Source organism: Carcharodon carcharias, chromosome 4, assembly GCF_017639515.1.
Source record: "Carcharodon carcharias isolate sCarCar2 chromosome 4, sCarCar2.pri, whole genome shotgun sequence".
NCBI lineage: Eukaryota > Metazoa > Chordata > Chondrichthyes > Lamniformes > Lamnidae > Carcharodon > Carcharodon carcharias.
This window is the reverse complement of record NC_054470.1, coordinates 135652830-136599714: the sequence shown is the minus strand read 5'-3', so window position 1 is coordinate 136599714 and position 946885 is coordinate 135652830. Positions and strand designations below refer to the sequence as shown.

Sequence of the window (946885 nt, the reverse complement as noted above, 5' to 3'; positions counted from 1 at the left end):
ATGGCACAGCATCTACAGTTGGAAGTGAAACCTGACCCGAGTGAATCACAGCTAGAGGTAGTGAGACTTCAGTTACAAATGAAGACGCTTGAATTTGAACAAGCAAAGGAAATGAAAACCTTGAATTAGAAGCATTGGACAGAGAAATGGTTTTTAAAAGGGAACAGGTAAGGGGCAGGAGAGAGAAAGAAAACAGGAAAGGGAATTAGAAATTGTGAAGATAGAGGGAGAGAAAAGAGAAAAAGAGAGAGAATTCCAACACACAATGTTGGCAGTTAAAAAAGAGACTCCAGCAGGTGAGGAAGGACTTACTTCCAGAGTAGAACTCAGTGGGGAGATGTTTAAATTTGTACAAGCTCTTCCAAAGTTTGATGGAAAAGACATTGAGGTATTCTTTATTTCATCTGAGAAGCTAGCTAAACAGATGAAATGGCCACAGGAAAACTGGATGTTGTTATTACAATTGCTGGGTAGAGAGTATGAGATATATGCTTCGCTATCAGAAGAGATGTCAGTGAATTATGATGTGGTAAAAAAGGCTATTTTGAGTGCATATGAGTTGGTTCCTGAAACATACAGGCAGAAAATTTAGGAATATGAGAAAACAGCCTGGGTAAACTTATGTCGAGTTTGAAAGAGTAAAACAGAGTAATTTTGACCGGTGGATACGGGCATTAAAACGTATGCAGCACTTAGGAAAGTAATTCTTTCGGAAGAATTTAAAGATTCAATCCCTTCGATAGTGAGAACTTGTGGAGGAACAGAGGGTTGACGAACAGTAGAGATATCTGATGATTAGAAATTAGTTCATAGAGCTAAACCTTTTCTTCATCGCCCTTTCAAGTTGGAAAAGGATAAAAAGTGGGAAGCTGAAAGGAAGATAGGTAATCAGGGAAGAGAAGGAGTAGCTGGAAGTTCCCAGGAATTTTATTTTCTCAGAATAAAAAGGAAGGTGCTGAAGGTAGAAGTGACATTTGAAAATTGAGGTGTTTTCATTGTAATAAAGTGCGACACATGAAGTCAGTGTGTTGGAAATTGCAGGAAAAATTTGTGGAATTATTGGGATATAGAAAAGTTCTGGAAGTAAAAATACTATGGGTTCTGAGGTTGAGGCACAGGAGAGACCAGTGGTTTGTGTACAGGTAAAACAGGCAGAATCAGTGATAGGTGAAGAAATGGGAATGTGTTTACAGTTCACTTGAGAATTCTGAGGAGCAGGTTGCAGAAATGTTTAAAGACTTGGTGTGTGAAGGGCAAGTCTTTCCATGTGTTCAGGTTGGATTGGTAAAGATGTTAAAATTTTGAGACACAGGCTAGACAATCCATAACGTTGTGGGATAGTGATATTTGTTGTTCAAAGGGAGCATTGCAGGAGCAGGTGGGGTTCATGGAGATGCTAAATCTATTCCACTGTGGAAGTTAAATTTAAAGAGCAAATGGAGGACAGGTGAAGTTATAGTTGGAGTGGTGGAAAAAATCACCCATTGCAGGGGTTCAGTTTATTTTGGGTAATGATATAGCTGGATCGCAAATGTGGGTGATGCCCTATAGTAGTTGAGCAGCCTTATAGAAGTGTTTTCAACAGAGGTGTTACAGAAAGAGCATCCTGGATTGTTTCCTGATTGTTGTAATGAGATCAAAGGCTCATAGAGAAGAACAAGATTAACAAGAACGCCAGGCAGTTCAAAGGCAAGAAGAAGGTGTCAAAATCCAATTAGCTGGCGCTATGTTTGACAACATTGTTCAAGAGGAAAGAATGCAGGGCAGTTCAGCTGAAGTGTTTAACTCAAGGAGGTTAGTGGAGTTACAGAAAAATAATTTGCAATTAAAACAGTTAAATCAGAAAGCTTACTCAGAGATAGAAGCAAAATGTATTCCAGCACTACCTTAAGGGAGATATTTTAATGAGAAATTGGAGGTCGGATCATGTCTCAGCAAATGAAAGCTGGAGTGAGGTGCAGCAGATTGTTATCCCATCAGGATATAGGAATGAGATCCTGAAGATTGCTCATGAAAGCCCAATGGGGGAGCATTTAGGAATTAGAAAAACACAGGAAAAGATATAGAGGTATTTTTTTTTGGCCAGGATTGCATAGGGGCGTAGTCAAATTCTGTAGAACCTGTCATACATGTCAAGTAACAAGAAAATTGCAAGCAGTGATTAAGCCAGTGCCTTTAATCCCAATGCCAGTATTTGAAGAACCTTTTTACCAGGGTCATGATTGATTGTGAAGGACCCCTCCCTAAGACGAAATCAGTATATACTGACAATAATGGATGTGCCTACCAGGTTTCCTGAAGTGGTACCTTTTAAGAAATATTACAACTAAGAAGATTGTGGAGGAGTTAACTAAATTTTTTTACAAGAAATGGTTTACTTAAGGAAATACAATCAGATCAGGGGTTAAATTTCAAGTCCCAGCTGTTTAAGGAAGTAATGAACAGTTTGGGGATAAAACAGTTGAAGTCAACAGCTTATCCCATCCAGAGTCACAAGGAGCTTTGGAATGATGGCATCAAACTTTAAAGACTATGATGAGAGTATACTGTCAGGAGTATCCACAGGATTGAGATATGGGAATTCCATTTTTGTTATTTGCTATTAGAGATGCTCTAAATGCGTTGACTGGTTTCAGCCCTTTTGAATTAGTTTATGGTCATGAGGTAAAGGGACCACTGAAATTGAGTCAAAATTCAGAAACTATTCTCCTGGATTACGTATCAAATTTCAGGGAAATATTGAACAGAGCATGTGAGTTGGCTAGAGAACATTTAAAGACATCACAGCAAGTGATGAAAGTGAAGGCAGATAAGAAAGCTAAAACTCAGTTTTGTTTCTGGAGAGAAAGTACTAGTTTTGTTACCAGTACTTGGTGATTCATTAAGTGCATAATTTAGTGGGCCTTACAGGATTGAAAAGAAATTGAGTGAAGTAAATTGCTTAATAAATACTCCAGATAGAAGAAAGAAGCAGAGGATGTGTCATGTAAATATACTTAAAAAATACTTTGACAGAGAAGAGAACAAAAAGAGGTTTTATTGATGGTGGATAATGAGAAAGAGGTAGAAGTGCAGGACTCTGAAATTGATTTTCCTCTAATCAAATTGGAAAATGAGGGGGTGCTTGAAAATTTAAATTAAATATTGAGTTACCCTCCAAACAAGTGTCAAAGTGATTTGGAAAGCTGTTACATCACACAAACCTATTTGTGGAAATAAGTTGGGAAAAACATATTTAGCTGTATGTGATGTCTGGATACAGGTTTCAGCTTCAATAAGGCAACAACCTTGTAGATTAAATCTGGTAAAGTTATCACAAGTGTAAAAAGAAATTGATTTCATGCTTCAAAATGATATCGTTGAGCCTAGTTGCAGTAACTGGAGTTTGCCTATTGTACTGGTAACGAAACCGGATGGAACACAAAGACTATGTGGACTATTGAAAGGCGAATGCAGTTACAAAAGCAGATTCATATCCTATATCGTGGTTGGAAGATTACATTGAGAAAGTGGGAAAATCAAAATTTATCACCAAAGATTGACTTGCTAAAAGGATATTGGCAGGTACCATTGTCAGAGAGACCAAGGCTTTTGTAATGCCAAGTAGACTATATCAGTTTAAAGTCGTGCTATTTGGTATGAAGAATGCACCTGTGACATTTCAAAGACTGACAAACAAAGTAATTACAGATCTAAGCAATTGTGCTATTTATATTGATGATCTAATCGTTTTTAGTCAGACATGAGAGGAGCATTTACAGCATCTGGAAGAATTATTTACTCGTCTACAAGAAACTAATTTGGTGATGAACTTGGCTAAAAGTGAATTTGCAAAAGCGCAAGTTACATATCTAGGCCATCCCATTGGACATGGTAAGGTGACTCCAAGAGATGTGAAAGTAAGTCGAGGCCATCATGGATTTCCCAGTGCCTACAACAAAATGAGAAGTTTTGAGATTTCTGGGCGTGAGTGGGTTTTACCGGAAATTTGTACCAAATTTTAGCCCTGTGGTTGCTCCACTGACTGAACGATTAAAAGGAAACAAGAAGTTTCAATGGATACTGGAGTGTCAGATAGTTTGAAAACTGTATTAACTACGACACCAGTTTTGGCAGTACCTAATTATGTCAAGCAATTCAAATTGGCCATTGATTCAAGCAATGTATGTATTGGGGCTGTACTGTTACAAGAAGATGACACTGGAATTGAAAAACTGATGGGGTATTTTTCATGGGAGCTGAATGTACAACAGAAAAGATATTCAATGAGCGAGAAAAGACTTTGGGTTTGGTGCTAGCATTGCAGCATTTTGAAACTTACGTTGCAAACAATTCATCAGAAACAATTGTTTATATAGAGCATAATCCTTTGACATTTTTGGACAAATTTTGAGACAGAAGTGCAAGACTTTTCAGATGGAGTTTATTATTACAACCATTTAATCTATGGATTTATACATGTTGCTGGAAGAGAGCATCTGTTCACAGATGTGTTATCAAGAGTTTGAAGCTTAAAGGAGAGTTGGACTTTTTTTTTAAATCGGGACACTGAACGGGAGTGATTTCTGTTGATACAAAGGACTTGTGTATATATATTATGTTAATGTATGCATCTGGTAATGTAATAGGGTAATAAGTATAGGAGGAGTGTGAGATGGGTTATTACAAAATGAAGCCATCGTTTAGAAATATGACAGTTCGTTTTTCGACAGGAAAGGGGATATCAGGAAGAGATATTAACATATATAATGTTATTGGAAATTTTCAGTTTTCATAAAAATATTGTCAGAGTGAGCGAAATTTAATCAGCACAGTCAAAAACAGGGTGAAGGGATTGACTCATTCATTAGGCGGTACAATTCGTTAGCCAATAATTGTGAGTGTGGAACACTAAAAGACGACCTGATCAGAGATAGAATAGTTGTTGGCGTTTCAGGTGAGATTCTCTCTGACTTATTGTAATGTTGAGAAGATTTAAATTTAAGCAAAGCTTCTGACCAGATAGGCTGAAGAGCTGAGGTAAAATAAGGCTTTTGTCAGAGATGTGAGGGAAATTTTCCAAGAACAGCCCGATAAAGTCATTCAGTTTGTGGGTTGTAAAATCAAAAATATAGCAAGGTAACAACCAGGGAAACACCCTGAAAAGGTGCCAACCTCCATTTTCCAATGTCCCCACTATAGTGGGAAGAAAGTCCACAGACAGGAAGAATGCCCCTCCCAACTTGTGCAGTGCCTTGGGTGTGACAAGTTAGGCCATGTTAAAGTGGTCTGCCTTTCCAGCAAATCTGTATTTACAGGACAGAAGAAGAAATCTTTTAAAGGAATATCCATTCAAGAAATTTAAGACTTTGATAACCAGGAAAGCACCTTGGAGATATAAAGGAACATAGAAACCAGTATTGGAGTGCTGACATTGATGTAAATGGGCATCCTGCTGAATTCAAGCTGGGCACATGAGCTGGTGTCTGAGTTTAATGGCTGAATAGAGTGACACTACAACCATCCTCTATTGAACTCCAAGGTCCAGGGGGGAACAAGTTAAATATTCAAGGCCAGCTAGATATGGCACTAAAATAAAAGGATTGAGAAATTTCTGAAACATTGTACATTATTAAGAATCAAGAATACTCTTTATTGAGCAGAAAAGCCTGCATAGCTCTAAACCTGTTTATAAAAATTGGTGAAATCAATGCAAAAACACAAGATAATGAATTTAGGAGAGAATTCCCCAAACTTTTTAAAGGCTTAGGTAAGATGAGACCATGTATCACATTACGCTCAAGACAGATGCAAAACCCATTTGTCTATTTACGCTTCTGAAAAGGAGTGAGGTAGAAGCAATGCTGCAACAAGGGGTCATTTCACCAGTCACTGCACGAACCAAGTGCTGCTCTGGCATGGTATCACTCCCAAAGCCTAATGGCCTTATTTGAATCTGTATTGATCTAACCCATCTCAACAAGGCAATGGAAAGAGAAATGCATCCAATGGCATCAGTAGATGAGAACTTGGCCAAACTTGCAAAAAAGCACAATCTTCACCAAACTTGATGCCAATAGCAGACTCTGGCAGTTACCATGGGATCAGGAGTCAAACTCCTAACTACTTTCATTATGCCCTTTAGACAATACTGCTTTAGCCGTCAGCCATTTCATATCATAGCCTCTGAAATATTCCAAAGGGCAAGTCCGATATATTGCAGGGCATGGAAGGCATCACATGCCACATGGACGACATCTTGATCGATAGGTTGACGAAACAGGAACACAACAAACAGGTCAGGGAAGTCTTACTAATGCTGAAAGAGGCTGGCTTGATGCTCAATGACAAATGTGAGTTTTCTAGGCCCATGATAAAGTTCTTGGGGCACATTATACAAGCAACTGTGATCACCACAGACTCACAGAAAATGAAGGCAATACAGGAATCCCCACTAACTAGAAATATAACAGCTACAAAGGTTTATAGGCATGGTCAACCAACTAGGTAAATTCCTGCCTCACTTAGCCTAGATGAATGAATCCCTCAGTCATCTTTTACGACAGGAGCAGGCGTGGTTCTGGATTGAGCATCAGCAGCAGTCATTCGAAGAAATCAAAATGATGCTAACACCTTCAGAGGTCCTAGTTTATTATAACTCAACTCCCTACGATTGTGCCAGTTGATGCATCTGCAAAGGGACTGGGAACACTGCTATTCCAGGTTCAAAGTGATGGCAAATGATGACCTGTTTACTATGCTTCCAGGTCATTAACTTGAGACTAAACAACGCTGTGATGTTATCGAAAAGAAAGCCCTCACAGTGACTTGCTGATTATGTACTGAGCCTGCACTTTAAGATTGTGACTGATCATAAGACATAAGCAACCCTGTTGAACGCACAAGATATTGCAAAGATGCCACCCAGGATTCAGCAATTCCGACTAAGAGTCGTGATATGACGCTACTATGGAGTTCATACAGGATAAATTCTATACTACAGTCATTACACTGTCCAGGACACCCACCACTTACCCAGTACAAGAAGCTAAAACCTTCATAGCTGAAGTTGGAGATTTCACATACTTGATTACCAAATACTTGCCGGCATCCAACAGGAAATTGCACATATTTTGTGAGGCCCAAAGGCAAGATGAAGAGCGCATCTAGATCTGCATGTACTTCCTGGACAGATGGCCACAGTACATTTCAAGCAACCACATCTTGAAGAATTGTTTCAAACAACATCACCACTTCAACATCATAGATGAGCTCCTGGTATATGATGCAAGAATGGTGGTACCGCGAGCTCTCAGACAGGAAGTCCTCCATCAGATCCACCAAGGACCTCTTAGTAAAACCAAGTACCGACCAAGGCACAGCAGTCAGTATGGTGGTCAGGAATTTCACACTCTGTTGAAGAGATGGCCTTCAACTGCTTCACCTGCACCATTCTCAGACAGGAATAGAAAGAGCCACTTCTGCCCTCCTCCTTCCCACCAAGGCCTTGAGAACACCTTGGCATGGATTTGTTTGACTATCAAGGGAAAAAACTTCTTATAGTAGTGGACTATTATTCCCACTGGATAGACCGTAAGTCTTATAAGGCCTATCGAATCTGCTCCGCCTTTCAACGAGATCATGGCTGATCTGATAACTTCAACTCCACTTTCCTGTCTTTTCCCCATAACCCTTGATTCCCTTACTGGTTAAAAATCTGTCTATCTCAGCATTGAACATACTTAATAAGATCATTTAATAAGATCATGGCTGATCTAATAGTAACCTCAAATCTGCATACCACCTACCCCCGATAACCTATCACCCCCTTGCTTACCAAGAATCTATCCACCCCTGCCTTAAAAATAATCAAAAGCTCGACTTCCACCAAGTTTTCAGGAAAAGAGTTACAAAGACTCACAGCTCTCAGAGAAAAAAATTTGCCTCATCTCCATTTTAAATGGGTGATCCTTTATTTTTAAACAGTAATCCCTAGATCTAGATTCTCCCACAAGAGGAAACATCCCCTCCACATCCACCCTGTCAAGTCCCCTCAGGATCTTATATGTTTCAATCAAGTTGCTTCTTACTCTTCTAAACTCCAGCAGATACAAGCCTAGCCTGTCCAACCTTCCCTCTTACGACAACCCTCCCATTCCAGGTATTAGTCTGGTAAACCTTCTCTGAACTGCTTCCAACGCATTTACATCCTTCCTGAAATAAGGTGACAATACTGTACACAGTACGCCAGATGTGATCTCACCCGTGCTCTGTATAACTGAAGCATAACATTTCTACTTTTGTATTCAATTCCCCTCACAATAAATGATAACATTCTATTAGCTTTCCTAATTATTTGGTGTACCCACATACTAGCCTTTTGTGATTCATGCAGTAAGACACCCAGGTCTCTCTGCATCTATGAGCTCTGCAATCTCTCACCATTTAGATAATATGCCTCTTTTATTCTTTCTGCCAAAATGGACAATTTCACATTTTCCTACATTATACTCCATTTGCCAGATCTTTGTCCACTCTCTTAACCTACCTATATATTTCTGTGGAATCTTATGTCCTTTTCACAAATTACTTTCCTACCTATCTTTGTGTCATCAGCAAATTTGGCGGTCATCCCATCCATCCCTTCATCCAAGTCATTTATATAAATTGTAAACAGTTAAGGTCCCAGCACTGATCCCTGTGGCACACCACTTGTTACATTTGGCCAACCTGAAAAAGACCCATTTATGCCTACTCTCTGCTTCCAGTTGGCCAGCCAATCTTCTATCCATATCATATCTTGAGCTTTTATTTTCCACAATAACCTTTGATGTGGTACCTTGTCAAATGTCTTCTGGAAATCTACAGCACACCCACCAGTTTCCCTTTATCCACAGCACATGGTACTTCCTCAAAGAACTCCAATAAGTTGGTTAAACATAATTTCCCTTTCACAAAACATGTTGACTTTGCCTGATTACCTTAAACTTATCCAAATGCTTTGCTATAGCTTCTTTAATCATAGCTTCTAACATTTTCACTATTACAGATGTTAAGCTAAGTGGCCTGTAGTTTTCCTTTTTCTTTCTCCCTCCTTTTTGAATAATGGAGTTACATTTGCCAATCTAATGGAACCTTTCCTGAATCTAGGGAGTTTTGGAAAATTAAAAACAATGTATTAACTATCTCACTAGCCACTTTTGAGACCCTAGGACAAAGTCCATCAGGACCTGAGCACTTGTCAGCCTGCAGCTCCAACAATTTACTCAGTACCACTTCTCTGGTGATTGTAATTTGCTTGAGTTCCTCCCTCCCTTCCATTTCTTGACTTATAGCTGCTTCTGGGATGTCGCTTGTATCCTCTATAGCAAAGACCTGTTCAATTAATCTGCCATTTTCTTGTTTTCCATTATCAGTTCTGCATACTCACTTTCCACAGGACCAATGCTCACTTTGTTAACTCATTTCTTTTTAAAATATTTACAGAAAGTTGACTTTGAGCTCGCTCTGCTTAGTTATCACGCCACATAATTACACAATGGATTTTTCCCATGTGAGCTTCTGATGGGCTGCAGGCTAAAGACCCAACTTCCTTTCTTGCCCCTGCCATGAAGAGATACTAATGTGTATAATGTTATTGGTAATTATTTTTACTTGGACTTGTAGTAGGGTTTGTGCCTGTGTGTGGCTTAATTGGATTAAAGCCAGCTAGTCTGGGTGCTTTGATGTATAGTAATTTGAGATGTTAATTAGATAACCTAGGTAAGGCTAGAAGGTATAGAGTACATTTGCATTTGTTGAATAAACCATTCAAAAGCAGTGAGTAAAATATTGCACCTGGCTAGGAGACACCAAGCACAGTGTTTATATTATTAATAAAATTAGTGTTATGAAAGGGGTTTTATTGTTGGAAGAGGTGGCATTTAAAGACCTAGTGATACAATGAGAATTTATATTCAAAGGGAAGGCTAGGTATAAACAAAGGAGTTTTTTATGTGCAGGTCAGAGGCATGTAAGATCTAAGCAGCCTGTAAGCCCTACAACTGTGTCTGCAAAGGAACCAAATTGCAAGGACCTCATTTTGAATTCATAAGGTTAAATGTGCTTTGCCTGGTGTCTGTTTAAAGTTTATGGGTTATTATTGCCTTGGTGAAGATTTACTTGGGAGTGATTAATTTGGGAGTTTGTTTAAAAGTTATTATGGTAGTGATTTGTGGACATGTGTATGTGTTTAATTTCTTGTTAAATTTATAAATGTTTTATTTAGTTTATATAAAAAAAACCTCTTGAGGCTTGGTGGTTTCAGTTCTGAGTTCAAAGCTGCATCTCAAACATACCAATTGAAAATATAGATCGTAACAGTTGTTCAAGTTTCCCTCTGGGATTTAAACAACTCAGCCTTTACCAACTGCTGTGTCATAACACCCCAGACCCTGCTACCAAATATCATGGTGGAAGACCATGATCGAGCTAGGAAAAAGGAAGAAGTCTACTGAACGGGTCAAGCTCACACCTTGAGCCTTATGCCTCTGATTAAAGACTTTCCAATTCTTGGAAGGGGAGAGAGGGTATGGATCAGAGACCAGAACTATGCTGGTACGGTAACTGAGAAACTACAGCAACCGTGATCGTATCTGGTCAAGACACAGACAGGCATCATTCGAAGGACAGATCTGCCCTAATTTCAATGGACGGAAAACCATTAACAGAATGGGCGGAGTACCCTGAAACTCAAGAGAATGTCACACCTACAGAACCACAAATGTGGAAAAGCAGGAGTGACAAACCCCATGATCTGACCTCAGAGTAATAGGATTCCCATCTACCTCAGAAGGAGCTCTGCACTCATTCAGGAAGACTGGTGAAACCACCAAAGAGACTTCCCCCTTTAAGAGAAGAGATTTTTGAGGGAGGTGTAGGAGAATGTGTTTATAATAGTATGGGGATAAAGGCACAGGGGGAGATGTAGAATAAAGGATTAACTCTAATGATAGCGACTAAGCATGTCTAAGGAACTGTGTCACAGTGATGTCATTCACTGAGAGGAGTTGAATGTGAATCATCTTGGAGAGTAGCTCCAGCTATATCTTAGTCACATTTAATCTTTTTAAACAGTTAGCATGTAAATAAATGTTTTTGAACAATTGACCATTGGCTCTAGCAATATATCTTCTGGAGCAAGAAGGCAATGACTCCTGAGATAAACCCACAATAAGAATAATGCAATTTTGTGATTTTGCATGGGTTTTAATGCCAGGTCTCTCAGCAAGATACCATTATAGCACCACTTATGCAGAAGCAGGTAAAATTGGACAGCAATTTCTGGATTTCAGTGTTTAACTACCCATGTGCAGATTTGATGTTGTCATCTAATTTAGACGTTAATAACTGTGAATGCTTAGACCATCACTATTAACCTTAATGCAAGAGCTGGATCATTTGGCTTTCATGATTTTTTGAGCTTTCTATATCTTCAGTGCAATTCAGTGCTTGCAATTGGATTCTCATAACAGCTAAAAGTACTTTACAGCCAATTAATTGCATTTGAAGTTCAGTCATTTGTTTTTGTAGGCAAATATATCGGCTGTTTTGTGCACCGCAAGACTCCATAAACAGTAGTCAGATAAATGATCAATAAGTCTATTTTTTGACCATGACACCAGGAGAATAAACTGCTCCTGAAATTCTGCCATGGAATTTTTCATATCAACCTGAGCAGAGATGGGGCTTAATTTCGCATCTGATTCCATAAGACAACGCTGTGATGATGCAGTGCACTTTCCTTTTAGTCTTGCCAGATTAGATGGTCAAGTACCTGAATTGAGGAACTTAAAATTTCTGACTCAGGTGACAGTACTGGCACTTTGAAATTGCTGGTTTGATGTGTCTTCAAGCAATTTTGAAAAGGAAATTGATAATTGGTGAGGTCGTAAGCCTCTCTAACTCAAAGATAAACAGCCATGAAACTGTGAGCTAAACGTGGGAAATCAGGACTCAAATGAAAATCAGATGACTAAAATCTCTTGGTTCAAAGAAACACATTTGCTGGTCACCAACTGAGAAAACAAAGGATCAAAGTAAGATCCCTATCCTCAATTACACTGAACATGGGGAAAATACCTGATGCACAAATGTTGGCATTTTACCTCTGGCCTCTACCATATTTTTGGATACTATTCCTATTGAAGCTTTCCTCGGTGTTGTTCTAGTCTGCACTGTGAACTGGTGAGTGAGATTAAAAGGTTAATTTCCATCTAAAGTTTAGTTTTTTTTCTTTAGCAATTATGTTAAAATTACTACTTAAGTTAGAAGTTGTTTTATTCCAGCCTTAAAACAGGTATACAAGCTAAGAGCAGCAGCAGCTACTTAATTAGCTATCTATCTTGAACAGAATTTTCCAGAAGATTGAATTGATTGTTTTTCAGGGAGCATAAAGAGAGGCTTTCCTCAGTGCAGTGAGAGTGCTGCATTGGGTGCACAGTGTAAAGTGGGAGTTTGGTGAAGAGGGGTAGGATGGACTCCTTTCTTTTTCTACACTTTTCAGCCTCCAGTCATTGGCTCTTGCTTTGGTACAGGGAAAGAAGCTGATTGGTAAGTAACTGGTAAGTTATTCTACTTATTCTAATAGTATTAATTATTTTTAAAGTTAAGGTAATTGGTTAAGGTGTATTCTGTTCCTAAGGTTTAAAATTAATACAGATTCGTGGTAAGGTTAATAAAATTGTTAAAAGGAAAATAAATTAACAAATAATATAATTAAGCAATTAATTAAGACACATTAAATATGGCAGGACAGGTGATGTGTCAAGGCTGCTGCATATGGGAGCTCCTGGATGCCAGTGTGATCCAGGGCAAACATGTCTACAGCAGGTGTTTGCGGCTCGAGGAGCTTCGGTTCAGAGTCATTGAGCTGGAGGCTGAGCTGCAGACACTGCAACACATCAGGGAAGGGGAAAGTTACCAGGATGCTTTGTACCAGGAGGCAGTCACACTACATAGTATAGGGTCTTCTGATTTGGTCAGTGGTCTGGGACAGGAAAGCGTGACTGCGAGTGCGGTAGGTAAGGGGACCCAGAGGGCAGGAGTGCAGGACCCTTAGCCTTTGCAGTTGTCCAACAGGTTTGAAGCTCTTTCAGCTTGTCTGGATGGGAGTGAGTGCTGCAGGGTGGATGAGCAAACTGACCATGGCACCGTGGTACAGAAAGCCATTCAAGTTGGGGGGAAGCAAAAAGTAATATAGTGGTAGTAGGGGATAGTATTGTGAGTGGGATTGACACTTCTCTGCAGCAAATAGTGAGAGTCCAGACGATTGTGTTGCCTGCCCAATGCCTGTTCGGGATATCTGCTCAGGGCTGGGGAGGAACTTGCAGTGGGAGGGGGAGGATGAAATTGTCATGGTCTATGTGGGTACCAGTCCCATAGGTAGAACTAGGAAAGGGTTCTGCAAATAGAGTATGAGGAGCTAAGCACTAAATTAAGAAGCAGATACTCAAAGGTCGTAATCTCTGGGTTATTAACGAGCCAAGTGCAAATTGGCAAAGGGCAAATAAAATGAGAGAAATGAAGGCGTGGCTGAAAGACTGGTGTGGGAGAAGTGGGTTCTGGTTCATGGGGCAGTGGCACTACCAGTATTGGGGAAAGTGGGATCTGTATGTTGGGATGGTCTACACCTGGGGCTGGTGTTCTAGTGAGTCACATAACTAAAGAAATAGAGAGGGTTTTAAACTAATTAGTGGGGCAAGGGATCAAATTTGGGAAGATGTGGTAAACCAAAGGGTAGAGACAAGGCAAGAGAGAAAGGTATTAATAGGGGAAATGATAAACAGAATGTGACAGGAAGGGATAGAGAGTACAAATCTAAAATAGCAGTCAAGGCTTGAGGTTACAAAAATAATAAAAGAACAAAACTAAAGATTCTGTATCTGAATGCACATAGCATTCAAAGCAAAGCAGATGAACTGATAGTGCAAATAGAAGCAAACAAGTATTGTCTGATAGCTATTATAGAGACATGGTAGGATGACATAGATTGGGACCTGAATAGTGAAGTGTATGTGACTTTTAGGAAGGGCAGGAAGCTAGGAAAAAGTGGAGGGTATGCAGATAAATGATGGTATTAGTGCATTAGAGAGGGATGACCTTAATTCACAGGAAACCAGGATACAGAAGTAACGTGGGTCGAGATGAGAAATGACAAAGGCAAGAAGTTAATTGTGGGAGTGGTGTACAGGCCCCCTAATGGTAACTACATGGTAGGGCAGAATATAAAGGAAGAGATAATGGAAGCTTGTCAGAAAGGTACAGCGATAATCATGAGGGATTTTAATCTAAATATAGACTGGAAAAATCAGGTGGGCAAAGGTAGCCTAGAAGAGAAGTTCATAGAATGCTTTCAGGATACTTTCTTAGAGCAGCACATTCTGGAGCCAACCAGAGAACAGGCTATGCTAGACCTGGTATTGTGCACAAGGTAGGATTAATGGATAACCTCATAGTGAAGGCACCCCTGGATAGCAGCAATCATGATATGATTGAATTTTATATTCAGTTTGAGGGAGATAAGTTTGGGTCCAAAGCTAGTATTTGAAACTTGAGTAAATGCAATTATGAGGGCATGAAAGCACAACTAGCTAAAGTGAACTGAGAAATGAGGTTTAGGGATAGGTCAATAGAGATGCAAATGCAGATATTTAAAGAGATATTTCAGAATGTACAGAATAGATACATTCCAATGGGAAATAAAAATTCCAAGGGGAGGACACACCATCTATGCTTAACTAAAAAGCTGAAGTATCAAACTTAAAGAAAAAGCATATTAATGTGGAAGGACAGGTGGCAGGTCAGAAGATTTGACAAAACATAAAAAACAGCAAACAATGACAAAAAGATAAATAAGGAGGGAAATTGGATTACAAGAGAAACATAGCTAGAAATATAAAGATGGATAGTAAGAGTTTCTATAGATACTTAAATAAGAAAAGATTTAGCAAAGTGGGTATTGGTTCTATAGGAAGAGAGTCTGGGGAATTAATAATGGAAAATAAGTGCATCGGTCTTCTCTATACATGAAAGATAAAAGCAAAACAGATATCCCAAGGAAACTATGTTGATTCAAGGATGAGGCTCACCAGTATTAAAGTAAGCAAAATAGTCGTGACAAAGACTTTATGGGCGTGAACTTGCTCAGTGTGGTGATCAGCATTGGATTGCCACTCCATGTCCAATTACATATGTAATAATTAAAGTTTTGACCAATGTAGCTTCTGTAACTTTAAGAATAATCCTGTGTTGTAAGATCACACAATTTGTGTAAAGCAATAAGTTAGCAGCATGGAGAGCCTGGAGGGGAGAGTTCTTCTTTAGATTTAGAATTTAAAGCTCACATGTAGCTGCTGCTGCTGTCTTGTAAATAAAGTTCGATGTTTCTACCAAGAAAAGTTGCCTGGAATATCAACTGTATAACAAACTGGCAACGAGGATAAATCGGATCCGATGCTGCCCCTTGCCCAGCGATCGTGATATCTAAGATAATTCAGAAGAAAGGAAGATATACTCATCTGAGATGCCACAGCTTGATAGAATCAATCCCTTTGAACCTGCTACAGATGATTGATCTCAACATATAAAACGTCTTGCATTCTACTTTCAAGGCAACGGAATCACGGGGGAGGAAAAGAGGCAAATGATTCTCCTGAGTATCTGTGGGAGCAAAACCTACAGTTTAATTTGAAGCTTGACAGCCCCCAGTGTCCCAGATTTGAAGACTTTCAGTGAATTAGTAGACCTCATTAAGCAATATTTTCAACCCAAGCCCTCAGTCACAATGCAGAGGTTCAGGCTCAATTCACGGAATAGAACCCCGGGAGAGACCATTGTTACCTATGTGGCAAAATTAAAACAACTAACAGAATATTGTGATTTCGGTGAAACCCTGAATGATATGCTCAGGGATCGTTTGGCCTGTGGCGTGCAAGAGGATGCTATTTAGTGAAGATTGCTGGCTGAAATGTATCTTCATTTTAAGAAAGTGTTAGAAATAGCGCTTGCGATGGAAAGTGCTGTAAGGGATTCACAAGCTATTCAAGGTGTGCAAAATGGCGCTGTTTTCCTAGATGGGTGGGAACAGTTGCCCGTGGAACACTGGGACCTGGCTGCATAGCAGGGCAGTCCCCGCTAACCCAAAATTTAGAGGAAACAGCTTAGCAGCAAATTAGGAATCTAATTTTTATCGACATGGAAACAATCATGCTCCTAACAGTTGTCATTTTAAAGAGGGTGGAGTGTTATTTTTGACACAAAAGTGGGCACACATTAAAACAATCCAAAGCGAGATTAAAACAGGCTTTCAGGCAACAAACAAAGTCCAATGAAGTATATCGCGTGGAAGAGACAGAAACAACCAATTCTGACATTTATTTCTTGTTCAACTTGAAAGTTGTGAAGACAGAGTCAATTGCATCGCAAGTGAATAGTAAACCCTAAAAAACGGAAATAGACACTGGTGCTTCTACCACTGTAGTAGGAAAATGTGCTTTCAGATATTTAAATAAAGTTGCTCAACAATTAAATTTGGAACAAACACCTGCCAAGTTGAAAACGTACACAGGCGAAGAAATCCAGGTTAAAAAGTATCACCAGAGTACATGTTTATTATAGACACCAAACAGCACAACTACCAGTGATTGTGGTAGAAGGTGAAGAACCAAGCCAGCCTCTCAGCTGGTTGTGATTGGTTGAAAGGGATTAAGTTAAACTGGTCCGAAATCTTCCAGCTGCGAGCAAGAGTACTGCCAGAGCTGCCAAAAAAAAGACACCATTTTCAAGAATGAACTGGGAGAAATCCAAGGCCTACAGGTCAAGATTTATGTGGACCCAGAAGCAACTCCTCACTTCGTGAAAGCAACACAGGTGCCATACACCCTGAGAGAGAAAGTTGACGCTGAGTTGAACTGGCTAGAGAAGCTGGGTGTCAAAAATGTGGCTCAGTTAGAGTGGGCAGCACCCATAGTCCCTGTCCTAAAACCGGATCAGACCGTCGGGATTTGTGGGGACTAACAGTCAACAAAGCAGTCAAACTGGATAGTTACCCTATTCCTAAGATTGAAGGCCTCTATGCAAAACTAACAGGAGGGACAACATATACAAAGCTTGACATGAGGCACGCATATCAGCAACTGGAACTGGATGATGCTCCATGAATTTGTGACCATAAACACCCACAAAGGTTTATATCAATACACAAGCCTGCCCATTGGTGTTTCTTTGGCCTGTGCCATTTTTCAGAGGACAAAGGAGAACTTGCTACAAGGATTACCTCAAATTGCGGTCCACCTGGACGATGTACTAATAACTGGATTCACAGAAAATGAACACTTGAGTAATCAAGAAGAAGTCCTGAAACAATTTTTAGAAGCAGGAGTGCACCGAAAGAAGGAAAAATGCACTTTTCAGGCAAATTAAGTCAATTATCTGGGCCACCAGGTAGATGCCCAAGGGTTACACTCTGTTGAAGAGAAGGTTAAAGCTATCAGAGAGGCACTTGCAGCTAAGAACGTCTCTGAACTTAAAATCATCTTTAGGGATGGTAAATTATTATGGCCTATTTCTACCAAATTTGGCCTATTTCTACGAAATTTATCAATGGTCCTAGCCCCTCTACATTCACTGCTAAAGAAAAACCAGTGTTGGGTTTGGAAGTCAAGCCAAGAAGAAGCCTTCATGAAAGTAAAACAGCTCTTACTCTCTTCAAATTTGTTAGTGCTCTATGACCTGACAAAAGAATTGGTGCTAACCGGCGATGCATCCCCCTATGGAGTGGGAATCTCACAAGATGGACAATGGTACAGAGAGACCAATAGGCTACGTATCCAGGACACTTACCACAGCTGAAAAAGGATATTCTCAGCTTGAAAAGGAAGGCCTGTTGATTTATTTCTGGTGCAAAACATGTAGTTTCTGCTGCTGTCTTGTAAATAAAGTTCAATGTTTCCACCAAGAAAAGTTGCCTGGAAATCAACTCTACAGCAGTAGGAAAATAAGTTGTGAAGAGGACATAGGAGGCTACAAGTGGACATAGGCTAAGAGAGTGGGCAAAGATCTGGCAAATAGAGTTTTTTTTTAAAAATTCACTTACAGGAAGTGGGTGTCACTGGCTAACCCAGTCTATCCCTAATTGTGCTTGAGAAGATGGGATGAGCTGCCTTCTTGAACCCCTGCAGACCACGTGGCGTAGCACATGCAGCACCCACAGTGCTGTTAGGGAGGGAGCTCCAGGATTTTGACCCAGTTCTTGGTGCAGGAACGGCGATATATTTCCAAGTCAGATGGCGAGTGACTTGGAGGAGCAATTCCAGGTAGTGGTGTTCCCATGTGCCTGCTGATGTTGTCCTTCTAGATGGTAGCAGTCGTGCGTTTGGAAGGTGCTGCCTAAGGAGTATTAGTGAGTTTGTGCAGTGCATCTTGTAGATGGTACACACTGCTGCCATTTGTTCATTGGTGGTGGAGGGAGTGAATGTTTGTGGTGCCAACCTAGCAGGCTGCATTGTCCTGGGTGGTATCAAGCTTCTTGAGTGTTGTTGCAGCTGCACTCATCCAGGCAGGTGGAGAGTATTCCATTGCACTCCTGACTTGTGCCTTGTGGATGGTGGACTGGTTTTGGGAGTCAGGAGGTGAGTTACTCATCACAGGATTCCTAGCCTCTGACCTGCTGTTGTGGCAACAGTATTTATATGGCTAGTCCAGTTCAGTTTCTGGTGGATGGTAACCCCCAGGATATTGATAGTGGGGTTTTCAGTGATGGTAATGCCATTGAATGTCAAGGGGCGATAGTTAGATTCTCTTGTTGGAGATAGTCATTGCCTGGCACTTGACTGGCACGAATGATACTTGCCACTTGTCAGCCTAAGCCTGGATGTTGTCCATATTTTGTTGCATTTGTACATGGATTGCTTCAGTGTCTGAGGAGTCACGAATGGTGCTGAACATTGTGCAATCATCAGCAAACATCCCCACTTCTGAGCTTGTGATGGAAGGAAGGTCATTGATTAAGCAGCTGAAGATGGTTGAACTTATAATGTGGGAAAATGTGAAATTGTCCATTTTGGCAGGAAGAAAATAAAAGAAGCATATTATAAATGGTGAGAGATTGCAGAGCTCTGAGATTCAGAAGGACCTGGGTAGCCAAGTGCATGAATCACAAAAGGCTGGTATGCAGGTACAGCAAGTAATTAGGGAAGCTAATAGAATGTTTAATTTAATTGCGAGGGGAATTGAATATAGAAGTAGCGAGGTTATGCTTCAGTTGCACAGGACACTGGTGAGACCACATCTGGAGTACTGTGTATGGCATTGGTCTCTTATTTAAGGATGGATGAAAATACATTAGAAGAAGTTTAGAGAAAATTTACTGAACTATTACCAGAAATGGACGGGTTGTCTAATGAGGAAACATTGGGCAAGCTAGGCTTACATCTGCTGGAGTTTAGAAGAGTAAGAGGTGACTTGATTGAAACATATATGATCCTGAAGGGTCTTGACAGAATGGATGTGAAGAAAATGTTTCTTCTTGTGGAAGAATTTAGAACTAGGGGTCACTGTCTAAAAATAAGGGGTCGCCCATTTAAGACAGATGAGAAGAAATTTTTTCTTTCAGATGATAGTGAGTCTTTGGAACTCCCTCAAAAGGCTGTGGAAGCAGAGTCTGTGAACGTTTTCAAAGCCAATGTAGATAGATTCTTGAAAATCAAAGGGGTGAAATGTTATCAGGTTTGGTGGGATGTTACACTTAAGTCAGCAATGACCTTATTGAATGGTGGGGCAGGCTCAAGGGGTGATGTGAGCACCCTGGCAAGACCAGCATTTGTTGCCATTCCTAATTGTCCCTGAGAAGGTGTTGGTGAGCTGCCTTCTTGAACTGCTGCAGTCCATCTGGTGTAGGTACACCCACAGTTTTTTTACGGAGGGAATTCCGGATTTGGACCCAGCTGATATATTTTCAAGTCAGGATGATGGTGGTGCAGGTGATGGTCTTGTTATTCAAGGTAGTAGAGCTCGTGGGTTTGAAAGGCACTGTTGAAGAAGGCTTCACAAGCTGCTGCAGTGCATCTTGTCATTGGTACATGTAGCTGCTACAGTGTGCCAGTTGTGGAGGGAATGAATTTTAAGATGGTGGATGAGGTAACAATCCAGCAGATGCTGTCAGACCTGCTGAGCTTTTCCAGCAATTTTTGTTTTTGTTTCAGATTTCCAGCATCAGTATTTTGCTTTTATATTGTAATAATCAAGCAGCCTGCTTGGTCCTGGATGGTGTCAAGCTTCTTTTGTTGTTAGAGTTGCACTGATCCAAGCAGGTGGACAGTATTCCATCACACGCCTGACTTGTGCCTTGTAGATGGCGGAAAAGCTTTGAGAAGTCAGGAGATGAGTTACTCAACACAAAAGCTTCTGACCTGCTCTTGTAACTATAGTATTTATATGGCTGCTCCAGTTAAGTTTCTGATCGATAGTAACTCCCAGGATGTTGATTAACAGAATCACACAGTGCAGAAGTGCCCCTTCGGCCCATCGAGTCTACACCGACACATGAGAAACACCTGACGTACCTACCTAATCCCATTGACCAGCACTTGGCCCATAGCCTTGAATGTTATGACGTGCCAAGTGCTCATCCAGGTACTGTTTAAAGAATATGAGGCAACCCGCCTCCACCACCTTCCCAGGCAGTGCATTCCAGACCGTCACCACCCTCTGGGTAAAATTTTTCCTCACATCCCCTCCTAAACCTCCTGCCCCTCACCTTGAACTTGTGTCCCCTCATGACTGACCCTTCAACTAAGAGGAACAGCTGCTCCCTGTCCACGCCCCTCATAATCTTGTACACCTTGGTCAGGTTGCCCCTCAGTCTTCTCTGCTCCAACAAAAACAACGCAAGTCTATCCAACCTCCCTTCATAACTTAAATGTTTCATCCCAGGCAATATCCTGGTGAACCTCCTCTGCACCCCCTCCAGTGCAATTACATCCTTCCTATAAAGTGGCAACCAGAACTGCACACAGTACTCCAGCTGTGGCCTCACCAAAGTTCTATGCAACTCCAACACGACCTCCCTACTTTTGTAATCAATGCCTCGATTAATAAGGGCAAGTGTCCCAAATGCCTTTTTCACCACCCCACTAACATGCCTCTCCGCCTTCAGAGATCTATGGACACACACGCCAAGGTTCCTTTGTTCCTCAGAACTTCCTGGTGTTATGCCGTTCATTGAATAACTCCTTGTCAAATTACTCCTTCCAAAGTGTATCACCTCACACTTTTCAGGGTTAAATTCCATCTGCCACTTATCTGTCCTTTTGACCATCATGCCTATTTCTTCCTGTAGCCCAAGACACTCAACCTCACTGTTAACCACCTAGCCAATCTTTGTGTCATCCACAAACTTACTAATCCTACCCCCCACATAGTCATCCATGTCGTTCATATAAATGACGAATAATAGGGGACCCAGCACAAATCCCTGTGGTACGCCACTGGCTTCCAGTCACTAAAGCTGCCTTCTGTCATCACCATCTGTCTGCTACAACTAAACCAATTTTGAATCCACCTTATCAAATTACCCTGTATCCCATGTGCCTTTGCCTTCTTTATAAGTCTCACATGTGGGACCTTGTCAAAGGGTTTGCTGAAATCCATATAAACAACATGAACTGCACTACCATCATCTACACACCTGGTCACCTTCTCAAAAAATTCAATCAAATTTGTTAGGCATGACCTCCCTCTGACAAAGCCATGCTGACTATCCCTGATCAAATCTTGCCTCTCCAAGTGGAGATACATTCTCTCCTTTAGAATTTTCTCCATTAGTTTACCCACCACTGACTTGAGACTCAATGGCCTGTAGTTCCCTGGTTTAGCGCTACAACCCTTCTTAAATAGTGGAACCACATTACCTATTCTCCAGTCCTCTGGCACCTTCCCCAAGGTCAGTGAGGTTTTAAAAATTCTGATCAGAGCCCCTGCGATCTCATCCCTTGCCTCCCTCAGCAGACTGGGACACAAATCATCTGGACCTAGAGATTTGTCCATTTTTAAGCCTGCCAACACCTCCAGTACCTTGTCACTCCCTATATCAATTTGCTCAAGAACCGTGAAGTCCCTCTCCCCAAGTTCCATACTTTTATCCTCACTCTCTTGGTTGAAGTATTCATTCAACACTCTCCGCCGATGTCCTCTGGCTCCACCCATAGATTGCCTCCTTGGTCTTTAATGGACCTTACTTTTTTCCTTGTTATCTTCTTCCCATTGATATAGAATATCTTGGGATTTTCCCTACTTTTACCAGCCAGAGCTTTCTCATATTCCCTCTTTGCTCTCCTAATTGCTTTCTTAAGCTCCACCCTGCACTTTCTGTACTCCATTAATGCCTCAGTTGATTTGCTCCCCCCGTACCTGCTAAAAGTCTCTCTTTTCCTTCTCATCGTATCCTGAATATCTCTGGTCATCTATGGTTCTCTGGGCTTGTTACTCCTTCTTATCACCCTAGAAGGAACATGTTGAGCCTGTACCCACCCCCCAACAAATTCCTTTTTGAACGCCCCCCATTGCTCTTCTGTAGATTTCCCCACAAGTAGCTGTTCCCAGTCTACCTTAGCCAGATTCTGCCTTATTTTACTAAAATCCACTCTTCCCCAATCCAAAATTTTTTTTGCAACTTGTCTATTTCTTTGTCCATAACAGGCTTAAATTGTACCATGTTGTGGTCACTATCACTAAAATGCTCCCCCACCACCACCTCAGCCACCTGTCCGGCTTCATTCCCCAGAATTAGGTCCAGCACTGCGCCATCCCTTATTGGACCCTCTACATATTGACCTAAAAAGTTCACCTGTGCACTTTCAAGAAATCCACTCCATCCAAGTCCTTAACACTATGTCTATCCCAATTAATGTTGGGAAAGTTGAAATCACCTAATATAATTACCCTATTGTTATTGTTTTTACACACCTCTGCAAATTGTGCACAAATTTGCTCTCCAATTTCCTCCTGACTATCTGGGGGTCTATAATAAATGCCTAACAATGTGGTTGCCCCTTTTTCATTCCTAAGCTCTACCCAGAAAGCTTCATTCAATGCCCCCTCCAAGATATCATCTCCCCTTATTGCAGTAACTGACTGCTTAACTAATAATGCAATGCCTCTTCCTCTTTTACCCGCTCCCCTGTCTTGCCTGAAGATTCTATATCCCGGAATGTTGAGCTGCCAATCCTGCCCCTCCCTCAACCGCATCTCTGTGATGTCTATTATATCACAATTCCACGTGTCAATCCTTACCCTTAACTCATCCATTTTACCTGTAATACTCCTGGCATTAAAGTAGAGGCCATCCAGCCTTGCCTTACTCCCCTGAAACTTAATGCAGCTGTACTCCCTCTGACTTTATTGTTTTACTGTATTATGATGTGTCCCTATTCTACGAACATTGTGTCCCCTCCCCCTGCTGAATTAGTTTAAACTCCTCCCAACAGCACTAGCAAACATGCATGCAAGGATGTCCCACTCTGGTTCAGATGTAGACTGTCCCGCTTGTACAGGTCCCACCTTCCCCAGAAACGGTCCCAGTGACCCAGGAATCTAAAACCCTCCCTCCTGCACCAACTCTCAAGCCACGTATTCATCTCCTATTTCTGTGCTCCCTAGCATGTGGCACTGGGAGTAATCCAGAGATTACAACCCGAGAGGTCCTGCTTTTCAGTCTACTGCCTAACTCACTGAATTCTTGTTGCAAGACCTCATCCCTCTTTCTACCGATGTCATAGGTACCAACATGTACCATGACCTCTGCCTTATCACCCTTCAGGATGCTCTACAGCCATTCAGTGACATCCCGGACCCTGGCACCAGGGAGGCAACACACCATCCTGGAGTCAAGTTGATGGCCACAGTAGCACCTATCTGTTCCCCTGACTATAGAATCCCCTAATACAATTGCTTTTCCTCCCCTCCTGTACAGACAGGCTGCTTGTGGTGCCAGAAGCTTGGCTCTATCTGCACTCCCTGGAGGAACCAGCGCCCTCAGCAACCTCCAAAATGGAACACTGATTTGTGAGCAGGAACCCAGGTGACTCCTGAACTACCTGCCTGTTTCTCTTGGACTGCCTGGTGTTCACCAATTCCCTTCCTTCCTCAAGCCCCTTCAACTGCGGTGTTACCACCTCTCTAAACATGCTATCCACGATGCTCTCAGACTTGCGAATGCTCCACAGTCTCCCCAGCCACCATTCCAGCTCTGAAACCCGAGCTTCCAAGAGCTGCAGCTGGACACGTTTCCTGCACACGTGCTTGTTCCAGGCATTGGAAATGTTCCTGGCTTCCCACATAGAGCACGAGGAGCACACCTCGGCTTTGAGTTCTCCTGCCATGACCTATCCCGTTAAATTAAATCTTTTAAATCAATTACTCTAGGGCCCTTCTTTCCTGATCCTCGTTACTACAGAATATACAAACTAGAAACCACAAAAAGACCTTAAACTATAAGCGATTGTTGAGGATTCAACAATGGAAATGTCGTTGAAGGTCAGGGGGAGATGGTTAGATCCTCTCTTGTTGGAGATGGTCATTGCCTTGTGTGGCATTAATGTTACTTGCTAATTATCAATGCCTATCCTGAATGTTATCCAGATTTTGCTGCATGCGGACATGGAATGCTTGAGTGTCTGAGGAATTGCAATGGTGCTGAGCACAATGCAATCATCAACTAACATCCCCACTTCTGATGGAGGGAAGGTCATTGATGAAGCAGATGAAGATGTTTAAGCCTAGGACACCACCCTAAAGAATTCCTGCAGTAATGCCCTGGGATAAGGTCATTGGCCTCTCAATATTCACAATCAACTTCATTTGTGCAAAGTATGACGTCAACCACTGGAATGTTTTGTCTTTGATTCCCATTGATTTCAATTTTGTGATGGCTCTTTGATGCCACACTCAGCCTTGGTGTCAAGGGCAATCACTCACATCTTGGGAATTCAGCTCTTTTATCCATGTTTGGACCAATCGTGTCATGAGGTCTGGTGTGTCTCTGGCAGAACCCAACTTCAGCATCAGTGATCAGGATATTGCTGTATAATTGCCGCTTGATAGGGATGTCAATGACACTTTCCATCACTGCTGATGATTGAGAGCAAACTAACAGGGTGGTAAATAGGCAAGTTTGGTTTGTCCTGCTTTTTTGCAGGCAGGACTTGGCAATTTTCCATATTGTCAGGTAGATGCATGTGTTGTAGCTATACCGAAACTGCATGGCTAGGGGTGACTAGTTCTGGAGCACAAAACTTCAGTATGACCGCCAGGATGCTGTCAAAACCTTATTGCATCTAGTGTGTGATGCTGCGGACTGGCATCCACGGTGGTGGGAACCTCAGGATGAGGCCAAGATGGATCATCACCTGGCATTTCTGACTGAAAACGGTTACAAATTCTTCAGCTTTGTATTTTGCACTGACATGCTGGGCTCCCCCTTGATGATGGGGATATTTGTGGAGCCTGCTCCTCCTCCTTCAATTAGTTGTTTAATTGTCCACTACCTTTCACAACTTGACGTGGCAGTTCTGCAGAGCTTTGTTCTGATCCGTTGATTTTGGGATCGTTTAGCTGTCTCTATATCGTGCTACTTATGCTGTTTGGCATGCAAACAGTCATATGTTGTAGGTTCGCATCTCATTTTTAGATATGCCTGGTGTTGCTGGCATGGTCTCCTGCACTCCTCATTGAACCTGGAATAATTCCATGGCTTGATAGTTGTAATGATTTGATGGAGTGAACAGGTTTCAACAAGAAACAGATAAACTTTATTGCAGAGAGCTTTTCAGGTGCTACACGCTCGATCAGGCCTCTCGTCAGGAAGCCTCAACCCCCGGATTGCCCATGCTTAGGGCTCACTGGTCAAAGCCTTAACAGAACATCACATGACCCCTGATAGACAGCAGGAGGAGCTATGCCCTCAGTTACCACATTTCCTCCCCCTTTAGTTTTTTACAATCTCTATTAACAGGGAAACATTTGAACATCCAACAACATGTACATATATACAATTTCAGTTGATTAAATATCAAGTCTCTGAGGCGCTTTCCTTATGGCTAGAGCGGCGTAGCTCTACCACTTGAAGATCCTCAACAGAATCGACAGGATCTGGAACTGCAACACAAGACATATCATTGGAATAAAAACAAAAAAACTGCGGATGCTGGAAATCCAAAACGAAAACAGAATTACCTGGACAAACTCAGCAGGTCTGGCAGCATCGGCGGAGAAGAAAAGAGTTGACGTTTCGAGTCCTCATGACCCTTCGACAGAACTGTCGAAGGGTCATGAGGACTCGAAACGTCAACTCTTTTCTTCTCCGCCGATGCTGCCAGACCTGCTGAGTTTTTCCAGGTAATTCTGTTTACATATCATTGGAACGTGGCAGCTCAGGGTTTGAAAACTCTAAAGAGACATTGGGCATGTCTATTCTAGGTCAATCAGCCACCTCAGGAATTGACGGTTTGAAGTTAATTACAGGCAGAATTGTTGGTTGTTGGAATGCCTCTCTGGCATGAATATGATCTACATGCTTATGGACGATTCTATCTCCCACTTGTACTTCAAAAGATAATGGACCAGTCTCTGAGACAATGGTTCCAGGAGCCCAACAGAGTCCACTGCTGAAATTTCACATGAATACCGTGTCACCCACAGTGAACGTACGTGCTTTGTTGTGTATGTCGTGGTTAAAGTTTTGATTACTCTGATTACACTCTACCTTCCCCCATAAATTTGGAAATGCCAGGTGTAACCGTGTACGTAGCTGGCGTTTCATAAATAATTCAGATGGTGTTGAACCCGTAGTCAAATGTGGTGTTGTACGATAACGTAAAATAAAGCAGGAAAGTAGAGATTCCAAAGTGCCTTCCAGTAGCTTTTTCATACCTGTACTGCCCTTTCGGCTAGGCCATTCAATAAGGAATGGTAAGGGGCTGCTTTAATATGTCTGATTCCATTCAGATCCATAAATTTCTGAAACTCTGTGCTGGTAAAAGGGATGCCATTATCTGAAATGACAACTTCAGGTAGGCCATGTATGCTGAAACTGCTATGTAGCTTTTCTAACGTTGTGTTTGACATTGGCAACTTGACTTCATATACAGTATACTCATATGCAGATAATGTCAGAGCGCATCGTTGTTTACTTGCTGATTCTATTGGCGGGGTGGCCTTGTCCTCACTGAATAAAGCTATTAATGGTTTATGGTTCGACACAATAGTGAAATGGTGACCTTGTAGGTACTGGTGGAATTTCTTCACCCCAAATACCACCAATAGACCTACCTTTTCTAGCTGGGATTAGCCCTTCTCAGCTATGGAAAATGTTCTTCAGACATAGCCAATGGGCCTTTCAGACCCATTTTCCATTTTATGGGATAACACAGCTCCCAAAAGGAGAAGGACCCAGTCTTTTAGGCAGAGATTGGCGACAGAAGATCAAGCTCAACTGGTCTGAGATATTTCACCTAAAATCTAATGGAGTTCCAGAACTTCTAAAAAAAAAATACAATATGGTTTGTCAGGATGAACTAGGGAAGTTAAAAGGCATGCAGACCAAGATACATGTGGAGCCAGAGGCGACACCTCGCTTCTTTAAGACAAGACTTGTGCCTTATACATTGAAAGAAAAGGTTGATGAGGAGCTGTGCCAGTTAGAAAGGCTGGGCATTATCTAACCTGTTCAGCTCTTGGAATGGGCTGAACCCATAGTTCCGGCGGTTAGGCCCAACTGCACCAGCCATATCTGTGGAGACTATAAGTTGACAGTAAATAAGGCAGCCAAAGTGGACAAGTATTCTGTCCCAAGGATAGGTGACTTATATTCCAAACTGGCTGGAGGAAAGTCCTATACAAAATTGGACATGAGCCACACTTACCACCAACTAGAGCCTGTTAGCATATTGAGGGTGTGCGTAATCGTTAAGACACACAAGAATATCTATCAGTACACCCAAGCACCCTTCGGGGTCTCGTCAGTGTGTGCTATCTCCCAGAGAACGATGGAAAGCCTTTTACAAGGACTCCCACAAGTAATTGATTATTAAATATGTCCTCATCATCGGTAGAGGCATCATCTGTTAATACCAACTCTTCTGATAGATCGTAGTGTACCAGTAGACATAACGAATGCAACAATTCCTTTGCTTTCACAAAAGGCTTTTTCCTGTTGTGTCCTCCAAAGCCAATGGTGGTTTCTTTTTAGTAATGAATGTCTGGTAACAACACAGTTGATAGATTTGGTAAGAAGCGGCTATAGTAATTGATCATGCCCAGGAAGGACTTAAGTTCTGTTACATTGGATGACGATGGTGGGTCTTTTACTGCCTGAACTTAGTCCCATAGCATCCACCCTGTGGCTGAGATAAGTCACTTCTGGTGCCTAAAATGTGCATTTTTCCTTCTTTAACCATATGCCGGCTTCCATGAACCTTCCTTAGCACCTCTTCCAGGTCGGTCAAGTGTTCTGTCTCAGTTAACCTCGTGATGAGGACATATTTAATAATCAATTACTCATGGGAGTCCTTGTAAAAGGCTTTCCATTGTTCTCTGGGAGATAGCACACACTGATGAGACCCCGAAGGGTGCTTGGGTGTATTGATAGAGATTCTTGTGTGTCTTAACGATTACGCACACCCTCAATATGCTAACAGGCTCTAGTTGGTGGTAAGTGTGGCTCATATCCAATTTTGTATAGGACTTTGCTCCAGCCAGTTTGGCATATAAGTCACCTATCCTTGGGACAGAATACTTGTCCACTTAGGCTGCCTTATTTACTGTCAATTTATAGTCTCCACAGATATGGCTGGTGCAGTTGGGCCTAACCGCCGAAACTATGGGTTCAGCCCATTCCAAGAGTTGAACAGGTTAGATAATGCCCAGCCTTTCTAACTGGCACAGCTCCTCATCAACCTTTTCTTTCAATGTATAAGGCACAAGTCTTGTCTTAAAGAAGCGAGGTGTCGCCTGTGGCTCCACATGTATCTTGGTCTGCATGCCTTTTAACTTCCCTAGTTCATCCCGACAAACCATATTGTATTTTTTTTTTAGAAGTTCTGGAACTCCATTAGATTTTAGGTGAAATATCTCAGACCAGTTGAGCTTGATCTTCTGTCGCCAATCTCTGCCTAAAAGACTGGGTCCTTCTCCTTTTACAATTTTTACAGACAGCAGGGCTGTCTGTTGCTTGTATGAAACTGACACATTGGCGATGCCCTTTACCTGAATAGATACCCCTGGGTGTGTCCTTAATTTAGCAGTTGTTCGCTCCAAGTTTATTGGCTGTCTACCTTCATTAAGGTACCTGAAAGTGTGGTCTCCCACTACGTAGTTCAGGCACCCGTATCCACCTCCAATTAATGGTTTCTCATTAACTTGGATTGTCACAGTGATAGGTTTGGTTTTCATAGTTGTCATGTTATACAGTTAGTAAACATTGCTATCAGCAGCTTCAATCTCTGCTGTCTTCTTTAATTCGATCATGTTGGTTTGCTGTTTTGAAGGCTGCTTCAGCTTTGCCCGGCATTGCCTTACCACGTGACCTTTCTTATGGCAGTAATCACATTCTGCCTCCTTGAATTTACAGGTGCCTGCTCCGTGGTCATCGCCACATTTATAACAATCTTAAAGTCGCTGCAGAAGCAATTTCTACTAGGCTTTTTCACGTTCCTCACAATGGACATTGCATCTTGCTTCGATGCTGTGGGTCTGGTTTTTGCGCCATGGTCAGCGGTAGGTTCCTGCCCAACATGAAGTACGGCCCCATGTAGTATGTGTTGCAAAGCCTGAGAGTCTCTTGCAGCACTTTCCATGGCAAGGGAGATTTCTAGGGCATGCTTAAAGTCGATGTTGTCCTCGGCAAACAAATAGTGCTGTATGGCGTTGTCCTTAATTCCACAAACTAATCGGTCCAGCCGCATATCATTTAATGTGATCCCGAAGTCACAGTGTTCTGTTAACTGCTTAAGGTTCACTATATAGGTTGCGATGGACTCTCCCAGGGCCCTAACTCTGGAATTAAGTTTAAAACACTTCATTATTATGGATGGCTTTGGCTGAAAGTGTGTTTTCACAAGGTCCACTAATTCATTATAGGACTTAGAATTGTGCGCACTCAGGGTCGTCAGGCTGTGCATGAGGTTATATGTTTTACTGCCACATACACTCAAGAGGATGGATTTCTGCTTTTCTTTCGTGGTAATTTTGCTTGCTATGAAATAAAATCCGAGGCGCTCTACATACTGGCTCCAGTCTTTCATAGTTGCATCATATGGACTGATTCTGCCTAAGAGTGGCATGACTGGCAAGTAGTCTTTTTTAATTCGATGTACTCACAGTAACAGGGCAAGACACAGAGTCGGAGCTAATTTTACCCTAGTTGCCAATGTAATGATTCGATGGAGCGGATAGGCTTTAACAAGAATCAGCTAAGCTTTATCACAGAGAGCTTCTCAGGTGCTAAACGCTCAATCAGGACTCTTGTCAGGAAGTCTGCCCCCGCCCCTCCCCTGGATTGCCCATGCTTAGGGCTCACTGGTCAGAGCCTTAAAAGAACATCACATGACCCCTGATAGACAACAGGAGGGTAGAGTGAGGGATAAGGGATTACAGATTGTAGTTAAGTATGATTCTGCTGCTGTTGATAGCCCTAAGCCTCATGGATGTCCTGTTTTGAGCTGCTGGATCTACTAGGTAGATAATTTTAATATCTTTGTCATGTGGTCCTGACTGGTTATCATCCTACAATGCAGAGTATGTGGGCTAGAAATTCAGTGGACGGAAGATGGCATGGAGGCATTCATTTACATGGATGTAGCTTTCACTTACAAATGACTTTCATGAATGTAAATTAACTTACTGTTCAAAAATGTAATTCTATGTTTATCTGAACTAAAATTATTGGGCGAGAATTTCCGAGGAGTGCCAATCACAGTTGGATTACTACTCCAACCCTTTTTACTTGCCTTAGATGGGCGCTGCACATTTCTCACCTGACCTGCCAACCTGGACCTGGTGGGAAAAGTGCAGCATTATGGGTTCACGAGGCTTTTGGTGCAGAGCAGCAGCAACGGAGGAAGTGAAGCCATGCCACCTTTTTATGGCACTAGCTGCCATAAAGCAGGCAAGTTTAAAGGTCCCAGCCACTTTGGGAAGGCAGGGAGAAAGTAAGTGTGTAAGGTACATGGATAGGATGGGGTCAGTCGGATGTGGGTAGGATGGATCTGGGGGTTCAGGGGGTTAGTGGAGGGGGTTTGGGGGGCAGGGATGGTAGTCAGGAAGGGTTGTCAGGGGTGGGGGGTTGCTGGGATGGTTGGGAGGGTAGTCGAAGGGGTAGGGGAGCAGTTGAGGGAGGTCGGGAGGGTAGTCGGGGGTCCAGTGGGGTGTCAGGGCATGTCAATACTATAGTTACCCTGGAGTTAGATGTGATTTACATCGTTCTAACCTTTCCTGGGTAACTATTTCTGGTAAGAGAGTCAGAACCATCCAGTCTTCAATTTAAGTCGAATATCGGATGCTTCCCACTGCAGTGTAACTGCCCAACGGAAGTTTGAACTTCCTGGGCAATTGCCATGCAATCCTTGCATCAGAAGAAGCGCATCTTCTGGGGATCCTCCCATTTGAGCTCTCTCTTGTTTGTGTTCAAATGTTTTTCTTATTGTGAGGATACACATTTATCATCCTACCATTGGGTGAATGAACATGAGAGGAAGTTGTAGTGTTGTAGCAAGCAGCCTGAAAGGCCTGCAGCATATTAGCATATGAAAATGTGGAGATGGTGGCCCAGTGGTACTGTCACTGGGCCAGTAATCCAGAGAGTGGTGGGTTCAAATCCCACCATGGCAGCCACTGGAATTTAAATTCAATTAATAAAGCTAGAACATAAAGCTAGTCTCAGTAATGGTGACTATGAAATTATCATTGATTTGTGAAAACCTACCTGGTTCACTAATGCCCTTTAGCGAAGGGAATCTGCCATTCTTACCTGGTCTGGCATACATGTGACCACTGAACCACAGTAATGTGGTTGACTCTTAAATGGCCTAGCAAGCCAGGCAATTAAATTATGGATAGGCAACAAATGCTGGCCTTGCCAGTGATGCACACATTCTCATGGAATAAAAAAAATGGAAGTAATGCAGAGACCCATTGGTCCATCCAGCCTGTTCCACACAGCTATGATGCTTCAAGCATCTCATGCATGCAATCCACCCACCTATAAGCTTTATAATTTTCTGGAAGATCTAGGCTAATTTTGGGGGTGAGGGAATGGATGGCAACAGGAGAGAATTGAATAATTCTCTTAATTCCCTTTGGCAATCAAAACTAGCTCAGGTGATCATATGGACAGCTGAAAGACATAGTGACCATGTGATCATGGCAATCTGAGGGAAGGGTTTTCTGATTTGGGAACTATTTTTATGGCTGCTCACATTAGTTGCATATTACTTGTTGTAGAAGCTGTGAAGAATTAGGGCCCCTTTTTCAACAACAGCAATAAGCAAAAAGAGGAAAGGCCACTGCAGGTCATTGTTGTAGCATTTGCAGGACTGTGAAGAGTATTTTAGGAGTCTGTAGAAAGAATCAATGCCGTTAGCGGAGGACTAGAGGACATGGCGCAGAACCGAAACGTTTTCTAAGACTATAAAGTACAGGGAAATAGATGATGGGGTAAGGTCATCCCTCATTTATGTTGTGCACCATTACTAATGTAAAATCTTGGCTACAACCCATATGCGTTCTTTCATTTTACTTGCTTCCCATGCAACACTAATATGCACAACATCTTATATGTGTCAGAAAAAGCTGCAACAGGTCCGTCCCAGCAGGAGCTGCTAATATACTTCTCTGTTGATGCATCACTCCCTTTCCCATCCACAGTTTTCTTCTTCCAATATTTTCTTCCAACTGCCTCTCCCAGTTGCCGCTCCCTGTCCTTCCTCCAAGCACCTGCGTCTAGATAGCTTGCTCTTTCTCTTGCTCTGTGAGACAGATCTGCTCTTGATGTGAGAAAAAACTTTTTCACTCAGCATGTGGTTCAAGTTTGGAATGCAACGCCTGGAAGTGTGGTGGAGGCAGGTTCAATCGAGGCATTCAAGAGGCATTGGATGATTATTTGAACAGAAACAATGTGCAAGGGTATGGAGAAAAGGCAGGAGAATGGTATTAAGTCATAATGCTCATTTGGAGAGGTGGTGCAGACATGATGGGCTGAATGGCTGCCTTCTGCACCGTAACAATTCTGTCATTCTGCAAGTCCTCAAGTTGATCCGCTTATGCCCAATGCATGTTTCTTTCAATGTTGATGTGACAAATGCACTGAACCAAAATCATCTTAAAATTTTATTGTGGATTAAACTTCGGAATGTACCCTGCCTTTTAAAAACACCTTGTAGAAGCAACGTTTGAGCATGTCAATGATCTTTTCCCAGTGGACATACGTGCTTTGCATGCATAGTCAGCTGTGGCATTGACATAAAGCAGAGGGGTCATGAACCTATAAGTATTTTTCAGCACAAAACAGCAAGCCCTACATTCATTGGCTATCTATAAATTATAGTCATGGTAAACTGCTGTAAACTAAAATCATTGTGCTGTCTAGAAATCTGAGCTGCTGGATCCGTTTGATCATACACAAGCTATGCATTTATAGTTGGAACCGTATTGTTCATCTAGGGACTTTCCTGGATGCAGAAGCACAAAGAACCATTTGGGTGTCATCTGTAACCCTTGAACTTTTGGTAATCCTGCCATTCAGAATAATCCTAGGATTTAGACCTGAAGTTCCATGGTGTACTTGGGAAGTGGATTTAATTGTTAGCTCTTTCAAGCAAGGCATCAATAAACTGTTGAGAATAGAAATGTGCTGTTGACAATTCCCTGGAATGATCCTGCTTTTAAAATGTTCATAGTGGTGACCTTGCCTGCTACTGACTGCATTCTGTTTACCCTGGAATGTGGACTACAGGTCCTCTTGTAGCAAGTTCATTGGACTTGGGCTACTGCTGTGGCAAATCCAAGTCTGAAAATGCATCCCTCTTTAGTTCTGAAAAGTTCTGTAAGCTGGTAGATACATCCAACAAAAAAATGACATACTCTCTTCTGATGATCATGACCTCCCTGGATGCTACACCTCCCTTCTGCACCGTAATAATTCTGTCATTCTACAAGTCCTCAAGTTGCTCCGCTTATGCCCAATACATGTTCCTTTCAATGTTGATGTGACAAATGCACTGAACCAAAATCATCTTAAAATTTTATTGTGGATTAAACTTCGGAATGTACCCTGCCTTGTAAAAACACCTTGTAGAAGCAACGTTTGAGCATGTCAATGATCTTTTCCCAGTGGACATACGTGCTTTGCATACATAGTCAGCTGTGGCATTGACTATACTCATTTGTGGGATGTGGGCGTCACTGGCTATGTCAGCATTTATTTCCCATCTCTAATTGCCCTTGAGAAGTTGGTGGTGAGTTGCCTTCTTTAACCGCTGCAGCCCGTATGTTGTAGGAATACCCCCAGTGCTGTTAGGTAGGGAATTCCAGTGTTTTGACTCAGTGACAGTGAAGGAATGGCTATTGTCACCCTTTTCCTTCAAATTGTACGGATGCCCTCATTCTGCAAAAAAGAATGGTGGCTTTAACAACTCCACAGCTTTCAAAAAAATTAAACCTGAGTTCAGCAGCAACCTTCACAAGGTTTTAAGCATCAAGTCTAAAAAAAGAGATTAATGCCCTTCTCATCAATTTCACCTTGTCTGTTTCAACTAATCAGCCTTAGAAACACAGTATTTGTCACCTTGAACCCAGCTTTTATAAAGGAAGCCTGCATCTGACATGTGATCAATAAAAATGCAGTAAACTTGGCTGTAGTTATTTGTGCCCACTTAGAATGTAATTTAAATGCAAGGACCTCTGATATAATGGCCTGGCCCCACCATGCAACAACTGGAAGCATGCAATCAGGGAGTATTGGCATATTATCAAGATTTTGCCCAATTTTCTTTTGCTCAACACACTGAAATTTGCTGCACTTAGAATGCAAAGCAGAGAAAAATCGTCTCTAATGCACGAACATTCAGGGAGGAGTTGCTTTTATGGTAAATGGCTTTCTGTTCCTCTGGGATTTAATGTGAGCTTAAGAATGCATTTATAGAAAGATATAAATCCTTTTTGTTACTTATGAGTAAATCATTGGAGTTTGAACAAAGCCATATTCCTTCAGCACGCATTTTACATTCAAGCTTTCAATATTCAACATCTCGTCAAATGGGAGCTTAACTGGAGAGTTATCCACAGGCTGAACTACCTTGGCATTATAATAGAGAACAGGTGGAGAAGGGAAAGCAACAAGTTTTTTTCATGCAGTGTTTACAACATTTAACGTGGGAAAAAGCGTTTCAAAGAATCTTGAAGTATGAATACTAGGTTCATTATTGGCTGTCCTTGGATTTGAGGATGATGTGTGCTCAGTGTCGCAAGTTTCTGCCTTGGGTTTTCATGTGCCTGAAGAGGCTGATTCTTGTTCCACAGATATTTCGGCACATGGGGCAGGATATCCTACAAGGTAGTAAAATCTGGAGTGCAGGATTTGCTTCCCTTTTTTTCCCCTTCTTGGCTGCCGCTCTGCCTAGATGACTAGATTACATGTAGATCATCTGGGTTATGTGGAAAAGACACTGGTGGTTTTGCTTTTTGAAATAAATCTGATGGTGGTAATTTTGAAATGTTACAGCAAATTGCTCTATAGTAAGAAGCTAACAGAAGTAGCTAACAGAAAGTACAGAGGAAAATATATTTTATAAATAGGTTTGGGCAATAAATGCAGCACATCTCAATAGAACATTTTAAAATAAATAAGTTGGTAATGTAATGAGCAGCCAGATCTTTTTACTGTAAAAGAGTGGCCTGTGGTCAAATGAAAAAATGTTCTTTAAGTTTTTATTTTTAATGCCATATGTTTCTAGAATAACATTAACAAGACATTCATATTGGATATCATTTTGTGGGATAACATGAAAACAGTTGCAATATTTAAGTATGCAAGTTGGTTGTTAAAATTAAATCTGATTGTGTATTTTTCATCCATCAATAAACGCCTCCTTTCAGGACACAAGAACAAGATACTGCAAATGCTGGAAATCGGAAATAAAAACAGAAAATTCTGGAAATTTGGCTCTTAAAGAGGTGCCGACTTTAAGACTTTCTTAACAACATGCCCCAAAATTCACAAATCATCCCAATAACACATACAAATTAAGGCTTTTAATCAATCAGCTTATGTACAGTACAATTTGATAAGTTAAGCCTTATTAATTGCACAAATGTGCCAATGAGATGATGCCTATTGTAACTTGCTGGCTGATAACAGTCCTCTAAATCTGAAAATCTCCATTTGAAGTTGAGGAAGCAGAAATGCAAAAATTCAAATAATTCACTCAATAAGTTGTTGAACCTTGATAGTAGTAACAAGTAACAGTTAAGCCTACAGCCACCTCAATTCACAGTGTCGTGCCAAGAAACCATGAAGAAAAAAAATCCTTAAAAATTTGTTTCCCTTCTGTATTCTCTTGTTTAAATTCTGTTTTTAAAAGTGGATAAAGGCTAACTTATCAACTTCCTGGAATGTGACACACCTTGTATTGTACAAACGTTCCAAAGAACTAATAGACGAGACATCTGCATCAGTCAACTCTAGACAAAGACAGAGATATTATGACTTCTCATTTCTAACGTGCTAATGGTTCCACAATTATCTTCTCAAAATACAATGTGTTTTAACAAGGGTCCTTAGAGTACAGTGTTAGCTGAATGTCTTGACCTGAAACCACCCTGTCACATGACTGAGACTTGGGCTGTTTGAATTGCTTTAATTATACAGCTTTTGAATTCCACCTTTAATTGTGGTTTAACATCAGAAGAGAAAATCAGACTACAGGCTAGCAGCCAGCCTCTGACCTCCATCCCTCTCAAAGTTGAATCCTATATTTCGCTTACAGAATAAATTAATTCCTTGAATACAAGAATACTCACCTCAACTGAATTTCTAGGACAAAGACCAGGAATTCTGCCAGACAAAACCACCTGAAAGAACCTTGATTAGACATTGACTTGCTGGACTCTACCCACATGAATTAATGCCAACAGCTTTTTTAATTTTTTAAGTAACTTGCAATTTGTATCTTATTTCCCTTTCTTTCTCTGCCTTTCCACCATGTATGCTCATGAGTGTGAATGTGTGTCATGATCCATCACTTGGGTTTTGAATGTGTGAATAAATTCTAGTTTTGTCTCACCTTGAAGAATTTGCTGTTGAGTTATTTTTAAGATCGGACCTCAAACAAGGGTTTGAGAAACACACCACAGCCCATTTCAACAAAGGAAATGATACTAAGGGAAACAAATTAAATTGGAAATTAAAACTACTGTTGTCACACAGAAGAGGGGAATAGTAATAATAATTTAATTCACCTCACCCTTGTGTCAGTAGCAACAGTCTAGACAGCCCTACCAAGTACTCTGTGGTACACAAATTTGAACTTTTTATTCTTATCTTTACTGGATTGTTCCTCAGTTTGAGTTTATGATTCAGCATTCCAAATTATCCCTCCTTTTGTTTGACTATGTTGACATAGAGAAGTTATGGAATGTTTGATAGTAGAGCTATGGTTCAGATACAAAGGCCGGGATTTTCCATGCCTACTGACGCCGGGCATGTTCAGTGGCGTGAGCAGACAATATGGTGAGAAGGCCAAAAATCGGTTTCATGACGTCATGAAACCAGTTTGCAATTGTCCGCTCAACCTGTCTATGGCAGGTCGCATTTCCCACCATCAACCTCATTGTGATACATATGCATATCATTATAAGGCCAGCCCTCCAGACTCATCCTCCCCCCCTCCGTGCTGGATTGTCCACTCACATCGGTGGGAAAACACACCAATGTGATTCACAACAGCATTTTTAAGGTGTGCAAGTGGTGAGCTGCACTTCGCTTGGGACTTCGAGGTTTGTTTACCTACCTTGCTTCGGTCAGCACTCATAGTCATCAGCGCCAGGTTTCACAGACAGCACCACATCATTTTTAGGGGGGGCTCATGGGTAGGTCTCTGCCTACCAAATCAGCCATAGGTGGGCGGCTTTTCAACGGCTGCAGGGCTAGGGCTTGCTTGGGGAAGGGGGAGAAGTGGCCTCAGGCAGGGGAAGAGATTGCAGGTTGAGGGCAGTACTGGGGAAGGAGGGTATCCTAGGGTATGTATGGGGCACATATTGATCTGTGCATCTCAAGATGGTGAGGGCTGAGGAGGCAGTCTCCAGAGGAGATGAGGCCAGATGGACATATGAGAGTATGTGTGTGAGAATGAGTGGTGATGTGCCAAGAGCTGGCAGTGAGTGAGATGCCAGTGAGTGCACGATGGGCTTGAGTGTGTGAGTTTAGGGTAATGAAATGGTTGCCATACCCTGGCTACATAAATGAGATCATTCATCCTCTATCTACATTGGATGGCCAGCCTCTTCTGTGCAACATTGGCACTGATCACCACTGCCATAGCTTACCAAGCTGGAGTGGTAATATTGCTGCCCCTTCTGCGGCCAGAGTGGGGGGTAGAGGCCCTCCACAGCATACAAATGTGCTTGAGGGCTGCAGTCTTTTTGCCTTTCGGGGCTATGTCTTCTTTGCTGCAGTCCTGGGCTGGAAGCACTGAGAGCGGCTGTACTTTAAATGTAGCACCTGGCTTAATGAGGTGGCAAGATGAAGGCATGGCAGGCAAGTCAGAGCCTGCCTGCCATGGAAATGGCATGTATCCTGGGAATGCTTAATTAATGAGGCGGGTTTGGGACGATACGGCATGAAAAGCCACCATTGTGGCCGAAGCGTAAAACATTGTTTCTCCTGCCCGCTTCCGCACTTAGTGCAAATCTGGGTTGACTCCATTCAATGTGTATGATTTTCTTTTCTTCTCATTTAATATTTAGAAGATTTTTTACAGAAAAAATAAACTTTGAAAGGGAGAAATGCAGAACAGCTACTAAGGTACTAGATATAGACAAAGCTAACTTCAACGAGATAAGACAGGATATTTAAAAAATAATTTAAAGTGATACAAACCAGTTTATATCTAAACGAGCCCAAACAATTGAGGTGAGAGTGATTGCCCTTGACATCAAGGCCGCATTTGACAGAGTGTGACATGAAGGAACCCTAGCAAAACTGGAGTCTATGGCAATTGGGGAAAACTCTCCACTGGTTGGATTCGTACATAACACAAAGGAAAATGGTTGTGGTTGTTGGAGGTCAGCTCCAGGACATCATTGCAGGAGTTCCTCAGGGTGGTGTCCTCGGCCCAACTATCTTCAGTTGCTTCATCAATGACCGTCCCTCCATCATGAAGTCAGAAGTGGGGATTTTTGCTGATGGTTGCGCAATGTTCAGCAGCACTTGTGACTCCTCAGATACAGTCCATGTCCAAATGCAGCAAGACCTGGACAATATCCAGGCTTAGGCTGATAAGTGGCAAGTAACATACACGCCACACAAGTGTCAGGCAGTGACCATCTCCAACAAGAGAAAATCTAACCATTGCCCTTTGATGTTCAATGGCATTACCATCACTGAATCCCTGCTGTCAACATCCTGGGGGTTATCATTAACCAGAAACTGAACTGGGCTAACCATATAAATACTGTGGCTACAAGAGTAGATAAGAGGCTAGGAATCCTGAGACGAGTAGCTCACCTCCTGACTCCCGAAAGCCTGTCCAAGTGTGATGGAATACTCCCCACTTGTCTGGATGAGTGCAGCTCCCACAACACTCAAGAGGCTGGACAATGTCCAGGACAAAGCAGCCCGCTTGATTGGCACCACATCCACAAACATTCACTCCCTCCACCACTGACGCACAGTAGCAGCAGTGTGTACCGTCTACAAGATGGACTGCAGGAATTCACCAAGGCTCCTTAGGTAGCATATTCCAAACCCATAATCGCTACCATCTAGAAAGTCAAGGGAAGTAGGTAGATGGGAACACCACCACCTGGATGTTCTGCTCCAAGTCACTCACCATCCTGACTTGGAAATATATTGCCGTTCCTTCGCAGTCGCTGGGTCAAAATCCTGGAATTCTATGGGTGTACCTACAGACTGAAGCAGTTCAAGAAGGCAGCTCACCACCACCTTCTCAAGGGCAACTAGGGATGTTCAATAAATGAAGCCCACATCCCATGAGTGAATTTTAAAAAAACATGCTCTTTCTGCAAATTCATGGAGTATGAGGAATTAAGTGAATAAAGTGCAGGCACAAATTAAACTTAGAGTTACAATGTAATCATTACAAGGCATGGATTCAAGATGTTCAGAATTGGGAACTGAATAGACCAGGTTACAAGGTATGGTAGAAAGATAGGGTAACTGGTGGAGGAGGGGTGGGGGTAGCCTTAATTATCTGATAACCTTAACATATGATTAAAGATTAAATTAATTCAATGGTAGGAAAGGATATAACAAGAGGTAAGCAGGCAATGATGTCTTCTGGTTAAAATTTCCCCTAAGTGACAAGAGCTTTATTTGCCAGGAAAAAAAACTGCCGTGGGTGACAAAAGACATAAGAACATCATAGCCTGAATCTTGTGCTCGTCGGGTGCGCACGGTCGGCAGGCCCAAAAGTGGATGCAAAATGCGCTTCCAGCTGCAGTCGGTCCCTGGAATGCAATTTCATGCTGACTGTCCAATTAATGGGCAGCCAATGTGAAACGAGCACTGAGAAAGGCTCAGCGTGCTGGTGGTGGGGTGGGAAGAGGGCTGGTGTGAAGGAAAGTAAGGGTGTGGGTGAGCACTTTTAACAAGCTCCCTGAAGGCAGACAGCTGTTGCGGAGCTGTCTCGGGGAGCTGCAGACCTGTTCAAATTAATTGAGAAGAAAATAATGCAGCAAACTGCGTCTATGCAGCATATTCAAACACCTGACAGCGGAACTCAAAAAAACTTCAGACATTTTTTTTTGTTATATTTCACCCTGGACATTTCATTCCACACTGGATTAAGGTTGTAGCAAAAACATGAAGGCTGCCTGGTTGATTGACCCCTTGGCCAACCATAAAAGTAACTCTTTCGAGTACAAACCTGCTTCCATCTGTTCCTATTCAGATGAAGTTACATTGTTTCATAGTTTGTCATTGTGAGATTTGAACTCTTGATCTTACAAACCCAGTACCATAACCACTTGGCTATCTAGGCCAAGCCAACCATAAAAGTAGGTGGGCCATGTAAAATCACTTTCAATTGACTCCTTAATGGGCTTAATTGCCTGCATAATTGCCAGCAGGCAAGCGTCCGACTGCCACGTGCACCCACCGAGCGAAATATCACACAAGTGCGCGATTATATTGGGTCGCATACCCGACGTCTTCTCGCACAATTTCACGGGCTGTCAGCTCCGGCATGCACCTGCTCAAACGACGTAAAATTCTGGACCATAAAACTAAAAGAACAAGCATACAAAAATGCAAAAAATAACACACATCCTGGCAACAGGGAGAGGTACAAAAGTGACAAAAGATATAGTAAGAGCTACAAAAAAGGAACATGATAAGAAATTTACAAGGAAAATCAAAACCAATACAAAAGTTTTATTATTTTATTATGAAAAAGAGTGGTAGTAGCAATGTGTGCCCCTTGAAAACTGATAATGGTAATGTTGTAAATGAAAATAACGAAATGCCAGGCATGTTGAATAAATACTGTGCATTACTATTTATAGCAGAGGAAGATGAGAGCATACCTGATATCCCAAGGAAACTACATTGATACAAGGATGAGATTCACCAATATTAAAGTCAGCAAAATGATAGTGACAAAGAAAACAATGGCACTTGTTATGAATGTGAGACTTTATGGGCATGAACTTCCTCAGAGTGGCAATCAGCATTGGATTGCCACTCCTTGCCCAATTACATATGTAGTAATTATAGTTTTGATCAACGTTAGGACTGTAACCTTAAGAATAATCCTGTGTTGTAAGATCACCTGATCTGTGTAAACCAATAAGTTAGCAGTATGGGGAGCCTGGAGGGGAGACTATAAACGAATGGTCAGCAAAGCAGTCAAACTGGACAGGTACTCGATTCCCAAGATTGACGATTTCTATGCCAAATAGCAGGAGGGACAATGTATACAAAGCTTGATATGAGTCACGCATATCAGCAACTGGAACTGGATGATGACTCCCTAGAATCTGTGACCATAAACACCCACAAATGGTTATATCAATACACACGCCTGCCCTTCGGTCTTTCTTTGGCCTGTGCCATTTTTCAGAGGATAATGGAGAGCTTGCTACAAGGATTACCTCAAGTTGAGGTCTACCTGGACAATGTGCTAATAACTGGGTTCATGGAAAAGGAACATTTGGTTAATCTAGAGGAAGTCCTGAAATGATTTTTAGAAGCAAGAGTGCACCTAAAGAAGGAAAAATGCACCTTTCAGGCAAATGAAGTCATTTATTTGGGCCATTGGGTAGATGCCCAAGTGTTACACCCTGTTGAAGAGAAGGTTAAAGAAATCAGAGAGGCACTTGCACCTAAGAATGTCTCTAAACTGAAATAATTTTTAGGGATGGTAAGTTATTATGACCCATTTCTACAAATTTATCAATGGTCCTAGCCTCTCTTCATTCACTGTTAAAGAAAAATCAGCATTGGGTTTGGAAGTCACCCCAAGAAGAAGCCTTCATGAAAGTAAAACAGTTCTTGCACTCTTTGTTAGTGCACTATGACCAGACAAAGGAATTGGTGCTAACCTGTGATGCGTTCCCGTACAGAGTGGGAGCAGTACTGTCTCACAAGAAGGACGACAGTACAGAGGTACAGATAGGCTATGTATCCAGAACATTTACCACAGCTGAAAAAGGATATTCTCAGATCGAAAGGATAGTCTGTAGATTACTTTTGGTATAGAAAATTCCACCAATTCTGCATGGACAGCACTTCACGATAATATCGGACCACAAACCACTTTTGGGTCTGTTTAACAAGGAAAAGGCTATCCCTTCCATAGCTTTGGCACAAATTCAAAGATGGGCCCTAATTTTAGCGGTATATGAATAGACCTTTGTGCATAGACAATGCCGATGCCCTAAGCCACCTTCCTTTGCAAGAAAAGATTGACCATGTCCCAATTCCCAAAAGCTCGTATTCGTGATGAATTTCTTGGATTCCTCACCAAAATGTGCCAGGCAGATAAGAAACTGGACGAATAGTGATCCAGTCCTGTCTCAAGAGAGAGACCAAGTGTAACATGGATGGTCCCAGGAACCTGTCTCTGATGAATTGAAGCCATTCTTCAACTGAAGACATGAAATGGGCAGTCAAGGTGGCATTCTATTATGGGGTGCACAAGTAGTAGTTCTGTTACAAGGAAGGGAACCACTCTTAGTAGAGCTACGCAGTGCCCATCTAGGAATCTCATGAATGAAGACGATAGTGTGAAGTTATCTTTGGTGGCTGGGAGTGGATGGTGATATTGACAAGGTGGTAAAACACTGTGTGCAATGCCAACAGTCACAAAAGTTGCTGGTGACAGCCCCATTACACCGATGGGAGTGGCCTGGTCGACCCTGGGTGAGATTGTGCATAGATTACATCAGGTTTTTTTCTTGGAACCATGTTTCTACTGATTACAGATGTTCATTCCAAGTGGTTAGACGTTTATGAGGTTAAGTCGCCAACGTCAGGTGCTGCTATAGAAAAAGGATGCCAAAGCTTTGCCAGCCATGGATTGCCAGAAGTAATCGTCTCAGATTTACTGGTGCTGAATTTCAAAGATTTGTCAGCCTAAATGGTGTCAACCATGTGGAGACTGAACTGTATTATCTGCCAACTAACAGACTGGCAGAAAAAGCAGTACAGACTTTTAAGGTGGGAATGAAAAAGTTAACAGGTGTATTGTTGGAAACTAAGTGTGCTTGTTTCCTAGTTCACTACAGGACAACCTCCCCCACACTACGACAGGTGCAACACCTGCAGAATTACTGATGAGGCGCTGTTATTGAACAAGACTAAACCTGTTAGTTCCCAATTTGGAGGGGAAGGTAGAGAAAAGTCAAGGGAACCAAAAAGCGACTCATAATTTGCATAGTCATGAGCAACAATTTATTGTTGGAGAAGCAGTATATGTAAGGAATTTCGGTGGAGGAACTAAGTTGTTACCTGGTAAAGTAAGTTCTGTGACCTGACCATTGTCGTATGGAAGTGGAGGGCTAGATTACCCGTAAACACGTGGATCATTTAAGAAAAATGGAGATAGCCCAACAGAATAATGTTCCACCTCTAATCATTGCTGAACCTATGGTTCCTGTTGAAGTTGCTCAACTAAGGATAGACACGCCCAGTGTCTCTGTTGGAGTGGAAGATACTGAACTGCCTGTGCCTAATGAGGTACCTGATGTTAATGTGGCTCCAGAGAATGTGTTTCCGACAAAAGAATTGGAAGTTGTGGAGCTATGACATTCCACACAGATCAGGAAACCACCTGAAAGACTGAATTTGTAATTTCATGACCTGTGTAAAAATTGTAATGTCATGAGATAAATATCCTTGTAAATACAAAATGTACTGAAAAGTTAAAGTGGAAGGAATATAGTAATTATAGTTTTGATAAACATTAGGACTGTAGCTTTAAGAATAACCCTGTGTTGTAAGATTACTTGATTTGTATAAGCCAATGAGTTAGCAATGCAGGGAAATCTATAGGAGAGAGTTCTTCTTTAGTTATAGAATTTGGTGTGCACATGTAGCTGCTACTGTCTTATAAATAAAGTTCAATGTTTCCACCAAGAAAAGATGCCTGGAAAATCAACTCGATCACAAAGTACCTGAATTTTTTCCAACCCTGTCTTGCCCAATCTTCCGACGCAGGCGAGGTGAGATCCAAGCAGTACAGCACATCCTGGAGGTCCAGCATCGAAGTGAAAAGACCACGTCCATTTTTACGGCACTAGCTGCCATAAACCAGGTAGGCATAAAAGTCCATTGAAATTGACAGGCAAGGGAGAAGGTAAGTGTCTTAGGTAATGAATAGGATTTGGTACGATGCGAGGACATTGGAGATTACGGGATTGGGTCTGGGGTGGAAATTAGAGGGAATGCAGGTTGGGCCTGTGGGGGGATTGGAGGTCGGGGTGGGGGCAGGCTTGGCCGATTCCGGGGTAGGAAGGTTGGAGGTTGGGGGTGGGAAGAGTCAGGGTCAGGTCGGGCATGCGGGGAAAGGTTTTCTGGACCTCAGGGTAGGTTGGGCCTCGGATCAAGCCTGGATGGATATGGAAGGGAGTGAATGGCCTTGTGGAGTGGAGTGGTGTCAGGTCTTGGGTTGAGCCTAGGGTTGGATCAGGTCTGGGGTGTGGGGTATTGGATCTGGGGTCGGGTCAGGGGTTGGGGCTGGGGTTGGTGCATCAGACCTTGGAGTTTGGGCCTTGGGGGTTGTTTGGGCCTGGGGGGGGCAGGGGAGGGACTTCGGGCCTCGGGAGGAGAAATTGGGCCTCGGGGTGGTGTGGGGTTTTTGGGGGGAGGTATGGCCTTGGAGTGTGGGAGCGCTGGACCTCAGTGGGGGCGTTAGGATGTTGGCCCTCGAGTCATGTTCATCAGGCCAGGGGGTGCATGAGGGAGGGTGTTGGGCATCGGCGGGGGGAGGTCAGGCCTCATGGAGGGGGGTTGTCGGAGCTTGGGTTGGGGGAGATCTGGTTGGGGGAGATCAGGCCTCAGGACGAGGGGGCGCTGGGCCTCGGGTCAGTTCTGGTCAGGCCTGGGGTTGGGGGAGGAGTTCCTAGAGTGTGAAGGGAATCCCATAGGAGGGGTGGTGGGTGACGCCTGTGGGGTCGGGGTGGGAGGAGTGCCAGGGGTGGGGCAGTCAAGAGGTTGGGGGGAGACCCCTGGAAATCGGGGGTGGGGGGAGTCCTGTGGGGGTGGGGGAGTAGTTGGTGGGTGTGGGAGACCCTGGGGGCCAGGGCTGTGGGGGAAGTCCCCTCGGGGTTTGTTCTGGGTCTGTACAATACTTACCCAGAAGTTAGATGTGGGTATCTTTTTCTGGAGCACTATTGTTGTAACTCAGTTGGAACCATCTGAAGTTTATGATTCAAATCCCATTTTTGGATAGCTCCCAGTGCAGGGCAATTGTCCAGGGGAAGTTTACACTTCTGGACAACTGCTGTGCAAACTACCTGGGAACTTCTGAGAGAGGTTCCCCAGTGCATCTTTGCAGTACCCACACCCCCAACCCAAATTTGACGCTGGGGAGTCATATGTTATGGTCCTAAAAGATGGGTTTTTTTTTTAAATGTCTCTTTTAATTTAAGGAAAACAGAATATCCTGGATTGGGGGGATTGTGTGTTCATACTAATTCTCTCCAGAAATAAGCCCATGTGATCTGTAGCAAAAGCCTATCGAAAATCAAGTGTCAAGTTTTCACACCTTAACACAAAGGAGGAGCAGCTGTTTTTTCTGGACTAAGACACATGGACTGAGAAACACAGAGAGGAACACGGAAACAGCCAATGTTGTGCAAGGTGAAAGAAAATACTTTTTTGTGTTAACCATCAAGCAAGGTGCTGGTGGAAGCTTTTCTGTATTCAAAGAGACAGGACTTGTGGGGATGGAAGGAACAAGGATTCACCAGGGTGGGCCTTGCTGCTTGAAGTCAGGTTGGGGATATTCCGAATACTGTGTAGAGCCATGTCCAAAGGATACTGGAAGACTTGCCATGGCATGGTAGGGAGAAAGGAGCCTGCTGAAAAGCTGTGAGGAGCTTGGAACTGAAGCTTCATGGCTACATATCTGCTGGAGAGTGGTGTTAAATATTTCAGTTGTGATGATTAGTTAATGGGAATTAGTTTCTGTAGTTTGGTGTATTACATAACTGGTCTTATTGCCCACTACGGAATGTTTAGTCTTTGTTGATTTTAGTTCGTTTGTTGCAGTAAAAGTCTTAAAGCGTGGAATGTTGTCATATGGTTATTTCTGTCAGTTTCTAGGAAATGAATCTCTTTTTGTTAAAGTTATTGTTCTCTACAGGAATCTTAACAAATTGGGGACTCTTGCAGGATTCAAATTCAGAAGCTATAAAATGGACACATTGGAATTTTTCTAGAGATTAAACAAAAAAGATTGCACATTTATTTTTGCTGCATTCAGTGAAAAGTTAACATGGCCACTTCTACATTTCTGGAGAGAGAGGACTGCCTGCTAATGCCTTGCAACAGTTAGCAAAGGTTGATCTGAACATTGTAGCAGAGGAGTTAGGAGTAGACTTGAAAGGAGAAGCTAAAAAGGAAGAGACTGTTGAAGTATTGGCTTAGTACTTGAAACTTGAGGAGGAAAAGGATGATCCCAATAGCACTGCAATTGAGTTTGCTAGACTTCAATTACAAATGAAACAACTGGAATTGGAGCTAAGAAGGCAAACATTTGAAAAAGAAAGAGAAATTTTTAAAAATTGAGTTTAAATTCCAAAGAGGAAGAAAGAGAGAATGAGAAAAACTAGAACAAGAAAAGTTAGAAAGAGAAAAGGAGGAAAACCTTGAACTCCAGAAAGAAAGAGAAACAAGGAAATTTAAACTATAGACAGAGAAAAGCTTCTATTATACAAACAGGGACAATAGGAAAGCTTGAGAATGACTCAGATTTAAAAACAAAAAACTGCGGATGCTGGAAATCCAAAACAAAAACAGAAATACCTGGAAAAACTCAGCAGGTCTGGCATCATCGGCAGGGAAGAACAAAGTTGACATTTCGAGTCCTCATGACCTAACAGGGTCATGAGGACTCGAAATGTGACCTAACAGGGTCATGAGGACTCGAAACGTCAACTTTGCTCTTCTTCACCGATGCTGCCAGACCTGCTGAGTTTTTCCAGGTATTTCTGTTTTTGACTCAGATTTAAATCCTGCTTTTGATTTGGCAAGGAATATTAGCCTAGTACCTAAATTCAGTGAGGAAGAAGTTGAAATACATTTTATATCATTTGAGGAAATTGCTCGAAGCTGCAATGGCCAAAAGAAATTTGGACAATTCAATGTTAGTGCAAAGTGTTTTCATAGGGAAGGCTTTTGGAGATATGCTCATCTCTTTCAGGCATACAGTCTGGTGACTATGATGCAGTGAAAATTGCTATTCTTAATGTATATGAGTTTGCGAGAGGCTTACAGGCAGAAATTTAGAAATTGAAGGAAACAGAGTCAGACTTAATTGAATTTACTGGAGAAAGGGAAATTATATTTGGTAAGTGGTATTGGCCTACAAAAAGGTTAAACAAGACGTTGCAAACTTTAGAGAAGTGATGCTAATGGAAGAATCTAAAAATAGTCTCCTTTTAGGAATAAGGCCCCAATGGGAAGACCATAAATTTTCTAAGATAAGAGAAGCTGGAGTAATGGCAGACAACTTTGAATTAGTTCACCAGCATGTTAGTAGCAGGCCAAGGTTTGGGAACTCACAAAAACTGGAGAGATAAGAATTCGGACCAAAATGAGGAGCATGGCTCAGAGGAAGAAACAAATTCTCCTAGGAATGCAACAGACAGTCCAGAGGCCAAGTTTGATTCAAGGGTACTGACATGTTACATTTATCATAAAAAAGGACATGTATAGATGAATTCTGTAAGTTAAAAAGCAAAGTCAGCTTCTTTAAGATTGTGCAGTGCTCCTCCAGAAATTATCCAAGTGGATAAAGATGTTGACAAACTTATAGCTTCTCTTGTATTCACAACTAGAGTGGGACAGGGTGCAGGGAATTATGGAAGTTTTTTTTTCTTTAAAGGTGAAATATCTTCATTTTTGTTTGGTGAGGCAGTAAAGCAAGTGTTATTCTTAGAGATACCAGGTGGGTGAAGCCACTGATGTTGGCAACTGATACCTCCAGAAAATTCACCAAATAAAAATTTATTGTTGCAGAATATTGATGGGAATTGTTTACTCATTTATTTGTATAGAATTAATTTAAAATGTGGTTTAATTAACAGTACTGTAATTGTGGGGTTTGTGCTTAATTTGCTCATTGAATTTTTAATTAGGAAATGACTTGGCTGGGGATAAAGCATTTCCACATCCAGTGGTTCCAAAAAATCCATTGAGGCTGCTGAAATTGAAGTTGTGCAGGAAGAATTAAGTGATGGAAAAAAACAAATAGTTGCCTATAACCCTGCTGGGAAAATTATTGTTTCAATTAAAGATGCATCTAAAGAGTCAAACACTCAAACTGCTAATGTTAAAAGGACATTGGAGCATCAGACTGAAAAGAAAGAGCTAATGGCAGTTACAGATCAAGTAAAGTCATCTGAAATAAATATACAAGCATAACATGAAAGATGTGACAGATCAGATAGCAACAATATTCAAAGCTAATGGAGAAACAAAGAAAAGGAATGCTTGGAAGCAAGGTAGCACAGCTGCATCCAATACTGACACCATAGAGCTGTGAGGAAGAGTAGGTATTCTTGAATGTAAATTAAAACTTCAAAATAACGATGCGGTTGCTCTTGCTAGAATATAATTGAACAATGCTCAGATTGAATGGAAAGATGGGAAACAAAAATGAAAATAATTTGTGACCTGACTTAAAAATGAGTGTCAAACTTTTTGGCATATCATCAACATAACCTTAACAATGTTACTAAAGCAGATACAGTGCCACACAACAGACTTGTGAGCAAAATTCCAGCTCATGTAACAAAAGAGAATGTAGGCACTTGGATAAGAAATTGGCTGAGAGACAGGAAACAGAGAGTAGTGATAAATGGTTGTTTTTCAGATTGGAGGAAGATTTGAAGTGTAGTTCCCCAGGGCTAGGTGTTGGGACCCTTGCTCCCCCTGATATATATTAATGACCTAGACTGTGGCGTTCAGGGCATGATTTCAAAATTTGCAGATGATACAAAGGTTGGAAATGTTGTCAACTGTAATGAGGATAGTCATGAACTTCAAAAGGGCATACACATGTTGGTGGATTGAACAGACAAGTGGCAGAAAAGTGTGAGGTGAAATTAACAAGCAGCACCTCATATGTAGTAATCTCTGGATTACTCCTAGTGCCAGATGCAAGTGAGTACAGAAATAAAAGGATGAGGCAGATGAATGTGAGGCTGGGAAGATGGCTCAGGAGGAGGCTTTAGATTCCTGAGACACTGGGACTGGCACTGGGGGAGATGGCACCTGTACAAGCCAGACGGGTTGCACCTGAACAGAGCCAGAACTGAGTATGTGGTGGGATATTTTGCTAATGGTGTGGTTGGGAGGGCTGTAAACTAACTTGGCAGGGGTGTGGGAACCAGGAGAGAATATTAGAGAGGAACACCAGGGTGCAGAAAATACAGGGAGAGACAGATAGCACTAATATAGAGGGTGGAATTTTCTGTTTGTCAGTCGGGCGGGCCTGACCAACTTGGTGGCAGGTGGGTGGCCGATTGCCGTTGGAGAAATGGGCCGCGCCGCAATTTTCCGTGGGCGGGCCAATTAAGGCCCGCCCAGCAGGTAAGCGACTCCCGTGGAGAACGGGAAAATAGTCTCGGGGCGTGCAGCCTCAGACCGCTGGTTCCAATGGGCAACCTGCAGCCTGTATAAAGAATGGCCAGGCAGCCTGCTTGAGGCAGTGCACCATGGCCACTCATGGAGAGAGGGAGGGCTGATTGGACAGCAACATGAGCAGGAGGAGGGGGGCAGGCTGCAGGAGAGGCCAACAGGGGGCTATTGTGCCCCCCGATTTTCAGATGCATGCCTTGCTGTCCTCCTGCAAGAGGTGTCTATCCGTTGGCACAAGCTGTATCCGGTGGATGGGAGGAGGAGGGCCCCCCATGTCACCAGCCAGGCGTGGGAGGAGGTGGGTGACGCTGTCAGTGCCCATGATGATGTGCGGCGCACTGGCACCCAGTGCAGAAAAAGATTCAATGATTTGCTGCACTCTGGACGGGTGAGTACCATGTCGGCCTTGGCCATTTGACCCAGAAGGCAGCCTTAGCCTTTGAACCCCACCCACCATGTTTTGCTGTCATTACTGCATAGGGCATCTGGCGCATGTTGGCTGGGCAAAGGAGTACTGACCATGCTTACATCAGCCTTAGTGGTTGAGGTAAAGAAGGGTTCTCCCTGCAGCATAAGTTGGTGTTTGTGACATTTGAGTAGTCTGGGGGCAACCTGCAGGGGAGGCTGCACGACACATACTCAGAACTCCAACACGTCATATTGATGGTAATGAGATGGTGGAAGGGGAGTCTCAAGGTGTTTTGGCCAATTGGCATCTATTGGCATCAGTGCCACATCTAGTTGCTCCTCCTTGCCATGGGCGCTAAGTCCCGTGTGCTATTCAAAGTGACGCCGAATGTGTCCAAGGTGGCTGCTGGGGGAGGGGGTTGGGACCAGCCGTATTATCTTCAGGGGACTGATCACCAGTAGTGTGGACAGGAGCTGCTGGAGGCCTCAGGTGGGCCACTGTGGCTGGGGTGCACACGCAGAGTACATGAGCGAACAGCCCCAATAAATCCTCTTCTCTGTTTTGCAGGCAAAAAGTCACCACAATGTCATGGAGCGCCAGAGGACTGGAGGTGGGCGCGTCTTCCTCCAGCACCTCGCAACATTTGAAGAAGAGGCCATGGAGCTGGGCAGGAGGCAGGAGGCCAGGGCAGCTGGGGGTGGTGAGGCTGGGGTCCAGCAGCCATGTATTTGAGGTCAACAGTCCCATCCACTCTGCCCACCAAAAAACCACTGATGGTTGCTGGAATCGTTAATGCTGAAACAATGCTCATTCACAGACTGAGACATTCTGATGTGTGGCTCATACAGAAGGGACCCTCGTCCCCTTGAGGATTCACGTCTCCGCCACCTTCCAAAGCCACCCTATCCCATTTGTGACCACTATCACCAGGGTCTAACATGCCATTGGATCGCTGCTGTACAGCCAAAGACTTATTGCATCTTAGGGGGTTTGGGACCTCCAGCACCCTTTCAGCCAGTGAGCCCCACATTACTGTGTCCAGAAGGTCCTCAGCACCTCAGCTGTGAACCTCATGGCACTCAAAATGCCACCATGTTACTCATCCCTGCACCAAGGGGAAATGTTGCCTTCTGCACACCTGGTCTATGACCCTCCTAACGGAATGAAGGCCAATAATGTGACCTTTCAATCTCCTGTGATCCACAGCAAATGTTGCAACTGTTTGTGATGTTTCCTCAGCCCCGCAATTATCCAGGCCACAATGCATCCAGGTCAGGTCCCTCTGCACTCTCCCCCCTCCTATGGTACATAACATGCCATGTGGCATTCCTGAGGCCATCTGACCAGCCTGTCTGCATTTGTGTTTAATGGTTGGGACTCCTCTTGACTCTTTCCCACCTCACCAATGTTTGTCTCCTTAGGGCCTTGAAGGGTGAGAGACTCATGCTGGGGGGAAAGGAATGAAAGGTTGAACTGAATGTACGCTAACTGATGCAGCGTCCTTGTTGTTAATTTCAGCATCACCACCAGAGCAAGCCGCACCTTGACACTGCAGCCCCCCCTCCACACCTGAGGGCCAACATGTGCAACTTGCGGGACATCATTTCAGCCAGCCAGGCACCAGCGCAGACACACACAGCTCAGTGGGGACTTTACCGTCGGCTAGCATCCTGGGTCACAGTGGAGAGGGCACATCACAATCACTGGAGGAGATGATAGGGGCAGAGAGTGCCGATGGTGCCAGCAGCCGGAGGGCTGCAGAGGACGAGGCACATGCTGAGTCCGGCACTGATGGCATGCCTCTGGAGTTGTCCCCAGTGCAGCAGCTGCAGGACAGGCGGCAGGAAGTATGTTTGCATCTGGCAGGGTTGCTTGAGGGAATGGTTCAGTTGCTCTCTGCGACGGGGGAGTCCAGGCAAATTGAACATGAAGGTTTGACCCTCAGGGCAGAGCTTCAGGCTTCCTCCAATGAGAGATTGGCAACTCTCATAGAGAGGGGCTTCAATTTAATGGAACATTTTATGATTGGAATATGCTCTGACCTGCAAGCCCTCACAGCTGTACTGGCCACACGTGGTCATTCCCAATGTGGGAGATGTTGTGGGCACCAAGTGTCGGCACACAGTGCCCATGCAACTGCGGTGAGCAGTGAGGTCGAAAGGGACCTCACGCAGGTGCAGCAGCTGCCTGTCGTCACTGCAAGCTCCTCTCAGGGTTCTGGAACTGGCCACTCACTCCCAGGCGGGGCCAGCACAGGCTCCACGGCGCCAAGGTCATTGAGGCCAATAGGACAGCGGAGTCAACAGGCTGTCTCTCAAGCCACTCCGAGCGATGGGGTGGCATCTAGACATAGCACCCGAAAACGTAAACATAAGGCACCTTAGGCATCCCACGGGTATGTCACTGGTGATTTGGTGTTGCCCTTAGAATAGGGAGCAAATCTTTTCTTATTGCAATGGAGTGTTGTTTGCTTTTCTTTTGGACAGAATAAAGTCCACCTTTGTTACCATGGCTGAGGGTCTTTTGTTTGTGGTGCGTTTTTCTTCTTCACATATTTATCTTGAATGAGTGGACATTGATGTTTCTGTACTAAGCCCTTAGTTGCAGCTGAACTGGTGGAAGATGTGGCACCTAAGTGCCACATGTGGAAGTGCCAGGCAATGCTGTTCCTGCTGATCCATGTTTGTGGAGCTAGATGAACATTCTTTGGATTAAATTGTCTGGGTGTCCCTGATTCATTGGTGTAATGGCGGATCACCATTCTGCCCCTCATCATTGCCCTATGCTTCCTCATCCTCTGAGGCACTGCTGGATTCATCATGTCCAGCCTCATCCAGGGCGACAAGGTCTTCATCATCAACTGCATCCCCCCTTTCCAGCGCGAGATTGTGCAGGGCGCAGCATGCTACCACTATCAGAGAGACATGATCTGGGGGGTACTGGAGTGTGCCCTCTGAGCGGTCCAAGCAATGGAAGTGCGATGGCTCTCTCCACCTCAGCCCTTGTGGTGCCCTGGCTCCTATTGTACCGCTGCTCAGCTTCTGTTCTTGGACAGCGTACTGGTGTCATGAGCCACCTTCGCAGGGGATAGCCCTTGACACCCAGCAGCCAACCATCTATCCGAGCCGTAGCATCAAAGAGCCCCGGCACCTGGGAATGTCTAAGGATGTAGGCATCGTGGGAGCTGCCTGGGGACCTTGCACAGACTTGTAGAAGCAGCAACCTGTGATCACACACTATCTGCACGTTCGTGGTGTGGAAGCCCTTCCTGCTGACAAAGGCACCGAGCTCACCTGCTGGCGCCTTGATGGCCACATGTGTGCAGTCAATTGCACCCTGGACACGGGGGAAGCCAGCAATGGCCCTGAAGGCTCTGGTTCACTGTGCCTGACTTGCCTGGTCGCAGCAGAAGTGGATGAAGGTGGACACCCGTCTGAACAGAGCGTCTGTAACCTGCTTGACACAAGTGTGGACAGCTGATTGGGAGACACCGCAAATATCACCCACCGAGCCCTGGAAGGAACCAGAGTCATAGAAGCAGAGGGCAACTATGAGCTTCAGAGCCACTGGCATAGGGTGTCCACCCACACAGTTAGGCGAGATCTCAGGGCCAATCATCTGACAGATATAGTTGACTGTCTCCCTTGAGAGTCGGAGCCTCCTTCAGCACTGCACCTCAGTCATATTGAGGTAGCTGCTTCGCCGCATGTATACCCTGGCAGCAGGATGGTGGCATCCTCTGCGGCCCATTGAACCTTGGACAACCTCTTGGCCCTGTGCCCCTTGTGCCTATACCTGGCCTCCCAAAGGTGGCTCCCCTGGACGCTGATTGTCCAATCCTGGCCTCCTCCTTATTCTATCTCTCCCTTCCTCCTCAGGGGAGCTATCTCCAGTGGAGAGGTCAGAACCCATACCCCCAGGCTAAATGGAGGCTTCCAGAAAGCTGCAAGCCCGAGAAAGACTACTGTCTGCAGACTGGTTTCAAAGTACACAAGAAGATCTTGGAAATCGATGAGAACTGCTAACAATCACGCAGGCAACTTTTAAACACTTTCAGCAATTAAAACTTCGTGTAAAACATGAACAACCCCTCTGAGTCCACATACCCCAACATTGCATGAGTTTTCTTTAAAAACCTCCTACTCACCTGCCCGTTGGGCCCCTGCTCCGACCCAAAGTTTGCACAGGCTCCTCAAAATCCTGGACAATTGGCAAGTTAAGGGCCTTATCGAGGCTTTCAATTAATGGCGGGCGAACACCCTGCTGCTGAGCGCGCCCGCAGACCGAAATATCATGATGCCGCGCACTGACGTCGGCACACTTTTGTGACATCAGCATGCGACATTTTAAGCGCTGATGTGCGGGCTCCGCCACCCGCACGTCAGCCAGAAAATTCTGGCCAGAGAATAGTAAGTTAATGGGTGGAGTGGGAGTAAGGGAGAAAGTCATGGGGCAGAAATTTTAGCTCGGTGGGTGGGTGCACACCCAATCCGATTGGATGTGAAATCGCGCGAGATAATATCGGGTACAAGGTGTTCAGAAAAGATAGGAAATGAAGAAAAGGAGGAGGGGTGGTGGTATTGGTTAAGGAGAGCATTGCAGTGCTGGAGAAAGAGGATGTTCCAGAGGGTTCAAGGACAGAATCAATTTGGCCAGAACTAAGGAACAAAAAGGTTGCAATTACATATAGACCATCAGCTAGTGAGAAGAATGTAGAGGAACAAATCTCCAGAGAAATTACAGATAGATGCAAACATTATAGAGTAGTTATAATGGGGGACTTTAATTACCTGAATGTAGACTTGGCTAGTGGTAATATAAGGGTGGAGAGGGTTAAGTGTTCCTAGATTGTTTTCAGGAGAATTTTCTACACCAATATGTGTCCAGTCCAACATGAAAGGATGCACTGTTGGACCTGGTTCTTGGAAATGAGATGGACCAAGTAGATCTAGTGTCAGTGGGAGAACATTTAGGCAATATTGTATCATCAGGTTTAGGATGATGGTAGAAAAGGACAATAGACAATCCAGAGTAAGAATGCTTAACTGGGGGAAATCCAACTTCAAATGGGGCAAGAACAGAGCTGGACCAGATAGATTGGAATGAAAGGTTGGTGGGAAAATCTGTGGCAGAACGTTGGGTTACCTTCAAAAAAGAAATGGCTCAGGCACAGCCAAGGTATATTCCCTTAAAAGCGAAAGGTAGGGCAAACAGATCCAGAGCTCCCTGGATGAAAAGCGAGATGGAAATTAAAATAAAGAAGAAAAAATGTGCTTTTGACAAGTATCAGGTAGAAAATACAATTGAGAACCCAGTGGAATACAGAAGGTTCAAAGGGCAGATGAAAAAGCAAATAAGAGAAGCAAAGAGGGAATTTGAGATAAGACTGGCAGCCGACATAAAGGGTAATCCCAAAGTCTTCTTTTGTCACATAAATAGCAAAAGGATGGTAAAAAGGGGAGTAGGGCTGATTAGGGATCAAAAAGGAGATTTACACATGGAGGCAGGGAGCATGGCTGAGGCATTAAATGAATACTTTGCATCTGTCTTTATCAAGGAAGCAGATGCTACTGAGGCCACAGTGACACAGTAGGAAACTCTGGCACTAGTAGGGTTCAAAACTGATAAGGAGGAAGTATTGGCTAAGCTGTCAGTACTTAAAGTTGGCAAGGCACTGGGAACAGATGAGATGCATATTGAAGGAAGTGAGACTGGAAATTGCAGGGACACTGGCCATAATCTTTCAGTCTTCCCTGGACTCAGGGAGGTGCCAGAGGACTGGAGAATTGCAAACACTATGCCCTTGTTCAAAAAAGGTTGTAAGGATAATCTAGCAAATACAGGCTTGTCAGTATAACTTCAGTAGTGGGAGGAAGCTTCCTGAAACAATTATTCAGGATAGAATTAGCCGTCATGTGGAAAAATGTGGGTTGATTAGGAAGAGCCAGCAAGGATTTCTAAAGAGGAAATTGTGTTTAACTAACTTGCTGGAGTTTTTTGAAGAGGTAACAGAGAAGGTTGATGAGGCTAATGCTGTTGATGTGGTATACATGGACTTTCAAAAGGCATTTGACACAGTGCCACACAACAGACTTGTGGGAAAAGTTATAGTTCATGGAATAAAAGGGACAGTAGCAACATGGATACAAAATTGGCTGAGTAATAATAAACAGAGAGTAATGTTCAATGGATATTTTTCAGGCTGGAGGAAGGTTTGTAGTCGTGTTTCTCAATGGTTGTTTTTGTGACATCTTGGTGTGCAGGGGACAATTTCAAAGTTTACAAATGATAAGCAAATTGGAAGCATTATAAACTGTGAGGAGGACAGTGTAGAACTTCAAAAGGACATAGACAAGCTGGTGGAGTGGGCAGATAGGTGGCAGATGATGGAGTTGTGGAGAAGGGTGAGGTGATGCATTTTGGTAGGAAGAATATAAAGAGACAATATAAAATAAGGGGTGCAACTCTTAAGTGGTTGCAGGAGCAGAGGGATATTGGCGTATATGTGCAAAGATCATTGAAGGTGGCAGGACAGGTGGAGAGAGCAGTTAATAAAGCCCACAGTATCCTGGGCTTTATTACAAGGGGTATAGAGAACAAGAGCAAGGGGATTATGCTAAGCTTATGTTAGACCTCAGCTGGAACATTGTGTACAGCTCTGGGTGCCACACTATAAGAAGGATGTTAACACATTGGCAAGAGTTCCAAAGAGATTTACAAGAATGGTTTCAGGGATGAAAATCTTTAGTTATGAAAATAAATTGGAAAAGTTGGGACTTGTCACCTTGGGGAGGAGAAGGCTTAGGGGAGATTTGATAGATTTGTTCAAAATCTTAAGGGGGCTGGATAGAGTAGATAGGGAGAAACTGTTCCTGCTCATAAAAGGATCGAGAACAAGAAGGCACAGATTTAAAATGATTTCCAAAAGAAGCAAATGTGTTGTGAGAGGATTTTTTTCACACAACGAGTGGTTCAAGTCTGGAATGCACTGCCTGGAAGTATGGTGGAGGCAGGTTCATCTGAAACATTCAAGAGGGCATTAGATGATTATTTGAAACAATGTGTAAGGGTATAGGGAAAAGACAGGAGAAAGGCACTAAGTCATATGCTCAATTGGAGAGTTGATGCAGACATGATGGGCCAAATGACCCCCCCCCCACTCTGCGCTGTAACAATTATGTGATTCTGATTCTGTGATCTGTGCAAAAGATAAGGCTGAAGCATTTGCAACAATCTTCAGCCAGAAGTGCAGAGTGGGTGATCCATCTTGGCCATCTCTGGAGGTCCCCAGCATCACAGATGCCAGTCTTCAGCCAATTCAATTCACTCCACATGATATCAAGGAACGGCTGAATGCACTGGATACTGCAAAGGCTATGGACCTGGACAATATTCTGGCAATAATACTGAAGATTTGGGCTCCAGAACTAGCTGCGCCCCTAGCCAAATTGTTTCAGTACAGCTGCAACACTGGCGTCTATACCACAATGGGGAAAATTGCCTGTACACAAAAAGCAGGACAAATCAAACCCAGACAATGACTGGCCAATCAGTCTACTCTTGATCATCAGTAAACTGATGGAAGGGGACATCAACAATACTATCAAGCAGCACTGGTTTAGCAATAGCTCACTCTCTAACACTCAGTTCCTGACCTCATTACAGCCGTAGTTCAAACATGAACAAAAGAGTAGAACTCCCGAGGTGAGGTGAGAGTAACTGCCCTTGACATCAAGGCAGCATTTGACTGAGTGTGGCATCAAGGAGCCCTAGAAAAACTGGAGTCAATGCAAATCAGGGGGAAAATTCTCCGCTGGTTGGAGTCATACCTAGCTCAAAGAAAGGTGGTTGCAGTTGTTAGAGGTCAATAATCTCAGTTCCAGGATATCAGAGCAGGAGTTCCTCAGGGCCCTAGACCCAACCATCGTCAGTTGCTTCATCAATGACCTTCCTTCCATCATAAGTTCAGAAACGGGGATGTTCACGGATGATTGCACAATGTTCAGCACGATTCATGATTCCTCAGATACCGAAGCAGTCCATGTCCAAATGCAACAAGACCTTGACAAGATCCAGGCTTGAGTTGACAAGTGGCAAGCAATATTCGCACCACACAAGTGCCAGGCAATGACCATTTCTAACAAGAAAGAATTTAACCATTGCCCCTTGACATTCATTGGCATTAACATCACAGAACACCACTGTTAATATCCTGGTGATTATCATTGACCAGAAACTGAACTGGACTAGCCATATAAATACTGTGCTTACAAGAGCTGGCCAGAGGCTAGGAATCCTGCAGCGAGTAACTCACCTCCTGACACCCCAGAGCTTTTCCACCATCTACAAGGCACAAGCCAGGAGTGTGATGGAATACTTTCCACTTGTCTGGATAAGTGCAGCTCCAAGAACACTCAAGAAGTTGACACCATCCAGGACAAAGCAGCCTGCTTGATTTGCACCACATCCACAAACATGTTCCCTCAACCACCGACGAACTGTGTACCATCTACAAAATGCACTGCAGGAACTCACCAAGCCTCCTTAGACAGCACCTTCCAAACCTACAACCACTACCATATAGAACGACAAGGGCAGCCGATGGATGGGAACACCACCACCTGGAAGTTCCCCTCCAGCCCACTCACCATCCTGACTTGGAAATATATTACTGTTTCTTCACTGCTACTGGGTTAAAATTCTGGAACTCCCTCTCTAATAGCACTGTGGGTGTACCTACACAACATGGACTGCAGCAATTCAAGAAGGCAGTTCACCACCATCTTCTGAAGGACAATTAGGAATGGGCAATCAATGCTGGTCTAGCCAGCAACACCCCATGAATGAATAAAATAAAAGGAACAGATGGATCTCGGTGGATATGTACATATGTCACCGAAGATGATAGGGCATGTTGAGAGAGCAGTTAACAAAGCAAGTGGCATCTTTGGCTTTATTAATAGGGGTATTGAGTACAAAATATGTTGAATTTGCATAAGACACTAGTTAGGTCTTATGTAGAGTACTGTGTCCAGTCTGGGCACCATACTGGAGGAAGGATGTGAAGGCATTGGAGACAAATACAAAGGAGATTCACAAGAAGGCAGCAGTTCAAGTAGACAAGGTTGTAAAGAAGGCAAATGGAATGCTGTCCTTCATTATAAAAGTAAGGATATAATGTTGGAATTGTATAAAACACTGGTGAGGCCACAACTGGAGTATTGTGTGCAGTTCTGGTCACCACATTACAGGAAGATGTAATAGCTCTGGAGAGAGTGCAGAGGAGGTTTACAAGAATGTTGCCAGGGTTAGAAAAGTGTAGCTACGGGGAGAGATTGGATAGGTTAGGGTTATTTTCCTTAGAACAAAGAAGGCTCAGAGATGACTTGACTGAGGTGTACAAAATTATGAGGGGAATAGATAGAGTGGACAGGATAAAATTGTTTCCCTTGGTATAGAATTCTAGAACCGGGGACATAGATTCAAGATAAGCGGCAAAAGGTGTAGGGGGACATGAGGAAGAACTTTTTTACGCAGAGGGTAGTGGGTGTCTGAAATCCACTGCCCAAGTTGGTGGTAGAGGCAGAAAATCTAAACACTTCTAAAAAGAACCTGGATCTGCACCTTAAGTGCTGTAAGCTGCAGGGCTATGGGCCGGGTGCACGAAGGTGGGATTAGAAAGGGCATCGGGGTGTCCTCGGGTTGGCATGGACAAGATGGGCCAAATGGCCTCCTTCTGTGCTGTAACTTTTCTATGGTTCTATGGTTCTAAGAATGATTCCAGGGATAATACACTGTAGCTATGAGGATAGATTGGAGAGGTTGAGACTGTTTTCCTTGGAGAAAAGCAGGCTGAGAGGTGACTTGATAGAGGAATTCAAGATCCTAAAGAGTATGGACAGGGTTAATAGTGAGCAACTATTCCCATTCAAGAGAGTGTCAAGAACTAGAGGGCACAGATTCAAAATAATTGGCAAAAGGGGTGATAGTGATATGAGGAAATTTTTTTTACCCAGAGTATGGTTGGAACCTGGAACAAATTTCTTGAGAGGGTGGTGGAGATATGTTTAATCGAGGTATTCAAAAAGGAATTGGGTTGCTATCTGAAAAGAGAGAATGTGCAATGGTATCATGATACGGCAGGGGAGTGGGACTAGATAGAATGCCTAATCAGAGAGCCAGTACAGACTCAATGGGCTGCATGGCCTCCTTTTGCACTGGAATGGTTTTGATTTAAAGAGGATTTTGCATGACAGAAAAATGAATTGCTTGCACAAAAAGAGCAACAAAGGACTAAATCATAGAAACCAACTTAAAGATAGAAGTGATCCTGAATTTAAACTGGGTGAGGTGAATTCAATTGTTATGCTGGGCAATTTGGTTTTGTGGTTGTTGGTGACTTTCGTCACAGATCTGGACATTAAAAAACATGCAGCCATGGAAGAAAATGGAAATCAGGGCCTGAATTATACCCTTGGGGTGCGCCCGAAGTTGGCGCAGCCAGAAGCGGATGCAAAATCTGCTACAGGCCAAGATCACTCTGTGAACATGATCTTACTCTGGGTGGTCGAAGAATACCTGCCCCACATGAAACGCGACTGCTGCAAGAGTTTCCTGTGTGCTGGGGTGGGAACGTATTGGACGCAAGGTCCAATGGGGATCCAGCGGGGTTTTCAAAATAGAAGAGGCAGCTTCTTGAAGGCTGCCAGGAGAAGTGGGGGAGGCTGAGAGAGCTGTCTGGAATCTGCTCAAGAAGTATTCTGGTGTGCAGTCATGGCCTCAACACCTAGAAGTCATGGAAGGCGGGAGGACAACTTGGGTAGGCACTCTGCTTCCTGATCTCAAATTTATGCCTGGGGGTGCTGGTGGAGGAGGCCAGTGCCAGGCGGTACATTTTAATGCCCAGTGATGGCAAGAGAAGGCCGCCCCACCATCTGACCAAGAAGGCCTGGACAGAGGTCGCTGCCCATGCCAGTGGCACAATGTGGTGTGCCGCATATGACTTCAGTGCAACAAAATATTCAATGAGCTGTGCTGTGGACAGTAAGGGTAAGTGCAGAATGGCATGGAACTGTGCAGAGGATTTTAGTCGGGTGCCTGTTTCTCAGAATGTTCAGGGGTCTAAGAGTGTGTATGCCAAATGGCACTTAAGCCTGCACTGCCAAGTTTGGGATGTCAACACAACTGGCCTCAGTGCATTGCAGAGTGAGATGTGCCACAGTGATACAGCCCACCTAATACCCAGGTGGGAGGGCGGGTGCGAACCAGGAAAGGTCCTTCAGGGAGAGTAAGCAATAATGAGACTATTTTTCCTTTTCAGAAGAGGAGTCATAACACCATGGAATGCCGTAGAACAGGTGGAGGAGTGCCAAATCTGTACTTCCTCACTAAGCGCAAGAGTGATGCACTGGAACTTGAATGCCACTGGCCAGCTCGCACCTCCAGTTATGGTGAGGCAGTGGTCTTGGATGAAGGTAAGAGTGCAGGTGTCAGATGTATGTGCGGCGCGTGCTGGAAACATAATGAACTCCTCTCATCAGAACCTGAACCGTCGTAGCCAGGGAGCCCACTGAAGCTCCAATGCAGATGACACCATGTAGCAGCTCTCCACTGTCTCCTCAGCCCACTTGACATGCATAGTGTATATGATGATTGAATGTACTGATATTTTGCATTCCTCCCACAGGTGCACCATCTGCAGGAGCTGCCGGTGACCCTGAGGACCACACATTGAGCTCCAAGGAAGACAACACCCCTGCACCAGCATCACACTGTCCCTATGAGCTGGGTATCAGTGCAGATACTCACATGTCAATGGGCATTAGGCAGTCGGCTCCGCAGGTAATGCATATCTGTGGGGGCACATCACACTCACTTGAGGAGCTGGCAGATGCAGAGAGGTCCCAGGGAGCCGAAAGTGGGAGCACAACTGGAGACCAGGACCATGCAGCACCGGAGGCAGATGATGCACATCTGGAGTCATCCATTAGATGGCTGATGCTGGATGTCCAGCAGGATGCACGGGGAGAACTGATGGAGGTCCATGAGGGTCTGCATGCCATGGTCTCCGTCATGGATGAGTCCATGTGCAGCATCAGTTCTGCGTTGACCCTTAACATCAAGTGCACAGCCTCCTTCATTGAGAGAGTGGCAAATCTCATGGAGAAGCAGCTTCAGGAGCAGACTCAGGGGTTGCTGCAGTTGCACTTAGACCTGTAAGCCCTCACACAGGCAGTAACCTCGGGGGTCACTGCTAGTGTGAGAGATGGATGAGGCACCTAGTCTCCCTGTTAGGTCCCCGTCCATCAATGGTGAGCAGGGAGGCGCAAACGCTGGCAGATGAACTGCCTGTCATATCTATGGGCTTCTCTCAGGGTGCTCTGGATGAGGGCACCAGCTCCTCTACCCCCTGCCAGTGTCTGCTGCATCTGATTATGCCCCAACGACTGAGAAATGCCCAGCTATGGGGCTGGATGTACCTTCCCAGGCAGAACGTACTCCCAGAGGACGACTGCTAAGGTCATCAGGGCCACCAGGCCAACAGAGTCAGCAGGCTGCCTCTAATACCACTGTCAGTGATGGTGGGGGTGTGGGGGTGGCAGTGGGAGCACCAAGACACAGCATCTGCAAATGTAAGTTGAAGGCACTTTGAGCATAACATTATAGGAAGGATGTGATTGCACTAGAGAGAGTGCAGAGGAGATTTACCAGGATGTTGCCTGGGCTGGAGAGTTTTAGTTATGAGGAGAGATTGGATAGACTGGGGTTATTTTCCTTGGAGCAGAGAAGATTGAATGGGGACATGATTGAGGTGTATAAAACTATGAGGGGCATAGGTAGGCTAGAGGAAGGAACTTATCCCCTTGGTGGAGGGATCAATAACCAGGGGGCATAGATTTAAGGTAAGGCGCAGGAGGTTTAGAGGGGATGTGAGGAAGAATTTTTTCACCCAGAGGGTGGTGGGAATCTGGAACTCACTGCCTGAAAGGGTGGTAGAGGCAGAAAACCTTAGAACATTTAAGAAGTATTTGGATGTGCACTTGCGATGCCCTGGCATACTAGACTATGGCCCTAGTGCTGGAAAATGGGATTAGAATAGATAGGTACTTGTTTGACCAGTGCAGACTTGATGGGCCAAAGGGCCTTTCTCTGTGCTGTAGAGCTCAATGACGCTATGATTCTATAACAGGGGCCTGTGGAGCTGCCTCGCTTTCCTCAGATTCCAGTAGGTCCACCCTTGCCGGAACCAGGTTGTGCTTGGTGCAGCATGCGACAACTATGAGGGAGACACCCTCTGCAGGATAGTGCAATGCTCCCCCTGATTGGTCCAGGTATCTGAAGTGCATCACCAGCAGCCCAATGGCCCTCTCCACCATCGCCTTTGTGGAGGCATGACTCCTGTTGTATCTCTCCTTGGCCTCAGTTCTTCAGTGATGGAGTGGGGTCAGCAGCCACCTCTTCAAGGGATATCCCTTGTCACCCAGGAGCCATCCATCCACTTGGGAATGGAGCTGCAAACTGCCTTGGTACCTGTGAGTGCTGCAAGATGTAAGGATCGTGTGAGCTCCCAGGGTAACAGACACAAGCTTGGAGAATCTTTATCCTGTAGTCACCAATGATCTGAACATTTATTGAATGGACCACCTTGCTGTTGAAAAAAGCTACCGGCTCACCTGCTGGCACCATGTGAGTGCAATCTATTACACCCTGGATGCAGGGGATCACCGCCATCACAGCAAAGCCTCATGCTCTCCTCTTAAAGATTTGTCCCTAGGATGCTGCCCACGCTCACTGGCCTCCACTCCCTTCTGCCCCTCTCTTCCTCTTCAGAGGCGGTTTCACTGGCGGAATACACTATTCTCATTAGATGGGATGCAGAGGAGCAGTCCCTTGAAAATGAAGGAGCACTGTGCTGCAATACTCAGGGCAACCTTCCAGAGGACCTGAGATGCTGAAAGGCAGGCTTGACAATCAAACGAAATGCCAAGCAACTGCCAAGAAACTCTGGGAAAACTCTGTACTTGCACAGCAAAGGACTGGCAATGACAGAGAAAGTGCTGCTGCTCTGGGGGCCTTTTGACAACCATGGATGAGGAAATGATAAAAACGTAAAATCTGCCCACACGTTTTGCCTGTGCGAAGAGCTAAACATCATAAGGGCAATGTAAAATCACTGAGAACTGGCATTTTAATGGCCTTAATTGGCCCTTCAATTGTTGGCAGGCGCTGCTCCGACTCCTATGCGTGCCCACTGACCTCAACATTGCATACAAGCAAGATGACGTCGGGATGCATGCCCGTTGACTTTTCCCGTTATTTTATATGTGTTCGGGTCGGGCGCACGACTGACCTTGGAATGTAAAATTCTGGCCCAGGAGTTAAAACCTAAACAGAATTGTTCAGAATCTGTTTTCAGAAGTGAAAACCCTGATAACAATTTAGCATCTGACTTTAAAAAACAAAGGAAATTGCTGAATCCTGAAGGTAAAAAGTGCTATGCCAGGGGACTTCCCTTAGATTACAATTCACAGCTGCCAGTATTCAGTAGCTGGATGGCTTGCCACTTATCAGCAAAGTTGTACTTAGCAAAATCAACTGGACCATGCAAATTTTGAAATGTTTGGGCTTATCAGCGATACTATCCCAGGATCCAGACTGTGTACAATCCAATACAGACTTTAAAAAGCAACATGAAGAGCCCACACAGGCTGGACCAAAAATCTTAATTGTCATATTCAGGTTAAGCCTTTTAAAGTCATCAAGAGAAAATGTTTATTGGTGAAATGTGACAAAAGGGGAAAGAATGTTCAAAATCAACCTAATTTTGTCTGGTGATAAGGCCATGTGATCTGTAACCAGATCCTATAGAAGATCAAGTGACAGGTTTTCATATCTTGGTGCAAAAGAGGGGCAGTTGGTGTTTCGGACAAAGATACACAAACTGAGAGACTCAGAGTTGGAGACAGAAACAACTATTGCTGTGAAAGGCAGAGGGAAAAACTCTATGTTTGTGAAGGTCACCAAGCAGGATGCTGGTGTAAACAGGTCCTCTATTGGAAGAAATGGGATATGTGGAGATTTATGGAACAAGGAGTCACCAGTGTGGGCCATACTGCTGGAAGTCAGGGTCAGGGTTCTCAGAAGACTGGATAGAACGACATTCAAAGGACACTAGATGACTCACCCTGCTGCGTTAGGGAGAAGAGGGCTTGCTGAAAAGCCATGAGGAGATTGGAACTGAATCTTCATGGCTACATTTTAAAAAATTCATTCACAGGCTTAGCTGACTTGGTCAGTATTTATTGGCCATCCCTTGTTGCCCTTGAGATGGCAGTGGTGAGCTGCCTTCTTGAGCTGCTGCAGTCCATGTGGCGTAGATACACCCACAGTGCTGTTAGGAAGGGAGTTCCAGGATTTTGACCCTGCAACAGTGGAGCAACGGTGATATATTTCCAAGTCAGGATGGTGAGTGACTTGGATGGTAACTTTCAGGTGGTGGTGTTCCCATCTATCCGCTGCCCTCGTCCTTTTAGATGGTAGTATTTACGGTTTTGGAAGGCACTGTCTAAGGAGCCTTGGTGAATTCCTGCAGTTCATCTTGTAGATGGCACATACTGCTGCTGTGCATTGGTGGTAGATGGAGTGAATGTTTGTGGATGTGTTGCCAATCAAGTGGGCTGCTTTGTCCTGAACGGTGTCAAGCTTCATGAGTGTTGTGGGAGTTGCACTCATCAAAGCAAGTGGGGAGTATTCTATCACGTTCCTGACTTGTGCCTTGTAGATGGTTGACAGTCTTTGGGGAGTCAGGAGGTGAGTTATTCGTTGCAGGATTCCTAGTCTCTGCAGTATCTGCCGTGAGCGTGCTGTAAAGCATTTCAGTTGTGCAAGTTAGTTAATGGGGAAGTACCTTTTCTGTAGTTTGATGTACTAGTTGCCTGTTAAGTAATGTTTATTTTAAATTGATTTTCAGGGTTCGGGACATCTGCTCAGCCCAGTGCCAGGGTTCGGGATATCTGCTCAGGGCTGGAGAGGAACTTGCAGTGAGAGAGGGAGAATCCAGTTGTCGTGTTCCATATAGGTACGTATGACATAGGCAGGACAAGGAAAGAGGTTCTGCAAAGTCAGTATGAGGAGCTAGGTACCAAATCAAGAAGCAGAGCCTCAAAAGTAATAATCTCTGGATTATTACCTGAGCCACGTGCAAATTGGCATAGGACAAATAAGATTAGAGAGATGAATGCATAGTTCAAAGACTGGTGTGCGAGAAGTGGGCTCCAGTTCCTGGGGTACTGGCATCAGTAGTGGAGAAGTGGGAGATGTACCGTTGGGATGGTCTACACCTGAACTGCGCTGGGATATGTGTTCTCGCAAATCGCATAACTAGGGACATTAACTAAACAAGAGGGGTGAGGGATCAAGGGTTGGGTAGATGTAACAAATCAAGGGGTGGAGTCGAGACAGGAGTTAGTAATATGGGAATTAAGGGACAGAGAATGGCAGGAAGGGACAGAGAGAAAAAAAAAACTAAGAATACACCAACAGTCAAGACTAGATGTTACAATGATAACAAAAGGCAAAACTGAAGGCTCTGTATCTGAATGCGCTTAGCATTCATAACAAAGTAAATGAATTGATGGTCCTAAATATGGTTTGTTAGCAATTACAAAGGTGTGGCTTCAGGATGACAAGAATTGGGTGCTGAATATTGAGGGGCACATGACATTCAAGAAGAATAGGAAGCTAGATAAAGGTGGAGGGGTAGCACTGTTAATCAAAATGGCTATGGTGCAATAGTTAGAGGTGGCCTTGGTTCAGGAGATCAAGATGTAAAATCGGTTTGGGTGGAGATGAGGAATAGTAGGGAATAAAAGTCACTAGTGGGAGTGGTCTACAGGCCCCTAATAGTAACCACAACATAAGAAAAAAGTATACATGAAGAAATATTGGAGGCTTGCGATAAAGGGATGGCAATAATCATGGGGGATTTTAATCTACATAAAAACTGGAAAAACCAGAACGGCAGTAGTAGCCTGGATGAGTTCTTAGATGCTTTCGAGATTGGTTCCAGAACATGCTGCTCTCAGAAACTATCAGTCAGCAGGTTATATTAAACTTGGTATTACATAATATGAAAGGATTAATTAATGACCACAGAGTAAAGGCACTCCTAGGTAGCAGCGACCACAATATGATTGAATTTTACATCCAGTTTGAAAGAGAGAAGAGTGGGTTTAAGATTAAGATCTTAAATTTAGATAAGGGCAACTATGTGGGCTGAGCTATGAAAGCTGAGCTAGCTGAAGTGAACTGGGATACCAGGCTAGAGGTTAGATCAATAGAGAAGCAGTGGCAGACATTTAAGGGGATATTTCAGAATATTCAGAATAAGTATATTCCTACTATAAAGAAAAAATTCTGAGGGGAGGACCCACTATCCGTGGTTAACTAAAGAAGCTAAGGAGGGCATCAAACTTAAGGAAAAAGCATATAACTGCGCAAAGAGGAGTGGCGGGACAGATGATTGGTCAGAATATAAAGAACGGCAGAGAATGACTGAAAGGTTAATCAGGAGAAATAGAGTATGAGAAGAAGTTGGTAGAAATGTAAAAATGGATAGCAAGAGATTCTACAGGCATTTAAAAAGGAAAAGAGTAAGTAAGATCAGTGTTGGTCCTCTAGAGAGTGACAGTGAGGAGTTAATAGTGGATAATAAGAAAATGGCAGAAGAAATGAACCACCATTTGTTCACTATAGAACATTCAAGTAATAGTTGTAAATCAGGAGGTGAAAGGGAAAGAGAAACTTGGTGAAATTACAATCACTAGGGAAGCGGTACTGAGCAAACTGATGGAGCTGCAGGCTGACATTTCTCTGGGTCCTGATGGACTACATTCTGGGGTCCTAATGGAGGTGGCTAATGAGGTAGTAGTGTTAATTTTCCAAAATTCGTTAGATTCTGGAAAGGTTCCATCAGAATGGAAAATAACAAATCTAACCCCTGTATTCAAGAAGGGAATGAGGCAGAAAACAGGAAACTGTAGGTTATTTAGCTTGATGTCTGTCATGGGGAAGTGTTTAGAATTGGTCATTAAGGAGGTTATAGCCAGGCACTTAGAAAAGCTCAAGTTAATCGGGAAGAATCAGCATGGTTTTGTGAGAGGGAAATCATGTTTAACCAATTTATTAAAGGTTTTTGAAAGAATAACATGCGCTTGGATAAAGGGGAGCCTGAAGACATGCTGTTCTTGGATTTCCAGAAGCCATTTGATAAGGTGCTACATCAAAGGTTATTACAGCAAATAAAAGCTCATGGTAGGGGCTAACATGTTAACATGGATAGAAGATTGGCTGGCTGACAGAAAACAGAGGGCAGAATTTTCTGAGCCTGCTAGCAGCGGGCATGATAAGTGGCATGCGCAGAATATATGGCATGACCTGCTTCATGAAGGCAGGTCATGATTGTCCGCTCAGCCCGCCAACAGCGGGCCGTGTTTCCCTTCATCGGTCAATGGGGAGCTAATTGTAATGCATTAGCATATAATTAAAAAGCAATCCCACCAGGCTCTTGGAACCACGCCGTCTCGTCCGTCCACGTCGGTGGGAAAGAATGCCAACGTGTTTCACAACAGCACGGAAGTGATGTGCACTTGGTGGCCTTCACTTTGGGGGAACTGAGGTGAGTGAGCACCAGCGTTCTCCACAGCTCACCCATTGTTTACAGGCCGGGGGGTGGGGGCAACTGATGCATCGCCTTGAGGTGATTGTTGAAGGAGGGGGATGGTGTCTGGGGGCAAGTGATGGCCAGCCTCAGATGCAATTGCTGAGGGGGGGTGTCCGGGGCAAGTGCTGGCCAGCCTCGGAGGTGACTGCTGAGAGGGGGGGTGGGGGGTGGTTGGGGGGTGGTGGTGGTGGGAGGTTGGGGGGGGTAGTTGGTGGCTTCAAATGCTGCCCTGGTGTTGCATCCTGTTCACAGGCAATCGAGGTGGGAGGCAGCATAAGCGAAGAGAGTGGCCACGCTTTAGGGATACCTGTATAAACAGACCATGCCTCTGCAACTAAGACAAATCAGGCACAACCACTGTGATACGATTAGGATCAGGCTCCTAGCCTGCCCGGCCATGCAAGCAACACAGAGGCAAAAAAGAGGCCACCAAGCGTTCCATACCTTACCCCTGCCATCCACCCTGGCACAGACATCAAGTTCGCCATCACTTTATTGCACTGTGGAGCAGTTGGACCGCATATGTTGTACTATCTCCTCGCCAACACTGGCCATGTAGCAGTCACTGCTGGAGGCGCACACAGCCCCTTGCAATCTCAGGATCTTGTTTTGGACCAGTGTCCCCCATGTCGCAGGTTGACAGGGCAACCTTGCAGTGCACTCATCTCTGATCATCTAAGGGGTGACCAGCACTCTCCGGGAAGCATTTGCGGGCAGTCACACAGGGCCAGGAAAGGTGCTAAGTATATCCATGATAACCACATCTCTCTCTCTTTCATGCTGCAGGAGGACTACATCAGGATCATGGATCCTGGTGACCTAGCTGTATGCCTGATGGCCTACAGAGACAGTAGAAGATGGAGGAGAGAGCAACTGAGGCCCCTGGCCACACAAAGGCAGAAGCAGCAATCTCATGAAGAAGGGGCAGCAGGGGCTCCCGCGCATTCCGCCCAGGTATGACAGTGAGCCATGGCTGGTCAGCGCCTAGTGACATCCAGGGTCTATGGGCACCGCCTGCCATTCCTGCAGATGACAGAGAACCAGTGTTGCGATGACTGCATATGTTCAGGGACCTGGTGGCTCACATCTGCCACTTACTGCAGGACTTGGTGCCAAGGGGACATGGAGTGAGTCCACCGCCAGTGGCTGTGAAAGTGACTGCAGTGCTCAATTTCTATGCCAGTGGCTCCTTTCAGGGCTCCACAGGTGACCTTTGTGGGATTTCTCAATCTGCCACCCACAAATGCACCCATGAAGTCACGGATGCCATCTTCTCCATGGCACAACTTTGTGCATTTCATCCAGGGCCAGGACAGCCAGGATGCAAGGACCATTGGACTCGCCCTGATCTTGGGATTCCCACAGGTGCAAGGTGTGATTGACTGCACTCATGTGGCTAGGCCTCCATCGCTACATTCAGTGGACTTCATCAACCGCAAGGGCTTCCAATCGCTGAACGTGTAGCTGGTATGCAAGTACAAGAAACATATCCTATAGTTATGTGAAGGTTTGCAGAGAGTGTGCATGACACCTACATCCTGAGTTGCTTGCAGGTCCCTGCAGTCTTCCAGGGTCCACAGAGGCTGCAGGATTGGCTTACTTGGGGACAGGGGCTACCCGCAGAGGCTGTGGCTGATGACACCAGTGCGGCGGCCCCAGACTGCAGCAGATTAACGGTATAATAAGGCTCATGCTGCAGCTCGCAACTTGGTGGAGCAGACCATTGGGATGCTGAAGATACAGTTCTGGTGCCTGGACCAGTCTGGTGGAGCCCTACAATATAGTCCACAGAGGGTGTCATGCATCATTGTCGATTATTGTGCCCTTTACAACCTAGCGCTGCAACGGGGAGTGAGCTGGCTAAGGAGGAGATGGAGGAGCTGGAGGTCTCCTTTGATGAGGAGGACGCCAATGGGGATGAGGGTGAGGGGGTCCTCACTGGGACGATTATGTGGATGAGACTCTTGCACTGGCTAGCCAAGGCTGCCGTGCTCGGGAGGCCCTCGTAGCTGCCAGATTTGTGGAGGATGATGATGACATGCAGTGAGGTGTTCACAGTTGTGAATGTTTGACTCCAGTCCTGCTTATGGCAGTGCCAATACCCTCTGTGAGAATGCAGTAGAAGCCCTATTAATTGCTCGATCACAGGAGAATGATGACAACATGCAGTGAGGACACTCCACAGATCTTCATATAGCCTCTCATAATGCCTGATTCCTGTCTGGCCAAGGGCAGCTCGCTTACGCTCCATGATCAGGGCCATCTCAGAGGTGCAGCCATAAAACTTTAGAAGCATCTGATGTTGTGTCCGCCTTCAGCACCTCCGCCCTTCAGGAGCTGGTGCACAGCATCACTGGTCACAGATATTGGTGTGATGGGGGCCAGCCAGACCTTAAAGGTGCTGAGAGCACACAGGGAGAATGAATGAACTCTGTGGTGCCTGCCCACTACATTCTGGCAGCAATGACCAGCACTGCCAAGCTGCAGACATCAGTAATGTTTCCAGGGAGTGAGGTTGGACCATCACTGTGGTCTGAAGACTGCAAAGAGCACAGGAAAGAGGACCTGGGCTGAGACACCTGCCTTTTATCTTGTGCAGAAACTTTTCACATCTGCTCATCAGAACAAGGGGCCACAGGCAAGGTGACATTAGGAGTTTATTGACAATAGTGAACTGTATGTACAAGTGATCAACACCCGTGGCCAGGCTGTGCAACTACTTTTACCTAACATTCCTAACACTGCCGCTGCGTCTTGGTGCTCCCCGGGCATCCACAGCAGAGATGGGGGCAGCCTGCTGACTGTGACGCCCTGGCTGTGATGACTTTTGGAGGGGGGGGCATCCTGTGGAGGGCTGAGACTTGGTGCCCTGGCCTGCTTTCAGAGTCCTGCTATCTGGCAGTAGCACCCTCCTTGGCCTGTGAAGCTGGATCTGCGAAGGTCACAGGAAGATAGGTTTCGGATGGGCTAATCACTCCCAAAGTCACCTGGATGGATTGCCCCGGAACGTGCATCGGCTGACTCTCCTCCCTCTAAGGGCCTGAAGGCCCCTGGCTGACTCTGTGAGTGGAAGGGGTAGCTGGAGTGAGGTCGAGCTGCCCAGCACCCCTCTCGCATACACACTGTTGAAGGCCAACTATGGCATCGGTGATGGAGTTAATCCCATGCAGCAGTGCAGGAGTGATGTCTTGGACTAAGGTCTCCATGACGGCCGCCAGCCTCCCAATGTTGACCTCGGTGCATTGCAATGTCAGCGCTATCACCTCAGCCTGAAGACAGGAGGAATCTTCCATCGTGCCTTGCAATCTGAGGAGAGCAGTGGACATCCCTTCCTGATGTTCCCGAGTTTGCTTTTGCAGCTCCAGCAACTGTGACATGACCAAGTCCAGAGACTCATCATCTGACTTGGACTCAGCAACGTTCTGGCCTCCAGCAATCCTCCAAGTGCCGGGGACCTGGGAAGTCCCTGACCCTGCCTGCTGTGGATAGGACAGTGCGATGTGTTCACAAGATTGTAATCCTGAGGCTACTCTAAAGCTAGGTTCCACCGAGATGTGTGTCTCTGCACAGATGGAGGGTGTGGGTGAGCGCTGTGATGGGACTTCAGGGAGGGTGCCTTCAGGTTCCTCTTCAGAGGTTTCTTCAGAGCATGATTGGAGGCCCTGGGTCATAGACTCTATCAGTTCTTTGGCAGATGTGCCTGTGAAAGCAGGGGGAGATAATTAGTGCACGGCAGTGTCCTGTGAAAGATGACACATAACTCACAGCATGGTTGTCTGATGGATGTTGCACTGCTGGATCCTCACTTGGTAAAGCAGCGCCGACCTCACTGTCAGCACAGGACAGGTCCCAGTCACCGCCAGCCAGCTGGATGGCTCTGTTTTCAAATTCTGTTAGAACTTTGATTTCCGGCATCCCTCCACCTGTATGCGACCTTTCCCTCCTGTTGTGAGCCAGTCTGTCCGTAATGGATAGAGATGAGGAGAGTGTATCAGAACTCCTGCCAGGCCAGATGATAAGCCTGGCTTATGTGGGTGGTGAATGGTCCCACGGACGAGATGAGGACAATGACAGTGTGTGCGAAAAAGTGAATGGTGATGTCCTTTGCACTGGCAGTGAGTGAGGGTCCTGTGGATGTGTGATGGGTTTGTGAGCGTGAGTTGGGAGTGATGAAAAGAGTGACTTACCCTGGCGGAATGGAGGAGATCATTCATTCTTTTGTGGCACTGGGTGGCTGTCCTCCTCTGCAGAGTATTCATGCTTACCACCACTGCCACTGCCTCCCAAGTTGGGTTGATGACATTGCTACCCATCCTGCGACAAAGCGAGGGTAGAGCAAAGCCCGTCAGGCCTCCATGGCATCCAGTAGTCGCTCGAGGGACACGTCGTTGAAGCAGGGAGCTGCAGTCTTTTTGCCTTTGCAGGCCATGAGTGCTTTGCTGGTGGCTGCCTTTTAAAGATGGCGGCCGGCATGATGCAACAGCGGGATGATGCCAAGTGGGCAAATAACAGCCCGCCTGCCATAGAAATGGTGTGCTTCCCAGGAATGCATAAATAATGAGGTGGGCTCAGGAAGAGACGGCGTGAAAAACCTACCATTTTCGTCAGCGGGTAGGACTCCATTTTACCCTCCCACTATCGCACTTAGTGCAATTGTGGGAAAATTCAGCCATAAATGGGTGTTTTTCTGATTGTCAGGATGTGACAAGTGGAGTCCCGCAGGGGTCTGTGCTGGGGCCTCAACTTTTTACAATTTACATCAATGACTTAGATGAGGGGAGCGATGGCATGGTAGCTAAATTTGCAGGTGACACAAAGATAGGTAGGAAAGTTTGTTATGAAGAGGACATAAGGAGGTTGCAGACTAATATAGATAAGTTGAGTGAGTGGGTAAAGATCTGGCAAATGCAGTTCTATATGAGAATATATGAAGTTGTTCACTTTGGCAGGATGAATGAAAAAGCAGAGTATTACTTAAATGGAGAGCAGCTGCAAAATTCTGAGGTGCAGAGGGATCTAGGTGTTTTGGAACATGAGTCACAAAAAATTAGTGTGCAGGTGCAGCAAGCAATTAAGAAAGCTAATGGAATGCGATCCCTTATTATGAAAGGAATTGAACAAAAAAGTAAGGATGAAAGCAAAATACTGCTGATGCTGGAAATCTAGAATAAAAACATAAAATGCTGGAAAAACTCAACATGTCTGGCAGCATCTGTGGAGACAGAAACGGAGTTAAAGTTTTGAGTCTGCATGCCACTTCTTCAGAGCTATAGGGGAGAATTTTCCCCATGTCGGGTGGGCCATTCAGGAGCGGGTGCAGGTGGGCTAATTGAGGCCTGCCCAGAGTACTTCACAACTCCCGTGCATAGTGGGAGTGGGTGGGTGGCGGTGGGTGCGCTCAGCCCACCAGGTCCAATGATGACCCGGAAGCCATTATAAAGGAAGGCCCAGCAGTCTTGGAAAGGCTGCTTGCAATGGCTGGGCAAAGGGCTCTGCAGAGGGGCCATGTTGGCGACGCAAGTCTGGAGGGTAGGCCATCAGGACAGGCCAAGCTAGAGAGTAGGCCAACAGGGCAGTGTGCCCCTCGTTTTTCAGATGAATGCCTAGCTGCCCTCCTGGAGGAGGTGGCAGCACAGTGGGAGGTCCTTCTTCCAAAGGATGGGAGGTGGACGCCTCCCCAACTGACCAAACATGCATGGGGGGAGGTGGCCGAGTGTGTTAGCTCCCATGATGTGCTGCGGCCCACATGGCTCCAGTGCCGCAAAAGGTTCAATGATCTCCTGCGCTCAGGAAGGGTGAGCACCGTGTTGCCTCAAGTCGCTTAATGCACCATCACCCTTTCCCCCAAACCACACCACCCCCGCCCCCGTCTCCCAACACCCCAGCCAACTCTGAGTACAGTAATGTCATTGAATCCCTCACGGCATGGATCCCTCGCTGGGTGTGGCAGCAGAGATTGCCCATGCCCAGGTCACCCTGAGAGGGCCGAGCTATGATGTGTTCTGCATCTGCAGCATGTGTAACACTGATAGCCAGAGTATCGAATGGGGTTGAAAGTCAAGATTCTGCACCCTAGGCAGAGTGCTGGAACTGGGAAGCATGTCAAAGTCAGGGTGCTGATTTGCTGGGAGGGGAGCTTCCAGTTGGCGGGGCAACAGTCCATCTGCTGGTCTTTGCGCTCCACGTGCTTGTGCCTCCTTGCTTTGCAACATAACACCTTGTGGTGCCACATGTGAAGGATGCAGCATTTGGCCAATCGGGGGGTGGGGGGGGGTGGTCAGCTCTGGCTTGTTTGTGTGAGTGTGCAGCAGCTGTAGGGTGACGAAGAACTGGAGCCCTTCAACATCCCACTCTGGCTGGGTTGGCAGGGATGCGATGGGAATTCAGGTGCAGGTTGGACCAATCATGCTCCTCTCTCCTTTTCAGGAAAAGACTGCGCACAATGCGTCGGAATGAATGCAGACTGGCGGAGGGCAGGCCTGGTTGGCCATTCTTATGGCTTTCGAGCAGCAGGCCATGGACCTTGAAGGGCACCATGCTCCCAGGTCCATGGTGACGGTGAGGCTGGGGTGCCACGGGGAGGTATGTTTGGCGAGCACTCAGGTCACCATGTGTGTCACGGAAGCCATGGTGCTGCTGAATGCTCCGTGATTGAAGTTAGCAGCACAGTGGGAGGTCCTTCTTCCAAAGGATGGGAGGTGGACGCCTCCCCAACTGACCAAACATGCATGGGGGGAGGTGGCCGAGTGTGTTAGCTCCCATGATGTGCTGCGGCCCACATGGCTCCAGTGCCGCAAAAGGTTCAATGATCTCCTGCGCTCAGGAAGGGTGAGCACCGTGTTGCCTCAAGTCGCTTAATGCACCATCACCCTTTCCCCCAAACTACACCACCCCCGCCCCCGCGATTGATTATGGAAGGATGAGTGCAATATGATCTGGGGAAGCGGCATGCAAGTTGACATTGTCTGCACTGTAACTAATCAAATGTCCTTTTTCTTCCTTTCAGCATCACTGGAACAGAGCTGGGACGATGAGGCAGAGGGCCCACCTCTCACCCCTGAAACCCCAGAGCAAATGCACTCTCCAGCATCACACCATCTCAGCCAGGCAGGCACCAGCACAGATACTAGCACTTTGGTGGGAATTAAATCTTCGGTAGTGTCCCGGGGAACGGCAGTGAGGGAACTTCACACTCATTTGAGGTGCAGGCAGAGACAGAGAGTGCCCAGGGCACCAGCAGTCGGGGGGCTGCTGGGGTCCAGGTACTTGCTCGGTCGGAGGCTGATGATGTGACTCTGGAGTTGTCCATGAGGCAGCGGACACTGGAAGTGCAGCAGGGTATGCGGAATGATTTGGCATGAGGCTATGCGTGGCATGGTGCCCATGCTGGAGGAGTCTACGCGGAGCATCACCGGTGCAATGAGCCTCAAGGCTGAGAGCCATGCTCCCCCCATGGAGAGAGTGGCGATTCTCGTGGAAAGGCCCCTCCAGGAGAACAATCAGGGCCTCCTGGGGTTGCACTTGGACCTGCAAACCCTCAAAGCGACATTGGCCACAGCTGGTCAGTGCCAGTGTGGGAGACGGTCTGGGCACAAAGTATCCCAGCTTGGTGCCCATCCATCAACGGTGAGCTGGGACATCGAAAGTGACCTCATGTTGGCAGCTTGTCAGCTCTACGGGCTCCTCTCAGGGTGCTCCAGATGATGGCAGCAGCTCCTCTGCCCCTCTGCCAGTGACCGTGGCATCCAATGAGGCTACGGTGACTAGGGAGAAGCCACCTGTGGAGCTGGCCACTCCCTCCCAGGCGGGGCCATCAAATGCTCTACAGAGGATGTCCACCAAGGCCATGGAGGCCAACAGGACAGCACAGTGAGCAGGCTGTCTCAGATGCTAGTGCCAGCTAGGGGACAGCACCTAGATGTAGCACCCGTTAAGCATAAATTTAAGGCACCTTAGTCACACCATGGGTTTCTCACTGGTGCTTTTATATTGGCCTATAGCACTTAGTCAAAGACTCAGTGCGATGTCCATCACCATTTTTATTTTGCTTTATGAACTGACTTTGGTTTACTCAATAAATTTTGACATGTTGCCATGCCTCAGGGTGATGGGAAGCCATGATGTTATGAGTGAGTTGTTTGACATTGAGCTTTATTGATAAGGACCTTAGTTAATGTTATTATCCAGGCTGACTTAGCACTTAGGTATCAAGTGTGGAGCCTGCAGCCCTGGTGTGTGTTGAAGGTCCATCTGTGGTGGGCTAGCTGAAGATTCTTTGGATTAAAGCCTCCTGGGTGTCCCTGCCTCCCTGGAGTATGCCCAGGTCAGTGTCTACCCCCTCAGCATTCTTCTGTGCGTTCTCGTCCTCGGACTCACTGTTGAACTCATCGTATGCATCTGGAGCAATTGCGTCTACATCTTCCTTGTCCACTGCGTCACCCCTTTCCAGGGCCAGATTGTGGAGAGCGCAACATGCAACCACTATCAGCGACATGATCTGGGGGGTATTGCAGTGTGCCCCCTGAACAGTCCAGGCTTCGGAAGCGCATCTCGAGAAGATCATTGGTTCTCTCCACCACAGCCCTTGTGGAGGTGTGGCTCCTATTGTACTGCTGCTCAGCCTCTGTTCTTGGATGTGGAGAGGCGTCATGAGCCACCTTTTGAGGGGATTGTCACCCAGCAGCCATCCATCCAGCGGGCTGGAGAACTGAAGAGCCTCGGCACCTGAGAATGTCTGAGTATGTTTGCGTTGTGGGAGCTGCCTGGGTACCTTGCACAGATTTGCAGAATCTGCAGCTTGTCATCATATACTGTCTACATGTTCATGGAGTGGAAGCCCTTCCTGTTGACGAAGGCACTGGGCCCACCTGCTGGCATCTTGATGGCCACATGTGTACAGTCTATAGCACCCTGGATGCGGGGAAAGCCAGCAATGGCTGCAAAGCCTCTGGCTCACTCTGTCTGACTGGCATCGCCCCAGTGGTAGTGGATGAAAGTCAATGCACGCCTGAATAGAGCATCTGTCACCTGCTTGACACAAGTGTGGACAGCTGATTGGGAGACTCCACAGAGATCACCCACCGAGACCTGGAAAGAGCCAGAGGCGTAGAAGTTGAGGGCCGCTGTGACCTTTAGAACCATTGGCATGGGGTGCCCACCCACACAATTTGCGGAGATCTCAGGGCCTTTCATCTGACAGATGGAGGTGACTGTCTCCCTTGAGCGATCGAGCTTCCTTCGGCACTGGACTTCAGTCATATTGAGGTAGCTGCTTCGCCGCCTGTAAACCCTGGCAGCAGAATATTGGTGTCTCCTGTGGCCCCTTCCGCCTTGCACTTCCTGTTGGCCTTGCACCCCTTGCGCCTGCGCCTTTCCTCCACTGGAGGCTGAATGTGGACTCCTGGCCTCCTCCCCCTTCTGGCTCTCCCTTCCTACTCAGAGGGGGTGTCTCTTGTGGAGAGCACAATTCCCATTCCCAGGCTAAGGGAAGGCTTCCTGAAAGCTGCAGGGACCAGAAATGATTACTGCTGTAGTGTCCTGACCAAGGCTTTTACTCCAGTCCAAGCAGCTGGCATGAGTTTTGAAGTCTTCTTGCTCACTCAGGCATGTACAAATTACTTTCACACTTAAATCCCTCAAACATCACATTTGCAACCTCACTCATCCCTCTTATCCCGCTCGTGGATGAGGTTTAAACAAATGTCTCCTGCCCGTCTGTCTATTGCGCCCATATGATGTCCTGAAGATCACACAGGCTGTGAAAAATCGAGATCAATTGCTGCCTCAAGGGCCTTAACTGGCCCATTAATTGATGGTGGGCGCGCATCTGAACTTATAGCGCGCCTGCCTTCCCAATTATCACAATGGCGTGTGGTGATGTCGGGGTGCTCGCCTGATGTCACAATGTGTCATTTTATGTGTGGGCCTGCAGGGTCCATCCCTGCACGCCAATGGGAAAATTCTGGCCAAAGAGAAGTAGAAATGTGATGGATTTTAAATTGTGTGGGAGGGAGTCGAGCAGGTGGAGCAAGATAGGTGTAAGAGATTGACAAAAATGTTATGGACACAAGACGAAGGAAGTGTTAATGATAGTGGTAAAGACTAGAGAAGATGCTGATTGTGGCATAAAGATAAGAGCAGAATGTATAAATAGCAGAACAAGGGTCAGCGCTCTGTGAAAGCACAACATAGAAACCAGTGACAGTTGACCTTCTGGGGTTGGGGGGGGTGCTTGGTGTTTGGGAAAAAAGGATTTTAAAAAATGAATAAAATAAATAAAAATAAATAAATTAAAAATTAAAAATTAAATTTAAAAAACAACAAAAAAACAATTGGATTAAAAAAGGGGTAAAGATAAAGGAGAGATTTCATGGTGTGAAGTTGTTGAACTCAATATTCAGTCTGGAAGGCTGTAAAGTGCCTAATCGGAAGATGAGGTGCTGTTCCTCCAGTTTGCATTGAGCTTCACTGGAACATTGCAGCAGGCCAAGGACGGACATATGGGCATGAGAGCAGGGTGGAGTGTTGAAATGGCAAGCGACAGGAAGGTCTGGGTCATGCTTGCAGACTGAGTGAAGGTGTTCTGCAAAGCAGTCACCCAGTTTGTGTTTAGTCTCCCCAATGTAGAGGAGACTCCATTGGGAGCAACAAGTACCTTACACTAAATTGAAGAGGTGCAAGTGAAGTGCTGCTTCATCTGAAAGGAGTGTTTGGAGCCTTGTTGCTGAGGAGAAAGGAGGTAAAGGGGTAGGTGTTGCACCTTCTGTGATTGCATGGGAAGGTGTCACGGGAAGGGGGAGTGCAGTAATGGGTGATAGATGAGTAGACCGGGTGCCACGGAGGGAACAGTCCTTACGGAATATTGACGGGGGGCGGGGGGCTGACGAGGGGAAGATATGTTTGGTGATGGCATCATGCTAGAGTTGGCAAAAATAGCGGAGGACGATCCTTTGAATGTGAAGGTTAGAGGGGTGTATAGTGCAGACAAGAGGGACCCTATCATTGTTTTGGGAGGGAGCGGAAGGGGTGAGGGCAGAGGCACAGAAATGGGTCAGACACGATTGGGAGCCCTGTCAACCATAGTGGGGAGGATACCTCGGTCAAGGAAGACATGTCAGAAATATCATTTTGGAAGGTGACATCACCAGAACAGATGCAATGGAGGCGGACGAACTGAGAGAATGTGATGAAGTCCTTACAGGAAGCAGAGCGTGGGGAGCTGTAGTCAGGTAGCTGTGAGAGCCAATGGGCTTGGGCATTGATGAGACCACACCTTGAATACTGTGTGCAGTTTTGGTCTCCTTATTTAAGGAAGGATGGAGGCGGTTCAGAGGAAGTTTGCTTGATTGATACCTGGAATGAGCAGGTTGTCTTATGAGGAAATGTTGGGTAGACTGGGCTTGTTTTCACTGGGGTTTAGAAGAATGAGGGGTGATTTGATTGAAGTATATAAGATCCTGAACAGTCTTGACAAGGTGAACGTGGAAAGGTTGTTTCCTCTTGTGGGTAAGGTCAGAACTAGGGGGCACTGTTTTAAAATTAGGGGCTGCTTTTTTAGGACAGAGATGAAGAGAAATTTTTTCTCTCAGATGGTTGTGCGACTTTGGAACTCTGCCTCAGTAGACAGTGGAGGTGGGGTTATTGAATATTTTTAAGGCGGAGATAGATAGATTCTTGTTAGACAAGGGAAACAAAGGTTATTGGGGCTAGGTGGGAATGTGGAATTTGAAACACAAGCAGATCAGCCATAATCTTATTGAATGGCAAAGCAGGCTCCAGAGGTTGAATGGCCTATTCCTGTTCCTTTTTCTTATGTTCTTATTTATTTGTTACAGTGAAAGTCTTGAAACATGAATTTTTTCTGTATGATTCTTTCCATCAATTGCTGGGAAATTCATTTTTTTTTAAAGCTATTTATCTCTATGGGGATCCTAACAAGCCAAAGAGTGACGAAAACCTCCAGTACCAAATGGATTCCGTCCCAGGGTTTTAAAGGAAGTAGATGAGAAACTTGCTTATGCTCTAATGATAATCTTCCAAAGTTATCTTGATTCAGGAACTGTTCCTTTAGATTGGAAGATTGCACATGTCTTTCTACTATTTAAAAAGGTGAGAGAGCGAAACCAGGGAATTATAGACCAGTTAGCTGAATATCCATTGTTGGTAAATTACTACAGTCAATAATTAATAATTAATGTTAGAATGACTGAACACCTTGAAAATTTTCAGCTGACCAGAGAGAGCCAGTATGGATTTGTCTGAAAAACTTGGTTCAATTTTTTGAAGAGGTGACTGAAGTAGTGGACAGAGGAATGTCGATGAAAGTTATTTATGTGGACCTCCATAAGAGACTGTTAGCTAAAATTGAAGCCCATGGATGTGAAGACAAATTATTGACCTGTTTATAAAATTGGCCAAGTGGCAGGGGACAAACAGTAAGGATAATGGTCAGGTACTCTAATTGGCAGGAGATGACTGGTGGCACAGGGATCTGTGTTGGCTTTCAACTACTTAATGTATTTATAAAAACACAGATGATGGGATAGAAAACCACATATCTAGGTTTAACAATGACACAAGGATAGGAGTCCTTCTGAGCCGTGTAGATAGAAGCATAACATTGCAAAGATATTCAAAGATTAAGTGAATAGGCAAAACTGTGGTGAATGGATTTGAATGTAGGCTACAGTGAGGTTAACCACCTTGTACCTGAAATGGATAGAAGAAAGTGCTTTCTAAATGATGAAAAGCAAGGAACTGTGGAAGTCCAAAGAGATTTGGGAATAGATACCATAGATCATTAAAACATCATGGACAGATACAGAAAATAATTTAATAGATTGATGTAATGCTGGGCTTTAAATCTAGAGGACTAGATTACAAATGGTAGAACGCATGCAACAGCTATGTAAATCTCTAGTTAGTCCACAGCTCGAGCACTGTGTTTAGTTCTGGGGACCGCATCTTAGGAAGGATATATTGGCTTTACTTTTATAGACTTACTGGAAAATTATGCAGAGTGATTTCACAAACTAGTGTTGTTTTCCATGGAATTTAAAATGTTAAGGGTGATATGTTTTCAAGATATTACAAAGAGCTGACAGGTAGATAGAGGGAAGCTATTTCTACTAGTTCGGTAATACCAAACATAATATTTCCAAGTTCGTGGGTGATACAAAACTAGGTGGAAATGTGTGTTGTGAGGAAGACGTAAAGCAGCTATAGGGGGATTTGTACAGACTTATTAGGTAGGCAAGAACATGGTAGATGGAACATAATGTGGAAAAATGTGAGGTTATCCACTTTGGTAGAAGGAACAGATGTGCAAAGTATTTCCTAAATGGTAAGAGGTAAGAACGTGTAGGGACCTGGGTGTCCATGTCCAGAAGTCACTAAAAGCTAACATGCAGATGCAGCAGGTAATTAGGAAGGCTAATGAAATGCTAGCCTTTATCACAGGGGGATTTGAGTACAGGAGTAGTGAAGTCTTGCTTCAATTGTATAGAAGTTTAGTTAGACCGCACCTGGAGTACCATGTGCAGCTTTGGTTTCCTTACCTCATAAAGGATGTTATTGCCATACAGGGAGTACAATGAAGGTTCACCAGACTTATTCCGGGGAAGGCGGGACTGTCTTATGAAGAGAGATTGGGGAAACTGGGCCTGTATTCTCTAGAGTTTTGAAGAATGAGAGATGATCTAATTGAAACCTATAAAATACTTAAAAGAATAGTCAAGGTAAATGCAGGTAAGGTGTTTCCCCTGGTTTGGGAGTCTGGAACCAGGGGACACAATTTCAAAATAAGGGGGAAGCCACTTAGGACTGGGATGAGGAGAAGTTTCTTTACTCAGAAGGTTGTGAATCATTGGAATTCTCTAACTCAGAGGGTCGTGGAAGCTCGGTCATTGAGTATATTTAAGGTAGAGGTTGATAGATTTCTGATTAACAATAACATAAAGGGTTATGGGCATAGTGTGGGTAAAAGGCATTGAAGTGTTCGATCAACCATGATCGTATTGAATGGCGGAGCAGGCTCGATGGCTGAATGGCCTTCTCCTATTCCTATGTTCCAATAAGACTAGCAGGCTTAGCCTAAAAATAAGAGCCAAGCCATTTCAAAACGCTTCTATAATCAAAGGGTGATAAAAGTTTGAAAATCTCTTCCACAAGTGACATTTAACAGCTAGGTCAATTGTTGACTTGAAATCTGACATTGATAGATTTTTGTTAATGAGAGGTATTAAAAGATATGGAGTTAAGTCACAGGCCTGCTATGATCTCATTGAATGGTGGAATAGGCTCGAGAGGCTAAATTTCCCACTGATGTTCCTGTGTTCCAATGGCACTGTTCTGCAGTCTTTGGGATGAGAGAATTGGCAACCAGTGGCAACTCAGATATGAGTGATAATTTTGGTGACATAGTGGCCCAAACCTAGGAGTCTACTCATCTTGTCTTCAATGCCGTTCAGGAGGGCATGAAGGTCTAAATGAAAGAAGTTGGGTGTTCTTCCTGGGATTGATGCCAGGCCTTGTTGCCCCTGGGCACAGTTGGTGCTTGATTGGTCCAAAATTTCAGCAAGTTTACAAGTCATAAAAAAATGTTTAGGCATTTAAAGCCATCATTAAAGAATGACATGAAAGAGCTAAGTACTGCTATTCTCTGGTCTGTCTTTGCAGGTTACAAGGAAATTTCAGCTTACACACAGTGCTTGCACCAAATGCAATTCAAATATGCAGAGCTAGGAATCTCTTGTGTATATCTCTCCTGATGCCAAATGCTTGCACAATAGGTTTTAAATATGCAGTAGTGGTGTAGCTCAATGAAATGTAATTCCAGTCTGTGAAATCCATATTGCATCTACTTGCAACTATGAAAATGCTCAGAAGTATGATTAAGAAGTAGAAACCCTTTGGTGAAGTGCCACTTCTAGTGGTGCTATGCAGACTATGTGAATTCCCTGGGGTCACCGTAGCCTGAACCCAGGGAATCAATGTAAGCCTGTGTAGTGTCACTTCCATGAATGAATTTCTCACCAGTATTTCTCCTTTCAATCTTGTGTTGCATCTGGAGAAAGCATTTTGAGCCTATTCAAAACACAACTGGATACACATGGCCATGCTGATAGTGATGGGAACAATTTGATATTAAGTATTAAAAGTAATAATCAAGTGCATCAAACATTAAAACATATTGGCACAAGTTTGATCTGTCTTTCTACAACTTACTGGAATATGTGTTCATCCTTTACAATCGAAGATGGCTGTGACATCAGCTATGATTCATTGAATTAAGTTTCAGGTGCGACGTGTTTGAAGATTACTAATCAGACAATTTGAGCACGGAAATATCTGTTGCATGTTGGGAATGCAAGCATTGTTGATGCAAAAGAGGCTTGCAGCTCTGGACTTTCAAAGCTCATGTTTCCCATTGGCCAGCACAACTCTGTTCTGTTCATAGGAGGTGGCACTTTTGCTGATGAGGCTGCACAATCTATAGCGATCCTGTGTGATGTTCACCCATATCTCAAGGACATGGGTGTTTTTAAAGTGCTTTTTCTGGCCTCCATGTAAATGTTTCCCTTCAATTAGCTCATCTTGGAAGTTCTTTTTGGGTGAGCGCTCATCAGGAATTCTGGCAACATGTCCTGCCCGTTAGCAGAGTAGGCATGTCGATCAGGCAGACAATCTCAGTATTAGGAACCTTGCCTTGCCAGCTGAACTTGAGTAGTCTCTGCAAGCAGATCATGTAACACCTAACAAGCTAGGTTGCTTGCCTGGAGTAAGCTGTCCACATCTTACAAGCAGACAAGAAAGTGTGAAGGACAAGAGAGTGTGAAAGATAACCATTCTGTGTACATTCACTTTTGTTGAGGGACTAATTCCTCTTCACTTCAGGACAGCTTTTTGTATCTTGCTGGAATATACACTAACACATGACAACAGTAAGAGATTTACCTCATTGTGTAATATTTATTATTGGACAAATAGACACCTTTAACACCAATGAAGCCAAATTGTACTAACATGCACTATTCTGCTGCTGCAGAATTGGATAACTAAGTCCTGAAACTAAAACCAACTTGCTTGGATTAAGTTATACAAGTTAGGTAAATGATTTGCTGAAAAAGCTAGAAATTAAATCCTAGGCAAAGAATATTTTAGTCCGATGCTGTTCTAGATATATGTTCAAAACACATTTATTAGCCTTTCATATATTACACCGAAGGCATAATCATGGCCATGATTGAACTGTGAATTATAACAGCTTTCTATTTTATCCCAGACATAATGAAGTTTAAGATATGGTTTAGCTACTGTACAATTTAGTTTAATTAAACTATGCTTTAAAAACAAATCAACCAAGTGCTAGTAATAAAAACAATTTAGTGGATTGATTTTTAATGTAAGCTTCCTTGCAGTTCCATGCTTCTTTGATGATCTAGTTATGTCCAAGTCTATCAAAACAGAATAAAGCCTGAAGAAATTTGTTCATTTTAGCAGTTGACAGCAGCTCAGTGTGGATGTAATATGTTTTTAAGGAATATCAGAGTGCCATCACTAGAAGGGAAGTGTGCCATGTGATCCAGTTTCAGTTTCACTTTGGCCTGTAAGCAGAACACAGCAAACACAGCTCTGCTGCTGGTGTCTTCAAGTTTTCTGCTTTTGTATAAATGTTCTTATGTGCCTAGTCTTAATAAATGAACCCACAACATGTTTACCCAATCCCTAATGAGTGATTGATGCCTTTATATCATTATAGAAACATGACATTGACTTTATACCAATGAGGGTACCAATGGTATAAGTAGAACGAGGAAAGAGATTCTGCTGAGGGAATATGAGCAGCTAGGGGCTAAATTAAAAAGCAGAACCAAAAAGGTCATAATCTCTGGATTACTACCTGAGCCACAAGCTAATTGGCACAGGGTCAATAAGATTAAAGAGGTAAATGTGTGGCTCAAAGATTGGTGTGGGAGAAATGGGTTTGAATTCATGGGACATTGGCACCAGTACTGGGGAAAGAGGGAGCTATTCCATTTGGTGGGCTCCACTTCAATCATGCTGGGAGCAGTGTCCTGGTGAATCACATAACTAGGGTTGTAGATAGGGCTTTAAACTAAATAGTGGGGGGGTGGGGCAGTTCAGTTGCATGGAAATATAAAAAATCAAAGTTTAAGGAGAAGATAAGAGCGCAGGTTAGTGACGAGGCTGATTGTTACCAAAAAGTGAAAGGAAGGGACAGAGTGTGTGAATGCCATATTGCACCAAAGAATCATATAAGAGTAGGGAAAATTGACAATAGGGCAAACTTAAAGGCTTTGTACCAGAATGCGCGTAGCATTCGGAACAAAGCTAATGAGTTAACAGTGCAAATAGAGATAAATAGGTATGATTTGGTGGTGATTACTGAGATGTGATTACAGGAAGAACAGGTTTGGGTGTTGAATATCCAAGGGTACTCAGTGTTTCGGAAGGATAGGCAGGAAGGAAAAGAAGGTGGTGTAGCTTTGTTCGTAAAGGAAAAGATCAGTGCTATAGTGAGGAATGATATAGGCACTGGAGAGCAAGACGTATGGTAAGTCTGGCTAGGAATAAGAAATAACAAGGGAAAGAAGTCCCTGGTGGGAGTAATCTATAGGTCCCCAAATAGTAGTTCAGCAGTAGGGCACAGTATAAACCAGGAAATACTGGGAGCATGTAAAAAAGGCATGGCAATAATCATCGGTGATTTTAATTTGTATATAGACTAGACTAATCAAATTTGCCAGGGTAGCCTTGAGGTAGAATTCATAGAGTGTATTAGAGATTGTTTCTTGGAGCAATATGTTTTGGAACCAACCAGGGAGCAGGCTATTCTGGATTTGGTTTTGTGTAATGAGATGGGATTAATTAATGATCTCATAGTAAAGGATCCTCTAGGGAAGAGTGATCATAGCTTGCTAGAATTTCAAGTTCAGTTTGAGGGCGAGAAACTTGAGTCTCACACTAGTGTTCTGGAGTTAAACAAAGGTAACTACATAGGCATGAGGGCAGATTTGGCCCTAGTGGACTGGGCAGGAAGACTACAAGGCAGGACAGTTGATGAACAGTGGCTGATATTTAAGGAGATATTCAATTCCTCCCAAGTAAAATATATTCCAAAGAGGAAGAAAGATGGTGAGAGGGAGAAAAAACATCAATGGCTAAGCAAGGGAGTTAAAGATAACATAAAGGAACAAATGTAGGCATACCAAATTGCAAAGGTCAGTGGCAGGCTGGAAGATTTGGAAACTTTTAAAGATCAACAAAGGGTTAGTAAAAAAAAATAAAAAGAGCAAAGGTAAATTATGAAAGAAAAGTAGCACAAAATGTAAAAACTGATAGCAAAAGTTTCTACAAGTCTTTAAAAGGAAAGAGAATAGCTAAAGTGAACGTTGGTCCCTTGAAGGATAAGACTGGGGATTTAATAGTGGGGAACACAGAAATGGCAGAGACACTTAATCAATATTTTGCCTCAGTTTTCACAGTGGAGGACATTAGTACCATCCTAAAAGTAACAGGTAGTGCAGAGGGTATAGAGGAGGAGGAGATTAGAACAATCACCATCACTAGAGAAAAAGTACTGAACAAACTATTGGGATTAAAGGGTGACAAGTCCCCAGGACATACATCCCAGGGTCTTAAAGGAAGTGGCAGCGGAGATAGTGGATGCATTGACTATAATATTCCAAAATTCCCTGGATTCTGGAAAGGTTCCAGTGGTTTGGAAAAATGTTACTATAGCACCCTTATTCAAAAAGGGGAAGAGGCAGAAAGTAGGAAACTATAGACCTGTTAGCTTAACGTCTGTCGTTGGGAAATTGTTGGAATCCATTATTAAGGAAGTAGTTTGGAAAATAAAAAATGCAATCCATCAGAGTCAGTGTGGTTTTATGAAGAGTAAATCACGTTAGACTAATTTTCTAGAGTTCTTTGAAGATGTGACAATAAAAGTAGATAATGGGGATCCTGTAGATGTCATCTACCTGGACTTCCAGAAGGCCTTTGATAAGGTGCCACACAAAAGTTAATACACAAGATAAGATCACACAGAGTTAGGGGTAATATATTAGCTTGGTTAAAGGATTGGCTAACCAATAGAAAGCAGAGAGTTGGGATAAATGGGTCTTTTTCTGGGTGGCAAACTGTAACTAGTGGGGTGCCACAGGGTTCGGTCCTTGGGCCCCAACTATTTACAATCTATATTAATGACTCGGGGCAGAATTTTCCCTCCGTTGGAGGGGAAGTTTAGGAGTGGGCGCATGGAGGCGCACCTCTGATCGGCGCCCCCAATTGGGGGCACACCGCCATTTTATGTGGGTGGGCCAATTAAGGCCCACCCAGCATGACATCCGCAAGGAAGCACTATGTGCTCCCTGTGCAGGTGTGGGAGGGAATTCCCTGAGCTGGGAGTGCGCTCTTATGCACATGCACGCAAAAGAGTGCAGTCATCTCCCTGAAGCTAAGTGCTGCCTCAGGGAGAGCGGCTCCTGTGTCAAAAAAATTTTAAAAACAGAACAGGTAAATTCCCCTGACATGTCCCCTCACGTGACACTGTCACATGAGTTGGGACATGTCCATCACTTTCATTGACACTTTTATTAAAAATTTTAAAACCTACATGAAACCTCATCTCTCCCGTGGATGAGGTTTCATGCTTTATCTTATGCCCACCAGGGCACCTGGCCTGCCAGCCAACCTTAAGGTTGGACAGACATGTCCATTAATCACTTTAACTACTTTGTCATTGGTGTCAATTGGCTATTGACAGGTTGGCGGGTGCACAGCTGATTCTGCTGAGCCCCCGCTGACCTGAAAATTGAAATCAGGCAGGGTGACGTCAGGAGTTCCACCTGACAATATCCCGTGTCATTTTACACGTTGGAGAGCGAGCCCCGCCCCCTGCTCGCCGACCGGGAAATCCTGGCCTTGGATTCAGGGATAGAAGGTACGATAGCTAAATTTGCAGATGACACCAAAGTAGGGGGGAAAGTAAGTTGCAACGAAGAAATAAGAATGGGCCAAAATTTTGCAGATGGAGTTTAATGTGGTTAAGTTTGAAGTTATCCATTTTGCTCTGAAGAATAAAAAGGTGATTTATTATTTAAATGGAGAAAAACTTCAGAATGCTTCAGTGCAGAGGGATCTGGGAGGCCTCATGCATGAATTACTGAAAGCTAGTATGCAGATACAGCAGGTAATAAGGAAGGCAAATGGAATTTTAGCAATTATTGCTAAAGGAATAGAGCATAAAAATAGGGAAGTGTTGTTGCAACTGTATAAGGCATTGGTGAGACTGCACCTGGAGTACTATGCACAGTTTTGGTCCCCTTACTTGAGGAAAGATGTAGTTGCATTGAAGGCAGTTCAGAGGAGGTTCACTGGATTGATTCCAGAGATGTGGGGCTTGTTTTATGAGGAGAGATTGAGCAGTTTAGGCATATACTCACTAGAGTTTAGAAAGATGAGAGCAGGTCTAATTGAGGTGTATAAGATGCTAAAAGGGATAGATAAAGTAGACGTGGTGCAGATGTTTCCCTTTGTGGGGCATTCTAAAATGAGAGGCCATAGTTTTAGGCTAAGGGGTGGTGGATTTAAATCAAAGATGAGGAGGAATTACTTTTCTCAAAGGGTCGTGAATCTATGGAATTCACTACCTCAGATTGCAGTGGATGCCGAGACACTGAATAAATTTAAGGAGGAGATAGACAGATTTTTAATTAGTAACAGGTTGAAAGGTTATGGGGAGAGGGTGGGAAATTGGAGTTGAGGCCCAAATGAGATCAGTCATGATCGTTTTGAATGACGGGGCAGGCTCGAGGGGCTGAATTGCCTACTCCTGCTCTTAGTTCTTATGTTCTTATGTTCCTATTCTGTAATGCACAACATGTTAATTCTGTTTCTTAAATGTTGAAATTTTATGTGTTACAGAATTCTTAAGTTACATCATGGCCCAAATATTAACTTCCCACATATGCCTACTATAGAACATTCTGCATCCAAAAGCACCCAAAGATGTCAATTTTTCATGCTTTGCTTTTATTTTCAAAATCTGGGCATGTGCTGGACATATAAAGCAGCATGCACCCATTTCAGGGGGAGGAAATGTCCACGTGACTAAAGGCCCACTAACTTAGTGGGCGCGAGCTAAGGTTGGCAAGTTTTGGGATGGAGCTCTGAAAGAAACCCCAAGATGGAAAAACAAAATACAGCAGAAGCCGGAAGTGAAAATAAAGAAAGCTCAAAATACTGGCAGCATCTGTGGAGAGAGAAACAGATTTAACTTTTCAGGTCAGTAACCCTTCATCAAAACTGCAACCCAGAACTGTGTTCTGATAAAGGCTTACTGGCCTGAAATGTTTATCTCTTCTGTTTCTTTCTGTTCCTCCCTCCATGGATGCTGCCAGGTCTTCTAAGTATTAACAGAATTTTCTGTTTTTATTACCAAAGATCACAAATTTGATTGGCTTCCAGTGTGCAGCTGCATTGACTGTTCAGAACCTCAGCATCCTGTAGACTTTGAGCTGAATTTCCAGCGACATGTCGTTTTCATCACACGAACCAACTTCTTCCATTTTCATAACATTTGCCATAGCCTGTGCCTCAGCTCATCTGCTGCTGAAATTATCATCTATGCCTTTGTCACCTTCAGGTTTGAATACTTCTATGCTTTCCATTCTCTATGCTCTGTAAACTTAAACTCATTAAAAGATCTTCTGCCCAAATCTTATCCGCACACCAGGACCCTTCCCCCACCATCCCTGTGCTCCGACCTACAATTCCTCAACTTTTACATTTTTGTCTACATTTTGAAATCCCCCCATGATTTCACCCATCTCTGTCTCTGTCTTCTCTTCCATCCCTACAGCCCTCCAAGAACTTTTTAGTCCTCTGACTCTGGTCTTTGTGAATCCTCCATTTCCTTTATGCCAGCAGTGGCAAATGTGCCTTTAGCCATCTAAGCCTCTGGAATCTCCTTTCTAAAAGCTTCCACATCTCCATTTCCCTCTCCTCCTTTAAAACCCTCCTTATAACCCAGCCCTTTGCCCAAACCTTTAGTCACCTATCTGAAAATCTTTTTTTGGCTTGGCATCCATTTTTACATTACATTCCATGAAATGCATTTGAATATTTTTTCTACAGGCACTATATAAATGCATGCTGTTGTTGCATTTGTCTGCATGGAAGGTGACAATTCATGAGTAAGAATGACACTAAGTGAAGAAACAAGGCTCAATACTTCAATGATGATGCCATTGTGTGTTAGTCCAGAAAGTGGTGCTCAATTTCTGGAGTGGGACTCGAACCCACAACATTCTGACTCAGAGGCGAGACTGATACCTACTGAGCCATGGCTAACATAGACATTATGAGGGCAAAGAATTAAATTCACTCGACAATCAGCTGTCAAGCCTCTAGTCAAGTGAATCATAGTGCTCCTGATCTGAGCAGTGGGCCGGAGGGCCTCTTCTGCATTGTGATTCTGTGATTCTGTGAGTAACTTCTGACTCAGTCAGAAAAGTAAGAACCTACTTTGAGAGAGTTAGGTGTTGAGCTCCATGTCTTGTTTGCAGGATAAGAGTTGAACCTGAGGTGGAGCTCACTCTGCTACCTTTACCAGTTCTTTGCACTTTTATGATGTTTGTGAAACATGAATGAAATCAGGTTTGTAAACATTCCTATGAATAAATTGTAAAATCATTAGGGATGTTGTTGTTTGGCATGGTGTGCTTGAAAGTCAGTATCTGTGTTGGAACATGTTGCACAGGCATGATGGGCCGCATGGCTACTTTTGTGCTGTATCATTCCTATAAATAGGGTGGTCTTCAATGTAAAACGCTTTCTTTCTCTATACCCAAAATAATGTGCAAACAATATGTGAAATCCCCTGAGTTGCAGTAGACACTGGCCTTTTGAGCATTGCTTCCTTACTGTATTGTGCCCACAGAGTCTCTATGCTACAAGAAGCTGCTTTGCTATTTTCTCCAGGAGGTTTTAATACCAATTCTTCCCTTTGGAAAATCCCCTCAGGTCAGTATCATTTCTGATCCGGAATTGGGGGATGTGATGAGCTGGGGAAAGCAGCTGAGGCAAAAGGCCAGAAAGAATGCAGATGTGAGATTCTCTCCTCATTGATGCTTACATTGGGAATGTTGTCTAGTGGGGTGAGTGCTTATATTCTTGATCTCTCTCCCCATAATACAGGATATTTAATGACAAGAAAAGTCAATTGGATCATCCTAATACATCCATTTTTAAAAATCTGCAATAGTTATTTTAAAATTTTTCCATCATTTTTTTTAATCTCTCCTAATCAATCTGATGATCCATTCCAAATGATTACTCTTGGTGTGAGGAGTGATGTCCTGATATTAAGCTAACGTTTACTGGTCCCTTCTCCTCTTCTGCCCATCCAATTAATTTCAATTTTCTGGCTCTACTTTTCCAGGTCTTAACTGTTTTGTATAACTCGCTAAATCACTTGAGTTATGTTTTATCCAGGCTGAAGGGCATAAATTTCTCCCACCATTCCTTGTAACCTAGACCTTTTACAGTAGAGATTAGCATCCTGGCTCTTCTCTACACATGCCATGCCTTCCTTGTTCCTTAGCAAACAGGGCACAATTTTTACGAAGCTGTCCGACCAGAACATTGTGCATTTTATTCCAAAACCACCCTCCTCCCTGGCACTGAATAACCAACCCCAGCTTTACAACCGTCCGAGATCTCTGCACTCCTCCAGTTCTGGCCTCTTGAGCATTCCTGATTTTAATCACTCCAACTGGCGGGCTGCTCCTTCAACTGCCCAGGCTACCCTAAACCTCTCTGCCTCTCTACTTCTCTTTTCTCCCTTATGATGTTCCTTAAAGCCTACCTCTTTTTAGTCATCTGTCCTTATAGTATCTCCTTCTGTGGTTCGCTGCCAAAGTTTGGTTGATAACTTGCTATAGATCATCTGGGATAATTTTATGATGTTAAAGATGCTTTATAAATTCAGATGGTTATTATAGCTTTGGCTATCTATTTGTTTTTTTGTTAGTGGCTGCTCTGCACTGGCTGGGCATGTTTAAGATCAAAGTCAATAAGGCTCCTAGATCTCTCTTGGTTTCATGTTCAGCAATTTCAACACAATTTGTGGAGTACACTTGTTCCTTATTTTTTCTTTCTATGTTCAGTACTTTTTAAAATTCATTCATGGGATGTGGGCTTCACTGGCTGGGCCAGCCTTAATTGCCCATCCCTAATTGCCTTTGTTCAGAGGGCATTTTTTAAGAGTCAAAAACATTGCTGTGGGTCTGGAGTCACATGTGGGCCAGACCAAGTGAGGACAGCAGATTTCTTTCTCTAAAGGACATTAGTGAACCAGATGGGTTTTTATGATAATCAACAGTGGCTTCATGATCATCATTAGACTTTTAATTCCAGACGTTTATTGAAATCAAATTCCACCATCTTTTGTGGTGAGATTCAAACCTCGGTCCCCAGAGCATTACCCTGGGTTTGTAGATTACCTGTCCAGTGACAATACCACCACACCACCATCTCCCCACAGTAGTTACACATTATATGAGAAGTAACCTTAAGACAGCATTAAAGCAGGCTGCAGGTACATGGCATTTGTCCTGCCAGAAGGTATAAGTGCTACTTATCTGAAATTTAAAGAGACAGATACATTCTTTCCCTGTAGACTTTCAATATTGCAGGGTCTGATCCATAGTCTATGGAAGAGAAATCTTATACGCATCTACTTATCCTTGGTGAGAATGATGGGACAGGAGGGACAAGGTCTTCTCTTAGGTAGACCCTTGGGATTGAGGGTGACCTGCTTCCACACTAAAATTGAGTTCTCAGGTGACTAAAGAGTCCAATGCGTGAACTTCAGTCTCTGTCACAGGTGGGGCAAGCGGTGGTTGGAGAACTGGTGGATGGGGTGCCCGGGTTGCCACGTGCTCCTTTCACTGTCGACACTTGGCTTCAGCTAGCCCTTGGCGATGAGAATCGAGGTGTTCAGCACCTTCCTGGATGCTCTCTTTCCACTTTGGGCGATCTTGGGCCAGGGATTCCCTGATGTCGGTGAGGATGTTGCACTTTTTCAAGGATACTTTGACGATGTCCTTGAAGCTTTCCTCTGCCCTCCTGGGGCTCACTTGCTGTATCGAAGATCCAAGTACAGCGCTTGGTTCGGGAGTCTCATGTCAGGCATGTGAACGATGTGGTCCGCCCAGCTGAGCTGATCGAGCGTGGTCAATGCTTCAATGCTGGGGATGTTGGCCTGAGCGAGAACACTGATGTTGGTGTGCCTATCTGGCCAATGGATTTGCAGGATCTTGCAGAGGCAGGGCTGTTGGTACTTCTCCAGAGTTTTGCGGTGCCTGCTGTACAAAGCCCATGTCTCTGAGCCTTGTAGGAGGGCAGGTATCACTACTGCTTTGATGCTTGGTGCTGGGTTTGAGGTCCTGGTCTTCAAACACTCTCTTCCTCAGGAGGCCGAAGGCTGCGCTGGCACACTGAAGGCAGTGTTGAGCCTCATCAACAGTAGGCTCCCAAGGTATGGAAAGTGGCCCACATTGTCCAAGACCTTGTCATGGATTTTGATAACCAGGCTGCAGTGCATTGTGGAGTGGGCAGGTTGGTACAGGACCATTGTCTTATGGAAGTTTAGTGTAAGGCCTATGCTCTCGTACGCCTCAGTGAAGGTGTTGGTGATGGCTTAGAGATCAGCCTCAAAGTATACGCTGGCGCAAGCATCGTCAGCATATTGTAGTTCAGTGATAGAGAATGGGACGACCTTGGATCTGGCCTGCAGGCGATGGAGGTTGAAGACCTGTTTGTTCTGTAGTTTAGCTCCACTCCAACGGGGAATTTGCTGAGGGTGGGATGGAGCATTGCGGCAAGGAAGATCAAGAAGAGCGTCAGTGCGATGACACAGCCTTGCTTGACCCCGGTCTGAACGTGGTTTGATCTGTGGTGGATCCATTGGTTAGGACAGTTTGCATGTCATCGTGGAGCAGGTGGAGGATGGTGACAAACTTTTGGGGGCAGCTGAAACTGAGGACCTTGCTCCATAATCCTTCGCAGTTGACAGTGTTGGAGGCTTTTGTGAGGTCAGAGAAGGTCATGTACAAGGGTTGGTACTGTTCCCTGCATTTCTCTTGCAGTTGCTGTGTGGTGAAGATCATGTCCTCACAACCATTTTAGACAATAATGCGACAGGAGGGACAAGGTAGTCCCAAGATCAAATATATTCAGGTAAAGTTCCATGGTTCAGTAATTTTCCTTCTGGATCAGTATACTTGTATGCATCTAGTTGCCAACACTTACACGTGATGTAACGTGATATTCATATATTGTTTACTCTTTACGAGGTATTATTTCCCTTGTGCACGCACCAAGACAAAGCTCTTAGGATAGAATTAGCATGTAGAATTTTAACAACCTTCCCCTCAATGTCCTTGAACACATTAGCTCCATTAACCATCTATCTCATCTTTCTTCCAATCCCTCCAGTCCAGTTTCTGGGCTGTCTACAGTACAGATACGGCCCTCATCAAAGTTACCTGTCAGGCACAACAAACAGGGTGCTAGCTCTGTTCGTCGTCCTGGCTTTTGATGACTACTCCATTTATTTGGAACCTGAAGAAGAGCCATATGGGTTCAAAACTCTGTTTCTGTCACCACAGATGCTGCCAGTTCTGCTGAGTTTTTCCAGCACTTTCTGTTCTTAGTTCAGATCTCCATTATCTGCAGTATTTTGCTTTTATTTTACTGCTTTCAGATCCTGCTTCACTTTATCCATTGGAAAGGAGATGTAGTTCTTTCTCCTGGTGTAAAGAGGCCCAATCACCTCCCTCATGCATTGGTGTGCTGTGCAGGAAATGTGAACCATTTTATACTTATTGCATATGTTATACTTTTTACACCTTTTATACTTTGTGTGCTATGAATTTTTTTATATGCATTTGAATGAGCTCATGGTAGATGGTGAGCTAATTTTAGCTGTGTGCTCGGTCCATGTTGGTACCAATGACTTAGGTAGGAAGTGGGATGTGGTCCTGAAGACAGAATTTAGGGAGCTTGGTAGAAATTAGCAAGCAGGACCTCAAAAGTAGTCATCTTTGGATTACTCCTAGTATCATGTGCAAGTGAATACAGAAATAGGAGGATAAGACAGATGAATGTGTGGCGGCCAGGACTGAGTTGCTTGCAGGTTGTTTTGCTAGTGCTTTTGGAAGGTCCTTAAGCTAACTCAGAAGGGACGTGGGAACCAGGAGAGAATATTAGAGAGGAATACCGAAGTGCACAAAATATTGGGAGAGACAGGTAGCACTTGTATAGAGAATAGTAAGTTAATAGGTGGATTCAGAGTAAGGGAGAAAGTAATTAAGTGTAAATCTGGTCATACTGCATGTATGTGAATGCATGGAGTATAGTAAATAAGATTGGTGAGTTTCAGGGGATTTGCCATGTGGATTTATGATATTGTGACAATAACAGAGATCTGGCTCAAGGGAGGACAGGACTGAGTGTTAAATATTCCTGAGTGCAAGTGTTCAGGAAATATAGGGTAGGAAGAAAAGGAGGAGGGTTGGCTATATTGGTTAGGAAAAGCATTGCTCTCAGAGGATGTCCGAGTGGTTCAAGGACAGAATCAACTTGGCTAGAGCTAAGGAACAAAAAGGCTGCAATTACGTTGCTCATTGTAGTCTATAGGCCACCAACTAGTGGGAAGAAAGTAGAGAAACAAATCTGCAGGGAAATTACAGAGAGGTGCAAACATTATAAAGTATATAATGGGGGACTTTAATTACCCAAATATAGACTGGGATAGTGGTAGTGTAAAGGGCAGAAAGGGAAAAGCATTCCTAGAGTACATTCAGGAAAATATTCTACAGCAGTATGTGTCCAGTCCAATAAGAAAGGAGGCACTGTTAGACCTGGTTCTTAGAAATGAGGTGGGTCAAGTAGATCAAGTGTTAGTGGGGGAACGTTTAGGAGACAGTGATCATGGTATCATAATGTTTAGGATAATAGTGGAAAAGGACAATGGGCATTCCAGAGTAAGAATAATTAACTGGCGGAGAGCTGACTTCAATGGGGGAAGAACGGAGCTGGGCCGGATAGACTGGAACCAAAGGTTGGTGGGAAAAACTGTAGCTGAACTATGGGCTGCCTTCAAAGAAAACGACGTATATTCCCTGAAAAAGGAAAGGTAAGGCAAACAAATCCAGAGCTCCCTGGATGAAAAAGCAGATAGAAATTAAGATAAAGAAGAAAAAGTATGCTTATGACAGGTGTCAGGTAGATAATACAATTGAGAACTATGCTGAATACAGAAGTTTCAGAGGAGGGATGAAGCAAATAAGAGAGACTTTGAGAAAAGACTGGCAGCCAACATGAAGGAGAATCCCAAAGTCTTCTATAGGCACATAAGTAGCAAGAGGATTGTAAAAGGAGGATTTACACAGGGGGGATGAATTTTCTGGTTGGTGAGTGGGGGCGGGGCCCACTCTCCGATGCGTAAAATGATGCATGGTGACGTTGGGCGGGTGTCCTGACGTCACCGTGCGTTATTTAGATTTTCAGTTCGGCGGACGTGCAGCTGGGTCGGCTGTGCACCCGCTGAACTATCAGAGTCCTATTAAGGCTTGTTAAAAACTAATTAAAATAGTTAAATGAGCTGCCCATCCAACCTTAAGGTTGGCGGGCAGGCAAAGAGCCCAGGCGGCCTTCGCATTTTTCATGAAACCTCATCCACGGGCGGGATGAGGTTTCATGAAGTTTTTATAAATTAAATAAAGTTTCCATTAATGTTCCTTAACATGTCCCAGCTCATGTGACACTGTCACATGAGGGGCCATGTCTTATAATATTTTCTTTTCTGTATTTAGCTTTTAAAAACTTTAACTAATCTCCCTCAGGCACCTCCCTACCTCAGGGAGATTTCTGCACTCTTTCGTGTGCATGTGCAAAAGTGCGCAGGTCCTGACTCAGGGAAATCCCACCCCCCCACCCCCCACCGCCTGCACAGGGAGCGCTCAGCGCTTCTGGGTGTGCGTCACACTTGGCGGGCCTTAATTGACCCGCCCATGTAAAATGGCAGTGCGGACCTGATCGGGGGTGCTGATCAGGTTCGTGCCTGCTCCCACCTTCTCCCGCACAACCCCCTCAATAGGGGAAAAAATTCTACCCATGGAGGCAGGGGGCATGGCTGAGGTGTTAAATGAATACTTTGCATCTGTCTTTACCAAGGAAGCAGATGCTATCAAGGCCACAGTGACAGAGGAGAAAACTCTGTCACTAGGAGGGTTCAAAATTGATAAAGAGGAGGTACTTGATAAACTGTTGGTACTTTAAGTTGGCAAGGCACTGGGTCCAGATGAGATGCATCAAGGATATTGAAGGAAATGAATGTGGAAATTGCAGGGACACTGGCCACAATCTTCCAGACTTCCCTAGACTCAGGGGTGGTGCCAGAGGACTGGAGAATTGCAAACATTATGCTCTTGTTCAAAAATGATTGTAAGAATAAGCCCAGCGATTACAGTTTAACTTCAGTGGTGGAGAAACTTCTAGAAACAATTATTTGGGATATAATTTATTGTCACATGGAAAAATGTGGGTTGATTAGGAAGAGCCAGCTTGGATTTATTAAGGGAAAATCATGTTCAACTAACTTCTTGGAGTTTTTTGAAGAGGTAACAGAGAGGGTTGGTGAGGGTAATGCTGTTGATGTGTTGTGCATGGATTTAGAGTGCCACACAACAGACTTGTAAGAAACATTATACTCGTGGAATAAAATGGACAGTAACAATGTGGATACAAAATTAGCTGAGTAATAGGGAACAGTGAGTAATGATTAATAGATATTTTTTAGGCTGGAGGAAGGTTTGTAGTGGAGCTTGGGACTGTTCTCCTTAGAGAGGAGATGGCTAAGGGGAGATTTGATAAAGGTATTCAAAATCATGAGGGGGTTGGACAGATTTGATAGGGAGAAACTGTTCCCGCTCATAAAAGGGTCAAGAACAAGAGGCCACAGATTTAAAGTGATTTGCAAAAGGAGCAAATGTGATGCGAGAAAAAACTTTTTCACATAGCGAGTGGTTCGGATCTAGAAGTGTGGTAGAGGCTGGTTCAACTGAGGCATTCAGGAGGGCATTAGATGATCATTTAAATAGAAACAATATGCAGGTTTATGGGGAAAAGGCCGGAGAATGGCACTGAGTCATAATGCTCATCCAGAGAGCCAGTGCAGACACGATGAGCCGAATGGCTTCCTTCTACACCATAACAATTCTGTGATTCTGTGATTGTAACAAGGATTGATAGCATGAATAGAGAAAAGGAAGTGAAGGCTCTTTGTTGTGTTTGTGGGTTGGAGTAGCTTCAATAACTCCCAAAGACTGCTAGCTGCAAACACTCTAACTTCATTGTAACATACTTACAGTTATGAGATCACTCCGTTACACATGCTTCTTTCCATGCTGCTTTCTGCTAGACTCTCAGACCAAATGAGTATATGTCACTTCATTCTATGACATCACATATTTCTACAGTTAACCCTTTGTGGGACTTAATCTAGCATATTCCGTTTTGCTACATCTCCCCCAAGTCTCTGTTGAAAGTTTAACATTCACTGATGTTCCTGGAAACCAGTGCTTCAGTCTCCTAGTCATTCTGAACATTTCAGTGTTTTGAAGTCTTGTAAGAAATGTAACCTCTTTTGTTCTCTTAGGTAAATGTTGTTTTTCTTTCTCCATGTTCTCTTCTTGGTCGCTCTTCCCTCTCATGCTTTTGGTTTTTAAGGTCCTCACCTCTTACACTGATAAATATTGTAGTGCCTTCACTCCTCCACTGTACTTCATTCTCTTCTCATTTGCAGGGAAGAAGGCATTCTCATTCCCTTCAAGGCACTGTTGAACAGAACGCAAACTAGTAGATGGTTCAGGGTCACCTGCTGTGGTATCTTTTTTCATTTCTGATGATTGCGACCCCTCTGGTCACTGATTTTCATTCTGTTGTGCAATTTCAAGCAAAGATCTTTTGTTTCTCCTTCTTATGCCTTGCTCCATCTGGATGATGTACAATCTCCAGTGTGATGATTTCTCCAAATCTAGATTGATCTCTGATCCAAACCTATTGCCCCTGTCAAAGATTTAATAATGTTCATGCTCTGTAATAACTATCACATAATATTTCATCTGTTTACTTTGGTAAGTCGACGAGCATTCTCTGGATTTTTGTGACAAAATCTGGGGGAGGGGTCAACGTGACCAGTCGATACCACAAAATGGCGGCAATCAGCTGGTTTATGACCAGGACTCGACCCCAGTAAGACAGCACTTGACTACGCAGAACCAATCCCGACAACCTCCTCTGCAAGCGGCATGGGAAAGGCTCCACACAGATAGGATACAATTGACCAGATATGGGCCTGCCCTGAGGCACTCCTCTTCCAAAGCGAAGGGGCGCCGTCAGGGACCCGTTAACCTTAACTAGACACTCTGCGGCAGTGTACAGAAGTCAGATCCGGGTGATGAAATACATCCCGAACCCCAATGCTCACAGAGTTCTGAATAGATATTCGTGATCCGCCCTGTTGAATGCCTTCTCCTGATCAAGAGACAGGAAGGTGCTCGACAGTCCTCTGGGAAAAGCGGATAACGTCCCAGACCAGATGGATGTTGTCAAAGATGGCATGGGCTGGAACGGTGTAGGACTGGTCAGGGTGGAACATGTGGTTCAGCACGGTGTCAAGGCAAGAAGACATTACCCTGGCAAAAGTCTTGAAATCTGTGCTGAGGAGGGAGACTGGCCGCCAGTTCATAAGGTGGCAGAGATCCCCCTTCTTGGACAGCAGGGCAATCACAGGCCTGCACCACAAGAGGGACATCTCCTGGGTCGCGATACACTCCTCCATGACCCCCGCGTAGTCGTTCCCCAGGACACCCCAGAACGCCCTGAAGAACTCCACAGTCAGCCCATCCAGTCCCGGGGATTTGCCCCTGGAGAGGCTGTCAAGGTACCGGTCAGCTCCCCCAGACTTATAGGGGAGTCAAGCTTTCCGGCGCCCTCCGGGTTGACCTGCAACATGTCCTCCCACAAAACTCTACAAGCATCCTCGCTGGACAGATCCGTAAAAGTCTCAGGCAATGGCTCTGATGATCTCCGGATCCAAGAGAAGGGATCCGTCATCGGCCAGCAGCATAAGGAGCTGCTGACAGACTCCGTGCCTTTTTGTCAATGAGTAGAAGAATGGGGAGCCACGGTCCAGGTCCCGAAGGAACTGGATCCACGACCTCATGTATGCGCCACGGGACCCAATGAGCTGCAGGTCCTGCAGCGTGCCCTTCTTCTCTTCATACACCAACTGCAGGGTCGGGTCCACATCGGGCTGATGGAGATATGTCTCCAGGTTGAGCACCTCCTTCTCCAACTCCTCAACCCTGGATTTCCACCTCTTTGTTGACCCCCTTGTGTGTTCCTGACAGAAGGCACAGGCATGAGCCTCGCCCACGTCCCATTGCCCATGTCCCACTGTAGCCTCAAAGATGGGAAATCTCCCCGCTTCCTTCTCCAGCAACCCAGAAACAACAGAAAGTGTCCAGGAACCGCTTGCCCTCCAGCAGTAGGTTGTGCCAGTGCGTGGACCCCATCCGAGCACAGAACAGACTGTGTTCTGCCCACACCAGACGGTGATCTGTGCACGGCACCTGCCGCAAAGAAGCCAATGGAATGCAGGACACGAACGCCTTGGTAACATAAAGGCCATTGAGTCTGGACACTCCGGCTCCAGGTGAGATATAGGTGAAAACGGTGGAGTCAGGATGGAGATGTCGCCAGACGTCCACCTAGGGCAAGGACCTAACCATGTCCCTCAACTTACTCACACCAAGCGTGCAGTACTGGGCACCGTGACCTCAAGAGTACAGTTGAAATCCCACCCCCCCACACCCCCACCCGAGGATGATGCACTCGTCCGCGTCAATGGAGCCCAGATGAGTGGACATTTCCTCAAAGAAGCTCGCTTGCTGCTGCAAGCCCAGGGGAGCGTACACATTCACAAACTGAAGCGCCGTGCCCCCCAGGCGCACATTAAGGTGCAGCAACTCGCCTGGCACCAGCTCCTTGACCCCTAAGATCTCCAGCTGAAAATGTCGGGCCAACAAGATAGCCACCCCACCAGAATTGGAAACTAGGTGACTTATGTAGACACCCCATCACCATTCCAGGAGCCACGTAGCTTTGTCGCCCAGAATGGTATGGGTTTCCTGCAGGAAGCACACTGCATACTTCTTGTCCCTGAGGTCCAAGAAGTTCTGGAACATGTGCTGTGCGTCCCTGCTGCTGTGGATGTTGAGGCTGGCTATGGTAGTCTTCATTGTCAGAAGTATATGCTACCACCACCTAATGCAAATCTCCTTCAGGAGCCCAGCAAGAAATGTATGGACCCTCCTCTTAGCGTTCCAGTCCAGCCCAGGGGCTTTTAGGGTCTCGTGGGCGGACCAGAACACAAGTGGAAAAGAATACCACCATTTCAGGGCTGACCGCGATTACTCGCTAAAATATCCTGGAGTTCCAATAAAGGGATGAGGGGAGAATCGGTGGGGGGCACCATGGGATCCAACAATGACTCTAAGTGGTCCATGATACTCACCACCGAAACCCTGTCCTCCTCCAGGTCATCACTTCCAGCTTCAGACCTCTCCCTCATATTGAGTAAGGGAGCTGTTTTGGAGCTGCCAGTCAGCTCCACCTCCACCTCGATCCCACTCCCAGGCTCAAGGACAGAGGGGTCCTCTCTGGTCTCCTCTTAGGGATATGGGCCAAAGGGCAGTGGCAGCTCAGAGCCCTGTGCCCCCCGCATGGCACCAGGTCGCCCGGCTAGTCTGGAATAAGCTCCGGGCTTAGCACAAAGGCGCCTGGCACTAAAGGTTGGGAGGGAGCCAGGAAGACCTGCTCGCAACCACTGCCCGATGACCCAGTGGTCAGGGCCATGAAGGGACTGTGGCAGTCCCCTGGTGGGCCAGATGGCACTTCAGGTGTACAAGATGGGTCGGGGTGGGACACCACTGCAAGGGCGATACACTCACTGACCACCCAGGGGCCCTGCTCAGGGCACTGCAGCAAGGGCTCTCCCCAGAGGGCAGAGTGAGGACTTACAGGATGGAGATGCCACCACCACTTCACTGGAGGAGGGGACACATCTGACACATTGTGAGTCACGAGGTCTTCCCCCTCCGAGGGGTGGAGTCTTTTCTGTGGTAGGCTGGGGACTGGGGAGCCATCCATCTGCGGGGTCTCCGCCACCTCTTCCAGCCCCTCCAGACACTCCATCCTCTGGGGTTTGGGCAGGTCCACCCTTTTTAACAGGACCACTGGCTTGGGGTCATGTGCCCCACCATCGCCAGACCCTGGAACCCGCGCGGGGATGACTCCGGGCCCAGCACGTGGCCCTGAGGCTCACACGGGCCCGGGACCATGCGCGGATAAGTCAGGGTTGGATGATGATTTTATCCCTGAGCCGGTATTTTCAGGGGTCTGGGGATCAGGGTGAGTTTGGGGGGCTCTGGGGGACAGTCACCAGGTGGTGGGTCTTCCTCCGCGCCTTCTTGTGGCGCGGGGTCTCTCCTCCCACCTTGCCAGTGGCTACTGGAGGCATCTCCCCTTGCAGGGAGAAAGATGGAGTGGTGGCGGGGGTGGGGAGTGGCTGTGCCAGCCGTGGTTGCTTGGACGGTGCTGGCGGCCTTGGAGGTGGGGCAGTTCTTACGGACGTGCCCCACCACCTTGCAGGCATTGCACCGCACGCTATCCGCAGTCCAGCAGACCCTGTAGGTGGCCCCCTCATATTCCACATTAAAGCCCGCTCATGCACCCCTTCTGGGCCAGGCGGACAAAAATCTTAGCACTGGAAGGAGTACACGTGTTGGAGGGCCACATCCTTGAGGCCGAGCGGGATCAGTACAGCCCCTGCCTAACCTCCCCCAGTTGATGGAGGGCAGGACATTGGTTACAATGATCCTCTGGGCAGTGGCCTCCCAGGGGTCCACCACCAGAAACATCTCACCCACTGTGAACCCCTTTTCTAGGGCCAGATGCATCGTCCGCTCTGTCCTCAAGAAAATTACGGCTTTGCTAAACATTTTTGAGGTGGCAACTCCAGCTGAGGCGCCGACAACCCCAGTCATAGTCTTGGCGCATGCCTCAATCATCATTTCAGACTAGGTGTAACTCTTCACACCATGGGGCCTTGGTGAGGAGGCGGAAAGGTGACGGGGCCACAGAAGCATCTGCACCCGTGTAGATTTTCTTAGAGGGCCCTGCCACCGTTGACAGCACCGCCTCCACATTCGCCCGGGAAGGCCCGGCTACAGGCGACCCTGTTGCAGCCAAAGGAGTTGAGTCACACACACCCCGGGTTCCATATTCCACAATATCCCAACCCAGGTAGAGGGGGAAAGGATGGTGTAACCTCCCCCTCCGGGATGACAAAAAACAGAGGAGAGAAAGGAGAGGGATAAAGGACGGGGAGACACAGGAGGGAAAAGGTAAAGGGTGGCTGGGTGTCACTCAGCGGAGTGGAGTGTGGGCTGGGGCCTCGATGTTCTTCCTGTAGGGGGAAGGAGATGTCTTCACCAGGCACTGGTACTGCCTGGCACACAGGAGTCAGCCCTGTCCCTCTTCACCAGGCAGCACCAGCTACCTGGACTCAGACACAGTTGGAGTGAGGCGAGGGGGGAGTGGCAAGATCTTAAACAACACACATACACCCTCATCTCCCCCAAGTCTCTGCAGCAGTCTTCTCTCCTCCCCCTACAAAAAAGATACGGCTATCTTCAGCCCCCACCAAACTAAAATCCAGACACCCACCTCGGATGTTAAACCAAACATTCCTTGCATCCTGGCCTCCCTGTCCTGCAGCAACAGCAGCAGCACGTTCTTACTCTCACTCTCTCACTCTCTGGAACAGCCACAGGAAATCCCGCAGCAGCAAGAACAGCCACAGCTCAGCATTAACAAACTGCAGCTGAGAACTACCAGGAAACATCACCCAGTCATGGGTGTTAATCACTTGTACATACTATTCACTATTGTCAATGAACTCCTAAGAATGTCTCCCTGCCTGTGGCTCCTTGTTCTGATGAGCAGTGTTTTTGTCACTCAGATGTGAAACCTTTCTGCACAAGATAAAGGCAGGTGTCTCAGTCCAGGGCCTCTTCCCTGTGCTCTGTGCAGCCTTCAGGCCACACTGACAGTCTAGCCTCACAAACCCTGAAAACATAACTGATGCCTGCACCTTGGCCGTGCTGGTCATTGCTGCCAGAATGTAGTGGGCAGGGCAGGCACCACAGAGTTCTCTTATTCTCTCTGTTTGCTCTCAGTACCTTAAAGGTGGGGCTGGTCCCTATCACACCAGCATCTGTGACCAGTGATGCTGTGCACCAGCTCCTGAAGGGCTGAGGCGCTGAAGGTGGATACAGCATCAGATGTGCCTAAATTTTCATGGCTGCGTCTCTGATATGGCCCTGATATGGTCATGGAGCGCAAGCGAGCTGCCCTCAGCCAGACAGGAATCAGGCATTATCAGAGGCTATGTGAAGATCTATGGAGTGGTCTCACTGCATGTATTCATCATCCTCCTGCAATCGAGCGACTATTAGGGCCTCCACTGCACCTCCATGACAGGAGCATTCTCATGAAGGGCATTGGCACTGCCATAAGCCGGACTGGAGTCAAACGTTCACAACTGCGATGTGGGGACACCTCACTGCATGTCATCATCATCCTCCACAAATCTGGCAACTATGAGGGCCTCCCGAGTGCACCTGCCTCGTCTAACCAGTGTGAAAGCCTCAACCCCACCATTCTCACCACCAAGGACCCCCTCATCCTCATTCCCATCAGCACCCTCCTCATTGGAGGAGACCTTCATCTCCTCCATCTCCTCCTTATCCAGTTCCTCTTCCCATTGCAATGCCAGGTTGTAAAGGGTGCAGCAGACGACAACGATACGTGACACCGTCCGCGGACTGTATTGCAGGGCTCCACCAGACTGGTCCAGCCAACCACATCTTCAGCATCCTGATGTCTGCTCCATCAAGCTGCGAGTTGCTGCATGATCCTCATTAAAGCATCGCTCTGCTGCAGTCTGAGGCTGCCGCACGGGTGTCATCAGCCACGGCCTTTGCAGGTAGCCCTTGTCTCCAAAGAGCCAACCCTGCAGCCTCTGTGGACCCTGGAAGACTCCAGGGATCCGTGACTGACTGAGAATGTAGGCATCATGCACACTCCCTGGAAACCGTGCGCACACCTGCAGGTGCGTTTCTGGTGGTTGCAGACCAGCTGCACGTTCAATGAATAGAAGCCCTTGCAGTCGATGAAGTATACCTAGTGTAGCAATGGAGAGCTGAGCACGACATGAGTGCAGTCAATTGCATCCTGCACCTGTGGGAATCCCGAGATCTGGGAGAATCCAATGGCCCTTGCATCCTGGCTATCCCGGTCCCGGATGAAATGCACAAAGTTGTGTGCCTTGGAGAAGATGGCATCCATGAACTCATGGATGCATTTGTGGGTGGTGGATTGTGATATCCATAGAAGTCACCTGTGGAGCCCTGAAAGGAGCCACTGGCATAGAAATTGAGTGTCGCGGTCACTTTCACTGCCACTGGCAGTGGATGCCCTCCATGTCCCCTAAGCGCCAAGTCCTGCAGTAAGTGGCAGATGTGAGCAACCAGGTCCTTAGACATGTGCAGCCATCGACAGAAATGGCAGGCGGCATCTATAGACCCTGGGTGCCGACCAGCCACGGCTCGCTGTCGCTCCGGGGTAGTGTGTGCGGGAGCCCCTGCTGCCCCTTCTTCATGCGGTTGCTGCTCCTGCTTTGCATAGCCAGAGGCCTCAGTCACTGTCTCCTCTGTCTTCTATGGTCTCTATAGACCATCAGGCGTTTGGCTAGGTCACCAGGATCCATGATCCTGACGTGGTCTTCCTGCAGCATGAAAGAGAGAGAGATGTGGTTATCGTGGCTGTTCTGAGCACCTTTCCCAGCCCTGGTGTGACCACCCTTTAATGCTTCCCGGAGAGAGCTGGTCACCCCTTGGATGGCCAGAGATGAGTGCGATGCATTGCTGCTCTTTCAACCTGCGACATGGGGGACACTGGTCCAAACCAGGATATTGGGATTGCAAAGGGCTGTGTGCACCTCCAGCAGTGACTGCTACATGGCCAGCATTGGTGAAAAGATTGTACAACATGTGCAGTCCAACTGCCCCACAGTCCAATAAAATAGTGGCGGACTTGAAGTCTGTGCTGAGGGGTTGGGGTTGGGGGGGGCGGGGGTGAGATGTGAAAAGACAACAGGCCATCCTAGATTGGGTATTGTGTATTGAGAAAGGAATAATTGGCAATCTAGTTGTGCGAGGCCCCTTGAGGATGAGCGAACATAATATGATAGAATTCTTCATCAAGATGGAGAGTGACGTATTTGATTCTGAGACTAGGGTCCTGAATCTTAATAAAGGAAACTACGATGGTATGAGGTGCGAGTTGGCTATGATGGACTGGGAAACATTACTTAAAGGGATGACGGTGGATAGGCAATGGCAAACATTCAAAGAGCGCATGGGTGAACTGCAACAATTTTTTATTCCTGTCTGGCGCAAAAGTAAAACAGAAAAGGTGACCAAACCTTGACTTACAAGGGAAATTAGAGAAAGTATTAGATCCAAGAAAGAGGCAAACAAATTGGCCAGAAAGAACAACAGACCTGAGGATTGGGAGCAGTTTAGAATTCAGCATAGGAGGACCAAGGGGAATTGATTAAGAAGGGGAAAATAGAATACGAGAGTAAGTTTGCGGGGAACATTAAAACTGACTGTAAAAGTTTCTATAGGTATGTGAAGACAAAATGATTAGCGAAGGCAAATGTAGGTCCCTTACAGTCAGAAACAGGGGAATTTATAATGGGAACAAAGAAATGGCTGACCAAGCTGAATACATACTTTGGTTCTGCCTTCACAAAGGAAGACACAAATAACATACCAGAAATGTCGGGGAACATATAGACTCTGGAACAGTTCCTACAGATTGGGGAGTAGCTAATGTAACCCCACTATTTAAAAAGGGAGGTAGAGAGAAAACAGGGAATTATAGACCAGTCAGCCTGATGTCGGTAGTGAGGAAAATTCTGGAGTCCATTATAAAAGATTTAATAGCTGAGCACTTGAAAAATAGTGGCAGAATTGGACAGAGTCAGCATGGATTTACAAAAGGGAAATCATGCTTGACAAATCCACTGGAATTTTTTGAGTACATAGTAGAGTTAATGAGGGGGAGTCAGTGGGTGTAGTTTATTTGGACTTTCAGAAGGCTTTCGACAAAGTCCCACATAAGAGATTGGCATATAAAGTTAAAGTGCATGCGATTGGGGGTGGTGCATTGAGATGGATAGAAAACTGGTTGGCAGACAGGAAACAAAGAGTAGGAATGTTTTCCCAATGGCAGGCAGTGACTAGTGGGGTACCGCAGGGATTGGTGCTGGCAGGGATTGGTGCTGGGAGCCCAGCTATTCACAATATATAATAATGATTTAGGTGAGGGAACTAAATGTAATATCTCCAAATTTGCAGATGACACAAAGCTGGGTGGGAGGGTGAGCTGTGATGCAGAGATGCTTCAGTGTGATTTGAACAAGCTGAGTGAGTGGGCAAATGCATGGCAGATGCAGTAAAATGTGGATAAATGTGAGGTTATCCACTTTGGTAGCAAAAGCAGGAAGGCAGATTATTATCTGAATGGCTATAAATTGAGAAAGGGGAATGTGCAATGAGACCTGGGTGTCCTTGTACACCAGTTGCTGAAGGTAAGCATACAGGTGCAACAGGCGGTAAAGAAGGCAAATGGTACGTTGGCCTTCATAGCGAAAGGATTCAAGTACAAAAGCAGGGATCTCTTGCTGCAATTGGATGGCGGGACTGACATATGAGGACAGATTGAGTTGATTAGGATTATATTCGCTGGAGTTCAGAAGAATGAGGGGGGATCTCATAGAAACCTATAAAATTCTAACAGGACTAGACAGGGTAGATACAGGAATGATGTTCCCGATGGTGGGGGAGTCCAGAACCAGGGATCACAGTCTAAGGATATGGGGTAGACCATTTAGGACTCAGATGAGGAGAAATTTCTTCACCCAGAGAGTGGTGAGCCTGTGGAATTCGCTACCACAGAAATTAGTTGAGGCCAAAACATTGTATGTTTTCAAGAAGGAGTTAGATATAGCTCTTGGGGCGAAAGGGATCAAAAGATATGGGGAGAAAGCGGGAACAGGCTATTGAGTTGGATGATTAGCCATGATCATAGTGAAAGGCGGAGCAGGCTCGAAGGGCTGAATGGCTCCTAGTTTCTATGTTTCTATATGAGATAAGAAATGGGGCGCTTGGTGGCCCTTTGGTGTCTCTGCTTTGCTTACATGCGCAGGCAGGCAAGGAGCCCGACCCCAATCATATCACTGTGGTGTGCCTGATCTGTCTCAGTTGCAGAGGCATGGTCAGCTTATACAGGTGTCCCTAATGTGTGGCCACTTTGCTCATTTACCCTGCCCCCCACCTCGAATGCCTGTGCGCAGGATGCAGTGTCAAGGCAGAACTTGACCCTCCTCCCCCCTCCATCAACAATGGTCGCCTCTGACGTTGGCCAGCACTTGCACCCAGTCAGCCACACCACCCCCCAACGCCCTCAGCAGGCACCTCTGAGGCTGGCCAGCACTTGCCTCTGGACAACCCCCCGTGCTCCTCAGCAGTTGCCTCCGGGGCCAGGCATCACTTTCCCCCGTCCCTCAGCGCCCCTGAGGCCTGTAAACAATGGGTGAGCTGTGGAGAACGCTGCTGCTCACTCACATCAGTTCCCCCAAAGTGAAGGCCGCCAAGTGCACATCGCCTGCGTGCTGTTGTGAAACACGTCGGCGTGCTTTCCTGTCAATGTGGATGGACAATAGGGCAGCGTTCCAAGAGCCTGGTGGGATGGTCTTTTAATTATATGCTAAAGCATTACAATTAGCTTTCTGCCAACCAATAGCAGAAACTGCAACCCGCCGTTGGAGGGCTGAGTGGACAATCGTGACCTGCCTTCAAGCTGTCGTGAAGCAGGTTGCGCCGTATTTTCCGCACACGCCACCTATCATGCCCGCCACCAGCGGGTTGGGCAAGTTCAGCCCTGCGTGTGTGTGTGCGAGTCTGTGAATGGATTCGTCCCAGATTTGCACTAAGTGCAGTAGCAGGCGGATAAAGTGAAGTTTTACCTGTTGGCTGCAATGGTGGCTTTTCATGCCGTATTGTGCCAAACCCGCCACATTAATGATGCGTTCCTGGGAAACACGCCGTTTCCATGGTGGGTGGGCTCTCATATGCCCGCCAGCCATCACCCCGCTGCTTCATCACACCAGGCACCGTATTTGAAGTCCAGCTGTGCGCACACCTCTCAGTGCTTCCAGCCCACAACTGCTGTACTGAAGATAGAATGGCCCCGAAAGGCAAAAAGGCCCCCAGCTTTGGTGACACATCCCTCAAGCGCCTTTTGGATGCCGTGGAGGTCCGCCGTGATGTCCTGTACCCCCGCCCTGGCTGCAGGAGGGGCAGCAGCATCACCAATCCAGCATGGGAGGCGATAGTAGCCATGGTCAGCACCAATGCCCTGCAAAAGAGGACAACCACCCAGTGCCACTACAGTCTCATCCATTCCACCAGAGTAAGTCACTCTTCTCATCACTGTCAACTCACACACTCACAAAACCATCACACAGCCACAGAGATCTCACACTTCAAGGGGCATCACCATGAGCTCTCACAAATACCTTCGCATCTCCATCAGGCTCATATCCTCTGGAGCTCACACCGTCATCCTGTCCATGGCTTCACTCACCACACAAACATTCCACGCAGTGCCACGCGTCCTGCTCACACTCTCTCTATCTATTTCCGTGCAGGAGAAGTCTGCTCACATCAACAGGGAGAGGTCCCTGACCGGGGGTGGAGTGGCCCACATTAGGCCCCTCGTTCACTTTGAGGAGTGTGCCATTGTGCTCACGGGTGAGAACGTGGACACTGCCTTTAGCGAAGGTGGCGTCAGCGGAGAATATCCACCTGAGGATCCTGCAGCACACCATCCCACTCTCAACGCAACTGTGAGTGCTCTCTCTCCTGCTTTTGACTTTGCTGCCATGCACTAATTATCTCTACTTTGGTTCACAGGGAGCTCTGCCAAGCGAGTGACACTGTCAGCCAGCCAGACCCTCAGCTCCATCCACATCCTCACCTCCAGCCAAGAGGACACTCCTCCATTGAAGAGCTGGAAATAAGCAGCCTGGAAGACCCATCACAGTGTTTACCCACATCCTGCACCAGCACAGAGACACACACCTCGGTGGGACCCAGATCGAGAGCAGGCTCGAGTTTACAATCTGGTGGTGACTGCATGGATACGTGTCTGCAGCAGGAAAAGGCAGGTTCAGCCGAGCTCCCCAGCACTTGGAGGACTGCTGGAGAAGAGGCATTGGGGAGATCAGATGACCAGCATCTGGATTTGGCCTTCCAACACATCCTAGAGAGTCAGCAGAAGGTGTGGGAACATCATGCAGAGCTGTTGGAAGCCCTCAACAGAGTGGCACACGAGTCACAGGATTGTGTCCACCTGCTCTCTGATGAAGTGGTGCCCACATATATGTGTATGGAAGTCTCATGGGGAGGATGGCGGACATCCCTCCAGGTATTCCTTCCCTTCAATGAGTCAGGCCAGGGCCCTTAGGCACCCGAAGGGAGAAGGAGGGCAGCTGGACACCATTGAGTCTTTCGCTCAGGAATCTCAGTGGCTGTCCACTCCCTCTGAGTCCCCTTTGTCCCCTTTGTCTGAGCCCCTCAACCTCAACCTCTGTCACCGCAGAGGGAGCAGCCAGTCACAAGTGATTCTGGAGGGAAAAGTGTGTGTTTGGCAGGGTCTTTTGGAGCCTCATGCAAGCACTCTTCAACGCACATTGATCCTTCCTGTATCACACTCATTTCAATGTCCTGAGCATTTTCAAGGCTGCCTGCTGGGGTTCACTTTTAGTTGTCCACCTGAGCTGACCTGCACCTCCATCCACCCACTGATCACATCCCCATGCAGCGCCTGTTCTGGCCCACCATGACTCTCGTTTCACTTTTGATTTGGACAGCATGGTGCTAATTCAGTTTTACTTTCGCTCCCCCATCCTTTACCCTCCCCCAGTCACCCATTTCCTTCCCCCCATCACAGTTGACCCCCCCCCGGCATCACCTTTCATCTGCTCTCCGTGACCAGCCACAACCCTTTTCCTTAGGGGATGTCCTGGTAAACATGCATGTTCCCTTCCTTCCCAAAAATCCCACCCCCATCCACATTCACCTTCCTGACCTCGTCCTTCCCACCCCCAGGGTCTGTGTCTGCATCCGAGTCCCAACCAACCACCCTCACCACCTCTTCTACAGCCACCATCGAACCTTCACCCTCCCAATCTATGGCTTCACTCTGCCCTTGGCCATTCTCACCATTCCTTTATATCACGTCTACCCCACGTTCACTCCCCAGGAGGCTGTCATGGACCCATCAGATCCCTCCCTTGCACATTCACCTGGACAAGCCCCTCTCTGGACCCCTTCTCCCCGGAACCCATTCCTTCTCCGGACCTTTTCCCTCCCTGGCACTGCCTTCTCCCATATGGCCTCCTTCCCTCCCAGAACCCCCTTCCCCTCCCCCAGACACCTTCCCCCCCAGGAACCCCTAACCCCCGGAACCCCTTCACCCCACTCCTTAGTCCTTCCAATTGCCTGGACTCCCCTCCCACTGCTTAGTCCCTCCCCCTCCCTGACCCTTACTTCCCCCGCCACCCTTAGTCCTTACCCCCCCGTCTCCTTCTTCCAGCCTCACCTCTTCCTCCAGTGTCACTTCTTCCTCCAGCCTCACTCTTTCTGCCTTCCTGACTTCCTCAGACACGCTCATTTCTTCCTCCAGCTTTAAATCTTCCCCCTTCCTGGCTCCTTCCTCCACCCTTACTCCCTCCCCTCTCTGCACTCCTTCCTCCCCATGGACTTCCTCCCCTCTCCATACTCCTTCATCCCCTGGATTCCTTCTCCTCTCAGCACTCCTTCCCCCATCTGAATTCCTTCCCTTACCCCCAGCTCCCCAGTTGCCACCTTTGCCCCTGTTAGCCCCTCTTCTCCCTCTGCTCCCTCCTTCCCCAGCCTCACCCCCCGACACCTTCTTTTCCAGTTGATCCTAAACCTTCCTCTCCCATCCCCTCGATTATCATCTGTTGTGAGTATCAATGGTGACTTTCCAACTTCCGTGAGCAGCTTCGCAGGAGAGCCGTGCCCATGAGAATCCACCCAGAGTTCCATGGATGCTTGTCCAGTGTGCAGTTGCTGTCAGGCTCCAGCATCTTCGGCTTCTCAGATGTCTGCAATGTGAGCAAGGCCCTAGCGATAAGTCCCGCCTTCTGCACATCACAGTTGTCAAGACATGTTCTGCACCGGCATGTGTTCCCAATGTGGGTGGACGATCCAGCAGAGGGAATGAGTCCAGTGGGCTGGCTTTATAATGATGTGCTGATGTATTACAGTGAGGTTCCCGATGTCTGATGGTGGGCAACATGGTCTGCCATCGACGTGCTAAGTGGATAATCGCCAACTGGTTTCACGTCATGAAACCGATTTTTGGCCTTCTCACCATATTGTCCATTCATGACACTGAACATGCCTGATGCCAGCAGGCATGGACGATTCCACCCTGTGTGTGAGTCAGTAAGTGTGTGTGAGTCAGTGTGTGTGAGTGAGTCTGCGTACGAGTGAGTTTGTGTGTGTGAGTGAGTCTGTGAGAGTGAGGACCCCGAGACTGGGAGTGAGTCAGACACACAACCTGCCTTCCTCCTTCTTCCTTTCCAAAAACCTATCCACAAAGCAGGCTGGGACAGGAGGAAAACCCAGGTTGAAAGGAAACCCACTTCCAACCCCACTTTCATATGATTTCCGCTGAGGCCAGCATGGAGTTTGTATCACCAGAGGTGAATGCAAGATCAGTGTTAGTTAAAAGAAACTCTTTAGCTCAGGCCTAGTCCCTGTCCCTTTCCTGGTCACCAGGGCTTCGGGCCTAGTCTGCCTCTCTCTAGCTCTGCTTCTTAAGCAAAAAGACAAAAAAAGGTTTTACTGGTGAACCCTGCTGTTTGGCACTTTTTAATGGGCATTTTTGTAAATAGATCTTTTTTGAAATGATCAATTTATTGCCCTGACGTTGATTTTCTTTTTTGAACTTCATATTTAATGTTGTGTGAAACCTTATCTTAATGAAATTTGATCATCGGCCCCTTGAGTGAGAAAAAAATTGAAATGTGGCCCCACATGCAAAAAGGTTGGACAAGCCTGAAATAACAAAACTAATCGAAGCATGATAGGTTTGCATTGACTTAATCGGAACACGACAGGTACACCAGAACACAGGAAGAGGTCCTGGCTACAGAGGGTAAGAAGAACAAACTTGGAGAGGTTGAAGATACCCTAAGGAGAGACAAGAGAAAAGAAGTCACGAGCTGCATGTGCCACTACAGTCAGTGAGAAGCAAAAACCATCTGAACTAGAATACCGATTGCCTTCATTTGTTAAGTATAACTTTTGTTGCTTAATAAATTATCCGGATACCACTGCATTGGAATTTATTGTCTGATCTCCGAACCCCTTACAACTATGAGATGCTGTTGCTGTCACCAATTGCACCCAGCAATATATCTCTGTACTCATTTTTTAAAAATTACCATTTAATGTACACTTCCTTCTGCTTATTCTTCCTTCTAAAAGGTATCACAAAATATGTTCACATTAAATTTCACGTCTTGACATCTTTCTGCGCAGTTTACTAACCTATTTCCTTTAGAAATCATTTACAGGCATTTCCACAATTAACCATAATCCCTAATACTGTGTTGTCCTCAAATTTTGAGACCGTGGGATAGAATTTCTACAGAGATTTCCCAGGCTCCCACCAAAGCCTCTGTGAATTTACTTGAATGGTAATTTAAAGTGGTAGGGTTTCCACCAAAGTTACAGTGGAACATTAGGAAAGCCTCTGCTGAGATTATTGGTGTGTGTTTCGATACCCTAGTCCAGAATTCTTTTTTAAATATACATGTATATGTGCTTCTATTTGGCCCAACAGTTCAACATATTCTAAACTGCCATTTCAGTGCATTACTGAGGGAGTGTTGATATATTGGAGGTGCTACCTTTCAGATGAGATGTTAAATTATCTTTGCCATCTTTGCTCTCAGGTAGACATAAAACATCTCACAGCACTGTATGAAGAAGAGCAGCAGAGTTCTCCCAGTGTCCTGAACAACATTTATCCCTTAATCAACACCACCAAGACAGATTCTGTGGTGTTGATTAACCACAACACACCATCAGGCACGACACGGGCTCCCAAAGCCCCACAGTTAAGAGCAGGAAGTGTCTGTGCACTTCTGAATGGAAGTGCCCACCCTATTTGGTAAGGGTAAGCAAGAGGCCACCTTTACCCACACCTGAAGCAGGCTTTACTTACATCATTTCCAGATGCAGATAAGGGGGCTAACACCAGCTTCAGGTCCCTGATACAACGTTGTTTCATCCTGAAGCACCAGTACCTTTGAGAAAACCAACCCTAAATTAGTTTTAAAAAGCCCATACTTATAGATCACCACCACAAACACTGAAGTTTCTGGCCCTGGGGTCCTTGACCCAGAGGCCCTGCGTGCACTGCCTGCCCCCGTGCACCCCCCACCCTTCCAATCTCACCCAAAACCTTCCCACAGCCAGACCTCCAGGCCCCTGCTCCTGAAAACACGCTCTTAACACCCAACATAGCTCCCTGACCCTCAATTCCTCCCTCCCAAATACAATTGCTCCTCCATCGCCCTCAATATGACTCCAAGACACCAATCACTTGTCACAGACCCTGACCCATGAATCATCATTATGACCCAGTCAAGGAATAGAAATAATGTTTGTGCAACATTAAAATGGTCCAAATGCGTATCTATTACATTTGCACTAAATATTCACACTGACCATGCTGAATTAGATTTTTCTAACATTTAGAATATTTTATTTACATTAGAACATTTTCTAATGTAAGAACAGCATTGCAATTATAAATGTTTGAATAATTACAGATTTAGTTGTCAAACTGAATGGATACATTTTCAAGTGACAATGTACTTGTAGCACCTGCACAAATTGAATTTGTTCTCTGTTGCAGGTATAATGGCAATTCTTTTTGGTATACCTAAAGTAAGATAACCTACCTTGAACCTTCATTCTTCAAAAATATATCTTCCATGTACAGTTCATCAGTTTTTGTGGGGAAAGTATAAGGTTGGAAATGCCAGCAGGCGACATTCTTGATAGTATTATGTACCAATGTTATGTGCAATGGATGTACGGTATGTACTTCCATTTGTTTTACAGTGAAGCAGAGGCCTGTTGTTAGCATCATGTAAACCAATAATAGATAAAAAGAATGAGTCTCCCAAGTTCTAAGGGGGTGGTGCTGGCAAAGCAATCTGTTTTTTTGATGAAAATTATCTTAAGATCCCATAACATTACGTTTTCGCTCGTCCATATTTATCATTTATCATGCTACACTGGAATTTGGCCTAGTAAAACAAAAGACATAGGAAAAGGGAATAAACAGCTAACAAAGAAGATCTACCAGAGGTATAATCATTCTACAATTCCCAAATAACTTGGTTTAATGGAAATAAAGTGAATAGAATGCCAAAGCAAGAGATATTCTCTTGACAGAGCTAAATGATCCCACAACCGACAGATCAGGTCATAGCTCTGCAGCCCTGCCATATTCATTTGTGAAAAGTGGCGAAAAATTAAACAACTGACCAGAGGAGAAGGATCCAGAAACTCCCACCTTCAATGATGGCCGAGCCCAGCATGTGAGTCAAAAAGCAAGGCTGAAATATTTGCAAACATCATCAGATGGAAGTGCTGAGTGGATGATGATCTTGGCTTCCTCCTGAGGTCATCACAGAAACCAGTCTTCAGCCAATTTGATTCACCCCATGTAATACCAAGAAGTAACTGAGGGCATTGGATACAGCAAATATTATGCCCTAAGAACATTCCTCTGTAGTGTTGAAGGCTTGTGCTCCAGACCTAGCCACACCTCTAGCCAAGTTATTTCAGTATAGCTACAATATCAGCATCTACCTGACAAAATGGAAAATTGGCCAAGTATGTTATGTCCACAAATAGCATGACAAATCCAATCCAGTCCCATCAGTCTACTTTCAATCATCACAAAGCCTGTCCACAATCTTCAAGATACAAATCAGAAATATGGTGGAATACACTTCATTTGCTTGGACGAATGTAGCTTCAATATTACTCAAGAGATTCAATACCTTCCAGGACAAAGCAATCTGTTTGATTGGAACATCATCCGCCACCTTAAACATTCACTCCCTCCACAGCCAGTGCAAAGTGGATGCACCTTGTACAACTGCAATATGCACTGCAGGAATTTGCCGAGGTTTCTTTGACAGCACATCCCAAACCTCTGACCTCTATCACCTAGAAGAACAAAGGCAAGAGGCACATGCAAGTTCCCCTCCAAATTACACATCACCCTGACATTGAAATATGTCTTCTTAACGGTGGTAGGTCAGAATCCTGGAACCCACTACCTTCTCACTATTGTGGGAGTACCTTCACTGCACAGGCGGCAGGGATTCAAAAAGTTGGTTTACTATCACCTTTTGAAGGGCAGTTAGGGATGGCCAATATATTCTGGCCTTGCCAGCAACACCCACATCCCTTGAGTTAAGAAAAAAATATTAGGAGAAATTATGAAGTGAGCTTTGAAGGGTTCTTAAAGGATGAGGGGAATGTGGAAGGGTTTAGAGAAAAAATTTCAGGGCTTAGGTAAGTGATGGCATACCTACCAATGTGGGATGAAAGGAGGAAAAGATGCTCAAGGGAGCTAGAGTCATAGGAAAGAAAAGCTCGAGGTATGACTGGAGGTTTCACAGAAAGGACGGTGCAAGGCCACAGAGGGATTTAAACTAAAGGAGGGTATTAAACTTGAAATATTGGGGGGCTGGGAGCAAATGTATAACAATAAGGACAAGAGTGATGATGTTAAAAATGATAAAGGGATTTGCTAGGGTAAATATGGACTGCAGTTGATCAGGAAGGCAGTTCACCACCATCTTTTTAAGGGCAATTAGGGATGGCAATAAATGCTGGCCTAGCTAGCGATGCCCACATCCCATAAAAGAATAAAAAATGGAAAACCATTTCTTCTGTAGGGGAATACAGAACAAGTGGACATAATCTCAAAATTAGAGCCTGGTGCAATTAGGAGTGAAATCAGGAAGCATTTTTTTGAACAAAGTGAAAATTTGGAACTCTGTCCCCTAAAAGTTGGATGTTGAGTTATTTGAAATTTTCAGGATTAAGATTGGTAGAATTTTGTTAAGTAAAGGGATCAAGGCATACGGGGAAAGGCAAGAAATGGTTTGAGGTATACATCAGGCTTGAGTGGCTGAATGACCTATTCATGTTCCTATGTTTTTATAATGGACAAATGGGATTTGGTGTAAGATAAGATATAGGGCAAAATTTTCTGCCTGTTGGGCAGGCGGAGCATGAGCGTCTCCAGGCGGGCACAGACCCGATTGGCGCCCGTGATCAGGGCCGCTCCATCATTTTGCACAGGTGGACCAATTAAGGCCCGCCCAGCGCATTTCTGACTCCCGTGAACAGTGGGAGTGTGCGGGTGGCGGCAGGCATGCATAGACCACTGGATCCAATGGCGACCCGGCAGTCTGTTTAAAGGAAGGCCTGGCACCCTCCTGCAGGCTGCTCACAATGGCCACATCCAGGTTGTACTGCATGGGGTCGGCTGAGCAGGGCACACGGGAGGGAAGGGCAGAGGAGCAGGGCAGGCTGCAGGGTCTGCCACAGGAGCAGGGCAGGCTGCAGGGTAGGCCAGCAGGGGGCCCAATGTGCCCTTGCTTTTCTGATGACTGCCTTGCTGCCCTCCTCGAGGAGGTGGCAGTACGGCGGGAGGTGTTGGTCTCTCAGGATGGGAGGAGGAGGCCCCCTCGTATGACCAAACATGCCTGAGAGGAGGTGGCGGAGGTGGTGAGCTCCCGTGATGTGGTGCTCAGTGGATCCAGTGACGTTAGTGCTTCAACAATTTGTTGTGCTCTGAAAGGGTGAGTACCATGTTGGCATTGGGCATTTAACCCAGCAGGTAGCCTTAGCCTTTGATGGCACCACCCTCCAGTCTTACTGTTGTGACTGCATTGAATCATGTTGGGCATTTTCATGCACTGGGTGGGCAAGCAGATAGTGCCCATGCTTACATCAGCCTGAGTGGTTCATGAAGAGATGAGTTCTCCCCTGCTCTTAGTCACATGTGACTAGTCTGGGGGCAACTTGCAGGAGATGCAGCTAGGTGTATATTCAGAATTCTAACACATATCCTATTCACAGTGATGAGATTGTGGAAGGGGAGCCTCAAGGTCTTGTGGCCAAGAGCCATCTACTGCCCTCGACGCTGCATGTAGTTGCGCCTCCTTGCTATGGGAGCTAAGACCATGTGTTTCCTAAAGTGATGTACGCAGAATGTGTCCAAGGTTGCCGTTAGGGGCGGGTGGGGGGGGGGGAGGTGGGTTCGTTGGGAGCAGGCGTACTATCTTTGTGACTCATCAGCGTGGAGAGGAGGCACTGGAGGCCCGATATGGGCCACTGTGGTTGGGGTGCAGCGTGCGCATGCAGAGTCCATGGCAGTTAGTCGCAGTGAATTGTCTCCTGTTTTTCAGGAGAAGAATGCTCACAATGCATGTAAGCATTTGAGGACTTGAGGCGGCCAGGCCCAGCTCATGATTTTAAGCCATTTTGGACAGGAGGCCCTGGAGTTGAGAGGTGCCCAGGTCCACTGGTGTCAGTGAGGTTGGGGTGGAATGGCCAGTTATTTGAGGTCAACAGTGACATCCGTTCTATCCTTCCACCATCCATAGCACTGAAGATTGTTTGATTTGTCATTCTTGCAACATTGCTTAATTCACAGGCTGACTGTAATAGGTGTGGGTAACAGTCAAAAGTTCTTTGGCCCTTCAAGCACCTTCCAAAGTCACCTTATCCCATTTCCCACCACTATCCTCATGGCCTTGTATGCCATGGCATTGCAATTGCACATTCAAATACTTCTAACAATGTTAGGAGGGTTTCTGCATCCACCACCCTTTCAGGCACTGCATCCCTCATTCCCAACACACTCTGTGTGCAAAAGTTGTTCATCACACCACCTGTCAACCTCATGCCCCTTACCTTAAATAAATGCCACCTGGTTACTCACCCCTCTGCAAAGGGGAAAGGTTCCTTTCTGTCAACCCTATCTATGCCCCTCATAATGTTACAAATCTCAATAATGTCACCCCTCAATCTCCTCTGCTCCAGGGGAAATAACCCCAGTCTATGCTATGTCTCCTCATAAGTCAAACTCTCCAGCCCAGCCAGCATCCTGGTTAATGACCTCTGCACTCTCTCCACTCCAATCACATCCCTCCCGTGAAGGGTATATCACAACTGCACACAGAACTGTAGCTGTGCCCTAGGCAGCATTTTCAGCACTTGCAACATGGCCTCCTTGTTCCTATATTCTATTCCTCAGCTAATAAAGTCAAGTATGGCATTTGCCTTCTTAAACGCCTTAGGCACCTGTCCTGCTACCTTAACAGGCCTGTCAACATGCACAGCAAGGTCCCTCTGATCCTCCTTACTTTCCACGGTTCTACCATTCCTCGTGCATTCCTATACCTTGTTTCTCCTGCCAAAGTGCATCACCTCACAATTATCCATGTAACATTCCATTTGGCATTCCTTAGGCTATCTGACCAGCCCGTCTGTATCCACCAGTAATGTATAGGTATCCTCCTGACTATTTGCCACCCAGCCAATATTCGTGTCTATAGGTTCTGGAAGGTTGAGCACATAATGAGCCAGGGGGAAAGGGATGAAGTATGTCACTGTGTGCACGCTAACTGATCCACCGTCCTTGTTGTTAATTTCAGCATCATCAGAGCCTGTCTACCAGGAGGAATTCCAGATGCCCCCTCTCACACCTGAGGGCCCTCAACTGTCACCTGCGTCACACCATTTCTGCGAGGCAGGCACCAGCACAGATAGTAGCACCTTGGTGGGCATTGCAACATCAACTAGTGTCCCAGGGCACAGCGGAGAGGGCACTTCACAATCGCTGGAGGAGCTGGCAGAGAGAGAGTGCCGATGGCACATGTCGGTGCGTGATGATGTGCCTCTGGGGTCATCCGCAATGCAGCAGCTGTAGGAAATATGGCCAGGTGTGCGGGAGCATCTGGGAATGTTGAATGAGACTATGCTTTGCTTGGTGTCTGTGGTGGAGAAGTCCACGCGGAGCATCAGTGATGCAATGAGCCTCATGGCAGAGCATCATGCTTCCTCCATGGAGACAGTGGCGACTCTTGTGGAGAGGGGCTTCCAGGAGAACAAGCAGCTTCTCCTGGGGTTATGCTCAGATCTACAAGCCCCCACAGCACCAGTGACCACAGCTGGTCATTGCCAATGTGGGAGATGGTGTGGGCTTCAAGCTTCCCAGCTCGTTGCCCATCCATCGACGGTCAGCAGGGAAATCTGGGGCGACCTCACGTCTGCGGAACAGCTGCCTATCGTATCAGTGGGCTCCTCTCACAGTGTTCCGGATGAGGGCGAGAGCTGCTTCACCCCTCTCCCAGTGACCGCTTCATCGGGTGAGGCTGCGACGTCTGGGGAGATGCCAGCTGAGGACCTGGCTGACCAGGTGGGCCCAGCACAGGCTTCACGGGCCACAGGACAAGGTCATCGAGGCCAACAGGACAGCAGAGTCAGCAGGCTGTCTCAGAAGCTACTCCGAGCGTTGGGGGACACTAAGACGTAGCATCCACAAACGTAAGCATAAGGCACCTTAGGCACACCACGGGTTTCTCACTGATGCTTTGGCCCTAGATTTGGGGATTATTATTTGTTTATGGTTGGAAAATGCTTTGCTTTCTTTTTGAGTGACCTTATGATGGAGAAAATTAAAGCCAGATGTGTTACCATGGTGGAGGGTGGCTCCTTTGTTCTGCATTTGTATGTTTTACATACATGTCATGATATGTCCAAAGCCCTTAGTTGCAGCTGATGACCTGGCAGATGTAGCACTTAGGTGCTGAGAATGGAAGCGCCAGGCAAGGCTGGTCCTCCTGATCTATTTGTGTGAAGCTGGTTGAAGGTTCATTGGATTAAAGTCTGCCGGGTGTCCCTGCCTCCCTGGAGTAGTCCTGGGTCAGTGTTTAGCCTCTCATCATTCCTCTGTGCCTCCTCATCCTCAGAATCAGTGCTGGACTCATCGTGTGCAGCCACATCCACTGCGTCAACGTCTTCATTGTCCACTGCATCCCCCCTTTCCAGCGCAAGATTGTGGAGAGTGCAGCATGCAACCACTATCACCGAGACATGATCTGGGGGGTACGAGAATGTGCCCCCTGAGCGGTCCAGGCAGCGGAAGTGCATCTTGAGAAGACCGATGGCTCTCTCCACCACAGCCCTTTTGGAGGCGTGGTTCCTTTTGTAGCGCTGCTCAGTTTCGTTTTTGGATGGCGGAGAGGCGTTATGAGCCACCTTCTGAGGGGATAGCCCTTGTCACCCAGCAGCCATCCATCAAGCTCAGTCAGAGCACTGAAGAGCCCCAGCACCTGGGAGTGTCTGAGGATGTAGGCATTGTGGGAGCTGCCTGGGTAGAATCAGCATCCTGTGGTCACACACTATCTGCACGTTCATGGAGTGGAAGCCCTTACTGTTGACGACGGCACCGGGCTCACCTGCTGACGACTTGTTGGCCACATGTGTGCAGTCTATTGCACCCTGGATGTGGGGGAAGCCAGCAATGGCCACAAAGCCTCTGGCTCATTGTGTCTGGCTTGCATGGTCCTAGCAGAAGTGGATGAAGATCAATGCACGCCTGAACAGAGCATCTGTGATCTGTTTGACACAAGTGAGCACAGCTGATTGGGAGACACCGCAAAGATCACAAAGAGCCCTGGAAGGAGCCAGAGGCATAGAAATTGAGGGCAACTGCGACCTTCAGAGCCACCAGCATGGGGTGTCCACCCACAGTTAGGAGAGATCTCAGGGCCAATCATTTGACAGATGTGGTTGACTTGACATTCGGAGCCTCCTTCGGCACTGCACCTCAGACATATTGAGGTAGCTGTTTTGCTGATTGTAAACCCTGGCAGCAGGATAGTGGCATCTTCTGTGGCACCTTCCACCTTGGACTACTTCTTGGCCCTGCGCCCCTTGTGCACGCGCCTGTACTCCCAAAGGTGGCTCCCCTGGAGGCTGATTGTGCACTCCTGGCCTCTTCCTTCTTCTAGTCCTTCCTTCCTTCTTAGAGGAGCTGCTTCCAGTGGACATGTCAGAACCCATACCCAGGCTAAAGGGAGGCCTCTGGAAAGCTGCAGGCCCGATAAAGATTACTGACTGCAGAGTGCTGACCTGAAGGTTCAAAGTACACAGAAAGCTGCTGGAATTCGTTCTGAACTGTTACAGATCACACAGGCAAGTTCAAAAAACTTTCTGCAATAAATACTCACAGACCAGATTGACAAACCCACTCAGCCCTCTTATCCCGCCCATGGATGAGTTTGATTAAAATGTCTCTTACTCGCATGCCCATTGCGCCTGTGCGTCAACCCAAAGATCACACGGGTGCCTGAAAATCACCGTCGATTGACATTTTAAGGGCCTTAACTAGCCTGCTAATTAATGGCGGGAAGCAATCAAACTTCATCATGCGCCCACCCAGCGAAATATCACAATGGCACGCGGTGATGTCGGGACGCCTGCCTCATGTCACCGCGCATAATTTTATGCGCTGATGTGCAGGCCCCCCCCACCCCCGCACTTCAAGTAGAACATTCTGCCCTTGGAAAGAGATTTTCAGCTGGATTAAAATTTATGGAAGGCAGCAGGTAGGAGACTGGCCAGGAGAATGTTACCCACTTACCTGGGTTCCAAGGCCTTCATGCCGAGGTTTCTCCTCGGCATGGGCCTGTTGCAGTTCCAGCAGTGGCCACTGTTCCTGGTGGCACTGCTAAGACTAAAAAGCTGTCAGCCACCTGATCGGCTGGCAGATCTTGGAGGCTGGATCCTCATTCTGAAGGCAGGCAGGAAAGTGTCTGATTGGGATTCAATCCCATGAGGACTCCCAGAAATGACCCATTAAATCTGAAAGTGACGAAGATTTAGATGAGCATTTCAGTGGCAGATAGGCAATATTACAGAGGTGAAAATAGAAACTTTTTGTGAGAATATGATGTTGGGAGCTTAGCTCAGGATTGAATAATATGTTGAGGTTGGCAAACAGTCCTGTTCAAAGCAAAACATTGGCTGGAAGGGGGATGGTGTTAACAACATTGGTATGGACTTTGTCATGGGGGGGTTGAATAAGATGGCTTCAGTCTTCCCAATTTTTAGCCGCAGGAACTTATGGCTCATTCAAAACTTAAGTTGGGCAAGTAATCCGACAGACCAGAGATACTGAAGTTGTTGAGACAGGGAGACAGTGGAGAGATAGAACAAGGTGTCATCATTGTACCAGTGGAAGCATTACCCATGTCAGCAGATGATTCTTTCTATTTCATACTATAAATACAATACTAAGAAAAAGGAATTATCCACAACATGGTTTGTGTGAAATTAGAGGGGTGCTTAGTAATGTTCTCCCTAACTTTTAGTGTGTGTCCTGTTTGTTGCACTGTGTTATCTGTTTCAGATTACTGTGCAGCTTACTGCGTGCACTGGTGCTGCGGACTAACTGCAGTAGTTATTGGTCTTGGAGTTAACTGCTCTCAGCAGCAAGGCCCCCAACTTGTTCAGAGTGTAGGATTTCATCTGGCAATTGAGAGAAAATTTTACTTCTGTGTGATAATGAGATCAGGCAAGGAGTGTCCAATGATAGGATATCTGAAAAATGCTGTTTGCAGGTTCACTAATGGGGTTGTCTGATTGCGTTTGTTCTTTGTCGGAATTTTCTACATAACCTAGTGAGCAGGACAAATTGAGGAAACACATTTTCTTCAGGAAAACGATCCTCTAACTTCCAAGCTGATGTGTATGATAGTTGATCAGAAGAGCTTGGTTCATCAGGTAACTTCTAGGTCCAGAAAATTTCATGCAGCTGCAATAACCTTAATTTATATAATGCTTTTAATGTAACAAAATATCCGAAAGGCACATTGCAACTAAGGAAAGAGGGAGAAACGGATATTCATGGAGAATTGATAAAAATATTAACTTTGCAATAGCCAAATAAGTTTCTAATCCAGCATTTTGTTGAGATAAGATGAATAGGAGAAAATATGTACACTATTAATAGTACATCATTTTATTGCAGGAGTTCATCATTACAATAGGAACTGTAATGACTGTTTACAAGAAAACAAACATTAGAAATGGTCAAAATGTGTAATGCTGAAATATCTCTTTGGATGACTGGATGATTGCCACTGGACAGTTTGTAAGTATTTACCACCTCTGCTTTATACTATTTATAAAGATTCAGGCATTAGGCATATTCTGCAAAGCTTTAATATCATGAGAACATAATTTTAACAGTTTTAACATATGTTTTATACAATAATAAGCAGTATGCATTTTCAAATACAGAGTTCAATATTGTACAACATTTACAGATGCTACATTTCATTATAAAAATGAAAATAAATGAATGAAGAAAAGGAAATGGTACTCTGGCAGCCGATCCCTTTCTAATCTTCAGAAAGCAGATGCATTTCTCTGGTTGAGGGGTTTGGCTATCCTGAGTTGTTTTTCTTCTTAAAAGTCATCATTCCCTGACTAGATTCTTGATTCAACTCGTGAAAGTGCACCTGTTTAAACAAAAGTTTTGAGAAACCAAGTGATCAGATGATTCTATGCTAGCAGTGGTAAAAGCATAGGAAAGGACTAGGATGGTACAATGGAAAAAATCAGTGGTTTCTTAAAAGCTGCTTTAGTAGCCCAGCTGGGCTTGAAGACAATAGGGTAAAAGAAATGTTGTAAAGGAAAAAGCAGCACTGTAGAAACTTCTGCCAGTAAACAGTGCTGCCTTTGTATAACGTTGAGTCTGTGTGTATTCTTGAGAATTCAGAATAGAGGAAAATAAACAGAATCTGCTCAAAGCTTGTTGCCATATAAGGATTATATATAAGCATCCTGGCTGTGCTGGTGATTTTTATAGGATTCAAAATCACAGAACTGGGCTGTCCTCAGTGATTTCACCTTTATGCAAATTCTTTAATTAACCATTAGTTCATTCCAGTCCAAATTCCAATATGCACCTTGAAATTATACAAGCTTGGCCTAAATAGCCAAGTGGTCATGGTACTGGGTTTGTAACCCCAAGATCAAGAGTTCAAATCTCACGATGGCAAACTATGAAACAATGTAACTTCATCTGAAACAGATGGAAACGTGTTTGTACTCGAAAGAGTTACAAGTCAGCTATGATATAACAGAACATGCTTGAAATTATACAACCAAACTTGAAATAGCAAGCTCAGAAATAACTTCAGGATCAAAGATGAGAAATAATTTTCCTTCTCAATGTACCTAGGAAACTATCAGTTCCCAGGGCAGTGGATAGAAAATGAGAGTAGATATCCACAGCAGGTAAATGTTGTCAGGGCTTCTCCTAATCACTCAACTTAACTTTGACAGAATTGCTGCTGAAACCCTGGGAAAACAACATAAATGGAAATTTACCCCCATAATGTCAGGTCTCCATCACAACACCAACCTGGGAGTTCTGAGCTTTACCTGAAATCATGTAGCTGGGCCTAAATAGAAATGCATCCCAAAAAAAGTGGCAGCGGTGCTTGTGCCAGGACTCCACACACTGAGGGCAGCCAGAGAATTTTTCCCTAGCCCAGGATGTCAGGTCACTGGGCAATTAGTCAATAAATGCTAATGCTGGCCACTAATTTGAGTGTTAGGACACAGGTCTTGCACTAGGAGTGTGTCTGGGCCATGCCTGCTGGATGCCTAGTGGGGAACCTGAGAGGAAGGTCAGCTCTTAGACCAGCTCCTCATTAATTCTCCTTGCTGATAATTTTGCTTTGTTTAATACAGAGATTTGATGCTTTTAGCAGTTATCACCATAGCTAGCGGAAGGTGTTGATAACTTCTTGTCCATTTATATGGCTAATTAGTATCTACAGGAAAAGTACATCTATGGTGGCTATATGAGGAAAATCAGTTCCACTGCTCTATAACACTTATTCCCTATTTTGTCATCATCAAATTTAGCATACTTAATTATTTACAAATAAATACTGAACAGAAATGGAATTATGCAGTACATGACAACTGAAAGCTCATCTGCTGCTGAAACCCTCATCCATGCCCTTTTTACCTGTAGACTTCACTGGTCCAATGACTCTTGGCTGGCTTTTCACATTCTACTCCATGGGCACAATTTTGCCCTGGTTTGGTGGGCTCAGCAGGGGCGAGCGAGAGTGGCTGGGAAACCTATTGCCGCCCGCGATCAGACCGCGACTGTGATTTCATGCTGTTGGGCCAATTAAGGTACACCCAGCATGAAACATTTGTTGCAGCGCTGCCTGTGTGGGGGCTAGGGGGGTGGAGGTGCACACAGGCAAAGCTCCAAGGTATAAAAAAATCAAAAATAAAGCATTTAAAAATGTTAAAAAAAAACTGTCACATGAGCAGGGACATGTTATTAATGAAAACTTAAAATTTTAATTTTACTTTTAGTTGCTGTTGGAAACCTAATCCCGCCCATGGGCGAGGTTTCCTAAAAAGTGCAAAGGCCGCTAGGCCTTTTCGCCTGCCCGCCAACTGTAAGGTTGGATGGGCAGCGTAAACTTACATTTAATTGGTACTTTAATGGTCTTAGTAGGCCTGTTAATTGTTGGCGGGTGCACTGCTGATCCTTGCACATGCCTACCGACCGAAATATCATGGCGAGTGCGCGAAGATGTTGGGATGCTTGCTCAATGTCATCGCGCGTCATTTTACACTTGTTTGGGTTGGGCGTGCACCCACCTGACGGGGTAAAATTCTGGCCTATGTAAACTTGAGGTCATCCAAAACGCTGCTGTGTTCTAACTTGCACCAAGTCTTGTTCACCCATCACTCCATGCTTGCTGCCCTACATCGGCTCTCAGTTAATCAATGCCTCACTTTTAAAATACACATCCTTGTTTTCAAATCCGTCCATGCACTTGCCCATCTATATTTCTGTAATCTACTTCAGCTCCACAACCCTTCAAGATATCTGAGCATCCATGAATTTAATTTCTCCACCTTTGGCATTTGTTTCTCCTGCTGCCAAGGCCCTAAGCTCTGGAAATATCTCCCTAAATTGCTCATCCTCTCCACCTCTCTTTTCCTTTAGGACACTTCTTAAAATCTACCTCTTTGATTAAACTTTCAGTCATCTGATCTAATATTTCCCTAGGTGGCTCGGTGTCAAATTTTTCTTTTCTGTGAAATGCCTTGGGGTGTTTTATAAGATTAAAGCGCTATAAAAATGCAAGTTGTTATTGTTCCTTTAAAGCATTTCCAAAACCGAATGTTTGACAAAAAATGTCTTTCATCAGAAATGTAATCAAAAGGAACACGTGTTAAGGAATAGCTTCGTAGTTTACATCATGGTTCACTAAAGATGCAAGTTTGAAAGCTAGGGCTCCTATCACTCAGGTTAATTGCCTCGGCTTTGTCAGTTCTTAGCTGGTTCACACAGAGAAGGTGTGCTCCAGCAGGATGTGAGGAGGAAGCTAAAATGAGCAGGTTAGATTAGCCTGTAGAAATCACAATTTGAAAAGAACAAATTGTGATATGTCTTTGACAATGGTCACAGAAGAATCTGTGGTTTATATAATACTAAATAGCAAGAAGCAAAAACATGTAAATTAAGGTTTCTTGGATGCTCAATTGGTAAATGTGTTGCCTAACAAAATTGAACTAGACAGTTCAAAAAAAATTTGAATCTTAGTTGGTGCTGAGGTTAGTTGATTTCACAAAAGGTAGCTGGGATACTACAAGTAGTCCTAGTAGTCAAGTGAGGTTGTTGAGTGGCAACAATGTCAGGCTTGTCTGTGATACCCCACACGAGTGATTGGATGCCTCCCACTCACTGCTTAGGTTCAATATGTAGAATGCCCACTTAGACAAAGTACCAGAGGTGCCCCTTCACTCACACTATTGTATGAATTGCCAGCTTTAACAGAGGAGGGATTAATGGTTTGTAAAAAATGTGAAGACAAAATGGACTTCTACATAATGGTTTACATGGATTCCTGTGGCAATCTTGCGTTATTGAATTGTGCCATACCTTCTCATATTAGGGTCCGTTAGAAAAAATGTCAAGTTATGTACATGAAACTGGGAATCTCTTTGCATGTTGAATAAATTTAATTTTAATTAAACATCTGGTTCATAGTGAGTTTTACATAAATTACAAAGGAAATGAGTGGCGATGGAATCAATAAGGCATACGCATTTTACATGCTTTAATATTTGCATGTTTTCATATAAGATATCAAGATTCATCCAGAAACTCTAAAACAGGAAATATTTAATTCTGTGAAGGTTCATTCTAATGTATTCTAAAGCTTTTTATATAATAATCTCAAGCTTGAAATGTAGCCTTCACTATTACAAGTATAGCACAAAATAATACTTAAGAATAACACAAAAGTGTACGAATTCCATGAACACTTCAAAAGGAATAATATTCTAATTGCACTTTCCCAAGCGTGATAGAAAAGGTAGTGCCTATAAAATCTCTTAAAATTGGTTATTTGTGTTCATTTAACTTCAAACTACTTTTATTATTCCCAATTCCTTTGAGGGTACATGATGTGTCATTAGTGTCTTTTTAAGGCTTTTAAAATGAGCTAGACTTTTATTGCTGAATGTTCCTTTTTTGTGTTAATGACATTTTTTATTCTGATCCTTATGAAGTGAATATATGAATACAAAAGTAAAATGCAGTTACATTCATCATCCATGTTTTGTGTCATGGGTATTGCATTTGGGCCTTTTAATGCTTCCTGACTTTAGAGTTGAGTCAGAATTAAAATGTTAACCTGCAGGAGGCTCTACCTGTAGCATTCCACCTTTTATGATAAGCAGTATAAACCGCTGACAAAATTCTGCCCTGAATGGCAACAGAAGTGAATACAGGATGAGAATGAATATGAAAAAGATCATATTGAATGATTTTGAATTTTAACACTCCTATCAACAATCCTCAGATATCCAGATTTGTTGGAATTCTTCTGATTTTCTTTATGTTTCTTCAAAAAGTACTTTTTTGGTTTAATGCAGCAATATGAACAGCTACTACTAAACTGACTCTGGATGGCACATGGAAGGCAGATTTACATTCAAAAACTTAAATCAGAGTAATATGGTTGCTCAGAGCCCATGCCCCTACTCAGAGTGCGAGATCAGAGAATGGGTGAAAAATTGTAGTCAATCACATGAACTCAGATTGAAATGTTATCACTTTGGAACAAATCTATAATTTGACAAAAAGGAGTTTATTTTTGTGCTGTATCCCTGGGATAGTGCAGGAAATGTTTTTCACCATTCTCGTATGGTTCCACAGCTGTTAAAAATTGTTTGAAAGTGTTATGAGGTGCAAAACAGTGATTGCAGGGATCACTGGCTGAGAAATCATTCACTCCTAAATTAATCATAGGAGGATCAGATATGATGAACCCAAAATTTCCCAGTCAGTGCTCCTTGAGTGTAATGCTCCACGCCTGGAATGCTCAATCCCAGAGTTAATCCTATTACTTTTCCAATATCATTTCAATCTATAGAAAGATGTAACTGAAAATTAAAATTCCATTTTAGTGCAGTAAGTACACCTGGGGCAGAATTTTGCCCTTAGCGTTTGGGATTGGCAGGGTCGGTCGGGAAGCCAACTGTGATCGATAGTGCACCATGATTTCATGCTGGTGGGCAAATTAATGCCCACCCAGCGTGATAAGCGTGCGGCAGCCCTGAGTGGTGCCTGTGCGGGCAGGAGGAGGAGGGCGAGCAGGCCTAGTGCGAACTTCACGCATCCGCACGAAAGAGCGCTGAATAATCCCCCTGAGGCATGGAGCTGCCTCAGGGAGATGAAGATATTGAAAAAATTTATAAAGCATAGAAAAATGTAATGAAACATGTCCCCTCATGTGACTTTGTCACATGAGCAGGGACATGTTTTTAATTCAAAAATAAAGTTTTTATTTCATTTGTACTTGCATTTGGAAACCTCACCCCACCCGTGGATGAGGTTTCCAAAAAAATGCAAAGGCCGCTTGGCCTTTTTGCCTGCCTGCCAACTGTTGGTTAGGTTGAACAGGCAGTGAAAAATTACCGGCCGATGTCATCGCACGTCATTTCATGCTCGGTTGGGTCGGGCGCGTGCCCGCCCGCTGAGCTAAAAATTCTGGCCCTGGCAATTTTAAAGTCATAAGTGATGAGATTTCACCAGTCCTGCTTCCTTTAGTTATGTCACAATGGAAAGGATCATGCACTAGAAGTGGTTGCCTCTGCATTTGGAATTTAGTGAATTACATGTCACCTGTTACTTGAGACAGATTCAAAAGGCACTTACCACTTGCACATCTGAGTGAACTCTGGAGAGGAAGTCGAGCAGTTCATTATTATCAATAAGTAATGGATTGCGAAGTTTTTTTGTGAATTTGTGGATACCTGTGAAAATTGTGATGAAAGAATATCAGACATTTTGTTTTTCTCATTTTCCTGAGCTCAAATTACTGTTAACGTGATGAACTGTAATTAGTAGATGCAGCAATCTCGCTTCATGCCTGTGCAAATGAACATGGACCTCTACATAATGAAATCACCTTACATGGTTTCCTATGGCAATTTTGCATTACTGAATTGTGCCAAATCTTCTCATATTAGAATACAATAGCATATTTACACTTACATTTACAATTAAAACTTTTCTTAATTGAAACAGCGGCACCTGACAACAGGATAGTGTGCGTTATGTTAACGAATTCTGTATTTTGTTCTTCTTTCCGCTGAAAACCTATCAACACTGGAAAAACACGATGACAGGCCTGACGTAGGCCTGTAATCCAAATCTAAGCACACAACAAAATGTAATTTATCTGGGTGCAGCTACACCCACACTTAAGAAGCTTGACACCATCTAGGCTGCTTGATTGGTACCGCATCCACCATCTTAAACACTCATTCCTTCTACCACCAACGCACTGTGGCAGCAGTATGTATGACCTACAAGATGCACTGCAGCAACTCACCAAGGCTCCTTCGACAGCATCATCCAAACCCGAAACCTCTACTACCTAGAAGGACAAAGGCAGCAAATGCATGGGAACACTACCACCTGCAAGTTCTCTACGTTATTTCACCCAACAGGTCCATATTGATACTTATGCGCCACACACGCCTCCTCCCGCCCCCTTCAAATAACCCCATCAATTTAGGCATTGGAGCATAACACAGATCACCTCTCCACATTCTCTACAGGGCCTGGAGAATAATGTACGTCACCTGCCCACACTGTCTGGAATGTAAATTCCTTAGGGAATGTAAAAAAACACAGGTTACCGGACTGTATTGTGCTTAGGGATTGTAGAATAACACTTTTCACCTGCAAACATTATCACAAAATAATACAAAGCAGTAACAGCACAGGAAGAGGCTATTCAGCCCTACAGGGCCATACAGTATTTACGCTCCACACAAACCTCCTTTTACCCTTCTTCATCTAACTAACCCTTATAGATAAAAGTGCTGAAAATTATGAAATGATTGAACGGGTAGATAGAGATAGGGTGTTTCCAGTAATCAATATTAAGGGGCTACATATACAAGATTAAATGTGATAGAATTGGAAAAGAGGGCAGGCAAAACCTCATGACATGAAGAGTTGCGAGGCTGCAGAGTTAATTTCCAGGGTTAATAGTTGAGGTAGAAACAATGTCAACATTCAACATTAAATTGGATAGGTGGATGAAGGAAAAGGAAATAATGGTATATGGAAACATGAGTGGTAAATATGATTAGAAATTTTTGCTCAGTTGGAGGATAAATACCAACACAGATTGGTTAAAATGAACGGCCCGTTTCTGTGTTGTTATTTCTATTTATTTATCGGATGTTGGTTAAATAGTAACATAGTATTATTTTTGCCTGAAGATGACAACTGGTCTATTTAGCCTCCCATTAGGTTCCATACTGTAACTGTAGAAGACATGTATCCTAAATAGAAAATAGGAATTGATCCAATTTTTATCTCTAAAGCTGTCATAATATATCCATTGGTAATGTAACCTATATTTCTATCACCTTTTCTCTGAAAAATATTACTTAAATTTATTTTATTTTAACATTAATTAATGTGGTGTCTGCAGGTCATTGAATGTATACTTGGCCAAGGAACCTTCCTGGATTTAATTTCTCCTACCCTGAAAGTTATAAGGACATCTATTAAATCCCTGCTCATTCTCTTCCTCTCAAAAAAGGAATGTCACAGGTTGGACAGTCCTTCAACATAAACTAGCCTTTCTAGTTTCAGAATCAACCACACAACCTCCATCCTCTGGATATCAATAATGTTATACTGTTTCTCTAATATTAAGACCAAAACTAAACAAGTTACTTGACACCTCCTTTAACTTACAAGTCACACTGCTAGATAATCGTTTGCTTTCTTGATTGGTTCAAAGATATTTGTTTTACAGACCTTTCTTCCAAAATCCCTTCAGATATGTTACTGTTATTTTTTTTTATTCATTCACAGGATGTGGGCTTCGTTGGCTGGGCCAGCATTTATCGTCCATCCCTAGTTGCCCTTGCGAAGGTGGTGGTGAGCTGCCTTCTTAAACTGCTGCAGTCCATGTGATGTAGGTACACCCACAGTGCTGTTAGGGAGGGAGTTCCAGGATTTTGACTCAGCGATAGTGAAGGAAGGGCGATATATTTCCAAGTCAGGATGGTGAGTGGCTTGGAGGGGAACTTCCAGGTGGCAGTGTTCCCAATTATGCTTCCCTTGCCCGTCCAATTGGTAGTGGTCGGGGCTTTGGAAGGTGCTGTCGAAGGAGCCTTGGTAAATTCCTGCTGTGCATCTTGTAGATGGTACACACTGCTGCTACTGTGTGTTGGTGGTGGAGGGAGTGAATGTTTGTGGATTTGGTGACAATCAAGTGGGCTGCTTTGTCCTGGATGGTGTCAAGCTTCTTGAGTGTTGTATGAACTACACTCATCCAGCCAACTGGGGAATATTCCACCACACGCTTGACTTGTGCTTTGTAGGTGGGGGACAGGCTTTAAGGAGTCAGGAGGTGAGTTACTCATCGCATGATTCCTAGCCTCTGACCTGCTCTTGTAGCCACAGTATTTATATGGCCAGACCAGTTCAGATTTTGGCCAATGGTAACCCCCAGGATGTTGATAGTGGGGGATTCAGTGATGGTTATGCCATTGAACATCAAGGGGTGATGTTGGATTCCCTCTTGTTGGAGATGGTCATTACCTGGCACTTGCATACCTAAACTTCATGTTTATCTATGTTGAATTTCATCAATTACTTTATTCATCGACGTCATTGTCAAAATCCATGTGGATTATTGCATATATAGGGCTGAATAAAATGGGGGAAGGGTGAGGGGTGGGAGCAACAGGCGGCTTGACCCCTGCATCCCTGTACCCGGAAGCAAAATCGGCGTGGAGCTGACTCGCTCCAGGCTGGCCCGCCCCGCAGCCATAACGTGCTGTGGTACTTCCCCCTCTCACTGGGGAGGAAGCCCCTCCCTCTGGTGCTGCTGGCCAATCCAATTGACTGGCAGTTCCATCAGTCCCAGCAGCCTCAGTGGCTGCTGCCGGCATTGCAAGAAAAGGAGGATGAAGGCATGGATCCTCGAAGCTGGTAGGTCTGGGGTATTGGGCAGTGAGGGTTTTGGGAGGTGAGGGAGTGGGGTGGGGAGGGTTTGGGTGTTAGGTTGCAGGAGATTAGGAAGAAAGTGGGAAGATTGGAGGATCCCATCTTAGGTGGGCTGCCCCCACCCACCCCCCTCCAGCTAGCCACCGAGGGCTGTCCCTGAAGATTGAGCCATCCTTCCTTCTCTCCTTTTGATGAACGTAGCTAAAAAATAGGGCGGCCTATTCCTGCCTGACTGCCCACCCCAAACGTTTTATGGCATGGGCGGCGTATTATCAGTGTCAATTGGCTTGGTAACAAGCCTAATGCACCCATATTACCTATTTAAATATGGTGGGCGGACTGCTGACTTCGGTGCCTTCTTCCTCACCGTTCCCCCCCACTGTTTTATAAAGGTGACCTCAGAGCTGACTGGGAAGGTGGTGCATTGGTGCACCCACCCTATTTTACCCGCTCCCGCCTGCCAGAAACATGCCCGACAGAGGCACGTAAAATGTAGCCCATATTTGCAACTCTAGCATCTCCACCAAGTCATTTATAAACTTTGATATTTTGTTCCTCAGGTTGCTTTATTTGACTGACCTTCACAAAGCTCTTAATGACCCTAATTGGCTCATGGGGGCAGGCCAAGCACTGAACCTGCTTCCCTAAAATGGCACCAGAAACTGGAATATAGGCTAGCGATAACTTTCACAACATATATTTAGAACTCACGAGGATGTAGTTGGTATTATATTGTCATATTACTCTAAAATGATTTAGGAACGATATTGTCATCCATAGATATCCAGAGTGTCACATCATTCAGTACTGCACTAAAGCCAGTGCAACCAAAGCAACAATATATCGTTTCACCTCACATTTTTGTTATTCTTTCACAGGATGTGGATGTCACTGGCTAGGCCAGCATTCATTGCCCATCCCTAATTTCCCTTGAGAAGGTGGTGGTGAGCCATCCTCTTGAACCGCTGCAGTCCATGTGGTGTAGGTACACCCACAGTGCTGTTAGGAAGGGAGTTCCAGGATTTTGACCCAGCGATAGTGAAGGAATGATGATATAGTTCCAAATCTGGATAGTGTGTGGCTTGGAGGGGAACTTGCCATGCATCTTCTGCTCTTGTCCTTCCTGGTGTTGAGGTCGTGGGTTTGGAAGCTGCTGTCGAAAGAGACTTGATAAGTTGCTGCAGTGTAGCTTGTAGATGGTACGCACTGCTGCCACCGTAAATCGGTGGTTGAGGGAGTGAATATTTAAGTCGGTGGATGGGGTACCAATCAAGCAGGCTGCATTGTCCTGGATGGTGTTGAGTTTCTTGAGTGTTACTGGAGCTGCACTCATCCAGGCAAAAGGAGAGTATTCCATCATATTCCCTGACTTGTGCCTTGTAGATGGTGAACAGGTTTTGGTGAGTCAGGGGGTGAGTTACTCTCTAAAGAATTCCCAGCCTCTGACCTGCTCTTATAGCCACAATCCAGTTCAGTTTTTGGTCAATGGTAACCACCCAGGATGTTGATAGTAGGGGATTCAGAGATGGTAATACTATTTAATGTCAAGGGGAGATGGTTGGAAACTCTCTTGTTGAAGATTGTCATTTCCTGGCACTTATGTAGCACGAATGTTATTTGCCGGTTATCAGTCCTAGCATGAATTTTATCAAGGCCTTGCTGCATTTGTACATGGACTGCGTCAGTATCTGAGGAGTCACAAATGTTGCTCAACATTGTGCAACCATCAACAAATATCCCCGCTTCTGACCTTATGATGGAAGGAAAGTCATTGATGAAGCAGCTGAAGATGGTGAAATGTGAAAAATACACAAAAAAAATTTGACGAAAGCTCCAGTCTTTGTGTCTAACTGTGTGATTATTTTGAACTTCAAGCTCCCTAACTGTAAGCTTGGGAAACCATCAGCATACGTTTGCCTTCCAGATCCCTATTCAATGACTCCTGCTATAATGTGAACGGGTATGGATATCAGGTATGTTTACCCACATGGCTTCCCTCCACCAAATCTGATAATCTTTCAATCCCCACATGGGCTCACACGTGAAGAAAGGTTACCTGGTCAAGGCACCGGAGGGCGTTCAGCATTGTATTGTGCAGAACCATAAGCAATATTTCAAGCAAATACAAATTATCGAGCAACTATTTTTGTTATATAAACAACATTTTAATTGCCATTTCAGCCATAAATATCATGCAACAACCTTGGACACAATAGAAACAATGTTTCTTTTTGTTTAACTTGTAACATTTTAATAGTTAAACTTAATACATTGTATCACCTCTGAGAAAAAGCAACCCCTTTTGTGCATTAATCTTTTAGAAATAATTATATATTTTTTTTATTTTGGTGCAGAGTTGAAATAGCAGTTCTCTAAAGAGCAGTTTTGGGCTTTAGTAGGCCATCTGAAGATCAAACTAGCCGAGAAAGACAATGCTCTACAGAGGCCTGTTCTATATAGACAGCCCAATGCGGCTTGTAATTGAAAACTATCAACTATAAAAGCTATGCAATGAATCTACTTTAACCGTAGGGCACACAGGCACTCACAGACAGACTTCTCCTCACCCCACTTTGTGTGTCTCAGACTAACCCAGCTAATAGCTGTAATATCTCACCTACATTTGGCAACATTTTAGGAAACTGGAACAGCAAAGTTTTATTAAATTCTTCATTGATCTAAACCGTGGATGTTGCAAAATAAAGCAGATTTTACAACTGACTTCGAGAGGTTCTCTTTTGGGGCCCGAATAACGTTAAGAAGCCTTTCTGTTTTTTGCTAGCCTAGTTTATTTCAACTTAGTTCAATAGCTCCAACATGTTCTTTTCTACTAAATATAAAGGACTGAATTTTCGTAAAGACAGATGGATTTAGCCTTAGACAAAATGGCAGGGAAGCCAAGAATCTGGAAGTCCTGCCCTCAAATCTGGTACCTACCATTTTTGCTGGGGGAGAATGGGGTGGAGGGGGGGAGGGAATGGCTCATCCACAGTTCACGGAGACAGCTTCACATTTAAAAGTGCAGCTGCCTTCAAACGGAAGCAATTTTGGTCATCGAAATATCAGACTCGTGGACTCTAGACATTTGTAGAAAAGGTCTGAACCTACTGGCGTTCTTTGGAAGGGAAGGTACTCCTTTGGAGAGGTAAGGTATCCTTTGGGAGAGATAAGGTACTCACTCCTCTGGGTACCCTTAACCATTCCAAAAGTTACCTTACTTCTCCCAAAGGGTACCTTACCTCTTCCAAAGGAGCTTTGGGAGCTGTCAGGATAAACTGTCAGAAATGGATAAACTTGGTAGAACTGAGAAGCTGTTGTCATTTAAATCTCCTGCCCATTAAAATTTGAAAAGAAACAGCTAGACTGCAGTTGAAAAAAAAAGTGCTTCCAATTTCACTAGGAGTTTGTTGACATAAGGCTGAGTGCTATCATTACAGTTATTTCTGTTTGACTGCTTATACAACCTATCATTATCACAGTAAGAGGGCTGTAAGTTCAGTTTAAATCACAGCTCCAAGTTTTTAAAGAGATGAGTTGTCTTTGATGTGCGGCTACACATACAAATGTTTGTTTTATAAGGGATTAAGTATTTGAAGAAAGCGTTTGCTTTTACAAAGGAATAAGTACTTGTAGGAATTTAAATGTACTGAATGGGATTTTATAAATGCAAGTTTTTTTTAATATAGTGAAGCCTGTAATAGGTACTTAGAACTTCATTCTATTTTGGGTCTTAACTTCCGACTGGCTTTGGAGATCAGAAGGGTGGGGGTATCGGAGGTCAGGGTGGTGGAGGGGGTCGGAGGTCGGGGGTATAGGAGGTCGGGGGTTGGGAGGCTGGGAGGTCAGAGGGGTGGGGGTGTCAGAAGTCAAGGGGATGGAGGGTCAGAGGTTGGGGGGGGGGGGGGGGGGGGGGGGGGTGGGAGGACCAGAGGTTAGTGTATGGGGTTGGGGGGACCAGAAGTTGGGGGTGTGTTGGAGGTTGGTGGGGCTTAGGTCGGGCCCACAGGGGGCGAATCCTTGCGGGAGGTGGTTGGGGATGTGGGGGAAGCCCCATGGAGGTTGGTCTGGGTATTTAAAATAGTTAGAAGAGGTTTTAATTCTTCTAACTTTTTCTGGGTAACTATTGGTGTAACCCTGATGGAACCATCTGAAGCTTGCGATCAAAATCGCCTTTTCATATGGTTCCCAATGCAGCAAAGTTATCCAGAGGAAGTTTGCACTTCTGAGTAATTGCTGTGCAAACCCTTGGGAACTTCTGAGTGGGATTCCCCAGTGCATCTTTGGGGTACACCCCAATTCTGACACACGGGAGCTCGGAAGTTATGCCCCTTTATCTCAGCTTAGCTCCTGAGGTCAGTCCATTGCGGAAACTGGGTAAGTTGGCATGGAGGTTGTAAGGGCCAGTGGTAGTGGGTGGGGCTCATAGGTTGGCATGAGTTGACTGTTCAGTCAGTCACATTGTGGGGGGGGGGGGAGTGCTTGATACACACTCTGCACTGACCATCATTTCAGAGGCGAGTATTCTTGACACAGGAAGAAAGCCCTTGAACCCACATTCACTGATGAATCTTTGAGAGAAAGAGGATCTTTGGAGACTAATGCTGACACTTGTATTATGGTCACAGATAGTGCAGACAGGAGTTCATCAGGAAGGTGGAGACTGGATTTATTGCTGCCTGCATTACTGCTTACAAGCAGGAGAGAAAAAGTAGAAGATTGCGACAGAGATGCCTGGATTGCCAAAGGGAGAAGCAAGACCCTCGAGACCAAGGCCAGCAGGGTCTCCTCCATGCACAGAGGGTGAGGCTCACAGAGACGTCGTGCGGAGATGGCTCGCAAGACCCAGGGCATACAGAACTTGCATGTCTTATCTGCAGATGAGTGACAACCAATGTTGTCAATGGCTCCGCATGTCCTGGGATCTTCTGACTCACATTTGCCACATTCTCCACGAATTGGTGCCACCTGGACTGGGAGGGCATATATTGCCAGTGGCTCTGAATGTAAGGGCTGCTCTGAATTTCTACATCAGTGGCTCCTTTCAGGGCTCCACTGGGGCCCTCTGTGAGATCTCTCAAGCATCCATGCACGAATGCATTCGTGACGTTACAGACACCCATTTTGCCAAGGCCCACAAATATGTCAACTTCAACACAGATTAAGCAAGTCAGGATGCCAGAGCACTGGGCTTTGCTGAGATTTCTGGATTCCCATAAGTGCAGTGTTCTATCGACTGCACTCATGTTGCTATAAAAACTCCCTGGTTACAGGTACTGAAATACATCAAATGGAAAAGCTACCACTCGTTTAATGTTCAGCTGGTCTGTGACCATGAGAAACTGATCATGCAGACTCGCGCCAAATACCCAGGAAGCATCCACGACACCTACATCTAGAGTAGATCACAGATCCTGAATATCTTCGAGGGGCCACACAGGATCCAGGGTTGATTCCTTGGTGACAAAGGGTACCTGCAAAGTAAGTGGCTGATGATGCCTTGCAGCAGCCTCAGGCTCCTGCAGAAAGAAAGTACAATGAGGCCCATGGCACTATAGCTGAACATTGATGGAGCACACTATAGGGATCCTAAAGATGCATTTTTGATGCATGGACGGATCTGGTGGAGCCCTCCAGTACAGTCCCAGAGGATCTCATCGATCATTGTGGCTTGTTGCATTCTGCACAGCCTGGAGGTGTAAAGTGGGAGGGACTTTCCAGATGACGAGATGGAGGAGCTGCACATCTTCTCCGATGAGAAGGACATTGAAGGGGATGAGGCTAATGAGTTTGAGGAAGCTGAGGTTGTAGGGGAAGAGGCCATAGCACAGGCAAGCGTGAGGCCCTGATAACCACCAGCCTCCACCATGAGTTGTAGTGAGCACTCTCTTGGACAAGTGCCCTCCATTATGGGCCAGCATGAGCAGCAGAATTGATATTCCTCTCATTTCACCCATGCACTTCAATATGAGAGTAAATAGTTACACATTAGGCACACATGGTCCTGATCCTTTGAACGATGGTGAACCCTTGGCAAAATGTATGCTTTCTGAGATGAGGTGCTAACTGGAGATGGAGGTCCTAGCATCAGACCCCAGAAGCAGCTTCTTCCAGTGTCTGGCCAGCATCCCAGTTGCAACTGCAAGGGCAGGTGATAAGGATGGTGGCTGTCAACCTGCCAGTGTTGACCTTGGTGTGTTAGTGTGCCAGTGTTATCAGCTCAGACTGAAGGCAGATGGACTCCTCGATCATCCATTGTAATCTGAAGAATGTAGCTGACAACCCTTCCCCATGTTCCTGTGATTGTCGCTGCAGCTCCAGCAACTGATTTAGGACTGAGTCCTAAGGCTCATCATCTGGCTTTGACTCAGCAGAATCATGGCCTCCTGCAGCCCTCTGAGTGCCGGTGACCTCGGACGTCCCTTCCTGTACCTGCAATGAACCACATTGTGTCCTGTGTTCACCAGATCATGAGCCTGAGGCTGCCTGAGAATGAGGCCCCTCCGAAGTGTGTGTCTCTGTGCTGGTGGAGGGTGTGGGTGAGCGCTGTGACGGTTTTATGCTGTGGTGTCCTCTGGTTCCTCATTTGAAGTGTCACTGGAGCTGGAGCTGAGGCCCTGGCTCACAGATGCCTTTGGGAGCTTTCCAGAGGTGCCTATGTAAGAAGGAGAGATCATTTGTGCATGGCAGGTAACTCTAAAACGGGACAAAGCACTCCCAGTATGGTTGTTTGATGGATGAGCTGGTGCAGGATCCTTACTTGGGTATGTATTGCCCACCTCACCATCGACACAGGCACGGTTGATGGCCTCTCCAGCCAGCTGTATAGCACAGTTTTCAAACTCAGTGAGGACCTTGGAGTCGGGCACTCCACTCCTGGTCTGGGACCTCTCCCCCTTATTGTGTGTGAGCTTGTCCTGCATGAAGACATATGGAGAGAGTGAGCACAAGACGCATGCAAGGGCAGGTGATAAGGTTGCCTGCCATGTGTGGGTGCTGAGTGGAGCCGTGGACAGATGGAGGATACAAGATCCAGAGGAGATGAGGCCAAATGAAGAGGTGAGGGTATGTGTGTGAGTGTGAGTAGTGATGTCTATTCAGCTGGTAGTGACTGAGATGCCAGTGAATGTGTGATGGGTTTGTGAGAGTGTGAGTTTAGAGTGATGAGATGATTGACTCATGCTGGCAGAACGGATGAGATCATTCATCCTCTTCCTGCACTAGGCGGCTGACCTCTTCTGCATGGCATTGGCACTGACCACTACTGCCACCACCTCCCAAGCTGGATTGGCGAACTTGCTGGACCTCCTGTGGCATGAGCAGGGCTAGAGGACATTGCAGCAGTCCTGGCATTGGTGTCCATCTTCCGAGATTCTATAGACTCTAAAGCAGCTCCTACAGATTGGAGGGTAGCTAATGTAACCCCACTATTTAAAAAGGGAGGTAGAGAGAAAACAGGGAATTATAGACCAGTCAGCCTGATGTCGATAGTGGGGAAAATTCTAGAGTCTATTATTAAAGATTTAATAGCTGAGCACTGGAAAACACTGGCAGAATTGGACAGAGTCAGCATGGATTTATGAAAGGGAAATCATGCTTGACAAATCCACTGGAATTTTTCAAGGATGTAACTAGTAGAGATGTTGAGGAGGAGCCAGTGGATGTGGTTTATTTGAACTTTCAGAAGGCTTTCAACAAAGTCTCACATAAGAGATTAGCATGTAAAATTAAAGTGCATGGGATTGGGGGTAGTGTATTGAGATGGATGGAAAACTGGTTGGCAGACAGGAAACAAAGAGTAGGAATAAACAGGTCTCTTTCCGAATGGCAGGCCATGACTAGTGGAGTACTACAGGGATCGGTGCTGGGAACCCAGCTATTCGCAATCTATATTAATGATTTAGATGAGGGAACTAAATGTAATATCTCCAAATTTGCAGATGACACAAAGTTGGGTGGGAGGTGAGCTGTGAGGAGGATGCTGAGATGACTTCAGTGTGATTTGGACAAGCTGAGTGAGTGGGCAAATGCATGGCAGATGCAGTATAACATGGATAAATGTGAGGTTATCCATTTTAGTAGCAAAAACAGGAAGGCAGATTATTATCTGGATGGCTATAAATTGAGAGACGGGAATGTGCAACAAAACCTGTGTATCCTCGTACACCAATCGCTGAAGGTAAGCATGCAGGTGCAGCAGGCGGTAAAGAAGGCAAATGGTATGTTGGCCTTCATAGCCAGAGGCTTGGAATACAGGAACAGGGATGTCCTGCTGCAATTGTACAGGGCCTTGGTGAGACCACACCTGGAATATTGTGTGCAGTTTTGGTCTCCTTATCTGAGGAAGGATGTTCTTGCTATAGAGGGAGTGCAGCGAAGGTTTACCAGACTGATTCATGGGATGGCGGGACTGACATATGAGGAGAGATTGAGTTGGTTAGGATTATATTCACTGGAGTTTAGAAGAAAGAGGGGAGGGATCTCATAGAAACCTATAAAATTCTAACAGGACTACACAGGGTAGATGCAGGAAGGATGTTCCAGATGGTGGGGGGTCCAGAACCAGGGGTCACAGTCTGAGAATACAGGATAAACCATTGAGGCCTCAGATGGGGAGAAATTTCTTCACCCAGAGAGTGTTGAGCCAATGGAACTCGCTACCACAGAAATTAGTTGAGGCCAAAACATTGTATGTTTTGAAGAAGTTGGATATAGCTCTTGGGATAAAAGGGATCAAAGGATATGGGGAGAAAGCAGGGGCAGGCTATTGAGTTGGATGATCAGCCATGATCATGATGAATTGCGAGCAGGCTTGAAGGGCTGAACGGCCTACTTCTGCTCCCATTTTCTATGTTTCTATGTCTGACTGCATCCTACAGGTACTCCAAAGAACGCCACTGAATTTTGGAGCAGCATGCTTTTTCCCTTTGGGAGTCATGTCTTCTGTGGAGCAGTCCTGGGCTGCAGACATTGACAAAGCTGTGCACGGGTGCCATTTAAATGTAGTACCTGAACTGGGGAAGCAGTGAGCTGACAGTGGGGCAGGTGAATCAGAGGCTGCCTGCCAGCGACTCGGCATGTTTCACATGTGTGCATAATTATTGAGTTGGGGAGCAGATGATACGGAGCAAAAACCTGCCATTGCGGCCAGCAGGTAAAATGCTGTTTTTCACGCCCACTCCTGCACTTGATGTAATGGGGGGAAAATCCCACCCTATAAAGGGCTATGGGGATGAATGGGGGGGCCATGGGTTGGTATGATTTGGCACTAAGTTGGCATGCAAGGGTATGAGGGGCTATGGAAGATGGGTGGGGGTTGAGGGGGTGTGAGGGGTGAGGGCTGTTTTTGGTTTTACTGTTTTTTTCACAACCAGGTCAAGTCCTAGAGCACCGAGCAGACCTTTTAATCAGCCCACCTTGGCACTCAGAAGACCCTGTGGCCGCCTCCAAACTCTTGCCACGGGCAGCAGGCCCAACTCCAGTTAGCATCCATACTCTGAAACAAAAATCTAGCTGTCCGGGGCAGCTGCTCCCAAGTCGGGTTTGTGGGATCAGGAATTCTCCCGACTCTGCACTCCCAAATCAGGAGAAAAAATTTGGGCCTAACTTTGAATAAATATGGCTCACAACTTCATACTGTTATGGTCAGTATGCATTTGAAACATGAGATAGGGTTTTCTCCATGGGTTTCAGAACATCGCTGTCAGGTTCAAAAGTGGTGTAATAAGCCTGTATTATATGGGGAACAGTCACATGGTTGTTATTTTCCCTGAATTGGCCAACTAATGGCTAGAGGGCAGGATCACAGTGAAAGAGGAGGGCCTCCAGCTTGGAGGAAGCACCAAGATGCCTTTGAAGATGAGTGCGATAGAGGGCGCTCCAAGATCTCCAAAATTTTTCAAGTTAAATAAAAAAAGCCCTCAGCAGCTGGACCACGATTGTGAAGGGTGAACTCCTCTGCAGGGTGATCTGTGGCTGCAGCTGAAGACAGGAAGGCAGGCAGGGAGGGCATTATGCCTGCCTGGAATGTTGGCAACCAGTTTGTTGCTGGGAAGCTGCCTTCACGCAGTTAGTTATCTCATCCCACTTCCATGAAAATGGACTGGGGTTGGGATGGCACGCAGAAATAGGCATGGTGACCTCCGGTATTAATTTAAGTGCCCATGTGCCTCCATGTCCGCACTCATTGGGACCTAATAACCTTAGTCTATGAGGTTGCTAATTGAGCCTCCTCAGTCCTGACACTATAATGGGCTCAACGACTTGTTCTTCAGTCATTGGTTGGATATTTCACTGCAAGGAAGAAAAATAATTTAAAAGGGCTAGGACTACTGTTTTCTCTTAATCCATGGAAACATAACCCCAACTTGTCAAGCGATAAGAATAAAACTGATCTTATTAGTTCTGCAATGCCACTCAAGCTGCTGGCTCACTCTTACAGGACAGAACTTTTCGTGGAGGTGATGTCCTTGCCCACCGGTTGAACAGTAAATTCCCCGCGGAGGAAGGTAGGTGACAGATATGGCGTTCCCATCCATGCCACCTGATTTTATTTCCCCTGTCCCGCACCCCACACCCCCCAATTTCCTCATCTGTCAGCCCATTCCAGTGGGCCATAAAATTCCTGCCATTTTTGTTGTAACAGTTACGATGGGAAACGGCTATGAACAAGTGTAAACCTCCAAGAAATGGCAAAATTTCAACATTACAAGACAGTTCTTGTGGTCTTAAGCAAAAACTACAAGTGACAAAGCTGAGATAAAGGCAGGGTATATCCGCAAATACACTAGTGTTTGGAATTCTCTTCCTCAGTGAGCAATGGAGGCTGGGTCATTGAATATATTCAAGGCTGAGTTAGACAGATTTTTGATTGACAAGGGAGTCAAGGGTTATGGGGGCAGACAGGAAGGTGGGGTTAAGTCCAATATCAGATCAACCATGATTTTATTGAATGGTGGTGCAAGCTCAAGGGGCTGAATGGCCTACTCCTGCTCCTAGTTCTTATATAGGGCATTCAGGAGATGAAAATGAATAGTATTGATCATCACAAAGATGAACATTGCAAGATTGAACCAGGAGGTGGAAAAGAAATATAGATTACTACAAATTGTCCAGGAGATGGACAGGAGAACCATGAAATCATGAGGAATAGTGCCAGAAGGTGAAAAAAGACAGAACCGGAATCTAACTGGAATAGTAAAACAACTTTTTTTTAAAGAAAAAGAGAGATATACAGTGTTAATGATAGAGAAATATTAAAGGAATCTGAACAAATAGAGTTGTGAGTTGCAGAAAGAAGGAAGGAACACATGAGGCAAGGAATAAAAGAAAACAAAGAAATAGAAAATACTAAAATATAAAACAATGAAAATTCTGAGAAGTAGGGTACATGGATAAGTGGAGGACAAGGAAAATAGTACAGGAAATCAAATAAGAGAGAAAAATATCAGATGAAAGGGGAACAATAAAACTATATGCTTATAATATAAGCATTTTATTTATAAAAAGAGAGTTGACAATAGTTCAGCCATATTAGACCAAAGACACTACTCATCTTTGGCATTATTATTGACTGAACATTTCAATGGACTGGATTTTATGCTTCCCTGCTAGTGGGATGGAAGGCAATCCCACTGCCTACCCGCCTGCTCCTGACCTGTTTGAAATTTTAGGGGGGCAGGGAATGTGTTGGACAGCCTGCCTGTCCGTTAGTCTATTTAATAACCACTTAACGGCCTCATCCTGCCCAAGCAGTGTTTTACCTGCTGCAGGGGCAGCAGGTAAACACAGCAGCTTCAGCTGTGTGGGTTGGCGTTGGACAAGATGGGGAGCCTCCTTTGCGAGTCTCCTCGGCCCATCAGAGGTATCCCCTCCCCAAGGTCACACCTCCCCCTGGCCTCTCAAGCTAGGCCCCCATCCCCCTCTTAGCCCTTACCAGGGTCTGCCAGTCTGGCCTCGATGATACCTCAGGCTTACCTCTGAGTTTAGCCTTCTTGCCTCATTGGGAAGTTGTAGCCCCAGCAGCAGCCACCGCTCCCGAGTGGGGCTACAGAGCTGCTGGCCATCTGATTGGCTGGCAGCTCTCTAAGTCAACACTTCCTTTGAGATAGGAGTGGAAGTCTCATCTTAAAGCAATTAATGCTGTGCCCAGTGTTAAATTGATGCGGGGCAGCATCAAGATTGTGGGTGGGCTTGCCGCTGACTTTTTAGCCGGGAGTGTGGAAACCACGGCGCCCCATAAATCTAGCCCCATGAATCCAAAATCCTTCTCCCTGCAAAATGTAGGCTGTTGAATTCTGGGTTTCTTCTGTATCCTTTATATAAATTTCTTTGATAAAATAACCATTTTTAATCATTGGTTTGCAGGGACTGACTTGTGCAAATGCAGATTTCTTTGTCGCACGGGATTCCTGCTGCTCAGCTGGTTGTGAGTTTATCATATTGTTGATTTATCTTCACTTCGTCTGTTATAGTGGCTCCAGCTCCATAAGGATTGTTTGGAAAATCTTACATTTGCATTTGCAAATTCAATATATGACCAACAATATCAAAAGTCACATCGACAGAATCTTCATAGCACCTGTTTGTGCCAGTCATGGTGAGAATGATGCATAACTCTTCTGGCTATTCCTCCTTCCCAAAGATAAAAATTTTGCCTAATAGACTTTTGTAATGATAATGTTGTTTTAAATATAGTGGGCGGATTTGTCCGTGCCCGCTGGCATTGGGCATGTACGGTGGCGTGAGTGGGGAGGGAGTAAGTGCGGGGGAAGAAGTAAGGGTAGAGGAAGGAGTAAAGCTGGAGAAAGAAGTGACAGTGTCTGAAGGAGTTAGGAAGGGGGAAGGAGTACGGCTGGAGGAAAAAGTGAGGCTGGAGGAAGAGGTGAGGCTGGAGGAAGAAGTCTGGAGGGGGCAAGGACTAAGGGTGGTGGAAGAAGTAGGAGTGTCTGAGGGAGTCAGGAAGGGGGAAGGACTAAGCGGGGGTGAGTCCATGAGTTGGGAGGACGAAGTGAGGAGAAAAGGTCCTGGGGGGAAGGGGAAAGGGATCCAGAGGTGTGGGGGGGTGTCTAGTTGAACATGCAAGGGAGGGGTCTGATGGGTTCATGACTGGCTCCTGGGGAGCGAACTGAAGGTGGGTGTGGTATGAGGGAATGGTGAGAATGACCGAGCAGAGTGATGCGGTAGTGTGGAAGAGTGAGGGTTCGACGGTAGAGATAGAAGGGACGGCGAGGGTGGTTGGTGGGAACTCGGAGACAGACATGGACCCTGGGGGTGGGAAGGAGGAGGTCCAGGAGGTTAATGTGGATGGGGGTGGGAATTTTCCGAAGGGAGGGAATGTGCATGTTCACCAGGACATCCCAAAGGAAAAGGGTTGTGGCTGATAGGTCATGGAGGGGAGGTGAAAGATGATGCCAGCGGGGTCAACTGTGATGGAGGAAAGGAAATGGATGACTGGGGGCGGGTAAAGGATGGGGGAGTGAAAGTAAAACTGAATTAGCACCATGCTGTCCAAATCGAAAGTGAAACGAGAGTCGTGGTTGGTGCGAACATGAATAAGGATGTGATCAGTGGGTGGGCGGAGATGGTCAGCTCAGATGAACAGCTGAAAGCGAACCTCAGCAGGCTGCATTGAAAATGCTCAGGACGTTGAGATGAGTATGGTACGTGAAGGATTTGCATGTGTGGGAGAGTGCTTGCACGAAGCTTCAAAATGCCCTGTCCTACACACAATTCTCCCTCCAGAACCACTTGTTGGCCAGCTGCTCCATCTGCAGTGACAGAGGACGAGGTTGAGGGGGTCACAGACAAAGGCGGCTTGGAGGGAGAGGACAGCCTCTGAGATTCCTGAGTGGATGAACCAGGGGTGTCCAGAAGGCGCTCCTCTTCCCCCTGGGGGCCCCGGTCTGATTCGTTAAGGGGAAGGAGCACCTGGAGGGACCTGTTTCCCTCTTGCGCTGTCACTGCAGGAGCTCACCTATGGCTCCCACGATGGAGTGCAGGTCTGCACCCATCTCTGTGTTCTCCTGGACCAGGGTCTCCATGGCATCTACCATCCTCCCTATGGAGACTTCCATACTTGCGCCACTTCATCAGAGAGCAGACAGATGTACTCCTCCGACTTGCGTGCAACTCTGTTGAGGGCTTCCAACAGCTCTGCATGATGTTCCCATGCCTTCTGCTAACTCCCCAGGATGAGTTGGAAGGCCAAATCTAGAGGCTCATCGTCTGACTTGGGCCTCACAGATACCTGATCCCCAGCAGTCCTCTGAGTGTGATGAAATGGCAAGGTGATGGCATGGCAGGTGAATGAGAGCTTGCCTGCCATGGAAACAGTGTGTTTCCCAGGAATGCATAATGAATGCGGTGGGTTGGGACGATGTGGCATGAAAAGCTGCCATTGCGGCTGCCGGGTAAACATTGTTTTACCTGCCTGCTATTGGATTTAGTGCAAATCTGGGGCGATTCCGCCTAGTGTAAGACAAGTTCAGGCGCAACCTTCCTATACACCTTCATAGCTTTACTTGTCACTCGGTTTAAGCATAAATTTCTGTGGGAAAAAAACACTAATATTTCTGCTCCATTTGTAACTTCACTTGTAAATCTGACAGAAAATCTACTGCTCCATGTAAATCAGCTGAAATAATTCAGTTACTGAAATAGTGACATTGCAGAAAATACATCAGCTAGGTACACTTAGCTTTGGTCCTTTGCATCTATATTAACACACACAGTTACCAGATACTGAGCAACAGGTTTTTTTAAAAAAGTAATGACTCCAAATGCTGTTGTTTCTATGTGATAGCTTTTAATAGTTCCTTGGAAAGGAATTTCTGCATAGCTTCTGCATAATTCAGTTTACATACTGATCAAAGCTTGTTTAGTCTTGTTTCGTTCACACATTTCCAGCTTCATCTACCCCCTTATATGCAACTTTAATTTCCTACAGTAATTGTAACCAAGGCGGACACATGATAAGACAAGCCACACTTCAAATTAATCTGCCGTTAAAACATAGGGCAATTTAAATTTTCACATTACTGTAGGGGCCAGGCAGCTTGGTGCATAGAAGATGCTAAATATAACTACAGGCAAAATCTAAAACACAAATGATTAAGACTTATAGTAACAGTGATAAAATTTGATGAACTCAGAGGGAAAAAAAAAATCATGCCCTGCTAATTTTTCAATATACAAGTGTGGGTGCAGAATAATGTTTGAATAATTTATCAGCCTGCAGGATTAAGTTTTACAATTTTCTCTTGTTTCAAATAATTTTATCTTTGCAATGTATTAATAAAGCAAAAGTACAGAGAGTTATGCTGTGACTATTCAGTGATCCCTTCTTGCAAGTGTAGTACAGTAGTGTGGAAATTGGTTGAAGACAGAATCAGGATCAACCTTGGATATGAAGCTCTCCATGAACACATGGCTTACTGACATTAATTGTATGGGTTTGTACCTGGGTAGATTATCAGACAACACATATCACTTATCCCAAAATAGGGAGCACTCATTTAAAATAGTTTAATAGATTGGAGACAAATTTCCTCACAGTGGCTTGCATTGCTATTATGCCATTGGAAAAAAATATGCAGCAACCTGTGGCCACAAAAGGTACTTACATGAGGGGTTCATGCATCAGCTCATATGCATATCCTTTGGCGTAATGATTGATGTAAATGCAATGTGAACATTCATTATTAATAGATTGCAAGGAAGTTAAAGTACAGCCTTTAAAAGGCCCATTCCAGCTGAAACTGCAGCAACAGAATGGTGAACAACCTGGTAGAGAAGGAGTTGTGCTTGGCTCACTCACTTGACTTTCAGATAGTATGATTTTGCATGTTACTCAGAAAGTATAGAGCAGGAACCACTGGGGAAAGAAAAACAGCATGGCAGCATAGCATGGAGTCTAGGCTTGGATAGAAAAAAACACCCCAGAATTTTAAAGACTTGGACCTCCAAACACTACTACTGGAAATAGAGCTATAGGCAAAGACTACTGCGTCTGTGTGCCAGCAGACCTGCCAGCAATCTTACTGGTTCCCATTGCGGGAAGATGTATTTGCACTGAGTGCCAATTTATCCACTGTAAGACTAGTCCCACAAGATAATAACTAACCACATCAAGACAGGCAAGGTAGCACATTATCCCTTTTATTCCTTGCCAACTCTGGGTATCAGCATAAGCATGATCCTTTTAAAGGGGCATTTCAGAATGAACACTGGTTGTGATGAACTTGAACTCAGGATCTTGCATAATGGTTACCCAGTTCCCCTAACTGGAATTGTCTACATGCACAATCTTAAAACCTTTTTAGTTATACACCCAGATCTCTTACTTCACCTCTTCATGCCAGTAAACACATTGTCCCTAACTTTTTTAAAAATTTGTTCATGGGATGTGGGCATTGCTGACTAGGCCAGCATTTATTTCCCATCCCTAATTGCCCTTGAGAAGGTGGTGGTGAGCTGCCTTCTTGAACTGCTGCAATGCATGTGGTGTAGGTACACCCACAGTGCTGTTAGGAAGGGAGTTCCAGGATTTTGACCCAGAGACAGTGAAGGAATGCTATATAGTTCCAAGTCAGGATGGTGAGTGGTTTGGAGAGGAACTTCCAGGTGGTGGTGTTCCCATGTATCTGCTGCCCTTGTCCCTCTGGATGGTAGTGATTGTGGGTTTGGAAGGTACTGTCTAAGGAGCCTTGGTGAGTTCCTGCAGTGCATCTTATAGATGGTACTCACTGCTATTATTGTGCAACGGTGATGGAGGGAGTGAATGTTTATGGATATGGTGCCAATCAAGTGGGCTGCTTTGAGTGTTGTGAGAGCTGCACTCATCCAGGCAAGTGGAGGGTATTCCATCACTCTCCTGACTTGTGCCTTGTAGATGCTAGCATTTCCCTCTTATGCTCAATCTGTTTGTAGGAATAATTGATACACAATAGCCACCAGAGGCAGACCACCAGTAGAACAAACTCCACCCTAAACTCTCAACCTTTGAAGGGAAAGCCATGCAGCTCATTGGCCACATCCTACTTTTACTATAGGAGATGGCAAGACCAAGGATATTGTGACTAAGCATCTGCGTTGACAATCTAGCTTCCCGTGAAGCTCCACACAGGCACAAGCTTTTACTCCTTAAACTCAAAGTGATAATGCTTATTCATTTGTCTATCCTCCATTCTTGCAGCTTCACCACAACACCTGAGAGGAAGGCTTAAGAGAAGAAAATTAATCATGAGGAAGAGGAGCAAGTGTAGCACAGGCACAACCACCTCCTTCCCAGCCATGATGATTATGATGATGAGGAGGAAGACAATAAGGATAATGATGAAGAGAGATAATGGTGAACTGAAATCCACCCTTGGGCTCCTACAAAGGCCACATATCCAATGTTCCTCTGCACCAACTCCGTCCAACTCATCCCTTGATGCAGCTAGCAGCAGTGCCTAACAATTCCATGTCTAAGATACATTAGTGTGCACTGCGAGTGTAAAGCAGGAAACTCTGAGCTGTAGTTACTCTTCATTAGCATATATTTAAAAGAAGGCACTCAGGACTCAATGCGCTGATCTCTAAGTTAACAGGCTACGTGTCTGACATGGATGAGCAGAAGTTTCCTCCAGCTAATTACTGGGAAGACCTTGGCCACTTTCTTCAGTTCCAACTATAAACCCTCTTGCTTAGCCACCAACTCCATCCCTCCCCCTGGGAACTATCTGAAGTTGAACCAAATTGTCATATTTAACCCATAGTTGAGCTTCCGATCACATACCTGTGCCATCACTAAGACAGCCTCTATCCACCTTGGTAACATTGCCTGACTTCACTGTTGCCTCAGCACATCTGCTGCTGAAACTCTCATTCATGTCTTTGTTACTTCTACACTCGACTATTTCAATGCTCTCCTGACTGGCCGCCCACATTTTACCTTCTCCCAACCTGAGGTCATCCAAAACTTTTTTGCCTATGTCCTAATTCACACCAGGACCTGTCCACCCATCACCCCATGCTTACTGACCTACATTGGCTCCTAGTTAAACAACACCTCACTTTTAAAATTGTTGCTCTTGTTTTCAAGTCTGTTCATGATCTTGCCTCACTATCCCTATAATCTCCTCCAGCCCCACAACCTGCTGCCTACTATTCTCCTTTAATTCTGTCCTCTTGAGCATACCCAATTTTAACTGTTCCACCATTGGTGGCTGTGCCTTGAGCTGCCAAGGTATTACGGTTTGAAATTCCCTTCCTGAACCTCTCTGTCTCTCCACCTTGCTCTTTTCCTTTAAGATTCATGAACAAGCTCATGATTATCTATCCTAATATCTTTATGTGGTTTGACGTTAAATTGTATTTGATAACTTTGCTGTGAAGTGCCCTGGGATTATGTTAAGGAGCTATTGTTGTAGTGTTATAGTATTCATAAAGAACTGGGAACTATTTTTCTGTGAATATATATCCCAGGATGCCACATTTCACTGCTACACTGCAGTCATATCAGTCTACTAGTCATACGGAACAATGCAAGAATTACACTTGATGGAGCTCCAGCCTTTTGGGTCTAAAGTGTGATTATTTCTAACTTATGTGAACCAGAAGCAATAACATGGATGGAGATACAGGCTGGAGGTATGGGCCACCTATGGGTGAAGACTCCTGCCTGTCCTAAATACTACCTCCCATCCTCCTCTTTCTGGGGCCTCTGTGCCTGGCCCTGGTGAAACTGCTCTGCTGACTTTACTCTTGCGGCTCTTTTGCTGATGCTCTGCATGGGCCTCCTGTAGTACTAGCTGTGGTAACCGCTCCCGGTGGCACCATTAGTACCGTACAGCTGACAGCCTCTGACTGCCCAGCAGCTGTCGGGGACGGAATACCAACCCGTACTAGATGGCACAGCGATTTCATGTCCCCGGGGGAGCCGGCAGAGTTCCTGCTGCCAAGCAGGCATGTTATTCCATCGGGGTCCTGGAGATCAGGTTGGCAGGGATGCCAACAGTTTTTGTTTCAGTGGTCTAGACCCTCTCTGCCTGAAATAACTTCTGTTCATTAACTCTGTTTCTCTCTCCACCTGTTGAATAATTCCAGCATTTTCTGTTTTATTTCAGATTTCTAGCATCTGCAGTATTTTGCTTTTGTAAAATATTAACTTTCCCTTCTGTTAAATTGAGACTGTGTGATAACAGAAAAGTTCAATGAATTTATGAAGCTCAGTACAGTTGACTTTGATCTGTCAGGTTGGGCCAGTGGTATTTCCTTTGACTCAGAGAATTGTAGATTCAAGCACTTGAAACCCTATAAACTAGGCTGACAACGAGAGTATGATGCATTTCTTGAAGTTGCTGTCTTCTGGATGGGGACCCATTTACTAAGGTGTATTTAAATGATCCAATGCCATTTTTCAAAGTAGAGCAGAGAATTCTCCTAGCGCAGAATGTTTAGGTCGGTGTGCAGGAACATGCCTGAACCGATTGGATGTGAAATTGCGCTTGATGACATTGGACGAGCACCCCAACGTCATCCCGTGCTCATGCGATATTTCGGTCGGCGGGTGCACGTGAAGGTCGGAAGCACACACGCCGACAATTGAGAAAGCAATTAAAGTTGTTAAAGTTTCATCTGTCCCCGATTATTCGTGGTTCGTCCAACCTTACAGTTGGTGGATGGGCGAATCTGCCAGGCGTACTTTGCATTTTTGATGAAAGCTCATCCAAAGGCAGGATGACGTTTCCGTTAGTAAATTTAAAAAAATCTATTGGCAGAGTTTTCATCATTTGTATGTTCAGGTGACTGATTCTGATGCGTTATATTTTTTTCTGGATTTTAAAATTTTTATTTAATTGTTTTGAAGTCGTCAGCTCCCTGAGGCAGCTCTTGGCCTTCAGGGAGTTTTCATTCAGCGCTCCCCCGTACCTGCACTTAGGTCAGTGCCCAGCCTCCTCCTGCCCCCACCCTGACAATGCTGAGCTGTTAATTGGCCAGCCAGCATGGAATCACGGTCGGGGGGCAATCGCAGGCGGTGGTCCATTTCCTGGCTGCTCCCAGGCCTGTCGATTGTGCCCGCACACTGACCTAAAAATTCTGCCCCTAGTGATGTTTCATTTCATAGCTAACACTTGAAAACGGACAACTGATCATTTCAGTTGTTGTTTGAGGGGATCTTTCTGTGTGCAAAATTGCTTTTGAATGACAAGAATTCACTAGCAGTTCATGGCTATAAGGTAGTTTAAGATGCCCTGAGAATGTGAAAGGGGTTATATAAATGCAATTCTATTTCCTGCTTGATGCTTATTCCTTTTTATAGAAAATACAGTATATTTTTATTTTACTATTGATAGTATATACTGAGTATGGTTCAGGTACAGTTATACAGCAAAATAATAAGTATCAGATTCAAGCAAAATGTTAAGGTAATTGACATCAGGGTCTGTTGCTTCAACAATACTAGGAAACAAACTATACACTACATACACAAAACTGTATATTCAACTAAAAATTATACGGAAACTTTTGACAAACTATATTAAAAAAAGGCAATTTCCTAAGTGGGTTGGCAGTACAGAAGTTAATGTCTTTGTCGGTTATTTTTCCTTAGTTATTAGAGTAAGAACATATTAGTACCTTCCATTTCAACACCATTAAAAGGGCAAACATCCATATAATTGTGTCTGCGATTTCTAGACATGGAGAGTGTTTCACACTACAAGAGTAAGTCTCAGTTAATAAGCAGCTCCTTAACAATTAGCATCAAAAACTACTAACAGCAGAATTAATCCTTTGATGAAATGTGTATGATATAACGTGGAAAATCTGACTTACCCCAGACAAGAAGAATGTATCTTAGCGGAATAAAATAAAGGATTATAGTGCCGGCAGAGAGGACAAAAACAGCCATCCAACTCAGGAAAGGAACTGTCCAGTTGAAGGTACTTTAATAGAAATGAGAAATAATTGTTATTGAAAGCAATTGGTTACACAGAATAAGTGACTGCAGGTAAACATGAAATTACGAAACAATTTCATGAGAGTTAATGCCATTTGTAGTCCCTACTGGGGATGGAAGCAGAGGTTGGTGGACGGGTGTTTAAAATTGTGTCGCAGCCTATGTGGCAGTTTTCTGGCTCCTTCTCATCCCTGTACCATTTTTGCAGAGGTGGGATTAGGGACGGCAGGGCTACCTATCTGATTTAATGAGTCGATCAGGCTTAAGGGCCACAAGGACAATTGAAGGAGGAGGACTGGAATTTTCCAGTTGGACTCCAAGTTTCCGGAGGTGGTGGGAGCCAGTTTTCTTTTTCCAAAAATATGTTTTATTCATAACTTCTGTGAAAGTACATCCAAGAAAATTCAAATTGGACAGTAAGGAAAGTGCAAAAAAATTCAACTCTTATCCATATAGCATCTGAGGTGCCTCAATACAATTGCAATACACTTTTACTATATACATTCAATGTCAAGCATGCAGTCCTGTGGGTTCCAGTGTGTGGAGGGGCAGAAACTATGGGCATGCACGAAGGATCTGATGGGGAGGGCCTTTCTCACCACCAGCCAAGTTACATCTTGGTGCTTGTTTGAAAGTTCTGGTGATGAGGCATTCTGCCAAATTACTTTGACAGTCTGCTCAGGGAACCATCCAATAGGATTCACCATCTGCTTTTCCTGCAGGGCCTTGAGGATGTCACATGCAGACCACTGTCTGATGGATGTGTTCAAAGGTGTTTTTCTGCACAAACCTTTCCACTCCAGAGGCGGTAGGAGTCAGTTTAGTTACCCGAAGGCAGCCTCCCAGTGGCAGACTGGGGGGGCCAGGGCTCCATGCAGGTGTTAAGGCCCTTCCTACCTACCTAGTTGCAGCAGCAGCTGCAGGTTGCCCTGTAGCAGGCTCCCCCCAGCAGTTTTAGCCTGGCTACAAAGCCATTCTTTATTTCAACTTTAAATAAGTTGGAAAGAAGGCATTTCAAAATTGTCACTTACTTTCCACTGCATCCTGGGGCTGTTTTCAAGCTGACAGGCCTCTGATTGGTCCTCCAGCTTCAAGTCCGCCCACTGTCCTTAATTAGACGGCAAGCACCCTAACACCCCACACACCCCCTGGCCACTCTAGCTATTAATTTGCTCCTCATGGGAAAATTCAGTGACTATTTCCCCCACAATGCAGACTTCTGATCCCCATTTATGCCTGATGGCAGAGTTCAGAAGCCCATCGAGAAAATCCTGCCCCAATGTAGCCATCAGATGGTAGTTCTTTTGGGCATTCACACTTGGAGGTCTGTATTGCAATTTTCAGGCAAAATAGACATTTGTATTACTTACTGTAATCTTTCTTATTAATTAGTTAAAACATGTGTAAGAACATTGCCTACATTTTGCTGGTGTAGGGCATTGTTCGTTAAGCCAAGTTCGGGTATGATTAACAATTTAAAAAAAATTGCCCACAAAGTTTCTGGAAGTGTGAAACGATAACAGCGAGGGAAACAGAGCATTTGAGGCCCTGCTGAACAAGTGACAAACACTGTTATCACCATAATAAATGAGAATAAAGAATTGAGAAATAAACAGAGGAAAGACTGAGAAGGAGGGTAGATTAAAGTGGGTGAATTCAATGTCAAATCGGGTAGAGGGAGAGAATTAAAAGGAGGAAAGAAAGATTGGATTAAAAGAGAGAAAAAAAAGAGACAGGAAGGAAAAGTAAGATAAAGACCTGGATTTTCTGGCCCCACCTTGGATGGGACCCGGTGTGGGCGTGGTGGCGCCTCAGCAAGAAGTCTATTGACTTGCGGTGGGACTGGAAGATCCTGGCGGTGGGCGGGTGTGGAAAATTCTGCTGAAAGTATTTTTTAAGTTGGACATTTTTAAGTCTCCTAACACAATTCACAATCTGAAGGAATGAGACGCTGTGCAGAAAATAGTTTATATTCTGGGCCAGAGAGGTTGACTGGCAATCATTAATAACTATTATGTCTTAAAGAGTAATTATGTTGTTAATTACATACTTAACTCTCCATCAAGAACTTAATGGGCAATTAATGTGCAAATGCAGCAGCTTTATGGGCACAGTCTTTGGCTCGGAGAGCAGGGACAGTCCCCCTCGCCGACACGTAAAACGACGCGGGATGACATCGGGCATGCGTCCTGATATCACTGTGCGTCATTCAAATCTTCAGGTTGGCCGGCGCGCAGCGGAGTTGGCTGCACGCCTGCCAAACTGTCAAAGGCCTATTAAGGCCATTTAAAAACTAATTAAAATAATTAAATGAGCTGCCTGTCCAACCTTAAGGTTTGTGGGCAGGCAAAGAGCCCAGACGGCCTTCACATTTATCATGAAACCTCATCTATGGGCAGGATGGGGTTTCATGAAGATTTTTAAAGTTTAATAAAAATTTGTAATAAAATTCATTGACATCCCAGCTCATGTGACACTGTCATGTGAGGGGACATGTCTTAAAAATTTTTTTTTATATATTAAAATTTTCCAAAATCAAACTAATCTCCCACAGGCAGCTCCGTGCCTCAGGGAGATTTCTGCTGCCCCGACTCAGCCTACTCCCCCTGCCTACACAGGGAGCACACAGCGCTTCCGGGTGCACGTCACGCCGGGCGGGCCAACGTAAAATTATGGCACACAGCTGATGGTGAGTGGCGATCAGCTACGTGCCCGCCCATGCCCGTTCCCATCCAACTCCCTCAATAAGGAGAAAATTTTCCCCTATGAAAATCACTAGGGGCAGGGTTTTGCCCTTGGCGGGGATGCTTGGTGGGGGTGGTTGGGAAGCCGGCTGCCGCCTGCAATTGGCTCTGCACTGCGATTTCATGTTCAGCGCAGCCTGTGCGAGTGGGGAGAGGAGGGCGAGCGCAATCTTCGTGCATTGGCGCGAAAGAGCACTTCAACCTCCCTGAGGCATGGAGCTGCCTCAGGGAGGTGAAATGCTGTTTAAAAAAAATAAAGGAAATAAAATTGTCATAAAAATATCCCCTCATGTGACTCTGTCACATAAGCTGAGACATGTTTTTAAGTCAAAAATAAAATTGTTGTTTGGTGTTTATTTGCTTTAGGAAACCTCATTCTGCCCGTGGATGAGGTTTCCTAAAAAATGTAAAGGCCGCTTTGCCTTTTTGCCTGCCCATCAACCATTAGATTGGATGGGCAGTGCAAATTTGAATTTAATTAGCTTCTTAATGGTCTTAATAGGACTTATAATTGTTGTGGGCGTGCAGCGGACTCCGGCACATGCCCGCCAAACGAAATATTGCGAGACTGAGCAATAACTTCCGGACGCTTGCCTGATGTAATCGTGCGTCATTTTATACTCAGGCATGTCGGGCGCGTGCCCACACCAGGCGTAATATTCTGCCCTAGGAGGTTAAGGGGAAGATGCCATTTTTGTGAAGCTAACAGTGGAGCAATGCAAATTGGCCAGCAACTTGGGCAATTCACATTTCATGTGGTGTCTCTTCCTTGTCACGAATTGCTAGCTGATATGCACATTAATAACTGCTTGCTATTCAGACACCATTATGTTTTCAGCAAATTCTGTCCAATGTATTTTTGAAACTTGCATTGTCATCATTATCTGCTCTAACTATAATTGCATAGATCCATTTTCATTATCCATAACAGATATAATTACAATATTTTCCTCGTACAACATTCCAATCATCTAATTTGGTTATATCAGCAAAATTACAAAAAAAAACTTTACAGAAACGAAGTAAAACTTTTTTAGTAGACATAAAGGCCTGAATTTTTCCTGCGTCAGGTGGGCTCGGTGGGAATGGGCTGGAGCAGTCGGGAACCCGACCGACGCCCACGATTGGCTCTGCACTGCTATGTTACGTGGGCAGGCCAATTAAGACTCACCCGGTGTAATACTCAAGTAGTAGCAAGAGCTAACTGTGTGGGCGGGGGGAGGATGGAGAATTGGGTCCAGTGCTCTTTCGGGCGCGCTTCAATCCCCCTGAGGCACGGAGCTGCTTCAGGGTGATTGAAGCGCTTTTTAAAAAAATAAATAAAAAGAATAATAATTTAATGAAACATGCCCCCTCATGTGATTGTGTCACATAAGATGTGACATGTTTTTATTTGTGAAAGAAAGTTTTTAATTCCTTTGTAATAGCTTTAGGAAACCTCATCCCTCTCGTGAATGAGGTTTCCTAAAAAACATAAAGGCCACTTGGCCTTTTCATGTGCCCGCCAACCATTAGCTTGGACGGCCTGTGTTAAATTCATGTCAATTACCTTTTTAATGGCCTTAATCGACCTATCAATTATGGGCGGACGCGCCAAACGAAATATCGTGAGAAAGCACGACGACGTCGGGACACACCCAAATTCATCACATGTCATTTTGGGTGCCGGTGTGTCAGGCCTGCTCCCCACACGCCGGCTGTAAAATCCTGGCCAAAATTTTCAAAACTCTGACTACAGGGATTTATTAAATAGAAAATAAAACAGTTAAAACTGTTTTTCAAATTCTATAAACCTTTATTATAAGACTTTTTTTAGAACCGTTCTAGTAAGCTTTATGAATTATTTTTAATAAAATTGACAGCAAACTAATTTAGGTCATGTCCTGTTAACAATTACTGAATTATTATTGTATTGTTCTTTGTCTTTTTCCACATGTTTCTTGAAAAACATCCTCGACCTCTAAGGTAAAGGAAAGATTCCACTTTCTATTTCAAAGCCAGAAGCCATTTATAGGAAAGATGAATTACACAAGAGTAAGAACTGCAAGTCTTCATTGTAAAAGCTGGCATGTGGAAAGGCAACTAATGCCAGAACCTGATCATTCATCATCCTCAACTGGTGCTTCCGACCAAACATGTAGCATTCTGCACTTTGCTCAGAAAGAAATGTGAGGACCATCACAGAAACAGACAAATGGCGTGGCAGGACTCACTTTTTTACTCTTTCATAAAGGCAAGCCACTTCATCCAGGCCATTCTGGACAGCTACACCCACTTCCTGGAGAGCAGTCAATTTATCTATCAGGCCTTTCCTTTCAGTTTCCTGGCAGAAAAGAACACGATAAATCATGCACTTTATTGTATTAAGATGCAACAAATTTTACAATACACAGATTCTTGTGATTTTTTTATTATTTTAAGAAATAAATCTTGAAAATTAACAACATTTTTGATTGGATATCTTCTCATCAATTGTAGCAGAATGTTAGCTACCTCAGCAAAGCCAACTATCAGAGGAAAAAAGGTTTATTTCATAATGTCTCAAGAAAAAAATTAAATAAAAAAGGTTCAATTCGGAATCTTATGCCTTTAGTTATTTTACATTCAAACATTACTCGTTTCACAATTTTTTTGTGTGCTTATGAAGGTGAGGCACCAAACCTCGTCCTAAGCAATCGAGGTTTAGGTGTAGAATCTGAGGCATTGATAGCAAGCTTAGAACTGTGCAACACCCTCACCCTCTACACCTTCCCCCCTCCCCTACATGCTACACTCAACTTCATTGCCTCATGCATTTCTTGGGTATCTGGGGAATAGTACCCTTAAAATGTTACATTGATATGGTGCATTCTGGCTAATTTTAAAATATGTTTCTTTGATTGATAAGCTCTTAATCTAGAAAAGGAAAGATAAATGAAATTTTGCTTTATCCAAATATGGCACACTAACCAGATCTTAATTTTATCAAAACTACCTGTACACTCATGGTACCCCCTTCTAAGAGATATTTCCCCTCATCCACAGAGAGACCTTTCCCCTTCACAGAGGCACTACATTCTTTTTCCTCAAGCAATTCTAAAGTAGCCTGGAGAATATTTTATTGTTCATTGCTGGACAGTAAATCTCAGAACAGTGTTGCTTATTATACAAGAATGAATTTTTCCACCTCCTGTAAGAGTTGTTTTATAGTGACACTTGCTAACTTAGGCCTGAATTTTTGTAATGACAGTGAGTGTCTCTGGCTTGGCCAAAATGGCCACAAACCCCCAATTCCATAAGTCCTGCGCCCAAACACGGCACCCACCATTTTCCCTGGGTGGGGGGGGGGGTGTGGGGGGGTGGGGGGGAAAGTGGGGGTGCTGGTTGTAGTTTGCACATTCGTGGTTTACAGTAGCTGCACATGTTAAAGTGTAGCTGCCTTCTCACTAGTGGGATTTCTAAAACATGACTTGTGGGCTTTACACTTTTCAGGAGAAGGTCTGAAGATGCTGGAGTTATCTGGAGAGGTAGGATACCCTTTTGGATAGGTACAGGGACACCTTTGAGAGAGTTAAGGTGCCCTTTGGGAGAGATCAAGTGCCCTTTGGGATTGTTTAAATTAGACATGAATGTGCATACTAAGTGGAGAAACTCATTGGAACTGTCAAGCTGGCAAGGAAACTGTAAAGCTGTTGAGGCATTTAAATCTCCTGGCCTTTGATTGTTTAAATAAAAATAGTCTGCAGTTCAAAAAAGATTAGTGCTTGTTATTTCAATCTGTCTGTTGACATAAGCCTGAGGGATATTATTTTAGAATTTGTGCTGCATGACTGAATCTACAATCTATCATTATCACTATGGGGTGCCTGTCTGTTAACAGTTTGACCGACAGTTCCAAGTGGTTGTAAGCTCTTTGAAGTGGGACTATGAATACAAATGCTTATTTTTGTAAGGGATTAAGCACTTGAATGAATGCAAATGTAGTGAATGGGTTTTTAATTAATGAGTGTGTTGTTTTTAAATAGTGAAATCATAAATAAGCACTCAGAACTTTATTTTATTTCATCTCAGCATGGTTCATGATGTCTACCCATGGCAGATACTGGGTAGGTTGTCATGGAGCATTTTAGGGTAAAGGGGGTGGGTAGAGGACAATAAGTTGGCATAGCGGCTATAAAGGGCCATGGAGGGTGGATAGATGACACTGGTTGGCATGGGGGTATGATGGGCCATGGGGGGTATGAGGGGCCATGGGGGGTAGAGTGACACAGCTTGGCATGGAGGGTATGGTGGGCCATAGGGGTGAGTAGAGGGGCATAGAGTAGCATGAGTTGGCATGGATGGGGCATGGGGAGTGTGGGGATGTGAAAGGTGAAAGCTGGAGGGCTTTTTTTTTAACAGCATTGACAATGTCCTGAAGAACCAAGGGCCTTTTGCACATCCCGCCTCAGCATCTGGCAGCCCCTGTGGCTGCCTCTGAACTCTCTCCAGGGATGGTGGGCATGACTCCTGTTAACACCTGCCTCCCTTCTCCCCCCAAACCCCAAGGAATGAAAATCTGACTGTCCGGGGCACTTTCTCCCGAGTTAGGTTTATGGAGCCAGGAATTTTTCTGGCTCTGCTCTCTCGATTCAGGAGCAACAACTCAGGCCTTAGTGCCTGTGCATAGTTTGTATGCTATGGGCTCACATCAGCCAGGAATTGGGTTGAGTTCCCAAACTTTACAACTTATGACTTGTCCCTTTGGGGAGATGTTGTTCTTCGAAGAACAGTTGCTGTACCAATTTATTGAAGCACCATCACCCTGTACCATAGTAGATCATATCTTCATGATTGCTGAATAGTGAGCTCCCCAACTCAGCTATGCTTTCATCGGTAAATGCTAAAGAGGCCTGTTGCTTCCCTATGGAGGAAAAACTCTCAGGCAGATTTATTCTGAGGAACAAGGAAGCCACAAACAGTGGGAAGAACTTAAAAATGCAGATGTCTCAAAAATACAAAAAGAACAGCTGAAATTCACGATTGTAATGTTTGATTAATTTCATAGGATTTGTTATAAAGGGATTTGAAATGGTTCCTTGAATGTGAGGGTGAATTTTGTTCCCTGAAATGACCTTTAACTTTAGCAGCTATGATAACACCAGCAACAGCATGTCAGTACAAATCACTATTTGTGGTACAAAACACATTGAAACCTTCCAATGCAAAAACAGATTCATGCTACTACAATTGGAAGGAGAGTCTGAAATGTGACTTGCTTTATCAATGTGGTGTGTAACATCTGTTAAAATCTCCCTTTTGTTACTTATATGCAAAAGTGAATGAGGCAGAGTTCAATCACTAAAAGAGCTTGACAACTGGCTGTTAAATTCATTTTTGGTCTGTTGGTGTTGCAAACTCTTGCAAAGCTGTCATTTTTGCATAATTTCATTCCACTTAGCTCTGCAAAAAGCCAAAAACTGAGAAAAATTGCTGGTCCATTTGAATTATTATCCTCCCTACTCACACACAGTAAAACTTGGTACAGTCTTCAAACCTTTGTTTTTGTGGGTTTAATGTAGTAAAAAGCTAATAAAATTTCAAGATTCTTACCCCAGTGCCCTTACAAATTTTTTTTTCATGAAAAACAGGCTACTGTTTGAAAATGCAATTAAAATTGTGTTAAATTATGTAATCTAGAACATAAGAAAAGCCAAGGATAGGAAAAGGGTTCAAAGGGTTTAGTTCATCAAAGTCCTTCTCTTGTCCATTCTTCCATTACAGCTGCTATATGATGCCTTCAATGCTTTTGCTTCTACTTCACAGATTTTTCAAAACAAACATCATTACTTGAGCAAAGAATTTCTACCAATATCTGTTTTTAATTTATTTTTCATGAATGCATGCCCTCTGCACCTACTTTTCTGGTTTAATTTGAGGTTAATATCTTAGAAATTTGTTCAGGCCTGAAACAGTTAGCACACTAGGAGCACAGGTGAAGCTGGAGACTCAAGGCTTGCTTATGCTTCAGGTTTCATCAACATGTTTCCCAACAGCTGTGGGCACCTGCTGTGCCTTCCGAGGCGGCCCAAGTTGGTTTGACTGCTTCACTGGCAGTGGCCTTCAGGGAAGCTCTGGGGATTGGGAGAGCTTTGTGGTCCTCCTAGCTCCAGTGGAAGATAAGTATATATAATGTGCCACTTTGCTAATGGCCGCAGGAAAACCTGCATGAAGAATGCTTCTTCTCTCAGTACTGACTAAGGAAAGGGATAAGGAAGCAGGTATTAGTCCCCTCATTTTCATATGCATATCCATGGCCTCGAAGGACACCTGAATATGGCCTGGCCAAAATGGGATTGGAAGTATTTTAGATGGCCTTGGAGCATGGGATATAGCCCCACCATATTGTTCCTCCATTTCATGCTCAGAAAATAGGTGAAATAGTGTCCAATTTCCTGGCCCAATTTTTTATTTATCTTCATTTAATATTTTATATCCCTAAGGTCCACTCTCAACTGAATCAAACCAAAACTTCTAAGTGCAGATTATTCAATACTTCTTCCAGACTACTCTATTGTTCAAAACATAGATACCAACATTACATTAGCATGGATTTTGAGAGCTAAATTTTCCGATCAGTGTTACTTTAACGCTAATATTAATGTCTGTACCTTTAAACAAAAACCATTGGCCTGAAAATGACATTTTTTTCTATTAATTCCAGTTCCTGTTGAAGCCTCCTTCTGCTAATTCAATTTCATCCATTATATAATTGGGGCACATGCTTTTTGACCAAAGTGCATGACTTTATATTTTTCTTGACATGTTACAATGTGAACATTAATTGTTAACTGTGCCCCTACACCCCACATTAAACAATTGATCTAAGTCTTTTTGTAGATCTTTGCAATCCCTGCACCTGCTTTTGTCCATTTTGCCTTCAGTAAAATGGCAAGTTTTACTTTTGCTATTCAGATCCTTTACATTAAATAGGAGTACCAATTTGAATCTGACTTTCTTTCTTAAATTGATTGAAATTTGAGTTTTAAAAGGTTTTGTTGGGAGAGTTAAAACATGTATCTGTGTAATCCTAATGCCTAAGTCATTATAGTAAAAAGAAAGTTAAAAACAAGATGCATTGGTTAAAAAACAACATAGGGCTGAACTTTTTTCCCCCATGAAAAGGGAGAATTGCTTGATTAATTGCTTACTAATGAAATCACGGGAAAGAATAGCTTTAAAGATCTGATTTCAGAGAATTTAACCTTGTTAGTGATTGATTAACTCCACAGAAAAATAGTCAATCTCCTGTTTTCAATGAAGATGAATTTTACTCATATCTGCGACTAGTACACTTTAGGTCATGAATTGCTGATGAAATGATTTACTTTGCTGCAGCTATACATATTGGCAATTAATGAAATTACCAAAGTAATGTTGCATCAACTTAAAATGCAGATAAATAATGCAGCTTCTGTTAATGCTTTAAGAAGTAATATAATCCTTGTTCTTAGTAAGAAGAAAATTCATTTATAATACACATAGGCCAGGATTTCCTGTTGGCGAGCGGGGGGGCGGGGCCCTCTCGCCGACGCATAAAATGACGCGGGATGACGTCGGGCGGAACTCCCGATGTCACCCCACCCCATTTCAATTTTCAGGTAGGCGGGGTTCAGCAGAATCAGTTGTGCGCCCGCCAACCTGTCAATGGCCAATTGTGGCCATTGACAAAGTCATTAAAGTAATTAGTGGACCTGCCCGTCCAACCTTAAGGTGGCCGGGAAGGCCGGGAGCCCTGGCAGGCATTAGAAAAAGCATAAAACCTCATCAACAGGCGGGATGAGGTTTCATGCATGTTTTAAAAAATGTAATAAAAGTGATGGACATGTCCCAAACTCATGTGACAGTGTCACAGGAGGGAACATGTCAGGGATTTTTTATTTTCTATTTTTAAGATTTTTTATCGTGGATCCGATCTCCTTGAGGCAGCACATAGCCTCAGGGAGATGAGTGTGCGCTTTCATGCACATACGCGAAAGAGCACACTCTTGGCTCAGGGAATCCCCCCGCCTGCACAGGGAGTTCCTGGCGGACCTCACGCTAGGCAGGCCTTAACTGGCCCGCCCACGTAAAATGGCAGCGCATCCCTGATCGCGAGCGCCGATCAGAGGCGCGCCTCCACATGCCCACTCCTAAACTTCCTCCCCGATGGGGGGAAAATTGAGCCCATAGGGTAGAATCTTACTTATGGTGGGCAGGCTGGGCAGGAGCGGGCGGGGGCAGGCGCGGAGCCTATTGCCTACCACGATCGGCTGTGCACCGCCATTTTACGAAGGCAGGCCGATTAAGGCCCAAGTGTCACGTCCGCCAGGTAGCGCTACCTGTGTGGGTAGGGGGAGGAGGGACGATTAAGGCCTGCGCTCTTTTGCGCATGTGCGCAAAAGAGCGCAGCAATCTCCCTGAGACATGGAGCTGCTTCAGGGAGATTAAGTGGGTAATAAAAGTTTTTTAAAAATAAAGTAAAAAATTAGCTAAACATGTCCCCACATGACCTGGAACATGTTTGTGAAGTTGACAACATTTATTTACTAATTTTATAAAACCTTCAGGAAACTTCATCCCGCCTGTGGATGAGGATTCCTGCAAAAGATGAAGGCCGCTTGGGCTCTTCGCCTGCCCACCAACCTTAAAGTTGGATGGGCAGCGGTGTGAATAGGGTAAATGCCTTTCTTAATGGCCTTAATAGGCTGTTGACAGTTCGGCTGGCGTGCACCTGCTGAATGCAATATCGAAATGACGCGCGATGATGTTGGGACGTCATCTCGCATCATATTACGTGTTGACGTGGGAGGCCTGCCCCCGCACGCTGACGGCAATATTCTGCCCATAGATGCTGCTGTAATGATCTAAAAATTAAGTGTGAAAACTTTTCCTTTAATTCAAACATTGCCAGTAAATCTGCAAGCTATTCTTGTGGTCTTGCTCTCCTCTGGCACCAAGTGTAGAATATTGCAGAATAAGGCACTTTATCTGCTGGAATAAATATTAATGGGCAAACATTAGTCAGATCTGATGCTTATTTTCACTTACTATAATCTTTGTGGTGAATCTTTGAGAAAACGTTCAAACTGACAATATTCAAAGATAAATAGGAAACCACATTGTAGGAACCTGAGGCTGTTTCTTTTTACAAGTGTATTAGAAGTACAAGACAGGCCTGCATTCTTCTTACAAGTGCATCTGTTTTGAATTAGGCCTGTGTAAGGTTATTCAAAATTTCAGCAGAGCTCTGAAGAAATTTGTTGACATTTTCTGCACAAACCATAGACAAAATAGCACAGGAAAGAGGAGGCGGTCAGTGGGATCAGAGTTCGACTTTACTTAAACCAATTCCACATGCCCCACAAACCATTAGCTGTTTTCTATTTCCTGTGCTGAAGGCTGATAGAAAAAATAATCTAGACAGTGAAGAACCCTGGTTGTTTTTCTTCAGCAAACTGCTCTGTTAGCAAATAGAATTCACAAGGCAACTTTGAACAACTATGGCCCTCACTAATACAGCCTGAAACACAACTGGTGTTTCCTTTCGATTCTAAGATGGCTGGTGAAAGGAATTAATTTCAACACTTTCTGGCTATAATAGGAAGTTTCTGGAAATAATCATCAGCCTAATACAGAAGTGGGTATACTCGACAGCTGCTTAAATTACATTTCATTTCCATGATTGTGTTTTCTTTTACTAACAGGTTTTAGTCATCATTGCACCAAATATGGTTGTCATTCCAACTGTTTCAAATTAAGTATTAAAAAAACTATTAAGAAAACGTATATGTAGAGATTAGTAACCTGAGCAAATGGGTTAATGATTTAAAGAATATTGGGGCAAAATCAAATACCCCAAAAACAGGAGCGGGGATTGTGATGTATGGTTAACCCATGCCTGTTCACTCTGATGCAGAACATGTAAACTTTCTGCTGCCTGCTCATTTACTTGATTGTAAATTGCAGTCAGTGAAAAATGCACTGTTGAGTGGCTAAGCAGGGAAACAAAATCATGAGAGATTGGCATAAAGTCAAGCTAGTCTGTGATACTCTGTATGCGATGAGTCACTGGCAAAAGTGGCCTGCAGCCAAGGTGGGGAGAAGAGGAGTGCAGGTTTCAGTTTGTCAGAGGACAAGATTGCACACAAGTTCTGCTGCAGAAGACTCAGTGAAGGACTTCGATGGGGCAGCTTAAAGAAAAAAGCTGATAGGTGTGCACACAGGAATGCTTGGTGCATTGTCAGACTTGCCAAAAAGCTTGTGGTCACTGTCTGGAAGCATTGGGGAATCAGGCACCAATCTTGCACATGTCTTTGTGCGGTGCTTGGAGTCCCTCCCTTCCAGAGTGGAAGTGGTGGTCAATTCCATGAGAACAACTGCAGTCCCAATCATAATGTCTGAGCTTCCATTTTAGCACAAGCAGAAGTTACCATCATCTGAGTGCTGCAGTGGAAGCTCAGACTGGAGTTATGCAAGCTCAGCTTGCTGCCATGAACAATCCAAATGCTGCCATCATGGCAGCGATACCAATACTAAAAAGGGTTTGTGGGCTCTCACAGTAGTCCAATGATTTGACCTTCAGCAGATTACTAGCATTACTAGCACTCCCCTGGGGGAGTGGCAGTGGCTGCAGCGAACATGAACCTGTTGTACCCTTGCACGGATGATAGTATTTATTCTGTCATCAGTGTTATTCCCCCAGTGTCCTGTCAGCCAGATTGCCCACACAGAGGTGGAGCAGTCTGCAGCCAAGAGATGCATGAGGTCATCCTGCAAGGCCATCTGCAGTCACCCCCCACTGAAAATCAGCAGTTTTTCAGCAACCTTGTTGCAGTCACTGGGGTTAGCACTGTGTAGGCATACTCAGTTAGCCATATGGAAGACAGACACTGAAGAAATACACAATGCTGATTAGTTGAATTTTTTATGGTCTGTTTGATAAAGTTAGTTTGGAATGTTTGTTTTGTGGGGACTTTAATTTCAGAACTGTTTTCATGTAAATACTGTGATGAACCATAAAAGAGGGGTGATAAGGTGTGGGACTTCTGTTGAATGGGGAATTGGGATTGCTTTCTCTGGTACCGCAATTGGATAAGCTGATCATATGAACATACAAAAAAGAGCTCCATTGGTCTGATTGTAACCTCAAATCCATATTCCCACCTACCCCTAATAATCTTTCACCCCCTTGCTTATCAATAATCTATCTATCTTTGCCTTAAAAATATTCAAAGGCTCTGCTTCCACCATCTTTTGAGGAAGAGTTCCAAAGACTCACAACCCTCTGAGAGAAAAAAAATTCTCCTCATCTCTGTCCTACATGGGCAATCCCTTATTTTTAAACAGTGGCCCCTAGTTCTAGATTCTCCCACAAGAGGAAACATTCTCTCCACATCCACCCTGTCAAGACCACTCTATATATTTCAATCAAGTTGTCTCTTATTCTTCTAAACTCTAGCGAATACAAGTTTAGCCTGTCCAACCTTTCCTCAATAGACAATCTGCCCATTCCAGATATTAGTCTGGTAAACGTTCTCTGAACTGCTTCTCATGTATTTACATCCTTCCTTAAATAAGGAGATCAACACCATAGACAGTGCTCCAGATGTGGTCTCACCAATACACTGTATCAATGAAACATAACCTCCCTACTTTTGTATTCAATTCCCCTCGCAATAAACAATAAAATTCTATTCATTTTCTAATTAATTGCTGTACCTGCATGCTAGCCTTTTGTGATTCATGGGGTGGAATCTTCCCAGATTTGCACTAAGTGTGGTAGCGGGCATGAAAAAAGATGTTTTACCCATCAGCCGCAATGGCTGGTTTTTGCGCCATGTCATCTGCTTCCCACCTCATTAATTATGCAGCCACAGGAAACATGCTGTCTCACTGGCGGGCAGCCTCTGACTCGTCCGCCACACCGTTACCTCACTGTTACCTCACTTCTGGTGCCATATCTAATCAGCAGCCGTGCACACAGTTCTCAATGTTTGCAGCCCAGGACTGCTCCAATGAAGACATGGCCCTGAAAGCCAAGAAAAGTTCAACGACCTGTCACTGGAATGTCTTTTGGAGGCTCGTCATGATGTCCCCTACCACCCTTCTGGCCGTAGGAGGTCCAGCAATTTCATCACTCAGGCTTGGAAGGCAGTGGCAGTGGTGGTCAGTGCTAATTCAACACAGAAGAGGTTGACCATCCCATGTAGAAACAGAATGAATGATCTCAACTGTGCCGCCAGAATAAGGCAACCATCTCATCACTCTAAACTCTCAAACTCACAAGGCCACCACACATTCGCTGGCATCTCACTCACTGCCAGCTCAAGGGACATCACCACTCACTCAGTCTCACACACACCCTCACATCTCCATCTGGCCTTATTTCCTCTGGAGACTGCCTCCTCAGCTCTCACCACCTTGGGGCCACTTGCACAGATGAACATGTGCCCCATATGCACCCTGGGATACCCCACTTCCCCAGTGCAGCCTTTGCCCTGCAGCTTCTTTCCTTGTCTGAGGTTACTTCTCCCCCTTCCTCAAGGAAGCCCTGCAGCAGTTGAAGGGCCATCCCTACCTTACGGCTACACTGGTAGGTAGAGACCTGCCCATGAGCCCTCCTAAAAGTGAAGCCTGGTGCTGATGACCACAAGTGCTGCCCGAAGCAAATAAATCTTGAAGTCCATGCTCACCAGGTGCACGTCACTTATGTACAGTTGTGAAACACGTCAGCGTGCAATCACACCAATGTGCCCAGATGATCCAGCACGGGGGTAGGATTCTGGCGAGGAGGGCTTATAATGAATTGCTAAACTTGCTAAATTGAAATTAGGTTCCCAACGTGTGGTGGTGGGAAAAGTGGCCTACCATTGACAGGTGGAGTGGGTGATTGCAAACTGGTTTCATAACGGTGTAAAATGGATTTTTGGCCTTCTCGCTATATTGTCCACCCATACCCACCATGATGCCTGCCAGCAATGGGAGTGGAAAATTCCAGCATGCACTAGGACACCCAGATCCCTCTGCATCTCAGAGCTCTGCAATCCCTCACCATTTAGATAGTATGCTTCCTTTTTATTTTTCCTGCCAAAATGGACAATTTCATGCTTTCCCACGTTATACTCCATTTTCCAGATCTTTGCCCACTCATTTAACCTATCTATATCCCTTTGTAGCCTCCTCATGTCCTCTTTGCATGTTACTATCCTAACTATCTTTGTGTCATCAGCAAATTTAGCAATCATACCCTTAGTCCCTTCATCAGTCATTTATTTAAATTGTAAAACATTGAGGCCCCAGCACTGATCCCTGTGCACACCACTTGTTACATCTTGCCAAACAGAAAAAGACCCATTTATGCCTACCCTCTCTTGCCAGTTAGCTAGCCAATCTTCTATCCGTGCCAATATATTACCCCCTACACCATGAGCTTTTATTGTATGCAATAACCTTTGATGTTGCACCTTATTGAATGCCACCTGGAAATCTGAATACAGTACACCCCCTGGTTCCCCTTTATCCACAGCATTTGTTACTTCTTCAAAGAACTCTAATAGATTGGTTAAACATGACATAAAGGCTCTAAACATTGACGGTCACATCCGGGAGTCACTAGTTGGTGAAAGAAGGAAATGACAACACCTCCTGTAGACTGGTGTGCATTACCACAATGACCAGTGGCTGCAGTGGCTTGGCAACATGTACCAATCCAAAAAACAAAAATCCACAGCATCACATGAAAGCTTTACGTGCAAAATTTGTGGCAAATCCTGCCTCTCAAGGATTGGCCTTCACAGCCACCAGCAGAGGTGCACCAAATGAAGACACCCAACTGAAACAGATTGTTTATTGCATGTTTGTCATCTCTTGTTGATGGAAGGATATCAACTAGCAACTAACTTGAAAGTAGTTAATGATCCTCTTAAATACCACTGGTGGCTGGGGGACAGGGTGGACTCCTTTCTGCTGCTGAGCACACATTCAGCTATGCAAGATTAAGAAAAGGCATTAGCTGGAGCACCACTAGAGTCAAATTAGCATTACACACTAACTTAACACATGTTCTGCTTATTCCACACATTTCTTGTGTACACCCCTAGCACTGCCAACCTACCTCTCATGGGTGTTCCATTACTGATTAATTTACCTAATTTACCTTTATCAAAGCCCAGGACATGTGAAGTACATAACCAACATGTATTGCGTCAGATGTGGGTTTAGGAATCAAGATTTATTTTGTGTAGCTCACATAATGATTGCACATTTATTTCACTTACCTGGCAGTGCATTCACTTTATATGTTGTATGCACTTTATGGACTGGTAGCTTGGAATTTGTACAGTTATATTATGTACACTTTATTTAGTAGGGCCAGAATTTATTTGCCATGACAAGTATGAGAAGTTTAAATCTTTCAGCTTCCTCCGGCCCTTTAATTTTTCTGGAAAACAGTTCCCATGAAGAATGTTAGCATATTCTTTATTTTATTCTTAATTCTAATGCAAATAATATTCCATAAGTTGAATTTATTTGGAATCACAGCAAATATTTGGTCCAAACATATTAATCTTCAGAACAATGAAACCTTATTTCATAGCTGTCAGGGGAGCAAAATATAGATTGGCGCCAAGGAATCAGCCTGTGGTTGTAAAGTTACGTCAATGAATCTTTTGCACCAAGATTGTTAAGCTATGCAACACTGTACTAAACGGGTGTGAACATCATGGAACTCACTACTAATAATGGCATGTATGTGGGAATCAAGGCTTGTAATGAGGATTCAGTACATGTAAACAATATATTTAGAAATATGCTTACAATTTTTTTGTCATTGTATGTTTAATTTGCTGTTTATTTTGAAACAAATATTACTTTAAGGAACAGAGTGTGGGGACTGTAATAGGAGAGGAATTTTATTTTTGTTTTAACATGATTAAGGAATTTTTTCCAACAGATAAATTGTTTTGTCCATATCAAAAATATCATATGGGAACATTTATGTCACTGGTGTCATTATGTCATAATTCACTCTTATCCTGCTTAGACCCTCTCCCACAAACACCTTCCAGTACTTTCTCCAGCCAGAATGCGCCTCCCCTTTAAGAGGTGCAGTTTGGCTTTAAGTAGTGCTAGTTTTGCATAAACTTGGGCTCCTTGCTGAGTCATGCAGCCACACATAGCGTGTTTAGCAGTGGCTGCATGTTGCAACTGTGCAAATTAACAGGCAGCACAAAGTTGCCAGTAGGTTAATCTTACATTGTAATTCCTGTGTCCGTTTTCAGGGTTTGTAGTCAATGATAATGCACGAATGTGACACTTCAGGCATTGCATTCCCTGCTTTACATCCCTGCTTTACTGTAAGGGCCAATATCTTCACCTATTATGAGATGTGTGACAGCTTCTCTTATATATTGGCTCTGCCACCCTTAACTGACATTGAAAGCTCTCATGTGGGCTGTTACATCCCTGATCTTAGCAGTCTACCATTCTTCAGCAGGATGTGTTAATATTCTCACATGCAGTGTCACTGGTCTGCATGTCTATGTTTGTGGAATCTTATTAGGGTGCAATCCATGCTGCAAGTTTTTAACTGTAAGAGAATTTGTCAGGTGCAAATTCAACTATTAAGCTCAGAAGGTAATATTCCCCAGTCTAACAAACACTTCAGAATTCATATCAACTGCGTAAAGTAATTTAAATTCCCTACACATCTGGATCATCATTAATGCATAATGTAAAATATGTTTATTTTCTGTTAATCTACTGTCCCTCAAAATCAATAAAAGATTGTAATACTATCACACCACTAACATGACATTTCTACCTTCATGCATATGCCAACTTCATGAACTTTTTACCTTACAGCTTATAACATTACCAGAACTACCTCACTAAATTACTGCCTTGTAACTCACTGCCCGGCATTTATTATTCTATTGCCATTTATTACTGAACATGAACTGGAACATAAGCTGCATTAGCCACTCATTACTCAAAAGGAACTTTTTGTTTTGCAAAAACACACATAAAAGAGATGAAATATTGCTGTGGAGAACTGCTGAAGCAATTGCCCTCACCTTTGCCAATAAAATTAGTATTAATGTGCCAGAAACCTCAGTGCAATTTCAGAGAATGCCGCATATTAAGATTACCCACAGGCTTAATACTATACGAATCAGCGTTTTTAAGGTCACATTGTAATGTGCCCAAAAACATTCATCAATATGAAACACACACAATCTCTTGACAACTTTTAGGACAACCTAACCTTGCTCATTTATTCTTCACCACATCGTTAAAAGGACAGATGTTCTACATGTATTAAAAATAACACTAGCAATATACATTCTTAACAAATGCCATTCCTTTCACTTGTTCTATATGGATGGTGTAATGGCACCTTTCAAGCAATTAAATGTATTGTCTGTCAATCCTTTCACAAGGCAGCTGTGCAACAGCACGTCATTACAAAATACGCTAGCCATTAATGCTAATTTTATTGACAGAGGTGAGGAGACTTAGTTAAGTAAGCAGTAAGGAAGATTAATACAAAATAATTCACCTTATGTGAGATTTTAAAAGCCCACTTTTCCCCATTCTTCAAGCTATTTGACTGAATGAGATTGCATGCTATATATAATCACATACTTCATCTCACATTTAAAAGACTTGCAGTTTATCACAAGTCAGTTAAGAGTAAATTCACAAAATGGTGAAAGCAATCACTACTTGTTTAATCACTGCAAGAAGTGAATCTACACAGTCACCCAATTAGCTCACTTCCCAGTGTTGGGCAAGTTCATACATGTATTACCAAGCCATCCCATACCTCTTGAAAGGAAGATGCTATTTGCACTTCAGCACACAATCTGGAAATTCAACTTAAAGACAATGAAGATAGATTCACACCTTAATCAGTATCACCATTAACCATCTCACTTCAGTAATTGTTCAGTATTTTAAATCACAGTAATCTAAGTGATTCAGCTATTGCAAATACAAGTGAAATTGGAAAAAATTGTGATAGCAACTCAGGAAATGTTTGGCCTTTCTATATTATTCATACAAATGTTTGAGAGATGCAGGAATACTTTAGCAGTACATTTAAAGCAATACTAGTAAGCATATGTCAAAAGAAGTGAGTGCAGAAATCACAAAATACTTTCTTTCAGCTACTGTAGATGCAAACACTAAGGGCAGAATTTTTTGCCCGTCGGGCGGGCGGAGCGGGAGCGGGTGCGGACGCCATCGCTGCCCGCATCAGGTCCGTGCCACCATTTTATGCGGCCTGGCCAATTAAGGCCCACCCAGCGTGACTGCCATGACTGCCGGGTCCAATGGTGACCTGGTGGCCTGTTTTAAAAAGTTGCTGCAGCTTTTCAAAGGCTGTGAATCATGGCCAGTGGAAGGACTTCCCAGGGCGTTGCTGATCAGCAGGCCACGCAGGAGGGTAGGGCAGGGGGGCACGGTGCCCCCTCATTTTTTGGATGACTGCCTTGCTGCCCTCCTCAAGAAGGTGGCAACATGATGGGAGGACCTCGTACCCCAGGACGGGAGAAAGAGGCCCCTCCACATGACCAAGCGTGCCTGGGAGGAAGTGATGGAGGTGATGAGCTCCCATGACATGGTGCGGCGCATCTGGATCCAGTGTCACAAGCGCTTCAATGACCTGCTGTGCTCAGGAAGGGTGTGTACCATGTTGGCATTGGACACAACCCAGCAGGTAGGCTTTCCACCCTGGTGCCACCCCTCCCTGCCCCAAGTCTATGTGTAGTGACTGCATTGAATCATTGATGGCATGTGTCCTTCGCTGGGTGGGCCAGCAGATATTGCCCATGTCCAGATCACCCTGAGAGGGTGGTGATGAGATGGGTTCTGCCTCCACAGCATGTGGTACACTGAGACCCACATTACTGTTTTGGGGGCAACCTTGAGGAGCTGCACCTAGGCGCAGTGCTGGAACTCCAGGACATGTCAAAGTCAGGCCCTAGATTTGGAGATGCGCCATGGTCCACCAGTGTTGGTGAGGCTGGTGTGCCACGGGCCCAGTAGTGAGGTCACCATTGTTCTCCCAGCAGCCATGGCAGTGCTGAATGCTCAGTAATTGAAGTTTGCAACATGGCTTGACCATTGCTTATGGAAGGATGAGCGCATAATGATCCGGGGGACAGGGATGAACATTGACATTGTCTCCACGTTAGCTGATCCAATGTCCTTGATTTTCCTTTCAGCATCAGTGGAGCAGGGCTGGGAGAAGGAGCAGCAGAGGCCCCCTCTCACACCTGAGGGCCCTGAAGTCTCACCAGCGTCATATTATCTCTGCCAGGCAGGCACAGTGCATATACTAGCACCTCTTGGGAATTAGAACATCGGCTAGTATCCCGGGGCACAGCAGAAAGGGCACTTCACAGTTGCTGGAGAAGCTGGCAGAGACAGGAGAGTGCCCATGGCACCAGCAGTCGCAGGAGTACAGGGAACCAGGCACATGCTTAGTTGGTGCCTGACGATGTGCTTCTGGAGTCATCAGTGATGCAGCAAGCGCAGGAAATGCGGATGGGTGTGCAGGAGCATCTGGTGGAGATACATGAGGCTATGCTTGGCTTGGTGTCTGTGATGGAGGAGTGTACGCGGATTATCGCTGAAGCATTGTGCCTCATGGCCGAGCGCCATGCGTTCTCTATCCTCCATAAAGAGAGTGGCGATTCTCGTGGAGAGGCTCCTTCAAGGAGACCAATCAGGGCTTCCTGGGCATGCGCTCAGACCAACAAGCCCTCACATCAGCAGTGACCTCAGCTCGTCATTGCTAATGTGGGAGATGCTCTGGGCACAAGTTTCCAAGCTCGGTGCCCTCCATCCACGGTGAGCAGGGAGGTCCTAAGTGACCTCATGTCGGTGCAGCAGCTGCCTGTCATCTCTGCGGGCTCCGGATGAGGGCAGCTTTTCCTTCCCCCCTCTGCCAGAGACTGTTGTATCCTGTGTGCCAGCGACGACTGGGGAGATTCCAGCTGTGGAACTGGCAGCTCCCTCCCAAGCGGGGCCAGAGGATGACCGCCAAGGTCATCGGGGCCAACAGGACAACAGAGTCAGCAGGCTATCTCAGATGCCTCTCACAGAGAGGGGTCAGCACCAAGACGTAGTACCCGGAAACGTAAACATAAGGCACCTTAGGCACACTTTGGGTTTATCACTGGTGCTTTTGTGTTGGCCCGCAATGAGGTCTTTATGAATTGGTGTGATTTTGAACACCTTTGTCATTTTGTTTCCTAAAGTTTCTTTGGTTGTAATATTAAATCCAGACATGTCACCATGGCCGAGGGTCCCTCTTCTTCTGCAGGTGGATGGTTTCCAAAAATGTTATGAATGTTTTGTGGGACATTCAGCTTTATTAACAATGACCTTAATTAATGTTCCTAACCAGGCAGATTGTGCACTGAGGTATTGAGTATGGAGCCTACAGCCCAGGCTTGTCTTGGAGGTCCACCTGTGGTGTGCTTCCTGAAGGTTCATTGGATTAAAGCCTCCCGGGAGTGTGCCCGGGTCAGCATCTACCCCCTCAGCATTTCCCTGTGCATGCTCAGCCTCAGACTCACTGCTGGACTCATTGTTGCATCTGCAGCCACTGCGTCTATGTCTTCATCATCCACAGTGTCCCCACTTTCCAGCACAAGATTGTGGAGAGCACCCCATGCAACCACTATCAGGGACACACGATCTTCAGGTGCCCCCTGAGTGGTCCAGGCATTGGAAGCATATCTTGAGAAGGCCAATGGCTCTCTATACCACAGCCCTTGTGGAGGTGTGTCTCCTATTGTTCTTGGGTGGTGGAGAGGCGTCATGAGCCACCTTCTGAGGGGATAGCCCTTGTCACCCAGCGGCCAACCATCCAGCCGGGCTGGAGCACTGAAGAGCCCCGGCACCTGGGAGTGTCTGAGGATGTAGGCATTGGGGGAGCTGCCTGGGTACCTTGCACAGACTTGTAGAATCAGCTTCCTGTGATCACACACTATCTGCACGTTCATGGAGTGGAAGCCCTTCCTCTTGACGAAGGCACCGGGCTCACCTGCTGGCGCTTTGATGGCCACAGGTGTGCAGTCTATTGCTCCCTGGACATGGGGCAAACCAGCAATCGCTGCAAAGCCTCTGGCTTGCTGTGTCGGCTTGCCTGGTCCCAACGGAAGTATTTGCTCCCTCTCATACCATATGAAGCCTACCTACCACCACCATCTGCGAGTCTGCATGCACCCTTCATTGTCGGGCTCTAGCTCCTCCATCCCCAGACATCCCTCTGCCTGGCATCTATGCCCCCGCCAATCCTCCCTTGTCCATCATGTCTCTGTCAACGCCTCCTCCCCAACGTGCTCCCCACACTCCCCATGCTGGTAGAGTGCAGCCCTGCCTGGGAAATACAACATCCATTGTGAATGGCCCTGCTTGCGAAGCACAGCATCCACTGTGAGCAGCCCAGCCTGAGAACCGCAGAACCCACTGTGAGCAGCTCAGCCTGAGACCTGCAGCAGCCACACTGAGTAGCCCAGCCTGAGGCCCGCAGCACCCACTGTGAGCAGCTCAGTCTGAGAACCTCAGCACCCACAGTGAGCAGCTCAGCCTGAGTACCGTAGCACCCACTGTGAGCAGCCCAGCCTGAGGCCTGCAGCACCCACTGTGAGCAGCTCAGCCTGAGAACCGCAGCACCCACACTGAGCAGCCCAGCCTGAGACCCACAGCACCCACTGTGAGCAGCCCAGCCTGAGACCCACAGAACCCACTGTGAGCAGCCCAGCCTGAGACCCACAGAACCCACTGTGAGCAGCTCAGCCTGAGACCTGCAGCAGCCACACTGAGCAGCCCAGCTTGAGACCCACAGCACCCACTGTGAGCAGCTCAGCCTGAGAACCGCAGCACCCACTGTGAGCAGCCCAGCCTGAGAACCGCAGCACCCACTGTGAGCAGCCCAGCCTGAGAACCGCAGCACCCACTGTGAGCAGCCCAGCCTGAGAACCGCAGCACCCACTGTGAGCAGCTCAGCCTGAGACCTGTAGCACCCTCTGTGAGCAGCCCAGACTGAGACCTGCAGCACTCACAGTGAGCAGCCCAACCTTAGACCCAGAGCATTCATTGCGAACAGCCCAGCCTGAGACCCACAGCACCCTCTGTGAGCAGCCCAGCCTGAGACCCGCAGCACCCACTGTGAGCAGCTCAGCCTGAGACCTGTAGCACCCTCTGTGAGCAGCCCAGCCTGAGACCTGCAGCACCCACACTGAGCAGCCCAGCCTGAGACCCACAGCACCCACTGTGGCAGCCCAGCCTGAGACCTGTAGCACCCACTGTGAGCAGCCAAGCCTGAGACCCGCAGCATCCATTGCGAACTGCCCTGCCTGAGACCCGCACCAGTTTTGCCTGACGCAGCTGCTCTGGCATCAGTGACCACTTGGAGCAGCACTGTTACAGGTAGGCTTTGAATATTGCACTGACCTTGAAGTCACGAGTGAAAGGAGGGTTGGCAAGTGCATGCCACTTATATCCGGTTGTGATTCAGACCGGTCTAATTTCCCACTGGCGTGCCCCACAATTGGAGGGAGAACGTAATTCCTGTGATTTGCCTTTTTAATAAGTATTCATGACATGCTAATACATGCAAACGGCGTTCCCAACATGGATCAATCAGCGGGAAAGTCGAGCTGCCATTAAGCTGCCATGAGAGTGCCAAGGGGAAAATTCTGACTTCACTTCCAGCTGGTGGAAATCCGACTTTTGGCCTCCCTCTGAATTTTCCACTCAAGCCTGCCACAATTCCCACCGCTGAGCGCAACATGTAACCACTACCAGTGACACCCAATCTGGGGGGTATTGTAGTGTTCCCCCTGAACGGTCCAGGCATCGGAAGCACATCTTGAGACTTATGGTCCTCTCTATCTGCGCCCTTATTATACCACTGTTCTGCCTCTATTCTTGGGTGGCGGAGAGGTGTCATAAGCCACCTTTTCACTGGATAGTCCTTGTCACCCAGCAGCCATCCATCCAGTTGGGCTGCAGCACTGAATAGTCTTGGCACCTGTAAGTGTCTGAGGATGTAAGCATCTTGGGAGCTGCCAGGGTACCTTGCACAGTGTTGCAGAATCTGCATCTTGTGGTCACAAACTATCTGGACGTTCATTGAGTTGAATCCCTTCCTGTTGACAAAGGCACCTGGCTGACCTGCTGGCACCTTGATGGTTACATGTGTGCAGTCTATTGCATCCTGGATGTGGCGGGAGCCCCCCAATCGCTGCAAACCCTCTGGCTCGCTCAGCCTGGCTGGCCTCGTCCATACAGAAATGAATAAATGTCATTACCCACCTGAACAGAGTTTCTGTCACCAGCTTGATGCAACTGTGGACAGTGGATTGGAACACTCCACAAAGATCCCCCACTGAATCCTGAAAAGAACCAGAGGCCTAGAAGTTGAGGGCTGCTGTGACCTTCAGAGCCACTGGCCTGGGGTTTCCATGCATATGGTTGGAGATGATCTCAGACCCAATCATCTGACAAATTGAGGCCACACTCTCCCTGGAGAGGCTGAGGCTTCTTCGGCATGCACCTTGGACATGTTGAAGTAGCTGCATCGCTGCCTGTAAACCCTGGCGGCAGGGCAGTGGTGTCTTGTGTGGCCCCTTCCGCCTTGGACTTCCTGCTGGCCCTGCACCCCTTGTGCCTGCACCTACCCTCCCAAAAGTCACTCCCCTAGAAGCTGTATTGGGACCCCTGGTCTCCTCTTGCTTCTGCCCCTCTCTTTCGCCTCAGAGGAGGTGCCTCAAGTAATCCCCATTACCGGGATTACAGAAGGATGTCTGATAGCTGGAAGGATCCACGTGGTCAAAATTCTCTGGAGGCCTTGGAGACACCAATCAGTCCTGAAATGAAGACTAGAAATGCTGAGACTGAAGCTCAAAACAAAGATGTAGCTGTCAAGCTCAAATAAGCAACCAGTGGCAAACTATCTCCTGAATGCCTCTCTACTCACAACGGCAATGCTGCAGACCCTTCTTATCCTGTTCTTGAATGAGGTTTCATTAAAAGTGGGCTGCCCACCTGCCCATTTTGCCTGTGTGATGAGCACAAAATCGTGTAGGCCACATAAAATCAGGATTGGCTGCCTTTTTAATGGTCTTACGTTGCCCTTTAATTGTTGGCAGGCATGGCTCCGAAAGCCGTGCGTGCCCACAGGCCTGAAGATTGCTCGACTGCGGGATGCCATCAAGACGCTCGCCCAAAGTCATCTTGCGCTACTTCACGTCCATTCAGGTCAGGCGCGCAACCGCTCCCAAGACATAAAATTCTGACCTAAGTGTAGTGACGGGGGGGATAAGCAGCACATTTCCTGTTGGGCACCAGGGTAGATTATCATGCTCGATTTTACATTTGGAAGCTTATTAATTATGCATCGGAGAGCAGCTCTCTGAATCACATGGTGGGGTGGGCACTGATTCATCCAACCCACCGCCACCAAATGGGTGTGAAGATCCTGGTGCCACATAAATGTCACCCAAACATACACATTCACTCTCTGCAGTCCAGCTGTGTTCTCGAGTGACTCTGAGATGGCCCCCAGAGAAAGAAGGGTATAGCCCTGAGGTTCAGCCACAACTCCCTTGAGGCTCTAATATGAGGTGTCCGCCAGCACTGACCACATGGATCCTTCCCGGTATCAGATATCCTTCTGTAATCCTGGTAATGGGGATTACTTGAGGCACCTCCTCTGAGGCGGAAGAGAGGGACAGAAGCGAGAGGAGACCACGGGTCCCAATACTGGTCCACCAGCACATCCAAGGGATGGTTCCAGAAGGTTCACCAACCTCATCTTGGTGGCCTGAGAGGCAGTTGCAGAGGAGATCTGCACATCGGGCACCCGCAGTGAAATGCCCTGCAGTGCAGGAAGAGGATGAATGAACTCATTCGCTCCACCAGGGTGAGTCAACCTTCTGCGTACTCCAATCTCACTCTTTCGTGAACTCAACCTCAGAGGAGGATGCTGAGGGTGCATCTGATGAAGACCCATCACTGCAATCACCTGCACCATCCGCCAGCACAGAGATGCACACCCCGGTAGGTCACAGATTTAGATTAGGCTTGGGATCACATTCTGGAGAACACCTCACAGGTACATCTCTGCAAGTATGAGGCAGTGACAGCCCAGGTCTCTGGCACTCGGAGGACTGCTCGAAAACAGACACCCACTGAGCTTGAGTCAGATGAGCTTCTGGAAGCAGCTGACTCACACATGCTGGAGGTGCAACGACAGGCAGCAGAATGTTAGGCAGAGTTGCGAATGCAGTCAACAGGTTAGAATGAAGGATGGATGAGTCCATCCATGTTCTGTCTGATGTTGTGGCTCTGGCATGCGAGCACCTCAAGGTCACCATGGGAAGGTTGGTGGCCACCTCGGAAACCCTGATCCAGCAGGTTCTGCCAGATTTGTGCTCGGACCTGCACTCCATCACTCTAGCCCCAGGTGGGATCCATCAGTGGCTAGACAAGAGGGGGTCGGAGCACCTCAACATCACTCCAGGTGCCCCTTCTCCTCAAGGTGTCAGCCAGGGGCCCCCAGGCACCCGAAGGGAGGAGGACCAGCAGCTGGACACCCAAAGGCCATCCACCCAGGTGACTCCAAGAGCGCCCAGCCGATCCCAATCCCCTCTGCCTGTGAACCCATCTGCTCCATCTCAGCCTCACAGTAGGAGGTCCAAAGCAGGCTGGGGCCCTCCAGGCCTCGGGACAACAGAGGACACCTGCCAGGGTCATCACAGAAAACAGGGTGTAGCAGTCAGCCGGTTGCCTCCATCTCTGCTGCGGATGCCAGTTATGCACCTAGATGTACCGGTATGGTAAGAAAAATTAAGAAATTGTGAGATCATTATGGTGTCATAGGTGTTCGCTCACTGTACATAACATGCACCTTTGTTAAAATATTTCCTATTCACGTATGGTGCACATGCATCTATGTGCCCTCTTATTGTGGGGGTGACCCAAGCTCCCAGTCCGTGGCTGTCTCCCTTTGTGAGCCTCAGATTCATGTAATGTTTAACAGACTCATGTTAGTCACACGCCCCTTGTGTAACGTAAGGGAGATGTGTCAAGCTCTTTCCTGAAAGTGACTGCACATTGAGCTTTGAAGCTTTAAGTCTTGCAACACTTCATAGAGTTATGTGTGCTCATGTGCCTTGGAGGACTGAAAGTTATGTTGTTTCATCAGCACCAAGCTGCCTTCATTGTGAGTGTGAAAGCACAGGATCTGCACCCATTATGGTCTCAACAACCATGTGCAAATCTCTATGGCCGCACAAAGCATCTTCTTCAGGTCGTAATGGCTGCACAATGTGCAGCTGGCGTAGGGTTTGCGCTGCTGTGCTACCTTTCACTTCCCACAGCGGCTATATACAGCTTTGGCTGCTCACCATTCCAAACATTAGGGCCCCGTTATCCTTGAGGGTTGGAGGCCCAAGGCCGAACGCTGATCGTACTTGCGATGTCACTGCTTGTAAAGGCCTTTCCAATCACTGGCATGGTGCTAAGGGACAGGGGAAATGCACTCAGGTGCCCTTGCCAGGACCTTATTCCTCCTGGAACCTTGTGGCTATCAGTGTCACGGCAACACCTCTTGCGTCATGCTGCCATGAGGGCATCCTCATGTCAAAGCTGACCATCATTGCCCTCTTCAGGTTCCTGCCCTTCCAATTCTTTATCATCCGAGGAGTTTTCTGCTTCCTCCATGTCTCGCCCTCTGGCAAGTCATCTCACCTTTAAAGTGCCAGGCTGAGCAGGGTGCAACACACCACGAAGATGCTGGACACCCTCTCTGGAGAGTACTGCAGGGCCGCACTTGACCAGTCCAAACAACAGAAGCACATCTTCAGGATGTCAATCGTTTGTTCAATGATGAGACTTGCCACAGAGTGCGCCGTGTTGTATTTCCTGAGGCACTTTGAGGTGTCATGAGCCATCTCTTCAGTGGGTATGCCTTATCACCCAGCAGCCAACCCTGTAAGTGCTACAGCCCTTCAAATATCTGTGGCGCCTGGGAATGACTCAGAACGTAGGAGTCGTGAGAACTCCCAAGGTATCTGGCACAAATGTGCATGATGTGCCTCTGGTGATCACAGACCAGCTGAACCTTGATGAAGATCAGGGGCTGCTGATGGGGAGCTCGTAAAGCGACACATGTGCAATCGATCACACCCTGCATTCTAGGGAAGCCAGAGATCGCCGCAAATTCCAGAAATCTAGCAGCCTGGCTAGCTTCATCCATTGCGAGCCTTATATAATAAGCCTTATTGTAGAGGGCATCCATTATACATTTATGTGTTGAGGCCTGAGAGATGCTGCATGGATCCCCTGTAAATCTCTGGAACGAGCTGGTAGCAAAAAAATTAAGTGCGGCTCGTTGAGTGTGGCCCAGTCCATGCAGCGTCAGATCCTCTCACAGAATGTGCAGATATAAGCCATCACATCTCTTGACAAAAGTAGACATGGGTGGCACAGTCTCTGCTCATCTCCAAATAGGAGGTGTCTTCAGTAAACCCTTGGTTGTGTCAGTCATCTGGGGTGGGTCTGACCTCCTCAGCCTCTGGCTCTTCCTGGGGCTTCTCTGGACCATGCACCTCAGGCCGGGGCTCTTCTCCATGCCGTAGTGACAGTGCCAGGCCCTCTTTTCCTCCTTAATCAGAGCACTGCCATCAAGAAAGCAATATTGAGCACAGTCTCTATTCTGAAACCCTTCTTCTTCCTTTGGACAGATTGATCCAAGAGATGAATGTAACTTGGCCGACTATTGCAGACCTCCCACTCCCAGCCAGAAAGCCATAGGCATGCCCTTGTGCTGCATTTGTACTACCTGCCTTTCCCTGTTCCAGTCTTGTAGTTGAGGTTCACAGTTCATAGGTGCCTATAAACCACCCAACAATAGGACATCTCAATCCCATAAAGGATGGAAGAGGCTTCATAACTGCCATGTAAAGTTGAGCCTTAGTGAAGGCAATTAAATGCTGCTTAATTTGGATTAGAGATTATCCCTGCCTTGCATTTTTGGAATGACTGGATGCCTTAAGGCCCATGACCCATGTAAATTGGACAACGCACATAACAGGGTTTCATAGAACATCCTGCAGATATCGAGCAGCTATGCTCCCTTAATGATTGGCTGCCTCCTCCCTTCTCACGTTCCTCTGAGGTTTAAATGCACAATGAGACCATCTCTAATGTGACCCCAATGACTATAGCAGTCTTGAGTAAAAGCGCACCATTAGGTAGTAGTTCTAACTATAACTTCTCAATAAAGTGTTCATGAGTTCATTCAGCTGAGCCTTCATATCCATGTTGAGAATCTAAAAAGTATGAGGGTACCCCCTGAAAGGGCCCCGGAGTCCCGCTGTCGACTCCTCCCATGAGGATTTTGTTCCAGTTTCTATTTTAAACTCTGTCATGAATTTGGGGTTTGAAGATGGTGGTGTTGCACTTTTATACTTCCAGAGCAGCTTTGACCCTGCCTCGTCACTGTTCACATCCCCCCCGATCATCCTTGCACCGCACAATGTGCAGGTAGACCTCCCTCCGGTAATTCTCCAATCTCCCCCATTAAGCTGGAACCCAAAGTATTTGTTGTGGACATTCCTGCCCTCCTCCCTGAAGCTATCACTGTTAATGTCCCATGCCCCATGTGGACCTCTCCCCTCTCCATTTTGAGGCTGTGTGCATGGTCACATGCAGAGGCACCCTCCCCACCCCACCCCCCAACGAGAGCTCTGAGCTTTTTTTTTAATTCATCGATGGGATGTGGGCGTCACTAGCTATTTATTGCCTGTCTCCAATTGCCCTTGAGAAGGTGATGGTGAGCTGCCTTTTTGAAGCACTGCAGTCCATGTGGTGTAGGTACACACACAGTGCTGTTAGGGAGGGAATTCCAGGATTTTTACTCAGCGACAGTGAAGGAACAGTGACATATTTCTAAGTCAGGATGGTAAATGGCTTGGAGGGGAACTTCCAGGTGGTGGTGTTCCCATGTGTCTGCTGCCCTTGTCCTTCTATATGGTAGTGGTTGTGGGTTTGGAAGGTGCTGTTTAAGGAGACTTGGTGAGTTCTGAAGTGAGGTGTAGATGGCACATACTGCTGTGACTGTGAATCGGTGGTGGAGGGAGTAAATGTTTATGGTAGTGGTGCCAATCAAGCGGGCTGCTTTGTCCTGGATGATGTCAAGCTTTTTGTGTGTTGTTGGAGCTGCACTCATCGAGTACCCCTCCCACTTTATTATGTTTTTCCCATTTACAGGCTGCAGATGCCTCTCTTGACCATTACAATTCCATCAGCCACCCAGCACCAAGCCAGCCACTCTCAGGACCATTGTGTGTGAGGCACATGATGCTGTGCACAATGCCCATTGAGCAGACAGGCCTTGCCCCTTCCTGGACTGGGACCACACGTGCGTGCCGTGCATGGCCCTGTAGCATGGTGCAAAAGCCCCAGGACTGCCTTTAATCTCTCACTCTCACAATGTGGTCCACAGAACTGCAGGAAGGCCTTTAATCTCTCAATTTGATAATATGGTCCACAGGCCTGCCTTTCATCTCTCAATCCAACCTTTTGGCAGTCCTGGGACTATGACTGTCTGTGTCACTCAACCGTCCGGTTTCCTTCAGGACTGAACACACCACCTTTTCCCTCTCCCCATCCCCAAACCCCCTGTCATGAGTCTCTGTGTAACCCTTCCCACTTATTCAAGGCTCATCAACCCCCAGCTAGTCATAGGTCTGCGTGCAACCCCTTCCCTTTGCTACACTAACCCCCCTCCAACTATCCCTAGTCTTGAGGCTGTGTGCAACACCTCCCTCTCAAAACATATGAAGCCTACCTACCACCATTTTCCATGAGTCTGCATGCACCCCTTCCTTGTCGGGCTCTAGCTCCCACACCTCCAGACATCCCTCTGCCTGGCATCTATGCCCCGCCAACCCTCCCTTGTTCCATTCACCCTCATGTCTCTGTCAACCCCCCTCCCCAACGTGCTCCCCGCACTCCCCATGCTGGTAGAGTGCAGCGCTGCCTGGGAAAATACAACATCCATTGCGAACAGCCCTGCTTGCGAAGCACAGCATTCACTGTGAGCAGCTCAGCCTGAGACCCACAGCATTCATTGCAAACAGCCCTGCCTGAGACCCACAGCACCCACTGTGAGCAGCCCAGCTTGAGACCCGCAGCACCCACTGTGAGCAGCCCAGCTTGAGACCTGCAGCACCCACACTGAGCAGCCCAGCCTGAGACCCGGAGCATCCCTGTGAGCAGCCCAGCCTGAGACCTGGAGCACCCACACTGAGCAGCCCAGCCTGAGACCCGGAGCACCCACTGTGAGCAGCCCAGCCTGAGACCTGCAGCACCCACTGTGAGCAGCCCAGCCTGAGACCTGCAGCACCCACACTGAGCAGCCCAGCCTGAGACCCAGAGCATTCACTGCGAACAACCCAGCCTGGGACCTGCAGCACCCACTGTGAGCTGCCAAGCCTGAGACCCGCAGCATCCATTGCGAACAGCCCTGCCTGAAACCTGCATCAGTTTTGCCTGACACAGCTGCTTTGGCATCAGTGACCACTTGGAGCAGCATTGTTACAGGTAGGCTTTGAATATTGCACTGATGTCAAAGTCAAGAGTGAAAGGAGGGTTGGCAAGTGCATGCCACTTATATCCGGTTGTGATTCAAACCGCTCTAATTTCCCACTGGCGTGCCACACAACTGGAGGGAGAACGTAAATCCTGTGACTTGCCTTTTTAAAAAGTATTCATGACATGCTAATACATGCAAATTGCGTTCCCAACATGGATCAATCAGCAGGAAATTCGACCTGCCATTAAGCCGCCATGAGTGTGCTGAGTGGAAAATTCCGACTTCACTTCCAGCCGGTGGAAATCCGACTTTGGCCTCACTCTGAATTTTCCACTCGTGCCTGCCACAATTCCCACCGCTGGCGGGACTGGAAAATTCCAGCCTATGATTTTTAAAATATGTTTTGTTTTATTTAGTACCAAAGAGCTACAATTTCTTCAAATATGATTCAAAAATATAATTTATGTATTGTTGCCCAATTCAAGTGCTAAATGCTTCCCAAACTAACATGCTTTAAAAATCATGCAAAATACGTCCACAACATAAGCTGTAAAAAGGACATTAACTTTGGCACTCTGCTTTTCAACCAGTCAGATGTGCAATCTTAGCAGAACTTTTTCTGTGCTTTTTGGTACAATTGCTATTGATAGACAGTTTGTCTTTGGATTAAAAGTTGCATTGCAGCAGTGACTACACTTCAAAAATACTTCATTGGCTGAAATGTGCTTTGGGACGTCCTGTGGTCATTAAACACTATGGCCAGAATTTTCCCGTCGGCAATTTGGGGGCGGGGCCTCCTCGCCGATGGGAAAATGACGCGGGATGATGTCGGGAGGAACACCTGACGTCATCCCAGTCCCTTTAAATTTTTAGGAAGGCGGGCGGACAGCGAAATCAGCTGTCCGCCCGCTGACCTGTCAGTGGCCAATTAAGGCCATTGGGAGGCAAATTAAGATCATTAAAGACCTGCCCGTCCAACCTTAAGATTGGTGGGCAGGCCAGGAGCCCCAGCGGGCTCCTGATAATACATGAAACCTCATCCACTGGAGGGATGAGGTTTCATGTCCGTTTTTAAAAAGTGTTATAAAGTTTATGTTTTTATTAACGTCCCATCTCGTGTGACATTGTCACATGAGGGGGACATGTTAACAATATTTTTATTTTTCTATTTTTTAACTTTTGTGCACTGTCACTAATCTCGAGACAGCACTTTGTCTCAGGGAGCAGTGCACTCTTTTGCGCACATGCACGAAAGAGCGCACTTTGACAGCTGGGGATTCCTTCCCCACCCCCGCAAGGAAGTGCATAGCTCTCCCTGTTGGGCAGGCTGCTGGGAAGGCTTTAATTGGCCCGCCCACTGAAAATGGCGACGGGTCCCATTTCAGTGGCAGGGGTCAGCTGTCCGCCCGCTGCCGAGCCGATGGGCCTTCGCACCCACCAAGGGCAAAATTCTGCCCCATTTAATTGCAAATCTTTCTTTCTTATAACGTCGATACTGTTTCAGCTGGAATAAGTTCCAGTACTACCGTGGATTTCATGTTCTATTGGGTTAACCAGAAAGATTTTAGCCTGCTATGGCACAACTAAATCTCATGCCAGAGCTTTGTTTAGTAACCAGGGTGAGTGTGGTAGTGGGCGAGTGAAAAGATGTTTTATCCGCCGGCTGTGATGGTGGGTTTTCATGCCGTATTGTCCCAAACCCACTTTACTTATGCATTCCTGGTAAACATGCCGTTTCGATGGTGGGCAGGCTCCGATTTGCCTGCCACGCCGTCACCTTGCTGCTTCTTCATGCCAGGCACCACATTTAAAGTACAGCTACGCTCAGTGCTTCCAGCCCAGGACTGCAGCAAAGAAGAAATGGCCCCAAAAGGCAAGAAGGCTGCAGCCCTTAAGCGCCTACTGGATGCTTGGAAGGCCCGCTGTGATGTCCTCTACCCCCAGTCTGGCCACATGAAGGGCAGCTGCATTACCACTCTGGCTTGGTAGGCGATGGCAGTGGTGATCAGTGCCAATGTTGCACAGAAGAGGCTGGCCATCCAATGTAGATAGAAGGTAAATGATCTCATCCGTGCCAGGGTATGACAATCATCTCATCACTCTAAACTCACACACTTAGGCCCATCGCACATTCACTGGCATCTCACTCACTGTCAGCTCAAGGGACATCACCACCCATTCTCACAAACATACCCTCACATGTCCATCTGGCCTTATCTCCTCTGGAGACTGCCTCCTCAGCCGTCACCATCTTGAGTCCACTTGTACAGATCAAATGTGTCCCCATACACAGCCTGGGATACCCTCCTTTCCAGTACAGCTCTCGTCCTGCAGCCTCTTCCCTTGCCCGAGGCCACTTCTCCCTCTTCCCCTAGCAAGACCTTGCTCTGCAGCTATTGGAAAGCCACACCCACATATGGCTGATCTGATAGGTAGAGACCTACCTATGAGCTCCCCTAAATGTGATGTGGTGCTGTGAAACCCGGCGCTGATGACGAGTGCTGACCGAAGCAAGGTAGGCAGACAAACCTTGAAGTCCCGAGCGAAGTGCGGCCCGCCAAGTTCATGCCTTATATATGCTGTTCTGAAGCATGTCGGTGTGTTTTCTTGCTGACATGGGCAGATGACATAGCGGAGTGTGGGGTGGGGGAGGGGCCTTATAGTGTTATGGTGATGTATTACAATGAGGTTCCTGATGTCCGAAGGCGGGAAACCTGGCCCGCCATCAGCGGGCAGAGCAGACGATCGCAAACTGGTTTCACGACCTCGTAAAACCAATTTTTGGCCTTCTTGCCATATTGCCTGCTCATGTCACCAAATATGCTCGAAGCCTGTGGGCATAGAAAATCCCGGCCCATGACAGATGGGATGCATCTAAGGATACTGAGGGAAGTGGGACTGGAAATAGCAGAGGCATTGGTCATAATTTTCCAGTCTTCCTTAGACTCAGGGGTGGGGCCAGAGGACTGGGGAATTGCAAATGTTGCACCTTTGTTCAAAAAATGATGTGAAGATAGGCCCAGCAGCTACATGCCAGTCAGTCCTTAATGTGGGGAAACTTCTAGAAATGATAATCTGGGGCAAAATTAATTGTCACTTGGACAAATGTGGATTAATTAAGGAAAGCTGGCATGGATTTGTTAAGGACACACTGGCTTGACTAATTTGCTTGAGTTTTTGATGAGGTTGATTAGTGTAATGCTGTTGATGTGGTGTACACGGACTTCCAAAAAAGCATTTGGTACAGTGCCGCACAATAGACCTGTGGGCAAAGTTATAGCTCATGGGATAAAAGGGACAGGAGCAACATGGATATAAAATTGGAAAAATATGAAGGCTTTAGAGAAAAAGCAGAAAAGATTCATGGAATGGTCCCAGGGATGAAGAACTTCGGTTATGTAGATAAATTGGAGAAGTTGGGGCTGTTTTTCTTGGAGAAGAGAAGAATGAGAGAAGATTTGATAGAGATATTCAAAATCATGAGGGGTCTCCACGAGTAGATAGGGAAAAATAAAGTTCCCATTGGTGGAAGGATCAAGAACAGGAGGGTACAGATTTAAAGTAATTGGCAAAAGAAGCAATGGCGGCATGAGAAAAAACTTTCACTCAGCGAGTGGTTAGGATCTGGAATACACTACTGAGTGAGTGGTAGAGGCATGTCCGTTTGAGGCATTCAGAAGGGAATTGGATTGTTATCTGAAAAGAAAGAATGTACTGGGCTATGGGGAGAAGGCAGCTGCACTCGGTAAAACGCTCCTATGGAGAGCTGACACAGACATGACCTCTTACTATTCAGTAATTCTGTGATTTTTTTTTTGCTTGCCAATTTCCTCCCCACCCTCTGCTCTTGAAGCTTATTATTTACTACTTTTCTGGGATAAAGTTCATTGAGTGGCAATCATTTTCTGATACCTTGGCTAAGTGGTCACCATTCATCTGTGAACATTAATGGTGCATATATGCAGGCGAAAGAAAACATCTTGGCTGAGCCTGATCCTGTTCTCATTTGATATGCACATGAAAATGCTGTCCATAGAAATTTATTTATATTTCATTTCATCACGGAAATCTCATCCCGTTCGTGGATCAGATTTGATGAAAAATGCAAAGGCTGTTTGGCTGATTCGCCCGTCCACCAACCGTCAGGTTAGATGGGCTACATAAAATGGCAGGCAATTACACCGATAACGGACTTAATTACCTTCTTAATTGTCAGCAGGCATGCTTCTGACTTTTGTGTGCGCCCGCCGACCCAAATATCATGACGTTGGGATGCTTGCCTGACGTCATCTCGTGCAATTTTACCCCCGATCAGGTTGGGCACGTGCCCACCCAATCAGTGTAAAATTCAGCCCATGTACTTCAAATAAGGTTAGTTAGATAAGGAACAAGAGCAGGAAGCATGGACAATTCTCCCTTTCCGAACCAAGGGGAACCATGACCAAATGTACTTTTGCCCTGGAACAAGAAAAACTTGTATTTATATAGCAGCTTTCATGATCTCAGGATATCCCAAATTACAGCCAATTAAGTCCTTTTGAAGTGTTGCCGATGTTGTAATTCAGAAAATGGAGCAGGCCATTTGTGTACAGCAACATCTTACAAACAGTAATTGATACTGATCGGATAATTCATTTTAGTGATGTTGTGAGTGATAATTAATGGTGAGGACACCAGGGAGAACTCCCTGCTCTTCAATAATGTCATGGGATCTTTTACATTTACCTGAGAGAGCAATGGGACCATGGTTTAACATCTCATCCGAAAACAGCACCTCCAACAGCGTAGGACTCCCTCAGTGCTGCCCTGGCTGAAATAACTGAACATGGCCCAGGGACTGGACGCGTCGGCGAACTGATGGCTACCTCCAAGGTATCAGGATGCCAAGATGGTTTGCTGAAGAGCAATTAGAAACAGATAAACTTCTGTTTTTTTTTCCTGGCCTTGTGACAATTAGCCCAACTGTGTTGTTACCATCACTACAGTGAGATCATAGATGATATATCAACTTTGAGATTTTTTGAGTCTCTATGGCTCAGTATTGTACCTTGCAGTGAACTTATCAGTTAAGCCTAAACGTTCCATTTTTTAACATTATGATTAAATTTAGTTTCCTAAAATTGAAATTTCAAGCATAAAGTAACATTTATGCTGCACAAGTGCCAGCCAGAGACCATCTCCAACAAGAGAGAATCTAACCATCTCCCTTTGATAATCAATGGCATTAACATCATTGAATCCCCCACCTTCAATACCCTGGAGGTTACCATTGACCAGGAACCAAACTGGATCAACCATATAAATGCTGTGGCTACAAGAAGAGGTTGGGAATTCTGTGGCGAGTGACTCACCTCCTGATTCCCCAAACCCTGTCAATTATCTACAAGGCACAAGTCAGGAGTGTGATGGAGCTGGACTGGATGAGTGCAGCTCTAACAACACTGAAGTAGCTTGAAACCATTCAAAACAAAGAAGACCCACTGAATGGCACCCCATCCACCACATTAAATGTTAACTTCTCTCAGTGGCAGCAGCGTGCATCATCTACAAGATGCACTACAGTAACTCGTCAAGCCTTCTTCAACAGTACCTTCCAAACCCATGGCCTGTACCAGCTAGAAGAACAAGGGCAGCAGATCATTGAAACATCATCACCTGCAAGTTCTCTTGCAAGTCATACACCATCCTGAATTGGAACGAAATCACCGTTCCTTCACTGTAACTGGGTCAAACTCCTGGAACTCCCATTCTAATAGCACTGTGGGTGGATCTACAATACATGATCTGCAACAGCGCAACAATGTGGCTCACCATCACCTTTTCAAGGGCAATTAGGGATAGGCAACAAATGCTGGCTTTACAAGTGATGCTCAGATCCCATGAACAAATTTTTAAAAAAATTCACTGCATAGATTTTGGCCAGGATCTTGTGTTGCTACCAGCAGTGGGAAACAAGGCAGGCAGGCACACTTAATTCTGCAGGAGGTGAAATGTCAGCTTCCTGATGGCGGATGAAAGTAGGGAATTAAGTTTGTAGTGGATTGAAGGCAGATGGAGCTTCCTGTCGGGAAACAGCAGGAACCTATGTGTAATGCATTAGCATGTCATGCATACTCATTAAAATACCATTTCACCAGATTAAATGGTACCTTAGCAATTGATGCTGCAACAAATGATAAACACGTTCCTTTAGATTCACAACTGGTCAAAGATGGCATGCAACAGGCAAGGTAGTCTTTCTGCTGGATTTGGACAGAATGGGAGATGCTTTTCTTTCATGCAGAGCTTCGTTGGACCACGGGAGAGGAAGTACTGATGCATTGAAATGAAAACAGAAAATGTTGAAAAAGCTCAGCAGGCTCTGAAGAGTTGTCATATGGACTCAAAACATTAATTCTGTTTCTCTCTCCACTGATGCTGTCAGACTTGCTGAGTTTTTCCACCATTTTCTGTTGTTATTTCAGAGTTCCAGCATCTGCAGTATTTTGCTTTTATCATACTGATGCATTGAGCTTGGGTGGTGACAGCACAATGGAGATTGGGGCATGGCTGACCCAGGGAGGAAGGGTGGGTCATAGCTAACCTATGTGGGCTTGTGGGGGATACAGGGAGGAAGCTGGGCTAGACAGGGTAAGCCAATATCTACAGATGGGGGCGTCAGGCATGATTGTGGGGTGATCCAGGGTTATAGAGGGAAGGTCAATGGTGAGGTCCTAAGAGTCGAAGGTATCAGAGGACAGGTCAAGAGTGATGGAAGGAGATTCAATGATGATGGATGGCAGGTCAAGGGTAATGGGGAAAAAGACCAATGGTTACAGGGGGCAGTATAAGGGCGAATGAAATTTGAGCAAGGATGATGGTGGGTAGCTCAGGGGTCAATAATGGCAGGGCAAAGGTGGTGGAGTGAGGGTCGAGGCTGATAGAGGGAAGGTCAAGGTGACTGAGGGAGGAGCAGCAATTGAGTAGTTGAGGTTATCTTTGGGAGGGAGGGGGGAACATCAGAAGGTTCTAGCAGCAGCTGTTGTCTCAAGGTGTCCAGTCACAAAGCCAAACTGAAGCTGCTGGATTGCAGGGAATGAATGCCTGTCTGGGTGCCTTTTAAATATGGCCCCCAGATCTTCGACCCCATGTGGTAATGGCAGGATTGTTGACTTCCTGCCCACTGCTGCCACACAGTTGGCCAGGCATCTTGTCCATGAATACCTAATTGGCTGGCCACCTCTTGATTACACGTGGCCAATCATCCCGCTCATGAGTGGAAGTCCCATGCACTTCCAGTCCCACCGTCTGAGCACTCACACTACAAAAAAATTCCATCAGGGAATTCAAAGCTAACAACCACTGTTTACTGAACGATTTCCTCTCTCCAATCTTTGCCACTGGACATCTGGATACTCTGTATAGAAAATGTGTTTGTTTGGAGTCTGATCTTGAAGCCAGATTGCATTTGTAATGTGATATTTGGTAAACAGCATATCTTAACAATGAGTGTAAAGACAGAAATAGTGCCTATGGGATCTTGCCATTTTAAGTATGGCAGCAACAAAATTGACATAGTTTCAGCCAAATGTTTTGATAGTTCAGTATGGTGACAAAATTAAGATCAAGTGAAATAAACAACATTGAACAGCTTTTTGTTACAAGTGCATCTGTTTTCTGTAATAGAGCTGAACATTTCATCAATGAGCCAATGCATCTTAGAGAAAACTCATGATAAGCGGTAAGAGCAGTTAAACAGGTCATCGAGATCCAAAACAGGGAAAACAGCAGAATGCTGCAAATCTGTCCTTCCTGCAACCAGGCTTCAAGAAGAGGGAGAATGGATTCAAATTCATGAGCATATACAAATTTCCCAAGTAAAGGGCGATAACAATGTGTTGAAACTAGCCAACACCAGCAGTGCAAAATGGGCTTATCACGAATCGGCAGTCAATTTTTCACTGTCCCCGTTTTTATTTTTCATTGACTTGGAAAACATTACCAAGAATTTTAATTTTTAAAACCAAGTAAATGTGACAGTGAGAATCAGAAACAAGTCTCCAAAAAGGACGTGAATTATCATTCCGTGAACTTCAGTGGAAAAAAGATAAGGCCCAGCGAAACACTGGCTGCCAATTCACTCTCTGAAACCCTACATTGCAATAACACTAAAGCATGACCTTTTCATTAAATTCATGGCATACCTGCCTGTCACTGTACTCTGCAGATCCAGGTACCATCCTTAAAGTGTGTTCCAAAACGTGAATAGTCCATGGGCTGAATTTTCCTTGCAGGTGGGAAACAGAGGCAGGTCTGTTTTTGGCTCAGAAACCCACCTCCAGTGGGAAACTGATGTAAATGGGTGCTGAGCCCTTAAGAGATATGAAGATGTGTTTTCCGTCCACTTAGAGCCAGTGGGGTGGGAATGGAGATGGGTCAGATGAAGTATGGGACTCATTTAGACACCCCTAGGCAATCATCACTGACGCTGTTGGTTGTCCTAAGTGAGAAATTTGCTGATTATGCCAAAGCCTTCCACTACACAGTAAGAAAGCGAGAAATCACAAGTGAACTGAAAGCCTGGCACCCGTGGCAGTGAAGACCATTGATTCATTGACGTCAGCTGGGATCTAATGCCGGGGGCCGTGAGGGAGGAGAGGCAGGTTCTCTTCCCAGAGGGTGGAAGGATGAGGCACCCTCATTGTGCAGCAGGGGTGTTCAGTGTCTTCTGCCTCAGCATACAATTCTTTCTTCTCTCTTTCCTCCTGCACCTCCTCTAATGAGCTGCCTCCTTCCAGGGCCTCACCATCCACAAGGTCACAAGGTCCACCTGTCTGGAGGGCCATGTTATAGAGAGTGCAGCAGACCACCAAAATGATCAAGCCCTTGCAGGAGGGTATTGGAGGGAACCACCTGACCGGTCCAGGCACCAGAATCACATCTTCAGAAACCCAATGGCTTGCCTACTGGTTGTCCTGCTGAGCAGGTTGCATTGGTTGTATTGCCTCTGTGCTTCTGTTTGGGATTTTAAAAAGTTCATTCATGGGATGTGGGCATTACTGGCTGGGCCAGCATTTATTGCTCATCCCTAATTGTCCTTGAGAAGGTGGTGGTAAGCTGCCTTCTTGAACCGCTGCTGTCCATGAGGTGTAGGTACACCTACAGTGCTGTTAGAGAGGGAATTTCCGGATTTTGACTCAGCAACTGAAGGAACGGCAATATACTTCTGAGTCAGGATGCTGAGTGGGTTGGAGGGGAACTTCCAGGTGGTGGTGTTCACATGCACCTGCTGCCCTTGTCCTTCTAGATGGTAGTGGTCATGGGTTTGGAAGGTGCTGTTGAAGGAGCCTTGGTGAATTTCTGCAGTGTATCTTGTAGATGGTAGACATTGCTGCTACTGTGCGTCAGTGGTGGAGGGAGTGAATGTTTGTGGAGGGGGTGAATGATGGTGTCAAGTTTCTTGAGTGTTGTGGGAGATGCACTCACCCAGGAAAATGGAGAGTATTCCCTCACACTCCTGACTTATGCCTTGTAGATGGTGGAGTAACGAGGAGAGTTACTTGCCACAAGATTCCTAGCCTCTGACTTGTTCATGTGACCACAGTATTTTTTTGGCTAGTCCAGTTTAGTTTCTGGTCAACCCCCAGGATGTAGATAGTAGGGATTTCAGCGATGGTAATGCCATTGAATGTCGAGGAGCAATGGTTAGATTCTCTCTTGTTGGAGATGGTCATTGCCTGGCAATTATATGTTGCGAATGTTACTTGCCACTTGTCAACCCAAGCCTGGATATTGTCCAGGTCTTGCTGCAATTGGACATGGACTGCTTCAGTATCTAAGGGAGGTGGTGGCATAGTGTTATTGTTATTCAACTGGTAATCCAGAGCCCCAGGGTAACGCTCTGATAACCTGGGTTCTAATCCCACCATGGTAGATGGTAGAATTTGAATTCAGTAAATATCTGGAATTAAACCTAATGATGACCATGAAACCATTGTCAACTATCATTAAAATCCATCTGGTTCACTAATGTCCTCACCTGGTCTGGCCTACATGTGACTCCAGACCCACGGCAATGTTGATGACTCTTAAAAATACTCTCTGAGAAAGGGCAATTAGGGATTAGTTGAACCTCGCCTAGCCAGCGATGCCCACATCCTGCGAGCAAGTAAAAAAAAATGGTGCTGAACATTGTGCAATCTTCAGCGAACATCCCCACTTCTGACCTTATGACAGAAGGATGGTCAGTGAGGAAGCAGCTGATGACGGTTGGGCCTAGGTCACTACCCTGAGGAACTCCTGCAGTGATGTCTTGGAACTGAGATGGTTGACCTCCAACAACCACAATCATCTTCATTTGTCCTAGGTAAGACTCCAAATAGCAGAGAGTTTTCCCCTGATTCCCATTGACTCCAGTTTTGCTAGGGCGCCTTAATGCTACACCCAGCCAGATGCTGCTGATGTCACAGGCTGTCACTACGGGAGTTCAGCTCTTTTGTCCATGTTTGAACTATGGTTCTAATGAGGTCAGGAGCTGAGTGGCCCTGTCGGAACCCAAACTGAGCGTCAGTGTACAGGTTATTGCTAAGCAAGTGCCGCTTGATAGCATTGTTGATGACCCCTTCCCTCACTTTACTGATGATGGTTGGATTTGTCCTGCTTTTTGCGTATAGGACATACCTGGGCAAATTTCCACATTGCTGGGTAGATGCCAGTGTTGTAGCTGTGCTAGAATAGCTTGGCTAGGGGCGTGCCAAGTTTTGGAGCACAAGTCTTCAGTATTATTGCCGATTATTGTCAGGGCCCATAGCCTATGCAGTATCCAGAGCCTTCAGTCATTTCTTGGTATCACATGGAGTGAATTGACTTGGCTAAAGACTGGCATCTGTGATGCTGGGGAGGCCAAGATATCTCACGCACTGGGCACTTCTGGCTGAATGTTGTTGCAAATGCTGCTGCCTTATCTTTTGCATTAATGTGCTGGGCTACCTCATCATTGATGATGGGGATACTTGTGGGGCCTCCTCCTCCAGTGAGTTGTTTAATTGTCCACCACCATTCAGGACTGGATGTGGCAGGACTGCAGAGCTTAGATCTGACCTGTTGGTTGTGGAATTGCTTAGCTCTGTCCATCACTTGCTGCTTATGTTGTTTGGCACGCAAATAGTCCTGTGTTGTAGCTTCACTAGGTCAACACCTCACTTTTAGGTATGCCTAGTGCTGCTCCTGACATGCACTTCTGCATTCTTCATTGAATCAATGTTGATCCCCTGGCTTGGTGGTAATAGTAGAGTGGGGGATATGCCAGACCATGAGGTTACAGATTGTGATCAAGTACAATTCTGCTGCTGCTGATCCCCACAGTGCCTCATGGATGCCCAGTCTTGAGCTGCTAGATCTGTTCGAAATCTGTCCCATTTAGCACAATAGTAGTGCCACACAACACAATGGAGCGTATCCTCAATGTGAAGACAGGACTTCGTCTCCACAAAGACTGTGCAGTGGTCACTCTTACCGATACTGTCATGGACAGATGCATCTACAGCAGGCAGACTGGTGAGGATGAGGTCAAGTATGCTTTTCCCTCTTGTTGGTTCCCCCACCACTTGCCACAGACCCAGTCTAGCAGCTATGTCCTTTAGCTCTCGGCCAACTTGGTCAGTAGTGGTGCTACCGAGCCACTCTTGGTGATGAACATTTAAGTCTCTCACTCAGAATATATTCTGCACCCTTGCTACCTTCAGTGCTTCCTCCAAGTGGTGTTCAATGTGGAGAAGTACTGATTCATCAGCTAAGTTTGGGGCAGCGGTTGGCAGTATTCAGCAGGAGCTTTCCTTGTCCATGTTTGATCCGATACCATGAGGCTTCATGGGGGGACCGGAATTGATGTTGAGGAATCCCAGGGCAACTCCCTCCCACCATGCTGCCATATCTGCTGGGTCTGTCCTACCAGTGGGACAGGACATACCCAGGGATGGTGATGATGTTATCTGGGACCTTGACAGTAAGGTATGATTCTGTGAGTATGACTATATCAGGCTGCTGCTTGACTAGTCTATGAGGCAGCTCTCCCAATTTTGGCACTAGTCCCTAGATGTTAGTAAGGAGGACATTGCAGGGTTGACAGGGTTGATTTTGCCTTCGTTTCTGGTGCCAAGGTTGATGCCGGGTGGTCAGTCCAGTTCCATTTCTTTTAAGCTCTTTAGCAAATTGATACAACTGAGTGTCTTGCTTGGCCATTTCAGTGGGCATTTAAGGGTCAACCACATTGCTGTGGGTCTGGTAGGCCAGGCCAAGTAATGACAACAGATTTCCTTCCCTAAAGGGCATTAGTGAACCAGATGCGGTTTTGCAACAATGAGCAATGGTTTCATGATCAGACTTTTAATTCCAGGTTTTTACTTGAATTCAAATTTCACCATCTGTCGTGGTGGGATTCGAACCCAGGTCCCCAGAGTATTATCCTGGGTCTCTGGAATATTCATTCACCGCCTTCCCACAGAGGGGTTAGCAGCCATCTCTTCAAGGGGTACAAATCCATCCACACACTTTGGGGGTTGGAATGAAGACCTGAGGCAGCCTGGACTCATAAGAGATAAATAAATCATGGCAGCTACCAAGAAAGTAAGTGCTTAGAGGAAGCTCTTGCAGTGGTCGCAGACCAGTTAGATGTTGAGGGAGTAGAAATCCTTAAAGCCAGAAGTGGGCGGGTTGCAGGAGGATTGGGTTGGAATTTTGATTTTAAGACTTTAACCTCCTACCTGACCCAAACCCACCAAAATTTTGTGGTTAAATCTCTGCCCTTTTGAACTCACTTTTTGAAAATCTGAAAAGTAAAACCAGTGATCATGAAGCTGTCAAATTCTTGTCAACTGGTTCACTTACATCCTTTAGAAAAGAATATCTTCCATCCTTACCTGATCTGGCTGATATGTGATGCCAATCCTAAACCAACTGTCCTTGGAAGTGGCAGAGCAAGCCGCTCTGTAGTATCAAACTTATGATGTTGGAAACAATAATTGATACACTATTTTTTCAGGTAGAAGAAAACTATCAAAGCATTTGCAGAGTTACTGTGCACTGATATAAAGGTCAGCTCTGGAGGTAGTATAGGCCTAGAAATTTGAGGGCACCCAAACTTGGGTCCATATGGATCCAAGCCAGCGAAGCCCACATCCCATGAATGAATAAAAAAAAACTCTTGCTCCGAAATGAATAACTCCAAGAAATATATAACATTGGGCACCAGGTCTCGTCATCGAGCTGGTGAGCTGCAGGCACTTAATAGATCTTTCCCACTTGTAAGGCCTTGCTGAAACACTTTCAATGACCCCCCCATGCCCATACAACATATGTGAGTGCGGGTTTGCTTGGTTTTCTTCTGGCAGGTAGCGAGCTGTCTCTTTACACCTGCGATGAGAGGGTAGCTGAGCAACATGATGCAGATGAGGGCCTCTAACAGAGACTTCCAGACAGTTGGCCTACTGCCTTCTTGCCTGGGATTGAAATTCTCTTTCACATTTGATACTGAGTTGTTCAGTATTTATTGTGGGATTCCAACAGAATTTGCTCCAGGAAGTGGAATCCTTGCAGAAAACTCACAAGAGACTCATGACCTTCAACAAATAAAGAATGTGGTCAAAATACACAAATCCTACTTAAAATTATTTTCTCAATACAACAGCTGATTTCTTTCGTCTTTTTAAGAGTGATTGATTGCTCCAGTAAATTATCATAATACAATGGTGGAATGTTGTAAAATTATGTAGCATAGTTCAAAACATAGTACTTTCAGACTAACCATTTAATTTCATGTATTCATGTTCCTTTCCTCTTGCAGTAGGGAAACCAGTTCAAATCAACATGCTGTGTTTTCAACCAAAGTCATGCTGGAAGAAACCTAGGTTGCATATGCTTCTCAGCTGTGCCCTATAATTTCCGATCTCCAGGATGTTGTACTGGGAGGTAGCCCAAAGATGCACTAGGGAACACCACAGTCCACTGTTAAGGATTGCATAGGAATTACCTAGGATGTTCAAACTTGGAAACGTGGCATGTTGATCTGCTGCAAGACGCTGGGAACGATCCAAAACTCTGATTTAAACTGCAGACTTCGGATAGTTCTGACCATCTTACCAGAATAGTTACCCAGGAAAAGTTAGAAGAATTAAAACCAATTCCAACGCCTGGGTAACTATAGTATTTATCCCCCGTCGCTGATCCAGCACTGGACCCTCTGACTAAACACCATCACACCCCGATTAACTCCCCAACCCCCGACTAACTCCCACTGCCCTGACTGCCCCCCCACCCCTGACTACCTGCTTAACACACCCATCTAACCCCTCACCCCCCTGACTACCCTCCCAACCCCCCTAACTACTCTTCAACCTGACCTCCCGACTACCCTCAGCCCACAACTATCCCCAACCCCTGACTACTCCCACTGTCCATGTGACTACACTCCAAACCCCCTTGACCATCCTGCAGACACCTCGGCTACCTTACCAACCCCCTCGACTACCCTTCTGACCCCTTGACTGCCCTTCCAAAACCCTGACTACACACCATCCCCCGACTATCCTCCTGATGTCCTCCCACTGACCACTTGAACCCCCACACCAACCACCCAAACCCTCATCGACCACCTGAACTGCTCACCCACTGACCACCCGAATCCCCCACCAACTAACCGACCTGCTCCCTGACTCCGACCACCCGATCCACCCCCACCAATTTCCTGAACCCATCCCCCTATTCCCATTGAGCCATACAATATAGAAAACTTTAAAAAACAGTAAAGGAAATTCATATTAAAAAATGTTGCTCAAATGGTTTCATGTTTGTTTCGGAAACAGATATTAACAGAGCTTAAGACCCAACTCTTTTATCAAGTCGGGTTTCTAGACAAATGTCCAAGGGAAAATGAGATCTTTCCTGATGAAGGCCATGAAAAAACATTGCCCTGTTCACCCTTTGAATGGCATCTCCTGCCAGTAAATTGTGAAATGGCACCTCCTACCAGCAGATCATGGAAGAGGATATGCAGAACCACACTTTTGTGGAATGGAAGACTTTGGAAATTAAAATGAGCAAAATGAATAAAGTCATTTAGTGTGAAAATACTGTGCAGGAAATCTGTTTTGTGGTATCCAGCTCATTTTACTTTTAACAGATTCCTGAAATGTGTCAAGATTCAATTACATGCAACAACCTTTAACTACTCAAGGAAATGAAAATTATTATACCGGTAACAGATGGCAATTTTTCAGTACCTTTTAAAGGTCAAACCAGCCAGAATCTTTATACTGAACCAAACAGGATGAGCTAAGGACTCCGGGGTGGGGTGGGGAGCAAAATGGGAGATAAGGAGGTAAGATGTTAATTCCAATGAAAATCAACTGAGCAATTTACCAAAGGGACAAGACTGTCATTGTCAACTGGTGTCACGTCGTTACTGCTTCCTGTCACTGCATGCAGCACAGACATTACAGGAGCTTCCAAATACTTCCACTTCAGCAAGAACAGAAACCGAAAGAGTTTTCAATTAGGGACACCATGTTGTACTGGTGAATATCCAACTATGTAATTTTAATCCTGTGTTAACAATATGATTTGCTTTTTCCCATAACGTGATATGATTGCAAGATAATTATCCTGATGGACCAAAATGAGAAGAGTGCGTAATAAGTACTGTGGTTTTCCTACTGCATAAAATAGAATTAGCAGTACAATTCTGTTTTAGATGTAAACATAAAGCAATGCCTTTTATAGATGAAGGGTAATGTATTTGTAAAAATATAACAACTAAAAGGTTACTTTTGCATTTATTCATTTGTGCCCCATCTCTATATCAGTGATAGTAATGGTAATAACAAGCATTGGCTTATATCCAGCTGTCACCAAAATATTGTGTTATTTCCAGATTATCATGTTGTCAAAAATATCCCATGATAGCCATATTTCCATTGCTCATTTCCCACACTGAATCTAATTTACATCTTTAATTAAACTGGGCTCTACTGATTTAATCTTACAGCATTTGTTGAACAGCCTTTTATTTACACTGGCTACTTTTGTCATTTGACCATTTCCAAGGCAACAATTCTTAACTGGTACTGCCTAAGCCTGATTATCATTACTCTTAATTAAGCCATTTTACAAATGGAGCTGATCCTGGAAGCACTTCCGTGTTGTAGGTTTAAAATTTCTCCTTTTGGATTCAATGTTACATTTGTAAATACATTAAAACTGAAGCTATCTTGTCATTACATACTTCTATCTACTAATTTGATAAACTGCCTTTTAAAAGAATTTTCCAGGCAACAATAGCCCTTTGAATTTGATAATATAATAGGCATTAGTGTGAAAAGAAATCTTAACATTGGAATAAGCTTGATTTCAAATTTCAGTGGCACTATTCATTGTTTGGACTCAATATTTAATCAGCTTGTTCCATCTTTGCCATTATTAGCTGCACTGTCACCAATGTGAAGTCCCAACTGGGCTATATTTGTGAAACTTGCTAAATATTTGGACATATACAAGACACACTCTTTTAGAGGTCAGCCTGTAGAATTAGTTACAAGTCAGTTTTAAATGCTAAAAGAAAACATAACAACAGATGTTGGCAAAATAATGTGATTGTAATAACTACTATAGAAACTATTACCTAAATGCAATGAGATTTATGGTTAAAGTATATGAAAATTCTATTGTAAATGTAAGCAGAATGAAAGCTGTAATTGATTACTGGCTGATAAGAAAACTACTTTCAAAGAATCCCTGTAAAATTATTAGGGTTCAGTGCATAAAGAAATAACCTGATATTTTTTCAGCTTCACCTACTGTGGGGTTTGTTCAACAAAAGATGCATTAATTTTGCCAGAAAGATCCAAATATGTTTCTAATAAAATATTTATGTGCATTCCAAATAGGATATCCCAATCAAATAAAAAGTCCAGCTAGCCACATTTATTTGTAATTGTTATCAAATCACAATGTTCCAAAATTTAGCTGTTATTTGAATTTTCAAAGCATCATTGTTTTGGCCCTTGAGTTAGCCAAAAATAAATCTGCATCTATTTCCCATATTTGAAATGTACTTATCTCAGGTAAAGAAAATAGGATATCCTCCTGCCTTAAATCAACTTTGCTCTTGTTTCAAAAAGCATTAGCGTAATCCTGTAACACTCCATTTACTGACAACTATCATATTAAGTTATATCGAGGAGTCAGGGGAATATGTCAGCTTTGTGAGTTTATTTTTCCATGTGTTATCTGGAGATAAGTAAGGCTGTAATTCCATATTTCACTTTTTCTTTTATAGTTGTCTGTGGATATTGATCTGATTTGATGTTATATGTTTCTGCTCAAAGCCAACACATTTCTCTAATGTAATCCATTAAAAAGCAATATAATTGCCAGGTTTGAAATCTGAAGCCTCAGATTAAGAAATTCTGAGTACAAAGGTCAAATAAGTGAAAGGCTACCTCACAGACCCATCCTGCAGGCAGAGAAAGCCTGATGCGTAAGACGAACACATGCCAGCTGTACCAATCAGCAGCTGATCAATACAAACATTGCATTATCAGTCTTCTACAGCTGCTTATTAGTTCATTATTTCAGTGATACTGCTCCAAATGCTAAATATGACAAGGCTGGAAAATTTTAGTGCTGCCATGAGCATCTTTAAATCACCTGATCTTTATCCTCAGTTCTATAGGCATTTTTATGAGGCTTAATTTTCCAAAATGTAACACCAAGGACAATTTTCTTCATGAACAGAAGTTAATTTAAAAAAATGAGTTATTCCTATATCTTTTACATTCAATTAATGTCTTGTAATACTAGTAAAATACGTCACTAATTCTTTCTTGCAGAGCTTGTCCATCATGCATGTAAATCAGATATAATTGGTGTTTGTCCAGCTTTGAACAACTGCTGGTTTTATCAACAAAAAAGAATGTGGCACAGGCCTTTCTAGTTCTTTCAAAAGTCTGTATGAAAAAATCTTGCTCCTCACCTCATTTAGTCTACAGGTACACAAATCAGTAATGTGATGATAAAAAATATATAGAATAGCTGACATAGACAGTGCATAACATTGCTGTGATACAAGTGAGGACAACATAACCCAGGATGCCAATGCTCAAACAGTCTACAACCGCTTTGGTTGGTTTAGTTGAGATTTTGTTTTATTATCTTTAGGCTGGAAACTGATTCACTGGGTGATTTGGTCATTGAGATGACTTACATTGGTACTTAGTTCCTGTAATAAAAAGCCTGAAGGAGATACATATAAATGTCATCCAGCCTAAGGCTCTCACTGTGCCCTGATCGTAAAATTCAATGGAATAGCTTAGTAGATGCATTTTAACATTGAATGCAAATTTACAGAAGCAAGAATTTTAGACAGGAAATTAATAACGTATCCTCAGAATGACTATTCCATATTGTGATTCACTCCCCAATAAATATTATTTTCATTTCTAACTTGATGATTTGAAGTGCTATTATTCTTAAGGCTATGGACTAACTGCATTCACCTGTTTCAGTCTGACACTATATGCGTATGTAGCATTTTAATTTTATTTCAGCAGTGTAGCATCAGTGTTGTCAAAGTATTTACACTGACAGTAGTCTATTGCTGGCTGAGGACATTTAAGTTTACTTAGACTGTGGTATATTACTGTAGAACAAAGTATACTGAATGTAGCTCCGCTGAGCAGCAGAGCTTAATTGGGAGTGATTGCAATTTTTAAAGAAAATGATTTTTAAGTGGTATTCTTGACTCTTGGACCAGGATTTTCTGTGCCTGTTGCGTTGGGCATGTTTGGTGGTGTGAGCAGACCATACGGTGAGAAGGCCAAAAATTGGTTTCGCGACGTTGTGAAACCAGTTTGCAATCGTCTGCTCCGTCCGCTAATGGAGGGCTGTGTTTCCTGGCATCAGACGTTGGGAACCTCATTGTAATACATCAGCATATCATTATAAGGCCAGCCCATCGGAATCATCTAGGTCTGGGCCATCTGCCCATGTCGGCATGATTGCAAGCTGATGTGTTTCACAACAGCATATAAAAGGCCTGCACTCGGTGGGCTGCACTTTGAGGGGAACTCGGAGGTAAGTACACAGCAATATTGTGCAGCGCTCGTCCGAGTCGCCAGTTGGACTTCAAGATTGAGGCAACTTTAGTGGGGGTAAGGGGAGGGGAGACAAAGCCTGCCCTGCGGTTGAGGCAGCTTTGCGGGGTGGGGGTGGGGGGGGGGGGGGGGGGGGGGGGTGGCACAAAGGCTACCCTGCAGTTGAAGGCAGCGCACACCACATGCGGGGTGACGAGGTATGGGGGAGGGAAGCGGCCATAAATTAGGGAAACCTTGTATAAAGTGACCTTTCCTCTGCAGCTGAGACAGTTCAGGCGCAGCCACATTGATATGATTAGATAAAAACAAAAAACTGCAGATGCTGGAAATCCAAAACAAAAACAGAATTACCTGGAAAAACTCAGCAGGTCAGGCAGTATCGGCGGAGAAGAAAAGTGTTGACGTTTCGAGTCCTCATGACCCTTCAACAGAACTGAGTGAATCTAAGGAGACGGGTGGTTTAAGGTGGGGAAGGGGGGGTTGGGTGGGGGAAGAGAAGTGGGGTGGGGGGTGGTGTGGTAGTAGGGACACGCAAGCAGTGATAGGAGCAGATAATCAAAAGATGTCACAGACAAAAGAACACAGAGGTGTTGAAGTTGGTGATATTATCTAAATGAATGTGCTAATTAAGAATGGATGGTAGGGCACTCAAGGTACAGCTGTAGTGGGGGTGGGGTGGAAAGGCTAGCAGGGCATAAAAGATTTAAAAATAATGGAAATAGGTGGGAAAAGAAAAATCTATATAAATTATTGGAAAAAACAAAAGGAAGGGGGAAGAAACAGAAAGGGGGTGGTGATGGAGGAGGGAGTTCAAGATCTAAAGTTGTTGAATTAAATATTCAGTCCGGAAGGCTGTAAAGTGCCTGGAATCCAGTGAAGCCCAACGCAAACTGGAGGAACAGCACCTCATCTTCCGACTAGGCACTTTACAGCCTTCCGGACTGAATATTTAATTCAACAACTTTAGATCTTGAACTCCCTCCTCCATCACCACCCCCTTTCTGTTTCTTCCCCCTTCCTTTTGTTTTTTCCAATAATTTATATAGATTTTTCTTTTCCCACCTATTTCCATTATTTTTAAATCTTTTATGCCCTGCTAGCCTTTCCACCCCACCCTCACTAGAGCTGTACCTTGAGTGCCCTACCATCCATTCTTAATTAGCACATTCATTTAGATAATATCACCACCTTCAACGACTCTGTGTACTTTTGTTCTTTTGTCTGTGACATCTTTTGATTATCTGCTCCTATCACTGCTTGCTTGTCCCTATAACCAAACCACCTCTTCTCCCCCCACCCAACCCCCACCCACCTTAAACCAGCTTATATTTCACCCCTCTCCTTAGAATCACTCAGTTCTGTTGAAGGGTCATGAGGACTCGAAACGTCAACTCTTTTCTTCTCCGCTGATGCTGCCAGACCTGCTGAGTTTTTCCAGGTAATTCTGTTTTTGATATGATTGGAGTCGGGCCTCTAGCTTATCTGCCCACTCAAGCAATGCAAAGGCATCAAAAGTGCCACCAAATGCTCCAGAGCTTTTTATCCCTCGGGCACAGGCTGCAAACTAATGAGGTGACTGCAGAACAATTGGGACAACTGCGCATGTTATACAATCTCCTTGTTAAAGGCTGGCCATGGAGCAGTCACTGGTGGAGGCGCTCACAGCCCCTTGCAATGTCAGTATCCGGTTTGGACCAGTCTCCCTCATGGTTCAAGCTAACAGCACAGCTTTGCAGTGTGGGATAGAAGAACTCCTGTGTCTGAGCTGAGAGCACAGCATGCATTCCAATGGGCAAAGCTGTGCCAATCGGTCAGGTGGAGTGGGGTGGAAATGGGTGGGGTTTTGGGCAGCCATGCAGCGCACTAAACTCTGGCCATCTAAATGGTGGCCAGCACACTGCAGGATGCATTAGGGGGCCTTCAGACTTAACCAAGACAGGTTCTTAGCACACCCATGCTAACCCACGCATTTCACTTTTTCACCTGCAGGAGGAATATATCAGGATCATGGAGCCTGGTGACCTAGCTGTATGGCTCGTGGCTCTCATACAGAGAGCAAAGACAACAGAAAAGAGAGCCACTGAAATGCCTGGCAGTGCAGAGGGAGGAGCAGCACCCTCTGGAAGAAGGGGCGGCTAGGTCTCCCGCATGTGCCGCTGAAGAGCTACAGCTAGACCCAGGGTCTATAGATGCCGCCTTTCATTCTTGCAGATGACCGAGAACCAGTGTCACCGAAGACTGCACATGTCAAGGGAACTACTCGGTTACATCTGCCACCTGCTGCAGGATTTGGCTCGCTGTAGCTCTTCAGTGGCGCATGAGGGAGACCCAGCCGCCCCTTCTTCCAGAGGGTGCTGCTCCTCCCTCTGCACTGCCAGGCATTTCAGTGGCTCTCTTTTCTGTTGTCTTTGCTCTCTGTATGAGAGCCACGAGCCATACAGCTAGGTCACCAGGCTCCATGATCCTGATATATTCCCCCTGCAGGTGAAAAAGTGAGATGCGTGGGTTAGCATGGGTGTGCTAAGAACCTGTCTTGGTTAAGTCTGAAGGCCCCCTAATGCATCCTAGAGTGGCCGTGAAAGCGACAGCATCACTCAATTTCTACGCCAGTGGCTCCTTTCAAGGCTCCACAGGTGACCTCTGTGGGATATCACAAGCCTCCACCCACAAACATATCCATGAGGTCACGGATGCCATCTTCGCAAGGGCTCACAACTTTGTGCATTTTGCCTGGGACCAAGACAGGCAGGATGCAAGAGCAATTGGATTTGCCCAGATCTCGGGTTTCTCAGAGGTGCAGGGTGTGTTCAACTGCACTCACCTGGGGCTTAGATCACTATTGCAACATGCGCTCAACTATGTTACCCGCAAGCGATTCCATTCACTGAATGTGCAGCTGGTGTGCAACCACCACAAACGCACCCTGCAGGTCTGCGCACAGTTTCCTGTGCACGACTCCTACATTCTCAGTCGGTCACAGATCCCTGAAGTCTTCCAGGGCCCACAGAGGCTGCAGGGATGGTTCCTTGGGGTGGATGGCCACCTGCAGAGGACGTGGCTGATGATACCTGTGCAGTGGCCTCAGAGTGCAGCAGAGCAACATTATAACAAAGCTCATGCTGCAACTTGGAACTTGGTGCAGCAGACCATCAGGATGCTGAAGATGAGTTTCTGATGCCTGGACTAGTACGGTGGGGCCCTGCAATATAATCCACATAGAGTGTCACATATTGTCGTTGCTTGCTGCCCCCTTTACAACCTGGTGCTGCAACGGGGAGAGGAGCTGGCTGAGTAGGAGATAGAGGATGTGGAAGTCTCTTCCAATAAGTTGGATGTCAATGGGGATGAGGTTGAAGGGGTCCTCAAAGGCAATAATAATGGGGATGAGGCCCTCACATTGGCCAGACAAGGCAGGCATGCTTGAGAGGCTCTCATAACTGCTAGATTTGTGGCAGATGATGATGACATGCAGTTAGGAGACACCATTAGATCCTTACATTGCACCTATGAATGTTCGACTCCGGTCTGGCTTATTGCAGCGCACATACCCTCTGTGATTATGCTCCTGTCATGGACATGCAGTGGAGGCCCCAATAGTCACTCAATTGCAGGAGGATGATGATGACATGCAGTGAGGAGACTCCGTCGATCTTCACAGAGCATTTGAGAATCTTCTCTGGATGAAGGCAGCTCGCTTGTGCTCTGTTATCAGGGTCATATCAAAGAATTGCAGCCATGAAACTTTAAAAGCATCTGATCCTACGTCCGCCTTCAGCACCTGACCCAATTCGGAGCACAGCCTCACAAGTGTCACACATCTGAAGAGATGGGGGCCAGCCCCAACGGTGCTGAGGGTACTCAGAGAGAATAATGGACGCTGTGACTCCTGCCCACTACATTCTTGTAGCAATAATAAGCACCGTCGAGGTAATATGTCCAGGGGGTGTGAGGCCGGGCCATCGATTTGGTCTGAAGGCTGCACAAAGCACAAGGAAGTGGCCCTGGACTGAGGTACCTGCCTTTATCTTGTGCAGAATGGTTTCACATCTACGTGACACGAACACTGCCCATCAGAACAAGGAGCTATAGGCAGCGAGACATTCTGCAGCCTGCTGATTGCCAAGCCCTGTCTGTGATGACCTTGGGCATCCTCCGGAGGGCTGAAACCTGAAGGGGTCCAGCCTGCTTTAAGGCTCCTGCTGTGTGGCAGTGGCACCTGCCTCAGCCTGAGGAGTTGGAGCTGCTGAGGTCACAGGAAGAGGGGATTCAAATGGGCCGGACACTCCCGGAGTCACCTGATGGATGGCCTAGGGAGGTGCACCTGCTGATCCTCCTCCATATGGGTGTTCAAAGGCTGACTCCTTGAGGAGAAGGGGTAGCTGGAGTGAGATCGGGCTGCCCTGCAGACGTCTCACATATACACTGTTGGAGGCTGACTATGGCGTCAGTGATGGAATTGAGCCCGTGCAGCACTGCAGGAGCAACGCCCTGGACCAAGGACTCCATGGCAGCTGCCATCCTACTAGTGTTGACCTTGATGCACTGGCATGCTGGCGCTATCAGCTCAGCCTGAAGGCGGACGGACTCCTCCATTGTACCTTGCAATCTGAGGAGTGCAGCGGACATCCCTTCCTGATGTTCCCAAGTTTGCCATTGCAGCTCCAGCAACTGTGACATGACCAAGTCCAGATGCTTGTCATTTGACTCAGACTCAGCAGATTTCTGGCCTCCAGCTGTCCTCTAAGTGCTGGGGCCCTGGGAAGTCCCTGCCTTCGCCTGCTGTGGATCAGCTAGTGAGACGTGCTCACGAGATTGTGATCCCGAGGCTACTCTAAAGCTAGGTCCCACTGAGGTGTATGTGTCTCTGCGCTGGTGGAGGGTATGGGTGAGTGCTGTGACAGGACTTCAAGGATGGGTGCCTTCAGATTTTCTTCAGAGGTTTCTTTGGGGCTTGGTTGGAAGCCCTGGGTCATGAACTCCATCAGCTGTTTCCCAGCTGTGCCTGTAAAAGCAAGGAGAGATAATTAGTGCATGGCAGCGGCTTGTTAAAAAGGACATGTCACGCACAGCATGGCTGTCTGATGGATGTTGCAGTGTTGGGTCCTCACCATCAGCACAGGAATAGTCCAGATCCCTGCCGGCCAGCTGGATAGCTCTGTTTTTAAAGTCTGTGTGGACCTTGATTTCAGGCATTCCTTCACCATTTGCGACCTCTCCCTGTTGTTGTGTGCCAGCTTGTCCTGCATAAATAGAGATGGAGAGAGTGTAAATGGGACATCTGCCAGGCCAGATGATAAGTATGCCCGTCATGTGTGGGTGGTGAGTGGATGGTGATGTCCCTGGAACTGGCAGTGAGTGAGGTTCCTGTGGATGAGCGATGAATTTGTGAGTGTGTGAGTTGAGAGTGATGAGAGGAGTAAATTACCCTGGCGGAACTGAGGAGACCATTCATCCTCTTGTGGCACTGGGTGGCTGTCCTCTTTTGCAGGGCATTGGACTGACCACTGCTGCCACCACTTCCCAAGCCAGATTGGTGATGTTACTGCCCATCCTGCGGCCAGAGCGGGGGTAGAAGACATCACGGTCAGCCTCTCCTACATCCAAAAGGCGCGCGAGGGATGTGTTATTGAAGTGGCCGGATGGGTGGGGGAGGACTGCAGTCTTTTTGTCTTCCATGCAGCAGTTCTGGGCTGGAAGCACTGGGATGTGTGCGCACGGCTGCACTTTAAATATGGCGTCCAGTGTGATGAAGCGGCGAGGTGATGGCCTGGCAGGCGAATGAGAATCCACCTGCCTTGGAAATGGCATATTTCCTGGGAATGCATAATTGATGTGGCAGGTTTGGGACAATACAGTATGAAAAGCTGCCATTGTGGCCGGCAGACAAAATGTCGTTTTACTCTCCTGCTTTCGCACTTAGTGCAAATCTAGGGTGATTCCTCCCTTGGTCTCTATTACTATAATTTAATGAAAACAACCAGCATGGATCTACCTATAGTGAAAACAAGTTTGCGAGATGCTTCAATAGCTCTACATGGGTTGGATCGCTGCAATGTTGTTTTCTCAATGGATAATGCTGGATCTCAAAATATTGACAAATATCACATTTTCTGCAAATTCTTTTTAGTTTTCTGGACACATTTGTGTATTTGACTTTACTCCCCCCTATCTCTGTAATCTCTTCCAGCCCCATAACCATTCGAGGTATCTGCAGTGCTTTAATTCTGCTCTCTTGAGCATTCCCGATTTTTATTGATCCACCACTGGTGGATGTGCTTTTAGATACGAAGGCCCTAAGCTCTGAACTACCCTCCCTAAACCTTCCTTCCCTCTCTACCTCTCTTTCCTCCTTTGAGTCACTTTGACCAAGTTTTTGGTCATCTGTTCCAATACCTCTTTAAGTGGCACGGTGTCAAATTTTGCTCAATAATTCACCTGAGAAACTTCTTGGGACATATTATGACATTAAAGGCATTATATAAATGGAAGTTGTTGCCCTAGCAACAGTGATTATGCTTCAAACCCAGAAGGTAAAAAACAGTTCAGACCAATTTCCCAGTTTTTACTGGTGTTCCATTTAAGGTATATATGACCAGTTCAGACCAGTATTCTTATTTCCCAGTTTTTACTCTATTTTCCTTCTGGGAAAGTACTTCAATGCCTGTAAGTACTTTGATACGTCTGGTTTATTATGAAAAGTGCCATATAAACGTAAGTCTTTCTTTCTTGTTTTTTCATTCATGAATACACTAAAATAAAAAATATAAAATATTGTTGAGATACAGATGATGTGGAGTACCAGAAAGTCCTTAGAACTAGTTATGGAGGACCTTACACAGAAATGTGACTAGTTTTAATATTTCCGTTAGCAGGAAATTCCTTAGGCAGGATTTTTGGATGGTGCGGATTCTCACCCCACCACCCGAAGAGTTGGCAGGGAACATGTCACTGCCAATCACAGTAGCCCCACAGCCATTTTGACCAACAGCTCTATAGTCCCAGCAGCGCCAATGGCAGGAGTGGCCAGGACAAGGACTACAAGCAGTCTGCAGATTCTAAGTCCCAGGTTTCAGGACTAGGAATTGTTGGGGTCTTGTAACAGGGAGGCATGGGGAAATGATGGGAGTCTTTATGGAGAAGCCAGAGGGGGACGGAGCACCTGCAGAGGAGGAGACCTTTGGGGGAGGGGGGTGGTGGAAGGACCTGATGTGGAAAGGGTACCCACTCCTTCCCACCTGAGGCTCAAGCAGGGTGGCCTACTGGGCTTGTCCCTGCCCCTGAACTCCTCCTCCTAGCCTCAAAATTGAGGCTGGGTGGGAAGTGGCTCTTAAGTGCGTGGCCATCAATCCGCTACTTAAGGGCCTCAACTAGGGCGCATTTCTGCCCTCGGTCTCACCCGCCCATGTAAAATTGTGGACAAGTCAGGGGCAGGTGGGAGGGTGGTGAGAAGGTCACCCAGGGAATTTTACAGGTGTCCCCCCGGCACCCCAGTCAGGATAATGAATAGAACAGAAAACCACCAACAACCAGCGGAACAGCCAATCTCATGTACTAATCACAAATGTTTCTGTCGAAGGGTCATGAGGACTCAAAACGTCAACTCTTTTCTTCTCCGCCGATGCTGCCAGACCTGCTGAGTTTTTCCAGGTAATTCTGTTTTTGTTTTTGTTTTGGATTTCCAGCATCCGCAGTTTTTTTGTTTTTACAGATGTTTCTATATGGCATGCTCCATAATACATTATACGCTACATAGAACTGATGCATTGTAATGCATTCATATACCATGACCCAGATCATCCGGTCCCTAGATAGTTGGAGACCGGACATACCTTGGAAAATGCGCTATGGGATCCCTCAGAAGTCCCAATGCAAGGACACCGCTGGAATTGCCCAGGAAGTTTGAACTTCTGATGGATGATTTTCCTGCTACCTGTGACCCTCTGAAAAAGATTCCAATTTTGAGTTAGAGTCTAAGAACCTTGGATGGTTCTGACTTACTTACCAGGGAATTTTTTTAATAGAGAAAACCTAGTCTAACTCCTGAGGTAACTATAAAATGACCCCCAATCACTCACGCTGACCCTCTGACTCCCCCCTTGACCCCTCCCCGACTTTCCCCTGATCCCCTGACTAACCGCTCCCCCACGGACTGAACCCCAAATTTCTCGGCTATCCTCAATCCTCCACCCCGACTATCACCCTGAAAACCCCAACTACCCAACCCAACCTGACTAGCTCACGACCTGACTCCTCTCAACCCAAACTGACTAGACCCCAACCTGACCTGGCTAGCCCCTGAACTGACCTGGCTAGCCCCCAACCCAACCAGACACCCTGACCCGCCTACCCACTTGCCACCTTACACACCTCACCCACCTATCCACCTGAAACCTTACCCATCTCACCCACCTACCACCCTACCCACCTGCCACCCTACCCCCTTACCCACTTACCTTTTCTTCATAGCTGTTTTCAATGTGGCTTTGGTACATTTAAACTCTTTACTTACCGGAATACGGCAGCTATTGCCATAAAAAGGGGGTATGGCTCTCCACAGGTTCTCTGCACTGCTCCCTCTGAGGTTTGCTGTACTGGGGCAGATGTGGAGGTTCCTCCATTGGAAGATCACTCAGATATATTGCAGGAAAGTAAACGTGCATTTTTTTGTCTGATCAGGGTTGGAAAAAGATTTACGATCCTGACTGGAAGATTTCAGCCAATACAACCAAAATATTGTAATCATCACACAAAGTAAGTACTAAATAATTAAACCCATTAATTCTATTATATATTTTCTGCTACCACTACTCTAATAGTTTTAAATTCAAATTATTCTAAAGCCCGTGAACAACTCTCAAAACACAAGGCTTCTTTTTCAGTTACTTGTTCCAATTTACAGTCAGCTCTCATCAATTAACCATTGACTTACTCTTTCATTGTGACTAAGTGACTAATATCTACACTGGCTCCAAGAAAGACACTTTGCACAATCAGTCAATAATCTGCTAAGTGAAAACACATGCAGGGGCTTATGTGATGCCTGTGAGGGGTCCTTATTGAATGGAAAACAGGTGTGTGAGTTTTGTGCCATGTAATACCCCATTTACCCCCGAGTACAAAGGTTACACGACTAATGGGTGCCTTGTGCTACACAGGGAGAGCAGAGTCACAGGCCAAGGTTAAACATCTGGGACATATTTCACATACTTGCAGCATATGCTTCAGCTTCAATTAAAATGAGGCTTTGGCACATTTATTAATCTTTTACTTTCATCTTTTAAAAAGCCTCTGACCTGACCTTAATATTTTTCAGCATGAACAAACAGAGGAGTAATGAAAAAGAGTTTCTACCTGCTAGCACTAGAATAGACAAATTTGTTGCACAGTGAACTCCAATTTATTGTGAAACTACAAGAAAAAATAATGCCTGTAAAAAAAGAAAAAAAATCCCTCTGGAGTCATGTGCAGCAAATATGAAATCTTTTAACCTGACTACTGCATTCGATCATGGTGAAGAAACGGTACCTTTATAAATCCAATCCCAACTTACCTACTTCAAGCTACACATACCCTGCAGGTCCTCCAAACACATGTTAACAGTTATATTAATATTAATACCACAAATAAAAAGATAGTTAACAGAAGATTTGTGAATGGTACTACTGTTAGGAAGCAGGATGAAAGAACAGGTTGCCACTTGTCCCCATCTTACATTGTGGAATTAAATTCTGTGTGAATCAGTGCTCCAGAAAGGCTGACTTTGTTTCCCTTAACTACAATTTGCTTTTGGCTTCATGGTGGAACTGATAAACTATATTGTGCTGCTGGGAGTTAAGGTGTTGCTTCATGTCTGTATTTTTTTCTGCAAGATGACTTTCTCATCTCAACCAACCTGTAAAGAGAATGCGTAGAGCAAAACTAAATGTTTCACCGTGTTGAAAGGGGGAGGAAAGATGGTAGATGGCACTTCTGGAGATATGTGATTTTGGAAACCTGGGAGCAAATTACCAGGTATCATTATTAGATGAAACAAGAAGAAAAAGTCAAAATGTCGGAAATAATATCTATATCAGTATCACACATTTGAGCTTTTAATCTAGACCTAATAGATGTCTTTCGTTTACAATTCTAGAGAGGACATTTTAAAATTCTTTCATGGGCCTGCATTTTTCAGTCAGTGTGCGGGGGCGGGCCCAACACGCCGGCGCGTAAAATGCTGTGCGATGACATCAGGCGTGCTGTCTCGTGATGTTTCGTTCGGTAGCCATGCACTGGAGTCAGCTGCGCGCCCGCCAATATTTAAATGGCCTGTTAAGACCATTAAGGAATTAATTAGTGTCATTATTGTTTACACTGCCTGTCCAACCTTAAGGTTGGCGAGCAGGCGAAAAGGCCAAGCAGCCTTTACATTTTTAGGAAACCTCATTCTCGAGTGGAATGAGGTTTCCTAAAGCTTTTATTTATTAAATAAAAACTTTTTCTGAAATATTAAAACATGTCCCATCTCATGTGCCTCAGGGAGATTGAAATGCTCTTTCACGCCCTGACTCTCCCTCCTCCCCCTGCCTGCACAGGTAGTGCTAAGCACTACGGCTCGCATCGTACACTGGGCGGGCCTTAATTGGCCCGCCCGCGTAAAATGGTGACGTGCAGCTGATCGCAGGCAGTGGTCAGCCCCACAACCGCCCCTGCCCGCTCCTGCCAGCTGAAAAATTCAGGCCATGGTATGTGGGCATCACTGACAAGGCCAGCATTTGTTGCCCATCCCTAACTGCCCTTGAACTGAATGGCTTGCTAGACCTTTTCAAGGGGCAGTTTAGCCAGACCAGCTAAAGATGGCAGATTTCCTTCCCTAAAGGACATTAGTTAACCAGTTGGATTTTTATGATAATCGATGATAGTTTCATGGTCACCATCACTGAGACTAGCTTTTAATTCCTGGATCATTTAGATCCTGGGTCTCTGGATTATTAGTCCAGTGATATTACAAAGTTGCCACCTTTCTCCCTAGCATATCAAGTGTATGATAATATATAATAATGTATATGTTTTACAGGCAGATTTATTTTACCTTAAAATTCATAGAATCAGAGAAAAATACAGCACAGAAAGAAGCCATTGAGCGTATCATGCCGGTGACAACTCTTTTAAAGAGTAATCCGGTTAATCCCACATCCCTGCTCTTTTGCCATATCCCTGCAATTTGTTCTCCTTGAAGTATTTATCCAATTTCTTTTGTAGGCTGTTATAGAATCTGTATCCACACTGTATCCAACAGTGCATTCCAAATCCTAACCATTCACTGCGTAAAAAGACTTTTCCTCGTATCGTTTTGGATGCTTTTGACAATCTCTTTAAATTTGTGCTCGTTATTTCACAACCCTTCAGCTACTTGAATAGTTTCTCTTTATCTTCTCTATCTAAACCCATCATGGTTTCAAAAACCCAATCAAACCTCCTCTTAGTCTTCACTGCTTGAAGGAGAACAGCCCCAGCTTTTCCAGGAGCCACATAACTCCAATTACTCATCCCTGGAATCATTCTAGTAAATATCTTCTGCACCATTTCCAAAGGTCACATCCTTACTAAAGTGTGGTGCCCAGACTTGGATGCAAAACTCCAAAATAACTTCTTGACTTTTGTCCTCTTTGGCTAGAATTGTCCTTTCCGAGCTGGAAGCGAGAGTGTTTTCTGTTGTGGAGCCCAGTGGGAAATTGCGCTGAATCACGATGTTTCTCACAGTGGGGAGGACAGGATGTCACACGCTCTGCAGTGATATCTGAGCGCCATATTTAAAAGGCGCTGGGACAGCTCCACATACATTCAAGACTCCGGCGAGATTTCAATCTCTCCACTGCCACTTTTGACATCTTTGTGCCTCTCCACCCCGTCTTCTTCCCCTCCCAACCACAAAGACCATCGAAGTGCCCCATTAACTGCTGCAGCTGTACATCTGTATATTGATGCTCCAGCTGCTTGATGGTCTGCTTGCTCAATGGCCCAATTGCTTGATGCTCAAGCTGCTCAATGTTTCACTTGCTCGATGGTCCACTTGCTCGAAGGTCCAGCTGCACGATGGTTCATTTGCTCGATGCTCCAGTCGCTCGATGGTCCACTTGCTCAAACCCTCTCGATGATCTACATGCTGCTCCAGGGTCCACCATCATGAGACTTCACCATATGCTCCAGGCATCCATCCAGGCAAGTCCCGTCATGTGCACACCACATGAACCGTGGTGTTCTGAACCGATGTGAAACCCTGCTGGTGGGGTGGGTGGTTGGAGGGGGGGCAGGGGTGAACAATTCTGGTTAGGTGTTCATTTGAATCCCAACAATGAAATGCAAAACAGTTTCCTGATGGTCTCTGGTGGGAATGGCAACCTGCCATGATGATTGGCGTCGCAGGTTCCCACCATCGGGTAATCAATTTTTCAGCTCCTGCCATATTGCCCGCCCCACCTGCCATGGACCCCATTGCTGGCAGGAGGGGACAATTCCGCTCTTTACCTCTACTTATGAAGGTCAGGATCCCAAATGCTTTATTAATTGCTTTGTTAACCTGTTCTGTCACCTTCAAATATTTGTGAACAAACACCTCAGGTCTCTCTCTTCTTGTACCCCCTTTAAAGTTATATCAATTGGCTTGTATTCCTTTCCTCAAACTTCTTACCAAAAGTTTCACCTCACAGCTTCCTGTATTGAATTGCATCTGCCCATTTCAACAGCCCATGTCCTCTTTAACGCTATTATGATCTTTCTCATTATTTACTAGACTTCCAAGGAGTATTTTGAAATTTTGCTGTACTATAACATTAAATCATTAATAAGTCCAACCAACTTCAATTCTTTGACTTTGGGAAACAGCAAGTGCAGTAGGGCTTAAAAATAGTCAGAGAGAGTGAGACTTTCACTTTGGGAAACAGTGAGAGCAGTGGGACTATCCTGTAACCAGGAGACAGTCAGAACCCACATTCTAAAAGAAAAATCAAAGTGTGGCATCATAGGGGAACAGAGTATTTCCTAGTTATCTTACCTTGGAGTTGGCAAGAAGGAGCAAGAGCTGAGCGGGGCATAGAAAGTGGTAGAGAATGCAGTATTTCACTTGAAGAGCAGTTGGGAAAAGCAAGGGCTGAATTGGGCAGAAAAAGCAGTGGAGAGAGTGAGACGTCAAGTGGCGAGCAGAGCAGCGGGAATGAATGATTGCTCGGTGGTGCATAAAAAGTGGCCAGTGGGAATGGAGCATAAGCAGAGTTTGAAGTAAGGTCAGGAATAAAAAGTGACATCAGCACAGGGGAAGGAGCTGTTTGAGGAGTAGCTGGTGAGAAATTCTACTTTCTAGTTTCCAATTTATGACAAATAGTCTGTAAAGTAAAGTTAAGGCAAGGCAAGCCAGGGCAGCTTGGCTGAATGGAATGCACATCCAGTGTCATGTGGGAAATTATGGATGCTTTCCATGTCCTAGGCGACCAGGTGTGCAGGAAGTGTCAGCAGCTGCAGAAACCGGAGCTCCAGATTTCAGAACTCAAGTGACAGCTGTGGCACATTTGTGAGGCTAAGAACTATGTGGATAGCACATTTAGGGAAATGGTCACGATGCAGGTTAAGAGAGTACAGGCAGAGAGGGAATTGGGTGACCACCAGACAGTCCAGGAGGACCAAGCAGGTAATGCAGGAGTCCCGAGTCCATCACACTCACCAAATAGTTTTCCGTTTTGGATACTGGTGAGGGTGATACTTTCTCAACGGAGTACGGCCATAGCCAAGTCCATGGCACCATGGGTGGCTCAGCTGCACAGGAAGGGAAGAAGAAGAGTGGAAGAGCAATAGTAGTAGGGGATTCAATACTTAGGGGAACAGACAGACATTTCTGGGGCTGTAGATGTGACTCCAGAATAATATGTTGCCTTCCTCATGCCAGGGTAAAAGATATCATTGAACAGCTGCAGGACACTCTTATGGGCAGAGGATGTACAGCTAGAGATCATGGTCCACATCGGTACCAATGACATAAGTAGAAAGAGCGATGATGTCCTGAAAGCATATTTTAGAGACCTAGGAAAGAGACTAAAAAGCAGGACTTCAAAGACAGTAATCTCAGGATTACTCCCAATGCCATGTGCCAGTGAGTACAGAAATAGAAATATAGTCAAAAGAATGTGTAGCTGGAGAGATGGTGCAGGAGGAAGGGCTTTAGTTTTTTGAGGCATTGGGACTGGTTCTGAAGCAGGTGGGACCTGTACAAGGACGGGTTACACATCAGCAGGACTGGGACCAATATCCTCACAGGGAGATTTACTAGTGCTGTTGGGGAGGATTTAAACTAGCTTGGCAAGGGGATGGGAATCTGAGACAGAATTCAGATAGGAGAGAAGCAAAGGTGGTAATGGTAGGAAGAAAAGTAAGAAGTGAAATTAGAAGGCAGCAGAAACAAAGGCCAGCATCAAAAAATGGAAAAATGTTACAAAGGCAAAATTAAAGGCACTCTATCTGAATGCATGCAGCATTCACAACAAAATAGATGAAATTGAAGGCACAGTAGAAGTGAATGAGTATAATCTAATTGCCATTATGGACAGGCAGATGCGGGGTGACCAAGGCTGGGAACTGAATATTCAAGGTATTTGACATTTAGGAGGGATAGGCAAAAAAGAAAAGGAGATGGGGTAGTGGTATTAATAAAGAATGGGATCAGTACTTTGGTAAGAGAGGACCTTAGATCAGAAGATCAAGATGTAGAATCAGTTTGGGTGGAGCTGAGAAACTGAAAGTGGCAGAAAACATTGGTGGGAGTTATTTATAGGCTACCAAACAGTAGTGATAATGTAGGGCATGGTATAAATCAGGAAATTAAAGGTGCATGTAACAAGGATAGCACAGTAATCATGGGGGACTTGAAACTACACATAGACTAGGTAAACCTAATAGCACTAAAGCTGTGGAGGACAAATTCCTGGGATGTATATGATGGGATTTTCTAGAATAGTATGTTGAGGTACCAACTAATGAATGAGCTAATTTAGATTTAGTATAATGCAATGAGAAAGGACTAATTAATAACCTCATTGTAAAGGAGCCTTTAGGGAAGAGTGACCATAACATGACTGAATTATGCATTGGGTCTGAACTTCCACACAGTGGCAATCAGAGTCGGATTGCCACTCCGCTCCTAGTTGTTACCTCAAACTGATTTTGATCCTTCCTCGCCCGACCTTCCGACTCAGACTGGGCAAGAAATGTGTGGTGCATCACGCTCCTGAGGTCTTCTGTTGAAAGCTGCAGAGTCTGATGCAAGGAGTTCAGAACTTTTTAACGGCAGGTTCTATTGGCTAAATGGCCTACTCCTGCCCCTTGTTCATATGCTCACTAGCTGCTGTAAATCAGGTAAGTTTGAAGGTCTAGCCATTTTCTAGCCAGGGAGAAGGTAGGTTTGTAAAGTGAGTGGGTAGGATTTGGCAGGGGTGGGGGGATCAGGTTGTCTCAGGGGGTGTGCAGTCGGGGGTGGCCAGGCGGCCCAGAGGGTATGCAGTAGTTGGGTGGGGGGGAGTGGGGGGGGGTGGTGTGGTTGGTGGTGGGCGCTGTGTGCAGTTGAGGGGAAAGGTTGAGCGGTCCGGGGGATGTGCAGTTGGGGGTGGGTGGCAGTTGGAGGGGTGTAGTCAGGCATTCCGGGGGGTGCGCAGTGAGGGGGGTGGGCTGTTGGAGGCAGGAGTGGGCGGTCCGGAGAGGTGTGCAGTCAGGGGAGGTAGTTTCGGCAGCTGGGGAATGTGCAATCAGTGGCGGGGGAGGGGATTCAGGCAGTCCGTGAGGGTGTGCAGTCCAAGGAGGTGGGTCAGGTGGTCCGGTGGGGTGTGCAGTCAGGGGTGGGAAGGTGTGCAGTTGGTGGGCGGTGGATTCAGGCAGTCTAGGGGTAGTGTGGTCAAGGCGGGGTTATGCAGTCAGTGGGAGCGGTATGCAGTCAGGGAGGTGGATCGGGCAGTCCGATTTGGTCAGTGGGGAGGGCACATTGGGGGCTATTGGGGGGGTAGTTAGGGGTTCCATGGGAGAATCAGGGGTTGTGGTGGGAGGGTGGGGGGTTGTCCAGGGTGGTCACTACAATAGTTACCCAGAAACTAGAAATGGTTTTAATTTTTCTAACTGTTTCTGGGTAACAATTGCTGTAAGGCAGTCGGACCCATCTGAAGTTTGTGATTCTAATTGCATTTTTGGATATTTTCCAGTGCAGGGTAATTGTCCATTGTAAGTGTGAATTTCCCAGGCAATTGTCATGCAATCCTTACCTGGGAACTGCCAGGGTGTGGCGGGGGGCAGGTGCTACTCAGCACTTCTTTAGGGTATCGCCTATATACACTGCCCCGGAGCTTGGAAGTTATGGGACATTACTTTTGAAAGTAATGTGGTTAATGCAAAACTAGGATCTTAAATCTAAGCAAAGGAAACTAGGAATGTATGAGGGACAGATTGACTGTGGTAGATTATGAAACTACATTGTAAGGCAGGATTGTAGACTGGCAATGGCTAGCATTTAAAGATACAAGGTTTACAAAAAATATCTGAGACATAAAATCTCAACGGGAAAAGTAATGGCTTTTTTGAGGTAACAACTAGGACCGGAGTGGCAATCCAGCCATGGCTAACATGAGAAGTTAAAGAATGTATTAGATCAATGGAAGAGGCTTACAAAGTTGCCTAAAACGTAGTGAGACTGAGGATTGGAAGCATTTTGGAATTCAGCAAAAGAGGGCCAAGAAACTGATGAAAAAAGAGAAAATAGAATATAAAAGTAAATTAGCGAGGAACATAAAAAACGGGCTGTAAAAACTCCTGTGGTTATGTAAAAGGGAAAAAATTAGCAAAGAAAATGTGGGCCCACTACAGGGAGAGTCAGAAGTTAAAATGGGAATAAGGAAATGACAGAGAAACAAAACAAATACTTTATTTCTGTCTTCATGGAGGAAGATACAAAATACCTCTCAGAAATATGAGAGAACCAAGGGACAGGTGCGAATGAGGAACTGAAGGAAATTAGTATTAGTAAAAAAAGTATTACTGGGGAAATTAATGGGACTGAAAGTTGGTAAATCCCCTGCACCTGATGATCTACATCCCAGAGTATTATCAGCGATGGCTGTGGATATAGTGGGTGCATTGGGGGTCATCTTCCAAAATTCTTTAGATTCTGGAATGGTCCCTGTAGATTTAAAGGTAGCAAATGTAACACCACTGTTTAAGAAAGGAGGGGAAGAAAAAATGAGGAACTACAGACCTGTTAGCCTGATATCAGTAATAGGGAAAATGCTAGAATCTATTATTAAGGATGTGATAGCTGGAAACTTCGAAAATAATGGTAGGTTTGGGCAGATGTTAGGAATACATATCTCCAAGAACAATATGTTTAAAAAAAAAGTAAGGACATCGAATTATTTGGGAATAATTTCTTGGGAACTAACTTGGGTTTTTTAAAAAAGCTTATAAGTTCACTTTGGACTGTGAGCAAGAAGCCCTTTCCAAAAAGTCTCATGATTTCAGCTAAATAACCAGCAAGGCACCTAAGCAGATAAGCATCACTTGTTTACTGGGGCTTTAATTGCTGGAGAAAAAAAAGCACTGTTTTAGAGGCCCTGTGGTTTTACTGGAAATCACCTGACTGAGAGGAGTTTCTGTTTTGAACTTGTGTTTTGGACTCAGTTTTGGGAATAAACCAAAAGGGGAAGGTTGTACAACTCGCTCTCTCCATGCCTTGCCTGAATTCTAGTGCAGTTATCAGTATCAGCTAGAGATGCTCATCTCAGTATAACTCATCTTATTTGGAAGCCTCAGAAGCTGAGCGGAGAGAGAGATTCTAAGGACATCAATTCCACTCTGTTTTCCTCCACCCAGAAGCTCCTTTGGAAAGAATTACCAGACAACTAATATGACCAGTGTTCTGTCTTTGCATGCAGGAATATCAGATTTACAGTGTCAAAACCCTCTGAACTTTATCCTTTTCCATAAAGTTTTCCTATTGGCCAGAATGTCTTTTTCCCTCCAACTTCTGCATTCCCTATTTGTTTTGTCCTTTGTGTGTATATATATGTGTGTGTGTGTGTGTGTGTGTGTGTGCGTGTATGTGTGTGTAGATGTGTTGGGATTTAAAGGGGTATATAGTTACAATTCTGGATTACCAATTGTATGTTAACCAGCTTTTGCAACTTGCTTTTTAAAAATTAAGTTTTGTTTCATAATAATTCAATCATTCAGAGCGTATTGAAAAAGGCTGATTTAAAGTTTTATGTATTCTGGTTTGAACAATAGTGAAAGTAAATAATTAGCCATTTTGGCGAGTGAATTAAACATTTACACTTATGGTGCAACCTGTGGAGTAGTTGGGCTGGAGAAACTGTACTCCTCCCGTCCCGGTCATAACACAGAGTCAACATGGATTTATGAAGGGGAAACAATGTTTGACAAACCTGTTGGAATTTTTTGAGTATGTAACTAGCAGAATATTTAAGGAGGAACCAGTAGATGTGGTGTATTTGGGTTTTCAGAAGGCTTTCAATAAGGCCCCACACAAAAGGTTAGCAAACAAAATTAGAGCACATGGGATTGGTGGTAATATACTGGCATGGATTGAGAGTTGATTAAAGGAGAAAAAACTGAGAGTAGGAATAAACAGGTCATTCTCAGGTTGGCAGGCTGTGGCTAGTGGGGTCCCCTGCAAGGATCAGTGCTTAGGCTCCAGCTATTCACAATATATGGCAATGATTTGTAAGTGGGACCAAATGTAACAGTTCCAACTTTGCTGATGACACAAAACTAGGTGGGAATGTGAGCTGTGAGGAGGGTGCAGAGAGGATTCAAGGGGATTCATGGCTAAATGAGTGGGCAAGAGCATGGCAGATGGAGCGTAATGTGGAAAAATGTGAAGTTTTCTTTTTTATTCATTCATGGGATATGGGCATTGCTGGGTAGGCCAGTATTTATTGGTCATCCCTAATTGCCCCTGAGAAGGTGGTGGTGAGCTACATTCTTGAACTGCTGTAATCCATGTGGTATAGGTACATCCAGAGGAATTTGACTCAGAGACAGTGAAGGAATATATTTCCAAGTCAGGATGATGAGTGGCTTGGAGGGGAACTTCCAGGTGGTCATGTTCCCATGTGTCTGCTGCCCCTGTCCTAGATGGTAATGGTCATGGGTTTGGAAGGTGCTGTCTAAGGAGGTTTGGTGAGTTCCTGCAATGCATCTTGTAGATGGTACACACTGCTGCCATTGTGTTGGTGGTGGAGGGAGTGAATGCTTTGGGGTGCCAGTCAAGCAGGCTGCTTTGTCCTGGATGGCGTGGAACTTCTTGAGTGTTTTTTGAGCTGCATTCATCCAGGCAAGTGGAGAGTATTCCATCATATCCTGACTTGTGTCTAGGAGATGGTGGACAGACATTGGGAGTCAGGAGATGAGTTACTCACCATAGGATTCCTAGCCTCTGACCTTTTACCCACAGTATTCATATGGCTAGTCTAGTTCAGTTTCTGGTTAATGGTAAGCCCCAGGATGTTGATAGTGGGAGATTCAATGATGATAATGCCAATGAATGTCAAGGTTAATGGTTAGATTCACTCTTGTTGCAGATGGTCAATGCCTGGCACTTGTGTGGCATGAATGTTACTTGCCACTAGTCAGCCCAAGGCTGTATATTGTCCAGGTCTTGCTGCATTTGGACAATGACTGCTTTAGTATCTGAGGAGTCACGAATGGTGCTGAACATTATGCAATCATCAGCAAACATTCCCACTTCTAACCTTCTGATGGAAGGAAGGTCTTTGATGAAGCAGTTGAAGATGGTTGGGCCAAGGACACTACCTGAGGAGCTCCTGCAGTGATGTCTGGAACTGAAATGGTTGACATCCAACAACCACAATCATCTTCATTTGTGCTAGGTATGACTCCAATAAGTGGAGAATTTTCCCCGATTTCCATTGACTCCAGTTTTGCTAGGGTTTATGACTTTGGTAGGAAAAACTCAAACGTAGGGTATTTCTTAAATGGTAAGAGATTGGGAAGTGTTAATGTCCAAGGGGGCCTGGGTGTCACTGAAAGCTAACATGCAGGAGCAGCAAGAAATTAGGAAGGCAAATAGTATGTTGGCCTTTTTTATAAGAGGATTTGAGTGCAGGAGTAAAGATGTCTTGCTGCAGGTGTATAGAGCCTTGGTGAGACTGCACCTGGAGTATTGTGGATAGTTTTTGTCTCCTTACCCAAGGAACAATATATTTGGCATAGATGGAGTGCAACGAGGGCTCACCAGATTGATCCCTGGGATGGGGGGAATGTCCTAGGTGTAGAGATTGAAGAGACTTGATTGTATTCTCTACAGTTTAGAAGAATGAGACATGATCTCATTGAAACATACAAAATTCTTAAAGGGCTGGCTTGGGAGGGAGGGCCAAGAGCCAGGGGATAGAGTCTCAGAATGAAGGTAGGCCATTTAGGACTGAGATGAGGAGGAAATTCTTCAGTCAGAGGGTAGTGAATCTTTGGAATTCTCTATCCCAGAGGGCTGTGGAGGCTTAGTCATTGAGTATGTTCAAGGCAGAGATTGTCATATTTCTAGCTATTAAAGATATCAAGAGATATGGGGATAGTGCAGGAAATTGGCACAGAGGTAGAGGATCAGCGATGACCTCGTTGAATGACAGATCAGGCAAGAGGGGCCAAATGGCCTACTCCTGCTCCTATTTCCTATGTTTCTTCAGTTGCTTCATAGATCATTCATAGATCTTCATAGATGTTCCTTCCATCATAAGGTCAGAAGTGGAAATGTTCACTGATGATTGCATGGACTTCAGTTCCATTCATGAGTCTTCATGCAGCAAGACCTGGGCAATTATCAGCCTCAAGTTCATATGTGGCAAGAAACATTCATGCTATACAATTGCCAGGCAATGACCAACACCAAAAGAGAGAGAATCTAACCATTTGATCATCTTCGCTTGACATTCAGCAGCATTTTCACTGCCGAATCCTTCACTGTCAACACCCTGGAAGACTGAAAACTTAACTGGAGCAGCCACATAAATACAGTGGCTACAAGAGCAGGTCAAAGGCTGGGTATTCGGTGACCTTTCCACATCAATTAGACCCAAATCAGGAGTGTGATGAAATACTCCCCACTTGCCTGGATGAGTGCAGCTCCAACAACACTGTAGAAGCTCGATCCCATCCAAGATAAAACAGTCCACTTGATTAGCACCCCATCCACCACCTTAAACCCGGGACTCTCTAACAGCTCTATGAGTGTATGTGCACCACACAGAGAGCAACGGTTCAAGAAGGCAACCTTCTCAAGAGCAATTAGGGATGGACAATAAATGCTGGCTTTGTCAGTGAAGTTGACATCCCATGAATGAATAAATTAAAGGAAAATCAAAAACAGCAGTGATCCTAGTGCTGAATCCTAAGAACTCCACTGTACACCTCCTTCCAGTCATTCACAACAATTCTTTGCTTTATATCCCTTAGCTAAATTTGTATCCATGCTGCCACTGCCCCTTTTATTCCATGGGCTTCAATTTTGCTAACAAGGTAATTTATGAAATGACTTTTGAAAGTCCACATACATAACATCTATGCACTGCCTGCATCCACCCTTATAATGCAACCGAGACCTTGAGAAAACAACTGTGCATTTCGTTGTTGATGATGTAGCCAGTCCTCCTGTAAAACATCTGCACAGGCATTCTGGGCAGAATGCACAAGCAAGGTAATAGCAGAGAGATAATTATGGATGGACAACGCTGGTGAAAAATGCTTCTGTTGCCAGAACAGTTCATTTACTGGTTCTAAACATTTTGGAAGATACAATAAAACATGAATCTTCCAAGCCAGTTATCTGGCAAATTTATCCTGAGGGCACAACTGGCTGCACTAGCCAAGAGATACGAGAGGTGGTGGCATAGTGTTATTGTCGCTGGGCTAGAAATCCAGAGACCCAGGGTAATGCTCTAGGCCTTGGGTTCAAATAAAAATCTGGAATTAAAAGTCTGATGATGACCATGAAACCATTGTTGATTGTTTGGGATGGGAATCTGTTGTCCTTGCCTGGCTTACATGTGACTCCAAACCCACAGCGATGTGGTTGGCTCTCAAGTGAACAATCCCATGATCGGATTTTTAAAAAAGAACCAATTCCTAAAGATAAATATAAAAGCAGCTTATGTTTGTGCTCCTTGTTAAGCATGGTGGTGTTACCAGTGCTGCAGTAACCTGACTTCATGCCTACTAGTACTGTTTAAAAAGACACTTTAACTTGCTCCACAGCCACCACAGCTTCCCAGGGAGCCACCACTAGCATTTGGATAAGGTGCAGACAGATTTTAAACTGGGTTGGAAACCAATTATATCTATCCAGAATCTGATTTTCTGTTCTTATTACAACACACTGTCAGTGGAATTGGACAGCATAATAATGCTCATTTTTATCAATACCTTATACCATGAAACACTGGGGGGAAGTAGGACTTAGATGGACTTTAAAAGGGTCATTAGTACATTAGAATTTTTTGCGCTTTGGGGAAATTTATGGATCAATAGTTCTCTTGAATTTGGGAAATTTGCATCACCGATCCAACTGTGAAAGCAGACCAGTGGCCCACTAGCCAGCAAGCGTGCTCTGTTGCTTGGTAAAATAGACAGTTATTTGAGACTGGGAGGGGTGCATAACATCCCAGTACCTCTGCTTTTCCTGCCAGTGCCAATGCTGCTCATGGAATGATTCAAAATCTTCTATTTAGTGGGTGACTTGATATCTTAAATGATTTACTAAGTATCAGCTATGTTAGAGTAGCTTCTGTAATGCAAACTAGCTGCTGATGGAGAGTTGAATGCTTATCTATTCAGCTTACTCACATTGTGGATAAAAAGGTACGTTGAGTGGTAATGGATTTTTCATCTGTAACAACAGCAACAGGTCCACTAGTGTTTGCCTTTTGGTTACTTGCATCCAAAGAGTTCCATTATGTAACATTATGGGCAGAATTCTCCCGTCCTGCCCGCGGCGGGTTTCGTGGCAGGCAGCAGCAGAGAATCCAGCAGGAGGCAAAAAATCAGAAACAAGCTGTCGTAAAAACAGGTCCCAATTCTCCCAACGGTGTTTTCATGGTGGGTCAGTTATCCTGCCATCTGGTGGCGGAATGCAATTTGTATTCATTAGCATGTCATGAATGCTCATTAAAACAGCTGCTCGTGGGAATCTTGCCACCCAAGAAGCTGGGTGAGATGCATGTCCTCTGTGTGTGATGAGCCCTCCCCAGAAGGGCCAGAGGATGGAGTGTGAGCAACATGACAGATTGGATGGTAGTGATGCGAACATATTGGTGAGAGAACGAGTGTTGATATGTCCCTCCCCCCGCTAATGGTTGTGTGAGATTCCTGAAAAGAGTTTAAGTGCATGGTGCCATGATAAGAGTTTGATATTGGAGGGTGTTGAAGGATGAATTACCCAGGTGGAGCAGATGAGATCATTCAACCTCTTCCTGCACTGGGTGGCACTTTGGGTGTGGGTGTCAGCCACACTGACCTGCTCTGCTACGGTGTCCAAGGCCTGAGAAGTGAAGCTGCTGTGTTTCTTGCAGCCATCCGTGGGGTAGAGCATGTGCCGTTGTTCTTGCACCCCTCTGACTAAGGCCTGGAGGACCTGGTGGGTGAAGTGGGGTGCAGACTTCGTCCTGAGGCTCCCGGCCTTTCTCTTATGAGTTTCAGACACTTCTGGTGGGCTGGAGAGATTGAGATTGTGTGTTGGACTGGCGCCCGGACCTTCGAACCTGTCAGCTGATGGGCAGGCAGGTGAATCAGCTCCTACCATGCAAGATGATTCAGAGCAAAATGAGCGTCTGCATAATTAATGTTGTTCCAAGTATAGAATCAGGCATGAGTTGCCACCATTACGGAGGGCGGGCTGGGCATTGTTGAAACTGCCCACCACCGCTTTAGTTTTGTTTGGGAGAATTCCACCCTGTATTTTAATTTTACTTCCCAGTAACCAACTTCAAATTATTCCTGGAGCATCCAATGCGACAAAAAGTTTTCCACTGAACATCCTTGTGCAGCAGTATTATGAAGCATTACTGCCTGTCAGCCTCAGCACTGAATGCTCCTATCATTGAATAAAGGACCTAAAATTAAGTTAAGATAACACACGAAATTCAGCATTTGTAATTCAAAAATGATGCAATCTGCAGTAATTCCAAAGTAATAATTTAATTCATTTTTCAGAATTTGTTTTTGGGATGTAAGCATCGCTATCTAGGCCAGCATTTATTGCACATCCCTAATTTCCCTTGAGAAGGTGATGGTAAGCTGCCTTCTTGAACCACTGCAGTCCATGTGTTGGAGGTACACCCACAATGCTGTTGGGAAGGCAACTCCAGGATTTTGATCCAGCAACAGTAAAGGAATCGGCATTGAAAACTGTTTGAGCTTTGTAATCTATGGTTTCTGAACCCTTCAAATGGATTACAGCCTTCCTTCAATTCTACAATCTAGTGAAAATTCACAATCCCACACTCCCAGCAGGGATCTTTGCTTAATTGGTTGAAGAATTGGCAAATGAAATGCAATGCAGAGAAAACATGGTTGCTAATCCTATGCTCCCATTTTGCTCTGGACATCACTGCACACCAGCCTCCTCTAATTGTTAATAATGAAGGAAAATTCAGGAACTACTCAGCAGGTCAGGCAGCACCTGTGGAGAAAGAACGAGAGTTAACGTTTCAGGTTGATGACCTTTAGTTAGATCTGGAAAAAGTTAGGGATGATGAAACAGGTTTTCAGCAAGCACAGAGGCAGGGCAGGTTGGGGGAAGAGACAAAGAAGAACAAAGGGAAAGATTTGTTATAGGTTGGAAGGCAGGCATGGTTAAATGACGAAAGGAATGAATGTGCAAGGCAAAAGGGGATGGCAATGGAACAAGTAAAAAATCAAAAGATGTGTCTGGAGGAGGTGCAAATAGGAATTGCAGCATCTTCACCAACAGCTGCAGTCTGAGGAAATCAGAACAGAGGTTATGATCTGAAATTGTTGAACTCAGTGTTGAGTCTGGAAGGCTGGGGAGGTAAGAGCATGCTTGCATATCTGTTCTCTCCTCCAGTTAGCTCCGGTTGTCTCTGGTTTTGTGTGCCGCCTTGGCCTGCAACAGAAAGGGGGGTGCGATTGAGGTGTTTTTTATATTCATTCATGGAATGTGGGCGTTGCTGACTAGGCCAGCATTTATTGCCCATCCCTAACTGCCCTCTTTAGAGGGCATTTTTTAAGAGTCAACCATATTGCTGTGGGTCTGGAGTCACATGTAGGCCAGACCAGGTAAGGTTCAGCAGATTTCCTTCCCTAAAGGACATTAGTGAACCAGATGGGTTTTTACAACAATTGGCAATGGTTTCATGGTCATCACCAGACTTTTAATTGAATTCAAATTCCACCATCTGCAGTGGAGAGATTCAAACCCAGGTCCCCAGAGCATTACTCCGGGTCTCTAGATTATCAGTGCAGTGACAATAGCACTATGCTACCACCTCCCCCGTAGTGTTATGCAATATATTTGGGTGATGTGACTGCAATGGTTTAATAGCAAGGTGTACAAGTTGTGATGAGATGTGGATGTGAGGCTTGTAACAGTGTTATGTGTGTGTGGCTGAAGTGAAGCAGATGCATGTTGGATATGAGTCCTGACTGATAGAGATGGCTGGTACACGAGTGAAAGTAGGTGTGGTGATTTGAGCAATGGATGGTTAGTGGTACAGTTGGTTGGGTATGGCATTTGAAATTGCGTTCACTGACCTTTCCCATGAGGTAATTAAACTTCTTGTGACACTGCATCCTGGTCTTCAGGGCTAGACTCCTGGGAGTGACCTATAAATCTATCAGCTCCCACTGCTTCTGGAGGGCCCCATCCTGTGGACACAGGACATCTTTCCTTTTCACCTTCTCGATGAGAATTTCAGTGCAGTGTCAGAAAACTTGGATGCCTGCACTCTTCTGTGTTTAGTTGTTCTTCTGTCGTCTTCAGGTTAAATTCATCTCACAAAAGCGGCAGAATTTTACATCCAATTGGGCGAGAAGGTGTCAGGCGAGTGTCCTAATGTCATCCCGCCCACACGCGATATTTTGTTGGTGGGCATGTACAAAAGTTGGAAGTGCGCCCGCCAACAATTAAGACGGCAATTAAGCCCATTAATGGTGGAATTGTCTCCAATTTTTCATGGCCCATCCAAACTTATGGTTGGCGGACAGGCGAATCGGCCAGGCAGACTTTGCGTTTTTCATCAATCCTCATCCAAGGGCAGGATGAGGTTTCCATTATTAAATAAAATGAAAATAAAAATAAAAATAAAAATCCGTGGATGGCATTATCATCATCTATATGCTTAGGTGCCTGATTGTGATGCTTGGACATTTTTTATCTGATTTTCAAAACTTTACTTCATGGTTTTCGGGTCTGCAGCTCCCTAAGGCAGCTCTCTACCTTCAGAGAGCTTTCTCTCAGCGCTCGCCCACGCCCATGTTGATGCACTGCCCAGCCTCCTCACTTTCCTCCACCCCAGCAGCGCTGAACTTTTCAGCCTGTGCTTCATGCTGGCTGGCTGTTAATTGGCCAGCCAGCGTGAAATTGCGGTCGGGGGCTGATTGCAGATAATTTAATTAATTGATTAAGGGCCGTAATAGGCCTCTTAATTGTCGGCGGGCGCGCTGCTATCTCTTGCACGTGCCCGCCAAGCGAAAAATCATGAGAATGCACGATGATGTAGGGACACTCGTCCAATGTCATCGTGCCCTATTTTTCTCCTGTTCGGGTCGGGAGTGCACCAGCCTGATGAGGGAAAAATTCTGCCCTTATTTTTCATGCAGAAATTGGCTGCAACAGGAACCAATTTCTCCCCATTGTTTGCTTTGGTGTGAATGCTTATGCACTCATTCAAAACACCAATACTTTTATACTTTCTTACGCTGTGGAGTACTTTATCATCAGGCATTACAAATTACTCAGACTATTGGAACATGCTACTGTCCTGCCAATAAAAAGTGTAGTATACACTTCCAGTGCATTCTTTGCATTTCTCAGGATCACAAGGGCAAACACATTTCTGAATACACATTCTTACCAGCATAAGGGAGGTATTCTAGAATCACGGCATTGCATAGATAAGTACTTTATATAAAATTTAAATATATATGTAAAAATAAAAATATAAGTTTCTAACAGTAAGTGCTAGGAAATAAAACACCTCATTGAAGCTTCATGATGGAGGATTACACAGCGATGATTCCAAATGCAACCTCAACACCATTTATCCATAATTCTACATGTATTTTTGTCACTTTCATTATTGGTTGCTGTAATTTAGTAATATCATTCAAAGAATAAGAGTGCTCTATATGTTTCTGGACTCAGATTTAATAAAGCTCAGCTTATTTCGTCACTGAGCACAGCATATTCTTAATTGTATTTTTCCTATTATATGCCATTATTATGATTAACCAATTTTGACCTTCTATGTGCAATAAAATCTGTGTCAAAATCTACAGCAAATGGATTTTACATAAATTAACATAAATATCAAGAATCACATGTGGAAAAGAAAACAATGCTGGGACTGGAATAGAAATTTGAATGATTGCCAATTTGAATAGCCTTACATTCAGCATTCATTCATATGGCTGCTGACTGCTTTTCATTTTTGAAAGCTTTGAACTCACTTCAATTTCTCAGATTCACTGTGATTTACTTTATTTTCTTGCCAACCAGAAATTGCTGCACCATTTCTGAAACTCAATTTTGTCCTTCAGAAGTTAATCACCGTTTTTATCTTTACAAAGACATGCTGAATTAGTCTTATTTCCTAATGTGCATGCACATACAAGCAAACACCAACATACGCACGCACAAAAAATATGTTTGACCAAGTCACGGCCAGAGAAAAGGATTTGTTGCTCACTTTTCCCCTTCATAATGTACACACTAACTGTTGTTAGGATGATAAACAGCTCTGTCCAATTATCTGTACTCAAACTCTTCAACTTTTTTTTCAATCTGCAGGACTCCATCAGGACTAAAAACAACAATCCTCTGTACCTGAGGGAAAGCAGGAGTGTTCCAAAGATAATTACCTTGTCAGTTTTGTCTTCTTCATCCTCCTCATACGCTATTAAACTCTCTTCTAACTCTTGCTGTTGAGAAGAAAGACAGAAAGTGCATTGGTCATCAGCAATGAAAGGGAAACACCAAGTTAAGTTATTGGAATCATATTCAGGATATGCTTTAAAAAAAAGCACTGGAAATAGATATAAATTTAAACTCCTTTTCAGGGACTTTGTTATAACATAGAATTCAATTTGCATACAGCAAGCTTCTCCACATGACAAGGAGATAAATAGTCAGATAATCTGTTGTAGTGAGGTTGATTAAGGGATAAATAATGGCCAAGACACCAGAAATCCCCTGCTCTCTTTTGATTAGTGCCTAGAAATCTTTGACATCCACCTCAGAGGGCAGATGGGATCTCAGTTTAACATTGGACCTGAAAGACACTGACTTCAAACTGCAGCACTCTCACCACTGAACTGAAGTGTCAATCTATATTAGACTGGTAATTTCCTTCAAGCTGCTCCCATTCTATTCCTGTAGCTTCACTGGAAGGGTGGCAGGAACCTTGTTTATACACATAAGAGAATTTCTGCTGCATTTAATTGGAAGCAAAGCTGTGGAAATTCCTGGCCTATATGCTCATGCATGTGGAATGGAACCTGAACTCACCACTTTCTGACACAATGGTGAGGCTGCTACAACTGAACCAACACTGAGACCTCTGCTAAATTTGTGGGAATGAAACCAGACACAACTGGGAAAATACTCTCTTGCACAAAAAAGTTTCTGAATGCATGGCGGATGTAGAGACACGGGAATTCATCTAACTCATAGTCAGTCAGCATCATTGCTGGTACAGGGTATGATCCACAGTGACAGAATCAAAATAAATATACAACAAGCAATAGATTTTGTGCCTTCAAATAAATACATGAACTGGGGCCAGAACTCATAATCAATAGGCAATAAAACAACAGTTAAAACAGGTAAACCAAATACAAGTAGGAACCTAGAGAAAAACTGGATGCAAAATGGAGAAGGCAAATGTGAGCAAAGCACGAGTACGGAGCCAGGATTCTGCATCAAAATTTACTGCATCTAGTTAAAAAACTGGCTGATACATGGGAGCCAAGGAATCACACAAGGGAAGCTTGAAAAAATTACAATGCCAACATCAGAACTAAGAGGCTATAACTAACAGGAAAGATTGAACAGCTTTGGGCTCTGTTCTCCAGGAAAGGGAAGGCTGAAGTGTTATCTGATAGAGATTTCTGAGATATCGAAGATATTGTCACGGAGACCAAAATAAAGGGTCGTAAAGATAAGAGAGTCACTAATGATACCACTAGGGAATTCAGGACAAAGGTCTTTACCCAGAAAACGGTTAGAATTTTTTTACAATCATGGGATGTGGGTATTTCTGGTAAGGCTAGCATTTATTACACATCCCTACTTGCCCTTGGTGGGCCACCTTCTTAAACTGCCGCAGTCCATGTTGTGTTACACCCACAATGTGCTTAGAATGTGGAATTTGCTACTACAAGGAGTGGCTGAGGTGAATCGCATAAATGCATTTAAGGGGAAGCTGGATAAACACATAGAATGGATTAGAAGGTTACGCTGATAGGATTAGATGAAGAGGTTAGGGAGGGGAGTGGCGTGGAATGTAAACACTGGCATGGATCAGTTGGGCCGAATGACTTGCTTATGTATTCTACATGCTATCTAAAAAAGATGATTCAAGGGAGAGAAAGGGAAAAAGCTATCACCGAGTCTGCTCTGAAACTGGCTGCTGGGAGATACATGCATGTGTTGTAAAATGATGACATGTAGCTTTAAGGGGGCTCTGAAGAAGAGTCATACAGACTCAAAACGTTAATTCTGTTTCTCTCTTCACAGATGCTGCCAGACCTGCTGAGTTTTTCCAGCATTTTGTTTTGTTATTTAAGAGGATGTATCTTAAACTGCTGTCAATCACAACTACTACTGACATAGGATATTAAGTATTAGTCCCATGACTTTAGTCAGTTTGCAAGCAGCCGGACTAGAGATTAGATGTACTATACTTAGCCTCTTAGTTAGCACTATCTGTACATAGTCTTATTTTCAAATAAAGAACACATATTATCGTTTCACCAATCCTTGTGTATGATTGGTATGTTTACATCAAAGAGAAGAACGATGCAACACATGATGAGGGGAAAAAGTGAATGATACTTTCTCCTGACCTTTCCTCTATTTAAGTCATGTCTAGATAACAGATCATATTTTGTTTGATTTAAAGATACCATTAAAGATGGGTTATCTCCTTATGGGTTTTACTGGCATGCTCAGTCCCTGGGGCATATTGCTTAGAAACACTGCAATGAAATGCCGATTGACATACAAAGCCAAATTACAACAAATGCTACATTTGTTGCAGCACAAACATTATTGAAGCTAGGATCCAAATCTAAAATGAGTGAGGCCATATGCCTTTTGTTTGTGGTGTGTGAGCTGGGCCATGAAATTTGTATTCTCTCTTTGTTAGAACACTCCATCACCAGTAAGATAATCTATTCAGTGACGCAACTGTACCGACAAATTGGAAGAAACTGCAGCTAAGGCACCTGGACTGCAACTATCCAACTAGGTAGCCATTACTGCTAAATAATTCTACCGAAGTATTCTCTTCTACTGACTTCAAAAAAAGGGCTTGGTGTCAGTTCACACCTGTTTCTGGTTTAACTTCTCTCCTATTTTCAACCCTGGTGGTGATCAGGTTTAAAGGCCTTGGCCTTTCACCTAGATTACTTAAGAAAAGATAAGGCAAAGGTACAGGGTATCAGCCTTCAAATATTTAACATCACAGAGAGGTAATAACAATTCGTACTCATAATAGATACCCTGTTGCTCCCTCTGCTTCCACAAGGTATGTGTCTCAGCTGAGCCATTGGATTGGGGAAGTGGAAATCCTTCCCCTGAGGGAAATCAGAAACTGAGATTAATCTGTTCCACTACATGTAGGACATAGTACTTGATTCAAGATTGGCAATGGTATAGGCCTTGCAATCCAATGCCTGTCTTTAACCTCAGTTGTCAGTGGTCTAAGGTCATTCAACAAAGGAAGGGAAAATCTTACAAAAAGAGGGAAAATTGGAAACAAGTTTAAAATAGAAGTTAAACTCCTTAAAACATAGAGCAGAGGACAGAAAAGAAAATCATTTAGTGATGAAAGATATCCCTCACCTCTATTTTTCCCATTGGGTCAAGTGCACATCCATGATGTTGATGCATCTCTTTAGCTGAGTTGGGAACACATTTAACAACTACTGGTAAGCGGCTTTTGAGGCAGGCAGGTCATCCACTCCACTGTGGATGCACCCTGACTGTCACAATCCCAAGTCAGGCACAATGCATATTCCTGGCAGGCACTAATAGAATGCTGGCTGAGGTGATGAGCTGGTGATTTGCTATGGCACCACACTGTAGGATAAGTGGGCCCAGGGAAAGAGGGAATCAGGATGAAAACTACAAAATGCTGCAACTGTTCTAGAGGCTAGACCCTCTATTAAAATTTCAAATGTTCAACTCAAATCCCTTAGCAATGTTGAACACTAGGAATGTCGAGGCATTGATTCTGTCCACCATTTCTGGGAAACAACTGGTGCGATATATTTTGAATACAGTTTTTCCCTCATATTCATGGCATCATAATACACCTGCCTGTTTTGGGCCCAACATATTTCTGTCTGTACATTTACAGATGATGGAACAAGATTGTTTGTCAATCTATTGAACACAGGATAGAAAGCTGTCAATGTCCATTTCTTCATTTTTTTTTACAGCAGCACTTAAATTGCACAGTGTCATCATTTGACAAACTTTTACACATCTCTGTACAACTCAAGCTTCCAATAAAACACTATCAGCTGTTTAATTGACTTAAAATAATATCAGTAACACCAACTTAATTAGACAAATAGAATAGTTCGCAGCAGGTGGTGGAAATATTTTATTAAAAGGGAATGAAAGGCACATTATCTGGATTTACTCTACAATTTGTAAACCTTTCTCACAATCCACAGCAAGGCTAATCCTTTGCTTACGAAGCAGAATGTGCACTTATGCAGCATCGAGTAGTTCAATATTTGCAACCTGCACATATTTGCATATGATGTAAAAACGACACTGGGAATCTCTTGAAATATCCTATACCACTGTGTAATTATTTACACCTTAAACCAGTTGATGAAATCAGGTAATGATGGAAATCATGGTTGTGCTTTCCTACTGATGCACTGACAGGTTATAGACTGGGGAATAACAGAAATATTGGATTCACTACTGTCTTAAATTAATTAAATTGCAATGTGTGTAACAAATCAATCACAATTCATCTTCAAATATTACTCACTATTTGGTACTGTTTATTTAAAGGCACAGGTCATTTTTGTTTTCTCCAATTTCTGAATGTACAAATCATGTGGAAGATTTTTTTGATGTTCCTGACTAGTTCCCAATGACAAGTATAGCTACATATGAATAATATCATAGCTGGACTATTAATCTATGATGGAAATCCTCAGTGGTACAACTTGACATAAACACAAAAGCATTCCACATATCACAGAGACTCCATTCTCTTATGGTTTGGATATCTTACAGCATCATTAATTACCTAATTATCCTAAATCCTAAAACTAACCTTCTACGTATTCAAGTAATCAACTGACTCTTGATAGTTACATAATACCGTTATCAAAATCAAAACCAAAGATTACAACTAAATCTCTGCACATACAAAAGTCTTTACTGTGGTCTTAAATGACAAAACAATTTCTACATTTGCTGCCACTTCTCGCTTTCCAGGATCATGGCAACAGCAGCTTTTATCCATGATCCATCCTTTACTTTCCTCTGTAGTCCAGGTTTCAAGCATAACTACCTTACAACCTATGTTCCACAGAGCAAAGAGCTTGGGGTTTGTCACAATGGCAAGTGAAAAGAATACCAAGTGTTTTACCTTTTTCTTTATTTTCAATGAGTGGGAGAGAGGGCTAGAAGAGATTCGAACAGCTCATAGGATATAGACTAAAAAACTGTTCAAACTTATTTCACTCATGACACTGTAGGTAAGGGCTGAATTTTCACTCCTAAGTTGGCAGTACCTTTTAGATAGCCCGCCTCGGCACTCGGCAGCCCCTGTTTCCACTATTTCCAGGGAGGTGGGTGATAACTGGAGTCAGCTTGCCCCTGGAAACAGTGGGGAGGCAGCCACATCAGTTGCTGGGCGCTGAGCCAGGCTGTTTAAACAGCCATGCTTCGGTGCAGTGGGACTTCATTCCTGTTATGAAAAAAGCAATAAAACCAAAAACAGCCTGCTAGCCCTCATGCCACAAACCCTCTCACTCCCCATGCCCCATCCATGCCAATTCATGCCACCTCATGCCCTCTACTCAGCCCCCATGGCCCCTCCTACCCTCCATGCCAAGCTCTGCCCCTCTACACACCCCCATGGCCCTTATAGCCCAGTTATCAACTTAATTCTAGCTCATGCCAACCTCTGCCCCCCACCCTTTGCACTTTCACCCTCCATGCCAAATCACCCAGTATCCATCATGGGCAGACCTCAGGAGCCACAGTGAGATGAAATAAAGTGAAGTTCTAAGTATCTATTGCAGATTTCACCATTGAAACAAAATCTCCCATTGCTAAAAACCCATTTAATACATTTAAATACCTTCAAACACTTAATCCCTTATGAAAATAAACATTTCATTCAAGTACTTAAGCCATTATAAAACAAGCATTTGTATTCATAGTCGCACATCAAAAACTTATAACCACTTGCAGCTATCAATCAAACTGTAAACTTAGAGGCCACCCACTGTGATAATGATAGTTTGAGGAATCAGTCATGCAGCACTCATTGAATAATGAAGCCCTCAGGTTTATGTCAATAAATATAGTGGGATGAATTTTACGCTGATCGGGCAGGCATGCACCTAACCCGATTGGACATGAAATCACGTGAGATGTTGTCAGGCGAGTGTCCTGATGTCATCCTGCGCTCGCACGATATTTTGGTTGGCGGGCGCCGCAACAGTTGGAAGCACGCCCGCCGACATTAAGAGGGCTATTAAGTCCATTACCAGGGCAATTGTCTGTCAATTTACGTAGCCCATCCAACCTTGTGATTGGCGAATTGGCCAGGCGGCCTTTACATTTTTCAGCAAACCTCATCCAAGGGCGGAATGAGGTTTCTGTTATTAAATAAAATAAAAATATAAATCTGTGGACAGGTTTTTTATAATCTATATGTTCAGGTACCTGATTGTGATGCTTGGACATTTTTTCCCTGATTTTAAAAACTTTATTTCCTGGGTTTTGGGTCTTCAGCCCCCTGAGGCAGCTCTTTGCCTTCAGGGAACTTTCTGTCAACGCTCGCCCACGCCCACATTGATGTCATCATCCACCCTCCTCCTGCCCCTATCCCAGCAGCGCTGAGCTTTTCAGCATGCGCTTCATGCTGGCTGGCCTTTAATTGGCCAGCCAGTGTGAAATCATGCTTGGGGGCCGATCGTGATCAGTGGTCTGTTTCCTGACTGTTCCAGGACTCGCCGGTTGCGCCCACCCACTGAGCTGAAATTTCGGGCCAGTGAAATTGTAAGCAGCCGCTACAGCAGGCTTTTTTTTATTTTGAAGGGCTTTGAAATTTAAATGCCTTTACAGCTTGACAGTTCCAATTAGCTTATCCATTTTTTATGCACATTCATGTCTATGTTTAACAACCCGAAAGAGCACCTTAACTCTCCCAGAGGCACTTGACCTCTCCCAAAGGGCACCTTACCTTTCCCTAAGTGGCACCTGAACCTATCCAAAAGGGTCCCTTAACTTTCAAAAAGGGAACCCTACCTCCCCAAATGACTCCAGCAGCTTTAGACCTTTTGCTCAAATGTCAAAAGCCCACAAGTCATGTTTTGCACATTCCACTAATGGAAATAGAATCTGTTTGAAGGCAGCTGCAATTTTACATTTGCAGTTGTCTCCATGAATGTGCAAACTATGACCCAAACCATTCCACACTCTGGTGAAAATGGTAGATTCGGGTCGGGACTTCCAGAATTAGGGATCCGGCGCCATTTTGGCTAAGTCTGGCCCTTCTCTCCCCATGGAAATTTGGACCTAAGTGTCAGCTGGATTGAAATATTGCACCTAAAAGAAAAAGAAGTCTTTGCTAAATTATTATGCTCCCTCAGAAAATTAAAAAAGGGATAAAATGATTGGCATTGCATTGGTGGAGGAGCATTTAAATAATTGATGTAACTCCAAAATCACACTGAAGAACAGCAATTAATTTTCTACGCTGTACAATAATTGATAAGGGAGGTTATAAATGACTCCTTGAAAATAACCAGCATCATGTATGAATGCATGAATTAATTCAGGTTATTTATATACAATCAAAAGGCTCTTCTCAGCCAATAATAATAATCAAGACTTAATCCTATTCAATTTTTTTTACTCAAGCCTTTAAAAAGTGTCGATGTGGTTAGCATAAAATGTAATTTTAAAATAAGCATGTGAACTTGTTGATAAAAACAAAGGCTGATTTCCCCAACAGTCCATCTTTTTGAGGGAGAGAGTAGAAAAGTTTTATTTAGTTCAATAATTTTTTTTTTAAGAGCTGTGGTTAGCTTTTGTGATATATTCAGCTTTACTAGTATGACATTTGGATCTGAAGTTAAATGGTTTACTTCCACTGTTTCATGAAATACTAACAAGAAAATAAACTAATGCTTTTCCTATTGCTTAAAAAAACACAAGCTAAAACTAACGCAAGGTCAAACTCAATGCTTTTTCTGAAGAAAAACAATTCTTTTATTCAATTCATTTGATTCTGACCAACTGAATTGCATTTTTCACTATCATAATGTACAGTTAAATGTCTTTATCCATTCACGGTCCACAATAATATAAGGCACTCTGAGATGGCTCTCTATAGGTGAGGAGCACTACCGAAATGTAAATAGTTGTAGTTTCATAAGTGAGTGCATTTAAAACACTTAGGATCCAGGCAAATAGAAAAGAATGTTCTGCTGTTTAATTTTTTTATCCTGACTTGAAAGTCTATCAAAAGACAAAATATCTCCTTTGTTTCAAAAAGTATTCAATAAAAGAAGTCTGAATAAATTTAAAAATTGATGACTTTATTGAAAGTTAAAATGGATTCAGGAAAATGACTCTAACCTCATGGTACCAAAGATTTGGGTGGGAGATCAATTAATCTAGCTGGCCTGGACTTGATTTCTCCATGACCCATGGCACATAAATAGATCACAATGTATGTTTGTGTGGGAATTGATTTACATTTTATGTGTGTAAATGTAATAATAGGTTATTGACATTGTATGGATTGAGGTCTGTCTAGAAACATTGAGGTCAGTCCATAGCACCTATGGTTCAGCTGACTTCACATAGAGTCAATAACCTAGTTATTAGTCATTTTGATCAGTCTCTTTTACAACGCGCAGTCAGTTTGTCAAAAGCCGTAGAGATTTACTAACCTGTGATCACTTCTCATTAACCTTTTGGCTGCTGACTTTGTAGGAATTTTGCTATTTATGCTACTTTCTTATTTTAAAGTTTTGTTAAGTCAGTGGGGGTGAAATTGGCCTTCAGAAGTTGTGCAAAATGGGCAATGGCAAACCGGCAGCCCATTTTACATCACTCTTGGGGCTACATCTTCCAGTGGGCGAATGGGGGGTGGGGCCCGCTTGCCAATGTGTAAAATGACGTGGGGATACGTTGGGCGTGCGTCCAACATCACCCCACGTCATTTAGATTTTGAGTTCGGCGGGCGCACAGCCGAGTCAGCTGCATGCCCGCCGAACTTTCAAAGGCCTATTAAGGCCATTAAAAAAGTTATTAAACTGATTAATGGACCTGCCTGTCCAACCTTAAGGTTGGTGGGCAGTTGAAGAGGCCAGGTGGCCTTCAGAAAAAACATGAAACCTCGTTCACAGGCAGGATGAGGTTTCATGAGGGTATTAAAATTTGTATGAAATGCCTAAATAAAAGAAATTGACATGTCCCAGTTCATGTGACAGTGTCACATGAGGGGACATGTCAATAATTTTTTTCTTGAATTTATTCACTGTTTGAAACCTGAGCCAACCTGCTGCCTCAGGGAGAGCTGTGCGCTCTTTTGTGCGCATGCGTGAAAGAGGGCACTTCCGGCTCAGGGAATCCCCACCCCTCCCCACGCCCGACAGGGAGCGCAAAGCGCTTCCTGGCGCATGTCACGCTGGATGGGCTTTAATTGGCCCGCCCATGTGAAAAGGCGGCGTGCCCCTGACCAGGGGCACCGATAGGGAGACCGCCCACTCCCACTCAACCCTCCCCGCCGGGACAAAGATCCAGCCCTTGATTTCCTTTTCCTAAAAAGATCAATTTCATCCCCTATGTGTCAATGATGAATAGGAAAATACTGATCAAATAAAACAAATAAAATAAAACCATAATATTATGAATACAGAGAACTTGTAAAGTAGATGTTATTAAGGATTCCTCTTTAGTTTCTGTCCTTTGCATGCTTTGAAGTTTGTAAACGTTGAGCTTTATCACATTTGTACAAAACAAGTATCAGGTGGGTTAAAAAAAATGGAAGTCAGTTTTGATGTGTGCTTAGCCTTCCCATCTCCCTCTTCTTGCCTAACAATGTCTGTGGGATGAGGTACTTTGGACCCTAATGTAAAACAAACTTGAGATGCATGAACTGTGGAGTCTCCATGCTGCCAGTCTTCACATCATTATTGGTGGCTTCAGGTGGGAGTCAGAATGTTAATGAGATCTGGGAGTTATAATGTCCCGGCCCTCTTGCTGTGAGGTGCCGCATTGATCATTGTCCACTTCAGCCCCCACATCCCCGATTCCTGCCCCAAGGTAAAATCAAGGCTAAGAAACCTGGGAGTTTGATGTGTTTTCTTCAGCACTTCTAGGCACTTAGCTGCAGTAATTCTGCAATAATCAATAAAAAACAAATAATGCTCAAGACCAAAATAACGAAAGGAATCTGTCCTATGAATTAAGTAGTTCTTGTAAAATTAGTAGGATTGACTATGCCTTCTATTATTTAAAGATCTAATTTCCTTGTGATTTCTAAATCCTATCAACTCTTTAAATAAGATTGCAAGGATCTGACAAATTATTGTGAAACGGTATGATATTGTAAGATAACGTTGCATTTAAAGAACACAGTCAATCAGAATGAAGAGTCGTAGTGTTTTAAATTCACTAACAAATCACCAAATGTTGCAAAGAGTAGTTGATGGCAGGTGTTGCAAGTTTTGAGAGTAAGTTAAAGATTTGGGGGAGTGAATTTCCAAAGGAGTTCCAAGATTCTTCCACTGAATTTGGGGCTGAGAGAGGGTGAACACCACTGGAAACTCTCTCTCCATTAACATGAGTAAGAGTTAAGGCCTGTAAATGTGACAATAGAAGCAGGCAAATCTTTATGAACCTAAGAATTCGTTGAAGGGATTGCAGAGTGAAAATTTTCATTACAAAAGAATTTTTCTAAATTGCATTGTAAAAATTGTTCCATATGATTGTGGATTTATTACTATCATTTACATGCCAAATTTGGCAGGTTATTTTAACTTGTCATTTTGGAGAAGTCAACCTTTATTTTTGCTGAATGACAGCTGAGAAAATGCCTTGCCCAAAGCACCACTTAATGATGGCACAGATACCACAGGAGGATCTTCAGTGGGATGACAAATATGCTCAACTGTCAGCTGGTGAACAAAAATCAGACTGATGTCATGCCAACTCATCAGCTACATTTTGGTGTCGGGATTTTCATTCTGTGCTTTTTATTGTTCACTTGTTCCTTTTTCTGATCCGCTTGAGATGGACTTTGAATATAAACAGCACATCTGTTACAAATTTCACCATATATATTACTCAGATCACCAGGATAAAGGGTTTTCTCTGTTATGCTTGGCAAATGTTCAGGAAAAAAAGTAGTCATTTCATGAACAATGTCTCCCTCTGCAGGACTAGCTTTACACACTGACTTTCTGAAGCTAGAGCATGAATTATTCACCATTAATAAATTCAGCACTGATGTTGCACAGTGTACGTAAAATATACCGGCTTCAAATTTCAATGATGCACGTGTGATTAATGTACAAATTGGTTAGCAACTTGTGGGGAGGAAGAAATACCCCATGAATTGTGAATTGCCACAAGTTACTGGGCGATTTCTGCTGCACCACCATTGCAAAAATGGCATCTTATCCTTAATCTGCCTAAGGTTTATGCATTTGCCCATTAAATTCACCAGAGAAAGTTAAGTCCTATAACTATAACACTGTAAGTACCTTTTCAACAATCAACTTATCAGTAAAATATGAATGTCCAGAAATAGTGTTCTGTGATATCAGCACAAAACAAAATAAATTGATTAAATTCTGTTCAAAAGCAATGTAATTTCACACAAAGTAGTTAGGGCATCAGTACAATAATATCGCAAAGCAAGATTTCTAGGCAAGAGTTCAATAAGAGATGATAATCAAAGTAATACCAGTTGATAATCAGAGTAATAACACAAACAATATTCTCATTTCTGCATTCCACCACTATTATGGTTTGCAGCATAATTTATTCTGGCAAAACTGTGAAACTGGCAACAACTCCTCTATGTGCAGTTAAAAGCAGAAATTCAGAAGTCAGTGATTCTATGTGTGCTGTTGAATTACCCTCAAATTGCAATCAATTAATCATCACTGAATCGATGGGAACTGACCTTTATACAGTGTTACTCTCACTATAAAATTCCTTGAAAAAGTTATACCTTGTTGAATGAGGTATAACTGGATTTTTTAAATAGTGTATTAAATTCACGGCCTGAATTTTTCGCTTATTCAGCACACGCAATTAGCGGGCCCGGGAGCGGATAGGAAATGGGCCCCCGACTGCGATCAGCCCCTGACCGCGATTTCATGCTGGCTGGCCAATTAATGGCCAGTCAATGTGAAATGCGCACTGAGAAAGGTTCATCATTGCTGGTGGGGGTGGGAAGAGGGCGTGCACTGAGGTCACTGCAGGTGCTGGTGAGCACTTCCATTGAGCTGCCTGAAGGCAGGCAGCTGCCTCAGGGAGCTGCAGACCTCCACAGAATAAACAAAACAACAAAAATGCTGCAAAATATATTCATGCAGCACAATCAAGCATCTGAAAGCATATCTCATAAAATAAACAGTCCCCCGATATCTCTTTTTATTTTATTTCCCCATGGAGATTTCATCCCACCCTGGATCGAGGTTTGAGCAAAAACGTAAAGGCCACCTGGCCAATTGGCCAGTCCGCCAACTGTAAGAGTGGACGGGCCACAAAAAATTCACTTTCAATTGCCTCCTTAATAACTATTGCGAAGAAACCTTTCCGGCCCTGAAAACCTATTTTTATATTTCTGAAGTGTTAAATTAATCCACTATGATAATTTTTTTAAAAATTATTAATTTTACAGAATGTATGATATTTCAGTTTCCACCTAATTTCATTTGCATAGCCCAATCATTTATTTTGTTCTCTGTAAAATGTAATTAAAAGCGAAGGATAATCAGGGCATTTTACTTCCTAGCTCGTTGTCTATGAGAATACTTCCATGCAATTGTTGTTTAACTTATTTGATGCTATCATCTTTGCTGAACATCTGGAGATCCCCTTGACATTGGTGCTAGATTCAAACTAACAGTGATGCACAGTTATTTTTTGGACTGGTGGAAAGTATGCATTTGGGTTCCCGAGGGATCGATACCAGGACCACTGCTTTTCATGATATACATTAATGACCTAGACTTGGATGTATAGGGCACAATTTCAAAATTTGCAGATGACCCAAAACTTGGAATTACTGTGAACTGTGAGGAGGACATTGATAGACTTCATGATGACACAGACAGACTTGTTGAATGGGTGGACATGTGGCAGATGAAATTTAATGCAGAGAAGTGTGAACCGATATATTTTGATAAGGAGAATGACGAGAGGCATTATAACATAAAGTGTGCAATTCTAAAGGGGGTGCAGAACAGACAGACCTTGTGGTATATGCGCACAAGCTATTGAAGGTAGCAGGGCACGTTGATAAAATGTTTAAAAAGGCATATGAGATCCTGGGCTCTATAAATTGAAGCATAGAGCAACATTTTACCCTCGTCAGGGGAGGAAGTGCAGGAGCGGGTTGGGGGTGGGGGGGGGGGGCGCTAAGTACTGCCTCAGGGAGATTGGTTCCCAAAGTGAAAAAGTTATTCTGTTGAAGATTTCATTTACCATCCATATCCCATCATATGACAATGTCACATGAGTTGAGACATGGACATAACTTTAAAAAGTGGATCTTAATTTTTTAATTCAGTCATGAAACCTCATCCCGCCCGTGGATGAGGTTTCATGCTTTTTCAGGTGGCCGCCAGTGCTCCCGACCTGCCCACCAGCCTTAAGGTTGGACAGGCAGGTCCACTAATTGGTTTAATTGTTTTTTGAATGGCCTCAATAGACCGTTGACACGTCGGCGGGAGCACAGCTGACCTGGCTGCACCCCCGCCGACCTGAAAATACAAATGAGCAGGATGACATTGGGAGTTCCACCCAACGTTATTCCACGTCATTTACCCTCGCTCGCCGACGGGAATCTTCTTCCCATGGAGTACAAAAGCACGGCAGTTATGGTGAACCTTTATAAAAGGTTGGTTCAGCCTCAACAGGAGTATTATGTCCAATCCTGGGTGCTACACTTTAGGAAAGATGTAAAGGCTTTTGAGAGAGTGCAGAAAAGATTTATGAGAATAGTGCCAGGGGTGAGGGACGTCAGTTAATTGAATAGTTTGGAGAAGAGAAGATTAAGAGGAGATTTGATAGAGGCATTCAAAATCTAAAGGAAATTGGATAAGCACCTGTAGAGAAAAAAATTGCAGTGCTATGGGGAAAGACGAGAGAGCAGTGCTAGCTGATTTGCTCTTGCAGAGAGTCAGCTGAAAGGCCTTCTGTGCTGTAACCATTCTATGATTTTATTCTATAAATTGATCGGGCAGCACAGATGTGGCAATGAGGTCAAGCGCATTTGGTGCAGAGATAGAGCTGTGTGTCATCCGTGTGCATATGGAAGTGACCCCAGGTAGATTATCTGATTTCAGTAACATAGCTACAATTGGCCTCAAGTTATTTTGTTTATCCCCTGTTCTTGAATCCTGTTGACTAGGCTTCACTCTGTAATGTTAGCTTAACAAGTGTGAAAATACTTGGGCCAGAATTTTACCTTCGGCGTGTGGGCGTGCGCCTGACATGCCCTAACGTAATATGATGCATGATGATGTCGGGCATGTGTTCCCACGTCATCGTACACTTGTGCGATACTTCACTTGGCGGACGTGTGCCAGAGTCGGCTGCGCGCCCTTTGATAATCGAAAGGCCATTAATGAGCTAATTAACTTGAAATTTATGCTGCCCGTCCAACCTTACGCGGGCAGGTGAAAAGGCCCATCAGCCTTTACATTTTTTAGGAAACCTCATCCACAAGCAGGATGAGGTTTCTTAAAGCTAATACAAATTAAATAAAAACTTTATTTTAAAATTAAAAACATATCCCATCTCATGTGACTGTATCATGAGGGGACATGTTTCATTACATTTTCATTGTATTTATTAATTTTTTAAAAAAGCGCTTCAACCTCCCTGAGGCAACCCATGTGAAATCGTGGAGCAGAGCTATTTGCGGGCGGCAGCCGGCTTCTCGACCGCCCCCGCCTGCTCCTGCTGAGCCCACCCACCGAGGGAAAAATTCTTGCCTTGCATATTTTAAACAGAATTTATTGCTGTACTACTTATCAAATATAGTAAATTATGTTTCCAACTTACCCCTGCTTTCACTCTGCGTGGAAAATTTCCTTACTACTTTGATTCACTGGGGTAGATTCTTGCCTTTACCACTCTAGAGCGACGGAGATTGAGGGGCGACTTGATAGAAATTTACAAAATTATGAGCGGCATGGACAGAGTAGATAGTCAGAAGCTTTTTCCCAAGGTGGAAGAGTCAGTTACTAGGGTAAATAGATTTAAGGTGAGAGGAGAAGACTATAGAGGAGATGTGCCGGGCAAGTTTTTTACGCAGAGGGTAGTGAGTGTCTGGAATTCGCTGCCAGAGGAGGTGGTGGAAACAGGTCCGATAGTGGTGTTTAAGAGGCAGCTTGACAAATACATGAATAGGATGGGAATAGAGGGATACGGACCCCGGAAGTGCAAAATATTTTAGTTGACAGGCAATATGATCGGCGCAGGCTTGGAGGGCCAAAGGGCCTGGACTTGTGCTGTACTTTTCTTTATTCTTTGCTGGGGCCAATCAGCTGTACTTTATATCCAATCTGATTGATTAAATTAATCTTATATTGATTTCAATGGAATAAAAATCAGGTAGATTCTAGGATAGGAGTGCTATTCTCACTCCCTCCCTGCATTCACTCTCCTTAGATTACCAGCTGGTGAAGACAAAAATCCATGTCTGCTTAAGTTATATTACAAAGTACTCACCACACAGGAACAGTCCATTAGGCCCAACAGGTAAATGCTGATGCCTATGCTCCACATGAGCCTCCTCTCACCTTTTTTCATCTAACCCCATCAATATGTCCTTCAGGAATATAGCCTTATTATCAGCTCTTTATACAGAGATTTGCTTTAGTCAATAAATAATGCACGGCTCAGAAAAATTAAGATAGAAGGAAGAAAATATTGATATTTTCATTAATTTTCTTCTCTCCACTTAATTTTACTATATAACTCATAACTTTACTATATAACTTCTCCTGCCAAAACACTGATTGGTCAAACTGCTATTAGTTGCTAAGCTTACACTTGGACCAACCCAATGAATTTCATTCCCTTCTTTTAGGTATGTGGCTAGCATTTTCTTGGCACGTCTCTTGGACTGCCACGTGTTAAGATTGGCTACTTGCCATCTTGAGGAATTACACTGTGCTGCAAAAAGATTGGCCTCTGAGTTCTTGAGAGATTAATGCTGGTACTTTGCTTTCTACTGTATCCATTGGAGTTCAGTAAGAAAAACAAGTAATTTCAAAGACTTGCTTCATCCTGCTCAACTTGTGGAACAAGCCGTAAGAAGTGGGCAGCAAGCCATGAAATTTTCCTGACGGTCCACAAACCATTTATAAAGAAACATCTTTCAAAAGCCATGACTGACATTGATTGCAATCCTTGGTGTGATTGAATCGTATTAGGCACCCCAAAAGTCATACCGGCTTCTTTCCAGCTGGAATTGCACCCTTTACTACAGGAGCTAATAATACTAACACCATACGGATACTGCAGTTTGCCAACAGGATGCACAGTTACTTGGGGTGGAGGGGAGGGGTGCACATAAGTAAGCGGACAAGAGTCCTTCAGTAACAAAACCAAACTTGTGAGTTTACAACCAATGAACCTCCAGGAGCTGGCAGAGAACTCCAATAAATTCAACCGCACAGACTAAAAGATCCAATAAAAGAAATGTGAGCTGAACGTTTTACCACTAGGCCTCCAAGCTGCTCCTATGTCAAACATTATAAGTAATTGAACCAAAGCTTCATAGGGATTTAGATATATAACAGCAGCTATTCACTTGATATTCAGCGATTATATTTGTCTAAAAGCAAAACATCACATAAGCACTCTCAGAAAAAAACGGCAAAGCTTTTTAATAGTCTCAGGAGAACACTGAATGAAAAGATTGGATTGTTTAGTTGATTCAAAAGATTTCAGAGGTGTCATGTGAAATTCCACAAATGAACTCTTTCATCAGTCAGAGTTTACCTGCTTTATTTTTATTTATTTATTGTCTTCCCATGCACATGGCACATGGACAGCAAAGATGATTTGAGCTCAAAGCCAGAGGAACCGGAAAAGCTGTGACAAAATGTTTGTACTAAATTATTGTCTGGAAATCAAAATTAATTGTTTAAGTCCAGTATTTTGTATTTGTGTGTGTCAGGAAACATCTGTTATGCAATAGCTTCTACAATGATTTTTGATACTTTCGATGCCAACTACTGATTTTAGGTAGGGTGGGGAGCAATGAGTGAGAACATTCTGGATAAACTCCACACAAACCAGGGGTCAATAGGAAAATGAAGGGATCACCCTACATTCTGCTCTGACTAGCATCAGCCTCTGCTGTCCCATTTACTTTTTAAATTCTTTCATGGGATATGGGCATAGCTGGCTAGGCTGGCATTTATTGCCTATTCGTAATTTCCCCTGAGAAGGTGGTGGTGCGCCGCCTTCTTGAACCATGCAGGTCCATGTGGTGTAGGTACACCCACAGTGCTGTTAGGGAGGGAGTTCCAGTGAAGCAATGGCAATACGATTCCAAGTCAAGATGGTGTGTGACTTGGAAGGGAACTTGCAGGTGGTGGTGTTTCCATGTGAGTGCTGCCCTTGTACTTCTTGGTCGCAGAGGATGTGGGTTTCGAAGGTGCTGTCAAAGGAGCTTTGGTAAATAGCTGCAGTGCATTTTGTAGATGGCATACACTGCTGCCAGTGTGCACTAGTGGTGGAAGAAGTGCATGTTTAAGGTGGTGGATGGGGTGCCAACCAAGTCAAAGGTTGTTTTGTCCTAGATGGTGTCAAACTTCATGAGTGTTGTTGGAATTATACTCATCCAGACAAGAGGAGAGTTTTCCATTGTCATGTTATTATAATGGTAAGATACCTTGGGTTTATTTACTGTACAAGATACAAGGCACCAATCGCTCATAAGAGATTGGGTAAACACGTTGTGGGTTTATTTATTAAGATTAAGCACATGAGAACAGTCATACATTGGTATAAAGCTTGAAGGCACCGGAGCTGTGTCTGTGCTTTGCTCAAAGCAAAAGTGAAACTAAGATTGGATCACATGACATATTTCCCTCCTAGTGGCGTCAGGCTGATATCCCTTAAAGGTGAATTACAACATCCCCCTTTCTTTTTAAAGATACTTTTCCCCCCTTGCAAAGAAGTATGACTATTTACTATAGATGTTCATGTTTAGTTACCATTACTTAAGTGCATAGTATTGATGAGTCTATGAATCTATGAAATATAAAGATAATCTTGAGATAGTAACCTTATCTGGAGGTTTCTTTAAATGCTTACTGTGATCTGTGGGATTGTCATTCCTGGATGTTGTTCTTGGTTGCATTTGGGATCTTGTCCTAGATGCAATAAAACTGTAGTTTGGTTGAGGAGGCGGAATGGATCTGATTTGTCCTCAGTTACACCTTACTGTTGCGCCTTCATGTGTAATGACTTCATCTCACCTTGATTCTGAACAAATCCTTGTCACCTCAGCTGGTTGCCAGGTACCTTCTGTGGGATCCTGGATGCACACTTGTCCCAACTCTAAACCTGGCAATTCAGTACACGCATTTTTATCGTGCACGTTGATCATCATCTCTTGTAGTTTTAAAAGTTGCTCTCTAGTTTCTGAGAGAGTGGAATGGGTAAGAGCAGGTAAATTGGTACGCACTGGTGTGCCAAACATGAGTTCTGCCAGTGATGGAATAGTTGCACTTAAAGATATCACACTCAGATGTAACATTGCAGTGTGTAGGTCATGCTTGGTCCACCTACATTTGATAATTAGGTATTTCACCATGTAAATCATTCATTCTAGATCTAGGGTAATGAGAAGAAGTAGCGTGCCATGGACATGAAAGATGTCAGATACGATTTTGGACCAAGGATTGGTAGGAACTTCATGTGGAATTAATGGTGCTTTGTGCTGACTTGGCATATGCTCTTGACATGCCTTACACTTCTTGCGATGACTTCAATGTCACCGTTCATACCTGGTCAACAGGCTGTCTCTCTTGCAAGTCTTCTTGTCTGGTCTATGCCCATATGTGGATGATGATGTCATTGAAGAATATCAGGTTACAAAGATTACAGTAGTGTGACCTGTCTGCCTTTAAAATTCACTCCCCGGGAGTTGCCTCACTCATCCTGTTAAGGGCAAAATGGTCTCACATGTTTGTCAACATGTTGAATTGAATAAGGCCATCCTTCAATGATAGTTTTCCACAGTTTCTGCATTGTAGACACTTTCATCATTTCTTCTTGCAGTTGTGTCATTTGCATTGTGTAAAATGTATCAGATCATTTGGAGAACATCGTCAAGTTTTATGTCAATGAAGCTAACTTGTAAATCTAAGGATATATCTTCTGTTTCCCTGGGTTAGCCAATCTGCTAAGTGGGTCCGATGTGGCCATCAAGGCACCTAGTTTGTACCTAATCACACAGTTGTAACCTTGAATCTTTATCAAGAGATGTTGCAATCTTGGTGGTGCGCTGGTGAATGGTTTTCACTAAATCATCTCCAATGGCTTGTGGTCTGTCTCTACCACAAATCTTGTCCAAATAGATAGGTGTGAAAATGCATGAGTCCAAAAACTAAAATTAATGTTTCCAGCTCGATGTTAGAGTAGTTGGATTGTGCTATGGACAGAGACACTGAACCAAATGCAATTGGTTTGCCTTTCTATAGTATACATGCTCGCAGACCTTTCTGTGAGGCATATATCTCCATGGTAGTTATCTTCCTAGGATCATAAAATTGCAATGCTGATCTTTCTAATAATGACTGTTTCAGTGCATCAAAGAGGTAGTGGTGATCTTTGTGCAACATTCTTTCTTAACAATTCCCTTTCGAAAGGACAACAAGGAGGAAATAGTGGTGGGGTAGCTTTGTTAGTACAAGATGGAATAAGTACGATAGCAAGAAAGGATCTTGGATTGAAAGATGTAGAATCCACAAGGGTGGAGGTAAGAAATAACAAGGGGAACAAGACACTGGTGGGAGTAGTCTATAGGCCCCTTGACAGTCGTTATACTGTAGGACAGAGGATAAATTAGGAGATAATGAGGGCATGTAAAAAAAGGCAGTACATTAATCATGAGTGACTTTAATATTCATGTAGATTGGGAAAATCAAATTGGCAGAGGTAAACACGATAAAGAATTCATAGGGTGTATTTGGGACAGTTTCTTAGAACAATATGTTGTGAATCCAACAAGGAATCAGGCTATTTTGGATCTGGTAATGTGTAATGAGGCAGGTTTAATATATGATCTCAGAGTAAAGGATCCCTTAGGACACAGTGACCATAATATGGTAGAATCTGGCATTCAGTTTAACAGAAACTTGGTTGAACCTAATAAGGGTAATTACAATGGAATGAGGGCAGAATTGGCTGGAGTGGACTGGGAAAACAGTTTAGCAGAAAACACAGTTGATGAACATTGGCAGAAGTTTAAGAGAATGGTTCATGACTCTCAACAAAGATATATTCCAGTGAGGGAGAAGGATTCAAGGAAGGGGATAAACCAACCATGGTTACCAAAGGAAGCTAAGGACAGTACCAAATTGAAAGAAAAAACATACAATGTGGCAAAGATTAGTGGTAAGCCAGAGGTTGGGAAAGTTTTAAAAATTAACAGAAGATGACCAAAAAAAAATAAAGAGGGAGAAAATAAATTTTGAGGGTAAACTAGCAAGCAATATAAAAATGGACAGTGAGAGCTTCTTTAAATATATAAAAAGGAAGAGAGAGGCCAAAGTGAACATAGGCCCCTTAGAGAATGAGGCTGGGGAAATAATAATGGGGAACCAGGAAATGGCAGAGGAGTTGAATAAATACTTTGCTTCATTCTTCACGGTAGAAGATATTACCAAAAATCCTAAATAGTCAAGGAGCAAAAAGTGGGGGAGGAAATAAATACAATAACTGTCACTAGAGAAAAAGTATTAGGGAAACTAATGGGGCTAAAGGCTGAGAAGTCCCCTGGATCTGATTTGTGACATCCTAGGATATTAAAGGAAGTAACTACAGAGATAGTGGATGCACTGGTAGTAATCTTCCAAGAATCCTTAGATCCTGGAAAAGTCCCGGAGGATTGGAGAATGGCCAATGTAACACCCTTATTCAGAAAGGGAGGGAGACAAAAAACATCTAACTATAGGCCAGTTAGCTTAACATCTGTCATTGGGAAATGTTAGAGTCTTTTATAAAGGACATAATAGCAGAGCATTTAGAAATACATAATCTAATCAAGCAGAGTCAGCATGGCTTCATGAAGGGGAAATCATGCCCAACAAATTTATTAGAATTCTTTGAGGAGGTAAGAAGCAGGATCGATAAAGGGGAACCAGTAGACGTAATATATTTGGATTTCCAAAAGGTGTTCGTTAAGGTACCGCGCTTAATAAGATAAGAGCCATGATGTTGGGTGTAGTATATTAGTATGAATAGAGGATTGGCTAATTAATGGAACACAGAGAGTTGGGATAAGGGGGGCATTCTTGGGATGGCAATCTGTAACCAGTAGAGTACAACAGGGATCAGTGTTGGAGCCTCAATTATTTACAATATATATTAATGACTTACATGAGGGAAGCGAATGTACTATCGTCAAGTTTGTGGATGACACAAAAATGAGTGGGAAGGAAGTGGTGAGGATGACACAAGGAGTCTACAGAGGGATATAGACAGATTAAGTGAGTGGGTAAAAACTTGGCGGATGGAATATAATGTGGGAAAATGTGAGGTTATGAACTTTGGCAGGAAGAATAGAGGAGCTGAATATTATTTAAATGGAGAAAAACTGCAGAAGGCTGCAGCTCACAGGGATTTGGGAGTCCTTGTGCATGAATCCCAAAAAACTAACATACAAATTCAACAGGTAATAGGGAAGGTAAATGGAATATTGGCCTTTATTTCAAAGGGAATGGAGTATAAAAATAGGGAAGTCTTGCTAAAACTATACAAGGCACTAGTTACAAGGCACACCTAGAATGCTGTAAACAATTTTGGTCCCCTTATCAAAGGAAAGATGTACTGGCATTGGAGGCAGTCCAGAGAAGGTTCACTAGGTTGATTCTTCGTAGAGGGATTTTCTTATGAGGAGAGGTTGAGTAGGTTGGGCCTGTACTTATTGGAATTTAAAAGAATGAGTGGCGACCTTTTCAAACATATAAGATTCTTAGGGGGCTTTACAGGGTAGATGCTAAGAGGTTGTTTCCCTTTGTGGGCGAATCTAGGATCAGAGGGCATAATCTCAGAGTATGGGGGTACCCATTTAAAACAGAGATGAGGAGGAATTTCTTCTTTCTGAGGGTAGTCAATCTGTGGAATTCTTTACCGCAGAGGGCTGCAGAGGCTGGGTCATAAAGTATATTCAAGGCTAAGATAGACATATTTTTAATCAGTAAGGGAATCAAGGGTTATGGCGACAAGGCAGGAAAGTGGGGTTGAGGGTTATCAGATCAGCCATGATCTCACTGAATGGCAGAGCAGACTAGATGGGTTGAATGGCCTACTTCTGCTCCTGCATCTTATGGTCTTAGGGTCTTAGTGATGAAGACTTTTGAATGAAATTGGGAATATATGGAGTCAAGAAATTAAAGAGCCCTGGACAGCTTTGAAGATCATCCCTATTTTGAGGAGTTGGCATGCCTTTAATATCCTCTATGTTACTTGGATTGGGACATCTTCCAGCACTGGAATAAATAGAACCGAAGAAATTGATTTGCTGCACGTTGATGTCGCATTTCAGACTGCTCAGACAGTCCACGTGAGCTTGGAAGAGATCATGGATAACAAATAGCCCAAAAGGAAGTTGTTGAAAACAGGGTTGCCTGAATGGGGTATGACACGTAGTTAGCTCTTGGGACTTCTCCACAAGATGTATTGGCCAGTAGCCATGTTTAGCATCAAAGTTCGGGAAGAAGTTTGCGCCTGCAAATCTCAGACTTAATGTGAATATTTTGTAAGGACAATGTTTCAAGGCTGTGTTTGAACATTGTGGATCGAGGCATACTCTCAATGATCCGTCCTTCTTTATGACACATGCGATTGAGCTGCAGCAATCTGTGTGCTTTTGTACTCTTCTAATGTTTTCATCTTTCTCCATTTTGTCTAGTTCAACCTTCAGCTTGTCTTGTGTGTGGATGCTGCACTTACATGGCGGATCACTTGATGGACTTACATTCTCCTGCAATGTGTAATGTCGTGGCTCTCTTGAAACTGCCAATTTTAAGGAAACATTCTGGATATTTTGAAGTTAGGTTGTGAATTGTGGTAGTAGGGGTAGTTTCAGAGGTTTATCTGCCTTGTGATGTCTGACTGATTCCATGGACTGAGACTAGTGTGAGGTCATGATATGCCGGTAGACCTACAATCACTGGCTCTTTAGTTTCCACAATATGGAACATCTGTGACACACAGGAGGATTGATTGTACTTGTGCTCCAGGATTATGAATCCTGCACATGGAATTAGTGAACCATTGAACGCTAAATGTTTCACAGCAGTAGGTTTCATCATGGCCTTCCACATCTGTGGATACATGTCTTTCAAGATTCATAGAGATAGTATGCTGGCACTGGCTTCTTTGTCAATCTTGGCCAATAACGAATAGCTACCAACTTCCTTAGAGCAGATAATGAGAATCTTGTCAAACACTTCGGACAGTGTGATGGCATCTGTGTTTTCCACAAGATTGACGATGTGAAATCTATGGTCACTGCTCTTCATCTCATTGTGCACATCATCATCATTTTCTAATTATCAATCACTTGTCTGACGGGATTTAAATGGTCATTCTTATTGCTTGAAGGTACCCGTTATGTGCAGCCTGTTTGGATCAGTGCACGGCTCTTTGTAGCTGCATCAGCCTTTGCTCCAATACACAGCTGCTGCGAGTGGCCCTTTCTGTCACATGTCTTGCAGAATTGATGGAAAACTGGGCAGTTCCTTGGTGCATGTAGAAATCCACACTTGCAAGGATTGCTTCGTATTAATTTGCATCCTTGAGTAGTTCTTTGACGCTATATATTATGGACTTATCTGGCAGATCTTTCTGGAATGTTTCCATGAGAGTAGATGCGATTACCAACTCAAAGGGCGGGATTTTCCTCACCCACCCACTGCCGGGATCTTCTGGTCCCGCTGCAAGTCAATGGACTTCTAGCTTGGGCGTCGCCTTGCCCATGGTCAGTCCTGCCCACAACGGTGCTGGAAAATCCCAGCCAAAAATTCTGTCTGCCAGCTCTGCATTTGAAAAATTACACCTTTTCTCTGCATCTGCTGATGAAGTAGTTTATGGATTTTGTGGGCTGTTGCTGAATTAACATAAACTCTAGTAAATGAGTACGGAAGTTTAATCTGATTCTAAACCAGTCTTCCAATGTAGCCCATATTTCTTGGGGATCCTTTAGATCTTCTTCTGTTAATCCTAACATCCTCAACCCATGTTGACCTTCATTTCCAATTGTTAGCTGAATTTTTATGGCTTTCTTGTCTGGTTCAGTCTCACCTGAATCAAGAACCCTTAGCTCCAAACGCTGTTTAAATAGTTCTGTCGAAGGGTCATGAGGACTCGAAACGTCAACTCTTTTCTTCTCCGCCGATGCTGCCAGACCTGCTGAGTTTTTCCAGGTAATTCTGTTTTTGTGCTGTTTAAATAGTTTGAATTCTGATATTAGGTCAGCTGTGTCCCAATTCAAACTGGGGAATTCTGTGAACATTCTGACAATATCTCTTTGACTTTCCTTCTTCTGTAGTATCTGGAATGTTGCAGCCGTTTTCCCGAGCTTATCTAAAGCTCCGCCCACAAGGGCGAGTAATGGTGGGTGGGATTTCCTGGCACTGACACCCAAGGCATCATTGCAGGCAGGGTGGGAAAATTTAGAGAACCGTTAAAAGTCAACGGCTCCCCAAATTTTCCGTCTCGCCCGCGACGATGCCTTTGGCTGTTGAGGGCCAGAAAATCGCACCCGGTGTCTTTGCTTTATACTCAATTTACTGTTCAGTAACACCCAAAGCCACCCATTGAAAACACAACTTCTCAGCCCAATTTTTCTGACAGTCTTCTTGTTCCTTTCATTTGATTATCGCTTGCTCGCTTCCGATCCAGCCCATGCCATGGTCACTCGCCTTTCCTGACTGAGCTAACCCGGTGCTAGTCCTCTCAGTGTGCTGTCCCACTCACTGAACTGGCAGGTTATGCACTCCAATCTCCCCACAAGGGATTCATCTGCTTTCTAGCTCTTTACTTGAGCACCAGTTCGGTGCTATGTCTCCAAAGCTTTTCTTTGCCATCATTGCACTTTGTTTTCAATGTTCTCCAATTCTGGGACTTTGTTGCTGTGTGATCAAAACATCAAAGGTCTTCTCATTCCATTTAGCACAACCCAAGAACGTTCATCATGTTGTACCTGTACTTAATCTTGGTGCCACCTGTCTCACCACTGCTGATCACCAAGTCATGTTACTATAATGATATAATACCTTAAACTTATTTACTGTACAAGACACAATGCACCAATTACTTATGAGGTTCATTTATTAAGACTAGGCACATGAGAACAGTCATACATAGGTATAAAGCTTGAAGGCACTAGAGCTGTGTGTCTGTGCTCTGCTCAAAAGCAAATGTGAAACTAAGACTGGGTCAGATGACATATTTCCCTTCTCATGGTGTCATGCTCCCCTCTGAGGATTGTAACTTTGTTGTGGTTGTGGGTGCTTGTGTGATCCAATGAACCTTGGAGCTATGCTGTCTGGAGGCTAGAATTCTTGGTGGGGTCTCCCCTGGCGAACACATCCAAGGTGAGGTTCCAGACAAAGAACGATCCACCAAAGACCCCCATGATAGTTCTAGAAATAACACAGAGAACCTTATCTGGAATAAGGGTATCAGGACTCACCCCTGGAGCCAGGCCTGGGGTGGTGTTTGCGAGCGCCTGGTGGCCGGGCCACCCACATAACCCAGCCAGGCTCAGCCCGATATGGCTTCATGGAGCTCTAGGGACGTGGAATGTCACTTCACTGGTGGGGAAGGAGCTGGAGCTGGTGGAGGAGGTGGAGAGGTACTGACTAGATACAGTTGGGTCTCACTTCCACACATAGTGTTGGTTCTGGAACCAAACTCCTCGATCAAGGGTGGTGCCTTGTGAGAGGCCCCGGGCAGGCATGGGGATACTCAAGCCCCCGGCTGAATGCCACACAGTTGGAGCTTGTCTTGGTGAACGAGACGGTCGCCCCAATGTGGCTTCAGGTCTCAGAGAGGAGAACTTGGACTGTTGCTTGTGTTTATGCTGCAAACAGTAGCTCGGAGTACTCAGCTGTCTTAAGGCGATAGGATTGGTGCTCGATAGGGTGCTACCTACTGACTCTGTAGTCTTACTGGGGGAATTCAACACTCACATGGGGAATGATGGGGATAACTGAAGAGGGGTGATTGGAGGAATGGCCTCCCTGATCTGAACCTGAGTGGTGAGTTGTTATTGGACTTCTGTGCTAGTCATGGACTGTCCATAACGAACACCATGTTCAAACACAAGGATGCTCATAAGTGTATCTGGTGCCAGCGCATCTTGGGTCGAAGATCAATGATCAACAGTATACAGCCTAAGACTATATGTTCTGAACACTCGGGTGAAGAGAGGGGTGGAGCTGTCAACTGATCACCACTTGGTGGTGAGTTGGATTCGGCACGCAGGACTTGGGCTGGACAGTCACTGCCAAATGTACAATGAGGATCGACTGGGAGTGTCTGGTGGACGTTTCTGTGTTAAATGATTTCAACTTCAACCTCCGGAAGAATTTCTCATGTATCCTGGGTGAGGTCAAGAACATTCAGTCCAAATGGACCATGTTCAAGATCTCAATCATTGAGGCGGCTGTGAAAAGTCGTGGCTTGAAGGTGGTTGGTGCCTGTTGTGGTGGCAACCCTAGGACCCGCTGGTGGATACCAGTGGTGAGGGAGGCTGTCAAATCGAAGAAGGAAGCCTTCCAAGCAATGGTCACGGATATGTCTCCTGATTCAGCTGAGAGGTACTGGCAGACCAGGAGGGCTACAGCAACAGCGGTCGCTGAAGCGAAAGCTTGGGCTTGGGAATAGTTTGGAGAGGCCATGGCGACTGACTATCGGACGGCATTGAAGTTATTCTGGCAAACTATTCTGCGCCTTAGGAGGGGTTGGCGGGATGTCGCCCAAGCTGTTCTCAGCAAGGGTGAGGAAACACTGACTGCAACTGGGGAGATCGCCGAGAGGTGGAAGGAGCACTTTGAGGAACTCCTCAACCCGGTGGACATGCCCTCCTTACAGGAGGCAGTGCCAGAACCTCCAATATGATCAGGTCTATTGCTATTGCTGAAGTCGCTGCAGTGATCAAGGGCCTCTGTAGCGGTAAGGCAGCAGGGGTGGACGAGATTCATCTGGAGATGTTGAAGGCGCTGGACAATGTTGGGGTGTCATAGTTAATGTTGCATGGAAGACAGGGACAGTAGCGCTGGATTGGCAAACTGGGGTGGTGGTCCCCATCTTTAAGAAAGGGGACCAGAGGGTGTGTTCTAATTATAGAGGGATCACATTCCTCAGCCTCTCCGCGGAAGCCTATGTCAGAGTGCTGGAGAGGAGACTTTGTCCATTAGTGGAATCTCAGATCCAGGAGGAACAAAGCGGATTCTGTTCTGGCCATGGAACAGTGACACAGCTCTTTGCCCTCTCACAGATATTTGAGGGTTTGTGGGAGTCTGTTAATTTGGTCTACCTCTATTTTGTAGAGAAGGCATACGACCACGTTCCTCGGGATATTTTGTAGGAGATACTACAGGGATATGAGGTGCTGGTGTCGCTTTTGCATGTTATTAGGTCTCTCTATTCGTGAAGTGAGAGCTGTGTCTGCATTCTCGACATAAAGTCGAATTCGTTCAACATGGGTGTTGAACTCCGCCAAGGGTACATCTTGTCTCCACTCCTGTTTCGATTTTCATGGACAGGATATCAAGGTGCAGATGAGATATGGAGAGTATCCAATTTGGGGGCTTAAGGGTGGCACCTCTGCTGTTTGCAGATGATGTTGTGCTTCTTGCCTCAACTGACTATGATCTCCGGTGCACACTCGAATGTTTCGCTCCCAAGTGTGATGCGGCTGGGATGCTGATCAGCACCTCCAAATCTGAGGTCATGGTTCCCTCCTGGAAGGTAGTGGGTTACTCTACTCAGGTGAGGGGGGAACAGCTTCCCTTTGTAAAGGAATTCAAGTATCTTGGGATCTTGTTCGCGAGTGATGGCAGGAGGGAGTGTGAGATTGACCAGAGGATTAGTGTGGCAGTTGCAGTTCTGTGGGCACTCTGCCGGTCCATGGTGGTGAAGCGGGAGCTGAGTTTTAGGACAAAGTTTTTGGTTTACCAGTCCAGCTATGTCTCCATCCTCACCTATGGTCATGAACTATGACCGCAAGGATAAGATTGGTGGTACAAGCAGCGGAAATAAGGTTTCTCCACAGCATTGCTGGGTGTACTCTCTGGGGCAGGGTGAGGAGGTCGGTAATCCGGGAGAGCCTCGGAGTTGAGTCGTGCTCCTCTGGATCAAGAGGGGCCAGTGAAGGTGGCTCTGGCATCTGATAAGGATGCTCCATGGTAGGCTCTGACTGGAGCTATACTGGGCTGAGACCTCAAGACCAACCCAGGGCACACTACAGGGATTACATTTCCTGGCTGGCCTGGGAACACATGGGAAACCCCCAGGAGGAACTGGATTCTGTGGTTGAGGAAAATGAAGCCTGATCAGCCCTGCTCAGCTTACTGCCACCGCGACCCTTACCAGGGGAAGCGGTGTGAAAATGGATGGATAGATGGTATCATGCTGATATCCCTTAAAGGCAAATTACAACATCCATCACATTCCTGGCACAGTCCTGTAGATGTTAGATAGGCTTTGGGGAGCCAGGAGATGAATTACTTGCTGCAGAATTCCCAGCCTCTGACCTGCTCTTGTAGCCACAGTATTTATATGGCTAGTTCAATTCAGTCTCTGGTCAACAGCAACCCCTAGGATGTTGATAGTGGGGGATTCAGCGATGGTAATGCAATTGATCCTTAAGGGGCGATGGTTAGGTTCTCTCTTGTTGGAGATGGTCATTGCCTGGCACTTGTGTGGCATGAATGTTTTCACGTCGTATCATCCCAAACCAACAGCATTACTTATGCATTCCTGGGAAACAAGCTGTTTCCATGGCGGGCGGGCTCTCATTTGCTTGCCATGCCATCTTGGTTTCCTGAGCTTAGGTCATCCCTCTCTAATGTGCTAATACCATCATTGATTAACAAAGCCACTCCTCCACCTTTTCCTCGGATGACGGGTGGGCCCCACTGGCTTGGCGGTGTGCGGGCAGCCGAACACTGCCGCCAAAACGGGGACAGCCGCCATTTTGAGTGGGCTGGCCAATTAAGCCCCGCCTAGCGGGCTTCCTGCGCGGAGGGTGGAGGGATTCCCCATCTGTCAAAGTGGGCTCTTTCGCGCATGTGTGCGAAAGAGCGCACTGCTCCCTGAGGCAAAGTGTTGTCTCAGGGAGTTTACTGACAGGTAAGAAAAGTCAAAAAATAGAGAAATATTAAAATTATTAACATGACATTATTTATTTCTATTTGCGTTGTCAGTTCATCAGTTTTGTTCCAAATGCTATATGCGTTTCGATACAGAGTCCTTAGTTTTGTCCTTTTATTATTTTTGTAGCGTCTAGCCTTACATGCTGATTTACTCTTAGAATTGTACTCTCTGTCCCTTCCTGTCACAGTCTGTTTATCATTCCCCCCATTAATATCTTTCTCTCTTGCCTTGTCTCTACTCTTTGGTTTATCACGTCTTCCCAACTTTGATCCCTTGTCCCACTATTCAGTTTAAAACCCTCTCTACTCCCCTCTTGCCAAACTCCAAGTCTTCACTCAGTTAGCTCAGTTGCACTCCATTTTTCTTTAAGGTTCTCCCTAAAACCTAATAACTTATGTGACTTTATGTCATACTTTGTTTTATAATGTTTCTGTGAAGCACCTTGGGAGGTTTAATTACATTAAAAGCACTATCATTAAGTATTTTGTTATTGTTGAAACTAGGGTAGGGCATCCGTATTTCAAGAATAAATCTTTTAGAAGATATTTGGCCTAATCTGATCCTTACACAGAGGCAAAGAAGAAAAACAGCAGGATTTCATAACTGGCATAATATAATGTGCTAACTAAACTACATTGCTGACCCATTCAATTCAGAGGTCCCACCTACTATTTTAATTCCATGTTTAATAACTAAAGATTGAGGATATGGTAATTTTTTAATGGAAATTCATAAAATCATCAAACATTAAAATTATGTTTCTGGTGCAATCCGGCTAAAACTTCTCAGAGCCTTGCTGACTATTTACATTTGTAGAATTAGGGATATTAATAAAGTTTGAATTCCCAATTGAGTACTGAATTAGCCCAAGTTCCTGTTTGAAACTCCCCTTAATGAAAAATTAATCCATATTGCAATTAGCTATATCTCTGCTCCAGAAGACAGGCAATGCTGTATTTCGAAGTGGTCAAACGTAAGGGGACACAATAAGCCTCATCCTAAATCTTCACTACCCTCACCTTTGCATTCTGTACAACCAATGGAATGACCACCATAAAGGGTACATCAGGCTGCTGTTTTCTATTACTCAGTAACTGTCTCAAGGGTGATATTGGTATAGACTATTGCCAGATAGAAAATGGTATCTGAAGCACAAATGGCCAAAGCAAGACTGAAGAAAATATTTAAAAATGAAAGTTTGTTCTTAATTAAGATAATTATTTGAGGTCATTTTTGTGAAGCAACACCAGCCTTTTCTTATATTCATATTGATTGATTTTCTCTGGACCACCTAACACCCAACCTGAGGTGAGTGGTAGCTCTTCTGTTCAATGTTCATGCCTCTGTCAGTGATACTTTAAAATCATTGATAGGATTATTAATATATCTTTTAACATCTAGATTTCTTGAAAGAGCCCAACCATAAATAAATATTTTGGGAAACTTTTGTTCAGCTATGAGAAAGAAAATCAACCAGTATCTATTCCTGATCATTTTCCAGTGGTTCCAAATAAATATACCTGAACATGAACATTACATAAAGAATTGACGGTTACTGGCTCTGATGCTTCCCACATTAGCCTGCCAACACTCTGTCCAGCTCACAAATTAATAACAAATATTCGGGTAAGGGACTGAGGGCTCATGAGCTAAATGGCTTTATGAGTTTGATTATCATGGAGTCCAAGAGACTCCGTGGAAGGGTGAAAATGGCAGCTGGATCCGATTTCAAGATTCCCGGCTCCATTCCTGGGGTTTCTAATTTTCAGGAGTGCCTTTTAAGGATATGGGCAGGTTCGGGTTACAAGCCCGCACCCTGCACCCCTCAACCTGACCGGCTCCATTGGAGAGATAGGCATGTCCTAATCCTCCGCAATTTTCATGGGGTCTGACCAATTTTTCAAAGAATTGTGGATCACGGATCAAAGACACCTTTTGATAGGTATGTTCAGAAGGTCCTCCTCATGTCCCATGCCAAGATATGACACCCAACCACCCACTATGGCCCTCATGTGCCCCATGCTGTATGTCCCCCACCCACCCCCCCAATGGCCCCTCATGCCCCCCCCATGCCAAGCTATGACACTTCCTTGCCCATTCACCCACTATGTAGGCTGTATAGAGCCAATGAACATTATAGTGACAATAGGATGTAAAAAAAAAACTTTTTAAAAAGTGATTCATTGATAACTTTCCATTTTCTTAAAAAAAGGGGAGGTGGTGGCTAGTAATCCGGAGACCCAGAGTAATACTCTGGGGACCTGGGTTCTAATCCTAACATGGCACTTGTTGGAATTTGAATTTAATAAAAATATGGAATCAAAAAGTCTAATGATAACCACGAAACCATTGTTGATTGTTGTCAAAACTCATCTGGTTCACTATTGTCCTTTAGGGAAAGAAGTCTGACACCCTTACCTGGTCTGGCCTACACGTGACTCCAGGCCCACAGCAATGCGGTTGACTCTTAAATGGCCTAGCATGCCACTCAGTTAGGCAGATCACCACCACCTTCTCAAGGGCAATTAGGGATGGACAATCACTGGCCTAGCCAGTGATGCCCACTGCTCATGAATGAATGCAAAAAAACCCTCATTTTTAGTATAAGCCAATAAAAGTGTCACGCATCCAGGCCCTTTAAAGTATGAATAGCTGAAACTGAAAGTGCTGGAAACCTCTTTATTTTGTGTAAATAAACATTGTACAATTGACAAAAAAGGTCAGGATGCCAAAGCTGTCAAGCAACAATGGTTTCCCTGGGGCTCAGATGCTTCAGTACACTAATGTCTGGGGTCTCAGTCAAGAATCCATAATGAGGCTTGGCTGAAAGCCCAGAAATCCATTAGTGTGCTGAAACAGCTGTGCTCCATGGAAAAGGTTGCTTGATTGACAGCTCTGGCTCACTGATCTCTTCTGTAAATTGCATAATGTTCATTTACACAAGTAAAGAGGTTCAAGTGCTTGTAGTTTCAGCTTTCAATACTTTAAAGAGTCTGGGTGATTGGCTCTGTTACTGGCCTGCAGTAAAAATGAGTTCTTTTTAAGAAAGTGGAAAATGATCAAAAATGACTATTTTAAAGCATTTTTTACTTATCTTATTGTCGTTGCACTGTTCATTGGTTCTATACAGTGTATAGTGGGCAAATGGGCATGGAATAGCTTGGCAAGAGGGCCGTAATGAGCCATATGGGGAATGTGGGAGGGCATGAGGTGGCCAGGATGGAGCATGGGGGATGTGCTGGGGCTGAGAGGGGGTGGAAAGGGTGTGAGGTGTGAGGGCTAAAGGGCCTGTTTTCATTATAACTCTAAGTTCCACAGAACCAAGTTGGAACTTTTAAATAGCCTGCCCTGGCACCTTGCAGGCCCTGTGGCTGCCTCCAAACTCTTTCCTGCATTGACTGGCCGGACTGTAGCCCATGCCCGCCCCCACAATGAAAATCTCTTCTTGCTCCTGAGGTGGGCAGGCCAAACCGGGAATTTTCCCAACTCCCTCCTCAAGTGTGAAAACCCAGCTCTATATGTTTGACTGACTTGCTGCCTTCAAATTAGAATGGGCTATGGGAGAAAACTGAAGAGAAAATCAAAGAGGAAGAAAATGAGATAAAGGAGAAAAACATAAGTTTGTTGAAAAACAAAATACCACAGATGCTGGAAATCTGAAATAAAAACAGAAAATGCTGGAAAAATTCAGCAGGTCTGGCAGCATCTGTGGAGAGAGAAACAGAGTTGACTTTTTGAGTCCAATATGACTCTTCCTTAGAGCCCTGCTGAGTTTTTTCAGCATTTTTTGTTTTTACATAAGTTTATTTGTTTCTCAAATGAAAAAGAATAGTTAAGTATTATGGTCGCCCCTATTAATTTTATCAAAAAATGGCTAAAAGTTCTTACAACACAATGAGATCTCAGGTTAGCAGGGGGGGAGATGGTGGCGCAGTGGTAAAGTCACTGGATGAGTAACCTTCGGGGACACAGATTCAAATCCCACCACAGCAGCTGGTGGAATTTAAATGCAATTAATAAAACCTGGAATTGGAAGCTAGTAATGGTGCCAGGAAAACCAATCTGGTTCACTAGTACCTTGTAGGGAAGGAAGTCTACCATCCTTATGTGATCAAGTTTACATGTCACTCCAGACCTGTAGCAAGCCACTCAGTTCAAGGACAATTACAGATGGGCAACAAATTGTTGCCTTGCCAGCAACACACATGAAAGAATAAAGAAAACCCCCCAGAAATTACAATCCTTGATGAGTTTACTAAAAAGAGCAATGCAGCAGTATTACTGTTTACAAGCCCAAAGCTAATCAACCGTAGAAGCTACTACTGCCTGGGCTTGTTATGACTACAGTTGAGAATAAAACATATCAGCCAATGCAGCATTTGAGTCTAAATAATACTCCTTGCCTTTTTAGTAATGAGTGACAGATTCCAGCAAGGTTTCACAAATTGTATTTCAAACTGCTGTCAATTAAATTGAGAAGAAATTCTAATTACAAATAGACATAATAAATACCCTAATACAGAATGTATTTGAGAAATGGGAATGTCTATATCTGTATTGTGCATGAACAATGCAATAACTTTGACAACATTAAATCTGTTGTGATTAGGAGCTATAATCTGTTGTGGAATAGCAGGGAAAGGTTGAGCACTGTTGTTTGTAAGAACGAGATCCATCTTCTAAGAGTCTAGTAGCTAAACAAGTTTTACCCTGAGGCTGATTCAGGGAAAATTACAAAATGTGATTCTTACCATAGAGCTGAATCTGTTGTCCTTTCCTGATCTAATTAAACAGTAGTTGTAGATCATCAACACGAGCAGCATCAGTGGGATCACCCAGAGTTCAAAGTTCCAAACTGCAACAAGATAGATCTAGACAAAATAATGAGGGAAAAAAATCATCAATCATAAACACATCATGTAGAGTGAAGTCAAGCAGATTATTTCTTAAACTATCTATTTTTAATCTTTTCATGTACTTCTGTGCTCCATTCTTTGCCCTTTAAAGTCACATTAGCTGTTGCTGGTAGAGTTCAACCAATATTGCTGTTTGGTTATTTGGTAGGCGATAACAAACTGTATTTTGAGAGATAGATGTCAACTGCTGCTTTTAGGTGCTTTCCTTTAACCTGATGGCACTAAGTCATGATGCACATTTAGAGAGCCAGTGCAGACATGATGGGACAAATGGCCTCCTTTTGCGCTGTAACAATTCTGTGATTCTGATACAGTAAGAAACAGAATGCTGAAGCTGAAGCTGAGAACTAAACTTGGACTGTGATGGACTGCATTAATAAATTGAAGTTCCGAGCTGTTAAAATGTAACTGTATTAAAATATAACTATATTAAAGGTCAGGATTTTCAATTAAAATTTGTACCTTTCATCAACATTTTACTTAGACTTAGCTCAGGGGAAGATGCAGTTTTTCCCCTAAAAAAGGTATTATTCTCGCCCGATTACCTTCTGGTCTTAGCATGTGTCTTACTGGTTAAAAGAGCTTGAACTGTGTATTTCCCACTTGAAGATCTAGGAAAATGTCTGATTAACTTGTAGTAATAAATGATAATTCTGACAATTATTGCCATGTTCATTACCATGTTAATTGAAAGTTTGGAGAATGATATCAGCAAAATTAAATGTTATTGCAGTGCTGACCATGATGGTGCATATATGGAAACTGCGAAAAAGGGAAAACCTGCTATGAGAACTCAATTACCCATATTGTTCTCTGGAAATAGTACTCTCTGCTGAAACATTTGAACAAACATTTAACACATTGGTATTATGGTCCTTGATTTTTCCCTTTAGTTTTACCCCATAGTCCATCCTCATTTGTGGATGACAAGTTAGTCAACCATACATTCTGGTCTCCTCCAATATCACGTAAAAGGAAAGTACCTGAAAGATGTTATCCTATTCATTTTAAATGAAATAATAGTAAAATAAATGTTATATGAATGCTTTAAAGCATATAATTGTTGCGATGCAAACTTCTTAAATGTGAATTACTTGAGTTTTTCTTTAGTTTTCTCTAATTAGGTTTAGAAAATAGATTTATCTAAAGCACAGATATGACATCTGCCATGCTATTATTGTGCCTTACTCTGTGCACAGACATTGTGATATATTTGAATATTTTTGCTATTTATAGATTCTTTAAGAATTTACCATTATATTTGATGTTGGATTAATCATCTTAGTGCAGCACAAGTGACATCATCAACCTCTGGGCTGTGCCTGTTACACTTCAGCTATTACTCTTCAAGTGGCAAAAGACATAGAACTGAATTTTATGCTCCCCACTGGTGGGTTTTTAGGCATGCAGGAGTGTGAAATTGCAGGAATGGGGTTCCCTCCAGCTTCCTGCCTGCCCCAAACAAGCAGTGATTTTATGATGGGGTGGACAAGGCCTTGGACAGGAAGCCCACCCTTGCCCCAATTATTGGCCACTTAAGGGCCATTTTTAGGCTGGTGGGAGGATTGTCTTTCTGTCGGGGAAGTCTGAAAATCAATGGACTTAGATCTCAGGTAGGCAGGAGGGGGCCTCTATAAGAAGCCCCCTTCTGAAGTCGGGCACCCCCTCTGCTCACCATCCTTAAAGTTGGGTGGCCTCCAGAACTCCCTCCCCACCACTGGACTCTCCCCGAGACCACGATCGCCCCCGTCACACTCCCCAGGGCCTTCCCTACCTTCCCTGCCCGGGAACCCATTAACTTTACCTGGACCTCCGGTGCCCAGACTTAGTCATCTTCATGTAATTTCTCACCAGTCCACTGCAGCTGTTGTCGCTGCAGGGACTGGAGAGCTGCCGTCCAATCAGTTTGGTTGGCAGCTCTCTAAGGTGGGACTTCCTCCTAAGTGAGGTGTGGAAGTCCTAACTGCAGCCGCTTAATGCTCATTTGAGCGTAAAATGGCTGTTGGGCTCCCAGAGTTGGCGGGGAATCTTTGGATGGAGGGAAACGAGACACCTCCATCTGAAAAATCCAGGCCATAGAAAGAAAAAGAATGCCAGTAATTTCTGACCTTGACAACCTCAACTCCCTCATGAATAGGAGCCAGGGATCTACAAAACGCTGCCAATTAGTAGAAACATTCTGCAACAAGCTTCTAATTGGCCTCAGGATGTGATTTCTTAGACAAATTTCCACTAGCTGTGGCCTTAAAGAGAAAGGCCAAGTGGAAAACAGCTCAGTATTAGCATCTTAATATCACAAACACATGTTGTTAGTATGGATATAAAACAGTAACTATCATACATTTAAGTACTGCTGAAAAAAGAGACATGTCGAAGTTTTTTGTCTTGCACTCATCAGGACACTTTGCAAGAATGCCAATAAGGAGAAAACAACAATTTATACTGTATGAGAAGAGAGTGCTGATTGGTTGGCAAGTGGACTCTGATTGGTGGAGGTGTTGCCATGGAGAATGCACCATTGATGGTGACTGACAGTTAACTGCCAAACATTGTTGAAATTTAAACCAGGCACCTTGACCCTGATTGGTCAAGGAATTGACCTGAGGAATGAGTCAGCGAATGGCTGTCACTTATTTTGTTTCACTGAAACAGGCACAATGTGTGTACATATTCTTTCTGTCTGCAAAGAATAGGACCCTGTTTATTAATATATGTGGCTTCCAATACATGCAAATGCACCTCACTGCGAGCCTGACTGACAATCTTAAATTGGTTGTTAGCGTAATTCTTAGTGTGTTGCAGGTTATTTAGCAAACGTTGTCCAATCACAGAATCACATCCAATTTTGGACACTGTCTTTTGAGTTTTGCAAGCATGGGCTGGTTGGGTACGGTCTGTACATTGCCTGTTGCGAACAACGTTGTAACGATTTGCCCAATTATTTGGGCAACAAGTTCATGTTGTGCAGAACCGGTCATAGATAAGGTGAAAAAAGGACATCATTTTTGTGTCTTGGACAGCCCATACATACAAGGATACAACAAGCCGTGAAGACGACCCCTGTTGCAAATGTCTTATGGCATTGCGAGGATTTAAGACCAACCCGGACATGCAATCAGTAAACCTGACAAAAGTTCATGAATAGTCATCCTTAACAAGCGTGACTATATCAACAAAATGCATGCCACTCTTAAAGATGGATCAAAATGTATTTCCATTGGACCTGCCACTCAACATGACCTGACAGCCTTGCTCAAAAGTAAGCTAAAAAAAAATACACTTGCTGGACTTGTGTAAGGGTGATGAGCTGCCACATGACATATATGACAGGATTTGTCCTCATGGCTCGCTGCATCCGTGGATGTATGGACTTCCCAAGACGCATAAAAGTGATGTCCCTTTACGCCCTATTTTATCTATGACTGGTTCTGCACAACATGAATTGGCCAAATTGTTACAACCTGTTCTGACTAAGTTTTCCACATGCATAGAGAAGGACTCCTTCACATTTGCGAAGGCCATACAGGATTTCAGGACTTGCATATCAATGGCAATGCTGTGTCTTTATGCTCATTTGATATTGCTAGCCAATTCACCAATGTTCCACTTAAGGAAGCCATAGCGATTTGCACTGCAGCACTATCTCATGGCAACCTAGACCCACCACTATTGTGTGAATCGGTATTCCTTGAACTTACGAACTTGGCAACTCATGTAGTTGAGTTCAGTTTTAAGAACACCATGTATGCCCAAATAGATAGTGTTGCCATGGGATCCCCTCTAGGTCCAGCTCTCACAAACATCATTGTTGGGTTCAATGAGAAACGTGTCTTTGATGGAATGACATCTAACCTCCAACCCCTCGCATATCTCTGATATGTGGATTATGTGTTTGCTATATTTAAATCTGCAGCTGCACGTAATAATTTTTTTACATGTCTTAATGCATTCAAATTCATCTTCGAAATGAAGCAGTCAAATGAACTCCCCTTCCTTGACGTACTAGTTGAGAAATGTGCCAGGGGGTTCCCTGCCACAGTCCACTGCAAGCCTATGTTCATGGTTGAATAAACACGTTGGGTGTCTTACAGTTCCTATAAGATTGTTATAAGATTGGTCTTATTGGCAACCTTGTAAATAGGACTTGAGCCATTTGCTCATCATGCAAGCTTGATACTGAAATAGGGCACATCAAAGGCATCCTGCAGAATAATGACTACCCTGATCAAATTATTTTGCACTGTGTATCAAGCAAACTCATGAACGGGCCTAAGGCCATCACATTCGGCCCTGAAAAGTGCCCAGTCTACCTCAGACTACACTGGAAGGGCAAAGTGTCTGAAAAATTTGAGCAACAGGTAAAGCTAGCTGTTTCACATTGCTACTATGCAGAAGCAACACGAGTGGTATTCACCACTACCAGGATGCTGTCGTCAAGCGAAAAAGATGTTCTGCCTACCACAAAAATTAGTAATGTGGTATATGAATTTCAGTACCACTGTAACGCTAGGAATGTAGGCCATATGTTCCAAGGACTGTTGGATCGTATCAAACAGGGAAATCATGTTTAACCAACTTATTGGAGTTCTTTGAGCAAGTAACATGGGCTGTGGATAAAGGGGAACTGGTAGATATACTGTACTTAGATTTCCAGAAGGCATTGGATGAAGTGGCACAGCAAAGGTTATTGAGGAAAATAAAAGCTCATGACATAGGGGGGAACACTTTGGCATGGATAGAAGATTGGCTGCCTAACAGGAAGCAGAGAGTATGCATAAATGGGTCTTTTTCAGGTTGACAAGATGTATCGAATGGTGTGCCACAGGGATCAGTGCTGGGACTTCAACTGTTTACAATTTATATAAATAACTTGGATGGAGGGACGAATGAGGTGGTTGCCAAATTTGCTGACACAAAGGCAGGTAGGAAAGTAAGTTGTGAAGAGGACATAAGGAGGCTACAAAAAGATATAGATAGGTTAATTGAGTGGGCAAGGACCTGGCAAATGGAGTATAAAGTGGGAAAATGTGGAACAGTCCATTTTGGCAGGAAGAATAAAAAAGAAATCACGTTATCTAAATGGTGAGAGATTGTAGAGCTCTGGGATGTAAAGGGATCTAGCTGTCTTAGTGCGTGAATTGCAAAAGGCTAGTATGCAGGTACAGCAAATAATTAGGAAAGCTAATATTGTGAGGGAGGTTATGCTTCAGTTATACAGGGCACTTATGAGACCACATCTGGAGTACTGTGTACAGTATTGGTCACCTTATTTAAGGAAGGCTGTTAAGGCGTTGGAAGCAGTCCAGAGAAGGTTTACCAGACTAATACCTGGAATGGGCAGGTTGTCTTGTGAGGAAAGGTTGGACAGGCTAGGCTTGTATCCGCTGAAATTTGGAAGAGTAAGAGGCAACTTGAAACATATAAGATCCTGAGGGGTCTTGACAGGATGGATGTAGAGAGGATGTTTCCTCTTGTGGGAGAATCTAGAATGAGGGATCACTGTTTAAAAATAAGGGGTCGCCCACTTAAAACGGAAATGAGGTGAATTTTTTTTCTCTCAGCGGGTCATGTATCTTTGGAACACTCTTCCTGAAAAAGTGGTGGAAGCAGAGTCTGAATATTTTTAAGGCAGAGGTGAATAGATTCCAGGTTAGCAAGCGGGTGATAGGTTATTGGGGGCAGGTGGGATGCAGATTTGAGGTTACTATCAGATCAGCCCATGGTCTTATTAAATGGTGGAGCAGGCTCAAGGGACCAAATAGCCTACTTCTGTTCCTTGTTTGTACGTTCTTATGTAAACAGCCTATCCCTTCCACTGTTTGCAATGGGCAAGGTACAGACCATACCCAACCAGCCCATCCTTGCAAAACTCAAAGCACAACATCTAAAGTTATATGTGATTCTGCAATTGGAAAACATTTACTAAATAATCCTTAGTGTACAAAGAATTACGCTGACAACCAATTTAAGATTGTCAGTCAGGCTTGCAGTGTGATGCATGTGTGTGTACTGGAAGCTACATATATTAATACATGGGGCCCTGTTCTTTGCAGACAGAAAGAACACGTACACACATTGCACCTGTTTCAGCTAAACAAAGTAAGTGTCAACCATTCGCTGACTCATTCCTCAGGGCAATGCCTTGACCATTCAGGGTCAAGCTGCCTGGTTTAAATTTCAACAATGCTTGGCAGTTAACTGTCAGTTACCAACTCTGGTGTATGCTCCATGGCAATGCCTCTACCAAATAGAGTCCACTTGCCAACCAATCAGCACTCTTTTCTCATACAGTATACATTGTTGTTTTCCCCTTATATTGATTGGTATTCCAGGTGAGTGCAAGACAAAAAGCTTTGACATGTCTCTTTTTTCAGCAATATTCAAGTTCTGTACTACCAAACAACGATCATATACTTGCTTTAAATTACTTAATATGGGCTCCAGATGTGAAGGTCTTGATGTTAAATGTTAATGTTAAATTAGATATAAATTATCACTTCATATCAATCAATCCAATGATATGAACTAGCATTATGAACCTATTTTCTTTCAAACTCAGGACCTAAGTAATTTCTCATAGGCTGCAATGAAAAACAACAGGGAGAATCAACCTAATATTGTGAAATCCTCATTGTCAATCACGGTTGTTGTCATGTGATCCTACGTAAAACTATTATGCATGATACCGTCAAATGGAACAAAATGATGTCGACAAGACAGCACATTCTCCATTAGTGGTTTATTGGTCCAAAACTGTAAATACTACTACCTTATTTTTAAAATCTTGCAATAATAATCCCGGGTAAGTTGCTGGATATACTTGGATATGTGCGCAGAAGAATACTGTCCAGGAACTATCATATATTTTCTAATATTACTGCAGGATACTTTAAAGCAGGCTTACGGTTCTGTGCCTATGCTTAATTTAATTAAACTAGAGACCATTACACAGCAAGGTTTAAATTATTAAAGGAATTAGGTGTAAAACAGGCATTTGAAACAGAGATGAGTAAACTAGGGCGAGGTCTCAGCAGAGACGGTGTGAAATTTGCATTTTTAGATAAGTGGGAATGGTGTTTGATTTTCAAAGGGACATGGAAAATGTTTACAACTGGCAAAATAAATAATGCAAGGTTAATACATTGATTTTTCCCAATTAAGAGAATATGAAAGATTTTTATATTCTGGGAAAAGTAATTTCTAAAGACAAATGGAAACAATGGGATTTACAAATCAAAAGGGATAAAATATATTTAAAGAAGGGTGGAAGGCTGTGCCTCAGAAAGCTGAAGATTTAAGAAATGAAAAATAAAGAATTTTAGAATATTTCAAAACATGTCCCCTCATGTGACTCTGAGCAAGGACATGTTATGAATGAAATGCTAAAAATTTTTATTCAATTTTTAATTGCTGTTAGAAACCTCATCCCGCCCGTGGATGAGGTTTCCTAAAAAATCCAAAGGCCACTTGGTCTTTCTGCCTGCTCGCCAACCGTAAGGTTGGACAGGCAGCAAAAAATCTAATTCAGTTGGTACTTTAATGGCCTTAAAAGGCCTGTTAATTGTCAGCGGGCACGCTGCCGACTCCTGCGCGTGCTTGCCAACCAATATATCATGTAAATGTGCAATGACATCGGGATGCTCACCCGACGTCATCGCGCATCATTTTACACTCATTCTGGTCGGGCTCGTGCCTGCCCGATGAGTGGAAAATTCTGCCCATGAAATTCTTCACATTCTCCTACAACATTAGAGATGAACAAAAAACAAAATGCTTGTTACAAATTGTTTCCTGGGTGATCTTTCCAGAATGTAGATTCAATTCTCCTACAAACTATAGACACAAAATACAATTTTCCTTAAGCCTATTGGGCTTAGCCCATTTTAACAACTCTTCAAAGTTGTGCCTCAATAGCCTTTATGGATTCAGATCTCCACAATTTAAAATGTGGCTTTGTAACTTGAAAATAATAGTCAATACACAAGACCCTTATAGACAAGGAGGGCTATTTCATGCATCTTCAATCATCCACCCAGAACAACACAATGTTCCCCCCATTGCCACATCCATTTGTTTATTAAATGATTTGAGGATTTCATCTCTACTGCTCTATTCAAGGGTTTATTCCATGTGTTAACAACTCTTTGGTCTGAATTTTCAGCTCAAAGTGTGGCTGTGATTGATGGGCCCAGGGGCGGTCAGGCAATCAGCACCCGACTACGATTTCACGCTGGCTGGCCAATTAATGGCCAGCTAGCGTGAAGCATGTGCAGATATGATCAGCGCTGCCTGGGTTGGGGGCAGGAGGAGGGCATGCGCTGATGTCAGCATGGGCACTGGGGAGCGCGAAATGAAAGCTCCCCGAAGGCAGAGAGCTGCCTCAAGGAGCTGAAGAATTTAAATACACAAAATGAAGATTTAAAAAACTGGGAAAAAATGGCCATGTATCAGAAACAGTCACTTGAACATATACAACATGAAAATCCTGTCCAAACATTTTTAAAAAAAATTTAATGACGGAAACCTCATCCCACCCTTGGATGAGGGCTCCTGAAAAATGCAAAGGCCGCCTGGCTGATTCGCCCGCCGACCAGCCGTAAGGTTGGACGGGCAGCGAAAAATCCCAGTTAATTGCACCGTTAATGGGCTTAATAGTCCACTTAATTGTCGGCAGGCGCGCTTCCGGGTTTAGTGCACGCCCCGACCGAAATATCATGCAAGTGTGCATCAACATCGGGACGCTTGCCCAACGTCATCGCGTGCTATTTTACACTTGAGCACACGCCCGCACACCAAGTGAAAAATTCTTCCCTTTGTTTCTAGAACTTCCTGATTTCAGTCCTAAAGTTGCTTTAATACAATTTTCAATTTCTCACTCTCGCCTCTTAGCATAGATGACCATCCTCCTTGTGATGACCTGGTGATCAATGACTAACGTCTAGTATTAACTTGAATTTATAAATAGCAAATATTTCTATACAGAGTTTTCTTTTTAGCTTAACCTCCTTCCCAACCCAAAGGACCAACTTCATTTATTTCCCAGTTGCTGATATATACGGCTACCCTCTTCTTTTAATCCTTTTGAAAGACTCTATACCCCTGAAGAATAATTTTGAATCTTCTGGGCTTAGCTGTTTCTGATATTCCCACCACATTGTTGTTCTCAGCTGGCACAATCACTTCCAGTTCTATCATTTTAGTGTTAGTGTATCCAGTATTCAAAAAAAAAAGCATCGTATTGTAGATTTCCCTTCCTTCATGTGTCTCTTTGTCAGCTTTTTCTTGAGTTCATATTTGTCTCCCAGGGTATTGTTTCCATACCCAACTGTTGACTAAATTAAACTACAATTTATTTCATCTACGATTCATTTATTTTGCAGTCCTGCACCTCCCACTACCTATCTAGTTGAATTTCAATTGTTGCCTCAACATTCCTGGCAAGTCTTTTTGTTCTAATTTGATTAAGGTGCCTTTCTCCTGCACCAATACTGTTTATTCATCCAATGTTTCCAATTATTTATGAAGGTAGGATTGCTGCTTCGACAACAAGTTGCCCGCCATCGACTAATATCGCTGAGCTAATATGAAACATTGCTTGTCATCAACCTCTAACATTTCTGGTCAGATAGCTACTTAACTATTTACTAGAATGTTTCAAGTTATTCAAAAAACAGAAAACCAAACACTTTGAACACTAGATCATTGTACAATGAGAAGAAAATAAAATGTTTTTATTGTCTTGTACTTGGCCACAAAGCCTACATTGTGGCCTGAATTTTCCAGCCCCTCCCACCAGCGGGATCTTCTGGTCCCTCTGAAATGAATGGACAGTTGAATGGCTCGCCGCGACGGGGCTGGAAATTCCACTATGTGAGTGCACAAGCTTATTTCAGAGTAACTGCTAAATGAAGAAAGAGTTTTGGTAAATTTTCAAAGGCTGTTAGTAGAAGTTAGCAGTGAGTGTCACTGGCAAATTAGTTCTTAAACATATTCTTCTCAAGTGATATGCCCTACACAGTTTTCAATATATAAATCTATACGTATCTATACCTGTCACCTTGGCTCAGTATGGTAGCACATTCATCTCTGTGTCAGTAAGTTGCAGTCACTAGCCCCACTCCAGAAATTGATCACATCAGTTTTCCTGAAATGCTTATTTTTATCTTATGCCTTAAAAAAGATTGCATTTGAGGTGCTTTAAAAGTAAGTTTAATGTAAACAGAAATGAAAGCTGGCTCCAAAAATTGTTGCAAAAATACATATTAACAAACGATATCAATTGGCCTTTGAGTGGGTGACCAAACTGTTAATTTTCTCACTGCTATGCCATATTGCCAATGGCGGGAGAATTTCGGGCTTCACTCCTGATGCCTCCTTCAACAGAAGTCCATTGTAATCAGATAAAAGCAAAAAAACTGCGGATGCTGGAAATCAAAAACAAAAACAAAAATACCCGGAAAAACTCAGCAGGTCTGGCAGCATCTGTGGAAGGGAGCACAGTTAATGTTTCAAGTCCGCATGACTCTTCAACAGAACTGTTAACTGTGCTCCCTTCCACAGATGCTGCCAGACCTGCTGAGTTTTTCCAGGTATTTTTGTTTTTGTTTTCCATTGTAACCAGAGTGCACTACATCATGTAGCAACAGTTTTAGTTTCTTTATCCAGTCATGGGGTGTAAGCATTGTTGGTAAGGCCACCATTTGTTGCCCAACTCTAATTGCCCTTGAAAAGCTGGTGATGAGTCACTTTTTTGAACCGCTGAAGTCCATCTTGTGTAGGTACACACAGAATACTGTTATGGGGGGAATTCCAGGATTTTTCCCAGTATGGACTGCTGCAGTTCACGAAGGCAGCTCGCCACCACCTTCTCAAAGGGAATTAGGGATGGAAATAAATGCGACATCCATATCCCATGAATGAATTTTTTAAAAAAGCAACAGTGAAGGAACAGCAATATAGGTCCAAATCAGGTTGGCGTATGACATGGAGGGAAAGTTGCAGATGCTGCTGTTCCCGTATTTCTGCTGTCCATGTTCTTCTAAGTGGTAGAGATCATGGGTTTGGAAGGTGGCTTGGTGAGTTGCTGCAGAGCATCTTGTATATGGTACACTGTTAGTCAGTGATGGAGGGGGTGAATATTTAAGGTTGTGGATCGGGTGCCAATCCACTGGGTAACTTTTTCCTAGATGGTGTCAAGTTTGTTGAGTTTTGTTGGAGCTGCACTCAACCAGGGAAGTGGAAATTATTCCATCACACTCCTAACTTGTGCCTTGTAGATGGTGAATAGGCTAATGGGAGTCAGGACAGGAGTTATTTTCCACAAAATTCCTAGCCTCAGGCATGCTCTGATAGCCACAGTATTTATATAGCTGCTCCAGTTATATTTCTGGTCAATGGTAACCCCTGAAGATGTTGACTATGGGGGCTTTTTGTTGAAGATGGTCATTGCCTTGCAGTTGTGATGCATAATCTGACTATGCCTCTGCAACTGAGACAGTTTTTTTATTTGTTCAAGGGATATGGGCATCACTGGCTAGGCCAGCATTTATTGCCCATCCCTAATTGCCCTTGTTCAGAGGGCATATAAGAGTCTAGAGTCCACATGAAGGCCAGACTGGGTAAGATTTTCTTCCCTAAAGGATTAGTGGACCAGATGGGTTCTTACGACAATCAGCCATGGTTTTATGGTCAGATTTTTATTGAGTTCAAATTTCACCATCTGCCATAGTGGGATTTGAACCTGGGTTCCCAGAGCATTACCCTGGGCCTCTGGATTAACAGTCTAGTGACAATACCACTGCACCACTGCCAGCCCTGTTTGGGCACAGCCGTAGTGACATGATTGGGGTCGGGCTCCTAGACGCCTGCCCACGTAAGCAACACGGAGGCATCAAAGTGCCACCAAATGTTCCAGACCTTACCCCTCCCCAGCCCCCTCCACCCCTCCCCGGCACAGGCTGCAAGGGTGCAACTACTTTACTGGAGCAGGGCAGTTGGACTACACACATTGTACAATCTCCTTGCCAATGCTGGCCATGTAGCAGTCACTGCTGGAGGCACTCACACCCCCTTGCAACCTCAGCATCCTGGTTAAGAGCAGTATCCCTCGTGTGGCAGGCTGACAGGGCAGCCATGCAGCGCATTCATCTGTAGCCATCCAAGGGGTGGCCAGCACTCTCTGGGAAGTGTTAAGGAGCCTTCACATAGGGCCAGAAAAGATGCTAAGTATAGCCATGATAACCACATCTCTCCCTCTCTTTCACACTGCAGGAGGACCACATCAGGAGCATGGAGACCTGCGACCTCGCTGCATGCCTGATGGCCTACAAAGAGCAGAGAAGATGGAGGAGAGAGCGGCTGAGGCTCCTGGCCGCACAAAGGCAGGAGCAGAAACCTCATGAAGAAGGGGTTCCTGCACATGCTGCCCAGAAGCGACAGTGAGCCGTAGCTGGTCAGCGCTTAGCAACACCCAGGGTCTACAGACGCTGCCTGTCATTCCTGCAGATGACAGAGAACCAGTATCACTGAGGACTGCGCATGTCTAGGGAGCTGGCTGCTCACATCTGCCACTTACTGCAGGACTTGGGACCAAGGGGACATGGAGGACATCCACTGCCACTGGCTGTGAAAATCTCCGCAGTGCTTAATTTCTTTGCCAGTGGCTCCTTTCAGGGCTCTACAGCTGATTTCTTTGGGATTTCACAATCCGCCACCCACAAACACATTATGAGGTCACGGATGCCATCTTCTCCATGGCACACAACCTTGTGCACTTCGCCTGGGACTGGGACAGCCAAGATGCAAGAGCCATTGGATTCTCCTGGATCTCGGAGTTCCCACAGGTGCTGGGTACAATTGACTGCACCCATATGGTGCTCAGGTCTCTGTTGCTACACACGGTGGACCACATAAACTGCAAGGGATTCCACTCACGGAACGTGCAGCTGGTATGCAACCACCAGGAATGCATCCTGCAGGTGTGTGCACAGTTTCCAGGGAGTGTGCATAACACCTACATCCTCAGTCGATCACAGATCCCTGGAGTCTTCCAAGGTCCACAGAAGCTACAGGGATGGCTGACAGGGGACAAGGGCTACTCACAGAGGCTGTGGCTGGTGACACCCGTGCAGTGGCCTCAGACTGCAGCAGAGCGATACTTTAATGAGGCTCATGCTGCAGCTTGCAACTTGGTGGAGCAGATCATAGGGATGCTGAAGATGAGGTTCCAGTGCCTAGACCGGTCTGGCGGAGCCCTGCAATATAGTCCACAGAGGGTGTCATGCATTGTCGTCATCTGCTGAGTCCTTTACAACCTGGCGCTCCAATAGGGAGGTGAGCTAGCTGAGGAGGAGATGTAGGAGCTGCATATCTCCTCCAATGAGGAAGACTCTGACGGGGATGAGGCTGAGGAGGTCCTCGGAGTCGAAGATGACAGGGATGAGGCCCTTGCACTGGTTAGACGAGGCAGGCATACTCGGTATGCCCTCATAGCTGCTAGATTTGTGGAGGATGATGACAACATGCAGGGAGGTGACCCCATAGATCCTCATATCACATTTGTGAACATTTGACTCCCGTCTGGCTTCTGGCAGCGCGAATACCCTCTGTGAGAATGCTCCTGTTAGGGACACGCAGTGGAGGCACTAATAATTGCTCGATCGCAGGAGGGTGATGACGACATGTAGTGAGGACATTCCATGGATCTTCACATAGCCTCTGAGAATGTCTGACTCCAGTCTTGCCGAGGGCAGCTCGCTTGCGCTCTATGATCAGGGTCATATCTTAGAGACGCAACCAAGAAACTTTAGAAACATCTGATGCTTTGTCTGCCTTCAGCACCTGAGCCCTTCAGGAGCTGGAGCACAGCATCAGTAGTCACAGACGCTGAAAAGATGGGGGCCAGCCTCTCCTTAAAGGTGCTGAGAGCACATCAAGAGAATGGGAGAACTCTGTGGTGCCTGCCCACAACATTCTGGCAGCAATGACAAGCACTGCCAAGGTGCAGGCATCAGTAATATTTCCAGGGACTGTGGGGCTAGACCATCACTGTGGTCTGAAGGCTGTACAGAGCACAGGGAAGAGGCAGGGAGATGTTCTTGGGAGTTTATTGAGAATAGTAAACAGTTTGTGCAAGTGATTAACACCCGTGCCCAGGCTGTGCAACTAATTCTCCTTAACTTTCCTAACCCTGCTGCTACATCTTGTTGCTCCCTGGACATCCACAGTGGAGGTGCAGTCAGCCTGCTGACTGCGACACCCTGTCTGTGATGACTTTGGGGGGTGTCCTCTGGAGGGCCGAGACTTGGAGGGCTCCAGCCTGCTTTCGGGGTCCTGCTGTGTGGCAATAGCACCCTCCTTGGCCAATGGATCTGGAGCTGCTGAGGTCACAGGAAGAGGGGAGTCGGATTGGCCAGGCACTCTTGGAGTCACCTGGATGGATGGGCGCAGAGCGCGCACCTGCTGATCCTCCTTCCTATGGTGCCCCGGGGGCCCCAGGCTGACTCCTTGAGGAGCAGGGGTAGCTGGAGTGAGATCGAGCTGCCCGCCACCAATTTCGTGTACACACTGTTGGAGGTCAATAATGGCGTCAGCGATGGAGTTGAGCCTGCGCAGCAGTGCAGAAGTGAAGTCCTGGACCAAGGTCTCCATGGTGGTTGCCACCCTATCAGTATTGACCTCGGTGCATTGGCATGCCAGCACTATCACCTCAGCCTGAAGGAGGATGGACTCCTCTATTGTGCCTTGCAATCTGAGGAGTGCAGCAGACATCTCTTCCTGATGTTTCCGAGCTTGCCTTTGCAGCTCCAGCAACTGTGACATGACTGAGTCCAGAGGCTTGTCATCTGACCCAGACTCAACAACATTCTGACCTTCAGAAGTCCTCCAAGTGCTGGACTCCTGGTAAGTCCCTGCCACTACCCATTGTGGATCAGAAAGTGCAATGTGCTCACCAGATTGTGATCCAGGGGCTGCTCTAAAGCTAGGTCTCACTGAGATGTCTGTCTCTGTGCTGGTGGAGGGTGTGGATGAGCACTGTGATGGGGCTTCAGGGAGGTTGCCCCCAGATTCCTCTCCAGAGGTTTTTTCAGGGCTTGATTGGAGGCCCTGGGTCATGGACCCTGTTGGCTGTTTGGCAGATGTGCCTGCTAAAGCATGGAGAGATAATTAATGCATGGCAGTGACCTGTGAAACAGGACACATCACTCATGGCATGGTTGTCTGATGTATGTTAAATTGCTGGATCCTCACTTGGTAGAGCAGCGCCGACCTCACTGTCAGCACAGGACTGGCCCATATCGTGGCTGGCCAGCTGGATGGCTCTGTTTTCAAAGCCCGTGAGGACCTTGGTTTTGGGCATTCTGCCACCAGCCTGCGACCACTCTCTCTTGTTGTGTGCCAGCTTGTCCTGCATGGATAGAGATGGAGAAAGAGTAAACAAGATGCCTGCCAGGTCAGATGATAAATATGCCTGGCCTGTGTGGGTGGTGAGTGTGAAAGAGTGAATGGTGATATCACTTGAACTGGCAGTGAGTGAAGGCCCTGTGGATGTGTGATGGGTTTGTGATTGTGTGAGTTGAGAGTGATGAGAAGAGTGACACATCCTGGCAGAATGGAGGAGATCATTCATCCTCTTCCGGCGCTGGGCGGCTGTCCTCTTCTGAAGGACGTGAGCGCTGACCACCGTTTCCACTGCCTCTCAAGCTGGATTGGTCACGTTGCTGATCATCCTGCAGCCAGAGCAGGTGTACATGACATCCCTGCCGTCCTCCACGGCATCCAGCAGTCGCTTGAGGGATCCGTCGTTGAACCTGGGGGCTGCAGTCTTCTTCAGTTTCAGGGCTATGTCTTCCATGCAGCAGTGGTGAGCTGGAAGCATTGAGCACTGTGCTTGCGGCTGGACTTTAAACATGGTGCCCGGTGTGATGGTGGTGGGTGGGCCAATGAGAGCCCACCCACCATGGACACTGCGTGTTTCTCAGGAGTGCAAAAGTAATGAGGCTGGTTCGGGCTGATGCGCCGTGAAAGCCCGCCATTGCGACTGGCGGGTAAAATGTCGTTTTACCTGCCCGCAACTGCACTTAGTGCAAATTTGGGAAAATTCAGCCCAATATGTTGCTGTGTTACATCTGAGACTCACGGGTGTAAAAATTAGTATTTCTGAATCATATCTCCCTGCCTTTATTGCACACTTGGTTCATATAAGTCACTGATGTATTGTTTCTCTTGGAAAAACAGGGAGCAGCATGAAAATTCCCTTTACCTGTGTGGCAAGACTGGCTAGGGTACAGGCACTATTGATTGTATTCACACAATGTTATATTCCCCTATCCCAATACTGTTCCATTAGTTAAGGAAGGGGATTCTAATCCATGAATGTGCAACTGATCCATGAGTAAAGAAAGTGAATTATACGAGTCTGGAATGCACTGCCTGGGAGGGTGGTGGAGGCGGGTTGTCTCACATCCTTTAAAAAGTACGTGGATGAGCACTTAGTACATCATAACATTCAAGGCTATGGGCCAAGTGCTGGTAAATGGGATTAGGTAAATAGGTCAGGTATTTCTCACGTGTCGGTGCAGACTTGATGAGCCGAACGGCCTCTTCTGCATTGTGATTCTGTGAGTGCTTATTATCCTCAAAGCTGCAAAATTAGTACTGAGCATGCCAACTTTGTTGTATGAATTTCAGTTACTTGCTACTTTAATTAAAGTGTTAACCAATGAACAATATTGCATCATGTAAGCTCAACACAAATTCACATAGACACATATAACTTTATGCCCTTCACAGAACCTGCCTGATTTTAATTCCATTGATTTAATTGCTTAGCACCACCAGATCATCCAGGCAATGAACACTAAAACTTGCACTAATATGCCATCGGCATAACCTGGCTTTCTTCATCTTTGTTTACAAGGTTAAGAAAATCACCTTACTAAGATGTCAATGCTCACAAAAATATATGTTAATCAAATATCTAAAGGATTACATTGTAAAGCACAGATTGCCTTCCATTAGCCTAAGCTTCCATTTGTATTTGAGTTATCACCATAAGTATGTTACTGTACTGTGTTGTTTGCTTTTCTCTTCCTAACCATTAAAAAATGTCACTTTAATACTACTGTTACATAAATTATTACTGGAAAGGTTAGAATGAGGGAAAAGTGCAAAGAATTAAGATCGCTATGCCAGCAAACATCACTTACAATAAGAATGTCAAGGTTTAGATAGACTAGTTTGCTACAGTGATTCTGTAATATATAGCCAACAAAAATAGCCAACAACATAGCAAGTTACTATCTGAGTGTTTTACTTTCAAAAATGATGATGTTTGTATTTTAGTGGGATATTCCTCCTTCTTAAACATCTTGGACACCTCTGAGGTCATAATTGAAATTCAGTGACATAAGCCTTTACAAAAGTACAATCCCATCAGTCTACTCTCAATCATCAGCAAAGTGATGAAAGGTCAACAGTGCTATGAAAAGGCAGTTACATTGCAATAATCTATGCACTGGTGCTCTGTTTGGATTCTCCCACATCTTCTCAGTTCCACAGCACATTACAGCCTTGGTTCATACATGGACTAAAGAGCTGAATTCCTGAGGTGAGGTAAGAGTGACAACCCTTGACATCAAGGCAGGATTTGATTGAGTATGGCATCAAGGGGCCTGAGTAAAGCTGAAATAAATGGAAATCAGAGGGAAAACTCTCCACTAGTTGGGATCATACCTAGCACAAAGGATGGTGGTTGTGGTTGTTCGAGGCTAATTAGCACAGCCCCAGAACATTGCTCCACGAGTTCCTCACAGCAGTTTCTTAAGCCCAACCATCTTCAGGGGCTTCATTACTGACCTTCCTTCTGTTATAATGTCAGAAGTGGGGATGTTCGCTGATGCTTGCACAGCGTTCAGTTCCATTGTCAGCTTCTCGTACTGAAGCAGTCCTTGCCCGCATGCAACATCGGCAACAATCAGGTTAGGGCTCAGTACTGACTAACTTGCACCACTACCTCCAACAAGGACCTGCCTTTGGGCGGGATGAGGACAGTGAAGGTGTGTATGAAAGAGTGAATGGTGTTGTCCCTTGAACTTCCACTGGGTGGCTGTCCTCTTTTGCAAGGTGTTGGCACTGACCACCACTGCCACCGCCTCCCACACTGGATTTGTCATCTTGCTTGCTAACCTTCATCCAGAGCTGGGGTAGAGGACATCGCGGTGGGCCTCCACTGTGCCCAAGTAGGCGCTTGAGGAAGGCATCGGTGAATCTGGGGGCAGCACAATTCCTTCCTTTGGCAGCACTGACTTTGCAGCAGCATCCTATCCCTTGAAGAGGGCTAGTTCTTTACAGGGGGCGGCCTTTAAACAAGGTTTATTGAAGGCCTGACGTGATGGTGGGGTGGACGACTAAGAGGTCGCCCCAGCAGCGACCTGGTGTGTTTCCCTGGAATGAATGATTAAAGAGGTGGGAGTGGGACAATACACTGTGTAAAGCCAATGAGTAAAATGTTCTTTGTCCCACTTGCTACCGCACTTAATGCAAATCTGGAACAATTGTGCCCTGAGTGTCTTGCTCCGATATTTCAGATAGCAGTTAAGAGTCAACTATATTGCGTGGGTCTGGAGTCACACGTAGGACAGACCAAGTAAGAAAAGCAAATTTTTTCCCTAACCGACATTAATGAACCAGATGGGTTTTTATGACAATCTGATAGTTTCATGGTCACCACTACTGAGACTAGGTTTTTAATTCCATACTTATTACTTAAATTTAAATTATACCAGTGGCAGCCTCCAAATGGCAAGAATGACTGGGTTACAAACATGCTCTACTCATCTTCTGCCAGTATTTAAAATCGGCACTGGTCAGTGATCCCCACACAAAGCTCTTTGTAGCCCTCATATTACACATAGCATAACTCTGAAAACCAAAATAATGAATTAGTCAAGATATATGTGGAGCTTTGTCAAATGCCTTTTTCTTCAATGATGTCAAGGAGGCAGGTCAAATAGAATATTGTCCTTCTGATGAGTGCTGTTTTATATGGATGATCTCGATTCCATTATTTTACATGAATTACTGTAATATGGAATAAATGGGAACGTCGAAACCATAACCTTGAATATCCCTTGGGTTCTTCTGATATCTTGTTGTAGAAATTCTAAGGACATAACTATATAGGTTATAGATGTTTCGGGCACATCCTGTTCAAATCTACCAATCCAGTTGGAAGGATGGTTTGGGTACTCTGTTCCCAGAAAGCATCCCTAAACAATCTCTTGTTTGCAATTAATGAAGAATCTGCTAAACACTCCCGTTTAATACCTCAGTGCTGACAACTCCAGATTCTAACTCTGTAAATGTCAAAACACTTTTCCCTGAGCTCCCAGCTGCCCTAGACATATTTATTGTAAAAGGAATAATATTTAAGCAGCTTAGTTTGGAACAAAATATTTTTTTACTGATTCTTTCTTCATTAATAAGCAAAATACAGGATAAATGCTCAATAATAAGGTATGGAGGAAAATTGGGTAGCCCCCGAATTTGGATGCAGGATTATGACGTGCAGCTATCTGATGCCCAATCAAATTGATGCAGCAGCGAGAAAATTTCAAGCTACTGCTCATTTCCATGATTGCAGTGTGCAGCCCAGCACTAAACATGCTGTTGAGTGGCTGCGTTTCTAAGTTCATGTGAGGCTACCACTAATTAAAAACAAAAACAAAAATACCTGGAAAAACTCAGCAGGTCTGACAGCATCTGCAGAGAGGAGCACAGTTAACGTTTCGAGTCCGTATGACTCTTCAACAGAACTAAGGAAAAATAGAAAAGAGATGAAATATAAGCTGGTTTAAGGGGGGGTGGGACAGGTAGAGCTGGATAGAGGGCCAGTGATAGGTGGAGATAACCAAAAGATGTCATAGACAAAAGGACAAAGAGGTGTTGAAGGTGGTGATATTACCTAAGGAATGTGATAATAGGTGACATTAAGGGTAGAAAGCAGGACGAGCAAGGTACAGATAGCCCTAGTGGGGGTGGAGTGGGGGGAAGGGATCGAAATAGGCTAAAAGATAGAGATAAAACAATGGATGGAAATACATTTAAAAATAATAGAAATAGGTGGGAAAAGAAAAATCTATATAAATTATTGGAAATCTGGGGATTGGAAAGGGGGTGGGGATGGAGGAGAGAGTTCATGATCTAAAACTGTTGAACTCAATATTCAGGTGGAAGGTTGTAAAGTACTTAGTCGGAAGATGAGGTGCTGTTCCTCCAGTTTGCGTTGAGCTTCACTGGAACAATGCAGCAGGCCAAGGACAGACATGTGGGGATGAGAGCAGGGTGCAGTGTTGAAATGGCAAGCGACAGGGAGGTCTGGGTCAAGCTTGCGGACAGACCGAAGGCGTTCCGCAAAGCGGTCACCCAGTCTGTGTTTGGTGTCTCCAATGTAGAGGAAACCACATTGGAGCAGTGAATGCAATAGACTAAATTGAGGGAAATGCAACTGAAATGCTGCTTCATTTAAGAGGAGTGTTTGGGCCCTTGGACAGTGAGGAGAGAGGAAGTAAAGGGGCAGGTCTTGCACCTTCTGCGGCTGCATGGGAAGGTGCTATGGGAGGTGGTTGAGGTGTAGGGGGTGATGGAGGAGTGGACCAGGGTGTCCAGGAGGGAACGATCCCTGCAGAATGCCGCCGGGTGGGGGGGGGGGTGAAGGGAAGATGTGTTTGGTGGTGGAATCATGCTGGAGTTGGCGGAAATGGCGGAGGATGATCCTTTGAATGCGGAGGCTGGTGGGGTGATAAGTGAGGACAAGGGAGACCGTATCATGGTTCTGGGAGGGAGAGGAAGATGTGAGGGCGGATGCGTGGGAGATGGGCCGGACATGGTTGAGGGCCCTGTCAACCACCGTGTGTGGAAAACCTCGTTTAAGGAAGAAGGAAGAAGGAAGACATGTCAGAGGAACTGTTTTTGAAAGTGGCATCATCAGAACTGATGCGACGGAGGCGAAGGAACTGAGAGAATGGGATGGAGTCCTTACAGGAAGCAGGGTGTGAGGAGCTGTAGTCGAGGTAGCTGTGGGAGTCGGTAGGCTTGTAGTGAATGAATGGACAGTCTATCACCAGAAATTGAGACAGAGAGGTCAAAGAAGGGAAGGGAAGTGTCAGAGGTGGACCATGTGAAAATGATGGAGGGGTGGAAATTGGAAGCAAAATTAATAAATTTTTCCAGGTCCAGACGAGAGCATGAAGCAGCACCGAAGCAATCATCGATGTACTGGAGAAAGAGTTGTGGGAGGGGGCTGGAGTAGGACTGGAACAACGAATGTTCCACATACCCTATAAAGAGACAGGCATAGCTGGGGCCCATGCGGGTACCCATTGCCACACCTTTTATTTGGAGGAAGTGAGAGGAGTTTAAGGAGAAATTGTTCAGTGCGAGAACAAGTTCAGCCAGATGGAGGAGAGTAGTGGTGGATGGGGATTGTTCGGGCTTCTGTTCGTGGAAGAAGCAGAGATCCATCAGACCATTTCGGTGGGAGATGGAGGTGTAGAGGGATTGGACGTCTGTGGAGAAGTGGCCTCCTCCTTTCAAGTGAAGCAGCATTTTACTTGCACTCCCTCAACTTAGTCTAGTGTATTCGTTGCTCCCAAAGCGGTTTCCTCTACATCGGAGAGACCAAATTCAGACTGGATGACTGCTTTGCAGAACACCTTCGGTCTGTCCGCAAGCATGACCCAGACCACCCTGTCACTTGCCATTTTAACACTCTACCCTGCTCTCATGCACACATGTCCATCCTTGGCCTGCTGCATTGTTCCAGTGAAGCCCAACGCAAACTGGAGGAACAGCACCTCATCTTCCGCCTAGGCACTTTACAGCCATCCGGACTGAATATTGAGTTCAACAATTTTAGATCATGAACTCTCTCCTCCATCCCCACCCCCTTTCCGAGCCCCCTTTTTTCCAATAATTTATATAGATTTTTCTTTTCACACCTATTTCCATTATTTTTAAATGTATTTCCATCCATCGTTTTATCTCTACCTTTTAGCCTATTTTGATCCCTTCCCCCCACCCTCACTAGGGCTATCTGTACCTTGCTCGTCCTGCTTTCTACCCTTAATGTCACCCATTATCACATTCCTTAGATATATCACCACCTTCAACACCTCTTTGTCCTTTTGTCCATGATATCTTTTGGTTATCTCCACCTATCACTGGCCCTCTATCCAGCTCTACCTGTCCCACCCCCCCTTAAACCAGCTTATATTTCACCTCTTTTCTATTTTTCCTTAGTTCTGTTGAAGAGTCATACGGACTCGAAACATTAACTGTGCTCCTCTCCGCAGATGCTGTCAGACCTGCTGAGTTTTTCCAGGTAATTTTGTTTTTGTTTTGGATTTCCAGCATCCGCAGTTTTTTGCTTTTATCTTAGCACTAATTAAAACTAGCCAGTACTAATCAAAGCTAGGCCGTACCTCTTAAAGGAGAGGTCCTTTTTACTCTGGGGGCCACAATGTCCCCTAGATAGCTGCTCACAAACCAGTAGGCGCAGGTGGCCAGAGTGGTCAATACCAACAGTGGCATCAAGGTCATGCAGGCAGTGGTGCAAGAAGTTTAATGACCTCACATGTGTGAATGCATTCTTACATGCCAATTGCTACTGTTACAAAAGTCGCACCTTGTCGGAGAATGGGAGGCCAGTAACGTCAGGTCCCAACAGACTCCAGAGTTTCTGCGCATGCCCAGTCCCCGGGTGCTGGCTGCACATGTGCAGTTCAGTATTTTTAAGTTCTTTTGGCTAAGGACTGGCCCTGCACCCCTATGCTAAAAGGAAAATGATGCAAAAGCCCGGCTCAGATGACTGGGGACAGAGTACCTGAGTCCAAGGCAGGGAACTTTGAGATGGGACAGGGAGAGATCCCAACAGGAAGAGGGGACAGGAGAAGGTCTCAAAGGGATGGGGGGACAAAGACAGAGAACAGAGAAAGGTCCCAGTTAAGTTAAGGAAAAAAAAAGAGAGGAGCAGAGAAACCAGCTCCAATCTTGAAAAAGGCTGCAGGTAGCAGACTTTAAGGCCAGAGTTTTACACTGCCCCCCACCCAGGTCAGTTCTGTGGCCGGTGCGGTGGGGGAGATGTGAAATTGCATGGACAGGATTCACTCCAGGTTCCAGCCCGCCCCAAGCTGGTCATGATTTTACAGTGGGTCAGGCAGGGCTGGGAACGGGAAGCCCGCCCTTGCCCCAATTAAGGCCCTTAAGTGGTCGCTTAAGGACCTTTTCCTACCTAGCCGCAGATTTTTAAGCTGGCCTGCAGATGATAGCTCAGTGAGGGAAGGCTGGAGTTAAACTGAGTTCAATCTAGGGTGGGAAGTGGGGAGGTGGGGGGTGCGTAGGGACTGAGGGGGAGCCCTCATCAGAAGGCCCCTTCTCACTGGGATTCCTTAGGGTCCAGTGACATCCTGCCCTCCCTCCACCACATCCTCCGAACACAGCCTATCCCTTTGCAACACCCCCTGACGTTGTCTATCCTCCCTGACCTGGGACCCTTGCCACTTAACTGTCCTCCAGGACCCGGGACTTAGCTCTCGGCAGCTCCTTGTAATCCCTCTTCTGTCCGCTGCAGTGTTATGCCTGAAGTGACTGGAGAGCTTCTGGCCAATCTGATTGGCCGGCAGCTCTTTTTTATTCTTTCATGGGATGTGGGTGTTGCTGGCTAGGCTGGCATTTATTCCCCATCTCTAATTGCCCTTGAGAATGTGGTGCTGAGCTGCCATCTTGAACCACTGCAGTTCATGTGGTGTAGGTATACCCACAGTGCTGTTAGGGAGGGAGTTCCAGGATTTTGAACCAATGACAATGAAGGAACAGCAATATATTTCCAAGTCAGGATGATGAGTGGCTTGGAGGGGAACTTCCAAGTGGTGGTTTTCCCATGTGCCTGCTGCCCTTGTCCTTCCAGATGGTAGTGGTCGTAGGTTTGTAAGGTGCTATCTAAGGAACCTTGGTGAGTTGCTGCACTGCATCTTGTAGTTGCTACTGTGCGTCGGTGGTAGTGGGAGTGAATGTTTGTGGATGTGGTGCTAATCCAGCGGGCTGCATTGTCCTGGATGGTGTCAAGCTTCTTGAGTGTTGATGGAACTGCACTTAACCAGGCAAGTGGAAAGTATCCCATCATACTCTTGACTTGTGCCTTGTAGGTGGTGGACAGGCTTTGAGGAGTCATGAGGTGAGTTACTTGTCGCAGGATTCCTAGCCTCTGACCTGCTCTTGTAGCCACAGCATTTATATGGCTGGTCCAGTTCATTTTCTGCTCAGTGATAAACCCCAGGATGTTGGTAGTGGGGGACTTGGCAATGGTAATGCCATTGAATGTCAAGAGGCGATGGTTAGATTCTCTCTTGTTGGAGATGGTCATTGCCTGGCATTTATGTGGCGCAAATGTTACTTGCCACTTGTCAGCCCAAGCCTGGATGTTGTCCAGGTCTTGCTGCATTTGGACCTGGACTACTTCAGTATCTGAGGAGTTGTGAATGGTGCTGAAGATTGCACAGTCATCAGTGAACATCCCCGCTTCAGACCTTATGATGGAGGGAAGGTTATTGACGAAGCAGTTGAAGATGGTTGGGCCTACCCTGAGGAATTCCCACAGCGATGTCCTGGTACTAAGATGATTGACTTCCAACAATCAGAACCATCTTCCTTTGTGCTAGGAATGAGTCCAACCAGTGGAGAGTTTTCCCTGATCCCATTGCCACCTGTTTTGCTAGGGCTCCTCGATGCCACATTCGGTTAAATCCTGTCTTGATGACCAGGCCAGTCACTCTCACCTTGCCTCTTGAGTTCAGCTCTTTTGTCCATGTTTGGGCCAAGGCTGTAATGAGGTCAGGAGCTGAGTGGCCCTGGCAGAAACCAAATTGTCCATCAGTGAGCAGCTTATTGCTGTGTGAGTGCTGCTTGATAGCACTGTAAATGATGCTTTCCATCACTTCGCTGAAGATTGAGTGTCGACTGATAGGGCAGTAAATGGCTGGGCTGGATTTGCTCTGCTTTTTGTGGATAAATAACCATTCTGATATTGTGGGTTTAAGATGTTTGACGGTGCAGACTGATGTTGGACACACTGCAATTTTGAATCTTGCCTAATTTAGTAAAATAAAAACAGAAAAAACTGGAAATACACAGCACTCAGGGCACCCTCTGTGGAGAGAAAAAGAGCTGGCATTTCAGGTATGTGACCTTTCATCAAATGTTTTCTTTCTCCACAGATGCTGCCTGATCTGTTAAGTATTTCCAGCATTTTCTGTTTTCACTTCAGATTTCCAGCATCTGTGGTGTTTTGTATTTGCAATGTAAGAAAATGACTATCAAGGGTCATAAATGAGCTAATTACCAATGCTCAGATTAACAGTGATGTGCACCACTGATGTTATCAATGTACATGTGACTATTGAAGAATTAAGTGCCATCTCAGCCACACAATGGGCAGCAACATGTTAAACCCACTACTAATTGTGCTGTCCATCATTTGCCTGAAGCTGCACTCAACTTTTCATTAATTGATTTTATTGCAGAGCCTGTTATTAATCCTCATTTATCTGTAGTGATATTAGCACAGTTAGCCTTTGTCCTTATACCACTCTCCTGTAAACTGCAATTTTGTATATTATACATAATTACTGAATTCGTTTCTGTTGAAATAAGTACATACTTTAAAACAGGGTGCATGTTTTAGCGCAATAAAGATCTGCAATATTGGTATCAATTTACATCCCTGTTATGATACATTATTCAGTCTAGCTTTCTTTTTGCCTGGCTCTGATATAGTGATGCAGGTCCACCCTAGCCCTCTAGAATTCATCCTTATATGTTCAAGGGGAGGTTAAGGGCAGTTATTGATGCTTACGGCTATGAATCACCACATGGAGAGTTCCAGATATTGTACTACCCTTGCCAGCAACATTGGCACTGATAGAAACTAGCTGGTTTCCAGAAATAGGAAGAAAAAACGTTCAGCCCCTGACTTCTAAGCACAAGAAGCAGAAGTATTTTTGATAGAAATCCCCAAGTTGGCCATTTGCCCACATTTTCAACTGTAAAATATGGGTTGGTTACAGCATGATGGAAAAAAAAGGAATAAATGTATGTTGAAAAAATACTTTCACTTGTGCAGTGTTAGCACTGATATTTACCAGTAAAAATATTAAATGACACTTCTGAATAAAAACCTTATAAAAGGATCAAGCACCTTTAATCAGAAATCAGCAGAAAAGAAAGCACAAAATGAGTCTTCAAAAATATAAAGCTTTTGACCATCCTTATCTGAATTGTATATCGGTTTTTTCCTATAGCTCTTTACTGTACGATAAATTGACTCCGCACCACCACCCCCCACCAAAAACGAGTGTAGAAATCGTAGTAGGCAGGACATTAAATTGGTACTGCCTGCTATTTTAAATGTTTATCAAATGTTCAGCTAACCTCATCTATTACTCAATTCACTACATTCCCAGCATCCACCCATCCACAGCATTCCCTCTCCTTCATCCTCACCCTCACCCATTGCGTATTGTTGTAAGCCTCACACCCGCAACTCAGGGTTCGGGGACACTGGCAGCTATGATCCATGACAGCCACATCCAATGTTGTCCTTGCTCTGCTTTGAGATAGTAGCTGTGGCTACAGCAGTTGGCAGATTTTAGTCATGACCACTGTTACGAAGTGAGGATGCATTGCTGAGGTAAGAGAATTGCTCCCCAGAGATCCTCGTTGAATAAAACCTCCTTCTTCTAGCAAGTTGTCCTGCAATGCCTGACCTCTATATTCTCCCAGTCATGCTAATATACCAGAGGAAACTCCACCAGGCCAGCCATGTCTGGAAGAAATTTGTTTCAGTTCAAGCTGTTAAATAAAGAGAGCAGAACTTCAAGACCAACCTGACCACTCTCTGTAGACTATTGAAACTTGAGACAGACATCAGAATATTCCAAAAACGAGATAATCCAGCAGCTAACCTGCTAGTTGTTCATGATCCCTTTAAATAGTGCTTGTATAGGGTCTGTCATGACAGTTAACATTATGTTCAGCAGTGCAAGGTTAAGACAAGATACTGGTGAATTGAAAAATAGCATTGCACACCGAGTTGTGTCATGATCTGCCCGTTCTGCATGTTGTCACTAGTCATTAGGTCTTTGCACCCAGGCCTCTTTATTAAGGTGACGTCCTGCGCACTTCCCATAGGAAGTATGGGCTGCATTTTAGACCCCATTTTTGATAGTTAAGTGGCCACATAATGTCTAAAAATGGGCAATATGGTGCCCAATTTAGCCCCCTATATATCATCTCCATTCTGGAATTGGCATAATTCTTCTTTGCCTAATGATCTAGCTGATAAGATTCTAAAGCTGGGATTTCCACTCCCCTTTACGGTCGGTGTCATAGCAGGTGGGAGCAAAAATATCGGGAGATCACAAAAATAGGTTTCACGTTGTCATGAAACCAGTTTGAGATTGTCCGCTCCACCTGTCAATGGTGGACCGCATTTCCCACCGCCGCACGTCGGGAAGCTAATTTCAACACATTAGAATCTCATTGCACTGGATGACCAACCTCTTCCGTGCAGTGTTGGCACAGACGGCCACTGTCTCCCAAGCCAGAATGGTGAGATTACTGGGCCCCCTGGGGCTAGAGCGGAGGTGGAGGACATCATGGCAGGCCTCCAAAAGGCATTTTAGTGATGGGTCACTGAACTCTTCTTGGCTTTTGGGACCATGCCTTCACTGGAGCAGTCCTGGGCTGCAAACATTTAGAACTGTGTGCACGGCTGCAGTTTAGATTTGGCACCCGAAGTGAGGAAATGGTGAGGTAATGGCATGGCGGGCAATTCGGCGTGACTCCTGTGGCTGCATAATTAATAAGACGGGAAGCGGATGATACAGCGCAAAAAACCTGCCTTTGCAGCTGCCTGCCACTGCATTTGGTGCAATTCAGGGAAAATTCTGCCTTAGGTTTATAGATAATACTTGGCTTGACTGAAAACTAGTATGTAGAGCTAAATTAGCAGGAATCACTGTTATCAGGGCTTTTGTCTATGACTGTGACTGATGGTTGCAAAGTATATAAAACAAAGTAATGACAGCAGTTTAGTTTAATTCTTCGCTGATATAAACCTACTGTGGGCATCATGTATACAGTCAGCTGCTGAAAATTATTTAAAATAGATGAAAAGAGCGCAATATGTAATTTTGAATACCTGTATTAAGTCAAGCCATACCCTAATTAAAAAAGTCCCAACTTTTCAAATCTTTCTTTGCATTTGTATTTCCTTACATTGGGAAGAATTCTGGTGTAAATGAACTGTACCCTCTCTATTGTCTGAGACCAAAACTGCAGACAATGCTTCAACTGTGATGTTATTGCTCCTTCACCATCCCACCACACCTAACACAAGCAATCATTGCACTGCCGGTGTTTCCAACATACTGAGAACAATTTTCTTAAAAAGGAAACGAATAAAGCATTTAATTATTTGGAGTATTCTGAAAGGGTGAGGATGAAAAGTGGTGTAGTCATGTATGTTGGGAACACTGGGCAGGGTTAGAGGAGTTTAGAAGTGGATCCCTAATGAATGTGGCAGGAGGAAAGACTCTGACTCAATATTTTTTGTATTAAAATGCAAACCTTAGCAAACATCATTTAACCCCTGGCATGGCTGCAGCCCACATGTGCCTGGCGACTCACCATGTGCTGATCCAAGCTACACTATCCTCCAATTAAAGTGCAGCACCAATGCCAGAGCTTGTGGCTCCAGGTGCCATCATCAATTGCTGCTCTTTTCCTCCCCCTGGGGTTCCTGTGTCTGAACAGGCAATAGTTTACCTGAAAGCAGGAACACTGCAGGGGAAAGTTGGTGTGGGAAGCAAGGGGAGCATAGTTACACCATTAGTAACTTACTTATCATGTATGATAACATAATGAATTTGAGCTGGCAGCTGAGACGGGGCATAACTGAGGAAGATGCCATCATCTTCAATGTTCTCAGTTACATTGAATACTATGTGCCCTGTCACAGGTGGCCCCATGAAGCAGAGGACATCTCCTCAGTCAGGCTCAGGAGATGCAAGTGTTCTTTTCCCTGCTGGCTCTGCTCTGCTCCTTTATATTTTGTTGCATCTTATCCTGCAAGAGGGAGAGAAGAATGTCAGTGGGTGGCACTGTGTTTGGATGATGTCTCAGCAATCGCAACTGGAGGTACGTGGAGATAGTGAGTAGTGGATGTGATGATGGCAGCATTGGTGGGTATGTGAGGGTGAGGTGGATTATTGAATGTTAGGCATGAGTCCTGTGTGCCAGGAAGTGCTGCTGGGTGATTGATGGGGCTGTGATGCATTGAACAATTTGAGTGGTTAATGGTGTGGTGGATGGGAGTTGTCATGTGAAGATGGTCACTGACAACCATCCATGTGAGATCGTTAGACCTCATGTGGCACTTCTGCCAGGGCCTCAGGTCCAGACTCTGTTGGAAATAGCCTTCCTTGCCAGCTGCTCCCATTCCCATCTGAAGGTGGTCTTCTGCAACCTACCTACACCATCAATGCTTCCAGCACCACATCCATCAGTCTGAATTCATCTTTCTGCCCTGGTGTTCAGTTGTAAGAATTTCCATTGCAGCAATCTTTTTGTGCATCATACCTTTAAGATACAGCCTGCCTTTAAGAAAGAACAGAGGCAGAATTTCGTTTTTTTTTGGGGGGGGAACCCAATGTCTGGATCAAATTCAGGTCTTGACATTGCACCATGTCCAGAACAGCAACCTCACAGTGATTTTTGATAGTTGGGCCAATTAGTGGTCATAGGCCAGTCTCACCATCCAATTAAGGGGGAGGATTGGCTCTTGAAGCTGAAGGGCCAATAGGCTTCTTCATTACCTCAAGTAACTACCTGCTTGTGAGTAGCCATTCCACCTGACCCAACCTTCCTGAAACTGGCTCGGGGGCAGGGTGGTGCTGTCAAACCACTGCCGGCGCCTCTTCACGCAGAGCTCACTGGCAGTGTTCAGAAGGAAACAGCAGTACTGGAGACACTGGAACTACTGCTGAAATTATCCATACAAGGTGGGTAGACGAATTTTGTGTCTTACCCACCTTGATCTGAATGTCTGTGGGCATCTCACAAGTCAAGGCTTCTGCACCAAAAAATTGGGGGAATGAGTTTCATCCCCAAATGTTCTAGACAAGTTGAAAGAGCTACATGAAGAATGTGAATCTGTGGCATTTATTCCAGTGAATTTATAAAGCTATAGCTTGAGATTACAAAGCTGGTCACCAATTTTAATTCTGCCATTCATGATGAGGGCCTGCAGATTAGAAACAAGCTGACGTGGAACCATGGCCCAAAGAACACAACAAACCAGGCCAGGGAACTAACAGGGCCATTACTTTTATATCAGCAACTGGTAAACTAATAGGATTGATTGTTACAGGAAAACCTGAACAATAATAGCCTAGTAAATTGCAAACCTTGCTTGACTAATTTCTTGTCATTTTTTTTGAGGAAGTGATATCCAGTGTGATAAATGAGAAACCTTATCAGATGATGAGTCCAGACTTACAGCAGGTTTCTCATGAATAAAGTTCTGCAAAAGCTTGAAGCAAGTTAACTTTGAAGGCTAAAAACAAAATACTGCGGACGCTGGAAATCTGAAACAAAAACAGAAAGTGCTGGAAAAACTCGGCAGGTCTAGTAGCATCTGTTGAGGGAGAAACAGAGTTAATGTTTTGAGTTCTTCTTCAGAGCTCTGTTTAAATTTGAAGGTTATCTGGCCAAGAATGAGAAATTGGTTAAAGGAAAGGAAGCAGAAGATACTTATTAGGGTATGTTGGAATAGGGTGCAATACCGCTTAAAGTTCTTCAGGTATTGGTGCTGGGGCATGACTGTTTCTAACTTACATCAAATGAATTGTAATCAGACAGGAAAATTTTCTTGGGTCTGTATTGAGGCACACAGAATAGTGAAATTGGAAAATTGGCAGGATAGCGTGCATCTGTTTGAATGGAGAAAAATCCTGCAAGTTCCTTTTCCAGGTATACATTCCAACATAGCCAATTTTGTGATTTGTTTTGTCCATGGGATCCAGTGCACCTGGGATTAGCCCTAAGGAAATGGAGACAATCCTAAATGGTCATATTTGCGAAGCCACTAAAGTGAAAAAGCGATAGTGAAGTCAAATGAGGAAACCAGGATTGACATACCATCAGATGAAATGGAACACAAATAAATCTGAAGCACTTTGGAAGAGAAAATGGCGGCTATGCCGATGATAAACTCAGTGGGGATGAAATTGAACAACACTGTTGGTAGACTCAATAATGAACAGTCTTTGTGCAGCAACATTCTACAACTACACAAACCTATTTGCCATTCTGAAACTGTACAATGCTCTGTTCAGACATCCCTAGTATTTGTTCAGTTTTGCTTATCAAGGCACAAGACAAACGTTCTAGATCCGAAGACAGTACAGAGGAGGACAGCTCGACTGATCCTTTGGTGACAGGGGATTACATTATGAAGAAAGATTTTAGAAATTTGGGTTGCTTGGTAGCTGCAAGAATTGCATCAAGTTTTCACCCCACTTTCTGAATGCTCTATTCAAAAAATGCAAATACATTCTACCTCTGTTTACATCTCAAACTAATACATATCAAAGCACCCAGACTAGCTGACTTTAATCTAATTAAGACACACCCGCAGACTAAATCTCTATTTTAAAAGACAAATATTTTCCAAAATATTATATACATTAATAGCTTCATGACAAAGATCCTGAGGGGTCTTGACAGGGTGTATGTGGAGAGGATGTTTCCTCCTGTGGGAGAATCTAGAACTAGGGGTTACTGTTTAAAAATAAGGCGTTGCTCATTTAAGACAGGGATGAGGGTACTCTCTTCCTCAGAAGGTAGTGGTAGCAGAGTCTTTGGGGAGAATTTTCTGCCTGTCGGACAGGCCGGTCAGGAACGGGCGCACGGCCGATCGCTACCCACGATCGGCTGCATGCCGCCATTTTCCTTGGTGGGCCAATTAAGACCTGTCCAGCGTGACGCATGGTCAGTAGTGCTCAGTGCTTCCTTGCGGGCGGGGGGAGGAGGGAGAGTCGGGGCCGGCACTCTCTCGCGCATGTGTGCGGAAGAGCGCAGAAATTTCTGAGGCATGAAACTGCCTCAGGGGGATTAAGTTCAGATTAAAATTTTTTTTAAAAGACATAAAAATTCTTTACACATGTCCCAGCGTGTGACAGTGTCACATGACTTGGGACATGTCTGTCAATTTATCAGAATTTATTTATTTAATAAAACCTTCAGGAAACCTCATCCCTCGTTCAGGTTTCCTGAAAAATGTGAAGGCTGCTTGGGCTCTTCGACTGCCCGCCATCCTTAAGGTTGGACGGGCAGCATTGTTAAGTGCTTTAGTTGGTTTTTTAATGGCCTTAATAGGCCATTGTCAGTTCAGCGGGCTTGCAGCCGCCTCCGGCACCCGCCTGCCAAACGTAATATCTAAATGACGCGCAATGAGGTCGGGACACACGCCCGACATCACTGCGCACTGGTGTGTCGGGCCCACCCCTGAACACCGACGTCAAAATTCTGGCCTTTGACTATTTTTAAGACAAAGGTAGATAGATTCTTGATAAACAAGGGGGTGAAAGGTTATCGGGGTAGGCGGGATGTTACAATCAATCAGCGATGATCTTATTGAATAACAAAGCAGGCTCAAGGGACCTACTCCTGCTCCTAATTCATATGTTCAGTGTCCTCATTAACATTTAGGCATTTGTCCAATGTCGGGAGAGCTGTCCCGCAGGCTAGACGAGCAACATCCTAACTCAGTCATACCCACTTCCATAGAATCATATCTATCAGCCAATGTCCCACACTTAATTACCATCTCTGGGTATATCCTGTTCCACAAGCAGTATAGATCCACTAGAGGTGAGACATATACAATCATGCGGGAAGTATCAATGGACTGGAGACCCCGCAAAATCACCTTCTGATTATCACTGACTTCCCTTCCTCGGCTAATGAATCAGTGCTCCTCAATGTTGAAAACTAGTTGGTCAAAGCACTGAGGTCAGCAAAGCCACAGAAGGTATTCTTGTGGGCTGTGGGCAGGGGGGGGGGGTGGTGGTGGTGGTGGTGGTGGTGGTGGTGGGGTGAGAGCAGAGGGCAGCAGTGGAGGGGGGAGGGGGGTGTGTGCAGGGGAGGAAACTGTTATGTCCATTACTAACAGAAGCTTGGTAGTACACTACTCATCAAGCTGCTTAAGTCTTGAAAGCCACATCTGTCAAACTGGGTTTGAGAACTAACACTATAGATTAAATATTCATCAAATCCACCTGTCAAAAATATGTTTCTCTATGACAGAATTAATGGGTGTGACAATCACATCATCAAGTTTCACCTTTGCACTAAGAAAACCCTCCATTGTGTCATCTGGCACTATCTCTTGCTAAGTGGAATAGATTAAGAGCAGACCATGGAGTTCAAAAGTGGGCATTCATGATGTTTGGTGGGCTACCTTTAGCAGTAGAGTTTTTTTTTTACCATAATCTCTAACCATTAATGGTTATTAGATCAGGTAACAGACTGTGTGTTCAGCAGCAAGTGACTCATCTTTTGATTTCACAAAATTTCTCCGCCACTTACAATGTACGAGTCAGGACTGTGATGGTTTATTCTCCACTTGCTTGGATAGGTCTAGCTGAAACAATATTCAAGAAGCTTGGCACCATCCAGGGTAAAGCATTCTGCTTGTTTGGCACTTCATCCACTAGCCTAAACATCCACTTGCTCCACTTCCACTGTCACTGCAGTATGAACTTCCACAGAAGTCATTACAGCAACTTGCCAAGGTTTCCTTGGCAGCAACCTGAAACCTTCAGTAGTTACAAGGACAAAGGCAGCGGGTGTTTGGAAACTCTTTGGGAACACTCCCAGATCCCCTCCTAGTCGCACATGATCCAGATTTTGACATATCTTGTCATTCCTTCATCATTGTTGGATCAAAGCCTAGAACTCCTCCCCAACAATATTATTGGAACACCTTCACCACACAAATTGCAGCAACTCAACAAGTATTAGAAATACCTTTTCCAGGGCAACAAGAAATGAGTGTTAAATACTCAGCTTACCTATAACCCTCACAATGGGAAAATGAATCTTTACAAAAGGACCTGAGATCAATTCTAGAATTTATGAAGGAAACGTTTGCTTTTTCTTCATTGCCTAATGTTATGTTCTTCCTACTCCTCTACTTTGTTGATGCCTATTCATTGGAGGATTCATTACTGTTATAGTGGACTGAAGCTACAGCTGGTTCTTTCCACCTCTAATTTATTCTACTTGCCAAAACTTGAAAAAAGTTCTTTAAAAAACACACAAGCTACTTTTAGCTTTTAATGAGAGCTTTTCCCTAGTCTCTGTGTAAATCTTAGCTTTGACTGCATAGACTCTCAACTCTGACAATGTAAGGCTCAGGAAGACTACATGATCTTTTATTAAGTATTCGAACCTATTAAATTTCACCATATCAAACCCTGGAGGTTAAAAGAGAAGGTTAGCTGTAGTTTAAGTTCATTTTTTTCTACATTATGCAAAACTCAGCTATCATGACTCATCAATAGATATAGTTACTCCATGAGGTCAGATGTGATGCTCCAAAGCCAATGGAAAGTAGCAAAAGGTGTAGTCCACATTAATAAAGCTTGTGCTATTTTGTAGTAGCTCAAAACTGAAACCAAACATGTAAACCAGAGAATCTGTCAGATCAGCTTGAAGCAGAGGAGGCAATCATAGATACCACAAAGAAATCAAATGAAGCTCTAAAGGGATAGGGAACAGACAGTGCAAAGAAATTAAGGAATAGAGGGCAGGCCTAGAGTTGCAGCATTTATCATCAAGTGGCTCCTTAGTCCATGAGTGCTTCTTACCTAATCCAACACTTTCCCCTTACTAAATTACACTGTCACTCCCTGTTTTTCTTATCTTTGTAGTGTGTTTTTATTAAAAAAGGAAATGGTTTCTTGTTGAATATAGTTGTTTAAGAAGTGTCAGCCTTGCCTCATTGGTAACATTCTTGCTCTCACTCAGAAAATTGTGGTTTCAAGTCCTATTCCAGGATTTCGGCACAAGATCTAGCCTGACACCTCAGTACAGTACTGAGAGAGTGCTTCAATGTTGGAGGTGTCATCTTTCAGATGAGATGTTAAACGGAGGTAAAAAGAGTCTAAGTGCCAATAGAGGGCCAGGATCTTCTAATGATAGATGGTTATTTATAATTAAAAACGGGAACAATATTGTGGAATTACTGCATTATTTGTACAAGAAGCCTGGTTTCAGAATATGAGCTAGTACTTTCATCTACTCGACATTATGCCTGATGTTTTACATTATCAGTTAAAAGAATTAGAGCTAAAGGTTTATAGTACGATGCAGGAGGACGTTCGGCCCATTGAGTCTGCACCAACTATTTTAATCAGCATTCCAGATAGTCCCACTCTCCTGCTCTTACCCCCACAATTGTTTTGACTTTAAATATTTATCTAATTCCCTTTTTGAAAACTATTATTAAATCTGCATCCATCACCCAATTAGACAATGCATTCCCAATCCTCACCATTGATTGCGTAAAACCAAATCTCCTCTTAACCTTCTTGGCTTTAAGGAAAACAACCCCAGCTTCTCCAGTTTATACATGTAATTGCAATTCATCATCCCTGGAACCATTCTAGTAAATTGCTCCTGTACCCTCTCCAAAGACTTCATGTTCTTTCTAAAATGTGGTGCCTAGAATTGGACATAATACTCCAGCTGGGGCCGAACTAGTGTTTTACATAGGTCTAGCATAATTTCCTTACTATTTTATCCTATGTCCCTTTTTATAAAGTTGGGGATCCTATATGCTTTATTAACTGCTTTGTTAACCAGTCCCATCACCTTGAGAGACTTGTGCACAAACACCATTAGGTTTTTCCCTTCTTGCACTCCGCTTCAGAATTATAACCTTTTATATTGTTTCTCCTCATTCTTCCTACCGAAATGTATCACCTCACACTTTTCTGCATTGAATTTTATCTGTCATATGTCCGTCCAGTCATCAGCCTATCTATGCCCTGTTGAAGTCCATTACTATTCTTCTTACTGTTTACTATATTTACAAGTTAAGTGTCATCTGCAAATTTTGAAAGTATGTCTTGAAGCGCTGAAACCAAGTCATAACGTACAACAAAAACAGCAGTGAACCCTGGAGAACACCACTGTAAATCTCTTTCCAGTCTGAGAAACAGTCATTCACCAGAACTCCCTATTTGCTATCCCTTAGCTGATTTTGTATCCAACCTGTTACTGCCCCCTTTATCCCAAGGACTTCAATTTTGCTGACAAGCTTAATGTTTGGTACTTTATTAAGCATCTCCTGAAAGTCCATAAACATAACATCAACTGCATTACTATCATTTAACATCTCTGTGTTAAACTAAATGGTCTGCAATAGCTGGCTTATCGATCTCTCCTATTTTGAACAAGGTTCCAGTATTAGCAATCCTCCAGTCCGTTGGCACTAGTCTTAAATCTAAGATCAAAGATTGTGGCCAGCATCTCCACAATTTCTACCCTTATTCCCTTCAGTGAAATAGGATGCATCCAAACTGGGGGACTTATCCATCTGAATTACTATCTGAATTTCTAGTACCTCCTCTTTATCTACTTTTATCTCATTTATCTCATCCTGTATCCTGGCAACATCCTCATTACCATTTCTTTGGCAAAGTCCTCTTCACTGGTAAACACCAAATGCAAAGTTCGCACTTTGTACCTCAACAATGTCTTTTGTATCTACTGTTTTGGTCTCTACAGAGAGTTACAGAGAAATGTATAAGGCAAGATGTCAGTGGAGTCTTCACTCCTTCCCCTAGCAGTCAATCCAAATAACATTCCGTCAAAATAAGGGATACAGAAAGGTGGCACCAGAGTCAGAGGAGGGATAAGTAAATGGCAAAAAGGGAAGAGAAATGAAACCACGGGTGGGATCATCCCAGATTTGCACTGTGTGGTGGTGGGCAAGTAAAACGACGTTTTACCCATTGGCAGCTTTTCACGCCATATCATCCCAAACCTGCTACATTATTCCCAGGATATGCGCTGTTTCGATGGCTAGCAGGCTCCAATTCGCCTGCCATGCCATCGCCTTGCCACTTCATCACGACAAGCACCACATTTAAAGTACAGCCGCACTCAATGCTTCCAACCCAGGACTGCAGCCCTTGAGCACCTTTTGGATGTCATGGATGCCCGCTGTGATGTCCTCTATCCCAGCTCTGGCTGCAGGAGGGGCAGCTACATTACCACTCTAGTTGGTAGGTGATGGCAGTAGTGATCAGTGCCAATATTGCACAGAAGAGGTTGGCCATCCAATGCAGAAAGAGGATGAATGATCTCATCCATGCAGCCAGGCAACCATCTCATCACTCTAAACTCACACACTCAAGCCGATCACACATTCACTGGCATCTCACTCACTACCAGCTCAAGAGACATCGCCACCCACTTTCACACACAGACCCTCACATCCCCATCTGGCCTCATCTCCTCTGGAGACTGCATCCTCAGCCCTCACCATCTTGAGGTCACTTGCACAGATCAACATGTGCCCCAACACACACCCTAGGATACCCTCCTTTCCCAGTGGAGCTCTAGTCCTGCAGCCTCTTCCCTTGCCTGAGGCCACGTCTCCCCCTTCCCAAGCAAGACCTTGCCCTGCTGGCATTGAAAAGCCACCCACATATGGCTGGTCTGGTAGATAAGCTACCAGATTAGCCCCCCTAAAAGTGGTGTGGTGCTGCTTGTGAAGCTTGACACTGATGACTGAGAGTGCTGACGGAAGCAAGATAGGCTTGGAGTCCTGGGCGATGTGCAGCCAGCCAAGTGCACGCCTTATATATGCTGTTGTGAAACATGTCGGCGGGAAAACATGTGGATCATCCAGCAGGCTGGCCTTATAATATGTGGGTGGAGCAGATGATCGCAATCTGGTTTCATGACGCTGTGAAGCCAATTTTTGGCCTTCTCGCCGTATTGTCTGCTCCTGCCACTGAACACGTCCGACTCCAGAGGGCATGGAAAATCCTGGCCCACAGCAAAAGAGATGTGAGTTGTGAAATAAAGTATGTGAAATAAAGATCTGAAGAATGGGGTGAATTTGAAAGATTGATTGCTTTTTCCCGCATTATTTGGCCAAAGAGATGACAATATACATTTTTTTATTGATACCAGAGACCACTGATGATACAAAATAAAACACAAGCTTGCACAGCTTTCTTTACATTAGGTCAATCATTGCTGTTTGTGGGACTTCACTGTGTGCAAATTGGCTGCTGCCCTTCCCTACACTACAACATTGAATTTACTTCAAAATTACTCAGTTGACTCCTCGTGATAACCTGTGGTTGTGAAAGGAACCAAGCTTGTTCAAGTTCTCTCTACTAATGGAACTTCCCTAATATTTCTGATCCAGCACTACCATCTAGTGGTTAAAGAACAATATTTCAGCAATAGCAAAAAGGAATCCCTGAATTGAGTTAAAATTTTATCCAACAGGCTGCGTGGATCACAATTTCTGAAGTAATTAGAGTGTTTCACTTGAAATCTTAAAAAGCACTTCACTGTAGAACTAATGGATATGGAAACTGAGAAATTGGATAGTTCAATCTGGGCTTGTTTGCACCACCAGTCCTTTAAGAGAACACTTAAACAGTCTCTATCTATGTGACATTGTATCCAAGCTGAAATTTATGGTCAGATATTCTTAGAGTATCGGTTGCAAGGCAAAGTTCTAGGGCTTAACATGTTTTTGGCTGCCTACAAAGTGTGTTTGTTAATGATTTAGTGCTGATTGTACTGATATGTCTCTATTTCATGTACAAGTTTACACTTAAAAAAATCCATATTCTGCATTGGGACAGTTGCCACATACGGCATGGCTGCATTTGAGAACTCAGGCATTTCAGCAGTGTTGCTACTGATATTATTTGTACTGTTGCAGAAGTTCAGATTGCTTGGATGTCAAAGGCAAGGAAAAAGGCGGTACAGTTTATAAAAGGACTTCCAAAAAAAAAGACCATTTGGCCGATTTAGTCTATGCTAGTGTTCATGCTCCATGCAAGCCTGCCCCACTGCATTTACCGCACCTAACCCAAACAATATAGTCTTTGTTCCTTTCTCTCTCTTGTAATTATCTAATTTGCTCTTCAGTGCATCTGTACTATTTGTCACAAACACACCATGTGGTAGCGAGTTTTACATTTTGTCATCTCTTCAAAGAGTTGGAGGTCTTTGAGAACTGAGACACAATGAAGATCAGCAAGGATAGGAATGATGGGCAAGTGGGATTGGTGTGGGGTATGATATAAGCAGCAGCGTTTTGGATGAACTGAAGTTTATACAGCATGGTGAACAGGAAGCTGGCCAGGAGATCATTGGAATAGGTGAGTGTAGAGGTGACAAAGACTCACCTATTCCAATGCCTGAGGTGATAAGGACATGGCAGCAAGTTGGCTGAGACAAGGTAGAGGCAGATGATGCTATGCAGGTGGAAGTAGGCAGCAGACCACTTTGGGAGATGTCAAAATGATGGGATGAAAATGGTGAGAAGGGTATGGGCTTTGTAGTGAGGTGCCAAGACAATGGGAGTTAAGTTGGATAGCTCCTGATAACTGGCATGGGGATTGTGAGGTGCCATTAAACCATGTCCATGGTTTGAAATGCAGGCAGCATGTCATCTTTTTGCTACCTGCTAATTAAAATGTCATCTCTGCGCAGATGTACTAAATTTTTTTTTACATTCATTATGGGATGTGGGCGTAGCAGGCAAAGCCAACATTTATTGCCCATCCCTAATTGCCCTTGAGAAGGTGGTGATGAACTTTTTTGAACCGCTGCAGTCCACTTGATGTAAGTACATCCACAGTGCTGTTAGGGAGGGAGGTCCAGAGTTTTGACCCAGCACCAGTGAAGGAATGGCGGTATATTTCCAAGTCAGGATGGTGAGTGGCTTGGAGGAGAACAGCTTGCAGGTGGTGGTATTCCCATGCATCTACTGCCCTTGTTGTTCTACATGGTAGTGGTTAATTGGCTATATGCATCAGCAGGGGATTCAAAATTGTAACTTCTAGCACTTCCTAAGGCTGGCCTGCACTTCTTTAAAGGGAGTTATATGGTGGCTGGAGCAGATTCTTTGAATCATGCAAGACCTGAACCTGACCTTGCAAACAGTGAAAAATGGCACAACATGGCAGAGAATGGGCTGCGGATCTTGGTGGAGGAGGTGAAAAGGAGCAGAGATGTCTTGTATCCACAGGGTGCCAGGATATACAGATATACAGTCCAAAGACAGTAGGAGCAGACATCTGTGGAGATCAATGGTAAGGGTCTTGCCCCATGAATCTGAATAAAGTGTGCAAGAAGTTCAATGACCTCATATGAATGGCCAATGTCAGTGCTGCATCTTTAAATGCCATATTCTACTTTCTGCACGACTAGCCTCACATGCTGCTCAATTCACCTTGCCCTCATCACTCACCCACCAACAATCTCTGTCAATCACAACTCATACCCTCACAGTCATATGCTGCAAGGCTCACATCTACATCCCACTGACTGCACATATGGTCAGTTATTCAATCATGACAACCACATCACCTGAACAGATTGTTCAATATTCACTGACACTTCTCTCTTTCTTGCAGGACAAGATGGATCACAGCTGGAGGCAACAGGTGCTAACCTGAAAGGGGGTAGGCACACTGCATGCCCTAAACCCATACAGGAGATGGTGCTGGCCACTTGAATGGTTATTGTTGAGGTTATGGCCAGTGGTAGGGCAGAAACCATTGAAGATGACAGTATCCTCATACCTAATCCTCCTTCTCACATCTCAGTTACTCCTCATCTCACCATGTCTTCTGATTTATAAACTGCAGATGGTGTAAATATGCACCACTTACTTTCACCCCTCCCCTCACCACAACCTTACTCAGCCGTTTTTGTCTTAAGTATCCAAGAACTACAACATGGCCAGACAGGATATACACAAAGAGGAGAGTGATGATGAAGACACAGCACTGTCACTTGATTTCACCCAGCCAGCAGCTCACATACTGACACTGCACACAACTTAGTGGATAGATTAGAGGCAGGATTTGTATGTGTCAAGACACCAGTCATGACTGCACTGCAGCCAGGAAAAGGAGGCAAGGATAACACAGGTACCAGCTTGACAGAGGACATGGCGACTACAGGTGACTCAGATGAGGACCTCAGTGGGGCAGGCTATAGAAAAGGCTGATGGGCATACAAAGAAAAATGTTTTGTGCATTGGCAGGCCTGCCAGAAAGCCTGTGGTCAGTGTCAAGGCACATGGAAGAATCCAGTAGCAATTTAGCACAGAAAATTTGTGCAAAGCTTGGAGGCCGTCCTTTTCAGTGTGCAAGTAGCAACCAATTTTGTGATCACACATGCAGCATCTAATAATTGATGCCTCTGCTTCCATTGCAGCACAAGTCTGGGCATTGCAGTGGAAGCTCAGACTGAAGGTATGCAAGCTTAACTTGCTGCCATGCAAGTTCATGTTGCTATCATGATAATTCATACACAACATTGCTCAATTGTGTGGTAGGCAGGATGTCTTTTTGGACTGACGGCAGCATCCTGTTAGTGGAAAATACCACTCATGTCGCCATTGCTTAGTAGCATCGTGAAGTGGCTCGCTTAACCTGCTGTTCAAACTTTTTCATTTCCAGGGTAATAACCACACAATTGAGCAATGTTGTGTATGAATTTCAGTACCAGTGAGATGCCAGGTGCATAGGCTGTACGTCCTAATGACTGGCTGATCAAATCAAACAATATGTTCCTCCGACTGTTCATAATAGGCAGAATACAGATCAAAGTCAAACAGCCCACACTTACAAAACCCAGAAAAACATGTCTACTGTTAGATGTGATTCTGCAATTGGACAGCATTTGCTGAACAATCCTGAATGCGCTAATAGCTACACTAACAACCAATTTAAGATAATCCGTCGAACTTGTAATGTGGCTCATTTATGCTTGCCAGAAGTGACATAGATTCAGATGCAGGCACTCGTTCTCTGCAAACAAAAGGAATATGATCAAGCCTTGTACCTTTTTTGAATTACCCAGAAGCATGGGGAGCCTAAAGTTCCCCATTGCTATCTCCATGGCAATACCACAACCAATCAGTCAACTTGCCAACAATCAGCGCTCCTTTTCTATTGCAGTATAAATTGTTGTGGTCACTTGAAGTTTGGCATCTCACGTTTATCCTGATGAGTACAAGACAAAAAGCTTCAACAACATGTCTTTCTATTCAGCAATATTCAAGTTCTGTTCTACCAAGTAAAAGATATTAGCATTTTGTTGCAGTGTGTCTACTGCAAACAGAAAATCACTTTTTGGATTTTATACTTGTTTCCCTAAGATAACAAATTCAACCTCTGTATTTACCAGCATGCAATTTAATCTGCCATTCAAGTAGATGGGCAGCAAAGCTCAGGCCAGTGCACAAAGTGGAAAACTCTGGCCTTAGTGAAGAAACACATTGCTATGAATGTGTCTTTATAAGTATATTAATAAAAATAGTGACAGTTTTGCAATGGTAAATAATTCTTATTTTGATCTTTGAATTTTTTCCAAAACACTTTTAGGAAATTTTATCTATATTATTTTATATTTATTTATATTCTATTTATATTATTTTATATTTTCTGGAAAAATCCCAGAGGATTGGAAAACTGCCAATGTAACACCCTTATTCAAAAAGGGAGGGAGCCAAAAAATAGGTAACTATAGGACAGTTAGCTTAACATCTGTCATTGGGAAAATGTTAGAGTCTATTATAATGGTTGTAACTGCAGGTCGTTTAGAAATGCATAATATAATCAAGCAGAATCAGCACGGATTCATGAAGGGGAAATCATGCCTGACAAATTTATTAGAATTCTTTGAGAAGGTAACAAGCAGGATAGATAAAGGGGAACCAGTGTATGCGATATATTTGGGGCAACATTTTCCCCCCGCTGGGCTTCCAATCGGCACCTCCGGTCAGGGGGGCAGGGGGAGGCGCAGCCATTTTAAGTGGGCGTGATGTCCACCAGGAAGCACGGCTCCCTGTGTGAGCGGGAGATGAGGGGGGGTGTTACCTCAGCCGGGAGTGCGCTCTTTCATGCATGCACATGGAAGAGCACACAGATCTCCCTGAGGCGAAGTGCTGCCTCAGGGACCTCAGCTCCAATTTAAGACTTTTAATAAACATTTTTTAAAAATTTCCCTGCCATGTCCCCTCATATGACACAATCACATGAATTGGGACATGTCCGTAAGTTTTATCGAAACCTTTCTTAAAAATTTAAATACTCTCATGAAACCTTTTCCTGCCCGTGGTTGAGGTTTCATGCTTTTTCCGAGGCCTGCCTGGGCTCCCGGCCTGCCCACCAACCTTAAGGTTGGACAGGCAGGTCCATCAATGAGATTAATTAGCTTTTTAATGGCCTTAACAGGCCGTTGACAGTTCAGGGGGCGCACGCCCGCTGAGCTGAAAATCTAAATGACGTGGCCCCACCCCAGCTCGCCAACCGGAAAAACCTGCCCTGGAATTTCCAAACAGCGTTCGATAAGGCTGCTTAATAACATAAAAACCCATGGTGTTGGGGGTAGTATATTAGCATGGATAGAGGATTGGCTGACTAATGGAAGACTCAGAATTGGAACAAGAGGGGCATTTTCAGGATGGCAACTTGTAACTAGTGGAGTGCCACAGGGATCAGTGCTGGGGCCACAATTATTTACAATATATATTAATGATTTGGATGAGGGAAGTGAATTTTACTATCGCAAAGTCTGTGGATGACATAAAAATAGGTGGGAAGGCAAGTGGTGAGGATGACACAAGGAGTCTACACATGGCTATAGAAAGACTAAGTGAGCAGGCAAAAACTTGACAGATGGAATATAATGTGGGAAAATGTGAGGTTATGAACTTTGGCAGGAAGAATAGAGGAGCTGAATATTATTTAAATGGAGAAAGACTGCAGAAATCTGCAGCCTAGCGGGATTTGGGGGTCCTTGTGCAAGAATCACAAAAAGATGGAATACAAGTTCAGCAGGTAATAGGGAAGGCAAATGGAATGTTGGCCTTTATTTCAAAGGGGATGGAGTATAAAAATAGGAACGTCCTGCTAAAACTATACAAGGGACTAGTTAGACCACACCTAGAATACAGTGAACAGTTTTGGACCACTTATCTAAGGAAAGATATACTGGCATTGGAGATAGTCCGGAGAAGGTTCACTAGTTTGATCCCAGATATGGAGGGGTTTTCTTATGAGGAGGGGTTGAGTAGATTGGGCGTGTACTCATTGGAGTTTAGAAGGATGAGAGGCAGCCTTATTGAAACATGTAAGATTCTTAGGGGGTTTAATAGGGTCGATATTGAGAGGTTGTTTCCCGCTGTGGGAGAGTCTAAGACCAAAGGGCATAATCTCAAAGTAAGGGGTGGCCCATTTAAGACAGAGATGAGGAGGAATTTCTTCTCTCAGAGGGTGGTCACTCTGTGGAATTCTTTACCACAGAGGGCTGTAGAGGTTTTTTGTTTTTTTTAATTCATCCATGGGATGTGGGCTTCGCTGGTTGGGCCAGCATTTATTGCCCGTCCCTGGATCGTTAAGTATATTCAAGACTGAGATAGACAGATTTTTAATCGGTAAGGGAATCAAGGGTTATGGGGAAAAGGCAGGAAAGTAGAGATGAGGATTATCAGATCAGCTATGATCTCATTGAATGGTGGAGCATACTCGATGGGCCAAACTCTGCTCCTATGTCTTATGGTGTTATGGTCTTACGTTTTCCAAAATTTGTAAGATTACATGGAATTATATAGAATATACAGCACAGAAACAGACCATTCAGCCTGCTTCACCTGCACTGGTGTTTATACTCTATACCAGTATCCTCCCATTCCATTTATCTCACTTCAGCTTTTCTACATTGCAGGCTGGCTTAAACTTTCAGAGTACTACTAGGATCAAACCACTGGAAATGTTGAATTTTTTTTCAAACAATGGGCTTGATTGAAAATCCAGTGAAATGAATAGAGTTAACTTATTATATCCTATGTTGAAGTTAGAGTCACAGGATAAGTTGTTTATTTTATCCCTGGTGTCTTGGCCAATATTTCTCCCTCAATCAATGTCACAAAAATCAAATGACCTGTTTGTGGGAACTTACTGCATGCAAATTGGGTACTTTGGTTCCAACATTACAACCAATATTACACTTCAAAGATGCTTCATTGACTGTAAAGCACTGTGAGATGTCTAATGGTTGTGAAACGAGCTTTATAAATTCAAGTTTTTCTTTCTTTTTCTGTATTATCCCATCTATAGAGTGTGCAGTACGGTAGGCAGAATTTTTCTGGCTGCAACATGGTGTGGTGGGAGGCAAGGTAAATTAGTGGGAAGATGCATTGGTATGACCCCCAGAAGCATTCCCACTGCTCGATCGGCTGTCCGTCACACAAAAGTGGGCAGGCAATTTAAATAATTAAGTCCCCTCTTAGGGGCAAATTTTCGGGGCCCTTTTACGCAGGTCAGCCCTCCGCTGTGTGTGGAGGCCACCAGCTTTATGGAGGTGGCCTCCCTACACCAGCCCACTGGCTATTGAAGCCAAAAGCTCCATGACCTAAAGTGGGGGCCACAGGGAGGAAACACATCCCCTGTGGCCTCAATGCTGCACCCAGAGGGGTTTCCCCTCCTTTTCTTGGGACCTTCCTCCTCTATCATCCGGAATATTAAAGGTTCCCCTCGTGTTCTTCATGCTGCATCTGCAGCCACGCCAAGGACGGCGAGCCCAGAAGTGACCAATGAGATGGTTATCTCTGGGAATATTGTTAAACTGGTCCTGTTGCCAGCAAGTACAGGCTGGGGACACTCATTTGTTCCTTTGTTGAAGTTCAGACCAATGTGTTAACAGAGAGTGCTCTCTGAGAGAGCAGCAACAGAGTAACAGCAATAGAGAAAGAAATAACTAGAGAGCAGCAACAGGGAAAAATAATAGAGAGCTGTGAAAAATAAACGTAAAGGGAGAGAGAAAGAAAGGTGAGAGTGAATATATTGAGCCATTACTCCTTAGTACCGTTAAAAGTAACTGTTGGTGATTCAAAGCAGGTGAATTTACAAACTGTTACTGTTTGCCAGACGTTGCACGTACACCAAAGGCTCCAAGATAGCAAGCCAGCTATTTCTAAGTATCTTGTGAACTAGTTAGTAAGTTTGCTCAATTGCCTCCGACTAGTATCAAACTTGACGAATTGTTCATCCTGCAAAAAGCATTTGTGACCTGCCTATTGTTTGTATGGACTGCAAAGTGACTGACGTGGTAGAGATCAACTGCTATACCTGGGAATTAACCAGTAACATAAAGATTAAATTAAATTCTCACTTTTGCTGCCATGGTAAATAGAATCCTAGTACTTGAAACGGTTTGCATTTTTGGTTCTAACAGTGAACATGGCTCCTCTGGACTAAAACATCGGTATAACTTTGGAGAAAGTTTCAAAATAAGGCTTCTAACTCTATAAACTCTGTGGTGGGGAATCTGAGAGAGGATCTGTGTCTTTGCTGCTGCTGCCTTATTTGGTGGGCTCCCCATGCAGCCAAATAATGTGATCTTCATTGGGAATCCCATTTTGCTGCCTTTATAGATTAAATGTCAAACTATCCTCCCTCACAATCCTGACCAGGAGGAACCAGGGCTTCAAATATAAAGGGCAAAAAAGGTTTTTTTTCTGGGTTTAAGCAAAAACTCTTTCCTATACACAGCTTCTGTAGGGTCCATTTAAAATTCCTCTGTCACCTGGTTCTGGAAAGTATGACTACTTTACTGAGCTATTCTTAGCAATGAAGGTTTTTAGGAGACATAATATAATCTCATCCTAATTTACATGCTTGCATTTCTTATTAGGTGGACACTGTCATGAGGCTATGCCCCTTTATTTTTGAAAATATAACGTATCAACTTTCAGCTGACTGGAAATTTTGCAATTTGAAATGAGACAGAACAAACTACTTGAAAATACAAGGCCACCTTCCAAGGTGAAGGTGAAAAACAAACAAACCACCCTCATGGGAGTGCAAAGAGAGAGATATTTCCTATAATTAAGAGGTCCATCAAAACTCATCACTGCCTAAGTAAGAGACATTAAAATGCAAAGGGCTGGCTGCTGAAACAATGGCTACCATACACAGAGCCACCCAAAACCCCTTGGAGATATACAATGAGTGAAGTAAAACAGGCCAGGCTGCAGCCAGAAAGATTTGCAAGAAAGATTTCACGGAAGAGACAGACTGAAAGCTCTCTCTCTCTCTTTCTCTCTCTCTCTCTCTCGTGGAACAAGTGTATTACCCGGCTCGGAAGTCAACCTACCACCGAACAGAGATTTCACAATAACTGCAACATCTTCTACACCTGACAACGTTCACAAAACCAGCTAATCCAAATCGGCCTCAACATTTAAAAATCTATACCTCAAGGATATTCAAAGGAACTTAGCCGTATATTATTTTAACTTTTTTATTGGACTCTAATTTCCCATTTTTTCTGATATCTGTGTGTGTAAACACAGTGTTGAACATTAGATGTGATTCTCAACTGGACAACATTTGCTAAACAATCCTGAATGTGCTAAGAATTACGCTGACAGCCAATTTAAGATGATCAGTTGGGCTCACAGCATGGCGTACATATGTGTGCTGGAAGCTACATATACTAATACACGGGGCCTTGTTCTTTGCAGAGAGAGTGAGAACATGTATACACATTGCACCTATTTCAGCTAAATAAAATAGACGACAACCATTCTCTGGTTCATTCCCAGGCCAATGCCTTGATCAATCAGAGTCAGTCTGCCTGGTTTGAATTTAAAGAAAGCACAATATTTAACTGTCAGTCATCAGTTAGGTGGTGCATTCTCCATGGCAATGCCTCTACAAATTAGAGTCCACTTGCCAACTAATCTGCACTTTCTTCTCATGAAGTATAAATTGTTGTTCCCTTTACATTTGATGTTCTTGCAAATTGTCCAGATGAATGCAAGATGAAAAGCTTTGTCAGCATGTGTCCTTCTTATGTTTATGGGAGACAGGCAAACCTCCGAGTAATAATGAAAATTAATATTTACTGCCTTTATGCTGTTTCTGTGGGGCTTCCTCCCACCTCTTACCAAAGTTATGGAAGCAGTTTGAGAAGATCTCCAGAGAATTTCAGTGTTAGTTTTTCTTAGTGTCTTTCTTGTTGGCTTCCATCCTCTTCCTTTTGTTAACTTTAATTCATTCAGAACTCAGCTGTCCATACGCTGTTAGCCTACATTGTTGGTCTACACTGGCCGTCTGTCCCTAAATGCATAGGGGGTGAAATTGGTCTTGAGAAGGAATGCAAAATGGGCAATAGTAAATTGGTAGAAATGGTAAATTATATTTTTTCACGAAAACAATGTACTGATAGATTTATATTATAAATTGAATTGTATTGATTTTTGTGAAAAAACACATTGGTCTACTAATTGATTTATGGGGATCAATATAATCTTGGCAGTTATCAATTGATTTTACACCCTGTCAATTTTCTTTTCCATTGAAGTTGATTTTACCTTCACTGGATAAACAATTCACCCTTATCTTCAAATCCCTTCACACCTTCCTTGGCCATCAGTTTTTTATTCTTACATAAAAGCAAAAAAGATAAAAGCAAAAAACTGTGGATGCTGGAAAACCAAAACAAAAACAAAAATACCTGGAAAAACTCAGCAGGTCTAGCAGCATCTGTGGAGAGGAACATAGTTAACGTTTCGAGTCCGTATGACTATTCAACAGAACTAAGTAAAAATAGAAAAGAGGTGAAATATAAGCTAGTTTAACGGTGGGGGGGGGGGGGGGGGGGGGGGGGGGGGGGCAGGTAGAGCTGGATAGAGAGCTAGTGATAGGTGGAGATAACCAAAAGATGTCACAGACAAAAGGACAAAGAGGTGTTGAAGGTGGTGATATTATCTAAGGAATGTGCTAATTAAGAGTAGAAAGCAGGACGAGCAAGGTACAGATAGCCCTAGTGAGGGTGGGGTGGGGTGAAGGAATCGAAATAGGCTAAAAGGTAGAGATAAAACAATGGATGGAAATACATTTAAAAATAATGGAAATAGGTGGGAAAAGAAAAATCTATATAAATTATTGGAAAAAGGGGGGGATCGGAAAGGGGGTGGGGCTGGATGATTTAAAATTGTTGAACTCAATATTCAGTCCAGAAGGCTGTAAAGTGCCTAGTCGGAAGATGAGGTGCTGTTCCTCCAGTTTGTTTTCTATTCTTCTTGCTCCCGTTTGTCTTCTAACTCCAGTGCACTTTCCCTCCCTTTGTCCCACTGTTGTTAACAGAATGCTTTGGCCCTGCACCTTGGAACTCCCTCACTAAACCCATCCACCTCTGCTCTTCTCCCCATCTTTAAAGGCTTTATTAAAACTAATTCAGGTTTTCACGACATCTCCTAACATGCATGGTGGCTCAGGGTCCATTCCTTTTTATTTATTATCTTCTCTGTGTAGTGCCACAAAGAAACTATACAAATGCAAGTTATTAGTGACGACTGAAAGAAAAACAAACTGAGCCTGACGCTACATCAAGCTGAATTACCCATACCACATAATCAACAAAAAATTTGGATTTAATGATCTTCATACTGGCAGCTTCACTAATTTTAACTCCCAGTTTCATCCTACTATGTTTTCACTACCAACGCAGGAATGAAAATATTCTTAAATATTCAGGATGAATACATACTGATAACAAAACAATTAATTATCGACCATGAACTTCCTTATATTTTACACTGTATTCATTAAATCCATTTGGTACAAGTTATTGAGGGAAGAATTCACACATTTTAATAATAATCCATTGACTCATAAAGTTAGTGTAGAGAGTTAAATTCAAAGGTGCAGATTAAGAAACATGTTAGAAATGTAAAATTCTGCATGAACGATTCCTCATTTTTATTTCACTTGAATGGAAACACAACACTCATTTCCTTATAGAACACTTCTGTGGACTTGGAAAGCAACAAATCCCTTGCCACTGTCCATTTAGTTCAAGGATACGTTTTTTCAAATCTGCTTGCAATAGGGCTTCCATTGTTTCTTTGGGGAAAAAGTGCCTCTTATCCACTCAAATCTCCAGCTTACTACCAGATGGCTATGAACTTGTGCTTTTCAGCAGCTGACACTGAATATGAAGTCAGGAATTTTAATTGTTCATTTTTACAAGGAGTGCTGGATTAAGACAGCCCCTGAATTTATACTCATTACTGTTTCAAGTTAACTAAGGTCAAGTCAAACAAAGTTTGGCTTCAAGAACAAAAGTGGTAATGGGGAGTTCATTATTCCAGGACATGACCCTGCCTTAAAGAAATGACATGACTCATTGACACCGTGTAGTGGCCTCAGGAAAACTACAATTTTAATGTATCAAAGAGCTACAATGTGGTCACAAACATTTTTGCAGCATTTCTCACAATGCCTTATTTATTGAAATTTAAAACAGGTGTTTGGTGCTGAGGTTGCAACCAAAATATTTTCAACTCCATGCTAAACCCTGTCTTGATAAAGGAAGTTCCAAGAATAAAGGGCTTGTATTTTTTTTCTGCTGAACAAGTGTTCTTTCTTTTTCCTTGTAGAATACATCATGAAGTCTATCTTTGACCATTCAGTATTAAATGCTAGATAGAGTTACTGCAAATTTGTTTTCTTACAAAAGCCGTGATGCTTAGGATCCTATGAGTAATAATATCCTTGTCTTCTTTTCAGGTCCAGAACTAGCGTCAATTTCTCCCTGAAACAAACATTACTTCCTGCCACAATGGGACTGTTCTCTTATGGTGAAATGGGAGAGAACTCAATTTGCAGGTGTTTCGTTAGAAAGGTAAAGGGGAATTTGACCCCTGAGAGAGTGTGGTAGGTAACTCTGGGTCTGCTCTCACACAATTACAACAGCCAGTCTATTCAAATTCATGTTGGATGGCTAATATCAGTGTATTACTTATTCATACAGCTTTATCTTATTGATTAAATTGACAATGTCTCCCATTACTGCAATAACATCATTAAATGTGTCACAATCTATATACGATAATGAAATCCTCACTGCTTAATTGCACAATCTGGCATTTAGGCAGGCTTTCCTCTGATTTTTGAGTGAAACAGAAATTTTAAATATGGCCAGGAGTGAGGCTGCTGCTCTCATCTCCAGCAGTCCTGAGCATGGGATGGAAAATGAAGTTAAGCTTCTTGCTTCTGTTTGCTATCCAGTATCATTAGAATTGGACAATGTCAGGTGAAGAAAGGATTGTGCACAACTCTTATTACCCATGGTCAAGTAGTCTGTTGACATCCATTCTCTAGTCTCAAAAATGGTGAACAGTTATTTAGATAAGCTAACCAATTGCTGTGTACACTCAAGCAATCATATATGGTCATCAGCACCACCAGAACAGGAAGGCAGAACAACTTGGCAGCAAGATGGCAGGAAGAATTTGTTTTTGATTATGGTTTATATTCCAACAATAATCCAAGTGTTCATCAAGTCCCATTGATCTTGCCTCCATCCAATTTGTTCACTGTCCTGAGGCTGAGAAATGAAATGAGGCTGTAAACAGGCAGTAAAATCCAACTCCTAGCACTAAAAATGGTGACACAGGCAATGCAGCAGTTATGTCAATCCACTTGGAACAAAAAAAATGTTTGGACAAATGCCTGGGTTTCCATAAGTGTGGCCATGCAAAACATAGAGTTGCTCCTTTCTTTGGGGCAGCGCTTGAGGCTGCCAAGACTGCATCTGGAAGAATTTCAGAGTTCATGATAGGGATTTCAACTGGAATCAAGTTTTGGGGCAACGTGAGGCACATGTCAAACCCACCCGACATCACCAGGTTGGGGCCCGGACTATTTTAACTCCTGGATCTAATTTTCACCTGCTGGGTGGTAAGAGACAGCTGGCAGGCTTTGACCATGTCAGAATTACAGAATCTCCTCTTTTGCTATGACTTCAGCAGCATATTCTTCCTTGGTAAAGACAGATGCAAAGTACTCATTTAGTACATCAGCTATGCCTTCTGCCTCTATGCGTAAATCTCCTTTTAGATCCCTATTAGGCCCCACCTCTCCTCTTACTAATCTTTTATTATTTATACAGTCATAGAAAATTTTTGGATTCCTTTTAACATTATGGAAAACATTGATGGGGAACTAAAGTTTTGCAATTGAATCATGTGATGTGAATTGAAATGATATTCAGTTTTATTTTATTGTAGCCTACTGGGAAATTTTACACTTTCCAAATATATATTTTACCGGCCAGTAATAATCTGCTACACATAATAGTTTGTATATACAGTACCAAAGCTCAATTTTTATATATTTTTATCACAACTATGGTGAAATGATACTGTTTGAGAAGTGAGCAATAACAGTCTGCAAAGCACAAGACAAACCAAGCATCTGTAAAAGTAGATTTGTTAGCACTGTATTGGGATAACCTAAAAACTGATATGGCCACATTACTCAAACTTGGCTATAATGTAGGGACAGGAGTACGCTATTCAGCACTCCCCATTCAATCAGATTATGGCTAATCTGGACCTCAACTCTATTTACACACTTTGTCATGTTTTATAATGTGGCCATCTGAGCAATATTTTCCTGCCTTTTCAATTTACTTCAGCTACCCATCCTGTTTGATGTTGCTGGTTAGTGGGAGAAATGGGCCATCTGGCATTCATTCATTTTTGGATTAATTACAGGGATGCCTTTCTGAATTTCTTCATCTCATAGCGCAGCCTCATTCACTGGAAGGAAATATGTGATTTCCTGATATATGAAATTACAAAATTGATGGGCAGAAAGAGAACAGCAAGTCTACCAAGCTTGCCCTGCACTCATGATAAATGCAGCATCATGACTAGACACTTCAGTTGACCTACCAGCAAAATCTAACCTCCTTGGAGCAGTCTGTTGTTTCCTATCAGGTGAGGCTTTGCATTATCAGTGTTTGGTACTTGGATGCATAAACTCACTGTGGGAATTGGCTAGATAACAGGTAGTTTGCGAGCAAAGAACTGAATGACAAGTTTATTATTTGTCTGTGATTTAATGTATCATGGCCATTGGCATTCCAGTGATGACTCATGCAGAGAAGCAGGTGGGCCATCTTAGTCAACTGGTTCCTCCCCTCCCCATCTAGCTGCTGATGGAAGTGACATTCCATCCCTTGCCAGTATGAGAAACACTTTCTGACATTACAACAGTGAGTACAATCAAAAGTACTGCATTGTCTGTAAAGTGCTTTGAGACATCCTGAGATTGTCAAAAGTACTATATAAATGCTAATCTTTCTTCTTACATCTCAGAAAGATGGTATCCCTGCTGGAAATACATGAGACTTCTTAATATGGAACTCCTAGGTTCAGTATCATTCCACAGTTCTCAAAATCTTATTAGTGAACTTATGTGCTTATTTGGGTGATGGAATGCATCTCTTCCACCTTTGGCTTCCACTGTAAAAATCAAGCGTTCCTAGGTCAAGAACCAAAAGTATAAGATGGTGAGTATTTTTTTTTAATTCATTCATGGGATGTTGGCTTCACTGGCTGGACCAGCATTTATTGACCATCCTTAGTTGCCCTTGAGATGGTGGTGGTGAGCTGCCTTCTTGAACCGCTGCGGTCAATGTGGTGTAGGTACACCCACAAACACTGTAGGTGTACCTACAACATGTTAGGAAGGGAGTTCCAGGATTTTGACCCAGCAACAGTGAAGGAACAGCAATATATTTCCAAGTCAGGATGGTGAATGAATTGGAGGGGAACTTCCAGGTGGTGGTTTTCCCATCTATCTGCTGTCCTTGTCCTTTTGGGTGATAGAGGTCGTGGGTCTGAAAGATGCTGTCAATGGAGCCTTGGTGAATTCCTGCAGCGCATCTTGTAGATGGAACACGCTGCTGCTACTGTGCATTGCTGGTGGAGAGTGTGAATGTTTGTAGGTGTGGTGCCAATTAAGCGGAATGCTTTGTCCTGGATGGTGTCCAGCTTCTTCAGTGTTGTAGGAGCTGCACTCATCCAGGCAAGTGGGGAGTATTCCATCACATTCCTGACTTGTGCCTCATAGGTGGTGGAATGCTCCAACTATTCTAACATCAATGAGTTGCAAACCATAGAACCATAGAACAGTTACAGTGCAGAAAGAGGCCATTCAGCCCATCATGTTTGTGCCAGCCAAATAGAGAAAAAATAAACTAGCTGCTCATTTTAATCCCACTTTCCAACACCTGGTTCATAGCCTTGCAGGTTACAGCACTTCAGATGCAGATGCAGGAACCTTTTAAATGAGTTCAGCATTTCAGCCTCAGCTACAAACTTAGGCAGTGAATTCCAGATGCCCACCACCCTCTGAGTGAAAAAGCTTTTCCTCATGTCCCCTCTAATCCTTTTACCAATCACCTTAAATCTATGCCCCCTGGTAATTGACCCCTCAGCAAGTGGAAACAAGTCTTTCCTGTCTACCCTATCTAGGCCCCTCATAATTTTGTATATCTCAATTAGGTCATCCCTTAGCCTTAACAAAAACAAAAACAGAATTACCTGGAAAAACTCAGCAGGTCTGGCAGCATCGGCGGAGAAGAAAAGAGTTGACGTTTCGAGTCCTCATGACCCTTCGACAGAACTTGAGTTCGTGTCCATGAAAGAGTTGAAATATAAGCTGGTTTAAGGTGTGTGTGTGGGGGGGCGGAGAGAGAGAGAGAGAGAGAGGTGGAGTGGGGGTGTGGTTGTAGGGACAACAAGCAGTGATAGAAGCAGATCATCAAAAGATGTCAACAACAATAGTACAAAAGAACACATAGGTGTTAAAGTTAAAGTTGGTGATATTATCTAAATGAATGTGCTAATTAAGAATGGATGGTAGGGCACTCAAGGTATAGCTCTAGTGGGGGTGGGGAAAGCATAAAAGATGTAAAATAAATAAATAAATAAATAAATAAATATTTTTTTTTCTTTTTCTCTTTTTATAATGGAAATAGGTGGGAAAAGGAAAATCTATATAATTTATTGGAAAAAAAAGAAAAGGAAGGGGGAAACAGAAAAGGGGTGGGGATGGGGGAGGGAGCTCACAACCTAAAGTTGTTGAATTCAATATTCAGTCCGGATGGCTGTAAAGTGCCTAGTCGGAAGATGAGGTGTTGCTCCTCCAGTTTGCGTTGGGCTTCACTGGAACAATGCAGCAAGCCAAGGACAGACATGTGGGCAAGAGAGCAGGGTGGAATGTTAAAATGGCAAGCGACAGGGAGGTTTGGGTCATTCTTGCGGATAGACCGCAGGTGTTCTGCAAAGCGGTCACCCAGTTTACGTTTGGTCTCTCCAATGTAGAGGAGACCACATTGGGAGCAACGAATGCAGTAGACTAAGTTGGGGGAAATGCAAGTGAAATGCTGCTTCACTTGAAAGGAGTGTTTGGGTCCTTGGACGGTGAGGAGAGAGGAAGTGAAGGGGCAGGTATTGCATCTTTTGCGTGGGCATGGGGTGGTGCCATAGGAGGGGGTTGAGGAGTAGGGGGTGATGGAGGAGTGGACCAGGGTGTCCCGGAGGGAGCGATCCCTACGGAATGCCGATAGGGGGGCTGAAGGGAAGATGTGTTTGGTGGTGGCATCATGCTGGAGTTGGCGGAAATGGCGGAGGATGATCCTTTGAATGCGGAGGCTGGTGGGGTGATAAGTGAGGACAAGGGGGACCCTATCATGTTTCTGGGAGGGAGGAGAAGGGGTGAGGGCGGATGCGTGGGAGATGGGCCGGACACAGTTGAGGGCCCTGTCAACGACCGTGGGTGGAAAACCTCGGTTAAGGAAGAAGGAGGACATGTCAGAGGAACTGTTTTTGAAGGTGGCATCATCGGAACAGATGCGACGGAGGCGAAGGAACTGAGAGAATGGGATGGAGTCCTTACAGGAAGCGGGGTGTGAGGAGCTGTAGTCGAGACAGCTGTGGGAGTCGGTGGGTTTGTAATGGATATTGGTGGACAATCTATCACCAGAGATTGAGACAGAGAGGTCAAGGAAGGGAAGGGAAGTGTCAGAGATGGACCACGTGAAAATGATGGAGGGGTGGAAATTGGAAGCAAAATTAATAAATTTTTCCAAGTCCCGATGAGAGCATGAAGCGGCACCGAAGTAATCAGCATCTGCAGTTTTTTTGTTTTCATCCCTTAGCCTTCTCTGTTCTAAGGAAAACACTCCTAGCCTATCCAATCTCTCCTCATAGCTGCAATTTTCAAGCCCTGGCAACATTCTTGTAAATTGCCTCTGCACTCTCTCCAGAGCAATTATGCTCTTCCTGTAATGTGGTGACCAGGACTGTACACAAAATTCCAGTTGTGGCCTAACCAGCATTTTATATAGTTCCATCATTACATCCCTGCTTTTGCATTCAATACCTTGCCCAATAAAGGAAAGCATTCCATATGCTTTCTTGACCACCTTATCCACCTGTCCTGCCACCTTCAAAGACCTGTGGACATGCACTCCAAGGGCTCTCACTTCCTCGAACCCTCTCAACAACTCCCCATTTATTGAGCATTCCCTTGCTTTGTTTGCCCCCCTTCAATGCAATACCTCACACTTCTCTGGATTGAATTCCCGTTGCCACTTCTCCACCCATTCAACCAAACCATTAATATCATTTTGAAAGCAACAGCTATCCTCTTCACTATCAACTACACGGCCAATTTTTGTGTCATCTGCAAATTTCCTAATCATGCCTCCCATATGTAAGTCTAAATCATTAATATATACAACAAACAGCAAAGGCCCCAACACTGAGCCCTATGGAACACCACTAGAAACTGTTTTCCATTCGCAAAAACATCGATCGACCATAACCCTCTGTTTCCTAATCACTGAGCCAATTTTGGATCCAATCAGCCACCTTCCCCTGTATCCCATGAGATCTCATTTTCTTGACCAGCCTGCCATGTAGGACCTTGTCAAATGCCTTACTGAAATTCATGTAGACAACATCCATTGCACTCCCCTCATCAATCCTCCTTGTTACTTCCTCAAAAAATCCTATTAAGTTAGTAAGACACGATCTTTCCCCTAACAAAACCATGCTGACTATCCCTGATCAATCCATGCTTTTCTAACTGACAGTTTATCCTGTCACTTAAAAACCCACAAGGAACCACACAATTTAGTATTAATTTCTGCTGAGTTGTAAACAGTTTTCTGATGTGGTCAGCTCAGTTCATGTCAGACATACAGCCATACACCTTTCATTCTATCAGGCTAGATTCAAAAAGTGAAAGGACAACAGATTCCCCTGACCTCTCATTTCTTCTAATTTAGCACTAGTCAGCAACTGAGTAGGACTGCTTCTGTTTCAATGCTGCTCCAAATGCTGAGGGTGGATCTGACTGAGATCAGACTGTTAGATTTCTATTATTTTCTCTACTCCTGAGCATCACTGTCATCTTAGTTGAGACCTGGCAAAGCACACTCAAACTATAAAAATCCCCGCAATGCAATTTATACCCTAAATTTCATTCTCAAGCCCAAGATAGAATGCCCTTGAGATACAGCTGTCTAGATCTACTGACTTCATGCCCTTAATCGGGTAAAGTACATATTTTTGAGCCCAACTGCTCCATATTTTGTTACCTTTTCAGTACGTCCAGCATTTTAATATTTTTCAATGTATATTTTCTAATGATATGCCTGTTGTAAACAGTTTGACCTGATTTTAGATAATGCTCTCAATTATATTACTGAAATATGATTTGACCTGCTTGCACATTCATAAACACCATTTTCAGCAGTTGGTGTTTACCAGCTTCTTCCATCACACACTAAACTGACAATCTTTTCCCCAAGCAGCTTGCTCTTGTGGGTCCTTCAGTTTATAGCACCATAACAGACTGCATATTTGCTTTGGTTATTAGAAAATACAGAACAACTTTGAGTTTGGTGAAGTGAGTTTGGGTGCAAAAAAATTCTAGCGGATCCCTAGACGACCATCCCAGAGGTGCATGACAAGACACCGGCATTGTGTTGCTTCTTGCTGGAACATTGCTTCAGCAAATTATATTTTTCTGACTCACTATGAACTGAAGTAAGGATGTAATGATACTGAACTATCTCTCAGTCAGAAATGATCTTATCAGAATTCCCACAAGAGCAAGCCAGGAAGAACAAAGCAACTCCCTCTGCCAAGCAATCAGAAGAGTTTATATACTGTGATCTGCAAACCCCATGACATCATCTGGTTTTCGCCTCTATTGTGAGACCCTGTCATAATTGAAGCATGTGATATATCAATTCAGGATGCAGGATTACCTTAAGGAAACATTTTATCCTCAGGCAAACAAACTTGCACTTCCAATGAAAATGCAGGATTAATGTACACTGATTATCAATTAATAGCCCACTATCCAAAAGTCACATTATGACATCCTCAGATTGAAGCACACATTTTGTATTGTTCTAAAATCTCTTGGCACTAATATTTTAATAATCTTCCAGCATGTAGTATAATCAGAGATGTTCCACTTGCTCTTTACTTCAGCATTTTTTTGCTATTTGTTTTCTTAATATTAGGGAAAAATACACTTCCTTCTGAGAGCAACCTGTTCTCAGGAGGCGTGGCAGTCACTGAAATCCTTTTAGGAGGCTCTGTGTCTCCATTTTAATAGTATTTTTATTTTTGACTCATGGATGCTGCAATTCACAGGAATTGGAAACTAACAGGAAAAAGGAGATGGGAAGAGTTGGAACGATGAAGTAAGTACCTTTACTGTTCTGGTTGTATGCCAGGATGCACAGAAGCATTTCCTCGAGGTCTAACAAGCTTAAATGCATGTGATCGTCTAATTCATCCCCACCCTCATGATGTCTGATCTTCATGATGTCTGATTTCCAATCCCTACCCCTGCAGTGTCTGACCCTTGCACTTCCAGCCCCCTGATATCTGACCCTCAACCCCACAATGTCTGACTGCCTTGTGATGCCTGATCCTCACAACTGCAATGTTTAACCCTTCTGTAATTTATGACCTCCTGAAGTCTGATTCCCACCCATAAGAACACAGGAATTGGACTATACCATTTTTGCCTCCTGAGCAGCTCCTGTTCAATGACACCATGGCTGATCTATGACCTAATACCTACCTTTGTCCAAAATTCCTTCATACCTTTGGTTGACAAAAACAACTATCATTCTCACATTTAAAATTAACAACTGATCATTAAAAGCCATTTACAGAAGAGAGTTACAAAACTTCTGCCATCTTTTGCATGTATAAGTGTTTTCTAATAAAACTCCTGAAAACTCTGGCTCCGATCTTTAGATCATGCTGCTTAGTCCTAGACTCCCCAACCAGCAGAAATAGTTTTTTTATATCTCCCCTTCCAGTTGCTTTGCATATCTTGAAATCTCCAATCAAATCACCCTTTTACCTTTTAAATTCCAGGGAATGCAACCCCAGTTTCCAAACTCATTGGAGTTCAGGTATCAATCGGAAGGGGAGATATAAAGAAACTATTTCTGCTGGTTGGGGAGTCTAGGACTAAGCAGCATGATCTAAAGACCAGAGCCAGAGTTTTCAGGAGTTTTATTAGAAAACACTTATTCATGCAAAAAATCTATACTGGACATCCTGCAAAGTCAAAATATCTTTCCTAAGGTCAGGTGTCCAGCACTGCTCACAGTCTGGTCCAACCAGAGTTTTGTATTGTGATAGCTTAACTTCTACTCCCATGCTCTAGATATAAAGCCCTGACATTCCATTAGCTGTTTTGAGTACTTTAGATATCCGTTCATGCCATCTTAATGATCTACATACATGGACCCATAAGTCTCTTTGGACCGCTACCATTTCTACCTTTTCACCATTTAGAAAGTATTCTGTCATTTCCTTTTTTGGTCCAAAGTGGATGTCCTCACATTTGCCTAAATTGAAATCCATTTGCCACAGTTTTGCCTGTTCACTTAATCTATTAACATCTCTTTGTAATTTTATGCTTCCATCTACAGTGCTTTAAAATGCTGTCTATCTTTGTGCCATTGGCAAACTTGGATATCTGGCTTTCTATCCCACCATCCAGTCCATTAATAAATGCAGTGAATAGCTGAGGCTCCAAAACAGAGCCATGTGGGACACGACTAGTCACCTCCTGCCAATAAGAGAGCCCTACTCTCTGCCTCCTGCCACTCAGCCCATTTACCAGCCAGGTCAACAAATTACCTTCAAATTCGAGAGCTCGAACTTTAGCTGTCAGTCTCTAACCAAGTGTTTTATGAAATGCCTTCCGGAAGTCCACATAAATAACATCCATAGACAATCTCCTGTCCATTACTTCAGTTACATCTTCAAAAAGGCTGTTCAGGGTTGTCAGGCATAACATACGCTTTACAAATCTATGTTGGCTCTCTCTGATAAGCTAAAAGTTTTGAAGGGACAGAATTTCTTGTCCCGTCGGCGGGTGTACGCCCGACCTGATCGAGAGTAAAATAGTGCGTAATGACATCCGGCGAGCATCCCAATGTCATCATGCACTCGCACGACATTGCGGTTGATGGGCGCGTGCGAGAGTTGGCAGCATGTCCACCGACAATTATGAGGCCTATGAAGGCTCTTAAGCAAGCAATTAAGTAGAATTTTTCATTGCCTGTCCAACCTTATGGTTGGCAGGCAGGAGAATAGGCCAGGCAGCCTTCGCATTTTTTGTGAAACCTCATCCACGGGTGGGATGAGATCTCCAACAGTAAATAAAAAAATAAAACTTTTTAAAATCATTTTTTCATGTGACTGAGTCACATGTGGGGTCATGTTTATATATGTATCATATTAAGGCAGCTCTGTGCCTTCAGGGAGCTTTCAATGAGGGCACCCCCATGCATGCACAGACTTTGGCGCTCGTGCTCCTCCTGCGCCCACTCTTAGTGCGCGTTTCACGCTGGCTGCCAATTAACGGTCGGAAATCGCGGTCAGAACCCTATTGTGGGCAGTGGTCCGTTTTGCGGCTGTTCCCAGGCCCGCCTGCCACACCTGCCCGATGAAGGAAAAATCCTGCCCAAAGCGTTCACTCACCCTTTCCTTAATTACAGACTCCAGTGAATTCCCTAAAACAGATGTTAGGCTAACTGGTTGATAATGCCCTGATTTCCTTCTTTTAGCTTTCGTAAATGGTGAAATGACATGCACAATTTTCCAGGAATGATTCCCAAATTGAGAGAGCTTTGGAAGATTATCATTAGGGCACCTGCAATGTTCTTACCTACTTCCTTTAAAACTGTGGGATGGAAACCATCTGGTCCTGGGGATTCATCACTTTTTAGTAGAATCATTTTTTTTCATTACTGTTATTTTGCTTCATGTGTGCCATTTCCTTCTTTGATTATATCACTTTCATCAGTTTTCAAGATGCCCACATTACTCCTGACTATCCTCTTTTCCCCTAATATAATTGTTTTTTTAAAAATTTGGTACCCCTTGCAAGTTTCTTTTCATACTCTTGTTATAGCTTTTTCTCATTTTCTGCTGTTCTTTGTATCTCTCCCAGTTGCCAAGAACTGTGCTAGTTTTTGCATTTTTGTATGCTTTTTATTTTAGTTTTAAGTTGTCCTTTGCCTTTTTCGATACCCATGGCTGTTATTTTGGCAATGCCCCTGCAATGACTGACCACCTTAACACCCCCAACCCAACGTTCAACTTCTGTTGGATGAGAAGCTTGTTGAAAAAATATGAAAGATATCCTGCGGTCAACTTCTGCAGGAATGTCCAGGAACCCCATGCTTGCAGAGTTCCCGTATAAAATGCTCTCATCCACTCTCTTCATGGCTTGGGGTAAAGATAGGGCTCTGCAATCCTTAAAGAGTTAAATTTAACATTTCAGAGAGTTGCTATGTGAGAGTACTTTTTTTGGTTCATCAGTCCCTATGGAAATATCCTATTTTGCACCTAACCTAGCATTTTTTAATCCACAGTTTATTAACACACAGGCCTCAAAGTAATATTTCTACAACCAGCAAACAAGTACAAGACTATAATAACAAAAATCACTAATATCCAGCAGGTTATTTTTCTTAATCTATTTAATAAAATGCCTCCAATGACATTTCAAAATGTGATTTAGAAACATATAATGCTGTAGAGTTCTCTGTCCAATTAGAAACTTGCAGCCACGAAGGTTACTAAACAAGATATTTTGTTTGAATAAAGTGATTTTTTTGTTTACTACATTTTCCAAACTGTAGCCTGCAATCAACATAATTATTAGCCATTTACTAATCTATTCATTAATTTTACCATGCCAAAGCAGTTGGGTTCAAACAAGATGCCCCAATGCATATGCAAATTGTTTTGAAATTTGGAATTAACTCAGGATTTATAACGGTTGCTTAACGGGGCTTTCATAGCTGAGGGGTGCAAATTATGCCAAAAAGATGCCAAAACATATCATGCATGTATGTTATAAGCAGTAGGGTAAAGGTTAACATCAGAACAAGAGAAATGTCTTTTTAGTTTCCAAAAGATTTCATCATTAATATTTTATAGAAATAAAAAAGGAAGACCTGAAATAAATTTTGCCTTTGGTATTTCTTCTCTAACGAAGCTCTGGAGGAGAGTTAACTGCTTTTTGCCTGAGGCATTGTGAGGTTTAACAGCCCCCGGTCTCCCAAAGGGAAATGCATCAATTCTAAAAGTAAAAGAATCTATATATTAGGAATCGAGATTATGCTGTGATTTGGCCACAGATTGTCTCTTCCTCGAGTTTCTCAGCCCCAATCTTTGAGTGAGATATATCATGAAATCAATGGGTGTGAAAGGCTTGAATTGCATTGTAAATGTGCTAATGTAAAAAAAGTACTCAACATTTCCTAGGGCTGAATTTTATGGGTCCCAGGGCTTCCGCCACCCTAGGCCAAAATGTCAGAGGGGGAGCTTGCCCACAATCCAACAGTTGTCCTGCAGCAATTTAATACTGGGAACAGCGTTAACTGCTTTCAGGCAAAACTTAGGCCCTTTCTCAGGAGGAAGTCCTGTTTTAGAGACCTGTCAGCCTATCAGGTGGCTGGCTCCGTAGTCCCAGCAGCACTAACCAGGAACAGTGACCACTACTAGGACTATCAGCAGTCCCACCACATCGAAGAACCCAGTTAAGTTTGGGGACTGAGATCTCGGCAAGGGCTTGATGAGAATGGTGAGCTGTTTTCAAGAGGCCACGGGGGAGGTTTTAATGGAGGTGGATGACCTTGAGGGGCGGGGTGTGTGTGCCTCTGATGGGCATGGGCGAGGGGTTCACTTCGCCGTGAATAAAATACCCGCAGCAGCAGAGTGAGGCCCCATTGGTCACTTAAGGGCCTCATTCTGCCCAAGGCTGCCCGATGCATCCCCGACTCCCTCGCCACCCCCATAAAATTTCAGATGTCAGGTTTCAGACAGGTCAGGGGCAACAGGAAGGTCAGCAACAGGAAGGCTGCCTGCTGGGTTTTACATGCCCCCCTACCTTCAAATCCACCAGCAGGGGAGTGTAACAACCTCAAAATTGAAAAATGAATATGACTTTGCAGCTTTGAACACTTGCAAAGTATACACTTCTCTTTCTATTCAGTTGCTCCCAGAACTGTGATGTTACCTTCAGTGAAATAGTTTTTGTAACTATCAAAAATATTGACCTGTATTTTGTGGTCAACAGTGAAGGGAGGGTGCTCATTGCTGATCTCATAAAGCAGCACACAGATTAAATGGGCTCTAGAATGTAAATTTCCTCTATTCCAACAATATTTTGAAATGGGGCCAATGACTTTGAATTTGGTGCTATCTGTGGTGTCCAACAACAGTGCAGGTAGTAGGCAGAGTGAGCAGCCAATCAGAGAGAAGAATTCTCACAGACAGCACAGCAGGGTATAAAAAGCATTTCATTTTAATCATTATACTGAAAGTGAAATAAATATTGGGACGTGTATGTGGGATGAAAGTAGAAGCTGAAATATCATAAACAAAATGTTTTAAAAAATTATTTCAAAAATAATGCAATTTCCAAATGTTCTTCTGAGGGAATGAGTGAAGAACAAGTGAATAACAAAATGAGGGACATAATCTTGGACCAGCAGTGGCCCTGAGAAACTGGGTGACGTGGGCCCATAGAAAGTTGTGTAAACAACGAAAATACTTTTCAGGGGCAGTGGCTTCTTGGGTCCCACTTAAAATGCCGTTGGGGTATAGAATCACAGAGTTATGCAGTACAGAAACAGGCCCTTCAGTCCATTGTGTCCATGCCAGCCATCAAGCAACTATCTATTCTAATCCCATTTCCCAGCACTTGGCCCGTAGCCCTGTATGCTATGGCGTTTGAAGTGCTCATCTAAATTATCAGCACAATTGGACCCCAAAAAAAACATTGACACATGAGGCTTCTGTCAAGTAAACATCTCATCCTACACCAAAATCAACAGTGTTAAAAGCTGTAAATTGATGAGAGTGGAACAAGAAATGGAGCTGCTCCCTTTCAAATGCTTGCCCAGTGGGCAGAGTTCAAATTCTCTTCATAGTATATTACGTTTCAGTAAAACTGTCCCTTCCTTATCAAACATATTATCCGCCAGTGAAATTTTTACTTTCCATCATGTGATACAAATTTTCAGAAAAAGTTAGGTGCTATTTCAACAGTTAGGGAAAAATCACCAGAAATAACCTAAATAAACTTGAAATGAAAAATTCAGCCAATTGGAAAACAAACTATACATATATGTCAAATGACAAGCAATGATACATTTAAACCCTTTCTGGCATTTCTGGAGTGCAGCTCTTATGTACCACATGACACAAAATTGAGTGCCACATGGGGAAATGAATTTGACTGCAGATCTTCATGGAGTAGTTGCCTGCTCTTCCTCCTCCAGTAAAATTACCAGCAGAGACTCGCTGCCTACAAGGGATCGACCAATGATTTTAGAAGGAAATTAGATGGGTACATGATGGAAATACACTTGCAGCACCACAGGGATAGAACAGGAGAACAGATCTGGCTGGATTGCTCTACAGAGAGTCAACATGAACTCAATGGGTCGAATGGCCTCCTTCTATGTTATAATGACTCTGTGACCTGATCATTGGAAATTCCATTACTGTAACCCAAAACCTCTTACGTTGTGGGGCTGGAAATATTTTCCAGTGATCACCAAGGACCTCAGGCTGTAAAAGATTTGACCAACTCAAAGCAGTTGAAAAGTAAAAACAAAATAAACACTCCATAAACTTTATGTAACTCCCACAATTATTTCTAAAAGTTTCTTCCGGCTCCCAAGTATTTCTACTAGTGTCAAGTGAAACTCATTTTAACTGACTTTAATTAACCTCGATGTATTAGGGGAACAAGTCACAAGTTCATCCACAATGCAATGTACGCTGTTAACCTTCCAGCAGCGTCAGTGAGTGCATGTATATCTGGGAGCCGAAAACTGCAATGGAAACATTGGCCAGGATTTCCCAGTCGGCAAGCCAGGGGCGGGGCTTGCTGACGCATAAAATGACGCGTCCCATTTCAATTTTCAGGTGGGGGGGTGCTCAGCAGAACCAATTGAAGCCATTGACAAACTCATTAAAGTAATTAGTGGACCTGCCTGTCCAGCCTTAAGCCCTGGAGGGCATTAGAAAAAGCATGAAACCTCATCCACGGGTGGGATGAGGTTTGATGTAGCTTTTTAAAAATGTAATAAAAGTGTCTTTGAAATTGATGGACATGTCCCAACTCATGTGACAGTATCACATGAGGGGACAAGTCAGGAATTTTTATTTTTATTTTTAAGATTTTTTAGTGTGGAGCCGATCTCCCTGAGGCAGCACTTAACCTCAGGGAGACATGTGCGGTCTTTCATGCGCATGCGTGAAAGAGCGCACTCTCGGCTTAGGGAATCACCCCCCCGTCTGCACAGGGAATGCATACCTCTTCCTGGCGGATGTCATGCTGGGTGGGCCTTAATTGGCACGTGAAATGGCAGTGTGCCCCCGATTGGGGGTGCCGATCGGAGGTGCGCCTCCACCCGGCCGCTCCTAAACTTCCCTCCCAACAGGAGGAAAATTCTGCTCATTAGAGCAGCCACTGCAAGGCGGGAACCCAGTAGAAACATGGCCCTCTCAGGAATACACCCCCAAAACTGCTGATCAGTATAAATTAATCCTTGAAATCATTAAAAAGTATGCTTAAATTCAAACAATTAGAGAGCTAGGGTGAGAAGAATGTCTGAATCTTTGAAATTTGAGATAAAATGTAAAAACATTGCTGCAAATCCATAATAGCTCCCGCAGCATGTGGAAGAGGCAGATAGGTGACAGTTTTTGTGGGACAATTCAACAGAATGCATCTCAAGCATTAAGTTAATGGAAATTGTTGGCTTAGTAATGAAGCCCGCAGACAGCCTTGCCACCCCCCAAAACTGTGCCATCAGAATAGAGCCAAAAAGTCAACCAGTGTATCATTGGATGGCTGATCAGAATTGACTGAATAATTGGTGTCCAGTCACACTGCCATATAAAAGCCCATCACCCCCACTTACTATAGACGAGTAACTGATGCCAAATAAAATGCACATCTTTGCAAAGGTATTAGGAACACAGCACAAGGCAGTAATCAATTGTTGGCTAACTGGTAAGCTCACTACTAATTGAAGAAATCAGCACACCATTCTTTCAAAGTTCTTTTTCTTTTCTCCCAAAAGATTGCAAAGCTCTTTTATTACTTTTATCATTTATTTTCCTATAAGGCGGGCGATAATCCCAAATATGCCATTATGTGTTCTTAAAGAGTTAATAATCAAAGCAAACAAAGCATACTGTGAATTTAAAGATTACCCCAAACCTTGAATAAGTATACTCCCCCATGTGGCAGAGCCTGTTCCTTTATGTGCTCAGTAAGCAGAAGGAAGGCTTTTTCAATAATCCACAATTTATTAATTTGAACAGACCGAAGATTGTAAATGTAAAACTAATCATCATTGCTTACTGCAGTACTTTGACATTTTTGTCTTGAAGTCTCATTAATTTCATGGCATACAAAAAATGAAAGGGAAATGTTAGCTGATCAATACTCTGCCTCTCTCATGTAGCACTACAGTTCAAATCCCAGGGGGCCTTCAGAACAGAAATTAACTGCGTAAAATATCAAATGTAAATGCTGAATAGTGTCACACTGATGAGAATACAACTTGCAAAGTCTCATTTAATGCAGACAAAAAATGCTGGCGCAGCAATTTACCTGCAATTCCATAAAAAAAGGTTAAAAGTTGATCCTTTACAATGATGTATTGACTTTTGTGTGTGAACTTCTACTTAAAAAGTTTACAGCTCTTCTATTTACCAGACATTTAAGGTGATGGATAGTTGAAGAGGCAGAATATCTGCTGATTAGCCTATTCTGGAGACTTTCCCTTCCCTTCCTTGACCTCTCTGTCTCAATTTCTGGTGATAGACTGTCCACCAATATCCATTACAAGCCTACCGACTCCCACAGCTACCTCGACTACAGCTCCTCACACCCCGCTTCCTGTAAGGACTCCATCCCATTCTCTCAGTTCCTTCGCCTCCGTCGCATCTGTGCTGATGATGCTACCTTCAAAAACAGTTCCTCTGACATGTTCTCCTTCTTCCTTAACCGAGGTTTTCCACCCACGGTCGTCGACAGGGCCCTCAACTGTGTCCGGCCCATCTCCCGCGCGTCCGCCCTCACGCCTTCTCCTCCATCCCAGAAACATGATAGGGTCCCCCTTGTCCTCACTTATCACCCCACCAGCCTCTGCATTGAAAGGATCATCCTCCGCCATTTCCGCCAACTCCAGCATGATGCCACCACCAAACACATCTTTCCTTCACCCCCCCCCAGCGGCATTCCGTAGGGATCATTCCCTCTGGAACACCCTGGTCCACTCCTCCATCACCCCCTATGCCTCAACCCCTACCTATGGCATCTCCCCATGCCCACGCAAAAGATGCAACACCTGCCCCTTCACTTCCTCTCTCCTCACCGTCCAAGGGCCCAAACACTCTTTCAAGTGAAGCAGCATTTCACTTGCATTTCCCCCAACTTAGTCTTCTGCATTCGTTGCTCCCAATGTGGTCTCCTCTACATTGGAGAGACCAAACGCAGACTGGGCGACCGCTTTGCAGAACACCTACGGTCTGTCTGCAAGAATGACCCAAACCTCCTTGTCGCTTGCCATTTTAACATTCCACCCTGCTCTCTTGCCCACATGTCTGTCCTTGGTTTGCTGCATTGTTCCAGTGAAGCCCAACGCAAACTGGAGGAACAGCACCTCATCTTCTGACTAGGCACTTTACAGCCTTCCGGACTGAATATTGAATTCAACAACTTTAGATCTTGAACTCCCTCCTTCATCCCCACCCCCTTTCTTCCCCCTTCCTTTTGTTTTTTCCAATAATTTATACAGATTTTTCTTTTCCCACCTATTTCCATTATTTTTAAATCTTGTATGCCCTGCATGTCTTTCCACCCCACCCCCACTAGAGCTGTAACTCTTTCGAGTACAAACCCGTTTCCATCTGTTTCAGATGAAGTTACATTGGTTTCATAGTTTGCCATTGTGAGATTTGAACTCTTGATCTTGGGGTTACAAACCCAGTACCATAACCACTTGGCTATTTAGGCCAAGCTTAAAAATATGGAACGCTTCACGAATTTGCGTGTCATCCTTGCGCAGGGGCCATGCTGATCTTCTCTGTATCGTTCCAATTTTAGTATATGTGCTGCCGACTAGAGCTGTACCTTGAGTGCCCTGCCATCCATTCTTAATTAGCACATTCGTTTAGATAATATCACCACCTTCAACACCTCTTTGTTCCTTTGTGACATATTTTGATTACCTGCTCCTATCACTACTTGCTTGTCCCTACAACCACACCACCACCAACCCCCCCACCCGCCTCCCCACCAAGTTCTCTCCCCCCCACCAACCTTAAACCAGCTTATATTTCACCCCCCTCCAAATATTCACTCAAGTTCTGTCGAAGGGTCATGAGGACTCGAAACGTCAACTCCTTTCTTCTTCGCCGATGCTGCCAGACCTGCTGAGTTTTTCCAGGTAATTCTGTTTTTGTTTTGGATTTCCAGCATCCGCAGTTTTTTGTTTTTATTCTGGAGACTTACTGTTTTTATTAAATATCACAACATCCTCAAGGTAGGCAAATGTTGCTGTGCCTCAGCATTCCTCTTGCATCCTTAACATCTGGAATTAAGTTTTGGCAGCATGGGTTATTTGGAATTTAACAACTTTCACCTTGCCTGCCAATGTATGTATGAACAGTTTGGCTTTCAGTGGAGCAGACAAGGTGAAGGGAAAAAGGTGGCTTTTGATCATTGTGGAATAGAAAGCATTCTGGCCAAGTCTTCTCTGTTTTTTGTGTCTCTCACTAGCCTATCTATCCAGATGGCAGTGTAACTGCCTGCGGCACCCAAATGTAAATTTTTTTCTCAGGGAATGGTAAAACAATATTGCAGTTTTGTTACAGATTGACTGTTCAGTGGTGCCGATGTGTTTCGTGAAGCATTGCATATCTTAGGTATGAATGCAGCATTGTGCATTAGATTTGGTCAGTTTATCAACCGGTTCCAGTTATACAAGGGATGCGAACACATTGGATAATTTATGCCATCCAGATCACCAAAAATGACTTCAACCTCCACTGTAAACTCCCAGGGTTAAATCATTCAGAGATGGAAATTTTAAATGTAATTTGAAACTGATTTGTATTAATTCTAAAGACGCTTGCCTGCTTTCGACATGCGTTTCAGCCACCTAATTTCAGTGAATAGTTACAAACTATGGCAATCGGGATTCAACAGGAATGGGTCAGTAAGAAAACCTGCTCCATTTTAAAGACCCCTTATCAATTCCTGCCAGGTGAGGTGAGTTAATGTTGACCACTCCCACCCTATACTGCTACATTTTCTCTTTCATTCTGTTTGATAATATCTGCAAAAGAAACACTAGCAATTAATTTTCTGTAGAATAACTTCTATATAACCTTACAATTACACCTGACTACATAACAGTTGTCTTTTCTAAAAATGCAGAAGCAACCATTGCTAGCATGTGTGCAGCCTTCAAACTATGCTCATAAGCTCTGAATTATTTGGATGGATGTGCGCTCCCGTTCCTGTCAATATGTTTTGTGCCAAAGCAAAGGCTACTACTGAATCTTGGACTATTGCTTTTGTTAATGTATTTGATTAATACTTGGCTGCCTATATAAGAATAACGACGGTTAAAACCATTGTAACCAGCTGAAAAGCATGGCCAATCTGCTGAAATGTGCAGCCTCAGATCTGTGTTTGTTTGGATTTCATAACCCATCCTTTCAAAATAACCTTCAATGCAGAAAAATGAAATCATGTTTGGGGACCACTCAGACTGTCGCAAACCTACAAGTATAATAAGAAGTAAAGAAAGGAGCATTTTTAACTTGACATTGGACTAAAGCTAGATAATGAAGAAAACATAATACAACTCAATTTTTTTTTAATGAAGGACAAGAGAATAGGGGAATTTGGGGACAGGGTGAGAAAAGTTAATTAGAATGCGAGCAGGCTTGTGTGGAATATTAACTTCAGCATAGACCATTGGGGCCAAATGTGTTGTAGGTTCTATATAATTGAGTTTTGACAATGTGAACAATCTGAATATATCATTCTGAAAGAAGGGGGTAGGTTATCAAAAATGGAAAATCATCTGTTAAATGTTGGCTACCACAATTCTCTGCAAAGTCTCCAGTTATTGACTGCACAGTTGTGCCAACACGTTCTGTGGAATAATGCATATCTTTGATATGTAGCCAAATTATGCACTGGTTTTGTTCAGTTTATCAACTGATTTCAGTTAATATAAGGATTGGAACACATTGGATAGTTTATGCCATCTAGATCTGCAAAAATGAGCTTTCACTGTAAACTCTCAGGGTTAAATCATTCTGGTGGGCAACCTTGAGTCCTACTGATCCTGCTGCTACAATTATTCAACTTTTGCAAGTAGGCACTGGTTCAAACCTCTCCTACCTGCAAGACTGTGAAACTCTTCCAGCTGGTACCTGGTGCATAATATAGCGCAATAGTTCTAGATAAACATGACACTAGGGGATTTAGCTGGAGCCTTGTTATATTAATGATACAGAATGAAGTAGGACCAATAATGAGTGAGAAAAACTACCGAGTGCTATTATTTCTGTAAATAGAACTCTTCAATAAACTTTAAACTTGTGACATCAAGCTGTAAAGAAAGTCTGTTTGAAAATGATTTTGGAATCAACTTCATTGTGTGAAGTTCAACATGGCAAGTGGTACAAAAGTATAAGTATTTCTTCCTTTATATGTCTTGAGAAATAAAATTATAAGTTCAATGTAAAGACATAAGCATACTACAAGGCCCTGGTGAAAGGAATCAATCTCAGATTTCAGGTATTGCTGATAAATCACAGATGCTTTGTTTATGTTGCATCTATACTCACTTAAGAACTGGTTGTAATGCTTCAGGTTACACGGGCTAAGTTATTTATTCATATGGCTGGGGAAGCAGTTATAGGTCGATGTCAAGATTAACAATCTAATCAACGACTTCAGATGATGCAGTGTGAATGGGTATGATGCCACCAGAAGTGGATCTCTCAGGGCAGAAGTTCAGTATATGGGCAACAGTCTGACTTGGATGGCCAAAATCACAATTTAAGATGTCCCTCATGTTCCACTTGTGAAGCAAGTGGCCACATCTTCCCTCAAGTGGTTAAGGATTGTCCAGATTTTCTGTGGAAGGTCAAAACCTCGGACTTCACCACTTGGGTCAGTTACCAGGTTGTGGTTGGTGATTTCTGCTGTCAAACAGGAGTTGCACCAACGAGAGATGAGACTGTCATCAGTTTGAAGGGTGTGGTGTGTGTTCCGGTTGGGGCTACAGGATTTCAGTTGAGTGTGGGTCTTTTTTGGGGTCCTGTGTCAATGGGAGTACTTCGTTATCTGTCAGCTGTTGATTTTTTGAGAAGGATATTTACCCTGTGGATCTCAGGAGGTTCAATACGTGCTAGCATAGGAAACCACTCGAGCTGTGTTGGTCTCAGAAATAATCCTCATGACTTCCCAGAGATGGGTATCTATCATGTTTGTGTGGCGGCTGCTGAGCCAGGTTGAGCAGCAGCGCTCTGCTGTTGGGTAGACTAGGGCGAGTGAAGCTATGCCTAGTGGGTTGACTGTGCTTCCCCAGGTGGTACCTGATAATTTCCCTACTGAGTAGTTGATACAAGTCGAGGACTGAAATAATGTCCCCGATATTAGCCATCATACCCAACCACCTGATGAATGGTAGTTAAAATGAGGGCAGTGAATTACCTTCTCTAATCTTGCAGCCTTCCCACCTCATCCCAATGTCAACCTGTTCCTTTGCGCAGGTAAGCAGGAAATCTGCAGTAACATATTGGGCTCCAATCTCTAAATATGCAGGTGGATTTCTGAGGATGTCATAAGGATCCAATCCGTAACTTTCGACAGAGGCCCACTCAGCAGAACAAGTGTCGTTTCTGCATCGGGACAACCTTCCAAGAGTTGGACTGTGGATCAGTAGGGACCCAGACAGGTAAGTCAAGTGGCTCACAAGGAAGCCTTGGAACGTCTTTGCTCCAGACAACCCTTTTGCTCAACCTTGCCGTGAGCACCCCCACCCATCATCACTTACCTAACTGCTGGGGACCATTCCATGAGTTGCCACCATGGTTTCCTGGATTGAAATTCCTGCTCCCTCTACTGGCCAAGTACTGGGTCTGGCTGGGCTTAGGTAGGAGGCAGAGAAAATTTATGGAACTGAGGTGCCAGTTCTTAGAATCGGTGGAGTCTCAGCCTCTCAGTTACATCCGTATGTACTGGCCACATCAGGACTTGCATGCTTCATGCAGCCCCCCATTAAAATCAAGACAAACCAATTTTCATATGAGTAAAAATTACTTTTGAATTGATGATATCACCAGCTGGGTAAGAGATTAGTCCATGGATTATAAAGAATTCTGTACTAAAAGTATTCCCACTGTCTTTCCTTCCCCTTCAATCAACACCCATGATCTTTGCCCTTATGTAAACTATTTATTGTTCCACTCAGTGAAGATTATTTCTTAATATACTTGCTACAATGTCAAACTGTTCCTGCGTAAGCCTAACATAAACACATTACTGCGCTGAATTTAATTGTAAGTGTTGTTAAACCCTTTTCTGTACAAGTCAGACTCTGTTTTAATCAGCAAGCATGACCACGCATTTCATTTAGCACACCCACGATCCATCAACATGGCTGTGTTGATCTTGCCTATGGATTGTACATACCAGGAAAGCAGTGAGACTCCTCTGTGGTGATTCCCATCCAAAGCAGCTGTTAATGTAGCGACCGGTATTTACCAGTACCATGATGCAGCGCCTCACACGGTAGTAGTTTTTCTGGAGGAGCTGGAAAAATCAAGATGAATAAAGATGAGTGCTAATATTTCTTACCCACTATTTGTTACAAAGCAACAAATAACAAAAATAAGATAAAATGAGTTATCTTCAATGTGGTGGAGATAAATTTGTTTTCAGTACCTTTAAAAACTTAAAAACAGAAGGAAAACATTTTACCTAACCATCTTGACAACACAAAATTTCACTTGCACAGAATGAAGGAATCCAGTCATGAAATGAACCAATAATATATACCACAATCTGCAAGTTCTTTACAGATACAGGTGGAAATTTTATCAATAACTACAATAAAGGGAGGAATATCTAAAACACAGAGCGTAACAAAGTATAGAGGGGGCTGCATATTCTGGCAGAGGGGATTGCTTAAAGGCCTGGGAAAATGATGGAAAAAGACTGACTTTGGGCAGGAGTAAATTTAAACGCAGAGGCTGCCCGCCAACATTAAGGTAAGCCAGTGCCATGGGGGTTGGGGCTACATAAGAACATTAGAGGTAGGAGCAGGGGTAGACCACCCGAGGCTGCTCCACCACTCAAAACAATCATGGCTGATCTTCTGCCTTAACTCCACCTTCTGGTCTATTCCCCATATCCCTTGATTCCCTGAGAGTGTCTATTTCAGTCTTAATATATTCAATGATGGAGCATCCACAACCCTCTGGAGTAAAGATTTCCAAAGATTCACTGTCCTCCGTGTGAAGAAATCTCTCCTAATCTCAGTCCAAAATGATGGACGCCTTGTCCTGAGACTGTGCCTCCATGTTCTAGATTCCATAATCAGGGCAAACAGCCCCTCAGTGTCTACCCTGTTAAGCCCCTTCAGAATCTTCATGGGTGGGAATCGGAAGGAAAGCCCAGGGCAGCAGTGCCCTAGGCATTCTTTGTGGGGTTCATAGAAGCGCTCTGCTACTCTTGGCCTCACTATAAGGAAGGATTTTGCCATACTTTTTCTTCCCAGTTAAATTTTCACTGAACAAGATACCTACAATATATGCCCCATTCAGTAAGCCACTGAAATACCATCTGGATTCTAATGGTATCAGAGGACCTATATCAATATCAGTAAGGCTGCTATGTGAACTAAGGTGGGAACACTGGTTTCCTAAAAAGGCTAAGGTGGCCATGGCCAAGAATTATATGGGTACAGGGTGATAAGCCTTTGAACAGCTATTTTAACAGCATGCACTACCTGTCCCAACACTCCGAGTGGGTTAACAATCGTCCCGCTCACCTGCCATAACTTTTTCTTATATTCCAAACACACAAAAAAATAAAGATTTAAGGAAATTGATTCAAGAAATGTTAAATGTAAAGACAAAAGGAGGAAATTCTTTGGAGCTACTGCCACTCTGCCACTGTGGTTGCACTGGAAGAGTGAGGTAAAATCTATTCACACAGCAGAGTGAGAGCAACTCCAAGGAAATTCCTGATCAAAATATTGAATAAGAAGGGGAAGAAACAAGATGGGCCAGACTGGAAAGTTGAAGTCAAAACAAACTGATACGTATTAATCAAAGCATCAACTTAAAGGTGAATTCATAAATCAATGAATTTCTGAGTGAAGCAAAACCATTCTTTAAGTCACACTTCAGATATGAATAGTATATAAAGACTATTCTAAACTCATCAGATATCTTCCAAATTTGGCTGAATTGAGACATTGGCAATCAAGTTTTCAAAATGATCTCTAGCCTTCAATTGAACCACATAAATTGAATGTTATTCCATCTTGAGTGTTATTAATATGCTATGAATAAAGATATAAAATTTGAGCCCGCAGCTTGGAGAGGCAGGCTGCCATCCTTAATGGAATGGCGGATCCAGCAGCGGCCTCTTAATTGGCCGCCACCGGTAAAATAGCTGCTGTGGTCCCAACTAGGCTGATCTGCATTTTGTCACAAGGATAGGACACTTAGCGTGCCCGTAAAATCCTTATCAATACATATATTATGAGCCGATATGGAGTAGGAAGTAATTGCCAGAAAACAAAAAAGTCTCATCAGCCCATGGTGATATAGTAATATAAACCTGTAACATACTTTTGTCTAAAGACACAAGCAAGAGGGTTTAAATTAGGTGCACGTGCCTTACACTTATAATTTACATGTCATGGTTATTAGCAATGTAAAATATGTCACTAATTATTTCACATTCCTTTTTTTTTAATTCATTCGTGGGATGTGGACTTCACTGGCTGGGCCAGCATTTATTGCCCATCCCTAATTGCCCTTGAGAAGATAGTGGTGAGCTGCCTTCTTGAACCGCTGCAGTCCATATGGTGTAGGTACACTCACAGTACTGTTAGGAAGGGAGTTCCAGGATTTTGACCTAGCAACAGTGAAGGAACAGTGATATAATTCCAAGTCAGGATGGTGAGTGACTTGGAGGGGGACTTCCAGGCGGTGGCATTCCCATCTATCTGCTGCCCTTGTCCTTCTAGATGGTAGTGGTCGTAGGTTTGGAAGATACTGTCTAAGGAGCCTTGGTAAATTCCTGCAGTGCATTTTGTAGATGGTACACACTGCTGCTACTGTGCGTCGGTGATGGAAGGAGTGAATATTGGTGGATGCGGTGCCAATCAAGTGGGCTGCTTTGTCCTGGACAGTGTCAAGCTTCTTGAGTGTTGTGGGAGCTGCACTCATCCAGGCAAGTGGGGGGTATTCCACCACACTCCTGAAATGTGCCTTGTAGGTGGTGGACAGGCTTTTGGGGAGTCAGGTGTTGAGTTACTCATCACAGGATTCTTAGCCTCTGACCTTCTCTGGCAGCCATAGCATTTATATGACTGGTCCAGTTCAGTTTCTGGTCAATGGTAATCCCCAGGATGTTGATAGTAGGGGATTCAGAGATGATAATATCATTGAACATCAAGGGGTGATGGTTAGATTCTCTCTTGTTGGAGATGGTTACTGCCTGGCACCTGTGTGGCGCGAGTGTTACTTATCACTTGTCAGCCCAAGCCTGGATATTGTCCAGGTCTTGCTACATTTGGACATGGACTGCTTCAGTATCTGAGGAGTCATGAATGGTGCTGAACATTGTGCAATCATCAGCTAACATCCTAGCTTCTGACCTTATGATTGATGAAGCAGCTGATGATGGTTGGGCCAAGGACACTAACCTCAGGAACTACTGCAGTGATGTCCTGGAGCTGAGATGACTGGCCTCGAACAACTACAACCATCTTCCTTTGTGCTAGGTATGACTACAACCTTTGGAGAGTTTTCCCCCTGATTCCCATTAACTCCAGTTTTGCTAGGGCTCCTTGAAGTCACACTCGATCAAATACTGCCTTGATGTCAAGGGCAGTAACTCTCACCTCACTTAAGCTCTTTTGTCCATGTTTGAACCAAGGTTGTAATGAGGTCAGGAGCCGAATCCAAACTGGGCATCAATGAGCAGGTTATTGCGAAGCAAGTGCCACTTGATAGCACTGTGATGACCTCTTCCACTACTTTACTGATGATGGAGAGTAGACTGATGGGGCGGTAATTGGCCGGGTTAGATTTGTCCTGCCTTTTGTTTACAGGACATACCTGGGCAATTTTCCACATAGCCGGGTAGATGCCAGTGTTGTGTTGTACTGGAACAGCTTGGCTAGGGGTGCAGCAAGTTCCGGAGCACAAATCTTCAGTACTATTGCCGGAATATTGTCAGGGCCCACAGCCTTTGCACTATTCTGTAATGTTCTACAAACAGCAATGAGATAAATGTTCAACTCATTTGCTTTTTTTCAATAATGTTGGTTGAGGAATAAAAGTTGACCAGAAGTTTTAATAATGATGGAAAGACATGATATAGTGGCTACAATGGAGACTAGGGGCCAAATTTTCCTTCCAGGGACAGGAACAGAAGTCAGGACCGTTTCTGCCTCCCAAACCCACCCCAGGGGCTAAACAATCATCAGCCCCAATTTTCATGCAGGGACCCCTTAATTGGTTTGGAAATGGGTTTCGCAGCCAATTAGTGTATATGGGAGTGGGAATGAACATGTGACTATTAAAGTGTGGGCCCGATTTAAACAGAACATGGAAGTCATTGCTCTGGCTGCCTTTTCCTTCAGCTTGACATATGTCTCAGGAGAAACAGAGGCCTAGAACCAGGGGCAGGGCAACCTGAGCAATTTTCCACATAGCCGGGTAGATGCCAGTGTTGTGGCTGTACTGGAACAACCTGACTAGAAGCGTGGCAAGTTCTGCTGCACAAGTCTTCAGTATTATTGCCGGTCAGGGCCCTTAGCCTTTGCATTATCCAGTGCCTTCAACCATTTCTTGATATCACATGGAGTGAACTGAATTGGCTGAAGAATGGCACCTGAACTCCCCACTAAATGAAAGTTAATATGTCTTGTTGGATATTTGCAAGGTCAGGATCACTGTTTTGCAGATTGGGAGGAGTGTGAAGCAGGTCGGGATCACTGTGAAGCAGGCCGGGAGGAGAGTGAAGCAGGTCAGGATCACTGTGAAGCAGGCCGGGAAGAGAGCGAAGCAGGTCAGGGTCACTGTGAAGTAGACTGGAAGGAGAGTGAAGCAGGTCAAGATCACTGTGAAGCAGACAGGAAGGAGGGTGAAGCAGGTCAGGATCATTGTGAAGCCGACTGGGAGGAGAGTGAAGCAGGTCAGGATTACTGTGAAGCAGACCAGGAGGAGAGTGAAGCAGGTCAGGATCATTATGAAGCAGAGCGGGAGGAGAGTGAAACAGGTCAGGATCACTGTGAATCAGACCGGGAGGAGAGTAAAGCACGTCAGGATCACTGTGAAGCAGACCTAGAGGAGCTTGAAACAGGTCAGGATCATTGCCAAGCAGACCAGGAGGAGCTTGAAGCAGGTCAAGATCACTGAAGTGAGAGAAGAAGAAAACAAAATCAAATGGAGACATCACAGGAAGCTGTAAGTTGATTGGATGGTGAGAATTGTAGCTTTCTTTCTCTTTGTTCCAAAGTTAGTAAAAGGAGCTGGGAAATTGAAAAATATTGTTTTTTATATAAGGGTTAAGTAAAGCATTTAAATTAAGCTCCCTATGTCTAAGTGACAAGAGAAGAAGATAAATGAGAAGGTGATGAGTTTTCATTTTTAAAGTAGCAAGTTTTATTATCTAATACATAGAGAAATGATAGGGCAGCTCTGACCCTTGGAGTGTACATCATGTTCCATGTGGGAACTCCAGGGCATTTTCCTGTGTCCTAGATCACCACATGTGTGACAAGTGTTCTGGGCATTAGCAGTTCAAGCACCCAATTTTGGAGCTTGAGCAGCAGCTGTCTTCATGAGGTTGAGAGCTTTGTGGATAGCACTTTTATAGATGTGTTCACCCCGCAGCTTAAGGGTGTGTAGAGAGAGAGGGAATTGGTGACTGTCAGACAGTCAAGAAGGACCACGCAGGTAGTACAGGTAGTGCATCTCACTCTCCAATCAGTATTCAGTTCTTAATACTGAATAAAGTGATGGTTCCTCTGGGGAGTGCCGCCAGAATGAAGTCTTGATACTACAGCTGTCTCAGCTATACTGGGGGTCACAATAAAGACTGGATGAGCAGTAGTGATTGGAGAATTGATAGTTACACGAACAGACAGGATTTTCTGCTGCCCCAGATCTGAAACCTGAATGGTATGTTGCTTCCCTTGTGCCAGGGTCAAGGATGCTACTGAACAGGCCTCCCCTGAGGTGGGAGGGTGAACACCCAGCAGTCCTGGCCCACATCAGTATCAATGACATAGGCAGGAAGAGGGGTGTGGTCCTGCAGTCAGAATTTAGGAAGCTAGGTAGGAAATGAGCAAGCAAGACCTCAAAAATAGTAATCTCTAGATTACTCCCAATACCATGCGCAAGTGAGTATAGGTATAGAAGGATTGAGCAGATGACTGTGTGGCTGGAGAGATGCTTCAGGATGGGGGGCTTTAGGTTGCGGGGATACTGGGATCAGTTTGTGGAGGTGGGATCAGTTTATGCCAGACAGATTGCACCTAAACAGACTAAGTTAATTATAGAGCGATTTGCTGCTGCTACTGGGGAGGGTTTAACCTAGCTTGACTGCAGTGTGGGAACCGGAGGTAATATTTGAGAGGGGTATTGGGGTAGAATATTGGATGGGACAGATAGTACTAGAGTAGAAAATTGTAAGGTTTGAAGTGGGTTCAGCATAACAAGGAAAGTAATAAAATTACTGTGCATGTATAGAGTGTGATAAATAAGATGGGTGTGTTAGGGCTGCAGATTGCCTGGTAGGAATACAATTTTGGGGCAATAACAGAAATCTGACTCAAAGAAGGGCAGGAATGGGTGTTAAATATTCCTGGATACAAAGTGTTCAGGAAAGACAGGAAAGGAAGAAACGGAGGAAGGGTGGCATCATTGATTAAGGAGAACATTGCAGTGCTGGGGAGAGAGGATGTCCCAGAGGGATTGAGGACAGAACCTAATTGGCTGGAGCTAAGGGACAAAATGGAGCAACTACATTGCTCGGTGTAGCCTATAGGCCATGAATTACAGGGAAAGATGTAGAGGAATACATTTTCAAGGAAATTAGAAAGTAGCGAGAATTATTGAGTCGTTATAATGGGAGATTTTAATTATTGGAATATAGATTGGGATAGTAGTAGCATAAAGGGCAGAGAGGATCAAGAGTTCCTAGAGCGTATTCAGGAAAATTTTCTACATCAGTACCTGTCCAGTTCAATGAGAAGGGAAGCACTGCTGGACCTGGTTCTGAGGATGCGGTAGGCCAAGTGGTTCTAGTGTCTAGTCTAGGAGAACATTTAGGAGGCAGCGATTGTTGTATCATAAGGTTTAGGCTGATTATGGAAAAGGACAAAGAACAATCCAGAGAAAGAATAATTAACTGGGAGAAAGCCAACTTCAATGGGATGAGAACAGATCTGGATTGAATAAATTGGACAGATGTCAGATGGATAGTACAATTGAGAAGAGGCTGAATAAAGAAGGGTCAGAGAGGAATTGATAAAACAAATAAGAGAAAAGAGACTATGAATAGAGACAGATAGCTAACATGAAAGGTAATTCCAAAGTCTTCTATAGGCATATAAATAGCAATAAGGTGGTAGTAGCAGTAGAGGGGCTGATTAGGGACTAAAAAGCGATTCATGCATGGAGACAGGGGGATGCTGAGTATTAAATGAACACTTTGCATTTGTCCTGATCAAGGAGGAAGATGCTGCCCAGGTCATGGTGAAAGACGAGGTAGAGCAGACACTTGAAAGGTTTAATATTGATAAGGAGAAGATATTCAATAGAATGTATATACTTAAAAGTTGATAAGGCATCAGGAACAAATGAGATGCATCTAAGGATACTGAAAGAAGTAAGAGTGGAAATTTCAGAGGCACTAGCTATAATTTTCCTGCCTTCCTTAGACATAGGGGTGGTGCCAGAAGACTGGAGAACTGCAAATGTTGCACTGTTGTTTAAAAAAGGATATAAAGATAAGCCCAGCAACTACTGGCCAGTCAGTTTAACCACAATGGCGGGGAAGCTGTTAGAAAAAATAATTTGGACACAATTAATCATCATTTGGGCAAATGTGAATTAATTGACGAAAGCCAGCATGGATTTGTTAAGGGCAAATCAAGTTTAACTAGCTTGCTGGAGTTTTTTGATGAGTTAACAGAGATGGTTGATGAGGGTAATGCTGTTGATGTTGTGTGCATGGATTTCCAGAAGGCATTTGATAAAGTGCCACACAACAGACTGTGAGCAAAGTTACAGCTTGTGCAATAAAAGGGACAGTAGCAACACGGATATGAAATTGGCTGAGTGAAAGGAAGCAGAGTTGTGGAGAACCATTATTTTTCGGACTGGAGGAAAGTTTGCAGTTGACTCACTTAGGGATCGGTGGTAGGATCCCTGCTCTTCTTGATGTATATTAATGGCCTAGGTCTTGGTGCTTATGGCACAATTTCAAAATTTGCAGCTAGTACAAAGCTTGGAAGTATTGTGAACCATGAGGAGGATGGTGTAGAACTCAAAGTTCACCCCCATGTCTTCACCACAGAACCTGGGCAATGAGTAAGAAAAAGCTGATCAAAACAGGGTGAACTACAGTGGGACCCTTATGTCCTAGGCCGTGATGGCCTGTTAGGAACCCTTGAAATATTCAGCAGACAGGGCTCTGACTAGTAAGTCCTCAACGGCAGAACAGGAGGAAGATGTACCATCTGGAATATCTCAACAGCCATGTTGCTGGACAAAGGTTGCAGCAGAACTAAACCTCCAATTGTCTTGGTTTCCTTGCCATTGGATCAAGGTTTTGTTCTATCAAGATGCATGGAAGCTGGTGTGTAATGGTTTCTCCATGCTAAAAGATGTCATGCACAGGTATTTTTCTTTCCAAACGCATCTTCCAAGCTCTTCGGTGACCAGCAAATGGTGATGGGAGCAGTATTGTGTTCTCTGGAAGCTTCTAGTCATGTTCTGGTATGGAGGCATCAGTTACAAGATGAACATCTAGCACTTGGAGGAGGCAGGGGTGCCTTTTGGCAGCTGTAACTGCAACGGAGCAGCCCTCTTTAAAATCCACTCTGCTCACCCCTTAATGGGGAGGGGGCCAGAAAAGGTGCCTGAAACATAATCTGACTCATCTCTCCCAACTGGATCACTGCATCCAGAAGGATCATCATTTGCGGTAGAAGCACACAAAAGACACAAGTACTAAAGTCTGGGACCTGGAATATCAGGACCCTCACAGACACACTAGCGAGTGAATACCCTGAGAGTCGCACTGCATTGTCACCCGAGAACTCTGATGATATTTTTTAAAAATTCATTCATGGGATTTGGGTGTTGCTGGTTAGGCCAGCATTTATTACTCATCCATAATTTCCCTTGTTCAGGGGTCATTTAAGAGTCAACCACATTGCTGTGGGTCTGGAGTCACATGTAGGCCAGGTAAGGACAGCTGATTCCCCTCCCTAAAGGACATTAGTGAACCAGATGGGTTTTTATAACAATCGACAATGGTTTCATGATTATCATTAGACTTTTTAATTCCAGATTTTTTTTTTGACATCAACACCACTGCTCTGAGAGAGACCCAGCAAGCTGGAGAGGGGCAGCTCCAAGAACTCCGAGGCAGCCATACTTTTTCTGGAAAAAAGAAATCAGCAGAAGATTGCAGAGTTCATGGAGCTGGATTTGCCATCAAGAACAGACTTGTGAACCAGCTTCATGAGATCCCTCTTGGATGAAATGAGCACCTCTTGACTCTGTCTCAAACTGACAAGGAGCCAATTTGCCACTGTAATCAGTGCATATGCCCCAACTTTGGATGCCGACAATGAAACCAAGGAAGATTTCCATGCCAAAACGTGACAAAGTTCTCTGCAGGTTTTTCTTGGAGACTTCAAAGCCAGAGTTGGAAGAGATGCCAATCTCTGGAATGGAACTATTGGCAGGGAAGGAATTGGAAATATCAACTTCAATGGTATTCTTCTTACCAAATGCACAGAACATGGACATCATCATCAATACCCTGTTCTGATAGAAGAACAAATGCAAAATGTAATGACAACATGCATGGTCCAAGCACTGGTACCTGAACGATTTATATCATCACCTCTGCCAGGTATCGCAAAGACGTCTGCACCACCAGACCAAGGACAGGGACTGATGACTGCTGGACCAATCATCTGGCTTATTCATTTAATTGTGTCCATCAAACTGGTCCCAAGTGATGGGTGTAACAGGAGAGATGTCCACAAAAGATCAATATCGAAGCCTTGAAGGATTCAAACAAAAGAGGCTGAATCCAACAATCCCTTAGGGAAAAACTTATAAACTTCAGTTCAGAATAGAAGAAAAGGGTTCACAGTGCTTGGGATGTCCTTAAGTCCAATATCATCAATGCCTGCAAAGAAACACTTGGATTTTCTGTCGGAAACATCAGGATTGGTTTGATGAAAATGATCAGGATATCTATGAACTGATTGATCTCAAATGCAAAACTTTTTTAACCTGGCGGAATGAACCAAACTCAAAGCAAAAGAAGCTGGTTCACTGACAAGTAAAGGTTGAGGTACAAAGGTGCACCTGCAACATGAAGAACATGTGGGGGCAGACGAGGCAAAGGACTTTCAATATCTTTTTGACATAAATGATATCCATAGCTTCTTCACTGACACAAAGGCCATTTATGGCCCAAGTACGCAAGGGCCAGTTCCTTGAGGCCTAAGGATGAAGGAGATCTGATCAAGGAAAGGGAAGCTGTCAACACCTGTTGGAGAGAGCATTTTGAAGACATTTTCAATCAAGAATCAATTGTTGACGGGAGCGTTTTCAACTCCATCCCACAACACCCAGTTAGAAGTGAGCTCAGAACTCCACCAATGCCTATGGCGGTGATGAAAGACATCACACACATGAAGAACATCAAAGCAGCAGGAGTGATGGAATCTCCACTGAAATGTTTAAGCATGAAGAAGAGGAACAAACGTTCTAGCTCCATGCCCTTATCCTATAGATTTGAAATGAAGAGGAACTCCTGAATGATCTCAAGGATGCAATGATTTTGACAATCTTTAAGGGGACAAATTCGACGGTGGAAATTACAGAGGCATCTCCCTGCTTTCCATTGCAGGAAAGATCATTACAAGAACCCTTCTGAATTGACTTATTACACTTGATGAAGAGCTATTCCTGAATCTCAATGAGGGTTTAGCCCATCAAGAGACATGGCTGAGATGATTTTTCCAGCTAACCAACTATAAGAAAAATGTCAAGAACAACATCACCCTCTTTACATGGCATTCTTTGACTTGACAAAGGCCTTTGACTCTGTAAATTGCGAGGCACTCTGGAAGATTCTGCTGAAGAATGGATGTCCTCCAAAATTGGCTACCATTCTTTGCCTGCTTCATTCTTTTTATTCATTCATGGGATGTGGGCATTGCTACCTAGGCCATCATTTATTGCCCACCCCTAATTGCCCTTGTTCAGAGGGCATTTAAGAGTCAACCACATTGCTGTGGATCTGGAGTCACATGTAGACCAGGCCAGGTAAAAATGGCAGATTTCCTTCCCTAAAGGACATTAGTGAACCAGATGGGTTTTTATAACAATCGGCAATGGTTTCAAGGTCATCATCAGACTTTTAATTCCAGAAATCATGATGATATCCTAGTGGCGATCCTTAACAACAGATCCATTACAGATCCTTTTGAGGTTAAGACGGTAGTAAAACAAGATTGTGTCATCGCTCCAACTCTTTTTTCCATCTTCCTTGCTGCCATGGTGTGTCTGACTAGATTCAAGCTCCCAGCTGGAGTGCGGCTTATTTACCGAATGGACAGTAAATTTTTTAATCTCAGATGATTCCAATCAAAAACTAAGATCACCCTGACCTCAGTCATCGAGCTCCAATATGCTGATGATGCTTCAGTAAATGCTGTGTCTGAAACCGATCTCCAGGGAATCATCGACATGTTTACTGAGACATAGGAAAAGACGAGACTTGCACTCAACATTCAGAAGACCAAAGTCCTCCATCAGCAAGCTACAAATGCACACACCCCAGCCCCATTGATAGGATTCATGATGGATGCTTGGAAAATCTTGAATACTTTCAGTACCTTGGAAGTTATCTTTCACAGAAGGCTGACATTGACAAAGAAACCCAGCATTGCCTGAAATCTGCTGGTGCAGCCTTTGGCCACCTAAGGAAGCGAGTGTTTGAAGATCGCGACATCAAAATTGAAACCAAACCCAATGTCTACCATGCAGTCATGTTCCCTTCCTTATTGTACAGGGTTGAAATATTGCCAATGTATAGGAGGCACCTCAAAACACTGGAGTCATAATATCAATGCTGCCTGTGGAAGATCATACATATTAAGTGGGAGGACAGACAGATCAACATCAGTGTCCTCTTGCAGGCAGGCACCATAAGCATTGAGGCTATGGTCATTCATCATTAGCTTTGTTGGGTTGGTCATATAGTTCAGAAGTTAGATAACAGGTTTCCAAAGCAGATCTTCTTCTCACAGCTCAGTCAGGGCAGATGCACCAGAGGAGGACAGAAGAAGAGCTTCAAAGATGTGCTGTAAGCCAACATGAAGAAATGCTACATTGACATCAACTCCTGGGAAACCATTGGCTTGGACCAAACCAGATGGCGGCAGAGTCCGTGGGAAAGACCCCAGCATTATGAGACTCAGTGATGACAAAATGAAGAGGAAAAGTGAGAGGGGTGATAATACATGACCAGACATTCCACATGATGACAAATGCAATAAAGTCTGCAGATCCCAAATCAGCCTCATCAGCCATCTTCTGACTCAAACAAAACAATTATCCTCACTAATGAGGGATAGCTAATAATGGTGTAGAACTTCAAAAGATCATAGACAGTTTGGTGGAATGAGTGAATAAGTGGCAGATGAAATTTAATACAGAGAAGTGTGAAATGATTTACTTTCACAGGAACAATGCAGGGGGACAATATAAGATCAACGATACAATTCTAAAGGGGGTGAAGGAGCAGGAGAGGACCTGGATGTATATGTGCATAAATCACTGAAGGTGGCAGGACAGGTTGAGAGAGTGATTAATAAAGCATGCAGCATCCCGGGCTTTATCAACAGAGGAACAGAGTACAAAAGCAAAGAAGTTATGTTAAACCTATGTAAAACACTTGTTCAGCCTCAGCTGGAGTATTGAATCCAGTTCTGTGCCCCACACTTTAGGAAGGATGTGAAGGCATCAGAGAGAGTACAGAAATGATCTACGAGAATGGTTCCAGGGATGAGGAACTTTAGTTACATAGAAAGATTGGAGAAGTTGGGACTGCTCTCCTCGGAGAAGAGAATGTTAAGAGAAGATTTGACAGAGGTAATCGAAATTATAAGTCATCTGGGCAGAGTAGATAAGGAAAAACTGTCCCTAATCTTGGAAGGATTGAGAACCAGAGGGCACTATTTAAGGTAATTGGCAAAAGAAGCAATGGCGACATGATGAAAAACTTTTTCACGTAACAATGGTTAGGATCTGGAACGCATTGACTGAGAATGTGGTGGAGGTAGGGTCAACTGAGGCTTTCAAAAGGGAATTGTACCATTATCTGAAAAGGAATGAAATGCGAGGCACTGGGGAAAAGACAGGGGAATGGCACTAGGTGAATTGATCCTTCAGAGGGCCAGCACAGAGACGGACAGCCAAATGGTCTCCTTCTGTGCTGTAACCATTGTACGATTCTACAAGGTCATGATGTTATCAGACAAGAAATATCTAAAATCAAACGTGACACTGCTGGCTAACATTATTCAAAATATACAATTAGCTTCGTCCCTGGAGGCTAAATTTTTGAAGTGTAAGGGGCTACAACATATAATAGAAAATTGATTAAAACATATTGGTACAAATTTTTCCTAAAGCTATGCTGGGCAATCTAATTTCAAATTTATTTTTCTCTTGATATCTGGCATCAATAAACTGATCAAATTACTATTTTAAAATGCATTTTAATGCCCCAATGTACCCATCTCTGTTGAAAGTGCTGATGGATACTAGGGTCTAGGTACTGGGGTATGTTGCCAAAGCTCCTGGCAGCCCTCTAAGGCAATAAAACATTTTTGAATGTACTGAAAGAGGATGTAGTTGCTTATTTGACTGTACATGGAGGGTGAGGAGAGAATGAAATTGAACCTCTTGCTGTTTTCTCTCATCACTGAGATACATTTCTAACAGGTTCAGTGAACATACGGACATATGATAGAGGAACAGGAGGCCATTTGGCCCCTTGAGCCTGCTCTGCCATTCAATAAGATCATGGCTGATCTGTTTGTGTTTCAAATTTCACAATCCCATCTACCCCTGATAACCTTAGATTCTTGTTAGGCAAAGGAATCAATCTACCTCCACCTTAAAAATATTCAATGACTCCACCTCCACTATCTTCTGAGGCAAAGAGTTCCAAAGTTGTATAACCCTCTGAGAAAAAAAATTCTCTTCATCTCTGTCCTAAAAGAGTGATCCCTAATTTTAAAACAGTGCTCCCCTATTCTGGACTCACCCATAAGAGGAAACATCCTTTCCACATACACCTTGTCAAGACCGTTCAGGATTTTATATATTTCAATCAAGTCACTCACACTCTTCTAAACTCCAGTGGAAACAAGCCCTTTCTGTCCAACCTTTCCTCATAAGGCAACCCACTCGGTCATTCCAGATATCAATCTAGTAAACCGCCTCCAACACATTTACATCTTTCTTTAAATAAGGAGATTAAAACTGCACACAATATTCGAGATGTGGCCTCACCAATGCCTCCTATAACTGAAACATAACATCCTTACTTCTATAAAAGCAAAATACTGCGGATGCTGGAAATCTAGAACCAAAACAAAAATACACAGAGAAACTCAGCAGGTCTGACAGCAACTGCGGAGAGGAATACAATTAACGGTTTGAGTCCGAATGACTCTTCATCAGAACTAAGGAAAAATAACTATTTTTCCTTCGTTCTGGTGAAGAGTCATTCGGACTCGAAACGTTAACTGTATTCCTCTTCGCAGATGCTGTCAGACCTGCTGAGTTTTTCCAGGTATTTTTGTTTTTATCCTTACTTTTATGTTCAATTCCACTTGTAATAAAGGATAGCATTTCGTTAGCCTTCTTAATTACTTGCTGTACCTGCATATGATCTTATTGTGACTCATGCACGACAACACCTAGATCCCTCTGCACCTCAGAATTCTGCAGTTGTTCTCCATTTAAATAATACTCTGCTTTTTATTCTTCCTGTCAAAGTGAACAACTTTACATTTTCCTACATTATACTTTATCTGTCAGATTTTTGCCCACTCACTCAACTTATGTATATGTCGGCAAACTCCTTATGTCTTCTTCACAACATACCTTCCTACCAATCTCTGTGTCACCTGCAAATTTAGCTACCAGGCCTTTGTTCCCCTCCTCTAAGTCATTGATATAAATTGTATAGTGGAGCAGCACCAGAGGCTTAAAATTCTCTCCTTATCCAGGGGAGACAGAGGTGAACTTCAGTTTATTTTAATATAAGTAAATTAAAGGATTCCCAAAGGATCCAATAGGCAAACGTGCTTGGATTCTGGTACTGAGTATAATTCTTTAAAACACATCAAATGGCTGTTGGGTCACTTAATCTATATACATATTGGGAAGATTGTAGATTGCATAGTTGCACCAGAGAATGATGGCAGTTGATTCAATTGTCTAGATGCCAGGAGTCTTATGGACTTTACAATAGAGAACTGAGGGTACATATCTTGTGGAAAAGGATGAATCTGAGCAGAGGGGGATTTAGGTGTGAAAGTACACCAAGGTGGTTAATGCCGTGTCACTGACTAGAAAGATCTGAAAGGAAGTGAGAAGAAAAGTATGTGAATTAAGAAGGAACAGCACAAAGGTACTGCAACAATATTGCTGTCATGTAGCAGCATGGGACATATATGAACATTATGAAAAGAATTGAATGTTAAAGATACATAACATCTAAATCCATACTGACATGAAGAAATGTTAACAAGAATATAGAAAGTAAAATAGATGAGACAGCAGCAGGGTTATGCAAATTACATTATTCATACCATGATATGAGAGAAAATGTACAGCAGAAAGTAATTTTCATGGTCCAAATCCCTGAGGCAGATCTGACATACAATTAAAGAGCACAGAATGAAATAAGTCGTGGACCCCTAACCATCAGCTACTGACTGCCTTTCCTTTCTCTTTCGGCTTTTTCAATATTATATGGGGTCGCCAGAATGACGGTTGATCACTCCTTCATATTGACTAGAAGCTTATGAAGAAAATGAAAAATTTGTAATGAGAGAAACAGGTTAACATTTTAGGCTTGATTTTTGTTCCCGCGGTGGGTAGCTCGAGTTGAAAAATTTCCTGGCTCAGCACAACCACCTTGGAAAAAAGTGCCCCGAATGGCACAATTTTCATTCCAGGCGGGAGCGTTGGGGCTAGATGCAGGATAGTGTTGGGCTTGGCATCCCTGGACAGAGATTGGAGGCGGTCATTGGGGCTGCTGAATGCCGAGGTGGGCTATTTAAAAGGCCCACATCGTTCTCTGGGACTTGACCTTAGTTGTTCTGTGAAATATTAGGCCCTCTAGCCCTCAACCCTCATATCCCTTCATATCCCACCCAGTTTTTCATGGTCCCTCCTACTCTCCATGCCCATTCATGTCCTCTCACCCACCCAAGCCTCACAATCCATGTTTGGCTGAGAGTCCAGACTCTAATAAAAGCTATCCTTTTTTGTGTCAAAAGGTGTCAAGTGTTATAGTTTCTCTTATTAATACTCTAAAGCTCTGGTTTATTGATACTTTTTTATGATTTTAATAAAAGCAGTTTCTTTTTTAAAGAAAATAATGATTTTTTAAAGCATTTCCATATGTGCCATGAGTTGACATGGAGGGCATGAACGGCCATTGGGGGTGGCTGGGGGACATGAGTGGGCATTGTGTTGGCAAGGGGCTATTAGGGGCCAGGGAGGTGTGTGGGGGGCGTGTGTGGGCATGGAGGGGCCATGGATGGCATGGCAAAGACTTTTTGAAGTTATCTTTCAAAAAGTTCCTGAATCCAGGCTATGATTCAAATCTCTGCTGAGGGGCAATGAACCTTGAATCCTTGAGGAGCTGGCCCAGTTCCACAAAAGTTGCCGGGCATGGGAGATTTAGGAGATGCCTGCTATGGATCTGGCCAGATCAGGAGTGTAGGGTTTGGGCTTGCTGCCCGCACTCTTTTCCCATGCCAGAAAAAATTAGGAATGGCGGAATGTGGGCCGAAATCCCACAATGGGGTCCCGCCCACCATTTTTAAATCTGTCCGCTATGTGTCTGTACCAGTCACCAAATCTCTGATGAACATTATGCACCCAAAAGGTTAAGCAATGTAGGGTACACACCTGAGCGTTAAATATCCAAAATGTTAACTCAATGGAGAATATACACATGAAACATCACTCTGAGGAAGGGTACACCTCTAAGCTTATCTTTTCCCTTTACAGAGTTTGCTTAATCTGATGAATATTTCCAGCATTTTCTATTTTTATTTCAGTTTTTCAGCATTTGCAAATTCTTTCTTTCTATTTGCCTAAAATTCATTAAAATTTATTATCTCTTGCAGGCAATCATTCTTTTGACACACAAAAAGTGACAGCTGTTCAAAAGGTAAATAGCATGGCTGACTCCTGAGCTGTCCACTATAGATCCTTGTGGCATTAACCTTTAGGGCCATGCAGACGATCATTGTCACTGAAAATGCACGCCACAAGGTGGACTATCCATGCAGATCTTCCTACTCATATTTGAGTCACAGTTTATCTGAATCATGTAAGTTTAATATATGCACTGTTCATATGCACATTACCAACCATGCTGTTGTATAGCCACCACCACCTGGAATAGTACCTACATCAAGCATCCTACTCCCCATGCACTCTCAGGTCTCCCTCTCCTCTCCCACTCCTTCGACAGCACTTTTTAAACTGCGACCTATACCACCTAGAATCACAAAGGCATCAGATGCATAGGAACACCACCACCTGTAAGACCCCCTCCAAGTCACATGTCATCCTCACTTGGAAATATATCGCTGTTCCTTCATTGTTGCTGGATCAAAATCATGGAACTTCCTCCCTAACAGCACAGTGGGTGTACCCACATAACACTGACATGGAGTTAGAAAAGATCAACCATGATCTTACTGCATGGTGGAATAAGCTCAATGGGCTAAATGGCCTACTCCTGTTCGTATGGACTGCAGCGTTTGAAGAAGGCACTCACCACCACCTTCTCAGGGGCTATCAGGGTTAGGCAATAAATGCTGGCCTTGCCCACAATGCCTGTATCTCCCGAATAAATAAAATAAACAAAACACAACACACAGTTGAGGATGCTACCACTGAGCCAAGATTGACGCCTTGAGATAAACATAAATATAACTTGCTGCTGTTCTTACAAATGCAATAATTTTAATTGGTATAATATAATCTGTTGTTTAAAAAAAACACTTTGAAGACCTGATACCACCATCTAGGACTGGAAACGAAAGCTTATCCCCAGTGCAACAGTCAGAGCCACTCACTGACAAGCAACTGGCAATAACTGCACATGCATCTCTTCTGGCTAAAAGACCCCAAATGGCACATCTTTAATGATCTTAGTTGTAATATCTCTAAATTGCTGTCAGTATAAAGCATTATCCAGAGGTAATTCAGGGCAATGTGGGAGTAATTATGGCATATCACAGATATCCTGATCAGCCCCCATAGCCTTCTACATCATTGGCCCTGTGCAGCAGAAACCAGTCTTTTCTATATATTAGAAAAATGAACTTGATTCTAGTTTATCGTGTTTCACTATTTTAGCTCAGTATTATGGACTGAAACTTATTTTTATCCTACATTGTTGTAAAATACTGTAAGGGACTAGAACCCAATTACTGAAGAACACTGTTTCAATCAGAATGGAAACATTTGGCAATTGCTCAATTTCAAGGAAATAAGCTTCTCGCTTTATTTTTAGTGAGGCCTAAAAGGCAGCAAATCTGTCCCTGACCATTTTGCCACTGATGTAATTGCTTTATATAATTTGCATTTTAAGGTTTTAAAAGTTACTTAAAAATTCACATGTAACATAACATAAAACATTAATATTGATTTAAAAGTTTAAATAACGAATAAATGCAAAACTACCGAGGAATTCAACATTTATGCTGCATCAGCATTAGGTCACCAGAAAGCAAAGATAAATACACAGCCACCAGGCTGTTAGGAAAGTTGGACACATGAGAATGAAGGCAGGGAAAAATGGGCATTGCTGTTACGATCAGCATTTATTACTCTTAAGGTGATGGTGAGCTGCCTTTTTGAACCATTGTAGTCCATGTGATGAAGATACACCCACAGTGCTGTTAGGGAGAAAGTTCCAGGACCTTGATCCAGTGATGATGATGGGACAGTGATGTTATTTCAAAGTCAGGATAGTGTGTGACTTGGAGGGGATCTTGCAGGTGGTGGTGTTCTCATGAACCTCCTGCTCTTGTCCTTCTAGGTGATAGAGGTTGTGGGATTGGGAGGTGCTGTCAAAGAAACCTTGGCAAGTTGCTATAATGCATATTATAGATGGTACACTCTGCTGTCATGGTGTGCCAGTGGTGAAGGAAGTGAATGTTTAAGGTGCTAGACAGCTGCTGAGCAAAGGCATTGCTTTGTCTTGGTTGGTGTTGAGCTCCTTGAGTGCTGTTGGAGCTGCGCAGGCAAGTGGAGAGTATTCCATCACACTCTTGACTTGTGCCTTGTAGATGGTGGACAGGCTTTAGGAAGTCAGGAGGTGAATTACTCATCTCAGAATACCCAGCCTCTGACCTGTTCTTATAGTCACAGTATTTATATAACTGGTCTGGTAAAGTTTTTAGACAATGGTGACCTTCAGGACATTGATAGTGGTAGGGAAGAGATAAAACTGAATGGATGGATGAATAGCAGATGATCATAGGGAGCAATTTATTGCATTTATATAGCCCTCTTCACAACCTTAGGATGCGCCAAAGTGCTTCAAAGTCAATGAAGTGCTGTCACTGTTGTAATGCAGGGAAATGTTGCAGCCAACTTTTTAAAATATATTCAGTCACAGGATATGGGCTTCGCTGGCATTTATTGCCCATCACTAGTTGCCCTTGAGAAGGTGGTGGTGAGCTGTCTTCTTGAACCACTACAGTCCATGTGGTGTAGGTACACCCACAGTGCTGTTAGGAAGGGAGTTCCATGATTTTGACCGAGCAACAGTGAAGGAACTGCGCTATATTTCCAAGTCAGGATGGCGAGTTAACTTGCAGGGGAACTTCCAGGTGATGGTGTTCCCATCTATCTGCTGCCCTTGTCCTTTTAGATGGTAGTGGTTATGGGCCTGGAAGGTGCTGTCTAAGGGGCCTTGGTACACTCTGCTGCTATTGTGTGTCAGTGGTGGAGGGAGTGAATGTTTGTGGATGTGGTTCCAATCAAGCAGGCTGCTTTATCCTGGATGGTGTCCAGCTTCTTAAGTGGTGTGGGAGCTGCACTCATCCAGGCAAGTGGGGTGTACTCCATCACACTCCTGACTTGAGTTACTCATCGCATGATTCCTAGCCTCTGACCTGCTCTTTGTAGCCACACTATTTATATAGTTAGTTCAATTCAGTTTCTGGTCAATGGTAACCCCTAGGATGTTGATAGTGAGGGATTCAGTGATGGTAATGCCATTGAATGTCAAGGAGCGATGGTTAGATTTTCTCTTGTTGGAGATGGTCATTGCCTGCAACATGCGTGGTGCGAATGTTACTTGCCATTTGTCAGCCCAAGCCTGAATATTGTCCAGGTCTTGCTGCATTTGGACATGGACTTCTTCAGTATCTGAGGAATCGTAAATGGTGCTGAACATTGTGCAATCATCAACAAACATCCCCATTTCTGACTTTATGATGGAAGGAAGGTCATTGATGAAGCAGCTGAATAGGGCTAGGCTGAGGAAACTGCCCTGAAGAACTCCTGCAGTGATGTCCTGGAGCTGAGATGACGACCTCCAACAACCACAACCAGCTTCCTTTGTGCCAGGCATGACTGAACAAGGGGAGAGCTTTCCCCCTGATTCCCATTGATTCCAGTTTTGCTAAGGCCCCTTGATGCCACACTTAGTCAAATGTGACTTTGATGTCAGGGGCAGTCACTTTCACCTCACCTCGGGAAGTCAGCTCTTTTTTCCATGTTTGAACCAAGGTTGTAATGAGATCAGGAGCTGAGTGGTCCTAGCGGAACCCAAACTAGGTGTTTGAAAACTTGTGTTTCAAACTTAATAGCATGGTTGATGATTCCTTCCTTTACTTTCCTGATGATCAAGAGTGGACTGATGGGGCAGTAATTGGCCAGGTTGGATTTGTCCTGCCTTTTGTGTGCAGGGCATACCTGGGCAATTTTCCACATAGCCGGATAGATGCCAGTGTTGTAGCTGTACTAGAACAGCTTGGCTGGGGGCGTGGTAAGTTCTGGAGCACAAGTCTTCAGTACTATTGCCAGAATACTTTCAGGCCCCATAGCCTTAGCACTATTCAGTGAGGTTCTACAAACAAAAATGAGATAAATGATTAATTGATTTTTTAAAAAAATAACGTTGGTTGAGGAATAAAAGTTGACCAGCAGTATTAATAATGATGGACAGGCATAAAATTGTGGCTACAATGGAGACTAGGGGCAGAATTTTCCTTCCAGGTGTAGAAACAGAAGTCAGGACCGTTTCTGGGTCTCAAACACGCCCCAGGGGGTAAACAGTCACCAGCTCCAATTTTCACATGGGGACCCCTTAATCAGTCTGGAAATGAGTTTCGCAGCCAATTAGTGTCTGTGGGGATGAGAATGGACATGGGACTGTTAAAGTGTGGGCCCGATTTAAACAGAACATGGAAGTGACTGCTCTGGCTGCCTTTTCATTGCTTTTCCTTCAGCTTGACAAATGTCTCAGGGGAAAGGGAGGCCTGGAACCAGGGGCAGGACAACCTCTTGATTCACAAATGTGGACCTGGAGAACCTCCTTGAGTTCATGAGGAAGAGGAGAGAGGTATTCTTCCTGGAGGGTGACAGGCCAAGGCCAGCTATCCAGACAAAGTAGGCCTGGCTGCCCAAATTCCATGATGCTGTTGATGTCCGTGGCTTCCTCCTCCAGGGTTCTGATAATGTGTAGTTAGGGAATCCCTCTCCTGTTTGTGCCCTCTTCCAGGCATTATGAACTCATTTCTCCTGCAAGGAGAAAAGAGAGTGAGATAAGGCACAGCTGGCCTTTAAGGCCAAGGCCAGTTGCTCCCAAACAGGCTTGGCTGGAGACAGCTGACACAGGGAACAGACAGATTGTAGTGCACAGAAACTGGGTGCATTGTAGGTAGAGGCTCAATTATCTTACTTGTTCTGGCAATGAAAGTGCAATGCTAAACCTTCAGGGCAGGCCTTTGGGTATTCACCCTTCAGCAGACACTCCAGCTGAACAGCCTGAGAGCAAGTGCTGCTCCTGAACATGGGGCAGTGTGTGTCAGGACACATACTGACCCCTGAGAATAACTTAGACCCCTAGTGTGGCTGAGGACCTGCCAACAATGAAACATGCAGCTTCTAATGCATGGGAGCAGCTGGTCTTGGCCATCGCCAGTGTCATGGAAGTTGGGCAAGGCAAGATGGGCATTTGTGGTGGAGATGGTGATTAGAGAATGCAATGTATTCATTAATAAGGTGCAATGCACTCCACCCTGCCCTGGTTAAACGCGCTGGCATCAGGAACTGGGTTGGGAAATTGGCATGCCGGCTGGTGCCAGTATTCCTGACCCCTGAAAACTCCAATTCCTGTCCCCCGGTGGGACCTGAAATTTCAGCTGTAGGTTTAACATTGGACTGGACTGGGTGGTTAATTTCCTGGCAATAACAACTTTGGAATGGATAGGGAGAGGAAAGCTAGGTGATTGTGCTAAAATTTAACAATGTTCTTGGAGGTTCTATTAAGACAGAGGGGCAGAATTTTAATTGAGGTTCAAATATTCTCCCAATCTATCTCAATGCAGCATCAGTGAAAGACCACAGAGGCACTTTAAAATGAGGTAAACAATTTATTTTAACCTTTTATGCTGTTTCTCTAGTGATCAGCATCTCCAGGTAGTATTCTTGATTATTCAAAGGTTGCCAAACCACTGCATATGCCATGATTTTACTATGGGGCAGGACGAGGAGGCAAGCATCAAGTCTTCCTCAGCCAAAACAGGGAAATCAAACCCCCTGCTGTTGGTATTATTCTGAACTATACACTAGCTGTCTAGCAGAAATTCCAGGTGAGTCTCTATACACATAGGGCAGGATTTTCCATAAAAACAGGAAGGGAAATGGTACAAGTCCGAGGCCAGCTTTTTCCAACCCCACTGGCACCAGGCAACATGGTGGGCTTGAGCGGACAATATAGCAAGAAAGCTAAAAATCAATTTTATGCCAACGTGAAACCAGTTTGTGATCGTCCACTCTGCCCGTCAACAGCGGGCTGCCTTTCCCACCATCCAACGTCGGGAACCTAATTTCAATGCATTTGCATCTCATCGTCTTGCCTGCCCACCAGAGAGTGAATAGTGATGTCACCTGAACTGGTTGAGAGTGCATATGTGATGGGTTTGTGAGTGTGTGAGTTGAGAGTGATGATAAGAGTGAATTAACCTGGTGGAATGGAGAAAACCATTCATCCTCTTTCACCACTGAGTGGTTTTCCTCTTTTGTGCAGCAATGGCACTGCTGCCACTCCCTTCCATGCTGGCTTTGTCACCTTGCTGGTCTTTGTCCAGACCCAGGCTAGAGGACTTCACGGTGGGCCTCCACTGCGTCCAGTAGGCGCTCAGGTGAGACATCGCTAAATTTGGAGGCAGCATGTTTCCTCTCTTTGGCAACCATGAATTTCCAGCAGCCTCCAATGCTTTAGAGAGTGCTAGCTCTGTGTAGGGCGCCCTTTAAATATGGTACCCGGATTACTGAAGGCCCGAAGTGACGGCGAGGTGGGCGAATCAGAGGCCACCCTGCCAGCGACTCGGCGTGTTTTCTAGGAATTATTATTAATGAGGCGGGGCGCACTGGGAATGGGGCGATTCAATGCAAAAAGCCATCGTTGCAGCTGGCGAGCAAAGCCATTACTGCGTTTAGTGCAAATTTGGGATGATTCCACTCCGAGTGTGCCATAAGGCCACCAAATAGCGGACATGGGTTACAGGTAGAGGTAGAGATTTGCAGCTCAACGAGTTTGATAATCTCTTCAAAGAGATCTCTGCATTCCTCTAATTCTGGCCACCTGAGCATCACTGATTCACATCGCCCCACTATTGGCAGCTGACCCTTCCATTGCCTCAGCCTACATCTCTGGAATTGTCTGCCTAAACCTCTCCAACTCTCTCTCTCCTCCTTTAAGAGACTCCTTGGGCGGAATCATCCCAGATTTGCACTTAAGTGTGGTAGATTTCATGCCTTATCATGCCAATCCCGCCTTATTAATTATGCATTCCTGGGAAACACGTTGTTTTAATGGCTGAAGGGCTCTCATTGGCCTGCCACGCCATAACCTTGACACTTCCTCACACCCAGTGCCATATTTAAAGTGCAGCTGCAAGCACACCTCTCAGTGGTTCCAGTCCAGGACTGCTGCTCAGAAGGCACGGCCCCAAATTGCAAGCATCTGCAGTCCCCCAATTCAGTGATGTGTCCATGGAAAATCTTTTAAACGCCATGGACACAAGCCGTGATATCCTCTAACCCTGCTCTGGCCACAGGAAATCCAGTAATCTCACCACTCCAGCTTGGTAGGCAATGGCAGTGGTGATCAGTGCCAATGCTGCACAGAAGAGGTTGGTCATCCAATGCAGATAGAGGATGAATGATCTCATCTGTGCAGCCAGGGTATGGCAACCATCTCAACACTATAAATTCACACACTCAAGCCCATCACACATTCACTGTCATCTCACCTGCCAGCTCAAGGGACATCACCACTTACTCACACAGGCTCTCACATCTCCATTTGGCCTCATCTCCTCTGGAAACTGCCTCCTGAGCCCTCACCAACTTAAGGCCCCTTGCACAGATCAAATTGTGCCCCCACTCACACCCTGGCATACTACCCCGCCTTCCCCAGCACAGCCCTCACCCTGCAGCCTCTTACCTTGCGTGGGGCCACTTCTCCCCCATCCCTAAGTAAGCCCTAACCCTGCAGCCATTGAAAAGCCACCCCCACCTCATGACTGGTCTAGTAGGTACAGGCCTGCCCATGAGCCCCACTAAAAGTAATGTGGTGCTGCCTGCGAAGCCTGGCGCTGATGATGACTGCAAGTGCTGCCCAAAGCAAGGTAGGCAAACAAACCTCAAAGTCCCAAGTGAAGTGCAGTTTGCCAGGTGCACGTCATTTATGTTCAGTTGCAAAATGGCACACCGACGTGCTTGGATGATCTAGCATGGGGGGCTGATTCCTGTGATCTGGACTTATAATGATATGTAGATGTATTACAATGAAGTTCCCGACGTCCAATGTGGGAAACATGGCCTGCCATTGATGGGCAGAGCAGGCAATTGCAAACTGGTTTCACAACATTGTGAAACTGATTTTTGGCCTTCTCACCATATTGTCTGCTCACGCTGCCGAACATGCCGCCAACAGGCACGGAAATTCCACCCCTTAAAACCTACTTCTTTGACTAAGCATTTTTCATCTATGCTAATATTTCTTTACATAGCTCAATGTCAAATTTTGTTTGATATTGCTCCTAGGTAGTGTCTTGAGATGTTTTATTACAATACAGGCCTTACATAAATGCAATTTGTTGCTGTTATTGTTATGGAAACCACATTCAGTGTGTGTAATTTTAACTTTCCAATGACACATACAACTGGAGTACAGCACATAATCAAAGTGGGGAATGTTCTTTAGAATGCTTCCAAGATGACATCTTCGATCAATTGACTTAGGCGCTCTCAAACCGTAGGTCACTGCCAGCTTGATATATTAACTAAATAAATAAACACATTCAGTATGTCATGGATTTGCAAATGACCAATATTTCTTTGGCAAAACAAGTTTCCATTGTGTTTGAATATCCATAGCCCTTCTACTGTACTCCCACTGTTATGTCTTCACTTGCGTCTTATAAAGGTAGCTCCAAACTGTCTGTCACTGCTCCATCATTGGCTTGGGAGACCAGGCTCCATCAATACCTTGGGAGACCAGGCTTACCAGGCTGGCAAATGAAGTGGGGTCCAACTTGGGGTCCAGGGGCAGAACTTTTAGGTCAGTGTGTGGGCGCGTGCCCGACCTGGTAGGACATGAAATCGCGTGAGATGATGTTGGGCAAACATCCCGAAGTCATCTCGCACTCGCACAATATTTCGGTCGGCGTGCGCGCTCAAGTGTAGGATGCGCGCCCACTGACAATTAAGAAACCAATTAAAATTATTAAAGTTCTAATTGTCCCCGATTTTTCATGGTCCATCTGACCTTACGGTTGGCAGACGGGCAAATCTGCCAGGCGGACTTTGCATTTCCAAGGGCAGGATGAGGTTTCCATTATTAAATAAAAGTAAAAATCTATGGACGAAATTTTTAACAGGTAACTGGTTGTGATGCTTGAACATTTTTCTCGTGATTTTAAAATCTTTATTTAATTGTTTTGAAGTCTTCAGCTCCCTGAGGCACCTCACTGCCTTCAGGGAGCTTTCATTCAGTGCTCGCCTGTGCCCGCGCTTATGTCAGCGCCTGCCCTTCACCCGCCCCACCCTGGCAGTGCTGAGCATTTCAGCGCGCGCTTCATGCTGGCTGGCCGTTAATTGGCCAGCCAGCGTGAAATCACAATCAGGGGCCGATTGCGGGTGGTGGTCTGTTCCCCAGCCGCTCTCGGGCCCGCCGATTGCACCCACACACTGACGTAAAATTCCTGCCCCAAGTGTGGGAAGGTTTCAATGCTGCACTTCAGTTTTCTTTTGTTTACAAAGGGGCTAACATAGTACTTCATTCAGCCTTCCTGGTGGGAACCCCAACACCTCCACTGGATCCGGTACTGTATGCCACAGTTTAGTGGGGGGAGCCCAAGATGTGTCTCTGGATGCTGCCTCTAAGGAACCTCTCCCTAACCCGGGAAGTTCAGCAGGATCAGTAAGTTCGGCATACACTGACCTTATCATCAACCCCATCATCAATCCTGTCTCCGACACTCTTTCAGAATTTTGTGCTGATCAGTTGAGCATATTTTTAAACAGATGGTTGATATTCCATTATGTCCTCTAAATAACTAACACTGAATTCTATCTACTAATAACCTTTTGGAAACTTGGACAGAGTGAAAGAAGCTTCAAAAATGAATTAAATTTAAAACTTGGCTTACAGCACTTTTGTGTCACAAATGTAGCTGGCGAAATCTGGTTGCACTTCATTACACATGCTTGTACGGTGATAAAATCAGATTAGAGCATCAAATTTCTATTCCCTGATAAACTGGAAATGTCTAACTAGCTATGAAATTTACTCAATATTATGTAACTATCGTTTTCAAGTATCAATAAGATATGGTGCATTATCATATCAAAGAAGCGGTGTATGGTCATTTCTGACTCGATTGTTCCATCCATGCCGTTTGTAGGCTTTCAGTATGATCACATTCCTATGGGTTCAGTAGCACTCACTGCAAGTGAACTTGCTCTTAATTAACTGCATAAAGTCAGTTTCATGCTATTAATTTTACCTGTCAAATGATATGATATAGGAGGCTATCTAAAATTACTTTAGCATTAATTAAGCAAGGAAACACTAACTGGATTCCAAATACAATGTACCAGTTTGTGTTAATGTGCCATAATTTTCTGTCAAAATAGCAGTGACGCTAATGGAGCTCACAATTATTTATGCACAAATGGTATAGCAACTTCAGACAAGGTGCACTATGCACGGTTAAACTCAAATATCTAAAATTTACTGTTCAAATTGTACTGCTCTGATGTTAACTTGGCAAAAATGGCATCTCACAGTCCTGGCTTGCCACTGAAATGTATTGAACAGAGAGAACCTGCTGATCTTGTGCAGTAGATTAGAAATAAACTCACTGCAGAGTTAAGCCTTGCCCATTTCAATCTAAGTAAGCTTTTAATATACGTTAAGTGTTAATTACTACAAAACAACCTCTCTAATGCTGAAAATTAACTATTGTGGAGTTTCACTTATTCAGATTTTAATTGTTGAAGATTTAAAAAATTTAAATAAAAATAACTTTAAAAAGTTTTTTCTGTCTTTCTTTTCTCTCTTTAGTCTATTTCCTTTTTTTGTACCTGATATGGCATTGAATTCCTCCACCCTAATTTATACTTCCCTTCTCAGTCTTTGCACTGTTAATTTCATAATCCTATACACAAATCCTGCACAAATATTTAAAAGCTTGAATGTGCAGGGGCAACTCTAAGGGCAAGTGCTGTTAGATAACCTGCCATGGACAGTGTGGCCCAAGGTTGTATCTCTTTTTTATTTGGTTCTATAATTTTACAGCTTATTAAAAGCCTAACGTGGATGCATTTCATGTCCACAGAACATTACTTCATGTTGTTGATCTTTTCATCACATTTTTGGGTAATTTTGTTCACGTTATAAATCTCTATGTTCACATTTCTAATGGAAATCCTTTTCTCAAGTCATTACCCTCCAAATGTAGATTCTGGCCACTGGATGGTGGCTTGGATTTTGCTGTTGTAATGATGGTGAAAATGTCAGTGTCCACCATCATTATTCCCCTGAAACTGGCATCAAATTCTGCAGTCTGCACATGTATGGTTAAAGGTGGAAATCAAAAAGTTGCTGTAAATGGTTCCATGCTTCTCCATAGGGTTTGTTGTTGAAGTTGGCAGACAGCAATTAATTAGAACTACCGAGGACGTCCGGTTTTATTCTGTAACATTGCTGTTAAAAATCCCCCATAAAGTTTGTTCATCAGATACTGAGTATTTAATGGTGTGCTCAAACAGAACAATTGCTGATGAACCTCTCTAGCCCTGTAAAGCTATGACTGTATTTGTGACATGTTAGATTTTTCAATTCTGATAAAAAATTCCAAGTTTTTTGATGTAATAATTTTTGAAAGCATTTTTATATTATGCCTAATAATTTATTTTGCCCATTGTAAAATTTTAAATAAAAGTGAAGGATAATTAGCACATTTTACTTCCTGGTTTGCTGTCTGTTTGCTTACCCTGCTGACTGACATCATGGCTGCCTGGAGAGCCCCCTGACTTGGCGCCAGAGTCAAACTAATGTCAGGAAAGGTGAAATCCACAGCACACAGATTTCTGGACTTCTGTGGGTGTCATGAAGAGATTAATGTCTATAATGTTATTGGAATTTTTTTTTAAATAGAGATTAGTGGTGTCTGTGTCTGTGTGTGTCTTAATTGGGTTAAATCCAACTGGTTTAGAGGCATTGATGTATAGAGAAAAGTATTAATTAGATAAACATGGGAAAGTTTGAAAACATAGGTGTCAAGGGGACACTTTGCATTTTTAAATAAAGCATTCAAAAGACTGCAGGTGAAATCTTGCACCTAGGTAGAAGACCCCAGGCAAATTGTTTATTTTTGCTTACTAATAAAATAGGTTCAATCAAAGGATGTTATTGTTAGAAGAGATTAAGTTAAAAACCGTGTAATATATTGGAAAATTTACATTCAAAGAGAAAGAAATGTATAAAGGAGAAATGGGATTGTGTTTAAGACAGAGGCATTTAAGATCTCCAGTCTGTAAGCCTCAAATCTGTCTGCAAGGACCCAGGACTGAAAGAAACTCATTTTGAATGCAACTGTTCTGGGTGTGCTCTGCTGGGTGTATTTTTAAATCTGAGTTTTACTATTGTCTTAACGGGGGTATAACTAAGAGTCAAATTAATTAGGGGATTTTTGTAGTTATTACAGTAGTAATTCTGCATGCGCTTACAATTTTTCTTGTATTAATAAATGTTTAACTTAGTTTTATAAAAAAAACCTCTTGAGACTCGGTGGTCTTATTACTGCTGAATTCAAAACCTGCATCTCGAAACATACAAATTGCAAAAAGGTGTTATGACAGTTGTTTCAAGTTTCCCTCTGGGATTTGAGCAACTCAGCCTTTACCATTGGCTGTGAGATAATAATGGGCAACTTTTTTGAGGTCAACGGTGAGCACTGTCGCTTCATCCCTGACCACAAAATCCAGGCCAATATCTTCTATGCAGAAACCACTCAGAAGGCTTTCTGAAAAATGTTGAGCCGTAACTTTTTTTCTCTCAGCAACTGAAATTACTAATAACAAAAACAACTTGCATTTATTGCTGAAAGGAGAGGCACGTTGCCAAAGCTTTTCATCTTGCAGTCTTCAGGACAAATGCAAGAATGCCAAATTTCAAATACTTGTTTGAAATTTCGTATTCTTGTGTTTGTCCTGATGAGCACAAGACAAAATACTTTGGCAATATGTCTCTCTTTTCAGCAATTTCAAGTTTGGTGCTACCAAGGAACTTGCATTTAAATGCATGAACTTGATCTTTCTCAACAGATAACAGCATATTAGCAATGCATACTGTTATTAGCATGCACATTGGCCAGAAAATTCAGGAAATTAAATGTTATTCTATGAGTTACAAACCTCTCGAACTTACTATTCAATTTAAGATGCTCAACCTTAAAAGTACACAATTTAAACTGTGGAATCTCATTCAATCAGGTGGAAACTGTTCTTAGAAATTTTTAAAATCTCAAATTTTAAATATTTTCACTTCTTTCTTATCCTTTCTGTTTCTTTCTTCACTCTGTCTTAATCCAATTTTTATTTCCCATTCTTTATTTCTCTTGCGTTGCCTCATTGACTCTAATTCACCCTCCTTCTTTGTGGTTCCTCTAATTCTTTCTTAATCCTTAAATCTCACTGGTACAGAAGATACAATGTTGGCCACACTGTTCACTGAGGTCCAGATGGCCCTCACCAAGCCATTATCAGCTTGCACTTCCATCAAATTACAGCACAAAACATATTTGAGCTGAAGGGTGCAGAGAGAAATCAAACTAATGGGGCATGCGCAAGCCACCTCTCTCTGGCCCAGTGTATTGATACACCATCTATGTATGTAAAAAAATCATCTCTAGATGCTTCACAGAGATATAAGGAACAAAATGGAGGCTTATTTTAGGAGGGGAGACAAAAAGCTTGGAGAAAGCGGTGGATTTTCAGAGGGGTCTTAAGAGAGGAGAGGGAAATGCAGAGGCAAAGGAGTTTAGGGCAGAAATTCCAAAGAATGGGATCAGAGTGCTGAAGACATGGCTAGGAATAATGAGACAAAGGAATTAAGGGAAAATAAATAAGTCTGTAGAAGGAAGCTTGGAACTTTGGAAGGGGAGCGGTTGCAGTGCTGGAGAAGGTTATAGAGATAGAGAGGAACAAGGCTATGTGGGAATCGAACAAAAGAGTGAACATTCTTAGTTTGATGTTGGGACCAGATATCAATTTAAGTCAGTGAAGACAGATATAGTGAATGACTACAAGCAGCAGAGCTTTGGATGAAATAGGGTTTACAGACATGGAGAATGGGAACATGTGAATAGTTGAGTCTAGAGATGGCAAAGACATGGATACAAGTTTCTGTAGCAGATAGGCTCAGGTAGGAGCAAAAGTAGGTGATTTTGTGGAGCTGCAGTATATGGGGTTGGAACTGAAAATAGTCAATCAACCAGCGCAATACTGAGGCACCATGGGGAATCATATAGACTGCACATGCTCAGACTGCATAACCCAAATCCTAATCCAACCCATGGCATGACATCTTGTTGAGAGATAGGGTGGAAGAGGAGGTGCTGGCCAACCACCATCAGCCAAAGCCACCGATCAGTAAATTTCTGTATAGCTGCTCCTTTGATCTCTTTTATAAGAGGGTCAAATTAATGCCTATGCCAGAATTTTGATAATGTTTGATGGCAGTTTTTTTGACAAGGTATTAACATACACTTCTTTTCTCCTAGGCATGGAAACAGATTGCTAGTATACCCAATGTTTTCAAGCATATTACATCACCCAGTGTTGTAATGACCACCACTTTTGCCAAGCACCAGCATAGCTACAGACATTCTTAAGGAGGGAGCACCAATTCATGAGTTCATGAATAAGGAACAGGTGCTTATTTCCTGGAGAGCCAATATATGTCATGTTTTTACTGCATGGATTAGGGATTCCAATTCACAGGCAGTGCTTATGAAAGATTGCCAGCTCAACAAGGTTAATTAAAAGCAGGATACGTATCCATGGAAATGTTGAGATGTATGCAGGAATCCACCATTTGAATCTGTGTGGTCATGGTTAACAACTTGCTGCACTGTAACCTGTGATGATTCTGTTGCAATTCAAGGCATATCTTCTCTCTTCTTCCTAGGCCGTCCCTCAGGATTGAGGATGATATTCCCAGGAGGACAGAAAAAATGCTGTTGGGGTGACCTCAAAGCATCGCTGAAGAGGTTAAACATCCCTGTCAGCTCATGGGTGTTCTTGGCTTGTGACCAATCTAAATAGCGAGGCCTCATTCAGGAATGCAACAAACTTGCTTCTACTCTGATTCTATTGGCTCTGTGATGGCTGATAAGTCCAGTGTATGATTTTTTAAAAATTCTTTGATAGCTTGAGGGCATCACTGGCAAGGCCAGCATTTGTTGCCCATCCCTAATTGCCCTTGAACTGAATGGCTTGCTAGGCCATTTCAGAGGGCAGTTAAGAGTCAACCATTGCAGACTCTGTCATATGCAGGCCAGGTGGTGCTTGAAGGGTCAGGTAGATAAGCTTTTTGAAGGTTTGTGCACTCTCTGTAATGATTAGACTTCGCCTCTGCGTGTTCCCAACTAAGTCCCTCAATGTGTTCGGTGCCTTCTTGAATGAAGCTTCCCCAGTTAAGTTGGTCACAAGCCAGGAATGCCCATAAGCATCTCTTCAGAACAACTCTAAAGCATTTCTTCTGTCCTCCTCGAAGTGTCCTGCTTCCACTGCGTTCTGAGTAGAGTCGTTGCTTCGGGAATTTGGCATCAGGTATATGGTCCTACCCATAGGAGTTGATTTTGAGTGATTAGCGCCTCAATGCTGAACATGGTGGCTTGGAAGAGGACGCTGCAGTTGGATCACCATTTTTGCCACTGGATTTGGAGGAAGGCACTGCCAGATATTTCTCCTCAAAGGCACCTAAAGCCCTCAATGGGTCCTAAATACAGTGGCTATATCTCTTCTGAATCACTTCTGAGTATCTCTTCCGTTGGTTCAATGTCAATGAGGCTAGAGCCTCAAAATCACAATCACCTCTTCATAGCTGGCATGGTTGCCGATTAGCTGACCAAAAGTCAAAGTTGACCCATGATCCTCTCCTCTGAATTTGCCATTCCCACAGAGAGAATCATAGAACTTTATGGCACAGAATAAAGGCACATTTATCCATTTCCCTTAAAAAAAAACATTCCGACTGGATTCTGTTTCCATTACTGTTTCTAGTGTGGCTTTCCATGTTCTAACTACGCTGTGTAAAAAATCTTCCTATCCTTTCCCTTCATTTTCTGGTGATGATTTTAGATTTATGCATCTCATTATTGACTCAATGATCAATAAACATAACTTATCTTATTTTATCAAAGCACTTCATAATTTTGAACATCTTTATAAGATTATCTCTTAACATTTTTATTGAAAAGAAAAATGAAAAGAATCTCACTTTCTGTGGTCTTTCCTCACAAATGAAGCTTCTCATTCCTTGCATCTATTATGGCACAGCCGATGGTAAATGCCAAGCTGCTCAAATCCCAAAGGGAAACGTGAAACAGCTGCCACAATTGTTTTGCTATTTCTATAAATTTCGAGATGTGTGCCTTGAATTTAGTAGCAATAAGACCACTGAGTCTCATACGTTTCTTACAAAACTAAATCAAACCTTTATTAATAGAAGAAATGATTTTGAGTACAAACATAGATCTACAAATTACTATTATTATAACTTCTAAATCCCCTATTTAATCTAACTCCCAGTTACACTTTCGTTAAGGCAACAGTAAGACACATAGGATTTAAAAGACCCAGGCAAAGAAACATGATACCCTGAACAATCCAATTCAAAGTGAGTTTCCTTAACTTCAGTTCTTTGTAGGCAGCAGCTTGAGGCTTAGATGCTGAAGGAGTTTCACACTTGTTGGATCTTAGAATTCCTTCCTTTGCAAACAGTCTTCTCTCACTTATCCATACGTTGCCCTTTGAATGCAAATTTCCATTGTTTCACTACGTGTTTGGACTTTACATCCCGGATAATAAAAATCTCTCATAGTACCAATTTTACCAGTAACCTTTTGGAAAAATAAATGCACTGTTTCTTACTTCTCCTGGCTAGGTGACACATTTCACCCCTCCTTTGAAATCAATCTAGTCTGGTTTATTCAAAAATGCAAAAGTTCCCTTTACCTCTATGTTTACCTACTTAACATTTCAAACCTAGGTTATCTTTTAATACATCAAAGCCTTCAGACCAGTTACCTTTAATTAATTAAGTCACCCACACCCACACCATAGAAACAGACTCATAGACACAGGCCCCACTATTACTCTACAATAAATTCCAATAACATTTTGAGAATTATTATATCTTCCTGACAGCATCATCTTGGTAAATCTCTTTTGTACCCTCTTCATGGTTTTGAGTTTTCATAAAATAATACATCTGAAACTAGAAATGATGTGCTGAATTTTCCCATCTTAGGTTGTTTCTGGTCGGTGGGACAATGTTCGGGTCATGAACATTATTGGCAGAGAGACTACTGCTACAGTTTTCTGGAGATGCCTAATTAAAGAGAATGCCTCTGGAATCACTGTCCAAACAGAGATGGTGGCTTGTTTGAGGAGAAGAAAAAGAAACCTGGTGGCAGCTTTCAACTTGTTAGACAATGGTTTGCGCCGTGGAGGTCAACTCTGATTTAAGCATCACCTTGTGTGTCTCAGCACAGATGTTGTTGGTTTAGTAATGAGTGCATGCTGATGGAATTAACATGCCCCAGGACCTCTGAGTTGGTGATCTTGGCCGGCCAAGAATTGTTAAGGATAAGTCTGAGACAGCGAAGATGAAAACTCTTCAGTCTTTTCTCCTGCCCGACATATGTTGTCCAGGTCTCACCACTGTAGAGGAGTGCACTGAGGACACAGGCTTGGTAGGTTCAAAGTTTGGTGTTCTCAGTCAGGTTGCTGTTGTTCCACAGTGCCTTACTCAGCTTGGACATAACAACTGCAACTTTCGCAATGTGTATTTTTTTCATTCATTCACAGTGCTGCTAGGGAGGGAGTTCCAGGATTTTGACCCAGAGACAGTGAAGGAACAACATATTTTCAAGTCAGGCTGGTGAGTGACTTGGAGGGGAACCTCGAGGTGGTGATGTTCCCATGTATCTGCTGCCCTTGTCCTTCCAGATGGTAGTGGTGGTGGGTTTGGAAGGTGCTGTCTAAGGAGCCTTGGTGAGTTCCTGCACTGCTGCCACTGTACATTGATGGTATGTGGATGTTTGTGGATGGGGTGCCAACCAAATGTACTTCTTTGTCCTGGATAGTGTCAGGTTTCTTGAGTGTTATTGGAGCTACAATCATCCAGGCAACACTCAAGAAGCTTGATTTTAGGAAAGAAAGACTTGCATTGATATAGTACTTTTCATGGCCATCGGATGTCTCAAAACACATCAAAGCCTATGAAATACTCTTAAAGTGTAGTAAATTTGTAATGTATGAAATGCAGCAAACAATTTGCACAAAGCAAACTCCTACAAACTATAAGGAGATAATGACCAGGTTATCTGTTTTTTGTGATGTTGATTGAGGCACAAATATTGGCCAGGACACCAGGGATAACTCCGATGCTTTTTTTCAAAATAGTGCCATGGCAGGGATGCAATTTGGCGTGAGATTGCAATCTGACTGGCAGCCTTCACTGTGTCTGCTGTGAGATTGTTGCTGAGGTGAATGGGAAAAGTGAGAGTGAAATGGAGGTGCAAAATGGCCAGAGGAAATGGCAGATACTTCTTCACCACCAACACTATCTGTGAAGACAGTATCCAAGAGATAATCATGCAATGCCTTTGTCTGCAGATGACCTCAGGTTTGCCGATTTGCATTTTTAGGACTGAGGTTTGTCAGGGTGGTGGGGCCCCGATAATGGGCTGGAAAGCCATGAGAAACACACCTCAGATGCAGATTAGGTCCATCTGGCAGCTAATTAGTTGCTGTTGGAGCTCCCATTCCCTTAAAAGAGAGGAGACTGACTCTGTAATAATTATAGTTTTAAATAGTGTGTGGTGAACCTTTAAGAATAATGCTTGTTAGGAAAGATCAGATGATGTATAGTAACCAATAGGAGAGTTGCAGGAGCTACCCCAGCAGACAGTGAAAAGAAATGAGTTGGAGTTGAAAGCAGACATATAGTTGCTGCTGGGTGCTTTGTAAATAAACTTAATGTTTCCACCCAAGAAGTGTCTACAGATCAACTCTATTGTCAATAGTAGCAGCTCAACCACACTCACAACAAATTGGCAATGTGGATAAAACACAATTGAATAGAAAAAAAATCAAGTTAAAAAGAAATCAGCACTGTATCTCGCCCAGTGATTGCAAGTAGCAAGTTCCGTTAGAATTGAAGAAGTTATCCTCTCTAAAAATGCTGCAATTTGGGAGAATTGATCCTTTTGATCCAGCCATGGATGATTGGTCTCAATACATAGAACGCCTCATGTTCTTTTTTCAAGTGAACGAGATTACGGGGGAAGAGAAGAGGCGAGCGATCCACTTAAACACTTATGGGAAGAAAACCTACAGCTTGATTCAAAGTTTGATGGCACTTAGTACCCCAGATTCGAAAAAATTTGATGAATTGGTGTACCTTGTGAAGGGTCATTATCAACCAAAGTGTTCAATACCGATGCAAAAGCTCAGGTTTAATTCACAAAATAAAGCCCTGGGTGAGACAATTGCATACTATGTGGCAAGTTTGAACATTGTGAGTTTGGTACATCTCTAAATGACATGCACAGAGATCGTTTAGTATGTGGTGTGAACGAGGACACTATTCAAAAAGTAAAAGATTCAAAAGCCATAAGGGGTGCGCAAAATGGTGGCATTCACTGCATCGGGCAGGAAACTCCAGCCGAGAAAGGCATGAAAATGCAAGATTCTGCGAAAAGTGGGCAACAGTTCCCACAAGCCGAAGAATAAAGGAAAATAATTTTGCACTGAAATCAAAGATAATTTTAATAGAGGTGGAAACAAGCAGTCTTTTAGCGATTGGCAGTTTAGAAAAATCAAATGCTACCATTGTTACAGAAATGGACAGATAATGAGACAGTGCAAGGAAAGATTCAAGCAGGCTTGTAAACAAAAGAAGCTCAATGAAATCTACCATGTACAAGAGCCTGAAACAACAAATTCAGGCATTTATTTGTCATTTAATCTGAAAGATGGAAAGACAGAACCAATATTTGTCACAGTGAAAGTAAATGGCACACCTGTTAGAATGGAAGTGGACACGGGAGCTTCCAGTACAGTAATTGGGGAACATACTTACAGATATATGAACTATGGTGAACATTAAATAAGCTTAGAAGAAACAGCTACCAAACTAAAAACACACACAGGTGAAGACATTCATGTAAAAGGCATAAGTAGAGTAGCTGTCCATTATGGAAGTCAATTGCAAAGCTACCAGTGTTGGTATTCAGATGCAGAGGACCAAGCCTCCTAGAGTGAAATTGGCTAAGGGAAATCAACCTTGATTTGCCACTGAGATTCCAAAAGGGAGCAGGAAGCATTCCTGTTTTGGAAAAGGAGTGTGTGAGGACTCAACAGCCTGAAGAAACACGGGCTGTCTTAAGCCAAAACCTGGAAGAACAGCAAAAGAAACTCAAAGAGACCCTGCCTGATGTCAGAGTTCGAGACGAAGTGAGCAACCTTCGCAGAGAAAAAGAAAACCTGTTGAAAGACCTTCACACACTATAAGTTGCCCTCAGATCAAGGTTTCTACCTCTGGCAAAGTATGAAGAGAAACAGAAAGAATTCAGAACTTCCCTGAACAAACTGAAGGAGGAGTTGGCAGAGAAGCCAAAACAATGTTCAATTTTCCAGGAGGCAGCAAATACAAAAAATAGACAGAAGAGCTGAAGAATCAGCTAAATGAAGCCAAAGAGGCTTTGGAAGCAAAAGTCGCAGAATTTTCCAAAACGCAGACAGATAATGAAATTTTGGGACACTCAGCCACTGAGCTCAGATAAGTTGAGCTTGCACCTGAGAGAAGTCTGACCAATAGTGAAGTCAAAAAGGCCAAGATTAAAATCTGCATGAGAAAGGAGGCATGTAGAAAGAAGATACAGAAATACTAATAGGACTTTCATTCTGGCTGCATTTGAATATACTTTCATACATAGGCCTGGCAATCAAATCACAAACGCCAATACACTTAGTCATTTGCCTTTACAAGAAAATGATGAACATGTCCCAGTTTCACAGGAATTTGTTTTGCTGTTAAATTTCAGATTTCTCACCAGTGTGCGCTCGACAGATCAGAGACTGGACAAGTCGGGACCCAGTCCTATCTCAATTATGAGAACAAGTGCTGCATGGTTGGTCACAAGAGCCCGAATCTGGTGAAATGAAACCGTACTTCAACAGAAGACATGAAATAACCAGCCAGGAGGGCACCTTATTGTGGGGAACATGAATGATAATTCCTCCAAAGGGAAGGGAGCCACTTTTCATTGAACTACACAGTGCACATCTTGGAATTTCTCGCATGAAGACCATAGCACGCAGTTATCTATGGTGGCCTAGGATGGATGCCGAAATAGAGTTTAGTGAAGCATTGTGTGCAATGTCAGCAACTGCAAAAGTTGCCAACGACAGCTCCGTTATACCCTTGGGAGTGTCCAGGTAGACCCTGGATGTGGTTACACATTAACTACATTGGACCTTTCCTGAGACTTCGATGCCCATTCAAAATGGTTTGGCATATATGAAGTCAAGTCACCAACATCGACCACTACAATTGAGAAACTACGTTGAAGTTTTGCCATTCATGGACAACAAGAAGTGGTTATTTCTGATAATGGCATGGCATTTACAAATGCTGAATTTCAACAGTTTACCAGCCTCAACGGTATCACTCCTGTAAAAATTGCATCGTACCACCCTTCCTCAAATGGGCTGGCTGAAAGGGTAGTGCAAACATTCAAGGCAGGCGATTCCTTAACAACCAAGTTAGCACGCTTTCTTTTTCATTACAGGATTACCCCTTACACAAAAACAGGTGTCACACCTGCAGAGTTATTTTTGAAATGCCATCTCAGGATGAGATTGAGCTTAGTAATGCCAAATTTAGAGGGAAAGGTAGAAAGAATTCAGGGAAGCCAGAAAACTAGATATGACTGGTATAGTCATGAGAGGAAATTTACCACAGGAGAGAAGGTATACTTGAAGAACTTTGGAGAAGGACCAAAGTGGTTACTGAGTGAAATAAATGCAGTGACTGGACCTCAACCTTGCCACGTGGAGGTGGAAGGCCGGATCAAACGGAAACATGTGGACGATTTAAGGAAGAGAGTGACAAATCACCAAGATTTGGTTCCACCAATGATCATGAACGGATCTGTGTTTTCTGTTGAGGATACTCAACCCAGGACTGACATGTCTGATGTTCCTGTAAGAGTCAAGGATACAGGACTGCAAGTATCCACCGAAGCACCTGATGTTCAAGCAACCCCGGAAAAGGAGATTCCTAACAAAGAACCTGATGTTATGGAGCTGCAATGTTCCGCACATACCAGGAAGCCACCTGAAAGACTGAACTTGCAAATTCCTTACCCAGTCTGAATATTTTGTAGTCTTGAAAAATATGTACTTGTAAATATAATATGTATAGCCGAGTTAAAGGGGGAGGAATGCAGTAACTATGGTTTTATTTAGTGTGTAATTACCTTTAAGAATAATGCGTATTAGGAAAATCACATGATCTGTAGTAACCAATAGGAGAATAGTGTGGGTTACCTCAGCAAACAATGTAAAAGTAGAGTTGGAATTGAAAGTACATGTGTAGTTGTTGCTGAGTGTATTGTAAATAAACTTAATGTTTCCTTCCAAGAAGTGTCTGCAGATCAATTCTATTATCAATAGTAGCAACTCGGCCACCTTTATAACAGATTCCAGGAGCTTACTGACCAATCGGAGGACCAGCAGATCAGCAGCACCTCTAGGAGCTGTGGCCACTGATGGGACTTCTCTCAGTCAAGAGGATACAGTGATGGTCGCTGCACTTTCAAGAAGGTAAGGCGCCAAGCCAGTCAGGTAAGCCCCAGCAAGGGGCCTGGGGGGAGGGGTGCAGGGTGGGGTGTCACCATGATGGGGGAGCCCATTGCTGCCAGGAGTCCTCTCCATGGGCCAGTGGGTGCCTAATTAGGCCAGATTAGCCCATTGGGAGGCTATCAGGGTTTACTAGGCAGTCTCCCCATGAGGTAGTAGGCCCACCTGCCACTGGTAAAATACCAGTGGCGACAGGAAGAAGCCCTTAACTGGCCAGTTAAGTGACTTCTGAGCGAGAGGGCTGTCCTCCACTTTCCTTGCTGTTGGTGATATGCCTGGACAGTGGGAGGTTGATGGGCACACCACCCTCTGCCTTCCCTCTCCATTTTATGGGCCTCCTCACCTCTCAGGTTGTCCCTAGAGGGTTGGTAAAATCCAGTCCCTAATTTGCAGATTGCAAATTATTTTTGTGGTGCTCCAACCTCCTGTCATTCATTACTGTGAGTTGACAAATGGCAGACACTGTGGGCTCCCACCGATAAAATTCCATTGCCCTTGGAACATGTCCGCTAATTGCTTCATCAACAACTACAATTGGCTTCCCACTGCTTTGGCGTGGGTTGTCATAAGTGCACAGAAGCTGCCTCTGGGAAAAGTTGGCAGAGACTACCATTTTCTCTAATTTCCCTTGCCTCTTCACCTCCCCCACCCCACTGTCTCCATGACTGCCTGATAAAATTCCCCCTGGTTTCTACTTGTGACCTTATACCTTTACTCTTTTTCAAAAATTGCATTTATAAATCCTATGATCAACAACAACACCAATTTGCATTTATATAGAGCCTTTAATTTTTTTTATTCACTCATGCAATGTGGGCATCGCTGGCTAGGTCAGCGTTTATTGCCCATCCCTAATTGCCCTTGAGAAGGTTGTAGTGAGCTGCCTTCTTGAATTGTTGCAGTCCATGTGGTGTAGATACACCCACAGTGCTGTTAGGAAGGGAGTTCCAGGATTTTGACGTAGCGACAGTGAAGGAACTGTGATATATTCCCAAGTCAGGATGGTGTGTGGCTTGGGGAGGAATTTCTAGGTGGTGGTGTTCCCACATATCTGGTGCCCTTGTCCTTCTAGATGGTAATGGTTGTGGGTTGCAAGGTGCTGTCTAAGGAGGTTTGGTGAGTTCCCGCAGTGCATCTTGTAGATGGTACACACTGCTGCCACTGTGCGTCGGTGGTGTAAGGAGTGAATGTTGCTGGATGGATGTCAATCAGGCGAGCTGCTTTATCCTGGATGGTGTCAAGTTTCTTGAGTGTTGTTGGAGCTGCACTCATCCAGGCAAGTGGGGAGTATTCCATCACACTCCTGACTTGTGCCTTGTAGATAGTGGATAGTGGGCTTTTGGGGTGTCAGGAGGTAAGTTACACTCTGCAGGATTCCTAGCTTCTGGACTGCTCTTGTAGCCACAGTATTTATATGGCTAGTCCAGTTCAGTTTCTGGTCAATCGTAACCCCCAGGAAGTTGATAGTAGGGGATTCAGAGGTGATAATGCCATTGAATGCCAAGGAGCGATGGTTAGATTCTTTCTTGTTGGAGATGGTCATTGTCTGGCACTTGTGTGGTGCCACTTGTCAGCCCCAGCCTGGTTATTGTCCAGGTCTTGCTACATTTGGACATGGACTGCTTCAGTATCTGAGGAGTCATGAATGGTGCCCAAAGATTGTGCAATCATCAGCGAACATCCCCACTTCTGACCTTATGATGGAAAGAAGGTCGTTGATGAAGCAGCCAAAGATGGTTGGGCCTAGGACCCCACCCTGAGGAAATCCTGCAGTGGTGTCCTGGAGCTGAGGTGACTGACCTCCAACAATCACAACCATCTTCCTTTATGCCAGGTATGACTCCAACCACTGGAGAGTTTTCCCCTGAATCCCATTGACTCCAGATTTGCTAGGGCTCCTTGATGGCACTCTCAGCCAAATGCTGCCTTGATGTCGAGGGTAGTCACTCTCATCTCACCTCTGGAGTTCGGCTCTTTTGTCCATGTTAGAACCAAGGCTGTAATGAAGTCAGGCTGAGTGATCCTTGTGGAACCCAAACTGAGCATCAGTGAGCCGGTTATTGCAAAGCAAGTGCCACTCGATAGCACCACTGATAACCCCTTCCATCACTTCACTGATAATTGAGAGTAGACTGATGGGGTGGTAATTGGCCGGGTTGGATTTGTCCTGCCTCTTGTGTACAGGACATATCTGGGCAATTTTCCATATTTCTGGGTAGATGCCAGTGTTGTAGCTATACTGAAACAGCTTGGCTAGCGGTGCGGCAAGTCCTGGAGCACAAGTCCTCAGTACTCTTGCTGGAATATTGTCAGAGCTCATAGCCTTTGCAGTATCCCAGCTGTTTCTTGATATCACATGGGGTGAATCAAATAGGCTGAAGACTGGCATCTGTGGTGCTGGGAACCTCCTAAGGAGGCAGTAAAACAGTAATGTTGTAAAATATACCATTGTGTTTCGCAGGAATGTTACCAACCTAAATTAAACACAAAGTCACATAAGGTACTAGGACAGGTGGCCAAATATCTGCTCAAAATTGAGAGAGAGGTAGAGAATGGAGAGGTTTAGGGAGGGAATACCAAAGCTGATGGCCTAGGCAACTGAACACACAGCCACCAATGCTCCAGTGAAGAAAATTGGAGATGCACAAAGGCCAGAACTGGAGGGATGCAGAGATCTCTCCATTGTAGGGCTGGAGTCACAATGATAAAGAGGGGGTAATGCTGTGGAGAGATTTGAACACAACAATGTGGCTTTTAAATTGCTGGACCGGGAAGCAACGTAGATCCGTGAACATAGGGGTTATGGGTAAATGGAACTTGGTGCAAGTCAGGATATGAGAAACAGAGTTTTGGATGAGCTGAAGTTTACAAAGAATAGAAGATGGGAGGTTGACCAGGAGAACATTGGAATAATTGAGTCTGGTGGTAATTAAAGCATGGGTGAAGATTTCAGCAGCAAGTGGGCTAAGGCAGGGATGGGGATATGTGCATTTACTGAGCTGCAAGTAGGCTCTGTTGGTGATGGAGAGAATATAGGGTTGTCAGCTCAGTTCAAGATCAAATAGCATACCAGGAATCTCACATTAATTTAATAACAGCTTTATCAACTTCCTTTCCTACCTTTAAAAAATTGTCATAAAGTCATAGAGGTCTACAGCATAGAAAAAGGTCCTTCGGCCCATCACGTCTGCGCTAGTTGAACAAGTACCTAACTATTCTAATCCCATTTTCCAGCACTAAGCCCATAGCCTTGCTTGCCATGGCATTGCAAGTGCACATCCAAATACTTCAAAAATGTTATAAAGTTTCTGCCTCTACCACCCTTTCAGGCAGTGAGTTCCAGATTCCCAACACCCTCTGGGTGAAAAAAATTCTTCCTCATATCCCCTCTAAACCTCCTGCCCCTTACCTTAACTCTATGCCCACTGGTTATTTCTCCCTCCGCCAAGGGGAAAAGTTCCTTCCTGTCTACCCTACCTATGCTCCTCATAATTTTGTACACCTCAATCATGTCCCCCCTCAATCTCCTCTGCTCCAGGGAAAATAACCCCAGTCTATCCAATCTCTCCACGTAACTAAAACTCTCCAGCCCAGGCAACATCCTGGTAAATCTCCTCTGCACTCTCTCTAGTGCAATCACATCCTTCCTATAATGCGGATTCCAGAACTGCATGCAATACTCTAGCTGTGCCTGGCCAGCATTTTATACAGCTCCAGCAATAATCTCCCTGCTCTTATACTCTATGCCTCAGCTAATAAAGGCAATTATCCCATATGCCTTCTTAGCCAATTTATCTACCTGTCCCACCACCTTAAGGAACTGGTGGACATTTACACCTAAGTCCCTCTGATCCTCGGTACTTCCCAGGATCCTACCATTAATCGTGTGTTCCCGTGCCTTGTTTGCCCTGCCCAAGTGCATCACCTCACATTCATCCGGATTAAATTCCATTTGCCACTGATCAGCCTATCTGACCAGCCGGTCTATATCCTCCTGTAATCTAAGGCTATCCTCGTATTTACCACCCCACCAATTTTTGTGTCATCCGCAAACTTACTGATCAACCCACCTACATTCAAGTCTAAATCTTTTATATATACCACAAACAGCAAGGGACCCAACACTGATCGCTGTGGAACCCCAATGGACACAGGCATCCAGTCACAAAAACATCCCTTGACCATCACCCTCTGCTTCCTGTCACTCAGCCAATTCTGGATCTAATTTGCCAAATTGCCTTGGATCCCATGGGCTCTTACCTTTGTTATCAGTCTCCTATGTGGGACCTTACCAAAAGCCTTGCTGAAGTCCAAGTAGACTACGTCAAATGCATTGCTCTTATCTACACACCTCTTCGAAAAATTCAATCAAATTGGTCAGGCATGACCTCCCCTTAACAAAACCATGCTGACTGTCCTTGATTAATCCCTGCCTCTCCAAGTGTAGATTAATTCTGTCCCTCAGAATTGCTTCCAATAGTTTCCCCACCACTGAGGTTAGACTGACTGGCCTATGGTTCCCTGGTTTATCCCTTCCTCCCTTCTTGAATAATGGTACCACGTTGGCTGTCGTCCAGTCCTCTGGCACCTCTCCTGTGGCCAGAGAGGTATTGAAAATTATTGCCAGCACCCCTGTTATCTCCTCCTTTGCCTCACTCAACAGCCTGGGATACATTTCATCCAGGCCTGGAGATTTATTTAAGTCTGCCAGACCACTTAGAACCTCCCCCCTTTCAATGCTAATTTCTTTAATTATATCACAGTCTACCTGCCTGATTTCCATACCCACGTCATCCTTCTCACTTGTGAACACCGACAAAGTATTCATTTAGAACCCTACCTACGTCATCTGGCTCCACACACAAATTACCACTATGGTCCTTAATGGGCCCTACTCTTTCCCTAGTTATCCTCTTATTCTTAATGTACTTGTAAAATAACTTCGGATTTTCCTTTATTTTATCTGCCAATGTTTTTTCATGCCCCCTTTTTGTTCTCCTAATTTCCTTTTCAAGTTCCCCCTACACATTCTATACTCTTCCTACAGCTTCCGCTGTTTTGAGCCCTCGTTTTCTGCCATAAGCCTCCCTTTTTCTCTTTATCCAATCCTGTATATCCCTCGACATCCAGGGTTCCCTGGATTTGTTGGTCCCACCCTTTGTCTTTACTGTTTTATGTTGGTCCTGTACTCTCCCTATTTCCTTCTTGAATAAGTCCCACTGCTCTGATGCAGATTTACCTAAAAGTAGCTGCTCCCAGTCCACTCTGGCCAAATCATATCTGATCTTATTAAAATTGGCCTTCCCCCAATTTAGAAGTCAGAGTTCTGGCCCATCCTTGTCCTTTTCCATAACAACCTTGAATCTAACAGAAGTATGATCACTATCTGCAAAATGCTTGTCCCCCCCTTGCCCGGCTTCATTCCCTAAAATTAACTCCAGGCCTGCCCCATCTCTTGTAGGTCCTTCTACATACTGGTTTAAAAAGCTCTCCTGTATGCATTTTAAGAATTCTGCTCCCTCTAAACCTATCACATTATGACTAACCCAGTTAATGTTGGGGAAGTTGAAATCCCCCAATGTTACTACCCTATTATTTTTACACTGCGTGCCAGATCTCTTCTACTGCTTATAAGTTTTGCAAATTAGCATGTATTTCCTCTCCTTATTCTTCATCCCAAAATATATAGCCACATATTTCTCTGCACTAAAATTTCAACTGACAGCTACCTGTTCAAACTACTAACTTGCCAATTCCAATTCTCTTTAGATTTACTATTCCACAGGTTCTCTGTCCTCTACATAAAGCGATTAAGTCTAAACTGTTTAGAACCAGGGACATGGGGTAGAAGCTTTGATGAGGAAAGGTGTACAGAGTTGGAACAAATTCAAATATTTTTTGAAGCTTTGATTTATCCCTTTAGGATTTTGAATAGTCAACTAATGTCTCCCCTCAACATTTCCTCCAGAGTAAATAACTCCAAGTTTGGAAATTCTCCAAAAACTGAGGTAAGTGCCTTTCAATGGTCACTTGACATAACAACTCGGGTGAAATAGGGAGATGTGAACCTATCAGAAGCTGGGAGTGACAGTTTACTGTTTCCTATAAAGACTATAATCCTGTGGAGAGCATGTTGTACTACGTATGCAATGTAAGGTTATTGGTTGCATTAAAATATTAATAAAGGTTATCTTTTCTGTAGTTTAGAGCATTAGTTGCCTACTGGATAATGTTTAGAGAATGGTGCTTTTAATTTTTTTGTTACAGCAAAAGTCTTAAAACTTGAAATCTCATCATGCAATTCCTTTAAGTCAGTTATTTGAAAAGTTGTCGGTCTCTATGGGGATTGCAACAACATAGCTATCCTTTAAATATTCATATCTGCCAAACTTAGGTAAAAGCTCTTATAAGTAAGATGTTAATTTTTTTATTCTTTCATGGGATGCTGGCAACGTCAGCATTTGCCCTCATACCAGGCTGTCTTGGATGAATTGCTACACCATTTCTAAGGGCAGTTAAAAGTCTGGAGTCACATATAGGCCAGACCAGGTAAGGACAACAGATTTCATTCCCTAAAGGGCATTAGTGAACCAGGTGGTTTTTCATGACAATAGTTTCATGGTCACCATTACTGAGACTAGCTTTTGAATTCCAGATAATTAATTGAATTTAAATTCCACCAGCTCCCATGGTAGGATTTGAACCCATAACCCCAGATGATTAGCCTGGATTACTAGTCCAGTGCCAGTACCACTACCCCACCCCAGGGTCCTTAATCCAAGGGGAGGCCCACTGGTAACCACTAAAGTGCCTGAGTGGCACTTAATACAGCACTCTTCCCCAATGAAGGTAACGAGGGATCACGCTGGCTCTCCAGCCAATGGGTGAGACCTCCATTGCCTAGATTAAATTCCGCCTGTTAACTCTGTTTCTCACTACAGGTACTCCTGACCTGTTGAGTATTTTCAGCATTTTCTGTTTTTATTTCAGATTTCCAGTCTCTGAAGTATTTTGATTTGCTGAACATAGCCATAATTATACTTATAGAAGCTATTACTATACTTGTAGAATTTACATACACTTTAAATGGGCTTGCCATAAAAGCTTCACACACCCAACTGTGATGCTGTGCTGAAATGCAAGTGAAAAATACAGCACTATAATGACTGAAAATTTCAACTACCTGTCACCACGTCAGACCGAAGCCTATGTAACAACATGGCTATAAATTTATTTTTCTGCTGAATAACGCTCAAGCTAGATAGTTGGGAACTTCTGATATATCAATAGAATTCTGCTAAAAAGTGCAAATACCAATGTCAAATCTTTAATTAAAGGCTTTTAATAGTACATGTTTGTATTGATTTACTTAATTGAATGAATGTAAACCAGGGACAAAGAGTTACACCATCCATTGTACTTCTCTACTGATCAGGTAATACTGAAAGGAAAGGCTCACATAAGAATTCAATTTTCTGACTGGATAGTTGATAGTGCTCTTAGAACATGTCTTCAAAGATTATAGTGAAAATATTCAGAGAACCATTTTATTGTGTTTAAAAAAAAGTACCTCTTTTGAGATTTTCTGCTCATCTTCAATATATTTCTGTTCTTTGGGGGTGATTGTTCTGATGCCTGCTCTTATCTGCACAGTATCATATACAACAAAAAATGTTTCATTCACAGTGGAAAATATTTCCCATGGTAATCTCATGACTGTGATAAAAATTGTAGCACATTTACACCAGTGTTCTACAGAAAAATAAGACGTTTTATGTAACATAAAATATCGCATACAGAATTACTAAAGAGTTATTTGACTAAAAATAGCATTTTAGGCAGTATGAAAAGGTGAAGTTAAGACTTACAACATTAAAAATCACATCCATTTCAAGATAGATGACCCCCTTTGTTGCCCCTGTCAGATTCTTGTTTTTCAAGACGTAGGCTTTCTGTTCACCATTTTGAATCTGTGGGAAAAGGACATGACAGCCGTCTGTCTTTCAGTCTCTGCTGAATACACTCCCCCAGCGACCTTTGACCCCCAGCTGCTGAAACTGACAGAGAACCCAAAACAACTGTGGCAACTCTGACAAGTACCTGTTCATTACCAGCACCAAGTCTGTCAAAAAAATTAACTATCGTGGGATTCAACGTAGCTGTGGATTGGGCATGCTAGAACTTTAGTGTTATTACTACAAATCTTGCTTGAGAAATGACAGACATTTGGTCTGGAATTTTATTAAGTAAGAAAAACGAACAATGTGTCAGACAGATAAAACTTACAGTTAGCAAAGGTATGGCAACTTTGCCCAGGAAATCTGCAGTCCGATCCCGGTCTTCATCATAAACTGACACTTCCAGAACTGAGTGGATGTCCTTAATGTTGCTAAATGGGTGGCAGAGGAAGGGGAGTAAACAGTGAAGTGTAAATATATAAGTAATGAGTAATAAATATGAACCTTCATAAAAAGATATATAAGCAGGCAGAAAAGGAGTAAAGATAAACATGTGAAAAGGCAGCTACAGACATCGAATATTTAAAGAGAGGAACAAATGAGATGTAAAGGAAAGCTCAAATGTATAATGAATTATTAGCAATGGGTAGAAAAAATACAAAAAGAGTAAAGGAAAAGAAACCATGTCATAAATGAGAAGTTTGCAAATATATTGTGTCTTTAATGCAGAAATGTCTGAAGATGCTGGGGGTGGGGATGGGGAAGGACAGTGGGGGGGGGGGTGTGAAAAAATTATTTAAAGGAATAAGGGAATAAACAACATGCCTTTGTGTGATAATTAAGATAGGTGACAGTAGGCATGGATTGAAAGGATGTGTTTTTCAAAGGTTCATTGAGAAAGGGAAAATCAAATAGGTATAGGGAGAAAATTTCAAAGCGTGCTCAAGGTGGTGGAGAGCTCTGTCATCAACAGTGGGGTTGGGGGAGGGGTTGTACATAATAACAAAACTGGAGTGCTGGCAAGCTTCCAGGGATAAGTTGGGGCATGGCATCAACAGAGCTTGAAGACAAGGCCAGGGATTTTAAAATGAACAAACTCAGGAACCAACGTAGGTCAATCAATCTGGGTATGATGGGTGAACAGGAATTTGTATGGGACAGGATACAAGGAGTTGGAGTTGGAACTTATGGAGAGTCAAGGATTAGTGGCCAGCAAACAGTTCACTGGAGAAATCAAGTCTCCATGTGACAAAGCTTGGATAAGGGTTTTGGTGGCAAAGGCAGTAATGCAGCAAGGTGAAAGTGGTCATGCTGATGGATTGGTTGTGGGGTTTGAAGCTGACCATTGGATTCATCAGGATCCCACAGTGCTTGAAATCTGACTAGAGCTAAAGCAACTGGCTGAAGAATGGGTGGAATCAATGGGGAGGGAACAGGATTTATGGTGGTAGCTGAAACAATCAGAGTAAAATTAGATTAATCCGTGACAGTGTCAGAGCGCCAGTTTGACAGCACGTAGATTGAGACAACTGGCGGAGAGTAGAAATGTGTCTCAAAATAAGGAAGCTGACCCTATGGCCATGAACAATGTCACCATTGGGTCAGTGTAGATAAGAAAGAGAAAGGGGCCAAGGATAAATCCCAGGGAGGAGCTCCAGAAGTGATACTGCAGGATTGAGTGGAAAGAAAAGCTGGATGTGCTCACTGTAACCAAACAGGCAATAGTAAACTGCATATGGCCATTCCACAGATTTGGACAATTGGGAAGGATGATGGAAGAGAATGGACTGGTTGGCCATAATTGAACACTAGTAAATGTAATTAACCACAAAATAAGAAAAACAGTGTGAACTGCAGTGAAAGCAACGAACATGGGAGGTGGAAATAGAAAAATGTAGATGCAAATATACAGATCCTACATTTCTGCTAAAGTTTCCTGATCAACTGCAGCAATTGTTTAAACACATGGAAAACAATTTAAACAGACATTTCTAACATTCTGTGCCATTTCTCTGGGGATTCTGCTGATCATTGTCTGGGAAAACCGTCCAGAAATTCCAGGTGATAAAGATGATTACTGTTAAATTGCTTTAAAAGAATAATACTGTAAGGATACTTGTAGTAGATACAACAAATGCCAATGTTGTAACAAAGGGACACTACTGAACTCTTGATTATCCAGGGACTGCAGGAAATAAAGATAATGATGATCACTGGCATAAATTTAAGCTAGGACTAAAGTTGAACTCTGGAACTACTTTAAAGTGGACCCTGTGCATGAAAATGTTTGGTAAAAAGCTTTTCATTTATTTTAAACATATGGCAGTGATCTGAATCACAAAGGAACACATCACAATGACACATGATGATAACAAAAATAATACATTGCTCCTCTGTCCTCAAACAAAACAGATCTATTAAACAATATTTCACTGGCAGGGCGGACACTGGTTTGCAACCATAGACCACCCAGCAACCAGGAAGAGAGGTTAGAGTGAGGATCTCTTTGCCTGATTTTTGCTAATTGGATTGTTTTCTTTAGAGCAGCCCTCTGAACCCAACTGCCCCAACTGTGGGCTACTTCTCTCAGTCTGAGTTCTTCAGGAACATAAAGTAGTGTCAAGAACAGAATATCAATAGTATTGCAAAAGGAATGAGCCAGCAAGGGATCTTAAAGGGATGGAACCACCATAAAGTTTGATGTACATGTTCCATGAAAGCTTCGGTTGAGACCTGGGCATTCAGACATATATGTGCTCGGGGTCAGACTGAAGACAGCAGGTGTACTTTAGGGTTGCTACCACTGCTTCCCAGGGCCTACTCAAAATATGTTCCCCAGGCAGATCTCAGAGCAATGGGATATGAGAGAAATCTGACTGGGTCCTGGGCCCTGCCATCCTGTCATCAATTTATGTGCAATGAACAACGGAGGAATAATCAGGGGCGATCTAAACAGGGGTATTGGATAGGAAGCACAAGTCAGCCAGTGAAGCATTTTATTTCAATTCTCTGCTATGATTCTGTTCAATTTTATGTAGGGTCATGGAGATCAGTCTCAGTCCTTTAAGCCCCACTGTTGGATTATTAATGCTTACTTTTCTGCACAATAAAAGGTGTCTGACGGCAAGGTTTATTAAAAATACATTAATTTTATTCAGTAATATATATGCTTAATCAAAAACAAAAAGTGCTGGAAAAACTCAGCAGGCCTGACAGCATCTGTGGAGAGAAAGACAGAACTAATGTTTCAAGTCCGTATGACTCTTAGTCATACTGACTTGAAACGTTAACTCTGCCTTTCTCTCCACAGATGCTGAAGGACCTGCTTAGTTTTTCCAGCACTTTTTGCTTTTGTTTCAGATTTCCAGCATCCACAGTATTTTGCCTTTATATATAAGCTCAAAGTGTTTTTCCAATGCCTTCAGTTCCTGTGTGTTTGTTCCCTGAGTTGTGAATTTCTGTGTATATCCCATGTTCCTAATGTGCTCCCCTAGTTGACCATGTACCATTGGTGGATGGCTGCTCAGGAGCTGCTAATTTGCCTGGGATATAAAAAGATTCTAACTGTGTCTGTATCTAACCCCATAGTACCTGCATTTGTACCAGGAGTCTCCTTTGCAAGAGTTATTGCAAAGACTGGCAGATCATATCAAACAGTATTACCTTGCGCTGTTCATAACGAGCAAGGCATAGACTGTGCCCAATCAGCCTGTGCTTGCAAAACTTAAAACAGTGTCCAACATTAGAAGTGATTCTGCGATTGGACAACATTTGCCAAGTAATCCTTAGTATGTTAAAAATTACACAGACAACCAATTTAAGATTGTCAGTCGGGGTCACAGAGTGGCGCCCTTGCAAGTACTGGTATCTACAAAATTAATGCACACAGCCCTGTTCTTTGCAAACAGAAAGAGCATGTACATACATTGCGCCTGTTTCAGCGAAACAAAATAGGCAATAGCCATTCGCTGGTTCATTCCTCAGGGCAATGCCTTGACCAATCAGAATCAAGCTGCCTGGTTTAAAATTTCAAACAATGCTTGGCAGATAACTGTCAGTTACCATTAACTGGTGCATTCTTCATGGCAATGCCTCTACCAATCAGTGTCCATTTGCCAACCAATCAGTAATCTCTTCTCAAAAAGTATAATGTTGTTGCTTCCCCTGACATTGGTATTCTTGTGATTGTCCTGATGAGTCCAAGACAAAATACTTCGACAAAATGTCTTTTTCAGCAGTTCTCGTTTTATATTTTGTGAGATGACCTTTTTAATAGGGTTTACCACGTATTCCACTTTATGCCATTTTTTGGAACAGGTTTACATTTAAATGCAACAGTGGCAAGGATTAAAACAGACTGATTTGCCACATTGAAATTCTTTTGTACAGTATGTTCACTTTGCCATCAGGGCATGCATAACTGCTCCATGTTTTTAGCAACTATGGACTGAATTTAATGACTGTGACGGTAACCCTGTTCACCAGCTGGGGAGTTGTTGACAGCCCTGCTGTGGCCATTTCTGGGAGCTCAAATGGAATTTAATCCCAATTAGTCACTAAACTGTCTGCCATCAGGGTCCCTGCGATCTTCATGATAAGGACTTCACCTCTAAGAGCTGCCAGCCAATCAAAGGCCAGCAGTTCTTCAGACACAGTACAGGGAGCCCAGAACAAACAACAGGGATGGAGACCCCGGAGGAAAGTTAAGTGGGGGGGCCTCACCAGGGCCATTCAGGCCGGCTCCGGCGAGGGGGGTGGGTCAATGTTAGGGCAGAGAGGGTCTTCTGCAGGGGTGGCTTTTACTGCTGCTGGGGCCCTCCATTGGACACAGGGTACTGATCAGAGGGCCACATCCCTCCTCACCTGCAGGCAGGCCACAAGCTTTTACTGGGCAGCCTGCCCATGCAGTATGGGCCTACCCTTTACCACTGGTAGAACAGTAACAATGGCAAGAAGGGGCCCCACTTAAGGGTCTCAAATGGCGATCCAGGCAGGAAGGTCATCCTCAATCTTCCCCAACCTGATGTAATCAGAGAGAGTTGGGAAGGCGAACTGGCTCTCCATCCCATGCCTTCTTGCCCGATTAAATGGCCCTCATGCCCCTCAGCCTGCTCCGGCGTGGGGTGGGGGCTGCAGGGACAGGTGAGGGGAGGGCCATTAAATTCTGCCTTTCAGCTTTTCTTCATATATATGGTTTGCCGCCACTTTATATTAATCTTCTCACTTTTTGTATTCATTTTATAGTCTTGCAATTTTTTTCCAGACCTCTTAGATTCTTTGAGTGGTGGTTACCAAATGCAACTGCTTTGTTATGTATCCTAACATATCTTGCCTCCATTCTGTTAGCGACCCTTTCCACACCCATCCCTACCCTCTTCTTCCCCTTTTCACCAGCAAGGTCCACTATTTCTTAAGTACAGAGTCCACAAGGGAAGTCAGGGACCAGTCTATGAAAAAGGGCTGTATGAGCTCGTGCATCCGCATTTTCCGAAAATATTGTGCATTCAGTAGCTAGATTCATACATTTTCTGTTACACACCCATTAGCTGGCTTGTTATCTAATTGAAAAGTTTTGAAGGATCATTGTTACAGGTGGGTGGTGATTGATATTTTTGGCTAATCTCGCTAATTATTTTGCGCAAAATTTCACATTTAAAAGTTATACTCACCTTTTTGTAAATAACGATGCAGAGTTATTTGTTTTTCCTTCAAACAAAGTCAAAAGTATAGCCCTAAGGATGCTTTGAAGCTGAAATCATTTAGGATCCAAGTATAATGAATGAGAAAGCAAATAGGGATGCAGATGAGTGGTGTCAGTATCTGTGGCCACAGCTGTTCCAGCGCCACAGGTACTGAAAGCTGTCACTGTAAACACAATTGGCAGACTTAGTACAGCTGGCATGGCTGGAACAGCTAGCACATCTGTCACAATCAGTAAACTTGACACAGACAAAATAGTTGGTCTATCTGGTACAGTGGGAAATATATAGGATCATTAGCAAATATGACTCCAGAATAGATTGAAAAGCTGGCACAGGAATTGAAAGGCAATGCTCTCAGAGTGATTTCATCTGGTTAGACTGGCATAATTTGAACAGGTGGTTCAGCAAGTATATTTGTTGAAATAGGTAAATACTGTCTGATCTGGCTTAGCTGGTATACTTGATCAGTTGGCACAGTAAGTGCCTCATCCACATAGGGTGACTGACCTACCTCAAACTAACACTTTTAAGTAACATCAAACTTTAGTTCAAAATCAGAAGGAATGCTACTAAGCATGCCTCTGTCTGATTTGGAGAATTAAGTTCCACTGTTATGTTACATATATTTGGACTGCTGCTTTATCTTGTTTTAAAATTATTTCTTTTATATGATACATTTTCTGGAGAGAGTGCAGAAAAGATTTACGAGAATGGTTCCAGGGATGCAAGACTTCAGTTACGTGAATAGTTTGGAGAAGCTGGGGCTGTTCTCTTTTGAGAGCATAACATTGAGAGGCGATTTGAGAGAGCTATTCAATCAAAATCATGAGAGGTCTAGACAGAGTAGATGAAGTGAAACTGTCCCCATTGACAGAAGGGTTGAGACCCAGGGGACACTGATTTAAGGTGAATAGCAAAATAACCAAAGGCGACATGAGGAAAAACTTTTTCACGCAGCATGTGTTTAGGATCTGGAATGCACTGCCTGAGAATGGGGTGGAGGCAGGGTTAATTGTGACTTTGAAAGGAGAATTATCTGAAAAGTTAGGGAAGTGGGACTGATTTGTTCTTGCAGAGAGCTGACATAGGAACAATGAGCTGAATTACCACCTCTGTGCCATAATCATTCAATGGGTTGGATTTTCCAACCTCACTCGCTGCTGGGATCTTCTGGTTCCACCAAAAGTCAATGGACTTTTGGCTGGGCTGCCGAATCTCCTGCAGCGGGTCCCGCCGTAACGGGGCCAGAAAATCCCAGCCTACGATTCTATGATAGAAGTAAACATAAGGTTTAACGTCTCTATAACAATCTCTTTTATTTCTCCAAAGCCTATAGTTGTTCCAGAATGTTGGAGTTTGAGCAATGCTGCATTCTGGAATTAGAAGAATATGTCAATAGTAGAAACCAGACAAGTAACAATTAGTTGGAACCCAACACAATAAAAGTCTGCCTTTTGGGTCTTTGCCAAAATATCTTTGATAACAAAGGAGAAGACCACCTGTATTCTCAGTCATCGTCAAAAAGTAACCTACCTTCTTACATCTGAATGAAACCAAATTCCCATAAGTTAGAAGAACCTGTGTGCACAATTAGTTCTGTCAAGCCCAGTAAAGGCATGTCATATTCATAACTTCAAACATGGGCTGCACTCATATGGAAGGTTTTGGAATTGTCTTTTATTTGTTTAAAATGGACACTAATGAACTGTTAAGATGGCTGCCAAGGGTCAGTTTTTTTTTTCGTTATTCTTTAATGGGATGTGGGTGCCACTGACAAGGTCAGCATTTGTTGCTAATCTCCAATTGCCCTTGAACTGAGTGGATTGCTAGGCCATTTCAGAGGGCAGTTAAGAGTTATACCAGCTAGCCACAATGGCAGCTTTTCACATTCTATCATTCCAAACTTGCTGCATTAATTATGCTTTCCTGGGAAACACACCATTTCCATAGTGAGCAGGTTCCCATTCGCCCGCCATGCCATCACCTCGTCATTTCATCACGCTGGGGCCATAGTTCAAGTCTAGCCAGTTGCACACCTCTTAGTGCTTCCAGCCCACGACTGCTGAAAAGAAGACATGGTCCTGAAGGGCAAACAGAATGCAGACCCTTGGTTCAATGGTGCGTCCCTCGAGTGCCTTTTGGATACCGTGGAGGCTCACTGTGATGTTCTCTACCCCGGCTCTGGCCACAGGATGGGCAGCAACCTCACTAATCTGGCTTGGGAGGTGGTGGCAGCGGTGGTCAGTGCCAATGCCCTGCAAAAGAGGATGGCCATCCAGTGCTGCTACAGGATGAATGGTCTCATCCGTTCCACAAAGGTAATTCACTCTTCCCATCACTCTCAACTCACACACTCACAAACCCATCACATATTCACAGGGGTCTCACACATCAAGAGAAAATGCCACTGAATCTCACACTTGCCCTCACATCTCCATCAGGCTATACCCTCCTGAGCTTGCATCCTCATCCTGTCCATGGATCTGCTTAGCACACAAACATTCCATGGAGTGCCATGTGTGCTGCTCACACTCTCTCCATCTGTTTCCACGCAGGAGAAGCTGGCTCGAAGCGGCAGGGAGAGGTCCAAGGCCAGGGATGGAGTGGCCCACATTAGGCCCCTCACACACTTTGAGGAGTGTGCCATTGCACTGACTGATGAGGACATGGATTGTGCCTGCGATGACGGTGAGGTTGGCGGTGAACACCCTCATAAGAATCTTGCACCACATCATCCCTTTCTCAATACAAACGTGAGTGCTCTCTCTCTCTCCTGCTTTTGACTCCACTGCCATGCACTAATTATCTCTACTTTGGTTCACAGGGAACTCTGCCAAGTGACCGACACCCTCAGCCAGCCAGTCCCTCAGCTCCATCCACACCCTCACCTCCAGCCAAAATGACTCTTCCTCCATGGAAGAGCTGGAAAACAGCAGCCTGGAAGACCCATGACAGCGCTTACCCATACCCTCCACCAGCACAGTGACACACACCTCAATGGAACCTAGATCTAGAGCAGACTTGGGTTCACAATCTGGTTGTCACTGCAGGGACATATGTCCGCAGCAGCACTCAGAGGGGATCAGGCATGTGTGAGGTCGGAGTCAGGCGGTGAGCCTTTAGATTTGACCTTCCAACTCATCCTGGGGAGTCAGCAGAAGGCATGGGAACACCGCGCAGAGCTGTTGGAAACCCTCAACAGAGTGGCATGCAAGTGGGAGGAGTGTGTCCACCTGCTCTCTGATGAAGTGGTGCTCACATGTGTGGGTATGGAAGTCTCCTTGGGGAGGTTGGCAGACTCCACAGAGACCCTGATCCAGCAAAATGTGGAGATGTGTCCAGACCTGCATTCCATCACAGGAGCCATGGGTGAGTACCTGCATTGGCAACATGAGATGGAAATGGGGCACCTCAAGGTTCCTCCAGGTCCAGGGTCCCAGGCACCTGAAGGGAGGAGGAGCAACACCTGGACCCCCCCCCCCCCCGGGTCATCCACTCAGGAATTTCCAAACCGTCCTCTCCCTCTGAGTCCCCTTTGCCTGTGAGCCCCTCAACCCTATCCTCTATCACCAGAGAGGGAGCAGCTGGCCAACGAGTAACTCTGGAGGGAGAAATGTGTGTGTGCCAGGGCCTTTTGGAGCCTCAAGCAAGCACTCTCCCACTCACGCAGATCCTTCATGTATCACACTCATCTCAATGTCCTGAGCATTTTGAATGCTGCTTGCAATCAGTTGTTCATCTGAGCTGACCTGCATCTCCACCCACCTAATGATCACACTCCCATGCAGCAATTGATTTTGCCCACCACAACTGTAACTTCACTTTCTATTTAGACAGCATGGTCTGGATTCACTTTTATCTCAGCTACCCCCTCTTTTCCCCTCCCCCAGTCACCCATTTCCTGTCCCCCTCACTGTTGATCCCTTTGGCATCACCTTCCACCTCCCCTCCGTGATCTACCAGCCACAACCCTTTTCCTTCGGGGATGTCGAGGTGAACATACACTTTCCCTTCCTTCCCAAAAATCCCACCCCCATCCACATTCACCTCCTCGACCTCCTCCTTCTCACCCCCAGAGTCGTGAAACTGATTTTTGGTATTCTTGCCATATTGTCCGCTCAAGTCACTGAACACGTCCAACGCCAGTGAACAGGGAAAATCATGGCCTAAATGTGAATCTTGAGTACCAGAGAGTGTTGCTGAGTGAGTGACAGGGATGTGGAGCATTGTAAGAGGCTGGGGTAGAGGTGTGGGCAGGAGATGTAATATGAAGATGCATTCACTGACCATGACCTTGAGGTCATTACACTTCTTGTGGCATTACTGCCAGGTTTGAAGCTATCTGGCTTCAAGAAAGAAAGAGAGTGAGAGTAATGCAGAGTGACCAACTGTTGGAGAAAAAAATTAAAGGTACACATTGGAATGGCAAACCTGTAAGAGTGAGCGGGGGTTAGGGGGGTGGGGGGATGGTGCAGGGTGGTGGTGAGGTGGTGCTGGAGAACCTGCTAGTGGTGGGGGTGAGGGGCTCCTACTGAACTTTAACATCAGGCCATCAGGAGGAGAGCGTGGGCTCGCCCTGTGTACATACAAGATTTAATTGTATGGATCATGGGACAAACTTCATCACAGAGACAAACAATGAGCACTCAGAGCAGTGGCCACTGCTGGGACTGCAACCAATCTTCAATGGTACTCCTCCAGCTCGAGTAGTGAAAACTGCTGGGCTTCCCACTTGGCACCAGCCTTTGGCTGACGCAGGAAAAATTGCAGCAGGAGTGGGAAGAGGCCCTTATGGCTATTAATTGGCTACTTAAGGACCTCAAATGGCCTATGGGCAGGCAGGCAACCTGCCACCTCCACCAGTGGATGTAAAATTGCAGATCCTTGTGCACACATCCCACAAGGTATTGGGATCCGGAATGCAAGCTTGTTCCTTTACTTTCTTTCTCTGCCGCCACTCTGCTTCGTCATTAAGACTCAAAGCATTATGCAGCTTGATGGACAAGTTGTTGCTATTTCGAACGATTGGTAGCAAGCTCCTCCCAATCATAAATGTAAATTCTGCTGAGCTTCAAGGAGAGCCATCAGAGTGTTTTAGAAGTATTTTCTTTTGGCGGTATTTAATACTCACACCACAGGGCAATTTATCTTGGGAGAATAGCCACTGTCATGTAGTTTGTAAATGTGGAGGCTATCACATAGTCTTTCTTGACACCAGTCTGGATTTTGAAGGAGACTGTTTCATATCTCTGACTCAAGACATTTGTGGTCATATCATCATGAAACAGTTGCAGGATTGTGATGAAGTTTCTTGGACATCCAGATCTTTAGAACACAATCCACAGAGCCTTGTGATTTACTGAGTCAAATGTTTTGGCTGATGAATGCAATGAAGAGTTCCTGGTGTAGTTGCCAACATTTTCAAAGGTTCCTTTGTAAGGTCTAAAGCCACACTGTAACTCTGAGGATTGCTTCAGCCAAGAGAAGCGGGCATTTCTGGAGAATGCATGTCAAGGTTTTTCCTGCTATGGACAAGATCAAAAAACCTCGATAGTTTCCACAGCATGATTCATCTCCCTTCTTGAAGATAGTTACAATTGTTGCATTCCTGAAGTTGGGGGAGTTCTTTTCCTCCCAAATCTGTGGGATGAGTGTATGGAGTCTTGATGTGAGCCAAAGCCCACCAGCTTTGAAGACTTCAGATGTAATACCATCAGGGCCACAGGCTTTGTTGTTTTCCATCCATTTGATTTTGTATTCTCTACCTCTACTGATCAAACCTAGGATGCAGTATGCTTTATTAGCTACTCTCTCAACCTGTCCTGCCACCTTCAATTAATTATGCAGATATACGCTCAGGTCCCTCTGCTCCTGCACCCCCTTTAAAATTGTACCCTTTACTTTATATTGTCTCTCTGCGTTGTTCCTACCAAAATGAATCACGGCACACTTCTCTGCATTAAGTTTCATTTGCCACTTGTCTGCCCGTTCCACCAACCTGTTTATGTCCCATAGGAGTTCTGCACTATCCTTCTCATGGGTTCACAATGCTTCCAAGTGTTTTATCATCTGCAAATTTTGAAATTGTGCCTTGTATACCAAGGTCTAAGTCATTAATATACACCAGGTCTCACATGAGGTAACAGAGAAGGTTTATGGGGGTAATGAGTGTATATGGACTCCCAAAAGGCATATGATAAAGTGCTACACAACAGACTTGTGAGCCAAATTAGAGCTCATGGAATAAAAGGGACAGTAGCAACATGGATGCAAAATTGGCTGAGTGACAGGAAATGAAGAGTAATGGTGAATGGTTCTTATTCTGACTGGAGGAAGGTTGATAGTGGAGTTCTGGGGGGGGTGTCTGTGTGTGTGTGTGTGTGTGTGTGGCTGCGGGGGTGGGTTTCTAACACTCACTATGTTGTTTCCTGTCACTCAGCCTATTTTGTATCCATATTGCTACTGTCCCTTTTGTTCCATGAGCTATGACTTATCAAAATAGTCAAGCAAGTTAGATAAACATGATTTGCCCTTAACAATTCCATGCTGGGTTTCCTTAATTAACCCGCATTTGCCCAAGTGACTATTAATTTTGCCCTGAATTATTGTTTCCAATAGCTCCTACACCACTAAGGTTAAACTGACTAGACTTTAGTTGCTGAGCTTATCTTTATACCTTTTCTTGAACAAGGGTGTAACATTTGCAATTCTCCAATCCTCCAGCACTACCCCTGAGTCCAAGGAAGATTGGAAAATTATGCCCAGTGTTTCTTTCAGTACCCTTGGATGCATCTCATCCGGTTCAGATGCTTTGTCAACATCAAGTTCTGACAGCCTATCCAATACCTCTTACTTATTAATTTTAAACCCTTCAAGTGTTTGAACTATCTCCTCTTTCACTATGGCCTCATCAGCACCTTCTTCCTTGGTAAAGACAGATGCAAAATATTTATTTAATACCTCAGCAATGCCCCCGCCTCCAAGTGTAAATCCCCTTTTTAGTCTGTAACTAGCCCCATTTCTCCTCTTACCGCCCTTTTATTATTTATTTGCCTATAGGAGACTTTTGGATTTCCGTTTGTTAGCTGCCAGTCCCTTATACTCTCTTTTCTTCAATTCACCTCTGAACATTCTATATTCGGCCTAGTTCTCAACTGTATTACCCACCTGACACCAGTCATAGGCACACTTATTCTGTTTCACCTTAATCACTATTTTGTTTCATCCAGGGAGCTCTGGATTTGTTTGCCCTACCTTTCCCCTCTGTAGGAATATACCTTAACTTTACTTGAACTACTCTTCTTTAAAAACAGCCCATTGTTCAGTTACAGTTTAGCTTGCTAACCTTTGATTCCGATTTATTGGGCCATCCTTACCGCATTGAAGTTGGCTTTCCTCCAGTTAATTACTCTTACTCTAAATTGTTTCTTGTCCTTTTCCATAGCCACCCAAACCTTATGATACACAGATCATTGCCCCCTACATGTTAACCTATTTACGTTTGATTCACTCAGCCCACCTCATTCCCAAGAACCAGGTCCAGCAATGCCTCTTTTCTCATTGGACTGACAACATACTGCTGTAGAAATTCTCCTGAACACACACTAGGAACTCTTTCCCCTCTCTACACTTTGCACTATATTACTGTCCTAGTCTATGTTCAGATAATTAAAGTCCCCCAATTATAACTACTGTGTAATTCTTGCACTTCTCCGTAAATTCCTTGCAAATTTGGTCTTCTACATTTTTCCCACTGGTAGGTGGCCTATAGAGTACACCGAGCATCGTAATTTCACAATTCTTTTGTTCTTCAGCTCCAGCCAAATAGATTCTGTCCTTCATCACTGTGGGATATCCTCTCCCTACAGCACTGCAATGTTTTCCTTCATCAATATTACCACCCATTTTAAAAATAAGGTTTTCATTAACATTTTTTTCACACATAGTTTTAATTATTTGGGAAGCAAGTTTTGAACTACAATCCTATCACTTTACTGTGGCTGTATACTACACTAGGGATAGTACATTTTCCCTTAGTGCTGCTAATACTGATTTTACATATTGTTAAAGGCTGTGTCATTGGGACAAGGAACTTTATTATCTGTGAATTTTCACAAAGCATGCAAGAAATCATTGTTCTCATACTCACAAAGTGAAGACTTTGTTCCATTCAGGGTTGAGACTCCTATGGACAGTATGTGTCTGCAGTCTGTCATTGTTCAGTTCAATCACACAAAATGGGTCACTGCTCCCTAAAGAAAAGCCATTTTTAAATATGACGTTTTTCATAACTTGGAAATTACCAGCTAAGAAGCAACAATTATTTGTGCTGACAGGAATTCAAAAACTGGATCAAATTTTTAGCTGTGTAACTGAAACATCAAGTGACAGTTAATCTGGGTTACTGGTTCTCCCCTATCCCTGACCTCTCTTGTTACAGTCTGCTTTTACCATCATGTGGGGGGAGATAGAAAGAAATTATTTCCTCTGGAGACCAGAACAAGGGGCCTTAGCCTAAAATTAGAGCTAGCCTGTTCAATGGTAACATCAGGAAGTACTTGTCTAACATGGATAATGAAAATCTGGAATTCTTTCCTCTAAAAGCTGTTGAGGCTAGATCAATTAAAAATTTCAAACCTTAGATTGATAGATTTTTGTTCGGAAAAGGTATTGAACAAAGGCAGGCAATTGAAATTCAGAAAAAGACCAGTTATGATCTAATTGAATGGCAGAGCAGGCAAGAGTAGCACCATGGAATGTCCTGCTCCTGTTTCTATTAATTGATAGACAACCCTGTGATTCAACTTCATTAATTCTGATTTTGATGGACTGTGTTAACACAAGTTATAAAAAAAATTCCTCAGCTGAAGAAAGCAGCATTTTGAATTTGTACCAGGATTTTCTTTCCATTACAAAAGGGTTTGAGTGACAGACTTTAATCTCGATGTGAAATGATGTTCCACTGCATATTAGTAAACTACATTGTTAAATGTAGTTCATGTCAAACTAGCTCATAGGAAGCATCCTCCACTGTTGCTGTGATCCTTTAATAAATTAGCTAGCACCAATTATATGAGTTCAGTATAAGTGCCATGGCCTGCATATCTGTGCTTATTTTCGTGTGGTGGTGCTTTTTTGGCTTACTTGATAGGACTGTCCATGCAACTTTCCTATAAGAATTGGGGCTTCTTCACTGACATTGCTGTTTTAGCCCCCCTGAAGAAGATGAAATGACAACAGGGTCAGCGCATTCACTGTTGACTAGGAATACTTCTAGATTTCTGTGGTAATTAACCTGACTGGGTAGGGGCAGACAACAAATTTAATAGATAGGGCCCAGTGACAAAAGCACACATCTCAATGGGGTCTGCCACATTACCAGGATGTCTGAGATAACTGCAACCCCTTTGATCATATAGATCAAAGAAGCCTTTCATATGCCTGTAGAATACTGCACAATTCAGGCCATTTAACTGACACCCAACAAAATATGTTAATTAAGTTAAAAAGATATAGAAACAAAGATGTACTTAAAACCAATTGTCCAAAGTGCAATAAGCTTCTGAAAAACAGGCACCAAAGTACTCAAATAGAAACAGAAATGAGAGGCAATTGTGCAGGTTCATGAGAAGTGAATGCTTGGTACATGCACTGAAATATCAGTGGTACTACATGCTAGCTTAAAGCATTTAGCATTAGGCTATTATTAGGCAGACAATTGTCTTTGAAATTAATTCTCAATATTTTCCTCAAGGACCTTCCTGACAAGTGAGTCATCTTATAAACACAAAAGAGGATAAAGCCTAAAAATGTGCAGAAAAATGTCTGATTTATACTTGTGGTTTTCTCATGCAGCCTTTCCAAAGAAATGATGTCACATGCACAGCTGTGAAGCTGTTTGTTTCTCATTCTTTAAGGTTACTTTTAGATTTAAATATAAAATTATCAATTAAGTTCAAATGACTACCCTGGAAAAATCATGGTCTCTCATATTGTGAAGAGAGGCTATAGAGATAAATGTCTCCATCATTATCAGATATTTTATGAAAATTGGATTTTACTTTTTAAAATGTAAATGCCCAATCAGAATGCATCCAAAACATCTCCCTTCTAGTATTCTCTGCATAATACTCTACATAGCCAGACAGATCAGACCAGTCGAGTCTTCATGACCCTTCAACAGAACTAGGTGAATCCAAGGAGAGGGGTGAAATATATGCTGGTTTAAGGTGGGGTGGTGGGGGGGGGGGGTTGGTTGGTTGGGGGGAGAGAAGTGGAGGGGGGTGCAAGCAGTGATAGGAGCAGATCATCAAAAGATGTCACAGACAAAAGAATAAAAGAACACAGAGGTGTTGAAGTTGGTGATATTATCTAAGCGAATGTGCTAATTAAGAATGGATGGTAGGGCACTCAAGGTATAGCTCTAGTGGGGGTGGGGGGAACATAAAAGATTTAAAAGTAATGGAAATAGGTGGGAAAAGAAAAATCTATATAAATTATTGGAAAAAACAAAAGGGGGAAGAAACAGAAAGGGGGTGGGGATGGAGGAGGGAGTTCAAGACCTAAAGTTGTTGAATTCAATATTCAGTCCGGAAGGCTGTAAAGTGCCTAGCCGGAAGATGAGGTGCTGTTCCTCCAGTTTGCGTTGGGCTTCACTGGAACAATGTAGCAAGCCAAGGACAGACATGTGGGCAAGAGAGCAAGGTGGAGTGTTAAAATGGCAAGAGACAGGGAGGTTTGGGTCATTCTTGCGGACAGACCGCAGGTGTTCTGCAAAGCGGTCGCCCAGTTTACGTTTGGTCTCTCCAATGTAGAGATTGAATTCAACAACTTTAGGTCTTGAACTCCCTCCTCCATCCCCACCCCCTTTCTGTTTCTTCCCCCTTCCTTTCGTTTTTTCCAATAATTTATATAGATTTTTCTTTTCCCACCTATTTCCATTATTTTTAAGTCTTTTATGCTTCCCCCACCCCCACTAGAGCTATACCTTGAGTGCCCTACCATCCATTCTTAATTAGCACATTCGTTTAGGTAATATCACCAACTTCAACACCTCTGTGTTCTTTTGTTCTTTTGTCTGTGACATCTTTTGATGATCTGCTCCTATCACTGCTTGCTTGTCCCTACAACCACAGCACCCCCCTCCACTTCCCTCCCCCCACCCAACCACCCCCCCACCCCACCTTAAACCAGCTTATATTTCACCCCTCTCCTTGGATTCACCTAGTTCTGTTGAAGGGTCATGAGGACTCGAAACGTCAACTCTTTCTTCTCCGCCAATGCTGCCAGTCCTGCTGAGTTTTTCCAGGTAATTCTGTTTTTGTTTTGGATTTTCAGCATCCACAGTATTTTGTTTTTATTTTTTAGATCAGACCATTGCCCTGGTTGACTGATGTGACCAGTTTTTATACTCTCTCTGTCTCTGCCCAAAACCATGCTGCCCTCTTTAGGCCAGAATTTAACATTGACATTAAAAATGCAACATCAGGTAGAGCAGTTCCAAAAATCCATATGAAATAATGACAAAATAGAGCGAGGAAAGCACAAATTCAAAAACCCTGCCATATTGCACAATGGGCATTTCTACAAGATTTCTATCCAACACAAAACCCCATACAATGATCACATAATCCTGTCAGGCCCACACAACAGTTACCTTTAAAGCTGGTCTACAGAACATTATTGAATGGCAGAGTAGGCTCGAGGGGCCCTATGGCCCACACCTGCTCCTATTTCTTGTGTTCTTAACATGAATTTGAAGGCAGTGATTTATTATGTAGGATGCTTATTTCACATATACACAATGTTGAAATGTACTGATAACTTGTATATATCATAGTAGCTGGAACAAAAGTTACTTAAAATGTAATGTTAATTATTAGGCTGTCTAAACTTTATGCCATGTTTAAACTATGTCGAAATTGAAACTTTAAAGCGGAATCTCTTCACTCGGCTTTAGAGTTATGAAAAGGGTGGTATTCTTAGTTTTGTTTTAAATGATTTTTCTGGTTTTGTCAAATTAAAAAATAAATTGATTTCTACGTTAACTAAATATAAATGCAGGTATGTTTTTATGAAGGACAACTTTGTGTTAAGTATAATTATGCATGAAGTTACATATAGGCCTGAATCTTTTAGATAGCGGGGTCTCACTGCCCCCCATCCAAAGAGTGGGCAGGGAACATATCCACACCGACTCTGAGCATCTTGTAGCGATTTCACCCTCGAATGAGCTTTGAGTACCTGCAGGCGGCTCTTCCGTTCCTCAATCGGGAGGAAGTACTGCCTTAGAGAGCTGCCAACCAATCTGATTGGCCAGCAGCTACCCAGTCCCTGCAGTGACAGCACTGCAGTGGACAGAAGAAGAAATGCAAGGGGATGCCTAAGATTAAGACCAGCCCCATCGTGACGGACCCACTGTGGGAGATTCGGCGGCCCAGCCAAAAGTCCATTGACTTTCAGCAGGACCGGATGATCCAGGCAGTGGACAGGGCTGGAAAATCCCACCCTAAGTCCAGGCGCCAGAATCCCAAGTAGTCATGGGGTCCCAGGTCAGGGAAGGCATTAGGGGGGCATAAAGGGGGCGATCGGGGTCTCGGGGAAGAGGCCAGGAGATGGGGGTCGAGGGAGGTCTGGAGGCCACCAGACCTTAAGGGAGCAGGGGGGCACCCGATTTCAGCAGGAGGTTTCTGATGGAGGCACTTGCCCCCACCCAACATCCTGTCCAAGATGTAACTATTGATTTTTGGTCTTCCCCCATGCAACTTCAATCCTCCCGACAGCCTCAAAATTGAGGCTGGGTAGGAAATAACTCTTAAGGGCTGATAATTGGCCATTTAAGGGCCTCAATTGGGACCAGAGGGGGTTTCCTGTCCGATGTCTTGCCTGCTCCAATGTAAAATCCTTGTGTGGTTGGGGTGGGTGGGAACCCGGTGGGATTCTGTCCCTTTAATTTCACACTCCCCCTGCCTAAAAACCCACCGGTGTAGGGGAGTCAAATTCTGACCTTGGTGCTGTTCATGACCTAGTGGAGCCCAAGGCGGTATCTTCGGAGTGCCTCAATCAGTACGATTGATTAGTAAACTTTAAATTACATGCATAGGAGGATAATACTAAGCAGCAGCAAGGCTGCAGTTTTTAAAGATGCAGTTCCGGTGACACCATGAACACTTACAGTGATAATCAAATATTGTATAAGTAGCAGCACTTTCCCAAGATTAAATTAAATGTGGCACTGGAATGATGATTATATGATAAAGATTACATATACAGATATATATCAATAAATTAAAGTTTGTTTCCACTTTTTTACTGTATAGAAAACTGACTCATTGATTGGAAATGTTATTGAGAATGCTAATTAAGTACAATTTCCTGCAATTTTTTTTCTATAGCCAGAAATGACTGTTGCCGGTTTTAGCAGATGAAAATTTAACACGTGTATGACCTTCCTTTTGTCCACTGTTGCAAGCAGCTGTTAATCCAATTATTTTAAATAGTTAATGTTTCCACTATGGTAGGGGGCAGACAAATGCAGTCAGTTGTTACAATATCTTGGTTTTTATAAGAAAAATACATATTTGAGATACTATTAAACATATTTCTCATGGCTTATTTATGAAAATATACAGCATTTTGATAATCTGCATGTATGTTATTAGCATTCATGTACAAATGCTGCCAGATTTCTGAACTGAAAGGGAAATTAGATGACAGAATATAGGTATTCAGAAATGAATGTCCAGAACATTTACTAATAGCCCCATTTCCTGTGAATAAACTACTAACTGTTTCTCAATTAATTTGCAGTAGCAATGCCATGGTCACCAATTCTTCAATGTGCACATTATAAATTAGCAAAATAATGCAAATGGGTAATCAACCCTGGTAGTTACTGGTAGAAATTGAATACTATTATTGTCTATCTGTTTTCAGATTGCATATGGGGAGCAAAGAAAGAAAGAATAATTTTAGCTTTTGATGCTGGTAGAAAATATTCGGTCTTGTCTTTCTTGAATCCAAAGTGACCTCACATTGAACTCTGGTGGCAATAGTTTTGGCCATTCACTTAATCAAGATTAACAGCCCTGCATTAGGCTGGAAAACAAACTTTGGGCCTTCTGCTTGGTACACAGAAATTCTACTATTGATCTTCTTATAGGTCATGATTGTGACTTTTTGAACAATTGGGAAGGAAAAGGTTGTGCATGTAGAGTTGTCTGAATATTGTGAAACCCATTGCATGCATCAAATCAAAGAGCTCCAAAATATGAGAAATCTTAATAGAGAATTGCTCTATAAACATGACAGAAATTGTGTCTTGGGTTTATATCCTATTTCTCATCTACAGTGATGTAATCTGACAATACATTAATTTCCACGTATACACTGACAAAACCTAGCTCTACTACAACACTACCACCTTGCTTGATTCCCTCTGCTAATTCTAAATGATCAAAATACTTGCCCAACTTCCAGTACTGCATGAGCAAGTATTTCCACCAATTAAATATTGGGAAAACTGAAGTAATTTGGTCTCTGTCACAAACTCTGTTCCCTAGTTACTGACTCCATCCCTCTCTCTCTCCAGCAACTGTCTGAGGCTGAACCAGACTATTCACAAGCTTGGTGTCATATTTGACCCCAAAATAAACTTCCAAACATATAACCACACCATCAATAAAGGCAACTATTTCTACCTCCATATCATCATCCAATTCAGCCCCTGCCTCAGCTTATCTGCTGCCGAAACTCTTATCCATGCTTTTGTTACCTCTATACTTGACTATTCTGATGCATTCCTGACTCCTGGCCTGGTTTTCCAACTGTCGGGAAAGAAATTAAGGGACACCTTGACATCTGAGCAGCGGTGGGTGGGTGGTGAGGAAGGGGAAGTAATAATGCGATGGAGGGGAGTGAGATGGCAAACCTGCCAGAGTGAAGCGGGGGGTGGGGAGCGGCGCTCCTGAACCTGTAAGAGCGATGGGGGCAGTGAGGGGGGTGATGGTTGGGGCGAACTTCTAAGAACAGGGGTGGGAGTGGGGGCTGGCAAGCCTGTGGGATCAGAGACAAGGGGTGGTGGGCAAGGATCATTCAGAACAATGAGGGGGATGCTATGAGAATGGCAGGCTGCTAGTAATTGTGTGCTAGCATTGGAGTGGGCCACAGGGAGGAGAGCACAGTACAGATGAGCAGGTAGGTATAATGCATCTGCTCAAGCATACAGGACAAACAGCTGCCCAGATACTTACAACCCAGGATGCAGAACAGTGCCTCAAAACCTGGAAGTTCCCAGGAAATCCAGAACGGTTGGTCACTCTGCTCCTGGCCAGTCTCCATCATTGTATTCTCCATAAACTTGAGGTCATAAAAAATTCTGCTACCAACGTTTTAACTCACACCAAAAACCATTCACCCACCAGCCCTGTGCTCGCTGACCTATACCCACTCCCAGTTAAACAGTATCTTAATTTTATAATTCTCACCCTTGTTTTCAAATCCGTTCTGTAATCTTCTCCAGCCCCACAACTCTCTGAGATATTTATGCTCCACTACTTCTGGCCTCTTGAACATCCCTAATTTTAATTGATCTACCAATGGTGACAATGCCTTCAGCTGCCATGGCCCTAAGCTCTGGAATTCCCTCCCTAAACCTCTCTGCTTCTCCACCTCCTTTGACTCCTTAAAATTTACCTCTATGGCCAAGTTTTGGTCATCTGCCCAAATATCTCAAGTAGTTTGGCATCATAATCTTTTTATAATGCCCCTATGAGGTGCCTTGCAACTTATTGTTATATTAAAAGCACTACATGAAAACAATGTTATACCGAAACTGCCTACACAATGATAGAACATTAAAAACTTTTCTCAAGTACTTCTTCATTCATTTTGAGGTGAAGGTGTTGCTGGCAAGGCTAGCATTTATTGCCCACTGATGGTTGCCCAGGTTTTATATAAGTGAGGGGCTTTTGCCAAGCCATCTGTGAGGGGACTTTAGAATCAATCATTTTGTGTGGCACTAGAGTCACATATAGACCAGACTTCAAGGACAGGTTTTCTTACCTAAAACAGGTTTTTACATCCATTTGTCATGACCACTATTACCAATGCCAGTTTTTTTTTAAATCTCCCTTTTTCTATTTTTAAACTGAATTCAAAATCTCAAAATTCCATCGATTTGAAGTCATTCTCTCTGAATTATTAGGCCATGCATCTGGATTACTTGCTAGTAACATAACCAATGTGCTCTCCCACCCACGGTTATTATTCATCAATAGTTTGAAAACCTCGTAGCTTGAAAACATTTACCAACTTGCAAATGCCTATAATTAATTACATTTTCTCTTTTTAAATATACAGAAGCCTTTTTCAAGAAATTGGACAATATAAAATGCTATGGGAATGTACAGGCTTAAGGAAGATACCCTTCTCTGTTAATTATATTGGTAAACCCAGCCTTTTAAGCTGACTCAAAGCTCTGAGCTCTTTATTAAAAAATGCTATTCTGTAGCCCATAACCCTGTTCCTTGACACCTCTCTAGTTTCCAATTTAAACAAGTCCCCGTGCGCCCTACTCTAAAGGGCTTTGTTTCCCTGTCATTGTGAAAAGAGGCAAAGCAGCCTAGAAGTGTGAAATCAGACCTCATGAGCTGAACGGTTCCCCAGGGAACTTTGGACTGCTCAGAAGGTCAAAGTCATGGGCTGGACCAGCTGAAAATGTCTGAGCACTGGTCTGTGACACAGCAGGGGAGGTAGAATTGAACACATCTTAATTAAGGCCCACAGACAGCCAAGCAGGCTGCTTTCCAGACCAACTGCCAACCTTAAACCGGTCAAATTTAGCAGCACTGCTAATGGCTCTAATGGTAAGTTTTGCATCACTGTTCATCACATTTGCTGCTGGCGCGCATCTCAGAGTATCTGATTAATAGTGATAAGCCTTCTACATGCAGAGGCCCTTGCCTCGAAGCATGCCGGTCCAGTCAGAGTATGAATAGCCCCTGACTAATTTAGATAAAATTTCAACCCACTCTTTGCCTTTTTTGTTGAATGATGCTGCAGTTATAGTTAATCAATATGTGGGAGTTGGTAAATGAGGTATTAACAACAACACTTAATCCCTTTTTCTCATTAATAACCTCCAGCAATTGAAATGCAATGCCCAACACTAAGCCATTCATAAAAGAAAAAAATATAGTCCCCACTCAACATTTTATGTGGAGCTTAATTGAGGTGAAACACTGTGGTGGTATTCAGCTGAACAAGGCAACGAGTCATTGTGTAAGAGAAAAGAATTCACAGTTTCGCCAAAAGTGATTTGTTCTCTTAACCCTCTCATTCAGAAAAGAATCTAAAGCGTTCCTAATTACTTTTTAATTTGAAAGGGTTAATGTACAATTCAAATGTTTCTAGATGACTCTTTACAGCTCCAGAAAACAGTCCTTGAAAAGAGAGAAAGGAAAATCTTTTGTAATCATTAAAAGATTTATGGCATTGAAGCATACAGGCAATGTTCTCTAAGGTATGATAGGTTTATATCAAGGCACTCTAATACATTATAATACCCATTTTGTTGACATAGATTAGCATTATGATGACTAATCTTAAACTGCATAAATTTGTGGTTGGTAGATAGCGGAAAGCTTGTAATTTCCAAAAGAAGAAAGCATAAAAGTAGCCCCAAATGCTATTAAAAACATGGGCTAGAAATTGGTTACCCTCCTTTCTAATGCCCGCTGATTCCAAATGAATTGAAATTCATAAAAAAATATTTTTACTCAGAGATTCATGAGAATGTGGCACTCTCTACCATAGGAAGTGGTTGAAGCGAATTGTATAGATGCATTTAAGGGGATGCTGGATAAGCATATGAGGGAGATGGGAAGAGGGCAATCAAGTTAGAAAAGAACAAAAGAAAGGCATGCATTTATACTGCATCTCTTATGACGACTGGACAGTGAAGTGTAATTACTAATGTAATGTTGGAAATACAGCAATTAATTTGTGCACAGCAAGCTTCCACAAATAGCAATGGCAAGATAATCTGTTTTTGTGATGTCAGTTGAGGAATATGAGGAACAACTTCCTTGTTCTTTTTGAAATAGTGCCATGGGATCTTTTATGTCCTGTTAGGAGGGCAGACCAGAACCTGGTTTAATGCTTAATCTGAAAGATAGATGAGAGGTTTGAAGAAGAAGTGTGGGAGGAGGCTCAATTGGAGTATAAGCCCTGGTATGGGCTGGTTAGGTCGAATGGCTTGTTTCTGTGATGATGCACACCTTATGCAACCCTATGTACAAAATTTGGTGCTCCTACCTCATTAATATTACGGTAGCGTGGGACCAAGTGGATTCTGTGCAACTGTCCTTGTGGTGCTCCTGGCTAGCATTGGGCTCATAGCAAATGGTGCAGCCAGCCTTTCCTTCTTAAAGGCTCACCCTATTACAGGGAAGATGCACACCTGACCTAATCTGAAAGATCTAGTAAATTGTTTGGAAAGACAAAAGCTGCAAGAAAGCAGCACAGAAGGCAAAGGAAAAGGCTCCCTGATTCAGTGACACCATCTTGGAGCTGCTTACCAGCCAGTTAGAGATGAGGAGAGAGGCCTTGTTTCCTCCAAGGGCTGGGGTGTGCAGGAAGCCTTTAAGGAACATCCTATGCTTGGAGTGGAAGCATGTGGACAGTGATGGGGAATGCAGAATCAGGCCATAAGGACAGGGCAGCAGTGTCCAAAAAGGTTTACACAGGTGGGCAAGGTCTGTGAATGCAAGTTCACATCATATTTCATAAACACCCTTCCACCAGCTTCTACTGAGGTGCAATGCACCACATCCCCATTGTTCAGACAGCAGCACTTCATGTTCCTTAGGACTCACATCTAACATTCACATACTCCAAGTTACCCACACATATCCAATCATACCAGGTGAAAGCAAAATACTACGGATGCTGGAAATCTGAAATAAAAACTAAAAATGCTGGAAAAGCTCAGCAGGTCTGGCAGCATCTGTGGAGAGAGAAACAGAGTTAATGCTTCAAGTCTGTACGATTCATCTTCAGAGCTAAAGAAATATAGAAATGTGATGGATTTTATACTGTTTAGTGGGGGGAGCAGTTGGAGAGAGATAGAAGGTCAGGGATAGGTGGGAGCTAAGGAGAGATTGACAAAGGTGTCATGGACACAAGACAAAGGGAGTATTAACAGTAGTGTTAAAGACTAAAGAAAGTGCTGATAGTGGCATAAAGGTAAGAGCAGAATGTGCCAATGGCAGAACAAGGGTCAGTGCTCTGTGAAAGCATAACACAGAAACCAGTAACAGATGGTCCTATAAGGGAGGGGGAGGATTAAAAAATGAATAAATAAATATAAATAAACGATTTAAAATTTAAATTTAAAAAATTGGATTAAAAAAAGGGTAAAGATGGAGGAAAGAGTTCATGGTCTGAAGTTGTTGAACTCAATGTTAAGTCCAGAAGGTTGTAAAGTGCCTAATCGGAACCTAATCTAATTGGAAGATGAGGTGCTGTTCCTCCAGTTTGAGCTGGACTTCACTGGAACACTGCAACAAGCCAAAGATGGACATGTGAGCAAGATGGCATGCTAAAATGCCAAGTGACAGGGAACTTTGTCAAGCTTGCAGACTGAGTGAAGCTGTTCCACAAAGTGGTCACCCAGTCTGCGTTTAGTCTCCCCAAAGTAATGGAGACCACATCGCTCTTTATGGCACTATCAGCACCTTTTGTGGTCTTTACCACTACCATTAACACTCCTTTTGTCTTGTGTCCATGACATTTTTGTCAATCTCTCCTCAGCACCCACACATGCCTGACCTTCTTTCTTGCTCCACCCCTCTTCAACAATACAAAATCCATCATATTTCTACTTCTCTTTAGCTCTGACGAAGGGTCATATGGACTCGAAACATTGGGCTGACTTTTCTGGTTGGCGGGGAGGAGGCGGAGTGGGAGCAGACGCGAGCGGGACCCGATTGGTGCTCGCAATCGCCATTTTATGTGGGCGGGCCAATTAAGGCCCGCCCAGTGTACTTCACAACTCCCATGCATAGCGAGAGTGGGTGTGCAGCGGCGGGCCCGCTCAGCCCGCCGGGTCCAATGGTGACCCAGCGGCGTGTATAAAGGAAGGCCCTGGCAGCCTCGGAAAGGCTGCTTGCAATGGCTGGACGAAAGGCAGTGCAGAGGGGCAATGAAGTTCAGTCAAGTCTGGAGGGTAGGCCATTGGGGCAGGCCAAGCCGGAGGGTGGGCGGGGACAGTGTGCCCCTTGTTTTTCGGATGACTGCCTTGCTGCCCTCCTTGAGGAGGTGGAAGCACGGTAGGAGGTGCTGGTTCCCCAGGATGGGAGGAGGAGGGCCCCCCCACATGACGAAACGTGCCTGGGAGGAGGTGGCGAAGATGGTGAGCTCCCGTGACGTGGTGCGGCGCACATGGATCCAGTGCCGCAAGCGCTTCAATGACTTGTTGGGAACAGGCCTAGCATCTTTATGTGAGTACCGTGTTGGCATTGGTCATTTAACCCAGCAGGTCTGCTTACCCCCCCTGCTGCCCTCCTCCAAACAACTCTGAGCATAGTAACTGCGTTGAATCATTTACGGCATGGGTGGGCCAGCAGATATTGCCCATGCTGAGGTCAGCCTGAGAGGGTGATGATGGGATGTGTTTTGCCCCCACAGCATATGTTACACTGAGTTCCACATGACTGGTGTGAGGGCAAACTGGAGGAGCTGCACCTAGACGCTGTGCTTGAACTGCAGGACATGTCCAAGTCAGGGTGATGATATGCTGGGAGGGGAGCTTCAAGATGGCGTGGCAACAAACAATCTGCTGCACTCTGCACTCCATGTGCTTGCACCTCCTTGCTACGGAAGATATACCATGTGGTGCCTAATGTGATGTAGGCAGCATGTGTCCAAGGCATGGGGGGAGGGAGGGAAACAGGCCTAGCATCTTTATGTGAGTGTTCGGCAGCAGCGGGGTGAGGAGGCACTGGACCCCTGATGTATCCCACTCTGGATGGGGTGGGCCGTGTGAGTCCATGTGCCCTGGAAAGAGTCAGAGGCATAGACTTTGAGGGCAGCTGTGACCTTCAGATCCACTGGCATGGGGTCTCCACCCACATGGTTTGTGGAGATCTCAGACCCAATCATCTGAGAGATATAGTTGACTGTCTCCTTTGAGAGACGGAGCATCCTACATATTGAGGTAGCTGCTTTGCCACCTGTGTTCCCTGTCAGCAGGATAGTGATGTCCTTTGCGGCCCCTTCTGCCTTGGTCCACCTCTTGGCCCTGTGCCCCTTGTGCCTGCGCCTGCACTCCCAAAGGTGGCTCCCCTCCTCCCCCTTCTAGCCCTCCCTTCCTCCTCAGAGGATCTGCCTCCAGTGGACAGTTCAGCTCCCATTCCTAGGCTAAGGGAAGGCTTCCTGAAATCTGCAAGCCCAGAAAAGATTACTCACTGCAGTGTGTTAACCTGAAGGTTAAGAGTCTAGACAAAGCAGCTGATATGTGTTTTGAAGTACTGCAGATCACACAGGCAAGTTTCAATAATTTTGAAAAATTAATACTTGACAATGTACATTCGCAACCCCAGTGATCCCTCTTATCCCACCGGTGGATGAGGTTTATACAAATGTGTCCTACCCACATGCCCATTGCACCCATGCGCTGACCTGAAGATTGAAGAGGTGCCGAAAAATTGTCGTCGATTGGTGAGTCAAGGGCCTTAAGTGGCCTGTTAATTAATGGCAGATGCGCATCAGACATCATTGTACGCCCACCCAAAGAAATATCACAATGGCGCACAGTGACATCGGGACGCTCGCCCAACATCACTGCGTGTCATTTTACGTGCGGTGCCCACTCCCGCATGCCACCGGGAAAATTCTGACCATTAACTCTGTTTCTCTCTCCACAGATGCAGCCAGGCCTGCTGAGTTTTTCAAGCATTTTTTGTTTTTATTCCAATCATACCAGCCTCACACACTTCAGGGAAAATGAAGAAGGACTGCATTTCTGTAGCGTTTTTCATGATCTCAGGATGTCCCAAAGCAGCTTACAGCTAACAAAATATTTTTGAAATGTAATTACTGTTGTAATGCTGGAAATGCAGCAGCCAATTTGCACACAATAAGGTCCCACAACTAGCAATGTGATAATGATCGGATAATCTGTTTCAATGATGTTGATTGAGGGGTAAATCCCAGCCAGGACACCACTGCTTTTTTTCAAATGGTGCTAGCTAGAGGATCTTCTAGATCTACCTGAGAACTGAGACATTCCGTCACCTCTGAGATCATTTAATTTGGGTTAGATTGGGGAAGAAACAGTGAAACGTTCTGGTCTGTACGGCTCAATTTCATGCTGTTCCTGCCTCAACCAAGCCATCAGGGGAATTATTTTTAATTGTATGGCCAAACTCAATAAACAATTCTCCACTGCAGCTGCACTCTCCATCGGATAACAGGATTCCACAACATTAGAGCCTCAGAGATATTTCATTGTCCACATGAAAAAGCATGCGTAACTATCCATTATATTAAAAATCATACATCTGCATGCATTTCCAATCAACTTTTCCATTCTAACTTCCTATTTTGTGACACGTAACACCTCATTACAAAATAGCACATCCTCTAACCGATTGCGGGAAACCTCACGGGACATCTGCTAGTAAATATTAATGGCAATTTCAACTAGGCAGCAATCTAATCAAGCAAAGAGCAAAACCTTTCATTTCAACTTACAGGTTAGGTTAATGCACTGAAATCTTGCAGTTATCTTATTAGTAATACATGGTTTCAATTTCTATTGTGGAACAGGAAATTGGATGAGGTGTAAAACAGGCTGCTGGTTTGCTCTCACCCATTTTATGTCCAGCACTGAAAGTTAGATTTACTCCCATGCACAAATAATGGCTGTTTGAATGAGGCACCAGCTGGCAACCAAATATCTGTGGAACTGAGGCCATGCAAAGGATCAACTCCATCAGAAATGGATAGAGGACAGAAAATTGGTGAGAAGAGAAAAACGGGATCTTGGTTATGATGGAATCCTGGGCCAGGATTTTACGGCTCCTCCGTGCGTGTCTCCCCACGCCGGATGCAGTGAGCCATTTAATTTCATTGGCAGGGGTATGGAGTATAAAAGCTGGGAAGTCATGCTACAGCTGTATAGAACCTTGGTTAGGCCACATTTGGAATATTGCATACAGTTCTGGTCACCACATTACCAGAAGGATGTGGAGGTGTTGGAGAGGGTGCAGAGGAGGTTTCCAGGCTGCTGCTTGGTCTGGAGGTTATTAGCTATGAGGAGAGGTTGGAGAACCTCGGATTGTTCTCACTAGAGCAACGGAGATTGAGGGACAACTTGATAGAAGTTTACAAAATTATGAATGGCATGGATGGAGTAGATAGTCAGAAGCTTTTTCCAAGGGTGGAAGAGTCAATTACTAGGGGACATAGATTTAAGGTGAGAGGAGAAAACTATAGAGGAGATGTGCGGGCAAGCTTTTTACGCAGAGGGTAGTGAGTGTCTGGAATTTGCTGCCAGAGGAGGTGGTAGAAGCAGGTACAATAGTGGTGTTTAAGAGGCAGCTTGACAAATTCATGAATAGGATGGGAATAGAGGGATACGGACCCCGGAAGTGCAAAATGTTTTAGTTGATGGGCAATATGATCGGCACAGGCTTGGAGGGCCAAAGGGCCTGTTCCTGTGCTGTACTTTTCTTTGTTCTTAAATATCCATTCAGTTCTATGGGACTGTAAGAGGGACTGTAAAATCCTGGTCCTGGTTTTGTATATATTTCTACAGATAAAGATCATTCATTTTGATTTACAAGAAGCTGAATCAATCAGTGCCCTCAATTGAAAGGTTTGGAAAATGTGAAGTTAAAAGATCTAATGAAATAAGGTCCTTAGGCTGCTTTCAAAATTTCAAATGATTCTCCTTTACCCTTCCTCGCCAAAGTCCGTGATTAACTTTTAAAAGTTCTGAAAGCTTTGATATAGATGTTAAATGCTGAAAGCTTTCAGATTCCTGAAGAGATATCTGCAATTTTATTGTAAATTTGATTTGTCCAAGTCAATGGACTAGACTGTAGTTTATGTCGCAAAATGAATCTTAGCCATTCTCTTCAAAGTATCAGTTCAACCATGAGATTACAGTGATTGAAATATGAGCAAGGTTGGGAAATAAATATTCCAGGATACTTGAGTTTTAGAAGAGATAGACAAAATGGAAAAGGAGAGTGTAGGGGTGGGGGATTGATAAAAAACGGATGGGATAAAGGCAGATGGAAAGGATTCTAACTCAGAAAATCAAGATGTAGAACTAGTTTTATGGAACTGGGAAACAATATGGGGCAAAAAAGACAGTACTGATAAGGGTAGCTTATGGGCCCCCTAACAGTAAGTGTAGTGTCAGGGTAAAAATCAGAAAATTAGAGAAGCGTATAACAAGGATAATACAGTAATTGTGGATACTTTAATGTTCATATAAACTAGACAAACCACAGTAATAGTGTGGAGGGCAAGTTCATAGAATGCATTCAATATAGTTTTCTAGATCAGTATGCCAAGAAAGCAAATAAGAAACTGGCTACTTTAGATCTAGTTTTGTACAATGAAGCAAGGTTAATTAATAACCTTGTAGTTAGTAAAGAATTCTCTGGGGAAGAGTGAACATAATATGATGGAATTTTAGCTTGAGAGTGATTTTATAAGTCTAAAGCTAGGCTCTTAAATATGAATAAAGAAAGCTACATAGGTATGAGAGTTAGGTAGATTGGAAAACTGGATTAAATGATTTCACTGTGGAGAGGAAATGGCAAACCATTTAAAGATCCAATTCAAAGTTTGCAACAAATATACATTCTTTAAGGAATAAAAAAACCCAATGAGAAGAGTGGGCCAAAAAGTTAAGGATTTAGGCTAAAGGAAGCAGCTCGTAATGTTGCCAAAAAAAGTCATAAACCTGATGATTGGGAGGATTTTAGAACTGACCAAAGGATGACCAAGAAATTGACATAGCGAGAACATAGAATGAGAGTAAACATGCAAGACACATAAAAACACTGTTATTGACAGGTGAGAGAGAAACTGAACATCTTTAATCTCTTCCTGTCTGTCCATAAGCAGAGGTGTTTTTAAATTCTTTTTAAAGTAGGCAGAATTGTGTTTTCCCAAACCCTCAGTTTGTGAGACCCAATTTACAAATAACTCATAGCAAGCTCACATTATGATTAACTCAGAAAGTTAGTTTATTCACATAATAAGGCAAGGGAGTGGGATTAGGTAGAATGCTCTTTCAGTGAGTCAGTGCAGACTCGATGGGCCAAATGGCCTCCTTCTGATTTTGTGACATTCAAACCTGGGATGGCGAGAGGTGGTGGGAGTGTTCACAACCTCACACACACATGTAAGGTAAGGGAGGGGGATAGAAAAGAGGAAGATTTACAACTATGGGCAACAACAGTAAAAGAACTACAGAAATGATTATCAGTTCATGTGATTTACAAAGTCTGAGAAGTCAAAGCCAGAGGGTATTTCCTTCATGCTGGGGTTCATTCCAGATGAGTTCCTGGATGGAGACAGCAACATGAAATTCCTTGAAATGAATGATGTTGCAGGATGATGGGGGCTTTCTGTGCTTAGACTGCTTGGCAGGTGATGTTCAGAGGCTTTTAAAATCAAACAAACTTCGAGGAGTTGAGAGATGGTAGCTGGCTGCTTGCTCAGCCAGGGTGCTGGAGTTCTTTCTAGTTAGTGTTAAACCAGCAGTCTGAGGGTTTCTCAGTTCTCAAAGAATAGAGAGGTTTCAAAATGGTCATGTGATCTTCTTTCTCCACAATGATATCAAAAGGGATGTTTATCTAGTGTCTGGTACTGGCTTTGGTTTCAGGACTGATAATCCATTAATCCAGTCACTAGCTTTTGAAAGAGTTACCTGGCAGACCCTTTGACTCTACTAGAGAGGTAAGCTTATCAAGATGCAAGTGACATCCCCTCAATGGTCCCCATTTGAAATGGACCTGGACAGTCCCCAGTGCGAGATGGATCTGTTAGTAATTTCAGGAATAATGGGAAAAATTTCCCCCCCGTTGCGGGTGTTATGCAGGGGCAGGCGCGAACTCGATCGGCGACCCGATCGGGGCCGCGCTGCCATTTTACACAGGTGGGCCAATTAAGGCCCGCCCATTGTGACACTCGCCCAGAAGCACTGTGCGCTCCCTGTGCCGGTGGTCGGGGGGAGGATTCCCTGAGTCGCTTCCTGCTGTCCTTCGCGCATGCGTGCGGAAGAACGCAGAAATCTCCCTGAGGCACGGAGGTGCCTTAGGGAGATTAGTTTGACATGTGTAAATTTAAATAAAGAAGAGAAAAAAACTTTTAAAACGTGTCCCTTCATATGACATTGTCACATGAGCTGGGACAAGTCAAAGAATTAATGTAAAAATTTTTATTAGATTTTGAAACACTTCATGAAACCTCATCCCTTAAGGTTGGACGGGCAGCTCATTTAATTGAGTTAATTAGATTTTAACTGGCCTTAATAGGCCTTTGACAGTTCGACAGGTGGGCAGCTGACTCGGCTGTGTACTCACCGAACTGATGTGCATTTATGTTGGGATGCCTACCCGACATCACCACATGTCATTTCACGCGTCGGCGACCAGGTCCTGCCCCAGCTCGCCGACCAGAGAATTCAGCCCAATGAGTTTCAATTTGTGAGTCCCCTGGTTTTGTGATCATAATGTCCTTACAATTGGGTGTGAGATTGCACGATGATAAAAGGAGGATTATTTTGTTCTTGTAACTCCTATTGGTAGCTTCCAAAACAAAGGGCCAATCATGTGGTCATGTGACTTGTAGCAGCCATCTTTTTGGCTCAGCAGAAAGTGCATTTTAAAAATAGCAAAAAAAAAAGCTTTGATATATATAGTTTTGGATTACTTTTCATTTCTTATTGACATAACAATATTGTAAAAACTTCTAAAGGGCGTAAGAAAGAAGAGATTAGCCAAAGCAAATATGGGTTCCTCAGAAGCAGAGACAGGAGGAATTATTTAAAAACAAAGAACAAAGAACAAAGAAAAGTACAGCACAGGAACAGGCCTTTCGGCCTCCAAGCCTGCGCTGATCATATTGCCCGTCAACTAAAACATTTTGCACTTCCGGGGTCCGTATCCCTCTATTCCCATCCTATTCATGAATTTGTCAAGCTGCCTCTTAAACACCACTATCATACCTGCTTCCACCACCTCCTCTGGCAGCGAATTCCAGACACTCACTACCCTCTGCGTAAAAAACTTGCCCGCACATCTCCTCTATAGTTTTCTCCTCTCACCTTAAATCTATGTCCCCTAGTAATTGACTCTTCCACCCTTGGAAAAAGCTTCTGACTATCTACTCCATCCATGCCACTCATAATTTTGTAAACTTCTATCAAGTCGCCCCTCAATCTCCGTCGCTCTAGTGAGAACAATCCAAGTTTCTCTAACCTCTCCTCATAGCTAATAACCTCCAGACCAGGAAGAATCCTGGTAAACCTCCTCTGTACCCTCTCCAATGCCTCCACATCCTTCTGGTAAGGTGGTGACCAGAACTGTATGCAATATTCCAAATGTGGCCTAACCAAGGTTCTAAACAGCTGTAGCATGACTTCCCAGCTTTTATACTCCATACCCCTGCCAATGAAATTAAATGGCTCACTGCATCCAGCGTGGGGAGACACGCACGGGGTGGGGGGGGGGCGTAAAATCCTGGCCCAGGATTCCATCATAACCAAGATCCCGTTTTTCTCTTCTCACCAATTTTCTGTCCTCTATCCGTTTCTGATGGAGTTGATCCTTTGCATGGCCTCAGTTCCACAGATATTTGGTTGCCAGCTGGTGCCTCATTCAAACAGCCATTATTTGTGCATGGGAGTAAATCTAACTTTCAGTGCTGGACATAAAATGGGTGAGAGCAAACCAGCAGCCTGTTTTACACCTCATCCAATTTCCTGTTCCACAATAGAAATTGAAACCATGTATTACTAATAAGATAACTGCAAGATTTCAGTGCATTAACCTAACCTGTAAGTTGAAATGAAAGGTTTTGCTCTTTGCTTGATTAGATTGCTGCCTAGTTGAAATTGCCATTAATATTTACTAGCAGATGTCCCGTGAGGTTTCCCGCAATCAGTTAGAGGATGTGCTATTTTGTAATGAGGCGTGGGTGTCGCAAAATTTTATAAGGAGGAATAAAAATGGCCGAGATATTAAACAAATATTTTACATCTGTCTTCATTGTTGAAGACTCAACATTCATTCCAGAAATAGTGGGTAACCAAAGGATCTCTAAAGAATGAGGTACTCAAAGAAACTAATATTCGTAAAGAAATATTACTGGAGAAATTAATGGGATGAAAAGCTGACAAATACTCTGGGCCTGATGGCCTGCATTTTAGGGTGGAATTGTCCCAGATTTGCACTAAGTGCGGTAGCAGGAGGGGGAAACAACATTTTACCCACTGGCTGCAATGGTGGCTACTCACGCTGTATCACTTCAATCCCGCTGTATTAATTATGCATTCCCGGGGAACATGCCATTTTGATGACAGGCAGGCTCCCATTCACCTGCCATGTCATCACCTCGCCACTTCATCACGCCAGGTACCATATTTAAAGTGCAGCCACGCGCACACCTCAGTTCTTTCAGCCCACAACTACTGTATAGAAGACATAGCCCTGAGAGGCAAGAAGGCTGCAGCCCTCCGCTTTAATAACGTGCCCCCGAGTGCCTTTTGGACACAGTGGAGGCCTGCTGTGACGTCCTCCACCCCTGCTATTGCTGCAGGATGGTCAGCAGCATCACTAACCCAGCATGGGAGACGGTGGCAGTGGTGGTTAGCGCTAAGGCCCTGCAAAAGAGGATAGCCTCCCTGTGGCACAAAGGTGAATGGTCTCATCCATTCCACCAGGATAAGTCACTCTTCTCATCACTCTCAACTCACACACTCACAAACCCATCACACATCCACAGGGATCTCCCACCTCAAGCAACAACACCACTAACTCACACACACGCCCTCATATCTTCCTCTGTTTCATATCCTCAGGAGCTCGTATCCTCATCGTGTCCATGTCTCCGCTCACCACATAAACATTCCATGCAGTGCCATGTGTCCTGCTTACCCTCTCTCCATTTGCCAGCAGGAAAAGCCTGCTCACAACAGCAGGGAGAGGTCCCAGACCAGGGGTGGAGTGGCCCACATTAGGCTTCTCACTAATTTTGAGGAGTGTGCCATCATGCTGACTGGTGAGGACATGGATCATGCCTGCAGTGAGGTTGGCAGCGAACACCCCTCACGAGGATCCTGCACCACATCATCCCTCTCTCAACACAACTGTGAGTGCCCCCTCTCCTGCTTTTGACAGTGTTGCCATGCACTAATTATCTCTACTTTGGTTCAGAGGGAGCCCTGTCAAGTAACCGACACCCTCAGCCAGCCAGTCCATCAGCTACATCCACGCCCTCACCCCCTGCCAAGAATACTCCTTCTCCATTGAACAGCTGGAAATAAGCAGCCTGGAAGACCCATCATAGCGCTTACCCACACCGTGCACCAGCACAGAGACACATACCTCAGTGGGACCTAAATCTAGAGCAGGCTTGGGTTCACAATCTGGTGGTCATTGCACAGGCACCTGTCTGTAGCAGGAGGAGGCTGGTTCAGCCAAGCTCTCTGGCATTCAGAGGACTGTTGGTGAAGATGCATCTGTCAGGTCCGAGTCAGATGACGAGCCTCTGGATTCAACCTTCCAACTCAACCTGCAGAGTCAGCAGAAGGCAGGGGAACATTACACAGAGCTGTTAGAAGCCCTCAACAGAGTGGCAAGCAAGTTGGAGGAGTACGTCCGTCTGTTCTCTGATGAAGTGGTGTCCACATGTACACATATGGAGGTCTCCATGGGAAGGATGGTGGATGCCATAGAGACCCTGGTCCAACAGAACACAGAGATGTGTGCAGACCTGCAGACCCAACGTGAAGACCGGACTTCATCTCCACAAGGACTGTGCAACGGTCACTCCTACCGATACTGTCATGGACAGATGCAACTGCAGCAGGCAGGTTGGTAAGGATGAGGTCAAGTAAGTTTTTCCCTCTTGTTGGTTCCCTCACCACCTGCCACAGACCCAGTCTAGCAGCTAAGTCTTTTAGGAATCAGCCAGTATTGGTGCTACTGAGCCACATTGAAGTCCCCCACCCAGCGTACATTCTGCAGCCTTGCCACTCTCAGTGTTTCCTCCAAGTGGTGTTCAACATGGAGGAGTATTGATTATCAGCTGAGGTGGGGGTTTGCGGGTAGGGGCGAGGGGGGGTTGGTCAGTACATGATAACCTGCAGGAGGTGTCGTTGCTTATGTTTGACCTGATGCCATGAGATTTCATGCAGTCTTGAGTCAATGTTGAGGACTCCCAGGGCAACTCCCTCCTGGCTGTATACCACTGTGCCGCCATCTCGGCTGGGTCTGTTCTGCAGGACATACCCAGGGATGGTGATGGTAGTGTCTGGGACATTGTTTGTAAGGTATGTTTCCGTGAGTATGACTATGTCAGGCTGTTGCTTGACTAGTCTATTAGACAGCTCTCCCAATTTTGGCACTAGCCCCCAGACATTAATAAGGAGAACTTTGCAGGGTCAACAGGGCTGAGTTTGCCATTGTCCAGTGCCTAGGTTGATGCCTGGCGTTCCATCTGGTTCCATTCCTTTTAGGCTTTTTAGCGGATTGATACAACTGAGTGACTTGCTAGGCCATTTCAGAGGATAATTAAAAGTCAACCACGTTGTCGTTAGTTTGGAGTCACATGTAGGTTAGACAAGATAAGGATGGTAAAATTCCTTCCCTAAAGGGCATTAGTGAACCAGATGGGTTTTTATGACAATTGACAATGGTTTCATGGTCATCATTAGAGTTTTAATTCCAGATTTTTATTGAATTCAAATTTCATCATCTGCCGTGGTGAGATTTGAACCCAGGTCCCTAAAGCATTACCCCTGGTCTTTGGATTACTAGTCCAGCAACAATACACTATGCACCCCCTCCCCATGACTGAAAATCTAATTATCTAGTCATTGTCACATTGCTGTTTGTGGACCCTTTTGTGAAAATTGACTGTTGTGGTTCCTTCATTATAACTAGTACTTCATTGGCTGCAAAATGCTTTGAGATATCCTGAAGTTTTTTCTTTATAAACGTAACTTCCTTTTTCAGCCTCACACACTTAGCACTGCTGCAAGCGTCTCACATACACACCCACAGCTTGCACACACTGCCAGTGGGCAACCACATCAGCCGAACACATTGCATAACATACTGACACACTTTCCTCTCTCTTGCAAGACAAGTGGGCGCACAACCATCGGCAGCAGGCAATAACCGGAGGAGCAGGACCACTCACATATTCTGACCACCCCCCAACCCTTCCACACCCACTCCCCCCACGGAGGAGGTTTTGCTGGCCATATTTAGGATACCTCTTGTAGAGGCCTTGGCAAGCAGAGGCATGAAACTATTGAAGTTTACAGTATTTTCATACCTAAGCTCTACACTCAGTATTCTGAAGATGAAAATTTAGCTCAAGTTTCCTGGGAGAGTCACAAAGGCCATATCTGAAGGAACTTATGCAGTTCCCCACTTATTCTAGGATAAAAAACAATTTGAAAAGTTAGTTCCTTGGAGAAGTGTATGATATACTTTAAAGAAAAGGGAAGGTTTGCATATATGTAGCACTTTGCATGACAAGAGGACATCTCAAACACTTAACAGCCATATGAAATACTTTGAAGTGTAGTCAGTGTTGTAATATAGGAAACACAACAGGCAATTTGCACACAGCTAGTTTCCACAAACATCAATGTGATAATTACCAAATAGTCCGTTTTTTGTGGCGTCAACTGAGGGACAAATATTGGTCCAGACATCAAGAAGAACACCCTTGCTCTCCTTTGAAACAGTGCCATGCAATCTTTTACATCCACCTGAGCTGGCAGAAGAGGCCTTGGTTTAACATCTCATCAGAAAGATGGCACCTATGACAGTGCAGCACTCCCTCAGTACTGCACTGAAGCATCAGCCTTGGTTTTTGTGCTCAAGACCAGGACTGTGGCTTAAATTTTGTGGCTCTGAGGTGAGAGTGCTATCAACTGAGCCACAGCAGAAACACGGAAAAATCATACATCATGGCATCACTATCATTCACCTGATGCATTAAGGGAAGCACATGACAGGTAAAAAGCAGTAGCAGCCAAAAGTTTGTTTCCATATTTGGATCTTTCTTACAGAGTTAGCTGGTGGAAGGGGTGTACTTTACATGTGATTCACAATGCAGTAATTGAAAAAGGAATGGGTATATTTGTGAAAATAAGCAGCAAGAAGCCATAAAACAGGAAGAGGAACAGGAGGAGCATGATGAAATAGAGCAAATAGAAGGTCAGCAGCCACTGTAGAAAGTATCATGTGCTACTCAACTCTGATTTGGGCAGTTCTGGCTTTAAATTATATTTTTAATAAACCACCATTCTTCAATATTGCTTTTCATCTGAAAACCAAAAGTAAACATGGCATGTAAATTTTCAGGTAATGCATTATATCTTTATTGAAAAATTTAATAATGAAGGTGCAGCATGTGTCACAATGTACTGCTGTGCTTTAACCTTGTGATACACATAATATTGAAATAGAAACGTATGAAGGCTTTCCAAGAGGTCTGCCGCAAGTGTGTTTGTGATTCAATTGCTGGTTATGCTGACACAGCGCACATAAAGACAGACCTGCCTGCATGCCAGGAATAGTCTATTTCACCTTCAGAGGTTTGTTTGCTTTAGAGGTTCATTTTGATACTTGTACAGAAGCTGGGGCAGGCAAAGTACTGCTGGTGGCTTGAGGACGACCTGCCTGCTTCTATGTCACCACTGAAGGCAGAGTCCTTCTATCAGACATAACCAGGAGGTCTCTAATCATGGTTCTCTGGAGCCTGTCTCCAAGCACACATTGAAACTGGCCATTACCTCAGTACTTCATCTTCAGATAAGCTCCAATTGCTCTCTGATTCTCTGTGTGCTTGAGACTTTTTTGCTGATGCTGCGAACAGTTTAATGGTAGTCTGCAGACCATTTAACTCTTACTTCATGACAGTGCTGATCAGGTGCTGTTGTTGTCTGGTGCACTGACCTCTACCTCGCGGAGGCTGAGTGTCAACTTGCAGACACTTCCTCCTACCTCTCCCTGGACCATGACCCCACCACTGAACATCAAGCCATTGTTTCCAGGACTGTCACTGACCTCATCTCCTCTGGGGATCTTCCTCCCAAAGCTTCCAACCTGATAGTCGCCCAACCTCGGATGGCCCACTTCTATCTCCTACACAAAATCCACAAACAGAACTGCCCCGGTAGACCGATCGTCTCAGCTTGCTCCTGCCCCACAGAACTCATTTCTCGTTATCTTGACTCCCTTCTCTCTCCCCTTGTCCAGTCCCTTCCCACCTACATCCGTGATTCCTCTGACACCTTACGTCACATCAACAATTTCCAGTTCCCTGGCCCCAACCGCTTCCTCTTCACCATGGATGTCCAATCCCTCTACACCTCCATCCCCCACCAGGATGGTCTGAGGGCCCTTAGCTTCTTCCTCGAACAGAGGCCCGAACAATCCCCATCCACCACTACTCTCCTCCGTCTGGCTGAACTTGTTCTCACACTGAACAATTTCTCCTTCAACTCCTCTCACTTCCTCCAAATAAAAGGTGTGGCTATGGGTACCCGCATGGGCCCCAGCTATGCCTGTCTCTTTATGGGGTATGTGGAACATTCCTTGTTCCAGTCCTACTCCGGCCCCCTTCCACAACTCTTTCTCCGGTACATCGATGATTACTTCGGTGCTGCTTCATGCTCTCGTCGGGACTTGGAAAAATGTATTAATTTTGCTTCCAATCTCCACCCATCCATCATTTTCACGTGGTCCATCTCTGACACTTCCCTTCCCTTCCTTGGCCTCTCTGTCTCAATCTCTGGTGATAGACTGTCCACCAATATCCATTACAAACCCAACGACTCCCACAGCTACCTCGACTACAGCTCCTCACACCCTGCTTCCTGTAAGGACTCCATCCCATTCTCTCAGTTCCTTCGCCTCCGTCGCATCTGTTCCGATGATGCCACCTTCAAAAACAGTTCCTCTGACATGTCCTCCTTCTTCCTTAACCGAGGTTTTCCACCCACGGTGGTTGACAGGGCCCTCAACCATGACCGGCCCATCTCCCGCTTATCCACCCTCACGCCTTCTCCTCCCTCCCAGAAACATGATAGGGCCCCCCTTGTCCTCACTTATCACCCCACCAGCCTCCGCATTCAAAGGATCATCCTCCGCCATTTCCGCCAACTCCAGCATGATGCCACCACCAAACACATCTTCCCTTCACCCCCCCATCAGCATTCTGTAGGGATCGCTCCCTCCGAGACACCCTGGTCCACTCCTCCATCACCCCCTACTCCTCAACCCCCTCCTATGGCACCACCCCATGCCCACGCAAAAGATGCAACACCTGCCCCTTCACTTCCTCTCTCCTCACCGTCCAAGGACCCAAACACTCCTTTCAAGTGAAGCAGCATTTCACTTGCATTTCCCCCAACTTAGTCTACTGCATTCGTTGCTCCCAATGTGGTCTCCTCTACATTGGAGAGACCAAACGTAAACTGGGCGACCGCTTTGCAGAACACCTGCGGTCTGTCCGCAAGAATGACCCAAACCTCCCTGTCGCTTGCCATTTTAACACTCCACCCTGCTCTCTTGCCCACATGTCTGTCCTTGGCTTGCTGCATTGTTCCAGTGAAGCCCAATGCAAACTGGAGGAACAACACCTCATCTTCCGACTGGGCGCTTTACAGCCTTCCGGACTGAATATTGAATTCAACAACTTTAGGTCTTGAACTCCCTCCCCCATCCCCACCCCCTTTCTGTTTCCCCCTTCCTTTTTTTTCCAATAAATTATAAAGATTTTCCTTTTCCCACCTATTTCCATTATTTTAAAACAAAACACCCCCACTAGAGCTATACCTTGAGTGCCCTACCATCCATTCTTAATTAGCACATTCGTTTAGATAATATCACCAACTTTAACTTTCACACCTATGTGTTCTTTTGTATTATTGTTGTTGACATCTTTTGATGATCTGCTTCTATCACTGCTTGTTTGTCCCTACAACCACACCACCCCCCCTCCACCTCTCTCTCTCTCTCTCTCTCTCCGCCCCCAACACACACCTTAAACCAGCTTATATTTCAACTCTTTCTTGGACTCGAACTCAAGTTCTGTCGAAGGGTCATGAGGACTCGAAACGTCAACTCTTCTTCTCCACCAATGCTGCCAGACCTGCTGAGTTTTTCCAGGTAATTCTGTTTTTGTTTTTGTGTTGAAGAAGATATGCTAGATTGATTCCTGGGATGAGAGTGTTCTATGTGGAGAGATTGAATAGACTAGGCCTATACTCTTCAGGGAACAAGAGGTGATCTAATTGAAACACATAAGGTTCTGAGAGGCCTTGACAGGGTAGATACTGAGAGTGCGGTCGAAGTTCGGTCGAAGGGTCATGAGGACTCAAAACGTCAACTCTTTTCTTCTCCGCCGATGCTGCCAGACCTGCTGAGTTTTTCCAGGTAATTCTGTTTTTGTTTTGGATTTCCAGCATCCGCAGTTTTTTTGTTTTTTGTTTTTATATATGTACAAAGCTCAGTTTATAGTGTTGTCTGCGAGGAGGAAAATGGCCATGATGAGTCTTCTGTTTCATAACTGGCCCTGTGAAATTAGAATCCCAAAGAGACTCACTAAGGCCTATGACAGTACAAGCTTCAATGGGGCTCCAACAACTCCCACCAGCCTCCACCTCTGTCACTTCTCCACTTGTGCGTCACCCTGTAGATACTAGAGTGGCCATTTGTTTGACTTTATATCATAAAGCCTGGTTTTCCGGTAGACTGTCTCCTGTCGGTTCCCAATTTGAACTGGGTGCTTCATTGTCCAGTATTCGCCTATTGCCCTGCTTTTAGGGTAGCATTTCAAGTCAAAATTATTGTCTCTGGGCCACTGTACCAGTCTTGTAAAGTTCCAGGAAAACAGTGGAGTGGGGTGGGGTGAGGGGAGGAGAAGGGCAGGGGGCTGACCTGGCTATACTTGGGGAGGGGAACTCTGACTGCATCAGGGCAGGGTGGGAACTGACTATCTGTGTCAGCATCCTTCAGGACATCCTCACACTATGTTGTACAGGCGCACTGATGCATTAAGCACACTGCTCTCAACCAAGTAAATGCTATGAGGTCCAAAAAGAGAGTTTGAGAGACACAACAGCTAAACTAATTACAAGCTTCACTCAGTTTATTTTAAGCTGCTTTAATTCCTCCGAGGTTCACTATAAACTGAAAATGTGCAGACTGCCCAAGCTTAGTTTTCTCTAATACACTGGGTTCATTTTGTGTGCTATTTTATTTAAAGAAAATAAAAGTTGCATGTATGTATACGTGGGGGCTGGCAGCAGTGTCCAGTATTCTTGAGATCCATCTGTGGCCACCCAAGTGGTTACTCTTGTAAATCCGCAAAACTGGCTAGAGAGCCAGTTGTCAACTGCACCCAGCAGCAATAATCTGTTATTGTTGGGTCGTCTGGCAAAGATCCTTTTTCAAAGTAATCTTTATTTACATACTCAACTCTGTCCAGGATCACAAAGCACCAGGACAGCGCCAATGCTCATTCTCTTCTATGTGACATCATTATTACATAGCTCCTTGCGCAGATGCTCAGTAGCTATTATTAGCGTATTGTTAGAGTTAACCCTTTACTCTACATCTCCCTCCAAGCCCTACATGCTATGTACACAATCACCTACACCTTCCCCCAGAGTGTCTGTTCTTAAAGATATCCTTGTGGTAGTTTCACCAAACTCCCCAAATATGTACAGAATCCTTTTTGAGTTTGAGTGTCAGTTTGCTCCAAACTCATTTTTTGAGGGTCGTCATTTCTTGCTTCCATTCTTATTGGTTCTGTAGTCACAGGGTGGAATTTTCCAATCCTGTTGGCTGCAGGCATGTTTGGTGGTGTGAGAAGGCCAGAAATCGGTTTTACACCGTCATTAAACCAGATTGCGATCGTCCACTCCACCCGTCAATGGTGGGCCACATTTCCCACCATCGCACGTTGGGAACCTAGTTTCAATATTTTAGCAGCTAATTATAAGCCCTGCTCACCGGAATCATTCCCCCACGCAGGATCATCCAGGTACATTGGCGTAATTGCACACTGATATGTTTCACAACTGTACATAAGTGACATGCACCTGGCGAGCGGCACTTTGCTCAGGACTTTGAGGTTTGTTTGCCTACCTTGCTATGGGCAGCACTCACTATCATCAGTGCCAGGCTTCGCAGGCAGCGCCACGTTACTTTTAGGGGTCTCAAGGGCAGATCTCTACCTACCGGACAAGCCATAGGCGGGGATGGCTTTTCAAAGGTTGCAGAGCTAAGGCTTGCTTGGTGGAAGGGGGAGAAATGGCCTCAGGCAAGGGAAGAGGCTGCAGGCTGAGGGCTGTACTGAGGAAGCAGGGTATTCCAGGGTGTATGTGGGTCACATGTTGATCTGTGCAAGTGGCCTCAAGATGGTGAGGGCTAAGGAAGCAGTCTCCAGAGGAGATGAGACCAGATGAAGATGTGATGGTATGTATGAGAGAGTGAGTGGTGACGTCTCTTGAGTTGGCAGTGAGTGAGATGCCAGTGAATGTGTGATGGGCTTGTGAGTGTGTGAATTTACAGTGATGAGATGGTTGCCTTACCCTGACAGCATGGATGAGACCATTCATCCTCTTTATGCATTGGATGGCCAGCCTCCTCTGTGCAGCATTGGCACTGACCACCTCTGCCACCATCTCCCAAGCCAGAGTGGTGAGATTGATGGACCTCCTGGGCCAGAGCGGGGGTGGAAGATATCACGGTGAGCATCGAAAAGGCATTCCAGTGATGGGTCACTGAACTCTTCTTGGCTTTCAGGGCCATGTCTTCACTGGAATAGTCCTGGGCTGCAAGCACTAAGAACTGTGTGCATGGCTGCTACTTAGATATGGCACCGGGAGCGAGGTAACGGTGAGGTAACGGCATAGTGGGCGAGGCTGCCCGCCAGCAAGGCAGCATGTTTCGTGTGGCTGCATAATTAATGAGGATGGAAGCAGACGATACGGCACGAAAACCCGCCATTGTGACCAGTGGGAAAAACATCTTTTTTCACGCTTGCTACCCGCATTTAGTGCAACTTTAGATGATTCCGCCTATAGTTTCCTCCTGAGGATCAGGGTATGCAGCCCATCCAACTAATGGCCTCTTGTTCATTGAAATCAAGGAACTCCTATGTCTTCTGATGATAGAACCATAGAACACTACAGCACAGAAAACAGGCCATTCGGCCCTTCTAGTCTATGCCAAAATATTATTCCGGTATTCCCATTTACCTGCACCCAGTCCATAACCCTCCAGACCTCTCCCATCCATGTATCTATCCAATTTATTCTTAAAACTTAAGAGTGAGCCCGCATTTACCACGTCAGATGGTAGCTCGTTCCACACTCTCACCACTCTCTGAGTGAAGAAGTTCCCCCTAATGTTCCCCCTAAACCTTTCCTCTTTCACCCTAAAGCCACGTCCTCTCGTGTTTATCTCTCCTAATCTAAGTGGAAAGAGCCTACTCGCATTTACTCTGTCTATACCCCTCATAATTTTGTAAACTTCTATCAAATCTCCACTCATCCTTCTACGCTCCAAGGAGTGAAGTCCTAACCTGTTTAATCTTTCCCTGTAACTCAACTCATTAAGACTCGGCAACATCCTAGTAAATTTTCTCTGCACTCTTTCAATCTTACTGATATTCTTCCTGTAGTTAGGCGACCAGAACTGCACACAATACTCCAAAGTTAGCCTCACCAATGTCTTATACAGCCTCACCATAACATCCCAACTCCTATACTCAATACTTTGATTTCTGAAGGCCAGTATGCCAAAAGCTTTCTTTACAACCCTGTCTACCTGTGACGCCACTTTCAGGGAATTATGTATCTGAACTCCCAGATCCCTTTGTTCCTCCGCACTCCTCAGTGCCCTACCATTTACTTTGTCTGTCCTACCTTGGTTTGTCCTTCCAAAATGCAACACCTCACACTTTTCTGCATTAAATTCCATCTGCCATTTTCTGGCCCATTGTTCCAGTTGGTCCAGATCTCTCTGCAAGCTTTGAAAGCCTTCCTCGCTGTCCACAACGCCTCCAATCTTAGTGTCATCAGCAAACTTGCTGGCCCAATTTACCACATTATCATCCAAATCATTGATATAGACAACAAAAAACAATGGTCCCAGCACAGATCCCTGAGGCACACCACTAGTCACATACCTCCAGTCTGAGAAGCAATCATCCACTACCACTCTCTCTCTTCTCCCACACAGCCAATTTTGAATCCAGTTTACAAGCTCTCCATGGATACCAAGTGTCTGAAACTTCTGAACTAACTTCCCATGTGGGACCTTGTCGAAGGCCTTACTAAAGTCCATGTAGACAACATCCACAGCCTTTCCTTCATCCACTTTCTTGGTAACCTCCTCGAAAAACTCTACAAGGTTCATTAAACACAACCTACCATGCACAAAGCCATGCTGACTATCCTTAATCAGCCCTTGGCTGTCCAAATAATTGTATATCTGATCTCTCAGAACACCTTCCAATAATTTACCTACTACTGATGTCAGGCTCACTGGCCTGTAATTACCTCGTTTATTTTTGGAGTCTTTTTTAAACAATGGAACAACATGAGCTACCCTCCAATCCTCTGGCACCTCACCTGTGGCTACGGACATTTTAAATTTTTCTGCCAGGGTCCCTGCAATTTCTACACTAGTCTCCCTCAAGGTCCCAGGGAATATCATGTCAGGCCCAGGGGATTTATCTACCTTTATTCGCTGTAAGGCAGCAAGCACCTCCACCTCTTTAATCTCTATATGTTCCACGACACTACTGCTTCCTTCCTTTTATACTATGCCAGTTTCCTGAGTAAATACTGATGCAAAAAAACTGTTTAAGATCTCCCCCTTCTCGTGATGCTCCACACATAGACGACCACTCTGATCTTCAAGGGGATCAATTGTGTCCCTTACTATCCTTTTACTTTGAATATACTTGTAGAAACCCTTCGGGTTTACCTTCACATTATCTGCCAAAGCAACCTCATGTCTTCTTTTTGCCTTCCTGATTTCCTTCTTTTAGTATTTTCTTACATTTTCTATACTCTACAAGTACTTTATTTGCTCCATGTTGCCTCTCCCTGCTATACACCTCTCTCTTCTTCTTAACCAGATTGCCAATATCCCTTGAAAACTAAGATTCCCTATGCCTGTTAACTTTGCCTTTAATCCTTATAGGAACATGCAAACTCTGCACTCTCAAAATTTCGCCTTTGAACGCCTTCCACTTACTGAACACATCCTTGCCAGAAAACAACTTATCCCAATCCACTCTTCCTAGATCCTTTCTCATTTCCACAAAATTGGCCTTTCTCCAATTTAGAATCTCAACTCGAGGACCAGACCTCTCCTTATCCATAATTAACTTAAAACTATTGACATTGTGGTCACTGGACCCAAAATGTTCGCCTACGCACCTGATGTTCTGTCACCTGACCTGTCTGGTTTCCTAAAAGGAGATCAAGTATTGCATCCTCTCTCATTGGTACCCCTATATATTGATTTAGAAAACTTTCCTGAACACATTTGAAAAACTCCAAGCCATCCAGCCCTTTTACAGTATGGGAGTCCCAGTCAATATGTGGAAAGTTAAAATCTCCTACCATCACAATTTTCTGTTTCTTACATCGGTCTGCTATCTCTCTACAGATTTGCTCCTCCAATTCTCTCTGACTATTGGGCGGTCTATAATACAATCCTATTAGTGTGGTCACACCTTTCCCATCCCTCAGCTCCACCCATATGGCCTCTGTAGACGAGCCCTCTGGGCTGTCCTGCTTACGCACAGCTGTGATATTTTCCCTGACTAGTAATGCCACTCCTCCTCCTTTCATCCCTCCCCCTCTATCATGTCTGAATCAACGGAACCCCGGAATATTGAGCTGCCAGTCCTGCCCCTCCTGCAACCAAGTCTCACTAATAGCAATAATGTCGTAATCCCACGTGCCAATCTACCCCCTAAGCTCATCTGCCTTTCTGACAATACTCCTTGCATTGAAATAGAGGCACCTGAGAACATTTCTATCCTGTACAAACCTTTGATTTCTGTCTATACATGCATTCCTCACTTGACTTTTATCCTCCTCCACCTCACTATCTGCTCTAACACTCTGGTTCCCCTCCCGCTGCATATCTAGTTTAAACCCCCTGGAGCAGCACTAGCAAACCTACCCACAAGGATGTTAGTCTCCCTTCAGTTCAGGTGCAAACCGTCCTGTTGGAACAGGTCCTACCTTCCCTGGAACAGAGCCCAATTGTCCAGAAATGATATTGGTTTCTGTCTTGGTTGTTGCAACCTCTCCATTACAGTACCTTCTCGCTGCTGGTCCTTAATCCACATCATCCAGCCTGTTTTGAGTGTGGGCTGACCTTGACCCCTGTGTCGTTGGTTGAAAGTGTGAGCTTGGCCTGTTCTATAACCTTCCTTCTATCGGGCATAGTTGTGGTCCTCCACTGTGACTCTTGGCATTATTGTGTGAGGAACGGAAGGAAGTTGGTTCTTGGCTTGTGGCCCAACAAAAGCTCACATGGGGCGAAGCCATTCTACAATGGTGTAGAGTGGTAGCTGAGCAGGGCTAGCTCAAAATCTTCATTTTTTCTGAGAAGGCCTTTAATGGTGTGTACCCCTTTCATCTCTCCATTCTCCTGAGGGTACCTCAGTGAACTTGTGATGTGGACAAATCCATATGATGCTGCAAAGGATTGGAAAGACTCATTGGTGAATTGTGGCCCACTGTGAGAGACAAAGATAACTGTAATGTCATGAGTGGAAAATATCATCTTTAGAGAGTCTTCAATGGCTTCAGAGGTGAACCCATGTAGCTTTTAAACCTCAATCCAGTGGGAATAATAATCCACAATGATGAGAAATACTTTCCCTTTGAACTCGAATAGGTCCATAGCATGGTTTTCCCATGGCCTGGATGGAAAAGAGAAGGGCAGAAGTGATTTTTTCTGCCCCTATCTGTGAATGGCACAGGAGCAGGCAGCAAAATGGAGCTGAAGCTCAAGATCAGCCATGATCGTACTGAATGGTGGAGCAGGCATGACAGGCCATATGGTCTACTCCTACTCCTATTTCTTGTGACATCATTGAAAACCATGTGTTCAACAGAATATTAGATATCTGGCCACCTTACAGATTGTTGTGCCCTGGCTCAACACTTGGCAATACCAAGATGACCCTGGTGAATCTTCTGGAGGACTTCCAGGCAGAGAGCTCGTGGGACCACCAACTGCTCATCATCGACCAAAAGGCCATCAATGATGCTGATGTGACGACGTTGTTCAAAGTACTGCCTCAGGACAGGGCTACTGGGAACATACTGTGGCCATCCATCAAGGCAGCATGTGCGAATCTGAATACATTCCTCATCTCGAATTTGAGCCTCCTGAAATTCTTACACTTACACACGGTTGCTGGCAAAGATTGAGTGTAAGACCTCAACTTGCTCAAAATTTTTATCTTCTTGTTCCAGGTAGTTGATGGGTATCCACGATAGAGTGTCAGCAGTAGTTTGGTATTTTCCTGCACGTCCTCTGTAATAGTAAGTTCATTGTCTTGTTCTTGGTCATTGACTTCTTCAACTTTAAGGATTAGGTTCAGACCTGTACAGGCTTTTCTGCTTAACAAAGAGCATTCCTGGTTCTGAATGACATACACTGTCTCAGAAGTCTTTCTACCTTTGTGCCTTGATGGTGCATTAAGCTGACCTTTAACCTTTACCTTGATTCCTCCTGGATCTTGAAGTTTGATTGATGTAGGTTGCAGAGTAACATTTTCCAGCCACTTAACTCCATCAGACAGAACTGAAACTCCAGCTCCTGTATCCAATTAAAGTCTGTATGATGTCCATTGACTTCAGTGTTAGCGCTCCACTATTGGCTTTTGTTCTCTTTGATTTCAATGCGAAAGGTGATTTCCTGGTTGAATGGTTCCTGTGCTTCTTGTATAGAGCTTCCTTTCAAAGATTTTTATTTTTGCTTTGCAAATACATACTTTTTTGAATGACACATTGTTTTAAAATGACTGACTTTGCCGCATTCATGACATTCGGGAGTTCAGATGGGACATTCTTCGTGCTTGTTGACCTTCTTCCTGCCATAGTCGGGGGCATTGGAAAATGGCAGCTGGTGCTCCTTCAGCATGTTTCGCTGGTTACTGCCGGGATAAACTTTCAGTTTTGCACCCAATAAACTGAATGACTTCATACAGCTTTCCCGCAGGATTTCTCGCTCACCCCTTACAAACACTTGGTTTGGTTTTTGAACTTTGGTCTGCCTAGCCAGTTGTACTGCTTTGCTCAATATCAAATCATCTCTAGATTGTAGAAAGTCTGACAGAGTCTAGAACACCGAAAACTATTCTGTCTCCAGTAAATCATCTTTTAACTTTCTGTACTCACAACTGTCAGCCAAATAATAGAGATCATTCATAAATTAATCAATTCCTTCAGCTGGTCTGTGATTTCAATGTTGAATTTTGCCCGCTTGATGATGATGTTTCAATAAAGACTAAAATACGAGCCAAAGGCTCCAATTACATCTCATAGGAGGTTGTCTCCTTGTTCACCCCCCGCCTGGCCAGCATGTTGTCTGCGATGCTGTCTACAGCATATAACAAGGTACTAACCTGGTCCTTGGTGGTCTTATTCATGAGGCCTGACGCAGTTCAATAATGAGTAAAGCACTTTCTCCATTTTTTGCCATTGCTCAGCCTGTCTGGGGCCCTCTATGTTCTGGAACGATCCTAGGAATGGTAGGGTAGAAGGCACCCTGGGCTGAGGTTCCCATTTTGAGCACTGTTTTCTGTGTTAGTTGCTGGACTGTCCTCTTGGTTTCCCTCTGTGTCCTATTACCAGGCAGGGTTCGAGGTCCTTCACCTGCTGCTCTCTATTGCTGTTGGACTTCTCCTCAGGATGTTTCCTGCCATTTTACACTGCATTTCTGTTGGTCTGCTCACGACTGCCACCATCTGTTATTGTGGTCATCTTGGAAGAGGTTGGGTGGCCTAATCTTACCGACAGATTTGGCGGAGGCAAAGATCCTTTTTCAAAGTAACCTTCATTTGCATACTTAACGATATACAAAAGATTATGAAGCACTCGGACAGAGCCACTGCTCATCACTCAGAGTCTCCTTATTCTCTTCTATGTGACATCATTATTATATAGCTCCTTACACACATGCTCAGTAACTATTGTTAGAGTTGTGTTAGAGTTAACCCTTTACTCTACAAGTGATGCAGAGAGTGCTGGTTTACTAGCTGACTATGGCTGGGACTTTCTGGTCATACCAGTGCAGTGATGCTCCCAGCACCCCCTAACCTCAGGAAGCTGGGAATAGTGATGTGCCCAGCACATCCCAGCTCCAGGAAGCTGGGAGCAGCAACATTCTCAAGGAGGAGCACAGTGGAAAGCCTACTCCAACGGAAGACAGCCTGGACCTCATTGTTTGCAATTGCATGTCATCTCTGTACAAATGTGTTTCAGCAGATGTAAAGCTACATTATGCTGCAAAATGGGACCCTCCGTGGAGGATGCGGCGGCCCAGCCAAAAGTCCTTTCACTTTGGCAGGACTGGGAGGTCCCGGTTGTGGGCGGGGCTGGAAAATCCCAGCCTATGGCATGTCTGTATCAAGAAGAAACCAGCGCATATTGAATCAGTGCACATTTTGCAGCATAATGTAGCATTACATCTGCTAAAACACATTTGTACACAGATGACATGCAATTACAAACAGTGAGGTCTAGGCTGTCTTCCATTGGAGTAGGCTTTCCACTGTGTTCCTCCTTGAGAATGTTGCTGCTCCCCTGGTCCTGGAGCTGGGATGTGCTGGGCATATCACTACTCCCAGCTTCCTGGGGCTGGGGTGTGCTGGGAGCGTCACTGCTCCTGGCTTCCTGGGGCTGCGGTGTGCTGGGCGCTTCACTGCTCCCAGCTTGCTCAACAGAAGTGCGCTGGCCTCTTTGCTTTGAGGTTGGGGTGCACTGGCCTCCTCACCACCTCCAATACCTTGGGGCTTGGGTTTCTTCTCTGCCAACTTTCTTTCTGCTGCTTCTTCTGCATGTGTTGTCCTTGTCCCTCAGCATCCGAAGAACAGCAGCCACTGTAATCCTATTCAGATGGGTGTTGCCTCTTGCTGGTCACCTGGTTGTCCCTCTGCTGGCTCCTCCTCCATTGATTTGGTCTGCTGAGGAGGGGGAGGGTTACCTGCCACACCTTTTTCCTTCTTGTTGTCCGTCCCAGTCTTCTTCTTTGTCCGGTTCTTCTCTATGGGGGTGACTTGGTGGGTGGAGGGTTGCAGGTCTACTTTGCAATAGCCACACTTGCTGTTCCTTCCGCGTGTCCCTTCTGGGATCTCGCTGCATAACTGATGCAGTGTTTTGGGCAGGTCTTGTTGAGGTGGCCTGCCCCACCACAAAGGAGTCCCTGGTCTAACAGCTTTCTTGTTTACAGTTCTTGCGGGTGACTGTGCTGCAGTTGGCTACAACATAGCCAGATTTGCCACAGATACGACAAACTCTGGGCTGCCCGGCGTAAGCATGGGATGTTCAGAGATGTTCAATGATGATTGCACAATATTCAGCACTATTTGCAACTCCTCAGACACTGAAGCAGTCCACGTCCTAATGCAGCAAGACCTGGACAATATCCAGGCTTGGGCTAACAGGTGGCAAGTAATAAGTATGCCACACAAGTGTCAGGCAATGACCATCTCCAACAAGAGAGAATCTAACCATCCTTTATCAACACCCTAGGGGTTACCATTGACCAGAAACTGAACTGGACTAACCATATAAATACTGTGGCTACAAGAGCAGATCAGAGGCTAGGAATCCTGCAGCAAGTAACTCACCTCCTGACTCCCCAAAGCCTGTCCACCATCTACAAGGCACAAATGAGGAGTGTGAGGAATACTCTCCACCTGCCTGGATGAGAGCAGCTCCAACAACACTCAAGAAGCTCAACACCATCCAGGACAAAGCAGCGCACTTGATTGGCACCCCATCCATAAACCTTCACTCCCTCCACCACCAATGCACAATAGCAGCAGTGTGTGCCATCTATAAGATGCACTGCAGGAACTCACCAAGCCTCCTTAGGCAGCACCTTCCAAACCCACAACCACTACCACCTGGAAGACAAGGGCAGCAGATACATGGGAACACCACCACCTGCAAGTTCCCCTCCAAGCCACACACCATGTTGACTTGGAAATATATCACCGTTCCTTCATTGTTGCTGGGTCAAAATCCTGGAACTCGCTCCCTAACAGCACTGTGGGTGTACCTAAACCACGTGGAGTGCTGCGGTTCAAGCTCACCACCACCTTCTCAAGGGCAATTACGGATGGGAAATAAATGCTGGCCTAGCCAGCAACATCCACATCCCATGAATAAAAAAAAAATTTACATGTTAAACTAAGAAAATAGATCAACTACAACTTTAGTTATAATTCAGTTGTGTGAACAATTTAAGCAATTGACAAACATATATGGATATAAGAAGGAAAAAGGAATGCTGGAATGACATGTTAAATTTCAGCGGCCCTCTCACATACAAAACAATTAAATGACACCCCCTTACCTGTGACATCGGCCACCATTAACCCTTCTGCCTTGATTATCTTTAACTGGATGATTCCTATGTCTCTCAGATTTTGGAAGGATCTTAATAACGACTGAAAAAATAATAGATATTGAATAATCAGTTTTTTGCCTCCAGAATGGAGAGTTTCATCCTCCCTGCATTTTGTGCCTAAAATTATTTCTATGCCACAATTTAACCAATGTACCAAAGTCAATGGTTTTGCAATTCATTATTAATTATTTCAAATATTGACTTTGTTCCCTTACCAGAATAGGGATAGGAATTCATATAGCTATTGTCACCTAAATATCTATATTACATATCACAAGGTACAAATAAGATGTTCTGATAAAGGGTTACCAACCTGAAATGTTATCTGTTTCTCTCCCCACAGATGCTGTCAGACCTGCTGGCTGTTTCTAGTATTTAATGTTTTTATTTAAGATTTCCAGCAACCACAATGTTTTATTCTTATACAAATAAAATCTCATTAGTTTTTGCTCATGCACAGCCTTAGTAGATTTTATACTGATAGTTTATTATTAATTATAAAAGCAAAGTCCTGTGGATGCTGGAAATCTGAAATTAAAAACAGAAAGTGCTCGAAAATTTCTGCAGGTCTGCCAGCATCTGTGGAGAGAGAAACAGTTAATGTTCCCTCACTGTCACTGGGTCAAAATCCTGGAACTCCCTCCCTAACAGCACTGTGGGTGTACCTACACCACAGGGACTGCAGCGGTTCAAGAAGGCCGCTCACCATCACCTTCTCAAGGGCAAATAGGGATGGGCAATAAATGCTGGCCTATCCAGCGACGCCCACATCCCGGAAATGAATTTTAAAAACTTCAGAGGAAGAGTCATATTGGGCTCAAAACATTAATTCTGTTTCTCTCTCCACAGATGCTTCCAGACCTTATAATTTATTGTGTTGGCTGATGGAGCATTTATTCACACAATGATTTTTCACACAGATAAATGGTAGAACTATAACAGCATTGGCAGCAGCATCCTTTAGAAGCAGATTTCTGTACCATTTACCAATATAAGAAATCCCGGCGGAATACAAAGGCACAACGACTGTTATTTTTCGCCATTTGTACCAGATGAAGCAAGATTTGCATTATGTATCACTGTTACAACCACATCTAACCCATGTGGAATGGTTTTCTTCTTTCCCTCCAAGCGTGATGGATAAATAAAATTACCACCAGATTTTGGCTTGGGGATATTTCTGCATATTGCATGATGGGTTAATGGTTACAGTGAGTGGTTTTCCTACTTTTTTAGCATTGATGATAAAGGTAAGCCTAAACCAAAGCTTACTGCTTGAGTGACTCATTTATCAAATCTAATCTGGAAAGCCAGAGTCCTATAAAATGGTCTCTAATTTCAAATGACAGAAGAAGAGCTCTTTGAGTGCACCATGTTTCTGAATGAAATATACCCATAGGCCTTAATATGGGCACAAAGATGGTTAAATCCAGAAAGGAAATTTAAGTAATTCATATCTGGCAATTGAATATGGCACCTTAGTGTTCTTGGTGAAGCTAATAATTTTGTCATAACTTAGGACAGCACAGGGTGCTATACAGGGTGATGATAGAAAATGTCGATGGTCATTATTTCTGCGTTGGCTTGCAATGCTGTCTCCACTTAGATATTACTTTATTCATTAAGTACTGCAGGAATTCCCATTTATATTCTTCCATTAAGCCAAATGAGCCACACTGAGACCCACAGCCATTCCCCATTACAGTGTCATGGTGCCATTATAAATGAGGTCACTAAACACAATTCAGTACACCGTGCAACAGTTGAAACAGAGATTAAAAACTATTGGTGTTGATCCCATACAACTGCAAATTGTTCATGTAACTAAACAGAAAATGTGATGTTAATTCTACCAAAGGCTTATATCTTTCAGGTCTTTTTGAACATTTTGGAGGTTCATAAGGAGATTCAGAATATGACCCAGGTTGTTTGTTAAATAGAATCCATGTCCAAAGAAAAACCCCAGGCCCCGAATGAGTTCCATAAATAGCATTTTGTTTTACAGAGGAAGAACTTCATTAGTCTGCTTCGTTGAGCACAACATATAAATGAAAAACAAAGTAAAAAAATATGTCTAATTAATATACCTGATCATTCTCATTGCTTTAAAGATTTCAGTTTTAAGGCCTTACTTGATGTAACCAATCTAACATTAGCCAGTGCACTTCATTACATGAAAATAATTATGTTTGGTATAATTAGGAACCATATGAATTTAACTCCAGTTCACTTATTTCCTAGCAAAGCATAATTCAAAGCTCAGAGTTCATCAAGTCAACAGCTGAACCGCACAGACCAGGAAGACCACAATTTCAACTTGGTCTGTGCAGTGGTAGGGATACTACAATAGGTTTGAGAGCTGTACTAAAGCGGGGCAAAGTAAAAATGATCAAGACTCCCACTCCAGAGGTTACTGTTATTCGGTAACCTCTACTGGAAGTGCTGGTAAATGGACATTAGGTGAGGACAGCGTAATTATTATTGCTTTTAATAGGCTTGTCTGGTAGGGAATATTGCTAGCCCATCATATACAAATCATTACAGCAGATATCTCCTTCTCATCTTTGCACGTTAATCTGCTAATCGTTTAAATAAATAGGCTAGTTTAATATTTCATATTTCACTAACATCGCCCAAACTCTTGGCAGTATGAAAATCATACCTACTTTCTTTAAGTATTCTAAAGAGCCTTAATATTACAAGTATAAAGCAATACTTTTCTAAATAATTGATGATAGAAATCCCACAAACCAATTCAGGGTGGTGAACTATAGTGGGAAGGGATGCCAACCTGCGGCTTTGACAGCATAATCCAGCTGAAGACTCATTAAAATATTTAGGATGATTGCCCGGAGTGCTGCAATAAAAGGTATCAGCACCACTGAAGAACTGGAACTCGGGAATGACATCCTGCCACTCCGAAAAGCACAGGTCCCACCAAGTGGAAGATAATTGGCACTAGATATTTTAGATTTCCTTCAAGGAACAAACAGCACTTCTTTTAAGTGAACTCATCCCCCTAAGTTTGATCTTAAGACATAAGACATAGGAGCAGAAATTAGGCCATTCGGCCCATCGAGTCTGCTCCGCCATTCAATCATAGCTGATAAGTTTCTCAACCCCATTCTCCCGCCTTCTCCCCTAACTTTTGATCCCCTTACCAATCAAGAAGCTATCTATCTCGGTCTTAAATACATTCAATCACCTGGCCTCTACAGCCTTCTGTGGCAATGAATCTTCTTCACAGTAGTTTTACAATGGTAACCATGCTTGCTCTCAGGAAGTATAGGTCAGGCTAAGCTATTCAAGGCAAGTTGAGTGGAATTCTGGTTAGCCCCAGCGTGCCCAAGCACAGCCCAAAGTTAGAAGTTTTAATCTCTTAAATGGGGCAGAAGCCCCAGTGAACTGAATTCAGCTCCAGTTCCACTCAATAGCAGAATTTTTACCATACATACTTTAATGGATTTGACTGTGAGTTCAGATAGCTCTGTACCAGTTTCAGTCATGCCTCAGCAATAGCTCTCTTACCTCTGAATCAAGGTTATACTGTAGGTTCAAGCTCCATTCTACAGGCTTGAACACAAATCTAGGCTGACACGCCAGTGCAGTACTGAGAGTGTGCTACCCTATTGGAAATACTGTCCTTTAGTTGAGATGCTCCGTTGGGTCCAATCTTCTTTCTCAGGTGGATATAAAAGATCCATTGGTACTATTTCAAAAATGAGCTGGGATGTTGTCCCTGGTGTCCTGGTCAACATTTCTCCCTCATAACATCAGATTATCTGAAGCAAAACATTTGCAGTCCTCCATTTTGGCATGGAGACTGGTGGGTCCGAAAATGCACTCCGATGGCCAGCATGCTGGTTTGCTGGCACCATCCTGTCCTTGGGCCATTTTCTTGGAGGCGGGATTAGTGGCGGTATCAAGAAGATATAATAAGTTTCATAATGTTATTGTAATTTATTGTAGAGTAATAGTGGGGTCTGTGTCTATAAGTAGGATTTTTTAGTTGGCGTGTGGGATGGGCCCGACACGCCGATGCGTAAAATGACATGCGCTGATGTCAGGCATGCATCCCGACGTCATCACGCTGAGTTGCAATGTTTTATTCAGCGAGCGCGCCGGAGTTGGCTACATGTCAACTGATATGTAAACAGCCTATTAAGGCCATTAATAAAGTAATTGAAGTAATCATTCACGCTGCCTGTCCAACTTTAAGGTTGGCGGGCAGGCAAAAACATCAAGCGGCCTTCGCGTTTTTTAGGAAACCTCATCCACGAGTGGGATGAGGTCTCCTAAAGCTTTTATTCAATAAATTTAAAAAAATCATGAATATAAAAACATGTCACATCTTATGTGACTGTGTCACATGAAGCGACATGTTAAAATAAATTTTTAAAGCCTTTAATTTAATTATTTGAACATCGATTTAATCTCCCTGTGGCAGCTCCGTGCTTCAGGGAGATTGAAATGCTCTATCGCACGCATGCGCAAAAGAGCACTGGCCCAGACTCCCCCTTCTCTCCCCGCTCGCACAGGTAGCGCTGAATGCAATTGCTCATGTATTACGCTGGGTGGGCCTTAATTGGCCTATCTGTTTAAAATGGCAGCGCGGAGCCGATCATGGGTGGTGATCAGCTCCACAATCGCCTTCACCTGCTCCCGCCGAGCCCGCCCGCCGCCTGAAAAATTCAGGCCTATGGGTAGAATTTTTCCTATGTTTGGGCTGTTTGGGAGTGGGCGCATGCAGGCTGGGGAGCCGATCACTGCCTGTGATTGGCACTGCACCGCCATTTTACGCAGGCGGGTCAATTAAGGCCTGCCCAGCGTGAATCGCGGCTCCTGAGAACAGTGGGAAGGGGCAGGTGGCGGTGAGAGCCCAATGACCGACGGGTTCAATGGCGACCTGGCGGCCTGTTTAAAAACGGCGCAGGCAGCCTTCCAAAGGCTGCCAACAATGGCGCACAGAAGGATGTCTGAGAGTGCTCTCGGAGAGCAGGCCAGGCAGGAGGGATGGTCGATGGGGCAGTGTGCCTCGAGATTTTCGGATGAGTGCCTCGCTACCCTCCTCGAGGAAGTGGCAGCACAGCGTGACATCATACTGCCAAGGGACGGGAGGGGAAGGCCCCACAACATGACGAACTGTGCCTGGGAGGAGGCAGCAGAAGGGGTCAGCTCCCACGATGTGGTGAGAAGCACCTGGGTGCAGTGCCGCAAGTGGTTTAATGACCTCTTGTGAGCAGGAAGGGTGAGTACCATGTTGGCTTGGGTCACTTAGCACAGCAGTTAGGTTGGGCTCCCTGGCCCCCCGCTCTGCCAACTCAGAATTTTGTTATTACTTTCATTCATTCACGGCATGTGGCCTTCGCTGGGTGGGCCAGCACTTATTGACCATGCCCAGTTGCCCCTGAGAGGGTGGTGGTGAGTTGCCTTCTGTTTCCGCTGCATGTGGAGCACATACACCCAAAGTACTGTTTTGGGGGCGAACCCCAGGATCTGGACCTAGGCACAGTGGTGGAATGCCAAAACATTTCAAAGTTAGGATGCTGACTGACTTGGAGGGGAACTTCCAGGTGGCGGGATAACTATCCATCTGCTGCTCTTGTCCTTCTAGATGGAAGTGCTCCTTGGTTTGGAAGGTCTTACAGTGTGAGTCACAAATGTGATGGAGGCAGCATCCAGGCAAGGGGCTCAGCACTGGCTGTTTGGAGTGAGTGTATAGCAGCTCCAGGGTAACGAATCTGATGAACACAGCAATGTTTCATTCAGGTGGGGGTGACAGGGCTGCAATGGCAATGCAGGTACAGAATGGACTAATCAATGCTCCTCTCTCCTTTCAGGAGAAGGCCACACACAAAAATGCTGAACAGATGTGGACTGGCGGAGGGCAGGTCTACCTACTCATACTGACCAGGTACGAGCAGGAGGCTCTCGAGCTAGAGAGGCACCATGTGCCCAGATCTACCAGCAGTAGTGAGGTTGGGGTGCCAGTGGGAGGTGAGAGTGCCGTGCCCTGAGGTCACAATGTCTGTCAGGGCAAACATTCCACTGTTGACTGTATATTGATTTCAGCATCCAACATAGGTTTCTCATTGATAACGGAAGGAGGAGCGCATCTTGATCCAGGTGCCAGGCATGCACATTAACAGTGTAACAACTTCAACTAATCAAATGTCCTTGTTCTTCCTTTCACCCTTACAGGAGCATGCCCGGACTCAGGAGGCAGAGGGAGCACCACTGACCTCTGAGGGCCCTGGAGATAGACACACACCAGCTTTACACCAGCCAGGCAGGCACCAGTGCAGATATCAGCACCTCAATGGGAATAAGATCGTCGGCTAGTGTCCTGGGGCACAGCAGTGGGGGCACTTCACAGTCATTTGAGATGTGGCGGACACAGGGAGTGCCCAGGGTGCCAGCAGTCGGAGGACTGCTGGGGACCAGGAACATGCTCAGTCAGAGGCTAACGGTGCGCCTCTGGAGTTGTCCCTGAGGCAATAGATGCTAGAAATCCAGCAGGGTCTGCGGAGGGATCTGGTGGAGATACATGAGGGAATGTATGCCATGGTCTCCGTGATGGAGGAGTCCATGCGGAGCATGAGCAATGCAATAGCCCTCATAGCCAAGCGCACTGCTTCCTCCATGGAGAGAGTGGCGACTCCAGGAGAACTATCAGGGCTTCCTGGGGATGCGCTCGGACCTGCAAGTTCTCACAGCAGCATTGACCTCAGCTGGTCAATGTCAGTGTGGGAAATGGATTGGGCACCCAGTAATCCAGCTAGGTGCCCATCCATCAATGGTGAGCAGGGAGGTCCAATATGACCTCATATTGGCACACAAGCTGCATGTTGTATCTGCGGGCTCCTCTCGGGTGCTCCAGATGAGGACAGCAGCTCCTCCGCCCCTCTGCCAGTGACCGTGGCATCCAATGAAGCTGCAGCAACTGGGGAGATACCAGCCGTGCCACTGGCCCCTCCCTCCCAGGCAGGGCCAGCACAGGCTCCACGGACCAGAGGATACCCGCCAAATTCATCAAGGCCAAAAGGGCAGCAGAGTGAGCAGGCTGCCTCCAATGCTGGTGCCAGTGAGGCGGGGGGGAGGGGGGGGGGGGGGGGGTCACCTAGATGTAGCACCTGCAAACATAAATGTAAATCACCTTAGGCACACCATGGGCTTATCACTGGTGATTTTCTTTTGCTCCCCATTTTAGTTGTTTTTCATTAGATGTGCTGCTCAACATCTTTGAATGCACTATTATTTCTGTATTGTAGTGTGCTGTCATTAAATGTTTTAGTTCTCAACAAGCCTCTGGGTGCTTCATAACTTCTGCAGGTATGTGTGAACCCATGGTGTTATGAGTGACTTATTTCTCATTGAGCTTTATTGACAAGGCACATAGTTAATGTTCCTAACCAGGCAAATGTTGCTCTCAGTATCGAGTATGGAGCCTGCAGCCCTGACACATACTGGAGGTCCATCTGTGGTGGGCTAACTGAATGATTGTTGCAGCAAAGCCTCCTGGATGTCCCTGCCATCCTGGAGGTTGCCCGGGTCAGCGTCTATCCCCTCAGCATTCTCCTGAACATGCTCGTCCACAGACTCATTAAGGGACTTATCGCCTGCAGCAACAGCATCTGCGTTTACATCTTCTTCCTCCACTGTGTCGCCCACTTCCAGTGCCAGATTGTGGAGAGCGCAGCATGCAAACACTATCAGTGACACACAATCTGGGGGGTATTGCAGTGCACCCCCTGAACGGTCTGGGCATCGGAAGCACATTTTGAGAAGACTGATGGGTCTCTCTACCACAGCCCTTGTGGAGGTGTGGCTCCAATTGTACCACAGCTCGGCCTCTGTTCTTGGATGGCAGAGAGGCGTCATGAGCCATCTTTTGAGTGGATAGTCCTAGTCACTCAGCAGCCATTCATCCAGCCGGGTTGGAGTACTGAAGAGCCTTGGCACCTGGCAGTGTCTCAGTATGTAGGCGTCCTGGGAGCTGCCTGGTTACCTGGCACTGACTTGCAGAATCTGCATCCTGTGATCACACACTATCTGCACGTTCATGGAGTGGAAGCCCTTCCTATTGATGAAGGCACCTGTCTCACCCACTGGCACCTTGATGGCAACAAGTGTGCAGTCAATTGCACCCTGAATGTGGGTGAAGCCTGCAATTGCCGCAAAGCCTCTGGGCTCGCTCCGTCTGGCTGGCCTCGTCTGAGTGATAGTGAATGAAAGTCGATGCACGCCTGAACAGAGCATCTGTCACCAGCTTGACACAACTGTTGACAGCTGATTGGCAGACTCTGCAAAGATCAGCCGCTGACCCCTGGAAAGAGCCGCAAGCATAGAAGTTGAGGGCCGCCATGATCTTCAATGCCACTGGCATGGGGTGTCCAGTTAGAGCTGATCTCAGAACCTATCATCTGACAGATGGAAGTCACTGTCTCCCTTGAGAGACAGAGCTTCCTTCGACACTGCACCTCAGACATACTGAGCTAGCTGCTTTGCCGCCTGTAAACCCTGGCAGCAGGATAGTGACATCTTCTGCGGCCACTTCTGCCTTGGACTTCCTGTTGGCCCTGTCCCCCTTTTGCCTGTGCCTCTCATTCCAAAGGTGGCTCCCCTGGAGGCAGAACGTGGACTCCTGACCTCCTCCCCCATCTGGCCCTCTCTTCCTCAGAGGAGGAGGTGCCTCCAGTGGAGAGCACAATCCCCATTCCCAAGGTGAGGAAAGGCTGCCCGAAACCTGCAAGGCTCCAAGAATTATGTTTCCTCAAGAGTCCTGACCTGATGCATGTTATTCCTGTCAAAGCAGCTCTGAAGAGATTTGAAGTTCTCCTGTTCACACAGGCAAGTAGCAGTAAGTTTCTAAAGTAAATGACTAACAACTCATATTAGCGTGCCCACTCACCCCTCTCATCCCAACTGCGGATGAGGTTTTTAAAAATGTGGCCTACTCGCCTGCCCATTGTGCCCATTCGACGCTCTGAAAATCACACGGGCTGAGAAAAATCGCTGTGTATTAATGGCTCAAGTGCCTTAGGTGGCTCGTTAATTAATGGCGGGCAGGCCTCAGAACTCATAATGCGCCCACCTTCTGAAATATCGCAATGGCATGCGATGACGTCATTGTGCGTCATTTTACTCATCGGCATGTCGAGCCCACCCCCGCATGCTGATGGCAAAATTCTGCCCTATGTGTTTTACTGTTGCCTTAACAGAGGTGTAACTGGGAGCTAGATTAACTAGGGGAGCTAGGAATTATCATAGTAGTAATTTGTAAACCTATGTATGTGCTTAAACTCATTTTGTTTTCCATTTAATAAAGGTTTAATTTAGCTTTGTAAGAAACTTATAAGACTCGGTGGTGTTATTACCACTGAATTCAAAGCGCGCATCTCGAAATATATAAAAATTGCAAAACAGTTGTGGCTGTTGTTTCAAGTTTCCCTTTGGGATTTGAGCAGCTCAGCATTTACCATCAGCTGTGCCATATATAGAAACATACATAGAAAATAGGAGCAGGAGTAGGCCAATCGGCCCTTTGAGCCTGCTCCGCCATTCATCATGATCATGGCTGATCATCCAACTCAATAGCCTGATCCCGCTCTCTCTCCATATCCTTTGATTCCTTTCACCCCAAGAGTTATATCTAACTCCTACTTCAAAACATACAATGTTTTGGCCTCAACTACTTTTTGTGGTAGCAAATTCCACAGGCTCATCACTCTCTGAGTGAAGAAATTTCTCCTCATCTTAGTCCAAAATGGTCTACCCTGTATCCTCAGATTATGATGCCTGGTTCTGGACTCTCTCACCACCGGGAACATCCTTCCTGCATCTACCCTGTCTAGTCCTGTTAGAATTTTATAGGTTTCTATGAGATTTCCCCCCTCATTCTTCTGAACTCCAGCGAATATAATCCTAACCAACTCAATCTCTCCTCATATGTCAGTCTTGCCATCCCAGGAATCAGTCTGGTAAACCTTCACTGCACTCCCTCTATAGCAAGAACATCCTTCCTCAAATAAGGAGACCAAAACTGCACACAATATTTCCAGGTGTGGTCTCACCAAGGCCTAGCAAGTCATCCCTGCTCCTGTACTCGAATCCTCTCGCTATGAAGGCCAACATACCATTTGCCTTCTTTACTGCCTGCTGCACCTGCATGCTTATCTTCAGCGACTGGTGTACAAGGACACCCAGGTCTCGTTGCACATTCCCCTCTCTCAATTTATAGCCATTCAGATAATAATCTGCCTTCTCGTTTTTGCTACCAAAGTGGATAACCTCACATTTATTCACATTATACTGCATCTGTCATGCATTTGCCTACTCACTTAGCTTGTCCAAATCGCACTGAAGCATCTCTGCAACCCCCTCACAGCTCACCCTCTCACCCAGCTTTGTGTCATCTGCAAATTTGGAGACATTACACTTAGTTCCCTCATCTAAATCATTAATATATATTCTGAGTAGCTGCAGTCCCAGCACTGATCCCAGCGGTACCCCACTAGTCACTGCCTGCCATTCGGAAAAAGATCTGTTTATTCCTACTCTTTGTTTCCTGTCTGCCAACCAGTTCCATGTGCTTTATTTTACATGCCAATCTCTTATGTGGGACTTTGTCGAAAGCCTTCTGAAAGTCCAAATAAACCACATCCACTGGCTCCCCCTCATCAATCTACTAGTTACATCCTCGAAAAATTCCAGTACGTTTGTCAAGCATGATTTCCCTTTCGTAAATCCATGCTGACTCTGTCCGATTCTGTCACTGTTTTCCAAGTGCTCAGCTATTAAATCTTTTATAATGGTCTCTAGAATTTCCCCACTACCGATGTCAGGCTGACTGGTATATTAATCCCTGTTTTCTCTCTATCTCCCTTTTTAAATAGTGGGGTTACATTAGCTACCCAACAATCTGTAGGAACTGTTCCAGAGTCTATAGAATCTCAGAAGATGACCACCAATGCATCCACTATTTCTAGGGCCACTTCCTTAAGTACTCTGGGATGTAGATTATCAGGCCCCGGGGATTTATCGGCCTTCAATCCCATCAATTTCCCCAACACCGTTTCCCTACTAATACTGATTTCTTTCAGTTCCTCCCTCTCACTAAACCCTGTGTTCCCCAACATTTCTGGCATGTTATTTGCATCCTCCTTTGTGAAGACAGAACCAAAGTACATATTTAGTTGGTCAGCCATTTCTTTGTTCCCCATTATAAATTCCCCTGTTTCTGACTGTAAGGGACCAACATTTGTCTTCACCAATCTTTTTCTCTTCACATCCCTCTAAAAACTTTTACAGTCAGTTTTTATGTTACCCGCAAGCTTACTCTCGTACTCTCTTTTCCCCTTCTTAATCAATCCCCCTTGCCCTCCTTTACTGTATTCTAAACTGCTCCCAATCCTCAGGTTTGTTGTTTTTTCTGGCCAATTTGTATGCCTCTTCCTTGTATATAATACTATCTCTAATTTCTCTTGTAAGCCATGGTTTGGCCACCTTTCCTGTTTTAGTTTTGCGCCAGACAGGAGTAAATAATTGTTGCAGTTCACCAATGCGCTCTTTGAATGTTTGCCATTGCCTATCCACTGTCATCCCTTTAAGTAACCTTTCCCAATCCATCATAGCCAACTCACGCCTCATACCATCGTAGTTTCTTTTATTAAGATTCAGGACCCTAGTCTCAGAATCAATTATGTCACTCTCCATCTTGATGAAGAATTCTATCATATTATGGTTGCTCATCCCCAAGGGGCCTCGCATAACTAGATTGCCAATTATTCCTTTCTCAATACACAATATCCAGTCTAGGATGGCCTATTCTCTAGTTAGTTCCTCAATGTATTGGTCCAGAAAACCATCCCGTATACACTCCAGGAATTCCTTCTCTATGGTATTGTTAATAATTTGATTTGCCCAATCTATATGCAGATTAAAGTCACCCATAATTACAGATGTTCCTTTATTGCATGCTTCTGTAATTTTCTGTTTAATGCCATTCTTAACATCAGCACTACAGTTTGGGGGCCTATATACAACCCCCACTAACGCTTTTTGCCCTTAAGTGTTTCTCAGCTCTACCCATACAGATTGGAAAGGCAATCAGCCCACAAACAATGGGTAGTCAATTCAGGTAAGTTAATGGCCAATTAAGGTCAGTTAACAGAAGCCAACTGGAATTTTCCAGGTGGCCTGTGGGCCCCCTGCAGCATCGGGAACAGGCCAGCTTTCTGGAGGTTGGCCTGCAGATAGGCTCTGAGGCCCACCTGCCTACCTGGCTACAGCTGTGATTACAGGGGCTCCCCCTCCACAATGGTCACCTGGTAGCTGTGGCCACTGTTTAATTTAAAAGTTTTAAAATTTGCTGAAAGGGCATCTCAAGATGGAAGATGCTCCCTCTATCTGGCCTGAAATGGCAGGACCTCCTGTTGGTCAATAATTCAGGGAAAATCACTTCAGATTTCTTTAAAACAGAGATTGACAGATTTCTAAATACCAATGACATATAAAGGGATATGGGGATAGTGTGGGGAAAAGGCATTGAAGTGGACGATCAGCCATGATTATATTGAATGGCAAAGCAGGCTCGATGATCTGATTGGTCTACTCCTGCTCCACTGCACCTTCCTTGCTATGTGACCGCACAGTGCAGGGTTGGGTCCCCCATTTGACAACAGTGCTGGGGTCCTAACCCAAATCCCAAAAACCCTGATCATTATCACATCACTGTTTGTGGAGACAGCTGTGTACAAATTGACTGCCCTATTTCCTACATTACAATAACTATGGTTCAAAAGTTCTTAATTGACTCTAAAGCACTTTGTAATGTCCTATGGTACAGTAAGTTATTATATGAAGTTAAGTCTTTCTTTCTTACACAGCTATATTTAGAATATTCTGGGTTATGCTTAGTTTTTTGACTATATCAGTTTGAAAGTGAGAATCATTATCCACGTGAACTATTCTGCAAGGCTGCAGCGTGTTCAAGAGGAAGCTATTTCAGTTTTCAAATGTGACATCAGCTTTACATGTCTCCTTAATGTTGTGATTACTACAATCAAAAAAGACCTATTTGAAAACTAACTATTGCTCTAAAATATGTAAATAATGAAAAGTATAAAATAAAATTTGACAGTCAATCAAGTCACAAAATATTTTTGTATCAGAAGAAATGCCTCCCCATTAAAGGGCTACATCTTCATGAGAAAGAAAACCTTCAGGCCTACAAATGTGGTCATGAAGAACCTAATTTTTGATGCCAGACTCTTATGACTCCAAAATGGTAGGCAGAAAGGACATGCTCACTGTGAGCTTGAAATGCACCTCCGAACATATTGGTGAAGGCCAAAAAAAATTTGCCATCCCAGGAACAGGGTGCCTTGTATATGCAAATAAAAGGCCTAATGCCTGCTTGAAGGCTCCTCTGATGTGCTGTTTTCCCCTGAGTCATCCAGCTTTGCTCTACTCAGGAAAGCCAGGTTTGCAGGACTAAAGGATAAGATTTTAAAATACAGTTACCTAAATATGGAGCTAGGGAGAGCAGAGTCCTCTTCCTGACCCCAAATTCAAAGCAGGCAGCAGACTTTTGGCCACCAATTCTGCTATCCCCATCAATGCCCTCTCTCAAAGCTTTTGATCCACGTAGGTTTGGAATACACAAATGATCCCAATGCCTGAAAAATTTTGAAGTAGGGGAGGTTCCACTATATCAACATTCAAGATTAGATGAAGGAAAAGAGGATGAGCAGATATGGGAACCAGACGGGTAAGTGTGATTAGAACTTCTTTCTTGCTGACATGAACTGGTTGGGCTGATTGGCCAATTTCTGAGTTTTCACTTTTATGTTTTCAAATAAATATCTTAGATATATTCATAGCCTTTGACAGAATTAACAGCGATATAAGGCAACATTTAAATATATGGAAAGCACAAAAGATCCAGCACAGTGATCTTTTATTCCACTGGCGTCACACTTCTCGAAGAAATAAATTTTACAATGGACAGCTGTGTTCGACACTCCAGATGTACAAGAAAACTGTTGACAGCTCGACTCCTGGGCCGGGATTTTCTGGCCCCACCCACTGCCGGGATCAGGGGTTTCACTGAAAGTCAGTGGACATTTTGGAAAATCTCAGCCGTGTATGCTTGCATCTAGTGGAATCGACCATTTGTGATCGCAGCAAAGAAACTAGGTTGGGAGCCGGTGCGCTTGTGGCACTCTATTGTTAATCCCCTTCGAATGTGTCAGCCAGATTACCTTGCCCTTCAGACCACAAATGGTATCTTCCTCGCCTTGGAGCTTCTCAGACACAGAGATACTGCACTGTTCAGGCGGTCCTCCTCGGTCTCCAGCAGCTGTGTGCTTGCTCCAATATTCCCCTCGTTGGTTCCCCAGATACTGACAAAGTCTTCAGACTGTTCTCTTCATGGCTCTTGCTCCTATCATGCTGCAGCTCATTATTCAAGGGCTCCTGCTTCTTTTGCCTGCTGCAGCTCTCTCCCCCTGGCTCCATCTCCATACCAGCCCACACTCAGGGCTTCTGGCTTTGCCACCTCTTCAGTCCGTGCTCTGGACTTCTGGCTCCGCCCCTCTTCAGCTCGCACTCTGGGCTTCTGGTTCCACCCCTCTTCAGCCCGCACTCTGGGCTTCTTGCTGCGCCTCACTTCAGCCTGTGCTCTGGGCTTCTGGCTCCGCCCCTCTTCAGCCTGTGCTCTGGGCTTGGCTCTGCCCCTCTTCAGCCCGCACTCTGGGCTTTTGGTTCCACCCCTCTTCAGTCCACACTCTGGGCTTCTGGCTTCACCCCTCTTCAGTCCACGCTCTGGGCTTCTGGCTCCACGCCCTGAGTGGTCACCTCTCTCCCCCACTACCATGTGCCAGAGGAGGCCCGGCGGACAGAAGTCCCCACAGCCGCAGGGCAGCATCCAGCCAGTGCCGACGCTGGGAGACGGAATTTGGTGCTCAGTGTGACTCTACCACTACAGTGACTATTTATAAAGAGCTAAAAATAAAAACAAAAGACTGCGGATGCTGGAAATCCAAAACAAAAAATAAAAAATACGTGGAAAAACTCAGCAGGTCTGGCAGCATCGGCGGACAAGAGTACAATTGATGTTTCGAGTCCTCATGACCCTTCAACAGAACTAAGTAAAAATAGGAGAGGGGTGAAATATAAGCTGGTTTAAGGGGTGGGGGGGAGGGGTTGGTTGTTGGGACAAGCAAGAAATGATAGGAGGAGATAACCAAAAGATGTCACAGACAAAAGAACAAAGAGGTGTTGAAGGTGGTGGTATTATCTAAAGGAATGTGCTAATTAAGAATGGATAGCAGGACAAGCGAGGTACAGATAGCACTAGTGGGGGTGGGGTGAAATAAGACTAAAAGGGCATAAAAGGTATAGATAAATGATCGGTGGAATACATTAAAAATAATGGAAATAGGTGGGAAAAGAAAAATCTATATAAATTATTGGAAAAAACAAAAAGGAGGGGAAAGAAACGGAAAGGGTGTGGGGATTGAGGAGGGAGTTTAAGATCTAAAATTGTTGAACTCAATATTCAGTCCAGAAAGCTGTAAAGTGCCTAGTCGGAAGATGATGTGCTGTTCCTCCAGTTGTTGAGCTTCACTGGAACAATGCAGCAAGCCAAGGACAGACATGTGGGCAAGAGAGCAGGATGGAGTGTTAAAATGGCAAGCGACAGGGAGGTCGGGGTGATGCTTGAGGACAGACCGAAGGTGTTCTGCAAAGCGATCACCCAGTCTGCGTTTGGTCTCTCCAATGTAGAGGAAACAGCATTGGGAGCAACGAATGCAGTAGACTAAGTTGAAGGAAATGCAAGTGAAATGCTGCTTCACTTGAAAGAAGTGTTTGGGCCCTTGGATGGTGAGGAGAGAGGAAGTGAAGGGGCAGGTGTTGCATATCTTGTGTTTGCATGGGGAGGTGCCGTAGGAGGGGATTGAGGAGTAGGGGGTGATGGAGGAGTGGACCAGGATGTCATGGAGGGATGGTCCCTACGGAATGCTGCCGGGGGGGCGGTGAAGGGAAGATGTGTTTGGTGTTGGCATCATGCTGGAGTTGGCAGAAATGGCAGAGGATGATCCTTTGAATGTGGAGGCTGGTGGGGTGATAAGTGAGGACAAGGGGGGCCTTATAAAGAGCTTACTATTACGTGAATTTCATTCAAAGCTATGTTTAGTGCTTTCTAGTAAACTTTAAAATCACTCAACAATTTTATAGGGCTGGCTCATCCTTCAATTCCTTTTCCATTAACTGGGGGATTACCCAGGAATCTCCCATCTCTCATGCTGTGTTCTTTTCCATGTCAATGATCTAATGCACGCATTATCCAGCCTTTTTTTGCTGTTGATTCCACTCCATATTTAACAGCTTCATTCAGATAATATACTTCCAGTGCTCACCATCTCCAGTCCATGTGGTGCAATGACTGAAAAACTGTATGTTGATCTTCTCCATATCCTTCAATGCAGCAGTGAAAACCTTCTTTCCTTCAAATATTCAGAGTACAATTTCTTTATATCTTTCAAAAGTCTAAGTAGCAGCTAACAATGTTGCATTTTTACACCCTTTTCATTCTTGTTATATTTTCAGCTTCTGTGTCTCTGATTACTCTTGCAAATGAGCCCTCACTTCTTGTTCACACTTGGCCAAGATACTTAGGTGTGATAGCACACCCAGAAGAGTTGAGCTATTCCAAGCTGTGTCTTCAATGGAAGTGTTCTCACAGGCAGCTTCAAGTGAGTTTCACACTATGCTGTTTCTCCTGGGTTAGAAGGGTTCAGTTGAAACATGCCTGGATTAAATGAAACCTGAAGCTGGATTTTATGCTCCTCTGCCAGTGGGTTTGAAGGTGGGGGGAAGGTACTATCCAGTGGATAGCCTCTCTGCTGTCTACCACCCCCACAGGTTCTCATATTTGCATGGCCTCTCAAACCGGGCTCCCAATTCTCCTGGGCCAGACCCCAAACTCTTCCCAAGTACCAATTCAGTGCTTAATGCCCACTCAAGCCCCAAGTTCAGTACTCGCAGTGGCCAGCACTCCCAGTGGCACTGCTGACACTGGAGAGCTACTGGCATCTGATTGGTTGGCTGCTCTCTGTGGCACCACTTCCTGTCCCTGAGGGACAGAAATCCCGCCTCCAGTCTACTAACAGCCAATCGCCCATTGAATGGCTGCGAGGTAACCATTCTTCTACTGGTTGGCTATCCACTATGCCCCACTCCACCGCTAACTTTTTAGCCCAGCCCCTGATATTGCCAGCATCCTAAAGAGACCCTTGATTCTTGTGCCAGCCCCAGCCACCTCCCTGTACAATCAGGGCATCTCAAAGTTGCACATCTTCCTCCACTTCAACACATTGTTCTTCCTCCTTCTCTGAAGAGCTGTATTATTCCATTGCCTCATCCTCTTCAAGGTCCACACCTCTCTGGAGAGCTATGTTGTGGAAAGCACAGCAGACCACAACAATGTGCAACACCCTTGCAGGAGTGGTCTGCATGGTGCCACTGACTGGTCCAAACACAGGAACTGTATCTTCAGAAGACCAATGGCCTACTCAATGGTGGTTTTTGTGAGAAGTTGGCTTTGGTTCTAATGTCTCTGTGCCTCTACCTCAGCATCACATAAAGGGGTAAGTGGCCATCTCTTGAAGGGATTTTCCTTGTTCCCTGGAATCCATCCACTCCATCTATCTGTGGTTATATATTGTTAGAATCATATCTCTCAAGACTGAAGTTTTCTTTTACAAAGTGGAATGACTTGGCATGATCTGGTCATCTGGATGCTAACCTGGGATTTTTTTTAGAAGGTCATAAGTTCACCTTGGAACTGTAAACATGCAGGCCGCTTTCAAGAAATCACCTGACTTTTAAGTATGGTACTTGAGAAGGAATTGTTTGTTGAACTGCAAAGCACTTTAATTAATGAAAAGCTGGGAGATAAAAAGGCAGTCACATGGCAGAGGAAAGAAAACTTAAGGTGCGAACCTGCTTGTTTGGAAGGCAGACTTGTTGGAGAACAAGCTGAGAAAATAAGGCTACCTTGACTGGCTCCCTCTCTCTACGTTGCCTAAAAATTTGTGTGGCTATCAACCTGTAGCCTGAGAACCCTCATCTGAGTGTAACTGGTCTGCATTTGGACCTGCAAAACTGAGAGTTGGTGAGAACTTCCAGGCATCTACTGGGACCAGCCTGGGACCAGCCAGGTCGACAGCATCGAGAGAGACCCTGCGGACTTCATCCTTTATTTTTATCGCGCCCATCCTCCAAAGCCCATCTCTGCAGAGAGACTCTATCTGTTTGTCCTTTGTTTGTCTGTGTGTGCTTGCTGGGGGAATTCTTTAGGAAGAGATTGATAATTACACTTCCCGATTACAATTGTTTGTTAACCAGCACTTGCAACTTGTTAAAGGAGCTTTGTTTTAAAATAAATTAACCATTCTGAGTTTTTGAAAGAAGTCTGGTCAGATTCTCTTTTCTTCGGCATTCTAGAGGTATAGGTACACAATTGGCCATTTTGGTGAGAAAATTAAACACTTGAATTAATGCTATGGCCTGTGGAGTAGTGTGGCTTAATAATTTGCGCACTCCTCCCTTCCCGGTCATAACATAAATTGGGGGCTTTTGCAGGATTTGAAACACAGATACTGGGTGATTGGATGCGGAATAATAATTGGTAAGGGATAAAAGGATGGAGACCAGGTTTCTTATACCTTGGTAAACTAAAATAGCATTGGAAGATGCTAAGGCTTTTTTACAGATGGAAAATGTAACCATGGCCAGAATTTTCGGGTCAGCGAGCGGTAATGATGCGCAGTAATGTTGGGCGTGCGTCCCGACGTCACCGTGTGTCATTCAGATTTTACATGAGCTGGGACATGTCTATGAATGTTATTAAAATTATTAAAACCCGCCCTTGGATGAGGTTCCATGATAAATGCGAAGGCCGCCTGGGCTTTTCGCCTGCCCACCAACCTTAAGGTTGGACGGGCAGCTCAGTTTATTGTTTTAATTTATATTTAAATGGCCTCAATTGACAGGTCGGCGGGTGGACAGCTGATCGCGCTGTCCCCCTGCCTTCCTGAAGATTTAAATGGGGCGGGATGACGTCAGGGGTTTCCCCCAATGTCATTCCCTGTCATTTTCGCGTCAACGAGCAGGCCCTGCCCCCACCCCCAGCTCGCGACGGAAAAATTCTGCCCATAGTTGTGATAATAGCACAGCATTTGAAACTGGAAGGGATAACAGAGAGACCACATTCTCCAAGGGGTGAGTCAATTGAGTTAGCTAAGATCCAGTTACAAATGAAGCAACTTGAACATGAAAAGGAGCTGAAAACATTTGAATTGAAGGCAAAAGAAAAATAAAGAGAAAGGACAGAAAAGGAAAGAGAACGAGCATTTATGAAGCTGGAACTGGAATTTCAGACAAGGGGGAAGAATAAAGAAAGAGAGGCAAAGGAAAGAGAGAAGGAACAAGCAAGAGAATACCAGCTTAAAAAGCTAAAGCTTAAAAAAGAGGCCTCAGATGCTGAAGAAGGTTCTGATGATGAAAAAGCACCCAACCTAAAACCTTGTGGGGAGATGTTTAAATTTGCACAAGTTCTTCCAAAGTTTGAGGAAAGGGATGTAGAGGCATTCTTTATTTCATTTATTTAGGAAGATTAGATAGTTACACTTCCCGATTACAATTGTGTTAACCACTACATGCAGCTTGTTGAAAGAAGTTTTCTTTTAAAATAAATTACTCAGTCTGAGCTTTTGAAAGAAGCCTGGTCAGAGTCTCTTTTTTTCTGGGTATGAGGTATAGGTACACACATTGGCCATTTTGGTGAGAAAGTTAAACATTTAAATTAATGGTATGGCCTGTGGAGTAGTGGAGCTTGATAATTCGTGCACTGCTTCCATTCCGGTCATAACAATATATAGTGAACTCCTGCCTTTCGCAAGAGTTCCTTTTCTGCGAGATCTCACGAAGAGTGAAATCGCAAATGCCAAACGCAGTTTATAATGGGAATGAATTAGATATGTTCAGCTATCCCCAAATTTCACATTTTTACATTAGTGGAGTCAATAAAAAACTATTTTTAAAATTAAATTGAAGCCAATTTTGCTGAAGATATTGTTTGTCAACGCAAGAAAACAAAAACAATTTAAAACTTTCCAATTGCAGAATACAGTAATTACCTGTAGTACAATTTACAAATCACAGTACTGTACATTACTGTACACGTGCACATGGAGACTGCACATGCGCAGTGAAGGGACATTTGCAGTGCATACTTCGAGGAAAAGAGGACAAAGCATTTTTTTATGGTTTCTGAAGAATTTTATGAAGTAAGTTCTTTATTAACCTTTTGGGACCATGTGCAGAAACTTTAAATGTTCGCTTGTGTAAGTGTTGTTTAGTTTGTGTTGGAGGGCAGGGGTGCAGCGACACTTTGAGTTTCAATGTCTCTAAGTGTGCAGTGACACCAGTACTTTAAGAGCGTCCCAAAACGTGGGATTTGCCACCACTTACACAGATGTGTGCTGTTTAATTGCCACTTGAACTGGTGGCATCTGGATTGTTACATTTTTAATCACGGATGAGAGATGTTTCGGGGCGTGAACTGCAATTGGATAAACAAACAGATTTATGCTGGTAAATAAAATTGCGATGGAGCAGGGCGCAAATGGCTGGAGTTGACTGTACTACCCTAGCTTACACAAATAAGGCATCAGAGTCCTGCAAGATGCAGTGGTGTGCAGCCGCTTCAGAGATGTCACCAAGATGAACAGCTGCCCTAGCAAACAGCCAGAGGCAAAGTTGTTCAAGACACCGTGATTTTGGTGGCTACTGGCAGGGCATGATGACAAGTAAGGGCTTCCAAGACCAGGTCATAAATCTCTGTGACCATTTGCCTGGAGAGTTACAGTCTCCTGCGGCACTGATTCTCCAACATCTGAAGGGCGTTTACTCTTTGCTGGTAGACCTTACGCTGAGGGATTGACCTCCATTGCCTTCCTGCACCATGTCCCTCTCATCTGAGTGCCTCATACTAGGGGCTCTGCCTTTGCTGCTGAGGATGTTGACTCTCATCGCCCCTGGACCCAATATCTGAGAATCGTACTCCCATTACCAGCTGTTGCCTCCCTTGTGATCAGCTGGACTCCCAATAATTTCTGAACGACTTACACCCTCCTCCTACGTCTTCATGATGCCAGGAGGGTAACTACCCCCAAGCGTATACAGACCACTCTCCTTGCAACCTCCATACTCTCGGTGGTGTTCCTGTGCCTAAGGCTGGGTGTCCTTCTCAGCCATTTTCCCATTTATGGGCCCATCTAATATCATGGTGAGGCCATGACTGGCTCCCTGCTGTGTCACCACCTCCATGCACCTGCTCTGCCCTCATCCAACTTAAAACCTGTGCTTACTCCAAAATCGCAAACTAGCTCTTAATAAGCTGACAATGGGCTTATTAACTGGATTTATTGACCTTATTCTCAAATCAGGTGGCTTACCAGGGCTCGCCTTCCCCTATCCTGAGGGAAATCACCAGCAGTAGGAACGACAATGGGAAACTAGCACATCGGCTCATGACGCTATTTTTGGTACCTGACCACCTGCACTCCTGTCCCCGGCATTACTTAAAAATCATGTCAGCGCACTGGTTAACTCCTTTGTTATGATCCCCGTCAAGACTGATAATTTCTAAAAGTAAATTTAGACTTCAGTGAACGGCTGAAAGGATCACATGTCAAGATTTCAAGTTTTAAGACTTACCATAATGCACAGACTAAAAGCAATATTGACTAAAGACTATTTCAGTAGCAAATTATATTCTAAACTACAAAAAAGACCCTCTATTTAACATTTAAAATGACCAAAAATCTCCTTCCATGATTATACTTTAGTCTGTTCCTTAAGTATTTCCTCTGTTCTCCCAGACCAAGTCCAAGTGATTCTTAGTTTCTTTTTCCTTTTCCAGCTGATAACTTCTAATCCCCGAACTGATTTTCATGGTGTGGGTTATGCTAGAGAGCCCTTCCTATAACCAAAGCTAGGCAAATCTTCCACGCTCATTAAACCTTTTTGGCCTTGGTCTCTTCAATCTGAGCGTGAGTTCCCACTCACATTTTGTGTGGTGAGCAATCGAGGCTTGCTGTCTATATCTCTCTGCTCTCTCTGTCTCTAGGATTCTTGCAGACTGACCGTGCCTGTGAGGTTCAGTGGTATTTTTAAGAAAACCTGTAACCTGATCTTACAATGGCTTCTGATGGACTCTTCCCCTCTCAAAGCCCATCTCCATGGCAACACGAATCACATGGGCCTCATATCAAGGTAGAAATGCTAATTAATATCCTATAGACCTCCAACTCCATTATATCTTGGAATTAAATAGACAGATTGAGTATAACCACTTCCAGAACTTGACATTACTAACAACTCCCTGGGAATTGGAGAGTAAGTCCTAAAATTTTGTTCCTGGGTCAGAACCGCAGAGTGGGGTCAATTCCCAGCTCCACGAACATGACCTGGGAACAAGTGCCCCAGATGGTTGGATTTTTGTTCCCTGAGGAGTGGGGATGAGGGGGTGGTGTTGGAGGTTGAGAAAAAGGAGTCAGAGGTTCTCCCTGTAAGGAGTTCGCAGACAGCCACAGGGGCTGCTGGGTGCAGAGGCAGGTTCACCTTGGTGCCTCCGGCAGTAAAGGAATAAAATGAAAAGCAGCCCTCCAGCCCTCACCCCTCAACCCCACACCCCTCAACCCCACATACTCCCCATGTCCCATCCATGCCACCTCATGCCTGCCACCAACCCCCCATGGCTTCTTTTACCCTTCATGCCAACCTATGCCCCTCTACCCACCTCATGTCCCTTTATAGCCCCTATGCCAATTTAGTGTTAGCTTATGCCAACCCATGGCCCTCTCATGCACCACTCATACACTTTCCATTCCAACTTGCCCAGTATCCTTTAAGGGCAGATCTTAGCACCCATGCTGAGATTAACTAAAGTTCTTACCTATCTATTGATGAATTAACTATTTTAAAAAAAAACACTTATTGATAAAAACCCATTTACTACACTTAGCTTCCTTTAATCCCTTATAACAACAAGTATTTGTATTCATCGTTCCACTTCAAATTCTTTAAAAGCACTTCAAGTTGTAAATCAAATTATGAATTGACAGGCATCCCAGTGTGACGATAGGTTGTGCAATCAGTCATACAGCTCTAATCTGATAATGATAACCCTCAGGCTTATGTCAAAAGATTCAGAGTGAAATAACAAGCACTGATTTTTCTTTAACACTGCGGACAGCTTCTCCAAATATTCAAAGGGCAGGAGATTTAACCACCTTGACAGCTCCCTTTGACAGTTCCAATGAATTTATGCACATTCATGTCTAATTTTAACAATCCCAAAGGACACCTTACCTCTTTTAAAGGACACATGACCTCTACCCAAGGTATCCCAGGCGAGGTCCAAGGTGTACCTTACCTCTTCAAAAGCGTACCTTACCTCTCCAAAGAACTCCAGTAATTTTAGACCCTCTCCTGCTAGGTCTAAAGTGCACGTTGTGCTTTGGACATCTCACTAACTAAAAGCAGATATGACTAATGCAACTGCACTTTACCATATGCAGCCACCTCCATGAACCACAGATGTGCAAAGCACAACCCGCTCTCATTTCCCCACACCCTCTGTGAAAATGGTGGTGGCCAAGTCCAGAGGTGGGACTTCTGGATTCAGTCCTCCAGTGCTGTTTTTACATGATGGAGAATTTCTCCATCTGCATGAAAATTCAGGCCCAACAGTCTATCCCACTGTGAGCACAGGCACTCTGGTCATTGTTTACAGGTATGGATATTTTGCACCTTCTTCCCTATAGGACAATCTGGGCCCCCCTTTAACCACCAAGTCAACCTGCCTTTTCATCAGCAGAATTCAGAACAGGTCACATGACCCCCTTAAAAACCTTGTATTTGTAATACCTTGTACATTGTGACTGAAAAGGAGCCAATACCAGCTAAGATCAGTCCCAATTATTTCACTTCTGTTATAACTACTTATGATCTTAGATGGTTTTGTAATTAGATCTTCTTCAAATATTAACATTATTGACATCAGCTTTTCCACTCCCACATTCACTCTAAAACTGCCACCATGAAAAACATGGTTTTTGCATTAAACAATTCTTTTCACTTCAATAAACTCTTAACTTTCTATATAGGGTTTGAATAATGCTCCCATACTTAGAGAGGTTCTTCTATTATCTATCTCATTCTCTGGACTGAATACAAGAAAAGGTTTGTTGTCTGAAAGGTAATCCCTCTCTCATGTTTAGTCTTCAACATTTCACACCATTATAACCTATTTTTAAATTTCTGGACATTGTTGGGGTCAATGCTCCCCTGAACTTTGCTCTCTTTTCTTTCTAGCTCCACATGTGTCCACCTGTTCTTTCTCTTCCCAACATCACCACTATGGTGTTATCAAGAATCAAAGTAGAATTTCCAACTCTAACTTTTTCCCATGACAACCAATCTGTGGATCTTCTTATAACTACCCTCAGTTTTTCATTCTTCTTACAATTTTCATGATTTTTTTTTTAAACCCAAACCTGACATTGATAAGACATCATTGCCTATTTTCCCATTCTTTTGGTGTTTGACCATTCATCCTCAATGTTCAATTTTTTAACTGCTACGTTCTAAATTAATAATTACCTTTGTGCGTTGATGAAATACTTGTAAAATGTAGTGCACAATTCAAGAAAAAATTGTATTTTGTAAAAAGGAATAGCTTTCTTACATCAATTGTCAGCCCTATGTCAGGTGGGGAAGTATGAATTTATCAGGGGCTCCTGCACCCTGCAATTTACTTTTGAGCTCAGCTTCGCATAGTGAATCATAAACACAGCAAACAATACACGTTCTCATTTGCTCTGTCACAAGCCACTGGTGAGTACTACAATGGCGCTTAGTGCGTTAAAACCTAGATAAATGTAAGTTGTCAGATTAATTATTCCCTTCAGGTTAGGGTATGGAGATTTTCATTTCATAAATTAGTTAATTTAATTTTCTATTTCTTGGACCCTCACAGCTTCACAGCTCTGATGTGAGCAACAATCGGAATATGAGTGAAACATAATAGGTCAAGTTTTACCATGGTTCTTAGCCAATTGAAATTGTTTTCTATCAAGAACCATAGTTCCAGATAGCAATACTTCAAATGGGTATCAGAATTCTATAGAAACCTTTGGTTCTCAGAATGCTATTTTTGGATAACTATAACTTGAGATATCGATACAACTTTGCAGAAAGGTTGCAGTCATTGTTGATGTAACTAAATATCAGCTCCAATTGTAAACCAACTATGGAGTAGATGGGATTGTTCTCCTTAGGGCAGAGGAGATTAAGAGGAGATGTTGAAGGGTCATGAGGACTCGAAATGTCAACTCTTTTCTTCTCCGCCGATGCTGCTAGACCTGCTGAGTTTTTCCAAGTAATTCTGTTTTTGTTTGAAATTAAGAGGAGATTTGATAGAGATGTTCAGAACCATGAGAATTATTGATAGGGTAAACAGGGAGAAACTGTTTCCAGTGGCAGAAGGGTCAATAACAAGAGGACACCAATTTAAGGTGATAGGCAGAAGAATAGAGGTGATATGAGGATTTTCTTTTATGCAGTGAGTTGTTATCTGGAATGCATTGCCTAAAAGGGTGGTGGAAACAGATTAAAAATAACTTTCAAAAGGGAGTTGGATAAATACTTGAAGGAAAGAAAATGGGGCTTTGGAGATAGAACCAGGGAGTGGGAGTAATTGGACAGTTATACAAAACAGAAGCACAGATGTGATGAGCCAAATGGCCTCATTCTGTCTTGTGTCATTCTATAATCCAGCAGAACAGTGGCATTAACAACTGTATCAACATATGATGCCATGAAATGGAAGGGTTCAGGTGTAATAAACTATTTTTCACTAAAAAAAAATCTTTTTATCACATTGCTGTGACTTGGCTGTTGAGTTTCCTACAACAGTGACCACAGTTCAAAAGCACTTAATTGGCTGTGAAATGTTTTGGCACATCCTGAGGTCATGGAAAATGCTATACAAATGGAAGTCTCTCTAGCTTTCCTATTCAGTGATTGCTTATGCCGAGAGGTAGCCACAAATCATGCAGCAGCCTTAGGACAGGAAGCACTTTTAGAGGCAGTATCCAAGAACATCTAAGAATATACGAAGTAGGAGCAAGCGAAAACTATACAAGCTATTGAGCGTGATCCACCATTCAATATGATCATGGTTGATCTAGGGCTTCAATTTACTTTCCCACTCATATCCTTGAATTCCCTGAGAAGCTGATAATTTGTCTATCTTAGCCTTAAATACATTCAATGCTGGCACATCCACACCCTCTGGGTAGCGAATTCCAAAGATTCACAACCCTTTGAATGAAGAAATTTCTCCTAATCTCAATCCTAAATGATTGGCCCCTTATTTTGAGACTCTGCCCCCATGTTCTAGATTCCCCAGCCAAGAGAAACAACATTTCAATCTCTATCCTGTCAAGCCTCTCCATAATCTTGAATGTTTGTGAGATCACCTCTCATTCTTTTAAACTCCAGAGAATACAGACCCAATTTACTCAGCCTCTCATCATAGGACAACTCTTTATCCCAGGGACCAATCATGTGAGCCTCCACTGTACTAACTCAATGCAAATATATCTTTCCTTAAATATGGAAAACAAAATTGTACATAGTATTTGGTGAGTGGTCTTACCAAAGTCCCATACAAATGTAACAAGACTTCTTTTTTTTTGTACTCCAATCCACTTGCAATAAAGATCAACATGTAATTTGCTTTCCTGATTGCTGGCTGTACCTCCATGCTAATTTTTTGTGTTCCTTTTATGAATACACCAAAAAATCTCTCTGAACATCAACATTTACAGGTTACACACCTTTTAAAAACTATTCTGTTTTTTAATTCTTACGACCAAAGTGAATAACCTTACGCTTCCCCACATTACTGAAACACCTTATTATTGAAATTACTGAAAGAGAGTGGGAATAAATGGGTCTTTTTCTGGATGGCAGGGTAACAGAGAGTTGGAATCAATGGGTCTTTTTCCAGATGACAGGTTGTGACTAGTGGTGTACCACAGGAATCAGTGCTTGGGCCCCAGCTATTCATGGTATATATAAATGACTTGCTGATGACACAAAACTGAGTGGGGTTGTGAGTTGTGAGGAGGATGCAAGGAGGCTTCAGGGCGATTTAGGCACGTTGCGTGTGTGGGCAAACACATGGCAAATGCAGTATAACATGGATAAATGTGAAGTTATGTACTTCAGTGTGAAAAACAGAAAGGCAGAGTATTATTTAAATGGTGATATATTGGGAAATGTGGCTATACAAAGGGGTCTGGGTATCCTTGTACACCAGTCAATGAAAGTAAACATGGAGATGCAGCAAGCAATTACGAAGGCAAACAATATGTTCACCTTCATTGCAAGAGGATTTAAGTTCACAAGCAGGGATGTCTTACTGCAATTATACAAGGCCTTGGGAGACCACACCTGGAGTATTGCATGTGGTTTTGGTCTCCCTACCTAAGAAAAAATATACTTGCCATAGAGGGAATGCAGCGAAGGTTCACTAAGCCCATACTGGGGATGGCAGGACTGTCATATGAGGAGAGATTGGTTCGACAGGGCCTGTATTCACTATAGTTTAGAAGAATGAGAGGGGATCTGATTGAAATGTATAAATTCTAACAGGGCTAGACAGGGAGGATATTTCCCATGGTTGGGGAGTGTAGAACCAGGGGGCCACAGTCTCAGGATATGGGTCAGGCCATTTAGGACTGAGATGAGGAAAAATTTCTTCACTCAGAGGGTGGTCAACCTGTGGAATCCTCTACCACAGAAGGCTGTAGAGGCTGAGTCATTGAGTATATGCAAGAAAGAAACTGATAATTTTTTGGATATTAGGGTCATTAAGGGGTTTGGAGAGAAGGCGGGAATATGGCGTTGAGAAAGAGGATCAGACATGATCATACTGAATGGCGGAGCAGGCTCAAAGGGCTGAATAGCCTACTCCTGTTCCTAGTTTCTATGTTTTTACATTCTCCATCTGCCATCTTGTTGCCCACTCAATTAACTTGTAATCTTGTTGCAGCTTTTTTGTGTCCTCCTCACAGCTTGCAATCCCACCTAGATTTGTATCATCAGCAAACTTAAATACATTACCAGACCACAGTAATACAGGTCCAGAGGTTGTCCAAGGAGTGGTACAAGTCCCAAGTAGGTCATTAAAAAAAATCTGGGCTCTTCATTGCAGGGTAAATACAAGAGGCTTTTTTAAAAAATGTTAATATTTGGATAGGTTTTAAGAGAACTGAAACAGTACTTTGATTTTTTTACTGGCAATCACATCAGGCAGAATATTATGCTCAGCGTGCGGGCACATGCCCAAAATGCCTGAGTATAAAATGACAGGCGATGACATGGGGCATGCGTCCTGATGTCATCGTGCTGCCTCACCATAATTCGTTCGGTGGGCATGCGCTGGAGTCGGCAGCGTGCCTGCCAATAATTAAAAGGCCTATTAAGGCCATTAACAATCTAATTAAATTCAAATTTACATTGCCTGTCCAACCTGACAGTTGACGGGCAGGCGAAAAGGCCAAGCGGCCTTTACATTTTTTAGGGATGAGGTTTCCTAAAGCAAATAAACATTAAAAAATCTTTATTTTTAAATTAAAAACATGTCCCAGTTCATGTGACAGAGTCACTTGAGGGGACATGTTTTATTACATTTTTATTCTCTGCATTTTTTTTTACACAGCACTTCAATCTCCTTAAGGCAGCTCCGTGCCTCAGGGAGATTGAAGCGTTCTTTCTCGTGCATGTGCAAACTGCACGCTAGGCCTGCACGCCCTCCTCCCCTGCCCGCACGGGCAGCGCTGAACGCTGCCGCTCGCGATCTACGCAGGGCAGACCTTAATTGGCCTGCCTGCGTGAACTCACGGTGCAGAGCCAATCGCTGGTGGTGGTTGGCTTCCCGACCACCCCTGCTAAGGGCAAAATCCTGCCCATCACTTTTTTTTCTCCAGACTCAATGCCCCAGAAATGAAATTTTCCATAATTTAAAATTTTAAACTGTTTAAACAACTACAAAATGCTTATCATAATTCTCTCTGTTACTTCTGTTAAAAATAGTTATGAATTATTTGATATTAAATCAGTGGCTAACTTCAAGCATTGTGGAAGTGAAATTGGTCTTTGCTAGAAGTGCAAAATGGTAATAGCGAATCAGCAGCCGACTGCACCTCTTGATTTTCTTTTCTATTGACTTTAATGGAGAGAAAATCACGTAGGTATAAAAAAAGGACTATTGACTTACTATTACCTGTTTTTTTCGCTACTGCTGAAGAACAGTTTGACCCCAGTATGTGTTACAATTGGGTTTGATTAAGAAGCTCTGTGAACCATGATTGGCAGGGCTCACTAACTTTTCCGTCAGAGGTTCAAATTTTCTGTGACGCAAAATAATGCCTTATTGCTATCATGATACAACAGCACCCCTACTGACTCTGCATTTATTGTTCAATGTTTACTATCTTTTTAATTTCTTTGTATTCCTGACCACCAGCACCATTGAAAATCTACATTTGTTATTTTTTTTCAATTCTGCAAAAACAAAATATTGTAGATTTATAAATTCTTTCTTCAGGGATCCACAATTATTGAAGAAACACCAAGGGATGAGACAAGGATTACTAAAATATATTTTTTTCTTTCTACCTTGCTTCAACATGTTAAAATATGAACAGTTTCAATGAATAACCACAGAACTCACTTATTACTAGACCCAATTTGTGAACCAAATATAGGACATCAAATAGCCAAAGGAATAAACTGGGAGAAAAAAGGACTAAAAATGAAATGAAGCAATCAAAGAAAATTAAAAAGAGCCAGGTATACTCCAGTCTATTCTACTTAATAGGGGTATACACTTGTGAATAGCTTTTTTCAAAGACAAAATGTCCCCCATTCACTTCTACGGAAGCTTGATTCGTTAAATGTATAATAATATGAGTAATTGTCTTTGAGTGTATGATTTTATAGCCCAACTCTCCATTCTCATCAGTGTTAATGGAAATCTGCTAATTGCTCATTGATTTATTAGTCCATCCACTGTAAATATCACAGTCAGAGCTCTTTAAGCAGTCCCAAAAACTGTTCTATGACTAAATATATACAGCAGCATTTTTGTAAATAAATAAGTGTTAATACAGCAGCACACATTAAGTGCAGGTACTTCTGTTGAGTGTAAACCCCTGATAACTACTGCATGCATAAAACTGGGAAAGCAGTTCTTCACTGAACATGTGTACTGCATAATGAGATAAAGTAAAGAAGTGAGAGTTGTCCAAATGTTGTAAAATGGGTGGGAAGGGATTAAAGGATTAACTCAAAGGTCAAGACTATTCACATGCTAATATATTTATGGAACTAATGAAAGATTTAGGTGTATGTCTTCATGAGTAATTTAGTTTAGCCTGAAAGTGTATGAGGTTAAATGAACTTCAATAACAAAGAGGGAAGTCTGTATCAATATTTATATAAGTTGTGATTTATTTTATAGCTTACAAAAAGCTATATTTGTTGAATTGTGTAGTTCTCAGTATATGTTTCAAAAATGGGAGACTGAAGTTCTCAATTATGCAGAATTTGTAGATTGAATATGAGCAACTTTGCATGTTAGACACTTTGAAACTCAGCTCTCAATACTACGATAAAGCAGTATATGATGCTTGACTCTATTTCTCACTGTAACAAGTTCCTAACAAAGGCACGTTACACAACATATCTGTCAAAGTATTAAAAATGCATGAAAGGTTTCTGATATTTTCAACAAATTGCATCAGGACCATAGGGAAGAAATTTCCTCCCTGTTGGGGGGGTGGGGGGGTGGGGGGGGGGCGGTGGTGGTGGTGGTGGTGGTGGAGGTTCAGGAGTGGGTGCACCTCCGACCATTTTTACGTGGGCAGGCCAATTAAGGCCTGCCCAGCGTGACGTCTGCCAGGAAGCGCTACGCCCGTGGATGAGGTTTCATGCTTTTTCTGAAGCCCGCCAGGGCTCCCGGCCTGCCCACCAACCTTAAGGTTAGACGGGCAGGTCCGCTAATTATTTCAATTAGTTTTTAAATGGCCTCAATAGGCTGTTGACAGGTCAGCGGGCGCACAGTTGATTCGGCTGAGCCCCCGCCAACCTGCAAATTGAAATGACACGGGGTGACATCGGGAGTTCTGCCCAACATCATCCCGTGTCATTTTACGTGTCGGCGAGCGGGCCCTGCCCCCCCACCTAAAGATCCTGGCCATAATAATCTTACTCAAATGTGCCCAGATAAACAATTAGCACTTCTGAAAATTGACATGAGATTTTATCTCCCCAGATATATACTGTAAGAAGACTACATTTAGAAGAAACATGTTACAAAAGTAAATAATGGGGCCTTATTAAAAATGTAACATCTTTCAAATTACTGCAGATGTGTACCTTACTGATTTATTAAGCAACGTTTAGTGACATGGCTGAAGCAAGTGAGGACTATTTTCATCACTGTCACTACTAACTTGGACTTCTTTTAAAATACAATTCAAGTCTTTGCAGTTGCGGAAATAACAGAAGAAATGAAATGAATTTCAACTTCAACAATCCTTTATTAATTTAAGATCACCGTCAAAAAAACAACTCTTTTCCCTTTTACTTTCCTACTTTCAGAACAGATACGTGGTGCAAAAATGAATAATCTGCACATACATCAATAAGGGGTTTGGGGAGGGCGTGTTAACATTTGTTTAAGCCAATTGCTGAATCCAAAACAGTTGAAATGCTGCAAGTTTTTTGTTGTTACAATGAACCTGTTACATCTCCAACTCTTCATTTTTGTTGAAATATCATGGAGCTGAAACATTAACTCTGGGCTGAATTTTGTGGAGGAGGCTGAAGTCGTACTGTATGGACCAAAAGTGAAAGCTGACCCCTCTTTGGTGAGCACAAGACCCTGGGCAGCATTTTGGCCAATTAACAGGCTGCTGCCAGGGCAGTCGTCCAAGTGAGGACTATGGCCCATCCCCCAAAGCAGCCAGCCCAATCAGAGGGCTGGCAGCTCAGCAGCGCCACTACTAGCAGTGGCTATTGCTGAGGCTGCAGTATGAGGCGGAGGATGTTTCAATGCCTTGGCATCCTCGAGGACAGGTAAGTTACCTAGTCAGGGCCAGGCAGCCAAGCTCTGGCAATCAGTGAGGGGTGAGGGAGGGGATGTTATTGCAGTGGTTGTGAGTTAAGGATGGGGGCAGCTTTTGCCATCAGAGAGCCCCTTTGCGGGCTATGGAGAACCCATTAAGGAGGGCAATGTGTACTGGAAGCTATACATATTAATACATAGGGCCCTGTTCTTTGCAGACAGAAATAACATGTACACAAATTGCACCTGTTTCAACTAAACAACATAAGTGACAGCCATTCACTGACTCATTCCTCAGGGCAATGTCTTGACCAATCAGGATCAAGCTGCCTGGTTTAAATTTCAAACAATATTGGGCAGTTAACTGTCAGTCAACATCACTGGTGCATTATCCATGGCAACACCTCTACCAGTCATAGTCCACTTGCCAACCAATCAGCACTCTCTTCACATACAGTATAAATTGTTGTCTTACCCTTATATTGGTATTCTAGCAAAGTGTCCTGATGAGTGCACGATGAAGTTTCAACATGTCTCTTTTTTTTAAAAATACATTAACTATTACTGACATATTGATTTATTGAATTTTAAAGTCAGACATTTTTTTTATTTGTTCATGGGATGTGGGTGTTGTTGGCTGAGTTAGCATTTATTGCCCATTCCTCATTGCCCTTGAGAACTGAGTGGCTTGCTAGGCCATTTCAGAGAGCATTTAAGAGTCAACCACATTGCTGTGAGTCTGGAGTCACACGTAGGCCAGAACGGGTAAGGATGGCAGATTTTCTTCCCTAAAGGATGTTAGACATGCAATAAATGCCCACACTTCAGAATAAAGCCAGTTGTTCATTACGTAGAAATGGCAGGGCGGTGCATGTGCATATAAAGTAAAGAGATGGGCCACATGGTATATCATTACTATTTAAAAAAAAATTTTTTGAAAGTAACTTTTGCTAAAGGATTGGGAAAGGTCACACACAAAAAATATAGGGCAGAATTTTGCCCTTTGTGTGCAGGATCAGCGGGGGGGTGGTCAGGAAGCCGACCGCTGCCCAAATTCAGCAATGTTCCGCGATTTTATGTGGGTAGGCCAATTAAGGCCCGTCCAGCGTGATACATGAGCAGTAGCGCTGAGTGCTGCCTGTGTGGGCAGGAGGAGGAGGGCAAGCAGACCTAGCACACAATTCATGCATGCGCACAAAAGAGCTCTGAATAATCTCCCTGAGGCACAGAGCTGCCTCAGGTAGATGAAGAAAATATTGAAAAAATTATTAAACAGCGCAAAAAATGAATGAAACATGTCCCCTCATGTTTCCAAAAAAAATGCAAAGGCCATTGGGCCTTTTTGCCTGCCTGCCAACCGTTAGGTTGAATGGGCAATGAAAAATTCAATACAATTGATAACTTAATGGCCTAATAGGCCTTTTAATTGTCAGCGGGAGCGCTGCTGGCTCTGTTGCACCCGCCGACCAAACTATTGTGCGCCTGCATGTTGATGTTAGCACACTTGGCTGATGTCATCACGTGTTATTTCACGCTTGGTCAGGTGAGTGCCCACCCGCCGAGCTAAAAATGCTGCCCATAAGGTTTGCAGGAGCGCAAGCTTGCCTCAGTGTTCAAAGTAACACTGTGATTGAAACTTTTGAGTCGGCTGTTCCCTGCAAATCCAGAAACTAAATCTGAATGAATTGACTTTTGGCAATCTTTTTAAAACAATGTAAGAAATTGTGCAATAGAAGGTTCGCAATAATATCTCACTATGCCTTTCTAACAAACAAAATATTTTTAATTTGTGAATATAATTTGTGGAAAAATGAGCCATTAATGTGAACAGAAATATCACAAGCACTAAACAATTAAAAATTATACCAGAAGACCTTTTAAAACAAATAACATGAATTTAAAAACATCTCTATATAGTTTATACATGCAGAAACATTTTAAAAGTATATTTAAGAGAATTTCCCACATATTTGGAGAATAACTATGCATTCAACATGTGTAGACTGTGACCTACAACCTAGCTGCACTCATTTGGCCTCACAACTTGAATGAACCAGCACTGTGTAAATTATCATCATGAACAAGGTTGAAAGAAAAGGGAATAAGAAACTCTGCTCCCTGACAATGAAATAAAATTTGCAAGCCTTGTCACATTTAATGGTTTTCTGCAGAATTGCTCTCGGTACCCTGAGGGTTAATTACCATTTGGATTTTCAGTTTATGTTTGACTGGTGACTTAATTCATTACAAACTGTGACAGTCCTGGTTTTCTCCATGCTGTACCAATGCTAGAATACAACAAATCTTTTTAATGTTTGAAATAACTACAGCCAAGGCTGCTCACCATATTTCTATAGATTGATTATTTACCATGCGCTACCCCTGTAATATTTTTTAATAATGGAATTTCTATAGTAGATTTTTTTTCTCTCCCATGATTCCTTTCAAATCTCTATAGACAGAAAAGATTGAAATGCTCAGGAGATGATTCCTCTTTATTTTTTTAATGAAAGGCTGTATAATAAATTTTCTGTATGGCAGCAGCTGTCAGCAAGAGCTTTCCAGTTCAGGTCTATTATGGGAGAAGCAATACCCTATCCTATGGCACTGAGATACACACAGGGGCCAGCACTGATTGACAGCTTGTCATCATGACGTCTTATTCCATCTCTGTTATGGAGAAAATTAATGTCACACCACCAGGCTTATGACTTGCTGTCATCTTATAACCGCTCACCTTTTATCAATGCTCCAAATAACATTTCAAGCCCATCGTCTCACGATGGACAATTTGGTCAAGGGACATTAAATCGGACGACTGTGAAATGTCATAATAAAAATGGAATGCTAACAACTTCTTTCCAAACTAGCTCTACTGAATTTAAGCAGTGACAAAGGGGAAAACAGTGGCTTCATGCACCCACTCTAAGGAGGTCACCAAATCACCTCTGGCTGCCATCCACTTAAATCCAATAAAGAAAATCAAGGTTTATTGTAAGAGGTTTCTTTCATGTTAATGATCAGAATTGAAAAGTCTATTTAATTTGGTGTATTTGCACATTTGGTTACAAATGGTAAATTACTGTAATACACTCATTTTGTAGGCTAACTCAATCTGATAGCAAGGTCATGGCTGCAAATAGCTCTCAGTTTTGCCAAATGATTTAAGTCATTTAAGCAAAAGAATCACAACCACCCCAAGTGTATTGTTTTGCTTATTTTAAGATTTCCAAAGCATTAGTCCAGAGAAATAAGTCAATTTCTATTATTTATAACCAATATTGAGGTAAATATTAAAGCTATATGATAAGTATAAATGCATCAAAGGAGTCAGGTTCCTCTCATCAATTAATATATTGAATGGTCAATGTGCGAACAAAATGGTATTTCTTGTTTTGTGCTCATGCTGACTTTTTCAGTAAAATTATTGACAGACAGTATTTCATCACTATCCCACTATCCCATGACACAAGATGAGTAACAACATTTAAATGATACCTGTCATTATTTTTCTGATTGTGTCATACATTTATGATTTATACAAGCCTTGGCAAACAGCAGATTCAGAGTCGACAGCATGAAGAAATCCACCACTGAGCTACAGCAAGTGCCTTGTTAATCTGTTTGAAGAGCATTGTAAAGCATTTGTACAACTGCTTCATGTTATCTGCTCATTGCATAGGCTGATAAGATATCTTTATTAAATTCAGTTACCCAGTGCACACCAGTCAGGCAATATTTTAACATAAGATTTCACATTTTTAAAGCTCTGTTGAATTGTTCCTAATGCCATGTTTGATAGTGCCTGGTGTAGATGTATTACGATAATAGTCTGCACATCAAGTGAGAGGATTTTTAATTGTAGTACATTATCACTTTTTTTATTATGAAGAGCCTGGAATACATTGTTTTAAGCTAAACCCAGTGTAATAGCTCCTCTCTCTGCTCGTTTTGTAAAACTGCAGTGAGTGAGCTGCATTTCAGGATTTCATCGAGTGCATTTTCAGAGTTATATGTAAAGTTTCATTTGGCAGCACAAGGCACAGCATATTTAAACCCAAACACAGAACATTATTCATATACAGGGTTACACAGTGAGCCCCTATACACTGAGCCATGCTAAGACCAGAAACATTCCAAGAGGGAAGAGGTGCCAAATAGATGTAGTCAGTCTGAGCACTCTCAGGCAATTCCTCAAGGCCTGTTTCAGATGAAACCGGAGGGCAGATCACCCATCTGTCTGCTTGGCTGCAGTTATTGTTTGGTGTATAGATAAACCGGAAATGGGGAAAATATGCAAAGAAGGGCATGTCTTATTCTGAATAAAAAGAATTAAAATATTTGAACTTTATTATTTCATATTCTTTTACAATTTAATTTAATTGTCCTTTCTTCTTTGAGGCTTTCATGGCCACACACCATTGATTGGCGAAGGGATGTGGCAGTAGGCTTAAGGCCTCTACCAACCATATCTTTGAATTTGGATGCTATGAAATACACAAGGTAGTTTTGGGTGACTGTCTCGAATTTTACCTCCCCTTTTGCTTAGCACCTGCACTTATTACAGCCAAGATCAGCAACGTGCCACACAGAGATTTATGGTGTAAATTCATCTCTTGTTATTCAATGACACAACATGTTGAAGATCAATTACAAAGTCTTTCTCACCATTTTTCTTTCCTTTCTCCCAAATAACTTGGCCTGAATTTTTCTGGCAAAGCATGTGTCCTGCATCAGTACCAAATGCGGGTACCAAGGCTGCGCGGGCAAAAGGCAGACTGCAGAGGGGATTTTACTGGCAGAGGCCAATTAAGAGGCTCCAATCAAAAAGGATGATCTGCCTCTCTGAGCTGCCAGCTGTAGTAATTATAGTTTTGGGAAATGTTGGACGGTAGTTTTAAGAATAGCTGTAAGATCACATGATCTGTGTAAACCAATGTATTAGCAGTGTGAAGAAACTCTACGGAGTAGAGTACTCCTTAGTTTGACAAATGCATGTAATTGCTACTGCTGTCTTGTAAATATAGTCAAATGTTTCCACTAAGAAAAGTTGGCTGAAGATCAACTCTATAACAACTGGGGACAAAGATAAATCAGATCTGGTGCTATACCTCGCCCAGCAATTGTGAGTATCTAAGTTCGTTAAAAATATCAGAAGATATACTCATCCGAAATGCTACAGTTTGGTAGAATTGGTCTCACTGAGCCAGCCACAGACAATTGGTCTCAGTATATATAACATGGTGCACTCTTCTCTCAAGTGGGCAAAATCACAAGAGAAGAGAAGAGGACAGCAATCCTCCTGAGTACTTGTGGGAGCAAGACCTACAGTTTGATTCAAAGCTTGATGGCCCTCAGTGCGCCAGATTTGAAGACTTTCAGTGAACTAGTAGACCTTGTTAAGGGACATTTTCAATCCAAGCCCTGAGTCACAATGCAGAGGTTCATGTTCAATTCACGGAACAGAGCCCCAGGGGAGACAATTACTACCTACTTGGTGAAATTAAAACAACCAACAGAATATTGTGATTTTGGTGAAATCCTGAATGACATGCTCATAGATCATTTAGTATGTGGCATACAGGAAGACAATATTCAGCGAAGATTGCTGGCTAAAGTGAATCTTGATTTTAAGAAAGCGTTAGAAACAGCACTGGTGACGAAAAGCGCTATAAAGGATTCACAAGCAATTCAAGGGGTGCAAAATGGCACCGACCTCCTAGTTGGGTGGGATCATTCAGCCGAAAGTGGTGCGTAAAGCCGGGACTTCGCCGCGAAGTGGGAAACAGCCCCCACTAACTGAAAAATGAGAGGAAACAGCTAAGCAACTAAATCAAAAAATAACTTTCAGCGACATGGAAACAATCACTCTTCTAACAATTGGCAATTTAAAAAAATAGAATGTTATTTTTGTCCTAGAAATGGACACATCATGAGACAGTGCAAAGCGAGATTTAAACAGGCCTCCAAACAACAAACAAAGTTCAATGAAGTCTATAGTGTAGAAGACCCTAAAACAACCAATTCAGACATTTATTCACTACTCAGCATGAAAGTTGGGAAGATAGAGCCAATATTTGTTACAGTGCAAGTTAATGTAAACCATTAAAAATGGAAATAGACACAGGAGCTTCCATCACCATAATAGGAGGACACACTTTCAGATATTTAAATAAAGGTGATCAACAATTAAATTTGGAACAAACATCGTATACAGGTGAAGAAATCTAAGTAAAAGGTATCATTATAGAAGCCAATCGGCATACCTACCAGTGATGGTATTGAAAGACAGAGGACCAAGCCTACTAGGGCGAAACTGGTTAAGGGAAATCAACCTTGATTAGCCAGTGAGATTTCAAAAGGAAACTGGAAGAGTTCGTGTCTTGAAAAAGGAACAAGGCAAGGTATTACAGAAAGAGCCTAGAGAGTCCAAGGACCGCAACAGGATGGAAAAGGAGTGTGTAAGGACTCAACAACCTGAAGAAATAAAAACTATCTTAGACAACAACATGGAAGAAGAGCAGAAGAAACTCAAGGAGATCCTGCTAGATGACAGGGTTCAAGACGAAGTGAGTGACCTTCGCACAGAAAAGGAAAACTTTTTGAAAGACCTTCACACACCTCAAGATTCCCTCAGGTCAAAGTTTGTGCCTCTGGAAAAGTATGAAGAAAAACAGGAAAACTTTGACTCTGAACAAGCTGAAGAACCAGCTGGCAGAGAAGAAGCAGCAATGTTCAAGTTTCCAGGAGGAAGCCAACAGATATAAGAAAGAAACAGAAGTGCTGAAGAATCAGCTAAATGAAGCTAAAGAGGCTTTGAAAGCGCAAGTCTTAGGACTATCCAAGATATGAGCAGATAATGAAGTCTTGGGTAGCTCAGCTACTGCACTAAGACAAGTTGAGATTGCATCTGAGAGATATCTGGCCGACTGTGAAGTCAAAACGAAGGCCGAAACTAAATTCTGTGGTAGAAAGATGAAGACATGTAGAAAACAGATGCAGAATTACTAATGAGGTGATGTCTTCAGACAAGACTGAGCCTAATACTTCCCAATTTCGAGGACAAGGTGGAGAAAAGTCAAGGGAACCAAAAAGCGACTCATGATTTGCATAGTTCTGAGAGACAATTTACTGTTGGGGAAGCAGTATATGTAAAGAATTTTGGTGTAGGACCAAAGTGGTTACCTAGTAAAGTAAGTTCAGTGACGGGACCATTGCCGTACCACGTGGAAGTGGAGGGCCAGATCACCCATAAGCATGTGGGTCATTTATGTAAAAGCGAGATATCACAACAAGATATTGTCCCACCTGTAACCATTACAGAGCCACTGGTTCCTGTTGAAGATCTGAACCAAGGACAGACATGCCTGATGTCTCTGTCGGAGTAGAATACACTGAACTGCAAGTGCCTAATGAGGTACTTGATGTTTATGCAGTTCCAGAGAATGTGTTTCCTACAACAGAATTGGAAGTTGTGGAGCTGTGACATTCCACACGGATCAGGAAACCACCTGAAAGACTGAAATTGTAATTTCATGGCCCATGTAAATATTGTAACATCATGAGATAAATATCCTCGTAAATACAAAATGTACAGAAAAGTTAAAGGGGGAGGAATGTAGTAATTACAATTTTGGGAAATTTTGAGCTGTAGCTTTAAGAATAATCCTGTGATGTAAGATCACATGATCTGTGTAAACCAATGTGTTAGCAGCGTAGGGAACCTCCACAGAGTAGGCTACTTCTTTGTTATGGACTTTGATGAACGCGAGTAGTTGTTACTGCTGTCTTGTAAATAAAGTCAAATGTTTCCACTAAGATCAACTCTATACCACCGGCACAGAGGGCTGGTAGCTTGGTAGCCTCAGCAGCACCACTGATAGAAATGGCTGCTGCTTAGGCTGCAGGAAGGAGAAGGGGGCAACTCCATATTGGGGTATCCTCGAAGGGCTGGTAAGAATTTTTTTTAATATGCTGTGGCCTGGCAGGCAGGCCCTGACAATCCAATGTTGGTGTCGGAGCCACAGGGTTGGCCATTGCCCTTAGGAAGACCTCCACGGACATGAAGCCATCAGGAAGGAAGTCCCCTTCTGGAAAGCCGCTGGCAGACTGGCTCAAAGTACCAGGTGGTCTCCCCAGCAGGCAGGGAGTGGGAGGGGAGCTCAAGGCCAATAAAATTCTGGCATGATGGTAAAATTGCCATTAAAAGGCGAATTAATTGAATTAATTGGCTGCCAGTCACCATGGCACTTCCATTCACATCTTTGGGAATATCCTGTGGTGGCGGGAAGTTATCAGGCTTCCCTCCCAACACATCCTGCTGCCTTTTTAACCACCCCTCCTGCCTCCCACTCCATCTCCCACTGGCTAGTAAAACCCCGGCCATACATCCTTCCATCCTACACCGCCCACCCTGCCCCCGAAAACCCAGCCATGAAAGAGGGCATCAGATAACATCCTTCTTAAGCAGGACTGAAAGTCCCACATTGTATGCTGCCCATCTGGTATCAGTGTTTGGGACATATCAAACTGGTTTGAAAGATATTGGAGAGAGACAGGGAAAATCTAGTTATTATAGTCCACTGTGGAACTAGTGGGCAAGCGATCGGGTTTGGAGAACACAAGGAATTAGAAGGTAAATTAAAGGATGGGCCCTCATGGGTTGGTTGGCGGGAGGTGGTTTGTTTGTTGCCTTCCCACTGCTGCTGGCATTTTACCAGTGGCAAAGAGGATGGCGGACAATCTGCCCACCCTTAGGCCAAATGAGGCCCTTATGTGGCCAATTAAGGGCCACTTAAAGGCCTCTTCTTGTCACTCCTGATATTTTACCAGCAGCAGGAAGGCACTTCACCATGTGGAGTGACCATCAGGTATATCCTGCTCGCTTCCCCGCAGGCTTAAAAAGGGAAGCCCTCCTGATCGGGCACCTTGTGGCCCTTGGAGGGCCCACAGGTGGTGAGGTCCTCTTGTCTGAAAGACTCCGCCCCACTGCCCTCATGTCTGAGACATCAGCCCTCGACGGGGCCTGCCTGACTGGCCCTGGCAAGCCCTACAAATGTATCTGCACTCCAGGGCCTCCTACATGGTGGCTCATTTGGGCTAGCTGCAGTCCCAGCAGTGGTTACTGCTCCTGGTGGCATAGTTGGGACTGAACAGCTGCCAACCCCACCTTGCAGGAGGGACATCATTCCACAAAGGAACGGAAGCCCCAACTGCAGCCAATTAACTGCCTGAGGATCATGAAATCTGGTGAGGACTTCCATGACCAGCCGAGACACGGTTGCTCCTAACATTCCGGCCAGTGGATGGGCCCTTGCCATGGCCCATGACTTCAGATAAACAAGGTCTTGGTGTGGGTAGTTCCTACAAAGTCACACTCTTAACTTGCATTGTCGATTTTTCTCCTTCCTGATGTTAAACAAAACTATAGATTCATTCAAATACAAATTAGATTTCAATCAGAAAACAATATTTTGGAAAACACCATGTGAGTACAGTAATTTGCAACATGGCACATGGTAAGTGTAGCAAGCTTGGGAGGACCAAGTGACTGTGAATCTATGGCCAGGATTTCCTGGTCGACGAGCGGGGGGGGGCTCGCCAATGCGTAAACTCCCGATGTCACCCCACCTCATTTTAATTTTCAGGCGGATGGGGGGTCAACAGAATCAGCTGTGCGCCCACCGACCTGTCAATGGCCAACTGAGGCCATTGACAAAGTAATTAAAGTACTTAATGGACCTGCCAGTCCAACCTTAAGGTTGGCGAGCAGGCTAGGAGCCTTGGCGGGCTTATAAAAAAGCATGAAACCTCATCTACAGGTGGGATGAGGTTTCATGTAGGTTTTAAAATTTTTCATAAAAGTGTCAATGAAAGTGATGGACATGTCCCAACTCATGTGACAGTGTCACATGAGGGGACATGTCAGGGAAATTTATCTGTTCTGTTTTTAAAATATTTTCAGACAGGAGCCGATCTTCCTGAGGCAGCACTTAGCCTCAGGGAGATGAGTGCGCACTTTTGCTCACATGCACGAAAGAGCGCACTCTCAGTTTAGGGATTCCTCCCCCGCCCACACAGGGATCGCATAGCACTTCCTTGCGGACGTCACACTGGAGTGGGGTGGGGGGGAAATTCTGCCCTATGGTTTATTGGTATCATTGGCAGGTTTTCTGGGTCTGTTTCAGATGAATTGATAATGACTGATTACAATGTTCAGACAATTCATTAATTGTTGAATCATGTGAGTAATACCACAGTAAAAGGCGAACTGCATGAAACTTGGTTTATTTTCCCCCTGTAATTCCAATGTTGCTATTTTGTAGGCTTGCAAAGCTAAAGTATCATAGTTGGCTTGTACAGATGAAGCATCCTCCAATTCTGATCCTGAAGAGATGAACTGTCCTTCCATTCTGATCCTGTATAAATGAATCATCCTCCTGTTCCTATCCTGTACAGATGAACAATCCTCCTGTTCTGATCCTGACTAGATGATTCATCCTTCTTGGTCAATAAATGCTGGCCCAGCCATGAAGCCCACATCCTGGGAATGAATTTTAAAAAAAATTCTTCTACAGATGAACTGTCCTCCTGTTCTGATCCTGTAAAGATGAATCATCTTCCTGTTCTGATTATGAACAGATGAACTGTCCTCCTGTTATGATCCCGTACAAATGAACTGTCCTCCTGTTCTGAACCTGTACAGATGAACCGTCGTCCTGTTCTGATCATGAACAGATGAACCGTCCTCCTGTTCAGATCCTGTACAGTTAAACCGTCCTCCTCATCCTGTACAGATGAATCATCCTCCTGTCCTCATGCTGTGCAGATGAACTGTCCTCCTGTTCTGATCCTGTAAAGATGAATCATCCTCCTGTTCTGATCCCATACCAATGAATCATCCTCCTGTTCTGATTCTGTACAGATGAAGCATCTTCCTGTTCTGATCCTGGACAGATGAACTTCCTGTCAGTTCCTATCATGAACAGATGAACCGTCCTCCTGTTCTGATCCTGTACAGATGAATCATCCTTCTGTTCTGATCCTGTACAGATGAATCATCCTTCTGTTCTGATCCTGTACAGATGACTCATCCTTCTGTTCTGATCCTGTACAGATGAATCATTCTTCTGTTCTGATCCTGTACAGATGGATCATCCTTCTGTTCTGATCCTGTGCAGAAGAACCGTCCTCCTGTTTTAATCCTGTACAGATGAACTGTCCTCCTGTTCTGATCGTGAACAGATGAACTGTCCTCCTATTCCGATCCTGTACAGATGAATGGTCCTCCTGTTCTGATCGTGAACAGATGAACCGTCCTTCTGTTCTAATCCTGTACCGTAGATCTGTCCTCCTCATCCTGTACAGATAAGACATCCTCCTGTTCTCATGCTGTACAGGTGAACTGTCCTCCTGTTTTGATCCTGTACAGATGATCTGTCCTCCTGTTCTGAGTAGTACAGATGAACCATCCTCTTTCTCTGTTGAAGGTTCTCACCTAATTGTTAACCTGTCTATCCCTTTTGTATGTTTACTGACTCTCTGTGAACTTCTAGCTTTCTTTAAAAAGAGAACATTGAATTGGTTCCATTGAAGGTGTGAATAAACAATACATAGAGTCATAGGCATAGAGTCATAGAGGTATATAGCACAGAAAAAGGCCCTTTGGCCCATCGTGTCTGCATCGGTCAAACAAGTATCTAACTATTCTAATCCCATTTTCCAGCACCAGGCCCATAGCCTTGTATGCCAAGGCATCGCAGGTGCACATCCAAATACCTCTTCAATGTTATGAAGTTATCTGCCTCTACCACTCTTTCAGGTAGTGAGTTCCAGATTCCCACCACCCTCTGGGTGAAAAGATTCTTCCTCACATCCCCTCTAAACCTCCTGCCCCTTACCTTAAATCTATGCCCCCTGGTTATTGATCCCTCCATCAAGGAGAAAATTTCCTTCCTGTCTACACTATTTATGTCCCTCATAATTTTATACAGCTCAAGCATGTCCCCCGCCCTCAATCTCCTCTGCTCCAGGGAAAATAACCCCAATCTATCTAATCTCTCCTCATAACTAAAGCTCTCTATCTTGGTAAATCTCCTCTGCACTCTGTCTAGTGCAATCACATCCTTCCTATAATGCGGATTCCCAGAACTGCACACAATACTCTAACTGTGGCCTAACCAGCATTTTATAGAGTTCCAGCATAACCTCCCTGCTCTTATATTCTATGCCTCAGCTAATAGAGGCAAGTATCCCATTTGCTTTCTTAACCATCTTATCTCCCTGTCCCGCTACCTTAAGGGATCAGTGGACATGCACACCAAGGTCCCTCTGATCCTCGGTACTTCCCAGGGTCCTACCATTCATCGTGTATTCCCATGCCTTGTTTGTCCTGCTCAATGCTCAGATTTATCCGGATTAAATTCTATTTGCCACTGGATCAGCCCATCTGACCAGCCTGTCTATATCCTCCTGTAATCTAAGGCTATCCTCCTCACTATTTACCACCCCACAAATTTTCGTGTCATCCGCGAACTTACTGATCAACCCTCCTAAATTCAAGTCTAAATCATTTATATATACCACAAACAGTAAGGGACCCAATGCCGATTTCTGTGGAACCTCACTGGACACAGGCATCCAGTCACAAAAACACCCCTCGACCATCACCCTCTGCTTCCTGCCACTCAGCCAATTCTGGATCTAATTTCCCATGGGCTCTTAACTTTGTTATCAGTCTCCCATGTGGGACCTTATCAAAAGCCTTGCTGAAGTCCAAGTTTACTATATCAAATGCATTGCCCTCATCTACACACCTGGTCACCTCTTTGAAAAATACAATCAAATTGGTCAGACATGACCTCCCCATAACAAAACCATGCTGACTGTCCTTGATTAATCCCTGCCTCTCCAAGTGTAGATTAATTCTGTCCCTCAGAATTGCTTCCAATAGTTTCCCCACTGAGATCAGGCTGTAGTTCCCTGGTTTATCCCTTCCTCCCTTCTTGAATAACGGTACCACATTGGCTGTCCTCCAGTCCTCAGGCACCTCTCCTGTGGCCAGAGAGGTATTGAAAATTATTGCCAGCGCCCCTGCTGTCTCCTTCCTTGCCTCACTCAACAGCCTGGGATACATTTCATCCAGGCCCAAAGATTTATCTACTTTTAAGCCTGCCAGACCAATGAGAACCTCCTCCCTTTCGACACTAATTTCTTTAATAATATCACAGTCCTTCTGCCTGATTTCCATACCCACGTCATCCTTCTCACTTGTGAACACCGACACAAAGTATTCATTTAGAACCCTACCTACGTCATCTGGCTCCACACACAAATTACCACTGTGGTCCTTAATGGGCCCTACTCTTTCCCTAGTTATCCTCTTACTCTTAATGTACTTGTAAAATAACTTCGGATTTTCCTTTATTTTATCTGCCAATGTTTTTTCATGCCCCCTTTTTGCTCTCCTAATTTCCTTTTTAAGTTCCCCCCTACACATTCTATACTCCTCCTACAGCTTCCACCGTTTTGAGCCCTCGGTATCTGCCATAAACCTCCCTTTTTCTCTTTATCCAATCCTGTATATCCCTTGACATTCAGGGTTCCCTGGATTTGTTGGTCCCACCCTTTATTTTTACTGGAATATGATGGCCCTGTACTCCCCCTATTTCCTTCCTGAATGAGTCCTAATGCTCTGACGCAGATTTACCTAAAAGTAGCGGCTCCCAGTCCACTCTGGCCAAATCATTTCTGATCTTATTAAAATCGGCCTTCCCCCACTTTAAAACTCTGATTTCTGGCCCATCCTTGTCCTTTTCCATAACAACCTTGAATCTAACGGACTTATGAACACTATCTGCAAAATGCTCTCCCACTGATACCTCTACCACTTGCCCGGCTTCATTCCCGAAAATTAAGACCAGGACCACCTCCTCTCTTGTAGGACCTTCTACGTACTGGCTTAAAAAGCCCTCCTGGATGCATTTTAAGAATTCCGCTCCCTCTAAACCTATCACACTATGACTAACCCAGTTAATGTTGGGGAAGTTGAAATACCCCACTATTACTACCCTGTATATTCATCTAGGGCTTGAAAAGTACTACAGTTCAGATATTTAAACAATTTTTACAGTATAATCCATATATATTGACATAATAGCTGCTGGTTCATTACAGATTTTTAGAGAATCACAGAAATCTGTTTTTGCTGGTTTCCTCTGAAATTATCCAGGTTTTGTTTGCATAGGGAACTGTAAATCTTATTTCCCCATGAATCTGAGATCCTCCCTGAAATTGCCTTTGTTTCCCAACCAAAAATCAAGTGCTGAATTTCACTACAACACTTCCATGATATTAACACATACAACCCATGCTTAACACAGTCTCCGAATGTCACCAATGCAAGGTCGGCACATCTCTAGACATAAAGCTGTTTGAATTTTATGCTGTTGCACACGTTCATTTTTAGTGAAGTATAAGGAAGGATCATAGTGCGGTAGGAAAGTAAACTATGAGGAGGACATAATAGATCCGCTCACAGCGGAGTGGGATGGGGGTGCAGGCAGCAGTAGCTTGGGTATCCATTTGGTTTTATCTGTGAGCTTTGCTGAATCTCTTTAACTCAGCCAGGGCATTAGCATCCATCTTCTTAGAGTTGTGGGCAGGATTACAACATTAGTGTTGCTGAATTTTACATCGCTACATGAAGCAACCACAGGAATGGAAAGGAAATATGGGATAGTAGCCTCCCAGCCACCACCACTACCTGCCTTTCACACCTCTGCCTCCTCAAAATCTCTGCCTCTTCCCTGGAAATTCTGCTGTGAGATTGTGAAATTGCGCTTGAGAAGGTGGTGGCGAGTGACTTCTTGGACCACAAGGGCTGCAGTGGTTTAAGGAGGCAGCTCACCACTACCTTCTCAAGGGCAATTAGGAATGGGCAATAAATGCTGGCCTAGCCAGCGACACCCACATCCTATGAATGAATAAAAAAAATGAGGGCCTGAAGTGAACTGTTGCTTCCAGCAGATGGGACGAAGAGGCCAGCCTCTCAGACCAAGCAGGTGGGTATGGAAGTGGCCAAGGATGTGAGCAGAAGGAATGTGTCCTCTTGAATCTGGATAGAGTGCCCAAAGAGGATCCAGGATCTCAAGAGGGCGGGAAAGGTGTGTGGCAAAACACGTTCAGGCTCTAATCTCCATACTTTCACCTTCCCCAACATCCTCCCGTACAACACTTCTCACAACACCCCTCACAACAACACTCCTCCCATAGAACACTCCTCGCAGCCGCACTCACTCCTTTCTCTCCAGACACCTTCTCACATTTTCATCTGAACAGCCATGGTTCATATTCACCGTCATCTTATTTACATCTCACACCCACCTCACAGTTATCCTCACAATTACTCTCCATAAAATCAATTTCTCACACTCATAACTCTCTGCTTTCTTCCCTTGCAGGGGGAGAGCGTACAAATCCAGAGAGAGTCAGAGAACCAGAGTTGGTCCTCCAGTGATAGCTATTTTGATCACCATTGACAATATGTGCCCATCATATCCATGTGAAGGAGATCTTGCAGCAGGAGGCTGCAGATGTCAGCAATGACCTACAGTGAAAGGTTGAGCCTACTGAAGTACTGGTGCTCAGATATGTAGAGAGAGCTGATTCTCAGCCTGTAGGTCAAGTGTTGGGAGTATCGCCTTCTTGGAGCTGGATGTCTGTACCCATCCCCTTTGCCCTCTGGAACAGCATATGCCTTAGGAAAAGGCAATGGGTGCTCTTGGTGTTGCTGGTGTGGCTTCCGTTGTTCTTCATTAAAAGTCCTAGGCAGAGTGGAATAAGCTGTTCCCATGCTGCAATGAAGACTGACAGCAGGGAAATGCAGAGCAAGGTGCATTAAGGCCAAGGTAGATGAAATGATTTTTAATAAGTTGGAAATCACCTGTTAAGCAGTGAAATCTGTCTTACTGAACAAATGCTGTGAGCAGAAGCCTTTCACATAGGCAGCCTAACAGCTATCATGTATCATTCACATGGTGGGGGAGGCACTGTCAGGGTCAAGATATATTTCCCATCCTTAACCTCCCTTGAGAAGGTGGTGGTGAGCTACCTTCTTGAACTGTTGCAATCCATGTGGTGCTGTTAGGGAAGGAGTTCCAAGATTTTGACCCAGCAATAGTGAAGGAATGACGATATAGTTCCAAATCTGGATAGTGTGTGGCTTGGAGGAGAACTTGCAGCTGGTGGTGTTCCCATGCATCTGCTGCCCTTGTCCTTCGAGGTGGTAGAGGTTGTGGGTTTGGAAGGTGCAGTCGAAGGAGCCTTGGTGAGTTTCTGCAGTGCATCTGGTGGATGGCATACACTGCTGGCACTGTGCATTGATGGTGGAGGAAGTGAATGATGAAGGTGGTGGATAGGGTGCCTATCAAGTGAGCTGCTTTGTCCTGGATGGTGTCGAGCTTCTTGAATGTTGCTGGAGCTGCATTCATCCAGGCAAGTGGAGAATATCCATCAAATTCCTAACTTGTGCCTTGTAGATGGTGGACAGGCTTTGGAGTGTCAGGAAGTGAGTTACCCTCCGTAGAATTCCCAGCCTCTGACCTGCTCTTGCAGCCACAGTACGATATGGTAATCCAGTTATATTTCTGATTAATGGTAACTAACCCTACTCCAGGATGTTGATATTAGGGGATTCAGCTATGGTAGTGCCATTGAATGCCGAGGGGAGATTGTTAGATTCTCTCTTGTGTGGAGTGAACGTTACTTGCCACTTATCAGCCCAAGCCTTAATGCACTTAATCGGGATGGTGGCAGGAAGGCAGCGGGGTCCCCGCCCACCACCCGCCCACCTGATTAAATGCCAAAAGGGGAGGGCATTAAATTCTGCCCCAAAACATGGTTTACTAAAATTAAGACAGAAACTTCCAGCATTTTCAATATTTCGCCATCATAGTGGCAGTTAAGTGGCTTCAGCAAAAACAATAAACATTGGGTCATGAAATCCTATGGGGGCTGTGCCCGCCTCTTAACGTAAATGGTTAAAAAGAGTTGTTTAAGGTAATCCCTTTTGGGTTCTGTCAATCTCTCATCAGGGTTATGGTGGGAAACCAGATTTTATCCACAGGAACTTCAATTTTACTTTTAATTTTAACAAGAAGTATATCCAAAGTTTCATGAGAGTTTGATGGATGGTACAGAGCTGTGCAAATATTTGTGCATTGGTATTTAGCTGAATGCACCTTCTTTAAGACCTCTGCTTGTTTTTTATCTTAGTATTCTGGCAATATTAAAAGTAAAAACTGATTTTCTCTACATGAACTTGTATTTTTGAGCATCAATCCTCACCCACAAAATCACAGAATCACAGAGTCTTAACAGCACAGACGGAGGCCATTCGGCCCATCATGTCTGCACCGGTTCTCCAAATGAGCATTATGATCTAGTGCCCTTGCACTGCCTTTTCCCCGTATCTTTGCACATTGTTTCCGCTCAAATAATCATCTATTGTCCTCTTGAATGCCTAGTTTGAACCTGCCTCCACCACACTTCCAGGCAGTGCATTCCAGACCCAAGCCACTCATTGTGTGAAAAAGCTTTTTCTCACGTCACACTTGCTTCTTTTGCAAATCACTTTAAATCTGTGCCCTAGCGTTCTTGATCCTTTTATGAGTGGGAACAGCTTCTTCCTATCTACCCTGTCCAGCCCCCTCATGATTTTGAACATCTCTATCAAATCTCCTCTCAGCCTTCTGCTCTCCAAGGAAAACAGTCCCAACATCTCCAATCTATCCTGATAGCTGAAGTTTCCCATTCCTGGAACCATTCTTGTAAACCTCTTCTGCACACTCTCCAATGCGTTCACATCCTTCCTATAATATGGTGCCCAGAACTGTACACAATATTCCAGCTGAGGTCTAATGAGTGCCTTATATAAATTCAGCATAACCTCCTTGCTCTTGTACTCTATGCCCCTATTAATAAAGCCCAGGGTACTATATGCTTTATTAACTGCTCTCTCCACCTGTCCTAACACTTTCAATGATCTATGCACATATACACCCAAGTATTTCTGCTCCTGCACCCCCTTCAAAATTGCATTCCTTATTTTATATTGTGTCTCCATGTTTTTCCCACAACAATGCATCACCTTACACTTCTCCGCATTGAACTTCATTTGCCACCTATCTGCCCACTCCACAACTTGTCTATGTCTTCTTGAAGCTCCAAATCATCCTCCTCACAGTTTACAACACTCCCAAGCTTTGTATCATCTGCAAACTTTGAAATTTTCCCCTGCACACCAAGGTCCAGATCATTAATATATATCAGGAAAAGCAAGGGTCCCAATACTGATCCCTGGGGAACTCCACTACAAACCTTCCTCCAGCCTGAAAAATATCCAAAAATACTCTGCTTTCCATTTTTCAGCCAATTTTGTAACCACGTTGTTAATTCCCCTTTTAATTCATGAGCAATAACTTTTCTCACAAGGTGTGGCCCTGTGTCAAATGCCTTTTCAAAGTTCATGTACACCAACAGCATTACCCTCAGTGACCTTTTCTTTTATCTCTTCAAAAAATTCCAGCAAGTTAGTTAATCAAGATTTTCCCTTTAGAAATCCATGCTGGCTCTTCCTTATCAATCCATATTTTTCCATGTGACTACTAATTCCATCCCAAATAATAGTTTCCAGAACTAAAACAGAATTTCCTGGAAAAACTCCGCAGATCTGGCAGCATCGGCGGAGAAGAAAAGAGTTGACATTTCGAGTCCTCATGACCCTTCAACAGAACTAGGTGAATCCAAGGAGAAGGGTGAAATATAAGCTGCCTTTCTTTTCACCCCTCTCCTTGGATTCACCTAGTTCTGTTGAAGGGTCATGAGGACTCGAAACATCAACTCTTTTCTTCTCCGCTGATGCTGCCAGACCTGCTGAGTTTTTCCAGGTAATTCTGTTTTAGTTTTGGATTTCCAGCATCCACAGTTTTTTGTTTTTATAATTGTTTCCAGAATCCTGCCCACCACTGAAGTTAAACTGAATGGTCTATAATTGCTGGGCTTATCCTTACAGCCTTTTTTGAACAAGGGTGTAACGTTTGCAATTCTCCAGTCCTCTGGCACGAGTCTAGGGAAGACTGAAAGATTATGACTAGTGCCCCTGCAGTTTCTACTCTCACTTCCTTCAATACCCTTGGATGTATCTCATCCAGTCCAGGTGCCTTGTCAACTTTAAGTACCGACAGTCTATTCAACACTTCCTCCCAAAAATTTTGAATCCTTCTAGTGACAGAGTTTCCTCATCTGTCACCATGGCCTGGGTAGCATCTACCTCCTTGGTAAAGATGGATGCAAAGTGTTAATTTAGTACCTCAGTCATGGCCCCTTCGTCCATGTGTAAATTCCCTTTTAGGTCCCTAATTGGCCCGGTTCATCCTTTTACCACCGTTTCACTATTTACAGAAGACTATAAGAAGACTCTGGGATTCCCCTCTATGTTGGCTGCCAGTCTTTTCTCATAATTCTCATAGTCTTCACTTTTCTAATATGCTTTTTCACCTCTCCTCCGAACCTTCAGTATTCCTCTTGGTTCTCAATTGTATTTTCTACCTGACACAAGTCATAAGCGCACTTTTTCTTCTTTATCTTAACTTCAATCTCCTTTTTCATTCAGAGAGCTCTGAATTTGTTTGTCCTACCTTTCCCCTGCTGATTTATCTCATTTTTGTATACTAATAATAGCTGAAAAGCCCAAATTTTTAAATTGCTAATAAAAATTGACTTTAATGACTATTACAAATATTAGACTGATAATACATACATATTTTCCCGCTATTTCACTGCGTTCTCCCTCGTTGTCCAACATGCAGAAAGACAGATCCGAGACACTGACTGGAGTAGATGCTGTTAGAGTGACCAGAAGCACTATGTGGCCTTTTCCTTCTGACAGGGCTATGTCTAATTTGTGTGTATGTTCCTTACTTAGGCCTGATAAGTCAATTTGACAACTGTAACACAAAAGGAGAAAAGATCAATCAATTACCTGCCTGTAGCTTTTGGTTCAAGGAAAATAAAGATACTTCAAGTAAACTCTTAAATTAAATATTTTGTATCCATTTTTGCTGCCTGACCTGCAGTTAAAAAACCTGGCAGGACTTTGTGCCTCCAATTTTCCCACCTCAATCAACCTGAAGGCAGGCCTAGAAGTGGGTACCCAGCATTCTGACCTAAACAGGCAAAAGCCAATTTATAGTCCCCTGCCAGTTATAGGACCTGACGACAATGTTCAAGGGGGAAATAGGTGACCCATATATGGTGCATCTCAGTCCTATTTCTCCAGGCTTTGAAGGCCAAACTGACTACTGGGTGACTCTCCCAAAAGGTAAGCTTTTAAAGGTGTTTGTGGGCTCAGGAAGAGCAGGAATGTTTCTTCACACTACACTGGCAGGTTAGGAGATTGTCAGAATATAAAGAACAGCAGAGAATAACTAAAAGGTTAATCAGGAGAAATATGTTAGAGTATGAGAGGAAGCTATCTAGAAATGTAAAAATGGATAGCAAGAGTTTCTACAGGTATTTAAAAAGAAATTGGGTAAGTAAAGTGAGTGTTGGCCCTTTAGAGAGTGACAGTGGGGAGTTAACAGTAAATAATAAGGAAATAGTGGATGAAATGAACCAATATTTTGCTTCTGTGTTCACAATAGAGGATGCAAAAACATTCCAGTAATAGTTGCAAATCAGGAGGTCAAAGGGAGAGAGGAACTTGGTGAAATTACAATCACTGGGGAAATGGCACTGAGCAAACTGATGGAGCTGTGGGTTGACCAGTCTCTGGGTCCTGATGAACTTCATCATAGGGTCTTAAAAGAGGCGGCTAATGAGGGAGCAAATGCGCTGATGTTAATTTTCCAAAATTCCCTAGATTCTGGAAAGGTTCCAAGAGACTGGAAAGTAGTAAATATAAACCCTCTATTCAAAAAGGGATGAAGACAGAAAACAGGAAACTCGAGGCCTGCTTGGTGTCTGTCGTGGGGAAGGTGTTAGAGTTGATCATTAAGGAGATTATAGCTGGGCACTTAGAAAAACTCAAGGTAACTGGAAAGAGTCAGCGTGGTTTTGTGAAAGGGAAATCACGTCTAACCAATTTATTGGGGCTTTTTGAAGGAGTAACATGCACAGTGGATAAAGGGGAGTCTATAGACGTACCAGACTTGGATTTCCAGAAGGCATATGATAAGGTGCCATTTCAAAGGTTATTTCAGAAAATAAAAACTCATGGTGTAGGGAGTAACCTATTAGCATAGATAAAGGATTGGCTGGCTGGCAGAAAACAGAGATTATGCATAAATGGGTCTTTTTCTGATTGATAGGATGTGACAAAAGGACTCCCGCAGGGGTCTGTGCTGGCGACTCAACTTTTTATAATTTACATCATCAATGACATAGATGAGGGGAGTGAAGGCATGGTAGCTAAATTTGCAGGTGACACAAAGATAGGTAGGAAAGTATGTTGTGAAGAGGATATAAGGAAGTTGCAGATGGATGTAGATAGGTTGAGTGAGTAGACAAAGATCTGACAAATGGAGTATAATGTGGGAAAATGTGAAGTTGTTCACTTTGGGATGAATAATAAAAAAGCAGAGTATTACTTAAATGGAGAACGGCTGCAGAATTCCGAGGTACAGAGGGATCTAGGTGTTCTACTGCATGAGTTAGAAAAGGTTAGTACGCAGGTACAGCAAGTAATTAAGAAGGCTAATGGAATGCTATCCTTTATTACGAGAGGAACGTTAAAGTACAGATGTTATGCTTCAGTTATACAGGGCATTGGTGAGATCTATCTTGAATACTGTGTGCAGTTTTGGTCTCCTTATTTAAGGAAGGATATAAATGCGATGCTGGCAGTTTAGAGGAGGTTTACTAGATTAATATCTGGAATGAGCAAGTTGTCTTATGAGGAAAGGTTGGACAGACTGTTTGCACTGGCGTTTAGAAGAGTGACGGGTGACTTGATTGAAGCCTTGACAAGGTGGAGGTCGAAAGGATGCTTCCTCTTTTTGGGGGAGTCCAAAGCTAGGAGGCACTGTTTTAAGATTAGGACAGAGATGAGGAGAAATTTTTTCTCTCAGATGGTTGTGAGATCATGGAACTCTTTGCCTCAGAAGATGGTGGAGGCAGCGTCACTGAATATTTTTAAGGTGAAGGTAGATAGATTCTTGTTAGGCAAGGGATTCAAAGTTTATCGGGGATAGATGGGAATGTGGAATTCGAAACACAAGCACATCAGCCTGATCTTATTGAAGGGCGCAGCAGTCTCGAGGGGCTGAATGGCCAACTCCTTCTCCAATTTCTTATGTTTTTATGTTCCTATATGTTTCTAACATTACCTCTATGCTACTATTCCTGTCCCTTTCCATTTAGAAATTTTAGCTGGAATATTTTTATAAGTCTGCATTCAACATTCAGAACATACAACAAAATACACAAAATTTTTAAGTTTGGTTAATTTTTAGCTAGTTATAATTACACCAAAGATGAAATATTAAGTATAATCACTACCACCACCCAAAATAAATTTCAGGAATCGAGGGATTCAATAATTTCCACTATTAATTGTGACATTTAAGTAATGATACCTTCTTGCTCACTAGTATTTCCAAATGCTGTTCACCGGTGAGAAGAAGATTTCAAGTGGCAATAGCAGTATTTAGTGAAATAATTGTGACACATTCTAGATACATGATAATATGCTGTACAGTGAAAGCTATGGGGGTCTACAGTAATTAACTGGTCAGTCAAAAACACTGATTAAAGTACTAGCAAATATTAGGGTTTTTTAGAAGCTATTTAGTGTAACAACAACGAAAAGACAAAGTGAGTTTGTGCAAAAGGATTACAATAGCAATACAACTGCAAAATCATGGCATTTTTATAGAAATAATAAATGGATAAAATTGCACTTATATAGTGCCTTACATGATTTCAGGATGTCCCATAGCAATTTACAGCCAATGAAGTGCTTTTGAATTGTAGTCACTTTTGTAATGTAGGGAAACTTGGCAAATAAATTGCCATTCTCCATGGCAACACCTCTACCAGTCAGAGAGTCCACCTGCCAACCAATCAGCACTTTCCTCTCATGAAGTATTAATTGTTGTTTCCTTTATATTTGGTATTCTTATGAATTGTCCTGATGAGAGCTAGACAAAAAGCTTTGACAACATGTGTCTTTTCAGCAATACTAGATGTAATATATGATCAGAGGTTCAGAGGCTCATAGATGTTTACAGCACAGAAGGAAGCCATTCAGCCCGCTGTGTCCACGCCGATCAACAAAGACCTCACTACACTAATCCCATTTTCCAGCGCTTGGCCCATAGCCCTGATGGCTATGGCAACGCAAGTGAATATCTAAATACTTCTTAATTTTACGAGTTTCTGAATCAACCACCCTTTCAGGCAACAAATTCCAGACTCCCACCACCCTCTGGGTGAAAAAAAGTTCTCCTCAACTCCGCTCTTAGCCTTCCAGCTCTTACCTTAAATTTACGCTCCCTGATTATTGACCCCTCTACTAATGGAAAATGTGCCTTCCCATCCACCCGATCTATGCCCCTCATAATCTTATACACCTCTATCAGGTCTCATAATCTTATACACCTCTATCAGGTCCCTTCTCAACCTCCGTTGCTCAAAGGAAAACAACCCCAGCCTATCCAATCTTTCCTCATAACTCAGACCCTCCAGTCCAGGAAGCATCCTGGTAAATCCCCTCTGCACCCTCTCCAGTGCAATCACATCCTTCCTATAATGTGGTGACCAGAACTGCACGCAATACTCCAGTTGTAGCCTAACCAGCACTTTATACAGTTCCAGCATAACCTCCCTGCTCTTGTATTCTATGCCTCGGCTAATAAGGGCATATGCCTTCTTAACCACCTTATATACCTGCCTTGCTACCTTCAGGGATCTATGGATATGCACACCAAGGTCTCTCTGATCTTCAGTGCTGTCCAAGGTCCTACAATTCATAGTGTATTCCTTTGCCTTGTTAGCCCTTCCCAAGTGCATTACCTCACACTTTTCCGGGTTGAATTCCATTTGCCACTGCTCTGCCCACCTGACCTCCTGCAATTTATGGCTATCCTCCTCATTAATTACCACCCTACCAGTTTTCGTGTCATCCATGAACTTCTTGATCATACCCCCTACATTTAAGTCCAAACCTCAAACAGCAAGGGCCCCAGCACCGAGCCTTGCGGAACTCCACTGGAAACAGACTTCCAGTCACAGAAACATCCCTCTACCATCACCCTCTGCTTCCTGCCTCCCAGCCAATTTGGGATCCAGTGTGCCACTTTGCCTTGGACCCCATGGGCTCTTACTTTCTTGACCAGTTTTCCATGAGGGATCTTATCAAAAGCCTTGCTAAAGTCCAGGTAGACCACATCAAATACATTACCCTCATCAACACTCCTGGTTACCTCCTCAAAAAATTTGATCAAATTTGTCAAACACAAACTTCCCTTAACAAATCCATGCTAACTATCCCTGATTAATCTGTGTTTCTTCAAGTGCAGATATGTTCTGTCCCTCAGAATTCTTTCTAGTAACTTCCCCACCACCAAGGTTAGATTGACTGGCCTGTAATTTCCTGGTCTATCTCTTCCTCTCTTTTTTAATAATGGGACAACATTAGCAGTCCTCCAGTCCTTTGGCACCTCACCTGTGGCCAGAAAGGATTTGAAAATTACTGCCAGGGCCCCTCTTCCCTTGCCTCCCACCACGGCCTGGGATACATCTCATCCGGGCCTGTGGATTTATCCACTTTTAAGGCCACTAAACCTGCTAGTACCTCCTCTCTCGCTATGTTAATTTCCTCCAATATTTCACAGTCCTCCACCCTGATGCGTATATCTACGTCATCCTTTTCCATTGTGAAGACCGACGCAAAGTATTCATTGAGGATTGCACCCACATCTTTCGGGTCCACACACAGAGTACCACTATGGTCCCTAATTGGCCCTACTCTTTCCCTTTCAATGGCAGAATCAAGCCATTAAAATAAAATACACACATCTTGTAGGCTTTTATATTTGTACATTTGTTTGGCTGGCAGCTCTTTTGGAATTTACAGGCCACATTATTAAACTTCCTTTGCCTCTTTGTCTAAAGCGAGAAAGAGACTCCATGGACAGTCAGTAGTAAACCACAACAAGAAGGGTAATGGTCAAGGACCAGCTATCTGATCCAGTATACGTTGCTGTTTAGAGTAGCTGGTTCAATTTATAATTCAATAAATCTGTTTGGCAGTTCAAAGCTTTAGATAGATTTTCGGGAAATGTTTATTCTGGTTTTGAAGTTGAGGAAGATCATGCTTGGGCATCCAACCAGTAACCAAAAAACAGTGAAGAAAATTCTGTTTACAACAACAACAATTACAAGTTATTTTTATATAGTGCCTTTAATACAATGGAATGTTCCAAGGAGCTTCCAAGGAGCTTCACGGGTGTATCATAAAACAAAGAATGACACCAAGCCACATTATCAGACATTAGGTCAGATGACCAAAAGCTTGGTCAAAGAGGTAAGTTTTACAGACTGTTTTAAAGGAGGAAAGCAGGAAGAAAGGCAAAAAGTGTAGGGAGAGAATTCAAGAGCTTGGGGCCTAGACAACTGAAGCACAGTCACTGCTGGTGGAGCAATTAGAATTGGGGGTGCACAACAGGCCAGAATTAGAGGGGCACAGATACCTCCGAGGGCTGTGGGCTGGAGGGCTACAGGGAATTTTAAAGTCACAATGTGGTTTGACTGGGAGCGAATGCAGATCAGCAAACACAGGGTAATAGGGGAATGGAACTTGCTGCAAGTTAAGACACTGGCAGGATGGTTTTGATGACCTCCATTTTACGAAAGAGGGTAGAATGTGGGAGATGAGCCAGGATTGTATTGGAATTGTCAAGTCTAGAGGTAACAAAGGCATGAATGAGGGTTTCAGCAGCAGATGACCTGAGACCGGGACAAAATCAGCGGATGTTACAGAGGTGGAAAAAGGCGATCTTAGCGATGGGACAAATGTGAGTCAGAACAGAAGCTCATCCGAGATCAACTGTGAGACAGGGTTGGAAACAGACTGGTTTAATCTCAGGCAGTTGTCAGGGAGAGGGACAGAGTTGGTAGCTGGGGAACAGTGTTTGGAAAGAGGACCTAAAACAATGGGCAAAATTTTCCATGCACATTGGCGTTGGGCGTCATGGTGGGCATGAGTGGACGGCCAAAATCAGTTTCAGAATGTCGTAAAGCCAGTTTGCAATTATCCATTCCGCCCGTCAATGGTGAACCACCTTTCCCCCCACCGGACATCGGGAACTTCATTTTAATACATCTGAATATCATTATAAACCCTGCTCGCTGGAATCATCCCGCCACACTGGTTCATCCAGGCGCGTCAGCATGACAACGTGTTGCTCAACTGAACATAAGCGACGTGCACCTGGATCGGGACTTTGAGGCTTGTTTGCCGATCTTGTTTTGGGTGGTACTCGCGCTCATCAGCGCCAGGCTTTACAGGCAGCACCACATCGTTTTTAGGGGGGGTTCACGGGTAGGACCCTACTTACTAGATCAGCCATAAGGTGGGGGTGGCTTTTCAATGGCTGCAGGGCCATGGCTTGCTTGGGGAAGGGGGAGAAGTGGCCTCAGGTAAGGAAAGAGGTTGCAGGGCTAGGGCATTACTGGGGAACACATGTTGATCTGTGCAAGTGGCCTCAAGAGAGTGAGGGCTGAGGGGGTAATCTCCAGGAGAGATGAGGCCAGATGGTGATGTGAGGTTGTGTGTGGGAGAGTGAGTGGTGATGTCCCTTGAGCTAGCAGTGAGTGAGATGCCAGTGAATGTGTGATGGGCTTGTGAGTGTGTGAATTTAGAGTGATGAGATGGTTGCCTTACCCTGGCAGCACAGAAGAGATCATTCATCCTCTTTCTTCACTGGGTGTGAACCTTTTCTGTGCACTGTTGGCATTGACCACCACTGCCACTGCCTCCCAAGCTAGAGTGGTGACACTGAAGCCAGAGCTGAGGTAGAGGACATGGTGGTGGGCTTCAACAGTGTCCAAAAGGAAGCTGAGGCATGCGTCACTGAATAAGGGGGCTGCAGTTTTCTCGCCTTCTGTCATATCTTCTGTGCAGCAGTCCTGGGCTGGAAGCACAGAGAGGTGTGTGTGTGTGGCTGCACTTTAAATATGGCGCCCGGCATGAGGAAGCAGCAAGGTGACGGCGTGGTGGGCAAATTGGAGGCTGCCTGCCAGCGAAACAGCATGTTTCCCGGGAATACGTGATTAATGAGCCAGGTTTGAACAATATGGTCCAAAAGCTGCCATTGTGGCCAATGGGTAAAACATCCTTTTCCCCACCCGCTACCGCACTTAATGCAAATCTGCGATGATTTTGCCCAATGACTTTAGTCTTCCCAATATTTAATTGGTGGAAATTTCTGCTCAACCAGTACTGCATGTCAAATAAGCATTCTGATGATTTAGCAATAGTGGAGAAGTCAAGAGAGCCGGTGGTGACCTAGAGCAGAGTGTCGTCAGTGTACATGTGAAAACTGACACTGCCTTTGTATGACATTCCTGAAGGGCAGCATGTAGATGAGAAATAGGATAAATCCTTGGGGAGATACCAAAGCTAACGGTGCAGGAGCAGGGAGAAAAGCTATTGCAAGTGATTCTCTGGATATGATTAGATAGACAAGAATGAAACCACATGAGAGCAATCTCATCCAGCTGGTTGACAGAGGAGAGGTATTGGAGGTGGATGGTGTGGTCAACTGTGACAAAGGCTGCAGAAAGGTCAAGAAGGATGAGGAGGCAAAGTTTATCTTTGTTACAGTCACATAGGATGCCATTTGCGACTTTGATAAAAGCTATTTTGGCACTGTGGCAGGGTCGGAAACCTGATTGAAGGGAATCAAACATGGAGTTCTGGGAAAGATGGGAATGGATTTGGAGACAACAACACACTCAAGGACTTTGGAAAGGAAAGAGAGGTTGGAGATGACACTGAAAGAAAAACAGAAAATGGTGGAAAAACTCAGCAGGTCTGAAAACATCTGTGGAGAGAAAAACAGAGTTAACGTTTCGAGTTTGTATGAGCCTTCTTCAGAGCTACAGAGAAGTAGAAATATGATGAATGTCTCGTCTGGGATTTGGCATATGGCCAGCATGCCAGGTAAAAGGAAACATAAATTTCCTGGCTGATGTATTGCTAAATGGTTTTGTCTTTCAACTTGTTAAATTTATAAAAATAATATATATTTAATTATAAAAAGAAATAAATGTCAAGACGGCGGACATGATGACAGAGTGAGAGTTACCTACTATTCCACCAGTGAGCCACAGACATATTGGGCATAATTTTCCCCCCGTCGGGGTGGAAATTCAGGAGCAGGCGCGTGGAGGCGCACCTCCGAGGGCATGCCGCCATTTTACATGGGTGGGCCAATTAAGGCCTGCCCAGCGTGACGTCTGCCAGGAAGGGCTACGCATTCCCTGTGCAGGCGGGGGGGGGGGGGGAATTCCCTAAGCCGAGAGTGTGCTCTTTCGCGCATGCGCACAAAAGAGCGCACTCATCTCCCTGGGGTTAAGTGTTGCCCCAGAGAGCTTGCCTCCACATTAAAAAACGTTAACAATAGAAGAATAAAAATTCCCCTGACATGTCCCCTCATGACACTGTCACATGAGTTGGGGCATGTCCATCACTTTTAGTTACACTTTTATTAAAAATTTAAAAACCTACATGAAATCTCATCCCGCCCATGGATGAGGTTTCATGCTTTTTCTTAAGTCCGCCAGGGCTCCTGGCCTGCCCACCAACCTTAAGGAATTTCACACCTGTGGGGGTGGGGGGGGCAGTGGTTAAAGGCCCAGTTAAAATAGGGATTCTTCAAAGGAAGGCATTAAAAATGCAAAATACTGGACTCTTAATTCACTATAAAGTATAATCATTATATAAAATCAATATATTTCATTGATGCCTCTAAACTGCAGTACATTGCCCATATTCAACCCTTCTGAGTCATGTGACAATATTACTCCATAGTGGTGATGCTGAATTAGATTCTCTGTCTTCAATCAATGTAATTTTTGCTCCACTTTAATTGTTGATAGACTGCTTTTGTATTCCTAAATTTGTAATATTATACATTAAGCAAAGAATAGATGATTGAGAACAACTAAAATCTATAATTTAATCTCAGCAGATGACAACCGCTTGAGTTTTGCTCTTACGGTTTGAATCGTCATTGGAACCTCTTGATTAAGTTACAGACTTATTATTCTAAATCAGTCATAATTGAATAGCCTTGTTAGTATAAACCAAAACTGAGGACTATAGTGTTGGCCTTTAAAAACTTGCTGATTTTTTTTTATCACCAGCAATGCAACAAGATTGACCACATAAGCTTTGTCATAATCAAATTTATGGTTCACATTAATATTTTAGAGGTAATTTTAGTTTTGAGAAGATTGGAGTTGTAAGGGTAAAGTAATTAAAATGCTGGACTTTAGAAATTGCTAGAACACCTCAAGTAATGGCAGTTGAAAGGGTGACCTGTGTTTATTTCATAAGGCCAGAATAGAAGAGAGAGAGCTATAAAATGGCAGGGGAAGTTTCTTTAGATAGAAAACTGAAGACAGGGGGCAGAATTTTATGGCTGACATGCGGGTGGCGGAGCCTGCACTTCAGCGCTTAAAATGTCTCCTGATGTCAGCACGCGGCATCGCGATATTTAGGTGGGCAGGCATTATGAAGCGCAACGCGCGTCCGCCATTAATTAAAGGCCTTGTTAAGGCCCTTAACTCGGCAATTGAAGCCAATTTTGAGGAGCCCATGTGAACTTTGCCTTGGTGCCTGGGCCCAACAGGCAGGTGGGTAGCTGATTTTTTAACAAACCTCATCCACGGGTGGGATATGCGGGCTCAGAGGGGTTGTTAATGTTTTTTCTGAAGTATTTAAGGCAGAAAGTGTTTTAAACTTGCCTGTGTGATTGTTAGCAGTTCAGATCGATTTCCAATTGCTTTCTCTCTACTTTGAAGTTTCAGCTCAGCAGTCTGCAGACAGTAATCTTTATCGGGCCTGCAGCTTCCCGGAGGCCTCCATTTAGTCTGGGTATGGGTTCTGACATCTCCACTGGAGGCAGCTCCTCTGAGGAGGAAGGGAGGGATAGAATAAGGAGGCCAGGAGTGGACAATCAGCCTCCAGGGGAGTCACCTTTGGGAGGCCAGGCACAGGCACAAGGGTCGCAGGGTGAAGAGGTTGTCCAAGGTGCAAGGGGCCACAGAAGACGCCACCATCCTGCTGCCATGGTATACAGGCGGTGAAGCAGTTATCTCAATATGACTGAGGTGCAGTGCCGAAGAAGGCTCCGTCTGTCAAGGGAAACAGTTAACTATGTCTGTCAGATGATTGGCCCTGAGATCTCCCCTAAATGTGAGGGTGGAACCCCCATGCCAACGGCTCTGAAGGTCACAGTTACTCTCCACATCTATGCCTCTGGCTCCTTCCAGGGCTCAGTGGGTGGTGTTTGCGGTGTCTCCCAATCAGCTGTACACACTTGTGTCAAGCAGGTTACAGATGCTCTGTTCAGATGGGCATTGACCTTCATCCACTTCCGCTGTGACCAGGCAGGTCAGACACAGTGAGCCAGAGACTTCGCAGCCATTGCTGGCTTCCCCCACGTCCAGGGTGCAATAGATTGCACACATGTGGCCGTCAAGGAACCAGTAGGTGAGCCCAGTGCCTTTGTCAACAGGAAGGGCTTCCACTCCATGAACGTGCAGATAGTGTGTGATCAGAGGATGCTGATTCTACAAGTCTGTGCAAGGTACACAGGCAGCTTCCTCAACGTCTACATCCTCAGACACCCCCAGGTGTCGGCGCTCTTCAGTGCTCTGGCTAGGCTGGATGGTTGGCTGCTGGGTGACAAGGGCTATCCCCTCAGAAGGTGGCTCATGACGCCTCTCCGCCATCCAAGAACAGAAGCTGACGAGCGCTACAATAGGAGCCACAGCAAGGGCTGTGGTGGAGAGAGCCATCGGTCTTCTCAAGATGTGCTTCCATTGCCTGGACCACTCAGGGGACGCACTCCAATACCTCCCAGATCGCATCTCTGTGATAGTGGTAACATGCTGCGCTCTGCACAATCTTGCACTGCAAAGGGGGGATGCAGTTGATGATGAAGACACAGTGAATGAGGCTGCACGTGATGAATCCAGCAGTGGCTCAGAGGATGAGAAAGCACAGGGCAATGATGAGGGGCAGCACGCCGACCTGCTGCTACACCAAGGAGGTAGGGACATCTGGGCCACTTTAATCCAATGAACCTTCAGCTAGCTCTACACACATGGATCAGCATTGCCTGGCACTTCCATACGTGGCACTTAGGTACTACATCTTCAACCTCATCAGCTGCAACTAACGGCTTAGTACAGAAACATCAATGTCCATTCAAACACTCATGTCTGTGAAACTTACAAATGCAGCACAAAGGAAACACCCTCAGCCATGGTCAGAAAAGTGGACTTTATTGCCACCAAAATAAAGCACAACTGATGTACAGAACGATATATTCCCTAATCTAGGGCCAACACAAAATCACCAGTGACAAACCTGTGGAGTGCCTAACGTGCCTTATGCTGACGTTTGCAGGTGCTACATCTAGGTGCCACCCCATCGCTCAGAGTGGTTTGTGAGACAGCCTGCTGACTCTGCTGTCCTGTTGGCCTCGATGACCTTGGCGGCCGTCCTCTGGTCCTCTCCATGACAGTCGCCAATCTCTCAATGGAGGAAGCCTGAAGCTCTGCCCTGAGGTTCATGCCCTCACTGCCACTCTGCCTGGATTCCTCCACCACAGAGACCAACTGAAGCACACCCTCATGCAACCCTGCCAGATGCTCCGGTACATCCTGCCGCTTGTCCTGCAGCTACTGCATGGCTGTCATCTCCAGAGGCACATCATTACTGCCAGATTCAGCAAGCACCTGGTCCCCTGCAGTCCTCTGGCTGCTGGTGCCATCAGCACTCTCTATCCATGCCATCTCCTCCAGTGATTGTGAAGTGCCCTCTCCACTGTGCCCCAGGACACTAGCCGACGTCATAATCCCCACCGAAGTGTTTGATGCTGCGCAGATGCCTGGCTCGCTGAAAGGATGTGATGCAAATTGCAAATCTTGGCCCTCAGGTGTTGGGGGGGAGCTCTGGATGTGTTGGTGGCGGCCATGTGGTGGTGATGTTGAAATCCCCAACCAGGACAGTGCATTAGTTAGCGTGCAGTCAGTGACACCTTCCATCCCTTTCCCCCACAGCCTCATAAGTCGCTCACCCTTCAAGAAGCTAAGGAGATGAACATTGGTGGGGTGGTAAATAGTCAAAAAGAGGCCCAAACATTACTCGCTCATACAGATAGGTTGGTCAGATGGCCTAAGGAATGCCACATGGAATGTTATGTGGATAAGTGTGTAGTTCAGCACTTGGGCAAGACAAGCAAGGTATGGGAATACATGAGTAATGGTAGGACTGTGGGAAGTCACGACAATTACAGGGACCTTGCTGGGCAGACCTGTTAAGGTAGCAAAACAGGAACATAAGGCGTTTAACAAGGTCAAAGCCAGACTTGCCTTTATTAGCCGAGGAACAGAATGTAGGAAAAGGGAGGTCATGTTGCAAGTGCAGAAAACGCTGTTGAGGCCACATCTGCACCTCTGCATTCAGTTGTGACCTGCGCTTCATGGGAGGGATGGCATTGGAGTGGGGAGAGTGTAGAGGTTCCTGACCTGGATGCAGGCTGGCCTGGAGAGTTGGGGTGATGAGGAAACATCGCAAACATTTGCGACATTTGCCGTGGAGCACAGGAGATTGACTGGTCACATTATTGACCTTCATACCGTGGACAGAAGGCAATATTTCTCCTTGGCGCAGAGATGGCTAACATGGTGGCACTTATTGAAGTTGAGTGCCATAAGGTTGACAGGTGAGGTGCTGAGGACTTTTTGGACGGAGTAACATGGAACACACTGGCTGAAAGGGTGGTGGAGGTACAAACCCTCCTAAGATGCAATAAGTCTTTGGATGTGCAGCAGCGATGCCATGGCATGTTAGGCCATGGGGATAGTGGTCACAAATGGGATGTGACTTTGGAAGGTGCTAGAGACGCGCATCCTCAAGGGGCTGAGGGACCTTTGTGTATGACCCACACGTCTGACTGTATCAGTCTGTAAATGAGCGGTGTTGCTGCATTAACGATTGCAGCAACCATCAGTGCTTTGGATGGTGGGGAGACAGAGTGGATGGGACTGTGGTCCTCAGATACCTGGCCACTGCATCCAGCCTCACCAACACCTGCCGACCTGGCTACCTGCCTCCTCCCCAGCTCCATGGCCTGCTCCTCATACATGGTGAGGCACTGCAGCAGGGCGTGCCCACCACCAGTCCGCTGATGCTCCCAGATATTGCTCTGTTTTTGCCTGTAGAATACAGAAGAGCATTTATTGGGGTTGATCACTCATGGACTCTGCACAGGCACGCCACACCCCAACCACAGTGGCCCATCTGAGGCCTCCAGCGGCTCCTGTCCGCACTAATGGTGATCAGTCCCCAGAAGATAGTACGGCTGGTCCCAAACCCCTCCTCCAACGGACATCTTGGACACATTCAGCATCCATCACTTTGAATAACACATGGGTCTTAGCGCCCATGGCAAGGAGGCCCTACTAGTTACGGCGCCAATGCCAGCAGATGGCTCTTGGCCACGACACCTTGAGGCTCCCCTTCTGCCATCTCGTCACCATCGATAAGACATGTGTTGGAGTTCTGAGTATGTGTCTGGCTGCCTCCCTTGCAGGTTGTCCCCAGACTACACAAATGCGATAAACACCAACATATGCTGCGGGGAGAACCCATTTTCTCCTCAACCACTCAGGCTGATGTAAGCATGGTCACTATCTGTTTGCCCACCCAGCTTGCACCAAATGCCCAATGCAGTAACGACACTAAGATGTGGGGGAGGGGCGGGCCTCAAAGGCTCAAGCTACCTGCTGGGTAAAATGGCCAAGGCTGACATGGTACTCACCCTTCCAGAGCGCAGCAAATCATTGAAGCGCTTGTGGCACTGTTTTCTTGTGCGCTGCACAGCATCTTGAGAGCTAACACCTCCTGCCACGCCTGCCTGGTGACGTGGGGGGCCCTCCTCCTCCCATCCTCCGGAAACAAGACCTTCTGATGGTTGGACACCTCTTCGAGGAGGACAGCAAGACAGGCATCTGAGAACCGAGGGGCACAATGGCCTCCCGCTGGCCTCCGCTGCAGCCTGCCCACCCTCTCCTCCTCCTCTGCCCTCACCTCTTGTGCTGCCCGGTGACTGGCCATGGTGAACAGCCTAAAGGAGGCTGCCTGGCCACTCTTTATACAGACTGCCGGTTCCCCATTGGAACCGGCGGTCTGAACATGCCTGCTGCCGATTTAATTTTCCCGATGAACACGGGAATCAGAACCATGCTGAGCAGGCCTTAATTGACCCGCCTGTGCAAAATGGCAGCATGGCCCATTCCGGTGGCAGGGATCGGTTGCCCGCCCGCCGCCAAGTCGGTCGGCCCCACCCACCCATCAAACGCAAAATTCTGCCCAGGGTGCCTGAGCTACATTGTCCTGTCTTTATTAGAGACAAATTAGATAATTTGTCTAACAATAGGGTGAAAAGTTTTGATTTTGAAATAAAAGCTAATTAATTTAAAAATCTATCAGATGTCTCAACTAACCTCTGTTGCCACAGAGATGAATGATTCAGGGCAGTGCCTTGGTTGGAATTCTGGGAAGTTTTGGGTTTGTAGTTGGAACTTAAAGCACCCACGTTGGTGAGTGTAAGCCTTGACTTCAGCAGGCAGAAGAACAAAGTCTACTGAGAGCTGTAAACCAGAAGCAAAAGAGCTGTCAGGAATCAAGGTTATTTCTGAGATGGAGGCACTCTGAAAGAGTACAGTGAAGCCCACACTTGAGTTGGACTTTCCACAATTGTGAGGTGATTAATGAGTGGTCGAGACTCATTCAGCTATAGGCTAATGGAAGGACCCCAAGAAAGCTCATACCTCAGAGGATAGCAGGAATATTGAAGAGGAACAAAGTGAATTTTTGAGAGACATGGCATTTTGGTTTGGTCCCAGGAAGTGAAGGAACCTTCAAGTGCCTGATAAGAAGGCAAAGACTTCATGGGGAAAAGTCAAAGGGAAAGTTTCATTTGAGGAGTTTAGTTTTAAAGTATGTGCCCAATTTTCTTTTTGATTGTAAAGTATAATTGATAACCCAAAATAATGCTTAGTTAGTATTGTTTGCTTTGTATGACTCTTGTATAGTAAAATAATGTGTTTAATCCATGGAATATTGTGGCTTTCTTCTTACCGTAAATAATGGTGATTTCAAATTCTCTTTTAAATGGTAATGGTCTCTAAGGGAATTGTAACAATTGGGTATCTAAGTCCAAAAGATCACACAATTTGTATGGCAATCTGGAAGATCTGTAACCCTCCATTTTCTGACCCCACTGTTTCCATTTGATCAAAGGAAATGACATATTTAGGAATAAGTCCTAAGCAATTTTTAATGGAATAAATTTTATTGAAGATTTGATACAATCTTTCAAGTTTAGAAAAAAAAATCAGCTTAAAAATAGCAAGTTTGAAATTACTTGGGCATCCTTAATTTCCTATCTGACCAGAATTCACAGATAATAGACAGAAATATAATTTGATCAGCCCAAAACAAATTGTAGCAATAGAGACAGGATGGTTAACAGGAGTGGTACTTCTGAGATTTACAAGGTGTAGCCTTTTAATTTTTAATATGTTCCTCATAAATATATTACCTTTAATAAATTGTGAAATTTTCCAACGGGTTACAGTTACATTGATGTGCTGTTACAGTAAGCTATACCATCATGTAGTAGAAAGTGACACTAAAGGCTGGATTTTAAACCTCCGTTGGGTTTGAGGGTAGGGTGCACATGTAAAATCCAGCGAGCGGCCTTCCCACTGCCTTCCCACCTGCCCCCGTCCCCACTGCAATTTTACCAGCAGCAGTGGAGGTGGCCTGCCCTCCAGTGGACCAATTAAGGCCCTTAAGTGGGCAATTAATGCCCATGTAAGCGCCTCATATTGCCACTGCCAGTCTCACGGCAAATGTCTGGCAGGGTTCCCTGTGTGGGCTAGTGCAAGTCAAGGGGTGTCCCTCCTTCACTGTTCCCCTGGGCCCATTGGTGGGCCTCACCAATGTGTTACCTCTCCCCAGGTTCCTCACCCCTACCACCTTCCCCCACCAACGATGGCCTCTCAAACCTCAACCCTGCACCCTGCTCCCTGGAGCCTGCTAGCTTGGCACCCGGGGAGGCCCCTGACTCAGCTGCTGGGCTGAATCCAGTGCAGCTTACCTCCACAAGCCCTGACTGCAATAGCACTCCTGTTGGCACTGCCAGTACCACAGTTGATTGATCTCCACATCTCTGAGGTGGGAGTTGCTGATCCAGAAAGGTGGAAATCCTGCCTCCAGCTTATTAATAAACAATTAGCCATTAAATGGCTGCATGCAGCTGGTGTCCCCCTTGGTGGGTTCCACCCTAACTTTTTAGTTGGGGGGGCATGGGGAATCTAATGCCCCATATAATACAGCCCTAAATTTCCTATCTTTTGAAGCTTTGATTTTAGCAGAGCTGCTGGGGAATTGTCACATGAATGATAGGTGTTTCCCCACAAGGAGAGGGGGAAAACAAATTATAGAGGGAAAAACAACTTGTGTTACTACCCTGCACATTGCAGCAGCCAATTACAGAGTGGCACTAACAGAAGTCTGAGAACTCCTGGATAGGGTATGGTTCATGGCACTGAGGAATATAAAAGAGAGAAAATTGACAGAAAGATAAAAGCAAATGTAACATCGGGGCTTCCGAAAATTGCTGAGAGATATGTTGCTGAAGTTTTTTGTCTTGCACGCATCAAGACAAAAGCAAGAATACCAAATTTCAAACGATCACAATAATTTATGCTATGGGGGAAAGGGTGCTGATAAGTTGTCAAGAATACTCAGATTGGTTGGTACATTACCATGGAGAAAGCAACAGGCTCCCCAAGCTCCCAGGTAATTTAAAGAAAATCGCAGGGCTTGAATACATTCCTTTTGGTTACAGGGAATGGGTCCCTGCTTATGAATGTATGTTGCTTCTAGCAAAAACAAATGAACCACATTACAAGCTCAACTGATTATCTTAAATTGGTCTTGCATGAATGGTAAAAAAACAGAATTAAAAGCTCTGTATCTAAATGTGTGCAGCATTTGTAAAAAGACGGAAGAGTTAATAGCACAAATAGAAATAAACATGCATGACTTGATAGCTATTTCAGAGATGTGGTTGCACGGTGACCAAGGTTGGGATATAAAAATTCAAGGGTATCTGACATTTAGGGAGGACAAGAAGATTGTAAAAGATGGTGGTGTAACTCTGTTAATTAAGGATGACATTAGTGCAGTAGTGAGAGATGACCTTAGTTCGAAAGAACAAGATGTAGAATCAGTTTGGGTGCAGATCAGAAATAGTAAGGATAAGAAGTCATTTATGGGAGTAGTTTATAGGTCCTGTAAACAGGAAGAAATAATGGAAGTTTGTGAGAAAGATACTGCAATAATCAAGGGTGATATTAATCTTTATATTGATTGTATGAAACAGATTGGCAAAGTTTAGCCTGGAAGATGAGTTCATATAGTATATTCAGAACAATTTCTTAGAGTTCTAGTGCCAACCAGGGAACAGGCTATTTTAGACCTGGTATTCTGCAATGAAACAGAATTAATTAGTGACCTCATAGTAAATGACCCTCTAGGCAACAATGATCCTAACATGACAGAATTTTGTATTCAGTATGAGTTTGAGAAGTGTGGTTAAACTTAAATAAAGGCAATTACAAAGGTATGAAGACAAAGTCAGCTGGGAAAATAGATTAAAAGGTAGGACAATAGTGGAGCAATGGCAGATATTTAAAGTGATATTTCATAACACTCAGCAAAGATATATTCCTTTAAGAAAGAAAATCTCCATGAGAAGGATGTACCATTCGTGGCTAACTAAGGAAGTTAAGAATAGTGACAAATTGAAAGAAAAAGTGTACACTACCGCAAAGATTTTATTGGTCGATCAGAAGATTGGACTGATTTAAAAAACCAGCAAAAAATGATTACAGCAATAATGAAGGAGAAATTAAAGCATGAGAGAAAGCTAGCTATAATTATAAAGATAGAAAATAAGAGTTGCTAGATGTATTTAAAAAGGAAAAGAGTAATTTAAATGAGCCTTTGTCCTTTAGAGGATGAGCCTGAGGAATTAATAATGGGAAAGAAGGAAATGATGGAAGCATTGAACAGATATTTTGAGTCTGCCTTCACTGTAGAAAACACAAAATGCATCCCAAGAATACTCAAAAATCAAGATGTAAAAGGGAGGCAGAAACTTTTATCACAATCATCAGGGAAAGGGTATTGGGAAAACTATTAGAACTAAAGGCTGAGAAGTCCCCTGGACCTGATGGCTTGCATCCTAAGTTCTTAAAAGATGTGGCTGCAGAGATAGTAAGTTAATTGGCTATGATTTTCCAAAATTCCTTAAATTCAGGAAAGATCCCAGCAGATTGGTTAACACCTCAATTAAAGAAAGGAGGAAGACAGACAGCAGGAAACTATAGACCAGTTAGCCTAACATCTATCATATGAAAAATGCCAGAATTCATAGTAGTACATTTAGAAAATCATTATGCAGTCAGGTAAAGTCAACATGATTCTGTGAAAGGAAAATCACATTTGACAAATTAAGAGTTCTTTGAGGAAGTAACAAGCAAGGTGGGTAAAGGGGAACTGAGTACACCACAAATGGTTTACTTGAACTTCTAAAAGGCATTCAATAAGGGGCCACATAAAAGGTTATTACACAAAACGAGAGCTTATATGGTGGGGCAGGGGATGGTGGGAGGTGACATATTAGTACAGATAGTGGATTGGTTAGCTAACAGGAAGCAGAGAGTAGGATAAATCGGTGATTTTTGAGTTGGCAAGCTATAACTAGTGGAATACCACAGGGATCAATGCTGGGTCCTCAGCTATTTACAATCTATATCAATGACTTGGATGAAGGGACCAAATGCATGGTAGTTAAATTTGCTGTCCAGCTGTCAAGGAACTGTTAAATAACTGTCCAGCTGTCAAGGAACTGTTAAAGAGTTGTCTAGCTGTCAAAGCTGTCAAATCAGTTCCGGAACTGTCAAAGCTGTCAAGCAACTGTCCAATGATACTACATGAATTGGCATGAAGGGGGGAAGGACAAAGGGTGGTGGATGGGGGCATGGGTTGGCATTATTTGGCACTAATTATGCATGTGGGTATGGGGAAAATGGGGGTGAGTGGAGAGGCACCAAGTTGGCACAGGGAGTATTGGGAATGGGTAGAGGAGCATGAGTTAGCATAGGAGTATGAGGGGCTATGGGGTTGGGTGGGGCACAGGGAGTACGTGGTAGGATGAGGGGGTTGAGGGCTGGAGGGAATTATTTGATTTTTTTAATTTAAGCATAGTGCTGGAGCACAGAGGCAGTCCTTGCACCAGCCCACCTCCACAACTGGCAGCCTCATTCCAGGGTCACCCCCCACCCCCGACTTTTATTTCAGTCTGCCCTCTTCCTCCCCGCACCACCCCTCCACCCACTGGACCGAAAATCCAACCTGCATTTTTAAAGGTCAGGATCGATGAACCAGGAAATCTCCCATCTCTGCAAACCTGACCCAGGGCCAAAAACCTGGGCTAGCAAGTTAGTATGCAGGTGCAGCAAGTGATTAGGAAGGCAAATGGAATGTTGGCAATTATTGCAAGGGGAATCAAATATAAAAGTAAGGAAGCATTGCTACAGCTGTACAGGGCCTTGGTGAGACTGCATCTGGATTACTGTATACAGTTTTGGTCTCTTTACTTAAGAAAGGATATAATTGCGTTAGAAACATTTCAGAGAATGTTCACTTGACTGATTCCTAGGTTGAAAGGGTTAGCTTATAAGGAAAGGTTGAGCAGGTTGGACCTGTACTCATTGGAGTTTAGAGGAATGAGAGGTGATCTTATTGAAAAATAAGATCCTCAGAAGACTCAACAGGGTGGATGCTGAGAGGATGTTTCCCCTTTAGGGGTGTCCAGGCCTAGAGTACACAGTTTAAAAATTAGGGTTCTCCCTTGTAAGACAAGATGAAGAGGATATTTTTTTTACACAGAAGGTCATTAGTCTGTAGAGTTCTCTTCTCCAGAGCGGATTGGAGGCAGGGTCATTGAATATATTCAAAGTTGAGTTAGATAGATTTTAATCGACAAGGAAGTCAAGGATTATGGGGGCAGACAGATAGATGGAGTTTAGGCCACAATCATATCAAATTATCAAAAATTATCAAAATTATCATATCATTTTATCCAATGGCGAAGCAGGCTTGAGGGGCTGCATGGTCTACTCATGCTCCTAAGTCTTGTAATCTTGCAATTGTTAGTTTACCTATTAGCATGCTCAGTATTGTTCAACAAATGCTGCCAAATTATGGAATCAAATCTAACAGTAGATGTTTCGTTTCGGGTTTCTCAAGTGCGGGTTTGCTGAGTACGGTTTGTACACTGCCCAATACAAACAACTGAAGGAACACGCTGTTTGATTCGATCAGCCAATTGTTGAGATGTACAATCTACATACCTGGCATCTCATTAGCATTAAAATCCATCCATGACATTGTTCAATTGTGTAGCAGGCAGAAGGTCTTACGGCAGCATACTGTTAGTGGAAAATATCACCCACATAGCCACTGCATATAGAAGAATGAAACAACTTTCTTAACCTGATGTTCAAATTTTTTGAGATATTTTGCCTTTACAGGGTAATTTAAGGTAGAATGGGCACTTTTCAGATCCGAAAGTGGCGGCCTCTGGCCCCTCTGCAATTTTGCATGATACACAGCCAACAATGTTCTGATCAGGATAGCCAATATCCAGCAAGATTGCTTCCATGAACTCTATTTCTGCATCAAGCTTGCAAGGTGAGCAAATCAGGATATTCAATGAGTTGGACTTAAAATGCAATAATAATTTTCCATGATACCATTATTTCCTAATTTAGCTATTCTATTGTACATTTTGGTAATTAATCTATCCAAATCTTTGTTGTCTTAACTTGCATCAAGTCACGTTCACTCAAAACCCCTGAAGTACATTGGCTCCAAACCTGGCAATGCTTTGATTTTAATACTTACATCCTTGTATTCAAATCCCTCCATGGTCTTGTCTCTCCCTATTTGTTACCTCCTTCAGCCCTACAACCCTCTGAGATCTCTACGTTTGTCTAATTCTGACCTCTTGCATATCTAAGGTTTTTAATCGTTCCACCACAGGCGGTTGTGCCTTCAGTTGCCTGGGCCTTAAGCTCTGTAATTCCCTTCCTAAATCTCTAATGCCTCTCTGCCTCTTTCTCTTCCTTTTAAAATGCTTCTTAAAACCTAACTCTCTGACCAAGCTTTTGGTCATCTGCCCTAATATTGACATTTATGGCTCAATTTCAATAACTCGTTTGATAACAGTACTGTAAGGCACTTTGGGATGTTTTATATGTTAAAAATGCTATATAAATGCAAGTTATCGTGGTGTGGCTGATGTCACAATGCTAGACATTGTACACACATAACACCTTCCTGGGCAACGTCGCAACTTAATGGAATTGCTCTCCAAAGAAAACAACAAAATAAATTGGCGGCATGCTAACTATAGATCACAGGGATCTGATGTCTTTCTACAACCATTAGTCCTTGTAGTTAAAAAGCACTGGATCCAATGCTAATGGCCTCCTTGTACATTATCTCTATTTCTAGTAACTTCTGATTGGTTATTTTCTTGACATGCTGTAACTGAATGTCACCATGGGAATTGTGGCTAGAAAATCAAAAACACGCTGATAGAATACAATTAGCTGCTACATCTATTTGTACGATCACTCCATGTCCCATTTGTTACATGTATCAAGTTGTAATGGAAGCCAATTATTCAAATAGGGGGCAGTTAATTGACATATTTGTTGCTCTTAAGCATACCTAGTTAAATTGGAAAGATAAGAGAAGCAACCAACTTCTTTCATTGACTGAGAACAGCTGAATTTGATCTCTTTGGAGCCTCTAGCCCATGGTTGCCAAGAGTCTAGACAATTTTCACAGGATTCAGTTGTCCTTTTCACAAAAATTATTCAAAAGCCAGGCTTGGATTTCTTAGATGAATGATTCGTGACTTCCTGTAATTTTATGCTAGAATCCAGCTGCTCTGTTCTACTAGAAACAGATTGTGAAAGGGACAAGATGGAAAATTGTAATTTGAAAATGTAAGTATTTCCAACAAGAGTTAACAGGAAGTTTTTTTAAAATGTTTTTTTCAATTTCTGTGAATTTCTAAAGTCTTGAGAAAATTAACATAAAATAGAAGAGTTTTGGCACATATTTAGCTTTAATCCGATTGCATTTTTAACAAGGAAACTGCCACAAAACTGAGGTAATGGTATAATCTTTGAAAACGTCCTGAATCTGTGTTCAGGTTCCAGAAACTTTATAATTTGTACCAGCAATCATTTAATGTGTCATTCCAATTCAGATCCATGCACTATATGACACTATTCTAATACCTTACAAGTCTCCATGAAAATGTCAATTGATTTTTAAGAGACAGATAATCCTCACATAGTGGACTAGTAAACCTAGATCAACATGACAGCCTTAAATGAATAGATCTTTAGAGACAGGAAGCAGTCAATTAACAAAATAAATATGTCCCTTTAAATTTGGCACACAGAGTAAATAGTTCACATTGACTTTCCCTCTAATTACTCATTGTTTTATAATTAAATAAAGCTTGTTAAAACTGAACTGAAGAATATTTTCAATCATCTGAACCATATACAAATGTATGAGGTTTTTTTGCAATTCTGCACTCATCAGTCCTTTAATAGGCAGAAAATTGGGGTTTGGGGAGCAAAGAAGTGAAAAAAATGGGACTAAAATTCATAAATCTTTGTGGTTTTAGTTTTGCTTTGTAATTAATGTCAAATTTGTCTATTAAAGTTTTAGAAGGTCTCTGTATTATGAAACACAGGTCAATAATTTCTATATTTTGTCTGCCCCTAAGTAAAATGTCACTGAGATGATGTGGGCTAGAGTAGCGTGAGAAATGATGGGAAGGCAAGAAATCATAGGAAGTCATGACTAAAGTCAAAGCAATCTGTAAAGTCAGCACATTAATCTGCAGTAATTAACAGGGTATGGAAGTCAAAAATGTCTAAAGAATTGAGTTATATCATTTAAGCTAGAACCTACATTTATTATTATGTTCCTTCATTAGATACCACTGTAAGATCAATTATCTGTAAGAATTTCAATTTTGCTTATTTGGCTCCTGAAGGATTTGTTAAAACGAGATGAATTTGGGAATAGCTCCACATTGTGCCTCCACAATATTGATTTTCTAGGCACACCAATGAACTACAAAGAGTCAGCACTTTTCATGAAGAACCTTGTTCAATGGAAGGGCAGTTCAGACAACTTGGCATTGATACATGGCGCTGAATTTTCCCTTTGGCGTGTGGGGGCGGGCCCCGCATGTTCACACATAAAATGATGCATGGTGACATCGGGCAAGCATCCCGATGTCACTGCATGCCATTGCGCTATTTCGATGGGTGGGCGCGCGATGATGTCTGACGTGTGCCCACCATTAATTAATGGGCCAGTTAAGGCCCTTGAGGCAGCAATCAATGCCGATTTCTCGGCGCGCGTGTGATCTTTGGCTCGGTGCATGGGTGCAACGGGCAGGCGGGTAGGACACATTTGTATTAACCTCATCCGGGCGGGATAAGAGGGCTCAGTGGGATTGCGAGTGTGCACAGTCAAGCATTTAGTTATGAAAGTTTTTGAAACTTACCTGTTTGATCAGTACTTCAAAACGCATACCAGCTGCTTTTTCTGGACTCCTAACCTTCAGGTCAGCACTCTACAGTGAGTAATCTTTTCTGGGCCTGCAGGTTTCAGGAAGCCTTCCCTTAGCTTGGGAATGGGAGCTGAACTGTCCACTGAAGCCATCTCCTCTGAGGAGGGAGAGTTAGAAGCGGGAGGAGGCCAGGAGTGCACATTCAGCCTCCAGGGGCTTTTGTGAGAACAGGCACAGGTACAAAGGGTGCAGGGCTAAGAGGTAGCCCAAGGTGGAAGGGGCTGCAGAAGACGCCACTATCCTGCTGCCAGGGTATACAGGTGGCAAAGCAACTACCTCAATATGTCTGAGACGCAGTGCCGAAGGAGGCTCCGTCTCTCAAGGGAGACAGTCAACTATACCTGTCAGATGCTTGGCCCTGAGATCTCTGCTAACTGTGTGGGTAGACACCCCATGCCAGTGGCTCTGAAGGTCACAGCTGCCCTCAACTTCTATGCTCCTTCCAGGGCTCAGTGGGTGATCCTTGCATTGTCTCCCAATCAGTTGTGTACACTTGTGTCAAGCAGGTTACAGACACTCTGTTCAGCTTTGCAATGACCTTCATCTACTACCGTTGGGACCAGACAAGCCAGACACAATGAGCCAGAGGCTTCGCAGCCATTGCTGGCTTCCTCCGTGTCCAGGGTGCTATAGAGTGCACACATGTGGCCATCAAGGCGCCAGCAGGTAAGCCCGGTGCCTTCGTCAACAGGAAGGGCTTCCACACCATGAATGTGCAGATAGTGTGTGATCATAGGATGCTGATTCTACAAGTCTGTGCAAGGTACCCTGTCAGCTCCCATGACGCCTACGTCCTCAGACACTCCCAGGTGCCGGGGTCCTTCAGTGCTCCAGCCTGGCTTGATGGATGGCTGCTGGGTGACAAAGGCTATTTCCTCAGAAGTTGGCTCATGACGCCTCTCCGCCATCCAATATCAGAAGCTGAGCAGTGGTACAATCGGAGCCACACCTCCACAAGGGCTGTGGTGGAGAGAACCATCGATCTTCTCAAGATGCACTTCTGATGCCTGGACTGCTCAGGGGACACACTCTAGTACCCCCCAGATTGTGTCTAAGTGATAGTGGTTGCATGCTGCGCTCTCCACAATCGTGCGCTGGAAAGTGGGGACATAGTGGACGATGAAGGCATCGATGCAGTGGCTGCAGCTGCACACGATGAGTCCAGCTGTGAGTCCAAGGATGAGCATGCAAAGGGAAATGCTGAGGGGGTAGACGCTGACCCGTTCTTACTCCAGGGAGGCAGAGACACCCGGGAGGCTTTAATCCAATGAACCTTCAGCTAGCACACCACAGATGGATCACCAGGACATCCTGGGCTGTAGGCTCGATATTCGACACCTACATGCAAAATCTACCAGGTTGGGAACAGTCAGTAAGGGCCTTGTTAATAATGCTGAATGTCCAACCAAGCGCTCATTTCTGTTTTGGAAACCATACATATGCAGAAGAAAAGAGGAACCCTCAGCCATGGTGATATATCTGAATTTATTCTGTGAAGCAAACCAACTTATTCCAAAAAAAAGAGAATAGAGTTATCCAAAAAAAAAACAAATCATAAGGACCTCACCTCGGGCCAACACAAAAGCACCAGTGAAAAACCTGGTGGTGTGCCCAAGGTGTCTTATGTTTTAGTTTCCAGGTACTGCATCTTGGTGCTGCCCCATCGCTTGGCGTGGCACCTGAGACAGCCTGCTGACTCTGCTGTCTTGTTGGCCTCGATGACCTTGGCGGTCGTCCTCTGGCCCATGAAGCATGTGCTGGCCCCGCTTGGGAGAGAGCTGCCAGTTCCACAGCTGGCACCTCCCCAGTCGTCGCAGCCTCACTGAATGCTAGTCATTGGGAGAGGGGCGGAGGAGCTACCACCCTCATCCGGGGCGCCCTGTGAGGAGGCCGCAAAGATGACAGGCAGCTGCAGTGCCGACATGAATCGCCACTCTCTCTAAGGAGGACGCATGGCAATTGGACATTTGGCTCATTGCTTTGGTGATCGTTCACTTAGACTCCTCCACCACGGAGACCAAGCCAAGCATAGCCTCATGTACCTCCCCCAGATGCTCCCGCGCACCCTGCTGCATTTCCTGCATTTGCTGTGTTGCGGACGACTCCAGAGGCACATCATCAGGCACTGGCTGAGCATGTGCCCGGTCCCCTGAAGTCCTCCGACTGCTGGCACTATGGGCGCTCTCTGTTTCTGCCAGCTCTTCCAGTGACTGTGAAGTGCCCTCACCACTGTGCCCTGGGATACTAGCCAATGTTCGAATTCCCACCGAGGTGCTAGTATCTGCGCTGGTACCTGCCTCCCAGAAATGGTGTGTCGGTGGTGAAAATTCAGGCCCCTCAGGTGTGAGAAGGGGCCTCTGCTGCTCTTCCTCCTGACCCTGCTCTGATGATGCTGAAAGGAAGAACAAGGACAGTGGATTAGTTAACGTGCAGACAATGTCAAAGTGTATCCCTGTCCCCCGCTCCCCCCCGGATCATTATGCGCTCATCCTTCCATAACCAATGCTCAAGCCATGTTGCAAAATTAAATCAATTAACATTCAGCACTGCTATGGCTGTTGGGAGGACAATGCTGACCTCACTGTTGAGCATAAATTCCTGGCCGTGCCACCCCAGCCTCACTGACACCAGTGGACCTTGCCGCATGGCGCCTCTCCAGATCCAGGGCCCCTGCTCGAAGCGGCTAAGAATGGCGATCTGCACCTGGCCACCGCCAGTCCTCACACGATCTGCTGCGTTATGAGCATTCTTCTCCTGAAAATGAGAGACGAGCATTGATTAGTGAAAATTGCACATGGACTCCCTTCGTGCCTGACCCACCCCAACCAGAGTGGGACATAGCAGGGCTCCAGAGCCTCTTCACCCCGCTGCTGCCGAACACTCACACAAAGATGCTAGGCCTGCTCCACACCTCCCACATGCTTGGACCCATGCTGCCTACATCACATTAGGCACCACACAGTATATCCTTCCATAGCAAGGAGGCTCAAGCACGTGGAGTGCAGAGTGCTGCAGATGGTTCATTGCCACGCCACCTTGAAGCTCCCCTCCCAGCATGTCATCACCCTGACTTAGACATGTCCTGGAGTTCAAACGTCGCACCTAGGTACAGCTCCTCCTGGTTGCCCCCAAATCAATCATGTGGGATTCAGTGTAACACATGCTGCGGGGGTAATACACACTTCTTCATCACCCTCTCAGGCTGACCTCAACATGGGCATTATCTGCTTGCCCACCCAGCAAAGGACAAATGCCGTCAATGATTCAATGCAGTCCCTATACTCAGATTTGTGGGGGTTGGCAGAGGGGGCAGAGGCAGCAGGGGGATAAGCCAACCTGCTGGGTTACATGACCAACGCCAACATGGTACTCACCCTGCCAGAGAGCAAGAAGTTGTTGAAGTGCTTGTGACACCGGATCCATGTACACCGCACCATGTCGCAGGAGCTCACCACCTCTGCCACCTCCTCCCAGGCACGTTTCGTCATGTGGGAGGGTCTCCTCCTCTCATCCTGGGGAACCAGCATCTCCTGCCATGCTGCCACCTTCTTGAGGAGGGCAGCAAGGCAGTCATCGGGAAAACAAAGGGCACACTGGGCCCCCCGCCCTACCCTCCAGCCTCGCCTGCTCTGCAGGCCTACCCTCCGGACTGGCCTGCTCACCAGAAGCCCTCTGGTGAGCCCTTCCTCTTGACATTGTGAGCAGCCTTGCAAAGGCTGCCAGCACTCCTGCTTAACAGGGATGCCATTGAACCAGCGGATAATGCACTCCTGCTGCTGCCCGCCCACTCCTGCTATCCTCAGAAATGGGGCATTACACTGCGTGGGCCTTAATTGGCCCACCCGCATACAATGGCGTTGCGGACTCGATCGCGAGCAGCAATTGGGTCCGCGCCTGTCCACACACACATACACACACACACCACCCCCCCCGCAACCAAACAGAAAATTCTGCCCATGCAATTGGCAGCCCTCCCAATTTTCTGGCTATTAAAATAAGCAACTAGAAAATTGAGAGGATTGTGAGTTGGGAACAGTAAGCACCGTATCCAATTGTCTGATCTGCCCTCCCAAAGCGTGACGTTCTGCACTTGGATTAACTGATAAAATGTGCCGGTACACATCCTAACCTCCAGGGGTTTTCCTAATCTCCCAATATAACTTCAGGGGAGAAGTTTATGGAATCTGCAGAGAAATGGCTCAAAACAGTCACTTATGCCATTGCTCCAGGAATTGTGTTAGTCTCCTACAGAGGTAATGGTGCTGCTTTAGAACTAATTAGATAATTACTTTATTAGATTTTTTTTAAAAATAGAGTAATAGAAATTTACAGCACAGAAGGCAGTTGCTCAGCCCATCATGCACACACAGGCTGAAAAATAGCCATCCAGCCTAATCTCACTTTCGGGCTCTTGGTCTGCAGCCTTGTAGGTTACAGCACTTCAAGTGCCTATCCGAGTACTCTTTAAATGTTGTGAGAGTTTCTGCCTCTCCTACCCTTTCAGCTACTGAGTTCCAGACCCCCACCACCCTCTGGTAAAGATGTTTCCTGATGCTCCCTGCTTATGGACCCCTCAAAAAAGACAAAGAGAGCCTTCCTATCCACTCTATCTAGATTCCTCATAATTTTATATACTTCAATTAGGTCTCCCCTTAATCCGCTCTGTTCTAAGGAAGACATCCATAGCCTATCCAATCTTTCATCATAACTAAAATTCTCCATTCCAGACAACATTCTCATAAGTCTCCTCTGTACCCTCTCCAACGCAATCACATCTTTCTTATAGTGCAGTAACCATATCTATACACAGGATTCCAGCTATAGCCTAACTAGTGTTTTATACAGTTCCAGCATAGTGTCCAAATTCTGATACTCTGTGCTTCAGCTAATAAAAGCTAATATCCTGTATGTCTTCTTGACCATGTTATCTAGCTATCCAGCCACTTTCCAGGATCTGGAAAAAACAGATGTCTGGTCATCTGTTTCTGTTGATACAGTTCCCAGATGGCCCCATTATGAATGCTTAGTTGAGCTCCAAGTCTCACTAATGTATTAGGTCAGCAGGGGTCTGCTTAGCAGGCTAGATTGGAGTGTTTACATTGATAGATTAATTAATATCTTTGAGGTTTTGGGTTATTTTCTCTTTGATTTGTTTTTTTTCAATGCCTATTTGTTCAAATGTTTATTTGTACAAGATTAAGAGGTATGAAGTGAAGTAAAACTTCTGGTATTGGTACTATAACAGTTCTGTCTGATTGGAAAATTTATAAGGTTGTAAGAATTGCAGTTTTTTCTCAGAGGAGATTCTTGAATGGATGGTTTTTCATAAGGATTTCAAGAATTGTCATTTACTGTCTGGCTCATTGGGTCTGTATATAGATGAGTGGGTGAGTGGGCAAGGAGGTGGCATGGGGGCATGGAGATGGCAGAGGTCATGGTGTGGGTATGGGGAGTTGTCATGAAGCTATTAATGTATATAATATTATTGGAAAATATTTTGCTTTTAAAATAGTGGTTTAGTCTGTGGGTGTGCCTTAATTGGATTAAAGCCAGCTATTCTGGGTGCTTTGATGTGTACTAGTTTTGATATGTAAGAGATATATTTGAATAGAGCCTTCAAGAAGTAGGGCAAAAACTACCACTGAGCTAGCAGATACCAAGCAATATGTTTATATTACTAATAAAATTGGTACTATGAAAGGGGTTTTATTGTTAAAAGGTGGAGTTCAAAGAGGCTGGAGATACAATGAGAATTAACATTCAATGAGCAGTGCTAGGTATAACTTCAGCAGTTTTGTGTGTGCAGGGCAGAGATAATGTAACATCAAAGCAGCTGTGAGCCTACCATTGTCTGTAAAGGAACCAAAGTGAAAAGAACCTCATTTTGAATTCGTAAGGTGAAAATACTTTGCCTGTTGTTTGGTTAAGTGGATGGGTTGCTGTTGCCTTAATGGGAATTTGTTAAAAGTTATGATAGTAATAGTTTGTAGCAATTTGTATGTGTTTAAATTGTTGTAACTTAATAAAATGTTTCATATAAAACCTCTCGAGAACTGGTGGTCTGATTCCTGAATTTAGAGTTGCATCTCAAACATAACACTTAAAATTATAGGTTATGACAGTTATTTAAAGTTTCCCTCTGGGATTTTTAAACAACTCAGATGTACCAATTGCATCGTTCATAGCAGAATGGCTGAAGGTAAGGGGTGAGGGCCAGAGGGCCTAACAGTCTTAAATACAACTGGAATGGAGTGCCAGAGAACCAAGGTGGGTTTTAAGCAGTCCGCTTCAGCACTTGCCTGCCTCCGTGGTTACATCTAACCTGCTGCCAGGGTCAGCAGGCCCAACTTGATCCTGCCCCCACCCCACCTCTCCAGAGCAAAAGTACTGTGTGCGGGGACTAATTACCTGGAGATGAGTCCGCCAAATTGAGAAATTTTGCGCCTTGTTAGCGAAAATCCGGCCCAAAATTCCAGCTTAAGTCTAGCCATTGTTTTATGACGGTTTAAGATAAAAACTGAAAATCCTGGGAAGAGAAACAGAGTTAACGTTCCAGGCTGATGCCCTGTCCTCAAAGTCATAATAAAAGGTTATCGACATGAAACATTAACTGTTTCTCCCCGTAACTGATACTTCCAGACCTGAGTATTTCTAACATTTTTGTTTATATTTCTGATTTCCAACATCTGAAGTATTTTGATTTTATAAAGATTTTGCATAACTTCTTTGTCTTTGGACTCTATTAATAAAGCCAATGATTGCTTTTTTAAATAGCTTTCTCAAATTATCCTGTCACCTTTAAAGAATTCTGTACATACATCCTGAGGTTGAACTGTTCCTACACCCGCTTTAAAATTGTATCAATTAGTTCATATTGTCTCTCCTCACTCTTCCTACAAGATAGTATCATTCACATTTTCCTCCTAATTGTTACTATCTTCCTAACTGTTTACTACATTTTGCAAATTTTGGGTAATCTGCAAACTTTGAAATTATGCTCTGTATGCCAAAGTCTTGGTTTTTAATAGATAGCAAAAAGAACAGTGTTCCCATCACTGTCACCTGGGGAATATCTCTAAATGCTTTCCTCTAATCTAAAAAACAACCACTCGCCACTACTCTAATATAAAAGCAAAATACTGCAGATGCTGGAAATCTGAAACAAAAACAGAAAGTGCTGGAGAGAGAAACAGAGTTAACACTTCGAGTCTGTATAACTCTTCTTCAGAGCTCTGAGTTGTTCCAAGATATTCTGTTTTTGGTTCACCACTACTCTGCTTTCTGTCCCTTACCCAATTTGGTATCTGCACTTCCACTGTCTTTTTAATCCCATGGATTTTAATTTTGCTAACAAGTTGATATTGTGATACTTTTCAAAGTACCTTCTGAAGATCCATATATAAATCATCAACCCTCTCCGTTACTTCATCAAAGATCACAAACAAGTTAGTCAAATATGATTTGCCTTTAATAAATCTCTGCTGACTTTCATTTATTAGCCCATACCTTTCCAAAGGCCAACTAATTTGGTCCAAATATGGCCTCTAAAAGCTTCCTCACCACCAACGTTAAACTCACTGGCCTGTACTTGTCAGATTTATCCCTCTTATTTAAAACAAGGATGTGACATTTGCAAACTTTCAGTCCTCTTAAACTTGCTTAAAAGTTTGTTTCTTTGAAAAGCTTATACTTTCATTTTTGTAAGGCTTATAATCATGAAATCACAGGTTAGTACACCACAGAAGGAAGCCATTCAGTACAGAGTCTGTGACAGTTCTTTCAAAGAGCCAAACCATTTAGTCCCATTTGCTCTTTCCTCATACCCCAGCAACTTTTTTTCCTTCAAGTATTTATCTGGTTCCCTTTTAAAGGCTATAATTGTATCCACCATTACATTAGTCAGTTTAATCCAAATTCTAACCATCTAACTCAGAGCTATTTAATAGAGAAATAGTAAGAACCAATTGAAATATTTAAAAAATTTAATTGGGTGACATATAAAATTTAAAAGCAAACTTATAGATGCATTGCAATTTATTTCTTCAAAAAGGTATCCTGGTATGTAAAACACAAAAGCTTATAATGAAAGAAGACACAATAGGAACTGTACACAGTTCGACAAGTGTGATCCAACCAAGCCTCGATATGCATTGACCATAACTTCTTTACTTTATACAGCTTTCCTTCATTTAACATTCCTCATGTGTTCCTAAAAAGTGTGCTAAACAAAAACATGCTGAACGAAGATCACTTTCCCATAAGAATACATATAATAAGAGTGGGTTACATTCCTGACTTTAAGTTTTACATTAAAACCTATTGGCAGCCTTGAACCTAATTGGCCTTAAAACCCTCTTACTCACTCTTAACAACTTAAGAACTCTTAATAACTCACTGACTCTTTCAACTTACCTCCTGCTTGCCACTTCCTGTCTCTATTTTGCCACCTCTCTTAACTCACCACTTCCTTCCACAATCGTCCCTTCGCTGGCCATCCCATTGACTTCTTCCTTTCACCATCCTCCCGTTGCTGCCTCTCCTGCTCACTGCTTCCCTCCCTGGCCCTCCCATTCACAGCCCCTGTCACTCTCTTGCTTGCTTCCTCACTCTTGCTGCCCCTCTCCCAAGCCCTCGTTCACAACTAGTGTTTGGGAGAGGGAAGTAGTGAGAGGAACAGTCCACAAGCAGGAGGGAGGCTTGTTGAGCAGGAGAAGCAGGGAGGAGGAGGGAAGTGGTGAGTGGGAGGGTCTGTGAACAGGAGGGTCAGCCAGCAGGCTGCAGGGAGGGCAAGCTGCCTAAGGGCCGTATGGTGAATACCGCTGATTTACTTGATCTATATTTGAAGTAGGTAGTCCACCTACTGAATGTTATATTGATTTTTAGCCATAAACAAAGTCCAAGTACAAGCTGACTTCTAAATTTGGCTATACACATATAAAAAAGAAACTGTCAATTACTTAATTCTACATTGCTCAATTCATAAAATATTTAAAATCAAAATAATGTCCTAATAATTAGTTGCACCTGTTAACTCCTTCAAGTTTTTGTAGCACACAACCACATTTTAAATTACTCTTAAAGACATCCCAAAGCATGAACACAACAAAGCCCATCCTAATTCCTTTAGTAAATGGTTGAAAAACTTAAATAATTTTGCTATGATTAAATTTTTAGATACAACACAAATAACTTTTCTTATACTAGCTTCTATCTCAAAATTTCACCCAAAATCAGTTGCTAAATCATTACAAATGAAAAGAGTTTGCTTTACTACCTGAAGCTGTAAAAATGAACACATGAAAAATTTGTGTATTTTTAAAAATTCATTCATGGGACGTGGGTGTCGCTGGCTAGGCCAGCATTTATTGCCCAGCCTTAACTGTCCTTGAGGTGGTGGTGAGCTGCCTTCTTGAACCTCTGTAGTCCATGTGGCGTATGTATATCCACAGTGCTGTTAGAGAGGGAGTTCCAGGATTTTGACAGAGCAACAGCAAAGGAACAGCGATATATTTCCAAGTCAGGATGGTGAGTGGCTTGGAAGGAAAATTTCAAGTGGCGGTGTTCCATGTATCTGCTGCGCTTGTCCTTCTAGATAGTAGTGGTTGTGGGTTTGGAAGGTGCTGTCTAAGGAGCCTTGGTGAGTTCCTGCAGTGCATCTTGCAGATGGTAAACACTGCTGCCACTCTGCGTCAGTGGTGGAGGGAGGGAATGTTTGTGGATGGGGTGCCAAACAAGCGGGCTGCTCTGTCCTGGATGGCGTCAAGCTTCTTGAGTGTTGTTGGAGCTGCACTCATCTCGGCAAGTGGGGATATTCCATCACACTCCTGACTTGTGCTTTGTAAATGGTGGACAAGCTTTGGGGAGTCAAGAGATTAAATACCACCGCAGGATTCCTAGCCTCTGAACTACTCTTGTAGCCATGGTATTTATATGGCTTTCCAGTTCAGTTTCCGGTCAATGGTAACCCCCAGGATGTTGATAGTGGGAGGTTCAGCAATGTTAATGCCATTGAATGTCAAGGGACGATGGTTAAATTCTCTCTTGTTGGAGATGGTCATTGCCTGGCACTTGTGTGGCATGAATGTTACTTGCCATTCGTCAGCCCAAGCCGGGATATTGTCCAGGTCTTGCTGCATTTGGACATGGACTGCTTCAGTATCTGAGGAGCCACAAATTGTACTGGACATTGTGCAATCATCAGTGAACATCCCCACTTTTGATGTTATGATGGAAGGAAGTTCATTGATGAAACTGCTGAAGATGGTTGGACCTAGGACACAACCTTGAGGAACTCCTGCAGTGATGTCCTGGAACTGAGATGATTGACCTCCAACAACCACACCATCTTCCTTTGTGCTAAGCGTGACTCCAACCAGCAGAGAATTTTCCCCCGATTCCCACTGACTCCAGTTTTGCTAGGGCTCCTTGATGCCACACACTGGCAAATGCTGCCTTGATGTCAAGGGCAGTCACTCTCAACTCATCTCTGAAGTTCTGCTCTTTTGTCCACGTTTGAACCAAGGCTGTAATGAGGTCAGAAACTAAGTGGCCCTGGCGGAACCCAAACTGAGTGTCAGTGAGCAGGTTATCACTAAGCAAGTGGCACTTGATACTACTGTTGATGACCCTTTTTATCACTTTACTGATGATTGAGAGTAGACTGATGGGGCGGTAATTGGCCAGGTTGGATTTGTCCTGATTTTTGTGTACAGGGCATATCTGGGCAATTTTCCACATTGCCAGGTAGATGCCAGTGTTGTAGCTGTACTGAAATAGTTTGGCTAGGGGCGCGGCAAGTTCTGGAGCACAAGTCTTCAGTTCTATTGCCGGAATATTGTCAGGACCCATAGCCTTTGAGTATCCAGTGCCTTCAGCCATTTCTTGATATCTCATAGAGTCAATCAAATTGGCTGAAGACTGGCAGCTGTGATGCTGGGGACCTCCAGAGAAGTCTGAGATGGATCATCCACTTGGCACTTCAGGGTGATGATTGTTGCAAATGCTTCAGCCTTATCTTTTGCACTGATATACTGGACTCCTCCATCATTGAGGATGGGGATATTTGTGGAGCATCCTCCTCCAGTGAGTTCTTTAATTGCCCACCACCATTCATGACTGGATGCGTCAGGACTGTAAGCATAGATCTGATCCGTTGGTTGTGGAATCGCTTAACTTGTCTATCACTTGCTGCTTATGCTGTTTGGCACGCAAGGAGTCCAATGCTATAGCTTCAACAGGTTGACACCTTATTTTTAGGTGTGCCTGCTGCTGTTCCTGGCCTGCCCTCCTGCACTCTTCATTGAACCAGGGTTAATCCACTGGCTTGCTGGTAATGACAGAGTAGGGGATATGCCGGGCCATGAGATTACAGATTGTGGCTGCGTACAATTCCGCTGTTGCTAATGGCCCACAGTGCCTCATGGTTGCCCAGTCTTGAGTTGCTAGATCTGTTTGAAATCTATCCCATTTATCTCACTGGTAGTGCCACACAACACGATGGAGAGTATCCGTAATGTAAAGACGGAACTTCATCTCCACAAGGGCTGCGTGGTGGTCACTGCTACCATTACTCTCATGAACAGATGCACCTGCGGCAGGCAAGTTGGTGAGGGTGAGGTCAATTACGTTTTTCCCTCTTGTTGGTTCCCTCACCACTTGTCATAGACCTAGTTACGTCCTTTAGGATTTGGCCAGCTCAGTCTGTATTAGTGCAACCAAGCCACTCTTGGTGATGGACATTGAAGTCCCCCACCCAGAGTGTAATCTGCATCCTTGCCACCCTCAGTGCTCCCTCCAAGTGGTGTTCAACATGGAGGAGTGCCAATTCATCAGCTGAGGTCGGCGTGGATGGGCGTGTTATGTGGTAATCAGCAGGAGCTTTCCTTGCCCATGTTTGACCTGGTGTCATGAGACTTCATGGGGTTCAGAGTTGATGTTGAGGACTCCCAGGGCAACTCCTTCCCAACTGTATAACGCTGTGCTGCCACTCTGCTGGGTCTGTGTTGCCGGTGGGACAGGGCATACTCAGGGATGGTGATGGTGGTGGTCTGGGACATTATCTGTAACATATGATTCCGTGGAGATGACTATATCAGGCTGGTGCTTGATTATTCTGTGAGAGAGCTCTCCCAATTTTGGCACGAGTCCACAGATTAGTAAGGAGGACTTTGCAGGGTTGACAGGGCTGAGTTTGCCGTTGCTGTTTCTGGCGCTTAGGTCGATGCTGGGTAGTCCTTCCGGTTTCTTTCCTTTTAGACTTTGTAGTGGCTTGATACAACTGAGTGGCTTGCCAGGCCATTTCAGAGGGCTTTTAAGAGTCAACCACATTGGGTCTGGAGTGACATGTAGGCCAGACCAGGTAAGGATGGCAGATTTCCTTCCTCAAAGGACATTAGTGAACCACTAACTGCACTCAGTTTCTAGAAGGAGAGGAACTAGAATTCACAACCATCTGTCTCGGACGCAAGAGTGCTGTGCTGATACCTGTATTACATAGTATCACATCCTGTTATTTTAAAACAGAGTCTTATCAGGTTTACTTTAGGTAACGGTGGAGTTTTACATTCGAATGACTCTGGAGCCATCTAAAAATGACGGGCAGGTCCAAATTTCAGGATTTCCGCCCCCATTCTCAGTTTTCCAAACTTTGCTGGCACAGTACAAAGCTGCGATCCGAACCTGACAGACTCCATTGCAGGGGTTTCCTAGCCCCTGCAATTTCCATGGAGTCGGGCCACATTCTCCATGACTTATGGGTCACGGGCCCTCAGGGGAGTCATGACTATAGGGCTGGAGATTTGCTACTGAGGCAGGTATCTCGCGGCCAGAACTTTCCCAGCTCACCGGACCCATGGGTCCATGCCAACTCACACCCCCACCCACCCCCATTTATGCCTCAATATGCATGCTTGGCTGTAAGGCCAGACCAATAAAAGCATTAGCTCAACAGGGGGCTCTGTAATGACAACTGAAGTGAATTGTTGACTTTGCTTAATTGACCTCTTTAAGTGATTATAATAAGTTGTTCTGTCTGTGATATCTTTTGTCAACGTTTACATGTTTATCTGGACAAGGTTAAAATGTGTAAATATTTGAAGCCTCTGTTATTGATACTTAATGCTCTGTCTGATTGACGCTTTCTAGGGTTGTAGGGCTGCAAAAGAATATTTGTGAATGTGTGCTTTTTCTCTCAGCTGTTCTACCCTTATAATTGTTACTACATAGCTCATTGATTATGTAAATAGCTCATACGGGGTGAGTGGACATGGAAGAGGCATGAGTTGGCATTGAGGGGGAAGGAAAAATATGGGGGTTCATGGGGAGTGGCTGGGGGGCATGAGTTCACATGGAAGGTATAACAGGCAATGGGGGTGGGTGGGGGGAGGTGGTGAAGGGTGAGCACCAAAGGGGCTAAAATCTTCTAACACAGCTGGAATGAAGTCCCAAAGAACCAAGGCAGGCTTTCTAACCAGCTCGCCGTGACACTCACCCACCATAGCCATAGACACTCTGCTTCCAGGGTTGGTGAGCCCAACTCCATCTAGCCCCAACACCCCACACCCCCACCCCAAGCAAAAATTGTATGTTTTGGGGCATATCTCCTGATTCGAGCTACCTGCCTGAGTAGCCAAACTTTGACCCAATCTCTCTCAAGATTTGCCAGTATAAACTGTGACTGATTCTCATGGAGTTGGGGAAACCCCATGGACCTTCAAAAATGGTGGGTTGGACCTGGATGTGGATATTCGCCTCCCCCCCCCCACCCCCACATTTCAGACAGGGCAATTTGAACTCAGTACTCAGTTCAACAGGCTCCATTTTGGCTGTTGAAAGGGCCTTAACCTGCAGTGTGGGAGTCACAAATTTATGCAGTAGACATAAACACCCTCGAAGGACTGATAAGATCTGTTTAACTGTCCTGATGTGAAGTTATTTAAAAATGAAAAAAAATTCTAGAAGTTGCAATTATCTCAGTGTCGTGCCAGGGGTTGGGGGGGGCATTTTTCTGGTTTCACTGTTTGATTAACGAAGCTATCAAAGGCTTAGCTGTCTTTGATGTGGGGTATGAATAGAAATTTTTATGTTTTAATTATAGATTAAGGACATTAGCTTTAAAAGAAAGGCTTTCATGATGGCAGTTTTTTTTTTTAACTATCAGGTCTGTGTAGTGAGAGCTGTATTAGATTTTTGGAACTTTATGTTATTTCTACATGGTTCCTGAGATCTGCCCAGGATGGATACTGGGTAAGTTGACACGAGAGTATAAGGGGCCATGATGGGGAGGGGGGGAGTGGGTCAGAATGAGTGGGTGTGAGGGGATGAGGTCTAGAGGGCCTAAAATTTTTTAACAGAACAGGCACAAAATCCTAGAGAAATGAGGTGGGCCTTCTAAACAGACTGCCTCGACACTCAGCCTTCCCCACTCTGCTTCCAGGATCGGCAGGCTGGCCTCCATTCTGCACCCGCAACCCTCCTCCCCCACCTCTGCCCGCAGCAAGGATCTTGACATTCAGGGGCCATTTTTCCAAGGTGGGTCCAGTGACTCAGGAAGCTTTCTGACTTGAGCTACCTGCGTTGGCAGCAAAAATCTGGCCCGTCATGTCTAATACATATTTATCTCAGGCCAAAGTTTACAGACTGGACATCAACACATGACATCTTATTATATATGCAAAACGACAAAAAAGAAGTCACTGGGTAGCGGGCGGGCTGTTCAGGAGCAGTTGCGGAAGGGCGCATAGCAGATCGGCGTGAATCGCCGTTTCCAAGAGCAGTGGGAAGGGGCGAGTGGCAGCAGGAGTCCAATGACCACCAGATCCAATGGCGACCTGGTGGCCTGTTTAAAAACAGCGCAAGCAGCCTTCCAAAGGCTGCCAACAATGGCGCACAGAAGGATGTCCGAGAGTGCTCTCGGAGAGCAGGCCAGGCAGGAGGGCAGGTCAGTGGGGCAGTTTGCCCCAAGATTTTCAGATGAGTGCCTCGCAGCCCTTCTCAAGGAGGTGGTAGCATGGCGTGACATCAGAGTGCCAAGGGGCAGGAAGAGGAGGCCACCACCACATGACAAAATATGCCTGGGAGGAGGTGGCAGAAGGGGTCAGCTCCCACGATGTCCCACCTGAGTGCAGTGCCGCAAGTGATTCAATTACCTCTTGCGATCAAGAAGGCATGGCCTGGGTCACTTAGCACAGTAGTTAAGTTGGCCCCTCCTGGCCACGCCCCTCCAACTCGGAATTTTGTTATTGCTTTCATTCATTCACCATGTGGCCTTTGCTGGGTGGGCCAACATTTATTGACCATGCCAAGTTGCTCCTGAGAAGGTGGTGGTGAGCTGCCTTCTGTATCCACTGCAGATGAACACCCACAGTACTGATTTGGGGGCGAGCTCCAGGATCTGGACCTAGGCAGAGTGGCGGAACACCGAAACATTTCAAAGTTAGGATGCTGGCTGACTTGGAGGGGAACTTCCAGGTGGCAGGGTAGCCATCCATCTCGTTGGTTTGGAAGGTCTTACAGTGTGAGTGGCAAATGTGATGGAGGCAGCATTCGGGCAAGGGGGTCAGCCCTGCCGCTTGGAGTGAGTGTATAGCGGCTCCAGGGTCATGAATCAGATGAGCCCTGCAATGTTTCACGCAGGTGGGGGTGGCAGGGCTGCTAAGGCAATGCAGGTACAGAATGGACTAACCAATGCTCCTCTCTCCTTTCAGGAGAAGGCCGCACACAAAAATGCTGAACAGATGTGGACTGGCAGAGGGCAGGCCCACCTACTCATACTGACCAGGTACGAGCAGGAGGCTCTCGAGCTGGAGGACCACCATGTGCCCAGCTCAATAAGCCACGGTGAGTTTGGGGTGTCAGAGGGACGTGAGAGTGCTGTGCCCTGAGGTCACAATGTCTGTCATTAGAACCATTCCACTGCTGACTGTATCTTGATTTCAGCATCCGACATGGGTTTCCCATTGATAATGGAAGGAGGACCGCATCCTGATCCGGGTGTCAGGCATGCACATTAACAGTGTAACAACTTCAACTAATCAAATGTCCTTGTTCTTCCTTTCACCCTTACAGGAGCACACCTGGACTCAGGAGGCAGCAGGACCACCACTGACCCCTGAGGGCCATGAAGATATACACGCTCCAGCATCACAACATCTCAACCAGAAAGGCACCAGCGCAGAGACCAACACCTCGATGGGGATAAGATCGTCTGCTAGTGTCCCGGTGCAGGGCAATTCACAGTCGCTTGAGGTGCAGGCAGAGACAGAAAGTGCCCAGGGTGCTGACTTGGGACCAGGAACATGATCAGTCGGTAGCTGATGATGTGCCTCTGGAGTCGTCCCTGAGGCGGCAGATGCTGGAAGTCCAGCAAGGTGTGCGGGAGGATCTGGTGGAGATCCATGAGGGAATGCGTGCCATGACCTCCATGATGGAGGAGTCCATTCAGAGCATGAGCAATGCAATGATCCTCATGGTCGAGCGCATTGCCTCTTCCATGGAGAGAGTGACGACACTCATGGAGAGGCTCCACCAGGAGAACCATCTGGGCTTCCTGGGGATGCGCTCGGACTTGCAAGCCCTCACAGAGGCATTGACCTCAGCTGGTCAGTGTTAGTGTGGGAGATGGATTGGGCACCCAGCATCCCAGCTAGGTGCCCATCCATCAATGGTGAGCAGGGAGGTCCAAAGTGACCTCACGTTGACGCAGCAGCTGCCTGTCATCTCTGCGGGCTCCTCTCAGGGTGCTCCGGATGAGGGCAGCAGCTCCTCTGCCCTTCTGCCAGTGACCATGACATTCGATGAGGCTGCGGTGACTGGGGAGATGCAAGCTACGCCATTGGCTGCCCCCTCCCAGGCAGGGCCAGCATAGGCTCCACGGGCCAAAGGACGCCCAGCGAGCTCATCAAGGCCAACAGAACAGCAGAGTGAGCAGGCTGTCTCCAATGCCAGTGACAGCGAGGGCGGGGGGGCACCTAGTCAAAGCAACCGCAAAAGTAAACGTAAATCACCTTAGGCACACCATGGGCTTATCACTGGTGGTTTCCTTTTGCCCCCTGTATTAGTTGTTTTTCATTAGATGTGCTGCTCAACACCGTTTAATGAACTTTCATTTCTGTATTGTAGTGTGCAATCATTAAATGTTTTAATTCTCAACAAGCCTCTGGGTGCTTCATAACTTCTGCAGGTGTTTGGGAACCCATGGTGTTATGAGTGACTTGTTTGTCATTGAGCTTTATTGACAAGGCACATAGTTAATGTTCCTAACCAGACAAAAGTTGCTCTCAGGTATCGAGTATGGAGCCTGCAGCCCTGCAAGATCGTTAACCAAAGCCACCCGGGTGTCCCTGCCTCTCTGCGTTCTCCTGACCATACTTGTCCTCGGACTCACTACTGAACTCATCGTCTGCAGCAACAGCATCTGCGTTTACATCTTCTTCCTCCACTGCACCGCCCCTTTCCAGAGCCAGATTATGGAAAGCACAGCATGCAACCACTATCATTGACACACGGTTTGGGGGGTATTGCAGTGGGCATCAGAAGCACATCTTGAGAAGACCGATGGTTCTCTCTACCACAGCCCTTGTGGAGGTGTGGCTCCTAATGTACCGCTGCTCAGCCTCTGCTCTTGGATGGCAGAGAGGCATCATGAGCCACCTTCTGCATGAATAGCCCTTGTCACCCGGCAGCCATCCATCCATTCGGGCTGATGCACTGAAGAGCCTTGGCACCTGGGAGTGTCTCAGTATGTAGGCATCATGGGAGCTGCCAGGGTACCTGTCACAGACTTGCAGAATCTACATCCTATGGTTACACGCTATCTGCACGTTCATGGAGTGGAATCCCTTCTTGTTGACAAAGGCACCCGGCCACCGGCTGACGCCTTGATGGCAACATGTGTGCAGTCAATCGCACCCTGGACATGGGGGAAGCCAGCAATCGCTGTGAAGCCTCTGGGCTCGCTCCACCTGGCTGGCCTCTTCCGAGCGATAGTGAATGAAAATCAATGCATGCCTGAACAGAGCATCTGTCACCAGCTTGACAGAACTGTGGACAGCTGACTGGGAGACTCCACAAAGATCACCCACTGACCCCTGGAAAGAGCCGCAAGCATATAAGTTGAGGGCAGCCAACGTCACTGGCATGGAGGTGTCCACCCACACAGTCAGCTGATCTCAGGGCCTATCATCTGACAGATGGAGGTCACTGTCTCCCTTGAGAGATGGAGCCTCCTTTGGCACTGCACCTCAGACATATTGAGGTAGCTGCATCGCCGCCTGTATACCCTGGCAGCAAGATAGTGGCGTCTTTTGCGGCCCCTTCCACCTTACATTTCCTGTTGGCCCTGCACCCCTTGTGCCTGCACCTCTCCTCCCACAGGTGGCTCCCCTGGAGGCTGAATATGGACTCCTGGCCTCCTTCCCCTTCTGGCCCTCTCTTCCTCCTCAGGAGAGGTGCCTCCAGTGGAGAGCACAATCCCTGTTCCCAGGGTAAGGGAAGGCTGCCTGAAACCTGCAAGGCCCCAAGAATTATGTTTCCTCCAGAGTCCTGACCTGAAGCCTGTTATTCCTGTCAAAACAGCTCTGAAGATATTTGAAGTTCTCCTGTTCACACAAGCAAGTAGCAGTAAGTTTGTAGAATAAATGACCAACAACTTGCATTCGCAAGGACACTCATTGCTCTCATCCCACAAGTAGATGAGGTTTTTAAAAATGTGGCCTACTCACCTGCCCATTGTGCCCGTGCAACGCTCTGAAGATCACACGGGCTGTGAAAAATCGCTGTGTATTAATGGCTCAAGGGCCTTAAGTGGCTCGTTAATTAATAGCGGGCGCGCATCGGAGCTCATAGCGAGCCCGCCCACCGAAATATAGTGATGGTGCGCAGTGACATTGGGACGCACACCCGACGTGATTGTGCATTATTTCACGCGTCGGCGTGTCGGGCCCACCCCCGCACGCCCACAGCAAAATTCTGCCCACTGTTTTGAGCTCGGGATTCACAAGCAATCAGAACTGACCTCAGGAGTTTATAAGTAGCTCCGTTTCTTGGATTTCTCTATTTAACATGGTGGCAATGACAAGGTCAATAATTAAATAGTACAACAGTGCTCCAAACCTGTGACAAATTACTAGCTCATTTACTTCCAAAAACTATAACATTTACAATTGTTTGCATGTATTTTTTTTCTGGTTCACTAGTGTAGCTACCATGATGTAGTTTGAAATGTCTCCTCTGACCAGTCCTGTGCATCACTCTAAGTTGCAACACACATAGGGACTGCAGCAAATTCATGATCAAATTGCCTCAGTTGTGGAAACCAGCACTTGGTCAAAAGGGAAGTTGGATTTTAGCATTTGTTAGCGCTGGAAATCATTGAAGGCCCTTTTATCTAAAAGTGGTAAAGCCTGCTACCTACTGGACAAACTAGATAACTAAAGGTGAAAATTACCTTGCAAGCAAAATTCTTAAGAGGAGAATGATACCAGTCTTCCTCCACTGACATAAAGTTTAATTTTGAATTCTACTTTCTTAATGGCCTTTATCACAGTCCAAATTCAAATCTTGGTGGACTGACAACACAAAACTACATTAATGTCCAATCCCACTCAGAGAAGCCACAGGATGCCAGGTGGGAGGAACTGAATGTTATGCATTCATTAGGAAATGTTGGGCAGGATTTTCCGGCCCTGCCAGTGGCAGGCATCATGGCAATTGGGACTGGAAAATTTAGAGTGCATCCAAAGGTCAGTTTCCCACTGGCGTAAAAATGGAATCCAATTTTCCGCTCCCGACTTTCATGGCAGGTCGGGATTTGCATGCCTTTTCATCTCAGGAATGCTCATTAAAAGCCCATCTCACTGGAACCATCTCCCACTCCAAATCAACCGGCCACGCTGGTAGCTAATGAGGCCGGGATGAATCATGACCGGTTATAACTGACGTGCACCTGGCGAACTGCATTTCACTCGCGATTTAGAGATTTCTGCATGCAGCAGTCACCTAACTTTCATTGCACTCAGCTCACAGCTGCTCTGACTTGGCAGGAGGGGGTTGTCTCACTGGAGCACAGGAAGGAAGGGGTGGACAGAGACACATGACTGGAGGGGTCTGAGGTCTGGAGGATCTGAGGCAGTCGTCGGGCAGTGTGCACTATGCTACAAGGCTGTGCCTGGCATGCATGTCCTGGTCCCTGTCCAGGGAGAGGGCTAATCAGCTTCCAGTGATCCTTAAGGGTGTGCTACAGCTGCAAGGGAGGATCTGGGAATGGAATACCTGAAATGAAGGAGCCCAAGGGCATCAAAATGGCTCCCTGGCTTGGCGATGGAAGGTGATCATTGCATGTTTATGTTCAATCATGGCTCTATCCAACTTTTCCACAGACACAAGGAGGGGTACACAATGAAGGCAGCAAGCAAAATACATTGCCTTTTTCAAGCTCTCATGCAACTGAGGAGAAGAAGGGCTCACGTTGCCGTCAGGCAAGGCAAAGGGAATAGCCTGCCCTGAGGAACATGGGCCAGCGGTGCCCCATCAAGAACCTGAAGCTGAGGCCGAGAGACCAATTCCATGGAGGCATTTGGCATAGCCCAGGGTGTACCGAAGACACCTTTCATACTTGCAGATGAGTGAGAGACAGTGCCATAGATGCCTTCACTTGTCAAAGGATGTGGTGGCTCACAGCTGCCACATTCTTCAAGAGGATCTGACATTGCAGGGACTGGGAGGCCATCCATTGCCAGTGGCTCTAAAGGTGACCGCTGCATTGAACATTTTTGCAAGCATTTCGTTCCAGGACTCCACTGGGGACCTCTGTGGAATATCACAATTCCCCGCTCATAAATGCCTCCAAGAGATCAGCAACACCCTATTTAGTAAGGCACTTAATTACATCCAGGTCTCTCTGGATGTAGGCAGCCAGGCTGCCAGAGCAGTGGGATTTGCTGCAATCTCCAGCTTCCCACAGTTGCAGGGTGCCATCGATTGCACAGATATAGCATTATGGGAGCAGCCACAATGATTCAAGAGGAAAAGCTTCCACTCTCTCAACATGCAGCGGATCTGTGACCACCAAAAGCAGATTATGCAGGCCTGTGCAAGATATCCTTTGTCACTCACAGGTGTCACAGATCTTCAAGGGTTCTCAGCGCATTCAGAGTTGGCTCATCAGTGACAAAGGCCGTCCCCAAAAGACATGGCTAATGATGCCCGTTCGGCATCCACAAAGTGCTTCAAAGTAGAGGTACAATGTGGCTCATTCTGTGACACGCTCCTTGATTAAGCAGACTATTGGCATGCTGAAGATGTGTTTCCAATGTCTGGACCGGTCAGGCAGTGTTCTCCAGTACTCTCCCCAGAGGGAGTCTATGTCATCGTGGTTTGTTGCACTCTACACAATCTGGTTGTCCAAAGGTGGGGGGATGAGTCGCCACATAGAGAGATAGAGGAGCTGCACATCTCCTCTGATCAGGAGGAAGTCCAGAGGGATGAGCTTGATGAAGGTGAGGATGTTGAGGCCCCAGAGGAAGAGGCCACAGCATGGGACAGAGACAGCAAACATACCCATGAGATCCTTACAGCCACAAGGTTCCAGGAAGATGAAGATGACTAGCTCATATGAGCCTCTTTTACCTGTGCCCTCCATGCAGACTCAACATTAACACCTTCTTTGTAATCCTCAGCATCCCAATGAAGGACATCAATCTTAGAATGAGTAATCACAGTCCTGCGTGATAATGGCCTCATCCTTTGAAGGCTAAGCAGCCTCTAGAGCATGTAGCCATTCTGTTATGGGATAAGAATCTACCAGCGCACTGTGAAGAAATTAGACATGGTGCAGTCTTTTCAAGCATCACGCCAATATTTCACTGTCTATGGCAGCCCTCAAGAGGCAAAGGCAGCATTGCAAACCTCAGTGCACTCATGGCAATATGCCTGGAACGTTGCAATGTGCCTCAAGGAGGACAATTATCAATCACTGATTCTTGCGTGACCATTTGGGGACTGATCTGAATCTGGATTGCGGCATCTCTCCACAGGCCATCTCTCAGATAAGAATAACGTCTGGCCTCATTCTCATACTGAGTCCCCAGTGTGAGATCATTCTTTAGGACGCTGTCACTCTCAGTTATGGGTGCAAGCCTGTGAGTCAGGTCACCTTAGTGTGTACAGAGAGAGCTTCAGCAGCACCATCGTCTGATCACTGACAAAAACTCATGAACCACTCTTCGTCTGGAGCTTTCCAAGTTCACATCCAGCAATGCCTTGGCATCTGGGTGTGAAGTGGCCCAGTAAATGATGTCACTGCATCTAGGTATCACTTAGTAATTTTGTTGATAATAAAGTGCACACATCAGATGTAATGGAGCTTTGCTCTGATCCTGTTTGAGGCCTCCACATTTTCATTCCAGCAGTTTCAGATATATGCATGGAAACCTGGGACACTGATGTCACTGTCATGATCAGATAACCATGTCAATTGCCCTTCTGAGAGCTAGCTCAGGGATTCTATCAAGCCACGTTAGCCAGACCTTAAGGTCCAAAGTGTCCTCTAATTTAATAGGGTCAGGAGCTTGGACACGTACATCTGATCTCACATAGCTGTGGCCTTCTAGCAGACATTTCATGAGTCACCAAGTTTTAACTAGGTCCATAACTCTGCACCATACAGGCGGAGAATGGGAGCTACCATAGGGGTGATGTCTAGCTGTACACGTGGTCACGACATCATGCTCCAAGTCACCATGACCGGCTACGGTCCCTGTATATTACTTGAAACGTAACCCATACCCAAGCCTGATAGACATTACATGGAGGCCATTGAAAGATGCACTGAGTTAAAATGACTCCAATGTGGGTCACTATTAAAACCTGTAAGATCCGCATAGACCAGTTTTCAGCACAGCAGCATCAGGAGAATAAAGAAAACTGCAAAATCTATACCCATGGAGCCACAATATGATCGTCTGATGCATGTCTAAGAAATGCACTGCCCAGCCACTATGTCGAGACAGCAAGAGGCTTTGCTCATATTGCTGCTGTGGAGAAAAGGCAACTCACTGTACTGGGGGGGACGCGGCTGTTACACTTGGATGACCTCAAAGCTTTGCATCAGATAGAAGAGCCATTCACTAGATGAGACTTTCAGATAAGAAAAATATATTTACAGATGTGCAAAGTGAGCGAACACTCATGCCACCATTGTGCTCTCAATATTTCTTAATTTTTCTTACCCTACTACTATGTCAAGGTGCATCTCCAATATCCACAGCATGGTGGAGGCAGCCTGCTGACTGCTATGCCCTGTTGCCTGTGATAACCTGTTGCCCTGGCCTGCTTTGGGTTTCCTGCTGTGTACCTGCCTCAGCCTGATCAGCTGGGCTTGCTGGAGTCTCAGGCACAGGGAACTTGAAGTGGCTGGACAGCGCAGGAGAGTCCTGTATGGATTGCCCCAGGGTGTCTGGCTGATGGTCCTCCTCTCTGTAGTGCCCGATGGCCCCTCCCTGACTCCTTAAGGAGAAGGGGCTCCAGGAGGGAGATCGAGGTTCCCCTCTCACAAAGCCACTGATGGATCCCACTCATGGCTATAGCGATGGTGTGCAGGTTCGAGCTGGCAGTGAATGAAATGCCAGTAAATGTGTGATGGTCTTATGAGTGTGAGTTTAGACTGATATGATAGTTGCCTTACCCTGGTGGCATAGATGAAATCATTCATCCATTTTCTGCACTGGATGGCTGACCTCTTGTGTGCAGCGTTGGCAATGACCACCTCAGCCACTACCTCCCCAGCCGGAGTGGTGAGGCTGATGGCCCTCCTGCAGCCAGAGTGGAGGTACAGGACATCATGGCAGGCCTCCACAGCATCCAGACAGCATCCCAGGCTGAGTCACTGAATCGGGGGGCTGCACCTTTCTTGGCTTTTGGAGCCATGTCTTCACTGGAGCAGTCCTGGGCTGCAAACATTGAGAAGTGTGTGTGCGGCTGCAGTTTAAATATGGCGCCCTGCATGGGGAAGTGGCAAGGCAGTAGCATGGCAGGCAAATTGGAGGCCACCCACCAGCAAGATGGCATCTTTCTTGTGGCTGCATAATTAATGAGGTGGGAAAGGGACAATACGCTATGAAAATCTTCCACTGCAAAAAAAAAACTTTTATCCTGCCTGCTACTGCACTTTGTGCAAAGCTAGGACAATTCTGCCCTTAGTCTCTGGAGCAGAAAATTCCACCTGTTCTTTTGTGTTCCTGGCTTAGAAATTTGATGCCCCCCACCACCACCCCCTCCCTCCCATGCAGTTCGGCCTCGAAGATTTAAGTGTGGGGCCCTGCGACACCAGCAGCAACCCTCAGGTAAGTAGCTGTAGGGGATCAGGAAGGAGGGGGAGATCAGGCCAGGAAAGAAGCAGATTAGAATGGAGACAATGGGTTGGGAGTGTGGCATGGTCTGGAGGCTGGGGATGGGTTGCCGGCAGAAGCTGGGATCAATCAGGTTAAGGGTGGTACAGTGGGAATGGGGATAGGGGTTTGCTCCCAGATTGTGGGCAGTCCAGCTCCTTCTGGTTCCACATTCAGGGGAAGTATATTTTAAAATCTTAGCTCATTGGCAGAGGCCTGCTGTGGTCTCTTTAAGAACTGCCTGTTAAGTCACACGTGGACCTGGTTCTTCTGAACAGGGGTGACCCGCCACCAGCCGTATTCAGGGCAATCTAGCATTGCAGAGGGTGCTGTAAACAGTTGTGAGCCTCATTACTGCAAAGGGCCTAACACCTGTTTTAGATTTGGGCTTCGGACACTTTTAAAAAAAAATTAGCAATATGGCAGGAGGTGCACTTCGGGCTTGTAATGTGCATGCATTTCCTGCCTGCCATATTGGAGGCTTAGGAGGTTATAGACTGCCTGTAAAACACCCATGATTTACGAGTTTTTATCTGAACCATTCCATCTGGTAGTTTATTGCATGTTTTGATCACAGTTATCCACATTCTACAAAGGCTGTTTTATATAGAGCAATCACAAATCTTCAGTCACCTCAGTCAGACCCCAAAATAAATTTTGTGATTCGCACATCAACTTGTGTCAGCAGACCTATGAAAAGCACCATTAAGTTTGAATGGTTGATTGAAGTTTGACTGTAAAGCTCAGGCTACTTTCACACTGGGCTTCGAGTAACTGCAATGTTTTGAAGGAATGGTGGAGTTTGCCATCTACTGGACAAAATTATAAAATCAAATGCAAAATGTCCCGAAGAAGCATCTATGGATTCGAAACGTTAACTCTGTCTTTCTCTCCACAGATGCTGTCAGACCTGCTGAGTTTTTCCAGCTATTTTTGTTTTTGTTTGAAAATTATAAAGTCACCTGTTTGACTTTTCAGGATGTTGCGTAAATTTTGCAAGAATCCATTCCTGGCACAGAATCTCCCTTGGTGCGAGGCAGATCAGGAAATCACGCATGGAGTCAGTGCACCTAATTTGCGATGCTCCTGACTTTCTGGCGATCCTCTGATCTCTTTTCTCACTTGAGCCACGTGCCTTGCAATGAGTTGAACTTCTCAAATGTAAACATAGGGTAGATTTTTCGGGTCGGCAGGCAGCCATGATCAGTGTTGCCAGGGAGCGGCCGGGAAACGGACCACTGACTGCGATCGACCCCGACTGCGACTTTACGCTGGCTAGACAACTAACGGCCAGTCATCGTGAAAAGCACGCTGAAAGGCTCAGCACTGCCAGGTGGGGGTGGGAGGAGGGCGAGTGACATTTGCACGGGCGCGGCTGAGCACGCAATGATAGCTCCCTGAAGGCAGAGAGCTGCCTCAGGGAGCTGAAGAATTTAAAACCAATCAATAAAGATATGAAACTGCAGAAAAAAATGTCCACACATCATCTACATTTTCATGTGAGTGAATCTGATGAAAATTCTGTCCAAACATTTTTATTCTTTTTTAATTAATAGAGGAAACCTCATCCCGCTGTTGGATGAGGTTTCATCAAAAATGCAAAGTCCGACTGGCAGATTCACCCGTCCGCCAACTGTAACATCGGACGGGTAGCAAAAAATCGCCGTCTATTGCTACTTTAATGGCCTTAATAGGCCTCCTAATTGTCAACGGGCACACTGCCGACTCTTGCGCATGCCTGCCGATCAAAATATTGGGCGAGTGTGTGATGATGTCGAGACATTTGCCTGACTCATTGCGCACTATTTCACATTCGAGCATGTAGGCCGCACACCAAGCGGAAAATTTTACCCATAGAGTGGTCTCACCTACAATATATAAGATAGTAAATCTGGAGTTTAGAAGGAACACTAAAGTTAAGTTCAGAGGAGAGCAGATCCTAATGATATTGACAAAATACAGGAAGATGAGAAAAGTTGAAATGAAAAGGCTAAGAGAAGACAAATTAGCCACAGTTATTGATCTTGATCATTAATTTGGAGTTATCCATTGGCTCCATGCTAGTACTTATGTCTCTAAATCAGAAAATCCTGAGTTCAATCCACATTCCAAAGACTTCATATCATCTAAGTCGGAACTTCTGTGGAGTACCGTGGGTCTATTTGAAGAACAGGGAAGTTCTTCCAGTGTCCTTTCAAATATTCATACCTCAAATAACACCTAAAACATCTTTTATTTTTGTTACTATTTGCGTGACCTTGCAGTGTACAAATTGCTGTTATGTTTCCTTCATTAAAACTGTGACTACATTTCAAAAAATACTTCATTGGCTGTAAAGCATTTTGGGATGTCATGAGATCATGAAAGTTACAATATAAATGCAAGTTTTCTTCTCTGTGCTAGTTTGGGCACCAGCACAAAATGGGATATATAACCAGGCTAGTGCCCCGTGTTCTTCAATTTCCCATTTTGTTGTGCCACTATGTGAGTTGGAGGCTCAGAAAGATTGATTCCACATGTTTGTTGTGGACCAATGCTATAAAGTTACTTTGGAGATCTCTTACGCCTTTGAAACATTTAGCCAACATTTTGCGGTTTGATAAATACTTTTGGAAAGAAGCCTGACTTGTGATCTGACTACATACATATGTTTAGAGAAACTTCAGCAAAGGACTAGAAAAGTATATCAGCCAGAGAGATAGAAAGACAGCAGCTTCCACTTTCCAAATATATGTGTTTAGCAGAAATTAAGCTCAGACAGGATGCCTCAGGTTAATCAAGGCGGCGGAATCACAAACTAAAATTGTATGACAAATAGCAGAATGGAAGGCATAATGGAACTAGGATGTAGAACCAGATCTGTCAGTTGGGTAAAGAATGATGTATGATGCATTACATACCAACTACAATAACAGTTACTTCACCAGCACAGACAAAGACATCAAAAGCTAAACCAGGGATAAACAACAAAGAATTCTCAAATACCATGGCAGTGAATTTCCTTGGGACCACCGTAACTTCAGCAGAAACCTCATTTACTCATTGAATGTTTGTCAAAGTTGTGGCAATGGAAAAGGAGAAATCCCAAAGAAATTCAACCATATCCCTGTTGGCTAATTCATAAAGATAAATTTTGCAAGGATGTGCTCTTGCAATGGAACATTGCTCAACATGAATTTAAGGATTGGGAAAATGTGTCTGAACGTTAGTGTGCTCTATGAGCAGCACATCCAACTAAAATTAATCCCAGAACGATTTGTGTGGGAGGTTGTACAAGAGGCAGACATGAGGCATTAACTAAACTTAAAAGAGTCCAGCAATATAAAAACGACTAGAGGTGAGGAACAGATGTAGGAAATTAGCTGAATAACCACCTGATCAAAGATATGGGTTAGTCAGGAGAAAAAAGTACTTGGTATTTGGCATTGCTGTGGAAGTCCTGTGGCGCAGTGGGTAGCATCCCTGCCTCTGAGCCAGGAGCTCCAGGTTTAAGTCCCACTCCAGGACTTGATGGCCAAGGAAGGTATGTTCACCATGCAGCCAAACAGGATGAATATCAACTTGTATGTAAAACCTTCCAACACATGCCAATGGCAGGCGGTAAAAGAGGGAGAGACTCCTGGTCAGCCATGTGATGGAAAGAAGAGTGGGGTCTCCACCATCACTATCCATAGTTCCAGACTACAACATGCATATAAAAGTGTATGTTGCTTCAACATCTTGGACTCCCTTGAGGGGGTGGTGGTGTGGATCAGTTGACCAGACAGCTAGATTGCTTCCAAGCATGGGGCTCAATCCTTGTTCTGGCTGGGGTGGACTCAGGACCTGCCTCCTCCTTTCCCTACCTGAGGTGGAGGTCATGCCGCTGTGTGTCGGACCTGCCTTTGGGCAGAGAACTGAACAAGAAAAAGACTTGTTGTTAATGTGACTTGATTGGTAGAAGAGGGGAAGTGGAACTGTTGCTGATAATGAATATTGAAGCCACTAAGAACGTTTGCCTAAGTAAATACAAAGATATTGCTTATAACTAATAGTGAATTAAAAGGTGAAATCAATTGAAAGATTTAATTTTGCTTGACAAAATGTTCTAGAGAGTTATCAAGGTTGGGAGATGAATCACAGAGGAATTCAATGAGTTGAAATAAATATATTTTACCTACAGGAGATTGATATCAGGTGACTTAAGAGAGCCAAAATATTATTACAGACCTGCCAATGAAGTCATCCTTTTTCAATGAGTCCTTGTCCCACACAGTGATGTCTATGATGCCATCCTTTTCCTCAGCAAGAAGGAAATCAAACTGCTCCCTCCACTGAGGATTCAGAGTTTTTAGAATAGCCTGAAAGATTCAACACAAATTATGCTCAGATTTATCTGGAAGACAGCATCAAAGATAATCATGGATAATTTCACTGTACACTGCCAACAGATATTAAAATACTGGCCAAGGGTTTCTGCTTTGGCCTCAACTGGTGGTTTGGGTGGAAATTGCACTCAAAATTGCATTTTGAGCAGTATTTTGTTCCTCTCAAGTTCCTGTTTTCAAGTTTTTATCTGTGCAACTGAAAATGAGTTTATTACAAACCTTAAGCATTTTTAACCAGTGTCTAGTCCACCACCTGTGAGTAACCTGATCTTAAAGAAATGAAAAGAAATGAAAATCTACTCAACTAGTTACATTGGTATACAACAGGCAGTTTCTAAAAAATAAATTAGAAGAATATTGAAAAGCTTCTATACCATCTTTGTGCCCCCCAAAAGATTAATTTTAAGAGACTCCTTGAGGGCCTACAAATAGGTACAATTAGTGGAAGCTCACAAATGTGATTAATTTGATCTGAGGCACAGCCAGCTTTGTGGTGTGACTGGCTTCTAGTGTGATGATTTTTTAAGCTAGTGCAAAAGAATGCGGAATCTTGATTAGTGTTGAATATGATTTACACTTAAAATTTTTTGATCTTTTATGCTGATTTGGCAGATTTTGGGCGAATTTCAACAAATAAACCCAGTGGAAACTTCAGCCAACTATGTTTGCAACGATCAGAGCCAATGATAATGAGCAAATATATTTGCATCAAAACTGACAGCAAAATTAGTTACATTCTCTTGGCAAAACTGCAGCAATATTAAGAAAAGAACTGGCATTTATACAGTGTTTTTCATGACCACATGGTGTCCCGAAGTGCTTCTCGGTGAGCTACTTTTAATGTGTTTTTTAATGTATAATGTATGTAATGTATATAATGTATAAACTGTTGCAATATAGGGAAACACCAATTTGTGGACAGCAAAGACCACAAGCAGGTAATGGGGGTAATTTTGGACTTTAGTGGGTATGGTAAAGTGGCAAAAACAGATCGGATGACTGAGTTACACCGTACCCAATTTTCCTTGAATAAACATTGATCAGGACACCAGGAGATCCCCTGTGCTCTTTTTCAAATTGTACCATGGTATCTTTTGCATTCATCTGAGAGGGCAAATGGTATTTTGGTTTAATATCTCACCTGAAAGACGGCACTTCTGAAATTACTGCACTGAAATATCAGCCTACACTCGGTGCTCAAGTTGCTGGGGTATGACTTGAACCCAAACCATTCTGGTTCAGTGGTGAGCATTCTGTCACTGAGCCAAGGATGATGTATGATCAGTAATAACATATTACTTTCACATTAGCTGTAAATAATGCTGGAAATAGTGCTTGGTCAGTTGAACATATAAAATGTTTATTCACTTTTGCTTAACTTGTTAACTTAAAGACTATGACGCCGTCCTCTGATCGAACAACTGCATAGCCTGAAGCCAATAGGAATTAGTCATGTTCTCAAGCAGAGATAAAAACAAAAAACTGCGGATGCTGGAAATCCAAAACAAAAACAGAATTACCTGGAAAAACTCAGCAGGTCTGGCAGCATCAGCGGAGAAGAAAAGAGTTGATGTTTCGAGTCCTCATGACCCTTCAACAGAACTCAAGAGTTCTGTTGAAGGGTCATGAGGACTCTAAACATCAACTCTTTTCTTCTCCGCCGATGCTGCCAGACCTGCTGAGTTTTTCCAGGTAATTCTGTTTTTGTTTATGTTCTCAAGCAGGTTCGTTTCCTGCTAGGCATTAGGAGGTATTTAATTACATACATAATTGGTGGGACCAGATGTTTACAACTGAAATCATGTTCCCAATTGGCAGCAGATTTAAGAAGATAATACCTTGCTAAGGGCAGTAGGCATGATTCAGATTTCATTTAAATTTAATAACTTTCCCGATAGCGCAGGAAAGAAAGTGAAGTGTCTGCCACTATTCTGGGGAGAAGTAGTCAATTCATTGTCATTCCAAACATAATCACCATGTTGTCTTTAGATTTGCAGGTATGGGGCTAATTAATCAAGACACACACATAGTGAAAATCTATATCACAATCTATTTAGTTGGTATATTTTCTGTATTTACTGCACCAAATCCCTTTCACCTAACACCCTAGTGCTCAATTGGCAGCTGGTCAAAACATCTTGTTTTTAAATGTCTCATCCATGCTTTCAATTTCATCCACTGCCTCACCTCTCCCTATCTCTAATTTCCTCCAGCTCTACAACCCTCCGAGATATCTGTGCTCTCTAATTCTGATGTCTTGAGCATTCTAGATTTTGATTGCTCCACCATTGGTGGCCTTCATTTACCTAGGCCCTAAGCTCCAGAAACAATTCAGAGAAGGTTCACCCGGTTGACCTCAGGGGTGAATGGGGTGGGTTATCCATCAGGAAAGGTTGAGCTTATACTCACTGGAGTTTATAGGATGAGAAGTGATCTTATTGAAACATATACGATTCTGAGCAGGCTTGACAGAGTAGATGCTAACAGGATTTCCCCCTCCCTTCACCCGATTGAGAAATCTAGCACCGGGGGAATAGTTTAAAAATAAGACACCTCCCATTTAACACAGACATAAGAAGGAATTTCATCTCTCAGAGGACTATTAGTCTTTGGAAGAAAGAGTGAAGGCTAGGTCGTTGAATATATTCAGCACTGATTAGACAAATTTTTGATCTACATGGCAGTCAAGGGTTATTGGGGGCAGGCAGGAAAGTGGAGTTAAGGCCACAATCAGGTCAGCCATGATCTTATTGAATGGCAGAGGAGGCTCAAGGGGCTGAATATCTTACTCCTGTTCCTTTTTCTAATGATCTTAAGCTTTTGGTCATCTGACCTAATATTTTCTTATGTGGTTCGGTGTCATATTTAGCTTTATAATGCTCCGTGTAGCACCTTGGAAAGTTTTATTATGTTAAAGGTGCTATATAAATATAAGTTGTTTTTGTCATTGTGGCTGCTATCGTATTTTTAAGTTTATTCCCTAACTTTATTTTCTTTAAAACTGAACAACAAACTTCTCCCATTTTATTTTCCTTGACTCAAACTTAAGACTTTCTGCTAATCATAGCTTAGTAGCAGACCAAGTGGCAGTCTTATACTGAGGTGCTTATTATTATAAATGGATGCATTCACATTCATTGGGCAAGTTAACTGAAAAATGCATATCTGGGACTGATCACAAAGCAGGAATCTCAAGTGATTTCAATATTGTCATAAACCCTGAGGGAAAGTAAATAGTCTTTAACTGTCCCTCCAATTTTCTCCCCTTCTCTCCTTAAAGTGGAGATTCCTGATGGGTTACAGTTTCACACAACCTCTAACATCTCATCTAGGTAGCTATCCTCCATACAGTGTGGACTGTGACTGGTGGTAGACTATTTGACTATTGGGTCACTGTTGAGTGCACCAGACCTCATCCTGTGCCCACCTGTATGCACTTGCCAATGTGAAAAATGATTAGGAGTTGGAACCTTGGCTGATGTTCTTCTCTCTGTTGATCAAGTGACATCAAGGTTGTCATAATTAAGGCCAGCACAGACCAGAAACGAATAGGGATTGCACACCAGTTGATGGGCATTTATTAAATGATTCATCAGCTGAGCAATTAAATAAAAGTACTGTGTAACCCAAATGACTTCATAACAGTCCCACATATGTTTGAGATTACCTATAATATGCATTGATCACATTTGAGATTTCATGGAATATGCATTGTTCACTTCAGGGGGTAAGATGTTGGTGGGGGGTAAGTTTTATTATATTTTATATCCCTATTCCTTGTGATGGCAGGATTATAGCAGGCATTGAGGGAATAACTGATCCTCTACACATATATCCAAAATATACAGATTATCTACAAAGATCGCTAAACAGGCCAGTGAAGAGAATAAAAGCAAATATCTGTGGATGCTGGAAATCTGAAACAAAAACAAAAATACCTGGAAAAGCTCAGTAGGTCCGACAGCATCTGCAGAGAGGAGCACAGCCAACGCTTCGAGTTCTGGTGAAGAGTCATATGGACTCGAAGCATTGCCTGTGTTCCTCTCCGCAGATGCGGTTGGACCTACTGAGTTTTTCCAGGTATTTTTGTTCCAGTGAAGAGAATATTCACAGAGCCTTTTGTGTCATTATTATGCATTATTAACAATAACATTGTTAATTATTTTAATTAATTGTTATCATTATTATTTGAATAAGTACTTACTCGAAAACATTTTATCTTGATTATTCAATTACCTTACTCTTGTACTTCTGACAACCCATTTTGAATTTTACATATGGATCACTGAGTCCATTTGGATCCATGGGTTTTAAGTCTCGGCCTTCAATTAGAGTGACACTGACAACCCCTCTCCAGAGCTGGTCACTTCTGTGTGCCCCCAGAAGCCGAGCATTCTGTACCTGAGGGAATACGCAGAACAAGGGAAGTTATTGAAAGAAATTCATATAAGCACTGATTACTGACAGTACATTATTGTTTGGATTATTATTCAATTATTAATTATGATTGATCCATTATGAATGGCTACAAATAAGGGTATGTTTGAAATATACGCACATCAGGGTTCACTGTAATATTTGATTTGTCTTTTATAACTCATTCTGATCTTTAGAACTGATTGTCTAATATAATGTCCCATCAGTATAATAGATATTAAATAGATCGACAAACAGTATTCTTAAATCAATGCAGTAACCTCATCTCTTAATTGCAATGCACTGTAATTAGCCATCTCTATTGCAAAAAGACTGGTTTTGCATCAAACATCCTTTGTATATAAATTGATTTCCAGTGTTGAGGTGTTATTTTGTACAGTAATAAAAAAATAAGCAAGGTACTGAAAAATAAAGCATCTTAATTCTCAGGAGATTCAGTTAAATGTGATGTTCTTTAACTTATGAAGACAGCTTTCTGTTGTCCTGTTTGACAAACAGTCAGCATTATGGTTGTTGTAATTAGATCAAGAGGATAAATGGTTATAGTCATTTGGTGGCACAGAACTTGAGTTTGAGATTGTCAGTCATGCTCACTGTGTGACGCATTTGCATGTGCTGGAAGCTACATATAGTAATGTACAGGGTCCTGTTCTTTGCAAACAGAAAGAACATGTACACACATTGCACCAGTTTCAGCTAAACAAAGTAATTGACAGTCATTCACTGGTTCATTGCTCAGGGCAATGCCTTGACCAATCAAAGTCAAGCTGCCTGGTTTAAATTTCAAACAATGTTTGGCAATTAAAAGACAGTTAACTGGTGCATTCTCCATGGCAACGTCTCTCCCAATCAGAGTCCACTTGCCAACCAGTCAGTACTCTCTTCTCATACAGTATAAATTCTTTGTTTTCCCTTGCATTGTATTCTTGCGAATTGTCCTTGAGATTGTAAGACGAAAAGCTTTGACAAAATGTCAAATTTCAAACATTCCTTTCAAGTGAAGCAGCATTTCACTTGCACTTCCTTCAATTTAGTCCACTGCATTCGTTGCTCCCAATACAGTTTCCTCTACATTGGAGAGACCAAACGCAGACTGGGTGACTGCTTTGCAGAACACCTTTGGCCTGTCCGCAAGCATGACCCTGTCACTTGCCATTTCAATACTCCACCCTACTCTCATGCCCACATGTCCGTCCTTGGCCTGCTGCATTGTTCCAGTGAAGCTCAACGCAAACTGGAGGAACAGCACCTATTTCTTCCGACTCGGCACTTTACAGCTTTCTGGACTGAATATTGAGTTCAACAATTTTAGATCATGAACTCTCTCCTCCATCCCAGCTCCTTTCCGATCCCCCTTTTTTTTCCAATAATTTATATAGATTTTTCTTTTCCCACCTATTTTCATTATTTTTAAATGTATTTCCATCCTTTGTTTTATCTCTACCTTTTAGCCTTTTTTGATCCCTTCCCTTCACCCCACCCCCACTAGAGCTATCTGAAACTTGCTTGTCCTGCTTTCTACCCTTAATTAGCACATTCCTTAGATAATATTACCACCTTCAATACCTCTTTGTCCTTTTGTCTATGACATCTTTTGGTTATCTCCACCTATCACTAGCCCTCTATCCAGCTCTACCTGTCCCGCCACCACCCACCACCCACCCCCCCCCAAAACCAGCTTATATTTCACCTCTTTTCTATTTTTACTTCGTTCTGTTGAAGAGTCATACGGACTCGAAACATTAACTGCCTTCTTCTCCGCAGATGCTGTCAGACTTGCTGAGTTTTCCCAGGTATTTTTATTTTTGTTTTGGATTTCCATGCATCCGCAGTTTTTTGCTTTTATCTTAGTGTTTAATTGACTGCCACTTCTCTTCCAGGAATGCCTACCTTGAAGAAATATTGCTCTTCTCTCCAACAGGATTTCCGTATCTCTCTTTTGCCTTGTTCAACTTCATTGCTTTCCATTTCTCTCCTGGTGTTTGATAAGGTGTTTACTAAAACCCGTTTTCACAGCCAAATTTCTTTGCTCAGTGACTGTCTCCGTCTCATACTTACCCCACGTGGATTTCAACTGAAGTTCCATCGCTCATGTTTCGAACCCACACAGGATTACAGGTATCTCTGGGACATACCTCAAACTGCCGTTCTCGTCACATCCTGAGATCACACTCAGTGCCATGCACCACCATATGAACACACTCAACCTCTCCCTCCAGCAGCACCGCCGTACCCTGTCCCTAAGTTGTCCTTGGCCCCAGTTTCATTTTATTCTTCGGCTCATCCGACGCCTCAACAAGAAACTTTGTCTCTTTCTTTCAGGTGCAAAGGAATGCAAGCTCCAACAACTCATCGACACCAACACCCATCCAAGACCCTCCACCCCTGCCTGTCCTTCTGTCCCCATCCCGTCTTCCAATCCCAGCCCCGGCCATGTATTCACCATACCCCCTGACCTTCCCCTCTTCGATGCTGAACATTCAGTGCTCAGCAAAGGAATTAGTTTCATACCCTTGCGCCCTCATCTCAATGAATTTCGGGCTTGGCACGATGCTGAACTCTTCTTCCGCCGCCTTCATCTCCATGCTCACTTCTTTGGGCAGGAGTCCTCTCCCTGTTCAATGGATCCTTTTACCCGCCTCCAATATTCTCCCTCCATCTGGACCCCTCCCTCTGGATTCTTACCTTCTCTTGATCTTTTCATGGAGGACTGTCGGCGTGACATTAGTCGTCTCAATTTCTCTGCTCCTCTCACCCATTCTAATCTGTCTCTCTGAACTTACTGCACTCCGTTCTCTCAGGTCCAACCTGACATTGTCATCAAACCTGCTGATAAGGGTGGTGCTGTTGTTGTCTGGCGCACTGACCTCTACCTCGCAGAGGCTGAGCGTCAACTCGCAGACACTTCCTCATACCTCCCCCGGACCATGAGCCCGCCACTGAACATCAAGCCATTGTTTCCAGGACTGTCACTGACCTCATCTCCTCAGGAGATCTTCCTTCCACAGCTTCCAACCTCATAGTCTCCCAACCTCGGACGGCCCGCTTCTACCTCCTATCCAAAATCCACAAACAGGACTGTCCCGGCAGACCTCTCCGCAGATGCTGCCAGACCTGCTGAGTTTTTCCAGGTATTTTTATTTTTGTTTTGGATTTCCAGCATCCGTAGTTTTTTGCTTCTACCTTTGACAAAATGTCTCTTTTCTCAGCAATAGAATAAGTGGTACAAATGAGACCAAGAATTACAACTAACTAATTTGTGCAAATAAAGAATTTGCCAAAATGTATTCTAACTGTAGAGTAAACAATGTGAATTAGGATCATAGCTTTAAGCACCTATGGAATGGAACAGACTCCGTTGACTTTTATAAATCTTTCAGCGTTACATATGATGACAGTCAGTGAGGTCCACAAGCATGTTGCACTCATGAGGATTTTGAATGCACTCAAAAGTTATCACTACAAACATACAAACCTGAAGATTACCTTCACACTGATATCTTTTATTTGTGCACATGAAATTTTTTCCTCTGAATATTTTGCACAGGACAATGGAGGAAAAATTCCCCTTCCAGCAGCACTATGCAAATTATGCAATTCGTCAGAGACTAGACAGCACTGCAGACCAATACTAACAAGGCTCATGCAGCTTTGTCCATTGATAATATTAAAGAATGCAACATTTAGGTTGCACAGGGATCTGCCCCAGTGAGTTGATGAAATGCTGTGCAGCACTGCTAGAAGCAACACTACGTAAATTAATTTCTCGACAAATGTATCTCATAATTAAGCTATGCAATTAAATGGGAGGTGCTGCTAAAATACATATACAAACTGCTGTGTAAATTTGACTAACCCTTAAGCCAGTATACATGTACAAATGGCACGTGAGCTGTGTGAGAATAGTACTGTTTAAAGTTCAAAGCTGCAAAATTTTCCTCCATAGTGCCTGTGCTTCTGGTGCTATGGGAGCAGGTGCAGATGTTATAAAGTGCTTCCAACCACTTCCAACACAGCCTGTGCCAATTGCTGTGTTTTTGAGGGGGATAATGCAGATGTTCTGTGTCTGCCTAGAAGTATGTAGGGATTGTGATGTCAGTTAGCGTCTAACACAGATTTGACACTCAACCTTCCATTTTGGACCTCATCACTCAAGGTAAAGCCCTTTCTTAAGCATGTGTTCCACTACACAAGTGATTCCTCCAGTCCCCACCAGCTCTATTTAAAGTTATTTCCATCCTTGCATAACTTGCAGGTTAGTTGCTTTTTACTACTTACTTTCTGTTACAGAGTCGTGGGAGGATTAGTAAAAAATTGTTCAGGTTATCAGGGAGTGATGCTGAACGGTGTGAAGGCATTTAGATCATCTCCCTCCTCCTTGCAGCCTCCTATACTAAGGCCTCTAATGCTATAGCCAAGAACCTAGGACCCTCTCTCTGGTTTACTGTGCCATTACTCAGGCTTCTTCTGTTCCCAATGGGTTTCCCAATGAGCTGAAGGAGCTGCTGCAGTCAGAATGCACCTCCATTTTCAGAGATGCAGGCTTTCTTAATGTGCAAGATAGCTTTAATTGCTGCAGGCCACACATGAACTGTGCTGGATTGCACACCACCAGAAATCAGCAGGCAGCATGAAGTTTACGGGCTGCCTACATTATTTTCACAATGAGTATGGTTAATTGTGCATCACGATCCTTGAGCTCATTATCAGGCTATGTTGAGTTTTTAGCCCCCAAGACCTTTTTTTTAAAGAAACGTCACCAGTAATCAAATCAGCCACAGAGCCTCATACACACAGGGCAGAATTTTCCCGTTGGCATGCGGGAGTGGGACCTGACGTCACCATGCGCCATTGCAATATTTCATTGGGCGGGCACGTGATGATCTCCAATGCGAACCCGCCATTAATTAACGGGCTACTTAAGGCTCTTGAGGTGCCAATTGACTGTGATTTTTCAGCACCCGTGCGATCTTTGGGTTGTCACATGGGCGCAACGGGCAGGCGGGTAGGGCACAGCTATATAAACCTCATCCATGGGCGGGATAAGAGGGCTCAGTGAGGTTGTGAGAGTGCTCTGTCAAATATTTAATTTGCAAAGTTGCTGGTGCTTGCTTTTGTGAGCTGCAATACTTCTAAACGCACACCAGCTGCTTGGACTGAACTCACAACCTTCAGGTCAGCACTCTGTAGTGAAGAATCGTTTTTGGGCCTGTAGGTTTCAGGAAGCTTTTCCTTAGCCTGGGATTGGGAGTTGAACTTTCTACTGGAGGCACCTCATCTGAGGAGGAAGGGAGGGCTAGGAGGGGGAGGAGGCCAGATGATTGGGCCTGAGATCTCCACAAACTCTGTGGGTGGACACCACATGCCAATGCCTCTAAAGGTGACAGCTGCCCTCAACTTCTATGCTTCTGGCTCCTTCCAGGGGTTGGTGGGTGATCTTTGCGGTGTCACCTAATCAGCTGTCCACCCTTGTGTCAAGCAGGCTACTGATGCTCTGCTCAGGCATGCATTGACTTTCATCCACTACCATTGGAACCAGGCAAGCCAGACAGAGTGAGCCAGAGGCTTCGCGGCCATTGCTGGCTTCCCCCACGTCCAGGGTGCAATAGACTGAACACGTGACCATCAAGGCGCCAGCAAGTGAGCCCGGTGCCTTCGTCAACAGGAAGGGCTTACACTCCATGAATGTGTGATCACAAGATGCTGATTCTACAAGTTTGTACATGGTACCCAGGCAGCTCCCACGACACCTACAACCTCAGACACTTCCAGGTGCCGGGGCTCTTCAGTGCTCCAGCCTGGCTGGATGGATGGCTGCTGGGTGGCAAGGGCTATCCCCTCAGAAGGTGGCTCATGACGCCTCTCTGCCATTTAAGAACAGAAGCTGAGCAGCGGTACAATCGGAGCCATACCTCCACAAGGGCTGTGGTGGAGGGAACCATTGGTCTTCTCAAAATGTGCTTCCGAAGCCTGGACCGTTCAGAGGACACACTGTAGTAACCCCCAGATTGTGTGTCGCTGATAGTGATTGCCTGCTGCGCTTTCTGCAATTTTGTGCTGGAAAGGGGGGACGCTGTGGACGAAGAAGATGTAGGCGCAGTTGCTGCAACTGCACACGATGAGTCCAGCAGTGAATCCGAGGATCAGCACATATTGGGGAATGTTGAGGAGATAGACGCTGACCTGGGCATACTCCAGGGAGGCAGGGACACCTGGGAGGCTTTAATCCAATGAACCTTCAGCTAGCACACCACGTATGGACCTCCGGGACAAGCCTGGGCTGCAGCCTCCATACTCGATACCTGAGTGCAAAATCTGCCTGGATAGGAACATTAACTAAGGGCTTTGTCAGTAAAGCTGAATGTCCTGCAAATCACTCATAACATTATTGATAACCATCCATCTGCAGAAGAAAAGAGGCACCCTCAGCCATGGTGACATATCTGAATATAATGGTATAACAAAAGGAACATAAGAGAACAAAATGACAAAGGTGTTCAACATCGCACCAACTCATAAAGACCTCATTGCGGGCCAACACAAAAGCACCAGTGATTAGACAGTGGTGTGCCTAAGGTGCCTTAAGTTTATGCTTTTGGGTGCAATGTCTTGGTGCTGCCCCCTTGCTGGGACTGGCATCTGAGACAGCTTGCTCACTGTGCTGTCCTGTTTGCCTCGATGACCTTGGCAGCCATCCTCTGGCATGTGGAGCCTGTGCTGGCCCCATCTGGGAGGGAGCTGCCAGTTCCACAACTGGCTTCTCACCAGTCGGCACAGCCTCACCAGATGCAATGGTCACTGGCAGAGGAGTGAAGGAGCTGCTGCCCTCATCCAAAGTGCCCTGAGAGGAGCCGCAAAGACGACAGGCAGCTGCTGCACTGACGTGAGGTCAGTTCAGACCTCCCTCCTCACCATGGATGAATGGGCACTGAGCTGGGAAACTTGGTGCCCAGCCCATCTCCCACACTGGCTCTAATGCAGTTGAGGTCAATGCCCCTGTGAGGGCTTGCTGGTCCGAACACATCCCCACTGCTGCCAAACACTCACAAATATGCCAGGCCTGTCCCCCCCAACTTGGCCAAATGCTGCTTACATCACATTTGACACCACAAAGTCTAACCTTCCATAGCAAGGAGGCTCAAGCACATGGAGTGCAGATCGATCAGTGCCACACCACCTTGAAGCTCCCCTCCCAGTATGTCATCACCCTGACTTTGTCATGTCCTGGAGTTCCAGCACTGTGCCTAGGTGCAACTTCTCCAGGTTGCCCCCAAAACAGTAATGTGGGTCTCAGTATCCAACATGCTGCAGGTGCAGAACCCATCTCACCACCACCCTCTCAGGGTGAGCTCAGCCTGGGCAATGCCTGCTGGCCCACCCAGCGAAGGACACATGCCGCCAATGATTCAATGCAGTAACTACACTCAGACTTGGGCGAGATGGTGGGGGGGGCAACGTGGGGAAAACCTACCTGCTGGGTTAAGTGACCAATACCAACATGGTACTCACCCTTCCCGAGTGAAAGAGATCACTGAAACGCTTGCGGCACTGAGTCCACGTGCGTCACACCATGTTCTGGGAGCTCACCACCTCCTCCATCTCCTCCCAGGCACATTTGGTCATGAGGGGGGGCCTCCTCCTCCCGTCCTGGGGTACGAGGACCTCCCGCTGTACTGCCACCTCCTCGAGGAGGGCAGCAAGGCAATTGTCCGCCCTGCCATACCCTTCTGCCTGGCCTGCTTACCAGAAGCGCTCTGGGGAGCCCTTCCACTAGCCTTTGAAAGGCAACAGCAGCTTTTTTAAACAGGACACCGGGTCGCCGTTGGAGCCAACGGTCAATGCAGTCCCGCTGCCACCCGCCCAGTTGCGCTGTCCTCGGGAGCCGCAATTCACGCTGGGCGGGCCTTAATTGGCCTGCCCATGTAAACTGGCGGTACAGACCTGATCGCGGGCGGCGATCAGGTCCGCGCCTGCGCCCACTCTGCCAGCTCACCAGCCAGAAAATTCTGCCCACAGTTGAACACTGAACTATCATTTTTCTGAATTTCTTCACAATCTGTGTTGTACTTCAACTGTCAGAGTCTTTTTTTGGGAAGAAAACACTCTTCCAAATAAACACAACCAAACTTCTCAACAACAAGTTTTAATCTCCCCTGGGCCATGTGGACAATCCTCAATAGAATACAGAGTGAACATGGCTGATGTGGCCAACTGATTGACAAGTGGCATTTTAAAATCTCACCTTGCTGCAACTGTGGATACCCTGGCCAAACCATGGGGCACATAATAATATCTTGCCCCTGATTCAAGTTTGAGGGTGATATCCTGGAGTTATGCTTGTTCTCCAGTAGGGCATTGGACTGGTTAGGGAACTCGACATTAAAACTGTGATAACAGCTTCTGGTCCTAACGCCATACAAAAGAAGAAGGTAACTTTCAAAGTTGACATTTAATTCTGATCAACATGACTTAAGTAGAATGCAATCTCTGTGGTTCCAAATTTCTGATTTGGTTTAGTGGATGAACCAGAGTAGTATTAAATATCAGCTATTTCAACTTGCTTGTTAGTTGAAGCATTACATGGGTAGGGTATGTTTGAGATGTGGTGGGGGCGAGGGGATGCAATTAGAGGAGGGTCAACAGAAGGGAGAGACCATCAGTATTGGAAATTATTCTCAGCAAGGTAAAACTCCTGTTCTTCAATGATATTAAGAGTGACAATTGAAGAACTCATGGTACAGAGCCATAAATATTATTTCTTTCTTCAGAACATCATAGCAGTATCCAGGTACTGTGCCTAGGAATTTCCTGCTTCATTTTCAATAGGTTACTATTAAATATGATTTATTTAACTATTCCGCTTACAGGGCCGAATTTTGACTCACAGGCGAGTAGCTTGAGTTGGAAAATTTCCCTGTTCGGTGCACATGCCTAGGAAAAAAGTGACCTGTATGGTGAAATTTTCACTTAGTGGGGACAGATGTGGGATGCAGTCAGGCCCCCTTCCCCTGGACAGAGGCATCCCACCATACCTTTTAATCTATTTACCCAAACAACCTTAGCCAATTCTCCCCTCATATCTATGTAATTGGCTTTCTTTCAGTTTAAGATTCTTGATTGTAGTTAGAGTATGTCACTTTCAAACTTAACATAGAATTCAATTGTACTATGATCACCATTTCCCAGTGGCTCTTTTACTATGGCATTGCTAATTAACCCTGCCTCATTACCTAATATTAGATCTAAGATAGTTTTATCCTTATTCAGTTCCATAATGTATTGCTCAAAAAGCTGTCATGAAAACCTTCTAGAAACTCATCTTATAGACCATTCTTGCTAATTTGATTGTCCCAGACTATATGAAGATTAAAAGCACCCACAATTATTACATTGCCTTTGTTACAAGCTCCAATAATTTCTTGTTTAATGCTCCATTCAACGGTATAACTTAGGGGGCCTACAAACTACTCCTACAGGCATTATCTGAGTCTTGCTATTCCTAATTTCCACCTGCACTGATTCTACTTCAACACCATCTGAGACCAGATCCTTTCTCACTAATGTCCTTTACTATCAGGGCTAACCCTCCTCCTTTGCCACTCTGTCTGTCTTTCCAAAATATTTGGCAGAATTTTGCCCTTGGCGTGCGGGCTTCGGAGGGGGAGGTCAGGAAGCCGACCGTTGGCCACAATCGGACCCGGAAGGCAATTTCACGCTGGTGGGCCAATTAAGGCCCGCCCAGCATGAAACACAAGCAGCAGCGCTCAACGCTGCCTGTGCGGGCGGGGGGAGGAGTGAGACAGTTGCCTCAGGTAGATGAAGCTATATGAAAAAATAATTAAAAAATTAAAATATAATGAAACATGTCTCCTCATGTGACATGTTATTAATGAAAAATGAAAGTTTTAATTTTATTTTTATTTGCTTTTGGAAATCTCATCCCGTTCATGGATGAGGTTTCCGAAAAGTGCAAATGCCACTTGGTGTTTTCACCTGCCTGACAACCGTAAGGTTGGATGGGCCGTGAAAAATTTATTTCAATTAACTTTTTAATGGCTTTAATAGGCCTTTTAACTGTCGGCGGGCACACTGTCAACTCTGGTGTGCGCCCGCCGACTGAAATATCGCACGAGCACACCTGCTTGCCGAGTGAAAAATTTTACCCGTTATGTACACTGAAATGTTTATTTCCCAATCTTGCTCTTGATCACCTTGCAACCATGTCTCTGTAATGATGATTAAATCATTTACTTCTATTTCTGCCACTAGTCCATCTATCTTATTACAGATGCTTCTGCATTCAGATAAAGTACCATTAACTTTATTTTTTTAACCTCTATTCCCTGCAATAAATTTATTCATTGATCCGACCCAATTGTTATTTCAACTTGAGGCCTGAGCAGACAAGCAGTGATGGCTTCACTGACAGGCAACCGCTACAGAGTAGCGGTTAACAGTTATTTATTGGACTGGAAAAATGTTAATAGTGGGGTTCCCCAGGGGTAGTGTTAGGAACCCTGCTTGTCTTGATACATTTTAATGACCTTGACCTTGGTGTACAGGGCACAATTTCAAAATTTGTGGATGATACAAAATTTGAAATTATTGCGAACTGTGAGGAAACAGTGTAAAACTTCAAAAGGGCATAGGCAGATTGGTGGAATGGGTAGATAAGTGGCAGATAAAATTTAATGCAGAGTGTGAAGTGATTTGGTTTGGTAGGAAGAATGCAGAGAGGCAATATAAGTTAAAGGGAACAGTTCTAAAGGAAGTGCAGGAGCACAGGAACCTAGGTGCATATGTGCATAAATCATCGAAGGTTGCAGAACAGGTTGAGAGCACAGTTAATAAGCATATGGCATCCTGGGCTTTATCAATAGGGATATGGAGTACAAATCAATAAAGTTATGTTAAACCTGTAAAAAATAATGCTTCAGTCTCATGTGGAGTACTGAGTCCAGTTCTGGGCACTACATTTTAGGAAGGATGTTAAGGCATTAGAGAGGTTGCAGAAAAGATTCTTGAGAATGGTTCCAGGGATGAGGAACTTCAATTATGTAGAGAAGATTGGAGAAGTTGGGATTGTTCCCCTTGGATAACAGAAGGTTGAAAGATAATTTGGTAGAGGTTTCAAAATCATGAGGGGTCTGGCCAGAGAACTAATCCCACTGGTGGAAGATTAAGGTAATTGGTAAAAGAAGCGATGATGACCTGAGGAAAAATTTTCACGCAGTGTGTGGTTAGGGTCTGGAATGCACTGTTTCAGGGTGTAGTGGAGGCAGATTCAATCGAGGTATTAAGAAGGGAACTGGATTATTATCTGAAAAGGAAGGATATGCAGGGGTGCGAGGAGAAGGTGGGGAAGTGGCTATTGGTGAACTGCTCCTTTAGAGGGCCAGCACCAAAACATGATAGAATTCATTGTTAGGTTGGAAGTGAAGTGGTCCAATCCGAAACTAGGGTCCTAAATCTAAACAAAGGAAACTACGAAGGTATGAGGCAGATTTGGCTAAGATAGGTTGGGGAACTTCATTAAAAGGCATGATGGTGGATAGGCAATGGCTACTATTTAAGGAATGAACGTATGCATTGCAACAGTTATACATTCCTCTCTGGCTCAAACACACAACAGGAAAAGTGGGCCATCAATAGCTAAGAAAAGAAAAGAAGGATAATATTATATCCAAAGAGGGGTCATATAAAGTTGATAGAAAAAGTAGCAAGCCTGAGGATTGGGAGCAGTTTAGAATTCAGCAAAGGTGGAACAAAAGATTGATTAAGAGAGGAAAGATAGAGTATGAGAGTAAACTTGCAAAGAACATAAAAGAATACAGTAAAAGCTTCTATAAGTATGTAAGAAGAAAAAGATTAGTGAAGGCAAACGAAGGTCCATTACAGTCCGAAACAGGAGAATTTATAATAGAGAACAAGGAATTAAACAACTACTTTAGTTCTGTCTTCACAGAGGAAGACACAACTAATCCAAAAGTACTAGGGAATCAAAGGTCTAGTGCAAAGGAGGAATGGAAGGAAATTATATTACTAAAAAAACAATGCTGGAGAAATTAATGGCACTGAAAGCCAATAAATCCCCAGGCCCAGAGTACTAAAGGAGGTGGCCATGAAAATAGTGGATACGTTGGTTGTCATCCTCCAAAATTCTGTAGATTCTGGAACAGTCCCGGCAGACTGGAGGGTGGCAAATGTAACCCCACTATTTAAAAAAGGAGGGAAGGAGAAAACAGGGAATTACAGACCGGCTAGCCTAACATCAGCAGTAGGCAAAATGTCAGAGTCTATAATAGATGTGATAACAGAGCACTTAGGAAATATAACGGAAATAGACAAAGTCAACATGGATTTATGAAAGGGAAATCATGTTTGACAAATCTACTGGAGATTTTTTGAGGACGTAACCAGCAGAATAGATAAGGAAGAACCAGAAGGTGTGGTGTATTTGGATTTTCAGAAAGCTTTTGATAAAATCCCACACAAAAGGTTAATGTGCAAAATTAAAGCACATGAGATTGGGGATAATATATTGGCGTGGATCGAGGATTGGCTAGCAGACAGGAAACAGAGAGCAGGAATAAATGGGTCTTTTTCAGAAAGGCAGGTGGTGACTAGTGGGGTACAGCAGGGATCAGTGCTTGGGTCCCAGCTATTCACAAGATATATCAATGATTTGGATGAGGGAACCAAATGTAATATTTCCAAGTTTGCTGACAACACAAAACTAGGTGGGAATGTGAATGGTGAAGAGGATGTTAAGAAGCTTCAAGGTGATTTAGACAAGTTGAATGAGTGGGCAAATACATGGCAGATGCAGTGTAACGTGGATAAGTGTGATGTTATCCACTTTGGTAGAAAAAACAGAATGGCAGAATATTATTTAAATGGTGATAGATTGGGAAATGTTGATGTACAAAGGATCCTGGCTGTCCTTATACACCACCAATCACTAATAGCAAGCATGTAACTCTTTCAAGTACAAACATGTTTCCATCTGTTTCAGATGAAGTTACATTGTTTCATAGTTTGCCATTGTGAGATTTGAACTCTTGATCTTAGGGTTACAAACCCAGTACCATAACCACTTGGCTATTTAGGCCAAGCTAAATACAACAATTGATGAGAGTTTCATGATCACCATTACTGAGACCAGCTTTATAATTCCAGATTTTATTAATTGAATTTAAATTCCACCAGCTGCCATGGTGGGATTTGAACCCATGTCTCCAGAGCAATAGACTGGGATGCTGGATTACTAGTCTAGTGACATTACCACTATGCCACCATTTCCCCCACACCAATAGCAAGCATGTAACTCTTTCAAGTACAAACATGTTTCCATCTGTTTCAGATGAAGTTACATTGTTTCATAGTTTGCCATTGTGAGATTTGAACTCTTGATAATCTTTTAAATGAAAACCAAATCAACAAAATTGGGATAAATCAGGCACAGCCCCTAATTCAGGTCAGCTGTAAAACCAAGAACAAAGTTTAAAGGAAACTTACAAACTTTAAATCAAAATGTGATTAAAGGGGTCAACAAAACACCCCAGTCCCCGCGGTGCCCACCGAGCACGGAAGGCCTCGAGAGTGCCAGCAGACACCGCGTGCTCCTTCTCCAGGGACATCCGGCAGCGAACGTAGCCACGGAAGAGGGACAAACAATCGGGCGGGACTCCCCCGTCGATCGCCCGCTGCCTGGACCTGTTAATTGCCAACTTGGCCAGGCCCAGGAGCAGGTTCACGAGGAGGTCCTCCTCCTTCCCGACCCCCTTCCGCACCGGGTGCCCATAGATCAGGAGCGTGGGGCTGAAGTGCAAACAAAACATCAATAAAAGGTTTTTCAAATAACTAAAAAGGGAGTGCAGCCTACAACACCCTATGTATACATGGTCCACGGACTCCACAAGACCGCAAAAAGGGCACGTGTCCTGAGAGTCCGTGAACCTATGCATCCTCTTATTATAAGGGACTGCTGCATGCAACACCCTCCAACCCAGGTCCCCGATAGAAAGGGGGAGGACACCTCCGTAGAGGGCCTCCCATCGGGGGCCTCCGCCGCCGGATGGCAACAAGGCACGCCAGGGCGTGTCCGGTCGACGGACAAGGGCGAGAAAATGGAAGGTGTGCAGCAGCAGTCCGTACAAAAAGCCCCTCTTTGCCGTGCCAAAAGGCACAGAGGGCATGTCCCCGAGGCGGCTCATATTGCGGGGCACCAGCACCCGAGGGAGGGTTCGGAGCTTGGGGCCAATGTGGAATTCCGTCCGAACAGGGGAACGCTCAGACGGAAGACCACCGCGCACCTGGGCCACCTCAAGTCCCAAAATAACGTCGGGTCCGAGCACAACCGTTCTCATGTCTTGGATGGCATCGGCTGCGACCTGGACACTCACAGACGCGCGTCGCGCCAACTCCTGCGGGAGCATCCAGCCCAGTCCTCCGCCACCCAGCACGTCCCCGATCCTGGTCACCCCTGCGGCCACAGCCCTCCTCTCCGCCAACCACTGAAAAGGACGGAGGGGCGGATTCCTGAGCAGCGGCTCTCTGACGATAGCCGCTACTCCTGACGGGGGAGAGCTGCGTCGCGAGGCGACCACTTTCCAGACTTTGATCAGGTCCTGGTAAAAGATGGGCAATGCCTGCAAGGAGCCACCGAGGCCCAGCTGTTCTATAAACAGGAGCTGCACGTCATAATTCAGGCCGTGCACCTGACAGAAGAAATACGTCATCAGGGCACACCATCTAGGAGGAGGCTCGACGTAGAGGTATCGCTGCAGGGTCTGAAGGCGGAAAGTCGCCACCTGTGTGCGTAGGCACACTAGCGCCTGACCACCCTCCCTAAGCGGGAGACTCAGAACCTCGGCAGCGACTCAGTGCAATCTTTTGTCCCAGAAGAGGTCGACTAACAATCTCTGGATTCTTGTGACAAAGTCCGGGGGAGGGGTCAAAGTGACCAGCCGATACCACAACATGGTGGCAATCAGCTGGTTTATGACCAGAACTCAACCTCGGTAAGATAGCACTCGGAGCAGTCCAAATGACGGGCAACGCCTGCAAGGAGCCAAAGGAGTAACTCTTTCGAGTACAAACATGTTTCCATCTGTTTCAGATGAAGTTACATTGTTTCATAGTTTGCCATTGTGAGATTTGAACTCTTGATCTTGGGGTTACAAACCCAGTACCATAACCACTTGGCTATTTAGGCCAAACACAAAAGATCCACAAACACCTTTTCAGGACAACAGATGTAACTCTTTCGAGTACAAACACGTTTCCATCTGTTCCTATTCAGATGAAGTTACATTGTTTCATAGTTTGCCATTGTGAGATTTGAACTCTTGATCTTGGGGTTACAAGCCCAGTACCATAACCACTTGGCTATTTAGGCCAAACACATTTCCATCTGTTCTTATTCAGATGAAGTTACATTGTTTCATTGTTTGCCAGTGTGAGATTTGAACTCTTGATTGATATTTTGATGATGTAACAGATGTTGTGTAACTCTTTTGAGTACAAACACATTTCTATCTGTTTTTCAGATGAAATTACATTGTTTCATAGTTTGCCAGTGTGAGATTTGAACTCTTGATCTTGGGGTTACAAGCCCAGTACCATAACCACTTGGCTATTTAGGCCAAACACATTTCCATCTGTTCTTATTCAGATGAAGTTACATTGTTTCATTGTTTGCCAGTGTGAGATTTGAACTCTTGATCTTGGGGTTACAAACCCAGTACCATAACCACTTGGCTATTTAGGCCAAGCAATAGCAAGCATATAGGTGCAGCAAGCTGCTAACAAGGCAAATAGCCTTGTTGGCCTTCATTGCAAGAGAACATGATTGCAGGAGCAAGGGTGCCTTAACTGAAGCTATGCAGAGCCTTGGTGAGGCCACACCTGGAGTGTAGTTTTGGTCTCCCTACCTAAAAGATATCTTTGATATAGAGGAAGTGCAACGAAGGTTCACCAGGCTAATTCCTGGGATGGCAGGATTGCTGTATGAGGAGAGATTGGGCCAACTAGGCCTGTATTCACTGAATTTGGCCGAATAAGAAGGGCTCTCATTGAAACGTATAAAATTTTGACAGGACTGCACAGACGATGCAGGGATGATGTTTACTCTGGCTGGGAGGGCCTACAACAAGAGGTCACAATCTCAGGATATAGGGCAGGCCATTTAGGACAGAGATGAGGTGTAATATTTTCACTCAAAGGGTGGTAAACCTATGGAATTCTCTACCACAGGGGGCTGTGGAGGCCAAGACCATAAGACATGGGAGCAGTGTAGACCAATCAGTCCATCGAGTCTGCTCTGCCATTCAATGAGATCATGGCTGATCTGATAATCCTCAAACTTCACTTTCCTGCTTTTTCCCCATAACCCTTGATTCCCTTACTGATTAAAAATCTGTCTATCTCAGCACTGAATATACTTAATGACCCAGCCTCTACAGCCCTCTGTCGTAAAGAATTCCACAGATTCACTACCCTCTGAGAGAAGAAATTCCTCCTGATCCCTGTCTTAAATGGGTGATCCCTTACACTGAGATTATGCCCTCTGGTCCTAGATTCTCCCACAAGGGGAAACAACCTCTCAGCATCTACCCTGTCATGGCCCCTAAGAATCTTATATGTTTCAATATGCTCACCTCTCATTCTTATGAACTTCAATGAGTACGGACCCAACCTAATCAACCTCTCCTCATAAGAAAACACCCCCATACCTGGGATCAACCTAGTGAACATTCGCTGGACTGCCTCCAATGCCAATATATCTTTCTTTAGATAAGGGAACCAAAACTGTTCACAGTATTCTAGGTGTGGTCTAACTCTGAAGAAGTCATTTGGACTCGAAACGTTAACTCCGTCTTGCTCTCCATAGACACTGTCAGACCTGCTGAGCTTTTCCACCATTTTTTGTTTATGTTTCAAATTTTGAGCATCTGCAGTATTTTGCCTTTATCTTAGTGTTTAATCCACTGCCACTTCTCTTTCAGGAATGCCTACCTTGAAGAAGTACTGCTCTTCTCTCCGACAGGATTTCTGCATGTCTCTTCTGCCCTGTTCACCTTCATTGCTTTCCATTTCCCTCCTGGTGTTTGACAAGGTGTTTACTAAAACTTGCTATCACAGCCACGTTTCCTTCCTCAGTGACTGTTTCCATCTCCAATTTACCCCACGTGGATTCCAACTGAAGTTCCATCCCTCATGTTTCGAATCCACCCAGGATTGCAGGTATCTCTGGGACATACAATGCTCCTCGGACTGCAGTTCTCATTGCATCCTGAGATCCACACTCAGTGCCATGCACTGCCATATGAACGCACTCGACCTCTCCCTCCAGCTGCACCGACTCAAAGCTGTCCTTGCCCCCAGTTTCTTTTTATTCTTTGTCTCGTCCGACGCTGTAACAAGAAACTTTGTCTCTTTCTTTCAGGTGCTAAGGTACGCAAGCTCCAACAATTCATTGATACCAACGCCCAACCAGGACCCTCCACCCCTTCCCATCCGTCTGAGCCTATCCCGTCTTCTAATCCCAGCCCTTGCCATGTATGCATCATAACCCCTGACCCTCCCTTCTCTGATGCTGAACGTTCAGTACTCAGCAAAGGGCTCAGTTTCATACCCTTACGCCCTCACCTCAAAGAATTTCGGGCTCGGCACAATACTGAACTCTTCTTCCGCCACCTTCGCCTCTGCGCTCACTTCTTTGAGCAGGAGTCCTCCCCCCATTTAACGGAACCTTTCACCTGCCTCCAGTATTCTCCCTCCACCTGGACCCCTTCCTCTGGCCTCTTATCTGCCCTTGATCTTTTCATTGAGAACTGTCGGCGTGACATCAGTCATCTCAATTTCTCTGCTCCTCTCACCCACTCTAACCTGTCTCCTTCTGAACTCGCCACACTCTGTTCTCTCAGGTCTAACCCTGACTTTGTTATCAAACCTGCTGACAAGTGTGGTGCTGTTGTTATCTGGTGTACTGACCTCTACCTCACAGAGGCTGAGCGCCAACTCTCAGACACTTCCTACTGCCTCTCTCTGGACCATGACCCCACCAGCGAACATCAAGCCATTGTTTCCATGACTCCCACTGACCTCATCTCCTCTGGAGATCTTCCTTCCACAGCTTCCAACCTCACAGTCTCCCAACCTCGGACAGCCCGCTTCTAGTTCCTCCCCAGAATCTACAAACAGGACTGACCCTGTAGACCGATCGTGTCAGCCTGTTCCTGCCTCACAGAACTCATTTCCTCCTATCTTGACTCCGTTCTCTCTCCCCTTATCCAGTCTCTTCCCACCTACATCCATGTTTCCTCTGATGCCCTACACCATAACATCAATTTCCAGTTCCCTGGTCCTAACTGCCTCCTCTTCACCATGGACATCCAATCCTTCTGCACCTCCATCCCCCATTAGGATAGTCTGAGGGCTCTCCGTTTCTTCCTTGTACAGAGGCCAAAACAAGCCCCATCCACCACCACTCTCCTCCGTCTGGCTGAACTTGTTCTCTCACTGAACAATTTCTCCTTATACTTGTCTCGCTTCCTCCAAATAAATGGGTAGCCACATGGGCCCCAGTTATACCTGTCGCTTTATGGGTATGTGGGACATTCCTTGTTTTAGTCCTACTCAGGCTTCCTCCCACAACTCTTTTTGCGGTACATCGTTGACTGTTTCGGTGCTGCTTCATACTCTCGTCTGAACCTGGAAAAATTTATCAAGCTTGCTTCCAATTTCCAACCCTCCATCACTTTCACATGGTTCATCTCTGACACTTCCCTTCCCTTCCTTGACCTCTCTGTCTCAATTTCTGGTGACAGTCTGTCCACTAATATTCACTACAAGCCCACCAACTCCCACAGCTACCTCGACTACAGCTCCTCACACCCTGCTTCCTGTAAGGGCTCCATCCCATTCTCTCAGTTTCTTCGCCTCGGTCACATCTGTTCCGATGATGCCGCTTTCCAAAACAGTGCTTCTGACATGTCTTCCTTCTTCTTTACCCGATATTTCCCACCCACGGTGGTTGACAGGGCCCTCAACTGTGTCCGACCCATCTTCCGCGCCTCTGCCCTCACACCCTCCTCTCCCTCCCAGAACCATGATAGGGTGCCCCTTGTCCTCACTTTTCACCCCACCAACCTCCGCATTCAAAGGATCATCCTCTGCCATTTCTGCCAACACCAGTATGATGCCACCACCAAACACATCTTCCCTTCATCCCCCTTGTTGGTATTCCGCAGGGACCGTTCCCTCCAGGACACCCTGGTCCGCTCCCCGAACACCTCAATCCCCTCCCACGGCACCTTCCCATACAATCACAGAAGGTGCAACACCTGCCCCTTTACTTCCCCCCTCCTCACCATCCAAGGGCCCAAACACTCCTTTCAAGTGAAGCAGCGCTTCACTTGCATTTCCCTCAATTTAGTCTGCTGCATTCGCTGCTCCCAATGCGGTCTCCTCTACACTGAAGAGACCAAACGCAGACTGGGTGACCACTGTGCAGAACACCTTCGGTCTGTCTGCAAGCATGACCCAGACCTTCCTGTCGCTTGTCATTTCAACACACCGCCCTGCTCTCTTGCCCTCATGTCTGTCCTTGGCTTGCTGCAATGTTTCAGCGAAGCTCAACGCAAACTGGAGGAACAGCACCTCATCTTCCGGTTAGGCACTTTACAGCTTCCGGACTTAACATTAAGTTCAACAACTTCAGGCCATGAACCATCTCTTCCATCCTCACCCCCTTTCTGATTCCCCCCTTTTTTCTATTTTCATTTTTTTATTTTTATTTTTTATTTTTCTCCCACTTATTTTCATTTTTTTAAAAAAAATTATTTCCATTTTTATTCAGTGTTTTATCCCCAGCTTTTAGCCTTTTCAATCTTCTTCCCCACCTCCATCCTCATCCCCCACCCAAACCCCACTAGGGCCATCTGTCACTTTCCGGAGTGCTTACCTGGTACTGCTATTATCACATTCTGCTTCCTGCTCTTAATGTCACCATTAGCACCTCCTTTAGCCAGTACCACTACTATTAACAACTCTTTGACTTTTTCTTTATATCATCTTTTGCAATTTCTCCTTTACCTCCACCTATTGCTGGCCATCTATCCAGTGTCACATGTTCCACCCCCCTTAAACAGTATGGGCAGAATCTTCTGGCTGAAAGGCGGAGCCCGCCCGTCAGCGCTTAAATGTCACGTGCTGACGTCACGCAAGCATCCCGACATCAGCACGCAGCATCGCGATACTTAGGTCAGCAGGACATGCACCCGCCATTAATTAAAGGCCTTGTTAAGGCCATTAACTCACCAATTGACCAGGATTTTGAGGGGCCCATGCAAACTTCGGGTCGGCGCATGGGCCCAACGGGCAGGCGGGTAAGTGATTTTTACAAACCTCATCCACTGGCGGGATGAGGTTTGATATTGGAATTATAGAATTGTAATAAAATTTTTGTGCATTTCATTAACATGGCCCATCTTGTGTGACATTTCGCATGAGGGGGACAGGTTGATGATTTTTTAGTTTTTCATGTTTCACTGCCTTTCTGCAATCTCCCTGAGGCAGCACTTTGCCTCGGGGAGATGTGCGCTCTTTCGTGCGCATGCGCGAAAGAGCGTGCTCTGGCAGTTGTGGAATAATCCCTCCCCCCCCCCACCCCCCCCGTCCGCACAGGAAGTGCATAGCACTTCCCGTCGGGAGGCCCACTGGACCACTTAAAAAGGCGTCGGAGCCCATTTCGGCCTTAATTGGCCCACACGCCCATCAAGGGCAAAATTCTGCCCTATATATTTCACCACATTTCTACTTCCCTTTAGCTCTAAAGAAGAGTCACACGGACTCGAAACGTTAACGGTCTTTCTCTCCACAGATGCTGTCAGACCTGCTGAGTTTTTCCAGCATTTTTTGTTTCTGTGGTCCAACTAGTGCCTTGTATAGTTTTAGCAAGACTTCCCTATTTTTATACTCTATTCCCTTTGAAATAAAGGCCAACATTCCATTTGCCTTCCATATTACCTGCTGAACCTATATGCTAGCTTTTTGTGATTCATGCACAAGGACCTCCAAATCCCTCTGTGCTGCAGCTTTCTGCAGTCTTTCTCCATTTAAATAATATTCAGCTTCTCTGTTCTTCCTGCCAAAGTGCATCACCTCACATTTTCCCACATTATATTCCATCTGCCAGGTTTTTGCCCATTCACTTAACCTGTTTATATCCCTCTGTAGACTATTTGTGTCTTTCTCATCCCTTGCTTTCCCACCTATTTTTGTGTCATCCACAAACTTGGCAATAGTACATTCACTTCCCTCATCTAAGCCATTGATATATATTGTAAATAATTGTGGTCCCAGCACTGATCCCTGTGGCACTCCACTAGTTACAGGTTGCCATCCTGAAAATGCTCCCCTTATCCAAACTCCCTGGCCAGAATATTGCCATCGGCGTGCGAGGGTGTGCCTGACATGCTGACGTGCAAAATGACGCGTGATGACGTCGGGTGTGTGTCCCAATGTCATCGTGCGTCATTTAGATATTTTGTTTGGCGGGCACACAGCAGAGGCGGCTGCGCACCCACTGAACAGTCAAAGGACTATTAAGGCCATTAGGAAATTAATTAAGCTAATTAACAGCGCTGCCTGTCCAACCTCAATGTTGGCGGGCAGGCGAAGAGCCCAAGCAGCCTTTGCATTTTTCAGGAAACCGCATCCACGGACGGGATGAGGTTTCCTGAAAGTTTAATAAAATAATTCAATAAAATTTGTGAGATGCACAAACATGTACCAACTCATGTGACACTGTCACATGAGGGGACATGTTTAAATAATTTTTCATATCACTTATTAAAAACTTGTACTATCAACTTAATCTCCCTGAGGAAGCTCTGTGCCTCAGGGAGATTCCTGTGCTCTTTCGTGCACATGCGTGAAAGAGCACAGGCCCCAGCTCTCCCTCCTCCCCCTGCTAGCACAGTTACCACCCACGTTCAATAGTGGCACCCAGCTGATTGCGGGCGGTGATCGGCTCTGTGCCCGCTCCCGCCCAACACAGGTAAGTTTCTGGCCTTTGTCTTCTATTAGTTAGCCAATCTTCTATCCATGCTAATATACTACCCCCAACACCATGGGCTCTTATCTTATTAAGTAGCCTTCTAATAAATTTTTCAGGCATGATTTCCTCTTCATGAAGCCATGCTAACTCTGCTTGATAATATTGTGCATTTCTAAATGCTTTGCTATTACATCCTTTATAATAGACTCTAACATTTTCCTAATGATGGGTGTTAAGCTAACTGGCCTATAGTTACCTGTTTTTTGTCTCCCTTCCTTTTTGAATAAGGGTGTTACATTGGCAATTTTCCAATTCTCTGGGACTTATACAGAATCTAAGGATTCTTGGAAGATTACTACCAGTGCGTCCTCTATCTCTGTAGTTACTTCCTTTAATATCCTTCATTGCAACCCATCACGTCCAGGGGACTTATCAGCCTTTAGCCCCATTAGTTTCCCTAGTACTTTTTCTCTAGCGATAGTTATTGTATTTATTTCCTCCCTGCTCCCTCTCCACTTTTGCCTCTTGATTATTTAGTACTTTTGGAATGCTATTAGTGTTTTCTACCATAGAGACTGACGCAAAGTATTTATTCAACTCCTCTGCCATTTCCTGATTCCAAATTTTTATGTCTCCAGCCTCATTCTCCAAGGGTCCTATGTTGACTTTGGCCTCTCTCTTCCTTTTTATCTATTTAAAGAAGCTCTTACTGTCAGCTTTTACATTACTTGCTAGTTTACCCTCAAAGTTTATTTTCTCCTTTTTTATTTTTTTGGTCATCTTTTTATTGGTTTTTAAAACTTTCCTAATCCTCTGGCTTACCACTAATCATTGCCACATTGTATGTTTTTTCTTTTCAAATTGATACCGTCCTTAACTTCCTTGGTTAACCATGGTTGGTTTATCCCTTTCTAGAATCCCTCTTCCTCGCTGAGATGTATCTTTGTTGTGAGTCATGAACTATTTTCTTAAATGTCTGCCATTGTCCATCAACTATCTTTTCTGCTAAACTCCTTTCCCAGTTCATTCCAGCCAACTCAGCCCTCATTTCTTTGTAATTATCCTTATTTAAGTTTAGCACAGTTGTTTCTGACCCAAGTTTCTCCCTCTCGAACTGAATGCTAAATTCTACCATGTTATGGTTACTGTTTTCTGGGGGATCTTTTACTCTGAGATCATTTCTTAAACCCCTTCATTACACATTACCAGATTCAAACTAGTCTGATTCCTGGTTGGATCCACAACATATTGTTTTAGGAAACTGTCTCAAATACACTCTGAATTCTTGCTTGTGGCTACCTCTGCCAATTTGATTTTCCCAATCTACATAAAGATTAAAGTCACCCATGATTAATGTACTGCCTTTTTTACATGCCCTCATTATCTCCTGATTAAATCTCTGTACTACAGTATAGCTACTGTTAATTCATTAATTTTGTTCTGAATAATATGTGCATTTAAGTAAAAGCCATTAACTTTGCCTTTTTACCATCTTTCCCCCTTTTCCCCCAAGTCACTGGATATATTTAAGAAGGAACTAGATCAATTTCTAGACTCTAAAGGCATCGAAGAATATGGGAAGAGAGGGGGAATATGGCTTTGAGATAGAAGATCGGCCATGATCATTTTACGTGGCGGAGCAGTCTGAAAGGGCCGAATGACCTATTCCTACTACGTTTCTAGCACAGACATGACGGGCTGAATGGCCTTCTTCTGTGCTGTAACCATTTTATGATTCTATGACAGGCACAAGCTGTTGCAACAGCAGCCAGGCCCAGAAAAGACCCAACCAGCTGAGTTTTAAATGCTTTTTAAAACAGGTTTCCTCATGGATCATGAGAAGCAGGATTGCTCTTCTTTCGTCCACAAGGAAACTGTGGGCTGCCCCTGCCCTGTCCCTTCCACCACCCCTCACTGTGGTCCCCAACCCAGATACCTCGTGCCAGGAATAGATCCCCGGGTCTGTGATGGCATCTCCTGCCACCAGACTTTAACAATTGGACAGCTGCTTCCCCTTGACCTCCTGGCCCTTTTACTTAGGAAATCTGCAAGCTATATATGGAGGGCCAACTGCTAAAATTATCTAGGGCTCTTGCTACTGCTCTCAGATAGCTCAGTTACTCACGTGGCTGCATTCCTGCTCAGGAGTTAAAATTGACCCTGTTAGGGGGAAATAAAGGGATACAGTATAGGGATACAGCTAGGATTTATTGAAGGGAATCAATACTTAAAAGCCAAGCAGGCAAAAACTTGTCTGCGTAAGCAGTTAACAGTTAAAGGTCAGACTGGACAGAGAGAAATCTAATCCTTGCACATTCTCAGGGCTTGTGAGCATCAGCAAGGCCATATTGGACGAAGAAGAATGTAAATATGATAGATTGGGAGTTTTGAGAGTCAGACTGGAGCCTTAGGTTGGAAAACAACTAAGATTGAGCCTGTTTACAGCAGATAGGGAAAGAACAGATGGTCTTAGTTTAGATATGAGAGAGGGGTCTCTGTCTGGGTGAGAAACAAAAAGGGACATACAATACATGTACTTGCCACTAGACTTGTCAGTTTAATGGAAACCTATATGTTGACAAGATCGAAATCTAGAAACTGTTCTTGTACGTGACCAATTAAGTATAAATATGATGAACACTTGTAGTTTAGCAGAGTACTGTCTCATGCTGTATTGAGATGGTGCCCTCCTTGCAATTGCTCGAATAAACGATCGTAACCTGTACCTGAGTCTCCTGTGGTCCATTCATCAAAGACACCACAACAACCCTCAGTCCCTAGTAATGTGCTTTATAGTTTATGCCAATTCTTAAAGTGGAATAGAGCAAAAGGCAGTTCCAAGTGGGGTAATAACACTGGAATGAAAATTGATATTTCATCTAACTTCATGGAAAACATAGAATGACACCAAACCATACTTTGAATCCCTAAGGGGTGAAATTGGTCTTCAGTGAGAATGTAAAATAGGTTATAATGAATGTGTAGTCTGTTTTGCAGTCTGCCCAATTTTAACAGAACGTAAAACAGGCTGCTGATTCACTGTTGTTCATTTTGCGTTACTGACAATTTGCCAGGGCCAATTTTAGCCCTCTTATTCCTCCACCCTTCTACCATTGCTATGCTATAGATTAAGCTTCACCATCTTACAGACAAAAAAAAAAGTAAATGTCAGGAAGGAGAAAACTGGCTTTCCACCAAAGCTCCTCAGTCTCATCTGCTTCTTCCATGACAACATGTGCTATGCTGTCGTTTGATGGCACCACTTTCAACAGTTCGAGGGTGAAGACTGGAGTGAAACAGGGTTGTGTCCCAATCTTGCTTTGTTTGTTATTTTCTTCTCCATGCTTCTGACCTTTGCCTTCTCCACAGATATGAAAGGAGTTTATCTGCAAGTAACGGCAAGTTCTAGAATCTATCCAGGCTAAAAGCAAAGTCAAAAATACAGCATGTCTTGATCAGAGAACTCCTCTGCACTGATGATGCTGTGCTGGTTGCTCACATGGAAACTCAACTACGAAGACTCATGGACTATCTCTCCCATGCCTGTAACTTGTTCTCCCTGACTATGAGCATCAAGAAAACTGTGGTCATGGGACAGAGTGTCATATCTCTGGCTCTGATCAGATTAAATGACACCCCACTAGAAGTGGTTAGCAAATTCTGCTACCTCAGGTTTACGGTGACAGACAATCTGTCTCTTGATGCAGAACTTGATACACACATAGGTAAAGCAGCTACCGCCTTTGGCCGACTCACAAAACACGTATTGAATAACATCAAGCGGATCCTCAGGACTAAGCTGATGGTTTATAAAACCTGTATTCTCAGCACTTTGTTGTGTGGCTGTGAAACATGGATGACTTACAGTTATCAAAAAAGGAAGTTCAACAACTTCCATCTTCGCTATTTGTGGTGCATTCTGGGCATCTCATGGAAGGACAAAATCACAAATGCAGTAGTCTGCTTGAAGGTAAAATCTCCCAAGATTGTTAGCACTTGTCAAGCAGAGGTAATTTTCCTGACTCGGGCACATTCACAGGATGGAAGACAGTATCATGCCAAAGGATTTTTATGAGGTAACCAGAAGACCAGTAGGATGCCGAAAGCTGTGCTTCAAAGATTCCTGTAAGCATGATGTGAAGGCCCTAAGCATCAATTCGTGCACCTGGGAGACACTAGCTGCTGACAGAGGAAAATGGCAACATCACGTTTAGGCCGGCGTGTGCCACCATGATGGTCAGAGGCTCCCTTGGCTTGACAAGAGGCACCAACACTGAAAGCTGCAACCCTCAATGACACCTAAAACCACTTCATAGGGGCCATTTGTGGCAGAACCAGCCTCTCACGTATTGGTGTCTTCAGCACTAGCACAAGTGCACAATATGAAGCCAAGCCATCCCCAACAGATTTGATTTGCTGCATGTCCATCAATTTATGCAAGTGGAAGGATGCCATTGGCAACAGCGATGATGGATTTTACATGCTAGATTGAATAAACCATACAAGTCTGAACAAGCTTCATTTGCAAATGCTGAACAAAATACAATAAAGTCGTTTGTTCCAAATATTCTCTGAGATATTCTTGAGAAACATCTATTGAGACTAGTCATACAGTAGGAACCATTGGGTAGACACATATGTGTATATACACATAGGGGAGCATTACAAAGAGTTTCGACATTCAAATGGACAAAGACTAACATAACAAAAACAAAAAATGCTGGAAAAACTCAGCAGGTCTGACAGCATCTGTGGAGAGAAAGACAGAGTTAATGTTTCAAGTCCGTATGAGGTTCTTCTGAGGTTTCCAGCATCCACAATATTTTGCCTTTGTCGTAAAGACTAGCATAAGTTGGCCAATTTAGATTTTTAAGCAACACTGTTATTCACTGACAGGTATTTTAACACATAACAGCAATCACTTTCAAGAGGTGAAAACTAACCGAAAAAATAGGTTGGCTGAGAAAGATATCAAATGCTGAATCCTGTTCAACAGTCTCAGCTCTTCAGACTTGTCTGGAGCAGAATTGAATTCTAATAATATGGAATATGTACAATGAAGAACAATGCTTTTCTCCCAAGAGCAGGATTTTCCTCCTGGCTTCAGGACCCTGCCACCAGGCTCGAATGGGTACCAGAAGCCCTCATTGTATGGAAAACAGTCACTCACCTGTGATTTTCCCCAAGTGGCCAATTAATGGCCAGAGGATGAGCTTGTCATCCAATCAAGCATGACGTGAACCAATAGGAGGCCTTCCAGCATTGAAGAAACAAAAGCTAGCCTCGCAGGTAAGTGAGGGAGAGGGCACCACCATTTTGAGCTACCCTTGCTCAACTTTTCATAATTTGATAAAAAAAACTGCAGCAAGGCCACTACTGTAGGCCACTATTGTAGCCGCTTCACAGGTCAGGCTGTAGCTGCTGCTGTATGCAAGCAGACAAGGAGGGCCTCTGAACACGGCTGGAGTGCTGGCCCCAGGTCTGCCATCAGGCAACTGTACTGTCCCTACTACCTGTGGGAACCCACAGGCCAAATGGAAAATCCCAGTTAGCCTCTGACAATTGGTCTTAAGTGGGGGCATTAACAGCAGCAACTGGCTACCTGACTGTCACAATCCCCCAGGCTCTACAATTCGCCCTCCAGGAAAATGGCTCAGGGACAGAATGGAGCCAGGCAACTGGCACACAGGCCAGCAGCATGAAATTCGTGCCTGTCTGCAACAGTTCCCACCTTCAAGTGCTATAATCGAGCCCCAGGAGTCTTAAAGACCATCTAAATTTTAGAAGGCTTGTGTATTTTCATGAATACAGCTGCAGTAATTCCCTCAGCTAGCCTTTTAAATTAAAATATATAGTCATCTGATAATATCTGCTGATAATTTTTTTAAAATTGAAACCGCCATTTGCAGTGCAGGCCTTTTCCATGTTAATACTCAGGAAAAGGGAAGATGGTGATATAGTGGTAATGTCACTGCACTAGTAATCCAGAGGTCCAGGTTAATGTTCTGGAGACATGGGTTCAAATCCTACCATGGGAGCTGGCGGAGTTTTAATTTAATTAATAAATCTAGAATATGAAGCTGGTCTTGGTAATGGTGACCATGAAGCTATTGTTAATTGTCATAAAGACACATCTGGTTCACCTATACCTTTTAGGGAAGGAAATCTTCCATCTTTGGCTGGTCTGGCCTATGTGTGACTACAACTGTTGACTCTCTACTGTCCTCTGAAATATTCAGTTCAAGGGCAATTGGGGATGCGTAATCTGAGGGGGCTTGACAGGGTAGATGCTGAGAAGATGTTTCCATTAGTGGGAGAATCTCGAACTAGGAGACATAGTTACAGAATAAGGGGACATTCATTTAAAACTGAGAAGCGAAGGAATTTCTTCTTTCAGAAGGTGGTGAATGTCTGGAATTCTCTACCTCAGAGAGTTGTGGAGGCTAAATCACTGAAAATGTTTAAAGAGGAGGTAGGTAGATTTTTGAAATATCGGGGAGTTGAGGGCTATGAGGAGCTGGCAAGAAAGAGGAGTTGAGGCCTGTGGCAGATCAGCCATGATCTTATTGAATGGCAGGACAGGCTTGAGGGGCTGAATGGCCTACTGCTCCTATTTCTCATGTTCTTATGTAACAGATGTTAACAATCTGTTGTCTGCTTTCTTTCTAAGATTAATGATTAGGCTGTGTGGACAAAAATCAATACAACAATGTTCAACTGAGGCATTCAAGAGGGCATCAGATTATTTAAATAGAAATAATGTGCAGGGTTACAGGGAAAAGGCAGGAGACTGGCACTAAGTTAAAACGCTCAGAGAGCCAGTGCAGACACAATGGGCTGAATGGCCTCCTTCTACACCATAACAATTCTGTGATTCTGTGAATACTGGCAATATCTATTGAAAATATTGACTGATTTTCATCATGTTTCCACAATACTGATCTAGGGAATTTCTACTATTAGCCCTAGTGGCAAAATGAAATTCAAAACATTTCCTTATGCAGCAGTATATCCTATCAATTCAAGCTATATACATAAAAACAACTTGATATTGGCTGTTCACTTCGTGAGAAGGAAAACAATCCATGGTAAACACATCACAACTTTAAAGCAGAAAGATGCAAGTTACAAGGCAGCTGTTATTTCTTCCCATGTTAAGTTTCAAACAATTATCAGACTATCTATTACCTTGCAGGATGGTGTCCAATTCCTTCTCAAAAACATCTTCTGTGGAAAGGACAAAATATTTAAACACCACTAAGCTGCAATGTTAATTATTATTTATATGCAATTAACAATAAGGGAAATAGTGCAGCCAAATTGGGGATGAGGTGGGGGAAGTGATTTGGTATAATATTTTGTGCCTTGTGCAGATGGAAGGTTTAGTAAACAAATAAAATTGAATGAAGGGCACAACAGCTAATCCAGAGGCTTAACCTAAATTCAACAAACAAAACACCCATTTTTCAAGGAATAGCATAAATTTACACTTATTTGATGTTTTTTAAAAACGTTATTATAGACAAGAATATTTGACTCCTAACAATCTGTTTCTAATGGAGAAATTGCCTACCGAATTTGCTGAATAACAGAATTAAGATCTCAGAAAAAGCAGCTAGTTATCCAAAGTTACAATTAGTCTGAGTAATTAAAAGCTGTTGCTGATATGCAAACTATTCTACTTAATAGTGCATTTAGACTGCATGTTTAATGTTGGAGCTTTAGCCATGTAAATCTAAGTCTGCATATGAACTGACTCTGGAATGAAACAGGTGAAACAGTGAGAGACTCCCTCAGGTTGGTCGTTTCACACCACTTCAGTTTGACACTGTTTGGTGCTGAAATCTGACATATTGTCAAACTTGGCTTACAAATTGCTCAGGGATCCACAGAGCAACATTTTCCACATCTCTTTAAACACTGACACTTCTAACTATTGGAAGAGAACACTGCACATGGATGTGACCAACCATTTGCAGAACTCTCTTCTGTATAAGATGATCAGAATTCCAGCAGGCAAGATCCAAGCAATATTACATAAGTCTGCCTGGTTGGAGTCAGAAGTGCACCATCACCTACTAAAACTCAAGCATCAAAGGATAGTCTGTGCTCTTGTAAACTTCACTACTTAAGTTCAATGGTCTTCTGAGTTGTAAGGATTTTAAAAAAAATTTATCATCATAATGAGTAACCATACAAAAAAAAGCTGTAGTAAAGAATTTTTTTTTATATGTTGAGTATAGAATAGATTGAAATGGATTCCAAAAGATTATATGAATATATGTGCTTCTCTGTTGATTTTGATCTAACATTTGCCAGGGTGCTACAGTCAAGTGGCCACAGGGTAGCAGATTTCCACATCAAAATTATCCTGACTATGCTAATATAAGTTGAATTTTTAAACATGATGAAAATTCCACTACCTTCCCATCCAGGCATGTCTATGGGCAGTTCTGAGTTAGTTGATCACGGTAGAATTATGGATGTTAAAATCAGTGTTTATTTTGGGTAGATTTTAACATTCCCACAGTTAACCAGTGGATTACATTGGTTGCCCTCCTCCAGTTGCGGAGCTGGGTTTGGACAGCTGAGAGAGTCCCATCCAAAATTTAGCCAACTTGACAGGAAGGGGACTTAGCCTGGGAACGAGTGTATTACAAGCCAAACTTGGAGCTGCACAGACTTGCAGATCAAACTGGAATGCCAGAAATGGGTGACAGAGGTTCCTGAGATAGAAACAGAGGAGGCCCTCCAAAGTCATGTTGGCTGACCCCAAAATTTGGGAGGGTCATGATCCTCCCTAGGGAGGCGATGGCATAGTGGTCTTGTTACTGGATTAGTATTCCAGAGACCTAGGGTAATGCTCTGGGGATCCAGGTGAAATTTGAATGCAATAAAAATCTGGAATTAAAAGTCTGATGATGACCACGAAATCATTACCAATTGTCGTAAAAACCCATCTGGTTTACAAATATCCTTTAGGGAAGGAAATCTGCCATCCTTTCCTGGTCTGGCCTACATGTGATTTCAGACCCATAGCCATGTGGTTAACTCTTAAATGCCCTCTCAACAAGGGCAATTAGGGATGGGCAATAAATGCTGGCCTAGCCAGCAATGCCCACATCCCATGAATGAATATTAAAAAAAAATCTCCCACTGTCTCCATCACTGCCTACCCATGCCAGAAGCCATTTAAGGAATGAAAACAGAAAATGCTGGAAGTGCTCAGCTGTTTAGGTAACATCTGAGAAACAGTGTTAATGTGTCCAGTCAACAACCTTTCATCAGAACACATTTCAGGGCTTGGGTTCACTTAAGTATGTTGAATTAGCTGTCTTCTTCTAACAATATCCCAATGCAGGGTTAAGACTGGAGGCTAACCAGTCAGCCGTAAGGAGTAACTCTGGGCAAAAGGTGAGAAATCCTGGGTTGGCAGCAGTCCATTTCATTTTTATGGGACCTTGGGGATGACTCCTATTCCTCCTAGCCACATAGAAATAATTTAAAACTTGTCCTTCTGGTCCTCTTCATCTATTCCACCAGTAAAACTGATTAGAGCATGCACAGCACATGTTCCACCAAATTCAGTGCTAAAATAGTAATTGGGATCATTTGTATATCATAGGACTCCAATCCACATATTAAAGGAGTACAGTGTCTGAAATAAGTGAGTCATTAAGTCACTCAGCAGTAGGGCTGTTTAATAATGGTGGCGGCTGGATTACTGGTGATCATGTAAGGGGCACTGAGGGAGAAAAATTCATGCAGTATGTCCAGGAAAATTTTTTCAACCAGTTAGTGACAAATCCAACGAGAGGAGATGCAATTCTAGACCTAGTCTTGGGGAACGAAGAAGAGCAAGTGGGTGGAGTGACAGTTGGCGACCATATTGGGGACAGTGATCACAGTTCAGTTAGATTTAGCATTACCATGAAAAAGGACTGAGATAAGGCCAGAGTAAAAGTCTTGAACTGGGGGAAGGCAAATTTTGGATTTTAGCAAGGCATTTGACAAGGTCCCACATGGCAGATTGGTCAGGAAAGTAAAAGCCCATGGGATTCAGGGTAATGTGGCAAACTGGATAAAAGGTTGGCAGCATGTACTCTAGATGAGGGACTTCAACGTCCATCACCAAGTGTAGCTCGGTAGCACCACTACAGACTGAGCTGGCTGAGTCCTAAAGGACATAACTGCTAGACTGGGCCTTTAGCAGGTGGTGAGGGCACCAACAAGCTGGAAAAACATTCTTGACCTCATCACCAACCCTGCCTACTGCAGATGCATCAGTCCATGACAGTATCGGTATGGGTGACCACCACACAATCCTTGTGGAGACAAAATCCGGTCTCCACATTGAGGATACTCTCCCATCGTGTTGTGTGGCAATAACACTGTGCTAAATGGGATAGATTTCGAACATATATTGCAGCTCAAGACTAGGGAATCATGAGGCTGTATGGGTCATCATCAGCAGCAGTAGAATTGTACTCAACCACAATCTGTAACCTCATGGCCTGGCATATCCCCACTCTACAATTACCACCAAGCCAGGGGATCAACACTAGTTCAATGAAGAGTGCAGGAGGGCATGCCAGGTGCAGCACCAGGCATACCTAAAAATGAGGCATCAACCTAGTGAAGCTATAACACAGGACTACTTGCATGCTAAACAGCAAAGGCAGTAAGTGATAGGGCTAAGCAATTCCGCAACCAATGAATCAGATCTAAGCTCTGCAGTCCTGCCACATCAAGTCATGAACGGTGGTGGACAATTAAACAACTCACTGGAGAAGGCTCCACAAATATCACCATCCTCGATTATGGGGGAGGCCAGCACATCAATACAAAAGATAAGGCTGAAACATTTGCTACAACATTCAGCCAGAAATGCCAAGTGGATGATCCATCTTGGGCTCCTCTGGAGCTCCCCGGAATCACAGATACCAGTCTTCAGCCAATTCAATTCAATTCGCTCTACTTGAAATCAAGAAACCACTGAAGGCATGAAATACTGTAAAGGCTATGGGCGCTGACAATATTCTGGCAATAATACTGAAGATTTGTGCTCCAGAAACTGCTGTGCCCCTAGCCAAGCTGTTTCAGTACAGCTACAACACTGTAAACAAAGAACATGGGGTAAATTTTCATTTCACTGCATGGCAGTAATTTGGCAGAGCAGATTTAGTTTTCATTCCATTGATTTCAGGTGGTGATCCGTTCTGCCAGATTGTAGCCTATTTGGCGAGGACAAAAATTTACACTATCTGGAGCAAAGCAGATTTCTTTCTGTCTCTGGAGCTTACTGAAAGGTTAAGGAGTTTCATCATTTGGCTCATTTATTATGCAAACATTTTTGTGTGATATTTTGGCATTATATATGTATATATTGCTATAAGTGTAAAGTAGGTGCGGAGGGGAGCAGGCAGATCAGGAAACCTCACAGAATGGCTTCTGGGCCTGGCCAAGGTGGCCATAACAGGTACCAGGCAGTCGAGGAGGATTGTTCCGTCTGACTGCCTGCTTCTCTTCCGCAGTAACGTCCTTGTCCGGGTGTCCCTGGAGAAGGAGCACACATTGCTCATTGGTACACTTGACACCTTCCGACTGGTGAGCACTAGCAGGTGGGGGCTGGAGTGCATTATCAACCCTGGGAATGCCATTTTAATTTGAGTCATTACATTTCCTTTAAAGCATTTGTTTTTGTTACAGTGGATCAGTAATACCCCTTTCAAATGGGCACTTAATTATTTCCTGGTTCCTCAACAGAAGTGTATGCGTAGAGTTGTGGAAAAGGTGTGGATTTTAAAACAGCATTTTTTGAGAGAAGTATTTCTATTTTCCACATCCTATAAGAGATTTAGAAAATCTTTATCAGCTATTTCACATTACTTCAAATTAAACTGAGAATAGAACTAGAATAGAAATAGGCTCAAACTAATAAAAATAATTTTAGGAATAATATCAAGAGATTCTTCTTCAAACAAGAGTAAACTTCCAATAGCATAGTGGGAGTAGAAACTGTAAAATAACTTAATGAAGGATGTTACACTCTCTCCAATGGGCCAATGTAACACCCTTATTCAATAAGGGAGGAGACAAAAAACAGGTAACAATAGGCCAGTTAGCTTAACATCTGTCATTGGGAAAATATTGGAGTCCATTATAAAGGATGTAATAGCAGCGCATTTAAAAATACATGGGGAGAATTTCCTCCCTGTCGTGGGGATTGGGCAGGAGTGGGCGCAGGCAGGCACGCAGCCGATCGCCACCCGTGATTGGCTGGGTACCACCATTTTGCGTGGGCAGGCCAATTAAGGCCCGCCCAGCATGACGCGCACCCAGAAGTGCCGAGTGCTCTCTGTGTGGGCAGAGGGAGTAGGCTGAGTCGGGGCCTGCGCTCTTTCACGCATGCATGCGAAAGAGCGCAAAAATCTCCCTAATGTACAGAGCTGCCTCAGGGAGATTAGTTTGATTTTTAAAAATGTTAATAAAAGAAAAAAAAATTTAAGACATGTCCCCTCATATGACAGCATGACATGAGCTGGGACATGTCAATGAATTCTAATTTAAAAATTTGTTTAATTTATAAACCCTTCATAAAACCTCATCCTGCCCGTGGATGAGATTTCATGATAAATGCGAAGGCCACCTTGGCTCTTCGCCTGCCCGCCAACCTTAAGGTTGGACAGGCAGCTCAGTTAACTATCTTAATTGGAATTTAAATGGCCTTAATAGGCCTTTGACAGTTCGGTGGGCGCGCATCTGACTCTGCTGCATGCCTGCCGAACTGAAGATCTGAATGAAGCACGGTGACGTCAGGACGCAGCCTGACGTCACCACATCATTTTATGCGCAAAACAGACCAGAAGATTCTGGCCATTGTCTAATCAAGTACAGTCAGCATGGCTTTATGGAGGGGAAATCATACCTAACAAATTTATTAGAATTCTTTGAGGAATAAACAGGATAGATAAAGGGCAACCAGTAGACATAATATATTTGGATTTCCAAAAGGTGTTCGATAAGGTACCGCACATAAGACTACTTAATAAGATAAGAGTCCATGGTGTTGGGGGTAGTATATTAGCATGGATAGAGGATTGGCTAACTAATAGTAGACAGAGAGTTGGGATAAGGGGAGCATTTTCAGGATGGCAACCTGTAACTCATGGAGTTCCGCAGGGATCAGTGCTAGGGCCTCAATTATTTACAATATATATTAATGACTTAGATGATGGAACTGAATGTGCTATTGCCCAGTTTGTAGATGACACAAAAATATGTGGAAAGGCAAGTTGTGAAGATGACACAGGGTGTCTACAGAGAGATATAGACAGGTTAAGTGAATGGGCAAAAAACTGGCAGGTGGAATACAATGTGGAAAAATGTGAGGTTATGCACTTTGGCAGGAAGAGTAGAGGAGCTGAGTATTATTTAAATTGGGAAAGATTGCAGAAGGCTGCAGCACAGGGGGATTTGGGAGTCCTTGTGCATGAATCCCAAAAAGTTAACATAAGTTAACAAAAAGTTCAACAGGTAATAGGGAAGGCAAATGGAATGTTGGCCTTTATTTCAAAGGGAATGGAGTATAAAAACAGAGAAGTCTTGCTAAAATCACACAATGCACTACTTAGACCACACCTAGAATACTGTGACCAATTTTGGTCCCCTTATCTAAGGAAAGATATACTGGCATTGGAGGCATTGCAGGGCGGCTTCACTAGGTTGATCCCGGGTATGAAGGGATTTTTTTATGAGGAAAGGTTGAGTTGATTGGGCCTGTACTTACTGGAGTTTAGAAGAATGAGAGGCGACCTTATTGAAACATGCAAGATTCTTAGGGGGCTTCACAGGGTAGATGCTGAGAGGTTGTTTTCCCTTCTGGGAGAGTCTAGGACCAGAGGCACCATCTCAGAGTAAGGCAGCGGCCATTTAAAACAGAATTTCTTCTCTCAGAGGGTAGTCAATCTGTGGAGTTCTTTACCACATTGTATATTCAAGGCTGAGATAGACAGGTTTTTAATCAGTAAGGAGACCAAGGATTATGGGGACAAGGCAGGAAAGTAGAGTTGAGGATTATCAGATCAGCCATGATCTCATTGAAGATCAAATGGCCTACTTCTGCTCCTACGTCTTATGGGGAAGAATTTTGCCCTTGGCTGGGATGCTCGGTGGGGGACGGTGGGGTGGGCAGGATGCCGACCGCTGCCTTCGATCAGCACCGCACCGTGATTTCATGCTGGTGGGCCAATTAAGCGCTGAGTGCTACCTGTGTGGGAGGTGTGGGGAAGAGTGCAAGTCGGCCGAGCGCGAACTTCACGCATTGGTGCAAGTGAGCGCTGCATAATCTCCCTAAGGCATGGAGATGCCTCAGGGAGATGAAGGGATATAAAAAAAAATTTAAAAAACAAAAATGTAATACAACATGCCCCCTCATGTGACTCTGTTGGAAAAATAAAAGTTTTTATTTTATTTTTATTTGCTTTTGGAAACTTCATCCCGCCCGTGGATGAGGTTTCCAAAAAATGCAAAGGCCGTTTGGCCTTTTCGCCTACCTGCCAACTGTTACATTGGATGGGCAGTGAAAACTTTATATTAATTGATTACTTAATGGCCCTAATAGGCCTTTTAATTGTCAGTGGGTGCACTGCCAGCTCCAGTGCCAACTGAACTATCGCGCGACTGCGTATTGACGTCGACACGCTAGCCAACGTCAACGCGCATCATTTCATGCTCGAGCGGGTCAGGCGCACACCCACCTGCCGAGCGAAAATTTCTGCGCATGGTCTTATAAATGGCCTTTCTCATCTGTAAGTATAAGGGAAAAATTTCTTAATGCCCATTAGCGAGAGGTTGGACAAAAAGTGTTTGCTGACTGACTGCCTGCTGAAAAGAAGGCCCAGCAACATGTATCACTAGCACATGTTTGAGTTGGCCTTTCTTCATTACAGCCTTCCTCTTTTAAAGAGAAACTGCACTCAATGCACTGACTTGGAGACTATCTGCAAAAGACTTGGAAAGAAGCAAAAACACAGAAAATGAAACAACAGGCTAGATAGAGGGATCTAGAGCTTTCTGATGTGATGCTGGAGGCATTAGTCCAAAGGTGGTAAAGGGAGAGGCACAATGTGCTGGATTTTCAGACCGAGGTAGGCAATGTAGGCAGGAAATTACGAGTTTGGCCGGCGTGTGAGTTTCCCATCCCTGTTCCCAATGTTGGCCATTTTGACTCAGCATGGCCAACTACCCCCATAAGCAGGCAATTGGGCTCATTAAGACCCTTGTTAACCAGGTATTAAGGAGGCCAACTGGGATTTTCCAGTTGGCCTCCAGTTTCCTGATGCAACTGAGGGCAGTTCAACTGCCTGGATGTGGGCACCCAGCAGCAGAACCAGGTGTCAGCACTCTGGCAGACCTACAAGCCCTTCCTGGGTTGGGGTCTAGCCAAAGGCTGCCCTGTAAAGGGGCTTCCACCTCCCCACACTGGGGTGGTCTGGCTGCTTTCTTTATATTTTTAATTGAATTTTTTTTTAAAGTGGCTGATGGTGCCTTCCTGTTAAAGCACTCTATCAGTTAGTTACCATTGATTGCAGCTAGCAGTTCCTCCAAAACTGGAAGACCAATGATTGACAACTTTGAGAGCCTGCCCACCACTCTTAATTGGACAGGGAACCTGTCTCCATGCCAATTAAGGGGGCAACCCAGTCAAAATTCCAGGCTGACTGCTCCCACTGCGAGTAGTTTTAGGATCTGGGAACTGTCCTAGCTCCTGTTTCCCACTCACAAAATGAAAATTCAGCCCAATCTGTGGCCCAGAGTCTAGTCCCAAGGACCTGATTGCAGTGTCACAAGAAGTTCAATGGCCCCACACAATGGTCAAGGTCAGCAAGCAATTCTTCACATAACATGAAACTTCGAAAGAATGTTTCCTCTTAGAAATAGAGAAACTAGGAGCAGGAGTAGGCCATTCGGCCCTTTGAACCTGCTCTGCCATTCATTACGATCATGGTTGATCCTCTATCGCAATGCCATATTCCACTTTCTCTCTATACCCCTTGATGCCCCTGATATCCAAAAAATTATCAATTCCTTTCTTGAATATACTCAGTGACCTGGCCTCCACAGCCTTCTGTGGGAGAGAATTCCACAGGTTGAACACCCTCTGAGTGAAGAAGTTTTTCCTCATCTCAGTCCAAAATGGTCTGCCCCGTATCCTGAGACTGTGGCTCCTGGTTCTAGGCTTCAAAACCAAGGGATACCTCCTCCCTGTATCTAGTCTAGCTAGCTAGCCTTGTTAGAATTTTATATGTTTCAATCAGATCCCCTCTCATTCTTCTAAACTCTAATGAATACAGGCCCAGTCGAACCAATCGCTCCTCATACGACAGTCCTGCCATCCCTGGTATCAGTCTAGTGAACCTTTGCTGCAGTCTCTCTATGGCAAGTATATCCTTTCTTAGGTGGGAAACCAAAACTGCACACAATATCCAGGTGTGGTCTCACCAAAGCCCTGTATAACTGCAGTAAGGCATTCCTACTTCTGAACTCAAATCCTCTTGCAATGAAAGCCAACACTTTCATTGATTGGCGTACAAGGACACCCAGATGCCTTTGTACATTCACATTTCCCAATATATCACCATTTAAATAATACTGTCTTTCTGTTTTTCATAGCGAAGTGTATAACTTCACATTTATCCACATTATACTGCATCTGCCATGTGTTTGCCCACACACACAACTTGTCTAAATCACCCTGAAGCCTCCTTACATCCTCCTCACAACCCTGCCCGGTTTTGTGTCTTCAGCAAACTTGGAAATATTGCATTTGGTTTCCTCATCCAAGTCATTTATACCTTTTGTGAATAGCTGGGGCATAAGCACTGATCCCTGCAGTACACCACTAGTCACAGCTTGCCATCTGGAAAAAGACACATTTATTCCCACTCTCTGTTTCCGGTCTGTCAACCAATTCTCAATTCATGCCAATATATTACCCCCAATCCCACGTGCTTTAATTTTTCACACTAACCTCTTATGTGGGACCTAATCAAAAGCCGTCTTGAAATCCAAATACACTACATTCTCCCTTATCTATTCTACTAGTTACATCCTCAAGAAACTCCATTAGATTAGTTAAGCATGATTTCCCTTTCATAAACCCATGCTGACTTTGTCTAAACCCGTGAATGCTTTCCAAATGTTCTGTTACCATGCCTTTTATAATAGACTCTAGCATTTTCCCCACTACTGATTGGCTAACTGGTCTGTAATTCTCTGTTTTTTCTCTCCCTCCATTTTTAAATAGTGGGGTTACATTTGCCACCCTCCAATCTGTAGGAACTGCTCCAGATTCTATAGAATTTTGGAGGATGACCACCAGTGCATCCAATATTTCCAGTATCACATCCTTTAGTACTCTGGGATGTAGATTATCAGGCCCTGGGGATTTTTCAGCCTTTAACCTCATTAATTTCTCTAGCACCATTTTTTTTTACTAATACTGATTTTCTTCAATTCTTCCCTCTCACTAGACCCTTCGCTCTCTAACATTTCTGGGAAATTATTTGTGTCCTCTTTTGTGAAGACAGAACCAAATATGTGTTCAATTCTTCTGCCATTTCTTTTTTCCCCATTATAATATCCCCCATTTCTGACTGTAAGGAACCTTCACTTGTCTTTGCTAGTCTTTTTTTCTTCACATATTTATAGAAGTTTTTAGAGTCGGTTTTTATGTTCCCTGCAAGTTTACTCTCATACTTCATTTTCCCCTCCTTGATCAATCTTTTTGTCCACTTTTGCTGAAATCTAAACTGGTCCCAATCCGCAGGCTTGCTGCTTTTTCTGGCAATTTTATATGTCTCCTCTTTGGATCTAATAGTATCCCTAATTTCTTTTGTAATCCTGGTTGAGCCATCTTTCCTGTTTTATTTTTGCGCCAGACAGGAATGAATACTTGTTGTAATTCATGCATACGTTCCTTAACTATTAGTCATTGTTAACCCTTTTAATAAGGTTCCCCAATCCATCATTCCCAACTCGCACCTCATAGCCTCGTATTTCCTTTATTTAGATTCAGGACCCTTGTTTCGGATTCAACTTCTTCACTCTCCATCTTAATGGACAATTCTGTCATTTTATGGTTGCTCTTCCCCAAGGAACCCTGCACAACAAGATTGTTAATTAATCCTTTCTCACTGCACAATACCCAGTTTTGGATAGCTTGTTCTCTAGTTGGTTCCTCAATATATTGGTCTCAAAAACCATCAGATAACACACTCCAGGAAATCCTCCTCCACAGTATTATTGCTAGTTTGGTTTGTCTAATCTATATGTAGATTAAAGTCACCCATGATTACAGTTGTGCCCTTATTGCATGCATCTCTAATTTCATGTTTAATGCCTTCCCTTACATCTCCTTTACTGTTTGGGGACCTATCGACATCCCCTCCAATGTTTTCTGCCCTTTGATGTTTCTTATCTCCACCCCAACAGATTCCACATCATGATTTTCCGAGTCAATATCCTTCCTCACTATTGCATTGATTTCCTCCTTTACTAACAGTGCTACCCCACCTCCTTTCCTTATTTGTTTGTCCTTCCTAAATACTGAATACTCCTGGATGTTCAGTTCCTATCCTTGGTCACCCAGCAGCCATGTCTCCGTAATTGTAACTGTATCATAATCGTTTACATCTATTTACGCTGTTAATTCATCTACCTTATTGTGAATGCTCCGTGCATTATTAAGATACAATGCCTTTAGACTTGTCTTTTTGACCTTGTTAGTTATCTTAGCTTTGTTATGCACTATGACCCCATTTATTTTTCGCCCTTGATTTTTCTGCTTTCCACTTTTGCTTCTTATTTTTCTGTCTTTCGCTTCTATCTTTGTTTCCCCTCCTCTGTCTCCCTGCTCAGGTTCCCATCCACGTGCCATTCTAGTTTAAACCCCCCTCCCGAAAGCACTAGCAAACACCCCTCCCCACAGGACACTGGTCCCAATCCTGCCCAGATGCAACCCATTCTGTTTGTACTGGTCCCACCTTCCCCAGAACCGGTCCCAATGTCCCAAGAATCTGACTTCCTCCCCTCTACACCATTTCTTCAGCCACATATTCATCTGATATATCCTGTTATTTCTACTCTCGCTAGCACATGGCACTAGTAGTAGTCCTGAGATTACTACCTTTGAGGACCTACTTTTTAATTTACATCCTAACTCCTTATATTCAGCTTGTAGGCCCTCATCCGTTTATTCACCTATGTCGTTGGTACCAATATGTACCATAACCGGTAGCTGTTCATCCTCCCTCTTCAAAATGCCCTGCAGCCTCTCCCAGATATCCTTGACCCTGGCACCAGAAGGCAACACACCACCCTGGAGTCTCATTTGCAGCCACAGAAATGCTTGTCTGTTCCCCTTATTATTGAATCCCCTATCACTATAGCCCTGCCATTCTTGTTCCCCCCCCCATCTTGTGCAGCAGAGCCACCCGTGGTGCCATGCACTTGGCTCCTGCTGCTTTCCCCTGAGAAGTTGCCTCCACCAACAGTATCCAAAACGGTATATCTGTTAAAGAGGAGGATGGCCACAGGGGACTCATGCACTGCCTGCCTTCCTCAACACTGCTTGGTGGTCACCAGTCCCCTTTCTGCCTGTTCAGTCTTTACCTGTGGTGTGACCACCTCACTGAACCTGCTGTCCATGACAATCTCAGCATTGCAGATGCTCCACAGTGAATCCACCTGCACCTTCAGCTCTAAAATGTAGTTAGCTGGTAGATGCAGCTGGCCGCACTTCCTGCACACATGGTCGCCAGGGATACTGGAAGTGTCCATGACTTCCCACATAGTGCAGGAGGAGCATATCACGGGTGCGAGCTCTGCTACCATGATTTCCCTCTAGATTAAGCTTGTTAGTTACTCCCTTTAAAGAATACTAACTATGCTAGGGGCCTTATTCCACTCCAAACACTCCCACTACAGTCCAAAGTCGTCACCTTATTTTCTTTAAGCTAATGGACTGCAACAGTTTAATTAGTAGAAAAAGCAGAAGTAGAAGTACTCACCTGACCCTACTTACCAATCAGCTGCCACCCCTGTGTCGCATCACTTTTTGAATTGTGATTCAAACTCCACCACCTGAAGGTCCTGAGGGGATGCCTCTCCTCTCCGGTCTTGGCCTCTGTTTTTTGCATCCTTTTATACCGCTCTTGCTGGCCTGTCCTCTTCGGTCTAAAACTCACCTTCTTCCAACCCTAACAGCAACTTTTAGTTAATTGCTAAATTAAAGAAAGATTAGACTTTAGATAGGGTTTAACCCTTAATTTAACCCTTAAACTCCCTCCGTCACCGATCTCCAGCTGAAGCTCTTGACTGCAGCCAAATACAGCACTCCTTGTGGGTGAGTCCAGAACTAGGGGACACTGTTTTAAAATTAGGGGGTCACCCTTTTAGGACAGAGATGAAGAGAATTTTTTTCTCTCAGAAGTTTGTGCGACTTTTGAACTCTCTGCCTCAGAAGGTGGTGGAAGTGGGGGTCACTGAATATTTTTAAGGCAGAGGTGGTTAGATTCTTGTTAGGCAAGGGAATCAAAGGTTATCGGGGTTAGATGGCAATGTAGAAATTGAAACACAAGAAGATCTTATTGAATGGTGGAGCAGGCTCGAGGGGCCGAATGGTCTACCCCTGTTCCTTTTCTTATGTTTCTATGTTATGTAATATTTAGAGCACTGGTGGGCTGGCAGTGGGGAATGCATGAATGCTGTTATCCTGAGTGAGCAGGTTTGCGCACCACAGAGCCACTGCCACACTCTAAGGGCGGAGCCTCAGCAATTCTAGTGATTTGTTGGAGGGAAAATTGATGAGCTCCTGAGAGAGGCTGCAACCCCCTTTGAGCACTGGTATCTGCAGCTACGTTGGCAGCGGTCTGAGCCTGCATGATACTAATCATGGATCTCAAGAGCTTCCACTGCAGTACTGAGATCTTGGGGGCCGGCCACGTGGGCTGCAATGGAAACTGAGACATCTGCCAGCAGGCACTGCATCACAGTTGGATCTGCAAGTACTGTAATGGAATTGACCTCCACTTCCACATTGAAAAGGATGGGCTCCAAGCCTTGTGCAAAGCCCTTTGCCAGGTCGTAGCTACACTCCTCCATGCTGCTTGATTGTGACAGGAAGCTATCCAACAGGCCTGTGAATGTGCCAAGCATTTTCCTCCACATTGTCCATCAAAGTCTTCCTCTGCAGTAGAACTTGCCTGTGGCTCCACCCTCTGGTGAGCTCACACAGCTATAAATTGAAAGACAGAGAATTCTGGGGCAATTATCATAACATCTCAGGTGAAGCAGAGTCTCAGTGTCCACTCACAGAGAGTCCATCTAGAGGAAAGTGTTCCCGGATACCTCCTCCCTCCCTTCTTTTCCTCCTTCTCCTGAGATGGCCTCTAAACACCTGGTGGCAACATGTGCACATTCACGATTGCTAGAAAGTGGAGGTTGCAGCAGACCACAATAAGTGTGGGTGCAGTCTCTGGTAAGCTCAGGAAGACAACGTCTGAGTGGTCCATACAGGAGAACAGTTGCTGCAGGATGCTGAACATTTGCTCCACAAAATTGCTGCATGGCTTTCATTATAAGCATGCTGTCCATGCATGGTCATGTAGCTGAGTCATTAGCCAGGTGTATTAGCTGGCATCACTTGTGACCCAGAGCCAGCACCTGGTTCTTCAGGGTGGCACAAAAATCATCTGACTGCTACAGGCTAAAGACATCATGGTTGCTACCAAAAAGTAATCAATGATCCAGAGGATCCTGTGGTCATGGTCACACGCCAACTGGGTGTTGATGGAGTGGTAGTTCTTGCGGGTATGGAACATCTCTTTGTTAGCATGTTAAGCCCCCAGAGCCCATACCTGCAATCAATTGGAGTCTACATCATTGGAAATCTTGCCAGCCTGGCAAATTCAACTGTTCTCTCCTCATGTTTCTCTCTGGTCAGTGGGAAGACAATGAAGATCCTCTGCTTCTCTACAGGACTTCTGTCATTTCCCTGATGCAGTGATGGATGGTGAACTGAGATGTTGTTGATATCACCTACTTTTACCTGTAAGGATCCACTAGCATAGAAATTGAGGGCAACCGTGACCTTGATGATCATTGGCAGCACCCTCCTGGTCCTGCTGTGCAGCTGTAGGTTGAGTTGCAGGAGATGGCACAGTTCAGAAATCATCCTCTTGGTGAAACTCAGCTGCCTCACACACTGTTCCTGGGTGAGATAGAGGTAGGAGAAGTAAAGACCCCAAGTTAATGGGCCTTCCGTTGAAAATGTTCCTCTTCTCTCCCTTTTCCCTCTCAACTGTCTGAGTTCCATTTTCATATGATGTACAGCTCAAGAGAGTCTGCAGCTATAGCCCTGATAATTTTAAAAATTCATTCATGGGATGTGGGCGTCGCTGGCTAGGCCAGCATTTAATACCCATTCCTAATTACCCTTGAGAAGGTGGTGATGAGCTGCCTTCTGGAACTGCTGCAGTCCATGCGGTGTAGGTACACCCACAGTGCTGATAGGGAGGGATTTCCAGGATTTTGACCCAGTGACAGTGAAGGAACAGTGATATATTTCCAAGGCAGGATAGTGTGTGGCTTTGAGGGGAACTTCCAGGTGGTGGTGGAATCTGCTACACTTGTCCTTCTAAATGGTGGCGGTCGTGGATTTGGAAAGTGCTGTCGAAGGAGTCCTGGTGAGTTCCTGAAGTGCATCTTGTAGATGGCACGCACTGCTGCCATTGTGCATCTGTGGTGGTGGAGGGAATGAATGTTTGTGGATGTGGTGCCAATCAAGCGGGCTGCTTTGTCCTGGATAGTGTTGAACTTCTTGACTGTTGTTGGAACTGCACTCATCCAGTCAAGTGGAGAGTATTCCAACACACTCCTAATTTGTGCCTTGTAGACGATGGACAAGCTTTGGAAAGTCAGGAAGTGAGTTACTTGCCGCAGGATTCCGAGCCTCTGACCTGTTCATGTAGCCAGAGTATTTATATGGATAGTCCAGTTCAGTTTCTGGTCAATGGTAACTCCCAGGATGCTGATAGTGGGGGATCCAATAATGATAATGCCATTGAACGTGAAGGGCAATGGTTAGATTCTCTCTTGTTGGAAATGGTCATTGCTTGGCACTTGTGTGGTGCAGATGTTACTTGCCACTTGTCAGCCCAAGCCTGGATATTGTCCAGATCTTGCTGCATTTGGACATGGACTACTTCAGCATCTGAGAAGTCGCGAATAGTGCTGAACATTGTGCAACCATCAGCGAACATCCCCACTTCTGACCTTATGATGGAAGGAAGGTCATTGATGAAGCAGCTGAAGATGGTTGGGCTAGATCCTGCCACCTTGCCCCTCATTCCTCCTATCCATAATTTCTTCAATGTTGCTGTTTTAAATCATTGCTTCCGCTCTCCCCAACCCTCCTTATTTTGATCCTATTTGAGCATATTTTCCTTTCCTGAGACATGTGATAGACTTGCATTTGTAATTTCAGATTGTATTTGTGAATTTTCAATTTCAACCCATATGCATAATTTGATATTTGAGATAATGGTTACTGACTTGGAATATGTCTCGTGGAGATCAATTTTATTATTTTTTCAAGAACATATTTTTATAGGAAAGATATGTTATTTCTATTTGAGTGTCTTTGGATTGCTGCATTTGTTTATTACATAGCATTTATTTTGGCAAACTTTGCATGAGGGACCACAAAGCAGTTTAATAGTTACTCACGTAACCATGTTCAAAAATCTAAATTCAAAAATCTTCCCATCAAAAACAAGGATGCTATCACATTGTCCCTAGGGTCATACCCGTTGAATAAATGAACTCCTCCAAAATGTTCTCTACACTGCTAATCTAATCTGAACACTTTTACTATTACACACTACAAATCTTTCAACTGTACATCATGCATACCAAGACCAGCTGATGTCGATAATGATGCTGTTCAGTGTGTCAATAATTGCACGCATAGAGGGCAGAATTTTTTGGTTGGCATGCGGGCACCCGCTCAAACCGAACAGACGCAAAATCGCGCAAGATGATATTGGGAGAGCATCCAAACATCATCCCACGCTCACGCAATATTTCGGTTGGCAAATGCGCACAAGTGTCAGAAGCATGCCCACCAACAATTAAGAAGACAATTGAAGTTGTTCCAATTGTCCCTGAATTTTTGTGCTCTGTCCAACTTTATGGTTGGCGGACGGCTGAATGTGCCAGGTAACTTTGCATTTTTGATGAAACCTCATCCAAGGGCAGGAAGAGGTTTCCATTATTAAATGAAAGAAAAATAAAAATCTATGGACAGAATTTTTAACATGCATATGTTCAGGTAACTGATTGTGATGCTTGGATTTTTTTTGTGATTTTAAAATCTTTATTTAATTGTTTTGAAGTCTTCAGCTCCCTGAGGCAGCTCTTTGCCTTCAGGGAGCTTTCATTCAGCGCTCACCCGCGCTTACGTCAGCTTCCGCCCCCACCCCAGCAGCGCTGAGCATTTCAGCATGCGCTTCATGCTTGTTAATTGGCCAGCCAGCATGAAATCACGTTGGGGGCTGATTGCGGGTGGCAATCCATTCCCTGGCCACTTCTGGGCCCGCTGATCTTGCCCGTACGTTGATCTAAAAATCCTGTCCATAGGCTCATGAACACTGCTCACATGCAAAAGTAAGTAATTATATAATACACGATATATATTTTTTATAAATAGGATTTGTGCAAAGTTGTGGTGAAGTAACAGGAGAAACTTTGGAGAAAGTTACCCGAAGTTTTGCTTCAGCTCGGAAGGTCTTTGAAATAGTAACACAAGAGACCCAAGCAAATGTCACAAAAACAAAGGGCAAAATTTTCCCTGCCCATTGGTGGCAGGCGTGTTTGATGGCGTGAGCGGGCAATATGGCGAGAAGGCCAAAAATTATTTTCACAACGTGAAACCAGTTTGCAATCGTCTGCTCTGCCCGTCAATGATGAACCACATTTCCCACCATCGGACATCGGGAATTTCATTGTAATACATCTCCATATCATTATAAGCCCAGTTCACCGGAATTATCCCCCCATGCTGGATCATCTGAGCATGTCAGCATGATTGCACACCAATATGTTTCACAGCTGTACATAAGCAACGTGCACATGGGGAGCTGCACTTCACTCAGGTCTTCGAGGTTTGTTTGCCTACCTTGCTTCAGCGAGCACTCGCGGTCATCAGTGCTAGGTTTTGCAGACAGCACCACATCAATTTTAGGAGGCTCATGAGCAGGTCTCTACTTAGCAGACCAGCCATAAGGCTTTTTAATGGCTGCAGGGCTAGGGTTTGCTTGGGGAAGGGGGAGAAGTGGCCTCAGAGAAGGGAAGTGGCTGCAGGGTGAGGGCTGTACGGTGTGTGTGGGGGTACAAGTTGATCTGTGCAAGTGAGGGCTGAGGAGGTAGTCTCCAGAGGAGATGAGGCCAGATGGAGATGTGAGGGGGTGTGTGTGTGTGAGAGAGTGAATGGTGACATCTCTTGAGCTGGCAGTGGGTAAGATGCCAGTGAATGTGTGAATTTAGAGTGTTGAGATGGTTGCCTTACCCTGGAGGCACAGATGAGATCATTCATCCTCTTTCTGCATTGGATGGCCAACCTTTTCTGTGCAGCATTGGCACTGATCACCACTGCCATTGCCTACCAAGCTGGACTGGTGATATCGCTGGACATCCTGTGGCCAGAATGGGGGTAGAGGACATCACAGCGGGCCTCTACGACATCCAAAAGGCGTTCCAGGGATGTGTCACTGAATGGGGGGGCTGCAGTCTTCTTGTCTTCTGGGGCCATGTCTTCTGTGCAGCAGTCCTGGACTAGAAGTACTTTGGGGTGTGCGGCTGCAGTTTAAATATGGCACTTGGTGTGAGGAAGCAGCGAGGTGAGAGTGTGGTGGGAAAATGAGAGTCTGCTCGTCATCAAAACGGCGTGTTTCCTGGGAATGGACGCTTAATGAGGCGAGATTGTAACAATGTGGCCTGGAAAGCCATCATCATGGCTGGCAGGTAAAACATTCTTTTTCCCGCCCGCTACTGCACTTAGTGCAAATCTGGGATGATTCCATCCAAAGACTAATAGAGAGCTGATATGAAATAACCTGATACCTTCCAGGTGGGACTACCCAAATAATTAGCCCAGATGCTGACATTTACTTTGCAAACCCTGGGGATCAGTGTAATTTCATGGAATTCAAGACTGCAACTGCCTGGTCCTGAACACTGTATGAAAAATTTTCCTTCATGCAGAAGGATCAAACATATTATTGTAGCCCAGATAACGCAGAGCACTCTCAATGCACATTGATCCATGTCTACTGGAGATATTTACAAAGACACAAAGCCATTCTATTTTAAATTGACAATATGGACTGAGAATTTGGATCAGGCACTCAATTTTAATCCAAATTGCATTCCTATTAGAGTTTTAGAACTTGGCTCCTTGCACTAATTGTACCAGAACAGTCAATTGTCAAACAAATGTAACAAGCCTTTTCTATCATTGTGCTGACAACTTTTATTGACCACAGTGAAGAACACATATATATTCAAAGAGGTTTGATTCATGTATTGAACGGTTTTGAATACATCCTATATTCCACGCTCGTTTCTTTTACTGCAACAAACTGGGCCTTTTACATTTTAATGAAATCTTCCACAAAAGCAAATACTGTCACAAGCAAAATAAAGTCCTCTATTAAACTTTCTCACATTTTGAAGAATAAGATCATAAACTTACAGTGTGTCTTGTATCAGTTTCTCTGCAAACCAAGGTAACTGTCATTAACAGGCACCCTAGAATTTGAACGGGGCAGCTTGGGTCCTTCAGATTTAAGGTGACTTCAGTTGGACTGGGAGAAAAAAAAGTTTACATTATAATCAATAAAATATGACAAAATTGATAAAAGTCCTACCAAAGGATTGACATTTCCTTAAATGTTAAACAAAAAGCATTTGTTTTTGATGATCTCTCGACATGGCTGCACACTTCTGTTTACACTGTGTTAAAGTGGCACAAAAGTTATCTTATCACAATTTTCAAACAAATGTAACAAGCCTTTTCTATCATTGTGCTGACAACTTTTATTGACCACAGTGAAGAACACATATATATTCAAAGAGGTTTGATTCATGTATTGAACGGTTTTGAATACATCCTATATTCCACGCTCGTTTCTTTTACTGCAACAAACTGGATAGAAGCACCTAAAAAATTAGCAGTTCATGCATTACGATACATTATGAATTGGTTGAGGACGTCATTAGGCAACTTGCTGTCAGTGAGCTCGATGTCCATCCCCTGGCTGCAGTATGTATGATCTACTGGATACACTGCAGTAACTTGCCAGGAATATTTTGAAAGCACCTCCTCCTTGCAATCAAAGCCATCAGAATTGTGGGAATGCCATAACCTCCAAGTTTCCCTTCAAGTCACATGCCACTCTGATTTGGGCATATATTATGGTTCCTTCATTGTCACTAAGTCAATGTCTGGAATTTCTGACCTAACACTATTGTGAGATCAACATCACCGCAAGGACTGCAAGGATTCAAGGAGGAAGCCTACCAACATCTTCACAGAGGAACTAAGAAGGGTAATATATGTAGCCTTGTTTAAATTCAGACAACAGCCACTGCTCTGAAAGTAATTATTCTTCATTTTTTGCATTCAGTGCCAGTCAGTGTCAAGTATGTTAGATATATTATTGGCTTGGGTGCAAACTTAAGCTCCCTCTACCCTCTCATAACAACATGACAATCCCACATTCAGAAAAGATTGACATTTCCTTTTTTCACTTCAGCTTCTGAGTAAGACTGCTAATTTGTGCCAAATTATGAAAGTGCTGTAGTGTGAACTTATAAGACTCAGGGTTTTATCAGATATGAGGTGGCAGCACCAAATTTACATGTAGGAACCATAGGAACCAGCATGGACAGGTCCTGAATCCTGATCACCCCCATGACTCCCACACCCAAAATACAGGGCAAACCAAATAGCCTGGGCCAAGTTCCTGTGGTTCTGGCTGCCTCTGCACTCAGCAGGAGGCCAAACAGCATTGTGCTCTTAGCAAAGATAAAAACAAAAAAAACTGCGGATGCTGGAAATCCAAAACAAAAACAGAATTACCTGGAAAAACTCAGCAGGTCTGGCAGCATCGGCGGAGAAGAAAAGAGTTGATGTTTTGAGTCCTCATGACCCTTCGACAGAACTTGAGTTCGAGTCCAAGAAAGAGTTGAAATATAAGCTGGTTTAAGGTGTGTTTGTGTGTGTGTGTGTGTGTGCGTGTGTGTGTGTGTGGGGGGGGGGGGGGAAGAGAGAGAGAGAAGTGGAAGGGGGTTGGTGTGGTTGTAGGGACAAACAAGCAGTGATAGAAGCAGATCATCAAAAGATGTCACCAACAATAGAACAAAAGAACACATAGGTGTTAAAGTTGGTGATATTATCTAAACGAATGTGCTAATTAAGAATGGATGGTAAGGCACTCAAGGTATAGCTCTAGTGGGGGTGGGGAGGGCATAAAAGATTTAAAAATATTTAAAAATAATGAAAATAGGTGGGAAAAGAAAAATCTATATAATTTATTGGAAAAAAAACAAAAGGAAGGGGGAAACAGAAAGGGGGTGGGGATGGAGGAGGGAGCTCAAGACCTAAAGTTGTTGAATTCAAAGAATTAATTCAACAACTTTAGGTCTTGAGCTCCCTCCTCCATCCCCACCCCATTTTTGTTTCCCCCTTTTGTTTTTTTTTCCAATAAATTATATAGATTTTTCTTTTCCCACCTATTTCCATTATTTTTAAATATTTTTAAATCTTTTATGCTCTCCCCACGCCCACTAGAGCTATACCTTGAGTGCCAGACCATCCATTCTTAATTAGCACATTCGTTTAGATAATATCACCAACTTTAACACCTATGTGTTCTTTTGTTCTATTGTTGGTGACATCTTTTGATGATCTGCTTCTATCACTTCGAACTCAAGTCCTGTCGAAGGGTCATGAGGACTCGAAACGTCAACTCTTTTCTTCTCCGCCGATGCTGCCAGACCTGCTGAGTTTTTCCAGGTAATTCTGTTTTTGTTTTGTGCTCTTAGCACATGGTGCAGCCAGCTTTCTAATCATAAAGGTGGTCTGTCCTTCGCAAAGGGCTTTTGCACTGAATTTCAGGAGGCTGCTGCTTAATACTATTGCTCCACAGCAAAGAGAAGCTCCGGGATCACAGCAAGAGGCCTCAGTGGTGGAGGTGGCCAGAAGAAGAAATGGCCAGGGTCCTTGGGAGAACAGGAGGCCATCAAGGCCTACCGTCAGAAGGAAGTAGAAGCAGATGACCAGTGAAGTCAATTCTTGGCATCCGACTCCCAGGACTTGGCCATCTAATAACCTCATGTGGGTTGTCAAGACCAGTGAATACATCTTCACATGTCATCTTCTTGCCTACCTCACCACCAACGTCATGCTGCTCAATGCGCCAACACTGAACACTCACCCAGCAGAACCCCTGGCACTCAGGACTCAGACTTAACATCCAAATGCTCCAGCACACTCTCACACACAAACCATGTTCACTGCTGCCTCTTGCTGCCACTATATACCTCCAGCTATTCAGCTATGGCAGGCACATCACCCAAATGCAATGCTCCAAAATCACAGACATTCTTCCCTCCCTCTTGCAGGACACAGTAGCACACAATAGAAGGAAGCAGAGCAGAACCTGAGGGGGGTGAGGATACCTGCATCTCCCGAGCCCTATGAAGGAGATGACTCTGAATCATGAACCAGCTTGATAGAGCCCATGATATCTGGCATTGCTGAGAACATTGAGGATGATAGTATACACCTGCCTTTTGTCCCTCAACTTCCAGTTCACCTTCATCTTGCTATTTGCCATGATGAGCAAACTGCAGATGGCATGGCCGAGAACCACTTGCTTTCCACCACAGTCCCTTTTCCGTAGCCATTTCTGATTTTTTGCTTTCAGACACCCAGGAACAGGAGCTCCAGGGGGAGGAGAGAGAACTGCAGCTCAGCACTGATAAGGAGCTCCATCAGTTAATCGAACGCTTGCAACCACCAGCTCAGATACTGCCACTGCACATACCTTGGGCACACGTATAGAGTTGGGATCAGTACATGTTGAAGCAAGCAGGCAGGAGTGGGCTGCAGCCAGCTTAGGGGAGAGGATGGTCTGTTTGTCAGCTCACTAGTGAGCGAGGTTGTAGACCGGCCCTGCTACAGGCATCTCAGGTGAGGACCTCAATGGGGTGCCGTATAGGAGAACATTGATGGGCATTCAGTCAGAGAAGCTGGGTGCATTGGTTGGCCTGCCAGACAACCTCTTGACACTGTCAGGGAGCATGGAGGAATACGGCTCCACCATCCTTTCTGAAGTGTCTGCTCCATCTCCCTTTTATGCTGTAGACTCATAGACACTGCCACGGCTGCCCCTATACATATTGTTGCCTTTGTGTGAACTGGTAACCTTATCCTCTACTCTCCCTGTGAGGGTCCATCAATATTCTCTGTTAAATCCAGGAACAGACTACAATTCCTCCAAGAACACTTCACAGTGCTTCCAGAAATGTTACAATAGAAGAACTTGTTAAAAATTATCTTAGCTCCAAATTAGGTGCCTGGCCCTTTAAGTAATGCTAATGCTGGGCCCCTCTTTCAGCTGAACGCCTGATCTTCATTGAGTGATACGTTAATTCATAAAATAGAATTTTGTGGTCCAAATTTGAGCAATGGGCATTACGTCAGCTGGTAGAGCTGTGTGACATCAGGATAGTAGTAGTTCTGCTGCTTCTGCACAGACACAAGGGATACGCATGTGGGCATCCTTCTTAAGATAGCCTACTATGTGTGCCAAACCAGAAATGGCTGCCGGTGCAGCATTCATTTTCTAGAGAAGGATCAGTCCTCACCGCTGGAGTCGGCACTATGGAGATGAAACTCTTGCCCTCAAAGTCCAAAGTAGATTTTATTTTGATATTGTGGGTTTCATTACAAGGCTAAAATTTGACTTAAGTTGAGACCATTATAGATGTTATGACATTGCCGCTATTTTTTTTACAGTGAGCAATGTCAGTATTTACTCTGATCACCTAGGTGGTTTGAGGAGAAAGTATGTTTATATATTCTTCATCACTCCAATGATCATGTGTGCTTCAGTGTTCTCTGGAGGCCCACTCTGGGCAGGAGAGAAGCAATAGTTGATGGTCCCCTATGAAGCACCTCTACGACATTAAAGGGTGTTCTACTATGTTGAATTTAAATTGTTCCTATTGTCTTCCATGGAATATTCTATATTATGAAACTGATAAAGGGCGCTTATGACCGATTTTAGGTGGATAATACAATTGAAAATCAGGCTCAATATAGAAGGTTCAGAGAGGAATTGAAATTACAAATAATAAAAGCAAAGAGAGAGTATGAGAACAGGTTGGCAGCTAACATAGAAGGGAATCCAAAAGTCTTCTATAGGCACATAAATAGTAAAATGGTTAAAAGGAGGAGGAAGACGGCCACTTAGGGACCTAAAAGGGGATTTACACATGGGGGCAGGGTGTTTGGCTGAGGTACTAAACAAATACTTTGCTTTAATCTTTATCAAGGAAGAAGATGCTACCCAAGTCATGGTGAAAGAGGACGTGTGTTGAAGCAACTGGTGGATTAAGAATTAACCAGGAGGAGCTATTTAGATCGGCTGACTACTTAAAGTTAATATGTCACCAGGACTGTACGGGATACTGAGGGAAGGGTGGAAATTGTGGAGGCACTGGGCAAAATTTTCCAAACCTCCTTAAAATACAGGTGTGGTGCCAGGGTACTAGAGAATTGCAAATAATACACCCTTGTTCAAAAAAGGGTGTGAGGTTAGGCCCAGCACTTACAGGCCAGTCAGTTTCACCTTGATGGTGGGGAAGCTTTTAGAAACAATACTTCAGGATAAATTTAACAGTTACTTGGGAAAATGCAGGTTAATTAAGGAAAGCCAGCAGGGATTATGAAGAGCAAATCATAGTTAACTGACTTGCTTGAGTTTTTTGATGAGATAACAGAGAGTGGTTGACGTGGGTACATGGACTTCCAAAAGCCATTTGATAAATGATTCATGAACAAAGTTAGGGCTCATGAAATAAAGAGGACAGTAGCAACAGGGATATGAAATTGGCTGCATGACAGAAAACAGAGTTGTGAACAGTTGTTTTTCAGACTGGAGGAAGACTTACAATGGAGTTCTCCAGGGATCGGTGTTAGGCCCCTGGTCTTCCCAATATACATTCATGACCTAGACTTGGGTGTGGAGGGCACCATTGCACAATTTACAGACATCACAAAATTTGGAAGTATTGTGAACAGTGAGACAATAGTGTTAAACTTCAAAAGGATAGACAGGTTGGTGGATAGGGTGAAGTGGTAGATGAAATTTAATGCAGAGAAGGTAGGAAGAACTGGATGATGCAATGTAGGATAAAGGGTACAATTCTAAAAGGAATTTAGGAGCAGAGGGACCTGGGGGTACACGAAAGCAAAATGTTGAAGGTTGCAAAGCAGGTTGAGAGAGTGGCTAATAAAGCATACAGGATCCTCGGCATTATAAATTGGGACGTAAGAGTACAAAAGCAAGGAAGTTATGATAAACCTGTATAAAACACTGGTTTGGCCTCAGTTGAAATATTGCTTCCAGTTCTGGGAACAGCACTTTAGGAAAGATGTGAAGGCATGAGAGAGAGTGCAGAAAAGACACATGAATGGTTCCGGGGATGAGGAACTTCAATTATGGAGATAGATTGGAGAAGTTGGATTGTTCGCCCTAAATATTGAGAGGGGATTTAATTGAGGTATATAAAATTATGAGGGGTTTGGACAGTATAGATAGGGAAAAACTGTTTCCAATGATGAAAAGATCGAGACCAGAGGATGCCAATTTAAGATGATTAACAAAAGAAACAACAGCGATATGATGAAAATCTTTTTTACGCAGTTAGCGGTTATATTCTGGAATGCACTGAGACTGTGGTGGAGGCAGATTTAATCATGTCCTTCAAAAGAGAATTGGATCATTATCTGAAGAGGAAAAATGTGTAGGGCTTTGAGCAAAGTGCAGGGGGGTGACACTAGGTGTTGCAGAAAGCTAGTAGAGACACAACTGGCTGAATGGTCTCCTGATTATAACAATTCTGATTATTCTGGTGGAAAAATGGATCCGATTTCCAGAGGAAAATGTTCTTTTGATGAGGAGGGAGCACATTCCCTAGGCTCTTAATTCAGCTGGCACACCAACTGAATGAATCCTAGCAAAGAATGGTCTGCTTGATTGAATTATATCCATTTTAGTTTTCTCCCTTATACAGCATACTGATTAAACAATTAAACAAGATACAACATAAGTAAAATGATGATGATTAGCTTTAAAATCTGTTACCTGTTTAATTCCAATCTGGTTAGATCCAGATAAGCTGAACCCATGAAGTCATCTTGTAATGCAAAGTCATAATCATACACCTAGAGGAAAGAACTTGTAGTTAAAATTTGATGTAAAAATAAGTTATAAAAAAAACATATGACCTAGAGTTTCCTCTCAATTGCATTGTTTTTTTTTAGTGCAATTTTCTTGATACCAGCGTGAATAGCACAAGAGATTGCAGAATTTTAAGTGCAAATTACATTCGGTACAATTCAAATGTCTGGGTTCTTCTGCGCTCGTTTTAAATGAAACAGGCCCCGCCCATCAAACTGGCCTTGGCCCTAAGGTAAAGTTATCCTCGCTGGGAGTTTCTGCTAATTGCATTTATTTGCAGGCCTTCAAGAAGGCTCCAAAAATTAAGCTGGGTCTTTTAGAAGCACAGACACTAACAGATATGTTTTGAAAGGTTTTGATTTTTTAAAAAATTTACAAAGTCATTGACCTCTGTATAACTAGAAAATAGCTTTGTATATTTTCCACTATTTAAAGTTGGGTTACTCACAGCAGTTAGGTTAACACTGATGTAGAATGCTTATTTTTTTGATAAAGCTGTTTTCAGCTGTAAACAAGTTATCATTCTTAAATAACTCATGGAATATTTTTGAAAACCAATGTTTTTATGCTGCACTGGCTCAGGGCAGGCTTTGCATTCAGTAATGTGCAAATGAGCTTGAGCAGAAACTCTAGGTTAAAAACACACTTCAAAAATGTGCAATTCCTAATTCCAAAGCAGAAACTCTACCCCTATCTAACCACTACCCCTCCCATCCATCAGAGTTTATCTTTTTGAAAAATGATTTTCGAGTTTTGTGTAATATTTTACAAATGTACAGAAAGCAGTTCCACATTTCACAGCAACATCTGTCACTGTGACAAACATATAAGACTAAATAGTGTTTATTGGTCAGAAGAAAAACATGAAGAAAGAAGGAGCCATGACACAGCCTACAAATCAACTCAAACATTTCAGCCCAATATGAACGAGAACATTCCCAGGCAGAGGAATTAACCTCTTAATTTTGAGTTATCAACTCAAACCAATTCACAGCATAACTAATATATACAAGTCCATAAATTCGGGATTTCTTTCCTGCTCCAGCTGAAGAGATTCCTGAATGCAGATTCTGGGTATCAATGCTTTGGACAATAGGGCAGTCCGAGAGGCCCCTGAGCTCCTCCGTTGTCCAAACCATTTGCATGCAGGATCTGCATTCTGGAAGATTCAATACTGCGCAGGGTGCAGAGACAGTTCCAGTAATCTGTCCACAGTAATCAATCTTTTCATTCAGGTGAATTTCAAATGGATATTCTCAGAAAAACTAGGAATGGGATATGGCTTGCTAGCGTTCCCCACTTCCCAAGAATAAATAAAAATGCATACTGGTATAAACTGGGAAAACCCAAGGGTTTTCGAGTCAGACTAGGTAACTATATTGTATTATTGTTTTAGTATTTAGTGTTTCCAACAGTTGCTTGGTAGTCCAGAACTTGAAAATTGCTGAAAAGAGAGATGTGTTACCAAAGCTTTTCATTTTGCACTCTTCAGGACAAATGCAAGAATGCAAAATCTTAAATGACCTACAATGGAGAAAAGGGTGCTGATTGGTTGGCAAGTTGACTCTTATTAGCTGAGGCATTGCCCTGGAGAAGGCAACAGGGAACTATAGGCTCCCCAAACTCCAGGGTAATTCAAAAAAGGCTCAAGAATTAAGACAATTTGTCTACCACAGAATCAAGCAACGATGTTTATGAATTTCAGCACCGGTATGAAGTTAGGTATGTGGGCCATGTGTACCATGCTCGGGAGCATGTTGAGCGCCGGGTCCAATGGTGACCTGACGGGCACTTTAAAACTGGCAGAGGCAGTTCCCTGAAGGCTGCCACAGGAGAATCTTTGGAGTCTGCCCATCCCCAGGAGTCCATTTCATTCGAACAATGATCTCACCAGCGGTTGGAGACATCAGGAGGGAGGGCAAGTCAGGTGGGCACTCAGCCCCCCCCAGTTCTCAGACAAGTGCCTCACGATCCTTGTGGAGGAGGTCAGTGTCAGGTGCTCTAATACCCAGGGATGGCAGGAGTGGGTCACCACACCTGATCAAAAAGGCATGGGAGGAGGTGGTAGCTGAGGTCAATGGCCACGACGTTGTGCGGCGCACATAGGTACAGTGCCGAAAGAGGTTCAATGATCTGCTGCGCTCAGAAGGGTGAGTACCGAGTTGGCATGGATCAGTGTGGAGAAGTGTTAGGGGCTGGCCGTCCACCCGTGGAGCTCAGGCATGTTAGAGTCTGAGTGCCAAATGTGACCAACACAGGCGCCAGTCAAAGGGGTGAGTCCCGGCTGCTTGGCCTGAGTGCCTTGCGGGTCGAGGGCCACAACTCAGATATGCCCTGCAAGATGTTCCAGGGGGGGAGGGTGTGCCAGGCTGCAATGGCTCTACTGGTAAAGAGTGGACAAATTAAAGCTCCTTTGTCATTTCAGAAGAGAAACCATTACATCAACAAAAGAACTAAGACAGGTAGAAGCCCCCCAAACCTCCTCATTCTGATAAGGTACGGGAGGGATGCCTCAGAACTAGAGTGCTGCCATCCACCTCAGTCAGCCGGCTGTGGAGAGGCAGAGGTCCCTGACGAAGGTGAGAGTGCAGTGCAAAGAGGTGAGAGTTTCTCATTGTGCAAAAATTCTTGTGTAGTCTCACCATTAATGGGAGCCTCAAACTTGGATTCCCCACTGATCATTGAAAGACAATGGCACCGTGAGGCAGATCTTCATTGTGTTAGCTGGGCGCCTGACTTGCACAGTCACAGTTAATGACTTAAACTAATGACATATCATTGTTCTCCCCTAGAATCGCCAACTCGCCCCTGAACGCAGGACTCCGAAGAGCCACCCATGATGCCAGAGGACCATGAGGCTTGAGATGCACCTGCGTCACACCCCTTAGCTGAACCAGGCACCAGCACAGATAGCAGCACCCGGTGGGCATTAGATTGTCGGCTAGAATGTCAGTGCTTAGCGGTGAGAGCACTTCACATTTGCTTGAGGAGCAGGCGGAGACAGTGAGTGCCCAAGGTGCCGGCAGTCGGAGAACTGCTGGAGACCAGGATGATGCTGAATCGAAGGCAGATGATGAGCCTCTGGAGTCGTCCATTAGGTGGCAGATGCTGGATGTTCTGCGGAATGTGTGGGAAGATCTAGCGGAGATCCATGAGAGTCTGCGTGCCATGGTCTCTGTTGTGGAGGAGTCCATATGGAGCATGAGCACTGTGACGACCATCATGGTTGAGCGCACTGCCTCCTCCATTGAGAGAATGGCGACTCTCATGGAAAGGCAACTCCAGGGGCAGAATCAGGGGTAGCTGGGGTTGCACTCAGACCTGCAAGCCCTCACGAAGGCAATGATCTTAGAAGGTCAGTGCTAATGTGGGAGATGGATGAGGCACCCAGTATCCCAGCTAGGTGCCTGTCCATCAATGATGAGCAGGAAGGTCCAGAGAATCCTCATGTTGGTGTATGAGCTGTTGTCATCTCTGTAGGCTCTTCTCAGGGTGCTCTGGATGAAGGCCGCAGCCATTCCGCCCCTCTGCCAGTGACCGTGGCATCTCATGAGGATGCAATGACTGGGCGAGACCAGCCACGGCAGTGGCTGCTCCCTCTCAAGTGGGGCCAGCACAGGCTCCACTGGCCAATGGACGACCTCCAAGGTCATCAAGGTCAACAGGACAGCACAGTCACCAGGCTGCCTCTAGTGTCACTGTCAGTGAGGCGGGCGGCGTTGGCAACAAGATGCAGCACTCGAAAACGTAAGTTTAAGGCACAGCAAGTGCAAGAGGGATTATTCACGGGTGATCTTCTGTTCTGCCATGTTTTGCTAATATGTTTACCGGTGTGACCATTAGCACCATATATTACCTTCATTCGATGTGAATGCCAACATGATATAAATTCTGCTTTTGTCTTAATGGCTTGAGTATGCTTTACTTGTTTTGTAGGTGCAGGGCATGCCAGTATCTCATGCTGGAAGTAAGTGGCTCTAAACTTTACTGCACAGGCATTGAGTGGACTTTGGGTTCAAAGGAAAGGGTCATTTTTCAAACATCTGGGATGGAGGCAGCGCTGGCATGAGGTGGAAGCAGATCCTTGGTATCCTAGCTGAAGGAACATTGGATCAAAGTGTCCCTGGTCTCTCTGCCTCCCTGAAGGATCCAGAGGTCTGCTTCCACGCCCTCACCTATCTCCTTACCATGGTCCTCTTTTGACTCACCACTGGGTTCATCCTCTGTGGCCTGTAGAACTGCCTCAAGATCCTCTTCCTCCAGTGGGTACCCGCTTGCCAGAGCCAGATTGTGGAGAGTGCAGTATGCAACCACTATCAGTGAGAACAATTCTGGGAGGTATTGTAGTGCTCCCCCTGAATGGTCCAAGCATCAGAAGTGCATCTGCAGAAGACCTATGGTCCTCTCTACCATTGCCCTTGTGGAGGTATGATTCCTATTATAACGCTGCTCTGCCTTTGTTCTTGGATGATGAAGAGGTGTCATAAGCCACCTTTTCAACTAATAGCCCTTGTCACCCAGCAGCTATCCATCCAGTCCGGCTGGAGCACTGAATAGTCTTGGCACCTGGCAGTATCTGAGGATGTAAGCATCATGGGAGCTGCCAGGGTATCTTGCACAGACTTGCAGAATCTGCATCTTGTGGTCACAAACTATCTGGACGTTCGAGTGGAATCCCTTCCTGTTGATGAAGGCACCCGGTTGACCCGCTGGCACCTTGATGGGTACACATGTGCAGTCGATTGCACCATGGATGCGGGGAACCCAGCAATCACTGCAAACCCTCTGGCTCGCTCAGCCTGTCTGGCTTTATCCATACAGAAATGAGTAAATGTCATTAGCTGCCTGAACAGAGCTTTTGTCAACAGCTTGGTGCAACTGTGGACAGCTGATTGGGACACTCCACAAAGATCCTCCATTCACCCCTGGAAAGAGCTGGAGGCATAGAAGTTGAGGACCACTGTGACCTTCAGAGTCACTGGCATGGGGTGTCCACCCACACAGTTGAAGGCGATCTCAGGCCCAATCAGCTGACAAATGGAGATCACAGTCTCCCTGGAGAGGCTGAGCCTCCTTCAGCATTGCACCCTGGACATGTTAAGGTAGCTGCATCGCTGCCTGTAAACCCTGGCAGCAGAATAGTGGCATCTTCTGCAGCTCCTTCCGCCTTGGACTAACTGCTGGCCCTGCGCCCCTTGTACCTGTGCCTCTCCTCCCACAAGTCACTCCCCTGGAAGCTGCACACGGACACCTGACCTCCTCTACCTTCTACTCCTCTCTTCCTCCTAACAGGAGGTGCTACTAGCGGAGAGCACAATCCCCATTACCCAGGGTAATAAAAGGCTGTCTGGTGCCTGGAAGGGTCCACATGGTCAAAATCCTTCAGGGGCCTTGGAAACACCAGTGAGTCCTGAAATGAAGCCTAGAAATGCTAAGACTGAAGTTCCAAACAGAGATGAAGCCGTCAAGTTCAAATAAGCAACCAGCAGCAAACTATCTCCTAAGCTGCTCACTATTCACAATGGTGTGCTCCAGACCCTTCTTATCCTGCCTTTGGATGAGATTTCGTTAAAAGTGGGCTGCCCGCTTTACCCATGCGATGAGCGTAAAATTGCATGGGCAATGTAAAATTGGGATCAATTGTCTTTTTAATGGCCTTAAGTGGCCCTTTAATTGCTGGAGGGCATGTCTCCGACACCTGCACGCACCTGCCGACCTGAAGATTGCACGCATGTGGGAGGACATCAGGACTCTTGCCCAATGTCATCGTGAATTATTTCACATCCTTTCAGGTCAGGAACATGCTGCTTGTGAGACATAAAATTCTGGCCAATGGTTCCTTGGTTTCCTGTTGCCCCTTTGAGATACATTTTGAAATATAGGCCCCATTTTAGCCTACCTAAAATTGATTAGTGCATCCCCAGTATCCAGTGGCTCATTGCTAAGGAATGACAATGGCTATCTCAGAAATCCCTCTGGCAAGGGGGATAGTGCTGGCAGGATCCCTAATTAATTATCGTTTTTACAGGTTACTGATAGGGAACTCTTTATACAGAGAGTTTCCCATCTGAAATTAGTTGAAGTTAAAATCTTTATTTCAAAGTATGCTGGTCTACGCAGGCTCTTAATAACACACAAAACCATCAGGCCCATAAACAAAGCTGATAATTACTCACCAGCCATAGCTGAGGGTGTAACTGATTTGGAATTCTCAGAGAGGTCCTGCCGTTTAACAGTCAGAGGTTTAAATTAAAGTGGATTCTAAGGTTTATGACACCTTAACCAAAACATGAACTAATTGGTGATTGGCCAGTTCTCTGCCCATCATTGTCTTCAGCCAATGCCAGTGTGTTTGGTTTATTATTGACTGTATAAAAGATGCTGCTTGACCAGGAATTAACTGATTTACAGTTGAAGATCTCAGTGCTCTTAATACATTTCCAGTTCTGCTAGAGGGGGATACTGTGAATTGTAATCACATACAATGACCACGCTTAAGAAGTTGTTTCCAGTGGCAGAAGGGCCATCAACAAGTGGACATTGAATGCAAGTAATTGGCAAAACAGCCAGAGATAAGATGCAGAGACATGTTTTTACAGAGTGAGTTGTTACAATCTGGAATGCACTGTCTGAAAGGGTGGTGGAAACAAATTCAATAATATTCAAAAGGAAATTGGATAAATACTTAAAGGAAAAAGAAATCAAAGGGCTATGGCATAAGAGCATGGAAGTGGGACTAACTGAATAGTTCTTTCATAGGTGTGATAGGCTAAATGGCTTCATTCTGCACTTACTCATCATTCATTCCATGATATTATAAGTATGGATCAAAGACGGAACCTTCCCGACATAGAAAATAATTGAGCTTCGGGGGAACTTCCGTATCCCAGCCCTGCTGTTAACTGCCATCCATACAGTATCATGATCTTATAGATAGCAGTCAATTAGCACACCATCTCTATATTCGCTGTCCAATTAAGGATAGTGGCTGGGTTCACAAAATAGGAGGCCCAATCAGAGGGCTTACAATTCTGGATGGACTGCAGCATTACCAGGAGAGGTGGATGCTGCTGAGGCGGGTAGGTGAGTGTATGAACCTCAAAATGAAGCAACTCTTGGATGTATGTTTAAATTTTACAAGTAAGAAAGGCCCACAGCTCTTAGGGCCATCTGTGTGGAGGGAGAACCCTACGCAGGAATGGTTAGAGCCAAGGCTGTGGCTTTTCATTCTTGCAGCTCATTCATTGGGCCAGTAAGAGCCCTCTGGCCTGCTGTTGGGAGGTCGCCTTTAAGTTGCTGTCAGCCTCCTGCCTGACACTGCGGAAAAACTATCAGCATCTGCAAACTGCCTCTAACTTGGACCTTAATTGCCCCCCTCCTGCTGCTGGGCAGGTAGCCTCTGTCCTTTGAAGCCACCTCCAGCAAAAGTACATGGAGATGGGAATGCCTTGGGGAGCCAAACTGATGCAGAACTTTCAAAATTTCTCCATATCCCCACCTACAAAACTGTCCCTCTGGGGCTGGTAAGGTTCCCACCCAACAACTGTTTATTAGGACAGCAAAACAGATAATTATACTCCTATAGGTTAAATTTGGATCTTAGTTCAAGTAATCTCATGATGGTGAGAAAGGAGTGAAAACTGGCAGAGAAGAGAGAGAGAAAGGTGTGCTTTTGAGCATTTGTTCAAGCGGTCTAATTGTATTTGATCATTTTGTACAACAAAACTTATAAATGCTTCAAATCAAATTTAAAGGTCATTCACAACTTATAAAATTTGGAAATTCCTGAAAGAATTACATGCCTTGATACTGAAAGCAAAAATTACAGATTCTTCCAGTTTTAATTACCTTTAAGTCTTTATGTAGATAGAATCTAATTTTCAAGGTAGGCTCAAGTAAAACGATAATGAATGATATAACTGACGGGATGATTTAGGTATGGATTAATGCAATAGAGACGACTGTGATCCTAGAATAGATCCCTAAATAAATATTGGCAAGATCCAATTAGGGATTGATAATGTTTTGTTTAAAGTAGACAAAGTTTGCGATTCAAGACACTTGTTCAGTGAGTAAAGCCACAAGATTCCACAGGTTTTCAACAAACAAAAATAAACTTTACTGTACAAGGTCAGAAAGATAAAACAATTTATAATATCTACCTTATACTCTAACATTTTGGGTTAATATGGGGTACATGTGAATTAACAAGCAAACTGTGGTTGAACACACCACACTACACAATAAATGGCAGATGTGACAATCCACCTAGAGGCCAGTAAACACTATGAGTCAACCTATCTCACTGAAACTCCACCTCTCTCAAGATGGATTCAAATCTTCACCTTTGAAGATCTAGCCTGGGAATTCTCTCCAAAAGTCACTCCAACTTGGACAGCATCAAAGACGGCCCACTTCGTAGGGCTTCAATCTTATCTCCCAAGATTCTGTTCCCCTGAATTGCACAGTATGCTCTCAAGCACAAACTCACAAGCACAGAGTCAGTTCTTTGGCCGTTCCAAGCAGAACACTACTGCTCTGAGGGGATACCTTTGCCTCAATGGCCCACAGCAGGGAGTCATCAACCCTTTGTTGCCTTCTTGGAGCTTTAGGGCTTCTCCTGAGCCCTCTTCCATTACCATGGCTTCCCCTGAGCTCTCTTCGATTACCAGGGCTTCTCCTGAGCCCTCTAACTGCAGCCCTTTTCCTACTTTTTAACTTAACCATGACCATTTCTTGTCTCTGTCCCCTGTTTGGGACTCTTCTTTTGGGACTGCTCCCTGTCTTCTCGCCGTCCCTTGCCTAGGGCACTTGCCAGCAATGGCGCTCTGCTCCTGGTCATCTGATCTGGATTTTTGCGCCGTTTTCCATCTCTGTGCAGGTATGCTGGGCCCATTCCTGGCCCAAAGAACTTTCAGTTGTGTACCTGTACAGGTGCAGCCAGCTCCCAGTATGTGCATGCACAGAAACTCTGAAATCTGTCAGGATTAGGAGTTCCCAACCACTGCTCTCGTCCCCAGGGTAAATTGGACTTCATAACAAGGCATTGCCCTATTGCCCAGGATGTTCCTCAGATCATATATTATATTGATAAAGAATTGGTCAAGTATTTATGTTGCACAATAATATATTTGAAGACAAATAAATGCTCAGTAAAGCTAACCCTCAAAGTACCATCTCCTGCAAGTGATGGATTATTAAAACTACCAAAGGCAATGTCAGACTTCCATTTTTGGCACCAACCACATTCTAAGTTTTCCTTCCTTGTGATGGGCAGCTCATAATGGCCTGCTCTAAATAAACTAATTCCTTCTACTGCTGGAAAATCTTTAGACAAATTTTGAGAAACTACAGGTTTTAACTTCTCAAAAGTGACAAATTAAGTGTAGCTTCCAAATGTTTGTGCTTGTGTGTCTATATATTGCTGTACATTATTTGAAAAATTCTGTTCATAACTCATAAAGTAGGCCTGAAAAACATCACTTTGGATGTTGTAATGCTGACATATGCAGCATTTGCTGACAAAGTGCTGCTGCCAACACACCCCACCTTTGTATGAACTACTCACTTCTAACATCAATTTTTCCAAACACTTTCCTTGTCAATTTCTCTCCCCCCTTTCTCCGCTACGATTTTTCAGCAATAACCTGCTCACTGACACTCAGTTTGGGTTCTGCCAGGATCACTCAGCTCCTGAACTCATTACAGCCTTTGTCCAAATACTCGCTGGTTAGGCCACAGCTAGAGTATTGCGTGCAGTTCTGGAATCCGCATTATAGGAAGGATGTGATTGCACTAGAGAGAGTGCAGAGGAGATTTACCAGCACGTTGCCTGAGCTGGAGAGTTTCAGTTATAAGGAGAGATTGGATAGACTGGGGTTATTTTCCCAGGAGCAGAGGAGATTGAAGAGGACATGATTGAGGTGTATAAAATTATGAGGGGCATAGATAGGGTAGACAGGAAGGAACTTATCCCCTTGGTGGAGGGATCAATAACCGGGGGCATAGATATAAGGTAAGGGGCAGGAGGTTTAGAGGGGATGTGAGGAGGAATTTTTTCACCCAGAGGGTGATAGGAATCTGGTACTCACTGTCTGAAAGGGTGGTAGAGGCTGATACCTTCATACGATTTAAGAAGTATTTGGATATGCACTTGCGATGCCATGCCATACAGGGCGATGGGCCTAGTGCTGGAAAATGGGATTAGAATAGTTAGGTACTTGTTTGACTGGCACAGACGCAATGGGCCGAAGGGCCTTTTTCTGTGCTTTAGACCTCTATGACTCTATGTGCATGTGGGTGAATGGATGAATGTTAGTGAATGGCTGAATAGGGTGGGTAGGTGGGTGAGGTGCTAGGTAGGTAGGGTAGCAGGTGGGTTGTATGGCAGTTGGGTAGGGTGGCAAGTGTATAGGGTGTTAGGGTGGCAAGTAGGAAAGGTGACAGATGGGTAGGGTGGCAGGTAACTGAGGTGGTAGGTGGTAGGTGGGTGATGTGAGTAGGTAGGTTGGGAGGCAGTCTGGTTGCATTGGCAGAGGTAGTCAAGTTGGGTACTAGTGGGGTGTAGTCGGTTCTGGTCAGGGGTTGGAGGTAGTCAGGGGTCGGGGCATAGTAGGGGGAGGGTGGAGTGGTTGGGGGTTGTCAGTGTGTGTGATTGGGTGATCAGTTCTGTAGATATCCAAGAGTTAGACTACAAAATTTCTGTTGGACATTTCCTGGGTAACTATTCAGGGAAGTAAATCAGATCTGTTCGAAGATTCCAACTCTAACTCAGTGTTGGAGACATTCACATAGGGTCTCAGGGAGCAGGGGAACTGCCCGTCAGAAGTTGAAACCTCCTAGGAAATTCCACGGACCCAGAGGGTCCTGATGCGCATCTTGGGTCATATGTCCAGTCTCTGACAATCCTGTAGGTTAGTAAGGAATTATGGAATCAGAAAATGCCACGAAGCACGGCACGATTTTTTTAGTCAATGTAAGATTCCTATGTAAGGGGACAGTGGAAAGAAAATGTCAAGCTGCTGTAAAAGCCTGTGACAGGGAAGAACTCTGACTATTAGGAGCTTGATAAAGCGTCCTGTTTCAAACATGGACAAAAGAGCTGAGCTCGGGGTGAGGTGAGAGTGACTGCCCTTGATACCCAGGCAGCATTTGACCGAATGTGGAAATCAAGGAGCCCGAGCAAAACTGGAGTCAATGGGAATCGGGGGAAAACTCTCCACTGGTTGGAGTGATACTTAGCACAAAGGAAGACGGTTGTGGTTGTTGGAGGTCAGTCAATCAGCTTCAGGACATCACTGCAGGAGTTCCTCAGGGTAGTGTCCTTGGCCTAACCATCTTCAGCTGCTTCACCAATGACCTTCTTTCCATCATAAGGTCAGAAGTGGGGATATTTGCTGATGATTGCAAAATGTTCAGCACCATTTGCGACTCCTCAAAGCACCTTTTGGACACCGTGGAGGCCAGCCGTGATGTCCTCTATCTCCCCGCTCTGGCTGCAGGAGGGGCAACAATATCACTAAACCAGCACAGGAGGCAGCGGCAGCAGTGGTCAATGCCAATGTCCTACAAAAGAGGACAGGGACCCAGTGCCAAAAAAGGATGAATTATCTCCTCCGTTCCACCAGGTTAAGTCACTCTTCTCATCACTCTCAACTCACACACTCTCAAACCCATCACACATCCACAGGGATCCCACTCATTGCCAGTTTAAGGGACGTTACCAATCACTCTCTCACACACACCTTCATTGTCCTCATCCTGTCCATGGGGCCACTCACCAGCCACACATGCCAAGCATACTTATCATGTGGCCTGGCAGGTGTCCTGCTTACACTCTCTCCATCTCTATTCACGCAGGACATGCTGGCACGCAAAAACAGGAAGAGGTCACAGATTGGTGGATGAATGCCTGAAATCAAGTTCCCCACAGACTTTGAAAACAGCCATCCAGCCGGCCAGCAACGATCTAGACCATTCCTGTACTGACGGTGAGGCCGGTGGTGCTCTACCAAGTCAGGATCCAGCACTGCAACATCCACCAGACAACCATGCCATGAGTGATGTGTCCTGCTCCGCAGTCACCTGCCAGGCACTACTTATCTCTCCTTGCTTTCGCAGGCAGAAGTGGAAAACAGCCAATGGAGTCCATGACCCAGGGCCTCCAATGAAGCCCCGAAGGAACCTCTGAAGAGGAATCTGAAAGCACCATCATTAAAGATCTGTCACAGTGCTCACCCGCACCCTCCCCTAATGCAGAGACACACACCTTGGTGGGACCTAGCTTTAGAGCAGCCTTGGGATCACAATCTGGTGAGCACATCATATTGTCTGATCCATTGCAGACTGCAGCAGGGTCTTCCCAGGTTTGCAACACTCGGAGGACAGCTGGAGGCCAGAAACCTGTTGAGTCTGAGCCATATAACGAGCCTCTGGATTTGGTTACTGGAGCTGCAAAGGCAAACTTGGGAACACCAGGAAGGGATGTCTGTTGCACTCCTTAGATTGCAAGGCATGATGGAGGAGTCCATCTGCCTTCAGTCTGATGTGATAGCACCGGCATGCCAATGCACAGGTAGGATGGTGGCTGCCATGGAGACCTTGGTCCAGGACATCGGTCATGCACTGCCACCTGGTTGAACTCCATCTTTGATGCCATAGTTTACCTCCAACAGTGTACACAAGAGGGGCGCAGGGCAGCTCGATCTCACTCCAGATTCCGCTTCTTGTCAAGGAGTCAGCCAGGGGCCCTCAGGCACCCATGGGGAGGAGGATCAGCAGGTGCACACCTCGTGGCCATCCACCCAGGTGACTCCGGGAGTGCCCGGCCCATCCGAATCCCACTTCTTGTGCCCTAGTAGCTCCAGCTCCACAGGCCAAGGAGGGTGCAACTGCCACACAGCAGGATCATGAAAACAGGCCAGGGCCCTCCAGGTCTCGGCCTTTCGGAGGACGCCCGTCATGGTCATCACAGGCAAGGCAAAGCAGTCAGCAGGCTGCCTCCACCTCCGCTGTGGATGGTAGGGGAGCACCAAGATGTAGTGGCAGGGTTAGGAAGGTTAAGAAGATGTATTTGCACAGCCTGGGCATGAATGTTAATCACTTGTACATAATGTTCACTACTGTAAGTAAACTCCCAAGAATGTCTCCCTGGCTATGGTTCCTTGTTCTGATGAGCAGTGTTCATGTCACTCAGATATGAAACCTTGGTTCCTGCACAAGATAAAGGCAGGTGTCTCAGCCCAAGGCCTCTTCCCTGTGCTTTGTACAGCCTGCAGGCCAAAATGGCGGTTTGGCTTCACACTCCCTGGACACTTTCCTGATGCCTGCACCTTGATAATGCTTGTCATTGCTGCCAGAATGTTGTGGGCAGGTGTCACAGAGTTCCATCATTCTCTCAGCGCTCTTAGCACCTTTAAGGTGGGCCTGACACCCCCCCACCGCCGAAACTTGTCAGCATCTGTGACCGGTGATGCTGTGCTCCTGAAGCGGTCAAGTATTGAAGGCTGACAAAGGGTCAGGTGCATTTAAAGGTTCACTGCGGCATCTCCATAATGTAACCTGATCACACAGCGCAAGCGAGCTGCCCTCAGCCAGGCAGGAGTCAGACATTCACAGAGGCTATGTGAGGATCTATGGAGTGTCCTCAATACATATCGTCACCATCCTCCTGGACTCGAGCAACTATTAGAGCCTCCGCTATGTCTCCATGACCGGAGCCTTATCACAGAGGGTATGTGTGCTGCAGTCAGCCAGGCAAGAGTCAAACGTTCACAAATACAATTTGAGGATCTATGGTGTCTCCTCACTGCCTGTCATCATCATCCTCTGCAAATCTAGCAGCTAAGAGAGTCTCCCGAGGGTGCCTGCCTTGTCTGGCCAGTATGATGGCCTCATCACTGTCATCATCGCCTTTGTGGCCCTCAGCACCCTCATCCCCATTGACATCCTCCTCATCGGAGGTGATGTCCTGCTCCTCCATCCCCTCCTCAGCCAAATCATCTCCCCTTTGCAGTGCCAGGTTGTAAAGGGCGCAGCAGGCTATGACGATGTGTGATATCCTCTGTGGACTATATTGCAGGGCTCCACCAGACTGGTTCAGGCACGGGAACCTCATTTTCTGCATCGCAATAGTTTGCTCCAGCAAGGTGTGAGTTGCAGCATGAGCCTCGTTATACCTTTGCTCTGCTGCAGTCTGAGGCCACTGCATGGGTGTCATCAGCCACGAACTCTACAGGTAGCCCTTTTCCCCAACGAGCCATCACTGCAGCCTCTGTAGACCCTCGAAGACATCAGGGATCTGAGACCAACTGAGAATGGACACTCCCTGGTAACCATGCGCAGACCTGCAGGATGCATTTGTGATGGTCACACACCAGCTAAATATTCAGCAAGTGGAAGCCCTTGCAGTTGACTGTTCGTTGCCATGGAGATCTGAGCATCACATGAGTGCAGTTGATGGCACCCTGCACCTGAAAGAAACCTGAGATCTGGGCAAATCCCAGCACCTTTGCACCCTGGCTTTCCTGGTCCAGGGTGAAATGCACAAAGATATGTACCCTTGCAAAGATGGCATCTGTGACCTCACGGATGCATTTGTGGGGGGAGGATTATGATACCCCGCATAGGTCACCTGTGGAACCCTGAAAGGAGCCACTGGATTAAAAATTGAGTGCCACGGTCACTTTCACAGCCACAGACAGTGAATACCCTCAATGTCCCAGTGATGCCAAATCCAGCATCAGGTGGCAGATGTGACTGACCAGTTCCCTAAACATGCGCAGTCATCGGCAACACTGGTTCTCAGTCATCTGCAGAAATGAAAGGTGGCACCTATAGACCCTGGGTCTAGCTAGGTGCTGAACAACGACAGCTCTCTGTGGCTCTTCAGTGGCATGTGCGGGAGCCCCAGCCACCCTTCTTCCTGAGAGTGCTGCTTCTCCTCTGCCCAGCCAGGCTCCTCCATCTCTCTATTCTCCTTTGTCTCCACTCTCTGTAAGCCATGAGGCATACAGCTAGGTCACCAGGCTCTATGTTTCTGATGTACTCCTCCTGCAGGATGAGAAAGAGGGACGTGTGGGTTAGCTTGGGCATTCTGAGAACCTCTCTTGGTTAAGTCTGAAGGCCCCTTAAGGCATCCTGGAGGGTGCTGGCCACCACTTGGATGGCCAAAGTTTAGTGCACTGCACGGCTGCCTGAAGGAGGAATGGCACTTTATACAAGGTTTCCCTAATGCATGGCTGCTTCTCCCCACCTCCATCCCCCCCAACCCCCTGGCACGTGCTTGTGCACTACCATCAACTGCAGTGGAGCCCTTGCTGCCACCAACCACCCCCACCCCCCCCCCACCCCGCAATCCGCCTTAACCACAGGGCAGCCCTTGCCCCGGCATCACACTATCAGCCAGCCAGGAAAAAGCAACTTGCCTGTGCCCTCACCTGAATGTGCGGCACCTCAACCTTGAAATCCAACAGGCAACCCTTGCAAGTGCTGTGCAATGTTACTGTGCACTCCCCTCGAAGTGCAGCCCGCCAGATGCACACCTTATATATGTTGTCGTGAAACATGTCGTTGTGTAATCATGCCGATGTGCTCGAATGATCCAGTGTCGGGGGGATGATTCCGGTGAGCTTGACTTATAATTGTATGCGTGTGAATTACAATGAGGTGCCTGATGCCTGATGGTGGGAAACATGGCCTGTCACTGACGGGCAGAACACACATCTGCAAACTGGTTTCACAACATCATGGAACCGATTTTTGGCCTTCACACCATGTTGTCCACTCCCACTCCCGAACATGCCTGACGTCAGCGTGCGCGGAAAATTCCACCCCATATGTTTTTTAACAATTGAAAGGACATCGAATTATTTGGACACTTACTTTTTTTTTTAAATGTCATAAGTTCACTTTGACCCGTGAACAAACTACCTTTCCAAGAAGTCACATGACTTCAGCTAAATGACCAGCAAGGCACCTGAAGAAATAATAATTATTTATTTATTTGAACTTTAATTGTTGGGGGAAAAAAACTACTGTTTTCAGGCTGTTAGGCTCTTTTGGTTTTCCGGAAACACCTGACTGAGATGAGTTTCTGTTTAGAACTTATTTTTTGAGCTCAGTTTGAGGATAGACTGAAAAGGAGAAGGTTGCTCAACTTGCTCTATCTCTGCCTTGCCTGAAACTCAGTGTAGTTATCAGTATCCAGCTAGAAGTCCCCATTTCAATATAACTTGTCAGTATTTGGAAACCTGACAAGCTGAGACGAGAGAGAGATCCCAAGAACACTGATCCCGCTCTGTTCTCCTCCGTACCGAAGCCCCTTTGGAAAGGACTTCCAGATGTCTACCAGGACCAGTGAACCATCTTTGCATGCAGGAATACTAGATCAACAGCGTCAAAACCCTTTGAACTTTATCCTTTTTCATAAAGTTTTCCCATTGGACAAAAGGTGTTTTTTCCTTTAAACACCAATCTCCGCAGGGACCCTATTGTTTTGCTTTTCTGTGTATGTGTATCTGTGTGTGTGTGCATGAGTGTGTGTTGGGATTTAAGGGGGTATGTATTTACACTTCCAGATTACAAATTATATGTTAACCAGTTTTTACAACTTTGCTTTTAAAAATAAGTTTTGTTTCATGATAAATCAATCGATGTGAGTTTATTGGAAGACACCTGGTTAAAGCCTCTTTTATTCTGGTTCTAGCAATAGCAAAAATAAACAATTGGCCATTTTGGCAAGTAAATAAAACATTTACACTTATGGTACAGCCTATGGAGTAGTGGGGCTAGAGAAACTACACATTCCTTCCATTCCAGTCATAACAGTTGGGTCTGTGTACTGTCGTGAATCCAGGCCCACAAAGTGAAGAATTAGTTGTAACGATCTTACAATCCAGAGATCGGAAGATCTGAGCCATTACTTTTGGCCCCTTTGTCGAAGCCATTAATATACATTGTATATAGCTGATTCTTGTGGCACCCCTCTAGCAACATACGAACATAAGAACATAAGAAATAACAGCAGGAGTAAGCCATTTGACTCATCAAACCTGCTCCACCAATCAATAAAAGATGGCTGATCTGATTGTGGCCTTAATTCCACTTTCCTGTCTATCTGTCATAACCTTTGACTCCCTTGAGTTCCTAGTAACAGCCTGACAACCTGAAAATGACCCATTTATTCCTAGTCTCTGAGTTCTCTCCTTTAAGCAATGCTCTATTTATGTGAATATATTGCCCCCAACCCCATGAGCCCTCAATTTGTGGCATGTTGTCAAATGCCGTTATGAAAATCTATATATACAAAACGGCTGGATTCTCTTCATCTACCCTGCTAGCTACATCTTCAAATTTTCTCAATAGATTTATCAAACATGATTTTCCTTTCATAAAGCCATGTTAACTCAGCCTAATCATTTTATGATTTCCTAAGTGACCTGTTAGCACTTCCTTAATAATAGATTCCAGCACTTTCCCAAGGACTGAAGGCAGGTTAAGTGGCTTGTCATTCCCTGTTTTCTCTCTCCCTTTTTTCGTGAATAGCTAGCTTACATTTGCCACCTCCTAATCCACTAGAACTGTTCCAGAATCCTAGCGAATTTTGAAAAGTCATAATCAGTGCATTTACTATCTCTGCAGCTATGTAAACCCTAAACTGTCAGATCCATGGGATTTTATGGCTTCAGTCCATTAATTTTTCCAGTATTTTTTCTTTATTAAGTGCCTCACCCTCATGGGACCCTCACTTCTCCAGTTTTTCCAATATGTTTCTGTGTCTTCTGCTGCGAAGCGGACACAAATACTTATTTAATATTTCTGCTTTTTAAAAAAAATTCCCATCATAATTTCTCCTGTCTCAGCCTCTAAAGAATTTTTAGCTCAGCCCTGACCGTGATTTCATGCTGGATGGCTGTTAATTGGCTGAGAAGCTCAGCACCGCTGGGGTGGGGCGGGAGGAGGGTGGGCGCTGGCATCAATGCGGGCACGGGTGAGCACTGAGAGAAAGCTCCCTGAAGGCAGAGAGATGTCTCAGGACGATGCAGACCTGAAAATGTTCCAATAAAGCTTTAGGAAGCAGAAAAAAAAATGTCCAAACATCACAATCAGGCACCTGAAAATATATATGGTAAAAATGCTGCTCACAGACTTTTATTTTTATTTTATTTCATAACGGAAACCTCATCCCACCCTTGAATGAGTTTTCATGAAGAATGTAAAGGTCGCCTGGCCGATTCGCCCGATCACCAACTGTAAGGTTGGACAGGCAATGAAATATAGCAGACAATTGTGCCATTAATGGGCTTAATTACCCTCTTAATTTTCAACGGCCACACTTCCGACTTCTCTGCGCACCCACTGAACTAGTGTGCGTTGACATCAGGACCCTCGCCCAACGTCATCTTGCACAATTTCACGCTCGATCAGGTCAGGCACCTGCCCACCCGATCAACGTAAAATTCAGCCTCCCATCTTTATATACTTGTGCAAATTTGCATACTTACAATCTATCTTTATATTTCTGACCAATATTACAATCTTGTTAGGCACCGGTAATGTTTAAAGAGAAATTTGAGCACTCAGTATTTGACTGACAGAGCTACATCATAAGATTTCACATTTTTAAACAAGCTTCATTGTCCATAAAAATTTAACAGAGCAAGAACTACTAACATAGTACTATAATTTCTAACCACTCATGCTATCAACTCAGTTCTCCTCTATATATCCCCCCCAAGAGTTCCCTTACCTTACAAAATTTTGAAGGTTCACTCACATTTCCTCGGACCAACCTAAAGGTCTGCTACAGCCCTCCATAAGTCACTTTAGTTCTCCTCAGTGCTCTAGCTATTTATGGGGGACCTTCCATTAGCTTTTTGCCTAAGTAACCATCCAATGTTTCTTTACAGACCTCATGATTGTGGAGTCTTCAGCTCCTTGTTCTGGCTTTGGACATACATACATCGACTGCTTTTTCCCAGATTGCTCCCACAGCTTCTGTTGAGCTCTTTGCGAGCTAAATATTCTAGCTGACTGCTTTCTGCCACAAGGCTCTTGAGGACCACTGTAGGTTGCTTCCACTAGCTGCACACTAAAGCAAATCTTCCTCATGAAACCCAAAGTGAAGTACCTGCTTCTGTCAACATACACACACAGATAAATTAAACACAAGAACCTTCTAACCAATGTTCCACGCTGAATCCTATCTCTATGTCAGTGTTACGATCCCAGCTGAGGTTACCCCTGGACAAGCCTGATCCCAGAGTGCAGCCCAGCTTGATAGGTCCTAACTTTTATTTGTTTGCTTAGATACATGGAGAGTAGCTACTGAATAGAGGCACAGAGTCAGTTGATTAACTTTTAACACAAGAATAAAATGTTTGTTCAACAAGAAAAGATGAACAATACTCCTTCACCCACAACTATACCTTTACAGATGTATACAGATTTGTAAGGGTAACACAAGCTACAAAAACTATCTTATACTCTAATGTCCACAGTAAGTACACAGGCCATGTAAACCTATGGCACCCTGTGGTCAGATACACTACACTCTGAAACCGAGTGACAGAGCCACCTCAAAAGGTGCTATGGATCTCTCCTCAACCTCTCCCAGATGCTCATCATACCATGAGCCAACCAGTCTCACTGAATTCCGTCCTTCACACAAGGGTTTCCAATCTCCACTCTCCAAGATCTTGCCTTGGAATCTTCTCCTAAATTGATGCTTGCTCTCAACTGCCTTCCACAAGGGGTCATCTCCAGGGTTTCAAATTCTCCTTCCGAAGCTCCTCTTTGTTGGGTCACCACATGCATTCAAGCTGTCTTCCACACACTGTGTCTCTCTGACTCAGCCATTAACAGTACCCCATTGCTTCACATGCCCATAGAAAAGAGTTACAGGCCTTCAGTTGTCTCTTTGAACCTTCTTGCCTCTTGCAAGCTGTTCGCGCTGACAATTTGCTTTCTTCAGCTTTTGTCTCTTTAAGTCTGAAGCATGGAGCCTTTCTCTCTGCCCCTCACTCCTAACTTCATTAACTAGGCTGTTTCCCAGGTTCCTGTCCTTCCTTTGACTAGAAGATCTTCTTTGGACCTTCCCGTCTTCCACTCCTGGATTTTTGGGCTTTTTTCTAGTTTGGGACTGTTATCTGTCCCTTCTAGGCTGCTTCAGCTTCACAGCTGTCTTCAAACCAACTGAACTCCAACAGCTTCCAAAACAAATTGCTGTTTCTCTTCCTCTGTGTTTCTGTGGGAAAGACCTGCCTCTCTGGCCCCCAGATTTCTAATGTAATGTTTGTTTAACTTCTCCTAAGGGGTTGTAAAACTCCTCATTAGAAATGCAAGCACCTTTTTAAAGTGAAACTAAAACTCCATTTGACCTTTCTTAACACATGGCTACAGAAATACAAATCAAACTTAAACTTTAAGTAAGTTATATTGGTATTTAAAGGTGTTAGGAATGAGTTTTAGCTTTAATCTAACTTTATTTCCTAACAGGCAATATGGCACGCTTTGGGATGATTCAAACAGAAATGCAAATAAAATATTTTACCTTCACCACAACTCTTAGATTTTGCCATCCAAATGAATTATTTATATTGCTGATGGAGTTTTACAACACTGTCTCTAAGCTCTCTGATTCTATTACAAGCTTAGAGACGAAGTGTTCATTGGTCAAGGTTTTTCACTATCAACTCTGACTTTGTAAGTTAAATATAGGTTAATATTTAACTGTAATGAACTCCAAGCTTGTCTGAATTGTATTTTCTTCAGGGTTGCTCATCAGTTTCTCAATTAGATGCCCCCATTTATCTACAATTAAAACTTTAATTCCTAAAAGTTATATTCTAAAACATATAAACCACAAACTAGATTTTCACAATACTAGTTTACTTATATTTTATTTTCTCTTTATCAATTGTTGGTCACTTGGCCAATTTCAACCACTTTTCTGAGGTTTATTCAAACAACACATTTAAAAATGGTATGAAAATGATGCACAACTTATATTAGTTAAATTTTCCTCCTCTTCACCACTTTAACTAATCATTAAAACTATAAGGAAAAAATATATGAAGCATTTAATGAAATCTCTGAAAAGATGATACTTTAAAGATGAATAAAATTAAGCAGAACAGGTGGCTTCATTGAAAATTGATAATGTGATAATTACAATGGTCAGCAGGTGGAGCTCACATCCCAAAGATGAACCCAATCACAAAACACTCCTGTTTATGCAGCTATTTTACTCACATTTTGTTCAAATTGCTTTGCATCTCTTGACTGAGATGAAGTTTGTATTTTTTCAGCATTTGAGGAATTTAATAGGCTTTAAAACCCATTAACTGCTTCTTTGTGAAAAAAGACTAGCAAATCTGAATACTTCAGGAAAAAGAACTTGTGTTTACATAGCACAGCATTATATTTTCAGGATGTTCCAAAACATTATAAAGGCAATAGAAAACTTTTGAAGTGCAGTTATTTTTGTTACGTAGGTAAATATGACAATAAATTTGCACACAGCGACATTTCATAAACAGCAAACGATAGAATGACCAAATACACTTTTATGTTGCTGTTGTTTCTTGGGAGAGGAAAGCTGACCATGAAATGGGGGAATCTCATTGCTCTTCTTCAAATAGTGCATTAGGATCTTTTTCATCCACCTAAGCAGGCAGGTGGAGCCCCAGTTGAACACCCCAACTGAAGTTTGGTGCCTCTGACAATGAAGCACTTGCTCACTACTGTCCTGAACTGCCAACCTAGATTATTTGCTTAAGTGCTGAAATGGGGCTTAGAGGCAGGAGTGCGACCAACTGAGCTAAACTGACCGACTTTCAGGTGGTGCTACCTGGGGGAAGCTCAGTCTACTGCCTCTGCTTATTGGGAAATTGCTGACTGCATAGGCAGAATCTTCCGAAGGGTGCCAATCACCATCAGATTGCCACTCCGTTCCTATTTTTTTACCCTAAGATGGAATTCCGCATTTCTGGCCCAGACTTCTAAACCAACCTCTTCAGAAATGTGGGGCGTACCTGTTTTGGGAGTCCTTCTTCGTAGTGCAGGATCATCCAGGAAGCCAGGCCACAGCCCCTTTTTACAGCACTAGTTGCCCTATTCAAATAAGTAGACTTTCAGGGTCCCAAAACAAATTTGAGAAGCGATAGAGAGAAGGTAAGCGTGTAAGGTAAGCAGGTGAGGGGGTAAGATATCAGGTAAATGGGTGACAGGGTAGGGTGGCACGTGGGTGGGTGAGGATGTAGGGTAGCATGTGGGTGGGTGGGTGAGTGAGTAGGGTGGCAAGTAAGTGGGTAAGGGGGTAGGATGGTAGGTGGGCAGGTAAGGGTGTAGGTGGCAGCTTAGTGGGTGAAGGGGAAGTGGCAAGTGGGTGAGTGAGGGGGAAGTGGCAGGTGGGTGGTTGAGGTTGTAGGGTGGATCTAGTGTTTGGGGGTCAGGGAAGGTACTTAGGTGGTCGGTGGGGATTAGAAGGTAACCAGGGGTCCAGTGAGGAGTTGGGCAGGGGAGTGTATAATCGGGTGGTCGGTCAGCAGGGGGTATGGGGCGGGCAGTACCCGGGGGTCCAACAGGGAGTCAGGGGGTTAGTAGTATAGTTACCCAGAAACTAGAGCTGGTTTTAATCCTTCTAACTTTTCTTGGGATACTATTCTGGTAGGCAAGTTGGAACCATCCAAAGTCTATGGCTTTAACTCAGAGTTTTGGAGGGTTCCAAATGCAATAGAATAGTCTAAACTGTGTCGGGACCTCCGAGGGGCCCCCCAGTGCCTCTTTGGATACCTTTGAGGTACCACCATCTGGAGATTGAAAGCTCTGGATCCATATCTGTCAGTTCCTGATGTGTGCAACTGGTGGCTGCAGCTCTTTGTTGATGTTGAAAATTACTCCGTAATCTATATGTGTTGTTCTCCTATCTCTTTATGTTTTGATCAATCCGGTTAGGCAGGTTGTTTGCATATACTAGTCCTGATGGATATCTGCTCAAATCATTGATGGTTTTTTTTCCTCTTTTCAGATACTAATGTGTATTTCCAGAATTTTGTGGTTTTATTTCATATTCTTGTATTTGCAGTTTTTCTTTCTATCTAAATTTAAATATGCCAGAACACCGAGTTTTCCTTTAAAATACACAAAATACTTACACTTGGCTTATGGGATAATGGTTTATTGAAGTCTGCTTTGGTGTGCCAGCTAGGTAGCTCAAGATTTTTCAGCCAACGGACAGAATAATTTGTACAATTTTATGGCTTGATGTAGAAGTTAAAATACTTTGTATTTTGGAAATCATAGAGACCCATCCTTGATTTTCTTTTGGCTATGTTTGTTTGAGAAGCAGGAAAAAAATGTGGAAAGACATAATCTACAGGAAAAACCTTGTAATTCCTTTAGGTTCATGCACGCTTAACGTTAAAAAGTGAATGAGATTCTGTGGGTTGGAATTGTTTCTTGATGATAATGTAAAACTCCCAACAGAAAAGGAGATAGGATGTGGGGCAAACTGGCTGCCCAATCACTGTTGATCATTTTGTATTGGCATCGAAGTTGAATTTCACCTGCCTGTCACTCCAACTTGCGCTCATGTACTGCTGTCATTTGTGGAAAAGAAAATTGGGAGGGGTGCAGAACAGGCTGCTGATTTGCTATCACCCGTTTTGTGTTATCACCCAAGAACTATTTCACCCCTTTGATGTTTTCTAACCTATAATCACTGAGCATAGGGTGTTTAGGGTTTTACCTACCTTTATATACAGAGGTTCTGCAACATTTTGTATCAGAAGAGAAGCTTCTTCATTCCAAACTGGATTGAGGTTCTTTTGGATTATTTTACTTCTGTAAACTTCCTTCCCTGCTATTTTGAACTTCACATATGGATCACTTGTTCCTGAAACAGTGTTGGAGAAAATTCAATGTAAAAATGCTTCTTGTTACTCAAAGATTAACAGTGGCAATCAATTCACTGTTTACATCATTACAATATTGTTTTGTATAATCAATATTAAAAGTTTGACTTTTAGCAAGATTTTGAACTTTTCTTTGCCATAGAAGACACAATTTTTGTGATTTGGCAGAAGTAATCATATTACAGCAGGGCAAGCCCAGTTAAAGGAATCAAACTGTCATGGAATAAAGCCTTGTGCAATAACTCAGCATCTTTAGAAATATTACTTGTTGACAAATTTTGTATGCATTAATCAGGTGTTACAATCATCACAAAAACATTTTCAGATTTTCTTGACAGTTATCATTTTTGTGAGTAGTTTGCAATGGTTTCATTAAAGACTGCTGGTTAAGCCACACACTGGATACCAATGGATGGAGTGTGCATGACAAAGGCTCCACTCAGTGGTACCTAAAAGTTGTGTTGGGATCCCATATATGTCACAGCACCCCAATATTTTTCTTATTCTTTCTTGGGGTGCAGGTGTCACTTGCAAGGCCAGCATTTGTTGTTCATCCCTTATTGTCCTTGAACTGAGTGGCTTGCTAGGTAATTTCAGAGGGCAGTTAAGAGTCAACCACATTGCTGTGGAGCTGGAGTCACGTGTAGACCAACCAGGTAAGGGTATCAGATTTGCTTCCCTAAAGGGCATTAGTGAACCAGATGGATTTTTACAACAATAGTTATCGTTATAGAGGTGAGCTTTACATTCCAGATTTATTAACTGAATTTAAGTTCCACCAGCTGCCATAATGGGAGTTGAACCCATGTCCCCAGGGTATTAACATGGGCATCTGGATTACTAGTGCAATGACATCACCACTACGCCACCATCTCCCTCTAGGTATGCTTACTGTACATACATGCTTATGCTTACTGTGCATACAGATCCTAGGCTACCCTTCTTAGGAACCTACACAAGAGGACAAGGGGGAGAGTAAATTCAGCTTTAAGATAGTTCTGCAATTTTGAGGCTGCTCTGTTTGAACTGTGTAGCGCAGGTTAAATTTGTCTCACCATGTGGTGAAATAATGAAACTGTGTCCTACCATGCTGTAGATAATTATTTAACATCTATTGTATCATAGTTCATTCTTCAACAGCCTTGTGGAAGATGAAGCACAATTTCCTCTAGAAACCTATTGGTAAGTTTAAATAATTTGAAGGCAAGAGTAGTCCCACTGGCTTTTTTTTAAGTAATGGCGCACTGTTAGCATAAATTTAATGTAAATCTTTCAAACTGTTCCCAGGCACAGTTCTCCTGATATATTAATATCTCTGCTCCTATTTACTCCCTTGGATAACCAATGAATACAAATCACTGGAGGAGGAGGTTCCACAAATATCACCATCCTCAATGATGGAGGAGTCCAGCACATCAGTGCAAAAGATAAGGCTGAAGCATTTACAACAATCTTCAGCCAGATGCGCTGAATGGATGATCCATCTCAGCCTCATCCAGAGGTCCCCAGCATCACAGATGTCAGTTTTCAGCCAATTTGATTCACTCCATGTGATATCAAGAAGCGGCTGAAAGTACTGGACATTGCAAAGTCAATGGGCCCTGAGAATATTTTGGCAATGGTACTGAAGACTTGTGCTCCAAAACTTGCTGTGCCCCTAGCTAAGCTGTTCCAGTACAGCTACAACGCTGGTATCGACCCAGCTATGTGAAAAATTGCCCAGGTATGTCCTGTACACAAAAAGCAGGACAAATCCAGCCCAGCCAATTACCGCCCCATCAGTCTACCCTCATCAGTAAAGTAGTGTAAGGGGTCATCAATGGTACTATCAAGCGGCACTTGCTTGGCGATAACCTGCTCGCTGATGCCCATTTTGGGTTCTGCCAGGGCCACTCAGCTCCTGACCTCGTTACTGCCTTGGTTCAAATATTGACTAAAGAGCTGATGTCCCGCGGTGAGGTGAGAGTGACTGCCCTTGACATCAAGGCCACATTTGACTGGGTGTGGCATCAAGGAGCCCTAGCAAAACGGAGGTCAATGGGAATCGGGGGAAAACTCTCCACTGGCTGCAGTCATACCTTGCACCAAGGAAGATGGTTGTGGTTGTTTGAGGTCAGTCATCTCAGCTCCAGGACATCACTGCAGGAGTTCCTCAGGGTGGTGTCCTCTGCCCAACCATCTTCAGCTGCTTCATCAATGACCCTCCTTCCACCGTAAGATCAGAAGTGGGGATGATCGTTGATGATTGCACAATGTTCAGCACCATTCGCGACTCCTCAGACACTGAAGCAGTCCATGTCCAAATGCAGGAAGACCTGGACAATATCCAGGCTTTGGCTGACAAGTGGCAAGTATCATTCATGTCATACGAGTGTCAGACATTGACAATCTCCAAGAGAGAATCCAACCAACGGCCCTTGATGTTCAATGGCATTACCATCAATGAATCCCCTACTATCAACATCCTGGGGGTTAGCATTGACCAGAAACTAAACTGGACTAGCCATATAAATACTATGGCTACAAGAGCAGGTTAGAGGCTACGAATCGTGCGACGAGTAACTCACCTCCTGACTCCCCAAAGCCTGTCCACCATCTACAAGGCACAAGTCTGGAGTGTGATGGATTACTCCCCACTTGCCTGGACAAGTGCCGCTCCCACAGCACTAAAGAAGCTTGACACCATCCAGGACAAAGCAGCCCGCTTGATTGGCACCACATCCACAAACATTCACTCCCTCCATCACCAACGCACAACAGCAGCAGTGTGTACCATCTACAAGATGCACTGCAGGAATTCACCAAGGCTCCTTCGATAGCATCTTCCAAGCCCACAACCACTACCATCTAGAAGGACAAGGGCAGCAGATAGATGGGAACTCCACCACCTGGAAGTTCCCCTCCAAGTCATTCACCATCCTGATTTGGAATTATATCGCCTTTCCTTCACTGTCACTGGGTCAAAATCCTGGAACTCTCTTCCTAACAGCACTGTGGGTGTTTCAACACCACATGGACTTCAGCGGTTCAAGAAGGCAGCTCACCACCACCTTCTCAAGGGCAGCTAGGGATGGGCAATAAATGCTGGCCCAGCCAGCGAAGTTCACATCCTGTGAATGAATAAACAAAATAATTTCTTGTCTTCACATCACGTGATAGTGGGTTGCACTTCATGCTATTCCGCCAACTAGTGTCAACACAACAGAATTATGCAAATGTTCAAAATATCATTATCAGGGAAATATATATTTGATAGTCTGTACTTTGTAGGAAGAGTACAAAACACTCTGGGCTGAATTATCCCCCCGTTTGGGGGGGGTGGGGGGGTGGTGGTGGTGGTGGTGGTGCTATGCAGGGGCGGCTGCAAACCTAATCGACACCCCCGATCAGGTCTGCGCCGCTATTTTACGTGGGCGGACCAATTAAGGCCTGCCCATTGTGACACTCGCCCGAAAGTGCTGTGCGCTCCCTGTGTGAGCCGCGGGGGGGTGGTCTGAATGGGGGCCTGCATGCAAAAGAGTGCAGAAATCTCCCTGAGGTAGGGAGGTGCCTGAGGGAGATTAGTTAAAGTTTTTAAAAGCTAAATAAAGGAAAGAAAATATTTTTAAAACATGTCCCCTCATGTGACAGTGTCACATGAGCTGGGACATGTTAAGGAACATTAATGGAAAGCTTTATTTAATTTATAAAAAGTTCATGAAACCTCATCCTGTCCGTGGATGAGGTTCCATGAAAAAAGCAAGGGCCGCCTGGGCTCTTCGCCTGCCCGCCAACTTTAAGGTTGGACGGGCAGCTCATTTAACTATTTTAATTAGTTTTGAATTGGCCTTAATAGGCCTTTGACAGTTCAGCAGGTGCGCAGCTGAGTCAGATAGCTTGGTTAAGATTGGGAAGGTATGCCTGATTGTCAATTTCAGGGAAAAGTGGGGGTCAAACTTGAATCTCCAGCTGGAATTTTAACATTTTGTTTTTCTAATTAGCTTACTATTCTCAAAAGTGAATCGACACTTGCTTATGACATTTGTCTTAGTTCCAGCTATGGCTAATGGAAAATTTAAACCCTTTGAAATAAATCCTACTGGGGTTGCCATATTGAACTATAAAAATGTTCCCAAAATACTAAACTCTAATATTATGAACATTTTCAGGTTTCCGTTCCTTCAATACAAAATATAAAAGCTACTTATTCAGCAATTTTACCCATATATATAAAAATAAAAAGAGTTTGCATTTATGTAGCACCATTTTACAGTAACTTTCAAAAGGGAATTGGATATATACTTGAAAAAGAAAAATATGCAAGGCGAAGGGGAAAGAGCAAGGAATTAGAACTAACTGAATATCTCTGTCAAAGTGCTGGCAAAAACATATGTCAAATGATCTCCTGTGCTGCATGATTCAATAAAAAAAAAATCAGTTCATCTTGTGATATTAGTGGAAGAAGCAATCATCAGGGTATGTTTGCCAGTGTTGAGCAGCGGACCCATAAAAAGTCCCAATGGACCCACCTGCAAGATACTTGCATGGGAACTTTAAACTTCCGATGAACAGAGATAGACCGCCTGGACCCCTCTATAGGTACTTCCAGCACGGTATGTAATTGAACATGCCATTGCAGCCTTAGGCTAGATGCCCTGAACTTGCTCACAAATTTACACCAGAATCCCTAGATATGTTAATCACAGGCATAGGACGAGGGTAGAAAGCGATTTACAGCAGAAGTTGTACTGAGGAGGCCTTTTTCTTATGCAAAATCTATTTAAAAGCAGAACAATCAACACTTCCACCCACCCACCCCACCCACAAACACCCTTGCCCCCACTGCCCCCCACTGCAACATCCAGCCCAAGGGCTCATTATCCTCTGTAGAAACATTTTGAACTCTCAATTCCTTTTGCTACCAACTGTCAAAACTCAGAACATATAAAAGGATGCAAAAAGTGTCTAAAAATGTAAAAGGTATTACTTATTTTACTAGGCTACACATGTAATACTATAAATTGTACTTTATCATTTATTTCATTTTAAGTAATTTTTAAAAATTCATTTCATGACCTACCCACATTTACTTAGATTACATTAAAAGTTATGTGAACTCATAAAAGCAATTATAAGTTTTTGAAGGGATAAAAATAGTTTTAAAATGCTTAAGGACTTTAAAAAACAGTTACTTACCAGAAATAAAAACAGAATTACCTGAAAAAACTCAGCAGGTCTGGCAGCATCAGCGGAGAAGAAAAGAGTTGATGTTTCGAGTCCTCATGACCCTTCGACAGAACTTGAGTTCGAGTCCAAGAAAGAGTTGAAATATAAGCTGGTTTAAGGTGTGTTGGGGGGGGGGAGGAGAGAGAGAGAGAAGTGGAGGGGGTTGGTGTGGTTGTAGGGACAACCTACAACCCTACAACCACACCAACCCCCTCCACTTCTCTCTCTCTCTCTCTCCCCCCACCCCCAACAAACCAGCTTATATTTCAACTCTTTCTTGGACTCGAACTCAAGTTCTGTCGAAGGGTCATGAGGACTCGAAACGTCAACTCTTTTCTTCTCCGCCGATGCTGCCAGACCTACTGAGTTTTTCCAGGTAATTCTGTTTTTGTTTTGGATTTCCAGCATCCGCAGTTTTTTTGTTTTTATACTTACCAGAGATGTTTGACATCATTTGTGTTCAAATGTGCTCAAAAATGATCAATAATCGTTTGACATTATTTGACATCAAAAGATGTAATTTGGAAAAAGCTTTTCATCAGTCATCAAAAACCTCGCTGATGGGCATCAAGGGGTGTTCCTTCCACTTCAGTCCCTCACCAATGCCCCTCATGATCTCTTCAAGGATGGCTGCAGCCAGGGCAAGAAGTCTCTAAAGCTCCAGAGTAAGAGGTAAGGCCATAGTTTAAGTTGAGGTCAGCGGTCTATGCTTCAGCATCACTGCTGACTGGAAGATCTAGACCTATGTGTTCAAGAGTTGCAGAGGAATTTGAACCCACAGCTTCTCCTTTCAGAGACAAGAGTGCTACCAACTGTACCAAGCTGATACTTACAAAGAATATCTGTCTAAAAACTTGAAAATTCAATATCAAAGTATCTATACCTGTAGTATCTTTAATTTAGCAGCTGATGGAAGGAAAGTTGTCCATAAATCAATATGTAACCAACTACAGTTCTTCTTTTATCTAATTTGCCTGAAGCTCTCTTGGAAGCTGTTGCATTTCCTGTGAGATTACACCATCCTTGTTAACTTATTGCAGTTTATGACTGCCATTTGTGACTTTTAAAAATGAGTAAGAATATTCCATTGAGAAGTCCTCCAGAACACTAATTGCTTCAAGAGTGAATCTAATCTCATTTTGTTCAAAGATACATGCAGATTCAATTCAGCCAAGCAGTTATCTACCTGAGGGCTCACCACTGTAAAACAAATTTCATTTGCATGGTGTAGTCCATTTCTTAATGATTCATGAGAATATTTGCAGAAAGGTACTTCACCACTACGCATATCACTGCACTGCTGTTGAAGGAAGCTATGTAGAAATAATACATTAACGATGATCCATGTTCTTTGAGAAAAGCCTGTATTTCTTTTTGCGCAATGTCTCATTTAAGACTAAGATGAACTGGGAGTAATCCAAAAGAGGGTAATTGTTATCCTGATTATGACATCATTAGGTTCCAGAAATTGTAAAATTTTGATAGTAATATTATATTTTTAGGGGCACTGTACATGTTGAACTAATATTTATTAATTTTATCTTAGCCACTCTTTAAATAGTTCAGTTTGAATTTCTGTTAGTGGGACAATTAATAATTAAGGCAGTTGGGGGACAGAAAGGTTACTTGTAAGAAACTGCATTTAATAAATGTTATGGCTTTGAAGATGCCTTCGGGTCTGGATGCAAGCAGTTGTATGTTGTCTTAATGGTACTATGTGCAATGAAGAGCCTCTTTGTCAGCTTTGAAGAAATAGCCAGAAGGGTTGAGCTTAACAGTTTCAACTTTGGATGAGACGTATCTCTAGACAAAACCATATGCTGATTTAATTGATTAATCATATCTATAGGGGCAGGATATTTGTATTAGGAATCCTAGGCCTTTGAAGGATAGGAAATTTCCAGGCTATCCTCATTTAACCTTTTACTTAAATGCTACTTAATTCATAAACACTAATCATTCGTACCATGTTAGGTCAAACACAACTAAGGACCCCATTGTTATAGATTAAACATTCAGAGCTTTGAGATTGTAATTAATAGGGTTTATACCTCAAAACCCATTAATAATTATAAAATTTCCATGTGACTTAAGGTTGCCAAGGGGATGAACACCTATGAAGCAAAAGGTAAATAGAAAGTTAATTGCAGTGGTGTTGGATTTCAGCCTGGCTTTCTGTTTAGCATTGCAGAACAGACTGAGAATTTGTGTGAGGGGAAGCAAACAAGGCTCTCTCCAAACGGATCAGTTTTCTGTTACACAGTTCAGAACAGGTCCTTGCTTTCAAGAGGTCTCTGAGAACAGAGGAAAGACTCTATTACTATGTGTGTTATTCAAATGGAAAGGACAGTGAACTGAAGGCAGAAAGACCAAGGGATTGTAGATTGGATAAGACCCACTGCTGCTGTTCCAGTGTTACCAGAGCCCATCAGACCATTTAAAGAGATTGAAGAAGGCAGGGATTCGGTGCCATCATGACTGCCATGACCTGAGTGAAAGAAGGAGCATTCAGGTATGCATTTTTGGTGTTAACTATGTTGGGGGACTTCAGATGGAATATGGACACTGGTGAATGTAACTCATGTACCAAAATGATTGTGTGGCAAGTGAGAGATCCTACATAACAGAGGCCAAGTTGGGAGGACATTTGTGCAGGAAGTAATAAGAGTGCTTGTAACTATGTGAAGTATACCTTTATAGTATTGACTATTTAAACTGAAAGTTAGCTTTTAATTTTAACTATCCTTCACCTGTTAATGTTTCAATGATGTTGATTTTAGTTGGCTTACTTTCCGTTGAGTTTGTGGGGATTCCTTTCTTTTAAAAGTTATCAGTCTATACAGGATCATAACACATTTAGCATATTTGTCCAGCATTCGATGCATTGCAGTATGTAATTAAAATTATTAATATTTTTGTTTTGTTCACTAAACTTTTTCTCATTCTCAAGTGTTGATATTAAATAAAATGTTCCTGTGACTCTGAAGATGCTAACTCCTGCTGGGCTACAGGTCCACAAATGTTGACCATTCTCTAGCATAGGGTAATATGATCTGCAGTAAGAGTCTGCAAATCAAGGAACTTCAGCTCTGTGTTAATGAGCTGGAGGATGAAATTCGCACACCACGATGCATCAGGGAGGGGGAAAGTTACTTGGACATTTTGCTCCAGAAGTGATTCAAGTGCTTGTAATTTCAGACATATTTTTAGTGCATTGACTATTTAAACTGAAAGCTAGCTTTTTATTTGAAATATCCTTCACCTGTGATTTAATGTTTAAATTATGTTGATTTTAGTTGGTTTGTTACAATAAAAGTTTGAAAAAGGCAGTACACCCCCCCTTAGGCTACGGTCTTTTGATTTAGCCCATGGTTTGGGAAAAGAGGGTGTAACTGTAAGTGAGTCAGGTATTGGGATTGAGAAGGTAGAAGTATAAGAACCTCAGCCCTTTCAATTGTCCGACAGGTTTGAGGTTCTTGCAGCTTACATGGACGAGAGTGGGTGCTGGAGGGTGGATGAGCAAACTGACCATGGCACTGTGGTGCAAGTAGGCAAGTAAATAGAAATGTAGTGCTAATAGGGGACAGTTACCTGTTCAGGACACCTGCTCGAGGGGGGAGAGGAACTTGCAGAGGGATGGGGAGGGTCCAGTTGTCATGGCCCATGCGGGTGCCAGTGACAAGGATAGAATGAGGAAAGAGCTTATGAATTATGAATTATGAACAGCTAAGGGGTAATTTAAAAAGTATGACCTCAAAGGTAATAATCTCTGGGGATAATTAACTGAGCCACAAGTGAATTGGAGTAGGGTAATGAGATTAGAGAGTTGAATGCATGGCTCAAAGTTTGGAGTGGGAGTTTGGGTTTTGATTCATGGGGCACTGGCACCAGTATTGGGAAAAGTGGGAGCTGTACCACTGGGACAGTCTTCACCTGAACCATGCTGGAACCAGTGTGCTGGTGAGTTGTACAACAACAGTGGTAGAGAGGGCTTTAAACTAATTAATTGTGGGTGTGGGAAAGATCACATGAGAGTATTGTGGTAAATTAAAGAGAAAGGACAAGACACTAGAACAGGGTAGTGATAGGGGTCATGCTAACCAGTGTGTGGCAGGAAGGGACAGAATGTATAAACTGAGGAGTAGTTAGGAAAACCAATAGAATGTTATTGTTTATTGCAAGGACACTTGAATACAAAAGTAGAGAGGTTATGCTTTAGTTATACAGGGCATCGGTGAGATCACATCTGAAGTACTGTGTACAGTATGGGTCTCCTTATTTAAGGAAGGTGTAAATGCATTGGAAGCAGTTCAGGGAAGGTTTACTAGACCAACACCTGTTTAAAAATAAAGGGTCACCCATTTAAGACAGAGATGAGGAGAATTTTTTTTACTCTCAGAGGGTTATGAGTCTTTGGACTCTCTTCCTCAGCAGAGCCTTTGAATATTTTTAAGGCACAGCTAGATAGACTCTTGATGAGCAAAGGGGTGAAAGGTTATCGGGGTAGACAGGAATGTGGAGTTGATGTTTCAGTCAGATTAGCCATGATCTTATTGCATGGCAGAGTAGGCTCAAGGGGCCGAGTAGTCTACTCCTGCTCATAATGCGTATGTTCGTAAGAGTGCACTTGCAGGTAAGGCCAGATTTTGCAGGAATGGTACAAAGGCAGAATTAAAGACTCTGTATCTGAATCAGTGCAACATTCATAACAAAATGGATGAATTGATAGCACAAATAGAAATAAATATGTATGACCTGAAAGCCATTTCCGAGACATGGTTGCAAGGCGACCAAGGCTGTGACCTAAATATTCATGGGAATCTGACATTTCGGAAGGACAGGAAGCAAGGAAAATGTGATAGGATAGTTAATTAAGGACGACTTATGTGTGGCAATGAGAAATGACCTTAGATCAGAAGATCAAGATCGGTTTGGGTAGAGATAAGAAATAGCAACAGTAGAAGTCACTTATGGGAGTAGTTTATGGGTCTCCTAACACCAGCTACTCTGTAGGACAGACTATGCAGGAAGAAATAATGGGGGTTTGTAAGAAAGGTACTGTAATAATCATGGACGATTTTAATCTTCATGTAGATTGGATGAATCAGATAGACAAAGGTAAATCTGGAAGATGAGTTCCTAGTGTATATTCGGGTCAATTTCTTAAAGCAGTCCATTCCAGTGCCAACCAGGGAACAGGCTATTCTAGACTTGGTAATGTGCAATGAGGCTGAGACAGACAGGTAGGGGGCATTCCTAGGCTTCCTCTGGAATTCCATCAGAATACCCCTGATAGGTTCCGTAACACCTATGTCCACTGAGAGCAGTTATATAGCCAACTGTACCCCTAAGTTAGTCTGAAGCTGCAAAGGAAAAGAGCAAATTGATCTAAAGAGTCAACAAAATAGTCCTTGAAATTGCTAATAACTTTTTGGTCTCTGTCTTTGGCCCAATGCACATTTTGAACACTCTTCTTGGAGTGACCAGGTGCCACCCCAGCAGCTGCTACTTCTTTGGGATGGGCCACTTTGTTGTGCTGCTGCAGATGGGGCGCCTGTTCCAATTATTTAAATTAACCTTTGACTAAGATTGGGACAGGTTTAACAACAGTTCAAGGCAATGGGAGGAATTTTTGCCCAGCTAGAATTCCACTCCAGAACATCTTCCATTTTGGATTTAAGACCTACTATGGATGAGAACATCATCAAGTCCAACATTTCATTGCAGTGCTTGGGGATTGCTGCACTGTAAGAGGTGCTATCTTTCTGGTGAGACATTAAAATGAATGCCTGTCTGCTTGTTCAGGTGATCATAAAGGATTCCATGGCACTGGTTGTGGAAGAGCAAGGAGTTTTCCTGGTATCCTGGCCAATATTTATCCTTCAACCTATATCTGAAAACAGGTTCTCTGGTCATTATCATATTGCTACAACGTAGAAGCTTGCCATGTATTAGAATTAGCTTTGAGTTAACTACATGTCTCAGGTAAGAATTTGTGGTAACATCAGAAGTTAGCAATGGAGTTTCCTTGCAACCAGCCAGTCATATTATCTTCTAATCATCCCTAACTTGCACAAAGTCCACCTCTGACACTAACATTCCCTTCCTTGACTTCTGCTTCCATTTCTGAGGTAGGCTGAATACTCATTGTAAGCTACCAACTCCCACAGCTACTTCAACCATACCTCCACACACCTACCCTCCTGAAAGGACTCCATTCCATACTCCCATTGAAGAATTCTCCCCCCGTTAGGGGGCGAAGTGCAGGACCGGGTGCGTGCAGGTTCGCCTCCGATTGGCGCCCCTGAAAATTAAGGCCCACCCAGCGTGACATCCGCCAGGAAGTGCTACGCGCTCCCTGTGCGGGGGGGGGGATTTCCTAAGCCGGGATTGAATGCATGAAAGAGCGCATTCATCTCCCTGAGGCTAAGTGTTACCTCAGGGAGATCGGCGCCAAATTCAAAAATGGTCAATGCACAAAAATAAAATTTCCCTGACATGTCATGTGAGTTGGGACATGTCCATCACTTTTATTCAAACTTTTATTACATTTTTAAAAGCCTACATGAAACCTCAGCCCGCTCGTGGATGAGTTTCATGCTTTTTCTGAAGCCTTAAGGTTGAACGAGCAGGTCCATTAACTAGTTGAATAAGTTTTTAAATGGCCTCAATTGGCCGTTGACAAGTTGGCGGGTGCACAGCTGATGCGGGTGCCCCCGCCAACCTGAAAATTGAAATGACGTGGGGTGACATCGGGAGTTCTACGCAACGTCATTTTATGCGTCGGCGAGCGGACCCCACCCCCTGCTCACCTACCTCATTATCCTGGCCTTAGTTTCTCCGTCTCTGTCACATCTTTTCTGATGATGCAACCTTCCACAACAGTGCTTTTGATGTTTTTTTTGACTCAACCAAGGATTCCCTCCCACTGTGGTTGACAGGGCCCTCAAAAGTATCCAATCTATTTTCCTCATTTCTGATCTCGCCCCTTCTCCTCCTTCCCAAAATGGTGATATGGTTCCCCTTGTCCTCACTCTTTTCCCCAGCAGCCTCCACATTCAAAGTATCATCCTCTGCTATTTCCGCCAACTCCAGCATTACACCACCACCAACACATCTTCCCCTTCCTACCTCATCAACATTAGGAAAGGACCATTCCCTCCAGGACATCCTGATCCATCCCTCAATCATTCCCAACACTTCACCCCTTCCCATTGCACTTTCCCATGCAACTCAGGAGGTGTAACACCTGCTCATTTATCTTCTCTCTCCTCACTGTCTAACGCCTCAAACACTTGTTCGAGGTGAAGCAGCAGTTTTTTTGTATTCCTTTCAATGTAGTATACTGTGTTTGCAGCTCACAATATGGTCTCTTCTACAATGGGGAGGCCAAACACAAATTGGGTTACAGCTTTCCTGAATTCCTCTGCTCATTCTGTAAACATGACCCTGGACTTCCAGTTTCTCACTATTTCAATTCATCACCTTGCTCTCACACTCACATTTCTTTTATTGGCCTGCTGCAATGTTCTACTGAAGCTTTACGAAAGCTTGAGGAACAGCACCTCATCTTCCAATTATGCATCTTACAGCCTTCAAGACTCAACAATGAGCTCAACCATTTTAGACCATAAACTCGGTCTCCCATTTTGATTCTTTTTTTTTGACGCGCTAGTTTGAATCTGGTTTTTCATATTTTTGCCTTTGGACAGAGCTGTTCATTATTCTGGCATGTACATTCATTCTGGACAAATGCTTTGTCTCTTTACTACAACCATTACCACTCCCTTTACCTTTCGTTCTATGACATCTTTCACATGTAATCTCTCCCGCCCTCTATCCTATCCCAGACCTTACCTTTTGTTCTTTCTCCTCCTGCCCCCTTTCAACTGTATTAAAACCTATCATATCTGTATCCTCCTTCATTTCTAAAGAATAGTCATATTCAATTAGAAACATTAAATCTGTTTCTCTCTCCACAACTGCTGCCTGATCTGCTGAGTATTTCCAGCACTTTCTGTTTTTATTTCAGATTTCCAGCATTTGTAGTACTTTGCTTTTTTCACAATATCAATCTGGGAAACCCAGGGCATCTCCTGTCTGTGTTGCCAGACAGAATACACCAGGTTAAACAGATTAGCAATCAAACATCAAGATGGTCATTATGTCAGTGTTTGGAGGTTTGGTTAGAAGGGATCTCTTTTCAACATATATTCTGCATATCATGTGAGATGACTCACATTAAGGGGAAGATATAGGAACAAGTAACAGGCATTTTGGGTTAAGTGGCAGGACAGTCAGAAGTACAACCGACAGACGCCAAGCCTGATCACCTTGCTTCTGCCAGATACCAGGTAGCATGAGTTTATTGCATAAATGTAATAGTTGTATCACTATTGGTGGCTGAATAATAAACTTGTGTTTGGACAATATGCTTGAGTTTGACTCATGTGGAATCGCTTAACTAAGTTTCAGAGGTTTTGTTCCAATGGACAGAATTTTGCCCTCATCGGGCGGGCTCGGTGGGGGCACGCTGCCTGCGATTGGGGCCCGACTGCGATTTCATGCTGGCGGGCCAATTAAGGCCTGCCCACGTGAAACTAAGCTCGTCACCGACCAGGAAGGGCCGAGAGGGGGGCGCAAGGACCTGTCAGCCACCAGGTCCAACGGCGGCCTGTTTAAAAACGGCCCAGGCAGTCCCAGAAAGGCTGCCAGGGAAGGACGTCTGCCTGCTGCTACAAGGTTGGAGTCCAGAGCGTCAGCAAATGCCAAGCAGGAGGGCAGGTCGGGACTCGAGCCCCCACCCTCGGTTTTTCCAACGAGTGCCTCGCTGCTCTCCTGGAGGAGGTGCCTGCCAGAAGGGACACCCTTGTCCCCAGAGATGGGAGGAGGAGGCCACCACATTTCATCAAGAAGGCATGGGAGGCAGTGGCAGCCAGATCGAGCAGCCATGACATAGTGTGGTGCACCAAGGTGCAGTGCCGGAAACATTTCAATGACCTGCTGTGCTCAGGAAGGGTGAGTACCATGTTGGCATGGGTCAGTGTGTTCAATTGTTTTGGACTGGCCATCCCCCCTGTAGAGCTCAGGGGTGTTAGAATGTGAGTGCCAACTGTCAATCATGCTGGAGCTGGCCAAGGGGGTGAGACCTGGCTGCTTTGACTGAATGCCTGTGGCCTCAAGGGCCATGAACCAGATCTGCCCTGTAAGGTGTTGCTCAGCTGGGGTTGACCAGGCTGCAATGGCGCTGCAGGTACAGTGTAGACTGATCAATGCTCCTCTGTCCTTTCAGGGGAAGACATCCCATGACAATTTTGAGAGGTTGGGGACTGGCGGAGGACCCCCACACCTCCTCATCCTCTCCTGCTATGAACAGGAGGCCTTGGAACTCGAGAGGCGGTGGTAAGGCTGGGGTGTCAGACGAACATAGGAGTGCAGTGCACTGAGGGGAGAAATTCAGCTTGTGCAACCATACTACTGCAGTCTCTTCACTGATGTGAGCCTCAAACCTGGAGTCCCCATTGATCATTGAAAGACGAGGGCACCATGATGCAGATTTCCAATGTCTCACCAGGGTGCCTGGCATGCACAGTGACAGTGTGATGACTTTAACTAATGACATGTCCTTCTTCTCACTTATAGGTTCACCAACAGGCGCTCACTCTCTGGACCCTGAAGGCTCACCCCTGACACTGGAGGACCATCATGCTCCCCAAGCACCTACGTCACACCCACTCTCTAAAGCAGGCACCAGCGCAGATCCCAGCACCTCGGTGAGCATTAGTTCAGCGGATAGTATCTCGGCGCACATTGGTGAGGGCATTTCACACTCGCTTGAGGTGCAGGCAGAGGCAGAGAGTGCCCAGGTCCTTGGCAATCAAAGAACTGCTCGAGACCAGGGTGATACTTAGTTAAAAGCTGATGATGGGCCTCTGGAATTGTCCATAAGGCAGCAGATGCTGGACAACCAGCAGGGTGTGCGGGAGGATCTGGCAGGGATCCAAGAGGGTATGCAGGCCGTATTCTCTGTTGTGGAGGAGTCTCTGCGGACCTTGAGCACTGAGTTGGCCCTCATGGCGAGCGCAATGTCTCTCCATGGAGAGAGTGGTGACTCTCAGGGATAGGCTACTTTAGGAACAGGATCAGGGGTTCCTGGGGTTGCGCACAGACCTGCAAGCCCTCACACAGGCACTGACCTCAGATGGTCAGTGTCTGTGTGAGGTACATGGGGCACCCAGTATCCTAGCTAGGTGCCCTGCTTGTCATCTTTGCGGGCTCCTCTCAGGGAACTCCGGATGATGGCAGCAGCTCCTCCGCCCCTCTGCCAGTGACTGTCGCATCTGATGAGGCTGTGGCGACTGGGGAGATGCCAGCCATGGCACTGGCTGCTCTCTCCCAGGCAGGGCCAGCACAGGCTCCACTGACCAGAGGACGACCACCAAGGTCATCAAGGCCAACAGGACAACACAGTCAGCAGGCTGTCTCCAATGCTGGTGCCAGCAAGGGGGAAGCACCTAGATGTAGCACCCATAAACGTAAATTTAAAGCACCTTAAGCACAAAAGGGACTGGTGATCTTTTGCTCCCATTTTGTTTTTTATAATGGAGTGAATACCAAGACTGACTTATTTCTGTTCAAGACTATGTGAGTTCAAACATACAACTGAATTTGCTCTTGTGTAATTGGCTCATCTTGAGGCTGTGAAAAACAATAAGGAGGCAGGAACACCTCTTTATGCTATTAAAGTGAGGTCTGGGATAGGATAAGGTCGGGTTGGTGGTTCATCAGCCAGTGTGAACAGTGCCCCATGGAAATGTTACTAAATGTTGGATCCTCGATTGAAGACATAAAACTGTTTTTCAAACAAAGAAAAATCACCAATCCCCACTCCTCCCAGGGTGTTCAGGTCAAGTTCAGGTCAAATTACAACTTTCTAGCCTACGGAAGAAAATCAAGTCCTGACAAACATGCAACTGAGCCTCATTTTCACGCCCTCCCCCCTCCAGTCTCCAACAGATAAAGCCCTGCCAGGGGTAAGGTTGCATCAAAATGACCTGGGATTGTACAGTGTGTTTCTCTTGTAATGGATATGGGATATGGGGGGACAAAATCTATTCTAAAGGGCTTTATGCTATTTTACTAGATCTGAACTAAATCCATAGTTTACACTTAAGGAGATTAATTTGAAGAATTAATTTAATGCAACTCTTTTTCTAACTTTATATAGATCTCTCTGCAAAGATACGCTTACATTTATTGCGAAGCAATGGAAATAAGCTGACAATTCTTGGAACATGTTACAATTATTGAAAACATTTTGTGGATTGCAAAACTGTCTTTTCAAAAGAACTGCTGTGGTTGTGTTTTCTCAAATGACCTTAGATACAGACAATGACTCATAACTTGAGGGCAGATGTTCAACTACCTGGGAGACAATTGAACTTGAAGGAGGCAAAAGGCAAGTGCACCAGATGTCCTGTAGTTAAACAACTATGTGCAGGAGGAATAAGTGGGGAAAACCAGCCATGCATGATATTTTGGAATAAGTTCAGTTTGATGTGGACCAGAGACTGTTTACATAGCCCAAGGGGAGTAGAAGAATCACTGCAAGGACAGTTGCTGTGTAGCCAAGTGAGAAAAGAACCTTCATTGACACTGCGCCATCGGAGTGAGACCAACGAAAAGAGAAGTCCTTCTGGAAACAGATTGTTCCCAATCAGGTCAACCTGCAGTCAATCTAAACTGATTCCCAATAGGGTAACTGTATGTTCTCTAAATTACTTATTTTAATTTAACTTGCAAGCTTTTTGCTAATAAAATTGGTTCGATTTTCAATGCAATTGTGTCAGTTGTGATTCTCAATCTCTCAGATGTTGTATCTCTTCTATTCATTTCTTCAAGGATTTAGCTGGCAATTATGCAAAGACTTTCTTTACTCTGAAAGTAACTTTAATAATTGTCTTATTTAGAATTAAAAGCTTTAACCGAAGTTACGAGTAGATTAGAACAAAAAGTCTATTGAAATGCTTCCAACCACAAACACTAAATTCAAATCCAGCAAAAATGAGGCTGGAGCAGAGGTTTGAGGTGTCTTCTAATCTTAGTAGCTTCAACACCATAACAAAAAGTTCTCAAACTCAGTAATGACTGCTTTCAATTGCAAAACCCTGCCCAGAGAGGAAACACAAGTAGAGAACGAGTGAAGTGAGAACACCTCACACCATTATGGTTGTTCTTGCTAAATCTAACAGGAAATCTAGGAGTGCTTCATATTCTGTCTGGCAAATGTTCCATCTTTCAGCATGTTCATCAATCAGTTTAATGAATATATATATGCAAACAAATACAAAAGGAAGAAAAAACAATTCAAACCTGCCACTTCCAGTCATGATTGGTGATAGACAATTAAACAACTAACCAGAGGAGGAGGCTCCACAAACACCTCCATCCTCAATGCTGGGGAGCCCAGTATATCAGTACAAAAGACAAGGTTGAAGCATTTGCAACCATCTTAAGCCAGAAGGGCTAAGTGGATGACCACCTTGGCCACCATCTGAGGTCCCCAGCAGTACAGAAGCCAGATCTCAGCCAATTAAATTCACTCCACATGATATCAAGGAACAACAACAACAACTTATACTTATATAGCTCCTTTTACATAATGAAACATCCCCAAGGTGCTTTACAGGAGCATTATAAGTCAAAATATGACACTGAACTACATAAGGAGATATTAAGTCAAATGAGTGAAAGCTTAGTCAAAGAGGTAGGTTTTAAGGGATGTCTTAAAGGAGGAAAGCAAGGTAGAGAGGTATAGGGAGTGAATTCCAGAGCTTGGGACTGAAGCAACCTAAGGCATGGCCACCAATGGTGGAGCAATCACACTTGTCAAAGCACAAGAGGCCAGAATTAGAAGAGCCCAGGCATCTCAGAGAGTTGTTTGATTGGAGATCTGCAATGAGATAGGGAGGCGTGAGGCCATGGAGGAGCTGAAATCAAAGGCGACAATTTTAAAATAAAGATGTTTCTTGACTGGGTGCCAATGTAGGTCAGTGAGCACTGGGCTGAAAGATGAACAGGACTTGCCGCGAGTTAAGACTTGGGCAGCAGAGTTTCAGATGACTCAAATTTACAGAAGATAGAATGTTGGAGACCAGTCAGGAGTGCATTAGGATAGTCAAGTCTAGAGTTAATGAAGGAATACATGAAGGTTTCAGCAGCAGGTGAGCTGAAACAGGGGTGAAGTTGAGCAAGTTACGGAGCTAGAAATAGGCAGTCTTGGTGAGGTCGGAAGCTCATCTCAGGATCAAATGCAACACTTCTGTAGGCTACCTTATCGAATTTTTCATCTGAGTCCTCTGCAGCAGAAGTTGTCTACAATCTCACATTCTGGCATACTGGGGATATGTTTGGAGGGCCTCATTTGCCCTCCTTTCCACTTCCTCATCCAAGACTGTAGGTGCAGCATGCACAAAGCTTGGGCCCACCCCCTTCCCTGTGTGCCATTCCTCAATGTTTCCCAGGTCAGTTGCACAACTGTCTGCACCTGCTTGAGCCAAAATGCACTCCCATTTAAGAGACACAGGCTTTACAAGGTGCTAGCCACTCACAATATTGACCCCATGCTGATGTGTCCAGTTGATCAACAGCACAGTTAATACTAGCTGGTCACTGTAATCATTGAAATGAGTAGGCAGCAAATCATCTGTATTGGGTCAATAGTGATCTACCACCCATTTTCTGGGAATATCACATTTAGTCCCTTGGAAGTTTCCTGGGACAGATAGAACTGTTTCATAGCATGAGCCAATGACTGCAGGAAAAGAAGGATGATACAGTGGAGGAATTGCATCAGATTTTGAAAGTTAGTTATTAGTAATTGGGTAATATATCTTGCACATTTAATTACATCTCAATACCATTTCGCCTGCTTAAATTTGGAATGCATTGTTATTGATGCTATTAATAAGAACACCTCAGTACAACAGGTCAAATCAAGCCCTTTCTAATGCAATATGTGAATCATTTCTGCCAGATACTGACCAGTGATTTAACCTTTTCATATGCAATATTTAGTTCTAGAAACATCCTTTTGCTGTCAGACAATATTTCTGTTCAAATACAATATCATAAGAGGCAGCTGAGGGACAGGAGCTCCTTTGTTCATATCAGAGATACAATTAAATTCATGGCTGATTAAAATAACAAATCAGGTTCACACACCAAAACTGGTTGGTCCATAGGTTTCATTGTAAGTGGACAGTCAGCTCTATTAACTGACATTTAAAGAAGTATTGTCATAGTGGTAAGACAATTGGCCAAGGTTTTTTAGTGTGTAGAGAAAATCAGTGCTCGATGTCATTACAGAAGTCATACAATGCTGCCTGTACTGCTATTTATGTGAATGCTCTGTTGTCATCAGCATCCTTCCATCTACGCAAGATGATGGACATGCAGTAAATCAAACCTTTTGGATATGGGGTAGCTTCACAAAGTGCATTTTGCAGATGGCTGAAGAGACCAATCCGTGAGAGGCAGGTTCTGCCACAAATGTCGCATATGAAAAGATTATCAGATGTCAATGTGGGTTGTTGTTTTCAGTGTTGGCATTTGTTGCCTAACCACTAATTGTCATGCTGGTGCACACTCATCCAAAGATGAGCATCCAGAGCTTTGGGTGTCCTACTTGTCTTCTGACTCCTGCAACCTTAGCAAACAGAAACTTCTTGAGTATGCAACCATCTTCCATCCTTTGAATGTGACCCAGCCAACAAAGTTACCTCTGCTTGATGAGTGCAAACATTCTTAGGAGGTTTGTCTTTGACAGGATTGCCATATCCATGATTTTGTCCTTGCATGAGATGCCCAGAATGTACCGCAAACAATGAAGATGAAAGCTGTCGAACTTCCTTTCCTGATAGCTGTAAATTGTCCATGTTTGACAGCCATACAAGGTTGAGAATACAGGACTCATAAACCTTGGTCCTAAGAGTCAGCTTGACGTTATTGTGTGCATGTTTCACGAGTCAGCCAAAGGCGGTAGCTGCTTTTCTTACGTGTGTATCTAGTTCTCTGTAAGAGACAGATTATCTGCCACCAAAGACCTGAGGTAGCAGAATTTGCTAAACCAATTCCAGCGGGTGTTATTTAGTGTGATCAAGAGTGGGGATGTGACATCCTGTCCCATAGCCACAGTTTTCTTAATGCTTATAGTAAGGGAGAACAAGTTGCGGGTATAGAATGCTCTGTGTGCTTAAACAAAATGAACAAAAAACTTCAAACATTTTCCTGAAGATGGTTTCAATTCAAGAATTTGCCACAGAATTTTCTGCATGAGGTTTGTCTTGAGATTTTCTGAAGAATATGGGCTAAACAGCTAATCTCAAAATGTTTTATGAAAAATAGTGGAATTTTATTTTACAGAAGAAAAATATTCAAGTTACAGCTGCATGACGATTTCAATGATTTGGCACTATTTAATTTGCTTGGTATGATTATTTTTTTGCAAAGGGACAGGCTTCTCCAAACTTGATCTGATCCTAAATGGTACAGTGTAGGTTATTTGGTTTAGTGCTTGTTGCTAATCTATAAACTTGTCAGTATGATGAAATTTCATACTAGTTATCTATATGATTTGTCGGAGTGAAATTACCCATTCAGTACTTAATTATGGGCAACCTCATGCTTTGTGTAACAAACATACACAAGCTTTAAAATTTATTAAATTAATATTCAATATGCCTATACTTAAAATAGTTGAAGTATATTGTTTGTGCTGTTAATTTTGCCATCCTTCTCTGCAATGTATTCTTAATCTGCACACATCCTGTGTCAATTATTTAAATGCCTTCCTCTGTCATATTTATTCCATGAGCTTCTGTAAATTCAAAACCTTTTTTTTATTAATTCATGGGATGTGGGCTTCACTGACTGGGTCAGCATTTATTGCCCATCCCTAGCCGGCCTTGAAAAGGTGATGGTGAGCTGCCTTCTTGAACCTCTGCAGTCCATGTAGTGTGAGTATACTCACAGTGCTGTTAGGAAGGGAGTTCCAGGATTCTGACCCAGCGACAGTGAAGGAGCGGCGATACAGTTCCAAGTCAGGATGGTGAGTGACTTGGAGGGGAGCTTCTCAGAACTCCTCAGATACTGAAGCAGTCTATGTCCAAACGCAGCAAGACCTGGACAATATTCAGGCTTGGGCTGACAAGTGGCAAGTAACATTCGCACAACACAAGTGTCAGGCAATAACCATCTCCAACAAGAGAGAATCCAACCATCGCATTACCATCACTGAATCCCCAACTATCAACGTCCTGGGGGTCACCATTGACCAGAAACTGAATTGGACTAGCCATATAAATACTGTGGCTACAAAAGCAGGTCAGAGGCTAGGAACATTGCGATGAGTAACTCACCTCCTGACTCCCCAAAGTCTGTCCACCATCTATAAGGCACAAGTCAGGACTGTGACTCCCTATTTACTTGGATCAGTGCAGCTCCCACAGCACTCAAGAAGCTTGACACCATCTAGGTCAAAGCAGCACGCTTGATTGGCACCACACCCACAAACATTCACTCTCTCCACCACCAATGCACAGTAGCAGCAGTGTGTACCATCCACAAGATGCACCCTGCAGGGATTCACCAAGGCTCCTTCGACAGCACCTTCCAAACCCACAACCACTACCATCTAGAAGGACAAGGGCAGCAGATAGATGGGAAAACCACCACCTAGAAGTTCCCTCCAAGTCACTCACCATCCTGGCTTAGAAATATGTTGCTGTTCCTTCACTGTCGCTGGGTCAAAATCCTGGAACCCCCTCCCTAACAGCATTGTGGGTGTACCTACACCACATGGACTGCAGCGGTTCAAGAAGGCAGCTCACCACCATCTTCTCAAAGGCAACTAGGGATGGGCAATAAACGCTGGCCCAGCCAGCGAAGCCCACATCCCATGAATTAATTTTAAAAAAAGATTTTGAATTTACTGAAGCTCATGGAATAGTTATACCAATCACTAGCTATGGAACAGAATACCAGTAGTCAACAGAGCAAAATAAACTTCTGCTGACAATTTGAAAATATCAACACAGACTATAAATTCCTAAAGGTGATAATAATGGATGAATGTTTATGCTAGTTGTCTTTTCTTTGTCCATTATTATAATAGAATGGCATTAATCCACTCATTTTATCTTCACCTTGTAAGGGTGAATTGAAATCCTCACAACTACTCATACTTTCATTTTTAAAGTACCTCCAACCCTTTGAATTTTTTCCTGCTTCTTCTTCTTAGAATGTTTCTGATATTTTTGCTAATAAAATCTTAATCCAGTGGAATAATGCCACCTATAAATTTATTTCAAATGTTCCCTACATTGTAAGTCTTTATGGAATTTTGAAGCCTGATCAGAATTATTAAATTCTGCAATCAAGAGAAATACACCAAAAAAAACCCAGAAATGACATGATTTTGAGAAGGCAAATAAAAAGGTGCGAAGATTATATTTCAGTTCCATTCTTATGGGGATAACTTTAACATTATGTTTGATGAACATGAATGACAGTGTAATAAACATTTCATACTTTTAAGAGTTGATCAATATGCAGATTTAATTCAGTTTGTTATAAAGCAGTTGTCACTGCCCATCAATGGAGTAATTGACAACATCATTACCTATAGGTCTGACAACAAAATTAATAACTATGTATATAACACACTCTGAAACAACTCAAAATAATTTAATTGAGTCTTTTACTGTGCCAAGGCTATCAATGTTAATTAATCAGAAGTTCATTTTTCACTTACCTTAGGCACTCAATGCTGAAAATGGTCATAATTAATGACCATCTCAACATTGGAATTTTTATGCATTGCAGACCAATTTAGATTTGAAACCTGGTTTTCAGCCAGGTCTTCGCTTTAAATAGATATAGACAGCAAGCAAACTTACCAAATTTACAAGAAGCAATAAATTCTCATGCTTAGCTATGTACTTATAATGTAATAAAAGGCTTGTATATTATTCCGTTGTTTGCTAGAATTTTTTTCTTCACCCTTCACTCAAAACATTCTTGAGTGGATAATGGGCAATGGGGCACCTCAGTTAATAAGGGATCAGCAGTATATGTCCTTAACCAATGAGATGTAAGGATAGAGAAAGATGGAGAAGGAAATAGTGAATTAGATAATGGAAAGAGAATTAAAAAGAAGGGAAGAACAATTGGATTAAGAGAGAGAGAGGGCAAACAGGCAGAAATGAAAGCAATGAAAATATTAAAAATTCAAAATTTTAAAAACCTTTAAGAACAATTTATTACTAACCTCATGGCTAAGACTCCACAGTTTTAATGGTTCCCTTTCTGTGCCCTAGTGGTTGAGTGGCATTGTAAGAATATAAATACAGTATCGCTATTAAAAGGATCTCCTCTGCAGGGAGTTTAGTTTGTTTTAACAACTTAAATGCAGCAATTTCTTGAAACTCATGGGGAGGTTGATGGTGAGTTTTTCTTTACATAAAGCTAACAGCAGAATGGTGCAAATAGTCCAATAATTTATAGCAGTTTGCAACTTAAGTCGAGTCTCTTCCTTTCCACACATTGTTGAGTTAGTTACACACTAATAATCATGTGTGTTATATTATTTTTCCAACAGATTTGCACCCATTGCTTCAAATATTGATTTACTGAAATACAAATCCCACCAAAAAGTTGCTCCTTTTTAAAAGCTGCGACTTCAAATCATCATATTACTGAAATCATTTGTTTCAAAATAGCCTCAGCTTTCAATTTTATTTCTGACCCATTGAGAAATACAACTATACAAGGAACAGAAACTTTTGGCATTGTATTATCATTGCTTTTGCGGCAGTGTACCTGTTTTCGGCCTCGTGTTTCCAGGATGGACTGTTGGCAGCAGAGCCTCCAGCTGTTCCAAGCAAGACCAATGGTACAAAGAAAAGGCAGAGTCTGGGATTCCCTACTTCAGGGGTTCTTGGGGTAAGGAACAGGACCCCTTTCCCAGGTCCAACAGCCGTAACCCACTTTTTCATTTTCCAACTTCTGTCCTATGATGGATATCCTAGGAGTGCTCCTAGTGGCACCAGCCAATGACGTCAAAAGTGGGTTTCCTTCCCCTGACCCTGAAAACTTTGGCATGGTCAGCACTGGAAGTCCTAGGTGAGCATATATCAACATTTGTGTTATTATGTATTCCCCTCCCCTGATCTTCAGCCCCAGCATTCCTGGGATGAAAACTATATAAAAATTGTTATAATCTCGCTTGAAATGATGGAACTTCCCTCTATGGCAGGTTATTCTACCACTTGAGTTGTGTGACACAAAGCCCTGTGGAGCACATTATTAACTAACCAGCTCTGCTAAATTAATAAATATTACACAACAAAGACTTTTCCCTCTTCCCACTCCTCACTTAAACTGTTTACATTGAGATTGAAATTGATGCTCCATGTTCATTTTATATTAAGTACCTTGAGAAATTTTGCTATCTGTCTACTTGACCTAGATTTGGGGGGTTGTTGGGGGTGGAGAGTAATGTCCCATTAAGCTGCATAGCCACGCAGTAATCTGAAAGTCCCCACACAGACTACTCACAAGCCAGTGCCTGTAAATTACCATGCGTATGCAGCCACAGAATATAATTTAGTGAGGCATGCAGATAAAAAAATCCATTGTGTACTTGAAGAACAAATTCCAGTGAATGTTGGCAGGGAGTAGAAGTACAAGGTTTTTGAGCGTGCAAGCAATAGTCATGCCCAACATCTGTCAGGGTCAAGCCATGATCTTAGAGAGCAGGAGGAGGAAATGCAGTAAACTGTTCAGTCTTCCAGCTACCAGTAGAAAGAAACATTATCTTGAAGAAGGAGAGCTTTTCAACAATTTCAGGTACCATATTATTTCACAGAGGTGGTGGGAGGAGGTGGTGGGGTGGATGGGACTTTGTGCTTGTTGCCATGATTGTGGCATGGAGCCCGGCATGACCTACACAATAGGGGGTAAAAGAATGTGCAAGGCTAGCGAATGTTCTGGCTAGTCTCCAGCTTTTAAAGGCGATCTGTCCCTTTTAAAGGGAAGCTGCAATGGAATACTTAAGACCAAAAACAAATGAAACAGGAACATTCAAGGTGATGGAGAATGGAATCACAGTGTATGGAGAGGGCTCTAAGATGCACTGATTCCCCTCTTGAGACACCACTGACAGAGGTGAATGGAAGGAGTGAGGTCATGTTTCATCAGGGGGCCAGGAGGCCCTCAAGGTAATTTCCCAGAAGGAAGTGGAAGCAGGTGGCCAGGATGGTCAGTGGTCAGAGTCCAGTCCTGAGGACCTGGCAGCAATGAAAAAAGACCTTTAAAGACCTCAGGTGCGTCGACAGTCAATGAACGCATCTTCATATCATACCACATATCCAGCACTCGCTCGCCTATAACCTTGCCTAATGTACTAAACCCCCATCACTCACCCAGCAGCATTCAGGGCAGAGGCCTAACACCGACATAATCCAATCCACCCCTACTCACCTTCCAATGAGGCCAGTCTCATATCTAGCTCTCGCTGCCTGGAAATAACTCCAGGGATAGAATTTTCCCCCTGTCGGGAGGGTTGTGCAGGGGAGGGTGCGGGCAGGCGGGCGCAGACCCGATCAGTGCCCCTGATTGGGTCCGAGCCACATTTTACGTGGGCGGGCCAATTAAGGCCCAGCGTGACACGCACCAGGAAGCACTGCGCACTCCTTGTGCAGGTTGGGGGGCGGGGGGGGGGTGGGGGAGTTGGTACCCTGAGTCGCAGTGGTGTTGAAAATTTTTTTATTACATGCCCCCTCATGTAAAACTGTCATATGAGCTGGAACATGTGTCTTAATTTCAATACAAGTTTTTGACAAAATTTAAAATCATTCATGAAACCTCATCCCGCCTGTGGATGAGGTTCCATGAAAAGTACGAAGGCCGCCTGGGCTCTTCATCTGCCCACCAACCTTAAGGTTGGACAGGCAGCTCCTTTAATTATTTTAATTGTTAGTTAAATGGCCTTAACAGGCCTTTGACAGTACGGCAGGCACGCAGCCGAAATGAAACTCTAAATGACATGCAGTGACATTGGGACACATACACGATGTCACTCCGCATCATTTTACACCTCAGCGAGCAGGCTCTGCCCCCGCTCACGAGCCGAAGATTCTCCCCCACCAATTCAGCAATGCTTGGCATACCACCCAGACACCATGCCACAGGATGACTGACATTCTGCCCTCTCTCTGGCAGGGAAAAGGCATTCATAAAAAGAGGGAGCAACAGAGGACTGCCGGGGGCTGTTATGAATAAATTCACTTACTCTGACAGAGGAGCTGGTGCTCTGCATCATGGGATGGGTAGTAAGAAAGCCCAGGCATCTGACACCACTGAGAACATTGAGGATGACCATGCATTGCAGTCTTAAGCCTGTTCTCAACCCCCTACTCACAATCATCCTGAGATCTAGCATAAATTGAAAGCTAGGGTTGTGTGAGCATGGATCTCCTGCTTTCTTGCCCACCCCTCCATTAACTCAATCTTCCTCTTCTGCTTTTTTCAGATACCCAAAAACTACCACCTGACCACCCTTAACACAATAAAGAGGAAGAGAGAGAGAGCAAGCCCACATTACTGATGAGGTAGCACTGTCACTTGATCCTACAATCTCAGCAACCAATACAGATACTGGCACTGCATATAACTTAAAGAGGCTAGTATAGAATCAGGACCAGCGTGAGAGGAGTCACCGGACATGAGTGGGCTGCAGCTAGATCAGAGGGAGAGGATAATTTGTGCGCCAGCTCATTGGTGGACGAATCACATGAGTCCTGTGAGGACACAGCATACAGGAGAAGACTGATGACATCGAGATATTACTTGTATTGGCAGGTTTGCCAGAAAGCCTCCTGTCATTGTCAAGGAGCCTGGAGGCATCCAGCTCTAATGTGGCAAACGGTATTGTGCAAAGCTGGAGCTCTTCCTTTCCTTGAGGAATTGGTGGCCAACTCCACAACTGGACTAGCAGACCCTGATGAAGCATCTGGTGGCGACTTTCACTGCAGCTTTGGTAGAAGCTGCCCAGTGTCTGAGTGCTGCAGTGAAAGCTCAGACTGAAGTCATGTGATCCATACTTACTGCCATACAAGCTCAGCTTTGTGTCATGCAGGCAGAGACTGCTGCCATTATTGCTCTGGGTCTCACTGCTCAAAGTGGCATATGAGGCTTTCACAGAATTCCGGCAATCAGAGCTCTAGCAGATTGCTGGATTACAGTGACGCCACCCTGTAGGAATGGCAGTGCCTCTGTGGTGCATGAATCTGCTCTGTTCTCTCAAGATAACAGCTTTCGTGCTCTCACCATTGCCACTCTGCCAATGGTCTTGCCTTCCAGATTGCTGCTCCCATGCTGAGGTAGAGCAGTCTGAAGCTGGGCCCAAAAAACTCAGCTGTTTGAGATCATCCTGCAAAGTCATCTGCAGTCACTTCCAGTGAAAGTCAGCGTTCTTCAACCAGCCATGGGTAGCACTGTGTAGGAACACCAAGACAGGCAAAGGCACAAAGGGAAAGCAGAACTGTGAATAATTCATTCTTGTTTGTACAACCGGGTGTGCTATTTGATAAAGATGTTAATTTAATATTTTTGTCACTGTCTTTTATTGTTAGTTGGTGGCCAAGGGGATGTTGTGATTCAGCATCACAGTTGTCGGTGGCAATAGGACATTGTGGGTCCATCTTAGACTGGGGAAGTTGTTTCAGTGGACTTGGAGACTCATAATCTGTTCTCTGGCACCCCATTCAGTTACAAGGGGTCTAGGATACCTTCTCCCTGACTCTTTCTGTTACACCTCCTCATATTTGTCCACCTTGCAAGGAGACCTCCGAATACTCGCATGTAATGACTGCACTCTCATAATGACAATGTTGTGCAAGACACAGCAGCTCACCACAAGCTTGGAGGCCCTCTCTAGACTGCACTGCAATGCTCCCCCTGAGTGGTTAAGGCAGTTGTACTGTCTCGAAACTGAGAGTGGCTCTGTGGCTCTTATTTTAGGGCTGCTCTGCATGCATGATAAGTTTGAGGATACAGGTCATTAACAAGTTCAGAGGGAGTAGCCTTCCCACCCCACCCCCAAGCAGCTAGCCTCTTATTGTTCTAGTGGGTGGGGCCCAGTGGCATAGGAGAAATGCAACATGGTTGTTGTCAGGATTATTTTTTATTCTTTCATGGGATGTGGGCAAGGCCAGCATTTGTCGTCCATCCCTAATTGCCCTTGAACTGGCCTTGCTAGGTCATGTCAGAGGGCAGCTAAGAGTCAACCATATTGCTGTGGGTCGAGAGTCACGTGTAGGTCAGACCAGACAAAGATGGCAGATTTTGTTCCCTAAAGGGCATTAATGAACCAAATGGGTTTTTGCGCCAATCGATGATAGTTTCATGGTCATTATCACTGATACTAGCTTTACATTCCAGATTTATTAACTGAATTCAAATTCCACCAGCTACTGCGGTGGGTTTCAAAACCACGTCCCCAAAGCACCAGCCTGGGCCTCTGGGTTACTAGTCCAGTAAAACTCCAACAAGTTAGTTAACCACGATTTTCCCTTAACAAATCCATGTTGGCTTTCCTTAATTAATCCACATTTGTCCAAGTGAGTATTAATTTTGTCCCAAAGTATCGTTTCTAAAAGCTTCTCCTCTACTGAGGTTAAACAGGCTGGCCTGTCATCGCTGGGCTTATCTTTACACCCTTTTTGAACAAGGGTATAACATTAGTGGTTCTCCAGTCCTCTTGCACTACCCCTGAGTCTAAGGAAGGTTGGAAAATTATGGCTAGTGTTTCCGCTCTTAATCATTCTGTATCCTTGGATGCATCTCATCTGATCGTGGGGCCTTATCAACTTTAACTACAGACAGCCTATTCAATATCTCCTCCTTATCAATGCTGGTTAGCCCTGGCAAGACAGGTGGGGTGCCAGGTTCAGGAGGGTGGAGGCGCACATGGTGAGGCGCAGCAGTACTGCGGTGGTGGGGGGGGGGGGCACCATTGGACACATGTGACCGAACAAAAGGAACTAACCTTTCAGCCTGCAAATAGGCTAAATGGCCACTTAAGGGCCTCAATTATCCCAAGGGTGGGTTGCTCACCCGATGCCTCTCCTGCTACTGATGAAATACCAGCAGAGGCTACTGATGAGAGGCAAGTAGGTGATGGGCATGGTGCTGCTGCCATGGCAACTGATTTAACCCGCCTGCCATCCCACTCCCAGAGGTGCTGTAAAATTCCATCCATTATCACAGCCAGCAATTAGATGAAGCAAGGATTTGCCCTGGTTTGATGGTAGGTCTGAATGAACTATGAGCTACAAGGAATCAGATGAAGTCGTCTGAAATTTATCCAGCACAAGTTATAGAATTCTGAGGTTAGATATACAGATGTGGTCAGAGTGACATGTTTCCATTCTGGAAATGGAAAGGAGTTCTTGGAGGAATAAACAAGAAGGGCCCAGATCTACTGAGGGGCAGCAATCATCATCAGATTGCCGTTGCATCCAGAAATATGCCCGACCCAATGCTGTTCCGCATTTCTGCCAGGGTCCGCAGGAATGCGGAGCGCAACGTCCTTGGAGAATTCCACTGGATTGTAGTAGAGTCAAGGGAAAGACAAGACATGCCTTCTTTTTACAGCATGAGCTCCCATTTGTAAGTTTAAATATCCAATCTGAATGGTAGTGAATGAATGTTAGTGAATAGGTGTGAGTAGGTAGGTGAGTGGGTGAGGTGGGTACGTGGGTAGGGAGTAAGTGAGTAGGGGCTAATTGGGTGAGGTGGGTAAGTGGTTATTTACTTATTCATTAATGGGATATGGGCATTGCTGGCCAGGCCAGCATTTATTGCTCATTCATATTGCCCTTGAGAAGGTGGTGGTGAGCTGCCTTCTTGAGCTGCTACAGTTCATATAGTGTAAATACACCCACAGTGCTGTTAGGGAGGGAATTCCAGGATTTTGACCCAGCAACAGTGAAGGAACAGCGATATATTTCCAAGTCAGGATGGCATGTGACCTGGAGGGGAACTTCAGGTGGTGATGTTCCCATGAATCTGCTGTCCTTGTCCTTCTAAATGATAGTGGATGTGGGTTTGGAAGGTGCTGTCAAAGGTGCCTTGGTGAATTTCTGCAGTGCATCTTGTAGATGGTACACACTGCTGTTACTGTGCATTGGTGGTGGAGTGAGTGAATGTTTGTGGATGGAGTGCCAATCAAGCGGGCTCTTTTGTCTTGGATGGTGTCAAGCTTCTTGGGTGTTGTTGGAGCTATACTCATCTACGCAAGTGGGGAGTTCTCCATCACAATCCTGACTTGTGCCTTTGTGGATGGTGGACAGACTTTGGGGAGTCAGGAAGTGAGTTACTCGTTGCAGGATTCCTAACCTCTGACCTGTTCACGTTGGTAGGGGGTGGATGATTGAAATGAGTGATGGGTAAGTGGGTAGGTGTGTGAGGTATGTAAGTGGGTAGGGGGTACGTGGGTGAGGTGGGTGTGTGGGTAAGTGGGTAAATGAGTAGGGAGTAGATGGGCGAGATGGGTAGGTAGGTGGGTGAGGTGGATAAGTGGATAAGGGATAGGTGGGTGAGGTGGGTAGTCAGGTGGGGGGCTGGGCAGGTCAGATCAGGAGAGTAGTCAGGTGGTCAGGGGGTAGTGGGTGAGTTAGTTGGGGGGTCAGGAGGGGTAGTAAGGGGGATCAGAGGGGTTAGTTGGGGTGTCAGTGTGAGTGATTGGGATGGGGGTCAATTCCAAATTACCCAGGAGTTAGACTGGGTTTAAATCTGTCTAACATTTGCTGGATATCAATTCAGGTAAGTAAATTAGAACTGTCCCGAAGTGTCCAACTCTAAATCGTGGGAGCAGGAAAGTCAATCATCAGAAATTGAAACTTCCCAGGCAATTCCCATGGAGGTCAGCATGTCAGGACTTCTACAAAGTCCCTACGCGCAACTCAGTCGTACGTCCAGTCTCGGACAATCCACAGACAGGAAGAATTGACCCAAGGGCTTAGAAAATATTGAAGTCACGACAGAAAGGGAAAAGTTCTCAACACTTTCTTCATTGATATTATCATAATTATCCTCTGGGTTACCTATCAATGTTCAGTCAATAGAGGTACTAGCAGGGATTGTGAGCAGGTTGAAATCTTTGGCAGATATATTTGATGAAGCAGAATTGGATGATGCTGTGTCTACACAGTCATGCGAGGCCTGAGTTGAGGGCATCCTCAATAGTCTACTATTATAGCTTTTTGATGAAGGAGGTTGATAAAGTGTTGTAACCTAAGGGGAAAGGTGATATTTGGGATATGCAATCTTCATATTCTCCTATCAACAAATCGATAACAACTTTGGTTCACCACTAAGGTTGCTCATGAGGATATAATTAGTAAATGGAGAAATACATTACATTTAAAAGAGTGGAAGGTCTTAGTATAACTTTTAAAAATACAACTTTAGCAACCAGACTGGAAACAGTACCCTCCCCCTCTAACTGTGAAATAAATGGTTGGGTGTTAAGCAATGTCTGGACAGGACACTGAAAGAAAAATCTACCTGACAGGATGTCATGCCTTTTATGGCAGGATTTTTATTCTACTAATTACAATGGAAAAAAAATTTGAATGGACAGTTAACACCTTGGGATCCTCCACTGCAGATTTCCCTAACTGCACTCCACCTGAGTGATAGTTACTGCACAAATGTTAAGGGCAAAAATTTAACCGTCTATGTTTAAAACTGTATTCAAGAATACTGAAACACTCCAATTTGGCATCTATTCAATTTGTCTCAAAGATAAACATGGCAGAATTTACTACCTTTGAGCATTCTTTGTAAGTAACTATTGAAATATTCCAGTGAAATTCTTTTATTAGTCAAAAATGATTTCCTCAAAGTACTTTTTGAACTGACAATATGTTGTGAATAATATAACTAACATACTGAACATCTTATCATGGAATATGTACTGCAGTTTTGACTGTTTGTCACACAGACAACTCATAATTTCAACAACTAGGATTTCATATAAAGCTTTTTAATATAGAAAAACATGTGTGAATTTATCCAAGCAGTGTCACTCATGAAACTAAAAATCATATTATGCCAGTTTTCCATTCTATGTAAAAACATTGCTTAAGGTGCACTGTGACTTTTTCATGGGCCATGGGCTGAATCCCTCCCCCACCGCCCCCATTGAGGGAGGGTTGTGTGGGGGCGGACGGGAGCGAGTGGCTGTGCGCCCACCGAACTGACAATCTAAATGACGCTCGGTGATGTCGGAACGCCTGCCCAACATCACCGTGCGTCATTTTACATGTCGGCGAGTGAGCCCCACCCCGGCTCGCCAACCAGAAAATTCTTCCCCATATCAATAAATGTTTGCTGATGGTCGTAGCAGAATTTCAATCCAATGTTGTGTCAGTGTTTACACTACACAGTATACATATTTTAAAGCAGCTGATAGTTTTATATTAATAGAAGAAGCCATGTCCACCTGTTTTCTTTTCTTACCTCCACGATCTCGTACTGCTAGATTGATACCACTTTTTAGGTGAATGTTCAGTTGGTACATTCCTGTGTTTGCTGAAGGGAGATCTATATTACTTGATCCAAGTACTTGATTCCTCTGCACAAAAAAAATAAGAAAGAAGTGATGTCAATTGAAAGCCTGCCAGGTGATACCAAAAATTTTCATTGCTTTGAAGCCAGCAATAATCTAAGATATATGTTATTCTCTCTTCTTTTTCTTTTAAGCAGTGTCCCTGCAGCATGCATCATTTCCACCAGGGAAAACCTCGTTCTATCGTGCTGATCTAAAGCTGGCTATTAAGTGGTAAGTGGGGGCAATTTGGTATTGCTTTCCTTCCAGATTTCCCTCCTTCCCTGAGCGAAAGCAAGTGCTTATGCACAATAACACATCTGAGATGGTGACTCATTACATGGAGAATCCTGGGTAACTTCTGTGAATGAATCTGGCAAAAGATAAAAAAAACCTGACATTTGTTTATATCAAAGTAGGCAATCCTCAAACTCTCGTGTAAGGGTTTGCTTCCACCTGCCATTAGTATTCCCAATTATCACATTCCATTTAAAACTGAGGGAAAATCACATTTGTAGGTGTCCGTTGATCAGCGACATACATAATTGGAAAGCAGGTGTTCAGGAGTCGGCTGTTTCATTCACCAAATATTCTTATCAGTTTTACATCACTATGCAATGGCTGCTCTCTCCTCTCTCCTCCATTATATTATGGCAGTCTAACAGTATGTGGGGAAAGCCATGAGGCCCAGTTATGCAAAGGGAAAATGAGCATGGTAATAGTGCACTGATATTATTTGCTTTTAAGTTGGGAAAGGGAAAATAAGTTGGCCACAGCTAAATTTGCATGAAAAAGTGCTTCTTAAATAGTACTAAAGACATCAGGTGAGCGTCTAATGAAGTTGATTGTAATTGAAAATGTGCCCCAAGAACACTCATTAAATATATTTGGATGTCGAAAAGGTGTTCGATAAGATACCGCACATAAGGCCACCTAGTGGTATTGGGGGTAGTATATTAGCATGGATCGAGGATTGGCTAACTAATAGAAGACAGGGAGTTGGGATAAGGGGGGCATTTTCAGGATGGCAACCTGTAACAAGTGGAGTGCCACAGTACAGGGGCCAGTACTGGGGCCACAATGATTTACAATATATGTGAATGACTTGGATAAGAGAAATGAATGTACTATTGCCAAGTTTGCGGATGACACAAAATTAAGTGGGAAGATAAGTGATTAGGATGACACAAAGAGTCTACAGAGAGATATAGACAGGGTAAGTGGGTGGGCAAAAAATTAGCAGATGGAATATAATGTGGAAAAATGTGACATTATGCACTTTGACCGGAAGAATAGAGGAGCTGAATATTATTTAAATAGAGAAAGGCTGCAGAAAACTGCAGCACAGAGGGATTTGGGGGTCCTCGTGCATGAATCACAAAAAGCTAACATACAAGTTCAGCAAGTAATAGGGAAGGCAAATGGAATATTGGCCTTTATTTCAAAGGGAATGGAGTATAAAAATAAGGAAGTCTTGCTAAAATTACACAAGGCACTAGTAAGACCATACCTAGAATACTGTGAACAGTTTTGGTCCCCTTATCTAAGGAAAAATATACTGGCATTGGAGGCAGTCCAGAGAAGGTACACTAGGTTGATCCCAGGTATGAAGGGATTTTCTTATGAGGAGAGGTTGAGTAGGTTGGGCCTATACTCATTGAACTTCAAAAGAATGAGTGGCAACCTTACTGAAACATATAATATTCTTAGGGAGCTAGACAGGGTAGATGCTGTGAGATTGTTTACCTTTGTGGGAGAGTCTAGGACCAGAGGGCATCATCTCAGAGTAAGGGGTGCCCATTTAAGACAGAGATGAGGAGGAATTTCTTCTCTCAGAGGGTATGAATCTGTGGAATTTGTTACTGCAGAGGGCTGTAGAGGCTGGATCGTTAAGTAAATTCAAGGCTAAGATAGACAGATTTTTAATCAGTAGGAGTTATGGGGAAAAGGAAGAAAAGTGGAGCTGATGGTTATCAGATCACCCATGATCTCATTAAATGGCAGAGCAGACTCGATGAGCTGAATGGCCGACTTCTGCTTCTATGTCTCATGATCTTATAATGCAAATTGGTTGCTGAAATTTTGCTGCTAAAGTAACAATTTTGATGAGCAAATTTCAATTACAAACACAAAGTGCTTATAGTACACTCAGTATGCATTATTTTACATAAGCATTTAAAATAAATAGGTTTACAATTGTGTAAAAGTAGGATACACAGGAATATAGTACAAGCATGTTAAATATCTGTGCATGGCATTTGCCAATGGGAGTATTTGCTTTAAGTCTAGATTTAGCCACTGCAGCTTCGCACAAAGTATATGTATGGTTTTTCCTTAACTGTTCTAGGAATAATACAGTTACTGTAAGTAATCACTTACATCTCGGGCTTTTTTGGTTCATTAACAGTCCAGGGGAAAAAGCAATAAAACTCAGCTACTGATATATATGATGGAACTTCATTTCCCTATACTGGCCAGTCCTCACAAACATTAATTTGTGAACATCACAGAATCACAGAATTTTAACGGCACAAAAGGAGACCATTTGGCCCATCGTGTCTGCGCTGGCTCTCCAAATGAGCATTATGACTTAGTACCATTGCCCTACCTTTTCCCCGTACCCTTGCACATTGTTTCTATTCAAATAGCCATCTAATGTCCTCGTGGATGCCTCGATTGAACCTGCCTCCACCACACTTCCAGGCAGTGCACTCCAAACCTGAACCACTCGTTGAGTGAAAAAGTATTTTTTCACGTCACATTTCCCTCTTTTGCAAATCACTTTAACTCTTTGCCCTCTCATTCTTGATCCTTTTACAAGTGGGAATAGCTTCTCCCCAACTACTCTGTCCAATGCCCTCATGATTTGAATATCTTTATCAAATATCCTCTAGCCTTCTTCTCTCCAAGAAGAACAGTCCCAACTTCTCCAATCTATCTTCGTAAATGAAATTTCTCAACCCTGGAACCATTCTTTTAAACCTCCTCTGCACTCTCTCTAATGCGTTCACTTCCTTCTTGTAATGTACACAATACTCTAGCTGAGGTCTAATGAGTGTCTTATATAAATTCAGCATAACCTCCTTGCTCTTGTACTCTATGCCCCTATTAATAAATTAATATATGCTTTATTAACTGCTCCCTACCTGTCCTGCCACCTTCAATGACCTATGCACACCTAAGCATGCCCAGGTCTTTCTGCTCCTGCACCCCCTTCAAAGTTTCACTCCTTATCTTATATTGTCTGTCCATGTTCTTCCTACCAAAATGCATCACCTCACATTTCTCCGCATTGAACTTCAACTTCCACCTACCTGCACACTCAATCAACTGAGGTTCTACAATGTCCTCCTCGCAGTTTATAACACTCCCAAGCTTTGTATCATCCGCAAACTTTGAAATTGTCCCCTGCACACCAAGATCTAGATCAGCAACATTAGTATATATCAGAAAAAGCAAGGGTCCCAATACCGACCCCTGGGGAACTCCACTACAAACCTTCCTCCAGTCCAAAAAATATCAATTGACCATTACTCTCTGCTTCCTATTTTTCAGCTAATTTTGTATCCACATTGCTACTGTCCCTTTTATTCCATGGGCAATAACTTTTCTCACAAGTCAGTTGTGTGGCACTGTATCAAATGCCTTTTCAAAGTCCATGTACACCACATCAACAGCATTACCCTCATCAACCTTTGCTGTCACCTCTTCAAAAAAATCCAGCAAGTTAGTTAAATACAATTTCCCCTTTAGAAATCCATGCTGACTCTTCCTTATCAAACCACAGTTTTCCATGCAACTACTAATTCTATCCCGAATAATTATTTCTTGAATCCTTCCAACCACTGAAGTTAAACTGACTGGTCTGTAATTGCTGGACTCACCCTAACAGCCCTTTTTGAACAAGGACATAATGTTTGCAATTCGCCAGACCTCTGGTACCTCCTGAGTCTAGGGAAGACTGAAAAATTATGGCCAGTCCCCTGCAATTTCTACTCTCACTTCCTTCAATATCTTTGGATGCATCTCGTCCGGTCCTGGTGCTTTGTCAACTTTAAACACCGACAGTCTATTCAACATTTCCTCCTTATCAATTTTGAACCCTTCTCCTGATAGAGATTCCTCGTCTGTCACCATTGCCTGGGTAGCATCTACCTCCTTGGTAAAGACAGATGCAAAGCATTCATTTTAATACCTCAGCCATGGCCCCTTCATCAAGGTGTAAATTCCCTTTTAGTCCTAATCGGCCTTACTCCTCCTTTTACCACCCTTTCACTATTTATATGCCTATAGAAGACTTTGGCATTCTCCTTTATGTTGGCTGCCAGTCTTTTCTCATAATCCCTCCTCGCTTCTCTAATATGCTTTTTCAGCTCCCCTCTGAACCTTCTGTATTCTTCTTGGTTCTCAGTTGAAGAATTGTCATAAGCATACTTTTTTTAATCTTAATTTCTAACTCCTTTTCCATCCAGGGAGCTCTGATTTGTTTGCCCTACCTTTCCCTTTTGATGGAATATACCTTGACTGTGTTCGAAACAATTTTTTTTTGAAGGTAGCCCATTGTTCAACTAGTTTTTCCTGTCAATCTTTAGTTCCAGTCTATCAGGCCCAGCTCCATTTGTGTTTGATGATAGAATGAAAGGAACTTTGGTTGGATTATTTCTCATTCTGAGACATCACCAACGCCTCAATATCTCTATTCGCCTTTGGATACCAAAAATAGCTTCTTGCTACTGCTTCAACACAGACGATCCCGTTGCGCTTTTGATGAAGTTTCCCTAAAAATCTCTCTCTAAACCTTAATGGAACAATGACCTTAAACTCCATAGGAACAACACTCAGTTCATTTCTACACTCAGTTCATTTCTATACGTGAAATACTCCTGCAAATTCTCATCATCACACTCTTTAGGCCAGACATTCATGACATAATTGAGCACTTTACTGAGAATCACATCCTTACGAGTTCCTTCACTAATTTCTCTGGCAAACACTGGTATGTCATGTGAGTATGTAAAGTAATGCACAGGTAACTCAGTGGCTAAAAATGAATCAGCCTTTACAAGAAACCTCGAAAGAACCGACTTATGATATTTAATATCGCACTAATGCGCCATCAAAATCAACACCCACCTCTGAAGCCATGCTGCCGCTAAGGATGATGCTCCCTTCTTTGAACCAAATATGATTGTAAAGGCTTGGTGACCAGTTAACAAAGTGAACTTTGTAACGTACAAGTATTTGTGGAGCTTAGTAATACCAGGTGTGATTGCTAATGCGTCTTTCTCAACTTGTGGGTAATTTTGATCTGATTTCGCTAAAGTGTGTGAAGCATATACTACAGGCTTTCCCACATTGTGTTCTGCTACATGAGAGAATATCACACCTAACTCCTGTGGTGAAGCATCACACACTAAAACCATTTTTCATAGTGGGTCAAAACAGCATCACAAGTCAGTACTTTTTTAATTTCTTCAAATGTTTTCTGACACTCCAGGGACCACTCACAATCTATTCCATCCTTGAGCAGTTGATAAATGGAGCAAATGTATTAGCTAATTTGTAGATGAACTTAGAATGATAGAACTTTTATGGGGATTGTGTCTAAATTCTACTTTGTTCTCTGGTCTCTTTGCTTTCAAAATCCCTCAATTTTCTCATGCTTTGGGTGGATACCTTAACCATCTAGTTGATGACCCAGGTATGTTCCACTTGACACCATGAAGCAATATTTGTGCTTTTTAGATTTGATGCCATACTCTTGAAATCGATCTAGGACTTTGTTCAACCTTACGATGTGCTTTTTCTCTTAGTACTAATTAGAATTTCATATAAAGAGCAGCACACTCCTTTCATCCCACTTAGTACCTGATCAATAACACTGAAACACTGCAGGAGCAGAAGACACCCCAAATGATAACCTTTTGCACTAGTACAACTGTTTGTTTGTATGAATGGTAAACAGTACCTTGCTCTTGTCAGCTATTTCTGATTGCAAATATGCATTTGAGAAATCCATCTTACTGAACACCTTTCTATTAGCTGAATTAGAAAACAAATCTTCAACAGTAAACAGTGGGAAAATGCCATTTTCAATCGTCATATTTGTAGTCTGATAGGTTAATAGAATATTTATGGTAATGCGTGATGTAAGTCATGATGTAACAGTGACATTAGCAGTCATACGCTAGACTCTCAGGAGAGAGGATGAAATAGTCAGCACTCAAGAGCGATGTGCCTACTTAGTAGCTCACCATGTATATAATGTACATAGTGTAAATAAACCAGCTTGAAGTAACTACCTAAGTCAGACTACAGTCTCTCCGGATAAGATAGGCCATTCGACCAGCATATGAAACATGCTGGCAGCGGTGGTGACACCAACCTAACAAAGGGTTGGTGTCATTGACGGAACAGCCACAGGGTGAAACTGGGAGAAGTCCTGATCGAAGCCAGAATTTGAAAATTCACCAATGAGGGAGGCATACTGGAGAACTGGTAGTGATGCTAGCACCAGTTGAGCAGTCACTGCCCTTTTTGCAGCTCATTGAAAAGTTCAAGGGCCCATAGAGAGGCAAGAGTTAGGAGTTTTGGAAGAAAAACTTCCTCAGGGATCGAGCAGCATCGGGACTGCATACTAAAGAACAGCAGCACCAGGTTAGTCTCTTCCTCTGTGGTGTAGGGCTTGCCACCAACAATGTTCTCTTGAGACAGGGGATAGAAGAGACTTCTTCACGCTTTTAGACTGTTGTAAAACCCTTCGACACATATTTTAATCCGCCACGGACCCTCATAATTGAACAAGTGGTTTAGTATGTAATACAGTCAAGCTCAGTGAGCAAAATCGGGTTATAATCTGTCAAGACACTTGGGTATGCCCAAGGGCAGCAGCCTCACCCACTCAAAAGTCTGCCAAGACAGGCAAAAGGATGAGAAAGGGTATTAAATAGCCATCTTGTGGTGCTTAAGCTGCAGCACAGAAACAGCACAGACACTAAGATCATCCTGCAGGGGCATAAAGTTTTTCCAGTCTGGGAAGGCTGGACATTTCAAGCCCTTCTGTAAGTCCAACAACTTTAATAGAGGACGAAGACAAGAGAATACTTATGAAATGCATACTATCCAAGAAATTGGAAATAGTGACAGAGATGAAATTACACAGTTCATAAGGGAAGTAAATGATAGTAATATGGACCATTGGTCAGTTACAGTAAGTTAAAAGGCTTTGACATCAACTTTAAGACTGACCCCGGAGGTTGGTATTATAATATTAGCTGCTCATTTGGACCGGCTCCAGTCAATACCCCTTCATCCATCAGATATTAAATTGCAAGGTTCAGGTGGCATAAACCTTCCAATAAAAGGTCAGCTAATTACCACCCTTCGCTACAAAGAGCGACAGATCATTGATTGTAGACAACATAGAGGGAACAAATGCATATCCTTAATGTATGGAGAGGTCGGTATACTACTGGGTATTCTAGGAAAAGTGGATGAAGACCGGTAGTTGGGCAACTGGATGCCTTCTATTGAAGAATTTCCGAAGTTATGTGTAGAACCAGGGAATTTTCACCCTACAGCAGTTGGTGAGGTTTATTCTTTGAGCAGTCATTCATTCTCCATCACAGAGGCCCAATTCACTAGACCCCGGGTGGATGTTGAGATTGTGGATCTCTCAGATTCCTTTGAAGCTAGGCCAGAGTATGCGATTACAGAAGGCACTGCGACAGGCAGTTGACATCCACAAGAAGCCAATAAAATCTGTCTGTAGAACATCAAACCTTTACCTATTTCATATAGTCAGACAGTCAGATAGAATCTATTTGGTTAACATTATTAGAACAATAGAGGAGCTATTATGCAGCTGGGTATAAACTATAGACCATCAAATTGTGGGTAGGAGTTAAAGGAGTAAATTTTCAGGAAAATTGCAGAAATGTTCAAGAACTTTAGTGTAGCAAATAATGAGGAACTTCAATTATCTGAACATAGACCTTCAATGTCGTTGGGTCAAAATCTTGGAACTCCCTCGCTTCCAACACTGTAGGTGTACCTACACCATACGGACTATAGCAGTCCAAGAAAGCACATTTCATATTTCAATCCTGCCTGGCTACAGCAGTGGTGCCAGAGGATTGGAGGACTGCCAGTGAACAGCACCTCATCTTCCGACTAGGCACTTTACAGCCTTCCAGACTTAACATTGAAATCAACAACTTCAGATCATGAACTCTCTCCTCCATCCCCACCCCCTTTCCGATCCCCCTTTTTCCAATAATTTATAATTTTTAAAAATATATTTTTCTTTTCCCACCTATTTCCATTATTTTTAAATTTACTTCCATCTATTGTTTTATCTCCAACTTTTAGCCTATTTTGATCCCTACCCCCCACCGCCCACCCCACATCCACTAGGGCTATCTGTCACTTGCTCGTCCTGCTTTCTACCCTTAATGTCACCATTAGCACATTCCTTAGCTAATATCACCACCGTCAACACCCCTTTGTTCTTTTGTCTATGACATCTTTGGCAATCTCTTCTTTACCTCCACCTATCACTGGCCCTCTATCCAACTTTACCTGTCCCAACCCCCTCAACCAGCCTATATTTCACCTCATTTCTATATTTCCTTAGTTCTGATGAAGAGTCATATGGACTCGAAATGTTAACTGTCTTCCTCTCCACAGATGCTGGCAGACCTGCTGAGTTTTTCCAGCTATTTTTGTTTTTGTGCCAGTGTGTACAGTTGTTTAAAAAGGGAAGAAAGGATAATTTGAGTAATTATAAACCATTTGATTTATTTCAGTTGTGGGCAAATTATTGGAATCAATCCTGAAGGGCAGCATAAACTTTCATTTAGAAAGGCATACGTTGCTCAAGGATAGTCAGTATTAAAGAAAGGTCATGTCCCAATAATATGACTGGATTTTTTGAGGAGGTGGCAAGTAGGGTTTATAAGGGCAGTGCAATGGATGTAATGATTTAAAGTAGTTGGTTTAGGCATTAAAGCGGAGTAGATTAGAGAGGAAACATTTTTCACCTAGAGACTGGTAGGGACCTGGAACTTACTGCGTGAAAGGGTGGTGGAGGGAGAAACTCTCACCACACTTAAAAAGTACTTGGATATCTAATTGAAAGCCAAGACCTTCAGGGCTTTGGACCTGGTAGAAGGTGGTGGGATTAAGCTAGGTAGCTATTCATCAGCTGGCATTCACATGATGGGCTGAGTGGCCTTCTGTGTCATAAATCTTTGATGTTTCTATGATTTCAAAGCGCTCACTACCATCTTCTCAAGGACAATTAGGGATGGGCAACCAATGCTGACCTTGCAAGCAATGGTCATGAATAAAAAAAAACAGGGTAAAGAGCAAAGAGGGAGAGGAATTCTTGATCAGTATGTTTCCAGCCCAACAAGGAAGAAAACAATGATTAAAAACAAAAAAAAATAAAAACAAAAAAAAAACTGCAGATGCTGGAAATCCAAAACAAAAACAGAATTACCTGGAAAAACTCAGCAGGTCTGGCAGCATCGGCGGAGAAGAAAAGAGTTGATGTTTCGAGTCCTCATGACCCTTCGACAGAACTTGAGTTCGAGTCCAAGAAAGAGTTGAAATATAAGCTGGTTTAAGGTGTGTGTGTGGGGGGCGGAGAGATAGAGAGAGAGAGAGGTGGGGGGGCGGGTGTGTGGTTGTAGGGACAAACAAGCAGTGATAGAAGCAGATCATCAAAAGATGTCAACGACAATAGTACAATAGAACACATAGGTTTTAAAGTTAAAGTTGGTGATATTATCTAAACGAATGTGCTAATTAAGAATGGATGGTAGGGCACTCAAGGTATAGCTCTAGTGGGGGTTTTTTTTTTATATAATGGAAATAGGTGGGAAAAGGAAAATCTTTATAATTTATTGGGGAAAAAAAAGGGAAGGGGGAAAACAGAAAGGGGGTGGGGATGGGGGAGGGAGCTCACGACCTAAAGTTGTTGAATTCAATATTCAGTCCGGAAGGCTGTAAAGTCCCTAGTCGGAAGATGAGGTGTTGTTCCTCCAGTTTACGTTGGGCTTCACTGGAACAATGCAGCAAGCCAAGGACAGACATGTGGGCAAGAGAGCAGGGTGGAGTGTTAAAATGGCAAGCGACAGGGAGGTTTGGGTCATTCTTGCGGACAGACCGCAGGTGTTCTGCAAAGCGGTCGCCCAGTTTACGTTTGGTCTCTCCAAAGTAGAGGAGACCACATTGGGAGCAACGAATGCAGTAGACTAAGTTGGGGGAAATGCAAGTGAAATGCTGCTTCACTTGAAAGGAGTGTTTGGGTCCTTGGACGGTGAGGAGAGAGGAAGTGAAGGGGCAGGTGTTGCATCTTTTGCGTGGGCATGGGGTGGTGCCATAGGAGGGGGTTGAGGAGTAGGGGGTGATGGAGGAGTGGACCAGGGTGTCCCGGAGGGAGCGATCCCTACGGAATGCCGATAAGGGGGGTGAACAAACAAGGACTAATTTCAGTTAGTTGAAAATTCTAGATTGTGGCAGGTGTGGGACAAGTAATAATAATGGAAGAGAGGTCTATGATTGGTTTTATCTCAGTGACATCTTCATCTACATGCTCCAGTAATTGTTTTAAAAGTTAGTGAAATCAGATTTGAAGCTCAATTTCCAGGCAAAAGCAATAAAATTAGATAACTGAATCATATCCACAATGACAGAACAAAAAACATAACAATGGGTAAATTTAATAAGGGTGTCTCTCACTTCGCCACAGTAGCAACGGCAGAAACCACCTTTAAACATGTAAACAAGCTTTCTCCCAAAGTTACAATGCTGAAGCAGGGAAAATACAAGGAATTACACCCCCAAATTTACAATACTTCTCTCAAAATAGAGTGAATACAGTCAACAGCTAAATGGACTCTCATGGGTAGAAAATGTTTGGATTGTGTGGAAACTGACTACAACATGTAGGATGAAATGTGAACTTTTAATATTATTTGACCCTTGCTTAGATTTGCTTTTAGGCCATGTTCTGTAGATTTTAATGCCTGACACTAAAAGTGGGGAGCTGGTTGCCATCTTCTTGTGATTCCATACATGAATTATCACACCTGGAAACAACGAATGTTACAGTAATAATGCTCCTTTCTCTCTTTGTACAATGGACCACAATCAACTTGTGAAGCTTGATTACTTGACCAGATGTGATACAGGTAGTATGTTCAAGCAAACAGCCTGAAAATTCCATCATAAGGTCAGAGGTGGGATGTTCGCTGATGATTGCACAATGTTCAGCACTATTTGCAACTCCTCGGTACTGAAACAGTCCATGGCCAAATGCTGCAAGACCTGGACAATATCCAGGCTTTGGCTGACAAGTGGCAAGTAATATTCGTGCCATACAAGTGTCAGGCAATTACCATCTCCAACAAGAGAGAATCCAACCACCGCCCCTTGATGTTCAATTGCATTACCATCACTGAATCCCCCACTATCAATGTCCTGGGGGTTACCGTTGACCAGAAACTGAACTGGACCAGCCATATAAATACCGTGGCCATAAGAGCAGGTCAGAGGCTAGGAATCATGTGATGAGTAACTCACCTCCTAACTCCCCAAAGCCTGTCCACCACCTACAAGGCACAAGTCAGGAGTCTGATGGAATACTCCCCACTTGCCTGGATGAGTGCAGCTCCCAAAACACACAAGAAGCTTGACATGGTCCAGGACAAAGCAGCTCACTTCATTGGCACCACATCCACAAACATTCACTCCCTCCACCATCGACACACAGTAGCAGCAGTGTGTACCATCTACAAGATGCACTGAAAGAATTCACCAAGACTCCTTCAACAGCACCTTCCAAACCCATGTCCGCTACCATCTAGAAGGGCAAGGGGAGTAGATAGATGGGAACACCACCACCTGGAAGTTCCCCTTCAAGTCACTCACCATCCTGACTTGGGAGTACATCGCTATTCCTTCACTGTCGTCGGGTCAAAATCCTGCAATTCCCTCCCTAATAGCATTGTGGGTGTACCTACACCACGTAGGCTGCAGCAGTTCAAGAAGGCAGCTCACCACCACCTTCTCAAGGGCAACTAGGGATGGACAATAAATGCTGGCCCAGCCGGCGAAGCTCAAATCCCATGAATGAATATATAAAGAAAAGTTCAGGGATTCTCCCAGTCATTGATATTGCTACTCTGGGGGTTTTGCTGACATCTGGGCATGATGCGAAAGCCAGGGAGTCTGCTGCAAAGCAGGTGACAGTCCCTGCTATCCAAAAATTTAAAAAACATACAGGAGACAGCAAATCTGAAAATGAATTGTTACCAATGTGGAAGTAACCATATCCCTGAAACCTGCCGTTTCAAAGAGGAAGAGTGCCATCACTGTCATTAAAGAGGGCACATACTGAAGCAATATTGATTCCGAGGCAGCAAACTAAACTGTTTGACAATGATTATTCTCTATTTAATGTAAAGTAGGGAAAACAGAGCCTATCACTGTTACTCTGCAGGTCAATGGAAAACCTTTGATTGTGGAAGTGGATATCAGTGCATCAACCACTGTAATGGGGGAGCACACATTCAAATATGTAAGCAAGGGTACTCAGCAATTGAATAAGGAGCAGGCTTCAGCCAAATTAAAAATATATACTAGTGAAGCCATACAAGTGAAATGTATTACCACTGTACCTATTTATTACAAGCACCAGACAGCACAGCTCCCTGTGATTGTAGTGGAAGGTGAAGGACCAAGCCTTCTAGGTCCTTGGCTGAAAGAAATTAAACTAAAACAGTCTGAAATTTTCCAGCCGAGAGCTACTAAAGAAATATGACAAGGTCTTTCAAGAGGAATGGGCAAAAATCAAGGGCCTGCAGGCTAAGGTCGATGTTGACTTTGAAGCATCTCCTTGTTTTTTAAAGCCAGGCCTATGCCTTATGCCCTGAGAGAGAAGGCTGACACTGAATTAAACTGTTTAGAGAAGCTGAGCATTATTCAGTCAGTTAAATTTTCAGAACGGGCAGCACCCATAGTCCCTATCTTGAAAACGGATCAGACCATCCGTAACTGAGGGGATTATAAATTAACAGTAAACAAGGCTGCCAAGTTGGACAAGTACTCTATCCCCAGGATCGAGGATTTGTATGCCAAATTAGCAGGAGGGAGAATTTAAACCAAATTAGATATGACTCACACATATCAGCAGCTGGAACTGGATGATACATCCAGATGATTTGTAACAATAAAGACACACTAAGGGTTGTATCAATACATGCGCCTGCCTTTTGGTGTTTCTTCAGCCTGCGTAATCTTCCAGAGGACAATAGTGAGCTATTGCAAGGACTGCCTCAAGTCATGGTCTACCTGGACGACATCCTAAGAACTGGGTTAGCAGAAGTGGAACAATTGGCTAACATGGAAGAAGTCTTAAAGCGATTCTTAGAAACAGGGGTGAGCTTGAAAAAGGTAAAGTGTACCTTTCAGGCAAGTGAAGTTGTTTACTTGGGCCATCAGATGGATGCCCAAGGGTTATACCCGGTAGAGAAAAAGTTAAAGCTATTAAGGAGGTACCCTCACTTACAAACATCTCAGAGCTCAAGTCATTCTTGGATATGGTAAATTATTATGGTCGATTCCTATCCAACTTATCAACAGTCCTAGCCCCTCTATAGTCAACATTAAAAAAAAAGCCAACATTGGTCTTGGAAGTCACCTCAAGAAGAAGCCTTCATGAAAGTTAAACAGCTTTTGCACTCTTCAAACTTGTTAGTATACTATGACCCATCAGAAGAATTGATGTTAACTTACGACGCATTCCCCATGGCGTGGGAGCTGTACTTTCTCCCAAGATGGACGACAGTTCAGAAAGGCCAATAGGCTATGTATCCAGAATCCTCTCTATGGCTGAGAAGGGTTATTCACAAATTGAGAAAGAAGGATTCTCGATTATATTTGGAGTTAAGAAACTCCATGAGTATGTATATGGCCGACACTGTTATAGTATCAGATCACAAACCGCTCTTGGGTCTGTTTAGCGAAGAGAAAGCTATCCCTCCCATGGTTTCCACAAAAATTCAAAGAAGGGCTTTGATTTTATCAGCATATGAATATACTTTTATGCACAGACCAGGGATGCATATAGCCAATGCAAATGCCCAAGTCGCCTTCCTTTGCAGGAGAGCATTGAACATACTCCAATTCCCTGAGAGATCATATTAGTGATGAATTTCCTGGATTCCTTGCCAGCGTGCACAAGACAAATACAAAACTGGACTAATCCAGTCTTGTCTAGAGCACGAGACCAAGTATCAAAAAGATGGTGCAAGGAACCAGCCCTTGAAGAATTGAAGTCATTCTTCACTCAAAGGAATGAATTGAGTAGTCAGGATGGTATCATATCTTGGGTTGCATGAGTAATCGTTCCTTCACAAGGAATGGAACTGCTCTTAACAGAGTTGCATTGCATGCACCCTGGAATTTCTGAAATGAAAATGCTTTCAAGGAACTATATCTGGTGGGCAAGTATAGACAGTGATATAGAAAAAATAGCTAAGCACTGTCTGGAGTTGCCTGTTGCAGCCCCACTGCACCCGTGGGAATGGCCTGGTTGACCCTGGATGAGACTGCATATAGATTACGTACATCCATTTCTAGGCACTATGCTTCTACTAATAATTGATGCATCTTCCAAATGGTTAGATGCATATGAAGTTAGACCGCCAACATCAGGTGCAACTATAGAAAGATTACACCAAAATTTTTCTATACATGGATTGCCAGAAGTCATTGTTTCAGACAATGGTACTGCATTTACTAGTGCTGAATTTCAAAGATTTGTGAGTCTAAATGGTATCAAATACGTAAAGACAGTACTGTATCATCCGTCGTCTAACAGATTGGCTGAGAGAGCAATACAAACTTTTCAAGTTGGGATAAAAAAATTATTGGGACGATCAATGGAGACTAAACTTTCACATTTCATGTTTCACTATAGAACGATCCTCCACATGATTACAAGGTTCAACACCTTCAGAATTACTTATTAAATGCCACCTTTGTAAGCCTGGTTCTTCCCAATTTGGAGGAGAAGATACAGAACAGTCAAGATAATCAAAAGTGACTCAAGATTTGCATAGCCAAGAGTGAGAACTTACTGTTGGTGAAACAGTATTTATACAAAACTTCAGTCGTGGATCGAATTGGTTACTTGGTGCAATAGGTTCTATGACCAGTCCGTTGTCATACCACGTAGAAGTGGAGGGCCGAATCACCTGAAAACATGTGGATCATTTGAGAAGAAGGGGGATACACCAACAAACCAATATTTCACCTGTAACCATTGCAGAACTTGTGATCCCTATTGTGATTGATCAATCAAGGATGGACATATCAGATGTCTCTGTCGGAGTGGATAACGCTGAACTGCCTGTGCCTAAGGAAGTACCTGATGTTGCTGTGGTTCCAGGAAATGAAGATTCAGTAAGAGATTCTAAAGTTGTGCAGCTGCAACATTCCACTCAGATCAGGAAACCACCTGAGAGACTGAACTTATAATGCCATGTAGTGTCATGTGACAACGTGAGTGAATCAAGAGAATCAAGGAATGTAGTGACTGTAGCTTTAAGACTTGTTGTACTGTGTGGTGTCACATGGAAGCTAAGAGGTGGAGTTTGTGTCTAGTTGTGGATCTTGATGGAAACATGTAACTGCTGCTGAAGCCCTGTAAATAAAGTTCACTGTTTCTTATGAGAAACCTGTCTGTAAAATCAAGTTCATAATAAATGGTGAAGAATAAGATGCATTTTAAGATGTGGACACATGATCTTTAATTTTCTTACGTAAACAGTAGCCACATTTGGGTGGAAATATGAGTCAACTACAATTTAGGTAGTCAATAATTTTTAAGCCCATTTCAAATTGCAACATTTTTTCTACTTCAGTGCTGGATTCAAATCTAGAGGTTCTCACAGCTCAAAATATATTGTGGACAGAATTCTATTATTTCTTCATGAATTGACTGATGGGTTGAGTGCAAAACCTTACTTAATTCTGCCAACTAAATATTAATGATATATTTGAACTGACTTATTTCCGTATATCAGTGTGCAGGAGTGTTAACAGGATGAAAAAGGCCTTTCACAATACATAGAAATTATTATAGCAATCTCTCTCCCTGATGAAGAAACAATGATACTAATTTTAGTGGCAGTAGCCAGGTGTGGTAAACACATTGAACTAATTCATTGCGTATGTCCATTTGTTATGATACACAAATCTGAAGCAAAAGCAGGAAAAACTGCAAATGCTGTGCAGGTCAGATCACATCTGCGGCAGGGAAGCTTATTGAACTGAATACGCTATCTGAACACTATCTGCTGTGACAAATATGACATCAAAAGGCACCAGAGGCTTTATGATCTCTGTAAAATGCTCCCCCTTAAACAAAACATTGCAGATCTAGTTGGGTAAATTTGCAATGGGATAAAAATCAAATGGGTATTATAACAGGTGAGCGGTCTGATCCACGAGGTTAGTGCTCATGCAGTGGAGGCTAAAACTTACCTGGTGAGTCAAAAATAACAACAAATTGCAATAACATAACACCATTAATGGAGTAAAACATATCAAGGTGCTTCACAGGAGGGCTATCAGATATAATTTGCCACAAGTCAAATAAAGAGATATTAGGAATGTGACCAAAAGCTTGGTCTAAGTGGTTGGTTTTAAGGAGCAACTTAAAGGTGGAGAGAGAGAGAGACAGAGAGGTGGTGGTGAAGTTTAGTGTGGGAATTCCAGCGTTTAGGCCCTACCCTGTCACAGGCAGGGTTGGCAATGGAGGAGCGAAGGAAATTGACGGTGGACAAGAGACTAGAATTAGAAGAACAGAGAGATCTTGGAGGGTTGTAAATCCGGAGGGGGTTACAGAGATAAGGAGGAGTGAAGCTATGGAGGGATTTGAACACAAAGTCGAAAATTTAAAATCAAGGTGTTGCCAGGCTTGTGCATGTTAGGATACAGAGTTTGGCATGAGTTTAAGTTTACAGAGGGTGCAAGGTAAGAGACCAACTAGGAGAGCATTAGAATAGTTGAGTCTGGAATTAACAAAGTCATGAAAGAAAGTTTCAGCAGCTGATAAGCTGAGACAAGGATGCAGACTCACGAAATTAGGGAAGTGTGTATGGGATTGGAAGCTCAGCACAAAGGCAAAATATGCCGAAGTTTCCGAACAGTCTGATTATGGGAAGCTGGGCATCAATGAGATGCAGTGGGCCACTATCAGCAGCAGAATTATCTTCCACCAAAATCTGTAACCTCAACTGCACTATACAATTACCATTAAAACATTCGCAAATTGATATGACTTTCTGCGTTGCAATAGATGTCCTGATTTCACATTGCACTGATCAAATCTTTCACTCTCACCTTCACACAGCAATGTCGCATTGGACAGTCTACCTGAGATTCATTCCAATGACTAATAATTTACAACTCCGCACTGCATTGGAGTTGCAATGCACGATACCAACCTGCTACTTGGCCTTTTGACTTTTAATAAAAGGGTAATCTAGGACTGAGCGGCAAAGCACTCGACAGCATAGATTTTTCTGTTCTGAAGCATGGGTTTGAACAGATAATTTAACCATTTTGGAGTGGGGTTGAACAATAGCTCAGGATTGCAAATTAGATGTCATCATTTTTCTTCAGCAATACTTTCACTGTATGCACTCCTTTTTCAATTTCACCATTGGCTTAAGGTACCTTGATGTGCTGGTAGTATGGTCAAATCCATACAATGCCGTGAACTCTTTAAAGTATTCATTGACAAACTTTGGTCCATTGTCTGAGATTCCATGTGTTGCAAATATCTTTTTCAGCAATGTTAATAGTGCTTCAGAAGTGTGACCTTGCAGTTGCTTGACTTCTATCCATCGGAGTAGTCATCTACTGTGGTCAAGAACATCTTACCTCTTTGTTCAAAGAGGTCCATCCCAAGATGGACAATGGTCAATGGTCTTGATGGAAAGGAAGATGGCATCAATGCTTCTCTTGTCTCCTGGCGATGAATAGTACAAGTAATACAATTTGATATAATCTCTTCCAGCAACTTTGAGAGACCTGGCCACCAAATGGAATATCTTGCTCTGGCTCAACATTTTGTGATGCCCAAATGTCCTTGATGCAATTGTTGTAGTAGGTCGAGTCTCAGAACTCTCATAGTGTAATAGAGTCATAGAGGTCTACATCACAGAAAAAGGCCCCTCGGCCCATTGAACTCTTGGAATGACCACACTCTCATCATAGATGAATAAATCATCAACTACACTGAGGTGTTCTTTGTTCATAATACTGTCTGAAAATGGGTTTTCGTGTCATGTATGTTGGCCATCCTTTGGTGCAGCGCCCTCTGACATGAATGTATTCTTCATCAGATTTCTGTGCAACTCTGATTTTATTCAGTCGCTGAGCTGTTGCTTGGAGGGTTGTGGTTGTTGATGCTGCAAAGGTTTCTACCTCTTGAACAAGGGCTACATCACCTTCTACATCACCTTGTTTGGCTACATCACCTTGTTCGGGCCTTGCCACTGAGATGGGGGACACAGCATCTGCTGTATTCTGTTGCTTTCCCAGAACATGGTCTGTCTTTTCATCAAACCTCATCCTACTCAGTCTGAATTGTTGAACTCATGGAGGCATTTTTAGTAACTCCTTAGAATTTAACAGTATCACTAAGATGCATGTGGTCTGTCTCTATCTTGAAGTGGAGACTAAGAACATAATCTGTGAACCTCTTGCAAGCTAGTGCTTTTATCTCTATCACTGCATATCTCTGATCAGTCTCTAATGCATGGTAAACAGATCAGCACTTTCCATTTGCATCTGGCAGAGTACAGCTCGGTCTGCTATTTACCATCTGACTAGCAGCCTCATAGAAAAGGAGCTCTGCCCAGGTTGAACACCTGGCCATTCCTACAATGTTTCTCTTGGAAATTCTGTGCCATCGCCTACCATACTGATTTATTGCTGCATGCCTATCTCATCTTGTGAAATCCACACCACCGGAAAAGTGAATTCTACCACAATGGTTTTCAGCCCACCAATCTCCGTGAAGGAATACGTCATTGGGCTTTGATTCTGGAACCCACATATTTCTTTTCTCTTTGGTCTCTGTACTATCAATATTTCTTTTCTCTATCCCTCACTTTACTATCTGAATGCAAGGGGGGGTGCTTTTTGACCCCTCTTTTCGCATTTTGAGTGTGTGCTAATAAACTAATCCTTTTAGTTCATCCTATCTCAAGTTTACTGTGGGGTTATTAGTAGAAAATTGCATCGTACCAAAATCGAGGGGTTGGGAAATACGCCACCGCTTACCAAGAGGGAAACAAATCAAAACACCTGTTTATGGACAGGCGTTTGGGAGGAGAAAATAGTGTTGTTTAAATCAACCCTCCTCCTGTCCATAACAAGTGACAGCAGCATTTCTTTGATTTTCTCAAAAGACCTTTGTTGTGCTTCCTCCCTGCACCATGTATTATCCTGTTGCAACAGCTGACATAGTGGTTCATTGATGATAGCTACGTTGTCAGGAACTTTCTGACTTGGCTTCCCATCCCTGAATCTCTGGAGCTCAGTCACATTCCAAGTAGCTGGAAACTCCTTGATTGCTCTTGCCTTCTGTGGGTCAATTCTGACACCAGATACATCCATAACATAGTCATGGTGAGGTGATGGTGTAATAGTATTGTTGCTGGACTAGTAATCCAAAGACCCAGGGTAATGCTCTGGGGACCTATGTTTGAATCTCAAGATGGTGGGGTTTGAATTTAAAAAAAATCTAGAATTAAAAGTCTAATGATGACCATGAAACCATTGTTGATTGCTGTAAAAACCCATTTGGTTCACTAATGCCCTTTTGTGAAGGAAATCTGCCATCCTTACCTGGTCTGGCCTACATGTGACTCCAGATCCACAGCAATGTGGTTGACTCTTAACTCTAAACAGAGGTGAGGCAGTGGCATAGTTGGAATTGTCACTGGATTGGTAATCCAGAAACCCAGCGTAATGCTCTGGGGGCCTGGGTTTGAATCCCACCACAGCAAATGGTGAAACCTGAATTCAATAAACATCTGGAATTTAAAAAGTCTAATGATGACCATGAAACCATTACTGAAGTCGTAAAAACCCATCTGGTTAACTAATGTCCTTTAGGGAAGGAAACCCGCTGTCCTTATCTGGTCCGGCCTACACGTGACTTCAGACACAAAGCAATGTGGCTGACTCTTAAAATGCCCTCTTAACAAGAGGCAATTAGGGATGGGCAATAAATGCTGGCCTGACCAATGACATCCATATCACACAAATAAATAAAAAAGGAACTTGACAGTCAGCTGTGAGAATTGACATTTGCAGTACTGCTTGCACTCTAGTGTCATGTCCTGGCTGAGTGGATCAGGACATCATCATGTGACATATAACTCAAGTCAAGTCCTTCTCGGATGCTTGGCATTGTCCTCTGGAAGATGTCTGATGCTGATGAAATCTGTTGAAGCAAAACCACCCAAACGGAGTAATGAAGGTTATGAGCAACTTAAACTTATCATTGAGAGGAGTTGCCAAAAAACACTATTTGCATGTGAAGATTGAACTCTTTCCTAATTCTCATTCACAGACAACATAGGATGACTTCACTTCAACTGCTTTGTTTATCTGTATAAAATCTAAGCAAATTCTGATCAATCCGTTGGGTTTTGGTACTGGAACCATCAATCACCAGCTGATTCATTCTGTCACAAGTCAGGTAACTCCCTGCTTCAACATACAGTCAATTTCCTTCTTTGCTTTTGGCAAGAGTGGATAAGGAACTTTCTAGGTATAAACAGGTAAAGTGGCTCCATTTCAGGATGAAGGGTGTTTTGGTACACTGGCTTCAGCTTTCCTAGTCCTGCGAGCAGCTGTGGAAATTCAGCTCTTAAGGTTTTGGGCTGATTTTCTTAGCTTTCCGGTTCCTCTACTCTGCAAATCACATGTAAGTCATTGCAGGCCTTCCTGCTCAAAAGAGAGCAACTCTGGTTCTGAATCACATATGATGTTTTTGTGATTTCTTTCTTTCGATATTGGAGGTTTGCCTTCAGTTCTCCTATGACCTTGAGTTCTATCCCATATAGTCCTGGCCCATATAGTTTTTTGCATGATGTCTGAAGAGAGCTTCTCTCCCACCACTGTTCAGCAACAGAAAGAACCAAAACTGCTGCACCCATGTCTAACTTAAAGTGTGTCCTGTTTCATTCTAATAGGATATCAGCACTCCAGTATCTTCTGCTTGGTTCCTGGATCTCTCCAAGGAAACACACCTCAATATCTTGGATATCAACTACTTCATGGATTTTGCTACTTTTTGAAAACTTTCTTTTCTGTACTGCCTTCTTGTTATGACACAAAACCTGGAAGTGGCCCATCTTTTTGCTTAAGTGGCATTCAGCCTCTTTGACAGGACAGTTTTCATGCCTGCATTTTCCCCTGCCATGACAATTACAGTTAGCTGGGGCTATTGATGGACATTCTTTCTATCTCCCCTGCTTTTTAGAACAACTTTTCCTTTTTTTATATTTGACATATCTAATGAATCAGCTGCTTTTGAGATAGGGCTCTCCCTGCCAACAGACTGATTCTGTTTCCTGATTTCAGCTTGTCTGTTGTTAGATTTCCTCTGCGAAGATTCGTTCATCTCTTGACTGCAGATGGTCAGACAGGGCTTCAACCAACATGCCCAAGATGATTCTGATCAGTTCATCTTTCAAGCTGCCATACTCAGTCCTCTGCAAGTCTATGCAGCTCATTTATGAATGTATCAACACTTCCCCCTTGCCACTGGTTATATTTGTTAAATTTAGCCTGCTCAACAATGGTATTCTTTCTCAGGCTGAACTATGTATCAAGTGTTTTGATGACTTCATCGTACATGACTTTCTCCTCATCAATACCCTGTGTGATGAGGATTTCGACCGCATAATCACTTATCACATATAAAAGCATAATAACCTGCTCACTGTTCATCTTCACAGCGAGGCCTGATGCAATGCGATGTCTGGCAAATCTCCAATATCATTTCAGCCATGCTGTTGCTTCATTGAGAAACCTTCTTAAAGCTTTCAAGCAATGGTAGAGACTTCTCCAACACTATTTTCACATGCTGCCACCATACAATATTCTTGATATTGTTACACAATTGCAAAATATTTAATGAGTCTGCAGAGGTATATGAAACAGGAGTTTTATTGGAATACAACTTACTGCTTTGACTTACATCTTCCACAAGGCTATACAAGGCACCAAATCATGTAATGTTGCATCACATTCTGTGATGATGTACACAGTGTATGATTAGCATATTAAATGATTAGAATTAACCCATTAACAACCCAACTTCCACTATAACACATTACACTACAACACTTTAACCCTCCCCCAACTCCTGCGCAAATGGGAAGTTTCAAAGAGCCCCATTGGATGGAGGTCCTCATGAAACAGGTGGTTGCGATAAGACAGAGCATCAGGTAAATTATTCAAATTTGAGTTATTGTTAGTACAGTAGCTTTGAGGTAAGTATATTTGGGGTCTGATGGGAAGGTCCAAGGCCTCAAGTTTTTATGCCTAATGGTTACGCAGCAGTCTTATTTCAAATCAGGCTGAGATCCAGGGTCAAAGGGCCTGGAGGTTGGGGTCAGGAGGGAGATCAGGTGTGCCTGGATGTTGGGTTGGGGATCTTGTGACTGATAGCAGTGGTGAGTGTAATAAGTACTTAAGTATTTTTAATAATGCAAAATTTAGCATTCATGCTCTCTGAGGCAGCCAGCACTGGCTGACCTGACAAATCAATGCTGCAGCAAGAACGAAACAGGCATTAAGCCCCTTATTTACACTTGCATTAGCAAATAAACTAATGTCTACTTCAGAACTGTGTAAAGAACTCCTCTTATTTGTCCTTCTCCGATATGAATGGTGGCTCAGTTCCAGTGAGAAGTGTGCACACACTTGCTACCCGCCATTTTGGAACCTAAGGAGGATGAGTTGTGCCTGAAACTGGTGTGATGGGCCCAATTTAACCCCTTGTGTCTTTTAAGGGCCACTGGAATAGAAACAAAGAACTTGCATTTAAAACGGTTCTTCCGTAATCCACATTATATTGTAGGAGCTTGAGTCAGAAAATTCAACATTTTGACTTTATTTTTGCTTTTTAAAAGAAATAGAACTGCTCAATGCATTAGTCTGGTTAATAAGATTTTAAAATTTGGAATATGAAACTGTGTTGAAAACATTTGGTCTATTACTTAACGCTTAGAATGCTGTTTTTGTTACATTATAGATCCTCAATGGCTCACAATAAAGTATTACTACACCACAAAGAGATGAGTGTTCCTTAAAAGGGCCTCTCTACTTTTAGTCATTTACATTGCGGTTAGCTTTTTCAAAGAACATATTGCAGTACATCACTGCCTTTGACCACAAGCAATTCACTAGAGTTATGACTGTCTCAATTCACTGGACACACAGCAGAGCTACACTAACATTAGTAAATACATGTAATTGAGGGAAGATGCCCATGAAACATAACCAGACTTTGAATGCTCAGGCATTCATATCACTTCAGTTTAGCGATTGAATGTGCATTATATACATTATATATTTTTGATAATAAGCTTTATTTTCAAAATTATAACATTAGAATTATTTGTACAAATACTTTTAATGACCTGCATGCTTTCCTCCTCATTAAGCTTAGTCACTGCTTACATGGCATTACTTGTACTTAAGCATGTTGATCGTACATTAAACACTGGATTGTTTAATGGGCAACTTCCCTCTGTTATACATGATTAGTATGCAGCATGGAGTCCAGTTCTATAGTGTACTACTTTTATAATGTATTAAACTTTGAGAATTTGGTAAGTGAGGAAATTTTAAGAATCAATCTGTTTTTAAAATTTAATTAACTTTTGCATTTAGCATATAAACTTAAATTTAACCTTAACTTGTAGTTTCTTTCACAGTGTTGGTGGTGAACAAGTTGCCTGCTGGAGGCAGTCAGGCACAACTAATTAATTAGGTGACTAGTTAGAACGGACAATCATTGTCAACAGGAGCCGACCAAGTCTTTGAAATTTTTTGTTACTATAAATCGAGGAGACTTTTCTTAACACATGGAATTTAGTTCGATGGAGTACTGCTTCGGCAGAGTATTGAACTCTGGGAATTTGGTGAATGAAGGAAGAGGTGTTGTTCTGGTATTTCTTAAAAAAAAGACAAGAGACAGGGGATAGGAGACAGTGAGACCTAAGAGTTGAGATCTAAGGGCATTAACTAAAAATAATAATTTAAACAAGGTATTAACTTGATTTGAAAAGAGGTTATAATTTTTATTAGATAATGGACAGGCAGCTGAAAACTGTTCCTTGTAAGTCTTGTGTCATGTGGGAATTTCAGGTCACTTCTTGTGCATTGTGGGACCACGTGTAGGAAGTTTCCCCAGCGAGCTCAGGGTTTTCAAGCTTGGGGGGCAGCTGCAGGGCATCAGAGAGGCTGAGAGTTTTCTGGACCATGTGTTCGGAGGTCATCCAACAGGCAGTAAGAGTTCAAGAGAGTAGATGGGTGGCCATCTAGTAAAGTAGGAAGAGGTAGGAAGGGCAGGAGTCTTTGGGGTGTGTGTCACTCCCAAACTGGTACTTAGCATTGCAGATTGCTGGGAGGGGCGATGCCTTCAGGAAGTGCTCTCCATACCAGGGCACCAATGGGAAAGGGACTGCACAGGAGGGAACAGCAGAGCAGAAATGCAGTCATTATAAGAGATTCCATAGTTAGGTGAACATCCAAGTGTTTCTGTAACCATCATCATGAGTCTCACAGAATGTCTTGTCCCCCTGATGTTAGGGTAAAGGATATCACAGAGAGGATGCAGAATATTCTGCAGGGAAAGGGAGTGAGCCAAAAATTATGGTACATGTTGGAGCGGACAGATATTAAGGTCCCATCATTAGACTTTCAGGAGCTAGGGAGGAAGTTAAAATATAGCACCTCGAAGGTGCTATCTGTGATCTTTGGATTACTTCCTGTGTTATGCACCAGTAAACATAGAGATAAGAAGATAGGGAGAATCAATGCATGGCTTCAGATTTTTGGGATATTGGCACCAACTCTGGGGTAGGAGTTACCTATTCAATAAGAGTTGCATCTCAACAGGACTGGGACCAATGTCCTTGTGGAGAGGTTTACTAGTCTGGTTGGGGATAGTTTAAACTAAATTGGCTGGGGGGTTGGCATCAGCATATAGAAAAGGGCAAATGGTGCATAAGAAGTGAGAGTGTTGGATAGTACTAGAGAAGTAGTATAATATAAGATAGGAATAGGCTAAGAAGGACTATGAGGAAGAGATATGTTCAGAATGCATAAATGTAAATGCACAGTGTGGTGAATAAGGTTGGTACAATGTCACAAGCAGTTCAATAACCAGTTGAGGTCATGGAGCAACACAGAAACAAGTGACATCATCTTCATCAGAGGAAGAAACAACCAAGCCAGCACCATCACATTAGCCAAGCACACCCTCCACCAGTGCAGATACACTCACTTCGCTAGAGCCTCACATGCATTTAGAATGGGAGGCAAGGGTAAGCAACACATTATGGAGAAGATAAGGGAGGCAGAGGCAGCTTTGGGCAGTTGGATGGAGGAGAGACACAACCATGCTCAGGTGGGTGGAAATGCAGAGCCTTGGGTGTCTCTGCCTCCCTTATCTTCCATAATGTGTTGCTTACCCTTGCCTCCCATTCTAAATGCATGTGAGGCCCTAGCGAAGTGAGTGTATCTGCACTGGTGGAGGGTGTACTTGGCTGATGTGATGGTGCTGGCTTGGTTGTTTCTTCCTCTGATGAAGATAATGTCACTTGTTTCTGTGTTGCTCCATGACCTCAACTGGTTATTGAACTGCTTGTGCCCAAATGTCAGCATTCCCTGAGGCTGTGTGGAGTCATGGGCAGAGAATGGGGGAGCCCATCCATGCTATGTGCTCCACTATGTCTCAGGCATATGAGCATCTGAACACATCCACTGAGAGAGTGGCCAATCTCATGGAGAGATATATGTGGCATCACGCTGAGTGGATGTGGGAACAGTGCATTGACATGTACAGAATGCATGCCATATTCTACAGCACTGACTGGTCAGTGGCACTGATGGCACAAAGATGTATGGAGTGGGCGCCAGGTGCAACCCAGCGAGTGGCTCCTCCTGACAGTCCAGTGCTACAAGGGTTGAGGCAGGCAGCAATGAGCTGGAGGGCACCTCCCCACACAGGGCACCATCATCGTCTGCAACTTCCTTGGTCTTTCCAACTGAGGGACCATCAATGCAGTGGCATTGCATACTATTCAAAAATCATTGAGGAAGCCCTCAACTGGTTAAGGGGCCAGAATTGCATCCTCAGGAGTTTAATGGGTTGCTCAGTGGTGGCCCATTTGCCAAAATGGCAGCAGTTGTAGTCCCCGTGTGCCTCCATTGAAGGGCTACATTTAGGTGTCCACAGCCATTTGTTCAATGGATAGCCCTTGTTCCCTAGCAGCTATTCACATATTCTCCTCAGTGGCATGAACAGCTGCAGTTCCTGCAATTACCGAAGGATTAAGGAGCCATGCCCAAATACCAGTAACACATCTGCAGGAAATTCTTATCGTGGTCGCACACAAGTTGAACACTGAGAGAGTGGAATCCCTTCCTCTGTATAAATGCCCCTGGCTACCCTGCTAGTGCCTTGATAGTTACATGGGTGCAATACTTATGTACTATCAGTATATTCACTCTTTGTGGAGGGGATCCACCTTGGTTCCCTCCCTGTTCCTCAGGCAGCACCTCCAATGCCTTAGGGCGAATGGCCTGTATCTGCTGTGGGCTCTTTGAATAACAGGGATATAGAGAATATGATGAAGCAAAAATAGAGGGTATATGGTACATGTCAGGTTAATTCTTCAAGCAGGAGTCAGGCCAAAAAGAGAATATGAGAATAGAATGACAGGTAACATAAAAGGTAAATCAAATGTCATCTACTTATATGTAAATATTAAGCGAGTAGGAAGAGACAGATTGGGGTCTATTAGGGCAAAAAAGGTGATACTGTATATGGTTAGAGTGTTATGATCTCAGTAGAATTCCTAGTAAGTTTGAATTCCTAGTTATTAACTGAAAGAATTACACCACAGGGTTTCAAGTTTTAAACAAAAACTTTTATTATACAAGAGTTAAACAAAGCAGGTACTACTAACTTAACTCTATATTTCATAAACACTTATGCTTTATACCCAAAAATCTCAAGGCACACTCTTTATTCCATTTCTTTTTCCACCCAAGAGCTCCCCTATACAGGATCTTCTTCACTTCTATAGCCAAACTGAGGTGTAGCACAGTTCTCAAGATTACATTCACTGTTCCCACTATTCTCCAATATATGTGATTTCTTGGGGTCCTTCTACTAGCATCTGGCTAGGCGGATCCTCCAACTCTCCTTTAACACCTCATGGTTGTGGATTCCCCAGCTCAAGCAAGGGCCTCATTGCATTCTTGCTAAATGACTCCAAATGAGAAAAATCCCTGGTACCTGATAGCGCCCTGCTACTGGTTCAAGCTGCTTCCAAGTGCCAACTGCTGGCAGCTTTCTCTCTCCCTACTCCCAGACACCAGCTCTTTCTGAGAGAAATCACACAGATAAGACCCAAAAAAACCTTCCTGCAGTCTATTCTCACAGCAACGTGACACACCTGGAATGTTCTGGGTAGAGAATTAAACTAATTATTTTCAACTCTACACCATCCTTTTGTTCTGGGGACACACATGAATTTTAAACCCTTTACTGAGACAGTTGTAGACCTCCAGTTTCCACCAATAAGGTCAGAGAGGTAGCCTATTGTTTAGTTTCCTATACTTCTCACTATGACCTCATTAAACAAACATTGGCCATCTTTGATTTGCAATTACTTTAGGTCTGCTCATCCAGGGCCTGAATCTTCTGGTCGGTGTGCAGGGGCATGACATGCAGTGATGTCAGGCGTGCGTCCTGAGGCCACCATGCGACATTCCGATCTTCAGTTTGACAGGCGCACACTGGAGTCGGCTGCACACCCACTGAATTGTCAAAGGCCTGTTAAGGCCATTTAAAAACCAATTGAAATCATTAACAGGGTTGCCGGTCCAACCTTAAGGTTGGCAGGCAGGCAGGCGAAGAGCCCAGTTGGCCTTCACATTTACCATGAAACCTCATCCACGGGAGGGATGAGGTTTCATGAAGGCTTTATAAATTAAATAAAAATTTTTATCGAAATACATAAACATGTCCCAGCTCATGTGACACTGTCACATGAGGGGACATGTCTGAGTAATTTTTTTAATTCCTTTTTTCCATTTTTCATAATGAAATTAATCTCCCTGAGGCAGCTCCGCACCCCGGAGATTTCTGCGCTCTTTCGCGTACATGCGACTCTCCCTGACTCTCCCTCCTCCCACCTGCAGCGGGAGCGCTGAGCATTTCCGGAAGCGCATCACGCTGGATGGGCTTTAATCGGCCTGCCATGTAAAATGGCGGCACGCAGCCGATCACAGGCGGCGATTAGCTGCGCACCCATCTGCACCTGCTCCCGCCCAGACTGCACAATAGGAAGAAAATTCTCCTCCAGGTGTTTTTACTTACCTTACATTTAAACATTTCAATCTTCAATGTAAAAGTTATATGCCTAAAACATGTGAATCACAAAATTAGATATTCATAACAAGATAATGGATGAGATGAAAATTGAAAGATAGAATGTACTGAAAAGTCTGGCTATGCTTAGGGTAGATAAGTTGCTTTGTCTGGAAGGCTTGCACCCCAGGTTGTGAAGGGAAGTGGGGTGGAGATAGCAGAAGGGCTTGCCATAATCTTCAATCTTCCCTAGATATCGGGGAGATGCCAGAGAATTGGAAAGTGGCAAATGTGACACCCTCGTTAAAGAAAGGGTATAAGGATATTCCCAGTTACTCAAGGCTGGTCAGTTTAACGTCAGTGATAGGTAAAGTTTTAGAAACAGTAATCAGGGGAAAAAAATAACAGCCACTTGGAGCCATTTGAGTTAATTAAAGAGCCAGCACAGATTTGTAAAAGGCAGATCATGCTTGACTAATCTAACTGAATTTTTTGTTGAAGCAGCAGAGAAGATTGATGAAGGCAATGCAGTGGGAATTGTATATATGGGTTTCAGAAAAATGTTTGACAAAGCACGACATAAAAGGCTGCCTAACAGAATTGAGGCTCATGAAATTGGTGGATCAGTGTCAGTTGGGATTAGAAAAATTGCCTTCATGACAGTAAACAGGAAGTCATAGTAAATGATGGTTTTTCACACTGAAAGTTGGTAGACAGTGGTGTTGCTCAAGGGTCAATTAAAAAACTTAGCGATGTGGCAGTGAGGATGATACCAATCGGCTACAACAGAACATACTTAGACTAGCAGAATGGGCAGACAAGTGACTGATGGAATTTAATACAGAGAAGTGTGAAATGATTCATTTTGGCATAAGGGATAGGGAGAGGCAAACATATACTTAATGACACAGTTCAAACGAGTTTGCAGGGACAATGAGATCTGGGGGTTCGTGTGCATAGATCTTTGAACATGGCATTTGAGAGAATAATTAGCAAAGCATATGGGATCTTGGGCTTCATAAATAGAGGTACTGATTACAAAAGCAAGGGAGTTATTCTGAACCTGAATAAAGGTTCTGAACCTGAAATAAGACTGAAAAAACTAGAGTTTTGCATCCAGTTCACTCTTCCAGAGGTTGCAGAAGAGATTTGCAAGAAAGGTTCTAGAGATGAGGGATTTTAACGATAAGGTTAGATTGGAGAAGCTGGGATTGTCTCAGTTATCCAAACCAACACTGATCCCCCAATTCCATGAGCGTCAATTTCGTTAAATAGCTTTTTGTGTGGCACTTTGTCAAACATTTTCTTAAAACTCACTGCATTCTCTTCATCAATATTCTCTTCAGGAAACAGCAGAGCTTAAAAAAAGGCAGAGAGAGCAAGACTTTCACTTCACAGGAAACAGCTAGAGCAGCGGGGTTGAAAACAAAGCAGAGAGCATGAGACTTGTACTTGGGGAAACAGCAAGTGCAGCGGGGCTTAAAAAAAGGCAGAGAGAGCAAGATTTGGACCCAGATTTTATGGCCCCGCCGCAGCGTGTCTCCGCCCCCCCCCAACCCCCCCAAGGTGGATGCAGCGAGCCATTTAAATCTCCATGCTGTTCAGCAGAATCATAACATCCCGCTGAGTGGGAGGGGCTGTAAAATCCTGGCCTTGCACTTAGGGAAACAGCAAGAGCAGCGAGGCTTAAAAAAAAGCAGAGAGCATGAGAATTGCACTTTGGGAGACAGTGAGAGCAGTGGGACAATCCTGTAACCAGCAGCCAGTCAGGGCCCGCCTTCTTAAGGAAAAATCAAGGTGTGGCATTACAGGTAGGTGTTTGGCTGGTGAGTATTTCCTATTTATCTTATCTTGGAGAGTGGCAGCAAGGAGCAAGACCTGAGAGAGGCATTAAAGAAAGTGAATGGGTATGATCTAATTCTCATTACAGAAACATGGCTGCTGAGTGACCAAGGCTGTGAACTGAATATTCAAGAACATTTGACATTTAGGAAGGACATTGTGAGAAAATGCCGCTGAGGTAGAAGATCAGCCATAATCTAGTTGAATGGCGGAGCAGACTCGAGGGGCCAAATGGTTTATTCCTGTTCCTATTTCCTATGTTCCTATGGCACAAGAGGGACTAGCTCTAAAAAGAAGAAAGGAAGCCAACCTAATACAACTAGCCAATCCAGGCAGTGAGTTGTGGGTAGCAGGGGCGATAATATGTCTTCACCTGCAAGGATTTGTCTCTGCAGAAACAAGTCCATAACTTCATCTGGAAATCTAGAGATGTTCAATTTTCATTCATCTCCAAGAACCACAGGACAGAACCCAACCAGGCCTGCAATGCTGCATCTTCAAAAGGACTGATTCAAACACAGAATTTTTTTGCTTCTTGTTATTCAACTAATGACCTAAATGCATGATTCATCTCAAGAATTCATCTTTTCCTGAGTTTGTATGTTTGAGGGAGTGAGAGTTTTGGTTGCATTTACATTTTGAGGTGTTGTGGGAATAAAATGTTCATCTTTTCTTCTGATTTAAACTTACCAGAAAGCCTGTAACATATCGATTATTAAAAAGACAACATTAAAAGGGCTAAAAACACTCCCTCTAAAATACACATCTTATTGCGGACAATTGAGAGGTGAGGAGCAAAGGGGGAAATTTATCCCACCTATCTCACGCCCCAACCGTAACAGCTCAAAGGCAGTGACATACTGAAAAAGCTGAAGGCTAACGGGAATTGCAACTGATTCAAAATTTGCAGATGACATGAAATTGGAGGGTACAGTTAATCCAGAGGAGGAGTTTACAAAGCACAAGATGTTAACAAACTTGCATAGTTGGTATGTAATTGGCAAATTAATTTCAATTTCGCTAAGTGTGAGGTGGTATATTTTGTTAAGAAGAATAAGGAGATCGCGTACTCCGTGGAAAATAAGTGTCTAAATAGAAGAGCAGAGAGATCTGAGAAAATCGTTAAAAGTAGGGATGTGCGTTAAGGCCATTTTAAAATATATATAAAAAAAGAACAAAGCACTGGGGTTCATTGCTAGAAGGATGGAACTAAAAAGCAGAGGTTATGTCAAACATCACAGAACCTTGGTTAGTCCACACTTGGATTACAGTGGTCTCCATTTTATAAATTGGAAAATGGGAGACTGATACAGGTCTTCAAGATTATGAAAGGGTTTTCTAGGATAGAGAAAATCTTTCCACTTGCGGGGAGAGCAGAACTAGGAGCCATAAATATAAGATAGTCACTCACAAACTTAAAAGGACATTCAGGAAAACCTTCTTTAACCAGTGAATGGTTAGAATGTGGAGTTTCCCACCATGAATGACTAGAATAGATGCATTTAAGGGAAAGCTACCCAAAAATGGGAGAGGAAAGACTAAAAGATTGTTGATGGGGTTAGACAAAGGATGGGATGAGACTCATGTGGAGCATAAACACCAAGATGGCTCTGTTGGGTTGACTGGCCTCTTTCTATGCTATTAATACTATGTAATAGCTAATATGATATACAAATCCATCTGCCAACAGCCCTTCAATAGAGTATACCCACTGCATCTGTTCTTCCAGATACACAGTACGCGTTAGTGACACTGTAATATACTATAATCTCTGATTTTAATATTCCCTTATCAACACAGAACACACATAAACCAAGCCCACACAATACGCCTTTTTTGTAAACAATACTTTTGTAGACTCCTAAACGTAGTCACAAATGGCAATTAATATCTGTACCGAAAGGAATGATATTGCAACTTGGTACTGACTGATCTGCTCTATTTCCAGTTTTGTTACAGATTCCCAGCATTTGCAATATTTTGCTTTTTACTGGAATTTAATATCTGTTCTTGCAACAGTTTTCTTTCAAAACCAATTTCACAACACAAATATTTCATAATTTTCCATTTGCTTCCAGTTACTATCACAATAATGATCTGCCCTCCAAAATGAAGTCCAGAAATGGATGTTCACTTATGATTGTACAGTGTTCGGTATCATTCAGACACTGAAGCAGTTCATGCTGACATACAGCAAGGCCTGGTCAACAGTCAAGATTGGGCTGATAAGTGGTAATTAACACTTGTATTACACAAGTTGCCAGGCATTGGCCATCTCAAATAAAAATAAAAAGTGCCGGAAAAACTCAGCAGGTCTGGCAATACCTGTGGAGAGAGAAACAGAGCTAATGTTTCCAGCCTAATATGACTCTTCTTCAAAGAAGAGTCAAATTGGACTCGAAATGTTAACGCCATTTCTCTCTCCACAGATGCTGCCAGGTCTGCTGAGTTTCTCCAGCACTTGCTGTTTTTATTTCAGATTTCCAGCATCTGCAATATTTTGCTTTTATATTGGCCATCTCAACAAGAGTGAAACTAACTACCTCTCCTTGAGATTCAATGGCATTACCTTTGCTGAATTGTCCTACCATGAACTGGACTAGCCCTATAAATAATGTGGCTATTAGAACAGGTCAGAGGCTGGGAATTCTATGGTGAGTACCTCACCTCATGACTCCCCAAAGCCTGTCCGCCATCTACAAGGCACAAGTCAGGAATGTGAAAGGATACTAACCACTTGCCTGGATGACTGCAGCTCCAATAACACTCAAGAAGCTTGACGTCATCGAGGACAAAGCAGCCTGTTTGATCAGCACCCCATCCACTGCTTTAACATTCACTCCATCCACCACCAATGCATAGTGGCAGCTGTGTGTAACATCTACAAGATGCACTACAGCAACTCACCAATCCTCCTTTGAAAACACTGACCAATCCCACAACCTCTACCACCTGGAAGGTTAAAGGCAGCGAGCACATAAGAAACCACAACTTGCAAGTTCCCCTCCAAATCTCAAACCACCCTGAGTTGGAACTATATCGCTATTCGTTCACAGTCTCTGGATCAAAATCTACCAAGGCCCTCAATAGCACAGGGAGTAGTTACACCACATGGACTGCAGAGGTTCAAGAAGGCAGCTCAACACAACTATCTCAAGGGCAATTAGGAATGAGCAGTAATTCTGGCCTTGCCAGCAGCACTCATATCCTAGGAAAAAATATAAAAATAAGTCAGGCAAAAAATGCTACCCCATATAATTTGTTTTAAGGTACGCACCTCAGAATTATCAGTGTGTGAAATTGGTTGTCCAATCCCTAAACGCTCCTCTTTGCTGAAGATGTTTTACAGCTTCAAAAACATCTTCAACTCAGTCAATCCTTCAAATGGTGGAGACGAAATAGTGTTCACACACATAACAGGAAGATGACACAGGAAGGGTGCTCAATGCTCAGCAGAACACTTGCAACCCACAAAGCTACAAGTATACAATTTTGTCATACTTTGAATTTAACTTCCTAAAAGCTGTCTGACCTGTGGGGCATTTGCAACATTTTCTGTTTTTATTTTATATCTCGGCATACCGAATCATATAGGCTCAAAGGAGATTAACCCCGAGTGTGTAAAAATGCAGACTGAATATCAAATCCTGAGTAGGTTCCATTCAAAACTGATTTAAATTCACAGGAGTGCAAGGTAAAAGGAAAGCGGTAGGACCATTAGATCTTCTGCGGGAGAGTATGGGTCATTTCATCACCTAGGTATAGAAAGACATGCAAATATAAGTTGCAGAGCATCTGCTACAGTTGACATGTAGTTGAATCTTACTGCCCTCTGAGATGGTCCAGCAAGCCACACAGTAGTGTTAAATGGGATAGATTTCAAACAAGTCTAGCAACTCAAGACTGGGCATCCATGAGGCACTGTGGGCCATCAGCAGCAGCAGAACTGTACTCAAGCACAATCTGTAACCTCATGGCCTAGCATAATCCCCATTCTACCATTACCATCAAGCCAAGGGATTAACCCTGGTTCAATGAAAAGTGCAGGAGCACAGCCAGGCATACCTAAAAATGAGGTGTCAACTTGGTGAAGCTATAAGACAGGACTACTTGCGTGCCGAACAGCACAAGCAGCAAGTGATAGACAGGGCTAAGCAAGCAGGGCCCGCTTCTATCTCCTACCCAAAATCCACAAACAGAACTGCCCCGGTAGACCGATCGTCTCAGCTTGCTCCTGCCCCACAGAACTCATTTCTCGTTATCTTGACTCCCTTCTCTCTCCCCTTGTCCAGTCCCTTCCCACCTACATCCGTGATTCCTCTGACACCTTACGTCACATCAACAATTTCCAGTTCCCTGGCCCCTACCGCTTCCTCTTCACCATGGACGTCCAATCCCTCTACACCTCCATCCCCCACCAGGATGATCTGAGGGCCCTTAGCTTCTTCCTTGAACAGAGGCCCGAACAATCCCCATCCACCACTACTCTCCTCCGTCTGGCTGAACTTGTTCTCACGCTGAACAATTTCTCCTTCAACTCCTCTCACTTCCTCCAAATAAAAGGTGTGGCTATGGGTACCCGCATGGGCCCCAGCTATGCCTGTCTCTTTATGGGGTATGTGGAACATTCCTTGTTGCAGTCCTACTCCGGCCCCCTTCCACAACTCTTTCTCCGGTACATCGATGATTACTTCGGTGCCGCTTCATGGTCTCGTCAGGACTTGGAAAAATTTATTAATTTTGCTTCCAATCTCCACCCCTCCATCATTTTCACGTGGTCCATCTCTGAAACTTCCCTTCCCTTCCTTGACCTCTCTGTCTCAATCTCTGGTGATAGACTGTCCACCAATATCCATTACAAACCCACCGACTCCCACAGCTATCTCGACTACAGCTCCTCACACCCCGCTTCCTGTAAGGACTCCATCCCATTCTCTCAGTTCCTTCGCCTCCGTCGCATCTGTTCCGATGATGCTACATTCAAAAACAGTTCCTCTGACATGTCCTCCTTCTTCCTTAACCGAGGTTTTCCACCCACGGTCATTGACAGGGCCCTCAACCGTGTCCGGCCCATCTCCCGCGCATCCGCCCTCACGCCTTCTCCTCCCTCCCAGAAACATGATAGGGTCTCCCTTGTCCACACTTATCACCCCACCAGCCTCCGCATTCAAAGGATCATCCTCCGCCATTTCCGCCAACTCCAGCATAATGCCACCACCAAACACATCTTCCCTTCACCCCCCTTATCGGCATTCCGTATGGATCGCTCCCTCCGGGACACCCTGGTCCACTCCTCCATCACCCCCTACTCCTCAACCCCCTCCTATGGCACCAGCCCATGCCCACGCAAAAGATGCAACACCTGCCCCTTCACTTCCTCTCTCCTCACCGTCCAAGGACCCAAACACTCCTTTCAAGTGAAGCAGCATTTCACTTGCATTTCCCCCAACTTAGTCTACTGCATTCGTTGCTCCCAATGTGGTCTCCTCTACTTTGGAGAGACCAAACGTAAACTGGGCGACCGCTTTGCAGAACACCTGCGGTCTGTCCGCAAGAATGACCCAAACCTCCCTGTCGCTTGCCATTTTAACACTCCACCCTGCTCTCTTGCCCACATGTCTGTCCTTGGCTTGCTGCATTGTTCCAGTGAAGCCCAACGCAAACTGGAGGAACAACACCTCATCTTCCGACTAGGGACTTTACAGCCTTCCGGACTGAATATTAAATTCAACAACTTTAGGTCGTGAGCTCCCTCCCCCATCCCCACCCCCTTTCTGTTTCCCCCTTCCTTTTTTTTCCCCAATAAATTATAAAGATTTTCCTTTTCCCACCTATTTCCATTATAAAAAAAACCCCACTAGAGCTATACCTTGAGTGCCCTACCATCCATTCTTAATTAGCACATTCGTTTAGATAATATCACCAACTTTAACTTTAACACCTATGTGTTCTATTGTACTATTGTCGTTGACATCTTTTGATGATCTGCTTCTATCACTGCTTGTTTGTCCCTGCAACCACACCCCACCCCCCTCCACCTCTCTGTCTCTCTATCTCTCCGCCCCCCACACACACACCTTAAACCAGCTTATATTTCAGCTCTTTCCTGGACTCGAACTCAAGTTCTGTCGAAGGGTCATGAGGACTCGAAACGTCAACTCTTTTCTTCTCCGCCGATGCTGCCAGACCTGCTGAGTTTTTCCAGGTAATTCTGTTTTTGTTTAGGGCTAAGCAATCCCACAGCCAACGGATCAGGACTAAGCTCTGCAGTCCTGCCACATCCAGTCGTGAATGGTGGTGGACTATTAAACAGCTCATTGGAGGAAGAGGCTCCACAAATATCCCCATCTCCAATGATGGAGGAGCCCAGCACATGAGTGCAAAAGATAAGGCTGAAGCATTCGCAACAATCTTCAGCCAGAAGTGCAGAGTGGATGATCCATCTCCACCTCCTCCAGAGGTCCCCAGCATCACAGATGCCAGTCTTCAGCCAATTCAATTTGCTCCACGTCATATCAAGAAACGGCTGAAGGCACTGGATACTGTTGTTAGGGGAAAATTAAAAATGCTAAAACACTAAGAATTTACTGAAAAACCCTAAAATCTCCAGGTAGACATGGATGCTGAACATATTGACTGCTGAGGGTAAGCAGATGAACACTGCACACAAGAAGCTTTGAGTTTTGTGTGATTTACAAAGTTTCAAGAGATGAACTAATATCTAGGCACTGACAGAACCATTCAAGTAGTAAAATAGTGCGTTGAAGCCTTGAGAGCTGGACTGGACAAAAAGCATAACATAAAGTTAGTTTAAGTATACTCCTCTCTCAGATAGGGAAGGGGCCGATGGTTTAGCTTAGATATGGGTAAACATACAATGAACAGAGGGGTCTTTGATGAAACATCAGCAGTCTTGAGTTGTGAGAACCAAGGTCTTGTGTACGTGTTTTAATTTTGATTGGATAATCTAAACTTTAGAATAATTGGTTAGCAGAATCGCATGTTTATGTACTCAATAGGATAGTTTTGACATGGCACCTGTGCGTCAGTTACCGAGTGGATATATTCAAATGTATTGTGATAAGAAAAAGTATATAAGTTACGAGACTTTGTATTTACGGCAGAGCGCCCCTTGATGGACTAAGAGGCTGCTCTCCCTGCATATGTTTGTTCAAGCTTGAATAAACCGTCTTGTTCGAGAATCCAAACAACGGACATCCTGAGTTATTTGTCCTGACATGAGACCTGGTCTGAGCCGTGGTTAAGAGGGAAGCTGCCCCACATGAAAGCCAGATCAACCTTGGGTCTCGGGGAAGGAGGTTGAATCACGCCTACACTGTAAAGGCTATGGGCCCTGACAATATACAGGCAATAGTACTGAAGACTTGTGCTCCAGAACTTGCTGCACCCCTAGCCAAGCTGTTTCAGTGCAGCTACAATACTGGCACCCAGCTATGTGGAAAATTGCCCAGGAATATCCTGTACACAAAAAGCAGGAGAAATCCAACCCGGCCAATTACCGCCCCATCAGTCTGCTCCCCATCATCAGTAAAGAAATGGAAGGGGTCATCAACAGTACTATCAAGTGGCACTTGCTTAGCAATAACCTGCTCACTGATGCCCAGTTTAGGTTCCGCCTGAGCCACTCAACTCCTGACCTCATTATGGCCTTGGTTCAAACATGGACAAAAGAGCTGAACTCCCGAGGTGAGGTGAGACTGCCCTTGACTGCCCTTGACGAGTTTGGCATCAAGGAGCCCTCGCAAAACTGGAGCCAATGGGAATTAGGGGGGAAAACTCTCCACTGGTTGGAGCCATACCTAGCACAAAGGAAAATGGTTGTGGTTGTTGGAAGTCAGTCATCTCAACTCCAGAGCATCACTGCAGGAGTTCCTTAGGGAAGTGTCCTAGGCCCAACCATCTTCAGCAGCTTCATCAATGACCTTCCTTCCATCATAAGGTCAGAAGTGGGGGTGTTCGCTGATGATTGCACAATGTTCAGCAACATTCACAACTCCTCAGATACTGAAGCAGTCCATCTCCAAATGCAGCAAGACCTAGACAATATCCAGACTTGGGCTGAAAAGTGGCAAGTAACATTTGTGCCACATAAGTGTCAGGCAATGGTAATCTCCAACAAGAGAGAATGTAACCATCACCCCTTGATGTTCAATGGCATTACCATCACTGAATCCCCCACTATCACTATCCTGGGGGTTACCATTGACCAGAAACTGAACTGGACCAGCCATATAAATACTGTGGCTACAAGAGCAGATAAGGGGCTAGGAATCGTGCGTTGAATAACTCACTTCTTGACTCCCCAAAGCCTGTCCACCATCTACAAGGCACAAGTCAGGAGTGTGATGGAATACTCCCCACCTACCTGGATGAGTGAAGCTCCAACAACACTCAAAAAGCTTGACATCATCCAAGACAAAGCAGCCTGCTTCGTTGGCCCACATCCACATTCACTCCCTCCACCACCAATGCACAGTAGCAGCAGTGTGTACATCTACAAGGTGCACTGTAGGAATTCAGCAAGGCTCCTTAAACAGCACCTTCCAAACCCATGACCACTACCATCTAGAAGGACAATGGCGGTAGATACATGGAAAGACCACCAAGGGCAATTAGGGATGGGCAAAAAATGCTGGCCTAGCCAGCGACACCCACATCCCATAAATGAATTTTTTGAAATGTTGTAGGAATGAGAAGATGTGTAATGTCTCAAAGGTTATTATTTGTGCTGGGAGGAAGAAGTAGCAGAGGTGAGGAAAAGGAGGAAGTGGTTGTGAGAGTAGAGTCAAGTACCATATGTGCAAATTGGGCAGTGCTCAGTTCCACTTCCAACTTTTCAGATAATGAAGTTCCCCATGCCCACATGCAGCAAGATCTGGACAACATTCAGGCTTGAGTTGATAAACGTGTGGATACTACTTGCACACGTGCTTGCCAGGTAGTGACCATCTCCACAAAGAGAATCTAATCACTTTCCCCTGATATTCAGTGGCATTACTATCACTGAATCACTCTCCATCGACATCCTGGGGATTGCCATTAACCAGAAACCTAACTGGACCAGCTACATAAATATTGTGGCTACAAGAGTGGGTCAGAGGCTGGAAATTCTGTGGTAACTCATCCCCCGACTCCTCAAAGCATTTCCGCTATCTACAAGGTGTGAGTGAGGAGTGTGATGAAATATCTATCCACTTGCTTGGGTGAGTGCAGCACCAATAACATTCAAGAAACTCAACACCATCCAGGACAAAGCAGCGCTCTTGACTGACAACTCATCCATCACCTTAAGCATTCACTGCCTTCACTGACACACAGTGGCAGCAGTGTGTACTATCTACAAGATGCACTGCATCAACTCATTAAGGTTCCTTTGACAGAACTTCCCAAACCCACAATCTCTACCACCTACAAGAACAAGGGCAGCAGGTATATGGAAACATCATCACCTACAAGTTCCCCTCCTAATCACAGAACATCCTGACCTGAAAACGTATCACCATTCTTTTACTGTCACTGGGTCAAACTCCTGGAACTCCTTGCCTAACAGCACTGTGGATGTGCCTACACCATAAAGGCTGCAGCAGCTCAAGAAGGCAGATCGCCACTGTTTTATGTTGTATGTTCAGTAGGTCTCAACAAAGAGGTTCTGAATCTTGTATAGTTAAACTAACTCTTTATTGGTAACATATAAATGTGTATCTATATACAGGGTGTAGCCCAAGCTATGAGCTATCTCCATGCTTGCTTCCACACAGGTCTCTGTCTAGTCCACAACTGACTGCAGTTTCAGATCATGTGTCTCTTTACATCACACTGTGGGCGGATCTGTTTCCCAGTCCCACTTTAACCCTTACTATGCCAGAAACCATTATACTACAACCACATCTTCTCCATCTCCATTAGATGAACAATAAATACTGGCCCCACCAACACGGTCCACTTCTCAAAAATGAATTACAAAAAAGTGACAACAGAAGGATTTGCAGGGTAGTATACAGCTGCTCTTGTGTGAGAGTCATAAGAGTCAGAGAAGGAAAGGTGTGGTAGTGCTGGGCTGAAGTACAGTAGTGCACCGCTGTGCACAATGCAAAGGAGATGTGAATAGAAATTTTATCATAGCTGTTATGCTCAGATCATTAAATATCTTGCAATAGTGCTGCCATATTCTGAATGCAATTCTAGTGGTATTTCCTTTCCTTCACTATACTTCTGCCACCACATGAGAAAAGGACTTCTCTCCTACCATTCACTTATTAGTACCTCCGTGGCACCAACCACATATCTGGGGTCCCTGGTTGTAGTCACCTTCTTCCCTTATAATGGAGAAACTGTTCCAACATTGAGCCATGAAAATGTGCACCTTCCCTTTAAACACTGCAGATGGACTTTGAATGAGGAGCCATGTCAGATTTCTTAGCCTCCCAAGCTGCTAATAGGTAGCGTGAGTCACGCTGGCAGTTCACTCTTGATACTGAGGATTGACCGACAGAATAGTTTGGGCTTCCCACCAATCTCATTATGTGGGCATCGTGGACACCCTACACACCACCAGATATATGCAGCAAAAGTAAATTGGCCCCTTTAACACAATGACTCAAAAACCTGACAAGGCCAGGGATGCAGAGCTCCAGCCGGCTTTAACAACAGGTCCTCATTATCATTTTTCAAATTCCATCTTCCACACAATAGCCGGCAAAGTTGACAGATTGTTTGCTGTTAGGTAGGAGTGGTCCCTAATAATCAGGGCTGTGGGGAGAGGGGGTCGAGGGCATGTCAGCAACTGCGGCAAGGAGTAGAGATGGTGTGATTCACAGGAGAGGCTGAAGGCTTCCTTGAGAGCCCCAGGGGAATGCACCCACTCCTTCTGACCCACAGGGAGTGCTTTAACAGGTACTTTATTACTGAAGTTGGCAGCTCCGATTTCATTTTATGTCCAGGTTTCCTGAACCCTAGAAAATGTGGCCAGCAATGGTTACATCTAAATCAGGCTCCCAACTGTACTGTGGGAAACTGATGTAAATATGTTAACAAAGTGTTTCGCCTCTCCAAGATGGGACACTTGCACAGAACATAACCTGCTGCTGCTATAGGAAAAAACAGTGATATTTTCATGTTTTTCCTGGAGAATAGTGTGCAGTAGTGGAAGAATTCATAGGCTCATGAACAGTCTGGTGGCTTGTTCCATGGGTGCAATGATATTTATATCCGCCAAGAGGATGACTAGTACTACATGGCAGAAGGGTTTCATAGGCTCCCACAACATGCATGATAACTGGAGCCCACACTGTGAGCATCCTACTGGATGTCAACCCAGAATTCAAGGCTGGGACTCTGACTTCTACTTGTCAGGGCTATCTGAAGCTGGGTTTGAAATATGACTCAGATCTTGAAATGCTACCACTAAGCCAAAGGCTCACTGCCCAGAAACAGGTGTTAGAGCTAAGAAAAGATTTCTTCATGCACAGTTCATTAATATTTGAGTCCTAGTAATTTGTTGAGGAAATTTAATACCTATCCAACTATACCTATAAGTGTTAAAGGAAACCATATCACACACACAAAATGGAAGTTGTTTACATACTCACTGTGGTTTCCCTACACCAGTAACATGTTTCTTATTACAAATGGATAACTCCATCAGTTAAATCTTCAGCTTTTCTTCTGCCATTAACAATGCCAATAGCAACACATAGAACAATTGTTGGCACAACTCACTACTTTTGCAGCTGCTATGCAGCACTCAAGTTTCCAATGGGCCTTGGGGGGAGGGGGACCGGGTCAACAGTGAAAGCTGGAACAATTATTAATATTTTAATGCAGCAAAATGTTACATAATAACACCTGCTGTATCATTTTTCAATCTTTACGTTGGCATTGCACCAGGCTATGATGACGTCCATATAGAAAGGACATCCATGCTTCCTGGCTGCTCATCTGCAAATTACAGTTGACTAATAAGATTCATTCAGCAGCTTTAAGGTCACTTCTATCATGACTTCTTTCATTTCTGTTGTTATTCTAAATTTTTATTTTGCTTTCATGAACTTCTGTGATAACTGGTTTGGTGCTGTGTTTCTTCCAGCTCCGTTATTAAGATTAAAAGTGGGAATTCTCCATCTCAGAATATCGATGGAAATATTCAACAACTACCTGTACTTAAAAAGCACCTTTAACATAATAAAACATCTCAAGGCACTTCACTTGAAGTAAAATTTGACACTGAGCCACATGAGCAGATACTGGGGCAGAGGACCAAAAGCTTGGTTAAAGAGGTGGGTTTTAAGGGTCATCTTAAAGAAACACAGGAAAAGGAGGTTAAGGGAGGGAGTTCCAGAGCTTAAGGCCTTGGCAGTTGAAGGCATGGTCACCAATGGTGGAGAAGGTAAAATGGAGGATGCTCAAAAGGCCAGAATTAGAGGAGTGCAGATATTTTGGGGGGGTTGTAGGACTGGAGGAGTTTACAGAGGTGGAGATGGATGAGGGCATGGAGGGATTTGAAGGATGAGAATTTTAAAATGGAACAGTTGTTTATTGTAGGGGTAATATGTACATGGGATTTGGTGTGCGTTAGGACGTGGGCAGCCCAGTTTCTGATGACCTCAAATTTATAGATAGAAAAACATAGGAGGCTGGCTAGGATTGTGGTAGAATAGTCAAGTCTAGAGGTAACAAAGGCATGGATGAGAGCTTCAGTATTAGACTAATCGAGACAGGGCAGAATTAAATAACATTATGCACACCAGGAGACATCAGAAATGTGCTTTCTCCTTCACTGGTACTAACTGCCACATCTACAACCCGAAGTGAATATACCTTGCTTTGGCAGAGGACTGCTATCTACAGAGACTCCTGCTACCAAAGAAAGTTGAAGAAGTAGCAACATGATGTAAATAAGAATGCCTGACTGTACTGGATGCTTTCTTGGAAGGACTCCAATCTAAGGATGCCTTGTTTTTGGTGATTGCATGAAAAAATAGCCATGCCATGGAGGTCAACAGCAGGCCACTTTTGCCAAGATACCTTAAATTTAATTTTATAAATGGATCATAAGAAAAGGTACTTCAGGATGGCATGGGCCTGGAAAGAGAAGTTGTGTTTGGCTTGCCCTGTCCATCAACTGGAGTAGCACTGACTCACCAACTAAGACTTTCTAGCTGAGGAATATATATAATTCTGGACTCATAAGTAATTCAATAAAAGCAGAAAATTTCGGAAAAACTCAGCAGGTCTGGCAGCATCTGTGGAGGGAGGAATAGAGTTAACATTTCAGGTCCAATATGACTCTTCTTTGGAACAAGAGAGAGGTAGAAATGTGATAGGTTTTATGCTGTTGAAAAAGGGGGAAGGGCAAGTGGAGCATAGTAGGAGGTCAGGGATAGGTTAGAGGGCAGGAGAGATTAAATGAAAAACATGTCATGGAACACAAGGTAAAAGAGGTGACAATGATAGTATTAAAGACTAAAGCTTTGGTCCAGAGTAGTTGTTAATAGCAGAATCAAGGTCAGCACTGTCTTAAAGTAAAATAGCAGAACGTATAATAGTAGAAAAAGGGTCAGTGCTGTCTGAGAGCAAAAACATGAGAACAAGTTTGTCCATCTCTGTCACTGATGATGCTATCTTCCACAAAGGCACTTCTAAAATGTCTTCCTTTTCCCTCAGCTAAGGATTCCCTCCTACTTTGATAGCACCCTCAACTGTATCTGACCCATTTCCTGCACTTCTAACCTCACCCCTTCCTCTCCCTCCCACAACCATGATTGGGTTTCCCTTTTGCTCACTTTCACCCCACTGACCTCCGTATTCAATAGATCATCCTCTGCCATTTCCACCAACTCCAGCATGATGCCACCTCCAAATACACCTTCCTTTCACTTCCCCTGTTTGCATTCTGTTCCCTCCATGACACCCTGGTCCACTCCTCTATCATCCCCAACGCCTCATCCCCTTCCCATGCAGTTGCAGGAGGCACAAGACCTGCCCCTTTATCTCCTCCCTCCTAACTGTCTAAGGCCCCAAACACTCCCTCCAGGTGAAGCAGCGATTTACTTGCACTCCTTTCAATTTAGTCTACAATATTTGCTGCTCACAACGCGGTCTCCTCTATATTATGGGGAGTAAATGCAGACTGAATGGCTGCTTTGCAGAATGCTTGCACTCAGCCCACAGCATGACCTCGACCTTCCTGCTGCTTGCTATTTCAATTCACCATCTTGCTCTCATGCTCACGTTTCTGTCCTCAGCCGGCTACAATGTTCCATGGAAGCCCAATGCAAGCTGAAGGTACAGCATCTCACTTCTGTTTAGGCATTTGCAGCCTTCTGGACTCAACATTGAGTTCAACAACTTCAGACCAGGACCTCTATCCTCTATTTTGCTTCCCGCCCCCTCCCCCGCAAATGTCAGCCTGTATCTTGTTCTCATGTTATTGCTTTCAAACATCACTGACCCATTTTTGGCTATTAATATGTTCTCTATTTTGCTTTCAGACAATGCTGACCTTTATTCTGATATTAACACCTACACTGGACCAAAGCGTTAGTCTTTAATACTAACATTGCTACTCTCTTTGCCATTTCATCTCTCCTGCCCTCTAACCTATCCCTGATCTTCTATTTTGCTCCACCTGCCACCACTTCCACCTTTTCAACAGCATAAAACCCAACACATACTACCTCTCCCCAGTTCTGAAGAGTCATATCTGACTCGAAATATTAACTCTGTTTCTCTCTCCACAGCTGCTGCCAGACTTGCTAAGTTTTAGCTGCATTTTCTGTAGTTATTTCAGATTTCCAGCATCTGCAGTATTTTGCTTTTATCGTAAGTAATGCATACTTCTAAGTGGAATTCCTCAGCAACAATGATCTGAAGGAGTGGTATTCTATGAAATGCTTCATAGTGCAGATTCTAAAAGTAGCCCGAAATCAAAGAAGCACAAAAATGTTTCTCCTTGAAAAGTAGCCCTTCAAAAGATTTAAGAATTCTAAACCTTGCTACATTATTTGAGCAATCGAGGTTTATAGTACACAGTATGTGGCATATTCTTAGAACAAAACCCATTTTTCCTCATAATTGAAGAGAGTGAAGGATTTATAACACTTAACGTTCCCAAACCACATAGATTGTCCTGGAATTTCCAGGAATCAAAGATTAATCTCCTGGACTCTGTTGTGAGCGACCTTCTCTGATAAGTTAAATAAGATTTAAAATAGCAGGTTTAGCAGTTGATCCAGTTGGATTTTAATATGCAATAGGCAGGTATCCTACCCCAAAGGTAGGACCAATTGGAATAAAAGAATCAGGTGAGTTTTTGTTGGGTGCAATATTGACAGATGTTAAGAGATATATATCTAAATTTCCTTTATCCTACTCAGATTATATGTCAGCCCATCTAAGAGTTAGAGAGAGAGAGATTGTTAGGACAAAGACTCTGTGGAATGGCAGCAGTGAGCAGCTTGCACTTTAATTCCAACTATCTAATCTTTGGCCCTCCACACATCTTGACATTTCTGTAGGTACCCATCTGCTCAACCATACTCTCATTTGCCCTTGTCTCCAATAAAGGCAGAACTCTCTCCCAATGTTCTTGCCACACTGTGCAGGTATGTGGCTGTGCACAGCCTGAAAAGTCCTGCTCACGTCTTGCTCTAAGATAAATGATGTACGTGCATGGTCATGCAAACAAAAAATTAAAGAGATCACTCACTGAAAAAAGATTTGTGCACAGCAACTAAATTTTAAAGGGAACATTACTCTCTCTCACCCTACCATTTCCCCCAGTTTGGCCCGCATCCCCACTCTTTTAAACCCAAGGGACATAGACTTAAATAGGTTTGGCAGGAAGCTGGCATTCATTACGAGACCTGGCTGGACGATATAGAACATTACCTGGTCCTGCTCTCCATCAAAACTGCTCACTATTCCAGGATCATCCTGAAAGAAAAGATAACCCATGGCTTCTTTTCTCTATGCAAACTGTCTATTTAAATCCCTCTCTCATGTCTCCTCCGCTCTCATCTCCAACAACAACTGTGGGGATCTCATGGACTTCTTTGGCAGTAAAGGCTAAGATGATCTGATCAGCCATTTCTGTCACTTCCCCCCTTCCCACTAGCCCATCAGGTCAAACTTCCTTTCAAGTTCTGCCTGCCCTAGCTCTGATCTTACATCTTTCACTTGTTTCTCCACCACCTCCCCTTCCATCTTGCCCATGAGACCGACCTCCTGTTCCCTTGAGCCCATATCCCCTCTGAACTGCTGACAATCAAACATCCCCACCTGGCCCCTATTTTAGCTAATATTGTTAATGGTTCTCTCTCTTCAGATACTGTGCCTCTCTCTCTCCTCCAAATCTGGCTCCTCAAAAAAAAAGTTATCCATGACCCTTCTGACCTTGCAAACCACCACTTCATCTCCAACCTCCCCTTGCACTACCAAATCCATCCAGATCTTTTCTGGAACTTCATGTTGAATCCCTCCAATTAGCTTTCCATTCCTGCCAAAATAGCTCTTATAAGAGTCTCAAATTGGGGGAGATGTTAATGTAGTGGGAATATCACTGGACTAGTGATGCTCTGGAGACATGGATTCAAATCCCATCATAACAGCTGGTGGAATTTAAATTCAATTAATATATTTTTAAAATCTGGAATTAAAGGCTAGTCTCAAAAATGGTGACCAGGAAACTATCATAAAAAAAATCTGGTTCACTCATATCTTTAAGAGAAAGAAATCTGCCATCCTTACCCAGTCTGGCCTACATGTGACTCCAGACCCACAGCAATGTGGTTGACTCTTAACAGCCCTCTGAAATGGCTAAGCAAGCCACTTAGTCCAAGGGCAATTAGGAATGGGCAACAAATGCTGGCCTTGCCAATAACGCCCACCCCCTATAAAATAATTTTTAAAATCTTACGCAACTGTGCCAGAGATAATCAATCCCTCATCCTTTTCAACCAGTCTGCAGCCTTCAACATGGTTGACCAGACGATCCTCCCCCAATGTACTTTTGCCGTTGTCTAGCTGGGTGACACTGCACTTGCCTTGCTCCATTCTTATCCATCTAGTCACGTCCAGGCAATCACTTGCAATGGCTTCTCTTCTTGCACCATTACATCTAGTGTTCCCAAAGAATCTTTCTTTGCCCCCCCTCCTATTTCTCACTAACATTTCTCATCTTTGGCCCCTCAATAACTCTGCAATTTCCTCCAGTTCCACATCCCTCTTGAGGTGTCTGTGGTCCTCAAATTCTGGTCTCTTGAATAACCCTGATTTTATTTGCTCCATCATTAGTAATCAGGCCTTCAACAGCCAAGACCCAAAGCTCTTGAATTCCCTTCCTAAACTTCTCCATCTCTTTACTTCTCTTTCCTCCTTTAAGTCACCCTTAACAGTACCTTTTTGACATAACTCTTGGTCATCTGCCCTAATATTTCTTCAAATGACTCATCAAATTTTGTTTTATAACATTCCTGTGAAGCACTTTGGGATGTTTTATGTTATAGGTGTTATATCAATACAAGTTGTTCTGCCATATAGGAATATCTCAAGGACTTTGAATCAGGTCCCATTCACTTGAAGTTTAGGACAACTATGGTATATCATTGTGTCATTGCTACAGTTAACCTGGTCAACTTGCAGGTTTGGCCTGATAGGTGGCAAGTAACAAGTGCCAGGCAATGACCATTTCCGTAAAGAGAGAATCTAATCGCTTCCCCCTGACATTCAATAGCATTATCATTGCTGAATACTCTATCAACATCCTGGGCTTACCATTGACCAGAAGTTTAAATGACCCTGATTATCAAGTATATTGGCATGCTTTATTGCACAAAAGATCAGCTGGATATACGTAAATGTTATGACGAGTTTAACATTGAATTAACAAAACATGGCAGAAGTATGCACTCTGTTGAGTGCCCTCTACACTTGTTGAGGGCAAAACTATAGCAGAATAGATAAAGGGGAACCATGACTTCTATCCATATATTCAATGGACTATATTTGGACTTTCAAAAGGTATTTGGTAAAGTACCACAAGAAAGGTTATTGCACATGATAAGGGCTCTTATAGTTGGGGAAATATATCAGCATGGATAAAGGATTAATTAAAGTGTAGAAAACAGAGAGTAGGAATAAAGTGGTCACTTTCAGAGTGTGCTGTACAGTACTGTGAAATATGCCCGCCACTTGCCATAAGCGGTGGATTGGCCACAGACATGTGGCGAATTGATACCCTTCATCAGGAGAGAGACCTTAATCAGATGGACATTAGGACCCTGCAACAACCCATTTGACTGAGGATGTGGTTCCAGACTCTGTCTGACACAGTCTGTGGCCACGTCAAAAGTAAGTAGAAAATCCTGTAGAAAAAATAATCCTTAACATTAGAAAGCTGCAGCTTAGCTGTATCAAGGCATAAGGTAAGGAGACCCCCATTGAAAAAAGTGAAAACATGTTGAAATGTTTTAGTTGCTACACTATATCTAAATGTTGTATAGTGATTAATTGCTGCTACTAAAAGTATTCCTTAACAGAGCTGCTGTTGAAAGGCAGTGCATTACTGCTCACTTCAGTCCTATCCCTCAATCCCAATTCATCTCTGGGAAATTGTTCCAAGATTCACCCCATCCTTTGTATATATTTTGTATAATCTGATGAACATTTAGCTAGCATCAAAATTCTATTAGACATCACTGTACTAATGGGATGCTGCAAGAATCAATACAGTGGCCTCAGCAATTTATAATATATACTAATTACTTAAATGAAGGGATGGAGTGTAATGTATCCAAACTTGTTGATGATACAAAGCTAGGTGGGAAAGTAAGCTGTGAGGAGGACACACAGGGCTGAATTTTCCCAATGTTGAAAATATTCAGAATGACCGGATCCCAGTCCTGCTCACTGACACAGCATATCTGCCAGCTTAATGTTATGGGAGATGGTCAATTAGAAGGCATTCGTCATCCATTAGGGACAGCAGGCAGGTTTGGAGGTGGGAGGAGGATACAGCATAACCCACTGCAAGGGGGGCCAGCAGCCCTCATTGTATCATCAGTGAGAGTGCCGCAATAGGAGGAGCAGGTGAGTAACGGAGGCATAATCAATATCAGGAGAACAGCCATCACTACATCAGATCGGTGACATCTGACTCCAGGAAATCCTCATTCTAAGGCAAAGTAGTAGCACGGGAAAACAGCAGCCTTGCTATTTTCATTAGTAACAATTAAAACTCCTTTAGGCTCCGACCTCCCTTTGCGAATCTGCCTCCTCTTAGTTGCCAGGGGGCCGACACATTGGGGGGGCCCGTGCGACTCATTAAGATTGCTGATTTTTAATAGTTGCCGTTAATTAGTCACTCAACAACCTAACTGGCATTCCACCACCTGGCATCAGACCCAGAGCGCCCCTGGGAAAAGCAGGTGGAGATTGGAACTCATCAGCAATGACATTCTTCTGAATTTGTTTGTTGTTCCCCATGCCTTCCCGCAACACCACCATCCATGCCCCCCAGCCTTCTAATTTCCATACCCACCTCCAAGGGCCTGGGAAAATTCAGCTTGCAGAATCTGTAAAGGGATATAGATAGGTTAGGTGAGTGGGCAAGAAGTTGGCAGTTGGAGTATGATGTAAAGAAGCATGAGGTTATTCTCTTCAGAAGGAAGAATAGAAAACAGAATATATTTTAAATGATAAGGAACAATTAATTATTGGTGTTCAGAGGGATTTTGGTGTCCTTGTACATGAAGTTAAATTGCAGATACAGTTAGCAATTAGGAAGGCAAATGGTGTGTTGGCCTTTATTGCAAGGGGATTGGAGTACAAGACTGAGGAATTGTATAGAGTTTTGGTAAGACCACACCTTAAGTACTGTGTACAATTTTGGTCTTTGTACCTAAGGAAGGACATGGTTAAATTAGATGGCTGTCAAGAAGATATGCTAAAAACAAAAAAACTGCGGATGCTGGAGATCCAAAACAAAAACAAAAACAGAATTACCTGGAAGAACTCAGCAGGTCTGGCAGCATCAGCGGAGAAGAAAAGAGGTGACGTTTCGAGTCCTCATGACCCTTCGACAGAACTTCAGTTCGAGTCCAAGAAAGAGTTGAAATATAAGCTGGATTAAGGTGTGTGTCGGGGGCGGAGAGAGAGAGAGAGGTGGGGGGGGGGGGGGCGGTGTGGTTGTAGGGACAAACAAGCAGTGATAGAAGCAGATCATCAAAAGATGTCAACAACAATAGTACAAAAGAAGACATAGGTGTTAAAGTTAAAGTTGGTGATATTATCTAAACGAATGTGCTAATTAAGAATGGATGGTAGGGCACTCAAGGTATAGCTCTAGTGGGGGTGTTTTTTTTAAAAAATAATGGAAATAGGTGGGAAAAGGAAAATCTTTATAATTTATTGGGAAAAAAAAGGAAGGGGGAAACAGAAAGGGGGTGGGGATGGGGGAGGGAGCTCACGACCTAAAGTTGTTGAATTCAATATTCAGTCCGGAAGGCTGTAAAGTCCCTAGTCGGAAGATGAGGTGTTGTTCCTCCAGTTTGCGTTGGGCTTCACTGGAACAATGCAGCAAGCCAAGGACAGACATGTGGGCAAGAGAGCAGGGTGGAGTGTTAAAATGGCAAGCGACAGGGAGGTTTGGGTCATTCTTGCGGACAGACCGCAGGTGTTCTGCAAAGCAGTCGCCCAGTTTACGTTTGGTCTCTCCAATGTAGAGGAGACCACATTGGGAGCAACGAATGCAGTAGACTAAGTTGGGGGAAATGCAAGTGAAATGCTGCTTCACTTGAAAGGAGTGTTTGGGTCCTTGGACGGTGAGGAGAGAGGAAGTGAAGGGGCAGGTGTTGCATCTTTTGCGTGGGCATGGGGTGGTGCCATAGGAGGGGGTTGAGGAGTAGGGGGTGATGGAGGAGTGGACCAGGGTGTCCCGGAGGGAGCGATCCATACGGAATGCCGATAGGGGGGGGTGAAGGGAAGATGTGTTTGGTGGTGGCATCATGCTGGAGTTGGCGGAAATGGCGGAGGATGATCCTTTGAATGCGGAGGCTGGTGGGGTGATAAGTGAGGACAAGGGGGACCCTATCATGTTTCTGGGAGGGAGGAGAAGGCGTGAGGGCGGATGCGCGGGAGATGGGCCGGACACGGTTGAGGGCCCTGTCAACGACCATGGGTGGAAAACCTCGGTTAAGGAAGAAGGAGGACATGTCAGAGGAACTGTTTTTGAAGGTAGCATCATCAGAACAGATGCGACGGAGGTGAAGGAACTGAGAGAATGGGATGGAGTCCTTACAGGAAGCAGGGTGTGAGGAGCTGTAGTCGAGGTAGCTGTGGGAGTCAGTGGGTTTGTAATGGATATTGGTGGACAGTCTATCACCAGAGATTGAGACAGAGGTCAAGGAAGGGAAGGGAAGTGTCAGAGATGGACCACGTGAAAATGATGGAGGGGTGGAGATTGGAAGCAAAATTAATAAATTTTTCCAAGTCCTGACGAGACCATGAAGCGGCACCGAAGTAATCATCGATGTACCGGAGAAAGAGTTGTGGAAGGGGGCCGGAGTAGGACTGCAACAAGGAATGTTCCACATACCCCATAAAGAGACAGGCATAGCTGGGGCCCATGCGGGTACCCATAGCCACACCTTTTATTTGGAGGAAGTGAGAGGAGTTGAAGGAGAAATTGTTCAGCGTGAGAACAAGTTCAGCCAGACGGAGGAGAGTAGTGGTGGATGGGGATTGTTCGGGCCTCTGTTCGAGGAAGAAGCTAAGGGCCCTCAGACCATCCTGGTGGGGGATGGAGGTGTAGAGGGATTGGACTTCCATGGTGAAGAGGAAGCGGTTGGGGCCAGGGAACTGGAAATTGTTGATGTGACGTAAGGTGTCAGAGGAATCACGGATGTAGGTGGGAAGGGACTGGACAAGGGGAGAGAGAAGGGAGTCAAGATAACGAGAAATGAGTTCTGTGGGGCAGGAGCAAGCCGAGACGATCGGTCTACCGGGGCAGTTTTGTTTGTGGATTTTGGGTAGGAGATAGAAGCGGGCCGTCCGAGGTTGGGCGACTATCAGGTTGGAAGCTGTGGGAGGGAGATCCCCAGAGGAGATGAGGTCACTGACAGTCCTGGAAACAATGGCTTGATGTTCAGTGGTGGGGTCATGGTCCAGGGAGAGGTAGGAGGAAGTGTCTGCGAGTTGACGCTCAGCCTCCGCGAGGTAGAGGTCAGTGTGCCAGACAACAACAGCACCACCCTTGTCAACGGGTTTGATGACAATGTCAGGGTTGGACCTGAGAGAATGGAGTGCAGTAAGTTCAGAGAGAGACAGGTTAGAATGGGTGAGAGGAGCAGAGAAATTGAGACGACTAATGTCGCGCCGACAGTTCTCAATGAAAAGATCAAGAGAAGGTAAGAATCCAGAGGGAGGGGTCCAGGTGGAGGGAGAATATTGGAGATGGGTAAAAGGAACCGTTCAACTGGGAGAGGACTCCTGCCCAAAGAAGTGAGCCCGGAGACGAAGACGGCGGAAGAAGAGTTCAGCATCATGCCGAGCCCGAAATTCATTGAGGTGAGGGCGTAAGGGTATGAAACTAAGTCCTTTGCTGAGCACTGAATGTTCAGCATCGGAGAGGGGTAGGTCAGGGAGTATAGTGAATACACGGCTGGGGTTGGGATTGGAAGAAAGGTGGGGACGGAGGGACAGGCAGGGGTGGAGGGTCCTAGATGGGTGTTGGTGTCGATGAGTTGTTGGAGCTTGCGTTCCTTAGCACTTGAGAGAAAGAGAAAAAGTTTCTTGTTGAGGCGTCGGATGAGCCGAAGGATAAAATGAAACTGGTAATGAAATGAAACTGCGCAGCTTTGTAAAAGGGTACGGCGGTGCTGCTGGAGGAAGAGGTCGAGTGTGTTCATATGGCGGCGCATATTTCCGTTATTTTAAAAAAAAACCCACTAGAGCTATACCTTGAGTGCCCTACCATCCATTCTTAATTAGCACATTCGTTTAGATAATATCATCAACTTTAACTTTAACATCTATGTGTTCTTTTGTATTATTGTTGTTGACATCTTTTGATGATCTGCTTCTATCACTGCTTGTTTGTCCCTACAACCACACCCCCCCCTCCACCTCTCTCTCTCTCTCTCCGCCCCCGACACACACCTTAAACCAGCTTATATTTCAACTCTTTCTTGGACTCGAACTCAAGTTCTGTCGAAGGGTCATGAGGACTCGAAACGTCAACTCTTCTTCTCCGCCGATGCTGCCAGACCTGCTGAGTTTTTCCAGGTAATTCTGTTTTTGTTTTTGTGTTGAAGAAGATATGCTAGATTGATTCCTGGGATGAAAGTGTTCTACGTGGAGAGATTGAATAGACTAGGCCTATACTCTTCAGGGAACAAGAGGTGATCTAATTGAAACATATAAGGTTCTGAGAGGCCTTGACAGGGTAGATACTGAGAGTGCGGTCGAAGTTCGGTCGAAGGGTCATGAGGACTCAAAACGTCAACTCTTTTCTTCTCCGCCGATGCTGCCAGACCTGCTGAGTTTTTCCAGGTAATTCTGTTTTTGTTTTGGATTTCCAGCATCCGCAGTTTTTTTGTTTTTAGATACTGAGAGGCTGTTTCACCGACTGAAGACTCTGGAACTAGGGATTATAGTCTCAGGTTAAAGGATCTAGGACTGAGGTGAGGAGAAATCTCTTCACTTAAAGCATTATGAATCTTTGGAATTCTCTACCCAGAAGGCTGAGAATGCTCAGTCATTAAGTATATTTAAGGCAGAGATTGATAAATTTTTGGACTCCAGGGGAATCAAAGGGAATAGAGATTAGGCAGGAAAGTGAAGTCGAAATTGAACATCAGCCATGATATTATCGAATGGTGGAGCAGGTTCAAGGGGTCATATGGCCAACTCCTGCTCTTAGTTCTTATGCCTTATCTTTCATACGAATAGAGTCTAAAAATGATGCAATGTTATTCCAGGTCACTGTGCAAAGCCAGGGTTTTTGCACCTTAAGTATTATGTTTTATAAATATTTTCTATGTTAAATAAAGCAACAACTTGCGCTCGAACACAATCTGTATCTTCATGGCCCGGCATATCCCCCACACTAGTATTGCTATCAAGCCAGGAGATCAACCCTGGTTCAATGAAGAGTGCAGGAGGGCATGCCTGGAGCAGCACCAAGCATACCTACAAATGAGGTGTCAACCCGGTGAAGCTATAACACAGGACTACTCGTGTACCAAATAAGCAGCAAGTGATAGGCAGAACTAAGCGATCCCACAACCAACGGATCAGAACTAAGCTCTGCAGTCCTGCAACATCCAGTCGTCAATGGTGGTGGACAATTAAACAACTCAATGGAGGAGGAAGCTCCACAAATATCCCCATCCTCAAAGATGGAGAAGCCCATCAAGGCAGTGCAAAAGATAAGGCTGAAGCATTTACAACAATCTTCAGCCAGAAGTGCCAAGTGGATAATCCATCTTGGCCTCCTTCAGAGGAGCCCAGCATCACAGGTGCCAGGCTTCAGCCAATTTGATTCACTCCACGTCATATCAAGAACCGGCTGAAGGCACTGGATTCTGCAAAGGCTATGGGCCTTAACAATATTCTGGCAATAGTACTGAAGACTTGTGCTCCAGAACTTGCTGCGCCCCTGGCCAAGCTGTTCCAGTACAGCTACAACACTGGCATCTACCCAGCTGTGTGGAAAATTGCCCAGCTATGTCCTGTACACAAAAAGCAGGACAATTCCAACCCGGCCAATTACTGCCCCATCTGTCTACTCTCCATCATCAGTAAAGTAATGGAAGGGGTCATCAACTGTGCTATTGAGCTGCACTGGCTTAGCAATAGCCTGCTCACTGATGCCCAATTTGGGTTCTGCTAAGGCCACTCAGCTCCTGACCTCATTAGAGCCTTGGTTCAAACATGGACAAAAGAGCCGAACTCCCGACGTGAGGTGAGACTGACTACCCTTGACATCAAGGCAGCATTTGACCAAGTGTGACATCAAGGAGCCCTAGCAAAACTGGGGTGAATGGGAATCAGGGGGAAAACCCTCTGCTGGTTGAAGTCATACCTAGCACATAGGAAGATGGTTATGGTTGTTGGAGGTCAGTCAGCTCAGCTCCAGGACATCACTGGAGGAGTTCCTCAGGGTCGTGTCTTAGACCCAACCATCTTCAGCTGCTTCATCAATGACCTTCCTTCCATCATAAGGTCAGAAGTGGGGATATTCACTGATGATTGCACAATGTTCAGCACCATTCATGACTCCTCAGATACTGAAGCAGTCCATCTCCAAATGCAGCAAGGCCTGGGGCTTGGGCTGACAAGTGGCAAGTAACATTCGTGCCACATAAGTGTCAGGCAATTACCATCTCCAACAAGAGAGAATCCAACTATCGCCCCTTGATGTTCAACAGCACTACCATCACTGAATCCCCCATTATCAACATCCTGGGGGTTACCATTGACCAAAAGCTGAACTGGACCATTCATATAAATACTGTGGCTACAAGAGCAGGTCAGAGGCTAGGAATCTTGCAATGACTAACTCACCTCCTGATTCCCCAAAGCCTGTCCACCATCTACAATGCACAAGTCAGGAATGTGATGGAATACTCCCCACTTGCCTGGTTAGGTGCAGCTCCCACAACACTGAAGAAGCTGGACACCGTCCAAGACAAAGCAGCCCGCTTGATCGGCATCACCTCCACAAACATTCACTCCCTCCGCCACCAACACACAGTAGCAGCAGTATGTACCATCTACAAGATGCACTGCAGGAATTCACCAAGGATCCTTTGACAGCACCTTCCAAACCCATGACCACTATCACCTAGAAGGACAAGGGCAGCAGACATTTGCAAACACCACCACCTGGAGGTTCCCCTCCAAGTAAATCACCATCCTGACATGGAAATATATCATCGTTCCTTCACTGTCGCTGGATCAAAATCTGGAACTCCCTTCCTAATAGTACTGTGGGTGTAGCTACATCACATGGACTGCAGTGGTTCAAGAAGGTAGCTCACCACCGCCTTCTCAAGGGAAACTAGGGGTGGGCAATAAATGCTGGCCCAGCCAGCAAAGCCCACATCCTGTGAATGGATTTTAAAAAACTGAATGACAGTTAAAGATTAGCTAGGTTAAAAGCAGCCTTGTTTTAAAAAAAAAAAATCCTTTTTTTCAAAAGAGCATATCATTCCTGAGAATAAAACATCTTCCTTGAGGAGAAGAGTACTGAGAAGCAGTGTGTAACATTTTCATACATATAAAGCTTAAAATTGTGTTGCAGCATAATTTATGTAACTGTGTTTGCATCAAGTGCCCCTTTAATTTTTTTTAGTGATAGTTGCTTGTGTTTTTATCTGATTTGATATTTATAAAATAGTTATTAATGTATTTATGATTAAAATCATCCACCAGGTCTCCTCTGTTTTCTCACAAACACTGGAGGAAATTCTTGAACAATTTAATAATTTCAAATGATTTTTCAAAACATGGGACCAATCAGACCACTTGCTGATGCAAATTACTATGTGGCAGTATGACAGATTTGTGCCCACAATAAACTCCTATTTTCAGCATGAGCAATCATCAAGTGGAAACCAGATTGCCACCTGTGAAGCCTTGTTGTTCTGGAAAACAGGTTCATTTTGGACAGAGGGGAATTTGCAATTTGTTATACTATAACTTTGGAGCTGAATTTGAACTGTCAGGTTACATTGTACTTTGGTCTGGATTTGCTCCTGTCCTAACTGATGTGATGAAAGTGTTTCTCTCTTAGATCGCTGCCAAAGCTCTACTTGAACTGAATTTGGAAATGTTATCAGTTACTCAGAGATGGCACTATTGTGACTCTGTGCCATGTTATTGGGCATGAGACCAAATACAATTACAAGCACCTATCCAAAACTATCTGGGGAGGAGAACCACAAATTCATAACAAGGAGCCCAGTCAAGCTAAAAGCAAGCAGGGGGAGGCAGTGGCATAGTGGTATTGTCACTGAACTAATCTTCCAGAGACCCAGGGGAATGCTTTGGGGACTTGGGTTTGAATCCCATTATAAAAATCTGGAACTAAAAGTTGATGATGACTATGAAGCCATTGCTCATTGTTACTAAAACCCATCTGTCAGATCATGAGCAGGGGCATGTTATAAATGAAATATTAATATTTTTATTTTATTTTTATTTGCTGTTGGAAAACTCATCCCACCTGCTGCCGACTCCGGCGTGTGCCTGCTGACCGAAATATTGCACACTGAAGTTGGGATGCTCACCCAACAGCATCACGTGTCGTTTTACACTTGGTCGGGTTGGGCGCATGCCCGCCCAGCAAGCTAAAAATTCTGGCCTTAATGTTATAATCTGATCTTGTTCCTTATATAATTGCTGGCACCCTAGAACAAAGCACCTCCCACCCACCTCGGTAAACCTCCCCTCCTGTCCTTCTCTCATTCCTATTCTTTTCCCTAATTGTTCTTGCTCCCATCCACTGCTGTTCTTCCACCAAAATCTCTAGTCACTCTAACTGCATAATTCTCACTCTACTGTTTCTTTCTCCTGATGGCTCACCCCTTCTGAAGCTAATTGCTCAAATCTCTATTCCATTCCATATTATTCCACATCCTTAGATAAAAACAAAAAAACTGCGGATGCTGGAAATCCAAAACAAAAACAGAATTACCTGGAAAAACTCAGCAGGTCTGGCAGCATCTGCGGAGAAGAAAAAACCATTCCCCACAACAAGGCTACCTCTAACCACAACTTATAGGTTTTGCATACAGCAAAAAAAAAAACCCTTTCAACAGTACTGCTAAACCTTGCAAAACAGAGTTTGAATGACAAATTGAGACCATTAGTAAATACTAAATGTTCACCACCACCATCTGTGTGTCCCCCACACCCCCCCACCCCCACACCCCAAAACAACCCCATGGAAATTTAATTATGGCCCATTATTCTACCTTTGCTTTGATCGCATTGATGAAACAGCTTGTAGTGATTGTAAGTAAAACCTTTCATACTGTTTTGGAGATCACTTGGCTGTACAGATGAATCAGCCCTAAGCACTGGTAATCTTAGGGTTGGAGCTTTCCAGTCGTGGACCTTCTTCAAGCATGTAGCTTCATCAGGAGCTTTGTAAATAAAGTTTACTGTTCCTAACAACAAACCTATCTGATACACCAAGGGCAAAATTTTTAGCTCGGCGGGCAGGCAAGCGCCTGACCCGCTCGAGTGTAATATGATGTGCACTGACGTTGGGTGAGTCCCAACGTCATACGGTATTTTGGTCAGTGGGAGCGCGCCAGAGATGGCAGCATGCCCGCTGACAATTAAAAGGCCTGTTAAGGCCATTAACAAGGCTATTAAAAGAAATTTTTCATTGCCCGTCCAACCAGGTTGAGGTTTCCTAAAGCAAATAAAAATAAAATAAAAATTTATTTTTATTTAAATAAAATTTTAATTAATAACAGGTCTCCCTGCTCATATGACAGAATCACATGAGGGGACATGTTTTATAGTATTTTTAATTTCTTTATTATTATATTTTTTTACAACTCTTCATGGCCAAGGCAGCTCAGTACCTCAGGGAGATTCTGAAGTTCACGCTCACCCTCCTCCTCCTCCTGCCCACACAGGCAGCACTGAGCGCTGCCACTCACATTTCACACTGGGTGAGCCTTAATTGGGCCACCAGCATGAAATCGCCTTCCAGCCTCGATCGCGGGCGGCAGCCAGCTTCCCGATTGCCCCTGCCGAGCCCGCCCGACAAGGGCAAGATTCTGCCCCAAGTTTATTACACTTGGCAACGAGGATAAATAGCTCCAATGCTTCACCTCGCTTCCTGAATGTGAGTACATCGATTTTTAAGGGCAGAAAGAAAAGTAAACTCACCAGTCATGCCATTCTTTGGCAAAATTGACCCATATGACTTGTCCATAGAAGATTGGAGTCAATACATAGAGTGCCTAGGTTTCTACTTTGTGGGAAATGAAATAACAGCAGAGGAGAAGTAGAAAACAATTCTTCCAAGTATCTGTGGGAGCAAGACATATAACCTCATCCGTAGTCTGACGGCCCTGAACATGCACATTTCCAAATCTTTTAACGAGTTAGTACACCTCATGAAGACACATCTTCAGCCTAAGCAAAAGGACTCGCAGGCTTTACAGAGAGTACAATATGGCGCTGTTCTTCAGTTGGGGCGGGGACCTACCGCCGGGCGTGGCGCAAAAACCAAGGAGAAAACCGTAAAGTGGGAAACAGTTTCTACCAATCAAGAAACAAAAAGGAATACTGGAAGCATCTCACCAATGATTCAGGAATTAACTTGGTACCGACGAGGGGTGACCATGTACCAGAAACCTGCAGGTTTAAAGAAGAAGAATGCCACTACTGTCACAAAAAAGGGCCTGTTATGAAGCAATGCAGGGCGAAATCAAGACAGCCAATCAGACAGCAGACTAAGATGATTGAAGTGCACAATATAAGTGAACCAGAAGCTGCTGATACTGATATTTATTCCCTATACAATGTCAAGGCAGTGAAAACTGAACCAATCACTGTCACCCTTCAAATGGGAAGCCTCTAGTCTGGAGGTTGACATAGGCACCTCGACCACAACAGTGAGAGAATACATCTTTAAATACCAAAGTGAAGGTAACCAGCCATTGAATCTGAAGCAAACCACGGCTCAGTTGAAGACATATATTGCAGAGGCAACACAGGCGCAAGGCATCGCCTCTGTACCTGTATCCTACAGGCAACGGACAGCCCAGCTTCCAGTGATTCTTGTAACAGGTGAAGGACCTAATCTTCTGGGTCTCAGCTGGTTAAAACAAATTAAGCGCAACTGGTCAGAAATTTTTCAAGTTAGAACAGGAGGAAGTCCTGAGCTGTTAAAAAGTATGACAGTGTATTCCTTGATGAATTGGAAAAGATAAAAGCCTACAACAAATATTCGGAGGCAACATCCCAGTTCTTTAAGGCCAGACCTGTGCCTTACGTCCTAAAGGAGAAGGTGGATGCAGAATTGTGTTGCATAGAGAAGTTAGGAATAATCCAGCAAGTCCAATTTTCAGAATAGGCAGCGCCCATAGTCCCTGTGATGAAACCAAATCAAACTATTCACATTTGCGTAGACTACAAATTAACAGTGAACAAAGTTGCTAAATTAGATAAATATCCTATCCCGAGGATTGCAGATTTGAATGCTAAGCTAGCTGGAGGAAAATCCTACACCAAACTGGACATGAGCCATGCATACCAACAGCTAGAACTGGACAGCACATCTAGAGGGTATGTAACCATGAACACACACAAGGGCATGTGCCAATTTACACGCCTACCCTTTTGTGTATCATCTGCCTGCGTGGTTTTCCAAAGAACCATGGAACACCCACTACAAGGACTTCCCTGAATTGTTGTGTACCTGGATGACATCCTGACCACAGGATCAACGGAAACCAAACATTTGGCCAACCTAGAAGAGCTTTTAGGGAGATTTTTGGAGGCTGGGGTACGATTGAAAAAAGAGAAGTGTACTTTCCAAGTGACTGAAGTCACTTATTTGGATCATCAAGTGGATGCCCAGGGGTTGCATCCAATAGAGGAGAAAGTCAGGCCAATCAAGGAGGCACCCTCTCCAATGTCATTAAAATCAAGTCTTTTATGGGCATGATGAATTATTACAGTCGCTTCTTGCCAAATTTGTCTACAGTTTTGGCACCTTTACACTTATTATTGAAGAAGAACCATAGATGGTCATGGACGATGCAACAAGAAGAAGCCTTCATAAAAGTCAAGGAGCTATTACAATCATCTTGTCTGTTCACACATTATGGTATCAAAAGAATTAATATTAATCTGTGATGCATCTCCCTATGGTGTGGGAGCACTGTTGTCACACAAAATGGAAGATGGTTCCAAAAGGCCAATAGGATATGTCTCCCGAACCCTGTCTGCAACCGAAAAGGGTTACTCACAACTTGAAAAAGAAGGCTTATTTGTAATATTTGGAATAAAGAAATTCCATCAATATTTGCATGGTTGACATTTCACGATAGTGTCAGATCACAAGCCACTTATGGGTTTATTTAGTGAAGGTAAAGCAATTCCACCAATAGCCTCTGCCAAGATTCAAAGATGGGCTTTGATTTTGCTGGCATATGAGTACACCTTCATGCACTGTCCAGGTGTGCATAAAGCAAATGCAGATGCCCTCAGATGTCTTCCTTTGCCAAATAGCATTATACATGCCCCAGTGCCACAAGAAGTTGTACTTGTGTTGAATTTCCTGGACTCCTCGCTGTGTGAAGTCTGTGCGAAGCAGATAAAGAATTGGACAACCGGGATCCAATTTTATCAAGAGTCCGAGAACAGGCATTGCAAGGATGATCAAATCCACAAATCTCTGAAGAAATAAAAACATTCTATGCCCATAAAACTGAATTAAGTTGTCAAGATGGAATCCTGTTGTGGGGAGCAAGAGTCTTCATCCCTTCACAAGGAAGAGAAACCCCTTCACAGTGTGCATCGCTTCTGCGAAGCTATATCTGGTGGCCAGGTACAGACAGTGATATAGAAAAAATGGTTAAACTCTGTCTCCAGTGTCAGCAACAACAGAAGTTGCCTGTTTCAGCTCCACTGCATCTGTGGGAGTGGCCTGGTCAACCCTGGGTTAGACTACATATAGACATATAGGTCCATTTTCAGGTACTGTGTTTTTAGTGATCATCGACGTGCATTCTAAGTGGATGGATGTGTATGAAGTTGAACACCGAGATCGTGTGCAACTATGGAAAAGCTGCACCAATGTTTTAGTGTACATGGCCTATCAGAAGTTATTGTTTCGGATAACAGCACACCTTTCATTAGTTCAGAATTCCAGAAATTGATGAACTTAAGTGGGATTAAACATATCAAAACAGCACCATATCAACCCTCATCCAAAGAGTTGGCAGAAAGAGCAGTACAAACTTTTAAAACAGGAATGAAGAAATTATCCAAAGGAACATTAGAAACACAGATTTCACAATTTCCTCTCAACTACCGCACAATTCCTCATGCAACTACAGGTTCAACACCATCTGAATTACTAATGAAACACTGCCTTCGTACAAGGTTGGGTCTGGTGTCTCCTAACCTAGAGGGGGAGGTAGAGAAGAGCCACAGTAGTCAGAAAGTGAATCATAATAGTCACAGTAAAGCTCAAAAATTTACTGTAGGAGAGACAGTTTTCATGCAAAATTTTGGAAATGGACCTAGTTGGGTTCCTGGCATAATTGTCTCTGAAAAAGGAACTTTGTTATACCAAGTGGAAGGAGAAAACCGGATTGTTCAAAAACATCTAAGAAGTAGAGAGACACTCCAAGTGGAGTTACTCCACCCGAAATTGAAGCTGAACCTTTGATTCCTGAGGTGCCAGGTCATCATAGAATAGGCATACCTGAGGTCTCTGAAGTAAATAATTCTAAACTACCATTGTCTAAGGATGTCCCTGATGCCACAGTTCCTGATCAAGTCGATCCAGTGGAAGAATCTCAAGTCGTAGAGCTGCGTCTCTCTAACTGAGTCAGGAAACCACCTAAGAGATTTAATCTATAATCGCATGAACTGTATTTTTTGTATATGCTATGGATTAAGGTATTCTTGTAAATAAGAGACATAAAACAAAATTAAAGGGGGAGGAATGTAGTGATTATAATTGGTAGGAGAGGCCGCCTCCTTGATTGCCCTGACTTTCTCCTCTACTGGATGCAAACCTAGGGCATCCACGCGATGACCCAAATAAGTGACTTCAGTTACTTGGAACGTACACTTCTCTTTTTTCAATTGTACCCCTGCCTCAAAAAATCTCCTTTCATACTGTTTTGGGGATCATGTCACTGTACATATGAATCAGTGTGGGTAATTTAGGGGCGGAACTTTCTAGTCATGGACCTTGTTCGAGCATTTAGCTTCATCAGGAAGCGTGTAAATAAAATTTACTGCTTCCAACAAGAAACTTGTCCGATACACCAAGTTTATTACACAACTGAATTATTTTTGTTACTTAAACATGGTCATTTTTGAAACAGCGAGCTGAAGGCTGGTTTAGCAAAGCACCTCAGTTAGCATTTTGTTCACCAGGAGAGGGCGTTATGTTAACACCAGGAGAGTCTAACCCATAGCTATACAGTATTTAAACGTGAACGGAGGCGAAGGCGGGGGGCGGGGAACGGCTGGTCAGGGGGGTGCATATTGCTTGGCTTTAGTATGTCCTATCGACAGATTGGGCTGCAGGAATAAGCTGCTACTTTGGTATCATGGCACCCCTAAAACAAACCTCAGTGTCAGTTTAACTGAAGTCCTTGTTATTTTACAAGCGTGAGCTTGAAAGTAATGCTGTTAGAAAAAGCACGCCTCGTTAGTCTGGTACAGTAGCTCATTGGCATGTTCTGTGGATGTGCTCAATAGAGAAAAAAAATAGGTTTTTCCGTGAATCGACAAAATCTATTCTTGTTAATTAAGCAGTTATGTGCTCTGTGAATCAATAACCCTACCGGATAATTTATTTTCCCTGGACTGTAAAGAAAATGCTTAACGTAAGTTGGAAGTTTATTACCCAAGGCATTTCAAGCATGTAAAGAAATCATGCTTAATTAGAAAAAAAGTACAAATGCATTACATATTTCAAGAAAAAAAGAACACCAGCTGGTGACAAAACTGTACTTACTGTGGGAATGCTGCTGAGCCGAACTGACAGCAACCACCTCCACCCCTCCCAAATATATTAAAGAAACGAAGTTCCACTCAAATACGTATGTCACACTGACAACCTCCTTAACAGCGGCTAGTTTATGATATTCCATCTGCATCAACCTCCTTATCTCCCGCCCTCAGGCAAGAGCTGCAAAGTCGGTTTGCAGTTTCCTAAAGGTTCACTAACCCTCTGGGGTTAATATCAGCTCCCTTACATATAATTCCGTTTTAGTCGTATTATTTACAGGCTCCCGATCCAAACCCAACGCGAGTCAACGACAGTGACTCACTAAGGTAGTTAGGTTAACCAACTGCCTGAAAAATGGTCCCTTCGGGTCATTCGTCAACATAAACTAGACAAGTGATATACACGGTGTTTACCTTAGTGTGGGTGAGAGGGAAAATCATTCTGGCATCCCCGCACGATGCAGTGAAGCCCAGACAAAACCCACTATAGGATTGTATCGATAATGACAGCTGCCTGCTGCAGTCACTACCGTGAGTAATCACAACTAATGTACTGCGTTACCAACCCCAGTCCTCTCCACCCCCAACTACGGAGACGAGGAGACGTTAGAGCACAGAAAGAATCTTTCCCTCATGTTGAAACCTTATAGTTTGATTAAGAACAATAAAAAACAACAAAGGACACAGGAGCACTTCAAAAGTTAAGGAATATCAGGATGTACTTCAGCTTTAACTTCTGTTGATCTCAACACTGTTTAACTTGTGGCTCAAATTCTAATGAAATGGCAATTGACTAAAATACATATATTTAAAATCCTTTCTTCATCCAATTATCTTCTATTCATTCACAGAATGTGGGCATCACTGGACAGGTCAGCAACATTAGTAAATAGGTAGTAATTGAAAGTTGATAAATCCCCTGAACCAGATTTGCTTCATCCCAGAGTGTTGAAAGAGGTAGCAAGAGAGATAGTGGATGTATTGGTGGTTATCTTTCAAAATTCTATCGATTCTGGGAAGGTTCCTGCACACTGGGATGCAGCAAATGTAATCCCACTATTTAAGAAGGAAGAGGGAGAATGGAGAATTATTAGTCTGATATCAGTAGTAGAAAAAATGTTAGAATTTATTACAAAAGATGTTATAACTGCCTACTTAGAAAAGAATTGTAACATTGGGCAGATTCAACATGGAATTATGAAAGGGAAATCATGAATGACAAACTTGGGAGTTTTTGAGGATGTTGTTTATAGCATTGATAAAGGAGAGCCACTGGATGTGGTGTATTTGGATTTCCAGAAGGTTTCTGATAAGGTCCCACACAGGAGATTAGTAAATAAAATTAGAGCATGTGGGATTGGGGAAAAATACACTGGTAAGGATGGAGAATTGGTTTGCAGACAGAAAAGAGAGAGTAGAAATAAATGGATCATTCTCAGGATGGCAGGTTGTTGCTGGTGGGGTACGGTAAGGATCCATGCTAGATCCACAGCTGTTCACAATCTATATAAATGATTTGGATGTGGGGACCAATTGTAATATTTCCAAATTTACTGATCACACCAAACCGTGTGGGAACTTAAGTTATGAGGAGGCTTTAAGAGGACTTGGACAAGCTAAATGAAAGGACTAGAAGATGGCGGATGGAATATAATGCCAATATGTGTGAAGTTATTCACTTTAGTAGAAAAAACAAGACGGCAGAGCATTTCTTAAATGGTGAGAGTTTGGGAAGTGCAGGCGTCCAAAAGGACCTAGGTGTCCTTGTTCATGAGTCACTAAAACCTTGCATGCAGGTACAGCAAGCAATTAGGAATGCAAATGGTATGTTGGCCTTCATTGTGAGGGGATTTGAGTGCAGAAGTAAAGATGTCTTGCTGCAGTTATACAGAGCCTTGGTGAGACCACACCTGGTGTATTGCACACAGTTTTGGTCCCCTTATCTAAGGAAGGGTATATGTGCCATAGAAGGAATGCATTGGAGGTTCACCAGCTTAATCCCTGGGATGGTGGAATTATTTTATGAGGAGAGATTGGGAGACTGGTTCTGTATTCCCTAGAGTTCTGAAGAATGAGGTGTGACCTCATTGAAACTTACAAAATTCTTACATGGCGTGATGAAGCGGATGTAGATAAGATGTTATCCCTGGCTGGTGAATGTAAAACCTGAGTAAAAACAAGTCTCAGAATAAAATGTTGGCCATTTAAGAATTAGATGAGGAGGAATTCAGGGGATGATGAATCTTTAGAATTCTCTACCCCAGTGTGCTCAATCATTGAGCACATTCAAAACAGAAATCGACAGATTTCTGGAAAGCAATGACATCAAGGGATATGGGGATAGTGTGGGAAGGTGGCGTTGAGGTTGATGATCAACCATAGGTGGGGTACTTCAATGCCCATCACCAAGAGTGGCTCGGCAGGACCGAGCTGGCTGAGTCCTAAAGGAGAAAGCTGCTAGACTGGGTCTGTGGCAGGTGTTGAGGGAACCAACAAGAAGGAAAAAACATACTTGGCCTCATCCTTACCAACAGACCTGGTACAGATGCATCTGTCCATGACAGTGTCGTAGGAGTGACCACCACATGGTCACTGTGGAGACGAAGTGCCGCTTTCACACTGAGGATACCCTCCAACGTGTTGTGTAGCACTACCACCTTGCTAAATGGGGTAGATTTTGAACAGATCTAGCAACTCAAGACTGGGAATCCATGAGGTGCTGTGGGCCACCAGCAGCAGCAGAATTGTACTCGAACACAACCTCATGGCCCAGCATAGCCCCCACTCCACCATTACTACCAAACCAGGGGATCAACCCTAGTTCAATGAAGACTGCAAGAGGGCATGGCAGGAGCAGCACCAGGCATACCTAAACCTGGTGAAGCTATAGCACAGGACCACTTGCATGCCAAACAGCAAGTGTTAGACAGAGCTAAGTGATCCCACAACCAACAGATCAGGTCTAAGCTCTGCAGTCCTGCCACATCCAGTCATGAACGGTGGTGGACAATTAAACAACTCACTGGTGGAGGAGCAGACTCCATAAATATCCCCATCCCCAAAGAAGGGGGAGCCCAACACATCTGTGCAAAAGATAAGGCTGAGGCATTTGTTACAATCTTCAGCCAGAAATGCTGAGTGGATGATCCATCTCGGCCTCCACCAGAGGTCCCCAGTATCACAGATGCCACTCGTCAGCCAATTCGATTCACTCCACATCATATCAAAAGACGGCTGAAGGCACTGGACAGTGCAAAGCCTATGGACCCTGACAATATTCCGGCAATAGTACTGAAGATTTGTGCTCCAGAACTTGCCACGCTCCTAGTCAAGCTGTTCCAGTACAGCTACAACACTGGCATCTACCCAGCTATGTGGAAAATTGCCCAGCTATGTCCTGTACACAAAAAGCAGGACAAATCCAATCTGGCCAATTACCGCCCCAGCAGTCTGTTCTCCGTCATCAGCAAAGAAATGGAAGGGGTCATCAACAGTGCTATCAAGCGGCACTTGCTTAGTAATAACCTGCTCACTGATGCCCAGTTTGGGTTCAGCTAGGGCCACTCAGCTCCAGACCTCATTGCAGCCTTGGTTCAAACATAGACAAAAGAGCTGAACTCCAGAGGTGAGGTGACAGTGACTGCCCTTGACATCAAGACTGCATTTGACCAAGTGTGGCATCAAGGAGCCCTAGCAAAACTGAAGTCAATGGGAATTGGGGGAAACTCACCATTGGTTGGAGTCATACCTAGCACAAAGGAAGATGGTTGTGGTTGTTTTAGATCAGTCATCTCAGCTCCAGGGCATCACTGCAGGAATTCCTCAGGGTAGTGTCCTCAGCCCAATCATCTTCAGCTGCTTCATCAATGATCTTCCTTCCGCCATAACGTCAGAAGTGGGGATGTTCACTGATGATTGCACAATGCTCAGCACCATTTGCAACTCCTCAGATACTGAAGCAGTCCATGTCCAATTGCAGCAAGACCTGGACAATATTCAGGCTTGGACTGACAAGTGGCAAGTAACATTCACACCACACAAGTGCCAGGCAATGACCATTTCCACCAAGAATGTAACCATTGCCCCTTGACATTCAATGGAATTATCATCACTGAATCCCCCACTATCAACATCCTGGGGGGTTACCATTAACCAGGAACTGAACTGGACTAGCCATATAAATACTGTGGCTACGAGAGCTGGTCAGAGGCTAGGAATCCTGCGGCAAGTAACTCACCTGCTGGAAAAACTCAGCAGGTATGACAGCATCTGTGGAGGCAAAGACAGATTTAAAGTTTCGAGTCCGTATGACTCTTTTTCAGAACTAAACCCTCTTTAGTTCTGAAGAAGAGCCATACGGACTTGAAATGTTAACTCTGTCTTTCTCTCCACAGATGTGTCAGACCTGATGAGTTTTTCCAGCATTTGTTGGTTTGTTTCAGATATTCAGCATCCGCAGTATTTTGCCTTTAACTCACCTGCTGACTCCCCAAAGTCTGTCCACCATCTACAAGGCACAGGTCAGGTGTTTTATGGAATACTCTCCACTTGCCTGGATGAGTGCAGCTCCCACAACACTCAGGAAGCTTGACACTGTCCAGGAAAAAACCACCCACTTGAAAGCACCACATCCACAAATATTCATTCCCTCCACCACCATAGCAGCAGTGTGTGCCATCAATAAGATGCACTGCAGGAATTCACCAGGCCCCTTAGACAGCACCTTCCAAACCCACAACCCCTACCATCTTGAAGGACAAGGGCAACAGATAAATGGGAGCACCTGGAAGTTCCCCTCCAAGTCACTCACCATTCTGGCTTGGAAATATATTGCCGTTCCTTCACTGTCGCAGGGTCAAAATCCTGGAACTCCCTCCTTAATAGCAATGTGAGTGTGCCTACACCACATGGACAGCAGTGATTCAAGAAGGCAGCTCACCATCACATTCTCAAGGGCAACTAGGGATGGGCAAAAAATGGTGTCCCAGCCAGTGAAGCCCACATCCCGTGAATTAATTTTAAAAAATGATCAAATTGAATAGCAGAGCAGGCTCGATGGGTCAAATGGCCTCCTCTTGTTCCTATGTTCCTATTGCCCATCCCCAATTGCTATTGAGAAGATGGGCATGAACTGCCTAGTGAATTGCAAAGCCATTTTTCAGGGCAATTAAGAGTCAATCACATTGATATGAGCCTCAAGTCAGAGTCTAGAACAGGCCAGGTAATGACACCAGGCGACCATCCCTAGAAGGAATTAGTAAGGTTGTTTGGTTTTTACAACAATTTAATAGCTTTATGGCCACCATTACTAACATGAAGGAAATTCATGTCAGCCCGCCCTGCACTGCCGGAAGGCTAAATTGGTGGAGAGTAGGATTGCAGAACAAGTCTTGCCCTTGGGAGCTGCTGGGGCTCCAGCAATCCTGCCAGTGCCAAGATCTCATTAGTGGGTGCTCCCAGGACTGCATATAGTCCCAAGAAGAAGGCCCAATGGATCCTGGAGTGAGGTAAGTCCGGGGTATTGGTTGGGGAAGGTTTAGGGAATGGGGCACTGAGGAAGGTCGGGGTAATGGGTTTTGGAGAGCAGGCAGTTAAGGAGAAAGTGGAGGGATTCTATCTCAGGGAGAATCTCCTCCCGAAGTGCAAGGGGCACGCCCCCAAAGGTAGCAACTGCCCTATTTTACATGTCCACCAGCTAAAACATGCCTGGGAGGGGGAGGGGCATGTAAAATCCAGCCCTAGCCTTCTATCCCAAATTTGTTTAAGTAACTGAATTCAATTCACAAAATGTCATGGTGAGATTTAACTTGTGTCTCAAAATCATCAGTCCAAGTCTCTATGGGTTACTAGTCCAGTAGTATAACCACTGTGCTACTGTATCCACTTTAGCCAATATCCAATAATCAACTGGCACCTATAGGAAAAGCAAATTATTGCTTATTTATTCATTTGGTGAAAATGAGATTACCGTATATACCTGTGTAAAAGCCGAATTTTTGAAACCAATTTTTTAGGCAAAAAGTTAAGGGTCTACTTTTATACAAGTAATATTTTGAAGGGTTTAAATTCATGGTTAATTTGAGCCCACACAGTGTCCAGTGCATATACTGGATGAGTTCACTGATTAGCCAGCTGTCCCTCACCCACTGCAATGACACAGATTAGTGTAACCTGGCAGAATCCAGTCTGCTGCAGTCTGATAGGTTGCAATGTTTACTTCCCAGCCCCACTGTGGTGGGGTGAAATCAGCAGATTACTTGGTCCAAGCTGTGCCTCTTCGGGAAGCGCTATAAGTTGGGCTGCCTGTGATGGTGACGTTAATGCAGCTCCCCATGGACAAGCAGCTTGCACTGGGCATTCCTGGTGAGTGTGTGAAGGAATCCCGGGGGGAATGCTGAGGTTAAGTGAGTGGGGCAGCCGCTGGCTTTTAACCCTGAAAAACTAATGTAAACTTTTACATGGATATAAACTTTAATTTTGGTTTAAAACAAAATCTCATCATTATAGTTAAGTTCAGTTCATATTTCAACATATATTCACCGGTATCCTTATGTTTGTGCATGGGGAGGGACTTTTTGGTTGCTTGGACAGGTGCATTTATTTGGTCTTACACAAATATCTGTAGTTTAAGTAGTGAAATAACCCAAACTATGATGAAAATCTGAGTCAATCATTGAAAAGAGAAATAAACACCAATAAAGGCATGAGTAAAATACAACAAACAGTTTAGCTTTTCCGTGAAACTTCATAAATCTTGGCTGGGGTATTTGTTATTTCTAGCTATCGTTCAAACATTTTATTAAAGATATCATACTCAAAATATGAAACCTGAAGAAAAATAGAAAGCAGATGCTTATCTGGAATCACACATTATAGAATTGAATATGCAAAGCTCATTGACTTCTCTGCTTGTTCCTTCCATTTCTTTCTTCAAGGACAACAGTAGCAGATGCATGGAGCACCACCAAATTCTTGCCAAGTCACACACCAGCCTGACTTAGAACAATATCGCCATTTCTTCATCATTGCTGAATCAAAATCTTGGAATTTTCTACCTAATGGCACTGTTGGTGTACCTTCACCACACAGACTGGAGGAGTTCAAAACTGCAGCCCTGTGACTAATTCCCAAGGACTTTTAGAGATCAACAATAAATGTAGTCTTTTCAGCGATGCCCATTCACATGAATGAATTATATATTTCTAAAGAAAGATGCATACCAGCACTGGTTTTTTCCAGGTTTTCTGTAACTTTTCTTTCAACATTAAAGCAAACACTGAGGAGAAGCCCTGTAACGGCTTCAAGGTCACTTACTAGATGTTAAAATTTCTTTTCAGGCCCTTTTTTATGGCCCCATATAGCATCAGATGGTCCAGGAAGTCAGTAGAGACAGACAGTCAGTAGAGACAGACAGTCAGACAGTACTAACAGATTCAACAGGGAACTGGTTAGAAGATATTTGGCATAAAAAGTGATTGAAGGGGATAGAACAAATATTGTATGATATAAAAAGAGATAAAAAGATAGTTCTGTTGAAGGGTCATGAGGACTTGAAACGTCAACTCTTTTCTTCTCCGCCGATGCTGCCAGGCCTGCTGAGTTTTTCCAGGTAATTCTGTTTTTGTATTGCATGATATCGTTTTTTTGAAATTTGAGACCAACCAGATGGATCACAATGGTCTTGAATAGCTCTGTATATTCATACTTATACCATTTCCAATTATTTTCGGAATTCACCATCTTTAATATAGCAGATTTCCACTCAAATTAACTCTGGCCTCCTAACCTGGGGTTACATTATATCTTTTGATTGCTGTCAGATCTTGTGAATAGCAACGCATTTCCAAATCCACTTAATTTCTTCGAAATTATCAACTGATACTGCTTTACTAAGAATTGAGGTGTCAAATTCTCAAGGGCAACAAATCTTGGCCTTGCCAGCAATACTCACATCCCATGAAAGAATAACATTCTTCCCTGGAGGACTTCACTGGAACAGCTCAGAAAAAGGCCAGGACCTAGGTACACTGAGTCCTAATCATAATTTGGAGAAGGAGTTTGCTTTGTAAGGGCAGAAGCTTCCAGCTATGCAACACAAGGCTGGCCAAGTCAGGGCAGGGGAGCTGGAAAGCTGAGAAAGCCTATAAGAAACTTCTTTTGATGGGGAACTGTATGTGGTTTCCCTGGGAAGGGAAGTTTAGACATCTCTGATGATGGTCAGGTGCCAGGGTTTCTGGCTACATGGAACTGGGAAAGTTACCTGAGGTGTGCCTGTATTGGATACTCAATGGTCTTATGAAATGAGCTACCCTCACACTAACCCTGCAAACCCTCTGACGTTCAATACTGGATACCACTGGTAAGCACAAATCCAGCATTACTGCCAGGATTATGGCCCATGCAGTTTAACGCCTGAAAACTGAAACCTTCAAGTAACAGCTGCATGCGTGTATAGCAGTGGTCTTACAGCCTGAAAAAAAATTAATTGGTGTTTTGAATGATTAAAAAATTGATAGTGTAGGTACAGTGCAACTATTTCTGCAGGTGAAGGAATCCAGAATAAGAATGTACAATCTTAAAATTAGAGCTAAGCTATTCAAGAAAAAAATCTGGAAAAGTTAGTGTCCTGAACCTTCTCCTGCAAAAGCTTTGGATACTGGGTCAGTTGAAATTTTGGGGGTCATCAGATTTTTGATAGGTAAGATTATCGAGGGATGTGGATCAATGATGGAATTTAAGAGAGAGATCAGCATTAATGGTGGAAACAGCCCCAGTGGTGAACCTATTCCTGTTCCTATGTAACTCTTTTTTAAAGATCAATTAATGACAAAGAAGGACTATGAACCATTGCACAATGGCTGTGTATTGCTACCACCAGGTGGAAAATAGGCATTGTTTGTGGTGACATTACTGCTGCTTACTGGCAAATGAAAATAACCTAATCCAACATGGCTGCTGCTGGGTGAATACGCTTCTGCTTAATTTAATTAAGCTTAAAAAAGTAGGATTTTATTATAATGAGTGAGAAAATGAAATGCAATTCATCGCTCTTCCTTTCAAAATACTTTTTTGCCATTTACCTGGAGTGGAATGTTTTCTTTCTTGATTTATTCTGGCTGCAATACAAGCAATATTAAAGATTGCTTGCAATTTGTAAGAAGCAATTTTTAAATTTGTTGTAAAGATTTTGGCGGATATAGACTTTTAAATTCTACTTATGACTTCAGAATACACTATATTCTTCCTCATAGACATGTAACCTGCACGGCTGCACATCTTGCAGAACAAAACCATTGAGGCTGGATTTTACAGCACCCACTGGGGGTGTTTTCGTCAGGGGAGGACACGTAAAATATGTGGGTGGCTGGTCCATCGCATTCCCACCCACCCCAATCTGGTCCCTATATTCCAGGGGTAGGTAAGAAGCCCGCTAGCATGCTTGCCCTTAGGCCTATTGAGGCCCTTAAGTGGCCAATTATTGTCCAGTTAAGTCATTCAATACACCTCCACTGCCTTAATAAGCTGGATAGTGGAAAGCAGATGAGAGTGAGAAGAGCCATTTTTTCACCCAAGTTGGTGAAAGGCAGGAAGGAAGGGGGCATATATCCTTGAGGGGAGCCCTAAACAAATCGGGGGCACCCCCACTAAGGTTGCATTCCCCTTTGGTGTCTCCCTGCCTGTCCTCCAAAGCCTACTTGAACTCCGTACAAGTCAGCATTGTGATGAAACACTCCCCACTTGTCTAGATGAATGCAGCTCCAACAACACTCAAGAAGTTTCAGACCATCCAAGACAAAGCAGCCTGCTTGATTGGCACCCCATCCACAAACATTCATTCCCTCCACCACCAATGCACAGTAGCAGCAGTGTGTACCATCTCCAAGATACACTGCAGAAACTCACCAAGGCTTCTTATGCAGCACCTTCCAAACCCACAGCCACTACCATATAGAAGGACAAAGGCAGCAGATAGATGGGAACACCACCATCTGGAAGTTCCCCTCCAAGCCACTCACCATCTTGACTTGGAAATATATCACGGCTCCTTCATTGTCACTGGGTCAAAATCCTGGAACATCCTCCCTAACAGCACTGCGGGTGTACCTACACCACATGGACTGCAGTGGTTCAAGGAGGCAGCTCAAGGACAATTACGGATGGGCAATAAATGCTGGCTTGGCCAGCAAAGCCCATGTCCCTTGAATGAACAAAAAAATATATTATTTTGCCTTTTTTCTGTGCTTCATTATCTCACCAATGATCTTTTGCATTCTATCTAGCTAAATGCTTTCTATCTAGCACTTCACAGGTGGTTTAGCACACTGTTTTCAATAATAACTGTGAGGTAGGCATGGAGTGGTCTGTTGGAGTGGGAGGGTTTGAAGGTTGGGTGGGTGCCTTGGGGAACAACCTGCAAGTTTCCTGCAAATCCCACTGACTATGATGGCAGGACCTGTTTAAAATCCTCATTGCAGATTGACAGCCTGGCTGGATGGTGGGCAGGAAGGCATCCATTGAGGGAGCAGAGATAAGTGATCTGGGGAGGAGGAGTCAGGTAGGAGGGAGTTATATATAGCAAGGGTTGGGATTTGGTCGATCGTGGGGGCCTCATCACGTGGACGTAAGCTTGGTGAGCTAGTGATTTGGGGGTAAGTATTCCAGTTCCCACGGCCCACAAGCAGTGCTGTGAATGCAGTCACCTGATGAATGTGGCCCTCCATGCCTTCCATCAGCTGCTGTGTTTCCTGAGACCCAGGGAAACTTGGCGTGCAGGCATTAAAACGAAAAGTTAAGTTTGAGGCACACAGCCTCTTTAAAACAGAGTTTTCAGCGTAGCAAAAGGCCCTTTGGCCCATAGTATCCGCACCGGTCATCAAGCCCCTATCTACTCTAATCCCATTTTCCAGCATTTGGCCCGTAGCCTTGTGTGCTATGGCATTTCAAGTGTTCATCTAAATATTTTTTAAATGTTGTGAGGGTTCCCGCCTCTACCACCATTTCAGGCACTGAGTTCCAGACACCCTCCACCCTCTGGATGAAAATCTTTTTCCTCAAATCCCCTCTAAACCTCCTGCCCCTAACCTTAAATCTATGCCCATTGTTTGTTGACCCCTCCAATAAGGGGAAAGGTTTCTTCCTATCTAGCCTATCTATGCCCCTCATAATTTTGTACACCTCAGGTCCCCCCTCAGCCTTCTCTGCTCTAAAGAAAACAACCCCAACCTATCTAGTCTCTCTTCACAGCTGAAATGCTCCAGCCCAGGCAACATCCTGGTGAATCTCCTCTGCACCCTCTCCAGTGCAATCACATCTTTCCTATGGTGTGGCAACCAGAACTGCACACAGTGCTCCAGATATGGCCTAACGCTTTATAAAGCTTCATCATAACCTCCCTGTTCTTGTATTCAATGCCTCGAATAATAAAGGCAAATATCCCATATGCCTTCTTAACCACCTGTCCTGCTGCCTTCAAGGATCAATGGACATGCACACCAAGGTCCCTCTGATCCTCTGAACTTCCTAGGGTCCCAACATTCATCGTGCACTCCCTTGCTTTGTTGCTCCTCCCAAAATGCATCACCTCACACTTTTCAGGATTTAATTCCATTTGCCGCTGTTCTGCCCATCTAAGCAGCCCATATATATCGTCCTGTACCCTTAGGCTTTCCTCCTCACAATTTACCATACTAACACTTTTCATGTCATCTGCAAACTTACTGGTCATACCTCTTACATTCATATCTAGATCATTAATGTACACTATAAACAGCAAGGGAACCAGCACCAAACCCTGCAGTACACCACCTGACCCAGGCTTCCAGTCACAAAAACAATCTTCGACCATCACCCTCTGCCACCTGCCACTAAGCTAATTTTGGAAGAATTTGCCAAATTGCCCTGGACTCCTACCTTCTTGACCAGTCTCCTATGCAAGACCTTGTCAAAAGCCTTACTGAAGTCCATGTAGACTACATCAACTACACTACCGTCATCTACACACCTAGTCACCTCCTTGAAAAATTCAATCAAATTTGTTAGATTTGTTAGACATGATCTCCCCCTTACAAAGCCATGCTAACTATCCTTGATTAAACTTCTGATTAGGCACTTTACAGCCTCCTTGACTAATCCTTGTCTCTCCAAGTGGAGATCAATTCTGTCCCTCAGAATTTTTTCCAGAAGTTTCCCTACCATTAATGTTAGACTGACTGGCCTATAGTCCCCTGATTTATCTCTACCACACTTTTTGTATAGTAGTACCACATTATCTGTCCTCCAGTCCTCTGGCACCTCTCCTGTGGCCAGAGAGGATTTGAAAATTAATGACAGGGCCCCTGCAATCTCCTCTCTTGCCTACCATGTTTAGAGACTGACCTGCCTCCTGAGAGTGAATTGGTCACCAGACTCCCGAACCTGCCTCCATTAAAAATTGAAAGCAGGTGGTTTGGAAGCAAATTGGTCTTGGGTTGCCCATTTGAAATAATTTAGTTCCCTCATATATTACCTCCCAACTAGTTGGGATTAACTTCAAAGGAAATACAGAAGAAGTCAGTCAGCATCTGTCAAGTTTATGAAGGTTGGAAGGTAAAAGGGCAGTCAGGAGAACAATGGAATATTAAAATCTATAAAGATAACGCACACTTGGATGAGGGTTTCAGCAGCAACAGGTCAGCTGAGGCAGGGGCAGAGACAGATGATGTTATGAAAATGGAAATAGGCGGTCTTGGTGCTGGAACTGTTGTGTGGTTGGAAATTCACCTCTGGGTTAAATAGTCTGCCAAAGTCGCAAATAGTCTGGTTCAGCCTCTGTCAGTGATCAGGGACAGGGATGGAGTCAATGGCTAGGGAATGGAATTTGTGGCAGGAAGCAAGGACAATGGCTTCAGTCTTCCCAATATTTAGTTAGAGGAAGACTGAGCTCATCCAGAAAAGGCAGTTTAACATTTTGAGTGTGTATCCTTTGTCATCAGAAAGGAGACCAAGGTAAACAGGCATTTTTGGAAGGTTGTAAAAACAGAAGGAAAGGGGGAGGGAGAACAGCAGACACACTAAGTACTCGCATGGCATGTGTTAACTAGTCTGTAAAGTCCTAAATAGAGAGAGAAATTAGATGATGCATAAGATCATCAATCAGAAAATGCAATATAAAAAGAACCGTATTATCATTCTCACTTTACCAGATATTTTTGTTACAAAATGCAAGAAGATTTTGGAGCACAATTAAAGAAACAAGGTATAATGTTTTTAATCTACTTTATTACTTAGCTTTACACTAATTCAAATAACCATTAAAACATTGATGGATTTCATTACATTTTAAAGCAACAGGAAGAGGAAACAGCAGGAGACAGAGCCTGGGGCAACAAGTGGAAAATGCACAAATGCTACACTTTCTTAAACAGAAATTAAGATATTGTCAGGGGTAACATGTCCTCTAAGTGAAGTATGACCAAAGGTAAGCTTAGGAAAGTAAATAGAATTTAGATCCAGAAATTCAGGATTTTGCTGCAATACAATGTGTGACAACCCTTGGTGGGTTTCAGTTGACTAATTTTTTTTTACCTCCAGCAAGTAGGATACAGAAAATTACTGCTGTGTCATTCCCCACCATGGTCATTGACATCATCTGCTTTGCTTTCAGTTTCTTTTTCAATCTTTTCTAGAAAGTTCTCTGTGTCAGTCTACTTTGTAAAAGGTCAAACCCGTTAGCACCACGGTTCGGCAAGGCCTCCCTGGGGATTCTCCTCCAGGCCGTTCAGAAAAGGCAGAAACACCTCTCTCCTTGGGCTGCCAGCAGGAAGTTCTCCTACCTGACCATACCAGAGAAGGTCGCCAGGGAGGTCAGCGCCCTCGAAAAAATAATGGACCACACTGCAGTGCTGACAGATGATGAATAATCAGGTCTGCTCCGCCAAGGTAAGTGAAACTTCTCACTCCGAACTCACGCTCTCATAAGGGCATCAGATAGTCTAAGAGTTAGAGTCCATAGGGATGTCACTCATAATCAGCAGATGGGACATGAGCACTGCATGTCTGCCAGTCACTTCAAGGTCACCATCACATGTAAGATCCTGCACAAATGATGTCTGTATCTCTTACTGGGGAGGACTCAACAGACACAACAGGAATGCATGCTTCTGAAATGCTCCTTCATCCATAGTACTCATAGTCAATCCATCTGTCTTTATGCAGGACAGCTTGTCCCACAACAAAAGGGAGAGAGCAAAGACTGGAGGGGCAACCCCGGAGTTGAGATCACTCGCCCCCTACAAAGAACAGGCCACAGAGCTGGCTGGAGCAGATAGGGGTCTTTCATGTGCATTCATGGCTAGTCAATAGCTCCAGAGGTCCCCAGCATCACAGATGGCAGTCTTCGGCCAATTCGATTCACTCCACGTGATATCAAGAAACTGCTGAAGGCACTGTATACTGCAAAGGCTATGGACCCTGACAATATTCCAGCAATAGTACTGAAGACTTGTGCTCCAGAACTTGCCATGCCCCTGGACAAGCTGTTCCAGTGCAGCTACAAAGCTGTCATCTATCCTGTAATGTGATGCCGCCTTGCTAAGCTGCTGTCATACTGACATGCATTCATCCATGCGTGCAATGACATTTCACCTGCTTGAAAGCTGCCATACCCACTGACTTGTTGGCGTCATGATTGAAAGGACTGTACTGCATGTAGTTACTTAAGAAGGTGTGCTAATGGAGTGCTAATTATACTTCACAGTGGCCACATGTTCCCAAGGCTTCTATGCCTCCCAAGGATGACCCCATCATTAGGTCAGAAGGAGAATAATGCTGCTTCCGTCATCAATGTGAGATTGATGACCTTTCCTAATATGTCAATGCTGAGAATGAAGGTCCTGTTGCTTCCCCTGCATCGAAGCCTAAAGAGAACTGATTGTGAAAACTTGTCTTCACCTTATTCTTCCTGGAATCCTGTAGCTATGAGGTTGTCATGGTCACATGTTGCATCGTGCTGGTGCAACTGCATCCTCGTGTGGCATGTCTGAACTCCCCCTGCATTTTAGAGTCATCGCCTTCCAAGTCTTCCTTGTCTGAGGAGACATCTAGCTCCTCAACATCTCCCTCTGGCAACACGTGAACCCCCCTTTGCAGTGCTAGGTTGTGTCGGGCACAGCAAAAAATGATAATGCAGGACATTCTCTGTAGTGAGTATTGGAGACCCCTGCCTGACTGGTCCAAAAATCAGAAATGCATCTTCAGGTGGCCAATAGTTTTTACTATGAAGGAACTTGTGACAGAATGTGAAGCATTGTATCACTCCTCAGATGTCCTTGAGGAGCCAACCCTCTAATTGCCGAAGTCCTTCAAAGATCTGCGGCACCTGTGAAGACTCAAGACGTAAGAGTCAGGTGAGCTCCCTGGTTGCTGAGCACAAAAATGCTGACTTTGTCTTCTGTGATCACAAATGAACTGGACGTTCAGAGAGTGAAATCCTTTTCTATTAAGGCCATAAGATGTAGGATCAGAAGTAGGCCATTCAGCCCATCGAGTCTGCTCTGCCATTCAATAAGATCATGGTTGATCTGATAATCCTCAACTATACTTTCCTGTCTTTTCCCAAAAACCTTTGTTTCCCTTACTGATTAAAAATCTGTCTATCTCAGCCTTGAATATACTTAATGATCCAGCCCCTACAGCCCTCTGCAGTAAAGAATTCCACAGATTAATTACCCTTGGGAGAAGAAATTCCCCACATCTCTGTCTTAAATGGGTGACCCCTTACTCTCAGATTATGTCCTCTGGTCCTAGATTCTCCCACAAGGGGAAACAACCTCTCAACATCTACCCTGTCAAGCCCCATAAGAATCGTATATGTTTCAACAAGGTTGCCTCTCATTCTTCCATACTCCAGTGAGTACAGGCCCAACCTACTCAACCTCTCCACATCAGAAAATCCCTCTATACCTGGGATCAACCTAGTGAACCTTGTCTGGACTGCCTCCAATGCCAGTACATCTTTCCTTAGATAAGTGGACCAAAATTGTTCACAGTATTCTAGGTATAGTCTGATCAGTGCTTTGTATCGTGTTAGAAAGACTTCCCTATTTTTATACTCCATTCCTTTTGAAATAAAGGCCAACATTCCATTTGCCTTCCCTATTACCTGTTGAACTTGTATGTTAGCTTTTTGGGATTCATGCACGAGGACCCCCAAAACCCTCTGTGTTGCAGCTTTCTGCAGTCTTTTTCCATTTAAATAATATTCAGTTCTTCTATTCTTCCTGCCAAAGTGCATAATTGCACATTTTCCCACATTATATTCCATCTGTCAAGTCTTTGCCCACTCACTTAGCCCTCTGTAGATTCTCGAGTCATCCTCACCACTTGCATTCCCACCTATCTTTGTAGCCCCTGCAAACTCGGCAATAGTACATTCATTTCCCTCATCCAAAACATTAATATATATTGTAAATAATTGTGGCCCCAGCACTGATCCCTTTCGCACTCCACTAGTTACAGGTTGCCATCCTGAAAATGCCCCCCTTATCCTAACTCTGTCTTCTATTAGTTAGCCAATCCTTTATCCATGCTAATATACTACCCGCAACACCATGGACTCTTATCTTATTAAATAGCCTTATGTGCAGTACCTTATTTAACACCTTTTGTAAATCCAAATATATTACATCTACTGATTATCCTTTATGTATCCTGCTTGTTATCTCCTCAAAAAATTCTAATAAATTTGTCAGGCATGATTTCCCCTTCATGAAGCTATGCTGACTCTGCTTGATTATATTATGCATTTCTAAATGCTCTGCTATTACATCCTTTATAATACACTGTAACATTGTCCCAATGACAGATATTAAGCTAACTGGCCTATAGTTAATGTTTTTGTCTCCCTCCCTTTTTGAATAAGGGAGTTACATTGTCAGTTTTCCAATCCTCTGGGACTTTTACAGGCTCTAAGGATCCTTGGAAGATTACTAACAGTGCATCCACTATCTCTGCAGCTACTTCCTTTAATAACCTAGGATGCAACTCATCAGGTCCAGGGGACTTATCAGCCTTTAACCCCATTAGTTCCCCTAGTATTTTTTCTTTAGTGATAGTTATTTTATTTATTTCCTCCCCCCGTTTTGCCCCATGATTATTTAGTAGTTTTGCAATCTTATTAGACTGATGCAAGTATTTATTCAACTCCTCTGCCATTTCCTGGTTCCCCATTATTATTTTCCCAGTCTCATTCACTAAGGGGCCTAGGTTCACTTTGGCCTCTTTCTTCCGTTTTATATATTTAAAGAAACTGCTACTGTCCGTTTTTATATTACTTGCTAGTTTACCCTCAAAGTTTATTTTCTCCCTTTTTTTGTTTGTTTGGTCATCTTTTGTTGGTTTTAAAACTTTCCCAATCTTCTGGCTTACCACTAATCTCTGCCACATTGTATGTTTATCCTTTCAATTTGATACACTCCTCAACTTCCTTGATTAACCATGGTTGATTTATCCCCTTCCTAGGATCTTTCTTCCTCACTGGAATATACTTTTGTTGTGAGCCATGAAATATTTTCTTAAATGTCTGCCATTGTTCATCAACCATCTTTCCTACTAAACTCTTTTCCCAGTCCGCTCCAGTCAACTCTGCCTTCATTCCTTTGTAATTATCCTTACTTAAGTTTAGCACAGTTGTTTCCAACTCAAGTTTCTCACTTGCAAGCTGAGTGCTAAATTCTACCATGTTATGGTCACTGTTTTCTGGGGGACCTTTTACTCTGAGATTATTTATTAAACATGCTGGATTTTACTAGGTGGGTAGGCCACCTGCTGGATCTTACATGCCTCCTGCCTGCAAACCCCCTTGGTGGGGAAGTGTAAAATCCAGTCCCTAGAAATGAAGAGAAAATATTGCTTAACCAACATTACTGAACCTTTTGAGGAGGTAATGCAGTAGATGTTAATTATCTGGGGCAGTATCTTCGGCTTGGTGAGTGTGGGCTGGGCCCGCTCGCCGAGACGTAAAATAATACATGGTGACACCGAGCATGCGTCCCGACATCACCGCTCGTCATTCATGTTTTCAGTTCAGCTGCTTGCCCACTGAACTGTCAAAGGCCTATTAAAGCCAGTTAACTATCAATTAAAACCATAAACTGAGCTGCCCGTCCAACCTTAAGGGCAGGCGAAGAGCCCAGGCGGCCCTTGCATTTTTCATGGAACCTCATCCACGGGCAGGATGAGGTTTCATGAAGGTTTTTAAAGGTTTGAAAAAGTTTTTAATAACATTCATAGACATGTTCCAGCTCATGTGACAGTTTCACATGAGAGGACATGTCCTAATTTTTTTTTCCTTTATTAAAATGTTTTAAACTCAAACTAATCTCCGAGGCAGCTCTGTGCCTCAGGGAGATTTCTGCGCTGAGGTATTGCATTTTGGTGGGAAGAATAGGGAGGTCATTTATTACTTGAAAGGTGCAAGTCCAAATGGGGTAGAGGAACAAAGGGATCTGAAGTACAAAGAAACCAATCACTATAAGTTGCGCCACAAGTTAGCAAAGCCATAAAAAAGGCAAAAGCAAGCACCAGAGTTTATTTCCATAGTAGAATTGAAAGTAAGGAAGTTATCCTAAAATCGAATCTTGGTTAAACCACATTTAATGTGGAATTTAATGCCCTGTCCTGTGGCAAATTTGGTGGTGGGGAACTTAATCAGGTGAGCAAGTGGGGACCTCGCCACTTTTGCCTCCATCACGACCTTCCCACCCTGCTGCTAATTGAGACCCTTAAGTGGGTCAGAATACCATTCAACGCCTCCACCATATCCTTGTTTTCCATTATCAATTCTCCAGACTCAGTCTCTAGAGGTCCATAATGAGCTTTAGTTACTCTATTCCTCTTTAAATATTTGTAAAAACTCTTATTGCCTGTTTTTATACTACTAGCTAGCTTGCTCTCATACTCTACTTTCTTGCTCTCTTTTTTTGCCATTCTTTGCTGGTTCTTAAAATCTGTGCAATCTTCTGACCTACCACTAATCTTTGTAGATTTCTACAGCGTTTCCTTCAATTTGATACAACCCTTAACTTCCTTGTTTAGTTCAGACAATGCATCCTTCACAAAGTGTCTTTCTTTCTCACTGGAATAAATCTTTGCTAAGAGTTATTAAATATCTCATCAAAAGTCTACCACTTCATCTCTGTTATCTTACCTTTTAACCTAGTTTCCCAATTCACTTTAGCCAAATCTGCCTTCATACCCTTATAGTTACCGGCACTTAGGTTTAAAACACTATACTTTTCCCCTCCAAACTGAATGTGACATTCTATCATGTTATGATTGCTGTCACCTACAGGCTCTTTTACCATGAGGTCATTGATTAATCCTATCTCATTGCACATTACCAGCTAATAGAAGTCTTTAAAAGTATGAATGGTTTTGGAAGAGGGGATACAGAGAGAATGGGCACCCAGAATTAGAGGTCCAAGGGATGAGAGAGAATGAGAAATTTAAGAAAATTAGTGTTGGGTAGAAGATTATATTGGAGAAATTAATGGGACTGAAGGTTGATAAGTCCCCGGGACCTGATATTCTACATCCCAGAGTATTGAAAGAGCCTAGCTATGGAGATTGTGGATGCATTGGTGATCATCTTCGAAAATTCTATAGATTTTGGAAAGGTTTCCTGCAGATTGGAAAGTAGCAAATGTCACCCCAATAATTAACAATGGAGGGAGGGAGGAAACAGGAAACTACAGACCTATTAGCCTGACATCAGTAGTGAGGAAAATGCTAGAATCTATTCTAAAGCATGTGATAAATGGACACTTAGATAATAATGACCTGATTGGGCATAGTCAACATGGATTTATGAATGGGAAATCATGTTTGGCTAGCCTGTTGGAGTTTTTTGAGGATGTTACGAACAGAATTGATAAAGGGCAGTTGGTGGATGAAGGATACTTGGATTTTCAGAGGCTTTGATGAAGTCCCTCACAGGAGGTTGGTTAGCAAAATTAAAGCTCATGGGATAGGAAGTAATATACTGGCATGGATTAAGGATTGGTTAACAGGCAGAAAGCAGAGAGTAGGAATAAATGGGTCATTTTCATGTTGGCAGGCTGTGACTAGTCATGAACCAGAAGGATCAGTATTTAGACAGAGCTAAGCGATTCTACAACCAATGGATCAGATCTAAACTCTGCAGTTCTACCACATCCAGTCGTGAATAGTGGTGGACAATTAAACAACTAACTGGAGGAGGAGGCTCCATAAATATCCCCATCCTCAATGATGGAGGAGCCCAGCACATCAGTGCAAAAGATAAGGCTGAAGCATTCACAACAGTCTTCAGCCAGAAGGGACAAGTGGATGATCCATCTCAGGCTCCTCCAGAGGTCCCCAGCATCACAGATATCTTCAACCAATTCAATTCACTCCATGTGATATCAAGAAACGGCTGAAAGCACTGAATGCCTCAAAGGCTATGGACCCTGACAAAATTCCGGCAATAGTATTGAGACTTGTGCTTCAGAATTTGCTGCACTCCTAGCGAAGCAGTTTTGGTACAGCTATGGCACTGGCATGTACCCGGCAGTGTGGGAAATTGCCCAGGTATGTCCTATACAATAAAAGCAGGACAAATCCAACCCAGCCAATTACTGCCCCATCAGTCTACTTACCATCATTAGCAAAGCGATAGAAGGGACCATCAACAGTGCTAACAAGCGGGACTTGCTTAGCAATAACCTGCTCATTGACACTTAGTTTGGGCTCCGCCAGGGTCACTCAGCTTCTGAACTCATTGCAGCCTTGGTTCAAACATAGAGGGGAGGCGGTGGGATAGCGGTGTTGTTACTAACTAGTATTCCAGACACCCAGGCTAGTCTGGGGACCCAGGTTCGAATGCCACTACATAGTGAAATTTGAATTCAATTAAAAGTCTGATGATAACCATGAAACCATTGTCGATTGTTGTAAAAACCCATCTGGTTCACAACTGTACTTTAGAGAAGAAAACCTGCTGTCCTTACCTGGTCTGGCCTACATGTGACTCCAGACCCAGAGCAATGTGATTGACTCTTAAATGCCTCTGATTTAGGGATGGACAATAAATGCTGGCCTAGCTAGTGATGCCCGCATCCCATGAATGAATAATTAAAAAAAAGAACTGAACTCACAGGTGAGGTGAGGCAAGAGTGACTGCCCTTAACATCATTTGACTGTTCGGCATCAAGGAGCAAAACTGGAGTAATTGGGAATCAGGGGAAAGCTCTCTGCTATTGGAGCCATACCAAGCACAAGGGAAGATGGTTGTGACTGTTAGAGGTCAATCATCTCAGTTCAGGGGTATCACTGCAGGAGTTCCTCAGAGTAGTGTCCTCAGTCCAACCATCTTCAGCTGCTTCATCAATGATCTTCCTTCCACCATAAGGTCAGAAGTGGGGATGTTCGCTGATGATTGCACAATGTTCAGCACCATTTGCAACTCCTCAGATAGAGTCATAGGGGTCTACAGCACAGAAAAAGGCCCTTCGGCCCATCGAGTCTGCACTGGTCAAACAGGTATCGAACTATTCAAATCCCATTTTCCAGGGCTAGGCCCATAGCCTTGTATGCCATGGCATCGCAAGTTCACATCCAAATACTTCTTAAATGTTATGAGGGTTTCTGCCTCTACCACCCTTTCAGGCAATGAGATCCAGATTCCCACCATCCTCTGGGTGAAAATATTCTTCCTCACATCCCCTCCAAACCTCCTGCTCCTTACCTTAAATCTATGGCCCCTGGTTATTGATCCCTCCACCAAGGGGAAAAGTTCCTTCTTGTCTACACTATCTATGCCCCCCACAATTTTATACACCTCAATCACGTCCCCCCCTCAATCCCTTCTGCTCCAGGGAAAATAATCCTAGTCTATCCAATCTCTCCTCATAACTAAAACTCTCCAGTCCAGGCAACATCCTGGTAAACCTCCTCTACACTGTCTGTAGTGCAATCACATCCTTCCTTTAATGCAGTTCCAGAACAGCACACAATACTCTAGCTGCGGCCTTACCAGTGTTTCATACAGTTCCAGCATAACCTCCCTGATCTTATATTCTATGCCTCGGCTAATAAAGGCAAGTATCCCATATGCCTTCTTAACCATCTTATCTACCTGTCCCGCTACCTTAAGGGACCGGTGGACATGCACACCAAGGTCCCTCTGATCCTCAGTACTTCCCAGGGTCCTACCATTTATCACGTATTCCCGTGCCTTGTTTGTCCTGCCCAAGTGCATCACCTCACACTTGTCTGGATTAAATTCTATTTGCCACTGATCAGCCCATCTGACCAGCCCATCTATATCCTCCTGTAATCTAAGGCTATCCTCCTCACTATTTACCACCCCACAAATTTTCATGTCATCCGCCAACTTCCTGATCAACTCTCCTACATTTAAGTCTTAATCTTTTATATGCCACAACACCAATCCCTGTGGAATCCCACTGGACACAGGCATCCAGTCACAAAAACATCCCTCAACCATTACCCTCTGCTTCCTGCCACTCAGCCAATTCTGGATCCAATTTGCCAAATTGCCTTGGATCCGATGGGCCCTTACCTTCATTATCAGTCTCCCTTATGGGATCTTATCAAAAGCCTTGCTGAAGTCCAAATAGACAACGTCAAATGCATTTTCCTCATCTACACACCTGGTCAATCAAATTGGTCAGACATGACCTCCCCTTAACAAAACCACGTTGACTGTCCTTGATTAATCCTTTGTCCTTGATTAATCCTTACCTCTCCAAGTGTAGATTAAATCTGTCCCTCAGAATTGCATTCAATAGTTTCCCCACCACTGAGGTTAGACTGAATGGCCTGTAGTTCCCTGGTTTATCCCTTTCTTCCTTCTTGAATAACGCTGTCCTCCAGTCCTCTGGCACCTCTCCTGTGGCCAGAGAGGTATTGAAAATTATTGCCAGTGCCCCAATCTCCTCCCTTGCTTCACTCAACAGCGTGGGATACATTTCATCCAGGCCCAAAGATTTATCTACTTTTAAGCCTGCCAGACCACTTAGAACCTCCTCCTTTTCCATGCTAATTTCTTTAAGTATATCACAGTCCTTCTGCCTGATATCCATACCCACGTCATCCCTCTCACTTGTGAACACCAACACAAAGTATTCATTTAGAACCCTATCTACGTCTTCCGGCTCTACACACAAATTACCATTGTGGTCCTTAATGGGCCCTACTCTTTCCCTAGTTATCCTCTTACTCTTAATGTACTTGTAAAATAACTTCGGATTTGCCTTTATTTTACCTGCCAATGTTTTTTCATGCCTCCTTTTTACTCTCCTAATTTCCTTCAGAAGTTCCCCCTACACATTTTATACTCCTCCAGGGCTTCCACTGTTTTGAGCCCTCAGTATAAGCCATCAGCCCCCCCCTTTTCTCTTTATCCAATCCTGTATATCCCTCCAGGGTTCCCTGGATTTGTTGGTCCCACCCTTTATCTTTACTGGAATATGTTGGCCCTGTACTCTCCCTATTTCCTTCTTGAATGAGTCCCACTGCTGTGATGCAGATTTACCTAAAAGTAGCTGCTCCCAGTCCACTCTGGCCAAATCATATCTGATCTTACTAAAATCGGCTTTCCTCCACTTTAAAACTCTGATTTCTGGCTCATCCTTTTCCTTTTCCATTACAACCTTGAATCTAATGGAGTTATGATCACTACCTGCAAAATGCTCCCTCACTGATACCTCTATCACTTGCCCGGCTTTATTCCCTAAAATTAAGTCCAGGACCACCCCCTCTCTTGTAGGACCTTCTACGTACTAGCTTAAAAAGCTCTCCTGGATGCATTTTAAGAGTTCTGCTCCCTCTAAACCTATCACACTATGACTAACCCAGTTAATGTTGTGGAAGTTGAAATCTCCCACTATTACTGCCCTATTATTTTTACACTTCTCTGAAATGTGCCTACATATCTGCTCTTCTATTTCACTCTTACTGTTTGGGGGCCTATACTATACTCCCATCAATGTGATTGCTCCTTTTTTGTTTTTATATCTACCTGTATGGCTTCATTTGAAGAGCCTTCTAAGATGTCATCCCTCCTTACTGCTGTAATTGATTCCTTGATCAATATTGCGAAACCCCCTCCTCTCTTACCTCCTTCCCTGTCTCACCTGAGGACCCTATATCCTGGAATATTGAGCCGCCAATCCCGCTTCTCTCTCAATTATGTCTCTGCGACTGCAATGACATCATACTTCCATGTGCCCTCTTCTGCCTTATTCGTCAGACTCCTTGCATTAAAATAAATACCATCCAACCAACAAAATACCTGTGCCTTAACTGGCCTATAATTTCTATGCCTTCCAGACTCACTTGCTCTCAGTTCTAATTTTGGCTGCGCATCCCCACCTGCTGAACTTCCTCTCAAGATCCCATCCCCCTGCCAAGTTAGTTTAACCACAGCACTAGCAAACCTCCCTGCAAGGAAGTTGTTCCCATTCTAATTCAGGTGCAACCTGTCCAGCTTGTACAGGTCCACCACCCCCAGAAACGGTCCCAATGTCCCAGAAATCTAAAGGCCTCCCTCCTGCACCATCTCTCCAGCCACACATTCATCTGGACTAACCTTCTATTTCTATACACACTAGTGTATGGCACCGGAAGTAATCCAGAGATTACTACCTTTGAGGTCCCTGTTTTTTAAACTTCTTCCTAGCTCCCTAAATTCTGCTTGAAGGACCTCATCCCTCTTTCTACCTATGTCGTTGGTATCAATATGTACCACAATCTCTGTCTGTTTTCCCTCCCCCTTTAGAATGCCCTGCAGCCGTTCAGTGCCATTCTTGACCCTGGCAACAGGGAAGCAACATACCATCCTTGAGTCACATCTATGGCCGCAGAAACACTTGTCTGTTCCCCTATCAAGTCTCCTACCATTATTGCTCTTCCCCTTTTTTTCCTCCCCCACTGTGCAGCTGAGCCACTCACAGTGCCATGAGTGTGGCTGCACTGCCCAGAGGAACCGTCACTCTCCCGTTTTCCAACACAGAAAAATGGTTCTCGAGTGAGATGCAGCCTGGGGATTTCCTGACTACTTGCCTGACACCTTTCTTCTGACTGATGGTCACCCATTCCCTCTCTGTCTGCACTTCCATAAGCTGTGGGGTGACCATGGCTAAAAACGTGCAATCACAAAACTCTCAGCCTCACGGATGCACCTCAGTGCCTCCAGCTGCTGCTCAAGCTCCAAAACCCGCAGCTCAAGTAGCTGTAGCTGGTGGCACTACCTGCACACGTGGTCGGACAGAGCGCAAGCAATCACATTGTGCTGACATCATTTTTTGAAGCTTCCCCACACTCACACTGGTTCTGATCTCTCGCCACTCTCTCACACTGCTTTGTGATGTCACTCTTATTGTTTTCAACAAGAACTGACTGCAGTACACTCTTCCCAGACCACTTCACCGCAATGCTGACTGCAGGACACTCTTCCCAGACTGCTTCACTGCGATGCTGACTGCAGGACACTCTTCCCAGGCTGCTTCACTGTGATGCTGACTGCAGGATACTCTTCCCAGACTGCTTCACTGCGATGCTGACTGCAGGACACTCTTCCCAGGCTGCTTCACTGTGATGCTGACTGCAGGATACTCTTCCCAGACTGCTTCACTGTGACGTTGACTGTAGGGCACTTTTCCCAGACTCAAGATATTGAAGCAGTCCATGTCCAAATGCAACAAGGCTTTGGCTGACAAGTGGCAAGTAACATTCATGCCACACAAGTGGTAGGCAATGACCATCTCCAACAAGACTGCCCCTAGAAATTCAATGGTATTACCATTGTTGAATCCCCCACTATCAACATCCATTGACCAGAAACTGAACTGGACTAGCCACATAAATACTGTGGCTACAAGAGCAGGTCAGAGGGAAGGGATCCTGCTTTAAGCATACTCAGTGCCTGAGTTTCCACAGCCCTCTGGGGTAGAAAATTCAAAAGATCCGCCACTTTCTGAGTGAAAATATTTCTCCTCAATTCAGTCATAAGTGGCATCCCGCTTATTTTGAAATTGTGTCCCCTGGTTCTAGACTCCCAACCAGGGAAAACATCTTACCTGCATCTACTCTGTCTATCTCTAAGTATGTTGTAAGTTTCAATGAGATTACCACATTCTTCAAAACTCTAGAGGATACAGGTCCAGTTTCCCCAGTCTCTCTTCATAGGACAGCTCTACCATTCCATGAACAAGTCTGGTGAATCCTCGTTGCACTCCCTCTATGGCAATATGCTTCCTAATGTAAGGGGACCAAAACTGCACACAGTACTCTAGGTGCAGTCTCACCAAGGTTCTACACAATTGAAACAAGACTTCTCTACTCCTGTACTCAAATTCTCCTGTGCTAAAGGCCAACATACCATTAGCCTTCCTAATTGCTTGTTGCACCTGGATGTTAGCTTTCAGTGACTTATTGACAAAGACACCCAGGTTCCTTTGTACATCTACACTTTCTAATCTCTCACCATTTATGAAATACTCTGCATATCTGTTCCTCCTACTAAAGTGAATACCTCACATTTTTCCACCTTCTATTTCATCTACGGCATTCTTGCTGACTCACTAAGCCTGTCCAAATCCTCTGAAAGCTGCTTTGCATCTTCCTCACAACACACGTTCCCACCTAGGTCTGTCTCACATTTGGTTCCCACATCCAAATTATTGATGTATATTGTGAACAACTGGGGCTCAGGTTTTTTTTTATTATTCGTTTACAGGATGTGGGCATCGCTGGCTAGGCCAGTAAAATTGCTGAGGATTCCTGCTGCCAGCAAGTGCAGCTTGGGCCACCCATTTGATCCCGATGTTCAGGTTTTAAAGCCAGTGGTAAACATAGGAGGAGTAGGCCATTCAGCCCATCGAGCCTGATCCGCAATTAAATATGGTGATAGCTAATCATCCAGTTTAATGTCTTTTCCCAATGCTATCTCGATGTCCCTTTATATCATTGGTATTTAGATACAAGCCACACTTGCTGGCAGCAGGAATTCCTCAGGAATTTTATTGGCCTCCTAAGATATTTAAAATTGGAGGGGAGGGCGTAAGACAGCAAGAGGAGAGCGGGAGACTTCGGGAGTCAAGTGGGACATAAAGCAGTGAGGGGGAGAGTTAGAGTCTTTGGGGGCCAAGCGGGCCTCCCGCTGCCTGTGGACAGCCAGAGCCACAGTCAGGAAGGAAAACAAAACAAGTTGTGACATCACAGGGAAGGAGGTAGGTGATCGGCTGGTGAGTATTTCCTATTTATCTTATCTAAACTTCGGAATTTCAATGAGGACAAGGGAACATTAAACACAGGCAGGGCTAGGGCATTAATAAAATGTAATTAGTAAAATAATTAATTAATTAGTTAATTAAAATACATTAATGAGGGCTGGGCAGGAGATGTGTTTCAGCTGCAGTATGTAGGTCTTGGTGGACACCAGTGTGATCCGAGGCAAACACATCTGTAGTAAGTGTCTGCAGTTCAAGGTACTTTGACTCAGATTTAATGAGATGGAGGCTGAGCTGTGGACACTGTGATGCGTCGGGAGAGGGAAAGTTACCTGGACATTTGTTCCAGAAGGCAGTCACACTCTTTAAGCTATGAGCATCTGATTCGGTCCATGGTCAGGGACAGGAGGGTGGCACTGTGAGTGAGACAGGTGTGGGGATTGAGAAAATAGGAGTGGAGGAGACTCAGCCCTTGCAATTGTCCAATAGGTTCAGGGTTCTTGCAGTTTGAATGGCCAAAAGCGTGGATGAGCAAACTGACCATGGCATTGTGGTACAGGAAGCCATTCAAAAGGGAGGAGTAAGTAGGAATGTAGTGGTAGGAGAGGACAATAATCGGAGATTAGACAATTAACTGTAGCCAAGAGCATGAGTCCAGAAAGCTATGTTGCCTGCCCAGTGCCAGTGTTCGGGACATCTACTCTGGGCTGGAGAGGATCTTGCTGTAGAAGGGGGACGATCCAGTTGTCATTGTCCACGTAGGTGCCAATGACATTTATAGGAGAAGGAAAGAGGTTTTGCTTAGGATTTATGAAATGGTAGGGGCTTGATTAATAAGCAAACCCTCAAAGGTAATAATCTCTGGAACATTACCTGAACCACGAGTAAATTGGCATAGAGTAAATAAGAGTTTAATGTGTGGCACAATGATTAGTTTGGGAGAAATAGGTTTTGATTCGTGGGGTGTTGGCACTAGTACAGGGAAAGTGGGAGCTCTAACGTTGAGACAGTCTTCACCTGAACCATGCTGGGGCCAGTGTTCTGGTGAGTCGTATAACTTGGGCAATAGAGAGGGCTTTAAACTAATTAGTGGGGGCAAGGGATCAAGTGAGGGAAGATGTGGGAGGGGACAAGACAAGAGAGCAAAGTGGCAATCAGGGTAATGATAACCATAACATGACAGGAAGAGACAGAGCATGCAAACTTAAGACTGCACCAGCAGGTAAGGCTAGAAGTTGCAAAAATAGTAAAAAGGCAGAACTAAAGGCTCTGTATCTGAATGTGCTTAGCATTCGTAACAATAGATGAATTGTCAGTTCACATACAAATAAATATGTATGATATGATAGTCATTACAGAGGCATGCTGCAAGGTAACCAAGGCTGGGATATAAACATTCAAGGGTACTTCACAATTGGGAAGGACAGGAAGCTAGGAAAGCACACTGACATGTTTCACAACAGCACAGAGATGACATGCACTTGCTGCCTCCACTTTGGATGAACTAGAGGTGAGTGCACAGCAACGTTCCGCAGAGCTCGCCAGGGTCGCCTGTTGCTTTGCAGGCTTCAGGGCACTGGAGGGTCTGGGTTAAATCCTGCCCAGCTCGATTGGTGGAGGCAGGAGGGGAATCAGGGGGAAAGTGCAGCCCTGCCTCTGAGGTGACCTTTGAGGGTGAGGGGGGCAAGTACAGCCCTGCCATTGAGATGAATTGTGAGGGGGGAAAGTGCAGCCTTGCCGTTGAAGCAACTTGTGAGGGGGGCAATTGCAGCCTTGCCGTTGAGGTGACTGGTGGCAAGGGTTTGTGGCAGTGGGCAAGCTTGGCCCTGCCACTGAATATTGCGAACAAGTATTCAGGGTGGAGGGGTAGGGTGGGCAAGGGAAGTGGCCACACATTTGGGAAACCTGTAGAATGTGACCATTCCTCTGCAACTGAGACAGTTCAGGCACAGCCACATTGATATGACTGGGTCAGGCTCCAAGCTTATCTGCCCACTCAAGCAACGCAGAGGCATCAAAGTGCCACCAAGTTCTGCAGAGCTTAATTGGCCAGCCAATGTGAAATCGAGGTAGGGGACTGATTGAGGGCGGCGGACCATTGTGCACCTGACGAGGTAATACTTCTGCCCATGGAGTGGTGAGAATGTGGAACCTACCATCACAGAGAGTGCTTAAAGTGAATAAAACAGATGCATTTAAGGGAAGGCTAGACAAGAATTTAAGGAAGAAGAGAATTGAAGGTTACGCTGATAGATGTTGATGAAAATGGGAGGTAATTCGAGCGTAAGTGCCAGCATGGATTGGTGGTGCCAAATGGCCGAATTCTGTGCTTTGTATCCTATGTAGTCCTATGATACTGCAGGAGTGAATTCTCATTGAGATACTCCAGTTCATCTGCTATAGCCTTGGTTCAAAAACCACAGAACCACCGCTCATGTCATATTCCTGAAGTTTCTGTGACTCTTCCAAAGTTACTGTCAAAAGGTGGGAGAGGACCCTTACAGAAAGTTTTCTGCTATGGAAGCTGATGTCCACTCAGAGCTGGAGTGAAATACTTTAAATTGATTTACTAAAGGTGGGAAATTAAACTTATAAATTAAAATCTTATCATTATATATTTTATCAGATCTATCAATACACTGTGATTTCTATATAAAATGAAAGCTTCAGAGAATACAGCCCCAGGCATCATGTGAATTACAATGTGAAGTTGTAATTACAAAGTAGTTAAGGGCAGCATGTACCAGAAAGTTTCGCTGTCAGTTTCAAAGCTCTAGTCATTTCAGTTCGATCAGCTGTAGATGATTTCATAAATACATATAGTTTTACCCTGAAAGTTCTTTTCACTGCGTTTCATGTTTTGCTGTGGAATAGACTACAATTGGCTTTATATTACTAAGGCAAGCAGAACAAGCCAGGAATTAAATTCAGTTCAATTCATGATGAAACTACAGGGGTGATTTCCACCTGCCTGCTCAGTGGAAATCTGGCAGATGGGCAGTTAAAATTGCCTGTGGGACTTAGGTGCTGATGTCCACATTGATCCCGCTGATTCTAATCTTAAGCGTCCCTTCTGAATAGGTGACATAAACAGCTGCCAACAACTGACAGGGTCCTTCATTAAATATGTAAATTGGGCATCAATGACTCTTCCAGGTTCTGACTCTGATTTTAACCATGGGCCAAGAAAGAGGAACACTTGTGGCTTCCCAACCCTATTGGGAAGAGTTCCTCAGGTACTAAACCAACAGTCTTCAGCTACTTCATCAATGACCTCCATCATAAGGTCAGAAGTGGAAATGTTTGCTGATGATTGCACAATATTCAGCACCATTCGTAACTCCTCAGATACTGAAAGGCAAGACCTGGACAACATTCAGGCTTCAGCTGATAAGTGGCAAGTGACATTCGCACCACACAAGTGCCAGACAATGATCATTTTTTTTATTCATGGGATGTGGGCATCTCTGGCTAGGCCAGCATTTATCACCCATCCCTAATTCAGGGGGCATTTAAGAGTCAGCCACATTGCTGTGGGACTGGAGTCACATGTAGACCAGACCAGGTAAGGATGGCAGATTCCTTCCCTAAAGGACATTGGTGAACTAGATGGGTTTTTATGACAATCGGCAATTGTTTCATGGTCATCATCAGACTTTTCATTCCAGGTTTTTTTTTACTGAATCCAAATTTCACTGTGGTAGGATTCGAACCCAGGTGATCAGACCATTACCTTGGACCTCTGGTCCAGTCCAGTGAAAATACCAGTATGCCATCACCTCCCCAACAAGAGAGAATCTAGCTTTCTTCTCCAACAACCAAGTACCTAGCCACCTCCTCTTGATGTTCAACAGCACTACCATCACTGAATCCCCCACTATCAACCTCCTGGGGGTTACTATTAACCAAAAACTGAATTGGAGCAGCCATACAAATACTGTGGGTACAAAAGCAGGGATTTCTTCACCTTCTGACTCCACAAAGCCTGTCCACCATCTACAAGACACAAGTCAGGAGTGTGATGGAATAGTCTCCACTTGCCCTGGATGAATATAGCTCCAACAGCACTCAAGAATCTCAATACCATCCAATAATATGCAGTCCACTTTATCGGAACCCCATCTACCTCTTTAGACATTCACTCCCTCCACCATCGACGCACAATGGCAGCAATGTTTACCTTATATAAGATGCACTGCAACAACAAGTCACATGCAAGGTCAGCATTTGTTGCCCATCCTTAACTTGAGAAGGTAGCAGTGAGTCATCTCTTTGAACCACTACACTCCATCTAGTGTAGGCATACTAATAGTATTGTTAAGAAGAGAGTTCCATGTTTTTGACCCAGTAACAGTGAAGGGATGGCAATATAGTTACAAGTCAAAATGGTGTGTAGCTTGGAGGGAACTTGCAGGCGATGGTGTACAATACATCTACTGGCTTAGATGTTGCGGATTTGGAAGGTGCTGTCCAAGGAGCTTTGTGCAGTGCATCTCATATTTGGTACACACTGCTGCCACCGTGCATCGGTGATGGAGGAAGTGAATGCTTAGGATGATGAATGGAGTGCTGATCAAGCAAGCTGCTTTATCCTGAATGGTGGCAAGACAAGCTTCGTAAGTGTCATTGAGCAGGACTCATTCAGGCTCTTGACCTTTTTCTTTATTCATTCATGGGATGTGGGCTTCGCTGGCTGGGCCAGCATTTATTGCCAATCCCTAGTTGCCCTCGAGAAGGTGGTGGTGGGCTGCTTTCTTGAACCGCTGCAGTCCATGTGGTGTAGGTACACCCACAGTGCTGTTAGGAAGGGAGTTCCAGGATTTTGACCCAGGGACAGTGAAGGAACAGCGATATATTTCCAAGTCAGGATGGTAGGAGACTTGGAGGGGAACTTACAGGTGGTGGTGTTCTCATCTATCTACTGCCCTTGTCCATCTAAATGGTAGTAGTCGTGGGTTTAGAAGGTGCTGTCTAAAGACCGTGGTGAATTCCCACAGTGCATCTTGTAGATGATACACACTGCAGTGTGTACCACAGTGCATCTTGTAGATGATACACACAGCCGTGTGTACCAAATATGAGATGCACTGCACAAGGCTCCTTGGACAGCACCTTCCAAATCCGCAACGTCTAAGCCAGTGTGTCAGTGGTGAAAGGAGTGAACGTTTGTGGATGTGGTGTCCTGGATGGTGTCAAGCTTCTTGAGTGCTGTGGGATCTGCATTCATCCAGGCAAGTGGGGAGTATTCCATCACACATCTGACTTGTGCCTTGTAGATGGTGGACAGGCTTTGGGGAAGTCAGGGGGTGAGTTACTCGTCGCACGATTCCTAGCCTCTGATCTGTTCTTGTAGCTACAGTATTTATATGGCTAATTCAGTTCAGTTTCTGTTCAATGGTAACCCCCAGGATGTTGATAGTGGGGGATTCCGTGATGGTAATGCCATTGAACATCAAGGGGCGATACTTGGATTCTCTCATGTCGGAGATGGTCATTGCCTGACACTTGAGTGGTGCGAATGTTACTTGCCACTTGTCAACCCATGCCTGGATATTTGGACGTGGACTGCTTCAGTATCTGAGGAGTCGTGATTGGTACTGAACATTGTGCAATCATCAATAAACACCCCCATTTCTGAGCTTAGATGGAAGGAAAGTCATTGATGAAGCTGCTGAAGATGGTTGGGTCTAGGGCATTGCTCTGAGGAACTCCTGCAGTGATGCCCTGGAGCTGAGATGATTGACCTCCAACAACCACAACCATCTTCCTTTGTGCTAGGTATGACTCCAACCAGTGGAGAGTTTTCCCCGATTCCCACTGACTACAGTTTTGCTAGGGTTCCTTGATGCCACACTTGGCCCAATGCAGCCTTGATGTCGAGAGTAGTCACTGTCACCTCACCTCGGGAGTTCAGCTCTTTTGTCCATGTTTGAACCAAGACTGTAAAGGAGGGCAGGAGCTGAGTGACCCTTGCAGAACCCAAACTGGGCATCAGTGAGCAGGTTATTGTTAAGCAAGTGCCGCTTGATAGCACTGTTGATGACCCCTTCCATTACTTTACTGATGATTGAGAGTAGACTGATGGGGTGGTAATTGGCCAGGTTGTATTTGTCTTGTCTTTTGTGTAAAGGACTTACCTGGACAATTTTCCACATAGTTGGGTAAATGCCAGTGTTGTAGCTGTACTGGAACAGCTTGGCTAGGGGTGCAGCAAGTCCTGGAGCACAAGCCTTCAGTACTATTGCCGGAATATTGTCAGGGCCCATAGCCTTTGCAGTATCCAGTGCTTCAGCCATTTCTTGACGTGAAGTGGATTCAATTGGCTGAAGACTGGCATCTGTGATGCTGAGGGCTTCTGGAAGAGGCCAAGATGGATCACTTCTGGCTGAAAATTGTGGCAAATGCTTCAGCCTTATCTTTTGCACTGATGTGCTGGGCTCCTCCATCATTGAGGATGAGGTATTTGTGGAGCCTCCTCCTCCAGTGAGCTGTTTAATTGTCCACCACCATTCCCAACTGGATGTGGCAGGACTGCAGAGCTTAGATTTGATCTACTGGTTGTGAGATTGCTTATCTCTGTCTATCGCTTGCTGCTTATGCTGTTTGGCACGCAAGTAGTCCTGTGTTATAGCTTCACCAAGTTGACACCTCATTTTTAGGTATGCTGTTCCTGGCATGCCCTCCTGCAGTCTTCATTGAAACAGGGTTAATCCCCTGGCTTGATGGTAATAGTAGAATAGGGGATATACCGTGCCCTGAGGTTACAGATTGTGTTCGAGTACAATTCTGCTGCTGCTGATGGCCCACAGCACCTCATGGATGCCCAGTCTTGAGTTGCTAGTTCTATTTGAAATCTATCCTATTTAGCATGGTGGTAGTGCCACACAACACGATGGAGAGTATCCTCAATGTGAAGGTTGGACTTCGTCTCCACGACGACTATGCAGTGGTCGCTCCTACCAATACTGTCATGGACAGATACATCTGCAACAGGTCAAGTACGTTTTTCCCTCTTATTGGATCCCCCACCCATTGCCGCAGAACCAATCTAGCAGCTATGACATTTAGGGCTCAGCCAGCTCCGTCAGTAGTGGTGCTACTGAGCCACTCTTGGTGATGGGCATTGAAGTCCCCCACACAGAGTTCATTCTGTGTCCTTGTCACCCTCAGTGCTTCCTTCAAGTGGGGTTCAACATGGAGGAGCACTGATTCATCAGTTGAAGGAGGGTGGTAGGTGGAAATGAGCAAGAGGTTTCCTTGCCCATTTGTGGCCTGATGCCATGAGCCTTCATGGGGTCCAGAGTCAATGTTGAAGACTCCCAGGGCAACTCCCTCTGACTGTGCCGCCACCTCTGCTGGGTCTATTCTGTCAGTGAGACAGGGCATAGCCAGGGATGGTGGATGGTGGTGTCTGGGGCATTATCTGTCAGATATAATTCCGTTAGGATGACTATATCAGGCTGGTAATTGGCCAGGTTGTATTTGGCTTGGCTCTGCCGCAAAATTGGCTCTCCCGATTTTGACACAAGGAGGACTTTGCAGTGTCAACAGGGCTGAGATTGTTGTTGTCGTTTCCGGTGCCGAGGTCAAATGCAGGTGGTCCGTCTAGTTCCATTCCTTTTTTGTGACTTTGTAGTGGTTTGATTCAACTAAGTGGCTTGCTAGGCCATTTCAGAGGGCATTTAAGAGTCAACTACATTGCTGTGGGTCTGGAGTCACACGTAGGCCAGACCAGGTAAGGACGACAAATTTCCCTCCCTAAAGGACATTAGTGAACCAGATGGGATTTTACAACAATGGTTTCATTTTTATTGAACCCGGGTCTCCAGAGCATTACTGAGTCTCTGGATTACTAGTCCAACAAGAATACCACCATGCCATCGCCTCCCCCCAGCCTGTGATTGCTCTTATACAGTTTTTATATGGCTGGTCCAGTTCAGCTTCTGGTCAATGGTAACCCCAAGGATGTTAATAGTGGGGGATTCAAGTGATGACAATGCCACTGAATGTCAAGGGGAGATGGTTAAATTCTCTCTTCTTGGAGATGGTCATTGCCTGACACTTATGTGGCACATAATATTACTTGCCACTTATCAGCCTAAGCCTGAATATTGCCCAGGTCTTGCTGCATATGTATCTGAGGAGTTATGAATGGTGAATATTGTGCAATTATCAGCAAACATCTCCACTTCTGACCTTATGATGGAGGGGAGGTAATTGATGAGGTAGCTGAAGATGATTGGGCCTAGGGCATTACCCTGGGTGACTGCTGCAGCAATGTCCTGGGACTGAGATGGCTGACCTCCAACAACCACAATCATCTTCCTTTGTGCTAGGTATGACTCTAACCAACAGACAGGTTCCCCCTTGATTCACATTGACTTCAATTTTGCTCGGGTTCATTGGTCAAATGTTGCCTTGATATCAAAGGCAGTTGATTACACTTCACCTCAATGTTGATATTCTGGCGTAAACCCCATCTATGTTATTTTTCCAAGGTTTCCACAATGAGGAGAACAAACCCCTGCAGAACCTCACCCTTTGTACTTTTAATTTGTCTGATTGTAAAGGTTTCTAACAACCTGACCGAACACAGTTTGACAAAATGGACTGAATTTCCCCCCTGTTGTGGGGGTTGTGCTTGGGCGGGTGGGAGTGAGCGCGAACCCGATTGGTGTCCCCTATCGGGTGCATGCCGCCTTTTTACATGGGCGGGCCAATTAAGGCCCACCCAGCATGATGCTCGTCCGGAAGCGCTGAGCGCTCCCTGTGCAGGTGACAGGGGGGAATTCCCTGAGTCGGGACCTGCGTTCCTTCGCGTATGCATGCAAAAGAGCGCGGAAATCTCCCTGAGGCACCTCCCTGCAGGGAGATTAGTTAAAGTTTTTAAAAGCTAAATACAGAAAAGAAAATATTATAAGACATGTCCCCTCATGTGACAGTATCAGGTGAGCTGGGACATGTCAATGAAACTCTTTTAAAATTTTTATTGAATTTTAAAACCCTTCAGCCCGTGGATGAGGTTTTATGAAAAATGCGAAGGCTGCCTGGGCTCTTCACCTGCCTGCCAACCTTAAGGTTGGAGGGGCAGCTCATTTAACTATTCTAATTAGTTTTTAACAGGCCTTAATAGGACTCTGACAATTCGGTGGGTGCGCAGCCAAGTCAGCTGCGTGCCCGCCGAACTGAAAATCTAAATGATGTGCGGTGACGTCGGGACACCCGCCCAACATCACTGCGCGTCATTTTACACGTCGGCAAGCTGGCCCCGCCTCCGCTTGCCAACCGGAAAATTCTTCCATATGTCTCCTTAGCCTCTCCCTCTTCATTCAATCTTCTGCAGTGTTTTGCAGGATGTTACTAACTGGATACCAGGTTCACAATTCATAATCATTCTACATATGCTTTTTGAACAGATCAGGAGAACACCTCAGCTCTGAAATTACATTGTGAGATTTTCAACTGCTTAATGTGTTTGTCTGACATTTCAGTCTATGCAATCTTTGCGGAGGTGTAAACCTTCTTATCTGAAATGGATTGATTACTTCACTAAAAGAATGGTGGGAGAAATTTCAGACAAACTTATTGCGCACTAGTACCCATGATATAGTTTGAGTGCTGTCGTGTGAAAATATGCTTGAAATAGAAGAATCATCTCCAGACCTTAGAATACAGCAGTGCCAAAGATAACAAACTGGACATAAAATTCTGGCCTTAAAAGGTACAGATGTATAAATTCATCATTCTGATATCTACTTTTTTAACACTAGGCTTGGATTTTGCAGTAAAAATTACAGTGAGGCTATCAGTGCTCACCACTATTAATGCATAAACCATGTGCAGTACATCTGAAGTTGCTGTCCAAGATGTCCTGCTCCCTAGAAGTTGCCCAATAACGAATTTAAATGGAATGTAGTCAATTGATCTGCGCCTGGTGCATAAAACCTGAGACCAGCAATCAACTCAAACCAATAATTGGCCTGTTTTTTCAGCTGCATCAACTGAAAAAACTTTCCTTTTGGTTAGTTTAATTCATTAATCTAGGCAACACTGGCCATGTCTCTAGTCAATAATCAATTATATTTAACTTACATTGTACCCGTGTGCTGTTTCATAGGAGGTTTTACATTTGGGCTTTTGCAAATAAGTCTGCGTGGAATTTATGGGCAGGATTTAACATCTTGCGGGTGGGCAGTTACACTCCCGAAATGATCGGGCATAAACTAGTGCGTGATGTTGGACAAGCATCCCGACATCATCACGTACTCGTGCGATATTTCAGTCAGCAGGCGCACGAGAGTCGACAGCGGCCTGCCGACAGTTAAAATCTGTTAAGGCCCTTATATAAGCAATTTTTTGCTGCCTGTCCAACCTTATGGTTGGCAGGCGGGTGAATCAGCCAGGGAGCATTTGGATTTTTTATGAAACCTCATTTATGGGTGGGATGAGGTTTCCAATAGTAATTAAAAAAAAATTTAGGCATCATTTTTAATATATCATGTGACTGGGTCATATGTAGGGACATGTTTCTCTCATTTTTAAAATCTTTATTTCTGTTTCTACAAATCTTCAGCACCCTGAGGCAGCTCCCTGCCTTCAGGGGGCTTTCAGTGCGTGCTCCCCCGCGCATGCGCAGACTTCTGCACTCACGCTCCTTCCCCCCCACCTCCCACCCCAGCAGCGGAGGTTATCAGCATGCATTTCATGCTGGCTAGCCATTAATGGGCCAGCCAACATGAAATCACAGTCGGAGACCAATAGTGGGTAGCTGACCTTTTCCTACCCGCTCTCGGGCCCGCCTGCCCAACGACCAGAAAATCCTGCATTATGTGTAAATTCACCTCAGCAAAACAGGTGCAGGGTCCAGTACATACTGGCCACATTTTCCTGATTATGCTTCTCGCAGAAACTCCAGCTCAAATATCTAACCTGCTACTGCTACTATAGGTCTCATTAAGGTAATTATTTTATCGACAGTGTAATCAATGTTTGTGTAATAACATATTTGAAAAGCAGTCAACAGCTATCTAGCAGTATGATGGCTTGCTGTAAAGACTTACATTGGATTACAGACACAGAAACAGGCCATTCAGCCCAATCAGTTCGTGCCAGATTTTATGCACCATTTGAGCATCCTCCCAACTTCTCTCATCTAAATCTACCATCATAATCATCTATTCCTTTCTCTCTCATATGCTGGTCTAGTTTCCTCTTAAATACATCTGTACTATTCATTTCGTGCACTCCCTGTGGTGACAAGTCTCATCTGGGGAAAGAAGTTTCTTCTGAATTCCTGATTGATTTTTTTTGTGACTGTCTAATATTGATGGTCTCTCATTATACTCTTCCCCACAACAGAAACATTCTCCCTGTATCCACTCTGTCAAAACCTTTCGGAATCTTAAAGACCTTTATGAGGTCAACCCTCAGCCTTCTTTATTCAACAGAGAAGAGATTCATCCTGTCAATATTTTCCTGATATGTATACCCACAACATTTTATAACAAGCATCACTTTATGTAAAAGACAACACACTACAATATCCTTACTGCACCATAATGTTTAATTATTACAGTTTGTCTATTTTTGTTTCACACATACTGTATGTGACACTGTATCCTTCTGCAATTTCATTATGGATTCCTTAAATGTGCAGTTTTAATCTCCATATTTAAGGAAGGATATACTTGCATGGGAAGCAGCACAGTAAAGGTTCACTAGATTGGTCCCTCAGATGAGAAGGTTGTCCTATGATGAGAAACTGAGTAAATTGAGCCTATACTCTCTGGAATTCAGAAGCATGTGAGATAATTTCATTGAAACATACAAGATTTTGAAGGTGACATCTTTTGATTATCTGCTCCTATCACTGCTTGCTTGTCCCTACAACCACACCACCCCCCTCCACTTCTCTCCCCCCACCTAACACCACCCCCCCCAACCACCACCACCACCACCACCACCACCACCACCACCTTAAAGCAGCTTATATTTCAACCCTCTCCTTGCATTCACCCAGTTCTGTTGAAGGGTCATGAGGACTCAAAATGTCAACTCTTTTCTTCTCCGCTGATGCTGCCAGACCTGCTGAGTTTTTCCAGGTAATTCTGTTTTTGGTTAAGATTTTGAAGGGGTTTGACAGGAGACCGAGAGAGCGGTTGTTTCCCTGTCTGGGGAATCTAAAACATGGGGCACTATCACAACATGAGAGATTGATCATTTCAGACTGAGATGAGGAGAAACTTCTTTACTCAGAGAGTTGTGAATTCCCTACCCTAACATTTGATATATTTAAAGGCTGAGACAGGCATATTTTGATCTCTCAGGGAATCAAAGGATATGGAAACACAGCGGGAAAGTAGAGTTGAAGCCGAAGATCAGCCATCATAGTACAGAATGGCGAAGCAGTTTCGAGGAACCCAATGATCTACTCATGCTCCTATTTCTTATGCTGTTATGGAAATCATTATCTTGTAACAACATCTTGCTTGTCCTGTAACTCAGTAAAACTTGGTACACTGCGAAGCCACTTGAATTCTCATCCATTGTTATGACAAAACATTTGGTGGATTTAAGCATCAGAACCTTTTCAGGAATAGGTCAGATGTGCTGACTATGAGTGATGTCAATGTTGATATCGGAACAAAATGTGAGACCCAGTATTGCAGCCTGGCCCTGTGTGTAGCTCAAGTGTAACTGCCAGAGGACAGCAAGAAAAATGAGGCAGATTCTATGTCACATTTGCATCATAAGCCCATGAATATTAGAAAACAATGGACATATTGACTTTTTTTTAAAGAAAACAACATGGAGTATGGATAATTTATCTTGACCCAAGATGGAGTCCGGGGCTGGGGGTTGGGGAAGAGGGGTCAGGTGACTTTTGTGATTTTTGCACAGACAAGAACTAGTTCATGTCTCTGGAATATTATTAGAATGTAAATATCCAGGTGGAGGACCCCTACAATGTCTACAAATTCAAAATCTAATAAAGTGGTATGAAGAAGCCATTTTTAACACAAGCAGCTGTGAACGGCCAACATTCATTCCCTTTTGTATGGAAATAGCTTCTAACATCATATCATTTCTGTTGATAATATAAGTATTGATTCTGTGGTCACATGATGAAAACTGACTTGAGATAACAACACCTTATTATTCCAAGGATCAACCAGAGGCAGATTAGTCTGGGACAACCAACACAGACAGGACAACTACTCAGCAAGAAGAACATAACCCTGCCTAAACAGTCACCGCAGGCAGTAAGAGAGGGCCAAATTTGTTTCCACCTGCAAGGGTATATCTCTTTTCTCCAGAAGCTTAGCCGCAACTTTGTATGAAAACCCAGAAGCTTTCAACCTCCATTTATCTTCTGAGAGCCAAGCAAATGAATCCATCAGGCCTGCAACATTTTATCTTAAAAGACTCATTAAGAACATGTAATTAATTTCTTGTTATTCTGTTAATTATCTAAGTGCATGCATCACCTTTAGAAGTCATCTTTTCTTATGTATTATGTGTCTGTGTGTTTGGGAGGTGGGGGGGGTGGAATGAGTGTTTTTGTTGCATTTACTTTTTAGGTATTGTGCAACTGAACATTTTTTTTCTTCTGATCTAAACTTACCAGAAAGCCTATTTCATGCCTATTCTTTAAAGTCACAACACCCAAAAGGTTTAAAACACTCCTTCAAAAATATACCTTGTTGTAAACAACCAAGAAGTGAGGAAAAAGGGAAAAAGTTATCCCACAACCTCTCCCCACCCATAAGATCATTTTCTGGCAGAAATCCAGCCCATGGAGAGGAGGCTGGCAGTGTCTGGGAAGCAAATCTTTGTCCTGCCCTCCCTAGCTCCAGGAAATGGATCTGCAGGAGATCCTGGTCACCTGGAGCTATGAATGGCACACCTTTCCCAAGTTCCAGCATTGGAATCTTAGAATATTGGGGCTGAACTTGACAGTGACATCTATCGTCGAGACTAAAACGAGCTTAAATGCTGCATAGGACTCTCAGCAAGAAGAGCTGTAGAAATATTCTATTTGTATTTAAAGCTCCCACATGATGAGAAAGACACCCTTCTCATTGTCATATGCCTTTGATTCATAAACAGAAGATTGTGATGGCTAAAACAAAAATTAATCATTTAAGTTCTTCAAACTGTGCTTACATGACAAAGGCAAAGGATTACCATGGCAACAGAAAATGTCCACTATTTAATACTGATAAAAGAAAAAAATGTGCAAATGCTGAAAATCTGAACTTTAATTAATTTGTCAAATGTGGGCATCACAAGTAAGGCCAGCAGTTATTGCCCATTCCTAATTATCTTAATTGAGAAAGATGTGATGAGCCTCTGCCTTCAACGCAACTGAGTAGTTTGCGAGGCCATCTCAAGAGGGCAGTTCAGTGTCAACCATATTGATGTGGATCTGGAGTCAGCTGTATGCCAGAACAGTAAGGACAGAAAATTTCCTTCCCTAAAGGATATTAGTGAATTAAATGTGTTTTTCTGATGACAATCCAGTAGTTACATGGTCATCATTACAAAAACTAGCTTTTTTATTCCTGGTTTAACTTAATTAATTGAATTTAAATAAAATTAATTCAATAAAAACCAGTAGTGGTGAAAATAAGTAACAGGTCACACAGTATTTTAAAGAACAAAAGATACGTGAAATATTTCCCTAAAGATCTCCTCATGTGAGACAGGGGGACCTACATCAGCACCAGAAATACAGTTGGAGAGGATTTCTGCCTTCCCTTGGATGTACCCCAGTCTGGCCCAATTCCAGGGGTCAAGAGCATTTTAATATTTCAAGCAGCTGGAGCGCTATGGTGGAGAGAAAAATCACCACATGTCCTTGCTGCAAGATAGGCTGGTTTTCTGTGCAAGTTGAAGATTTTCCAGAAAACTGAATAACTTGCCAATTTTCAATTACAGATAAAAATACCTGACTGGAAAAGGAAAACAAGCTTCACTGAAACAAAAAAGGGAACTAGCTAAGATAAATTGCAAAACAAAACTATCAGGAATGATTTGGGTGTAAACTAGTCATATAAATACCATAATAGAGATGCAACAAAAGCGGGTGTTCCTTGGATAAGTAAAAAATCTAAAATTAAAATGCAGCTCCTACTGTGCAACAGCGACTACATTTCAAAAGTACTTTGTTTACTGTAAAGCATTTTGGGATGTCCTGAGGAAATGAAAGACTTTTTTTTAATACAATTCTTTCCTTTCAGAAGAGGCAGATTATAACTCAAAGCTTTAAAACACAAAGGGAAATCAAGCATAATACTAAAAATAGAGAGGGGAAGGAGAAAAGATTAGGAAAGCCAAGAGTGAGAATAAAAAAGAATGCCAGTTAACATTAAGGGAAATAGTAAGAGGGCTTATAAACATTAAAAAAGTTAAAGAATATGACTAATTAGAAACAAAAAATGGAATCATATGATGGTTGAAACAATACTGAAAATACTTTGTCTCAGCTTGTTGCACCGCATGTTAGCTTTCAATAACTTATGAACAACTACACCCAAGTCCCTTTGGACATCAATACTTCCCAATCTCTCCCCATTTAAGAAATACTCTGTATTTCTGGATCAAAATAGATAACTTCACATTTTTCCACATTATATTCCATCTGCCATGATCTTGCCCACTCAATTAGTCAGTCTAAATCTCCTTGAAGCCTCTTTGTATCCTCCACACAACTCACATTCCCACTACATTTTGTGTCATCAGCAAACTTGGAAGTATTACAGAGATAAAAACAAAAAAACTGCGGATGCTGGAAATCTGATGCTGAGTTTTTCCAGGTAATTCTGTTTTTGTTTTGGAAGTATTACATTTGGTCCCCACATCCAAATCATTGATATTATGAATAGCTGGGGCCCAAGAGGTGATACTTCCAGTACCTCACGAGTCACAAGCCTGCTAGCCTGAGAATGATCCATTCATCCCTGCTCTCTGATTTCTGTCCTTTAAACAATCATCAAACCATCCCATTAAATATCCCCCAATCCCATGAGCTCTATAAGAAATTGGGGCCTTTAATAAACTTAGCTAACACAGTGCTGATTCTCTCTCTCTCTAGAAAGGCATTTTCTAAACAGTCCCAGGAATCATCAGGGTCACTTAGTTCAGGCTTCCATGTTGACATTCCTAAGTTGGTAGGATGGTGTCTTGTGTACCCCCTCAACGATGCAGGTGTTTACAAAGGGCCAGGAAATGACCCTCAGCATGGTGTAAACTAAAAAGCTTATCTCAAGCCAGGGTGATGAACGGTGGCCGTGGTGGTGGGTGGGTGGGTGGGGGGGGGGGGGGGGGGCGCGCGCGCGGCAGCGGTGGTGGTGGTATGACCACCCTGACATCTTGGATACTTGTCCTGTATCCATTGGTCAGAAGGGTTTGAACAGGTGATTGACACTGGGTAAGCTACCAGCCCCCAGAAAAAGGGTATATTAACAGGTGTTTGTCAGGTGGCAGTGCTCTTCAGGCAGATGCCTTCTTCAGCTGGAAGGGGACCAGAGGAGTAGGAGCAAGAATGATGGAAGAGTTCCCTAACACTTTGACTAGAGAGCAGAATGCTGCTATCACAAGTTACTGAAATCAACACACTCTGTGCCAACCATCTGTTCTTCCTCTGGGATCAGTAAACCGCTCTCAATTGTCATGTGGTGTACACTTTTTCTGTCCAATTAATTAATGCATCATATCTAACCAGTTGCTTCATAAGATACTATTTCAACATTGCTTACGAGTAGTCAACTGCTGATCTTAGGTATCTGTGGCCCTGAATCCAAAATTTTATAGATTAGTGTCGGAAGTGGCATACAAATTGTTGAAGTGTCATTGGATTGAAATTTGAGAAGCAACAGTCTTATGTTGTAGTTAAATTTGTGGAGTAGTTATCAAGTGAAACGAGAAGTCACAGTGGCATTGGCATATGCTGCGGAAAGACTGACAGAGAGTTTGACTGAGAAAACAGACACGCCTGGAGCGAGAGATATACTGGGAAGTGTAGAAGTGTGCAATGGAGATTACAAGTGTACCTTTGATGGTCTTTTCTAAAAAGGTTTAGAAAAGAAAGATTAAGTTTAAAAAAGTGGGAAATAAGTTGGTCTGTGTGTTTGCCTTACTGCTGAATAAAGACAACAAGAAGTTAAGAGAACAAGTCAATAAGTTACAAAAGAAGTTGGCCCGTTCAATTAGTTACAGTGGGAGCAGGCGGCACATAATAGAGTACGTTATACAAAGTAAAAAAACTTGACCAAACGGAACCTGAGAGGGTTGAAATGGCTCAGGAGAAGACACTTGAGTCTATCTTTTCAGAGTTAAATAGGGACTAGGAAGGTTCCAAAGCAGCCAGAGAAACAATAAGGGAGATTTTTAAGACCTCACACCCAGAGTTAGAAAGCAATGATTTTAAACAGATCCTCCTAGCTCCATGCTCGCTAAAATTAAAGCAAGAGATGGACCAGGACACTTTCAAGGTCGTAGTTAGCATCAAACAGGTCCCCACTGAAAGCCCGAGTTTATTCACAGAGAGACCTGACTCCTCCGCTGTTATAATCCATGATCCTTACCCTGACCCTATGAAGGAGTGCCTTTATCCAGCTGTGAGTAGATCATTCATTTGAGTCGAATCACTTTTAAAGCAGGAAAAATTATAATTATCACAAACATTGAAGATACAAAAAAGAATTGGTTTTAAGAGGCTAAAAAGTTTGAAACCAATTGACATTAATTTAAAATGTTGTGAGTTTCTGTACTGAGAAAAGAATTTAATAAATACAGTTTATTCCCAAAATATGAAAATAAGCCTGAAGTCTTAAAGAAGCTTGGCAGCAATCCAATTTGAACTTTTGAAAACATTTGTGGCAGAGTTAAAGAACTGCTAAAATTCAAATAAAAGACATATTTTACTGGCTATTTCTTTCAAATTTGGTAAAGTAGCAAAAAGCGAAACTTGAAAAATGCTTTAAAGGAGGGAAAGGATAAACAAAAGAGATGGGAAAGATTCTGTTCATTTACTATAGTTTTGTTCATTTACTATAGTTAGTCCGTAAGGATATAGTGTTTCTTTTTTAAGAAGCTGGTGTCTCTCTTTAACACTTTTAGTCTTAAAATCTTGGTTGTACCAAAAAATAGTGGGTGAGGAAGGTGTAACAAAACGCTAAATGGTTTCAAAATGTTTGAAACGTAATGGGCAGAATTTTCTGCCTATCGGGCGGGCGGACCAGACCCGATCTCCGGCAGGCGGGGAGCCGATCCCCGCCAGCGAAGCGGGCCACACCATCATTTTACATGGACAGGCCCACCCAGCTTCATGTGTGGGCAGGGGGGATTCCCTAAAAGTGAGAGAGCGCTCTTTCGCGCATGTGCACGAACGAGCGCACATCTCCCTGAGGCTAAGTGCTGCCTCAGGGAGATCGCTTTCACTTTGAAAAATATTAAAAATAAAAAAAAAAAATCCTTAACATGTACCCCTCATGTGATAATATCACTTGACATGGGACATGTTCATAATTTAGAGAATAACTTTATTAAAAATTTTAAAACCGTGCATGAAACCTCATCCCGCCGCTGGATGAGGTTTCATGTTTTATCTGTTTGCTGCCAGGGCCCCTGGCCTGCCCGTCAACCTTAAGGATCACTGAAAGTTGTTCAAAGATAAAAAATAGGAAAATAAAAAAATCCTTAACATGTCCCCCTCATGTGACAATGTCACACAAGATGGGACATGTTAATAATTTCCACTAAAACTTTCTTAAAGTTTTTTAAACCCTACATGAAACCTCATCCCACGTTTTATGTTTTTTCAGAAGCCCGCCGGGGCTCCTGGCCTGGCCGCCAACCTTAAGGTTGGACAGGCAGGTCCTTTAATTGTTTTAATTATCCTGTCAATGGCTTCGGCAGGTGCAGAGCTGATTTCGCTGTACCCCGCCTTCCACCCGACATCATCCCACATCATTTTGTATGTTGGCAAGCGGGCTCTGCCCCCTGCTCGCTGATGACAAAATTCAGCCCATGGAGTCAAGTGCGGCTGGACACAGCAGGCAGGGGGGCAGGTTGGGTGGGCACTTGGCCTCCTGCTTTTCTGACAAGTGCCCCGCCATCCTCTTGGAGGAAGTGGCTGCCGGGGGGACATTCCTGTCCCCAGAGATGGGAGGATGAGGCCACCGCATCTCACAAAACGGGCATGGGAGGAGGTGGCAGCACTGGTGAGCAACCATGACATGGTGCGGTGCATATGGGTGCAGTGCCGGAAGCAGTTCAATGACCTGCTGTGCTCAGAAGTGCGAGGGCCATGTTGGCATGGGTCAGTGTGTAGAAGTGTTAAGTTGCGATTGCACCCCCGTGGACCTCAGGGGTGCTAGAGTCTGAGTGCCAAGTGTCAGTGACACTGGAGCTGGCCAAGGGGATGAGCCCTGGATACTTGGACTGAGTGCCTTGCTGCTCGAGGGTCATAACTCGGATGTGCCCTGCAAGGTGCTCCTCAGCTGGGGTTGGCCAGGCTGCAATGGTGCTGCAGGTAGAGAGTGGACTAATCAATGCTGCTCTGTCCTTGCAGCAGAATACAAGCTATAACAGAGGCACATATAGGCAGAGGCCCGCCCAACATCCTGTTGCTCAGCAGGATCGAGTATGACACCCTGGAGCTCAAGAGCCCTGCCTCTCCACGTGCAACCAGGCATGGAGAGGCAGGGGTACCAGAGGAAGGTAAGACTGCAGTGCACAGAGGTGAGACTTTCGGATTGTGCAACCATTCTAGCGTAGTCTCTTCATTGATGTGAGCCTTGAACCTGGAGTCCCCAATGATCATAGAAAGACGATGGCACAAAGATGCAGATCTCCACTGTCTCACCAGGGTGCCTGGCATGCACAGTGACAGTGTGTTGACTTTAACTAACGACATGTTCTTGTTCTCCTTTAGATTTGCCAGCACACAATCGCTCTGTGGACCCTGAAGGACCACCTCTGACGCCAGAGGACCACTGGGCTTCAGTTGTACCGGTGTCACACCTGGTCTCTGAAGTGGGCACCTCAATGGGCATTAGATTGGTGGCTAGTATCTCAGTGCATATTGGTGAGGGTACTTCACACTCATTGAGGCACAGGTGGAGGCAGGGAGCACCTAGGGCGCCGACAGTCGGAAAACTGCTGGGGGCCAGGAATGATGCTCAGTTGAAGGCAGAAGTTGAGGCTCTGGAGTCATCCATTAGGTGGCAGATGCTGGATCTCCAGCGAGATATGCGGGAGAATCTGGCAGGGATCCATGAGGATATACGTGCCATGGTCTCTGTTGTGGAGGAGTCCATGCGGAGTGTAAGCACTATGTTGATGCTCATGGCCAAGTCCATTGCCTCCTCCATTGAGAGAGTGATGAATCTCATGTAGATGCAGCTCCAGGAACAGAATCAGGGGTACCTAAGGTTGCACTCGGACCTGCAAGCCCTTACACAGGCAATGACCTCAAGTGGTTAGTGCCAGTGTGGGAGATGGATGAGGCACTCAGTATCCCGCTAGATGCCTGTCCATCAATGGTGAGCAGGGAGGTCCAGAGCGACCTCATGTTGGCACAGGAGCTGCCTGTTGTCTCTGTGGGCTCCTTTCAGGGCGCTCTGGATGATGGCAGCAGCTCTTCTGCCCCTCCGCCAGTGACCGTCACATCTGGTGAGGCTTCGATGACTGGGAGATGCCAGCCGTGGAACTGGCCACTCTCTCCCAGGCAGGGCTAGCAAAGGTTCCACTGGCCAAAGGACAACCGCCCAGGTCATCAAGGCCAACAAGGCAGCAGAGTCAGCAGGCTGTTTCTAATGCAGGTGACAGCGAAGGGGGAACACCAAGACATAGCACTCGCAAGCATAAGTTAATTTATGTTTACTTTATCTATACTGGTCTGGGAATGAAGACCAGAGAAGATTATGTAAATAGTTTCGAATTGTTAAAATGAGATAAATTTTGTTTTTGTTGTCATGGCCTGAGTATGCTTCACCTTTTTATTTTATTGGTGCAGGGTACGCCAGTATACAATGCTGGATGTATGTAGCTCTGAAATTTATTGCACAGGCACTGAGTGTTCTTTAGGTTCAAATGAAAGGGTTCTTTCAGGCATCCAGGATGGAGGTAGCAGCCCTGGCATGCGCTTGAAGCTGATCTTTGATAGTCTAGCTGAAGGAACGTTGGAACAAGGTGTCCCTAGTGTCCCTGCCTTCCTAGAGGTACCAAGGTCTGCCTCCATGCCCTCAGTGTCCTCCTCACCGTGCTCCTCTTCTGATCCATGACTGGAGTCATCACCTGTGGCCTGTGGAGCTGCCTCAAGATCCTCTTTCTCCAGTGGGTACCCTCTTGCCAGTACCAAATTGTGGAGAGCACAGCATGCAACCACTATCAGTGACACCCACTCTGGGGGGTATTGTAATGTACCCCCTAAATGGTCCAGACATCTTAAGTGCATCTTGAGAAGACCTATGGTCCTTTCTACTACCACGTTTGTGGAGGCATGACTTGTATCATAACGCTTCTCAGCCTCTGTTCTTGGGTGGCGGAGAAGCATCATGAGCCACCTCTTCAACAGATAGCCCTTGTCACCCAGCAGCCATCCATCCAGTCAGTCTGGAGCACTGAAGAGCCTCGGCACCTGGGAGTATCTCAGGATGTAGGCATCATGTGAGCTGCCAGGGTACCTTGCACAGACTTGCAGAATCTGTATCCTGTGGTCACACACTATCTGCAAATTCATGGAGTGGAATCCCTTCCTGTTGACGAAGGCAGCCGGCTGACCTGCTGGTGCTTTGATGGCCACATGTGTGCAGTCAACGACACCCTGGACATGGGGGAACCCAGAAATCACTGCAAAGCCTCTGGCTTGCTCAGCCTGGCTATCCTCATCCATATGGTAAAGAATGAAGATCAGTACCTGTCTGAACAGAGCTTCTGTCACCAGCTTGTCACAACTGTGGACAGCTGATTGGGGGATGCCACACAGATCCCCCACTGAGCCCTGGAAAGAGCCGGAGGCATAGAAGTTGAGGCTCGATGTGGCCTTGAGAGCCACGAGTATGGGGTGTCCACCCCACAGTCGGAGCTGATCTCAGGCCCAATCATCTTACAAATGGAGGTCACGGTTTCCTTTGACAGGCAGAGCCTCCTTCAGCATTGCACCTTGGACATGTTGAGGTAGCTACATCGCCGCCTGTAAACCCTGGCAGCCGGATAGTGGCATCTTCTGCAGCCCCTTCTGCCTTGCTGGTCTTGCGTCCCTTGTGCCTGCACCTCTCCTCCCACAGATCCCTCCCCTGGAAGCTGCATTGGGACACCTGGCCTCCTCTCCCTTCTGCCCCTCTCTTCCTCTTCAGAGGAGGTGCCAACAGTGGAGACCACAATCCCCATTGCCAGGGTGACGGAAAACTGTCTGATACCTGGACAGGTCCACACAGTCTGAATCCTCTGGGGTCCTTGGAGATACCAAGGAGTCCTAAAATGAAGCCTGGAAATGCTGAGAATGAAGCTTTGAACAGAGATGGAGCTTCCAAGTACCAATAAGTCACCAGCAACAAACTATGTACCAAACTCCTCTCTACTGGCACTGGGAATGCTGCTGACCCCTTTTATCCCATCCATGGATGAGGTTTTTGAAAATGTCAGCTGGCCGTCTGCCTGTTTTGCCCATGCGACGAGCGGGAAATCCCACAGGAACGAAAAATCACCATCAATTGGATTGGATTGGATTCATTGGTCAGAAGGATTTGAACATGTGATTGACACTGGGTAAGTTACCAACTCCTAGAAAAAGAGTACAGTAACAGGTGCTTGTGGCAGTGCTGGGAGGTGGCAGTGGTCATCAGGCACCTGTCTTCTTCAAATGGAAGATGGACCAGAAAATGAGGAGGATATCCGAGGGAAGAGCTCCCTAACACTTTGACTAGAGAGCAGAATGTAGCTATCACAAGCTACTGAGATTAACACATTCTGTGCCAACCAACCGTTCATTCTCTGGGATCGGTAAACCACTTTCAACAGTCACGGGTCATATACTTTCTCTGTCTAATTAATGAATGCATCGCAACTAAACTATTGCTTCTTAATGAACTTAATAAACTATCTCAAATTACTTATGAATATTTGACTGCCTATCTTAGGTATCCGTGGCCCCCAAAATCCAAAATCTTACAGCTCTAATTTTGTTTACTGACCTATGTGGGACCTTATCGAAAGCCTTCTGAAAATCTAAAAACACCACACCCACTGGTTCTCCCTATTCTGCAAGGAACATCCTCAAAAAATATTCCAGCAGGTTTGTCAAACATGATTTCCTTTTCATTAATTCATGTTGACTCTGCCCAATCTCACCATTATTTTCTAAGTGCCCAGTCATCACATCCTTTAAAATAGTTTCCAGCATTTTCCCTGCTACAGATGTCAGGCTAACAGATCTGTCATTCCCTGTTTTCTCTCTCTCTCTCTCCTTTCTTAAATAGTGGGATTACATGTGCTACCTTCCAATCTGTGAGCACCATTGCAGAACCTATAGAACTTTGGAAGATGATAATCAATGCACTTTGAGAACTCCACATTTGAGAAGGAACTATCCTCAATAATTTCTCACAACTAATTTTTAGCTAACATATTTATTTCTAAAATACAAGCTATTTCTCTATTTTCTTGATTACGTATTGTAGATAATGTACTGAAGCTGCTCAAATTATCTGATTATGATCGACTTGGTTTGGCACTCCCCACCTGCACTTCTTATAGTTCTCCTTTTTGAGAAGGAAATATCCTTGTTCTTTTGCAGGAGTGCTGTTAATTTCTGGACTATTATCGTATGAGTACATATGATTAAAGCAATAGATTATACATGGACTTTAAAGATTTTCCTGGGGAAGAATTTTATGTCCCGTGGGCAGGTGTGCGACCACCATCTCTACAGGCGCCTCATTCAACATGCTAGAAAGTGGGTCATCAGGTCCAGGGGAAGAGGGAAAGAGTAATCATTTTAAATCACTGAGGAACCTACTTGTATCCTTGCACCATCATTCTCCAGTGTTTTGTTTGTTGCTGTTCTTCTCGGGATTTCAACAATCTCGAACAGCAGATTACCAATAGGTGGGCAGCTCTTCAACCTTAAAAGGCTGCAAGCTGAAAGCTAAAACAAAGATGGTGGAGGAATTTGTTTGAGTTCCTATTTGCTGACCCATTCCGGGGATGATATGCAAACAATCATGAACCAGTCTACAGAAGCTTGTCTGCAGTTTGCCATGGCCATCAGCTTAAGAAAGACGTTGGCCTTTTCAACCCACCCCAGGCAAGGCTTACCCTCCACCTATTATCACTAGTGATGATCACATGCTTCAGACATGGCAGATTCAATTACCTGGGTAAGAGCCTAGACAATATTGATACAATTACAGAAGCATCCTGCAGAATCACCAAAGTCAGCTTAACTTTTGACAAACTCCATGAGCACCTTTGGGACAAGAGAAGCATCAAACTGCAGACCAGACTCAAAGCATACAGTATTCTGAGAATCCTGATTTTGTCTGAGAGACTTGGACAACATATGCACACCACATTAAGAAACTGAATCACTTTCACCTCGGCTGCCTGAGGTGACTAATGACAATCAGGCGGCAAACCAAGATCCTTGACATCAAAGTTCTTAAACAAAGCTAATATGCCAAGCATATTTACACTGATCACGAAGACACTGCGCACGCTGGTCAAGTTCTATGGTCAAAACAAAAACAGAATTACCTGGAAAAACTCAGCAGGTCTGGCAGCATCGGCGGAGAAGAAAAGAGTTGACGTTTCGAGTCCTCATGACCCTTCAACAACCAGTTCTGTTGAAGGGTCATGAGGGCTCGAAACGTCAACTCTTTCTTCTCCGCCGATGCTGCCAGACCTGCTTGGTTTTTCCAGGTAATTCTGTTTTTGTTTTGGATTTCCAGCATCCGCAGTTTTTTGTTTTTATTTCTATGGTCAAATGTCTGGTAAACAAATCTCAATCTTTTATGGCACATTGACAACTGGGAAGTGATGTTATGGTGCATGGCAAAAGAGATAAAAAGGCTGCTTAAAAGTGATACTGAAACAGTGCAACATTGATGACCACAGAACAATTTGCTCAAGACAGGAAATTAAGGCAAGAAACCATTCATGAAGGCACCCCCTACTGTAAGGTCTGAGTCACTGCTGATGCTAAATGTAAGCGCTAGTTTTGTGGAACTCACCTGAGAAACCAAGATTCCCAACCTGTTGATGCTTATTCCCAACAAAAATTAGTCATCAAAGAATTCTGCTGAAAAATGATATTCCGGTTGTCGTCTTCTTGAAGTATAAACCATGGTATCTATAGTAACATGACTAGGATTCATTCTGTGGGGCATCAGATTAACCATTCCTGATACAAATAGCATTGTTGCCTTAATCTCCTTTTGGAGTTTTTGGACCATTTTCCACAGAGAGAATTAGGAGAAAAGTTACTTTCAATGTTAGATTTTTAAAGTAAGTTCTCATTGATTCCTTTAAAGAAAAACTATCAAAAGATGATTAATATATTCATGAAAATTATTTTCCCCAAAGATCATAAACAATAAACAATTTGTTAGCTAGTCTCGATGCTTGGAAAGCACTTTGCACCAATTGTGTTGGAATGTCCTTGACCTCTGTTAATGAACAAAACAATGATAAAACACTGAGGGTGGAATTTTCCCTTCTGGAGCCTAAGTGTGGTGGTAGATGGGTGGGGTGGGCGGCACGTTTCCCACTGGTTGGCAGGGCAGGAAATTGTGCCCATTTTCACGCTCAGAAGCTCATTAATTATGCATTTCCGAGTAACATTCCAAATCACATGGGGGCGAGCACTGATTTGTCCACCCTGCTGTTGCCTAATGGGGTCGAAGTTCTGGGCACCATATTTAAACACCACCCAAACACAAACATAACTCTCAGCAGGCCAGCTGTGTGCAGGAAACTTTTTGATATGGCTCCAGCAAAGAAAAAAGCTGCACCGAGGTTCAGGAATGAGGCCTTCACCTGTGGAGTCCACCAGCACTGGGATGTCCTCTACCCAAGGGATGGCTCCAGGTGGCCCACCAGCCTCACCTTGCCGGGGGTGGTTTGCAAGGGAGGTCAGCTCGTTGGGCACCCACCTGAGACATGCCACCAGTCCAGGAAGAGGATGAATGATCTCATCCGTTTTGCCAGGGTAAGTCAACCTTCAGCTCATCCCAATCTCACACTCTCAGAATGGCACCATTCACTCAAATGGATACACTGCTCAGGGATCTCACACAATATTAGCAGGGGAGGTATCAGCATTGATTGTCTCATGGGCAATTTAATATCACCAGCGTCTTTTCTATCATGTTGCACAAACAGCAGCTTCAGCCCTTACTGGGGAGGGCTCAGCACACACAGCAGATGGTGCATGATTCCCAACCTCTCCTCCATCCCTTCTCATCACATTACATCCATCTGTCTTCATGCAGTCCAAGGTTGCTCACAATCAGAGAGTGATATCCCAGATGGAAGGAGGGCGGGTATACACCCAGGGCTGTCTTAGTTTGCGGAGGATTCCGCCGAGCTGGCAGGCAGAGGCAAAGATCATTGCGGGGGGGGGGAGGCAAGATTGGCTTCTCCCAGCAAGCCAGTACAGATGAGCCCTCCATGAGTTGATCATATCCTGATAATCAGAGTGAGTGACATGCAATTTTGTATTCTGCCTACTTATGAACTATATCTATCTTCTCTCTCTTACAGGCACCAGCAGGCCCAGACAGAGCTCCACACCAAACAAGCCCTGGCCACCTGAGAGGAGGATGCTTCAGATGAAGACTGATCACTTCATTCACCTGCAGCCTCCACCAGCACAGAGACACACACCTCAGAGGGTCATAGGCCTAGATTAGGCTCAGGGCCACATTCTGGCCAAGACCCCACTGGGACATCTCCACAGCAGTTGGAGGCGATGACAGCCCAGGTCTCTGGCATCGGGGGACTGCTGGAGATTAGGCACCCACTGAGTCTGAGTCAGATGATGATCCTCTGCATGCAGCCATCTCTAACATGCTGGAGATGCAATGAAAGGCACCAGAAAATCAGGTAGAGTTACGAGAGGCAGCCAAAAGATTTGAGCGAAGGATGGAGGAGTCAACTGCATTCTTTCTGATGTCATGGCTCCATTATGCGAGCATATCAAGGTCTCCATGGAAGAGTAGCGGTTGCCATGGAGTCCTTGGTCCAGCAGATCCTGCCAGATTTGCATTTGGACTTGCATCCCATCGTTATAGGCTTTGGTGGGATCCATCAGTGACTAGGCAAGAGGAGGGTGGGGCACCTTGATCGCCCCCCTTCTCCGGATGTCAAGCAGGGGCTCTCGGGCACTTATAGGGCAGAGGACCAGCAACTGGAGACCCCGGGGCGATCTATCCAGGTGACTTCGAGAGCATTCGGTCCATCTCAATTGCTTCTGACTATGAAGCCATCACCTCCAGCTCTATAGGTCGAGGAGGGTGCATCTGCCCCACAGCAGGAGACCCAAAGCAGGCTGGGGCCCTCCAGGTCTCGGCCCTCTAGAGGATGCTTGCCAAATCAAAGACAACAGGACGTGGCAGGCAGCATGGTTCCTCTACCTCTGCTGAGGATGTCGGGGATGCACCAAGACATAGTAGAAGTGTTAGAAAAATTACAAAACTTTGATATCACTTGTGGGTCACAGGTGCTTGATCAAGGAACATATCTTGCACTTTTGAAAAATTCTTTGCTGTTCATGAGAATGGTCTCATCATTTGAAAGAGTCCTGCATATGCGAGGGTGATACATGCTCCCACTCAGTGATTGCCTCCCTTTGTGAGCCTCACATTCATGTGGTATGTAACGGACTCATGATAGCTACTTGCTGTTGTGTTATGTCAGGGAAATATGTCAAACTCTTTACTGGAAGTGTTTGTAAAATGCATTAGTAACCTCTACTCCTTACAAGACAACATGGAGTTAAGCGTGCTCAATATCCTTGGAGAGTTAGCTGTTATTGTCTCTCCAAATGAGATGGTTGTCTTCACTGGTAGTGTCAAAGCACAAGACCTGCAGCCATGATGCACTCTCCAACCATGCGCACATCTGTGTCTGCTGATAGGTTCTCATTAAGGTGATGACAACTGCATCAAGTCCTTTAATGCAGCATTAGTGCTGTTGTGCCTACTTTTGCTTCCCAGAGCGCAAAGATACAGGATTCGCTGCTGGCCTTTCCAAAGATTAGGGCCCCATGAGGGTTGAAGGTTCAAGTCAGAATGCTAACACTGGCGTGTCATTAAGGGACAGAAGGAATGTGGCCTTGCCCCGTTGCCGGCACCTCACTTGTCCTGGAATCTTGTGGCTATCACTGTGGCACAGGCATGTCTTCCACATCATGTTTCTTTGGTGGAATCCTCACCTCCCTTTTCAAGTTCCTGTGGTTCCTGCTTTTTATCATCTGAGGAGTTCTCAGCCTCCTCCATGTCTCCCTTTGGCAAGGGATTCCCCCCTTTGAAGTGCCAAGCCGTGAAAGGCGCAACAGACCATGATTATGTGGGCCACCCTCTGTGGAGAGCACTGCAGAGCCCCACCTGAAGAGTCCAAACATCAGAAACGCATCTTCAATATGTCAATGGTCTGCTCAATGACGGATCGTGTCAACCCATGTGTCACATGATAACTCTCCTCCAAAGTATGCTGAGGTGTCATGAGCCATCATTTAAGCAGGTACCCCTTATCCCCAAGCAGCCAGCCCTGTAAATGCTGAGGCCTTTATAATATGTGAACTACCTGGGAGTGACTCAGGATGTATGAGTCATGGGAACTCCTGAGGTACCCAGGATAAACGTACATGATGTGTTTCTGATGATCGCACACCAGTTGAACGTTCAGGGGTGGAACTCTTTCCTGTTAATGAACATCAGGGGTTGCGGCCAGGGAGCTCTCAAAGCAACATGTGCGCAATTAGTTGCACCCTGTACTTTAGGGAAGCTTGAGATAGTTGTGAACCCCAGAAATCTAGCAGCCTGGCTAGCTTCAAGTGTGAACTTCACATAATGATGAACCTTACTGTAGAGGGCATTTGTCACCTCCTTGATATATTTATGTGTTATATGCTTTGAGATGCCACATAGGTTCTCTGTGGATCCCTGGAATGACATGCTGGCAAAAACGCTGAGCGCAGGGATGACCTTCAGGGGCAATAGCAGGGGATGTCCTCCCAGTCCATGGGCATTAGATCCTCCCACAGAACTTACTGCATTTTGTTTCAGTATAACTTCAAAGACTTGGGTATAATAGGCATAATATCAAAATTTGCAGGTAAATGATAAAATAGGAAGTGTGATTAACTGAAAAACACCACAAATAACTCAGGTGGTTAGTTCATTGGACTGACAAATGTCAGATCAAATTTAACGTGGTGAAATGTGGATTTTATCTTTTAGGAGGAGGAGTAATGAGGGGAAATAAACAGTAAATCGTAAAACGTTAAAAGGAGTAGGGCAGCAGAGGACATTAGGATGTCAAGTATCTGTGGGAGGATGAGTGAATAGATCCTAGGGTTTTTTTTAACTCAATGCATAGAGTATGAAAGTAAAGAAGAATTGCAAATTGGTTAGGCCATAGCTAGAATATTAGGCAGAAGAGCAGTGGAAACTCTGAAAGACTGGCAGAAGTGACATTCGTACTGGTTTTCTGGCATTTCTGATAACTCTTCTGCTAAAGTTATAGTGGAACTGGAGAAGAGATGCGACCATTCACCCCTACCTCCTAGGCTAAGGACTGGTGCATTTTTGAGAGGTCAGGATTGTTGTTCATCCCTAATTGCCCTTGAGAACTAGTGGTTAGCCACCTTCTTGAACCACTGCCGTCCATGTGGTGTAGGTACACCCACAGTGCTGTTAGGGAGGGAGTGCCAGGAATTTGTCACAGCAACAGCGAAGTAACAGAGATATAGTTCCAAGTCAGGATGATGTGTTGCGATTTGGTATAACTGAGTGGCTTCCTCGGCAATTTCTGAGGGCAGTTAAGAGTCAGCCACATTGTTTGGGTCTGGTGTCACATGTAGACCAGAGCAGGTAAGGATGGCAGATTTCCTTCACTAAAGGACATTAGTGAACCGCACTGTCTTTTTTAATGACAATCCGATAGTTTCATTATCACCATTACTGAAACTAGCTTTTAATTCCAGATTTATTAATTAATTCAATTTAAATTCCATCAACTGCCATGGTGAGATTTGAACCCATGTCCTACAGCAATATTGTTCGAGGTATAGCTGTATTTATCTTTCAAGTCTCCGCAAGAATGCATTTCCACCTCTAAATCTAAGTACACTATTGGAACCCCTATCTAATTGTTCCATTTTTCCTGCAAGTGAAATAGCAGCTAGAAGCAAGATGGTTGTGGAAAATGGAGTTAGCAAAGTCTCTAATGCAAAAAAAGACACAAATAACAACAAAATTTAATGTACCAATGAAAATGCAGTAATTTAGTAAGCAAAAGGAAGTTAAATTTTCCAAACAATTTCAAATTGATACTCAACTTTAAGAAGCTTATTCCTACAAGCCAGGCTAACCATTCACAGTTGTGCCCATTTCACAAAGGCAAGCACGGGTACTTGCAAAAAAACAGTCTAAATGCAGAACTGGACCGACCTACATTATTGTGGATGATCAAGTGGCACAGTGTAGATTGACCAAAATTATATCAGGCAATGAGACAGTTTGCATAAACATGGCCTGCATTCCTCTTGAGTTTAGATGGTTGAGGGATGATCTAATCGTATTGTTTAATATGAAAAAGATATTTGATATAGTAGATCAGAGAAACACTTTCCTCTGGTGGGGAAATCTAGAAGGGCTTAATCATTAAATTAGAGCGCAATCATATAGGAATGAAATCAGAAGTACTTCTTCCGCGAGTAATGGAAATCTGGATCTCTCCTCCCAGCTCTGGAAGCTCTGCATTAATTAAAATTTGAGGCTGAGATGGATAGGTTTTGTTTGTTAAGGGCATTAATGCAAATGCAGCTAGGGTGGGTAAATGGCAGTTAAGTAAAAAATAGCCATGGTCAAATTGAAAGACAGAACAGGCAAGAGCAGCTGAATGATCCACTTCTTTTGCTATGTTCCTAGGACTACCTGTTAGGTTCAAAGTTTCCTCAGGCACACACTAATCAAAGGAACCAATACTTCAGGTGGTATTCAATGACAAATGCGTGCCACAGTGATCAAAAGCTACTGCGGCCTGATTGGCCACATGCACCAAGGGGCCAGCGGCCATTTATTTGGTCCTGGTGCACTTACCACAAAAGTTATCTAAAATTCTCTTGTCAGAGTCTGGGTTGGCAGACAGGCAAATAAAGGTTTGTGCTATTTGCCAGGACACTTGCAGCATCAGGCTAGCACATACAAGGACAGTGATGTTCATCTGTGGCCTGGAACTTGGCTGTACCTGCTTGCATCTATGTAGCAATGTAGGCCTGCGGATGGTGCTGTGTAAGCCTAAGGGATGGTACTGTGTAGTGGCACAAAAGGCAGACCTCCTTGTAAGCACTGTATCTGACAATACCTCAACTTTATAGTCGTCGTTCACTTGTCTGCAAACTCAAGTCTGCGTCATGAGTTATCTTTATCCTCATTTTCCTTTCACTTCTTAATTTACAGTGGCTTTGACAAGAGCTGCTAATGGGTTGAGATTAGAGACTCTCAAAAGACATTCATAATTTTTGTACTCCTTTATGACCATCTCATTTCATTAACTTCGTCTCTTTACAACTAACATACTCAGTTTTCCTCACCCAGCACAAGCTTGTTTCCATGTAGTATGAGACTGCACATGGTGCCATGAATAATAATGTAAAAACAATTATATTGGAGAATTGAGGGCTTTTAACATTTGAATTTTCAGGTGTGATTTGTTTTTCATTATTTAGAACTGATTGCCATCTGTAGCTAAAAGGCAGCCCCAGGGATTCCAAATCAGTGTTTTATACTTCCCTCTAGATCCTTCTTGAAAGATGCAAGAGTATTATGAGCTAATTCCTGTGTTTCAGAAATATATTCCAAAAGACATGCCATGAATCATCTGATAAATATGATGAGATATCCATGATCTTATCAGATGGGGCTGAAATTTTTCAGCTTTTCTAGTGGACTTCAAATTCAGCTGGGATGCGAATAGGGTGGAATACTGGGTCAGTATTTCCTGTGACCTTGTTGGGGAAAAGCCTGGCCTGCTTCTACAAAGTTAATGACCTAAGCGAGAAAGGGAACTCTCTAAATTTGGGAGTTTCTGTATCCCAGGTCTCAGTTGCGACTTGATGGAAGGTCAGCATAGCCTCACTGCATACTTTGCAAAAATGGGCTGAAATGGAACCTACTAAGGTGTTCAGACTAGGAGCAAGAACTGGAGCGCAAAGTCATGGGGCCAAACCCAGCAGGACACCGGAAACACAAAGGATTTCTTTTCTGGGGTGGACCCAACAACTTCTCTCCACCAGCCCCTCCTGAAAATTTTCAGGGTTTCCAGACTAAGTTCACCCAAAAGTAGCAACACCCTAACAAATAATAAATTCCAAATCTATAAAGCACAATCTATTCTAGAAATAGAGTACAGTTCAGGGAATGATGAACAGCAAAGGAAAAAACAGCATTGAACTGGAGAAAGAGTAGGTGAGTGGGACTAATTGAATAGCACTCTCAAATAACCAGCACACAGGCTGGATGGTCTTCTTCTGTGCTGCAAGATTCTAGGGGCAGAATATAGTGCTCATCGAGTGGGTGCGCACCCGACTCAAATGAGTATAAAATGACACACGATGGCTTTGGGCGAGCAACCCAACATCATCGCGCACTTGTGCGATATTTCGGTCTAGGGACGGGGGCGGGAGTCGGCAGCACACCCGCCAACAACTAACAGGCCTATTAAGGCCATTAAAGATCTAATTAAATTAAATCTTTTGCTGCCCATTCAACCTTACGGTTGGCGGGAAGGTGAAAAGGCCAAGCGGCCTTTGGAGATTTTGTGAAGCCTCATCCAAAGGCGGGATAAGGTTCAATCAGACATTTTTAAAAATTAAAAATCTTTCAAACTAATTTCTAACATGACCCTGCCCATGTGACACGGTCACATGAGGGGACATGTTATTCACATCTTTAAGGTCTTCCTTTTTTAGTTTCAAAAAAATTTCATCTTTTTCTGCAGGCACCCGTGCACATGCACGAACTTCTGTGCTCACCCTCCTCCCCACCTCCCGCCACACACAGGCAGCGCTGAGTGCTGCAGTGTGCGTTTCACGCTGGACAGGCCCTAATTGGCCCACAAGTATGAAATTGCGGTCGGGCCCCGATCATGGGCAGCGGTCACTTTCCTGACCGCTCCCAGGCTAGCCTGCCACGCCTGACAGGGCAAAATTCTGCCCTAGGAGTCTAAATAACTTACAATGCCTCTGACATCCCTCATAAATTTGTGTGGAATGGGTGGCAATCAGTGGGCACTTTTTAGTGACACTCGATCCTCCAACAAAAGCTATCATTCAAGATGAATATCTGCCTCTGTTCTTACTTTCCAGGCACCAAGTTGCTATGGATCCTGTGAAGCAGCTGAGAGAGCATTATTTCAGTCACAGTAAAAGGCTAGTCATCTGAAAAAGTGGCAAAACTGAGAATGTGTTATTACCAAAACACAGCAACAGATGTATGTAGGAAGGAAAGTTGCTAATTACTCTGCTAAATATGAGCCAGGAGTCATTTTATGTTTTAAAACAAATTCTGGTTTTAAAAGAAGATAAAGTCCATATTTAGGCACTATTAGAATTTATCACCATAACTGGCTACTGCAATATTTAATTAACGTAATGAGATATTCCAAAAAAAACTTGAGGCTTTTTTAACACAAGGAAGTTTTCAAAACAACCACATCAACTAGTATCTATATAACCTCCTTAACATGATAAAACTTTAAATTTCACAGGGCTTGTCAGTCAAAATATGACATCTTGAGTGGCTGACCCCTCCCCCAACCCCCTGCACCCCTCCAAAAGGCATCAGGCAAACCTAACAGAGTTTGCTGGGCAGCCACCCTGAATGCCATTGGTTGACTGGTGGCTACTTAGGGCCTCAAGTGGCCCCTGGGCAGGAAGGCTGTTCACAAGCCTCGGGCCAAATCACACGACCTGAAATGTTAATTCTGTTTCTCTCTCCACAGCTGTTACCTGACTTGCTGAATACTTCTAGCATTTTCAGTTTTCATTTCCTTAAAAAAAAAGTTGCCTGAATATCTGGATGGAAGATTAGCTTTTAAGAATAAATACAAATAGAATTCTGTGTCATCCTCACCATAAAATCTGGTCTGTGTTAAGGCGTTCTGGTAAGTGAGTCAATGTTCTTTCCCAGCATTCACAAGACCTGAATTAAATCATGTAAACCATAACATTTCATTCAATCCAGAGTTCAAATCCCACATCCTGTCCATCAATAGGACCACTTACTTCCACCTCCACAGCAGTGCTCACCTCCACCTGTACCTCATCCCCCACTGCCATTCAAGTCTTTAATCAAATATTTGTTGCCTCCAGTCTTAAATTCTCCAATGCCCTCCTTGCTGACCTCCCATCCACAGCCTACAAACTGTTCAAAAGTCAGTGGGCAGCATTTTCCCTCCATCAGGGAAGGGGTTGTGCGAGTGCAGGCGGGCAGATTTCCGATTGGAGCACCCAGTTGGGGGTGCGCCGCCATTTTACATGGGCGGGCCTTCCAGCGTGATGTCCAATCGGAAGCACTGTGCGTTCCCTGTGCGGGCGGGGGGAATTCCATTAGCCGTGAGTGTGCTCTTTTGCACATGCAGGGACATGTCAATTACTTTCATTTTAAAATTTTATATACATTTTAAGTCCCTTGTGAAACCTCATCTTGACGTAGGTAAGGTTTCATGTTTTTTCTGAAGGCCACCTGGGCTCTTCACCTGCCTGCCAACCTTAAGGTTGGACAGGCAGGTCCATTAATGGGGTTAATAACTTTTTTAAAGGCCTTAAGTGGCCATTGACAGTTCAGCGGGCGCGCAGCTGAGTCAAATGCTCGCCCGCCGAACTGAAAATCTAAATAACATGCGGTGACATCATCGTGCGTCATTTTACACCTCGGCGAGGCCACCCCCCCACCCCCTAAACTCACCAACAGGAAAATGCTGCTCAGTAACCCATACCCCGTCCAATCAGATATCATCACTGACCTATATTGTCTCCCCATGCCTTGACACATAACTCTCATTTTCAAATCCCTCCTGCTCCAGTGGAAGTATTCAGAGTAGGTAGGTTGTGATGTGAATCAGCAAGATAATGCCAATTTGATGCTGGCAATGCTATTTTAGAGCTCTGATATCCAGCTAACGCTGACTCTTAAACAGACAGCTGACCACATTTTCAGCGTCTGGAAGGATCCCCAACCGGCCATATTTAAACAAATCATTCAAAGATTCGTCTCTGATTGATTTCTTGATATGATTGTGGAAGTATTTGTAATTTGCTAAAGGAATTCTTTAAACTTGTGAACATCTATAGGGAGGGTGTGGGATTTGCTGAAATACTTTGTCCTGACTTCAAGGATTCTGCACAAGCCACTGGCTCCCCAACACAGGCGCAATAGGTTGCTTCCCCCTTGGTCTGCAGCATGACAGGGAGAATGAGCAAAGGAGACAGAAAGCAGGACAAGCTGCTGGAAGAGAGACAATGAGGAGGTGGAGAAGGGATCTCGGCAGGAGGCAATATCCATTCACTGTTCAGGGTGCAATTCTCCTATCTGAACCTCATCAAGCAACAGTGTGTTAGATATCTGTGCTTCACCAAAGAGGTCCTCACTGAAATCAGGTGGCACACGCTGGGAGTGCAGCAGTGTGAAGCAGGCCAAGAGCTGAGGGTAGAAATGTGAAGTAGGTCAGGAGCAGATTGGAGCAGAACAGCATGAAGCAAGCCAGTAGGAGACACGGTTGCACCTGAACAGAGCCAGGAAAAATGTCCTTGCAGGACAGTTGCTAGTGCTATTGGGGAAAATTTAAACTAAGTTTGCAGTGGGGTAGGAACCAGGAGGTAATATCAGTGAGGAAAAACAATGAGGTGGGTCATGCAGATCAAGTATTAGTTAGGGGACATTTAAGGGGCAGTGATCATGATATAAAGCTTTGGGTTGGCTATGGATAAGTACAAGGAGCAATCCTTGGGGAGGGCCAAGTTCAGCGGGGTGAGAACAGACCTGGTCCAGGTCCAGGTACCTAGCACAAAGGAAGGTGGTTCTGGTTGGTCTGACTCTAATAAAGTTGATAAAGTCACCAGGACCCGATGAGATGCGTCTAAAGAAGTAAGGGTGGAAATTGTGGAGGCATTGCCCATAATTTTCCAATCCTCCTTTGATACAGGGGTGGTGCCAGGGGACTGCGAGAATTGCAAATGTTACACTCTTATTCAAAAAAGGGTGCAAAGGTAATCCCAGCAACTATAGGACAATCAGTCTAATCTCAGGGGTGGGAAAGCTTTTAGAAACGATAATTCGGGACAAATTTTACACTCACTTGGACAAATGTGGATTAGTTACTTAGAGAATTTCACGGTCCTGGACAGCCGGGAATTGCCCATCTGAAGTTTAAACTTCCCAGGCAATTCTCACGTAGGTCCATGCGTCAGGATTTTCACAGGTCCTGTTGCACATTTTCAATTGTACATCTGGTCTCCAACAATCCGGAGCCTGGAAAAATTGTCCCATAGTGGGGTTCCCCAGAGGTTGGTGTTGGACCACTGCTTTTTTTGATCTCTATTAATAACCTAGACTTGTGTGTGCAGGGCAAAATTTCAAAATTTGTGGAAGTATAGCGAACTTTGAGGAGGATAGTGATAAACTTCAAGAGGACATAGGCTGGTGGAATGGGATGACACTTGGTAGATGAAACTGAATACAATGAAGTGATCCATTTTGGTAGGAAGAATGAAGAGAGGCAATAACAAAATAAATAATACAATTCTAAAGAGAGCGCAGGAGCAGAGGGGCCTGGGAGTATATGTGTACAAATCCTTGAAGGTAAAAGGGCAGGTTGACAGAACAGTTGATAAAGCAAATGGGATCCCAGCTTTATAAATAGGGGCATAGAGTAAAAAAGCAAGGAAGTTATGTTGAACTTTTATAAAACACTGGTTCAGCCTCAACTGCAGTATTTTGTCCAATTCCAGGCACCACACTTGAAGAAGAATGAGAAGGCGTTAGAGAGGATGTAGAAAAGAGTTATTAGAATTGTTCCAAGGATGAGAAACTTCAGTTACCGTAGATGTCGTCATATAAGTCAATCTCTGAAGACTTGAAAAATCCCTCCAAAGCAGGGGTTGACTTATATGGCAAGTAAAAACAACTGAAGGTGGCAATCTGGACCCCATGGAAGTCCTGGCATAAGGACCTCCATGTGAACTACCCGGGAAGATTAAACTTCAGGGGGGCAATTCCCTGATGCTCGAGACCCTCTGCAAATGCCTCCCACTCTAAGCTAGATTCAGGGACTAGGGTGGGATCCATGGGACTTACCTTGATATTTACCCAGTAAATGTTAAACAGTTTTAAAGTGATCTAGTATAAAAGAAAACCACAGGAATGGGTGTGGGTGGCCGTCATCTTTGTCATTCACCATACAGGGTATGCTCTGTGTGGGCGTGTCTTAAAATCCCATGCATCTTTGCAACACAGCCTATACTGCCTGATAGATCACTTGCACCCAGTCAAAAGCTGCTAGTAAGTAAAACATCCATTTATGGGGTGAAAAATAGAGGTTGACAACTAAAAGGGGGTTGACTTATATGCTGCGTATATGGAAAAGTATGATTTTCAGGATCAAAAAATTGGGGTTGTCTTATGTGCCACATTGACTTATACTCCATTATTTAAAAAAATGGATAGATTGTAGAAATTGGGACTGTTCTTTTTGGAGTAGGGAAGGTTGAGAGGAGAGTTGATAGGGAGAAACTTCCCATTGGCAGAAGAGTCGAGAACCAGAAGACACTGATATTTTTTTCTTTATTCTTTCAAGGGATGTGGGTATCACTGACAAAGCCAGCATTTGTTGCCCATCCCTAACTGCCCTTGAACAGAATGGCTTACTAGGCCATTTTAGGGGGCAGTTAAGAGTCAACCATATTACTGTGGGGTCGAGTCGCATATAGGCCAGACCAGGTAAGGACAACAGATTTTCTTCCCTCAAGGACGTTAGTGAACCATTTGGGTTTTTACAACAATCAATGATAGTTGTCATGGTCACCATTACTGAAACCAGCTTTATATTCCAGATTTATTAACTGCATTCAAATTTCACCAGCTGCCGTAATGTGATTTGAACTCATGTCACCAGAGCATTAGCCTGGGTCTCTGGACTACAAGTCCTGTGACATTACCATTAGGCCACTATCTCCTCATTTAAGGTGATGGGCAACAGCGAAATGAGGAAAAACTTTTTTTATGTATCGAGTGGTTAGGATCTGGAATGCACTGCCTACTTGGTGGAGATAGATTCAATTGAAGCTTTCAGAAGAGAATTGGATAATTAACTGAAGAGAAAAAAATTTCAGAGCTACACAGAAAAGGCAGATGAGTGGGACTGGGTGATTCGCTCTTACAAGAGAGCTAATACTGGTACAATGGGCTAAATATCGTCCTGCTGTGCTGTAACCATTCTATCTTCGACCTGTTGCAGCCACAACAGTAGTCTCAGATCAGGGAGAGGACAATTTTGCCAGTGGCTGTGAAGATGACCACTGTTATGATCTTTAATGTAACTGGCTCCTTCCAGGCTGGAGAAGGCAATACTTGCAACATCTCTCAATTTGCCATTCACTGTTGCATAAAGGAAAGACTTGCATTCTTATAGCACTTCTCATGACCTATAACACTTTTCATAATGACTCAAAGCACTTTACAGCCAATGAAGTACTTCTGAATTGTAGCCACTGTTGTAATCACCAAGGCTTTGCATTCTAAGAGAGTACAATACATTCTTGTCAGGAAGAAGCAGGCATGGCAAGTACATGGCTTTGCAAGGATTGCAAGCTTACCCAAGGTGCAGGGTGCCATTGAGTGCATGCACGTCGCTTTGCAGGCACCACATGCCAACTCTGAGATGTGCAACTGAGAGGGATTCCATTCCCTCAACGTCCAGGTGGCTTGTGAACACACACAGCATAACATACAGGTAGCTGTATCCTTGCAGCAGTCATGTTGCCTTAGCTCTGTGGCAGCCCACTCACCATCAGCATCTGAATCATCACAGCAAACCAAAGGGTGGCTACGTGGGACAAGGGTTATCCACTGATGACATGACTCATGATACCAGTGCGCAACATAAACAGCATGCATACAGCAAAAGCTATGCTGCCACACAAAACGCAGCAAAAGACCACTGGTGTATTGAAAAAACCCTCTTAGTGCTGGAATAATCATACAAATTAGCACGCAGCATGATGTTGGCATGCTGCCTGTATTGGAAGGAATGGGGCATCACATCTGTTTTGACCTCTTTTTAGGCTCCCAATAATGGCTAAGGATTTATAACATACCTTTCCCCTATCATATTGTTTCTTTACAACGGCGGGGGGGGGAGACGATCGAATTGACTGATAGAAAAGATAATCGAGCAAAGTGTAAAATAGGAAAGCTGCCGATTCAGATTATCCATGTTGCTCTGCCACCCACCACCTTAGTTATCAATGTCACTTTGCAAGTATAAGAGAAGATTTGGGAAAGGAAATTGGAACAAAAGATACATACAGATATTAATAAATCACTACTTGAAGACTTGATTTTGCCCTCAGCACATGGTGTAAGCATGAAATCATATCACTGCTTCATCCATTTTTTTTGAATAATTTATTTGCCACAGAATTTTATTAATGCTTACAGCAATCTGGTAGAATTAGTGATGAGTTATCTCTGAATTTTTCATGAGAATGTTTGTCGAACGTAAGTAACAGGCAAGTACTTCAGTAAGAATGACCTATGGAGCACTTACTTGGTGTGAACATTTTTTTCTTTAGAACTGTAATCTCGAAAGAAAGCTGTTGACTACCTATTTGTTAGCAAACAAGAAACAGAGATTGATTAAAATAAGGCAAAGTGAAACAAAAAAAATCAGCAGTAACACAATAGGCTCTGATGACATCCAGTTCTATAGGCCAGGATTTTCCCCTCGGCGATTTGGGGGCAGGGCCCGGTCGCCAAGAGGAAAATGATGCGAGATGACATCGGGAGGAATCCCCGTTGTCATCCCGGGCCATTTAAATTTTTAGGGAAGATAGCGAAATCAACTGTCCACCCGCTGACCTGTCAATGGCCAACTGGGGCCATTGACAGGCTAGTTAAAGTAATTAAAGACCTGCCCGGCCAATCTTGAGGCTGGTGGGCAGGCCAGGAGCCCCAGCGGGCTCCAATTATTCATGAAACTTCATCCACTGGCAGGATGAAGTTTTATGTCCGTTTTGTACATAATTAATAAAGTTTGTGTGTTCTTTATTAACATGTCCCATCTCATGTAACTTTGTCATATGAGGGGGACATGTTAATAATTTTTTAATGTTTCTATTTTTAAAGTTTTTTCCACTGTCAGTATTCTCCCCTGAGACAGGACTTTGCCTCAGGGAGAAGTGCACATGCCTGAAAGAGTGCACTTTGACAGATGGTGAATCCCTCCCCTCCCACACAGGAAGCGCTATGCGCTTCCTGTCTGGGATGCTGCTGGGTGGGCCTTAATTGGCCCGCCCACTTAAAATGGCGGCAGACCCTGTTTCAATGGCCGGGGTCAGCTGGCCACCCGCCGCCAAGGCGGTGGGGCCCACACACCATCTGATGGCAAAATTCTGCCCATAATCATAGTCAGTTCATAGGACAGAATTTTAGCCCTAGAGTTTTCGGGTCAGTAACCCGCCTCCAGCACGTGGAAAACCTGTTTGAATTTAAGATTTTGACAAGGTGAGTCCATAATTTGCATGATGACAGATTTCTTGTCCAATTAGAACAGACATTGGTCAGGTGAATTGTGGGACTGATATAGAAACCCACACAGCCATCATTGGGGCTGCTGGTTATCCGAAGGGAGAACGCTATGGTTTTTTTCAAAGCCTCCTACAAAACCAAAGGGAAGCAAGATGTCACAGGGAAGCCAAAGGCCTGGCACCTGGGGCAAGGCAGACCCTCGCTTCATCGATGCCCACCTGAATCTAATGTTGGAGACCATAAGGGAGAGGAGAGTGCTTTTTTTCCTGGGGAGCGGCAGGAGAAGGCCACCATCTCATGGGTGGGATCTTCCATTCTGGAGTCTAAATCCGGTGGTGGGTGGGAAAGTCAGTGTGATTCCCACTAGACAGCAGAATGACCGAGCAAGTACAATCATCCACTGTTCTGCTTATTAATTGTGCATTGGCGGGGTAGCAGAAAGCACCTGCCCTGCCATTACCTCATGGTGTTGAAGGTCCTGCTGCCATATTTAAGGGCACCCTGACAGCTATTCACTCAATGCAGGCCAGGAGCTCCGCATGACTTCTCCAGAGTCCTTGCAGCCGCAGCTCATGCTGGAGAAGCTGGTAGCTGTGAGCAACCACATCCTGGGACATACAAAGGCAACTCTAATATTGCCCTTTGCTCATTTCTAGCTAAGAACACCCCCTGCGATACACCATAGTCAGGACAATGCTTGCTGTTGCAATGGACTCTGATCACCAGCATTTTGACCTTCTTGAGGCCCTGCTGCCCTCTTGTTAATCAGACCATTGCTCCTCCTGGCCCGATGTCAACCTGCACTGGGCCCGCCTTCTCCTCATCTGGATGAGAACCAGTAGAAAGGCAGGGTCACCTGCAGCCTGTTATCATTGATACCTCAGTGGATCTATGAACAAATTGTAGTGATAAATTTAGTGAGCATGTCCTTCACAGAATTCCCTCCATCTTAAAGTAACAGGCCAATGCTAAGCCCTTTGCCTGGCATGACATCCCCACCCCTTCCAGGTGATGGACATTCTGGAAGACCAACGATGGTGTTCCTTCCATTCATACATGACAATGCATGCAGGCATTTCTTGTTAACTAGGATGATGAGAGACATGTGTCAGAAGCCTCCCTCTGACACTATTCGGCTTGCCTCCATTACCCTCAAGATTCAATAGAAAGACCATTGCCATGGCAGCATACAAAGACTAACCACATGAACCCTTGTCAGCCATAACCATTCACCTGGGAGGATGGATGTTTGGAGTTGCAAGTTGGCTGCCCTCCACCAGCCGTGCCTTTGGAGACATCCATATCCCTCCCTCCATTCGTCGCTGCCTCTGACTGCAGCAGATGGCAAATGGCACAGAAGGAACAGCTGCTCAACACCTTGCTGAGATCTCAATATTGAGATCCATGGGTCAGGAACAAACCTTCACCATAGAGAGGAGAACACAACAGAGCACAGTTGTCATCCAGTTGCCTCTTAATTATTAGGGTGGCTCTTTAGTCAGCCACTTGTGCTGACCTTGAACTCCACCCACCCAACAGACCCCTCTTCACACTTCAAGGGATCTCACTGACTGACTGAGTGGTCAAGGTCAGATTTGAAAAGTGGTGCACAACACCTTCCAGACATGGTCCACACCCTTCTGCCCATCCCATGACCCACCAATTTCCCCTCATCACTTAGACCCACCCAATATCACCATTTCTCTCCCCTTTGTCACTCTTGAACTCCCCCCCACCTCCACTGTCACCCTTGAAGGTCCCCCCGTTACCCTGAACCCTATTACAATCCGCTTCCACAAGCCTTCCCTCCCCTCAGAGCCGACATCCATTACCATCCCCATGCCCACCCTGACCCTGCTCCTTCTTGTTATCCAAGCCACTTGTCTTGTCCCCCTTCTTTGACACACCCAGTGAGAAGTTCACCTACCAGACTCTCACCCTGAACCTGCCACCCTACCTCATCCCACTCCCTCTCTGACTGTGATTGTTCCCTATCACCAGTACCCTGAATTCATCCCCAGGACCCCATCATTGACACCACCAATCCTGCCCTCTAAGACACTCTCCCCATCCCCTTCCCCAAACATATTCTCCCATCCTTCCATGGACACACTCTTACCCCAGCCCCTTGCCCAGACACCCTTTCCCCACTCTTCCCCACGAATACTCAGCCCCCATCCCATTCCCCGGGCACTCTCTCCAGGCACCTCTACACCAACCGCCCCGTCCCCCCCAACCCCCACCGACACTCGCTCCCCCAGGCACATTCTCTCCACATCCCCCACTTACCCAGACACTTTTTCCCCCCCATCATTGCCAGAGACTTTCTCCCACCACCACGCATCCCCTGACACTTTCTACCCCCATCCCCAGGCGCCTTCTCCTGACCCCTCCCCCTCCCCCTCCCCCAACCATCCCCAGGCATCTCCTCCCAACCACCGCCTCCCCCCCACTTCACCAGCCCCAGGTGCCTTCTCCCACCGCGCCCTTCCCCCAGCCCTCCCTCCCAACCTCCCCCCATCCGCCTTCTCCAGCCCATCTCCAGGTACCCTCTTCCCCCACCATCCCTTTCCTCCTGTATGCAGCCTTGGTGCAGCTTTTGCTACCAGCACTTGATATAAGTGAAGTTATGAGAGGTCCCTGAGAAGGTGAAATTAGCATCTACTGACATCAAAGCTGTGGAAGAGGTGAAGCTCCCCAGGTGCAGGACCCTTATATATAATCATAAAACTGACGTTCTAAATTCTCGCTGGCGAGGAAGTTAATTTGGTCGGCAAACTTAATTCTGGCGAGGTGGCCTTTTAATGAGTACGCACGAGATGCTAATACACGCAAATGAGTTTCCCAACATTGCTCGTTGGGAAGCTCAACCCTATAGAAGACCCAAAATTGGGGGAGCCTCGGGCCCCAACATTCAAGGGCAGGGAATGTACTTTGCACCCTACTCTTACCCCCAATCCTGCACTCTCAAATTTGCGGGCCATATATTTTCTGTGGTCGTAAGTGAAGGACTGTGATGGATCATCCAGCCATTGTCTAGAACGGGATGTAGAAAGTGGCACTGAAGAAATTCAAATTCAATCATGGCAACATATGTAATATAAACAAAACAAAGCACACATTAAACAGGAATTCAGAGTTTAAATTATTCAAGTCATCTTATTTAATATAATGCTATTGTTTTTCCTTCATTGCATTGAAATAAATACAGCTATTAATATTATTAAATTCTGTTGCAGGGTCACAGGATAGGAATCCTGGAACTCCCTATCTAACAGCACTGGATGTATCAACACCACATAGGATGGCATGGTTCAAGAAGGCACCAAGAGCAACTAGAACTGGACAATGAATGCTGGTCTGGCCAGTAACATCCACATGTCATGAACAAAAAAATCAGCTCCTCAATTTAAATGGGAAAATCTTGCTTTCTAATGCCTATGCCAAATCCTTTGATCCATAGGGCGGATGGCTGTTAGTTTATGTCTAAATTTGATACTGTATTCAATCTTGCAAATATTTTAAATAATTCAGCAGTAAGTAGAAAAGTTCCAATCAGTATTAAAATTAGCAATCTCACTCACAATGGTCAGGAGGATGGCTGGTAGAAAAAATAAGAGATTCCTTAAACCAGGCTTGTACTGATAGTTGTTTTCAAGTAATTGGTAGGATAGAAAAAATAGAAAACGGGAGGAGTAGGTTATTTGGCCTTTCAAGCCAGCTCCGCCATTCAATGTGATCGTGGCTGATCCTCTATCTTAACGCCATACTCCTCTCTCCTCATGCCCCTTGATGCCTTTAGAGTCCAGGAATTGATCTAATTTCTTCTTAAATATATTCAGTGACTGGGTGGCCACAGCCTTCTGTGGTAGAGAATTCCACAGGTTCACCACCCTCTGAGTGAAGAAGTTTCTCCTCATCTCAGTCCTAAATGGTCTGAGACTGACTCTTTGTTCTACACACCCCAGCCAAGGGAAATATTATCCCAGCATCCAGTCTGCCCATTCCTGTCAGGATTTTATATGTTTCAATGAGATCCCCTCTCATTCTTCTAAACTCCAATGAATACAGGCCTAGTCGGCCCAATCTCTCCTCATTCAACAATCCTGCCATTTCAGGAATCAGTCTGGTGAAGCTTTGCTGCACCCTCTCTATGGCAAGTATATCCTTTTAGGTAAGGAGACCAAAACTGCACACGACACTCCAGGTATTGAGCTGAATTTTCCCCGAATTGCATTAAGTGCAGTTGCGGGCATAAAAAAATGACATTTTTTCCGCCAGCCGCAATGATGGATTTTTTGCGCTGTATCATCCGCTTCCCAGAGCATCCTGGGTAACATGGATGCATGGGAAATACACTGGATCGCTGGTGTGCAGCCTTGGATTTGCCTGCATGCCGTCACCTCAACCCTTCCGCACTTCAGGCGCCGTATTTAAAATTCACCAGAGCACAGCCTCTAGACTTCACGTCTACAGACCAGGGCTGCTCCAGGCAACTGATGGCCCCGAAAGCCAGGAAGACAGCAGCCCCGATATGTAGTGACACCTCTGGGATGCCACTGAGGACTGCTGCAATGTCCTCCACACCCACTCTAGCCGCAATAGGTCCACCAGAGTCACCAACCCGGCCTGGGAGGCGGTGGCACTGGAGCACAGAGGAAGTCAGCCATCCAGTGCAGGACAAGGATGAATGCTCTCATCCGTTCCACCAGCCACCTCATCACTCAACTCTCACACACTCAAACCCATCACACATCCACAGGGATCTCACACCTCAGGAACAATACCACCAACTCTCACACACACCCTGGCATCTCCATTAGGCTCATATCCTCCGCTCACCACAAACTTCCACACATCCTTATCCTCTGCTGTGGCATGTCTCCTGCACACACACTCTCCATCTGTTTTCACGCAGGAGATACTGGCTCACAACAGGAGGGAGAGGTCCCAGATAGGGGGTGGAGTGGCCGATATTAGGCCCCTCACTCACTTTGAGGAGCGTGTCATTGTGCTGGCAGGTGAGGACATGGGTTATTTCTGTGGCGACGGTGAGGTTGGCGGCGAACACCCATGTGAGGATCCTGCACCACGTCATCCCTCTGAACGCAAATGTGAGTGCTCTCTCTCCTGCATTTGACCCTGCTGCCATGCACTAATTATCTCTACTTTGGTTCACAGGGAGCTCTGCCAAGCGACCGACACCCTCAGCCAGTCCCTCAGCTCCATCCGGGTCCTCACCTCTAGCAAAGAGGACACTTCCTCCATTGAAGAGCTGGAAATAAGCAGCCTGGAAGACTCATCACAGTGTTTACCCACATCCTGCACCAGCACAGAGACACCCGCCTAGCTGGCACCTAGATGTAGAGCAGGCTCAGGTTCACAATCTTGTGATCGCCAACAGACATGTGTCACAGCAGGAGGGAGCAGGTTCAGCTCAGCTCCCCAGCACTTGGAGGACTGTTGGGGAAGAGGAAGAGGCACCTGAGGCTCAAGTCAGGGGACAGGCCTCTGAGTTCGGCCTTCCAACTCGTTGTTGAGAGTCAGCAGAAGGTGGGAGAACATCACGCAGAGCTATTAGAAGCCCTCACAGAGTGGCTCACGAGTTGCGTGCATGGGGAGGGTGGTGGATGCCATAGAGACCCTGGTCAAGCAGAATGGGGAGATGCACACAGACCTGCATTTCTTCGCCGCAGCCATGGGTGAGTTCCAGCAGTGGCAACACGAGGAGGAAACTGGGCACTTCAATGTTGCTCCAGGTGCCCATTCCCTTCAAGGAGTCAGGCTGGGGCTCTCAGGCACCAAAAGGGAGGAGACGCGGCAGCTGGATACCCCTGGGTCATCCATTCAGGAATCTCAGAGACTGTCCACGCCCTTTGGCTGTGACCCCTTCAACCTCATTCCTCTGTTACTGCAGAGGGAGCAGCTAACCCAGAGGAGGACAGCCAAAAAAACCAGTGCCCTCCAGGCCTCGGCTCTCCAGAGGATGCACGCCAAAGTCATCAGATGCAATAGGGCCAACCGTTGCACAGGCTGTCTCCATCCCTGAGTGATGCACCTAGATGAAGTGGTCGGCCTAGAAAAGTCAAGAAATTTTGGTCACAAGTGGTTGCACCGGTGAACACATTTTGCTCACTTTATAATCTGGAAGTATATTCACTTTCACTGAATAATATGTAATGTTCTCTTTCAGCTTCATTGACAGGCTTCATGAGTCCTCCTGCTGCATCCCAGCCCCACTAGCTGTTCAGCTGCATGCAGTTGGACCAGGAATGAATCAGGAGGGAGAAGTGTGTGTGCGTGGCAGGGTCTTTCAGAGCCTTGTGCAAGCACCCTCCTAAGCACAAGGAGCCTTCATCCATCACACTCATCTCACTGTTTTCAATGCTACCTGCTGGGGCTCTTTCAGTTGTCCATCTGAGCCGACCTGGATCCCCGCCTACCCGCTAACTGCATTCCCATTCAGCGCCTGTGCCTGTTCAAAAGGTCCTCCTCATGGCCCCTATGCCAAGTTCTTCCCTTCCACTCATACAACCCATGCCAATCTGTGACACTTTCATGCCCATTGACCCACTATATACCCTCTAGAACTAATGAACCCTATAGTGACAGTAGGATGTGTTAAAATAAAATTAACAAGCAATTCATTCATAACTTTCTCCTATGTTGAAATAAAGTCATTTCACTCCAAGCCAATAAAAATGTCAATCTTCGAGCCACTTACAAGTGTTAATAACAAAAACCACAAAAATATTTAACAACGTAATGAAACTGATAACAGAGATCAGAGACCCTGAGCTGTCAAACAATGATTTGTTGGGATTTCTTGGGGTGCAGCTGTTTCAATGAGCAATGAATGTCTGGGCCCACAAGCAAGCCTTATTATGTATGTTTGACTGAGAGTCCAGACAATCATTACTCTGTGGAAATACCTGCGCCCCAGAGAAAACAGTGCTTGATTGACAACTCTGGCTTTCTGGTTTCTGCTGCCAATTTTACAATGTTTGTTTACACAAGGTTCAGTGGTTTCAAGCGTTTATGATGTTTATTATTGATACTTCAAAGGGTCTGGATGAGTGACACTTTAATTAACTTGTAGTAAAATTAATTTTTTCAACGTAGGAGAAAGCTATGAATGAATTATTCTTTTAAAAGCTTTTGTTTACATGTCCTATTGTCAGAGTTTGTTAGTTCTAGGCAGCACATAGTGGGTCAATGGACATGGAAATGCCAAAGCTTGGCATGAGGAACAATGGGGAGGAAGTAAGTAGAAGGGCAGAGTTTGGCATAGGGGACATGAATGTCCATGGGGACAGGGTGGGGGGCAGGGCTTAGCTTGGGGGGCATGAAGGGCCACAGGGGGTTGACTGGAAGGACACAGTTTGGCATAGGGGACATGAGGCAGCATGCATGGGGAGTATGTGGGGGGTGAGGAGGAGTGAGGGGTGGGGGCTATAGGCCTGTGTGTTTTCATTTTAACTGGGATAAAGACCCATAGCACCAAGACGGGCTTTTTAAATATCTGCCTCCAAACTTTTTCGTGGGTCGACTGGCTCAACTCCAGCCTGCACCCATCCCTCGGCAATGAAAATCCTGCCTTTGTAGCACTTTCTCGCAAGGTGGGCAGGCTGGGCCGGGAATTTTCCCAACTCCCACTATCCACCTTGAGGTTGAAAATCTAGACCAATGTATCTGGCTGTACGGCAAACGATCTGGGAATAGTTAATGAGAAAGTTTGATGCTTAAGATGCTAAATTTCCTTAATCTTGGCATCTTTGTCTGAGCAAAAATAGATAATATGTTTTGAAAATAATACACACATAAATACCCAGGCAGTATAATAGGGATGCTTGGAGGAACCAGGTAGATGGGTGACACTCCTATTCCTCCTGGACCATCAGCAATGCTGTAGTTCCGAGTACCAGGAAAAAGGAATTTAAAGGCAGACAAATAAAAATGCTGTAAAGCATATGCTTGGAACAATGAAGTTCAAAATATGTAATTATGAAAATGGCAAAATGTATTATACATCAAATTTCTGCATTAAATTCTCTGACAAACATCACTTATTTTCACAACAGAAGATGATGAGAAAGGCTTTTAGCAGCTGAGCAGCAGATAATGTATATGCAAGCAGGGTATTTAATTTGTAGTGTCAGAATAGGGTTAGTGGAATGTTGAATAAATTTAACAAGCCTCAAGTGAGACCCAAGTTTTTTTTTGCCTAGAGACCAGTTTTTCACTGGAGATGGTGGTGTCGTGGTAATGTCAATGGACTAGTCATTCAGAGGCCCAGGCTGATACACTGGGGATATAGGTTCAAATCCCATCATGGCATCTGATGGATTTTAAATTCAATTAGTAAATCTATAAAGATAAAGCTGGTTGAATACAATTCTGCTGCTGCTGATGGCCCACAGCCCCTTGTGGATGTTGAGTTTTAAGCTATTAGATCTGTTCGAAATCTATCCAATTTAGTATGCTGGTAGTGCCACACAACACAATGGAGAAGGCAGGACTTTGTCTCCACAAGAACTATGGTGTTCACTCCTTCCAATACGGTCATGGACAGAGGCATCTGCAACAGATAGACTGGTGAGCACGAGGTCAAGTAGGTTTTTCCTTCTTGTTGGTTTCCTCACCACCTGTTGCAGACAGAGTCTAGCAGCTAAGTCCTTTAGAACTCGGCCAGCTTGGTCAGTAGTGGTAATGGACATTGAACTCCCCCACCCAGAGTACATTCTGTGCTCTTGCTACCCTCAGCGTTTCTTCCAAGTGGTGTTCAACATGGAGGAGTCCTGATTCATCAGCTGAAGGGGAGGAGGGGGCGGCAGTAGGCGGTAATCAGAAGGAGGTTTCCTTGCCCATGTTTGACCTGATGTCATGTGACTTCATAAGAACATAAGAAATAGGAGCAGCATTAGGCCACTCGGTCCCTCAAGCCTGCCCCACCATTCAATAAGACCATGACTGATCTGCCTCAGGCCTCAACTCCTCTTTTGTGCCAGTTCCTCATAGCCCTCAGCTCCTGGGTATTTCATGGGATCAAGTCAATGTTAAGAACTCCCAAGGTAACTTCCTCCCAACTTTATACCACTGTGCGTCCCCTCTGGTGGGACAGGCCATACCCAGGGATGGTGTTGGTGATGGTGGTGCATCTGGTACATTGTATGTAAGGTATGATAGATACTAAGTGTATGACTGTCAGGCTGTTGCTTAACCAGTCTGTGGGACAGCTCCTCCAACTTTGGCACAAGACCTCAGATGTTAGTAAGGAAGTTTTTGCAGGGTCAACATGGCTATGTTGCAATTGTCGTTTCTGGTACCTGGGTCGATATCAGGTGATCCCTCCATTTTCATTCCTTTTAGCTTTTTGATACAAGTGAGTGGCTTGCCAGGCCATTTCAGAGGGCACTTAAGGGTTAACCACATTGCAGATATGGAGTCACATGTAGGCAGTACCAGTGGTAAGTTCCTAGGGCATGAAAAGAAACCAAAAACTTTATTCTTTTGCCACTTTTTAAAAATGGACTTTCGGCTGAACCAAAAAAGATAGTGTGCTACAAGTTACATGACCACAGGATTGGCCATCTGTTCTGGAAGAATTCCTCTCAGCCTGTGGAATCTCACACCTCACATGTACAGACCCCTTGTAATGAACAAAAGCAGAGTAAGTGCAAACAAACTGGCTCCCCAACATGAACTATCATAAAAAGAGAGAGATCAAAACTCATACTGGAAGAAATGCTAATAGCCACCTTGCCTCTCTCCCGCCAGAAGCAGAGAAACTGATTGTTAAGCTGCAATTAACCCAGTAATGGGCCATGTCACAGAACACAAGCTTCTGACCATTTGGACAGTTTTAACATTACATCTTTGGCCTCACAGGCAGTCTGCAGTTTAACATCCAAGTGGTAAACACCAAGCAGCAAAACCCCAGGCTGAACAACAGCCTGCTCTTCGAAGCCTGTCTCTGCTGGAAGATTTCCTGGCCCCGCCTGCAGAACCAACCCAGTCTCTGTGTATCAACTTCATCTTGTGGTATCAGCACAAAGAGAAATGTCCAGCTCCTGTCTTCAGCCAGCTGAACCCCAGCTCCTACATGAAAGAACTCCTCAGTGGACAGTGACTCTGGAAATCACAAACTAATATTCATTTCTGTAGTTCTTTTACTGTTACTATCCATTATTGTAAAACTCTTTTTACTATCCCCCACTTAATGTGTCCTTGTGTAGTGGAGTAGGAAGTTACAGACACTCCTCCTCCAGGTTTTGAATGTGAAATAAACTAATGTTCTCAGTTAATCATAACATGAGGTGCTGTGATTTATTTGGATCGCACAAACCAAGGATTTGGGAAAGCACGCCACAACTTACTGTGATAGGTAGGCTAGTGAAGATTAAGGGAGGCGATAGCATAGTGATATTGTCGCTAGGCTAGTGATCCAGAGACTCAGTGATGCTCTGGAGACCTGGATTTGAATCCTGCTATGGCAGGTATTGGAATTTGAATTCAATAAGAATCTGGAATTAAAAGTCTAATGATGACCATGAAACCATTGCTAAAACAGAATTACCTGGAAAAACTCAGCAGGTCTGGCAGCATCGGCGGAGAAGAAAAGAGTTGACGTTTCGAGTCCTCATGACCCTTCGACAGAACCAACAAATTGTGGTGCCTATATAGTACGATATCAATGGTGAGGATATAAGTTCAATTAATATTGTTCACCACCAAATCTGCCATTGTGCCAAATCCTGGTCCATTGCATAAGAGAATCTAATATCATTGCTGAAATACTTAGTGAAGAAGTAATAATTTGCCTATTCAGCACTTTACAGAGAGGGTTCTCAAATTCAGCAGTTTTGATGCTAAATTTTGAAAATTACAATTTATATCATTGTTTCTCAGAACATTGTATTTTATGCCTCTAGGCAGGAAGGAAACAGTAAAGGAGCTATGAAGTAAACAATGAGTGTTGAAAGTTGTAAACAGGAAAATAGCTCAAAAGCAAAACAACAGAAATGATCATACTATAGGCAGAGCTAAGTGATTTCACAGCCAACAGATCAGATCAGAACTGCAGTCCTACCATATCCTGACATCTGGGTCAAAATCCTGGAACTCCCTGCCAGCACTGTGGGTGTACTTACATCACATGGACTGCAGAGATTCAAGGAGGCAGCTCATCACTGTCTTCTCAAGGTGAGACTAATTACAAGGCTGAAGTCAGGATTTTGATGAAGTATTCTCCACTTGCCTGGATAAGAGCAGCTCCAGTAGCACTCAAAAGCATAACATAGGGATGGGCAATAAATGCTGACCTAGACAGCAAAGCTCACATCCTGTAAATGAATTTTAAAAAATGAATGGTGTTGCATAATTAAGCAACTAACCAGAGGTGGAGAGTCTATAAATATTCTCAATAATGGGGGACCCTAACACATCAGTGCAAAAGACAAGGTTGAAGCATTTGCAACCAGATTCAGCCAGAGGTGTCAACTTGATGATCCATCTTGCCCTCCATCTGAGGTCCCCAGCATCACAGAAGGAAAGTTTCAGCCAATTTGATTCATCTCACATGGTATCAATAAGGAGCTGAAGGCACTGGATACAGCAAAGACAACATCCCAGCTGTAGTACCGAAGGCTTGTGTTCCAGGACTAGCTGTGTCCCTAACCAAGGTGCTCCAGTACAGCACCTGCCCAACACCATGGAAAACTGTTCAGCTATGTCCTGTCCACAAAAAGCAGAACAAATCCAATTTGACCAATTACTGCCCAGCAGTCTACTCCCTATCATCAGCAAAGTAAAGGAAATGCTGTCATGCAGCATCTACACTGCAATAATCTATTTGCCAGTGCTCAGTTTTGGTTCAGCCAAGGCACTTGAATCCTTATTACAATCTTGGTCCAAACATGGACAAATAGAGCCAAATTCCAGAGCAGAGGTGAGAGCAAATGCCCTTGACCTCAAGGCAACATTTTATCGAGTGTGGCATCAAGGAGCTTTCGGAAAATTGAAGTCAATGAGAATCGGGGGGTGGGGGGGGGGCAGTCCTCCACTGGTTGGAGCCATGTGGAGCACAAAGGAAGGTGGTTGTGGTTTTAGAAAGCCAATCATCTCAGCCCAGGACATCACTTCAGGAGTTCCTTGGGATAGTGTCCTAACCACCTTCAGCTGCTTTATCAATTAATGTCCTTTATTACAAGGATATGCTTTTTCAAGATACAATTTCTAATTTTTGTTTTTCTGGCTGGATTTAGAAAAAATCTGGAACCCTCAAATGACAATGGAAAACTGTCCAGATTGCTACAATACATACAATTTTGGATTTCACCAAATGGGATGAAGAAGCAAATACTTAACCCCCTGAGGAGCATGAAAGACCCACCCCTGTTGGCTTCACACCATCCTGAAACTCTTCAAATATTTCTGAGACATCAAAATGCAATTACCTGCTCTGAAACAATAACCGCAGCAGGCATGTTGAGTGAGGCAAGGGATGCTGGCAATAATTTTCAATATCCCTCTGGCCACAGGAGAGGTGCCAGAGGACTGGAGGACAGCCAATGTAGTACCGTTATTCAAGAAGGGAGGAAGGGATAAACCAGGGTACTACAGGCCAGTCAGTCTAACCTCAGTGGTGGGGAAACTATTGGAAGCAATTCGTAGGGACAGAATTAATCTATACTTGGAGAGGCAGGGATTAATCAAGGATAGTCAGCATGGTTTTATCAAGGGGAGGTCATGTCTGGCCAATTTGATTGACGACTGTATAGGTGAGGGCAATGCATTTGACGCAATCTACTTCAACTTCAGCAAGGCTTTTGATAAGATCCCACATGGGACACTGATAACGAAGGCAAGAGCCCATGGGATCCAAGGCAATTTAGCAAATTGGATCCAAAATTGGCTGAGTGGCAGAAGCAGAGGATGATGGTCGAGGGGTGTTTTTGTGAATGGATGCCTATGTCCAGTGGGGTTCCACAGGGATAAGTGTTGGGACTCTTGCTGTTTGTGGTATTTATAAATGACTTAGACTTGAATGTAGGAGGTTTGATCACGAAGTTCATGGATGACATAGAAATTGGTGGGGTGGAAAATAGTGAGGAGGTTAGCCTTAGAGTACAAGAGGATATAGACGGGCTGGTCAGATGTGCTGATCGGTAGCAAATAGAATTTAATCTGGACAAGTGTGAGTTGATGCACTTGGGCAGGACAAACAAGGCACGGGAATATACAATGAATGGTAGGACCCTGGGAAGTACCGAGGAACAGAGAGACCTTGATGTACATATCCACCGGTCCTTTAATGTAATGGAACAGGTAGATAAGGTGGTTAAGAAGGCATATGGGATACTTGCCTTTATTAGCCAAGGCATAGAATATAAGGGCAGGGAGGTTTTGCTGGAAATGTATAAAATGCTGGTTAGGCCATAGCTAGAGTATTGCGTGCAGTTCTGGAATCTGCAATATAGGAAGCATGTGATCGCACTAGAGAGTGCAGAGGAGATTTACCAGGATGTTGCCTGGACTGGAGAGCTTTAGTTATGAGGAGAGATTGGATGGACTGGGGTTATTTTCTCTGGAGCAGAGGAGATTGAGGGGCAACATGACTGAGGTGTATAAAATTATGAGGGGCAAAGATAGGGCAGACAGGAAGAAACTTTTCTCCTTGGAGGGATCAATAACCAGGGAGCATAGATTTACGGTAAGGGGCAGGAAAAGCCTGTGAGGAAAACTTTTTTCACCCAGAATCTGGAACTCACTCAGGGTGGTAGAGGCAGAAACCCTCATACCATTTAAGTATTTGGATGTGCATTTGTGATGCCATGACACACAAGGCTATGGGCCTAGTGCTGGAAAATGGGATTAGAATAGTTAGGTACTTGTTTGACCGACGCAGACTCGATGGGCTGAAGGGTCTTTTTCTGTGCTGTAAAAACGCAGCCTTAAAATCAATCGATTTGCACTCCCAGGAATAGGATGCCAAACTAGCCAAAAAATCTTCAAACTCACTCTCCCCGCAGTAGTTGAGCCCATTCTGACATCCTGATTCCCTAGTCTCTCTTCAAAGCCTCAGGCTACTAATCTCGCTTTGGCCTTACACGTGCTGTCTGGGAGTGCCTTTTCTGTATAGGATAATCTGTGAGATAAAGCTGGCTGTCCTCTGTCAGGTATTTCAGAATATACCCCAAATTCCTTCCAACTTTCTAACTCTTTCCATTTGGCTTCCTTTATCAGCTTACTTTCCAATTTATTAGTAGCTACTAGAATCTCTCTGTCATAAGGGCTTCTACTTCTATTGAGATTGCTAGCTTGCTCTCTAGTCCTCCTTGTTAAGCTGTGGCCTCTACTCATATTCCTCTCCCTTTCTGGACTGCTACTATATGATTGTCCTCCCATGCAAACAGAATCCTGTTCACAAGTCCATGATATTTTTCTGGGGTCACGACCACTTTCTGGTCCACTGTCAGAATTCATACTGAACTTTCTGGCTTTCCACATCTTTACCTCGGTTTGCTAATCGACAGGTCTTGTCTCCTATCCTTCATCCTGCACATTTAGCCAATGTTTGTATTTACCAGTAGCCCTTTCCTGCTCTCACAATGATGGTGGCATCCCTCCACACTCTGGTCCCTTCTGGCACATATGTTACCTTTGTTCCTACTTTAGTTAATTGTCCTTTTCAATGAACAGCATTGTCCTGTACCTCATTATTACTTTGTTCATAGTCAGTCAACCCTGTACCTGCCGTCGTCTGCTCCTTATCACGTACACATACACTGGGTAGTTAAGTGCATGGTGCCTCCTCACGTTCTATGTCCTGTTCAGAACCTGTAAAGGTATAGTCGGTGCCAATTAACTGTGAAGAATGTACCCAAACAGTTTGATTACTATGTTGCACAGTTATTACTTTCCCATCACTCCTATAACCTTGCCAGGTCCTTTCCACTCTTTCTGGCCTTCCCTTTTGTAATATACCATGTCTCCTTGTCTAAACTATTTTCCTGATGGTCTTAAGTGGTGCCGTAAGGCCTGCCGAATTTTCTCCGAAACCTCAGCTTTAATTAAAGCTTTCCAGCCCGCGTGCAAAGCGTTCAGATGAGCTGGAAAAGTGGAGCTATTGCCAGTCTCTTCTAGAGCAGGGGGAGCATTTGACAACACCGAAGGTAACTTTGGATTTCTGCCATACACCAACTGATACAGACTGTACCCCCAGCCATTTGCATAGAGTTCTTTGTGTGCACCGTCCATGCTAGCACCATTTGCGGTTTACAACCTGGTTGATCAGCTAATATTTTATGTAACACGTCATCTATTACTGCATGGTTTCTTTCACAAAGACCATTACTAAACAGGCTCTCAGCTGCAGTGTGCATAACTATGATGTTTAAATTTTCGCACATATCTTGCAATTCCTCATTGGCGAATTCCCCACCATTGCCTGTGAGGAACTTCGTTGGTGTTCCTAATCCTGTTCCTACCCATTTCTCCATGACCTTATCGACAATGGTCCTTGTGTCTTTACTATGCATCACAGTAGATAGACTAAATCTGGTTGCCATATCTACGAAGTGTAGTAAAAAAACCCCTATCCTTGTCCTGAACTTTCAAGTTCATTGTCACTGCATTGTCAAACTCCCTGGCAAGTTCACAAACAGGTCGCGGTGGTGTCTTGCGATATTTAAGGCAAACTTCACACTGAGCAATGATTTGTTCAATAAAATCATCATATCCATTATCGACCAGTCCCGCATCTCAAAGTAGACTCTTCAGTTTCTGTGGCGCCGGATGTGAAAACTGTCTACATAATTTCCAAATTATCTTCTTTTTGTCCACCAAATTCTCAATCTCAGCGGTTAACAAAGCTTCATGAACTTTTTGATGAGAAATCTCTGGTTTCCTTAGTGGCAAGCAGTAATGGCCTGACCAAGTAAAACGTAGATCCACATTTTTTCCAAACACGACTGCTCTATCATTCTTCATATTTAATGTCATCTGAGCTTTCTTCATCACAGATCGACTCAACAGTAGCGGTATCTCACTGGAAACCACATCAGTACTGATAAACAGATTGATCCTTGCTATCTTACAAGGGAGAACCAGCCGTTTTGAGGATGTTAACGTATTGTCATCTGAACCTGAAGCAGGTAGAGCTTTCATACTCTTTGACCTTCCACCGGTCTGCCTCATCAAGAGACTCCAGCTAGCAGTCAAGCCAATCCATGTCGCATACCGTGGAAGTGCAACCACTGTCCAGAATTGCACAGTTGAAGGAATCTACCATCAAGATACTCATCACCAGATTCAAACTCTCAGTGATCAATACAATTCTGACATGGCAGTCACCATCACCATTTTCAGTTTCAGATGAATCCGTCTCGTGGGCCACTTCAAAAACACGATTCCTTCGCTGTGGGCAGTTCACTGCGTAATGGTACCGGGAATCACACCGAAAACACTGATTAACCATTCCCTGTGCATTTATTGGGTTTAAACGTCAAAGGTCACCATCCCAGACACGCTTTTTGTCCCGACTCTTAAGTTGGTTAGGGTTACGACCATTTTCAGACCTCTTGTCGTTAACCCCATTTTTGTACTGGAATCTTCGTATAATATTTGGCTGACCGCAAAATTCAGTCACCGTTGAATCCTTGATCTTTTGTGTTACAGCATAGTTGTTCGCATTTGCTACAAAAGTGGCAGGGAGTGACTGCTTCCCCAGAAATTTTTTTAGGGCAACAGCCATTTGATCTAAGAGAGATTCTTTCCCCCAGAACTAAACCCATTAGTACTAAAAGACTATCAACGTAGGAAATGTAAGCACAGTCCATAACTTAAATGCCAATACCAATTCCGGAATTTCAAGTTCAAATCGCTGTAGTCCCTTGTACCATTTATTAAAATCCATGATATATTCTTCCATGGACTGATCATCTGATTTCCTAAACCTATCTAAGATCATCCAAGCTTCATATGCTTCCAATAACTTATCCTTTTTGTACAACTTATCCAAAAATTGTAACAGACGATTTAATCCCTCTTCATGATCCAAATCACCCACTTTCCACACTAAAAATACTTTACTCCTGATCTTACTTTCGTCTGGTAATGATAATGCCAAAGCCATAGCTGGCTTCTTCCGGGGCATAGCAGTGGCCCTGGTCTACATTTCAACTTCAGACTTCCATTGCTGAAAAGGTTCAGCGTCAGAAAAAATTGTTGGATAGTCAAAGCTTGCAATTTTGCACCATCCTTCTGCCATTCCATAACTTAAATTGTTAGCAACAGTACACTTCTTTTCCCTCAGGGGATTGAGACAGAAATCTTCATATACAGCAATCAATCAGCAAAGCTTAAAGATCATCCTCTGCTACCATCTTGCTCACAATAAGAGGTTGTGGCAGAAGAATTAATCCAGGCTGGTCTTTTGCTTAAAGCTGGTTTATTCCCAAGACGACTCCTCAGTGCTACTAACTTCCTGGCAGCTTCCACACAAAGTGTTTCAGATGTACCTTTTTATTCTATTGAGATGGGATAATTAATGCCCATCACCTATTTAACTAACAATTGGTTCTAACAAGATGATTGCCATATTAACAGCAGCAAGGACTCCTTACCAAAGCAGGAGAGAGAGAACAAAAGACAACACTGTACTGAACACAGGTTGTCTGAAGCTCCATACCCTCTTTCCCTCTCTCTCATGGAGTTGCTGCCCAGTTTGCAAAGTAACCATCCTGGAAAGAGAACTGTGAACCAAGAAATTTTGGCAATAAAATGTGGAAATCTGCTCCATACAACTACACCCAGGAAGACAGTTGGACAAAATGGACGCAATGTGGAATCACCAACTAAGAAATAGCTAACAGTATATGTCTTTTCCTTATTTTTCATGAACCATAAAAATCCCATAAGCCTATCCTCTTGCTCTGCCATCAGTATTGGTGTGTGTGTGTGTGTGTGTGTGGTCCCAGATGAACGTGTGTGATGTATGAATGGTGTTTGCAATTTACCTCTTTTTTTTAAGTTTGGGAAATAGTTGCAATAAAATTATCTTGTCCATTGTTTAACCTAAGAAAACCCGTCTGACTCATTCTTCACAATTTAAAAGCATAAATAGTGGGACTCTTACAAGAATTGGCAAAGCATATGCTCTCTAACTTCACAAAAATAAGTCCTGTTATGGTTACACCTGGGGTGGGAGAGTAGGGGATTCATTTCACCCTTCCTCACATGGTCGTAACCGGAATTTGGGGACTTGGGTCCGGGGTTGATACTACTGATGTATGAGAAAATCAGAGTGGGGAAGTAAATTGTCCCTTAGAAGTAATTTAAAAAACAACTTCTCTATGAATTTTCTTGAGTTTACAATACTAAAATGCTAAAATGTCCATATTCAAAGCCAGTACCTTTCTAGACCAGACTAACATTACTTTAGATAGTTTAAAGGCTCTGTCCCTCAAGGAGCTAAAATGTGTAGCTACGGAGTTAGACATTTGCCCAAAAGCCAGCCAAATAAATACTGTGGCTGTAAGTGAAGGTCAGAGACTGGGAATTCTGCAGTGAGTAACTCATCTTCTGACTCCTAAAGTCTGTCCACTAATTACAACGCTCAAGTCAGGAGTTTGATGAAGTATTCTCCATTTGCCCGGATGATTGCAGCTCCAATAGCACTCAAAAAGCATAACACCATACAGGGTAAAGCAGCTCATTTGATTGAGACCCCACCCAACAGCTTAAACATTCACTCCTTCCACTATCAGCACATAGTGGCAGCAGTGTGTACCATCTACAAGATGACTCTAGGCTCCTTTGACAGCATCTTCCAAATCCAGTACCTCTACCACCCAGAACAAATTCAGCAGATGCACTATCACCTGCAAGTTCCCCTCAAAGTCACACATCATCCTAACTTGGAACTATATCGCCATACCTTCACTGTAGCTGGGTCAAATCTTGGAACTTGCTCCCTATCAGCACTATGGGTAAACTTACACCATTTGGACTGCTGTGGTTTAAAAAGATGGCTCACTATCACATTCTCAAGAGTTAGGAATGGGCAATAATGCATTACCTGCCAGTTATGCACATCCCATGAATGTGTCTAGAATCAAGTGGAAAACTTAAGATAAAACAGGAGTGGTATCCTGATTCTTATGTTTTGGTTTATTTAATACAGGTCAACTAGCAATGTTGGTCTGTAACTCAATCTATTGCCAAATAAGCCAGTGTTTTAACCACGCTCTCTTGACACTCTCATTTGTTTCTATGTAACACATGATAGACATGTTAGCAACATGGAACTCTACGGGATTAAGGGGTAGCAGCAGCATGGATAAGAAATTGGCTTCAGAGCCAGAAAGCACAGAGCAATGGTGAAAGTACAGAGTAATGGTGAAACCACAACCCTCCAAGATATCTGCACTCCTCCATTTCTGGCCTCTTGAGCATACCCAAATTTTATTGCCCACCATTGAAAGCCCTGCCTTCAGCTGCACAGGCCTTAAGTTCTGGAATTCCCTCCCTAAACCTCTCCGACTCCCTAGATCTCATTCTTAAGATCTTCCTTGAAACCTCTTCGACCAAGCTTTTGGCCATATTACCTAATATGGCCTTATGTGGTTCAGTGCTTAATTTTGCTTTATAACCCTTTTCTGAAGCAACTGGGGAGATTTTATGTCAAAGACACTAAATAAATAAGTTATTGTTTACTGAACTGGAAGCAAGTATACAGCGCTGCCCCGACAGTCTTAGGATCACTTCTCTTTTTAATCCATATTAATGGCCTGAATGCGGGTATATTCTAATTTTAAGCACAAAATTTGGAAATCTACTAAGCAATGAAGAGAATCATAGTAAACAAATGGGAGACACATTAGGGACTGGCAACAAATGTTGCCCTTGCCAGAAACACCCACATCCCATTAATGAATAAAGAAAAAAAACACATGGCATATAAATTTAATTCAGAGAAGTATAAACTGTTACATTCTGGAAGAATGAATGAAAGAGGCAATATAAACTAAATGATATAATTTTAAATGAAGTGCAGAAACAGAGAGATCTGGAAGTTCAGATCAACAATTCTATTAAGATACATTGCTGTAGTGTTTCCTCCTTCCCTCCTCTGCAAACCTAAAAAAAGAGAGGACAAGTCAGTGCCTGCAGGAGTGCACCAAACCTCCGAGGGATACTCTTCTGAAAGGGGATTTTAAAGAAAAAGCAGCTGATTGGTGAGTAAATACGGGAACAGACTCGGAGGGAGGTGCACCGGAGTGGTGAATATAAATCTAGCTTACCTCGGGGAATCACGGCCTTATCTTCAGGGAGCAGACTCGGAGGGAAGAGCACCGGAGCAGTGACCTCAGGGCACAGAGTAACTGAAGTCAAAACTGAAAAAGTGCCGTCACATGAAAGCTGTGACCTGATTGATTGGTAGGAAATCTGCACCAGATTTGAAAAAAAAACACAGCAAAACTAATTAATAAATTAATTATCTAAGTAGAGATGGCTGGGCAGGTGATGTGCTGTAGCTGTATGATGTGGGAGCTGGCAAATCCCATTGCGAGCCACAGTGACCACATCTGCAACAAGTGTTGGTTGCTGGTAGAACTCCGGCTCAGAATTGATGAGCTGGAGTCCGAGCTCCAGACACTGCGGCACATCTGGGAGGGGGAGAGTTACCTGAACACTTTGTATCAGGAGGTGGTCACACCAGGTAGATTAAGTACCTCAAGTCCGGTCAGTGGTCAGGGTCAGGAGGGTGTGACTGCAAGAGAGGCATGTAGAGAGATCCTGTGTTCAGGAACAGAGGAGCCTCAGCTCTTGACCTTGTCCAACAGGTATGAGGTACTTGCTCTCTGTGTGGATGAGGAACAGGGCTGTAGGGAGGATGAGCCAGCTGACCACGGCACCGTGGCACAGGAGGCCATTCAAGAGGGGGGAGCAAAAAGACAAGTGGTAGTTGTAGGGGATTCTATAATTAGGGGAATTGATAGCTTCCTTTGTAAGCAGGATCAAGAGTCCCACATGGTATGTTGCCTGTCCGGTGCCAGGGTGAGGGACATCTCTGACCGGCTTGAAAGGATATTAGAGAGGGAGGGGGAGGATCCAGTTGTTGTGGTCCACGTCTGGACAAATAAAATAGGTGAGACTAGGAAAGAGGACCTGTTTGGGGATTATCAGGAACTAGGAACTAAATTAAAGAACAGGTCCTCAAGGGTTATAATCTCCAGATTACTACCCGAGCCACGTGCAAATTGGCATACGGACGCAAGAATAAGGGAAGTTAACACATGGCTAAATGAGTGGTGTGGGAAAGAGGGGTTCCATTTCCTGGGGCACTGGCATCAGTATTGGAACAGGGGGGATTTGTACCATTGTCTCCACCTGAACCGATCTGGGACCAATGTTCTAGCAAAAAGGGTAAATAGGGTGGTCAACAGGACTTTAAACTAGAATGTGTGTGTGTGTGTGTGTGTGTGTGTGTGTGTGTGTGTGTGGGGGGGGGTGGGGGGGGTGGCCAAAGGGAAGGGTAAAACTCCAACAAGTATGACTAATGGGAAACAAAGCAGCAGGTTAGTGTGTGTGTGGCGGGGGGGGGGAGGATTCAACTTCATGGAAAATTACAAAAAAACTGAAAAGAAAGGAAAGCCCAGGAGAGGCTATTAAAGTCTCCAGAACACAAAATAGGACCGTGTTCGGAAAGGGCTAGGAATCTAACTTCAAGCACATCAGATAAAGGGACGACAATCAGAAAGAGGATGGGAAATACAGGACTGAAGGTATTGTATCTGAATGCACAGAGTATACGAAATAAGGTAAATGAGCTTGTGGTGCAGATTGAAATTGGCAGGTATGATGTGGTGGGCATTACGGAGACATGGCTACAAAGGGATCAGGACTGGGAGCTTAATATACATCCTATCTAAAAGATAGGCAGGTTGGCAGAGGGGGTGGGGTTGCTTTGTTAGTAAGAAATTAAATTAAATTGATAGCAAGAAAATCTCTGTGGGTAGAGTGGAGGAACTGCAAAGGGGAAAAAACCATAATGGGAGTTATGTACAAGCCTCCGAACAGTAGTCAGGATGTGAGGCACAAGATACACCAGGAAATAGAAAAGGTGTGTAAGAAAGGCAAGGTTACAGTGATCGTGGGGGATTTCAATATGCAGGTAGACTGGGAAAATCAGGTTGGTAGTGGATCCCAAGAAAAGGAATTTGTGGAATGACTACGAGATGGCTTTTTGGAGCAGCTTGTGGTGGAGCCCAGTAGGGAACAGGCAATTCTAGATTTTGTGATGTGTAATAAGGCAGATTTGATAAGGGAGCTTAAGGTGAAGGAACCCTTAGGAGGAAGTGACCATAATATGATAGAATTTAGAGGAAAAAGCTGGAATCAGATGTAACAGTATTACAGTTGAATAAAGGCAACCACAGAAGCATGAGGGAGGAGCTGGCCAGAATTGACTGGGAGATGAGCCTAGCAGGAAAGACAGTGGAACAGCAATGGCAGGAGTATCTGGGAGTAATTTGGGATAGACAGCAAAAAGTCATCCCGAGGCAGAAGACGAATACTAAAGGGAGGACGAGGCAACCATGGCTGACAAGGGAAGTCAGGGACAGCATAAAAGCTAAAGAGAAAGCATACAATGCGGCGAAGACCAGTGGGAAACCAGGGGATTGGGAAGCCTACAAAGACCAATAGAGGACAACTAAAAAAGAAATAAGGAGGGAGAAGATTGAATATGAGGATAAACTAGCCAGTAATATAAAAAGAAGATTACAAGGGCTTTTTTAGATATATAAAGGGTAAGAGAGAGGCAAAAGTGGACATTGGGCCGCTGGAAAATGACGCTGGAGAAGTAGTAGTGGGGAACAAGGAAGTGGCGGAGGAACTGAATAAGTACTTTGCGTCAGTCTTCACGGTGGAAGACACGAGTGACATCCCCAAAGTTCAAGAGAGTCGGGGGGCAGAGTGAGTATAGTGGCCATTACCAAGGAGAAGGTGCTAGCAAAACTGAAAAGTCTGAAGGTGGATAAATCACCTGGACCAGATGGATTACATCCGAGTTCTGAAGGGGATAGCTGAAGAGGTAGTGGAGGGGTTAGTGGCGATCTTTCAGGAATCACTCGAGTCAGGGAGGGTCCCAGAGGACTGTAAAATCGCTAATGTAACCCCCCTGTTTAAGAAGGGAGTGAGGCTAAAGAGGGGAAATTACAGGCCGATTAGCCTGACCTCGGTCGTTGGTAAGATTTTAGAGTCCATTATTAAGGATGAAATTTTAGAATACTTGGAAGTGCATAGTAAAATAGGGCAAAGTCAGCATGGTTTCATCAAGGGGAGGTCATGCCTGACAAATCTGTTAGAATTCTTTGAGGAGGTAATGAGTAGGTTAGACAAAGGAGAGCCAATGGATGTTATCTACTTGGACTTCCAGAAGGCCTTTGACAAGGTGCCGCACAGGAGGCTGCTCAGTAAGATAAGAGCCCATGGTGTTAGAGGCAAGGTACTAGCATGGATAGAAGATTGGCTGTCTGGCAGGAGGCAGAGAGTGGGGATAAGGGGGTCCTTCTCAGGATGGCGGTCGGTGACTAGTGGAGTTCCGCAGGGGTCAGTGTTGGGACCACAACTTTTCACTTTATACATTAATGATCTAGATGAAGGAACTGAGGGCATCTTGGCTAAGTTTGCAGATGATACAAAGATAGGTGGAGGGACAGGTAGTATTGAGGAGGCTGGGAGGCTGCAGAAGGATTTGGACAGGTTAGGAGAATGGGCAAAGAAGTGGCAGATGGAATACAATGTGGGGAAGTGTGAGGTCATGCACTTCGGTAGGAAGAATAGAGGCATAGACTATTTTCTAAATGGGGAGAAAATTCAGAAATCTGGAGTGCAAAGGGACTTGGGAGTCCTAGTCCAGGATTCTCTTAAGGTTAAATTGGAGGTTGAGTCGGTAGTTAGGAAGGCAAATGCAATGTTGGCATTTATTTCGAGAGGACAAGAATATAAAAGCAGGGGTGTGCTGCTGAGGCTTTATAAGGCTCTGGTCAGACCACATTTAGAATATTGTGAGCAATTTTGGGCCCCGTATCTCAGGAAGGATGTGCTGGCTCTGGAGAGGGTCCAGAGGAAGTTCATGAGAATGATCCCAGGAATGAAAGGCTTAACATATGAGGAACGTTTGAGGTCTCTGGGTCTATACTCAATTGAGTTTAGAAGGATGAGGGGGGATCTGATTGAAACTTACAGAATACTGAAAGGCCTGGATAGAGTGGATGTGGGGAAGATGTTTCCATTAGCAGGAGAGACTAGGACCCGAGCACACAGCCTCAGAGTAAAGGGAAGACGTTTTAGAACAGAGATGAGGATAAACTTCATTAGCCAGAGAGTGGTGAACCTATGGAATTCATTGCCATAGAAGGCTGTGGAGGCCAGGTCATTGAGTGTATATAAGACGGAGATAGATAGGTTCTTGATTGGTAAGGGGATCAAAGGTTACAGGGAAAAGGCAGGAGAATGGGGTTGAGAAACTTATCAGCCATGATTGAATGGCGGAGCAGACTCGATGGGCCGAATGGCCTAATTTCTGCTCCTATGTCTTATGGCAAGTTGATAAGGATGTTAAAACAAAAGCATGCTGGACCCTTGGCTTTGTAAGTAGAGGCACAGAGCACAAAGGCATAGAAACTATGCTAAGCATCAATAAATCACTGACTTGGCCTCAGCTGGGGTACTGGGTCCAATTCTGGGCACCATACTTCAGCAAGGATGTCAAAGTCTTATCAAGGTGGTAGAGGAGATTTACTAAAATGCTACCAAGGATAAGGGACCTCTGTTATGGGGAGAGACTAAAGAAGCTGGGATTGTAGTCCTTAGAGCAGAGGTTTAAGGGAAAAAGTAATGCAGGTGTTCAAAATTATGAAGGGTATCTGTTATGGACAAGGGGAGAAAGGTAAAATGAATGAATTTCTCAATTCCCTTCCCTTAATGTTTTTGGAAAGGTAGACATCTGTATTTTTAAGCCCATGTGGTCAATTTAAAGAACCAGCAGCAGACTTTGGTAGGTTTAAAATTAAAGATTATATATTCACACACACACCCCAAGTCTGTGGGGCTACATCAGTCACTCAGCTTTCACATACACATACACAGTTCATGTGTCTAACTCGTTGTAGGAAAACATCTTTGCAGGGTCGGTGGAGAAAGATATCTTTACCACTCTTGAATTGTAGTTTAGATGAGTTCAGATAGCTGGAGTCAGAAATCAGGATTATTGCAGGATTCACTCGAAAAGATGAATGATCGGCAGGTCATGAAGTCAGGCATTTGTGGCTTTTGTGCCAGGAAGTTCAATTTCTTTACAAATGGACTTGGATTTTAGGAAACAGGCTGGGAGGTTTTTCAAGTCTTTACAGCCTCCAGGCTCTTAAAAGCTAGCAATGTCACTGCCTTTTGTTGCAGGTGCTGTGCCTTTCAGTGTCTTCTGCAGGCTGCCCTGGCCTTTTCCTGGGTCTTGGGATAACAAAGGATTTCAGTATCAGGGGCCAGTTTCAGCCACTTTCCCATGTTTCTCGAAGGCAGCCAAGCAAACCCGTCAGGTTTGCCGGTTGCCTACCAGGGTGGTGTCCCTCGTAGCCAGACACTCTGGACTTGATCATGGGACCCAGCATCGGGAAGGGGGATTTTCTAAAAGCAAATGGCCTGCTCTTGCATGCAACCCCTCCCTGCCCACCTCCCAGCAACCTTCCTCCATCCCAATCTCACTCACCTTCGGCCTAAGATTGATCCTGGGCCTCTGGTGGGTGCGATACTGGCAGCTGTCACCACTCCCCGTGGCGCTGATGACAATGAGGAGCTGCTGGCCTCTGATTGGCCAGCAGCCCTCAGCAGGTGGGATTTCTGCTCCCGGGTTCCTCAATCCAGTGGAAGGCCTGATGGTGGACTGTTGAGTGCCTTATGGGCACTTATCTCCATCAGGCCACCCCCACGGAACTGGGGTAAAAGTGGCTTCTCCTCCACCCAACTCTTATGAGACAAGACAAAAACAGAATGGGTGAGAGGAGCAGAGAAATTGAATTACCTGGAAAAACTCAGCAGGTCTGGCAGCATCGGCGGAGAAGAAAAGAGTTGACGTTTCGAGTCCTCATGACCCTTCGACAGAACTTGAGTTCGAGTCCAGGAAAGAGCTGAAATATAAGCTGGTTTAAGGTGTGTGTGTGGGGGGCGGAGAGATAGAGAGACAGAGAGGTGGAGGGGGTTGGTGTGGTTGTAGGGACAAACAAGCAGTGATAGAAGCAGATAGAAGCCAGACCTGCTGAGTTTTTCCAGGTAATTCAATTTCTCTGCTCCTCTCACCCATTCTGTTTTTGTTTTGGATTTCCAGCATCCGCAGTTTTTTTGTTTTTATCTCTTATGAGACAAGCATGAGTTTGAATAGAATTCATCTACTAATTGCAATCAGTATATATTGTGGTTCTTATGTTGGAGAATGTTCTGATTTTGCAGCCTTCATACTTACTGAAAGAACACATTGCACTTCAGAAAACTCAAATTCTGAGCAATTACAGCAACGGTTTGATTGCTTTAAAAAAATCAGAAATATTAACGGATCTTATAATTTATAGTATCATCTTACTAATGATTGTTTACCATTGTCACAAGAACCTGTTTCACAGTTAGAGATACCATTACTATTTCCCAGCTGGCTAAGTTTGTCTTAGCTCTTAATTCAATTACCAAGTTTTATAGCACTGGCTCCTTCCAGATATCACAGCACATTTATGTCACAACATTTTTTTTTTAAATTTTCTGTCATCAGTATTCTCTCCTCATTTCCTGGTGGTACTGATTTATCTAGGGATACAGTTTTCCAGGTACTAGCTTCCCGTTGGATATTCTTCATATCCAAGCCTCGAAATTTGGTGTCCAGAAGCTATTGGACCATAGGAAGCCATCAGAGTCAACCCTTGTTGGATCTTGTTTTTCTATGATATCCACACCAAATGCTTTCCAGCAGCAGTTACAAAGTCAACTGAAGCTCTCCTACCACCATCAGTTATTTTAATGGGAGCTGCAAAATAACCAGGCAACTCAGCATGGGGAAATGCATAGCTTTGCAAGAAAGAGATGAATTCACATATGAACTGAAACAGCAATATACTGAAGCACCTTGGGTTAATGATCTGTATCTCCTCTTCTCCTCTGAAAACACCCCCATCACACTCCAGGTCAAAAACATTTCCAAGCCAGTTCCGTCAAGTTGAGAGGATTAAAAGATATGCGAAAAGCTGTACATCTCCAAAGCACACCGATTGATTCACGCTGCTCCACTGCCATTGTTGGCTGTCCTATATTTGAGCATGACTTCTACTCCGATTTGCAAGTTTCTGCCATGAGTCTTCATTTGACTGAACAGGATGATTCTCAACCGACACATCAGTGGGCAGGATGTCCCACAAGGTAGTGGGATCCAGAGCGCAGGGCTTTTGCTTCCTTTTCTTTCCTTCCCTGCTGCTGCTCTGCCTCATCATAGAACCATTGGGAATCAAAGCCTGACGTAACTTAATGGATGAGTCGTCACCATTTTGAATGATTTTTCTTTATTCTTTCAAGGGATGTGGGTGTCGCTGGCTAGGCCAGCATTTATTGCTAATTGCTCTTGAGAAGGTGGTGATGAGCTGCCATCTTGAACTACTGCAGTCCATGTGATGTAGGTACACCCACAGTGCTGTTAGGAAGGGAGTTCCAGGATTTTGACCCAGCAACAGAGAAGGAATGGTGATATTGTTCCAAATCGGGTCTGTTGTGTGGATTAGAGGGGAACTTGCAGGTGGCGGTGTTCCCATGCATCTGCTGCTCTTGTCCTAGGTAGTAGACGTCGTGGGTTTAGAAGGTGCTGTCAAAGGATCCTTGATGAGTTCCTGCAGTGCATCTTATGGACGGTACACACTGCTGCCACTGTGCGTTGGCGATGATGGGAGTGGATGTTGAAGGTGGTGGATGGGGTGCCAATGTCCTTTATCATCCAGATTTGTCTTTGGACATCAGCCTCGAGCTGTTGCCTTCTTGACTTGCAACCTTGGATTATTCTGACAGGCAAGGGAGAAGGTTGCTAATTTTTGTTCTAGGAGATCACATGTTTCAGCATCATTTTCTTCAAACCAATTCTGGTGACACCCATGCTCAAACCCAATTGTCTGGGCATAGGCATCCAGTGCAGCTGACTTTATTTGATCCCATTGTTCTGGGATTGAATTGGATGTGCGAAGATTTTCTAGATTGGCTGTGGGCTGCACTTGGAATTCCTCTCTTCAGTTGGGCTGCATCGGGCTGAGACACTGATCTTCTTCTTCTTGGACTTTAGAGCCTTGCGATGTCTTGGTTTTAGGTAATTTCATCACTGATTGAACAATTCTATGATCTGTCCAGGAGGCATCAGTCCATGGATTAAATGATGCAGACATCACTTAGATCTTTGAACCAAACAATGACATAATTCAAGAGGTGCCAATGCTTTGATCTAGGATGCTTCCATGCAGCATTTGTCTTTTTGATGGGTGTGCTCATTATAATCAGGTCATGCACAGCACACTTTGTCAGCAAGAGGATGCCATTGCATTGGCTTTATTCACCCTGTTTTTCCTCTTGGTTCCACTCCAGCCATCATAATCACAGCCAACCACCAACCCTGACACTAAAATCAGGCAGAAGGATGAACCTTTCTCCTTTTGGGATGACAGTGTGGACTTCACCAAGGTCAGATTAGGACTTTTCCTTAACATCTTCATCGGAGTCAAGGATCAGGCAGAAGCACTGACGATGGTAGCATATTGTTTACTGCTGAGCTGTGAATCTTTGATTTGTCCATTGGAGAATTCTGGCAGTGCTTCAAGATCCTATTCAGATGGTAAAACCAACTCCGTAGACATGTGGGTTGCTGTCAGCTCCTGACGGCATCGCTCAAGGGATTGTCGGAGTGCACAAACCTCTTCAACACGTCAAAGTGACTGGGGGCATTAAGGTGGCTATCCATTGTACAGCTTCATGCAAATGCACCTTGCCCTTTGCCTTCCCGGTATCTTTAAGAACTTTTTGGATTTCCACATGAGTTGCCCATTAAACTTGGCACAAAATGTTAAGTCTGTTAATTAACAGCATAAGATTTTTTTTAAACAATGTACTAATTAGTCGTTTGGTAGTAGAGAACTTGAGTATTGCTGAAAAAGGAGATATGTCAAAGCTTTTCATCTTGCACTCATCAGGACACTGAAAAAATACCAATATAAGGGGAAAACAACAATTTATATTGTAAAACAACAATTTATATTGTATGTGAAGAGAGTGCTGATTGCTAACTTTCACTGTCACTGGATCAAAATCATGGAACTCCCTTCGTAACAAAACTGTATGAACTGCTACACAAGATGGACTGTAGCAGTTCAAGAAGGCTCTTAAAATTTGTTTACATATTCCTGGCTAGTTTACTTTCATATTCTAATTTTCCCATTTTTATCAACTTTTTGGTGATTTCTAAAGCTATTCCAATCCTCACAGTTACTACTATTCTTTGCAACAATACAAGCTCTTTCTTTAATGTAATACTATCCTTAGTTTCCCTAGTAAGTCATGGATGGGTCTTTGTCACTGAGTTTTTGTTTTTTAACGGAACATGTTCTTGCTGAAAATTCAGAATAATTTCTTTATATGCTTTCCACTGTTTATTTCCTACTATATCTTTTAGTCTATTTACCCAATTCATCTTAGCCAACTTTCCCTCACTAATTAACCTTGCCCCTGCCTCATTACACAATATTGGATATAAAATAGTTGGTTGCCAGTTGGTTGCCGAGTTGGATCCACAGCGTATTACTCCAGGAAACTGTCACAAAAGCATTCTACAGCCTCATCTTCCAGAACACCTTTGCCAATTTGATTTGTCCAGTCTATATGAAAATTAAAATCTCCCATAATTATTACATTACCTTTCTTATAAGCTTCAATTATTTCTTGCTTACTGCTCTGTCTAATGGTATAACTACAGTTAGATGACCTTTAAACTACCCCCACCAGCATTTTCTGACCCTTGTTATTCCTGATCTTCACCCATACTGATTACACTTGCTGATCTTCTGAGCAAAGGTTCTTTCTCATTGTTGTCCTTATGTCAATCTATATTATCAGGGCTATTCTTTCTTCTTTGCCATTGTGCCTGTTTTTCGGAAATGTGTATCACTGAATATTATTTCCTAACCTTAGTCATCTTCTAACCATGGCCAAGATTTTACAGGGTGGCCCCACCACCAGCTGGAAGACCTGAGGCAATCCCCGCTCTGCCCTGGAAGCCAAGACACTAATTTACGTTGAACAAGCAGTTATTTGTCTGCAGTTGTGTCTTCCACCCCGCTAAGGCAGGATGTCACGCCTTCAAGTGCTGCCATCCAATCAGAGATACTGCGCTTACTGCTGAGGCTACAGCAGACCCCGGTGCAACAGCTGAGGAGTCCAGGGGGTGGTCAGGACTCGCTGGCACCAAACAGGAAAGCCCTGATGGAGGTGCGGCCAATCCCAAAGGCAGGGTTGGGAGGGTGGTCTTCAAACATTGCAGGCCCTTGCTCCCAGGAGGCTCCTCCATGGGCCAGAGGGTACTGGGCCACAAGGCCATTCCTGTGCCAGCAGGCAAGCTGCCAGGTACTGGGCAGATTCATCGATCCATAAAATCCCAGTGGCCCATAAGTGGCCAATTAAAGGCCTCAACTGACCTAAGGGTCGCTCACCATTTACCCTGCCACTGGTAAAATCCCAGCGGTAGCAGGAAGATGATGGACATGGCACCCCACCATCCCACCCATTTTTAAGCTTCCACTCACCTCCATCCTTCGCCCGGGGGGACAGTGGGTGGGTCATAAAATCCCAGCCCATGTCTCTGTAAGATCGATTAGATTGTAAGAATTTTTATCTAATTGCGCTGTAGTGTGTCTATCATATTACAAATGCTTCCTACATTCAGATAAAAAGCCTCTAATTTTTTTTTTACTATTAATCTTTGCGTGGGCCTTATGTGATGATGTACTATTACCATTAAACTCTCTGTCCCTCCCTGTCTTGCTCTGCTTGCCTTTACCAAAACTGCTACACTATTCTGTTGCCTCAACCTTTATAGATTTCTAAATTTCCATTCATCTCTTCCCCCTCTGCCTGTTAATTTAAAGCCCGATTCACAACCCTACTTATACAATTTGCCAGGATGCAGATCGCAGTCTGGTTTAAGTGGAGCCCATCCCAATGGAATGGTTCCTTCTTTCCCCAGTATTGATACCATTGCCCTTTCTCCATGCATTTATTCACTAATCCTGATGCTAATTTGTGTGTGGCTGATTATTACCCTAAGTTTTTCTTATTCATTCAGAACCCAGGTCCCCAAACTCACTCTGCAGACCCTCATTCTTAGATCTCCCTATGTCATTCGTTCCTAGTGGGATCATCACAACTGGATCCTCCCCCTCCAAGTTTTCCTCACCTCTGAAAATGATGTCTTGAACACTGTCACTGGGCAGACACCACAACTATCAATACTTCTGGTCTCAGCTGCAGAGATCAGAATCTAGCCCTTGAATATCCTGCCCCCAGTCACTACCACATTCTTTTCACTTTCCTCGCTTGTATGGCCTCCTGCACCATGTTGTTATGGTCAGTTTTCCCATTCACCCTTCAATTCTTGTTCTCATCTATATAGCTTAAGGTTACGGTTAATTTTAAGTTTAAGGAGATACTCTGTTGGTGCCACCATTTACTGAGGCCCATGCAGAAGCCCTCACCATGCTTTTAAGCTCGTGCTTCCAGCAGGTTATACCACAAAAAAAGTTGGAGCCACAGGGAAACATCCATCTGGGTAGATGTGGGATGTCCCACCTCAACCAAGTACTGTCCATTATCAAAAAAATTTCTGATTGCTCAATGGTACACTTCAGCCCATTTGCTGTTGGCCTCTTGATTCCACAAAACCAAAGGTTTCTGAGGTTTTAGAGACAATGCTTTGGGCATGCACTGTCTTCAAAGTACACTATAAAATTATGTTAATTTATGCAAATTGGTCCTTCTCCAGACTCCCTGTGTATTTTTGCGCTGCAGCTTTGATTAGTGCTCTGTACATCGATGCATCAAGTAGGTAACTGCAACCTGGTCTGCCAGGGACAGCTCACATGTCACTTTCAAAGTGAAAAAGAGCTAACTGGAAAGCTTGCTATGATATAACCAGCAGGATGCCAAACAACTACCTCATGGCATAAATTGATTTCATTCCATCAATTTGGAAAAGTTTCAGACAATCAAAACTGGAAAATAGAGATAATGGCAAGATAACCACCAAAATTCAAAATTATTTCATCATGTAAGAATTGAAAGCGTCACACTATTTGAAGGAGTAGTTGTTCAAGAACCAGAAATATCAAAACTCCTAATTCAAGGTCAACGGAAGGTGCATTGAAGCTCATTCCTCTATCAGATAGGCAGGAATGTGCAGTTGAAGTTACAATCAAATCAGCCATGAGCTTAATGAATGGTGGGGTAAGCTACTCCTGCTCCTAGTTCGTATGTTCATTTGTAGAATTGTTGTAGAATACATTGTGAGATGTTGATATCTCGGATGTCCTTGAGCCCCTCCTAGTCCTTGTCTACCTGCTGCCCCTCAGTAGCATTATCCAAAGACATGCTAAGATTTCACATGCATGCCTAAGACACACAGCACTATCTCCTCACTACCTCTCTTGATCCATTCTCTACCTCTTCATAATCAATTTTTTTGTATGAATGAGTCTAAATTTCCACCAGTTAAACATTGGGAAGACCAAAGCCATTGCGTTTGACCATTGCCACAAACTTCACATCTTCGCCAACAATTCTTCCCTGATGTAAACTCAGCCTTCAATTTGATCCCAAAATGACTCCTAATCCCATATTTCCTACGTCACAAACATCATCTAATTTCATAACCTCATCTGTCTCAGCACCTGCATCAACTCATCTGCTGAAACATCTATCCATGCCTTTGTCATATCCGGAACTCAAGCTCTTGGTGTATGACATTCCTCATTGGCAGTGCTGTCTCATAAGATTATCCCCAAACAGTTAAGACAGCCAATTGACAAAAGAACCAGAGGAGAGAGGAGGAAAAATCTTTTTATGCAACAGGTTTCTATGATCTGGAATGTCTCTTTCACTTAGGCAGTCCCTCAGTATAGTTCTGAGTAGAGCAGTTGCTTTGGGAGTCTGGTGTCAGGCATACAAACTACATGTCCCGCCCAATGGAGAGGCTTTTGAGTGATTACTGCCTCAATACTGGGCAAGTCTGCTTGGGAGAGGACAGTGCTAATGGACTGCCTTTCTTGCCAGCAGGGTTGGAGGATTTTGCGAAGACACTGCTGATGGTACTTCTCCAGTGCTTTGCTCCTCTACTTGGAACAGTCTTGTGGTAGAAGACTCCCAGAAGGACAGTGGAAATGCTTTAGGGATGTCCTCAAAGCATCCCTGAAGAAATCATACAACTCTGTCAAATCATGGGAACCCCTGGCTTGTGACTGACCAAAATGCAGAAGGTTCACCTGGGATGCCACCAAACACATCGACAGAGTTCATCGGAAATGTGCAGTGGAGAAGTCGAGATATCGAGGGAGCTATAAACCTCTAAACAACTTATCTGCCCAACCCTTCAAACACCACCTAACCCACACGGGGCAGAGACTGCAGATCATGCATTGAACTTATCAGCCATCTCAGAATCTATCCAACTGGAGTGGAAGCAAGTCACCCTCGAGCCCAAGGGGCTGCCTAAGGAGGAAATGTTAGCATAATTTTATATAACACTTTGATTCTTCCAAGAACATGGGCAGTGGTGCTCACTGTTTAAATAAATCATCTTGGATACTTTTAATTTTTGCATTAAATAGTTGAAAACCAGAGTTAGAAATAGAACCATCTGGTGAGAGCAGGTGTTCAAACAGTGCACAGCCTAACACCAGCTATATAAACAGCAAGGTGGGGTTGGCTGGGATGGAATTGACCTGCATGTGAACAGTCACACATTTAACAATGAATATTTGCAGGCAGCATATATTTTGCTTTGGGATTACAAGCAATTTTCTCTCCAAATTGTGTCCATGCACGGCCCTACACCAACCCTGAAATTACCACACAGGCCACTCACAAGTTGTCCCATTTAGAATACTATGTATGCACATGCAAAAGCCTTTAAAGGGATTTCACATTTATTTGTTTCTTTTTAGTCATTCAAAGCAAGTGGACATTGTTGGCAAGGAACAGCATTTATCGTCCATCCCTCATTGCCCTTGAGAAGTTAATGGTGAGCTGCCTTCTTGAACGGCTACAGTCCATCTGGTGTAGGTACACCTACAGTGCTGTTAACAAGTTCCAGGATTTTGACCCAGGAATGTTGAAGGAACGGCAACAATATATTTCCAAATCAGAATGGTGTGAGATTTTGAGAGGAACTTGCAGGTGGTGGTCCCATGTGTCTGTTGCCCTTGTCTTCCCAGGTGGTTGCTATGTCTTATGATTCCCAAACATAAAAATAATTGTATTGTTAGACACAAATTCTGGAGATGACATCAAATGCATTTCTCAGATCTCACCATGCGCTGGAAATGATATATTGTTAATTCGGTACACTGACTGGAGTACAGTTTGTTTGAGATGGGGCACCCTGGATACTTCGATATATGCATAACAGTATAATTCCTAACTCTTTTCACACAATATGACAATATAACATCCTCTTTAAAACAAATGCCTCCATATATAAATACAACTATTCCAATTATTAACTTTTTTTCATTTTGTCTAAGCTAAAGAAGATTAACAATTGACTTTTAAAATAAAATTGAACACCTTAGGAGTCTTTTATAGCTTTGTTTCTTTTCTCAAAAAACATTATTCGTGGTATCGATCAGGTGGTAAAATGCTGTTCCTCTTCTGAGCTAAAACAGCTAGGTGCAGTTTGGGCTGGCAGTACTTCTCCTCAAGCTCTGTGTTGCAATTTTACAGCTTATGTTCATTTTCCAACCACTCAATGCCACATCCACCAATTATTCACCTTCTTATTTTTCCCACCCAGCTTGGCTTTTTGCATTCCATATTGCATTTCTTTTAAACTCCCCAGCATTTCTTGCAGTTTGCTATATCTCCAGTAAATCATTCTCTAGCTGTGATTTTGTGTTAAGCTGCACCTGTAGTTCACTAATTTGCTGTCTGAACTCAGCAGTGTCATTCTTTTCTTTTTCAAGTTCTTCTATTTGAAGCACGTGCCGTTAAAGTTTTGACCTGTGCTTCAGCATTTCCCTCTTGAATGCCTCCTCTGCCAACTGTACATCTTGTAGTTTCTCTTCCATATCTTCCTTTTCAGTTTGCCACATTATGCACAGTCTTTCCAGGTCAGTGACTTCATTCTCTAGTTCCAACTTTTCACCTTGGATTGCTACAAGTCCCTGGAAATCATCATCTTTAGCTGACAGAAATTTCTGAATTAGCTCTTTCCTTTTCTGTCAAGAGCTGTTTGTGTCTTTCAGTATTAGCTTTGCAAATTTCAATATCTGACTGCAACCCATGCATTTGGCTTTGCATGTTATCTCTCATAACAATTAAGTAAATTCCATCTTCTAGGCTCTGTAACTCTAGCAATCGCTTTCATTTTTTTTTCCATCTCTCGGAGCTCTCTTTTAAGTTTTCCTTTTACCTATATCGATACTTTACGTGGGGGATCAATCACTGGTTTCTTCTCTGGATCAATAGTGATATACTCAAAGTCTTCAAAGCATCCAAACACCTCATCAGAACACTCTGGATAAATATGTGCCAGATGTTGCCTCTGATCGGAGGGTGCTTTTCAATGGGTGTACTACCTTCAGCCCTTAGTGATATTTCCTTCATCTCATGCTTTAGAGATCAGCTGCAATTCACCACTACTGAACCCCAGGACAGCAGGACCATCTGTTTCAGTGAAATAGCTCATGCAGTTAACATCCTTTCCTTTCTGTGTTCCCATGATTTGGGTTGTTCCTAGCAGTTAAATCTCAGTTCTCCCATATGCCAAAAGCATGACATTGCAATTTCAGAGCATTTTTCCTGGGATAATCATTCTCTTTCAAATTTTCAGGAAAGATCTTCTGATATAGTCTGAGTGGGATGAAGCTACTCTGTGTTCCAGTATCAATGTCAGCTTCAAATTTATGATTGTGGGCTTATTTCTCATCTTCTTCCTGATCTGAATGGCAGTGGGAACTTACTTTCTCTGAAAATTGTTGTGCCCTGACATTTCTTGTAGGTGTATGGTTCTCATGTCCATCGTGCCCTCAAGTTCAATGTCATTTTCCAGGCTATGGATGTTCTGGTTTCTCTTCTTTCTTATTAACCTGCAGCTCTACTTCAGTTAACTTGTTCACCATCTTCATTCTTTGTTGTGCATATCTTTCCCCAGTGATTAGGCTTTCCATAAACTCTGCAGCTTGATCCACATGCGAGACATTTCTTTCTGCCTGGTCGCCCATGGTTCTTTCACATCTTTCTCAGTGTCAGGTGTGCATTCTCTTGTTGCTGTTTCACTGCATCAACCCTGCTGTCTTTTCCTTAATTTAACTGAAGGCTAGCCATTTGGGTAGTCAGCATCTTCATCTGTCTATTTGTGGCTTCATGTTCTCTGGCAATATCAACAGTCTACAATATTGTAAGCTTGTCCTTTGCATTCAGAGCTTTTTGTACATTAGGGTGTAAAGAGTCCTAAATGAGCTGATCTACCAGCCTTTCATCTATTTCCTTGAATTTACACTTGCTGGTTACATTTCTTAATCTCGTTAAGAAATTGTCAACAGGCTCACCTGGTTCTTGCCTCAGAATTTGAAATTCATATTGGTAGATCTGTTGATTTGACTTTGGAGGTATGTGCTGAATTCTCAAAAATTTTGTCTGGGTTTTTACTGTCATCTTCGCATATCTCCCAGCTATTAAACAGATCTGAGCCTACTCTCTTTCTCACGAAAGGATGTAGTTGACCCTTTCCTCTTTGCTAGTGCCTTTTACTAATGTCAATCTGTACTTTTGTTTAAACTTCTCAAATACCCCTATGACATCATCAGTCTCCCAACTTATCCTGAGCTGAAGCTGTGCGTTCATTAAGTGAGAGCACTATGGCGGCAGCCATTTTGTTTTCACACAATTCACTCAGTTTTTTCTCTCTCTGGCACTAATATGGGTTGATATTTCTCAGTCTAATTCAGCATTTATTTTGCTTATAACACTAAGTCTTGTACTTCCCAGAGGTTCAAAATAATCACAGGCTGGATTTTACGGCCCCCTGCTGGCATATTTGAAGGTGGGGGGGGTTGTAAAATAAATCAGGTAGCCTTCCCATCGACCACCAACCTGTCTCCCATATTACAGTGGGCAGGGAAGGCGACAGGCAGCCCACCTGACCTTGGGCCTACAGAGGCCAATTTACACTTAGCAGTTTCATTGCACCCGTTGCAGTCGGGCAAGAAAGGGTGTAGATCCTTCGAGGGGTCCCCTTTGACCATGGAGGCACCCTCGGCTTCTAAAACCAGGTCCACCCCACCCCCCCCCAACCATGCTGGGGTCTACCAGCCAGGCCCATTCAAATTACCAGACTTACCTCTGAGTCTTGCTCCATGACTCTTCTTCCTCAGAGACTGCCTACAGTCCCAGCAGTGGGCACCGCTCAATCCTGCCGCTGCTGGGACTACAGGCTGCCAGCCAATCAGATTGGTCAACAGCTCCCTTAGGCAAGACTTTCTCCCAGATGGAGGTGGAAGTCCCACTCTGAATCAATTAAGACCGCTCCCAGCGTATTATCGCTGTGGGTTAGCCAAATTCTGTGTTGATAGGCTCAAGGCTGACTTTTCTGTCGGGGCACAGATAACATGTCTCCTGGCAAAATTCACTCCCACACTTTTGGACACAAGTGCTGCTGTTGATACTGAATGTACTTCGCAAATATCAACAGTTTTTTGGAATGATGCATTATAGTGCAGCAATGAATGTGGCATCCTGAATACTTCTGCACATGCACATAGCAATATAGTTCCTAACTCTTTTCAAATAATACAATAATATAACAGTGCTAAAGGTTGCAAGGTTCTGTCGAAGAAGCCTTGGTGAGTTGCTGCAGCGCACCTTGTAGATAGTTTACATTGCTGCCACTGCATGCTAGTTTGCAGGAAGCGAATATTTAAGGTGATAGATGGGGTGTCGATCAAGCCGACTGCTTTGTCCTGCATGGTGTCCAACAGCTGCGCTCATCCAGATAATTGGATGGCATCCCACCAAACGGAGGGGAGGGATGCGGAGCAGAATTATGAGGTGAGTTACTTGCCAAAGAATTCCCAGTTACTGGCCTGCTTGTAGCCATAGTGTTTATATGGCTGGCCCAGTTATGTTTCTGGTCAATGGTAATCCCCAGGACTTTGATAGCAGGAGATTTGGTAATGATAATGCCATTGAATGTCAAGAGGTGGTGGCTACATTATCTCCTGTTGGAGATGATCATTACCTAGCCCTTGCCTGGCACAAATATCACTTACCACTTAACAGCCCAAGCCGGAATGCTGCCCGTGGGCATGGACTGCTTCATTATCTGAGGATTTCCTAATGCAACTGAAAACTGTGCAAATCTCAGCGAAGATTCCTACTCATGACCTCATGATGCAGGGAAGGTCATTGATGAAGCATCTGAAGACCATTGGGCCTAGGACACTACCATGAAAATCTCCTACAGTGATGTATTGGGGCTGAGATGACTGCCCTCAACAACCACAATCATCTTCCATTGTACTCGGTATGACTCGAAACAGTTTTCCCCCGGATGCCCATTGACTTCCATTTTGCTAGAGCAAGTTGATGCCACACTTGGTCAAACGCAGCCTTGATGGCAAGGGCAATCATTCTCACCTCAGCTCTGCAAATCAGCTCTCTGGACAATGTTTTGACCAAATTTGTAATGAGGTCTGGAGCACTTTAATCCTGATGGAACCCAGACTAAGCATCAGTGAGCAGGTTATTGCTATGCTATGTAAGTGCCGCCTGATCGCACTGTCGATGACACCTTTCATCATTTTGCTGACAATTAAATGCATAGGTCATGCACAACAAAAACAAAAATTGAAGGGGACATTGACCACAAGTATAATATTACCTGTATTCCTGCATGATAACCTAAAATAGTCCATTTGGTGAAATGTGCAATGGAGCGATTTTAGAGCAGCAACAGCCATGAGACAGATTGGCAAGGTTGGGGTTGTTCTCCTTGGAGAAGAGAAGGTGGAGAGGAGATTTGTTAGAGGGGTTCCAAATCACGAGCAGTCAAGACAGAGTAGATAGAGAAAAGGTGCTCCTATTAGCAGAAAGGTCGACAAGCAGAGGACACTAATTTAAGGTGACTGGCAAAAGAACTAACAGCCACCTGAGGGAAACTACTTTTACACAGCAAGTGTGTAGGATCTGGAATAAGCTACCTGAGAGTGTAATGGAAGCTGGTTCAATCCTGACTTTCAAAATGAAATTGGATAAACACCTGAAGAGAAAAAAATTTGCAGGAATACACAAAGGATGGGGTAGTGGGGCTAGCTGGGTTGCTATTATTGAAAGCCAGAACTGACAAGACAAGCTGAATGGCTTCCTTCTGTGCTATAATCATTCTATGATTTAACAATCAAATAAGGTATCATTTGAGAGCTTGGAGTTTCTGCTTCATTGCCATCAGGTAATAATGGTTCAGCTCCCTCAGAAAATTAACTTTGAAAAAATCCATAGGCTATTAGTGACAGTAGAATGATCTTTTCTCATCCCATATGTTTCTTGCAGTTCAGTGACTAAAATGAATTTATGGGTAAAATGGACACTCCCTCACTGCCTATGGCTTTGACCTTACCACTGCAATCACTGGGCTGGCCCACAACCTTTTCCTCTGGTCCTGCAATCGATGACTCCTGGCAGGAAGAGAAGAGCCATCAACAACAAGCTAAAGATGACTTACAGTAGCGGCCACTTTGATCAGACCCGTTTTGCAAATATATCAGCCTCCCAGTAGTTCTTCCCCTCTCCCCAACTTCAACAAATTCATCTGATACAGATCATCTGCCATTGAAGTAATTAATCCTCTGCAATGTATTAAAGTCATTCCTGAATTACATTTGTCTTGGCCCTAAGATCAACCCAAACTGCAACCACAGCCGTAACTCCAAATCCAACCCTAATAGTCAGACAACACTCAGGTGGAATTTAATTATAACAATGAGGGTCCCAATGGTGGACCAGAAAATGCGCAGAACTTCCACTCGCAGCAGCCAGAAAATAAAATATGGAAAAACACAGGACCTGAACAATTATGTAGTGGGAATAGCGAAGAAGTTGCCACACCCAAAGTGAGCTAACAGGGTTGGAGATGCAAAGATGGACAGGGGAACACCTGTCGGAGCTACCAGAGGCTATGCACAACCTTGTGCTGACGGTGGAAAAGTTCCTGCAAGCCATGAGTTCTGCCATGTCTCAGGGATGTGAGCACATGGCTTCACCCATGGAGAAGTTGGCGATCACCATGGAGAGCCAGGTCCAGATGAAGGTTCAGTGGCTGCCAATATGCACTCAGGCCTTCATTCCATCACTCTGGTCATGGGCTCTATACAGTGGTGGCTATGTCTCCCATTTAAGTCTGAGATGAGGAGAAATATTTTCTCTGAGGGTCGTGAACTCTCTTCCCAGAGAAGTGCAGGCAGAGTTATTAAAAATCCTTAAGACAGAGGGAGATAGATTCTTGACTAACAAGGGAGTCACCGGATCAAAGAGTATTGGGGGTAGGCAGGAAAGTGGAGTTGAGGCCACAATCAGATCAGCCATGATCTTATCAAATGGCGGAGCAGACTCGAGGGACTGAATGGCCTATTCCTGCTCCTAATTCATATGTTTGTATCTCGGGGCACTCCAAGAGTGAGCTGCCACCCCCTTAGCCCCTCTGCCAGTGACCCCAGTGTCTCCAGTAGGCAAGGCTGAGGAAGTTGCACCTGCCCCCACTATGCAGGAGACCCTCGGAGCCCTCAGACCACCAAAAACCAGCCACCAAAGTCACCTCAGACAATGGAGCATCAATCTCAGCTGCCAGCCTCCATCTCAGCTGCAGATGTTGGGATGGCATCAAGGCATAGTGAGCATAAGTGTCAGCTTTGTGATAGCACAAAAGTGGCATGAGTGTTCATGCATTCTAGGAAATGTTTACATTATGTTTAAATATATACCTTTGCTAACTTTATTCATGTATGGTGAGTGGTCATGTCATTGGTACTTGGTTAGCCAGACGATGGCCTGTAGCCTCTTGCATCATAAGTGGCAGTTATGGGTGAAGGGGAGTTAGTGACATCGCATTTATTAGGTTGGCAAGGAAGTATTAGTGTGCCTGCATTCATCAATAATTGGACATTCTTATGCTTTAGTCTTTCATGGGATGTGTACATCACTGTCAAGCCAGCGTATGTTGCTGCTCCCTTATTTCCCCCGAGAGAGTAATGTCTCATTGGACTCTGGACCCACTGCAGTCCACTTGGTGCAGGTATATATACAAGTAATGTTAGGAAAGCAGGCCAGGATTCTGAGCCTGTGGTAGTGAGGCATCTGGACCCAGTTCCAAGTCAAGAGTGTGCGGCTTTGAGGGGACCATGCCGATGGCGGTGTGGTTCCCAAAGCCTGCAGTCCTTGCCCTTCTAGGTGTTAGAAGTCATAGGACTGTGGGGTGTTCTGGAGGGAGGCTGGCCAAGTTGGGTGCATATCTACAGCGACCATGTGTGTGAGAGATAGCAAGCATCAGAGCTTTCAAGGGTTTCATGCTGGCTGGAAATGAGTCTGAATGAGGGTATCATGGGCCTCACTTGCACGTCCCTCCATCACCCTGGCATTTCCTAATGGAGCCACAACATGCTTGTCCTCATTGACATCTGAATCTTCCCCTTGCTCCACATACCAGGAGCAATGTGGCTCCTCCATCTCCCCAGCTGGCAACTCCTCACCACTCCACTGCATGAGGTTGAGCAATGTGCAGCAGACCACAATGATCCTAGACACCCTATGGGGTTCATACAACAGCAATCCACCTGAGCAATGCAGGCAAAACCTAATTTTTAACGATTCTATGATCTGCTCAATTACTGCTTCCCATGGCTCCTCAAAGGCATTGTATCTCTATTTTGCTGAGCTCTCAGATTCCTTACAGATGTCATGAGCCACATTTTCAGTGGCTAACCACTGTCACTCAGAAACCACCCCTGCAGTTGTATGCGGAACACTCGATGAGGTGTCATTGCTCACCATCGCACAGACTCCTAGTTGCCTGCATCCTAAGCAGCCTCACTCTCTAGGGTTAGCCCTTATTGGTCCTCTGGCCATTGTTGTGCATGACCCAAGGCCATCCTCTCCAGGATCCTCTCCTCCTCCGCCTAAGCCTCCAAAGATACTGAGTGAACTAGACCCATGTAGCCTCCAGAAAGTAAACTGTGGACAGGAAGTCAGGCAAAGATATGTTCACCACTATCTATGTGACCCTCGTTTCTTACCTTGCACGTATGCACCAATGAATAGCCCTGTGCTTTCCTTTCATCATACCCTGGCCTCCTCCCACCTCAACATAGTCTCCTGCCACTTCAGCCTGTTATTGCTACAATATAGCTCAACACTTCCACAGGAACCCTGGACCTGCTAGCCATCATCCCTTGCCTCCCTTGGTCACCCTCAACCTTTCTACTAGCACCCATGAACTGATCTTGGTAACCCTTGATGTTCCGTCTGTCACCCTTGATCTACCCCTCCATCACCCTCAGCCTGTCCACCGTTGTAAAACAGCATCCCACCTATTTCCATTATTTAAAAAAAAACCCACTAGAGCTATACCTTGAGTGCCCTACTATCCATTCTTAATTAGCACATTCGTTTAGATAATATCACCAACTTTAACTTTAACACCTATGTGTTCTATTGTACTATTGTCGTTGACATCTTTTGATGATCTGCTTCTATCACTGCTTGTTTGTCCCTACAACCACACCAACCCCCTCCACCTCTCTGTCTCTCTATCTCTCCGCCCCCCACACACACACCTTAAACCAGCTTATATTTCAACTCTTTCTTGGACTCGAACTCAAGTTCTGTCGAAGGGTCATGAGGACTCGAAACGTCAACTCTTTTCTTCTCCGCCGATGCTGCCAGACCTGCTGAGTTTTTCCAGGTAATTCTGTTTTTGTTTTGTAAAATAGCATAGTTATTGTCATCTACACCTGTTGTCATTAGTTAGAAACCGTCCCTACCTGACCTGCCCTCAGTGACCTTCAACTCCCCCTCAGTCACAGTTAGCCTCCCCTCTATTACATTTGACCTTCTCTTGATGCAATCTGCACTGCCCTCGATCAACCTCGGTCTTTCCTCTGACGTCCAACTCCCTCCCTCTCGCAACCACAACCCTCCTGATTTCAGCCAACACCCTCTCACAGACAGCCAAACCATAAGAAGCTTCTCGGCTTCATTTAATTACCTTATTTACCCTGGGCAAACTGGCATAGGGTAAATAAGGTAAATGAGTCTATTTAAGTAAAGAGCCATTAATTTTGCCTTTTTACCACTGTTCCCCCTTTGACCCTATTTGCTGCTGTTTTTTTATGTAAATGAGTTAAATGCATGGCTCAAAGATTGATGTCGGGGGGAATGGGTTTCAGTTCATGGGGCACTGGCACCAGTACTGGGGTAAAACAGAGCTGTTCCGGTGGGATGGGCTTCACTTGAACTATGCTGGGATCAGTGTCCTGGCGAAGTGAATAATTAAGGCTGTAAAGAGGTTTTTAAACTAAATAGAGGCGGGGGGGGTGAGGGTTCTGGAGAAGGGATACATAGGCTTAGGCTTACAAAGCAAAAGGCTATGACAGCATTGCCTGGCAGCTATTTAGGCAATGATACCCAGAGAGTGACAGGAAAGGACAGAGTGTACAAACATCAAAAAAAACAGCAGCAAATAGGGTCAAAGGGGGAAAAAATGGTAAAAAGGCAAAATTAATGGCTCTTTACTTAAACAAAATTTGGAACAAAATAAATGAATTAACAGCACAAAGAGAGATTAATGGGTATGATCGTATAGCCACTACGGACACATGATTACAAGGAGATCAAAGTTGGGGACTAAATATTCAGGGAGACGTGACTTTTCGAAAGGACAGGCAGGAAGGAAAGGGTGGTGGATTAGCTTTGTTAGTACGAGATTAAATAAGTACGAAAGCAAGAAATGATCTTGGATCAGATGATATAAAATCCATATGGATGGAGGTAAGAGATAACAACGAGAAGATGACATTGGTGGGAGTAGTCTATAGGCCCCCTAACAGTAACTATGCTGTAGGACAGAGAATAAATCAAGAGATAATGAGAACATGTGAAAAGACAGTACATTAATCATGGGTGATTTTAATCCTCACGTACATTAGGAGAATCAAATTGGCAGAGGTAGCCACGAATAAGAAGTCATAAGGCAGGATCTTCCGGTTGGTGAGTGGGGGCGGGGCCCGTTCGCCGATGCAAAAAAATGACACAGGATGACATCAGATGGAACTCCTGGCATTGCCCCGCGTCATTTCCATTTTCAGGTCAGCAAGGGTGCAGCCGAGTCAGCTGTGTGCCCACCGACCTGTCAATGGCCTATTGAGGCCATTGAAAAACTAATTAAGGTCATTAATGGACCTGCCCATCCAACCTTAAGGTTGGCGGGCAGGCCAGGAGCCCTGGCGGGCTTTGGAAAAAGCATGAAGCCTCATCCATGGGCAGTTAAGGTTTCATGAGGGTATTTAAGTTTTTATCAAATCTTTCAATAAAAGTTACAGACGTGTCCCAATTCATATGATAGTGTCACATGAAGGGACATGTCAAGGAAATTTTTTGTGTGAGGGGCATAGATAGGCTGGATAGGAAAGCACTTTTTCCATTAGTAGAAGAGTCAATAACGAGGGGGCATAGATTTAAGGTAAGAGGTAGAAGACTAGGAGGGAGTTGAGGAGAATTATTTTTCACTCAGAGGATGGTAGGAGTCTGGAACTCTCTGCCTGAAAGAGTGGTTGAGTCAGAAACTCTCATAACATTTAAGCAGAATTTAGATATTCACTTGCATTGCCATAGCCTCCAGGGCTATGGGCCAAGTGCTGGTCAGATCTTTGTTGACCAGCATGGGCACGATGGGCTGAATGGCCTCCTTCTGTGCTGTAGACATCTATGAGAACACAGCCAAAGGTTGGTCACTCCGTGTCTGGTCCGTTGGAGCAAAGGTACTGCTTTGGAGCAGTGATGTTCTACTTGGCATGGCCGAAGATCTGAAATGGTGCTTGAAAGGTGAAGCGTGAATGTATTTGGAAATCCAGGGAAAAGAACCTCGGAAGGTGAGGTTGAAAGTCTGCAATATGGGTCACTGTTGAAGAAGTCCGGAGTGGGAGCAACTTTGGAAGAGAATTCCTAGACGAGATTTTCAAACGTGGAGATTGGAAACCCTTGTGAGAAAGACAAAGTTTCACTGAAATTTGTTGGTTCACAATGTGACAAACGTCTGGATGGTCTGTTGCGAAATCCATAGAATCTGTTTTGGTTGCATTGTTATTTATTGTGCAGTGCAGTGTCTTCAATCATAGTTTATCTGTTAATTCGCATGTGTCTCATACTTACCCTGAAATTAGACTATAAGATAGTTATTGTAAATTGGTTAATCTTTCTGAACTTGTATGGTAAAGTTTATTCAAAACCCATGGAATCTTGTGGCTTTATTCACTTGGTAAGCATCTTGAATCTCAAACTCTATCTACTTTAAACAAAACATTATTGGTCCCTAACCGGATCTCCCACCTATGACCTGGGGTCAGGCCAAAGATAATAAAAATGTTAATCATTCCTTCTCCCGCAGCCCCAGTCCACTGCTTAATTACTAATCTATTTTTTTAAAACACTGAATCTGTTTGAATTCTTGGTTACGAGTCCTTCCTGAAGGGTGCAATGAGAATATACATTAGGGCTTGATATTTTGACGGGTCTGAGTGGGGAATGTTTATATACATTACAAGATGCTGCACACATTATTAACTAGTGTATTATATGAACTTAACACTTTACAAACAAGTGAAATAAGCTTCTAACATACTTTTTTCAATGCATAATGGTCAATAAAATTATTTATTGACAGTTAAAGTTAGAATAAAAATAGGTTATTGTTGATAGCTGACCCATAATCACTGGCAATTATTACCTTTTGACATAGATATTTCTGGTTGGGCTGATTTCTACAGAATTGTCAGCAGGTATAGATGCTGTTAATTTCTCAATCATTCTACCAAATGCATTATTATTACAACGTAGAGTAATACTGCATTCTGGTGTGCTTAAAGCTCTTCCAATTCTGAACAAGAAATTGAGGGACACAGTTCACATAAAACAGACCACGTGACTGCAATAACAATCACCAGGCAATTACTTTGCTTCTATAATTGTTTACCTGACGTTTGAAGTATCAAGTTTTTGGATTTACTTTTCAACCAGAAATCAATTCAAGTATGGAGATGCTGCCAATCATTGAATCTTACAGCAAAGAAGGACATCAGAAACAGCTATTCTCCTGCTCTTTCCCCATAGCTCTGCAATTTTTGCCACTTCCAATTACTTTTTGAAAGTTAATATTGAGTCCACCACCCTGTTGGGCAGTGCATTCCACATCACAAGAAGTCATTGCGTAAAAAAATCCTCATCTCATTTTTTTTTATGCCAACTCCCTTCTATCAGTGTCCTCTGGTTACAAAATCCTTCTGCCAATGAAAAGGTTTCACCTTATTTACGCTATCAAAACTTTCATGATTTAAAACACCTCTGTTACATCTTCCCCTTAACCTATTCTGCATAATGGAGAACAATTCCAGTTTATCTAGACTCTCCACATAACTGAGATCCAAAAGTTTTGTGCCACTCTAGTAAATCTCCTCTGCATAAGGCGACCAGATTTTCAAAAGTCAAATCTGGGACACATTAATAATTATTCATAAATGTCTCCACTTAGCTTCATGGGTTGTATTATGATTTCAACAAATTAAATCAAGTTCTAGAACTTCCTAGCACATATTACAAGATGTTCAGGCTTTAATCTCAAAAACTGTAGATTTCCTTCTTCATGACCCCAAGGCCTGCCTTTGGTGAAGTTTTAAAGCAAATTGTGAGAAAACAAAGTTCATATTCGAATCAAGTTTGTTCAAACAATGAAAATAAAAATGAAAGGTTTGTATTGCTCAATAGGATTTTTTTTCTGGAAGTTAGGGAAGTCACTACACCGTCACATGTAGGGGACAAAAAAATATAACTTACATAAACAACAGCAAATACAAAACTGCAGGGACATTCAAGAGCCTTGTTTATTTTCATTTGCGGACTTCTAATAACTGATATTTTCAGCCAGAAGCTGGACTTTAAACTAACAAACACACCTCAAATGTGGGAGATTTTGTTTGCACCCAGAGCCATAAGCTGGAGAGATCTCGATCTTTCAATGAAAAGTTTGGTTGAATGTGTCACAGATCAACTGAATTTGCCTGTCATCTCTCTTAGCACTGATTGGTGCTATACCGATGGGTGTCCAACCACCTCAAGTGTGGCTCGTGGTTGGCGGACACTGCTGTCAATCTTCTGCCGTCACACTAGGCTGATTCCCTCCCAAATCTGGTTGTTGGTGAGAAGGATATCTGCACATGCGGGAGTGTCCCAGCTCAGGAGCTTAACATTTGGCAAGTGGGCAACATTCTGATTCCCAGGGTGCAACAGAGCACGTGAGGTTTTTTTTTGACTTGGCTTGCAGTTGTCATGAAGATATTAATGTATATAATATTATTAGAAATTATTTTAAATTGGATTTGTAGTAGGGTCTGTGCCTGTGGGTGTGTACGTGTGCACCTTAACTGGATTAAAGCCAGCTCGTCTGGGTGCTTTGATGTCTAGTAGTTTTGAGATGTTAAACAGTAAAGAAGTTAAGGTAAAGAGTACATTTGCATTTTGTTGAATAAACCATTCAAAGACTGGGGGTGAAATCTTGCACCTAACTAGGAGAGACAAAGCAATATGCTTATATTACTAATAAAATTGGTAGTATGAAAGGGGTTTTGTTTGAAGAGGTGGAATTTAAAGGGCCTGATGATACAATGAGAATTTACACTCAAAGGGAAGGCTGGTATATACAGAAAAGAGTTTTGTGTGTGAGTCAGAGGCTTGCTGCCTGTAAGCCTATAACTGTGAGAAGGAACTAAATTGAAAGAAACCTCATTTTGGATTTGTAAGACAAAATGTGCTTTGCTTAGTGTCTGTTTAAAGTCTATGGGTTTTTATTGCCTTGGGGAAGATTATCTGGGAGTACTTAATTTGGGGATTTGTTTGCAAGTTATTATGGTAGTAAACTATATACATGTGTATGTGTTCAAATTTGTTGTTAAATTAATAAATGTTTAATTTAATTTATATAAAAAACCTCTGGAGGCTTGATGATTTCATTCAGAATTTAGAGTTGCATCTCAAACATACAAATTGAAAATATAGGTTATGACAGCTGGTTAAAGTTTCCCTCTGGGATTTTAAATAACTCAGCCTTTTACAGCTGCTGTGTCATAGCAACAGGGGGTTCTTGGCAGGATAGTATTTGTAATTCCTTGGTTGGTTTGGAATTGGTGAATCTTAAGGTTATAAGTAAGAGAAGCACTTCGAATTCAGGAGTTGGTAAGGTTTTCTTTTGAAGTGGTGAGACTGCCAAGATGGCTTTGGCAATTGCTAAGATTTGTCTGGGAGCAGAAGATATAATGCATTAGGTTGCAAAAAAATAGCCAAAAGTAAGCTAACAAAATTGGCAGATAAGTTAAAATTGGGGTTACCTGTGGGGGCTAGGAAATCAGATATAGTTAAAAGTATAGTGCAGCATCTACAGTTGGAAGTGATACCTGACAGGAGTGAGTCACAGCTGGAGGTAGTTTGAAATGCAGAAGCTTGAATTTGAACAAGCAAAGGAACTGAAAAAATTTGAATTAGAAAAAAGAAATAGAAATGGCATTTAAAACGAAGCAAGCAGAAAGAAAGGAAGCTGCAACTGGAACTTCAGGAAAAAGAGAAAAATAATATCTGCTTAAAAGGCTGGAAGATAAAAAAAAAATCTCAGATTCTGAGGAGAGTTCTGATGATGAAAAAACCTTTAACTTAAAACCTAGTGGGAAGGTGTTTAGATTTGTACAAGCTCTTCCAAAGTTTGAGGAAAAAGATGTTGAAGCGTTCATTATTTCATTTGAGAAGATAGCTAAACAGATGAGATGGCCACAGGAGTACTGGATGTTATATTACATTCTAAGTTGCTGGGTAAAGCACATGAGATATATGCTTTGCTGTCTGAAGAGGTATCAGTGAATTATGATGTGGTGAAAAAGGCTATTTTGAGTGCATATGAATTAGTTCCTAAAGCATACAGGCAGAAATTTAAGAATATGAGAAAACAGCCTGGACAAACTTATACTGAATTTGAGAAAGTGAAACAAAGTAATTTTGACCGGTGGATACAGGGGTTAAAAATAGAGACAACACATGCAGCTCTTAGGGAAGTAATTCTTTTTGAAGAATTTACCCTTTGGTAGTGGGAACTCATGTGGAGGAACAGAGGGTTCAAAGTGTAAGACAAGCAGCAAAGATGTTTGCTGATTATAAGTTAGTTCATAGAGCTAAACTTTTTTTTATGTCACCCTTTCAAATTGGAAAAGGTTAGAAAGTAGGAAGGTGAAAGGAAGGTAGGTCGTCAGGGAAGAGGGGTGGCTAGGAATTCCCAGGAAGTTTTTTCTGAGAATAAAAAGGAAGGTGCTGAGGGTAGGGTTGACCATTCAAAAATTGAGGTGTTTTCATTGTAATAAGGTGGGGCACACAAAGTCTGTGTTGGAAATTACTGCGAAAATCTGTTGGAATTATTGGTGTACAGAGAAGTTCTGGAAGTAAAAGTACTGTGGGTTCTGAGGTTCAGGCACAGGAAAAACCAGTGGTTTGTGTATAGGTAAAACAGGGAGAATCAGTGATAGGTAAAGAAGTAGAAATGTATTCACAATTTACCCAAGAGAATTCTGAGGAGCAGGTTGCAGAAATGTTTCAAGACTTTGTGTGTGAAGGGAAAGTCTTTCAATGTGTACAGGGTGGAGTAGGTAGAGATATTAAAATTTTAAGAGACACGGTCTATTCAATCCTTATTGTTGTGGGGTAGTGATATTTGCTGTTCAGAGGGATTATTGCAGGAGCAGGTGATAATAAGTGGGGTTTATGGAGATGCCAATTCTATTCCATTGTGGAAGGTAAATTTAGAGAGCAAATGGAGGACAGGTGAAGTTATTGTTGGAATAGTGGAAAAATTGCCCATTGCAGGGGTTCAATTTATTCTGGGTAATGATAGAGCTGGATCACAAATGTGGGTGATGCTTAGGGCAGTTGAGCAGCCTGTAGAAATGTTTTCAACAATAGGTGTTACAGAAGGAGCACCCTGGATTGTTTCCTGATCAAAAAGCTCATTGGGAAGAAGATGCTAAACAAGGAGGGTAGGCAGCTCAAAGGCAAGAAAGTGGTGTTGAAATCCAATTAGCTGGCACTGTGTTTGATAGCATTGTTCAAGAGGAAAGATTTCAGGTCAATTCAACTGAAGTGTTTAATTCAAGGAGGCTAGTGGAGTTATAGAAAAAACAATTAAAGCAGTTATAGCAAAAAGCTTATTCAGAAACAGAAGCAAAATATATTTTAGTATTTTATTACCTTAAGGAAGATATTTTAATGAGAAAATGGAGGTTGGATTATGTCTCAGAAAATGAAAGCTGGAGGGAGATGCATCAGATTGTTATCCCATTAGGGTACAGAAATAAGATTCTGAGGATTGCTCATGAAATTCCAATGAGGGGACGTTTAGGAATTAGGAAAACACAGAAAAGATAGAGGGGTGTTTTTGGCAAGGATTGGATAGGGGTGTAGTCAAATTCTGTAGAAACTGTTATACATGTCCAGCAACAGGGAAACCACAAGCAGTGATTACGCCAGCGCCTTTAAATCCAAGACCAACATTTGAAGAACCTTTTACTAGGGTGATGATTGATTGTGTAGGACCCCTCCCTAAGACTAAAAATAGAAATTGATACTTACTGACAATAACGGATGTGTCTACCAGGTTTCCTGAAGGGATACCTATAAGAAATATTACAACTAAGATGATTGTGGAGGAATTATTAAAACATTTTTGCAAGATATGGTTTACCTAAGGAAATACAATCAGATCAGGGGTCAAATTTCATATCACAGCTGTTTAAGGAAGTAATAAACTGTTTTATCCTCAAATTGTTCAAGTCAACAGCATATCATCTGGAGTCACAAGAAGCTTTGGAAAGATGGTATCAAACTTTAAAAAACATGATGCGAGCATACTGTCAGGATTATGCACAGGGTTGGAATAGGGGAATTCCATTCCTGTTATTTGCTATTAGAGATGCTCCTAATGCATCAACTAGTTTTAGCCCTATTGAACTAGTTCATGGTCATGAGGCAAGGGGGCCACTGAAATAAATTCATGAGAAATTGGTGGGTCAAAATTCAGAAACTATTCTCTTGGATTACTCATCAAATTTCAGGGAAAGATTGAATAGAGCATGTGAGTTGGCTAGGGAACATTTAAAGTGTTGAAAGTGAAGGCCAAAGCTCGCAGTTTTGTGTTTGGAGAGAAAGTATTGGTTTTGTTAGCAGTACTAGGTGATTCATTAAATGGAAGATTTAGTGGGCCTTGCAGGATTGAAAAGGAATTGAAGTAAATTATTTAATAAATACTCCAAATAGAAGAAAAAAAGCAGAGGGTGTGTCATATAAATATGCTCAAGAAGTGCTTTTACAGGGAACAGGGACAAAAAGAGGTATTAGTGATGGCGGATGATGAGCAAGAGATAGAAGTGCAGGTCTCTGAAATTGATTTTCCTCTAATCAAATTGGATAATGAGAGGGTGCTTGAAAATTTAAATTAAATATTGAGTTATCTTCCAAGCAAGTGTCAAGGTGATTTGGAAAAAATACTGCAGCCTCACAAACCTATTTGTGGGAATAAATTGGAAAGACAGATTTAGCTATACATGATGTCTCTGTACAGGTTTTATCTTCAATAAGGCAACATCCTTATAGATTAAATCCAGCAAAGTTATCACAAGTACAAAAATAAATTGATTTCATGCTTCAGAATGACAGCATTGAGTCTCGTTACAGTAATTGGAGTTCGCCTATTGTGCTGGTACCGAAACCGTATGGAACACAAAGACTATGTGTGGACTATTGAAAGGCAAATGCAGTGACAAAGTGAATTCATCTCCTATACCACGGTTGGAAGATTGCATTGAGAAAGTGGGGCAATCTAAATTTATCACAAAGATTGACTTGCTAAAAGGATATTGGCAGATACTGTTGTTGGAGAGAGCAAAGGAGATATCGGCTTTTGTAATGCCAAGTGAAATATATCAGTTTAAAGTCCCGCCATTTGGTACGAAGAATGCATCTGCAGCATTTCAAAGACTGGCAAACAAAGTAATTGCAGGTCTAAGCAATTGTGCTGTTCATATTGATGATCTAATAGTTCCCAGTCCTACGTGCGAGGAGCATTTACAGCATCTGGAAGGATTGTTTTCTCTATTACAAGAAGCCAATTTGGTGATGAACTTAGCTTAAAGTGAATTTGCAAAAACGCAAGTTACGTATCTAGGCTATACCATTGAACATGGTAAGGTGGCTCAGAGAGATGTGAAAGACAAGGCTATCGTGGATTTCCCAAAATGAGAAGTTTTGAGATTTCTGGACATGAGTGGATTTTACCGGAAATTTGTACCAAATTTTAGCCAAGTGGTTGCTCCACTGACTGAACTATTAAAAAGGAACAAGAAGTTTCAATGGACTCTGGAGTGTCAGAAGTCATTTGATAGTTTGAAAACTGTATCAATTATGCCAAACAATTCAAGTTGGCCATGGATGCAAGCGATGTAGGTATTGGGGCTGTACTGTTACAAGAATATGACACTGGAATTGAAAAACCAATAGAGTATTTTTCAAGGAAGCTGAATGTACAACAGAGAAGATATTCAACGATCAAAAAAGAGACCTTGGGTTTGGTGTTAGCATTGCAGCATTTTGAAATTTATGTTGCAATTCATCAGAAACAATTGTTTATACTACCGCAATGCTTTGAAGTTTTCAGGCAAATTTCAAGTCAAAAGTGCAAGACTTTTCAGGTGGAATCTATTATTACAACCATTTAATCTACGGATTATACATGTTGTGGGTAGAGAAAATTTGGTCACAAATGCATTATCAAGAGTTTGAAGCTTAAGGGAAGATTGTACATTAAAAAAAAACCTGGGGCAGAATCTTCCGGTCAGTGAGTGGGGGTGGGCCCGACACGCTGATGCGTAAAACGACGCACGATGACGTTGGGCGTGTACCGACGTCATCTCGCGCCATCACGATATTTCATTCGGTCGACGTGCACTGGAGTCAGCTGCGCATCCACCAAAATATTAAGGGCCTGTTACAGCCATTAAGAAATTAATTCAAGCATTTAAGAATGCTGCCCCTCCAACCTTAAGGTGGGTAGGCAGGCGAAAAGCCCAGGCGGCCTTCGTATTTTTCAGGAAACCTCACCCACAGGCGGGATGAGGTTTCCTGAAGCTTTTATAAAATAAATACATTTTCCCACCTTTACAAACATGAACCAACTCATGTGACACAGTTACATGAGGAGACATGTTTGAATACATTTTTAAGTTGATTCTTTAATTATTTACATATCCATTCAATCTCCCTGAGGCAGCTCTATGCTTTGGGGAGATAGCTGCACTCTTTTGCACGTATGCGCAAAAGAATGCTAGCCCGAACTCTCCCTCCTCCCCCCGTCTGCACATGTAGCGCTTGAGCGCTACCGGCCGCATATTACGCTGGGTGAGCCTTAATTAACCCGCCCGCATAAAATGGCAGCAATCAGCTCTGCCCCCGCTCCCGTCCAGTCCACCCACCATAGGAAAAATCCAGGCCCTGGAGACTGAACTGGAATGATTTCTGTTGATACCAAGATCTTGTTTATATTTATTATGTTAATGCATGCATCTGATAGTGTAATAAGTATAGGAGATAGTGTGAGTGTTATTAAAAAATGAAGCATTCTTTTAGAATTATGACAGTTCATTATTTAATAGGGAGGGAAAAGTCAGGAAGATATTAATGTATATAATATTATTAGAAATTATTTTAAATTGGACTTGTAAGCAGGGTCTGTTTCTGTGAGTGAGTGTGTGTCTTAATTGGATTAAAGCCACCTAGTCTGGGTGGTTTGATGTCTAGTAGTTTTGAGAAGTTGAACAGTAAGGAAGTTAAGGTAAAGAGTACATTTGCATTTTGTGGAATAAACCATTCAAAGACTGGGAGTGAAATCTTGCACCTAGCTAGGAGACACCAAGCAATATGCTTATATTACTAATAAAATTGGTACTATGAAAGGGGTTTTATTGTTAGAAGAGGTGGAGTTTAAAAGGGCCTAGTGATAATGAGAATTTTCATTCAAAGAAAAGAGTTCTGTGTGAGCCAGAGGCATGTCGCCTATAAGCCTACAACTGTGCGAAGGAACTAAATTGAAAGGAACTTCATTTGGAATTTGTAAGACAAAATGCACTTTGCCTGGTGTCTGTTTAAAGTCTATAACTGGCAGTGATTTATTTGGGGGTTTGTTTAAAAGTTATTATGGTAGTAATTTGCAGACGTGTCTATGTGTTTAAATTTGTTGTTAAATTAATAAATGTTTAATTTAATTTATATAAAACACCTCCAGAGGCTTGGTGGTTTCATTTCTGAATTCAAAGCTGCATCTCAAACATAGCAATTGAAAATATAGGTTATGATGATTGTTTAAAGTTCCCGCTGGGATTTTAAATAACTCAGCTTCTACCAACTGCTGTGTCATAACAGTAAATGGAGGGCAAGGAGCAGGGTAAAGTGGAGGGGAGCGGAAGTGCAGAGACGCTGGTGCTGTGCGAAAGGTAAATTGCAGAATCATCCTAGGCCTCGGATCGAGGAAACCCACCCCCCATGATTGATGTTGATGGCATGAGGGGATTGCACAATGAGGAGGGAATGAGAGGGGTCAGCAGCAATGGCAGGGTATGGCTTTCAAAGGCACCTCCCCCTGCCCCCCCCAACACACTGGGAGTCCGCAAGCAAACATGTCAGGGTCTGTCTGTCAAGTCCTGCATGGCAAGTCCCCTGCCCACCACCAAACCCACCACAGGGGAGGGCACAAGATTCCACCTTTTCTCCAGACTGACATTAGGCTGACTGGCCTGTGATTGTTTAAAAAAATAGTTTAAAAAATGTAGAGGAAGAAACCTGTCAGAGGTGCAATATTTGCTACACACTAATTTTCTGGCACCATTCCCATATCTTAAGGGGGAATGGAAAATTTTGGACGGAGCCTCTGTTACATTTACTTCCTTCAGCAACCCAAAATGAATTCTATACAGACCAGCCAACCCAAAATTAATTTTATACAGACTAGATGTCACTATAGCTTGTTTTTTTTCCCCAAACACTCTCTCCAAATGTAAGATATGCTACAAAATAGTTATTTTCTTCCTCCAAAGTGAAAGCAAAAGAATGCTTGGTCTAATAGATTTCATGAAGCAGTGTGGTTGCAAATGGCTCATCATATTTGAAATTTTACATTTTTGTACTGCCAGCAGTAAATGTTTTCCTCTGATGAGCCGCTGTACATAAAAAGGGACATCTAGGGCAATTTAATCAATAAACACTTACTCTTGTAGGATTTGCAGACCTTGCCAAGCCATTGAGATAAACTGATATTTCAAAGCTGTTCTGCACATAATGCACAAGCCTGAGCACAAGTTTCCACTTGTGTGCTGAATTCTCCACTTCATGAGAAAGTCATCCAAAAATGTCTAAACTAGGCATAAAGGCTATCTTTAATAAAGGCTAGATTGGAAATCACAGAAGCAAGCGGAAACAATGTTAAGGTATTAAATTAATTTTCATTCAACACAAAAAAATGTAAAAATTTAAAACCTGATCTCACACTCCTTCCCCACACCAGGTCGCTATCCTGCCTCCATTTCTCAGATTTAGCATAAGATGGCTGAAACCAGCTAACAAATATGGATAGACAGTAAGGAAGCAAAAGCTACCAGTAATAATCTGGCTAAAACCTCAACTTGTTCAGATTCAAAAGACTTGCTGATCAAATAATTCTTGAAAAGAAAAAACTATTTTTGCAGGGCTGTGAGATCAGCAAGGATGGGTACCCTGCCGACTCTTCAGGTGACAGGGTGGGAAACCCTGCCATCCAAAAAATCTTGCCCATGGAGAAGCATCTGTAACTTTGTAGATGGATGGCTGAGTCATCTTTCTCATCAATATTTATCCACGGGCTTGAATTTTACCCTTGGTGGGTGCACATGATCGACAGGCCCAGGACCGGTTGGGAAACATGCCCCCAACCGCGACTTCACGCAGGCTGGCCAATTAAGGTCCACCAATCGTGAAACACGTCTTCCCAAATGGTCAGGAAGGGCTGGGCGGGAGCCTATCGGGCACCGAGCCTAATGGCTGCCAGGCAGCGGTTTAAAAACAGCAGAGGCAGCTTCTTGGAGGCTGCCAGAGTAGAATCATATATTCTGAGTTCTAGAGAGTGAAGCTATGGCCTCAACAACGGTTGGAGATACCAAGCTGCTGGACAGGTCAGGTGGGCACTTGGCCTCCCAGTTTTCAGACGAGTGCCTCATGGTGCTCTTGGAGGAGGTGGTTGCCAGCAGGGACACCATCGTTCCCAGAGATGGAAGGAGGAGGCCACCGCAACAGACAAAAAAAGCTTGGGAGGAGGTGGTAGCCGAGGTCAGCAGCCACAATGTTGTGCGGTGCACATGGGTGCAGTGTTGCAAAAGGTTCAACGACCTGCTGCACTTGGGCGAGTACCATATTGGCATGGATCAGTGTGGAGAAGTATTAAGGGCTGGGGGCCCCCCTGTGGAGCTCAGGGGGTTAGAGTCTGAGGGCCAGTTGTCAATGACGCCGGAGCTGGCCAAGGGGATGAGCCCTGGCTGTGTGGACTGAGTGCCTTGCAACTCAAGGGCCGTGACTTGGATGTGCCCTGCAAGATGTTCCTCAGGTGGGGGTGGCCAGGACTTTGGGTTGAAACGAAAGGGTCATTTCAGACATCCAGGATGGAGGTGTCAGCCCTGGCATGAGGTGGAAGCAGATCTTTGGTAATTGAAGGAGCATTGGATTAAGGCGTCCCTGCCTCCCTGGAAGTTACCAAAGTCTGCTTCCACGCTCTCAGCATTCTCCTCACCGTGCTCCTATTTGGACTCACTACTGGATTCATCCTCTGTGTTCTGTGGAGTTGCCTCAAGATCCTCTTCCTCCAGTGGGTCCTCCTTCCCATTGCCAGATTGTGGAAAGCGCAGCATGCAACCACTATCAGTGACACCTGCTCTGTGGGATATTGTAGAGCTCCCCCTGAACAGTCCAGGCATTGGAAGCACTTCTTCAGAAGATCTATAGTCCTCTCTATCACCGCCCTTGTGGAGACATGATTCCAATTATAACACTGCTCTGCCTCTGTTCTTGGGTGGCAGAGAGGCGTCACAAGCCACCTTTTCAACTAATAGCTGTTGTCACCCAACAGCCATCCACCCAGTCAGGCTGGAGCACTGAATAGCCTCGGCACCTGGGAGTGTCTTAGGATGTATGCGTCATGGGAGCTGCCAGGGTACCTTGCACAGGCTTGCAGAATCTGCGTCCTGTGGTCATACACCATCTGGACGTTCACTGAGTTGAATCCCTTCCTGTTGACGAAGGCACCTGGCTGACCCGCTGGCGCCTTGATGGCCACATGAGTGCAGTCGATTGTACCCTGGATGCGAGGAACCCAGCAATCGCTGCAAACCCTCTGGCTCGCACAGCCTGGCTGGCCTCACCAGGTGGAAATGAATAAATGTCATTACCCGCTTGAACAGAGCTTCTGTCACCAGCATGACAAAACTGTGGACAGCTGATTGGCAGACTCCATAAAGATTCCCCACTGACCGCTGGAAAGAGCCGAAAGCATAGAAGTTGAGGACCACTGTGACTTTCAGAGCAACTGGCATGGTGTTTCCACCTACAAGTTTGGAGGTGATCTCAGGCCCAATCATCTCACAAATGGAGGTCGCTGTCTCCCTGGAGAGGCGGCACCTCCTTCGGCATTGCATCTTGAGTAGCTGCATCGCTACCTGTAAATCCTGGCGGTAGTATAATGGCATCTTCTGCAGCCCCTTCCTCCTTGGGCTATCTGCTGGCCCTGTGTCCCTTGTGCCTGCGCCTCTCCTCCCACAAGTCGCTCGCCTGGCCTCCTCTCCCTTCTGCCCCTCTCTTCCTCCTCCTCAGAGGTGCCTTCAGTGGAGAGCACAATCCCCATTACCAGGTATACAGAAGGCTGTCTGATACCTGGAAGGATCCACATAGTCAAAATCCTCCGGGGGCCTTGGAGACACAATTGAGTCCTGAAATGGAACCTGGAAATGCTAAGAATGAAACTCAGAACGGAGATGAAGCTGTCAAGTTCCCAGTAGCAAACTTTCTCCTAAACTCCTCAATACTCACAATGGCAATGCTGCTGACCCTTTTTATCCCGACCATGAATGAGGTTTTGCAAAATGTGGGCTGTCCACCTGCCTGTTTTTCCTGTGCAACAAGCGCAAAATCACATGGGCAATGTAAAATCTGGATCAAATGGATTTTTAATGGCCTTAAGTGGCCTTTTAATTGATGGTGGGTGCAGCTCAGACACCAGCGTATGCCCGCCGACCTGAAGATTGCACACATGCAGGATGTCAGGATGCTCGCCCGATGTCTTCTTGCGCGATTTTACGCCCGATCGGGTCGTGCACGTGACCGCCCGCTAGGCGTAAAATTCTGCCCATGGTGTTTGTCATCTCTTACCTTTCATCTGAATTGCTAACATCTTGATTTACAACATTCGTGTTCTATTATCTCACTATGAACACTGTTCTCAAAAGCTTCCTGTGTGCCAGAAGGTGAAACCAATCACTTAAATGCCTCATAGATAAAACTGTAAAGTCAATTCTGACAAAGTACTGGCATACTAACTAGAGTGCTGCTGACCTTACTAAACTTTACTTCTTAAAACTGTGTTGTGTTTCCCACAAAAGCGGGATGGTTTTTCCTCTGTAATTCTGCTCCAAATTTTGTGCAATAATGGTGAAATAGTGGGGAAAATTGAATAGCCCTGGAAATGAAAATACTGCAGGATGTAAAATAGGCAACCAATCCACTACTGTGAATTTTTCACCCAATAGTAAAATTACAAATTCACCCCAATGACAAGTAACTCGGAAAAATGGGTGAGTCATGGCAAGCTGTAGAAGTCCTACCCTAACTCTCCTGGATTGGAAAAAGCTGATCCATTCTTTTCAACATCACAATCATTGAACAGCGCAAGTTTTTCATTTGTGATCCTGTTGCTGTTGGCAGCAACCCATTGTCACAGTCAATGGTCAACTCATAGCAATTTCCCCTGTTCCTGAGCTTTATGGAAAGGAACATGCAGATTCACAGCATGCAGATCAGAGATAACGCTACTGCTCAATCATCTAGTGCTATGCCCTCCAATTTTCTTCACTTATCTCCTAAGGGTACTGATTCTTGTTGTGGCGCAGCTTGTGGGTTTCCCAAGTGGCTTTCTTCAAGTGCGAGCTAAGGCAGTTAATGTATAGTAAGATATTTTCCCATGGAAGGTTTGAGAGCTGAGTCTAACTTCATTATCATATGTTGTCCACTAAGCCTTACTTTCCAACATGGGTTATTGGCTCATAAGCAACAGCAAGAACTCTAGCTGGTATTCCTCTCTCTAGTCCAAGGGTGCAGAGACAAATCCCAGTTGAAAGGAGCTAACTCAGCGCACACTTAGAGCCTTCCTAAATTGCACATACAGTACCTCATGGGGAAATTGGAGGAGCTATTTTTCTACTTTACTTTAGCATGCACTGCACAAGAAGTCTGAAACCATAAAAAATCCACAAACAAATCATACACAAGCAAGACAAATCATCAACAAAAAGGCTAACAACTCCATAATTCAGTTACACCTAGTTACAGGAATCTAACTATAAATTGCAATACTTACAAGATGTTCGTTGCAACTGGGCATTCTGGAATCTTCTACAATCAGTGAAGATCCAAGATAGCTGGTTGAATCATCCTGAAAGAAAACAGATCATGTTTCAATATTTCAAGAATATAGTGAGCACTCTGAAGTCTTGACCTGACACAGATGTTATGCTGGCACATCTAATAGCTAGGTTCAAATCCAGTTTCATCAATACCAGCTGCTGTCAGTGCTTTGCATAGACAATACAGAGTTTTGTTTCTGTCCTTTATAATTATTCCCACCTTCATCACCTAAAAATATCATTAATTCAGCAACTTAAACCATCCTTTGATCATTGCATGATATTTTTTGTTCTAAAACATGGAGCATGCATAGAAGAAAGAAGACACAAAGGCCTGGATTCTCCTCCATGGGTGGGCTTGAGTGGTGATCCTAAAGCCAGCTCACATCACATTTTTCATCAAGGAGCCAGATAAAGCAGCTATCTTGGAGGCATCAACCAGCGGAGGCACTGTAGGAAAATCCGCAAAAATGTGTCTTCAAAATGGAGGCAGAAGCCAGACTGAACTATGGGATACTAAATGACTGTAAATGCTTATAACAATAAAGCATTTTCACAAAAAATGCAGAAGCATATGTCATCAAGGCCATAGATCCAAATATAGCTCAGAAGAAGAGATAAGCATGTTACCCTCTAAATGAAAACAAAACTCCAAGGGGATAAAAAAAAACAAGGGATATCAAATCAATAGCTCATTTTACCTCTCTCCAGAAATCAGGAGAAGAAAATTTCCAAAGTGGGCAGTAAGTGGAGAGCACAGACGGAAGTTAAAAGAGCGTGAAAAAGGGATGAGACCGAGAGTAGGATTGAAAGTTTAAAGAACTCGAGATGTGGCAAGACAGAGTGAAGCCGGAGAGTTAAAACAGCACGAGAAGGGGTGAGACTGAGAAAAGCACAGTAAATTCGAAGTATACATAGGAATTATTCTAAATTAAGATAATAATTAAAATAAATTAGTAAATACTGTAGTAAATGCATAATATAAAAGTATAAGGTATGTCAGTGCAGCTTGGCCACGTGGAATGTGCATATTGCAGGACGTGGGAAGTCACGCAGGCACAAAGTGCCCTCGATGACTACATCTGCAGAAAGTGTCACCAGCTGCAAAAATTTGAGCTCCAAGTTGCGGAGCTTGAGCAGGGGCAGAAATCACTGTGGTGCATCCACAAGGCTGAGGATTACGTGGATAGCATGTTTAGAGAGGTGGTCACACTGCAGCTAAGGAGTAAACATGCAGAGAGGGAATGGGTGACTGCCAGAGTATCTAAGAGAAACAAGTAGGTAGTGCAGGAATCCCCTGAGGTGGTGTAGGGGGGAATGTAAGGAAAAACTTTTTTACCCAGAGGGTGGTGACAGTCTAGAATGCACCACCAAGGAGGGAGGTGGAGGCGGGTTGCCTCACAACATTTAAGTAGTACCTGGATGAGCACTTGGCACGTCATAGCATTCGAGGCTATGGGCCAAGTGCTGGTAAATGGGATTAGGTAGGTAAGTCAGGTGTTTCTCACGTGTCGGTGCAGACTCGATAGGCCGAAGGACCTCTTCTGCACTGTGATTCTGTGAAAGGTATAATAACATTGATTAGTGTAGGATATAGACCACCAACTAGAGGAGGGGTTGTGGAAAAACAAATTTGCAAAGAAATTACGGAAAGGTGCAAGAGTTGTAGAGTAATCATAATAGGGAACTTCAATTATCCAAATATAGACTGGGATAGGAATAGTACAAAAGGACAAGAAGCGCGAGAGTTCCTGGAATGTGTTGAAGATAATTTACTACAGCAGAATGTTTCCAGTCCAACGAGAGGGCAGGCACTTTTGGACCTGGTTCAGGGGAATGAGTTGGTCCAAGTGGATCAAATGTCAGTGAAAGAGCCGCTAGGGGACAGTGACCACTGTATTATTAGGTTGAGGTTAATCATGGAAAAGGACAGAGAACAATCCAGAGCAGGGATAATTAATTGGGGGAAAGCCAACTTCATTGGGATGGCAATGCACCTGAGTCTAGTGAGTTGGAATCAAATGTTGGCAGAAAATACAGGGACTGAACAATGAGCCACCTTCAAAGAAAAAGTATTGCAGGCAATGTATATTCCCTCAAAGGGGAAAGGATGGACATATGAATACAGAGCACCCTGGATGATGAGAGAGATAGAGGTAAAGATGAAAAGGAAGAAGTGTGTGTATGACAGATGTCAGGTAGAAAATACAATGGAGAATCAAGCTGAATATAGAAGGGCTAGAGAGGAAGTGAAGAAGCAAATAAGAAAAGCAAGGAGAGAGCAGGAAAAGAGGCTGGCAGTGAACATAAAAGGGATCCCAATGTCTTCCATAAGCATATAAATAAAAAAGAGCGGTAAAAGAGAAGGGCCAATTAGGGGCAAAAAAAGGGATTTGCATGTGGAGGCTGGAGAAATATCAGAGGTGTTGAACACGTACTTTGCATCTGTTTTTACAAAGGAAGGGGTTGCTGCTCAGGCTGAGGTGAGAGAGGTGGTAGAAGAATTTACAAACGAGAGGAAGGAGGTGTTGGAAAGGCTATCTTTACTTAAAATAGGTAAGATACCAGGACCGGATTAGATGCATCCAAGGGTACAGATGGAAGTGAGAGTGGAAATTGCAGAGGCACTAATGATAACCTTTCAGTCTCCCTTAGACACAGAAGGTGCCAGAGGGCTGGAGAACTGCAAATTTTACACCCTTGTTCAAAAAGGGGTATAAGGATAAAGCTGGCAACTACAAACCAGTCAGTGATAGGGAAACTTCTGGAAACTACAGTACAGGATAAAATCAATAATCACTTAGACAAATGCAGGATAATTAAGGAAAGCCAGCATGATTCACCAAGGGAAAATCATGTCTAACTAACTTGGAGTTTTTTTGAGGAGTTAACAGAGAAGGTTGATAAAGGAAACGTCGTTGATGTGGTGCATATGGATTTTCAAAAGTTATTTGATACAGTGCCATACAATAGGCTTGAGAGCAAAATTCTAGGTCATGGAATAAAAGGGGAAGAAGGAATTTGGATAAGAAATTGACTGAGTCACAGGAAACAGAGTAGTGATAAATAGTTGTTTTTCAGATTGGAGGAAGATCGGTACTGGAGTTCCACAGGGATCAGTGTTGGGATTCTTGCTCTTCCTGATATATATTAATGACCTAGACTGTGGTGTGCAGGGCATAATTTCAAAATTTGCAGATGATACGAAAATTGGAAATGTTGTCAACTGTGATGGGGATAGTCTTGAACTTCAAAGGGGCATAGGCATGTTGGTGGATTGGGCAGACAAGTGGCAGATGAAGTTCAATGCAGAGAAGTGTGAGGTGATTTGTTTTGGCAGGAAAGATATGGTGAGACAGTATTAAATAAAGGGAGAGCCTCTAAAGGAGATGCAGGAACAGAGGGACCTCAGTGTATATGTACACAGATCATTGAAGATGGCAGGGCATGTTGAGTTGATAAAGCATATAATATCTTATGCTTTATTAATAGGGGCATTGAGTACAAGAGCAAGGGGGTCAAGTTGAACTTGCATAAGAAACTAGTTACACTCATCTGTAGTACTGCGTCCAGTTCAAGGATGTGAAGGCTTTGGAGAGGGTAAAGAGGAGATTCACAAGAATGATTCCTGGGATGAAGAACTGTAGCTATGAGGATAGATTAGGACTCTTTTCCTTGGAGAAAAGATGGCTGAGGGGAAAATTGATGGAGGTATTCAAAGTACTCAGGGGATGAACAGGATAAATAGTGAGAAACTCTTTCCACTCAAGAGAACATCAAAAACTAGAGGGCACATATGCAAAAAGGTGGTGGAGGCAGGTTTGATCGAAAAGGGAATTGGGCTGTTATCTGAAAAGAAAATGTGCAAGGTTACAGGGATAAGGCAGGGGACTGGGACTATTTTTTAATGCTCTTTTAAAGAGCCAGTGCAGACTCGATGAGCCGAATGGCCTCCTTCTGCACTGTAAAGAAATTGTGATATTGTAATTAATGGAAAACCTAGACCAAGCTTGTCCAACCCAAGGCCGGTAGGCCACAACCCGGCCCCCCAAGCCTCGGCATCTGGCCCAGAAGCCAATGTTCAAACTACAAGTAAATCCAATGAAAGACTCTGCAAAGGGCTGCTCCTCCAATCACAAGCCATTTCTCTCCTGTGTTTGCTGCTGATAGGTTTATTAGTAGGCCTATCAGCAGCAAATTCAGAAGAAAATTGGTCTCTCATTGGAGGAACAGCAAGCGATGGAAGACCAAATGGCTTTTCTTTGTTTCCATAGCACACACTCTCACTCTCTTATTCTCCCATGCAGGTGCTGGCCCCCTAAAGGAGCACAGGGCTCAAGATCGCACAGTGGGCTGGGGAAGCCACAAGGAACAGCAGAGCTGCAGCAACAGTGCTTTTAAGTACCCGCCCATTGGGGCAGGAGTCGTCCCAGACATGGCAGAATGGGGAAGTGCATCCTTTCACGGGGTTCCAAATATCTCCTCAATAAGATGTTCAAACATCCCGGGCCCAGGTGGGGTGCAAGTGGGTCTGGGCGAATGAGTGTGTCTCTGGGCGAGGGTGAGAACCCGGAGACTGGGAGTGAGCCGGACATACATACATACCCTGCCCCCTTCCTCCTCCTTCCCAAAAACCCAATCTGTAAAGCAGGCCAAGAGAAGAGGGAAACCCAGGTTGAAAGGCCAATCCCCTTCCAACCCCTGCTTTCATATGAATTCCACTGAGGCCAGCACAGTGTGTGCGCCACCAGAGGCAAATGCCAGGTCAGTGTTAGTTAAACCCAACTCCTTGGCTCAGTCCTAGTCCCCACCCCTTCGCTGGTTAGCAGGACTTGGGGCCTAGACTGTCTCTCTCTAGCTCAGCTTCTTAAGCAGAAAGGCAACAAAGGTTTTATTGGTTAACTCTGCTGCTTGGCACTTTTTCTGGCTATTTCTATGAATTGTTTTTATAAAATATATATTGCTTTGACACCGATTTTTTTTAAAAAATCATGTTTAATGTTGTGCCAAACTCTGCCAAAATTTGCTTGTAAGCCCCGTGAGTGAGAAAAGAATTGAAATGTGCCCCTCCATGCAAAAAGGTTGGACAAGCCTGATCTAGACCAATGTATTTTAAACAGCGTTCATCATGTCAACATTGATTCGTAACATTGTCAGGAACAATTCTTGGACGTTGGCAGTTTTTTTTGCTGTTCAGAGCAGGTCTTAAGGCTAATAGTATGCTATTACCAAGAATGTTATGGCAGATAGTCTAATGGTACATTAATACTGTTGAATCAATACTTAAACATATTTTGTTTGCATTATGCTAAGTATCCCATGGGCATTGTTGGTTTCAACTTTGAAAACAACTTACTTTGGGCAATCCAAACATAATCTTGGCACTTCAGACATAATTAATCATTAAAGAAATAATTATAAAAGATACTGTTCCTTTAGCCAGGAATTGTTTAATCCATTTACTAGCAGCAACAATGCAATAGTGCAAAGGTAATCTTCACAAGAACATTGTCAGTTGTAATTCTATGTAGTGCTACTCTGGATCATTGCCTCAGTTGTAAGGGTCAGTTGCACTTTTATGGGTGTGCTGGGTGCTAATCATCACAAGGGCAGAGGTGCAGATGTTTGCTAATGATTGCACCATGTTTAAAACCATTTGCAACTCTGCAGCAGTCCACACTCACATGCAGAAAAACCCTGGACAACATTCAAGCTTGTATGAATCAAAGGCAAGTAACAATCATGCCACACAAGCGCCAGGCAATGATCTTCTGTAACAAGAGAGAATCTAACCATCACCCTCTGACATTAACAGCATGACCATCACTGAATCACACCATCAACATCCTGAGGGTTATCACTGACCAGAATCTATCTGGGCCAGTCTTATAAAAGTTGTGGCTATAAGAGCAGGTCAAAGGCTTGGAATTCTATGGCAAGTAACTCACTTCCTTACTCTCCTAAACCTGCCACCATCTACAAGGCACCAATCAGTGTGATCAAATACTCTTCACTTGCCTGGCTGAGTGCAGCTCCAACAACACTCAAGAAGCTCAACACCAACCCTAAGACAAAGTAGCTCGCTTTATTGGCACCACATCTATACCTTAATTATTCACTCCCTCCTCCACCAACTCACAGTGGTAGCAGTGCATACCATCTGCAAGATGTAGTGCAGCAATTTGCAAGCCTCCTTCGACAGCACAAAAGGGGCAAGGGCAGCAGCAGATACATGGGAACACCACCACCAGCAAATATCCCTCCAAACCACACACCATCCTGACTTGGAACTGCTCCTTCACTGTCACTGGATTAAAATCCTGGCACTCCTTCTTTAACAGAATGGTGGGTGTGCCTACACCAGAGGGACTTCAGTGGTTCAAGAAGATCGCACAACACCACTTTCTTAAGGACAATTAGTGAAGGGAAACAAAACGCTGGCCTTGCCAGCCATGTTCACATCCTGTTAACGAATCAAAAACATCAGCAACATCAGCCCCAGTGTTTCAGGCAACTTCCACAGTGATGCAGCTCCACTTTAAGCATATTTTCCCCCCATTGCCAATACTGAATACTTACCTGTACTTGCAGTTAAATTTGTTGCATTTTCTACACTTCAGAAATCCCCTTTCAGTCAGTCATTACAACTTCCTAGAGTGTGGGGAATTTGAATCTGTTCATTTGAATGTAATTGTGCCTGCAGATGGTAGTTAGGATTCTACAGCAATCACTCTCCCCAATGTGCCACTCACCAAATCTGCCTGTGCAGGATTTACCAAAATTACCCATTTTTTCAGCTTACACAGGGTGTACAGCTGCAGGGTGCTAACACTGCCATCAGCTTTACATCAGCAAAACAAGCATCAAATTCAGATAAAAGGGTGATATTCCAGCAGTTTAATTATTTTTGAAGTTATTGGATAGTGAAATATTACAAGTCTGATTTTAAAACTGCATCATTCAAAATAAAATTAATGCAGTCATGGAGAGGAAAAGGTCAGCTTTACATATAGTTTAAAGGCAAATGACAGATGGGGAGGTTTTAGTGACGCTCGCTAAATATTCAGAGTTCTACATTAATTTGCAGTGGATTTATGTCTTTGAAAGATCATATAACAAAATGAAAGACAGCTAGTTCCAATTTAGAGAGATAGTGACAGCTTTAATTACAGTAAAACAAAAAGTGACTGGTAGTCTTTTGTCTTTGATTCCTAAAATGATTAATAATGTTACACTGTCTCTTTATGTACAGATTAACTAAAATGCTGAAATTAGTATTAAAATGTATTTAGCCTAACAGATTTTTAACACCCAAAATTAAAATGACACTTTTATTTTGAAGATTAAAAGTTTGGAAATATGTTGTTTGTTGGTGGATATCCCTACCACTTTCCTCATCCTGTCTCTGGGAGGTGATGGTGTAGTGGTATTGTTGCTGGACTAGTAATGAGGGACCCAGGGTAATGCTTTAGGAATCTGAGTTCAAATCCCGCCATGGCAGATGGTGGAATTTGAATTCAATGAAACCATTGTTGATTATTGTAAAAACCCATCTGGTTTACTAATGTCCTTTGAAATCTGCCATCCTTACCTGACTCTTAAATGCTGAACAACTCTGAAATGCTGGAACCCTGAACAGCAGCAATTAGGGAAAGGCAATAAATCCTGGCCTAGCCAACAACATCCCATGAATGCATTAAAAAATAGTTAAATGTTATTCACATTATGGACCACCATTTCCCGCAGGCAGGATCAGGAAAGTGGTAGGGATACCCACCAGGCAGCCTTTTAAGCTTATTGAAGGTGTACTGAGACCCATAGTTGAAGGAACAGGAATTTTACAGTCGAGCACCAGGTGGTGGGCAGTTTAGCTGCATGGAGGTGACCTCCTGGGGGTTACTACTCCAGGCAGACTTGAGTGCCTGATTCAGCATTAGTTACAGGTGGCCCTGTGAAGACAATCTCCCCAGCACAATGGTGGTCTGCAACTGCAAAGGTCTTTTATTGTTTAAATTTGAAAAAGCTGGAGAAAAAGCACCTCCATTTTGGGACTTCCTCTCCCTCACTTACCTTGAATGGCATCCTGCTGCTGCTTTCAGACTGGATGGCCTCCTATTGGCCCTCAAGCTCACCCACTGTTCCGAATTGGACAGTGAGCTTGCTTAAGACAGAGATCGAGAAATTTTTTCATCTGAGGGTTGAGTGTCTTTGGAACTACCTTCCTCAAAAGGCAGTGGAAGCGGAGTCTTTGAATATTTTTAAGGCATAGCTAAATAGATTCATGATAAGGAGGGGGTGAAAGGTTATCAAGGGTAGGCAGGAATGTGGCTTCGAGGTTACAACCAGGTCAGCCTTGATTTTATTGAATGGCGGAGCTGGCTCAAGGGGCCAAGTGGCCTCTAATTTCCTGGTGCATCTTGTAGATGTATGTGCTGATGCCACTGTGCATTGGTGGTGGTGGAGTGAATGACACCCCATCCACAATCAAGCCGGCTGCTTTGTCCTGGATGATGTCAAGCTTCTTGAGTGTTGTGGAAGCTTCACTCATCCAGGCAAATGGAGAGTATTCATTGCTCCTAATTTGTATATAAATGGTCAATTCAGGGAAAATCACAATGAGTCACTATTTGAGAATCACAATGAATGACTATTTCCTACACAGTGAGCTGGACTTTACCAGGCCTCTGGGGATGGACTGGGAGGTATTGCTGGGGCATGATGGAATGGAGAGGCATTGGGGTGGGGGGCAATAACATTCACGTACCAGGCAATGACCATCTCCAACAAGAGAGGATCTAACCTTTACCTCTTGACATTCAATGGCATTACCACCGCTAATTCCCACTATCAACATCCTGGGGGGGATATCATTGACCAGAAACTGAACTGGACTAGCCATATAAATACTGTGGCTACAAGAGCAGGTCAGAGGCTAGGAATTCTGTATTGAATAGCTCACCTCCTGACTCCCCAAAGCCTGTCCACCATCTACAAGGCACAAGTCAGGAATGTGTTGGAATACTCTCCATTTGCCTGGATGAGTGCAGCTCCCACAACAGGAGCTTGACACCATCCAGGGCAAAGCAGCCCACTTGAATGTTTGTGGATGAGGTGCCATTCACTCCCTCCGCCAGTGACAGCAGTGTGTACATCTACAAGATGCACTACAGGAACTCACCAAGACTCCTTAGACAGCACCTTCCAAACCCACAACCACTACCATCTGGAAAGACAAGGGCAGCAAGGGAACACCACCATCTGGAAGTTCCCTGGCTTGGAAATAGATTGCTGTTCCTTCACTGTTGCAAGGTCAAAATCCTTCTTCCCTAACAGCACTGTGGGTGTACTACACCATATAGACTCCAGGAGTTCAAAAGGGCAGCTCACCAACACCGTCTCAAGCATAATTAGGGATGGGCAATAAACGCTGGCCTAGCCTGCCAAGCCCGCATCCTATCAATTAATTAAAAAAATAAGTCGGTGGGGGGTGGCGCAATACCCATCCACCGTCAATGGGAGAGCTACAACAAACAATCAAACGGATGAAAAACAAAAATGTCTGTGGCCCTGATGGTATTTCAGCCGAGATCTTCAAAGCTGGTAAATTTCTGCTCATATCAAATCTCATCCTATAAATTTTGGATGAAAAAGAGCCTCCCCCTCTCGACTTCAGGATGCAACTTTTGTAACTATCTTCAAGAAGGGAGATAAATCATGCTGTGGAAACTAGCAAGGTATCTCCCTCTTGTCGAGAGCAGGGAAAATGCTGCACACATTCTCCTGAATCACCTACTTCCTATGGCAGAGGAAATCCTCCCAGACATACTGAACCTAAGATTCAGGCCATTGGGTGCACGCAATTAGCAGGCCCAGAAGCAGACGTGAAATGTGCTTCTGCCCGTGATTGGCCCCTGAACACAATTTCACACTGGCTAGCCAATTAAAGGCCAGCCAGTATGAAATGCGCATTGAGAAAGCCTCAGCACCGCCAGTTGGGGTGGGGGGCTAGGGAAAGAGGGCGGGCGCCGACCAAAGTGAGGGTGCCGGTGGACAATTCTAGCGAGCTCCCTGAAGGCAGACAGCTGCTGCAGAGTTGCCTCACAAAGCTACAGATCTGGACAAATTAAATAGAAAGAAGAAAATGCACCAAACTATGTCAATGCAGCACATTCAAGCACCTGACAGCAGAACTCAAAAAACATCAGTCCCCAGATATCTTTTTTTTAAATTATATTTCACCATAGTCATTTCATTCCGCCCTGGATCGAGGTTTCAGCAAAAATGTAAAGGCCACCTGGCCACAGTGGACGGGCCACATAAAATCAATTTTAATTGCTTCCTTAATGTGCTTAACTGCCCACTTAATTGTCGCCGGGCATGCTTCTAACTGCTGCGCACGCGATATTTTGCTAAGCAGGTGCAAGTGCATTGTGATGTCGGGACCCTCACCCAATGTCTTCATGCACTGTTGGGTCAGGCGCGCACCCACACAACAAGCATAAAACTCTGGCCACTGTGCAGCTTTAGACATTCCAGCAGAACCTTTGACATTGTCTTAGTTGCCAGCCAAATTCAAGTCAAATGCGGAGACCAACTCCAGGAACTCCTCATTGCATTCATTGACTTGACCAAAGCATTTGACTCAGTAAATCGTGAGACTCTGTGGATTGTGCTGCAAAGATATGGGTGTCCAAGAAACTTCATCACAATCCTGAAACTGCTTCATGACTGCAACTGTCTTGAGTGGAAGATCTCAAACAGATGCTTTCAAAATCTGGATCGGGGTCAAGCAAGCCTATGTGGTAGCCCCCATACTATTTACAATCTACTGACCATGGCTTTACACCTCATTAAAGATCAACTGTCCACTGGTGTCAGCACTGTCTAGAAGGAAAACTCTTTAACCTCAGTCTCTTCTGTGCAAAACTAAACTGACCACCACAAACATGATCTACAGTTTGAGGATCACTGCATTGTCCACTCTGCACCAGATTTAAAAGCCACTCTCAATCTTTTCAGTTCTGCATACAAGAAATTTGGCCAGTCTTCGAATGTTGCCAAAACAAATCTCTTGTACCAACTCATACCTGGTCAGCCAAATTTTCCACTCCCAATGTATGTTGAGGGAGACACTCTGGAATATATTGAGCACTTCCCATACCTTGGCAGCCACCTCTCTCAAAAGACCACTATTGATGAGGTGGTCCAGCACTGGATCAGCTGCACCAGTTCAGCCTTCTACAAATTATGACAGTGAATGTTTGACAACAAAGTCCTGTGCTAATCAATAAAAGTCTTAATATACAGAGCAGTTGTCATTACCATGCTCCTGTGCTGCAGCGGAACCTGATGTGTAAATGTGACGCATTACAGCACTAGAGAAATTCAATCAGCAGTGCCTCCTCCATATCTCTGGATTCAACAGAGAAATGTTGTAAAAGTGCCAGTGTCCTTCTTGAAGCCAGCTCAACAAGCGTTCAGACAAATCTCTTGCAAAATCAACTTTGATGGACCAGACATTGTCAGGATGGCTGAAAACCATCTCTCCCGCCAGATCCTATTCTCTCAACTTTCAAAGTGGCCCATATTCCAGAGAAGGACAAAGAAAACACTTCAAAGACACTCTGAAGCCACCACACCGCAGCCCACCGCCCCCCCCCCCCCCCCCCACCCCCCCCCCCCCCCCCCCCTCCCACCCCCCACAACCCCGGGCCAAGCATGGCAGCTTTAATCTTAAAAACTCGGAGGAACTTGCCACCAGTCAATCATTCAGAATGGCAACAACTTCTCCATCAAGTAGCATCATGCTTTGAGTCCTAATGCCTTTATGAAGAGTAGCAGCAGAGGAGAAAAAAAAAAAGCAAGTTTTGCACTCCAGATCCCACTACCTCATGGGAAATCCTCCTCCATGTGCCCAAAAATCTGAGGGTCAAGAATCAGCCTATTCAGTCAAATGAAGACTTATGGCAGAAACTCGTAATTGAGCAGACTGCACACTTGAATCAAGAGACAGCCAATGACGACTCCTTCCAGATACTGTACCAGCAGTGACCACTGGTCTCGGTGGTGCTGCTACGCTGCCAGCCCTGTGATTGGCTGACAGCTCCAAGGGGGTCAGACGTCCTTTAAAGGGACAGCCCCGAAAGCCACCAAATAATTGCCTAACCCTGTTAAACTGTGGCCATGGGTACCTTAGACAGTAGAGGTAGGATCACCCAGGTTTTCGGCCTGTCATCAGGACTCCTGCCAAGGCAATAACTTTTCAACCAGTCTGGGTTTCTAAACCCCAGTTGAGCCTGACAGTGATGCTTAGAAGCCCACAGGAAAATACTGCTCCATGTGTAAATTATCCTGGGTAGCTTGAATCCAAATAGTAGGTAGAATTTTCCACTCCTGCTAGCGGCAGGAAACGTGGTGGACAAGGCATTAAATTTGGCATTATGGGAAAAGTCAGTTTCCCACCATCAGGAAATTTGTTTGGAATTTTATTCTCCTGACTTTGATGGAAGGTTAAAAAGTGGGTCGAGTTTCCACTGATCTAGGTCAGGAACCACATTGGCATTCATTTGCATCTCATGATTTCTCATTAAAAAGCCAACTCACTGGAATTATGTTCCCCCTCCACATTAAGTGCCCCGTCAACAGATAATTAGAACAGTCTGTTTCCTGACTGTATATAAATGGCACGCACCTGGTGAGCTTCACTTCATCAATGACTTCAAGTGAGTAGACACTGCTTTCACCTTCATTTAAGAGCATTGCTGTGAGATATCGGGTGCGGGAGGCAAGGCCAGCGGGCAGGGGAGCGGAGGCTAGACTGGGGGTAGCAGTGTCTGGAACATGAGAGGGGAGTAAGGAAATTCAAGCAGGACAAGGGGGGGATGTATGTGGCACAAAAAAGAGGGGGGGGTGGAGACAGGGGAAGGGCTGGAATGGGGGTGTAACACACAACAGCAAAGAAGGAAGGTGGAGATAGGGCAAGGTTGGGGAGGAAACAGAGGCAGAACTAGGGGGTAGTCAAGAAATAGAGTGGATTAGCGAAATACTGTCCTGGGGCAAGAATGAAAAGACTGTCCAAGGAAGAATCAGAGACCGTCCTGGGGCTAAGGCCATGCTGTCAGGGGCATATTGAAAAGACCATCCTGGAGCTGTATGGGCCATGCTAGAAGGCTCTGCATGGCAAGCATGTCTTGGGCAAGGGAAGAGATCTCTGGGCAGTGATGGTCATGTACAGTGTGGTGTGCAGGGCGCGGTCAGTAACCTAAGGAATTTGGTCCTGGCAGTTTGAGTCATGGTAATGTGAGGCAGAGGGCACAATAACATTCAGGGGAGGCATCTCAATCCTGTAAGCCAGTAGCTGAAAAATCATGGGGGTAAATAAGATCCGTAAGGAGACAGGCGACTACGCTGGAGTAAGACAGGGGCTGAGTGAGTAGCAAATTAGGTTCACATGGTAAATTCTGGTAATATATAGATAAAACCTGAAATGGACTTAAGAATCAAGATCTAAAACAGTACTAAGCTTCAAGTAAGTTAGGTTAGCTTGTTAGGCAGAGAACTGACAGGGGTGGCAGTTATCTGTCAATCACTGAAAACAGTTCATTCAAGTAGTGTTAATTACTGTAGCAGGAAGCTAAACTAGCTAGTGACTCAGAGGGTCCATGAGAGAGACAGGCTTTTCAAACTGCATAATCAGTAAGGACACACGGGGAGACAGGCAAATACGCTGGAGTGAGACAGATGCTGAGTGTGTAGCAAACAAGGTTCACATGGAAATTCAGTGCACAGGGGAAAGAGGTGTGGTATACACAGCAATTATTTTAAGTTAATTAAGTGAGTAATTAAATTATGTTAACTAAATAACATAAGTAACAAAGACAGGACAGGTATTCTGTTGCAGCTGTGGTATGTGGGCAATTTGGCACGTCAAGGCGAGCCATGGCGAACATGTCTGCAGAAAGCGTAAGTAGCTAGAAGAATTCCAGATCAGAATTATTGATCTGGAAGCCAAACTGCAGACATTGCACAACTTAAGGGAGGGGGAGAAATACCTGGACACTTTGTTCCAGAAGACAGTCACGCCTCTTAGAATAGGGTCATCTGTTTTGGTCAACAGTGACGGACAGGAGGATGTGACCATGAGTGAAGCAAGTAATGGAGCTGAGCAGACAGTAGTGGAGGAGCCTCAGACTTTGCAATTGTCAAACCGACTTGAGGTGCTCACAATCTATGTGGACAAAAGTGAGGTCTACAAGGTGGATGAGCATGCTGGCCATGCTACCAGGCTGCCCTTGGCAGCACTGGGGAAAGTGCCATTGGAAAGGAGTAAATAGAGTTGATTTTTGGTTCTCTAGAGTGACAGTGGTGAGTTAATAGTAGATAATAAGTGGGTGGGTGAAATGAACAAATATTTTGCTTCTGTCTTCATGATAGAGGTTACAAAAACATTCCAGTAATAGCTATAAATCAGGGGGTGGAAGGAAGAGGGGAACTTGGTGAAATTACAAATCTCTAGGAAGCAGTATTGAGCAAACAGATGGAGCGGAGGGCTGACAAGTCTCTGAGTCCTGATGGACTTCATCCTAGGGTCTTAAAAGAGATGGCTAACAAGGTAGATGCGTTGAAGTTAATTTTCCAAAATTCCCTAGATTCTGGAAAGGTTCCCTCAGACAGGAAAGTAGCAAATATATCCCCTCTATTCAAGAAGGGAAGGAGTAGAAAATAGGAAACTATAGGCCAGTTAGCTTGATGTCTGTCATGGGGAAGCTGTTAGAATTGATCATTAAGGAGGTTATGGCTGGGCACTTAGAAACTCAACATAATCGGGAAGAGTCAGCATGGTTTTGTGAAAGGAAAAGAATGTTTAAACAATTTATTGGAGTTCTCTGAAGGAGTAACATGAACTGTGGATAAAGGGGAGCCTGTAAATGTGCTGTACATGGATTTCCAGAAGGCATTTGATAAGGTGCCACATCTAAAGTTATTGTGAAAAATAAAAGCTCATGGTGTAGGGGGTAAGGTATTAGCATGGATAGAAGATTGACTGGCTGGCAGAAAACAGAGTACGCATAAATGGGTTGTCGCCTGATTGGCAGGATGTGACACGTGGATTCCCGCATGAGTCTGTGCTGGGGTCTCAACTTTTTACAATTTACATCAATGACTTAGATGAGGGGAGTGAAGGCATTATGGCTAAACTTGCAGATGACACAAAGATAGGTAGAAAAGTATGTTATGAAGAGGACATAACGGGGTTGCAGACAGATAAAGATATCACAGAATTACAGTGCAGAAGAGGCCCTTCAGCCCATCGAGTCTGCACCGACACTTGAGAAACACCTGACCTACCTACCTAATCCCATTTACCAGCACTTGGCCCATAGCCTTGAATGTTATGACATGCCAAGTGCTCATCCAAGTACTTCTTAAAGAATGTGAGGCAACCCGCCTCCACTGCCCTCCCAGGCAGCGCACTCCAGATCATCACCACCCTCTGGGTAAAAAAAGTTTTTCTTCACTTCCCCCCTAAATCTCCTGCCCCTCACCTTGAACTTATGTCCCCTCATGACTGACCCTTCAACTAAGGGGAACAGCTGCTCCCTATCCATCCTGTCCATGTCCCCCAATCTTGTACACCTCGATCAGGTTGCCCTTCAGTCTTCTCTGCTCCAACAAAAACAACCCAAGTCTATCCAACCTCTCTTCCTAACTTAAAATGTTTCATCCCAGGCAACATCCTGGTGAATCTCCTCTGCACCCCCTCCAGTGCAATCACATCCTCCCTATAATGTGGCGACAAGAACTGCACACAGTACTCCAGCTGTGGCCTCAACAAGATTCTATACAACTCCAACATGATCTCTCTACTTTTGTAATCTGTGCCTCGATTGATAAAGGCAAGTGTCCCATATGCCTTTTTAACCACCCCACTAACATGCCCCTCCGCCTTCAGATATCTATGGACACACACGCCAAGGTCCCTTTGTTCCTCAGAACTTCCTAGTGTCATGCCGTTCATTGAATACCTCCTTGTCAAATTACTCCTTCCAAAGTGTATCACCTCACACTTTTCAGGGTTAAATTCCATCTGCCGTTTATCTGCCCATTTGAACATCCCATCTATATCTTCCTGTAGCCCAAGACACTCAACCTCACTGTTAACCACCCGGACAATCTTTGTGTCATCCGCAAACTTACTAATCCAACCCCCCCACAATCATCTATGTCGTTTATATAAATGGCAAATAATAGGGGACCCAGCACAGATCCCTGTGGCATGCCACTGGACACTAGTTTCCAGTCACTAAAGCATCCTTCTGTCATCACCCTCTGTCTCCTACAACTAAGCCAATTTTGAATCCACCTTATCAAATTACTCTGTATCCCATCTGCCTTTGCCTTCTTTATAAGTCTCCCATGTGGGACCTTGTCAAAGGCTTTGCTGAAATCCATATAAACTACATCAACTACACTACCCTCATCTATACACCTGGTTACCTCCTCAAAAAATTCAATCATATTTGTTAGGCATGACCTCCCTCTGACAAAGCTATGCTGACCATCCCTGATCAAACCTTGCCTCTCCAAGTGGAGATAGATTCTCTCCTTCAGAATTTTCTCCAATAGTTTCCCTACCACTGAGATATGTTGAGTGGGTAGGCAAAAACAAGGCAGATGGAGTATAATGTGGAAAAATGTGAAGGTGTTCACTTTGACAAGAAGAATAAAAAAGCAGGGTATTACTTAAATGGAGAATGACTGCAGAATTCTGAGCTGCAGAAGAATCTAGATGTTCTAGTGCATGAGTCACAATAAGTTAATATGTTGGTACAGCAAGTAATTAAGAAGGCTAATGGAATGCTATCCTTTATTAAGAGAGGGATTGAACATAAAAGGATGTAATGCTTCCGTTATACAAGGCATTGGTGAGGGCACACCTCGAATGTCGTATGCAGTTTTGGTCTCCCTATTTAAAGAAGAATGTAAGTGCGCTGGAGGCGGTTTAGAGGAGGTTATTAGATTGATACCTGGAATGAGTGAGGGTGACTTGACTGGAGTAAATAAGGTCCTGAACGGTACTGACAAGGTGGACGTGGAAAGGATGTTTCCTTTTGTGGGTGAGTCCAGAGCTAGGGAACACTGTTTTAAAATTAGGGGTCACCCTTTTTGGACAGAGATGAGGAGATTTTTTTTGTTCAGTGTGTTGTGCGACTTTGGAACTCTCTGCCTTAGAAGGCGGTGGAGGCGGGATCATTGAATATTTTTAAGGCAGAGATAGGTTCTTTTTAGGCATGGGAATCAAAGATTACGGGGGTAGATGGGAATGTGGAATTCGAAACATAAACAGATCAGCCATGATCTAAATGAATGGAGCAGCAGGCTCTAGGAGCTGAATGGCCTACTTCTGCTCCTATTTTGTATTTTCGTATTGGATGGTCTCATGGGGAGGTCCTGGAAAGTAGGGGTGCATATGGCCTCGAGAAAGGGAGAGATCAGGTCAACAAAGGAGATGGGGGTCATTCACATTAAAGAGTTTAGGGGGCTGAACTGGAATAACCACATGGATAATGATGGGGTCAAGGGTAAAAGGTGGAGGCTAGATAGTGATAGGAGAAATGAGAATTTGGGGATGGCGAGTATGGAGGAGGATGGGGAGGAAATTGGTGGGTGATAGCGGGAGGTTGGAAGCTGTTCTCACGGACACAAGTTAGCAGCGCCATTTTCAATCTCACCTAACAATGAAGTAGTTCGAAAAACAAGCTAGAAAAAAAATTGATCAGGGAAGGGTCTCCAGGCGTGTGGGAGGAATTCATCACAGCAATTTTTGGCTGATTGAAGGGGCACCCGATAAATGTCCTGCTCAAACTATGGAGAGTATGGCTTAGCTGAGTGCTGGATTCATGGGTCTAACATACAATAAATGAGCTTGGCTCCTTTATTCATGGTGCAAATTCGGCAAGAATCCATCAAGTTTAGGTGCTGTGGTGTATTTGGTCTTAATTGGCATCTGATCCTTATAAAGGCAGGTCAGAATGGGTGCAGGTTCAAAAAAATCAAGGTCCATGTCTGCTGCGCAAAGGCAGCACTGAACCTGCCAGCCTGTCGCAGATTAGCAGAGCTCAGGGAAGACCATCGTCCTGAGGAACAAGATCCAGCAGTGCCCCAGGAAGTCCTAGATACTAGTCCCAGTCCTAGATGAGGAAGGGATAAATCCAAGGCAACATTTTATGTGAGCAAGGATGTACTAAAGACACAGCTCTTACATGCAGATGAGCGAAAGACAGTGCCACAGGCACCTTTGCTTGTCTAGAGATGTAGTAGCTTATATTTGTCAAATTCTCCATAAGAAACTCATGCTGCATGAACTTGGAGGCCATCCCATGCCAGTTGCTTCAAAGGTTACTGCCACACAACTTTTTTGCCAGTGGATCCTTCCAGGGTTCCACTGGGGACCTTTGCAGAGCCTCACAGTTGGCAACACACAAATGCACAAGGGAGGTGACAGGTGCCCTTTTCAGTAAAGTTCATCATTACATGCAGTTCCAAAGAGATGGAGGAAGCCAGGCTGCAAGAGCTGAGAGATTCACTGTGAACTCAGGCTTCCCACAAGTGCAGGGCACCATCAACTGCACATATGTGGCTTTGAGAGCTCCCTGTGAGCTCTTTGTGATCCATCAATAGAAAAGGATTTCACTCTCTGAAATGTTCAGCTAATTTGTGACCACAGAAAGCAGATCAAACATGTTTGTGCTAGGAACCCAGGGAGCTCACACAACTTGCGCACTGAGTTATTCCCAGGTGCCAGAGATATTTGAGAGACCTCAGTGCTCCTCCTTGGTGATAATGGGTAGCACCAGAAGACATGGCTAATGATACCCTTTTGTCAGCCACAGAGTGCATCTGAAGAGAGATCCAATGCTGCTCTTTCAGCCACAAGGTCACAAATCAAGCAAATTATTGGCCTCTTAAAGATGCTTTTCCAACGTTTGGACTGGTCAGGCCAATACTGCAATACTCGCTGTACAGAGTATCCTACATCACTGTTGTTTGCTGCATCCTGCACAAGCTAGCGCTGCAAAGGGGCAATATGTTGCCAGAGGGAAACATGGAGGAACTGGACATCTCCTCAGATGAGGAAGACTTGGAAGGAAATGAATCTGAAGAGAGTGAGGATTCAGACGAACAACACGAGGATGCCATTGCATGGGCACGATGCAGCAGGTGTGCCTGTGCTAACCTCATAACTACAAGGTTTCTTGAGGAATAAGGTGAAGACAAGTTTTCACAATTGAAGTTCTCTTCAGCCATCAATGCAGGTGACACAAATCCTTCATTATCATCTTCAACATATCACAAAAGGTCATCAATCTTGCAATGATCGCGGAGGATGTTAAATTCACCTTCAAATGTAACAATGGGGTCATCCTTGGAATGCACAGTAGCCTAGGGAATATGTGGCTGCTGTGGAACGTGATCAGCGCCCCACTAGCGCATCTCCTTAAGCAACTGCACATAGTGCAGTCCTATCAACTATGGCGTTACGGACAGGGGTGGTTAATTTAAACAACACTAATTTCTCCTCTCACCACCCGTCCGTAAACAGAAAAGGTATTTTGATTTGTTTCCCTCCTTATAAGCAGTGGTGTGTTTCCCCAGCCCTTCAGTTTTTGTGCAATCTGAGTTTATTTTTGTAACCTTATGGCAAACCCACGATAGGATAAACTCAAAGGGTTAGTTTATTTGCACACAATAAAAACGTGGGAAGGAGGGGTCACAATGTCACCTCCACACTCAAAATAAAGAGAGGGATAGAGAAAAGAAGGATTTATAATAGAGGCCACAGAGAAAATAAATATTGATTCACATGAGTTCTAGAGTACAGAATCAAATCCAAAAGAGTATACTTTTGCAGAGGTCAGCAGGTTAAAACCTGATGTCGTATAATTTCACTTTTCCGGTGTTGTTGACTTCATAAGATGAGATAGGCACGCAGAGTTGAATCAGTCTTGTGGCCAGTGCACAGAACTTCCAACAGAAGCAGTGTAGACGGGGCCAGGTGTTTAACCTGAACAGAGCTCCTTTCTGTGCATCTGTTGGTCAGATATAAAATAGATTGAACTATTCAGCTCAGCAAGGCAACATTACTAGTTCAACAAGCCAGAGGCCTATGTCACATGACCACAACCTCTTCACCAGGTTATCACAAAGGATGTGTATCCATCATCTGGAATTCAGCTCAATCTCAAAGGTTGTTAAACGCCCCAGATATTATGAGTTGAAAGGAATGCTAGAGGGGCCTTTTTTCTTAGCTGACTCTCTGGCAAGCCTGGGTTATCAAAAGCAAATCTTGCTATTGGGCCCCAAGATGCCATCGGACATCAGGACACAGTAACATGTTACTCGACAATATGCACCCAAAGCTGTGAGTTATGTTAGCATTGTCCTCACAGAGATAGTTCAGCAGGACCTTCATTTGATTATTTAGAAACATCCCTTACACTAGATTCGTCGGAAGCCTGTCAAGTCTATGTCCTGCATTGCCTAGGCATTTGGGAGAGATGTGGCCATGTCAGCATTGACAATGACAATGTCTTCCCTTCATAGATCCTGCTAAGCACTCAGGAGATGTGCCGAAACATTGCTTTCATAGCATTACAGTCCTCGACATTGGCCTTTGTGAGATGGGCAATCCTTTTTATCTACCCGAAGTCAATGACTATAGAGTCACGTAATGGATTCTATATCGATTTGCGTACTGAGACTTTACAGAAAGATTCCATAAATCACCGTGAAGCAGCCGTTCAGGAGCAAAGTAGGATCCTCATAAGTAGATGGCTTCATCAGGATGAGCACACACCTCTGACATCACACACCCATTCCCGTCTCGCAGACATTTTCAATGTCACAGTGGAACCAACTTCTATTGTTCACTGTCATGCATGGGGAGAGTGAGAACGAAGAAATGAGTAACGTTCAACCTTAAAAGTGGAGACAAAAACACACTGCAGGGAGGCATGAAAGGCTACGGTGCTCGACAATGAATACTACTTTTCCCTAAAACTCATGTTATAAAATAAATGCTATTGCAAAGTACACTTGGGAGAAAAGACTCTACCATTGTTCACAACAAATATCTGTAATATCCACAAACTACTGACATCAGTGCAACAGCATCAGGATAATCACTAACCCTTGATGAGCTATTCACTGGAGGCCAAATGACATCTGCCTGAGATGCAAGTGTCACATGTGTATTATGCAGCCATTATTTTCATATAGGAAATGCCTTTGCTCATGTCACTGATGTGGAACTAGAGGCAATTCACTATGATGAGATTGAGTGAGATGTATGGAATTGAGTGAACAGGTGGGAGATTATTGTGTTGGGGGGATTCATTTTGTACCCTTGAATGAACGTAGGACCTTGCATCTTATTGATTAACCATTCAATACCTGAGATTTGGAGAGAGATAAATGCGAAATATTTTTCTAACCCTACCACTATGTCTAGGTGCAGCCCTGAGATCCACAGCAGAGGTGGGGGCAGCCTGCTGACTGCTATGCCCTGTCATGTGAATAGCTTTGGCGGATGTCCTTTGGTGGCCCAAGGCCTGGAGGGCCCTGGCCTGTTAAGGTCTCCCGCTCTGGGCCAGGTGCAGCCTCCATGTCCTGACCTTGAGTTGATGGGGTCACCAGCAGAGGGGATTCGGATTTTGGCACGACAACATTGATGTGTCCTAGGTGGATGCCCCTGGGGTGTCTGGTTGATGCTGCTCCTCCATCTGGGCACCCAAGGTCCCTCCCTGACGCCTTGAGAAGAGGCACCTAGAGGGAAGTCAAGTTGCCCCATCCCCCTCTCGTCTAGCCACTGTTAAAATGCACCCATGGCTAGAGCAATGGTGTTCAGGCCCAAGTACAAATTCAGCAGAAACTGCTGGAGCTGGGTCCTCCAGGCAGCCACCACTCTTCCCATGGAGACTTCACATGCCAGATCCATGACATTAGACAGAACATGGGCATGCTCCTCCATCCTTCATTCCAGGCTAGTGACAGCCTCTGACAACTCTGCCTGATGTCAACCTGCCTGTCTTTGCATCTCCAACATTTCTCTTAGCGCCAATTCCAGAAGCTTGTCATTGGACTCAGATTCAGCAGGGGGCTGGTCTCCAGCAGTCCTCCGAGTATCAGAAACCTTGGCTGTCACTGCCTTCACCTGCTGTGGACACTTGTTGGTGAGGTGACCACTAGATTGTGAACCTGAGACTACTATAGAACTAGGTCTCACCAAGATGTGTGTGTCTGCGCTGGTGGAGGATGCAGGTGAATGCAGTGACGGGTATTCATTGGGTGGTTCCTCTGCCTCCTCATTTGATATGCTCTGGGGACTTGGGCTGAGGCACTTGCTGGTGGTCTTCCTCTACCTTTTCTTGCTAGCAGCTGGAGTGGAGGGAAGAGATAATTAGTGATTGACTATACAGGCTCCAACATTATAGGTCACTCACAGTCATAGTCCACATAGTGTCAATGTATACTGGATGCACCCTCACTGGCTTGTTGGGGGGAGGGGTGGAGGTTGATCTCGCCTTCTACGCAGGAACGATCCCTGCCCTCTCCAGTGGGCTCTGCCACCTCCTCCTCATAGGAGGAGAGAGTCCTCAGCTAAGGGACCCCACCTCCAGCCTTTGCTCTCTCCTTTCTGTTGTGGGCAATCATGTCCTGCATAAAGACAGATGGATTGACTATGAGCACTATGGATGAAAGAGCAGTTCAGAAACAGTTCAGTGTCTGCTAAGACCTCCCCAATAAGGGATTCAGATGCCTTTTGTGCAGGATCTTACATGAGACCATGAGCTTAAAATGGCTGACAGACATTAATTGCTGAAGTCTTAATTACTGGTCATCTGTGACGTCCCTGTGGACTCTAACCCTTAGACTGCCTGATGGCCTTGAGAGGTCACGTGGATTTTTCACTCAATTTTCTGCTTCTCAGCTCGTTATTTATGAATCTCATGGCTGGGCGGGCAGGGATTTGCCACCCCTCCATTACCTCCATGGGGTCGAAGGTCCTGACACCATATTTGAACACCACCTGCACAGACATTCACTCACTGCAGGCCAAGTGTGGTTCAAGGTTCTGTTTCACTTATGCCACTCAAACCAGGCTTCCTGCTTCCATCCCAAGGAAAGAGGACCTCCCCACCTTTCCTGGGCCGCCTGGAGGAGAATCCCCAGGGAGGCCTTGCTGAACCAGGGAGCAGAGGGTTTTGTCTGTTTGAGTGCCATAAGTGAAACAGAACCTTGAACCACACTTGGCCTGCAGTGAGTGAATGTCTGTGCAGGTGGTGTTCAAATATGGTGTCAGGACCTTCGACCCCATGGAGGTAACGGAGGGGCGGCAAATCCCTGCCCACCCAGCCATGAGACTCATAAATAACGAGCTGAAAAGCAGAAAATTGAGTGAAAAATCCAACCTGCCACCCAATGTGAATCTCACCAACTTTCCCACCCACCACCGCACTTAGTCTCCAGAATGGAAAATTTCGCCCATTATCAAACCACAGATCAATTTAATCCTGCAAAATGTAATATGTCCAGTTGTGTGTTTTGTTTGACACCAATTAGCAACAAATTATTGAGCAGTCAAATATTTCAAGACTAAATTCAAAAAGCCATCATTGTGTATGTCTTTTTGATTCTAACTCAGATACAACTGATCTTAGATTGCACTGAGCCCTCTCATTTAACTAGTTTATGAGTCAAAAGAAAGGGACTAATCAGAACAAAAAATGAAACCCGTATGGAAAATGGAAATCCCAGCAAAAGTAAAAAAGCATGCAAGAAAAATAAACACATTACGCTTCGAAATGCTGGAAAATGCACTAAAGTATGCCAAAATTCCTCAAAATAAATTTTCTACCATCGCAGTTCACTTTCTTAAAAATACTAAATCCAATGAAAATTGGCATTTTTGGAAGCTTCAATTTGCCTTCCCTCTATAGTACAACTGATGTAAAATTGGTTTTAACTGCACATTTACTTACATGCTATGTTCACAGATCATCACATTCCCAATGTAAACGTGGCCTTTGTATGTCATACACAAATTCACTGGATTTCAATTTTCACAGAAAAACAAACATATGGAGCACGTGATTCAGAAAACACCAATAAAAATCCTAAAGTACAAGGAAATGAAAAGAAAATGAAATATTCAGCCACCTTAAAGTGGTGGTCTTGAGCACAAGTATTAGGCTGATCTGAAGTTGTATGTAAAAAGGTTGATGTTCACATAGGTTCCAGTTAATCTAATCTGCCCCTCCAAGTGTCTACTGGTCTCCATGGCCAGCTGTCAAACTTCCATTCTTGATCTGGTTCTGCTCATCAACTCAGTTTCCTGTATTCTCCCGAATTATTTGCAGTAGTGCCCATGAAAACAATCCTCAATTCCAGAGACTCCTAGGCAATCCTGAAAGGCTGGTAATCCTAATCTGCCAGTTTGTCACATCAAAAGTTGCATTCAATATGGGACAATCCCCATTTTCTTGAAATCAATACTTGACATTACTCTTAGCGTTTAGCAAAATTCAACACTCTCATCTTTTCACCATCCTGTGGTATCTAAACAAAACAAAAATTTGCCACTCGCTCAGTGACCAACTGCAGATGTTATGGTTAAGGCATTAGTAGGTGATTACAATATCATTTAAATGTATAGAATGGTTAATACTAGCTGCTGCATATGAGCGAAACTTTAGGTGGAATCATCCCAGATTTGCACTAAGCGCGGGAGCAGGCATGAAAAATGGCATTTTACCTGCTGGCCACAGTAGTTGGTTTTCATGCAGCCCACTTCCTGCCTCATTAGTTATGCAGCCACAGGAAACACGCTGTCTCGTTGCAGCCTCTGAATCACCCACCATACCATTACCTCATCGTTTCCCCTCTCTGGGTGCCAAATCTAAACAGCAGCCACGTGCATAATTCCCAATGCTTGCAGCCCAGGACTGCTCCAGTGAAGACATAGCCATGAAAGCCAAGGACAGTTCAGTGACCCATCACTGGAAAGCCTTTTGGAGGCCAGCTGTGATGTCTTCCACCCCTGCTCTGGCCACAGGAAGTCCAGCAATCTCACCACACGGGCTTGGGAGCATGTGGCAGTGGTGGTCAGTGCCAAGCTGCACAGAAGAGGTTCGCCATTCCGTGCAGAAATAGTATGAATGATCTCATCTGTACCGCCAGGGTAAGGTGATCATCTCATCACTCTAAAATCTCTCACTCACAAAGCTATCACACATTCACTGGCATCTCACTCACTGCCAGCTCAAGGGACATCACCACTCACTCTCCCACACATACCCTCTCTCTTACACACACCCTCACATCTCTATCTGGCCTCATCTCCTTTGGTGACTGCCTCAACCCTCATCATCTTGTGGCCACTTTCACAGATTAACATGTGGCCCCACCCACACCCTGGGTTAGCCCCCTTCCCCAGTACAGCCCTCGGCCTGCATCCTCTTTCCTTGCCAGAGGCCCTTTCTCCCCTGCCCCAAGCATGCCCTAGCTCTGCAGCCATTTAAAAGCTACCCCTGCCTTAAGGCTGGTCTGGTCAGTAGAGACCTGCCCCTGAGTCCCTCAAAGTGATGTAGTGCTGCCTGTGAAGCCTGACACTGATGACCGCGAGCGAAGTGCAGCTCGCCGGGTGCACATCACTTATGTACAGTTGTGAAACATGTCGGTGTGAAGTGCCCAGATGACCAGCATGGGGGGATGATTCTGGTGAGCAGGGCTTATAATGAGATACTAAAGTATTTCATGGGCGTGCAGCAGTGGGAAATGTGCCCCACCATTGACTGGTGGAGCAGACGATTATAAACTGGTTTCACAACAGCGTAAAACCAATTTTTGGCCTTCCTGTCCACTCACACCCGTCATGACGCCTGCCGCCAACAGGACCAGACAATTCCACCCTTTAAGCTAAATTGTATAAACTGGCACATTAATATGCAATAGCTCCTCGTTGCCTGTGCTAAAGCAGATGAATATCATCTAACTTTTGAAGCACCTTTATTTAACTAGTTTTCCAATGGCGGTACACACCCCTGAGTTCACGTGCTCCATGACATTATCATATCTCTTCTTTGATATCTCACAAGTGCCTGTTTCTCCTGGATAAAAGCAAAAACTGCAGATGCTGGAAATCCAAAACAAAAACAGAAATCCCTGGAAAAACTCAGCAGGTCTGGCAGCATTGGCAGAGAAGAACAAAGTTGACATTTCGAGTCCTCATGAGTCTTCAACAGAACTGTTCTGTTTTGCCTCTTTCTCTTATCTGGTAGAAGATATTCTACTACATTAGAAGTACCTGCTCATTGCAGCAATAAATTGATTCTGACTTTTCCTTCAAAATCTTCTTCAGCTTGTTAGAGCTGCCGAGCTCCATAATTACTTTTCTGCCATATTTTGACAGTTTCAGACTTGAGAGTCCTTCCATCATGGAGTTACTCATTTTGATTGTGTCTTTCTGTATTGTGTTCCTCATAGCTTAATGAGCAAACATAGAGCTTTCAGGATACTTTCAGGATCTTGCAATTGATGTCAGAATCAAGACAGTCTACACTAAAACATCACTTTGGTGGCTTCAGGGTGACAAGATAAATATGATAAAGTGGTATAAAGGCAGTCATTTACATTATTTGTACTGCTTTTGGGGGAAATGGCGGAAATCACAAATCCATCTAGAATGCAATTATTCTGTTCAGCCACTGAACAACATGAAAACTTGAAAGCAAAGCCTAAAGCTTCCTTTTCTCATTTGTGACAGAGCTCCTGTCTAAACATGTTCACATTGGCAAACTCATCATACACACCTGCATTGACGCACAAACCTGCACTTAATGTTCCTATGTTCATCAAAGGTTCACCAAAACTTCCTTGGCTTTACACTCTATGTCTCTACTTATAATGCTGAGAATCCTGTATACCTTATTAACCACATCTCTTTTATTATTTTATGGGATGTGAGTGTCACTGGCAAGGGTTACTTTATTGCCCATCCCTAAGTGCCTTGAGAAGGTGGTGGGACGAACTGCCTTCTTGAACCATTACAGTCCATCTGTTAACTACCAAACTGTATTATTCTCTGCATTAAATTTCAACTGCCACAGATCCGCCTATCATGATCCCTCCTCAGAGTTCACAATACTTGCAAGTGTCATCTGCAAATTTTGAAATTGTGTAATGACCTCTGGGCCATTAATACAGATCAAAAACTGACACTAAGGGAGCCTCACTGTATATCTTCCTCCAGTCCCAAAAAGCAACTATTCAGCACTACTACAAAAGCAAAATATTGCGGGTGCTGGAAGCCTAAAATAACAAAAAAATGCTGGAAATACTCAGCAGGTCAAGCAGCATCTGTGGAAAGAAACAACTAATGTTCAGGTTGATGACCTTTACATAAGAACATAGGACTTAAGAGCAGGAGTAGGACATTCGGCCCTTCAAGCTTGTTCCGCAATTCAATCAGAACATGGTTGAATTGGTTGTGGTCTCAACTACACTTCCCTGTCTGCCCCCATAACCCTGGACTCCTTTAGCTATTAAGAATCTATCTACCTATCTATCTAACTCAGCCTTGAATAAATTCAATGACCCAACCTCCACTGCTTTTTAAGGAAAAGAATTCCAAAGACTAACAAACCTTTGAGAAAGAAAAAAAATCTCTTCATCTCCATCCTAATAGGGAGGCATCTTATTCTTAAACTGTGTCCCCTAGTTCTAGCCTTCCCAACAAAAGTAAACATCCCTCTTGTGTCCACCCTATCAATTCCCCCCAGGATCTTACATGTTTCAATAAGATCACCTCTCATCCTTAAACTCCAATAGGTATAGACCCAATCTGTTCAACCCTTCATCCCAGGAATGAATTGAGTGACCCTTCTCTGAACTGTTTCTAATGCATTTAAATCCTTTCTCAAATTAGGACACCAAACTGTACACAATATTTCAGATGTGGTCTCACCAAGGCTCTATCCAGCTGCAGTAAAACTTCCCTACATTTATATTCTATTCCCCTTGCAATAAATGCCAACATTCCACGTGTCTTCCTAATCATTGACACTACCTGCATACAAACATTGTGATTCATGTACCAGGATACCCAAATCCCTCTGCACCACAGAGTTCTGCAATCTCTCTATTTAAATAGTATAATGCTTTGCTATTCTTCCTGTCAAAATGAACAAGTTCACATTTTCATTTCTCCTTAGCTCTGAAGAAGAGTCATACGGACTCAAAACATTAACTCTGTTTCTCTCTCCACAGATGCTAAGATTTTCCAGCATTTTGTTTTTGTTTCAGATTTCCAGCATCCGCAGTATTTTGCTTTTATTCACATTGCACTCTGTCTGCCAATTTATTTTGCCCACTCAGTTAATCTATCTATATCTCTTTGCAGATTCTCTATCTCTTCTAGACAGCTTACTTTCTGATCCATCTTGTTCTCATCGTTTATGATGGAAGGTCATCAGCCTGAAACATTAACCCTGTTTCTTTTCACAGATGCTGCCTGACCTGCTGAGTATTTTCTGCATCTTTGCTTTTATTCAGCACTACTCTCCACTTCCTGTCACTCATCCAGCTTCATATCCATGCTGTCAATGTTCCCTTTATTCCATGGGTTTCAACTTTACTGACAAGCTTGTTATGTGACACTTATCAAAAGCCTTTTGGAAGTCCATATACACATTAACCGCATTACCCTGATCAACCCTCTCTATACTTCATCGAAAATCTCAATCAGGTTAGTTAAAAGCAATTTGCTCTTAAGAAATTCATGCTGGCTGTCCTTAATTAATCCACGTTTGTTCAAGTGAATGTAAATTCTGTCCCAGATCAATCATTCAGACAACAAAAGCAAGAATATCAGAAAAGCAAAATACTGCAGATGTTGGAAATTTGAAAGAAAAGTAGAAAATGCTGGAAATATTCAGCAGCTCTGGCAGCGCTTGTGGAGAGAGAAACCAAGTTAGTGTTTCAGATTTGTGACTATTCATCAAAAAAAAACACTGTTTCAGCCTCAACTGAAGTACTGTATCCAATTATGGGCACCACACTTTAGGAAGGATGTGAAGACATTGGAGAAGGTGCAAAAGAAATGTATGAGTGTGGTTCTGGGGGTGAGAGGGTAGACTGGTGAAGTTGGGGCTGTTCACTCTAGAGAAGGTCGAGGGGAGATTTGATTGAGGTGTTTAAACTCATTAGAAAACATAAAAAAACGTAAGAAATAGGAGCAGGAGTAGGCCATTTGCCCTTGAGACCATTCAGCCATTCAAAAAGGTCATGACTAATCTGTTTGTGGGCTTAACTCTACTTCCCTGTCTCTCCCCCATAACCCTCGACTCACTTGTCAATCCAAAATCTGTATAACTCAGTCCTGAATATATTCAGTGACTCAGCCTCCACTGCTCTCTCTGGAAGAGAATTCCAAAGACTAATACTGATCTGATTGAAGAAATTCCTCCTCATCTCCGTTTTAAACAGGAGATGCCTTATTTTTAAACTGTGCCTGTTAGTTCTAGATTCCCCCACATCCTTTCAGCATCTATCCTGCCAAGTTCCCTCAGAAATTTTGTGTATTTCAATAAGATCATCTCTCATTCTTCTAAACTCCAAGTATAGGCCTAACTTGTTTGGCCTTTCCTCATACAACAAACACCCTATACCAGGAATCAGCCTAGTGAACCTTTTCTAAACTGCTTCCAATGACAGCTGTCACTCCTTAAGTAAGGTGACAAAACTGCACACAGCACTCCAGGTGTGGTCTCATCAATGCTCTGTATAGTTGTAGCAAGACTTCCCAACTTTGCAATAAATGCCAACATTGTACTTGCCTACCTAATTACTTACTGATTTTTTGTGCTTCATTCACAGACATCCAGATCCCTGTGTACCACAGCATTCTCAGTCTCTCTCTAATGAAATAATATTCTGCTTTTCTATTCTTCCTGTCAAAGTGGACCACTATTTATTACATCTGCCAAATTTCTGCCCACTAACTTAACCTATATCTCTTTGCAGACTCTGTCTTCTCACAACTTATTTTGCTACCTATCTGGACAGAGTAGGTAGGAAGAAACTGTCCCCATTGCTGGAAGGATTGAGTACCAGACAACACTAATTTAAGGTGGATCGGCAAAGAACCAAAGACAACAAGCAGAAAAACTTATTTACACAGTGAGTGGTTAGGATCTGGAATACACTGCCTGAGAGGGTGGTGGAGGCAGATTCATTTGTGGCTTTAAAAAGAGAATTGGATAATTACCTGAAAACATCTGCAGAACTTTGGGGGAAAAGGCAGGGAGGAGCAATAGCTAAATAGCCTTACAAAGTGCCAGCACAGCCACAAAATGTTGAATGACATCCTTCTGTGCTGTAGACATTGTATGATTACATGTTGCTGTTATTGAAGGTATAATAATGTTTTGCTTTCCATTCTATCTCCTTTCTAAAGCAAACAGCCATGGCCCTACTTCTAAGGAAGAGTACAAACAGCTGTTACATTTAAGGGCTAACTTTATTGATCTTGGCCCTTGTTTAAAACATTTCTAAGTTCTGGTTAAAAATGACTGCTGGTGATATTCATGGACAAACAACATATTTGTATGACATTTTATCTCTTACTTTAACAAGGGTGGTTGGATTAACGCACCTAACATATCACCAACAGTAATCTTTACTATTGACCTTTTAGTGCAGGGAATAGCAAAATAGAGTTATGTTAAATTAGCTCTTACCTCCTTTTGTTTTCATTTCATGCGGTGAATGATGTAAATAAAGAAAGCAGACAATGACATCAACAAAATTACACTGCTCATGCCAAAGTTATAACAATTTCTGCCGAATCAGAACAAATGTTCCATCTTATTTCCTGAATCTCTAAACTTTTTGTTTAGGTTACTAACTTGTACTGTATTTTCACTTAAGGTAACTGTTTCTTGCACAAGCAGTCCAAACCTCACAGGAAGAGTGAGTCAAAGGACAGCAAACCACAAAATTGTTTTCAATGCAGCTTGTGATATTTGTCAATCTGTACCCTCACGTGAATACAGGTTAAGGAAGAGGAAGTAACTGTGTGTGTCAAGAAGCTGTAACAAACAAATAAAACAAAAATCAATAAACACAAAATGCTGCAAATGCTGGAAATCTGAAATTAAAAATGGAAAATGCTGGAAATACTCAACAGGTCAGGGAGCATCTATGGAGGCAGTACCAAAAGTAACAGTTCACATCGATGAACTGGCAAGTCTACTGGCAACAGACTAGCTATCCTGACATTTGTGAACTCTGGAGCCTCATAAGGCCCAGGTTCTAATGGCAGCTCACTGCTGACATCCTCATAGTCCCAGACCACCTTCCAGTGAACCAGGCAGCCATGCACTGCCAGTACTGACAGGGTGTCCGTCAGTGGAGGCCACCCCACTCTGCCTCCCCCAATTCCTGATGCTTGCCAAGGGCAGTGGGCTCTCTTCTCCTGCAAGGAGAGAAAGCAGGGAAGTGGAATGTTAGGAATGGCATATCAGCAAAGGATAATATTTGTGTATGCTGCCTGTGAGAAAAGGGGGATGAGAGGATAATAGGCTGAGGATGAGTCGAAGTGTAGGCTGCTCAGAAAAGGGTGTAAGGTACCTTCAGGGTGTTATGATCCTGTTAGAGATCAATAACTTTTTGTTCAAAGTAGACAAAGGGCAGGATTTTCCACACCCGCCCGCCGTTGGGATCTTCTGGTCCCGCTGCAAGTCAATGGACTTCGGCTGGGGCGCCACCTCACCCCCGGCAGTGCCGGAAAATCCCAGCCAAAGTTTGAAATCCCAGTTACCCACTAGGGAAAGTAAAGTCACAAGATTCCACAGTTTTAACCATATAAAATAAACTTTACCACACAAAGGTAAAAAAGTAAAACAATTTACAATATCTATCTTAAATTCTAACATTCAGAATGAACACTAGGTAAATATTAATTAACAGGTAAACTGTGGTCAAACACACCTCACTGCACATTAAATGGCAGATGCAACCAAGATAAATCTCAGATTTCTCAGCTACCCATCCAGGTATCAGTAACCACCGTGAGTCACAATATCTCATTCAGTCTGTCTCCCTCATGAGAGATCTCAACTCGTTTTCAAAAATCTAGCCTCTGAATTCCCTCAAAAGTTGTTCCAACTCAGACTGCCTCAGCAACTGATGACCTCTTAATAGTTCAATCTCTTTGCCTAAGACCAATCCACTGATTCACAAAGCTGCTCTCCCGCCTCTACTTACTGGCACAATTCTAACTCTTTCGCAGACCGCTAGCTTCAATAAGCTGGCACTCTTCTACTTTCTCCAAACTCCTGTCTCCCGGCTGCACCAAGCTATAAGTGGCACCCAGGGCTTTTCTAAGCCCCATCTACCTGGCACGGAATCAGTGAATTTCTGCCACCTTCTCAGCTCCCCAGGACCTCTGGTGGTAACTAACTGCCTGGAGCCTGCTGAAAACTCCCAGGGCTTTTCTATAAGCTGCAACCCACAGGAGGTTCAAACTGCAACTAACAGCTGCACCAAACTTCTCCCTATGCTTCTCCTGAGCCCTAACTGCCTGGAACCTTCTAACAGCAGCATCTTTTCATTATCAAGCCTCTTGCCCTGCTGCACAACAGTCAGATAAATTGAAACCAGGGAACCTTCTTAAGCTCCACCCATCTCCATGATGATGCAGCCCCTCAGGGTTCACTGAAAGCTTATAAACTAATTTAGCTCTAACTCACAAAACAAAACATCTCTCTGGACAGCACCTCTTTTTGCAAGCAGTGTAGACATCACATCCCTAGCTAAGTAAGCCCAACTGATGTTTTATGGCTCCATCTCTTCTATTCTGACTCTACTAAACAAATTTGGGTAACTTTCTGAATTGCCATTTGGTGCTCTGGCAATCTCTAAAGTCCAGCATTTTAGTTACCTTTTAGTTACCTTACCATCACAACAATCTTCCCAGGACTAAACATTATCTCTAAAATATTAGCATGAACCATGAAATGATATTTCTTATAAGGATGAGGAATGCATGGAGCTATAAGGTGTGTTGACCTAAGGCATTTTGTGCAGGAGAATGCTGAGCAAGTCAGAGTGCGGGACTTGACATCTGAAGGTGTTATATCACTCACCTGTTTCGCCCTCCTGAGGTTCTAGATCCTCTTGATGCCCCTTATCACAGTTAGAGGGACCACAATACCGCTGCCGACTTCCTTAGCCACTTCCATCCATGCCTGCCTGCTTGGTTTGAGAGGGTGTACTTCCTCTTGCCCTTAAGAGGACTCACCTCACTACTAGCCCTCAAGTTTTGCACATGGACCAGGTGAAAGTGGAAGACCCAGGGCCAGCCTTTCCAGGTCTTCTCACCATTCCTTTGGGTGCTCCAACCTGAAAAATCCAAGTGCTGATGAGCTTCTCTGAAGCGTGCCATAGTCCTTTTAAATAGAAATCCCTCTTTCAACTAAGTGGCTGTGTCATCATGTCCACTCACCCGCCCCCCCCCATAACTGGTCAGGAAGCACGGAGGCAGGTTCTTAATTAGCTTGCTGAGGGAAGGAGCAACTTGGAAGCTCTAGCAAATTGGGCTCACAACCCGAAAATGGTCCCAATGTCTGAAAAAATATACCAAGGTGAGAACATTTTCCCGATTGTGTCTAACAAGAAAATCAGGTTTGAGTCTTTTAATTGTGCCAGCATAGCATACTATGCATAGTTACAATTTTGATTATCTTGTACATTACTGTTAACACGTCCACCTCCTTCAATGTCTCAAGGTATTTCCCCATCATTTCTTGTTCTCCAAAGGTGTGACTCACCACTTACCTTAACTCAAAGGAATTCTCTCTTTTGCTGAGGAAGCAGCTAGCATTGTACTTTATGAGCCTGAAGGCATTTTACTTGTGGCCATTATAGTTTTAGCTATAAAATGGATAGAATCTGACTTTACAACAAGACACTGAGTCACAGCATTAGAAATGGACAACAAATGCACTATAGCAAGCGTCAAGTATTGAGTATGGACCACATGAATAACAACTGCCCATCTAACTTATTTTTCAATTATTCCAGAATCATGGCAGCTTACTGCTCAATAATTCAGTAAAAATTAAGAAGTACGACATACATGTACAAGTACCCCAAAGACTTTTTTACCCAAAGCTCTCCTGGACAAGCCTCCCATTTTCTACCCTCCATAAACTTGAGCTTATCCAAAACTTTACTGCCTGCATCCTAATTTGCCCCAAATCCAATTAGTCCATCACTCTCTGGGCTCATGGGTCTACAGTGGCATCGGTCCACAGTGGCATCAGTCCAACAACACCTCAATTGTAAAATTCTCCCCCTTGATTTTAAACCCCTTCCTATCTCTATAATTCCAGGCCTCCTGCCGAGGCTCAAAACTCTGGATTCCCTCCCTAAGCTTCTGCAGTTCTGTTTCCTCCTACAGATCTCCCCAAACTCTATGGCAGGATTTTCCACACCCAGCCACCGCCTGGATCGTCCGGTCCTGCCACAAGTCAATGGACTTCTGGCTGGGGTGCAGCCTCATCCGTGGCGGCTCGCACTTGTGATGGGACAGGAAAACCCCGACCCTAGTTTTTTTTAACTAAAGTTTTGTTCATCTGTCTTAATATCGCCTTCTAAGACTCAGTATTGCATTTTGATTGTTAATGTGTCCCTTAAGAACCTTGTGACATTTTACAATGTTAAAGTGCTACACAAATGCAAGTTGTTATTGTTGCTTATAAAACCAGGGGTAAAATTTTCACTTCCCTGGGTGGGTTTGCTGCTGGGGGTTCCTGTAAAATGCCATGGATGCTTTCCCAGTGCCTACCTACCCATCCTGCCACAAGTTTATGAGAGGCTGGGGTTGCATCAGTCAGGCTGTCTGCCCTTGTGCCAATTTAGGCCCTTAAGTAACCAGTTAATAGTCATTTAAGAGCCATTTTCTCCTTCTACCACTATTTCACAGGTAGCTAGCTGAGGCTGGCAAAGAGTTGGAAACTTGACAGGTTACATTGCTCGGGTCTCAGGCAGGGAGGGAGGGGTTGATTCCTTTACGCGCCTCCTGTTTCAATCAGAGGCCCAATGCCTCCCAGCTCCAGACACCCATGTTTTTCTAGCACCACCCCCCCACCACAGCCCTATCCACCCCAATCCCCCTCGCTCTGCTTGCCAGAGCCTGCCAGCCTAGCCCTGGCGATACCCCATCCCACTGACATTGCAACTTCCAGCAACAAATGTTGTTGGGGACTGAATTCAGACCCAGCAATGACTCCCAGTGGTGCTGCTGGAACCAAAGAGCTGCTGGTCATCTGATTGGCTAGCAGATCTTGAAAGTGGGACTTCCTCTCCAGACGGGGGTGGAAGTCTCACCTCAAGACAATTAATATCCCAACAGATGTTAAAAAGCCCTAGGACTGGATGTGAACAGAAGATATGCCAACATCTGCAACTTCCCACAGCAAATGCTCGCTGCACAAAATCCAGACCCAGTTCTCAAAATACTGGTGCCCAGCTCTTAGAGCACATTTGTCCAATTACCTCTATTCCCTGATCTTGTCCCGCAGCTTTGTAGTTCTTCATCCCTGATATCACTGTGATAAATCTCCTCTACACTCTCTCCAAAGCCTTGGGCAGGATTTTTAGGTCGATGTGTGGGCACAATCAGTGGGCCTGGGAGCAGCCAGGGAACGACCACCACCTGTGATCAGCCGCTGACAGCGATTTCACGCTGGCTGGTCAATTAACGGCCAACCAGTGTGAAGCGTGCTCTGAGAAGCTCAGTGTTGCCGGGTTCAGGGCGGGAGGAGGGCGGACGCTTAAATAAACGCAGGCGCAGCAGAGCGCTGAATGAAAGCTGCTCGAAGGTAGAGAGCTGCCTCGGGGAACTGAAGACTTCAAAGCAATTAAAGATTTTAAAATCACAAAAAATGTCCAAGTATCACAATCAGTTACTTGAACATACATATGTTAAAAATTCTTTCCTGAGATTCTTACTTTTCTTTCATTTAAACCTCACTGGATGAGGTTTCACCAAAAATGCAAAGTCCACCTGGCAGATTCACCCGTCCCCAACCATAAGGTTGGACCAAACACAAAGAAAAATCAGGGACACTTGGAACTTTAACAACTTTAATTGTCATCTTATTTGTAGCAGGTGCGCTTCCGACACTCGTGCCCGCCAACTGAAATATCAAGGATTGTCATCGGGATGCTCGCCCAACGTCATTTTGCGTCCAATCAGGTTGGACATGCGCCCACACGCTAACACAAGGTGAAACACGGCTCCCGAGGACATTGGGCGGCGGCAGGACTGCAATGATTGCCGGGTCCAATGCCGACCCGGTGGGCTGTTTAAAGAGCGCACGGCCAGCCTTGCAAAGGCTGTCAACCATGGCCAGAAGGGCTCCCAAGTGCGCTGCTGGTGAGGAGGCCAGAGAGAAGGGCAGGTCAGCAGGACACTGTGCCCCTCGCTTCACAGACCTCAAGGAGGTGGCAGCATGACGTGAGATCCTCGTGCCGAGGGATGGGAGGAGGAGGCCCCCCAACATGACCAAACGTGCCTGTGAGATGGCAGCAGAGATAGTCAGTTTGCACGATGTGGTGCGATGCACCTGGGTTCAGTGCTGCAAGTGTTTCAACGACCTCTTGTGCTCAGGAAGGGTGAATACCATGTTGGCATTGATCACTTAACACAGCAGTTAGGTTTCTTACCCCCCCCCCACCCAGCCCTCCAACACCCCAACTCAATGTAGTTATTGCGTTGAATCATTCACGGCAAGCAGCCTTCGCTGGGTGGGCCAGTAATTATTGCCTATGCCTAGTTCACCCTGAGAGGATTGTGCTGAGCTGGGTTTTGTACCCGCTGCACATGGTAGACTGACACCCACAGTACTGTTTTGGGGGCGACCTCAAGGATCTGCACCTTGGCACAGCGCTGGAAATCCAAAACATGTCAAAGTCAGGCTGCTGACATACGGGAGGGGAACTTCCAGGTGGCGGGGCACCCATCTATCTGATGCCCTTGGTGTTCCACTTGCTTGTGCATCCTTGCTTTGGAAGGTCATACTGTGTGGGTAGCAAATGTGATGGGGGCAGCATGTGGGCAAGGCGGGGGAGGGGTCAGCCCTGGCTGCTTGGTATGAGTGTGCAGCTGCTCCAGGGTCACAATTCACAGAAGCCCTGCAATGTTTCACTCAGGTGGAGGTTGCAGGGATGCAATGGCTATCGAGGTACAATGTGGACTAATCAATGCTCCTCTCTACTTTTCAGGAGAAGGCCACACACAATAATGCAAAGCAGATGCGGACTGGTGGAGGCTAGGCACAGGTGGCGATTATAACCAAATATGAGCAGGAGGCGATGGAGCTGGAGAGGTGCCACGCGCCCAGGTCCACCTGTGGCAAAGAGGCTGGGATGCCTGGGGGAGATAAGAGTGCCATACACTGAGTTCACCATGTCTGTCCTTGCAACCATTCCACTGTTGACCGTTTAGTGATTTAAGCTTCCAACATGGGTTTCCCATTGATTGTGGAAGGAGGAGCGCATCCTGATCCGGGGGCCAGGCATGCGCATTGACATTGTCTCGACTTTAAACAAATGTTCTTGTTCTTCCTTTCAACCTCACCGGAGCAGGGCCAAGGTGAGGAGGCAGGGGGGCCACCACTAACATCTGAGGGCCCAGACCAATTACAAGCACCAGTGTGACACCATCTCTGCCAGGCAGGCACCAGCGCAGATACTAGCACCTCAGTGGGGATTAGATCATCAGCTAGTGTCCCGAGGCACAGTGGTGAGGGCACTTCATGCTCGCTTGAGGTGCTGGCGGAGATAGAGAGTGCTCATGGTGCCAGCAGTCAGAGGACTGCAGGGGACCAGGACATGCTCAGTCGGCGGTTGATGATGTGCCTCTGGAGTCGTCCCTGAGGCAGCAGACCTGGAAGTCCAACAGGGTCTGCGGGAGGATCTAGCAGAGATACATGAGGCAATACATGGCATGGTCTCCGTGATGGAGGAGTCTATGAGGAGCATCAGCAATGTATTGACCTTCATGGCCAAGAGCAACGCTTCCTCCATGGAGTGTGTGGCAATTCTCATGGAGTGGCTCGTCCAGGAGAGCAATCAGGATTTCCTGGGGTTGCACTCAGACCTGCAAGCCCTCACAACGGCATTGACCTCAGCTGGTCAGTGTCAGCATGGGAGATGGATTGGACCCCAAATATACCAGCTAGGTGCCCATGCATCAGTGGCAAGCAGGGAGGTCTGAAGCAAACTCACGTCGGCACATGAGCTGCCTGTCGTCTCTGCGGGCTCCTCTCAGGGCGCCCGGATGAGGGTAGCAGCTCCTCCACCCCTCTGCCAGTGACCGTGGAATCCGATGTGGCTGAGGCGACTGGGGAGATGCCAGCCATGGCACTGGCCGCTCCCTCCCAGGTGGGGCCATCAAAGGCTCCACGGGCCAGAGGACGCCCACCAAGTCCAACAGGACAGCAGAGTGAGCAGGCTGTTTCGAATACCAGTGCCAGAAAGGGGAGAGCACCTAGACATAGCACCCGCAAACGTAACTTAAGGCACCATAGACAAACCATGGGCTTCTCACTGGTGGTTTTATGTTGTCCGACTATTAGCTGACTATAATTTGGTGTGCAGCTCCACACTTTGAATTAAGCCGCTTTTCTGTTTTATTTGTTACGTTCATTGAATGCTTCATTTGTGAACATGGCTCAGGGTGATTCCCTACTTCTGTAGGTGGACGGAAACCCATGATGTATGAGTAACTTGTTTGTCATTGAGCTTTACTGACAAGGCACATAGTTAATGCTCTTAACCATGCAGATGCTGCTCTCAGGTATCGAGTATGGAGCTGCAGCCCTGGCATGTGTTGGAAATCCATCTGTGGTAAGCTAGCTGAAGGTTCATTGGATTAAAGCCTCCCAGGTGTCCCTGCCTCCCTAGAAGTTGCCCAGGTCAGCATCTACCCCCTCAGCGTTCTCCTGTGCGTGCTCGTCCTCAGACTCATGACTGGCCTCATCATGGGCAGCCGGAGCATCTGCGTCTACGGTCTACGTCTTCCTCCTCCTCTCTCTACCCGCCCCCCCCAACCCTTCCAGCGCCAGATTGTGGAAAGCGCAGCATACAACCATTATCAGCGACACATGACATTGCAGTGCACCCCTTGAATGGTCCAAGCGTCGGAAGCACATCTCGAGAAGATGGATGGTTCTCTCTACCACAGCACTTGTGGTGCCGTGGCTCCTATTGGACCGCTGCTCAGCCTCTGTTCTTGGATGGCAGAGAGGCCTCATGAGCCACCTTCTGAGGGGATAGCCCTTGTCACCCAGCAACCATCCATCCAGCAGGCTGGAGCACTTAAGAGCCTCAGCACCTGGGACTGTCTGAGTATGTAAGCGTTGTGGGAGCTGCCAGGGTACCTTACACAGACCTGCAGAATCTGCATCCTATGGTCACACACTATCTGCATGTTCATGGAGTGGAATCCCTTCCTGTTGACAAAGGCACCCGGCTCACTCGCTGATGCCTTGATGCCCACGTGTGCAATCAACGACACCCTGGATGCGGGGGAACCCAGCAATCGCTGCGAAGCCTCTTGCTTGTTCTGTCTGGCTGGCCTCGTCCCTGCGGTAGTGGATGAAAGTCAGTGCACGCTTGAACAGAGCATCTGACACCTGCTTGACATTAAGTGTTGACAGCTGACTGGGAGACTCCACAAAGATCACCCACCGACTCCTGGAAAGAGCCAGAGGCATGGAAATTGAGGGCAGTTGAGACCTTCAATGCCACTGGCATGGGGTGCCCACCCACACAGTTACAGCTGATTTCAGGCCCAATCATCTGACAGATGGCGGTCACTGTCTCCCTTGAGATGCGAAGCCTCCTTCGGCACTGCAGCTCAGAGATTGAGGTAACTGTTTCACCACCTGTAAACTCTGGCAGCAGGATAGTAGTGTCTTCTGCGGCCCCTTCCACCTTGCACTTCCTTTGGCCCTGTGCCTGTCCTCCCAAAGATAGCTCCCCTGGAGGCCGAATATGGACTCCTGGCCTCCTCCCACTTTTGGCCCTCCCTTCCCCCTCAGAGGAGGGGGTGCCTCCAGTGAAGAGCACAACTCCCATTCCCAGGGTAAGGGAAGGCTTCCTGAAACCAGCAAGGCCCCAAGAATGATGTTTAATCCAGAGTCCTGATCTGCAGCCTGTTATTCCTATCCAAGCAGCTCTGAAGCGATTTGAAGTGGTCCTGTTCACACAGGCAAGTAGGAGTAAGTTTAAACATTAAGTGTCTTCCAAAGACCCACTCACCCCTCTTATCCCACCCGCAGATGAGGTTTAAAATATGGCCAACCTGCCTGCCTGTTGCGCCCGTGCGACAATCTGAAGATCACACGGGCTCCAAAAAATCGACGTCTATTAGTGGCTCAATGGCCTTAACTGGCCCGTTAATTAATGGCGGGTACGCATCGGAGATCATCACTCGCGCGCCTACCAAAATATCGCAATGGTGCGTGGTGACCTTGGGACGCACGCCTGATATCACCATGCGTCATTTTACGCATTGGGATGCGGGGCCAGCCCCTGCACGCCGAAGAGAAAATTCTGCCCAGTGTGTTTATTTTTCCCAAGGATTACTGGTAAAACTTAGTGCTACGAGAGATTTTTATTACCAGGAAGATAAAGTCCAAAGGCAGAGTGAAACAATGGGAATTTACATTCAAAGGGGAAAAGATGTATAAAGTTGCGAAGGCTGTATGTAAGGGTAGCATTTTCAAGATCTAATGAGTGTGAAAAGCCTTCAGCATCTATGCCTCAAGCTGCTGATTTCAAAGAATTGAAGTTAAGAAAACTCACTTTGAATTTGACTGGTTCAGGGTATTGTATGTCACCTTGCCTGGATCTTTTAAAATCTGTGTATCTTACTGTTATCATAACTAAAGTGTAACTGGGAGTCAGATTAAGTAGGGGATTTAGAAGTTATCATAGTAGCAATTTGTAGACCTATGTGTTTAAACATTTATTAATAAGAAAAATGATTTTAAGCTAGTTTTGTAAAAACCTACCGAACTTGGTGGTCTTATTACTACTGAATTCAAGGCACGCATCTCGAAATAAAAACACAAATTGTAAAACAAGTTGTTTCAAGTTTCCCTTTGGGATTTGAGCAACTCAGCATTTACCATCGGCTGTACCATAACAAAATATTTGAGCACCAGTGCCTTAGACTGTCATGGCAGGTCACTATTGACATCTCTAGAGCAAGATGCCCTTCTCAGGGGAGCATGTGAGTATTCATTTCCAGCTGTCAATGTGCCTGTCACTAGGGCCACCTTTTGCCTCTTGCCAAGTTGTGTGTTCTCTCCTCTACAGGAGAGACAGTAGAAATATGTAAATGGTTGTAATGGCTTTCGTGGAGTGGGGTAAAGGACAGCATTTGTGGAAGTCGACTGTGGGGCATGGGTTTGAGAACTCAATAGGCTGAAGGTGAGTGTGTGAAAGTGTTGGCTGTTCGGTTGGAACTTGGAAGCATTTGAAGAGAAATAAATGACTGGGGCTGTCGTGTCCTGAGGAGTGCTTTGCAAAAGAATGCTGGGTAAGTCAGTGTGGGGCTTGGCACCTGAAAGTGTTATGTCACTCACTTGTCCTCCTGAAGTCCTGGATTTTCCCAAAGTCCTAAATTTCCTGGTGCACTGTCTCCAAGTCAGTGGGACCAAACTCCTGCTGCTGACTTCTTCAATCAATTCCATCCAGGCCTGCTTGATTTAAGAAGTTGTCTCATTCCTGATATTCCTGGGAAAACTCACCTCACAGCAGCCTCTCAGATCCTGCAGCAGGAGCTCCAGGTAAGGCTGAAAGACCTGGATGGGGACATGATGGGGATGTACTGGGGTGGGCAGCCATTCAAGGTCTCCTCTCCATTCCTGTGGTTGCTGCTGCAGCCTCAAATTCTAAGTGTTGGCAAGCTTTTCTGATCGATGCTGTCGTCCCTTTAATTGGAAATTCTTCTTTTGACAAATTGAATGTGCAATCCTTCCCACCCTCCTTAAATGGTTGGGGATTCCCAGGGCAGAATGATAATTGGTTTGCTCTGGTAAAGAACAACAGCTGGGCACACAATTCAAAGAGTCAGATTTCCGGCCCAAAAATGATCCTTCCCGTGATTCCGACAGGGATTATGGTGAGAAAATACTTCCAATAAATCAGGTCTGGACATGTGATGAAACCTGGTGCTGCCATTGTTACCTTCAGCAAGATCACATTAAATATAACAACTGACAGATGGCTGTCGGGTCTGCTATTTGATCCAAGCAAACATGCTCCCAAATTAGCGTCGAGTCACAGTCTAAAAAGATAGATGAATCAGCAAATTCCCCATTAATATAACATGAAAGCACATGAATGAAAATGGTCCATCCCAGAACGAACTCATTCTGCTAATTAAATACTTTGATATATTTACATATTAGCGTGAATGTAGACTCATTTATAAATAAAAAAGTATAGTACAATTTTAAGAGATTGTATAAAGTCAGTGTTATAAATTTGGGGTCTCTCATTAGGTTCAGTGGTGTCAGCCGCTCCCATTATTAGTCAAGGGTCTTACTTTTTTTGAAATTTGCTCATCTTGCCTTATTTTTACTTGTACGATAGGGTAACACGAGGGTGCAATAATAGTGTTTCTTGTGATATCCTATTGATTTGTTATTGCTGGCTAAATATTAGGTAACTGTTTTTTTTTTCACACCGTTAACATAGAATATGACTTAAGGTGTGTGTCTAATGCTTTCATTTAGCTCCTGGCTAAGTTTGTTCCATGGTGTAAAGGCGTTGGAATTTGACTATATTTTTATAATTGGACTCAAAGCTAATTCTGGAGCATGTTTGCCTGGCATGAAAAGCAGTGCTGGCAGTAACCTGCCAACTGGTGCTATTTTAATGTATTTTAGCTGATGGTAACCATAGCAACACTAGTCCTCTTAAAGTGTACACCTGGATAAAATTGTTTCATAGTTTAAAATAAATTTCAGTTTGACTTTGTGTAATATTACATAATAATTAATACGCTATGCTTCCTATATTACTGGGTCATCTGGATTGATTGAAAGAATTTCTGACTACTGTCTCCTACATCCATCATTCCCGCAGCCCTTGCTGTCTGACTGTTCTGCAGCATTCTGTTTCAAACAAGCCTGACTCCTTGCACTCCACTGTTACTCTATTTTATCATTGTTTTGTTCATTAACAGAGGTCAAAGACGTTCCAATACAATTGGCGCAAAGTGCTTTCCAATCATCGAGACTAGCTAACAAATCGCTTATTGTTTATCATCTTTGGGGAAAATAATTTTCATGAGCATATTAATCACCTTTTCATTGGTTCCTTTTTTTAAAAAAATCTATGAGAACTTTCTTTAAAAATGTAACATCGAAAGTAACTTTTTTCCTAATTCTCTGTGGGAAATGGTCCAAAAATTCCAAAAGGAGAATAATGCAACAATGCCACTTGTATCAGGAATGCTTACTGATGCCCCACAGAATGAATTCTCAGTCATGTTAATGTTCATCCTTCAAGAAAATGACAACCAGAATATCATTTTTCAGCAGTGAGTTCTTTGGTGACTAATTTTTGTTGGGAATAAGCATCAGAGTCAACTGGTACACCAGGTTGAGAATCTTGATTTCTCAGGGGAGTTCCACAAAACTAGTGCTTACATTTAGCATCAGCAGCGTGACAGGCCTTACAGTAGGAGGTGCCTTCATGAATGGTTTCTTGCCATAATTTCCTGTCTTGAGCAAATCGTTATGTGGTCATCAATGTTGCACTGTTTCAGTATCACTTTTAAGCAGCCTTTTTATTCCTTTTGCCATAACATCACTTCCCAGTTGTCAATGTGCCATAAAAGATTGAGATTTGTTTACCAGACATTTGACCATAGAAACTGACCGGCATCCACAGTGTCTTCATGATCAGTGTAGAAAGGCTTGGCATATTAGCTTTGTTTAAGAACTTTGATGTCAAGGATTTTGGTTTGCCGCCTGATTGTCATTAGTCACCTCAGGCAGCCAAGGTGAAAGTGATTCAGTTTCTTAATGTGGTGTGCATATGTTGTCCAAGTCTCTCAGACAAAATCAGGATTCTCAGAATACTGCATGCTTTGAGTCTGGTCTGCAGTTTGATGCTTCTCTTGTCCCAAAGGTGCTCATGGAGTTTGTCAAAAGATAAGCTGACTTCGGTGATTCTGCGGGATGCTTCTGTAATTGTATCAATATTGTCTAGGCTCTTACCCAGGTAATTGAAACTGCCATGTCTGAAGCATGTGATCATCACTAGTGATAATAGGTGGAGGGTAAGCCTTGCCTGGGGTGGGTTGAAGAGGCCAACGTCTTTTTTAAAGCTGATGGCCATGGCAAACTGCAGACAAGCTTCTGTAGACTGGTTCATGATTGTTTGCATATCATCCCCGGAATGGGTCAGCAAATAGGAACTCAAACAAATTCCTCCACCATCTTTGATTTAGCTTTTAAGGTTGAAGAGCTGCCCACCTGTTGTGAATCTGCTGTTTGAGATTGTTGAAATCCCGAGAAGAACAGCAGCAATCAAAACACTGGAGAATGATGGTGCAAGGATACAAGTAGGTTCCTCAGGTGATTAATACAGATAAAATTATTGCTCTTTCCCTCTTGGGGGTTGACAATTGAAACATCTTTCACCTCTTGGCAGATCTTTGCTGAATGCCACATAGATTGAAATAGTTTGTTGAGGCATTTGATTAAGCAGCCAACAGCAGCTTTGTATATATCGCACTGGAGCACAGGAACAGGAGTAGGCCATTTAGTTCCTTGAGATGTTCTGCCCATGAGATCATAACTAATTCCATATACCCACCTTTTCCTCATATCCCTTAATACATTGGCATAGCAAAAATCTATCAGTTTTAATTTTAACAACTGAAAAGGTGCCTCTATGCCAAGCAAAAGAAAAAGGACCATTTTTGGATAAATGATTTGGATTGGGTAAATGGAGAGAAACTATTCCTATTCCAGAAGAAGGCATAATCTTAAAAATAGAGCTAGGCCATTTAAGGTTGAAATCAGCAAGCAATTCTTCGCACAAAGGGTGGTGAAAATGTGGAACTCATTCTCCAAATGGCTGTGGATACTGGGTCAATTGAAATTTTAAAGTGTGAGATTTGTAGGTTTTGGCTAGATAAAAGTATCAATGGATATGGATCAACAGCAGGTAAATGAAATTGAGAACTTAACAGCCGTGGTCTGATTAAAAGGTAGAGCAGACACGGGGGACTAAACAACCTATTTCTCTTCCTATATTTCTCAAAGTCTGAAATCAATTAGAGTTTAGTTTGCACCTTGCTGGATGTTGGTGAATGTCCAGTTCAGCCATCAAAGTCCCATACCAACAACAAATAACCTGTTGTTGATGATAGCATAAAATGACTGAGCATTTATTTCTATAATTTCTTTTTTAAAATTTTCAGTTGTGATTTGTTCTTTTGATATTGTTGGAATTTTGATATATTGAAACTGTATAGTACATTGAATACATTTCTTATATTGTCAATGCTGTATCAAAATATGACAGAATGATTTGAACAGTAAACAAGGCTTACCACTATTGCAAAACAATTTCCAGAATTCTATATACATTTGCTATAAATATATGTTCCTGTCAATTTTAGTTCGTGTATAGTTTAATACCTTGTCACCAGTACAGAGTTAAGGATAAATTATGCGACGATACATACAGAAGTCAGCATTTCTGTGCTTCTTTTTCTCTTTTCTCCTCAGTTCTCTTGCTAGAGATTTCTTTGCTTTCCCCTTTCCCTCTTGCCACCTGCCCCTGCAGTTCAATAGCTCAGCAAAGAGCAACTGGGCAGACACATGGGTTTAGGGGTACACATGCACACCTATAAAACCCATTCTTAAAATCTAGCTGTCCATCTTGCTCCAATCAATCTCTAACCTTGTGCATATCATTCTCCCAAACATGGTAGGGAATAAATGATACATAAGCTCCTCATCTTGTCCTCAAAATTTGACACTAGTTTCTATTAATGGTGAGTACAGCTAATTTGCTCTGCCTCATCCCAATTGTCTTCTTCAAAAAGATGCAGGATAATGTCAGACATTTTCCAATTACGGGGTAATAAAAGCTAACATGACAGCTTTAAAAGTTATGTTTTTATATGAAACAAGAAACAAAATATATTGTTTGGGGGGTGGTGGATGCATTGTAGTAATAGAAAGTCCTGCTTACTTAATCTAGAAATTTAAGCCAGAGTATTCCTTTCAAATTTCTGCATTTTTTAATTGGGCAAGTTCAACTCATTGTGTTGGTTTTTTGGTGTTTGAAACAATAACAAACTTCTATTAATTTCCATTACTGAAAAATAATAAAACAGAATAAAAAAGATTATATTGCTTTTTATGTAATCTACAGTTTGAACAAAATTTCTACTATAGAAAATGAGCTGCCAAGGAGGACATTTTTGAAAGATTCCGTAAATCAGTTTAAATTGTATCCATTTATTTCAATCTAGAACTGGAATAATAATAATATAATTGTTAGTATACTGTTTTCAAATCCTATCTAGATTAGCACTGGAAATAAAATATTTCCAGGGGAAAATCAGTGGTGTATGAATAAGTGAAGCAGCATTTCACTTGCACTTCCCTCAATTTAGTCTACTGCATTCGTTGCTCCCAATGCGGTTTCCTCTACATTGGAGAGACCAAACGCAGACTGGGTGACCGCTTTGCAGAACGCCTTCGGTCTGACCGCAAGCATGACCCAGACCTCCCTGTCGCTTGCCATTTCAACACTCCACCCTGCTCCCATGCCCACATGTCCGTCCTTGGCCTGCTGCATTGTTCCAGTGAAGCTCAATGCAAACTGGAGGAACAGCACCTCATCTTCTGACTAGGCACTTTACAGCCATCCGGACTGAATATTGAGTTCAACAATTTTAGATCATGAACTCTCTCCTCCATCCCCACCCTCTTTCCGATCCCCCCCTTTTTTTCCCCAATAATTTAAATAGATTTTTCTTTTCCCACCTATTTCCATTATTTTTAAATGTATTTCCATCCATTGTTTTATCTCTACCTTTCAGCCTATTTCGATCCCTTCCCTTCACCCCACCCCACCCCCACTAGGGCTATCTGTATCTTGCTTGTCCTGCTTTCTACCCTTGATTAGCACATTCCTTAGATAATATCACCAGCTTCAACACCTCTTTGTCCTTTTGTCTGGCCCTCTATCCAGCTCTACCCCCCCCCCCCAAGACAACTTAAACCAGCTTATATTTCACCTCTTTTCTATTTTTACTTAGTTCTGTTGAAGAGTCACACGGGCTCGAAATGTTAACTGTGTTCCTCTCCGCAGATGCTGCCAGACCTGCTGAGCTTTTCCAGGTATTTTTATTTTTGTTGTGTATGAATCACAGTTGTATGAGACAGTTGTGGTTGTCCCCAATATCTACATTCACCTCCACATAAAAAAAAATCTGTCCTTAAAAATTAATTCCAGCTCTTATTTTCAGAAATACTAAGCATCGCTGACTGAGAAAAACTGAAAACACTGGAATTACTTAGGGGTGCATTGCTCATTTGAACATTTTAATGGGGCTGTGCACCTCCAAGATCCATTCTATTCCTGATTTAACACTGGCCGGCCAGGTTTCCCAAGCTTTGGGAAGCTCAGGAGCTGAAGAGAGGCAAGGTCTGCTGCATGGAAAAGGTAATGTCTTTGCAATACAGTATTGTGGGCCAGGAGGAGCAGGAGTATTTTCCCCAGCCCACCAAGAAAAGCTACTTTAACCCCAATGGTGGGAGCAACCCCACCACCTGCACACAATAAAATGCCCACCCACTCCGATATCCAACATGGGTCCCTATGATCTCCACTCCTCACCCTGATCTCTCCAGCCCCTTCCATCATCATCTTTTCATTTCCCTCATCTCATTGAATACATTTAAGGTTGGGGCGGACAGGTTTTTGATCTCTTGGGGAATAAAGGAATATGGGGAGCAGATGAGAAAATGGAGTTAAAGCCCAAGATCAGCCATGATCGTATTAAATGGGGGAGCAGGCTCAATGGGATTCCTGCTCCTATTTCTTATATTTTCAGTCACATAGGGCTGGATTTATGCAACCCCCTGCCAGTAATGTTGAAAGCAGAGTGCTCAAAATTCAGTGGGTAGGCTTCCTTTCATCTACCCACCTGCCCCTGACATGTCTAAAATTTTATCAGGGGTGGGGGAGGTATTGGGAGGCCTGCTACACCTTGGGCCTATTGAGGCCTTTAAATGGTCAATTAATGGCCAATTATAGGCCTCATCCTGCCCCCGCCACGATTTTACCTGTTGGTGAGGTAAACCCACACCATGTGGGAATCACAGAAGCTTTAGCAGACTTATGACAGGCAAAGGGGTTGGGGGCAGGGAACTGCTTTAGGGGCATCTAAATCCATTCAAGGCAATTGCCCAATGTCATTCCCCCATGGCCTCTTGAACCTGGGCCTCCACCCCTCCCCTCCCACTCATGCCCCATGCCCCTTGTCCCCACTCAACCCCTGGCCGCAACCCCTGACCCTTGACTTCCCGGTCAGTCTGGGCTGCTCCGCACTGGAGACTGCTTGTAATCCCAGTGGTGTTGTTGGGACTACAGAGCTGCCGGCCAATCAGATTGGCTAGCAACTCCCTGAGGCGGGGCCTCTTCCCCACCCCAGAAAAGGGCAGAAAACTCGCCTTAAAGAAAAAGTCCTGCTCCATGTTAAATTGCTGTGGGACTTGGGATCATGGGTGGGTTCCCTCCAATTTTTAAGCCAGTGAGGATGGGAGGGGGGACGTGGGGTTGAGGATCATAGCATCCCATAACATCCAGCCCATAGCACACATCAGTCAACCTTTTAACTTTTCCAAGTTTGATCTCACTTATGGCAGTAGTATGGATGCTATAATTGAACTTAGCAGCCAAGCTAATGAGGGGAAAATCAGTCAGGGCTTCTGCTCCTGAGTGTTATCCAATAGCCCCTATCTGTGCTGCAAGGTGCAGGAGAAACTCCAGTATTTGTGGAGTCAGTAATCTTGAGAGAGGGGTGGGCAGGGAGAATATTGGAACATGGGTGAGCATTTCTCCAGCATTTTCTCTCTTCCTGTGCTAACTCTTGTTACGGTATATCTCCATGAGTGCCAGCAGCTCTTACAGATACAGCACATCCAAATGTAATTTATCTTGAAAACTGAAAACACAATTTAAAGGGATATTAGAAAAATACATGATCCTGTTCACACTGGTCAACTTAAAAGCCGACCAAGATTAATTTAAGAATGGTCAGAGGCCAACTGGGTACTAGAAATATGAATCCTGGCTGCCTTTTCGCTCCAGTGGTTGCGGGAAGGAAAGATGGAATGTCCGATTGTAAACCTCATCACTATCCTGGCAAACAACATCGGCCAGAGATTGATCATGGAATCTTTATATTCTGTATGGCCTAGTGCCATACAACTCAGTACATTTACCCACTAAACTAACAAGTCAGTATTTTAAATACTTAAATACTTAAATTTATAGCTTGTGCCAACATATCTGTCCATGTGTTCTTAATCGACATATATTCATTGACTGTAAATGTTCTACAGCGACATCTTATATTGATGGAGCAAAGCTTTTAGACCAAACCTATGGTATACATAAACATTTGTTCTGCAGTTGCTACATCATCTATGGAACAGTTGTTGGCAGTTTGGTGAATCCATGCTTCTGTCAATTTCCTAACATCGGACCTAAAGTCCGATTAAAAATTAAACACAGTCAGGTTCATTGATCCCCTCTGGTCACCAGAACCTCGATCTCTGCAATCACCAACCCCAGGGCAATCTCCAGCTCTCTCTTCATACACCGACCCCCTGATCACTAATACCCCTGATCATCAACCCCACTCTGATTACCAACTTCTCCATCACGAAACACACCCCCCCCCACCTCCCAACATCCCCAAGATCTCCCCTGATTACTGAACACATCCCCCACCCCTGATCAAAGAAATTTTAAACTCCTACACCCCACAAATCCACCACCTCCATAGCGTTTGGGTTGGGTTAGGTGGGCTGTGAATTTTTTTTGAAATCTCAAAACCAACTCACCTCACACCCTTGCACATTCAGTTTTAATGGAAGCAGGATGGGGGCGTGGCCAGCCAACCCACTCCTGGGAGGCAGCTTGATTATTTAAATATTATAATGAGGTTGCAGGCCTCACATTTTATTTGTCTTCCAGCTTTGATGCTGATCACAGGAGGACTACTGCAAGGAAGGTCAGTGCTAGCTCGCCAGAAGGAGCAAGAGTGCTTCCCTTCCCTCCTCATCACCCCACAATGCTAACTTGCTTACCCTCATTTCCAGGGTCTCTGAAGTGCCACACCCAGGCTCTCCAAGCCCTAAAATCAGAATCCCCCCCACCCCCAAACATTATTCAGCTTTTCCCTTCACATTATAACCCCAGCAACACACCCCCCAACCTGTTCCAGGACTGTGGTCAGGTAACCTGGCACAAAAAAATTCAAACATGCCATGGCAATTAAAAACTCTAGGATGTTTGAAGAAGCCTGCACTTTTGGGTTTCCTGGGCATACCTCCTGTTCAGTGTTTTGAGGATTGTGTATGATAAATACTGGGCCTATGAGAATGTGTTCTGAAGAAGGGTCATATTGAATTCGGAACATTAACTGATTCTGTTTCCACAGATGCTGCCTGACCTGCTGAGTTCTTCCAGCACTTTCTGTTTTTATTTCAGGTCTATGGGAATGTCTATTCCCCAGAAAGATGCTGCATCCTACGTAGACCATATATTACAGCAAAGGAGTAGACCACACATAGAACTCTATATAGGGAATGAAAGATTTACATACATCTCATCTACATCCAAATAGATTTGAATGTACTTGCATTTAAACAAACTATCAGTGAGCCATGCACTTGTCCAAGTGTATAAATAATATAGCAGGTAGTAATTTTTAAAGGGGACTGTCATCAGGACATTTTACTTCGCAAAATAAAATGCTGTGAACTATGATCCTTTTTCATATCCAAGGCGGCAGCAGTATCTGAGTCAGAGAGGTGTTTATAATTTTTTTTTTTTATAAAAGTTTGTTAATAGGATGGTCATCATATAATCCTTATATGAAGGATGCCACAGGTTATCATCAATACAATTCTATCCATTGGATTTTAAAAGTGGAAAATCAATGAAAAACATGAGGCAAGAGCAGGAGAATTGAATACACACCCTCAAAGGCCACGCATAATCTACCTATCCATTACCTCTATTGTACCCATTCAATCTCCTGTGGGAAATTGCTATTATAAATTGCTGAAATAAATATTACTTCATCATCAAAGACGATAAAGTAAAATCTTAGAATATCATCCATTTTCACATATCCAATTTCCAATCTAGGCTACTGCTTCCCATGAGACCATAAGACGTAGGAGCAGAAGTAGGCTATTTGGCCCATCAAGTCTGCTGGGTCATTCAGTGAGATCATGGCTGATCTGAGAATCCTCAACTCCACTTCCCTGCCTTTCCCTCATAACCCTTGACTCCCTTACTGATTAAAAATCTGTCTATCTCAGCCTTGAATATACTTAACAACCCAGCCTCTACAGCCCTATGCGGTAAAGAATTCCACAGATTCACTACCCTAAGAAATTCCTCCTCATCTGTCTTAAATGGGTGACCCCTTACTCTGAGATTATGCCCTCTGGTCCTAGACTCTCCCACAAGGAGAAACAACTTCTCAGCATTTACCCCGTCAAGACCTCTAAGAATCTTGTATGTTTCAATAAGATTACCCCTCGTTCTTCTAAACTCCAATGAGCACAGGACCAACTTACTCATCCTGTCCTCGTAAGAAAATCCCTCCATACCCAGGATCAACCTAGTGAATCTTCTATGGACTGCATCCAATGCCAGTATATCTTTCCTTAGATAAGGGCACCAAAACTATTCAGTATTCTAGGTGTGATCTAACTAGTGCCTTGTATAGTTTCAGCAAAACTTCCCTATTTTAATACTCCACTTCCTTTGAAATAAAGGCCAACATTCCATTTGCCTTCTCTATTACCTACTGAACTCGTATGTTAGCTTTATGAGATTCATGGATGAGGACCCCCAAATCCCTCTGTGCTGCAGCTTTCTGCAGTCTTTCTACATGTAAATAATATTCAGCTCATCTATAGTTCCTGCCAAAATGCAGAACCTCATTTTCACCAAACATTCACACCCCAAACATTTCTATCATCCCAGAAGCACAGGAACATTTGTATACCATGGAGTACCTGATCACCTCTGTTCATACCTAGCAATAATCCTGTTCCCGAAAAAGATGTTTATTAAAGTTCTCTCTGGGTGATTTAATCAAATCACACCTACTGCCTTTGCTGAAACAATGTTCCAAATATCCATTAGTTTTAGGTAAAACTTACTTCTAACTTTGCTTGATATTTGCTCATTTTAAAACTATTTACTCAGTGCTTATAAACCAAATTATGTGGTCTAGTGAAATCATCATGTCTCTCAGCATTTAAAGGCCTATCATGTCATCTCTCCAATTTCTTTTCTCTAATTAAAACGCATTCAGTTCTGTGAACCTCTCCTCAATGCAGAGGGCGAAATACCACATTCTTCTCTGAACCTTCTAATGAATGAAATGTCCGTCTAAAGATATTGTACCCTAAACTTCAAACAACATTCCAAACATGGCTTTTAAAGTGAGAACTTTCCATATTTAGTGCATCATATATGATTTTTGAAAATAAAGCTTAGAGACTCAGGAGTGTCCATTTTTGTCACCCTGAGCAAAATGATAGTCCCCTCATCAGGATACAAGTGTTGCGGTTCAAGGAGCTTGCTACTGGGCCTCAAACCTTGTCACTATGAGTACCTATTTGCACAGGTAGGTACTTCAGCGCTGGTACTGGCATCTCAGGGCAAACCAAAGCTTCAGTAAGAACCCGAGGCATATGTTAGGTTTCTTAGTTGCATGCACAAAATGGTCTAACGCCTGCTTCAGATGTGGGTAAAGGAGACATCTTATCTGCCCTTACCTAACAAGGTAGGTGATACACCTTCAGTCAGAAGTGGGTGCATGCTTCCTAACTGCCAATGTGAAGCCTTAGGATGGTAAAGTGTAACCCCTTAGGAGAGTTTTTCCAGTTTCTCCAAGTCTACACTGTGGATGTGAGATAGGAATTTGCATTGTTGCGTGCAGTTCATAGTCACAGAGAAGCAAGACAGCAATGAAAGTGAGTAAACAATAATATGAGTGGCTCAGAAAACATTCTATTTCCAGTATTTGCATTGAGAGAAAGGCATTCTGCACCTATGCAGGCTTGGAATTTACCAAGCTGCTTCTTTCTCCCATTAATATTGTTAAATTTCATGCTATTACTCAAATGGGAAATGAAATGAATCCTTTCGGGTTATGGAAGTTTCTCTTAATTCTCAGAGATTGAAAAGCGTTAAATGTGATTTTCCATCAAAAGCTTTTTTTACAGTGACACTGTCGAATGTATCACATGGATATACAGGTCAATGCATCAGATATCTGGGAATATTTTATTCAGTATTAATTGCAGTCAACGAACTTGTGAAAAATTGTGGTAATTACTTCTAACTGAGGAGACTTGATAAGACCAATTCTCTAATTGTACTCTACAAATGCACCTATGCATTCAACATGTGCAAATCAAGCACATGATTAGCATGACAACTCACGTGGTGGACAAACATCAATATGAACTGGTTGTGTCAAATAATCTATTTTCGTGTTGTAATTTCTATGTATCACTTTCACTTCTGAATCAGAGGCTTATGGTCCAAGTCCCACTGCAGAGATTTAAGTCTCTGATCAAGGCTGACACTTCAGTGCAGTACTGAAGGAGCACTGCACTATCGGAGGTGCTGCCTTTTCGAGGAAATATTAGCCTAATTCTCTGTCTACCTGTGTTGTTAGATATAAACTTGCAGCACGTTTCTCGGTGGCATTTTAACTCAGCCAGCTGATTAGTATTTTACTTTCAGATAGGGTGTTCAATGCACGTCAGTGGGCATGTTGAAACCCTCATGACACCATCTCAACTTCAGTATTTATTGGGAAAATTCAAAGCAGCAAGTTGGAAGGGTTGGAATTGAAAACAACCAAATACAAGATGTGACAGTAGGCTCCAGATGGACAAAGGCTGCACCTCGCCTTGCTTGATGTGACTAAAAGGAGTTTAATTTTTGTGCTGTATTCCTGGGATCCTGCAGGAAATGTTATTTGTCATTCTGGAATGTATCCACTGATGCTAAAAATTGTTTGATCTGTTGCTGGTATCAGTGAGGTGCTGGAGAGAGATACACTTATTCTGCAATGGGAGAAAGAAATCTGTTCCTGACATCAGGAAGGCATGGCTGGAGATGGCCCAGGAGATCAGCAGCAGAAACGTAGTGCCACACTCAAACAGTTTAATGACCTAGCCAGGTGTGGAAATGTGAATATGGTTGCAGATTCGCCGACATCCTTCTATATGCATCATACCACCTCCTCATTCTGGCTTCTCAACACTTGACTCACTTTGAAGATCAAAAATCTCTCCAACTCTGCATTTAACATATTCAAATTACCCAGCCTCGACTGCTGCGGATGAGCATTCCAAATGCTAGTAACTGTTAGAGAAGAAATTTCTCCTTACCTCTGTTTTAAATGGGAGACCAGTTATTTTTTAAACTTTGTCCCCTCATTCTACATTTCTTCCATGAAGGGAAACCCCTCTCAGCATCTACCCCATCTCCCCTCAGAATTTTTTATGTTTCAATAAGATCACCTTTCTGTCTTCTAAACTTGTAAGAGTATAGGCACAAACTGCTCAAACTATCTTCATAAGACAACCCCTTCATCCCAGGAATCAACCGTGTGAATCTTCTCTGAATTGTCTCCAATGCAGATATAAACCTCCTTAAGTAAGAGGCCAAAACTGGACACGTTCCTTCAGCTGCAGTCTCTCCAATGCCCTGTACAGTTGTAACAAGATTTCACTACTTTTATACAATGTCCCCTTTGCAATAAAGGCCATTATTTCATTTGTCTTCCTAATTACTTGCTGTACCTGCATGCTGACTTTTTGTGACTTATGTACAAGGACAGCTAGATCCCTTTGTACCACAGCATTCTTCAGTCTCTCTCCATTTAAAATGATATTCTGCTTTTCTGTTCTTCCTGGCAAGATGGACAACCTCATGTTTTCCCACATTAAACGCTATCTGCCAAATTTTACCAACTCAATTAACCAATCTGCATCCCTTTGCAGACTCAAAACTTGCTTTGCTAATTATCTGTATCATCAGCAAATTTGGCTACAACATAGCTGGTCCCTTCATCAAAGTCATTCATCTCAATCATTAATAATTGAAGCCCCAACACTGATCCCTGCGGCACTCCACTCTTTACAATTTGCCAATCTGAAAATGACCCATGTATCCTGACTACTGCCAACACTTATGAGCTCTCATGCAGTAACCTTTTACGTGGCAAATTATCAAATGCCTTTTGGAAATCCAAATACACTACATCCACTGGTTCCCCTTTATCCACTCTGCATGTTACATCCTCAAATAACTAACAAATTAGTCAAACACGATTTCCCTTTCACAAAACAATGCTGACTTTGCCCGATTGTATTCCGATTTTCTAAAAGTCCTGCTATTTTCTCCTCAATAATGGATTCTAACATTTTTCCAATGACTGATGTTAAGCTAACTGCCCAATAGTTTCCTTTCTTGAATAATGGCATTACATTTGCAGTTTCCCAATCCAGAATTTAGGGAATTTTGGAAGAGTACAACCAATGCATCCACTATCACTGCAACCAATTATTTTAAGACTCTAGGATGCAAGCCATCAAGTCCAGGGTACTGGTCACCCTTTAGTCCCAATAGTTTTCCTAGTACTTTTGCTCTAGTGATTGTTTCAAGTTCCTCCTTCCCATTTGCTCCCTGCTCTTCTACTATTCTTGGGATGTTTATGATGTCTTCTATTGTGAAGACAGATATAAAATTGTTGTTCAAAATATCTGCGATTTCCTCATTTTCCATTATCAATTCCCCAGTCTAACCCACTTCAGCTACTCTTTTCTTTATATATATTTTCTTTATATATATATTTTCTTTATATACTGTTTTTATATTTCTTGCTAGTTTTCTTTCGTACTCCAATGTCTCCCTCTTTATTATTCTTTGAGGCATTCTTTGCTGGTTTCTAAAATTTTCCCAATCTTCTGGTCTACCACTAATCTTTGCAGCATTATCAGTCTTTTCTTTCAATTTGATTATATCTTAACTTTCTTAGTTAGCCATAGATGGTGCATCCTTCTTGTAGTTTCTTTCTTTCTCAATTGAATATTTCTTTGTTGCGAGTTATGCAATATCTGCTAAAATGTCTGCCACTGCTTACCTACTGTCTTACCTTTTAATCTATTTTCCTATTCCACTTTAACCAACTGTCTTCATAAACTTAAATAAAGGTAATTAATTACAAGAGTAAGAACTAGTTTCAAACCCACATTTCTGGCACTTTCAAGCATACCCATCCTTCTCTTTCTATGCATTCATATCCTCATCTATGCATCCAACACTGCCACTGATCCTCACCCTTATGCAATGTCATGCCTCTCCTTGATAGTCACCCTCACCAAACACACCAAATGAACATAAGTCATTACACTCACTCATCGGACTGTTCCCTATTGCAGAACAAAGTGCAGTAAACTAGGAAAACGGGAAGATCGGAGGTGGACCTCCGAAGATTCCCCAGCTCAAAAATGTAGTAATGTAGTGGAGGAGGTGACTTTGCAGATAAGTGGAATGTCAGCATCGCTACCCATCAGAGATGGTGGAGGGTGGAGTTGGGGGGGTGGGGGGGGTGGGGGGGGTGCGCGGTGGTCAGGAGCCTCCCAGCTACCTGGTGACACAATTAAATATCGGTAACTTGATTTCAACAGCAAATGAAATATGATCATCTTCATACTGTGATATGGGTGGGGGACTTCAACATTCATTGCCAAGAGTGGTTCCATTGCACTGGTAATGACTGAGCTGGCTTAGTCCTGAAAGACATATCTTCCAGAATCCTGCAACAGGTGGTGAGAGAACCAACATGAAGGTAAAGCATGCTTGACCTCATCATCCCCAATCTACTTGTCGCAGATGCATCTATCCATGACAATATTGATAGGAATGCCCACCACACACAGTCCTTATAGAGACAAAGTCCCATCTTCACACGAATGTTACCCTCCATGGAGTTTCATGACCCTATCACCATGTTAAATGGGATGGATTCAGAACAGCTCTGGCAACTCAAAATGGGCATCCATGAGGAGTTGTGGGTCATCAGCAGCAGAATTGTATTCAACCACAACCTTCGATCTCATGGCTCAGGATATCTCTCACTCTATCATTACCATTAAGACAGGTAATAAACCTGGTTCAATGAGGAGTTCAGGAGAGCATGCCAGGAGCAGCGGCAGGCATATGTAAAAGGTGGTACTGACCTAATGGAGCTACAATATAGTATTACATGCATGCTAAACAGTGGAAGCAGCAAAGAGTAGACAGAACAATGCAATCCCACAACTAATGGATCAGATTGAAGCTCTACATTCTTGTCATGTCCAGTTCTGAATGGTGGTGGACAATTAAACAACTAACCAAAGGAGACAGCTCCACAAACATCCCCATCCTTAATGATGGGGAGCCTAGCACATCACTGCAAAGCACAAGGCTGAAACATTTGCAATCATCTGCAGGCAGAAATGCCAAGTAATAATCCATCTTGACCTCCTCCTGAGGTCATCACAGGTACCAGTCTTCAGCCAATTTGATCTCCAGAAATGGATAGATGCACTGGATACAACAAAGGCTGTGTGCAGTGACAATATCCTGGCCATAGTGCTGAAGACTCTTGCTCCAGAACTAGCCATACCCCTAGCCAAGCTGTTGCCACACAGTTAAAACACTGGCATTGATGCAGAAAAATGTGGAAAATTGCCCAGAAATGTCCTGTCCATGAAAAAAGATAAATTCAATGAGGTCAATTACCACACCATCAGTCTACTCTCAATCATCAGTAACATGATGGAAGGTGTCATCAACATTGCTATCAAGCAGCACTAACCCAGTGATAACCTGCTCTACAATGATTATCTTAGGTTCCACCAAGGCCAATCGCCTCCTGACCTCATTACAGCCTTGGTCCAAACATGGACAAAAGACTGAACTCAAGAGATGAGGCAAGAATAGCTGTGCTTGACATCAGACAGTATTTGACCAAGTGTGGCATCAAGGAGCCCTAGCAAAATTGAAGTCAATAGGAATCAAAGCAAAAGCCCTTTGCTGGTTGGACACATACTTAAAGGCAAAGGAAGATGGTTGTGCTGTTGGGGGCCAATCATCTGATAAATGGCAAGAAACTTTCATGCCACACAAATGCCAGGCAGTGACCATCTCCAATAAAACAACAACTTATGGCACCTTTAATGCCAGAAACATCCTAAAGGTCGTTCACAGGAGCATTGTAAAACAAAACAGGACAGGACAATGAGCCACATAAGCTGATACTAGGTCAAATAACCAAAATCTTGGTCAGTGAGGTAGATTTTAAGACATGTCTTCAAGGAGGAGAGTGAGTTAGAGAGGAGAGAGGGTAAGGAGGGTATTCCAGAACCTAGAGTCTTGGCAATTGAAGGCATGGCCACCAATCGTGGAGCAATTAAAATCTGGGATGCTCAGAAGTTCAGAATCAGAAGAGTGCAGACTTCTCAGAGGGTTGTGGAGTTGGAGAAGATTACAGAGCGGGAGGAGCAAGGCCACAGAGGGACTTGCAAACAAGGATGAGAATTTTCAAAGCTAGAAGTTGCTTGACTGGGAGCCAATGTAGGTTAACAAGCACAGAAATGAATGAGAATGGTAAAAATTAAGATTTGGCAATAGGCAAAGATTTGGATGACCTCAAATTTAGAGGGTAAGATGTGGAAGACCTGCCAAGAGTACATTGGAACAATCTAGTTTAGAGGTAACAAGGGCATAGATGAGAGTTTCAGCATCAGGCAGGGTGAAGTTGGGTAATGTTACGTAGGTGGAACTGGACAGTCTTAGTGCTGACACAAATATGCTTGGAAGCTCATCTCGGGGCCAGGTATAGTGCCATTATTATCAACAGACTGTACAAAATCTATCTACTGCAAATGATGGAAATCTAAAATAAAAACAGAAAACACTGGAAATACTCAGTAAGTCAGGCAACATCTGTGACAGGTACATCTGCCTCTGATGCATCTGAGGTGCATCTGTGTCTGATGTATATGTCACAGATGCTTCCTGACCTGAGTATTTCTAACATTTTCTGTTTTGATTACTGCAAACATATTAGTTTAGTCTTAGAATATTGCCAGGGAGAGGGATGGGAAAGAGAGAATGGGGTTCAGAGTAGCAACTGGAAACAATGGCCTTAGCCTTCTCAATAGTTAATTGAAGGAAATTTCTGCTCACCAGTATTGGATGCCAAATAAGAGTCTGATCATTTATCAACAGTGGAGAGTTGAGAGGGGTGACGTTACTATAGGGCTAGGCGTTGTCAGTGTGCATGTGAAAACAAATGCTGTGTTTTTAGATGATGCTCCTGTAGAGTAGTATGTAGATGAGAAATAGAAGAGGGCAAAGGATTGATCCTTGGAGGACATCAGAGGTCATGGTGTGGGGGCAGAAAGAGAAACCATTGCAAGTGATAGTCTAGACACAATTGGATAGATAATGTGGTTGACTCTTAAAGCCCTCTGAAGTGGCCTAGCAAGCCACTCAGTTGTACAAACTGCTAAAAAGGCAATAAAAAGCAATGAAACTGGTCAGATCACCCAGCATCAGCCCAGGCACCGGAAACAACAAGGGCAAACCCAGCCCTGTCGAACCTGCAAAGTCCTCCTTACCAACATCTGAATGCTTGTGCCAAAATTGAGAGAGAAGTCTCAGACCAGTCAAGCAACAGCCTGAAATAGTCATACTCACAGAATCATACCTTACAGGTCAGGTCCCAGGCACCATCACCATAACCATCCCTGGGTATGTCCTGTCCCACCTGCAAGACAGACCCAGCAGAGGTGGCGGCACAGTAGTATACATTCAAGAGGTATTTGCCCTGGGAGTCCTCAACATCAACTTCAGACCCTACGAAGCCTCATTGCATCAAGTCAAACATGAGCAAGGAAACCTCCTGCTGATTATCACGTACCGTGCACCCCGCACCACCACCCCCCCCCTGCCCCCCCACCCCCCCCCCCCCACCCCCCCCCCCCCCCCCTCCCCACTCCCCCCTCCAACCCCCTGCCCCTCAGCTGTTGCATCTGTACTCCTGCATGTTGAACACCACTTGGAGGGAGCACTGAGGGTGGAAAGGGCGTAGAATATATTCTGGATGGGGGACTCCAGTATGGGTAGGAGTAACTACCGCACAGCCCTTGGGGAGAAGTCGTCCTGTCTTCACATTGAGGATACCCTCCATTCTGTTGTGTGGCACTATCACCATGCTAAATGGGATAGATTTCTAACAGATCTAGCAGCTCAAGACTGGGCATCCATGAGGGTGTTGTGGGCCAACAGCAGCAGCAGAATTGTACTCAACCACAATCTGTAACCTCATGGCCCAGCATATCCCCCACTCTACCATTACCATCAAGCCAGGGGATCGACCCTGGTTCAAAGAAGAGAGCAGGAGGACATGACAGGAGCAGCAACAAGCATACCTAAAAGTGATGGGTCAATCTGGTGATGCTACAACACAGGTCTACCTGCATGCCAAACATGTGATAGACAAGTGATAGACAGAGCCAAGCAATTCCGCAACCAACAGATCAGATCTAAGCTCTGCAGTCCTGCCACATCCTATCATAATGGTAGTGAACAATTAAACAACTCACTGGAGGATGCAGCTCCACAAATATCTCCATCCTCAATGATGGAGGAGCCCAGCACATCAGTGCATAAGACAAGGCTCAAGCATTCACAACAGTCTTCAGCCAGCAGTGTTAAGTGGATGATCCATCTCGGTCTCCTCCGTAGGTCCCTAGCATCACAGATGCCAGTCTTCAACCAATTCAGTTCATTCCACGTGATATCAAGAAACTGCTGAAGGCATGGGATACTGCAAAGGCTATGCACCGTGATAATATTCCAGCAATAGTACTAAAGACTTGTGCTCCAGAACTTGCCATGCACCTAGCCAATCTGTTCCAGTACAGCTACAACACTGGCATCTATGTGGCTATGTGGACAATTTCCCAGGTATGTCCTGTACACAAAAAGCAGAATAAATCCAACCTAGTCAATTACTACCCAAGCAGTCTATGCCCCATCATCAGTAAAGGGATGGAAGAGGTCATCAACAGTGCTATCAAGTGGCACTTACTTAGAAATAACCCGCTCACTGATGCTCAGTTTGGATTTCATCAGGGCCACTCAGCTCCTGAACTCATTGCAGTGTTGGTTCAAACATGGACAAAAAATAAGAGTTGAACTCCAGAGTTGAGGTGAGAGTGACAGCCCTTGTCATCAAGACAGCATTTGACTGAGAGTGACATCAAGGAGCCCGAGCAAAACTGGAGTCAATGGGAATCGGGGGAAAACTATCTGCTGTCTGGAGTCATACCTAGCACAAAGGAAGCTGGTTGTGGTTGCTGGAGGCCAATCATCTCAGTTCCAGGACATCACTGCAGGAGTTCCTCAGAGTAGTGTCAAAGGCCCAACCATCTTCAGCTGCTTCATTGATGACCTTCCTTCCCTCATAAGGTCAGAAGTGGGGATGTTTTCTGATGATTGCACACTGTTCAGCACCATTCACCACTCCTCAGATAGTGAAGCAGTCTATGTCCAAATGCAGCAAGGCCTGGACAATATCCAGGCTTGGGCTGACAAATGGCGAGTAACTTTCATGCCACACAAGTGACAGGCAGTGACTACCTCCAACAAGAGAAAATCTTGCCCCTTGACATTCATGGCATTACCATCACTGAATTCCCCACTAGCAATATGCTGGGGGTTACAATTGACAAGAAACTGAACTGGACTAGCCACATAAATACTGTGGCTATAAGAGATCACAAGCTAGGAATCCTGCAGCAGGTAACTCACCTCCTGACTCCCAAAGCCTGTCCACCATCTACAAGGCACAAGTCAGGAGTGTGATGGAATTCTCTCACTTGCCTGGATGAGTGCAGCTCCAACAACACTCAAGAAGCCCGACACCATTCAGGACAAAGCAGCCTGCTTGATTGACACCCCTTCCACAAAATTCACTCCCTCCATCACTGACACAGAGTGGCAGCAATTTGTACCATCTACAAGATGCACTGCAGAAACTCACCAAGGCTCCTTAGACAGCATCTTCCAAATCCATGACCACTACCATCTAGAAGCACAAGAGCAGCAGATACATGGGAACACCACCGCCTAGATGTTCCCCTCTAAGCCACTCACCATCCTGACTTGGATCTATATTGTCGTTTCTTCACTGTGGCTGAGTCAAAATCCTGGAATCCTTTCCCTAACAGCACTATGGGTGTACCTACATGACAGGGACTGCAGCAGTTCCAGAAGGGAGCTCACCATCACCTTCTCAAGGGCAATTAGAGATGGGCAATAAATGCTAGCCAGTGAAGCCCATAAAAATGAATTAACAAAAAGATAAGAATGGATCCATGTGAAAGCAGTCCAATGCAGCTGGACAACAGTGGAGGGGCCTTGAAGGAGGATGGTATGGTCAACTGCGTCAAAGGCTCCAGGCATGTTGAGAAGGGCAAGCAAAATTTATTATGCCATCTTGCCAGCAATGGGAAAGTTAACAGATAGCCCTTGGGCGTAGGACCAACTGAGCCACTTAAGTGGCCATCTAAAGGGCCTCTTCCCGCTGTTGCTGGCATTTTACTAGGGACCCCTGCAACCCCACCACCGCACCCCCCCCCACCCCGCCAAAAGCAGCAATAGCTGCTCCCATGACAACAATGCCACCTGCCCTCACCAACATCCCCCAATACTCATTGGCTGATAGGATGTAGCCCTGGTCCCCACAAACTTTCAAAGCAGGGTTGCACATTAGTGGACCCATCCTGCCCAAAATTCAGCCCAATCTGTTCTGCCACGAATAAAGTAACCATCTCTGTGAAACATCAAACACTGCAATAAAATTAGACCATGCTGAGCAGATTCTAGATGCCCAAGCTTCTGCAACCTTAAATAGGGTGATAGATATTGACTTGGCCTTATAGTGCCACACTGATCTGCAGAGGTGCTCTCTCACAGAATGGTAGCAGTGAAATGTGGCTGAGCCATGAGAGGGATAATGGAAGTGGGAGCTTCATGCAAAGTACTTTCATTTCTTGCCCTTTTCCCCCTCCTGTCCTCAGTTAGTACCTCACATGTTGCCTTGTCTCCAAGGACCAGGTCTACCCCTGCACAGTGGAAAATAGTCGTCTTTAGCAGGGCCCTCGTTATCATTATCTCAGAATTTCTGCAGTCAGAACAAGGATACGAGCAACCTGCCCCTAACTCTACTCAAGCAGGGTTTGCACCACCTATGACCGTTACAAGATGAAACAGGAAAGCTTTATAGTTCCAAAAGGATATGCACATGGGTGTATGAGGAAATGTCATGTTGTGAAGTTTCTGTTGTTTTGTTAAAGAACATAACTTATATTCTTTAGCATAACTTTCCCATCTTGGTCACTGAATGGCAATTCACTTTAACTTGTTTGATGACAAATGGCAAGACATGAATTGACGGGGTCCATTGCTGGGGTGTGCAAGAGGTCAGTGTTTGCAGGATTGCTTTGTGTCAGTGGCATTAGGGAATGGAGAGTTTTCAATGAATGTTGCTTTGACAGCAGTCTACCAGTGCAATCTAAGTGAACCCTGTATTGTTTAGAGTGTCCTTGGCAGCAACGTTGGATTAGTGATCCAAAGACCCAGGGTGATGCTCTGGGGACCGGGGTTTGAATCCCACCATGGTATATGGTGCAATTTTAATTCAATAAAAGTCTGTAATTAAAAAAGTCTAATGATGACCATGGAACCATTGTCAATACAAAAACAGAATTACCTGGAAAAACTCAGCAGGTCTGGCAGCATCGGCGGAGAAGAAAAGAGTTGACGTTTCGAGTCCTCATGACCCTTCGACAGAACTTGAGTTCGAGTCCAGGAAAGAGCTGAAATATAAGCTGGTTTAAGGTGTGTGTGTGGGGGGGCGGAGAGATAGAGAGACAGAGAGGTGGGGGGGGGTGGTGTGGTTGTAGGGACAAACAAGCAGTGATAGAAGCAGATCATCAAAAGATGTCAACGACAATAGTACAATAGAACACATAGGTGTTAAAGTTAAAGTTGGTGATATTATCTAAACGAATGTGCTAATTAAGAATGGATGGTAGGGCACTCAAGGTATAGCTCTAGTGGGGTTTTTTTTATAATGGAAATAGGTGGGAAAAGGAAAATCTTTATAATTTATTGGAAAAAAAAAAGGAAGGGGGAAACAGAAAGGGGGTGGGGATGGGGGAGGGAGCTCACGACCTAAAGTTGCTGAATTCAATATTCAGTCCGGAAGGCTGTAAAGTCCCTAGTCGGAAGATGAGGTGTTGTTCCTCCAGTTTGCGTTGGGCTTCACTGGAACAATGCAGCAAGCCAAGGACAGACATGTGGGCAAGAGAGCAGGGTGGAGTGTTAAAATGGCAAGCGACAGGGAGGTTTGGGTCATTCTTGCGGACAGACCGCAGGTGTTCTGCAAAGCGGTCGCCCAGTTTACGTTGGAACCATTGTCGATTGTTGCAAAAACCCACCCTGGTTCACTAATGTCCTTTAGGGAAGGAAATTTGCTCTCCTTACCTGGTCTGGCCTACATGTAACTCCAGACCCACAGCAATGTGGTTGACTCTTAAATGCCCTCTGAACAAGGGCAATTAGGGAATGGCAATAAATGCTGGCTTAGCCAGTGATGTCTACATCCCATAAATGAATTTTAAAAAGTAAGCAGCTAATGCTGCACCATCCCTGTCTCCTCCTTGGAATCACTCAAAGGTGATCTACGCTCTGCTTGATTTTCCTCCCGCATGTCCATATCTCACTGCTGTGCAATGTTGTGCAGAGTACAGTGTGCCATGACTATTTTGTACACATTGGCTGTACCGAAGGGCATTTCCAAATCTGTCAAGGCACCTGAAGCGTATCCCAGCATGCGAAAAGATTGTATAATCACACATCTAGTAGTCATATAGTTTCATTGCTTGGGATTCTGATAGGTGCCAAAAACAAAGTTTGAAGCTTTGCTCCCTTAAGACAGCTTGCAGGTCTGAAGACATCACGGGGTTTAGGCTGCAGCATAACAGAAGCATCACAGCAGTTACCCGGATTCTTGTCCACACCTGCAGGAATACCTTTTTGAGATTGCACACTGATTTAGCGGAAGTTTGTGTGGTTGCTGATCACTCCTGGTTGATTTCAGAGCGTATGCAATTGCACATGTGTGCAGTTGATGAGTCCCTGCATTTGTGGAAAACTAGCCAGAGATGCAAACCCTAGCACCTGCTCATTCAATTGACATCAATGCAGCCTACTGTTGGTCCTGCCAAAAAAAAAAGCCCATTAGTCATCTGCAAATCCACTTTTGGGCGGCTGACTGAGAGATCCGGGATACGTCCGAAGTCCTGGAAGGATCCAAAGGCTAAAATGTTGAGGTGGTAGTGACCTAGACAGCCACTGGTAATGTGTAACCACCTTGTACAGTAGGGAGCAGCTTGACATCTGCCACCACCCGATGCTACAAACTGAGTTACCTGAGACACTGCTGTTCCAACACATCAAGGAAGCACAACCTCTATATGTACACCTTGTGTTGTAAGTAGTGTCTCCTGTAAGCTGCAGCCCTCTGCCACTCCCCTCTCTGAATTCTAGCTACAGGTTCATGTTCTGGTCATGTTATTCCTCATTTGAAGTCTGATCTAAGGCAGCCAAATCACCAAGTATCCTGCTGTGAATCAGGAAAACCCCTTTAGAAAGTAAACTCTCATTAAATGTACTCTGAACAAACACTTTTCCACCAGGAAGTAAGAGAGCTGATGAGTGTACTGAGAACTGATTGCAGAATTTTTATGAGTTTGATTCTGCCACCTCATTTGCCACTGTCTTCTCACCTTGACTTCTTTGGAGAGAAGCCCAGAAAAACCCATGGATGCACATTTAAGTTTAAGAGTGAGTTGAAATTTTGCTCCAATTGAGTGAGTGTTAATAGTTATTTGATAATAGTTGATTGTTAATAGGCAACCCACCTCACCAAAGAAGCTGTGCATAGGCAGCCTAATTATTCTCAAATTAAACACCTACATCAGTGAGTTGGAGTAAGTTTCCGGATATGCGAACATTTTTATCTGTTTTAACCCCACTCCCACATGCTCCTCCAGGCACTATCTAAATGCTAGTTATTTCTTTGCAATTCAACTCTTTGCCTTAGGACCTACTTAGATATTTACATATAAGAAATACCTCTGCATCTGTCTTGAGGATTATAGTTGGCTTGGTAAACATCCATGTGTCTCCGCAAAGTGATCAGCTAATATTCTTATACATTTTACTACAATTGCCAACAATCTATGAATATTTTTGTTATTGTATTAATTATTTGGATTCATGGTCATTCAAAAGTAACACTGACAATTAACCCAATTAATCCGTCAGGGCTCAACAGCTTTTGCTTTCTGAGGTCTAAAACAGGGATTGTTTATTTGATTTTGGGTATTGGCACTTCAAGAACTTAAAAATCGGCAAAAATTAAAATCAATGCTAAAATCTGAAATTTAAACATAGGTTTTTCTACCCAACAGCTGACCTTCCACTCTGCAGCTCCCAATAAATCTATTAGTGTACAGGACATATATCTACAGGTCTATTCTTCCTAATTGCCTAGAGGACTAGAGGCCATTGAGTTCACAATGAGTTATCTGGCAGTTTAGTATTCAAGGTTAATTTTCCTTTTATTTTTTGAAAATATTCCCTTAAAATCACTAACCTTTGTTGCTGTGGCTCCTGTCAGATGTCCACATCAGCTATGTGATACATGTGATGCAATGGGAGGGGGGGCCAGGGGGTGCATGGTGGAATGGATGAAATGAATCAATGTGTAGTACACAGTTTTTGCTAGACACTTGTGTGCAAAGCAGTTCAAGTTTGGATTTCTGCAAATAATCTCAAAAGCCTATATTTAATAATATTGAAACAGCTTTGATTAGAATGGTTAGTGGCTAGTTTAGGCAGAATAAAGTGGAAGTTGTGTTGTTCATGCACAATTTGCCTGGTTAATTCATTTGCATACACCAGGTGCAAATTTGGATGAGTACAGGGAGAAAACTATTGGTGAGTGTGCAAAATTGCTTCTGAATTTCACAACGTGCAAAGATAATTAAAAGGGAGCAGCTGAATGAGGAAAGAAAATTTTGAAAGCTTTTGGAAATGGTCAGGAGTCAGTCTTCAATTGGATAAGATCCATAAATTTATGCCATTGTTGAGCACGACAACTGACAATCTCCCAACTGTACTGCTGAAAGCCTCTGCCCCAGAACTAGCCTCTAACCAACCTGCTCCAGTAGAGCTACAAACAGGGGCCCTTCAAAGCAAATATATTCTTCCTAAGATGTGGTGCCCAGAACTGTTCACTGCACTCTAGGTGTGGTCTAACCTGGTCTTTACAGTACTCTACCAGTATGATACCTGAGCAAAATTTTACAGTACTCCACCAATGGGTTTGCAGGCGGGGAGACCTGTAAAATATCCTGGACATTCCACGCCCACCCACCTGCCTCCGACCTGTCTGCAATTTCACGTGGGAGGAACGAGGCCTAGTGCAACCCACCTGCCCTTCCTCCAGTTGAGGCTTAAAGTGACCGATTATTGGTCATTCCATGACCACTTCACACCTGGCCTCCATTCTGAGGCTGGCAGGAAGAGTTCAGAGGCAGGAACAAGCCCGGCAGGTCATCCTGCTCAGGCAGAAAGGTGGGGGAGTGGTGAAAAGGGTCCCCCTTTCCACCTCAGGTGTCCTCCTTGAAGGTCTGCCTCCTGCCAGTGCACCCTTGGCCCCCATCCTCTGCATCAAGACTCCCAGACCTGTTTACCCTCCCTGCTCTAACAATTAGAGGCCAATTTTTCCAGAGTGAAATCAGAAAACGTTCTACACACAAGGCTGGTTGAAGTTTGGAACTCTCTGCTACCAATGGTAGTTGATGCTGAATCAGTCAAAAGATTTATGTTCGCCAAATGCATTAAGGGTACATAGAGTTAGTTCACTGATCAGCCATCATCACTGGCAGAACAGTCTCATAGGTCTCAAGAGACCACTCCTTTTCCTATGTTCTGATAATAGTAAGAATTATTATTGTAAATAAAAGGAGCATATTAAGTGCAGGCTGACTGTGGTTTCAGTTATTTTTCACTATGGAGGAGAATAACATTCACTTGTTTTTATTTAATGGAACCTTTCTCTTCCTTCATTTTTCCACATGGTTGACTGCAGAATAGTGACCTGTTTCCAGAATTTCACCAGTTTTGCTTTGAAACAAGTGATGATGTCAGAGGATGTGTGAAATTGGCCCGATTCGCACTCAATATGGGTAAGCCACTGGCCTCGCTGTATTGAGATGGCCAAGATCCTTGGATCACCATGTAGAGAATCGCTAATGCAAACCCATATGCCAAAATCTATGGCACAATCTCTTGCACAACTGCACCTCCATTCACCTTGAGGAACTGAAGAAACCACTTTGAGAATTTTAAACTTTTGTTTCTGTGTGTAGAGACATTTTTTTATTCATTCATGGAGTGTGGGTATCATTGGCAAGTCCAGCATCTATCGTCCAACCTTAGCTGCTCGAGAAGGTGGCGGTGAGCCGCCCTCTTGAACCGCTGTAGTCCCTGTGGCAAAGGTACTTCTGTTGTTAAGCAAAGAAGGAACAGTGATATATCTCCAAATCAGATGGTGTGTGACTTGGAGAGGAAATTGATGGTGGTCATGTTCCCATGCATCTACTGTGCCCTTGTCTTTCTTGGTGGTAGAGGTCATGGGTTTGAAAGCTGCTGCTGAAGAAGCCTTTACAAATTTCTGGCCAGGTCTTGCTGCATGTGGGCACAAACTGCTTCTACATCTGAGGAGTTACAAATGGTACTGAACACTGTGCAATCATCAGTGAATATCTCCACTTCTGAACTTATGATGGAGCAACTGAAGATGGTTGGGCCTGGCCACTATCACAAGTAACTCCTGCAGTAATGCCCTGGAACTGAGGTGATTGGCCTCCAACAACCACAACAGCCTTCCTTTATGCTAGGTATGACTCCAACCAGTGGAGAGTTTATCCCAGTTGCCACTGTCTTAAATTTTGCTAGGGCTCCTTGATGCAACACTTGGTCAAATGATGCCTTTATGTCAAGGGCAGTCAGTCTCACCTTACCTCTGGAGAACTCAGCTCTTTCATCCAAGTTTGGACCAAGGCTGAAATGAGATCTGGAGTTGAGCGATCCTGGAGGAACCCAAATTGAGCATTAGCGAGCAGATTGTTGCTGATTAGGTGCCACTTAATAGCACTATAAATGATATCCTCCATAAAAGTTGGCTGTTGTAGCAGTAAGCGACCGTTAGATTTATCCTGCTTTTTACAGACAACACAATTTCCCACATTGTTGGGTAAATGCCAGTGTTGTAGCTGTATGAGAACAGCTTGGCAAGGGTGCGCTGCTGGTCCTGGAGCACAAGTCTTCAGTACTATAGATAAAAGCAAAATACTACAAATGCTGGAAGTCTGAAATAAAAACAGAAAATGCTGGAAAAAGTTCAGCAGGTCTGGCAGCATCTGAAGAAAGAAACAGAGTTAACGTTTTAAGTCCAAATGACTTCTTCAGAACTCTGAAAAAGAGGCATACAGAATTGAAACATTAACTCTGTTTCTCCCTCCACAGATGCTGCCAGACCTGCGGAGTTTTTACAATATTTTCTGTTTTTTTATCTTCAGTGCTTTGGCTGGGATGTGTCAGGGCCCATAGTTGTTGCTGTACTGTAATATATTATCATTACACCATGACAGGCTATCCAGCACTCAGATTTGCATTTATGCACCAAACAAAATATTAATAAATATTTGTAAATATTTTCAATAGCTATTAAATATTAAAAGTATTTATTCTTAGAAATATCAAATGGTTTGAGGAATTTGGGAGGACCTCTGGACTTGTACAAATTTTCTTGCTGTCTTATTCAATAAAATTTGATCATGGTATTTTGTTGCCTATCCATAAATAGAATCTGCAAATATACACATTTCCCTAACAACATATATCTTGAGACGTACATCAAACAGCTATGTGGTTTCTGAATTACAGCTGTCATACATGCATATAAAATATGAATTTGACAATACGTGAATATCTGCTGACTTGCTCCGAATAATGAAATTCAGCCAGCATTTGTCCAAAACCACTATACTGTCACTTATGCATTGCTGTGAAATGGTTTCCAACTCCCAGAAGGATAGATGTGAGAAATCAATTCCAATACAATATAGCAGCGATCATTTTTCGAAGTGCAACAGTGCAAGTACCTTTCAGGGAAGCAATATCAAACTATTTAAACTTGATATTAGTTAGAATATAATTCCGGTGCAATCACAGCAGCTCATCAGGTGGGGTGAGTGGCACCCTATCTCATAGATCAATCACAGATTGCCCTAATCTTAACACTATAACAGCTCTATTTTTATTAGGCACATTTTATTAGAAAATTTAAATTGAGTTCCTATTCCAATGTTATGAAATGTGTGGTGCATCCAAACTGAAATCCCTGTGCTTGCAGAACCATGGTGACCCAGTAGTTAGTTTAGGAAAAGTCATAAGCACCTGACATTCCTTAGGTTGCCCTTGCCCAGGTTATTTCCATGGTCTTTTGCACAGCAATTTTCTGCAAGTGGATGATCAAAATGGCGCAGTGCCCTCCAAATGGCATCCAGCACTTGTGTGAACAATGCAATCGTGTATCTCCTTAATTAGCACTAAGCAGACTGAAGAATTGTTAGTGAACAATGCAAAGTCTGAACCAGGATGTATCATTTAGCATAATAAATTAATTATTAATCAGGTACAAAAAGAAAAATGAAGAGGGACAGAAAGATTGATTTATAAAATGAGGAAAAAAAGGGTAAAAAAAAATGTTTTTCAAATCTCCAAAAAATTACAAGAAATGAGACTGCACACTTATAAAAATTAATTTTCAGTGCCAGGGTGGTTGTTTAGCAGTAATTAATACTTACCTTATCATTAAGGATCCTTAGACTGAAATGGACAAGCACTAACTTTTTGTGGCGAGTTTAGTTCCTATCTCCAATGCCAGTGTATGACATTCACACCATTAAATGCATTTGTCTGGAGAACCAGATGGCAAGATGCCACTTTTCTGCAGCTTATGGAAGAGCAGCCTATCTGGGATAACAACTTCTCAATTTTAGCATTTAGCTACAGGTCTGCATTTGCTCAACATTGCTGTACAATTCTCTCAAAGTACAGTGTATGCTCTTTTTAAAAGAAAATCATTCATGGGATGTAAGCAGAGCCAGCAAGGCCAGTGTTCATTGCCCATCACTTTTTGTCCTCGAGAAGGTGCTGATGCATCTTCTTGATCTGCTGTAGTCCACATGGTGCAGGTACATTTAAAGTGCTTTTAGGAAGGGAGGTGCCTGGCTCTCTTGTAACAGTATAAGTGCAATTTTGCAACCTGAGGTATAAATGCAGTGTTGCAAACCTCTGAGATCATGTAGCAGAGAACAAATGCAGCTGTTTAATCCTGGAGTACTGAAATTTCCACTAAAGCTTACAAAAGTATATGCACTATAAAAATCTTGTTTCAATAGTGGCTGTGCAATCATAAAAACAAATTAGCAAGTGCTTTTTTAAAAAGGAGAGAATGATTATTAAAGAGCAAAAAACTTCAGGTTGCTCTTAGTTAAAAGTTTATTTATATCAAATAAAAATAAATTTAAAGCAATAGCACCATTTCTTATGTACTTGCAGGAGGCTGTCACTGAAGCAAATAATGTTAGGAAATCTGTTGCTCCATATGTTAGTGAGAAGTCACTGTTGATGCATAATAACACTAAAGCCTGAGGCAATAATTTACTGATGGTAAAAGCCTGGGATAAGGCTACCTGTTGACCCTTTCAGGAGAACACTAGTGTCTATTGTGGAAGGAGAAGAGAAGTTAAGGCTAATGAAGGTGGTGGACTCCAAAGCTGACCAAGACAGATTAGAAGAGGATTTGAATATACTTGGGATTTAGGCAGTCAGGTGCCAGATGAAATTCAATATACAGGAATGAGAAGCACTTTATACTGGGGCAATAAATCCAGGAAGGGACTATTACAAAAACGAAGAGAGAATAACATGCATGGACAATGAAAGGGAGCTAGAGATCCTGGTTGACAATAAACTAAAGCTCTTGTAACATGTTTTGGTGGCAATAAGTAAAGCAAATCAGCTATTGGGATGTACTAAAAGATCAATATTGAGCCAAAACTGAAATTAATCCTGCCACTTTGTAAACAATGGGTGCGATCACATTTAGAATACTGTGTACAGTCCTGTTTGCCACAGTACAAAATGAATATTGCAGCTACTGAGTGGATACAGAAGAGAGAAAGAAAGGTTTGGATTGTGATAAGTGATTACATTAATTGAACATGCTCTCACAGGAAGAGAAAGTTGAGAAGTGATTGCTGTGCTTACAATTCTAAAGGAATGATATATAGATCCAGGGGATACCAGAAGGAGAGTAAATTTTCAATGAATCTGCAGAATCACTGAGTATCTCAATTGCCCCACAATGGATTTGGATAGGATATAGGATGGGATGCTAACATGTTAAAAATCTGAAAAAAGACTTCAACCCACCTTCAGCCTGGCCACTTCCACTTTTAATGGCAATGAAATGAGGGGCAAATGCACACTTAGGGATGGATGGGTCATTGAAACCTTTTAAGGAGGCTGCATGCTTCTATTTTATTTGTGTTGCTCAAAAAGGGGTTTTAAAGAGCTGGACACATCAGCAAGAGTAGTAAGATGGGTTTAATCCAGGCCAAACAATATTAACTGCTAACAACCTGCAACTTCCACAATCTCCCTCTGACACCACCCCCAATTCCCCCTGCAATCTCTGAATCTTCTCCAACCCTCCTGATATCCCCTGAACCCCTCCAACCATGTTCCACCCGCCCCACTCCCTGCAATCCCTATCCCGAACAACCATAAAACCTTTCTGATAACTGTCTGACCTTTTGTGGAAAACCTCCCATCCCAACAGGCAACTAAGCCTGTCGATCAGACTGTCAGGAAACCCGCCTTAAAAAAAAACATGTCCTCTTCAGTGTGAAAACTCCACATTTGGGAACAGTGTCCTTCCAGTTTTCCAAAACCTCCCCTGCCCCCACACCTGAAATCCCACCCCAGTGAATATCAGGGCTATTATTTCACGGGGTTCATGGTAAATATTTGGAGCATTCGCTCTTGGGAAGTGGCAGTAGCATATAGTGTTGACTCATTCAAAGGCAAATCAGATGGAATTCTTTCAGAAAAAAACAGTATCTAAGTAATTTGAGACATGGCATACGGTATGATCAGTATGCTTGGGAGAAAAAAAATGACTTTTGACCTATGGTACCCAAAGCTTTCCACCACTGGGTTTTCCTGGTCTTAGCTCTGGTTCTGCTGATCGCCAGTAGATTAATTGCCTTGATTGGTCAACAGCTCCATTATGTTCTTCATAATATGTCTTCCAGAAAGCGAACTCAATGGACTAGATTTATTTTCCATTAAAATGGGAAGCAGACATGATTTCATTCCATTCACGAGTTATTCTGCGACATTTGAGTCCGGTAGAGTTATCCAACCACAAGCCGCCCTATAGCGGCGCTGCTCCGACTATTAGTCTGCCACCCTCAGAGTACACAGTATGTTTTATAACTGTTGCAAGAAATATGTACGGGGAGTTCATGGTTAGAGCAGCACCAAACTGGTCTAGACAGCAAGTGCGGCTTGAATGAGAAATCACAAGCTGTCGTAAGATCCCAGAGCTGAAACAAATTGCTAACTGCAGCTTGACGGCGACCCCTGGAATTAATTTCCCTATCCATTTCAGTGTAAATAATTCCTGTATTCACGTTAATTCGCTGAGTCTTTCAACCCTGCCTTTCCCGGTACTTTGCTGGTTTACCCCGCTTTTGACAAATGACAAAAAGTTTGGGATCTCCCCGAGGCAGGTTCCTCTACCTAATTCACCCGAGGGCTGCAGTTTGCTACCCCCCGGGATTGCAGCCTGCCCCCATCCACTCCACCTGCCCCCTCCCCGGGAGTTACAGCTTGCCCCCATCTCCCCTCTAACTCCCCCTCCCCGAGGGCTGCAGCTGGCCGCCGCACCCCCCCCCCCCCCCCGCATCGCCATCTACCGCCCCTCCCGAGGGCTGCAGCTTACCCCATTGCCCCTCTCTGGATGGGACCTGTGTGGGATGAAGCGCAGTGCCACAGATTGATCTTATACACAGGTTTGTCTCTGAAGTTGCTGCTGCCTGTTTAATGTGGCAGGCAGCTGCAGCCCCGTCCAGCTCATCAAGAAACTTACAAACAGCAAAGACGTTTCAGCCTGAAGGCCCGAGCGTAATTGCCCCTGGACCCCATCCAACGCTTACTACACACGCCGCTACTCGAGACCGCTAACATTAACACTGCAGCAAAGGCAGAGCTGCCACTCGCAGCGATGTCAGTTGTTACTCACCGTCGCTGCAGCTTCACTCTGGATGCATAGCTCTTGGTCCTTGGTAGGGATCGGGATCTTCAAACATTCGGATGTGCCCAGGGATGAGCTCTTGTGGTGTGTCACTGCGGACCATACGCTGGAAAAAATAGCTCTCTGTCTCTGCGGGGTCACCGGTTTGGATACCGAGGCCAGCGGGCTAAGCAGTTTCATCCCACCTCGGAAATCCCTTTGCCCACTCGCCCCCGTGTTGTCATTCGGTCCCGAACAGCACAGGTTGGGCTGAGAGGACGAAAAGACCCGGTCCAGTACATGCCTTCTCTTGCTTTTCAAATGCACTTTCCCCGCGGTTTCTTTCTTAGTCTCGCCCTTCTGGTCGGTTGCGAATTTAGAGCCGAGAAACGGTCTGCTCTTTTGGAAGTGTTTCCGGAGGCGAGTCTGGATGGAGTGGGATTCTTGCTTGTTGCAAGTGTCGGTATCGGAGCCGGCGCGCTCCTCCATTCTGCTGCAGTCTGCACCGATCCCAAGGAGGGACTGAATCACTCAGACAACAACCGCCTCGCTCTGACCGATCAGGAAAAACCTGAGTTCAAAAGTTGTGGGTCTCTTTTGCTTTCTAGGAACTCTGACAGCTTTGTTTTTAAAAATCGAAATGCAACAAAGGTTCCACGATTTCTTCCAACAACAAATAACCGAATGGAGAATTGCTTCAATAGAATCAGCTCGAGCTGCCTCTCCTCCAGCAGCAGTTATAAATGGGACAACATTGCCCCGGCTTTAGGAGCATTAGAAGCAAATGATATCGAGCAGCCTAAAATATTTTAGATTAGTAAGGTCATTCTAAAGCAAACCACCCGACAGTACTGGAGGGAACTATCAACAGCCAACCTGGAGCCTAGTTTACTGCTCAAACTAGCGCGTGCCGAAAGAGGAGGCGGAACTCAAATGCTAAAAAAAGTTATAGATTCCATGCAATTAAAACATTTGGCTAAAACATACATAGGAAATGTAATGTGTGCAATAGGAAAGACACTCGGTCTGTGAAAAGGTGCGATTATTTTTTAATAGCTATTAATTCTGCACTTCAACTGGCGTATTATCACATGGGCGCACGCCGCGCTCGAAATTGCATTGGTGCTTTGGCGAAGGGGTTTAAGTTTCCACCCAAACTCATTTTTGCTTCTCTTTCATTTGTATAATAACAAATGTAATTTTTTTCATGAATCAGCGCAGTCAGCATAAAATGCCAAACGCTTATTTTTTGTCTTTGCAATAAAAACATTGATATATTTAAAAGAGGAACCTGGTGCAGTTTTATTAATACGGCTCAAAATGGGTTTACCGCCAAAAAAAGTATCTTGTCCATCATCTCATTTGAAAAAGACTTAAAATACTAGACATTTACTTGTTTCCTTAGCATTCAGTAGTTTTCTTCCTAAATTATATATTTTCAAAATGTAATTTTTTAAAAAAACATTCCTATTAGTGCCTATGCACCTAAGAAAACAAGCTCCATTTGTAGAATTTCTTTGAATCGCCACAAACAGCGGAAACTCGCCATCGTCATTATTTTGCTGGGGGGGGGGTGCGGAGGGGGTGTGGAATGGCCAGTTAGGGCAAAATCATTTTTAAAGCAAGGTTAAAGATCATTGAAACTTCATATACGCTTGACATCCGCTTGGTTTTCTATGATCTGTGCTAGTTCAGCCAGTTTCACCATGATTGCACTGACACGCCAGGGGGAGCTCTACCACAACGCCCAGATCTTGCGGTCTTCGAATCGTCGAAGACCAGACGTTAGCGCAAAATGTGCATCCGGATCCTAAAGAAGTCTTGACTTTTGACATGTGTGGGAATTACCTAGGAAGTTTGAACATCCAGCAGGCAATTTCCCTGCTCCGCGGGACCCTCCACGAATGTTCCAACTCCGAGTTCGAGCTGAAGATTTCGGACATTTCCAACTTAACTGAATCGTTACTAAAGTCTAACTCCTGGGTTACCACAGAACTGACTCCCCAACTACCCCAACAACTACCCTTGACCTGATGAGCCTGACTAACCCTCCTGACCACCCCAACCCACCTGCTACCCTACTCATTTACCTCATTCATCCATTCACTAACATTCAAACTTACCATACCACAGCTAGTGCTGTAAAAAAGAGGGTAGGGGGGAACTCTTGTCTTCCCTCAGACACTACAGCATTGTAATAGAGCTCTCCAATGGATGTTGCAATCCACATTTCAGGGGATGCCAGGCTTGGAAGGCGCAGCAAAAAATGCAGAACAGCATTTAAGCATGGAAAAGTTCATGCAGAGCATCAATCCGATGACGATTGCCATTTCGCAGGTCTGGGCAAATATCTCTTTAGGTGATTCTAAAACCAGTGCCTCAGTCTCCACAGGAGTCCAGAAAACAAAAATAATGGCCCCAGGTCTCCTGCAGAGCAACACTCATTGTCAGACTGCCATCATGCTTGAACTTTTCCCAGTGTTGACACTGCTCTGCATTTCTTGTGGAGTCTTCCAAATCCAGCTTCTCCAGAAATGCAGAGCACAGCATCCCTCAAAGAACTCCGACGTTACAGCACTACGATGTGGGGTGGAGGGGCAGGGGAAAGAGGCAGGATACAATTCATTTTTACATCACTAGCTGCCATATGGTAAGTTTAAATGTCATGACTGAATGTTAGTGAATGGATGAGTGGATGAATGAGTGAATGATAGGGTGGGTGAGCTAAGTGGGTGAGGTGGCAGGTGGGTTGAGTTGTAGGTGGCACACTTGACTCTACCTCAGTCAGATTTTTGCAGAGGGACCAGGGTAGCAGGAAAATTGCAAATTGAAAGTTTAAACTTCCTGGGCAATTCCCAAGGTGGTCAGCACGCGGGGTGTCGATGCACATCTTGGGTCATACATCTGGTTTCCGATGTTCTGGAGACTGGAAGATCTGGGCTAATGACTGACATTGTTTTATTTTGTTCTTTCCATTGCTGTTTATTTTGAAAATGCTCTGTTTATATACTGATGACACTACTTGCTGTCTTGAAAAGGTTGCCCAGTCTGACCTGTTGTTGGCATTGGTCCATCCACAATATTAAACAATCCATTTCAGTGGGGTGTCTTCATTTGGTGCACCTTTGCTGGTGGCTGCGAAGGCCAATCCTTGAGGGGTAGCTTCTGCCACAAGTACCACACATGAAGCTGCCATGTGATGTTGTGGGTTGTTTTCAGCATTGGCACCTGTTGCCAAAGCTGCTGCCACCACATCCTTGTGGTGGCGAGTGCTAGTTCACAGGAGGTGTCACATAAAGTCGTAGAGGTCTACAGCAGAGAAAAAAGCCCTTTGGCCCATCAAGTCTGCACCGGCCAAACAAGTACCTAAGTATTCTAATCCCATTTTCCAGCACTAGACCCATAATTTTGTATGTCATGGCATTGCAAGTGCACATCCAAATACTTAAATGTTATGAGGGTTTCTGCCTCTACCATCCTTTCAGGCAGAGAGTTCCAGATTCCCACCACCCTCTGGGTGAAAAAATTCTTCCTCACATCGCCACTAAACCTCCTGCCCGTTACATTAAATCTATGCCCCTTGGTTATTGATCCCACCACCAAGGGGATAAGTTCCTTGTCTACCCTATCTATGCCCCCCACAATTTTAGAAGGTCAACCATTTTCCTCTGATCAACTAGTGACTCCCATGTGCAATAATCAATGTGTAGAGCCTTCCAAGTCATGCTGCAAGCATCCTTGAAGTGGAACTTTTAAGTCACCTATGATCATCTAGCTCCAGCTACCCCACCGTACAGAAGGCCCTTGGGTATCTCTTTGGTCTTCCATCCTGCGGACGTTTTCGAGCCACCAAAGCTGCCTCTGTTTGATTTGTGCCAACTCACTTGGGAGCCCTGTCTTTGAGAGGACTGCCCCATTCATGATAATGTCCAATCTGACCTAGTTTGATTGTAATTGGCACATTCAATATTGTTGATTCTTCAGCAGCTCCGTGCTGAAAACCTGAAATGCTGGAAATACACGGGACACCCATCTACAGCTGAAAGCTACAATGCCAGGTTTGACTTTCCCATCACACAACTACTCTGTCCGTTAACATCATCAATCATACTCATACTTCAAGCTTATAACTGCCAGCTGATTGAAGGTATCACCGGAGGTTTGATCACACTTACATGATGTTTGTAAATGTTATTACATTTACCTTATAAAAGGTTCAGTTCGCTAGCTTTATTTGCAGTTTTGTGCCAACAGCAGTTGACTGACAGTTCTACCAGAAGGAAAAGAGAAACTGAAGGTCAAACCAATGGAAAGGGAACAATTCTGTATAACATGCTGACATTGCACTGATCACGAGTAGATTCCCCTCATAACCAACAGTAATACATTAACTCGCTGATAGCCCATACGTAGCCAGTAGTAATAGGTTTAACACTTTGATATCCTACCAGTAACAAGTAGTAATCTTATATCAGTGTTTGGGACACTTCTCACGGTCGCATCGTCCTATACCCAACTCAGTAACAATGTTTCTAATCAACTCAAACACAAGTAAACTACTGCAGCTGCTGGAAATGGGAAAATGAAACAAAAATGCTGGAAGCACTCACCGGGCAAAATCTTGTACACTTCACAAAATAATTAAGAGTCGGGATCACTTCCCAGCCCTGAAGCTACAATGGCCGTCAGAGACCCCCTCCTGGGAGATCTTCCCAGAAGCGACCAATTAAGAAGCTAAAACAAAAACAAAAATAAAAATACCTGGAAAAACTCAGCAGGTCTGACAGTATCTGCGGAGAGGAACGCAGTTAACGTTTCGAGTCCATATGACTCTTCAACAGAACTACCATCCGTGTTCTGGAGGCTGCAGGCCCAATTAAAGGGTCTGGATCCTTGGAAGAATAATAAGCTACCGCCTCGGTGGCAGCTGCAGCTGCTACAGTATAGGGTCCGTAAGGACACTTCCATCTTGAGATGCTCTCGTATTCAACTTCATAAAAAATGAATGGTGGCCATAACTGCCAGGCTACCCTTGTGCAGGGCAAGCCCTCCAAAGGCTGTGATCTGCTGATGATGCGACTCCGGTGGGGGGGTGGGGGGGGGGGGGGGGGGGGCGAAGGGGGGGTTGGTGCGGTGGTTGGAACAGGTCTCCAAAGCCAGCCGCCAGCAAGCTGCCTCGAGGCCAGCTTGGCCCTCAGTAGGTCCCATTCTTGGCCGGGAAAATCCCGGTGCCCCCTATCAGCCCACAAATAAACAGTTAATTATGTAGATTGACCGCTCGCTGTTGCCAGGTGGGTAACCTCTATCTTTGATGCACCACCTCTGGGATGGTCAACCAGGAGCATGAACTCTCCGACCTGCTCCTGAGGTTGCTGACTTTCCTCTCATTCACACCTTCAAGCCCGCCCCAAAGGCTCGCGAAGATTCCGCCCAGCATGTCAGGCAGCATCAATATCATTTCCAGCTGAGTCTTTCCAGCATTTTCTGTTTTAAAAAAATATATACATCAATCCCTGGGCTCAAACTCAATAAGATTTCCATAAAATGACAAATTACATCAAATTTGGCAGCGGTCCTGTGCCATTGCCGACGCTGTCTAATGTGATGCCATTCCAATGGATCATTTTATATTTCTCCTTTCCAAACTCTTATCCCATTGTCTTTTATATAATGTTTGAGTTCTTTTCTTCCTTTCACCCTTGGTGAAAAACTCATGGTCTAATGGTCCTCAGTGCAAGAAGCTTTATTTATTCTTCTGCCTTGGTTCTTCCAGATATAATTCTCTGCCCTCATGTTGCCCCTGTTCTCAACAGTGAAAACAATTTTACACTTTTCACCTGCAAGAAAGTCCACAGGTTTCACTCACCTCTTTACTGACTGCTCCTCTCTCAGTACTGCCCTCAGTTACCATGGTACTGCTTTGTTCTTGGCTTTACAGGAAAACTGGGCCACACACCCATGCTTTTCCTTAGTCTCCCATTCTCTTTCCACTGGCACTTCAACCTCAGCCCCAGTCCTCCTCATTTCCTGGCCTCAACCCCTATTCCAAAATCAGCAGCTCTCCCCATGAGTGCCAATGCCTGCCCACCAGTCCATGGTCACTCTCTCCTCCCATATCAAGTTCTTGTTTCCCCTCATCTCCAGTCACCCATTCCATGCACCTCCCAACCCCCAAATCCTCATCCACAGCTCTCACCCTCTTCATCTGGCCCTACTTATCCCACCCACTACCAGGTGTCTGACTGTCTCTGCACCAGCTTTTCTCATTTCCAGTTATCTTTAAATCCATAAAATAGCAGAAGTGCAGAGGTGATGTCACCAAGCAGGATGTGTTTTTTCTGTAATAACAGCTGGTGAAACAACAGATCTCTTCACACACACCATCACCACTAGGCTATTTACCCACCTCTCCGTCTTCAGATTCTTTCAATCCATGGCACCATGTTTGCCTTGCTCAAGTCACTAATGACTCCTTTGTTCTACTTGTACCAGTGTTATCTGTTCTCATTTATTTTGACTTGTTTTGCAGTTGACTACTCCATTCCTTCTTCATGTCCTTTGCTCTGCCATCTAATGCCCTAACTTGGTTTTGCTCCTGTGTCACAATACCACTACAGTATGTCCTTGTAATAGTTTTTCTTCCCTGATCCTGCATATTTATATTGGATGTGATCCAAGGTTTTTATCTTGGTCCCCTAAAACACTCTGAGCAGTTTACATGCTGCTTATTGGTGACATCATTCATAAGATATCTTTCATAGAACTATAGAACACTACAGCACAGAAAACAGGCCATTTGGCCCTTCTAGTCTGTGCTGAAATATTATTCCGCAAGTCCCATTGACCTGCACCTAGTCCATAACCCTACAGACCCATCCATGTATCTATCTAATTTATTCTTAAAACTTAAGAGAGAGCCCACATTTACCACGTCAGATGGTAGCTTGTTCCACATGCTCACCACTCTCTGAGTGAAGAAGTTCCCCCTAATGTTCCCCCTAAACCTTTCCCCTTTCACCCTAAAGCCATGTACTCTTGTATTTATTTCTCCTAATCTAAGTGGAAAGAGCCTACTCGCATTTATTCTGTCTATACCCGTCATAATTTTGTAAACTTCTATCATATCTCCCCTCATTCTTCTACGCTCCAAGGAATAAAGTCCTTACCTGTTTAATCTTTCCATGTAACTCAACTCCTTAAGACCCGGCAACATCCTAGTAAATCTTCTCTGCACTCTCTCAATCTTACTTTAATCCTTCCTGTAGTTAGGTGACCAGAACTGCCCACAATACTCCAAAGTTGGCCTCACCAATGTCTTATACAACCTCACCATAACATCCCAACTCCCATACTCAGTACTTTGATTTCTGAAGGCCAGTATGCCAAAAGCTTTCTTTACAACCTTGTCTACCTGTGATGCCACTTTCAGGGAACTATGTATCTGAACTCCCAGATCCCTTTGTTTCTCCGCTCTCCTCAGTGCCCTACCATTTACTGTGTATGTCCTATCTTGGTTTGACCTTCCAAAATGTAACAGTTCACACTTTTCCGCATTAAATTCCATCTGCCATTTTCTGGCCCATTTTTCCAGTTGGTCCAGATCTCTCTGCAAGCTTTGAAAGCCTTCCTCGCTATCCACAACGCCTCCAATCTTAGTGTCATCAGCAAACTTGCTGATCCAATTCACCACATTATCATCCAAATCATTGATATAGATAACAAACAACAATGGTCCCAGCACAGATCCCTGAGGCACACCACTATTCACAGACCTCCAGTCTGAGAAGCAATCATCCAGTACCACTCTCTATCTTCTCCCACACAGCCAATTTCAAATCCAGTTTACAACCTCTCCATGGATATCAAGTGTCTGAACCTTCTGAACTAACTTCCCATGTGGGACCTTGTCAAAGGCCTTACTAAAGTCCATGTAGACAACATCCACAGCCTTTCCTTCATCTACTTTCGTGGTAACCTCCTCGAAAAATTCTACAAGGTTCGTTAAACACGACCTACCATGCACAAAGCCATACTGACTATCCTTAATCAGCCCTCGGCTGTCCAAATAATTATATATCCGATCTCTCAGAACACCTTCCAATAATTTACCTACTACTGACGTCAGGCTCACTGGCCTGTAATTATCTGGTTTATTTTTGGAGCCTTTTTTAAACAACAGAACAACATGAGCTACCCTCCAATCCTCCGGCACCTCACCCGTGGCTAAGGACATTTTAAATATTTCTGCCAGGGCCCCTGCAATTTCTACACTAGTTACCCTCAGGGTCCGAGGGAATATCATGTCAGGCCCAGGGGATTTATCTACCTTTATTCGCTGTAAGGCAGCAAGCACCTCCTCCTCTTTAATCTCTATATGTTCCATGAAACTACTGCTTGTTTCCCATCCTTCCTTATACACTATGCCAGTTTCCTGAGTAAATACTGATGCAAAAAAACTGTTTAAGATCTCCCCCATCTCGTGAGGCTCCACATAGACGACCACTCTGATCTTCAAGGGGACCAATTGTGTCCCTTACTATCCTTTTACTCTTAATATACTTGTAGAAACCCTTCGGGTTTACCTTCATATTCTCTGCCAAAGCAACCTCATGTCTTCTTTTTGCCTTCCTGATTTCCTTTTTTAGTATCTTCTTACATTTTCCATACTCTACAAGTACCACATTTGCTTCATGTTGCCTTTCCTGCTATACACCTCTCTCTTCTTCTTAAACAGATCACCAATATCCCTTGAAAACCAAGGTTCCCTATGCCTGTTAACTTTGCCTTTAATCCTTACAGGAACATGCAAACTCTGCACTCTCAAATGTTTGCCTTTGAATGCCTTCCACTTACTGAACACATCCTTGCCAGAAAACAACATATGCCAATCCTCTCTTCCTAGATTCTTTCTCATTTCCACAAAAATTGGCCTTTCTCCAAATTAGAATCTCAACTCGAGGACCAGACCTATCCTTATCCATAATTAGTTTAAAACTAATGACATTGGGTCACTGGACCCAAAATGTTCACCTACACATACTTCTGTCACCTGACCTGTCTGGTTCCCTAATAGGAGATCAAATATTGCATCCTCTCTTGTTGGTACCTCTATATATTGATTTAGAAAACTTTCCTGAACACATTTGACAAACTCCAAGCCATCCAGCCCTTTTACAATATGGGAATCCCAGTCAATATGTGGAAAGTTAAAATCTCCTACTATCACAACTTTCTATTTCTTACATCGGTCTGCTATCTCTCTACAGATTTGCTCCTCCAATTCTCTCTGACTATTGGGCGGTCTATAATACAACCCTATTAGTGTGGTCACACCTTTCCCATTCCTCAGCTCCACCCACATGGCCTCTGTAGACGAGCCCTCTGGGCTGTCCTGCTTACGCACAGCTATGATATTTTCCCTGACTAGTAATGCCACTCCTCCCACTTTCATCCCTCCCCCTCTATCACATCTGAAACAATGGAACCCCGGAACATTGAGCTGCCAGTCCTGTCCCACCTGCAACCAAGTCTCACTAATAGCAATAATGTCGTAATCCCACGTGCCAATCCACGCCCTAAGTTCATCTGCCTTTCCGACAATACTCCTTGCATTGAAATAGATACACCTGAGAACATTTCTATCATGTACGGACCCTTGATTTCTGTCTATACCTGCATTCCTTGCTTGACCTTTATCCTCCTCCACCTCACTATCTGCTCTAACACTCTGGTTCCTCTCCCCCTGCAAATCTAGTTTAAACACCCCAGAGCAGCACTAGCAAACCTACCTGCAAGGATGTTAGTCCCCCTCCAGTTCAAGTGCAAACCGTCCCATCAGAACACTCTCAAGTTCTGTCGAAGGGTCATGAGGACTCGAAACATCAACTCTTTTCTTCTCCGCCGATGCTGCCAGACCTGCTGAGTTTTTCCAGGTAATTCTGTTTTTGTTTTTGCCATCAGAACAGGTCCCACCTTCCCTGGAACAGAGCCCAATTGTCAAGAAACATGAAGCCCTCCCTCCTGCACCATCTCCTTAGCCACATATTTAGCTGCATTATCCTCCTATTTCTAGCTTCACTAGCATGTGGCATGGGTAGCACTCCTGAGATCGTAACCCTGGAGGTCCTGTCCTTCAACTTAGCACCTAACTCCCTAAACTCTCTTTGCAGGACCTCCTTCTCCTTCCTATCCACATGATTGGTCCCTACATGGACCACGACATCTGGCTGCTTCTTTTACCTTTCTGCTTGCCAACATTCATTGGTCATTCCTCGACAAAATGAGTTTCATCTTATATCCTCATCTACAAATCTTTTCATGACCTCACCCCTCCTTACCTTTGCAAGCTTATTATAACACTGGCTTCCCTTACATCTCAATTCTCTCCATCACTTTAGGCTGTAGAGCTATCAGCTGTTATTGCACTTCACTTTTCTACTTCTCTCAATAGCTACCTCTTGTTTTTGCTCACTAAACTGTTGTGTGATGAAATTATCCTAAGTGAGTTTGTTTAATTTGGCAGTTTTTCTTTCTAGTTTCCTATTACTCTGTGGTCACTAACAATAAACAATTTCTTATTTGCACCCTCAGCATTGTTCTATTTTATTCATATTGTTTAACCTTGACAACCTTCTATCTTGCTAGAGAGATAGAAAGTGGGTGCCATAGTTTAGGAAGGGTGTCAAAGCCTTTGTGTAGATACAGAAGGAGTTTTCGATGACGAGGAGCTTGAGTTATGTGGAAAAATGGAGGAGCTGGGATTGTTCACCTTAGAGCAGAGAAGGTTAAGGGTAGATCTAGTAGAGGTATTGAAAATAATGAGTGTATTGAGAGAGCAACAAAGGAAGAAATGTTTCTGCTGGCAAGTGGGTCAGTAACGAGATGTCATAGATTTAACATAATTGGCAAACGAAGTTGCCTATAACCACTTCTCCTTCCCATATATCAAGTCTGCTGTTGTGAAACATTTTATATGATCTTGGCTCAAGCATAGTCTTGTGTATCTAGCTTTAGTAGCAGTCAATTTATTTCTCCAGTTATTATTATTGCCATATACATGTTTTCCTGAGTTGAAATTGAACTCAATTTTCTCTGCACGCTTATTAACACAAGCCTGAACATTAAGCCTCCCATAAATTAGCATAATTGACCGCATTCGAATCGTAACTGGAACAGGCTATTCTCCAGAATCTCAAAGACAACTGGAGTTGCCAGGAAATGGGCCATTCGTTATTTGACTGATTTTAATGCTCTTGGTCTTACATTTTAATTGTCTTCAATTGATTGCAGTAATCTGCCCATGGCGCATAAAAATCGTTGACGTCACAGGTGTGTTTTTAGAGGCTGTTATTGGATAAATTTAAAATAATTGAAACGGAATTCAAATTGGTTTTAAATATCTGCAATAGGAGAAACAGACCTAGGCCAGGCTTCAATTGACTGCTGGTCAGTGCGCAAATGGATGAATAACACCAGGTAACTATCACCATGGGTGCCTGTGCAACCAAGATTTTGAACACAATGTGATGAACACTCCTAAAAGGACAGAATCGCTGGAAACTCACCATGGCAATGTGGGGTGTGGCCAGTTTTGGGCGGGACCAGCGTAACATGATTATGGGCACAACTCTCCCACATTTAAAGTTCTGCAAACCTTAACACTATTGTATATAATTCTATCCAGATTAAAATGATACCAAAAACCCAAACCAAATCGGAACTGTAAAACTTTACAGCACAGAATGGGGAGCCCAATGTGCCTGCACTTATTCGTTGCTACAGCAATCAGAATCTACCCAATTGCCCTGCCACTCCCCTTTTTTATCGTGGTGTGTCTAATTTCTGCATTGAAGACCTGATGGT

The 946885-nt window shown here is 44.0% G+C and overlaps 1 protein-coding gene, 2 long non-coding RNA genes and 1 other non-coding gene across 15 annotated transcripts; 2 read left to right on the top strand and 2 right to left on the bottom strand.

Annotated features, from left to right (window-relative positions):
* Positions 1-126449: 126449 nt before the first annotated feature.
* Positions 126450-859997, bottom strand: mctp1a (multiple C2 domains, transmembrane 1a). 9 transcript variants are annotated; one of them, XM_041186938.1, is made up of 22 exons: positions 731357-731446; positions 726535-726676; positions 666962-667076; positions 634007-634149; positions 610158-610237; positions 603473-603584; positions 583846-583884; positions 554391-554555; positions 549997-550127; positions 497110-497296; positions 444959-445052; positions 406204-406306; positions 392681-392783; positions 392263-392364; positions 391965-392039; positions 344349-344468; positions 270613-270732; positions 236407-236466; positions 161739-161848; positions 156658-156767; positions 132517-132614; positions 126450-126766 (listed from the first exon to the last, which is right to left on the bottom strand). In XM_041186938.1, exons 3-22 carry the CDS (start codon positions 667020-667022, stop codon positions 126692-126694), a joined length of 2088 nt encoding a protein of 695 aa, XP_041042872.1. In that variant the 5' UTR covers positions 667023-667076; positions 726535-726676; positions 731357-731446; the 3' UTR covers positions 126450-126691. The 9 variants fall into 9 exon arrangements, 8 of the variants coding, with proteins under 8 accessions (XP_041042872.1, XP_041042867.1, XP_041042866.1 ...); XM_041186933.1 differs by lacking the exons at positions 726535-726676; positions 731357-731446 and adding an exon at positions 859959-859997; XM_041186932.1 differs by lacking the exons at positions 726535-726676; positions 731357-731446 and adding an exon at positions 731764-731893.
* On the bottom strand, positions 339652-339756 carry LOC121277583. Its single transcript, XR_005942942.1, has one exon. It is a non-coding gene; the product is annotated as a U6 spliceosomal RNA (small nuclear RNA).
* LOC121277449 lies at positions 736839-738521 on the top strand. 2 transcript variants are annotated; one of them, XR_005942879.1, is made up of 3 exons: positions 736839-736856; positions 737574-737712; positions 738285-738521. It is a non-coding gene; the product is annotated as an uncharacterized LOC121277449 (long non-coding RNA). The 2 variants fall into 2 exon arrangements; XR_005942878.1 differs by lacking the exon at positions 736839-736856 and having other exon boundaries at positions 737550-737712.
* LOC121277450 lies at positions 744937-803439 on the top strand. Of its 3 annotated transcripts, none has more exons than XR_005942882.1 (3): positions 744937-745266; positions 746084-746732; positions 802876-803439. It is a non-coding gene; the product is annotated as an uncharacterized LOC121277450 (long non-coding RNA). The 3 variants fall into 3 exon arrangements; XR_005942880.1 differs by lacking the exon at positions 802876-803439 and adding an exon at positions 771766-773740; XR_005942881.1 differs by lacking the exon at positions 802876-803439 and adding an exon at positions 770927-771351.
* Positions 859998-946885: the final 86888 nt, after the last annotated feature.

Coding starts and splice junctions, on each gene's coding strand:
- mctp1a (XM_041186932.1), bottom strand. CDS start 731,790: ATGATTTTCCCTCTCACCCACACTAAG. Junction 161,849..236,406: donor AAGAAGACAAAACTGACAAG/GTAATTATCTTT, acceptor CTTTTCTGCCAG/GAAACTGAAAGGAAAGGCCT. Junction 132,615..156,657: donor ATACATTCTTCTTGTCTGGG/GTAAGTCAGATT, acceptor CAATTTTCACAG/GTATCCACAAATTCACAAAA.